At 35.8% G+C, this 868418-nt stretch overlaps 21 protein-coding genes, 3 long non-coding RNA genes, 1 other non-coding gene and 1 pseudogene across 49 annotated transcripts; 10 read left to right on the top strand and 16 right to left on the bottom strand.

Annotated features, from left to right (window-relative positions):
* Window positions 1-3667: 3667 nt before the first annotated feature.
* Window positions 3668-6762, top strand: LOC110372653 (tubulin alpha chain). The gene is made up of 3 exons (XM_021329536.3): window positions 3668-3829; window positions 5225-5447; window positions 5559-6762. The coding sequence occupies exons 1-3, from the start codon at window positions 3827-3829 to the stop codon at window positions 6683-6685; spliced, it is 1353 nt and encodes a 450-aa protein (XP_021185211.1). The 5' UTR covers window positions 3668-3826; the 3' UTR covers window positions 6686-6762.
* Window positions 6763-9913: 3151 nt separating this feature from the next.
* On the bottom strand, window positions 9914-49226 carry LOC110372631 (protein MON2 homolog). Its single transcript, XM_064041807.1, has 40 exons — window positions 48981-49226; window positions 47884-48015; window positions 47334-47516; window positions 45640-45769; window positions 45188-45288; window positions 44808-44933; window positions 44425-44504; window positions 43769-43916; window positions 42882-42996; window positions 42340-42471; window positions 38878-38974; window positions 38468-38596; window positions 38138-38217; window positions 37785-37915; window positions 37218-37337; window positions 36695-36899; window positions 36050-36183; window positions 35542-35653; window positions 34498-34539; window positions 31996-32123; window positions 31547-31648; window positions 31156-31266; window positions 30516-30691; window positions 29783-29945; window positions 29345-29489; window positions 28860-29002; window positions 28125-28232; window positions 27691-27825; window positions 27153-27303; window positions 25525-25627; window positions 24412-24562; window positions 23359-23529; window positions 21654-21752; window positions 19194-19297; window positions 18639-18790; window positions 17349-17456; window positions 16785-16884; window positions 16095-16207; window positions 15498-15652; window positions 9914-14608 (listed from the first exon to the last, which is right to left on the bottom strand). The coding sequence occupies exons 1-39, from the start codon at window positions 49098-49100 to the stop codon at window positions 15528-15530; spliced, it is 4905 nt and encodes a 1634-aa protein (XP_063897877.1). The 5' UTR covers window positions 49101-49226; the 3' UTR covers window positions 9914-14608; window positions 15498-15527.
* LOC135118839 (uncharacterized) lies at window positions 39910-41881 on the top strand. Its single transcript, XM_064041876.1, has 3 exons — window positions 39910-40041; window positions 40442-40728; window positions 41646-41881. The coding sequence occupies exons 1-3, from the start codon at window positions 39917-39919 to the stop codon at window positions 41879-41881; spliced, it is 648 nt and encodes a 215-aa protein (XP_063897946.1). The 5' UTR covers window positions 39910-39916.
* On the bottom strand, window positions 43457-43575 carry LOC135118848 (5S ribosomal RNA; annotated as a pseudogene).
* Window positions 49227-49680: 454 nt separating the features above from the next.
* On the top strand, window positions 49681-118101 carry LOC110372636 (uncharacterized). 5 transcript variants are annotated; one of them, XM_064041836.1, is made up of 37 exons: window positions 49685-50124; window positions 53565-54271; window positions 69849-69971; window positions 70900-71031; window positions 73668-73823; window positions 74149-74239; window positions 74473-74581; window positions 74947-75049; window positions 75506-75678; window positions 76071-76181; window positions 76611-76720; window positions 77296-77453; window positions 77846-77934; window positions 79108-79251; window positions 79736-79900; window positions 80354-80440; window positions 88180-88273; window positions 97593-97690; window positions 99069-99264; window positions 99508-101512; window positions 101807-102021; window positions 102453-102599; window positions 103040-103274; window positions 103560-104325; window positions 104649-104758; window positions 105964-106044; window positions 107196-107417; window positions 107747-107938; window positions 108487-108602; window positions 108984-109067; window positions 109437-109568; window positions 111017-111098; window positions 113386-113487; window positions 114422-114630; window positions 115981-116157; window positions 117000-117132; window positions 117955-118101. In XM_064041836.1, the coding sequence occupies exons 2-37, from the start codon at window positions 53972-53974 to the stop codon at window positions 118002-118004; spliced, it is 7497 nt and encodes a 2498-aa protein (XP_063897906.1). In that variant the 5' UTR covers window positions 49685-50124; window positions 53565-53971; the 3' UTR covers window positions 118005-118101. The 5 variants fall into 5 exon arrangements, with proteins under 5 accessions (XP_063897903.1, XP_063897906.1, XP_063897904.1 ...); XM_064041834.1 differs by having other exon boundaries at window positions 113383-113487; XM_064041835.1 differs by having other exon boundaries at window positions 49686-50124; window positions 113383-113487; window positions 115984-116157.
* Window positions 88781-91503, top strand: LOC126053685 (uncharacterized). The gene is made up of 3 exons (XM_049836374.2): window positions 88781-89947; window positions 90031-90210; window positions 90297-91503. The coding sequence occupies exons 1-3, from the start codon at window positions 89335-89337 to the stop codon at window positions 90863-90865; spliced, it is 1362 nt and encodes a 453-aa protein (XP_049692331.2). The 5' UTR covers window positions 88781-89334; the 3' UTR covers window positions 90866-91503.
* LOC135118843 (uncharacterized) lies at window positions 92776-94839 on the bottom strand. The gene is made up of 3 exons (XR_010277821.1): window positions 94693-94839; window positions 93598-93657; window positions 92776-93390 (listed from the first exon to the last, which is right to left on the bottom strand). It is a non-coding gene; the product is annotated as an uncharacterized LOC135118843 (long non-coding RNA).
* On the bottom strand, window positions 94879-97285 carry LOC135118832 (uncharacterized). The gene is made up of 3 exons (XR_010277815.1): window positions 96066-97285; window positions 95261-95364; window positions 94879-95050 (listed from the first exon to the last, which is right to left on the bottom strand). It is a non-coding gene; the product is annotated as an uncharacterized LOC135118832 (long non-coding RNA).
* A 2630-nt stretch (window positions 118102-120731) lies between the features above and the next one.
* LOC110372637 (trypsin CFT-1) lies at window positions 120732-126907 on the bottom strand. Of its 2 annotated transcripts, none has more exons than XM_049849523.2 (8): window positions 126757-126907; window positions 125944-126053; window positions 125252-125337; window positions 124566-124630; window positions 124104-124303; window positions 123523-123682; window positions 122508-122659; window positions 120732-121668 (listed from the first exon to the last, which is right to left on the bottom strand). In XM_049849523.2, the coding sequence occupies exons 1-8, from the start codon at window positions 126854-126856 to the stop codon at window positions 121561-121563; spliced, it is 981 nt and encodes a 326-aa protein (XP_049705480.2). In that variant the 5' UTR covers window positions 126857-126907; the 3' UTR covers window positions 120732-121560. The 2 variants fall into 2 exon arrangements, with proteins under 2 accessions (XP_049705480.2, XP_021185174.3); XM_021329499.3 differs by having other exon boundaries at window positions 120732-121647; window positions 126757-126906.
* Window positions 126908-133815: 6908 nt separating this feature from the next.
* Window positions 133816-184524, bottom strand: LOC110372638 (endothelin-converting enzyme homolog). 3 transcript variants are annotated; one of them, XM_049849514.2, is made up of 15 exons: window positions 184322-184524; window positions 169642-169752; window positions 143058-143223; window positions 141872-142081; window positions 139466-139676; window positions 139280-139352; window positions 138759-139079; window positions 138469-138566; window positions 138059-138222; window positions 137407-137589; window positions 136913-137074; window positions 136253-136442; window positions 135764-135894; window positions 135093-135232; window positions 133817-134918 (listed from the first exon to the last, which is right to left on the bottom strand). In XM_049849514.2, exons 1-15 carry the CDS (start codon window positions 184352-184354, stop codon window positions 134742-134744), a joined length of 2370 nt encoding a protein of 789 aa, XP_049705471.1. In that variant the 5' UTR covers window positions 184355-184524; the 3' UTR covers window positions 133817-134741. The 3 variants fall into 3 exon arrangements, with proteins under 3 accessions (XP_049705470.2, XP_049705471.1, XP_049705472.1); XM_049849513.2 differs by lacking the exons at window positions 169642-169752; window positions 184322-184524 and adding an exon at window positions 158404-159047 and having other exon boundaries at window positions 133816-134918; XM_049849515.2 differs by lacking the exons at window positions 169642-169752; window positions 184322-184524 and adding an exon at window positions 149437-149588.
* A 290-nt stretch (window positions 184525-184814) lies between these two features.
* Window positions 184815-237274, top strand: LOC110372642 (dihydropyrimidinase). Of its 3 annotated transcripts, none has more exons than XM_049849517.2 (17): window positions 184815-185056; window positions 208916-209010; window positions 225620-225804; window positions 226239-226315; window positions 226677-226877; window positions 228323-228469; window positions 228877-229003; window positions 229424-229532; window positions 230052-230200; window positions 230569-230756; window positions 231130-231214; window positions 231521-231658; window positions 232843-232899; window positions 233378-233500; window positions 234032-234107; window positions 235318-235388; window positions 235798-237274. In XM_049849517.2, the coding sequence occupies exons 1-17, from the start codon at window positions 185015-185017 to the stop codon at window positions 235875-235877; spliced, it is 1950 nt and encodes a 649-aa protein (XP_049705474.2). In that variant the 5' UTR covers window positions 184815-185014; the 3' UTR covers window positions 235878-237274. The 3 variants fall into 3 exon arrangements, with proteins under 3 accessions (XP_049705474.2, XP_049705473.2, XP_049705475.2); XM_049849516.2 differs by lacking the exon at window positions 184815-185056 and adding an exon at window positions 207808-207979; XM_049849518.2 differs by lacking the exons at window positions 184815-185056; window positions 232843-232899 and adding an exon at window positions 207808-207979.
* A 139-nt stretch (window positions 237275-237413) lies between these two features.
* On the bottom strand, window positions 237414-357926 carry Pan (pangolin). Of its 9 annotated transcripts, none has more exons than XM_021329476.3 (14): window positions 357524-357921; window positions 340157-340639; window positions 307776-307839; window positions 296875-296975; window positions 263218-263256; window positions 252597-252720; window positions 252063-252159; window positions 251504-251614; window positions 250965-251084; window positions 245909-246116; window positions 244728-244893; window positions 242724-242793; window positions 241715-241865; window positions 240964-241104 (listed from the first exon to the last, which is right to left on the bottom strand). In XM_021329476.3, exons 2-13 carry the CDS (start codon window positions 340322-340324, stop codon window positions 241745-241747), a joined length of 1389 nt encoding a protein of 462 aa, XP_021185151.1. In that variant the 5' UTR covers window positions 340325-340639; window positions 357524-357921; the 3' UTR covers window positions 240964-241104; window positions 241715-241744. The 9 variants fall into 9 exon arrangements, with proteins under 9 accessions (XP_021185145.1, XP_021185146.1, XP_021185144.1 ...); XM_021329477.3 differs by lacking the exon at window positions 244728-244893 and adding an exon at window positions 244024-244177; XM_021329470.3 differs by lacking the exon at window positions 241715-241865 and having other exon boundaries at window positions 237414-241104; window positions 307776-307836; window positions 357524-357926.
* Window positions 357927-367654: 9728 nt separating this feature from the next.
* Window positions 367655-464074, top strand: LOC110372666 (uncharacterized). Its single transcript, XM_064041884.1, has 21 exons — window positions 367655-367954; window positions 439915-439980; window positions 440547-447645; window positions 448228-448283; window positions 449278-449459; window positions 450251-456995; window positions 457071-457205; window positions 457322-457584; window positions 457853-457982; window positions 458831-458977; window positions 459350-459472; window positions 459816-459964; window positions 460401-460511; window positions 460639-460757; window positions 461091-461187; window positions 461424-461487; window positions 461669-461819; window positions 462022-462072; window positions 462295-462379; window positions 462728-462802; window positions 463148-464074. Exons 1-21 carry the CDS (start codon window positions 367852-367854, stop codon window positions 463178-463180), a joined length of 15984 nt encoding a protein of 5327 aa, XP_063897954.1. The 5' UTR covers window positions 367655-367851; the 3' UTR covers window positions 463181-464074.
* LOC110372667 (UDP-3-O-(3-hydroxymyristoyl)glucosamine N-acyltransferase) lies at window positions 371576-374314 on the top strand. Its single transcript, XM_021329560.3, has 2 exons — window positions 371576-371794; window positions 372856-374314. The coding sequence occupies exons 1-2, from the start codon at window positions 371728-371730 to the stop codon at window positions 373863-373865; spliced, it is 1077 nt and encodes a 358-aa protein (XP_021185235.3). The 5' UTR covers window positions 371576-371727; the 3' UTR covers window positions 373866-374314.
* A 142-nt stretch (window positions 464075-464216) lies between the features above and the next one.
* Window positions 464217-525249, bottom strand: LOC110372625 (ankyrin-2). The gene is made up of 53 exons (XM_064041786.1): window positions 524711-525249; window positions 508550-508651; window positions 504514-504693; window positions 502624-502740; window positions 502122-502277; window positions 501626-501791; window positions 501324-501484; window positions 500769-500938; window positions 500369-500475; window positions 499967-500127; window positions 499373-499576; window positions 498930-499028; window positions 498481-498618; window positions 497976-498122; window positions 497044-497187; window positions 496634-496755; window positions 496297-496390; window positions 495761-495932; window positions 495300-495452; window positions 494859-494979; window positions 494266-494286; window positions 493793-493912; window positions 493398-493502; window positions 492895-493055; window positions 492455-492580; window positions 492047-492135; window positions 489053-489260; window positions 487986-488012; window positions 486358-486517; window positions 485929-486094; window positions 485372-485584; window positions 485057-485178; window positions 484606-484775; window positions 484163-484303; window positions 483886-484062; window positions 483621-483784; window positions 482211-483362; window positions 481893-482105; window positions 481376-481651; window positions 480488-481292; window positions 480186-480413; window positions 479975-480098; window positions 478452-479893; window positions 478236-478372; window positions 476901-478143; window positions 476641-476757; window positions 476118-476213; window positions 469535-475154; window positions 469108-469232; window positions 468257-468414; window positions 467658-467814; window positions 467282-467387; window positions 464217-466439 (listed from the first exon to the last, which is right to left on the bottom strand). Exons 1-53 carry the CDS (start codon window positions 524738-524740, stop codon window positions 466382-466384), a joined length of 16971 nt encoding a protein of 5656 aa, XP_063897856.1. The 5' UTR covers window positions 524741-525249; the 3' UTR covers window positions 464217-466381.
* A 5212-nt stretch (window positions 525250-530461) lies between these two features.
* LOC110372647 (uncharacterized) lies at window positions 530462-586542 on the top strand. 5 transcript variants are annotated; one of them, XM_064041785.1, is made up of 9 exons: window positions 530462-531103; window positions 544505-544593; window positions 573677-573780; window positions 574210-574356; window positions 575209-575297; window positions 575706-575836; window positions 578338-578451; window positions 584215-585399; window positions 585764-586542. In XM_064041785.1, exons 3-9 carry the CDS (start codon window positions 573710-573712, stop codon window positions 585923-585925), a joined length of 1899 nt encoding a protein of 632 aa, XP_063897855.1. In that variant the 5' UTR covers window positions 530462-531103; window positions 544505-544593; window positions 573677-573709; the 3' UTR covers window positions 585926-586542. The 5 variants fall into 5 exon arrangements, with proteins under 5 accessions (XP_063897855.1, XP_021185200.3, XP_021185203.3 ...); XM_021329525.3 differs by lacking the exon at window positions 574210-574356 and having other exon boundaries at window positions 530463-531103; XM_049849519.2 differs by lacking the exons at window positions 530462-531103; window positions 544505-544593 and adding an exon at window positions 571593-571720.
* On the bottom strand, window positions 558934-562847 carry LOC110372650 (uncharacterized). The gene is made up of 3 exons (XM_021329530.3): window positions 562539-562847; window positions 561580-561972; window positions 558934-561102 (listed from the first exon to the last, which is right to left on the bottom strand). Exons 1-3 carry the CDS (start codon window positions 562699-562701, stop codon window positions 560636-560638), a joined length of 1023 nt encoding a protein of 340 aa, XP_021185205.1. The 5' UTR covers window positions 562702-562847; the 3' UTR covers window positions 558934-560635.
* Window positions 568257-570567, bottom strand: LOC110372651 (uncharacterized). Its single transcript, XM_064041832.1, has 2 exons — window positions 570248-570567; window positions 568257-568832 (listed from the first exon to the last, which is right to left on the bottom strand). The coding sequence occupies exons 1-2, from the start codon at window positions 570420-570422 to the stop codon at window positions 568270-568272; spliced, it is 738 nt and encodes a 245-aa protein (XP_063897902.1). The 5' UTR covers window positions 570423-570567; the 3' UTR covers window positions 568257-568269.
* On the bottom strand, window positions 576126-577976 carry LOC110372648 (uncharacterized). Its single transcript, XM_021329529.3, has one exon. It carries the CDS (start codon window positions 577894-577896, stop codon window positions 576190-576192), a length of 1707 nt encoding a protein of 568 aa, XP_021185204.2. The 5' UTR covers window positions 577897-577976; the 3' UTR covers window positions 576126-576189.
* A 2748-nt stretch (window positions 586543-589290) lies between the features above and the next one.
* On the bottom strand, window positions 589291-623829 carry LOC110375039 (rho GTPase-activating protein 190). Its single transcript, XM_064041696.1, has 40 exons — window positions 623682-623829; window positions 623035-623235; window positions 618512-618624; window positions 616950-617094; window positions 616274-616476; window positions 615642-615884; window positions 615419-615519; window positions 614480-614567; window positions 614064-614191; window positions 613595-613757; window positions 613218-613327; window positions 612726-612912; window positions 612394-612509; window positions 611892-612041; window positions 611380-611482; window positions 610776-610935; window positions 610491-610597; window positions 610030-610124; window positions 609482-609637; window positions 608837-608981; window positions 608108-608214; window positions 607429-607613; window positions 606383-606536; window positions 605757-605875; window positions 605299-605376; window positions 604806-604850; window positions 603135-603244; window positions 602643-602741; window positions 602160-602264; window positions 601765-601855; window positions 601429-601552; window positions 600986-601098; window positions 600498-600589; window positions 600086-600193; window positions 599712-599792; window positions 598659-598794; window positions 595975-596106; window positions 595383-595521; window positions 594044-594251; window positions 589291-593629 (listed from the first exon to the last, which is right to left on the bottom strand). The coding sequence occupies exons 2-39, from the start codon at window positions 623096-623098 to the stop codon at window positions 594053-594055; spliced, it is 4794 nt and encodes a 1597-aa protein (XP_063897766.1). The 5' UTR covers window positions 623099-623235; window positions 623682-623829; the 3' UTR covers window positions 589291-593629; window positions 594044-594052.
* A 3151-nt stretch (window positions 623830-626980) lies between these two features.
* LOC110375055 (uncharacterized) lies at window positions 626981-661751 on the top strand. Of its 4 annotated transcripts, none has more exons than XM_049849734.2 (17): window positions 626981-627130; window positions 632417-632581; window positions 632831-633071; window positions 633367-633561; window positions 633780-633925; window positions 635311-635436; window positions 636484-636669; window positions 637372-637470; window positions 637818-637997; window positions 638749-638999; window positions 639682-639845; window positions 640069-656456; window positions 656583-656750; window positions 657586-657699; window positions 658197-658335; window positions 658622-658869; window positions 658941-661751. In XM_049849734.2, the coding sequence occupies exons 1-17, from the start codon at window positions 627044-627046 to the stop codon at window positions 659889-659891; spliced, it is 19848 nt and encodes a 6615-aa protein (XP_049705691.2). In that variant the 5' UTR covers window positions 626981-627043; the 3' UTR covers window positions 659892-661751. The 4 variants fall into 4 exon arrangements, with proteins under 4 accessions (XP_049705691.2, XP_049705690.2, XP_049705693.2 ...); XM_049849733.2 differs by having other exon boundaries at window positions 658182-658335; XM_049849736.2 differs by lacking the exon at window positions 656583-656750.
* Window positions 661752-661771: 20 nt separating this feature from the next.
* LOC110375044 (uncharacterized) lies at window positions 661772-664660 on the bottom strand. The gene is made up of 2 exons (XM_021333006.3): window positions 664367-664660; window positions 661772-662639 (listed from the first exon to the last, which is right to left on the bottom strand). The coding sequence occupies exons 1-2, from the start codon at window positions 664548-664550 to the stop codon at window positions 661996-661998; spliced, it is 828 nt and encodes a 275-aa protein (XP_021188681.3). The 5' UTR covers window positions 664551-664660; the 3' UTR covers window positions 661772-661995.
* Window positions 664661-665688: 1028 nt separating this feature from the next.
* Window positions 665689-672006, top strand: LOC110375062 (protein THEM6). Its single transcript, XM_021333036.3, has 5 exons — window positions 665689-665933; window positions 668710-668882; window positions 669147-669361; window positions 669962-670150; window positions 670926-672006. The coding sequence occupies exons 2-5, from the start codon at window positions 668717-668719 to the stop codon at window positions 671052-671054; spliced, it is 699 nt and encodes a 232-aa protein (XP_021188711.1). The 5' UTR covers window positions 665689-665933; window positions 668710-668716; the 3' UTR covers window positions 671055-672006.
* A 5930-nt stretch (window positions 672007-677936) lies between these two features.
* Window positions 677937-688238, bottom strand: LOC110375037 (WASH complex subunit 3). Its single transcript, XM_021332998.3, has 2 exons — window positions 687925-688238; window positions 677937-680299 (listed from the first exon to the last, which is right to left on the bottom strand). Exon 2 carries the CDS (start codon window positions 680252-680254, stop codon window positions 679151-679153), a length of 1104 nt encoding a protein of 367 aa, XP_021188673.1. The 5' UTR covers window positions 680255-680299; window positions 687925-688238; the 3' UTR covers window positions 677937-679150.
* Window positions 688239-705009: 16771 nt separating this feature from the next.
* Window positions 705010-707585, bottom strand: LOC135118847 (uncharacterized). Its single transcript, XR_010277822.1, has 3 exons — window positions 706822-707585; window positions 706102-706244; window positions 705010-705338 (listed from the first exon to the last, which is right to left on the bottom strand). It is a non-coding gene; the product is annotated as an uncharacterized LOC135118847 (long non-coding RNA).
* A 26897-nt stretch (window positions 707586-734482) lies between these two features.
* Window positions 734483-734555, bottom strand: Trnar-ucu (transfer RNA arginine (anticodon UCU)). The gene has a single exon. It is a non-coding gene; the product is annotated as a tRNA-Arg (tRNA).
* Between the last annotated feature and the right edge of the window lie 133863 nt (window positions 734556-868418).

Here is an 868418-nt window from a genome sequence, read left to right as displayed (position 1 = left end):
AATTGCAAAAAAAAGCTTACGCAAATATCTTATTTTATCAACAACAATGATTTTCCATTGGAAGTCTTACCTAAGCAGAGCAGAATAACTACCTACCTAACAAAAAATGCATGTCTAACTTTATAGGCACCTAGTTACTAAAAACAGATGCAACATGGGTAGATAACCGTAAAAAGTCAAAGTTATCTACTCTGCTTATTTCTATGGCTTAACTTTTAGCCGATTTTTCAAAAGGTACCTCCGGGTAAGTATTGCGAAGGTGGCATTATACGTAGCTAAGCGTAGCTATTGTAATTTCCAAGAGAGGAAAGTAAGAAAATAAATGGAATTCCAATTATAATAATTAAGTCATAAACATAAAAATAGGTTGTCAACGTCACAATAACAAATTCTTCATAACTGGATTCATTGTTTACTTCGCAATGTCCTTGTTTAAAGCAGCTGTATTTTGTTTAATTATCTCACACCTATTATTAAACTTATAGATAAATAGAAAGAAATAAGTACAATATCTGCGCTGAAATGAGTCAGTATTTCTATACCTTCTTTTTACACGCTTTTTATTAGCTTCACCTGTATGTTTGTATGTTTGTAGGTTTGTATGTTTGTATGTTTGTTTGTAACCGACTTCTTTGGGCGCGATTTTGACCCACTTTAAACAGCCAGATTTCGTTCAAACTTTGTAGATTTATTGAGGACCGATGACAATACACTAATTTGATAAAATTATTCCATTTTAACCGACTTCCCAAAAAGGAGGAGGTTACACATACACATCGATTACTCCGAGGTTTATAGACCGATTTACGTGATTCTTTTTTTGTTCGACTTGGAATAGCTGCCAGTTGGTCCCATATTCATCAGGTCAGGATCTGATGATGGAAACCCTGAGAAATCGAGGGCAACCTTCAAAACTTGTAGGCATACATAGGGTAAAAACTTGACACTTAGGTGTACGCCTAAAAGCACTATTTAACTGTGAAGATTTGGAGCTGACCTGATGATGGAGACCAGAGAGGGTCGAGGGAACTCGACAACTGAATATGTAAACTACCTCGTGTTTGGGCTTAAATTATTTGTATTGACAAGACCTTTGCAACAGTGAAGGTTTGGAGCTGACCTGATGATGGAAACCAGAGAAAATGGAGGGAACTCGACAACTGAATATGTAAACTACCTCGTGTTTGGGCTTAAATTATTCGTATTGACAAGACCTATGCAACAGTGAAGGTTTGGAGCTGACCTGATGATGGAGACCAGAGAAAGTCAAGGGAACTCGACAACTGAATATGTTCTTTGTATTGATGAGAACTTCCCACTTGTATGGATAGTGACAACTATTCGTATCACTGAAAAGCTTTAAATAAATAACCTTTTTACAAAAAAATTAAACCGAGTTCCCAAAACACTAAAAAGCAAAAAAAAACTAATTTTAGGTGCATCGGCCTAGAAGTCGGTGGCAAAATTAACTTAGTAACATCCATTAGACACCGACTTCTAGGCTTTTCAATTTGCAAAATATGATCTTTGTTAATTTATATAATTTTCATCTGTAGTCGATAAGGTAAGAAAATTAATTAAAATTTTCTAGAATTTTTCTCTACAGTCGATAAGGCAGGACTCGATGTTAATTTTTATTTCCAATAATTATCTTTAGCCGTTTTCTCTAATACCTATTAACAAATTTTTGTATACTAAAGAGAATTTTAATTCTACAAAACAAATAATAGTTTGAAAACAAACTAAAAAGTAGAAAATAAATAATAGTTTAAAAAAACTAAAAAACACGCTTTTTATAGAAAAACGAACTAAAAAATAGGAAATAAATTTTAATGAATTTAAATTAAGAAAACGGTGTTAAAAATTTCAATGAATATAAATTAATAATAGTGTGAATACAAAAAAATATATTTAAAAAAAGCGTGGGGTGCTTTTTAAGATATTATCGAAATGAAAATCACTGTACTCATATCTGTCAATAAAATATTTATAACTATTGACACCATGCACCCCACGCTTTTTTTAAATATATTTTTTTGTATTCACACTATTATTAATTTATATTCATTGAAATTTTTAACACCGTTTTCTTAATTTAAATTCATTAAAATTTATTTCCTATTTTTTAGTTCGTTTTTCTATAAAAAGCGTGTTTTTTAGTTTTTTTAAACTATTATTTATTCAACCTAAAAATCCAGCCAAGTCTGGAGGCAGAATGTATTGATTGTCGCAGCTTTGCGTGCCGGTAAAAAAAATAACCGTCGGCGTCGCCATGCGATCGTCCCGACTATCGTATATGGATATGAAGAGAACCTATGCATGTGTGCGTAGAAAATCCTTCCGATCAAATCGTGCTGTATTAACGAATTATATAAGAGTTTGTTAAGTACGGGTGTAAGAAATTTCAGTAGCTTGACAAAATAATAGCATAGGTTAAAAAACTTTTGCCTTGATTTCATCAATTCTTGATAAAAAACGTTCCAGACTGTAGTGCACACAAAAACAGTATTCTGTTATAGTGTGCGTGTCGCCGGGTGAACACATCTGCGACGTGAAAATAAAGATTATTTTAGTGATGTAGCTTGATTTCCGCATATATCGATATTTTTTGTTATTAATATAACGGGCTTTTAAACATAGATTGTATTTATCTTGTATTTTTCCTTTATTATATATTGTTTGTTTAGGAAACAGGATAAGTCAGAGGCATTTTATTGTATTATCCCAAATAAATATCTTAAATCATCTACCTATATTAAATTTTAACTGACAAACGTGCCATTTTTACAGCCATTTTGAGCAATTATTTATTTATTTATCATATTACAAAGTATCTTGCCCTTACAGATAACTTAATCTATACATACATACTACTTATAAATAGATCCTTAACTATGTTTCGTTACAAACTACACAGTAAGTGGCCTTTGTGAATTCGCTCAGTGTACAGTTAAATATGTCGATGTCATCGGCCACCGTGTTGAGAGTGCGCAGTGCGCGAGTGAGCGGCACCAGCAGCCGCGGCCTGCGCCGCCACCCCACATACTCGTCCGGTACACAAAAACCGATCTCTGAGAGTAGACCCGAATTTTGGATGACACCTCTCAGCACTTTCAAAAGATAATTGGCCAGTTCCACTTCACGCCTAACTTCCAATTTATAGTACCCCACCAAACCGAGGCAGAATAAGGTGGGGGTAATGGGTATCCCGGATATATGCCATAAATTTTCAGATACATAACTCGAATATATTTATTTTGTATCCGCTCGAGCATAGTTTTGTATTTAATTTCGCTCGGACTCCAGATGGCCGCATTGTATTCCAGATGACTCTTCATTGTAAAAGCTGTTTAATTATTAAATAAACGCTAAGAAGATTTTCCTGACCGTTTCGCTGTTTCGTACCTACCTACCTTTAATAATGTCACTATCGCGTAATTGTGCCGTAGAAATAAGTAATATTCAACGGAAAATCGAACTTTACGTAAATGCAAGTAATGTTCAAGTGTCGATATCGATAGTACTTAACGCACTTCACTAAATGGCGTTAAGTTGAATGATTCACCAACCCACATATTCCCGCAATGGTGATATAATGCAGCTTTGACCTTATTGGCTAGTCCGCCCATGCGGCAGTTGAATCGACCAATCATAGCGCAGCTAAGGAAGCGTCGGTCCCCCGCAAAGGGTACCCTATAAAAGCGGCTCAACGGAATTTTCGTCAATCACATTCGTTTGGCAAGCCTCTTAACCGGTCGCGCTGAACGACGACTGATATTTAAATTAATTTATATTCTACATTAAGTTCAACAAAACTCAATTCAAAATGGTGAGTACTGTTTATTATTGTTCTACTAATCTTAATTTCAGGGATTCAGAGTCCTTCAACCCTTATTTTCACGTGTTTCGAGACACAAAGTGCCGGGTGGACACGCCACCATTTTGTCGGCATGCTAACCGACCGAGTTGAATTTCCCATGATCGCTATTGAAAGTTCTAGTCGATTTGACTTTTCAAATTGTCATCATAATCAATTTGTAAATCGTGATCTTCACATTTTTCTGGATTTACTCCTATGTATTCGTAATTTACCTTCTAGATGTGATATTGTTTGACGTAAAGTTGAGACTTGAACGTTATTTTTCGTGACCGTATTCAAGGATGCCACGCCGGTTAGTAACGCCACGCCCAAGTCATTTTCTTTCAAACTACTTCTTTCCTAGTTAATTGAACTTGTAAAAAGCATTTATAGTATGATTTCAGTATAAAGTGATTCCTAGAATTTTCCTGTTTTTCATGCACTTGTGATTTTATCGATCTTCGATGACGTGTCGATGACCTCATTCTAGGTTACGGCTAGTCGCTAGCGGTACCTACCGTCACATGTTTTGAGAAGAAACATCTCATTTACCACGACCTTGCTATTGATATTAATGATTTTCGTTACATATTCAACCGATTTGTCACTTGTCCATACAAATTGAATATTCATCGGAGCTTTATCATTAGTAAAGATGATATCACCGATCGATTCGCGGAAGAACAAACAAGCCCGTTTCTTTATCCAAATCCTATATTTTTATCCTTTCAATACTTCTAGAAGGGTTCGATTCTATCCCTAGACATTGCAAAAGCACTATTATGGCCCTTGTTTACCTGTACAAACGATTCTCATGACCTTACCACGGGCGGGGAAGATGGCGTCCGGCCTCCCATCGATCGATAGTCCGTACCTGCCGGGGCTTTCACCCGTTCATTGCAAGTACATACCGGCTTTCACCTTTCTCTTCGTGATGTGCAGTTAGGTACAATGCCGAGAAAATTGCGGGACTTAATTGGGCTTGAACTTAATTGTTAGGTACTTGCATCTTGATCTTGGTTCTCTAAATATAGTGAATTGTGGACTTGATATAGATTTTAGTATGGTCCTTTTCTAGGAAAGACTGTTATTGTTTTTAGTTGAAGAGATTTCCTTTGAAAAGGATATTTCGGGTTTGATGATACATATTTATTTTGATGATTAACTCATAACGCAACCCTGTAAATAAACTTGATTACAATGATAACAGTAAACCACAATGAAACATACAAGCAGATGTAGGTTATTAGCCAGTTGTTGTTATAGTTCAAAGTTGTTATTTTCATCAGTCTTAGTTGAGGTTCGCTCGCTACAACTTTTAAGAATTTGATCATAAGACTAATAAATATATTTCTTTGTCAACAGCGTGAGTGCATCTCCGTACACGTTGGACAAGCCGGAGTCCAGATCGGTAACGCCTGCTGGGAATTATACTGCCTTGAGCATGGAATCCAGCCCGATGGCCAGATGCCCACAGACAAGACCGTGGGTGGTGGCGATGACTCCTTCAACACCTTCTTCAGCGAGACCGGTGCCGGCAAACACGTGCCCAGGGCTGTGTTTGTTGACTTGGAACCCACTGTAGTTGGTAAGTTCTCAATACTGATCAAAATGACTTTAAAAATATACATCTTTATACTTACTACACAAAATGTTTTATGGTTCCCTAACTAATGAAATATTCTTTCTTTGCCAACAGATGAGGTCCGCACTGGCACATACAGACAGTTGTTTCATCCAGAACAACTTATCACTGGTAAGGAAGATGCGGCCAACAACTACGCCCGTGGTCACTACACCATCGGCAAGGAGATCGTTGACCTAGTCCTCGACCGCATCCGCAAGTTGGCCGACCAGTGCACTGGCCTGCAGGGCTTCCTCATCTTCCACTCCTTCGGTGGAGGCACTGGATCCGGTTTCACCTCCCTCCTTATGGAGCGACTCTCCGTGGACTACGGCAAGAAGTCCAAGCTGGAGTTCGCCATCTACCCGGCGCCTCAGGTGTCCACCGCCGTCGTAGAGCCCTACAACTCCATCCTCACCACCCACACCACCCTGGAGCACTCCGACTGTGCCTTCATGGTTGACAACGAGGCCATCTATGACATCTGCCGCCGCAACCTCGACATCGAGCGTCCCACCTACACCAACCTGAACCGTCTCATCGGGCAGATCGTGTCCTCCATCACGGCCTCTCTGCGTTTCGACGGCGCCCTCAACGTCGATCTAACCGAGTTCCAGACCAACTTGGTGCCCTACCCGCGTATCCACTTCCCTCTGGTGACCTACGCGCCCGTCATCTCCGCCGAGAAGGCGTACCACGAGCAGCTGTCGGTGGCTGAGATCACCAACGCCTGCTTCGAGCCCGCCAACCAGATGGTCAAGTGCGACCCTCGCCACGGCAAATACATGGCCTGCTGCATGTTGTACCGTGGAGACGTCGTGCCCAAGGACGTGAACGCGGCCATCGCCACCATCAAGACCAAGCGCACCATCCAGTTCGTGGACTGGTGTCCTACCGGTTTCAAGGTGGGCATCAACTACCAGCCCCCCACCGTGGTGCCCGGCGGAGACTTGGCCAAGGTGCAGCGTGCCGTGTGCATGTTGTCCAACACCACCGCCATCGCCGAGGCCTGGGCCCGCCTGGACCACAAGTTCGACCTCATGTACGCCAAGCGTGCGTTCGTGCACTGGTACGTCGGTGAGGGTATGGAGGAGGGAGAGTTCTCCGAGGCGCGCGAGGACTTGGCCGCTCTCGAGAAGGACTACGAAGAGGTCGGCATGGACTCCGCCGAGGGCGAGGGTGAGGGAGCCGAGGAGTACTAAGCCGCTGAACTTGTTCGCGGAGCACTCGCACCGATACATTCCGGTGACATGAAATAAAACAAAACAATTATGTTGAACTCTGTCGTTTGATTTCCTATACACATTCCTAAAAACATCTGACACACACACAACATACAATAAGGGTCATGAGATACATAATACAATAAATAACATGACTACCTATTTACTTTATCAGATAATCCTTGCTCGTAATAATAAGATGCAGCAACAAAGTGCATCGCGAGCGTGGCTTATCGCTCACTGATAGCTTCTGAGGTCAACCATAGATAACTTAAAAATATTCATGACTCAATCAGTGACACTAATCAGTATGTATAGGTAAATTCTACGTAGGTATGCGTAATTATGTTATGAGGTCTGAGCTAAAGTCCATTATCTTTGGAAGGTCAGCTGAACCATAGGTAGGCAGGTACGATAGACAGGTAGGTATCACCTAGGTACGCTTCGGCCGTAAGGTGTAGTAGGTAATCTACCTGCAGTAGGTACCTACCTACCTACGTGGACTCAATATGAAATATCCTCAGCAGGCTTCGAGCAACACTGAGTGTGTTGCCTGTAGTAGGTAGTCACCTTTGTCGGCGTGGGTATGCCTATTGCCTAGGGTGGAGCTATAGGCATTACCTACTGAAGTTGAATAGTAGGTAGGTACATAGATAAAATAAATGGGACACGAATTCAGTTTTAGACCGTTCATGAAAGACCATTAAAATGAATAAACTACCTACGTAGATGCTTCGCGCTTTTAGTACCCTAGCGATGTTATTTTTCTTCAATAACTAGGTAGGTAGCTTTCAGCAATAACATAAAGTCTAGAATAGGGTTCGTAGTCTCTCTTCTGCTGGAAGCAGAACCGTAGGTATCCACTGTATCGCGGTTATTTTGGTTAGATCGTTAAGCTGTAAAAATATCTATCACAATACCGAACTAGGTACCAGTTAGTAACTCAACTTCACGCCCACAGCCTAACAACCTACACAGTTTTAAAAATTTTGATTGAAGGTCTGACGTAACCCACATAACGCGAACAAGATTGAAAGTAATGGGTCCAAGAACGTTAACTTGTTTGCATGTAGGAGCGGTGACATCACTGCATCGCCATAATAGGAGATGACAGCACACAGTTGTTTTTAAATTGTGGTCGCTGTTTACCGTATATGGTCCTTGCTCGGTTATTTCGCGGTATCGCGCGTTGAAAGCTAAATATTCTGGATGATGGAGTTTTATGTCATAAGTTTCTTAATTACAGCTGTTTTTGATTGCCTGCAATAGGTATTCATTGATAGTTGTGCAGTGTCTTCAAGGCTAAGCTTAGTTGGGTATTGTGTACGTAGTCGGAGGTTTGATTCCTATGGAATAATATTCCGAAGTTTGAGATAATTAAGTTAAGCAGGGTAAGCAGAGAATCATGTTGTTCTATAATGAAAATATAGACCGTTTATGATGGGATGTTAATCAAAACCACATAATAAAATTAAAAACGTAGTTAAGTAGGTTGCTTGTTTATAAATTAGGTCATGTTAACGAGCACATTTTCCTCAACAACAAGGATAAAATACATCAAAAATTCTTTACCTAAATAAGTTTGTTACCGACTCATATACTTTGATAGGTACAATGAAATAGTCGTCAACGTTCTAACAATGGAATTCTCTGAACCAAAAATGGGATTGTCAGCTCGCCTGCTCAGCTAAATGTGCATCATGCACTCAATAACGCTTCGGTCGGGTTTTTGTGGCACGTTCTGTGAAACTGTTGAATTTACCGTTTTCTGTTGTTAAGTTAGTGGTTAGGTGAATCTACGCTCAGAGTATTAGGTACCTGAATTTTGTATCTTTGCAAGTTACTATATTATACTTAAGTAGGTTTGGAAGGTATTTATATACCTATGTAGGAGTTTCTAGTCTATTTAATTTATATTTTCTAGATTCAGATAATATGAAATTAAGCTCATAAAATAATTTCAGTGACCCGTGTTTAATCATTAGCGAAATATAATTACACTGTATTCAAAGGGCGATGATAAATTAAGTAGGTACTTGCCATTGCACCGAGCTATTGCCGAGAATGATTTATTGGCTAAGTTATTGATCACCATAAATAAGTAGCTGGCCGGTCGCGGGAGATCAAATGTTCTAAAATCTGAATATTCTCTCCGATCTCACAAGGAAGCTGCGTATCTATTTACGGATGAACGTAAGGTTAGGGTTCGATGAACCAAACAGTTTATTTTAACTCCGCGCTCGCGTCTGCATCGTTTACCTACTTGCTTTTATTAGTTCAATATTCCAGTATTGGAAGATATTGCAGTCAGTCTCCCGGGTTAAGAAAATGCTATTGACCTACCCACATCATATTTTTGGATAGGCTAGATGTGTCAACTCACAAAATTCGGATAAGTATAATTAATGCTGTACCTAGGTGTAAGCAACTAGATAGGTACCTGTCTCAGGGTTAAAGCTATGCTATTTATGCTACTGAAAATCTAGTTTTGTTATCTCAATTGGTGCAGCTGTTTCACAGCTTCATGGTTCATGTCATTCGCGTACAACTGTTGACGGAAGTTTTAAATTACTTCAGGTATTAGTACATATGTAGGTAACTAATACTTGCTTACGTAAGCAAGACCCTATCATGTTCCCTGTACCTTCTTAGTTAATAATAACAGTCTGATATGTATAGTGTTTCTTGTCCAGATATAAAATGTAATATTCCTCGTGGATAAAAAAGTCCAACTCCATATAAGTCTATGCAAAGGTGGCTTAGCCGTATTTGAATAAGTTATTGAGGTAAGTTTAATGACCCAGCCACATGATTAACGGCTAGCTAGCATTTCGCTAATAGTAGTGTAGTCAATAATGAAACAATACAGAATCCTCATAATGTGACTTCCACGTGTGCATCTTGGCAACTTTACAAGTTCGTATCGCAATCGCTGTTAGGAATTACCTTTCAAAAGAAAAGTGTTTTGCTATTATTCTACTTCTAGGTCTCATTAGGGCCCTTTTTGAGCGTTGCTCTGACTAAGGCAGTGTGACCAGCTCCACGGTTTTCAAAAGGGCGCCAGATTGGAATTTGGATTCGATGTAATTGGGGGTTGATGGGCTTTATTTACTATCTACCTAAAGACTCGCAATCTTCAACATAAAACATAACTATCTGTGAGAGGCCATAGGATAAGTCAAATTTTAGTAAGGTATAAAAACATAGTATGATACAATATTGTTTATTTCGTAATAATAACAACACAATGTAACGTCGCACTCGTGTTAGGCGGGCGTCGTCTAACGCCTTACATGTCGCTAACTGAGGCACGATACTTAAACTGACTCCTACGCATCACATACATACATATAGGTAGAAATAATTCATGTTGCTAAACTTTTGAGGCTCAAATTCACAATAAAACCTCAGTTTTTCTTAAAACAACTGTTTACTTTGAAATTTGTACGTAAAAATCTTAGAAAATAATTGTTTGAGAAAGCTGACGTTTATATTGTCGGTGAACTTGAACCTTAATAATTATAGCAATTTCAAATCGAAGATTTGATGGATAATTTTTAGCTTTTAACTAGAAATTATCAGGAGCTAACAGTCGTTACTGTATTGCAAATGAGATGTCAGTTCAAGTAAAGAGCCTCTATTACAAAAATACTGAACAATTTCACACACAAACATAATATACAAACAGATGTATTTACATTACATGTAACACATCGAGCTATAACTTATGTATCGTCATTGATAAGTAGGTTAAGAGAGATATCACATTTAAAAACCGTAGGTGCAATAAGACTTTACTATGGCTAAAAATAACGAAAGAGTAGCAAACATTCATATAAAATCTGTCATATAAAATAATATCTATTAATAAGACAGCATTGCCTTTTTAATGGGAAATCATCAAATGACCTCTCCCGCTGTGGGTGCAGCGTGAGTAGGGCTGCCATCCGTCCGGGTTTCCCCGGATTTGTCCTCGTTTGGAGGCCGTCCGGGGGCCGTCCGGGCGGGGTTTCAAGAAGTGTCCGGGGAAAACCCGGACATTTTTCATAGGGCCATCTTAACCTATGGTGCCTGGGTATGCGAATTACCCGGGCGCCTAATAATGCAGAAGTCGAAGTGTCCTAAAACTCCAAAATTTTCGCGCTCGCTTCGCTCGCGACTTCTTTTCTTAACACATTTTTTTTTTACGTTTAGCTACTTTAAAATCCCAATATTCAAAAAATTTTGCGCTCGCTTCGCTTGCGGCTTCTTCACTTTGCGGATTTTTTTATTATACAAGTTTAGGTGCTTTAGTGACCCAAAACTCAAAAATTTTCGGCGACTTCACTTTACAGTTGTTTGTATTTTTCAACATTTTTTTGTCTAACCTATCAAGAAGGTAACTCCTAGTTTCCATATGAGCTTTCTTAATTATGACCTTCGAAATACATTAAGTCACAATCTTTCAATACTAGGTACTACATGAGCTAGAGACGGCCCTGACTTTTAATGTAAGGAAGGACCTCATTGAATTTAAAAAAATTTACGATTTATGTAATTGGCTGTTAAAGCCGTGTAAGTCGAATAAATAAATTAAGTAATATGGTAATATTAAAAAAAAAATCGGACTCGTCCGGGGAAAAAATGCTATTTACGCCAAATGTCCGGGTTTTTTTAAATATTTGTCCGGGTTTGGCGAAATTCGAAATGGCAGCCCTAAGCGTGAGGGACTATCAGACTCTTACTGACTAAAGAACATCATGTTCCTTCTTAAGCCCTTTATGTACCAGGGCCGCGGTAACTCTTTCGAACAATCCCGCAGTACCCGGCAGGCTTTGGCCCTGGTTGGCCCCACTGCGGAAGACAGGATTGACTGCCTCGCTAGCTAGTGTGAAGCGCAAAAATATTTGAAACAATTGGGTTACAGGGTCAAAGGTATAGTAAGTTTTTTCTCTTACAAGCTTACAGTGGAAATACCGTGCTTTGGCACTAACGATTAAAAACGTTAAGAAGTCAGGTATTTACAAAAGTTGTGCCTTTAAATGAGTTAATTTATTGGCACTAGTTAGCTTCGATGTCTCTATTCTTAATAAAATATCTATCAATGACGACAAACAAACATTTAATTTTAAATAATATAATATATTCACACTTAATGTGGGTACATTATTGTATTGTGTACACAAAATTATCCTGAAAGTTGTATTTTCAAAATCAAGTTTCTAGCGGTTGCTTAACACTATTTCATTAATTATAAGCTTTTTTTTTTCAAAAGAATAGTTCATGTGGGCACAATAAGCATTTCATGTAAGTACCATTTATAAATATGTCTGTCCAATCTAAAATCTATTATAAATCTATGATAAAGGTAATAATGAGCTTGCATTAATTAATCAAAGGTGCAACTTATATCCTAAAAAGTAGGTGCCGAAAATATTCCTAGTCAACTATTGGTTAGTATCTATGGGAATTCTAGAATTATAAGAAGACATGTATTTAAGACTATCGTAGAGTAATTACTTGTAGCGTTATATATATTATAATATATAAAACTTTTATACATAATGTACACACAAAACATTTCAAACAGCAAAGTCTTCTAGCGCCACTGTAGAAAAAGGTTCTAACTACACACTTGTCTATGCTTTACTCTATGGTATAAAATATTAATTAATTAGCTCTAGAAATCAAAAAATCATTACCTTTCAGGATAATTCTGTGTGTTTATTGTTTTTATTATAAAGCTAAAAAATATGGCTATTAACGACCATTCTGTTGTGCACTAAACTAAACTTATGATGTATTTTAAAGAAAACAACAGAATAGCAGAAGCTTAAACATACATTTTATTTGAAAGTTCTATAAGGAAATTTTAATTAGCGACTTCTCTCTTTTATTTGGCTATAACATTTACAAAAATGACAAATGATAGGTGTATGTCACACAACCTTATTCTATTCTTAATATGAATTAGTCATCTGGGTTTAGAAGGATGCCAGGGCGTCAGGAAGACAGGCTCAATATAAAATGGGGCACTGCAAAATAACTATCTGAGGGCGCCAGAACGGGAAACTTAAACATTATTTAGTTATTTATTATAATTTTAATTGTTTAGTGCACAACAGAATCGCAGCAATCCGCTAACTTACTATTGACATTGCACGTTATGAAAAGGGTATATAATTGATGTGATTTCTTATATAAAGTTTGTCGGTAACAACGCACTGATTTGCTTGTCTACGAGGCTTAATATTTAGGCGTTTTGGTCAGCAGAATTTTAAGTACCTATCTAGTTATGTTACTCCAAAAATGTGTTATCTATGTTGATAAGCTGTATCCGTAGCCTCAAAAGCAGCCTTCTTTTAAGGTCGATTTTTCAATCAGTAATTAACTTCTATCTAATAAATATGGCGATTTAACATATTTTTCATATAAAAGTTATCGAAACGTCAACCATATTTTTTAACCGACTTCCTAAAAAGGAGGAGGTTCTCAATTTGTCGTTTTAAGTATAAGTTATTTGGTGATTGAAAAATTGGCCCTATCAATAATTGAAACAAGCAAATATTTAGTTGAAAATTTTTAGTTCTTATTTTTTATATAAAATCAAGCTTGAATCCTATCTATTTGAGCAAAGCTGTTTAGAACTATTTCTGCCATAATTTTAAGCCTCGCATAAACGTGTATTAATTACAAAAATCCGCTACATTCCTTATCTATGGCTTCACTCTTTTGTTTATAGCTAGCTTTATTTGTCAAAACCTTATTTAGATGCTTATTTTAAAAGCAGGTGCCTTTTTAGCTGCTTGAGAAGTATATTAGAATAAATAATAATGGTCTTACTACAAAAACTTAAACATGTTTCAAACACTTGTCTAAAAAAATGTGGCTGCAAAATGGACCTTATTTCAACATCAGAATCTGTCATTTTTTAGACAAGTGTTAAACTGACGTTTAAAAGTTTTTGTGGTACGACGGTAAGTATTTAAAGATGTCACTATCACTCCTTATTAGTTATTCTAAGATACTTATTTATAATGTTATAGAATAGCTGTTGCTTACTGTGCAAATATTGCTGTATTTCGAGTGATATTTTCGTTAATTGCCAACAATATATAGTAGAATATATACTTCAATATATACAAAATATAAAAACTTATATAAGTTAACCGATTGTAAATAGGAATGCTTTTGTGGTTCTTTACAAAATGGGGTATGTTGGTCTAAATATACAGACAAAATATATTGTTCTAGAATTGAATGACTTTATTTTGTAAAAAAAACATCTTTTATACACTTTAAAATAAGGTGTACTTTTTCGTACTTCTTCACGTATCGTTTTTCTTTGCTATAAACTTTCCATGGTTTGTCATTGTGATGTTAAAATTCAAGTCAAATATCTTTGATTCTCTGAGGTTAGCCATTTCAAGCCTTGTGCAAGCGCAGTAGAGTTTTGTTCACACATATTGACTATTATAAAGTCATTATTAGCCAACTTCAGACAAACGAAAGTATTATTTCATGTCTGTATACGTGAGAACAACATAGACCATTATGTACAATTACCAATAAGAAAATAAAACATTAAATTAATATGGTTGTCTCTTTATTAATAAAATTAATTCTTTTGAGCCTAGATGTTACACATTGCTAAGTTTTTAATTGTTTTAGATTATTTTTGGTAGTTTTGGAGATCTTTACCCAATGTATCTTTCTAACCAAGTTCTAAATTATTTTTAAACAATGTGTAAAATCCAGACTCAGTATATATTTCTATCTATAATATTTTACTCTAGCTAACAATAACTTAACAGACAGTTTTAGTACATTATATATTAATTCATGTTATATACCTAGTCATAATTATCGGTGCTGCGCCATCTGTGGCCGCGCCGCGGCAACTTCTATGAGTTTTGACGCCACCTACAAAGAAAATGGCTGATAAATTTATTGATTTTTTATTGATCCGTAGTCATTATTTAAATAAAAAGTTTTTTAAAGTGTACGTGGTTAATTTAAGAGGATTGTGTGTGATCTCTGCATATAGGGTCTGTAGCTGACTACGGCTTGCGTATCCCAGGGTTTTGAAGAGTATAAAAGGCGGAGAAATGTTGTGCATCCATCGAATTTTTTTGTTGAATGAGTAGATAATTTATTTTTATAAAGGGTTAAATACTTTTTGTCGTGTCGTTTTTGTGTCGTGGTGGCCTAGTGGGTAAAGGACCGACCTCAAGTATGAGGGCGCGGGTTCGATCCCAGGTCAGGCAAGTACCAATGCAACTTTTCTAAGTTTGTATGTACTTTCTAAGTATTTCTTAGACACTAATGACTGTGTTTCGGATGGCACGTCAAACTGTAGGTGCCGGCTGTCATTGAACATACTTGGCAGTCGGTAGTCAGAAGCCATTGAACATCCTTGGCAGTCGGTAGTCAGAAGCCAGTAAGTCTGACACCAGTCTAACCAAGGGGTATCGGGTTGCCCGGGTAACTGGGTTGAGGAGGTCAGATAGGCAGTCGCTTCTTGTAAAGCACTGGTACTCAGCTGAATCTGGTTAGACTGGAAGCCGACCCCAACATAGTTGGGAAAAAGGCTCGGAAGATGATGAGTAGATAACTTATTTTTATAAATGGTTTATTTGTTAAAGGGTTTATTTGGTAGGGGGATTTAACGCCTTAAGCGTTCTACCAGTTTACCTTTGGGTGGAGGAGAAGTAGCTGTGGTACGGCCGACCTATATGACGGCGCCTGACCTGCCTGATTTATGGCATCTCTGGTCGTTTTTCCTTCATCTGTGGGTATGTTGTATAGCTACCTATATGTGTATGGTGTATGTGAGGCGTCGCTATAGCGGCGCGGCGAGCAGCGCACCGAACTGCAGCAGCGCCTCGCGCAGCGCTGCGCCGGCGCCTGCGCCCGCACCGCTGGATAACGCGCTGCCCGCTAAGCGTACTAGGTACGGGTACAGTGCTAAAACAAGACATTAATGGTCTTACTACAAAAACATAAACATGTGTCAAACACTTGTCTTAAAAAATTGAGACAGTTTTTTAGACAAGTGTTAAACTGACGTTTAAAAGTTTTTGTGGTAAGACGGTAATACATAGTTACAAATAGGAGAAAAATCGGTTGGCAAACTAAGGAGATGACAGAACGCTCATAGCGAACAAAAATCGAAATTGACGGCCTCATTATTTTTGGGTCAGTCAGTAAAAAACTTAGTATAGTATAGTTTCCCGTTCCCGTCCCCTTAATAGGTATTGATACCAAACAATCTTGAAATATCCGCTTAAGTGCATTAATACCTAACATAGACAGTGAAAAAGTTATACTCCAGTTGAAATGGAAGCTGACCCCAACATATGTAGATAGGTAAAGGCTAAGCAGATAAATTTGAGAAAACTTTACTTACCTATAAGTTTCTGCCAGGCGGCGGCGTCGACTTTCCCGGGCGGCGCTTTGCGCATGCTCTCTGTGAGTGTGGCCACCGCCTTCAGCACGAAAGATATTTCCGAAACCTGTTGCCTGAAGATATAACAAACATACAAACATCGAATACCCAAAAAGGCTAAAAATATTATATAATGGAGTTTCTTGCGCGTTCTTCTCCTTAGGAAGCTACTTTTGGAATGGGCAACTAGAATCAAACCTATTTATATTTTTTGACGTTCATAAGTGCTTGTAAAGGCCTAAATAAAATAAATTATTTGACTTTAACTTTATTACATTACATCTCAAAAATTGGTCTCTTTAATTTAAAAGAAAATGAAACAAAAATATGGAATACATGTTGTGATTTATTTTTTCGAAAGAAAGGGAATTTGTTTTTTTTTTACGAGACCTTGAACTTTTCGATTCAATATTGCACGTTGCTTAAAATGCACAATATAAGTTAAGCATGAATATGTGTAACCTGAAAATGAACGAACTTCATAGACTTTTAATAATTTGTAATAAAGAAGATTCTCCCCTATATCCATCCCACTATTTTACTCTATAATTTTTAGAAGAAAGAAAAGAAAAAGTAAGAAAACCCAAGAATTTCGAGGACACGGAAACACGAAATACATATGTGTAGAAAGTTACTATTTTGCCAACTTACCTAGGCAGTGGTTCCGTATTATCTTCGTCCTGTGTATATTTGGAGATGACCTCCTGAAACCTGTCTAACAACGCGACTATCGCTAAGGGGTCTGTGTCATCTGAAAGAGGTAATATTCTTTGTGAATGTATACAAATATTATAAAGCTACAATCATTGTTACTCGTCTATACTAATATAGCTGAAGAGTTTGTTTGTTTGAACATGAAAATCGCAGACATTGTTGGTGCGTTTTGAGAAATTATTTCGGTGTTACAAAGCATATCGAGGAAGGCTATATAGGCCGCATTTTTATCCGGGTGTGCAAATTAGTTCCGATGGGAGGAGAGAAAAACCAGGAAATATTTGGTATACTTATAAATTCCAAGTTACTGGTTACTACAGTAATGTGACATGATGAAAATCTAATAACGCGGTGACATGTCACTTTGTTTCCAGAAATTATTTACACTTTTAGGGAACATAATATAACAGTCGATAATGTGTTGACAGAAGTCCAAATGATCTAAAACCGGGCGTTCAAACCTACAAACAAATTGTACATTATTCTGTAAGTATATCTTACTCTCAACGCCCGCGAAGGAGTCGATGTCCTCAAGCATGGAGTACTGCAGGAGGGTCTCGAAGCACGTGCGCGCGAACTCTTCTCTCTCCTTTAACTCTTGCTCATTTTCTGTGTAAAAAGAATTACGGTGCTTTCTATAACATATCTACAGGATGACTTGCGATTAGAGATTTAATTTTGACATTTGAGAGTGGGTAACATTCAAGCTATGTCTGCTCATCTCTTCTAAATGAATTGGAAGAAGAATATGTAATAAGATTGTACACAGAGGACAAAAGACACACGGGAAGATGGCATGTCGTCGGTTTTATGAGCGGCTATATCGTCACAGGATACAGGTACAAAATGTTTGCCTCGGCATACGGTACGGTGTATTCGTTGTCTGTCGCCAGAGCCTCGTCCATTGTTCAGGGCCATGGGCAGAACGATATGGTTTTGCTCCTAGGCCGTTTTTTTTTACTGACGTCAAAAATCACCAAATGACCCCTTCCGCTGTGGGTTAGCAGCGGTGAGGGAGTGTCAAACTCTTAATGACTGAAACCGTCGTGTTCCGTCGTAGGCCTTTTATGTACCAGGGCCGCGGTAACTCTTTCGAACAACCCCGCAGCCCCGGCAGTTGCTCCAAACCTTAATACTTGTACTACTCACGTATAGGAGTGGGCGGCTGCGTGTGCAAGGAGCCGGCGCGGACCAGCGCCAGCAGCGGCCGCAGCTGCGCCGCCGGCAGCCGCGGCCGCGCCCGCAGCGCCTGCGTCCGCACCGCCAGCACCAGCGCTGGGGCTGTGTCACACATGACACTAGTGTACTCACGTATAGGAGTGGGCGGCTGCGTGTGCAAGGAGCCGGCGCGGACCAGCGCCAGCAGCGGCCGCAGCTGCGCCGCCGGCAGCCGCGGCCGCGCCCGCAGCGCCTGCGTCCGCACCGCCAGCACCAGCGCTGGGGCTGTGTCACATGACACTAGTGTACTCACGTATAGGAGTGGGCGGCTGCGTGTGCAAGGAGCCGGCGCGGACCAGCGCCAGCAGCGGCCGCAGCTGCGCCGCCGGCAGCCGCGGCCGCGCCCGCAGCGCCTGCGTCCGCACCGCCAGCACCAGCGCTGGGGCTGTGTCACACATGACACTAGTGTACTCACGTATAGGAGGGCGGCTGCGTGCAAGGAGCCGGCGCGGACCAGCGCCAGCAGCGGCCGCAGCTGCGCCGCCGGCAGCCGCGGCCGCGCCCGCAGCGCCTGCGTCCGCACCGCCAGCACCAGCGCTGGGGCTGTGTCACACATGACACTAGTGTACTCACGTATAGGAGTGGGCGGCTGCGTGTGCAAGGAGCCGGCGCGGACCAGCGCCAGCAGCGGCCGCAGCTGCGCCGCCGGCAGCCGCGGCCGCGCCCGCAGCGCCTGCGTCCGCACCGCCAGCACCAGCGCCCGGGCTGCGCGACCGCCGCCCACGCTGTGTAATAAACAAAATGTTCAAGCAACAACAAATCATCAAAAGAGAGTCAATAGAATCAAAAGGATTCAGACCACCCACGACCGCGATAGGCAGAAGCATCAGGTAAAGAAAATGGTATCGTGTATTTGCGATTCTGAAGTCCCAATTTCGTATAAATAAATCTACGAAAATCGTCTTTTTTCTGTCACTGAGGTGAAACTTATAATTTTTTCTAGAATATTTGAAACAAAATATTGCTCTGACCCTTTTGAGATTTGGAGATTCAAACTTTAGTTTTTCTCATTATTTATGTAGGTGTGTAGTATTTAAAGAACATTTCTAATTAATGCATGATTGGTATGGTAAAACTCTTGCCAATATAAATCCTTTTTAAAACAAAAACAACTAAGACAAAACTTACGGTGGTTCAAACAGGAATGTTTCGAGTACTTTGGGTAGGGTCTCCCAAAATTCTTTGTATACCTCCGGCTCCTCTCTCGCTAGTGGAAGACCAGTCTCTAATACCTAAATAAACAAACATATTTTTATATTTGACCGAATCTCAGAAATCCAGGCTAAAAGTATGCCAAAGAAGCATGGAGCGTAGCCTGCTCAACATACGGCTTAGCGACCGGATACGCAACACCATTATCCGGTCCAAGACGGGCATACTCGATGTGGGCAATAAGTCTGCAAAGTTGAAGTGGGATTGGGCGGGTCACATCTGTCGAATGCACCCGAACAAGTGGGCCAATATAACCACAAAGTGGATCCCGGAGGATGGAAGGCGACCGAGAGGGAGACCAAGGAAACGCTGGAGGGAAGACTTGGACAGCTTCCTCTCGGACTGGCCTCAAGCAGCGATGGATAGAGAAAAGTGGAAGGCTTTGGGGGAGGCCTTTGCCCAGCAGTGGGACAGCATAGGCTAATAAAAAAATATATATATATACTAGAAAATGTATAAATGCAATCAATATTTAACAAAGTAAACACAAATAAACTCTTTTGCAAAAAAAACGGGCACCTATGCGAAATCTTAGTTTTATGGACTTTACGTGTATTTCAAAGGGTTTTAATGATTGTAGTTTGTTTCTAGCATCAAAAGGGTTAGCCGAGCATGCGTGAAAGTGTATTCTAAATTTGAATTTTGTACAATTGCTAAGAAATTGGTTAAACCTTGTTTTGGACTAATTGCTGGCAGAAAGTTCGTCGGTGTTTTGAAAAGTTTTTGAAATGATTTTCAAGAAAATGATAATGCAGTTTTAATTAATGATTAATGTACTTTTTTGTTAGATCAAAACATTTTTGAAAAACTATGCGTATTTGATAAAATTTTCACCTGCTCTAAATGGGCTATGCTGATGATTGATGATTGATGGCAATGTTAAGATTTTCGGTATTTTAGTGTAAAGCGTTCTATTGTTTAGGTATTGTACCCACGTGTTTTAAAATATCGCTTTTTCATAAATAAACACTATTTAGAGGAGTATCAGTACCTTGGGCTGCGACAAAACCAATTTAAAGTAAGCAGTGCCGATCACAACCCGTCTTCTATCAGACTTTGACATTTTTAAAAGACTTGAAATTCTACAAAATACAGAAAATTGCGCATAGACTGTGAGCGCGAGATCTTAAGGTCTCGTAATCACTGATTTTTACACAACCTCGTCTCTTGGGAAACTCCGTAGACCTCTGAAGATCTATGAGTCTGAGCGTTCAAATAGCGTGTTTTCATCCCACGGACATTTTATTAAATAAACTTCCATGCACCGAGATTTTCTGGCATCTACAGCGCTTTCCTGCTTAAATCATTACAATAATTGGCTATCTGCTCATTTCTTAAGAAACATACGTTTGGCCAATAATTTTGAATTCTTGACTCCCTTTCAGCTAAATCGTCGTTTAGTAACCCGATACCTATGGAGTTATCGAGAGCTTCAACGCGGCAATAATTTGACTTTTTAGATAGCTTCAACCCTCCTCATCATTTTTCATGTGGATAATTTTAACATTTATCACAAAATTTGGTATTTTTTAAATGTTAAAGTCCGATAGGAGACGAGTTGTGATCGGCACTGCTTACTTTAAATTGGTTTTGTCGCAGCCCAAGGTACTGATACTCCTCTAAATAGTGTTTATTTATGAAAAAGCGATATTTTAAAATACGTGGGTACAATATCTAAACAATAGAACGCTTTCCACTAAAATACCGAAACTCTTAACATTGCCATCAATCATCAGTATAGTCCATTTAGAGCAGGTGAAAATTTCATCAAATACGCATAGTTTTTCAAAAATGTTTTGATCTAACAGAAAGGTACATTAATCACGAATTAAAACTGCATTATCATTTTTCTGAAAATCACTCCAAAAACTCTTCAAAACACCGACGAACTTTCTGCCAGCAGCTAGTTCAAAACAAGGTTTAACCAATTTCTTAGCAATTGTTCAAAATTCAAATTTAGAATACACTCTCACGCATGCTTGGCTAACCCTATTGATGCTAGAAACATACTAGAATCATTAAAACCCTTTGAAATACACGTAAAGTCCTTAAAACTAAGATTTCGCATAGGTGCCCGTTTTTTTTGCAAAAGAGTGTATAATATGAAATACTATCGAAAATTGTTTGAGCAGAAGTTTTAATTTTGTGCGTTTTCGGAAAACCGGCTTGTGCCATTATTTAAATACATAATTTAGCATTAAGTATTTTTTTGTCATTGTCGGGTCGGATTACGAAACCGACCTAATTCTTATATGTATTAGTTTATGTTATGACAGTGCATTAAAGGCATTCAGCTCGTACTGACTTATATTATTGACAAGCACTCTCGAAGTCGAAAATCAATGGTAGACAAATAAATCTGTTAATTTTTCTTACTTGCAGTAATAACGATGAGATCTGTGCGGTTTCCTCCATTTGCTCAGCTGTCTTCCGTCGCTTGTCCTGACCATATTTCTGTACTGATGTATGTAACGCCTATAAATGAGAAAAATACTGATTTTCTCTCCGATCTGATACATTTATAAGTTACTAATTTGTGAAATAATAAACGAGTACATAAGGGTATAGTTCGGCCGTTCAGAGAATGCGTTCCTGACACATCTCGATTGAACTGACGACGTAACTTTGTAATGGCATTGCAGTTACGATCAAAATATTTTTGCTGGTTGTTTATCGTTTTAACAATTGATGAGCATTAAAACAACATCATTATATCAATAATCAATGAATGTTGTAATTTTGTGCCAAATTGAGTGTCAAATAACTTGGTAAACAATATTTTTCTAAATCTATACTGCGCTATTACAAGGTTATGTCAGCGCTTTATATTTGTAGTGCTGTGCTAAAAATAACAGGCAAGTAGCGTAATCTGTTCTTATAAGTCGATGGTTCTTATACAGTTATACTTATAATATAAAATAATACGTTTTGTTTTTCTTTTAAACAATTTGAAAATAATGGACTATAGGATAACTTTTATGAAATATAAAAATAAAACTATGACCAAACTGAACGCGCGAAAGAAAGTAGCATTTTTATATTTAGGTTGAAAATGGTAACCCCAAATGGCATTATTTATTTATTATGGGCCATCATTTTGTGACGCTAAATAGTCGTCTGTTGTCGTTTCGTGCGCAAAGACTAAAAACCTGATTTTGGAAGATTTTGACCGAGATATCAAGATTGATTCTGTTATTGATAATACCTAATATAATTATACATGTAGGCGAAGATGATAATGAAGACACCACCTCCTCAAGCGAATCGGAGTCTGATTAATATTCTGTACGCACATTCAATTCAATGTATTTACTTTATTGCATGGATACAGATTGTAACTTTGTAACAAAAAAATAAATAAAACAATTTTATTATATGAATATTACCTTTTTTTGGTTTCCACCTAAATAACTAAAATATAAATTTTAAATGATTCCGCCAATTTAAAACGGAAATAATCTTAAAATAATTCGGCGGTTCATTTTGGAGGAACGGTAACGAACTTAGTGTTATGTTGTGCCCATCACTAGTCGTGACTAACTGATAGGTGTCAGGAACGCATTCTCTGAACGGCCGAAGTATAGTATATGGAGGAAGTACATAACATAGTAAATGATGATTATGTTAATCCTATGCACTTACCTATATAAACTCCCTTTTGTAATTCCCATATATGCTCCCTGAAGTTTTTCCTCTATTTATACGTTATGTACTTCCTTACGTATACTCTCTTATGTATGTTTGAAGTAACGTAGCAGTAACTAGGAAATAATATTTATTTTGCAAATAGGTCGTAAACAACACTTTTGCACCTCACATTTAAAAGCGAGATGAAGTAAGTATTTCCTACCTGACTACCTTGACATGATTGAGAATTAACATCAAAAAAACTTAAAGTTCACATAGTCTCTTTTAGAGTCCAAATATACATGACTGCACCATGGATAAGCAATGTAAGACTGTGTATGAAATGACCTTTTTAAGAAAGTGTCATACTAGTTTAACTGGATCTGTCTAATCAAAATACATATGACATGATGATGATGATGATATCTAATCATACACCAGTAAATTCACTTACAACCAACAAATCAGGTAACACAAGCTTAGCAGCTTCAGGCGCGGCTCGGTACAGCGCGGTAGCCGCCGCTAGACAGCGCGGCGCGGCGCCCGCGCGGCTGCCGCAAGCCGACGCCAACGATGTCAGTGCTGAGAACAGAGCTGGTAACAGCTCGTGGCGTTGGAGGGCTTCCTGGGGTAGTAAAGTTATATATTAAGAATAGTGATGAAGTTGGCTAACTAATAGCTAAATTGAAGTCAGGATAGATGAAAAGATGAAATGATAGAAATAGCAAAACGTTTATTTGCCAAGAATGTAGGTACACAAATAAATAAAGAATCCTCATACATTCTGCCAGCAGGCGTGATGCGACGCGCATACGTAGGGTGACTGTCGCTTTCGGATTAAAAAGATTCTTCTAACCTACAGACAGACATGTCTTGCTGGGGAGTTTGTTGCGCCACTTCTTCTCAGCAAAAATACATAGGAAGTGGTGAAGGGTGGACGTTTTGGTGGCTGTCTTTTGTATATTTTAACGTTGAAAAAGTTTTGTTTAGTAGCCAAGTTTGAATAAATCATTTGAAGTTTGAATTTGAGCCTTGAGGTAAGATAAGACTCATCAACATGGTCTAAATTGTCGGATCTTCGTTTTTGATGTCAATTTCATTTCGTTTGTCCGACTTTGTAGTTGTTGGCCGACGGCTCCGTGCTGCACACGTGGGATAAGCACGAGCCAGCTGCGTCAGTCCCCCGGGGTGAACATTACCTTATGCACAATATCGAGGCAGTGCAGCGCATGCAGGCTGACGGGCGCGGCGGCCGCCAGCGAGTCCAGCGCCGTGGCCGCGGCCGACGGCTCCGTGCTGCACACGTGGGATAAGCACGAGCCTGCTGCGTCAGTCCCCCGGGGTGAACATTACCTTATGCACAATATCGAGGCAGTGCAGCGCATGCAGGCTGACGGGCGCGGCGGCCGCCAGCGAGTCCAGCGCCGTGGCCGCGGCCGACGGCTCCGTGCTGCACACGTGGGATAAGCACGAGCCTGCTGCGTCAGTCCCCCGGGGTGAACATTACCTTATGCACAATATCGAGGCAGTGCAGCGCATGCAGGCTGACGGGCGCGGCGGCCGCCAGCGAGTCCAGCGCCGTGGCCGCGGCCGACGGCTCCGTGCTGCACACGTGGGATAAGCACGAGCCTAGCTTTGTTACGTCCGCTGCTGTGAACCTGGAAGTTAAAGATAGCGAAATAAGCAAAAAAATTGATTGTTTGTAAAGTTGGTTCATGGACGGTAGTTTGACGTGACAACGTCAAACATGACAGTAGTATTTGAGCCGACCACCCGCGCCGATTATGCCTCTCTCGTCGACCTTGTTTCGTGCATGCAGCCCGTAATATCGAGTTATTAGACGTTGTTACGTTAAAATATTCCCACTTAAAAATAATGTAATAGCAAAAGGCGGATGTAGTAAAATAGATTTTCTGAAACCCGGAATTTGAGCTGCATTTTCTTTGAATAATTTCTTTAAAAATAAGGTGTAAAGCGCGCGGTAGAGGGTTACGAGTAAGCAACGTGCGCACTCGAGTCGAGCTGCGTGCGTTATGGGATAGAAGACACCGGCGGACGCCATGACAGTCGAATGTTCTAGAACGTTTGCCGCAGCTCTCGCTCGTCAATTATTTTCATGTGAATTACTAGCTAGCCTAACTGATGACCGAACTGATCGTTTCTTTGATTATTTTCCAAACTGTGTTTCAAGAGCACCATCAAAGGTCTATCATAATGAACGCATTTACAAATGCGTTTAAATTTTTAAATATGAAAAACACATAAGGGGAGTATTTAAGAGATTACATAAGGGGAGTATATAAGGGGAGTACATATGTAAGAGAGCACATAAGAGAGTACATAAGAGAGCACATAAGAGAGTACATACGAGATCACATTAGAGGGTATATAAGGGGAGTACATAAGAAGAGTCCATAAAAGAGTGAAATGAAATGAAATTTCATTTCATTCCATTTCTTCTTTCATTTCTTTTGAAATTCTTTCATTTCAAAAGAGTCCATAAGAGAGTTCATAATAGGATAACATTAGAGGAGTACGTTCAGAGAGTAGGTACGTTAGAGGAATACATATGAGAGTTTATATGAAAATTTAGCCATCTTCATTATTTCTAGGAACTTACGTGGGTCGTATATGTTGGAAGATGAGAGGGAAGATCTGTACAAGCGTGGTGAGGAAGTTCAGAGACGGCGCGTACACTTCCACCGGCTTGCCGTCTTCTGATGCTGCAAGGGAAATGATAGGTTACATATTTAATTCTTCTTAAATGCCTGGTTAAATAAAAGAATACGCAGAAAGTTTTGAAAATTGGTAAAATACCAATGGGACATTTTCTACTAACGGCTGTTCCCAATATTCTTTTGACATTAACTCAAACAACTAACGTAATATCTACAGTATTTATATTAAGCAAAGAATACCATCATTTGAAAAATTTGAAACTGTGGACATGTTGATTTAAGCTGACATTTTTTAGGCTTTTGCCTAGTAATTAATGATTTTGTCCCGGCCGGAAAACCAGCTTCGATCGGACTGTAAAAAAAAATAGAAACATCTAAATTGCAAACCACCTTCTTTTAGGGATGTCGTTAAAAATCTGTCTGCGTTTTTGCTGAAAAAAAAAAAACCTTACGAGGCCTCCACCTCGGTAGCCCGGCCTGCTGCTGACTCCTGGAGGATGACACTTACGAGGAGGGTCGGAAGGTGATGCAGAGGCTATATTAGTCCATGCTGCCCAGGCAGCCGCCCACACGCGCCTCTGTAGAGAGGCCTCCACCTCGGTAGCCCGGCCTGCTGCTGACTCCTGGAGGATGACACTTACGAGGAGGGTCGGAAGGTGATGCAGAGGCTATATTAGTCCATGCTGCCCAGGCAGCCGCCCACACGCGCCTCTGTAGAGGCCTCCACCTCGGTAGCCCGGCCTGCTGCTGACTCCTGGAGGATGACACTTACGAGGAGGGTCGGAAGGTGATGCAGAGGCTATATTAGTCCATGCTGCCCAGGCAGCCGCCCACACGCGCCTCTGTAGAGAGGCCTCCACCTCGGTAGCCCGGCCTGCTGCTGACTCCTGGAGGATGACACTTACGAGGAGGGTCGGAAGGTGATGCAGAGGCTATATTAGTCCATGCTGCCCAGGCAGCCGCCCACACGCGCCTCTGTAGAGAGGCCTCCACCTCGGTAGCCCGGCCTGCTGCTGACTCCTGGAGGATGACACTTACGAGGAGGGTCGGAAGGTGATGCAGAGGCTATATTAGTCCATGCTGCCCAGGCAGCCGCCCACACGCGCCTCTGTAGAGAGGCCTCCACCTCGGTAGCCCGGCCTGCTGCTGACTCCTGGAGGATGACACTTACGAGGAGGGTCGGAAGGTGATGCAGAGGCTATATTAGTCCATGCTGCCCAGGCAGCCGCCCACACGCGCCTCTGTAGAGAGGCCTCCACCTCGGTAGCCCGGCCTGCTGCTGACTCCTGGAGGATGACACTTACGAGGAGGGTCGGAAGGTGATGCAGAGGCTATATTAGTCCATGCTGCCCAGGCAGCCGCCCACACGCGCCTCTGTAGAGAGGCCTCCACCTCGGTAGCCCGGCCTGCTGCTGACTCCTGGAGGATGACACTTACGAGGAGGGTCGGAAGGTGATGCAGAGGCTATATTAGTCCATGCTGCCCAGGCAGCCGCCCACACGCGCCTCTGTAGAGAGGCCTCCACCTCGGTAGCCCGGCCTGCTGCTGACTCCTGGAGGATGACACTTACGAGGAGGGTCGGAAGGTGATGCAGAGGCTATATTAGTCCATGCTGCCCAGGCAGCCGCCCACACGCGCCTCTGTAGAGAGGCCTCCACCTCGGTAGCCCGGCCTGCTGCTGACACCACTTCTTGGAATGATTTTAGTGCTCCTACAGATACCTGGAAAATGAAGAAATAGTTTAAAGAGGTTTCTGAAACGAAGTTCTTATGTCATGATTGTCAGTGTACCTATTAAAATAATATAAGGGGGTACATAGGGGTAGTAAATAAAGGAATACATAGGGGGAGCGAATATAGGTAACAGGTACATAAAGGATAAGATAGGTGTAGCAAAGAACCATAGACCCGTAGAGTCCATAGGGTACTTAAGGTAGAACGTAGGAGTAAATAGGATTACATAGGGGTAGCAAATACTAAAATAATCTTAACTATTACTTAATCAATTGAATTATCATTTTCAACAGTTATTTAATTTCTTAATGTGTAATTGTGGCAAAAGGTAAATAGATACTCATATAAAAACTTTTGAATGCTATAGTGACTGACCTCATGACTCCTCCTTAAAGCGAAGTCAGTGATGTAGTCCAGCAGTGCTGTCCAGGATCGGTTGAAATCTCCCACCGTGGTCAGCAGTTGGAACCGCGAGTGGAACACGCGGGACACGCCTGATAGGGTTAACACCTGTGTGAAAATACAGTAATGGTTTAATTATCTGCCTAGCCTTTTCACTAACATGTTGAGGTCGGTTTCCTTCCTAACCGGTCTGTGTGCTACATGTAGCGACAAACTATAAAATATGAACTCAACACAGTTACTTAGCCAACCAGAAAATTTTTGGTAAGGCTTTCTGGCTTCTGACAAAAAGGTTCAAATGGCAGCCGGGATCCAACAATTTAATGTGCTTTTCAAAACTCTGAGCAATATGTCATAACAAGACCACACATATTATGTTAACATAGAAGACTAAATACATGACATACCTGTGTTTCCGCCCATTGCTTCTGCGCAGTATTTCTAGTGTGATGTATGAGGATATGTTCTCCCGTATCCACCTTCTCAGAACTCGCTATGTTCGATTGTTTTTGCACCTGTAAACAATTATTTAAGTTTCAATATATTTTTTTTACTTTAGATTTAATTTAATTTTATATGTTGTAGCGAGCTCAATACATAGGAACGCTAGGTTTCGAAGTAGTTTTTGGAACTAAAAAAAAATCGGTGTCTCTACAAGCAAGTCGTCGAAAGACGCAGCAAAATCTTGCCCGAACCGGTTGAAACCGGATTCGTGCGTCGTGCCCAGCTAGACCGCGATCCGCTCTCTCCATATACAACAAATGCGCTACGACCAGAGTCTTCGTCGTGAGTCGATATAAAGAATCTCTTTACTTGACTGCCAAGTAGGGTGGTGGTTTTCACTTAGTTGTAGTGTATCGGTTATAATTTTATTTCGTTTAACATTTTCTCCGTCTAAAGTGGCATCATGTTTCTAACATAGAGGTCTTACTGCCCTTTTACACGGCAGTCCAGTTTTGCGGGACCGGCATTTTACTGTATCCTGCAAAACTGAAGTACGTGTGAACACAGCGTCCGTATTTGTAGGATACAGTAAAATGCCGGTCCCGCAAAACTGGACTGCCGTGTGAAAGGGCTGTAACAGTGCTTTGGTTTTTTTTTTTCATTTCCATGGTGCTGCACGCTGTAATGCTGATGTATACCTGTTCCAACATAGGGAAGAGCACAGCCAGCAGTGCTCGCCAGGCGGGCTTGCTGAGCAGGGTGCCGTGGGCGCCGATGCAGCTGAACAACGTCTGGCTGGCGGCGCGACGGACTGGAGCACGGGGCTCCGTGCATAGTTCGCCTGGGGGAAGTTATTTGTGCAATAAGAAGACAGTCATTCTTAATAACATAGATGGATGTACTCTTTAATATCTACACCAATTAAAATACAATAAAACTAAATATTTTAAAGTCGGTGACACAATGGGCGGTCTAATCGCCAAAAGCGATCTTAACAAGAAGAACATCATAATGACATGAATGACAGCGGATTCCGGAAAGTCTATTAAAATACATACACTGCACCAATTTTAACGTCCGGCGCGCAAAACACGCGCAGGAACCGGTTTAAACCGGCGCGTACCAAATAGTTTACTTATTCATCTGCTTAAATCCTACAGTTAATGAAGCTGAAATGACTTACTAAGTCTAATATATAGACACATCCACAGCTTGTCCAGCGGCGGCAGTTCAGCGTGGTTGGGCACCTCGGGACATACGGCTGTATCATTAGCTAACGCTGCTACTAATTTGTCCCGGTTGTGGTACAAGTAATCCGATATGTTCCACTGCAAAAAGAGTACATGGCTAAATATGTGGTGTAAGTTGCATCGAAATATAAAAATTCTTGTCAAAAATCCAGAAAGTCAGATAATTTTCCTAGCTCGGTTGGAGGATCCTCGCGATGGTGATACTTTTTAAGACTCCAATGGACAGACAAGGCCAAATCTCAATACGCCCTCAGAATCACAACCCTTATTTATACAGTAAGATAGATAAGTGCACTATGTTTTGCCGTGAAGGTGTACAATAGACCAGCAGGTCGCCCTTACAGTGACATTAGACAGGGTACTGCACTCACCATGAGCCCCACAGCAGTGAGACTGATGTTGAGCTCCTTGGTCTGCGTGGCGAAGGCGGCGGCGGCGGCCAGCACCTGGCGCAGGCAGCGCGGGCCGGCGCAGCCCAGCAGGTCGCCGGCCACCACCTGAGCGCACTGGAACGCTGAGCGGATCAGCTGCTCGCTGAAAAACAAGGGTTTATTTATGTACTTAAGGACAAAAAACAACAATCCAAAACATGAGCTCAACCCAGAGTATATATGTCTTTCCAAGGATCTAAGCTACCTCCTCACCATTTTTCAGCAAATAATCTCGATCATGAGCGGCCAGGCAGCGCAGAGCTGGTCTTCCCTGGAGTGCAGCAACCTGACTTCTGTCTTACTGCACACAGTTCTGATATTGTCTCCAAGAGACATTCACGAGCCTCCATCACAAACTTACCTATGATGCGAGGATATAGCAGAGATGATCTCCATCATGAGCGGCCAGGCGGCGCCGAGCTGGTCTCCCCTGGAGTGCAGCAGCCTGGCTGCACACTCCAGCTGCCGAGCTCTGACGTCACACTGCCGCACTGCACACAGCTCATCACAAACTTACCTATGATGCGAGGATATAGCAGAGATGATCTCCATCATGAGCGGCCAGGCGGCGCCGAGCTGGTCTCCCCTGGAGTGCAGCAGCCTGGCTGCACACTCCAGCTGCCGAGCTCTGACGTCACACTGCCGCACTGCACACAGCTCATCACAAACTTACCTATGATGCGAGGATATAGCAGAGATGATCTCCATCATGAGCGGCCAGGCGGCGCCGAGCTGGTCTCCCCTGGAGTGCAGCAGCCTGGCTGCACACTCCAGCTGCCGAGCTCTGACGTCACACTGCCGCACTGCACACAGCTCTGAAAGTGGCTCCAAGAGGAGGCGTTCACGAGCCTGTAAGTAGAACAGGTTTTGGGTCTTGAAGAAAACTTTTTTAAGGAAATTTGATAAAAGAAAGTTGTGATATTTGAAAACCCGACGAAAACAAGGTGTTTTTTGAGTTTAACATGTCCCGTGTCTGTCTATCTATCTGGATCATCATGGATATCATCATCCTCTGAGCCTTTTTCCCAGCCATCTTGGGGTCGGCTTCCAATCTAACTGGATTCAGCTGAGTACAAGTGCTTTACAAGAAACGACTGCCTATCTGACCTCCTCAACCCATCATAGATATAGCGATTTAAAACATCTTTGTTGTTTCCACGGTGATAAAAAATAGCATGGCTTACGTAGATAATAAAATTGCAACTTCTGTGCAAACTAGAAGATGGATAAAATTCAGTTATTCATTTAATAAAAAGTACATATAAACATATAGAGTTACAACTCGTTTATCATGAACTAGCTACATGACTTACCTCGGTAACTAACACAGGATTAACATGATGGTACTGGAAGGCGGCTTGCACTAGATACGTAATGGCTTCCACTCCCCACTCGCGCATGCGTATGTGTGGGTGTTGGCAAACCTGTGAAAACAATACATTAATTTATGGTATTAGGAATTAAAAGGGAAAAATTCCTTTAAAGTATCAAATTGTCACGTTGTTGAAGAAAATAAATTCTAAATCTTATTGCTTAGATATTAAAAGTAGTATTTTTTAGGTATGAAATGTTGATCTTAGAACTGAGTATGTTCTTAGAACTTAGTTGCCTCTTAAAGCATTGCAATATATTGTATTGTATTGAGCACATCGTTGTTAGCTGAGGTTTTTCTGCAAGGAGTAATTAGTGTAAGGAATTAATTACCTCGAGTAGATGGTTAGTAATAGGTCTCCACATGACCTCTATCCTGTGCATATTTGCTAATCCAGTTTCAAGTAACTTCGCCACTGCGAATAGTGATGGTTCCTGGAAAAAATAATTCAATCAAAAAATTGCTATAATTCCTTATCGAACTAACAAAAAAGTTTTGTAATATTCCAGCCGGGAAGCTATCAAATCTTATAATTGTAATCTACTGGCTCTGCCCGCGGTTTCACGGTAGTTGAAATAGGACACATGAACATAGGATTGGGATTTTATCCACATAGGATTGGAAATTCCGGATGGGGATAAAAATAACCTTGTCCGGGTTCTAAGCTACCTGCTCACCAACTTTCTTCTCATCAAAGGAATTCTCTTAAATATCACAACAATCAAATTCCACCTAGAAGTCTTAAAGAAACTCTATAAATCTAACTAACAAAATAACTTACCCTATTAGAATAAGCGAGTTCCATAGCCTCGTTGGAAAGCTTGCACAGCGCATCAATCAGATGATGTAATGCTACATCATCCAAATTCTTCGAAGACTCGAACACTCGTGATAACATCGCTGAAAGCGCTGTAATGTACAAGGAATTACATATAAAATATAATAACTGAAGAAAGAAGTAACGTTGATGGTACATATATGGTTTGGATTTAAAAAGCGATTTTTGTACATTGTAGTATTACAGTAGCTCTCGTCTGAGTTGACACGATGCGCCCAAATACAGCATTTACATACACAAAAGCTTTACATTATTAACACAAAACTCATATAAATGGCCTTGTTATTGGTCATTCAGATACTTTCTAATTTTCTGCTGCTACAACGTTTTTGGGGCAGTCTGTTGTAAATTTGACCTTCAAAAAGTGTTGATTTTCAGCCTATTTTGAATAAATGACTATATATACTACTTAAATAAAGGCGACGATGATGATAAATAAAAATTGGTCTTTCAGTTGTTTACTGCTGAATTACCAATAATGTCATTTTTATGTGTATTGGATTCACATTATATTGTAAAGCTTGTATGCCTAAATGAGGTAGTGTCTCGCGTCGTTTCATCTTAGACGAGCTCTAATAATTTGTATAAAAAAATAAATTTCGGAAAATCGTAACGAAGCATTTAACAGTGCATAGCAAGTGTGTATACTGTATAAGTTTTTTTGTTTGTTTAGGTAAAAATAAACGATAAAATAAAACTCACACAAGACTTCACATTTAGCTTTGTTACTATTATTAGTATTTATATTCTAAATTGTATTCAAATCAACTTGTACATAATTTTCTTTTATATAGTTTACATAAAGGGGAAATCGGTAGTAGAACATCGATTTTCCTCCCATAGGAAAAAAACATTGCTTTAATTCGATATTAAAGTTTCTAGTAGGTACCTACTTTTTTAAAATCAAGTTGATTTGATCACAATGTTTCGGAGATGTGCGACAAACATAAAGACACACAACGGCCAGCAAGCTCCATCCCAGTGCTCCTGTGTATAAGCTTTCAAAACCCCTAAATATGTATACATTTGGAACTACACATTATAAGGATTATACAATTTAATGATAAATCGCTCAAGTTGTTTGTATAAAATAAATTTTGTATAAACTCAAATCCAATATTCTAAAATTATATATTTACTTTTATAATTACTTGCGACTACTTATTTGTGAAGTCGTTTGGTTTCGACTTGTCAAGAAGAAGATCTATGTATTTATTGACCTTTACACAGATTCCCAAAAGACGTGTTGCTTAACCAAATAAAAAGCAATATGTAAACAAAAAAGTTATTGAAGGTACGACATAATTAACGTTTTTTAAATATATCAATTGAATAATAACAATATAGTCTGAAACATAGTTTATTGTATTCTGTGTTTTTTTTGGCTTATGTTTAACTGATCACCAGAAATAGTAACAAATAGCAGACAAAAATAGTAAATGATCACCAAAATGAAACTCGCATTTTAATGTAAAATGCTAACAAAAGTTTTAACACTTTGCTTTCCCATTTAAGTGAAATTACTCCAAAATAAATCATGCGCAAGCCAAAAATAGTAAATGATCACCAAAATTAAACCACCATTTTAAAGTAAAATGATAACCAAAGTTTTTACATTCTTCTATCCTATTTAAGCAAAATGAGTCCAAATAAATCATTGTTATCCCAAAAGTAGTAAATGATCACCAAAAGTAGTGAATGATCATCAAAATTATACCAGCGTTTTAATATAAAATGATAATCAAAGTTTTTACATCTTGCTATCCTGCTTAAGTAAACTGACTCCAAAAAAATAAGTTCGGCCTGATACAATAAATGTAATAACATTATGGGGACCCTTTTCCTGCACTAGGGTGGAAAATTGTCTATTGCATGCCTCTAAACAGTGCGATAAGAGTGTGTTTTCGAGGGAGTGTATTGAGAAACACATTCTTCTTCTTCTTTCTCCTGCCCTGTTCCCAATTTTACTTGGGGTCGGCGCAATATGTCATTTTCTTCCATTTTCCCCTGTCACTCGTCATACTGACACTCACGCATGCATTGCAAGCCGGACACATAACTTAATATGGCATCATAATACTTTATTTGATAATAAGCCTACATTTTATGGCAATCAGTGACTTATTTAGGCAAAAATAATACATTAATTTGGTCGTCAAGAGTTGGTGATCATTTACTAAATTTGGTGGTCGAATACAATTTAAAGTGAAGTCGTGACTAAAATAGCTGGTACTATTACATTTTTAGACTTTATTTTTCTGGTGTTCAGTAGATTTTTCTGGTTGCAAAACTAAGGGTATCAAAGCATTTTATGGTGGTCATTATATTTGTTCCCGTTTTTTTTTCTTTGCCCTGATTCTGCTATTTCATTAATATCAATAAATAGACAATTTATGTTCTTCTCGTTCCAAATGTACACAACAATAATACAATAACATTATATACCACTCATAACTCCGAGAGACTCGGCCACGGGAACTTGCTGCCCTGCAAACATCGTCCATATACAAACTTAATGCGCCTGCGCAGCTTGAGATCAGCGGCCATCTTGTTATGTTAGTTACTAAAGCGTTACGTATGACACATTGTCGGTGAAAAATAATAAGTAATTTTATAGGTTACCGACAAAAGTATATAACGCTTTTTAAAGACCTACTTAGAAATAGTAAACACAGTAATACAACAACCATGTTCTTGAAGGTGCTATTTGTATATATATGCTATAACTAAAGTATCCATAATAGAAATGTGTAATCATCAATAAGACATGCCTAAGATATCTTCCGAGAACTTTTTAACCATAAATTCTCGGCATATAAACTTTTTCTTTATACATTATTAATTATATTCTCATTTCAAATGTATATAACAATGATATACCACGGGAACTTGCTGCCCTGCAAACATCGTCCATATACAAACTTAATGCGACTGCGCAGCTTGAGGGCAGCGGCCATCTTTGTTATACTTGCTATGTTAGTTTTTGGTGTTAGTTACTAAAGCGTTACTTTTAGCGTTTTGTTGATGAAATATATTAAGTATTTTTATAGGTTTAGGCTTTTTAGAACAAAAAGATGGGCTGTAGTGTCTTTTTGATGATAAGATCAATATGGCTATTTGTCGTTTTCATTAAATTCTATTAAAAGAGTAGGTGTGCTTAGATATGTATTATGGAAGTTAATAGTATAAAGATGTAACAGTATTGTGCAAAGGAAACATGTTTACACAGCTGCACACCAATATATCGATAAACACATTTATTTATTCTTTACCTGAAGCGAAACAGCCACATGTGCAATGACATCGCGTATGTATAGAACAAAAATCATATTTTTTTCTTAATCGTTATTCTGTTTACAAAACCTAATTCATCTTTCACGATTCCACGAGAATTCAATAAAGTCTTGTGTTGAATATTTCGTCAATCCGGCCTCTATGTGGTTGTTTATCGATACCTAACTTCAAATGAATCGATATGTCACTACTAACCTGGTAGATCGGCCATGACAGCGGAAGTGCTCATGACGGCGTTGGCATCTGCGCTTGCGCGGCTCGCCTTCATACTGCCGCCGGTTGAAGGTTTGAGGCCCAGAATCCAGACCTAAATGTTGAGCTGACTTTAGTTAATTTAGAAATAAATAATTTAGAAATGTTGATGTGGATGAGAAAAGACTTATAATTTTGTATTTTCATGTTGAGGTACAAAAGATACAGAAACAAGTCTAGAATCTTCTAGAACTTTCTCGAAGACACTGGAATTTGGTATCATATTTTTGTAATAATAAGATTACATTTTAAACCATTTCGAGAATATCCAAAAACCATACAGGCAGAAGCATATACAGTTTTCAATATTGCGCTAGCAGGGGCTAAGAAACCATTTTTAGGCGTCGCGATATTAATCGATCAGCGGATGGCGATGTTGTGGGAATTTAGTTGTGGATCATTATCGAGTTTTGCGACAACTATATCAAAGAAATAAAATCCGCACACTAACCAGATGCTGCAGCGTAGTAAGCACGGGCAGCCACGCCTGCTGTATGGTGTCGCCGTCGCGCTGTGCCGCGCACAGCAGCGCCTTCATCGCCGTCACGTGACGGGACGTCACCATCACGAACGATTGTTGTTGGCCTGGGAAAATAAATATGAAGTAATGTATAGTTGTTTAAATCGTGGAAAATGTAAACTAAAGCGGTTGTAGCGCTTTATTGGATAGGATCTTATCTAATGCATACCCGCATGAAAGGTTTTGTATACACTTTGTGTAGATCGCGTAAAATGTAAACTAAAATAGACGTAAAACTATTTCGCTATAACTAAATCTAATTTTCATAATGTAAAAACCTTATAGGTTTTCATAATAAATGGAAAACTTCCAGCATAATAAAAATTACGAAGAATAATCATATGAAATTCTTGTAAGTTAAAAGCGTTCCTTTAATTACGGTCCCGGTATTTAAGCATTAATGTCTAGGCCCACATCATTATCTTTGTCTTCATTTAGTGAACCTTCTAGGACCTCAAATGTAGGTAGTGAAGGTGACTGTGGTCAGGATCGAGCCGGGGCATATACTCCTGTCTTCATTGCCCAAGATAAAGAAAACGCCCTTTCCCAATATTTCAGAATCTCTTAGATCCTCACCTGTAGGCAATGACGCGGATGGCAGCGGAGTCCCAACCCACACAACTTGATGCCTATAGTCCGGGTCGGGCGGGGGCGGCGGCTCGCGGCGCCAGGGGCAGGGCAGAGCGCCTAGGGCTCCGAGGGCTGGCACTACGTACTGCGCGGGGAGGGCGCAGCGGCATAATGCGCTAACGCACGCGTCGCGACCGACTGAGTGTCCTACCTGGGGGTTAAAACATACAATGAATTTTACTGTATCAAAATAAGTGTAGGCAAGATAATTAAATAAATGTTTAAAACATAGCAAGCTATAGCATATAACATTTACGTGCCCATAAAGTGTCACTTTTACATAGCACCATGAAAATTTAGTTTTCTTGACATAAACATTTAAATAAAAAATTATCCCGCTTTTATATAATAGAATATTATTTTTCTGCATATAAAAAAAAAAACTACATTTATTACCGAGTTAGGAGATCAATAAATTACCTTGGCAGTTTTAATTTCTCTAGTGTTCTATAATTAATTTAAAACTCACCTTCCCGCTGACTCTGGCCAAGGTTTGTATGGCACGTAGTATATTCTCTAATTCACCTATACTGGCTTCAGCTAGTACTGATAAACCCCATACTAGACCACACCATGACGATTTCAGCAACTGTAACAGAAGAATTTTTTATATCCTCAAGAAATGGTTAAACAGGAGAGAAGAAACAAACATACAAAACCCGCACATATGTTACTAATATTATAAATAGGAAAGTTTTTATGTACGGAATTTTGACCTGTTTCACGTAAAAACTACCGAATGGATTTTGTTGAAACTTGGTAATAGATTAGAATGGCTTTTTTACCCGGGTGCGGTAAGTAGCTCCCTCAGGGCGCATTAGAACTCACAAGCCGAAGATAGTATCCTAATATTTTAAACTTGAAGCCTCTTAGAAGCTTACGTATTACTTGACGAAAACACTAAAAGGGACAAAAAATTTTTGAAGAATAAATCTGACTGTGTTTATATTGCCACGTTTTTTTGTCACTTCCAGTGCTTTGTTAAGTCGCTTTTTTGGGAAATTGGGTATATGTACTTGAGTATATAGGTACTTGCCTGTAATCTAAGCTGTAATTCCTTATCCTCGACTTCATCTTCAATCTTCTTGACCACGTTGGAGTTCTGATCCGCCTCGCCGTTGTGAGAGTTGTTCGTTATTATCTTGTCCGTCTTGTTGTCCACATCTACTAATTAAGAAATAGCATATTATTGCACCATTACATAAAGCGTTTTTTTTGAGACGATAACTATCAAGTGGCTATAGTGGAAGGGTAATTTACACTTTCATCAATAATGTAAGGAACATTATAGGTAAAAGTGTGAAACACTAACCCTAACTTAAAGCCCTTTTTTGTTATAAAGCAACAAAATAAAATATAACATTTTCCATAACCAACCATTTACCCTACCTTTGTTATTTCCATTCTTATTGGAGTTGATTTCTCTTTCTTCTGTATCGTTCTGTATGTCTTCATACATTTCTTGTAGCCTGAAAATTAATCAAATAACATTATTATCCATACAAGTAAATAATATTTTAAAATTAAATATATGACTTTTCGATAAGGCCATTTTAATATTGTAATGCTGAAAACTTTGTTTGAAAGCGCAAATCACAAGAACTAATTGTCCGACTAGAAACTCTTATCTACACCATTTATCGAAGAAGGCTTCTACTTGTTATCCTTGTTAGAAATATTTCACATGGAACGGAAGATAGTTTAGTAGTATATTATTACCTGAAATATTCGCTTCCCTCGACACTGATGGCTATTGACCGTATTATCTCCATGAGACAAGCGTAGGCGACTGATATGCCGTACCCATCCTGTATGGTCGGCGCTTCTGATCGGTCTAGCATCTCTATACTGAAAGAACAAGAAAACATATAAATGATAGAGCTATATAAGGCAGGCTTACATAAATAAATAATTCAGGCACAGTTGAGGAGAGTGCTTAGTCTATAGTAATTGTAATTATTGATTATATATGACGATCACACTGTCTAACGGTCTTGAAACTACTGGATCGATTTGAAAAAAATATTTCACTGTTGAGAACCTACACTACCCTCGAGTAACATAGGTTATATTTTATCCGGGAAGTCACTTCTAAGGTAAGCCAGTGGTAAAGTTGACATAATACTTACTACACAGATTTAGCAGTGCCAGGGTCGAAGGTAACACAAAGTGGTAGCCATACTCCTTTCCAGTAGAATCCTGACTGCTGCGGTATACCTGATGAGCCTAGAAGCAAATAACATTGGAGTCAGAACTTATTTTACTAAAACAATATGTTTTCACGTCAAAGTTTAACCGACTGCGGTGAATTGTTACATATATAAGGGGTTTTCAAGTACATATGGTACTTTTCATCCGACTGATGGGAGTCGTCGAATGGGAACGTGTTTCTTCCGTTTTCTTTATTTGCCTTTTAGCCTTATTGCATGTCACGTTTATTATGTACATATATATAACTGTGCAAAAGCTACCATACTATTTTAATTATTTTTCTAAGGGCCTATGCATACCACGTTATTCAAACGCGTTTTTATCCTGCAGAGCAGTCCTGACTTGCGTGCGTATCGCGCCTGTATCGCTACAAACGCGCGTCGACTGCGCGTTTAAAAAACGTGGTGCGCATAGGCCCTAACCATCTAAAATTGATGGTTAGAAAAACAAATAAAATCTAGGAAGCTGTGCTTTTCGTCAACAGTCACTTAGTATTGAAGAAAGTAATTAAAAAACTCGTCGAAAATGTTCGCAAAAATCTTGTGCGTAATAATACTGACAGAGTTAAGTTTTATCAATTGTAGCATAGAAGAAGATAGGCATGATAGACACTGTAAGTTTTTACAATATTTTCTTACTAAATAGTAGTCCGTCCACCAATTTTATTACAAAAAATGTGATAAATGACTAACCACTCGACCAATTTTGTATAAACTTCCCATAAATTATCTACTAAGTAGCCCGAACAAAGCCTAAACATTTGGTTTGGATAGGTGAGAACGTCCTCGGTTATAAAATTACAACGAAAAGTGTCATTCATTTTTATAGAGTCGGATGAGGCAAAAGCATACACTAACTGAGCCTATCATGACCTGTCAAAAATTTAATATTTTTCCCCATAAAAAGAGCTGCTAAAGTAGTTTTAATTTCAAAAACAATGTTTCAGTCATAGAGGATATGGAGCATAACAAAGTATTAGCCAAGCTGGTGAGGATGCGGTGTACGAGGCGGTTCTCGCCAGGAGTTTGTGTCAACGAGGTGGCTCCGGTGTGGACCTTCGATTTCTTGGCGCAGAACTGCACGTAAGATTTCCGATATTTCAGTCTTGACAGGTACGGACATAGGTAACGAGGAGACAAACATAGAAAGAGATTGACAGGGAGCTATCCGGATGATGGAAGTGGTTGCCTCAGGATAGGGAACCACGAACCTCCTGGCAGTAGCTAATGTAATAGGATTTTTTTCCCATCAAATTAAAAAAAGAAACATGGTCTAGGTTAATTGAGGTTCATAGACCATCAGTTCAGTCAAACCGGAGGCAGCTGAGAACCAGTGTTTATGTCATGAAGCGACTGCCTATATGACCTCCTCACTACAGTGATCCAGGCATACCAATACCCTCGACTAGCCTGGACGTCAAACTTTCAGGCTTCTCACTACCAATTTTAAAAATTTTATCTAGCTCATTTTTCAAAATTCCAGAGAAAGACTAGGCTGCGCAAACAACTATCGCTCCAACCGATTCCGAAGCTACCGTACATGCATGCGACGCTGCCGCCCCCTCTTGGACATCTACTTGAAGATGGTGGAGTACCAGGAGAGGAACTCCTCAGCTAATGGCAGCGACAGCGACGATAGCAGCGATGAGGAGAAGTATTATGATGAATGGGAGGCAAATGTGACGGAACACCATGCTAGTTATACGGAGAACAGATATTTGGATTCGGGGAATTTGACTGATGATTTAATTTTGAGGGCAAAGTCTACAAGTAAATATATTTATCTTAAAATTCAGTAGTGTTGTTAAATATGTGCATGTGGATGACAGTGTCTTCGAACTGTCAGTACTAAAACTATAAAGGCTGTTGTTTTGATTTTTTGCACGCTCTTATCTCGAACAATACTTGCTGTCTTTTTTACTTTTTCTCCAAGTCTAGTCTGGTTTCTAAAATATAAACAACTTTTCCGAAACATTGCCAGAATCGAATTAAATTTGAATTAATTACATGGTTGTTCAATGTTCGGGAATATTTAACAATGGCGTAATAAAAACAGCTAAAACAAAAACCGGCCAAGTGCGAGTCGGACTCGTGCACGAAGGGTTCCGTAAATTACAGTTAAATCAACCTATCTCAAAAACTATAAGAGATACTTTGATCAAACCAAAAATCGTTGAAAGAGTTAATTAGCATGCATCACCTCTATTTTTTTTAGAATTTTATACCCCGTAGTTATAAAAATAGAGGGGGGGGGACATACTTTTTACGACTTTGAGAGCTGATATCTCAAAAACCGTTCACTTTAAGAAAAATGTTTTTTAGAAAACTTTATATCATTTTAAAAGACCTTTCCATTGATACCCCACACGGGTATGTACATCGAAAAAAAAAATTTCATCCCTCAGTTACATGTATGGGGGGCCCCACCCCCAATTCTTTTTTTTACTATTTAGTGTCATATTTTTGTAGCGGTTCATACAACACATATTCCCATCAAATTTCATCACTGTAGTACTTATAGTTTCCGAGTAAATCGGCTGTGACAGACGGACAGACGGACAGACGGACATGACGAAACTATAAGGGTTCCGTTTTTGCCATTTTGGCTACGGAACCCTAAAAAGCTACATTTTCACCTCACCACCTGCCATGGTAAATTCTCACAAAATCCAAACCCCTTGTTCTAGAACACCAAGGTTCACCGACATCAAGGTCACGGTCACCTTCAAGGTCAAGGTCACCAACAACCGTGACCCCAGCTGACCTGACCGAGGATTTTGAAGAGGAGGAATATGACGAGGAAGACCAGCGGGCCACTTTTGTAGTGTACAAGGAAACGGATATTGACGAAGCTATAATGTTGCCAGATGTGGATTATGTACCTGGGGTTATTAGCTCGGAGGTTGATAAGTTGTATGGGTAATTTTTGGTGTTACTATGTGAAAAAATGGTAGATTTTTTTGTGTTGGGAGTGTAGAGTAGTTTGTTAAATAGTCTTGTATTGTTTAGTACATGATTTTTTATGTTCGTATAAACATAAATAGAATGGCATATTTTGTTAATTCTACCCTCCACTTAGGATACATTTTTCAAAAGAATTAAGTCCACCTCTTTGTAAATAAAGTTTAGTTACAGTTTATCAATTTCAAGCACAGTCGTGGCCCTAAATGATTTGCCAAAAACACATCGATACAAACGAGTTTCTTATATCTTATCGCCTGAAACACCGGACTACCTAGTTCAGGCAATTTACCACGACTAAGATTTATGTGCATTTATTTTGAGTAAGATGCAATATTTAGGTACATTTTGTGATTATATTTTTTGGAAATAAGTTTCCCTTTTTTTATTATATCATTAAAATTAATAAGTTAAACTCACCAGCAGCAGTATTAACATTAGAAGCGACGAACAGACTCTGCACGTAGGCGCCGAGAGCGTTCACAATGTCTTGGAATATGTTCGTCGCGTGCGGCTTCATGTCGTAGCATTCGCAGAACGCTTTTAGTAAATCTGTGGAGAAAAGTTTGGTTTTAGAAGATGATTTTTTGACGGTAAAAACAATTAGGAAATATTTTAATCGAAAGTAACTTTCGTTTTAATTAGACCCACCTTTTCAAGTCAAAAAAATTTATGAATGATCCATTCTACGAGGGACACCCTATCTATACTATCGACCAATGACTTGTACGACCCTTTTAGTCGAAAAAAATATTTTGAAGCTGCCGAAACAATGTAGACTTTTAATGTGCAATGCAAGCTGAATTTCGACCTTATTGTATTTGATTGTTTCTACGAAAACTTTCTTGCTCAAGGTGGCCCATTAATGTTATTGGTTAATAGAGCATTTTTAGTGCTTTGTGGAAATAAATGTGTACCGTTGAATAAATTATTGTTCTTCTATATAAAAACGGTAAACTTACTAGGTTGTATAGTCATTTTGTGTAGTACTTCTAAAGCTAACGCTCGTTGCCACATCGGTTTGTCGGGGTCCAGGAATTTTATTGTGAGAGATAGGAAGATTTCGCATTCTGTCACCTGAAACAAAGAAAGCATTTTTATAGCTATGTTATGGTTATCAGGTGTTCTTTTATCGTACAGGGTTCTCAGAAAGATGTTCAAGATTAATGTATATTTTTTGTCGTCAAAAACTGTATAGATTTGGCAAAAAAATTGTTTGTGACAAGTCAATTTGGGTGTTGTCAGCGCCTTAAAGTACTCGCCAAAATTCTTGTCGTCAAGGGACATCGCGGCGCAGAAACCATTAAGGTTAACAATTTAGTCGAGGGCCGCCATTAAATTTGGGCGAAAATGATGGAAAAAATCATCAAATGATCCCGCTGTGGGTTAGCAACAGTGGGGGAGTGTCAGACTTTTACTGACCAAAAATCCATCGTGGGTATCATAGGCCTTTTATGTACCAGGGCCGCGGTGACTCTTTCGAACAATCACGTAGCCCCGGCGGGCCTTGGCCCTGATGGTCCCCGATGGGGGAAAAAGTCAACGTCACGCGGTGTTCCCAGGCGGTCACCCACCCAAGTACCGACCGCGCCCGATGTTGCTTAACTTCGGCGATCGGAACAGAACCGGTGTTTTCAACGTAATATGGACATTGACACATTTCACCTAAAACCGTCGTGTTCCGTCGAAGGCCTTTTATGTTCCAGGGCCGTGGTAACTCTTTCGAACAATCTCACAGCCCCGGCAGGTCTTGGCCCTGCTGGGGGAAGACACATTTCACCTTACGTAGAGATAAGGTGAGTCTACGTGCACAGTGCTGCCCTGGTGGACACACACACAATACACATACCAGCACAGCATGATACTTGTGCACTATGACGGACACGAGCCGCAGCAGGCGCATGGTGACGGGGAAGTGTGGCCGCTCGGCGGCGGCGCCTGCACCAGCGCCCGCGGTACTGCCAGCACCCGGGATGTGCACTCCGGTGAACGCTGCCCTGGGGGAGAAAACATAGAAAATCAAAAACAATTATATGAGAAAAGGCCCCCCGCGCTCTAGGCAGCCAGGCTACAGCAACCAGCACAACGTATGACGTCGTATCCTCGCCCGCGCACTAGCTGCGGCAGCTAATACAACGCGCCTAATTGCACGGCAGCTAGAGCGGCTTTAGGCGAATGTATGTGGCTGGCGTCAGTGTCCGCGCACTTGTTGTAGCAACCAGACGTATTTGCGGGGTTCCAAACATTAATAAGATGACTTTCGATCTAGACTGACCGTTGATTGGCTGCTATAGGTAACTGGCTGCGGAAATACTTTGGCTGTCGCAGCCTGACTGCATATTACGCGGGGGGCTTAAAGAGCCGACTCAAAAACGTTTATTCAAAAAGAAAAGAACGCCCAACAAACTGCCCAGCAACACAAGTCTGTCTTTAGGTTTGATTGAAAAACCGGGCGTATTTTCTACCGACGTAAAAACCGCTGTAACTGTTGATCGTTAAGCTTACCTATACTTGACGTTTGGTGAAAACAGCCTGATGATGAGAGCACACACGTGTTCCTTCAATAGGAATCTGAATTCCGCTATCTGTAAACAAAATATATTCAAATTATTTGTTGAAATATAAACTTTATTTATATGTAGTAACAGTATATAATGCGATACATAAGGCTCGGTTACACTTGTTACATTGGTTACTGATAAAGTGTTAGTTAGTTATCCTTTAAATTAGTGCTATCTGCCAGATAGCCTTAACTTATAATTTCTACCAGATATTGCTGTCTGAGACAGCAATATCTGGTATGATGATAAACCAAGATGAGAAACCAAAACTTATAGTTTATCTGACAGTAATTTATGAAAACTGGACGTAAAAATAACAATGCTTACTTTAAAGAATATAGGTGAGAAATCCGTGAGCACGGTATCCAGTAACTCCAAGCCGAATGTCTTCGGCACGTCAGATATACCGACCAGCCAATGTGCTGCGTCGCCGTTTATTAACTGGATTATATCCTGAAAAATAATTATTTTTTTATAGTAGTGGTATACTGGGATAATGGTTAGGAAGAATTTTAATTGCGAGATGATAGATAGAAGATACCCTCTATTCCTTTGCTCTTATACTTGTAGATAGAAAATGGTTTTTACCAGACTGCGCCGCGCCACAAAAGGGGGGTATATTGTGTTCTAAATTCTCATTAAAGCAAAATGCAGGAAGAACTTATACAGGTATATATGTGTATATATGAATACATAATTAGTGTTACCTGTAATATAAGATATGCATCGACGGCGCATGGTTTTAGATCCTTAGGTGCCTTATTGTTAGTCTGTGGTCTAACATCGGCGGGGTTCACTTTAAGAGCACCTGAAAGCATAAAACACATACCTTAATGTTTAGGTATACGTGACACAAATATGGTCGCTTTTAGTTCCAAAATGTGTCAATGATTTTGACCTTCAATCCTTGCACTTAGATAACTTACATGCATGCTGCATGCACCTTCATAGTCAGCTTAGAAAAATGTATTCTGAACATTTTTGAACGGGAACTCCGATAAAGATTTATCTACCAGTTGCATAACTCTGGCTGAGTACATATTAGTGTCATTTACAAATACAACAATTTTACATCCAGTAATTTTCACACACATACGAAGATCGCACCATTGACCCCCTTAACCAGTTCACCATTTTATCTGAAAACCACAATTCTCACCCTCAGCCTCAGCCAATGCCCTCTCGAACACCAACGCCACTAGCTGCCTGACCGTAGCTGCCGCCGCATGACTGGTGCTGACGTCACGGCTCTCCGACGGCGATACCATGCGCATACACATCACCATGGTCTGAGGAAGAGGAAGGGGGTTATTTTTAGTACTAGCTTCCGCCCGCGTCCAGTGATAACTGCTCCCCGATGCCGGATGGTGACAGAAATCTAACATTATGTCCTTTATCTGGGTCTAAGCTTTTCAGCTTAAATGGTTTAGCCATTCTTGAGTTATAAGAAGTGTAACTAGCATTAGCTTCTTCTATATACAATAAATATTGACTGTCCATGTTTAGACACAGATCAACCTACTAGAATAATACATTTTCTTTAATAGATTTTCAACTTTATCTCCATAGGGGAAGGTTAATGTTCGATTGGTAAAATTTGAAGGATTCTGGTATGTTGATCTGTTGCCGACTGTGCTTTAATAATCTGTTCTGGCAAATAAAGAACTTCAAAAATGTTTACTGAAAATACTGTGTGAGTGTCCAATCACTGTTGTTTTTTTATAACATCTGTGATTTCTAGTTACGAGGAAAAAAGTATACACAATTTATCTTCCTATGATATATTATTTAAAACGACAGCTATTGTTATATTAAAAAGCGATTGAATTTACCCCAAGAAGGCGATCCCTTTCATGCTTATAAAACTTCACAGAGTGCCGTCCGTGCGTGCCAACTGGAATTGTCATATTTTACTAATATTCACTACACTATACCACAAATAAAAACGAAATTATTCCAGGACTTTGGAAACAAATTAAATTGAGCTACGCAAGCCTTAACCCGTTGTATGTCGGAGCGCAGATTTAGTTCTTAAGTTTACTCTGTATTTTCCTAATAAATAAATAATAATTTAAAATATATATATATATACACGAGACACAATTGACTTTCTATCGTATTGTAAATAAAGACATACAAGCAGTTAAAACTCAGAAAGTCTTAAATATACTAAACATAATGTAGTGAACTTTGTCCGAAAGCACTTTAAAGTGTGTTGTTATTGAAATCTGAAATATGATCTTAGATAAATGATTGCCTTAACTTAATATTGCTTTTTAAATTGTTATTGATTTGGCAGATAAGATAGTTATCTGATTTGCTATTCTTCCGGTTGTTTTGTATCATGTCAATTTTATCATGTTTTGAGGAAACAGAAAAATAAACTTTTCGTAATAAGAAATTGGCGATGATTGACCTATGTAGGTACCTACATATAATTATGATGAGGTACTGAAAAACTCTCCAACTTCTTTAAGCTGGGCCCTATAGGTATATTGTTTGTAAACCATAAATAAAATGTACCACCTCTATAACATAGCAAATTCGAATAAAGAATTGCGTATATTATTTTCATATGTAGATAGCTAAGCTTCGAGCGAAGACAGACAACTTCTCATTAGATATTCGATACGTAACACGTGCGCGCGAATATCATGAGTCTTGTTGTTCTACGTTATGCGTCGCCTTCGAGTCATATCGCTAGGTATACCATTACTATAGAATTGAACTCATCCTGGTCAACAAGCCCACATACAGGAGTAACTTTATCTCTTGCCTATCCCATTTTTTAGGTAAAAGCAGTCCACAAAAAACGAAACTCTTTACATCAGTACAACTACATATCTAACTCACCCTAGCCAGGGTGTCTCCATGCACCAGATCCGACGTGGTCATCAGCAAGGCAGCAGTCTGCAGTAGTTTGAGCTCCAGCACTCCTGCTTGCCCCAGGTTGTAGAGGCAGTCTACCACATGCCTTGCACCCTTGGCATCTATGCCTTGCTGGGCTATTAGACGCTGGATGGTGCCGAGACAGAACTGGAAAAGAAGAACATGCTTAATTAAAGAAGATGACAGTCAATTAACATTAATCATTTATAATCCCTGGGCAAAAATAGGTTTGTAATATCTGTTTTGGAAGGCCAAAATTTGAAGAAAACTGGGGTTTGAGAAAATTAAATTAAATTAAAAAATGTTTTTATTCAGACAAAGTCCAATCGCTCTACCTAAATGTGGTTTTAGCTAAATACATTGGGTGTTTATTAATTTTACTACTGTTCCCTGTCCAAATACCATGGGTACTATTTCCAATGCCCAGATAAAAAGCTATTTATTTAGCAATGTCTTTTTTCAGCATCTAGATTAATATCACCTATATAGTATTAGTAAGGAAGTCACTTCTTACCTTGATGATCTTCAGATCCTTAGACTCACATCCTTGGACAAGAGGGTACAATATCTGGTTAACCACTCCATACAAAGAGGCTTGAGGGTTGTTGGAGGCCAGGGATAGCTTCTCAATGGCTTCATCACATGCCTGAAAATATTCAAAATTACAGTTACTTTGTTCAAAAACTGCTACAGCTGATAGATAAATGACAGCTGCAGTAAATATATTTCTATATTTAAAAGCAATTTAATATTGGTCTAGTAAATTGAAAAACATGTTCCTCCAATTATCACTCTTACATCAATAATTATGTTTAGTTGCTATTTATTTTGTATGATTCCTTGACCTTTAAGAATAATGTCAATCTTGCAATCCGTTAAATAATTGAACAGCAAGTTTTTTTTCCTTTTAGACACAGCATTTTAATAATTCTTTACCTATTGTAATTACAGTACCCAAATGAAAACAATGGTCTTGTGTTTCTAAAATGAATTACAAAGAGTTAAATAGTGTATGTATATAGTCTATCAGGTAATCCCTGGAACTTGAATTTTAGTATGATGTTTTTGTACTCAGAAAAACAGTTGAGAAAGAGTCTAAATCAGTTGGTTAGTATGCATATGTGGAATAGTATTAATAATAATGGTTAATATGTATTGAGATAAACTTTTTGATATTAAAGCAGTCCAAGTACAGAATATCTCTTTTTAACTGACCATTCAGGATAGAATGAGGTGCATAAAATCACAAACAGTAGCTTTTTAATATCTGTTTAAACTATGATTTATGAGATATAACTCCACCCATAAAAATACAATCATAAAATGTTTTACAGTAGATTGGAATTATATCTTCAAAGCAATTATCAGTGTTAGCAGAGAAACTGTAGATAATGAGTGGAAGTACCGGGCTTAGAAACACCAGCGTCATTAAAAAAAGGATTTGTGAGTAATTACAAAAAAATAGGTACAATATGAGGAAGACATTGAATTTTTTTCAATATTGTTTTCTTCAGTTTTTTAACCTTGTATTGATTGAAACATTAGCTATAAGTGTGTTGTTGGTTCAGATTTATGTTTTGCAACGATAAATAACATATAAATATTAAAAACCTCTCTTATCTGAGGATATTTCTTCTTGGTCTCCAAACTCAATGTCTTGAAATCGTTTTGAAGGACGTCCATGAATTTCTTCGTGGAGTCATCGCCGGTCACAGCGCTTACGAACGCCATTATTCAATTTATTCGTGCTAATTCACTTATTCACATCATATTTTACGTAAAAAATTAAAGAAATTGAATTTATGCCATGTACACAATCGACATCACTATTTTCGGTTCAGAAACTGAAAAGTTACATTTGATTGTTGGTTCTAGACAATATCTCCAAAAAAATATGTGTTTGTTACGATAAATATTTTTTAATTAATTTTAAGTCCATATTTTGATTCCATTCCTTTAAATGCTTTAACGAATTTAAGTTATCCTAACATTTTCCAAAGAATAACAGCTAGCTCCTGAGTGTAATTTCAGAACGAAAACTGTGTTACGGTCCTATTCAAGCAATTTTTTTTTAACATAAGTATGTAAAAAATATAAAATACTGTAAATTTGAAAAAAGTATTAGGTAAACTTTATCAGTAATCGATTTCAAATATGTAGCTTGAAACTTGCATAATTTAAATCACAGTTAATTGAAGATTTTGTTATGTTGGAAAGTTATAAAATGCAATAAAATTTTGCTTGTAATGGAACTTCTACATTCATCTGTGTGACCAGAAATAATAATAAGCTCCACATTCAGTAATTTCCCCGATATTCCCCACTGTGAATAACTGCACTTGAAGATAATTAAATTACGTTAGAACTAGTGATTTTATGTAATAAAACAAAGCTTTAATTAGATTTAACAGACTTGATAACTTCTTTTATTGAATATACGGGTGATTTGATTGAAGTAACTTGGCTCTTGCTATTTATTTCATGTTTTTTTTTGCATTTATTAAATCATACAGAGCGTGCTAAAATTTCCATACATCCGGGATACTAACATGTTTAAGGGATAATAGTTGCGTCTCGTAAGCGACAGTAGTAACTTGCAGTAACCCAGACCAGCTTCTTGAAGTGAAAGTGAAAGAAGAAATGCAAGTGATCGATGATGACCCACTTTTCACGGTAACATTTTTTTCTAGTATAGCAACATCGATTACTGATTGTGCAGAAGAAAAAACAATGGTGTGATTCCAGATTTTTATTTGTAAGTATTTATAGAATCCAATATCAATTTAGCTAAAGTAACGTTTCAGTGTCGTTAAAAACGTCCACCCGTCCGAAGATGCCGATACCGAGGTATAAAACGCATATTATCGACTAGAAATTGGTTTTGTGAGCTTGACGTGCTGTCATTTCAGTTTTTTATTCTATTTATTCAGCTTGATTCAACTATGCGCCATTTACTGCATTAGAACGGCCGCTGTCTGCGGATTTTAGTACTACTGGTAATAAAACTCGTCGCGACACAGGTGTGGAATGTACGTACAACAGTGTGTGGTATGTCGACTCGCCGAGTGTCGTATTCGTGTTAAATAGTGTGTATTATTTCATGCCGGCACCTAGTTTTCGTTATTCCAGTGTCGTTTGCATAGTTTTTTTGTGGTTCACTTCGTCTTGAAGTCGGATCGGCTTATACCCGCCGGAGTGTGCACCTAGAGCCGGCGGTTCGTGTCTCAGCACCTTCATATAGATCATTTGGTCATGCAATTGCTTTCTGTAAACAATGCAGCATGTTCGTGCCTCGTTTTGTAAATAACATAATCAGATTTGCCTGTCATCTTTGCACGCTAATTTTGTCTCTAAGTGAAAGTCTTGATAGTTAAATTGTGGATTGAATCAAGTAAGAAATCATTGGATTATGTACTACGTAGATGATGTAGTGCGATAGTGATATGATTGACATTGAAACTATCGAATGTTTGTGGCTTCCTTATAGAATGTCTGGTCATCTAATCATTGTTATAGATCATACCATTCCCTATTTATTGGTATGACCTGTTAATCTAAGACTTGTTAGTTCTTTGATAACGAGATTACAAATCATTGTTGGATTGTTATGATTCAAAGTCAAAGTTCGCTATGGGTTAATTGAAGAGATAAAGCCAATTTTTTTATTCTCTGTCAATGAATTGGTTTGATAAGGAGACGGTTGGATAAATTGTGAATGGAATTCTATAAGCCTCTTGTAAGGGGGTTTTCGATGATTCACTTTTGTTTCATAACATACTAAGTGTGATTTTGTGATTACAAGTCACAGAGATTCTTATATATCTGTATACGTTTTATCTTTAATCTTAAAAAATATGATCACGTCTCTAGCTTTCGCAGCACTCTCAAGTGGCTCCCAATTCGACTTCGCCGGAACACTCGCATTTTGTGTTTATTATTCAACATCCTCTATAACCCTAAATTTCCTTCGTACCTTCGAGAGCGGTTTTCCTTCATCCGTCCTAATGATGCGCCTTGCAGGTCACATCTTAGAACAATTCTAAAATTTCCTTCCCATTCCACCGACTTCTATTCCTATTCCTTTACCGTTCACGCTGTTCGGTTATGGAATTCCCTTCCCCATGAGATTAGAGATTGCCAAACTGTTGGACTTTTTAAGAGAAAAGTTAAAGAACATTATCTGTCCATTGCATCATAGTTATTTTATTTATTTATATATATATCTAGGTATATATTATTTTATTTTTGGGTATATATTATTTAGTAGGTATATATTCATTATTTACGTATTGTTTATGTAGGTATTATACAATATACAGTTGTTTTCTTCCATTTTAATTTCTGTTTCCTTTGCTTTTTTTACACACTGTCTACATCTCTTTTATTCTCTTTTTCCTTTCGCAGGTATGCTGGAAGAGATTTCTTAAGAAATAAGCATTACCTTTGTAAATTCTTTCTTTCCTGTAATCTTTCTCTATTATGTGTGTGTACAAAAAAAATTTGTAAATAAATAAAAAGATCTTATAGAGACAGTCATGGAGTCTACTTGTGGGTAAATTACTGTTAGAGGTAGAACATTTTTGATTATATTGGTTTGACCTCTTTTGCTCCATATAGGCGAACTTAACATTTCATACTTGCATAATATGTATATGCATGATTAGTTAGTGTTAGAATGAGGTTTTAGCACTATTATAGGGACATTCAGTATAGTTTTCATAGATACTTTCAAGTAGATTTGAGTTGTTTTCCAAGACAAGTTTTAGAATAAGTTCGGAGTATCTGGTGGTTGATATCATTCTTGCTTGATCTTTGTATTTTGATTGGAGTTTTGAAATTGAAAATGTAATTACCCCATTCTATATTGTATTTGTATTGCTGCATTTTTTTTTTAAATATATTTTTTTAACTTGTTGTCACCGCTCAGGACACAATGGGTTAATTTAATGTCATTGTCTTTCTGCAATTTTTTCTCATATAATTATGATTAAAGTTATTTCACAAGTTTGTGTAACACTACATCATTTGAATATTTAGATGTTTTCTATCTAGTTCTCCTATGTAATAATAGATGGCGCTAGTGTGTGTTATCAGTATATTAATAGCCTGCAATATATAATATGTGCTAGATCATCTTACAAGAAACTGGACCGCTAGTTCAATCACAGTATATAAATTTATTTATAGCATAGTCTTTGTATACAGAGTTTTTGGGTTATATTTATTATTAAAAAAAAAACTTTTTTTTTTCCTAATGTAAACGGCACCTAAGCACAACTATTATAACTTAAAACTTTATACTACTTACATAAGGTTTTAAAGGCTTTTAACCAAATTATAAGTAGCTTATACATACCCACATAGCTCAACTGTCTTATCCTTTGATTTAACAGAGATGGCAGACAATGATAACATAATTTAATCAATCAATTGCTTATTTATTTATAATACTGTTCTAATTATCCATCCAGGGTTCACATTTGGCCCTAGCAGTGAGGCCAACTGCCGATCCACATCTTTCCCCGAAATACTCCTCCCTTTCCACATCAATTTTCGCATCTTCGTCGACCGCTGACACCTGATTAAGGTTTTCGCGGAACCTCGTAATCTTCCGAACCGCCATAAACTTTGGTTCGATATACGAGTACCTCTTTATAATATAAACTACACACGTTTAATCAAGCAATAAACTAGTAAACAAACAATAGCCATTCAGTATTACGTTGATTATTATGTACCTATGTACGACACAGATTTTCTGATATCACGCTTGGAGTGTTGATAATGTGTACGACGTCACCAATTTGTATGAACGTGTGAGAAAGTGGTGGAATTGTTTTAAATGTCGTAGTTTTTGTTGTTGATTGTACGTATTGGAGTTTTATATGTCATCATCTGCCTAGCTTTTTCCTATGTCTAGTCGGCTTTTACTCTAACCGGATGCAGCTGAGTGCCAGTGTTTTACATGAACTGTATCATCATCATCAATTGTTTCTCTTAATTTGTGCTGTGCTTTGTTGGATAGAGTTACGCATTTTGTTGGCTACTAGATTTTGTAACTGTTTATTTACTTCCGTCGTCAAAGAATCCTGTTTTACGCCCATAGATTATATAAATTAATTACTTTATCGAAATTACGCAGATTTTTTATTTAATAATTTAGGTTCTTTTCTAATTTCCTATTTTTTGTTTCAGATAACATCTAAAAAAATCCTGCAAGAAACTTTCCAAAATCTTCCTGAAGACTGTTAATTTTTTATTAGATATATAATTATTTTTCACTTAGTAATAAAGACAGTTCGGAGCGGTAACAGTGGAAGATGCGAACCAAGCGAGAGAGAAACAAAAGACGGAATTAGCTATTTATTTATATTAATTAATTAGTGTAATCCATTGTAACTGTTATTATTTCAAGTTATCACTATATACTCTCATAAACGCAAATAACGATATGAATTTTATGTTAAACGCTATATCCGATGCTTAAATCACTATTTATTCAATTTATTTAATCGATACATTATTTAATTAATCACAAGAATATGATAACTATAATAAGAAAATAAGGGTGTGATATAGTCGGTTGAAGCATTTGACGGACCATGGACAATATGGCGTCGAATGTGACCTTGAGAAGCAATAAACAGAGGAAAGATAACCTGATCACGAGGAAGCAGGATAAGTCCCCCGAGAAGACGATCAGGGGGACGAGAGGGGCGTACAGGGGGATTCCGTCTACTTCGAAAAGAACCGAAGATGAGAACGAGACGGGCTCTACGGAAAGACTGGATAGACCAAAGAAATTCATATCACAGAACAAAAGCAACTATGGGTTAGGCAAGAGGCCCGACTTCTCTCTCAAGAACAGGAACGTGCATTTAGCTTCGTCTCGGTATGGACAGGTGAGTTTATATCTGCTTTTTATTTACTTACTACTAAAGTTTTCTTAACCCCCGACAAGCAACTAATCATTCAGCTACTACAGTAATATTTTGTACTTATTCGTCAAAATAATCCACGGTCCCGTCTAGTGAAAAGCTGGTTAAAAATGCAATTTGCTTATCCCTATTGAGATCTTACCCAAAAACAAAGACCCAGACAGACCTGTTAACATAGCAACTGTTGTACTATTGAAAAAAATCTCTTAAATCATTTCAGAGTAAAAAAAAACTCTATAATAAGTCAATTGCCATAATCGCAATCTCAGAATAAGACGCGCCAATCCTACCCACTTTATGAGCTCAATTGAAATGAAATCCATTCTATTCATAGGCTAACAACCTATCCTTGCACTACAATTTGTGGACTAGATTTATTTTATCACCTATCATGAATTTTGTAGAAGTTTCAAATCTTAAATATATAAATGACAAGTTGGGATAATATTTGGATAAGGGTATTGGAGAAAGTTGTAGTTTTGAAAAATTGCTGCTGAAAACTCAAATTCAATACCAAACACAAGTACTAAGAGTACTTGAGTTTCTTTTCATTGCAGTTCCTCAGTCCAAAACGAGGAAGTTTTTCTTTATAATTATATCGCATACAGGTATCCGGGATGTTTCTTACGGCAATCTTCTTAGCCAGAAGTCTGGCCTTAAAAAGTATTACGTTTGCTGTGAGCTAAGACTTTCATGACACAAGTCAATGCTCACATAAGCTCAGTAAAATGTGAATGAGTGCTAAAACGCCTAGGTACTATAAAAAGTTATGAAAGAAATTGTAGGTATTTATAAAATTACGACTCTTTAGTGCATCGACCGGTCACTGACCTCTTGCATGTCAACCTATTGCAATAACTTCATACTTCTTTTCTAATAAAAACTTTTTAACGAAATATTTTTGAGGTGGTTTAGTGCATTTTTTTGCATAACTGGGAAATATAGCTTATGGTTATAGTGCGGAAATAAATCGTTACCTGCAGTCTTTACGAGAGCTTGAACGAGCAACAAGCACGTCTCCAAATCATCATATCGTCTGTAGTCAAGAAAATAATCCATATTTGAAGATTCTTGCGAAGTACACCACCTGTGATCACCCTTGATAAGGTCACTCGAAAATTTGTTCCTCTTAAATCCTTCCAATTTTTCGAAAACTTGCCATTTAGGTCCAATAAATGATAGTTTATAGTTTCTGAAACACCTAAAACCGCAAAACTAAAACACGTAGCAAAATCGAAATCGTAGCTCCTAAAACAATGCAATTCTAATTAAGCGTTAACAAAAGAGCGTAGGAGGTCCTCCGCTGGGTCAATTGAGTGCCACAGGGTCGCGCGCTTACCAACACGTTGATCAGTTGAGATTTGTCAGTCAAGGATCAAACGCGAAGAAAGAAAGAAAGAAAAAAACTTCGCAAAATATCATGGTGCCTCAAAAAAGAGTTACTGTAGTGTCTGTGATGTTTCGAAAAGTGATTGAAGTGTGATATGGGGAAAGCATTGACAACCCTATGTGATTTCTGCCGGGTATGACATACTCCTTGTTTTAGACAATACGATATCTTTTCATGAGATCACCAGGTATTATTAGGTTTTGTAGGGAAGAGTCGGCTCTAAGCATGAAGTCATGTATTAATTTGGATCACCTACTGGCTTTCTAAGATCTGTTCTTGCAGGAAACTGGTAGTAATTTAAAGGCAAACAGACAAGTGTAGCATTGTCAGTGGTTTAGTCAGCTTCAAGATTAGCTACTGCCACAAATATATCTGAATAGCCTAACCAGTATTGTCCTCAATCATGCGATCAGTTAGTAAAAAATCGATTCTAAAATTGCAAGCAAACATCCTATAGATGTAATAAATCATCGTTTGTCGTAACAATGTTCGCGCCAAACAGAATCGTGTTAATAGTCAATAGATTTAAGACATCTCAAATTAATAGGACAATAACAGACTATTTTTTGTCAGCCTGTGTCTGCGTTAGAATGATCTCAGAACTAGTTTTCGGAAATATTTTGTTTGGATAGTAATTAGTTGGATTCCGGATACTGAGAGGCCTCATCAAAAATTGATATCTTGCAGATTTTTTTGTTAAGTCTTAATACTTTCTTTTCTTTAGGAAATAACTTCAAAATATGAGGGTTTAGTTGTCTTTACTAATGATGCGACTGTGTGAAATATTCTGTAGTATTCTTCAGTCGCTACATCCGAACATAAGAAGACCAATATATTCTCCCTTCATTCGGCCTCTATTCGGCCGAATTCCTCACCATTCTTCTGCACACACGATCCTGTCTACACGACCTAGTACAAATTTATATACGATTGAGTAAATATTAGGCAAGTCTCGTATATTGCGTATTCTTTCCTATTTACTTAAATATATATGTACTAGCTTTTTTCCTGCGGTATCACCCGCTTCCCGGATAAACTTCTTCCCGAACCGGGATAAAGTATAGCCTACAAGAGGTTTTCCTGCGGTTTCACCCGCTTCCGGGGAACTTATTCCCTTACCGGTATAAAATACATGCTATTCAGCTCGGGGATAGTGTAGCTGTCCAAGACTGAAAGACTTACAAATCGGTTCAGTAGTTTCGGAGTCTTTACAAACAAAGAAATGTTTCCTCGATTCCTCTTTATTATATTAGTATAGATTGAGTAAACATTGGTTTGTTCCCACTAGTTCTACTGCTTAGTTCTACCGTAGAACTAATGGGAACTTTTTTTCCCACTAGTTCTACTATATGAGATGTAACAAAATAGTAGAACTAGTGGGAATTATGGTTTTTATTGGTATTCCCACTAGTTCCACTGAACATTGACAGTAGAACTAATGGGACATAATTTTGTTCTACTACACAGAAGAAGTACAGTCGACGGCCGATAGTTGTGATTTTTTTCAGAGCTCAATATCGATAGCAGTCAGAATAACTTAGATTTTTTTCATGAATTTCAACAAAAATCAAATGTTTTTCTTTAGAAAAGTACTAGGACAGCAGAAATGAAGAGGAGCTAGTAAATCTTTTTTGTTCATCTAATTTTATAACACCTCTGTGGTGGTGTTTAAAAATCAGACATTGATAAAAAAACACGCTTTAAAAATTTAGTTTAATGTGAGTGTTGTGTTGGAAACTAACAGTCTTTTACAAAAAGTTAAACATCTGTTGAACACTTGTCTAAGTAAAGTGTGGCTACAAAAGGGACTTTAGTTCAACGTCATAATTTGTAAAAAAAATTGACAAGTGTTCAACAGATGTTTTATTTTTTTTTGTAATTTTTTAAAGCGTGTTTTTAAACTATTATTTTTATTTGTTTTTTTTTTTGTCTTAATCATAGGGCTGCAATTCAAACAGTCAATCAGCAAGTATTTTTAAATAATTTCAATACTACATTAATTTTGTATAATTTAATGTAGTATTGAAAATGAATATTTTTAAACAATACCACAGAGGTGTTATACAATTAGATGAACAAAAGGATTAACTAGCTCCTCTTTATTTCTGCTGCCCTAGTACTTTTATGAAGAAAAACATTTGATTTTTGCTGCAAGTTATGAAAAAAAACTAAGTTTTTCTGACTGCTATCGATTTTGAGCTCTGAAAAAAATCACAACTACAGATTACCGGACACGGCGAGATGTCACCCAGGCCGTCGACTGTACTTCTTCTGTCTAGTAGAACAAAATGTCCCATTAGTTCTACTGCCAATGTTCAGTGGAACTAGTGGGAATACCAATAAAAACCATAATTCCCACTAGTTCTACTATTTTGTTACATCTCATATAGTAGAACTAGTGGGAAAAAAAGTTCCCATTAGTTCTACGGTAGAACTAAGCAGTAGAACTAGTGGGAACAAACCTAAACATTGGCCGAGTCTAGCAATATTGCATATTCTTTCCTATTTACATAGATATATTTGATATTAAGTTTGTATTAGACGGTCGATTACTTTACAAGTGCTTCTAAAATGTTATTAGAGCACTTGTGTTAAGTCAATATTTTTACCTATTTTAGTATGCAATTTGTTTTTCTATGTTTGTATTGCGATGCAGATAAATAATGTAATAGTAAACTTACTATTTCTTGTGCATGTTATTTGACTGCTTTTGTATTATTTTTGGTTTTGTAATATATCCTGTTTTGAGATACACTGACAAGACATTGGGCTAGTATTGATTGATAGCGATTTTTACCCACGACGGAACGGAGCAGGTATATGCGTTTAGGGTGAGAGATGTGCGTTTGTAGGTTTGTGTGTGCGTTTGGGCAAAGTAATGTTCCCACCTATCTTCTAAACTAATGATCTGATTTTGATGCGGTTTTGAGTAATATTCCTGATTTTATAACCGATTGCGCCAGAAGTAGGATTATGTTTTTTGCCTATCCGATAGATGAAATTTTTGGTGTAATTGCAGTTTTTTTCATAGATTGCTGGTTATGTATCATTTCCGCTTTAACGACTTGAAACTGCCAGCTTAATACTAGGATATAAAATGGAGTTTTCATGTGAACTTTTGGAATTAGGTCATTGGGTCGGGCGGGGTTTTAGCTCACAACCTTTGCCTGCGCCTAGGTTACAGCCGTTTTGCGGATATGAAATAAATCCTCCTAAATCTGAAAATCTAGTTTCAGCCCTCAGTTTTTTTATTTTATTTTCATTAAAAATGTAGAGTTAGATTGCTATTAAAAATAACATTTATGTAAAGCAGTTTTGGAGATAATGCCCCATCGTGACAAATATAAGTTTCCAAAATATGAATCTCTTTATAACATTAGATTGGATATTTTAAAATGAATATTCAATGAGTTCAAGTATTAAAGTGAATGGTAAATAATTCAATTATAATGTAGAAACATTGTTATGATTATTACTTGTCATTTAAATTACATTAAATAATGTTCGATTACTTACTCTATTTCTTCTTATTAGTATAATTTTTGCCATAATCGTTTCTATAGAAATCAAAAATGATTATTTAATTTTTAATACTTGATTGTCTTAATTTTAACTTCTATTATATGTAATGACTTTATTATGAGTTCCTGACTCAATATTTGGTTAATGCATTTCGTAGAAAAGGCGTCTTGTCTATAATTATTGTAGACAAAATATCGTTTATTAATACTTAATGATGATAAACAAATAATGTTGAAAAATATTGTGAATATGAACTTCACTAATTAATGAGAATGTATGAAACCGTTTTGGGTCAATTAAGTAAGTAATTGAATCTGTATTATTGTTTTCCATTAAGAATTTAATTGTACTGAGAAGTATAGAAGCAAAATACCTTGGAGTCTTGTATTAGTTTGTTTGTATTTCGAGTTTTATTAGAGACTAACCGTTTTCCTATGGTTTCACCCTCCTCCCGTTGGAACTACTGCCCGTACCGGGGCAAAATATGTATAGCCTATGTTACTCGGGAACAGTAGTTTTGGATCCTTTAGGGTACACAAAAAAAACGTTTCCTCAAAATTATTAAATATTCTTATTTTATTACACTGAATAGATTATAACGTAAGTTCTAGCAATTTAATAATCAGGCCTATAAATTCAACCCTTGCAAGTACTACGCCATTAATTTGAATTTCAAGCACTACCTAGTTAGGTACACCAGTTCGGCCTAATAGTTCAGGGTCTAGCATAGGTCAACAGCCACCCTATCGCGCCCCAGGGGGTAGAACGACCTAGGTAATAGATAGGTAGGCGATGACGTCACTATGTACTGGCCTGCGGTCAATGGACTGGTTTACTTCTGGGAAATATGTAGTATTAGTTGCTAACTCTTTTCAACTATATCCTATTACCGTACTATTATTGTAAATGCGAAAAGTTTTGTACGTACAGATGGATTTTTGTCCCATGAATGTTACGCCAAAACTTTGAATAGGTTTTGATGAAACTTGGTAGTAATAAAGCATACATGTATGTCATAATAACATATGCCCAGGAAGTGGGTGATACCGCTGGTGGAAGCTAGCACTATATTCGTTTGTAGATTAGGGGTAATCTCCGGAATTTGGACGAATTCCAAAAATGCTTCCACACCTTAGCGCTAGGCTATGTTTTCTTTGTACTACATTACTTAGGCAGAAGCTTGTAGTTAGGATAAAGGTAACTTAGGTCTCCTACCTTGACATTAAATTCTGCCTCAGGAGGCGTTTGTGTTCTATTCAAATTGGACATGGCTAATAGAAGCTTCAATTACTGACCGATAGTTTTCTAAAGAGGATTTTTTGTGTTAGTTTCTGTGTACCCTTTGTAAAGGCTTTGAAACTGAATCGAATTATTTCACTGGTTGAAAGCTACACTCTTCCCGAGTAAAATGGCTATACTTATTTCTTTCCGATGCGGGTCCCACAGGACATGGGTGAATCCGCGGGAAAAGGGCTAGTCGTACATACTCGCAAACAAATAGGTACATACTCAAATTGTCGTGCAATTACATAATTTTAAGACTGTCAATGTGGCAATGCTTCCAGTTTTTGGTACTTATCCTGAAGTACACTCGAGCAAAAGTGTGCAGCTAACAACTTTACAAATTGTCATTGATATTGTGTACATTCGTACATTCGTGTACAATACAGGACATGCTCAGTCAACCGTTGACAATAACAACTTTAATATTTATTCGGTTAGGAAATTAAATTGGCAATGACATTTTTATTATTTTCCCGTGTATTATTCATATTTTTTATTCGCATTCTACAATGTATTCTAGTGTTTCAACATAGCTTAGAGCTTAGACAATCGTAGACTCTGGGGCACGGCTAATTTACTATTTCTCTTAACTAATCAAATACAGATGACTAATTAACTAATTAGGTAACTTTACATCACATTCAAAATATTGATATTATGACACATGTTTTAATTAGTGTAATTAATAGTAATTAGGTATAAAAAACCATAAAACCATAGCGGCCGATTTATCGTCTTCGATATTTAGGCATCTCGTGAGGAGACTTATACCCTAATACCTACCTACTTCATTGTTTATAGGTTTATGGGTGATGGGTGGGCCTCTTTAATTAAGTTAATTTATAAATTCATCTTTAGTTAAGTTACTAACAATAGTGTTTAAGTGAAAACTTGTTTTACTAACAATTTATGGATCTTTTAGTTGTCCGAAATAAATGATTATTATTATTATTATCTTGTATGTCTCTACCAGACCTCGGGACTATAGAGTCCCGGATTTTTGGGAGGCGAACGTGGGGCCGAAGCCAACACGCTGAAGCCCTTTTGAGACAACTTTAATGAAATGGTGACACAAAACCGACGATTATCCCTGTATACACTATAGAAATGTACCTAATTTTAAGGGGTGGTGTTGTCCGCCTCGCATTGTAAAAACTTTCGGACCAATCTGCAGGTATTTAATATGACCGCTTTTTGTAGTAAGTGGTAGGTATTTGGGGACAGTTTTAGGGAATTGAGAGATTGATGTAGTTGTGTAGGTATTACGCCTGTTGTAGATAGTATCCCACCCAAAACAATAATGTGAAAGACTGCCAAGTTCGATAATATGGGAATGCTTCGCCTATAAAAGAAGTGAGATCTGAATAAGTACCAAGTTCCATAGTTACATATACCTCAGTTCAAAATAGTTACTTTTTAATGATGGTACTTGGCAAGTTTTCACACACCTTGTTATAAACCTACTAAACGCAATGAATCAAGTATTTAATTTTCTATTAAAACTTGCCAAGTAACATCATTAAAAAGTAACTATTTTGAACTGAGGTATATGTAACTATGGAACTTGGTACTTATTCAGATCTCACTTCTTTTATAGGCGAAGCATTCCCATATTATCGAACTTGGCAGTCTTTCACATTATTGTTTTGGGTGGGATTTCATTTATTTTTGTAAGGTTGATTATTTTATTTTTTTCTTATGATTAAGTTAGTTAAGGAAATGTCTCATTTATACTATCTTTCAGATTTATGCTTCTTACAAAGAAATGAACTAGATTAACTAAATGGACAAGATTTACCAACTGACTGACATGACATGTTATCATATATTATGTTCGTGGATCAAAGTTACACATTCGTTATTTTCGAAACTGACGCACATTTGGTCGTTTTCAGATCAGATTTTTACTTTACTTTGACTTAATACAAACCTTTGTAACGAATTTCAGATCGGTACGACCATTCGAAGACATATTATATAAATATAGATAAATTTATTTCGTTTTAGTTCCTTAGGGGTATAAATTTACACCGGGTATAAAACACCTTCATTTTTTTGAAACCGACTCACACTTGGCCATTTTCAGATTTTTCCCTTTACCTTGACATAAAGACCTACCTCCATGCCAAATTTCAAGTCAATACGACCATTGGAAGTGGTCTAGGTTTTTGATGAGTGAGTCAGTCAGTCAGTCAGTCAGTCAGTGAGTGTATAGTAAAAATAGCGATTTTCTGACGTCAATATCTCAAGACCTAAAATAGGTATATTAATGAAATTTTGTATTTTAGATAAGTGAGGGGGTCTCAACAGATACTAGAAATTTGGTATGCGTAAATAAAATAGATTTTGAGTTATAGGGGGGTCGAATTCGGCCCGAAATGGTTCGTGTAATATAACCCACGGCCGGTGTGTCGCTTTTTTTGCTCGAACTTGGCGGACACACTGCCGTGTGTCTAGACTATGGGGACTATGATTACCTTTTGCAAATGCCAGAGGCGAGCTATTTCTTCTTTAAGTTCGGTGTATTTCGATATTTTTTCCGCTATTGTACTCTGTAAGTTATGTGTATTTGGCACAGCGATGTCAATTAAATATCCGATCTTGTTAGTTTTGTCTATGAGTGTTACATCTGGTCTATTGAAGTGGATTGTGCGGTCGGTGAGAATGGCGCGGTCGAAGTATAATTTGGTGAAGGAGTTCTCTAAGACTGTTTCAGGGTTGTATTTGTAATAGGGTACTATGGAATCGATAAGTTTGTACTGGTGAGCTAATTTCTGATGTATTACATTGGCAACTTGGTCGTGTCTATGCTTGTAATCGGTTTATTATTATTATTATTATAAGTACTTCATTAGGATTGCCATCGACACCCAATTTATTAGGATGTGTGCAGCTCAAATTCAAAAACACATTAATCTTTCAACTTATTTTACCAATTATACTTTAAAAACAACCAAAATTCACAATTATATTAATCACTTCCTCACCTTTCATTACTAATTTCACCCTAATTAATTTCCTGGAACAACAAAGAAAAAAATGCCAAAACAAAACATTCATCGTTCTTTCCAAGTCGGCTAAGGATAGTGACGATTCCCCACGTCATAAGATGACTCATCTTAGTATTTACGATTGGTACCTGCAACTGCAGATTGAGTTAATACATTGCAATAACTAATAAATGCGCAGTAGGTAAAGGTACTATGCGTATTGGGTTTCTTAGAATATGCGTCAGATTGTGTATGAAAGTATTGTTATAATGCCTTTCTTTGGTATACGTGGTTTTGGTCAGTTGCATCCTTACCGCCGTTATTAATATGCGTTATTTTGACTACTATTATAGATAGGGATTTGAAATGACTTTTATGGGGCAAATGTAAGTATAATATATCTCTCGTAAGCGAAACACCAACCCGCATTGAGCAAGCATGGGATCAATGCTCAATCCTTCTCCGTGTGAGAGGAGGCCTGTGCCCAGCAGTGGGACGATAAAAAGGCTGTAACTGTAACTAACTAACTGTAAGCGAAACAACAGATATGCTGAGCTGACTTCTCTATATGCTGAGCTGACCACGCAATGATAAGAATGATATTAAGTATGGATGGTACAGAAATGAGCTTCAATCGCAAAGGGTTATTACATATAGATAACAGATCTGGGCTTGACAAAAAACTTATCACAACACAATTGAGCCTTTTATACTAATACCTCCTTTTTATGTCGATGAAAAATGTGAACTTTCGTGCCCTTTTGAGGAAATTAGGCGTACTGATTTTAGCCACGTAAACTTCTAAAATTCACCGGGTAAATGTTAAGTCTAGTGCGTAAAAGGTGATTTTACGGTACTTAGTGAATACAGGTGATACATAAAAAAATATTCACTTATGGTTCATTGGAGTTTCCCATGATACTTCTTCCTGAGACATGACTTAGGGAAATAAATAGTTTGACACCAAAAAAAAAATAAGGCTTTAAAATCCATATGATAAACACATTAGATAATTTTACTGCTAGATTTTTTTTTGTTTAGACACCAAATAATAGAAACGATTAGATAAAATATGAAAAAAAAAAACGATAACAGTCTGCAGATTTGGAGATAAAATTATTGTTTATTCTTCTGCTTTTTGTTTTAGATATATTACACGCTTTCTGTTTTAGTACTTAGTTGGTAAAAACAAAGTTGTGAGACCCACTCAATGGACAAGTGTAATAGTCAACTTTAATCTTAACCCTCAATAAATTGACGTAACAAACTTGAAAGATATCACTTACCATAACATGTAAACAGCTGAAGAGTTTGTTTGTTTAGTTAGGCATGCTAGAACAGGAACTGCTACTGGATAGATTCATTAAAGCAGACAATTTTTTATCCCGTTGTACGAGGTAGTTCAGTTAATTATGACATATGAAACCGCGGGAAAGCAGATAGTCATGTTATATAACATTTTGTAATCGATAAAATAAAACATAAAATCAATTGATTGCAATAAATGTATTAGGTCGTGGGGAGGACACTTGTTATCTGATTAAGATAATCTAATGATCTTATATGATGTCTTGTTTGTTAGATACAAGCTTCTAGAATTCTAGATTTTTTGGTGGTTTAAAAATATTGATAAGTAGACTTGTTTTTGTTCTTTGAACATGACCGTGCCATTTATTTTTAGAAGAATCATTTTGGTCAGTAAAAATATTTTCTAAAAAAGTTTGTATATTTGTATATTAATGTTGAAATTGAACAATTTAGTGCCTTAAGACTACACCTCTGAGGTTTCCAATTGTATTTAAGGTAACCTAAGGTAATTTAGAGATAAACAATAGTTTCTGTTTTTTCAAATAAGCTAAATATAATTACTTTTTCACATAGGTACAGCAAAATCGATAGCCCATTAAAAACTTGTCTCATAGCCAATACATATTTGCATAGGAACTTTAAAAAATCCATATAAGATGGTATCAATTTTTATCAAAGCTTAGAAATCATTTGTCCGTCGTAAATGTCGGTTGCATTAGACACTAAAGATATCTCGAAAGCAGTAAAACGTTAATTATCAGTGTCTAATTAGTGTAAACATTATTAAGCCGTAACAACGACCTTTGCTGTCAGTTTTGTTATAATAGATAGGAGTTTTAAGTGATTGTTTTCCTGGATACTTTCGGTGCAAGTGACATAAAACTTTTAGGTAAAATAAATATTTCTTTTTATATCATTTTTACAGCAGGCAAGAAGGTGGAGTGCACTCTTCTTGCAAAGTCATGTAAAATATTCTCATTATTTCTGGGATTTTATTATTAAGACTTATTCTTGTTCAATATATAGCTTTATATCCTAACATCAGCTCACAAAATTGTGTACCCCCTAGTCTGCTGATAAATCAGATCTGGATACGTACCAAACACAAACGTCAAAGATTTATTAAAAATCTGGATTTACTACCAAACATAATTAACTAAGACATTAGGTTAGACAGCTATTTACCGTGTAGGTGCGCGTACGCACGTTTGCGCGGACGCAATGCGCATGCGTGAGGACTCACACGAGTCTGTGTGTGGTCTGCAGCTAGGATGGTGTAATTTAGTAATATTTCGACATATAAAGGAATGTTTTAGATGCGTTTGTTTAGCTATTACTAAACAAAATACTATCAGATTTCTCCATATAATTTGTCATTGGTTAATGGTTAGGGGATTACCCGATTCTGCCGATTTCTTTGTAATCTTGTTTTCTCTTATCTTCCTCGCTCGTTTTTTGTCTTTGTCTGTTGAATTAAAGTCACTCTTCCATTATGGCCTTTTGTGTCCCATCTCCCACCCTCCCTCATTCTGTTCCATTCTAGTCCTCCCCCTCTACTTTGTTTTTGTCTCATTTCTTTACCACTCTCGCCGTTTTTAGGGTTCCGTAGCCAAAATGGCAAAAACGGAACCCTTATAGTTTCGTCATGTCCGTCTGTCCGTCTGTCCGTCTGTCCGTCTGTCCGTCTGTCACAGCCGATTTACTCGGAAACTATAAGTACTACAGTGATGAAATTTGATGGGAATATGTGTTGTATGAACCGCTACAAAAATATGACACTAAATAGTAAAAAAAAGAATTGGGGGTGGGGCCCCCCATACATGTAACTGAGGGATGAAATTTTTTTTTTCGATGTACATACCCGTGTGGGGTATCAATGGAAAGGTCTTTTAAAATGATATAAAGTTTTCTAAAAAACATTTTTCTTAAAGTGAACGGTTTTTGAGATATCAGCTCTCAAAGTCGTAAAAAGTATGTCCCCCCCCCTCTATTTTTATAACTACGGGGTATAAAATTCTAAAAAAAATAGAGGTGATGCATGCTAATTAACTCTTTCAACGATTTTTGGTTTGATCAAAGTATCTCTTATAGTTTTTGAGATAGGTTGATTTAACTGTAATTTACGGAACCCTTCGTGCACGAGTCCGACTCGCACTTGGCCGGTTTTTACTCATATGATATAATATATTTTATTATGAACACGTTCCCCTACCAAACCCAACTTTATTACTTTATATAACATTCTTCCAACAACGCATTTACCTCCATTGTTTATACTGAAACATGTAATGAGACATTTTACACAGTTCAGGAATGTCGTTACATCATAGCGCGATAAGTGATCGATGACGCTTATCAGTAGTAGAGATTACAGCCGTCATAGTTTAAAGGTGGAAACATACTTATGTGTCGTGGCGTGGCGTGACGCCCCAGAAGCGAAGTTTCATACAATTAATATGGTTAGAGACACGGAGGAAGGAAAAATGGCGGTGCTGCCATAAGGAAGGTACGTCAAGAGCCTCCTGGTAGGTCAAAGCAACGTATAGAAACCATGATCCGTTAATTAATGAGGCGTGAGGGTTCCTTGTCAAAACCAATCTGAAAAATATGTTTTGATTGATTTTATTTTGAAATTAAAGGTCGGGTTCCATAGAAAGCGTGTAAGGGCAGGGTTAGTAACGTACCTCGCCCCGAACACCCCCGCATTCTGGCGCTCTACTATCTTAAGAGATTTTGCGTAATGACATCTCCGCTAGTCATTTTATTCTCCATAATTAGAGACATATCTGGCTCGTCACGACATGCGACGAGACATAAGTATGTTTCCACCTTTATCCTCGGTCCCGCCAGACCAGCGTATAAGCGGTGAATGATATGATTATTACTCATTCATTCACAACTGTTTGTTTTGTTCAGTACAGTTGCGCGCTTTTGATAATTTTTGTGTCTTGTAGACAGAAGTGATGCGTGGACAAATGTTATTAGAAAGCAATAAAAGTGATTTTGAAGTGAAAGTGAAAATTTTTAGTGTTTGGTAGCGTTTGGTTGGTTCGTATTTTTTTTTTGTATTTTTTTTTTATTTTTGTGGTCGTTGGTATTTGTTTATTTACTTTTGTAAGAGAATGGTTATTAGGTAAAAATATTTGAATTAAGATGTAATCTTTCTCAATTTTAGATAACCTTTTTAGGGTTCCGTAGCCAAAATGGCAAAAACGGAACCCTTATAGTTTCGTCATGTCCGTCTGTCCGTCTGTCCGTCTGTCCGTCTGTCACAGCCGATTTACTCGGAAACTATAAGTACTACAGTGATGAAATTTGATGGGAATATGTGTTGTATGAACCGCTACAAAAATATGACACTAAATAGTAAAAAAAAGAATTGGGGGTGGGGCCCCCCATACATGTAACTGAGGGATGAAATTTTTTTTTTTCGATGTACATACCCGTGTGGGGTATCAATGGAAAGGTCTTTTAAAATGATATAAAGTTTTCTAAAAAACATTTTTCTTAAAGTGAACGGTTTTTGAGATATCAGCTCTCAAAGTCGTAAAAAGTATGTCCCCCCCCCCTCTATTTTTATAACTACGGGGTATAAAATTCTAAAAAAAATAGAGGTGATGCATGCTAATTAACTCTTTCAACGATTTTTGGTTTGATCAAAGTATCTCTTATAGTTTTTGAGATAGGTTGATTTAACTGTAATTTACGGAACCCTTCGTGCACGAGTCCGACTCGCACTTGGCCGGTTTTTAAATTTAAATTAGAATGTTATTGTATTTTGTTTTCTGTCATCTTTAAATAAGATTAACTAAAGTAAACTTAAACTAAATATAATCTTCAAGCTAATTATTAGAATACTTTGAACTTATATCTTGGTAACTATTAACTTTGTATCTGACAGCAAATTACATTAAAAGGACAATAACTCGATAGCTTCTGAGAATCTATTTTAGTACATTGTATCTTATCGTAGAGATAATTTATTTTAGTTTTGCTTCTATTTATAAACTCACGTGTATGTCTGGAGATAGAGGCTTTAGGAAAATGATCCAAAATTATAATCTAATCTTGAAACTTTGTCTAGTAAAAACATTTTTTTTTGTCACTTACATCAGGGTTGCGAGAGTTTAAGCTAGGTAGGTTTATGTTTCTAAACTATAAAAATCTGGTATTTAATATTAAAATATTTTACTTCCCCCTTTGCCAAAGATACTCCTACCAATGCAATAATATAACGCACATTATTTATATTAGAATATACATCTTAGTTTGGTTCCCTAACTGAGATTTCAACAACGGATGTATCTGTAGTTCTTTTATATAAATTAGCTTCATGTAAGTTATGTCAGATTTCAATCTCTTATCAAAAGAAGGATGGATCGGTTATCGAAATCCACCGTAAAACAATTTATAGACAACTTATTCTGGACCTGTACTGGTAGCAAATTAAACATCAATATTCATCAACATGAGCGGAATAGTTTTATGATAATGAGACAGTTTTTGGTAAAGATTATTACTCTTGACTGATTTGTAAGATCGCGTCAGACCATTAAACGTCTGATAGACAGGAAACTATACCACATATTTTCCTAGCATTAAATTACTATTAGTACAGTTACTTTAGATTTATTCTCATACTTATCATAATATTATCATCAGTTTTTTCTCAGTAATTTGACGTCCTATAAATTCATAGCTTTGAATTTACTATATTTGTATAAAAACATGAATTATGGGTTTCATAAAATACTATGCGCATACGCAGTAGTGGCTTGTTCATAAATATTGACTACAGTAAAGACTACTATAATAGCCAACTTCGGACAAGCAAACCTACTTCGACGAGAACTGGAGAATTTTCGATGGAGTTTCTTGCCAGTTCTTCTCCATAAAACCCAGTCTTTGGAACTGCGCAACCTTGACGTTTCTCAAGCACCTGTAATAGGTCTATACGAAACAAAAGCCTTTGAATTTCCTCCATGTATTTTGTAAAACATCCCCTGTGTGTCCATTATTTAACAAGTACTTTAACCTACGTTTACAGATGACATCAGGGCTGCACAGCCACGGACATCAGATCTCCCAGCCGCCAGGACATCATCTGGAGTCAGCCACCGTCCTCCCTGCTAAGGAGAAGACCGTGCACGGGAAAGAGAAGACCTTCAAGGTATACCATCAGATCAGCTCTATGTTCATATGATATTGGTAGCTTTGCAGTGAGTATGGGAAAAATTAGAAACATAAACACTATGGATGAAAAATAATAAAAAAAACATACACTGAAAAAAGAATATGAATTTAGGTAGATAATACATTGGTTGAGGAGGTCAGATAGACAGTCACTCACAATTAATGACAAGTTTTATAACTTTTCCTCTTCTAATAGTAGGTTGTGGTAATTTACGGAAAAGGATGTGAAAAGCTAAACCATAATCATTGGGTTATATCCTGCTTTGATGGGACATTATGGAATATAAATAATGCAGTAGTAATTGGTTCGTTTGGGCACAGTTAACAGTTTTTCCCGGTGTTAAAATCATCATAGTGTGAGTTTCAAAGTACTCAGCAGTTTTTGTGTCAATGTGGTACCTCTGCTTAAAATGATGCAGATATAACATGGCTAGGCAAATAAGCAGTAGACTAGACGTTGCGAAAGGGGCGAGTAAGCAGGATCGCATTTGGCGTTCTGTATTGAATATACCATGGGATAAAGTTGTGAGTATTCTTATAAAGATTGAGATCTCTATTTCAATATTATCTTGAAAGATTTGTTATATATGGATGTTTGTTACTCTTTCACGTAAAAACCACTGCAAGGATTTTGATGAATCAGTAATTTAGTCTATACAGCAAATTAACATGTAAGCTGTCTTTTTTAAATAAATATTTTTATCGGGTATTTAAAAGAAGTATTTCTATCGGGAGGCTGGCATACCGCGGTCATTAACCAGTAGTAAATAGGACATATTTCTAAAAGACATTTCGTCAAAATTGAAAAAATAAAAAGGTTTATTTTTGTGACGAAAGGTGAACATTTAAGAAGTAACGCAAAAGTGTAGAAAAAGCTGTACTGATCATGATAATCTTTTTCCCAGGTGGTGGTCGGCAGTGAGGTGGGCGTGATGAAGGCACCTCTAGTTGGCCCTCGGCCGTACAACGCGCTCGCCATCATACATACGCAGCAGAGTAACACCTTTGATATGCTGAATTCGCTCACCACTAGTGTTGTAAGTACCATATCACTACATATTGTATACACACTTGCCCGTGGTGAACCCCGCTGAATAACGGGCGAAACTCTGGTGATCAGTTGTGTGCGGTATAACTACCACATAGCACCAAGTGGGATATTAAATGCTAGGAGATGGGCAGCAGCATCTCCGAAACTAAAACTATCCCACACTGCGCTTATATACATGCATGACCAGTGCGGTTGACTAACTAGCTTGGAGGCTGGAGGCATCAGTCCAACAGCGGACGATGATTTGTGTCAGTTTGTCTGTATGTCACTAAAATCTATGTATAAACTTTCATGCAGTATTAAGCCGTGGTAGAAATTAGATGGAATTTTCGCGTATTCCGGCTACATATATTTTTGGCTTCTCTAGCTTGTATGTAATACAATTGACATAAGGTTCATTATGCTACGTTATCAAAGTAGTTTCCATACCATTCCTTGGCGGTGTAAATTGAGCCTTAGTATATTAGGAATCTCACTCTTCCGAGAATGAAAAATAAAATGACCATGAATATGTTATCTTAATGATGTGATAGTAGCCAGTAAGGTGAGGTAAATGGCTTGCTTTATGATTTAACTGTCCAGTTAACTTTGTTGTAATCTGTAACTATTACGTTAGGAATACACGTGTCTACAAATAGTACAATTTTTATATAGTAAATAGTGCATAACACGATTTCCGAGCTACGTATATGTATGAGGATGTTTTGGTTCCAAAAGACTTGATAAATCTATTGTTATCATTAATTGATGTGTTTCTATGATCAGCATTTATTTATATATGTTATTGTCGTGACTAGCAACATGTGCGTCTTGCGATTAGTGGATTATGCAGATTACAATCCCCGTTACGACAATGATTATACCGAATCATAAGAATCAATGAACGAGTACCAAAAAACTGTTATCGACAAACAATGACACGCCCATTTTTAGAAGTAAATATGACTTCATCACTTTAATCCAATATTACCGAGTAACTGCAAATCATTTCTTTGAAATTGGCGATGTTTCGAAAGAAAGTTTCAAAACACTCGTCATTTTGTTGTTGATAAGAGATATCTAAATGCTATCGATAGTCATCTTCATGTATTTTTCCAAATACATGTATTTTTTGTTCAAGTGTTTTTTTGAGAGGATTGGCTTTGAATGATATTGTTGTTTTGAGTTTTGCCACCATGTCCTCTTACGATTTAGATAAATAGGCTCATAGTAGCTTATTTATGCCAGCTAGCATGCAAGTACCTGTAGGTATAGTCTCTTCACCGTAGTGAGAAATCTATCATCATTTCTTTCTAATATTTAGGCATTGAATTTTCTTTTACCGATATTGTAAGAAAGGAAAGAGGGGTGTCATGTGTTATCTTGATGCCCGTAAACCCTTTTCTAGATACTTGTCTTTGAGAGCGGACAAATATTTGCTTGACGTCCTTTAGACTGCTCTAATTTATTAAAGGACACTAAGCTAACGTATGCTGCTACTTTCTATACAAATTAGTAACCCAAGTCAAAACAAAACCTTTAAACAAGATTTTGATGACTATTACATACTACTGATATCATTCGTCACCATTCTATGTAATCTAAACTGCAATATACCTACATTTGACGCACCTGTCATCAGATATCTTGTATCTATGCATTTCTAAGACAAACAGTATTGATAAATGACGCACTATTAGTCATTTAAATTATCGATAAGGGGGACAAAAGATTTAGTGCACGTAGTGGATGTATAAGTACTTTGATCTTTACCAAAAGATTTATCAGTCACTTAATTAGCTTAGATTGTAAATTAATATCTTAGTTTATTAGTTAGGTACATAATACATAAAACCTCTTTTTTTCCGGGAAATATAATTCCAGCCTTTTCGAATCTCTCTATTGCTTTAAGGTTGGCTGTAAGAGAACCCAATTATGGGTAAAGCTCGTCGTTTTACATAAACCTTATGTATTGTTTGTGCTTTTCACATATTAAATGTGCAGTAAAGAATAATAATAACATTTTTGGTCATACTTGGTCTGTATGTTTGTTTAGGATAAAATACTGTCCGAATACTCTAATATAATACTCGATGTAAAGTAGGCCGTTTTATCTAATGCTATCTCATTCACTTCAACGGATATCGTGACGACAGAAAGTCTAAACGTCAATGTTCTAGAATGATAGTCTAGTTTGTTGATAGATGTTGTCATGAGCCTATTGAGATTTTAATCAATGAAATTATCAAGTAGTAACACGGTTTATAAGTATTTTCCCTACTTGTAAAGCGAAACGTCATTAATGTTCAGGGTACTATAACTTTTCAGATATCGACTTTTGGCTAGTTACGTCATAATTTTTAAACGTTATTTAATTTGTTCCTCTACAGTCGCTCAGCATGAAATACCCCTACCTATGGATGTCGCTGACAATGAATGCCATATTTTAATATTAACCTGTACACAGTTTTCGACTATAACTTTGCCACTGTGAAGTTGGCTACTAATGACTTAATGCTAGTCAAAGTCTGCAAACAAAACGCCATTATACATGAGCGATATCTTTACCGAGAACTAATTTCAGTATTATTTACTTTTCTTTCTTCTATAATATGAATTAACAACTTTTCCTACATTTTCCAGGCTAGTCAACCAGTAGTAGGAGTGGGAGTTGGCGTAGGCGGTTTCCATCGGCGCAGTTCCGGCCAGGGTGCTCTCTGCGACCCGGAGCTGGATGACAGCGGCAACAAGCTGGTGGCCAGGCTCGAAGACGACGCCTTTATCTCCGAACAGGATCTGGTAAGGACTTTGGTTTATTAGAAGGAAGGGGGAGGAGATAGGTGGTATAGGTGTGGGAAGTTAGCAGGATTTGGTATAGAGCAATGAGAAGTTTTAGATGGGATAAGAGAATTCAAGGTTAATCTGTTAGTGGTATGTAGTTCAAGGGATGCTCTGAGATCTTGGAAGATAAAACGCTTGGAAGTAATTTCTACCAAATGGCAGTGACCCCAAATTTTTAGGAACACAAGGGGAGAAATTGTCGGGGTGCTATTTTAGTAATAAATATGCAGTTTGTCTTGAATAAAGAAAATGATTGATTGAATTATCATATTATGACTTTCAGGAAGAAAACATCGAAATAGCAACAGCGACGGAGAAGCGAATATCAAAGACTGATGCGTCCGGAGAAGATCAGCCGCAGGAACCACAGAATGGTAACAGAAGTTTAAAATTTCTTTGAAAAGGGCCTTTATCAACTAAGTGTTGGAATATCGGCTATTGCATGCCATTTGTCAGTCAATTGATTGGCCACTGCATCTCTAAGTGGTTGTAGTTAAAATCTATGAACGGATAGCTGATGAAAGTCATAGTTTCCTACGTAATTTCTATGTGTTATAGTTCTAGAGCCATAAATAAATAAATAAATACATATTCTTTTGGTTTCCAGGCTTGGTGTACGGTCCTATCTATGAGCTGGAGAAGTTGGAACAGAAGGACAAGCAGAAGGAGGATAAGGAGGACGAGGAGGAACCCATCGGAGTCTCGCCTTGTGGCAGGTATGACCAGACGATTACGTATTATTTTCCAACAAAACTCAAAAACCTCCCCAGTGACAATCATACTCACACACATGAAGGATTCCATACAAACAAAAACGTTTTATGTGTAGTATAGTAGTAGTGTAGTTTTCAGTATTTGTTGTTAAAGCAGCAACACCTGTGCATTTCAACATTCTAGCTATCAGGGATCTTTAGATGTAGTCTGGTGACAGACGGACAAGGAAATCTTAGTAATGAAGTCCCTAAAAAGGTGGAACTCTTTCTGCATAAACCTATGTTTATATCTAGTATTCAAAAACTTTAGGCTTGGCAATGACGCGTCAAATAAGTTTTTGTTCAACCGCTTATTGTAATTTTTTCAGGTTCTTCAAGTACGACAAGGAGGTGGGTCGGGGCTCGTTCAAGACTGTGTACCACGGGCTCGACACACAAACCGGTGTTGCTGTCGCTTGGTGTGAACTGTTGGTGGGTATACTTATGTCAACTCAAAATATTTGCATGACTAAATTGTAAGTCTAATATAGTGTGACCATATTTTTTTTATTGTGTCGACCATATCATAATCTAACTATATTCTGGCAAATAAATAGATTTCATTACGTTTCAATATATAGTTAGACAAGTCTAAGGTTTTAGATAAATTATAATATAAACCCGGATAACAAATGTCCATAAGCAAATTTCAATAATAGCCTTAATATTTCTTACAAATGTATTTATACTGCTTCCCATGCCTTAGATTTTATCATGAAAATTTATAGGTGATCAAAATGTGTCTGTAAATAATTAACAATGTCATAGACCACTAACCTAAGGCCGAAAAGAAGCGCTGGTAGATATGGAACCAGCTACCAGCTTTCTTTCTGATATGCTGCCTATGAGTTTCAAGAATGAGGTAAATAATTTGTTTGTTGTTTACAGGAGAAAAAGCTAAACAAAACGGAGCGTCTCCGGTTTCGAGAAGAAGCTGACATGCTGAAGAAGTTACAGCATCCCAACATCGTGAGGTTCTACAACTACTGGGAGGGCACGGTCGCTAAGAAGAAGAATATCGTGCTTATTACTGAGCTTATGCTTAGTGGAACACTCAAAGCGTAAGTATGAAGCCCAGTTTCACTGGTTACCGACAGTGTTATTTAGTTATCTGCCACTTCTGCCAGATATGGGTGGCTTATAACTTCTCCCAAATATTGCTATCCGAGACGGGTATAGTTAGCTAATTGCAGAATACAAGATGTTAAAAAGTCTAGATATGATTTCGTTTGTTATTCCTTTTTTCTATCTTGTCTCTTCGTTTTCTCCTTCCACATTCTTGAACCAGACCAAAGAGAAATTAAAAGGATTACGACATCTAATAATCCTTATATTTCCTTATATCCATTTATTTATATGTTTTATTTATTTCAAGTAAAATAAATATGAAATATATAATAATATTTGTTTTTAATTCACAAAATCTCTGAACGTTGTTTTTTGTGGTTTCCAGTTATCTCCGAAGGTTCAAGCGCATCAACCCGAAAGTGCTGAAGTCGTGGTGTCGACAGATATTGAAGGGGTTGAATTTTCTTCACTCGAGAACTCCGCCTATTATACACAGGTATACTATCTATTGTCATGCTTTCAACAATTTGTTTTGATAATAATGATCGTGCCTACAGAATAGAGAACTACTACTACTACTAAAAATTATATTCTAGATTTAAAAACACAGAAAATAAATATCACTGGCTGTACGTTTAAATTCATTTAAGCGTAAATGTTTACTTAATGTTTATCAAAATAAGTTCTACGCTATTTGGATAAGGTTGTCTTTCCACTGAGCTGCGGCTGCGTGAGTGTTGCGATTTAGCTCAGAAAGCAACGTCGATGAGTGCGCGAATGTGGCCGTGGTACAGTATTTTTTCGCCTGTTTCCCTTTTTCAGGTTTACTTTTCAGTCCCCAAAATTCTTCAAAAATTCTCACCTTCCATTTCACTCGAACATTATTTTCGTAACTAATATTATTATACTTTCGTGTAATCCTCAGAGATCTGAAGTGCGACAACATCTTCATCACGGGCACGACGGGCAGCGTCAAGATCGGAGACCTCGGCCTCGCCACGCTCAAGAACAGGAGCTTCGCCAAGTCTGTCATAGGTAACTCCTTATATATTACCCACTAACATCCGACAGGTTTCACCGGTGTTCTTTGCGGTTAGGTTAGATAACTTTTACTGACTGTGGGAACGAAACGTATATCATTATGTACAAGGCATTCGTTAATTTTTTCAATTGCTTAAAATTATAATTCCGGATACGAACACAGACTCGAAGTGAAAATGTTGTCAAAAATATTTTGTAAAATGTGAAACATTGGTGTCTACCAATGTTTCACGTTTTACAACTGTTAAGTAGATCAATAAAACTTTAATTACAAAACTATACTAAAAAAAGAGACGGCACAGTGTATAATAATAATGGCGCTAGTATCGCGCTGTGGTTGCTTGCTGTCGCCGCATGGCCGTCATGCCAACGCGAGCCTCATGTCTGCGCAGGCCTTTGCTGTGGACGCGGTCACGATAAGCGCATTCGAATGTGACAGTTACAGTGTTACAGTCTTGCATACGGTTGCATGCTGCCCTACACAAGCACAGAGGACGCCTATATTCAACTGTGGACGGCTATGATGATATCATGTATCTATCTTCCAATAAATGATTGTTATACATCAGGCACCCCGGAGTTCATGGCGCCGGAGATGTACGAGGAGCACTACGACGAGTCGGTGGACGTGTACGCGTTCGGCATGTGCATGCTGGAGATGGCCACCGGCGAGTACCCCTACAGCGAGTGCTCCGGGCCCGCGCAGATATACAAGAAGGTCGTCTCGGTTAGTGTACATATTAATTATGGAATCAGATGTTACTTTGCGGAAATCCATGACGTTAAATGTTATTGTATTGTTTAGTATTGAATCCGCGAGACAATAAATCCAGGCTTTAGATTCAGGATGTAGTCCTACTCTCATGTATATACACAAAAAGCAAAGATCCGTCCCGCCTTCAACAACATGTAAAAATCGCGCTGAGTAGTGAGTTAAACCGAGTTCATCCTCAAACTGCCCAGCTAGCCAGTAAATTATACTGGACCAAAATTATACCAGAATATACCTAAGAATGTCTCTAGACAGGGTTGAATCGTTCTAAGAAGTTAATTTCAAGTTCCTCTTCTAGCTTGATGTGTATTTGATATTTCTAATGGATATATTTATTGTTTCCATAGGGTGTAAAACCGCAGAGTTTGGAGAAGGTCACCATCCCAGAGGTGCGAGATATTATCGAGTCTTGTATCAAGCCTAATAAAACAGACAGGTAAACATAGTTCTGTATAAATAGTTCATTATTTCAAACATACTAAAAAGTTACATATTTCTATACAAATGTATAAATAGTTCATGCTTTCAAAAAACAAAAACTTTTCATAACAATATTTCCCAAAAAAAGTATAAAAGTCGAACAAGAAATAAGTCGTTATTGCATTTCTTAACATATTTCAATTGTAAATAAAATTGAAAAACTATCTTTGTTAATTTATATACTTGCTACGAAAATGTACGAAAATTTTAAACTTAAACTACTAGAAATAAAGCCCAAATTTCTATACTTATAATCTCCCCTATAGTGCCACATGGGCTAGGCTGAGGTAATTCTATTTAATTCAGTGTTTATACTAATTGCTTTACATATTCATAAAAAATGGCTAAATTGCGCCAAAAATCCTTTTATCCATATTATCTTAGACCAAGCTTAGCTTATAAATATAATAAACGTAATATTAATTTACATATATTTGTGTAGAAAATTATAGATATTTCAATATATACCTAAATGTTTTTCTTGTTCACAAAACTGTTTAATCTCGTATGCTTTTGTGATTACTGTTGTATTTTGTGTAGGTTCCTTATAATCGTTAGTAGCTTTATATGTAAAATTCTTGTTTCTATGTGTGTGTTAACTATTGTAACTTAGATTTAACAAAACCAAAAATTACCAATTTTCATACAAACCTTCCGATTTTCTACGTAGTATTTTGTTCGTAAAGTTTACTCTAATGTGTCTTTCAATTATGTTGAATAACTGTTTCTTCATATTTATAGACTTGACCCACCATAGGTAAACTATAGAATCCATTCATTTATCCATCCAATCAATGTTTAGTGTGTTGATAGACAAATTATTAAATCGAAAAATAGGCACAGTTATTCCTTCTCTATATCCCAGATGAGTAGGCATTTAGCTAAAGATGCCAATCTTGATATGGCTTTCTTCTTAAAAAATCAGTTTAAATATTAAACTCAGCTAAAAATCTATGTAAGTACAAAAATAACAATTGCTTAATCATACCGTTATTGTAAGCAGTAGTTTATTTGTGTGAAAAGTCCTATCAAGTTATTTTTACCTTCAGTTAAATGCCAATTCAAATGGAGTCTAGGTTATGATGACAGAAAGAACATTAAAAACATAACACTTTCTTCCCAACATCAGGCCGAAAGTGAAAGACCTGCTAAACCACGAGTTCTTCGGCGAGGACATCGGGCTCCGGCTGGAGATTGTGGGCCGAGACCTCGTCACCTCCTCCGACATCACCAAGATACAGTTCCGGCTGAAGATCATCGATCCTAAGAAACGGTCAGTGTCTTATTGTACTTATTGGGCGGTATAAGTTAAATTCCTCGTCAAATGTGTGATTAGTGTGTTGAAAGGTCAACATAATGATATTATATGGGATATTAAATGGCACGGTAGTAACATATGCCAAATAATATTTTGCTTTTTGAGTTACTTCTGACGGTTTAAACAAAGTTACTGACATGTTTGAAAACATTCATTGTTGGTATGTGATATTAATTTTTGAGAGTAATATTAAGATATCTCCATGAACTTTAAAATTATTCCATTCGAAAGGCACTCGGGTAATAATGTGGTCGACCATTTTTGTCAGTTTCTGTGTGAACTAATGTTAGTAAGGTTTACTTTTATATTGAAGCGTAAAGAAAAATCAACCTTATTTTTTCATGATGTTCATTTGAATCACGTGTTAGGTAGGCTTCAAGTCTTGGGCCGATTTTAACAATACTTTATTTATACTTTAACCAAGTAACTTTTCCACCAGGTCCTACACCCACAAAGAGAACGAAGCGATCCAATTCGAGTACGACATGGAGAACGATGACTGCGAGGAGGTCGCCAACGACATGGCCAAGGTCGGCCTCATCATGGAGGAGGACGCCAGGATCGTCACCAAGCTGCTCAAGTCACAGCTCATCAGTCTTAACAGGTCAGTTCATTTATAGAAATAATTAAAGAGGCTCAGAAGCCCAATATGATTGATTATACTGCCCGCCCGCCCACGTCCGATAATTGGTAACCAACTTTTTTGTCAGAAAAATAGGATCTTGATAGCAACGCAACGCACACATGATACAAAAAGTCGGTCATAAAATCCTAGTCAGACAGACCTACAAAAAGTCTGACGTGTGCTGGCAGCCTTATGCGTGTAACAGAGACAGACGTTTTTTCGTGATTCGCGCGTATTGTAGAATCACAGAAGACGAGCAAAAAGAAAAAAAACCTGTACAGAAGAAAAAAATCAGAAGCGTTCCCATAGGGAGTAATAAAAGTTTATCGTATATGCCAAAAAATAAGCTTTTTTATCTTGGAGCGTAGATAAACCCTGGGAGCGGTAAATCGACATTAAAAAAATATTTTTTATTATCTTATTATTCCGCAGTCAAGACTTGTATGCGCCGGCGCTGAAAAGCAGCGAGATAAATGTTGTCAAAGATACTATGGAACAAACTTGTGGATTGCACTATGGGCTAGTTTTAACACTTTTTACTTCTAAACTATTATTTATTTAGAAGTATCATACTTAACCTTATTTTGATCGTATTTAGTTAAGTTTTGAAAGTATTTGTAGTAGATACGTATCGATATAAAGTGGATTTCGCTGACACTGTATTAAATTAGCGCATTGAAATACGTAGGTAGATCAAAGTAAAATTTATAAAACATTCGAAACAACTTGTACTCATAGCCGTTAGAACTGCCGTCAACACTCTTTCAATCGCCTTAAAGGTCTCTGCACGGCGCGGGCGCGGCGCGGCGGGACGGGACGGCGACGCGACACTGAGCAGTTGTAATGTACTAGATATTACGGAGGCCGCCACACAGAGCCGTCCCGCTCGACGCGACGGGACGCGACGATCTAGTACATTGTGTCGCGTCGCCGTCCCGTCCCGCCGCGCCGCGCCCGCTGTGAGCAGAGACCATTACAAATAATCCTTTTTGTCACATTACTTATTTTAGGGAAAGAAATTACTTTCAGACCCAATATAGCGCTGCGGAAACGTATCCCAAAAATCGAATCAATTGTAACCAGGTCACCTACATGTCGTAGGTGCTTTTCAACTAACTCACGTGTGAAATACATTGCGACTCAATGCACACAGACAATGGGCATTTATAACTGCCCTATTGTTGTTATAATGCGCCTCTTAGATCCTAGACGTGATAATTATGATGATCCAGATAGATGTCTAAGCTTTTTGACCTTTATTAAACGCTAGACTACAAAGCAAGTATGAAATCATGCAGATCGCTACCGATATTTTGATCCGCTTACGCAAAAAGAGGTTCAAGTTTTGTCTCCTCGATGTGTCTGTATATGGCACCGCAGCTCTTAAACTCTTTATTTTTCTCTTTTTCTTTGCAAACGGTGAGTTTTATATGAATTAAAATTGGCACAAAATTACATTTATGCTGCCTGTCGAACTTACCGCTGCTATACTGACTTTGGTGATTTAATCTTGACTCAAATTAAATCAGTTTATGGTTCATTAGTTCATTTGAATCTGAAAAGTAAAAAAGAATGATAAGACAAAATTGACAAAACAATAATGATATTTATTAGTCTCTAGGCTGAAAAACTGATGAACCGATTAAATCGATAAAAAAGGATGTACGCACGATATGTAAATACTGGGTGCCCTACATTCTTCGCGCGTAGAAATCACGCTAAGGACGTACGCGGTGCATGCGGTTGCAAGCACGCAATGTTTAGATTCCATCACGCTTTTAAACATCTTGTCGTTACTTTTGTTTGTTTGTGGGAAAGTGTAAGAATGAAGTAATTTTTATTCCATGCAATCAAAACTTAGTCATTTATAAAATGCATAAATTTAAAATCATTAAAAACATATAAGTGCTGTTTTACACTATATAGCGTTTACATAGTACAAAAAAATGTACTGTATAAAAAAATGAAAATGGCTGCCCCCTCAAAATGCCCACCCTTCACTACCTATCCAGAATAAATATAGTGATTTCTGGGTCATTACTTATTGAAACACAGTTTCTTTGCCATCCGCACGTCATTGATATGATTATCATTTGATTCCGTTTGACTTTATTTGCGTGTTTCTTCCACCAAAGTTAATAACTCATTTAAGTTCAACCTATTTAGTAATTATAAAACAAGTAGTTAATTTAATAATTGATAGCAATCAAAACGATCACGCTTTAGCCTGAAATTAGCCCAAAGGGAAATAAAAAATGATGAACCAATTATTCAAAATTTTAAGACGTGTTAATAAAATTATTGAAAATAGGTTTTATGTAAATTTTGTAGTATCGAACATAGAAAGATTTTATATTCACTACTCTTCATTTGATTGAACACACAAAGTTAAAAAAAAGAAATTACACTTCTTACCAAAATTAACGACCCACCCAAAAAATACTGCCAACAAATCTCATACATAGCAATAAAAATCTATAGCAAAAAAAAAAACAAAACTATTCACAAATACGACTATCAGTATAATTCTTGCTAAGCGAATAAACGTGAAATGGCATTGAAAGCGACCGATTATTCGGAGACATCGGCTCTGAGACGAACGAACGCTCGTCACGCGATACTGAGGAATCCAGCTGACAGTTTTTACCATTTATTTTGTAGACATTTACATAAAAAAATAGGAAAAGTGAGAACTTTTTTGTTTTACCAGACTTTGCTATCGATAAATGTATAAATAATGGTTCTATTTTCCGTGTATCGAACTTTACACTGTCTGGTACCAAATCCCTAAATGTGATCATCCTTCTTTGCGGTTTTGACTTCTACGCCAATGCAATTATTGGGTCAGTTTTGGTAGTAATTGAAAAATAACTGTTTAATTTACTTTAGTTGAGCAAAGAGCTAAAGTGTTAACAGCTACCAGAAGATTCATAATGTTCATTTGCATAATAACATCGAAAAAAAAAAAAATATTTTGGGCGCGCCCAATTTTTTTGCTCTCATTTGTAACAAATGACAAATCTCATATGAAATCATTCGTGTTGTCATTTCTTAATATGGCTGTTTGATCAGCGGTCATTGGCTGGCCCAAATCCAGTAATAGGCGGTCTTTTGATTCGATATAATGACGTCATTGCATATTTTCTTTATTTATCGATATACTAACTACACCCATATCTACGTCAATGAATAATTCGTAATCTGCTGGAAGACACGTAAAAAGGGTAATGAAATAATTATTGTCTCAAAAGCGCAATAATTTGTACTGATAAATGTTATCAAATACTTTCTTTGTAATGCCCAAATTCAATCCTACACAAGGAAAACCACAATTACCTATATCATTGCAAGTTTCCGCATTTAGTGTTTTCCCCGAATATATTTTTAGTGCTTGACGAGTCAAAGTCAACTCACATTATCCATTGTTTTTAATTCTCATTCGAGCTCAAACTAATTTATTCAAACTTTGATATCAAACAGCATTTTTGAACATCATTTACAGAAGACAGCCCCGAGAAATCCTACCCTTCACGTCACGTCATTTCGTAACTGACCCATTTTCATTGCTTCCGAGTGTACTATCTAATACTATTTTAGAATTCAATCGTCAAGTATGTATGATTGGCTCTCTCTGAACAAACGCACGCACCATTGCGTCTTGTAATTACTATGACGCAATTATGTACTACATACTTCTAAATATATGTACTTGGATTGTTTGTCTGAGCTAATATTAAAGACATTGTTGACTGTCTGTCTGTCTGTTGTACTGCATTCAATATGTATGGTGGCATTGATAATACAGTTACTGAAATGCAGCTGTTATAATAAATGCTGAATGCACTCCATCATTTATACTTGTTATTTTTTTCACACCATCATCATCGACCTTTTTATCGTCCCACTGCTGGGCTGCGGTCTCCTCTCACACGGAGAAGGATTGAGCGTTAATCACCACGCTTGCTCAATGCGGGTTGGTGGTTTCAGACTTTATAGTCCAGATTTTTCTCGAGATGACTTCGCGGCAAGATTGCCGATTTCTTTTCAATTATTTCGAAATAAACAACGACTAAAACAATACCTACTGATATTAAAATATCTACATACATTATACTATAATCAAAGGGGAGTGGTTATTGACTCTTGGCACCACAAACACACCAAATTCCTCCGCCCGGCCTTCTGATATGCGTCTGACATTACAACGTGACCAATCTACATCATACTTATCAAATTAATATGCGATTACATACAAAGATAATCGATAGATTTATTTCAGTAATATATACTATTAAAATCGTGCTTGTATGTTTCACCTTCACGGTCAATCGTCTTAACCTATTTAGTTTTTTAATACGTGCATAGTTTTCATTTCATTATCATTATCAGCCCTTTTATCGTCCCACTGCTGGGCATAACTATAAGCCTCCTCTCACACAGAGAAGGTTTGAGCGCAGTTTAGAAGTTAGATAGTTAATTTATGCTTATTTTCTTTATTCCTTTATTTCGGGAAACTTAGGTCATTAAAGTTACAATGTTATTAGTTAAAAGTTAAGCTAATATAAGCGTGTTAAAAATACTTATAGACACAGGTATATAAGATTGTCACAATTGGTACTATAAATACATAGAAAATAACAAACTAAAACTACTGCACACGCATCGTCGGCGTCGTGTTTCGCTGACTGGTGTCACGTAGACGGCCATGAAACTGGCGGAATGTGCAATAATAGAGTATTACTCAAATGTCAAGATCAGGGACGCCGGAAGAGTATACAATAGTTTTCAAATGGGTAATAATAATAAGCTAATAAGCATAAGCTGCTCTATATTTATAACTTCCCAACTTTAAGCTGTGCCCTACCGGATCCATATTGTTTCTCTCTCGTACATGTAATATACTGGCTGTTTTCCCGCAGTTTCACCCACGTTCCATGGAAACATCTGTCCAGGCTAAGACAGGCAGAACATAGGCTATATTTTATACCGGTACTATAAAATATTATAGAAGTAGAAGATGGAATGTTTATAAAGAATTAAATATTGTGGCTTTATCAAGATGAGAGTGCCTTCGGACTGCCGTTCAGCACTATCTTTAGTCTAAATATTTTGCAAAGGTATTTGCAACTCAGATAACTGTAACCCAATATTTTTCAGCATATTCAAACAAACACGGCCGTTAAATTAAAACAGAAAAGGTCCACAGTTGAAAGATAAGCATTTCATTCAAGGCTGAGATTATTTATCAGTAGTATATATGCAAACTATTGTGGGAATATCATTATTTATTCCAAGAATAGATACGATGTAAGATAATTTCTATTACGAGTTAGGTTCGAGTAAAATAAGTATAGCAATTTAGGACCAAAGTCAGAAAGACCTTTGTCTTATGTACCTACATTCTCTGCAAATTAAGGTTTTCTATTTATATTACGTCTAGGTATTGGCCATGAAAATTAATTTTCTTTTTTGGAAATCCTCAAATAATTCCTCTAAAAAGTGCGTACCAATAAAGGAAAAATGAATGTTTACTGCTACCTTTACCTACATAACGGAAAGTCTAGACATGTAAAACGCCTAACATTATTACCTGAGACTCAGTACTCAAGGTCCCACAGTGATTGACTGGCATTTCATTAAGGGTACACTCGATGTCAACGCCACCACGCGAAAGAAAGCCAATGCACTGCGAAACCGGTCTTACCACTCGTAAAACGCAGTTTTATAATTTTTTTACGATTCAAATACAGTTGTTAGCCTGTATTTTACCTTTTCAAGTTTATCAAATCAAAAAAATATATGTAGTTGATTTTTTTTGTCGTATCCGGATGTGTGTCATAGGCCATCCCACGCTTATCTCTCAGTGAACGGATAATGACACTTATGAACTTAATATTTGTTTATACCAATTTCGTTATTTGTGTGGCAGACGCCGGCGCGCGTCACAATGCTTGCACGTTTCGTTTGCACATCGCATTATCATTGTTTTGCGAACACTATCAGTGATTAGTTCGCGTTTTTAACTGCATTTTTATTAATTAATTGTAGTCTTTTCGTGATAATATTATAATACCGGTGTTTGTGCATTTTTTATTTTATTTAAAAGTTTAGTGAAAGTGGTTTTTTGTGCTTATTGTGAAAGTGATTGGAATGATGGATTAAAGTGAGTTTGCATTTTAATTTTTAGGTCCGTTATTTATCGAATGGTCGAGAATTATTTGGAGATAAATCTGATAGTATTTTAGTGAAATATGTTCTTGAGATAATTAAACTTAATCATTCTTTGTTGTCGGTCGGTTCATTGATCTCGAAAGTAAATAAGAATGCGTATGAGAGATTCACACTCGCTCATAATCTCATGAATTGTGATACAATATGCTCAAGTATTACCTCAAAGAGCAAGTGAAATTTTTAAATAGTGATATTGACATAAAAGTTACATAGCAGTAAGTCACCGAATCTCTGGAAAACAACTCTTGTAAATAGATGTTACTTTAGTGTGGAAATCACATCGCAAAAAAACTCATTCGGGGTTTTTCCAATGCAAAATAAAGTAGGATTATGTGAGGACCTAATATTCTATCGTCTTAAAACTTTGTTATTCCCGTAACCATGGCAACGGTATCCAAGTAAGTACGGAGTGACCTCGCGTGCGACTATTTCAGTTTTCAGTACTAATACGGCTCGGTTCAGCTTAATTGGGCCGGTTTCCTTTTATAAAGGTTATTTATTGCTAATTATATGCTGTTTATGTACTGTTTATAATTTTGTGATCGGATTTTTGGTACTTAAGTGTTTTGTTTTTCTTATATTGTGGCTGTGATGGTTGATTTTTGATATTTTAAGTTTAATTTTGAAGAGTAAAGTTTAAAATTTTTTGAAATGAATAACTAAATGAATAAATTAATTTATGCTATGGTGGTAAAAGTTCTGTTTTTGAGTAAAAGTATCGTGATTTCGTCTTGAAGTAATTAAGTGAAGTGATTGCAATTAATAATGTGCTAAGTGTAAATGAATTGTGATCAGCTGTTTTTCTCGATAGCGATATCTCGGTAATGTTTCTCGGAATTATATCGAATATAACATGAATGGTAACTTTATTTTCTTGTGTAACAACCTGCATAACTATATGTACACCCATGTTTTTACAAATAAAGTATCTTGTATCTTGTATCTTGTATCTTGAGGATGGAATAAACTTTATTTCATTGCAAACTTTTCCTTCCCGTTTTAAAGTCGTTTTTATATGTTTTGCCAGTCTCACATTTGATAATGTCTTGTGATTTTTAACATAAGATTTACGCTTTTAATTTGATGTACTTTCTCTCGTACAATATCTACTCATGATTAAGTTACTTCTCAGCGAAATATAACAACCTATTGTTTTTTTTTCATATACACCAAAATCTGCAAACTATAACTGTATCCAAAAATGTTATGCGATAATGTTTTAAATTCGTGGACTACGTAAATTTTAATTGACTAATGATTCTTGACGATTTAAACACTTGTATCAACATTCTTCATCATTCAAGAACTAGGTATTGATCGGCTATCGTGTACTATGAAATATCAAAACTGTCGATAAACGCAACATGTAAATTTTTACGATTTCCGCAACCCTTAAATGTTAAGTTTGCACGCTCATAGCGTAAACATCTATACTATACCACAACTATATTGCGTACTAGCGTCTCCCTGCGGCTTCGCTCGTATTTACCCGTTAGCTATCTACGATATGCCAGTGAAAGTCCCATCAAAATAGATAGATAGATATACTCTTTATTATGTACACCAATTCAAAGACAACAACAAAAAATAACCTAAAGATTTTAAAGGGATAAGAAAAGAAAATTGGTATATGTATCATGTTGTTTTGGTATACATACCAGTTGGAAGTACAGTCCAGTTTTATTTATTTACGTGTATACACAGTACTTTATTATTATTACTTATTATATTAAAAAATGCTCGAACTATTAATAATAGATCATTTAAAAAGTCATCAAACTATTGCACCAAAAAGTTTTTAACGGTAAATTTATCAGACGTAGAGTCGGGACATATTTGAATTTTCACACACTTGATGTATATACTTATTTGTAATATTGTAATGTATAATAATTTTACTGTAGACGATATTACAATAGTTACTTCAGTATCCTAGTATACTTGAAAGTTAAAGAAGTTTTATTTATTTAGTTTAGTATACTACTATACTTGAAATATTTTACTTATCCATTTCATCTTGTCCTCAGAGAGCGCAGCGAGAAGAAAGCGCAGATGCTGTTCAACCAAGAAGTGATCATCGAACAGAACAGGCAGCAGCTTTACGAGCAGCAGTTAAGGCAGGTCAGTTACACATGTTAGGGCAGGTTAGGGATACACTTCAGTTAACCAGTGTTAACAGTGTATGTAAAGCAATGCGGCTAAATATGCACTACCTGGTCAAATATCTAAAGTGGTTTTGTGGGAAAATGTTCAACACCTGTACACTTCTCTAATAATAAATAAAAATAACGGTTTAGGGCAGGTAAGGGTTAAAAGTCAGTTGACTTAGAGCTATGTAGTACGTTATGTGAAACTAGCATGTTAAGTCGTATCTCTTTAAAAGAAGTAAAATAAAGAATTACAACTATACGTATCTTCAATTCTTTCGATTTGTAATGATATCCGAGTTTAAAATTATATGTTAATAACACGGCTACTTTAAATAAATTAGCATTAGTAAGCTGTGTATGCGTGGCGTGGAAAAATGAGAACTGTCAGGGATATCATATAACAGCGATAGAAGAGTATTAATATTTCAAATAATAATGTTCATAGCTATAAGTCATTCATTACACGATCTTAGCCCAACAAGCAAAGTAATCCTATAAGAAAAATTATAAGTCTATTACTACTTATAACGTTCTTGTTATGGTATTGCGGTAGACTCTATGACTTATAACAGCATTTGCCAAGCCTAAACATACTCAAGCGCATTAGATTTTATATCTCGGTCTTATAGTCCGCTACAAGACTGACCTCTAAAACATTTATAAGACACTTTTACTAGTAGCAGCATTTCACAAGCATAGATATGCTCAAGAGTAATTGTTTTTATATATCAGTCTTATAGTTAACTACAAGATTATCTTTTAGGACACTTATAGGACTAAACAATCCTGAATAATATTTTGATCCTATACTAGCATTTTGTGAGAGAAAACGATATTATAACATCCTTAGCTGAGACCACTACAAGTTTGTGCCGTCATAGTCTTGCTCAAGACTTTTATTAGCCTTAGAACTTAATAAGAGCGCTATAAGTTAAAAAACTTATAAACTTGTAGATCAAACACTTTATTAGTAAACGTCAGCCATTTTGTAACATTCAGTTGTACCCGTCCATTGTGAGAATTCAGTTTAATATGAACTTAAATGATTGGAAACGATTGAAAAGAAGTGGTGGTTACAGGAGAAAGGTAAAAAATAGGTATAAAGAATTAATTATGTCAGGGTCTTCAGAAATAAAATCAAGTGCGTTAGGCGGAATAATTGAGGGTTCCGTGAGCAGAAATATTTTTCCACGTCTTCCCCACGACTCAGAAAGTGAAGAAGTTCAGAACAGCGAAGAAGAATATATCGAAGAGACCACTGACTATGACAATAATCATGAATTTCTGAAAGACATGCAAAGCTGGGCTATAAAATTTAATATACCTCACCTGGCCCTAAACGAACTCTTTACTTTTTTGAACAAAAGATTAGGTAATGTTTTACCCAAAGATGCTCGTACTTTACTTCATACAAACAAAGAAACGGTGCATATTACAACCTCAGATCCAGGACAGTATTGGCATAACGGATTGATTAAATGCCTAAAAAATACACTGCAGGGGCTGGATTTGAATACTTTACGAAATACGATTTCGTTAAATGTAAACATAGATGGGTTGCCTGTATACAAAAGTTCAAGACATCAACTCTGGCCTATTTTGTGTAACATCTTTGAAATTCCCCACATACCTCCCTTTGTGATTGGTAAGATAACACTATTTCAATATCGTAGAAACTTTAACTACCTACTTTATTAAATTATTTATATAGATATATTATTTTTCAAGGAATTTATGCGGGTGAAGGAAAACCATCTGATCTAAATGCTTATTTAGAGTCTTTTGTGAAAGAAATGAACGAACTTGAAGAATATGGATTAGATACATCGTTGGCGCCAAATGAATCTAAAATCAAAGTCAAATTAAGAGCCTTCATTTGTGATTCACCAGCAAGAGCCTTGATTAAAGGCAAGTTTAGTATTGATATTATTTGAATTATCTGATATCTGATATTTTAATATGAATGAAAAATATGGATGTTTAATTTCTTACAGGTGTCACAAATTTTAATGGAAAGCATGGCTGTCTGAAATGTACGGTGATTGGCGAATACTCACATAAATCAAATACTGTAACATTTCCTAAGTCCAATTGTCCTAAAAGAAACGATAAAGATTTTCGTGCTAAAAAATATGAAGAACACCATAAGCATGATTCTCCGTTATTGAAACTAAACATAGATATGATAGAGGATTTTCCTGTGGCAGACTCATTACACCTAATAGACCTTGGCTTGATGAAGCGGTTGTTGATTGGATGGCGTGACGGAAAGTTGGGAAAATACCTAACCAAATGGAGTGCTCGTGAAATTGATATTGTCAATAGCTTTTTACTGAATTGTCAAATGCCCAAAGAAATTCACAGATCAATGAGATCTGTAGATGTTTTGGCCCATTGGAAAGGTTCCGAATACCGCTCTTTTTTTTATTATCTAAGCGTTATAATTTTAAATCACGTGCTCAAACCAGAACCATTTTATCATTTTTTAAACTTGTTTTGCGCCATAACGATTTGCTCAAATGAAAAGCATTTGCCACTCTTGCCAATTGCTGAAAAATGTTAGAAGATTTTACAGAAAGTTTTAAGGCCTTCTACGGGCGAGACTACATTACTAGTAACATACATAATTTAACACATATAGTTGACGAAGTAAGAAAATTTGGTATTCTGCAAACTTTTAATGCATATCCTTTTGAAAATAAATTATACGCTATTAAACAAACTATCAGACATGGAAAACAACCATTACAGCAAGTTGCAAGAAGAATAATTGAAAGGCAGTTAATCGAAACGGAGCATCTTAGCGAAGAAATTGTACACTATCCATATATTAAAAAAAACCAGCGAAACGGTTTATTAGTTTTACACCTAGAAACATATATTTTATCATCGAAAGATGAAGACAAGTGGTTTCTTACTGACAAAAATCATGTAATAGAATTAAAATCCATCAGCTTAAAAGACAACACTAAGCTTGAAATAGAAATCACGGGATATCGCATTGTTAATATCCTCGACGCTTTTGAAAACCACTAAAATCTTCTTTTTTGAATATTTATAAATGCGATTGTGCTCCTATTGAAAAATCGGAGGTATTATGCAAAGTTCAAAATATAAAATGTAAACTAGTTAGTATTACTTACAATTCAGAGATATTTTTCTTACCATTGTTACATACCCTGTAAATTTCAAGTTTAAAGAGCAAAAATAAAACGATACTTTATAACAATTATGTTTTATTCAAAATTAAACATTAGTCTTACAATCTTTATAATCAGTCTTATAATCTTTATAATCAGTTTCATAATCAGTCTTATAATCGTTATAATCAGTCTTATAATCTTTGTCATCTTCATAATCAGTCATATAATAATCTATTGTAGTCTTCATAATCAGTTTGACTAATAAAATAATCACTCATCATCATCGTCATTTTAGCCTGACATTACCTATGTCTGGGTATGGGCCTCTTCTTTTTTCTTTTTAATCAATCTTATAATCATCTATTGTAGTCCTTATAACTAGTCTCAACAAACTTAATTTTTAAGCTTCTTTGTACGGCGGCCAGCACATCAACCTATCTCAAAAATCTGACAAATTTTCAAAATTGAACGTAATCCATAACATATAAGCACCTTATTATATTATGAATGTTTTATGTGTAATAAAGTTGAAAGTCATTTAAAGAAATTTGTCAGATTTTTTGGGGTTGCTTAATGTGCTGGCAACAATTTTAAATTTATCTTAGCTTCCTTGTACTAATAAATCTTATAACTAATAAAACTTTACGAGTTAAACAAAATATATCAATTTAACTTCGCCATTAAGATCATGTAATCATCTTTATGGCAAATTTAAATTGAAATATTTTTTATAATATAATATAAGATTATATTCTTTAATTCAGGTCAAATATATAACCCTAATTTTGAGCATCGTCGCAGTCTGGTAAAATTTACTAAAACTACACAACTTAGAAGATAATTTCAGCAAATCAGATCAGACTAAATTTTTGTCTGAAATGATTTGATTTAGTTACTAGGATATTGATCTATTTGTATTTGAGTGACGACAGCACGTCAGACTATCCCAAACTGTCAAAGACAGATTGGGGTAGTCTAATGTCTCTCGTGTTATAATTAATATTGATGCAAAAGTCACTTAGTCAAATAAAAATTAGATCAAATAGTTTCAGACAAAAATTTCCTCTGTAACATCTTCAACTTCTAATTGGTTACCAGTGGTTTGTGGTGTAGATGTAGGATTTTCAGAAGAAGTCCTTTTGGCGCTATTTTTCCTCTGCATTTACTTGCGGAAGTTCGTAATTGCTTCGATTTGGCCCGCTGATCGGCATTTCGCAAAATTGTTTTAAAAATTATGACAGTCAGTTAAATGGAACGACGAGTCTTGTTTATAAATAACTTCAAAAAGAAACCAATCATCTTAGAGAAACCTTTTAAGCAGATTTTTCTGTTGTTTCATTTTGGGAACGTGAAGCTCCAGTCCACGAACACGATTTGAAAAACTTTCTTTCAAACAAAATATCAATAATTGTATATGCTCTTGTGATTCCCTTCCTGTCCCTTTAGTGCCAAACACACTAAACTTTCTTAGTAAATCTTCTCTATAATCAGAATCCATCAATTTATTTTCAAACTCTTCTAAATCTTTTAAATCTTGTATTGGTTTTAACATCAACGAATGGTTTTGTTTTTCTGTAATAGATTTTTTAATGAATTCTTCGTTCGTAACTTGTATTTCAGTCACTTGTAATAAAATCGATTTCAGTGTTTCGTGTAATACGGCTTGATTATTTAGTGTTGTGTTCAGGGTCCCCATTATAGTCTTCATATCGTCATTTATGGATTTTAGGTCACTTTTAATAGTGGTGATATCTATTTTCATGGATTTTAATTCGCATTGTTCTTCTGATAAACTTGTTTCTTTATTAATGTACGAGTATATTATAGGTGTGTCCGACTGATTACTTTCAGGAATAACAATGTATTTTTCAATATTTTCTTGCGGCGCGCTCAACGGTGTTTCAGATGGAGTTGACTCTTTCGGTGTCGTGATTTCGTAATTAGTCTAAACAATAACAATCATGAGTTAGCTAAATATGACGGCAATACTATTTTTTATGTAAGTAAATATTAAGTTAGTACAATACAGTGAGCTTATATGTTTGGAACGGTGATATACTTATAGTAACGGCACATTTTACTATGTTGCTGTCTAATATTCTCTGCGTAATATAACATCAATATATTTGTATGTTACGTATTTATAACTTACCACCATTATTTGTTCTCCATCTTCAGGTATTATTGCTGAAGAAGCATTATGCTCATTATTCTGAAAATATAATTTATTGAAATCATTTAAAAATAACGGACAACAATTTTGAAAGCAACGGTTTCGTTCGTGTGGTACAGACGGCGCGGCGAGCGTCACGATAATGCTAGCCCTTTCCACATAGTGACGCTAATACACGAGAGACTAGCACAGCGTGACGCTGTTTGTACCAGTCTAAGTTCATATAATCTCTCAGACAAAAGGAAATACCTACTTAATGTAAAATCGATCCACGATCTGTGAAAATATCACGTCAGCTACATGCACTATAAACAGGTATTTCAGAAGCGACTTTGAAATCAATTAACTTTAATTCAAAAGCACATAAGTATACTTAAATTCATCTTGGCGCGCGGCTCTAGAGTGCGTGTGCACATATATATAAATATGCAGCTTTGATTTGTGTGACAGTGAAGCGGGTGACGCTCAGTCGTCGTCCGAGCAACACGTGCAGGTTCAGTAATTGAAAATACCTATAATGTCACATACAGTTGTTAAATATATCATAATAAATATATATATACCTTACTAACAAAAATATTTACATAGTGTATACATACGCTACACAGTGTTTTGTCTTTTTCGCTCTTTTTCCAAAATAAGAGAGTTCGTGACAAAACACTGTATAGATTAAACACTGTAAATATATTTATCTATACTAATATTATAAAGAGGAAAACTTTGTTAAAAAACTACTGGACCGATTTTAAAATTCTTTCACCATTCGAAAGCTACATTATCCACGAGTGACATAGGCTATATTTTATCCGGGTACGGGCAGTAATACCCACGGGATGCGAGTGAAACCGCGGGAAAACGGCTAGTTAGTAATAAGGATAATGTTAACGTCACGTAAATCTTTATTGTTACATTTCTATATATTTAATCAGTTTAATAGTCTGATCAACAATCAAATCACAATCAGCCGCCCGCGGTTGTTAGTAGTTAGTCACCCGCAGTCATGGTATCTATGCCTACAAGCTTTACGCACACATAGAGCCGCGCGCCAAGATGAGTTGAAGTTTCTGTACAAACCTTTAAAATTTCTTCTGCCATATTATCATATGACAGCTGTGGAAGATCAGAGCAATTGCGCTGTTTTTTTGATGAGACGTATTCTATGTCAGGTTCTGTGTCTGAATTATTGCTCATTATATCAATTTCATGTATTGCATTTTGATACGTTTTATGCTCCGCCTTTTACCGCACAGTTTATTTTTCCCAAGATTCATCGGGCCAACTACCTTCATCCTTTTGTAACTTACTCGTCTGTGACTGGGTTTGTTTTCTGGGCCAATACAAAACTCCATCGCTCTCCCATTGATGTGGTACACATGTCAATACAATGTTACCCTTTTCAATGGTCTGAACAATTTTAAATGGCATTTTGAACCTGTAAACAAAATAATGTTTGACTAGAAAAAAAAGAATAATATAATCACCCACAAGTTTGTGGAAACACGTTGACCTTGCCTCGTAGAGAGTTTCAACACAACGCGTGATCAGGTCCGTCTCTAGGAAATACTAGTAGCTACTATACTCTAGGAAAGTTACTTCAAATATAGTAAAAATACGTAAATCTCTGGCGATACACCTTACTCACATTAAGCACACGCGCTCTTCCTGACAACTCAGGTGCTACTACTGCTAGACAGCTACTGGTTCGACATGCAACCGCCCCCCGCACCTCTGGCGCCCGTACTGCAGCTGTGTAGGTACTACCGCTATAATACGGCCGCTGAGTTATTACTGATTTGACAGATTCTTAATATTTATTATTCCCTTTATTCAATTAATTAAATTAAAGCAAATGAAGTGACTCCAAAAGTAGCAAATTGTATTTAATAAACAAAACTGCGCAGCTTTATCTCTGTCTCCAATTTATTTCTCAACGGATCATAGATTAGACCAGAACCACTAAAAAGTTGCTCGCTTGCTACTGAGCCTGCTGGACGCGATAAATATTCAATCACGAAACAAATGACACGATCTCATTACATGCAAAACAAGAAGTGATAGAGTAATCGACAGAAAGCACGCGGAGAGGGGATTCCCGTGCGGCAAGTTTAATTTCGTTCGTACATGCTTAGGTACTGCTGTTCCTGTGGCGCTGCCTCCGATCGACTTCCGATTTAATAGTGTCGAAGCCGAAACCAGAGTCGGAGGTGTATCAATCGGAACTTCCGACTTTTCGGAATCGGAAAAACTTCGTAACATCCTTATACTGTAGATACATTACATATTTTTACATATAAGTGTATACTCGATGTAAATAAAGTAATTAAATTAATCCTTACTTCACTAAAATTGACAATTCGTCATGTGTCAAATCGGTTATAACTCCGCGGCCGTACTATAAACCACTGATACAGATAGTAATTCGATAGATAGCAGTTGTATAATCGTACCTTCAAAATATTTGTCAAACAGGGTGGCGCGGGAAGGAATTTCTTGTTATTTCGGTTGCCCAGCCGTATAATGTTTTTTTTATTATTATTTTATTGGATAGCACTATTCTAAAATTAGTTAAGTACTTTTGCGTGTGTAAAAAGTTATGTGGATACAAAATCAGTAGCAATTTGTGCATTCATCTTCTATGTAATGGTCATATATGCTGTACTGGGAGCAATTCGGGCACCAAAAAAAGCTTTGATGCATGAAAAGTTTTAGATTTTCTTGATTAGAAATGAAGTGAGTAGGTCTATCCATATTGTTTAAATAAACTGGAAATCCACACCCATTGCAGCTTTCGGATAACACAAAATGTGTGTTTGTCCAAGGCCATCTCACATGATTTAGTAAAATCAATGACGATTTGGTCAAAAAACAGTCAACATCAAAAATGACCACCATCTTGTTGATTAAATCCTAAAAAGGAAAATCAATCATTAGCTAGCTGACTTTAATTTACTTCAAGGGAACCCTAATTTGTTTTAAAATGGAGGCGAGTAGTCTGGACAGAAACTGCTACAAGTACTAGTTTACCTATAATGGTTCCATAAAGGACTTAATCAAGAGCAATTTTAAAACATGGCCGATATGCATAAGAATTTATGAAATAATTTATTCGCAACATTATACTAATGTGGAATTTTCGAAGGGCCCCGTGAAATTAACTAAATTTCGATACATATTTACAGTAAATATTACTTCCCCACGAGTTCACACACTATATTTACAATATATTACCGATGTTTTAAAGTACTACAAGTAATAATAGTAATAGTAAGTTTACTTACGTTTTTACGTGCGTGGTAACACAAAAAATCCGGCACGACCAGTCAAAGCAACAACGAAAATAACTTGTATTAAAATATACTTAAAACTATTTTCTAAGACCATTACAAGTGCTTTATAAACAAGATTGCTCTAATAAAATACTTACGTCAGATACTAACAAGAGTGTTTGCACTTGTAATTGTTTAGTCTCATATCATTAAAGGCGCTATTGAGCTTCGTCAAGTATATTATAAGGCTTAATAACATTGTATAAGATGATTATAAGATAGTTATAGAACTAAATGCTCGTATAACTGCGCCCAAATTCAACTTTGTAGCATGCTACAAGATTCTTATAAGTGAAAATAAAATGCTCTTAAAGAACGTTTAAAGTACTGATTTTGCTTGTTGGGAGCCTAATCCTGTTATTGACTATCATAAAATGACGTGTTTGTAAAATCTATATAGTAAAAATGTACAACTACTTTGCGTAACTGAGGTTTACATTCATAAGGAAAAATTCTTAAAGGTTCAAACAAGTGTTGCTGGGGAGTTTGTTGCACCACTTCTTCCCAGCAAAAACACATAGGAAGTGGTGAAGGGCGGGCGTTTTGGGGGCTATCTTTTGTTTTTGACGTTCGGAAAGTGCTGTTTTATCAGCCTAATTTGAATAAACGTTTTTGAGTTTGAGTTTTATTTCTTGTTTGTCTGGACAGATGAAGATGATACAGAACCAGCAGCAAGCGGGCCCCGTGGACCAGGTGAAGGCCGGACTCCTCAACGGAGTCGGACCCCAGCCCCTGGCAGGCGTACAGTGAGTTTACATCTTTAAAAAACCTGGTGTAATAATTGTGAAAGTAACTTAAATATATCTTCTTTGTATTGGTTGATGATTGAGTTAGAGCTTCAAAAGAAGTGACAAAAATTATTGTTTTAAAATGTATTTGGAGGTGTTTGTCTTTTCTTTTTATGTAAATTCTAAGCCTTACATTATGTACTCGGCGATTTTATGGTGTCCATTAACACTATTGCCCGACGAAGCCATGCCCAAATTCAAATTCAAATTCAAATTCAAATCTTTATTTGCATTCCATATGTAATACAGGTGGTATTTTTATAAAGTTTAAACAATATATTTGAAACAATATGGACCCGGTAGGGCACAGCATAAAGAGGTAGGAGAGGTTTGCAGTACTTATAATTATTACCTAGTTTAGTTTTATTAAATCTATACTTATTACTAAATAAAAATAAAACTGAAATATATTTACATGTTATATTCTTATCTTGTGTGTGTGTGTGTGTGTGTTTGTTGTGTATGTGTGTGTGCGTGAGAGTCTGTATGTACTTACTTATTATTTTTTTATTGACTTATCGTCCATGTACTCTTTTATTGTATAGTAGCATTTAGAGTGTAAAAATTTCTTTAATTTACTTATAAACATAGTCGTTTTCGTTTCATCTTTGATCGTTTTAGGTAAGTTGTTATATATTTTTATTGACATTATTAGCGGACCGGAAGAATGTATTTTAAGGTGGGATGTAGGTAGGTTTAATCTATTCTTGTGTCGTAGGCTATATTTACTTTGAATATCTTGTCGGGTAGTATAGAATTCAGGGTGATGACGGACGAATTTGCATACTTCTAAGATGTATAAACAGGTAAGTGTGAGAATTTTATGCTTTTGGAAATGTGGTTTGCAGCTGTCTGTTTGTTCAATATTGGTTATTATCCGGATGAGTTTCTTTTGCAAGGTAAAAATGGTGTGCGAATCTGTACTATTACCCCATAATATGATGCCATAACTAAGCCACGCTTGGGCGTAGGCATAGTATGTGGCAAGTGTTGTTTGTAGGTTGGTAGTTTTTTTAATTTCGCGTAAGGCGTATAAGAATTTTGATAGTTTTGCTCGAATTTTTTGTATGTGTGCTTTCCAATTTACATGTGTATCTATTACTAAACCAAGGAGTGTGAATTCATTGACTTGTTCTAGTTTTGTGTTATTATAGGAGTAGTTTAGCCAAAGGCCCAGCCAAAGGCTTGCAACATCCAATAGAATTTCGTTATTCCAACATCATTCTGAACGATTTTTTCAAGAATTTTACCGCTCCAATGTGCTTTGGTGAAGTCTGATCCATATAAGATTAATATCTCCAGGTATTTCACGTAAATCTTATAACTTTTCTTACAGACTAGACCCGCAATCCCAGCTCCTGCAATGCCAGCAGCAACTGCTGCACCAGCAGTTCCAACAGCTGAACAACGAGGATGCAGCCATGAAGCTGCTGCAGCAGAACTTCATGCAGGCCAGGATCTCCCCCTCCATGGCCACCGACCAGCAGATCTTGCAGAATAAGGTGTTTCTCGAACAGAATTTGAAGCAACAGGTATATTTAATTTTGTCAATCTAGCGCAGGTGTTGGAACTAAATAAAAGACACCAATTTTTTCTGGGTATCCAAAATTTCAGTGTATTAAATTAAATAACTCGAGAAACCTTACCAATTTGGGAAGAGAGGCTAAGAGCAAGTTTTTGGCGGAAGAACATAAATAGCAATAAATAAACCTACGAGGCTCTTCGAGTCACAAAAAAGTTATAATCATCATCCTCATGTTTTCTGTCTATTCCAGGTAATGATGGAGCAGAATCTCATCAACCAGCAAATGCTGGAACAGTCAGTCCAAGGCCAGGTCCTCATGGAGCAGCAGGTACAACAGAATCTTCTAGAACAAACCCCCTCACAGGCGCAGCTGCAGCCGAACTTACTCAACCAGCAGTTAACCGCAGAAATTAACAACCAGAACCAAGTCTTACAGCAACAGATAATTCAGCAACAACAGACTATTATAGCCCAACAAGCAGCCGCCATACAGCAGAAACAGTTCGAAGAACAGCTCACAGCTCAGGACAACATGATGTCCGTCCCGCAGAATCTCGTCACCGGCCAAATGCTCGACCCCTCGCTACAGAACCTACAAAACATACTCGCTCAGATCATACAGAGGCCGGACACGCTACAGTCTAGGAAGGAGTCAGAATCTGAAACGCAATCCCAACAACCACAGCAACAGCAGCAGCAACAAATGACACAGCAACCAAACGAGAACCTCGAAATGCAACAGAACCAAGAGCAAGAAGCGTTGCAGCAACAAATGCAGAATCTAATAGGCTCGCAGCGGCAGCAACAGAACGTAAACTTCCATCAAAGTCAACAGTTTGCCCAGCCCACGTTACAACAACTGGCTGTTGATCCAACATTCCTCGCGCAACAGCAACAAGTGGCGCAGGCCCAACAACAGGTCGCTCAAGCGCAACAACAGCTCGACATGCAGAAACAAGTGTTGACCCAACAACAGCTGGTATTACAACAACAGATAATAGGCCAGCAACAGCTCCAAATGCCTGGACAGACTCTCTCTCCGCAACACTTCAGGCATTTCCAACAACAACAACAATATCTAGCTCAGCAGGAACTACAACTACAAACCCAACAGAATATAATCACACAGAACTGGGCGATGCTGCTGCAAAAACAGCAATTAATGGATCAGCAACAGCAGAAGGTGGAGGAAATCCTTCGGTCTCAACGGCCGATGTACCAGCGGCAGGGGTCAGAACAGAGCCAGATCAGTTCGGCAGACGTACACGATCAGCAACAAGTAATGATGCCGGACCAGTACGGACAGAAACCTCAGCTGCAGCAGCAGATGTCGGTCGACCAGATGCATTACAACAAACAGAGGTCTGATGACCACTACCACCAGCTTACCACAATGCAGGGCCAGTCACTCCCGCATAACATGCAGATGCAGCAAAACTTCAGCGTGGTGCAACAAAACGAGAGGCAGATATCTAGTCATGAAGGCACTCCCGTGCAGAATTATACTGCCAATCCGTTGCAAATGTACCAGCAAGCGCAGAGCCAGCCTGTGCAAATGATGCCTAATGTGTATCAATCCAATCAGATGGAGTCTTCCATACCGTCGTCTGTCGCTGCTTCCATGCCTCAACAGATGCCGCAACCTGTCCAAGATCCGATGCCGCAGATGTCAGTTCCACAGTCAATACCGCAGTCGATGCCTCAATCGATGCCCCAGTCAGTACCACAAGCAGTGCATGCTGTGCCTCAGCCGGTGCATTCGGTGCCGCAGCCGATGCACTCGGTGCCACAAACGGTGCAGTCGATACCGCAGCCTGTACAATCAGTCCCTCAGCCGTCAACGCTGTCGCATACAATACAACAACAGCCGCAACCGGTGCAATCTATCCCACAACCGGTTTCCAATCAGGTGCAACAGCAAATACAGCCGATGCAACAACAGATGCAAACTTTACCTTCGCAAGTTCAGCAGATGCCGCAGCCGGTGCAATCGCTGCCCCAGTCGTTACCCCCTCAACCTATGCAGCAACTTCCTCAAACGCAACAGATGCAGATGCAACAAGACTTGGTGCAACAGCCGCAGCAGCTGAACTTGCCTTCGGAGCAGGTGGAGAATGGGTACCAGAGCAATGGGGGACAGAAGGAGCAGTTCCACACGCCGCTGACGGAGTTCCCCAATAACCATGCTGAGGCTATCCGCCAGCCTGAACTTAGCTCCGTTGAGGAGAAGCAGGGAGAGACCCAGCAACAAGAAGGTCAGTTACCATCTAGCATTATTTCAAAATTAAATTATTTTGTATATTGTTGTGAGTCTTCCGTGAATTGATATAGGTTGTGAACTGTCCTCCCACATAATTGAGAAATAAAATTCATTTTCCGATTTGAGCTATATATTTGAAAAATAATATAATGAAGAAAGTTAACCCAAGTATTATATAGCCTTATATATTTAGAAAACCTAAAAATGATTCGTCGTTTTAAACAATTCCCCTGTTACATCTTTTTAATCATTCCATAAAATATTTCAATCCCAAATACTCTATTTTCAGCGGGTACAGCAATATCTTCTCCGATAACGGGCGAGAAAAAGTCCCGGGGTTCGAAGAAACGTTCCCGGGAGAAGGACAAGCTGCCCAAACTGACTGTCCTGGAGGTCAATGAGGCAGCCACCATGGTGGAGTGTCAGCTGGAGTCCAAGTCCAAGACTGTCACCTTCAAGTTCGATGTCACTGATGTTAATCCTGAGGAGATCGCTAGTAATCTGGTAAGGTTTACTCTAAATCATGGTATATAAGTAGGTGGTGATGGGGAAAGGTCTGTCAAGAAAATATATAAAAATATACTTTGTATATAACATATATGTTAGTTTTTAAGGTATTTACCAATGGGCCATTGATGAGAGAAAATAAAGTTTTGAATTGAATAGAAAAATATACTGAAAGTACACTTGCAGTTATCGGCAAACTTTGTCGTTTCGAAATATTAGGTGAATTGTTGCGCAGAAACCAACCAAACGGTGAAGCGTCAACAGTCATAGCAGTAAAAAAATAAGTGATTTTCGCTTGGATTCTAGTTTTTCCTCCATTATATTTTTAGTGTTATGCCTTCTTGGTATTAAATTATGTTACCCACTTATCATGCATCTACCCTTTAATAACTTCCTAAACTGAAAAAACTTCTGTATTACTTCCCCAGGTATCAAATAACCTACTACCGGAATGGCAGAGCGCGACGTTCATGGAGCTGATCAAGGACATCGTGAGTCAGCTGCTCAGCAACCCCGGCGTCACCCCAGTGCTCAACCCTGCACACCACTCCGCGCTCAGGCTCAATATCGATAAGGTAACACAATTTAGTAATACGGCTGCAACCAGTTAGACTGAAAGCCGATCCCAATGTAGTTGGGAAAAAGGCTCGGAGGATAATAACCCAGTTAATTAGTAAAATATTTAATAAGACATCTGTACCAATATTATAAAGCTGATGAGTTTGGACAAGCTAAACTCAGGAACCACTGGACCGATTTCAAAAGTTCTTTCAGTGTTATATAGCCCATTTATCGAGCAAGGCCATAAGCTAATTATGATCAATGTGCGTCAAGTAGTTCCCACGGGAAGCGAGTGAAACTCTTGACCGAAGCTGAAATGACGCACCCCGTTACCGCATTTACTCACACAAGCTTTACAATATGAACTCAAAATGTTGTAGTTCATTTGTACTATTAGAAGGAACTTGTCATTTCAACATAGACAATCTCTATAACCTACATACTATTATTCCAGACTGACTACGACTCAGAAACAACAGAACGTGAGGAAAACCTAACAGACTCGAACCAGGACAACTCCGAGTGCACCACCCCCACCGCCAGCCACGACAATATTGCCGCCGAGCTGGCGTACGACTCCGCCGAGCCCGAGCCGGCCCCAGCCCCGGCTCCAGCCCCAGCGCCGGCCCCGGCTATACCGGCGCATGTTGACACTGTGGCTAGGAAGATTAGCACTGCTTCTTCTATAGGTATGTGAGAAAACTGAAGATTTAATTATATGCTATGTTATGCTTCGTAAAAAACTTTTGCTATCATACGTTTACCGTCTAAAATCTATCATTTCATACCATCATTGTACTTTGATCAGTTTATTGAGTGTCTCGCGCTATATACGACCGAGGTTATTGTTTCCATTCATTTATTTGTGCCTCTTGTACATTGCAAATTATTGTCTTATCACGCAAATTAATTTAATACAACTTGTTGAACATTCTATTCTTAGTATTTAATAACATTACTATTTATACAACCAGGTTCCAATCAATCGGACGGCGGATCAATGGCGCCGGAACGCTCCGGCAGCACAGAATCACAGAACGGCGAGAAGAAACAATCCAAACCCACTCGCAAGATATCCCGATTTCTAGTCAGTCCCGTCGTCGACCGCGGGGAAAACGTTCCCGAGGACAAACCTGCTCCCGAGCCTAGCGAACCGAAGGAACCGCCCAAGGAACCGCCTAAAGAACCAGCTAAAGAACCGCCCCGGGAACCACAAGTCAACGGCCTCCCGGAAAAGGAAGCTCCCCCCACTCTACCCCCACAAGAATATGTTCCTACTCACCAGTATTCCGTACCAGCACAGATACAGCCACCCGTAGACTTAAGACCTGAGATCCAACCTGTCGAGCGACCTGTCGAAAGACCTGTAGAACGACCTATTGAAGTCCCTCAAGAAGTACCCGTAACCGTCACCATGGTACCTGCTCCTATAGTTTCCAACATCCAGAGTATACCACAAGTACCTGTGCAGAATATCATCAATCCTATGCTAGCCGCTTCGAACCTGCAACCGAACTTAACAACTCCTTTACAAATTGCGACTGATACGCCGTTATTGGGGCTGAGTCAAGTGGGGACGCCAATGGGGGTGGGTGGGGATCTGGGGCTGAATATGGGGCTGGGGCAGGTGGGGCTGGGCATGTCGACGCAGCAGACCTTGACTCCAACGCCGGGGGTGACCGATGCTATGCCGAACGCTGAAAATATACAGAGGATGCTGTTGAAACAGAATATTATGAAGTGAGTATAAATTAGAATAATGTTATTTTCGCCGGGATAAATATATAAACAATTACAGATTTTCAAAATAACTTTAAAGCGATAATTGAGGTTTTCAGCTCTGGTTACATAACGCTCAACTTGATGATTTAGCGAGTTGATTATTCTTTTTTATCTACTGTAATTGAAAACATTCTTAGATATTATTTTATTCATCAAAGAAATGGGAAATATATTTAAATGTAACATATTGTGAATGTAAGCAATGACGTAAAAGTCGACTGTTGTTTATTTCCTTATTTCATAAAACCTAAAATATATTTTTTATTATTTTCTCGGTACAGCCAGCAACAAAACCTATCGGGGCCCAACCTATTGGGTTTACTGAACCAGCAACCCTACCCACAACCAGACCTCGGCCTACACAACACCATACTCAATAATGCTCAACCAGGTATGTCTATATAATATAAACTATTTGTTTGTCTGTTCAAACTGTTTTCTTTTCAATTAGAACGTTTTTGATGTTCATTAATATGTGTTACACTTTTCTGTTTGATTTCTTAATTACTTTCTTTTGAATGGCTGCATCAAAAGTTATGTATCCGTAATACTTCAAGAATTGTGATTAATTGAATTAGGAATTCCATATCAATTTAAATGAATTTATGAAAGTTACCAATTGAATGAATTATAAGGTCAGTTGAACAAGAATAACTAGAATGGGAATATCTTAAAAATTGGGAAAAAATAATAAAAAATAAAATAATAAAATAAGTTTGATGCAGCTTAATCGTTTGTGTTTAATTTAGATTCATTTCAATTAGCTGTAACACCACTTACTCTGTGTTCCCTTGAATGATTTGTTTTTAAATAATGTCTCACTCACTCAAAAATGTTCTCACGTAAAAAGATCGAATTATTTCACTGAAATCGATTATAGTAATCGATATTTCGAATCGTTTTACGTAAACATCAAACCAGAAATAGAGACCACATTAATGTTTTTCTATTTTTCTCTTTTGTTCTTTTCTACAAAATATTCCGTTCATGCACGATCTATTTCTACATACACAGTCGGCCGTAGTTTTCAAAGTTCTTCTAACTTGACCGAATTTATAGAACTTCTAAATTACAGTGTACAATTTATTATGATCATGAATTTATAGACTGTAAAACTAAAGTTCTGTTGAAAGTAGCTAAATATCTAGTGGACGACTGTGTAGCGTAGTGTCAGTGTGTGTTTATCCGTAATTTTTGGGTACGTAAATCGCTCAATTTTCTTTTATGTATAATTTTGAATATATAACAAAATATTAATTTACTTTCTTTAATCAAGTTTCCGTAGACAATAAAAAACAATAAGTTCGAAATTCGCAATGCTCTGTAACCACCGACATGTATGATCCACTTTGTAGAAAAACCGTTTGAAAATGTCGAAACGATAGTTTACTTAGTTTACTTGTTTTGACATTTTCAAACGATTTTTCAACTATGTTGGGGCATATGTCTTTGGTTGACGGTGTATGTACACTTGTAGTTCAATTTCAAACAAATATATACCTTTTCCTGGTAAAGTACATAACATTTTCATTGATAAATGAGCGATTTACTCACCCCCACCCTGCACCGGTGTGACTAACCGTGTCGTGACGTCAGCGCCGATGATGGCCGCCCGGCTGCCGCCGCAGTATCCGCAGCAGAAGTACTACCAGCCGATGCTCGCCAACGATTTCATTGGTAACTTATATGCTGCTTACTTTTCTCTTTAGTTTTCTTAAGTTGGTTTTTGTGGATATCTCCTGAAAAATCTAGCCTTTGGAGGAGAAAAGAGTTTTTGAAAATAATGTCTATGGAGATTCTTGCCGGTTCTTCTCCATGAGACTCCTTGGAAACGTGCAACTAACTTGATGTTTCGAAAGAAATAATTGAAACATGAGTTGGAGTTCAGATGTCCCGTTTGCGAAAATTCTCCACTCGCATTTAAAATAAAACGCTGTGAAAATAAAACAGGACATAATTTTTGTCGATTTGAAGAAAAATTATCTACTTAAAAACCGTTTTATTTATGTAATTTTGAAATATTCGTTTCGTAACTAATACTATATGACTATCCCACATAAGGCTAGCTGCGTGACTTCTAGGGAATGTACACAAAAACGGACATTAGTCTTTTTCTTTCTATGTGAAACATCTAATAGCACTCCCATGGAGTTTGATATATTTTTATGACGTCTGAATATGACCCTTATTTGTAGTTGTTGATCTTACTTTAGATCTATGATGGTTATTTTTTTTTTACTTTCTAATCTCTCCCTGTGCTACTAGATGTTTTACAAGCCAAGCTTATTGTGAATGTGTTGTGTGTTTTGAGAGTGGAATTGATAACCTTACGTTGAAGAAGTGGAGTTATTCAAGCGACTATGCGACTGTCGAGATTTATTTTAGTTACTGTATGTTTATTTTGTTGTTAAATATCGTTGCACCTTTTTATATGTTGGCTTTTTATGTTATCTGTTTCACCGCACACATTCTAGATTATTTAAGAGCTTCCAAATAAATGTTTTGCAAGATTATATTTATGTTTAGTGGTTCAAGTGAAATCGATATTTATTATTTTGCTTTTGATGTCCCCTTTTTTGTTGCCATTACAAATTAATCAGTCTTAATTTCAGACAAAAGTTCGTGCCCGTTCAGTTGCAATATTCTTTGCAGAACCAAAATTATGGCTTTCATAGGCGGTTTAGAAATGTCATTCAGAGAAAAGTGAAACAGGGATTTTTCTGACAACTAAATAGACGGCAAAAAATGGCGGATTTTAAAGTGAAACAGAAACAAAAGGGCCAACACCGCCAAAACCACGATAATAACACTGTTTTCTCACAACACAGGACTCAATCCAATCTTTCCATCATCAGCTCAGCAGCAGGCCCTGCAGTCTTCGGTGAACCAGCTGGCTTCGCAGCAGATGAGCCAGCTCAACATGATGGGCCTAGGCCCGCCGCTGCCGCCCCAGGCCTTGGCCTTCCAGCATCAGAACATAGCCCAGAATTTAGCGCTCAACCAGAATCTGATGGGACAGAATCTGGGTCAGAACTTGGGTAATTATACAGGTATTTGTGATGCACTTTTTTTTTGGTTTGGTTTTGTGATTTGGGGAGTTGGGTTTTGGTGATTATTAAAATCAATTTCAAAAAAGTGCACTCTTTGTTTAATAACGACTGTGGCAGAGAAATCGATGGTAAATTGATAAGAGGTCAAATAAATTTTAGCTTATATGCTTTATATATAGTTCACATCTAGCTATAAACACGCAAATAAGATAATGTAACCAAATCATCAATTAATTGGGTTATCATCTTTGCTTGCGTCCTCAAGTTTGGATCCATTTTGCAATTTCAAATTCTCACGATTTCTCATAAATAATTTCCTCTAATTCCAGGTCTAGCAAGTCAAAACTTAGGATTAGGCGGTCAGAATCTCATAGGGGGTCAGAACTTGGCGCTAGGCGGTCAGAACCTGGCACTAGGCGGTCAGAACTTGGGTCTGATCAATCAGAACTTGGGTCAGTTGGTGGCACATAGGGCGGTGCATCATGCGTTGGCGAGGAGGGCTGTTGACATGGATATGGCAGGTAAATCATTTTAAATCCTATTTTTAAAACATTAATAAAAAATCTGTTCAGTCATGCTTTAGTATCACTACAAAATAATGTAAAAAAGTATAACTTTTAAAAGTGTTCTACATTTTAATGTCTAAACTACTGGAAAAAGTTTTCATGGCTGAAAAGTAGGCATCTGAAGGAAATCATCCAATAATTATTCTTTATGGGAGAAATAAAAGAGAGTTTTTTGATGAAAATTCTTGCCCCTTTTAATGTATACCTAATGGTATTTGTGATGTAGTCCCTTCTTAACTTCTACATTAGGTGTGACTGACTTGGCTTGACGGGGGTTGCACGCGCGGCGGCTACATTTGACGTGCAGTGCGCTCAGTTCGCGTACGCGGCCCGAGCGTTCCTCCTCACCTTACCTAACGCGCGAGAACACACGTGTCTCATGTTGGGAACACACAGCACTCACACACACAGCAGAGCACAGGATACGAGCAAAGTTTTGCGTCATTTTTCGAGACGTCAGTAGCACACATTATTCTACAAATAACTTCTTGTATTATTTACAGGCATGACGAACGTGAATTCAACCGGCTCGTCGCAGCCGTCGACGCCTAACAAGCCGCACTCGTACAACGAGTACATGCTCAATCTGCAGCACAAGCTTGCCTCCATATCTAATAGCGTATGTATCAGAATATATTGGCACACAATGTATAGATATTGCTATTCATGAGGGCCAATTGGGTATCAAAATTATCGTAAGGAATTTTGACTAAACAGCATAAAAACAAACAATCCTTCCAGCTACTAAACATTCCTGATAATAAGACTTTTGGGTTTGACTTTGCAAATATGTTGGGTCGACTTTCAATCTAATCGGATGCAGCTGAGAATCAGTGATTTACATCTGATCTCATCAACCCAGTCACCTGGGCAACTCAATGATTACTCGTAAAAACTGTCAAAGAAGTTTAAATTTTAGCCAAAACCATCCATAAATTTTACTCTTAAATATTAGGTATGTACGTAATATCTGTGCTATAAAAAATATATTCTTCTTCAGGGTCCCGTATCGCCGCAGTCTCCCCTAGAATACAGCCCCGCGCTGTCACCAACACACCGACCGCCTCTCCACAACATGCCTAAGGTGAGTTACCTATAGTATATGTGTTATCTTTTGAAATAATAACTTTGTATCATAATGTATTTTAAAACACATCCAGATTGTTCGTTTATTTAGTTTCGAACTAACTTTTCACCGCGTCTCGAGTTCCTTTTGCTTTCCATTAGTTGCACCCGGATAAAAGTATCGTACGTCTCAGGCTCTCGAATATCTTACACATGCAGTCTAAAGCCAAAATACAAATTTCATTTAAATCGTTTTAGTATTCTTGGCGTGATAGCCACTTTTAATATTTGTAATGATTCATGCACTGTACGGTCACAGTTTCATGTCCATTTTTACATATTTTTACCTAGTTCCATTTATCTACAAGTACGTTATTATCTACACCAGGTGTTGTCAGCGGAGGCCGGCGGTGCCGCGGAGACGGCGCCGGCACACAAGAGCCGGCACGCGGCGCAGCTCGCCGAGCTCGACCACGAGCTGTCCAAGATCAGCCTGCACTACAAGCATGCGCCGCCCAAGGTATGTACTGTATACTGCAGGTGTAGTCAGCCGAGCTCGACCACGAGCTGTCCAAGATCAGCCTGCACTACAAGCATGCGCCGCCCAAGGTATGTACTGTATACTGCAGGTGTAGTCAGCCGAGCTCGACCACGAGCTGTCCAAGATCAGCCTGCACTACAAGCATGCGCCGCCCAAGGTATGTACTGTATACTGCAGGTGTAGTCAGCCGAGCTCGACCACGAGCTGTCCAAGATCAGCCTGCACTACAAGCATGCGCCGCCCAAGGTATGTACTGTATACTGCAGGTGTAGTCAGCCGAGCTCGACCACGAGCTGTCCAAGATCAGCCTGCACTACAAGCATGCGCCGCCCAAGGTATGTACTGTATACTGCAGGTGTAGTCAGCCGAGCTCGACCACGAGCTGTCCAAGATCAGCCTGCACTACAAGCATGCGCCGCCCAAGGTATGTACTGTATACTGCAGGTGTAGTCAGCCGAGCTCGACCACGAGCTGTCCAAGATCAGCCTGCACTACAAGCATGCGCCGCCCAAGGTATGTACTGTATACTGCAGGTGTAGTCAGCCGAGCTCGACCACGAGCTGTCCAAGATCAGCCTGCACTACAAGCATGCGCCGCCCAAGGTATGTACTGTATACTGCAGGTGTAGTCAGCCGAGCTCGACCACGAGCTGTCCAAGATCAGCCTGCACTACAAGCATGCGCCGCCCAAGGTATGTACTGTATACTGCAGGTGTAGTCAGCCGAGCTCGACCACGAGCTGTCCAAGATCAGCCTGCACTACAAGCATGCGCCGCCAAAGGTAATGTATTATATTGAAGGCTTTAGGTCTCGGCGACCTCTCGCGTCCGGCCCTGGTTCAGGCCATGGTCCGGGGCGAGAGGGAATGGGATGCCGTCACCTCCTTCGGCGAAGCGAAGCGATCATGCTCGAGAAGGAGGAGGCGGAATGACAGAGAGTTCGCACCTCTCATCCCGGCCGCCGCGCTGGACCAGGTAGACATCACGGGCTTGGGGTGTCGCGAGATGACTCCCGGCCACCGTAGGCGTGGGTCTGTGAGCGGTGAGTTCGGGTGGCTCATCGTCCCTCTGTCTGCTTAGACGACAGACCCGTGTCGACGGCGCGCGTTGTTCCACGCGTGAGTCAAGGAGATGTCAGCAACCCCAGCGGGGCCAACCAGGGCCAAGGTCTGCCAGGGCTGCGGGATAGTTCAAAAGAACTGCCTGGGCCCTGGTACATAAAAGGCCTACGAAGGAACTCGTTACATTTTTAGTCAGTAAAAGTCTGACACTCACGCTGCTAACCCACAGCGGGGTCATTTAATAATTTTTCACAATTTTTTTTCAGCAATGTATTCCAAATATTCCAAAGGTATCTAACAGGCTTTTTGGTTTCTTCATAGTAAAATACAGCATAGACAATAGGGTAACCTTTTTTTTTTGTTGACAGGATGTGTTCATAGAGCACAACGCGGAAGAGCATGAAATGCTCGCGGCGACCATCAACGATAGTGCAGTCAACACTTATGAAGGTATTTATTATGTACTAACATTTATAATTATTATATACTAGATTTTCTCCCCGCGATTTGTACATAACTAACTTTTGTCTCTCGTTCTTCATTCATTCATTCTCTATTCATATTGTCTGGTTAAAAAATCGGTTGTTGCCGTTTTCGGCATAAGTGGAATGAAAAGGAAAAGGACAAGAAATTCATTTATATAGCAACTAAGATTAAGTAAGGGTGGGATGCATCATTTAACTATAATGATAACCAAACAGTCGTAAAATTGCTGCAACTGATTCTTTAATGCTGCAATGGACCCTAAGATTTTGTATCAAGGATATTGTGAAATTTTCAATCCGTACGAAATTCTGTCTTAGAATCATACCAGAATGTACTTGATCTATCTTAACATGAACGTACAAAATCCTTAACTTTTATTGAAAAAGAAAGTCATTACCAAATTACAGATAATAAACCTCATATTACTCCGACGAACTGTGAACATTGCCATTCCGCTATTCTACACGAAATCATCGCGTTTCTACAAAATAAGTTAAACTTATTACACGACGCTTCTTCAACAAATACCTGCAAGTGTGACAAGAAGAAAGGGGTACATGAAGATATGAATATTTCTACCGACACTGAAACTACGGAAAATATAGAAGAGCTGAGCAATAATAAGGTACAAGTTATTGAGCAATTACCAAAAGAAACTAAGGGATTTAAAGAACATAATGACAATAAAATAACATTACTTCAAGAAAATGTTACAAAACTCCTAAATAATATATCAGATCTCAAAACAGAAGTTCTACTGATTAGCAAAAAACTAGAAAAATCTGAAATACAGAATATGGAATTAAAGAAAGAGGTTGCATTACTTAGAAATAGCGTCAATACTTATATTCGACCATATAGAAATTTTGATGAAAAATCTTATGTTGAAAGAACAATAAATCATAAATATCCTCAAGCTAACTATTGTGATGAAAAACCTCTTATGTCGTTGCTATCGAATATTATAGAAGGCAAGAACAACTCCCTTGGTAAAGAAACTCAAACACATAGCAATAGAAATGCACCACATTTTGAAAAAGATCCTCAGATATCACGACATTCATGTAAGAAGAAATCTCGACACCGCAGAATTTTAAAACAACAAATTTTTACACCTCAAACCAATGGTATTGATAAAAACATCCTAAATAAAGAGAAAGAAACAAATAAAACTTCGTTTGTAAAACAAAATGAATGTTTTCCAAATAATATCCTGGAAATGAAACTCATTATACTTCTATATATCACTTATTTAGATCTCTTCGGTGTAAGATGACGATGTCCTCCTAGCCGATTATCGACCACGGTGGCTGTTCTCATATAAAGAGATTAGCCAACTGCGCAGGACATATTATAGAAGAATGGTTGGTGTAAGAAAGAAAGTGAAAGACTGGTACTCAGCAGCAGCCGGTTAGACTGGAAGCCGACCCCAACATAGTTAGGAAAAGGCTCGGGAGATGATTATGGTGTAAGATAAAAAGCCTGTATGGTGTTTGTTAATATTGCAAATTTTTGATAGAGATATACTACTGGTTTACAGAAGTGACCAGAAGATTATTAATTTTATGTGTATAGTATGCAAGATTCTGATTAGTACTTAATGTTTGATCCCTATTTATAAGTTTAATTTAATGTAAATAACAAATAATTTGTATTAATTTTATTGTATAAGATCATGTTACCTGAAATAAAGAGAAATAATAAATACATTGTTTGTTTTACTGATATGTTGTTGATTAAATTTTGAAATTGAATGTGTTTTATTCTACCCGAAATAAATATAAAAGTAGCCTTATTTGTGTGTTAAGCTTTGATATAATAAACAAAAACGAGGGGTCTCTTGGGATACCCCTCGTTTACTTATAAAGTACTTATAAGTTGGTACTTATAAAGTAAATATAACTTCCACCAAGGAAAGTTGAGAGCATCTTCCTGTTAGTCGCATATTCATGTCCTTGGGAACACTACTATCCCAATACATATCTGAAAGAAAGAAAATACCTTTATTTGGCACAAAAATAAGACAAAAATTTAAAATACACACAGAGAGAGCAAAAGACTTTTTGCTTTTGACATGAATACACTCCAAAACTACTGAACCAAATAAAAAAAATCTCACTGTTGGGAAACTACACTATCCCTGGTGAACATAGTTTTTTTCTGTTTTATCTGAGTACGGTCAGTAGTTCCCCTGTGACGCGGGTGACAGTTAGTTCATAATATACTGAAGTGTACTGTACATTGTTAGCAGAGCTGGGCCCGGAGTGGGAGTCGCGGTCGACGCGGTTCCGCGTGTCCCGTGCTGCGCCCTGTCGCGGCTACGAGCTGTGCAGGCTGCTGCCTGGCGACCACGGTGAGAATATAGGCTGGATATTATTATACAATGTGTCCCGGGGATAAGTGACCGCCCGAAATTTTTTGAATATTTGTACAAAATTAAGGATAATTTCTTAGATATTTTTGAAAAAAAACATAAAAAAATTTTTATTGTCAGGCCTGTTAATAACAGGCTTTGCTCTTTTTTTGCAAATTTCAACTGACTGTATTTTTGCATATGTTTGAAATAGCAGCAAACATTGTTCTGAGCTATTGTAGGAAATATCATGTAGTTTATTAATAAATTAAAAGAAAGTGATATTAAGGGGGCATTTATTGGACTTATTTTGAAAAAACTGAAAAAAAAGGCGTTATTTTCTTTGAATTTTTATTTTCTTTTTTTCTAATAAATGTTGTATTACATTTTTGTTATGTTTGATAATTTTAATTGATAAACTATGATGTCGGCTAGTCAATAAAGAAAAAGAATTTAAAAAGATGTAAAAACTTAGGAAATATCTTAAAAAAACTGCAGCACGTCACAGTATTTACTAAAAAATTTAAAAAATCATTAAAAAAAAAACAAGGGCGGTAAGTCCCAAATATAAAGGAAATTATCCTTAATTTTGTACAAATATTCAAAAAATTTCGGGCGGTCACTTATCCCCGGGACACATTGTATAAGAGGATAAGCTTGAGGGAAATTATGTAAAAAGACATTTGAAATACTATCCCGAGAGTTGGAGATCTCATACAGAAAATGTTATGAAATTTTTGAGGTCATAATGATGTAACAACAAACCTTATCACTTACAAGTTCACTGTGAAAGTGGTGTCGATGGCATAAGAATAGGTTTTAATAGGTCAATGTTCTAAATGGTTTGAGCACCTACTAAGGCTTTCAAACAGAGAGTAGTTTCAGAAACCGATTCAGAAGTTTGCGTATTGAATGTTGACATAACATTTTTCAGAAAAAGAGAAGCTGGATCTTCTTCAAAGCGGGTCGTACGGGTCAGGAGCACTGGACTCGGTCTCCTGCGCCGACAACAACTCCGTGTGCTCAGAGGCGGGCGGCGACACATACGTCATCACCGACACCCGCGCCCACGCGTACCTCGTGCACGACGCCCTCGCCGGCACCACCACCACCATCATACACCCGGGACGAGCTCAGCACGAGGTCAGTAGTACCAGAAGGCTTTACACACCATGTTTCACTCAAAGAACAGCTGCTGCTTGCTGGCCGGCCTCAGCCGCAGCGGCAGGCCTTCAAACCATCTCATTATCCACATATTCCTCAGCTTGTGGGCCAACCCATGCCTCAATGTGACGGCAGTGCCTGATGCAGAAGATAAAAAATTTGGGCCAAAACAACACTATCGAATAATACTTGTTATGGCTGAATGCATATTAATTATGTGTAGGCGTTCCGAAATATCATTGAATTTTTTTTCCTAAATAAATTTTAAAAAAGTTTGGTATAGTGTGGGAACTCCAAGGAGGCGGCTAGACTGTTGTGTCTATTTACTTAATCTGTGGCGCTATTGATTTTTAAGTTGTCATTTAAGAAATTGACAGTTGTCTGTCAGTCCTGTCGGAAGTAAATAATTCGCTTTTGGTAAAATTTTGTTTTCGAATGATTGGATGAATGGCGTGGCTGAAAATTACTGATCCGAGGGGATCACCTTGCTGGCAGCTAACTGCAGATTCCAATAGATCGTCTTAATATTGTGGGGTCTGTCTAAACACTTATGAATAATGTCTGTTATGTAGTTCCCTGTGTATCAGTCGGCAATAAATATGTATAATATTACGTATCGTCCGTGATTTCGTTTACTAGCCTATAGACTGCGTAAAGTGTTAACCAGTCGGACTATAAGGAACCGTGCAAAAATACAGTGTTAGATAGATACAAAAATATAGTTTTATTACTTCTCGGCAAAGTGTTAAATAACTTTGAAGTTGAAGCACAGAAACGAAACAGTAGATTTTGGGTACTTCTTTTTCTGCTTCAGCCAGCAGTGTGTCCCGGTTTACAAATTATAACAATAATGTCGGAAATCGATAAAATGTGTATGGCAGCCGGAAAACGACGGAAAAATATGTACATGCAAAAAGTTACAAGCTAAATGCATAACTAAATTATAGGCAAACACCTTATGTTCTTAGAAGTACTTACATATATCTAAATTCAATTACAAATAACATGCACACAATGCGACGATACAGAAAAACAATGATAAAAAGTGTTTATTTGTCGAAAAGTTCTTGTTAAGAACTTCGCTTTTGCGTAAGAGAATTTTTAGAAGATAAATTATACAATTAGAATTATACAATTTGCCTTTTTTCTGTTTTTTGCATCTAACAGTTTAATTTTGCAAGCCTTAGGATATTGGTAGGATATGGTCAACGCTCCTTTTGTAAAATAAAATAAGATCTACATGTATGTACCCATATTCGCAAAAATAAATACATTTGAATTCGTTGTTTTTTACGAATTTTTTTAATGGAGATATTGTGTACGTTTTAGCAGGCATCTCCCCCATCCCCGCCGGAGTCTGAGGAGGATGTGTGCGGGGCGGCGCTGGTGGTGGAGACGGCGCGGGCGCTCACGTGCGCCGTCCTCGACCGCGCGCTGCGCCTGTCCCCGGCCGACGGCTTCCTGCCCTTCCGGGACGACAAGTATGCCGCCCATGTGCACAACGAGGTAAGCAATTCTTCTATAACTAACCAGCCTTACCGTCAGTTGTAGAAAGATCCATTTAAGTTAAAGCTTTTATAAAATCTATTGCTGATTCTCTGTCAACAAGATAAAATAATATGTCCTTTCTCAGGCTATACACTATCTTTACTCCATTTGAAAGAGCATAACTAAATATGACTTGATATGACTTTTATATCACGCAAATAAACTACTGCTTTAAATAATTGAGCACGTAAATATCGGTCCTGCTTGTGATCTCTCTCCGGTGGTGTCGGCTTGCCGTCCCATCGCGCCATGAGAGTGAAGGAGTAGTGAGTGCACCTGTGTCCAAGCAAATGCTTGTGCACTATAGTATTATATCCGGCAATCTTATATGAGAATAGCTACCGTAGCCGGTAATTGGCTAGGAAGACATAATTTTATTAAATATTATTTTAAATTATTCATATTAAAAAAAAAACTATTTCATCATCATCATCCTCCGAGCCTTTTTCCCAATCATGTTGGGGTCGGCTTCCAGTCTAACCGGATTCAGCTGAGTACCAGTGCTTTACAAGAAGCGACTGCCTATCTGACCTCCTCAACCCAGTTACCCGGGCAACCCGATACCCCTTGGTTAGACTGGTGTCAGACTTACTGGCTTCTGACTACCCGTAACGACTGCCAAGGATGTTCAATGACAGCCGGGACCTACAGTTTAACGTGCCATCCGAAACACAGTCAATGGTGTCTAAGATATACTTAGAAAGTACATACAAACTTAGAAAAGTTGCATTGGTACTTGCCTGAACTATTTATTAGATTAGATATTAAAGATAGATTATCATCATTATTTGTGTGCACAGGCGGGCAGCGTGTCGGCCGTGGAGGAGCTGTCCCGGTGGCAGGGCGTGGCGGTGGCGGGCGACGCCGTGCTGTGCCCCGCGCGGCCGCAGCACGCCGCCAGCCTCGTCACCTACGAGACCATCACCGACAGGGGTAACGCAACATACCTTACCTAACTAACCACCAGGATTCCTCTGTTACCTTGGAAATATATTCTAACAGTCTAGATATTTTCACCCCAGCTTGAAAGCGTCGTGATCACTACTTTACAGATGATGCAAAATAATTAGTATTAGGCTTACCGGCCACGACTGATAATCGGTAACCAAGTTTTGTAGGAGAAATACAGAACACACTGATAGCAATAATGCAACGAACACATCCTACCTGAAGATGTCCTACTTGGTGGGCAGTCTACCAGTGTTCCATCAATCTTCATGAAAAATTTCGTCCAAATCTGTTCAACTATTTTAGCTCCGCAGTATAACAAACAAAATATGTCAGAGATAGGATGTTCTTTGAGCAGTCCTTAAAATTAGAGTTATAATAAAATTTATCTTATAATAGTGTAAAACCTTTTTCATTCATATCATCATCCTCCGAGCCTTTTTTCCAACTATGTTGGAGTCGGCTTCCAGTCTAACCGGATGTAGCTGAGTACCAGTGCTTTACAAGGAGCGACTGCCTATCTGACCTCCTCAACCCAGTTACCCAGACAACCCAATACCCCTTGATTAGACTGGTGTCAGACTTACTTTCTTCTGACTACCCGTAACGACTGCCAAGGATGGTCAATGACAGCCGGGACCTACAGTTTAACATGCCATCCGAAACACAGTCAATGGTGTCTAAGATATACTTAGAAAGTATAAACAAACTTAGAAAAGTTGCATTGGTACTTTTGCCTGACCTGGCTAGCTAGTCACCATAGTATATTTATCGATAAATACTAATATGGTGTGTTTGTTGTTCCAGCGGTGTGTCGGCAGGTGGTGTTGATGTCAGTGCAGCCCGCCATCTTATGACGAGTGTAGCGGATCACCTTGTACCTTATATTTATTGTAACCTGTAATATATCTATATCACTACTCGTAAATAAAATATTCATATGTGATATCTAAATATTGTGCTTTTATTTGACACTTATCCTGCTCCAAAATTTATGGACCAAAAACGCAGAGTCGATTAGAATAATGTACCAATCCAATCCATATATGTCTAATATGTAGTATATGTCACAAATATGCTACTTTTGTAATGAGGGTTTTCTAAAATGGCGTCCACGAGGTGGCAGCACCGAGTCGTCAGGTCCAGGTAACTGTCAAAGTGCTTATCTTTACTATGAATAGTGAACGATTTTAGTGTTTTTTTTATTTTATAATTAAAGCACTGCATTATTGTTTTACTATTGCGGTTGAGTAAATAAAAAAAACTAAATCATATTGTGTTAACAAATTTTTCAACAAGCTTTTCCTTAGTACCAGTGACTTTTGCACCCTCTCTCTTAGCTCAATTTTTAGTTCGGAAACCTTATTCTGACCGTAGTCCATAATAAAATCAATAACACTTCCAATATAACAGAATTTCAATAAACAATAAGTTCGGCACCTACAATTCCATACTATTTGACAGCTGTTTGGACCTGACGCTTATGAAGCGCCGCCTGGCGGCAGAAAAAGTATCGAAAACCCTCATTTTTTGTAGGTAGATAGATAGATAAAACATTTATTCAGACAAACAAAAAGACACCACAAAGATACACAATAAGAAAAATAAAACAAAACAAGAAGTGGGTAGAAAGAGAAACATAAAATATGAAATACAATCAGAGATTAACGGCGCGCTGCAGTGTCTTACGTTTGCACCGAATGGGAGTCCAACTCAGCATGTGTCAGGTAGAATTCCTGACGCTGGTATTCTGCTGGATCCCTAAAAAATGACGCACGGACGTCGAGTAGACTATTGGTGTGTGTGCTGTGTATATTCAAATACTTGAAGTAAGTGTTTTATGTTCTGTGTGTGTGTTGTGCTTGAATGTGAACTATGATTAATATTGAAGTGTAGAAATGTGTTACTAGGTAAACTACTAGTATTAGTTCTCTCAGACTACGAGTGAACCGGAATACGGCGACGAAACACCATCACGGCAGGTAAGTACCTGCTATCGCTATATTATGGACGTGTTTGAGATCGTCATACCAAGTTCTTTTTGTGAGTTAATGAGGAACTTTCGAAGGTGTATTCTAAAAGTACCAAGAGTTTTGGCATTTCTTATTGGCGGAGGAATATTGTTCCAGCATTTAGTAGCAGCGTACCTAAAACTGCCTCTGAAGGCCGCAGTGCTGTGCGGTTCCGTGGAGAGTTGCTGTGAGCATTGCCTTACCGGGCGTTCTCTCTTACTAGCAATGAAGCTAAGTTTGCTATACAAATAGGACGGTTCTTTGTACTTTATAACCCCAAAGAGTAGGCAAGCCAGGTGTAACTTGCGGCGTGAATTCATCTTAAGGATGGAGTGTTCATTAATAAATGGAGTGACGTGAGTTCTTGGCGGTATTTTAAAGCAGAATCTGGCGCAGGCGTTTTGCGCTCTCTGGATCAGGTGTTTCGTTCGTGCCAGCAATCGAGGACCGTAAACTGTGTCTGCATAGTTAAGGTTAGAAAGCACAAGTGACTCAACCAGCTGCACACGCAATTCCTCCGACAAATAAGGCCTTATTTTATACAGGATTTTAAGCCGGTAGAAACATGCGCGCACTGACTTTGCCACGTGTGCCTCATACCTCAACTCCGCATCCATGGTCAGACCCAGATTACGCGCTTCATTAACTCGGTCAACCGACTCACCCATGAGGACAACGTGCATTGTAGACGGTAGGACACTAATTTGAAACTTTGTTCCAAATATCATATATTTAGTCTTAGTGGGATTAAGTACCAAGCCGTTGACCTCTGCCCAACTCGCTATCCTGTTAAGATCTTCGTTCAGATCTCCCAGAGCTTTTAAATATTCACTATACTCTATCCACGGAAGCAAGAGCTAAAAGGTAAACAAAGAATGACAGTTTTTCAAGATGGCGGTATAAACCGACCGATGACAAAATCACAGATACTGCGAACATTTTACACAAAAATGTGACGTTCTGTCATCGGTCGGGTTATACCGCCATCTTGAAAAACTGTCATTCTTTGTTTACCTTTTAGCTCTTGCTTTCGTGGATAGGGTATAGGAACAAACGAGACGTACACTTGCACATCATCTGCGTAAATGTGATACCTACGCCGCTTTAGCGAGTTCACGATGCCAGCACAGTATAAAATGAAGATCAGGGGGCCCAGTATTGAGCCCTGCGGAACTCCTCTATTGACGGGAGTAAGTGACGAGGTCAGGGTTGACCCATTGCTCAGTCGTACTTCAACACGCGGCTGCCGATTGCTTCGATAGCTCCTAAACCATTTTATAGCATTATCATCAAATCGTAATACTTGAGCTTGCAGAGAAGCAACTCAATATTGATGCAGTCAAAGGCACGTGAAAAATCTAGCAAAACCAGAATTGTGCACATGCCCTTGTCCTGTGCAGATAGGATGTTATCCGTCACATCCAGCAGAGCGGTCGAAGTACCACGTTGCTTACGAAAGCCTGACTGTAACTCCGGAAGTATACTGTTTTCCTCCAAATACTGCGACAACTGCTGACAGATTGCTTTTTCAGCAATTTTGGATAACAGGTAGTTCAGCAGTATAACAAAACATTTAACCAAATCATTTTTAATTCAATATTTACAATTTTATTTATTAGTCAACTAGTTTCAATACAAAAGGTCACTGGATACTACATTAATCTTATATATAAAAAAAAAAAACAGCCCAGTCAAAATAACTATAACCATAGCGGTGAAGCGTCAATAAGGCATTTAGTTTCAAGGCAGATATTCTAAAATAATAAATAAGTTAGTTTTCCCGCATTTTGAACCATTATTTTGCTATTTTTCATAAAAGAGTAACACAATTGAGTGTCTTGATGATTCCGCACGCCCAAAGATTGCTCGCAAGTGACCAATAGATGGCATCTGACCACCGACAAGGACTGACATAATGGTCTTCCCGCCGCCATTCGCATTATATCGAATATAACACCGTGTCCCGTAGGCTATTCACACGCCTCTCACTCACCACATAAAAAACTGAAAAGCGTCGCGTATCTAATATTCGTAATAATATTATATGGGATTTTATTGTTATTTTGACTGGTCTATTCAATCACATATTATCATAACCCGAATGACGATGGCAGTTATTCTAATTTGTACGTATTTTTTTCAATATTATCTAGAGACAAGAAAGTTTCACACCGATGTAATATCTTGGCGACCCTGAAGTTAGCTAATCAAGCTTTGGGCTAAGCGTCAGCTACGCTAACTTCAGTCTAAAAAGTCAGAATAGTTATGAGTAGTAAACTATAGGAAGCTAATTTCAGTTTCGCCAAGATTCGGCATCCATGCTTTACATAAATCACATTTTTTTTGGCTTGAAACTTCAAGCATTCTAGAAGCTTCCCTCACTTGTCTCGCTAGTAATATCTTATAAGTTGAGTATCAGGAACAATATAGGCGTGAGTAGAGTAACGGCCCCGACTCTGCTGATGCCAGCCGAGTTGTATTGCTGTATCTGTAACGAAGATAAAGAAATCTGAGAAGACCCTAATTGTACGGGTCATTGTTGATTTTATTGATATTTTAACTTATATCGATAACAGGCTTTCGCCTGCGGCTCCATCCCCGTCCCGAAAAATCGAATTCCCGTAGAAAATACGTCTGATATAGCCACATTACTGGCAAATTTCATGAACATCCAACGAGTGGTCTTTGCTTGAAAAAACTCAAATATATCTATAAAAATTTCGCTTTTATTATTTTGTAATAATTAGTTACCTCACTAGCTGTGTCACAAACGTTACTGTTAAAACCTAAGCCAAATAAGCTAGACCAACCTGAATTATTTTAAACCAAACAAGTTTGAAATCTATAATTTACGTACACATGTTTCCTTTTACAATCAATCGATATTATTTAACAACATAGATAACAGAGAATCAATAAAATAACTGTTTATCTTACTTTTTATACATCAATGGCTGTACCTACGCTGTTTGATAAATGCTTTTAGCGGTATCTACAGATAACTAATTGTGTGCCAACTACTGCCTTCCCTCACCCTTCTTCGAAACAATTTGAAAAATTGTTCGCGCGAGTTACCGCGGCCCTGCAATACGAGGGGTTCCAGAAAGAAGCACACTACTCACACTGCACTTTCCACTCTACTATAGCCAGCCAAATCATTTTCTGATCTCCTACCTTGTGAAAAAGGTCTCATTTATTAACATAAGCGTCAGTTTTCTGTTTGTTATGAATTATCACGTTAAACTTTCTAAGTAACCACACAATTTTAAGAAAAACTGTCGAAATGGTGTCAACGGCTCGTTTTGAACTCGCGGTGTGTATGCGTAGGCCGTTAATGTCGGTGGTTACCTTAGCTTCGATCCAGTCGGTGTAATTCGCGACCCTGGCGTACACGCCGGGCCAGATCGGCTCGGCGCAGCTCCAGCCCCACGAGGTGACTCCCACCTGCACGTTGCCGTAGAGTAGCGGCCCGCCCGAGTCGCCACCGCATGCGTCCTTGCCTGAAACGGAGTTAACTTACTTTAAGTTTGGATTTGGAAGTTTACATGCCAAACTATATTTTAGACCTTTTCTAGTGTCGAAGCAGTAGTACATGGCCTTATAGGGAGTGTAGGAGGAACTAAATTAGGTACCTACCCCAATGTATTATTAGTTAGTTCCCAAATCAAATAATCAAGCCTTATTTATTGCTGTCCAGTATGGGCAAATGTAAAAGGTTAGATTAATTGTTGGGTGTTTGTACCTGAGTCTATTATTAAGTAATCTGTGCTTCTGCACACGTGTAGAAAAGAACAAGTGTGATAGTTAAAAGCCCTAAGATAAGTGCGGGTACACAAATACGATTGGGAAAACCTACTAAAAAGACGGAATACAAAGAAACTTATTATCTTGAGTTTTAATTGGAACCAATTAGGTACTTACTAACCTAGTGAAGGGTAGGTATAATTTGTTGTTGTTATAGATAAAGATGATTTTAATTATCAATTAGATAAGATTTGCGATTGGTCGTCGGACCGAGCACTCGACGTACCTATATTGTCGCTAACTTAGGCAAAGGTCTGTACTACGTCATCTCCCGAGCCTTTTCCCAACTGTGTTCGGCTTTCAGTCTAACCGGATGCAGCTGTACCTAATCAGCTGCTATAGGTCTGCACTACGTATTGATAAGTAATTATTTTAATATCCAAATAATGAATATTATGTTATGTTTACTACGCTGCCCAGTATTGTACAAAAATGTCCATGTCCTCCGGGAATAGTCGTTGTGTCAGCTGAAAGATGTCTACTGCTGGACAAAGGCCTCTCCAAGTTTCGCCACTTACGCCCGAGGATAGACTTCCCAATTATATTATTATTAGCTTACCTCCAACATCGAGTATTCCTGCGCAAATCATGGTATTGGTGACCGGGAATGGGACGGAGTGTATCTCCTCCAGGAGACGGTATCGATCCTCGCAGACAGACCGGTTGACTTTCATTACCGTCACCTCATTCAGCACTGTCGACGGCATTGTGTTGTTCACCTGTTCAACAAAGAGTTTTTGCAATCTAGCGTAATGCCCTTTTTTGCAAAAAGTTAATTACAATCCTCATTGGTTTGTCAGAAACATTTACTTTCAATTTGTATGAAAACGCCAGCTATGACGTGAAAGATTTTCAAAATCAAACCGAGTGCTTATTCTGCTTGTAGATGTGTTTTGGAAGCGAACTGCGTGTAACCATGAAACCGTTTTAGAACAACAGCACGTGCAGGTACCTACTCTCAGATAACGACCGCTTTCATGCAGTCGGCAGCTCGCTTCCAAAATGTACCTTAGACAGCGATATTTGCGTCTTGGATTGGACGTTTAGGTACCTGTGCACTTTCGTCCGTTTATATTCAAGAGCTGTCAATGGCCGATCAGGTATATTTTTGAACATAATTGCTGATATTCTCGTACTTACATGTGTGAGTCCCCACCCGACAGCAGTGACGGTGGTGTTGTCAGGTAGCTCCTGTCCCCGGGCCCCGAGGACCGCTAACTGCACGCTGGAGCTGAGGGTAGCTGCTGTACTCAACACCACCACGGCCACGTCGTTATCCCGGGACGGGTTGTTGTACGATTCGTGGACTATCACTTGCGATACTTGGTGCAGGGATCCACCTGTTTATATCATGCAGAATTAAGACCTATTTTAACTTTCAGCTGGAACAAGATATTAATGCCCGTTTTCACCAACAATCTCTTAATCTAAGTGCCACTTAGAATAAGGGCTCTGCCAATTTTGACATAAATAACTATGGATAAGGGATACCTAAACTTTGGTGAAAACGAAACTCTTATTAAGTGTTCCGTAAATGCTCTTAGGGGATTCCTAAATTTAGGTATTTGTTGGTGAAAATGGGCATAAGTTATCCAAACTTACCAGTGTTCAGGAATGTTGTGCCCATCCTGATGGCGAAGCGATTCGCGGGTAGGACATAGCCGAAACTGCAAACAAATCGGATCTTTATTCATTTTAGAAACTAGAGGAAGTTTGTTTGGGTCAAAAGAACCGGGCTTGATTATGTTTACAATCAGTAGATAGTTTGTCCTGTTGATAAGAAATCTATAATAATACTTAGGTAGGGCTCTAAAAAGATAAATTAATAAACACGCGTAACGTACAATTCACATTTTTGTTGTTCGGCGCGATAAGAACGGGGAAGTCCTTGCTAATAAATGTAGCGCTTGAATCGATGGTGCTTAATTTTATATTTATCTAATGATATCATGTTATTTAACGTCGTTTTCTTTATTACATTCTTTATAAAACAAATATAAGTTGATTTACTGGCTTTATCGTAACAAATAGCTATTATAGCGTTGCTTGCATTTAGTCCATAGATTTGACAGGAGCAGAGCGAAAGGTTTTGTTAGTAATATTTTTGTTTCTAAACATTTTACAAAAATACTTTTAAATATCATTAGCAAAACTTAAGATCGGAAGTGACATGCGCTCTAACAGTTCACGGGTAAAAAAAAAGTAAGGCTTAGGTCTCGTGGCCAGCTCGGACTTAAGCCAAAAGTACATAGGTGGGTAGGGACAACTAGTGACACTATTGTACTCACTCATTGACGAAGCAGTGAGCCGCAGAGAGCACATGGCGTGACGTCAGCAGGGACCCTCCGCAATAGAACTGTGCATTGTATAATACCTGCAACACATCAATAAACCAGATATATCATTAAGTAGTAATATAAGCCAGTAAGCCTGACACCAGTCTTACTAAGGGGTATTTAATTGGGTTGCCTGGGTTGAGGAGGTCAGATAGGCAGTCGCTCCTTGTGAAACACTGGTACTCAGCTGTATCCAGTTAGACTGGAAGCCGACTTTAATATAGTTGGGAAAAGGCTCGGGAGATGATGATTCAATATCACAAATACATAAAATTCGTGATATATCACCGGTGGATTAGGGAAATGAGTATCTATATGTAGGTCAAAAGTTCCGTCAGAATCCGACAAATGACAACAATGAGTATCAGGTCGCTCGGAGACTGGGTTGAGGAAGTCAGTTAGGCAGTCGCTCCATGTAACTGGCACTCAGTTTCATCAGCATATTCTGTAGCATGACATTTAGAGCCAAGTTTTAAACTGAAGTTGAAGTGAAGGTAAACTGAGAACATGAACGTCCGTTTTTTCTTAAACAACTGTTTTAAATTTAAAATGGACGTGAAAATTCATAGTAAACACTTGTTTTTAAAACTGACGTTTATACTGCCGGTGAATTAGCGTTTTAGTTGCGGCATGCAGGACCTTACCTGAACGATAAACGGGTACCTTTCCACGGTGGTCTCCACGCCGCCTACAATTCGACTGACAGTCTGAGGAGGCAGCTCAGCCGTCTTTAATTCAAATGATTCTGCATTACCTGACAACAGAAGTTTACGTAGTTTCAACAAAATAAGAAGCGAAACAAAATATAATAATAGGCAATCGCATTTTTAAGTTGCACCATTTAGCTATAACGATAACCGAACCATTTTCAGTTGTCAAATCGCCGATTTGAACAATTGATGGCAATTCCACGGCTGGTTATGGTTTGGTTACAGTAAAATGGTGCAAGCACCCTGATTCGTTGATTGATGTTTTGCATAATGACGTTGATGCGCTTGGATACCTAAATATATTTTTCCATCAGTTTTTTTGACTAAAAGGAAAATAAAATTATCGTAACAGACATAATTAGGTATGGGTTTTACTAATAGTAAGGGAAGTGCACTTTTATCTTAAAACTGATAATTAATTGATAGGTATTAACAACGCTACGTATTTTCCACTAGCGGATAAAGATTACATACATGTAGGTAAAATAATTTCAATTATTCTTTGATCCGAAAATCTTAACAATGAAATAAAAAAATTAACATAAAATTTTATTCTACCAAATATTTAATCACTTTTAGGTCATGTTTCGAAATATTTTCTTTTATAAATCACATAAGAAACATTCACTTAGAATACCCAAATAACAATTCTAAGTTATTTAATGACACTAACACAACACTTTACATAAGTTACAAAAAAATAACTAAAAACCGGTAAGAAAAAAAAAGAAAAAAAATATCACTCACAGCTTGCAACTGCAATTAATAATAGAGTAACACACCACATATTTGTTCGTTTGTCCCACATCGTTTGATTTGCCCTACATGCCGATACAGGCCTTATCATATTGATAAATTATTTTATCGAAAGCAATCTTGTGTGAAATCTTACGAGGCTTACAGATATGCGATTATAATTATTGTTGTCGCTGCGATCAACAATTTTACCACTTGCAGTCTCGTGCCGTGATTAAGCAAAAGTAGTTACAAAAATCTCCTTAAAAGCAATTATGAAAAAAAGCATGTTCTCTTATGCTGAAGGAGTTAGGCATAAGACCTGTCTACAAGTTCCAACCTACTAGGTTTACTCTATAAGTGATATATAATATATATTTCCATATATATAACATATTGTAATGTACTTAACACTGTAATTGAAGAGAAAATAAAGATTTTTATTTATTATTATTTATTTATATTTCGAGCGTCAGCAGTCGCGCGTCTGTAAACAGCTTTATATCATACACTTCCCGATGATTTCTCGTAAGGGCCACGCCATCTCTACGTTATCTGCAAGCAAAGCAGTCATTACTCATTTATTTAATTATATTATCAACATTAAACGCATTGAAAGCAATCGTTCATGCTTACATGGAGTTTTCCCTCCAACATATTTATTATGTAAGTTGCCCCTGGAGGGCTGTCCCATCAAATTAACTCGTTGAGATTCCTAAACTTGTAATTTTTTTTTCTAATTTTGAAAAACGATTGCATGGTACTAATTTCCATTCAGATTACTTATCAACTTTGTAGGTATGAAGACATAAAAAACATATAATTTTCCTTGTAGACCAAATAATTTTAGTGTTTATTAAGTTCGCCTGAACTACGTAGGTAATCTCGAAGTTTAAAATGCCGATGTGCTGTATCTATAAAGAACACACGTTTGATATACATGACTTAGAATGTACGCTATAACACGTTTATAATTACTCGTGTGAAGTGTTAATGACGATTTTATGATGTACTTAGTTATCTCCTTATACTTTACCGAACTTCAAGCGTATGACGATAGATTTATACTTAGACTTTCGCCTGCTGCCGCTGGGTCATGGACGGGCGTGCTTATTGTAAAAAATATTTTCAAAAGGGAACAAATATAATGACCACCATAAAATGCTTTGATACCCTAAGTTTTGCAACCAGAAATATCTACTGAACACCAGAAAAATAAAGTCTAAAAATGTAATAGTAGCAGCTATTTTAGTCACGACTTCACTTTAAATTGTATTCGACCACCAAATTTAGTAAATGATCACCAACTCTTGACGACCAAATTAATGTATTATTTTTGCCTAAATAAGTCACTGTGATTGCCATAAAATGTAGGCTTATTACCAAATAAAGTATTATGATGCCATATTAAGTTATGTGTCCAGCTTGCAATGCATGCGTGAGTGTCAGTATGACGAGTGACAGGGGAAAATGGAAGAAAATGACATATTGCGCCGACGCCAAGTAAAATTGGGAACAGGGCAGGAGAAAGAAGAAGAAGAATGTGTTTCTCAATACACTCTTATCGCACTGTTTAGAGGCATGCAATAGACAATTTTCCACGCTAGTGCAGGAAAAGGGTCCCCATAATGTTATTACATTTATTTTATCAGGCCGAACTTATTTTTTTGGAGTCAGTTTACTTAAACAGGATAGCAAGATGTAAAAACTTTTTTGATGATCATTTACTACTTTTGGTGATCATTTACTACTTTTGGGATAACAATGATTTTTTTGGACTCATTTTGCTTAAATAGGATAGCAGAATTTAAAAACTTTGGTTATAATCTTACTTTAAAATGGTGGTTTAATTTTGGTGATCATTTACTATTTTTGGCTTACGCATGATTTATTTTGGAGTAATTTCACTTAAATAGGATAGCAAAGTGTTAAAACTTTGGTGATAGTTTTACATTAAAATGCGAGTTTCATTTTGGTGATCATTTACTATTTTTGTCTGCTGTTTGTTACTATATCTGGTGATCAGTTAAACATAAGCCTTTTCAAAATTCCACAGACCCAGGAATAACATAGGGTGTTAACTTTACCTCTTTATAATTATTTTATTTTTAATTATCTCCACCAGACCACGAAACTTTAAAGTCCTGTATACTCTCCCTGGAGCACTCGGCATAATTGCAGGGTCGCTACTCCCCGTCATCCGCCTCATATCCGCCCTGTCAGTCCTTTTTATAATATTATGGATTTACGAAACAATTATTTATCTCTAAATTCACATTAGGAAAGATAAAAAAAACCCAGGATTGTCATTTATGCTCCAATAATGCGTAGATTACAGTACAGATAGCATTGACTCATAAGGTAAATAGATTATCATAATAATATGACAAAGATAAAGCTCGTTCTTATATGAAACTTTACAGGAAATTATAATTGGGAATTTCCATGTGAAGATTCTCAGTATTCTGAATCAGGAATTGTCTAACTTTCCTAAAGCCACTTTCTTTTTGAAAATGCTTCTTTATTAAGTTGGGGGACATGTAGATTGCGCCAAAAATATAAAAAAGTTAATTTAATTGCTTTCGTGGAATTTACCATTAATCTTTTTACAATATTAAGTAGGCTGGTAATTAATAGTAAATGAAACACCAAAATAACTTTGTGCCGTAACTTTATTTTTCATAAAAACAAAATAAACACGTTATTGCAGGCATCACAACGAATCGAGTCGATCGCAAATCTTACATTATCCTACGTTAGTAGTAGTAGACCTCTAGAAGAAAGTATCACAGCAATAGTTAGGTAATGGGCTCCACGTTTTTATTTTAGTCTAATATGACCGGGACTACCTACGTAGGTTTATAGGTAAGTAACTGTTTTATTTTTATTTTTTAGTTTTCAGTGCACCTAAGATAAAACCGTTTAACTTAAAAGTTTTTTTACCGACTTTTTATTTTCTAGTTTTTAGTATTTAATGAAAATGCCTAGCGAATATTCTTCATTCAATATATGGGTCAGCAGCGGTGAGGGAGTTCCAGACTCCTACTGAATAAAAACCTTTGTGTTTCGTCGTAGCCTTGTGGCCTTGGCCCTGTTGGGCCCCGCTGGGGTTGCTGACATTATTCTACCTGAGTAGCCCTTTCATTTGATACCCATATTGAAGGGGTTGTGGAAAAATATGTAATCCGCCATTTTGTACGCGGCCATCTTGGATTTTCAAGTGTTATTGATATCACTATATTGTATTATCATCGGAATTAAAGGTGTGTACCAAATTTCAGATCAATCTGACAACTAGAAGGTACTTAAATTTGAATTACTAAATTTGACCCAAGAATAAAAAATAAAACAAACGGGGTGAGCTAAATAAAACCGTTTAATAATAAAAAAGGCATTGACACTTCACCACTCTCCTTCTGGGGCAGTCGGGTACAAATAAAATACATCACTCAAAAGTTTGAAAACACAACTTTATTTTCAAGAACATTCGACAAATAAACTAAATCAGTCATTAACACAAAATAATTTTTGTTCGTTTAAATGTAGGCGTTTTGCGACCATTTATTAAAGAAACTAAAACTGACAATATTTTATATAAACATACTTTGGCAATCTTACTATAATATTGTAGCTGCAAAAATGTTGCCTGCTTATAATACTGCTAAAATTGAGGCTGTTGCACACATTGGCCTACCTAATATGCATTATCACATTATATAAATGTATTATTTTGACAGGTAAGTACTATATAACTTCGATTTACACAACTAATCTGTGTGAACAGGTGAATCTTGTACCGTCGAAATGACAAAAGCTGTCTTGTAAGAACATCGATGTTTGAAAAGTAGAAAAGGACATTATGTGCAACAGAAGGTATGAAAACCTATGCTTTGTAATACTGTGTAATATATTTAGTTGCTTAAATGTTTCAGGTAATATTTTTAATTCTAAACGAAACTAATTTATTTCAGGTATGGGCGTGGATATTATAAATATGTAGCTAAAACTATTTTGGTCTCAATCTAAGAAAATCTAATGATATGGATTTTAATATGGTGCTAATGGATGATACGAGATGTATACATAGACGATTGGTTTTTAATATTAGGCCAACAGACTGTTTTAAGTTCTATTAAAAATGGCACGGCCACAGAATTTAGGCTGTTACGTTTCTTGTAGAATCATCAAAAGAACCTTCGCTAAACCATTTCGTATCATCCATTAGAACCTCTATGGAAGATTTAAATATTTGTGATCGATTTTATAGCTAAAATAATGTATTTTTCTTACAGACATAATTTTACTTACACAAAATGGGTTACAAACGTTTTTATTTTTCATGTTGCTTAACTTGATCTTGCATTAAAAATCTGACTTTAATTTGACTATAATGTTAATGATGCAGATTTTATATTCCTAAACATAATGTGTACACATATAAACGGCAATAATATGGGATTATGCATGATCTTTTTTACAAAAGTTATTTATTTTACCGTTACTTATATAAAGGAGACATCGAGAGACAAGAAGTTTATTGTCATCTTTTAAGTTAGCTATTAAAAGTTTTACACTGTTTTCAATATCATCCTTTTCCAACAGTTGGTTATGCTTCTACATTACTCGATTATAATATATTTACCCATTATGCATTTATAAAGTACAACGACAAGCCGTTTTAATATGTATGTAGTTTAAATTGGCTGCATTATATAAAAAATAAAAAGTAAGTAATCTAAATGTAGTAAAATTTTGCTCATATAGTCCACATTTCTAAACTGTAGATAATTCATTTAGCTAAGCAAAGAGCTCTCTCCGGATAACTTCAGATATCTCACACTTTATTTGTACTCCCGCTCTTAAAATACACACACATAGCTATCTACTGGTTAACATACATTTTAAAGCAAAACATCGATAAAATAAAATTCGATTATGTAAAATATACAAAAATATGTATTTCGTACAATCGGCCTCAAAGTATGTGTACTAACGAGTGCAATTTTCAAATTGAAAGAATATTTTTGAATAAATGCACTGTAGCGTAGGTACACAATTTTTTGACACCGACTGTACCTTAGAAAACACTGACACGCACGATTATCTTAATATTAAATCACACAAATACACCTAACAGAGATACTTAAAACTAAAGCATGAATTATTCATAAACATCATAAAATGACCAGCATTTTTAATAGAACTGTCTACAAAATTAATATGCATCTCATATCTTTGGGCGCGTGTAGTTCCAATACGAGAATGGCCCATTTAATCACGCGTGCAGTCGTATTTATTTAACCAAATTGAGGTCATTATTTTGTCGCCAAACGAGACTTCAATTCTCATTATATGAAGATGGCACTATTAAAATTACACTCCGTTTTACTTAATAAGTACATTAACGTCTACACATTGCGCGTATCAACAAATTTTAACTTAAAATTAAACAATGTATGTACAGGATAAAACAACATTAGAAATTAAAATGTATTCTTAAAAATTAAAAATGTATAATGCCACTTGATTTAATGCCGAATTTTTGGAATAATATAACAACAGAAACAATAATAAAAAAAGAATGGATTACCCAATAACAAAAGCGAAATTTATTTATTTCTAGATTTAATTTTATATTTAATTAACTAGGTTATCAAGGAAGCATTCTTGAGATAATAGAGAATACAATGCGAGATTTGATTAGATCCAAATATTTTTATGACAGAAAGTTATTTAGTGTGTATGTCGCAGGGATATGATAAAAACGGGGATTTGATCAATTCCCTAAGGGATTTGATCAAATCACGGAGGATGTTAAAATAACAACACGATTTTATCTTTTCCCTAAACAAATCTAGTGAATTGAACAAATCCCTAAACTGGTTCAGTGAAATGACAAAAATAATTTTGTTTTGATATTTTAAAGGTTTATTGGGTAAGATATACCTAGATAATCAGGTGTGTGCAACACAAGGAAATATTGATATAAAAAATCACCATTACTCAAAACATTTTTTTTTTTTTTGAAAAAGTGAACAAATTTTCTTTAAAAAATATTTTAGTTGCGTATGATGTGCCTATTTGTAATAATCACTTATTAAAACATGTAGCTGATTTGTGGCATCGTGAATTACATAAAACATTATTTTTCTTACAGGCACGTCTATTCGTTTTGCATCGTGCGTGACAGACACCTACGGCTTGCCTAGTGTTTGCAAGCGCGACACAAATAAGAACTGACATGTTTTTTGTCATTTCACTGAACCAGTTTAGTGAAAATTCCAAAACAAATCTAGTGAAGATTTGTTTAGGGAAAAGATAAAATCGTGTTTTTATTTTAACATCCTCCGTGATTTGATCAAATCCCTTAGGGAATGATTAAATCCCCGTTTTTATCATATCCCTGCGACATGTATATGCCCTAATTATAAAAAGTTGGAAGAGAGAAGACCATGAAACTTATTCAATAGTTTACTAGCTTTATTTGCCTATAGCTGTTTATAAAATATAGTCATTGTACTCCATAATTATGTTGCTTTTTAATGAAAAATTCGGTTCCGTAGTTTCAGAGACTACACGCTACAAACAGGGTCATAATATTTGCGTCTACCTGGTACTGAACTGTAATATTCCTCTCTAATTTCTATACTGTATTCATAGATTTACTCAAGTAAATTCTATCAATCTTTTTAAATATTTCTTTAGCGTTGCATTCAGTTTTTAATACGTCATTCGATCTAACAATGTCAAATCAAAGCATTCAGGCACCTACAGCTATCTCCATACTAAATCCTTGTGGTAGCAGAATATTACAATTTATTAAAATGTTGCAGTCATCAAATTATTAAAGGTACATTGACAAGATTTTATGTTGACATCGTTGGCTTTTATCCGCGTCATCCAAAAACTGAAATACGAATCGAATAAAAAAAGGAAAAAAAAACTTTTGAAAACATACTTTTTAGTTGCTGACTGTACTTTTCGAGGCAATATTTTAAAACAGGACAGTTAGGTACCAATATTTTAGTTAGTTTTTATTCCATTATAACTGCAACATTTGTAATATCTGTATGCATTCCAAGCAGAAACTAGTGTTTTTTTAATGTGAATGTTTGGCACAAATTAACACCTGGTATCTGTCGCTTTTCAACTTAAACTATTACATTTAACAAACTATTATGTTCTATTGTACTATGTATTTGTTAAGCTTTGTCCGTCGGTTTTGTATACAAGAATATATCTTTAAATCGGTTATATTTTTTATTAAAAATTTAGATATACGTTAACTACATAATATATTATGTACTTGTGTTTATTTTTAACATCAATTAAGTAGTATAATAACACACAAGCGAATAAAATATTTTTTGTATACAAAAGCCGATAAGGACAAGGATTGTACCATGTTTTAATTCTAACCCCCGCATTGTTAAATACTATTTACAAAATCATTTAGTTCTATATAAACTTGTTAGGTACTATTAAATCATATACCCGTGTTACAACAGCTAAGCTCATATATACATACTGTATAAATATCTAAATTTTTGGATGTTGCAACTTCAAATAATACGGAGTTGTAAGAATACAGCCAATTAGCGATTACCTTTATCACGTGATGTTCGAGTTCGACCAATGGGGACCCTTCATTTTCAGTACGATTGTTCAAATGTTTTTCACTCCATTTTTTACAACTCCGTGCTAAATTAGACTAGTTTGGTAAATGAATCAGACAAACCTAAATGTACGAGTATTAGAAACCTGGTTACTGCGGTTTTAAATTGAGGCCCGAATTATGCTCAAAACAGGTTTCATATTAAAGAAAAATTTTCATGTTGGAGTTATGGCTTCCAACAGCACTTTCCTGAATACGGTTATGTATTTCAAAACCCGAGTACATCATTAGGTTTCTGACCATAAATATTTGACATCAAATTAATGATTTATCTGTCCCATTTACCTGACAAAAGCTATGCTCCTACCAAAGCCTGTAGACCTTACCAGACCTCACATTTGTCCCTAGGGTTCATTTTAGACCCTATAGGGCAGTGGAACTGCTCGGAAAACTCCCTCAGATTGGCAATGGGCCCGATAACGCGGTACTTAGCGATAGTATGGTCATCTTTCTCTATCTGCATCTTCGTAGATTCCTTGGTCATTGCGGAACACCATACCTGGAATTTGGGAAATTTTGGTCACAAAGCTCAAAATCGAATGTTGTTTGTTATTCATGAGTTGTGTAATTGCTGTGTTTGTGTTTTTTACAAGCTATCCAAGGTGGAAAATGTTGACCGACTGTTAGGTCTAAAAGTCGTTCTATAATTTCGATACAATAAGTATTTTCAAACCTGTGCGAATGAAATGAAGAACAGCTGTCGATCATTGTACTTGAGTCCCGGGAGAGTGAGGTTTACTTTGGCAGTTCTGGCGTAGTCTAAATAAGCGTGGAATGAGGCTTTCAGGCCGCCGTTGTCCGCGATGTTTTCACCTGTAAAATGAGCACAATTTTGAATCAACTAGTAAGAAATGATGACGACGACTAGTGAGAAATGAATTTTATACAGTAGGTACTTATTTTATTATTACCTATTTTTTGTAAATTTTGATTCACTCTGCTTTTAGTCAGCAGACACGGTAACTACAACTAAACGTAGTGCATGTTACGTAGTGCTCAGTAAATAAATTATTTTCCCATGTCAAAATAAAAGAAGAATACAGTAGAAGTAATTTTATCCTTCTACATAAGATTCGAAATATAAATTATAATTTTAAGAAGGCTGACTCTCTTCCACAATTAATTATCCTATACCTAAAATCAATATTAGCAATGACCACGATGTAATGGCGAACAATATTACTATTAGGTACTTTTGATAAATAGTTTTTATTTTGCCTTTTGTTAATATGTAAATTTTTTTTTTTTATATAAGTACATGTATTTTTGTTTATAGGAGTTTGTATAGATCTATAATGTTAATTTTATTTATTTACTAGTACTTATGACTACTTATATTCTTACCCAGCGTCTGCTTCCCGTTAAGCCGCTGTCCTTCCACAGAGTAGTTGGAGTACTGGTTCTGAATACACCTGGCTCGCTGCTTGAATCTGGCGATAGTCGCGTTGTTCCACCACTGGTTTAAGTTACCAAATCTGTGGGAGAATTAAAATAAGTGGCGTTGCAAAAGTTGAGTGGATATTCCCAAAGCCACTAACTAATATCTTAGCTTAGCACTATCAAGACCAATAAGGCTCTATAGCTTTCATGAAACTACATTTCCAATCAATTTAGTTATAATTCACAAAGGCTAGGTTGAAGTTCGGAAGAATTACGATCATTCGTTGAAGATCTCCAATTTTGAAATGAAAACAACATCAGAAATGAGTAAGAATTATTACAAGTTGCTAGGTTTTGACAGTGAAGAGTAGCATTAAAAGATAAAATGAAGAAGTAAACGCACAACCATATCCTTATTATCCACGGCAATGTATCATCGGCATCTATGCGTACCTGTCATACTCCCTCCCCTGATCATCAAACGCATGAGTAAGCTCATGTCCCATCACCACTCCCATGGCACCATAGTTCACGCCCTTGGGATTATCACCATCGTAGAACGGTAGCTGCAGTATACCGGCAGGGAAGACTATCTGGTTCTTAGTGGGGGTGTAGTACGCGTTTACCGTTGATGGGGTCATTCCTGGAAAAAAAAGAGGCAAAAATATTATCGTCAGTATTTTAATAAACCTCCGTAGGGAACTTTCCTCTTCTCATGCACAGAAGGAAAGAGTGTTAATATACTCTTGCCTCACTACGTTTGTTAATGGTGGAATAGCAATTACAGACTTTAAAGTTCAGGATATCAAAACTAGGTAGATCTTTTAATTAGTAGCTATTTCTGATCGACTCTTTGGATCCTGCATTGCCAGAGACTTCTTGATCTTTTTCCTATGGACAGATGCCAAAATGGTAGTGATAAGACCACCTCTATAATATAATATTGGCTTTTATCAAGTGGCGGAAAAGAACACCCCTTATTCTTTTTATCTAGTGAGCTGTCAGAGTTTTCTTAAATCCACCTGGAATTGTAATAACGACTGCTGCTGTAGTATTCGTGGATGCTGGCTTTAGGTGCCAAATTATGTTACATATCTTCAACTATGTCCTTACCCCATTTAGTCTTGTTGACAGGTTTATCGAGCTTATTGAGGTCATTCTTCAAACTAAACACGTTGAAAGCGATGTTGTTCTCAAAGTATTCATTAGGCTTCACTTCTAGCTCTTCATACTGTTTGTCTAGTTCATCTTTATGGAGAATGTAGTCTGGGAAACCTGGAATATAAAATACAATATGCATGAGAAGTGTCGAGTATTCAAACTTTTAATTGTACTGTGTGTAGTAGTATCACTTGCATACATTTTATTCTTGAAGCTATTTATGACTACGATCTATGTAGATTTCAGGATATAAAAAGAAAGGAAATAAAAAAGTAAAAGTAATTTTCGTACGAGTAGTATCTATATATCCACCAAGTGCTAACACAAACACAAATCATGAAAATACTGAATTGTCGGCTAGGTATATCTTTTTCCGTGACCCAAATGGCGTACTTAAAAATAGCCCTTTAAACATAAGTCCTCGATATTATAAGGTTCCTAATTACCAATCATATCAGTAATAGCATCAGCCTTTATTTCAGCTGCCTTCCTAGTCTCCGCGTCCATCCAATCCAAGTTCTTCAGGTTTCTCTTAAAAGCGTTTCTGATGTTGTTGATCATAATCTCGCCTTGTGTCTTTGCTTCCCCGTGAAATACTTCCCGGACAAACATGGCTCCTACTGCAAAACCTGATGATAGGAGATTGATGTTTAGTAAATGAAGTACATATCTCCAATTGTCTTTTTGGGGATCTTTGGGGGAACAACATGCAGTACATAAAGATATGCTCCTGACTGGCGGAGTTATATCCACTATTTGATTTCCGAAGACTGATATATCTTGCAGGAAACACCCCCCATCTTTCACTTCTTGTATTACATGATCAACCTTATTTAACTTACTTCCAATTAACCTTCTGACAATTTGTATTTGATCTGCAACTGTGCCTGATCTGTGCCTGGGGTCTATTCTCCTATCCTGCCTCTCTAAAGAAATCTTAGCCGAGTTTATTTTCAACTGACTTACCAACAACATTTTATGTTAGTAAGTTCCTTGAAGAGACCGGAACAGTTACTTCTTTTAGGACTTGATTTCATTACGGCTCGATTACAAGTTACCTCATCAATTAGCTATAAACAATTCTGTTCTGTGACTTACCAACAGCATTATTAGTATCCGTAACACAGTATCTCCAAGATTCTTCCGTACCCTCAGAGCCGAACAGTGCCTTTCTCAGGATCTTGGTCGCATCACGGAAGGATTTCGAAAGGTATGTGGATAACGAGCGGGATACTTGCCACATCATGTAGCTTGTTAGAGTTCTGCAAAGCCAAAGAATATTATGTTAAGGTAAAGAGTATTTTCATTGGGAATCGTCAAAGAGAAAGGCAGTTGTTGCTAGCACCATGTCTCACCACTGTGTGTCACAATATTTTGCACGGTGTCTCTCGAATCAAATCATTCCAAACTTTTGATCCAAAAAGCGTAGGTGTTTACAGGTATAAATACTGACCTAATTTTAATTACTATGAAATTCTTTGCAACTACATAATGCATAGGTTTCCTACCTTTGGTCTTCTTCAGTCCTGCTATATTTCTTTATGACTTTGGTAAGGTTTTTGAAGTACTCCGGAGCATATACCACTATTCGTTCCGTATCCGGTATCTGGAAGCCATCAGAGTGATTTTTAAAACTCAAATTAGAAATGGTATATAAATACATGTATATATTGATGAATAATGTCCTGCCTTAAGTACTCGCAATTATGGCTAATTCCTCATACAAAAAACCCATTTTGACTAAGCGAAATATTACTGCAAATGCTTTTAGGGAAGAAAAGAAACACTTAATACTTACAGTCCTATTAACAAGTTTAAACGCATCATTGAAGAACATAGTCCAGTTCACAAACGGTACTTCTTTCTGCCACTGTCTTATTGTATAAGGGTTATACAACCCCTCTTCATCTCGTCTGTCTTCCGAAGGGGTTGTTATATTCGCCAGTTCCGTTTCAAACAGAATGACTTTATTCATTTGGGCTCTAGCTTCGGTTTTGTTAGCTCCGAGAAGAACGCATATTCGGGTCATGTAGTCTAAGTATGCGTCTAAGACCTTTTTGTGGGCAGTTCTGTTAAGATAGTTGTCTCGAGTCGGGAGGTTTAAGCCTCCTTGGTCCAACTGGAAAAGAATGGTGGAGTGTAATTTTTTTGAAAAGCTGAATGTTCAAAAAATATGATGCGACATCCATATCGTTCTTTTCACCATACTACGCTACGAGACAACCAGTAAAAATAAAATTTTGCAAAATCAAAAGGGGGGGGGGTTCTACCTAGGGTTCTAATTCAATTGACACTGCTAAATATGGGGATAATACTCACCACAATTACGTGTTTGGAAGAGTTGCGGTCGTCTTCAGTTACTGCCCAATTGAATAAGCCACCCAGATTGAAACTGGAATTGAAAATTAAAGAAATGATTACTAAGACAGGAAACTTGTAGTCTCGCCGCATATTTTTTGGGGAAAAAAACAATCTATGTATAACTCAAATACAAAACCCACTCACGTGTTCTGAACATCCTGAATCAACTTCTGCAGGTCCCATCTCTGTTTGGTCATGGTGCTGGGCAGAATATGCCAGCCACCCAACTGCTTGATGACAGCCACCAGGGGCTTTTCTCCCAACTTCTCAATGGTCTCATTGGTGTCTATGCACGCGTCATAGTAAATACGAGCCTTGGCTTCCGCGTCCGCTGGGTTCGAGATGTTCACTTTTTCTGGAAATAAGAGTCGGTTTTATATATAAGACGAGTAAAAAAATTGGATCTGCCTCTCCAGTTCAGTAAGATAGATATAAAAATGTTACACCAGATCAGCCGAAAGGGTAAGTACCTCAGCCCAGCAGGTTTTTAAGGGAATAAAAAAAGATTTTTCTGGTTTGGACATGAAAAAAATTGAATTCTGATGTCCATTTCAAGAGCTGTAAAACCTTGATTTTTTCTGAGATCAAAAAGTTATGGCTTCCGTTTTGAGGTCCTTAACCCTAAAACATATCAGTTGACTAGATAAAGCCTCACTAAAGATATTTTGAATACAGTAAAGTACACGTAAAGTACCCGCAAAACCATATTTGTTCAAGAGAACAATGACACAGTGTTACTTCTATAGGAACTAACGTAAACAAACAATATTATTTTGCGTATGAAAAGACGTCAAAATCCCATGAACGCACATAATAACAATATAACGAACTATACAAATATTCACACATACATTTTGTGAATATCGTTTTTGGTGTAGTTTGCTTTGGTAATGTACAAGTTATTAGAAGTTATCTAGGTAGGTACTTATGATCAAAATACAATATATACAGAAGTTTAACATAGTAGAGGGTTCACGGGAATAGTGTAATGGGGGTGTAATCCATGTCCCGGATACTATTTCCTGCACCCGGATAAAATAAGCCTACTTTCTTTCTCAGACACCAGGGACTATTGTGTATTTTTCATTGAATCAAAAATGAGTTCAGTAGCTTTGGCTTTTGGCAGCAGGTGAAGCGTGAGACATAAACAGATCTACTTTCGCATTAACTACATAAAGATTATACTTCTGCCATTATTTTCTCGTAGTAGATATTACGAATAATACTAAATAGACAAATTGCTTGTATGTACATATGTAGAGCGATAAACGATGAAACTCGATTATAATTTACAATAGTTTACTAATATTTTGTGTCTATACATGGAACAAAGTGCCGAAAGTTAGGTACAGTCGAGTAGTAAAGTGGATTGTTTACATACAGTGATTAGCATAAAAATATTGGAATATTGACTAGCGTCTTCACGCGGCGTCGCCTGCGTCTTGTTCATGAGACGTAGCGTCATCGATAATCCTACTAATTAATATTGTTTTTGTTAAAGCATATGTATTTTGAAACGATGCAATACTTTCGTAGATATTTTATTTTCAATAAATATATAGGTGTATCATTAGCACTTCCGGGATGATTGGCTAAAATATATGTTGATGTACATGGACAAAAATTGTTGGAACTCTTGTTATATTATTTTTTCGCGACTGTACTAACACTCCAAATCTATCCATTTAACACCAAAGACTTTTTAAAATAATAAACAAATACAATTACTTAAAGCTAAGTACACACATCCATATAAGGTTCTATACATAAGAAGCATAGTTATTTTCCTGCATTTGTCCTATGACGTCACACCGTTTATTTATATACCTATTGTTCGACGACAATGAGAATTATCTTGATGTCGTAACCCCATCACAGTTTGTAGACAACGTCGTATATTCAGTACATTGTGTAACCACGCAAGAAATTATAATTAAGTAAGTATGTCTTGCTAAGTATGCTCTTACTTTTGCAAGGATTTAAAAACCCATTTTGGGAATGAACCTGAATGGATATGGCTAAGTAAAGCCTCGCGGATAGGGGCCCAGCAAGGCCAAGGCCTGCCGGGGCTGCGGGTTGTTCGAAAGAGATACCGCAGCCCTGGTACATAAAAGGCCTATGACGGAACACGACGGTTTTTAGTCAGTAAGAGTCTGACACACCCTCACCGCTGCTAACCCACAGCGGGAGGGGTCATTTGATGATTTTTGACGTCGTTAAAAAAAAAAGCCTCGCGGATTGATCGATCATAAGGTTAAGCAACACCTGGCGCGGTCGGTTCGTGGATGGATGATCATCTTATAACGTGTACTTCCGTGTTTCGGAAAGCACGATAAACTATAGGTCCCTGCTGTCATTTGAACACCTTTGGCAGTCTGACCTAACAGAGGGGTATTCGGTTGCCCAAGTACCTGGATTGAGGAGGTCAGATAAGCAGTCGCTGGTACTCAGTTAGATGATCTCAATCTAAGTTCTAACAGAATTGGGAAAAGGCTAGGCAGATAACGATGACTTAAAAGATAAGCAATCAATTACAATATTATAACTTACCAAGAGCATATCTGATGATCAACTGGTTCTGCAGCTCAATCTTACTGAAGATGCCCCAACTGGATTTGCCTTCAGGAATAGGGTTGTTCTTTATCCAGCCACCGCAGGCGAACTCGTAGAAATCTTCGCAAGGATCCTGGGTCTCATCTAGGGCTCTTATAACTTCACTTGCCGTGTATATGCAGGACCCTTTGAGACATACCGCTTGATCTGAAATGGATTATGTACTAAGTTAATGGTTGAGATAAAGAAAATTTGACATATTCAGTAATAGGTTTAAAGCAACAGCCTAGTGGAAGATCATTCACCATTAGAGATGTTGGGTGATTATGTATGTTATAGACCTTGCAATATTAGAACTCACTAAAAACATAAAGAGAATGGAGTATTCTATCAGTACGTTGTTTGGAAAATTAAATTAAAAATGAATGTAGAATTTTACATCACACTTTTTGGTACCAATTTCTTGGTTTATTCTAAGTGCGAATTCATTATCTTGTGTACTAAGATCTCTCCAGAAAATAATTAAACTGAAATACAATTTTACGATCATAATAGTGACATGAGAGTACATGAACAAAGGAGTGTCTAGTCTAATGAATTGTCATTTAATGTCCGGACTACAACATAGTTCTTATTTATTAGTCATAAAATTTATTATCTCGCTGTTATGATACTATGTTATCCGCAATAAAATTACACGCGCCAATAATGTTTATGAGTTTCCAAAGTATCTATTTACTTATTTATAGGATAACAGAATTCTGGTGAAGCTTAATTTCTGATGCCAAAGAAATTGCAATGTTAGATACTTAGAAATAAAATAAAGATGAGAGAAGAGAATAAAGATCTTCTAAACCAACATCTTCTTAAAATGTCCTGAAAATGTCTTCTTAACTTGTTGTGTGTATAACGACCTTTCCCAATTTTTTATTTTTAGCGGATTCAGAGAAGTTTAAATCACATTATCGTCCTTTCAAGAAATACAATAGTTGGCAATATGATAGCGGGCTTATCCCAAAACCAGTGAAGATATACAGAAGATTTTTATTTTTATACACTTCATTAAGCCCTTTCACATTAATTTACTACGTTTTAAAGCACCAGTTTCCAAACTATATGATACATATTCTTACATTACTTAATGGTTATTCGTGGAGGACCAAAACGTAACACCCAATATTACCTTTGCTCTCTGGTTGGTAGCAAGGTGGGACTGGCAGATAAGTAGGTCCCCGCATGGTCAGCAGCACGGTGGTGGTCAGGAGAACTGCTATGAAGAGTACAGCAGTTGCTATCATGAGCACCCGCTCCAGCCGGGTCCTCTGATGCCAGCCGATGAAGGATACACCCTGGAAAAGACATTGGTCTTTTTAGAAGGATTTTTATTTATGCAGTATGGTGTGAATACCATTTAATCATTTGCTTTTCCCAACTATATTGAGGTATAGTTATCGAACCGGATAATAAGCTCTCGACGGAAGAGTGGGGATCGCTTTGCGCACTGTACACTTATGGCAATAAACCAATAAATCACTTCTGCGCAGGTGAAGGTCAGGGCTCAATATCCTTGCCGATGATTATAATGGGGTTGACTATCCAGTCTATGCGGTTGCAGCTCAGTACTAGTGTTTCTTTATAAAGCAGCTTATCGATAAATTACATGTATTGATTTTGAAAAGTTATCAAATAACACTTTCGTGCGTCATTATTGTTTTTAAAAACGAATTAACAAAAAATACCGACAACTCATGAAAAAAAATCTAAAGACCAACTGTTTCATAGAAGTCCAACGTGTTTGAAATTATATATTACAGTAAGAGCTTTATAGATTACAGTGGACCTGAACAGAAAATACTACATAATTACCTTTGGTTTCACAAAAAGTGGGTAATAGCTTTTTAAATTATATCATAGTAGATTCAAGAGCTGGGGATAGCTCAAGTAATCTGCATTTAAATGACAATTTTATAAAAATGTTAAGACCTTGTTATCAAGTAAACGCGTTTGACGTCATCGCGGATTTTGTTAGAGGCCTTTCCAAATGAGTAACGTCATTTTGTTTTTACATAAACAACATTCTTTAATTTATAACAAAAAAGGTTATCGGCGGTTATAGTTTTAGGCCTAAGCATGTTTTGTTTTGGCGAAAAGAATAATTTAAATATGTGTTTTATAATAACAATATTTAGTAAATGGTTTGGTTCTTCCATACGGATTGATGCACCCTAGGAATTATTTTTTATTTATTCGCCAGCGTCTAGCCCACGGGAATTACTTCGCGTACCCGGTTAAGAGTAGATATCCTATAGCCTTTTTCGATAGGTAAATAAGCTTTTTCAAATCTGATCAGCACATCCTCAGATTATTTAGTAAACAAACTTTCAGCTTAGTATTATTTATTACATGATGTTTTAGATATATACGTATCCGTAAAAATGTTTATTAATTTAATTTAGTCATTTTATTGATTACATAAATTGAGTTCTTTGTTCAATAAATATATTAAAGGAAAATAAATAAAGAAATGTGAGAAAGGGAACAGTTGATGTGTTACTAATCAGATCCGCACCAGAACTTGGTTACGTCAGCTAACCCGATGGTACGTGACCGAAAATAATTTGGTTATCGATACATATGAACTTTGCTATTTCCGCCTATAATACTGTTTTTCTAAGAATTAAGAATGCAAGAGATTTTTGTGTGCAGAAACAAGGAAAGAAGAGTTTTTCTGTTTGGACGCGTCAATTTCAGAAACCCTGTGACCGATTTGGAAAAGTCTTTCAGTGTTAGCCTGTTTATTCGGATGCGCGGAGTAGATCTTACAAAACAGGGGTAAATACGCTAGAGCAAGTGAATCTCTAAATATTTCTAAATTTTTTTAGCAAAAATAACGTACATATATGCAAACATTTTGCATATATTACAATTACATAAATCTAATATGTTTTGCTTTCCGATAAACTAAGCGTGCATATCACGTTACTATTATTATCTCTAATCTCGTGTAAACCTGACCTACTAATTAGAGGTAGAGCCATATTAGTAATTAGCAATTAACGACATTAGCATGTTAACATGAAAGTTATTACGCTAAGTGATATCCATTTTTACTAGACGGTAGGCGTTTTGAGGAATCAGTTGAGCTTTGCTAGGTCGATAAATAGTTCGCTATCCCTCAGAGCCCTTGCTTTCATGGGTCTGACCTACCCAACCTAGTTACCTGAACAACCCAATACCCCTTTTGTAAGACGGGTTGTCAGTATCGACAGCCACATTAAAATGAAATCTACAAAAAGTGGGCACTCATCGAGAGATTTCATCCTTACTTCTTACTTTCAAAAGCGAGATTAATTGTGTCTATATAATAAATCTCATACCCCCGCACTCAGAGACATTTAATGAATACTTAAGTCACTCATCAGTGACAGAATCTCATAGAAATTCTGCACTAAGGAACGGCTTAAGTAACAATTAAATGGTTCTGAGTGTGTCCATTAATCTTTATCTTTGACCTCCTGTGTCTGTGGCAGGCTTTCACACCAAAATCTAGACTAGCTTCTCCCAGGACGTCGTCGCGTGGATCAGCTAGTTTCATAATAAACACGCGAAACGATTAAGTATCTGCCATTGCCAATTCTAAACTAATTTAAATAGATCAATCAAAACACAAAAAAAAGCTCCAGATGTAAGTCTTCACAATTTTTCAGGCAATTTTCTCAGAAACAGCTCGTATTTACGTAAACATAATCAATCTTGTTTTGTAAACAAATTACACTATCCTATTCGAGTTTATAGGAAAATCCTCACTTGTTACATACAAGCGAAAGTTTACTTTATGTCTCCTAAAATTAAGTCTGAATTAGCGTACTTTTTAATGCGTGTCATAATTTTAAAGTACATAATAGTTTAATGTTTGAATAATTTATGTCTGTTACCTTAACGTAATGTTTCTAAATAACGTCAAAGTGACTAATGTTTACCACGTGTTAACAAATACAAATTACAAAAATTAATGACTTTCATGGAATTTTTAACTATTTTAACAACTGGCAAACTAATTTTCCTCATGTGGCCAATTTATGTATGTTAATTAATTTCATTCAACATACACATATGACTTAAAAACCGCACGCCTACTTTTCAATACTTACGCTCTACAACACTCATTAGAAAAATAACCATTATATTTTTTATGCCGTATTAAATCCAGTTTTATCCCCATACTTATTTGTCAACTAATTTTATATAGATGACAGTTCAAGTGGTGACTTCATCATCAGCCTATCGCAGTCCACTGCTGGACCTAGGCCTCTCCAAGTGCACGCCACTGAGATCGATTTTCGGCTTCTCGCATCCAGCTCCTGCCAGCCGTCTTGCGCAAGTCATCACTCCACCGTGCCTGAGGACGTCCTACACTACGTTTGCCGAGGCGTGGTCTCCACTCTAGAACGCGTTTACCCCAACGGTTATCGGTTCTTCGGCTAATATGGCCAGCCCACTGCCACTTCAGCTTGCTGATTCGGTGTGAGTGGTGACTTTACTTTTACTTTGTTACTTAAAGCTGGATGGATTTTGATGACTCTTAGCAATTATTAAAGCTCATATTTAGGCTTATCAGACAACCTCTTTATCTGGTTTCAGGATATAGTTGCCTCAGGAAGTGGGTGAAACCGCGGGCGCGAGTTAGTTTACCATAAAATGTTTCGCTCTCGCCATCATTAAGGTATAATCGCATTTGCCACGCTTAGGCAGGCAGCCTCCCTACCGTATGACGCTAACGCGATTACTATAATACCCTCACAAGACAGCGATGCGTTTCATCTGATTATCCTAGTAGAAGCGGTAAATATTTATCAGGAAGACTTTAAAAATATGTTGTATGTAGATGCTTTTTTCCTCGAAAGCGGGTGAGCTATCCTTGTGTGTCTGAAGTGTACAAACATATTGTCTTTGATTTTTCGCTGCGATTCGGCCACTACTGAACGCTCCCGAGCTTACATTTAGGTACACTTACACACTGAAGTATGGATCACCTGCGAAATAAAAGAACTTTATTCAGCGACAGAGGGGTGCCCTACTAACTAACTGAACGAGACTTTACGTTACAACAAAAAATAAATAAATTATAAAAAATGCAACAGCTCAATCAACGGCCTTTTCGTCTATTGCATATGTGGTTTTGTCTGTGATACAACGCCTGTCGTGACTGAACAGACCGATAGGAGAGCGACATCTCTTACCACAGGCTTGACAAGAGAAGTAACTGGACATTAGTGTCGAACCATGTTCATGTCTTTTCTGTCTCTTGTCAGCAAGCACTCCGAACCAGGCTTCATCTGCGACACGTTTGCGCCATTCTGGACGTTTTTCCGCGAGCTTCTCCCAGTCACGGTGGTCGATTTTAAATGCTGCCATGTCTCGCAACAGCTACTTATGCAACAAATATGTGCGTAAATCGACGTATATCCTGAGAGGATATTGGGAAATTGGCGGCCGAGTGACGAAAAGACAAGCTTATAGTGACGTGTGGTCAAAAACTTACATAACTATGCTTGTGGTTTATTAATCGAAGAATCAAGGTCACGTAAGTCCATGACTTTGTAAAGGAAGGCCAACTGCGGTATTGTTCGAAAGAGTAACGCGGCCCTGGTACACAAAGGGCTAAAGAAGGAACATGGTAGGTTTTAGGCAGTCACTACAACACACCCACAGCGGGAGGCGTCCCACCAAAAAGAAAGGCAAACATACACTAAAATGTTGGTGCTGACAGTCGATTGAGACCCGGGTAGTGAATAGGGAAGTCGGTTAACAATAGATTTTGTCGTCAACGGTAACGAATAAAACCAAGGACAGTAATTATAGCAGTATCAAAACAAATCGAGCAAAAAGCTTATTAACCTTTGCTCGTTTTTTTTGTTTGTTCTTTTTCTTACACATATGACCCTGATCATTATATCACTACCAGTAGTAATCTATTAGTTAAAATTGCTTTGTTCTGTTGAAGAATACACCTGCATAATAAGAAGAATTTTCGGGACATGAAACTTTTATGGATTTTGGTGGAGGAAAATAATCCTTTATTTACCATAAAGGATTATTTTTGTAATTCAAATGTACGCACGGCATTGAAACCTTGATGGTGATAGCATGCGTAAAAAAATAATTCAATTTATATTGTATACCAAAGCATGTTGACTAGTATTTTATCAAAACGAAGTACAAAGTCTATTGTCGTCACTTTGGCAAAGTATAAGGACCAAAATCGTAACCTTTGACCCTAATGCGAGGAATGACCGGCGGGCCAATGGCAGGGACCCTCTCAGAATAGCCGATTATTTCGTTAACGTACCTACAGTTTATAGTTTACGAGCTGAGTTACTAGAGAGCTTGTGAGGCATTTTATATGGCTGCATTAAATTCTAAAGCATCATGTTCTAATGAAAAATATAACAGAGAAGAAAGCATCGTCATTGCTAGTTTAAAGTTTTGAACAGTCTTCTGTGTTTAATGCTAGTGTGGTAATGGGTTCAGGGCTTCATTCATTTTTGTAAAAAACTATTGAGACAATAAATTATTTTCATTTTTTTTCTGGTTTTAAAAGAGACAAGTAAGATTAACTCATATTTTACACCAAGCATCCGGCAAATAACTTTCTTAGAAAAACTGTGTGTTAATATCGTATCCTTCAAGCACACCTAACGAAAAGACTGATCTTATGTTTTAACAAAAACCCATCCCAATAATCCAGACACCAAATCTTTTCGTTCAGAATCAAGCGCAGCACAAACAGGACAAAATAATACAGCTACTTTTCCCAAAATACTAAGGTATTTGGAGGTTAGCAATGCAGCAAGTATTCAAAACAGCTTTTTCGCAAGGACCGAATCCCTCTGGTCTCGAAATAGCAATTCCTTGCAATACGGAACGAGGATTGCGATTCGTCAGTCGTTCTACATGTGGGTTATTCCATATCGAATCGGATACAGATGAACGCATACCCACGTCCGGAACACGTCGTGAGAAATGCAATAAAGAATGAAGTAGATTCGATAAGGGTGAAACGTGGATATCGGTTACTTATATGTGTTTATGGTTTGTTATGTTGAATCTAGACTCTGATTACGCGAATAGACTGATATTTTTGTTTGTGATGAAGTTAGTAACAAGACAATTATTAGATAGCCACCTCGAAAGCAATATCTCATCTCCATAGTTATAATGAAAATCCAACAAATTCTGAATCATTTTTCTTCATCCAAGCATTTCAATCTAATTTCAGTACGCGTAGTTAATAAATGAGGAATTTAAACAGCATTGAGAAAATTCGAATAAAATTCTGATTCCTCGAGGAATCAGCAAAAAGCATGGGATTGTCAAACGTATCGAAGTAAAAGGACTACGGTGGTTTCATCAGACCAAAGATGTTTAAGTATTTCAATATTTTTCAAAAGGTAGACCCTAAGGGAAGCAGAGGAGATGATCACAAAAGATTATGGATTCAATTCAGTCAGGGAAATGTTACATTAGATGGTAAAGTAAGAAAAATAAACTTAGAAACTCACATGTTTAGCCATCGTCCTGTTCACGCTCCTGCCACTAACAAACTAATACTGGGTCCTCATCAAATGGACAATGACTAGTGCATTGTACCACAATAGTACCTAGTACCACTTATGTCCGTAAATCAATTGAGAATCAAATACGGGCTTAACGTTGAGTACCCAGTCAATGTGGTGGTGACCAGTTTCTAGGGTCAGTTTAGGGAACCTCTGATTTTTTTGAAGAAATAAAGAACGGATCCTTCAGCAGTTTATGTCTGCACAGCAAGCGCAGATAACACAAGTAAACTAAGTTTAAGACTCGTTCTTTTGATTGTCCTAAGGACCAATTTGGATTCTTTATAGCTACTTGTCTCTATATATGGGAGTCTTAGATCTTTCTGACGTTTGTAAACGCGCATATAGAAAACACGTGTACCGTTAACTAACAAATTGATGATTGTCAATGTCTGATATCGATAATGTTAGTTTGATTGTTTCGTACATAGTTAATACTTTTATAAAACTATTTACTCTTTCCAATGCAAGCGATATATGTAGCTTCTGTCTCTAAATTACTAAGCAGTTATGTATTTTTAAATCTTTGTACAAAACACAGCCAAGTCAAAAGTGAAAGGATTCCTGAATTCTTAAAATAACATAAATCCAAAACCAACAGAAGCTGTAGCAATATAATTTGAAAGAAATTGTGATATAATTTCACGCATTATGCTCACAGTACAGAAGAAAGGGTAAAAATAATTTCGGAATCCCAAATCAGTGACTTTTCCGATCCAATTTGTTCGTATTTATTTGATCCCTCAACAAAAAAATCTAGCCTTGTTTTTTTCTCAGACTCATAGCCAAACTCATTGGCTACCTGTAACTAAATTCCGGGTGTAACTACATGCGTGTGGACTATGTCTTGAAATTATCCCTAATCGGTGTCCCGTAAGGAAAAAAAGATTGGCGGAAACTATACAAACAATTCCACAGAAATCATTGAGGAAGCTCATGCTACAGATTCTAATCTAAATAAGATAATAGAAGTACTAATGGCTGTATTTACAGTTAATATCGCTCTACTAACCATAGACAATGACCTTGCTAAGGTTGCATTATGTTGACAGATGAATGGACTGCGTTACAATAATTTCTAATGACTGCATAATTATTAACACACGTGAGGACATGTTATACAAAAAGATCATTATCAATATGTGGAGAATAAATTGACTTGACAATTTGTCTCTAAAAACTGACGGGTTCACAAATTATGTCTTGTCCGCAGTCATGTAGGAGTTAGTGGGTAAACACACAGCAGACTTGTATTACATTGTTCAGTTTGAGAGAGGAATTGAAGCGGAAAACAGTGCGCCCGCGCCGGCATAAAATAACTTGGGAACAAGGCGGGAAGAAGAAGATTACGAAAATGTAATTAAACAAACTGGAATTGAAAAAGCCTTTTCATAATTATAAAGAAAGAAAAAAATATATATACACAATATAAAGAGGAGAAAATAGTTCATAAAAAGAGAAATGTGTGTGCCAAAAAACGCGGGTTTTCAACTGAACTTAAAGCTGAAAGCAGTTACCTATTTAAAATTTTAGAAATAACCCAAGACGCCCAGAATTTGTACGTATATCTGTGAGTACATTTTCATTCATAACAAAATAACGAGTAGCCAGTTGATACATGAATCGCGTCTCAGTCACATACAAGTACTTGGACATATTGAATCCATCTGGTGCACAGATAAAATGTACCTACTTCTGAACGAGTGTTTTATTACTCTTTATCTGTTCGCTTTTATGTCACTGGACATATGTGAGCTAGAAACCGTTGGACTATTTGAGAGTATCCACCATTGGGGTAAGGTAGTGTAGATTTGATCTCTATACTCAATTTGAGTAAGAACTTAACTAAAGATAGTTCCCTTTTTTGAAGAGAAAGAAAATAAGATCTTTAGTTTTTCCTTAATTTTCAATTCATTATTTTTACTTGTAAACGGATGCGACGGCAAGAAATTCAGTGCTTTGTGTGCTTATGAGTGAAATGATTAATGGGTATTTATATTCTCATCCTTGAATACCAAATGTTTGTTAAGTTGCTGAACTATCTAAAATTTTCAGACATAATAAATGTATTAAAAAATAACCAGCCTTTATAAATAACCACATTTTGTCACATATGTAGGTATGTAAAAAAAATACTTTGAATTTAATATACATACAATATGGGAACAGTTAAATCTTTGCATGTGATAAAATTATTCTGACTCGCAAATACCGCAGCCTTGTTTTTTACCATACTCGGATTTCCCCTACATCATTAATCTCATTGTTTTTAGATATCATTCGCAATTCAAACTAAGTAAGATTTTTCCACCCGAATTATTTTCGCGCTTGTCAATACCACACGACATAATACGAACGGAAAAATCTATCGCGCAGTTTCAAACAGCATCTTTTGTATTGGTAGTTGTCAATTGTTTGTAGTCGCTCATAGCGTTGTCGCACTAAAAATCCGCTGGTGTGAAAGCTCTGTAACGCAACTTCTATGACGCAAATCTGTAATATTCCTATTGGTATCTCTATCCTTAGCTTCCAAGGCCGGTCTGTCAATCCCATGGACTAAGCCCATGTCTAAAATAAACATAGGTACATGTATGTATGTTTGTATGTGAGAGATAGTAATCCAACCATGGAGAAAAAAGTACTAGCGGAGGTGCCATAACGAAAAATCTCCAAAGTAGCGCGCCAAAATGTAGGTGAGCGAGCTTCTTTGGACCCGACCATTTTTTGTAACACCATAAATCGTTGACAGTAGTCTCAAAGAACCCGAACGCCTGGCTAGTTCACTCGTAACTGATCGATTTGATGTAGAAGAAGTCACCTGACCTACACTGCATTATGGCATCTCCGGTCATATTTCCTTGCTCCGTGAATCAGACACACTCGGTGCGGACAAACACGTGAGATATAACGAGTGTCACGGGATTGACCAACACGTTATCTGTTCTGTGGCTGTGATATTAATGCATTCATTGTTTACTATTTACATTTCGAATTGGAGGGAACTGAAAGATTTTAATGGCATGAAATAAATAATACCGTTTTCTGCCTAGCCTTTTCCCAACTATCTTAGGGTCGGCACCTGGTCTAACCAGATGCCAGATGCATCTTACCGTCCAAAACACGGTAAATGTTGAATACCGATCCATACTAAAATATGGAAAGCCGAAGAGTTCTTGGTTCACTTCAGAAAAGCTATTCTCAGAATCAGAAATCGAGCAGATTTTGATACAAGATTCCAAAAAATCAAAATGCTTGTAAAGACAACATAAAGAAAAATTATAATAGTCACAACACCGTCTAACATTTTGTAAGACTATGTATAAATAAGCACTTTTACTCAGTTTACGTCAACACTATAAACGAGGACTAGAAAGTACATTAACGATTAAAACTGTCCAGTTTACGTCAAATAGCTTCCTGCAGTGACGAAAAGGAATATCAATTAAGAAATCTGCATGTCTCGTCATTTACATTCACATTTGCATGTCATTTCTATGCAATTCTTGGCTTTCTGAGATTTAAAGATAGCAGATAGGCTCATAATATAATATGCAAGTGCTCTTACTGTCTAAAACGTGAAAACCTCCTTTGTCGTTTGTCTTAACTTTAATTACCTTGTGGATTTCATTCCAACCCTGTTTTTATCAAAATGATAACCAAAGCACTATTGGGAAAATCCTATAAAATACCGTGACTTAACTCCATTCGAAAATACTGAAACGATTTTGATGATATCTGGCAGTTATACATATGGTTTGTATATCAGAATACATATAGGCTATATTTTGTGAGGGAGATAGTTTCCATAAGACGCGGATGATATAACCAGAATAACGGAAAACGCAGTGTTCAAAATAGAGAAGAGATCAATGAATGCAAATCGCGTCAATACGCTCAAAACTTTATATTCTACATATTCAGCAGATATAGGAACTATTAACGTAGATCGATATACGATTGTCAGTCTGTCCATTGTTCCTGTCCGGTCGTGTGTAGCATAATGACGATGGATGGACGGTTTATTTACATATTGTACATAATTATATAGTGTAGTTATAAGCTTAATATTAGTATAGACGTGGAGAACGGGCTTAAGGTAGGTTTAAATTTAACGATATCAGTATGACTTTTAAACCTAGTTTTAAAAAGTATCACTGATCATGTCTTTTCTGTACCAACGTGCCTACCTACACCTATACCAAAAGACGATACTTAAATCAATCGAAAAGTGCAATCTTATGGCAACTACTTTAGTTATTCTAGTCCGCATTACCGAATAAAAAGCATAAGAACCAGTAAACATACATAGGTAGTTTTACTAGCGCATAAATGGGAAATTCCTGCAAAAATGGAAATTATGGAGGTTTCAGGGACCAATTCATGAATTCCATATTGCAATCTAAAAAACATTTAATTCATCCGTGAATGTGCAATATTTAATCATTCACTCATTATTATAATTACGACTAACATATATCTTGTATACTTAGCATCCTCCCATTATAATCCATTAGTAGTTCTTTAGTTACAAGAGATGCATTTCAATAAAAGCGGAAAGGGATATCAGGCGCTTAATGTACCGATGTGAACTGCATATGCATCATGAATGCCACTGCAATATATTATTCATTACTTAGAAGCAAATCAAAGGTTATTGGCCTTGTTAATAAGACCCACCCAAAACAATAATGTGAAAGACTGCCAAGTTCGATAATATGGGAATGCTTCGCCTATAAAAGAAGTGAGATCTGAATAAGTACCAAGTTCCATAGTTACATATACCTCAGTTCAAAATAGTTACTTTTTAATGATGCTACTTGGCAAGTTTTCACACACCTTGTTATAAACCTACTAAACGCAATGAATCAAGTATTTAATTTTCTATTAAAACTTGCCAAGTAACATCATTAAAAAGTAACTATTTTGAACTGAGGTATATGTAACTATGGAACTTGGTACTTATTCAGATCTCACTTCTTTTATAGGCGAAGCATTCCCATATTATCGAACTTGGCAGTCTTTCACATTATTGTTTTGGGTGGGATTTCATTTATTTTTGTAAGGTTGATTATTTTTTTTTTTTCTTATGATTAAGTTAGTTAAGGAAATGTCTCATTTATACTATCTTTTAGATTTATGCTTCTTATAAAGAAATGAACTAGATTAACTAAATGGACTAGATTTACCAACTGACTGACATGACATGTTATTATATATTATGTTCGTGGATCAAAGTTACACATTCGTTATTTTCGAAACTGACGCACACTTGGTCGTTTTCAGATCAGATTTTTACTTTGACTTAATACAAACCTTTGTAACGAATTTCAGATCGGTACGACCATTCGAAGATATATTATATAAATATAGATAAATTTATTTCGTTTTAGTTCCTTAGGGGTATAAATTTACACCGGGTATAAAACACCTTCATTATTTTGAAACCGACTCACACTTGGCCATTTTCAGATTTTTCCCTTTACCTTGACATAAAGACCTACCTCCATGCCAAATTTCAAGTCAATACGACCATTGGAAGTGGTCTAGGTTTTTGATGAGTGAGTCAGTCAGTCAGTCAGTCAGTGAGTGTATAGTAAAAATAGCGATTTTCTGACGTCAATATCTCAAGACTTACAATAGGTATATTAATGAAATTTTGTATTTTAGATAAGTGAGGGGGTCTCAACAGATACTAGAAATTTGGTATGCGTAAATAAAATAGATTTTGAGTTATAGGGGGGTCGAATTTGGCCCGAAATGGTTCGTGTAATATAACCCACGGCCGGTGTGTCGCTTTTTTTGCTCGAACTTGGCGGACACACTGCCGTGTGTCTAGATTCACTGCTAAAATCTTACTTACTAAAAACGGAGAGAAAAAAATACAAACATCAACATAATTATTAATAACACATTTCTTCGTAATAATTAAAACGTCTAGCTGTAAAACAGATAATCTCACAAACATTAATTAAAAATGTCAGTTGATCATGTTCCAAGAACTCATTATATTCCAAAAATGTTTAAACGGTCACATTTTCTAACTAATAGGCGTTGCGTAGTTACTCTAATTAAAACTAGACCACGTGCGTAAGTCTGGTCTAAATATAGTCCTTTTGAGAACCACTAACAAAGCATTGTATTGTTTATTCAGTTCAGTTGTACATTTATTTCGCTCTATATTGAGCTATGTGACAGAAATGGATGAAGGCAGGTCCAAAATTGAAGAGAAATATGATGATTTAAGACTATATGGTGATAGTCACATTGAAGAAGTTTTCACTATCCTTCTTTATAAGACCCCTTGGGACAATATAAATTCCATCCTCATCCTCCGAGCCTTTTTCTAAATATGTTGGGGTCAGCTTCCAGTCTAACCGGATGTAGCTGAGTACCAGTGCTTTACAAGAAGCGACTGCTCTATCTGACCCCCACAACCCAGTTGCCCGGGCAAACCAATACCCCTCGGTTAGACTGGTGTCTGACTACCCGTTACGACTGCCAAGGATGTTTAATGACAGCCGGGACCTACAGTTTAACGTGCCATCCGAAACACAGTCAATGGTGTCTAAGTATTGGTGGGACAATATAACTTGATATAACAACATTTTAAATTAAGTACATACCACCCTGTTTGAAAAATATTTGTGTGAGTTTATACGGAAAACGGAAGGTGATAAACTAACGGAGGTTATCAAAGAAAGTCTGCAAGACCGAGACTTGTTCAGACCTTGTTCTGCATATGACCCGGATAATATGCTATCAGTATACAAATAGCGTAGATAATTAATATTAACAAAACAATAGAATAGCAAACTTAAGAGAAATATTAACGTAGGTGCATATAATTAGTCATCAGCTGAATCCGGTTAGACTGGAAGCCGACCCCAACGTGATTGGGAAAAGGCTCGGAGGATGATGATATAATTAGTCATCTAGATTTTATCCGATCAGCCTTTTTGTCTCACTTTATTGGTAAGGCGGCTGATTTCTTGAATTCCCGCCGAATTATAAGATCCACTTGATAAATAAAATTATAATTATTAGATATTAAAATTATGAAGCAAGCTTATATAGCTGCGATAAGATGAAAACATATTTTCTACAGCAATGGTTCTATACCTTTTAACTGAGATTGAGATCGATTTAAATCTCTGTTTGGCACTAAGCAAACAGATAAGAACTAAGTCGCAATATTTGGACACTAGTAGTTATGTATAGCAAATCTAATTAAGGCTAGATGCAGATAACAGACTTACCAGCTAAGATGATAAGAGGATTTTGTCAATGTTATATAACAGAGATAAAGCTGGATAAAACATAGTAAACAATCCAAAAATTCCAACGATATTTTCGCATTAAAATATTTCTCAAATTCATATCTTACCACAAAACAATTTTTATATGACCTCAAACTAAATACAAGAATCTAGAACTGTATTATCACATTGTTTTAAAACCATTTTTTGTCTTAATCCCTGCGTAACAGGTCCAAAAGGGGTCAAGTTCAACTCGACTATAACAGCTATCACTGTAGGATTGTCGGCCAATTCAAGACTATTCAAATCAACCAATTAAACTAAATCGTCCTGTCTACAACACTACTAGCATGTGTGATCCTAATCGTTTTAAGATTATGGAAATTGCTCCCGAGAGGCGCTTTAAAGCGTTGCTACGGTTGTTAGAATCTAATTCCTATGCGAGACTAACAAAATTTTCCGCTGATAACAAATGGGTTTAAACTTGGCTGATATAATGTTCCTGTCGCTAAGGATTAAGTAATGAGAAGTGTCATTAACACACGTACTTTTGTATAGCACCAAACATTGCTTGGATTTCTTCCTGCCCTGTTCAGAATTTTATTTCGGGTTAGCGCAATACGTTTGTCTCTTCGATTCCTAATTGTCGCTCGTAATACTAAAATTCACTCCTTTCTTATTCATGTCATCTCTCAAAAAACCCATTCGTGTTTTCTTCTGTATTCCATGGTCTTCCTCTCTTTCTTCATCCATCCTTATATTGCTTGGACTTATTAAGGATAAAGTTTTAAGAAGACAGCAAAATATTTGGATCCCTTGGCTGTGTAGAGGCTACAAATATAGCCTCTACACAGTTACTTATGTTCTTTAGAGAATCATCTGTCAAAGGAAAAGGACCAATTTGAATGCTTTGTCCCTACATTACAATTCATTGAATTGGAAGTACAGAGGTTTCTTTAATGTATAAATAAAATCTGTTCCGGACTACTCAAGTTTGAGACCGCCATTTGAGATATTTATAAATGTTTTATCTCAAAAAGCGGGTGAACCACACTTGTGTGTGTAAACGATCATGCATATCGTCTTTATAAGTGTAAGCTCAGGAGCGGTCAGTATTGGTCATTGAAATTGAAATTGAAATTTTTTTTGAAATGAAATTGAAATTGAAATTTTTTTTTTCAATATCATTGTTACCGTCCAATTTGGATCGATATTCAACACAGTGGTGATAATTGGTTAAAAACTTATATGTTCACATCTAAGTGGCCCAAAAATTGGCTACTAACGTTATAGAAACTTTAATATTTATTTATTACATTTACTGATGCGAGACTAATCATTTCGTCAAACATTTTTGTGATTTAATTTTCCAGCGTGAAACTGATATGCACGTATTATTTTTCTCGTTAAAAACACAATCCTGAATATTATATAGCGTTTTATATATAGAGCTTGTTTACTATGTGATTAAGAAATGCTTTTACTTTATCAGTTTAACCCACTGGTTTTACATTTAATTATAATGTTATTCTTTCACGCTAAAACCACTGAATGGATTTTGATGAAACAACAACATACGATTACTATTTATCCGGGCCCTAGAAGTTCACCTAGGATGCGGGTGAAATCGTGGGTGGAAAAGTACAACAATAATTACCTTTTTAAATCCATTAGAAGTAACTTCAGGTTTTGGTGCAGTATCAAAGAGATTCAGCCTAGAACTTTGGAATAGGTCTGGACTTGAATTTTCTTGAGAAAATAGCTCAGCTGATGAACTTTCTCGTGTCAAGGAGGGTCTTGCTTTCACGAATGGATTATTCCTGGCTGCCTGAGCTCGCTTTAGCCAGTTGAACTTGTTAATTTCTTGAGGACCTGGTGATGGTGTGGGGGTATCCTCAGGAGTGTCAGTAGGAGTTGGTGATTCTGGTGTGGAAGCCATTCTTCAACTGTTTTTCAACCAAGTAAATATTCAAACAAGTTTCGTCCAATCCCGAAGATGTTTTGATTAGGATACTCTAGTTGTTTGGACAAAATTTTGACCGAACTTGATATTTTATTTATCACTATACAAACAAATTTTCTTCCACATAACAACACTTCACAAGGCTATTTGCCAGACATTTTCGCGCGAATATTTTTACCGAACATTATTGATAGCGATTTCGTCTACATATAACATGAGATAAATTTAGAATTTAGTGAGTATATATCAATAGGCACGTCTATGATCGTTAGGTCACGGCGCACGACTGTTATAGAAACGTATTTTGATCGACTCGCGCGCACCTAACCGCGTATTTGTTATATACCATTTGATTTCAAATATTATCTGTTTAGTTTACAATCCATCTACATAATGTATTAGATATATCATTGAACTTGAAACAGCTTTGATGTTGTTTTCAAGGAGATTCACTTCAACTGTTTATTTTCCTACGTCAGCGATGAAATGGCGAGGAAAGCGCAGAATGGCCGGAGGAAATTAATCGCTTTAGTTTCGAAGTTGACTAAAAACACAGAAAAAATGACTATTACTTTTAAAAATTTATATTTAAAGCATTAGATACCTTAGGTCAACGTCCAACAATTGGTTTGCTTGGTAACCGAACTAATAACTTGCTTTTTTTTCTTTTTAAGAATTTAACTAACTTCTTTTGAACAAGTTCCTATACAAGTTATTTGGTCTCATCGAATCCGAATCTCTATAAACCAATCGTCTTGTTTCAGCGCCCTTGAGTAAAATTATCGCCAAGACAACAGCTTTAGATACAAAAGTTAATTAATTTTCTATAAAACTTTTGTCTGTCTTTTATCTCTATTAGGTATGTCTTTATACTAAGAAATTCAGAAAGCCGCCTGTAGCCTGGACGATTTTCATAGTACCTACTAATAAAGTGACTTGTTAATTACCTATTTATAGACAATCCAGAGAGCAATTCGTCAGTTTTCCTGAAATAATAGGTGACTATGAATTAAAGTAAACAAGTTTTAAAGTTAACAGTTGTTCTAAGAAAACTTTCACAAAAACCTATAACAGACTACAGTAAAACTTTCTCCTACTTCTGAAAAATAGTATGCTGAAAACGCATCAAATCGGTTCAGCCAAACGGTAAATAATTGCGCACAAACATACACACATACATGGCAAACTGAGAATCTCTTTTGTTTTAGGTCGGTTAAAAACTTAGGCTTTTGAAGTTTATATAGCTAAGTTTATAGAGCATCAGCGTCTCAATGGCGGCGTTAACGATTAGAGGATTACATCATTTTACTGTAAATTGAAGTTTCATTGCTGTTGTTTCAGTTCATTCTGATCCGTGTTAATGGCCACAGATGTTTGTACTTACAGGAAAATGACTGGCAGGATTTTCTATCGTGTGTTTAGAATGATCATTTCAATTTGTAGTATCGGAGCTTTTTACAAATAAGTGCATACACATTTTTAATGTATTTTTACGCCCTTTTTATGACAGTTTTCCTAATTTGAAAATATATAAAATTACTGGGAATTGCCACAATATTGAAGCTTTTCCTTAACTAATATTCTGCTATATTTTGCTACGACAACAAATATATTTTCCTACAAAACATGTAAGTACTCCAAGGGTTGGACTTATCAACGGATTATCCGATTTATCAAAAACCGATGTCAGAAAAGGCTTCGTATGAATCGAATAAGCTTATTATAACATTTTATGAGCTATTCAGTGGCAGGGCTTACAAAGAACGCTTGGTATAAAAGGGCACTCTTATTAATTTATTTTCCGATACATATTGGAAGAGTTGCTTGTAAAAGAAGGTTCTGGTGAATTTGTCGCAGTGTCCATATAAACTTTAAATTATAAAGTTGAAGAGTTTTTTGCTTGGTCTTTTGCTTCTTACGCACGACTGGACCAATTATTATTCCAGTGTTACATAGTCAATGGAATCACGGAAAGCTTAATTATCATCCGAGTGCGCGAAACCTGGAAAATGGGAATGGGAATGAAGATGGTAATGATTCCAAATTACTGATCGAGACTTTTATACTGCAAGATAACCTAATTGATAGATAGCAGATAGACCCGGGTTTCGCGAATAGAAGAACAGAAAGGAGATCTGTAGACACTGTTTAATGAGAATATAAATTGAAGACGTAATTAAGGAAGAAATCTAAAAGTACAAACAAAAACTCTTTACCACAATTCCAAGTAGTAAGTGAGAAGATTAAATACTAACTAACTTTTGTACCCATCTAAGAGCTGTCTGGTAGATAAAGCTTTAGCGATAAGATTGTCGCTGAAGTTTCCAGATACTCAAGATCAGTTTTTAGACTTTAACTTCCCCTTCTATAAACTGGATTTTAATTTATTTGTCTTTCCTGTACATCATCACTATTCTCTTTTTTATGGCATCAATACGAATTGCCGTAAAATGTTCGCTATGACTCGTATATACGGACATGTATTTCTCGGAAGTTTGTTGTGCCTCATCTCTAAAACACATAGGAACCGGTGAAAAGTCGGCGTTTTGGAGGCTTTCTTTTGCTATAGCAAAATGCGCGTAATTGTACTTTAATATTATACTTCCAAATCCACCGTTATCCGCCGTCTGAAAATGCATTTTTTTACATATAATATTTTTACTGAAAATATCTATACTTTTCCTTTCTTGTGCTACAACAGTTTTAATTTTTTATGATTGCAAGAATTTGCATTGCAAGTCTTCTCATGGGATCGATTTTTACAACCAAAAACTGATCTGAACTTCGCTAACTCTAGTCCTAATTACAGTACAAATAATCTGACGGTCACTTCAGTGTACCGGAAAATTCATACAGCAAACGGAAGTATTTTTGTATTCCTTTATTTGGTTCTGATATTAATTTCAACGCAATATTGATAAGACTGACGAAGCGTTTACGTAATTCCGTGTTTCAGGTGATTTTTAAAATTTTAAGAGAGATATCTGGTTAAGGGAAAAATCATCATCATCACCAGCCTCTCTTTAGTCCCACTGCTAGACACAGGGCTCTTCTTACACAGAAAGGGGTGAAGAAAAACTGTCGAAGGTCAATTCTTAGTTTAGATCCTATCTTTATGTTCCTCTCATCTAATACATTAGCTTCAGGAGCTCGTACTCCAAAACTGTGCTTATTTAAGTTTTCTTAATAATCATTCTGACACACAGACGCACTAGTTATAGAATATAATAGTGAAATATTCCTTTCCTTTCAAAAGCCTTCCCAATAAAACTTTCCACAAACAGGATTTAAAAATATTTCGTAACAGCCTTCTGAAAACTGTAGCTATTTTTATGAAGGCCCACTAATTGCTTCACAGAAAACCGTTCATTCTCAAGTTTTATGTTTCCTAATCCTGCTACACAAATATCTACGAAAACAAAAGAAAGTAGCAGCTGTGGAAAACGTTAAACTTTATTGTTGAGAACTGAGCCTACGAACTAATCAGCTTATACAAGTTCGTAGTTTATGTAGCAGTTTTATTTATGACAAACAGGCTGAAAACGGATTATCGTTGTATAATAGAGAAGAGTATCGGATAACTTTCATTAATACCTAAGTAGGTAACTTAAAAAAACTGGTACTCAGCTGCATCCTTTTAGATTGGAAGCCGATCCCACCATAGTTGGAAAAAGGCTGGGAAGAAGATGTAACTCTTTTTTTCATGAAAGTGTATAAGGAAGCTATTTTTAATGGAACCTAAATATTGTAATGCTTACATATTCAAACTCTCCCAAAAGAAAAAGAAGAGGTTTTCTGTCTATGGAAACAGGAAAACCCAAAACACCAAAAACTGTATAGCAAATACAATGATTGTTTTGTTTATTATGATGTACCTATAACATTACCAAGTAATACAATTAGCATCAATATTCGATGGTACTCACGATTTTAGAAGTTCACTTGAATCAATATCTACTAACGCCTTATATTATCATTATTTTCAGTATAACACTTAGGTGCTTCACACGTCAGTTTTTTATCCTTGTGAGTGCAATATAATTTAACAATGAAGCATTTTCTATAGGTAGCTTGAATGAGTAAGCATTTTCGCGAAAAAGAACGTAAGAATTTAACTGTATATAGATGAACTTTTACACATACGGAATCCACCTGAGTCTACCAAAGTTTTACATGAAGCGACTGTCTGTCTGATTTTCTTAATCCAGTTACCCGGGCAACCTGATACTTCTTGGTAAGATTTTGAAATGTCCCAAAAAACCAGACTTATTGTCGTTTTTCATTTGGTGAGGATTTTTTACCAACATCGTCATTCTCCTGTATTTATTCCAATTTTTATGGGGTCGGCGCGGCATGTTTTTTCCTTCCTCGCAAGTGACGTTCTTTCTAGCTCTACTACCAGCTGTATTTCAAAATATACAAACAGACAAAACCTCATTTCATATACATTCTTGTAGGTAGCACTACATCTAACCTAAGCCATCTAATTAAGGCGAATGGAAATTTACCACAGAAACAATAGGCACCTCACTAACACTAAAATGTAAAATAAACATGCAGCGCTAATAGGACAGTTGCGAATCCGTCTGTCTGTCTAAACATTTACATTTGAATTTGTTATTTTGTATGTAAATAGTGTTGTTATATGTTATATAGGTGGTGATGAAATAGAGTTGGATGTGAAGCAGGAAATTGAAGTTGCAGAAGGGAGTATTGATGAGCATAGTAACGCTGGATATTATCATGAAAAGTTGCCCATCTCGATCGAATTATGTAAATCTTCAATTTTTATCCATTATAATATTTGTGTTAGGTACTGTTTAATTTCTACAGGAAAAATAGGAAAAAGATAATAATAAATTCAACCTGACCAAAGCTTTAGCGGAACAATATTTTTAATCATCTACAATTCTATTTCTTAAAGTTGTCCTTCTCATATCTCTACAACAGATCTTACGATGGTTTTGTTAACAGAAAACCAGGCAACCTTTACTTCCTCAATAAAAGAAACTAAAATAAAACTCAATAAAGGAAAGGTTAAACGATTTTCAGTAGACAATAGCCCGTTTCAGTCGAAGGGAGATCAATTATTGCTGCGAGCTGCAGATTGCGTTCTGATTCTGAAGAGGTATAAGGTACAATGAACAATTACGTCTAGATACTAGGTTTTATAGAAGCTTGGTTTGTGATTTTTTTTATGGCTAAAACATTACTGTATATACTACTTAATATTATATAAAAGTTGAACAGACTTTAATCCCATGTTTAAGGAAAATTCTCTATTAACTTTCTGTCTATTTAACTTTTTGTAGTAAGACCATAAGAGTTTGTTGGCTTGAATGCCCTAATCTCTTGAATTGCTGGACCGCTTTGAAAATATCGTTCAGTGTCGGATAACCAATAATAGCTATAGGCAACTTTTTATCCGGGTATCAAAGAATATAAGATCAAACAGGATTCAATAAGGCAGTCTCTTAAAGCTGAAAGTATCCAAAAGAACTCTTAATATAATTTTCCCAGGCGCCATATTCAAAGATCACGAAATAGATCCAATTATTATTATTGTATGAAGTTAGATCTACTTAGCACTAATGTCATAATTAACATTGTTACTCATTCAATCCTGGTTTGACGTGGCGTCTGTAAATATTAGTACCCCCATAGACTGCAGACCAAACTGTTGACCAACTATCGCCCGATAGTTAAGTTTGGTAATCTCGTCAAACGTTTTAGCCGGTCGATACCCCATCTTGCTAATATTCGCACTATTTTGAGCGCAGTCGTCGGCCGACTAAAAGCTGGCAGTCTGTCGAGGATCAAAGTCGCTATCGTAGTCATTAGTAAGTATTTTCTAGTAGGTTTGTTTATATGTATATGAAGAGGATAATCTACTGGAGTAGTAAGCCCGGTTTTTGACAACATGTTAGAATGAAAACTTCACAATATTTAGAAAAATTCCATATTCCGATGAGGACACTTTCCAAACTTAAACAATTAGGAAGTCTCTGGCCAATAACTTTTCTACTTTATAAGGATTCCTTGCAAAGTACCCCTTCTTACGTAAGTCAGTCCGCGTCGTCAAGCCCTCTTATTAAATAGAATTTCTTAAGGTAGAAACTTGTTATGAAACGGCTGAACTTTCAAGATACTGGCATAAATTATTGGGAAATGAGTTAGTAGAGTTCTGAGACGACAAATTTCTGGACTTCGGCTGTAAGTTGCGTTTTTAATGAGTATACCTACATAGCTTAGAGTTTACATAAGCAAATTAGAGTATAGTGAAGGAGTGATTATAATGTACAATTGTACATTCTACTGTACGTTCTATCTTACGACAGTTAGTGAGGTATATTTTTTTGTGTAAATACACATCCATATTATCTTTACCCTACTGACGTGTGTGACTGTGTCAGACATTTTGTCCGTTTATATTTGCTAAATACTTAACTTTGAAGGTATTTACCTAATAAACAGCTAACGAGCTACCATAGCTTATCTTTACATTATTTCAACACCTTCTGCTGAAAATAAAACCGTTTCTACAACTACCCACTATTTACACACCAAATATACCTCAACAATAAAACTCTCACAAACGCCTGAAATAAATATAAAACGGGTAAACACGCTCGCGACATATTGCCTATCATCGACGGCCAGGCGCTTGCATTGTTTCTATTTAACTGGTTATGGGGCTGTCGCGAATATGTCTTTTTTTTAAATAAGGGTTTATAGGTGTAATGATAATAACATTACTTATAAGATTCTCTTGATTACAAGTTACCACCACAGGCTCTGGGTAGGTAATTCCACTCGTTCGTTATACGCAAAATTAATGTGTTTTACCATAATGTTTTTATTTTTAATTTATTACGTTCCTGTTTCAGCCGCATCCCGTGAGAACTTCTTCGATTTTGGAAATATCCGTCTGCGTCATTTCAGCTGAAATAAGTCCACTGCTAGATAAAGACCTCGCAAAAGGTTCGACACCATTTCAAACCCAATGAATTGGGTGTCCCACCCTACAGTACTGCAGTATAGCTACAGTAGCCAAGAGGCAGCCATGACCCCAAGTCATGGTTTATAAATGGGTTACCTAACATTGAAATAAATTTTCATATCGAACCGAGTTCCCGAGATTAGCGCGTCCAAGCAAAAAACTCTTCAACGATGTAGGTAGGTACTAAAGTATTGATATAAATCATCAAATAAAAGACGGTTTACACCATCTCCCGACATATTGCCTATCATGGAAGTCCAGGCGCTTATTGTATCCATGTTACATGTAATAGGGTTGTCGCTAGCAAATTGGAACTCGGCCCAATTTCCGATATATTCCGATATGTCAGTATATCAGAGGGAATTCAATGGGTTGTATGTATGTAACGTCTGATAATGCGGATTGGTTTTGGCCGAAATTGAATATGATTTTCGGAAATGCGTGTATTTTGAAATATCACATCAAGTAGTCAATATGTTGATGAAAAATGGAGAGTAGACTTTCTTCTTAGTTTTCTACACCGGTTGCATTGCTTTCGCGTCTTTAAAGATTTCCGAATCAGCCATTCAGAGAAAATCATAAAAGTTTAATATTACCAAAAATATGTTTCCCAGGTCTGTATGGACCATAAATCCAGTGGTTCAATGTTCGCGAAAGATAAAACGTGAACTTACTGAAGGCATAACTTGAGTTTTATTACCTGCAGATTTTAAATCGACGGTAGTCCCAGTCGGGCTTTGTGAGGTAGGTTCGCAGACACGCAAAGAAAGTTCCGATAATATATTGATCCAAATAATTGAACAGGTTTTAGCATCATGAAAGATCAAGCGTCAGAGTTTTCAACTGGGCCATTTATTTAGAAGATTATTTATTCAATTCACGTAGGTAAACTCTTCAGAATCATTCTCACCTTTAGTTTATAATATTGTTTGGTCTATTTATTTCTGACAACCCTGATCGTTATATAATCGGTTTTACAAATGGCTTTATTTGTACTCCAATGCTATTGTATATTAAAATAACAGCGCAATTATTGTGAAATGTAAGTAGCTTGGAATTGTCACTAAATGGAAATAGATTTTGTTGTTTTCTGTTCGTTTACGTATAACTGCAATGATAATGATTAACTACTAAAGAAAATTGGGACTTATTCCTGCCTATCTCTTCGGAGAAACTATAATATTTTTACTACATAATTACTTATCTATACAGACTATATGTAGTAAAGATTAGGTATATATAAGGAAAACAAGTAATTAGTTTCTGTTGGCCATTAGCCGTTGATTATGAAACATTGGACTTGGAAAAACTGTTTCATTTATTTGCTTAGAATTAAATAAAATGATTGATTTAACCGAAACTGAAATTGTATACTTACTGCCCAAACTTTAAACACTCCTAAATTAAATTCTTTTACTCAAACTACAAGAATGCTCCAGCCATTTTCAGAAGTCCACTATGCCTATTTAAACTTACTGGAGCAATATTTCAGTGAATATAAATTACAGTTACTTTTAAAACAATTGTTTTACTTGACAGACCACACTTTGTACCTTGTCAGACGAAACGTGAAAGACTGTTGAATGCATTATGCAAATTAAACTTTCTGTTTTCCTACTTAACAGGCAGAAAATAATCGTTAGTTGTGTACTGGCATTTCTTGCGGTTTTACCCGCATCCTTGGAAAACTACTTTACGCAACTAGATAGGAAAATACTATGTAATATCTGTCCTCAAACATGATCTTTATTGCCACATTGGTGTAGTAGTCGCAAGTACCTGATTTAATTCCCAAGTCGAGTCGAAATTGCTTTATAGGTTTTCAGAAACATTCAGCAAATAGTCTGGAAGTCTGATGATAGCTACCCAGCATCAGTGGTTAATTGGTAATTGGTAAATTCCAATTAAGAAGCCGCCAGGATTTGGAAAAACTCAAACACTAAGGCTTGTTAGGTGATTGGAACCTGGCAGCTCACTCTAAAAGAAGTCGTTCCTTAGGCTTTTATAAACTGTAACAGTGTGTAACTAACTATATAACAGGCTGTGTAACGATACCTAGGAGGAGGGAATCTCATTTTTCTGTTTTACTGTAGCAAAGTCCCCAGCCATTTGATTCCAACGGCAAAGGTGATCTGCATTAAAAATCGTTTCAGTGTCCGTACCTACCGTGACGCAAACCTCATTATTGTAACAGCAGGACATATGTATGTATGTATTTGTATTAGCATTATTGTTCTCTGCTACTAAATCATTATAAAGGTCCCATTCGTTCATATGAAGGTTATGGATTGTCCGACTTCATTTGCCTATAACAGAACCTCGGTTAGTCATGACTCATGACCCTATATCGAGGTACAGATCTATGTTAGCAGCTAATATGAACATACAGAGTTATAGTTGTAGCTAATCGACATACTTTATGAGTTCAGCTCTGCCATAACTAGGTCATCTTTGCACTTAGGCAAAGGGCGAATGGTTATTTACCAATTTAAGTTGTTACAAAAAGGAAAATCAGGGTAAGAAAGGTCCAAAGATGACCAAAGAACGTTAGACAGATTTTGTGAAAGACGACATTGGAAAGGATGTCACTTGTGAGATAACGTCAAGCAGAGAAACAAACTACAGTACAGTATGTAAGTACAGTAGCCTGAAAAAGTTACATTGGCTCTTGCATAACCTGGATCCGACCACGACCACGACTTTTTAGTCTAAAAAAATCAAACCAACTTATTAATTAGGTGGTCTTATGCAAGCAAATAAAAGCGTGATAAATGTAGATTACTTATAGATAAAACGAGGGTCAACCATGCACTCATAGCAAATGATATAAAGCTTTCAGCGTCATGGCCCCTCGATGGCTTTTAGCGTCGCAATATCAATCGAGACCACTTGAATCTCTGCCCAGAACCAATTAAGTTAATTAATAGCTATACATATGTATGTGTGTGTGCTTGTTTTGCAAACACGCACGGTAGAGGTTCCTATATTAATATGGAAATTCCATATAAATAAAAAAAAATTAAAGTGGTAGCTGGCAAAATAATAGACAGATCGGGGTTTGATTCGTCATCTGCGACACCAGAAGGGATGCAAGTGCGTTGCTAGACTTTTTTAAAAGGGGTACGCCCTTTCCTGGATGTTTTAAAGTCTCTATTTGTTTGGAAATACAGTAGCTACTGTATTTCGGTAATTCAATTCGTTTAAATGCACTCCTTCACGCTTTGGATAAAACCTCTCCTTTGTCCTCCATTAAATAAGGAGCCTCAATAGGACTTTCTATAAACAGTCGTGTCTCTGAAAGATTTACAAAGAAACAGACAGACAGGGTGATAAACATCTTATTTTTAGCCAGGCATTTAGGATGTCTGTACCTTAAATCCGAATAAATCTGTAAAACGTGTGGGCAGGCCTATAAATATTTCTACGTTAGCCTGGCACTTGACAATTATAACCACGATTCAATAACTTTGACGTCGCTTACGTACTTACCCTTTGTGTTATCTGATAAAGGGTAGAATTTATAACTCACTCGTGCGACTGGACAAAACATACTAAAATAGGCACAACAAGTGATTGAAGGAGAAATCGCAATTAATAGTTTAGTAGAAATTGTAATGTCATCATGACCTGCCTTTTTATTCTCCTACTGTTGGGTACAGGAATCCTCTCATACAAAGTAGGATATATACTATTGATTTTATATCAGTCGTCAGTCATTATGGGTAAGTACCTACTTTGTAGCCCTAAAGTCTCACAGCCAGTCATACCAAAGGGTATTACGTTGCAAATGTAACTGGGTTAAGAAGTACAGATGGACAGTGACTCCATGTAAAACACACTACTCAGCTGCATCTGGTTGGACTGGAAGTCAACCCAAACATGGTTGGGTCAAAGACACTCAGAACATTGTTTAGCAATATAAGATTACTTACCATATGATACCGTATGTGAGTACCACCGGACCTGACTCCCTCATTCAGTTGTATGGAACTCACGCTGCCAGCATCATCATCCATGAAACCCGTCTTCTTATAACGTGCCATCTGTAAGAAAAAATAAATAAATATGAATTATTTTCCAAAAAATGAAAGAAAATCTGCCCATTTCGAACGTCTAAAATTATGTAAAGCAACCTCTAAAACGTTCGCTCATTAGTAGGTACTTCCTAAGTATTGTTGTTGGAAAAAACCAGGGGCGAACGCCCCCATAAAAAGCTGGATATGGAATCATTAAAAACAATCGATCGCCGAGTTGAAAAATTTAAGTAGTAGTAGAAGTATAACTAATACATCTTTCAACATAAACTATTATTGCGCGCAGTAGGTTCGGAATGATCCACGCGAAGTCACAAATCATTTTCCGTATCTAAATAACCATTATTTACCTAAGACAAATGTGCTTAAAAGTTTCAACGATATCCTTATTTTTTATGTCTCTCAGCAATTCTGAATACATATTTTATGGCTAAACTTTAAGCGAAACACATAAATTATGAAAGTCTTACACAACTCCACTCAAGCTAAAATGTTGTTTTCATATTCGATTTCGAAACATTTTAAGAGGCAAAACAAGTTGTGGGAAAGAAATCGGGACTCGCCTAGACTTGCCAGATGCTACAAACACATTTTAAAGATGAAAACAGCCTACAGGTTTCTTCAATCGATGGGCTAACACTGAAATAATATTTCAAATCAGACCTGGAAATCGATCCTGAGAATAAGGAAACGGAGATTTACCTAGATATAGCTATAGCTTACACAAGTTCTTCACAATAAGAAGGGCCTTATGAAATAAATCTAGCAAATACATCCCCCATAACTATTTCTTTATCATAGCAGAGATAAATTCCAATTTGGAGAACGTTGGCGCTCTTGTAATTACAAGTTTTATCACGTAGGACACTTCATCTTCATTGCTAATGTTCAAGAGGCGACCAAGATATATTTACCAGGGGAAGAACTGTTAGCTATCTTGCTATTATTATTAATTAAATCCCACAAAGTGATTTCTCGGTGTCTTGCATCACAATGTGGGAGAGATTGCTTATCCTGAGACATTCCATTAACCAAACGTTGGGAACCCTTGGAGGCTGGTACAACAGCGTTTTCATACCAGCGGATTTTTTCATGCGTAACACATTCCGCGACAAAAAAGAACAAAATGTGCTAGTTGTCAATTGTTTTTTGTTACTTGAATACACGCGACAGCACCCGTATGCGACGAGTGTTGCTGTGCAGAAAGATCGAGCGGAAAATCCGCTAGTGTAAGCGGTCTCAGATAAGAAAATTCTACACCAAACTTTCCATATATCGACACAAAAAACTGTCTAGACAGAATGGAAACTTGAAAATTGGCGAGAGTACCCTGACCTATGGTGCTTATTTTTCAAGTGGCAGAAGCTTAATTAGGAACAAAAACAATGGTATGATAATGTTTATTATTAGGCGCAACGGATGAGCTTGTTTACACGAGTTTTTAACGGAAATTCTCAATTACCTATTAATGATGTGATAACCTATAAAGGGCTATAAAAATGTGGAAGATATTTACGTTGAAATAGCGACATAAAATACTGACTCGATTTCAGTATAGCTAGCTGTTCATTTCAACTACGTCCCGAGGGAAATAGATTTAACATTAGGATAAAAAGTAGCCTATCTATGTCTTTTTTCGGGTCCTAAATTATCTGTGTATTAAATACCATTTAGATCATTCTGAATTCGGTATAGTTTGATAAGAAAGCCGAATAGACTGACAGAGTTACTTTTGCATTTAAAATATCATTAAGGAATCCTTGAATGTGTCAAACATCGATAAAGGTAAAAGTTTATATGACTTAGTTGTTTTAAAAATGCAATGGATGGCGTCATTTGGGTTACCCATTTGTTACCTTCATGATTTTAAAATGATTCTGGAGCGTTCAGAATCTTCTACGCAGTATTTTACTGACCTATTTCCAAGGGATGGCTTTGTATAAGATATTGCCGTGTAGCCATTAGTATTCTGAACAGCTACAGTTAATGTTTTATGTAAAAGGTAGTTTCTATACTTTTTTGCCTTTGAAATATCCCTTTCAGTAAGCCTATACTGATGGGTTGGCATGGCTGACATAACTTTTTAAGTGGATTTAAATACTTTAGAGCTCTAGATTAATAGGAATCAATTAAAAGTTCAGTTAAAATAAAATGAAACAGCAGAATAATTAATTTAATTGCTATTCAACGTTAGATTACAGTAGTCCTTTGAGCATTATAGGACAATAGTAGCGTAGATATACGAAACAAGAAAGATAATAGAAATAACTTTTTAGATTTCTATTCACTGTGGGATATGGGAAGTATTCTGCGCGCCTGGACTAAACCTCCCTCGATAAATGAGTTCAAATCGGCCCAGTAGTTCCTGAAATCAGCGCGTTGAAGCAAACACACTCTTCAACTTTATCATATGTATTAGGTACCAAGTATTAGTTATTTATTTCACTGATCGATTCAGTATTCCCAATCCATCTGTTTAGCACGTGGGAAAACCCTCGGGATGTTAACCTAAAAAAAAAACCATAATGTTCTCATTTTAACGGAAATCTCATTCACGATTGATTCGATGAAAGGCCCAGTTTAAACGTAACGTAAACATATGCGTGAGATCTGGAAACTAGAACGGTGTATAGTAAACAAGTTATGGTATGAATTGATTCGTTGTTTATGGTTATATTAGCAGTGGCACGCGGTTCCACCCGCGCTTTGTGGGATTTACTTCATCTATATTATGCTGTCCTGGTACATGGTCAGAAATAGTGTCGACACTTGAGGATTGGTATGCTCATGTAAGGATTGGGTGCAACTTCCTGCATTCGGATGAAAAGAGCACAAGAATAGCATATATTTTTTCCTAGGCCATGATTGGCAGTGTCGCGTGTATGAAAACGTGGTCAATTCCCAAAGCATATCGCATTATGTTTTTGATGCCTCAAACAACAATGTATGAAGATGATACCAGACTTACAATTTATTATCATCATGCGCACAGCAGTAATAAAACGAACCTAAATATAACTTTAATCGCCTGTTCGCCAAAAAGCTATCTTATTACAAAGTTGCGAAAACAAAATAACTTCTAAGAATACATTGATGGGTAAATGGGTTCACTACGAATATTCTATGAGTTTAAATGCCTTCTTTTCTTTAAACTTTAGGTAATTAAATCTAAATTGTCACACTCGTGCACACATTTATGACTAGCTATTTTACCACGGTTTCATCCACGTCCTGGGGTGAATTCTGCCCTGGGAATAGAGAATTTTTCAAATCGGTTCAATAGTTAGGGTACAAACAAAAAACCCTCTTTAATGATCGACTGCAAAATAAGAAGAATGCGTATATATTTATATTACAGAAGCTGGTAACGTATGAGAAAGCTTAGGAATTGGCACTCGATAGGCGTAAATGAAAAGAGCTGCACCGACAAGAGCTAGGCTCTTAAATTAATGAAGAAGACAAGTATAGATGAGAGATCTAGTAAAACCGCACAGAATAGCTAGTTTTCAGCACAACTAGAGTAAAACACATAACCTACATTTTAAGATGACCTTGTTTGACTATTTGAGCTTTTATATGGCTTTTTATTGTTTTAGTTTGAAGTGCCATTGTTCTGAACTGGAGCTTGAAACTGGACCTACCTACAAGAGGAATGAGTCAGACGTAGGTAGTTATGGTCTTTTATGAAAACCACTTTGCTACGTATTTGGTGTTTAACAATTGAACAGTGTGTTTTTATTGATAAAGCAGGACTGTTGCTGCAGGACAAGATAGCTCCAAATTTTAATATAGCTAAGCATTGCTCCGGGTACCAAGCAGTGGAATTGTTTAATAGGCTACCAACTAATCTCAAACTATTAATTTATAGCCCTAATTCATTTAAGAAGGAATTAAAGGCATTTTTGTTAGAAAAATGTTTGTACTCTGTGTCAGATTTCTTACAATTATAACTGTGTCAGGGAATTAAATTGTAACATCATTTTAACTATTAGTTGTAAGTTGTATGTTCTACACAATGTAAATGTTGTTCTGAATAAATAAATGAATGAAAAATGCAGTCGCTCTATTTGTCTGTCTGTAGTGCTTTCACACCAAAACCACTGAACCGATTTACTTAAATGAAATTTGGTCACAGATTATTCTAGTGCCTAAGTAAGGACTATTTTTTTCCGGGTGTGGGAAGTAAAGTATCCTAAGAGAATACTTAGTCCCAAATAATATTATATTAATAATTTTAGTATTGTAACTGCATATAATCTTAACCCATTCGCGAACAAATAGCATTCTGAAGAATTTTGAAGTTACGTAGGGAAAACTAAATCGAATAATTTTTTTATGAATAGGTTTATATTATCTCGTAGAGATTCACTCAACAGTTTTATTTACCGTAACTTTCAGAGCTGTCAACGATTTAATCATGGTAAGTAAATGTTTGAACAGTTCAGAGATAACCAAACATTAATTCGGATGTCCACATTCTGTTTTATCAGCGGAATAATATTTTATTATTATGTCATTTCAGTAAGGCGCATTTTCGACGTTTGTTTGCTGAAAATTCTATAAAAGAGTCTGCACTTCACTTACCTGTCTACATCACATACTTATCTTTTTATTTACAGTTTAGTATTTTATTTGATCAAGATGATCATCGTTATCTTCCTGCCCTTACCGCATTTTTTTATTTGGGTTATGCGTATAGTTATCGGCACGGATATTGAGCCCTGACCTTCACCTGCGGAGAAGCGATTTATTGGTTTATTGCCTTATGTGTACAGTGCGCAAAGCGATCCCCACTCTTCCGCCGAGAGCTCAATATCCGTGCCGGTAACTATAGAATGTTATCTTCTTCCATTATTACTTACCTAGCTAACTAAACAAACTACAAAGACTAGTTGATCAAGCAGTAGACTTTTCTGGAGTTCCTAATAGATTAGTACAATAGCTGATAAAAAATAAAGTTCAATCCATTTAACTTTTATCCGTTTCCTGTCTAATATCCGTCAGATAACAATGCCTCGATAGAATCAGTTTCCTCAGAAAAACGGATATTGGAGTCGACCTACTTCTAGTGCATTTTTCTGCAGCGAAATTCTATCTGAAGAGTTTCTAAGATTGCAATTCTTTCCTTGGGCACGTTTCCTTATGCTGAGAGATAAATCGTGAAAGGATGCATCGGCTACAAACTTGTAAATGTGGATATTTGCATTTTAAATTCCAATTGTTTCAAAGATGTATGTCTGTGTTACATATACTTACCGTGTTATTAGAAAGATATGCCTTGTCGATTCATCGAACTGACCAAATGAAAAAGACAAAACAATTGAAAGGCGCAAATATTTCTATATACAGGTATTCTATAATTTTTTTTTTCAAACGCCCAGATAAATCCATTTTTTTTAATTCCAGACAATGGAGTTATTAAACCATAACAGTAGCGGCCGACCTTCAGGGCGCGGGTAGACAATAAAATTATACAAAACACTGGATACAAGTACAAGACCCGGCTGACCTTGACCTTGAGATAAAGTCTGGGTTAAGGAGATTACGGGAACAAAACGGGGACTACTTGAAAATATTATAGGAGCTGAAGCAAATATTTGTGAGGGTATTGATTTAGTTTGTGATATTGCTAGTGATTTTTTGTGTGATAAGTTTATCATACTGAAAAAAGAAATAGGTGATATTAACACCAAGGGTTGTATTTAACATAGTTCTAATCGGAGTCGCCAAGAACATATGATGGGCGAAGTAATCCACCAGGAGAAAGAGAGGTGATCAATGCTGATGTCCGCTTTCTCTGTGAGAAATAGCCTCTGCTATAGGGAATTGAACATGTTTTAAAACTAAGTATCTGTTAAATAATTTTTAAAAAATGTTTATGAAAAAAAAAACTGAAAGAATTTCACAAACATGTCTCGTCTCAGGACAAGGTTACCAATTTTTCATTGCTTCACAATTCTTCTATCAGCGCTTTATAACTTTTGGCAAAACCGTGTGACTTTCGCGATAGGATTTTTTTTTTGGCTTAAGTAAAGCAATTACCTACGTGCCTAATTATTAAATTGGAAATCATAATGACATTACAATTTTGTATTCCCAAAAATGAAGGCAAGGCTACAGTCAGAAGCAATTTTCGCGAAACTACAGAATGGATATATATGACATTGGACAACGAACAAGACTCTAGGGATTGCCTTATTGGTAACAGCCGAAAAAGGGTCGGTAATACAATACTTCGGATCCTTATGTTATTATAGGAACGCACAATAGAAAAGGGTGCTGTCTTTTAGACGTAAAAGATTTTCCGCGAAACTTTTCCGAAAAGGGATAGGCAGATATGTAGGTAGGTACGGCAGAATTGTTAAGAATTTTAGACACGATTAAGAAAGAAATCAAACTTAATCGGACTAAGTGAGAATAATAATATCTATACTGAAATCGCAGGACTAATTATAAAGATTAATTCTGACTTTACATTACCGAAAATACCGAATGCGATATTTTGTAGTCAAGTTACTATGTAATTTGGTTCCTATTATTCATGTGAAGTTTCAAGTTAAATGAATATATTCGAAGCCAATTATGGGCTCATTAATGAGCTGACATTACAACTATGATTTACGATTATAGCATTAATTAAAACGCATCTAGCACATGGGCAGTGTATGAACGCTTGGTATTTTTATTTATTTCATGTGTATAGGTATGATAGTAAATTATTGTGTACTGTAATGATAATATTCAGTGCAAATCGATGTTTGATCACGAGAGCTTAGTCAGATGCTTATCGGACCATTAGATAACAGCTACATAATATAAGTTTTGTAGTTAGCAGAAGTAAGTTACATTGAGATATTTTAGTTGAGACCTCGATGGAAAGACTGGCAATAATCTAGGCATTATTGCGGAGATAAAGAAAGTTCCGGTTAGCAGTAGTAAATAGGTTTAGGTTATCAAGATGTAAGGGTAACAGAATTGGTGACATCAACCGTTCAACCAAATATGACAATAATTTAGCCCAAGAAACAGTATAAAAATAGCAAAAATATAACACATGTTTGCGTGTACATTTGTAAATAGGTTTATCATGTTCATAATGAACCATACAAAACCTTGAATTAAGAAACGAGCATAGCCATACAGCGATAAAACCGATGTGATAGAAACAAGTACCTACCTAGATAACTCCTAGGCGACTACTCGTATCATGATGGTAAATAACTATGCTTATACGGGTCCTAAAGAAATGCTATAACATCAGTAGGGTAATACAGATGGCAATAATAATCACAGATAAGTAGTATATAAGTAATAGAACTCCAGATTCTCCCAGTCACTTTATGACCCATGCTGCCTGCATAAATGTTATGGGAAATAAGTAATGTCTAGGATTTGTATACTTAAAACGTGTAAAAACTGCTGGATAAAGCTTCATTTACCCACACTCATAGCGCTGGGCAAGCTTGTTCATGTTTAATTTGTGGGATATTTTTTAGTTTCAAATATACTGCCATACCAGTGTCAATTATAAAAGTCAATGTACCCATAATTTTGACAATAGCGTCCGTCAGCAATGTACCTAATTCTTTCATTAGTTTCCATTCCAAAACGATGATTTTGCTCAACACAATCTGAAACCCATAAAGTGTCGACCTCGAACTTGGCAAGAGAACGATCCCATAAATGATCAGTAATTGAAGTGGTGACAACATAGTTCACAGAACATAAGATTCAATTATCTGATACGCTGGAACTATGGCTGCCAGCTGTGGAGAATTTGTAATGGCGCGGAAAAATAACCGTTTGTCTAATCTTGAACGTTTTCCTAATATTGGTATTTTTGGTATCTAATAGTTTTTGTTTTGTCCGTGTCTCAAAATGAATAAAATATATTTTTGAGTCTCCTTACGAAGGGAATTTCGAATGTTTGATATAGGAAGTCGTTTCACGTAAAATAAAGGTATTTCATACAGGTTTTAGCTGCCGCCATCGGGATTACTCCAGTATTGTAAAAAACATGGGTCATTTTAGATTCAAATCCAGTTTCAAATACTTTTTCAGCGAACTACAATAAACCCTGCCAGCTGAATATAAATCAATATTAACCGTAGCAATATATGTACATTATTTCCATTGGATTTTTTCTTTGTCAGGAATTCAAGCTGAGATAAGAGAATCGAGTAACTTTGAGAAAAAAGGCTTTCTCGAAAATTATGCTTCTAATAATTTACTTGGTAAACTCGAAGAATTTAATTTCCTTTGGGATCGTACAAAAAGAAAATCTAAAAATCAATCTTTAAGTTAGGTAAAAGAATGCAAATTGCAGACATTGAATTTCTAAGCTATCGATTCTTGGTTATGGGCGTAGGAAAACCGATAGCTGAGGGTCCTTTTAAACTTAAGCGTCTATTAAGATCCACTTACAGATTTTGCAAGATCAAAATCTGACTTGGGCATTTTAGATGAGCATTTGAGATTATACGCTCTAGCGCTTTCAGGTTTTCTATATCCCCTTTTGAGTTTTCAGGTCCTGATTTTAAGAAAATGGGCAATACAATTTTTGAGGAGTTTTGTTGTAGGAGAGTGTTTGATTGGTTAGAAGTCTAAACTGAGTATCAGTATTTTGACATGACTGCCCGTCTGACCTATAACAACTGTCAGTATATATGTCAAACTTTCTAGAATAACGACCGTAGTAAGATACGGATTACTTCTGCAATGCGGTTTTGAACCACAAATCCAAAATTGAAGTTTCCGTGCCTCCGGACTATAAGTAAGTTTCAGAAAATTGTGCCGTTTACAAAACTGATAGTTTTATTGTGTTTTATTTACTGAGTAAGTTAGAAACAACTTTAAACAGTCCATTACCACGAGGGACTGAATATCTACAGATATATTAGTATGTAATATTATCGCATAGTTAGGGTTGTGGAGATATTTTTTATCTTATAACTAGCACCCTATGAACAGTCAGATGGCCAAGTCTCCGTACTTATCAAGCGTCTGGTCATACTATAAGGAGACTTAAAACTTAATTTATTCTCTTAACTAATAACTCATAACTAAAGCCAATCTAATTTTAGCGGCTAAAATTCCAGAATTCTACGAAGAATATTATTTTTTTAATGTCCGTAATATCAAATTTAATGAAGCTTTTCATTAACCTCAATAATCTGAAGTTAAAAGCCTTGTTATCAAAATAGGAAATTCTACATTTTGTTTACAAAAATCTCTATAATTAGGTATGTAGAATATCGTCTGGAAGTTTATTAATAGCCATGGATATATCGATTCCCCTTGACTTTCAGCCATACTGACGATCAATGGCGTACCTTGAAATTATGTTATTACGTTCACCATAGAACATTCTCCATACCACAGACAGAAATACATAATCTATACTAATATACCTATTTAAGTTTAAATAAAACTACTTTTACGGATTTTATCGCGGCTACATTAATATTATTTAAGTTTGTTTTGTTTGTTTGGTACCGAAACTAATGAATAGATTTGAAAAATTCTTTCACTGTAGGAAAGCTACACTCTTCCCGAGTAATATTGTTTTTTTTGTCTCGTACGAGCAGTAGTTCTCAGGGGACGCGGGTGAAAACGAGGGAAAACGGGTAGTACATAATAAATATCTACATATAGAACTCACTGGTTATTATGTCTCTATAACTAGCTAGAGTCCTAATACATATTATGACTGAGATTTTGTTATGAGAAAATGGTCACCCATCTACAGACCGACCGCGTCTAGCTTTGTTTATGATAGATCGAATCGTGCAGAAGTTACTTTAGCTTCGAGCTGCAGAGATGGGAAGGGCCATGATTCAGAATATTCTTGGAAAATATTGTGAAATTTTCAGAGCATTAAGACAAAATCCAGTAGTGACACTAATGTCCTCGTCCTGAGTTTGACTTCCAGATGACTGAAAAATATTTTTTATTTCAGGAATTCCAAGAAAGTTGAGTAAAGTGTATTTTGGATACATCTGAGTAACGGTTAATCCTGAATAATTAAAATTCTGAAATCACAAATACGAAAAAATAACTCTGTTTGTTTTAGTGAAGGTAGCTTCTGGTTTGGTTTTACCTACTCTTTAATGTCCGTAATGTTTCAAAAGTAACACGTTGCTGAGTATTAAGTATTTTTTAAACTATTACTATAGAACATAAATTACTCATTCTTCCGTTTTTCAGTCATTCTTTTGTTCTTCCTATATCTTTCCATATGACTTTTATTTTACCAAATATACCCGCGTGTAAATAAACATAGGAAACGTGAAACCAATTGACATTGAAAGCTTTTTCTGATAAAGATTAGGGTATGATAACATTGATCGATACCGGACCGACAGACGATAAACTAAATCAGGTTTTGCTCCCCTGATTTTTACGCAATTTCAATAATATTATTAGCGGAACAGATAATAAGTTGCAGTCTTAGTATTTTAATTGGCATTTGTAAAAAAGCAGTAGTGAAACATAGTTAATCCCGATTTTAATTTTCGTTATCGTTACTTCTATACTAATCTATACTAATATTATAAAGAGGAAAACTTTGTTTGTTTGTTTGGTTGTTATGGATAAACTCAAAAACTACTGGATCGATTTTAAATATTCTTTCACCATTAGAATCTGCGAGTAACATAGACTGCATTTTATTCCGGTGCGGGCAGTAGCTCCCACGGGACGCGGGTGAAACCGGCTAGTTATTAATATTGTGCACGTGTTTCAGAACTCACGATTAATTGTTGGGTTGCGGTTCGCGGTATTGCGGCTGCTGAGCATCTTTGGTAGTCATTCTTAGCTAGGGGTATCGGGCAACTGGATTGAGGAGGCCAGACAGGCAGTAATTCCATATAAGACACTGGTACTCAGCTGCTTCCTATTCGACTGGAAGCTGACAACAAAGCAGATATTAGGAAAATACTGGGCCAATGATCAGTATTGTGCACTTATTATCATTGTAAATCTATCCAAACTGTAAACTTTATACAAATAAATTATTATGTCTACTATAGCTATTAGATATGTAAATTCAATAACCTACTAATTGTATTACGTACTTGGATTCCGTAGAATTCACGGTGAACGAACTAACAAATATAAACAATGACTTTAATTAATTAGGCAAGCATTGTACACCGGCTGAATGTAAATTGGTAACACTTGTAATTATTAATTAAATCGTTGACGCACATACGAAAATCAGCTGCATAATTTCACATTGTTCGAAAATTGCTCCCATTATAGTAATTGATTTGCAATTTGTGCTACGTGCACATTTAAGTGGTGTAATTAGTGTTTTTTCTCTTTCAAACTGAATAAAATTCAACCTTCTTTATTACTGGACTAGCTTCTACCAAAGGTTTTACCTGCGTCCCGTGGGAACTACTCGTAGCACCCGGATACAGAGAGCCTTAGTTTCATTTATTTTCTCCCACATCTAATTGTAAAAATATCGAAGACATTCGCTAGCAAATCAGATTAAAAACTGCATCCATGTTCACCCGTTTTAGAACTACAGACACCTCTTTTTCTTCCTTCAGAGTTTAAATATAAAAACTATCGTTATTCTATTCATAGTCAGTTCCCTCTTTACCATGACTATCTACATCATTATACGAAGCGTTTGTTTTATCGATTCCCTTTGAATTACATTCAAGGTGAGGGTCAATGGCGTATGGTTTGCGTTCAATATGTTTATCGCGAGAATGAAGGTAAACAAACCCACCCTTGTTTTTAGAAATGCGTGCACATTTTGGATTTTTGTTATAATTAGATTGGAGTATAAATAAAATGCGTTATTTAGATATGTGGCCTAGTGGGTGAACCAACCTCTGAGTGTGTAATACAACTATTCTAAGTTTATGTACTTTCTAAGTATATCTTGGATAGTAATAACTGATTAAAGGTAAAGGAAAACCTGGACTATAACGCTTAATTCTTCTCCATGTGAGCCTTTTTATTGTCCTACTCAGCAGTGGGATAATAAAAAGGCTCCTGTCAAGGTTCAGATATGTTGCTTTTAATTTTTTTTCTGGTAGTAAATTAAGAAATGAACCCTTGTTTGTGCAGCGTGAGGAAGTGTCAGACTCTTACTCACCATGTTCCTTCTGCAGCCCTTTGTGTACCAGGGCCGCGGTAACTCTTTGGAACAATCCCGCAGCCCATATTTGTACGAGCTTGGATTTACTCTGTGACTAAACATGGTTACTCACGGTGTCTTTCGTCTTGTTTTCTTTAAAGGAACGTTGTTCTGCTTTTATCGTAAAGAGTAATGGGTTGGAAACTTAACGAATACTAGTTGTTTTCTGCGATTTCACTCGCGTCACGTGAAAGCTACTTATTGCACGGGGTAGAGTAGCTCCTCAACAACGTAAAAGTTTTTAAAATCGGTCCAGTTTTTTCGGAGCCTTTAGGGCGCACGCATTTTAAAGAATAATAAGAAAAATTATAAGAAAACTCGAGAAAACAAAAAAAAAAAATTAGGTACAATAAATGTTTGGCAATGACCCTCAGCTACTTATAATAGAAGCATAGATTATTATTTCTGCTTGCTATCATCTTGACGTATCAAAATCTTGCATGAAATGAAAATCTCGAGGATTTTCAATTTACTTAGGTTGTTCCATTAAATGTGATTACCTACCTATCTATTTACACCAAAAAAGGAGGGCAATATTAACCGTTAACTTTTCTAAATAAACACCCCGGGTTACTGGGTTGAGGAGGTCAGATAGGCAGTCGCTTCTTGTAAAGCACTGGTACTCAGCTGAATCCGGTTAGACTGGAAGCCGACCCCAACATGTTTGGGTAAAGGCTCGGAGGATGATATTTTCTAAATAAACAAAATTTCTAACAATAACTGTAGCGCCTGTATCTTCGGCCAAGATAAGGGAGTTAGATAAAATTAGAAGCTGCGCATCAAAATGGAATGTAAATGTAAATGCAAATAATAGATAACTTTATCAGCAAGGTTCAAGATTCTTAAAACAACCAAGGTTGTTGACTCTGTAGTCGCCATATTTGTTTAAATCCAACATGGCTTAGAATGGCCGCCTGTTTCTAAGGCCCCATAATCTAAGGGTTGACCTTAACGGGATCGAGTAAACAAATCGACGCGACGATAAATCGAATTGCGATTAATCGAGATAAACGATCGGATGGATCTACGAAGGTTTTCTTATTGAATCAGATAAGGTAAGTTAGGGTTGAGAACTATGTTAAAAGTATGTAGCGTAAGTTCTTTTGATTAAGCTCAGCTGAAATATTTTTTCAAATCGGCCCAGTGGTTTCTGTGATGAGCACGTTCGAGCAAACAATCTCTTTAGCTTTATAATACCTTTTTATTTTCTTTCTTTTCCTAAAACAAGTCATCTTATTTATAAATACCTACATTTTAGCTTGTAGCTATGTGTTGGTACAATATGTCTATCAACTATATCAAAAGATACATAGTTTCTGCCCATCTTTGCTATATTTAGATCACCCAGATCTGTGCATCTTTATAATAAGATTGAATTTAATAAATAATGTCAATGAAATTCTGAGCCAACAGACTGTTCTATTTACCTAGCCAGGGTTTAGAATTTTAGGAACGTCACAAAGTCTAAAAGCGTTGGCTTGGCTTATAGTTTTCAATAAACATTAAATTTTATGGTGGCAGGTATGAAACTTCTATGGATGTTTCCTCTTTTCGTGATACAGATACATACCTAAGTAATTCTAATTAGGTATTTTGAAATCATCAAATCTGTTATTATTTTATCATTTACTTACCTGAATTTGGAGCAATAAAAAGTACCTATGTTTTTCTTTCATTTCTAGAACCGTTGCTTTTTTAAAGGTGCGTAAATTGCCGTCTGTTGCTATGGGAAAACATAGGCGTGTAGATATAAATATGATGGCAACAAGTCCATAAGGCTACGCAGGTATGTTGGTAGGTCCTTACTCTATTTACCAACCGACTTAAAAATATTCCCAGCAAAAATGTTCTAAGCTGAGTCAAATAGGGAGCTACGTATCTATAATCCGTATTTTACCAGGGTTTTCAAACACCATAATTTCCACGTAAATTATAGGCAACAAAAGATTTTTCCCACTCCACAATCTCAAGAACGATGGCCGAGTCCTTCAAGATTTTACAAGCAAGATTCAATGAGGGATTATTTTATTTTGCCGCACCTGCGGTTTCGCTCGGGGATACGGACTAGCTCGGGGACGAACCAACAAAATTTTGCAAACCTACAAAAATATTTGTATAGGTATCTACAGCTTGTAGAAAACATTAAATAAAGTTATCATTATATGTATATTTCAAGGCACAAGAAGGTAGGTATAGTATCATACCGTCCGTAAAAAATATCGCCTTGATTTGTAACGAAAAATGTTCAAACAAAGATCGGTTTTAAAAAGATTTATGGTGTCTTGTTGAAATCTATGGCATGGCAATGAATAACAACATCGTACGCAGTATATTTTTAACTAAACTCCAATTCATGGCTATTTATACGGCAAAGCTTTGAAATATATCGTAATTTTCTGTAACATATTGAAAAATATTTACCGTGATTCCAGGCTTCAGGTGTAGTGAGGGCATGGGTCCAAATAATTCCACTTACAAAATCACTTCACTCCACATTTAGTGTTTATAATATTATTTGTTTTCTAACCGCGAATTCTTCGGGCGCGAAATATTACTGGCACCCGACTCCTCATGTTCGATTGAATGTTTTGGTAGAGCGCCGTAGCGGGTTCACTTCGATGTAATGATCGGGTTACGCATTTTGATTACAGCGCCATCTACTGGAAGCTTTACGAATAATCTGATGTTCCTTTTAATATACGTTTCCGGGATATATTTGCTTTTTATTGAAAAATCATAGTTAATAAAAAAGAAAGGTAATAAAAGTTCAAAAGTATTATTTTAGATGACGAGTAAATAGGAAAACCTAAATCAAACTAGAGTTAACGCCATCTTTGATTTTGGTGGTAAACTACAACGACGCTTAGTGAATGGCTTCACTAATTTTGTACCAGCCAACCAAAACGAAGGGCGAATTTTACGCGTGCGCAATGGAGGGGAGCATAGTAAACTCACTCAATGAAAGAAAATAATCAGTAGGCATTTTGTCGATAGTGTATATTCGTTGCAGCGGGTCGTACGTAAAGATTTGCGAAAATTCATAATCGCGGAACCGCCTACGCCCGGTTTAAAAATACGTTTTGTGTTAGTGCATAGTGACTGGATTTTGTGAAAATGTCCAACGCACCAGTGAAAAAAGTCCCCATACACTTACAGGTAAGAATTTTTCGCTAAGCACCTGTTGTTTTCGGTTAATATTCGCGACAAAATTAAATTTAAACGGTTTTGTGACAAGAAGCCGTCATTTTATGGATTTTGGATGCTTTGGAAACATTACAAGATTACTAGAACGGCATATTCCCTGCCAAAATGTATGCTTGAGAATAGTCTGACCTAATTCTCATTTGAATTTAGGTTGCCGGCGTTTATTGCGAAAACGTTGTCCATTATAAAATGTTAATTTACTGATTAGTATTTATATTTCCATCCAAAGATTGTGTATATTTTGTATATTGATTGAAATATAATGAGGTACCTTAACATTCAAGTTAAATAACTAAAAATTAACGAAATAGTCGGTACAAGTAAAATCTTTTGACATTCCGGTTTATTATTCGTAGGTATAAACGCGATAACACTATCGAAAGTTATACAATTTTTATCGTTCTCTGTTGTTTTATAGGTTTACATACCTACCTACTCTTGAATTAACTAGGTAGGTACCTATTTAAATCTTGTAAAGATTTAGCTACTGTGATTTGGGCCCCGAAATTCATTTATGTTGCCACCCTGCCTCATAAGTATAAACGTAATCAAAAATTACGACTTTAATCGAAGTATGTAGGAACCTACATAGATACCTATTATTCTTTTGTTTATTTTTAAACCTACCCATTTTCGAAATACGCGTCTGTAATATAACATCAGGAGAAAATAAATAACAGCTTTCACCCCGCAATTTAAAAATGGCAATAAATTCGTAAGGTTGTAGCCTTGGTCCCGGTGAATGACCCCATTATACCCATCGGGCTTCGAGTTTCTAGGGACCTTGCTGTTCGGTTGGCAGGACCTACGTGACATGCGCAGTGGCTACGAGATTTTGTAACCCACCCAAAACAAAAATGTGAAAGACTGCCAAGTTCGATAATATGGGAATGCTTCGCCTATAAAAGAAGTGAGATCTGAATAAGTACCAAGTTCCATACACATACCTCAGTTAAAAATAATTACTTTTTAATGATGTTACTTGGCAAGTTTTCATACACCTTGTTATAAACCTACTAAACGCAATGAATCAAGTATTTAATTTTCTATTAAAACTTGCCAAGTAATCATCATTAAAAAGTAACTATTTTTAACTGAGGTATGTGTATGGAACTTGGTACTTATTCAGATCTCACTTCTTTTATAGGCGAAGCATTCCCATATTATCGAACTTGGCAGTCTTTCACATTTTGTTTTGGGTGGGATTTCATTTATTTTTGTAAGGTTGTTTATTTTATTTTTTCTTATGATGAAGTTAGTTAAAGAAATGTCTCATTTACACTATTTTTAGATTTTTAATATGCACTATGTTTCTTACAAAGAAATGAACTAGATTAACTAAATGGACTAGATTTACCAACTGACTGACATGACATGTTATCATATATTATGTTCGTGGATCAAAGTTACACATTCGTTATTTTCGAAAGTGATTCACACTTGGCCGTTTTCAGATTTTTACTTTACTTTGACTAAATACAAACCTTTGTACCATTCGAAGATATATTATATAAATATAGATAAATTTAGTTCGTTTTAGTTCCTTAGGGGTATAAATTTACACCGGGTATAAAACACCTTCATTATTTTGAAACCGACTCACACTTGGCCATTTTCAGATTTTTCCCTTTACCTTGACATAAAGACCTACCTCCATGCCAAATTTCAAGTCAATACGACCATTGGAAGTGGTCTAGGTTTTTGATGAGTGAGTCAGTCAGTCAGTCAGTCAGTGAGTGTATAGTAAAAATAGCGATTTTCTGACGTCAATATCTCAAGACCTACAATAGGTATATTAATGAAATTTTGTATTTTAGATAAGTGAGGGGGTCTCAACAGATACTAGAAATTTGATATACGTAAATAAAATAGATTTTGAGTTACAGGGGGGTCGAATTTGGCCCGAAATGGTTCGTGTAATATAACCCACGGCCGGTGTGTCGCTTTTTTTGCTCGAACTTGGCGGACACACTGCCGTGTGTCTAGATAAAGGGATGGCCGATGGCGAATCTCGAATTCTATGCTACGCCCAGGCTACATATTTTTTTCTTTATTATACCTATGTACCTATGTAGTTAAATCAAAATAAATAGGCATTGTTGTTCTTGCTTGTTGTGACGAACCTTGAAGTCATTTGGTATGACATTTAAGAGGAAATCGAGATGTCTTTGTCCGCCACAGCGGGGCATCACGGATTTAAGAATCTTGACATGTCAATCTATTGTGTTATGATACACATTTTACCTCAATAAAGCAACAAAGTAAGTAAGGGACCTGCCTGCTCCAAAACCATACCTACTGTTGCTATGTTTTGTTATACCTAATATACTTAATGGATTGGTGTAACCACTGACCAGTAATTAATTAGGTATTAACCAATGCTGTAACTTCTGTTAAGTAAGGAAGATATGGAAAAACAACCGTTTCACACACAATCTATTTACACGCACTTTACGCAGCCTAAACAAAACAAAAAAACACTCATGCTAACATTCGCCCTTGTGACTGCTGGTTTAAGACGTGACAATTTATAAGTAATTGGCAGGTAAAAAATGAGAAACCAGCATATGCCATGGTATGAGCATGAAACCCATACCATTCCTTTCCTCTCTGTCACTCGTCATACTGACACTCACTCCCTTCTAATTTATGCCATCTTTTATTAGGTCTTCCTCTCCCTCTCCATCCATCTACATTAGTAGTACGGCTTATGCAGAAGAATGGAAGCAGGAAACATAATATGTGCGAAACCCAAAGAAGTTAGGAACAGGGTAGCAAGAAGAAGACGAGGTTCATAAGCATATTATGTACTTTCTTGGTGGTAGATATGTACCTACTTGTGTTCTGAAATCATTTCACAGATGATAAAAGACAACGAAATAAGCGGATGGCATTTGTTTCTGCCATTAACGGATACTGGCAATCGGGTAAATCTTCAAAGGAAAAAGGAGTTTATCAATGACAGCCACAGATTAACGAAATTGGCGAACCGATGCAATTTATAATTGGAACTTCATCCCGAATCTGTCTATTCTGTATGTATTCTGGTACTCGTATTTTGGGTCGAGATGAGAAATTGTAACTCATATTTGACTATGTAAAACTGTTCAAAAGCCGTAAAAATTAAAATATCCGTAATATAACAATGAAAAACAAGAAAATTATCTGTAGTTATTTATTGTTAGGCGATTTAAGTAATATTATTACTACATATTATTTTATAAAATTTTGCAGTTACATAATTCAGATGATTCATACTCGTCTAATTCAAGAAACACACAAAAATCCTAATAGCGTAACATTGTTACTATTTTAATTCAAGGTTAATTTCGTTAGTCTTTGACTCAAGCACCTCATTTCAAGTGGCCACAGTATAAAAACAAAACAGTATGTAAAGGTTGGTAATAAATTTATTCAAGCTTTTGAATATTTCCACGCATTACGAGACGTCATTTGGTAAACTATAATTATGGCCGTTTCTTTTATTGGAGATAATTATGATAGTGGTCACAAATTGTTGTCGGTGTTAATCTAATTAAAATGCATGTTCTCCCTGCTCCTGTCTCCTTTAAATTAATCCTTCAATTGTTTTTTTTTTAATAATTTAAGTAAAAATTAGGATGCAGTTCCTATGCTGCTCCATAATCACAAACCATGGTAGATTAATGAGAGAAATCTACCTACATTATAACATTATATGCCATGGGAATTAACAGACCGTCATATAGAAGTAATACATTTGATAGATGTGTCTTCGGCAGACTGTGACTTAATGTAAGTAATAGGTTTACTTGCGTCTCATTTCCGACTACTTACCATTAAATATACCGTAGTTTCTTATGAGGAAGGTGTTGAGATAGAAGTGGATAGATATAGAGGAAGAGAACATCCAAAGAAACGAAGGATGGATTGATGACGATATGGCTGCAAAGTGAGATGACGATGACAGAAAGGTATGGAAGAAGAATATATGCTGCGCCGATTTAATAACGCCCGAAATAATAACTTTTGAACTAATTACTTAGTAGGTTTATGAGCCCTCTAAACCGTATGTGAAATCCTTGAAACAAAAAATAAACCATCTGTAAAATTCTTGAAATATTGTGTCCTTTTAATATCCGAATGGTCTTCCCACGTTACACAAATCATTGAAAGAAAACATTTGAATGAAGTCAGAATCGTGAATAATTGAACAAACATGGCAATCAACATAATTATTATGATTCTGCATAGTTTATGAAACAACCATTAGAATTACGTCCTACTTTTTGCGAATATTCAATTTCAAAGCTATAATAAACTGACCATGTTCACAAGTTTATTTATTTAATTAAGTTCTGTAAAGATGACTTAATAGTGCCGAGTAGCGGCGTGACTCATCTAATCTAATATCTAACACATCTGTTAAGTTTATAAATCCGTTAGCGTATGTCTCGGTACTATAGTAAGCCTGTTATTATCTGCACCATTTGGAATTATATAAGAACACATAGCTATTATCGGAGTTTTGGCTGGTGTTATAGTTATATGCTAGTAGTTATATTTATTACAAACAATCTGGACAGCCAGAACCAAAAGCCTTACATATACAAATATTTTAGAATTTAATAAAAATACAAACATATGTATTGAGAAACTATGGGAACCCTACCTTTGGGAAGTCGGTAAAAAAATATCGAGTTTTTGCTTTATTTGAAACCCTGAACACAATTAATCCTCAGACTCCTAATGGGTTGCCAGTTCCACAAATTCCTCGAGTTCCAATGTTTAGACAGGTCAATATCTGGAACAAAACACAGCTGTCCTGTTACTCATCTAATAGCATCCTTTTGAACCTCACGACAGACTGACAGGCTCCAAAAGTGATGTACTGGTCTATTCTTAGAACACGGAGTTAAGTGATGTGAAAAATAAAGATTCCTTCAAGACCGTCCTTACTAATCAGTCGTATTATTTTCAATACTATTCTTTCATTAATTCCTTTTTTATTTATGTCATTTTACACAGTAAATTCAATGCATATTACCAATGAAATTTCTCTATTTACTTTCATACTTTGCAAATGATATTTATGATAGAAGGTTTTTTGGGACATAGGTATATCTTTCAACATTTCGCTTCACTAAGTAGACATGTAGTATGTTGGCCCTTTGATTTACAATATTGGTGAATCTTTTAGTCGCAAAAAATATTTTCGCAATCCTTAATATTAACCCTGTGCGGTCAATTCGCAGTTTGATTGATAGTCTAGACAACGTTTAAGAGATACTGAAATGAAATGAAATGAAATGAAATCGTTTATTTTGCAAGTTGGACATTACATCACTTTTACACGTCATTTTAAGAATGCTGAGGTCGGCATTTCCTAACTGACTGATCCCTGAGAAGAAATGCCGAAACAAACTCAAGGGTCATAGTCTCTTTTAAAGTCCAAACATGTTATAAATCAAGTAATATCATGTGTGAGTGTCACCATGTACGCGGTCTGGAATGGCCTTTTGAGGAAAGAGCCACATCAGGCTGGAGCTGACCAGTCCCAACAGACGGCACGCATGCATCAGTCGTCGTGTAGCTCAAATACTGTTGTATCACATTCGATTTGTACTACAAATTGAGTATACAATCAATAGCTACAATTAATATCGGCGTCTCACGATATTCTCCATCTTTGTTATGATTCAAGTGCTGATATACGTTAATCAAAGCATAAATATTATTATTTGCGCATTCTGTTCTTGAACAATAGTATGAATCGCCAATCGCCATACCGAGTAGTGGTTATCATAAATCATAATGGCACTTTGTTAGAGAAATCTTAAATTTTGCGATTAAACCTTGAGTCACTTTGTTAGTCAGAAATTGGCGAATTTTAAATTCTGCGTAATTTTTCCTAGACGCAAAAATCACTCATAACAGACCAATTTAGTGCATGTTTGTGCAAAGGCTTCAAAAAGAATAGTCTTTTATGGAGTTTTAGAAAAATGAATTAAAAAAATCTCGTCCAAACTTTAAATTATTGAGGGGCTTTCAATTTTCAGCGTATCCACGCTTGTGTATGGGCTTTGATTACTTTTTGAGCACACTTCGATCAAAATCGAAAGTAGGGTTACTGCTTTGTTAACACTGTGGTTAAAAATTATTAGCAGTTTATATTAAACCTTCTTACATACAGACTAATATTTCCCGGAGTTAGATTCAGTATGTTGCTGTTATGGTTGTAAATATAAATAAACAAACTTAACATTTAAACCGTTGCACTTAACAGTAAAACTGCATTTTACCTTTTAACCAAGACGGTATCGTAATATCGTTACATTTCCGACAAGTACCGGGCTTATTCCCGTTTAAATACCCAGACTTACCTAATTAACATGTAAATATTCAAACCGAAACCCGGCAAGTACAGTTAGCAAAATTAATGGCGTCAACGTCCGGTAAACTCAGTTTCCGATACCATTAACTGTACAATAATCCACCTTATTTAAATAAAAATAGAGTTTATAATCCGTTTGCTGCGTTGTATAGTTCTTTCGGACAAGTAAAAGCTATTCTTGCAGCTATAGGGGATCTTCCCCTCTTCCCATACAAAGGGCCGTAAACTATGATTTATGCATGCGTTGAATAGTTAAAAGTTACTGCGTTTAGTAAAACGTGTGGTTAAAGTATGGAAGGCGTAAAATCTTACGAAGAACACCAATAATTCGATTCGCCGAAATTGTAAAGCTCATATCGTATGGAAATTATAACTCGGCTAAATCGCAGAAATTCCAAGTATTGTTATGTAAACTTTAAGAATGTGAAGAATTTTCGTTCGTGCTTAGTTTTTGTAGTGTTTATGTAAGTGACCTTGCCCTTGGAGTGATTATGTAAATAAATAAACTATATTGACTAGCATTTCATTATGCTACAAATCATGTCACGACGGAATATTAGGGTAAAATCTATCATTATTCTTACCGCGCAGTTTCTTCAATCCATTGCTTAGTACTTAAGGAATCCATTACTTAACGAATTTCTCAGGATTAATTAGAATTATAGCCAACTTACAAAAATCTAAGTTATTCGGGAGATTCTGCTGCCTTTCGCAAATCGTTTATTCAATTTTCATGCGATTATACATATATAGGGATATCAAAATTCTACCTTTGTACAATAATAAAAACTCCAGTATATATTGTAAGGTAGTATCACTTTCAACGATTCCGTTACGCTCAACTTTAAATAACGGTCTCCTAAATGATGCAAAATAATTGCGTAATAAAAGCGAACAGTAATAAGGCCTATAAGGTCATCAGTACCCCAATAAATGACTCTCAAACATGCAAAGTAAGCAAAATGATACAATCTCTGTTCGTTAGACCATTTGATTCGATTTGTTTCATTGGGCCTAGATTGGTACCGCAATTACAAGCCAATGGTCAAGGATTTTTGCATCAAAATCATAACCTGCTAACTTGTGCTAAATTGTCATTAAACTGCCTTTTGTTTTTATTGTAATTTATTAATGACATCATTGTGTTTTGTTTTATAAATTACCATTTCAATTGAGAGGTACAACAGTACGTTGTGTGTGGTGTATATTTTATGGTCGGGGCTTAATTATAATTATAAATCTGTTAGCTGTAAGTACTTTGTATGTCAACTAATAAAACTTCTTTTTCAATATTTGTTCGCATCCCAGTTCCCAGGGCAACGAGAATTGAAGTTTCTCAAATCATTCAAAATATAACCACCTGCAAAAAGAAATTGTCAGTTCTAAACCCAAGACAATATAATAATGTATTTTGAATGCCATATGGTTATGGCTATTTGGATTTTATTGCTTTCCCGTTTCCTGCTTTCATCCTACTGAAAGGCATCAGCTCCCAGTACAAACAAAGTTTATATTTTCTCATGAAGTAAAATTTCAAACTGTCGAACAGTTTTCTAGCTAAAACTACAAAGTCTAGCAGCATGCGTGTGCATTGTTCATTAGTTTTACTTGTCGAACGGTCGTTTTCACTTTAACTTAAACATCAGGAAATGTATGGAAAGCAGTAATGTCAACTGTTTTATGAGGGGCCTAATGAGCTTAGTGCCGTGAAATGCGTGGATATTTTTGCAAGTTGTGGCAGTCAGCCGTAGTTAACTACATGCTTAGGGAACAGGCGGATGTTCTTAGGAATTAACAAGGAATGAGCATTATTATTTTGTGATTTACTAGACCTCGTTTTGGTAAATTTGGTGCCGTTGTTGGGTAAAGGAAAATAATTTCATCCTGTAAAACGATACCGTTTTTTCTCGCGAAGGTCTTCAGAAACGGAGAATAATGCGCTTCTATTAAGAAACGATTTAATACCACAACTATTTACACTGTTATTTACTCTTTTTGTTTACTACAACACTGAATTAGAAACATTACCACATTCAAATACCCTCAGTTCTTGTTTGTTTTAGAGTTTACTGACTCCATTTCCTGAGGACCAAAATAACCAATGTCAAGTTCGGATTATATTCTGATAATGTATGGCCCTGGAGGAGGGATTTCCGATGTGAAACCACACCACAGGAATAGTTTATGTTGCGTTTGTTTTATGTGGTTACAATATTTATAGTAGTAGGTAATTTTATGTTACGACGTAGGTATGTGAGGAGATTTACTAGAGGAATGCTATATAGACAATTCTGGTGCTATTATTAGAGTATGGGCCTATAGATTGTTTGAAAGGGGTTCTAGAAAATAAAGGGCAAAGGTAAAAACCGGGGTTTTAGGCAGAAAAATCCTGATGCTCATTCTCAGTTTACCCTTTGTGAATAGCGAGAATTTCAAGACCTGAAATGAAAAACCTGGGCTTGGTGCTGAAAAAGAAGAGAGAATTAGAGAATGTGTTCTAGCAAAGGCAAGAAATTTAAAATATTGTATTGCCTCATAACGTTTCTATTTACGCTGTATTCGTTTGAATGACGCCACAATGTCTGATGCATGCGTGCATTATTAAAGTGTGAGCGTTCGAAACTTTTTACTTATTCACACTATTGGTTTTTTCTGCCTGTTAATGATTTCTATTTATGTATAGAGAACTTCGTTGTATGCTGTTCGATGTGTCTTTGTTTTCTTTTTAATGATTGTTACTCTGAAGATAATAACATTGTTATCTTTATTGTTTAGTATTTAACTAGATATGTTTCTATTTTATTCTTGACTAGATTTCACCCGTGATTTATCCGCGTCCCGAAGATACTGCGTCCCTTAATAAAATATCAAATATCTCAATTGGTTTAGCCAGCTTAGATCGAATGTGAACCAACTGACTCTCGCTTTTAGAGGGATAAAGGCTGCTCCTTAAATAAATTTGACATCTAATTCAAGCAATGGAAGCTCTAGTATCGTCCACATACATTGTACACATGTGTATAACATCGGACCTATAATCAACCTACATCCAGAATTACCTTTGTACTTGAAACTGACAATCCACTTTTACAACACACTCGGGAAATTACGGTACAGTATATTTTACCTCACGGAATATCCCACTACATACAGACATACAGTTATGTACTTACTACATACATTTTACAAAGTACAGATATTCACCCAAGCGCATCATGAAGCCCATAGATCGTTCTTCTTTTGTTTTAATTCGATCAAATTCATATCCTCTTGTCAAGTCATCTTCTTAGCAAGTCGATTTCGATGTCGCTTAAAATTTTGGATGCCCGGTTATTCTTTGCGTACATTGTCAGAGATTATTCATATATTATCTGTACCGGAGTTGGGACACATTGGGCAGCACAGGAGAGGCAGCATTGTCTGTAGAACTGTACAGAAATAAGATTAAAGCAGTAAAAATCAGTTCTATGAACCATGAATATTTCCCTCATGCACAGGAGACAAAAATTAAAACCCATTCAGTCACTACTATTTCTAAAGCTGTTTCACAAAGGCTTAGTAAGTTAGTAAACAAACAACATGATTTAAAACTTTATCTAGTTCACAGCCTACTTCTCTGCTGCATGAGCTAAAATCAATACATCAACGGATGCGAGTATATCTGCGTCATACGCGAGTGAAGTGGGGTGTTATTACGAAGCGTGCTGACATGAACCCATCACAGCTGTCAGCGTGACTTGATAAACGCTGAGTGCTTTGTGCCGGACCTGATTAGGCTTTATCGGCTATCTATTGACGGATCATCGCTGGTCAAGTATTAGGGAAATTAGTTTGTAAATGGAAGTGTCTAAATTGTTGTGAAATTTAAGGATCTGTCTATATGAAGCATTTCGTTGCATTTAATCTTTCATCACCACTGAAAACGTGATTTACCATGAATTCATTTTAATTCTGTAATTGAAACTTGGAGCAGAATTAAATGCAATTTTTAACAAGCATCTTTTGTAATAATGCAGAAAAAGAAGATAAGCCAACGTTTGAAAGTCCAGATAGAAAATCTAGAGCACGATTCAAAAAGCACTCGAGGTGTATTCAAATAAACTTTCTGCGATTTAAGCTTGAATGGAGAATAAAATGAAAAAAGCGTTCAAAATGAAACACCGATTTGCAGATGCATGTAACAATGCTAATTATTTGTGCAAATGCGACGTTCATTAGATCACTTAATACAAGCCAGGTTATTGACATTAGAACGATCTGAACCAATAATATTGTTTGCGATACAATTTGCTGAATACCAATTCTGGTATAATGACCTGAGTTTCCAGATTACTTTGTTAGCGAAATTTTCGCCTACGTTTTTGTTTCGACGCACAAAATTAAATATTACCAAAACACCACAGGGTTTCCAAAACATGCAAATTGTATAAGTAATTAGAGGCCCCCAAAACTCACCCTTTATTACTCGTAAACACGCATGAAATCAGGAAAAACCCTCAAAATTGCGGAAAAGACAGAAAGCATAACAAGTTCATTTGGTTTGGATTACGTTGTGACTCTGTAGATTTAATTTCGTTATATGGGTATAAAAGAAACAGTATACTGTAGAAGATCTCTCAAGATGATTTCAGTGTTGTAAAGGCTGGGTTGAGTAGTCCATAACTTTTGCAGTACCAACGAAACCAACAAAATGTTGCAAAAATCCTATAAACCACTTTATCAAGCTTCAAACCTACAGCCAGACATGAAATCTCGTCTGAAAATGCCAGACAGAATTTTAAAGCCATGGCATAGCTGTAATATAAAATGGTTTGCGTGTCCCCCTTCTAATACTATTGGGGCTAGACAGCTCGTTATGACTCAGGAAAGAGGGGATCGAACATGGTTTGCTGAAGTTCAGGGACGTATATGAAGGATTTCAAAATTGAATGTAAAGGAATTTGAAGACTGAAGCCTACTTATGTGTTCATGGAATAACAACGTTAGTACATACAGCATCATTAAGATATGGGTTTAGTTAGAGAAGCTGTAAACATTTCTTTAAAAGGTCAGAGATGTTTTTCCGTCTTTGAATTCAGGGGTGTCTTAGAATGATTCAGTTACTCCACATGTCGTTTAATTGTTATTGCTAATGCCTAGTGTACCAGCCTTAATGTTCCATTAACATCGATACAAAACTTTTCTCTTAGTTTCTACTGCTTTTTATTGTGTAACTTAAACAAAAAGAAACTGTATCATATCGCAACTATGAGGACAGACAAGTTAAGAGAGATCTAATAGAAACTTGGTCTACTCTAGACTTCCCAGATACCATCAATATCTCTACGACAATAATGTTTTAGCAAAACGTTTTAACTGTCTGTCTGAGAATTTCCAATACTTGAGCACTTCTGGAGAGTGGAATTTATTGACCGCGTCTGCATTTTTATTGTGACGTTTGTAGGAATCATTTGGAATCTGGACCACTCTGGAACTAGGCTCAATCAATCTAGGCTTTCATAATCCGTTGATGATTTATTCTGTTGTTATTTAATAAATATATACTAAATCCATTAAATGTGGTAAAGTTATACATATTTATCATGAATATCTGTTTAAATGTAAGTATATGAACGACATCAGAAAAGTATATTTTGCTAAGCCATAGCGGGATAAAATAAAGCCTATATTCCATCCAACAGTAAAAAATATTTTTTCAAATCGGTTTAGAGCCTTTAGGTTACAAATAAACAAAAAATTCCTCTTTATTATATTAGTATAGATTAGAAAAAGAGTTACCTACTCCTGCCTGTCCACTTCATGCAGCAGAAACTAACACCCGATTCTCAAACGATTATATTATCTGCACAAAATCTAAAATCTTATCTAAAACCAACGTTAGATAAATCTGAATGCGTTGAGAAATGGGTCACTCGGTTAGATGACACAATGTGTGTATCTTTAGAGCTGTCGTTAAGCCGGTTATGCAACGGCTTCGTAACTGCTGTTTACATTGGGCCATGCTAATTGGTCCCACTGTTCGGGATTTGGTGGTTCAATGGAGAAATTACATCATTATTTGACTTGTACCTGTGTTTCGTGATTGGAGTTGAAGATGCGATAATGATTATGTATTTGTTGACAGTTATTTAGTTTTTATATTGATGATTTGTTAACTGAGGTCATGGTGTCATAGTTATATTATCCGACCAGTAATACTAAGATAACTGTATGCAAAAGTGTCTGAAAGTAAAGTACGTGACCTAGTTGCTAATAGCAATGACTATGGACTTGTGACACATAGGTCATGGTTTTGAACCAACGCATACTGGTAATTCACGCTGTTACATCATACCCTGCGAAAATACTGGGGAGACACAAGATTATTATTTAGGCATCTAGTGACCATGACAATTACTCTGTCCTTATCCTAATTTTGATAAAGATGTCTGCAAGATGTATTCTTCTTCCATACCTCCTATCTAACGTCATCTCACAAATCGTCATCGGCTTCTCCAGAACTCCAGATGTCTAACAACTACAAGTAGAAAAAATAAAGCTTTTAATTTGACTCTTAATTAGAGTCTTCTAAAGGGTCCTGCTCATAATTATCTACAGTGAGGTGTTTGATTGGGGACAAACAATCCATTCACAATGAACGACAATTTAATTATAAGCATTGTTAAAAATATAAAACTGAATATAGCACTAATAGTGTTTATTTCTCCAAGTAACTTGTTCAAAACAGCTGTTTCAGTTGCATCAACGTTACAATACGTTGTATCATCATTTACCACAAAATGTCGTTAAAGTTCTGTTTCGTCATAAAGGTGGTCATGGTCATTCTTGATTGTTTTGCTTTTACAAACAAAACAATACCTCATCGTTACTTCTAGTTATACACGTAAGAAAATTGTATTTTTATCGTTAAAACTACTTCAGGTGTTGTAGCACTTATATGGATACTTATCTCTTCTGTGTTTTCTGTCGTACTGTGTTTTCTTCTATGATGATTTCATACAACATCGGATATATTAAAAATATTGTGTTTATGCTGTACCGTTTCTATTTTAGATATTTCACTTTTGTTATCGTTGCTGTTGAACATTGAATTTATGTCTTTCTTCTTTTTACGATCTTCATATTGGATTTAGATCTTTTGTTAGCAGACTTATGTGTCCTCTAATAATAAGTATTCTTCATAAGCTATCTGATTCTTGTAAATTTTAATTACCTTCTTTTTGTTTTACCGTTAACCTGGCTCATTGCCAGCATCAGCACTAATTAAAATTATAATTAGCCCTTATTATCAAGTGAACCAGTCTCTTCGTTAAAGATGTGGCAAGTTTTTAGCCCGCCTAAGGGAATCGCGAGAAAAAACATTTGCGTTTGTGCTTATAAATTTCTTTTATCTTTTTATTTAACTTATAAATTAATTATCTCATTAGATATCACTACATAGTATAAAACAAAGTCGCTTCTTGTGACCCTATGTCCTTTTGTGCGCTTAAATCTTCAAAACTACGCAACCAATTTTCATGCAGTTTTTTATCAGATAGAGTGTCTCAAGAGAAAGGTTTATTTATATATGTATAGAAATACATGCCTAATATACTAGAGTGTTTCTCACAAACAATTTTAGATTTTAGGTTACCGAAGCGAGCCGAGGGCGGGCCACTAGTAGTTTAATAAATCGTATTGTGATGAAGTATATGTACCGTAGTATCGAATTATATTTTTAATAAGTATTTTGAAACTATAGGCAACACTTACAATGTCACCTTCCACAAGTAGGAACCCTACAGTAATCCTAACTACGCAACAAACATTTTAATCACATAAAAGCCGTATAACCTATCCTATTGTACCTGTCGGCTTTAGTCCAGCATAATACAACCGACCTGCATTGTACCAACGACCTTCATTCACCACTATTCTGCATAGCATATGTTGAATTCACTATTATGCCAAGTGTACTCATTTCCTTTTCAGACCTTTAAACTTGTATGTTTCAGCTGAATCACGGTCTTTTGCCTGTCGGCCATTTGCATTTTGAAATCATTTTTGCGATGACCTGTTAGTTTATTTATTTGGTTTTTTTTTTATGTTTGAGGCGGCGGAGTTTCCGTTGGACTAATAAATAGATGAATTAAAGAAATTGTGTTTATGTAGGTCGGTCATGTTTGAATGTTTGGACAACGACTTGAAAATTGTGATAGTTTGAGAATGTGAATGTGTGAATAGAAAAATATATCTAAATATAATCTTTCTTTATAAGACTCCGTACTGTATCTTATTTACTACTTTATCATAGTGAACTGATTATAAGTTTTATTGCAACACCAAATGCAATCAACGTTTCCCTACTTTCATAAGCACCTCAAGTTGGAATACTTTCCATCCACTCCTACAAAATGATGAATAGATCTCGAATGTTTTATTGATTCTTAATTGGATCGATTATCATAATACTGGACACTGAGAAGCGATATCGAGTTTTATAGTCGATTAACTCGTTTAGTGAATATATTTGCTTGGACTTATCTTGAATCTGATGCCTTTTAAGTTAAAAGAACTTAAGTATAGTACTTTTAATCGTTATTTATTTTTAGTTTCTGATTAATTCATCATCATCAGCCTATCGCAGTCCACTGCTGGACATAGGCCTCTCCAAGTGCACGCCACTGAGATCTATTTTCGGCTGCTCGCATCCAGCTTCTGCCAGCCGTCTTGCGCAAGTCATCACTCCACCGTGCCTGAGGACGTCCTACACTACGTTTGCCGAGGCGCGGTCTCCACTCTAGAACTCGTTTACCCCAACGGTTATCGGTTCTTCGGCTAATATGGCCAGCCCACTGCCACTTCAGCTTGCTGATTCGGTAGGCTATGTCGATGACCTTGGTTCTCTGACGGATTACCTCATTCCTGATGCGATCCCTCAGAGAAACGCCGAGCATAGCTCTTTCCATAGCCCGCTGAGCGACTTTAAACTTGTGGACCAGCCGTACCTTCAGTGTCCACGTTTCGGCTCCGTAAGTCATGACAGGTAGGACGCACTGATTGAAGACTTTTGTCTTTAGGCACTGTGGGATCGACGATGTTAGGACTCGACGTAGCTTCCCAAATGCAGCCCAACCCAACTGAATTCTCCTATTCACCTCGTCCTCAAAGTTGTTTCTACCTAACTGCAATGTCTGCCCGAGGTATACATATTTCTGAACAACTTCGAGAACGGCGCCGTGTATCGCAATCGGTTCCGGTAGAACATGTTCATTGAACATGACCTTGGTTTTGTCCAAGTTCATCCGTAGGCCGATGCGTAGAGAAGATTCAGCCAGGTCGTTCAACATCTGTTGTAGGTCCTGCAGCGTTTCCGCCATGATGACGATATCGTCAGCAAATCTCAAGTGAGAGATGTGTTCGCCATTGATGTTGATGCCGCGTCCTTTCCAGTTCAGCGTCTTGAACATATCCTCCATTGCATTAGTGAACAGTTTCGGGAAATAACATCCCCTTGTCTCACTCCTCGATGCAACGGTATGGGCCTTGTTTGCTGATTCTGTACTTGGACGGACATTGTAGCGGCTTCGTATAGACATCTCATCACTTGGATGTATCGCCAATCTACTTGACAACGCTGCAGGGACTCCAGAACAGACCAGATTTCAACCGAGTCAAAGGCCTTCTCATAGTCCACAAATGCTAGACACAGGGGCTGATTATACTCTTCGGTCTTCTGTATAATCTGCCGCACCGTGTGGATGTGGTCTATGGTGCCGTATCCGCTCCGAAACCCAGCCTGCTCCGGTGGTTGGAATTCGTCGAGTCTTCGCGCAAGTCGGTTCGTGATCACTCTTGAGAACAGCTTATATACGTGGCTTAGGAGGAAAATGGGTCGATAGTTCTTCAACTGGGTTTTGTCTCCCTTTTGAAGAACAGGACGACAACACTCCTACCCACGCCTCTGGAGTTCTCCTTCAAACAGGACAGCATTAAAAGCTTCTGGAGCTCCCCAGTACGGGCTTACCTCCTGCTTTTAAAAGCTCTGTTGTAATGCCATCCTCGCCAGGGCTTTTCCATTTTGAGCTGTCTCAGAGCGATCTCGATTTCGCCACTGCTGACTTCTGGCAGGTCTTCGGTGAAATGGCGTGTTAATGTGGCTCTAGAATCCTCATTTCCGGGATCAGGTCGAGATGCATGCGATGCGTATAACCGGCCATAGAAATTTTCCACTTCCGAAAGGACTGCCGGCACCGAAGAAACGACTTCTCCACTTGTTGTGGTCAGCTTCGTCAGGTGGCTTCTTCCAAGAGATTGTACGAACACCTTTGACCCCCGATTCAGCTCAATTGCTCTTTCAATAGCAAGAGTATTGGAGCACCGGAGGTCACGTCGTACGTGCTTGTTGATCTCTTGGTTTAGAGCCCGCTTAGCTGACGAAGTGACAGGCGGGTTTTCACGTCGTTTCTTCATAAGCCCTAATGTCTCTTCCGAAAGCTTTGATTTCTTGCCCTTACGCTGCATGTTACACAATCTCGAACCTTCCTCCCTGAGGATCCGAACCACATATTCGTGGTTCTGGTTAACGTCTGTTGTGGTTTCCACGGCGGCAAATCGGTTCTCCAAATTTGTCTGGAACGTTTCAGATCCTGTCATGGTTTGGAGCAGTGTTGGTCGGAGCCTGGCCTTCATCAGACGGAAACGTTCGGCCTTGAAGTTGATATTCAGAGAGCCTCGGACAAGTCGGTGATCGCTCCCGGTATTAAACCTATTGATCACGGAGACGTCTCTGAATATATGCTTCTTGTTCGTCATGATGAAGTCAATCTCATTTTTAGTCATAGTGTCGGGGCTTTGCCACGTCCACTTCCTTTGGGGCTGCTTTTTGAAAAAGGAGTTCATCAAAAAGAGCCCCTCGCGCTCGAGGAAGTTGACGAGCATTTGCCCCCTATGATTCCTGCTTCCAAATCCATGGGACCCTACTGCCGATTCGCCGCAAATCTGTACTCCCACTTTAGCGTTAAAGTCCCCCATGACAACGGTGTAACGGGTCTTTGTAGTGAAGTGGAGGGCCCTTGATATATCATCAAACATATCCTCCACTTCATCGTCTGAATGTGTCGAGGTCGGTGCGTACACTTGCACTACCTTGAGGCTATACCTGTCGGTGAGCTTTATGATAAGGTACGCTACCCTGTTCGACACACTAGACACCTCCACAACGTTATCAGCTAGGGACTTATTTACCAGAAACCCAACGCCACCTTGGGATTGTTGGTCTCCCTCTCGGAAGTACATTAGGTGACCTGATTCGAGGGTTATGGTGTCCTCCCCCTCTCTTCGAACTTCACATAACCCTAATATGTGCCACCTAATCTTCCCAAGTTCCACCTCGAGTTGCGCCAGATGCGAGTCAAGCCGTAGCGTGCGGCCGTTGTACGTCGCAAGAGTCAGTTTAGTTTGGTGGCCTCCCGTAACCCGGAGATTCTTCGCACCCCCTGCCCCGCCGTAACCACGGTCGCCACCGTGACCGGGAATAGCGGGACTGCCGGGAACTAGGGGCCGTGGCTTTTTTGTGCTGCTCATGGAGGTATTTAGCCTACTGCTATCACGCTGGCCAGACGGGTTGATAGAGGGTTTTTTTTCGAGTTTTCCTTCTCTCGCACTGGTGTTCGGTGCATTTTTAACTCCATTAGTCGACTTCTACGACACCCACTGGAAGAAGGGGGTAGCGACACATGTATTCTTAAGCCGTCGCTACACGGCTGATTAATTACTTGAACCAAACTAAATTATGTTAAAATTACTTTTATTTGGTAGTTACGGTTATATTGATAGATTTACTTTTTCTTCTACAGACAACAACCCTGGGTATTTAAAAACAAAATACGGGAAAGGATTCAAACTGTAAACTATATATAGTTGAGGGAAAAGATTGAAAGTAAATCCAGTTAGTCACTGTCATTTTTTTTTATTACCATGCTATTAACTACAGTAAAAGTCGATCCACACTTACATAGTAAAACAGCTTGCAGACATACAATCTACATTTTCCAGTCCAAACAGAAGACAGTATAAATCGTATTCCTGAATTCCACCACTTTTTGCTTCCATCCTTACATGGCCGGCATTACAAACTACATATTTTAACATAACCTTATATAAATATATGTAGACGTTGCGGTGAAAGCGATCAATAAACTCGAGTAACACGATATGTGCCGGGTTTTCCTTTTAGTTAAGTAAATGTTATGTTGTTGGATATATCTTTGTAGACATAATTAGTCCCCCATTTCAAGTCAGGACATCTGCAAATTTGATTTAATCTTAGAGTATCACGCTGGTTTTTCAAGAAGTTTGTATTGTTTGGTTGTTTTGTATTTTCAAATTTCGCCGATGAAAGGTGTATCTGTATGTGAACCTATTTAATTTCTGTGGAGTTGGAGATACAAAGTTCTTTTTGTTAAAACTAAGACTACCAGCACACTGCTAACTTTTATACGTTTGTAGAGATTCGTGTTTGTTTGGGCAAATAAATCAGTACGCAGATGTTTGTTAGTGCGCACATAACATAGATCAGATATTTAGCTGGTATCAACTTTTTTGTAAACCATCAGATCAGCTGTTGGCTGACTGTTTACTGCAGTGTGCGGAAGTGCTAAGGGAGATAAGTATAGTTTCCGATTGTCACATATTCGGGAAAAGACTAAGCGGATGCAATGCAGACTAGATATCAATTATTATGATTTAAGTGTAATTTATACAGAAGCACAATAATCCCTAATAGTTTTTAATTGCTAACATTAAACTATCGATGTAATAATTGTGACTACTTACGACTTACGTCTTTTTATCGATATTTGTACGTTCTCCTGTCTTTGCAATCTTATTTAAACAAACAATTGAAAGAAAATGTTTATTCTTCTGAAGCAATTTCTTTAATCGATTGTTTTTATTAGATATCTTTGTGTACAAAGATCTGTTGACACAATGGATAGAGAGAACAAATATGTAGCTGCAACTATGATATCTATATTAATATAATAAAGAGGAATCGATATTTGTTTTTTTTTTTGTATCCCGAAGGCTCCGAAACTACTGCTGAATCGACCTGATTTTTTTTTTCAGTGATGGAAAGCTACACTCTTCCTGAGTAACATAGGCTATATTTTATTCCGGTACGGGAAGAAGTTCCCACGTGGGAAACGGTGGGAAAACAGCTAGTTGGTGATAAAATTATATTGCAATACTTGTTTCAATAAATAAGTAAATTCACTGGCATAAAAGTATTTTTTTTAATCAAACTACTTACCTACATGTAAACTGAGCATTGGTTAATTAAAATCTACCCATGTATGTACGTTGTTAAAATCGAATGTTATCTCAATTCAATTTAACCAATTTCCCTTTATAACGGATATCATTAGTACCCAGTTTTAAATGTTACGCAAGTTTGTTACTACAAGAATATGAAAACTTAAAAAAAATGTTTTGTAACGATTCTTGTTTACATATCAAAAATGTCGGTAACAATATTTCTCAACTGCTAACCATATGTTATTTTGCTATCTGAACTAATATAATAACGAGGAATATTTTTTTGTTCGTTTGTGTGCACTAAAGATCCGAAACAATGAAACCGAAAAAAATATTTCCCTGCTGGAAAAATACTCTCTTCCCGAGCAACACATATTTTACCGGCAGTAGTGCTCACGGGATGCGGATGAAACCACGGGAAATCAGCTAGTTTGTAGTATGGAAGAATATAGTAGGATTGTACGATTTAAATTGTAATTAATAGAACGATTGTCACATCTAAGTATATCGCTTCTATTATTACTTACCACTAAAGTGTAACTACTATTAAAGTTTTTATATGATCTCACGAGTCTGAGATCACAATCTGACCAAAAGTATATAAAATATCACGTAGTACTCCATTAGTACTTAAATGACCTTGATATTGTTATTAATAGTTGTTTGAACCCTTCTAATGTTATAAACTCGAACTTCTTTCATGTATTTACTGTGTACATAAATGGTTAGATAAATAAGTAAATAATATAGCTTTGTATTTCAGAATAACATACAGGCTACTTTTTATCTGGATGTTAGAAGTAGTTCCGTACAGAAACGGGCAAAACCGCTAGCAAAAGCCAGTTATAGGAACAATATTATGTTTAACTATATACTGAAGTATATAAACTTTTGTATCATTCTCGATAAAGATATGGCTAAGTTTATTTACGTTATGTTTCACGGAATGATAACCTTTATCTAGCGGTCGGATATGTTTGAATTGCCAATAAAACTGACTAATGGCCTAGATATAGTTTATTGCATTTTTTAATTGATATAATTGCTCTATTATCTGTACTTGCGTTAAATGCTAGGAGGAATTTCACGTGTAGACTTCAGTTTTGCAGGACATTCTAGGGAATACTCTCATGGGTAAAGTCTTGAATTTGGTGCTGACTACATTCTTGAGCACTGACAATGAGCTACATAATATATCTACTATATGGCGTTGTTTGCAAATCAAACATTTTAAATCCATTCAGAAGTTTTATCATGGAGAGAGAGCCATAGAAAAAACTTTCGTGTTAATAATAAGTATAGAAGAATAAACAAGAGGTAAATAAATTGTAATTGTTATCGGCCCATTAATCAAAGACATCACTCCATTAAATACAAACTTGCAAATATTGACTCTTTGTCGGCAATAGCATAGATTATAAAAAGCAGTTTATTACTAGACATATTTTCTAAAGTACCTTGCAAAGTTTATACGAACATTGACCACCCCTACTTCCCCTATAATTGATTATATATTGCTTACGTCATTTCGGTACGTCACGCACGCCATATTTTTACTTTGATAAAAACGCTTTTTAAGTTAAAGTAATAACATAGTAAGTAACTATTTGCAATGTAAGTTTGTGAAAGAAAAGTAAATTAAATGGATGAACGTTTTATTCCTATTTGTAGTTAGTTATACAGACTTTATTGAACGATGCGGGTTTGGCTTAACAAAGCTACTTAAAGTTTGTGTTTTAAACGACCTTTTTGTTTTAAAACTACCCACATGAGATGGCCAGATAAAAGCTTGTGTAAAAATATAAATTAGGGTCCAATTGAATAATTAATCAATTGCACATTAAAATGAAGCACAATTGTTAACCAACCCTAGAAATCATTGTAAGTGGCTGTAATTATATTACACCATACAAATTAATGTCATGAAAAACATCATAAGAAATATTTCATCGTGGCATGAAATTAACCTAGGTAACACTCAACTATTTCAGAAAAATATTGATATACCGGACTGTCAATTTTCCATTCTTCATTAAAGTAAATAATAATTTTGGTTTTACATGACCATGAAACTCAATCATTCAGATATGTACCAAGACTTTATGAGTACACTCATCGCGTATCGCATGTCATTAGAAACGGCAATAAAAACCCATTATCATGTGAATTCTTATATACCGTGACAAACCTAACAAATCCATTATGATCACAAAACAATTATGTAATTACTAATTAGCAATTATAATGCTCATTGTAATATAACAGTTCAATGTCACTCAACAGAAAGAAACCGTTTTATTGACGTGGAAAGTCGATCCAAGATGGCCGTCTCAGTTTCGCGCGCTTTTCTCGTAACCTGGTTTTTCTGGCTCTTAAGCTGTTAAAGTGATGGGAAAAGTTTTATACTCGTATTGTTTTTAAATCGATAATGGAGCAATTTAATTGTCAATTCTGTCGTATAACTTGATAAATTGCTGAGATTTTGCTCTTTCTTTTAGTAGCACTTAATTTTCTAAACTATCGTTTGATCCAATTGAAATAACCACTTTAGTTAAGTTTTATGTCGGACTTCAAAGAACTCTTCAGTTTATTGTTCACCATATAATACATTTCTTGGAAATGTTTTCATTAGAACCACATTCTCATGACTTAGGGCTTCAATCAGCCTAATCATTATTCTGTCCTTAATTACTATAAAGAACTCAATTTATAAATAGTTCCCTTCGTGAAACGTATTATCCTAATCTCCATCTGTTTTGACTACAAACGAAGTCATAAATTCTCTCAACCCACAATGTTTTGGAAACGCTTGAAAATTAGCTCGTATAATTTCAAATAATCGACGAACTGAATAGAAAATTAAAAAAGCTTGGAGAATAGTTTTTGTTTATTATACTTTAACTCGATCAGTATTGCCTGCGAAATAATCTGCAGATCTTTTATCACTTTCTACTTGATGTAAATATATAGTTGCAGGTATATACACAGCGTTTAAAGCGAGGGGACGGCTACCTTCTATTTTCGGTATCACATTTTCAGTTTCAGTCGGTCTCGCGTACGGCGCGCCGGTCGCCATTCTCGGCGTAACATAACATAAAACGCGAATAATCACCGTTTAAACTTGCTCATTGGTCAGTTTTACGATCAAAATTTGAAAAATGACTGTTGATTCCACCCCGACTTCGGTTTCTGGTATCAATATAAAAGTAAGTCCATTTTTAACTCGATTTAGGAATTCGCGCACATCCTTATTCGGATTATATTTAAGTACTGGAACTTGACTGTCTCAGTGTGATATTCATAGGACGTTAAGTTGAGTCTGACTAGAATTCGCAATGAAGTTCCTTTTGTATGAGGTGCATAATGTTCCGTTATTCCTCTATTCATAAACGGGTTCTCATTCTTGGTGTTTTCATTTCTAATTCCTTTGTTTACTGGAATGCAGCTAAGAATATTTAGGTTCTTTTTTTTAGATTTATCTCTCTGTCTGAACTTTAATACAAAACAGTCCTTACTTCTTGCTTTAGGAACAACAACCTTCAGTAAATACTGTGATGAGACATGGCACACGCCTTGTCAGAAACTAAACACGGATTACTTTTATTTGTTAAAGATAACACTAGTTGGTAAAATAGTGGATACCTAGCTACAATTAAATGATGAAGTATTTTTTTCGTTGCCTAGTTTTGAATAGGTAGGTAGCAATCTAAGTGTATCTCAAGGACATGTAGATGATGAAAAGGGTGTCAACAATAAAAGGGCTCACTCTCCTAAACTCTAATCAGAAACTATTGTACATCATACCCCTGTGTAATACGACCATGATTAAGGGGGAAGGGGGAAAGGGGATGAACCATCAACTTGTCACTCACCCTTTCATGTTACAAGATATATGATGGGCCATAGATAGTAATGAATACATGTGTAAGAAAATATTGAAGATGATTTATAATCGGACAAGTTTATGAAGTAAAACAAGCGGAATTATAGCTCTAAGCCACAGATATTTCATAATCAAAGTGTTCAATATCCAATATCCAATTATTGTTACGATTCGATTCATCGCTATTTATCAAAACTCTATTTACACTTTTGTCTTCTTTTTGGTCTTGTGTTAATGTGTTTTATATCTATCTTTCCAGAGCTCCCAAAATCGTCTGCTCATCAAAAATGGGAGGGTTGTCAACGATGATGGAATGGAAGATCTGGACGTCTATATTGAAGATGGCGTCATCAAGTAAGTACTTGATACATTTAATTTTAAAGACGAAGAATATAATTTTAAATACCTTTATAGTCAACAAGCACAAGGTAAGGTATACATTTGTTTGCCAAAAATACCCGTCAGTCGATGCACGTTGATAAATGTCTGCACTAAATCTTATCCCTGTAATGGATGCAACTAGGGTAGTTTCCTGTCTAGCCATCCCGTCGCCTTGAAGCTGGATTTCAATATTACGTTTTTCTTTTTCTTCCTGTCCAAGTCTTGAAGCTTGACTTAGTAAGAGAAATGAGCAGTATCTGCAGTATGTACTGCAATATGTAATCGATGCAACTAAGTGTTACTTGGCAACATAATTAAATTATATGTACCAGGTACTCGTTTATGTTCGTGTTTTCTAAATTACTCTTTTTGCGAAAAAGTGCTCTGTACTTTTACAATCTCATAGTTCGAGTTCTTGAATGATAGAAAATAGCATCTTGTTGTCTAAACAAATCAGACATAATCTTAATACATTATGAGCTTAAACATGTTAAATGTGATAGGATGCAGGCCTAGCTCAAGCATTCATGATTGGTTAACCTATTTTCTCGATTTAACTCTCATCTATCGGAAGTTTCTTGAGAAATCTCGAATTCTCTATTTAACTGCCAACTGGTGATTAGACAGGCTTAGTTAAATCCCATTATTGCAGAGTATTAGTCAAAACAAATCATATGTACGATTCTTCCATCTCATTTCAACGATATTGTCAAAAAAGTTTACATTAGTAAGAGTACTAAATCTAAACATTGTTTGACTAATCCTCCTGAACTAAAAACTTCGTCTATTTCAACGAAATCTACATCAATAAGATTTATATTGCTCTTCTCAAATCTCAATATCTCCTAAATTGAATCCAAGTGCGAAACGGGATTGCTCGATTGCCGCACTCCCCAAGACGGTCCGTGCGGTTTATTGATCTAGCGGGAGTCCTATCTTGGCAGACGGCTACGGATGTATACACATGTATAGCGTCTATACCGGATGGAAACGCTAAGTGTCAACAGGCGGTTTCTTTGTCAATATTAAATGGCTTTGGGAACTTCTTACTGTGTCTTCAGTTCACTATGATTACAAATAATATTGAATCGAAATTGGTTGAGGTTTAATTACACAAGCAATAGAGAATAGGATCTTCGAATCTCAAAATATATGACCTACAAGGTAACCTAACCTGCAATGGATGATATACATGACCCTACTACGTATTCTATGACACATTGCCATTACGGATAAAGTCAATCCCATTTGGGAGTGTCGCTGCCAATAGCCCATTTTTTGCTTCGCCGAACAATATTGAATTAGTTGATTTAGTTATAGCAAAATGGTTTCCGACAAATTGGACATGTGGCGATTACAGTTTATTTTTTAGACGTACAAGTTTAAGTATTTTCGGGCATCATTTAAACCATCATTTCAAAAATGCATAGATTTGATTGGCTGATTCTGATGTGTGACATTTGCTAAAAACCTCACATCACATCAAGAACCAAGCCATGTCAAAGAACGATCAATATTACACCATAAAACCTAACAGCAATTACTCATGCAAATGTAGGAAACGACGTCTTGCATGAAGTAAAAGTGTACGTAATAGCGATCAGATAATTTTTCACTTTCCTCGGTATAACATCGACAGCCGCCTTGTTTACTACGCACGCGAGCGTTGTTCAGAGTCGATCAAAATAAAATGGGTTTATGGATTAACGAAATACTGTTCGTACCGTTTCACTTGGTTGGGTAATTTGGAGATTCTAAAAACAGATTGTATAGAATTTGTTATTTCGCAAGATTTCTTTTACTAAGCTTTGGGATTCTTAACTGTAGTAAAATCGTAATTACTTGTTTTTGGCTTTTGTGTTTGGGCAATTTCTATTTTGTTCTTCTGAATTCCTCGAACCATATTATGTAACATATCCTCCGATTCATCTATGATATGAGAGTAATCACTAAGCACTATTAGAAAGATTCTGAAAATATTGAAGTTTATAAATGAATCAGGAAATTCGTTTATTGAGTCATAATGTTGTCGTTCATCATCTATAATTACAAAGCGTGGGTGATGCGCACTCGCTTATATTTTCCCGAGCATTCACCGTTGCTTTCTTTTCGATAAAATTAGGAATTTGTATCAAATGTTTTTACTAATTTTAATTGTTACTCTAGCTTCTTGCTTACACAATCATTAGCCCCTGTAAGATACTTTAGTACATACTTATGTGTTTTTCAATCTTACATAGATCACAGAGTTCTAATATTGTTCTTTAATTTCCTTGGTCTTTTACTTTAGCTTAATCTCGTTTATCTTGAATAATCATTTTAACAACGACACTATAGATACTAAAAATACTCAGATCATTAACACAATTCTACAAAGCCTTGAAAGTTGAATGACAATTCGATTCACGGTCAAGGCCGTTCAACTGTTCGATAATAGCATCCTTAATGACGATAACCTCGTTTCATATCGTTTAGCCACAAAATACATAGGTACAGAAGTCAATCTCATGTATGTACTTCACTTTTCATGCCTAAACTCGGCGGTCGCGCTAGGGTCGTCAACTTTTTATGCGCATAAAACTAACGTGGTAGTGGTACTCGTATCTAATATTTGATTTATTGTTGAGAATAAAACAGGAAAAATGAAATATAAACCAATAATAATAAAATATTTAATGTGGCATACATGAGGTTAATAAACACTTTCAACGGAAATTCGTTTGAACGAGATACCGAACTTTTTCAGAAACCGCAATTTATAATTTTGTTATTCATACATATACTTATAGGTACTTACTTATTACTCTTTACTTGCGAAAAAAATATTTTTGTATGTAATGGGTTGGTACAGTCCCTGATCTAAGCTTGCTTCTACCTACAGAAACCTTGATTTGCGAGTTTTATTTCGTCTACCTTACAACATACTCTCGCCATGAATTATCAACTCCTACTACTTAGTAATAATCTTTGAGGGTAGGTTGGGCGGTTCGCCTGGGCCGACACTAGCAAAACTTATTACGGCATTGGGCCAGAGGCCGCTAGGGCGCTTACCTACCCACCTAACTGTACCTACCTACTGCGTTTATTAAAAGAACCATCGAAATATGAGAAAATAAGTAGGTCCATACTATAGGTAATACGGCAGGCTAAAAAACGACAGTTCACTGTTTATTGTTGTATTAAAACAACCGTCCACTGAACAATTACATATAATACGACTTTTTTTGTTACTCCATTATTACTTTTTCTTTTGTTATTAAAATTAAAAATATTACAGTCAAATTACAGTTAGGTAGGTATCAAAACGCGTGCACATTTATCTACCTTGTGTGTGACGCGCGTATCTCAAGAAAACGGCAGCCCCGCTCGCACTGTTTTGAGTTGTTTTGAGACAGCGCGTCTGTGAACACGCACACAGAGACACCTATGTCTGCGTGACTCGAACGCGCTTTATATGTAGATTGACTTCTGTACCTATGTATTTTGTGGTTTAGCTTTATAAATAGTATTTGTTAACTTTCGAGATTCTTGTTTGTTATCGTTTGAAGCTTATCGTTATCAACTTCAATGCGGTCTATTTTGATTTGAATTTCTTGCATCTGCGTCTATACCATATTTATTTTGCTTACAGTCAGCTCCATCTTGTCATCTCCAAAACATTACTTGTTTAAGGAATCCATCAAAATCAAATACAATTATTCAGTATAACTAACCTATCGTAAAGGAAAATATTTACAGTCAAACTGTTTAAAGGAAAACCCATTTTCCACCCACTTGAAAGATATACTTATCAAGCACACACTTGAATACTCTCACGATAGCTCGTACGTGCATCACGTTACGGTTGTTCTGCGCGGGCGCCGCCTAAGCGACTGGATGATAACCTGTCATTACGCCAATGTTTTTATCTTGTATTGGTTGTTTATTTATGCATTGTGATTACACGCACCGAGGTTGCTTGCACGCAGCTCAAAGGAGACCGCTTTGAGAATCGCTGTTCTTTAGTTTTCTCAGCATGTGTTAGGTCTTAGTTTAGCTAGACTACCACAGTATGTTCCTGAGTTATTGCCTTTGCCTGTCTTTTACCATGATCTGTATGAATATCATTTATCACACAAGTAAAAATATCAGATAATGAAGAAATGATTCACATATTAACTGACACATCCTCCGAGCCTTTTCCCAACTATCTTGGGGTCGTCTTCCAGAACACGTTTTGTTTTATCGGTAATGGAAATGAAGAAAATGCTAGCCCTTTCTTCACTTTTTATCCCGGTACGGGAAGTAGTTCCCACGGGATGCGGGTGAAACCGCTGGCAGAAGCTAGTGTAGTATAAAAATCTGAGATACATATCACATAAAACCCCAAATCATAATTGGGAATCGCAATAAAACTGCGATACACAAAACGAAGTACATGATATCGACTTTTCGCAATAAAAAGTCACGGTAACCATACGTGGGTAGACACAAGTTTACACATCGCATGTGTAGCCACTAGCCACCCACATCATAAAATATAGCCGTCGGACAAACCGGGTCACCGACAGTTATCCAACTTGCCACTTAGACATTAGTTATGGTTAAACAATGCATTTCCACGTTACCAATGGCGGGAAATAAACCACTTATGTGTACAACTTTGATTCTTAGTTCGATAAAAAGGTGCACAAGAACATAATTTCTTTTGCGGTTCCATTACTGTTGATGTTGCTGTGGAATGGTCTCTAAAGGAAAGAAATAGTGAAGAAAGTAAATGTCTTTCCCATGGCAGCCAGGATAGTTTCCCATAGTCCTCGACGTAAATGTCCCTCATGGGTGTTCGTTGTCATCCGTGGATGTAGGTAGATGGTTGCTTTGCTTTGTCTTACTTTAAAGATTTGACTCCGCTGGTCTGTTCTTCGTCTCTAAAGATCGATCTTGGTTTATATTGTGTGTGTTCTTGTTCAACTAAGAATAGTTTTTAATCAATCACGAGAGACGCTGGATGCAGCCGATGCAGGTCGCCTCCAACAGTTATCTGTGGAGATCTAAGGGGGAGGCCTATGTTCAGCAGTGGAGCCTGAGATGATGATGATGATGATGATGAATCACGGGAGACAAGACACGAGCTTAATGTGTCGGCGTTAGTGTTCATTCTGGATTTGTCCCATTTTTCATCACAGATTTGCAGAAATAAAAAAAAAAACTGCATAGTCTTGTTTCTTCCCAGTCGTCGAGACATGTCCTATATTTATGAAGTTGTAGGAGACCTAGTTTTTAAATTAAACTAGTTCGTAGTTCTTATACACTTGGGCACGGTTGTTAGTGGGTTAAGTGGAATTAACTCACGTCCCATCGAAGCTGAGATCATCTACATAGCAGATGAATATTTTGACGAATTTTAGCAAAAATAATCTGTAGGATTACTGGCAAATTGCGGTCCTTAAACTGGTTAATAAGGAGAGCGTTGAAATCAATGGGTGGTCACAAGGGTCTGACTTCAGAATTTCACTAGACTGCTCGGAACATCCTTCTAAAAATGTAATTTCTTCGATTTCTGACTAAACCTACAACTTATTTTTATTTTTATGGACTTGTCAGAAGCGAGCTGTTTCCACTTCGCGTGTCATCCCGTACCGTTGCCACGTTGTAGCATCTACTTTGCATAAAACTTACACATGACGAAAAAAAACAATAATGAGAAACGATACCTATCAATACAACACAAAAACAACAATCTCACTCAACAAACGCAAACAGTTAACAAAACAGTAATTGCTAATTACATAATCGGTCGCGTGATGTCTTTTGTGCGTTAGAAAATGCACTGACTGCCAGTATTCTCACTGACGTCGGATTGCATACAATAGCTGTGGGTCAAACACCTGAACGCTCTAATTAGTGGTCTTCGTGCCAACGCGGACCTATTGAAAGCGAGTTTTGATGCGCCGTTATTTTTCATTGTTCTCTTTTCAAATTTGAATTTTTGCGTTCTTATTTGTAATTGGTGATGGAATTTTGTTTATGTTGGTATGTGGCTGGCTGGAATTTTGTTTTTGAACTGTGGAATTCTATTTTTTTAATTTGATTTGGTGTTAGATAAAAAATTATTTGGATGGTTGATGGAATCAGTTTTATAGCACGAAATATTTTTAAAGTCAACATTATACCTATTCACAATAGGGCAACAACATTATATAAATAATCAGCCCCGTAAATACAAAACAGATATAGCTACCAGATGTAAATAAACATTACATAATAAACAGTTCATTATGGCTACTCAAGCGTTAAATTGAGCTAATTCTATCTGTCAGCCACGCATAAACGAACAATACTCTTTCTTATACCATAATCTTACATACATATACTTATATCTACCGACTATACACCGACCTACAAACATAAAACTGGCCTATAAAATTTATAAATATCGGTTTTTCCGCAATCTTATAATGCTTTGATCGGTTTTCGGAGCATATCGAAGTTACTCGCCGTATCGTGACCAAACCTAGCGTGACATTTGAAGTTTATTATAAGGCACGTCAATTTCGAGAAAATACGCACGCACTTTAGTGATGGGCACGCTCGACTTCGTTATCGATATCGACTTTTATAGTATGTATGGGTAAACTTGAAGGCCTTTGAAAGTCCGATAAGATTGAGTTGAATGCAATGTGGGTTTGAGTGACATGGCATTTTGATTAATTATTTTTGTTTGATTTATTACGTTTTGTTTATTTTAATTCAGTGAATTTGTTGGGTGCTGTAGTAATTCTTACACGAAATTCACGAAGTTATTTTCCATCATATTTACATGAATCATTTAAATATTGAATAAACAGTAAAATACTACATTGTCTTATAAAATGTTGCCGGCATTATTCCATCCTTATTCGATACTAAATAATTTTTTGTCAAGCACACGAACGTAATTCGCATCAATTCATGTCACGATTCTTATTTATTTTTGTCAAATAGGATTACAGAGCGAAATCAAATGAAAATTATGTCCCTTCTTGCAATAACATTGGACACATTACCTGAGCGCTGTAGCTACTATATCTAGCCCCGTTGAAATATAATAATGAAAGCTCTTTATTAACTTAATCAAAGGCTACCTTCGGGTCTACGTTGATTAACTTTTTTAGGTTTTCATCAAACTTATGGATAGAAGCTAGATTGCCATCCCCCTTAACCCTTAAATAAAGGCCATTTGTAATCGGAGACATGTAGGTAATACTTACCTAGGCATTTATGCAAAACATTATTTTATCGGAAAATAATCTGCATATGTCTATCGAAGTGAATTACGAAAAGAAAGGCATGGTAGGTGCTCATTGCAGGACCCCAAAGAAAGCAAGAGACGGAAAACGGTATATCGAGATATGATGACGAACAAGAACATTAATCAATTTCCTAACTCACAAACAGCTAAACCATGCTTTTAAGGAACTATTATTATCCATTCAAACTTTATGATACGTTTCACATAAAATTTCCGTTAAAACAGGATACATGGCTTCAAATAAAGTTGTAAGAAACCGCGTAGGCGAACTGGTAGTAAAGCCATTAAAAATCAAAGACATTCTGTATGCAGTCATAGTGCAGTCATGCATATTTATAGTTTGTTTACACTGCATTTGCGTTTGTTTGTTTTGTAATGGTTATGATTGAGCCCGATTGCACGCTATCTGGAGTAATCTGCATTATTTTCTTAATTGGCACTGTAGTTTTTGTAATTGATCTGTATTTATTGCTTTTGAGTGAAAATGTGTACGTTAAACGACGATAAATTTGTGCACACGGTATGATCTTCTTAACTAATATTCCTTTTGTAATAACGAAACTAATGGATATATCTCATTTTAGGCTACTTATAAGTAGACTAGTCGCAAAGTTTACTGAAGGAGAATACAGAGTTTAGAGAGGCTTTTCGTTTGCCTTCGTCCAAATTCCTCATGTTCTTCGTCAAGAAACTTCGCGAGTAGTGTAGCGCCAGTATTACAAGCAGTTGAAGACTTGTTTTGATTACTATCGCCCTTAAGAACATGTTAAATGCACAAGGAATCATAAAATAAAGACAAATTATTGAATTTTCAAATTATTCCCAAAATCACAAAAATACCGCGATACTCAAAGCTATTCCGTTACAGAAACGTTCTGACATCTATTTTTCGTTCGTACTCTAATTAAAAGTACACACATCACTACACTACATGTTTAGCAAGAAACTTTCAATTCCCGGAAAAAAGTGAAGATAAAAATACGCAGCGTATTTTTAGCTTTTAAGGTCATTGTACTGCAAAACGTGAGTTTAAAATGCTGGGCAGTTGTGATAAAAATTTGGCAGAGGTTTAGCTGCATTAGCTAGCGATACCTACATCTCCGTTCTGCTGCCAAATCTAGTGATTCATAGCTCTGTAGACTACAATTTTTACCTGCATATGTAGTTACTGAAAAATCTTATGTTTGAATGCGGTATTTTCAGTAACACGTACATAGACTCATAAAAATACTTTTGTAAAGTATGTAGGTATGTATACTGCAGTATAATTTTATTATCCTAAACTCAAACTGCAGTTTTATACTTGAAATATTTGTCTGCGGATAAAATAAAAAGTGTACATGAATCTTTAGTTGTATACTTGACTGTCTAAAAAGGCTGAACTTGGTAACAAATGTGTAAACTTTCATGAAATAGCTGCTGTATCTGCCAAAAAACTTTTCCTAAAAATATCTCAAATTGAGTAGATACCGATAAAGTTTTGTAGAATCCCGAACTCATAAATCAAAAGCGTAATCTACTATATACAGTCTTTCATGATATTACTCACAGGAATACTTCACAACATCAATATTTATCCCATTGGAATTTAAGTTTCCCTTTGATTCTCAAATAGTCTGCTGTCCAATATAACTATGTATGTTTATGTACTCGTTTACAGCGCTTTCACGCTAAAACGACTTAACCGATTTCATGTATGTATATAAGTAAGTGGTATACCCAAGAAGGAGATACATATGTACTTTTTACTTAGGTGCTGGTTGTAGTTCCCTCATAACATGGATTGAAATCTAGTATAAGCAAAGACTATAAAAATACGAGTAGAAGCTACATAGTTCCAAATCATCGGCTAAAGCGCTGGGTGGCAAATTGGCAATCAAGCGCTGTAATTGTTTGTTGTTTATATGCGGCTAATCCTTGGAAATGAACTTTAACCTTCACCTAGTTTGTACTGAGGTTAATAGGAAGATTAGAAACTCAGCTGTGCAGTATTACTTCCTTGGTCTGGTAGTAAGTAACATTGCGCGAAAGCTGTACACGTTGTTCCGTATTGAAATCCTTGAGTCGGGCCTAAAATCGCTTTGGGATTTATAAGAAACATTCACATAGCAGCCCGGAGGTTGGAAGTTGGTGACAGATTTACCAGCACCTCGAAGACCACGTAAATGTCGAACCAGCGCCAAATCTCTTTATTGTTGGATCATCGTCCCATCGGACTATATGAGTGATAAAGTGCAGCTAGGGCTGCTCAAACGCTCTTCTTACTAGGTAATATTTTCTGGCAGAAAATTAATAGGTACTTGATGCCTATAAAAATCGTAATTTATAATAACAAACACTTTTTATTACCACTCCCTTTAACATCCAAACTCATCATTGTGAACCATATTCGTCTGACTAAGACGAACGTGTTCGATGAATGAACGCCATCGCTTCGCCATGATGGATCGACAGGACAGCTGCGCGCCCGCATACAAACATCCAACGAAAATATTATGATGACGTCATTTATCTACGACAGTTTGTTTGTGATGTGTCATTTGTCAGCGAAATTGGTAATGACAGCTTGTGGTAACGAGTACCAATATTATAGTGACCTATATGTACGAGTATGTGTATCTTTCAGTTCTCACTGTATGCATGTGTATCTACTACATACCACATATGACTATTACCACATATGATAACAAATGACTATTTTCGGTTGTCTAGATTTCGGGACGCATTTGGTATTGTCGGATAAAGTTTGCCAAAGAACGGTGGTACAAGGTATCACAAAAACGAGGTGTATTTGAAAATGCATCGATACTATACGCTTCCATTTAATGCTGAATCAAACTTTATGTTACTTTCTTCACCGGTAGCCAAATACCGGAGACTACTATGATCTCGGATCTAACTTGCCCTGGATACTAGACTATCATACAGAGTATGCCATAATTGAATTAAAACTATTGATTTCCCAAAAAATACTAATCCTAAAAATACGTATGACTAATACTGGGGTGAATAAAATTTCACCAGTCTGTTGTGACGTCATCTCAAACCCCATGGCGACGGCTCAATGGCTTCACATTTATCATGAGGTATTTCAGTGTCTGGCCAATGCACTGAATTTCGTGTTATGGCTGCAAACTCCATGGGTAAAGTACAATAACCTTTTATAAGATGGAGACGATATTCTTGGTTTATTTTTTGATGGTTCATGATTAGGTTTGACCTGTGTTTTTGACGAATTCAGATAAGGATTTTTTAAATAATATATAGCAGTAAAAATAACATATTTTAGTACAGTAAATATTTACCAAAACAAAAATGTGAAAGACTGCCAAGTTCGATAATATGGGAATGCTTCGCCTATAAAAGAAGTGAGATCTGAATAAGTACCAAGTTCCATACACATACCTCAGTTAAAAATAGTTACTTTTTAATGATGTTACTTGGCAAGTTTTCATACACCTTGTTAGAAACCTACTAAACGCAATGAATCAAGTATTTAATTTTCTATTAAAACTTGCCAAGTAATCATCATTAAAAAGTAACTATTTTTAACTGAGGTATGTGTATGGAACTTGGTACTTATTCAGATCTCACTTCTTTATAGGCGAAGCATTCCCATATTATCGAACTTGGCAGTCTTTCACATTTTGTTTTGGGTGGGATTTCATTTATTTTTGTAAGGCTGTTTATTTTATTTTTTCTTATGATTAAGTTAGTTAAGTAAATGTCTCATTTATACTATCTTTCAGATTTTAAATATGCACTATGCTTCTTACAAAGAAATGAACTAGATTAACTAAATGGACTAGATTTACCAACTGACTGACATGACATGTTATCATATATTATGTTCGTGGATCAAAGTTACACATTCGTTATTTTCGAAAGTGACTCACACTTGGCCGTTTTCAGATTTTTACTTTGACTAAATACAAACCTTTGTAACGAATTTCAGATCGGTACGACCATTCGAAGATATATTATATAAATATAGATAAATTTAGTTCGTTTTAGTTCCTTAGGGGTATAAATTTACACTGGGTATTTTACACCTTCATTATTTTGAAACCGACTCACACTTGGCCATTTTCAGATTTTTTCCTTTACCTTGACATAAAGACCTACCTCCATGCCAAATTTCAAGTCAATACGACCATTGGAAGTGGTCTAGGTTTTTGATGAGTGAGTCAGTGAATCAGTGAATCAGTGAATCAGTCAGTGAGTGTATAGTAAAAATAGCGATTTTCTGACGTCAATATCTCAAGACCTACAATAGGTATATTAATGAAATTTTGTATTTTAGATAAGTGAGGGGGTCTCAACAGATACTAGAAATTTGATATGCGTAAATAAAATAGATTTTGAGTTACAGGGGGGTCGAATTTGGCCCGAAATGGTTCGTGTAATATAACCCACGGCCGGTGTGTCGCTTTTTTTGCTCGAACTTGGCGGACACACTGCCGTGTGTCTAGATTAAAGGTTACCAACTGACTATGCAAATCAGACCATTCAAACCGTGATATTGAGCAAGCACTCCTTGGCTGTTCATCCAACGTGGATATTATTTAGTTCCGACCTACTCCTAATAGGCATTCATAATTTTTAGCCTAAAACCTACCCTAAAAACCTTCACACTTTACATTATACAGGTGACAAGTTGTCACATTAGCCACACCTAACACGTTCTACTTGATCACACTAATTACTTTACTTTTAATTAGGTCACAGACGGGTTTGTCTGTTCTGTCACTATTTCCGAATGGGAGCGGTATCAATGTCAGCTAATTGATTGAATATAGCTGTACCTATAATTTTTCTAATTAACCGTTAACGTATAATTTTTATCATCTACGGATGCTTTTACTTAATTAGGTAATACGTTTGTATTGCACCTTTTCAATTTTACTTTCATATTTCACCTATGACTAAGAGCACCTATCTTGCTTGCATATAAATAATTTAATAAAGTAACCTATGCAGCCCAAGCACGAAACTGCAGTAGGGTAGGTTCGAAGCCCTGATAAACATCAACAACCATCGAAAACATGATTTGAAAGTCATAAGTATTATGCTAAAGGAGACAAGCCGAGACAGTCCCGATTGGATTTTAAATAAAGGAGTCGGGAATCACCGCTTTGAGCAAGCATTCCCTATCTAAAATTCATGCGCAGAATCAGTACATGTGTTTCAATATTTATGTGTAACCACGGCCTATATAATCTAATTTCAGTAAAATATCGCCTGTTTTTCCTTCTGTCGAAAATCTAATATGTTTACTTGAAGTACCTTTGTCTTCAAGCATTTAGCAATGTCATTTCAGTTGTTAGCACCGTGTAACTTTTTTCTTAGCCTCGTCCTGTACGAATATTTCTTTTCTCATACTAAGATGATGAATTTTAGTAACAATCATAATCTATTATGATTAATTAAACACCACAACTGACATTAGAAGATGTACGGCATACTAATAAAAAGACCCTGACATTATCATACTTGGCAATCCTTGATCTATACCTTCAACTTGGCAAAGAAATAACTAGATTCAGCTTTGAAGACATAATATAATACTAATAATTGCCAAGTCATAGAACCAATAGTGTTTTGATTAATGATCGCATACTATTTAACTTCACGGTCGTTTGTTTGATGAGTATTAATACTACGAGTTTTTGCAATTCTGTGGCATAAAGAAAGCTTCGTTTTGTGAATTAAATTACATATTATTTATTTTTTTCTTACGAGTAACCCATAATCGAACCTTATTTTAGAATACTGTATTAAAAACCCATTCAAGAAAACCTAATTAGCTGTGTGATCAATCCCTCAGAGACAGCGAGCCTCCATCAATTCGCTGACCGTATTTGTTCGGTAAAATTGAATCTTCTGCAACTTTGATTTTCACGCAGATACTTACTAAAAGTGGTTCATTTATTGATCTTTTTCATAAACCAATAATGTATGCGTATTCATACCCTAGTACATTAACTTCAGAGTTGCATATTCCCAGTTTCCGACAGGATAGCCACTGGACATCCACATCCCGTCATAGTTACTAATACAGTAGTAGGGTGTTGAACGTAGTAGTTATAAAACAAATAACCCAACAGTTTGAATATAATTCATTGGTAGAATTGCTCTTATCCGGCGCACTATATCAACGGACTGTGCAGCCGAAGATATACATAGTTAGATAAAAAGGAAATGCACACACAATGTCACTCTGTATGCGAAGTATGAATTTTCATCCCGTCATTATTCAAAAATAAGAGTGCCCGATGCTTGTGAATAAGCAGACGATCCTCGAGTTTTCTCACAGACATACCCTTTTAGTTTTTTTTTTTTTTTGCAAGTAGTCTGTATATTTTGTTGCTCAATTGCTGATCGCACCGGGAATCAAACGGCATGGTGACAACTTATGCCAACTTTGTCAGCTTTAGCAAGCCCAGTGTTCTCTACTCTAGCGTTCTTTAATGTCAGTGGGACATAGATTGCCTGACAATAAGAAAATAATATTTAACGATCCGGTAGCATAACATCAGAAAGTTTAAAAACCACTATTTGTTTAGCACAAACACAGCCTGCAGACATAAGGAAGCATATTTCCGCAACATCAATACCATGTTTACTCCCAATTTCTCCGTCTACCGATGACGCATCGTCTTCAAAGATCTCAAAGCGACAGTAACCACAAATTACGTCATAGTATGCAATGTTTGTAAATATGAAACCGTGCCAACAGTTACGATAACTCAAACAAATGCCTTCCAGCTATTTCATCTTAGCGATTGTATCTGCATTTTCAGGCCATTATTTTTTACATACAATATTTGTATTCCATACAATTTAACACCTTATAGCTTGTATCATAAAGTTGCTATTCCAGCGTCACTGCGTTCTACTATTACGTGTCTTCATAACAATAGGAATGAAAGTGTTTTAATTGCATTGAAAAATAATTGAAGCAACATTCCCGTGTGAAGTATAACTTTTTATTTCGACAACAAACAAAACAGTGTATTTAATTTGGACCATAAAACATTTTTCTTTTTAACACTGCAAAATGATGGCGCCAGTGACCCCTTTGGGTGCAGAAAATATACTTGCTGGATCCCATCGATTTTGGAATTATTTACTCCCATCATTAAAATAGAACTGATAAACCGGTTCTGTTGCATGGTGTTAATTAATCCCCAGAGGTTTCAGAAACCGTTTAAGTGTAGGTACAATTTGAGCCCATTTACGAGGTCACTTCACAGGATCCTTGTTCAATGGGCAGAAAACGGTTACCTAGTTCATTCATGCGATATCCATCGAACAAGGACATCCTGAGTGTACTAAAATAGAAAACTATTTTCTGAAGGCATTTGGAAATTAATTGTTACATTTGTACATATTTCTAGAGGTTTTAGTTCTATGAGTTATTCTATTTTTCTTCATAATATTTCCTTCATGGCACTGATGTCATCGACGTCTTCGAAGGTACCTATTTCAAGATACCAAAAAGGCTCAAATTCTTAAAGTCATCGAACTGTTTTCCTTTCTAGAATCGGATGAAAACTCAAAGCAGTAGATAAATCAAACATTTTTTCTGCCCAAATAAGATCGAATTTAATGATCCGTAAAATTGAATTTCGTTTGGTTACAACGAGCGACCACCAAGCAACAGCTTTTCATCCTTGGTCCATTAGAATAGCTTTTAATAGAAAAGGGCGTTCTCTAATCCTGGAGCTTTAAACTTCAGAAAAATATCAATTAATTATAAGGAATAAGTTCTTCTAAACTCAATATAGAAAGAAATCCCATCAATCAAACAAGAAACGACTACCGCCATTACAAAAACTGTTGGAAGCCGTTAGGGAAGTGTCAAATTCGAACGTTTGAATTGCGAACGCAGACGCGTTCCGTTGGCTACATTCGAATGCGTGTGCGCACTCAGGAAGTTACTAATGCGGTAACGAGGCGACATCCGCGACACCGCCATATTGGGTGGCCAGTGCTATCTTAATTTGTTACATAACAAACTATATTTACATACATGAATGATTTATTTACTTAGTTGATAATGTCGACGTTTCGCCGGCTGAAGACGCGTGCGGAATTTTAAATGTTTTTTTTTTGAGTGCATGATATATTAGTGGCATATTGCAAGGTCGCCAGTAAATCTACGCCTTCATCTAATAAAATATTTCTTGTTAAGATTAATTTGGTATTTCAATCGTGTCTTCTGCTGTTCCTAAAAATAACCTGAAATATTTTGAGTAACATATTTGTAGTCAAAGGTACATACTAGGAGCTTTTACAGAAATAATGCAAGATTTTCTTAAGATCCCTAAATGAAGTTATAGAATTTGTAGAGGTATAGTCGTGGATCGTGAGAAAATAAAAGACAGTAGGTATTCATTTCAAAGTATTTCTGGATGCTCAGCTTTTGTTTTATGCAAATGTAATTCGGTCCGTTGGACCAGTTTCGTATTTATAAATAGTAAATGCTAATAAATTTATAGGTCACCAATATATGGAAATTAATTAGATAATAAATTAATTATAGTAGCTTAATATAAAGTACTTATACTAAAATAATGATAAATGCGAAATTACACATGGAGATAGAAAATTATAAAAAAAGCAATGCACCAACAAATATTTAATTACCAGAAATAGTTAAGTAAATAATAATACAAAAGTGCATTGAGTAATAAAATATTTCACATCATAAATCAAATGGTCCATTAACGTTAAATCAGAATCAATAAACGATATACTTAACTAAATGGTTCCCGCATCAATTGAAAAACACCGGGTCAATAGATTCTTAACCTTATTAAACGCAATATAGTTAACTGCCTAAATAAGATTGCTTTGTATTATTTAATGTGGGTCTTAAATAGATAAATCGTGTCTGGTGTGAATGAGTCAGCAGTTATTTTTTTACAAATATTTGGCAAAACATGGTTATTTGTTACCTGAGATCCATAGATCTATCCTATTCAGTTTATTCGAGTTTATTCGTCGTCTGCCCGAGACTTAAAAATGAAGTAACCTGTTTGATATGAGAGAGATATTTATCAAACTATTAGCTTTTTGCATATTATTGTAAATTAAGATGATGCTATCTTCGATATATTCTCGTAGCCACAAATATAGTTCATGATAAGGAGAGCTATGTATTAATCTTAATTGCCTTAAAATATAGCATACGTAAAAAAAAACTGCTGTGAAAGTCACAATATTGACCATGAACCTAGCATATACCAAAAGTTCTTCTATCAAAGAAATCATCAAAAAACTTATCACCATCACTTCTCTCTCCAGACAAATCGGCCGCAACCTCATCATCCCTGGAGGTACCAGGACCATCGATGCTACCGGCAAGCTGGTGATGCCAGGAGGTATCGACCCTCACACGCACTTCGAACTCGAGATGATGGGCGCCAAGTCTGCTGATGACTTCTACAAGGGGACTAGGGCGGCGATCGCTGGTGGAACAACGTGTGTCAGTGAGTATTATGTCAAGACTTCAGTTTACTTCAAAATCTTAGATGAACATGGGCTATCTTGATGCCAGGAGGCATTGACTCTTACACATACTTGGAGATGATGGGCGCCTTTTGGGTACTAGAGTTGCGATAATGAGAATTGTGGCTATACTAAAATCTACTAAAGTTACACCTAAGGAATGAAGATGTTATCGATGCCATCCAGAAAAATGCGTCAGTGAGGTAGGTCTGCTAATATCACAGCAGCCTTTTTATTGATTGTCCCACTTCCAGATCTCATCTCATACGAAAATATGAGCGTTAGTCATAGTCTCACAGAGCATTGAGCAATTTCAGACTTAAAAGTCCAGCTTTCCTCAAGACGTTTCCACGAAAATCGCAGAAGTGAATATTATTCTCTCCCATATTAACATGTTTTTTTCTCTACTTTCTAGTTGACTTTGTGCTGCCCCAGAAGGGCCAGTCTTTGCTGGAGGCGTACAATAACTGGAGGGAGAAAGCTGACAATAAGGTATGTGTCCATCTTATTCTTGTAAAATAAACATAGTTAAACTGCACTTATCAAAGTTGTTGACAAACGAAGCGATGATTACTGCGTGCCAAAAAGAGTACCTATGTATATCTGTTATTGCGATAATGCTCTTTGGAGAAGTCGAATTGCTGTCTTATCTGAATACGAGCTTTCTCCACCGTTTTCACTCATGTCCCGTGGAATGATTCTTGAGATTAGCGCGCCCATGGGAATATACAAACAAACTCTTCATCTTTATAAATTAGAATAGATGTGACTGAAGAAATACTCTACAAATATCAGCAGTAAGAAAATACTTAGCTCAAAAATACTAAACATATTCTCTCCCTCTTTTTCCAAGGTATGCTGTGACTACGCTCTCCACGTAGGAGTGACCTGGTGGTCTCCCGCCGTCAAGAAGGAGATGCAGCAGTTGACTTCAGAGCAGTACGGAGTCAACTCCTTCAAGATGTTCATGGCATATAAGGACGCGTGGATGCTGGATGACTATGACCTGTATTGTGCTATGGAAGCCTGTGCTGAACTTAGGGCTTTGCCCCAGGTAAGATTCCAACTACATAATAAAAAAATTATAACATATGCAAACTGCTAAAATGTATGTGCCACAAAACCTGCAAATTTAAATAATTTCTCAATTCAATTTACCCATCAAATAATAAATTAATTTGGAAGATAATTTGGATATAATAGGTTTCAGTTCATTTATCAGGTTCTTTGGATTTAAATCGTCTTAATATAGAATCCATTTCCTGCTTCTTTATCTTTATCAAATAAAGTTTTCAATATGCCCTTAGCACTAACATCCTTCTAAGATAATGTCTTCCCATCCTTCTGTTAAGAATAAGGGTGCTTACATAAAGAAACAGGTTGCCGGTACAGACAAACCTGTACGGGTAGGTACCGATCAGTGCAGGTAAAATATTTCAATACAATCCTATTGACTCACTTATAAAGAAACAGGTTACCTGTTTACCTGTTTCTTTAGAATATTTTACCTGCACTGATCGGTACCTACCCGTACAGGTTTGTCTGTACCGGCAACCTGTTTCTTTATGTAAGCACCCTAACAACCTAGTACAATGATATCACAGGTGTTTGAACTCTAGAGCATCATTGCCATCTGCTGTAGATCAAAACGTACTAATATGAATCATAGCTTAACTCCTTGCGTCCTATGTGAGCACAAAGCGACGCGAAAACAACAAACAGTCGATTTTCTTTGAAGGCCAAAAGGCCGTTCCACATTAGCTACATACAAGTACCGTCAAATTCCTATCTCTGGTAACCAAAACAGGCGATAGATATAATATAGGAAACGACCGTAAGTGACGTTACGTCTGCGTATAATTCGCTTCGGATCGCATTGGCGTTGCTTGTCCCCAGCAGGACGCACGGTTCAATTACTTCTGTAGTTATAGCATTCTATAAAGAAATACAATGGGTAGGTAGGAAATTATTATGGTCTAACACTTGTCTGGTTAGGAAGATGACTTATTGTATGTCTTTATAAAGATGTTGTGACGGTGTTCAATGAATGGGCTTAGATATGAATTGATTTATTGTTTGTTATTGAATTGTCGAGTTTAGTTTAAACGAGAATAGCTTAGACTCAATTCAAGCTGTTAGACTCAATATGTAATGTAATCTTCATATATAATGTATGAAGATGTTATATTTTCATCGAGTGAATATACTTAAGTATTTTTAGATATAATTAGGTTATTTAAGTGTGCAAATCGTCTAACCTAGGCTGCACTTATTCTGTATAACTTTATTTCCTCTTTATATTTTCCAAGTCCAAGCATTCTTTATAAGTTAGATTTAACGTCCTCTACCTTAAAATCTAGTAAGAACTTATATGTATACTGTATTATCTAAAATTCTTGCGACAAATCCTAACATTCGCCCTAACATATGGTTTAATTGGTAAAATACTAATATAATAAATGCTTACCCAATATAATTTAAAAAAAAACTTTCTTTCAGGTCCATGCGGAAAACGGTCACATAATCGCCCGTAACACTGAGAAGTTACTTGCCAAGGGTCTGACGGGTCCCGAGGGTCACCAGCTGTCGCGAGATGAGGAGGTGGAAGGGGAGGCTGTCAACAGGGCCTGTGTTATCGCTAACCAGGTTAGATTGTTATTTTAGTGATAGGGAACTTAAATACTGTCCAAATGCAAGTTGGACTAGCGCACGAAGAGTTCCAGTTTTCAATATCTTTGTTGATACACGGCAAAAAAATACACCATCTGTGAATTTCAACTGTCTGACTATTGAGCACCATGGGTGCTTTTCACTCCTTGAGTACGGAACCCTAAAAATTTTCGTTTATGTGCTCATCGGCCCAAGGTTATTAATTTATTAATCCTTAAACTTTTTTAATCAACTTACCTACTTTTTTTTTTCAACGTGCCGTAGTTCAATACATATATGGAGTTTCGCGGTTTTTGATAATTTCCTCTTCTTAGGTCTTACTTTTAGCACTGACTATCATACGTTTACAATTATGTATTAAATATCCTTGTCTAATTTTCCAGGCGAACTGTCCTCTATACATCGTTCACATGATGTCGAAGAGCGCAGTCCGCTACCTGCAGCTGGCGCGCGGGAAGCAACGACAAGCACTCTTCGGAGAAACCCTCGCTGCTACCGTCGGGACTGATGGTTAGTACCACATACCATCATATGGGCTTTATTTGGAGTGGGTACATAGAGGAATATGAAAATATTGGGAGTTCCTACATAAGAGGACCATACCTACATAGAGGGAGTATATTCAGATGTACATAAGGGAGTTGGTATCCTTTATAGGTACATAGGTGGAGTACATAAGAGTTTAATTGCATAATCCGTTTGTGTATTTTCTTATGTAGTGCAACTAATTACTCCCGTATGTAGGTAAGGTACTTCCTTGTACTCCTTTAAGTACCTGAATTTAATAAACGTAAATGATGTGAATTTCCAGCCACGATGTGTCCACAACCTCTTTAAGGGTTAAATGTGCCCCTGGTGATAATGTAGTGTCAATACCAATATCTCCAGAAATATTTTCCGTTATTTACCACCTTGTCTGTCTGTATGCAGGCAGCCACTACCGCAACGCATGCTTCCGTCACGCGGCGGCGCACGTGCTGTCGCCGCCGCTGCGCCCCGACCCCGACACACCCAGGGCTATGTGCGAGGCGCTTGCTGAGTAAGTATTATTTCTAGCTTTTGTATTTACCTATAAAAAGCCCCCAAATAACTTTGCAAGGGAAGAAAAAATCTAGATTCCGTCAGTAATTCCACCCGCGTTCCAAAGAATCTCTTTATCCGGATACAAAGTCACCTATAAAAGTCGTGGTAGCCTAGCAACCTTTCAATATTAGATGGGTTCGGTTCCAGATCAAGCAAGCGCTAATGCAACTCTTCTAAATTTGAATGTTCTTTTAGATATGCTGATAAACAATGAAGGAAAACCTCTGGAGGAAACCTTGGTTATAAAAGTCTAAAATCACGAACCCGCATTGAGCAAGCGTGGGATTAACGCTCAATCCAAAAGGACACGGAAAACCGTGTGAGAGAATCCTATGTCCAGCAGTAAGGTTAAGACTATATAGAGGCTGATGATAATCATCCTGGGGTAATTCTTTCAGAAAGCGGGTGAAACCACTGGCACAAACTAGTATATAATTAAACACTTACATAACGTTCTCGTCACCGTTAATTTCAGCGACCACCTGCAGCTGATAGGCAGCGACAACTGCACCTTCCATGAGAAAGACAAGGAGCTTGGCAAGGATAACTTTGCTAAAATCCCCAACGGAGTCAACGGCGTGGAGGACCGCATGGCTGTCTTGTGGCAGAATGCTGTTAACACTGGTGATTATTACTTTTTTTAACATTTAATATAAGGGTCAACAGTAGTCACAAAATCAGCGCTTTCACACGTACCTACCGTACGAATAAAGCGCTGACGCTGAAAAAACAAGCGGATAATTAGAATGTACAATAGTTATTACAGTCAAGCGAAACTATTTAACAACTGCTGAGCGTTAGTCAATAGATGACGCTGTTTTATTAATTCAATTTTAAGTTGTTAAAACCAGTGACGTAAATAATTTGAAATAGGACAATCTGAAACTAATGAGCGAAACTAAATAAGTTTGAGGGGATAGTTTTTAAATTTTTCAAATGCTAGGTAATCCCCAAAAAGATATGTACATTTTAATGTAATTCCCCAATTATAGGTATTATGGACCCATGCCGCTTCGTAGCGGTAACCAGCTCCAATGCTGCCAAGATCTTCAACATCTGGCCACAAAAGGGACGCGTGGCACTCAACAGTGATGCTGACATCGTCATCTGGGACCCCAAGCTTGAGAGAACCATCTCTGCTGCTACACATAAGCAGGCTGTTAACTTTAATATTTTTGAGGTAAGAAATAATATTTGTTACTAGTTATTTCCCTCTGTTTTAGTCCTTTGAAGGAAATACATCGTCATCTGAGACCCCAAGCTTGACAGTCTTGTTCCCGAACTTAATCCTTTAGCCACACTTTCTTCTGCTACAAAAATGTATGGTACATTCACTGTATGTAGCACGGCGGTCAGTTTAAAATCGTGCCGTGGTCAAAAGCTCTTAGTTTCTTCTTAATCGGTGTAGCCGTAACAGATACTTTATCATTTTCGGATTTTGATGGTCAGAGTTATCGGTGTAGATGTTGGCAAAATCATAAGGGATTGTAATAAAATCATAAATTAATGTAATGTTTACCATCATCTAACTAAAGCTTTTCCTACAATTCCAGGGCCAACACGTTGTGGGCAGCCCTCAGTATGTGATCGTGAATGGTCGCGTGTGTCTCGACGACGGAGAACTTAGAGTTGTTGAAGGTAAAGCTATTTTAAAATATTTAATTTGTTACATACTGATGGCATAGAAAAGCATGTACTATTGTGTTACCATTTATGAATCAAAGCGGGTTTATATAATGTTTTTGATTAGCCCAAGAACACTGATATTTATGTTGACATCAGTGACTGTGAATTTTCGCTACTATTTAAAATAAACAGCTAAACGGACATTTACATTGCCGGTGGACTTAGACCTTAGTATTTTTTATTAGCTTTTGCGTATAGAAGAAGATACTTCTACATTATATACTATTTTTCATAACCTAATATTTTGTATTCTAACAGGTTTCGGCAAATTCCTGAAGACTCCGGTAGACGCTCCCATCGTGTACGGCGAGATGAACAACCACCACGAGGAAGTGCAGCACAGACCTGAATACCTGGACACACCCACTCGAGTCACTAACGGCACTCCTTCCCCGGGTATGTGAAACCCATAACAGTAGATGACATATTAGATGCATAGTCTTGCATGAGTCTTTACGTTATTGTCAATTACTATAAGAATATAATTAAAAGATAATAGAAAAGGTGTTATATAATAATGGTCGTATGTTTTCTCGATCACTATTTTATGAACCTCGTTTTAAGAACCATGACTATGATAAATAAAAACTATTCGGATAATCTACAAGTTTAAAAAGTCTACTTTAATATAATCAAAACAGTATTACAACGATGCAGTTATGTTTGTTTTATGAAATAATGCAAAGCAATAGTAAATTGACGATACCGTATGACATACAGTATAATGGGCCTTTAGTTATAAGTACATAGTTGTTTAGTTCTAGGTGTTAATAAAATACATTCACAGATGACGCCTTGTGGGTGTAACACGCTTGCAAACGCATGCTTTCACGTGCTTTAGAAAACGCTTCATGAGTCAAAAGTGTTGAACTTGTGTTTCGACTGGTAGAGAAAAATTCAAATGTATATCATGGTTTATTGATATTTTACCTGAGGTAATCATATGTTTCAACCTTTCACTGGATTGCCATTCCACCAGACTACGAGAAACGACTGGAAATTGATCTATGATTTTTCTGACTACATAAATACATAATAAATACTTTTGACGCTAACTTATACATCTGCTAGCAACCACGTAAGCGTGCTTTAATTTAGATACACTGTCTTAGCTAAGCTAGGCTAAACTGTATACCACTTGTCGTAGGTCTAATGAAAGGCGGGCAGCAAAACGATTATTGTAAATACCTTACAACATTATTTTTGTTTATTTAATTTAGACATTTTTCCTGCAGACACTGAATTAATTTTATACATGGGTATTTCACTGAATAATCACAAACATACTCCTTTATTACTTAGATAAAAAGTCGGACAGCGAAGTCTTATAATGAGGTCCCGATTTTCCCTTTGTATACGGGACCCTAAAAAAATAATTTAATAAATATGAGGGAAGCTATAACTTCAATTCTGTGAAATACCCCTACTATTAAGAAAAAAATAAAACATTCCTACATTATAGTTTTATCAGTACATATGAAAAGCTAGCTTATCGCTGTCCTAAGTATTGGAATCCGTGCTAAAAGCTTGAAAATGCTTCAGCCGGCAGATTCCGATCTAACTTAACATTTCTCTTGCAGACCTTAAGATCATGTCGTATAGTTGCTGCCCGACCTGGAATACTGCAAGGCCACAAGGTCTGATTATTATAAGGTGTTCTAATTTTATTTAGGTTTACCTATAGTCGTTGGCTGGGTAAGACCTAAGTTGGCAAGAATATTTTTTTTGCCGAATTTACGAAGGCCTAAAGTTATCGGGTATATTTTTGAATCTTGATTGTTTTGTTTACTGAGTATTTATTTGAATTTTGCTGTCACGGTTTTTCGTTCGGTAGGTTTGAATTTGTATTTTTTTTCTATTATTTTTTTGTTTTGTTGCAACAAGGTGATTTTGTGATGCTGTTTTTGGTACTTAAAATATGCCTCTGTCATCTCAGGCACACTAATATCATTGTATCTCACTCTTGAATATTGAATAATGTTTTTTTCCTTCTCTAGTTAGATGACGTTTCGGGACAAAACAATTCATCGTGCATAAATTAAATAGTTATATATATAAATTTTCCAAAGTTATCTATTCCACTCTACCAAGACTAACAGTTGTATTCTCGTGCAGACCTAGGGCAGCTGACGAAGAGCGTAGAGAGCGTGTCGGTGTCGGGCTGCAGCACCCCCACGGGCCGCAAGATGCGCGAGCCGGGACAGAGGAACCTGCAGACATCCACCTTCTCCATCAGCAGTGAGTTTTCCACCTCATTCATTTATTTTGCCTGCTAAATACCACTTTTTGAACGGCAACATTTACAAAAGACAGCTCCCAAAACGCCCACCCTTGACCTTCCTGTGTTTCTGCTGGAAACAAGAAGTAGTGGAACCAACTCAGCAGCAACAAAGTCGCAAAGTGCTAAACTCTACCCTAAGTAGTTAACTAATTAACTAAGGATTTTGGGTTGCCCGAGTCAGATTCAATTTGAGGAGGATTGAGGTCAGATAGGCAGTTATTTCATGTAAAAGTTAAATGTAGCTGGGAAAATGATAGGCTGTTGATGAGGGTTGTTAACTGGTTAAAAATAAATAATAGAGCGTTCAGTTTAAATAATTCATTTTTTTTAACTAAAATATGATGCATTCTTACATGTCATAAAACCCCAATTGTCTTTTGATTATGATATTTGTAACAACAAATAACCATGTATTAATGCTTACAACTGGTTTAAATGGCCATTCAACCACTCGTAAAGTAAACTCTTATAATTTTCTAACTTTTCAGAAGAGACAGAGGGTCTGGACACGAAGACGTCAGTTCGCGTGCGGAACCCCCCCGGCGGCAAGTCCTCCGGCCTCTGGTAGACGAGCCTCCACAATACTCCACATGCACCGCTGCTTGTGAACATATATACATATAACAACATTATTTATTTCATTTTATATGTCGTCAGCAGAGGTCTGATATCACCACTTTTATGAAGAAGAAAGAAATCATTCAAGGCACAAGTACACAGACAGAATAAACGGCAGTTTTAATAATCCAACTGTTTAGGAATTTTCACGTTCAATTAATGGGCAAATAGGTATAAAAGCTGTAGAATATACCTGCCTACAGAATAATTATTGTTATTATAGAATAACAAAACAATGACTGAAGTGGAGACCTCTGGTGATGACTTTTAATAGCCTTTTTGGTTATAAAATATCATGATCCAATATGGCGGATGTACTTTTAAGTATCCCACAGTCTTTTTTGATTTGATAAAGTTTATTTTTTATCAAAAAATCCTGTTTGTTCACAAGTAAGTTTGAAAGGCTTGGAGCAGCTAAGAACCAATGTGTAGCTACTCAATATTGAGCCAAAGCTTAAGCATTAGCATAGACTGTTAATTAGGCACGACATAATAACAATATTCATTGAATTACGTTATTTATTTCAGTTAAGTAGACTGACGAAGCGTATCATTCGGGCCCAAGTTCACCAATAATATAAACGGCCGTTTATCTTAAAACAACTGTTTACTTTAAAACTATATGTTCTAAGAAAAACGGTCGTTTAAATTGTCGGTGAATTTGGACCTTAGTTAAAAACTTAACTTTTGTTAAGTACGCTTTAAACCTGTTGATTATGCTTGTGAAAAGAAAATTAAATGTTTAACCTGAATATTTTAGATATTATGGTATGGCGTCTTAAATTCATAGCGGTTTTATGTCGTGAGGCATTGAGACAATTCTTTTTGGAAACGTATAGAAGCTTGACAAATCGTAGTGAAATTTTTGACGTGTTTTTCACATTTCGTCTGTGAAAGTAATAATTATTAAAACCGCTATATTACTTTAGTTAAGACGAACCCGCTAGGAAAATTTATGAAAGTTTGGAAAATAAAGTGAATTGTGTAAATATTTCAATTTGATATTCCTTATTTATACAATTCATTTTTACATATTATGTCGTACAGCACTATTCGCTTATAAAATGGGAAGGATAAAAGCATCAGAATTAGTACTTCATCCTTTTTGGGAAGTTAAAATCATAACCTCTCTAAAACTAACGGTATCGGGTAACAGCTCGCCTACGGGACTCAAGCAGCGCGATCCGGGGCAGAGAAACATGCACACTTCTACTTTCTCTATTAGCAGTAAGTACTTTTATATCACAACTAGCTTCCGCCAGTGGCTTCACCCATTTCCCGCACACGGGTAAAAGTAGTTCTTATAGACTACTTTTCATTCATTTTGATATAGAAGCTATTTCACTGCCAATTTTCAAGAAAGTCTAGTTTTGAGTGAAGGGCATTTTTATGGCTGTGTTAAAAAATTAATTCAAGCATACTGGCCAGTGCTCGCGAATCGAGCGTTGATCAAAGAACTTGCTAATTAGGGTTGATGATTTCAGACTTTATAGTCCTTCACCTTTAATCATTCTTCGGTGTGCACCTAGTTTGCAGACACACATCATTGAGATTAATTTGGAAACACAGTTAAATTGCTTAATAGCGGTGGTAGTGGGGCGTGTCATCTTAGCTTAGACGAGCTCTTTGTTCGCAGAAGAGACGGAGGGTCGGGACACGAGGACATTAGTACACTTGAAGTACCCTCCCGGAGGAAAGTGCTCTGAATTCTGGTAGACAGACCATCTTTTCACGTTATTTTGTCAGTGAAAAGTGGTACATACTATACCTACTGCTAAATTAGTTAGGGGAACCCGTTAGGCAAATGCTTGAACGTTAGGAAAAGATAGTGAATTGTGTAAATAAATTAATTTGATCTTTGCTTATGTTTATACAATTCAATTTTTTGGCACAAAGCACGGCACGCTAATAAAGTTGAAAGGATAAAGCATTACTTTTTTGTAACTCAAATATTTAAAATAATGTAGCAATTGGCTAAAATTGTAGGTGCGTACCTATAATCTTGTTTATTCAGGTTAATAATTATTAAATTACGTGTATAACTGATTATTTGTTTAAATTTTCAATGTTAACTGGTTATAATTATATTATTATAAGTTTTTATATTAATGTTTTAGAAACTATAATCATTTACAATAGTTAGTTTTAGTAACCCCAAATGAATAGACTTCCAAATCTCCTATTGCTAAAATGGGCCAAAAATGTTCGTTTTTTAACAAAGTGCATTTATAAATAATCTGTTAATTCATTTGCATTCGAATTATTTGTCAATTTCTTAATCTTAGATTGTATTGAGATGTCAATGCATATGTTAAGATTTTATGTTTTCTTAAATATAACTTTAAGTTATTAACTGATTTAATTTTGTAAGGTAAATCAAAATATACTAGTAAGCCTCAGTTAGATTTTTAATACGGTTCATTACAGCATTTAACTCAAACTTTTAAAAAGTTAAACTAATGCTTACATTTCAAATACTTATCAACCACCTTCACTTTATACATTGAAACTAATTATTTAAATTTTAAGACCTTTTTAAACCTTAAAATTGCTGTCATTAGTCATAATTAAAATAACAATCATTTAAGTAAGTCAAAAGCGAATGTTTACTGTACTTCGTGTTGTCTATGTGGAACATAAATATAAAATAATACATAAACTAGATATAGGACAAAATGTTTTGTAAACCACTGTTTTGTAACTCACCTATGTACTGGCTGTTTTATTTAGTATTGAAGTCGAAAATGTTAAAATATATCACTTTAGCTATGATCATACAATTATGATTCGAAATTAAAGTGAATCCATTTCAACTAATTATAATATCTTCGCAAACATAGAGTTGTGGGTTTGATTCTCAAATGAAGTAGGTACCTACGATTGTAAAAGTGTATTTTCGTCTTCAGTATTTCAATCTACATAAATAAAACTGGGATGTAATTGGTCAGTATAGGGGCCAAATATCGTAAGATCAGTACAAAACCTTTTAATTCTTTTATCTCTCCGTATAGAACTAGTCTTTGCAACGGCGTCACAATTTTTATAGCATTTTACATTATTTCTAAATGTATATTCTCTATTATGCATTGTCACGAATAAACAATGTAATCTCATGTGGTTTTTCATTTACTTTTTCGTTAATTAAACAATTAATGTATGTCGCGCTGTGCGACCACTAGATAAATCATTTTATAACACAATTGTAAATAAAGTGACTACAACAAGGATGTGGGCAAATAAAACATCACAAAATACAATTTTTAAGTTGTTTATTAAAATAATATTCGTTCAACTGAACACAAGACATGGGACCAGACCTAATAATTGAGTTTACTAATTTGTCAATTTTTCTCTACAAAAAATAACTGGCCCAACATAAGAGCCATCTGTCATTACCCTCTTAACAATAAAAAACAACCTATAAAATCTATCAACATAAAGACAAGTTAGGTATGTTCTATACCTGCGGGTTTCGTACATAAATTTGGCACAGACATTATATCGTCATAACTGGTCTTATTCCCTGGCAATCTGTAGTTCTAGATGGTTTTGGCACGGGATAAAAATCATTATTAAAAATAAAAACTTCCTTTTCGATAAGTATAAAAAATCAAATCCATCATTCTCTATAAAACTCAAAAATAGACCTTATTAATTAATTTTAAGAAAATCTAATTTAATATTTAGAAAACTATACAGTACCCATTTATTTAGTATTGCACAAATTCGGATTTCATGCAAAATCGTACGAATAATCAATATATGATAATGTTCATAATAATTCTGTCATATTGTAAACATGCTGATATTACATCGTCAGTTAATATAAGTTGCATTTCCTTGGTCAAGTATAATATCCGATTAAAATTTAATTTTCAATCACCGAGAGCAGAATTTATAAATCAATCAATGTAGGGTTGGCATTTCAAGTAACAACGTTAAAATTCTTAATAATAACAATAAAAAGTAATTAACAAAAATCATTTGTTGGACAAAACAAACCATCCGAGAACATTCCGAGGGCACTAATCGCTTTTAATAATAATATAAATGCAATATTTTTATACCAAAATGTCCTATATACTCGTGAATTACAAATTTATTTACAAATTTGACTCCTATCGGGGGTTGCCAATTATAAAATATCTTGTGTCTTCGTATGTACCAAACATTTCAGTTTCGAGTCAGTATTTAACTAATATTTTTTCTTTTAAACTTCTTTCTTTATATAATAATAATGTATACATATGTAAGTAGCATAGTACACTTATATACTAATATGACACAGTTAGATTATAGCTATATTTTTACATCATGTATGTACTTACACATATACAGAGTGGTGTTGTCCCGAAGTGCCACGTTAGGCTGCCATCTTGCGGTAATTACTTGAACTATTGAGTTGCATATAACCCAAAGGTAGATGGCGCTGTTTTAAAATTGTACTAGAACACGTACGTGCACAAAAAGTGGATAAAAAAATCATTAACGTTCAAAAAAAATATTGATACATTCAACATGCAATCTTTACTATTGTAAAGATTCATTATTCAACAATACTATAAATACAAATTTCACTAACAAGACAGGCTTGCTTTACATCATTAAATCATAACAAGTCACATTTCAATAAAAAGAAACCACTTTGTGCTATAGATAAAATAGTAATATTGTACAAAGCACATTCGGCACAACACCTTATGATATACTTCACTCATACAACGTGCCTAGTCTAATCTACGACAGTCTAACAAGTTCCGTACAACGGAAAAACATTTTTCCCTCCGCTCGCCTTAACAATAACTTTATACACAAGCATATGCGAAGGGAAAACATTTTAATAACTAAATTGAAACTCTATATCGCTATGGAACCTTTATCTGGTGCAGGCCGTACTTAGGAAAGTTAAGAACCAGGCCTTCCTCTCTAAAGACGAGAATGCATTTTATGAACTTATTACAAAATAAAGCTTATCTTTGAATCCAATGGGCAGATAAGTATGTTTTATTTTGGACATTATTGCCACCAAGTTAAAGTTCTTAATCCAATGAAATACGTACAATTAAGAACTTTACCAAAGTCACAATAAAGATAAGTGAAGTATTAAAATTGCAATAAGGAAATAAAATAAACTTAATAATGTAATAAGTTTGACAGAGTCTTTAGTAGTAAAAACACACCCTTTAGAATCCAGAAGAAACTTTATACCTATTGATAGACACTGTCTAAAAGTGTTTTAACAGAGTGTAGATTTTAGTCAGTGTCCTTCAATTTAAAGTAAATTCTATAATTGGGCAGTAAGGTATGTTTTTGTATAACATGCAATTAAAATTGAAGTCCGATTGATAAAACCAATATTTTCGTCAATTTGTAAGAATGCATTTTCGCCAAGTCAGGCCTGTATTAAAATGTCCATATCAAGAGAGCAAGAAAGAATTGTTCGTCACAATATTTAAAAATCAAAAACGGTTGAAATCATACATGGTTTTCTTTCGATGTTATTACATTAGGTACTTTCAAACAACAGCGATTTTGAAAAGATGCATTAGTTAATTTAATTGATTGAAATCAGTGGTATATTATGGCTAAAATATTGTTGACTACTCAAGGTACAGGTGGTAAAAAAACCCACACTTTTATTTAACCAAATTATTTTGAAACATGTAAGAAAAAATATTTAAAACCCTTTTATTTCGTTGGTGAGAATGGAAATGTTGTATAGTAAAATAGAAAATTACTTGCAAATCAAACAATAAATAATTAATGACTGAATATGTTTTGACTGATGATGTGATTTGACTTACATTTAATTTAGTATTTTCAGTTTTATTTGGGCTATAGAAATATTTTAAGAAGGATCAAAATTAGAAAGACTCTTGAACTACATAATTGTGTGAAAGGTTGTCTAAAAATAGAAAATGATGAAACATGGCACATTAATATGTGACTAGTATTACAGAAAGTTGTTCACATTCGGTTACTAAAAGCGTGGGTCTGATAAAAATGCACTATAAATGACTCGATTCGGGCTCACAATTTTGAGATCACTTCGACTGAAGAATGGACTACTTAAAGTATCGTTACTGTAGAATTAGGCTGAAGTGCTGTAGCCACTCTCAAGTTGAACGACTTGACTTCAGGGAATACCCAGCACTTGGTGCGGTTTCATTACATTAGTTAAACATTAGGCCCTTTTACTTTATTACATGAAAAAACGGTATCTTTTATGTTTATGAATATAATCTTAATTCGCTATACAATTAGCGAAATTAAAAAGTTCACAAAAGTGCTGGTATTCCTAAAATTCAATACTCGTCAAAAAGCCGAACAGAGGTAGGTTAGTCACTACGGATTCCTCCAAACGAGTTGAGAACTGCAGCAACATCGGTACTATAACGTCTTATCACAACCGTCACTCGTTCTCGCCGCGGCCGCCAGGTGGCGGTGGCGTCACTCTCACTGTCCGACAGGTGGCGCCACCCGTCCGAGTCAACCACTCGCGCTGCGCTCCGCCGGGTGAGGTCCGTGAGCCGCGGGCGGAGGCGGCGCGAGTGGTCCGCACTGCACTGCGAGGTCCGCGCGGCACTAGGAGACCGAGATGACCTCGTGTCCGGGGCGCGGCGCGGCGCGCGGCCACGTCTGCGAGGTGAGCTGCCCCACGGACAGCGGGTTGTTGGCGTCGCGCGGGTTGGTGCCCACGGGGTGGCGCGGCGGGGCCGCCGGCTCGCTGGCGGGCGAGGCCAGCGACGACAGCGCGCTCAGCCCGCCCGGGCTGGACGCCGACAGCGGCGTGTCGGCGTCGCCCGAGCTGGACGCGTCCGACATCTCCTCCAGCTTAACGTCTTCTTCAGAGCAGGGCGACTGCGGCGTCGCCATCGGCATCGCCACGGTCCCCGACGCCGCCGCCAACGCTTCCATGTAGCGAACGCACTTCTTCTTCCGCCTAGAAACAGTTCATTCTTAGTCAATATTCAGGTCACATACTTGGCTGTTTGAGAACCGTTTCGCAATCGCTGTTTGCCAAATGTAACAAAGTCTTTAATGCTGGTAATTTAATACTGAATGGTAATGAGATCGGCATACTCACATTACGAAACGGTCCTATCACACGATAAAAGCTAATCTATCCTACATGACACGTAACACAAATCATAATGTTAAACAGTAACATGCTAAAACTTGTTAAAAAAACTGAAAAAAAAAACACGAAGAACAACGAACACTCATGCTGAAAAAATATTTGTTAAATAATTGATTATCGTATCGAACTTAATTAAGCAAACGTCTACCTACGACAACATATAACGCCATTCCTTTTGAAAACATTCAGGCTTCATCTTTGAAATTAAATAAATTCTGTATTATGCAATCTATCTATTACAACGTAAAATTAAATTGTACTTTGTAATTTATGCAATTTGAATTAATAAATAGAGAGGCGAAATAAGTAATTTCTTTAAGTTTCTGAGCCAATAAACACGCTTATCGAAATCAAAAGTTCAAACAGTCTAGTTGTCTACTACAACACACATTCGCGTCCGTGATTCACCAACCGTTGCGTGGCCGTCGGCGGGGCGCCGGCACTAGAGGTTAACGTAGGTGGGCTCCTGCGGGCTGACGAGGCTGGAGGCCGGGAGGGACGTCGTCGGCTCCGGCCGCAGGAGGCCCAGCCCTCCCGATACCATCACGCTACTTGACTCGGGGCTGCGCCCGCAATGACAGGGAGTGGACATGGGATGATACGGCGATGGTTCACAAAATATTGTATGTTTATGTTATACAAAACAAATATTTTATAGCAATTACCAGATATACAAAAATATAATAAATAAATGAAAAAATATACAGGGGGAATAATATTAAAGGGATAAAAATAGCAGTCAAGTAAATGAATAAGCAAAAATAAATAATTATAAAACAAAATATGAAACACGAGTCAAGTGGCGTGAGGTGAAAAAAATCAAAATGATCAAAAAAATAATGAAAAATAATGTAAAAACGTTGGGTAATGAGTCACCAATAGTGCCAGCCGATCCAGGGTCCATGAGAAGCGGCAATCATGAGTGGAAAAAACATTTGTATAAGTAAACATGTACCTTTACATCCAACAATAACAACCAAGCCAGCCAATTCAGAAAATGTGTCCAGATTTTTTTGAAAGCTTTCGACAAATGATTGCCCTTCCTCAGTACGCCATTAAACCCCTGTGCCTCTACAAACTTCGGCTACTTTCAAAAAAATCTATTCGTTGTCATCTAAACAATTGATTTCTTTGTGAAAAGACACATTTTCTGAATTAGCTGCTTCGCCGTAATATAGTCCTTAATTTAACCATATAAAACATAAAATAAACAACAACTACATAGAATTTTTGTAAGTATAGATCTTTCTTAAATGATAAAATGCCAAAGTAAATGACCGGGCTTGGTGTCAGATAAGACAGCCGAGTCTTTCCACATAGAAACAATGTATTAACTGACGGTTAACTATAACCCGTCGGCTAATCAAGACTCAATTTTGCACAAGCGAAAAGAAATATAAAAGAATAAAATGTATGTTTACCTGCAAGGCTTGCACCATTGGTTCTGTTGGTCGAGACCGTATCTCGCTCGACATTTCTTCAAATTATTTCCTGAAAGTTTTACATAAATTGTTTTAGTACCGGAACTTTAAAACCACAGAAAAATCACTGACTATAAACAAATCCAAAATGTATGCAAAAATCATTTTAAATTGCAAAATATTCTCAAAAAAATATGATGTCGAGTAAATTGTTTTGCTGTTAAAATGAAAAGAAATGCAGCGTATTACGTGATGCGTAAAATATAGATAATTTACCGGAAATCATATTTGAAGCGCATCAAAACAATCAGCTAACTACTGTCAGGTACTACGGCAGGCAAAGCATGCAACCCTTACTGTTAGTTCATGCAGGGCGGGATGGGACAAATGAACGGGAACAACGGAAAAAACATTGGTTTTAAAAAATAACATACTACACGCATAAACTTTGAACAAAATAAATGCTAAAACTACGCTATTGTCGGAAAAAATAACAAATAAACATGACGACTATAAGCAAATTGAAGCAGAATAGGTTCTCCGGAATCAAAAATAAATATTTGTGACTTTATTTGGCCAGTATCATTGCACCGCAGACACAAAAGCATCAGCAGCTGTGTACAGTCTAGTCGCCGGCGGCCTCGCTGCCCTGGTGTTCTACTCCAATATGTACCGAGAGAAGGCTGTCCCAGCCTTTTCCGACATCAAACTACACTCCCTGCAAAGCAATTACTCAAGTATTCAAATATTGACTTGCTTTAACATGCACGCTCCCTGTCGCACGCAGGAGCAAAACGGAAAGCATAAAACCGGGACAACCTTCGAAGGACTTGCGTGGGTCTCTCTCATAATATAGCGTTTAAATCAAATAAATAAATGCGATAAATATTAAATAAACAAAAATACTTGTATATATGTATGTCTACAACCTCGTACCCCTTCAACCAAGACAATATTACTATGTCGCTCGGTCCGATCGGAGCGGAGTTCAAAGCAATTGAACTCTCGCGGGAGAGGATTGGGGCCTGGGGGGCGGGGGGAAGGAGGAGGGGGGAGGGGAAGGAGCTACCAACGTCTCCGGGCTTAATCCTTCGTTAATTGACCTCATTTTTTTAATGAGCCGATGCGAGTATCGCATTGAATGGCCGGGACGTCGGCCGCTCCGGTACATGTGTTCGCTGCGTGGCCGACTGACGACACAGCGCCGCAGCCGAGCCTGCTCAGCCGATATCGCGACGGACAGGACGGGTCGGGCGGGGAGGAGGGGCGGGGGCGCTCGTCGACGGAGTAAAGGCAGTACCTCCATCGGTTGTCTCCTGTTTTCGTTTCCTCTTCTTGCCCCTTTGCGTATTAGCCCTAGACGACCAATCGGGATAGAGTTGCATGTGCAGCTGCCGCTCTCGGCGCGCCAGCTCGTAATACTTGGCTTGCTCCTCGCGCCCGAGCGCATGCCACTGTATCGTGAACGCGCCCAATATGGAAACAAAACAGAGAAATGCACTTGGACGGTGGACTCGACCGTGTCTCCGCGACCTAACCACGTGCTAGAAAAACAGCCGCAGCGAGCGGCGGAGCTAAACAGAATTTTGTCCCCTACAGAATGAGAATGGCCAATTGTGATGTTCCTCCCAGAACCTATTCTGCGGTCGGTTCACGCGTCTCGACTAGACATATAACAAACCAATATAGTTTCCGGTCGGGGTGGGTGTACGGTAACGCTCACTGGACGACTACAGTACACTGAACACTCAACACGTAAGGCGCCGACGACGGCCAGCCGCTTTTCTAGCACAGCACGGCGCCGCGCTCTACCGCTCACATACAGACACGCACACACACACACGGGACGGGGCGGGTTACGGATGCTGACGTTAGTGTTAACACGAGGCACCGGACAACAAGCAAGTCTCCTGTGTTAGTGGGGTGCGGGACACGTCAGGGAGGGTAAGCAGTGTTCAAGCGTCCATGTGCCCGAGCCCGTGACGTCGCTGCTAGCTCCAGTACCTCCCAGCTCTGCGGGACTGCGGTCCTTTTTCCGCTTTTTCTTTTTGGAGCCGTAACCGTAGTTGTCCCTGGCGCTCCACCCGGGGTACAGCTGCATATGGAGCTGTCTCTCTTGTCTCGCTTTCTCATAGTACTTTGCTTGTTCCTCGCGGCTCAACGAATGCCACTGCGTATTATGATACCAGGATATTGGGTTACCAGTCGCCGACATGTGCCTCGACTCATTTTTTGTTTAAGACATTGTTACTCTTGTTAGGAATGAGATCGCGTTCCGGGAACTACAGTGAACGGTCCGGTTTCTCGGTAGCGTTACGGTCAGCTATTTATTATTCAATACATCTATTAGATGGCAGATAGGGCGGCATTGTCTTGTATAATGCAAGCTAAGCTGGACGTGCCTGACCAATCGTATTCCTAACAAGATTAACAAAGGCTCAATCCAATATGTTCAGACAAATATTCATATTAAGTTCGGATACAATCGAACTGCTTACATCACGCCTCTACTTGTTCTGCTAAAATAAGGTTGTTGACATCCATTTAACCTCTGATTAGTTAAACCTTGGTCAATTGCGATTAGATGACGTCATGTAAGCAGTCTTATACAATCCCGATGTATTCTACTGTTGAATAGACGTCGGTTATAAGTGCCGGTTAATTACATAATTAATTGATTAATTAACGACTTAAGGCCGGGTTGATTGACAGTCAATACGATGCAAGACGCTTAGCGCTGTTGAATAAATCTTTATGCATTGACTTTAGTATTTATGTCCCTGTGATTGATTCTGAAAGGACTGACTCTGATTTTGTCCTGATAAGTGTATGCTGGACTCAAAGGCTGTTTATTTGTCAAACATAAACTTAAAACAGTGGACATAACTTTCGATAGTCTGGTAATAAAATGTGGCACAGTAAATTCCGCAAAACGGATATTAAGCCTCATTCAACAGAATACTACAACGGGATTGATGTAGCGTCAACAACAACCTGTCTCACACAATAAAAAATAATAAGAGAAAAAAAAAACAAATTCAATTTTCGCATTTCAAATTTTGGCAGTTGATATTTGAATTTCGAATAAGATGTGTAATTTTGAATTTGGAATGTTAAAATAACGAATTTATTCAAATAGTTCTGTGTGAAGAGTTTTTAGTGTTTATTTGGAAATGGTTACTCACCCGTCGGCCTAGTATTTGATTGATGGCTGCTGACTCCTTGAGGGTACATTCGGCGACTACCTTCGCCCTCATCTCCTTCATATAGAGCATGAAGGCGTTGAGAGGTTTCTTTATATGAGGTTTCTTGTTTTGTTCCTTATTGTTCGAATTCGCTGAACTGTCTGAAGGCTTGTCGCTTGATGAACTGCTGCTGCCTTTCTCTAGTGACCTGGAAGGTACAGCAAGATATGTCAGAGAAAGTATACTTTTTGAAATATTTGTTAGCTTTAAAAAAAACATGTAATATCTAGCTTAACATAAAAAAACAGCGTGTCAAATTCGATAAATTGAGAAAACTCTGACACATTACTTTGCTTTCTAAGTTACAAAAACTGCTGTTTTCCTAAATAATAAAAAATGGCACGATATGATGATCCTAAATGACATTTAACAGAGTTCAAAATACATAGAAATAGTAGATCGGTATCACTATATCATCCGTTTTGATAAGTTTCTGTTTAGTCAGTCATTGACGGAATGTTACTGTTCATATCTTTTATGTAATTCTTTGAGATTATGTCACTCTGTAGTTTTATCTTAAGCTAGTTTATTTATATATCAAATTTTATGTAATATATCTACAAATGTTTTAGATAAGAACATTCTTTTGAGCAGTATTTATGCTGAATATGGCTTATTTTTGCTAGTAAATTCTATGGTCCGAATATAGCTTGCATTTACATTATATTTCTATGTGTCTTAATTTCATTATTGACGGATTCAGATTATGATGCTTAGATCGAATTAAAAAATCACAACAAAATTGAATTATGTCTTTCTTATGACGAATATACTTTATTACAGGTAAATATTTTATAAGTTATAACCATCTTCAAAAAACCAACTCACAAAACAAATCACACCCAAAAGAAATAAAAATAAGTATCATCATTAAAATTAATTCCCCAACCATACTTCACCGAAAGCCATACATTGACCAACAGCACAGTGGGATCAATATGTTAATAACTAGTTTAGGTGTTAACGACACATACAGACAGACGACAATAAACAGCGTGCGTCCGGTTGGAAATAGACGCTTCGTTTCCGGCGCGCGCGCAGCCGAGCGCCCGACGGGGCCCGGCTCGTGAATGGAGGAAGCATACTGATTTTTTTTTAATGTTTGCTCAGACTAGCTGGCTAGTTGAACTGTCTTTGGTGCATCAACGTTGTAAGTAGGTTGTAAATAGACAAAAGTGATGGAGATAAGAGCAGGCGGATTTTAATCTAAAATTAAAAAATGACAATAATTATGGTTTCTTCTTGAAAATGATTAAATCATCTTTAATACTTCTTTTTCCATATCAGCATGAAATATAAAGCTACATAGAACTAGAAGTACCAACTTACCTTAATTCTTTAAAATAATATAAACAAAAATAACAAGAAAGATAACCTTAATCGTGAATTTCCAAAAATAGCAACAATTTAAGAGATAGAGATGAGTCCACTGATATGAAAAATAACTGTTTAGTCACAAAACGACTGTATTTAAATATTAAAGTTTTTACTGCAGACCATACATATAGATTGAAGAGATAGTTCACAATTTTAGCTTTTTAAGGAAATATTTTGCCTAATTAATTGCCAATTAAAGCGTTGCTGAGAAAAATTCTGTTTATTTATTTGCCAAACAAATAATTAATTTTGATGTCTAGTTATAATATGCCAAAATATACTATAGTGGTAAAATAATAATGGTCCATTAATCTCAACAATTATTTCACCATCAAATCAAATGTCTACAAAATAAATATTCACTATACCAACTCCCGACTATATTCAAACAAAAAAAGAAAAGCCAAACGGTTAAAAAACGACTTCCTGACTTCACCATTCCAAAATGATATAAATAGAGTTAATAAAATACATTGTCAGTGACATATAACTGTTGGTTTGTATGTCCAATATAAAAGTTTTATTCACCAAATTAGTTCTGAATATAGCCAGTTTAGTTGAAAATATACGACTTCCTATGGGCGGTGTAAAATGGGAAAAGATATAAAAAGATAAAGAAAAGTCTGGTACAATGCGTGTGCGCACCCAAACGAGGTATTCGGCGCTCAGTAATTATGTGTTACGTACTGGTGGCACAACAAGTTTTGTTGTGTCAATATTTGTATTTGTAAATATGAGTTTTAGTATTGCTTTTTGTTGAGCTTTTTTTTCTAGTATTTGACAAATAATAATTATTTTGTTGAAACTTTTAAACATAAGTTTAGATAATGTGTTTATGTGTTAATTTTTCAACTATGTTTTAAATAAACAGAGAATTCGTATAATTTTTACACTCTGTCTTGTATTGCTATTAACATATTTCAAAATAATTATTGGTATTGATCAAACCCATAGATAAAACCATTTATAATAAAAATACGTTCATTACATAAAAGCAGTCATTAGATGACAAACGGAAATACATAAAAATGTGATAATTAAAAAGATTGTGTTTCAAAACGAATACCAAGTATTTAACGAATGCGACGCAGTAATAAAATAACTATTAACTGCTTAAAACCACGTGTTAATTACTTAAAGAATTATACATACGATAAAAATGTAGATTAAGAACTTAACGAATCTATATATTTTTTTATGAATTCGTAATTAAATGCCAATGCATGTTTATTTTAAATGGTTATTAATATGCATGTTAATAGTTTATATGTATAGAAAATAGTGTTCGCTTTTTCACAGCTGTCGTAGATCAGTTAGCTTAAGTAATAAACGACTATAAAATTTATATTTTCAAGTACTAACTAGGACCATAAATTTGACCATAGTAAAAATGTATAAAAATAAAATGCATCTTAGTAATATATGTAGTTTTAAGTGAATACAAGGAGCAATTTTTATGACTTATTGAGTACATAAAGTATATCTTTTACAAATATCTGGAATCATTTGTTTGGGCGACTGTACCGGGTGACGCGACCCGTTACCCGGGCTGCTCGTATATCATCTTAATTAAATTTCTCCGCCAGCGACTTATTTACATGATTGTACCTGGACCTTTTATGTGAGTTGTTGTGAGGTGCTAGTAGGAGCGATAAGCGATTTTAAACGCAGGATATTAAAGTTAATTGTTTGGGTGGAAAAATTATAGCAAATAGTCTTTTAATTACTTAAGTAATTATAATATTTTTTACGATGTCGTGTCAATAAAAAAAGTTATTACTAGACGTTCACGCCTTAAAATATACATATTTTTTGTGAAATATTTTTTTGGTAATGGTTCAGTGGTCAGCATAGCCCATAGCGTACAATCTTATAATCCCTAGGTCTACGCTATAATTAATATAAAAATAAAGATTAGAATAGTTTTAATTCCTTAACGTTAGCAACCAAAGTTATTTTTATTTTTTAGTAAAAAGCAGAGTACTAAGTACAGTTCATCGCTTACAGTGGGACCTCGCTTATTTGATCATACATTTTGACTGATGTAAACTTTACATTGAAGTAGTGACTTGTCGCCAAGCATCAGCTTTCTTGTTACCTGATCAGTCAATACTGTTGACAGTTTATTTAAAACTCGCATTTTTTACGGTAGCATAATTAATTACCAAGCTGTTTTGGTTACTGTACAGAAGGACCAGAAAAAGTGGGTAACCCAAAATGTTATATTGCAAGTGTAATTTGTAATAAATAAGTAACTTTTCAGAAAACATTATTCATATAGGGAAGGACTTTTAAAAGAGATAAAGATTAACTGGTCGTCTAAAGTTAGTTGTCCCAGATCTTTTCAAACGTATATATTTGATATACCTCAAACGTTACTGAACTTTAAGTTCTTCTTTAAAGTATATCTGTCTTTGCTGAAATTATTTTGTTTATTTTTTAAACTGTCCTTAAAATTGAGTGGCTTTTCAGTATTCTGCCCTTAGATATCCATTGTAAACAACACTAAACCATTCAATCTCTGAATCTAAGCTCCCATTTACATACCCTATCATTACCCAAAAACACTGATATTAACATTTTTCAAACACAATATACATGGACATGTGTTAGCTACCCCTACGCGTACTATCTTCAATCTTTCGAACAAGGGGGTGGGCAGTTTAGCCGTATAATAGCAGCCCCGATACCATCAAGCTATGATACAAATCGTAGATTAGCAGAAAGGGTGTGATTTGACAAAAGCTTTGCATGTATGAAACGTTTTGTTAGACTGTTATTATTAATTGTTTTAAATTCATTGTGTAACGAATAAATTGTTACGCGTGCTAGTGAAATTGTTTATTTAGTTTTGGAAATGTAACTAATTAAATTTCGGTTTTGTTGTTTTTATAATTACCAATTAATTAGTGATTGGAATAGCCTCGATTACTATGTATTTGGTTATTTCTACGCCATAAAATAATAAAGAATGCCATACACATTGTTTACAAAACATTTCAAGTATTTATTCTCCGATATAAAGTCCGAATTTTAAGGTCTAATCACCTAATATGTATGCGGTACCACAGGTCATAAACTATAAGACAAATCGGTGAGAAATTGTATAAAGCATTTTGTAAGATGCGCCATGAAACATACATGACTTTTGTGACTACAACACTGTTGTTGAACAAACGACATAAATATTAACTTGAATACGACGATAACTTGAGGGTTTTCACACGGATTATTTGGTCTTTTGGTACAATTTTATAAATTAATCTTTTACGGTTCGATTTTTTTCTTCTTAATTTATTTCTAGTAGGTAAACAATTTGAACTTTTTCCAATTCTATGCAAATCATAAACAAGTTGCCGCTATGATTGTATGTCTGTGTGTCTCGTTGTAGCTCTTAAATGGATGAAACGATTTGGATGTGTTAAGATCAAACCAAGTGTTCCAGCAGTTCTTAGATTTATTCCATCTCTCGCTATTGGCTATTAGCCGTCCTCTTATTATTTAGAACTACATTTCTTTGTTAATCAAAACTGCCAAAGACACAACAGAAGGTCTAAGTACTAAAACAAAGCTGACACAGGGACCAATACTTAGAAACAGTCAGAATATTAGTTCTTACCTTGCATATCTTGAATGGTGTGAGTCGAGGTCTGACTTAGAGGGAGGAGGAGGCACGAGCGCAGGCCCTAAGCCCAGCCCTAGGCCTCCGCCCAGTGTTGGAGAAAACCGGTACAATTCACTGGAGAAGAATGAATATGTGAGGAAGATGACTCTTTGGAGAAGATTAGTTACTACTTCTTTGATATTTACTCATTTAAGGTTATTATTTTCACACTGTTTTGAGAGTATCGTCATGTTATTAAAGCTCTTTGGGCTGAGACTAATTAAAGATTATCAACAGTAGCTAGATTAAATAGTTGACTGATTAATAAGAGACTAAATAATGATTTTGAGAAGTAGTAACTATTGCAATTATATAAAAATACAGGCAGACTATTTAGCATCAACCAACATTATTTTTCATTACTATGAGTTTCATCAAACCGCCAGATCTCGTTTCAAAATTACAAATCGAGAAAAATAGATGTCGCAAGTGCTATGAGCAGTGTTGCCATTGCTAAATAATCAGCCTGAGTGATATAATAAGTATGTATGTACCTAGGGATACCATACCTCGATAGACTAGAACTAGAAATAGGCAACGACGTGGGGTAAGGACTCCTGAAGCCACTCGCCGCTGAAGATATTGGGTACATGCTTGGAGTATGCCTGAAAATATAACGGTTTTATTAAATGGAAGACAATTAATAATGAATTAAATAATCAAAGAAGTCTTAGTTAAGTTTTTCTGTCACCGTAATTTATTTAACTATTAGCCATCAACTATTTGAATAATTCCTGATTAAGTGTTATAATTCAGTTACATTTTATAAAACAAAACTACAGCTTTATTTGCATCATTCTTTGTATTGTGAAAAATTAGACGGATTTTGTGACTGACGAATTTAGCGAAGTTGCAAAAATTACACGCCGTTTTGAAGTGATTTTAATCCACATTACTAGGTATCTATCAATCCTCTTTTGTAGATAACTAAGATAAACCATAATGTTACAAACGAACAAAACGCATTCAAAAAAACAACCAGCCAATTCGCGATTCAAAAACCGAACTACAAACATAGAATAAACGAAAGCATAGAGAGAGCAACAAACTTACCATGACGCTGCAACTTGTGACATTTCTGGACTGAGCATGGGGTAGGGGTATGTACCCCCTGGGAAGGGGTACATGGGCGTCCGCGCCAGGCCGGCCGCTGAAACATGCAGCTAGTTAATGACGCGTCTAGACGTTATGCGCTCTGTGGTCTGTTGCAGATATTTTGTTGTGTGCTTTGAGTAGAATATGATTAATTTTAAAGATGAAATAGATATCGGATATCGTAAGTATCTGATAAGGTTTTCAATTATGCTTTTACGGTCATCATATCTCATTTTGTTTAATTGTCAATCTATTAGTATAAAGCTAGGGGTTTCATTCGCATTCTGGTGGAACTTCTTTCCGTTCGGGGGCAAAATATAGTCTTTTTACTCGGCGGTAGTCAAGTCTAGCTATCCAATAGTGAAATTATTTTTCAAATCGGTTCAGTAGTTTCCAGATTTAGGGTACTCACAAACAAACAAAACGTGTTAATCTTCATTCTATCTACGATTTTATTTTGACAGGTGACAATCAATTTTGAACTTTACTCACCTAACTTAGAGTCGAGCTGGTAAGGCGGGGGTATGCCCATATGGGCTGGTGGTGGCTGTCCCAGTTCTCCGCCAGGACAGAAGAGGGAGAGGCTCCCTCCCGCAGGCAGGCCCATCTTACCCGTCTGCAAGAAAAGCACAATTGTCATAGTAACAACATCTTAGGACATAGATTTGGGACTCTTACAACAGCACAAAGGTCGAAAAAATTATATTAAGACAGGAAAACTTAATTCTAAAATAGTGTGACCACAGGCTGCGTTTCAGTATGATATGTTTCTTACATAAGTTGTTCTGCGAAAACAAATCACTCCTATAAATTCATGAAAAAGTAGCTCCAGACACAAAAAAATCATATCATTATAACTTCACTGTCAAGACCGGTAGATACAAAAACGAACGGTACCGGCGTCATGTCCACAGAAACCGAAAATTCCAGTTACTTTTTTAACAAAAAAAAGAGGCACAAATAAACAAACAACCTTCCACACAACCCTAAAAAAACAGAGTTCCAAGGCAACAAAAACCCGACAACTACTCTATGGGAAGACGACGCGTCATTAGCAAGTAAATTGGCGCCTGGAACGTATAAATTTCGTTCTACCCTCGCCGTCGCCCAATTATGCAAAATGGCGCCCAACGAGGGCCATTGAGGCGCGTCGCACTTCCGACCCAGAGTATCTCACCTCTAATTAAACTGGGAATTCTTTTCACCACTTTATTATACGATATAAACGACAGTACACGTTCGCGTTATTTAATATTGTAGGTATTGTTGTCTGTACAAGTATTTGTAAGACGTTCTGTTATGGGAGATCATAATAATGAGCTTGAAGATTTCTTCATATTTTAAGACGATGCTAGCGATGAATTTAATAAATATTTTTCCTCTATGCTACAACTATATGTATAAACGTTCTTAATAACCATTGGCAACATGGACTTTTAAAGAAGAAAAAAGACCTCTGCCTCATTAAAACAGTTTTGACAAAAGCTGGTGAAGTAGCTCTGACCAAAAACGTGCTCTAAACTCATAATTCGAAGCAATTTAAAAGTAAAAGGGCTGACAATCCCTCCGCCCGTCTATAGTCGAAGAGCAGGAACTGCTTATTAAGACAATAATTACCACGAACAAAGAAGCCCCACTAATTAATAATAAAACACGAACAAACAAAGACCTCCATTCACGCTCGGGACAGTTTAAAAAGGAAAAAATAACCGAAACGGTGGTCGAAAAACCTCGACATGCGAGCAACGAACAAAAAGAAGCCATAGACAATGATGACAGTCGAGACGCATAATGCGGGAGCAGCGCGTTCTTAATTTGAAAATATTTCCATAATAAGATTTGTCTATGGCGCGACTGGTAGAAACAAAAGAGTTGAGCGCGCTTTGTTCCGCTGACAGACGGTAATAATTCAAAATTATATCACGCAATTAGATAGCGCTATTAAATACTTAGCGCGAGGCGTAAGGCAAGCTGCTTTATTAGCTAAACAACTTTTCTCGTTAAAACTTGCATTTTTAAATTAGTAGGCATCTTTTCAGGTTTGCGTGTACATTGAGAAGGTCCCTAATGAAGGCCAGGTGGAGTGGCCGGCTATTGAAGAAATCGCTGAGTGGGTAGTTATTGAAGCCGCATGAAAGCTCGGCGTGACGTCACCGCCACTTGAGCGACAAGCCGCAGTCGCTAATTGGAACTCGTGGCGATAGGACGCGAGAAATGTTGCCTCAATCGACTAATACTTCAAATTTGAATAGGTTTGTTAACGAGCGGACGGTGAATGTTGCGAATAAAGTTGAGTGCTCGGTTTTGCATTCAGTAACCGAGTTGTATACACGCGATTTTTGCTAGTTAACTTTTAATTCGGTACTTCTATCGAAAAGCTGTTCGCAAGAAGTAGATGTCACCGGGTTTAAAATGGAATTGGCGAATTCCGTCAGGTCAGAGCGGTAACCTAACTGGCGCACACAGACGCAGTGTTCCTACACCCCTTTAGTTCACCAATGCGAACGAAGTAGGGCGTAATATCTTGAGAGTTCGCCCCCGGGGTAGTGGGCGTGGAAGTAGGATGCTGTGTTGCTATGGCAACCATGTGTAGGGGTGATCGTACACGTGTCCTGCGCCTGTGTGTGTGAGGGGAGGCACTGCGGCTGTGTGCGTGCCACCGACCACCGACCTTGGAAGTTTTGGTCTAGTTTTAGATCTCAGCTATTTAACTTTTTTCAAATAACTTTTTTGTTACACTAAAGAATGTTTTTATTTGAAACAAGTTAGTTAGTTAGTTACAGCCTTTTTATCGTCCCACTGCTGGGCACAGGCCTCCTCTCACACGGAGAAGGATTGAGCATTAATCACCACGCTTGCTCAATGCGGGTTGGTGATTTCAGACTTTATAGTCCAGGTTTCCTCAAGATGTTTTCCTTCACCTTTATATCAGCCATTGGTGTCTAAGATATACTTAGAAACAAAAGCAGCAGGTTTATTGTTTAGCTCCATGGAGATTAAAATGAGAACAAAGGCGAGTGTTCAGTAAAAATAGAACATAGAACTACCCACTTTTTAAAACTGTAAGGTAGATAATGCAGTTCAGCAAATATTTAGCGAGCTGCTACCTTTACGGATTTGACGTCATTCCTTATCCATTTCCGGCATTGGTCCTTCGAGCCGGATGCGATCCCGGCGGATCCATATAACGAGGGAGGCTGCGCTACACACACACACATACATATTTAAATACCTATCTACTTTTCCATACAATTTCATTCGAAGAGATTATCTATAGGAAATAGGGTTATAATAGCATTGTGTGATGGAAATATTTATATATGGCATTTTTATTTCTAAGAATAGATTAGGGATGTTTAGAGAAAAATATAAGGATTTCAAGTAGTTAAAAATAGTTTGAGATTCAGGTCAAATAGCCGCATACTGGTTTTTTAAATATCGATTTTCCCACGGTCGTGAAATTCGTATTAATGTCTAAACATAATTAATTGTTTGTCTTTATAAAGTTCTTGAGAATATCGTCAACCTTAAAAACTAAAAAAAAATATATTGAAACAATTTAAAAAAAATTACAAGTAGAAAAGAAAACAAATGATTAAAGTATAATACAAGAAAGCTCCTTACAAAATTGGAACAATTCTTTCAGAATATAATCGGTGAAACTTTTTCTATAGGTACCTACATTTCTTTTGGAGGGAGTTTCAAGAAAATCTAATGGTAAAATTTTGGAGGGTGGCACAATATTCAAATCTGAATATCGGAGGGTAGAGCGGGAGGCTGGGGGTTATTGACCTTTTCCGTCAGACTCTACTTACCTATATATAGAAAGATATAAATATTGGTACTGGATGTGGCATGAAAAATGCACAGTATTTTTTTATAGTGTTGTTGTATTTTTAATGTATAACAAAGCATTTCCTTCTAAGACTGTAAAAAAATAATTCTATTAAACTTCTAATTTGAATATGGATGAAGGCTAGCCGTGCATCACACATGCAAATTCAAGCCGATAACCTTTATATTTAAATGACTTTTTCTATTATAAAAGTAAGGTGTGTATTAAAAAGATAGGCACATATAAAATACGGTGCAATTTGTCGAGCTATATATAGAGCTAACTGATAGGAACATTAATTTTATAACTTGCTAAACACACGATGTTAATTAACTTGCTTTCGAAGTATAGAAATAATAAATGGCATCGTTTTATAGGCAGTTTGTTAGATTATTTCAGGTATAACCATCGGGTATTAATCTTCTCGTTTAATGGGGAGGTGTTATTACCGGTATTACGTCGTATAAACTGTTAATCATTGCTACTAAACAAATGTACCTACGTTTGATTTGCTTATAAATCTTGGAGGAGACTGCAAATCAATAATTACAATCAACATAGGTACCTAATGCATGTGCACTATACTCATAAAAATAAAACCGTTTAAAAAACTCCAATACTTTTAAGGCAAATAAAAAAAATATCCACAAATACACTTCGTCCCCCCAACTACGCTCACATGACCCCAATGCCACATCCAGTGCTCTTAGCTCAATGCTCATCGGCAGTGAAGGGCACGCCAATTATGTTTTTGACGTAGGAAGCAGGCTTTCAGTAGGAAATTGAAATAGCCGCTGTTTTCCCAGGGAATATTTACAAGGGGTAGCTAAGGGTATGTATTGGCGTGCTATGGGGAGCTACTGTTTTGTTTTAAGGCTGAATATGTACTGAAGATAGTTATTTATATTGGCTATACTCAGATAAAGAAAGAAAATATGAGGGAGTACATATGTATAGACATCCCACAAGGGCTGAAACCTACATATTAAATCATGTTAAAAAAAACTACACAGTACGTTTATGTATAAAAATTGTGTAAACAAAATTTTCTTCACAATGACGAATATTCCAGTTTGAAAGGTTTTCACATAATGTTTGCGTCATATGTTATTTTAAGTACAATAGAAGCCTGTATTTATACATATCAATCCGATTTTCACCTAATTATTTGGTAAAAATGCCTGCTAACCTTCCTACATATTTCTTTTGTAATCTAAATTTAAAAATACTGAAAGCAAAGCAAATCCTGTGTGGGTTTTCAGGACACAATCCCTGCCTTCACAATACTGAATTAGATACCTAATAATAGTCCTTTACAAATAACTGAGCTCAAGAGATATTCAAAATCAAAAATTACAACGGCTTAGACAAATACTAAGTGGGCATTTTGTCACCGATTCTGCGAATAATTTAATTTAGAGCAAAAAGCTTGCGCTTGCGCATCCATCTCAATCTGCTAGCGGACACTTAACTACTGAGTCACTGAATGTGTACTGAGTCATATTGGTTTTAATATAACTGCGAGGGAAACTATGGAATTGCCAATACATACTTAATTTATTGAGGAAAACTTAGAAAAAAAAATTTGCATTACTTAAAGTAAGTTTTAATGAGGACTAGAGAGAAGCACTTGAACTCTTAAAAAGTTAAAAATCCTACTAAAACAGAGTCTAACCGTAGGTATACAAATAAGACTTCTATTCATATTTTAGCAACTTTCTAAACCACGACTTCAAGTATTATCTACTCTAAGATATCCCAGAATCCCAAAGACGTCTAATTCTCGAATCTTTGCAAAACAACATATACGGCACGGCACGATCCGGCACGTTTCGGAACGGCAATAATGCCGTTGACGGGTCACAGTACCACCGGATTTTGTTTATCTCTCCTTGCAAGCTTTCACTATGTAAAGCATTTTGATGTGCGTGCACCACAAGCCAGAAATAACAGGCATTTTCCAAACAAATATGCACTTTATATTGTAGGTGATAAAGTTCAAAATTAAAGAAGGTTAGGGATTTAAAATTAAATCGGCTTCAATGATCGTCTCCTTTGCTAATCGTACTTTTTGTTAGTCCCGTTGAGGTTGTCTTATTGGGTGCTGGAGCTGAATTGAAACTAAATTGATGGATAAAAATAAACCCCGTTGGCTTTTTAGGAGAACTATCACAGCTGTATCACATTTCTAAATTAAATATGTATATAGAATGTAAGCCAATATTCGCGGAACAAATTTTTTTAAAGATTTTCCTCAATAATTAACCAGCCTTGTTTGTTTGAAACAATTTCACAAGGTATCGAATCTCGTGACCATATCGAAAGTGACCAAACTGGAACGATTCAAAAATTTAAAGGAAGAATTCATTATGTCTCTGTCACACTTTTATAAATTCGTGTATGTTTTGTCTTTGTCTAAATGACGAAATATGCCGAGTATTTCCGTTGTGGGCGCGAATTTCGGGCGAGTGTTGAAAACCTTGTTTGAGATGGTGTGAATGTAAGATAATGGTTTATTCGCGTTGACGAGGTGATGATGGATATTTGAATGATTTGGGTTAGCGAGTGCATTTGTTAATGTGTTTATGACTCAAAAAGAAAAAGAAACATTATATATTATTTTAGGATGAAAATTACATTCATTGTCATTTTCAGGATAGTTTTTTAAAACCTACGTTTAAGCTTGGTTAAGTATGACTGCACTTATAATACAATATTAATAATTAAATATCAAAACACATAGGGCCTTACTACAAAAACTTTAAACCCTGTTTTACACTTGTCTAATAAAATTTTGGCTGCAAAATGAACCATATGTCAACGTCATAATTTGTCATTTTTTTAGACAAGGCATAAACTGACGTTTAAAAGTTTTTGTGGTAAGACGGATAGGGACCAGTCAGAAAAATTTTCAAACACACGAAAAGCTAAAAATATATTTCTAAAAGCTCTTTTCAGGGAGCAATTGTCGTACAATACAGTTGGCTTGAAGCGGCTATTAGATATAATGATGGCGTTGTCAGTACTTAGGGGGTTAACCGCTTTAATCGGGAACATCTATGATTATGAAAAGTGTCGTCAAATTACTGGACAGTATCAGGAATTACTGGGTAATTAGTGCCCCGGGCATGGGTTAGGAATTAGATTGTTATAGATTATTAAGTGGGCAGTTAAGGGTTAATTGTAGACTGTAAGTTCTTTTATTAGGTCGCACGGTGGTTTATTTTATTTTTATTTTAATTGATAGAACGTTAAATCCTGTCTTTGGTACTTAATATTATATTTTTCTATTTTAGTTGGTACACTGAAAAATAAACAATTGCTATTTTTTTATTTAATTTATTCTGCATAACTCATGTATTCGATGAAATGATAATTAACCTACACAACTGAACTTCAAAGATAAAAAACCGAAAATATTTTTCCTTTTAATTTTTTTTTTTCATGTCCGGAATAAGGCCATGGGAACAGCCTAACATGACAAATAGTGTTGTCCGAGACGCCGTTTAATAAACACGGCGAAGGGGGCAATTAAACCACACGACACGTCAAAGGGTTAATACGGGGTTGTCGGCTCAATTCTCAATTCTCAATTCTCAATTCTTTATTGCATACCATAATGTATTACAGGTTGTTGGTAGGTTATAGATATTAGTCACAATTATGGACCCTGTCGGGCACAGCAAACAATAGTAGGAGAGAGGAGGAAGAGCACTGTGTGTTTATATTCTATGTATTATCATTATTAGTTAAGTAGTTAGTAGTTTTAAGTTGTTTTTTTTTTTTTTATATTTATATATACATAAATATAATTATTATTTTGTTTATTTCGTAATTTTCTTTATTATATATTAGGTTTTCTAATGGGACGGTTTGTATTTTTTTTTTTAAATTTGTTTATATAAGTATGTATGTAGATGTGTAATAGTGTATAGCTTTTATTTCTCATTTAGATATTCGTTTATACTATAGTAGCATTTGCGTATAAGGAAATCTTTTAGTTTATTGGTAAAAATGGTATTTTTATTTAAATTTCTTATTTTTTCCGGTAGTTTATTATATATTTTAATGGACATGACAAAAGTACTATCAGAGTGCATTTTTAGACGCGACGTTGGTAAATTTAGCCTATTTTTATGCCTTAAAGAAATTTTTGTTTGTATGTCCTCTCTTTTTGTGAAGAATTCCGGGTGCATACGCACGAACTTACAAATTTCAAATATATAGAGGCAGGGTAGGGATAAGATTTTGAGTTCCTGAAAGTGAGGTTTGCAACTGTCGGTGTCTTCAATATTTACTAATATTCTAATTAGTTTGTACGGGGCCGATTGGACCGCGCCACTGGGGAGGGTTGAATTTTTAAGTGTTGCTTTTATAGATTTTATGATATAGTAATTTGTTTGATTATTTTAGAGGCCCATCTGTGATGGGTTTCAAAAAATTGGCTGTGATTTGAGCGCAGAACTAATACCTTTCAAAAGGTTGTTATATGATTAAAAAGTCGCGAAACTGTTCTCATTGGAGTTCACAAACATTGCTCCTGAACTCGTTAGAGACAGTAATTATTTTTCTTTTTCCTTCATCACCATCAATCAGCCTTTTTAGGGTCCTACTGCTGGGCACGCCTGTACCCTCTTATACTGAGAAGAATTGAGCGTTAACCACCTCGCTATATTTTCCTAACACTGTCTTAAATTCTGAAAAATCCAGGGCCCGTGGCCAACGTCAGATATCCATGAGATTATTTGGGTCCATAACGTCACGTACTTATGTTTTAAGGTCAAAGATCATGACGGCACACAACAAGACAGGTTGGCCGCTTATCATGAGATGAGCACTATATGACCTTAACGACCTTGGCCTTAGTTTGAAAACTTAAGGAACTTCAAGTTACTTCGTACTATATATGTGAAGTTAGTTTCGGCACCCGTGTTCCGTAGAAACTACTTCGCTCGCCTGGATAAAGAGTAGCCCATGGCTTCATCGATAAATGGTCTATCTGGCATTGAAATATTTTTTCAGTTTGGACGATCAGTAGTTCGAGAGAATACTGTAGTAGAATAAATAAAAGAAAAAAAAGTTTAACAAGACTTTTTCTTGGTAAATATATCTATCAGGTGGCATTAAATTACGAAGAAAGCTCAAATATTTAACTAACAGTTTTCTGTACTACTGTTTCATTAAGTTGGTTTACCACAATATAGACTTTTCCACTAACTAGGAAATTAATTATGTCCATAAAACCGACTAGAAAATTGTAAAAACGTCATGGCAGCGCAGATTCAATTTTCCACGTGTAATAAACAGGTTGGGTTAACCCTGCAGATGACGCGGGCCCCGCGGCGCCACTTCAAAGGAAATATAAATGTATGCATTGTTTAGCGAAAATTCACCCGCGGGGTCTTTCAGACCTTACACCGGTATCGTGAGGGTTGAAAGTGTATTTAATGTATTTTTACCTGAGTGTAAGTCCCAATGCTTTTAAGTATTAAGTATGTTGCAGAAAATTCGTAGCGGTATTGGCTTGGAATAGCAATAAAATATTTTATGCAATTTCGTTGGAAAAGCGTTTGCTGTAAGTACTAACAATGATATTGTATTGGTTGGTGTTTACATAATTTTATGTAGCGTGAAAGTTTACATAATGGAGTCGAATCTAAGATCTCCTAAAGATATCTGTAGCTTCCCTTTCTCAAAGGAAAAAACGGGACCCTATAACTATTTCTTTAAATTAATGTTTTCATATATAAAAAAAAAACATCATCCTCCGAACCTTTTCCCAATCATGTTGGGGTCGGCTTCCAGTCTAACCGGATACATATATAAAAAAAAAACATCGACAAAATTAAAAAAAATTACATCAAAAGTCCAACTACATAATAGTACCACCGTCAAACTGACGTGATCGCTTCATAATTCTTAATGCATAAACTGAAGGTTGTCAGTAATGAGTGGGGCATCGTATCATTACGCTAAGCACGCTCGTCACCGACAGACCGATAAGCAGGTCTGATCAGACCGATCAGAATTGACAGGTGAACTGTGCAATTTGAATATCAGCGATTTTATTGTTGCAATTTTATATGTCAGTGCTGGTTTTCAAGTGATTAGTAACTTAAGTGTAGCTTGTAGTGAATATGGAATTATTTAATTGATTGAATAAGCGTATTGATATTTTATTTATTTTTTCAAGATTTTTTTTTATATATATACAAATATATCACACGGCAGGGTCTGAATAAAAAAAATGGTATTAGGTTAAAAAAAATGAGTTTCGTAATCCAAAAAACACACCTAATTCGAAAAAAAAACCCTGTGAACAAAAAAAAATACAAGCGTAACGTCAAATCGAACCAAAACCGCCCAGTTTAAATGGAAATAAACAAAATTATATTGCCTTCAGACATGAGCGAACATCAAAAGGAAAAAGTAATGCGCAGAGCCGTCGGTTGACGTCGTCATTTCCCTGTAAAATATTAACGTGGGGTCGCCGGGACCGCGCCCTGTCATTTCAGGGTTAATACTGGTTAATACCGGTATTCTCTTTATACTATACGATTGTATGAAATTATCCGTCTTAACGAGTCCGTTTTCTTTCCGATTCGCGGGTATTTTTATAATATTCTTTTTCCTATTCATTTTGTAGTAAATTGCCGAGTTGGTTCTAGTTGTTTGAAGACAATATGTTTTCTTGTTATTGTAGTTTTATGATTACAAGGCTCCTTTAAAACACATAATTATTTTTATGTGTATTTATGCTTCTACGAGCTACGGCTACGAACTCCAAGAATTTGGTTTAGTATTCAAGAGTTACAAATCACAAGTCTATTAAAATATTTTTCATGAGACTGCACAATAAATATTGCAGAAATTATCATGGTGTATCAAGATAGCTAGTTGATGAATTTAAGCTAAGAGACGCCATTCGAACCTACTTTACTCGGTTAATACCATACTACTATACACCCTTTATTTTCTACTATACTCGTGTCACTCAGTCTTAAACAGGCATTAACACAAAATTCAAATTTCCCTGACATAATTCTAACAGCTAAACACTTAGCTTCATCATCACCCATTTATCTAACTACCTTCCCATAAACCACCATAGCTTCTCAGTATGAATCACGAGTTTCCCACGTCAGTTTCACCATAAACGATCTCCCATACACCATAGTATGGCGTAGCATACATAACTGAGACGCAGTAAGTCTATTTTAATTACAAGCATCGATATCGGCAGATCCCCGTCTTGCCTACTCGGGAGCTGGGCTGTACCTGTAGTGATGGGACACGGTCGATGCCGCTGTCGATAAACTGTTGAATAAAGAAAAGGACGTGTTATTTAGGTCGCCTTTGGAACGTACTACGTAACTACAAATTACAGACATTTATTGGTAGCGAGCTATGTAATAAAAATTGAGACGGTTTATAGGATAGAATACGAATATGGAAATTCATTTACATATTCACATAATAAGTATAAACCTTGTCAAACAGTCAAGGTGAAACAAAAGTTATCTCTTAAAACTCAAGTCCATCTATGAATTCCGATCAATAGAGCTTATTATAAAGCCATATAAGTAAACATTATTATAATATCGATATTATTATAATTTATGTGAGAACATTCAAAACTGTGATTCACAACGTAAAAATAAAATATTAAAATCGTAATCTTAAAACACAAATTCTAAAATCTCATAATAGCCGCATTAGTCATTCATTACTAAGTCAATCAATCAGTACATCGGAACATCGATAAGTAGCGTCCCATCACTACTTCTAACACAAACAAGACTGGATAACGAGGTGAAATATTCACGTAGTAAGCGTTGTAATCAGCTGACGGCTGTCTCGCTCGCACCCGTGCACCCTAACGCCACCTACCGGCCCCGGGAAAAAGACAGCACGCGACCGCGGCACCTACAAAGGGGTCGCGTTCTCTTTGATCTTGCCGACGCGCGTGCGTACGACGTTACGTATGTGTGTGTGTATGCAGATGAGGACGGCACCGAGAATTTGATAATTGCAAAGATTTATGTTGTTTCCTCAATATGACGTTTTGCGCATTAGTTAATTAATTTGATTTCTATTTTTGGTGGTTTTCTTACGAGATGTTTCTTATTGGAGATTGAGTATTGATTTTAATATTAGACTGATGATAATTTTGGACATCCAAAAGTGAAGGTTAATTTTTGATTTTAAGGCAAATTCTACTTGAATAGATAACTAAAGAAATGAGATGTTGATATATTATGAAGGAAGTAAACACAGATGACCTCTGATATACTTATGGAACAAAATGACGTAATTTGTTACAATCATTGTATTAAGTCAGCACGGTACTTAGGTTTGCTTTACTCAGAAATGCCTATATATGTACAGTTATCTAGTTTAAAGAGATAGTGTAGTTAGTACTTGCAATAAACTAGGATACTAATACCATATGGCTATCTAAATTAGTTTATTTTACTTTGTAGGTGTTCCCTTAGATTTCAATACTTAAGAGGCTTAATATTTTCAGGGTAAAAAGTTCACTCAGGTGTTATCCTATTTTTTAAGTGTTTATGTTTGTACATTTTTTAAGGAGCTGATTCTCATGTACTCATCTATCATTATACTTCATGATATATGATTTAAACTTTCCAACCACGCAAGATTAAGTACATACATGTAATGTACAGACAACTTTACAAATTGGAACACTGAACACAGCAAAAAGGTATAACAATAAATAATGATTTAACAAGTATAATAATTAGCATAGTGCCACAATAAAACGTATGGCCGTTTGATGAATAGATAATATTAGTAGATAACATATACTTGAACCAGTGAACAGGGTTAATTTATTGGTTGTTTATGAATAGAATTCTATATGGAATATGCATGGATACCAAGTGGGAGGTAGTTTTACATTTGTGATTAAATGTGCGTATACTTATCTTTAACTGATTTTATAAATTACTAGCCGTTTTCCCGCGGTTTCACCCGCGTCCCGTTGTAATTACTGCCCGTACCGGGATAAAATATAGCCTATGTTACTCGCAGATAATATAGCTTTCTAATGGTGAAAGAATATTTAAAATCGGTCCAGTAGTTTTTGAGTTTATCCATTACAACCAAACAAACAAACAAACAAAGTTTTCCTCTTTATAATATTAGTATAGACAAATTGAATTTACTTGCTTGCGGTTTCATGTCAAAATCGCTGGACCGTTTTACATGCAATTTGGGTTTAGTAACATTCTTACCACTCTGGACATGGTAAAAGAGGCTTCTCTCAGTAGTGTTGATAATTTTATTCTGAAAATTCGGTACAGTATTGTCAACGTAACTGTGTAGTGGAGGTCAGATAGGCAGTCGCTCTTTGTAAATACTGGCATTCAGCTGCATTCGGTTACACCGAAAACCAACCCCCAAATAGTTGAGAAAAACTAGGCTTGGAAACTCACAGTACAGTTTAGATATAACACAAGTGAATAATGATATTGCAAGCCGAAAATCCCTTTATATTTCTTAATTATAATCTACTCAGAACCTCATTAAAACCTCGTTTATTTACTCGACAAATAACAAGATGTCAGATTCAAAAGGTGTAATATTACACCACATTGCCACAGGTGTAATGAGTGTCGGTACGATGGATTAACTGATAACGAGCGATAACGGATGATAACCGGTGATAACGGGTAATCCGTTAGGAGTTGGAGTGCCACTCTTGCGCATATCGATGTTATTAAATACGTGTGGGTCACTATAATTGTGCTGTCATGATGATTATCGTGTTCTAGAGTAATAAGTGGCAAGAATTTTAAAGAAAATGTGAAGCTACCTTCTGTATTACAGAGATCCAGAAACTATTTACATATATAGATTCTTGTGAGGATCTAATGAAAAATTTTGCGAAAAAATTTGCAATAACTGTATCCCGGAATTTTATAAGTAACAAGAGCTAGCCCATATAGACATCAGAAAGGCAAAACAATATACACTACAAGGCTAGAAACCTTTGACATGCCTCCTCAATCAAAAAGCTCTGTTCTCCAATTTAATTAAAACCGTTCGATGACACGACATTCCGTTACGCGGAACGTAAAAGCATATCTTTCGAACAAACCCTTTCATAACTCCGTACTCCGTATATCTACCAATACTGGAAGCTCGATAACAAAGCTCAGATTTTCGCCGAAACGTGTCAAAATCAACGGTAAAAGAATCGCAGGCGCTGCACCAACGCAATTTCGTCCGAAAACTAAAAGAAAAACGCGAAAAATTCCTAAAGGCCCCGATTTCCCTGTCCATTGTCGTTTCTATGTATATAGATTTTTTTTTTCATCTTATTTAACGCTTTGTCGGCGGGCCCTTTGAAGTCTCCCCCCTCTACAGGGTGTTACAAATTGCGTCACGTTCGCATTGTATAAAGTAAACACGATTCGCTTACTAGTGTTACTCGTTAGTTAAATAAATAAGTTATTTTGAGTTGAACGTCATTTTCAGCTGAAAGTTCAAACGTTTAGTCTTGCTGTGAATAAGTTATTCTCTTACTTGACTTCCAATTTTCGTATATAAAGGTGTCTAAAAAGAATGCCAAGTGACAACGTATTGTATGTAACTTAAACATCTTACCTAAATAAAACACCATCTACTACGCTACATACATAAACCTGAAGGAATAATTGATTGTTTACATTATACGAACTACGAGTGTAAAGAACAATACAGCTTCTATTCTAGAAAACTTCAATAAGCATCCGACATGTGACAGAACTCGGTAAATATACTAATTTGTTGGATGACTGACTCAAAATAACGACGGGATTTTTCCTTTGTACAAGCATTGAAGCAAAAGAAAAATAATAAGATAGTTATATGTAAGACTTTGAAATCATTTATAATATAGTAATTGCATACGATAGATTCTTTACTAATGTTATTAACGCGAAAGCAACTTCTCTATCTGTCCGGCTTCCATGAAAAATCATCTCAACTGATTCAAATATTTGGTGCATACGAGTAGGTAATCTAGGCCCGCGCCCTGATAGAAACAGCTTGATAGAGATAGATGAACTACTATACTACCAAATTCATAAATTCTAATGACTAACAGCCCAGTTACAGCAATTGTTTTCACCGACACAAAATTCTTCATGTCCTATTGTTCCTATACCGTTTACTACTGTTAACTTTATGGTAAATACGTCACCTAACTTGAGTGTATCACTTAAATCTATCATGATTAAGTTAAACATGGTTTTGAGAAGGTTTGTAACAAGACCCTGCACCATATAAGGGACAAAGGGTCAGGTGAGCGGTGTGACTCAGATATCAGAAGCGAATATGGTAGTCATATCAGGATATTATTCTGCTTGCTGTCTAAATTGGCATAGGATTGACTTGAATTGTATAATATCATTTTTCCTAAGACACTGCATATTGAATCGTACGCTAGCTTTAGTGTTAAGGTTGCCACCAGATCAAATTATGTATATGCAAAATCAGTTTCGTATATTCTTGAAACTAGAGAAAGACATGGTTGTGTGTGTTAACAGAACTAATGAAAAAGCTTTGTCACCATAGATCAAAATGCAAATGAAGATTGCATTTTAATCTTAACGAGTTGAAGCTCTGTCTAAACCTTTTGATAACCCTAATGAATTATATTTTGGGTTCCAAAACCAATAAATTGTATTGAAAGAGATAAGTCACCATAGAGGCGACACTGACTTAATAGTTGTTTAGTTAATCTATTTAATTTATAAACTGTGGAAGGTAGATTTGACAAACCAAAACAAAATGCTCAAAAAACCTACAAAACAGTACTCGATATTAGATAAGATGGTGCAAGATAATAAATAATAAGATAAAGAACAAAGTATATTAAAGTTATTATAGATCAAGGCGGAGTAATTCTCGTCCATTCGATCGTTGCTAATGTATCAAATTTAATGGCGGCTACAGAAGAAGTCACAAGGATAATATATGCAAATAAATCAACATTTCCCCCGCGACGCCCACAATAAGTTTCAAATAAATGCGATTATTAGTGAGTTTAAAAATAAGCAATTCATAAACCATTAGCGATTGAGTAGTTCTTTTGAATAATACCATCTTTTTCTCTAACTAAATAAATAATTTGCTGAGTAAATAAATATGGGTTAATAGCTCTGTATGGCGAATGTATTCAACGTTATCTTGATAAAATCGACTTACCCATTTTCATGAAAGTCACATACACTATATTCTTAAGGATATAAGAAAAAAAACATTCATTTATATGCGCTCAATATCTATTTTGTATCTTCAAAAAACTATAAGGGTCTAAGAAATAGTCATCCATATCAAAATTGATGAATTAAACCTAAATGCACTCTGTCTAGCTTAAGATTGCCACCCAAGTTCTCAGTAGTGAATCAAAGACGTGCTTGTTGTCATTAGGCCAGTGAGACAAGAGACGACCCAAACTTAGCCCTGCTTAAAATGCAACATACATCACAATATAATAAAACTGAAGTGCCTATTGTATGTAGTTTAATATTTAAATATAATTCATGGTCGTGGTCGTGGAAATAAATTAAAAAAGAGCTGGTTTCCGTCGAAACCGAGTGAATTATTACTCCTCTTATAATGAACTTAAGCTTTTACGATTCCCTGTTTTAAATTAAAAATCGTATTATCGGTCAAAAGAGGTTGACATCCAACTTTGTCTTTTTCTTTCAAGTGAGTTTTATTGTAAACTAAAATTATTTATGAACTGAATGGTGGAATTGTATTAATTGGATGGACGTTGTGTCTCTTTGTCACATATCTAACATAAATCTAGAGCGTCGGTCTTCAAAGCAAATTTTTAAATATGCATAAAAATGTCAAACTATGTAATTGATGAGGCACTGCTACGCAGCATGGAATGTGTTTCAACGAATGATAAACGCACAAATGATGCTGAAACCATTTGTAAAAATAAAATGTGAAGACAGAACCCATCGGTATTAGTTTTGATCAATTTCTCTAGACTACTAAGAAATGAGAAGAATATTAAACAGTTTTATGGCGTAGACAGACACTTTGTTGAAGATTGTAATAAAGTTATAGAAGATCAAAGTTTTCCTAATTATAATAAGGATAAAATCAGCCACGATATAGACAACGAAACCAAAATAGAAGTACACTTATTTAATGATCATTTGTTTGCTAAAGAGAATCGATTTATGTGTATTAAATAACGAAAATTGAGCAATATGTCCCAGTTAGTAAAAGTTGAAAGTTAAAATGGTTCTGGAGAACAAAGTCTCGTTTGAGACGAGAAGACGAGACGAGATAACGACCTCTCGGTTTTATAGGCGCATCATAAAAACAGAAATCCAGCCGTTTCTTTTAGTAACTGCTGAAGATTAATTTTATAGATGATGGAGGCCACAGTAAAGAAATTCAAGTGTTTTTTTATTACGGATCAGTTTTTAATAGTTCTTCAAATAAGAGATGTGTGATTGCAGAAAGATTCATCAAACGCTATTGACAGTGTTGATATTGTCTTTAGTAACAACAGATTGTAACTGACTGTGATTTTAACTGTTCAAATTCTTTTAATGCTTTTCCAGTAATCGTCATTCACAACTTCATTATCAATAAATGTATACTAACATAAAGCTGTACTTCCATAGTAATATAAAGTACGGGATCCCACAAGGAGCAAAACTCGGGCCACTTGCATTCTAATTCTAAAAAGTCTCCCGAATAAATTAAAATCGTTGTAACCTTGTTGTTTCGACCTCAACCGCCCGCTTAATTTACTAATTGGTCATTATTCTTCAACGTAACGACCCAATTAGGTCCAATCAATCCCTGATATAGCATTAACATTGTCGGTGTATAATATATTAAACTATATGACAGTACTACGGTATTTATGATTGTACAAGTTAATGGAACTACGAAGGCCATAAAGTGGTCGAATGGGAAATGATTTTATTGCATCGATAAGAGAAATTAATAATATTAAAGTCTGTTAGTAGATATGAGAAAATGGACGATGATATTGTAATTGTTTCTTCTTAAGATATTAACAGATCGTTAAATGATATTGATTACATAATGAATTGCGGAATACCAAATTCATTGTATCCAGTCTCTTAGTTAAAATTATCAACATAACTATACATATATCTACCTACTTCTCTTTATTCTAACTCTCCTACTACGGGTCTGCTGGAAGAGATTTCGATTTAGAAATAAGCAGTACCTTTGTACTATTTCTATACTATGTCTATTTCTTTTTTATATGTTCACTGTGTACATAAATTGTTAAATAAATAAATAAATATATCCAACTTTTAACATGATACCGTTAAACTTTGCACAAACAATTGACGAACTATCAATCTTTGCCTATACCCTTTTGCATTAGAAATGGAAATCCCATCGATACATAGAATTCTGAGCACACTGCTCACTGCCCACCCCGAAATGGCGATATGATAATAAAACGCGGGCTGCGCGCGCGTCAACACCGGTATAAATCTCTTCTTTCACGACCATACTGTTTTCTGGCGGTTTTGACTTAATCATCTCATAGACAGGGAACGTGTTAGAAATTATGAATTAATATCTGTATTTTTTTGGGTTTTTTCACGATATTATTTTTGAATATAAAAAAGAACAGAAATATACAGGCGTAAATAAATAATTTTATTTTAATATTTTAGTACAACAACATGCAATTCTAAGCGATAAATTTTAAAACTAACACAAAGTTCGGAATATAAATCGTCAAAATGAATATGCGAGAACATTTTTTCAGTGTAAAAAGTGATGGACTATATCATTCGTATTTTCTATTCCGATACGCAGTGTTAGCATGGAAATTGAGAATTTTAGATAACATTGTTTTTTGTACTGGACAATTTCATTTTTGTGTCATACCGATAGCTTGTTGACGTAACACCAAAATATTCAAAATGTTACACATTTCAGTTTCAATTTAAAAAAAGCTTTTTCTCTCTATCCATTAGTTAAAACTGTGTGAATAAAAACGTTTGTATAATAGGAATTATTTTATTTGTTCAAATATTTTCTTGTGTTACTTTAAATTTGTGTAATTTAAAGTTATGCTCACACTTACAAATTACAAAGATAATGTATTTAGACATAACCTTATGTCTCATTTGAGCGAACACATCCAATTTTCATCAAATTATTTCTTTCACCGCACAATATCTGTCATCAAAGAAAACGTATGAAAAATTCCAATTCTACGAGACGCGTAAGTCTATGGTGCGCGTATTTCGGACTACTTTGATCTCGCCGCCGGCTTTAATGAGGCGGGGCATATAAACGGTAACTAGTTAGAATTGTTCCTAGCCCAGTGTCCAACGCTAGTGGAATAACGATTTGTTAACTTTTCACATAGTGCTGTTTTAAATTTTCTCACTAAATTGTTTACGGGACGGTAATGGGTAGCCGCGAAACTCTTTGTTTATTATGCGTTCTGTATTGCTGTTTAAAAGGCTGCCTCGTTTTTACGTTAGTTTTGGGAATTTGGATCGTGGTATTGCTCTGTTCTACAGAATATTTAATATGATTGATAAGTCGTCTTACATTATGTTTAGTTTAAACGAGAAAATCAAGTCTAAAGGGTTGACCCTATGCAATATCGACGGCAGTGACAAAAATATACAGTTCTAAATCACAACCGCAAAACCTTTCCACTTGTAATTCAGGCCAACCCAATTCAGGTACGCACTATCAAAATTCAAATAAAAGTCGAGAAACGAACACCCGCAGAAATACAAAAATAAACCGCACTACATCGCTGGACCGTTGCATTTTTCGAAAAAAAAAATAGAAATGGAACGCGACTTTTCATTTTGTTGCGCGGTAAAAAGCGAACAATAGGCGGGAAAATTGCGCGTCACTCTGGCGTTCCAATTTGTCAAACGGGTGCCGCAAGATGGCGGCAGCGGATGCGCGGAAACATGGCGGCATCCGGCGGCGTTTAATTAAAAATGCGTCTCACTTGAAGCTTGCGATACGCCCGGGGAGGACGTGTGCTCTGCAGTTTTTTATTTCGCAATAATTAGGTCAAACACAACAGAACAATAGGAGAAAATCTAAATTACTCTTCTCTAACAATCATTTTCCTAAATAGTATCTGTAGCCAGAAATATCCAAAGTAACCCAGAAAAGTCGAATCAAATCCGTTCTATTGTTTAAGGAAACAATAACGCTGTTCTCCCAGAAAGCCTAATGGGCCAAAAATTCCGGATTTGAAACGGAAATGAGGGTAAAGTAATGGCGACATTGACGGAAGTCGACCAGGGGTCAGATCTCCTTGGAACACGGCAAATAAAGTAAGGAAGCTGAGGGAAAACTGGGAAAAGCTGAAATGAACCTAATACTGCAAGGTTTTAAGGTCTCATTTTGTTTGTAGCACAATTGTTTATATAAAACATAGGTGTTGAAGCGAGATATTGGTTCTTTAGATAGCCAAGGGTCAAGACGTCGGTGTCTTATTAGATTTTATGAGAAAGCATGTATCAGTTTGATAGATTATTATTTACAGTTCCAAGTAATTATTGCCGTTTGACTCGTGTATCTATTTCTCGCTGATACCAGAGAGATAACGTTGCATTGATGAACTTTAACGTATAATTGAAGCAACAAAACTAACTTAAAGTAGGCAAATAAAAAAAAGACCATTACATCAACAACAAATCCGCATATCGTAATCACTTGACCCCAAAAATGGCGAATTAATAAACCAAAATGTCCCATGGTACATCCCGTTCCCGAGTCACCGATCCCCATGAAATCTCACAATAGCCAAGTGGATGTCATGGAACGACAACACCAAGTGGGCACAATAGGGAATAATAGAAACTACCCCCGTATTAAAAAACAAGTGGAGAATCACACAATGGGGATCGAACCTGGGCCCTCCACTCGACAGGGCTGTTCGTGACCAGAATTTGGAATTTTTATTTATTTGTTCGCCTGTTGACTTGGTGTTTTTTGTTTTCGAATGGAATTTTAATTTGATATTTGTTTTATGGAGACATTTATGGGACTATGCATTTGATGGGTAAATTAAAACAAACTGGTTTGTTTTTTCCCAGAACTCAGGACTACATTTAAGTTGAAGGATTTTGAAGAAATCAACTAAGCCGCCATGTTTGAGAAAATAGTAAAACACAGTGAAACCGTTTTATAGGACCATTTACTATGACTTCAATTATAACTACAAATAATCAAAATCCAGTTGTAGGCAAAGAGTATACTTATTATTACTTATATCTCTCTATAACACAACCACAAAATAATGTAGTTAAACAAAACTAAGCAAATATAATCACAGATTAGCAACAGTGGCAGCCCTACCACAAAACCGCGTCCCTAAGCATTGAGTGTAGTGTATCAATAATACTTGCGATTTGTTTGAATTTGGTCTTATTAATTAACTACATAAAGTACGAGTGTTGCACTACAGCTACCCTCATTTTGATTTACAAATAGATTTTTTGCTTTGCGCCCTAGCTTTCAGCAATAGGGTAGGTTCAATCAGGTAAGCATCAAGAGTATTTGAAAGGTAATCATGTATTTTTTTGCTCTTTCACGCTAAAGCTACAAATGAAACTATAAGAAATGTAGCAGATGCGTACATCAGTATATCATAGATTCTACTTTTTATCCATGTATGTGTAGATAGTAATTCAGTTGGGACGCGGGTGGAAAATACAGGTCGAAGCTAATGTTCAAATATATGTAGGTTTTTTTTTAATATCTGAAGATTAGTTTAAACCCTGTATTATTCTAACGAAGAGCTATATTTTATTAAGGAAATACTAGCCGTCTAAACCAAAATCAATGGCTAAATATAAGCTTTTGTTCTTCATGAATGGGGTTCTAGTTTGAGCCTCCAATCCCATGCAATGTTCGATCTACGTCGTACTAAGCAATATGTAGGTAAGCGTCTGTTCGCATTTCTGTCTACCCTCCGTTTGGGCTTTGTAAGAGAATTCTGGTATATTCCTGTGCTGATCAAAATGGTTTCAATCTATGCCCTCTTTACCAGGTATCTGCAGTTCCCCCTATTACTGTGTTAGTTATGATTTTTATTTATCTATTGGTTTTAAAATGAAGGTTAGAAACAATTATACGATTTAATATTTTATTCAGATGTAACAGAATCGCAGAAGCAAAGTGACATGATTAAAATAATCCCCAGACACATCAACCACAAAAAAAACTGAAAATACCCCCAAACCCTAAAAAAAAAACATTATTGGCCTTACTACAAAAACTTTAACCCCTGTTTTACACTTGTCTTATAAAAGGACAATGGGCGATTCCGGTCCAAATGTCCACCACGAACGAGACCTATATGGCTAGATAGCCCGTTAAATATAGAACATTTTTTGTTATGAAAGTAAAAAAAAATATAATGCCAGAAAAAAGTTATAGCAAAATCAAATAAAACATTTTATAGATTTAATCAATTTCATTTTTTCAATTACTTTTCGTGATGTTCGATTTTCGTACTTTCTGTGACTTCTGACAAAATAGAATGGTTCATATTAGAGAGAAGACACTACCAGTTACATCGAACTTTCTTTCTTAGATCCAGGCACCGCTGAGTATATTCAAGTACTTCTGGCGCCTCAATTGGTTAGTGATTCGTACATCCATCGGGCAAAAACTGGGTTGTTTATATGCAAATGTGTCTTACTCATCTTAGTTTTAGATAAAGTTCGGAAATGGAAGTGGAATAAAATAAAAAATAATAATGATAACATACAAAAAGTACCGAAAATTAAGAATACATTTTTGGCTATAACTTTTTTTTGGCATTGTTTTTTTTTTTACTTTCTTAGTAAAAGTTACTCTAAATTAAGTGGACTATTTAATTATATAGGTCTCGTTCGTGGTGGACATTTGGACCAAACTTCATACATTCTTGCCCAATCTCCTTTGGCTGCAAAATGAACCATATGTCAACGTCATAATTTGACATTTTTTTAGACAAGGCATAAACTGACGTTTAAAAGTTTTTGTGGTAAGACGGTATTACTTTATAATAAAGCTGCAGTTCACCTCATTAACCATAAGGACTGCACGCTACGATTACAATAATTCTTCTAACCGGCTCGTCCAATTACGATATAACCACCAATTAGAGACGTGTTGGCGCCCAACGTGGGGCCGCGCGTGATATTGAATATGTCGCCCTAATTATCGTAGATTGAGGCTAAATTGAGACGCGTTAAGACATTATGCTAATTGGTGTATTATGTAACTAGATATAAAAAGATTGAGGTACTTTTTCTTACTTAGGTATCATCCTCAGAGCCTTTTTCCCAACTATGCTGTGATCAGCTTCCAGTCTAACAGGATGTAGCGATGTGAGTACCAGAGCCTTACACTTTTTACGTTTTCTTACTTAGGTATTTCGAAGTAAACTGTCCTAAAATGACACAGGTCGCAAAAGTAGCCGATAGTTTTTCGTATCTACCATTTCCAAGTTAAAATACTGAAAAAACACTTTAAAGGAAATTGCTTTTAAATATTAGAGCGTCCTCATTGAATGCAAACTTAGTACAAATGAGACATATCAATATTCATAGCTGTGATGGACACGTGCCGAAAGGGAGGGTAGTTCAATGTCTCTCTTAGTCCCGTACTTTTTAATTTAGAAATAGGAAGTCTCGTTGTGGTTGAGACTTTTTCATGTTCTTATAGGAGGGAAGAAATATGTGGAGTAGAATTCTGTGATATTATAAAAATATGATATTGCGATATACTATAGGTACTTCCTAACAGGTAAAAAAAAACATGAATCGCTACACCCCATGCCAAAAAAAAGGCCTGTCAAAATTGTGATTACGCAAATTGTCACAAGCAGCGCGCGGGTTTAAGGTTAACACACACTGATCCGTTTCCCAAATACATAGTGCCACCGCAATGAACAAACGCGGTCGTCAACAGCGCGCCTGAGGCCAGGGGGGAGGGGGGCGAGCGACAGGGGAGGGGGTGCGGTCGGGATCCCTTTGAAGTTGCCGCCGCCGGCGTCTGTAAGCGAAAGCTGGGTAACCGACGCTTAGCTTTGTTTTCTAGTTAAATGATAGACGTTTAGAAATTACTACTGTTCGAGACATCTTAATTTGCCAGCCCTGATCTGAAATTTTTGCAAACTAAATTAGTTTTTAACTTAATTTTCGAAAAAGCAATTTAGTCGACAAAAGTGTTCCGCTAGGGTGTCCAGGTGAGCGAGGGATTTGGGACGGTCCGGCCAATCGCGCCCTTTGACATGCTAATGCACACCTAATATTTTGAATGTTTTTCTACTAAACACTGTTGACACAGTTGTGCACGGAGTTTGTTGGAGCTTGGAATTAAAAAATACTTTCAAAAATGTTTTCTATATTCTCGACGTAGCACATTTGTGTACTTGCTTGTTTAAATACTTAACAGGGACATGCTGTTACATAATTTATGAATCTGAGTAAATTTTGTCTTAAAATCCTTACTTGCATTTATAAGATTTAGATACCTTTATAAACTACAGATTTATTTAGGTGTAAAGGTTAAAAAAACTTGTATGTACGACCCTAAACCAATTAGAAAAAATATTTTTCGAAAAAAACTTTTCCAAAACTCGTTCCCAGTTCCGCAACCCAATAAATTCGTCCCAACACGGTGTGTTATTGGAAAACGTCCTTCCATTCCTGAGGGTCACGTTATAATTCGCCCGTTTCCCCTCGCAGTATAAATAAAACATCGAGGCGACCGCGTCATGTGAAACGACGTATTGCGACTTACGACATTATGACATTATCTGCCAATTTGCATTTCACTAATCTATTCAAAGCAACGTTTTTCTTTGATGTCTTACTCCATTCTGACGGTTAACCTTTGACCCGTTTGATATTTTTATTACAAACGGTATATGAAACTATCTTGATAAGATATTTCTGTACAAATTTTAATAAAAGATACAACACAAAAATGATATTAAACGCTGGAAATGTTTCCAACGGTTTTCGCTATTCAATAACGGAACCTAACACATTAACACTTGTTTTATTGCAATTACGTTATAAAACGAGACGTAACAAGAAAATTGCGATGTAAAACAAGCCTAGTAAACGTGGGCGGTGTAAAAATGCCAAGAAACACAAAACACTCAGATTTTAACGAGTATCTGGATAGCTAGAAGTTGTCATATCCTGTAGAACGAGATATAAGAGTCTCCGCCTACAAAAACTGCGCCCAGCATTAGCAATTTGATTACATGGCCGAGATTGCACAGACTCGGCCGCTGTGGGCGAGAGACCGTCACGTGTGGTGGACGCGAGAAGCATCGCAATGCGGACACATTATCCGCTACATGTCTCTTTATAGCCGGACTTGTGGTCACTCTACTCACAATTACGTTGCATGTTTCTAAGTCGATACGTACCTGTAACAAACAAATAAACAACTCGTCAGTTATAGTAACTCGTCAATTGAAAATTATTTTGTTTTCCTTATACGATTTTTTAAACAACAAAAAATGCTTTTTTTTAATCAGACATCTGCAAGGCACATAACAATCGATGTCATGCTTACCAAAATCAGTATCATAATCGTGAATATGCATTGAAAGGAAAATATTTACAACCAAAAGTATAATCGATACAAAAAATGTTCCGATTACTGTCACAATTTTACAAAAAATTCTGTCACAATATATTTTTTTTTTCTGTCCAGCTATTTTGGAATAATCTGTGTTTATTGAAATAAGATATTAAAGTTACTGCTTGAACAGTTATCCAACAGAGTACTAAAAAGGATTTAATGTATTTAATTCAATAAAATAGATTGCAACCGAGTGCTTTCACTTTTATAGTATTACGAAGCTGTTGTAAATATTTTTCATAAATACAGATTTAAGCAAAAATATTTACAGTATTTTAATGCCAATTATTTTGGTCACACCGCTGCACTGTGTCTCGAGTGACATGGTCCGCCCAACCGCGCGGTCGTGCGTTGTTCGTGTAGAAGGTTTGAGCTGGTTTCATAGAATCTATTATATGAGCCCCGGTTCACGAAGCGCTAAGATTTACTCATTAATTTTCTCATTTTTTTTTCTACTCAACTTCAATAAAAAATCCAGTCAGAAGACGTTTAAGTACGGCAGCCCCGGATCTAGGGGGGGGCAAGCCGGGGCCCATGCCCCGGGCGGCAAATTCAGGGGGCGGCAAAATCAAGCGGCTGCCAAATTCACACTTCACAGACCAATGGACTACTCATCATTTATTTAACTTTGACCACGGAATAAATAATAGAACAAGTACAGCAATTTCATGGCCATATCAACTTGACCGATACCCTGAGCGCAGAGTGAGACATGCTGCATGACTGCAAAATTTATTATTCACGAGGCGAAGTTTAATCAAACTAAAACTGATTATTATTTGCGATCATCTAGGAGCCAGAAACGCTTACCTATCGCATATTTATTTTTATTTTAAATCCTACGTCACAGATTTCTATAATAGTTACCTACAGGGCTGTCTTAACCTATAGTGCAGCGTGTGCGAAAAACCCGGGCGCCTCGGTCTCCGGGGCGCCGCGGGACGCCCCACCACCAGGAAATTTCGATGAAATTACACCCTTTTGATAAGGAAGTTTCACATTGTATCATGATACTGACAAGCAAAGTTTCTAAAAAAGTCGCCTTCGCTTTGTTTGATTGATCTTTTTGATTATTTTTCACTTTTAACATCCACCAACTATGCAAGTGAAAAAATTCTCGCTCGCTACGCTCGCGGCTAAGTGACAATGTATGCCGATTTTTCTGACTGTTTATTACTTTTATTGACGCACCGAATCAACGAACACAAACGGCACTCGCTCTAATCACGGTTTCTTTTTATTTGTACTTACATAATTCCCAGTTTAATTTGTGAGTCATCAAACAAATAATTTAAAAAAGTTCGCGCTCGCTATGCTCGCGGCTACTTGTTGCTTTACAATGTAGGTACTTAATCATCAGGTACTTTTTGTAGTAGGCTCAAAAAATTTCGCGCTCGCTTCGCTCGCGCTATATTATATATCGGTTGCCTTCGTAACTACATTCATAAGTCGAATGTAGCAAAAAAAAATTTTTACGGAGTAATCAAAAACAAAAAAGTTTGCGCTTCCGACTGCTTGTTACTTTACAGCGCTTTTTAAAACTTATTAACTTCTTGTGTCTCAAAATTGAAAAATTTTGGCCGCTCGCTTCGCTCGCGCTAATTTTTACAATTGCATCGATCTGTCTCGACTTTCATAACGTAAACCTGCCCAACAGTTTGACAATGATTTGGACACCTTTTTTAAGTCCTTTACCTACCAAAAAAGTGACTTTCGTTCGAACGTTCTTATTTATATTCCTTGTAACTACTCTAAGTACTTCGGTCAATATGTACTACTCAAAATCTTTCAATACATAGGTGGCGCTTGGGTGATGATTGCACCCAGGCGCTTCATGAGCTAGAGACGGCCCTGGCTGCCTACATAGTGATAGCTGAAATTAAATGGACGATAAAGGTGAATAAACATAAGTAGGTAGGCAGGGCGGCATTTTTCAGTTTTTGCCCCGCCTAAAAAAAATTGAAGATCCGGGGCTGAAGTACGGAAAATTAGCGTTTAGATAACATTAGCGATAAGCAAACAGCTTCCAACTAATTGTCTACTACTGGTCTCTCTAATTCTATAACATTATATCTATGCGTAGCTTCAGCGACTGGGTTCAACAAGTTACCTCTTATTACAAACCATTACTTTCCTGACAGGAAACGTTAATGTGTAAATGTACATAGAGCAGATTAATTTCAAGCTATAATAAAACTCTTATCAATTGTGAGAAAATTGCACTGATAAAAAGTTTTATGGTAAGATGTGAGCAGCTCAAAATAAAATAGCAGATTAAAATATATCCTAAAGTTTGTACATACTATGAATTGTTTTATAATGCAGAACCAATCGCTCAGTCACGGAAACGATAAGATACGATATACTTAAATAAAGTGATATATTAGCTTTTCTCGTGAATCTCCCAAATCTGAAGGGGCAATGTAAAAATGAAAGAAATAAATCGTTCAGAAATATCAAAAATATATTTAGAACAAAAACACTACCAAGCAGAAAGCTAACGCACGATAAAACAGCTAGGCTAATATAAAAAAGACACATTCAAAACTGGAACCCACTAGACTATCTTAAAACAAAGATTGTTTATCTCCCTTACTCAAGAGTTACATAAATGGCGTTTGTTTTTCAACAATGACTTTAAATATCTATGCTTTTATCTCGGATTTAATCTCGGTTTTTTCTCGTGTCTCTAAGCTTAGCCTCAAAGCTGACTCGGCGTGTGATAAGAAGCTCATCGGGATTTTTTGCTATCGCTCTTTAAATATATTTAGATAAAAAAATCCAGTTTCATATCCCGAAAGATATAAAATTATGAATTATGCATCAGATTGGCGCTGAGATTTTTTAAATTAGATTTATTTAAGTCGTTATACGTTTTTAATATTATGTTTTTATTGTGCACATACAATATCCTGTGATTTATACTAAGATTAAAATGCGTAATTAATGCAAAATTACTTCTGTATCCATTATTTTTTCTTTTAAATGCGTTATTAGTAGACTTTTGACGGACCAGCTAAGAAAAATGGGTGATAAATATTTTTTAATGTTGTTTGAGCTCAAACATTTACATAATAATTACATACATAATATTTTATTATATAGTTGAGCGTTATAAGCAGGCAGATACCACGCTCGTGAAAGATCCTATCAAACTTGGGTGCAATAACTTTTAAAGCGTTCGCTTGAAACCACTCTTTTATTTATAATAATCTAGCTTTTTAAAAGCGGTCTGATTTTGTACCACGATTTTGAGGCCACCCTACTTTAAACGGACCAAATGTCAATAATAAAATTGTTTTAAACACAAATAAAATGATACTTGACATTACTGATTTTCGATTAGAATGATTTTATTGTCCATTTAAATTTTACGATTATGACATTTACGATCAAAACACAACTAAAGTGGTCCGATAAACCTATAAATATAATTAATGATAATCACTTTTCGATTCGAGTGTATTTTTTGCGACTGAAATGTCAGTTCGTCAACAGTTGCACACTTTTATGGCATCGACGGGGGCGGGCAAGTGCAATTTATAAGTAGAACTTTTGTAAAAACTACCAATTATTAATTTCTATTTACTCGTTTAAAAAGGCGATGATCGGTCGTATATGCAATTACCGTACAATGCGACCATTTTATGTTGATACTTTAGTTAAGTTTTGTGTCTCTCGAAATAAAGGTTATAATGGATTGGCGCGATGCTCTGAGTGTGTTGTTCGTGGCGTAAGTCCGTTAAGGCGTCGTTTCTTGCGAATTAAATTAATTCTAATATCAAAAGAAGGCGGGGCGATGCTACCGCGATACGCAATATGGCTGCCGCCAGTGAATATTAATCGTGATTATTTATCGTATAATGAGCCGTTATAACAGTCCTAGTGTGGCTACGTGTACAAAGATATCGATAATCGAGGTTTTTAATACGCACGAGTAACTTGCAATCCCGAGTTCGGTATAAGGGTGGGTGCACAACGGAAAGATAAGGCCGTCTAATCGAGCGTTAAACTTTTTGTAATTAAATATAAATTTCTATTGTAATTTCAGATGAATATTTATTTACACATGCACCAGTGGGTGGTTCTAAGTTTTTGCACGGAACACACGCACGAACAATTAACCACGCATCGGTTAAACTCCAATTATAAGTTAACAAAACTTTTTAGCCGTTGAACCATTCTGGGATGTTTGAAACTAGGGAAGTATTATAAGTATCGTTCACAACTTGATGTAGTAAATTTATAGCAGTCGTAACAGACAAAATAACCACTTAATCTTTCAAAACATTATTATGTACTTGATAGACACTGCTAAAAAATCTTAAAACATTCTCAAATACAAACTCTACAAAAGAAACTACATTTTCAAAGTCAACACCACTTTATCGAGCCCTCTAAAAAATTCCCAATACAGTGCGCCCCGATTCACGATTTAGGTGTCGCCATATTGCTAGATCCCAAAGCCGTTGACGTTAAAAGCCGTCGACGGCGCAAGCATCAAACATTCAGTGTTCAGTCTAGACTGAGAGTTCTTAAGTCTAGATGTAGGTAATAAGGCGCAAGGTAAAAAGAACTGGGTGACTCTTTGACGCGAATCTAGGTAACTTGTGCGAGGTTTTGTTTCTACTTTTTTTTAGGTTTAGGGGTGCCCTTAGCACTGTGGTTTTATGTCGTTTCAACAATTTTTTTTATACAGCTATACGATATTTTATTAAAATGTAAATTGACTACAAGAAGGGTACAAATTATGTTTGTACTGTGTACGTTTAAAATGTGTATATTAGAAAAAAAATGCTGCCTAAAATTAGTGGTATAAAACGTACATTGTTGGTAGTTAGCTCATTTTGTGACATTAATAAAATAGTTGTGAATCTTCGTAAGATAACTTTGACAACCCTATTTCTGAGAGACGACAAGGTTGAAGCTTTTGACAAAATGAGCATATTGTTCGTGATTAGCTATTCAAAATTATTTTCTTACAAAGTAATTAGCATGATACTTTTCTCACCGCAAGGCATATCAAATACAGTTTTAGATTATTTCCACAATAAATACCTTTTAGACCATAGCGAAAATTCAGCCGTTGAAAAACTGGCTTTATCCGAGTAATTGGTATGCATAAAAAAGTGGCAATTTACAAATATTCGTGTACAAAAGTTGCAAAACACGATTTGCTTGTGATTTTTATATTCATGGCATATATAAAACGTGTAAGAGAAACAATTTTAATATTATATTTACTTTGTTTTGGCGACTATGCGTCTGACGTACAAAGATATTAATCTTACGTGATAACTGTAATAGATATATCAGGAGATAAATTAATTAAACACGATAATACTTTTAATTGATATGATCTGAACACGTTATTATCGTCGGTAGCTATTCATTTGCGAACTTATTTTTGATAAATAAACGCTATGCGTATTTATGTTTAGCTGTGTGCAATGCATTTTTTTCACCTGCTTTCGATTTTTTATAGATATTAGTATAGGTAGCTGTTGCCCTGTTTTATTTTGCGAAAACTTCTTTACGGAAACGTTACAAGTCTTTTCTGTAGTCCGACAAAATATCTTTCGAATGTAAGGGGCAAAATCTCCATGGCTTTTGAATTTAGAATTGGTAAGGATGGGAGCGGAAGAGAGAATCAAGAGGGAATCTTATCGGATCAATCAGGTGTCGTTCGTAAGTAAAGCACAAACCCATGACTATAGGATTAAACAAAAGAGTTACCCGGCCCTTACACAAATGGCACCAGAAGGAACATAGTGGGTTTAGTCAGTAAGAATCTGACACTCGATCACGCTGCACCAACCAGCGGTAAAGGTCTTTCGGTACTCTTCTTTACGGAAGATAAACGCTCAATTCTTCTCTGTTTGAGAGGAGGCCTGTGCCCAGCAAACAAAAAATAAAAACGCTGAAGAGAATTAAATAAAACATCTTTTCTATATGATCTACGTCAGTTTAGGCCACACAAATACTAACTATTAATAGCTCAAAAAATGTAATAATAAGCGCCGAACTATGAGACGGAAGTAATCGTTATTCTATCAACGGGAGTCTAGTTTTGGCCGGGCGGACGCAGCCGTATGTATGTATGTATAGTTTGTCTGTCTGTCGGTTTATCCTACCTGTGTGAACTTCCTTTGAAGCTAGGCTAACTGTAAGATTCGACTGCATAGGTATATTGTATTTTTTTAATCAACAGTGTTTTTAATTTTGACTTCAACGAAGTAAGTTGCGTAGGGATGGAGCTTTTAGGGTATTGCTGAATCAATTCTGATTTACAAGTAGTAAATTGTTATCGAAAATACCTAGACTATTGAACCGGAAGAGGTGGCAAAAGCTTGTGAGAAGTAAAGTAGCAGGTACTTTCTTTTGTAATAATTATTTCCCAAATATGTAATGTAACTATCAAAAATAATCTTCGAATATAAATAGTCTACCAGTGCAATTTATTATCACAAGGCTACGCCTATTTTCGCATAATCGATTATCTTCTTCACACTATCTGAACGATTGATTGATTCGATTTGATGTTTAAGTTCTTTATTTTTAATTGCGGTTTGAATACGATATAATGCTATTTCCAAAAGAATGATTCAATAGCCTTGTTCTAATGTTAATGAACTTTAGAATAGGGTAAAATATACCATTTGAAAATCTTCAAAAACAACAAGAATCGTGAAAAACAACAGTGTCAATTTTCTAGCAAACTAGGTAGAGTTTGCTAGAAAACCAAAAGACACATTTTTCATTATATTACTCAAAAAATAAGTTTAACACATATAAATTAATAAACCTCCATTAAAAATTAATCCCAACACTTGCCGTGTAAAACATACGAGAGCCGACAAATGCGTTGTAGCGCGCATCATGCGTTCACAAGCGATGCGCACACGCTGTTCGCGCCTGTCTGCCGCACGCGACTCCCCAACATGGCGCGCAGTCAATACAGGTTGACATGGCTTTAATATAAGTAATGTGTTTGATTTTATTGGGAAGACGGATGTTAATAATAATTATTAAAAAAGAAAAAAAATGTAAAAAAAAAGTATTTTAATCATACTTTTAGTAGTTTAGTAAGCCTTCTAAGTTTTTTAGTACAGCATAAGAGCCATCTATATATATTTAAATAAATATTTATTGAGTCCATCATTAAGATTCTATCTCAGTTTCCTACATTGTGTCATCTCTCCATTTCTTAATACAAGGCGCCTTTACTCTATTTTCTACAGTCTATTGTAAACTAGTCTTGATAATTTTATTTTTATATGGTAGAAAACTTTTCAAAACACTACTTACCGAGCTTATTAGTTTCAATGTGCTCACGGCGATCAGATCTGTCGACGGCACGCGTCTGCGAGCGACGGTGTGCAAACGGCTTTATTTTTTATCGCTGGTATTATTATTTATTATGTAGTCGTAAATCTATTGGTAATTAACCGTGTATGACGGGCTTAATAATGTTTAGAACATTGGATTGGATAATACTGGTTAATCGGTTTTGATTAAGACATCCACTTTGGCAACGTTTAATTCGGAAATAGTGTCGTAAAGTTTCGGAAATGCTAAACAACAGGCAATACTTACGGATATGGTTTTTTTTACCATTGGCAATGATTTTCATCAGTCTAAATTCACAATAAGATTCACGATTACCTTCAAACTAAATTCGAGTGTAAAGCGGCAAAAACCGAAGTGACTAATTTTCATGTCAAACTAAATTATTCAGTAAGACGTAACAACATAATAATGTAACAAAATACCGGACGTCCCTAAAATTAGGGTGCAAGACCCAGTTGATGTCACCTGAAGACGTTGTGCGCGTGGCGCTATTGACTATTCGATATATCCGAATACATTTTTCATTATCCGCGCTACCCCCTATCTGACACTGACACATGAATCGCTGAGTTTTCTGAATAAGACGTCAAAAAGGGCAATTTATTACCGCTTCAACGAAATGGTATATGCGGATTTTATTAAGCGTTTCATATTTAGGGTGTTATTATTGACTTGATATGGGGTAGCTTTATGAATATGAGTCCTTTGAATATCAACTTATACGAAAGGATTATTAAGATGGTACCACTTTATTAAATCAGAACATGTCAAGTCGTACACTATCTTAAAATTACTTAATCTATCACCAGGCTTTTTAAAATCAAAATTCGGCTCAAACTAACAGGTGGACGATATTTCAAGCGGGATATTGTCTTTATTCATCCAATCAAGTGGCGCAATACACTGCTCTCCCGTCTCTAATAGCTGCAAATCGAATTGCGTATTGACTGACAGATGGGCCAGCCCGGCCCGACGAACCGATGACAAATTTGCGATATTACATGCGGATTATTGTCCATGCACCATTTTTTAGGGTTAAATTGTCTTTTCGGGATCACCCTAGTGGATTTTAAGTGGTTGCCGTACATTAATTTCAACTCTGTCGTGTCTAATTAGAGTTGATTTTCGCTTGGTCGAGTAATACGAATGTAATGCGGAGATCGCAAAGGGCGATTCCCCATGCTAGATGGCATCCGTACGATGGTTATCATAATCCCTGCATTGACATGATGTGATGACACATGTCGTGGCGTCGTGTTCTAAAATGTCGTTTTAAAAATCCGTCTAGTGCACGACGTAGATGACAACAGTTGATCTCACCCTAATATTGTAGTGTTTAGAGTCTATTTTTGGTTAATCTAGGTGAATTAATGATTTTGTTAGGCCTGGGAAGGAACAGTATGGACAGTTCACAATGTAGATTTTGTTTGTATATGAAGATCAGTATTTGTATTTTGTATGTCTGTCTGTGTTTGCTCATCTCGTGTCAAGAGCGAAATTTGTTTGCTCTGTAATCAATAGTATTTTTACTGTTTGTATTTGCAACAATTTGTTATACACATGCTGTTTTATAAACTAAAATAAATAGAAATATGAATCGTTAAAACTAGTGTAAATAATAAAAACGTTTTAGACGATTCATTGGCGTATGATTTGATTAGTAAAAATAAAATATGAATCGTTGAACGTTTCAGCAATATTTAAATCTATCAAGTGCTTTATTTGTACGTTTCAACAAACGCGGACATCAAAGCGGTAACAGTATTATAAAAAGTTTTAATTTTTCAATAAAATATTTTTCATTGCAAAATGTAAACACGATTGATGTTTAGAGAGTGATCGCCAATTAATTTAGCTTTAAATCATTAATTGCAAATCAAATGTCAGATTTATCGAATAAGAATACCGCAATATATGCTTCTAGGTTTTATTTTCCAAAACTACTCTTTTGCACAGTGGTCAATAACAATCAGCTATCCAGAAAAAAACGGGCCTCAATTTCCAATGAAAGCAAAGTCAATACACGGTGATCCATCGGTAATCATTTGTACAATCAACGACTATATTAGCAAAGATTAAAAAATGCTCACAAAGGGCTGCAAAGGGAGTAATTCGGAATTAATATCGGTCCCCATACAATTACTGCAAACTGGGGCAAACTGCAGAATCATAGAAAATTACAGGATTCCAAACATGCTTCACAAAAGCTACCCCTCGTAAGTTTTCTATGGAAATAGTAATGGGGACAAATTTTTAATATGGGGAGTGAATTTTAAACAATTAGAGCGAAAAAGTTGTCAATTCTTGGATGAATGGATGGAGATTTTATCGTGATTTTATAGAAATAATATAATATAGAGATCATGAAAATGTATTTTGTTATGTATATCTGACACTCATAACTTTGAACGATACCATTTTCCATTCCAGTATGAAATATTTTTTGGCAATATTATTTTCTGGTAACATTAGACGACAAATTGAAGCGAAATATATTATAATATTTCTAAGGTCTCAAGTGCGTTCCACCACGGTGCTTCACTCTCCAATCGTTACGGGGCAAAAAAGAAAAAGTGAAATAATCGTACGCAAAAACCCTCGCGACAAATGAACATCGGGAACTCGAGAGGTCATTAAAACGAGGCTCGATCTAAAAATGAGAGGGGGAGGGTAAGAGGGGGGACTTTTGAGAACTCTGTAATTGGACCAGGGAGGGTCTTAAATCGTATTCGAACCAGCAGAAGCGGAAAGACGGCTCAACCGACTATAATTAACAACAAATATGGGTGAATCGATTTTTTTTCACTGCGCCCAAAGTACGCCCATTAGGTTATTTCGCGGGGCGAGCAATTACTCAAACAATACACTTGAAATATTAACGCTAAACCCACGTTTTGTGGGAAAACTTGGCTTGTTTAGCAACTGCGACCGATGTAATGGTGTGTTGTGTTTTCTTTCACTTTTACGGTATTGCCGGCACACGGTAGTATTTTCTTACTTGTATTTTTCTTTGCCTTGTTTACGTAATTGAGTATTTTGTGGGCAAACGAAGGGAGTCAGTAATCGGTTTAATAATTTCGCTTTAAGTGGAAAATTATGTTTGTATCGTTTAGTCAGGCTTTGTGTGTGTTCATAGAAACAATAAGCATTCAACGCTTTTATGCTAGGGACGATTCAATAATTTTGTATAAAAAGGCTTCATATTTATCTTGCATGACGTAAAATAATCCGACAGCACGCTAACGAAGCAAGTCACGCCTTCTCAGAAACTTGAAAGACCGTACGTCACAACATAATAATACCTAAAAGACCACACAGCGTGACAAGCGAGAAAAAAATAGACAAAAAACCTAAACAAGGGAATCACGTCACCACATTATGTTAATAGGTTTGAGATATGACAACATCGAAAATAATCCGCTTTGTCCAGAGAATGGGCACATTAGACCAGTGGGCTGTCCTCTGGGACGTGAGCGCCTTTGATTTCGGATTCGATGGAAATTAATATACGTCGCGTATACGGGGTACATATTTAATGTACATAGAATATCATCGACATAGGGCCGTTAGCTGCAGTCGAGGACTCCATAAATATTCATGTGAAAAAATGACATTAAAAACGATGTTAAAAAATAATGTCACAGTGTGTATGTGTAAACATGATTTAAATAAAACCGATCCGATCGGTTAGAGGACTACGTAAAGCGATTCCGTGAAACCATTAAATTAAAACTAGCATTAAATAAAACTGGAATCAAAAGCCGCATCAAACAGCGTGCGATCATTTAATCATCGCGCCGATGATTATAATTCACCTGTCATGAAAACAAACATTTATAAAACCGCTATAGTGGTAAAATGGATCATAATTATGGGTTATCTCGCGTTGAATGGCGCCCCGCGAACCGCACGCGATGCCAAAAGGCGTCAAATAGCTCGTTAAATGCCCCTTACAAATAGAAATATTACTCATAACTTAATCCCCCTTAAATAGATTTAACCTGCCATAAAATCATATTCACATTTTTTTTGTTCGCGCAAATAGGCGGGGTGGCTCACTGTGCTTATTTATAACGAATTGGCGATTAATACCGCACAATGGTTTTGGAGAGGTTATAATAGTCATAATTCATGTTTTTTTTGTGTGTATAATCGAGGGGGTTAGGTGAAGGGTAAGTTTGTAAATTGGATTTAATATTTACATCTTTAGTAACAGTCGGTGTGAAATTGGACGCTCGCTTAAGAGTTATTATGGGGTGGTATAGGGTTAATCCGACATGAGTGGTTATTGATAATGGGGATAAGTTTTATTGCGTTTTGCAAATAAATTGGCCCATGGAAATTACAACAACTAAAACGAAATTACAAGAAAGGTAAGGGTTAGGAAATTTCAACAACAGACGATGTTTAAAAGCCAAACTCAAAATACAGTACCCACCCAACAAAAGTATATTACCTATGCTAATGTTTATTACTAATGAAAGTTTATGGCACGTGGGCTGAACACAAAGGCAAGGCAAATGTGTAGACATGACTTTGAAAACCCCGATATGCCATGAAACTGTTGTGTTAAAAAGTCATTTGTCTTATTTTATGGCAAACGGTACTGAAAACTAAAGGTGTACTGAATAGCCGATACCAACGGTTTGATGGACTCACAGACGTTTACTTCCTTGTTAAAGCTCTGAGTTACCCTGGCAATTCATAAAGATGAATTAGCTTTTAAAGATTTTTAACAAAAACTTGTACGCCAATGTGTCATCTTTGAATTATCACGAACTTAAACAAATATGGCGTGTCGAAGCTAACAACGCGGAAAAAAACAAATTAAAGATTACTACAAAATAAAAAAAAGTCAAATCCAAAAATCTTTTAAACTCTCAAGTTCTCAGAAACATAACAAAGTAAAATACACACTAGCAAGTAATAATGAAAACGTACACATTCTCTTGCAATTCCATTGGAAACGAGATTAGGTCTCGAATCTAAAATCTAGACCAGACTGGGAGCTAGGGGGTGGTGGAGGAGAACCGAACAGGTGGAGGCAAGGGGGATGGAAATAGGACTTTCTAGGCAATTACCATCCGCTGGGACTCGCATAGCTGGAATCTAGATCTTATTGAAAATATATTATATGCAACTCCTTTATACCAGCTCTGTGTAAAGGAGCGGATAATTGTTACGTTTCTCCGTTGTGTTTGCTTATCCATACATGTCTCAATATGAGCTATTTTAGTATGTGAATGTAGTTATCGGTGTACAGGAATGACCAAAAAGCACTCGCTTGGAATACAATATTCAAATCAAAACATTGCACATTTCACGTTTCATTAAACGATCGAAATTATAGATAGATAGATAGATAGATAGATAGAATATTCTTTATTGTACACTAATAACAAACAAACAGAAGGACATAACAAACAAGTAGTAAACGAGTACAATAGGCGGTCTTATCACTAAATGTGATCTCTTCCAGACAACCTTTGGATGGAGTCGATCTGTAAAGAAATACATTACGGGTAGTATACTTACTTAGTTATAATGGCTTTCACCGTAATTGTTTAACGAAATATCTACATAATAGTAACAGCATTCCATAAAAACAGAGAGCGAAATGAACAGTTGTTTATTTAAAAAAAGCATCGGATAGTTGACTTTAGCGAATCAAAAAAATTCAATTCGCGAGGCAAAAATTTTGCACCATTTTTTTTCCACGAAAAAAGGCATCCGGAGCGCTGTGTTGTTACGAAACGACTTCTCTGTGCGAGTGTACGCACAATGAGATATCCGACAAAGCTCTCAGAGAGGGTGCCGACGGGATGACGCTTTTAAAAGTATTACTGTCCACCCCCCCGGTGGCTCGACTGGCGTGATGACACCCCAACCCTTGTAGTGTTTGATTATTTTATAGTGGGTAGTTGAATATTGAACTACGGGGGAGGATTCACAATGAGAAACTGTTTGTGTGAGTTCTAATACTGATCCCATGGGTGGTACGATGGAACATACACCTAAATACTTGCCTCCTCACTCGACAATTTTGTTGTGGTTTTAAAAGGATTTCCAAGTACCGAGATGGTTAACTTAAAGCTGTGTACGCCGCTTAAGCATTTTCTATGAGAGCGTTAAGTTAAATTAGTGCGTTAGTTAGGAACGAATATGTATGCCTATGGTGAGGTGTTGCCATAACATTAGGTTAAGGTGCATGGCCGCATAGGTATTTCTTGGAGAACAAGTTTTAAGCTGACAATGATACTTAGAGCAGAATTGGGATTTATGGTCCATTGGTAAGTCAGCTTACCCTTCAGGCATGGGACTGGTAGATAAATTAGTAAGGAAACTCAAACATGTATGTAGATAGTTTTCTATCTGCTAGATTTAATTTTGAGCTTCAATGAGAAATAGTTTTTATTCTATATCAATATAATGTATGAATGAACTATTGAATGCTAAGCTACTAATGAACCAATCAGAAATATTTTTTTACTAGTTGGGAAGCTAGTTTATCCCGAATTTTATCCGGGAACGGGAAGCAGTTACCATGAGATGCAGATGAAACCGCAACAGATAAGTAGTTCCTCAATAAAATACCAATAAATACTTCAAATATTTAGATTATCTAAACACAGTAAGTACCCTTAACCTTCAAAAACATAATTTCAATGAAACATCCTTATCAAGGTATCGCCTTATGAAGAAACAATAAACATTGAATTGATAACGTCGGCGGCAACATCAAAGGGAACATACGTCATTGTACTAACTATGATTGTAATCACAGCTGGTATTTTTGATTTAACACTTGTTTGAAAGAAAGAAGGAAATGTAGAAAGGAAGTTTGTTTTTTGAGAACTGTTTTTGATTTGCGAGGGAATGGGGAACTTTAAATTTGCAGTAGAAAGTAAGCTTTGAAAGTACTATAGGATTCTTTTATTTTAAGTTTGTGCTGAAAATAAAAATCTAATTTTGGTTTTTGACATATATTATATCCGGACGACGAAGTTTTTAAGGCACTGTATGCTGCTATGTAATTTTTACACCGATAAGTAGGCACGCGATTTTTTTACGTACAGATACTGGCATCTTTGGCTCAACTTAACAACTACATCATCCTAACATGTTTAGTTAAGCTGCATAAACTTACTTACATAACTAAAGTTAGGCTGTCGAATATGAAGGCAGGTTCAAGGGCAAGCGGCGCCGCGTGCTCTTCCTAGCTTCCGGCAGTTCTTAGTGGGCGGAATACTTATTAGACATTTGACAGCTTGATAGTCATGATGCTATAGGTAATGGTAGGTGAAAAAGATATAAGATATTATGAGAAAAGAAAGAAAAGTGAAAAGTCTTGATAGTTTAGTAAGTAACTACATATTCAGTTATAAGTTTATTGCTACCCAACTCCCTCTCCAGGGAGGTCTTTCATGGCTTGATCATGTGACCTAAATGTATAACAGTGTCTAACGCTGTAGGAAAACCAATAAAATATACGATTGTTTAGAAAGCAAAGCTTCTTATATTACAGAAAAGGCAATACAATGAGCACAATAGATAACCGCGGATAAAAAACTGCTAGAGTACGTCAAGTGAAACGTCATTAAAGACATAACTCCGTCCTCGGGCCTCATACAAAATACTTTAAGCGGAAACCTCATACGCATCAAGACTCACAACAATAGGACGTATCTCACAATCGCAAGTAATAAAAGCGGAGCGCCCACATTAAAATCTTATCCCTTTCTTAAATAAAAAATTCACGAAAAAATAAGAGGAAATCTCCCCTCTATTATTCAGTGGAAAACGTTCCCCATACCACAAGGCGAACTGAGTCGAAATCCGTACGCGGCCGCCGAAGAAAACACAAAGAAATTCTAACTCTAGCGTCCAGTCAACAAAGTTACAATTGGCGTGACTACTTTGTGTTGTTAACTAAGCAAAATGCACTTTGGATATAAGATATAGAGTTTATATTCGTTCGGCTTGCAGTTGATCGGGTGTACAGCGATCGCGCCTTAGTACGGTATTTGAAAATGAGATGCAGCGTGGGTGGGGAGTCTCCCTACCCCCTGGTCTCTCGAAACCCGAATTAGCGGGGCGTGTGTAATGATTTTCCCGGGCGGAATTATGGAAGGTATCGACGGATTGGGGACCGACAGGGATGTTCTTTTTAATGGTCTTATGGCTACGTAGATGAGGGATATCCGAGGGAAACACGCGGTTGTGGGTACAGAATATTAGTTCAAAATTACTTCCTTAACTGTGAATTTGACAAGCTTTTCTTTTCGCTGATTTTATGTTCACGTCTTGTCGAAGAAGACAAGGTAACTTTCATAAGTTACGCACAAAAAAATCTCCATATTAGAGTAGCAATATCACGATAACCTTCCCTTGAAAAAATTGATCCAAAACTTACAAAATACCTTTAACAAAATTAAATGATACACTCATTTTGATGTCGAATAATTTATTAATAACCAATATGAATCGCATTGGTCGCGATGCCATCACATTATGTTCTGATTGATTGATTGATGCCATTTAACCCTGAACCAAGTGGCTGTACCCTTTTGTATGGGTCGACATTCATACAATTGCATAAATCGATAAAGGGCTTTACTGCTGAATTGATAAAGTTAAATATGACCTGTGTTCGTCAAAGAAGGTAGTTCAGATTAAGGATTTTGTAACACTCATGATAGTGGATATAATTTAAATAATATTAAATTCAAGTTACCCAGTAACAAATTTTTCTAGACAAGCTTTTAGAACGGGCACAAAAATCTGCATATCTTTCCAAAAAAGCCCTATACAGCAATTTAGGAGCTTAAATCCCGTTACAAGCAAACATTACTGCTTAATCCTGATCTGGCTTAGGTGGCTGTCTGCTCACGCCGCGTCTACGTGTCCGAGATACGTCGTGAAGATACAGTCAAGAGTATATTGTACTGATAACGTATAGTATAACTATGTTTAGTGGTTTAAACTGGTAGGCTAGGCTTTTAATATTAATTTTGAAAAATCCACCCTGCAAAGCTTTCCAATAAATAGATTTTCTTTAATATTTTGAAAGCTTTCTATGCGATTAGGTACTTTACAAGTGTCATTATCGCAATATTATTAACCCGAAACTATGTTTGCTAAATCGGCTGAACCGATTGAGACCAAAGTACGGAGACTAAACCTTTTCTACAGTAGGATTAAGTACTGAAAAAGTGTCATCCATACCGACATATGAATAGAGTAATCATGAAAGTAAGAGCTAAAACGGCTGACCCAATTGAGATGAAATTTTTCATAGAGATCGTTTGTAACAGGACAAAGTAACATGCGGAACTAGCTCTATATTTATTTCAGTTTATAAAATAAATATAATTTTAAAACATAAGGGTAGTTTACGATAAGGCAGAGTGCAGACCGACGCAAATAATTACAACGGCAATTAATTAACCTTATCACTTGACAATTGAATCGCCACGGAAAATTACCGTATTAATTGCAATACCGCAGATTGTACGCTTGTATTAATAAATTGCCTGTTATTGTATTAATTTTGATGTATTGCAGATTTAAGGAATGGATGTTGAAAATATTTTTTTGGTTGTATTGAAGAGTGAGTTAGTTTTATGCTTGACATTGTTCTTAGGAAAAAAAGAACTACGAATATGTATCCAAAATAATAATTCCAAAATAACTAATTCTTATAAGGTAAAATTTTCAAACATCTGTCAGTTTAACTGCGATCTCCATCAAGTTGACAAAAAGGGTGATTATAGCACTCAACCATTACATGTCCCATGGCTATAACTTGATAAGATGATCACAACGTTCGTGGTTAAAAACGTGACAGTAATACTAAGTTAAGCGCATCTCTGTTATCTTAATAGCAGGACGGAAGACGGACGCAATTTCAAAAATAACTTTATTTAATTCCAGCCGAGTTCCGTTTGAAACAACTTTGAGGAAAAACGTTTAATATTCCTATTCATTCATTATTTTATTCTACTTTATATGCCTCAAACACTACCAATTGTGAAACGCTTAAATTCAATTTAAAAAAATAAAATATTCGATTTTCAAATCCCAAAACGGAACGAACGCAAGCGACCCCGAAATTGCCGGCCGCATTCACCCAGACAAAAGCCCTAAAATACACCCCGCGAGCAAAAAGAAAAGCATTTCCATCCCTACCCCTCCTTCATTTAAATTTCCCGCCCCAGAGCGGGGGCGGCGACTGTAGGGGCGGCTTCCGTACAAAAGAGACGAAACTTAAAATCTCATAGAAAAGAATGAGACGGTTGTATGTCCACCTGTTGCGTTTCGAGTTTCATATTTTCGCGGCGGATTCTTTTTTCGTTTCTTACCGCGTTCCAAAGGATTTGAATGGCGCACCCGTGCATGCGTACTAGCCTTAGCTATTGAACGATATTGACGTACGACGCTCGACGTTCTACGTACGATTTTTAAAGCTTTTCATTCGGTCATTTTAGATTTGAATAAATTCTTCGCTGAAGGATTACTTGTATGCTTTTTTTAGATTCTCTCGTTGCGATTTACGCTTGGCTGGGGTTTAGATATTTTGCAATAGATCTTTAGAAGCTTCAAATAAAACTACAGCGACAAAGCTAACGTATGTTTGTGTAGTAGTATGTACGAGTAAGATACACCAATAAAAATCAGAAACAAAATAAAAAAAGCCCAAACAAAGGAAGCTCAATAAAATATGAATGTGTAATTTAGTTATTTCCCCGATTGTACACATCGAAGCAGGATGGAGTCAGAAATAAAAACTGTTTGTGTTAACGTTTCCGGCGCGTCCCGGGTTCGAATCCCGGCTGAACACGTGGTGTGGTTATTACGAGGAAATAATCCAATAAAAATAGTATCACGGACGATTATATTACGATGTGGAAGACCATTTTGATGTTTGTTATTTGAAGATAGTGTAAATATACGGAGTTTATCTCTGGCTGGTCCAAGCGAGATGGAATTAAAGTATATTATTACGATTTCAGGTTACTAATTTATACTTTTGTTTATATTTTTTAATGACACGTCGACGGTTTTATATTTGAACATCATTAACTTTTGATAGGGTAAATCATTATTTAAATTAAATTTTCGAATTGTTTTGAAATCTCAGAGCTTTTCAAAAGATAGTTTAAACAGACCTTAAAAATTACCCTGGGTTGACATATGAGTAATATTTTTCATGATTGACACAAAGCACAGTTAAGCAATGTCAATTTGACCTGATTTCAAATAAAATTTTTCGCGAAAATTTGCTCTATTTCAAGATAGTATATGTTACAAGTAAAATTATAGGACGATCACAAGAGTTGACAAGTGATAATGGAAGTGATAAGAGCATGTGATAGGAATCTGTAGGTAGACGCTTTCAAACTGTGTCTTACAATCTGTTGATAGTAACTATCACTATGATAAGTTATAGATATTATTGTTTTGGTCGTATACTGAAATTTTAGTTAATTTTGAATCTAAGTTAACAGTCTATCTGTTGCAGCAAATTAAGTAAGTTTGACAGTGATAAAATCAAGTAAATGTTCCTACATTCTGAAGGATTTTTCGACGTTGATTTTTTTTCATCAGTTTCAAATAGGTTGTTCTCAAACGTCAACTAAGTTATATTAAAATCTTCTAGTTATGGAAATGTGAATTCGATAATATTTTACTAGGACAGTTTTAATATGTAGGTACTGTTAATATCTATTAGATGTAAATATCGTATGAATATTTTATCAACACATTTTGTCAAAAATATAGAACATTATAGTTTACAAAATAATAAAATCTCTAAATCAATGTAAAAAAAACATACACCAAGTCAAGGGGTGAGTGCACCAGTTGTCATCACTTCTCTAAAACGATTTAGTTAATGCAAAATCGCAAACTCACCATTGAGACGGGCAGGGGATGCGCCCCACCGTTGGGGTAGGGGTACGGCGCCATGAGGTAACCCATGTTGAAACTGGCAGCAGGATGCGGCTCGAATTTACCTGGAAATATTTAAAATTATTTTAGTGACATTATCTATGGAATTTCTTACTAATATTGGGAGTAAAGAAGTTTGTTCATATCATCATCTGTCTAGCCTTTTCGAAACTGCCTATCTGACCTCTGTAACCCAGTTCCCTGGGAACCTGATGCTTCTTGGTAAAATGTTCTAAACTGATCAAATGTTGTATTCCATTGTTTCAGTGATATGAACAAGTCCAATTGAGAGAACTCACGGGAAAGAACATTTTCACTAAAAATATATTCCTTATCTTTCATTAAAAAGCCATACGATTTCTTTTCATTTGTTCTCAGTTCCAGTAACCCCATAAACGGTCTAGTGGTTTCACAAAACGATTGTTAAGCATGGCGGCGGCCGTTTAATTAATACAATACATAATAACAGATAACCTTTTATTATAACACGCACAAATTAAAATGTTTTGTGTTATGCAAAGTGCTGCGCGATTCATTTAATTAAATTCCGTTTGTTGGTTTTTAAGAATGTTTTGATTTTTATTGTTTTTTTTCTTCATGGACAGGTTATGGTGATATAACCCTACGGTGTTTCTTTCGACCTTGGAGAATTCGATTTCAATTTGGATTTTTATAAACCGACTTTCTTCCTAGATTTTTTTTATTACGTTTAGAATCACCAAGTAGTTATTTACCGTATCTTGAAGGAAAATTAGCCACTTCGTGCGCACGCGTTTAAACAGTCCAACGTACTTCTCTAGTTTTCATTTTTACTCCCAAAATTCACTATAAGATCTTAGTTAAGTTGTATAATTTCAAAAGAATACTCTTCCTAAAGTACAGTCAGATGGAAAAACATAACGCTAGACGGTCCGGGGCGTGGCAGACGAACAAATTACACCGCGACGAGAAGTAATTTACTAACGTAATTGCGCGCGCAGACTAGTGACGTACCCACACTCGATAGGGACTTGATTTGGCAACAACCTGCCTTTTTGTTCGAAGAAATTGTAGCTATAGTAGAAGCAGAAAGTTAGAAACTTGCAAGGAAAGAAGGAAAAGAGAAAAAAAATATTCATATGAAACCAATGCAGTATCAAACTCATCATCTGCCGAGCCGATTCCCAACCATGTTGGGGTCGGCTGCCAGCCTAAGGAAATGCTGCTGAATGCAATTGTTTTACATGGAGTGGCTGCCTCTCGTAACGACTAAAAAATTTGATTAAATGACAGCCCATGATCAAAGGATAGAGGAACTCATCACTACATAGATGACACCCATCTATGGACTGATCGCACCAAGCGATGCTTTATCGAGGCTTATGATCAATCAACCAGTATTGTTACTTAGCTACAAGAAACTCTAGCGGTATTGAACTGTGGCTTGAAATCAAGAATTTGACGTTAACAAAATAAAATTCAGAGAATCCCATAAAGGTTGTCGAGCATGATTCTAACACCATATTGTTTACAATCCACTATAGTAAAACAATTATGTGAGCAATCAAAATTTTATGAGTTTTATTGTGCCCATAATATTCTACTGACTGTACTTTATTGTTCGCGCCGAGATGTCCGTATTCGGATGATTTTCGGTATATAACTTGACAAATTAGGTGTGAAAGATTTAGACATTTACTGTGTTCGATTATTACTTGATAGATTTTCGAATTAGAAAATCACGAAATATAAGCTTATATATTTTTATGACACTAGTTACAATTTTTCTGACATTAAAAAAAATACTGTGATAGACCCTGATAAAAAACATTCTTTATATAATATCTGTGTGACATTCAAATATTCAAGTTCATCAAACCCGAACTATACCTTAATATGTCATCCATCTAAACAGATCAAAACAATCTCTAACCTATAAAAAAAACATAAAATTCTCCCCAATTCCGTTTAAAGCAGTCTATCATTAAAACGACCACATCCCGTTCACTAGTGTAAGCGCAACCTATTTAAGATTAGTTACACTTTACAAGCATATCATACAATACATATATTATACACTAGTGATGATATAGTGTTAATAACTGCGCTAAACATCATCTTAAAATGCACAGCTTATAGGCCGATGTGTTTTAATGTTATCGTATATAAACGTTGAGATATGTAACACGAATAAAGTTATTAAAGTCATATGTTTCAGAATATTTGTATGGTATGTTTCGGTGTATATTATAGTGTCGTTATTTGGCATAATTAATTTGTTGTATTCGTTTTATTATATGTATTAGTATTTATTATGTACTGTTTCGTTTTCGATGAGTAAATAATCTTCATATGTAGAATAGTAGAATATATGTATGTAGAATGATTTCTATCTTGCGAACTAGATGCATTTATTTGGTTTCATAACTTACAAAAATGTTTATTTTTCTGTATAATAAATGACATATTTTTAATCTAGGTCGATTATATTTACATATATGTATACAACTTTTCCTTCTGTTAATACGCTTCTTAAAAAAAATACAAAAATAAATCCATTACAATAGAGTTATATTTCCAGAATAAGGGCGTCCCACGCCTTTTCAATTTGTAGGCAATTTAGTTAGTGCGAGAGAATTATTCTGATGAGTACCGTACTGGCGAGCTGGCACTGGCATGCCAGTTACTAGCGCCAGTAATAGTTTACACTTTGGTTTTATACTGATTATTACACGTATATGTCTTGAGGAAGGTTGGAGAAAGTGATTTCTAGTGATAATTTGAGGAACGTAAATTATCAATATTTTTCTTAACCTGTGCAGGCCTATACTTATTTAAAAAGTAGGTATAGTTTTGTGAAAGTGCCTAAATGGTAATGCCATAAAGGTTTTTTCCAATTCCAAATCAGCTTGATATTTTTGTAATTATTTTTTTATAAATTTTATAATAGAAAAGAAGAGCAATTTAACGACGTCATATTAAGCGAAGTCTAAGTTTTAAAATTAACTAAAGCATAGTTTTCCTTAACCACTTAAAACTTGACCGTTACTAAGAACCAAGACATTACTCATAAACTAATTTATAACGCAGCATTATCTTTTTTTGTGCAACCGTTTTAAAACCAATATGGTTCTCCAATTAAACAAATGTCAATCAAGGTGTTAAATTGGGTTTTTTATTTATTTAACTCAAGTGTTATCTTGCAGATCATATCGCTTTTTATTGCATTCCGATACGATTATAATTAATCATTTTGAATATTTGATAATAATCGTTAAATTAAGTGTTCAATAAAGTATTTATAGGTTCTTGAGAATTTGGTTATAAAAAGATTATCTTATATTATAATTATCTTTGCGAAATTTTAAATGCATTTTAATCAATTCACTTGCAATCGAGATAGCCAATACCGATCAAATAGCTATTGACGATGTCACAATATTTCTGATCGTAACGACACCAATACAAATAAAATCACAGAAACAAAAAACACGAAGCAATAAAATACACCTCAATTAGTCAAGCTTATAAAAAAGATCGATTCAAAGGATAGAATATCGGAACTCAAAAAAATATCTTCTATAACATGATCCTTATTTCATAAAGTGTGTGAGCACGTTTCTAAGAACTCATCGTCCCGCGGTAGGTCTCAGACCCTACACAAATATTGACTCTAGCTGCATGCTTCGTGTAATGTGTAGTAACTACAACTACACACATGTTTTTTTAGGTGTTAGTATTAGTATTGGATATGAGAGCTACTAGTTTTCAAAAAATCGGTTTAAAATTCCAGTTTCAGTAATATGACTTAGAGCGTTTTCACATTAGCGGATTTCATCGCGCGGTGTCAGGGGTTTCAACCGATAGTTGTCAATTGTTTTTAGTCTGTACGCGCTTCAGTGCTATGCAAAATAATACATCGAACAAAAACTTCTCTAGTATTAATTCAACCTTAGTATTCATATCATAGTTTTAGCTCATTCCAAATATTATAATGATGAGCAAATTAGGAGTCTGTATCCAGGAGTGGAAGGCGATAGGCAGACTTGATTGATCGATACTGATTCGCTAAGAAAGCTCCACTTCTCAGAAAAAGTAAGTGGACTTATGGACTTCGATTCTTAGAACACAAATTTTAATCATGTTAATTTTGGGAGTGGAAGTAGTAAATATATTTTTATAGATATCGACGGTGCTGATAAAATAGACTGTAACAATTGACAAGAATTAGTCAAAAAGTCAATAATATCTATTTATTAAGTAAATGTTAATTTATCTCTACAAATGCAAGCAGATATGAAAAAAAACAGCAAAAATGCCACTTAAGGAGTCGATTAGTCTGGGTTTATTCCACACATAGATGGCAATGATACTGATAGGAACCATGTATATGCAAATGGCATCGATAATATCCAGAACAAACAATCGATTTCTGAAAACATCGATAACAATCATTCGTATCCATTCATAATAATCGATGGAATCTTATCAGGTGTTATAATTTTATTCACTGATATCGCGAATGACAATGTTTTTGTTATATTACTTTAGCGTTTAAAGACTATGAAATGTGTTGATGCTGATGCAATTGATGATAACAAAACTGTTTTGAGTGAAGACAATTAACATAATGCCAAAACTCTTCATTACATCAACATTGAAAATTACACAGCTTTAAACAGAAAACCTAAAGCATGTTCTAAGTCGTACCCTAAAGGTCCATTCATTCATCACACTGGACCAATGATTCACAGCCTTAGACAAGTGGTCACAAAAACTTCTACCTGCTCATAAGAGGGTCTGCGGTCAGAAATTATAAGGTGCTGTATTTATTTTACCTCCAACACACGGTATTATAAACTTGCATAACTAGGGGCCTGTAATTGTGGTCGGTTGTAACATGGGCTATATGAATCACGTGGTTCAAAGATGTGTGTGCAAATGATTGAAGCTTTTTTTATACTCGTTTTGCTTTGGATTTAATTATGGCAAACATGGGTTGGTAGTCATACTAATATTACAATATTATGAAGCTGTTACAAAAGCGAGTTTTGTCGTAGCTTTTCCATCTTATGACGATATTTGTTCTTTACTCAGCCTTCATTTTGCAGTTGCATCAGGATATGCATATTTATCGCTTATCTGATATCGGCTATCGGAATTAAAGACTAAAGTTGCATAATATTTAGTTTGCAATACATTAATTGATATTATGATCAAAAAATAATTTAATACATACCACTAATTCTCAGTTCAGCTGGCAGCAAAAGAGATTAATACAAACATTACTTTTTTGATCACAAACTGTTTTATCATAATTAAAATATATTTCAATAGAGCTTAAGTGATTATGATTATTGACTGCTATAAATATCTTGTTTATTGAAACGGTTTTTTAATGTAAACGGTTCGATGACACTTTTTGCAGCTTAACCAAACTCGTTAGGGATCATAGCTATTTATACACACTGTACAGGTTCTTTATCGAGATCAATTCCATATTTATACAAAAATGTAGAGCAGCTCACTCCAGCTATGTGATAATTGGTTACATATTAAGTTGTGAGTCTCACAGACCCATATCAACAACGTGACAAAAAACCAAATTTAATTTCTCACTTTTTAATTCATAATTCAAAACAAAAGCGAAGTTTTTCCCCGAGTGATTGATGACATCTGGGGCTTACCTACTAACCAATTATCGGATTGGACGGACAAAAACGGGTGGAGAAAGAAACGTGTTTTACTTTTAATTTACGTAGGTGTTAATGTGCCCTGGGTTCAGTATAAATATGGTAAGATATTAAGTAACGATGCAAATATGGCCTGGTTGTCTTTTGTTGATAATTTTGAGCGAGACATATTGGACTGATAAAGGTAAGTGAGGTCACTGGATGTAAGTAAATCACGGGTAAAATACATTACGATTGTAAATGGAAGACATTTTGACGTATCATTTATTGGTGTTAACGTAATATCAATGATTAAGCGAAGGCTGGAAGTATGAGTCGTTAATAGAGTCAACATTTTGAAGTATTTTGTGTCATGCTGATATCAATAAAAATAACTTTGTTTCCCATTTTTTCGCGCTACTACGAGATATCAAAACTGGGGTACTTAAATCTGACATTTACACAAAGCATTATACTTCTTACAGATGTAGTTACAAATAGACTGGAATTGTGAATATTTGTGCAAACAATAAAAAGTCCGTAGTAATGTGACACAAAATAAAAAAGCTGAACATCGAAGCACAAACACGATCATAATATGTATGAAGTGTCAGCGAAACAAATTATAATTTTGTAGCGCTGCTAAGGAACTCTAAATGTGTTTTAATATCATCAACACAAGAGCGTAAGCTATAGGAGATAGCGAGTAAGGTTTCAACCAAATATCTCTTAAAGATAAATGCACCAATTTATTGTACATCTGCAGAAAACAATACTAGTTTAATTTATATAGGCTTTAAGAGGCTTACGAATAGCTTACGAATAGTTAAACTTGATGGCAGCGCGAAAGGCAATGAAAATGCATCAATTTTAAAAGGAAAAGATTTTGTTATATCTAGACGACTTTATTTTCCATCCTTGCACGTGCATTTTCTGCCCATCTAACGGCCCTTTCACACGGCAGTCCAGTTTTTTGCAGGATACCGTTTTTTGCAGGATCCCGTTTGATCGCAAAAGATATTATATGCTAGTGTTCACACGAGCAAACCGCATGCAGGATCCTGCAAAATGCTGTTCCCGTCGATTTGTGCGATTCGGTTTTGTCACTTGATACTGGATCGTTCGTCCAGTAAAAAGCAGGAATCCTGCAAAAACGGACGCTGTGTTCACACGTAGTTCAGTTTTGCAGGATACAGTAAAATGCCGGTCCCGCAAAACTGGACTGCCGTGTGAAAGGGCTGTAAATATCACGACAGACAAAAAATCTGGATTTATTGTTTTATCTAAACAGATAGAATTCGATCGATCGGCCATCAATGTTAGCAAACTAAATCCCTAACCGACGCATTTTATTGATGATATTTTTATATCAGATAACTTGACTGATAATATCGCTTTGATTAAGCAGTTTCCTTCTTAATTTAATATATCCCTTCCTTTATATATATCCTCAGTCGCGTAAGTTTATTACCTATACCAGAGGCAGATGCAAGTGTAAAAAGCTCGTTAATCCAAAACGACGAGACTCTAATTGTGTACGCATATCAAGTTCCAATTAGAACTTGGATATAATGACACAAAATACAGGTACTAACGTGGGGACTCCTGGTACTCCCGGGGTACTCGCAAATTGACTGTGCGAGGAAGACAAAGCGAGGAAAATAGGGGGAAGAGAAAAGGATGCGAGAATAGCTGAAGTATAAAGGTAGATTAGTTGTAGGAAAGCTGGATATACTACTGTTCAGTTTTGAGTATTTCTTCTGAAACGCCTTCTGTTTTTAGTAAAGTATGTAAGTAGGGAGCTGAAGAAGAAATATGACACATTAAATTCCCCGGATTTTTATAGAGTAAGTGGACAAAACTTGTGTAACTATTGAAGAAGATACAATAAATATATGTGTAGATTCAATTATAGCTACAAATGCCATAAGCTACGCCCAGAAGTTGGTAAGTGCCAAGTATGCCACGGTTGGACCATAAAAAGCGTAACATAATACAAACTCAGGATCCTCTATTTTACTAGGCATTAAAGTAGTTCTCACAATTTGCTTACATGAAACTGTTTGGAGAACACTTTAAACCGGCCAGTTTATGAGAGACCAGGCGACAGACTGACAAACAAGACTACATGGTTGTTTCCACCTGTTTTGAATATGGAACACGAGTTTATTGGAGCGGATGTGACGTATTTACCGACAAGTTAAACCTCTGTGGTTTAGTGTTGCTATTTCATTGAATAATCTAGCGTAGTCTTTGTGTAATTTATGATCTGAATTAGAGCTGTAAATTAGATTTGAATGGAAATTATAAGATGATGATGCTGTTTTATTGAATCATGGATTCCGTAGGATTTTTGTTGATACGAAATAAGCAATGTTTCAATTTGATTTGGTCTTTCTAAATATGCCACAATAGTAAATATAAACAAAAGAACAGGACTAGTACCATCTGCAATTTCATCGCCGACTAAAAAAACTTCAGCCATACCTCAGTCAATAAGACGATAATTCTTTTCAGCGATTCAGCCTGGCATTCAGCCTAGGCTGGAGATGATTTAATCGGCGCCAGAGTTCGTAGCACGCCAAATATCTAAGGTATCGATGTCGGGTATGCCGTTCATTCTTCGCGTAATAGTTGGCTAGTCGCTACCAACTGCTATTCTCAACTTTGACATTTCAAGCTAGTAAATCCTGAGGAGATGGCTGAAGAACGATCGTTGACACTTAGTTACTATTTCACCTGCTTCCAGAGGAAACCTCTGCACGAACGCTGATAAAAAGTACCCTATAACCTTCTTCAATAAATGAGCTATCTAACACTGAAATAATTTTTCAAATCAGACGAGTAATTCGTAAGATTAGCGCATTAGCAAACAAACAAGCTCTTCAGCTTTATTATATTATATACCTACCTAAATTTCACCAACTACGGAGGAAAGGGTCTTTCTTCCAAGAGTCGAAGCATAATCATTCAAATTGAAAATTCGGTTCAAGAATAACGATTTTTCAAATTACATTGACTAGCTATTAATTTTTTAAGATATTCAGCAGCGATTTGTTAACGTGTTTACGGAACTTCAAAATGGTCTGTCATCTTTTAGTTCAAAACCTAATTTATTGGTACATTAAGTCGATTATTAAATGCAGAATTATCATAATAAAATGGTGTTAGAATAATATGCATAAACCCGATAACATCATGTTTGATACCGTTATGCTCAATTAATTTGATTTAATTTTGATTGTTAATTGGGATTTGGTTATTTATTAGTATTTTATAAGGCGGTTATTTTATTAGCAGATTTGTTGGATTAGCTGAGAATTATAATTAAGTTGCATTTATCTTTTATATTATAAAAACATACATATTTATACCCAGCTTTAGATAATTTACTTTCAAATATGAAAATCAAAGGGAAAAAACGTAACTATAATTCCTAAAATAACGACATCTCCGAAATCGTATAAACCTCATTTCATTCAAATCCCAACACTAAACTTAAAACCTAAGCCACGAAATAGGCAGTAAACTCCAAAGCACTATAACAATTCAACATTTTTTATTGTGAGTCATTTCATTATGCTCTTTTTACTGGTCTCGAAGGCAGGGTCGTGGCGAGCTGATCAGATTAGGACCTGTAACCGGTTTCTCGAAAACATCCCGAAGAAAAAATAACGAAAAAAACAACACTAATAACAACAAATAACGAGGTAAGGCTAGTGATGGACGGGTGTCGATATTCACGTGAGAAAAGTTATCGATAAAACTTAGCTTGTGACGTCAGGTGAGATTACGTTAGCATGATTGATGGTAATGTGCCGTTATCGTTCGCGATGAGAGACAAGATATAGTACGTGAAGTAGTAAAGACATCTTTATGTTTGTATGTTACAATGGTCGTTAACAAGTTTCAAATTGAAGTGTGGTCGTCACTGTTGCGTATTAATCTTTGTAGGCAGGTTGAAAGACGTATATCGACGCTGTCATTACATTGTTAGTTGAACCGTTATGGTATTACCTAGATACAAATCGTATACTTTGCTAATTACGTTACTGAACGTAAGTACAGTAATGAGATCTAACTTTGCGGACGATTATCGAATACAATTTACGTCACAATGTACGATAGGGTGTAACAGTTTCAATCGATTAACAACCGATTATCGACAAACCACATCCCTAAAGAGGTGGAGCAAGATGAAATTATACGAAAATATTGTAACGATAGTGACAGATGATTATAAGCTGGCGATAAAACATACATAATTCCCAGTTAATGGCCGCGGGCGCGGTACAGCATTAACTCTACGTAATACTCGGCTTAAAAGTTGGTCGAAATCAATTTCACATCACTAGACCCAACGATTTATGGATAAGATCGATTATCTTGTACATGCTAAGGTTTTGGGTGTAATATGGGTTTATTTATGGAGTATGATGGTGGTGGAGTTGAAGGAACTGTTTTAAGAAGATAATGGCCGGATAATTTTAGTGAAAGTATTAAAAAGGCCTTTGTTAGTGCAACGTTTTGTGTTCATGGTTTTTAGATCATAGAATTTCTATCAGTAGATAATGAGGTTTGAAATTATGAAGGACAGATGGACTGACTTACTATAGAAGAAGAAATACTGCGTAAGCCAAGGAGAAAACTTAAGCATTAAATAGCAAGACAGACAGTTCTCCGGCAGTTTTATTGTAACTCCCGTTAAACAATCATAGTTACCTGACATTATGGTAATGAAGCCATATACTCTTGTAACTAAACACACATAAACATTTGAAATTACCCGTTTTACAGTAAAATTTAGCTAAACTTAGAAGCAAGGATTAGAGTTTCGCTCAACTCGATTCGGAATATATCGATAAAAAATCTCGAGTTTTGACCAGTTCTCATCGTAAATCATGATCGAATATTTAATAATAGTTAATGATATTCTGATTTATTGAGTTAAACGGTGATAAAAGTTATAGTTTATAATTAAATTTGTAACAGTTCCAACGGGTTGTGCTGTACTGGAATATTTAAGATGCGTGAATGATCGATCTATATGATTATTGGGTTAGGCAGTTATTAACGTATACTGTGAATGGTAGTGACTTTTTATTTAAAAAATAGACTATTATCCAGTTTATGCTCGTTTGAGAGATTTATTTATGTATCAATCCTTTATTAAATACAAAAGGTTATTTTTTAGTAAAAATAATGTAAACTCACCAAACACAGGGCTTAGGTCCGACTTTACCGATAGTTTACCGGGGTAAGGCTCGCCGGATTTCTCCTGAAACAAATACAAAAACACTGTTAAACTCCATTTAGATAAAACTATAATTAAAACACTAGAATTAAACATCTTTGCAATGTCGATACTTCTATTAGATTAGCCAATTAATATTGAAATAAGATAATTAAATTAATCACATGCATTAACAGCAGAACGACGTCTTACTCAATTAATTCCTAATTACTTTTGTGGAAACACTTTATAATTTAAACACTATAGTGGTACACACATTCTACACAAATGCTAAGATTAGTCGGCAATAAAAATACAATCACAAAAAAAAGTAATAAAAAAATATTCCCAAGATAATCGAAATATCTAAAAAGATCCAATCAAGTGATCTAATCGCACGTTTTCCCCATAAAACAGAAGGTATTTCCGCTTTTATTAGTTGGAATGCCATGGTATCCTCTGTTTGGAAACCAGTAGACCGATGAAATCACTACACCTTGGGTTATTGGTGCCTTATTGTGGTGGTATGCGATATTGACGAATATCGAGTGGTAGATACATGGCAGCGAGAAACTACATAATATATTTCGTACAAAAAAGTTGTGTGCTTACAGCAATAATTCGTTATTTTTTAAATTGTCTATTTTTACAATAACATAGACTAAAAGAAATTATACAAACAAAAACTACTGCTTTTTCACGTGTATTGATAAGCTGGCAAGAAAACGGAGAAACCAAACGTGTCTTCTTCACTTTGAGTATTACTAAGTATCATGCAGAAAAAAAAGATTTCTCATCTAAAATAGCTATCACTACATTTTTGCCTTAACTCTGTATCACTCGACTCCAAAACTATCGAGTGATCACAGAATAGGGTCCTAACCAATAAGTCCGTCTGTTAACGTGGGGTCGTAATTGGATAAGTCGGAATCAGTTTACCCCACTCATACGTGTTTACCCCAAATCAAGGGTAATAGATTTCCCCAATTCCCCGGTAATTTTTACGTGAGATTACCCATGTTTGTGTTGAACTATTTGTCCGTTTGTTTGTTGTGAGAGAATGAGTGTTTAATGTTAGAGGGCTTGAGGGTATTCATTTCATTATTTTTTGTTTATTTTTTAGTTTAAGGGAAGTATGAATATACCTATAAAGACTTAACGAGTGCAAGCGCCGGGGAGGCTGGTGAGTCGCTTTTGAAGGAGCTGACAGCTCTTATAAATTTAATGCTCGCCGGCAATGTGCACGATGCCGTCATCGATGTCTTGTATGGGGCTAACTTATGCGCCCTACGCAAGAAGGATGGCGGCATTCGTCCCATTGCCGTAGGTAGCACCTACCGACGTATCGTAGCCAAAATAAGCTGTGCCTATTACAGCGAATCTTTGGCCAGCAAGTTCCAGCCCCTACAGTTAGGTTTCGGTTCTAAAGGGGGCTGTGAGGCTGCGGTACATGCATTAACGACTTTCCTCCATAGTAATGAAGGGGAGGTCATTTTAAAGGTTGACGTCATTCAACTCCGTAAACAGGGACATTCTGTTGACAGAAGCAAAAAAAGAAATTCCTAAAGTTTTTAAATTCCTTTGGCAATGTTATAGATACCCTTCCAAATTATTATATAAAGACCATCTTCTCGAATCTGCTGCTGGATGTCAACAGGGTGACCCTCTTGGGCCAGTCATTTTTAGTTTAGCTATAAATCCAATTATTCGTCAGCTAAATTCAAAATTTAACGTCTGGTATTTAGATGATGGCACCCTAGGAGGCGATGTAGAGACTGTTCTCAATGATCTTACACTATTAAAAGAAAAATTCAAATCAATCGGTCTCACACTCAACTTTTCGAAATGCGAAATTTTCATTCCTGACACCAACATTCATAGGCAAACGATTATTTCAAAATTTCATACCATAGCTCCGCAACTAAAAATCATTGAGAAAGCCTCTCTTCGCCTACTAGGGTCTCCGATCTATGACGACTCTTTTCCTCTTTTATAGAGGAAAAAATTCAAAACTTCAATGACATTTCGGACAGGTTACTTAAAATTAATGTACATTCGGCATATACCCTTATTCGATATTGTTGTTTCGGACCAAAATTTACTTATATTCTTCGCTCTTCTCATTTGTGGAAACATCCGATCCTATTAGATAAAGTTGACAAAATTATCAGGAACACCCTTTCTCTAATATTAAATGTGGCCCTGGACGACCGAGCCTGGCAACAGGCCTCACTGCCTATTCGCTTGGGAGGCCTCGGCGTCCGCAAAATTTCCAGTCTTAGTTTACCGGCATTCCTCTCCTCGGTCCACAGCACCGCAAGTCTCACTAGGAAAATTCTATCTTCCTCACTGGTGGACTTTGGGGTGCCGTGTTTGGCCGATGCGTTGAATACTTGGAAAATGACTTGCCCAAATACGGTTATGCCCAGTGACCCTCCTCTCAGAGACAGTGGGATGGGCCGCTCTGCAGCATCACACGGAATGATCTTCTTAATACGTGTAATGGTGCTGCCGAGCGTGCTCGCCTGCTGGCTGTGGGAGTATGGGAATCTGGACTATGGTTGCAGGTTATTCCGTCAACCAGCATAGGCACTATGCTGGATGACAACACCTTCCGGATAGCTACATGCCTTCGATTAGGCGCTCCTGTGTTGCTCCGCATCGCTGCCATTGCGGTGAAGCTGTCGACAGCCTCGGGCACCATGGTCTGTCGTGCTGCAGAAGTGCTGGTCGTATTGCACGGCATGCCAGCATTAACGACATTATCCGTCGTGCTCTTTCCACCGCCGGCGTACCAGCTGTTTTAGAGCCTAATGGACTGGTACGTGACGATGGAAAGAGGCCAGATGGTATGACGTTGTTGCCATGGAAGATGGGTAGGCCCTTGGTGTGGGACGCAACATGCGTCGACACCCTGGCGCCATCACATCTTCCTAGCACGGCAGTCTGTGCTGGGGCGGCTGCAGCTTCTGCAGAGACCACCAAGCGGCGCAAATATAATAACCTTATTGGAAATTATAGTTTTGAGCCGTTTGGGGTCGAAACGCTCGGACCGTGGGGCCCGAGTTCGCGGTTACTTTACAAGGACATCGCGAAAAGGCTTGTCGACGCTTCGCGTGACCAGAGGGCTGGCTTATTCTTTGGACAAAGAATTAGCATTGCCATTCAACGTGGCAATGCAGCCAGTCTTCTGGGCACGTTTCCGGAGGACAGTGATGCGGAGGAATACTTCGACGCCTGATCGATGCTCTTTTATATTATGTTTTATGTTTATATACATTTTGTATATAGTATTTTATTTTTAGTTTTGTATAAAGATAATTAGCTTAAGTTTGTATATATGTATAGTGTGTACATTAATAATTCAATAAAATTTTACCTATAGAGGTACTTATAGATAGGTTTCTTTTCGATATGTTCTAATGGTTCCTTATTTCAATTTAATAGTAGTAGTTTCGTTAGATCAGTGTTAGCTACTGAAACAATCATCATCATCATATCAGCCATTCCTAAAGGTCTTCCATTGCTAAAGCTCCCCATGGGCAAATATGCATGAATAGGAGTAATACCTGATGAAAATTTACCTCGTCCCACAGAATCAACAACCACACAAAAACCGACATCAAAAAGATAATGAAAATAAATTAAACAATACCGAATTAAATGTCCAATATAATTTTCCAGGAAAACGCTAAAATATATAGAAATTTAATAACCATTCACCATTATTGCTATTAACAAAAATATGCGCCAGTTAAAATATTTACATCGAGTATTTTACGCGAAACCTTTGTTCAGGCATTTTGTGATAACTATTTCATATTTTTCATATCGTTTATTGAAGCCTTATTTAGTTATAATAATCGGGAAAATGTAAAAGGCATGTTAACGAAATAAATCGATGGGTGATAATGTCACTTTTAGTAGATTATTTACATAGATGCTTTTTTGGTGTCTGCATAACTTACTGGGAAATAAGCTATTATGATTGTATAATAAACCCAATTTCAGTTTAATTATGTATAGGCTATACATAAGTTGTATATACACAGTATCACCAGCTTAAATAGTTTTCTGTATTAAAAAGAAAATTAACCTTTTATCACAGTGACACTAGTATTCTCATTATTAAGCCAAAATGAATCACAACTTGCATAAACAAGTTACAACAGTATTTAAAACATTTCACAATAAAAATAATATTTATTTCCGAACCTTAAGTACTTCATAAGCAACAAATTAATATATGACGAATATATATTAAAGTGCTAAAGAAACGGAGGTCAGAAAGTGTGAAGATAAGTCTGACACCCGATGAATCTTAACATTACTGTAATGGACGGATACCGGACTTAACCGGACGTGTACCGTGCAGTTATGGTTGTCAAGGCAAATAAAATAACCAAAGAAAACTTGCTGAAACAATAATTGTACTTATTATTGGTTTATTATTAAGTAAATTGTAATAGGGTTGAACGTAATTTTGAATGGCTATTTTTTTGTTGTATTAAAGTTTTTTTAAGAATATATTATAAAGTTTAAGTGGTATTAATGTGAGTTAATTGAGTTAAAGTACAATGTAATGCCAATTATCTTATTACAAAATAATAAATTTCCACTAATCACCCTGTTATGTCAAATAACTCGCAAGACTGTACGTGTAAGACAGGTAAGTAATGACTAATTAGCAAACATTGAAGATAAAAAATTCTAGTAGCAAACAAATTACTTTAAATTTCAACTACCAAACAAAAACACCTGACTCACCTAATACCCCAATTACATCTTGTAAATTATAACAAGATAACTCCAAACTCGTGTTTGACAACCCTACACTTAAACGGCCAATGGGCTGTCTTGCCTGAGGCCACCAATTACAGCTGACCCTACAAAGAATTTCCCTCATATCAATTACTTATACGTGCCAACCCTGACTTTACTCCGGACTTTTTGTAAGTCCCACAGTGTTGATTAAATTCTTGTTAAGAACCTGTTTTTGGGACATGTCAAATAAGTGTCAAAACAAGTTTAATTATTGATATACAAGAACTTGTGTGGCTTGGTTAGGCTTATTCACACGTTGTTTAGTGTTTAGTAGATAACGATTACTGATAATAATTATGGCTACTTAGAGGAATTTCTTATACAAAACTCGTATCGAAGTCCGATTAACGGTTATTGGTATCGATAAAGATACGCCTCTACTTAACTCTGTATAATTTTAAGAAAAAGGCATAGTTTTTTAAAAAGAAAATATTAACTTCTTGTGTTGTGTCGCTGAGATGTCAATGAATAAACATGATACAAAGTGCTTGTAAACAAGCGACATGACATGAGAAAATAGCTAGTGATACATAAAAACTTTTTGATGGCCATATCGCAGCAACATCAGTGAACTTGACCGTTTCGAAACTTCAAGGCCAATCTCCAAGAAACATCGTTTAACAAAAACAATTGGCGTTATTATTAAATAAAATTGTAATTGAATACTAAACTCGTTTCCAATAGAACTCTTTGGAACCTGTTTATAGTTCTGCTCACGCGCAAGAAAAACCCATCAAAAGGGACGTTACAGACGATATTTTACGGCGCTTAATTCTGCCATAAAACGTGTATCACAAATTTCGAGCGTCGCCATTTAAAAACAAAGGAATTAAAAAACTACTCCATTGAAACAATTTCATGATATCAATAAATAGAAATACAATTATTTTGTAGAAAGATAAAAAAAGGCGAAACGATTCTGGTTCGTTTGACATTCGTCTTGCCAGCGACATCTAGATGCTATGATAAAAGCAATTAAGCCCCTTTAAGGTAAGTAATTGATGGTCACCGTATAGCTAGACCGTAAAGGGGAGGTTCGATGACTCGAAAAAAAAAAACTTCAATACATACTACCCTTTATTAATTACATTTGACATACAACTGATACGTTTTATGTATTTATTTTTAATGCTGTTGATTAATTAATAAGGTACCAGAATTAATTTTCACGTATATGTCAACGTCAAATCGGTTTTGGGAATGTTGTAGTTTACCGTGGATAGATGGTTCGCAAAAACGCGCCTGCGCACTCGTGGCTTGTTAACATCATTTTCGGTGTTCAACATCTAAAAAAAACTTGTCGCTACATACCTCAAAATTGTAATGAGTTTAATAATGCTAATGAAAACGCCTGATAACTTTAAAAAAGTTTAACAAGTAAAAAGTTTACATGGAACGGGCCCTAACTGTCGTCATGTCTCCTTATTTTGCTTTTTTAGACACATGTCGTGTCTGTAAGTTAGATAATATGCAATTAAGGGCTTTTAAGAGTCACTTTTAATTACAACTATCAAATGACATTTGTGTAAATAGCAAAAAATAAGCACCTTTTGAACACATGTAGCTTGGACATTGAATGAGGGTATCTTCTCAATATTGTCGTCAATTAATAAAAGGTATTTAATATTCTATGGGGGTTTGTATTCTATGTTTTATGGGGAAACCTTTACGACTAGTTTTTGTAATTGGCAGAGCTGAAAACGGTTATAAGATATCAGGAATTAGAGAAATACTCGTGTGGTCATCATCACATTATATCCTTCCTTTTATGAAATATTATATTACTTGAGCTATCAATATACTTTGACACATACAAAGAATATTAGAAACTGTAAAACCTACACCAATGTGCAAGTTTTAATAAAATTGACGTTTATGTTGTCGATGAACTTGGGCCTAATTCGTACTTCTGTTCGTTAATCAGGTTATTGACCTCGCATATCGAGAGGTAGCATCTAAGCAGTTAATTGGCCAATTAGTTCAACGACACATCTAATATATTACAGAGCTATATAGGCAATAAGAAAATCAACCATTAACAAAATACAAAAGAATCCTCATTATTTTGAAATAACGCATAATAAACAAGTAGTTAAAACAAAAACCTTATCAATCATTCAAGATCGAAAATCATCAACTTATTGTCAACTTCACTTAATTTAAATCTCCATCATCGACATGTTTTTGTCATTAGCGAAATAGTGATTCACACACTACACCAACTTGGCTACCGTTAGTGAGGGACAACCACGATAAAAATACGGATTTTCACATGAATTTCATATCGATAAAAATCTCGAGATCACAATCGAATATGTAATACTGTTTATCAGATCGAACATAAAATCGTTTGCTTGTAATTCATTTTTAATCTTACCTTCAGTATCGCTACTAGGTGCAAGGTATATTTTTAATATTTTTCTTGAGTTCATATTGTTGGACTAATCTTTAAATCTCGATATCTTAATCCTTGGACGGCAGTGATCGATGTTTTAACAAATATGAAGTTATCTGGTTTTTATACCTCAACACAAATCCATGAGCACTGATAACTTAGATAACTTAGCTTATCATAGTGTGTAGGCGTCATAATCTAGTGCATCGTGGAAACTCAATACCGGTTACATAAGGATATAGAAAAAATACGAATATCAAAATACCAAAGCAAAGACTAAAATTTAGTGCATATAAAATACAATTCCAATTAATAATATACAAAGATACGCCAAATAGCTTCATGTCACAATAGTCGATTAAATCTAAAATATTTGACGTAATTCAAATTAGAAGATAAAAAAGACAGTCGTATCATAAAATCTGAAATGTATCCGATCACGAAATCGATTTTATTAATCTCAAATCGTGTAAGTATTTAAAAATAAAACGACACGTAAATAAATCGAGCTATTTCTCGTTATGAAATTAAAATGCTTCGAACAAGTGGTGTTTATCTCTTATGTTAATTGGGTACCGAAATGTGGTATCGGTAAATTCTCGGTACCTAATTAAATGTACGAATGGAGACCACGATAATCACTGTCAGTGATACGATACCGAAAATACGTGTGTTTCTCACTCGAGAACACCTGTCAACCTGTCATCACTGGCCTGTAGTTGAACGCTATAATTATTTAAGAAACTTGTCACAATAACATGTGCCATTGAAATGCAAATTCATTGACCAATGACGATGACCGATCGCACTAATTCGGTATTTCCTTTACCAAATATTATATTTTTAGTATCTCGTGCCGGATGCGAGGATTCATTCTGACTTAATTTTACTATATCACTTTGTTACGCCATAACAATAATATTTTATGAGTGATAAATATAAATTGGCGACACCAGAAGGACATTATTTACATCGCGCGGATGAACATCCAATTCAGACCAACGGTTGTTTTATGGCCTTATAATAATTAATATTCTTATTACATATTCAGATACCTTTTATAATGAAAACCAAATAATTGACTTTTCAATTTCGTACCATATAATATCGTTGCATTGGTACCCGTGGTGTAATAAATGGTGGTACTAACAAGTCCACTTCTTGGAACTGAGGGGCCTTTACCTTTTATTTTTTTTCGATCGCATCCTCCGTTTTCGGTCACGAATATCTGTTCGAAAGATAAATAGTGGAAGTAAGATGGTGACGTCACTTCTATTTCGATAGCAGATTTGTCGATTACGAGTCGCATCACTATTTAATGAGTGTGCGCATTATTGAAAGAGTGTCACTAAATGAGTTTAAAGCAGCTTTAAAACGTAATACAAAGTAGGTATTATCACATCGTTTGTTTGTTCACACGCAATTAGAACCCCTCCCGTATCATTAGCACCGGCGTTCGAGGCCGGGCTGAGTAAACGGTGTTTGTCTCGCTCACTCGTACGGAATTAGCAGCTTGGTCTCGCTCGAGCCGTTTGATTGAGGATCTCGATTGTCTAGCTGCCGTTTGATTCCGGATTTCTATCAAACGATTGGTGTTGAAAGTTTACTCTGTCTGTTTGTCCATTGGGGCTTGCTACCAATATATCGTTTAGCTATAGACGAGTATCTAATAAAGGTTTCTGTTGTTAGTATTGGATTTTCTGAGAATTCTCAGTGATATTTGATGGTACGTAGAAATACAGCCAATTTTACTGTTGTGGATATAAGTCAGGTAGAACTCAGAGGGTCATTTTTTGAGTATGTTTTTGTCAATTCTTGTCATAATTTGGCACGCATGTCCAGACAGATAATATCGAGACAAACCGTGTAACTGCCAGTTACTTATGTCTGGACATTTCAAAAGTGATATGGATAGATAAGATTTTAAGTCAACGTTTTTGGCAATGATATCTTCAAACTTTAGGAGACGTAAAAATGGAAGACATTTGAAAGGGTATAGATTTTTTTTCGTATTATTTGGAAGTTATTCATTGATGGACATTATGAAAAGCGTTTCTGTTTTGATATTAAAAAAGGTTGCAAAAAGGAGATCTTCTAGACTAACAGGATACATTAAACAGCCTACATTAATTTTGACAGACATCATAGACACTGCTTATCACCTCTGATCCTGGCTACACACTCAAGAAGCTTAACCACTAATCACGAAATGCACCACAAACCAAGATTATACCACGTTCACACTTACCCAAGCCTTACCCTCTAAGATCTGTTTGTCTGTTTATAGCAGGATCACCATTTCATTACTTAGAACCAGATATCCAGTTCTGTTTGACTGTGTAATCCTAATGACTGCAATTTGAGGAGTTAGGCCGTGACGTCACGTGTCGACGTGTCATGTGTCTGTGGCGCCCTCTGGTTTTAGAGGTGCTGGTTAGTTAATGTTCATGGTTTGTGTGAAGGTGTTTATGGTATGCCTAATAGTATACTAAAATATACCTCTAAATATCTAAAATGATAATCGAAATATGAATGATCTTGCGATTTATGCAAGACGTTGTTGTCAATCTTTCATTCTCAGAAAAAAAATATACATTTTGAGAGCAATATTTTATATTATTATCCTTATGTTTTCTTGAATCTTTACAAATAACGTCTCAAAAATCATAGACGACTAAAGAATTTCAATTCCTGAGAATAAACCTGACTTTCCAATTAAGCTAAGAATACAACTAAACTTTTTTCCCCATTAGAAGACGCCCGGACGATTTTCAATAAAGCAAAATACGATAATTTACAGTTATTATCCTCGGTGACCCCGCAAAACACCCACCGTAGCGCGCCCGTTCCTCTTACGCTGTCACAAAAAACAACTAAAACAACCAAAATCTTGTATGGCGAGAAAAAACCTTCCTCAAACCTCCGACGAAAAAACGACCTTAAGCTCTCAAAAGTAGAACACACAATACAACGGCGAATATCGAAATAGTTTCCAACGCACACTCCCGAAAAGGAGCTTTATTTCAGAAGCGAGAAAGCCCAAAGTGAATTATGAAAATGACTTTAGACTCCTCTCACACAAGAAGCGACGCTAAAGCGTTGATAATTTGGTTGAAAGTACAATGGAGGTGGTGGTGTTTTTTTAAAAAAGGAACGATCTCGTTTGGCGGGCGTACCTGCGTCTGCGCAGACGAGGCCTGTATTTATGGCGCCTGGCTCGTGCACCGTTCGGGGTTCGATACCACGTGGTACATGGTTTCGATATTAAAAAGCTTGTTAGGATAACTGTTAGTTTCCCCTCATTATAGCTCGTTGAATTTCCCTTGGTCAAAAAGCCTTAAAACAGGAAAGTATGTAATACTTTGTGGTTTTACACCATTACATCTTTTGGTCAAGCCAAGGAACTTTTTGTGGCGTTTCAAGTAACAATGTTAAACCGCATAAGAGTGGAAACTGGTTTTGAGTCATGCTTTGATACGGTCCAAAGTTTTATACTTGAAAAAATCTTAGGTTAAGTCACTTTAGGAACACCTTCAGATCTACATATAGACCACCACCTGAAAGCAAACATTGATTAGTTAATATATTGGTTTGATCCTTCGCCTCATTATTTGCCCTTTCATCTCATCAACGACATTCCACATTCTTGCTTATAATTTCCAAGTCATCATCCATTAACTATCGGAATCTGAACCCAAAACCACACTATATAATCCACTTCTGCCTACTTTAAATATTCTCAGCAGACACGCAAATAAAACCAACATGGTTGGAAACAAAAGCAAAAAGCCCACAGACAAAGCCATTCGTAGCAAAAAACAGAAGGACAGGAAACTCGGTCAATTTGTAAATGATTTATTGACTGAACCGACCACGCGGTTCTAAGTAAATTATGTTGCTAATTGACTGTTAATATTTCTTTAATGAATGAGGCCTTGGACTTTTTAATTGCTAGTATCATTGAACTTGAAATTTGTTCTCATGATAAGATTTATTTTCATCGTAGAGGAGATTTTGGTGTTAATCTGGCGAAAGAAATAGATCATGATTCAAAAAATACCTATAAAGGTGAGAATGACAAAGATAATGATTTAGTTGTTTGAGTAAATACTTCTATTGTTAAATATAAAGCAACGCCATATTATAGCAATGACAACAACAGTTTCAAAGCAAAAAGACATCACTTGAAAGTTCTATTTCAACAAAGATGCCTCAAGAATAAATTAAAGCAACAAATCTAACCAAAATAAAGACATACCTGTTGCGAACAAAACTAATGACCTCCACTTGTCTTTACCAACAATAGAATCAAAATCAATGCTGGAATCTCAACAGGAGATTTCCCGTGATTTACCCACAATTCACCACAAAGACACCGGATGGGCACACTTCGTTTTGTTTACCTTTATTTGTCACAAAAAAAGATGAGCAGAGATAAGAAGCGTAAAATTTGGAGGAGATTTAGATCTGGTTATCTAACAGTTTTATCTAAGGTGTGTGTGAATTTAGGTAAGGTTGTTGATCGATTTGGATTGTTGCGGAATTTCTATCCCGGTGCTATCAGATTTTATGACATAATATTAGTGCTATACAGTTAAATGTGCGATTGCACATGAAGAGTTTCTATGAGTGAGGCACTGAATAGGAGACCATTAAAAACTAAGGACAATAACATTAATGATAAAGAAATCTACAGAAGACTCGCATGAGTCAGCTCTGTATTCACTGCTAGACTGTCGCCGATGACTCAGCCACATCTATTCAAGTCAAAACAACAACAAAAACTACAAACAAACAAGTCTATACCATTAAGTTTAGCAAAATTTTCAACAAACCCAAAAGCAAACTCAGGTAAATAAATCAAAACAATATTCATAAGCATTTGACAAAACCCTCTATCAATATCTGCCGCTGAGAAATCCCAAGTGCCCAAATATTATGCTTTTGAAAAGATACGGGATGGCCAGACGGGGAGATAAGGCTTATTGCACACAGATTGTCGCCGCTACACACTGACGCTATCTTAATCCTGACTTAAGACTTGGGAACCATCAGATATGCTCACAAAAACTTCTTGGGAAACAGGAATTATGATAAAATTATTACAACTTAAATATTTTCTTGAAATTTTAGATTTTGTGGATCTTTTGAAATACGAGACGGAGAGAACGACGATGAAAGCAATTTTAATAAAATATAGCAAAGAATAAAATATTGTAAGAAATACCACAAAATGGCTATGAGTGAAGTTACTTCAGTATTAAATAAGACTGTTTCGAACTGCAAAACATTCGCAGTCCTCATAAACAAAATATCTCAGAACATAAATCCAGTCGCGACTCATAAAAAACAATGTTCAAGTATTGAACCAGCCCTCAGTCAAAGTGCTTCAAGTGGCGGTTTCAGTAATTTCACTAACAGCACACTCCAACCACTTGAGGTTTTAGCTCAGCGTCGAGAACAAAAAAAACTAACCCTTAAAGACGTGGAAATTAATCTTAAAAACCTTAAGAAATAAAGAGTTGCGTTACAAACTGGGTATAAGAGACCTCGGCTTTTCATGACGCATTGCAGTGGTTTCTTGGTAGAAGGGTATTTCATTAGAGGACAGATAGCAGAATAAGGAGGTGAGGTTTCTATTCAGTAGGAGACCACACTACCCTTATACATTATGGCTATTGAAAAAGTGAAAGACATTATGAAGAAGAAGCAGTGATGAACAGACCAACACGGCACTGTGTTAGAGAGAGTAGGGACCGAGAATAGGGACTTATTCAAAAGACATAGGTAGTGTGTAGAATTGGGTCCTAATTACAAGCAACAATGTGCAAATATTTTTAGAGAAGCTTATGTATTTATTGATCCTGATATCCGCCTTCGAACAGACTACCAAACAAGTTTAATCAACCATTATCCTTTCGGTTTTCGTCTTCACCATCCATAACTCGATTATTCTTGTAACCTGATAGACTATCAATCATCAGGGATCGTGTGGAGCATTCCTGGTGCACGTTGCATCGAAATTGCATCGGCCACCGCCGAGGTGGCGCCACAAACACCTTAAAAGCATTTATTATACATGTTCAGAATTTATTACGATATTATGTAAGTACTAAATATGTGGGATGCATATCATTTACGATTTTGGTACATACTTATACGGATTTAAATGCAGTTTAAGCCGTGTATGGTGGTTGTAAATGTTAACAACGAAATTAATTATGGGAGATATGACTTCGAAGTGTCAGTGATTGTTTAAATTGTTATCAGGAGTAATCGATGGTCTTTTCGGAATAACTAATGTGTCACTTCAATGTTAATGTTTGACTTTCACAGAATGTTTAATCAGTTTGATCATGATATCAAGCTCAGTGCAAGTTTCTATCATTGATAGCTGTAAACACAACAATTATTTTTTATAATTCACTTTTAGACAGTTATTTATCTAATAATAAGAACCAAAGCTTTAATCAGGTGAAAGGAATAAGGAAAAAGGCTTATGAAAATACTTGAGTTACAATTATAAAAACAATGGTACATGCACACAATGCTTTTGAATGCAAACATTAATAAATGAACAAAGCCACACAAATACAAAAATATAGTAAAAAAAAAACAAATTCCACATTTCCACCTCCACGACTTTTGTTCTTCCGAACAAAAAAAAAGTTGGCACAATACAATTCGCGCCGAAACAATTAAAAGGAAAAACCATAGAAGCGCTCTGGTCCAATTAATGTAAAGAAAAGTTTGTCAATAAGAGGGAAACCTATGAATTCGTATGGAAACAGTGTTGCCAGTGAATAAAACAAACAGAATAAATGTTTGTAGGTACGTATGTGTGTATAAAAAGAGGGACTGTTGTCCGTTCGTTAGGGTGCATGACTTGAGCGGATAGCATCGGATCCGATGTAAGATGGCTTGGATGCGGCACTTGATGTCACAGGATAAGTGCTCTTGTGGAAGCCTTCAATTAAAATTTTTGAGACGTTGCAATAAAATTTTAGTGAAAGTATGTCTTCGATTTTGTATTCGGGAGAAGCCCAGGCTGAGAATATCACGCGATAAAACTGATTTAGCAAAAAAGTGAAGTCAATAAGCATATTGCAAGATTTTTATTTTTGTTTTTCTATTATGTTATTTATAATAAAAGGAAGGAATCAGTAACTGAAGGGGATAGACTGTCTTTCTTGACCCATAAGATACTAAAACATTCTTATTGTCAATCAAAGCCATCGATATTGAAATCCTACTTAATAAATCATTATCAAATACCACCTCCAACAATTTTCGGTTCCCACATCACACTTAATGGAATGACTGACTGTTATTACATAAGCAAATGCATATATAAGTAGTGCAAGTCACTGGCAACCTGCATCTTGAATGTGTCAGGAATTTGGTGCATCTCGGTGCAACCTGGTGCATCGGTGCATAGGTATACGTGAATTAGGACTGTATGCTGTTTGATTTGGTATAATGACATCATTATGCAGCTGTGTTTTGCTATTATGAATTAATTTAAAACAATCTTTGTCTGTGTATCGGTGTTCGAATTTGGTACTTATTTGTGTGTGTGTGTGTGTGTGTTTTTTTCTAGAAGGCAGCCATCTTTGTATCTTCAAAGTTAAGAGTTGTATAGGAGAATATTTAGAAGCCGTTTATTTTCTATGAAACAGTCTAAAAACATGAATTGACCACATAAACTTGGAAAAAAAATAAGCTCAGAACAAACCAATACCTAGCTTATAAAACCTACAATAACGATGACTATTATTTTTATTTCTTCACTCATTACTACCCATTCAATCGCCCTCTCCTACCGGAAATATCCATACACAAAAATAGTCCCCATGTCACGAAATCTATTACAGGTAGCTTAACAGGTCAAACAGTGGAAATTCCTCTACAATGTTCAGTCAACAGCGTTGTTTGCTGAAGCTACCGGTGTTGCCACACGCATGTTTGTCGGTAGAGCAAATATTCTTTTCTCTGGATTTTTGGGGTAGGGTCAGTAGAGTAAAATATATGTGACGTGTTATTTGAGCGATGAGCACCAATTTTTTTTTTATTTAGGTCTTGTATTTTTATGTAATATTAAGATAGATTTATAGAGATTTCGTTGTAATAATCTGTTATTGTTGGTGTGATAATATTTTCTTTGAATTTCTTTGGTCGTGAAATATAGGTCTAGATGTGATTGTTTGGTTTACTTGACTTATACCAAACAATCACATCTAGACCTATATTTACGTACGAATAAGTAATTTGATTCTGGGGATTCAGTTGTTCGCTTTTTCAAGGCCGATGATGTACAATTGGAACAATGTAATTATTTCATGGTACTAGCCGATACGATTTAAAATTCTTATTGTCTTTCGATTCTATTTTCTTAATAGAATAGAATAATAGTTTATTTGCAACGGAATGTAGGTACAATATAAATACAGATGTTACAAAAATGCAATCGGCGATCATTGTACATTCTACCTTAATATAAGAGACGATAGCCATATACCACTGTAATTTAGTATGATGAATAATAACCTTTTTTTTCCTCTTCCTAAGCTTGTGTTGCTAACGCTACATGCGCGTGCGCCGGCAGTGTGTGCATCACGCATAGCTTTTATTTTCTCAGTTAGTCGACTTATTAGTCTATCTGTCTACAGCATATTTGTTATTAGGTAGGACCTCCTCTTAGAATATTAATCATTTCACAGGACTTCATATAAAATATTTTAATTAGAAACACCAAAATTATTGCTTGCAGATCTTTTTTCTTCATTATGCGGAAAACTTCAATTGATAACATTTTACCCGTTTTTTTAAACTAAAAGCTAGATCGTCTATTATTGTCACAGAATTCATTTTTTACAGCTCTCGTAGTTCCATAATGTATTACTAAAACAAGCAAACACTAGCCCATGAATGGCAAACCAAGCATTTAGAAATTAAATTAAAATTTTTCAGGCAATTATTCAATAGACAAAAAAAAACAGCTTGAACCCTGGTCAAAGATAGGCTTCTATTTACCTTCATACATGAAAGGCTTGGACCTAGTACCCACCATATTAAGTAGCATTTCTCTCATCCGGTTTGAAGGGTATTGATATAATTACAGGCTCTTGAGACATTTTAACTTTGTCTCAAGAAATACACCTGCCAGCCTCTGGTATTGCCTGCCCATAGTTAGTACTGGTATTCAATACTTGCCATGCGATAAATTGTTCACTTGGTTTTCACTCATCTGGACTGGAGTGATAAATTACTACATGTATCTTTCTCATTTGTGTACACCAAGTTGTGAATGGCTGATTCATTAAGCTTGAACTATATCTTGTCAATTAAAACAAAAACTTGCAATTTTGGACCTTTTAATGTTAAAAAGGACAGCTCTGACAGGATTTTTTAATCAGAATGTTTGGTAGAACTACGGTAAACATGGACACATAAGATAAAGTTAAGGAGAGGCACACAAAGTTAATATTACTTAGTATAAAAATATTGACTGTATTTTTTTACATGATATCTATTATTTTGTATCAATCAGTGAGACTTAACAGTCAAGATATAATATCGAGTTAGAATCGAGTTCCGATGGTAACCCTGATCGTGGGTGGTCTTTTTCACAACAAATCCACTATATGGGAGCGATAACTAACCACGGGAATCCTTCATACAATAGGGGAAGCCAACACCATGAAAAAAACACCTTCAAATTGGACGTAAAATATTATAGGACACTGCCAGTTGTAAATTATTTATTTATTAGGTTTTTTTGTGAAATTCCTGCAAAATAAAATTTTAAGTTTATTTCATATTTTGTATGATTTCAATGACAAAAAAAATATATTTTTCTTTTTCATATTTTAATTTAGATTTGTCACGTACGAACCACTAATAAGGCCATCAGCACGCGTCTAACCCCAAAAAATATCAATATACAAATCATCCCTAATATTTTTAACCCTCAAATGCACGCCCCAGCTATTAGTGCGGTATTATCCGCAACTGGCAGTACTAATCGCTCATTAACAGGTTCCGGCCACGCTCCGAATGGGGTCCACTTATACCCCATGTCAGAATTTTTCCCATCGGTTGGTTGCGGGTTAAGGACTCTACTGTTCTCATTTTGTACTATGGGGAATGACGGATGGCAGTAGTTTTAAAGTTAGTTGACTAGTAAAAAGAAATAAATAGCTTTGAACTGATGACTTTTTCAAAATTATAGTTAAAATGAGGACTAAAAATTGTTTTTGTATTATAAATGGAGTCTATTTTAATTGTATGGCTTGGATTATAATGACAATAAAAAGGATTCTTTATTCAAATTGGAACAATAAAATCCGCTTAATTCGTTACAAAACACTGCCCGCAATGGTATAAAATTCATCCGAAACAATTAAAAATCGAACTTGCGTTCCATTTTCGAATTCCTCACGACGATTGGCCGAACAGTGATTCTCGGGGTTGTAATGGGTTATATTATATGGAACGAGCTTTTTTACAACTAAACCGATGGTACGCCAGAACTGGTTTCGATTCCTTTTACGTCCGTTTCATTTTTATTGTGCTTAGTTCGGGTTTTATTTCATATTACTTATTATATTACGACACGTTTTTTTTTCGATCCTTTTTTTATTTGTAAAGTATTTCTTAAGTTTTTTATTACGAACCCAACGAAAAAGAAGAGTGTTTAAGTACTGACTGTGGTAACGACTGAACTTTACACAGCCGAGGGAACAAAACTAAGGTTACAGGTTTTTAAATTACTTACACGTATGTAGTTCGTTCCCGAGCAAGGCTATAGAAACAATAAGTCATAAAAGAATTTCCACAGCGAAAGAGTCGTAATGAGTTCCCCAATACGCAGCCTCCCGACCTAATGGAGCTGACCGAGGTCGTGTAGAAACAAAAAAAAATATATATTTAAAAGCTATGGCAGTCCGCCGTAAAATTAAAAAGACAAATTATTGGACGTCTTCGTGGAAGCCAGCCTTTGTTATCTCACAAGTGTTTTTCAAGAGTTCTGTTTATCTTCCACCCTACTCGCTCTCACAAAAACCACATCGATTCATCTCTGTCCGTCTTGTTAGTGCGAAGGGCGTTTTAACAGGGCGTAACAGACGCTTCCACCGTTACGTAATTCTGACACTTTCAGCTTTCATAACAAGGTCCTTTATTGTATAAATACAATTCGGTGTACAGTTTATCGAGACGAATCCTTTAAGGGCGTAACTGTTACTCCGAGTATAGCGTGATATCGATTTATGGTGCACGGAATAAGCGCTCATTTGGCATAATTGGCGCCTGTTTGATACCTTGTTCGTTTCGACACGGTTAATTTTTTCTGTGGCCTGACTGCGCATCGTCTAAACGAGTATGGATCAAATTGCGTTACGGTTAAGGTTCCTTTTGAGTTGATAACTTGAATTTGAATTTTAGGAGCATTAACATAATGATCATCGTTCGTGTTTGATGGAGCAGGTGTTGTGTATATCGGTTTATTCTCAGTTTTTATTATAAAAATCTCGTTTATATTATAAAAACCAATCGTATCTCGTATGTTTATGAGACGACGTTCGTTTTCGGATAAAGTTTGTTAATTAATACCGAATGCTGAGTTAAAGGTTTTCGATACGTTTGCATTTTATTTTAACGATTCATAGTGGATTTGCTACACTGCTTAATGTTATTTTTTAGTGTAATAGATATTTTTGTACGAATATTGGTTATGTTACTGACTGTGGAACAGTGATGGTGGATAAAAGACCTTCGAATTGGATAATAATATATTTTTAAACTAGCATTAGTCAATCAATGATCCCGAATCGACACGTACAAGTTGTGTGTATGTGCGTACATCTCACAGACAGGGATTAATCGGTCAAATCAATCTTCGTTGTCGAAACTTTACTCCTATAAAGTATGCTAAGATACAAACGATCATTTGAACCATTCACTACACATTGGATAAATAAAAATCACATTTGTTACTCATTGGGAATGTGAGTTCACGAGATGACATTTTAAATGGTTCTCAAATTATAGTGTTTAATACTATAACTTAGAAAGTTGGTATCACGCTGAGAATTTTGATAAAGCGGATTTGAGATTCCACTTATTTTTGAATAAGAAAATCTATACTCCGAAAAAAAAAAACGAAAAAGTTTCACAGTAAAATAAAGTGCAAAAATGCCCTCTGCTATGTATTTACATAGTAAATTAATTCTTTTCAATTTATGCACAACAGAACGGCCAGCTGGTAATGGCGTGTGATTGTCATTGGCTATTTAATGCTAAGTGCGTCAGACAGCCAGTGCGTCAGACTCAATGTTGAAAAAATTAATTTGATAACAGTGGCTGATTTTATTTTACGAGTTTTTTTTTACAGCACTGTATAGATTCAAAAAAATCGGAATGTGATTAAATGACGGGCATATTAAGTAAACTTTCAAATTCTGACTTCTAAGGAGGTGGTTCTCAATTCGTATTTTTTTGTTTATTGTTTTAGGTGGCCATTGTCCGGTACATAAAAAATGTGTGAAAAGTAGCGAGTCCTTAAAAATAACTGTTTTAATATATTTTTTATCTACGACTTATCTTACTATTATGTAAAAATTACTATGAATGAGCTGTTTGTATCCTATCTCTCTCACATAAAAATAAGTAAAATTAACGATAATACCAAATGGGTTCATGGGTGACATTTTTAAAGAGCCCTTGTATGGCATAATGAATCTTTTGATATTACCGAACGCTCTCTCCATACTTTGTTATCTATAAGTAATAAAATTATAATTGCATTTTTTATAGATGTTTTTTTGAATCACTCATTAATTTAAAATAGCTCTTTAATGCTTTAAATATAGAACATATGAGTCTCGTAGGAACGAAACACTCCTTATTCTATAGGTCCGCTTAAAAGATACTATAGATTTTTTATTAATTGACAAAAGCAGTAAGCAGTTTGTCTAATTAGATTAGACGTAATTGCCTTTACAAAATATCCAAATAATATCACAAGTCCCTCAATACTATAAGAAGATTAAAATAACTTACTGAAACGATGCAAATTGCTCTCACACCTGTAATTAGGTACACACATCTTCTAATGTTACACAAGTAATTACCTACTTATATCAAGATTTATAGCCTAGAAGACTAGTGTTATCGCAAATGAACACCCATCCAATTATTAGATAAACGCTTCACCTGCGATTAGACTCAGAATTTACGCGATCCCATTAAACTACGCCGTCTAGATAAGTTAGTCTAGAATAAAAATAGTATCTAAGTACTCGGCACTAGTAGAAAAAAACTTTAATACCGGTCGCTATGAAATAAATGCTCTTGTAACTATTAGGACGAGATATACTTAACAGTAAATGGTGGTTTTAAAATCCTAGTAAGTACGAACCCTAAGTAAAAAGTTCAAAAACGTCTACAAGCTATAAAAACACGACGAAAAGAATCATTCCATTTCTAAACCGAGAGACGTAATACTAATAACAACAGAAATAAATGATCCACCTTATCCTGAGCCTTGTTAAGTTAAAGAGACACCCCTATTATGGTACTATTCTATAGGGGCACGGGGAGAGCGGGAGGTCAAACTATCTGGCCGTAGCTGTATGATATTCGAGAAACAAACAAAAGAAGACAGATAACATTTGTTCGAGACCATGAGTCAACGGGTCGGGTCGACTGTTTACACGGCGGGAAATTCATGTTCGAAATTTGAAATTGTTTCGAACAAATGGCCAGTGATTCCAGCGAACGGGATTCGGTCACAGTCGCGTTCCATTGCAAACATCACTAAAAATGCAAAAAAAAACGCGAGTCCGAAACGAAACGTGTTTTTTATTGACTACAATTTTCTTGACACTTTTTCGACCGCGAATTTTTAATACGCGTGGAATGTGAATGCGTCAAGTTAATTTAGCAATTTGTGTTATCGCTACCACACTAACTTCCAGCCCCTTGTTTCGGTGCAACGGCACTAAAAAGCTTAAAAGGGTCTTTTGAATAACACCTAAATTTAAACCGCGAATAAAACGCGACAATTTATGAAGTGCTACGTAAAAGTAGACAATGGTCTTCGATATTTTTAAAGTCGACATTCAGTTTTAATTAAAGAAAGATTTCGTAACTTTCAGGCATCTCAGGACGCCATTTTAAACTGACAAAAGTATGATAACGTCGGCATTTGGACGTAAAAATGCTCCGACACCCTAAATGTGTAAGCTTGAAGATTACTCACAGAAGCTAATATTTGTGGAATTCAACTTGGCCCGCTAAGCCGACTGCTCGTAAACGTATTTAGATAAAACCTTTGTTTTGTCACGTTAAACGAGCTTTATATTCTGTGGCAACCTTAAAAAAAAAAACAAAACCATTTGTCTTATTTAAAGAATTCAATTCTCAGTATTCGAAAATCGAACACAGTGTGGGGATAATTTAATTAAATCGACATTCTGTTATCGATTCGGAACGTTATCGATAATGGATTGAATCAAACGAGATGTAATGATGTAGCAGTTCTAGATCCTTGAATTTTTAAATAGAGAAAGCTGACTAGCCAAGTTCCTTCCGTCGCTCAGGCATAGCTCAGATTGATGTATGCATCGTTTTAGATACGAGTGATGATTCGAGACGTAAACAGTTGTATTTCCGCTAGCATCGATATCGCTCGAGGAATTTCGACTACGAAATCTTTTTACATAAAGGTAGTACCTATTACTTCTGTAAATTTTATTTATAACAATACTGAAAAGACCTGAAAGATAAAAGAAGACGCTTCGTTACATAACAAGCAAGACACTAAAGATCATCTTAAATTACCAACAAAAAAACTTATGTCCATTTAAAACATTCATGAATAAACATAACCCAATCCATTGTTCCCATGAATATTCAGCCATCTTTAATTTGCTGTCAAATAAATTTGAAAATAGAAAACGTCGTAATTAAACGGATTTAGTTTTCATTGTAAAATAAACAGTAATTGGTGTGGGTATTTAAAAATCCCTACGGCGTCTGTAAAGCTATGTGAAGCGACGACTGCGCATGGGCACGGTAATTAAACATCCCGAAATAACTATAGTACGCATAATTGACTAGCCCCGGCGATTTATGTGAGCGTAAAGTAACACCGACTAATGCTCCTGCGCATACGAAGATAAGGGACTCGACCACATATTACGGGCGAGACGTTACAATTTCGTGGAATGATGAATTGAAATTGCTGAGATGGATTATGGTGATAGTTTTAACGGGATTCAGTTCGCTGAATGATGTCTCTAAGTTTGATGTTACTAAGTAGTCTTTCCAGGATATATCTTCAGGAATATTATATCAATAGAAACATAACTACATCTAAACTTAAAACCACGTCATTAGCTATTGAAGCTTAAGATTAAGTCCCAAAACCCCTAAAACTTTAGTAGAGTAGTCACTGGTAGTCACGTAAATGTGTACAAGAATTGCATCAGCTCTATACTTTTTTCTTAGTTTTTAACACCGCTGTTTATATAAGAACTTCGGCACTTACCCTTAAAATTCCATCTCAAATCATCCATATGTACACACATGGTATAATTTTATGGTGCTACATGTTTTATGTCTATTTTTCAAAGCGGGGGGCGCGATTGCGTATCCAAATATGGGTAACTTAACTTCCTTTTATGACTTTCCAGATTTATTGGTTCATTTAGACTTTATCTTAGTCTAGATCTCGTATTTGGAACTAGTAAGAAGTTCTAGGAACTGTTTATGATATAAGTACAGTTATGTTATCATGAAATCTATGGAAGAATAGTGTGAATCTGAGTAACCACAGAAAGAACGAGAATAGAAAAAAAACTCTAAATCACAATAAATACGTTCACAAAACAGTATCGTATCGTTAAACTTTTATATCGATTGTAAAACTAGATTAACTATTAGTTTATTTAGATTAATCGGATGTTTTTCGGAACTAATCGAGGACTTGATTATCTATATAACAAATCGATTTTACGTCTTAATCGAGATGGGGAAATTTGTTGTTTTTCGCGTTTTTATTGTTCGTTAATGTTCGTCGTGGAAAATGTTTAATTACGATGTTTTCCTCTCGTTTTGTAGCTTTTAATTTACAGTTTCTCTCGTGTGTCTTTTATAAGTTTGAATCGCTAACGCAGTGACTGTCTGAACATGGTGACATGCAATTGACGGACATTTTATAGCTTCCTACTTGTACATTTCCTGCGCAGACGTACACGTTTCAAATGAAAATGTGAAGGATTTGAACATTGTTTTCAACTACATCTTTATTCATCACAAGATAAAAATAGCCGTAGAATCTTTCAGGATTATCTTGATCCGTCAATAAAAGCTTTTTACATAGAACGTTAACTATTTTTAAAGAACAATGGCCGACCAGCTTCATTAGACAATATAAACCAACTTTTACGAAACAATAAAAGTGTTTTTACGCGTTACTAAAACAATGTACCGAATTTTATGACTACCGTCGAACAAAGAATGGTTTAAAAATAACTTAAATAATGATTATGGACAACAGTTAACTGTGGAACACTATTGGGCTAGGAAAAATGTTTAATCGTTATTATTTTTGGTGAGTAGGATCAAAGGAGTATTTTGTTAGAACTCTTAAGGTAAGGAAAAGGGGAGGCGTCAGGCCTACGCCACCTTTATTTACCCACGACCTCATTTCTAGAAGCTTCGATGCCTACGTAAGCCTACGTTAGGTACAAAACAAGCCTGCTAATCTTCACATACCTATTCATAAATAATGAACACAATTTTAGGCAAGACTTTCTAACTTCACCACAGATTTTAAGCTCTCGAATATTCTTTAGACACTAAAAGTGTGAGTACATTACTAGTTTAATGCAGTATTAAGCGGTAGGTGTCGTGAGAAGTGAACACGTGATTGATAATATCAGGAACTAGATCTGATCCGATCAAATGTGCGCCGATGCGGTTAGTAAGCGAAGCTAATGCATTTACGAGCTAACACACTGTCTTGTATGAAGTTCTAAATCATGAAGGAATATTCGATTTTGGCAAAATATAGCTGGTCAAATATATCGCCAGGAAACACAACTGAAAACCGTTACCAAACACCACGCATAATACAAATAATGCAGCATGCAGTTTTGCTGAATACACGGTACAAACACAGCGACAAAGGCGTTCTCAAAACTCCTGAATTACAGTTCTAAGTCCTATAATATTACTGCAGGAGATTGATACTGACGTGCCTGCCTTAGTATTTGTAGTATCTACTATCAATATTATTAACATCGAAGCCATTATCCCCAATAATCCGAGCAAGGCTGACAACCCGTGTTCCGATAACGTGACAGCCCAAACATTTGTGGACGCCACAGATAAGGGCATGTCCACACGACGCGAAGCCTCAACGCGCAGCACGCACAATCAAAGCTACTGTAACATTTTATTCTGTGGTCTTTGTTCAGGATTGTACAAGCGCAGCTGATACCTTATCACGGATATTGGGCAGTACATTATTGATTCGTTGATAACGACGGTTACTTTCTAGGCGCAGATTTTTATATGAATGGTCTTTTTTCTGTTTTATTGGATCTTATTGGTGTAATAAATAATAATCTAATCGAATCTTGTAAAAGAGTAAGTTAACCAAATATAAGTAAACTGTAGATGTACGTGTGTATGTCTGTGGACCTCACAGAGGCGTCATTACCATATTGAATGTTAGGAGCAGGCGGAAACACGGCGCGCTCGTAAATAGCAACAAATGGTTGAACACAAATGCACAAAACCCGCTTAACTAATGCATTCGCGAAGGTGCTGAACCGACGTGCGACTAGATGTGTCTTGAGAATTTTGTCGTTTGTTGACCTTTCTACACTTTATAACTCTTTGTTACTTGAGACAGGGAATCTGACAGTCTGCTTTAACTGACTGGAAGTTATCATGGGTGTTCATTATGAATGTATCATCACAGCCAATCGTGGTCATTATTGCGTCCTTAATTGGGTGTGGAAACATATATCAGAGATCAGATGCCTTTTCATATACAATTGGAAGTGGCTTCTTCTTTGTAAATTGAAATTATCCATTAATATTAGGGGTTAAAGTATGAAATTGCCGTTTTATTCTAGTAGGTTTTTGAATTGCCATAGAGTCTTCATGGTTTGAGGTTTTCGAATGGAACTTTTTTCACGTGGTTTCTGTGATGTTTTTCTTTTAAAAAATGTGAAACATTTGATTATCGATGTTCAATTGTTTTTGTTATTCAACTTAAACAAGAAAGATGGATACTGCGAAAATTTGAGTAATTTTTGAATATGAGTTCCGACGCGGGATTGAACGGCAGAAACAGCCCGCAATATCAATGCTGCATTTGAAGAGGTGTCTGCTAAAGAACGCGCCGTGCGATTTTGGATTAAACGCTTTCGTGGTGGAAACTTCGACTTGAAGAACGAGCCATGAGAAAGACCGCCTGACAGGTGATTAACGAGAAATTAAGAGAGACGGTGAACGCCGATCCTAGTCAAACTACCCAGATACCCAGCCGAACACCGAATAATGTGGAAAAAATTAGCAGTAAAACAGCCACGACTCATGAATCGACCTTCACCGCTATTGCTCCATGACAACGCGAGGCCTCACACAGCAAAATAAACCGTTTTAACTCTTCAGGAACTGCAGTTGGAAACTATTCGTCTTCCTCCATATTCGCCAGACCTTGCTCTAACGGACGACCATTTTTTTTTGTGATTTGGACAATTATCTACGTCACAAGAAGTTTCTTCCCAGGAGGCAGAACAAAATTCTTTCACACTGTTTGTGCAGTCTAGATCCTCAGAGTTCTATCGTAAAGGCATAAATGACCTTCTTATTAGATGACCGCAATGTATAGATAATAATGGCAACTATTTTGATTAAATAAGTTTGTTAAAAATTTAAAAAAAAATACAATTTAGGTTTTCAGTACAAATCGGCAATTTCATACTTTAACCCCTATTATCTAACGATAAGGTTAGAGAGGTCTAATAGAAAGAGTGAAAACCACAAGAAGGGGTAACAAATCCTTGGCAAAAACATGACAAATCAAATCCAAGAACACTAGAAAATCCATGAACGTAAACAGTAAAAGCTTTCCCTATTACTTATGAATCAAGGCAGCATACCTTCACGGCTGCAGCAGCTATGCAGGCCAATGCAACAGCCCACGTGCGAGACACCTATCATCATATCGTAATTAGGAAGTAGGCAAGTTTAAACCCACGCGATGCAGCAAATATGGATGTAGAAATTAATAATTCGTAAAGCCTCGTTTATGGTGTTGGGTTTGATGGGGAACATGGTATTGATGAAGTTGATCTGATGATAGAAGTAAGAGAACAGATCAGTCTTAGTGATATGGAAAACAAGACTAGATGCGATACTGCCCAGACTCAGGACAGGTAATGATACAATTTAAATGTATTTAAGTTCGCTACTATTTCATGTATAAACGGTTTGATGGATTTTGATGAAATTCGACAGTAAAATTGCTTATTGTACAACAAGAACAAAATAACATAACTGCGTTTTGTCTAGGTAAAACTTATTAAATGATTTAAGAAGACCATACATACAACCTATCACGGAACGATTATTTCAAGATATCAGTACATTCAGATGTAATCATTATAGTTTGAAGAATATTATATTCGTTTCAATAGCTTTTGGCACTCGCTGACCCAATGTAATCAAATACTTTCCTAATTCATATTGGTTTTCGCATATAATTGGTGATACATGTAAACTGAGCTACACATTTCGTGGTTGACCGATGTAAATTAATACAACATTCACGCATCTGTTTATTTTGTTGAAATTGACACAATAATCATTAGAAAAGATAGCTTGGTTAATTATATTATAGTAGACCTTATTGTCATTAAACTTTTTCAAAATATTTTGGACAGAAAAAAGAAAAGGAAAAGAAGGAAGAAGGCTCGAAAGTTGATTATAAGCTATAGGATGCCAAAGATGGTTTAGGCGAAGACGTTACAAATGAAACGAACTCTAAAATAGATAGTAAAATATTGATAGTTTCTTATGAAGAGACCCTAAGACTAAAGATAGATTGTCATTGAATTGTAGATGAGTTCAATCATAATACTGTGACCGTATCCATCATAAACGTTTTATTTGTCTTATCTCCCGTCTATTACTGCCAGGTGACCGCATACTGAATCGTTAATTTAATAAACTTGCTCCCTGAGGCTTTGTTAGTAACGAAGATTATTCATTTATGCTGACGTATAGGATTTACGGTTTAAAGATCAAGTGTTTATGAAGACCTGTGTCATGTGGTCAAGTCTTTGCAGACATACTGACAAAGACGATTGCAAAGTTAAGATTCTTCATTTAGTAAGTTTGAGAAAACATCCGATCTATTGACGAGTTTAGAAAAAATCTTTTGAATTGAGAACTTTTAAGGGTCTTGAAGTCTATGTTTGTTTTCGTTGATATATTTGTGCGATTCATTCAAACTTACTCCAAAACTTTCAAACAAGAGTCTATTCACCACGTGATTCTATTCTAATAAGATATAGAAGCGATGTTACGGTAATTTAGTATACTGAAGCTTGGAAACAATCTCTAAATAATCTAAGTTCTAGATCGAAATTTAAATGACCACTCCGTACGCATTAATGAACACTAATCATCTAAATATACCAACAAGGCCGAATTAATATAAGGATTTGTTGAGTTAAGGAGCCATTAAAACTGTAGAGTGGTTTATAGTGTTATAAATTTTAATTTGCCAGCACATGTGGTATATGGCATCGGCAATACGTTGATTAAATTATTTATAATGGACTCGTTATTAAAACTGGGACTGGACGCAGTTTTGCGAAACGAAAATTCAGTTTTATCGACGCGTTTAAAGTTATACTTTAGTTGAAAAGCACGAATATCGGTTACAATGTGGATTATGTTTAATTAATTTCGTTAATTATTTTGGTGGCGATCGTGTCACTCTTTAATTTTAAAACTGACTTTTTCCTCTTTTATGAATTCAGAGGCTTTATCCATACCATCAAAAATATTAGCATCATCTTCAACTTTGTGATGTCCCCTTTCTAAATATAGCGTTTAATTTGCCGTATTTCGATCCTAACCTCACACCTCGGCCATCAACTTGGATCGTTGCACCTATTTGCAGCAGCGAAACAGTGTTTGGCGACAAGTGTGGCCATAAAATGTGCGATATTTACAGGAACACTCTCTGGTTAAGAGTAAGGGAATGGCCGGAAGCGGACCAGCGAGACAAGAACGCGTTGTTGGCTAAATATAGACCCAACCAGACTATGTAGCGAATGTGGGTAGCTTATCTTATTTTGAGGGTAGCTTGGGCGAGCGTTGATGTATCTCTTTTATGATATTAATGCTTCTAATTTTATGTATGGTTCGTGTGAATCATTGTTGTATTTCTGAAGAGTTTGTTTCTTATTAGAATCACCAACTTCAAAGCTTCCAAGTCTTTCAATGATTTTGGATAGATAGGATTACATTCCAAATCAATATATATTTTTTTCACAGTTACTTCATGCTTCATACAATCATACTTTCATGTCGCATCGATATCTCAAATTCTAAAATCTCCAACCAGAACTTAAATCTTGAAACCCAAGAAATCTAGACACACTTGTAAGAACGGAAGCCTAACATCTCTAGATGGTCAACTATGTTGGCCAGACCATTTGATACGTGCGCAGACCACAACGGAAATCGCTAAGCCATTGACTTTTTCTGCAGCCTAGTGAAAGGCATCTCAATGTCCAGCCTCATCAACTAACATACACTTTAAAAGGGCTAAAAAGTGGTTAAATGGTCAATTTAAGATATTGGATGTCGTTAAAAGGCAGCAATTTTCTAGAATGGATTAGCCTGCCTCTTATAGGTAAATATCTGAGAACTTTAACATGTGTAAGCGTATGTTCAAGCTCGTTTTATGTGTAGCAATGTTATGATAAAGCTTATAATATAAAGAGCTTCAATTCAATAGCAAACATAAATGAAAATATTTGACCAACAATCGAAAAAGTAATAAACAACAAATAAACAGAACAACAAAATCATTAAAAGAAACATATCGAAAAGGCAAGCAGGCGTAAAAAATCTCGCATCAAATCCAATTCACGAACACAGACACTGTAATCTAAAAGAAATCGAAACGTCGAACGAAAATTGAACGTACAATGTGTATTGTAATGGCATCACGTACAATAATCGATGCTATTATGACATACACGAGAATTGCACCTAAGTATAATCCAATATTTATACCCAGCGTGATTGTAAGGCGTTGGGAATCCTCTACAAATCATTGCTGCATCTCTCTTCCGCAATTTGAAGAGCATATGACAAAGAAAAGGACGCTGCATCTTGTATTTTGGTCTGTTCGTAGGTGTTCGGTGATGTTTGCACACCCTCGCCTCACCGGCCGACAGGTAAATTCGACAAAAGCAGTGGGAGTTTGTGTTTATTATAAGAAATACCTGAACGCAGGTAGAAGTCATTGTACGGGACCCCTCTAGCGAATAATAGAGTTTTCGGAAATAATACAATGAATAAAGTAATTTATGTCGGCTCGGAATACAATATTTTATGATTTTCGGAAACGTTCGGTACCTGTATGGGTTTTTGAGGGCGCCTCAACAATTGGTGTTTTGGATGGTGTTTCGTCTCGGTTCTCCACCTTGTTTTTGTTTGTTTTACGGGCAATTTGCGATTATAAAGACATGTCTATCTGTACATCTCGACATCTCATGTTCGTGGTAGCGGCACAGATAATTGAGTGGTTGACTTATTACGGCCTGCGATGTTAATCTACCCATCGAATTGTACAATAATGAGTTCATTTACCGCGCGTCAACTTATGAATATTTAAGAATTTTCGAAGGTGTAAAAAGTCGTGCTTTACGAGCCCATTTAATAGCGTGAAGCGGACCTTATCGTGTATTATGAAAAGGAGAAGCGACACTAGCGCTTAAATATTTAATCGTTCCATTAAAACATTAACAAATGGGAAGTTAACGTTGCACAATAACTGAGATCAATGTATCAATAAAATGGGAATATTGGGAGGTGTGAAATCCAGTAAGAGCACAAATAGTAAAATGTATGGTTACAATCGAACATAACTTTAGAGGTTTCATTGAGCCATTGTACACTTTGATGCGCACATAATAAGTTCGATATTTCATTGTAAGTTGATATTGGTACCGGTGGCAATGTTTGCGTGAATAGAATTCAGTGCAGTTGAATATATTGTGATGGTATTTGAATGCATTGTAGTACTAATACGAGGAATATGTTGAATACACATCTACCTGAGTTTGACACCTGCTGTTAACTTGTAGGACACTGTTTTTGGGCCAGTATGTGGGACAAATGGAGCCAAATTGTAGCGCCGCATGAAGTCGCCGCCGACCAAACTTTTAATTCAAGACGACAGGGTTTTTAGGCAATAATTATGTTGGCGAGACCACCTTAAAGACACCATTCACACGAACAATGTCTAAATAGAAGTCGTGTTCCGCATATTTTAATTTTAAATTTGTTTTCATTAAACTAAACTCTGTATGTAGATAATGGGTCATATAAAACATGTACTCGGCTATGTACCTACTATGTAAATAAGTGACCATTTGAAATAATAATGTCGGAAGTTATAGTAGTTAAACTGCGGTTAACCAACGATTAATACGGGACTTGATTTAATTAGATGTCTTTGGATTTAAGCTACTAGTTAATTTGATTTTCTGAAAAACAGAACAATTAGTATAAAATACGAGAAAATGAGATATTTTAGAGCTGAGAAAAGATGGTTGAATTCCATGAAAGGCGCTGTAACTGAGAAATAAATAAACACTGCAGAGATAATGAGAGCTATCTGATAGACCAGTATGGAATGGAATGCACATTTATACTAAAAACTGAAGAACAACGACGAAGAAGAAATTAAACACATAAATTAAGGAGTCAGACTTCCACACACTCAACCCCTTTCAATCAAATTTACACCCTATTTCTAACGCAAGAAGGTTACATTTCTCTAAGCACTTATTCCAAAATGTAAATAGCATACATAAATGAATAAACAATGATAAAATAACAACAAAATAGTAACACAATAAGCTTATCTTGATCACTATCGTTATGTCAAGTAATACGAATGAGATTTGATTACATTAACTAATTCTCAGTATTTGCTGACGTAATGACGAATACCAGTTTTTTTATCAAGCAGTTAAAGTTATATTTGGATAGTATTACACTATTATTTTTTCAGCTTATAGTGCAGAGATATGGCCTAAAACCTCAGAAATCTACTAGCAACCGTCTTGTTAACCGTACTAATATTATGGAGGACAAGGTCGCGCTTTTACGCCAAAAATACTGAACCGATTTTAATGATAGATATGTGGTGATAAGAATGAAGAAGTATACAGTATATTATGGTGTCAAAAGGATGAAAAGTGTCATGCAAAGTCGCATCTGGAGAGATACACAACACACATCACATTAAACATAAGGGTGAAATCTAACAAATCAGAAGTGCAGACAATATTGGAGGGCCCATGCATGCAAACCAGAAAATGAAATACAACCACACAAAAAAACAAACCGATTTTCCTCGCATAAAGTGTATGAAGTAATATAAAATTGAATCCGTTTCATAAAATATGGTAAAGCAAAATATTTCAGCGATGTCAGCAAACGTGTCTGTTAACAATGTATTGAAATACAATTCCTGTAATTTGTACTGCGGTATGACGGTTACTACGGCTTGCCAATAGCGATATCCGCAGAATAAATGCCTCATGTGCATCCGTAATGAAGTGCTAGAACCAAATAACGTCTACCGCGTATGTCCCAATACCTAGGCTTATGACGTGATCCACATTTGACGGTACTCGCCAATCGTTTGCGCTCCAAATACAAATCAGAAGTCCAAATTCAAATGTGCATATTTTTGGATGACGTTGCGATTCAAAATTCGAATTGGAGCACGAATTTGTAATTAGAAACTATTGATAATGTAAACAATGACCTAACACCTAAAGAATAAAGTTGAAAGTCACTCACCTCACTTTCCGTCCAATCGATTAGACTGGACTTCTCTTCAAGTAAATTCTCGGAGCTCCGCTTCTCGTCTTCTCCGTCGCCTTCGTCTTTGAAGACCTTGACCTCATCAGTGGAGCCCAGGTCGTCGCCGCCCGAGCTCGCCGCCGAACTCGAATGAGCATGCGGCATTTTCACGAACCCAACGCCCCAACTTCCATTATCCCATCCACTAACACCACAACCTATCCACTATCTGTCATCCATGACCACTCACTGAACCGCCATTTTGTCTGTTTCCAAATTCAAACTTCACGGTCCTTCGCGCCGGATTGACATTTGTTTGTTCAGTCTAATGTTTTTTTTTTTTCACTTATGTACTCGTAACTAATTTAGGCGATTGTTTTTTTTTACTAAACTAAAATGAGATCACAGATAACTTTTGTCAGGTTAAACTTAAAATGCCTAAGGTTGAGGTGTTCCGTTATATTTTGCGTTGGATTGCATCTGTAAAGAAGAAAAGGGTTCATTAGTGTCATTTGAATAGTCGGTTCGTGGTCTTGGGTTCGTAATCAAGGTCTAGGTTGAATTATGATGCCATACAATTTAGAAACAGTAAGCCACTAATTAGGAGAGGATCTAAATATAATACAAGAGTGTATATTACTGTTGGAGCTTCCTTATTTCTTGATCATTAAGGTTGATATTGGAGACTTGAGAATATGCGATAGGTTGGCAAGAATTGTGGCTGTATCGCCGTGTGACACATCTTTTAGGTCAAGCTCCTTGTCAAGTGGACGTCAACAAGCCCTCTTGGCTGCGAGCCAAGTGACGCTAAGAAAACTCTTCGGAAAATATTGAATAAGGAACAATTCAAGTAAATGTATTGTATATTACGTGTATTTTACTATTTCTTGGTAACCATAAATCTATGTTGACGACTTACTGATCGTTTGACTGTAGCAAATTAATATTGCCTTGCGTTATAAATATCTTCAAAAATAATTTCATTACATAATTTTATAATCGTCATAGTGCTTGATATCGATGTATAATTTATGAGAGCAACATAAATTACAGTGTTGTATGGAATGGCGTATGTCCATCATCGTTTGACGTCTTTCAGCACTTTATGATGACGATGATAATGATCTACATAGCATACTATATTAATACATTATTAAGATGTAAAGTTTGTAATTTTGTGACGTTGCCGTTGTAGGGGCTAATCTCAATTGTCTAAAATCTGAATTGTCGTATCGTAACATTCTTGTATCAGAAGAAAGCTGGGTAGCCTTTTTAGCTTTACTGGGCAATGTGATAGGCTACATTAATTCCCTCGGGACGTCGATGAAACCGCGGGAAATAGCTGGTTTTTTACATAGAAATATAACAATGTCATAAGATTATAAAAATCTACTTATCAGTTCTGTATCTAATGATATAAAGTAACATAATATTTACAGCACTATAAAGTGTATTAGGTATATGTAACGACCTCGGAAGTATACGCGATAATATTATAAAGTATCAATCTATGGGGTTCATATAAAACACCTTCGTATAATGATTAAAATATGTATTAATCATACGTGATTATCATAGTTGATATCCGGCAGTTTATGTAGATCATCAAACTCTGTTAGGAAGATCGACAGCTGCCGTAGGTGGTCTGGGTAGAATATTTTTTGCACGATTGTAATTGCAATAAAAATAAATATTATTAGTTTTAAGTATTGGTGTTTGCTAGATCTTTTATCAACGCAGATCCTAAATCGCTTACAGGTCATCTTTTGGCAATCAATCCATATTTTCCCTGGTCCACCCCTACCTCTCCATCAACATATAATACATACTACAATAACATCATTGCCCTGATCCAAATTTAATTTTCATCCCTAATTATTAGGAGTTTTATCCTCCCAGCCTCACCACCAACCTGGTACATGAAGGGACTTCAATCAAAAAGCAACATTGCTGGGCTTTAGTCAGTAAGCGAGATTCCGTCTTGAAAAAAAGTCTTTTGTGAGTAAAATATTATTCAGCCAGATAATTGAGTCAGATCAAATGATTGCCCATTATAATAGTGACGTAGACGTTCATAGTTATTTACACAATCTCTTGACCTCATGGGTTATCTCTAACGTGACTCAAACGTGAGTGAGACTGATATAAAAATGGCGGGCATTGTTTAGAAGCAACTTACTGTATTTAATGCATGTAAGATCTTTCATATAGGAAATCGTTTCGGGAAGGAGATGTGTCTGTCCAATTTACAATACTAATCTGAGAGGAGTTAATTTATATTATAGCGTTGAAGATTTTTTGCTGGAATGTACAGTGTAATGTTATGTGCAAAGTGCTATTTGAAACTTTATTTCAGTGTTAGATAGCCCATTTATGGCTAGAGGCTACTTTTATCCGGGTGCGTGAGGTAGTCCCCACGGAAACAAGGTGATACCGTTGGCATAATCTTGTTAGTGTCATTTTTTTGTTGACCAACTTATTCCGCAAAAAATACACAAATTAAAACTAAAATCTCTATCACCACGATGCATAACGCGAATGCGCGTGCGTTCCTATGCGGTCGCATTTGTCAGGTATGTAAGGTGTGAGGCGATATGAATAATGGCGGCGGACACGCCCGGCCTGAGCTATGCATGACAATACGGATAGGGTTACAAACCAAATAGAAAGAATATACTGTATTATATGACACGTAAGAATACGGTGACAACTACTTATATGTCTAGTTTTTTTTTCTTTATGGTAGAAATTGGAGGGCTTGTGTTCTTTTTCGAATTTTTGAGGTTTGAAACGAATTTTGTTTTAGAGAAGCTTCGAAAAGTTCTAGCCAGGTTTCAGAGGACCTTGGTCTTTTTATTTATTAGTCGGATACGTAAAGACAAAAAGTATTCGTCAAAAATTAGCTACAAGGTGACTTAGAGACAAAATGTACGAACGAAACTCTCCTGTTTAGGCCAGACAACAAATGACTGAATTTTGAGGAGCATACTTATTTGACAAGCACTATAAATTACACAGTACTTAAGACATACGCATAATTAAGCCTAAGAATTAAAATCTCACAAAGCAAAGCGATGATAAGATTATTTTTATTGTTTTCAGGGTAACGACCTCAAAGTTACGTATTTATTGTTAATCTGTCTCTTCCATTCTTAGTAGAGGAAACACTGATTTGTTTGTTTGTACCCTAAAAACTCTGAAACTACTGAACCGATTTGAAAAACACTGCTGGGAAGCTAGAATATCTCCGAGTAACAAAGGCTTATATTTTGTCCGGGTACAGGAAGACCGGACGGGATGAAACTGTGGGAATTGCTAGAGTTTTCGAATTGTACTTGTATTTACACTTATTCTAAAATTCCTTTGAACCCTACCGTGTGTAACATTGACCTGGTCGTATCATACAAACTTTTAAAATACATAAATAATCTTTTACAATAAATATATGTAATACTTAATAATGTTATTGTGATCACATTTATAATATTGCATCAGTACTGAATTTACAAAAATATAATATATTTTATTGTTTATTATGTTTTATCTGTGAAATACCTGAACTCGTTTTTTATCGGTTCTCATGTGTGACATTTGCCAAGATATGACAGATTTTATATCTAAATGTTCTTCTTACATATTTGGAGTTTCTTAGTATTCAGTTGCGAATATTTGGAACCATGGAATTATTTCTGTATATAAATAGGTCTGTAACTAGATTTAAATTTTGAAGTACGTAGACTGACAGGTTTTTTATTATGCTGTCACAACAAACCATAACTATAGTCTGCTTAACTTTGTATCAATAGATGACGATAATAGGTAAAGGTGAAATTACACATTATCGAAAATTCTGGGAACAAAACTAGAGATTTAAATATCGTTGCTTTAAAATCCCACAATTAGTTTCAGATGTTGAAAGATAAAAATAGTCAAAAAAATATGAGCGATGACTAAGATGAATTGCGATATAAAAATAGGTCAATTCAGAAATAATTTCTGTCTGAGGATTACACATCACAGCTTTTTATTAACCGACTTCAAAAACAGGAGGAGTTTCTCAGTATTTTATTTTATATATTAGTTATATCATATATATTTTGCAGTGTCTAGTTTCCCTGACAAGCAAGTTCTACCGTAGAAAGTTTAGCCAAATCTATGCAGTTCATCTCGGAATTCTAGATCAAATACGCAAATGCGAGTTATCATTGAATTCAATTCAAATAAGCTGTATTTTATCTGTGATTTAAACGCTGTATATTCTTGAGTTAAACTGTTGTCTTTCATCTTTAAATTTTAATTGTTTCTACATAATTATTGTCTAAAGAAACTTGTCTTGTAAGAACAAATTCTTTGGAACGACTTCAAAGATTTTTTTTTCATATATTCAGATGTTTTCAAAACTAATTATGATAACTTATCTACAACTCTTGGCAACCGGATTAATTAATTAGTCCCCTGATAAGTAAATAAACGATATTTTTGTTTTTGATAAATTGTGAGTTTATCTTTAGTACGGAGTTTCTTAACTAATGTTTTTGTTATTGACATTTTTAACTCCTGAACTATTGGAAGATCAATTTTGTTTCAGTATTTTCCTGTTAGGTATCAATCGAAATTGTAATAATCAATTATTTAATTTTGTCTTCCTCTCCGATGAACAGAGAGTATTAAAAAAAAGTGTTTCCAAAATTAGTTCTTAGATTTTTATGCTTATTAATTTTTCTTTAGAGATAACACTCACTTATCAATTTCAATTAACCGAGATTACACTTCTAAAAATAAATTCAGTCTGACAAAAAAGTAGATGGATCATAGACAAATAAAAAGATGACTACACTAATCTATGGTACTACTTCATGCTAGTGATATGGGACAAAAAGTTAACAATGTATAACAACATAAAATATGACCACACGATGAATTACTTAACGCTGTTTTTTTTGAAGACCTCCACTTTTAAGAAATGTCTATAAGTAAGACCATTTATCGTTCAAAGTACGAACACCGATCAGACAAAACCCCCTTTTTTATTTGCTCTATGCTTAAGAACGCGAAAGTTCCCTCTGCCATATAAAAATGGCTGACTCGCCTTCTAACTTCATATTTCTCAAGTCCGTGTGGCAATCGGATATATTATTGATTTATTCCACTCAGGAACTAAACACAAACAAGTTAAATCCCCTCAACATATTTTTTGCTAACAAATCAATCTACCGTGCCTAATACATTACACAAACATGTTTTAACCAATTACTCGATACTTTATGAAAAATTCATATATTCCGTAGCGATTCTAATCGATTCTCGGGTCGATATCGCGCGGTACGATAATCGACATCGGACTCGCATTCATTAGTGGCGGCGGTACACAATGCAAACATTATGGCTTATGTAGATGTGGACTGATTGTTGACAATCTTTTATGTGTGTGTTTAACAATGTGGCTGTACGTACAAGGAAATATTTAATACTTTCTTAGCTATACAAATTCATTCTGCATACAGAGAAGAAATTGTTAAGGCTTCCATTTATAAAAGTTGTCGGGTGACGTCATCAACTGAAACAGACGCGAATTGTTCCGATTTCAAAAAGTTTAATCTTTGCAGCCAGCTGTTCTTTTCAAGTTGTTTTGAATTTTGAAATTATTTTTTGTTTTTACTTGATTATTGGCCACAAAGCAGGTTCATAGCTGTTTTTTACAAATGCTTTCTATTAAATACAACATGAAGGAAGACCTATCAATTTCATTCAATCCAAAACACTAAGAATTACGCTGTGTGGAATATTAAGAATAATATAAATTGTGTGACCATAAAACGGCAACAAAATGTAATTTCAACAAAACTCTGTCAGTAAATAGGATATAACCGGAGTAGTAAACTGACGGGTAACAGTTAAACTGAGAATGGCAACTCGGCTCTTGTAATGGGATCCTGTTTAGGTATCGTTTTTATGACGTATTTTACGATTTTGCTATGTGAGTCCCATCTCGTTGTTGAGGTGCGGCTGAAATTTCTGTTAGTATATTTGAAAGCTTACAGTATTTGGTATGACATTGTTATTTAAAGGATTTACTGTGGATTTCCATAAACGATCTATCCGATGGTTAACGATTAAAGATTGGACATAATTTATACGAAGCTTCTGTCAAAATTCGTTTGGCAGTCTTTCTCTCAAGAAGCCAGAAAGTCTGTCAATCGGTCTCACCAAAACGGTCAGAGTCAGTCATAAAACACTGGTTCTCAGCTGCATCCAGTTAGACTGGAAGCCGACCCCAATATAGTCGAGAAAAGGCTAGGCAGATGATGACACGAAAAGTTGGTTCTAAGTAAATTTCCACAAGACGGTATTATGTATGATGTTACATAGGTTTCTTGACTCACTGTTCTGCTCGCTCATTTGCTCTTAGGCCATAAAAATCTCCTAATGGCGGACGTCAAAGAAAACTGGTTTCGTTACAATTGGGTAGTTTTAGAACCACTTCTGTATTATGTATTTCTTTCGAGAATATACATGAGCTTTAGAATCCTTATTAATTGCTACAGTTTTATGAAGATGATTTTTTACCGATTTTAGAGAAGAGGTGATCAATTTGATTCTGTTTTTGTTCTACATGGTGACGGATTTATTGATGATAATCGTCTAGCCTGTATGTATACGTCATTTCATCATTCTCTTAGGTTCTTGGCTATCTTGTACAGAAATTTTAATCGGTTCAGTAGCTTTAGCGTGAAAGCGAGACAGATAGACAATTCTACTTAAGCATTTATGATTAATAGGATAATAAGTGTAGGTACACAAAATACCAATATTACTTATTGATATGCTATTAACTGAAAACTTCGATTAAGTTTACTGTAGACCTATTACATGTGTTGTTTATTGCATATAAGAAATTAACTTGCCAAAGAGTTTATCTAGCAATAAAACCTTTTATGATGTAAGTTTTAAGCACTAATTAAAGCCATACAATGGATATTGAATATTGTACAGACAAATGCAATAAATTTTTAATATTGTACTAAAGACTCATACTTATTTGGTACTGTTTATTTACATATTCCTAGGTATTTTGAAGTTATTTAACATATTTCCTTAAGCAAGATAGGTTATTCGCTATAGGTAGGTTCGCTTCATAAATTAATTTCTAAAATAACTTTGAAGTGTAACTTCAGTCGTCTAATATTAGCAAAAAGTCAATAAACAAATATTTGTGTAGAGTATTAAAAGCTGAGAAAACACACAGGTTATTATTAGTGTGTTTGTCACCAGTACGTCGGACAACAGATTAATGAGTGTCCAAGTGACGGCCAGCCCCAACAGATGCGATCTTGCGATTTGTTGAGTAATTGTAAGACTAATCGCATTCATATGTCTTTCATACATTCAATTAGTGGTACCCACTTTATGCAGATGACCAGTATTTTTCAAATAATATAGCTTAACGCCCACAATGTTGCATAAAATAAACGTTACTTTTAATCATTTACACATTCATAGGTTTAAATTCAAATCTCACACGGTTTTAATACGTTATTTAATATTTCTATTGCGTAAACGGTGTTCAAATTCAACTTATAATACGTAAAACACAAATAATATCAAGATAACATCTTACCTAATGCTAATCAACATTCCATATTTGAAATTTTAAATAAAGCCCGCGGACCGAGAACATGTGTTTTTTTTTAAGAAAGCATTGACACAGGCATGCGTTTAGTATCGCGTTACAAATTCGTCACATTCTTTTGCTCCTTGTCTCTGACACAAACCCATTTTATTTTGACCTCTATTCTTCAAGCATTTTGTTGGAAGTCACGGGTCATTTAAGAATTGTTATATGCAGCCCTAATTTCGTATGAATACAGTAGCATGTGGCAGTGTCGGGTTACAAGTTTACAACGATGGGTCACGTACAAACGATTATTAAAAAATAGTGGGCAGTGAATAGATGGGTTGACATGAAGGATCATCGGTGGACACTGGGAGAATTCTCCATGCGAGCGGCCATGTTGCGACTACAAACGAACATATTATTACGTAAGAAGCAGTGGGAATGGGAACAGAAATAATATTCCTTTGAACATTTATTTAATAACATCATCATAAAATGAAGGGAAGGTTATCTTTGGATCTGTCAGTACATTATAAAAAATGATATTTGATATACGTTTGCTGGTTGTAAAACTGTGTAACTAACTGGTATAGGCTGAATAATAACTAGGTATGGCGCTAGTAAAAAATAATTAACGCCGGATTATACAATGGAGGTTTTATTGTTGTACGGAATTAGCTGTTAAGTGCAGGAAGAGGTTTAGAGCCCTTTAGACTTAGTTATAAGCTAATCATTTCCCATTTCTATGCTGTTACTCAGAACTGGAGACTTAATTAAATGCTAGAATTCTGCGAAGACATTTAATCAATAAATTGAAAAGTTTGCTGAATTGGCCTGCATCGTAGTGTTTCAAAGTGCTTTGATGTTGAAAAATGTTTGGTTTAGAGTTGAGTTTTCGTCCTTATTGCATAATTATATTATGCATTTACTTTAACAATTTTACTTATATTCTCGGGTTCAGAAGTGGACATCAAAGTAATGCATTCACTTACATAAAACTTTTCAAAAATCAATAATGCATTTTTTTACACATTTCCTTTCCTCATCAAAAACCTCAAAAGTGATGCCTGCCTATTATAAATAATAGCATAGTGCGAAGTCAAACCGGTCGCGAACATTTTTATTTACATAGCTAAGTGTGGGTTTACAATAGCGATTATTTAATTAGGCATACACGCTGCGGTCGTCACGGCACGCCACACACCTCCATTCTGTGCTTTAATGGTTTACTTGTATGAGAAACTGTGTTAATTTAAATGTTGCCTACAGAACTATTTTACTTATTCTTGTTATCTAAATATTGTGCCATTAAAAATAACGAGATTATGTAACGCACTTTATTTAAGTGGGCTGTGGATAATTTGAAAAAAGAACACGATTAGAAAAGTTTTTAATTTAAATCCTGCTGTCATTTCAATGAATATCCTTAGATGTTCGATTTTTGAAATCATTCATCTATTGTGGCCATCCATATTGGGCATTTCCAATTAGTTTCTTAAATAACACTTTTTTTGATGAACCGAGCCCAGATACATGGTATTTCGAATAAACTAAACACACCGCAACCATCACATCAACATCATATACCTACAAATACAAGTTTTCCGTACAAAATACCTACAGTTTTCCATTACCTACCTACAGTTAAGCTACCGCCTACTTCACCCGCCCCTGACCATTGGTGGTCTGACCGACCGAACTAACTACATTTGCTCAGCCATTTTTTTTCCTCTGCTAATCAGATGTGTTTAATGGCCATTAACGGAGGATTTATGTCTAGAAAAAATGCTAAACCTTCTTTCTGAGAATTTCATATTTTAATTATTATTTAGACCAAAAAGTTTTACTGCTAATTCTTTTTTTAAGTTTATACCTACCATAAATATATTAAAGTTTAAAATTCGCATGGTTTTGAGTGTTGTCATAAAAGTAATGTTCCTAGAATTTATAACGGATTATTCAGTTCTTACATTATTGAAATAAAATGGTAACAAAACCCAAAAAAGTCATTAAACGCATGTTATATTTTATAAAATGTGCAACATCAAGATCATAGTAATAATCATTAAATAAAAAGTGAAATTATTCCAGTAAACATTTAATATGCGTAATTTTCATTATTAATGAAAACCATTAAAACCTTAATTGGAATAATGTGATATAACATTTATATCTCATTAATATTGTAATGCATTAATTAATGCAAATTGAACAAAATTGTCTAACAAACTTACTTCTCTATTAAGATTACTTAGTTTGAAATAATATTAATATTAGTTCACAGTACCCTTTTTGTTTGTTAAGTGAAATACGTAAAAACGGCTGATCCAATTAATTGGAAACTTTCAGTGTCAAATAGCCTAGATTACTGTGAATATTGTAACAAGGAATAAAATTTCAACACACTCATCAAACTGTTAGTAATACAAATAAAAGTTCTAACCTTACAACTGTAGTATGTACTTATTATACAAAAAGAGGAAAGATTTCATGTTTGTATGTAATGGCTCCGAAACTACTGCATTGATTTGAAAAAATCATTTCACTGTCAAAAAGCTACACTATGCCTGAGTAACATAAAATATATTTTATCTCAATACGAGAAGAAGTTCTACCGGGGCACGGGTAAAACCGTAGATACAGCTAGTCAGAAAAAAATGTAAATATAAAATATCAGTTTATTTTTAAACTGATTCATAGTCAAAAATATTTTTTCTATAAACAAAACCAAACATTAGAACAAAGGGTAATAAATAATAACACATAAAATTTAATGGTGTCCCAAGAAACAATGGCTGCCATTTTCACTTTTTTTGTTTCTTGGTCCGTTAAGTCATAGGCAGGTAGAGTTGCCTTGAATGAAACCTTGTTTGGACTCTTTAGTGCCCTCACTACATAAATGTACAGTAGAATTATCATTTTATACATTGCAACACTTAATGACGGTCGTGTGGACCAATTTTTGTGCAAGAACTCGTAATAATTGCATCGTGTTCGACGGGTTGATGTTTTGCAAAAAATCTTCAATTCTTTTCTTTCGTTCTACAGATTAATGACCACAAGTTCAGAAACCAAATTCATCAGAGAAACTAATCACAAAATCCTAAATCGGACCAAAATTCGCGTGCCCGCCAATTCGCACCACATTTGTTAGCGTCCTATTAAACCCAGTAGCAGACCAATTACTGATCTCCTCCGACCCAGTCCGTCAGACACCAGGGTAACCCGACCGAATGTAAAACACTTTTATTATACCCTTCTCGGACGAAAGAACACGGCTCTCAAAATTGGCCGTCGTAAAAACGCTAAACAGCGTTTCCCCCGCGGCTACGTTCAGGATTTTGTTTTTATTTTGATGAATCATTTCGTAATTAAATAATTTATCTCGAGTATTGTTATTTTGAGTATGTGATTAGGTTATTTGCTTTACTTAAGTGACTGTTAAATGTGTTATTTCTTTACTATTTAGCTTTGTTCAGGAAATAAGTTTTTTTGATTCATTTTGAAAGGTTTGGATTCTAGAAAAGAATGGTAGATGTCCGTCCTTAGGCCACGTACTGTTACGATAATTAATCCTATTTCAGTTTCACAACGTTTATATGTAATTACAATCCATGATAATATGACCTTATCTAAAACGGCACGCTCCTTGAATTTTGACAGATACATTAATACAGTAAGAGATAACTCGAAATAACCCAAAAAAGTCAATGAACATGCGGTCCAAACAGTATTTTTTGAAGATAACTTTTGTAGGAAAGTTTCTGGATCTCCGACCTTTTAGTAATAGATTTAAGGTTTATATTTAAATGGTGGTTTTGTTCGTTCCAGAACCGGTTACAAAGGAGATGTGCGTGAGCTTGTTGGGAAAAACGATTATTATTGTACTTATACGTGAATATAATGCGTTGGAATTCGGAGGGTTGACTGCGCCTAAGTAATTGGTAAGTCAAAAGGAACTTTTTTCATTGGCAGGTCAACTCCGCCAGTGCATATTGAAAGCTTGTGAAAATATTATTTTTATGCAATAGATAGGTGTAGCAAATGAATTTACAAAAATCAACATGACCGGCCATTTTAAATGCCGCGGGTTTGTTACACTCGACAAACCTGTAGTATTTTTTTTCAATTTATTCGGTACGTTGTTAAATAAATAAAAATACCACGTCTATTTTAAAAATGACAATTAAGTCAAGTGTGCATTCTTTGTTTGCATTCATATGAAAAATGTTATGTGACCGGATTGGACTCGCATTCATCCGTTCTTGAGTTAGCATATGACAATGTCATCATACACCCATCTTACACTCATACGAGTAATATTTCTCTATATTATTAAGTGAATACACCCTCCACAGAAAAGAAATCAAAATAATCTGATCACGAATAAGGAGATTTACAGTGAGGAGGGAAAATTAAAATTGTTTTTTTCCTTATTTTGTTAATTCCTTAAATGTGTTATTGGAGTGTTTACTATATTTTTAGCCTTATTAAGTTTCAATAGTCGCAAAATTAAGACTGTTACTAATTAAAAATGAATGACAGCCGACGGATTCCCTTTTGTTTCGATATGATTTTCGACGCGAACTTCTTATCAATGAAATCTTGACTTCTTTTGTTTATTAAGTGCTAGAAAAATCTCCAGTTAGACTACTAATCTGTTCAGTTATCTAGATGATAGAACATTGCCACGTTATAATACTATCTAATGCTGTAAGCGCGGGATTTCCCCGCTAATATCTGTCAGCTAGTGTGTTTCAGCTTATCTTGGAATCTATTAATTTAATCAGGTATTATACTGTTGCACCTTAAATAATCGTTTTTTATTTAAAAATAAATAATAATTTCATTCCTGTTTTCAGCATTTCCACGAGAACTAAACAACTGACAAATTTGTAGCTTTTAACGCACTAGTCTCAGGATCAACTGGACCGATTTGAAAAATCTTTCATTGTTAGTTGCTTTATCCAGGAAGTTATAGACAATTTTGTTTCAAAAAATTCCACTGAGCTTGTAAAGAGACTCGCCAACCTATTTCAGGCACACGATCGGCTGAAAGTTTTGTGACATCAATATCCGTAATAGGATAATTCGTTTTATCGGATTATACATTGATTAACGATTTTGGGTTTACTATGATTAGTCGAAATCTTTTTTAAGTCAATAAAATGATTTGCAATTCTCTTAGTCCCTGTTTTTAGACAAAAGTCCATGACGCATAAAAAAAAATTGAAGAAGTTTGAAAGAACTATAGGATACATTTTATATTGAAAGATGGATCCAACAACGTCGAAATAGAAGTTTCTGTGGTAATTTTTGACCTAACGAAACAATTTGTACCTATGTCGGGATTGAGAATATAACTCATCGGATTACAAGAATTGTACCCCTGATGTTTATTGCTTAACCAGTTTTTGCATTATTTTTTTAATTCAACACTATTTGAATTAACTACATTGTTGCAAGCTCATTCAATTTCCATACTTACAAACCGTCCGCGTGAACTGGGTAAACTGGGTTGTGTTGCGAAAAAAAAACCAAATCACTATTTGAAGATTACGCGCGGAATTATTTTTTTTAATCCAAGATTTGTAACGGATATGCAGTTTATCCACTAAAACCTTGCTAATTAAGATAAGATTAATAATATTTTTGCGTTTAAAATTGGATTGTACTCCACATAGTCACGTGTTGACCAGGCAAAAAAAAAGAGAGGACAGTTGAAATCTGGAAAAAAATATTGGCGTTGTCTTCCATTGCAATTTTATTAAATTAGTCACCAAAACTTATTTCAACCGAATTTGAACTTTAAAGGCTCGAGCAGACCGGATGCGTATGCGTAACCACGCGCGTAGTCACGCGCGTAGTTACGGCGTAACCATGAGTTGTAATGTATGGAAATGTATGAGACAGGCCACACCGCTTGCGTAACGTAGACACGCGCGTCGTTACGCAAGCGGTGTGGCCTTCCATACATTACAACTCATGGTTACGCCGTAACTACGCGCGTGACTACGCGCGTGGTTACGCATACGCATCCGGTCTGCTCGAGCCTTAAACCGTTACAATAAGATCGAGTGGTCAATTTTATAAATGCATTTCTCTTATTTTTTTGCCGCGCTTTTTTGGACGAACGGTAGAATCTGTGTCGCTTCTAGGAAATGCTCATTACGGCGTCGGGAGACAAAATTTATATCGTCACGGTTTGTATGTATCTCGTGTATGCTTTATTTTAATGGGCTTTTTTCCTTAATTGTAGTCATTACCAGCATATTATAAGGTTTTTGTAAAATACATTATGATAAAATACATTTTATGTCAATAAGCCGTTCTGAGAGTAGCCAGTTTCAACTCTCAGTCGAATAAGTGATATGCAGACTACTTATTAAAGTTTTCACTACAAATAACGACTACAATCAGCCTAAGACTTCCACGATATACTTACACAGGCATTACATGCCATAACCTACGGGCAAAGTGACAAAGAACGAATACGTGGCCCGTATGTTAATCATAAACTGAGATTAACAGCCTACCATGAAATCTCACTCGATGACATATCGAAATCAATTTGAATTCCAATGACAAACTATCCGAACGCAACGATTTAAATTCCGAAGGATGGAAATGTAGACCCGCCATAGGTCGTAAATGTTTTGAACTAAGTCCGTGCGGTTGGTACAATTGTGAGCTTGGCGGTTTTTAGGGTAAAGTTGAAAGTTGCTCGCTACTCGAAAAGTCAAAACAAAAAGATTTTTTAAATAATAATTAAAATTCTACCACTTATAATCAAAAGCCAATTCAGTTGTGATTGTGATCAATTACTCTTTAAAGTAATTTTATATTCCTGATGATTGGTTTATTAATTTATTTCTCTAATATTAAAGTGGCAGTAGAAATTATATAAAAAAAATTGATACTTTTTTGAGATAGCCATGATTTCTAAGTAGAATAGTTAATTTAGAATCTCATCTCATGGCATTGAGTTATTTCGTCAAATTCTGGCAACTTCGGAACCCACCGGCTTTATCACATACGGATCGACCAATTAAAAACCTGAACACGTTTAGACAATGATTATTGGAACTGCCGCGTCATTGAAAATCTTATTTTATGAAGGGTTATACTAGTTGCACAGTATATTTGTAAACGCATTCAGTATTCCGCGTGTGCCCAACGAACAACACGAGCGCATTAACATTCTCAACTCTCGCGCAGGTTCTCATAGCAAGCCGCACGCGTTTAATAGCTGTCTCTGTAAATGCGACTGGCTTTTGTTGTTAAAATATAAACTTTATATTTTTAATTCCATTGAGGAAAATCTCAGTTGTAAACTTTTAACTTGTCACATGTAAACAAGATTCATTGTAGCGAATAAACGTGACGTTAATATTTAAAAGTTCTAGCTCTGTTTATTAAGTTAGATTTAGAATATTATTAATTATGATATGAGCATGATCCCACGACCTTAATTAAATAGTTAATCATCGCATAATTAGTAACGAATAGGTATTGCGATAACATCATTGTTTATCAGTAGGTAGTTAAAATTACTATTTGCTACTCAATCAAAGATTTTATAACGACAAAATGTAGATATTTTACAAATAAAAATAATTAGATCCTATAATACCGTGGAGCGTAGGAAATGCGATTATATAAATAATTCATTGGAGATAACGACCAAAATAAGACGATTGTTCGCTTCTGAGAATAAGTGTTTAGATCTCTTTCCCGCGCAGAGCATTGAGTATACCGCAACAGTCTGCGTCAAGGTCTTAATTTTACTAACAGAGTGAGTAATTATAAGAAAAAAAATTGCCCACAATCTATACCAAAAAGGACCTATTTCTACAATAGCTTTTAAAGTTTTCTCGCAAAACAACCACAATGAAAATGTATAAAAAGCCTTTGAAATGTGGAAAAAAGAATCAAAATTCGGTTTTCGAACTGGCCGCTCGTAACCCAGACTTGTCGCATTTAACTGCGCACCATAAAAGAGAAAAAATACGTATACATATTTATTTTTATTTAAAAAGGGGTTATAAATAATATTCTTTTTTGCTCTCAAACTTTGAAAAATGGTCGAACCACAGATTTCGTTTGTGTGAGACAACAATTTCGTATAGAATAACTTTGGACACTCCATAACCTGTTTTTCTGTATACTTAATCCTCCGCATTAAACAATGGTATTTTGTGCGTAATTCCAAGGAAGTAGGTGCAGTAAATGTAATAAATTATGTTGATGAAGGCACCAGCCAACTAAGCCGATCAAGCCCTTCTTAATTCGAAAAACTTTAATAACGTCGTAATGCATATAATTTCGTTACAATAAACTATATTTTTATTAAGGACATCCCAAGTTTTTCATTAAGCAGGTGCGTTTGCACACATTTGTAGGGCTATTTCGTTATTTATTGGGGTCCAGTGGATCATAAAAAATAAATGGCATTACAATTATCAACTTTGTTCCTCATGAGTTGTCATTTTAGTACTGCAATGAACATTTCAATGATTCCGCTGGACATAGTATAATTAATTAATAGTTTCTGTAGAAGCAAGTTTATCCACGATAGGGACCTATATCATGCCCTTTACAAAGGGTGAAATGTATTGGAATTAACAAGCATTTACTAACATGTCGCTAACTACTTTTTGCATCGACATAAAATATAAGCTTTTTACAGCTTTTGTTACCTATTCACTTAATTCAAATGATTCTTGTTTAACGATATCAATGAAATAAAAACGCTATTTACAATAAACCGATGTTTTGTAGTAAAAAATTGACTTGCAAAATGTTGGGTAATTGGGATTAAAACTTCATTGATTAAAGCGATTAATTTAAGATTAGGGCTTTGTTTATCGTTTTGTAAATGCGGATAGCCAAACGACCCACTAGAATAGGACTACCTTCTCGCTCAGATAATTACCTACCTACTTAATTAATGAGAAAAGCATCTCTAACTTAGATTTAAACTTTGAGCTGTAAATTAAGCTCACTTCAAGACTAAAAGAAGGACGATAATTGTTACGTTTACCCTATCATAAGTTTCGTTAGGTTGGTATCTTCTGATTACCGTCTTAAATCAACTCTACACTTATTATTTGTTTTACGTGTGAATTAAAGCTGATGAAAGCAATCAGGATCAAACCAGATATGTACTTAGGTTTATTTGTGTAGCGTTTATCTGTCTTTTACAACTGGAGGTGATTAGATGCACACCGGACTTTATCAGGCATGTTTTTATTACTTTTTTTATGACACGGGCATTTGCATCTCCAAGCAACGGCTGGCGCGGGCAGTAAGTTACGTTTACGAGCGTCTAAGTGAGAATTGAAAGCGTATGAGCAGCATGGCATGTGTCCAGTGCTGGCGGTCACAAATGGATGCAAAGTTCACATTTCACGCGGCTACATCGGTTCACCGTCACCGATAACGTATTAATTACGTTATAAATTACTCGACACACTTCCCGGCTACTGATAACACACCGACGGCGCCAAATGCACATAAAACACCACAAGAAACGACGGATGTGACTAGAAAACGTTGACGCCAGCCAGTTCTGTATATGTAAACGAAAACAGAGACGTGTAAATAGCACGCTCGCCACACGCCGTGGCCGCACCGTACCGTCGCGAAATCTGTCACCGATTATAAAAATACACTAAACGATCTCAGTGGCGAAATTGCAGGCCAGCGACCCCTTACTGATGGGCCATAATTAATCGGTCGGCACATACCTAAACACGACGTGCATTGCGCTGTCCACGCGCCTTCAAACTCCAAAACACGTTGAAAAACGCACACCGTTTGACACAACACGCACGTTACATACTCGTTATCACACACTGTTGTCGCTTGTTGCACTCGCGATGCACGTAATGTGGTACACTGGTCATTATTTTGTTTATCGCCGGCAGTTTTAGTCGTTGTTGGCGAGCGCGTGAAACGGGCCGCGGCGGGCCGAGAGTCGCGAGTCTACTGCACACAACAATGGGAGCGCGGCGCGCGCGAGAACGAGCCGCACGCACACTGGCGCAGTTCTCACTCACACAGACGTAGCGCCGCGTGCACCGACGCGCGCTTATAAAAAACCAACGATCGGTATGCAGACGTTCGGTTTGAGCAGGTCCTCGGCTTGACGCTGTTTTCGTCTGCGGCCCAGGGTTCCCGAAATACTTACAAAACTCTCCACATATTTTATATTATACCTACGCACAACTTTTTTGGAAACTTATTGAAATAAGTTTTTGGGTGTAAATTATGTTTGATTTTAGTTTAATCAGACTTTTCTTGTCAAATTATTTAAAATAAATGAATTAAGGTTTTTTATTTTGGCTTTCATTTTATGAAACTATTTTTTTGCCATGATATTTTTTTCCCAAAAATGATTTATTGATATTGACTAGACGCTATTTTTTCATAATAAGTACCTGTTTGAAATTGTTTTATCAAAAGCAAGAATGTTTAACAACAAGACATTTTCATGGATATATATTATTTGAATTTTATATGAAAAAAAGTACAAAACAAATTTTTGGCATTACGCACATAGGTATAATATTGTATCTAAGTTTATTATCACAAACTTGATAACTGTGTTTCCAACATAACAGTTAACATACTTACTCACATAAATTGTACACTTAAAAAACAAAACAAACACCCATTCAACACGACTCAAGATAATTTTCTTAAAAAATAATAATTACAAAACTGCACTAGTCTGGGGAGAAATTCCCACATGGCAACATTAAAAACAAAAGAACGGCAGTCAGCGAACCTTGAGTGGGCAGGCGATACGATTCGAGCCTGCGCCCGAGTCAGCGCGCCATGTTGCCGGAGGGGCGAGCGGGACGGCGCGCTACAGCGGTGCTGGCGTCTCGCTCGCACGCTTGTTAGCGTTATTGCGTGCCGTAACTATACTCGTCAGCGACTGTACCACACACCCACACGTACGCATTGTTATCTTACACAAAATTTATAACGAGCAAGTCGTATTCGTCCCGGTTGCGGGCACTCCTAAATTCTTTGCGGAAGGGGTTCATTTTTTTCTCATCTCGAATCCTTACGCCTCAGTTTCGCCAGAGGCTACATAAAATTATAATGATCGCTAATGTTGATAGTTTGTTTTGTGTTCGGCTTGTTATTTTGGCAACACTGATAGTTTTGGCGGGTTCCGTTGTGAATGGTACTATGAATGGAGTGCGTTTAGTTTTAACACATTGTTTTAGTAGAATTTAGTGTGTGTTGAGAAGTTGTATGTTGGTGTGGGTATCTACAGATATTGGTTTGCGTGGGCTGAGAGATGCCTACTGTTTCGATACCTACATTATCCTTGCGTGTAGGTAGGTTGGAGAAATTGTAGACAGGTAGGTAGGTATTGTTGTTTATTTAAGGATCCTTTTGGGAAAGGAACTGCCTACAAGTTGTATTGAATTGTAGAAGATTATTCTTATAAGATTGAAATGTTGGTATTATGTAGGTGTACCTTCTTTATAATGTTGTGATAATAAGTAGGTAATAAAGTTTAGGTAGACACTTAATAAATAATCCTTGTTTATGTGAAGGAACTTATACTTAAGATAAATCAGAAGATGACTCCTCAAATCCTCGACGGTCCCTTTCAATGTTTGACCGGGGAATCGAACGAAGTTCACGCTGCACTCTGTAGGTATACAAACCGGCAAACATATACCTATGTAGATGTACTTACATAAGTCTTTTAGCTACTTACCTAACTACCTACGTAAGTACACTATTAGAGTGCTTATGTATCTACTTAGAATAAAATGTGCTGGTGAAATTCTAATTAGACTAATTAATTAGTTTTAATAGGAAGGTAGGTAGGTATGTGCAGCAGAATTCGAATTTGGAATTAGTAGTTTCTAGACTTGTTGAATAAGTTGGTTCGTTCCCTTAGGTTTTACATGTTCATATGTTTTTACTTTAGGTAGGTAGGCACCTACATATTTTGTTCTAAGTTATGGTTAAGTAATATTTTTTTAAGCAGGTGCCTACCTATTTCTAGAATTATATACTTTGACGTAAGTATATAATTGAAATTTAAAATAAAATAAAATTCTTCCCAAAAGCAACAAGACTTCTCACTGCATTTTACGATATTCCAAAATGAAAAGACAGTGTCCCACAGCGCTGTCACGGGCGAGCTATAAATCGCATCCACTGGTAATGTCAAATGTCATAACTCCCAAACACGTAGGTGTCACAATAAGTCCCTTTTAGGCTCGCTACACACGGGGACACTGAACTGTTGGCCAATTGCATTTTAGGCTCGATTAGTCTTTCTTTTGTTAAGTGGACTTACTTATTCTTATAAACAATGCGAATTGATTAAAAATTAATTCAATTGAATAGGTGATATACCTAATAGCCGGTATAACGAACGACTAAGACTAAGAGCAATCTCTTCCAGATGACCTTTAGGTAATTGGATCTTTTTAAATCTTATTTGGGCCCCAACTCTTTAATGCTTACTTTAAAAAACAATCTAAAGAATTAAAAACTGATTAAAAAGCTAAAAATCAGTAGTTTAATCTCCTCATTTCTGTTTTAGTCTGGCTAAGTTTTGCCTCACCCAAGTAATCCTTGATATATCTAGATAAAAACGATCACAAAAAACGTTGATAGATTGACAGGCATCATTATAAGGCCTGGCTTAGCACCTCGCTTGTTGTAACCCATTCATTATATTTCCAATATCTTGTCATGTTAAGATTTTTACAAAATGGCTACCATGTTTTAGCATAAAGGTTTTTTTGGATGTCGCTACCAAAATAAATATTAGCAAGAACAAGGACTGCTACTATTTTTTAGATGTCCATGGATCTAGTCAAGCGTATAATTAGGTAATAGAATTCACAAAATGTCTATGATAAGAGAAATTGTGTAAAATTTTTGAGATCAATCTAATTCACAGCTACACATTTGTTTGGCCCACAAGCCATTAAACATTTTTCCATACATATATAACACATAAAAATACAGATTGTAAAGTCTATTCTTTATTTAAAGGAAAATAAAAACCATTCACAAATACCACAAAAAATAAATAAAAACATCTTGCAAGTCGCGCAGTGTGCAGAAAGCCTACGGCGGTAACTCGACAATGATTTCATTAGACCGTCGGCGGGTCGCATTACGGCCGATTATGATCTGTCGCAAGTCGCAGCGACCACGTGACTCTAACTTATTAACTGCCAACAATAGTATTAACAGAATGCCTAGTGTAAACTTTCTCGATGCGTAAATTAACATACAACTTAATGACGTAGCATTAATTTTAGAACTGTTTATTTAATGAAAGCTGTCATCGATACTTGGTTGTATTATAAACGCGCTCACTTGTCATTATCCGGAAAAATGAATGAACGTGCTATATTCTTATCATGTCATGTAGCATACGACTCTTTACTTCAGCCAAGTTATAATTACGTATCGAGCGCGTAAACTTACAAAACTCAGAATCAGCACTGATGCTCAAGAATTTGTTCACAATTTATAGTGATTAACTCTGCTTTTCAGTAGTTTTAAAGCAAGTAAGGGGAAGGAAAAGTCACCTTTATAATAGTTTAGCTTCCTGCTTAGTAAGCTTAGCGAGAGCTTTCTCCGTAACTATTGAGTTCTGTTAATTAATTAATATTTCCATTATGTGAGGAAAAGTTCATTGAGTTTCAGTCAAAAGTTCTTTCAGCATTATTTTATGGAGCTCGACTCTACATCTCTACTTTAACTTAGATGCTAGTAAATATAGTAATGTAACTTGTTTTGGTAGTGTTAAGGATTACTTAACTCGATATTATATCTATAATATAAAAATAAATCGCAAAATGTGTTGGTAAGCGCATAACTCAACAACGCCTGGACCAATTTGGCTAATTCTTTTTTTGTTGTGTTTGTTATTGTCAGGAGAAGGTTCTTATAAAAAAAAATGGGGTAAAGTAGAGAAGTCAGTTGACGGGAGCGAAGCCGCGGGCAAAAGCTAGTTTAAGATAAATTTAATTTTAGGGCCATGATGCGAGACCCAGGTAGTGAGACCTGACTAATACGTAATCTGGCCTACGCTAAAATAAAAATATCAAACATGGTATGGTATTTTATCGTAACTAATTGTATAAAGTTTAGTTGGATGTCATCGTTTATTCAGATAAAACTGTGTATTCAGCATCAGAGAGGCAGACACTAATAGTTACTTTCTGACACAAACACTATTATTTTAGTATTTATACCTAGTTTTATCTTACAAAAAAGTAGGCTGTTTGAAGCATCTGCCTGTGCTTCAAACAAGGGTAATAAAGTTGCCAAGTGAAAATGTTTTAGATAGTGCTGACATGCCTGACAGCCCTATTACCTCATTTAGCAAAGAGCATTTTTATCAACATAACAATTTCACAAGTCCACACAGGTGTTTATTTTACGACATCTCGACAACGCATATTTATTGCATTATTTTAATATTTAAAAACCAATCGCTTAAATTAACTATCAGACAAACGTTACAGCACAATATTTAATTTAAAATGCACATGCATATTTAATTAGTGTGCTTAAAAAATAACGTCTTTGACAGCTCCATAACTTTTAGCGCTCTCGATTCGCGCGAAATCGTCAGCGTTCATATTTATGGTAAGATATTCGTGAGGCAACGACACGCAACCATTCTGCCACCGTCCCACCGATCAATGAGTGAATTTTGACTGAATAATTGCTCGCCACGCAAAACCAGTCTTGGCCCATCATTCGTTATTTAAAATGGCCATTATTCAATGGCGCACGTGAATTTCTTTCGTTTTATGGTTTATATATTGCCAGTTTTGTTTTATTTAATGATTTTTTGATTAGTTCAATGGCGTGTGTTGTGTGAAAAGAATAATTGATCGATCATTAATTGTTTGATACTGCGTTTGTTAGTTTGAGTTAAATCCACATACCTTTTTGTGGCTTTGCTCGAGGGAGTTTGTCGTAGCCATATCGTAGATATGCTCACCTGCTCTGCCCATGAAATGGTTCAATTTCATGACACCTCGAATTGATAATTTCGTGAATATATTGAGCATTTTGTGAAGTTAGCAAATCTATGATATGATGACATATGCAATAGAATACTTGTTGCAGAAGGTAGAGTGTAGCACACTGCACTTTTCTGCATCTAAACAAATAGCTATTAAGTCAGATTTCATGAAAGTTCATCATTATAAGAACTTTAGGATGTTCTAAACAAATCAAAGTAAATAAACAATACGCTGTTCGCTATCGAGTATATTTTTTAGATTATTCCGCTGATCAGTTTGCCCATTACTTACCGAAAAATAATCATAAAAGTATATATTACGTCATTATCTGAACACCGTGTGAACGAATCAGCAGTGCAGCTCAATAATTCCAACCGATTACCGTGATTGGTAGTCAAGATCAGAACGAGTTGCACCAATTGCCATGACTGATCTGATTTCATGCTCCGAAGGCTGACGCTACGCTTGTTTGGTGACAAATAACTACATTATTATCTACAGAAGAAACATAACAAATCCAAAAAAAATATGTAACAATGCATGTCCTGTATTTTCTCAATCTTTTCAGCAAAGTAACTTCAGGGTTGATTAGATATGGTAGCGTGTAGCGCCATCTAGTTTTAGTTTTCGAAACTAAATTTCAAGAAGCAGCGCCATCTATCCACTTAACTTTAGCTTACAAGTTAACAATTATGGTCACTAGATGGCGGTGTACAAAAAGTAAGGTTGTGTATAGTAGCGCCATCTAGTCTTTAGTTGTGGTACCAATGAGAGCGAAGCCAGTCACAGCGGCATGTTTTCATAATTTAGCTAAGCTTGTACACTAGATGTCACTATAATCCAAAAATTGAATATTCGTGACCGCGCTCATTAAGGTGATCTTCACACTGCCCCGCATCACGCTGCATCTTGCGTGTCGACGCACCTACGCGCGTTCCTGCGGGAGTGCAGATCTGCATCATCGTGCGGGTTTTTCACGCACTCACGCGCGTAGGTGCGTTTTGTAAATTCACGCACGGCGGCTTCCATTTTCAAATATACACGTCATGCCCATTCAAAATCACGCGCGGCACTGCGGGATTCAGTGTGCCATACCTTGCATCTCGCCCCGCACCTACGCGCGGGGGTGCGTGTTTCTCCGCATGTATGTGCGTGATCCGCATGAACGCGCGTGGATGCATTTTCAGTGTGTTGGACTATGCGTGTTTTCCATACAAACGGAGATATTTCCATACAACGGAAAAAAACGCATCCACGCACCACGCTGCATCATGCGGGGCAGTGTGATAATCGCCATAACTAGATCATATCGTGTTAAAATGATGTCCCGATAAGTTCGTGACTGGTCTTCTTAGATTACGCAAATGTCTGTCAGTGCAGAGCATTCATGAGATTCATCATAATTCGTAAACTTTGATCACTGATGTAATTATAGTCACAAAAGTTGAAAAGGCATTTTGTTTCTTAGATTTCGTTTTAATATTTTATTCATTTACAGCTTTTTAGGGTTCCGTAGCCAAAATGGCAAAAACGGAACCCTTATAGTTTCGTCATGTCCGTCTGTCCGTCTGTCCGTCTGTCCGTCTGTCACAGCCGATTTACTCGGAAACTATAAGTACTACAGTGATGAAATTTGATGGGAATATGTGTTGTATGAACCGCTACAAAAATATGACACTAAATAGTAAAAAAAAGAATTGGGGGTGGGGCCCCCCATACATGTAACTGAGGGATGAAATTTTTTTTTTCGATGTACATACCCGTGTGGGGTATCAATGGAAAGGTCTTTTAAAATGATATAAAGTTTTCTAAAAAACATTTTTCTTAAAGTGAACGGTTTTTGAGATATCAGCTCTCAAAGTCGTAAAAAGTATGTCCCCCCCCCTCTATTTTTATAACTACGGGGTATAAAATTCTAAAAAAAATAGAGGTGATGCATGCTAATTAACTCTTTCAACGATTTTTGGTTTGATCAAAGTATCTCTTATAGTTTTTGAGATAGGTTGATTTAACTGTAATTTACGGAACCCTTCGTGCACGAGTCCGACTCGCACTTGGCCGGTTTTTTATTTACCGTATACTGGATAGTAAAATTGTTTGTGTTTACAATGTCCTTACATGAATTTATTTATGTTGATAATACATACTTGTTTCCGTGTTTCTTTGAGTCCAAGTGAAACTTTTAAGTTCTACAACTTGCTCAGTTATCATTTAATGGGGCTTTGGGCTTATTAATTCAGCAAAACAAGATATATTCAGGTAATCGAGATATCGATCAAATTATATCCTAGAGATAATATCTTCCAACTGCGTCATCAATCTTATAGATATTTCCGTCCACTTACCGTCGCCGGCGCAGTTACATCTAAAACGGACGGGAACTGAACCCGGAAATTTATGGCCGGACGGAAAATTGTGAACATGTTTTCTGATCGAGATTTCTGTGTAGGTATGGCAGTAGCATAATATTTTTAAACATATATATGTACCTACATTGCAAATTAAATAAGAGATTCTAAAATATTTGTGTTACTTTGGTTGATTTTGCGATTATTTTTGACAGAAATTCTTAAGTAGTACCTATAATGGTTTCTGGCTTTCCACGCGGTTTAATCCGCGTACTCCTGTACATATACTCCCTTATGTACTTACCATATGTACTTCCTATACTTACTACCCTTATTTACTCTGGCTAAAGATAGAAAATCAAGATAAGGATCTCAAAACCTAGATAGTTCTAGCCGCTGTGATGAAGACTACACCTAGTTCTAACCGAAGATAAAAGGATACGATTTGGTGCAGCCACACTTGGCCGGTTACAAAATCAAATCAAAAGTCATTTATTCAAAGTAGGCTGAAAATCAGCACTTTTCGAACGTCAAAACAAAAGACTGCCCCTAAAACGCCCGCCCTTCACCACTTCCTATGTGTTTTTGCTGGGAAGAAGATGTGGTGGAACAAACTCCCCAGCAACACGTACACGTAGCTTTAGTCGGCTAGAACTACCTATGCGTAGTGTAGTCGCACTTCAGGCTTTAACAATAACAGATATAATATGTTGTATCTTATATATCGTCGCCTTCACTAAAGTACCTTGTAAAGTTCGTTAGCTCAAACTTTTTGCTTATTTATAAATATTATACGTCTCTAGGTAAACTACTTCGAACTGGGAAATATTAAGTCACACTTCCATCATTTAATTCTAACTATAATCAAAGCAAAACCATTCCTATACTTGCCACCTATTGCACAATCTAAACAGGGTGATTTGACAACTGTAAATGGTTCGGTTATGGACTTATCATTTGTTCAGCGTCAGCTTGTTGAACACGGGAGGTCCCTTATGAGAAAGGAATTTTGGTGACAACTTTACTTTATTCTGGTAACAACCAAAAAACACAATTCGACCATCCTTCTCCTCCGACTGCCTCCGAGCCTTTTTCCCAATCATGTTGGGGTCGGCTTCCAGTTTAACCGGATTCAGCTGAGTACCAGTGCTTTACAAGTAGCGACTGCCTATCTGACCTCCTCAACCCAGTTACCAGGGCAACCCGATAGCCCTTGGTTAGACTGGTGTCAGACTTACTGGCTTCGGCAACACAATTGGACCAAAGGGGTCCCGGTAACTGGATTGAAGAGCATTGCTCCATCTAAGACTCTGCTGCAAGTGGTTTGATTCGATTGACGCTGACTTCAACCTAGTTGGGAAAAGGCTAATTGATGAGAGGACCTATTTGGCACACATATATTTATTTAACAGTTTAGGTACACACACAGAATACAGAGAAGAAGAAAAATAGAACAGATAGTACAAAAGCACAGCTTTTATTTTTATACCTCTTTCTTTCTTTTCATGATATACATAGGCGTCGTCCTAATTGGGAGCGATCGTACGATGGCGCAATGCGTTTTTCATCTCACGATCTCACTTGCGAGGTTCAAATAGGACACTCTGATGAAATCTGTATGTTTGAACTCATCGCACGACGAGAACGCATCGCGCCATCGTACGATCGCTCCCAATTAGGACGACGCCTTACACTCCTAGCCCTTAGTCACCATCATACATACATCACGTTTGTTCAGCGTCAGCAGGGAGTAGAACCCGGAACCTATGGTGCGGAAAGCTGGCACTGTGTCCATTTGGGTGCTGCGAGCGCCACGTCCGCGAAGCACGACCGCGTTTGAAAGTGAAGTGGGTTCGGCCCCAGGGGTGCACAATATTTGGTGTGCATTTGTAGATATTTTATTATTAAAAAAAACTTTTGAATGAAATAATGTAGTGTGCAACAGTTGGTATGTTCCAATAATATAGATACAATTATGGATGCAGTCGGCCAAAGGAAAAGTCCACTGTACTTTTTTCATTTTCTTTTCGGTTTTTTATTACATGGTTATAGGTTTTTTCTGTCTTTAGCAAAGAACTTACTCTGGGTATCTTAACGTTGATTTAAATCGGAACAAGTTTGTGTCTGAAAATTCATTCGAAAGAAGCCTGAAAGTAAAAAGTTTATTAGATGGTGATTGAAGATACATTGTATCGTACCAAGGGGTATCGGGTTGCCTGGGTAACTGGGTCGAGGAGGACAGATAGGCAGTCGCTTCTTGTAAAGCACTGGTACTCTGAATCCGGTTAGACTGGAAGCCGACTTCAACATAGTTGGGAAAAATGCTCAGAGGATGATTGTAGATACATTATCTAATGGCTATGTTTTCATTTATCTAAGAAGTTTCAGCTTACAATTCCAAATAATCTCCACAACTACGAAAGCTCCTCAAAATGTTGTCCACCACTGGCCACCTCAAAGCAGCAACTTTAACACAGAAGAGACCGTCGGTAGCGGTGCGTGTGCGCAGCGTCGTCAGTCTAGCGCCGCCAGCGCCCCACAGCGGACCTCTCATAAACTGCACTTTCACAACGGTACAACCGCCAATGAAATGGCGTTCTAAATACGAAATAGTGCCAAAAATAGTGAAGTGATTTTTTTTCGAACAACATTTTTTTTTAATACACATGAATTTATAGTGCTGTGAATATGCTGCAGCCCAGGTTATATTGTGAAAGCTTCAGGATGCCTTTCAGGAGTTCGATCTTGTTCGTCGCGTTATTGTTAAGCTCCACTCTAGTAACATGTCAAGGTAAGCTTTTTTTTTACTATGCACGATAATGTCAAAGCGAATCGGTCACGATTTCGTGTTTTTGTGATACTCTCATGTAATTGAATGTTGCGTAAAATTGAATATAAAGCCTTTCCTTCACAGTTCTTATGAAAGAAATCGTAATCAGTGTGCTGATATTAAAACATTTTTTTTGGGACAAAAAAGTGATTGTACTCAATTTTATTTTTAAGAAAGTTATTAATAAATCTAACAGCTACTTTTGAAGCTTTTATAAGCGTACAGATATAGCTGTATTCGTAAAATATACGCGTCAAATCGTATTCATGCGCTGACATACAAAAGACATAAACGCGTCCGAGACATCAAAAGCTACTTTTTAAATTGACCTTATGGCAGATTTCCTCTCATTTCAACCAGTTTTAAAACACGTATTATATTTAATATAAGCTCTATCGATTAAAGGTCAGTATTTTTACCTATTGTATTTGATTATATAAAGCTACGTCCGTGAATGACTATCACATTGAGAGACAATGTGGTCGTAGGTTTTTTTGGCAAGCAATAATTTTGTATCTGGCTAGGGTAATAAAAAATATATCCTGATTTACTGGGCTTAATTTGAACTATGCCACAGGATTTCTTTGTAACATAAGGGCAATTACTTCTTTCTATTTCCTTTGAAAATGGTTGAGAGTTAATATTTGCACGCACAATGGAGTTTTAAGCATTGCATTTAAGCTTTAAGATAAACGATCTCTGAGACCTAAGTTATGAGGCATCAGAAATTCCTTTCCAATGACAGCATTCTCATACTTAACTTAAAGATCTTGAATATAACTTGAGCTTACTTACCAAGTAACTTAAACACATTAAAACTATGTTAATTCAATACACTTAACGAACAAACGAAACCATGTCAAGATGATTGCCCAAAGATACCTTAAGTTGAAATTAAGTTATTAACTAACTTGAACTTACATAAGTATTACGGATAAGTTTGGTAATAGAGTCCTATTAATGCCAAGGTTTTGGCTTTGAGGTATTAATATGCAATTTGCAATGTGAAGGGGGTTTTTAAATGTAACATTTGCATTTGGCATTTAAAGTTTTTCTATCGTATTTGGCAGATCATGAATTTTAGCACGATATAAACATAGTAATGTGTTAGCTATTTTTTAAAAGGTTTTTCGCTTTACTCTAACCTTTTATTAAGGAAACTATAGAGGTAGATTAAGAAGATGTTATAAATTGACAGCCAATAAAGCAAAATGGAAGTTGGAAATCAAACAAGAAAACCATGAGAGAGAAAGTTTTTCAAAGTTAAAGAGCAAACGTAATTACTTACAAATCAATAAAAAAGAAAAAACATACAATTAATAATTAGCAACAGTACCAAAATAAATTGCGCAATTAAGCTTATACCGTAGCTAAGTTTAGATGTTTACTTAAATGACAGGATAATAGCACCTTGTCATTATTATTTCTTTATAATAATTGTCGCTATTTGAATTGTTCTTATATAACAGAAACTTTGCAAGTGTATTTAAATGATGTAACTTACAGGCAGATGGTAATAGCTGGGTTATGTGCCTACATAACATGGTATATAATATTCTACTACTTTCTATATATTTCTAAAGTGTTAATAAGTCATAAGATGTGCCTGACCAAAACGACAAAAAAACATTTACAGGCAAATACACATATCGAGCAGTTAACTATTAAAATTGGCCAACATTTTTTGAGAAATATGTGATCGAACTCAAAAATAATTATGATAAAATTCTTCAGTTTTATTGTAAGTATTCTGCCTTTCGACATCTCTCGAGAAATTTACCTAAAAGTGATATTCTGTATCAAAATACCTCATCAGCAAAGTTTAAGAGTGGTGATCAATACCTTATCTGCAGAAGATGAAGAAATTAGGGCAGCATTAGCATAAAAGCCTGTAAGGATAAAGTAAACATTAAAACCAACATTTACGAACGCAATACATAATATAATATATAAGTTTATACAATAAATCAATCGTGTAGAAACGTCTTGCATAATGCGGTAGGTGAATGGTCAGGTATATAAATGTCATAGGGGACTAAAGCTGCCATTTTTATAACCTAACATAGTTAGGTAATATTTTTAAATGGTTGAGAATTGTATCGCGGACAATTAGATTGTTAATTCGATTCCCTATAACTGAATAGATTTTTTTAAAGTTATAAAAAAAAAATAAGTACTGTGTTATTTAATAAATATGGTGTTTTGTTATGTCTAGGTAAAGCTCGAATTTTTATTGATGGTAAAAGATTTTCTTTCTATATTAATGATTAGCAGCTTCTTGTTGTGACCCGCGTCCTATGCAAACTACTTACCGTGCTCGGATAAAATATAACCTAAATTGCAAGGATTACTTCAGTTGTCGCAAGTACATGTTTATTATACTGTCAAAACTTGTGTTCTATAAGTATGTTCTAAAAAAATTAATTGATAAGTTATAAAAAAATAAAAATGTTTTTTCACAAATCCATAATTGAACTTTAACTTAAATTAAACTTCCATATTGAGAAAGAATAAGAATCTTTATTTGCAGAGACACGGTATTAGGTACAGGTGTTTTGGTAAAGTTACATAAAGTACATGCATATCTCACCGTTCAATCGGTATGCAAATTTTGAGTAGACACTGGTACATACTAATTTGACATATACATCAAAAATAAATACTAGTAAAAGTGTTATTTAAAACAATTCAATAAAATAACCAACAATCGAGAGAATACAATTACTTATTAGAACAAATCTAAACGACGTTGCAGACGCAACTATTTCAATATAGTTCAAACGACCGCCGCCTGACCTTCTTTATTGAGAAACACCGGTTCTGAGAGATATACGACTCATTTGTACATACCGCATCTTATAGAAACATATCATCTTTAAGCACATGTCTACAATCATTTTTAACCGACTTTGAAAAAGGAGATTCTCAGTTTTTAAGCGAAATTATTAACTTCTATATTTGTAATAATCATTTTTTAGTTTGGAGTTGATTAACTAAAAGAGAAATTAAAAGTGCTTTTGATTGATGCTTTTGAAAAGTGATAAAAAGTCAAATGTTTTTGAAAAGTGGTAGCAGTTTTTTTGTATGTTTATTTCACCAACTGTCTTCAGAGGGCATTGTAATAAAAAATTTGCACTGTGCGCACATTTGCTCGTTATTGCAATTAAAAAACGTTAGTATTTACTTTTGAATTGGAATGTAATCGAAAGAACTAATGAATTGAAAGAACGGAGTTAAACAAGACATAAAAAAATTGCTTTGAGATTTATTGTTACCGCGCATAATAAGAACACACCATGAATCTGAATCTCAATTAATAACATATTAAAACACATTTCATATTTGAATTTCCCGCTAAAAGTCGAAGCATTTACCGTATACTGGTAGCTGACGTCATGAATACGACGCAAGATCCAGATGACCATAAGTTCCGTCAAGTTGGTAGCACGATACGTTTTAACTCTGAAGTTCGTTTTTATCTTTAAAAAGTATGACCAGTTGTTTCACATGTTTATTTTTGCTGGGACAACATTAAAACGAACACATGCAAACATTATGCATGTGTGCACCTGACATTTTGTTGTAAACGATAAAAACCTGTATACATATAGGTGCATTTTCAGAACAATACTTATTCTCGTCAAGGCAACTGCGTTGTAAATAAGAAAGAGTGTTAAAATACCGGTGTTTTCTTCGAAAAATATTGTTTTATATAGCACCTGTGAGATTCCAGGATGTCTTTCAAGAGTTTGATTTTGTTCTTCGCGTTATTTCTAAGCTACAGTCTAGTAACTAGTCAAGGTAAGTGTTTTGTTTTTACATTATACGATAATATAAAAGTGATTCGGTTACGAATTCGTGTATTTGTGATATTTTCCCCTCTTATCGAATGATTGCTAGCTTTGCTTATAACGTTTACATATATGTGAGTTTATCAATAGTGTTAGCACCCATAACACAAGCAATAGCTAAACACGGGGCTAATCGACCGTGGATGAAAGGTATCCCGATTTTATATTCCCGGCTGTCAGTAGTCAGAAGCTAGTGAGTCTGACAACCAGTCTTACCTGGGGGTATTGGGTTGTCCGGATAACTAAGTTCAGAAGGTCAGGGCTGGTCGGAGGGCAGTCGCTTCTTGTAAAACACTGGTACTCAGCTGCATCCAGTTAAACTGGAAGCCGACCCCAACATACCTAATTGGGAAAAGTTGATGAAGATGTGGTTTTAGTAGTCTAAAAGCTGTTTTTCCCTTCTTAAAAATGACGTCGTTAATCCAAAATTCTTAGAATTTAAATCTTTTAAATGAGGAAAGTCCGCAAGAAATCGTATTATTGTTCCAACGATGGCCATTTGACCTTTATATTGGGAATTACCAGTCCAAAGAGATAAAAGAGTTATTTACATACACTGTTCATTTAGTATAATAATTTAACTACATGTTTTTGCACTGCCATTTCTGATCGGTAGACATTCTTTAAGGAACATTACCACAAAATACCTATAGGTACTTTACTATAGGGACTCGTCTGCTTAGCCTTGGGGTCGGCTTCCAGTCTAACTGGATGCAGCTGCGTACCAGTCCTTTACCAGAAGCGACTGCTTTATCTGACCCCCTCAACCTAGTTACCCAGGCAACCCAATACCCCTTGGCGAGACTAGTTGTTCGATTTTATATACCTACATTACATAGACATAGGGACTACTATGCCAAAATTTCAAAATTTATTAAGACCATACAAAGGAAACTTGAAACTTTAAATTAGTTAGTTTTTACAATACAACATACACCAATTACGTTTTAAATTCTTATTATAATAGAAATAATGCCTACTTTTATAACAATATAATCTTCTTTGGTGCAGTTTTTGACGTCGATGTAGTCATCGACCCTGGAGCAACCATCAAGTCTGGTGCAGTCATCGGCTCTCACACACTCATCAACTCTGGTGCAGTTGTTAACGCTGCGGTCATAGACTCTAATGTACTCATCGGTTCTGACGCAGTCATCGGCAGTGGTGCGGTCATCGGCCCTCGCGTATTCATCAACTCTACTGCAGTTATCAACAAAGGCGCAATCATTAACTCTAATGTATTCATAGGTTCTGGTGCAGTCATCGGCTCCGGTGTAGTTATAGACTCTGATGTATTCATTAACTCTAGTGCAGTTATCAACAAAGGGACAGTCATCGCTCCTAATGCAATCATTGACACAGGTGCAATCATTGGCATTGGTGCAATAATCGGCTCTCGTTCAGTTATCCACTCTACTGCAGTCATCAACAGAGGTGCAGTCATTGACTCTGATGTAATCATTGAATCAGGTGCATTCATCGGCTCTTATGCAATTATCGGCTCTGGTGTAATCGTTAATTCTAATGCAGTCATCAATTCTAACGCAGTCATCAGTTCTAATGTACTAATCTCTACTGGTGCAGTTATTGACTCTAGGGCAATCATAGACTCTAATACAAACATTGGCCCCGATGCATATATCGGCTCTGGTGCAGTTGTAAACGCCAGTGTAATCATCGGTTCTGATGCATTCATCGGTTCTGGTGCTCGCATCAATACTTCAGCATTGATCGGTCCTGGTGCAGTCATTGGCTCTGATGCAGTCATCGGCCCCAGGGCAAAAATCGGCTTTAATGTAACTATCTCTCATGGCGCAGTCATCGGCCCCAGGGCAAGAATCGGCTCTGATGTAACCATCTCTCATAACGCAGTCATCCCTGCTGAGGCATCCATCTTACCTGGTGCAGTTATTTCTCCTATTACAATAATTCCCTCGAACGCTGTGAACTCCACCGAACCAGTGACCTTCCTTGGTGCAGCTGGTAATGACACCAGTAGCTCCATCGTCTTCCGTCCATGACTCCATGGTCTTCATTTACTTGTCATACTCGTATATTATTTAATAACATGAAGCTGAAGAGTTGGTCTGCATGCGCTTATCTTAGGAGGCTTGGTTTGAAAAATAAATTCTAGGCAAGTTTTAGGGTACTTTTTGTATGAATATAATACCTGCACCACGCTTTTGGTCGTGAGCAAAACCGCCATTTATTATTTTTTTGCACGCTTTCAGACGAAATTTGCACTAAATTGATTAGTTAGGTACGTTTCTTTAGGTACGCTTCTATAGCTTGTAACTATTAGGACATGTTTTTGTAACAGAAAATGTATTGATAAGTTGTAAACATATCTTATTTACTTAAAAACCGCGATCTAGCTTTAGATGTAAGCAACATTGTACTACTTGATGTTATTATTTCTACTTTTATATTCACTGTATTTGTACAACAATAATTAAACATATCATTAAAGGTAGTGTCTTTTATTTTGTGTTTTTCCTTAACATTATACATTCAAGATCTAAATGCTATATCAAGACTAATATAGATGATACTAAACTGATTTGAAAAAAATATTTCAATACTCTGAAAGAGCTTATATTTTATACGGGTAAGAGAAGTAGTTTCCTCAGAACGCGGGTGAAACCACGGGTGGAAGCTTATTAGGTAAGATTCATAGGGTTTTTGTCACCATGACAAAATAACGATGAATAATTTGATTCAATTTTTAATTCGTTTCCTTCCTATACTTATTAAGCTACCAAGTTCAATTTTCGATGTAATGATTTTCAATTCGCTTCGCACTAACTAAGACAAGTTATTTAACTTTACTTAGGCCTAAGTTACAAACATAACAAGTAACTTGAAAGGTTAAATCAGCTGTTAATCCATGTTAGGGTTAATTGAGGTCAAATAGAAACTGGTCAAAGTTCTAACAACTGGTTACTGTTGAAATCTGTAGTTACGACTAGAAATTAGTGGTTAAATATAGTCGTTATATTGTGTTAATAGTTATTTGTAAGCTAATTAGACTTTCTTAAAGTAATTAAATTGCAGTGTTAGTTGAGAAATAATATGCAATAGTCTATGTGTAAGTTTCAATATTCCAAGAGCCACGAAATAAGTAGTTTTACTGATTAAAATAGGAACTACGGAATTACAGCTATTCAGGTCAGCACTAGTAGATATGGGACATTCAATCACCTGCAATTTAAAACTTTTTCACACTCAAATATAATAACAGATATAATGTGCCAAAGTTTAAGTTTTGAAAACTCATCGAAAGATAGTACTCTTTTTTTTCTTAATGAATGCCTGAAAACGGCAACGCCATATCAAAAAATCGTATACTCGCTGCCAAAAAATCCTGTCTGATTTAACTTGACTATAGAAAGTATATTTTACATCATTACTTCCATTAAAGTTGTATACGTCAATCTTTTCCTTTTATCTTTCCTAACAAAAGATATCAATATCATAAGATAGCGGTACCTTTCTTTTGTCATACATACGTGCTGGGTGCTATGTGCTACTTTTGTCAATAGTAAATAATTATTATAATATACGGTCACGTCAAATTATTTGAAATCATTATTAACAGTTGGTTTAATAGTCATTTAGTAAGCTGTTAAAATTTAATGTACTTACCTATTCACAATATACGAACGTACGGAGTTTGCAATATTTATCAAACTAAACTTAGCAGTTTCTACCATCAATCCTATTTCTTCACTCACGTGTAATTTTATTGATATTTTTATCTATAATCAAATAATAAATTGTGAAACCTACTAACTCTTTGACAACGGAGGTAAACATATGTTTTCTTTCATTAGCTCTTTTACCGACGATATCAAGCTCAATACGATATGGTACCTTACGGTTACCCATCCATTTTTAAACCGCAGAAAGCAGCCTAACTCAACAGATACATCTATTACTCATAAGAATACGAACAGTTTAACAGAGTTAAACGTTAAGTTAAACGCCTAAGATTACATACCACGGTTCGTTGACTACTTAGTAATACCAATTGCTACACATTAAACAGTTAAGTAAGACTTAAGTATATTTAAACTACATTTTAATTGATTGATGGACAACCAGATCGATCGTGGACGTTTTACAATAGGCAGAATAGTCGTGTACCTTAGTCACGATAAATTTTTAAAAAGTGAAATTTCTGTTGCGTCATTAATTTTGTTTTGTAACTGATAATTATTTAACTGCGAAAATAAAACCATTATAAATGCAAAAGTACTTGTCTATGTCCGGCTTTCACGCCAAAACTACTGTGTCGGTTTAAATGAAATTCGGTATACAGATAGTTTATAGCTTGAGTAAGGACATAGGCTACATTTAAAACTGTTAGAATCTCTACAAAATGAACAACTGTTCCTACTTTGATAGTTTATAGACTCAAGTTGTATCTTACATACAAAACATATTATTTTTGAAACACACTGTTATATAACATTATTTAAATTACGGAAGTAACCAATTGTTTTGGAAAGTGCGTGATGCCTTTCAAATGTTGTCTTCAATTGTCATGATATTGCTCAGTAGAGAAAAAAACTTATATTCAAAAAAATATAAGAGAAGAGTTGATTTAGTTTAGAAAAGTTGAATTGGCACTTGTCTAACCAAGAATCAGTCTCGCATACTCATACTTTAAAGGCAGGTTTTAACCAACTAAATATCAATAAATACATAGTAATTAATAAAAATAAAGCTAACTGTGTTTATGTCCCTCGAAACTAAAATAACCGAAAAATTCACCGGAAATCGATTCTGCGTGTTTTTCGTGTTTCGTGCTAAAAACACGGAAATATATGGAAAGACACGAAAACCATTTATGGGCAATAATGGCAAACCTACTGATTGTTATTTCCGATCGTTATCGGTCAATTAAGGTTATTTATTAATAGGCAATATTGCCTAAATGTTATTATTGTGCAAGGTATGGAAACGAAAATAAAATATCGTAAGTTACATTGTATATGTTTGTACTTTATTCTTTCACGCAAAAACTGCCGAGTGGATTTCGATGTACCATAGTAGTAATATAGGCCATATATCAGCATGACATATGGGCTACTTTTTATCTATTCGTGGAAAACAGTTTTCCTGAGATAAGGGTGAAACCGCGGGAGGAAGATAGCTTCCTTGCAATTAATCGGGTAAAGCTTTAAAGATTTAGGTACATACATAATTATGTGTCCAGTACCTATTTGCTGACCCTTAAATAGAATCTAATCAGCCTCTGAAGGTTCCTGGTACCAAAATTGATAGACAAGATGATTAAATTTATCACGAGCAAAAACCAAAATTTTCATAATTAAAACATTCCAAACGTTACCCAAAATTACAGTGGTTATGTTAACCAAACCTAATCAAATCTCCAATGGCATTTTAACTACAGTTAATCACTACATAATAATAATTATTCGCATAACTTCAGTATAATGTTTTGTATTGCCCAACCGATGACCAACCCGTCACATTTCGTCATACAAAATATGTAGTTTCGCACCGCTTTACCGAAAGGCTAAAGGTTCTATAATATCAAGTTTTTGCCTGGCTTAAATCCTATGTTAATCTGCAGCTCATCTCAGGTATTTAGGTAATCTAAAGATAGTTTAGACTGCAGTATGTCTGTTTATGACCGCAAGTAATATGTTTAAATGTGGGACGACTTAGATATTTGTTACTTTGTGTGTGGTCTTAGAGGCAGCGGGGATTTCGTCATCCGACATTTTAAGGACTATTATATGCTACTCAAGCAGTGTATAAGTAACTATCTATTCTACTTTTGAATAAAAAGATGCTATTTTTTATCAATAATGACAATGAAGAAATTGGGCAAGGGTACTTTAGTAAACGGTTTTGAAAACAAATAGTTTCAAAGATATAGATTACAAGCTCTATTAAAATGAAATCCAAGCATATATCTTTATCGTAAATCAGTTTAGCAATACGATATTTTTTCGCTGACGCCGTTGCCCCACCTTATGCTATCGAAACCTGTCCCTCACTAGGTCACCGGACTGGGCGAGGTGTAGTGATGCGCGGATGTCGATATATCGATAAATGGACATGTTGTAGTATGTGAGAGTTTTTTATCGAACCTGTTTCAAGCCCTTGATTTCTCTAGTATATGGGATGTGTTTTGACCTGAAATTGTTTTCTAACTTATTTATCATGCCCATATAATAAATCGTTTAGCAATTTTCGTTTTATTGTGTTATTGTAAAAAAATATTAAAAATGGCATTGCTATCAACTTAAATGTCTATTACGCATCAAGTTATATTAACACAATATTAAAACACGTAATGCAATGCAACCTAAAAGCTGTTACAAAACTGCATTCACTTTCAATATTTACGAAAAATATCAAAAATAATCGTGTTATACGGTTTAATACCCCATGTTATTATTTCATCAGTATTTCCTTATTATTATTTTGTTTAATTTAATCCTTTTCTGGGTCGAGATAATTTTCAATTGGATTCATAAAGAGAGTTGTTTGTTTTTTTGAGATTATGGATTGCTTCAATAACAGATGATCAAATTATGGCCATTTTTTCTCCATCAATAGTTAAGTAGTTCTTAAAATAATAATCCACCGGGGACTACTCCCCCACACATGGATAAAAATTAGCCAATATCTTATTCTGTAGTAGCTTAATTGCTGCCAAGTCTCATCAAAATTCATCAACATACATAGATCCTTAAAAACTTTCAAATTAACAGGATTCAGGTATATGTAGGTCAACCAGAAATTACTTAGGAAGGTTTATAAAATTACTTGCTTACGTGTACGTACGTATAAAAAACTATGAGTACTAAATATAAATTGTAATAGCAGTAGCTTAACAAGTATTTGAGTAGCGTGCACTCTCGTTCGCGAGGTCGCGGGTTCAAATCCAATTCCATACAACTCAGAACTTTCATGTTGAAATTTAATAGAAAATAACAAACGGTTGTGAGAAACTTGTTACCTATAGTAATGTGTATTGACTGTACTTTTGTTATTGAAAAGGTTTATTTAGGTACTAAAAGTGTACATGCAGGTACATTTATATAAATGTTACATTTTTGATATCAACCATTTTACATTACAAAAGTTTTTCTTGTAACTTGTTACTTTACGATTGCCATTTATACTTTTAATAGTTTGTTTGAACGCGCTAATCTCAAGACCTACTGGATAGATTTGTAAAATTATTTCAGTGTTAGATACCTAGCCCATTTTTTGAGAAAGGCGATATGGAGTAAGTAGTTCCAATGGGACGTGCGTGAAATCACTGGCGGAAGGTAGTTAAGAAATAAGCTCGAACACATAACCCTATCTTGTCAGTCGAGTAAAAGACAACGGAAGCGGAAATAAATTCTAATATCCATTGATAACAGACCTTCTAAATATATTGACAGGGTTTCTATGGCGTTACAAGGTTGTAATTTGGTGATATTGAATTCCAATAAGATTACCAGTACAACCAATATGAAATGTGTTAAAGTCTAGTCTCTCTTTCACGGTGAAACTACTGAACCGATGTGAATGAAAATCCCACCAAAAACATTAAATGTAAAAAAAAGCCACCGTAAAAAGTTTTGAGATCGCATAGAAGAAAAGTCCTGTTCAACTTTATTTGTAATAATAAATCAATTGATATTTTGTGACTATATCAATAGTTTTGTTCACATTACAATAATATTGACTTGGTCGCCTCGAGTCTTGGCTGTAGCACTCCCGTCCCCCGTCCCCCTCAGGCTGCAGGTGGACCCGCGGGAAAACAGTTAAAGCTCACATAATTGGTTTCACATATCCAATCGCTAAATTATTCATAGCTATCCAAGGCTAAAGTTATAAATAAAATGCATAGATGCAACAAATGTTGTGTCAAATCATTTGCCCTTTATGCTTGCAATCTTTCGTAGATTACGCATTTGATACTTGCTAGATTTTAGTAATAAATCTTACTTAATTCTTGTGGTTATAGGGATAAGTAGGCCTATGTTTTTCAACAAGTCTGTCTTTGACAGTGATAGAGTTAATTGCTTGAAAATTACTAAATAATATTTCCTACACACAAAAATAATACGACCAACCAAAATTATCCCAATCAAGATAGATGCTTGACAATAGTTCTTATGAATTACTGAAAATAATTCTAAATATTTCGCAAATGGAACACAGCCACTGAAAATGTATCTTGAATACTCGTAGTTGTACAACTAGTAATAAATAACATTGTATAAGGAAAGACTTACTACCTAATACTTAAAGTTATTCAATACCCAACGGCCAGGCTCCCAACTTATGCTTTCACAATCTCCGATGAAAGGTCATCTGCGTCTGTGTGTGTGAGAACTTGGTCAATGTGTGCGTGGATGCGTACGCGCAGCTAATAAACCAATGTTATCGACTTTCTAATTTTTTTTGGTCATGTTTAGGCGTCTTATTTAAATATTTCTTGACACACCTGTAGATTTGCTATGACAAGTGAATTAATTATATTATTTTTGGGTTTTGAAGCTTTTATATGCGTAGGAGTCGATTTTCAATTTTGATTGTTTTCTCGAGGAATCTTTTCAAAGGAGTAGTGCAAATATTTGTAAATTAACTTGAATATTCTTAGTTAGAAATTTGTGAAAGTTAGAATGTGGTATTGGTTTTAGTTTTCGAGATATAAATGGTAAAAGAGTTCAAGGGTATTGACCGTCTCGTTCAATTCACCGAACTTATTTAAATTAGTTTGCTGTGTTAAATGGTTATAGATGATTAATACTAGCTAATGCCAGCGGTTTTTACTAGCATACCGTGGGAAGTACTTCACGCACTTGCAAAAAATAGCCTGTATGCTAGTCTGATTTAAGGAAATTTGGTAAAAAAGCAACTTATCACTCCTTTTTTTGCCAAATTTCCTCAAATTCCGTTCAGCCGTTTGCGCGGCAAAAAGTAACCAATACACACACACTAAAGATCGCTTTTAGATGAAGGCTTTAATGGCAGCTAACAGTCTCGACAAGTAATTAACAATCTAGTTAATAAGAACCAATCAAATCACTACTACCTGTAGTAATAAAGTCTTTAGTGCCTCGTTTTAAATGAAGAAAGTTTATAAGCAAACACGACTAAAAGAGGTCAAACACACAGTGCGGATGAAGTCATACATACATTCATTATATACGTATTTGACTGACATCATTTGGAAGACGAAAAGTCAATATTTTTGAGGACTAGTGTTAGCTTAAGACTTTCCTTGTTTTAATGATAAATTTCGTTAAAAACTGCGTGTTGCTCTGAATTTGGCCTGATTTATATTAATCCTAACATTAATTGCATTTACAAGGATAATGTAATGTTCAATTAATTAAATAATGTACCAATCAATGTTTTAGTACGACATTTCATGCGTATTTTATGAGTATTTAACATTTTAGAATGTAAACATAAAACTTGCAATAAGTGAGTGGCGCAATAAATTCCTTCTATAAAAAAATAAAATACACATTTAAATGGTTCCTTATTCATCTAAATTCAGTTTAATACATATCCCAAAAAAGTGCTTTGTAAACTGCAATTTACAAGTAAAATTAGAAACAAAATTTCAAAAAACAATGTAACTTATTAAATTTAACCAAAATTCATAACATCGTAATATTTTTATGCAACTTCAATTTTCTATTACAATTCACGACTCAGTGTTAATGTTCCAATCACGTTGTATCTTCAATCTGAGTACAAAAGGGTGTCAATTAATGCGTTGCTATTGGCTGTACCACTAAAGTGAAAGTTGTATTTGTTCTGGTCAGACTAGTGAGAGTTTCTTGTTGATGTGAGAAAAAATACAGCTGTTGTTAGAACTTGTTCAAATTATGGGTATAGGATTTTTAATAAAACGGGCTGTGATTAGAGTACGTATTTGTATCTACACCTTCTTCATGAATCGCTGTATTTATTTTACAGTTTTTGTATACATAAAAAACAATAAACAAGAATAAATAATAGAAAAAATTGTAATAAATAATAATTTAATTTATCGAAAAAAAAAAATACGATGTAAGCATCAAACCTTTGACCATTTGCTTTTATAATGCTTGTGGTAACAATAGCCAATAAACTTCTTTTTATACAGTTATGAAGTTAAACCACGTAAGCTACCAATGACACATACATAGTTATTGATCAAAATACCATGACATTCTCATGCACTGTTATGTAAGTAGATACACAGGTAAACTAGACCAGCAATTTAGATATAATCACGCCGTAATTTTGTCCTCAAATATGTCTGAATACATCTCAAATTATTTTGTATATAAGATTTATGATATAAGAAATAATAGCTAATAGTAATTTCCCGCGGTTTCACCCGTACCATAAGGGAACTTCATACTCATTCATTCATGCAAATAGGGTAGTGTCCAGGGTCGAAATAATGAAATAATATTTAGTCCGCTTTTTAGATAATCAAAAAATATTGGATACGTATTTTTTCTTTTTTTAATTAAACATAAAATGACAAAGATAATACACTTCAAAAATTAGGAGTTGGGGCCTTTTACGTCACAGTGTCCTGAAAATTGTAGCAACTTGTGACGTCACACTCAACTTTAACACGCTATATCTTAACAAGTTCTGATCCAATTTAAAAAAGAAAAAATACGTATCGCTTAATTTTGGACAATCTACAAGACGGACTAATTATTATTTTTTAGGAAACTACCCTATTCCGTGTAAGCAGGTCTAATTTGTAAAGTGAAAAAAACGTGTATGTGTATTTTTCACGGTAATGTAATCTAGCTAGTATACTCTATTGTATATTTGCCACCAGTATTATTTGACTATTGCCGGGTTGCCCGGGTAACTGGGTTGAGGAGGTTAGATAGGCAGTCGCTTCTTGTAAAGCACTGGTACTCAGCTGAATCCGGTTAGACTGGAAGCCGATCCCAACATAGTTGGGAAAAGGCTCGGAGGAGGATGATGATGATTATTTGACTATTAAGAAGAAAATGCAAATAAATAACCACAGCTGTATAAAGATTTAAATTACTAGATGTTCTAAGAGCAGTGACATCACAATAGAAATAAAATTGTAACGTATGCCTATTATGGATGACAATGTGATTCTCAAATAAATGTGGGCTGTCCGAGCTTTTGTAATCGAATTAGTGTCACTTGCTAGTTTGCTTTTGTACAAGTTTTATGTCACTGAAACGTATTTTACAAGTGTTTTCTACATTTAGTACAGTTTTGATACTTTTCAATAAATTATTATTATCGTTTTGAAAATGAACATTGGTACTTCTTGGTCAGTGTCGTGTCACTTTATTTAAAAAAAAAAACTTTTGTAAACCTACCTGTATCTGTATGATCACAAAATAATAGTTCTTAGAATTAAGTATCTGCAATTTTAAATGAATACATATGCAAAAACCGATAACACTTTTTGTACAATCAAATTAATATAAGCGACAGCATACAGTAACATTTCATTTAAAAAACTTTATAAAGGACATCAAAGTGACACGTCTCACAATTGCACATATCAAAGTATTGCATGACGCAAAGTCTAGATTTTTTCCCAGACTTAGCCAATTAACACACAGCATTTAATTGCGAAGGTTGTAAAAGGATAGTCCGATCCCCTTCACGCGTGAGATTTTTTACCACATCTTAAAAATAAAGATTTGCGTCCATCATATCTTGGACTGCGACAAAGGTAGGAACCAAAAAAATGCGTCCAATTTTTGACGACATCTCAGCAAGTGGCGCCGATATAAGTGTCAAGATTATTTGGTCGTCATATTTTGGTGAGATATATTGACAAGGCGACCGGGAAGTGCATTCCTTGAAAAAACTCATTTTGACTGAACGGTTTTTAATCGATATGTACAATTTCGTAATTCAAGGTCGTATTAAGGTTGTTACACATAGTTCAATAGCCAGGAAGTTATTTTGTCACGGAAAGGTATTCGAGTGATCGAGTTATTTTAATTCGATTATTTATGTGTGCAAGGTTTGTCAAATTGGTTGTCGTTGCGTTTGAAAAATTAATTGTGTAATGTAAATTACTCCATTTGACATTTACGTTGTTTTTGTAACAGTTAAGATAATTTTATTGCTGTATTTTATATTGACAATGAAAAGTATGATTTAACTATGACAGTTAGTGTTTACATGAATTAATTTTTCCTCTTACATAGAGGTACAATCTTTTGTGACGTCTTTATTGTGATTTAAAATGAATGACGTCATGTAAAATACGTATAAAGTTAAGAATAATTCTTACCAATTATAAAGGCGAGAGTTACATTGTGTTTGTCTGTCACGTTTTTATGCTACAACAAATTATTGAATCGATTTTATTGATATTTGGCACACAAGTAGTCTAGAGCCTGATATAGAACAAAGGCTACGTTTCACCCGGATGCTTGAAATGATTCACCAGGGATATGGGTGGATCCTCGAAACCTCTTGGTGCAAGATTAGCCTAAAACGTACTTGGTTTGAAAGCTCACCCGCTCTCGAGAAAATGCTAGGAAATTACTTTGCTTATAATATTTCTACTCCGTTCGCCACTGACGTAATATTTTGATAGCTTACCAAGTTACCATAAGCTGTTTATAGAAAGCAACAGCACAGACAAACAGGTAGTCATTTCCTTATGTCTCCAGCCTTGAGACAGCTAGGAAATATTTTCTCGTTTTGGACATAAAAATCACGCATATTTAATGAAAATCCGCCCAAACTTTCGGTTTTGGTTGATACTTAATTATTGATTTTCAAGGAGAAGTGAAGAAGTGTGTTATATTATTGGATAATATAACTACGCTATTGCATTGGGTGGCACCTGTAAAAATAGTGTATGTTTGGTGGAAATAAATAAATAAATAAATAAAAATAAATAAATAATTTTATTTTAAAAATATTGGTATACTTTTGATATTATATTTTCATGACATAAGTCTTTCTTTAAATAATATATTTAGATCTTTACAAAAAATGCTACTTGTGAGATATTGTAGATCGATAGAAACGTATGGAAGAAGAATCCATGTTGCTCTAACCACAAATAAAATTAATATAATAAGGGCAGAAGCCGAAAATCGATCTCAGTGGCGTAAACTTGGAGAGGCCTATGTCCAGCAGTGGACTGATGTGGCTCTTTCCTCAAAAGGCCATTCCAGACCGCGTACATAGTGACACTCACACATAATTATTTCATTTATAACATGTTTGGACTTTAAAGGAGACTATGACACTTGAGTTTGTTTCGGCGTTTCTTCTCAGGGATCAGTCAGTTAGGAAATGCCGGCCTCAGCGTTCTTAAAATGACGTGTAAAAGTGATGTAATGTCCAACTTGCAAAATAAACAATTTCATTTCATTTCATTTCACTGCGATAGGCTGATGATGATGATGATGATGAAGGGCAGAATGATGTTATAAGTAGTTATTATCTTAATAACGAATGAATATCTCGCGAATATTTCTAAGAGTTAATAATTATAAATTACGTCATCTTCAAGATAAATTAATTATTGTAAATAAAAAGAAAAAGCGTGACTAACAATTTAATGAAGTTACCTAACATTGTAATTGTGTATTGTTTAAAAGGTAATATTTAATTGTTGTTTATTAACTTTTACCTTTAACATTATTGCTATGTTTGCATTTCACATTGCATACTTTAGTAAATATCGTTTCAAAAATGTTAGAGAGAAATTACAAAACTTTAAATCAATCGTACTTCTTATTAATATTATAATTGTGATTATGTATGTATGGACATTTGTTCTTCTTTCACGCAAAAACGATCAGATGAATATTAATAAAACTTGGCAGTAATATAGCTATCAGAATAACGTACAGGCTACTTTTATCCATGTGTTTGAAGTACTTTCTGGACGCGGGTGAAACCGCGGGTAGAAGCTAGTAGCTAGTGTAGAGTAATACCTAATTGTTATATAGTATAAGCAAAAATCCAGCTTTTATACTAACATGACATTTAAAAGCCACCTTCTAGAACAAATTCAGTATTAATTTTATTTATCAAAGCTACTTTAATTATCAGTGACCTTGCTCGCAATAATTTTAGTTTTCAATTACCTATAACTAGCCGTAGCCATAACTAGTCGTTTGACTGTTGACATACATAATACAAGTATTGATTTAGTACCGGTTTTGTTTTATAACTTAATTGTTTAAGGCGGTAACTGTCTGGACTTTGAAAAGTTTTCTTCCGTTGTTTGTTTTTTTTATTCTATTCCTATGCTATGCTATTTATAACTCGTTGGCATCCGTTGGGGTAGGCTTTTATTCGGCAGTAGACGGAAATTGGCTGACACGATGATGTTGATGACATTGCCAAGAGCTTCATCTCTTTTTACGACTGTCGTTTATAATTTTCATGTTCTTATTCGATAAGCCCAATCATCCCATTTACTGTTGTGTATGTGTACTTACTTATATTATTTTCTTATTCATGTCAAAGTCAATTAGTTTCCATACTAAGTATAACACTTCACGTGTATCAAAGTACCTATGTGTGTACTAATTAATCAATCAAACTTATCATTTAATGCAGCAAGCTACCAACCAAGTTTACTGTCCAAGTTTAACCTTGTAGACATATAACCATTTTTTTCAGCGACTATATAATTATGTTGCCAATTTACTGACTTAACTGTTACCTAGTTGTACAATACTCTTTAATTTATGGCTTACTGTATTTGTAGTTTTTAATTGAATTTAATTTGTGTGAATTATGCGATTTTTAAGAGGGCTTTTTTTCAAGGTCAACTTTGATTATTTTGATCGGTCTCATAAATGAGTATAGAGAAGAATAATAGTATGCACATTACAATGATCAGGAATTTAAAAAGTTTGATTGGATTCACGATTACCTTCAAAATAAACTTTCAGCCAACCATCGGGCAAGCTACTTATCAGCCACAGTTTAGTTACAATGTACAGGTGTTACGTACGTAGGAGGTAAAAAATACCAAATCGTAATTCATTGATTACATTACTCAAACCAATTCAGAAAATTTTTTCCTTATCAAAATCGGATCATTCAATACCATAACAAAATCGATTACACTCCATTGATCACTACCAAAATCAAATTTTCCGTCGAGTAACCATCATTAAAATCTAATAATAATTTGTCTGTCAGTCCAAATCGTGTCGATACGGTCTCTAGTTTGATTCCCACAGCTTTTTTTTTTATTGGACATCATCAAATGACTCCTTCCGCTGTGGGTTAGCAGCGTGAGGGAGTGTCAGACTCTTACTGACTAAACCCACCACGTTCCTTCTGAAGCCTTTTATGTACCAGGGTCGCGGTAACTCTTTCGAACAATCCCGCAGCCCCGGTCGATTCTCACGACTTAGACTAGTGTATTCGCGTGGCTGCGCTCAACTTAGCGAATGGTATGCTATCGTGCAAGATGGGATTTAGTTACATATCGTATTGCTTGTTTGACAGCTGTTATAATTTTAATGTAACTTAATATACGTCATTTGAGTCTAGATCGCGTCTAGATTTAGTTTTAGAGCTGTTTATGTAGTCGTATTTTAGACTTTATTTTAGGATGGTATGTATTGAATTGACCGCTGTCATTTGAACCAGTGTTATTTAGCTGCATCCAGATAGACTGGAAGCTGCCCCATCATAATTGGGAAAAGGCTAGGCAGATGATTCAAATTAGTGTTAGTTACATCGGTTCCATGTCTGTTTGCCTAACTCTTTTAAGGGCTTTTGAAACCTCTTGTTATTTTCAATTTATTTGAAATGATCCATGGATGTAGGTACAATTTTTATCTAGTATGTAAAATTTGTGGATCTACGTATTTCTGACTCCAATTTCCTTTACGAAAAATACCAAATAATCCAGAAGTTTTGTAAAACGAGAATACCTACCTACATATAATCCATTGAAGCCAGGGCTTGCTGCTTGGGCAAGCGTGACTCGACAAATTGCTCAATTGTTTTATTCGGATTAGACTGAACTAGATTCAGTAACATTATATTCTTGGTTTCCATTCACCTTTATTCTTATAACAATTTAGATTTCCGTAATAGATAATTAGGGGCTGGATCGGATGTATGTTATCATTCAATTATATCAGTGTTATGTACATGATAAGCACATGTTATTTTTAGCATTGCATCTTTAATTTTTATTATTATATGTAAGTAGTTTGAGTTCTTTTTTTTTATAATAGGTACGCTTATATGTTTTAGGTCAATTTGAAGTTTTCAAAAATAAGTTCATTACATTATTGCAATTTTCACAGTCTTGGAATTTTTGAAACTTTTTTTTGATACAAATAACTTATAGAATCAACATCAAAATCTGAATGAAAAAACTACCAATTTGGAAAGACAAGCAACGTTTAACCAATTCAAAAATTTGTTAACACAGCAAAAAATTATGTGAGAATCAAAATTTGATTTGGAAGTTATTCATCCAATACCCATAAACAAACATAACCATAAACATTAAAATCTAGTGAGATACGTGCGAATAAGGAACTCTGTATTGAGAACACCAGTGAAAGTGAATTCCACTGAGCTGGAGAAACGGCCCTACGCGAATATCTTCTATATTAACTTGTAGTATTGATAATAATAATTGTTCTTAACTTTTATTTGATGCTATATCACCGTTATTTTAACTGTTTCTGCTTTATTGAAAATAGTTGGTAGTATTTTTTCAGTATCTTCAGTTTGGTCTTTAAACCCAGGGATTGGAATAAACGTTTTATTTAGGTTTATGTTTTATGAGATACAGTAATGGACCATCGTTCGTCATCATTATATACTTTCGCGTTTTTATTTCGTAGTAGATTTGCAGAAAATTTCTTTCACCTTTCTTGTTATCATTCTTTTGTGCAATGTCACTCAAGTTATTATCATTTTAAGTTACTTTACAGTTTTTGCTGTTTTCTTTTGTACGTACTTAACATTGTTATATTTCTCCAAAGTCATTCCATCATTCACTTTTATATTTCTCTCTTGTCAATGTCATCTTGACTTACCGTGTCATTTTATTTTAGTACATAATCTTATTGTTCACTGTTATCTCCTAAATATTATTTCTTTTCTTTTGTACGGTTATTAAATTTAACACTGACATTAACAGTTTTGTTAATTGATTTTTGTTATGTACCGCTCTGCTGCGTTCTTTAATTTGCATTTGTTTGCGGATAAGAGTAGCGTAACCAATGGTTTCTATAATTAATTCTAATTTATTCTTCCTGATCTTGAATTTGATAATTCAATACCAATTATGATAGTTTTTCCTGTTTGTCTCCTTTTTCATATATCTTTGGAGATATAAGAACTATCCTTTTTGATGACCCAAATTCGGTGACTTTAGGCAAAGATTTCTTAATATGAGTTTCTATCAAAAAATCGATTGCAAGATCTATCGCAACTTCAATTAAAAAGATATGATCCATTACAATATTATCTATGGATACGCAATTATCATTATGTAATGAAGAGATTAATTCATAACTCGTAATGGGTGAAAGTCCGTCTATTTGTGCATCGTATATCTATATAGTATATTCAATTTGCTTTGTGTGTGTTCATGTAGGTACTGTATTAATGTATGTGTTTGGGTAATGTGGGTTGGAAGTAACCGTAGAATTTATAAATATTTGGTTATGTATTGGCTAATTTCTTTACTCTCTCTTTCACTTTGGTTCATTTAGAAAGAATTTGTGAATTGAATAGCTGATACTGAGCTCTCTGCTTAGGGAACTTCTTCGTGTATATAAAATGATATTCATCTTTTTGTTTCAAATAATCTTCATTCTGCAGGCCAGGATTTATCAGAATCAGGTTAGGTGTTCAGGCTTGAAAGCCAAACAAACACACGTTTTTAAGGAATTCAAATCTTACCCAAGTTTTTTCGAAATTTCAACTATCTTGCAATAACAATGAGTAGGTAACTTACCAAAGGAGAACTTAGATTTTCACTAACTAACCATGATTTGATAAATATATTAACTGTTAAGATAGAATTTAGTACATTAAAAACTTAACAAGCTAGCCATCAACATCCACTTAAGACTTGTAACTTTTGCAAAACTGCAACTTTGCATAGTTATTATTAGAAGTTGGTATGCAACATTGTGCAAGTAATATTTTGTCAGTAATGGTGAAACTTACAAAGAAACTGTTAACACCATAAACTTTTATGTTTAATGCTTCTACAACTATGTTTTACTGTTTAACTCGCATCCTGTCATTTCTTGCTTATAGTAAGTAACTGTTTGGGTACAGTTAATTTTGTCTCCGTTAAATTGTCTGTTTTGTAATGTTTATTTTGTTATAGACTAAATTAATGAAATCTAGAAAGTATTAAGATTGTTGTTAACAATTTGTTGACATGGTCAGGGATTGATAGAATCAATAAATCTATAAACACATTTAAAATAAGTTTATCTTCATCTTGTCTTAACTTTGAAGTGGGCATAATTTTATTTTGTTTCTGTGTTAATTTTGTTTCTGTGTTAATGTTTATTTTCTTTCTTGCAGGTAAGCATCTGTGACTTTTGGATATTTACTACGGAAGCAAAAGAGGTAAAAGTTAGTACATCATTTTGTATTATGAGAATCCTCAAGGACTGATCGTAGTTTTAAATGCTGGCTATCGTTGTTGATTAATGCTACAGACCTCATGTTTTAGTTATCCTAACTTTTGAATAGTAAAAGTTTGTAATATACAGAGTTGGTTGGTTGCACCATATAATTATAATGATAAACCATAACCAGGTGTCAAATTGTTACCAACCTAGTATGTCGCTTGCCAAAAATACAGATAGGGATGTCAACTTAGACTTACATACCCACTTAGACAGGTCACTCATATAGACACTCATTACTTCAATGTTACAAAACCTTATCATCATTTTACAATAACGAGACGTATTACATTGCCGCATTCTTTCACAAGATGGTCTCTAAGCGAGGCATCCGTTGTCATCGCGCAATGGACCTTGAGGTTTGACCGGCTTGCATTGTGTTAAATTGTGTGTTTTTACGTACATAATTTATGTTTTTTTGTGGCATTATTTTTGGTAATGTCTTGTGTGGTATTTGGCAATGTATTCAAGTCTAAATATTGATTAATTGTAATTTGTGTATGTTTCTGTCATCGTACGCGCTAATCTCAGGAATTACTGGACCGGTTTGTTTAATTCTTTCAGTGTTAATTAGCCTTCAAAGAGGATGGTTATTTGCTATTTTTTTTTATCTGGGTGCTCGGAGTAGTTCCCTATGCTTGCACTTGAAACTGCTGACATAGGCATTTAATTACGTAATATGCAGTTTGCATTACAGTTATTTTACAATTTAAAGCTTTTCAATTAACTTATTTAATTGACAATACAAGGTAGGTAGGTAATGCTGTGCTTTATAGAACATTTACGTCTTAAATGCATTTTGACTGTAGTTATTAACAACTTATCTGACAGTTAGCGCAGGTGGTTGCACAATATTTGCATCTGCTCCGAATTGCAGATTGCATTCCAGCCAACCGATATTTGTCCTGGACTCATATTTATAAATAAATAGCACCCACGATTAAGTTATATTACACTTTAAATACATACGTTTTGGAGTTACATGTTTACGTAGTCATACGTAGGTAAAAAGCTTCTTTTATTTAAAATGCTTGACATTCTCACAGTTTTTTGTTTAACATAATTTTCTGTAAGCTTATATTTAACTTTTTTTTTGTATCAGTTTTTCATTAAAAATTATAACAGCTTAGTTTCTCCTCACTAATTTTATAAAAATGCAAAAATAACTCTGTGTTGTGAGTCAGTCACTTATTCAGATAGTCTAGAATGTGGGAAAGGACATACGCTACTTTTTAGCCGGTTGCAGGAAATTTTTCTCCCAGGACGTGGGTAAAAAGAAAAGTATGAAATTTCAGCTAACTACCAACCGCATCAACCTTGAACAATTGACGTGTTACTTACTCAAACCTGAATTACAGAAATACAGTAATTGAATATTATAGTGAGGCAACGTGTTGCGCGCAGTGAAAGGTTATTAAGCTATTAATGTGCCAGTAATATGATTTGTTTTGATACTAATTAGTTCACACCTACATATCAGCAATTTGCGTAAAACTGAGAAATTATTTGGTTTCGTGAGTTTTTAGGTCGAACTGAAAATGCTTGGAAATGATGATATTGCGATTTGTAAACACTGTTAGGTTTACTTGTGACTTTACCTGTGACTTTGCCTGTATAAATTAACATCCTTGTAAAAAAAATCTTGTGTAATATTTTCCTTTATTTTCACACTCGCTGTTTCTCACGGCTAGACAAGTGTCCCGTGGAAACTTCTTTCCGTGTCCGGATAAAATATAGCCTATGTCATTCGGGTATAGTGTGGTGTCACAACAGCTGAAGTTTTTTTCTTCACATTAGTAGGTAGGTACTTATATAAGTAACTAGCCGTTTTCCCGCGGTTTCACCCGCGTCCCATGGTAACTACTGCCCGTACCGGGATAAAATATAGCCTATGTTACTCGTGGATAATGTAGCTTTCGAATGGTGAAAGAATTTTTAAAAACTGTGCAGTAGTTTTTGAGCCTATTCATTACAACCAAACAAACCAAGTTTTCCTCTTTATAATATTAGTATAGAAGATTATAGATATTAGATATCCATGAAAAATTTTGAAAGGTTATTTTACTCACCTCTAAAGCCCGTTATAGCATATATTGCAGACTAAACTATCGTTAAGTATACAATTCTTTGAAAATATAATACTCGAAGATAAATCTAAATAATAATTTAGTTACCAAAAGGACTTCAAAGTATCTAGGTTAATAAAATGTCAATCTTGCAAACATAGCAGAAAATATATTCTAGAATTTTATTAGCATACCTGTTAGCTGTTGTTGTCGACTTGTTTTTTGTTTAAAACCTATGTTTTTGCCTGGAATTTGTAGGCTAAAGATTTAAGTAAGTTGTATTTTAATAGTTTGTGCGAACAATTTGCATTAAAATTACTTTAGATGTAATTTATAGGGCTGTGTTTAGATTTCTTAGTATTCAATGACTTTATATTTATTGTGTTTATGGCTACTTGAGGAATCACATTAAGTACCTAATACAAGAGTTTATGGAATTATCTGATTGGTGCAGTAAAGTCAAGGTCCTTTTCAGCCTATTTATTTTCTCACTGCAAGGGTTAGGCGTCTTCTCAAGCAGAGAAGGAATGAGCGTTTACCACGCTTGCTCGCGACTTCAGACGGTACCGTCCAGGTTTCCTCAAGATGTTTTCTTTCATCTTTACTCAGTCATTGGTATCCAAGATATACGTATTTAGAAAAGATACATAAGTACTTGTCTAGATCGAAGTTATCGAACTTGACTTAAACCACTAGACCTCACGAGTAAATATTATTATAATTTAGTAATAGGCTACTGATAAGCCCTCCAAGTTCTTAAGCTGTGCCCTGCTAATAAAGAAATGAGTTAGGTGATTTCAAAATCTCAGTGTAAAAAATTGAAGCTCCATACTTCATTTAGCAGTAAACTAAGTTACCTTTGCCTGGTATTTAAACGTTAGAATCACGTTAAGTATTACTTAAGTTAGGTGAGCAATGATTTAGCAACAGTGAAAGGTCTTAGCTTGTCACTTAGGGACTATTAGCTTATTTCCGTCGATCGATTAGAGATCGCGGTTTGCAGAGTTGAAAGGAATGCGATATTTCTTGTTATAGTAATGTAATATTCCAATGGGTAATGTTTATTTTGAAATATGGCAGATACATATGTATATTTTGATACGGTGATGAAAACCGCGATTTACTTAAGATGAAAACGCTTGTGTTCTTTTATATCGCGTTGCCAAGAGAATTCTTCAAAAGTCCGGGATAAAAACTATCCTATGGTCTTTCTCAAGGTCAACTCTATCTCTGTACCAAATTTTATTAAAATCAGTTCAGTGGTTTACACGTGAAAGCGTAACAGACAGACAGAGTTACATTTATAATATTAGTAGGGATGGCGGTAGAAATGACTTAAAAATGGATTTAATGACATTAAATCAGTGCAAATTGTCTCACAAATAACACTACAAGATGACAATTACTTCGCTAATCACAAAAAACAACCATAACAAGTTTCGGTAATACATGCGGTTTCGTCATCACAATGCCTCGGTAATACCGACCATCGATCTATAGTCATTTGACACATGACATTATTCCTCTTCGTCACACAATGGTCACAAAACAAGTGAATGACCTTAGCAAGTGATGCTGATCCGTCAGTGACGAAATGGCACTTTCTCCGGAGAAAGTTATCAGTGTCTTTTATCTTTTATCTTAGCCGTTTTTTAAGGTTTGGTCTCGCTGCGTGTTTTTGTTTAGTGTTTTTTTCCTAAAGGTATGGTTTGTTGTGATGGGTTTTCGGTTTCTGTGTTTTTTGTAGGTTGATTAGGAAATTGGTTTTGGTTGTTGATAGACAAATGAGCTTTAGGTTGAAATAGGTATATATTTTCTTGACTGATTCTCGTGTTAATTTATATTAATAGAATAGAATATTCTTTTCATATCCTTTTTGAAAAAAAAGGCAAGGGGGATTTTTCGAATAATATAATTTTCAAGTATGTCTTAGAGGGAGAGAGACATTAACAATAATTGTAAAAAAAATCATCCAAGTTATTAAATTATCTTGTAATTTTTTGTCTTGAGCTCACTTTCATTTAAAACCACATTATGTACTTACAAAATAAAGGGCTTATTTAACGACCATGGGATATCAAGACGTGGTGTTATTAAAACCCATTAAATAGTGAAAGCTTTGCTAACATTAAACATGTGAATACCATGGTTAATTAACAACAATATATAATAAAAACTAATGTACTGTGTACTACCATAGTTTTGGTAAAAGCGTAGCTTGTGTGAATAATCTGAACTAGTCTTTTGTATTTTTTGTTAATAATGAAGATATATTAACGAGAAAAGACTGCCGTATGTTTAAAGACTTACCGGCGAATGGCTTTACTTCCCGCACATGGATAAAAATTAGCCTATATATGATTTTGATATACAAACAATATTACAGTCAACTTTCGTGGAAAATCATCCATTAGTTTTAGCAGCGTGAAAAAATAATAAACATACATAGGCACATACATACATTTTTACAAACTTTCGCATTACATATTTATCTAAAAAAAATAGTTTATGGGAACATTTATTAATAACAAAGATTACGATTATCCACAACACAAACACAAATCGAGAACCATTAAACAAATCTGTTCTTAATCGATTCGATTCTATGAAATCATCATTTCTCACTCCACTTCGATGACTCGATTCTTAATCGATTACAATATGCTTTTACTTCAACCTGCTTACTTACTTTTCTGATTATGTTGACCTTATAGAAGATATTGCTATAGATTTCATATTATTAACTAGTTGTTTGCCGCGGTTTCACCTGTGTCTTGAGAGAATTACTTTTGCAGTGGGTAAAAAGTTGACTTAGGAGGCTTTAAATTCTTACCTGTCATACAGAACTTTATATCAAACAAATCTCTATACTAAATTGTTTTATCGCTAAGTTTAATTTTTTTTACCGTATTGAACAAACGACTTTTCAACCTGGCCAGATTAAAAGCATATACTAAAGTATCTCATGCTCTTATAACGGAGATCATGTACGCTGATGATCTGTGTTTTGTTACCAACTCTGCACAAGAGCTCCAGAACCTGATGACTAACCTTCAGGAAGTCTGTTGTCGTTTCGGTCTAAAAATCAGTGTTAAGAAAACTGAGGTAATGGCAATCGACTCTCAAGGAGCTACAGAACCTATCAAGGTAAACATTGGCGATACTGAGCTGAAGCAAGTGAATACCTTCAAATATCTGGGCAGCACAATTACATCCAAGTGTGACCTTGATACCGAAATAAACCATCGCATTGGCGCTGCATCAGCTGCTTTCGGTAAATTACGAGCCAAGGTCTTACACACACATGATTTGAAGCTTTCGACAAAAATCTCCGTTTACAAGGCCATAGTCCTCCCAAATCTTTTATACTCGGCTGAAACATGGGTCCTCTATCGGAAACATATACGGGCGCTGGACCGATTTCATCTGAAGTGCATAAGAGACATTCTGAAAATCAAATGGTCGGATCGGATTAGAAATACCGAAGTGCTACGACGCGCGAATGTCTGCGGCATAGAAGCGTACCTGATGCGGCGACAGCTCAGGTGGTGCGGTCATGTTTTACGCATGGATGATGATAGGGTGGCCAAACGCATCTTCTTTTCTGAACTCCAGAACGGCAGACGGAAACAAGGTGGCCAGTTCTTACGCTTCAAGGATGTTCAGAAAAGACACATGAAAAGGTGCAACATTGATCCTCAGAACTGGGAGACGAAAGCCATTTGCCGCCCTGAATGGAGAGGCCTACTTAAAAATGCGATCAAAGATTTCGAAGAGCAAAGGAAATCCGCACTGGATGCGAAGCGTGATGCTCTTAAGGCTAAAACACCAGTAGCCATTCATTATAACTACGTGGACGGTATCCTAACGTGCAGCCAATGCTCGCGCACGTTTACACATAAAATAGGGTACTGCAGCCATCAAAGGGCGCATAGAAGAGCTGATCATCCTAGTTCTTCTCTCAATGATAACTGAAAGCAGTCACCATAGCCGAAATCGGCAGGGAAGTATATAAATTCACATATTTAGAACTAGCTTCCGCCCGTGGCTTCGCCCGCGTAGACTTCGGTTATATCGCGTTTCCAAGAGAATTCTTCAAAAGTCCGGGATAAAAACTATCCTATGTTCTTTCTCAAGGTCAACTCTATCTCTTTACCAAATTTTATTAAAATCAGTTCAGTGGTTTAGACGTGAAAGCGTAACAGACAGACTTGCTTTCGCATTTATAATATTAGTAGGGATTTTGACGGAAATAACTTGTGTGGTCGCCAAATAGTTATTCGGCGTTGCGGTTAGAACAAATATTTGAGTGGCCTAGAGAATTATGATCCGGGTGTCATGTTATTGCTAGTTAGAATAAAGTTTTTCCCATCTGAGTCACAAAAATATTCAGAAGTCTTAGGCCACAACTTAATATGGAGAATATTGTATTAATTATGTAGCAATATATTACTAACATAGGAAAACATTTTTTTGTTTGTATCATGAAGGCTCCGAAACTATTTCACATAGGCTTATACTTTTTCCCGGCCCGGGAAGTAGTTCAGACAGAATGTGGGTGAAACCGAGGGAAAACGGCTAATATTTAATAAATCAGCGAATAAGTAATTAATTATTATTTTAGATTTTTAACTTTCAGTTTCAAGAATAATTTTAAAAGACAAACAAACATTTATGAAGCTATATTTTCATTCGGTCATAAAAAACCGGATTTCACATAACTTACACCATAAAACAACGTGTTTATAGTAGATAATCTAATCGGCAAGCTTTTGCCATGATTCAGAGTAGGTAGGTACTAATGGGGTCACTTTCTACTTGTTAGGTTTCTTACCCTCTACGAAGAGGATACTTGGATATACTTACTTGTTAAGATTATATAAAATATACTATGTCAATATAAATATGATATAGACGTCTAGTTAAAAATATTTTAGTGTTAGAACCTGCGGGGGTTCTAACACTGTTGCAATTTTTTTGTCGGCTAATAGTTTGATCGGGCTTATTAAGCAGTATGGAGATGAATAGTAGTACGCACCTTACATTGATCAGGTATCTGGCCGGTATCAGACCGACTAAAAATATTGATTAGAATTAAAATTAACTGTCAGTCATTTAACGTCTTTGCAGGGGCTCTTAGATAACACATTTATCAGTGCAGGTATTATGCTACATATCATCATACTATAATCATCCAATAGGAAAATTATTGTTTTTGCATACACGGTATATTATGTTGGTATTTGGTTGCATCAAATTCTTATTTAAAAAAGACGAAGTCGCGGGTAAAAGCTAGTCTATGTATAAAATACAATAATGTCTATGCAACAAATATGTGAGAGGGTGCAGGAAATGGGTAGAAATCGTAAGCCGGTGATGGTCTGCGCTTGCGCACCTTATACGGAGTTTAATGTGCAAGTGCATAATTATGTACTGCGCTATGTAAGTATATGTAATGTTAATATATGAAGGTTTCCCTTACGTGGGTAGGTAGATAATTAAATGGTTGAGTTCGATAATGTCATGTTTTAATTAATTGTTTTATCGTAAAGAACGTGTGGAAAGGTTTTATAGCGGAAACTTGAAAATGAGTGTTGGGTGATACAAATTAGACTTTGATTAGATTACTCTACTTATCTATATTCTTAGTTTTATAACCGCCAACCGTCTATAAAGTTTGATTTGATACTTAATGAATAAAATGTCTATCAACAATTGGGACAACTATCAGTCGACACTTTAGTCTGCAGTTCTTATCGTTCTTTTACAAAAAATCTTGCACTTGGGGAAATCTACGTACACATAGGTACATTTGTTTAATGTCATACCTATAATTTTTCGTTACGACATACGACACCGTGTTTTGTTTTCTTTTTATCATAATTTGCAAATCAAATTCCTATTCACGTCTAGACGACAAATAAAATAGAATCTAAAAATACCTAAACGTACACTATAGTAAAAGCGAATTCTCAGATTCCTATAACTTCACTCTCACTTGACCGGAAGAATATTTATGCAAAGAATTTTCTTTCCAATACTAGTTTTGCCTTCCTGATCCACTGCTTATCTTCCTGTATTACGAGACACTCAATTACGGAGAAAATCTCTGAACCCAAGTTAATGGATAGTTAATGTAGCAGTTAAGATAGGTAACTATGTGTAGTTACTGTTATTTTAACCCAGTTTTTGCTGCGAATTTGTGTGCTAAACGTGGTTTTGTGTTACGACCTGGATTGTGTCTTGTTTTTATTTATAATGTTGTTTGTATGTTAAGTAATTTTTCAGCTGTTTAGTAGGTTACTATTGGCCGATTCATATCACCTATCTATCCGTGGTTTGCTGATTCGAGATAGAAATTTGTCATTCTAAGATTATATATTCATTCACTCTTTAATCGCGAAAATAACGGATATGGTCGGTTATGTTATCCAGCTTGTGAACATACAAGTTAACTAAGAAAATCTACGTTTTTTTCACGGGTTGTCTGCCAAATATTTTTTTATTAAAGTACAATGTAGCTTCGTAACCAAGACCAACCAACCGAAACACAGAGGAAGTCTTCATAACAAAATGGTCAGCTCTCAACAGACAAACCATACTAAGCGTTGCTTTAACTTACGATCGATCAACCCGTGCAGCTATTACTTAATAAATAAATCCGTTAATACAAACAAAATACATAATTGTATCTAGATCCTTTTAAGGCCATCGAGTCTAATTGTTCAGTAATGGGGTAACTAGTTACAAATTGACACACAGCGAAGGCCGAAATTAAGCTTCAAAGTACTTTCAAGGTAACTCTAAGCGACAACTTGATTATTTATTTATATAAAGTAATAAAGCATACAAATTCAATTGACTGTGATAAAGCTAGATTGTGGTTTAGGTACTCTACTTATTGTAGTAGGTAAGCTATGTAGATCCTGGATTTTGAATTGTTAATATTGAGTTTACTTACGGAAAATTAAACAGTATTGAGGTTCTGTAAGGTTATAAGCCGCCCACATATACGCACATATGTGCATAAAATATACAAACAACCTAAAACATTAAAAGCTGACCTCAACATATTTAGTCAAATGCTAAAGATGACGAGTATTGACACTGTTTTATCCATTCATATTGCAGTTTTAATAGCATACTCCATTGCATAATAATCCTCATGATTTGAAAATGCATCTTTTTGTAAACACGATTTAGCATGCTAGCTTCCACCAGCGGTTTTAGCTGCGTCCTGCAAGAACTACTAAGCGAACTCGGATAAAAAGTAACTTATAATTTTCCTCAATAAATGGTCTATTTAACACTGAAATATCTTTTCCAATCGGACAAGTATTTCCTAAGAAAAGCGCGTTCAAGTAAACAAATTGTGACGTCGGTGTAGGTAGCTATATGACTTAGGTTTGTTAATCCGCTAAGTAAATGCTATTACTTTATCATTTTACGCGATTACCTAAACAAATTAAAAGTAACATTAAAAACAGTAACAGAGCTATGGTTCAGTGGTTAACAGTGGTTAATGAAGTTAGTACAACGGGGTCAGTGAGCTGCTTTCTATCGAGTGCGTGTTTAGTTCCGTTTGGCAACCGATCAGACTGTCATGTGCTTCATACCTTGTGTGTTTGTTTGTTTGTCACTTTGTTTGTTAAGTGGCTAGGCACTAGGCAGTTAGGTGTACCTATTAGAGTGCCTAGGTTGAGCTGTAGAAGCCGAAGTGAAAATGACTGTGGATGAATTTTTACATGGCATATGGAGATCTTAGGGGGAGGCCTATGTTCAGCAGTGGACGTCCTATGGCTGAGATGATGATGATGATGATGAAGGCCGAAGACTGAAACGCAACTTAGTTAGACACTAACATCATTATATTTCTGAAATGTTTACAAAAAAAGCTGCAACAGAAATACTTTTAGTTAGACTTAAAGTTGAGTAACTTAAAATTGTTGTTGTCAATTGTTTTGAGAAAACGAACTTTTATTTTACCATTGAACTTGAGCCTAATAACGATAAAATGTGACGCTTACAAATTATATGTAGTTCACAGTTTAGTAGTTTCCGAGATTAACTCTTACATAAAAACAAATATGTTTTTACCATGATTACGAGAATTCATGGCTGAACTGTATCAAGAAGAAACTGAACATCTTAGAACATGCAACGTCACGCCTTTTAGTCTCAAGATGCAATCTTAATAGAATGCAATTGATTCTGAAATGAAAAGTGCAACGAACAAATGAGTTCGTGAAATAATTACGTGTTGTAGGTATTTAGTAACGCTTTGTAAATAAAGGAAATAATGTAATGTAAGCTGTAATGTTTTAATGCGTTGTTTGTATTTTTTTTGTTATGTTCGCGTTTGTGTTGTTATATTTTGGTGAAAAGTTTAAGTAAGTATCGCGTTGAATTTAGTATATTTAAATATTTTTAAATCCGTGCAATTTAAAATATAGGTAACTTATTTACACGTTTATACCACGTATTACTCAAGATAGGCTTTCGCTTGAGTAATTTTTGTTTCATTGCATTTTCTGTGCATGGACAACAGAGCAACAGTCTTCTCAGCTTTTTTTCTCGATTATGCTATGTGCAACAAAAATCTGCTAGTGTGTGCAGATAGAATAGTTACTCATGTTTAATTCTAAGACCTTTCTGTATACTTATGCTCACAAATAAATACATTGAATTGAATTGAAATTGAAGAATGATAGGTAGTATAAATAGTTATAGTCCTCAGTTTATGACATTCGTTTTCTACCACAGACTTCATATAACAAAGCTGTTTACAAGTTATATTTACAACAGCTTTGACATATAAATTCCTACAGTAAATATCATTAAAATTGATTACAAAGATCCATGAATAAGCGTAGACGTACACTGGCGTCCGTTAGTGGCTCCGTTAGATAACGCTAGAATATCGGAGACTTGTAGTTAAACTTGAGTGATTGATAACACCGCTAGGGGGCGGTATGTTGGTTACTGATAATGAGAAACTAATATTAAATTGAATTTAGTATCCATCACCATCACCCGAGCCTTTTTCTCGACTGATGTTGGGGTCGCCTTTCAGTCTAACTGGATGCAGCTGAGTACCAGTGTTTTACTGATAATGATAAAAAACTAATATTAAATTGAATTTAGTTGGCTTGTATTAGTTGTACAGAAAAGTTGTTACAATAAAGTACTGATATCGTTTCTCACATTTTATATATCTACGATTATTTCTTATACCTATCGCTGCTCAATTCTTTAATGACTGTCTGTTTAAAATATTACCGGTAAAGTATGTTAAATAACCTGAGGAAACCCCTTTTTTTTTGCACCCAAGTGTAACTAAACCAGATTTAAATAGCATATTTTTACGTCGATGGTGATGCGACTATCAAACTTCTATCTTTCGTTAAACAAACAGAGATAGATACGTTATTGAAATCCTCACAAAATGTAAAGCTTTTGAAGTATCAGGTAATACTACTATTTAAATTAACGTACATACATGCAATTCATGTAAACAAAGGCTAGAATCAGTGTCAATGAGACGGTAAAGCTCACGATTGTGCATAACTTGCTTAGTTTACTGTTGACACGCTAACCTAATTACTTCTTTGACACTTCAATAGACGTAAAGTTTTATGGAGGGATTGTTTTCAAATAATACTATACTGCAAAAAAACATACTATAACTTTAGAGCTAAAATTGGGTTCCGCACCTTTTTGTAAGGCGGTAATCTCAACTCAACTTCTTATCATCATCATCTGCGTAGTCTTTTCCCAACTAGATTGGATGCAGCTTCCAGTCTAACGGGATGTTACTAAGTAATACTGTTTAACCCCTCAATCCAGTTATCCAGGCAACCTGATGATCCACGGTAAGACTGGATCTCAAGCCTTCTGGATTCCGACCACCCATATTCACAAGGACTGCCGAAGAAATTGAATTGAGAACCACCAATTTAACGCGCCTTTGAAAATACTGAAGAACTGGACATCACAAGATGGTCACCCATCCACTTGCCGATTATTGGCTATTACTTACGTAGGCACAAGTCCCTCAAACAAAAGACCAGCTTTTAAGAAAATTCTAGAACAATTTCCTGATAACAAAACTTACATATACTATATGTTTATACGCACAGAATGTAAATTTCTACCCCGCGGCCTTGATTCACGAATCGAAAGTAGTCACAACCGGACGCTGACCACGTGCCCTAACATAACATGGCATAATCCACCATATGCCTCTGACATAAGGTTGAAAATCCCTCAGCAGTAACACAGTGACACTTTACTATGGTTCATGGGTATCGTCAATGGGTTAGAAACGCCTGACTTACTTTTTTATGTCATTTGTCGATGATGTGAGACGATTAACGCCTTTTCTTCTAAGCGGTTTTTGTATAAGAAACTTTTTTATGATAAAACTTTTTCTTGTTAACTGCGGTTTGGGAAGAAAAGTCTTTCTTTCTCAGTTTTCTATAACGAAAAATGAAAATAATGATCAAACAGCCACCATAAACATATGAGAAAACTTATACTTCCAAGTCTGAAATCGCCAATCCGTCTTGAGCAAACGCGGTGATTAACGCTTAATCCTTCTCTGTATGAGAAGAGGCCTGTGCCCAGCTGTGGGACTATAAAAAGGCTCATGATGATGATACTTCTTACTATATTGTAATTTCGGTGACTAAGTTACTGAACCGCGCATGACATGGAAAAAGGTGAATGTAGCGTGACAAACACATATAAGTTATTATTTACTATTTGTTAACAAAATATGCAATACAATTGTTTCAGACAAATATTTAAATCAGTAAAACTAATTACCGTGGTAATCCTAATTATACAGTATCCCCCCAAATAATTACTAAAGCGAATATTTATTACAGTTTTAGTAATTAATTCGATTCATTTAGTTTAAGCGTTAATAATAATGTAATTTGTAATGTATAAGCAATTTAACTGTTAAATGTTATTGAATTTAAACTAACATTTTAGTACTAAACTGCTCGTTTGTGGTATTTTAATTTGAATGTAATTAATCTGATTTTGATCTCGTTTTAATGTTAACTAAACTCTTGAAGAATAAATATAAATTTATGGTTTCTATGCCTACTTTGTTACCATTTATAAAAAAAAATTAATAATATATCAATTTGTTTGCTATTATTGTGTCTATAGTAAAATCCATTCAAGGTTTACATTCACGGATATAGATAGAAATGTGTAAGAGTTATACTACTTTTATGGAGTAAATTATTACCCTAAGGACATGAGTGAAACCGTGGGATATAACTACCTTAAATATATTGTCCACATCTCACAATATATTCAAGTGAAATGTTCCCTTAACGAGTTGTACTTGACCAATTTTTTTGCTCGCAATCGCTTTCTCAGACTAGGGGGCAGTGACCTCATGCGGAACTCCAGTCAAGTGACTGATTTCAACGATACTGAGTCTTAGGTACCCTAAGTGATTTAGGACTATATTATTAACTAGGTTATGTAAAAATTGAATTTATTTTTGTGTGGAAAAAGGACTTCAAAAGCTCTTTTTTTAAGCTTTTGTTTAACTTAAATGATGAATGGCAACTGAATTTAATACAAAATTGAAACTAGAAACATTTTTCTGAAATATTAATCGGTTTCTATGCCAAAGACGAAACGTTTTCATTAAGCAACTTATTTTGAAAAATAATCATTAAAAACTGGTTTAAATTACACTAAATGGTACTCTTCCCCCATGTATTATAAAACTGAATAAAAATAAAATAAAAGAAGCAAATATAAAGCCAATAATGTAAAACAATTCAAAGACCTTTAGAACACACTAAAATGGCATCCGTCGCGACAAACGATATCACACATCTAGCTTTCAGATCTCAAAGGTCACTCATTAACATAAGCATTCAAGATTCACTCGTCTGAAGGTCACAAATTTCACTATTGACCTTGAGATTTTTTCTTAATTTGTTATGCTAAGCTTGACTCGAGATGTGATATTTTATATAAAAGACCGGAATTTCTACTTGCTATTTTTATATAAGAGAAGAATTTGGATCTAATTAATATCTCTATGGAATAGGTGGGAAAAAAGTCTACAGCTTTTTTTTTGGTCTGCGAAAGGTCATTTAAATAGTGCGTAGAAAAACTTGCTTAACGATTTTTTTAGTAATAAAAAAAACTGGTATAGTTCAGCCTTAAAAATATAAAAATATGCCATTAAAATTAATCGGTATGTTTTTCGAGAAATCTTATTTTTAGGCAGCATGTTTTTGGTTTCAAAAACTGCTAAAAAGTTTATTCAATTAGTTGATTAATAACACAAATAAACTCACAAGAAACGTCTAGAATATGAAACGGACATTCCGTACATTGCCACCCATCTTCTACCCAAATCCATTTTTATGAACCACGGTCCTTGAATACTGATTCGGACCGGCTTATCAAAATTGGTCGCAAGAATGGAGTCCACGACCATTTTCGACCATAAATCGGACCTAATAAACAATAGAAAGTCGGAGTATCTATTAACATTAGTAATGTGTGTCCGTCTTCGCCTCGCCGTCTCGGAAACAAGTTTTGCAACTCACTAAAAAGGATTTAGAAAGTCCCATCAGTACATATCCGTTTCCTATAGTTTTCTACTGAATGTTTTTAAATAAGTTTAGATGTTTTTCTGGTTTTATATGATTTGATGAAATGTTTTATGTCCGTTGTTGACATGTTTTTCGTATAACTTACACTTTCGAAGGTCAAGGTTATATTTTTCTAGTTTAACATTTTTATGCTACCTATCGTTTTTTTGTCTATATTTTTCTTTGAAAAGTTAATTACACTGAATCAATCGATATTGCACTTTAAACTTGCGTGCAAAATCTTTGCCATATTTTTTATTTGACAAAAGTCTTTTTTTTCCAAAGTAATTCTTCCAGGTGCAAACTTGATTCAAGTACCTCCATTGATACACTTTCTACTGTTAGTCTGCCGGACACAACAGTACCTAGGTATCCTAGATCTAGGCTCATCTAGTGCTTTATAAGGCTAGGTTCCAACCTATACGGGGAGTGGACGTCCCACTAATTACAATTCCTAGGCCGTTCCGAATATCTAGGTTTCTAGGCTGGATGAGTTTTTCTGTTTAATATATTATTTATTTATTTAATGTTTGTGGTACCTCAATTGAAAGTTTTTTTTTTAAGAAAATATATAAAATTATGTATGTCTGTATGTTTGCCACATTTTTGAAATTGTGTATATAAAACATAGTCCAAAGGTAATAAAAAAAACATCGGCCATAGGTACTTGCGTCTTCCAAAATTGGATTTATACGGGCAGGAAAAATATATATAAAGAGAAGTCTTGTTCTAGTTACAATTTCATTCACTACAATTTTTACGTAAAAGAAAAGGTCATATGAATAATATTATATCATATACTTCTAGTTCATTTTGCAATGCCAAACCACAAATTGTATATTTTAAAAGGTGACGCGAGTAGGTACATGTTACGTGGATTCAATTTGGTTACCAGAAACCAACTCTCTAACAATTTTTGTTTTGTTTTGTCTTAATTTTAATTGAAAAACAATATTCTAGGGAACTTTAACTATGCCATCAGAAATATTACAGAAAAAATCATGAGACACATCCTGGTGACAGATAGACGGACCTCGAAGTCTCAGTTATAGAGTCCCATTTTACCCTTTAGGTACGGAACCCTAAAACCGGCTAAAGAGCTAACGTATAGATCTGCCAAAATGATAGTGTAAAAATACTAATAGATTTCTATTTATTACTTCCATATCACTATGAATAATTTCCTAACTCAGTAGTCCATTCAACTTAAGCTTTTGTAGCTCATAAAACAAAAGACTACACCAACATTGGCTTAAACATTGGTTCAGACAACCAATACGAAATGTAGGCCAAATGTCAAGATACACAATGATTGTCGTATTATTTGCACAGTCATTGGAAACTCAACCTTTTCAGAAGTCAGAACTCTTCAGAAATGTGGTCAGACAGATAATGATCTTATTTCTTTAATCATCCAGTTATTGTGTAGGATTTGAAATTATATATCTTTGAATTGTTTCATAATGATTGGAGTTTGTAATCTTTATAATATGTATAAGTCTTATATGAATGCCATATGCAATTTGTTTTAAAGGTTGAAAGTCATAATGATGATATGTTAGATAATATTTGTAATGTTAACAGCTATTGAACTGTAAGTGTGTCTTTGTATACTTTGACAGATAAAATTCTGTAGTTATTGACTTTATGAACTTCTAAGATTATAGAGGTTAATTAATTTCAGGTCAGCAGATCATCGTCTTATATAAGTGAAAAATAGTGAAAATACATACATATAATAAACGATTGACTAAAATTATCTTTTAAAGAAAAACGTGCTACTATTTATAATATGTGTACTAACAAAACAATTATTTTTGTTACAGGTAAATAAAAACAAATCATTAAAAAAACGGCTAAGCATTTTCCAAACGACAGCTTCTGTACGGTCGCGACAAAAGGTAAGCACCATAATTGTTTCGTGTTTAATTTGCATAACCGATTAACTTGTGCGGTGTGTCCGTTTCGTACAGACGTAACGGTGGAACACTTTTGAACACCATAAAGTTCTTTCCTATTAGGGATGGGACCGTTGCTGTCGATAGATTTATCGATAAATTCAATTTTGTATGAAATTAAGTTTGTATGTAATTTATATTTAACTATGTAAAAAAAATGTAATAATGTGAAAACTGAGTTTCGAAGTTTTTATTGCATGTTAGGAATATCATTAAAAGTTAATAGGATAATCTTAAATTATCATTTTGGAAGTAATAATGTAGGTATTCATTAATAATTTTGCCACGTGGTTACGACAAAACCTCGAGAAACAAGTTCAATTCACTTCTGTTAACTAAGTTAACCAGCAAAAAACTTTAGCATTGTTAAGCTTATCAGATTACGTTTAGTTTTTCACGAACTTATTTTCTAACATAACAAAGACCAAAAGGTAAGATCAATGTCAATTTTAGCGGTCCTTGTAACATTTCTTGACAATACACACTTTCGATTATATTTTTTGTCCCCTCCCTAACAATATAAGATTTGCAATACGTATTTTTAGCCGCAGAAAAAATATATTTTATTTTTGATCATTTGATATTTTTCATTTTTTACACGAAGATGTGTATTTCAATGAGGGTTTTCTAAAATGGCAATCCACGAGGTGGCAGCACCGAGTCGTCAGGTCCAATAACTGTCAAAGTGCTTATCTTTACTATGAATAGTGAACGATTTTAGTGTTTTTTTTATTTTATAATTAAAGCACTGCATTATTGTTTTACTATTGCGGTTGAGTAAATAAAAAAAACTAAATCATATTGTGTTAACAAATTTTTCAACATGCTTTTCCTTAGTACCAGTGACTTTTGCACCTTCTCTCTTAGCTCAATTTTTAGTTCGGAAACCTTATTCTGACCGTAGTCCATAATAAAATCAATAACACTTCCAATATAACAGAATTTCAATAAACAATAAGTTCGGCACCTACAATTCCATACTATTTGACAGCTGTTTGGACCAGACGCATACGTGGCGCCACCCGGTGGCAGAAAAAAATTCAAAAACCCTCATTACCATTTATTTTTAAATATAATGCTTAGTAGTAAATCTTTTTAACTACTATATTCGTCTCTAAAATGAATGAATTTCCAACATATTTCATATCAACTACATGTTAAATTATTTAAATAATTTCTGTGTGTGCAACGGTGCATCTTAATTACCTGATTTAAAATTTAAATTACCGTATTGAACTTTAACCCAGAGTCTTGATGCACTTTAAAGTTTATTTTAACATTTAATTTGTGCCAAGGCAGATCACTGTTTTAATACATACATTAAAAACGGTACAACAGAATGAAGTCATAAAAATTATCGATAGTAACAAAGAAAGTTGAAGCACATCACTACTGTATAGAACAATAGACGATCGTAGACGCCGTAAACTGCGCTTGCGCATCCAAACTTGACACACGATAACGACCACAATTAAGTATTTTTATGGACATTCCTGATGAAAAAAACCTTGATATTTAGAATGAATTAATAAATGTATTGTTACATCAACTTTTGTTTCGTATGCGAATCAAGTAAGCCTGTTTTGTCGTAATGCTTAATTTGCAATTTTGGTCTCCAAAATTGATGTCACATATGCAAAAATAATATATTTACGACATTTTACATTTTAATGTAGCGGGCATAAGTATATTAAAAAAAAATAAGTTTATTTATTTATGTATAATGCATCTTTGGAACAAGTTATTTTTAAAGTTGTTCGTTTTTAAAAATCAACTTTACTATAATAGCCTTAAAAATAATCTTAGAACGTATATTTTTGCTTAAATTCACAAGAAAATATTCCTACTTTTACATATAAGACTATCCCACATTCTCCGTGCACATAGTCACCCTACACGTAGATTGTGTCACGCGGTCGCTCCCATGACCCAATGCGGTGTCCACAAAAAAGGTTATACGTTGTATATTCATCTGGTTAAGCATGGTAGAGTACGGTTAACGTAGTAAAGATATTCTTATTAATACGGATGTTTTGGATGGTTTAAAATTAAGGATTTGTAGTAAGAAATGTGTTTTTTTGTATTCTATATTTTAATTTTAAACTGTTTTTTAAACGGTATTTTAAACTTGAAGAATTTGTTTGTATGTTTGACGGCGGTTATCTCAGAAACTACAGATCCGATTTGAAAAAATATTCCCGTGTTAGATAGCCCATTTTTTGGGGAAGGCTGCAAGATAGTTTTGATCCGGGTGCGTGAAGTAGTTCGAACGGGATGTGGGTGCAACCGATGGCAGAAACTACTAATGTAATATTTGAACCAAAAATATTTTTTATACCGCAACATAGGCCATCAACATTGTATAAATGTGCAAAATATTCAAATTTATCAATCGCCAACCAATAAATTAATGAAACCCTACAATTTATACGAAAAATTTGCATTAAAATGAGGCCTGCACTACTTATTTCTTGTATTACGGTGATCTGTCACCGGATTACGCAACTACACCCAGTTGCAAATAGTGTTATGCAAGAAACTGCAATGTTTTACACCTATAGTAAGCTTCGAGAACCTATCAGGTATTTTGTAATGTTTTTAAGTAAAAGCTCAATTATTTTGATCAATTTGGAGTACGTTGCGTACGTCACGTGCGTGTTATATGAAATATTATTGCTGCGAATCGAGAAATGAATTCATTGTCCTTACAAGTATCTATATAAAACTATCCTATATTAGCTTCTGCCTCCGGTTTCAACCATATCCTATGGGAACCAGTTCGTTTACCTTTATATAAGGTAGCCTATAGCCCTCGTCAATAAATGAGCTATCTAACACTGAAAGATTTTTCAAATCAGACCTGCAGTTGCTGAGATTAGCGCATTTAAGCAAAAAAATAAAGACTTCAGCTGTATAAAATAAGTATAGATCATCATAACCTTAATATACGTTTTAGAATATGGTCCTTCGATCCCAAAAAGGAAAAGCAAACATTAAAACAAAAGTACAGTTAGATATAAAACGTCTTTGGAATTATTGTAGGTGGTGAAGGACGAACCAACCCACAGCAAACTGTTAGTCGCTCTACATAACTATATTGTGTTTCTGGATTTTATTACGGAAACTCGTTTCGACATTTGTGTTAATCCTATGACTAAGAAAAACGTTCATTTGTTAGTTTGTTAGGTAGGCCAAAACAATAAAATTACTTCTTCATTTTGTTTCTAAAATAAGTTTATTTTTGGTACTGGGATTTAAAAGGTAATAGGTAAGTAGTGGGTTTTAATAACAATTATAATTTCAGAACTTATAAGCTATCTTGTATGTTTCTACATAGTTAGCAAGATACATATGTACAAGACAGCTATATTTATTATGATGAGTTTTGTTATTTTTTGCCATGCAATAACATTGCTTATTTTCTTTCTGTTAAACTATCACTAGCAACCCCTATACTCGACTATGTTGGGGTCGGCTTCCAGGCTCACTGGATGCAGCTGAGTACCAGTGTTTTACAAGGAGCGACTGCCTATCTGACCTCCTCAACTCAGTTACCCGGGCGACCCTATAACCCTTGGTTGGACTGGTTGTCCGATGGTTTATTTTGAATAATAATTGACAGTTAATTACTGATATTTCTGAGAGGTATTCTCAAGAAAAGATCTTGACCTTTCTTAGTACTTAAGAATGTCACTACCTACAAATATCAAGTTATGTATGTATTTATACAACGAGTAGGCAGACTGACCATGTATTGACATTTTAAAGGTTAAAAAGATCCTTAATTATCTGTGTCTCACTTAATCAAAGCTGTATTTCGAAGACTAAACTAAAAAAATAGATGACGTCTGACAGAGAAGAATGGAAGATAAAGACATGTTAAAACGAAATAAAGCTAAACGATGTATTAATAAATTGAACGTAGATTTATAATACAATTAAATTAAGTGTCTGCTACTGTCTAATGTATCACAAGAAGACTGGTTTTTAAGCAACATTTATTATGTAACTGCAAAATTAAATCGTGCAAGTTCAAAAGTTGTGTTGCAAAACTTTATGCAAAATAATTGTGCAAAAATATTCCATGTGTTAATGACTATGATCTATTTACATTGACAGCCAGATAGTAGGTAGGCAGACAAATAATAATAAATCTACTAGCAAATAAAAAAAATATGATGATCGTTTGTTTTTTTTGAGTGCCACCTCAAAACTGCTGATCCGATTTGAAAAGCAACTAAGGGGTATCGGGTTGCCCGGGTAACTGGGTTGAGGAGGTAAGATAGGCAGTCGCTTCTTGTAAAGCACTGGTACTCAGCTGCATCCGGTTAGGCTGGAAGCCAACCCCAACATAGTTGGAAAAAAAAGGCTCGGGAGATGATGAGATTTGAGAAGCACTGTTTACATTAAAAAGTTTAGTCCTCCATGAAGGTTCGACCATGAAGATTTGACTCTAAGGACCGACCAGAGCAGTAAAAAAATATTTACTTAGTTGGTCTAAAGCGGGTGAAACCGTGGGTCATAACTAGTCATTATTAAAATAAATATAACAAGTCCAATCAACTATTACTTGGCCATGAACCTGTTTTAAATCGTTCTTAGTATTATAATAATGGTACATTATTAATTTCTTTCAGTTCATAATGACAGACTGATTGTTGAATGCAGTGTATTTTGAAGCAGGTCGTAATGCATTCCTATTCATTTGCAATCCTCGATATACAGGTCTTACGTTTTAACTATTAATTATTGTGAAAATTATTTATAACAAATAACATAAATTAGTATAGTTATCGGCACGAATCTTGAGCTCTGACCTTCACCTGCGCAGAAGTAATTTATTGGGTCCCTTTTGTGGTATGAAGTGAGGCGCGGGGGCGGGCTAAAGCGGTGATTGGCCCGCAGCGCATCGCGTCATAGCCGTCACTCGGGATTGGTTCTTTGCTAATAAATCACTTCTGCGCAGATGTAGGTCAGAGCTCAAGATTCGTGCGGATAACTATAGGTATTTAATTAACTTTTTAATAAGTATAGTTTGGAAGAAATAGTTTTCCAAGGGGTAATAGGTTGACCGGGTAACTGGATTGAGGAGGTCAGTCGCTCCTTGTAGCACCATTGTTACCTACTCAGTTGCATCCGGTGAGACTGGAAGCCGACCACAACGTTGTTGTCAAAATGCTGGGCAAATGATGATAATGATGATGAAGATATATTTTGTGTGTGTCTGTAACGTTATTGTTTTTTTATTTTACGATAACATATTACGTTATTTTTCATAGTTAATTTAATTGGCTTCTCAATTATTCAATGCCACTTCCAGCTGTCGACTTCTGTTTTTGGTTCTAAAACTATTTATCAAAAGTTAACTATCAACTGGCCTTACCATTTCAATATCAATAAGTTTTACTAAATGATCATGAATTTAATTTCATGCACTGTTACTTTCTTAAAGTTAATAAATATTATATCTATTGGCTTTTGCTCGTGGGTTTGCCCGCTATAACATGTAGCTTATAATTCTCTCAACTTAATTCTGTGCCTTAGACATTGAGCATTGCTATTCCAAAAAAAACTTTTAAGTCAAACGGTTTTATCTTATGTGCACTGAAAACTAGAAAATAAAAAAATAGTTACTTACCTGCCAACCTACGTAGGTGGTCCCGGTCATATTAACCTAAAATAAAAACGTGGGGCCCATTAACTGTTGCTGTAGTACTTTCTTCTAGAGGTAGGTATAATAGGTGTGGATTGCATCGACTTACTATAATCGTAACTGGAGATTTTGACAATCAATAATCAGCCGTAGCGGCTTCACCAGCGAACGCCGAGCTCATGATCTACCAAAGTATAAAGATATGCTTTGCCATAGGTAGGATTTCAGAGGGGCCCCACGTTTTTATTTTAGGTTAATATGACCGGGACCACCTACGTAGGTTGGCAGGTAAGTAACTATTTTTTTATTTTCTAGTTTTCAGTGCACATAAGATAAAACCGTTTGACTTAAAAGTTTTTTTACCGATTTTTTATTTTCTAGTTTTTAGTATTTAATGAAAATGCCTACCGAATATTCCTCATTCTATCTAATTCATTTAGTGCATCATTATTACACGGTCTCTTACCTGATAATTTATTACAATCTAATTTTATAAAAAGTCAATTTTTTTAACGACACCAAAAATCATCAAGTGACCCCTCCCTGGGTCAGCAGCGGTAAGGGAGTGCCAGACTCTTACTGGCTAAAAATAGTTATGTTTCGTCGTAGGCCTTTTATGTACCAGGGCCACGGTAACTCTTTCGAACAATCCCGCAGCCCAGGCAGGCCTTGGCCCTGTTGGGCCCTGCTGGGGTTGCTGACAGTATTCTACTTGTGTAGCCCTTTCATTTGATACCCATATTAAGGGGGTTGTGGAAAAATATGTAATCCGCCATTTTGTGCCGGCGGCCATATTAGATTTACAATGTTATTGATATTACTATATTGTATTGTCATCGGAATTAAAGGTGTATACAAAATTTCAGATTAATCGGTTGACAGGAAGAGGGTGTTTGAATTACTAAATTGGACCCAAGAATAAAACAAACGGGATGAGCTAAATAAAACCGTTTAAAAATTGTTCTCAGCCATTTGGTAGCGGCGGCCATCTTAGATTTCAATTTTGCATAGTAAATTGTATTCTACTTGTTGAGACCTTTCATTTGATACCCATGTTGATGGGATTGATAAAACCTAAGTTATCCGCCATTTTGTAGAGGCCGCCATCTTGGATTTGAATTTTATATAGTACATTGTATTCTACTGGTTAAGCACTTTCATTTGATACCCACATTGACGGGATTGATAAAACCTACGTTATCCGCCATTTTGTACCGGCGGCCATCTTGGATTTGCAATGTTATTGATATTACTATATTGTATTGTCATCGGAAATAACAGTGTGTACCAAATTTCAGATCAATCTGACTACAGGAAGGCACTGAAATTTCAATTTCTAAATTTGACCCAAGAATAAATAAAACAAACGGGGTGAGCTAAATAAAACCGTTTAATAATAATAAAAATACTTTCCGACTGTCATAATTGCCTACAAGAGACTGCCTCCAAAAACGCCCGCCCTTCACTACTGCCTATGTATTTTTGCTGGGAAAAAAAAGTGGCGCAACAAACTCCCCAGCAACACATGTCTGACTGTTATATTTGAAAAATATTAATACAACATTATATAACAATGCAGGTCGCCTCCAACAGGTATCTGTGGAGATCTAAGGGGGAGGCCTATGTTCAGTAGTGGACGTCCTATGGCTGAGATGATGATGATATAACAATACTACTATTCAATATACATTTAGTATGTATTTATATTAATGTACAAATGTATTAATATATGTAAGTCAAAGTTGAGGTCACAACAGTAAATGAATGTAGTATTGATGATATAAACTATGCGAACAATTTATTCATGATCTCGAGCAAGTCTGGGTCAAGTCATAGTATATTATTGTTGTCTATGTCTAGTAGTCGCATTCTTAGTTGTCATTGATGATATTTATCTATAGTTATATTATAGACGAGAGTATCAAAAATGGGATAGAAATGGGCCCTGTTGGTTATCCTCTCACACGCTGGCTATTTATTTTTTTCAAAATATTTTCATTATATAAACATGATTTCTGTACAGATTTATTACCTCTATATGTATAGATCTGAAGAGTTGGTTTGTTTCTTTGTCTGAATCAGTCTGAGGAACTACTAGAACAATTTGGAAAAGTCTTTCAGCGTCATATGTTTAGCTCATTTATCAAGAAGAAGAAGGCTGCAAACTACTTTTACTGACCTCTCACTTACTTTAAACTGGAAAGAAACATGAGGACCGTTTTTAACGTAACTTTAAAATAAATATTTTTACAAACGCGGTTAAATGTTGTACAAACATTTGAAACAGTTAAATAATAATACCGTTCCAGTAATTTAATTAACCGTGTAGACATTAACGGGTGAGTATGTAAGTTTAAATTAACCGCGGTCACACTGTGAGCGGGTAACTGAAATATATTTTACATTATGTCAATATCTCCTAATTTACTGACCCACTGCTGGGCAAAAAACACGATTTTCTTTAACCTTATTATCTACCTACTTATAAGTATAAAGATGATTTAAAAACAATATTTGTTTGTTTGTTAAAAGTTCCGAGACTTCTTAACTGTTTTGAAAAGTTTTTTCACTGTTAGCTGCAGAACTATCTCCTATATTTTATTTAATCCTACTGCGAGCAGTTTTCCACGGGACGTGAAGCCACGGGACATACATGTCACACTACAAAAGCAATAATTTATTTTTGTAGCTGCTTTCGTCATGACAATTCTACGATTCGTTCGTAATAAAAAAATAGCCAATACAAAATCCTAATTGAGAAAATTAATCCTTTTTGGGAAGTCGGTTAAAAAGAGATCGTTGCGCGTAAATATACAGGTGCCTTCACCACTCTCTTACCTATATCTTGATTGGCGGTTCAACTATAGGTCAATGCACTCTTGACCACATACACTCGATAGATTCATTGCAAAATTGTGTTTATAATACATCCAAAGGTTAACATTACATCTTGCAATAGTTTTGTATCGCGTTATGTAAGCGGAAGATGAATCAACGTTTTATGAAAATACGCAATAATTGAAGATAGGGAAATATCTGACATTTAGGCTTTTATATTTTAAAATCTAGAGATTATATGACTATTTTATACTGTTGAAATGTTATTAATAAGAAAAGGCATTGTCGAGTAGATAAGTAGAACTTAAAGTTATAACGTTCGTGTATTCCATTATAAGTTTTACCCTGATCCACCCCAATCAATTGAGCGTTTGAGAACATATAATGAAATATTACAAATATGAAGTCGATAAAATAGGAACTATTACATATTTGCCTATCTTAAATAGAATGTTCCCATATTGGAACGATTGCAAAAAGGATTGTATAATTTTGTAACGTCACCTTTTTAGAACCAATAATATTGTTTAAACACACTTAAAGCATTTCCCAAGACCACTCAGAAATGCTACTTTGTACATATTGGTGTTTTAGCTGAAGTTATTGCTAAACGAGTCTAAAAGGTATACTAAAGTTATGTTTTATTACTTAAAATGTCATTGGTGAGATAGATACTATTACTTAAAATGTCATTGGCGAAATAAATACTAAGATTTGTAAAGTTGCTTGTGGTAATAGCTGATCTAAAAGATCTTTTTTGCAAAACTCTCTTTTGTTTTTATTGTACGCGAAACATGTTTAATTTAATTACTTAATTTAATTCAAGACTTTGAAGGTCTTATCAAACAGTAATATGACGAGAAGAATATTTAAAAAGAACCTTCAATGCTAAGAAAACCCTCTGTAATGTGATTCAAAACGAAAGTATATAATTATCATTAGCGAACGTGATTAAAAACATACAAACTCCCAAAAAAAAAACAAGTTTTAAAATAATCAATATGCTTTACTTGCGAAAACACATCAATTTTCAAAAGTTTTACATTTTTATATGGGTTCAAAAATCGCTCCGCTTGCAATACCACCACACCCTTTTCGAAAAATCTTCGTTGTTTTTATGTAAGAGTGTTAATGTAATATGAATGTCGCAAATGTGTGGGTTATCAGGTCACAGTTAGATCACTGTACGCATTATCTACTCTGATTGTTTTAGAGTATAATTATATTGCGTATTATTATATATTTTTTTCTGTATAATATTGTACGCACTTCTGTTTTAATTAAATGTGATAGGCGGAAGACTTCCATTTGTATTACTTAACTGTAGTGATCTTTAAAATAAGGTGTAATTTTTATAATAACGAGCTAAAGGCCACCTACATTTGCGGGTGTTCGGTTGAAGGGGAACGTTACAAGCTCGGCCCTTACACGCCCATTATTTTCAGAATAAAATCACCAATCTTAGACAGATCTGGCAGATTGGTTTTGATTTGACAAGGAACCTGAACGCCTCGTTTGTTCTAGTAACTGATCATGCCTACCGTACGTTACTTTGACTTACAAGATGGTGCCTGACCTTCTTTATGGCATCTCCGTTATCTTTCCTTCCTTCTTTGTCGTAACAGTCAAAGAAACAAAAATTGTGCCTATTGAAGTTGGGTGGTTGTTAGGATTTGTACAATTTCACACACACGCCATAAGCATAATGTAAGTAGTATCATACGTATTCTCCAAAAAAATAACGTTCTACAATATTTCCACCAAAACAACTATCCGTTACAAATAAAAGTGAATTTAAGACCGTATTTCGTAGTTAAACTGTTACTTAAGTTCCGAGAGGGCAATGACCTGGTAGTTTTACAATACCACTAAATATGGTAACAAGTAGTATTGCCTTAAATAGCGAGCCTTTCTTAAGTATTTAAGGTTATCGAGTTTACAGAAATTACAAAGTTTTTTCTCCGTTTTTTACATGCATCCAAAGGCGACACTCATATGAATGCGAAACTAATCAATCTATTAACCTTTCACGCTAAAACTACTGAACCAATTTTCTTGAAATTTTGCTGATAGATCATCTAAAACCTGAAAAAAAAAACATAGGTTTCTTTCTACCCGGTTGCGAGAATAGTACTCCCAGAAATCTGCGAATGTTGATCAAAAACACGTACGGTCTTACTTAAAAACGTGAATTAAATAATAAGTTATACTTAAGGGGTGTTTAAGAAAAAATCTTACGTATAAACGTGGCTTAACTAAATTATTTTCTTATCAATGTCTTAAATGAGTTGTCAAATTAAGTAGCCTCACACCCTTGTTTAACCCGCTAATTAGCAAAATGGCTGGATTCTTACCAGCTGATTTTTCATTTCCGGTTTATTGACAGCTCAACTTTTTAATTTTATATTTTACGGATGCCATTGTTGCTATTACACAACGTTTTGATGACAAATATTTTTTTAAGCTACCAACATTCAGGTAGTGTTGAGAAATTAGTATGTTTTTATGTCATTATCTGTTCATTACTTAAGTCATGATTAAGCAACGTTTATAGGTCAAAATAATTTAATCGCTACTTAAGGCTTTAAGTAGTAATTAGTTAAAACAATACTTAGACGATGATTAGTTGATTTTTATCAGTAAGGCTGAAAATCGTTTACTCTAAATAGTTGTCATTTTCAAAATGGCTTCCGTGAAACGTCCAAAAGACATGTAAGCACGCACGCATGCATATCCATGCCCGATGCGCGCACGCATGCAAATAGCATGTTTTTAACCTTGAAACAGATCACAAAAGTAATTTGTGTAATAGTTAATCCTCTTTGTTACGGGCAGTTAGACTTTAACTGTGTTATTTAATTGTTATGTAAATTAACTGGAGTTTTCTTTGTCGGTGTAAGTGTGTTGATTTTTGTTTGTATTCATTGTTTCTTGGCCACTGTGGTGATTTGACCGACTTTGATGAGGAAAATTAGGTGTATGATTTTCTTTTATGTTTACTTTCATGAAATATTTTTTAGCCAATTTTCTTATAGTTATGTATGGTGATCTGTTTCGAAGAAACATAATAAGCTCCACAAATCTTTTGAAATCTTTGTTAATTGATATAACAAACCAATTTTATTATAGGTAACTAAACTTGTAATGCGACAAAAAGATGCCTATTGCAGCTGTTAATTTAAAGTTTTTCTTTTATAGTTACAGGACTATTAAAACAACATGAAATGAGTCAAATAAAACGCATTGGACTTATATCTTAGCATTATTCAAGACGTGATTTGTTTAAAAAACTTAAATGCGAAGAAGACCCAACCTTAAGTTTATTTTTAAGAATGATGCCATAAGGTGGATCTTTTGTGTGATTAAGCTAGTTTTTTGGCATGGGTCTGTCTGGTATTTGGGACAAAAAATCTGTTTTTAAACCCTCATAGTTTGTCCATTAGATGTTATACAAATTTTTAGTCGTATCTTGATTTACTTTATTCATGCTTATATGCAATACTTCGAGTATGTAAGTTTCCTATTTCACGGAACGCATAAAATATCAATAAATATTCCTGGTTCTTGGAACTAATCAATTAGTTAGTCAAACTAATATATTAGTTGGTCAAACTAATTGATTAGTCTGGTCACTGGCCACAAATCTTGTCCAGACTAAAACCAATACGTTCAGAGAATCATCATAATCATCTCCCGAGCCTTCTCCCAACTAATGTTGGGGTCGGCTTCCAGTATGTCCAATATGTTCATAGAATATAGAAGGAAAATAATACTTTTAAAATATACCAGTGACAAAAAGTCTTATAAAATTATAGATACATAGTAGAGGTTCAAAGTCAATATTTTTTCTTATAGCACCCATGTTTTATGGATTCGTAGAAACGTTACTATTTTAGTCGTTTTTGGTCACGATTAGTTTTTGGTAATTATAATATAAGAAGAAGCGGTGTATATGAAGATATGATCGATATACGAGGATATTATTTATTATATTTATCTGCGGTAGATCTCAAAATTTTCCACCTTTTATTAACATAAGGATGAGCTTTATTTTTAATGTTGTTTAGCTGTTAATAAACTAATCGACTTTTTTTATTAATACATTATATTATAAATGGTTAGTTTTAGTAGAAATACAGAGCTTTTCTATAGAGGTTAATTTTTTTCTATATATTTTGAGTTTCCTTGTTTTAAATAAAAAGTTACATGATCTAATCAGTCGTTACTTTTCAACCGTGTCAACTTTTTTTTTGAAAAGTATGTAGCATTGATTCCGTGAGAGATTTATAAATAAAATTCAGTACGCATCAAAATTTCATTTGAAGGCATACTCATTATTTCGATAATAACATTGCTCTTCTCAATTGTTAGGTGCTAAAGGAATGTTATCAAAGTATCGGAAATCCATCATTCTATAAGTTTTTACGTAAAACGTAGCTCGTGACCGCTCCCAATAGTTTTTGTTTCCGTTCATTGAGCAACATATTTATATCGGACTTCTTACTTTTTACTGCAGTTTCAAAATCTTTCGCTTCCTTTGTGCAGTCTTGCGACAGAGAGTCAACCAACTCTGTGATGGTTGTAAATTTTTGATAATTTTATTTTTGTTGAATCTGTTGATTAACTCGTCAGTTAGATTTGCCTTGTTAATTTACTTTTAGTAAAACAGTTGGTATTTAGTTTTTTGTCAACAGAAATAAGTCTTTTGTAATCAACCTTCTCACAAAGTATTTACTTCATGAGACAACTAAAGCCTCGTAAAGAAACAGACAGACGGACAGCGTATTAATAGGATCCCATTTGACAATTTCAGTAGTAAACCCTTAAAAATACATATATTTTATTCATTCTTTGTAGAGCTCGTACATTGAACTCGAAAGTCTTATCTCAAAATGACTATTACGGCCTTTCCCAATATCTCATTTATCTGTAGTTGTCCCTATAAGGATAGGATACAATTTAACGTAACTTGTATGGGGCTAATATCAAAATTCTATCTTTAATAAACAAATCAACAGATAGAATATCGAAAATGGCCATTAGTAAACAACTATAGAAACCAAATACACTAATACATAAGTTATGTTAGTTTTCCATACAAACATTTCTATAGTAAGTAAAGTGAAAGTCCTAACCCTACAGGTTTAGATGAAAGTACTAGTGATTCACTGTTGACCGAGTCTGTTTGTTATTTAGATATTATGTTTGTAAAGTAGAAATTTTAGAGGTTTTGTATGAATGAGATTTCATTTTGTGGCTTAGTAGTAACTGTACGGGACGATAAATTATACGGTTAAGCAACGCTTGGTGCGGTTGATCCGTATATGGATGACCGTTTTGTCATGATAATTTCTCCGTGTTTCGGTAAGCACGTTAAATTGGTGAGTCCTGGCAGTCTTTTAAACATCTTTGGCAGTATTTATCCCTTTACTTAAATAAAGAATTCAGTTCGCGGCTTTCGCAGTAGATACGGCAAGTCAGAAGCCAGAAAGTATGACGATAGTACTTACCAAGTAAATAAAATTTCAGATCCCAACGAACTGAAAACCCCCTAATTTTTTTTGAGGTCGGTTAAAAAAATGCGAATTTTCTTTCAACTTTTTGCACCTTGTTTTCTACATTTTATGAATCTAATGTATTTTAACCAATAGTAAAAAATATGATTAGCGCCATTTTCATGGTCGGCGATGCGCGAGAGTGATGCCAATGGACTATCTTGCGCATGCGTCGTTGATACAACTAGTGATTAGTGTTGTTTATGGTATAAAATAAGAAAGATTGTGTTTTGAACTATTATCTTAGTACATACCTATGTCATTTCAACCAGTACCATTAAAAACCTGAGGAATCAATATTCATTTATGGCGGTTAGTCGTCTTTTACCATAAAAATATTATACATAAGATTGATATATGGTCAGGTATCTCTGTCTGTCTGTATGCCTGTCTGTAAGCCTGAGAACGGACAAGGGCTACTTTTATCCGTGTGCGGGAAGAAGTTCCCATCGGCACGCGCGTGTAACAGCTATGTAGCTTTTAAGAAAGTAGTTAATTTAACTATTAAAGTACGGTCGTTTATTCAGAATAAGGGTGAGACCGGGAACTGCTAGTTCTTAGCATGGCCTACATCGTATACTTTGCTCCACACAACCATGCAGATAGATGCGCACGCGATTATGTGAAATACTGTGCGAACAAATAACATGTGAGGCAATGTCTCGCATGAACTCATTCGTGAGCTTTTATATATGTTACTTGTGTATCCATGGTGTCACCCATGATTTAAGAGTAACCGATTGAAAATTTTGTGCACAGATAGTATAGAGCCTAGGAAATAACACCAAAACCTGTAAAACCGTGGGGAACTGCTAGTGATCTATGTTATTATGATAATGCATACTGTAATATGTATGCTTAATCGATATTAGTCCTTTTCTTGGCTTTTATAGTTTTCACCCGTTCCGTCGCCACTATTGCGAAAGAAAACAGTAACATATAAATGCCTTTCTCGATAAATGGGCTATCTAACATTCAACTTAACAAACAAATAAACTCAGATTGACTAGATGACAACATATCAACATTCAGTAATAGTAGTAAAGCAAATTAAAACGTAAAACTCTCAACAATGATCACATGACTCATAGGTCAAAAACTTCGCCACATTCCTTCAGATCAACAAACTTTACTAAAACTTTCTATTGTGCCAACAAGGATTCATTTGTTATTCTAAAACCATTTGACATTGAGGTTATCGCCTTTTGAACACTCTCTGAATATATTTGTCTACTTTTACTATCAATGCTAAAGACTGCTTCGACTTTAAATTGTCCGGTCTGTCATTTGAATATCATTGGCTGTCGTTACGGGTAGTCAGAAGTCAGCAGGTCTGACAACCAGTCTTACCAAAGGGTAGGTATTTGGTTACCAGGGTAACTGGGTTGAGAAGTTACCTTCTATACAGCTGAGTAGCACTATTCCGACTATCGTAAGATAGTCGGAATAGTGCTACTCAGCTGTATCTTTAGCCTAGCCTTTAGGTTAGCCTGGAAGCCGATCACAACACATTTGGGGAAAAAGCTCGGGAGATGATTTATTTATTCAGGCTTACCAACTAAGATATAACATAAGAAAATGATGACTTTTGAAACTTTATATTCCCATACTTATGATATAATTTATTTGTTTCAGGTAATAAACTCGAGATGAAGAGACGCTACAATCATTACTTATGGTGTCGTAAGTTTATTCAACGATAAAGTGATTTCCTCTTGTATAAGTAATAATTGATTGAGAATATTAATACTAGTTTGAGGCTAGTTCTATGAAACACACATTTCTAAAAAGCATTTTATAAAAGTAGTGCTTCTATTCAAAGATAGGCACAATAAAATCAGACTTTTAAAATAACAAGATACTGAAGTCTACTGTTACTTATTGATATGCTAACATTAAAACATTATACCTTTCATATTATCTTAAGCACATATAAGTTAAACTGCATTGTTATCTACTCAGAGCCTTGCACTGAGGTCGCTCAGCCTTGGTATTTGAGGCGCCTCGAACATTCGATACGAAGGATTACGCGGGGAAAGGCACATTGTTGTGTCATGATCATTATGTTGTATTATCATAGGTTTTTCCCAAGGGTCGGGTAGGATGAATAAGTCTGTGGAAAGCATTTGGTCAATTATTAGTTCCGGTGGTATATAATTTTTGATGACATGAAAAAAATGTACTTTGTTGCTATAGCTATAATAAAACCTACTTTACTAATATAAATTTTAAAACTACTGCTCATCATCATCATCGTCTGAGCCTTTTTCCAAACTATGTTGGGGTCGTCTTCCAGTCTGACCGTATTCAGCCGAGTACCAGTGCTATAAAACTCCTGCTATAAGGAGAAAATGTTCCATACAATATTCTAAGACAATCGAAACTAGGATTTTCCGCCGTAGTTTAAGATAAATCAAATCAAATTATTAATCAAATAAATCACTACAAGCAATCAGAAACAATGAAGCTTAAATTCTTATTAAAGAAACTTCCACAAGGAACTAAACATATTTTCCTGTAAAGTTTTTTAAAAATGCTATCAAAAGGCCTATAAATATCAAAATATCTGTATCAAACTGTCATTCTATCATTAAGTTTATCTGCATAGTCCACATACCAATGTGCGTGGCTATAGGAAATGCTTGAGCAAAATGTTCCACATATCTGTGGTATTGGATACATTACTGTCGCATTTCCTCCTGTCACACCGTTATGTAGCGTTCATGCTTGAGTTTGTAATGGTATGAAAGATTGCGATCAGTTGTGAAGCGGTTGTACGAATAAAAGAGACACTAAGTTTGTTTGTGAAAAGCAATCTTTTGAATATTCTAGAAAGTTAAACTGTCTCTAACTGCCTTAAGTTATAACACATATATTTACGAAACCACAAGGCGAAACTCTCGGCAGAAGCTGCCAATAAAAATATATGTATTTGTGAAATCTAACAATAAACATTTCGATTAAAATAACCCATCATTGGTGAAAGTTATAAGACGTCCACAAGACATAAATAAAAATTAGAAAACACAATAAAAGATTGTCCGTATAATTCTGTGTTCACAACTATATTGTTCGCTGAATCGATTCCCTACGCATTTGTTACGGTGCGGTGTGACAGGCGGCCACTAATGGCTGCGTTGGGCAGGTGCGCACGCGCCGATCAACGGGACAATTGGCGATCATCATTACTGTTAGACGAAGCTTAGGTGATGTTGTGGAAAGTCGCAAGAAAATTGAAATGTCAGAGGAAATGAGGGAAACTTGAGAAGAAAAGCTGGCGTTGATTAAAGTGGGTCACATATAAGCGGGTCAAAGAAATGTTATTATTGCAAGCTTCTAGGATTGAGTAATCTACACCTAATGATCATAACTGTTGGGTATTATTAAGTTGAATAGTTTTTTTGTTTGGTTTGGAGCTATTCTCATGAACTACTGGTACTATTTCAAATAATTCTTTCAGTGTTATCCATTTATCAAGGAAGGCTACTTTTTATCCGGATGCGCAGAGTAGTTAACACAGGACAAGGAAGAAACCAATGGCGGAAACCAGTATATGCTATAGAAATTACCCCATCGAAACTGCAGGAAACTCTACGCCATTCACGAGCAAAACTGTGTACCTACTATTAGAGAAATATCTTCCACTGGACTAGGTATTTCGCGTGAAATCGCCAACATTATTACCTACTACATACACCATAGAATGTGTCAATCGCCCATGGCATTCATCCGTGATCCGATAGATTGTTTTAGAAAACCTCTAATGGTATTTTAATGGTTTTGGAGAGAGTAGACGGCGTGTGGAATGTATAGACTTCGAGAATAATGATTGGTGACTGGTTTGTAGTGAGGAGATATGCTAGGGGATTTAATTTTCTGGGTGGTGTAATATATTTTTTGGAAAATATTATTTAGGATTTTAGAGCGGTTAGTGTTTGTTTAGTGCCTACATACATATATTATATTTTTGAGTTTTCTCTGAAAGATGAGTTGGAGGTTGTCTGCTTGATACTTTGGGAACAATGTATCGTGTTCAGAATGATGAATGTAAATGCATTTTGGTCAAAGCTTGTATTGTGATTGTTTCTGGTACTAGATAAATAGGACATAAGGTACAAGAGCACCACTTTGTATGGGTACAAGCTGGCAACATTGTCATAAAAGCTCTTTTACGAGATTTAAAAAAAAATAAGTTCTGATTCTAAAAGCACAAGCATAAGCCTCTAAAAGACAAAAGGTAGTATATACTCTATTATATAGCCTTAACTTAAAAGGGCTGACTACAAGCCCTACTTCACTACACACAACACAAATAAGATCAGTCTGTGTGACCTCGAGTCGGCCTTACTTTCATTCCTATCAACTGGGTTTCCTGTATAACTGCTCTGTATTCACCTACGTATTGTACTTGTTAGGTATACTGTAGTTCTAAACTTGTTTCGAAGCTTTGTTATAGTAATCAGTTGAAGTTATGTGTAAATAAGATAAGGCCTATTTTAGCACGAAATTGGACTGGAACAAATGGAATGATAAGGCCTACCTCTACTTAAAACTGTTGATGTTGAAGTTATATTTATTAAAATAGTGTTAAAAAAGTTTACATAATTATTTGACGTTATATCTATAAAATCTCTAGAAAATGTTCGCGGAGATGTTTTGAAGTTTCCGTCTTTTAGTTGGTAACTTATAGTAAATGAGTCTGCTAGACAGTTATAATTTAGTTATAGTTAAATGCCTATGTTTCTTAAGAGGTGAAACTTTTAGACAATAAAAAGAAACAAAAGCTCCTACTTGCAATTTAACAAGGATGTAGACTTTGAAGTCAAGGAAAAAGTAAATAAAAAGGCTTACAAAAGATAAGATTTTAAATCCGTTAAGTCAGGTGCCGCAATAAAATGAATACGTAATTGCTAGGATTAAAATATTGCGTTGCAACTGCAAGTCTGTATAATGTACCTTGACTTTTCAAAAATATTTGCATTTCATTTTCTTAGGATCCCGTAGGCAGAAGTAAAAACAATAAAGCTTCCTCATATTAAAGACAGTATTTTTAGCCTGTTCCGTGGGAACTACTTCGCCCACCCGGATAAAAAGATTTCCCATCCGTTAAAAAGATTTGACTAACGTAACTTTAAAAGCAGTCAAAGGCAATAATAAACTACTGTCTTCAGTAGAAAATCTTAAACAAATAAAGTGTTCGTGTTTGCCAAACTCGTGCTTGGCATTTCGATCTCACAGCTGCGCGCGCGCCTCCTCAGGGCAAGAGAAAACAACCTGTCACAAACCCAAATTTGAATCAGAACCTGTTTCGCGCTTTTCGCTTTTACTATGACCCCGATCGTACAGGGTTGCCAGGTTATGAATCTTTATTACCCCGGTTTTTGGGAGATTTAAATTTATGTTAGGTATCATAATAGTTAAAATCATTTTGTATTAAACTGTTTTCAAAACAAGCTAGTATCTTTTGCACTGTGTTTAATTTTGTAGAAAAAAATATACACGATAAACATATTAAGACATAATTTACGCAAGCAAAAAATCAAGAAACATAGAGCTCACAATTATATTTTTATCTCGTGAGTAAATTGACCGATATTTCGAGACTAATCTATGTATTAAATCAATATTGGTATTCATAATTCGGTACAGTTACATCAGATTATATCGTTAGTATGTTTATTAAGCAATTTACAATGGATAATAGTCTTGTGGGCGTTTGCATTATTATGCTAAATATGGTGCTATTATTCTCAAGGTTATTGATAATGAGAGTGCTTGAAAAAATATCGTACGTTATCAATAATAGTTTAATTACTATGTTTTTGTAGGTTAATAGATTGAGCCTAAGTTTAAGAAAAATATACAAAAGATAAGCGTACTCCCCAATTTTCTGGGTAATTGTTAGTGAAGAATCTGGCAACCCTATCCATAGGTCGACAATTGGCATCGCAAGCGCAAGTTTTTTTCCCAATTCACACTTTTCAAACACTTTCGATTTTGTTGAGTTGTGAAAGAATGTTTGCTGTATTATTCTTTTTTACAAACGAAAGGCATTATAGATGAATACGTCACTATTCAGAGGTTTTATTCAGTTAACTGTTAGTGTTACACCACTTCATAGTTTACCGTAGGAAAATAATGGAGGAAAGTAAATTTTGGTGCGAGATTCGTCATCTCATTCAAGTTTTTTCAACCGGTTTTTCTTTTAATGTTGTTTATACAGTTAGCACATTATGACCATGTATTCATGACGATGAAGAATGACGCTTTCTTTTTTTATATCATACGATGAAGAAAAAAAATTGTATAGGTATGTACATACTGTAGGTATATGCAGCTAGTCCTTGTTATTTACCCACGTTAATAACTCGACGACTTTCATTCACTAATATTCAAACTGTGTCGTTCAATAATTAAATATTTTATGTTTCTAATAAATATTACACTACTTAAATCTCAAACCAACGCATAAAAACACAAATCTTATTCCATTTTGATTTCATAAGCCCTTACCATTACCAACTGTTGTCTAGTTATCTGAACAGTGAACAAATATAATCAAGTAGTAGCATAAATTTTCAATCAAGATCAAGGCTTACAAAATACGAAGTAAAGCCAGCAATCAGGCATAGTCAATGGCCAGTTCAAAATGACCACGTTCGTTCATCGACTGATCAGCCGCATTGACCCAGAATGCTCAAACCAACTATAATCTTATGGTTAGTACGCTGTAATTAACTAGACTACGTAACTGGTAATGCACTGTGGTTATAAGTGTGTTTTTATGGACAAAATAACTATTGAATGAATGTGATTTTTAAGAGCAAAGTTTGCTGTCAAGGTATTTTTTTAAGGTTGAGTAATCGAAATTGCATGTTGCTGTGTTTTTTATTTATAAATAATGTCAGTTGTAAGTATTGTGTTTGGACTTTAAGTCAATAAACCCCAATAAATTGTTGATCAATGTGCATTTTGTAAGAAAAGAAAAAAACTCAATTGTTAAAATAAACTTGAAAATAACGGCACGATTTCACAGTTAAACAGATCCAAGGTTAAGTTTAAGTATCATAAAGGCGAAAAAAACAGTACATATGTACGAAAATTCGCAATAACACACGAGAAAGTCATAAAAAAGTGTGTTACAAAAACAAAAGCTCATTGCAAAAGTATTTTTGTCCACATAAGTGTAGAGTTTGAAGCACTGTGCGTCAGACGCCCGGCATCTGTGGGCGGGTACTGGGTACATCAAAAATGCAGTTTCACTCTCAACTCGGTAATATGACCCGAATATAATGAACGATTACTTTTTGTGAGTGATGAACAAACATAATTTTAGATGCATTTTTTCAAATAGGTTCCTTTTTTGTGTCAAAATATGTTGACATATTGTATGTAGACTAGTTTATGACATGTTAATAGTCTTTCACCAATGCCATTGGCCTCGAAAGTGACCGAAAATTAGCGAACCACTATAAACGATTTCATGTACTTGACATTCACGTCGCCTTCAATAAGTAGAAGGTAAAAAACAAGCGAAATTGCCCCTTAAATGTACACAGATATAGTTCAAAATAACAATAAAAATACAAAGTTATGTGAATTTGCTATGCGACACCGATCGCAGGCGCATGGGTTAAGTTCGATCACTTTTTACCTCATTTTGAATTTCGAAGGCGTGGTAAGAATGTGATTCGATTTATAAAATTTAACGAACTTTCTTCTTTCTCTGACGGACTTTCCATCAAAGGTATTAATCATTCCTAAAAGGTACGTGATTATAAATTATACGTGATTCATGATTCTTGGCCCCTTTTTACTTCAAAACCGTAAAAACTATGACTAGCGTAACGCACTTCTCATAACAGTATGATGGTTATAAAATCAGTTATGACTTCGATCCATACATTAAGAGGTAAATGACCTTTATAAGCTAAACCTCAGCATTACACAATAAAATTTGATTGCTGCCCATCTTGAAATGATTTCCAGACAAACTAACAAAAAAAACCATCGTAATTGAGCAAGGAAACATGTGCAATATTTTTTAGTTTTTTAGTGGTAACACCGTTACCTCTTTACGATAAAGTTCAAAATGGCGTCGAGAAGCGCGCCAAATTGACGTTGTCTATTTCAATTTACTATGACAACATGTTTAGTAACCAAATTTCGCGGTAGTCAGACCATGAACGCAAGATTATCACATTAGGCGTGTGAACGAAATTATTCGGAATGTGAAATTTAAAATAAAATAGTTTTTTGTCTACTTTCACTTGGATGTCGCTTTCTGGCCAGTGTGCAGTCTGTGACGCGAATAGAATAAATAGATTTAAATGTGGAATGTCAGTTCCTTTTATTGAATTTGGGGTAATCGCTTTTTTAGGATTGGCAATACTCAATGTTTTCTTTAATGCAATTCAACTTTAAATTGCACCAATTTTAATTGAGTGAATAAATAAAATGGTAATGAATAGCGGAATGATAAATATGTTATTTAATCTCGATTTGAATTACAGGTAGATAAAACTTAAGTGAATTGTCACTCAACGAAATTGGTAAAAAAAAACCAAAATGCAAAATGCCCCCTCGGGAAACGAATGAAACCATGTGAAACATATAGTGCAGCACCCAGGAACTGTTTCACCTGACTGACTATTTTCAAGTGTTGTACCGCAGAAGGTCAGTCAGTCACTCACTATGGTTTCTGGGTCACATTGGAACAATGGCGGTGTATGGGAAGCGCTCTGTACTATTAGCATATAATGCTATTGATTATTTAATAGGGATCATTATTTTATCTCTGGTAAGTATCTTGGTTGGGGTTCCTTGTGTTTCATTATGGTGTAGGTTATTCTTTGGTATGAATTGTATTTAGATTTTCACTGTATGTACTTGATAAGGTTGATTCAAAGCCTTGTTCATTGGTGAAGTAAAGTTCGGTAGTTTGTTTTCTGTAAAATTACATTACTTAAGAGAATGTTATCGTAAATTGCCTGTAATAGGTAATTTTGCGTAAATTTTAGGAAAGTTTATATTATTTCGCAATAAGTTAATAAGTCTATATAACTTATAGCAAAGCTCTTTAACCTATGGACAGTGTATTATGACCTGCAATTGCCCACACAGCCCTTTACTAACTTGTTTATCTTGTAGATATCGGATATCATGCAGTTAGCATTTACAACACAATAAGATAACCTGTGGATAGGCTTGAAGTTACTGTAAATATTGATACACTCTATTTGAAATCACACATAGTGGTTTTTCATCTGTGAACGGTTGAGATGGGCGCCTATTTTTTGGGAAGATTTGGCCACCAGCATAATTAAAGTTAACTAAAGAAGATGCGCTGACAATATCTGATAAGTCAAAATACGTGGCTTAAGTCTATGTATTTTTGTCATTACATAAACAGAAAATCAATCATTTGTTTGTCGTAAATCAGACCTAAGTGAGTGAATACAACTTATGAAATACCACACTATCCAAACACTTGAGTCATAGAGACATATCAAAGCGCTCATTTTAATAACTATTTCGAAAATCCCCAAACAATGGCTAGATCTCATGGCTCCCAACGCAAGACCTTATATCACACCGTTGCGTAACTCGTAACATTTACCAAGAGATTCGCGAGTGTAGGAAGCGTTTACTTCCGAGCATTCAATGGAGCCTATCGGCGTTGCTCGCAATTTTGTAACAGCACGCGTGAATGGACGGGGCGCTCCGGTGTGAGTGAAGTCATTGGTAAAACAGACTGAACTATTAGATAGATAGACTGACAGCTATGTAGATAGATACTAGTTGGCTGACAGTTTATTTTGAAGGTAATCGTGAATCCAATACCGTCTAGCTAGTAGGATGGCTGCAGGATTGTTCGAAAGAGGTACCGCGGCCCTGGTACACAAAGGGGCTCCAGAAGGAACATGGTGGGTTTTAATCAGTAAGAGTCCGACATTTCATCGGGCTGCACCCAAAGCAGGAGGGGTCATTTGATGATTTTCCACTAAACCATTATAATACTTACCAACCGGATATGTGTGTACCATTCATCTCTATACTGATGTAGGTAGGTATGAGCCTGATAACGATTAAACTATAGGCCGACTAAAAGTTTGTAGTTTGCTAGGGCCCTTGGAGTGTAATGTTAGTTATGTGATCTTTAAAATATCGTTAAACATCATAACCTAAAACCATCGCAAAACACACCCGGAACTTAACCTTTTTTCTCAAAAGACAAACCAATTCAAAACTCGATTTTGTCCTTGACTGTATTTGGTTAAGATGACTAATTGTGAGGTCACATGGGGTGTCGACATCCAACCTAAGAGTGCACGCACAAATGTCGTTAAGGGTTTAGTAATGCTAATCAGTGTTGCAATGGAACTGGGAATTTTAATGCCTTATTATGTGTAAAGCTAATCTGTTCTAGTGGGTCGTTTAGTGGTTGATGATGATAACTCTTATAATTGTGACTAATTTTTAGCGCAGGATTTTAAGTTCAATTCTCGGTTTAGAAAAGTGTTATGGTTACTTTTTTACGTAAATTATGTTAGCTTAGAACAGCTATGAAAATAAGTTTTCATTAGGTGGTCTCTATAACATGAGATTTTAACAAAACTGTTGATATTCAGGTATAGACAGATATTTCTATTATTTTCATCAATGGAAACGTTATTTATGTGGTCTACAACGAGAAACAATCGTGATGATTTTATAAATTATGCCAAAAAGTGCTTTGATCTTGAATTAATCAACTCGCTCAAGTTATTTTTGAATTCTATTTAACTATAGAAGAAACATAATATATAAAAAAGGTCAGCTATTGTAAAAAGTTCAACTGGTTTGTTCTTCCGCATTAGGTCAGCCGTCTTTTTTTATTTATAACAAATGACGAATAGTTTAATTTGTTGTTTAAAGGTGCGGTAAACTAAACACATATTCTACGAAAATAATTATTCAAGACTCCATTGATCTTTTGATTAAGCCAAAACTAGTTTTTGTGGCAAAAATCGTGGTTGTTAACTCTTTAAAAAGTATAACTTTGAATTCTTTAATTATTATGTAGAAATAACAGCTCGATTAGTTCCGTTTTGAAACAGAATGGTATTTAAAAATGTGTTTTTATGTACCAAGGAGTACAGGCGATATTAATTACCTAAAGGTTGTATTTACGTCAGGCACCAGATCACGATAAACTTATAAATTAATAGATTACATCCAATACTTAAACCATGTATCCAGTATTTTAAATCCATAAGCAATGACAAATGATAAAAACACACAATTTTTATAAGACACCAAATTCTGACAAAAATATATCAGAATAATATCATTAGCGTCAACTTACGGCTCTTGACTACCTCCCAAAAGAGGAAAGCGTGACATTATAATAACCAATTTTATTTTATTTATTTTTCTATAACTAGCACCTATTGGACGTTATAATCAAGTTAAAAATCAAAAGCATTGTCTTACATCAATTAATTCTGGAACACTGATTACAAATACATATGTATTCGTTTTTGCACTTTGAACTTTCATAAACATGTTCTTACTTAATTTTGAAGAAATAAAATCATTAGGCTTTTTTGAAGGACTTCTATGTTGTTAACCTTTTGTATCAAAAGTAGAAACTAGATTTTCTACACCCTAATTATGTTAGTATTTCAATAATTTGCATACATTATAAGATGTTCTGCTATTGACCTTTTAATAATTAAGTATGTGGTTAATTATGTAAGAGATTCACTGATATTCTAATTAAGTAGAAGACACATAGTCTTAGTTGTTTCGCAAGGCACGTTAAATTGCTGTTTCCCAGCTGTCCTTTGAACATCCTTGGCAGCCGTTACGGGTAGTCAGAAGTCAGAAAGACCTACAACTATTCTTACCAAGGGGTATCGGGATGCCCTGGTTACTGGGCTGAGGAGGTCAGTTTGGCAATCGCTCCATGTAAAATGCTGGTAGCTGTATCCAAGTAGACTGGAAGCTGACCCCAAAATAGTTAGGAAAAGGCTAGGCAGATGATAAATTAAGTGCCGTAAATGAACGTCTATTCTTTTAAACCTGTATGTGTGATACCTAATTACAAGTCAATCAAGATATTAATCATATGACAAGACAAATATATGAACAAGGTCATTTCTCAATACTTAGTGAATTATTACAGAATAGTGACGTGAAATGAAAGCCTATCTATCGAAAACCGGTATAAATACCGGTTATTTCAACTATCTAGTACCGATTTTGCAACTGAAGTCTAGTTAAATTAGGTCGTAATATTATTTAGTTATTATTATTTTGTTGTGTAGATAACAATGTTAGTTTTAATTGATTTTGAAAGTTTGTGTTAACAAAAGTCGTGGATATTGTGAAGCAAGTTTTGAACTGAAATGGCTGTCGATTTCTTAATGGTTTCAGTTTTAAAAATCGTAAAAACATTGTGTGTTATGATTTGGAAATAAACAGATATAAATCCAAAAAAATAGTTTTTTTAACTATTTGAATTAATTTCAAAAATACGTCCATCATCTTTACATTAAGTATTATCTCTCAATCCTTACTGAATTCTAAACTTCAATGATACTTAAAAAACTAAGCTAAACTTACAAAATATCACCAATTAAAATACCAACAGTTTACAAATGTACAACAAAAGTCGGCTAAAACAATCAACATTTTCGTGAATAACATGTGAACGGGTCAGGGTGTCGCAACTAGTATATCAACGGACGATGAGTTGTGCAAAATACTTTGTATATAAATATGGAACGTTAAAATTTGGCTAAACGTGAGAAAACATTGAGAAACTTTAGAAGCTAATATGGCTGTGATGATTATGCTTTTTGGAAGATTTTTAAGTAACATTTAACTGGAGTGGGCTTAAGAAACTGTTCATCTTGCTAGTTTTTCGGTTTAGTATAGCGAAAGGTTGCAAATTAATACACAAGGATAAATGACGGACCTTATCTATAAAATTTTGTATGTAAGAATTTAGTGTTAACCTGTATTTATAAAGCATCGGGACTTACAAGAAATGTGTAAAAATAAAAACATTATTTGTGTTAACCTGCGATTGGTAATATCGGTATCTACATAATATAGATATCATGAATTAGGTGTACAATCGTTATCCAAAGATTAAAATAACAAATTTTCGTCGTAATTCAAAACGGGTCTATACAAAATTGACCGATTCGTGACTAGATCCTTATATTCTTCACAGATTTACTCTGTTTTCAAGCCCCGTATCGCTTGCAAACTTGTAAGCTGATCTATAGGTACTCTGCTAAGCTAAGGAATTCAGGCTAATTGCCATTGAGACGGGCACCCATTACTTAAATGGTAGGAAACCATAAAAGCTAACCAGTCTGTCTATTTTTTAAGCTACGTTTCTGAGGCCGACAAATTGCTTAACAAAAAACTAAGTTTTTTGTTTCGTTATATCCTCTTAAAATAAAGATTATTGACTGGGATTTTTTAAGTTTTGTCTAAATGTTTTTCCAATTACTTTGGATTTCATCAAAATCATTTAATAAAATCAGGGTGAAAACCAGCACAGCAAAATTAGCAAAATCAGCATTTTGAAAATCTCAATACGCCCACCCCTTACCACTTCCTATGTGTTATTGCTGGGAAGAAGTTTCGCAACAAACTCCCCAGCAACACATGTTTGGTTTGAACGACCATTTTCAAAGCTGTCGGATTATAAATCGAAATATTTGTGAAAATTTCAATCACAATAAACACATTTTGACCTCGCTCAATTATTTATGAAAGCTTCAAGAAAATAATTAAAAAACGCATATACCACTTGTTTTTGCACCACAGCGGTGCAACTGCAAGTGCGTTGACTCGAGCCCTCCTCACCCACTGACACACATTCTCTCTCTCTCACACTCACATAAAACGCCATTGTCATCTCGCTCCCTCGGGCAAGTTTTTACTCGACACTTTTCCCGCCATTAGCCATAAAGTTGAGGACTCATTTCGAAGCGCTAAGCTACTTAGGAAGCGGTAGTGTAGTATAAAATGGTGGAGTTATCATATCTATGAGTATTTTCCCTTAAATAACTATTGTTTTTAATGTATTTAGTCCGATAATCCTTTATCTATACCTATATTACATAGATATAAAAAGAAAGTTGCAATGGCGGAGTTGCCATATTTTCCAGTAAATATGTATTAAATTTATAGTATTTAGTACGATAATCTATATTTCTATATACAAAATAAAGTCGTGTTAGTTACTCTACATAATAATATAACTCAAGAATGGGTGAATCGTTTTAGCAGAAAGTTACAGCAAAGGTTGCTTAGACCCGAGAGAAGGACATACGATATTTTTTGTCAGCAGGCTACTGGAAGCAGTTATCTCGGGACGTGGGTGAAACAGCGGGCGTTAGCTAGTTTTCAATGAAAAGCTTTTACTCAACCGTTAAAAAACTGTTTTCGACGCAATTTTTTTTTTCAGACATTCGAATTTCAAAACTCCGATCTGTCGTAATACAAATTCAAACTTTGACAGTTCTATATTAGAAAAAATAAAGATGGTGGATTTAAGTTGCATTGAAATACATATTTTTAAGTAACCAAAACATAAAGTTACATTATTTCATATAATTTTAAGTAAGTAATAAGCTAGTAACTGGCATTTCGAAAGCAGATAAAAACAAGAAACATCGTACTTTCTTTTGGGCAAGTAAAAGTGAAATGTACTGAAATAAGAAAATTACGACCAAAGAGATGAACTGTTTTATCGATAACATCAGTGACGTAAACTTTTGTCGACTCGTTTGTATAACAACATTTAAAAAACTAATATTTCATGCAGTTTTGCATACTTTCGCTTATTTTCAGGTAAAATATATGTAACTACAAAAAATAATTGCGCAAAAAGTTTGTATGCCTCACGCAGATGAATGAAAGAACGAGTGAAACATTACATTCCCAAGTTTACAAAATTCCCATCACTACGTATTTCGAATTAAGAACTTCATGTACAATTTTCAAATCATCAGCTGTTCAAGTTTAAACTTTATTACCTTGAAATAAGGTCCTCTGATACACATTAGGTATGTGCCAATCAACTTTTTAGAAAGGAGAGCGTGCGAAATAATTAATGTTTTGACAGTTCTATGCGTAATTAGTTCTTTTGTAGAGTACACCTGTTCTCACAAGTTTACACTACTACGTGATGTTTGTGATAGGAATTTAGCCCCTATTTTGAGAGCAGTAAGTGTTAAATTGGCTTGTGCTTTTTGGTAATTGGTGTATTGTCAAAAAATGATTGCCGAGAGCAAATTGAAGTGCGGAAGTATGTTGAAATGGGGAAATGGCATTTTGTTTGAGTTAGAAGATTTTTGCTTGTTCTTATTTTTACTGTAAAGTTATGTAAGTGACTAATGAAGCCTGGGTATAGGTTTTAGTCAATTTGTCGGCTATTAAGTTGTTATGTAAAATTTTGGGGAAATTCCGATGAATATTTTTGGTTTACTAGAAGCAAAGTAGACGTGCCTTTAGAAACACGGAGGAACTCGTTATGACTTGAAAGGTCACCAATCCACAGACCGACCGCGTTAAACAGCTTAACCTTATGATCGATCGTCAGAAGATCCATCGTAACACTTAATCTCGACTTCCTCAATTTTTACTTGCATCCATCTTGCATCATAAGAATTCAATCAATTTTTTACCAACCCATTTCTATATATTTTTTTGCCTTGCAACACTTGTGGAGAGTGACCTCTTTAACCAAAGACTATTGTCTATAGTCAAGAGATAACCTCCCGATATTGTTAATAGTGTTGTTTTTCTTCAATATCCGATCACCGTGGTAACCGATCAACAATCGATGAACTTGGGAACGACAATACATATGTTATGTAGAAAGTATAACTGTTGATAGTTTTCACACTTAACTGTTCAATATTACAATTAAGTGTTTTCATCAACCTATTTACCCGGGCAACCCAATGCCTCTAAGTAAGACTGGTTGTTAGACGTTCTGCCTTCTGACTGCCGGTAACGACTGCCAATAATACATAACTAACAATAAAAATAAATAACAAACAAAAAAACACTACCAAGTTCCCATTACATCTTATTACCGTAACATGTCCCCATTCAAAATGACCCATATCACCAAGCTGACCAGCCATTCCCCCACTCAATACCCCACGTACTGGGTCATTCCTCCACTGACCCGCATTCCCCCAGTGACCTGCAAATAGTCCTGCTTTATATTCACGAGGCGTACTTCCTGACATCCTGATAGACTGTGTCAGTGAAAACGTGTGCAATAGGAATGTGCGTAAGGTTCTTTCTAACATCTACATTAGTACAATGACATTTTTTTTGTGTTTGTTTGTGCATTAGAGCTTCGAAATTGCTGAACTGATGTGACAAATTCTTTCACTACTACACCCTTCCCGAGAAACATAGGCTATATAATATTATCCCGGTACGGGTAGTAGTTCTCACGGGGCGAGAAAGAAATCTAAACTCGAACTCAAAAAATACATATTTCTAACTCGTCTTCAGTTAACAGACCTCGGTTACACACATTTAAGTAATACAAAACCATGTTCAAAACTATATCATCATCAGATAAATTTAAAAGCTCATCACCCATCTCAAATCATCTCGGAAAATCTTACCTCTAAGGAATTGGTTAAAACTATCCATGTCTAATCTACAAGACATACCATAGACAACATAACATCTGAACGCATCTACTAATTGTGAGAAAAACAGCGCGTAACAGTTCTTTTTAGAGTTCCGTATACAAAAGGTAAAATGGGACCCTATTACTATGGTTTTTCTGTACGTCTATGCATCTAACTGTCACTAGGCTGTATCTAATCGTTTTAGTTAGACAGTTGACATTTTTACAGATGGGTCATGTATTTTTATTGCCGCTATAACAACAAGTACTGAAAACTAGAATTAAATAAGTACTTTAGGGGAATCCCATACACAAAACTTGTCTCTTTTTATAGAAAATGGTACGGAACCTTTCGTGTGCGAGTTCGAGTCACTCTTTGGTGGTTTTTTTTTGTTAAATTGCGAAGAGTTGGGTTACCCGCAGGCTTTGTCAGTGGTTTTGTGCAATGTTGATGTTTTTTCCCAAAGGGCGGTTGCGATGTGCACTTTCGTAAGTGAAATTCTTATGCAAAATACTTAGTCATAGTATTTGATAATAAAATATTTTTTGCTGAAGATAAGCCTGCATCAATGAGCGCAGTAGTTGGCAATTGTCTGATATAATGATATTTATTGCTATATGAGAGTTAAGGAATAGTGAGTGCACCTGTGTCTGCGCAAATAAATGCTTGTGCACTATAATATGTCCTGAGTAGTTGACTGATCTCCTTGCATGAGAACAACCGCCGTAGCCGATAATCGGCTAGGAGGACATCATTTATTGCTACATTGACGAAACATTGTTTTTTGTATTAGCATGCCCATGTTTTCAGTTTTCTTAATGTTTTTTGAGAGATTAACTAGTATCTCCCTTATTAATCAAGATAACCTGTAAATAGCAAAAAAGTATTTTAAAGATACAGATGAAGATATTATAACGTTATGTGTACCTATATTATTTTAAAATGCTTCTTGGTCGATAAAAATTGCTTTAGTGCATTTGATTACGTTGTTTACATGAAGATATATAATAAATTCAATTTTCTACGTTAATTGACTTCATAATTTACTCATTTTGAAATAAAAACTCGTCGTAATGATGATTTATAACCTGTCGGATGTCAACACATTTACACTCGACGAATTAATAACGTTATTCTGAGTGGTTATTAAAATTATAGCTACACTTTCTTCAAGAAGTTTTTTAGCTTTTCATCATATTTCTTTATTTTAATTTCCTAAAATTGATTTATGTGCAGAGTGTTTCTTGACGACAAAAAGTTTGGTAACAACTTAGTTTATGTGTAATAGAATATAATTGCTGAAATATAAGTGGAAAGCCATCTGAAACGATACATGTATAACTACTCTTCAAAGTGTAGGCAAATGGTTTCATATCCATGATATTATTATGTCTTTCACCAACTTCCCAAAAAGAGGAGATTCTTTTTCTCCCAAATCACTACTACAAAATACCGTATTAAAACACACTTGCAATACACATTTTTTTACGTTCAAACAATTCACGAGTTCGGCCTTGCTATACTTAGTCACTTTCTACAATACATCTAGGTTATCGTAACAAATCGTTATGAAACCGAGCCAAGCCGGATTATGGAACTAGTGCATTTTGTGCTTATTATCTGCTGTTGCTTAAGCGACAATAGCGATCATTTTGTTTTGGGAATCTTTGGTGGTTAAAAGAAAATTGTGGAGAGTATTGGTGGTCAATTTTTATTTTATATTTACGTCACAATTTATTCAATTTAAACTTTCAGTTATTTTTATGTATTCTGAACTAGGTCTAGAAAGATGGTAGTAAATTGACCTGTAGCTACTTAAGTTTGTTGGTTTTAATACCTACGCTAATCTCAGGAATTAATGGTCGGACTTGCAAAAATATTTCTTTGTTAAATACCCCATTTATTTGAGCGCGTGAAGTGTTTAATTCTACATATATTTATTGCTTCTCGGACGTCTCAATTACTATTTTGTGTAATTATTGTATAGTATGTAATTCTAATGATAACATTTTTTTTTGTTACAGAAATAAATCAAGATGAACAAATAGAATCTTCCAGAATAAAACGAGAAGGCGTCCCCGAAAACCGGGGTGAGTTTTCGTCCTTAATTTATACAACATTTCTGTAAAAATAACTGTGCTTGAATGATTTCTTTGAATGCTAAGTAAATAAAATCTCTTAAAGTATTGAAATTACAACTATAATATTGCAATTCTATTTTCTATTTTATATTTTCTTCTCTTAACCTTTTTCAACTATTTTAACCTTAAATATGTTGTGTACATTTTGTTGAGGTTTATGATGTTATTTTTTTTCTACATTATTATTTATATTGAGTATAATTTTATTATTTAAATATGTATGAAGAAAATAGCTGTTTCATGTCATTTGATAATATACATATACAAAAAAATTGAAACATCATAAGCCTCAATCTAAAAAACAGCTGTACAAAATTAGTGCTAACTGTATGCAAATTGTTTTCTATTAGCATCTTTATTTCTATTCTATTTAAATTGCATTATTAATTGTATGTTTTTTCTTTCTCTTTCAAATCTAATCCTGTGGGTCGTGGATCAACTCAAACGGACTTTGTAAAATAAACCGCACCTCCGACACTATCCCACATGACGCTGACTATGACTCTTGACCGCAGACTTAACCGTCCTCCTCGTTAACCAGAAGAGGAACGACTATAACACGAAGGTCGGGAGGTACCACAGTGTCAAACCACTCATCGGCTTACTGACATCGACAGCGAGGACGTTCATCCAAGATGGTGTCACCACGGAGTACGCCACCCAGATCCTGGGCACCACCTTAGATAACGGCCGCATATACGCACAGCTACTGACGAAGTCTTCACTCGTACTTTATAATAAGCCAACCAATGTAGAAGACCCGGTTATTGTTAAACCGACTCGGGCTCATTCCGCTTTCGATGGCGAGTGGAACGTCAAGCAAGATTTAGGCTTCATTGACCCTGAGAAGTTTGTACTCAAAAACACTGACTATCTAGCACCTAGCAGTAAAATGGAAATAGTATATGCTAGCAAACCAGCACAAGAAAGTTTTAAATTCTGGAATCCCACTGCTCCTGAAAGTCAGGCTGATAATCAAATATATGAAGAGCCTGTAGGACGCAGAGTGCAACCTGTAAAAGAAATACCGCGTTACGTTCAAAATGAAGTCCTAAATTACCTTGACGGTCCAACCATTGAGAACGATAAAAAGTTTGAATTTGTAGTAGAGCCATCCGTTGTTGAAAATGTAAATACATTCAGACAAAGTAAGGCATACGAACCGATCCCAGAACCAATTAAAGAAGAACCGCGTCCAAAACCGGACGTTTTAGACGAAGCAAACGTAGTTAAGGTTAAACCAAATTACGATTTACCGACGTTCACGATTAAGAACGAATTCTCGCCGATATTTTATTATATAGATAATGTCGAGTCTCGTCGTCCTCAGCAGCAGGCGGCGCAGCAAACGAAATTACCTAAAAAGTTGTTTGGGCAAAAAAGTGAACCCAGACCTAAGAAAACATTCACTTACGCTGGCTTCGCTGATTTCACGACTGTCGTAGGTGACACCGTCATTATATTTAGTCCTAACACCGAAACAAGTCGACCCCAAAATCCTGACGAAGTTAATGTTTTCCCATCCGCTAACCGAATTGACAAACTCTCTACCAAAATCACTTTCCTTGCCGCTGACATTCCCGTAGCTTCATCTACTTTCAAGGCTCATGAGGCACCAGCTACAACTAGAATTACTGGCCCAGCTGTTGTTGATGAGAACAGGTCCGAGAAGGCTCTCTTTAATGACGAGGAAAGTCTTAAAAAGGTTCTGTATGAAGTTGATGATAAGGTACCAGACTCTATAAGCGTTCAATATAACAATGGCTTTGATTTGAATGTGGATGTCATTCAACCATCTGAACCGCCTGTAACTACAACAGAAAGTACTCGTGTTACAGAAGATTTAGGCGTCATACCTATCAACGATTACAATTCACAAGCTACTGAACCACTAGTAACATTGTCCCCATCCTCAACTATACTTGAAGCGCCCACAGAGTCGCCAGTTACTGAAAGCGATATGACTGAATTGTTCACGAATTCAGAGGAAGAATCTGAAAACACAGCTGCTGAAGTGACTGAAAAACCAGAAGAAGAAGAGGAGGAAGAAGAAGAAGTGACCACTGAAATGCCGCAAGAATTTATGACTACCACAGAAAGTGGACACAGTGAAGAATCCTCTGAGGAATTTGAAACGACGACTGAGTCCAAATTTACAGTACCTGACATGGATGAATTCACGCAAGAAGATTCTCACGAGGACACAAACGAAGACACTCAAGAAGTAGTTTGTACTGAAGGCCTGGAAACACAGTCAACCATGACTACAGCTTACAAAACGTTGACATATCTGACAACTTATTTCATCCCACTAGAAAGTACTGAAACAACTACGTCTATCAAATCAGACGTTGTTGTTGAAAGTAACATTGGCTATCTAACAAATGTTGTATGTAGAACCAACCTTAACATTGAACCTACTGCCGTAGTAAATGTTGAAGTTAATTACTCCTCTGAGACTAAACTAAAGGTTCCAGAACCAATACCTGAAGAACCTGATAGGCCACCCGTGGAACCAGAAATTATAACTGAAGCTCCTAAAACTACACCGCAACAACAAGAAGAAGTACAGACTACATTGACCACTGTTCACGAAGAACACAGTACAACTGTTGAGGAAAATCAACAAGTAGAAACTGAGGAGACTGTTGAAGAGAAAGAACCAACAACCACAACTACCACTACTACCACTGAAAGAACGACAACAACTCAAGGTCACGTAGAAGTATCAGTTAGCACTGAACAAACAACTACTACTACAGAAAAAGCAACTACCCAACAACAAGAAGAAGATATTGAAAATGAAATTGATGTAATTTACAAGACACTTTACACAACATACACATACTTTACTACATTCTTTGGTGACCAAACTTCAAGTGTTGCTAGTCATAAATCAGTTGTTACAAACATTATTACATCGACAATCGATCTTTCTAAAATGGATCCATCACTATTAGGAGCGTTCAATGAAGATGAGATTGCACCAACCAGTGTGGGTATTGGCAGACCGACAGAAACATTTGCGATAAACAGTATCATCGATCTTGTTAAGAATAAAGATGTCATCGAGTCAGTCGAAGTAGATGATATTTATAGTTCTCAAACACCCACACCGTCATTAGGCGACGATGTTGTTGCAAGCATTAAGCCCGATGCAGTAAAGACTTATTACACAACTTATACATTCTTTACAACGATTTATGTTGGCACTGACGCTAATGTATGCAGCCGAAATGAAGTTTATACAAATTACGTTGGACCTGATGAATTGATTCCCACCAAAGCTAATCCATTAAACATGGAGAATACTAGAGCTCAATTTGACTTCAGAAACTGCAAACAAGTTAAAATGGCGAGGCCACCTACAGAGGAAGAAACCTCGTCTATGGAAACCAGTGTTAGTATGGAGGAAGATAAGAACCAATCTTCTGGAGAAACCAAATCCGAAGCTACGCCAGATCCAAGTCCAATCGAAGTTGATATGTTGTTCAGTGTAGAATCAAATCCTTTAGAATCCGAAAATTCTTTCGTGACTGATGTGAAATCATCGTCATCAAAAGGAGAAAGGAAGTTCCTTGATAGTAACAACATAATATTGGATGATCAGATCAGCTCGGAAAGTAACATAGAGGAAATTTTGCCTTCACCCACACTACTATTGCAAACAAGTTACACTACCTTTACATATTTCACTACAATGTATATTGGAAAAGACTCCAGCAAAGTAAAGAGTCGCCTAGAGACTATAACAAATGTTGTTACTGAAACAATAATGCCTAACAAGGAACCTGAAGAAGAAAGTAATCTACCAATCACATATTACACAACATTTACTTATTGGACAACTCTCTACAAAGATAAGTCTACAACGATCACAAGTCGAGAGGAAATAGTTTCTAATGTTATTACGCCTGTTGCTCAATCCGTGGCTACTATAAGCCCTATTGACACAACACCCATTGATGTCGAGCCCGTACTGCCTCCTAAAGAACTAGAAGTAGAATTAAAACCTTCTGCAGTATCAGATAATCTTGAACCAGATGATGGCAAAGCTACTTTCTACACAACATACACATATTTCACTACTTTCTATGCAGGCAACACATCTCAAATCAGAAGTAGTCTGGAAACTGTAACAAATATTATTGACAACACCAAGCTAGTTGAAGACAATCAGTTAGGCAGAAAAGTACCTGTAGGTGCTGCTGACCAAAACTTAATACAAGATAATGGTGAGAAGCCACACATAGCTCCGACTTTAGTTAAAGAAGAAATAATACCTACAAAACTTCCTGATGCTTCTTCAGCGCCACCAACAGTACTTCTAGGCACTTATATTGATAACTTGTTTGCTGAAGTTAAACCTGAAGACAAACCATCTACCGCAGCTCCTGAAGGAGAGAAAAAGATACTGTTCTCTCAAGTGGCTGTTATATCTGGGGACTCCACTGTTGTAACAAGTGATAACAAATCATTAAACGTTGAAACGACTACAGCTGGAAATGTATCTTCCACTACAGAAAGTAACATAATCAGTCCTACTCCTGAAGTAATCGAGAGCTCAGTCGCGGAACCCGACCCTACTACTGAATCCACAAATGAATCGGAAGAAGAAGAAGAAGATGATAGTACAAATACGAGGAAAAAATCACGTCTTACATTCACTCCGAAAAAACCATCAACTACACCTGTAATTATACCATTTGCTTCACGTAATCGACCGACATTTATTCCAAAACGTGTGCCATTGTCTAGTGGAGCTACAACCATAACTCGTGCAGACTTTACCCCACCTGTTATAACTGCTACTCCAAGTTTGAAATCTGTGAAAACGTCAGGATATAGTGGAGGTAGAAAACAGTCCGCTTACCCTGGCTCTGCAAACGCTGGAAAGAGATTCCCGGGACGTAGTAGTGCCAATAACCCATCAGCTAATGTACCATCAGCATCAAGATCAGGAGGATTTGGAGGAAGGGGAAGCATTCAACCTACTTCAAGAAGAACTGGTTTCAGATCAAGTTCAGCCAGATCGAACAGCTTAGATTATATAAGCAGATCAGCTGTGCCAAGAATCAGACCAACTGCTTCTTCAAGGCTTCCACCTGGCAGAAGCATAAGACCAACTGCATCAATAACATTCCCTCCTGACCAAAACGATGAAACCTTTGCGACACAACAAGAAGAAAATGCAACAGAAGCTTTAGAAGAGATTACTGAATCACCAGTAAGAACTACAAACAACCCTCTTCTAAGGTTTAGAAGACCACCCGTACCTAGACAACCTGGTACTGCTATTACTCCAAGGTCAACTACAGCGTCTTCAAGACGAGCTGTTACCCCTCGCGGTAGACTAACCACAACAACAAGGAGAACCACAACCAGAACTACCGCCAGTCCTTTATTATCGTTACGTAGACAGAGACCAAACGCATTATTCCCGAGAAGGAATTTGTTCAGACAACCCGAACCTGAACCTGAAGAAGAAATCAAGGAAGACGAACAGAAGGTAGAAGACAGCGAAGAATTATTAGAAGAAGAAGAATTTGAGGAAGATAATGATTATGACTCATCAGACAGAAAGGAACGTCAAGTGGCACAACCACCGTCCACTGCTGCTCCTAAGAGAAACATAGTACAAATACGGCCATTTGCTTTCAGAAGACGTACAAAACGTCAAGTTGATTACGGCAGTAGAAAGTATAACAACTTCCGAAGACCAGGCACTGCTAAGACTACAACTACTCGACGCCCTGAACCTGAAACCGAGGAACCAACTACTCAAAAAGTAAGGCCCGGTAACAGGTATAGCGGGCGCACATCTAGCACTAGAACTACTACTGCTGCAGCTCCTAAATCTGGTGCACGACAACCATTCATTATCCGCGGAGAAACCAGAACTACTACGACGGCAGCAACACCAGCATATAGAAGAGGAAAGTCGTCATCGCGACCCTCGTCAAGGACAACGACATCATCTTCAAGGCCAAAACCACCGAAACCTCCGAAGGCTCCCAGACTGACGAAGCCCTCATCAGGGTCTAGAACTAGTACCTCTCGTAGCTCTGGAAGTTCAAGATCGCGAACACGTACTACCACTAGCAGAGCTTCAAGCAGGCAAAGGAGTTCTTTCGAAAACATCAGCGGCGAACGCTTCAACGCTAAAAATATTCTAAACGATGGAAAGATCACCATTACTCATCAAATACCTACTGAAGTGACAGTGCCTATTGTGAACGGAAAAATTACTGAGTACAAAAACTTGCTATCAGCAACACCTAGTCTAGAAACATTACTACTAAACCAAGTATCTACTTCAGTCGGACCTTTGGGTAATCAACAGCTTGTCCTTGCTGCAGAGTCTACCGAGCTGGCTGATAATGGAGCCACTAAAATAATAAGATATGTTCTACACGAAACTCCTACAACAACCGTTATCTTTACTCCTACAACCATTCGGGGTCGCAAAACTTCATTCTCACATATTCTTCCTAGCACGGTTTATAACGTAGAACCTGTTACACAGACTATTGCACCAGAGATAAATTCCAATGTTCCTTTAGCTAATCTACTGCTCTCACAACTGTTGTTAGGCAACCAGCAACAAGCGATCAACCCATTCCTTGCTCTGCAAGGTCAGGGCTTGTTACCGCAGCAGCCCCAAACTCCAGTTACTGAATACAAAACACGTACAACAACCTATGTGACAACTGTAACTGATGCTAGGGAAACCGTATTGCCTATTACGTTTAGAGGTCAAGCTATATTAACAACCATAGTCGACCCCACAACTAACGTTATTACTGCCACTGAATTCGTTACTGATACAGTAGTCACTACTCCCACCGCACTAGCTCAGGCTCCACAGTTAAATTCTCTATTACTGCCACTTCTTCTTCAGCAACAACAACAGCAGCAACCGTCTCTTAACCTCCAAACAGCCAATCCCTTACTAGGTTTAGGTCAAGGTGATCTTTCTGCTTTAGGTGGTTTAAACAATTTCAACAATCTTAATTTGTCACCAAATCTGAACCAACAAAACAATTTGAATAACGACATCTTCAGTAATAGTCCCAAACCGAATATTCTCTCTGATCTTAATAGCAACGAGGACTTTTCTGAAGATGCAGAAGATAACGAGGAAGACCTTCCACCGCCACCACCAGCATCTCCTTCTCGTAGGAGATCTCGCCCTAAGCCTGCCCCGGCCGCTATTCCTAGCCCCCCAAAACATACCAGTGTAGTGACTTTATACGTGTCAGGTAGACATCCTGGTGAATTCAGCACAGTCCTGTCAACAGTTGTGTCAGATGACACACAGACAGTCAGGAAACGTGAAGCCATATATTACGATAACGTCCAAGTACTGCCATCTTTACTGCCAACGATTAGTGAACTTACCGGCTCTTATTCAGATAGTGGTATAGTTTCTGATACAGATAAATACTTTAACAATGTTTCTGTGGAGAATCAGGTTGAAACGCAAAGTCTTGAGAGTATAGTAGGAGAAGTAAGCAAGCACATAAGGTATGACGCGTCACCAACGTATGTCGTGACATTAGCAAGCCCATCTGCCACTAGAGACCTAAGGCAAAGTTCAATTGATGACGTCTCGTGAAAGATACAAACGGTTAGGTGTATAGTAATGGTTTAGTTATTTATTTCGATTGTATCATAGTAAGTTAACTATGGAATAGTGCCTTATAGATTTAGTTTAGTTTTAAGGACGAAATACTCTTTTGTACTTGACTAGATATTAACATGTTATTCTAAGTTCACCAAAAATGTTATTTCCTATGTTACCATAATCGATGTGTTGGGGAAAAATTGTTGGGTAACGATTACTCACTGCCTAAGAATAAGCCTAGATTATGACTATCATAATTATCTTTTAATACTCGTTCTTCCTTCGCTTACGACTGTACATTGCAAATACGACTTAAAATTAAAACAATAAATATTTTGAAAATTTAATTGGTTTTCTATTCAATAAATCCTTACTCAAGCTACAATTGTAAAACAAAATTTTAAGAAGAATTAGAAAACATGAAATGCCACATATTTAACACATATGACAAGTACCATACAATAAACCAACATACATACAAAGAAACCTCTACACCACACTTCCATTCCTCTTATACCTCACTGGACCTCCAACTCCAAACCAGAATCTCTGACAAGGACTTGACAAAGACGTGATGACGTCATGACCACGACTGGACTGCACCAGAAACTAGAAGATCCCGAAGGTTCCCAATGACGGATGGTTCCATACCCACATCCTGCGACTTCCAATTTGGAGGTGAGTGTAATTAGTGTTTCATTAATTAAAAATAACAACATAGATGTTCTTGAATAAAACTCACAAATACGCAAGAAACTGTATTTGGAAGAAAAAAAGCAAAATCTAGCAGTTTTAAAAACAAACATTATTCAAGAAGATCTAACAATGAAACTAACAAATTAGATGTAAATACAATTAAAATTAACACTACAGTAATAATTAACACAAAAGCAGTGCTAGACGTAGTAAGTAGTAATGAAGACGTTGCAAAATTAACTGTAGATATAGACATATACAAAATTGATCCATTGTAGAAATTACATAAGATATTACAGTAAAAAGTATAAACACTTCTGTTTGAAACGACACCGGTGCACGCATGCGTCACGCGATTCCGCATAATTGCAATAGTAGCATGCTAACAAATGAAATAGAGCTGTGACGGTTTTGCAAATCTATTGGCCACATGGATTGCCAAAATAAAAGAATTATACGCCTTTAAGCCTACATATTTACATCATTTTGATATTTAAATAAAAAAAATTGGATTAGAAAATTTTGTATTGGTCCAATTTTTTTTAAGTTTAATCCTTTTTGACTATATTACATTTTATGTAATTTCTGTACTGACTTTGTGGACATGGTTGGATTTTAGATTTATGATTACTAACCGCTTTGCACAAATGTTGTTTGTTTTTCAGATATTGAGTGCTGTAGAAAAGGCTTTGTTGTGTCCCACCTGATTGTACAGTCATGATGTCAGAATTATTTTTTTATTAATAATCAAAACATCTAATTTATAAGCTCATTGTTTCACAACTCTGCTTTAAATATACTTTTGCTGCCTTCCATAATTTGTCATCCAAAAAGATAGAATCCATTGTAATTTTTTTCTTACTATAATATCGAAACTACTTTCAACATTTCCTTTATTTTAATTATCATTATTAATATTTCAGCTTTCAATGCAAATGGTATAGTATATGACAATACACCATGGAGACCAGGAAGAGAGATGGAATTACCTGAAAAAGAGGCAGAAGAAGATGAAAGGCGACTAAAGAATCTAGCCACAAGGATCATGTCCAATGGTGTGGAAGTGTTGGTGAAAGACAAAAATGCTGATGGAAAACCAGACCAGGTAACCTAACATGTATTTCTTCTTTGATTTACTTCATAAATCTCGGCTACTTATGAGTCTCTGGTAAATAATCAGTACTTATTAAAATCTTGCACAATAATTAGTAATTCAGACTTTGATACATCTAAAGTCTATTGATATCTTATTGCAATTCATTTCATCTTCATCTACGCTTTTTTCTCAGCGCAAATTTAAGCTCATACACGCAACTACGTTACAACCGCATCACAGTACATCTTCAGCATCCAAACAATTGCTATCATCTGCCGTCGCCACTGTCGTCAGCCGTCAGCAAATCAGTGCACTCTTCCCTTTACACCAACTCATGCAACATAACTATATCATCAAGACATGTATGACCACATACACATACTTAACCACAGTGGTTCAAAATAAAAGAAGTGCCATCTCCACATTTGAAACTATTGTTTCAGTTGTCACAACTGAATCTTTAACCAATCTTTACGATTCTGACGTTATACCAGACTTAAAGCCAACAAAAGTAAGAATTGGGACCCTGGTTGGACAGTTCCTGAAATTCCAAGCCATTGGATCCTATGCTGATAGATCTTTTACTTTCGTAGTTAGCACTTTACTTAACTTTTCTTCTCCTTTAATCTTACCTGCAACGTAGTTAGTGCCCTGTGCTGTACATATAACAGAAGACCACACGTAACTTCCCACGGTTTAAACCCTAAGGGCCCGAATAAAAATGTTCCTAAAATAGTAACCATATCTGATGATTTTGATTCAAAAAGCTTGATAGTAATGAGAATTTTAATATTTTTCAGACCAAATATATGGAAGTGAAGACAATCCAACCTTCAGCTGTCACCAACATGTTTATGAGCAGTTATCCAAAGATCGACAAACGTATCGATAGCGAAGAAGATGAAAGCAACAGTTTTGATGTCATTCAACCTTCTGAAGTTAGTAACCCTCCTTGCACAAGTTCCTGCTCATGTAGCAACACGAAAACGGAAGGTTTGCAGACAAAGTACAGCAACATAGACTACTCTGCAACATCAAGCCGATATGGAATGAAAACCACTAATTACGGTGCCACAAAATTAGATTTAAGACCAACGAACAAAGAAGCTATGGATAAAAAAACCCAGTATGGACCTTACGAATACGAAAGTAACTCACACTTAGCTCCTACTGATAAAGTTGTCGAAAAATATACCGAAGTAATTAACGACTATTCCGATGAAAAAGACTCAAATTCGGTTGAAGAAAGTGAGTTGCTAACTAACGAACAAGCTCCCACCCCACCAAAAACGAACAAAGTAAGCACTAAAGTTCCCGAAAAGAATAAACCAGACAAAACGCAGAAACCGAATAAAAATAAGTTTGTTGTTGCCGATCTATTAAAACTAGGAACCCTAGGAATAAAAGGTCTGACACAGTTAGCTCCTGTGATTGAAAAGATGACGGGAGGTTTTATAAAACGACAAGATACAGTCAATAAAACTACTACTACAACTATCAAGCCTGCTGTCAAATTAACGGCATACAATGCAAATAAAAGAGTAGACAGTGAATTAGAAGCTAAACAAAGTAACTTTCCTATTTACATTCCAGTAGATGAACTTGAAACTTCTGAATCTCAACTGGTTTTCACTAATGCTACATTACATCAGAATTTGGCGTGGGCAGCGGAACACAAGCAACCTAAAGCTCATATCGTCCCACCTAAAATAGTTCACGAAAGTCCACTTGTCAATGGCGGAATACCCATTAGTCCTGGTGAAATAATAACGGCCAATTCAGATGTCATTGTTGGAAAGCCAGCCGTGGGTGGACCTTTAACCTTGGCTGCAAGTGGAATAAAATTACAAAACTCGGTCAACCCGCCTCCTATTGACAGCTTTATAGCAGCTAATGAGCAATACTTTGTTAATGAAAAGCCCCTTGGTGATCAACCTCAGAGTGATGATTCTTATGATCTTAGGCCACCAGAACCACCAAAGCAGAAACCTAAGCCAAACAGACCTATGCCAAGACCAATACAATCGTTTAATGTTCAAAACAACGCTCCTAATGACCAGTACCCGTATCGCATGCCTGCGAGCATACATGACCATTTAATGAAAACTGAGCAAATTAAAAACACTGGAACTGTATTGGGAAATCATGGCAGACCAGCATTCTTAGATTACATTCCTTCATTAGGTAAACCAACAAATGCTCCAAAACATCAACATAATAATGACTATAAGCCTGTTAATGAGGCCAACTCAGATAACGTACCTGATAATAGTCCCAGTTCGTCTGAAGTTGTGAACACACAAATAAGAACTGAAGACGGTTATATGGTTTCAGGTAACACTGAATCAAATAAGCCCTTCTTAGTTGACATTCAACCTTCAAGGGTTGCTAATGTGTTGATTCCACATGGTAGTTCCACCGCTCTGGTATTCGCTGGATCTTCGGAACCTCATAAAACTGGAGATTACATCGATGATCCGCTACCATATCCTGAACCAGGTTACTTCGGCAGCTTTAGCATCGATGCGCCTCAGATGACTAACGTACATAATGTTGCACCTAATAGTAATAAACAATATGCTGGAAAACCTAACATTCATCCTCCTCCAGAAAACTACAAACCGAATCTGCCTCCTTATAAGGATCAATCACATAGGAATGACCTTAAAATAAAATGGAAAGATAACAAGCGTCCAATTGATTTCAACAAACTTCCACCCCCCACAAGTAATCAAGAAACTCATGTCCAAGTTGGTCCTCAGATAACAGTTTATGACCCGAATGTATATAACCCTTCGAATGGTGACTTTGATAAATATAACCAAGTCAAAAATAAAGAAAAACAGAAAGATGGAAAAGATGTAATCGACAAAGAGTACGAGAATTTCTTGGCTGTACCTCCACCACCACCACAAAAGACACCGCAAAAGCAATTTTACGGTCAAGACATCTATGATAAGAGTAAGCCGTACAGTCAAAGACCTATTGTTCATACCAAACCAGTGCAAGATATGAAAGTGTTTCTGAATATCCAGCACCCCGTGCCTGAGCAGTTGCCGCCTAAAGTGACATCTGAAATATATTTCGCAGCCCAGATGCCAAACAGCAAGCCTACTCCTACTTACACAATTCGGATTCCACCAGCATCACCTGCTTATAATAACTTTGTTTCTTCTACGAACAACATGCAGCCTCCTAAAGTAAATAATGTTGGTCCAACACATAATTCTTTCTCCGTCGTTACTTCTCCGAATATGGCCAATAATTCTTTCACACAACAAGTAAATGAAAATAAAGATAATACTTATACAGTAACTTTGAATACAGCTACTAACGTGGCTAGTAACAATGAAGCCGGACAAGTAATTGGATCCAGTGTTGCCGTGCCAATTGGAACGTCTACACATGTAAACCAACTCAATACAGATATACCTATTGGTACAAACTTTGCTATCCGAGTTGAGGATAATTCTACTCCCTTAGAAACATATAATTTACAAGGAAATAGTCAATCTCCTGTATTTAGTGATAATGGTCGTGTACCACAAGTTTCTGTTGGAGATAATAGATGGAATAAGAGTTCAACGGACATAGCGGGATCTACAATAGTTGGTAACAACTATTACAGTCATAACTATGGTGACAAAACACAGAAAACACAAAACTCCCATAAAACTCAGAATTATGATAGTCAAGGTGACACCACTGAAAACCAAAATCAACACGTACATAGTGATTTCAAACCCAATTATAACAATAAACAGATATATGATAACAACAAGAATAATTATGCACAATCGAACCAAAATTATGCCAACTTTAATCCTGGTCAAGGAACATTAAATCAGAGCTATGAAAATAAAAATCCTAACTTTGCAATTGAACAGCAAAATAACAAACAACAGAACTATAACAATGAAGAAAAGAATAAACAAGACCTCGATCAAAACTTTAATCAAAATAAACCACAGAAGTTTGAAAACCAACATCAGAATTATGACAATAAGCAGCATACTATAAGTTATGAGAACAAAAATCAGAACTATGGTATCTCAAATCAGAATCAACAAAAAGCAAATAAGAATTATCAGAATCCCCAACAGAACTATGGAAATAATAATGAGAAGTACGCAAACAAAAATCAAAATCAAGAAACTGTAAACCAAAACTTCCAAAATAATCAACCAAAATATGAAAACAAGAACCAGTATAATGAAAATATAAATCAAAATTACGCAAACAGAAATAAAGACAACATCAACCAGAATCATCAAAACAAACAACAAAACTATGGTGACAAAGTCTCACGAAACCCTATAAATCCATCGATACCACCTTCTCTGAACAGTCATGCCAATTTTCCCATGATGAATGACTACTCAACACCGTCAACTGAAACTGACAATGTGAAACCAGTGACTGAATACCCAGACAACAACAAATCTGGAGACCTTAAGAGACCAGCAAAATTGATACCAAATATCCCCACTAACTCTCATGGATGGTATTCTAGTGTTTTACAAGAAAACAACATAAATAATATCAAAGTAGAAGTCACTACCCGCAAGATCATACCATTGATTCATGATTATAACGACAAAAATAATGCGCCTGATTTTGGACAGAAAATAACTAGTGTTGGAAAACCACCCACCGAGTTCTGGACACAGAATGCACGTCCAGGTTCAGGATTTAATATTGGGAAACCATTCACAAAACCTCAATCAACAGAAAAACCATTCTCTACTAACCCACCGTTTACTACTAAGCCTTTTAATATTAACTTCATTCCTTCCAATTTCGGAGGTATGGGACAACCAGCTTATGATATTCCAATTCGTGATAATAGCGATGAAACTACCACGTCTAAACCTAAATTAACAACGGAAAAAGCTAAACCAGTGTATGAGAATTCTGAAGAAATATACGACGGTGAAGAAGAACCAGAAAACCCTGGTGAAATGGATGGAGAAGTCAGTTCAGAATCCATGAAAATTCCTGTAGTCAGTTCTTCGAGTGAAGTTGATAGTAATTCGAAAACATCAACAGAATTGACTCTTCTACAAGATGAAGTATTTGAACCTCCAAAGAACGTCCAGAAAGAGGAAAGCAATAAAGTCTTAGTAAACTTTAATCCTGGTACACAAACGGAGAAGCCATTTAGTTCTTATAACCAAACTAGCTTCCAATCAAACACCATCAAACCAATTTATGAGCAGAATTCATACAATAAACCAAGACCGTTTACCATTAACACTGCTGTTCTTGATCATCAATTACAGCAACCGCACTGGCAAATCAATCATATGATGGAAAATGCCACTAACGTTTCATATGAAGATAATTTAGATTTAAATATGGGAGAAGAAATGAGTAAACCAGCTACTTTCAAACCTACTCCATTTTCAAAGCCTGCGTATGTGACAGTACCAGATGTTAATTATAAAAGGCCACCGAGACCAGTATTTGCTAACAGATTCAATAACACACATGTGCATAACGAATCAATAATAACGTCAACTGTTCATATTCAAGACAAAAAACCCTTGATTGTTGAAAAAGCGACAGAGAAAACCACTCTGCCAACGTTTACTTTATCGAACTTAGAGCTGAATCGTTCTTCAAGCGAGATCATTGACTTATCTCCACCACCACCAACTATGGATTATAACTTCAAGCCTTCCACAAATGATGAGATGATAATGGGAATGAGTCCTCCTCCGCCAAGAACTCCTCCCGGTATCAGATTACCAACGAGAGTACCTTTAACGCCTCGTCCCATTCCGATTAGAACCCCGCCACCATACAGGACGAAACCACCAAGGCCTATGCCACCAAGAGTAACTACTCAAAGACCTGTCAGAAAACCAGTAAATAGAGATGAAGTGTCCACTTATAGACCCGCTTACGATATCTTGAATAATATAAGACGACCTACTTACAACCGTGATCAACCTTCATCGCAGTTGCTTCCACCTCCAAGAGATATTCCATCAAGAGTCGTCACTCCTATTGAATCGCCACAACCTACTGTCAATATTCCAGAAGTACCTAATGTAGTCTTCCCAACACCAATATCTTCAGGCTGGTTGACATCATCCGGAATTGATTTCTCATCGAGCTTTAATTTCAATCCTACATCAATACAATTCCCGGAAACACCAGAACCGTCAAGAGCACCTGATTCCTCGGAAATATCTTCTTCAGAAAATTCGTACTCTTACGAAACTGAAACTTCATCGGAACGTCAAGATGAAACTAGCTATGAGAAACCAGTTACTGAAGATGAAGTGGTTTCATTTAAAGAATCTAGCACAGAATCAACTTCAACTACAACCACTACTACTAAAGTAACACCGGTAACTGAAAACAATGATTCCTCGCCTGAAACAAGCCAAGAAGAAGTAACTACAGACAAAATGAAAGTCATTCCTCTTGGCAACAAGAATAGAACTCGTAAACCATACCCAGTAAGAATTGACGAAAAGAAAACTACTACTAACAAATACAAGTTGCCTCCAAAGCCTACACCGATTATCATAAAACCAACTAGAACGTTAACTCGCCCTGAAATATTGTACCCCACAAGACATACCTCGATAAGAAAGATAGTACGACCTATTACGCGAATTCCTCCAATTATTCCGTCAAGTATAATTGAAAGTTCTGAATCATCAATAGATGAAGATATCATTAGACCGACAGAAGTGATGAAAGAAAGTACTCATATCGTACCTACGATATCAGAATTAGAAGTCACAAGCTTGGTGCAACAAGAATCATCCAGCATTCCAGTTAGTATCCCATCTAGTATACCAACTCCGAGCATAGATGAGGTAATAACTATCAAACCTACTCACCATGCTGGCAATGAAGTTAAAATATCAGACGAAGTTATACCAACTAAGACTGAGTTCAGAACCACTGTAGTAACTCTTACTAAGACATTGTCAGAACCGCCTCGAACAGTATCAAGTATTGGTTACGTGAACTTAACTCATACATTGACAGTCACACATACTAAGACTAGCTTAGTCAGCCAATCAGAGGGAGCTGTGACACAGACATTGATATTAACAAATACACAAACATCTACGGTTGTGGATGTGGTGACAGAAGTACATACACAAGTACAGCCAACGACAATAATAGAGACTGTCACTAAACACATACCAATACCACAAGTACAGCCAACACCAGTTCAAGAAATTATATCAAAGACCAAAGTATCTCTTGACGATATAACTATGTCATCTGAAGAAAACGACAATCTCATCATAAGAGATACTGATACAACTGACAATATCATTCAGAAGATTGAAAATGAGAATGAACCTGAGAATGACAATGATACTTTCTTCGTGGTGATGAATAAATCTCAGAACGGTGGACAAGCTCCGCCTGTTAATACTGATATAGAAACTGGCGACTATGATGTTACGAGAAATGAACAAGTGAATAACAATGGAGTTTCGCAAGTTCTGTTTGGAGAGATATTGTTAGCAGGCACTCCGTATTTGGAGACCACGAATGTTAATCCAAATGGTAAGAAAAGAGAAAATTATACTCTGTAACTTGTTGTTATCAAAGGTGCTGATTCTCTTGTTGTATAATTTATAGGTGTAGCATACGGAAAGGAATGCCAGCCAGATTGCAAAGCTTCCAGAAACGAGCGTTGCCAGAGGATAGATGGAATCATGAAATGTGTTTGCAGACCTGGCTTTGCTCGCATGTTCCCTGACAGACCTTGTAAACGTAAGTTTTAAGACTAGATTTTGGTTTTTCAGCTTTCACTTTACGTTTATGAAGGTTAACTTTGTCAATCGAAAACCAAGACAAATTATTTTCATTTAATTTTTTTTCATTTACAGCAACCTACACTTACTCAGTTAAGCTAGCTCTGGGCTCTAAAGGCAACGAGCGTCTGGAATTCCACCAGAATCTATCAGATAACGCTACGAAGGAGTACCAGGAGTTAGCGGTGGCTACCCATGAGGGTATCAACAGGATGATCATGCAGTCAGACCTGAGGGATGTGTACCATGGAGTACATATCACTGGTTTCCATCCAGTGGAACTGAAGAGTACTGGAGGAGATTTGTATCAGGGTGTCATGAATGATTTCTATGTGCAGGTAATGGTATCGAGTGTTGAAAATGCATGGTTTTCTATTTTTAAACGTAAAATACATAGTATCCCTTGTGTACTCCTCCTTTGTACTCCCATGTGTCGTCCTCCTATGCTCTCCCTTATTGTACTCTTTTATATGTATACACTCCTATGTACTCTCCAATTTACACCCCTATGTACTCCAATCGGATTAATGAACGATAAGAAATGACCCTGAACAAGTAAGTTTCAGTCCAAAAACATCATTGCTCTCAAAACCTCCTACATTTCAGCTCTCAGACAATGCTCACGAGAGCCGGCTCAAGGAAGTCATTGAGAAGTACCTGAGGAACAACAACTACAGCCTGGGAGGAACGGAGGTGCACGCAGCCAGTGAGCTCATGGATAGGTTGGATGTCAGCGGTAAGACCATCATGATTTATCAGTATCTAGTTATTCATGATCATCATACCAGATACAATTGATGTTCTGTCTTTGATCAGTTCTTCACTTGGAAAATAGGAACTGAAAATCGGCATTCAAAAAAATGGACAAGTCTTGTAATTAAAAATACATAAGGGTTGGGAATTCATCGATTGATCGATCGCGTTTCTAAAAATAAATAAAAAAAACCGGCCAAGTGCGAGTCGGACTCGTGCACGAAGGGTTCCGTAAATTACAGTTAAATCAACCTATCTCAAAAACTATAAGAGATACTTTGATCAAACCAAAAATCGTTGAAAGAGTTAATTAGCATGCATCACCTCTATTTTTTTTAGAATTTTATACCCCGTAGTTATAAAAATAGAGGGGGGGGGACATACTTTTTACGACTTTGAGAGCTGATATCTCAAAAACCGTTCACTTTAAGAAAAATGTTTTTTAGAAAACTTTATATCATTTTAAAAGACCTTTCCATTGATACCCCACACGGGTATGTACATCGAAAAAAAAAAATTTCATCCCTCAGTTACATGTATGGGGGGCCCCACCCCCAATTCTTTTTTTTACTATTTAGTGTCATATTTTTGTAGCGGTTCATACAACACATATTCCCATCAAATTTCATCACTGTAGTACTTATAGTTTCCGAGTAAATCGGCTGTGACAGACGGACAGACGGACAGACGGACATGACGAAACTATAAGGGTTCCGTTTTTGCCATTTTGGCTACGGAACCCTAATAGATGATCAGAACTTGGTTACTTTCAATTAGAGGCCTTATTTTGGCAATTTTTAACTACCTTCAACAATATTCAATATTTTTCAGATTTCGACGAGTGCGTGAGCGGTCAGTTCCACGATTGTTCCGAGCATGCGCAGTGCTTCAATCTCCGCGGCACCTATACTTGCAGCTGTCTCGAAGGCTTCGCTGACCTCAGTGTCAACGCTTTGTATCCTGGCAGGATTTGTTCTGGTGAGTAGCTGAGGGATTTTTGAAAATACATACAAGGCAAGAAGCCTTTTGGCCAATTCTATATAATGACTTTCAAGTGTTATTTATCCAAAAAACACCATCCTATACATATGTCTGAGGTCCTTCTGGTTTGTTAGATAAGTTACAATAATTGATCGAGCTTGGTCATTCTGAAAGGCTTGCAAAGAATTTGGAGAGATCTTCTAAGCTGAAATGACAAGTCCCATTATCTCATTCTGCATCCATATTATAAAGCTTGAATGCATAAATGCAGTAGTGAGTTGTTCTTTTCTGTATAGAAGAACTATAATACATATCTTTATTAAAACCATCAGGATTATTCTTAAAGTCTTCTTTTCTATCACATTACAGCTGAACCTGTTGGTTGTGAGAGATGCAACTACCACGGCGCGTGTTACTCGCGAGACGACAGGCGAGTGTTATGTGAATGCTTCCAATGGTATGCCGGCAGCTCCTGCCAGATCAATCTCAAAGGTAAGTTTAGTATCCCCATCATAATTTGATGTTGTTTTGTTTTTTGAAGTCGCTCTGATTGCGAATTTAAGATTAGTACAAAATAAACTCGTTTTTTCGCAATCATTTACACCTATTTAGCGGAATCGTAGTTAATAAAAAATACATACACTTGTGCGCCAAAAATTGCAATGTGCTCCTCCAAAAATTCTAGGAATACAATCAATAGGTATGCTATTGCTTATCACAGATGGCAATTGACAGAAGATATTCTTGATCTACTGCTTACTACCTCATACTCAACTTGTACCATCTACATAAGCATGATTACCATATTCCTCAACTTTCTCACATTACCTTCCAGTGGTGCTAATATCGCTGGTGGTATGCGGCGCGCTGCTGACAGTCGTGCTGGCAGTATGCGCCGTGCTGGCGTGCTCGCGGCGCGCGCGCCGGGAGCGCCCGCAGCACTCCATCGTCGCCTGCATACAGAGCATGCCTAGCTTGCACCAGGTATGCACCAAGATTTTTTTGTTTCGAACTGTTTGATGTTAAGAACTTCTTCAAGAATAATTTAGTTCTATCAACTTTTAGTTGAGCAATATATTCCAACGATGAGATATATGGCATTTTTTGAATAATAATTATTTGTACACCAATTTCTTTGGTAGAACTCAGAGCTCGACTATATGTATTTTTTATATAAGACCTATTTGTACCTGTGTTCACAAATAAAGATTGATTGATTGATTGATTGATAATACGAAAAATTCCTTTGCCATTCCCAAAGAACTGACAGCGTTCTGATAATCTTTCAGAATCATGTATTTTTCTAATATAATATCTAGTTGTAGACCTGCTCCTTGCAAAAAGGCTAAGGTTTGACTCTAAGCTAACTACAATATATTTAACCCATAGAGAAATATCATGGTCATTTGTTTATTTTCAGGGTGCTATGCCAAAACAGAGAGCTGACAGGAGAGCACTGATCAGCGAACGAGGGGAGTCGGGTGACAACAGTAGTATACAGAATGCGTCGCTGCCTTATATACCTGCTAAGGTAAGACTCTATGTTCTTTTAATAATGGTGAATTTAATGACGATGGATGATTAAGAAGTATTTTGAAACATTGAGAGAATAATTTACTTTTTTTCAAAGCTCTTATTATTTTTCAACCACATTCCAGAGGCCATCAACAAGCAAGAAGAACGTGATGTCAGACCCCCCCGCGCATGACCCTCCCCCGCCCCCCGCGCCTGCCGTCATGATACCCAGGGCGAGGCTGCATCCGCATCATGGAGACAGGTATGTTTCAAATTAAATAATACTGGTAAGATCTCAAGAGAAATAATATTATTATATAATTATATGATATGTCGGGACTCATAGAGTAGCATCAGCTGAGGGAAGGCTTTTGCGCGGAAGTAGGACACTACGAGCTATAAAAAATACATTGATATTGAGAATCCTAGGTGACTTGGAAATCAGAATTTCTATAACAGCATCGTCTTTCTCAAATATCTATCTATTTCTTACAAGAGCAACTAAATACCGACATCGAGTTTCTGTACTAATTTAAATGTATAAAATCTTGTAAAAAAACTAGAGATTTTTTAACTTTTTACTCTCTTCTTCCAGTCGTGAAAACATTGCCCGGAAGAGAAGTTTGGAATTGAGTAATGAAGCTAAACTCATCAGCTACCTGGAATCTGGAGCAACAAACACCAATGATGAGGTAAGGAAATTCATACATCTTCATCTGCCTAGTCTTTTCCGAAACATGTTGGGATAGGCTTCTAGTCTGAATACAGCTGAGTATCAGTATTTTATGGAGTGACTACCCGTTACTAGCTGTTCCCGAGGCAACACGATACCTCTTGGTGAGATTGGTAAATGGACTTTCTGACTTCTGACTACCCCTAAAGACTGCTAAAGATGTTATGATATTCTGATTATTAAAAACTGTTTCAGATGAGGAGGAACCATAGTTTGGAATCTTCGTACAGCGCTAATAAAGATAGACATAACAAACAAGGTAAATATTGTTTTTTATCAATAACATAATACATGGTCATGGCAGTTGAATACATCTGCGATCATAAATATAAGTTTTCAAAATTCTATAAATGAGACTTGAATAATGGCATACGAAAACCTATGTTTTAGAGAAGGTAAGTAGTTAATAATAGTAAAATATTAAATTGTTTGTATTACAGGAGCGCTAGTATCAGCGGGTTTCAAGGTATCGACTACTATCAGGCCTGATGAGGCTGCCATGAAAGAAGACAGGGACGACATGTCCTCAGTCACTAAGGGAGATCTGGAGGCAGAACTAGCGAGATTCGATACGCTTAGGAAGTCTTACAGGTAAAAATTACTTAAAAGGTTGGTTAAAATTATTCGCTATTTACCGCAGTTTTGTCTTCATCAGTAACAATATTATAGCATCTCATACGACAAAGAAATGTATTTTATTATTTTGTACTAGCTTGGAGCTTCTGCTAAATGTTCTGATAGATGTATTTTTAGGAAGAAAGCTTGATACTAAAAGAAACGTTTGATTTTTCAGCCAAGAAGAGTTATCAGAATGGACTGATGCTGAAAGAAGACTGGGTGAATTGTAAGTTGCCAGCCTCTTTACCCTACTGCACAGAAGAGTTATCATTTAACGATTCAGCGACACCTATCTCGTAACGCGTTAACCAATACAGCTTCGATATTCACAATGTAGATGGCACCACTTTGCCCCATAAAACTCAGGATGAATGCTCTCAAGATTATTATTGAAAAGATTTGGTTCACCTTTATGTTGTTTTGATTTACTATTGTTATTTTCTTTCAGGACTTTATCAGAGGCTAGATCAGTAGGTGGAACTTTACCAGCTAGCACGGGTAGGGCGGCTTCTTCCACGCGTCTTACACATCAGGTACGATCATTTTGAATGAAGTAATAAATTTATAGTTAAGAACACTTTTATTTTGAAGTTGGTTATTTACTCCTGTTTTGCAATGACACGAACAGCATCCTCACTTTGTCCTTTATGGTTTTTTGTTTATACCTACGCCATATGTAGATTGATTTGTACAAATTAAATTACTTGCAATGTGCATGTGAATACAGAGCAATATAAAATATTTTTCGACTTGTGCCAACTTTAGTATTCCCCTACTAGATTTTAAAGGCTAACTTTTGACTCTTTAAGTTTCTTATGGTAGTTCCTATATACATATACCTATAAATACACAACTGAAGCACGTTTCCTCTGCACTGACAGGAGCACACGATGGCTGAGCGCGACCTGGGCTCCACGTTCCTGCTGCCGCACGTGCACCTGTACAAACCTGACCTAGTGGGTATCCTGCACTGTTCTTGTCATTCTAATTCACTTATTTTGTAGTTTTTTGTTTCCTCATGGACTATGGTACTTATCACCTAGGAGTTCCCCTTGCACCCAAGCTTTATTTCTCTAATGTTTTGACCTACACTCTTTCCAGCCTTTTTCTCGTCAAAAGCGTTTAGGTATTTATATTTTAAAAAAGTTCGCCGACAACACAAACATAAGTTTTCTTAAAACGTTTTATAAAATTGAGTAAACAGTTGTTTTAAGAAAAGGGCCGTTTATGTTGAAGGTAAAAATGAACCTCTGTCTAGCTAGCATTTTTTACGAAATGATGTTTTTCTGTTTTCCTTTCAGACTAGTGACGTGTCAGAATTCGACTCCCTGTGAACATCTGGATCCAGTCATATTATTTAAACGAGAATTACTTTCTGCTAATCGCATTAAATAGTCTACCTGCTGTTACTAAGTACACCCTTTTCATGAGCAACGATTTTCGACCATAATACTATTAAAAATAATGCTCATTTTTGTTGATCGAAGATTTAGTATACTTTTCGTATTATTTTTTCAATTGATGAAATAAAAGAATTTGCTAAATAGATCGTTATAAGGAGGGCGAATATCCATGAGGCATATATTTTTTACCACCAAAGTAAAGACTTATCTAATTTATTTTAACTTATTTATTCTATTTAAATAATTGTTGAATTGCTTATATTTCAATTTCTAGAATTGTTATTTCACCTGTATCCAACGAAACTAAATGAAATTATTTAAAAAATGCCATAGTAAATATAAGCATTTTTAGTTTGTAAGGAGTGAAAATAATTTGAATGAGAAATCAAGAAATCAAGTAATAATCGTAGAGTTAAATATGTAGGAAAAACCGATTTCTTATTTGAAGAATTTTCACTTGTTGGAACAAAATTGTGCAACTGAAAGTGCCAATTTGTCATTTTGTCTTTGTAGAAAATAACGCCATGCTTTTTTAACAGATTTTATCAATGGTAGGTAGTTTGTGCATCATTAAACCACGATGTTACATTGAAAAAGAGTAGCCTGATATTCTGATACGCGTGTAAGATGCATTACTACCAAGTTTCATCAAAATCTAACAGCTAACTAAGCGTAAAAGCGCATAGTTAACTAAGCGTAAAAGAGGAACAAACATCCATATATCCAAACTTTCGTGTGTGAGCAAAGAAAGCATGGCAATTATTAAAAAAAGATTATTTGTATAAACTAATGTGGATACTCATATCACACTGTAGTTAATGGTTTGTATCTTTTTGTTTAGGTTTTTATATTTTTGTTAATAAACTTTAGTTATAAAAAGATGGTGTTTCATTGCTTAAACTGTTGCAGTCACTGGTTTATAGGTAAGGAAAAGTTGATTAAATATATATAAATAAAACTAAGCATATAAATATGAGACATAGCGTTTTTATTTAATATTCAATAATTATTTAATCGATAGAATATTCAGCAATATTACAAATACAACGTGAAACAATTGAACATTGCAACTTAATTCTTTTTTTTTAAACTTAATATATGTAGCATAGCAACTGTAGACTAGCTTAAAATTCTTAATATCGACATCTTAAGCACACAGACTTTAAAAAAAATTAACTATTTTTTTTATAAATAGTTACATTAAGCGAACCCTTACGACTAATCATAAAAGGGACCTTCAGAGCTGATATGAAAATCAATTGCTTTGAATCAGCTTCGCAGTGTATTTAGCTAAGCACGTCGGTTCTAACTTTTTCTTCTCAGTCTCATCCCATAACATGTCTATCGACGATAGTTCTAGATTAAATACTCTATCAATTAAGACTTTTAACCTTCAAACGCCATACGACAATCGGTTAGCATTACGACAACTGATTACACGACAGCATTTATCTAATGTAGTATTCAATATTACAGTGTCGTATTGTCGATGAAAAACGCTATCCTGACGCTAAACTTCATACAAAACATGTTAATTTAGGTCCAAAACCTAACATTACCATCACAATAATAAATCATAGTTCTTACGTAATCCATAATAATAAAATTTTGGAAATGAGCAAGCCCCGTTAAATTTCTCTAACTTTGAAGTAATTTTATCTACGACCAACTGAAATGTATAAACGCTTAATTAATATAAAAACACACGTGATAATTACGACCGTCTTTATACATTTACGACAAATGATTACGACTCTCTATACTACATTTGATTACCAATATGTTTTCATATTAATCGATTTACAAATCTTAATTACATACAATACAAATCTTAGTCTAATAAATTATATGGAAATAACAATAACAACAAACTCAAGATATTCCTAAAATAACTATCTATGAATAAATAAAAGATCAAACAATTTAATGAAATGACTAGATTTAAATAAGAATATTAAGATTTGGAACCATAAAATCATAGTTTAAAACTATAATGTGACTAGAAAATTAAGAGATCATTATTAATTTATAATAGGTTCTTCTACGAGGTAAATATGAAAATACAAAATCGACAAAACTTTTCTCATTCTGGTTGCTTCCCATTGCATTTCAGCCGCTTTAGCTAAATAAATTCAGTTGGCCGCAGAGTCAGCAATCTTAGCCTATATTGTATCTCTATCTATCTACTTACGTAAGAAATTGTGCAAGAATCGAATATGTAGATCCTATAGTTTGCCTATTTTCACGTGAACGGAATTCCCAATCAATGCGTTATCAAAATCCTTCCTCAGATACCTACTTAGTTTACTTATAAAATATGTAATACTTCTACATTAAACATCATGAGTAAGCATATTGATGTCTAAGGCTAAGCTATTGGTTTATAGGTCAAATAAGATGGACCGTGTCGTCGCCGACGCATTAGTACAAAAGTTGAGTACCAAAATAGTATCCAAAATGTTCGGTAAATATGGCCAATGCTTGGTCAAATATTTGCCATATGTACCGATGTTGTTTTGTTAGAAGTCAACTACTCAGACGGGACTTATTGCGAGTGCTACAAGTCAGTTTAGTTAGGAGATATCACATCAGACGCTTTGTACAGAGTCAAATATTTGTCTACGTTGAAAAGTTTGAGTATAATAAGTTTGTAATTAAAATACGTCAAAACTTTTTTAAGCTTCCGAGTATAATCAATATAGGGATTCGTCAATTCATGGTTTTCGTCATTTTTCTTATTTATGGGGTCATCTGAGCTTAGAGCTCATAAGTCCTAAATAATGATTTATCAATATATTTAGTTTCAAGTCTCAGTCGGTGATATTTGTCACATTTAATGAATAGGAATCAAAGTCTATCAGACTTTTTAATTGTTGGGTCCTTGTTATCATTGATATAGGTTTCATTATAGATAGGTAATTTAAAACAAGTAAAGTTTCAAAAGAAACTGGACATCGAAAAACTAATAAAAGGAGTCTAAATTCTGTTAATAAAATTCTGAGCGATTAGTGCATCGTTGCCTAAGCAGGAGTTAGTAAGAGCTTACAAAATGCTAGGAACTTTAAATAAAATGAAAGTGTTACGCGTGAACATCTAGACACATTACAGTGTCATCCTAATCAAGGTTAACGTTTATTTCTTAGTGTCTTCAAGGCTGGATGGAGGAGATTTCGCGAGCATGGACAATGATCTGAAATTAAAGAGTTAGTTTAATATTTTTTGGTAGAATATGGGATAGACGATGAAATGAAGAAGATACTAGTAGACATTGAGTTTTCTACATCCAATCTACATTTGTATTTTTATTAATTTAAATTCAGTGCACGATTATGTATGTATCTAGTTTATTAGAACAGAGTTAAATGGTGATGATTCTATTAAAGACAACTAAACCTAGCATCTACAAAACGTTTTGAGGTTATTGAAACTAACTTAAATTATATATTATTTTATAATCTGCTACTATCTTCAACATTTCAGAATCAATAATACACCCTTCACTACATGCCACACATGTACCTAATAATACAGCAATGGCACACTGAAAAATCATATCAAATGAATTGTAGAATGAAGCAAAACAAACCATAACACTATTGTCATAAAGGTGATGTTTAACTGTGAAAAAGCAAATGAAAATAAGAAGCAATACAATAGGAAAATAGTGTACCTATTTCTTTCTTTCGAGACTATCTTGAGAGTGACTTAAACAATAGCAGCTGCAATGACAATATTTTTACATTAAGTAGGTACATTTATGTTTAATTTAATAATAAAGTTATAAGCAAAAACGGTATAGATTGTGAAAAAGTAAAAGAAGAAGCATTTAATAATAAAGAATGAAATAACAATGAAGAATAATTCTGCGCAAATGATGATAAGTAAAGGCTTGATTTAGAAATTAAATATGGCAGAAGTTAGAAAGAAAATAAATTAAAATATGAAAGCAATAAATGCTTTGATCTAGGCAGAAGAAGTAATTTAAGATTTTGTTGAAGTAACTCACTCTGTTATAGACTAAGATAATATTACCTTCTTTGAGCAGGAATGGGCGGTGATGGTTGTGTAGCAGTTGGTAATGATGCTGGAGCACTTCCAGAAAGGGCTGGTTGACCGTCTTCATCTTCTCTTCGTTCTCCTAGAAAGAATAAGAAGACCTCAAATGGCAGTGCTAATTTGGCATGCGTAAGTAGGGCGTGATTATAAAGTGTCACTTTGTTGTTTTTCTTTATTATGGGCTTTTCGCCTAGCTATCTTAAGTTGTCGTAAATAAGCTATATATTTGTTGCTTGCTACGTAAATATCGAGAACTGGTGTAAACCAAATCACGGTACATCTTGATGAATACTGTGCTATACCCATATTTGCAAATATCTTTATCTATCTTTATCTTTAAAGAAAGTCATACCTCTCATAATAGGAGTGTCTCCAATATAGAAAGTAGGTGCTGGTGTTTCCACAGCGGCTTCCTTGACAGAACCATCACCACTGACAGCACTGAGCGTGTCAGTACTGTCAAACATGATCGTACGTTCCTTAGCCCTAGGAGTTCGGCTGTCTAACTCCTGGAAATTAATGGAGGCCTATAATTAGTTGATGAAGTTCTGAAAGGTGATTGAGATGAAGTCATAAGTGAACGTGAACATGAAAACGGTATTTAAGATTGAGTGGAATATGCAATGAGTGAGACATAATTTTCAGTTTTAAGACAGGTGTTTTAAACCCCTTAATATTTTTTGACAAATTCAGAACAAATGAGCGTTTAAAAAAGTAAGGGTTTCGGTTCTAGTAATGTTTAAAGCATGCATCAGAGAAATGTGGGTAGAAAAGTTAAATATTGTAACATTTTACACAATGAATATTTCTTTGCTTTTACAGTTCTAAGTGGCGGTTTGGCAATAAATCTGAAAAAAGGAACCATAATACCTACATAAAATTTTACATCAAAACAAAAAAACAGCCAATTCTTCGGTCCTCTCGTAAAAATTAATTGATGTTTTAACTTACCAATCTCTCAGTGTCAGAGTCTGGCTCCTGTACTTCATAATCATGAGAATAATGTTCACTAGTGGATTGGTGTTCTAGGCTCTCCATCTGGACAGCCGTGATGGGATCCAACGTGTCCAGGGATGATACCATGGTATTTGACCCTGGAGGGGGCACCGCTGTTATCTTTCTGATTAGTATCAAGCTTGGCGGGGTAGCAACATGTACAAATAAAAATAATTCCAAAAAACTTAAGTGTCTCAAAAATGTTTACACAAAACTTTTTAGGGGGGGGGGGATAATTGCCAAATTTTCGAATTTTAGCTTTGTTTATGGAAAGTTTGGCATTCTAATTTTGACAATGTCGAGATTTCTTGAAACATTTTTGAGATAGTTAATTTAATTTTGATAAGATTTAAAGATAAAAGCGGGGATGAGGGGAAAGCTTTTCTGTAAAATACAAAGAGATGATTATAGAATATGGTAGCTCATGCTGTTAGTAAAATAAAGGCAAGATAAAATACAGAAATATAAAAATAACCTAGATTTATGTAAGCTTTATGATAATAATTTCTTGGGATAAATAAATATTTTGGCACTTATTGGTAAGAAATAAGTTGGAAGCCAATGGAAAAGCCACGCATATGATAAGAAGGTAGGTCAAGTCAAAGTAATAAATATTGTTTATAGAATTGTCCGAGATTCAACAATTAAAACTATCAGAGTTTTCATATTATGTAGAAATGTGCCTGATTTAAACAGTGCACATAAGCAAAAAAACGAACTTCATTTCTTTTACTCACATTCCAAAAATTTCTTTACCGAATCTCGGACGAGATCAAAATGACTAAAATTCAAATTGTCAGACTCACCTCCAGACGTGAGGCTACCAGTCATTGGCGTGTCAACTTCATAGTTGTAGGTGGCGCGCGTGGCGTTGGAACTGGTTGCCTCAAGGCTGTCTGTACTGCCTAGCATCAGGTCTGCGCGAGCGCCCCTGATAGAAACAGTCATAGAATGTAGATCTGATAGTGCTATTTAAGAATATATTTAGAAAAGTGTGATATATACGTAAATTAAGCGACATGATGATGATCTAAACATTGAAAGAAAATAAGAGAAGCAAACGAATCTTTATTTTTCCGTTCATAAAAGATTTCGGTAGCCTATTCTTCATCATAATGTAAATAACTCTCACGGTTTTTGAGAAAGAACCCTTATTTTTACCCTACTGTACCCGAAGAAGGTTATGTTTTATAGTAATCTATTTTAATATTCAAATTAAACAAACAGACGAACCTGCTGAAACTGCCAGAAGAGCTCAACTCTTCATCTTGGCCGCTCCACGAGCCACTAGCAGGATCTGTAAATTGTTTACCGGAGAACGAGATTACGCTGTGAGCCACCGATCTCCCAGAGGAGGGCGACAGCTCACGCACTAGACTCCCCTCCCTCGAGAACTCAAGATCCTCAGGCTTTTCCAACGTTATCGTTTGACGAGTTACAGTCACCACTTCTCCATCTGTATGCCTTTCTAGCACGGTCATTAAACTATCCATCTCAGAAGGCTGAGATGTTATAGATGAGGACATCTCCGATCCATAGGACATAGCACTTTCTTCTAGAGCTCTTTGTCTGGCGGGTATGTCAACAGCACCTTCACCGTCAGTGCTAGACACAGTTTCAGATACTTTCTTTCCATCTACAAATCGCTGCTGGATAACTGTTGTTGTTCTAACAACTTCTATAACACCACCATCTGTGAATGTTCTAGTGACCGCCTGACTTTCTTTTGTTTTCTCTTCTTGATCTAATAATTTCATCATTTCTTCACAATCTCCTGGTATTGATTCAGCAGAACCGTCACTTGGCGCTGCGGCACATACAAAAGATGAAGACTTCTTGCATTCTTCTGTAACTTCTCCTGATGTTTCACCTTCTTGTTCTGATGTGCCCGGTTCGGGTTCAGGGACAAAGAATGCTCCTCTATCATCGAATTTCTTTACGGTAATTACTTTTGGTGTAATTTGTTGCTGTAATTTTTGTTCGATAGCCATTTGTTGATCAATCAGTTTCCTTATACTAGCAGATTCGGTTAGGATCTTTTGTGTAGGACTGCCATAACTACCTATCTTTTGCGAAGGACTGCCACCTTTTTGAGAAGGACTACCACTCTTTTGGCTAGGACTACCACCTTTCTGGGGTGGACTGCTTTCCGAACTACCACTATACGATCGCTTCTCTCGTTCCAAGAAACTACCACTTACTTCTTTAGGGTCAGCCATAAGGAGTGCTTCTTTTTGTTTTGCAAGTATCTCAGCCCTCAATGCTTCTAAACAAGCAGATTCAAGGCCTTCGAATTCTTTCAAGCTCGATACTGAAATATCATCACCTTGACTCCTACTAAGAATGTAGCGTCTTGGCAAAGAACCATTGAGAGATTCTTGTGAAGATGAAGAATGTTGCTGGTATTGCTCCATTAACGCCCTCTCAAGATTTTCAAACTCTTGCAATGAACTGATAGAAATGTCATCATTGTCGCCTCTCACCCTAAACCTTATTCGAGATGCCATCTCAGATTCAGATAGGCTTCCATATGAATTTCTAAAACTACCATAGCTACCTATTGATTCTTTTTGAGAAGTCAAACTACCAATCCTGCTGGCATCAAAATCAGTCATTTCCTCTTCCTTGATATCTTCTAAAGGTACTCTTTCGTAGTCATATCGGGGATCACCTTCAAATTGCATTTGTATCCATCGTCTTCCAGCCTCTATTTCTGCTAATTCTTGGGCCTGAAGTTTCTTTTGTTCTAACTCATATTGTAACAGTTCTTCGTCAGATAATGAGCCAGATGCGCTGCTGGTGCTATCTTGTTTTTTGGAAGTTTTAGATAAGTATTCTTCAATCTCAGTATCGTGTCGTTTTTCGAACTTCTGCATTTTTATTTGCACACTTTTCCCTTCAGTGTCGGTTTCCTGAGCTTCTTTAGCAACTTCTTCAATCACTACAAAGTCATCCATTTCACTAGGTTTATCGACCATTTCGAATTCGTCACTAGTGGGAGACTCCTGTTCTTTTTCGTAAGTTTGTAGAGTTTTTTCTTCAGTCGTTATAACTAATTCTGATTTACTAGTGTCAGCTAAATCTGATCTTAGTTCAGGGGTTTCTGATATATCATACATGTCATCTAGGACATATTCTCGGCCGTTATCTGTAGACAGGGAACTTTGACTTGGAGCAGATAATGGAGTTTGTGGTGTAGACTGAAGGGATTGATGGTCATGAGTCTGTAAACTGGACGTTGAAGTTTGTTTGCTGTCCAGCTGAGAATCAGGTGTTTTAGCAACAGACTTTTCAACTTTGGTTTTAGGGACAGATGAATCACTCTTCGATTTCAGAATTTCTTCATATTGTTTGGATCCAACTGGTATGATATCATCTTCGATATCTACAAATTCCCTTTGACTAGGTGGTATTTCTGTTTTCGGGAAAGGAATAACGCTTACTTCTTTTACAATTTTCTTTTGACATTCCTCAACTACTTCATGTACTTCTTCTCCAGGTGCACTTTCAGCGTCGTGAATAGTTTTTTTTGTTATAGTAACGTCTTCTTTCGAAACTTTTTTAGGTTCTGGTGTAATGCTTCCGTGCCTCACGATATCCTCGTACTCGGAAGATCCAACGGGAATAATTTCACTCTCCACATCAACAAATTCTCTCTGGGGTTTTTCTATTTTAGTAACAGAGAATGGTATAGCTTCCTGTGAATGCGTTGTTACTTTTGTAACTACTTCTTTACTTTCAATAAGGTCTAAATCTGATTGAGATGATGGCATATCTAACTTTGATATGGATGATGATAAAATCTCATCTGTTTTCAATTGACTTGAAATGGTGGTGTCAGAGCCATCTTTGTCTTTCATAGAATCTTCATCAATGTCTACACTCTCTGAAGCGCTTTCAGTTGGAAAATGTTCTGGGATTAAATCTTTAGGTTGGAATCTCATTTCGTGTGATCTTTTCATCTTACCGACAGGTTCAATTACATCAACTTTACCGTCTTCCTCATCGGCAGACCCTTCCTCTTCACTTACATCCTTAATCTTTTCCGGGTCTTTTTCTGCTTCATGTAAAAATTGTTCAACATACGTACTACTTTCCATCAGTTCTTCTTTCAACTCATTAGCAGAAGGTACGAGGGTTTCTGAAGCATCAGAAATATCAATACTGGCTACGTGGCTAGATCCATCAGAATCTAAGCTCTTCATACTATCTCGAGAAGCAAGCGAACTACCTGCTGTGAAGTAATCCTTAGATGTCCTCAAGGATTGCGATGAAACATCGTGACTTGTCATGGCAGTTTCGAATTCTGTACCGCTTTGAGCGGTCATCATGACTTCAATATCGGAGGATAATGGCCTGCTCTCGGAATGTTCAAAGCTATGGTAGTGGCTTTCTCCTGAACTAGACCACCCTTCTACTTCAGATGCTGAGCGCCGATCTCCTACGCCCAATTTAGATTTTATATGTTTCTGTTCCCTTAGTTTAACTTCGAGACTGCTGATTGACTTATCTCTGTCGTAAAGAATAATTTCACTATCAGTCTCAATAATAGAGTGAGGACCACTGTCTGATCTGATTGAAATATCAGCACTGTCTAATGGTGGACTCGATTCTTTGATGTGAACTGTGTCTTTTTCTTCATCAGACGTCGTGGTATCATCCTGCGAGCTTACTTTTGGTGACGAGCTGTCAACTTTATCTAGTACCTTATGTTCCTTTTCAGCAGAAACTATTGTTTTATCATGATCGTCATGCTGTTCTTCAGTTATTACTTCAGGTCTATCGGGACTTATCAAGAGTTTAAACTGGAATTCCGAGGGTGACTGCTTGTATTTGCTACTTCCATCACTTTTCTCACTAATAATTTCGCCTTGCGCTGCTTCTAGAGACTGCTTGACTTCATCTATAGTTTTTTCCAAAACTGACAAGTCGGTAAGTGGTTGAGCAGACATCAGTGAATCGTAATCCACCCTTTCTGACTCGAGTTTCGTCGCATGAAACTCGGCAGAGGAGAGATCAGTATCGTATCCACTACTGCAAATGTCTTCTAGGCTTTTTTCTTTTACTAGTTTGATTTCTTCTCTTTTATGATCAGTTCCTGTTAAATAAGCCGAATCAGCTTCGGTGGAAAATTCAGACGCATGGAGGGTTTCAGCACTTACAGTAGAATCCATAGATTTCTGTAAAACTTCACCTTCATGTGACTCCAAGGATTTAATCATACATTCCGTATCAACGCTTTCACCAGATTTTATCATAATGTCTTTAGATGTCGTACTTATCTCATCAGATAGCTCAAATGTTATCGGGGACATGTCAGTTTTGGACGTTTTGGTAACTTCAGTTCTTGTTTCAACAACCGTTCGAATCTCTAAAATAGTGTCACTGTCTGAACTCTTTGTGGTGGTACTTGATGTTTCCACACTTGTAGTTATTTTAGGTTTTGGTATCTCATCAGCTACCTCAAATGAATCAGCTTTTTGTAAAGAAACTTCCCAAACTTGATCTTGAATTTGTTGTTGCGGTAACTTTATGGGAGACTTAGAAGGTTTCTCTTTTTTCGGCGTATCTCCAGTTCTATCATCATGAGGTAATTCAGGTGCAGCTTCTGATTCAGAATGCGTGTCTTGACTTCCAGTCCGGCTAAATGTGCTCTTTACTGGGGATGTCGTTACTTTGATTTCCTTTATAAAGTTCACTTCGTATGTCTCATCGTCTTTCTTAAATGACTTCGATTTACTCTTGGGGCTTCCCTCCGAAGAATCTCGTTTGCCAGTTGGTTCACTCTTAAAACTCGGTGCATGAGAAGCATCAGAGCTAAGATCATCATGCTCTTTGCTTTCTATTACAGATTCTTCTTTATGGTGTTCTATTGTTGAACTTACCACTTTACCCTTTTCAGAGAGTTCTACACTAGATACTACTTCATCCTTTTCAACGATCTTTAGTGTAGAATCAACAAATGCCACTCTGGACTTATCATCGTCTTCAACGATGTTTTCTAATTCACCTGGTTCCGTAAAATATTCTTTACCCCATTGTTCATGATACAAATCACGTTCGGATATTTTTACATCATGCTTTTTCTTGATTGTTTCATCTTTGATAGCAGTCATCTTTTCTTCGGATTTTGTTTGTCGGCCGGTGTAAAGTCCCTGTTCTGAAAACTCTCTTTCGACTTTTATTATATCTGTGTCATCTGTACTTCGAACAGTTTTCGTTTCAGTATCAGATCTTTTCGCTGTAGCTTCATGAGCTTTCTCTAATTTCTTTTGTGATGTTTCTGTTTGGTCTCCTTCCTTCCGAACAACTGTCTTCTCTTTCATTTCATGTTCTTGTCCTCTTAGTTCATGTTTTGTTTCAGTTTTAATAACTAACGAGTCATCATCTGAAGATGAGACTTGCTTCGTTTCAGAAAAGAATTCTTGGCCAGAAATCTTTCGTGTTTCAGTTTCCTTGTGCGTTAGTATTGTGCTGTACTCATCTTTAGTGCCAAACTTGGCAACCATGTCAGACATAACAGCTTCGGGATCAATGGATTGGAACTTCAATTCGCCACCTTCAAATGATTTATGTACTGACGAAGATGAAGTTTCAACTCTAGATTCGCTATAGAACGTGTCACTTGAAGTGGACTTCTGCATTTCTTCCATTTGAACGGCAAGTTGCTCTTTTTTTATTTGATCTATGACATCTATGCTTTTCTCAATTGTTCGATCAACAAGTTCTATAGCGCCACTAGTGATGGTCGGTTGATCGACATTAACAAAAGTCATATTATCAGCTACATGTTTAGTTGGAGACTTGGGCCTGGCGGCGGCAGTGAGTGCCTTAGACGCTTCCATCAGTACCTCTGCAAAAAAATACAAGATATGTTAGCAATCATTTATTTTTTGGCTTAAACAGAAAATCTTCGGTGCTAAACATTAAAAAGGTGGTGGATATTTAGTTGAATTTAATCCAATTATTAATTCGCGTACATTCTGAAATTAGTGTGCATTTGCTCAAAATTTTGAAAACAGTGACATTTTATTATGCTTTAGAAGCACCAAAAGCGTGTTTATGTTGCAGATTATGTCGATGTGATGAGAATATTTAGAAAATAGCGATGGAAGCTCAAGATGATAAAATGGTAAAATAAATAAATAAAGATTTAGATTCAAAGCGAAACGTTACTCAAATGTGAATGATAAATAGATGAAAAATTGCGAATCAAACGAGAAATTAAGTTATTCTTCGGGTAAAGAAGCAATGATAAAACAAAGTGATGTTTCGGTTGCTTGTGGGTCCACTTACCTATAGCAACGTAAGGGCTCCGCAAGAAAGAAAGTAAAATTTACTGTGCTGACGAATATTTGCATACATTTAAGTGACTTTTGCAACTGAACTAATTCATTTCTTTTATCTTTTATTTTCGATGGGGTCGCATTTACATAAATCTATGTATTTTATGTTGCTCAGCCTCAGTGCATTCTATTATTACTTTAGTGCTGCCCGTTCACTGGCTTCGTTCTTAAGTCTTTAGAAACAAAGTCAAGTTCTTAGTGTACAAAATTAACCACGACACATGCGATAATTGGCGTACAAATAAAGAGTGTGGCAAATAAGGCAGTCTATAATGGTTGTTACTACATACATAAATTAAGAGTAAAGTTTCGCTATGACTCTACTTTGCCACTACATTACTGCAATAAGCTTGCAATAATTTACTCGTAATCCATTTTAAGGGACTTTATAATAAGGATTGTTGAAAAATCTCAAAATTTCAAAGTTACAGTTAATTTTTGATTAAATGTTCCAAATACAAGTTACTGACCACTCTGGTGAGCTTCTGTTTCGCTGATGACACTGTCTCCGGCTGAAGAAGCTCTTGGTGACTGACGGCTAGCGTCCAGGAACGACGAATCGGAGCCTAAATTCAAGGGTCGTGTTAGCACCTACTTCTAGCACAATTTCTAGCTAAATCTTCACTAATGTTTGTAGTAGTGACAAAGTCTTCTTGTGTTGATGATTTTATGTCATGAAGTGTAATTAGCATTCTATTGTTCTCTTTTGTTGATCGTGATTTAGTGATTGCTGTGGTCTCTAGTGTTTTCGTAGCAAATACTAACTACGACGCCACTCCTATTGGAAACTTGTCAGAAATCATCATTTTATAAAAACCTATATTTAAGAGTATTTAATGCAATACTCTTCTTTATCAAAGTGTCTCCATGGAAAATTATCTGACGCCAAGATGTTCTTTTACTTAGGGGTAGAAATATTGACATATATGATTTTTGACAAGTTTTAATCCACTTTGCATGTTTTTCTATTCAGTTACTTTGAGAATTTCTTACCTTTAGGTTGTAGCCCGGCAGGCTTTTCGCCAGAACCATCATCGGTTTTGGATTTTTCTTTGAGGGTCAGGTCAACTGGGGACGGTGGTGGAGTTTTGGAGAATTTCGAAACAAGATCTATAAAAGTCAAGGGTAATTAGGATTATTATCAAAAGTGATATGCAAAAGTCAGTAAGCGAAAAAAAATATAAAAAAGCGATGATGAACATGATAGTATTACAATGGAAAATTGACAAATATAAGTCAAACAAAACACTCACCGTGAGTGACATGAGACGAGTCGATCCTAATAAGTGCTCCTTGTGAAATGTCTTCGAGAAGATTAGAACACCTTCTATTTAACTCCTTCATGTCAGGCACTTCGTCTTCCGCTTCTTTCAGGATATCAGCATCTTCAACCTGATCATCTAAAGGTTCTTTTTTAATTTTGTCTCCGTCAAACTCTTTCATATCTTTGACTACATGTTCAACTGTTTCTGTTGTCACATGTGTCTCCTGAATTATTCGCTTTACTCCATCTTCACCAATTATTTCCTTGGTAACAACATGTTTCTCAACTTTGACTTCAGGTTCTGAATCAGCCATATCCTTGATACTTTCTTCTTCTTTTCTGAATTCTGACTGCAGTTGCGCAATCTTCTCTTCCATTTCACCAATAAAATCTTGTTCAGTTCTATCGGAAGGTTTTGCCCTTTCATATGATTTTTCATCTTGTTCGCTGAATAATTTGCTTTCCGTTAAAATGGATGTTTCCTGGGACGAGCTAGTAGAAACCCTTACAACTCTTGAAACTGATCTCTCCTCTTCAATAAATTCTTTGCTTATTGTGATACCTTCCGAGGCATCAGAAGCTAGAGTTTTGGACACGTCTAAAGAAGAATGGTCTTCAGAGAATGTTTTCTCATCAATGGACCTTGAAGTTTCTTTAACACTCTCTACGGAAGCTTTTGAAAAATCTTTAGTTAAATCTACAGTAGAGTCTTTAGATAACTCATTCGTAGCAAAATCTCTAGAAGTATCTTTGCTATCAATTGAAGATTTTGAATAATCTTTCGTTAAGTCTATAGACTTCTTGGACAAGTCAGGTGTACCACGGTCTTCGATTTGTTCCTCGAACTTAGAATCATCCTTGGCTTCCATTGAAGTTTTGGAAGGGTCTTTCACCAAGTCTGCTCCGCTGATTTTAGAAAAATCGGCAGACGTTCCATCTTCAAGAACAGACTTCTGATCTTCATCTGAAGACTTTGTTAAAGTCGATATAACTGTAGTAACCGATGACTCCGTAGTAGACTTTGATACTAAATCTGAGCGCATTAGACTATCCACAAAATGAGTTTTCTTGACGAATTTTTCGGTAAACTTGTCGTCCTCGTCTAATCCACGAATAGAACTAGTGCTGGGACCAGCCATATCGCTATGAACAGCTGTGTCATCAAATTTCACTGCCTGGAATGATTCAGGTGCATCTTCCATATATTTTTCATCATCGCCGAAGAATTCAGCCTGAAACACGGACCATTAAAAGTGATTTTTTATTTGTTCATAGTACCAATTATAATCATCAGCTTAATTTACATAATAGGCTTATTGCTTACCTCCTTCTCAGGGAAATCGTCGGCGTCATCTAGGGAGTCAGTACGAATTTTCCTAGTATCGAAGCTAGACGCAGGAGTTTTTCCATCAATATCTGAACTCGGTTCTATAATTTCTAGAACTTTGGCTTTGTCCATATCTGAAAATATTTCAAGATCATAAATTATATGAGTTTGACCTAAACAATATCTTCTCATCTTGAATTTTATTTTACTCACCAGATTCAGAATCAGTGTAGATTTGTTCTTCAACTTCTTCAGGAGAACTTTGAACAGAGAATGTTCTGGGGTGTTTCTTCTTTGGCATGATTACAATTTCTCCACTATCTCTTGATAGTGATTTGATTAAGCCGGGTCTTTCCTTAGCGAATTTCTTCGTTTCTTCATATATAATTTCTTTCTTAGCTTCAATCTCTTGTTCTTTTGCATCTTTTTCATCTAAATATCCTTCAACAGTCGTCACAGCTTCTTCGATTATAGAATCAACAGATACTCGGCCTGCGATATCTTGAGTTTCGTCATCAGCTGCATGCTCTTCGGAAGAAAGATCAATATCTTCAGAGGCCTGTTTTATAATTATTTCTATATTATCAGCCATTTGTTTCATAGCTGAGTCTGACTTTTTCAATTCAGTCTTTATTTCCGTTACTTTTTGTGTCTCTGCTACAAGGCTGACTGGTTTTGGAGGTTCTTCCTCAGTTTCAACTTCAGATTCAGCAATCCTTTCAAGGGATATAGCTGGGCTAATACACGAATGTCTTCGTTCCTCTTTGTGAGGAACTTTAGCATCGTAGGAACGTTTCTCAGTTTCTACTATTTCTTTAGTAATTGTCTTAATATCTTTATCTAGCACAGGGCTCCTAGCCGCAGCAGCAATAGTGCCTTTATGTAGAATATCATCAATCACGGGTTTTACATGTTCTTTTGTAATTTCGGTAGTTTCTTCTAGATCTAAGTCTTTGGGCACAAATTTCTTGGCCTGATCTATTTCTCCGACATCAAAGTGACCAAGTGTATCAGTTCTAATTTTAGAAACATCAAACTTACTACTACCTTCTCTTACTATCACTTGTTGTTTTGTTTCGATGATTTCCTCAACCGTTGTGGTAGCACCATCTTTGATAAAAGTCTTGACTTCTGATATAACAGTTGGTTCGTCTTTAGAAGATATGGTGTAGCTAGTCTCAGTTTGTCTTGTTGTAAAAACAATTTCTCTAGGATGTTGATCGTGTTCTGATTGAACTGTTTCAACTATTCTTACTTCTTTCACCGGTTGCACAGTTTCTGTCACAACGGTAGTTACAACCTTTTCAGGCTGCACAGATTCTGTTACGACGGTTGTTACAGATTTTGTTGGTTGCGCTATTTCTGTTACAACACTAGTGATAACTTTTTCAGGCTGTGTAGGTTCGGGTACAACACTTGTCAGTACTTTTTCTGCTACAGCACCAGTAACTTTTTCGGGTAAAACAGATTCTATATCAGTGGTAGTTTCCACTTTGTCTAGCGGTGCAGGTATGGTCACATCACTCGTGATTTGTGTTAATTGTTGTACAAATTCAGTAACAGCAGTTGCTACTACTTTAACAGTTTCACGTTTCAATTGCGCCTCTCTTTCTTTACGCAAGAAATCGCTTGTTAGGTCTTTATCTTGGATGGAACTGCAATAGAATACATACAAATTGTATACAACGCAACTCTAAGAAAAAATATTGATTTAATAACAACAGACATATACATACCCCATTTCAGCAATATGTGGCAGTTTATGAACATAATCAGTTACATGATCTTCTGGGAAACCTTCGACGTCGTCTAATGAATCTCCATGAGTCAGTTTAGCTAGTTTCAATTGTTCCGCTTTACCTAAAACAATAAGTTTGTATTATTATCTGCGACACAAGAACTACGTCTGTCTATCAAAATAGTAGTTATGTAATAACTGATACACACTTGGTACAGCCTTAGGCTTAGTGTCACTCTCAGGTTTAATCTCAACCTTTTCTTTGGACATGTCTACGTGAGTTCCTTGTGTTCCAATGTCATCCTCTGACTCTTCAAAGGTATAGTCCCTAGACTCAGTCAGACTGTGAGCGTCTGATAAACGTTTTTCTTCTAAACGTAGCTCACCGACTGATCCGGAACCAGCAGATGTGACTGATTGGCGCTTCACTGCGTCAACTGAAATAAGACATTGATTAAATCTAATCATTATAAAATTGCATTTTGTTACTTTAGTACAGTATGCTATTTACCTTTATCTGCTACATCATTTTTCACAACTTGAGTTCTCATTTCAACAGTTTCAGGTTCTCTTACTGTCTCAATTATAGCTGTCACTACTTCTTTTCCATGTTCAAATACAGGCTCTCGTTCTCTTGTAGCATCCTCTTCAGAAGAAGTCTTCTTTTCTGTAACAGCATCTTCTGAGCTTATCCTATCTGAAATACCCTCAGAAGATTTTCTATCAGAGATTTCTACCTCCCTGCTACTTTCAGAAGAGATTTTGTCAGACAATTCATCTTTGTCTGATCGATCAACTTCTTCAGCTTCGGTCACGATCATTTGGAATTCATGTTTTGTTTTAGGTTCCAAGTCAAGTTGTAAATCGCTCAATTTTGTTATTGAAATCGATTCTGATCTGGAATGTGATCGTTTTGGTGTCATTTTCTTGAAGACGGGTTCTGATTCATCGGCCTTATCAGACCCAGAGTCTTGTTTTTCAAGATCCACAACTTTGGGATCAATTCTCATCGAAGTGAAGCCGACGCTTTCTTCGAATTTCTCATCTCCAAACCCACTTCCAGAGTCAATAGTTTCCTCATATTCTGCTCGTTCATCGAAATCAGATGATGATACTTTAGCTTTCACATCAGACTGGTCTGATTTAAGTGACTCGGCTTCTGAGTGTCTCCTTGAGTCGGTATGTTCAGAGTCTTCTAAGGAGTCCGAATAGATGCGCTTCGAAAAGAAACATTCTTGTACAGAATCGTCTTCTGGAACTGTCTCAATAAATTGTCGCGCTTTTGCGCTTATGACTGGTGATTCCTTTGGAGATATCTAAAAATAAACGAAATGTTTACAGATGCAACAATTTAAAAAAAAGCGAGAATCTTATTAAAAATAGCGTTCTACCAAATTACCTTTTCTGCTTCCTTTGGTGCTAAAGCAGATTCAAGAACTTGGGAACTGTGTTCACTTTCATACTTCAAAAATTCTAAAGTTTGATCTCTAGTATCTTTTCTATCTGTTAGACTAGTCGAAACAGTAATAGTTTCAGTTTTAGTTATAGTTTGTTCTATATCTTTGTCAATGTGAGGCCTGTGAGCTGGACTTGTACCAATCTGGTCATCCAGGTCTGAGAATTGTGACGCCTCGTCTAATGAGTCACTGCGGTGTTTGGAATCCTTTGAATACACCTGGTGACAATAGATTATTATTTTAAAAGCTTACTGTTTTGTTGATTTATCTTGGCCTTATCAAGCAAGAAGTGAATCAATTTATTCCCTATACTCAATTTATTTACATAGTCAACTAAGTATCATACTAAATCATTCAACTTAATCCTGTTGCATAGCGTCCAACACAATTTCTTTGTAGATTTAAGTATTTGTAAGTCCCAAACATAAAAAAAAAACTTTTTGAAAAATTCTTACATACCTTAGATTCAGTTTGCGAAACAAAGCTGAAATCTTTCTCAGTGCTCTGTTGTATATCAGCTAATGAATCAGCCTTATCAATGGCTGACTGTGCTGGAGACTCCTGGGATGTCAGTTTACTAATCATGTCAGTAGCTTCAGAACCCATGGAATCGGTCTTAGTGTGCCTACTTAGGTCTGATTTTATACTCGTCACTGATATTTGTTGTTCGACCTGTAAGAGATCAATACAAAAAGTTATAATTTATTTATCTCAAAAATAACTGTTACATCTGTAAAGTTGATCAAAATTGATGTGCAAAGATTTCTATTTTTTTACCTTATCTCTAGAAAATGTTTCACTTACGGAAACGTCTTTTTCTTCCAAAGTTTCTGTGATTTCCTCTTCACTAACTTTGGCGCGTAATTCCTGAGTAAGTTGCTTTTCTAACTTCTGTTCTCTCATGATTGCAGGTTGATCATCTTTCGCATCGTCATCTCCTGATTTTTTTTCGTCATCATCTTTTTTATCTTTGGCGTCTTTAGGCACACCCGTGTCATCAGGCTTCTTATCAAAAACATCTCTATCAATTTTAAATTTACTTTTTTGTTCTAGTTTGTCTACCTTAACGGTAGTTTGAGATTCAGTTTCTGTTTCCGAGTCAGTAGATTTCTTCAAAAATTCGCTGTCTTCCTCTGAAGATACTTGTACTAAAGTAGAGTCGGTCCTCATAGTTTTATGATATGGTTTAGATTTTTCTTCTAATTTTATCTTAGAATCGAAATGTTGTATAGTTTCTTTTACAGATTTTACCGTCTCAACCTGTTTCTCAGTCTCGACGGATACTTTGTGAGTTACATGAGTTTCCATACTAGATATTTGTTTGGACTGTTCCCTTACAAATTCTTGAGTGTACTCAATTCCTTGATCTTGTTCTAGCGTATGTTTCTTTAACGCCTCTTTTGTTAATTTTACAGTAGTCTTGGGTAATTCAATTGAGGATTCTTTTGACATTTTTGATTCGAAAGAGCTGATTTTAGCTTTTAATGGAGCTTCGGCTATGTCTTTTTCTTCTTCTACAACTAAATCAGGAGACTTATCACCATCATCTAATTTCTCTTCAACTCTAGACGTGACGATCTCTTTTTGGGAAATCGCTTCTTTCGTAAAAGTATCTTTGGTTTCGGTTACCTTCACTTCAGTAGTTTCAGCAGTCACTGATTTTCTTGGAGTGATGGTAACGTTGGAGAAATCTCCTGATGGGAATCTCATTGACTCGTTTCTCATATGTCTTTGTAGATGTTTGGGAGTTGGCTTAGCTGGTGATGACGGATCGAACTTTCTGAACTGTTCGACTGGTCGTTCTACTGGCTTAGGCTCTTCCTTCTTTACTTCAATAACTTCTTGGACGTCAACGTCTTTTTCTTCTTCAACCGTGTCAGGAGAAGTTTTTGATCGTGTTCTTTCTAATTTTGGTTCTTTTTCCATTACCTATAAAATAAATAGTAACACTGAAGTATAGTTGGTAATAAATAATACTACTTCTTTAATGTAAATATTGGAGTAGCGTTTTTTTATTTATTTGCTTCATTTATTTATTCCTTTTTTCAGGCAACTAATGCTCATAAAAAATATAACGCAAATAATACTTATAAACGAATACATAAGATTATTACAATACTACAATATTTAACTTAAGTTACTATAAAAACAAAGCATGTTTCATTCTACAAAGCAAGCGAACCGTACCTGTTGTTCAATATCCTGGAACTTCTTAATATCTGGTTTTATTTGGGTCTTAATTTCAATAATTTCTTCTCTAATCTCTTTCTTCTGTTTTGAGGCAGGTATTTTGCTAGAACTCAACTTTCTCGTTATTTGTTCTTTTCTTTCCGCTACACTGCGCTTCACGTCTGCGAAAAAACCGAGTTAATTAATATCTTTCGTGGATAGTTTCCATGGTGATAATTTAAATTAACAATTGTGCTTAATATGTCAAGGAAATAAAATATACCTTCATCTTCTTCACTATCTTCGCTTGGTGTAGGAGTTCTCTCAACTTCACTCTTTTCAACTATGGACTTCTCTTCAGGTGAATACTTGGCTTCGTCCTGATCATGCTCAGACTCTCTATGTTCAGCTATTTGATCTTCATCGTATATCCTATCCTTGAGCTTATTGTCTTCTTCTGCTGTATAAAATAAATTAGCATTAAAATTGAACTTAAAGTCTAAGGATTTAAAATCATATTATTTTAACTAATTGAGTGAATCGTAGTCACTAACTGATACCTTTGTAAGCTTCAATTTCTTCAGAAGCTTGTCTTTCCTGGTATATATTTCGTTGAATTCGTCGTTCATTTGTTAAATCTGATTGCGGAGCAATGATGTCATCTCTGCCAATACGACATAACGCCAGCTCCAGTGCATTGTCTGTCAAAGGTAATTTTACCAATAAGTAAATACAATAGGTAAAATCACGACAAAATCACATGGCGTGATTATGAACAAAAAGATGATTGTTATTATGGTCTTTATAGTGGACACAACATTAATTATCATATAAAGTTCTTTCGTACTAATTCCTCGAGCCTTTTTTAACCAGCTAAAAATAGAATGTATTCAATCCGACAGTTTTTGTAACTCACTTCCTCGGACACACCGAGACGGGTTTGTGAATTTCTTTCTTCACATTTACGAGTATACTACCTATTTTAAAATATTTTATCTCTTACCTAAGGCCTTAGTTCCCGACTGCGTCTTCCACAGCTTCAGCATGAGCTGTGCCTGCTCAGCCGCCGTGATCCTCTTGGCTTGGATCTGGTTGACAGTGGCCACGCTGACTCCAAGCTCGTAGGCTAACGCTACCCAGTCTTTGCCGAGGAGGTTGCAAATGTCTTCCAGTCTGTGGAAATTGGGAATTTATGACATTTTTGTTTATTCAGGTTCTGTTAAATCTTCTAGATGTAAAATTTGAGTTCAGTATCAATGTAGTTTTCATGACTAGCATAACATTAACAAATAACAATTTTAATAGATCGCATATATATCAAACCCTCATTAGAATGAGAATCCGACACTTAGCTCTGCTCCTACGCAACAACATTTCTGCATTTGATGGTAATTGCAGATCTTCAAGTACAAATGACGAATTACATAGTAATGATACTTTAACTATTAACGAACCTTGGATCACTAAGTCTCTGTCTCCAAATGAGTTCCTGTTCCTCCGTGCGCATGGGCACAGTTTCTGTCGGAATAGGAGACGTTCTCTCCTCATCTGGCACCATAATGTTAAGCACAGCAATCTGGGTAATAAAACACAATTATAGTTATTTAAAGAACACTCAATATACATAAACAGCTGCGGCATATTATGTACTTTCAAATAAAACTAAAAGTTAAGTAACATTTGAGTATTTAGGGGGTAGCCTGGTAATACCCGCAAAAATAGTTTCCTTAACAGCTCTTCAAAATAAACAATACTATGCAAGAACTTACAGGAGCTGGTGAAGGTTCACCCTTCGGCACCTTCGGGTCCCTCATGAACTGGCACCTGCAGATAGGCTCCAGGTCTTGCGTCTTGATCATGACGGGGAATGCCACTCGGTTCTCCCGGAATGCACGGAATGGTATCGACAGCTGTTCGCCAGATTTCGCTACAGGTACCAAGTTGCCTCCGAATTCGAGGTATACTGGTTTACCTTCGTGGACCTGTGAAATGGTATTAGTGAAAGAATTAAGTATAATGTTTAACTCGCTAACCAATGTAATATTATTTACCTTGAAAAAACCAAGGCTCTGGGATGAAAGTAAACTACATTATCCTAAATCAGTAACAAAATATTATCACACGACGTTGACAAAGATTAACGAACTGGTAGGAATTATATGACTTTCTTTAAGATTATACACAAACTGGAAATGTTCGTAACTATAGGTTTCACACATTCCCCATATCTTGTTAAGAAGTAGCTTATAATATATGTTTTTCAATAAATAGCTCAGCTCAGCTTCAGTAGCTCCTGTGTGATAATAAGCATCTTAATGTCTCTCACCTCAACATCCCTGCTCTTAGCCACCTGTATGAACCGCTCAATGCGCTCCAAAGTCTTGTCCTCCTTATCATCAGTGACACAGAACATGCGGAGCTGCGCCTGACACTCATCAGTGCGCTTGGCATACACCACGAAACGGGCCATGAATGGCACGTGGATTGCTTCCCTGAAATTATTCCGCATTTGAGTAATTTGAAAGCTGTATGGTGTATGTTGTATATTAATGTATGGGTCTTAAGCTTGTGCTCCTTTGATTCGTAATAAAATAAGCAGCAGAGGTATTGTAGAAGTAAACGAAGCAATTATTTAATTTGCACTTCTGTAAGCTGTTTTAACATGTGATTCATCGAGCTCGAGAACTTAAAACTGGATTAGCAAATATATTTTTAGAAACGTATGATTAGGATTATCAGTAAGTATGAGATTTACCTGTATAGCTCTGTCGCCATTTTGGTAGCATCCTCAACGTGTCGGCAATCAATCAGCCAGTATCTAGCCGACACAGTAGTCGTGAACGAAACACAGTCGTTCACAAACGTTAGAGGAGTATTCTCAGTAACATCTTCCCAGTGCGCACGATTCGTTCCACCTGCCATTGTAAAATCTTCATTTTATCCCCCATAAGCTTTAATACAACTAAATACATGCTCTGCAATTATATACTTTATACTGCTACGATTATAATGCTTTTTTCTTTGTCTGTTCAGATGAAAGCTATGAGGCAGTAATTTGCGGCTAATACGCTATTTTCCAACTGCCATGATGATGGGTCTACCTTATTATGCATGCCAAAGCAGGCTTGTAATTATTTATCTACACAGTACATGTTTTGTCATAGATATTATACAGTCTATTAATTTTTCTACAAAGTCGACTAGATTTACTTGTATAAAAATATTCAATTGTAGTAATAAATACATATTTCACATTGCTCAAGTCAAGATAATTTTGTATTTTAAACCTAAACATAAGAACACAGAAGTTTTATAAGTAATGTAAATAACCGATGTAGAAGATAGATCAGAAATAAGAAAGACAGGTCAATAACAAATCAATAAAGAAAAACTAAACATAAAATGTTTCCAAAACGGCCTATAGCAAACACACAACAAGCAAAGACAACACATCACACAAATAAATAATAAAATAACGTACCATTTTATTAGTTTATAAAATGAAAAAGTGACTAATGTGGCACACTGTGAACTGTCACCTGTTTCTTATAAATAGTGCTGTTGTCTCACAAAATGAAAATGAAATCTACTTTACTTTATAAAAACGAATCATCAAAATTGCTGTTCAGGTTTTTCGGAAAACAGATCTCTCGAAGGACATTCACTGAAATAAAATCCAAAAATCCAACCGAACTTAACGAAAACATGGAAATAAAAACGTGTCCAGTGAAACAATGACAAGAAATAGGAACGAGACAAAATAAGAGAAGATGATGTGAACAAAACTGATAGGCCGTTTTGGAAATAAATCTTTGATTCTTACAAGCAAAGTAACGAAAAAGGGAACATTGACGTCGAATGATCATGAGGATGAAGATGGCACCGGATCGAAATATTTTATCTTTACGCTTATACTAAAAACAGGTATTTATCGTGTCTCAACCATATACAATGTGCCAATACAGTTGCAGTTCCTGGAGTTCTAGTTGTCTTAGTACAGTTCGTTCTAAACCGACATGTTTCTGTGATCGTATTGCTGTGCAAACTCTTGACGTCCCAAGATTCATTTTATGGTTATGATACAGAGTGAACGTGACTTAACAAAGCGTAAAAATTTCAGCCCGTGCATAGAGGAAGAATGTATGAGAAGCAAGATATGGAAAAGCATTCAAAAAGTGATAGAGGGAAAAAAACAATGTATCTGATAATTATACTCGAACAGACGACACTGCCGAGTATAAGTATCGTAAAACAATGATTTTATGAGAAATAAAAACACGATAAGTTCAAGAGTTTCAGACAAATTAACGGTTCAAATAAAACAAACGAAACTTAAACCGACATTTTGATTTTGTTTTTGTATAATATTTCTAATGTTTTTACCTTCGAGAGATCTTTTGCGAAATACCCCTGTTGAAGCGCGCCGATAGGTGGCAGCACATTATTTAGCGCCACACACGGTGAGCGTGCAACACACACAAACACACGAGAACAAAGACAATGTAGACACGCACATTACGAACACAGGGACGTGGCCCCAACAGCTGCTTGTGTATTTGCTATAAGCGTTTGCTTTCTTGCACTGTCTTAAATAATTTCTTTTCCCTTCCACTATCATGTATGTTTCGAATGAAATGATTTCAAACTACGCTATTTCTCGTTAACATGCTCATCCTGATTTCTATAAAATGGGGAGTCAGACTAAACCCTTAATTCTTTGTTCTACACTAACCAATATGATTTAAGATAAAAAGACTATAAAATTCCGATTAACTATCAATACTCTAGTTAAAAATTTAAAATTTCAAAATCTATAGTCTACCGATCTCATGTAGAACTATATTCGTTACCTACAAATCGATTTGTAATGATTTCTGTTTGTCTATCCTACATTACCAATGTGTTGTAATGGAATATTGGTATTAGAATTATATTTCCTTTTTGTTTTAATATCAAGCGAACTTAAAAGCAAAGTCCACAATTCCCTTTGCAAAACCGTAATTTGTGATTGATATTTGTTGCTACAATTTATAGTATTTATTTTCCAATAACATATAAATATTTTTTTATAATTTTAAAGTTGCATTAATATTCAAACACAAATTAAAGCTCAATTGGGTATTGTTTGTAAGCTGTATACCTAACTGTAGGCACACTTACCTTCCTTGGCAAAGCATGTCGTCGATATAGCCAACATAAGCCATACTCCATTGCAACACATTTGCATTAATCTATTTATTACTGAAACACTTTATATGATTGATTGTATTTTTCAAACTAATCCATACATATTTTAAACCATTTTCATGGATTAAAAGTACTTGGTTGTTATTTTAACAGAAATTCAATGTCGAAGGGTATTTGATGAAAACCTTGCGTCAAGTCTAGAAGTGTTTCAGTAACAAATCAGATTGGCCTTTTTAAATACAAGCGAACTATTTTAATTGTACCTGATATGGAACAGAGTAGCCTTAACGTCGGAGCTGAAGATGTGCTGTACTGGTTCGTCATACCCTGGGTATGAGGGCGAGGAGCTGGCATACTCAAGGTGATGGCTTTGTGGAATTTCCTTCGTCTCGGTTCTACAGTAACTACTGGCGATACCGCTACTCCGCGACCGAGTAGCTTTGCAGTAAGTTCTGAATCGATTATTTGTGCCTGTAAAGTTGATAGTTTGACCATTTTTAGTACATGGTGATCTCCAGGAAGGCTTTAATTGACTTGCACATCTATAAAAGTATGTTACTGTTATAGATGTGCAGGTTATCCTAGTTTTTTTAATTACATTCCAAAGACCAAACGTTATCGTCGCCAAAGCATCATGCTGGTGTAGTTTTAAATTAAAAGGCGGTGTCGGAAAATAATACATTGAATCAATACTTACCACTTTACAGGATAATTCAAGCAGAAAAATCTCGCATACGTAATTATTTTCGTACGGAATTTTTGTGGTAATATTTCATTTTCTACAGTATTTAAAAAACCAGCTAAAGTCTTATAAACGAAATGGTTGGAGGGTGGTGAAGAGCGGTCGGTGCAAAATTAAGCAAATATGAACATTATGAAATCACAGGAAAAGCATAAAATTAAATTATACACATTTATATAATTTCAACTCAGACTTTCATCTATTTCTCACACATGCGCATTAAATCAAGATGCAACACACTCTGATAATAAACAAGCTCAAAATAATATAGCAACACAAAATATATGTACATCATGCAAGTCTCACGTTTGGTCTTTAGTAGTACAACTTCGCATAACAATCCAAGTAACAATTCAATATAAAGCATAGAAAGACATTACCCAATAAATTTAGCAATCCTTAAGATACTACTTAACTAATTAAATTACGTCACTCCAATTTTATTTAAATACATAATAATATCTTATAACACACACATAGGTATTAACTAAATAATTATATATCACATAGTCATTCATAATATTTCTTTAATAATTATTTCAATCATGCTTAAAATGTCACCTAAAGACCAACTAGAGAAAATCCAATACATTCGCAGTGTGAGAAAGACCTACGATTTTCGACTCTCTTGTGATTTCATAGAATTCAATTTTGCTTAAATTGAAAACAAAATTAATTGTCAATGGTTTATTGAAACTCCCTTCTACAATAAATAGTTCAAGTGAATTTCTAAATTTATTGGGTATGACATATCCCTATAGGAGTAACGTAGAAACTTATATTAATGGCAAAATACCTGTCTCATCAAATCTATGATTTTCTCGAAATTTCAAATCAGCTATAACTTCTAAAAAGACACTAACATCTTCACAAAATTCTCTAGATTCAGAATTCGATGAAACAGGTCACAGCTAATTATTGTTTATAATCACGTATATAATTATTAAAATATAAATGAGCTGTATGTATGGCTACGATATGTGATGATACATCATAATAATATAAATCGCTAAATAAAGATACTTTACCAATAAACGGATACAAAATAATGTTAGTAAAAAAATTTGGCATTCATATTTGTACTTTTGTTTTAATATGGCAATGACTAGACTGTGTTTGGCAAAATATAATCTGATTCTTGAAGGGTCTCCTCTCTAGCCTCTTTGAAAGAAATAATTACTATAAGGACAATGCCGGATTTTGTATGGACCCTGTCCCCACCCACCAACAGACTTGAAACTAGTGTCATCGGAAGCGCATCCTTCGATAGATCATGATTATCAAAACGATTTACTGCAAATGTATGGGGTTTTAGAAATACACGACATTTTAGTATCCGTAATAATCAATTAACTTCAAGTTTGTTAACCAATTACTCGGAGTTGCGTCGACCGATTTTGATTATTTTTGTTTTAATGCAAAGAACGTGTCTCAACATTAGTCCGATATAATTTGCATCGGGATCTTTTTGGCGGATGAGGCGCATCCAATGACACTTAGTTGAACTCTGTAGGAGGTGGTTAAGGTGTCCTTACGCAGAACTACACTGTCTCTCCAAACCGATTATTTTAACCGATGATAACTAAAAAACTGCTCAAAAGATCTTGATGAAAATTAAATTAGACTAACTTTGAGATAGATTCTTTAAAATAAAAATAAAAACATCAAAATCGGTCCACCCAACTCTGAGTAATTGGTTAACAAACTTGAAGTTAATTGATTATTAAGGATACTAAATTGTCTTATAGTTCCTAAACCCCATACTTTTGGAATATGTCTCCATAATAAGAAATGATCTATTAAATGAGGCGCATCCAATGACACTACTTTCAAGTCTGTTGGTGGGTGGGGACGTTTTTAGGCATTGTCCTTTATAATTTAATTATCAGAACCTGACCCTGAACGTAATCAAAATGCACGCCAAGAGTACCATCCGCATGAGCAGAAATATAATGCTCGATAGATAAAAAATCAATTTCAATCTTTTTCTCATACAAGTACTATGATTCATTACTATTGGTGACCTAGTAGTAGTTAAATCATCTCAAACTCCCTAGTTGGAACGAAGCCACTAATTCGACTGTTAAATCTGTAGCTAACTACACATAGTAATCTGTGCATTATAAAGGCTGATGATGATTAAAATTACTTGATTGAAGATACCGATGTTACCATCACCATATTGCAAGTATCAGAAATATTTTGCCGAACCTATAACTAATGTCTAACTTACAATGAGAACACAAATAAGTCTTACAAATAATAATACATTAATGAACACAGTGTCTAAAGCTAACACTGAATTAAGTGAAACTGTATCCTTATCTAAAGTATTCGTTACATTTCATAAGCTTGTCTGACTATGTCAGCTTAAAAGATTAAATTCATTTGAGTATACATTAAGGTTATAATACTACCAAATTAGAGAGAATCGTTTCTTCTTAGAAACGTTATTGACAGTGATCTTTTTGAGATTTTTGTCCTTAACACCTGTTCGTGGTTTGAATAGGTTTACCTGTAGGCCGACTTTGATTTTCTTGGTGAGGGCGCCTTGTGGGAATACGGCTTGTACTTGTGGGACCACTGAGCTGGATACCATGCCACCTATAGATAAGGAAATTGATTTCATTTATTAGGTATATTTTTTGGCTGCAATGGAAGATAAGGTCTTCGATGCGGCTAGCAATTTGTGTATGTATCATTTCAAAGTTAGAATAGATTGGCTGTAATCGGTTAACAGTAAAGAAATAAGGCTTTGGAAAAACAGAGCTAATCGTATAAGTGTACCAAACACTAACGAACGCCGACGTATATTTTATGTTCATCAAGGAGTTTTCTATTCAAAGACAAGATTTATATTTTTGTCTTAGATTTACATTATGACTGTTTTCAAGCATTCTGTTTGATAGTTTGTTATACTGACCTTCAGGTCCAATAGCGTGGACCTCTTGTCTTATACGCGATATGACAGCAAAGTACTGCGGGAAGTCATGTGTTAGGATCCTGGTGACTCGAGGGGCGTCCCAACCTTTCTCGTCCTCATTCGTATCTGTAAAAATATAAAAGGATTTTTCATATTTAGGTACACTACTTCCAATTATTTTGTTATTGAGTCTTTGTCAATTTTTAGAATCAATTCAATCATTAGGCATTGTTAAACTGAAATCAATATCAACGTCATTTTTAGTCTATTAGGTATTTGCCTTAAAAAATACTAATTCTCCTTCATTTACTTTAATGCTGCCTAGCATCAACAGGTTTCTACAAGCGTAATGGTCATCACAAACGTTACTTGCTTGCTTGTTGCTTTATAACTTCTGTATTACTGAGAGGAAGCTTCTAGAATATTCTACTAAAACTTACCTTCGATCTCAAGAGTCTCATGCAGGATGTCCTGCACTACATCGTCGGTAGCATCAGCATTATGTTCTCTCCAACTGGTACCGTTGTCTGAGCGCAGTATTACGATCTCACGCTCTTTGCCGCGAAGGGAGGCGTAGTGTGGCACTTCTAGGATCACTGGTCTGTGTAGAAAAATTGTGATCAGATTAGGAAGTTCCTTCAAGGTTGTATGTATATAGAATTTTGTGGATTTGCTAACGAACTTGACTTTGACTTTGGGCTGCTCATAAAACTAAATAAAATAATTATTGGCATAGGCACATGGCAAACATAGTTCAGGTGGTCGGACATGAAAAATAAGATTGTGTAGTTTCAAAATGTAGCCACTGATATTTGTACATTAAACAAGTTTTGGGAATGCCATTGCCAATCAGCTTAAAATGTGTAAGTTTTTGCTTGAAGTCTTGTTATATTGAGGAATTTTTTGGTGTCTTTAAATATATACTGTCGAGGTTGTAACATACCCTAAGAACTTAGCAGCGACAGGTCCCATCTCTAAAACCCTGGCTGCGAGCGCCTCTCCCTCCATCAGAGGTGGCATGTGGTTGATACGGGATGGCTTCAGGTATCTGGAAGGATTGCAGCATAATTATGTATTAGAGTTTATATACAGTTTTATTTTTCTTATTTTATTTCTATCCATTCATCTATTTCTTTGTTTTCTGCTTTTCAAATTCTGTTTATGTCACTCTCTGCCTCTTAAAAAAAACACTTATTTGAGTTTTTTTTTTTTATCAGCTTTAACTGCCACTTTAACTTCTATCAAGCTATTTTCTTTTTGAAATGTTTTTTTTTTGGATAGTGGATCTCATACTTAAATATTCTTACCTTATTATTACTAGCTACCAATGCAACATACCTGCAAGTAATCCTAGTAGGCTGCTGAGCGGAGAGAGGTGGCACAATGACGCGCACCCCTCCCCCGCGGCAACCACGTAAAGCACCCCCCCTCGCGTCCACTAGGAACGATACTAAGAAGCTGGAATGGATAAAGAAAAATGTTTATACGTGTGGTGAGGAAATTCAGAACCAAAGTAAATTATAAGTCGAAATCAAAAAGCACTCTAGATTAATGTATTGTTTTTGGTACCTAGTCACCAAAATATATTTTTTTATTTGTTTATGGAAAAGGATCTAGCCGTACTAGATAATAATTATTTCTCTTGGATATTAAAATCCATTTTAGTTCTAAGGGACAAATTTTCAAAAAATGAGTCATGATATAACAATGATGGAAAATATCGCATCATATTTTATTAACATTTCAAAATATTTATTATGTAGTTTACATAAAGTAAAGTAAGAAAAAAATTAAAGAAAACGTTTACTCACTTCTTCCACTGCAGTTTTTTCCTGTAGATCCGAGAGAGCATGCGCAGAGAGCGAATTTTGTTATAAATGTTTACATTCTGAAATAGTAATGTTACCATCGTAAAACGTTTCATTGAAATCTAAAAGCGTTATTACTTTACTATTGTTATTTCGGATTTGTATACGTTTGAGCTTCCGCGTTGCGGAACGATATTAAATTCTGAATCAGTTATAAGAATATCTGCTTAGAATATAAAATGTTGTTAAAAAACTGTTAGTAATACATCGACTGTAAGGTTAAGCTCGGCCGATCCTTAGATGGATGACCATCTTGAGTTCCTCCGTACTTCGAAAGGCTCGTTAAATAAATATGTGAGTGCCAGCTGCCATTTGTACAATTCTTGGCAGTTGTTACGAGCAATCGGATAGAATACCAAAAGTCTGAACACTCTCTCCGGGTTTTCCGGAAAACTGGATTGAGGTAAACAGATAGGCAGTCGCTCCATGTAAATTACTGATATTCAGCTGCATCCGGTTAAACATTAATTTCTATTCCAGCTTAGTTGGAAATAGGCAAGGCAGATAATGATTAGTGTGTGTAACACAGTACTGACTTGGGTTGCGTAGGATCGACGTTGTAGCAGTACCCTTCAGGCGCCTGCGCAGTGCTGTAGCGGCTGATGCTCTTCACCACCACCTCTTGTTGAGGCTGGTATGGCATACCATTCACTGAGCCTGAGAGGAAAGGAAGGTTTTAAAATTAAGTAACTAAATCAATGAGAGGCCATTGGAATTTAACATTTAACTCTGAGTATCACATTTGTTTTCAGGCATGCATTTATAGAAATGGTGCCAGTAGACAAACACTTGATGGAAAATTACTTCTTGTTGGATCACCCTTTGAGTGCTGTTTTGAGTAGCTATTTAATCAAATGACTACGGCAACTTTAATTTTAGTGCAATACTCGCAGAAAAAGTTTTAGGACACTGGTAGAATTAATTGAAATCTGAAAAGCATTTCTGTTGGGTCTCAGCTCTATGTAACCATATCTTACCTTGAGACAGTTCCATGATATTCTTATGACTCATAGCAGACTCAGTCCTTTCATCCTTAGTAACGTCTATAGGCAGTGAGTCGTCTCCTAAGGACTTCATGTCATCTGCTGTCAGGTAGCGGTAAGGCTGGTCGTTGAGGATTGTGTCCTCACCTGGATTAGAATAGGAAATAGATGGTTAGATTTCTTTGTTTGTAATTGCTGAGATAACATACACGTTTGCTGGATTTTGAGGCATCGGTGGTTTATTTGTCGATTTGGAATTGAATGACAGTTTCAGTTGCAATGTCAAGATTGGTAAATAAACAGTCGTATTGAAACAATATGGACAAGAAACCATTAATATCATCACAGTAATTTTTATTCGTGATTCCCGTTCTGGTATCCTCATGGTAAGGAGTTTCAGTGATGAATAAAATGATGATAAACGCCAATGTAATTAAAGAAAATCTTGTACTAACCTCCTTCTTCTTCAGAATCCGACATGAACGTCTCCAGCATGGTTTCCGGAGCCACCACCTTGTACTTCTCCTGAGAGACAGGTGCTATGGATGGTTCTGACACCTCCTTGAGTGTCTCCATGACAGTCACGTAACCCAGCTTTGAGGCTATGTCCAAGGGCGTTTGGCCATTCTGTTGGGAAGTGGAAAATGTGGTGAAACTTACAAAGGTAAGTTTATAAAAGCATTAATCACTTAGCAAGATTATGTGTATGTTGTCATAAACCGCTTTGGTGGTATGCTGATCACGACATGAATAGTTTGGGGTTTCAGGCATGATAGATGTTATTTCACAAAATCAGTTTATGTGGTTCTTAGTTGATTGATCCAGACCGACATAGTTTTATCATATGTTTTACCAAGCTCATTCTTAAGAAGACTTCTAGGTGAAGAATGATTTCTTTCAAAACTCAATATTTTTGTTCCAAAACTGATTATGTATTTTTAGTTTTGCAAAGTTTTTAGTTGATAAGACATTAATAATCATAGTATATTACCGTGGTAGTGGCGTTGGCATCGGACTTGTGTTCTAACAAAATGTTGACGATGTTGATGTGGCCCTGCTGAGCGGCGTGGTGAAGCGCTGTGTATCTGTAAGCATTATTATTATATTACTATTTGCTCTTGACTAAGGACTTGGAAATTCGACAGTTTGAAGGTTAAAAAGGCTTATAGACTACTTTTCCCGGAACCCTTGGTACCCCTTGGAACTAAGGGAAACAGCACGTTTGAAAATATTTGGACATTTTCCCGTACCGGTACCTGACTCCGCTTCAGTGGATGGCCAGCAGCCTTGGGGCAGTGGAAACTTTAAAATAAGATTCAAAATCTTACCCATGTGTAGTCTGAGCTTTAACAGACGCGCCGTTCTCAAGCAGGAACCGCACCATGTTCGCCTGGCCGTAGTGACTGGCGATGTGCAGCGGTGTGTACCCGCCTTTAGTGCAGATATCCACCTGATGATGAGAAGATTTGTTATGAAATTATTGTAGCATATCATATAGATCTTCTGTACTTGAATTATGTAGATCAGTCACCTGTAGAAAGGTATGCATATTTGTAACTTTTTTTTAATTATACGTTACATAAAGGTTTTTTTTTATCCAGACTCGGTAAGGAATTTCCTCAGGCCGCAAGTAAATTCTCGGACAGCAGCTAGTGAACTCACAAGCATGATAGTCGTGCAAAAGCACGAAGAAAACAAAGCGTATAAATATATTATGAGCTAAAAATACTTATAATACCTCTGCTCCATTCTTGACAAGAAGTTGAGCGACAGGCACCCGATCCTCCTGAGCTGCCAGGTGTAAAGCTGCCAAACCATTCTTCGCCTGCTGGTCTACTTCAGCACCGTGCTCTTGGAGTAGAGAGCACATCTCTGTGTGACCCTAGGAACAGTAGGTAGAATTAGTGAATAGGTTAAGGCTAAAGGTGTCCAAGTTCATATTGATAGATAAAATTGTTGATTGATCAATGAAGATAGTTTTATTTGAAAGACTTGTAAATTCATTGAATTTCCATCCTTTTCTGATGATATGCTATGTGATCTTCTGTCCTATGTAGTAAATATTTTTTACCTGCATACTTCACAAGCTTGAGTAAGTGATCCCGTATAGATCAAACTTACCTAATAGGGTAGTTTCCAGGGTCGAAATAATGAAATAATATTTAGTCCGCTTTTTAGATAATCAAAAAATACTGGATACGTATTTTTTCTTTTTTTAATTAAACTTAAAATGACAAAGATAATACACTTCAAAAATTAGGAGTGGGGGCCTTTTACGTCACAGTGTCCTGAAAATTGTAGCAACTTGTGACGTCACACTCAACTTTAACACGCTATATCTTAACAAGTTCTGATCCAATTTAAAAAAGAAAAAATACGTATCGCTTAATTTTGGACAATCTACAAGACGGACTAATTATTATTTTTTAGGAAACTAGCCTATTCTTATGGGCATGTAGGAAGGTTGCTAATCAAAGAACATCATGTGCAACAGTTTTCTCAAACCTGAATGATTGACCACATAAATATTTCCTATTATATACTATGTAACTAATCATATGACGGCAGATAAAATATAAACATGTCGTATGAAAGATAGAAACATGTTGACCCCAAATTAAATTAGGATGAAGGCAGAAATATGATGACCTATATACACTGATCTCTTACCTGCTGAGCAGCAAGATGCAGAGGCGTGAACCCAGCCTTGGACTCAGCGTTGGTCAGGGCTCCGTACTCCAGCAAGGTGGCTGCTGTCTCCATCTGATTCTTCCGAGCCGCTATGTGGAGAGGAGTGTGGCCGTTCTTGGCTACAGCCTGCATTTGGGATTATGGAATTATTATTTTGTGTGTTGTAGTATTGTAAAGTTGGTAATAAAAGGTAATGGACTAGTTTCCACAACTTTGCTGAGGTGTGATGATAATTATAATTTATGTAATCAAACTCGTCCATAAAATTGATCGTAGCAGAGCGCAGGATTTATATTATTATCCAGTTTGCAGAGAATAGTCGAGTTCCAAATCTGGATCAATAAATAAAGTAAAGAAAAAAAGACTATTTCTTATTTCTTCTTGCTTACACGACATGTGACATAGCACATGACATGTGACAACCAAACCTGTACAAATGAGACTTAAATAAATGCTTGAGGGAGGAGCAATGATCGCGACTGACCTTAGCATCAGCCCCTTTCTCCATGAGCGTGGTGGCGACAGCCTGCTGGTCGTACTGCGCTGCGATGTGGAGTGGAGTCATGCCGTTCTTGCCCGCTTGGTCCGGAGATGCCCCATGGGCTAGGAGAAGGTTTGCCACCTAGGAGAAAAGAGTATTACATTGTTTTTGGACATTGTAGTTTACAAAAATAAATTGACAAGTGAAAGAAAATTCTCAAGAGCTCAGAATGTTTCAGTAACTGTAAGGTGAGAGGGTTGTGATGAAAATTATTTAAGTGTACGTTCTCAAACTACTAATCAGACTGTGAAGAAGGTTGATAAGACGTATCAGCTAGCTCCCTCGTAAATCCCGACCAAGAATTATGCAATTGAAATGAAATGCCGATGAAAGAATACATGGGTCCAAAAGTAACAAGGGAGTTCTGTTAGTTTGTTATAAAAGACACCTACCTTCAAGTTTCCATATTTGGCAGCCAGATGAAGTGCCGTGAAACCTTTCTTCGTTGTAGCCGTGAGTGGAGCGTTGTGCTCAATTAACGCCGCTGCAACCTGTCAGTCAATTAGAAAATAACTATACAGAGACTGAACTGCTAGATTAACCGAGCCAAGAAAACTGCTCTGTAGGTTTTTCTTAAATCTGTAGGTACTGTATTTACTAGTCTAAAAATATGAAAGAAGATTTTATACCCAATTTTGAGATGTCAGAGGCTTAAAGCTTGGTAACAGTCTACCAGTCTAACTGAGAAGTAACGTGTTATGTGGTCACTATATGCTATGCACTATACTACATGGTTCCATGTAAAACAGGAATCAAAATACTACACCGGAAACTCATTAAAATTTAGTCACAAGCAAACTGCTTGGGCATCCTTAATTTGTAATTCTTTACTTACATCATGATTATGCTGTTTAGCAGCAATATGCAGCGGGTTATAATGATCGGCAGTCATAGCTCTGACGTCAGCGCCGTGCTGCAGCAGCAAGACTGCGATGTCGACGTTGCCGAGGCGAGAGGCGATGTGTAGGGGCGTCTGTCTCTCTCTAGCTTTGGCCTCTACTGCCGCGCCGTTGCGGAGGAGAATGCGGATTATGTCCGTCTGTGGAAGAAGAGAAGGGTTCATGGTATGGAAGGTATATCTTCTATATTGAAAATAACATATTTCACTTTCATAAAAAACCTACGAATATGAAAGGAATGGATCCTGTAAAGTCGTTTTTTTTTTCAAATCAATCAAATCAAAGACAAGAGAAGACTTTTATAACAGCAACAATTAACTTTTATTGGGAGCAGACTATACCCACCAATAGGTAGTAGAAGTTAGAAACCTTGTGAAAGTCATTGCTTTGATTGATTTTAGACGCTACGCAGTTGCTTTAGAAACCAATTCATGTTTCACATAGTACACGTCCAGTAAATAAGCCACAAATAAGACACCCACTGTAATCAAAGTCAATTTCTGACATAATCTAATTTAAGAAAACTATACCTGATTAGCCCTCGCCGCCAAATGCAGAGGAGTCTCTCCCCTAACAGTAGGCACGTCAGGGTTGGCCTCATGCTGCAGCAGGTAGATAACGATGTTCATGCAGCCCATGAACGCTGCCACGTGGAGTGGAGTCAGCCCTGATTCTGTTGTGGCTTGTATACCTGGTGGATTGAAGAGTTTTAGAGTACGAAGGTCGTAGATTGTCAATCAATTGTCAATTTGAGGCAACGATAAAACGAACTGAATAAAAAGTGTAAAATATTAAGGAGAGAGAAGGTTAACGGTGTAGGATGAGCCAATTTAGATGGTCAAAAATTAAGGTCACAAATAGAAGGGATATCAAACAAAGATGAAGTTCCTACTTTTCCCCTTCTGTTAGAAAAAAAATGCTAGTATACTTACTTGCGCCATACTTGAGAAGCAGTTCCACCACCTTGATCCTATTCTTTTTGCAGGCAATGTGCAGTGGTGTGAAACCGTTCAGAGCGCGCGCATTTGCATCTGCGTTCCTGTCATACAATAATGTCATGTAATATAAAAGATGAAACATTTTGATCATATAAAAGTTTTTAGATGTTTTTTTTTTTCAAGAAGGATTTAAAATCAAACACATACTTGTTTACTAATTACTATATTTATATTTGAAGCTCCTTCAAAATGTGATATTTAATTTAAAAAACTTGACCTTTATAAATCGTAATTATGTGAAAAATAATATGTCCCAAGTTGAAAGGGCTTGAAAAGGTATGGAATCACTTCTAGGTATTCTTTATTTTCGGTTCCTGTTTTTACAAGTTCTTACCTGTCCAACAACAATTTAGCGACTTTAGCATGTCCACAATGGGCAGCCACATGCAGAGCTGTCAGATAGTCAACTGTGACGTCATCGACGGGCGCGCGGCGCGAGAGCAGCACGCGCGCGGCTTCCGCGTGGTCGCCTTGTGCCGCCATGTGGAGGGGGGCGAGGCCGTTCTGGTGGGGGGAAAGTGAGTTTGATTATGTAGGAGATTTTAGCTCCATTCGAAATTGTTGAAAAATGACCCTTCAGAAGTCAATCTTATGTAGCAAAATATGCTGATTTCCATTGAAATTTAAAAGCTTTAATTAAGGTACGCGTCCAGCCAAACCACGAGATGTTAAAATTTCTTTCCTGGAGAAATCTGTGTTCTTCGAAAAGAAGGATTTCAGGACTTCAGTGTTCAAAAACGTAATGTAAAAAATTAATAGCAATAACAGTGACTGAAGAATATGTGACAAAATCACATACTTTGCATAATCCAGAAATTAAAAATAAATACTTCAATTCAGTTTCACCTTTCCTTAAGCAAAATAGTTCTTCAATTTGCCACCCCCTTACCTTACTCTTACTGGTGATAGGAGCGCCCCTATCCAGCAGTGCCTCCACGACCCTCTCATGTCCAGACCTGGCGGCACAGTGGAGGGGCGTCAGCCCGTCTCTAGTGCGAGCCTCTACGTTAGCCCCGTTGTCGCATAGTAGGGATACCATGTTCTCTTTGCCTGGTGGTGAAAAAAGGGGGCTTAGAATGGTGGTTGAATGACTTGGTCTGAGAGAAAAATTGTTGACCCAGATTGATGCAACTGCCTAAATTACAATGAGAGTATAATTTGATTTTCAAGAAATATCTTCAGAAGTCTTACCCCACTTAGCAGCAACATGCAGCGGGCAGATATTGTGCTTAGCAGCACAGTTGACATCAGCTCCTTTAGCCAGCAGCAGCCTGGCGACTGCCTCGTTGCCGTAGTGAGCAGCAATGTGCAGCGGAGTGAAGCCTGACTTCGAAGTCACGTCGGGGTTGTGTTCATTCTGGTTGAAAAAAGGTAGAGAGTTTCTGATTACAAGCCTTTGGAAAACTAAATATGATTGAAGATTCTTGATCTAAAGATTGCAGATGTTTATTGAAAGATGAATATGAAAAAATCTACATTACAGACAAACAGCTACTAATTCATTAAGCTAATGTCTTTATTCTTCAACACACAGCAGAGGAATGTACTGAAGGCAGAAGAAATTGCTTTATGTAAAGTTACCACATTAACAATACCTACATGAAAACCTTAGATCATGTAGAAGGATACTGTTCGAATCTACAAATAACTAGAATATATTATATAAAAGAATTTAAACTTCTCTTACCTCAAGTAATAAATTAGCAGCTTTAACATCGTCCTTCTTGGCAGCGATGTGGAGCGCTGGCAGGCGCACCCTGCCGCGGGTGTCAGCTTCTAGCAGGACTGCTACCACCTTCTCATGGCCTTGCTGCATGGCCACGGCTAGGGGGGTAAAGCCATCCTGCAAGGAAAGGGAGTTTTTAGTGCTGACAAGAAATTACTTCCTAAAACTTTAGTGACAAAAGTAATTAGAAATCTAAGCAAATATCCGTTGCTGATGAATCAGTTTCAAATATCATTTCATTTGTAAGTCTTCTTCCGTCACCTATACAAACATAACGTGGTCGATCTTCATCATCAAACGCATATTTTAAATGAAAATGTTTGAGTAGATAATAAATAACTGAAAATTTCACCCTCACCACATAGATCTTGATAATTGTCATGATCCAAAACCAACCTTAATACGAGCAACATTAAATTCAAACCTAAACAAAACGTCATACTATTTAAAATTTAATTCTTACCTCAGTAGCAAGGCTCTGATTAGCTCCATTAGCAAGCAGGAACTTCACGACACCATCGTGATTCTCCTGTGCAGCCATATATAACGGTGTGAAGCCATTCTGGGATTGGATGTTGACCTGACAAAGAAAAGACAATAATTAGATTACTTACTGCAAACAAAATAAAATTATATTGGCGCAGAGGAAAATACGAAATGCTTAGACCACGCAGACTCAGTGCATGTAAATTCCGAACTACTTATATCATGTCTATGGATTGACACATTTCAAGAAAAATAGTGATACATTATGTACCATGTTCCATCAATAAACGACCTGTCAAAACCCTGTCGAAATGCATGGAAATAACCAAAGCATCCAAATCACAACGAATGAATAACGTACAAAATTAAAATGTTGCACTTAACCCAACAGATTTATATTCCCCAATACATCAAAATATTTTTAAAACCGTCGATTGGCGAAGTGTTTCATACGTATTTGTTATTGTACCTGTCAGTCAATCCTTTTAAGATATCATACAGGCAGACAATGCATTACAGTGATCAATTTGCTTTATTTTAAGCAGAAATATTAATGATTGGACTCAATTTGAGTTATTTTTGCTGATATAAGAAAGACAGGCGGCCTAATTTATTTGCGAGATCTTAACTCGAACTCGACTGCGAAGTAAAAATAAGAAAGTGAGCGGTTAGATAAATATAATAGGCCACATTAAAAAAATGTGTTATGCAGTCGAATTTTACAAAAACAGAAAAAAGAACTAGGTAGTTTCGTACGATCAGTTTTCAAATCAATCTCAATAACAATATATCGAAAGGCCCATAAAGGACCATAATTTACTGGAAGCATTGCAAAGGAAGGGGAGGCCACTCACCCTTCAAGTAACAAATGTATCTAATCACCCTCAATAAGCATAAATCTTTGGAAATGCGTAACATGTATTTCACATTCACCCTGATGAAAGTCCCTTTGAGTTCATGAATGGTAATATACTCACTGGACCGTCTAAGTCTGAATAGTAAAAACGAAAATCATTTACGTAACTGCTTCTTTAAACCTATTCCTACCTAGTGAATAGTTTGAAAGGCATAGTGTTACAAAAGTTCTCAAAGACTGGGGTGCGACAGCTTATTACAGAAGAGCCAAGAAATATTGATTACTTTCCACCAACTGAAATAGTTGGTATAACATTGCCAGGCTTATAACATACAAGAAGATTAATTACAATATCATAACTTCTGTTGCTACCAAAAGTAATTTATTCTTCTGAACTCGATAATCATGACTGATCACATTTTTCCAAGTTCGTGTCTTATACAGCTGTCCACACGTTACATAAATATCAATATTTTCTTTTTCTTTGATAAATTCCTTTTAGCAATGTTTGAACTGCTCGTTAAAGTTTCTTTAATGGCATGTTTATTTATCTTTTCCTTTTGTGTTTACCCTTGAACTTTTACTTTGGCTTCGTGTTTTTGGCAATGTTCGTATTCTTGTTTATCATTATTGAGTTTTTTGAGGTCGTTTCGGTGTAATAAAAGTCTTTCATCTTTGGTTTCTGCTGCAATTTCTGTTTTATGTGTTTTGGTAAGATGTTTTGGAGAAGTTTTCAATGCGAGTTTGAGACCTTGGGTAGATAGCTTAAAATAAGTACTAAATTATCCAGAATGTTGTTATTATGGTTATGTATCTTTATTTATTGTATGTTGCTCCATCTCGATATGTCTTTCACAGTCTCATTCCCCTTATTTTTCTACCACACCTTAATGGTCAACCTACATGATAGTCTGTTCTACAATTCATATTTGGGGCTTCATAAATACCAAATCTATCTCCCAAGAACATGCTTCTCGTGAGAAATAGATTAACAGACGCATCAATTCTTACCTGTGCCTGAGACTGCACCAGCAACTTGACAACTGCCTCTTGCCCCGCAAGCGAAGCGATGTGCAGCGCTGTATTGCCCTTCTTGGTGGCCGCGTCGATTGCTGCACCGCGCTGCAGCAGCTCTCGGACCACCTCCACGTGCCCATCCTTGGAAGCTAGGTGTATGGCGTTTAGACCGTTCTGGGGACAAACGAGTTAAATATTGTAGACATCATCTGTATAGGGATATAGATATAATTTTATGATCGGTTTCCAGTCTAAGGTGTTTAAAATGGAGCAATTACTTTTCGGTATGGGTGGACGAATACGGGCCGCCCAAGACAGGATTGGTTGGTATTTATTGAGGAAGGCCTACGTTCAGCAGAAGATGGCAACAGGCTGAGACATTGTTATAATTGCCTATCTGACTCCCTTAACCCAGTCACCTTGGTAACAAGATAACTTTTGGTACCTATAACTGGTTTCCAAGAATTATGGCTTCTGATTGCAGATACAGACTGACAAAGATGAAAGCACAAATAACAGACGAGTCAACATGTATTTTCCGAAACTGTGAGGTACTTCCTGGTCTACATGGTGACTCATCCATAGAACGACCACCATAAGTTAAGGTTCTTTTTAGCCTAGTAACAAAGGAAAAATCTTATATTTATTTGATATAGGACCTACTTTGAGAGCGTGTCAATAGCGTAGGACAAAACCATTAGTTTATTATTACCATATTCTGAATACATTTTCTGTGTGTCTGGTTTATTATTCGGGTCACGAATCCAATAGGATTATGTATAAAGGCGAAAATATATTAATGGAGCTTGTTGCTGAGGCGAGTTCTGTATAAAATTGTGTTACATATGATTTTTTTCCGCTAAGATACCTAAGTATGTTTGGAAAGATTTGGAGGCCTACGTCCGCAGTCGAGCAACCCAAAAAGCCGTGATGAATGGTAAAGATACAGGTGTTATGTGTCATCTTTAGTCATGTAATCATGTTATGAATAGTACATTAGATCACAGTACTATTCAATACACCATTTTGCTTCTAGTCCAATCGCATTCGTCTGAATATCAGTGTTGCACATGGAGCGACTGCCTATCGGACTCCTCAACTAAGCTCTCCGGGCAACTCGGTACCCCGTGGTAACACTGGTTGTCACATAATGACTACTCGTAACGACGGAGAAACATGTTGAAATAATAACCAGGGCCTAGAAAAAATATAGGTGACTTATGTACTTCATCATCATCATCATATCATCTCAGCCATAGGACGTCCACTGCTGAACATAGGCCTCCCCCTGTATTTAGTAGTCATAAATGCCTGAAGAATTGCACCTAAATCCTTTCAGAAACAAACATTAACTATCCCCGGGTCTCAATCATTTTCCCATTTCAAATAAATTCAAGGACAGGTTACGGGAGCCTTGGAGCCTAGCAGTACGCCAACAGGAAAATAGGCCACCAGGTCACTTTGTACTGTAAATAGGTCAAGGATTGGAAACTGGTTCAAGATCCTTCAAACACAGGTTTCAGGATATTGTCCCCGGAATTTTGTTTGAGGACAGATTATTAAGAAGGTGAAGTAGCGTTAGATGTTTTGTTTGAGATAAGAGAGCTAAGTACTATGCTCCCAAGGGTGACGGATTATCTTTTAAAGTCTCTTCATGGATTTTCTTTTATAGTCCAATTGATCAGCTGGTATTTTAGTTTTTCCTTTTTGAGAAAATAATTTTCATAGTGCTTAATACTTTTACTGCTTACCTGAAGAACGAGTGATATTGAACTTTTCAGGTATATTTTCCCATAAGAAGAATTTAGATTTACGGGTAGTCAGAAGCCAGAAAGTCTGACACCAGTCTAACCAAGGGGTATCGGGTTGCCCGGGTTACTGGGTTGAGGAGGTCAGATAGGCAGTCGCTTCTTGTAAAGCACTGGTACTCAGCTGAATCCGGTTAGACTGGAAGCCGACCCCAACGTGATTGGGAAAAGGCTCGGAGGATGATGATGAAGAAGAATTTAGATTTTGAAACGCTCATAAATCAGTTTTAAAACACCCTAATCTGAACCCTATATTTCTGAAAACCTCTCACAGCACACATACCTAAGGCCACCATTTAAAATCCAGTCAGAAAATTAACAACGAAGCAAGAATTTAATTACAGCATAGCCTAATCACACTTATATAATGAAAAAATATAGTTGGTCTGTCGCGTATAAAATGTCACGCAATTCAATCCGTGTTGGCACGCCACTGAGAATTGTCACGCTAACTTAGGTTTAAGCTGTTATAACTCTAGTGAGAGAACTTTTCAGCATGTGTTCTAACAGGATTTTAGAAAATTTTGGAAAATAGTAGTAGGTAATTGTGGCTATATCACGTGGCTTATAAAACGAAATCCTCGTGACTGCCATTAAACTCATAATCCGAATATAAGAACCAATTTTAATGAAAGGTTCCATCTAACCCTATTGCCTGAAAAAGGGCCCAGGTTACTTTTAGCCGGCTGCGGGGGGTAGTTCCCTTCCCTTCCAGAGGAGGAACCGCCATGAAATGCTAGTTCATCATAATGACTACTACCATCATAGGTATCTACTGATCCAGGGACGTAATCGTCCTTTTGATAATAAGAAAATCTTGTGACTGACCAGATGGTATTTCTCAAAACTATACCAAATTGCAGAATTTGGCACAAAATAGTAAGTTTCGTTCATTTAAACCGTATGATATCTCCATTCGTGACAGCTTTGCGTGCGTACCTCAAATATACGGAAAATAGCCTAGTAATTTACATGTAGAACTAAGTTTGTTCAAAACTCAACCATATTTCAAGAGCCTTAGAGTTTTCTTTCTTTTAACGGTTTTGGATTGTAAACTTGCGGGCTTATTTTCGCAAATTATTACGCCTGATTACGATTTTTAGTTATGTCTTTATTGCCGTTCATATAAGCCAAAAATATTTTTGTTGGATTTATCACAAACGAAATTACATAGAAGCATAGAAGAATAGAAATTGCTCCCTTTTGATTTCATGGTAGCGATGAGACGTGGTAAAACCACGTCTACCCTTGGGCCTATCATTCTTATGATTTTTCACGTCCATGTTAGATTAAATCCCGGACTTTTTTCGGGATCATCAATTTCATAGACATCAAAATCACCCTGTTTTTATCCTAATTTTTTATTGTGGCCGACGCAGCATGTAAAATCATTGTACCTTTTTGCGAAAAAAATAAGCAGCCTCAATTCAAAAAAACCACTCAAAACAGATCCTATTATAACATTATAAACGCGAAAGTTTGTATGTATGGATGTATGGATGTTTGTTACTCTTTCACGCAAAATCTACTGAATGGATTTTAATGAAACTTTACAATAATATAGCTTATACATCAGAATAACACATAGGCTACAATTTGTAAACATATTGTTCGAAATACTAAACCTGCGCAGACGAAGTCGCGGGCACCAGCTAGTACTTTCATAAAAAAACCTCGCAAAAAAATACATGAAACTTTCAGAATTACATATACTAGAAAGTATGTTTATGTATGTGTACAAAGTTATGTAAATACAGTCTGCGTATAATGACGTCGCCACCCACGTCTCGAGTGATGCTCATGGCAAATGACGTCATAGAGTGTTGCCATACCACTGTCTGAATATACATAGAACTATGTAGATTTTTTTTAAGGTTGATATTACCGTCTGTATATGTCGGAAATCTGGATACAATTTTACAGTTTAGCTTTTAAAATTTTAGGGATAGAGAATTTTTTATTTAAATATCATCATTGATATTGCATTAAATCTCAGTCGATCTTAAAGTAATTATAAGAAGCTTTTGCCAAACAATTTTGCCTCTGTATTTTGCTGTCTTGAAAATATCAAAGTTATAGGTCGTTTAAGCTGAAATGAGGTGTCCCTCACTACATACATATATGCACATCAGTAATGACGAGCTCTTTCTCGTTATTATTAAATCCGCTATATTAATGCCACCATAATATAATGTGAAATGACACCATAAAAAGATACTTACAGCATTGCTAACGTTGATATCAACGCCCTGTTCTAGGAGACTTATGATCTTTTCGATTTGGCCGGCGCGCGCAGCCCGCAGGAACGCGGTGCTCGCGTCCGCCTGTGAACAAGCAAATAATAACTTTAAATACATGACGCAAAGGTTTAATTCAGCTTGCAGTTTTGTTGGTGGATACGCTGGGACGCCATTGAAGTGATTTTTGAATAAAGGAATTACAGCTTTAAATATAGGTTGCAAAGGTTTAATTCAGCTTGCAGATTTGCTGGGAGTTATGACGGAAAGTTGAAAAGGAGAAACAATCGTATTGCGGCTTTGTCTTTCTACTGATCAGAAGAAACAGCACCAGCTTTTCTAAAGGCACAATGATACATAGTAAAGAAGAGATACTTAATGGGAGGTAGAAAAGAAAAAAACATATAGAGACATTTATTGTAATGAGTGAAAGTTCAAAATTGAAAATACTTAAGCATGTTATTACACCGATTTCAGTTCCATTGGAATAGTAACCCTTTCAACGTATCGAAGTTAACAAAACTTCACACATAAGTAACAAACTTTGCATATTGCTAAATCCGCCTTGATTGCTTTTCGATCTATTCAACACACATGGATAAAATTACTCACAAACTTAAATTCGAAACTCGATCTAACTTTCAAAGTCCTAAAAATACAAACGAAGTCTAAAATCGATACTTCCCATCCAATTTATTTTGTAGAGAATACATAAAAAGTCTATACTTTGAGAGATAGAACCTTCGTGGACAAAAAAGGTGTCCCTTGAGATCTTATGTTTATAGCTAGGGCTGATGTGGATGCTTCTAGTAACTGCGAAATAGGGATCGGAGATAATGGATTTGAAGTTGGGAAGACTTAATAATTATGATAGAAATAGTGCTGAAGTATGTTCGTGTAAGAAAAGTAAGCTACAATAAAATTGATCATTTAGCTGGTATTTCTAGCATTAGATTAATATCTGAGACACGAGATCATATCAATCTAGACACGTACTTAGTTGAGAAATGATAAAGGGTATTTAATTACAATTAAACAAATTATGAATGTGCTTAAATGTATAAAAAAGAGATAGAGTAAGATATTATGGTCCTTGAAATTTCATAAGTCGGAAACCAATCCGTAGGTACTTCTAAAATTGCCACTATATGCTGATAATCTAATATTAAAAGACGTGAACGGAGAATATATAGTGATAAAATGTGGGCTCTCGATAATAAGAAACATAGATGGTCAAGAAAGGCTTTAAAGTTTTTCGCCAGAAAAAAGCTAATACATAGGTACCTTGGTTTTCTTTTCTTAAATCTCTTATAGCTAGAGACCCACAGAAAAGTTTTCCAATAAATCCTTTCCCTAGACTCTATCTAGATAAATGTGATAAGCTAAAACGAAGGAAAGTTTGTATAAGACAAAAATACTGAAATAAACCTACGTTTCTTATTAGGGACTGTCACGAAATACGTCACAGGGGATTTAGAAATACGTCGTAGTTAGTTCTCTCTCGAATATACACGTGATACCTACTTAATATATTTTCACTTATGTATCAAAATATTCGTTTTCGGTCGTATTTTCAGCCCCTGATATAAATGATAGTGCTCTGGTTCCGAAACTTGAAATAAAGTCAAGGCGGAGTATTATCTTATTCTTTTTAAGTTTTATCAATCACAATTAGTTTTCTCAAAATGATAATTAACTTTTGAAAATGGTTTTTGGAAGCAATACTTTTGCTCACTTCTGAAATTTAAAGATCAAGTGACTCCTCGAAATTAGTGTTTAGAATTAAGTACCTAATATAGCAATTACTGGCTAGACTAAAAATATCATAATTTTAGCTTTCCGTTTATACTTCTAGTCAAAGACTTCTTAGCATACAGCAATAGCCTCAGGTCAGATACCAAGAAACAACAAAATAAGTTTAATAAACAGCGCTTTATTGCTTCTCGTATCTTCTAAGTAGGTACTTAAACTTAACCTGAAGAAGCTATACCAGATTTTAACTGCGGTCATAAAGTACAGCAAAGGTCAGCCTGTAAAGCGGCCTTGTCTAAAAACGTCTGAAGCCTGGATCGATCCGGGCCTGGAGGTCAAAAGCGTTGGAGTACGAAATTGTACCTAGTCTAGTATGAAAATTTTCAATCAGGCAGTTCAGTTTATAGTTGTAGAATATTTGATGGCAGCTTCTTCGTGAATATTTATGCTTTACTACCTGTACTATCCGTTTTGACGCACGTCTCAAGGAAACGAAATAAAGTGAAAGGAATTACTTAATCGACTAGTTTTTTCCCACTTTAGAAGTATACTGAAATGAAGACTAATGTTCTTCGAAAAATATTTGCAAGTCAACAAATAAGGAACAGTAAGTAAGGCTGACCCTCATCATAGCTGTCAGGAGGTAGCTGTTATTAAAACAACGCATTTTTTTTACCTAGCTGCAAAGAATATTCTTAGCTTTTGCTAAATTTCATATAAACAATAGTAAGAATAGCGATAATGATACAGAGAATCGTATTACAAAGAACCATAGGTTTTTTGCAGTGTTACAAATAACTACAAACACAAGATACCCTTTGGAAACTAAAGCTGAACTGAGCATCAAAACAAACGTATCGGATTAAAAACAAATCCTGTGTACAAAGACTACAAATTGACGATGTTACGTATTTTAGCGTGAATTCGCTGAAAACGGCTGTGTCTAAATCCAGGTGATATAAATCTAGCCCCGTATCGATCTTGGCATAAACTGTTAGAGTGAGAAAGGACTATATATTCAGATGGCATGTTAAACTGTAGGTCCCGGCTGTCATTGAACATCGGTGGCAGTCGTTACGGGTAGTCAGAAAACCAGTAAGTCTGACGCCAGTCTAACCAAGGGGTATCGGGTTGTCCGGGGAACTGGGTTGAGGAGGTCAGATAGGCAGTCGCTTCTTGTAAAACACTGGTACTCAGCTGAATCCGGTTAGACTGGAAGCCGACCCCAACATGGTTGGGAAAAAGGTTCGGAGGAAGAAGTGAGAAAGGACTATACAGGGTTATTGGTAAATCACTAACAACCTTGCAGGACTGTATTACTAAAGTCATAAACTACAACTTTTGTTCTATGACTTTTAATAATTCTCAGATTTTAGGTCATCAAAATTTTCACACAAAAATTAAAATATTTCAAGTGTACGCTCTAAAAGTTACGAAGTCTATGCGAAGCACAGTAAACACTAGTACAAAAGACAGCGGAGGGGAGCAGGGAGCGGGGCTCGGGAGGGGAGCGTTTACGAGCGGCCGTCAGTCGTTTTTATGCGCCCGCGTCGCATCATACGTGTCCTTGTAGGGAAATTCGGTGGTGCGAACGTAATTATCTTTACAGTATGGCGTATCGATATTCAAATGTCGAGTACACGGAAATGGTGCGAACGCTGGCTAGGTGTGATGACAATGTTTCGGAAGCCTGTCGCCAATACGCCATACGATTCCCAAACATCCCTACACCTAGCTGAGTAACAATGCTAGCCGCCACACAGCGGTTACGAGATTACGGGCAATTCCGGCATGCCATCAGGGATAGTGATCGTCCACCGAGGCACACAGTACGTGAAGAAGACGATATTTTGTTTTTTTATTTGACCTTTTCGTAAAAAGGCGGGAAATCGTAGCGTAGCGAGTTACCAATTCAAAAGTATGACTAGGTACAAGAAAAGTGTGCGGGAGGCGTAGGGTAGACAAAGATCTTGCATTCATTCTAAAAATTCAAACCTTTCACCGAACGAATTTATTGTAATGTGTGATAATCTCGACTCGTCCGCACACTCTAAGGTCGACTAATCGCTCGACTGGTCTCGATCGGGCCTTTTGTTGGTGAAGAAATGGTAGGGGCGTGCTTGCGGCGTGCGAGTTGAAATGTGTTAGATAGACCAATGAAATCTTGTAGGTTTGTTTTTGGCAAATGTATTATGTTTTATAAAAAGTCATAGAACAAAAGTTGTAGTTTATGACTTTAGTAATACAGTCCTGCAAGGTTGTTAGTGATTTACCAATAACCCTGTATATGTAGATAAGTAAAATTTTTCTTCATATGGAAGAAGAAAAAATAGATGGATGGATTGAAGGTGGCAGTATATGTTAATATGATGGTTGTCGGAGTGTAATGGAAGAAAAGATATAACGTTGAACTGAAATAAATAAAGAACAACGCAGAACGTAGAAGAAGACTTTTTGCGGAATGTAATGACTGTTTACAGATCTGGCAAAATTGGTGTTTCTCTAACATAATCTACCTTTTTGAAAAAATAGGCCAGGTATCACGTAAAACTCTGTGTATAAATTAAACACTTATTTATATTCACTTTTGTACAAGTCAAAATTTTGCAGTAACAAATTATGCTATTCCAGAAATTGTACCTTTTATAACTAACGCCATTTTCTATTCAAAGGGATTCCCCGAAGCGAGGGACATTATAAAACGTTTAGCTTTTCCAAGAAACATTGGTTTGACTGGAATATTACATAGGCCTATTTATGAAATAATATCTTGAGGCTAAATAAAATACAAATCTAGCTAGTTCTTTTAAGACACCCAAATAAACTGAAAAGATTTTAAATCGCCCTCATTTTGTGTTTTAAATTAAGATTCATTTGATTGTACCATTTTTGTGCTACCTTCAAAACTTAATTTGTGTCTGCTAAAATTACATTTGGCGCCCAACGTGGGATACTTAAACACAAGAAATTAGATGAAAGCTTTTAATGTAGCTACATGAACACGTAGACATCTAAATATTTATATGCCATAAACTTGTGCCTATATTCACAAGACTAGGGCGTGTAAATATAAGATTCTACCCCACGGGGTTTTGACGTCATCTACGCTCGGCAACTGTTTTATTATGATTATCACTCCTTTCAATGGCTCCTTTATTATTTCTATTTGGGTAGAACGTGGAAATTAGAGAGGCATTTTACTTGGCATAGGTAGTTTCGGTAAAATCTAATTCAATCCTGCTCTCATTTCATCAGGTAAGTATTTAGACTCCTATTACCATCACACTTTTATTTCTCTCATCCTCTTTCTTATATTTTTCTAAATTTCTTATTCATGGTGATAAAAAGAAAAGTATCTATAGATCTAGACTTTTTCGGTAGATATAGGTGGTAATACAAAAACTGAAAAATACAAAACTTATTTTTGTTGATTGAACAGTATAAAAATATTTATTTAATTCTAGTTTTCAGTATTTGTTGTTATAGTGACAACAAAAATACATCTTCTGTAAAAATTTCAGCTCTCTAACTATCACGGTTCATGAGATACAGCCTGGTGACAGACGGACGGACGGACAGATAGACAGAGAGGAGCGAACACAATAGGGTCCCGTTTTACGCTTTGGGTACGGAACCCTAATAATGCATCTTATATTTCTTTGTGTTTCTCTAACGCAACATAGGTGTAAATTCTTAATACATTTACACCGTCCGAATTTGGAAGCCTATGCTACCACCTGATTTTCGTGAAAGCTAGACAGATTGTTCTCATGAGAAATCCATTTGATTTTGCTTTCATTTATACGCCACATTGATTCAGGTGGGAAAACCAATCTTTGAAACGATCAATCTAGCTTTCCTTTACTTTGAAATAAGGAGGGAAAATGGGGAATAAGCCTTTCCATTTCTATAATGTACATACTAGCTTTCAACAGCGCTGTTTCGCGCGTGGCCTGCGGGAACTATACTTGATTAGAGCATTCATGCAAACGATTTGTTTAGCCTAAGTATAAGTATAGATACAGACGATACAGGACATTTCTTAACCATTATGCAATTTTTTTGTTATATAATATTTTAATTCTGTGTATTTTCATACATTCAAAGTTAAATAAACATGAAAAACTACCTAACATAGCAATCATTTTCACCACTAAGCGAAGAAAATATTCTCTTCACAGCACACTTTCCAACCGAATTAACAACCATTAAAACGACCCCTAAAATCTTTACCACAGTAATTACAGCCCTCTCAATAGGCTTCAAACCACTGCATTTTCTATATTTTGAGCCCCACTTCAAATGCTGCCTACCCCTAACAGTTATACGCGAGTGGTTTCTCTGATGAATCTCAACGAGCCGTAAAAAAGAGACGAATACTATTTGTGGGTTCACCACCGAAATGCATACCGTGAAGGTTTTAATTTATATGTAAAATACGAGTACCTATACATAATATAGGATGTACTTAAAATACTAGGGGTAAACCCTTTGCAACTCATTAAGAAATGAACCCATATTTAAGTAAATGCATATATATCCATTGCTGCAAAAATAACATGTGTTTTATCCTACTTATATTATAAATGTGATAGTTTGTGAGAATGTATGGATGTATGTTTGTTATTCAATCACGCAAAAACAGCTAGACCGATTTGATTGAAATTTGGTATGTAGATAGGTGATACCCTGGATTACACATAGGCTACTTTTTATCAAGACACTAAGCTAGTAATTCATAATTTTGAAATCGTTTTTTGTCAGCTGGACAATTACAGTTTTTTGGTTGCTAATGGCTCCGAAACTCAGAAGCAATTAAAAAAAATATTTATTTATCGAGGAAGGTTATGTGCTACTTTGTATCTGGCTGCCAAAGGACACAGGAGACACGGGAAAAACCCGCCGGTATGAACTAGTTTACAAATACACCCTCCACACAACAAGAATTATTATTGTTTTTTATTACACGTATCCACCCATTTTAATAATCACGATATTATCGCAATATCCAGTTATGTGTGCATGACTTACGCCAATTATGCCGTGAATTCTATATCAATTTTGTCACAAATGTCATGAAGTACAGTATAAAAGCTAATAAATTATAATAACAGAATTGTTTATTTTTATTTTAATACAACAGCTGAGAAAAGACAGTAAAGCCCATTTGATAAAGACATGTCATTCGATGCGATTGTAATTTTTTTTGTTGACAAACATGCATGCGAAAACGTACCAGTGTTGAAATAGCGAGAAAAAAGCCTAATAATCCTTTTGTTCTGTTATCTTCCCATAAAAGGTAAACGCGATTGTTATATTCCACTGTAAGAAACCATTATTTTCTTTAAAAAAGTCATTAAACTTTACCCTTCAAAAACTATCGCCATCAATCTTCAAAACATTTGTCATCGATTTTTCACCAACTAAAAGTTCACCACTATTTGAGGGGTGAAATTGACAAAAGAAGTACAGCATATTAATATCCATTTTATTATCGTTCCGGGCATTAAAGTTAGTTTTTTTTTTAATTTATGAAATATTCGTTTAGGTACATTTTAATAAGTAAACATGGCTAAACTAATATAATTAAAATATTAACTCTATGACTAATTAAAATTACAAAAAATTGAACTCAAGTACGATTAAAAAAGCATTTGGTAACTACTACAAAATTCATATTACTATAACTATATGAAAAGAGTACCGATCAAAGTTACCCAGTTAAAAGTTTGGAAACCAACATGAAAAAATACGGAAAAAGCTGGTTTCTGTTGTTGAATGTTTTTCTCATAAAAAATACATGCTTTTGTTAAATAAATAACGATCCGCTTTATTATAAAAACAATAGAAATTCAAGTACCACCTACAAAAGTCACGTGTCATATTTTTTTCAAAAAAATGTCTCTAATGAATTCAAAGAACAAAAAGTCAGCAACCCTATTTTTCTTACTGAGCATAGAATGCACGCGAGCAATTATATCACACCCCTGAACTGGGGTTGCACCCCAATGCACGGGGGTGCAAGGAGTTCCATGGTGATTTGTGAATCAATAGATATGTTTGCTTAGATTACGTTCGTTTTGGAAATGTCGATATTTCGAAACATGTGGGTGAAGTTGTACCTATTAATTTTTTGGGATTTTTTGGAAGTATGTGAATGAGGATTATTATATAGTTTTAGGTCTTCATATTAATTTTGTAAACAAATTCTCTACTTGACGATTCATTTTATTATCGTAAAAGTATTTTTCATTCTATCTAAATCTAGGTTGAATTCACAAATTTATAGATACCATGAAGGCTCCGAAACTATTGAACCGATTAGAAAAGTTCTTCTACTATAGGGAAGCTACACTATTTTCGTCTCACTAAAGCTATAATTTATTCACGTACTGGAGCAAGTTTCGCTAGAATGCAGATAAAACTGCTAATTCTACCAAATCAATCAATAAATTTTGAATAAACAAATACAATATCTATCTTCAATATTTGCAATAAATACAATAGCCCCTCACAAATAGCCATTAGGACAAAAGCCGTTTTAGCCAATATTCATTGCAAGAATAGCAGAAATCGGTAATGTCAGCGGGGGTCACAGAATGTCACTTATCCTTCCATGCTGGGTAGCTAAAATGTCGATCAATTTCGCGTTCAAAGAAAAATACTGCGTAAATAGGTGATATTATTATATGTACCTAGTACTTCAACGTAGACTCAATTGATTTCCCCCCGAAAGTGGGTGTATCATACTTGTGTGTCAAAGTACATACACCATGTCTTTGTATCAATAGCCAACTCGACCACTACTGAGCGCTCTCAAGCTCACACATACAAAGATATTCTGACTGTAATTTACACATACAAGTATCGCTCACCCGCTTTCGTAAAGACCTCAAATGAGTCCAAATTTAGCTACTTCTAAAAACACCCCAATTTCAACAACCCTTAAGAACCATTGAAATCAATATCCTCCAAGGGTTTATAAATGTCACTGTGAGTGCCCTCTGTGCTGCTGACGTCATTTGTGACGTCACAAGGGGAGTGATGGATGGTCAAGTCTTGACGTGTATTTAAAACTTGGCTGTGTAGTGTATGCGAAGTCACTGGATGACTATCGATCAAATTCATATGGGTTACTTACATGGGTACTTACATAATACTCCTTTTTACCTCAAAATATGTAAGGAGTATTATGTTTTTGTTTGTATACGTCTGAGGGTGTTGATTCATTCCATAGAACTTTGAATGATTGGCTATATTGAGATTTATGTTTCGTTGGAATAATTTCATCTGTCTGCTGATATTGAGAGGTCTACATTTGGGTCAATTTTTGGGGATCATTTCGGAGTTTGCAAATGGGGGTCAATTCATTAAATAAAACTAATTTTTCTAAAGTTCCTTCAGTAATAACTATTTAATAAACAATGGCACAGGATTATGTGTATTTCGTGATAATGTTGGAAGCCGGTTCAAATATTGATTTATAAAACCCCTAATTCGGTCAAAAATCTTGCATAATTAAACACGCCGTGCAAGCAAATAAACTTTCAGTTCATTGAACTACCCCTCGAATTTCGAGTTCTATCAAAAAGGGGAAATCTGACTGTCTGTATTTTGTCAAGGGTTCCCAGTTCAATTTCCTGTAATAGGGAGAAATCCGGGGTCCTGGCATCCTACGGTCACACTACTTCGGGACAAAGTAATCAACTTGTAGTACCGAGAACTTAGATAAGATTAATAAAATAAATTCTTTCTATGGCACAATATTGAGATTGGATCGTGATTAAAAAAGTTTTGTTCATAGGTAACTCGTGATCTGTCTAGCCTTTCTCCAAACTATGTTTGTCAGCTTCCAGTGTTAACCGGGTCCAGCCGAGTACCAGTGTTTTACATGGATCATATGAAGCCGATGGAAAATCTAGTAGTTAATAGGCATGTACTTATACATAAATATCGTGACTGGCATGAAAACCCTCTGCACAATAATGCTTCAATATCAAAGATAAACATAAAGAAAGAGGGTCTGTCCGATCAATCAAAGTAGACGTCTTGTATAATGCTGCTTTTTCAAACAAGTTTGATATTAAAAGTAAACAAAAATAATTATTATTCATATAGAAAAAAAAACAAACTTAGAGGCAAGCAATTATTATATTACAATTTACGCAGACACAAGACTGGACTAATCTTTTAAGCGAAATATCTTACACCATTAACCATTTTTTTATTAAGAAAATTCTCATTAAGACCGCCATTAATATTCATAACTTAAAAAACAAAGTATGAACCGACAGCAAGACAAATGGGCCGTAGACAAACAAAACTCCCCCTTCTACCCAGAGACTACAAACAGTTGACGCTTGACAAATAGCATACTTGTCTATGGTACAGTAATGGCGGCGGCGGTTTTGTGAGAGATTCCTTTTTTAAATGTTTTCTTTTTAACGGCGAAGTATTGTGCGGTTTTGGGTTATGTTCTGTAGCTTGTTTTTCTTTTTCAAGAAAACTTGGACTGTTATTTTGCGCTATCTGTCTATATTAGTTTCAAACAGAAGTACAAAACCTACCAATATTAGTAGAAACCAAACCGAGCCTCAGTAAACCTACATTTCAAGTGAAGTGTTTTTGTAAAATGCTACCTTGCGGGGCATCATTTTTCTTTCACCTTCACTTTGTCATTGGTATCCAAGACATAATTAAAAAGTAGGGAAATATTATAACTTACAAAGTTACATTGGTACTCGCCTGAGCTGAAATCGAACCCGTAGTACTTTTAACCACTATGCCACCTCAAGCAGGTCGTTGGCACATAATGAAAGCTAACTAGGCAGACAAATCTATAACGAACTGGGTCACATCTTGCTGACGTGTTCCTCTCCGGATGCTCTCAGGATATCGATCTTCAGCTCACAGCCTCAAGGCTTCCTCTATTGAGAACTGATAGGTTTTGTTTGCGGAATAGTCACGAAGTTTTTTGTGAATCATTAGAAGTAAAAGATGGAATATGATGTTTTTTGTCATCGTAAAGTCATCTAAGCATATACACTTCTACGTTAATATAATAAAGAGGCAACAGTCTTTTTCTCCCATACAACAAACGTGATTTTTTTGCTCATTTTCTAAATAATGGTACGGAACCCTTCTTGCACGATTCCGACTCGCACTTGGCCGGTTTTTTTATGGACTCTAAAGGCTCTGGAACAAGGTGCGCCTTGAAAAAAATATCCACTGTTGGCTACACTATACCCTTGTGACATAGACTATATATATTTTATCCAGGAACGGGATGCAGTTTACACAGAACAGGGTTGAAACCGCGAGAAACAGCTAGTAGTGATCATAAAAATCAATGACCGTAACAAACTACTATCACGATATTTTATCTACTGTAAAAAAATAATGTTAAAAACATATGAATTTACATACATATCTGGAAAGTTGTAATAAATGCATAGTGCATGTTATGGTAGCACGATTATTATGCACCCCTTAGGATGAGGGATGCCACAGAATTTTAATAGAGGGTGGTAGTTTTTTAAAACCATGAGAAAATGTTTATTTATAGTGAGTTTCTGAATTAGGTTCTTACAAAAGCCTTCGATGGCCGAAAATTTTCTTAAACGTCAAATTGCGAACTTCAGTTTGCAAATTCTAACGGAAATGTTTGGTATAATTTTCTCGTAATGAAATAAACTGGAGGTTTAGAAATATCTATTTTACAATTTCAATCTCTCTTCAATAGAAATGCTATTATTTAGAAAGGTAATGTTTCTAAATGGTTCTGAAGTAAATAACATCAACATAAACACAATTTTCAATAGAAATTAATTAACAAGCCCATTTGAATGCCTATTGCTACACCGCATTGTGGTCAAGCAAACGCGACGACGAGCAGCCATTTTGTGGTTAGGCATCCAATCAGATGGTTGATGGCATCCGTCCAGTGCTATAGAAGAGAAAATATTTAGGACTAGCCACGTCCGGGGGGATCTATGTCCCGTACCTGGTTAAAAAGGTATTAATGAGAAAGTAATTTTGTCTGTCGAGCTTCACGCCAAAACTACTGAATATTAACATATAAATTTTGACAAATTTTAATTTCTAATCGAAAAACGATGGATGAGTCGGTTATCGCAATCCGTAGAAAAGTTCAGATATGTAGTCACAGATACTCTAGAGCCTGAAAAAGAACTTAGACTACTATTTACCAGGTTACCATTCTAGGCCAAGTACAGTAGTTCCACTGGGACGTGGGTGTAAGCGGATAACTGCTCTTTGACAATTCCATCTATCCCAGAAAAGTTTTCTAATAAATGACGACAGTATCCCTCTCACAACAATAACAATATCATAACAATATCTGACACACAACGGGACAAAGGGACTATTTCTATTGTATATAGTGATCGAGGACAATGCGAAACATATCACCCCCTGATGACGTCACAGGGAGGCAGCGATCTAAAAGTAGAGCAAGCGACATTATTACACGTAAGCGAGCTAAATAGGATTTAACGTTATTTCTTTTATTTAGTACATTCTTTTGCATAAACAGGCACCTATGAGAATCTTGGTTTTAGGAACTTTATATGAGTTTGATAAGAGTTTATTATAAAGAATAAGAATAAGAATATAAAGCCTTAAAATATTCGTTTGAACGTGCTAATCTCAAGAATACTGGACAGGTTTTTTGAATTCCGTACTAGCGGTTTCACCCGCACTTGAATAATAAATACCTTACAGTATCTACAGCCTGCCTCAAAAAATGAGCTAAGTATCTAACGCCGAAAGAATCAATTAACAAAATTAAGTTTTGAGATGAGACATACAAGCTGTTCAGCTTTATAATCCCTACTAATATTATAAATGCGAAACTAACTCTGTCTGTCTGTCTGTCTGTCTGTTACGCTTTCATGTCTAAACCATTGAACTGATTAAAAAGAATGGTATAGAGATAGAGTTGACCTTGAGAAAGCACATAGGATAGTTTTTATCCCGGACTTTTGAAGAGTTTTCTTAGAAACGCGATATAACCGAATTTGACGCGGGCGGAGCCGCGGAAGCTAGCATTAGTATATTTATAGTATTTTATTTTTAGTAAAGTAGTTTAAGTTTGTGAATGTAAAATGTATGTGTAAATACATATTAGTATATATACTTGCCCAGTACGGGAATCAGATTCCCGGAACACGGGGGACACCAAACGAAATAGCTACTTGTAAATAAATACAGTAAAAAAGTTCTGCCAAGTGAACTCCCGTTAGATGTAAAACCCGATAACTTTAAACCCTCCGTTATTAGATAGATTATACCCCTAACCAACAGTTACGAACCTCAGTTAAAGGGAAACGACATGGTTAATGCATGAGTTACGCGGTTTTTTGAGAAAATTCATGCTTTTAAATTGACTTTTATTATAATGTTTCTTTTTTAATATTAAGATTTGCAAGTCAAGCTGGGGCTGTAAAAGTTGCAGAGTGTTTTACAAATTACTTATGATTTGAAGTAGTACTTTTTAAAGAAAACTTTTAGAGTGCTACAGAGCACACTGCTAACTAAACAGTCAGCCTACAGTTGATCCGATGGATGGCATTTTTTGTAAGAAAATCTTGATTCCAATCAAAGTTTTCAGTCGGTCTGATACCAACTAAATACAGTAGAAATGTATGTACATTGTAATGTGTGTACTACCATCCATCTTCACACTGATTTATGAGCCCAAACATACTATCGGCAGCATTCAAGTTTGCAGTATGTGGATAGTCTTAGATTCCAAGCAAGACTATTTACTATTTTACCTATTTGTCACTTCATGGTTTAGATGGTAAAGAGAGATATGTATAGATACTTAAAATTAAAACCGTATTGCAAAAAAAAACTAGACCAATTTCAAACAGCCTGTTATTGAGCTAATAACCAAACTAATTAGTATCGTGTCTCCCGATGATTAACCCTAAAAGCCTTGACAACACCCCGATGTCGCCAGTTATGACTTCATATTAGCATTAATTGAATTAAAACGGGTCGTTAGCAGTCTACTTAACTTACAGTGGCGCGGTTAATAAGGGCTTGGTGAACCCATTTTGTATTTTGGTTTGGCTAAAAAGGTTTTATTTTTCAAGGTTGTGTTTATAGAGAGGTTCGAATTTCGTATCAATTTTGGTATGTGTTTACTTATTTTACTACACAGCTAATAAATAATAAGTAATTTTTATATTATTTTCTATGTAGGTACTCAAAAGGAAGGGTTTGTCATTTGAATCTCCGAAATCATCATCTGTCTTGCCCTAAAGTTTATTAAGTGCCAAAAGTTTATTAAGTGTCAGCATTTCAACTTTATAATAGGAAAGATGTTTAAATTAATGCCCTGGTCGACACAAGACCCTTAATTTTGGCATCTAGCTAATAGAGGTAAATTCTACTTGGTAGACAGTTTCAGTATGAAAAATGTTAAGACATGGCAACCCTCTGAAAAAATGGCCACCACAGGTGCAAAATAAACTACATACAAAAACATAATTGAACCCCAGTTCAAACCTTACAGTTTCTCATTATTCAAATACCTGTGCCGTGCACTTTTATATCCAATCAAATCCAGTCCCGTAAGAACATAAGTATGTGCCATGAAGCCATAGTTTATAAGCTACAAAAGAGTCAAGGCCGGATTTAATAGCCTGACAAATTGTATGAGCGCACACCCAGTGCCCTTACGCTCTCATCAGGTTACAAAACCTTTAGATTTATTAAAGGTTATTAATAGGTTTGATTATATTGTAATTAAATTTATTTTCGGATAAAATCGGGCTAAATGACAGCAAGGGTCGATCAACCATAGGGTTATTCGATGGCTGAACATCTTAGCATGACGAGTTTGGATCTTTTCATACGGTCAAGGCACGGCTGCCGTGGTAATGTAGGTATATGAAAGTCATCGGCATGCTATGTGAAAATGTCTATGTAGCTTATACATTACTACTTTGCAAGACAAGGCACCCAAGCTGTGACTGTGTGAAAAGAACTTGCCTCTCTGTTTATGAAGGTACCTTAAATTGGTGGATACCGGCTGTCTTTTGACCGTCTTTGTCCGTTAAGGGTAGTCAGAAGCCAAAAACGTTGTTAACTTTCTTCAAGAGGATGGTTTAACCAAAGCCGGTGCTTTGAGAAACAAACTTTTTATAATAAGGTGGAAAGTCTGAAAGTCTTTACCCTTTCTAAGCTTTCTTTAGATTCTCATTTCATGCTTCGTAGCAATACAAACCGCAGTCAAATAAAGTACTGAAGAGTTAAGCTGAACCCGTAAAAGGTCATCCGTTGAACTGTCGTCGTGACCAACTGACTGTACAAACTGAGTTGTCAACTTAAATCCATACTTTTTTATACTTCTGTTTTAAATAAAATTCTATCGTGGAACCAACTAAGTATTTTTTGACATGATAAAACAAGGAGAATTACTTATACATATATACATAGATTTTTTCAAAAACATCGTGGAAGGTCGAAGGAAAGAGACGATGGGTTCGTCCAAGATATAGCTACATCAAGCAAGGTGAATGTTGTGACGTATAAGGAAGTTCAGGAGTTGGCGCTAGATAGGCGTAAATGGAAGGAGCTGCACCGACAAGAGCTGGGCTCTTAAATTAATGATGATGATATACATAGAAAATGTCACGCCTGTTTATGCCACTATTTTACGAAAAAGGCAAAAAAAATAGGATTTATAATACGCTGCGCGTGCGTCTATGAGCACCCGGATAACTTGCATATTGATTGAAGTGAATTTTTAAAGCGTTTATTTTCTCCATATTATCTGCATAGATGGAGAAAATAAACGCTTTAATAATATAGGTAATATTGATAGTGTTTTTTTGTGCATTTCAACTTTTTGAGTACCTACTATCTATACCGATTTTTCCGATCCGATTCGATATGTAGCTACTCGGATTAAAAATATACATTTTAATATTATATCTTTGGTGTATACTTTTTACATGCATGAAACAAAAACAGTATGATAACGCGCTACGAGTAGAATCTTCCAAGGAAACTGAACAATGGTTTACATTCAAACATATAATGATAAAGGCTTATGTTAATTTCTTTGTCCATCAAGGTAGAAAGTCAAATTGAGAACTGGCATTTAAAAATACAATGAACACAGAGTATCTGTAAAATATGAAAGTGTAAAATTAAAAAGAGAAGACAGTCCAAAAATAGAAAAAAAATAGTATGTATAATTTAGATATTTACCTACTTAGAATTTTTAAATAACTTTACTAAAAATATTTATAGTGAACTATTACATAACTCCCAGGTGGGCAATTCTGGAGGCCAATGTCCTTGACACGAGCTAGCAAAGCCAGCGCCGCGACGTTGCGGCAAAATCCCACCACTCACCTGATTCGGCGTCGCAGTTTCCGTCGTCATGTCGACCTCCACCGACGCCAGTCTACTCCTCTTCTTTCTTTTGTGACATGTACAACAGTCTACGAACGAGGACAGCGTAAAACTACCCTTGAATCAAACCGACATCGCCGAAATATCGATTTTGAACGTCCCACCACTCGCGTACAAAATAGCTCAATTCAAAGTCCTCACTAGCATTCTCGATCCGAAAACAGATTTGAATAAAGAACTAAAACTAAGATATCGATTAGGTTCTATATTCGAAATGAAACGCGCGGCTCGCGCTCCGCCATTTTCCTTCCGTATTCGAATTCCGTGATTGGACGTATCACAATAAGAGTTTTCTTTTGGAAAATGACAGCTAAAACTACGAAACACTAAGCAACAATTAAAGCTGAAATTATACACTGCTTTATAAATATCAATAGATACGTTTTAAACTGTTTAAATAATTGTTTTTCGTACAAGTTGTTGCGTTTGGTTGTTCACCACGGGGGTGTAGAAGAATTTTGCCGGCTCGGACAAGTGCGCTGGGTGGGGTGGCGCGCCGCTTCTGCGGCTGCGCGGGGGTGTGTCCATGTGTGCGTGATTTGCGTGTACCATTACCAGGTTGTGCTGACCCTCGCGTCCCTCTCTGTTCTAGTACTTCGACAGTACAATCAGTGGTGTCGATTCTCGGTAGTAGGGTTCAACATAGAGTGGTACAGTTGCATGTATTAATACAATCGATAATGTAGACTCAGATGGTAGGAAATATCAGACAGAGAGGGGCCTACGAAGCTTGGTACAGAATCGCACAGCAGACAATGCTGTTTATAGGCAAAAAGGCTATGCTAAAAAGTTAGGTGCGAAATAAGCCTGGCTTTTAAAATAGCCGACGAGGCCTTAGCTAGGGCTTATCATATCTTTATGGGTTAGATATGAGCGAACTATGTTGTATTTGAAATGCTATTACGTCGTGTCTCGCCGTCTCGTCGCAGATAAATACATGATCCCCCGGGGAGGACGAGGCGTTTGCCCTGTTATAATGATTTCAGGGAAATGGGAGTGTGCAGGATGAATCATTTTAGCTGGTCACTTGTCTTTGATAGTTTTATTTTAACCTCTCGATGGTTTAGGTCGTATGGTTTGTATTTGTAGTGCAATGAATACTACTTCATATTATAAAGCTGAAGTTTGTTTGTTTAATTGAATCCGCTAATGTCAGGCAGGAACTGACACTCGGATTTTTAAGGCCAGTAGGCTTCCTTCTATTCAGATGCACAAGGCAATTTCTGAGGGATGAAGGCTAAACAGGATGGAAGGATTGTGTGAAAGACGATATGGTTGCAAATAATGTTACTTTGAAATAACGTAAGATAGAAAGGTTTGGAAAAAAAAAGAGCACCGAGACAAGCAAGCGTGGTGATTAATGCTCAATCCTTCTCTGTGTGAGAGGAGGCCTGTGCCCAGCAGTGGGACGATAAATAGGCTGTAACTAACTAACTAACTAACCGAGACCCCAAAAAAGAATTGAGATTAAGACAGGCAAATGACGATTGTTAGTTATACTGTGAAAATACATACTATGTAAGTATACCTAGTTAGAGTTTAAGATTCATAGATTAAGGGAAGATATTTACAGTAGCTTTTTAGTGTACTTATCGCAAACAGACAAACCGATGCATGAAGAACTACGTTTCACAAAATCCAGTTATTATTTTGTGAACTCACATGATAGGTTGTCTAGACATAACTAAGTACCATATTGCTCTATAATTTAAAAGAACGAAGGAAAACAACACCGCATATAAAGTAAAACGACTTGGTATAGTCGGGACCATGGATTAGGTGATCACAGGATAAGAAACTTAAAGGATTCGCGGCTCTGTTATGCAGCGTCTTACCAAACGAGCGAATGCTTATTCTATCAATACCGATTAATTTTGCAAGTGCGACGGTACTTTAGGTTTGTCTTAATTAAAATAATTTGATATGGAAATGATGGAAAAACGCTGCTTATTTTGGGTGTTGTGCAAAATAAGTTTTATAACTATGCATTTTCTATTAAAAATGATACGACATGCTTCAAGTAAATGATTTCTGCTCATGTATTTTCCTCTTATTGCAAATCTGACTGAAAATACGATTGTATTATAACTGACAATAGTATAGGTAAGTCTGGAGAATTCTTGTATTACCTACATACATATAACTGAACGTCTCAGGAAATCTAGCAGGTTTCCGCTTCCAGTGCGTTTAATATTCCAAGGTGGAAGTTATGACTGTCCTCGGGATTTCCTTGCTGAATATTCAGAGGCACGTTGTCTACAAACCGTAGATACTACTCGCTTGAAATTCTACTGAAATTGTTCCTACCGTGCAACGATATTCCTAGACACGCGTGTTACTTACGTAGTTTTTTTCTAACCTCAAATTAAAAAAGTGGGCATACGAACTTAGTTTCTGCAACAATATTGTGTTAACAGTCAAAATATAAAATTTATGCTTTTTTTTTTTAAGAAAAAGGAAACAATAAGACAGTGCCTCACTTATCAAGTTTTGGTTTCCAATCAAATCTGTAGAAAAATAAAAATAAATTTGGTTTTCTCAATCCGTTTCTTTGTTTTAAAAAAATATAAAATAAAATAGGTTTTTACATGACCGCCAAGGTGGGTTGCGATTTTCATTAAATTGCCTAGCCTTTGTCAAAGCCCTAGGCACTCAAAAGTTAAAGGGTTAAAGTGGGAACTGAAGGACCCTTCAATAACCCCATTGACAATATCCATAGACTACAAACATGCATTGTTACGCTTTATAACACCCTCTTTATATTTTCAAGTGTATAGAAAAATTCTATACTTTCATTTTCATGTAAATCTAATAGTTTGTCAGGAAAAACTTACCTGTATTTCCAAAAGAAAGGGAAGTTCCCAAAATATTTGGGGGGGAAAAGGGGCGTTCCTACATAGTAATACTATTTTTTAATAAAAACAAAATTAAAGTGTACATACCTCCTACTGGCAGGCAAACAGAGTCTTGTTCTTATTTTGAAAACCCAACAGCAAAAAAGCCCTGGCCGTAATCCGGTAAACGTTTGAATAAAGAAAAAGAAATCACATTTATGTATTCTGGCAATATTCCATAATCACGAAGCTTACTTATTTTTATGAATGAAACAAAAATAGACTGTAATCATACATATAAGACGTGGTTATTATTACTCAGAATACAATTATGAGATTCGGAAAATTATATCCAAACAATTTATTTGTGGAACGTATTCTTTGAATTAAGAACAGTGAAGCGTAACAGCTGACTGTTTTCCCACGTAAGGGCGGCCACACACAGCCGGAATGTCTTCCTCAATTCAATTTCGTTATTAAAGAACCTGAACTCTGGTCTGGAGAACCCAGAATAATCATAAATCAGTTCGCTTCCTCTTCTTTCCTCTTAATACAGCTGAACTTAACATAAAGAATCTTATTCCAATTTTATGCGTTGACATAATTGAGAACTGTCCGAATTAGGGAATGTAAAGCTATAATATGTAGAAACATAGCTCTCTATTTTTTTGGGATTTTGAATACAAAACACACCTAATTAAAGAGCAATCTGAAAATGTTACATTCTGGAAAAATGCACGTGTTAGGTGAATTGATTTGTAGATGAAATCGTGCTTTCTTATTCTATCTCATAACCTGAATTCAGAAATTCATTCGGGGTGTATGATTCCGCCCTAAATAAGCGTCAAATAAGGGCGTTGTGCGACATTTTGGTATGGTTTGCTGCGAAGGGTATTGGTACCGAAATACGATATTCTATTGAAAGCAGTAGGGATTTGACCTTTATTTGTTCTTAGGGGAATCATTCGTAATTAGCTAGATATATTGGAGTTGATCGACCATAGCGAGCTTTGGGAACGTCAAAGTCAAAAAGTCTTTATTTTTCGGAGACCAAACTCCTTAATTACTAGTTCCTTAGTAGGGCTTAAGGAGAAGAACTGGTAACAATCTCCAACACTCTTTTTACCTATATAAATTTTAGGTTAGGTTGTGTAGCTCTAAAGAGGTTGAAAATGGAATCAACAACACAAAAATCCTGACTTGATCGTAATACCCTTCATGATTTCAATATTTTTGGGACTATATAAGACTAGTATGCTTTGTCTATTTGAAAGCTATCTCCATTATACCTATAAAATAAAGTCGGTGACCGCAAACTTATTACCTAGCGAGCACGACAAAACTTCACAAGACAAATGACAGACTGTCATGGCGTCTGACGCCGTGCGAACTTTATTTATATCATTTACATATAAATTCAGCTGTATCCCGACAACGTTGGGTTTTGATGTAAATAATAATTAGGTATTTCTTTTTGGATCGTATCCGTCTTACCACAAAAACTTTTAACGTCAGTTTAAGACTTGTCTAAAAAAATGTCAAATTATGACGTTGACATATGGTTCATTTTGCAGCCAAAAATTTTTTAGAAAAATGTAAAACAGGTGTTAAAGTTTTTGTAGTAAGGCCATATTAGTTTACAGGTCTTAATGAGTTTGGTCTTTTTAATTAGAGAGGGTGAAAATTTCATGAATTTGTTAAAACAACAGTAAGCCTACAATAATAACACCAAGATCGATTTATCGGCCAGGGGAGCTTTCCACTCTAAGGAGATCAACCAGCTTCGCAGGACATATTTTTAGCAATCCGACACGACTGGAGAGAGATCAGGCCCAGGACCGACATTTACGTGCTATCCGATGCACGGGTGTATCAATCACTCCAATCAATCAGCTTTCGGAATCCGGGCTGCTTCATTCAACATTATCTGAGACCATATTACCAACAACAGCGAGAACACAAATAAAATGAATCATAACACCCACAGCAAAATAGCAAAGCAAACAAATCAAATTGCGATACAATTACGAACAATTACCCATTAAAATGCCATAACAGTGATCTTCTATCCATCCATCATGGCTAATTCGTCATTCCCATAGAGAAATGGTGCAATCATGGGTTCTCATTCATGTTGTGAATAGAGTTCCGCATACCGGAGATGTAATTAAAAACCCTTTAAGTCTGTATTTAGATGCGGAATTTGTAGCTACTGAAATAGAATTTGTCTAGACATCGTATGAAGTAAGAGTTTGTTTGTTTGTATGTATGTAAAGAAAACTTGGGTAAATAATTAAAACTAATTAACTTTAGGACATATAGAATTTATTTAAAACGAAAAACAAATTGTTAGCAATATGTCATAGTTATGTCCAAATAGCATGATCATTTGCTTGTGTGAACTAGAAACATTTGTCATTCTCCGTGACCACTGCGGTCATCAATAATACTGACAGCTCTCGAAGCCGTCATTTGTCTTTATTTGTATGCAAAACTATCTATTGCTACTCTCATAAATTACTATGAAAACTCACAGAAAAATCGCAAAATATTTGGCACAACATTTTTGTGTAGCAGTTAGTATACAGCCATTAAAAAATGCTTAGCTAAAAATATTTACACCCATTACTCTCTTACAATTCAGAAACACATATTGATCGACAGCTAACATCCCAAAATCCGCACCTACGCGAAATAATGCTAAAATACACACAATAAACGTCACCAAAACTTATCGTATACGGAACCCAAAGAAAACATCTGCACAATATCGATCTTTCGATACATCGATCGATCGAGGCGCATCGCCGACCGATGCCGGCTACGGCCGAACGCGATGCACTAACACGCGTTAATTTTAGCCAGTCTTACACGCGATGTCAAAGATATCGTACGATTATCGCGTACAAAGTTTTTAACTAGGCTGAATAAAAAAAATACTTTGACGAAAACAAGTGACAGTGATTAGCGCGCGCATTTTTCATGTCTCGATGACAGTTGTAAAATTTAAAATAATCGCGCGTTCTAGAACACTTATTTAATCTGTGCTCAGTGATAAATATTGCTCCCAATTTACGGATTTAAATAGCTTTAATAAGAACATTGGAACGAAAAAAAAATGGCGCGTAAATGAAGAATGAACGGAAAGTGACGAGTGATCGTTCTTAAAACACGTTGATTAGCTTTACACGGAAAAGCGATGTTTTTCATCAACGTTTAGGTACTCGGAGTTATTTTTATGAGTGAAAATCCAACGTATTCTGTGTTTCGCGTACCAACAGAGTTGGTTCAGTAACGTTGTGGTCGCGGTTTCGAAAGTTTATTCCTATCGGTTACTCGGTCTTTAAAAACGATGTCTCGAAGTTCCATTCTTCTTTTTATATCGTCGTCTGTTTAGTGGTTGTGTGGTGAATTTTTATTGTTGTTTTAAAAAGTGCTTTTTCTATGTTTTATTTGGATTTTGCTCCGACTGTTCTTCGCGGAGTTTCTTCAATATCAGGTACGGATAATTTTGTTCTTGGGCCAGCTGTTTTAGTTACGCTTTTATGATTGTTTACATACGATTTGATGTGGAAGGTGAAGTTATGATATTATAAACTGCAGATGTAACTCGTTTTATCAACACTTTCCTTTGATTTGGTTTCAAAACGACAGCAGAGCTTTGTTAAGAAAACATACATTTTCACAAAATAAGTTTCAAATTAGCGCATTATTATATTTAGTTATTTTTGTCATAATTCAAAAATTAGAAAGCTTTTATAGTATTTTAATTTATTTAATATTAAATTTCGAATTCCATAACAAAAGAAAATGGAACGGAAAATGAAAATTGTACATAGCAAAGAAAAATAAAACACTCGCTTTCTCGCTTTTTGAAAATTCGCTCCAGATTTTTACGCTTTACTTCATGGGTTCATAAAGTATCAATATCATGCGAAATATCTTAGTAAATGGCTATGGAACGAGACAGGGCAATTAAACGCAATGTTAGTAGCACTTAGAATTTTAGTTACAGCATAAACTTAACGATCCCTACTTCCATTAATTAATTTTCATCTGTAACTACCTAAAGCTTTATAGGTTCGGTAATATTGGTTTACAAACCCACTTCTCACAGTGTATCTATATAATCTAGTAACATATTACTCGGAGATAGTCTAGCTTCCCAATAATAAACGAATTTTTCAAATCAATCCAGTAGGCGCGGGTCCGAAGGCTTTGGGGCACAAATGAACAAAAACAATGTTTGTCTTAACTAAATTAGTATAGATTACAGACTTTTTCAGTAGATCAGTAGTACCTCACACTTAAAATGTTTATAAGATTAAGTTTTACTCTTGTTTAGGTAATGAAGACAAAGCTCATCTATACTAATATTATAAAGAGGAAAACTTTGTTTGTTGGTTGTAATGGATAAACTCAAAAACTACTGGACCGATTTTAAATATTCTTTCACCATTAGAAAGCTATATTATCTGCGGTGCGGGCAATAGCTCCCACGGGACGCGAGTGAAGCAGCGGGAAAACGGCCAGTTTGTTTATAAAGAAGTAGGTAACCTCCTTGACACCTCATGGTAAACTCTGTAACATTATTTTCACACTCTCACTCTAGAACACTTTATTCTCACAGTTAATTTACTCCAAAAAACGTTATTCTTTTTCACTGTATATATATACGTAGAAGCATGTATACGATAAAGTATGCGAAACCAAATAGTTCGAGGCGTTAGAATTACATTTGTAAACATACGGTAACGTAGTCGGCCGAATGGCTGCGCGTGCGTCACTCACGATTTTTATCATTACTATCTTCCTGTTTAGTTTACGGTTTTGGTACACTTTACATAAGCAGGGCTAAGGGATCTGGTGTAATAAAGCTGTTATCGTATTTGACCTATTTATTGTGTAAAAGGTGCTCAAATTCATCATTGGTGATAGAAAGAATACAGCCAGTGTTATCACTATCACATTAACCTCATACAAATAATGTCAAATTCTTATCGTTAGTAAGTAAATCCACAGATACATAGAATAATATTAAGAACGGCCGATAGAGCACGTTCACACTAGAGAATTTTCCGCTCGAAATGTAGCAAAAAACGTACACGGGCTACAAAATCTGCAAATGTGAAAGTGCTGTTATCCTTTAACTTTTACATATCTGTAAAAGTGAATTACTTTTGCGTTTAATAAATAAAATTGTAGAAAGGAATTCCAAAAACTCTGTCTCCAAAATATCTAACATTATAATAATTACATAGGTTCTTAATTACTAGAAATAATGATAAATGAAGGCTCATTTAATAACTAGGTTTATTAAGTTCACAGACACCATGAACCTACACCAAAACCTAGATTATTAGCCATAAACCTCTATGGGGTTGCTAACCTTATGAAACAGTTTTATAGCCATGAACGTTACCTTTTATAACTAGAAATGGTTTAGAGCTACCTATTCTATTGTTTAATGAGTGTACTTTAAATAGTGGAAGAAATATGACGTAATTTTCTACGGCTTTTAAATACCACAGTTAACGTATAAAATCAAATCCTTATTCTATGTATGTTTGCCTGTTACTCTTTCACACAAAACTATTGAATAAGCAATAAGATATAGCTTTGCATCGGAAAAAAGGCTAGTTTTTATCCAAGTGCGAGAAATAGATCTCTCGGGATACAAGTGAAACTGCTAGTATTGGCTTCGAGAGAAACAGAGACGCTTAAAGCTATACGCTTTTATCTGGAAGATGAAAGTACATCGTTTTCGTGGGTTTAGTAAATTAATACTTCAATTTTCACGTTAATTAATATTTATGAAGAGTATGTAAAACAACCCTTTAAACTACTAAGTAAGACACCAAATTACATTTGTAACTCAAATTGTTTTAGCCCTTACACGAAGTTCAGTAATTTCTAAAATCAACCCACCGAAATTCTTACGTAGGTAATCATAAAATTAGACCATTGCATAATCAGAGGAATAAGGTCAGAACTGTTTTCACTTTTAAGTTCGTACGTTGCATTGTCAGTGTTAATTGGTCTGACACGGTCAGAATTGTAATGAGTCTGTCGGTACGTAAATCAATGTTTCTACATGTCTGCCTTAATTGATATAGGTTATGTATTTCGAATTCTTAAACATGTTAGTAGGTGAATAATGCACTAAATATGCATTTAAATATTGTACTAAAACAATTTTGAAACTTCAAAGTCCAATCCTACTGGTCTGATTTAAAAATTATTTCAGGCTAAGATAGCTCATTTATCAAGGAAGGCTATAACGCTTGCTTGAAGTAATTCCCTATGTGAAACCGCGGGCAGTAGCTAGTTCAAATTAAAATCTCTTTAAATGAATATGTATCTTTGAATTTTCCATAAACTACCTATTTGTAAAATTCTAAAATAACCGTAGGAACAGAGTAGCCAAATAAAGTAAACAAAATATCCCATATAGGTCACTCAGGTGAACAAACTCAATGCTACAGATGACCGGGGTCATTGAACTCCCAATCATCTTAAAATAAAGATACTTTTAGCTTCTCTTATAGTCTTAAAAATAAACAATATCACGCTTTTATTTTGAAGATGTTGGCAAGGTGAATTATGTACCTGTATTTTACCCAACTGTACCAAGATCACGACATTCCAAAATATCGTATCGCAAAAATATCGTATGAAAAGTCAAAATATGAAAATTGTACTGTTTTTCTCGAAAATATTTCGCCGTCATAACTTTCAGCAGCCAGACAAAACGATCTGAAAATCTTTGTGTAAAATTAAAAATACTGAAACGTTTCATTAACAAAGTTGTATGTTTATCTTTGTGAATATTTGTTTGTCCGTATTTCTGGATCATTTGGATGAGTCAATTTTGTTTACTAACGTTTTCTCACTTTTTCATTGTTATATGATTTTTACCTCTTCTATTCGGTTGACGTAATTTTGAACAAGTAAATTCAGCTGTTTTTCGTTACAAGTAAAAGAAAATTGTACTGTAATTGTATAACTGCAAAATTATATTAAATTCCCACATCATTTTTTGCGTGATAGAATAGATAATAACTAACTTCTACACAGACACACATCCAATATTCCTCGTTCGTAATATTAATGTAATGTAATTTAAGTATTAAAATACTCCTAGATTTTCTACCCAAAATACAGTAGCCTTAGCCTATAGGAGTAACAGTATCAATATGGATGGCCAATAAAACGAAACGCGTTTAGTTTCGTGTCGCAAGCGGTGTCAAGGTTGAGACACAAATAGCGTTTAGTGTCAGCCCTAGACAACAGGCGTATGGAGAATTCAAATACAGAAGGGAAAGAATGAATAACTTTGCTGCGGAGTTTATTTCACTATTTACTTTTTCTCGGCAAAAATATATAGGAACTGGTAAACTGCAACGCAATTTTACGTGCGGTCTTTTGTAAAATTGACTTTCAAAAAGCGCCCTAATTTGACTAAATTACTTTTTTTTCATCTTTTATGCTTGTCAGGATTTATGAATATAGGATAGACCCAAAAGATCTACCTCTATATAAAGGGGCACCTAGAGGATTAATTTCAGCCATAATTTAGAGACATTAACAGATTTTTTTTCTAAAACCTATTAACCTATTATTTTATACTTACTTCTAGTTCTTGAGATTAGTGCAAACAAACAAACCCTTCGGCTTTAAAATGATATAGATTTTTGTATAGACTAGTGTATTTTTGTATGTAGTGTTTTGTATAGAGTTTACATTCTGCAAACATTGCTTACATATGCCTAGTTCTCACCTGTTATATCGATATATGTTTCAGTCTATCTGTATTGATCTAGTTATGTAAGCTAGATTAATATTAAAGTTTCAATCCTAGTGCGTAAAGGCGTTGACATGTAGGTACATTGACATTTAAAAAAATCTTTCAGTGTTGGGATGCTACAGTATCTTCAAGAGAGCGGCTATATTTTAATAAAACTGCTAATCAATTACTTATTACTATAAAAAATATATTTTATTGCATTCCATATTGTAGTGTACCTACAACAGTTGTATATGTTATTTACGCGATATTTTATCCGGACACGGACAATAGTTCCCAGAGTCCAGGTGAAACCGCGGGAAACAACTAGTATAATATACAGTTGCAAGGTACTCTGTCATATAAAACAGTTAAGTATCGTTCTAAATTCCAATGCAGCCTATATTTATTATAACCGAATGACACAATATTCTGGCAGGCAGCCGCAAAACATATCTAACTGTTGGAACTATTAGATCGCTTCAGTATTTATTGGTATATTGTTTAGATATTATTACGATGAATTGCTCTGCCAATTTCATTATGAATCATCGGGAAATAACATCCGCCTAGCGTTTTCCTAACAACATTCAGGTTATCGGGTCAGTACAGCTAAAACTTCATATTATTTCATTCAAGATCTCTTCTATTTTAAGATTAGTTTAAATGACAACAGTAAATTCGATAAATATTATCATCTGCCTACCATAAACTGGGGTCGGTTTCCAGTTTAACTGAATACAACCGAATACAATATACTATGTAGTTACCAGTGTTGTAAAAAGTACTACTGTCTTCGTACCACCACAACACCACTGCTTAGAGACCAGTAGGTAACCGTATCCCTTCGTAATTACTTGTCAGACTTTTTGTCAAAGAAGCACAAAATTATAGCCGGGACACACGGCTTTCTTGGCTACATAGAAGGTCACCCATCCATAGGCCGACTGAGCAAAGCGCCACTTAACTTTCATTAGCCAAGCGGTACGGCTGTTAGTTACACCAGTCGAGTCATTTGTCTGTTAACCACGAATTCCTCTGTAATGATAAAACAAATGTCAGACATTAATATCTTGATTATGTTCACACCTCATCTGAATTTCAAGCGATGATATGACAATTGTTATCGTGTCACAATTAATTTTAATAAAATAAGGCTGTGTGTAAACTAAACTAACAAAGAATGAGAACTAGAACAAAATTATTATTTCGCAACATTGCTTCTCAGTAACCGTGAATCTTCTTTAGGTGGGTCGCCAAGCCCCTATTCATTTCTGGAAAAACAACATCATCCAAAAATTTGTTTACAATGAAAAAGTCCCTTTAGTTTAGATCATCATCCAAGATTTTTTTACATCATATGCAAAAGAACATGAATTAAAATAAAACAACCATAAAAAAGGTTTAGAAAAAAAAGTTGAAAGTGTTTTTTAACCTTTTTAATTACTCCTCGACCCTTTAATGTAAATAGCATTAAAACGTTCTATTGTCTTTCTTTCTAAAATAATTTAATTGATAGTGTTTAAATGAGCATGCACTGGTTTACACTCACCCTTAGAGCCACTTCTGGCACGTACACACTCGGTATCTACATCTAGGTGTCGAAGTCTAATCTTAGCTTCTCAGTTAGATCATCTATTCATCCAGGCAATTGACTTCAGCTCAACTCAAGTGTCACGGTCCAATTATCGTGCGGATCGCTGCTTAGCTAAAATAATAAAGATCAGATACTGATTTAGTATTAGTTGAAGGGTTTTCAAAATCTTCATTTTATTGATTGTCGTCATATTCACGTATGAAAGTCTAAATAAAACTACCTCATGCATCAAAATTCTGAAACATTCACCATCATACCACAAAAACTTTTAAACGTCTGTTAAAGACTTGTCTAAAAAAATTACAGATTATGACGTTGAAATAAGGTCCGTTTTGTAGCCACACTTTTTTTAGACAAGTGTTCATCAGATGTTTAAGTTTTTGTAATAAGGCTGTCACTGTATAAATTGGTTAAAAGCTGTTCAAATCCAAAGCAATTTTTATGTAGTTTAAAACAATAAAATTATTTGACAACCTACTCTTCCTCGATATTGGATATGGACTATCTAACATTGACATAATTTTTCAAATCGGTCCAGTTGTTTGGGGACTAGCACACTTTATTATACGGACAAATTCTTCTGCTTAATTAGTAGGCATAGATTTGTGAAAAAAGGCAACTTAGGAACATGTTTATGGCCTAAAAAGCTTTTCAATTAAGCGCACCGATAAATTGCAATTAAACGCTCTAAGTTATTTCGGTGCACCAAATCAAAATTAAGTAGGTAGTTACTCAAGTACACAAAACTCGTTATGAAAAGCAAACATCCTGTACAAATCGGTACAGAAAACGTTATGCTCGTATTAAGATTATACGAGTTTCTTCCTGTACTAAATGAGAACTTTATAGTGTACTTACTGAGAAATAATATGCTTGTAATGAGTATCATTTTATTTAGTGAAGTATAGTACCACATGATGACATGGTGGAATATTTTGAAACGTAACTACACTCATGCAAGCACAAAATTACTTCAATTTCTTACTAATGCGAAACTTATAAATGCGAAAGTAATGCTATATCGCGCTTTTACTGGCAAACTGCTGAACTGATGTAACAAATGAAAGGTATACAGATAGTCTAGGGCCTGAAAAATGACACATGTTGTCACTATGTGTTGTGTGGAAATAATTTCCATTGGAACAGATAATGCCTGATATTTCTACATTTTATTATTTTTAAATCGTGTTAGGTGATTGATACGTACATATTGTAGTTACTTGATAAATAAATACTGAATAGTCGGGCAAACAATATCTAATACCAATGAACTCAAAACATTTTTGCCTCATTGCCAGTCGTAAAATTTTCAAATCCAAAAACAATATAATAAGATGACGTCAAATATAATCATTGAATATATGTAATTGAACGTCTAAACATGATTTTATAGTCTTTTCATTGCACATACGTTTAATCTTAGTCATTCTACGTTTGGCCTGTTTGTGAATGAGGTTCATTGATACTGTGTATTTAAAATCGAATTAGAATAGAATATAATCAATTTTGTCTAGGTTGTAGAATAAGTTTTAGGTACATAGCTAGGTATGTATAGCTTCTCATCGATGTCAACTTTTGATACGAAAGTCACTCTGTCTGCCTATCTATTCGCCAAAATTGCTAAACCGATTTAACCACTTCACTGTCCACGATGTAGACACAATAGTTAAACAATCGGTGTATATCACATAATATGACTCATGGGACAGGGAAGTTATTTGAGTCCTAGCTGGTAAAAAGTTAGGTAATCTTAGAGCCGGGTAAAGGACAAAGACTAGTTTTTATCTGAGTGCGGAATGTGAAAATGGGTGGAAAAGAGAGGAACACCTAGTAACTTTAAAAACCGTAAATACATATAATAAAATATCTATTTAAAATGCCCACTTAGATTTAACTTAGGTAACAGATATCTCTAATTACCAAAGACAAATATTACAAACAAAAGGTGCAGTTAAACCTATAACAAGCTTAACCCAAGCAGTAACAATTAAACTAACCTTAACTGGCCCTTTGTTACGGTTATTACTATTACTTGCCGTATTTCTGTTTAATGCCGCCTATAGACTTGTATTTATGAGAAAATAGAGAGTAACTTTAGAAGTACTGAAGGTTGAAGGAGTTAAGTTACCCGGTTAATGGTTCAAAATCTTTATATGATGAATACAAATAATTTTTTTTGGGAAAAGATTGGTCACACATATAAATCATTTTTTTCTGGTATATTTTATACGAGCTCGAGGAACGCTTCGAGGCTACAAGGAAACAACTTCCCGCAGCTAAGTAAAAAGTAGCCTATGACCTCTCTTACTATGTCAAATACTTAATTATTACCATATGACTGTGCGAATTATTAAGTAGCTCCAATCCTTATTCTGACATGAAATTGACCTAAATATAGGAAGGCTAAATGTTTTATAGTTGATACAACACAGTGATCCTACCTTCTCTGATAAAATCATTCATCACTTTTAACAAGATAAAGTGGCCAATCCATCTACTGGGCATTGATGTTATTTTTACACCACAAATACCAACATACCTTGTTATAAATAAATAATTTATTTTGCATCGAACTCTTTACGCAACATACTCTTTTTATTCTCATTCAACTGAAGGTTATTCCCGTGCTACTGTTAATAAGAACTTGACCTGGTTACAAGGATGGCACTATGCATGAATACCTACATATAACAAGAATAAACTTGTGTTCATTTGAATCGTTGGGGAATGATGCCATTCCTATTGCCTTTAATTGCCTTTAGATCTTAACTCTAACTGCCTCGTTGGTCTAGTAGTCTCATAGCGCGACAACTGTGCTCGAGGTCTCGGGTTTTGTGGGTTATAGAAATTTACTCAAAGCGGCCCATAGTCGAGCAGTTGGTGATTGATTTACCCGTGTATCGGAGAATACGTAGATGTCGGTCCAGCGTGGTCGGTCGATCAGTTTTTTTAATGTATAAAAAGTTAGCTGTATTTAATTACGATGATATCGGGTGGCACCAAAACAGCATAGGTATAAGACTTTCTACTAAAAAAGAAGATTTCATCCAACGCACGCATAATTGTATCCAATTGTAACATAAACAGACCAATAATTTATTAGTCCATAAAGCCGTGATGAAATCAGCTAGGTGCCAAAACTGCTATGCAGATATTTATATTACAAAAATGTTTATTTGATTTTTCATACATTTCCTGTACAACACATAAATGGGAGATTTAACCTTTATAATGTACAGATGAGGTTAGTAGAGTAAAAATGACTAGCTACTTTTCATGGTTTCACCTGCAACCCGGAAAACTTCTTGCCCTACCCGGACAAAATATAGTCTCTGTCGACAAGGGATAGTGTAGCCTCTCAACAGAATTTTTTTTTGATCTGTACAATGATTTCGAGGCTTTTTGGAGACAAACAAACAAATTCTTGTTTTTATATTAGTGTTAGTTTAGATATAGTAGTCAGCGAAGGTCTCCTAAATTTGTTTACGATCATGTATTGATAGGAATAATAGTTTCAAGATTGAAGTTATATTTACGGGAATATCTTAAAAGCTGTTAGGTTAGTTTAGATAAATTGGCAGAGTTATAATATTTAGGCTTTGGTGATTCGTTCAAATAATTTGTGATCCATATTCATTTGAGCAAAAGCCTGCCTCTTTACAAACAAGCGTGACAAATAAAATAAAAAAAAGCTCATTATCTCTAAGTACTAACACTATGAGCCATTTAAGATAACATAGCTAAAGTAAAAAGCTCAGCTTTGTTTCAACCGAGTTCAATGACCTGTCACGATGGTGAGCACGCAATGGAATTTTCCATTACGCATCCAGGCTTTTTATACGAGCACCACTTTATGCTTAAAGTAGGTACAGTACTCTAGATGAAATAGAGATTAAAAATAATTGAGTAGGTACTTTAAAGCTTTCCATGTTGCTTATATGTAGAAGATAGAAAAAAAATATTACATATTCACAATTTTCTTTTATTCAAGGATTATCTTTGGTCAATTCTCTTTTGCTAATTGCTTGTTATTCTTTTTGTTAGTTATAGTTTTTTTTGGGTTGTAAGTGTTATTATCTCGCAAATATTCACTCTTTTCCTTCTTTCATTTTCATAATATAGGTTTATTTTTTGGTTGAAGTAAAGTTAACGGATAATACTTAATAAGGGTCCAATCGTACTCAATATAATTTCTAATTACATATCGCTAATACAAGGATCGCAAAATATGTATATGCAATCAAAGAACCAGATATATATGTTACCGGCCGAACCCGATTTTAGGACAAACCAGTTTTGCCTAGGCTCAACTAGTTCTTCCTATACGCGTTAGGATTAACTAGTATAGCCTAGTCCAAACTAATTTGTCCTAAGCCCGATAGGACGGACCAGTTTAGGCTAGGCAAAACTAGTTGATCCTAATATCAATACGCACAGTCTAGGATAAACTGGTATGGCCTATGCAACAAGAACTGTTCCACAAACAGATGCCAGTGCAAAAAGGCAATGATACTCTGCAATTCTAAGTGCCACCAAAGCAAACCGTGTAAAAATAAATAACAATTTTAATAAGTAACATAATACTCGTATGATTATTGCTTCTTAAAAAAAAAACAGTATTATTTGTTATAGTGTGATTGTTTGTATTACCAATTATTATCCATAACTTTTAACGACAACAATTTTAATTTGAGATTTGATTATTGCTTCTATTTAAAAAAAACACTTACCTATTATTTGTTAGTTTGCTACATATATGTAGTATGATTGTTCGTATTATCAATTTATCCATAACGACGAATAATTATAGTTTAATAAAGATGATTATTTTTCTAAACACGGAGTAGTTCATTTAGTTCATCTATTTATTTAGACTTTTAAATATGTATATGTTTTGACTAGGCTATACCAGTTTATCCTAGAGTGTGCGTACTTATATCAGGATCGACTAGTTTTGCCTAGCCTAAACTGGTCCGTCCTATCGGGCTTAGGACAAATTAGTTTGGACTAGGCTATACTAGTTAATCCTAACGCGTATAGGAAGAACTAGTTGCGCCTAGGCAAAACTGGTTTGTCCTAAAATCGGGTTCGGCCGGTAACATATACATATAATTAGGTAAGTATAAGACACAGTCACTGTGTCCCAAATAATTTTACACCAGATCAACATAAAAATGCATTTAAAAATAAATTTTAATGACGTTTAAGCGCATGCTTTACAATGCTCGTTAAAAATTATTGCTCGACCACCGCTTTCAACCAATTTTACTGTTCAATAAAACAATGCTATTGCTTTTGATGATACAATGTTACTTTTAAATGTTTTAGAATATTTAGATCAGTAGTTTTTAATTAATTTTCAGTAAAATATGGGCGTGCATAGGTAATTAATATACTCGAACTCTTATGTTATTTAATTCCTGAAATTTTTGTTCCTGTTCATCTTACAAATAGACGACTATCGCAGTTGATATAAACAAAATTATATAGTTTCCTGACGTGTGACGAAAATTATACACTTCTGATTATTTGATACTCAAACAACTAAAAATTAGATCGCGATTTTCAGGCCCAAGTTCATCAACAGCATAAACGACTGTTTTTCTTTAACCTACTGTTTACTTTGAAAATTAAAACGTGAAAATTCATAATCACCAGTTATTTTAAGCAAAAAATATTTTTTATACTATAGGTACTATCGGTGAACTTGGGCTTTAATACATTCCATATAAATAACACCAATAAAAACATTATTTTATTTATCTCTTATTTACGACGAAATTGAATGTTGTTGAAACAAATATATGTGCCAGTATTTTTTATAAATGGCCATTATCACTATTAGATTTTTCCTTGATTTTGTGCCAGATCGGAGCGGATTTAGAATATTTATCATCTATACATAAATCCCATCATTTATCGTAACGGAAAATATAAATTCCAGATCTAAAGGCCATGGAAAATTCTATAAATGTGCCTGCGGGTGCTAATCATTGTTATTTTTAGATTGCGAGACATTTTGATGAGTTTTGTAGCCTTTAAAATATAACTGGGATCGATTTAATTAAGAAATTAGGATGGGCATTATCAGTGTAATATTTCCATTTATTTTCTGCCGTCTCAACGCTTCTATTTTGGAGCTCAATTTTTTTATAATTTTGGTTTTATGTTTTTTGTTTAATATAACAAAACAACAATACTTCAAATATCTCTATCGCTTTAAGGTTGGCTGTAAGAGAACCCAATTCGGGGTTAAGCTCGCCGTTGTACATAACTGTCTGTATCCCGTATGTATATACTGTTTAGTGTGCAATAAAGAATAAGAATACTTACTACAACTCAAAACAACACTCTCAGCGTTTTCTGACCAGCGGATTTTCCGTTCAGTTTTTCCGAGCGGATCGTACGGGTGGGAAAGCAAACAATTTACAACCAACGCAACGATTTTCAATCAATGACACGTGAAATCGCGCGCAGGTTTTTTGGCGCTAGGAATGTGTCGCGCGATAAAATACCGTGCGTAAAAGAAACGTAAATGTGTAAGCGCTGTTAAAACGTAAAATAGCAACATTCGTCTTTTAATAAGAAGTAATAGAACTAACTGTTGATCCATAAACCCACATCAGTATAACGTATCAGTCATAAAATAGATATCATATAATCCACGCGAAAGGGATTTGAACCAATTTCCAAATTGTTTATTACAAATAAACCTACTAAAAGCACCATTCCAAAGAAAATCTTCAACATATACCTAACTCGTAAAATATATTGACCTAAATATCTTGACGATTCTATAAAATAAACATTGAATGTTATTTACACTAATTTCAAACTCAATTAAAAAACTGTAAATGTAAATAACTTTTGCTTTTAGACTTCCAAATTGTGGTACAAAAATGTAAACAAATTCTGTTATAAGAGAACGATGTTTTTTGCTGAATATAAACTCAAGGGACATTCCGCACTGGGTATTCTTTCTGCCCTTGTGATGTCCTTCTGATGTCACCTAACTTACCTGTCCTATACGTACAAATATTATAAAGCTGAAGAGATTTTTTGTTTGTACGCGATATTCTCAACAACTCATGGGCCGATTTGGAAAATTATTTCTGTCTTAGATAGCCTATATACGTATCTTTATTAGAAATTAAATCGAACATACAAATCCAGACTAAATAGCGTTAACTGGAAATATATTATTAGTAGGAAAACTAACGTAGGCGCCAACGCGAACGTTTCACCAGACAGAATATTAGGAACTCATTTAACGCTCGTAGACTTTTGGTAAATAGAGCAGAAAATTAATTTCTGACTGTACATTATCACTCGATAACCCGATTGGATGTTAGAGATTATTTTTGGAGATACTTTCATAATTAATCTATATTTAGTAATAATGTGGATCGACCGCGGCTTCGCAAGGCTCTATAAGACTCGTATATATTGTTTTTTTACCTGGATCTTTTTTGATTAAATGACTGGTCCTATGATAATTTTTATTTATCTCTTTCCAGGAATTAACGTTTGCGCCTTGGAGAACTGCCTTATACTACACAAACTGCGTGACAGTTAAATACCTGTCAAGCAATCAGAAAACATTCACGTGAGTAAATGGAAAAAATAATACAAATTAATATGCCTCATAATATTAGAAGCTGATCAGATTGTTTTTTTGGACTTTTTAATCTCCGGAATTAAGTATCTTTCAGTGGTAGATGACCTATTATCGGAGAAGGCTACAGGATACTTTTTAAAAGTAAGTAGTTCTCTCAGAACGAGGTCGAAACCGCGGGAATTGAGTAACATAAATAATTATTTACATATTGCCAAAAGCTCATATACCCTTTGTTCCGAGTTTATTCCATGTTCACAGTTTTTCCGCGCATTAAAATAATTTCAGTGTCCATAAATCTTCAGAGATAATTACTTTATCCGACTTTTACGAGCGAGTGTAAATGCTACCTGTGTTTTCGTATGAAGGTCGGGTTTGATGTTGTTTTTTTTATACCTGAAAGTTGTATTTTTTGGCAATGCAAAGTTTTTAATGAGTCTTTTGGAGAAGCTTAGTTTTGATGAGGTTTTTAGTAGATTGTTTGATTATATACGAATATGGAACTTCCATGCATATAATCTGCATGTTAAAGATATAGGACCCTGGTGTTAACAAGTCTTAAATCGCCAATCCGCCTTGAGCGCGCGTGGTGATTAACGCTAAATTCCTTCTCTGTATGAAAAGAGTCCTGTGCTCTGCAAAGGGGTTAAGGGAAAAATTTATTAATAGAAAAACAAGTACACATATTTTTGTGCGTACGATGATTTAATAAACTAAATATTATGATAATAATCAGAAGTTGCAACTAAATTCGTCTCGTTGGCACATATGTGAATGATATCAGCTGCCGTTGACGTTAATAGCCATAGTAACCCATATACTTGCGTCAATGACCCAATATTGAGAGAATATTATGTACAAGTGACATTTTCATGTTTAACAGTATCGTAAACTATTATTAACTAGGATATCTACAAAGTTAATATGAATGAATTAAACCACAAATACCGCAGTTGACAAAATTGAAGTTTGCTGAAAAATAACTAGTGCGCATGCGCAAAGCTGAGCTGAATTCAGAACAGCAAAGTTATTTGAAAAGAATATGTTTAAAACGCCCTATAATGTTTTGTTCGTCTACATCATCATGCTCCTGCCCTTATCACAATTTTATTAGGGGTCGGCTCAGCATGTTCTCTCTACATGATATTGACTTATCGTTAAGCCTTTCGTTGTCGTATCAAATGGTACTCCTTAAAAATTTTGCCATCACAGAAAATTGCGCTTGTCGCTACTCGAAAACCATAATATTATTTAAATACCAGATTAAAAAAATCGAACACAGACTTAAAACTATTTAAACTAAAATTTTCAGCATTACTAGACCACTTCACTAGAATAGAATGCACGCCAATGACCCCACAGGCGCATTGCTGGCTATATTTACATTTAGTCCAGTGCACTTTATAGTAGTTCTGTAGTTATATTTATACGTAGTCTGCTGCATTTTATGGCATCGTCACCATCTGTGCCGTTTCACGCCTTGAAGTTCTTTAACGTGCCCTAAAAACTTGGTTAACCTTCGTAATGTAAATAGGTTTAATCATGGGTATGATGAATGATGAATGGGTTTAATGTCTCGTTGGTGTAGTGGTTGCAAAGTATATACGATGAGCTCATGCTCATCGACTTCATAGTCCAAGGTTTGATCCCTGGAATTCTATGGCTAGGAATGGATAAAGTTTATTTTTGTAATTCTACTTAATGTTACACATCAGTGTCACTTTTATATCGAATCATTCAAATATGGACAAATCGATATGCCCAATTATAAGTGTCCACTTATTTTTGTCTAATATTAACAGTCGAGTGATAAATAAAAGATTTAGATCTTTATCTAGAATGCTATTAATAAAAATTCTATCAATATCTAAGCCTGTATTCCTGAGTCGATAGATAATTAACTATTCAGTCTGCAACCGAGGGGATTAATTAAACTAGCACTATTAGCTAGCTAATCATATAAATATTGTAGACCATTTTCTTTCGAAAACTAATTGTCAATTTTGGTCAGAGGTCAAATTGTGTCAAAAGTAATAATGTATATTACAAATATTTAAGATCTGGTTTTGATTTAATAATTTTGAATTTCGATTATGACATGATATTTACTTGGCAAGGATCTTATAAAAAGCGCCTTTTCCTGTTCACGAACCTATTTTGTCTTTACAAATGTGTATTTTCCTTTATTATTGTATACCTATATCAATCTTATCACATAATACTTATAATCCCATTGGCCTACTTACTACGCTTACTTTGCATATTTCACAATATAGGTAGGTACTTGAGAAGATCGCTCAGTACAAAGCCCCACTTTATCTCACACACATGGAATCTCAATTATCTAAAGTACACACATTTCATACCATGTGGCTGTACTAAGTATAATAAGACCATTCGATTTCTATGAGCAAAACTGCGATATAGGTACTAGCTTACAAACCCGGATTTGCATGGGTATAAGTTAGATATATGCCAATGGGTCTGTCTATCTATTGGTGAAACTCGCATAAAAATGTATTCGGCAGTTTCTGAGATTTTTCCTAAAACATTGACATGTTAAGATTATTTTACATGTAGAGAATACGAAGCATGTGTCTTTGAAAAAATATATACGTGTTTAAATAAATTACAGAAAGATATGCCATGAAAAACTATTCTCAGCATATTAACAAGTACACTGAAATAAAAAAACAGCGTTCCAAAAACATGATACATATTTTAGTCAATTTAAAAGTCTTGTTCAATTAAAATACAGATATTACATAATTATTCTAAAAATATGATTTAAAGCAATTATCTTGGCATTTGTCACTGCTACAAGTTTTCGATTAAAAATACCGACGGGGCCTTATTCTGGAGATTTTCAATTTTTTATTTACTCACGCGAGGTTCTTTTTTTTCTTTAATTATATTTCTACTTATTCTGTATTTGTATAGCGTAGTGTAAATTAATTTATTTTCTTCCTTTCTTCCTATCAGTTACATAATTTTGTAACGTTTCAATAATAGGGCTTCTAGAAACTTGTACACGGCACCTATTTTAAGAGTTAGTTAGTACAATATTATTACATAACAAAATTCGCTTTTCATAAACTAAACTGGCTTACATAATCTCCATTAGCCCATTACGTAAGTTTTCAATCATTTCAAATAAACAATTTTGAAACCTAAACATAGTTGAAATGGCATTACATTTAAACAATAACCGTTTTCACAATACTTTGAGTGTGTTTCACATTATTCTGGATATTGTTTGTGTAATAAATCAATACTCATACGTATGGTATTTATAATATCTATCATCTTAGTTGAAAACGTGTTTCATTTTTAAACGTCCCGTATTGAACGTTACTATATTATAAATTGCGACAACAACTATATCTGTTCGTTGCACTTTCAATTAGAACACTATAGATATACCACAAAAACAAATAACAGTACTGAAGCAATTTAAATAAGGAACAGACAACAGCACATCAACCTACTTAAATCTGTCCAATTTCTTCCAAAGATTTCCAACCTTACCACAATATTGGAATATTAATATTCGATTGGTAAAATTTGGCAGTTTCGAGTAGGTTGACCTGCTAGCGCCTGTATACAGATACTTTTTAGATTAATGTTCTTCGTCGATCAATGGTCACTGCTCATCTGATATAGAAGTACCCACGACGTCTACTGTCTTCTGTCGACCTCTTATATATTGATGCCTTCTCGATAGTAAACGATCACTATCGAAAAGAATCGTTTACTATCGAGTTGGCATCGAGTAAAAATCCAGAATACTCCCTCTACTATGACTAATATTCGTTCTACAAAAATAGCACACCGCTTTAATTTTAAATCCCGTTGACAACGTACGTTAAAGTACCACTTTTTTATTATTTGTTTTTGTGGTAATTTTATTTCAGAAGACACAACTGGCCCGAGTTGAATAAACATATTTTTTCACTAGACATTTTACGTCGCTCATAATTTTTTTACAGTGGAATTGCTCCCGACTTTGACCGCATAAATTTTCCACAAGCTGCTCGTCCTCGCTTCGAAAATTATGTAATTAAATAAACTCGGTTTAATATGTTATTATCACCATAAATCTTTAAAAGAATCTCGATGAAGTTCCAGCCGTTTTCGAGATTAGACAGGGCAAACAAACATTCTAAAAGCGTCTTGTTCAAGAATTTTTCAGAACGTAAACAAGCATATAATTCGTAAGGTCACATAAAGAAACTGGAATTCGATAGGGTTTAATATACATTCCGGAAGAACGGTTCTGTTTTTTGTTGGGCGCCACTTACGAAATAACATTTGTGAATAACATAAATCGTTTTTCGCTTTGCGTAAACACCTTTGATAGCCTTTTAAAGTACTATAGTACCTACTTCAATGAAGGCATGTTTTAAAATCTTTGCTAGAAAACCTACCCTAATTATTATGAAGCTGAAGAGTTTGTTTATTTGTAAGCACCTTTATGGAAGTTTGCATAAGTGAATGTGGAATTTATAGCCTCAATCTTTCTTAGAAATTGGAAATTGTATGTTATATATGTTCTGGGAGATGTGACCTCATATCTGGCAAAATAATCCTTTTGGTCCTTAACAAATTACTCATAGTATACAAAAGTGAACAAACAAAAACAAACCCCACTAATTACAATTCAAATAAACAGCCAACAAATTAGTGACAAATTACCTTACGTACAACAAAAAACTTGGCATTAATCATCAAGAATATTCATCACCATTTAAAAACTATATTCATCACCTATCAGGAATCGTAGTTTGTTGAAAACGATCGCGATAACTCATCGACAGTTGAATACGAGCCAAGAAGTAATGATCTGGCTCTATGGCTAGTCTCGATAATATGCGTTTGCGCATCGGGTTCCGTAATCGATATTTTACAGTAGTCGTCTCTCTACTATATCTATCTGTCTGTCTGTTGTCTCTTCACGCCAAAACTACTGAACCGAGTTCAATGAATGATACACAGATGGGCTAGTAGATACCGGAGGGAAGGACATAGGATATTTTTTCGACGTGGTTGAAACAGTTCTTGTGGAAGATAGTCTATACTAATACCTATAAAAAAGATTTTTTTTTGTTTGTTTGTTTGTACCATGGAGGCTCCGAAACGACTGAATTGAATTGAAAAATTCTTTCACTGTTGGAAAACTACACTCTACTCTTCCATGTACTGTTTATTAAAAAAATTATACATTTCTCATGAGTTAGTATGACATCACGGAATAATTTTAAACTCCACAGCTTCAAAGTTGGCTCTGTAAAACCTAATCGGTGAAACACATTAAAAAGATTAACGCGTTTAAACATAATCGCATTAATTTTGAGATGAAAGAACTTGGAATAGGTCATTAAAGATCACCGCATCCGTATTGGCAATGTGTAAGTACATTATTTTACATCTCAATTTAAGATTATAGTAACTGTGCAGCAAATTAAAAAAGAAGAAAACTAAAGAAGCTGTTCCTCGCAGTTTCAGCCAGGTCCTGGGAAAATGATTTCCTGCAGATTGATGATGTAACCACGTAAAAAGTAGCCTATCCCCAAACTATGCTTTTTATATCAATCTTTTTAGCGTGAAAAAGTAAAAATATGCAAACATCCGAATTGATTGTGATCTTACTCTTTTTTAGGAAATCGGTTAAAGATGACTCAGTTTTGCATATAATATTTCTTCTTTAAAACTGACTTCAAGTAACGGCGAAATCTTTTGAAATGGTTCTAAAAGTCGATGGCAAAATAAATACAGTCAAATAACCTGTAGAGTGCAGACACCGACTACTAGAGCGATATCAAAAGTTTTATTTACTTAATCCCTTTCAGAGTTAAACCTCGTAATGTATTGAAAAACTAAGTACTACTATTAGTCGTATAAACCTCTTTATATTACAACTGTCTGCCACCCAGAAACATAATCCATTACTAAGAGCCCACTATAATTGTTTGATGTGGCAGCCGCGGGTTGGGCTCCTGCCAAACGGGTTCCGTACGTAAATCGTAATAATATCTCCAATAACAGGCGTCTGTCATACGTCATGGGTCGGTAAATGATTGGAATTGCTCGTAAACCTAATTGGTCTTTGTTGGTTTTAGATGCCTGTTTAGGTAATCCTGAATTACTAGCTTTTGTATGATGTAGATTCTTTTTGTATGATACATTTGAATAAAATCATTCTAAGTACCCGTTTTAGGGTTCCGTATGCTAAGATCCTTCCAAATTTTGATTTGTTTGCTCTTTCTGTTCGACATCGTGTGTGGTACGGAACTCGCCATGAGCGGGTCCAACCCGCACTTACTCGATTTTAATTTTGCAAAGCAATTTAATAACCATAATTTAGTATTTTCTATAAATTATAAACTTATAGAAAATACTTATAGACTGAAGAAAATGAAGAAAAAACTACTTTTATGTAAGTAGGTAAGTTTCTTAACAAAGAAGCACATAATTTTTCTTGCAGGAAGTTTTTAATAAACGAGCCGTGACTGGCTAATAAAGCTTGAAAATAGGTCAAAGATTTTTATTGTGTAAAGTTTTGCAAACAAAAATGAAATTTATTTCAAGTCCCATAAGGTTACACTTAGCAAAGTTCTAAGAAAGGTTTATTGATATACAAGGTTGCATGTTTTTTTTTTTCTTTTCGATTTATTTGTAAGCGGAACCCTAAACCAAAAAATTAATAAGATATCTTAGTGAGCTACTCCTAAAATCAGCAGTCTACTAAGAGACAAAACACATCCTCTACAAATCAGCCATTCTGGAGGTTAGCTATACTCCATTCAAAATAACATTAGACATTTAAGTAAACCTTTTTTACTGTTTGTTCAACCGATTTTGACTTCTATTCCGTAGACAAAAGAACGGAATTGAAAGCAAAATAGTGGTTACAATACCAAGTATTTACTGCAGCCGCCATTAATCATACTACTAACGCAATAGAAGTCAAAATCGGTTGAACAAACAGTAAAAAAGGTTTACTTAAATTTCTAATGTTATTTTGAATGGAGTATAGAGCAGATAGATGTAATAATTAGAAACCTTTTACGTGACGTACCTAAGTGTGTATAATAAACATTTGTAATTTTGATATTACAAACAAACTTACCAATTTATTGTCATCTTGCAATTTTTGTATCGTGAAGGCATAATCTCCAATGACCTAGTTACTAGATTCTAGTATATTGAATTGAAACTTCAGCTTATTTGTGCTTATTGCAATTTCTTGACAATATAAAATTCTTGAAGACTCATATTTTCCAATAATCCGTTGTCACGGATACTTTAAGTTTTAAGAGCAAAAGGCAAAAAGCTTTACAGTATAATGCCGAATGTTTTATGACTTCTTACAATCAGAGTTCATGACTTCTTACAATGACAGTCAATCGTATATGAAATACAATACTTTAGACCAAAGAAATCGCATTTTTTGTCACAAATATCGTCGACTTTGGACAGAGAATCAGGTTTTAGTACACCACTTTTGAAAAGGAGTTTTTGGATACTCTATATGTTACTTACTTAACTACATACACCGAGAAATAATGCATTTAATATCAACAATAAATTATCTGAGCGCAATTGCAATCCAGACTTTACTGCACGACCTAAAACCCATAACACAATAACAATTTCCATAAATCCATCCTTTTATATGCATTTCCATCAACATGGCAACTAAAAGCCTTTAATATTTCAGTGCAGAAACACACAGACTCAAGGTGAATGACCTGAGTGCAGGATAATGCAGTTCACTGATCGACTGATGGATGCGATTGCGAATTCGGATCGCGATTGATCGATACCTAAGTTTTATTTAGCAATATACTATAAGAGGATTCTTTTTAGTTGTAGTAGATTATTATGATACTTTTGATAGTTCTATTTCATGCAATGAACTTGTAAATAACGGGTTTTATTTTTTACTTTAGATACACGATGTCAGGTTTGGCAGTCTTAACTTACATAGGTAGGGTAGCCTACATTAATGTATAATAAGCAACTCCTTCGAGGGAACTGCTTCCCGCACGCGGATAAAAAGATTTGGCGTGAAAGCCAGAAGCCAGACAGATGTATTTATAATATTAGTAATGATTAGTGCATGATTATTTTTCATGAGATATGTTACGTTGAACAAGCCAGTTCAGGTTTAATCAATCTGAAAAGTTTCGCTTCGTAAAATATCAAAGAGTTGCTGTAGCTGTATTTTGCGTAGTTTTAATTCAAAATTACTAATTAACTTATTATTGTGTCGATACTCTTGCGCCATCACACCTTCCAAGTTCTGCGTGCTGTGCTGCTGCTGCCGCTGCGGCTGCGGAGAACCTCAAGCGGCGGAAATATAGTGGCCTTGTCGGAAACTATATTTTCGAACCGTTTGGGGTTGAAACCCTCGGGTCGTGGGGTCCGAATGCCCACATTCTATTTAAAGATCTCTCAAGGCGGCTGGTTGACGCTTCTCGTGACCAGAAGGCTGGCTATTACCTCGGACAAAGAATCAGCATGGCGATCCAACGAGGTAATGCTGCCAGCCTCTTGGGCACGCTCCCAGTTGACAGCGATGGGGACGAATTTTTTGACGCTTTTTAGTTGTTTGTTTTACTAGGATAGTTTTTGATTTTTATTGTAAATATGTATTGTAAATATCTGTGTAAATAAATATAGTATTATATCACTTATTATTTTTATAAAATTAAATATTAATGCCCTGCTTAGAAGAAACCTCCCATTCAATATTGTTTTCCCGAAGCGAGCTGTTGACGGTTTTATCGGGTCGTTCCGTTTCAATTAACGGCTGCCAACAATGAAAGCTTTTCAATTATTATTTATTGAAAATGTTTTAGGTATTTTTAAGGGAAATGTTTATTCCATTATTAAATATTAGGTTTATTAGGTTATCTGTTGTTTATAAAATACAAGTTAGTAAGGTTGATTGGAGTTCCTTTTTCCTTGTTGTCCCTTTCCTTTTACGTTCAGCAGTGGACGGTAATAGGTTGAAGTGATGATTATTCAGTTTACGCACCTGTGGCAAGAGTACCTACGGGTAGGTATTATGCATTTAAACCTTATGTACCTATTCATGACAACGATGTTTCATATTACCTTACGTTGCTTGGAAAGGCTTTTCAGCTCAGTCATTCTTTACTCCTCCTCAAAGACCAGTATGATGCCGTCATACAAAATATAACACGTCATAAAATCTAGACGCTCACGTAAGTATTTCAACCTGTAAACCAGTCACTATTTACAAATGTTTACATACATTTAACCCCCTAATGATAGATGCGCGTAAACCAACAACAATTTATTTTCTTAACAAGTGTAATGTTCGCACTACCCACAACTGCGAGGTGTTATTTAAATATTGTTGAGGAATAAATTTACTAGATTATTTCCTCTAAATTGTGGATTTCTTTCAGCAGGTTCAAACAAACCGTGTTATTTGAGATCGAGTCTTTCAAATAACACATCGGAACTCAGTCATTTCTTTCTTCAGGAAAGTATTGATAAGATCTTTACTTTCTTCAGTAGATAAACAAATAAAAGCTGACTGGATTAAGAGTTTTCCTGTGACGTGAAAGGAACCGAAGCTACTCGAAAGAAATCTCAGTTCTATTTGTTTGATGTGCACACAGACGGGAAGGAATAAGAAAACGTGTAGGTAAAGACGATACACTCGGTGCACCTACTAACGACCAAACTTTATACTATTCGTTCCATAAAAAAATAAGATTTAATCACTTGGTTACAATGAGACTTCTTCGGAAATCATGGAAATATGCACTTGTAATTTCAACCTATTGGAAAATTCAGAGAAATCTTTGTACAAACGAATATGCCAGTCGAACATTGAACCTCCATTATTGAAAGTCGTTTAAATACCTACCAATCAAAGTAGGTACATAACCCAGCCTCCTGGTAATCGGTACAAATCGACCCAATTTGACTTCCGATCTACCCGATTGAGTAGCATCCGACTCAATACGGATGTATCAAGCCAACGTTTACAAATTGTAAACATCCCGATTTGGAAGCAATTCGTTCAATCTAGGAAATTAATCAAAATCAAATTGTTTTTATTTCAAATAGGCCTTTGCAGGCTCCTATGAAACGTCAAATTAATTAATAGCTCTTTTTAGTTGTGGTATTCAAAGGAGTTTTTCATGATTTTTTCAGAGCTTTTTATCTTACAGAGCAGCATGTCGATTCTATAAAATATCACAACTCACTTCGACATCACTCTCACTTCGACTTCGATCTAAAGGTAGAATTCCGTGGACGCGACAATAGTCAACCTATGAAAATGTATGGCACCGTTGCCGAGGCCCGTGACAGTCGCGCGCGGCCGACGAATTTCGTAAGCTGCTCGCGGCATTGTCAACAATTTAATTCTGGTTTTACTAAAATTCTATAGATGTTATTAAGCGCTAGACCATGTTGAGAAGCGTACGGCCGCCAGCGGCTCACGAAATTCGTCGTCCGCGCGCGACTGTCGCGGCCCTCGGCAGCGGTGCCATACATTTTCATAGGTTGACTTTTGTCGCGCGCGGCTGCGACAATCGCGACCCACGGAATTCTACCTTAAAGTTTCGTGATTGACATTGTCAAACTACACTAGCGCTACACTATCGAGCGTGTTGACAAGTTGAACTAAATTAAAGTCGAGATTTTGACAGATCTGCCAAAATCTGTCTATCTATAGGGGAGGTAGGGGAGAGATGGGCAGTTGGGAGACATGATCAAATCAGATTAAAAGGGGGGGGGTCCTTTTATTCTGATTTGATCATAGTTTTTATTGGGTAGTTTACGTTACCGACTGGTAACGGTGTTCATCCATAGACTATCTGTCATTTCTGTGAGTTGTCAAGAACAAACACTCGTAAAAGTACTTAAATATTTTGTTGCGGTTTCGGATCGTTATAAAGAGAAAACTAATGAAAGGTATGTGTATTTTCTATTATTAATGATTGATTGTCAAAATCTCCAGTTACGATTATAGTAAGTCGATGCAATCCACACCTATTATACCTCTAGAAGAGGTACTACAGCAATAGTTTATGGGCCCCACGTTTTTATTTTAGTCTAATATGACCGGGACCACCTACGTAGGTTGACAGGTAAGTAACTATTTTTTATTTTCTAGTTTTCAGTGCACATAAGATAAAACCGTTTTACTTAAGTTTTTTTACCGATTTTTTTTTTATAAACTAAGTCAAAAGTGTCCAATGCTCCCTATGGTGGGGAGGCTTGGACATACCATGTAATGTATAATTTGTAAATTTTGTTCTTCTTCTTCAGTGAAAATTTGTGAGGTTATAAATCTGCGCTAAAATCCTTTATAGAATCTTGTTTCAGGTACCGTTGCCAACTTGATCTAGGGACTCCATATTTATCAGCTGTTAATTTTATTTTTAACCTTTTGATACCTCTTGTATTGCTCGTTATATTAAATCTTTAGGAATTTCCCGTCGCAAACCATTCTTTTTAACCCCCGACGCAAAAACGACGGGGTGTTATAAGTTTGACGTGTCTGTGTGTGTGTATGTGGCATCGTAGCTCCCAAACGGATGATCCGATTGTAATGCGGTTTTTTTTGTTTAAAAGGAATGTCATTCGGGAGTGTTCTTAGCTATGTTTGGTGGAAATCGGTTCAGGTCTTCAAGGTCATCAGCTCGTTTGTTAGGTGTGATAGGAATGTTACACGCTCAGTTTACTTGCAAGCATATGTGGGATCTAAAATTTGAAATACTAATGTCTTCTGGAACCACTGAGCTGGTCTGCTGTTAGGACACGAAGATAGGAGACGTAACCCTGAACTGCCTTTTAGTAAACCCACCGAGTTTGGGCTCGTTTAATTTGTCTTGACTAGTTTTCTTCATGTTTCTAATTGACGAGAACCTAATTCTGGAAATGGGATGTGGCGGATGAAACCCTAGAATGATATATAACCCTGGATCAACAAAGGTCCATCTTTATTGTTTCTCAATCTGTGCAATTCTCCCAGAGCCAGTTTGTCATGAGGATTGTTAAACAGCTTCCTTTGGCTGAGATCGCATTAGCGAACCCATCATAAAAAGAAGGAAACATTAAGGAGCTCCTTTAAAAAACCATGAAATAAAATAAAATTATAAATTAAAAAAAACCCCCGACCCAAAAAAGTACGCAATTATTATGACAAAATGTTATAAACGATAAACCCTATAAAAAGCAAAAAGTAACTTTAAACACTACGTAAGTACCAACTAAAGCATGTCAGACTAAACAAAATTTTGACGTGTCGACGGTTTTATTTAAACCGTTTAAATATCTCGTAATGTTGAAACTGATTGTAATTTTTAGGATAGCTCTTTGATTTTATAAGAAATGGCAATAAAAGTTGATTATCTGTAAAATCTGATTTTTTATGCAATAAATGTGAAAAAGTGCCCATCCCTCCCCTACCTCCCCTAAAGTATGAAATGACATTACGAATCGAAGTGAAATGCGAGTTGTTGATCGAGTTTTATAGAATCCCAATACAGTCCTTATTGTCTTATAAGTCGTATCTTATTAAGTTCAATTCAGATACAATCTGGTTATGGAAATGTTTATTTATATTGTAGGAGCCTGCTTTATTTTTTTAAATATTTTTATGCAAACTCAATACAATTTGATGTGCATTCGTATTTATAATAGCAGCAGATAAAGAATAAAATCAATTCATAATATCACAGCTCAATCACACAATATACTTGACAATTCTGCGTGCATATCATCGTTTCCCGGACGGACCGCGCCGTCTGCGCACGTTTTCCCACGGATCATGAATGATTTAAACGTTTCCATTAACCGATGTGCTATAACCAACAAAATACAAGAATTTAAAGAATATTAATATGTACTTCTGTGACAAAAATACAATAGACGATTAGTTGTACCTAATTAATACTCATAAATCGATCAACGATCTTTGCGCCAAATCTCTCTCCTGTCAGTCGGATTGCTGCGGGATTGTTCGTAAGAGTTACCGCGGCCCTGGTACATTAAGGGCTTAAGAAGGAACATGGTGGGTTTTAGTCAGTAAGGGTATGACATAGCCTCACGCTGCTTTTCCATAAAACAGTCATGTCGGATTTATAAACGTCCCCCATCAGGCTAGGAGCGTGAGCAGATATTGTCAATGTTTTAAAACTCTGCCTTTTTTGAGAAACGAATAGAAGCGAAAGAAGTCTAAAATAGATACTTTTCTCACTACAGACGGCAGGTCAATTACGCACAAATTAATTTGTTTACGTTCCAAATCCGTTTGTTTACACGCTCCAAAAATGAGTTTTTCAAAATTGTATGTATCTCTTCCAGATTTCTTTTAGACTCGTGACGTAATCCAATAGTATACTTAGTTAGGTATTGTAACTAAACAGTTTTATTTTCGATTGAATAAAAAAAATGGTAGGATGTTCTTTACTGTTAAACCAAATTATTTGCAAAAATCCAGGCTTTGGAATTGTCCCATCTATCATTTCAACATTTTTGGCAGTCGTATTAGAATTGGTATTTAGAAGTTAGAAAGTATGACAAGACAACCAGTCTTAACAAAGGGTATCAGTTGCCCGTACAACCGGGTTGAAGAGGTAAGATAGGCAGACGCTCTATGTAAAAAACTGTTACTTAGCTGCATCAAGTTATAACAGAAGTCTATCCCAATAAAGTTGGCGTATATCGCCATTTACACCTTACCAAAATCCCTAATGTTTAAACAATCCTTCTCCCAAAATATCCGAAACAAGAACACCCACGGGTCTTAATATGTCTAGTGACGTCACAGTCCAGGTCGTTACGTAATAATCCGTATATTATGTCATGGCAACACATAACAGTGCAAATGGAATCAAATAGTACGAAGGTTTTAATTGTGTTTAGAGTTTGAGCGGATGTTCTTGGGCGGTGCAGGTTGAATCACGTCATGTTGTGACGTGTTGTATGCACTGAAGTGTAATTGCTGTGATTGAGTGGTGTTGTTTTAAAAACAATGTGGCAATATGTTAATTTTGCCACCGACTTCTGCAAGAATTTTAAAATGCTGTGAATGAATTTTCTGGCTCCGGAACCTTGTTCGATTGGTCTACTAAACTCTAAACACACCCTGGCGTAGTCAAAAGGTTATCCGACTTTCAAAGAAAAAAACGTATCCAACGTGGCAATGACAGCGATGAGTTTTTCGACGCCGTCTTTTTATAATTATTTTTATTTAATTTTAGATAGCAAAACAATTCAAAGAAATTAGTTAGGTTTTACAAATTAATAACATCTCTAATGAAAAAAGACAGTACCTTCTTTTGTCTTGTTTATTTATTTTTCTTTCTTCTATTTTTAGATTACAATATTGTAAAGCTTGTTTTATAAATATCTTATCTTTTATACAAAAGAGTCTTACCTAGCGATCATTACACAGATATATTGAATAAATATTCTTTAAGCTGTGAATATATCTTTCCTATTAGTTGAAAAACTATCATATTATCACTATTTAATATTAGAACATGACCGTTCCAAATGGTCTAATTTCAATAAAATTATAATGTGATGTGTTTGTTACTAAAATCAACAATATGTTTATACAACGTGTTACAAAAGTATTCAAAAAAATATAATAAATTAACACAGCCACTAACTAACTCACTAACATCACCAATCCTTGCGAAATGTCATATCATTTCGTGTAAATGTAGATAAGATACATTGTAACATAGCTTACAAAACTAAATGCTTTTTTAATTTGTTATTTTGCGGTAATTTAAAAATTGATACAACGATTAAAAAACATGATTAGTTGACTCTTTATAACGGGCCTCTTTACTTTGAGCTTTATGAATACTTTTGTAACAATCTGTATGTTTTGTGATGTGTTGCAAATAAAGAATAGTAAATAAATCTCCCAGATATGATATTTTTATTTATTTCTTAACACTGAACGTTGTTTTTTTCCTTTGTTTGTCTGTGACTTTTCATCATCTTCTTTTTACATATCTTTCGTCAACTTGAACTTTATAGTAATTTTCCTGGATAGTCGCATGTATGATCAAATTTTTTTACAATACCCGTTTAAGAAAAATGCGAATGAAGAGAATAACCTTTAATAAGTTAAAGGTTATTCTCTTCATTCGCAGCCGTTCCCAAAATTCAATGTATCTGTTGTTTTTCTTACAAGTGTAGGATTTTGAACCCAAGCCCCAGAAGCCCCATACAAGCAATGACAAAATACTATGCCTAGTAAGAAACCAACAGAAAGATTTAAAATTGGTAATAGCCGTTTATCATCACTAACATTCTCCTGGATAGTCACAAAGTATCCTCTTATACTAATAAATAGCATTTACTCTAAATAAAATAAAAATGAAATGTACAACATATAAAAACCTAAAAGCTTCTTATTTTTCCAACTTATAAGTATTTATTTTAGATATTAAACTTACTCAGAAAAATAAAAAATCAGTCTTAAAACGTTTTTGATTATGCTTTTGTTAAATTGCAATTATAAAAAACTAGTCGTTATCCATATTTATAAACCTTGAATCATATTTTCGGCCACATTCAGCAATGGCAGTTTGGATAAATAACTAATGAATAGATAGTTAACTCAAGTAGTAAAATGTAATGACTCAATCTTGAGCCAAAACAAATGAAGATACTTCTACAAAATAATGATGTCTTGTTATTCCAACTTTCATTCCAAACTATATAAAAATACTACTAAACTTCGAATGTTGACTTCAACGCCATCTATCGGGAAATGGCCACAATCACAACGTCTTACACATTAAATATTTTTGAGATTACAATATGTTTTGTACATTCTCTGTCAAAAACGACTCTATTGCTTCTGCGGTATAAACAATAATGTCTATGCAAAATTGCACTTCTTCAAAAGTACCAAAATTAACACAATAACATTATACAGGCTAACCATATGTTGGCACCTATTATATTCTTATTTTTCTGAATAAGCGTTTATGTATTAGTATTATATTAAAAACTAAGTTTCGTTATAAACTGTGTTATAAACTAGCTCCTGAATTTTCATTCTCAGCATCAGCTTTTTGGCTGGTAATAATTTCTTCACATGAGGAAGAAGGCTATTAAAGAAACCTATATCTTCATCCTTTGTTGGCTCATTAGATTCAGTAATAGCACTTTTTTGAGCGTCATCATCATCATCATAGAAATCTGTCTCCATGATGACAGGTTTTGTGTCAAATTCGTCAAACTCATCTTCTTTGACATTTACTTCTGCTGGTTGTTCTAAGAAGAAACTACCGCTTTGGTCAGCGTCATAGTCCTGTGTGTATGAGTCTTCAGGAATTTCTGTACCTTCGTAATCATTGAACTGGTTGGTGAGGAATTGTAGCTTGGGTAGATACTCCCAGTCTGATCCCATTGGTTTCCTTACTTCTTTCCTTGCTTGGTCTCTCAGGTATTTCCACTTTAATCTCGCTTCGTCACCTGGAAATTAATACACATATCGTAAGTTAAATGGCGAACAGTACCAATTATTACGAGAATGATCCAATGGACAAAAAATACGGTAATGCATAATTAACATGCATGATTAACATAAAAACAAACCGATTTAAGTATAATGTTGTTTGTTTATTTATACTTTTAGGTAAGTTGACGCTAACTCTATATTTGTATTATTATCTTTATCTTTTGTGAAATATTGTACTACACACCTACTAATCTAATCCCACGTTACCACTGAAACTTTTGAAGAACACGTGGTAGATGTTTTTTTTAGGCAAATATCTCGGAAACTAATGAACTTTTCTCATACATAAGGGTGGCTCAATTTGTTGCTATTAGGCCCTTACGAATACATGTCGAATTACAAGTAAATACCTATGTACCTGTAAAGGTATGACATAAAGATAAGTCTAACTAAACAACAATTTGAAATATTATTAGCTCCAAAATACTTACGAGTACAATCCAATTCCTGAGCAATCTCTTTCCAACTCTCATCAAGTTTGTACCAATTATGATGTCCTTTCAATGACCTGTTCCAAATAATATCCCTAGCTCTCACTAGTTCTATCAGCTTATTCATATCCACGTCAATAGTTCTTCTCTTATTCATTAATAGCTTCTTTCTCATCGTGTACCCTAGTTTAGGTCTTTTGATAGATTCATCAAGGGAATTAAATACTTCGTCAGCTGTCGTTTCTCCATCACCTTCCTCATCCTCAGTCATGAATTGGTGATGAATGAACTTCAACTTCTGGAAGTGTGGCCATTCGGATTCTGCTGGTAGTTTCTTCATCTCCTTCCTGCATTGGTCTTTGAGATTCTTCCATTTTTTGCGGCAGTTGAGACCTGGAATGTTTGGGATATTTTTTTTAGATTTGGAACGAATGTTTATGAATTACCTATAAGTAATAATTTGTGTAAGTTTCTAAATTAATGGAATGGTCCCTATATTTTCCTGTATTAATTATGTAATGTGTAATGTAGGTACCTACTTAAACGAAAAGGGGCTTGGAATGTACCGTAGTTAGCAATACAACGCTTAACACATTAACCTTGATCTTGAAAGCAGTATCTATTTAGGTCAAGGTCGGATCCTATATGAAGTTCCTATTATGTAGGTATGTATCCATTCCAAAATACTGCCAACAGCACTTGCGAAGTTTCCAACATTATTTCTTATCCAAACTACCTGTTCTAAATAAATCACAAAGCAATACTAAACTAAATAACATTATTCGAAGATTAATGGCCGTCGCATCAAATGTAATTCCGCCATAACCATGTATCGCGCACATCTGCTATCAATGTGACGCGAAACCACAACAAACGGAATATTATCAACAGCGGGCTGCAGCGAGCCCGCTCACCGGCCATTAACCTTCAGCGAGTGAAACGCAAAACGCTGTACTCACTCGTCGTCCCAACCTCCGCGGCCACCTCGTTCCAATACCGCTCCAACTTAAACCGATTCCTGTGGCCTCTGTAGCTTTTGTCCCACAAACATTCCCTTGCCTGGACAGCCGCTATCAGCTTGTCCATATTTTTGGTTCGAGCACCTTTAGCTTTAGCCTTCATTGTGGAGCGGGCGCGCAGGCGGTAGCGGCAGCGAGGACGGGCGCTGCGAGCGAGGCGCGGCGCGGAACTGACGGCAGCCGCCCGCGCCCTTCCCGTGCACCGGTGACAGTCCGCTTCGCTCCGTCGCCCGCTCCGAGATATCGCTGTCCTATTCGCTCGCCGCGTCGCTCCCCTCTCTATGCGACACGCCTTGACGACTCCGATCCACTACTACACTACCACACTTCCCAAACGCTCGAGACTTCACCATCCATTGCGTTTTATTCTCCCACTTTAAACACGCACTCGCGAAGTTTCACGGCTATGTATATGGTATTTTTGAATTCGGTCGTGTTATGTAAGGGTGTGGTGATATCGTGGTCGTTACCGGTTAGTAACAATGGTCGCAGTTGAAGCGATCTGCGCGTTGGATTATTCGTTCAATAATACGTCGTAGTGTGGACTAAAAGCGTATACAAATCGCTTATTATCGAACCAAGCGTGTGACACCTATATTTGGCGATTTTTGACACAGATCTTGTTTGAGCGTTTAATTTGTTTGGTGAATTTTGTTTTATATGCGTAGATGATTTAGTTTAAGGTTGTTTCCTTGATTTTATTCAAGAAATATGTAAGGTACTTTTGCAATAATTTTATACGGTTGAGATAAGTTTTATGTACGACATAAAATGACTTGCAGCGTTTTACGTCAACCGGAGGGTGTTTTTGAAGAATCTTAATTCCGGACTAAGAATTTATTTAATCAGTGCTGAAAAGAAATCAAAATATTGACCAAACATGACGCAATTTCCCTTCCTTCTATAACCTGTGTCATATAATCTAGCAGTTTCTACGAAAATACAGCAAAACTCACCCTGCGCTTGAAACTGTATCGAGTGATGAGCAGCGATGCACCGATGATACTAAAGTCCAGCATCATTATGTCACTCACTTTTCACCTTCGTCACTTTTAAAAAGGACATTATATTTCCTTCTGTTCGAATAGTGTGTATATTTTATTCAGAGAACAGTATCATAACCTTAGAAACTTAGATCCCTCTAATGTTTTTGAGATGAACAGTCTGTTTAAAATTCCTGAACTACCTATTTTTCTATAAATCGGATGTTTAAAAAATTCTTAGGTACATGATATAGGTACATTCAACATACCTATATGTATATATTTGGGGCCAGAAGCTTAAGCCCCCATTTCGTTCAATTTAATTAAAAGCAATTTTCAGGGGTATCGGCCACAGGTGCTTCGACCACTGGGAGTCAAAGCCACTGACCCTATATTTGCCCCCCTACAAATGGCTACATTGAAATAGATAAATTCGCCTAAACCGGTAACCTTTTGGATTTATTTACCACTTATGTACCACTTTTTATAAACTATAATAAAACAATATTGATAGATCTTTTATGGCCTATCCAGCCTTCTCAAGCAGACTGCAATATCATATCATAAAACCACTAACTCTTATATTTAACGAGCAGTTTATGTCTAGACAACCCTGTTTATCTGCGTTTGGATCATAAAATTTTACTTTTCATTTTTTTATTGACTGTTTTTGTAGTACCTACTCGAAAGTATTTCTCCTATGCTTTTTTCGCGTTTTCCGAACAATTTGCACACAAGTAATCTAGACCCTGAGTAGGTATGTACTTGTACATAGGCTACTTTTTATCATGTTTTGGGAAGTTATCCCAGGGCAAGGTTAACGTGAAAAATACCCCTAGGAAAAATTCGCCCAAGAAATAGGCAATTTTAGGTCTTAGCTAATTTAAAATTTAATTATAACTCTTTTAAACTTTGTAGCCACGTTAAATTTTTAAAACGTCTGGCCCGATGAGACAAACTTTGAGCGAAGTTTGAAAATAATTAATCGAGCTAGAATATTTTAAGTTTAGAACTAAGCTGAGTACCTAGGTAGTATGAAATATTTTTTCCTTATTTCTTTCAAAATATTAAACACTAGCTATTCCCTTTACGCATCCAGATAAAAAGAAGTCTATCTCCTCGCCCTAGATTGCCTTATCTTTCTACAAAATCTTATTTAAAACCGTTCAGTAATTTTAGTGTAAACAGACTGACAGTTACTTTCGCAATTTCCAATATTAGCAAATGATTTTTTGTAACACACTCTTTCTAAGAATATAAATCTATATCTGTATTCATCTATGTATATCATCATATGTATATTCGTGTAGGTATGTAAGTATATCATTTATCTATCTGAATTTTTACCACCTTTTAAACTCCTACAATACCGATTACATACACGGACGAAACCGCGGTACTCTCTAACACTTTACATAGTACAATGACGTCACAACACTAAGATAGCACTTTGTTAGTGACAGACCGACACACAATGGCATTCATTCGTTACTGACACTTAAACAGTATACTGAAAGCCTAGCTAGGGTAACTAGGAAGTCTAGAAATAATCTTAGGAAAAAATCTGAGAAGGATTCCTGCAGATTTACTTCTGTGCATAAGTAATGTATACAGTAAAAAATAAAATATCCCGACGAATTGAGAACATCCTCCATTTTGGGATGTCGGTTAAAAAGGAAAGGAAGTGGATGAAATGCATTTCGCACTTTCAACTTTTTGAGCGAATAGTGCCTTCTCTTCTCCTTACCTTTGCTTCAATTTTTTTTCTTAGCCTTTGCTGTCCCACTGCTGGGCAAAGGCCTCCCCATTTTGCCTCCACACCTCTCGATCTTTTGAGTCCTCCCACCAATCAGGGTTGTATATGGCTCCTCCACCACCTTCAAATTAATTAACGTAAAAAAACCCATAGAAAAATTGAACTCTCTTTGCACAGGGAATGAAAACGCTGACCTTATTCTGAGCGGCAACTGCGACAAGACCTATAGTGCAATTTTAAATATAAACCCATTTTCTTTATGCTTGTTTTACCCCATTTTCCGAGAAGGTTCGATCTACAAGCCTGTTGATTTTCATTTACTGTTTTTGTTATTTGTTTTATTAACATAGATACTCAGGAAATGTCCTGAATAAATCATGAACCATGGAAACCCGGTTCACCCTTTATTGCATTATAGGACTAGCTTGTCTTTCCCGGTTTCTTGCGTAACTAATAATGTACTAGAACTTGTTCTACTAATACACTACAACAACGTGCTTTGCTAATTATATAGATTTATATTATGCCTAAGGACGATATAAAACTATGTCATTAAATAATAAGTTTTATTAAAAAACGCGTCTAAACAAACAGGCTGCATTTTTGGGCAATTTGTGACTGCAATGTAAATGCAATCTAAAAATTGAGCTACTTAAAAACTGTTTATTAGAAAAATGTATAGGAGCTCAAAAAGTCTTTAGGTACTCAAACCACTACTAAATCCATTCACTCCTTACAAAGCTTCTGTCTTAGCTCTTCTTACTAAAATTATTTAAAAAGTTAAGTACGTAGGTAAATGAAATTAGGACCCATTTTCTTTAAAATAATGGTGCAAAATATATCTTAATCCTCGGAAATGACTTAGCAAACCGTTTTTGACGTAATTGTTATCATTAACTAATAATGTGGTCTTCCCTAATTACGTTTAAAAGCTGACTTATGATGACCGTTGTCTTGAACCACTCACCCTTACTGAAATGTAAATAAAACGCATTTTGTATAAATATACCTACTATAATCATTTTAAGCAATGTAGATAAAAATACCCAATTCATCGTGGATTGATAAATCAAGTTTGTTTGAAACCACGGAGAACAAAATGACTAGCGGAGGTGCCATTACGGAAAATCGCCTGAGAAAGTAGCGTGCCAAATGCAGGTGTGCAGGGGACGACGAACGTTGCTATTTTCGCCCGTCTACTCCTTCTTTGGACCCGGATGTTTTTTGTAATACAGAAAATCGTTGGCAGATGTCTCAAAGAACCCGAATGCCTAATTAGTTCACTCGTATCTGATAGTTTTGGTCATGCCCACCGTAGGACTTTGACCTAGAAGAAGACGCCTGACCTACCTGAATTATGGCATCTTCGCTCATCTTTTCTCACTCCGTGGTTTGGAACGCTTTCATAGCAGTAATGGCTAAATGGTTAAGGGTTACGGATGACAATAATTGAGCAATATTACCAACGTATGGTGTTTATGTATATTGAAGACTAGCGGGTTTCCCGCGGATTTACCCGTGTCCCAGGAAAACTCCTGGTACTGCCGGGGTAAAATACAGCCAAAATGAAATGAAAGATTTTTTCAATCAGTTCAGTAGTTTCGAAGCCTTTAGGTAATCGAAACTAATAGTATTCTATTGATTTAACGATTTTATTTGTTTAATGATTGAACGCAAGTGACGCGTCATCTAAGCAATCAATGAGGTTGCAAATGACAATAAATATATTATGCAATGACTAAAAGTCTGTACTATACACGGTCAATAAAGCACAATTTATATTGCGCAATTTAATTGGTTTTCTATAGGTTGCCCCCTTTTTGCACCATTCAATAAACAAATATATTATAATTAATATTTTTTATTATACAGTGATCATACCGCTTAATAATTCTGTTGCTTTTGTCAATGTCAGTTGATCGAAACTAAAATTCATTTCTATGAAACGAATCAAGTTTTCTAAAAATACTGCGTCTCCTCTTGCAGAATTTATGTATATCTATTAATGTAATGTAGGTAGTGACTATTTATAAATAACTTATACCTAACAGCAATAATAATGATAGTCTGTCGAAATATATCAATTTACCTACTGATAAGGATCAATTTGAGTTGAATCCTCTGGCGTAAAACATATAGCTAGGTACTATTTTTGTCAGATAACAGACTTCTTTTGATTCAGACAGATTTTGAAATTACGCTAACGTGAATCTTAAAGCTTTAAATGAAAACTTACCTTTTTTCCGTCTGACGAACTGACTGGACTGTAGAAAGGTTAAAAATGAAACCATTCGGTTTTCAGTTTATACATATTTTTAATTTTATAATAACTAAATACAAACAAATAATAAATACTTAAAAAGGACAGAGTACTGCTATAATTATTTTGTCCGTCTCACATTTCGGAAGGCATTGTAATGAAAGGATTGAAGAAAATGAGTTATGTAATTTATATCTCATCCCGATATACCTACCTATTTGTACAAGACACTTCAATAATGAGGTTACCTTGTCGAGAAAAAGTGTTGCTCTCCTGTAATCTTTGGTTTTGTCACCTACGTGAACAGAAATTACGGTCTATGAAACAGGTACCCCTTAACCGGTTTTGATGACAAGTATTCAATACATACCTACCTTCAACTGTAATGATTAATATTTCTTGTGCAAGAATTTCGACAATCAGTGGACGATAAAAACAAAAGACAGTTATTTTTAGTTTACCTAAGATTTTGAGAAATGAGGTCCAATTTGTAATTGCAATCTTAATCACATTGTAACGGTTGACATAACTTGTTTAATCCCTCGATACAATGAACTAGAAGACTAATAACATGTTCCCAGAGGTACTTTGATTTTTCCTGAATTACATGTTCCACTGTCTTCCACCGTCAATTATTCCAAAAAATAAAACTCAAAATTATATCGTAATAATTTAATATCGCTGACTTATTATTTTATCAACTATTGATATCACCTCCCGTCTGAAAACCCTCATTTCTGGCTCCGAAAAAGATTCTATGTCAGGTAACATAGACAATAGGAACATCTTCCTTGGGGAACACTCTGTGTTGTTATCATCACTGTAACTATTCCTACCACCGCCATTTTGATTTACACGACTATTTTCTATCCTACCATTCATAATATTTGGTATCGTATTATCGTTAATTGTGACTCTGGTTATTTCCCTAACCTTATGTTCTTCTATTTCTGGGTCGGAGCATACTGAACTGTTGGTATCTGATAACTCTTGCTTTTCAATTGTATTTATTTCTAACTCCATCATGTCTTCTTTGGGGTCTATTTCCTTGGCTTCGAAAGAGTCTGTTCCCTTGGTTTCGTTCTGTTTGGGTCGTACACTGAGGAAAGGCGTGAGGAAGTGTAAGACTTCAGTAAGGTAGTACGGCCTCATTGGTGGCTTATCGCTAACTTGCTGCTTGAGAGACCTCATGTAAGATATTCGTATTTTGCGCCATTTGTCTCGACAATCCGGTACTGTAAGAAAAAGAAATATAAATTAAAATATTTGTTTATACACTAATGAAATGATTGTTAAATAACTTGCACGGTTATTCTATTATTTCTTTCGAGTTCTTTATTGTCATATTGTTGCGGGAAGTTATAGGCAACCCTTTCTAATTAATTATTAATAAATGGAGTTAAGCTCATAAAGATTGCAGAAATATATGGTACAACCCTGCCTAATCCTTCCTGAGAAAGAAAACAAGCGTGACGAGCAATTTTTCGTGTCGCTACGTCGAATGACGATGAATTGTAATATTTTTGCACAGGTATTCTGTGTCCTTCCTGGCTCTAGACTGTCTGGTACCAAATTTCATTTGAATCGGTTCAGTAGTTTTGAGTAAAAGCACGACAGATTGAGTTATTTTTGCCTTAATCTTTATATCTTTATTCAATTTACCAACAAAACACAAAAACTGAGTGTTAGATAAACTTCAGTGCTTCCTAACTATTTCATAACATTTCGTGACTATGGTGAATGATTTTATCTTGAAAACAACATGACGTCATTAATTGCAACATTAACTGATATTTTGGACAAGTGAAGACTTGTCTTTTAATCTCAAAAACTAGGTATATCAAACATGATGGGATTAATTTGTTGTTAAGCTAGATAAAAAAAATGTTGTTAAAAGTTGGTAAACATGGGTTTTTCATCATCATCATCACCCTATCACCCACCCACCACCTACTGCCGTTATCCCCAGGGACTCATTTAAATATTATTATTGAAAAATATTTATAATTTTTTTTCAAAGGCAAACAAATATTACAGGCGAGAATTAGGTAATTAACTTTGTAATTTATTTCCTGTATTCTATTAAACTCTTATTGATAAGCGTTTTTTCCTTCCTTTTTATTAACATATAAACCGCAACACATTTCAATAAATAATGCAGGTCACTATTTCTAGTGAGTATCTAGGACAAATACCTACCTAATTATTTACATTCAATAAGAGGCATTCATCAGCATTCTTAAAACTGATATTTTTTAACGTAAATAACCATTGTTGAAATCTAAATATCTGTGACACAAACCAATGCTTATGCAATATTTACATAAAATATCAAAAATGCTGACCGTACAATAATGTTTTTCCCCAGTAAATATTTTATTTCTCTAATCAAGTTAGGAAAAAATAGCACTAAATTATATCTAACACAATTTATTTTGAACACGATTGAACTCTATGGAATTCTCTACAGGTTAAAATTTTACCTGAAGGGCAACCACCTAACCCGAGGGGATGTTTAAGAAATGGTTTTAATTATGGCGCGAAAATAATACAAACAACACATGGCCAAATGACCTAGTTAACACTTGCAACTTGCGCAGTCAGATCAATACAAAACTGATGAGAAATAAACAAACAAAAAAATGCTTACTTGATGTGTTCGAACGCTTAGCTATCGCTGACCAGGCTCTCCTGTTGTGCACCTTATTTGCATATTCCGGCAATGTCTTGTCGTACAAACAAGGATACTTTTCCACTTCCTTCACAAAATCCACTATGTCCCTCCTATCCGTCACTTTGGGAAACACGTCGTATTTCGCGTCCATTATCACAACGTTATAAGACAGATATAAAATTACAAATCATACACCCGTTCGTCACGGAGCGTAGTGCGCAACTGCGTCGCAACATTGATGTGAAACATAAAATGGTGGCAATATTGCGAGGTTCACTTTCTGCGAGGCGCTCAGCCAATCAGAAGCGAGTATTCTGACGCACACAGACACAGAGTTCGGTCGATGACATCAATGTTACGCAGTCCGAGCTCCATATTGCGCCAACTTTATTTGCATTGCGTAATGTTTTTAGGCAGGGAAACAGTGATTGAGGAAAATATAAGTATTTTTGTATAGGTATTATAGTAATTGCTGTGTAGTGTGTAGCTTTTTAGTTTATATATAACTTTTGTACATTGCATAACTGATAAGAATTTTGTGTCGCGAGAATCTGATGCAACTTGAATACATTATTAGTATTGTTGTTGTTTATGTAAAATCCCATTCACGCCGAGTACTTTTAGCGTACTCATTCTTAGTAGTTTGTATTAGTCACGTATGCAAAAAGCTTCAGGCCCTGTTTCGTCATTTTTGGAAATTATTCGTTGAGGAACCTTAAGCATTCTGTTTATTAATTATACGTTGATATACCTACCATTTTAATATATGTAGTATTTAGTATATTAAAAGAGGTTTTTTGACACATGTTTTATTACCTTTGTCCGCACAAACATAACCGTTGTGAACTGGGTTCGATTCCCGGGAAGAAACAATTTCTCTTTGTGGCTATTTTTCTAAATTTCGAGGAATCCTGCAGTTAGAGCATGCTGAAATGTTTTCTAATTACCTACATGTACCTATTAAGGATTTATAACAATTGGGATAAGGGGAATACTATAGTGCTTGCTAGTGCTAGGTTTAAACCACCATCGAAAGACAATATCACTAAAGCTAGTAGCTAGCTTTTTGAAGACCACGTTTTATAATAAGATGGTATAGGTTCCACTTTTACCAAGGACCAGGTAAAAACCTGTAAATTTTAAAGTGTCTCAAAACCCAGACAGGGGCGTCCAAGATGATCTGTATCTTGAACTTAGCACCTACTTATCTTCTGTCTGTCAGCAGTTTCCACTGCGCATGACCCAAGCGGAGTGGCTCTTACAAGTTGGGTTCAGTATACCGGCTGGAGTCAGCATATCAGTTAATCGCATTACCGAATGAGGTAAGGCGATTTACCGCTTATTCCAAGTCGGATTAGCTGGTAGGCCGGTGTTCTATTGACTGTTAAGTTTCTTAGTTTAGTTTAGTGGTAGTTGTGTTCGTGTTAATGTGTTGTCTCGGAATTTATAGTAAGTTGTAGCCTGAATTGTATATTGTTGGATTTGTCGATATGTCGGTTGTAGAAGAAACTTAAGTAACTGTAGCGACAGTTATTAAAGCATTTTGAAGTTAAGCAACTAAGTTGTTGCGTAAGTTTCGAAGCTTCGGTCAAATAAAAGTATACTTAAATATTACATTATATTTAAACTTTCATATTATTAAGAGGTAAAGTTAATTAATTGTTAGTTTGTGACGTTGTAAGGGGTAATCTCTGAATCTGCTGAACAGGTTTTAAAAAATCTTTTACCAACAGAAAACTGTCTTTTTAGTGTTATGTATCAGAATACGGGAAGTAGTTACCTCGAGACGCAGATGGAACCGCGGGAAACAGTGTATTATAAATAGTAAATACCAAGATAGAATATATAATTAGCTGGTCCTTAACACATTTGATTCTTGTTGTCGATTGTTAATTCTTAGCGCCTAACCAGATACTTATAGCTAACGCACGCACAAACAAACTTTGATATGATATTAATATAAGTCTGATGATAACTGATATACCTACCCAAAAATAGTCTGCGATAAATAGATAGTGCATCGAATATCTATCAGATAATTGGTTCATTAAAGCCTTTCCCAACATTACATCTATCATTTTTGCTTAGTAGGTAAAGATAGGAATTTTGTATATTGGGGTTAATGTCCAAATTCTAACTTTAGTTATCAAATCAACAACGGATAGGTAGATAGTTAGAGAATCACTCGTAATTCGAGACTTAATTCTGGACAGTCACTTCCAGACAGATAACTTAGGTACTTATCTAATCTTTTCATGAAAAAAATATTACATAAATACTGCGCAACAATTGAAATCATCGTGCAAGAGGTTTGTTTACATCGTAGGAAGCCACATACAGGTTTCAGGAAGCCATGCGATGCGACCTTGAGCCGTGATAACTCTTTGCTATGTTATGCTAGTAATTTTACGTCACGGAAACGTGTCGGGAACGTGTCATTACCTATAGAAAAAAATGTTTTATAATCCCACGGTGCAAAAGGAGGTTTTTTTAAATACCACCTTTTCCTGTATCTTGGAGTATTTAAATCGAAAAATCTATTTTACGTGGATTTTCGAGATTAGCACAGTCAAACAAACCATAAAAAACTAGCATTACACAGCACATTAATATATGTAGATAAGACATAATAAACACATACCTACACCAATAAATAGAAAAAAAAACAATGGTTTTAACATTAAAAAGAAACTGTCTGCATGTGAAAAATAATAGATCGAGAGCCAGCGAGATGCACACACAAAGTTTCAGCCTTTATAAAATAACGAAGGTCTGGCAGTCACTGGCTCTTGGGCTATAAGGCTCAAATTCACCCAGAGCAAAAACGCTCGGTTTGTTAAAACGACTGTTAACTTTGAAAATTGAACATGAAATTCATAGTAAACCATCGATTGTACCATAACCAGTTGTTTTAAGAAAAAAGCGAAAAAAAACTTATTTTAGGTGCATCGGCCTTTTATTATACGAATAATGTAAGCCCAAACACGAGGAGGCTTACATATTCAGTTATCGAGTTCCCTCGACCTTCTCTGGTCTCCATCATCAGGTCAGCTCAAAACCTTCACTGTTGAATAGTGCTATCAGGCAAACACCTGAGTGTCAAGTTTTTGCCTTATGTATTCCTACAACTTTCGAAAGTTGCCCTCGATTGCTCAGGGTTTCCATCATCAGATCCTGACTTGATGACAATGGGACCACCTCGGAAGTATACGCTATCAACCAAAAAAAGAATCATCAAAATCGATTATCGCGTAACAAACATACAAAAAAAACGGTCGAATTGAGAACCTCCGCTTTTTGGGAAGTCGGTTAAAAAGTAATATTCATGTACCTAGTCAATGAACCTTAGCCTGATTATGTCAACAGACTTCTTTCAGTCTTTAAAAAATGTTTTCTTTGTTACAGGTGTTAAACATCGCATGGCTATCAAGCGGCAAGATGTCGGGCATGACAGGAGCGAGCATGTTGCGTACGCGCAGAAAAGATGTCAACGTCAAACCCAACCGAAAGTGAGTGCTAGCTACACATATACGTCATATCGACACTTACGGTGCGTCCTATGTGAGCGATTTGGATGCGAACAGATAATGTGGCTTACGTAACGGTGGTATATTTGAATTCTCTTCGTATTGCTTTGCGTCGCGATCGCGTTGATTCGCCCATGTAGGACGCACACTTAGGACCTCCGGAAAAACGAAAAATATGTATCCCTATACCTACCTATATTTTTAAGTTTTTTTTCTAGCGTGGAATTATCGCAAATTCTCAACCAATGACTTCCTAAATACAAATACAAAAACCACACCCTCATCATCATTGACTCCACGCATGATCACAGTAGTAGCTTCTAACTTTCCACCATCACATCACCCGTTTATAGTGCACATTGGGAAGACCAAGGATATATTCCAGTGCCTAACTTTCATAAACTTAGACAGACAAAAGGTGTATGGGGCGTATCCAGGGCAGTTGGAACTCAGAAGGGTCGGTGGGACCTTTTGGCTTCGATTGGCGGAAGACCGCGTGTTGTGGCGAATCAAGAGGTCCATGGCCAGGACTAAAGAGTTACAGGATGAGGACGATAGGTAATCGTGTCCGTTTTATGTGCACTGTAAATGGCGTAAAGAAGAATGACTCTGTAAGCACCCTTGAGGCTGGAGCGCACTCCGTTTTGTATATTTTTCTTCTGAATATCTCCTACTGGATATGGCTCCTGGGCTACCAACCCAAGTCGCAAATCTGAGGGTTTTGAGCGCAGAAACAAACACCCTTATATTTGTGAAGAACCATATCCAGCAGAAGCTGTCGAGTAGACCTCAAAATTGTAAAAATCACTTCATGCATTGTCATCTTGAGCATCACACCTTTCTTACTCGCTTTCGCATCATCAAGCTTTTATTATATTCTTCTTCTTTTGTATGGGGTGTATCCGTAGAAAGGCAGCAATAGAGCACAAACAGATACTGACACATTAAGGCTTTTCGTCTGCTTTCTATAAATACGGATTCACAAATCGGATCCCCAAATCTGTGTAATTTATAGTTTCTATCTTCTTGCTTCTCGTAAAGCATGAGCCATTATTTAAGATCATCTTATAATATGTACCCCATATTATATACCTAATAATATTGTTCCTACAATAAAATAGATAAATAATTTACAGGAGATCATCTCATTTCATATGTCATTTCTATACAGACATTCAGTCATGACCACACATTCACTTCAAACTTCTACACACGCGACATGGTACCAAGTGTTACTTCAATAGCTACTCTTTTTTGAGGGAACACCTTTGTCCGTTCTTGAGGAACCCGAGATCTTTCTATTACCCTCTTCTTGATCTGATCTCCTAAAACATGGTCAAACATCTTTTAGCGAAAATTGGTGACCAAAAACCACCAATTCTTGGAGATACAATAACAATTTGCCGGCAGGTTGGATCGAAAGTCTTCGCGGGGCATGCTCTACGAGAACGAGGAGCTGCGTCTGCGCACTATCAATATCAATGCCGAAGTTGAAAGAGGTAATTTTACAAAGATTCTTTTCATTGGAAACAAAGTTCTTGGCTAAGCTTCTGTTGTAGAACCAAAAGTAATGCCCGAATTCCGGGTTTAGCTTATCTAATCAATCAGTAAGAACAATAAAAAAGAAAAAAAGTAATTTAAAAGCTCCATTGTCGGCCGAACATCTGACTAAACAGTACTTTGCAATTCACCATCAGATAAATGGTAGACATTGACTATGCTGTACGAAAGTCAATATAATAACTGCAGTTAATTGCGGCAGATTGCCATAAAAAAATTCTGTGTGAATATTCTTCGATGAAGGATTCCCTGAGCACAGCTTCCCGCAGTTTATGCCTTATTTTCAAAGTTATAGTAAAGTATAGTTATAATAAAGTTCACAATTGTATGCCCATTTCACTCCACAGGTCAATCAGACATAAAAAAACTGAAGCGTGAAAACGAGCAGCTGAAGCGTGAGATCTCAGCACTTCGCTACGAGTATGATCGGCTGGACAGCATGCTGAGAGACCGACGGTCTTCGCCTGAACACTCGGACGTACGTTCAGTTTATATTTATTATAGAAACCTGCTTGGCTTGCCACAAGGGAAGCGTAAACCTTTCTAATGGTGTCTGTCTATTGGAGAAAACATTGCATACAAATTCTGTGTACAGGTTTTAAGTTCATCACAGACAGACGAACAGTCGCGGCGAAGGCCATTATTTTATCATATGTAATGCTTTTACTTACAGTTTTTCATCCGTGCTTAGAAAGAACTTTCTCATGCAACTTTGTGTTAACAGTCTTCTTTATCTACGAAAACAAAACGATCATAAAACATGATAAAGGTATATTTATATTCATTAACAATTATTATTGATCAAAGTTTAACAGTATATAAAACAAAATATCAATTAAGAATATGTAAAGGACTTGGATTAAAAACATCTACAAATGGATTCCAACCACAATAAGATTCACACACTTCGATACAGAGATGGTTTCTTTCTAAAGTCTGCGCTGTTACTCTCAAAGGAGCCATCAGCATCGTTAGACCCTCGCCAGACATGTCAGCTTCAATGAACAAACTGTACAAATTCACACATTGCTCTATAAACTTAACTATGTTTGCGGTAACAACCTCATCATCATTAGCAGCTCTCTCATATTCACAAATGTGCACGTTCTCCAAACTGATGCAGTGACTCAAAATCTCAAAGATAATCTCGTATTCAACATCTTCCGAAGTCAACATGAAATTCTTTAGCTTTGCTAAATGAATCGCCTTCGATAGAGACTGTGTGTAGCCGCGGATCATGCCATGTTTTTCAACGTAAATATCTAAAGTGACTAATTTAGGGCAAGCAGTAAATAGGTGGGTAAAAAAATCCTTCCTAAGTGGTATGTTGTTTATCCTCAAAAATGTTAAGTGCCGTATCGTTTTAGATTCCTTACATAAGCTAATTGGTCGTCGACATCTCATTACCACGCCGTCTCGACGACAAAAGTCTGTTAGAGTAACCATTTCTGGAACGTAATCCAACTTTTTTTCGAAATTCTCGCAGCTGTCGATACAATACCAATTGCTTGGGCCTTTGACAATCTGCATTTTTGTTTGATTGTGCATACAAATGTAAGTTGGGAAGTAATCTTTTAACTCCAACATTAGCTTTTTGAAGAATACATCATCAAAAGTCGTAGTGGCTTTGTTCCACGCTTTAAAAATAATATTACCATCTAACATAAAGTTTTGCGGTAGGTAAGAGCTGATTTCAAGTTTGAAATCGTTGCAATGGTTCATGTAATTCTGTATTGGAAATATGCTGGAAAATATCGGCGACACATAAATTGCGATTTTCTCCAAATACATTACAAAAATGTACTCCAGTTGGTTGAAGTTTAATCTCGATATTCCGTCCAATTGCGCGGACATCTTATGAGTTACTGCACAGTCCCGGAATAAGTAAGTCAGCTTGGAGAAATTTGTTTCAATTTCATATGGATTGCTGTAACTGGTTTCATGATGACTTAAATCGAAGAAGTCTTTGTAATTATCAGACACTGTTAATTTCAAGTCTTGTACCAGAGGAACGCCATTTAAGAACTTCAATGGAGACGCTGACACAATAAACTCGAAGATGACGAAGTGAATGGCTTTGAACTGTCTTTCTTTGAATATTTCTCTGCATTTTTCGTTTATACGTTCATTTTTGTAACTGCTGGGACATTTGAAGAAGTTAATGCCGATGTTTCTGACAGTTTTTGGACACACTTCGCCTATGTCTGATAGGTAGATGTTTGTGAAAGTTAAGTCTAAGGATTTCAGGTTCACAAATCTGCTTATATGTGGTTTGAGGTTCTGCACGGTCAGATCTTGTACTCCACTCAAGTTTAAACAGCTGATGTGTTCTGCGAGATTTACGAATAACTTGTCATTTAAGGTCTTTACAGTCGCTAGGGTGCTTCTGGATAAAATAACATTCTTTAAATGACACCAGCCCGATGCAAAATACTCTCTGATGTGAACAGAACTATTGTAAACATCGATTTTTGTCTTAGTATCTAAATAATTAAATATTATCACCCCTACTTCAACTGGTAGATCTAAAAAATTCATTAGGTTGGTGTGTTTTGAAGAGTGGTTTCTAAAAATTTGTATAAAAAATACTTTGCCGAAAAATTGATTTTGACATTGACGGTTTGTTTTCTTTCGAATCTTGATGATTTCTACTTTATGAATACCAAATAGTTTTTTAAGAAAGAGTATGTAAGCATTCGTAATTAGTCTTCTTCAAAATATACCCTACTATGCTGAAAACACTACCAGCTAACTGATCACGAATAGGAATTATTTCAATATCCCAGAAAATAAGCTTATTTCATTCTCTTGGTTCTTGGCTTTACACAAAAGTGAGTTTTAAATCATCATCTTCCGAGCCTTTTCGCAACTATGTTGGGGTTGGTTTCCAGTCTAACCGGACGCGGCTGAGTAGGTACCAGTGTTTTTTGAAAATGAGTTTTAAATGTTGAGTAAATAAAGCACATTATCGGTTGGCAGGACAGCGTGTCGGTATGCAGCGTCTGCCCCGACTGCGTCAGCGTGGATGGGTCAGCTCGAGCCGTCGCCTTCCATGACCTGAGCGTCGTGCCCGAGGAGGGAGAACAGGATAAGGTATGTAGACCATGATAATATTGTCAAATACTTATAGCCCACCTCTCACCCTCTCCCGAGCCTATCCTTCCAGTCTAACCGGATACGGCTGAGTAGGTACCTGTGTTTTACAAGGGGCGACAGTCTATCTGACCTCCTCAACCCAGTTACCCGAGCAACCCAATACCAGAATATGTTGAGAACTTCTGTCCATTTTCAGCAGCTACAGTCACCGAAGTGAATAGGACAAAGACATCGAGAAACCACTTCTTTGTCCAAAACACATTATGATAAATAATCATAATTATTTTGGTGATAGAACTTTAAAGAAGCGTGTACCATATGTGCTCAACAGTTTACCGGCAGACATCAGACAAGAAAATAATAGAAAACTCTTTAAAGTTAAGTTAAAAAAGTACTTTCATAAAATAATTGAGTAGCTTAATACCATTATATATTCCAGTAGTTTAAAAAATTATAAATGTTTATATATATAAGTTTATGTAAGGCAATGCGGCTCATCACCCACAGTCAAACCGCTAAACCGGTTTTGTGGGAAAATGTTTATTTTAATATTGTACATTTTTGAAATAATAAATAAATAATAGTTATGATGAACCAACGGACAGTGAATATTATCGAGCATTTCATGAATTGAGCAAAATTATATCGTTGCGACATACATAATGACCTACTTAGTTCTATTGTTTAACTAGCACGGAAAACTGTCATTGTTGGCGATTAATTGTTTACTAATCTAAAGGAATTGAGGTTGATTACACTAAGTATAAAAGTATAATACTCTTGACAAGACAATAAATGGGTAGATGTTTGTAAATAACTCAACTCATTTTTACTTAAGTTTTCAAGTCACATTCTGGATAACTTACACCAATAATAGGAAGGTTTGTTAGTCTGTAGTCTTTTCCTAACCAGTCCAAATTATTCATTTCTATCTACTTACTAATTCTTATTTTTTGGGGATCTTTCCAAAATGAAAATATCTGACAATAAAAATGCCAGATGCATCAATACTTTAGTTCCGTTGAAGCATCGGTTTAAACATTTGTATAATTGTTTAAACAGTTGATCAACATTGTTGATGAATCCAACATTGTTGCGTAGGGTGAGAACTTTTCAACTTTCATTGTCAGCTCTGGAACACGCAGTTGATGCAACTTTGTTTATAAACAGAAGTTTACCATGAATACGGTGTTTTAGTCTGAAGTCGTCAAACGCAGATCAGCCTATACACAAAATAAATAAACAATTTGTCTGAATTGCTTTTAGAGCTCATCAAAGTGCCCTAACATTGCTTATTTATTGATCTCAGTTAGGAACCTATGAGTTAACTAAAATAAATAGTTCGAACGTTCATAATGGATTTCAAAATTATGTGACGTCAGGCAGAGAAGTATGGGAAAATAAGGCATGCTGGGTCGACACCAAATAAAATAGGGAATTATAATTACCATGATAATGAAAAATATTAACTCGAGAGCCAGGATATTTCATTCTCTGAGGGCCCTAATAGAATTAATTAGCCCTAATAGAGTTTCATTTAACTCATATTCTACTAACAATACTGAATCTATTGTCATATTCCTGCCAAAAATAATCAGCACTAAACTCCATAATTAGCTTCAGGTCAGGCAGGGCAGTCGCTTCTTGTAAAGCACTGGTACTCAGCTACGTCCGGTTAGACTGGAAGCCGACCCCAACATAGTTGGGAAAAAAGGCTCGGAAGATGATGATGAAACTCCATAATTAGCTTACTTACGTCAGAAGCTTCAAAAATTCGTCAAAATGTTTGACGTATCAATCAGTTTCCGCGAGCCATAACGGTTCGTCAAGAATAGCCGTCGCGACCAAAATAAACGTCTGACAAACAGTGCTGGTTCTTCAAGTATGCTGGACGGCTGGACGCTTATAACAATAATTAGTCATGGTTTTGGAAAACGTATTTTGGAAGAATGTTGAATATTATAAGAGTTGGAAGCCATTTCTTCCCTTACTGATCATAAGAAGACCATTTGCAAAAAATAGTGTAGCGTTTCTTAACTCGTCATGTATTGTTCTGTACATAAGTACTTTGTAGTATATAATCCTATAACCACACCATATACTTAACTGAAGAAGTACCTAACTATATGATAAGTTAGTGTAAGTATATAAGATTAAGACGGATTAGGAAAGAAACACTAACGAGACTGAAATAAGAGAGAAAAGTAAACGATTATTTTAAGTAATCCTTAAAGAGGATTATTATAATTGATACGATCTAAACTATCATTACTTTTCTCTTTTACTTGCCACTATTATTCTTCTTGATCTTTATCCACATGGTATTTTATTAGTCATTGAAATATCAGCCAGGATGACTGCTTTCAACCGTCCCAATCATAATCCAATCTTCTATCTGTTGATTTACTTATTAGGATCTTTTTTGACCTACATAATAGTCTTTGCCTACATAAGACAGGAGTTCGACCTGCATGTATTTGTACATCTCGTTTGGCTGAAGCGATTGTGACGCGGTTTTCATCATAGTATTTTTCACACTTAGGAGGAGTTTGAGGTTACTTACTAGGATAGAATTTTGTTATTAGCCCCATTCAAGTATGTAATGTCAAATTCCCATTTCCAGTTAGTAAAACCACACATAGCATGGGAAAGACAATTTAAGTATCGACGCTGTTACCTATAGTCTATTTTAATTCAACCTAACAATTAAGGAAGCCATGCTGTGGTTTTCGAAAAAATATTTAAGCTTTATAGATAGGAAATGAGTCAAGGCCGGCCAAAAAATTCATGTGTAAGAAAATATTGTACAAACGTAATGTTGTTTTATAAATAAACGCAGTAGCGTTTTGGCCGGCGCGTGCGACGCTGGGCGTCCCGTGATTTTTCGAGTGACAGTTTGTGATGAAGGTACACCTTGATTTTTGACTACGTTTTTTTAGAAATTAACATCCATATTTTGAAGGGATTTTCATGGCTTAAAGGTGTTTTTATTCTTCGGTTTGTAAAGTGTGCTGTGGTCATAAGATTCGTGTTTATTTTTAATACCTGTGCGTTCAAACTTCAAACGTTCTTTTGTTTTTAGGTCTAATTATGACGTTTTTAAATCTTGTGTTTTTACAACGTCCTAGATCTTTTTACATGCGTATTTGGAGTCTCCTTATTATTAATTTTCTTTACCATCACTTTAGTTATTGTCTTTGTATGTAATGTGAACAATTAAGATTTTTTATTTTTCATAATTTCTTCACATCAGATTTCATTCATCAGATTAAAAACCACTTGATTGAGTTCGTGTTTATAATAGACCAATGAATCATTATGTACTTTCGCTTTCATGAATTGAATAGTTTCCAATTGTAACACTTCAGTGCTGAGAGTAAAGTCTAGGTTTACGACTGAATCAACTAGATTTTCTAATTCTGGCTTCTAATGTAGCCATTGATTTCTTTACCTTAATGTCTGTTTTAAGTATAAGTTAGGTAAATGTACTAACAGAATGAGTACTAGGTTTTGATTTCGTTCCAATTAATGCAGTTACTTGGTAATTCTTTATTTTTTTGACACTGCAGCAAAATAAACGAAACGTAAGATACTTACTTAGTCGTATTTATTCGTATCGCTAATAACGAAACTGATATTATAATCGAGCTGAAGAGTTTATTTGTTTGTTCCTTTTATCTCAGGAAATACTGGTCCGATTTGAAAAATTAGGTCAGTGTTAGATAGATCAAGGGAAACTGGGCTTTTAATCTGGATAGATGAAGTAGTTCCCCCGAGATGTGGCTGAAGCCACTGTTAGAAGCTAATGCAAAATATTTTCTTTACATGTTGCTTCCGAATGTTTACTCTCACGAAACTTTTGTATGTCCTGACTCATAGTTTATAAGTTTACCATCTTTTGATGCACAGATGCAGCTGTTTTCATACAAACTATATTTTGCTTGGCCTTGTTTTATTCAATAACAATTTTGAATAGGTCACAGCTGCAAATCAGTGGCTAAGTTCCTCCTAAATTATTCTGTGCTGACCCAGAATTTATGTTTTCTTTAGCATTTGCTGCTATTGATACCTACATTCGGATCTGAAACAGCGAACCACCATCTTTTAACAAATGTCCAATCTTCACAAGTTTATGTAAAGAGACTTCAGAAAACATAAGTAGGTATAAATTAGACCTTAGTATTGCTGACCAAAATAAACTTACATTTCTAGAAGACAGTCTAAAAAATCTAAAAGATTTTCAGCAAAAAAGTCTATTAATATTAGAAATTGGACTGCAATTTCTTAACGATGCGACATCGCAAGTTTTATGTGCTTTACGGTAATTAACAAGACCCCTTATTAACATGATTGATTGGTCACACATCCACAGACTAATAAAAACAAGAATGGAACTGTCCTACTGTTAATTTTAGGATGCAAAATCCATACACATAATTATTGATTCACTTCTATCTATGTACCCATTGAAAAGTCAATACGCACTACTATTTGAAACTTCCTCATTAATATTATGTACTGCTTTACTACCAGAATAGCCTCCTTGAACTGACCATACGTCTGCGGTAGCAACTCCAGACAATCGGTTTATAGATTCATATCGTTCAAATAACGTTCGGTTGAATGATAACTTGTGTATTCATGAGCTGTACTAAATATTGATAGTCTTTTATGCGTAACGATTTATTTTATTATAAAGCTGTGTGTTCATGGTAAACTCTTTTTTATAGAAAAACATTGTATGTCAACACATTCTTGCTGCTCAACAATGTTGATCAACTGTTGCTAAACAAAAGTTTAACGTGAACGGTGCTTAAGTTTATAGAACACGTGCCTGTGTTTTCTTAATAACACTACATTCATTGTAGGTATCATCCATTTTCAAGGCTTAAACACGACTAATATCAGTCGTTCCCGGAGCGTTACCGACGCTACAGCAAACCAGTGACTTTAAACGTAACAGCTGGAACCGCACGACAGGTTTTATGTCGCGCAAAAATCAGACATATACTCGTAATAAAATTACGAATGTGAAAGCGCTTTTAATACAGACTGTCAATTAAGGTAATTTAAAACGTTAATAAATAAACACGAGACATTTTACGAGAGCGACGCAGTTTGGGATTATGACGTGAATCGGGTCATGACTAAATATTCCTTGACGACAGATGTTCCACGGACCTTGATGACCAACCTCAGGGCTGTTTTATAAATATCTTAGTAGATAGTTAATTTTAACTAAAATATGTACTGGTCAGGTAAGAATAGATGTCACTGTCCTATAGTGGGCGGTGAATGTTTTCTTTAAGTGACAATGGAAACTGATAAGATTTTTAACCTGAACTTAACTATGCTCTCCTATGTAGTCAGTAATTATTTAAGTAGGTACAAGTAGAGAAATTCTTTAATATAAGGGACGGGACTTTTCATTAAATAAAACATTAGTATACCTATTAAAAAAACCAAAACTTAGCCTTGCACTATCAGCTTTGAAGATAACGTCAAAGAAATGTATTTTTATAACCTGACAAGACGGCCATAAAATAAAACATTGAAAGAAACGTCTGTAGTTCCGAGTGTTATCGAGATTAGTCTCGTCTGCTACGTAGCTGTGTTTATTTTGGCCAAGTCTGCAGCAGCATTTGAACTGTGTTTTTATAAACATAGAGTTTATTTAACCCTGTGATTGAAAGTTTTTTGTGCCAAAGAAACAATTTACTCCTGTGAAAAATAATTGACAAAGAAAATGTTGTTTTCCAGAGCGGCGCGGAGTCACCATGCACATGCGATGAATGTCAACAGGAGGCTCCGAGGAAGCTTCCAAACGTAGTGAAATCTGCACAAACGACGCAAAGCGCGAACACAATGCAGCCAAATATAGCGGACAGTGGACACGAGCGAGTGGTGGACGTGCTGGTTCACGACGCACCACCCGAGGTACCCAGGTTCTTCCAATCCGTTACCTCTCCCCCCTACCACGTCGCAGGCCCCCCTCCACCAGGTTTCGTCGTTGCCCCTTACCAACCTCCCCGATTCCACACCGGAGGGAACGTCGAAGACCTACTAGGAGAAGTCCAGGGCTGCCCGACTATACAGACCACGTATATACAACAGAACTCTGTATTCATGTGCAATACGAGGCGGATCACACAGAAATGCTGCTGTCAGAGAAAGGAACCTGTGCCTGCGTTAGCAGTTACAGGGGTACAAATGTCAGGAGTACCGACTGTTGAAGAACAAGAGCCTCCGAAAAAGTATGTCACTGAGAAAAATATTGAACTTACCTACGACTATCCTAGAGCAACACCCATTCCCAGCAGCCCCAGTCCGAAGTCTGGTGATGACGTACAAACTACCACCACTGAAGTTGCTAGTACGGTAGTCTTCGTTGAAAGAAGAATACCAGTTAAGCCAAAGAAATTCGACTTTTTCTCTCGATCGCGATCAGCGCCTGTCGGAGAAAACGAAGAGCCGATATACGCTACAGTAAACAAACTACCAAAGAGATTAAGAAGGATGGAGCTAGCAAACTTAGAAAAAGAAGTAGCGTATAAGTCTGGTGAGCCTGATTCTTCCACTCGAACGGAGTTAACATTAAAGACTGACTCCGAGTCTCAAGCGCCGCCGCCTGACGACGACACGAGTCGATCAGACAGAGAGAAATCGACAGCCCCTCAAAGACCTGACTCGCCAAAAATGAAGAAGCGTAAACGCTTCTCTCTGACGTTCAAAAAGAGGGAGAGAAAAAGAAGGGATAAGAAGAAGGAGATGAAGAATGGAGCGACAAAGAATGGCGGGACAGTTCACGTGGAGAGTGATAACGAGAGACTTATTGAGGGCGAGGTTCAGGAGCCGGGCAAGCACAAGCACTGCACCCGACACAGGCCGAGGAACACACTGTCGTCATCCAGTTCAGGTCCGCGGTACAAGCGGGATAGTTATCAGGTAAAATTAAGAACGAGTATTTTTACTTAGACCATTGTCAAACACTTCATCTATATCTTATCCTTTTAAAAATGTAAATGGACAAACCTGGTGGACTGGTTGACTCTTGATCTGGATACTTCAAAATCCACAAACTTTTCTCTCAACAAGTCTATTTCTACATAATGTTTTAACTGTTTGTCACGGCTAACATAATTGTGTTAATGTCTTTATATCTACTCATTAGAACACAAGAGATTTTTAGTTTCATTTCTTATATTCAAAAACTTTATAATTCCAATCGATAATCAGCACGTGACAAACAGACCTTTCCATCACGCATCCCTGAATATTTTCCATTATTAAATATAATGTTCTTCTCCAGGAGATGACAACTTCGCACTCCGAACACGAGAGGACCAACAGTATGTGTTCGTCGGTCAACTCCCTGGGGTCTGCGTGCACCAACAAGTCCAGGAAGCTATCAGCTCCCATCAATGATGGCTCCATACCCTGGTGCGGCTGCTGGGGGGCTGGATGTGTGTGAAGGAACTCTTGAGTGACAAGAAGTCTCTCATAAATGGACCCCTTATATCTGCATAATGAACTTAGTGTCAGTACCAGACTTTCTTTGAAAGTGGTTGTACTCCGTTGATGTGAATTTTTTCAAGGCAAAAATATTTTATTAACACTTTATCATTGCATGTATTTTTTGATAATTCCTAGAAATCCATAAAGCAGATAATGTTATTTTCTACACAATATAAGTGGTCCCAAAATACAGCCACCCTGGGTTGTCGTAAAATCAAGTAGGTATTATCAGTAAGAAATGAGTACGTGTGGCTGCAGAGGTGGCTAGTGACCCATTTGGTTCGAGCGCTACTGTTCCAAAAAATATTGTAATAATCCGTCTATACTTTAACTAAACCATGATTGAGTAATGCATGTACCTACCAAAGATGAGCTTGAGGTTCAAAATCAAACAAAAAATTGTGTTGCTGATGTATCAATGATATTATAGTTTAATTAATATAAAAATACAAATTATCGATAGCATAAGTTGTCACGTATATGTACATAAAGTCTAACTGTGATGCAATAACTGTTGTATGACGTAAGAGCATGCCTGTTGAATGATAATAATAAACTTTTGCACAAAACATACTCTATGGTTTTATTGTTCCGCAAGGAAGCGTCACTTCCGACCGAACATCCTCTGTACCTTGGGTGGTCGAATTATTATGGATGTTAAATTCAACGTGTAAACTCAAACTCAAAATCATGTATTTAAAATTCACAAAAATAAAATAATCATATTTTCAATCAAAGTAAATAGAATAAAAATGTGCGAAAATTAGAACACCATATACCTAAGAGTCGGTCATAAAAAACAACTGAAATTCTCCCAGAAGATAAAGGATTACAATATAGGTGGTAGCGCCATCTATATTTTATCTCACGGACTACGTTCACGCATCCAAATAATGTAATAGTACTGCGTTTGACTAAATTCAAACGAGCGATGCTACCCCCTCCCCTGCTTCCCGCTCTTGTTCTGTTCCGCACGCCTGGCGAGTGAGAGTGACACGCGCTCGCGCTCCGTGGCTCCATTGCTGTAACCGCCTGGAAGTAAACGCATCGCCGAGAGGAAGTACTCTTGCTTCTCCCGTGTCGCATGTCCTACTGTAGGATAGCGAACTATTGTGATAATCCGCCCGCGGGTGTGACCGTGACTATTGTGTTGTGTGATCGGGAAGACCGCCGCCTGCCGCCATCTTGTGAAGCCCAACGTTGGAGAGCCAGGTACGCGTGCATATCCTTGATTGCCTACACATCGCTCGTTCTCTTCTTGGCGATAACCAGCCATCCTCCAACCAAATACAGTCCACTTAAAACTTTTACTATTTTGCGTTTATTTCCAAACTAATAGGAGTACATAAGGGGAGCACATAAGAAAGCACAAAAGGAAGTATATGAGGGGAGTACATAATAAAGTAAATAAGGAAATAAATATAACTAATTACTAGAGAAATGAATTTTGATTTAGAAGGGATTCACTAAGTAACTTAAAAACTATTGATAGTTTAATTTTAAATAAGCTCTCGTTTCTAAAGTACTGACAATTCGTCAGAGGTACGTTAATACGAAATGTTGCGCTTAAAAAGACCTTTCAAATGATATACGACTCTAATGGAGGAAAAGTAGACCAACATCGCAAGAATTTCGCCCATTCTCCTTTGAATTCTAGTTATTGGACTGAGATGGTGAAAATTAATTCCCTTCGGATATCATTAGGGCGTAGTCATAGACCCTTTCGTGTGTGTACGTATATTAATTTGGAGGGGACTGAAAGCCCCTTTAAGCAACTTTCCTTTTACCATTGAGCGCTAAAATGTTCATCCTAAGTCTGCTGGAGGGTTCTGCTTGCTGCGCTGAATAATAATTTGTTAGCGAAACGAGTTGCCTCAGCAAAACTGATTATTGTTTACTAGAATCTAGGTATGTCACTCATAAATGGTCACTATAATAGATTCTTACCCATTTGATATGTTTGATGTTTTCTTTTTTTTTTTTGTGTATTGTCACCGTTTAGTCGGTAGTGACGATAGTGACATAGAAAAATTAAGCAAAATTAAAAATTTTGAAAAAACAGCCGACGGTTAAAATCTTATTGAAAAATAATAAAATAACTCAAAACCCCCGACTTAACCCAATTATATAGGAATATCCGTCGGGGGCTGCCATTAACCCAGCTAAAGGATTTCTAGTGTCGTGAATACCTACAATTATTAAAGAATTGTAGATGTTTAACGATGACATAAAATACACTCAATTAATTGTTGAAATTTCATTTCCGACGGTTATTCCTATATAATTGGGTTAAGTCGGGGTTTTGAGTTATTTTATTATTTTTCAATGAGATTTTTACCGTCGGGGGTTTTTTCAAAATTTTTAATTTTGCTTAATTTTATTTCAGACTTTTTAGAGAGCATATACGAATTATAGTCTATATAATAACGTTATTGCAATATTATTTTGCACCGATATTGTAGCGCCCTCTAGTGAGTTACAGGCGTAATTTTTATTATTTGGGAACATGCATTAAGCACGTACACATTGCTGATGAAAACAGAATTGTAATCGGACGTTCTGATTATATTGCAACATTGTTTGGCACTAATATTGTGGCGCCCCCTAGTGAGTAATAGCCATGACACCTATCTAAGAACATGAACTCATCGAACACAAAACTGTTATTGAAAACCGCATCAAAATCGGATCATTAGTTTAGAAGGTACGTGGGAACATTACTTTGCTGTTTGGACTAATATTGTGGCGCCCCCTAGTGAGTTACAGCCATGACACCTATCTAAGAACATGAACTCATTGAACACAAAAACGTTATTAAAAACCGCATCAAAATCGGATCATTAGTTTAGAAGGTACGTGGGAACATTACTTTGCTGTTTGGACTAATATTGTGGCGCCCCCTAGTGAGTTACAGCCATGACATCTGTCTAAGAACATGAACTGATCAAACACAAACCCTTTATTGAAAACCGCATCAAAATCAGATCATTAGTTTAGAAGATATGTGGGAACATTACTTTGCACAAACGCACACACAAACACACAAACGCACATCTCTCACCCTAAACGCATATACCTGCTCCGTTCAGTCGTGGGTAAAAAGTAAAAATTGCCTTGCATATGTTACCGGTGATTTGTATAATCCGGTATATGTAAGACTACATCCATGTGCAATTTGTATGTGTATTTGTAGGTAAGCGATTCAAAATGACAATTAAGTAATTAGCAAGCTCATTTATTACTTTCTTAAAGATATTTACTTAAGATATTAGTTTAGATATAACTCTGAAGGAACAGGGTAAAATAAATAAAAATACCAAATCATTACATAGATGATTATTTATTATAAAATATGACACATTCCTTTTGAGTCGTGTTTCTCAGTAATTGAGACGCATAGCATATGACACGCTGCGTGGCCCGGCGCCCCCTACACTTCAACCATAATATCACAACATTGATCACACTACATTATAATAATATTCCGTGACTGCCTCTGGCAAGCGGGGATAAATGCTGGTATCATGTAAAACCACTACCAAATAAATGATGGATTTTTTAAAGAATAATCCTGGATAATCTTTCGAATAAAACATAACTTTAGATTTTATTTAATTACCTTACTGTTACTAATTATACCGACAGTTAACCATTTAGTTAGAAGGCCCGGAATTTACCCAAGCGGAGACGAGCAGAGCTGAGCAGCGTTTTTGAAGAACCAATAGAATTTCGCTACATATCCAAACATCGTGTTTCCATTGGTTGTTAAAAGAGTACTCCGCTTCGCTGCTCGTTTCCACTTTGGTAGAGTCTGGGCATATAACTTTAGGTTAATACATACTTCAATTAATACTGTTATATGATTTCAGTCAGCCGATTAAATGCATAATAATACTGTTTAAAAACCCCGCTCCCAAGCGCAGTTCACGTTTAATTAGAATCCCCACTCTAACCTTACACTTGCGAGAGCTACCTCGCTCGTCACAATCTCATTATCTCACTCCTTAGATGATAACTTACACAAGCACCCCCACTACTTCAATACCTAGCCACAACGAGCACACGGGCGGCGCCAGGCCACAGAGCTAAGCGTACATTGATTTCTACTGTAGAACATTCGAGAAACCTACAGGAAAGAATTTCGAACGTAAAAGCGTTTACTACCAAAAATGACAATTACAAAAAGTTTTAGGAATCTCCGAAATCACCGCACGTTTAAAATAAAATGGCACGTTCACGAAATCCATTAGAAAAACATGTGCTCAAAAATAAAATTAAACAAATTCAAAGTTACAACTTAAAAAAAACACTCATAATATTGCATGGAGTAACAAATATATGGCTTTAAAACTCTTTGATAAAACAATATCTCAATAAATAAATTAAGCAAAATAATAAAAATGAATGAATGTACAATATTTACATCGAATATTTATATAGAAATTGCATTTTCAAAAAAACATTAGGGGAAATTTTACGATAAAAAAATAATAATTTAAAATTAAAGGGTGTATCACCGCAAGTGAGATCTATAAGAAAGGTGAAAAATTCTAGAAAAATAATATTCAAACACAGGTAGGCTCTATGTCTTTTTCGATTCATAGTAAAATATAAAAAATTCCCTCACATCATTCCCCTAATGGACATGACTGTTGTCTCGCTCGCACGCGCTCGGGCTTACGGAACTCGCGCGAGTGCGAGCGAGACAATCATATAATGACATTATATCGTTAAAAACTTACGTACATTCTTAACTATGCTTATTGAAGACACCTAATATATTAAATATACTTATTAAATAGTTACATATACTTTACTCGCGATGCTTAGTACAAATCCGAAATTGCTTTTGCAAATCAACGTAATGGAATTGAGTAAAATCTACGATAAGAGTTCGTTATAGTCGAAGACATTGTAATACCAAACATTTAAAGACGTAAATCAAGGTAGAATACTTCACATTTCATTGGCATTTAAATATTTCAGAATTTTTACAATCATGTAATATCAAACTGTTATGTATGTATGTATCTCTAAAATAAATATTGAAAAGTTACAAGTAACTTTGTATATTTCTGAACGCACCTAAATGCCAATAAAATGGATATAGACACAAAATATTACATTCATCCTATTTATTACAAAAAATACATTGACAATACAACAAAGTACTTTTAAACACTGAAAAAATATCCAAGCAATCCACGTTACAATATCTAATATCATGAAATACAATTTTTAAATTAAGTTTTTTTAAGAAGAATATTTTTAGAAATATAGTTTTGGAAATGAATAAAGTACAATTGAACAAAGGTGCACGTACATTCTTAATGTCTAATGGCATAAGAACTTTGCAACAAGTAATACTCATATTTAGAGTTATGAAAAAAATATGTTTTTACATTAGAAATGGACGAGTTATACTCGTGGGGTTCCGCATCATTTTATGTTCGTTGGTAAGAAATAATATAGCAGACCTTTTACTAAATACATCAAGTTTTATTAGCAGAAAAAGTACTGTATCTCTGAGTAATTCATTATGTATGCAAAGATCATTATTAGCGGACATCGGGTCGATGTTTTTCAAACTCGTTTTATCGATACGGAACCCGGAATCGTGTCAATTTATCGACTACAAATTCATCCGTCTCCACGCATCCCTTACAAACGAACGGTTATTTACTTCATAAGATTAGTATGGAAATATGGAAGATATAAAGAAAGTGTACATACATAGGTGTTAAATAATAGTGAGATACACATATACTACGTCAGTCTATCTAACACTTAATATACAAAATAGGCCATCCGCTATACATTGGTTTGTTATTTTATTTTTAAACACCAATTTTTAAATAACCTTCCTACACGTAAAACAATTAACTATGTATATTCTCCACAGTTGATTTTGATAGGTAATTTAAAGGCTTATACTTAAGATCGATTAAAACGTCAAAAATATACGCATATTGGATCAGGTAGAAACATGATAAATAAAAGGACCGGTTTCATTTATGGGTACGAATAATATGAATTTTATATAGAGGAATAGATAAAATATACGTCTAGTACAGTCCTTATTACAATCGAGTTAAGGAGTTAAGGTACATAACAGTTACCTCTGATGTGCGGTCTACCGTACCATACCTAAATTATACACGTAGGTAGTATTTAAAAATATTGGTGTTTAAAAATAAACAACGCACCACCCGCTAATCAAAGTTAATTTTAAGTAATATTCTTTTAAAATTAAGTGCTCAATTTGGATTCAGTGTCAAAGGAACTAGCTGATATTCAGTCTCTAAAATAAAAAAAAGAAGCTGCCTTTTGTATTGAAAATTATTTTTATAGTTGATGTATTTTTTGCATTTTCATTTTTTTTTTACAGATCAGCAATCCCATTTAGGTCTAAAATATTTATCAATATGTCTATCTCCCTTATTTTGTTAGTATTCTGTTATTTAAATCGGGACTACATTAGATGTCTTTTGGAGTTCATTCGTTTTAATATAGACCTTATTACGTTATGATAAAAGTGAGTTGGAACATCGCCATAAAATTCACCAACTATAATCGTTCTCTTGTGATTACTTTGATGCTTATTACTTTTTAAATTGATTAATACGTTTTATAATAATGGCAAGATTTTGTAAATGGTCTTAGTAAAAATTAAATCAGTAAGCGTTATTCAATTTCAAATATTAAAAATAATTTTGGTTAGATTTATTAAAACTTAAAATAATGTGTCCCCTGGATTTAGATAAGTAGATCCAATTTCTTAAATTAAATTTTAATTTCATTAAAATATTCTAACACTGGGATAGATTTTGGTTTACCTTAAAAAAATAAAACTGGACTTGATAGCCAATAGATCAAGAGACACATGACGTCACGAAAAAAGTTGCCATATAAAAAATATTTAAAAAACAAGCGCCCTTAAGCATTTCTCTATACCAATCCTTACTGTCGACCGATTAAACCCATGGTTATGTAATCACTATCATTAATCATATTATCCATTAATTATTTAACACTTAATATTTCTGAACGGAATGTGCTCATTACATGGTGTTGCCATTAATTGATTACAAATATAAACGTTTAAATATCATACCAGTTACTTAAGTTTAGAAAACACTTTGTTTAAATACTTTTGTGCATTTCCACTTAAAACTATTACAAATGCGGTACAATTTTGATAAACATCTATTTAAAATACTGATTCACTAGTCCATCGTATTAAAAATTAATATCGATACAAATCAAATGTCCACAAAATGCAAGCAATGACGATTACGCAATCTCTAAGCTTTATTGATATGAAAAACCGCATGGAAAAATAAGGTTATTGTTCTAACGTATGGAATACCGATCAACAGACATTTTTATATAGTAAAAACCTACTTTAGAACAACAATAGCTTGCCAATAAATGTGAGACTTTACTGCGAGTGTATTAGGGTTATTAATACCTCGCAGTAGGGTCTGTCCGTCGTGACGTCACCGTCGCCGTCGGGGCGGGTGACGTCACGCGCGGGTGTAGGCGAACTTACGCGCTAAGTATCGTATGGTAAGCGAGCCGCACAAATGCCGCTGCCGTCGGCCAAACGCGGCTGACGTTACACGTCGTCCATCACGAATGCAACCTGCATTGTGGGTTCCTGAAAATGTTTCATATATGATCATGGGCTTTTCTTTACTATCAGAAAACAGCTCAGCAGTAGCTGAGTACCAGTGTTTTACATGGAACGTCTGTCCATCTATTTATTCTCACCCGAGCATCTAGTTACATGTATTCAACCCAGATATCTGCGCAACTCGATAACCCTTTGGTACAACTAGGTTTCAGATGATGACGATGAATTTCTTCTTCTTACTTGGCTTCCAGTCTTACCGGATGCACCTGAGTATTACAAGGAGCGACTGCCTATCTGACCTCCTCAACCCACTACCCGAGCAATCCAAAACAATAACCCCTGGTAAGACTTGGTATGATGATGACGCTAAATTATATTATTTTATTTTTCACCCATAAGTACTCAATTTCCAAGGTATATAGAACCAAAGCTACTTACACACTGTCCTCACACCATGACGAAGGCTTCCTGCCCTCGGAACAGGAAGGGGTGCTGGTCGATCATGGTCTGCACGATGTCCTCGAGGTAGGGCCGCGTCATCTCGAAGCGGCCCATGTCCGAGAACTGCACCGGCAGCAGGGTCGGCCACCAGCAGATCGCGAGGTTCTTACTATCCATCGAGTTCAGTTTTGAGTTGTCCGCCACCCTAGGGAATTTAGACGCTGTTAAATACATTATCTTTGGAGCCTTTTCGGTCTGGTCAGCTTCTAGTCTAACCAGATGCAGCTGAGTTTTACCAGTGTTTTATAATACTCCTTGGTAAGACTGGTTGTCAGACTTACTGGCTTTTGACTACCTGGAACGACTGCCGAAGATGTTCACTGACAGCCGGGACCTATAGTTTAGCGTGCTGTTAAATAGGTGGTATGAATGAGTTTTTCCAACACATTTCTCTCTGGTCGAGTCAGCCTTGTCATTATACGGAGTAGGAGAGTGAGAAAGCAGAAAGTGAACTAAGAGTATCATCTGCTTAGCGAGCTGATTTGATCTGGGCGTCCGGTGAATCACGACATCCTGACTGGTTTTCGCCCTTTCAATTATGCTGGAATAGTTTTGATGTGGACTGTTTGTACGCCTGCAGTGTCCGGGGATGGTCTCAGGACAGTACCCACCTGGCGAAGTGATGCAGCAGGTAGTCGAGCGTGGCCCGCGCTAGAGGCGTGAGCGCCGAGTGCAGCAGCGAGCGCAGCGCCAGCAGCCGCCAGCTGCGGTCCTGCAGCTACACCTGCATGGCACAGTACCCACCTGGCGAAGTGATGCAGCAGGTAGTCGAGCGTGGCCCGCGCTAGAGGCGTGAGCGCCGAGTGCAGCAGCGAGCGCAGCGCCAGCAGCCGCCAGCTGCGGTCCTGCAGCTACACCTGCATGGCACAGTACCCACCTGGCGAAGTGATGCAGCAGGTAGTCGAGCGTGGCCCGCGCTAGAGGCGTCAGCGCCGAGTGCAGCAGCGAGCGCAGCGCCAGCAGCCGCCAGCTGCGGTCCTGCAGCTACACCTGCATGGCACAGTACCCACCTGGCGAAGTGATGCAGCAGGTAGTCGAGCGTGGCCCGCGCTAGAGGCGTGAGCGCCGAGTGCAGCAGCGAGCGCAGCGCCAGCAGCCGCCAGCTGCGGTCCTGCAGCTACACCTGCATGGCACAGTACCCACCTGGCGAAGTGATGCAGCAGGTAGTCGAGCGTGGCCCGCGCTAGAGGCGTCAGCGCCGAGTGCAGCAGCGAGCGCAGCGCCAGCAGCCGCCAGCTGCGGTCCTGCAGCTACACCTGCATGGCACAGTACCCACCTGGCGAAGTGATGCAGCAGGTAGTCGAGCGTGGCCCGCGCTAGAGGCGTCAGCGCCGAGTGCAGCAGCGAGCGCAGCGCCAGCAGCCGCCAGCTGCGGTCCTTCAGCTCCACGCCGCCGGCGATGCAGCCTCGCATCGCTACGACAATAATAAATAATGTTAGGGAAAAAGCTAGGCAAATGATGACATAATAGACCCAGCGCCCACCGCTGGAAAAGCAGCGAAAGCGCGGTACTCGAGACTGCGGTTCCGAGTGCCGCGCGGCAGGGTAACGAGTGCCGCCAACAGCCCCCGAGCGCTGGGATAGCACCTGCTCCGAGCGCCGCCAACGATCGGTCGCTTCTTTGTACCAACAACTCACTGTGCAACAATGAAACCTGACCAGCAAGACGGACCCGTAAGCAGTAGCTTAAGGGCACTTCCTACAGTATCCGAATTTATTCTTATATTAACAGTATGTCGCAGTTTGTGTTAAATGTTGTCTTTAAATGTGATCCGTTGCACTCCCGTTTAGTATATTTTTTTTATTTTACAAATCATTGTTAATTTAAAAAGTGTATTGTTATAATCTAAAAGCTGTATACTACTAACTGGCAATATCTTCAAGCTGTGCCATGCTGGCCTCGTCGAGTAGCGGCGGCAGACGCTTCGAGAAGAAGTCTTTCAGCGCAGTCGCTACTGCGTTCACCGGGATGTCCAGCGAGTCCAGGTCTACCTTTGGATCTGAAAGTTTTTATGAATCTATAAGAGGCCGTTCGCACGGGAGTAAATAAAAAAACGCTCAAATATTTCTATATGACAGTTCATAAGAAAGCTTTTATTTCTCACATACGGCCACCATACGGCAGGCTCGTTTTGTTTTAGTTTTAATTAATGACGGGCGTCCAAAGACGCACATGTTTTTAGTTTCTTGTGCCAAAATTACGTTTCAAAAGAGTCACTGCAGTATTTGGGATTAAATTGGGAAAGAAGACCACAATATCTGTCACTCTCCCACAAGGGGCCTGCTGGAAGAGATTTCATATGAAATAAGCTGTCTTTGTACTATTCGTTATATTTTTCTTCTGGTCTCTGTTGTATTAAATATATGACGGCGCCACCGTCGATGTGTCAACCGTCGATCTGTCAACGGTGGACCTTATACAAGCTGTTGATTTGCATCCGTGCCATAGTCAAGGACGTAAATATGCTAATGATTCTCGACCCAAATCAACGAAAAAATGGGTAGGTAATTTTTTCATGTTTTTTTCTTATTTACGTATATCCATCAGTTACACTGATGGACTTTAATTCGGCGCGTGTGTTACTAGCCTTACTACCGCGCTGCGCACTCACACAAACGCAAACGATACATGCACAAAGCATACGCAACGATCGTTCAATAAAAATCGTAGATCATCCAGCCTACCCAAATTCACCCAATCACAGTGCGAGTACTCCCACACACTCGCCTCGCCGCTCCCCGCGTGCCCTTGAAGCCGGAACAAACAAGCGCCGACGGCAAGCAGTGTGTTTGATGTCGCCGCCGCTGCTGCGTACGTGCGCTTTGAATTCCGCGACGTGTAGGTACAAAGTGCGAGATGACGGAAAACTACACGAACACGAGTTGGTGGCGATGGTCCGCCTGTATGCCATCAGTGACAACAGTGTACTAACAGCCATCCATCCTCCGAGCCTTTTCCCAATCATGCTGGGGTCGGCTTCCAGTCTAACCGGATTCAGCTGAGTACCAGTGCTTTACAAGAAGCGACTGCCTATCTGACCTCCTCAACCCAGTTACCCGGGCAACCCGATACCCCTTGGTTAGACTGGTGTCAGACTTACTGGCTTCTGACTACCCGTTACGACTGCCAAGGATGTGCAATGACAGCCGTACATACCTATGTTCCGGGAAATGTTTACCGACCGGGAACGCTCGAGGGTCATGCTGGTCATGTGACAGACTTATGTGCTAGGACCGTTAACTTAGTGCTTTCGACACATTAAAAACGAATGTGATAGTGTTATGTTAGCTGAAGGACAACCAGCTACTTCGTCGTGCTCGATTGTGCCAAGAGTGTGAAGGTGACAGCTTTGAACAGTACCTCCGGGTAACTAAACTAGGTAATTTATTTATTTGTACATTTTGTAAATACGTAGTCAGCTTAATCAATTTTATTAGTGTAAATAAGTTGATTTCTTAACCACGCCAATAATACCTACGAGCCGAAAGAATCACCTCGTGCCTACACTTAACTAACACATCTTTCACCAATTTAATCGAAAAGTAAAAACAAAATTACTACGAAATCTTTACGCTGAATGTTAAAGCAAACCGAAAATGTTATCAATCAGCTGATAACAGGTCAGTGAACTTTCCTTTAGCGCACTAGTATTACGTCATTAATAAGATTTCCGTGTTCCAAGGTCCTAAGACCGTTAAGAAGGAAGCAAAATTTCTAATTATTAACCAATTTAATTCAAAAATAAAAACTAAATCACTGCGAAAACTTTATGCTGAAAGATAAAGCAAAACGAACATTTTATCAATCAGCTGTTAACATGTTAGTGAACTTTCTTTCGCGCACTAGTATTGCTTATTACTGTAGTTAATAAGATATCTGTGTTAAATTTATGCTCAAAAATTAGTACCTAAGTAAAGTAAAACGAAGTTAATGACAATAATGAAGGTTATTTTCGAAACTTTAGGTAAAATGATTGCTATCGCGTATCACTCGGTCTCGCTCGCTCGCGCGCTCGCGCTGTCATGTCGTAGATAAGACACTCACACATCGACACTCACGCACACACGTAGACATTAGTTTTCTCTGTCTACGCACACATAGCTGCCATCACGCACACACTGTGGCCGCGGGGGAATTCTGTTATGATTTGTGTTTAACCGTGGGCTAAATTCTGAAATACCATGAAATTACAACATCAAAAAAAACAGCGCATATTAGCTTTTTCCCACCTACCGTAATTCAAATCGATTATTTACGTATTTAATTTTAACCTCCTTGACTATGGCACGGATGCAAATCAACAGCTTGTATAAAGCGGCGCGCGCGCACGACTCGGGTCATTCGTTCGCCGACCGTTGCCGAGTGCACACCTCACACAAATTCGTGATAAATAATTGTAGTGACTAATACTGTGTTAATTGGAATAAACCATGTGATTGTGTGGGGTTCTCTTTGTTTTATTTAACGATGTCGGATCCTGACGCCGACATATATATATATATTTTGGGAGAACAGACCTGTTAATTTTCTAACTAAATAATATAGCATTACCTTCATAGAACTTGTTGAAGAGCATGTCGACATGGGCCCGGTTGCCGGGCACGCGGTACAGCCCCTCGGACGCCAGCCCCTCGCGCTCGATGAACTCCACGCACTTCTCCACGAACAGAGGGATGCCGTGACCGCCCTAGGGGAATTTGAAGAAGAACATTATAGTGAGAAAGAAACTGTCATATGGTATGAAATTAACATAATAAAACCTGGCGCCAAATATTTTCTGAACTAGTTGGATTTAATTTCAATTTATTTCAATATTCAACACAGTGTTCTCGTCATACTAAATGGCGGCTGTGCATCTAAACTCAAGCTCAAAAAGTTTTTCTTTAATTGGGTTAATACATCAGAACTTTTCGATCTTCAAGACATAAGACGGACCTTAAAACTAATAATAATGGCGTCCACGGCCGATTTCGACCACGGCGGCTGTTCTCATGTAATGAGATCAGCCAGCTGCGCAGGACATATTATAGTGCACGAGCATTTGCGAAACAGGTGCACTCCCTATTCATAACCCGATGGGACGGCAATCCGACACGACCGGAAAGAGATCACAAGCAGGACCGACATTTACGTGCTCTCCGATGCACGGGTGAGTCAATCACCAACTTCCAGACTACGGGCTCCTCTGTCTACTAAGACGACAGCCCCGTGTCGGCGGCGCGCGTTGTTCCACGCGCTCCTCAAAGAGATGTCAGCAACCCCAGCGGGGCCCAGCAGGGCCAAGGCCTGCCGGGGCTGCGGGTTGTTCGAAAGAGTTACCGCGGCCTTGGTACATAAAAGGCCTATGATGGAACACGACGGTTTTTAGTCAGTAAGAGTCTGACACTCCCTCACCGCTGCTAACCCACAGCGGGAGGGGTCATTTGATGATTTAGACATCGGAAAAAAAAGACCTCGAACACAGCAGCCGCGCTTGCGACCACTAGACCAACGAGGCAGTCACCTCCGACAACACAAAGAGACCTTAAAACTATTTTAGTAACAACAAATAAATAGATTTTAGCGACACTAATGTCCATTTGAAGTAAGAAAAGTGTTGCTTACCTGTGGACCCCAGTTTTGTACTGACTGCGTGTTGTTAATTTGTGCTGCATTCTTCTTTGAATCTTTGCTCTTTGAGAACTCCTGAAATAAGATAGGTATAAATAGTTTCTTCACTTTTTATTTTCAGTATTTGTCGTAGCGACAACCAAAATAATATAATCATCTTTGAAGAAAAGCATCTAAAGTACAGTTCGTCAGATACAGTCTAGAGTCAGACTAGCAGACGAAGAGCAATAGTAAATAGGATCCAGGTTTTCCTTTCGGTGTGGAACCATAAAAGTTAATTTAAATCAGTCGCTTTTCTATTATCTTTCGCAGACATTTTATGCAACATATTTTTCAGGCAATGGTAACAAATCAGTTAATAGTACTACCTTATGCCTGCGGTCGTGCTTGCTAAAGGGATGATGACGGCGCCGCGTGTCCGCCGTGCTCGATGACGAGTTGTCTTGCGCTGACGATGGGTACTCGCCTGATAGCATCTGAGAGAGAAAGTACATCTCATTTGAAGAGTCTGGTTACTACTATCCTGTGGTTATTGAATACAAAAGGGCTGCCTTGAATTTGAACGTGAAAATTACCTTTAAAATATTATGACATATCTAAAAATCTTGAATCAAGATTGTTTGCCTATCTGATGTGTATGCGCGTCCGCAGTGCAATATTGTTAAATGTTGTGTTCTTGTCAGAGATAAACGAACGGAAGTTATATCCGATAGCTGAATGATCACAATTACATGCTTAATTATATGTAGTTAATTATTTACATGCTTATGTTCCACAGACCTTATGTGTAGGTTCGTGATGCGGCGGCGGGGGCAGAGGCCTGGGCCTCCGGGTCTCGCCATCCGAACTGCCTTCGCTTGACTCACTTGCAGCTAAGTATAAAGAAATTAGCTTTAAATACGGTATGCTACTTATTGTTATTGTTTACTTACACAAATTGTGTGTTTCGAAATACATATAACTCTGTTTAATAAATAGCCAATGCTCATAATGACGTCATAATCCGATGCGTTATTGTGCTGGTGAGACAAGAGTGACTAACTTAATGTGACGTAGGTGTATACCTACGAGCACAAACTCTATTCTCAATTTGACGTTAAGAGCACTCGTTATTATGCTATAGCTATTGTATTAAAACACACAAATAGTGAAATCGCAGTCGCATTTTATATCATCAAAGTCAATCTCAACCATCGTTTTAACATCTCAAAATTATTGTTAATTGCAGCAATTAGTCGTTATTATAGCATTAAAAAAAAAACTCGTACCTTTGTCCTCCTGTGTCCTGGCTCTGTAGCCGGTGGGTAACTCGGGTGGTCCCACGAACATGCCCAACTTGGGCACGCGCGGGCTTTGGACGGCTACCAGGTTGCCCAATGATCTGTTGACATAAGGGTTCATTAACAGAGGAAGTAAGAAAGTAAGAAAATAATGATAGCCAAATGTGCTGTTAGCTAAAATAGATCCAATTTAATTATATAGAATTTTGATTGCCCTTTGTTTACCAATATTGAAAAATCTATTCACCATATAATTTTATAATCAATTTGCCATAGTACCTAATGTAGATCAGAAGTAGTAGTGTATCAGTGGAAGACACAATTTGAGGAGTATTGAAGACTTTTTTCAGGACACCTGAACTTTAAATGTCAATATGTCTAGATGGTGTTTGATGGCCATGTAAGGTCCACATGAGTGTAATATAACATACCGTTTCTTATAGTGCCTGGGCGCGTGGTGCGCGTTGTGGCGACGCCGCACGTGCGGCCGCGCCGCGCCCGCGCTCCCTGCGCCAGAGCCCGAGCTCGAGCCCGAGCTGTCCGTCTCCGAGAACGCTGCGATAATGGAAGAAAGACATAAGATGATGTAAGTTAATGTACACACGTAACTGAAAAATATAACAACCGTCTAATAAAACGTCTTATGACTGATGGACGAAATAAAAATAAATAAAGAACCAGTTGCTCTGCTGCATGATTGCAGGTAACGGTGTTCCTAGATGAGATATTTGTGAAGAAGCATGTTTTAATGAACAAAAGATCCTTACAAGGCTGATGTAGCGGCGCCTTCTCGTGCCGTCGATGCCTTCTTAATCTCATCATAGATGGCGCTTCCATATATTCGTTGGTCTCTTTGATCTGCAACAATGACAATAATTAATTTAATTGAACAACTGCACATAGCCTCTCCACCGTCCCACTGCAGAAAGTCCTCTTCTCATACAAAGAAGAAGTCAGCGTTAATCACCACGCTTGGTCAATACGGCGATATCACATTTTAAAATCCGTTTTTTAGGAAGATTTTTCTCTCCTTTACTCAGTCATTGGTAGATAATTCATGTAACTACTTCAGACGAAAAAAAGGTTTTACAAAACCACCACGACTATGCTTGGAATGGGTGTAAAAATACATTTATAACAATTAGTTTTTTGTTATGTTTACCTGTGCATACTGCGCATCTAGTTCAGTTTCAGAGCTGACTCCGGAAGGATGGTGGTGATGACCGCCTTGCTGCCCGCTCGAGTGCGTCCAACCCGTACGTTGGGTCTATGATAACAAAATAAAAATTATATTGAAAACTGAAACACTAAAGTAAACTTAAAATATTTTACTGAATGTAGGCTATTCCTTTACTGAAAGAGGGCTAATTATTAACACTTTTTCACATCAAAAACTACAAGTCAGTTGCGTCCGATTAGGCTGGAAAGCGATTTTTGTATAGTTTAAAAAAAACGTTTGCGCTTACGCGCTTAAAATGCGCTTAAAAATTAAACGAGGTATTATTTATCATAATCGATAGATCTAATACACGGCACGGTACAATCCACATACACGGCCCGATAAACACATTCATCTTTTTCATGATGCAGTCGGTTAAAAGCCGTTGCCTACGTGATAATGCAAATATAAGTAGAAATATCTCACCTTTCTATCAGACCTGGAGTGTGCAGGAGGACCAATAGTGATGTGCTGTAGCGCGTCGCTAACCATCGTGTAGTTATTCATGTCCAGCTTGCCTGGTTGCTGTACACAAATTATTATAAAAGTCATTAGAGTTGAGATAAAAATAAGTGAGCAGAAACTTATATTTGGTTTGGAACGCTTTTAGAATATTTAGTCACAACATGTGCTATATTTTCACTAATGAAGAACGACAAGAATATTAATTGTTTGAATCATAATCATAGTAATTTCTTTCGCGTGCTCAGATGACGAGAAGACTCCCTAGAATTCGATTCTTTCGCCGCAATCAATTCTGACTGGTATGCATTCACCATAAGAAGATTTAATCAAATTATATAATTCTTTAGGTAGAAAGTAGTAGTATTGTAAATAAGGTGTTACAGCAGCAGAACTTTAGGATTTTTTAAACGGTACAACAGGTTATCTTTTATTATATTTTCTACTAGATTTTACCTTCAAAGTCTGCGAGTGCCTGACGCGCGGCGGCGGCTGGTGCGGCCGCGTGCGCCCCGTCGTGAACGCGCGGTGCCCGTAGCTGGCCGGCTGCCACAGCCCGCCGCCATCTGAGTGTTAAACAATAATATTTATACGTATTCTAGGTAATAATTGTCATATTATATGGACCAAAGATTAGTTTACATCCTCACCCAAGAGTAGTAAAAAAACGACTGTATAAAACTACATTTCTAAAGGAAAACGGACGACACAAAAACATTACTGTGTTTAAATTATTCGACAAAGTATCTTGAAGCTAGAAAAAAAGATTGAAATCTAACTTCTTATTTAGGATACTTTGTAGGTGTTAAATCTTCAAGTTACTTCTGTGTCGGATAAAGAGGTGTGATACAATAAGAATGAATTTAAAAGTAATAATAAATTGATCCAACATGCACATATAATTTATGTTCTTTAGAAATTATTTTAATAATAAAATCTATTTACAAACAGAAAACTTCACAATAATCAGTACAAACTACTATCTTAAATTAAACAAAAATGTGTGTTACAAAAAATATAATATAAATCATGCAAAATAAATGATACATTCCTTATATATAAAAATTCTAAATTAAACATTAGTGGTTGATTTCAATTACACTAATTTAGGGCCGATTTTTCAATCATCAGTTAACTTCTATCTGAGGTATAAATATGGCGGGTTGACAGATGACATATTTTCTATACAATAGCTATGCAATAGGGTAGTGTCCAGGGTCGAAATAATGAAATAATATTTAGTCCGCTTTTTAGATCATCATCTTCCGAGCCTTTTTTCCCAACTATGTTGGGGTCGGCTTCCAGTCTAACCGGACGTAGCTGAGTACCAGTGCTTTACAAGAAGCGACTGCCCTGCCTGACCTCCTCAACCCAGTTACCCGGGCAACCCAATACCCCTTGGTTAGACTGGTGTCAGACTTACTGGCTTCTGACTACCCGTAACGACTGCCAAGGATGTTCAATGACAGCCGGGACCTACAGTTTAACGTGCCATCCGAAACACAGTCATTGGTGTCTAAGATATACTTAGAAAGTACATACAAACTTAGAAAAGTTGCATTGGTACTTGCCTGACCTGGAATCGAACCCGCGCCCTCATACTTGAGAGGTTGGTTCTTTGCCCTCTAGGCCACCACGACTTTCGTCCGCTTTTTAGATAATCAAAAAATATTGGATACGTATTTTTTCTTTTTTTAATTAAACATAAAATGACAAAGATAATACACTTCAAAAATTAGGAGTGGGGGCCTTTTACGTCACAGTGTCCTGAAAATTGTAGCAACTTGTGACGTCACACTCAACTTTAACACGCTATATCTTAACAAGTTCTGATCCAATTTAAAAAAGAAAAAATACGTATCGCTTAATTTTGGACAATCTACAAGACGGACTAATTATTATTTTTTAGGAAACTAGCCTATTGTCATATTCTACAAATACAAATTACCTCTAGGGATTGAAAAATCGGCCCTTACATTAATTACTTTTCACACCCCTCATAAATCTTTAAATTAAAATCAACCACTCAACTGATCTAAAATAAAAACCCTAAAATCTACAGCTACACACAAAAATAAACCGTTTTGCATTAACAATAAGGTCGACTATTGTCCGTCATGCAATCACCTGACTCGTGGGTGCTGAGCGAATCCTCCGAACAGTTGAGATCCGCTGCGTTATAACAGTATTGCTTATTTATTTTATATTCAGTACATTTAGGTAAATAAGTTTTATGTTACTGGTGATGCAACAGCAATATTCAAATTCAACAAGACTTTGTTTTTGTTAGTTAGTGACTTAGTTTTCAACTTATTTTTTTAATATAGTCTGCTTTCCATCAGCTGATACTAAAGTAAAGTAAAAGGTGGTCGTCTAGTCTAAGATCTAATAAAAAAAGTATAGTACAAATGGAATATGTTACGTATGCTGCGGAAGTAAGAGCGTTAACTGTATGAAGTCCACCAAAGCGGTTTTTAAGCAACCAGTAGAATTTCTCGGCTCAGGGATACTACTAGTTTGCATGACGAAATTTTACTATCAGTATTGCTGTCACCTAACCAATAACCGATAGTTTATTAACCACAACAAAAATATACAAATAAGCATAAGTATAACTTACGTGATAGATCTGCATGCATCCTGTGGTCTGGAGGTGCGGGCTCCGGTGGCGTACTAGGCGGAGGATATACGCTGAAACCTACGAAAAATAAACGCTTTACTTTTCAGTATTTACCGTTAACTTGGCCCCACGGAATAACTAAGATGAGTGGAGATGCCGTATGGCAGGTAAGCCCCTTATAGGTTTCACAAAAATGGGCGGGTTCCAAAGAAGGCGTTCCTCGTTCCCTGAACACCCGTATTTTAGCGACGCTAATTTCTTCGAAGATATTCCGTTATGACATCTCCGCTCGACGTTTTGTTTTCCATGGCTGGCACACACACGCATCGCAAATAAACACCACACAAAAATTGTATGTTTTGCATTTGCTTTTATAAAACAACCATTCAAATTCACACGTTGAAATCCAAACACACAAAACACAAGTCTTTTGAATAGTCGGTAGAAAGATACTGTACCTTTCAGAAATCCTCTATTCTTAGAATTGTTGAGTGTATCGCTGTATTCAGAATCGATGTCTGCACGTGAGTCGGGACCGATCAGTAAGTCCAGTGAATTCGTCAGCTTATGTTCTCTCCTGGAAGAAAATATATATGATCAGGCACGACGAATAATGTCTTCGATTGACTCTCGTCTATATTTGTGATTATGTAATTATGCCATCGCAATCACCGAAGCAGACTTTCCTATGTGACAGTTCTGTAGATGTAGAACCTGTTTCTGCATTAACATAGTTTATTTATAGTTATACAATACTGGATAAGCCACAAAGCAAGAGTAGCAACTGCTAGGGGCTCCTTGAGAAGCTCTGCACAAGTGAACTGACATTTTTTGATCTTTTGCTGTCAATGACGTTAGAATTGTGTACTACTTTGTAAGGTCTTATCCTTGCTTCGGATCCCGCGCTATTCTCGCTGCGGGTCCCGTTCTTTTCTTGCTACAGGTCGGAGCTTGGTTGATACTGTATGTATCGATATATACGCACATATGGTTGAGATGGTAGGAGTGGTTCCTGGGCGGCGGCGCGGGGCGGGCGGCGGCCACGTCGGGCAGGTTGTGCGGCTGCTGCATGCTCAGTACTCACATATGGTTGAGATGGTAGGAGTGGTTCCTGGGCGGCGGCGCGGGGCGGGCGGCGGCCACGTCGGGCAGGTTGTGCGGCTGCTCCATGCGGAAGGCTCGCTCGATCTCGCCCTTACGCTCCCACACCTCCTTGAAGAACGGCGTGTAGAACGCAGCTGCAGAAAAAAAAAATTAATACAGTAGTTCACAACAAGACATAAGAATTGCAAAGCTAAAGTGGCAATGCGAAAAAGCCGGGTCCAGTCATGTATCATTTGGGCGATGCGATCACCGTCTGGATCCAGCCAAATGCGTCCAGTAGCCACCACCAGGGAATGGTTGCGGGTTGCTAAAGATCGAGTAAAATGGCAAGTATATAGAATGTCCGAATATAGACTGGTAGCCAACGTCAGCTAAGAAGTCAAGGTCCCTAATTCCCTGTACTGGAAATACAAATATGAACATTGCAAATCAGTTGCTCGAACGAAATAAAACATGTACATATTTCTAAGAAGTATGTACATGTACGACCTCCTCAACCAAGGTACCCGGGCAACCCGATACTCCTTGCGAAGAACCCTAAATAAAATTGGGATAATATAAATGAAGATGATGTTGACAACTTACACTTATTCTCAGCACTAGACGTATAAGTAGTGAAGTGTGCACACAGGCGGTCTGCCGTCGCGTTGCCTTCCGTGATGAGCGCGTGACCGAGGTCTGTACCGAAGAACGTGCTGGCTGCAGAACCACCACCGTCGGTGACCGCTACCATTTGTATTGGCAGGTTCGAGATGTCCATCATCATCTCGCAAGCCATTTTCCCAACATGTTGGGGTCGGGTTCCAGTCTCACCGGATGCAGCTGAGTACCAGTGTTTTACAAGGAGCGACTGCCTATCTGACCTCCTTAACCCAGTTACCCGGACAACCCGATACTCTTTGGCTGGACTGGCGTCCGACTTCATCATTCAGAGGTTGGGATGTTCATCATTTGACATTGACATGCTGCGAAGAACCCCAAATAAAATGGGATAAGGGTAAGAGGATGATGATAATGATAACTTACACTTATTCTCAGCACTAGACGTGTAAGTAGTGAAGTGTGCACACAGCCGGTCTGCCGTCGCGTTGCCTTCCGTGATGAGCGCGTGACCGAGGTCTGTGCCGAAGAACGTGCTGGCTGCAGAACCTCCACCATCGGTGACCGCTACCATTTGTATTGGTAGGTTCGGGATGTTCATTGAGAAGGCGCTGGGAAGGATGAAAAAGGTTATTGATTATGATCAAAGAAAGAAAGAAAATACACTTATTCACGACGGTATGACATATAGACAAAATGAAAATAATAACAAGAACAACAAAACAAAAAACGAGTAGAAAGAGCACATAAAGGGAAATATGCGTCACACCCACGTGAAACGGCCCTCGCTTAGCAAAATGCTGAGACCCTATGCACGGGACAAAGCCTCAGCGCTGATTTTCAGCGAAAGCCGAATAAGTAAAGCAAATTAAGGTAACGAGAGTCATATAAACTTATTAAAATAAAAAAAAAACTAAACAAGAAAACGTTGTTTAAATCTGAGTAATGTATCTAACTTATTGTTTTTGCCAATTAAGGTATTTTTCCGATTGATTAATTTAGTGGTTTAAGCTATAGGCATTCGGAATAAGTTCTTCCATGAAGACGTTCAAAGCCGTTACCATTGACAATAAGTATAATAATGTTATGACCAAAACAAACTTACTTCAAAGTAGCCAAGCTAGCCTTCCTCTTGGCGGAGTATATGAGTATGAAGCCGTGGATCAGCTCCTCTCGGAACTGACTCGCACCGTGGAAGCTTGAGATTATCACCTGCGAAACATCATGTTTTGTAATAAAAAAAATTGCTTTAGAAAATTTGCAATCGAACACGCCTTATTTAAAGTTGAGAATCTCAGTCACCCGATTGTCAGATGACCCTAGAAGCTTCTAAAAGGGCTGACTAGTTCATTTGTGAATTAAGGGGAGTCTTAATTTCTTCGCCTTGAAATATCCTAAAGGTTGGGTATGATATATCTATATTCAGTGTTACCCCATCAACAAAACAATGTGTTTTTGACTTTCACGCTTGGGAGGTAACGCCTCGTGGCAAAAAATGTGCTTCTGTATTCTTCATATCGAGTGAGCTGCGGGTTTAATTACCTATCAAGCCCTATTGAATTCTCAAATCCTGGCGGGTTTTGATGTATTTGTATCGGTATTGGGTTGCCTGGGTAACTGGGTTGAGGAGGTCATATAGGCAGTCGCTCCTTGTAAAGCACTGCTACTCAGCTGCACCCGGTTAGATTGGAAGCCGACCCCTATATAGTTGGGAAAAGGCTCGGGAGATGATCATCATCTTTTGATGTGTTCTGAAGTCCTGATGACTTTTGATGTGTTCTGCAGTCTTTATGACTTTTGATGTGTTCTGACGTCTTTTGCAGGAAATACATACCTCGACTTTCCTCTTGGAGTCGCCGAGGAAGGTCTCGATGACGATGGAGCGGTCGCCGGTGAGGAAGCAGGCGCGGTGCAGCAGCAGCGGGCTCAGCACCCGCTCGGGGGAGTACGGGTCGTCGCAGAACATGCACACCATTATCCTGGGGACAAGTGCTAGTTGGTAAATAGTGTAAAAAAATATGTTTGTGGAGTATTTGCAACGTTAGTCATTTAAAGTGCAAATATCTCTGTGTATTCCTCTCCATTCCACTATCTCTATAAAGCACACATTCCGCGGTGTATGTAGTGGCGTTGCGGTAACAATGGTGCTGCGAGCCGCGCGAGTTTACGAGGCTTGTGACGCCTGTGACGCAAAGGCTCCTAATGGCTCACTCCGTCCGTAAGATTCACACTGATATGGAATCTATTAGCTATTCTCGCTCTTATTTACTATCTCCTTCATTCATTCTCTCTTTCTCTCTCTCTCTCGCCCACTAATGTCTCTCTAACATGCTCTCTGTAAATCTAACTCACTCACTCAGTGTCTCTCTAATTCACTCAGTCTCATTCACTCAGTCTCCCTCACTCACTGCCTCTCTAACTCACTCTCTGTCTCTCACACTTAATCACTGACTCTTTAACTCCACTACTACACAGTTACCTGATATCGGAATCGAAGCAGACAATAACGTCTCTGTAGAGATGCGCGTAGCTCGCCTTCTCCCTGTTGGCCCGGACCAGCTCCTGCACCGCGTCCGACGTCAGACCCTCCGTGCCCAGCTCGTTCACTGTCGCCTCCATGTACGAACAGTGTAGGCTAAAATTAAAAAAAATATAATATTTAAGTTCGTCTTGCCTAGTGAGCTGTAGGTTTAATCACCTAATAAGAGCAGTTTTTTTATGGGACATCATCAAGTGACTCCTCCTGCTGTGTCAGACTTAAAACCCACCATGTTCCTTGTAGAGCCCTTTATGTACCAGGGCCGCGGTAACTCGCGAGAACAATCCCACAGCTATCTATTAAGTCCTAGTGTCAGCTTTACGACCACTGACGTGAAATTGTAACAACCATTGTTGCTGTAGCACTCAAGGATGTCAGGTTTAAGTGTCCTCTCAGGCAAACAATATTTAGAATACTAACTGTGTGACATAAAAAAGTATTTCATACAAAAGTATATTATTAAATTAGATTATACAAGAAATACTAACTTGTCAGCCAGATTCTGTCCCTCTTCCTGCAATCTCGTGAGTTCTTTCTTGTCCATGCCCTCATCTTGCACAAACATCACTACTAATGGTAGGCCCTAGAACAAAGATACATACATCATGATCTATCTGTTTTATATAAATCTCTAATCGCAAACCAAAGGATGGATAGATTATGGAAACCCGCAATCAACAATGTGTGCAGATGATTTATCTATATATATAAAAATGAAACCCGGTTTCCGTTGTCACGACATAACATGAAAACAAAAAAGTAACTTAGACCCGGGAGAAGGTAGTTTTTGTCACCATCCGGCTACGGGACGCGGGTGAAACCGCGGGCGAAAGCTAGTTGTTTATGAATTAGATTGACAACGAGGAATGTGTTGATCGATTTTAGGATAACTATTAAATACATAGATCTGTTTATGAAGTGTATATAAATAAAATACGTCATATTTTACCTGGAAAGGCAGTTTATCTTCTTGTTCTAAGCTAGAAAGCAGCGTCTTTTCAGCACAACCCCTGATGTATTCGAAGGACTCTTGATCTTGATAAACACAGAAGTATCCTAGAAAAAAAAGATACATCAATAGAAGATCTAACCAATTCACTTATGAGATTACTTGGTACGCGTAAAACTGCTGGAGATAGAGTTAAAACACCACGAATCTGTTTTTTTTCCATAAACTTACTATTTTGTGAGTGTCGAGTGTTTAAGCAAGTTACGCTATCGTCACGAGACATACCATTAGGGGCAAAATCATCAATGCAGGTAGTTTCAGCGCTGAAGTCGTCAGTGCGCAGCCTCTGCTCGACGCGCCAGCTGTGCCCGGCCACATTGACGCGACGCTCCGAGTCGCAGCCCGCTAGCAGGCGCTTGCCGAACTCGCCCGCTATGCCTTCCACCTGAGGGGAAAAATGTTTTAAGAAAACCGAAGTTTATGTAATAATAATGTTTGTAAAGCAATATTAGTGGTTTGAAATGTAAAGGGGCGAGGATTTATTTGTGTGCTGTGACGGTTTATGACATGATATCTGCTTATACCGTCATATCGCAGTTACAACTCTAAAATATAGTATTGTATAGGTACCATATTATATACAAGTGTACTATGTATGTAGTACCTCAGTGTAAATTACTTCTTATGTATTTTGAAAGATTACATAGATTGTTTGATAAAAAATAGCTCATTTGCAATATTTATTTTATATTTTTGTGATAGTTTAGCTCATTTGTTTCATTTAATTCTATAGAAAATAAGTAGGTATATATTTTACGAAATTAAAAACACTTCTAGATGTGTTTTTCACTATCACTACGAAGCACTTTTAAACCATTGAAATACTTACGCCCAATATAATGACGTTGATCTGGTTGGAGTCCGTAGTAAGAGCCCATGGAGCCGCCGGAGGTCCCGCGTGACACTGAGACTCTCCCGTTGATGTCAAAGATCTGTCAAATGAGAGAAGTTTATACTTGTTGCCTTTTTTATATTACACAACAAGTATCAAAATCTGGAGCACATGGCCAGACGCACGAGGCGATCTATCATAAGGCTAGGCAACACTTGGAGTGATCTGTAAGTGGATGGGTAACCGTCTTGTTATGACGAGTTTCAGCGTCTTTCGGAAGTCACATAAATTGGTGGATCCCGGCTGTCATCAATCGGAAACTCAGAAAGTCTGACAACGAGTCATACTAAAGGATATCGGGTTGTCGGACTAAATGGGTTGAGAAGGTCAGATAGGCAGTTGCTCCATTTAAAACACTGGCACTCAGCTGCATCCAGTAAGGCTGGAAGTCAACATGGGTAAAGGCTAAACAGATGACGATTATAGTGTAAATAAATTCCTCGACTCACCCGACTCTAGTATTGAGTATAACAGGCAGGGTGGCGTCTAAGCAGTTGGCGCCGGCTGGACAGTGCTCGCGCATCGGACAGTGCACAAACCCTAGATGTTGGAACAGCATCAGCTTTCGATCTTGCTCCATGCGGTCTAGCATCTTGTATCTGGGGAAAATAGAAGGTTTTTGTAATGAGATTTTAGGGACAAAACTATCTTCAAAATCAAAGTGATGATGATACGAAGTGAGAGTTAAATTCTAGTTAGAAGGTACTCCAAATAAGACATAATTTTCAACTTTATTTCTAAAGTATAAGGTTCAATGTAGAAAAAATAAATTAGAGTAGCTTGAAGTGCTGGTATCTGTCCATTCAGATTTATATAACAAACCGTAGACAAAAAACAATAAGCTAGGGTTTGTTATATTTTAAAAATTGGCTGTCGTGGACGCCACAGAAGTCTTAATAATGGTTCTCTTAGTGAACCACAAAACTACTGAAACAATAAATAAAAACTTACCTAAAGTCATCTTGAAGTACATCAGTGATCTCTTTGATGTCCTCCTGAGTGATGGTACCGGTCGGCGATATGCTTTTGAAGTGGTAGAACAGATCAGCATGTTCCAGCAGTAACTCCTGCAAATAAAATTCATACTTAGTTTCAAGTAGAAGAAACATCAGGAAAATCACTGTTATGAACGTAAAATACTGTGTATATAAAAATGATTGTCTATATCCCTTGGTCACGCGTAAACTGGCTGGATCGATTAAGCTGACGATATTTTTTTTTTGCGAAGAGCAGCTAGTATACAACGTTTATCTTCTGGTTCCAGGTAATTCCTGTAGCCTCACCTGGAAGTTGTCCTTAGCGCGTCTCTGTATCTGCCGCTGGTGCTGGTCGTACACGCGCTGCTGCCGCTCCTCCGACAGCGCCTCGTAGCACTCGCGCCCCATCAGCAGCACCCGCACTTCCGACAGCTGCTTGCCGGGGGTCACGTACCCGGTCTCCTCGAGGAGACGCTTGAATTGTTGGCACCATCTGTGTAGGGAGAAATGAGATATATATGTAGTAAAAAAAACTGGTTTTGTGACTAAAATAAAGATTATTATGTGCGATAATCTGCTAAGAAATTCAACAAGAAATTGAAGTCAAATCATGAGCTCACAATCTATGATAAGAGTAATTTACATATATCACACAAAACACTTAGAAGCTGAAAGAATATTGGCATACAAAAGTATCCAAGAAAACTCCCAATAAATTATGTAAATTAAAAATGAAAACTCCTGAAAGAATATTGGCACACTAAAATCTCCAAGTAAAAAGCTATTCAATGAACTTACTCGTAATTCCTATGCTCCTCCTGAGCCTCGTGTAAGTAGGTCTTGAAGACGGCAGCTGCTTCGTTAGACTCCAGTATTTCGTACGGTATCTTCTGCGATTGACCCAATGTCTATGAAGAAAAATACATAAAATTAACTCTTTTTAATTTTTGTACCTAGATATTCCTTTTTTATAGGTTTTTTTCTTGTTGGATCCCATTGAATCGCCATTTATGACGTCATTTTTACTAATCTTGTTATTTTTTAATAATAATTATGACATTCTTGCAACTCATTTATGGAATAAAATAAATAACAGCTGTGTCTTGTCAATATTTTGTTTTTGTAATTTTATTTACCAAAAATATTTTAGCAAAGAAACGTGTATGTATACATACCTGATATCTAGCCCTCTCCCCGACTCTGAGCGTGGTGTCGATAGCGAGGGGGCTGTCCAGCTCCGACCCTGACTCAGAGCCCGAGTCCTGGTGCCGACCCTCGCTGAAGTACACCGAGAAGTCGCGGTGAGAACGTAGCTGACGTACTACCATTGGCCAGTCACTGAAAGAGGAAAAAAGGTTAAGCAATCAATCATTGCAAGGCACGGGCTCTATTACATACAAGGAGTAAGTGTATCATCATGCCTGCTCTACATTGGAACACAAATTAAACATGCATATTTAGAACAAAGGCATTTCTTGATATTTATTAAAACCGAAGAGTTTGTTTTTGGAAGCGCAAATTTCAGATCAAGAACTTTAACTACTGGATATAAGTTTGATCTATGAAGAAGAAGCTCTATTCAATCAGTCAATTTATCTTTATCGGACTTCTATTAATGTTAGTTCAGCTTTTATAACAACTTACTTCTCTTGCAAGTCTTCAGTGGGTAGCTGCATTCTAGACAGCACTTGTGGCAACTTAGCCAACTGCTTGCGAAGCTTCTTAGCTGCTCTTTCTTCTTTCAGTCTCCGTATGTGACGACGGTACACCACCTACACAAACATCATTATATTATAGGAATATTTTGACAGCAATGGTTGAAGAGACCTTTCAAAAACCGTTAGTGGTAATGACATATTGCGCCGACCCCAATTGAAATTGGGAACAGGGCAGGAGAAAGAAGAAGTAGGTACTATACAGACATGATAGTAACAATCTTTTGCTATCAGTCCCGATACATTTTGTCAGACGACATGCAAAATTATTTCGTTCGTGTATATGAGTTCGTGGTCAGTCGATTGTGAGATATATTCCTGGAGAGACAAATAGTTGTTACTTACTTGAGTCCCGTCGTTTCCAAACTGCTGCACAAACTTGATCCATTCCGGGTAATGACACAATCTCTTGCTAGCTGCCGACCACATCTCCCTGCAAAGTTACAAGAAGTTTAGCCAATGGTAACAAATTCAGGATAGTTTTTTGTTACTTGCTGATTTATTTTAGGATTGTTATTAATACAGCAGTAAATAGTTTACTGTCCTAAATATTTATGCTGATTAATGTACTTCTTACTATAATGATGATGATGATGTCCTCCTAGCCGATTATCGGCTACGGCGGCTGTTCTCATGTAAGGAGATTAGCCAACTACGCAGGACATATTATAGTGCACAAGCATTTGCGCAGACACAGGTGCACTCACTATTCCTTAGCTCTCATAGCCCGATGGGACGGTAATCCGACACGACCGGAGAGAGATCAGGCGCAGGACCGACATTTACGTGCTCTCCGATGCACGGGTGTATCAATCACCAGCTTCCAGGCTCCGGGCTGCTCCGTGAAAGTCTTCTAAAACCCACAAAGCGATTTCAGCCCGACTCGGGAATCGAACCCGAGACCTCGAGCTCAGCAGCCGCGCTTGCGACCACTAGACCAACGAGGCAGTTATAATATTATAAATACAGAGGCTTACTATAATATTATAAATGCGAAAGTAACTCTGTCTGTATGTAGCGTGTCAATGCGAAAACCACTGAACCGATTTAAATGTTATACTCTAGCTAGAGCCTAATACAGGCAGCAGGGTACTATTTATTTATATCTGGATACAACCATGAAATAAAATGTGCCTTTGTACTACTTGTTCAATTTTTCTTCTTGTCTGTGTTGTGTGTAACTGTGTACATACTACATGTGTATTATGTACTGTGTATTATATAAGCCCGTCGGGACGAAAGAAAAACCGCGTCGAATAGCCAGTATTGAATATTACGACTTACTTGTGATCCTGCACATGCATCCTGATGAGCTGGGTGAAGGCCTCAGTCACGAAGTCAAGCGTCTCTCGTCTTATCCGCAACGCCTCTGCATAGTTAGCCACCTATTTAAATATAAAAAAACATTACAATACACAATAATAATAAAACATTTAACATTTGTTCCACTAACTCGAATTAAAGGATAAAGCAAGGGCTCATCAAAAACGTTGCCAAATAAACTCACCTTAATCCTAGCCTTAGACTTGTCGACCATCTGAGCCAACAAGAAGAAGGCGTGGTCTACATTCACATTATCATGACTGGAAGTCTCCACTATAGGAATGCTGCCTTTGAACTCCTTGCGTTGCACCAGTCTCTCGGCTTCGCGAACGCCTTGCTCACAAGCCTCGTCGTTCTTCGAAGTCACTAAGACCACTGGTTTCTTTAGCTTCAGAATGTTTTGAAGGATTGCTGCTAATACTTCGTTCTGAGAAAGAAAACTTCTGGTTATTTATATCTGTGATAAAAAATGTTGTGGTTTTGCGTGCAGAGTTGCTACGTGATTTTGATATTATATTCTACATTCAATCATTTACAGGTCATCGTTTGAAGTGCTCAATCAAAAGATTGGCAGCATTATTAAATTAAATATTTATAGAAACGCATGTGAAACAAACAAATTAACATTAAAGTACATATTTTGTCTTTATAAATCAACAATTTCACTATTATCAGAGTAATCAGTAAAGTTTACTCTATGTACTGTAACAATCACCCCAAAAATTACAAGTCTATCTATCCTCTAAGACAAGTTTATCTATCTACCCCCCTATTAGAAACTCATAACTACATGACATCCCCAATCTTGACACCCACCTGCTTCTCCCAAGTCCGTCCCGGCACGAGACTGACATCATAGACACACAGGAAGCCGTCCACAGACAACTTGCCATCCGGCATCAGCCGCTGATCATACTCCTTCTCTATGCCCAGCTGATTCTTGCACACGTACATCAGCTTCTCAGCCGACTGGAGCTTGGTGGCCACACATCTTTTTACGTAAGCTTCGGTTTTACCCACTGGAAGGAAGAGGAGTAATGGTTTGAGTATTTGGAATGTCTTCACTAACTTAGCGATCGATGCTTATATTAAAAAGCTGAAGAGTTTGGTTTGTTTGAACACCATCATTTTTAGAAGTATTGAACCGATTTGACGAAATGTTTTAGTGTTAGATAGCCCATTTATAGAATGAAGACTAAAAGACAACTTTTTATATGAACGCGCAGAATAGGCCGCATAAAACTCATAGCCACCCCAAGATCATAGCTTGGCTGGGTTACAGTTTATTTATTAAATAACCATTCCAATTAAACAATAAAAAAAATGAAGCAACAGCGCACATAAAATGTGTAGCTATTTTAATTGAGGATTTAAATTCATTATTTTGTCTATCCTTAGGCATTATTTTCATATTGAGACAATTAATGGGCAATATCTATTTTGCGTACCCGAAACATATGTGTTGAGGTAAAGACCTGATAATAATACAAACCTTTAAACGGCTGGAAGCAGGCATCGTCCACGAACTCCGTCTGCTCGACAATCTCGAACCTGTACTCCTGTTCGTCATTCTCCTTCTGTACGCTGCCCCAGTACAGGAAGTGGTCGTTGTTCACCACGCGCCCGCTGAAGTCAGACTGAGGACAAAATAATTGTGATGAGTATTGTAAGGAACTTCATCATCATATCACTGCTGAATGTAGTCCCATCCGAACATATGTATCATACATCATCATCAACATATGAACACATCATATGATGTGAACATATGCAAAATACATAAATATGCACTATAAATAGCAAAATATGCGTTACCAAAATACCACTTATTGATATACTAGTCACTGCTTGTGTGTGTTTGTATGCATGTTTTTGGAAAATAAATTATTCTATTCTATTATATGCCTGGCTGCGTAATCGCTTAAAATCATATGAGTAAACGTTCTACGCCTAAACAGTCAATACACTATTCAATTAGGTCTTTAATGAATACTGTATTGACAATATTCAATCAGGTTTTTGGCTAATAATATTAAGCTGTAGAACGTTGACATTTAAAAGGGTTATTTGGTGGCATTGGCCAGCCTTATACCCTCTGTTGTCATCAGCGCGTAGGTTGCAAGTCTAATAATTATGCTCACCCCGAAATGTAAAGTTTTAAACATACATCTTTTGTCAAATCAGGTTTGACATGTTTTCAGCACAGCATGTTTTCAGACGATTGCTGACACTTTTTATGTAGTTAACAAAGAATCAGCAATAGATCTAAAGAAGCTTTATGTTTAATGGAGCTTTGAGCAACTGACGAGTTAATTTAACAAATTCCCAACCAATTGTAAATAACCCTATAAAACTTATTGGTAGTGTAACCTTTACACTGTAATATGTACTCCGTCGTGGTCTAATGCACCCCCAGCCTAACAAAGTTAAGGTTGAGAACGCCAGCGTTTAAAACGTTTATGGTACAAAGGCGCGACGCTACGTTTTACTTTTTTATACAAAGTTCTATTTTTAATCTACCTTTTTTTTAATTTTCCATGCGACCGAGTACGTGCATCGAAGTGTCCAGTTTCTACTCGGGGTCGAAGTAACCCCAAGTAGGTGTCCGACAAAATATTTTAAAAGGGCAATGATATTTGTTTAGATACCTTGTGCACATAGATTTGTTGGATATAGGACCACGTTTTAACCGACTAAAAAAGGAGGTTATAAGTTTCACCGGTACGTATGAGTGTGTTGCGAGATTATCTCACGTTCGGCAGAAGCGATTATGATGCGATTTACAGCATAGTTTTTGGATCAACCTTTTAAATTGCATGCATTTCATTTTAAACGTAACTATGCGTGTATGCTTGACTGATTCCAATAACAGTCAAGTTTTTATTCAGTAATTCTTTCAGGAACATTAACTTTTTCAATTACTCATTTAAACTGATTCGATTTTCATAACATGCACACATATTATGAGTACCACTGGAAACTGTTATTTACCTGTAAATAATAATTGCATTTCTAACTAAGCATTGGTAGTGTAGTTATTAGTGATATATTTACCTGGCTCAGTACACAGATGTGATCGACATTATAATCATCGGCGTGTGTGCGTACAAATCTGTTACATAAACAGGACTTGCCGACGCCAAGCTGCCCTTTCTCCTTCTCGGTACCTGGGGAAGAATGGAGAACCATTAATTTTGAATATCAACCACTCACTTCATCAGTATTATTAAACTAGCTTCCGATGATATAATGCTATATATTACTGGCAAGTTTCATCAAATTCTAACCAGAAGTTTTAGCAACATAACGTAATAACATTCAGGCATAACCCACCTACTGCTTAAATACGTCCCTTACAAACTTGCACATTTATGATAGGAGTTAGATCGATTCAAGGGTTACGGATCATTAACCACCGAATGTGTTTTAAGAAAGTTTTAAAACATTTTATACCAAAGACATCGCTTGCACCTTTGAAAGCGAAAGTGCAAGATTTTTAATGTAATTATTATACTGACCCCATTTAATGTCAGTTATTTCGCAAGCTGTGACATTTAGCGTATTTTACCACGGATATTAATGCTAATAAATTATTGTCGTGAGTCAATTAACCTACAAAAACATGATCGTCACCCGGTGACCTTATTTTACGTGTTTCTTGAGACAGTGATAAAAACAAAGGCATGGCGAATACCAGGGCATTCGTCTCATCAAGGAAACTGCTGGTGCTATTCTAATATCTTTCATCAGAAGCTAGTGTTAGTAATATCGAAGGCAATAGAGTTAATTTATAGTCTCACTAGATGTTATCAACGGTCCCAGGAGAAAATCTTCCCGTCCCGCAGCTGGATAAAAAGTAGCTTCACTCAACTTTTCGACTACATGTGTGACCAATTTCCAGTTCTTTTAGCATCAAAGCCAGACATACTTACGCGTTTATGATATTAGTAAGGAATTATGAGCAAAACCTCTTCTCACGCAAAGAAGCTATAAGCATTACCACGCATGCTCAAGACAGATTGCGGAGTTCGCGGTTCATTTGTTTACAATTCCAGGTTTCTCGTACTGTTTTCGCATGTAGTTTGCTAGTCAATTGCCAAATACATAATCGTAAATAGTGAACCCCATGGAATACAAGTTTTTGAGCAACAAGCGCGTTCGAATTACCTAAGTATACTTATGTTTGGCGACCAAATTATTGAGATGTGCTTTAAGGGTTTCAAATAGACTACATAATTGAAACCGCTTATTTTCTCAGATAGGACAAGTTTAATAAGTTAAAGCTATTTAAAACCTATCTGCTCTTCAGCTTAATTTAAACTTTTTGTATCGTATCAACTTGTCTAAAAGCGAACCCAGTGGAGATGATAGTGACAAGTGATCATAATCATCATCAATGAAGGAGAGAAGTCGCGTCGCCGTCGTATAAACATGGATAACAATAACTAAGTCATTGCAGATGTTTTATGCTGCTCGCTACTCCGTGTTCCATATGGCTACTATTATTGTACCAACTGTCTCGTTGATCAATTGGTCACAAGCGCGACTGCTGTGGGAGAGGTCTAAGGTTTGATTTTTAGAACCTATCCACTTCGCTCTATCTACGACATCGTTCTCAGACACCTGGCACTCCTTCATGTCTTTCAACACCACGTCCCACCATCTAGTCTTGGGGCGGCCTCGTGATCTTCGACCGGCTACCTTTTAGCTATTTACTTATATTATGTACTAGCTTTTGCCCGAGACTTCGTTCGCGTGGAATAGTGACTTCCGGCAGATTTTTTGTTTGACCAATAAATGGCGGTATATTTGTAATAGGGTAGGGTAGGGCAGGTTTTATTCGGGTACAAGAAATAGTTCTCCGGACAGCGAGTGAAGCCGCTGGCGCAAGCTAGTCGAGACATAAACACATTGAATGAATGAATGAAACTTATACTTCGACTGTCCACATGACAAAAATTTTATCAACTTTCTCCCAACAAAACAAACGATGTACTTGACACCTACGCTAGATAACAGGAAGCTGGGTAGATAACAATGCAACAATAGACAAACTATTGACAATCACTTGCTCTAATACTCTGAATAGAGTTTTATTCAATCAGAATTGCCATTGGTTTCTAGGCCGTAAACTTGGGAACGCTCAGTGTTTCGTTGGAATGGTCTTTATTTGTTTTTTGGGAAAGTTCTTCTGCGTGTAAGTATTTTTAAGCCGGGTTCGTTTATTTACAAGAGACAGAAGGAATGAGGAAATGAGGCCGAGAGAGCTCTCCTTTTTCAGATTTATTACGATTTTTATAGTTATCGGCACGAATCTTGAGCTCTGACCTACATCTGCGCAGAAGTGATTGAATCCCGGACTTTTGAAGGGTTCTCTTGGAAACGCGATACAACCGTACGCGACGCGGGCGAAGCCGCGGGCGGAAACTAGTTACTTATAAGGCTTTGACTTTAGTGCTATTGAAACCAATTGAAATGCCAATTGAAATGAAAAATTGAAACCAAGCCCAAATATATGCTTGCAAACAAAGCTGACAAAAAGAACTTATCAAACCTCATTCTTAAACCATAAACAAACAAAAACATCTTACCATAGCCAAAAAAAACAAACCTTCATATTTCTTTTCTCAGTACGAAAACCTAGGATGAGTGCACTTAGCAAAACAAAAAGAGATAAGATACGGCAAGTATGCCATAATACCAGCTGATGTCATGGAGTATGTAATTAAGCATGTTAATCATCGGGCTATTACACATAGTGTGATGGAGTTGATGAGAACATAAACATTGCTGAATGATACATCTCGTTATTTCTTGTTAAAAAATAAGTCTCTATTTTGAACATTTTCAGTAATAATTTGTATATGTTACCCCAAAAACATACAAAGAAGGTGAAAGAAAATTTGATAAATATTAGTACAATCCAACATGACTTTTGCTGCTTACCAACAGGCATACCCAGTGCGGTAAGTGTGGGAAAATCTCCGCAGCTTGGGGAAGGCCTATAGTAGTTTTTTTTGCCCTGACAATGATTTTATGTCAATAAGACACGTTTCTTGTATTTGAACTAAACTCAAAATATTTATTCGCTTGTTAAGGTTTATTATGAATAGATTCATGATGTAGTTAGGTGAAGAAAAACAATATCATGTGAAAGCAGATCACACAGGAAATAACAATTCAGAGCATAATTACAATTCATATAAAAGATAAGATAAAATTATTTCCCATCAAGGTTTCTTCTTACTTTTTGTTTATGACACACATGGTAGTGTAAAATGCTGTATATGTCACTCAAATTAGCTATTTATAACTTTATCTACATTTAAATAGGAATTTAGAAAGATTTAGAATAGAAGCAATTACCAATAATCAACACTGTATGTTAAACGTAATTCTGTGTCTTTCATATTCTTTTTTAATCCTTATATTCATCAAAGATATTGATCAAAACTTATTTAGCTTACCACAAAATAGGAATAAATTCTATGAGCTGATGGCTAACTTGCCATATTGGAGTGGAGAAGAGGAAGAAGAACTGCAAATTATTCTGTTGGTGTATTAACTATATACTAATACTAGCAGTTTTACCGTGGTTTTACCCACGCCCCATGGTAACTACTGCCCGTATTGGGATAAAATATAGCCTATGTTGCTCGTGGATAATGTAGCTTTCTAATGGTGAAAGAATATTTAAAATCGGCCCAGTCGTTTTTGAGTTTATCCATTACATCCAAACAAACAAAGTTTTCCTCTTTATAATATTAGTATAGATTATAAAGCTGAATAGTTTGCTTGCTCTTATCTTAGATTCCCCATTTTTTGAAGAACGCTTCAGGCTTTTTATCAGGGTTCATGCAGAAATTCCCACTGTATGCAATTGGAACTACTGGCAGGATCTAGTATCCTTATAATCTCTTACCAAACCAAACACAATGGATTTGCATATTTCTTGTTTAGATCTATGCAAAGCCATTGTATGCAATAGTTTTCAGAAGAAAACAGCGCTTGAATTAACATAGGTTTCCAAAACCATATTCCTATTTGAATACCATTAAGTATGCATATCAACATGGTGTAAAGTCTGGTAGAGAATGAATTTCTATGTTATTGTACTTAGTAGATATAGACAAAATGAACATTTGAAGGTGTTCTTCAGACAAAGCTTATTTATAAAATACAACTAAGTAAGACAATAGGTATAATCATCAATTTCCAATAGTTACTTACAATCATTCTTTTAACATACAAAACAAAAGGTTTAATTTACATGATTGACACATCCTTACAAGTATCGGTTTTACAGCCCATTACAATAGACTTATAGAAGATTACACATTGAACATAATAAGGTTCTAATAGGAGGAACAATTGACTATGAAGGCACATTATATGTAGCTTGTAAGGGACATAAGCTACCCTTTAAGGTCACTGTTACACAAGTTTAAAATATTCTGAGTTCAATTAGAAATAACTCTGAATGATAAGGAGTAGTGTCTGATCATCAAAGGTTTTAAGGAGTTAAGAAGGAATAGTGAACAAAAATAATAAAGAATGTATAGGAATCTTCTTCTTACCAGAAAGTCCAACGACAGAAACGGTGACCAACTTTCCGCCGGTATTATCCGATTTCTTAGCCATTTTACTAGTTTATCACTCAATTGGTTCACAATATGATATTAAATTATAATTACTTGATACACACATCACAACACTAAGCAGACTGTTCGCTTATCAACACCAAACTAATTAATATGTACATCTAATGTTTTAATTCACTGAAATTAGAAATTTAATCTATCTCGTTAAATTATCGAGATAAAGCACAATATATTTTACGACCGATGAAAGATAATCTCAATATATATAGGATTTTGAGTGAAAATATAGGTAATGTGTGGGTTAAGAAGTTCGGACAACAGTAAATAGTCTACCAATTAGTGAGAAAGGAAGGGAAATGATCCAGAGGGCTCGCCAGATGTGCCAAGTCGGATCACACGCCCTATTCCACCCTTGTCTCCAAAACCCACCGATTACACTTCATTATACATTTTGAACGCAAAATAATGCTTAAACAATAAAGTATACTGTCCAATTAAGCCTAAAAAGTGATAATTTATCGTCCCTTCTATTCCCGTGCACTTTGACACATCAATTTTTATTAGCGAGCATATCGGCTGTATGAACGATAACTTATGAAATATTGTAAAATATAATTGCATACTCAGTTTACTTCACATGAACAATGAATTCTCCATTTTACAACTATATTTTGAGATTATTTTTCGTAAAAAACGCAGTAATTCTTGACACAACTCGCTTTGCTTTGTACTACAGTACTGCCAACGTAAAAAAATATTTTATCACCATAGAATATAGATTAGCCTTGAAATTGTTTTTTTTTTCTTAGCTCCTCTATTCCTCTCCTTAGCACAACACTACCAAAACCCTATCCTATTCCAGAGAACCTTATCAAGTTACCCATTCAGAGAGATTCAGCCAAGTGCAAGTCGGATTCGCGCACGAAGGGTTCCGTACTATTATTTATAAAACGGACAAAAAAATCACGTTTATTTAATTCTAGTTTGTAGTATTTGTTATTGTACCGGCAATAGAAATACATCATCTGTGAAAATTTCAGCTCTCTTTCTATCACGATTCCTGAGATACAGCCTGGTGACAGACGGACGGACGGACAGAGAAGCGAAAACAATAGGGTCCCGTTTTACCCTTTGGCTACGGAACCCTCAAACATCATAGGTTTTTGAAGAATATATAAGCACGTCTTTTTGTTATGGTTTGCATGCCGTTCCTCTTAAGGTCCGTTCACACAGACCGGAATCGGCTCCGATCGGCTGCGTGAGATGCAATCGGAGCCAAAAGTCTGTAAGACCGAGAAAATGTACGCGATCGGAGCCGGTCCGCTCCTCTTATTATTTCACACCAAGCGCCTTCGAACATTCTTAATGACAAGGTAACGGTGACAAGGCAGTCCACAAGGTAAAAAACAGAACGCCCAAACTGTAACTATGTATAGTTAAGTAACTGTATGCGTGAGCCTTTCTTTAGTAAGTAAGCAAATCAAAGACGGAAGAATGCACCTACAGTTTATAAATGCGCGAGCGAAGCGAACGTGATTTTTTTTGGTATTTTTTGGGAACTCGAAACAAAAATTACGTAAAATGTAGGTTAAACATAAGTACTTAAATAACTTTTTGATGGTCGGCAAATAGAACATATTTAGAGAGCACATAAGAGGAGTATATAAGAGAGTACATGAGAGAGTACATACGAGAGTACATACGAGAGTACATAAGAGAGTACATAAGAGAGTACATAAGAGTGTACATAAGAGAGTACATAAATAAATAAATAGATGAATATGAATGGAGGGGCGGGGGGGGTCCGAACCCCCTGACACTCACACCCCTTATATGTATACGTTCATGGAGAGTGGACTGAAATCAAAACATGGTGACTTTGACACAAGACAAAAAGGATTATTTTTCAGATTTCCCAAGAATTTTGGAATGAAGCTGGTTCGGCCAGTGGCGGCGTAGCGTCGGGTGGCACCCGGGGCGGACTACCAATTGAGCACGCCCGAAAAAAAAACGACAAAAAATCTCGGAGTCCGATTTTAGTCCGTGACACGAACTAAAATTGAAAATTAAAGTACTTAAAAATCGTGTAGAAATCATTAAATGGTGCTTTTAGCTAGGTTTAACATAAAGAAACTGGAGACAGATCACTGCACAGTTATAAAGCGCTAGCGAAGCGATCCCGTAATTTTTGAGTTTTGGGACATAAAAAAAAACAGTGTCATGTGAAATAGCCGCGAGCGCAATTTTTTTTAGTTTTGAAACAGTGAAGTACCAAAACGAGTAAAAAAAAATACTCAATGAAGTGAAAAAGTCGCGAGCGTAGCGAGCGCGAAATTTTTAAGTTTTTTGACACAAAAGTGTCCAAAAACGCGCGCGAAAGGAGATTGGGCAAGAATGTATGAAGTTTGGTCCAAATGTCCACCACGAACGAGACCTACATAATTAAATAGTCCACTTAATTTAGAGTAACTTTTACTAAAAAAGTAAAAAAAAAACAATGCCAAAAAAAAGTTATAGCCAAATATGTATTCTTAATTTTCGGTAGTTTTTGTATGTTGTAACTATTATTTTTATTTTATTCCACTTCCATTTCCGCACTTTATCTAAAACTAAGATGAGTAAGACACATTATGATGAGACAAAAAAATATATATGCCATAAACAGCCCATATTTTTTGCCCGATGGATGTACGAATCACTAACCAATTGAGACGTCAGAAGTGCTTGAATATACTCAGCGGTGCCTGAATCTAACATAGTTCGATGTAACTGGTGGTGTCTTCTCTCTAATAATGAACAATTCTATTTTGTCAGAAGTTACAGAAAGAACGAAAATCGAACATCACGAAAAGTAATTGAAAAAATGAAATTGAAAAAATCTATAAAATGTTTTATTTGATTTTGCTATAACTTTTTTCTGGCATTATATTTTTTTTTACTTCCATAACAAAAAATGTTCTATATTTAACGGGCTATCTAGCCATATAGGTCTCGTTCGTGGTGGACATTTGGACCGGAATCGCCCATTGTCCTTTTTGAGTCTTGGAACACAAAAATACTCAAACAAGTTTGAAAAAAACCAGTGGAAAGTCAAAAAGCTGCGAGCGCAGCAAGAGCGAATTTTTTTGAGTTTTGGTACACAAAAGTCCTCCACCTCCTAAATAGCTTAGAAATCGTTAGTTGGTTTTGCTTTACTTCTGTGCTTTAAGTTTTTGTTAGATTGAGGACACAAAGAGCGCAGATTAAATTGGAAATGATGAAAAAACTTTTGATTTTTTTTATAACTTTGAGGAATTCATTAAAGTAATCAGGTAAAAACAAAAATAAACAAGAAAGAGAGGGGTGACAGCCGGACTGGCACCCTCTCAGTGTCGCCTCGACGTCTTGCGCATACACTATTGTAGTTTTGTTTAAAATTTTAATAGCGTGCAGTGACTGGTAGTGAACCAAGGCTCTGCAGATTAGAATGGCACCCTCAGTGACTTGTCCCTTCTGCCAGTGCCATCCTGGTCGTGCAGATACCTATTTGCCGACCGAGATGGCACCCCCCAGACCTGGCACCCGGGGCGGACCGCCCCCTCCGCCCCCCCCTTACGCCGCTACTGGGTTCGGCTTTCCATTTAGCATTTGTTTTTTGAAGCCCCTTGCAATCGGGCGTCCAAAACAATCACTACCTACTTCCTTTATAGGTTTGATCAATGGAACATACTCAAATTTTAAGATAATGGATAATTTCTTAAATGTATCAAATGCAAATCGCAAATCATTATAAAAATATTCCTCAAATGTCTAAGTCGAGTGCAGTGCCGTCACGAAGTAAGAACGAATGGCTAAACGCACGTGGTTACTCCTTGAAATTTGCATTTGGGGTTGCTATAAACAAAAGACAAGTTGTGGCATATTTTCGTGTTGTAATACTGACTTTGACAGTACAATTACGAAAACACAAGCGCATAAATGTCTCCCCGCGATATTTTCGTAAGAAATGACTTCTACAAATGATGGAAAAGACGTGAAAAGTAATCAAACAAGTGGCCCAAAAGGCAAAACATATTACATTGAACTTTACAAGGTAAGTTTTATTCTTATATTCATCAAGATTAGCGTATATAATGCGACGCCGTTGTGCTGGTAGAGTTCACTGTGGCCGCCATATTTGTCTTCTATAAACTCTTGTTTTCTATATTTCGGTGATTTATTCGTTATTTCTCTCAAAAAGCTTCATTTATGTAAAGCATAATATATTAGAAACGATAAATACGCCGTAACAAGTTATTGAAATGATAAACTTCCAAAGATGCTGCAAGTGTATGCACAGTGAAAAATCATGGTAGATGAGTTCTTTTCCTTCAATAATATTGTATATTTACGTCTATTTATGTTTAAAAATATCACATTCAGCATGTAAGAATATCGTAGCCGCTTTATTTGATGTGATAGTGCTAATTGTTGTAAATGATGTAAATACATTGTGATCATCAGTAGTTAAATGATGACAGACAGCCATATCATAATATCGGAGAGTCACGTAGCTCCTGAATGTTTATTTTAGTAAAAAATATGACGATTCCATTTTCGCGTTGATTTTAATGAACGTGTGAAGTTATGCTCATCAGCTGTTTGCTTATACTAGCCGTGTACTTTGTCCATAGTCTAGGTTTAAGAATCAAAAATATTGCAACAGTGTAGAGTCGCAAAAATTGATCTTGATTATACAGTTGATTCAAGTTATATTCCAAGTATTAATATGCATGGTCATCGGTTAACATATAATAATGAGAATGTGTTTACGTACCAACACATTCAAGTCCATTGCCATAGTGTGAGTAACCTTTAAGTATAGTGCTATCCATTGTAAAGCTAATTAAGCTTGGACTTACTCTTGGGTGAAGCGAACCTTTCGGTTTCTCGGAATAAGTATAATTCTTATTCCAATTAGATTATCTGGCAATGCTCAATCCATTGCATTTCTGAAGTCAAAATCACATTACTGAAATATAGGTAGATTGTGGCACTGATTAATATTATTGTCATTCCACTAAACAAATAAACATTAATTAAAATTTAAGTTTATGGTGTTACAAGAAAAACTGTCATAACATCAACAAGATAGAATATACAGTTGTATGTTTATATAAATTGGCAAAACAAATGGTTGGTCTGAGTGCCAAATTCTTTATCACCTGTGTGATAACATTTTACTTAATGTTATTAGACTTGATAACTATGTGACTATGGTGATTCATAGTTTCAAGTTAAATAACAATGTTATGGTATTTTTATGGATGTAGGTATGGGAGGTATCTATATAAGATTTAGAAACACTACTGAATGAATTCGAATTCGAATGAATTGAATGAATTCGGAAAATTGACTGTTGAGTAGCTACATAATCCCAGAGTAACATAGGCCATTTTATCCGGTGCAGGCAGTATGTCCTACAGAACGCGGGTGAAACTGTGGGAGTACAAATAGTATGTAAATAAATAAATAATAATATATCACAAATAATGACTTATTTACTTAACTATTTATGTACAAAGTAAACACATGAAAGAAGGAGTTACTGCTTACTTCTAATTAAATCTCTTCCAGCAGACCCGCATTAGGAGAATACATAGATGTAGAGTCTCGTAGATGTAGAGTCTACACAGATGTGGAGTAGCATTCTACATCAAAGTACTACAGTAAAGTCTGTCTGCAATGTAGAATTAGAAGACTCTACATCTATGTACCTGTTGTATGTATTGTAGAATACATAGATGTAGAATCTTCTAATTCTACATTGTAGACAGACTTACGTTTGCATGTTTAGTTAGTAATGCTAATTCTAAATAATGTTCTGCACAGGTGTTACCTCCTGATTCACCAGATTTTATCTTGCTACTATTAAGTTATTCCAACATTGCCAAATGGGCCATTTATTATTTACAGCAAAGAAGTGATTGGCCAATAACAGTTGTAATAAATAAATAAATGAAAATATCTCAACTTTTTCTATAGGTACTACCAATTCACAATCTTCAATCATAGGTTTATAAATCAAATTATAATATTAGTAGGATAAATACTCTTTATTTAGGCTTATGTATTTTTTCTATGTACCTACAACATTATAATGAAATATATTTACGTTCTGCTGTCTCAGTTGGCTGCCCCTTTTCAAAACCTTACTCAAGGGAAAGGTAGGGTCAGTGACCTTAAGTTGAACTTCTTTAACTTTGTAGCTTCTGTGGACATACTTGATAGATACCCTCTGTTGTTTAAGTAATTTTACACAGTCAGAAATTTGTTATTTATGTAATTAGTGTTTAGTGTGATGAATAAATGAAATATGTGAATGAATTTCATAGTCACCAATGAAAGGGTATGCTAAAATTATACAGGATGCAAGATAAGAAAAATGAACACTTCAAATTAATTACTGAAAAGTGATACTATTGCATATTTAGTTAGTAGATACAGTGCTAATCAGAACGAAATAATAGATGCTCTGTAATCTGATATGTTAGCATAAAAAGTCTTTACTGAGAAACAGCTAATATGAAGGAATTAAGTTTAGTTAAGCAAAGACTCAATTAATTACAATCTGCTTCTATATAGTAATATTAACTTATTTATTCTAAATATAAGTTAACTGTTACTAATTAGTTTATGATAATATAAGAGATAAAGACAACATGAAAAATGACCTTGACTTGTTTTAGGTTAGAATAACAATGTGTGATTGTCTAATTTGGGGTTTAACTTGAATTATCCTTACACAAAAGTATGTATTTTGTATATTCATGTGATTCGTGGAATTAGGTATATTGTCTCTTTTAATTGGTAAATTCAGTTGTTACTGTTCCCCAATTTAGTTGAAGTCATCCATACATGATTTTTAGTCATGTTTTATGTTAACAATATAATTTATTTGGTTATCATACATGGTTGCTTTTAAAAGTATTTTACCATTGAACTTGTTGAAACATTACAGTAGTTGAGAAGCCATACATACTTGTTTTTTTTTTGTCAACTCACCAAAATTAGTCATGGTTTATTTTTATCCTGTTTGACTTCTTATGAGGGCAACCATACTGCATATTTTTTATTTGGATGCTAAACAAATGTTTGTATGATTTGTGTTAGCAAGAGAATGTTTTAGCATTAATCACTATGTATTTATTTCAAGTAAGTATTGATTTATGTACAGTCATTTAAGATTATTACTTAAACCTGAAAAATCGGAATCAGATTAGTTATTCTGGAGATGTAATCAAACTTAAATTGAGGTTCTGTACCTCTCTCTTTGGGCTCTTAGTAAAGATGTAATATTTCACTTTTAATAGTAGAAAAATATTATCTTACATGTGAGTATTTATGGCAGAATCAACTGTGTAAACAACAACTTGAATGGAATGATTGCTTGAGAGTAATCAAAACAAATAATCTATCACTTCAACAATTGATAAAACCACTCATATTGATCACTAATCAGTGATTATTTTCTATTGTTTCTGTTTTCTTATTTATGTACAAAATTGATATGTTTTTGTAAAAGTAATGAATGGTTTATTTAGATGTCTCTGAAAGTGTTGATTAGGTAGTATGGAAGTGACGGTAATTAGTCTGAAATTAGATATTGTATTATGCAATCAATACATATATTACCTACTAATATAGTAAAGCTGTTTGTGACATGCTCTTCTCAGGAACTGCTAGTCTGATTTGAAAAAAACTTTGAATTTTAGATTTTCGTTTCATAGCCTTTCGAAGCTATTCCTAAGCGTACTAATAACAAAGTTATATCTATATTCAATAGACAATTGTAAAGTAATCTATGACTTATGGTTACTTGGTATTTTGCAACATAGTTGCAGTACAGCAGGGAAGGTTTTGATTTGTATGAAAACTTGTAGACATTGCATGTCAAACAAAAGTTATTTGATGACAGATGTTTTTGGTTAACCAACATGTTATCTTTTTTCTAAGAACTTAATGTATTGAACACATACTTGGGTGATTTATTTACCCTTAGGAAGCATCATTGTTTTTATAGAGGTAAAATGAAGAAATCTAGCTAAACAAAACACTATCCTTATAGCCCAAATAATTAAACATAACTTTTATAAGTCTTACGGCCAGTTTCTTCATCAAAAGTAAAAGTTAAAGTATTCTATTCTATTTTTCTTTATGGCAAATTGTCGATGCCTATGTCGACGATTTGTCTAAAGTTAAAGTAACGGTCAAATTCGTTTTTTCAAGGCTAAAGTGACAGCAAAACGAATAGAAAAATTGAATTTGACAGTTACTTTTACTTTAGACATTACTTTGACTTTTACTTTGGCTTTAACTTTTGATGAAGAAACTGGCTGTTAGTTAAAGTATTTCTATCACAGCAATTTGTGACAGTCAGAGATGGTTGAGCTGCCTCTAAAATTAAATAGCTTTTCAGTATTTGACCATGAGGTTTTCAAGATTATGAATATTTCTACCTACTGTTACTAAGTAAATAACATTCAGTCAGTAACTTGAACCCAAGTTACCTGCAGTTTTCATTCTAATTGCTGTCTTATTGTATGTCTATTCAGAGTTTCTTGTTATGTATTACAGTGTGAATGACATTTTGTTTTATAAACTTGTTGGCGCATATTTGAGCAATAGGAATGTTTGTATTTCCTTAGTATTCTTTTGGGAACAGTGAACTTAAGTATTTGTGCCAGAGTAACTTTGATATGATGGTTTTTTATTTTACATAGATGCAGGTCAGTTCATTAGTCATATCAGTAGTTTAAGAAATCCCGTCTAGTTTATGGGATTTAGTATTTGAAACTAAATATTTTGTAATAAGTTACACACAAAATGATATTCAATGGAATTCCAATAAGTTTTTGTGGATGTTATGTATGACTGAACAGTAGTGTCTATTCTACTTAATGTTATCATTTGAAGCTTCCTGTCTATTAATGTATTGTTATCTTAAGAAATTTAATAATAGATGAACTTAATAGTTTAAGTACTTTGTTCATGTATTTATAAGTAGGTTTCATAAAATAAAAACTGGACTAATTCACAACTTTTTAGGTTAAGTAATTCTTGTGAGATCAATATCAAATATTGACTGTCATAATAATATTGACTCTATTTAACTGTGACAAGTTTTCCATATTAGATTACTCATACAGTAATCTACAAGTTATGATAGGCCATGTTTTACAATATTCTCATGTTTTATAAGAATATTAACTCTCCCATAGCAGAGATTTCTTAATAAATAAGTACCTTTATATCTGGTGCTTGATTCCATAATTTATATATTTTTTCTCTATTTTCCTTTTTGTATAAACTGCTAAATAAATAAATATTTTGTCTTCAGTCGCTCGAGGCGGGGCTGAGCGGCGACTGTGAGTTCCGCGAGCGCACACAACACCTGTGCGAGGCGTGGCGACGCATTCACAGTCTCTGCCAGCACTCGGCGCCCTCGACGCACCCGCATCTGCTGAGCTGGCTGCAGAGGCACACTGCTAGGCTCGTGCTGCAGGTGAGAGCTTTATTGCTAATATTTCATCACAAACAAGACCGTGTTATCAGTGGTCAGTAGCACAACTTATATAAGGTGAATACTAAAAGTGCATCCGTGTCTATATTTAACCGGCTGTTTTCTGAACTTTCAGCAGGGTTCAAAGTGGAAAGCTCCTCCTTAGCATCCTAAAGAACTATTTTCGCACACTATCTTGTATACCCCTGATAATCTTAATGAAACACATCTAACTATAATTTCTTCCAACAGACGGAATGGCAGTCCCCAAAAAGTAAAGAAGAACACAGTAGCCTTGAGGAAGCTATCAATGCCTTCATCAAGGAGTGCTCGGAGCACCCTGGCGGCAGCAGGGATGCGGGCCCGCCGCCCTGGGAGGTGCAGCTTGTGGCGCGGGGGGAATGGTTCAAGAAGATCTTGGAGAACCCCTGGGGACATCCAGTGCTTAGGGCACTGTTGGACCCCAGGGGGGAACCGCCTTCCGATCAGGAAGGTGAGCGAGCATGAATTAATCTTCTTATGTTGTACATTGATTGAATACACATCATCATCTACTTTTTCCCAACTATGTACTTGTCAACTTGCAGTCTAACCTGTAACAGTTGAGTACCAGTGTTTTTTAAAACAAATGCCTGTCTGACCGGGGCCTTTTTTATTACTAAAGATGTTGATGTTCTGCAATTGGGACCCACAATATTTACATCCCTTCCGAAACACTGTGGAACTTGTTTTTTAAGACTGTTTAGTTTAAAATTCTTCAGCTTCTCATGCATATATTCTTTCTGCAGTACTAGAATGGCTGAAGGAGGAGCGCGGCGTGATGTTCGTGACGCGGCTGCGGCAGCTGGCGGCCTCCAAGTGCGACGACCTGGCGCTGGCGCTGTCCTCCGCCGTCATGCAGCGCGTGCGCAGCGACCGCCCGCCCGCTGATGCTGACGGTACAGACCAGCCGCCCAGCCAGCAACCACCTGCTGATGTCACAGGTACACTGAGTAAAATTAATAGCTTCGAAGAGGCAAAATTATTTGACGGCTTTCGCTCTGCCTAGATACTGAACTACCAAAAAGTGCTGTAGTAGACTACAGACATATACCGTTGAGAGCGAGTGCACTTTCGATTACATTCGAAATGAACTCTCATTTGATGTGATGTCTACAAAATACAATTTCTTGAATTATTCTCTATGTTAATTTTCTTACAGATAAACCGAAGGCGGATAACAAGCCGTCTTTCGAAGACATCCTGAAGTCAGAGGCGGGGTTCACAGTGGACGTGTGGGAGTTACTCACGGACATAGAGTTTGTGTTGCTACATAAACGTGACAAACGCGCGCGCTGTATCGAACTGGTGAGTAAAGTTACTCAAATAATAATAAATAATACATATTTCAAAAGTGCAAAATACATAGACGTGAGAAAACATATTTATTTCTATCAAGTTTCTTTTTGACGAAGGTAAGTGCTTGTAAGCTCAAAAAATGCGCAACTAATTTTGTTACTTTACTGCCGAAGAATGAAGTCAAGAATAAATCTTCTAGCTTTTTCTGCTTTTAACCACCTTCAAAATACAGTGTAAACTCCATGTACAGTTACCGGCACGGATGTCGAGCCCTGATCTTCACCTGCGCACAAGCGATTTACTGCCTTATTGCCTTATGCGTACGGGTGCGCAAAGCGATCCCCACTCTTCCGCCGAGAGCCCGACATCCGTGCCGGTAACTGTAACGTCCCTCGATTTAACGACCAAATCTCTAAAGCGTCGAAATCAATTGGTTTTAGTTGGTTTAGCTTGTTTTCAATTCAGATTTTTCTTCTGTCCATTTAACGTCAACTCTTTATAATGCTATAATATGCACAGTCCCTTCTCTTGTCGTTATGTAGAGTTTACATTGTACATAAATTTCACTTATCTGAGTGCTTCAAGTAAGATTTGAAGGTAGACTGAAATTACTTAATTTGTTACGCTGCCAAACTCCATATCATCTTCCCGTGGGAAGTAGAAAAATTCAGCAATAATGTTCATACATACAGCATGTTTCGTGGGTCCTTAATTGTGCCTATGGGTTAGCCTGTGAGTGTACGCACTCATAAAATCATTTCTATACAATGCTGATTTCGTGTGTACAGATAAAACTTGCGTGCAAAAGACACATAAAACACGGTAGCCTCCATAAAATGAGTAAAAAACCGCAATTGATAAAGTAATACACATAGAAAATGATCAAGCGTTGTTTACAAATGACGTTTATTTCGGGTTTCCCCAATTAGCTTTGAACTTGAACGGAACTAACCTCATCACACGACAAGGTCACAAGCTGATAAATAAACGACTTTAGAATATAAACTAGATAAAGCTAGGTATATTATTATGTAGTTTTTTAACGATTCTATTCTATGTAATGAATTAGTTAGGATGCAACAGACTACGTATTGAAAAGAAGTTAAGAAAAATGGCACGATTGAAGCATGCGTCTATTCTTAGCCAGAAGCTGTTGGATATCGTTATGTGACAGACATTTACTGAAGCTGGATTTTAAGTTACAAGTGCCAAATAAAATAAAATTATTTTATGTTCTGATTTATGATTTTGTTATACATATTACAGTAGTAGATACATTTGTGACCAAACCATTAGCTTTAAGCCTCTTCAACATTTACTGTAACATTATATAAATAAATAAATAACTAATTAAATTATGGAATGCAAATAATTATATGAATATGTGTTCACAGGCTAAACAAACTCCTCTCCGCAACGGCTACCAGCTGGTGGAGAGGTTACAAAGCCGGCTCGATACTTCGCCCCGCGAGAAGAAACTATGGAAGAACGCCAAAGAAGTCGCTACGCTTATTGCACAGGTATGTAATTTTTCACGGATAATGAGCTATAAATAATATGCAGAAGAATAATAATGAAATACAGAAACAGTTTTCAGATTATTGTGATGTTTGAAAGTTGGGAGTGTGACCTTATAAATAAAATTTTAGGAGCTGGTCTTGTACTGTATTTTACTGAAAAATATTTTTTTGCCCATTTAAACAAATGACATGAAAAGTTACGTCTAAGTTCTGAGTAAAAATATAAGCTTCTTTATCCGAGTGCGGAAGTACTACCTTCTGGATGCGAATGGAAACACGGGGAACAGCTAGTATCGGACGTAATCTGTTTGTTTTGACAAACATTACGCTTAAGAAAAAAACCTTAGTAAAACATTAAAAGACTACCCAATAAATATCCTAATCAATAGTTTTCAAGGTACCATTTGCCTTCCAATGCAGTCACACATTCACTCTTCGACATCCACAGTGCTATTTCAGTACTAAAGCTCTGGGAATTTGTTAATATTTCATTAGATTTAACTCCATTGGGCTGGTCGATACGTCTGTGTCTTGTTGCATGCACGATCAACAGTTTAATTTGGAATGAATTCTTTGGGGTAATCGGTGATATGTTTATTGCAGAGTTCTGGTTTGTGCTTATGGTGTATACAATGAAGATTTGTCGGAAATTAGCTTATTGTTTTTAAATATTCAATAAACGGTACTTGCAATGACAGCGCGTACATTTGAGCGCTGCGTTCATCTCTCATCTTTCTTTGGTCGGATTGCCGTTTCATCGGACTATGAGAGTGAAGGAATGGGAACTGTCACTGACAGTCGCTATATCTGACTGAGATCTTCAGAAATTTTCTAAGCATCACCTCATTACTCACTATTGCACATTGTTGAAAGGTTCTTTTAACCTATAGACAGACATGTGTTGCTGGTTTGCTGCGCCACTTCTTCCCAACAAAAACACATATGAAGTGGTGAAGGGTGGGAGTTTTGGGGGCTATCTTTTGTATTTTTTTTATGTTCGAAAAGTGTTGTTTTGTAGCCAAGTTTAAATAAATGAATTGTCCTCAGGTGATAATAACCCGATGCATGGTGGTGCCGACATGCGTGGGCGCGGCTCGTACAGCATTGTACTGTTGTGCCCGGTCGCTGGTGCGGGCGCTGGGCAGCAACCTGCCGTGTGCTGCGCGAGCCCTTGCCGCGCCCGCCTCCACCGCCCGCCATCTGCACACCCTCGCCGCTGCTGTCGATGCACATGTGAGTAACATAACCATTTGACCGCCAACACACGGACTGCTTGAAGCAGTCAGGGGCGACAGCGTCAAGCTGTCGACTACACGGTGAAATACACGAACCGCTCGAGCAGTTGCAATTGATTCGGACGGTCGAAAGCTTAAAGCTGTCGACTCTAACTGCTTCAAGCGGCCCGTGTATTGCCAGCCTTAGCATGGTGGTACCGGCGTGAGAGCACGTTGGCAAGCAACACTAGCAGCAAGTGCTAATTTTGTATTTGCCTTTTTGCTAGGTGGAAAATCATGAAATGAGCCCATTTTCTGTGAGTGCAGCGAAGTCTGACACTCCGTCAGACTCTTTACGTAAGTCGTAACTTACCACTGCATAGCCCGCTGTTTCGAATTTGCTGCCTTTCTGACTAAGACCCACCGTGTTCTTTTTTGGAGCCCTTTACGTACTAGGACCTTAACGACGTCAAAAATCATCAAATGATCCTTCCCGCTGTGGGTTAGCAGCGGTGAGGGAGTGTCAGACTCTTACTGACTAAAATCCGTCGTGTTCCGTCGTAGGCCTTTTATGTACCAGGGCCGCGGTAACTCTTTCGAACAACCCACAGTCCCGACGTACTAGGACCTCAGTAACTCTTTCGAACAATCCCTTAGCCACGGGATTATATTTTTTTCTCGTTTCAATGAAATAATTAACTTAGACAAAATGTTGTTACAGAGCACGGCGGACATGAAGCCGTTTGTATGCGAGCTTTACGTTCGAGCCATCACCGCCGGTATGAACGAGCTAGAAAGGCTCAAACTTAAGACTGAAAAGGTATAGTGCTGCTCAAAGGTGAAATAAAGTAGCTTTATTCTTGGTAAAGTCATTTTCAAAATATATTCAGTGGATTCAGAGACTACCTCTATAACGTCATAAACCCATAAACTTTATTATAACGTATAAAATATAAATAAATCCTGCGAAATTCCTATACTCGTTTAAATAATAGTCTCACACGTATTTTATCGCGTTTATAATAATATTATTTAATTCCAACGTTTCGGATCTTTTACAGCATCCATACTTTTACGTTAAAAGCAGTTTTGTTTAAATGTCTAATGTTCCTATGCTCGTCCAAAATTACTTATATGTGACTCAATTTTTAAATGCTATGTTTACAGGAAGAGGAGACTCGTTCAGCGGAACAGACGTTAGCGTCATGGTTCAGCCAGCTGGGCGCGTTGCTCTCAGCATCAGAGCGGCTCCGCTGCGAGTGCCTGCTGACGGCCTTCTCCGTGCACCCCACGCCCGCCAGCTATGAGCGTATCAAGGCCGCGCCGCCGCTCGCATCGAGGACACTGGTAACTTGCGCCCGCTCCCATTATTGTATCTATCGATGGTGTTACTTAATAGAGATAGGAATTCGACATTGGCAAATACAAAGACCTCGATGACGCAATGGTCACCATATCGAAATATCAAATCTGAGGTCCCGGGTCCGATTCCCGGTTCGGTCGACATTTCTGTGATGAGCATGCTTGTTGGCCGTGGTCTGGTGTTATAATATGTATTTATAAATATGTATATAGCTATATGTAATGTATCAGTTGTGTTAACACCCATACACAAGTTAATAGCTTGGGGCTAATCGATCGTGTGTGATAAGGTGTCCCGACATTAAATTATAATTTGCTAATGTCAAAATTCTATCTCTATTAAACAAATCAACAGATAGATAGAATATTGGGAACTGCTGTCAATAAATAGAAGCCCTTTCTGGTAACCTTACCCTAACTATGTACTGCCACACGAGGTAGGTACGCGAGTGAAGCTCTGGTTGTCCACTGATACTTTAACATGGTTTCCAACCAGAGTCTCATAAGATATACCGAGCTGTCATAAAATTTGGAGAGTACCATTGCTGACCGGCTAGATTGAGACAAGACTATTATTACTAATGACTTACTAATTCTTAAAATCCTTCATAGTATGTAAATTCCACATCCCTAGCCATAAACTTCATGCCTGAAAAGTACCTTTTATTTGAATTAAACAAATAATTCCCTGTTAATTCCTAACCACAATACACACGAAACTTGATTTCTTTTCCAGGACGTTCATGAAACAAAAGAGGCACCGAATCCAGAATTCGGAAGCTGGGCGAGCGACTCCCGCTCGCAGACCAACTTCGTCAAGACTTCGGAGACCCTCAACCTCAAACACACGCAGAACCGAGCAAATGTGCTGTCCACGGCTATATTCAGCGAGGGCGAAGCCCTAGGCATCAGCCCTGAACTTTGTACGGATATCGCCGTGCTGCTGTCCGGACCTAGATTGAAGACTCTTTCTTGGGATACTGACAGGTTTGTTCCTCTATTTTCTGTTTACGATAGTTTCAGTAATCAAATCAACAGATTGATTGAATATTGGGAAAGGTCGATGCCAATTAAAAGGTTGATTTATGGTGTTCACACTTCATAAATGGTCATCTTTTGCGTTAACCGGTGCATATATTCAACCTAGTTCAGACGATTATAATGTTAGTACACATGTTTAGATCTTAAGAAATAATGTATTTTAAGGTGCACTTTGATAAATGAACAAATGATTATATTATATTTTTCTTCGTTACCTAAAGGTGAGTGTAGACTACAACATTTTCTGGAGCATTTCTGTGGCATGTAACGTTCTTGCGAATGCTCGGTGTTATGTTACGTTACGGGTTAATGCTCACAGCGAGTGTGCCTTGTACCAACATATCGTTGTACCTTGCGTTCATTCTTTTTTGAAATGTTGGACCTACAGGTTGCGTGTGCTGCGTTTAGTTCGTGGCTCGACGAAATGTTACACCAACACTCACGACGAAATGTAATACCAATATACTCGTTGGTTTGTAACAAAGAGGCGAGCATGCTCGACGTTTAGTTCGTAGAAGGATGATACAGATGAACAACGAGCCGCTCCATGATATGTTCTATATCGTTGTTCTGATACAAATAAACATTGTTGTCTATACTCACCTTAACAAGAACATATAAATTCCAGAGAGGTGCTGCTATCGAACTGCCGCACATACATGGAGCGTACGAACAACGGCACCCGCGCCCTCACCACCGAGCTCAAGTACCTCAACCTGGACCCCAGCCAGTTCCAGCACCTGCCCGAGGAGGACGATGATGATGGAGACATGTACTACGGCATTGAGAAAGGTGAACATAGTCTTCAGTACATAGTATAAATCAAAGACGTCTTTTCTGTCCCTATGTACGTTAAGTAGTGGGTGATAACTGTTATCCCGTGCAGAGCCGGATGAAGGAACAACTGTCCGTACCGGGATAAAATATAGCCTATGTTTTTCACATTTTTTAAACTGGTCCAGTGTGTGTTTTTTTTCTAACAATTCTTTATTATGTGTTTTTTTTTTGTCAACAGGCTATGAACATTTAGTGGAATACCAAGAGCCTGAGGAAATTTGGCAAGACGCAGACGACCCCGAACGAACAGAAAGCGCCAAATCAGAAGACGACACTGAATTCCCTATCAAAATTAAGAAATTAAATAGAAAGACCAGGAAGGCACTATCTTCAGAAGACGACTCTGACCCCCTCAGCCTCGTGGCAGAAGCCAAGAGGGAAGAAAAGAAAAAGAAAGAACGTCCACACAGCAAAGAAAGAAGTAAAGAGCGTAAAAGATCAAAATCAAAACCGAAGCCCAAAGATCCTCTCGATGTGGGAGAACAAAGCACAGAGAAGAAGAAAGAAAAAGAACCCAAAAAGAGAGAGAAGCGAAGCAGGAAGAAGAAGGAGAAAGAGCCACAGAGTGTGGCTCAGACTTCTTCTCTGTCCAGTCTTATTGGTATGAAGATTACTAAGCACGCAGTCGGGGGAACTGACAGTACCAACACTGTTGCTAACACCCCTTCCGTCAGTGATAGTGATTATGACAGTCAAGGCAAGTGCTCCGTCATTTCGGAAAACAACGAGACTGATGTCCTATTCGATGGCCTATTTTCTATGGATGAACTAAAGTCTCCAGAAAAGAGTCCAGGTAAAAATCCCCTTGCGAAAAATTTGGAAAATTATAACGCTAACGGCAAAATCGCTGTTAGCACGTCGACTCAACCGCCTTCTTATGACAACAGAATGGATATTACAAAACCTGCTGTGGCAAGCAGAACGAAATCGAGAGATAGTTCCCCAAGCAACCCAACTTCCAGTTTGAGTCCAGCTAGTCAATCAGTTAAAGAGAGCCTAACGAAATTACTACACTACAGGCGACAGAAGACCCTTTTAGAGAATGAAAAACGACTAAATTTGCAGCCGAATGTCGTACATTCATACAGTTATGCACAGGGACAAGAGAATCCTATTATAACGCCTCAAGTACCAAGTCCACAGCCACCTTCGGCCAGCCCAGTTAATGTTCCAGAGAAACCTAAAGTCTATATGAACCAAACACAGTCTGAACAGCTCGCAGAACTGAGAAACGAAGTGAATAGCTTGTTAAGTGCGAAAACTTTTGGTATCGCCAGACCAGTTATACAGTATAGTCCTAAGAGCAACAACAGTTTGATGAACAATGCCCAGACAAGTGGGGTTAGATTACCGAACCCTGGAGTCTCGCAGAAACCGCCGACTTATAAAATTCCTCAAGGTCCCGTCAGGTCTGCTACAAGTGCTGAGGCGAAGACCACTCCGTCACGCTCTCATGTTGCTCAAACCAGTAATAGACCGAAATCTGTTGACTCGCCAAGTCAGCAGAAGTTTCATATATTCCTTAAAGAGCTGCAAGAGTCTATCAACGCAGGGGCTGATGTAGACACCACTCGGAATGTTCCAGTCAGGAAAGAAGTGAAACCTATGAACAGGGTCACCCCTGTAACTCCGGCTAAACCTCAACCCAAGACATCTCCACAATGTGCCAAAACCCAAAAGAAGTCAGATAACTTTTTAAACACATTCTCGCGCCTCAGTTATTTACATAAAAATAAAATGGACACGAAAGCAAATGGAAAGAACGTTGTTGAAGCCCTAATAGAATATCAGAGCAAAACGCTGCAACACCCTCCTGACGAAGAAGAGATTAATCGTATTATAAATGAACAAAAAGCTGCAAAAGCGAAATACCTGAGTTTAAAAAGCGATCCAGTACCGTCTACAGTAGAGCGATCGCCATGTCCCACTCCAAGAACCAAGCAAAGTTTACCGAAAAATCAAGAGAAATCAAAGCCTGGCAATGCTGCAAAGCAGAATCCAATAATCGCCAACATACTGCAGTCGAACCCTAAACTTACAATTAAACCGGAACCAGTAACCAGAACTATGACAGTAGAACGACCGCGGGATCCTCCGACACCTACAAGATGTTCGTCACTTACCGAGAGAGATCAACAGGACTTGCTACTCCTTTTACGACAGCAGACTAAACTAAATAATCGTCCTGCGAAGGTCGAAAATGTTAAAGTTGAAAATATAAAGGAGAGGGTACAACCCCCGCAAACGATTACCAATCACATACCTCCATTGAACTATTCTCTTCCTAGCACTATTCAGTCGTCAAACAAAATCAACATGTTAGACGCTCCTAGCATTTCTTACACTAACATCAAACAAGTAACAAAACATAGTCCAAGTGTGAAACCATCCAATGCAAATAATATCGATTTGCGAATACCGCATACAAAACCTTTGAACATGGTCAAGACTGAACTTAATTGTACTAAGACCGTTGATCAGAAACCTCACAGTAACAGTGAAACTAAGACGACAAAGAACAAAACTGCTGTCAAATCTGGCGTGGATAAGCAGGGAACTGATTGGGAGAAAGTAATGGACGCCATTTTGTCACATAAAACTCCAAGCAGAGGACCGAATGCCCTCGATATGGCTTTGAACAAAGACGCCTATGACAAATCGCTATCAGACAGTTTACGGAAGCAGAGGATAGTAAAGGTGAATCCCTCTGGTGATGGACGAGCTCTTACAGAAGTGATATCAAGAGGCTCGTCAGATCCGGCATTGAATTTGGATCACCCGCAGCGGACCCATACACCCATCATTCTGAGCCGCTCTAACACAGAAAGTGTTATAAAGACCAATAAGAATAAAACATATACGAAATCGTCACAAAAGGTTGTTCAGAAAAGTCTTACGAACAATAGTGTTCTTCATGCCAATCCAAACTTAACCAGACCGATTCAAACGGAAACATCAAAACGACATATTCAGACTGAGAAAAGACCAAGCCACTCAAAAGACCAAATTGACGTACTTAAGAAAATACCTAACAAACATCATGAGAAACAGTTTACTGCTTCATATTATAAAGAAGAGGACCCGTTTATTTCTGGTATTCCTAACTCTGATTATGATCTCCTTGAAGAATTAATGGATGATGATTTGCGACAAGAAATCGGGGAACTGTCATCTGACGAAGATAGTTACAGAACACCAATGCAAGGACTGAAAGATAAAGCTTTCCCTATTAATAAGCATAACATAACTCCTGCGATGTTAGAGGAAAAGCTCATAAATCCGTCAGTAATTAACTCAACACCGGTTCATAAGAAACCTGCGCCGAAAGCACGATGTGATATTCCTAAGACTGCTTTTCATACAAAACTTCAACAACCGGAATCGGCCAATGTGAAGTCAGTTATAAAGAATCCTACAAATCTGAAATTAAGTGAAATCCTACACCAACAGCCTAAAACAGTTACGATACCGAAAACGAACGAACAAATTTTGAACATAAATCCAAATCAAATGTGTAATGTCGATCAGGCGAATACATATGTGGCTGCTGTGCCGCAACAACCTGCGGCAAAGAACGTGGTAATTGGAGTCATTGGATCAGACCTCGTGTACCAGCACTGCACGGTTAAGAACCCGCCTCGTCAAGCTAGTGCACCGCAGAATTCGTATGTGGCGTACAACAAGCAACCAAACGTGGCTGTATATCAGACCACGCAGTTCGCTGCACCGGTTGTAAAGCCACTGATCATAGGAAATGCTGTCACGGTGCCTGCACCTAATGCACAAGTGAAGGCATCACCTTTGGTTACGCTCTCTAATAAACCTGAAATTACTGTCCAGACAGTGACTAAACACAGAGTCGATAGTAACAGAACAAATAAAGAAGAAATTAGAAAAGAATTTCAACATAAAACAACACAAAATGCCTCCAAGGATGCTAAACCTGAGCCAAAGACTAATACAGTCGAGACTATAACCAGTGATACTCAGAAGGTGGAAAAGGAAAAAGTGGATATTAATTCTAATAAGAATGTTTGTGAAAGAAAGGTATTGTCTGAAGTACAAGAAAAACAAAAGTTAGCTTCAGCTGAGAAAACCGAGCCGAAAATAACTAGAAGCCAATCAAGAATGTCTTTCGAACGAGATATGGTCAATGAAGTGTTAAAAGATCAAGAACGACTGCAAAAGAAACGATTGTCTATCATTAATCGAAATATCTGTCATCGAATCGATAAAACAGTCATACCGTTAACGTATGCTCCGCTAATCATTAAACCCATTGTATGTAAAACCCAAGAGAAACGACCGAAAATTAAAATTACTTCAGATGTCATTGTCAATAAAATTCCAAGCGTAAAATTGGAGTCTGTGAACATCAAAGTTAGGAATGGAGAATCATTGGAAACTAACACAGCAGAAAAACCAGATAAAACTGTCAACGGCGAAAATTTCAAGGAGAATAAGGATAAAATTCCAGTTCGACGTATTCTATTACGATCATCGAATAAAGACCTTAATTTAAACACGGCAGTTGCTGAGAAAGCCAAGTCACTTCAGGTTCCAGTCAAGAAATTACGAGTGAGACTAAAACCCACACCTAGAATAGTCTCAAGTACAACTACAGCAACTGTGAACAACACCGTCAGCTGCACCGGAGCGAATTTAAACAAAATAATCATAGTTAAAAAGCGGTCACCAAAGAAGATAGTGAACAAAACTATAAAGAAAACTGAGATCAAGAAGAAACCTATTAAAATTCAGCCTAAGAGAAATGCTAAAGTGACATCAAGTGAGCTTAAAACTCAAGCAAAGTCTGAAGCGCTTGATCTGCCAAGTGATATACCAGATCTAACAGATCTTGAGGAAGAAATATTAACTTGCAAAATTCCCAAGTCTCTGAGCGGGCCTGTGCCGCCTTTAGAGGAAATTCCGAACGTTGAAGAAATTCTAGGAAACATTGATAATGATATCACGGATGATGCTAAAAGTGACTACTGTTCCAGTCCAAGCATTTTAGAAAAAGAGGATTCATTTAACCCGTTATTATGTAATGAGGTTATAGATACTCCTGACAATGACGTGCCTCCTATTCCTCAAGAATACGGTAGTGAGAATAATGTCAGTAATGGTTTAGTACTGAAAGCAAAGGAAGATGAGGTTCCTACAATAATTGAAACTGTAAAGAAACCTTCCACTAGGAGTGAAGCTCTCAAATCCTCTGATTTAGCTTCCAAGACGGTGAAATCTACGTCAAATAACGAAATAATGAATGAAATTGAGAGTTATATTAAGAAATTAGAAGACAGAATAAAGGACACTGCTGAAACCCAGCGTTTAGATTTAGAGTGCAAAGAAATAATGTTTAGCACCGATGCCAGTCCGGTGATGCAATCTGAAAGATCCGCGTCACAGACACCTGAAATACCCGCGTCGCGATCGCCTGAAGTCAACGCGAACCAGCTTGAAAGATCAGAGCCTCATGCTGGAAGCTTCACGTCGCAGCCTGTAATTAAGACTCCTGAAACGGCACAAGCTGCAGCAGCAAAGACAACTGAAACTAATGTAAGCCAAAAAAATACTAAAAGTTCCAAAGAACCCGAGAACGATGACATTATATGCCTCGATGAAGATGATGATGATACTAAAGGCACTAAAAATACAGACAACCCCAATCAGAGGCAGAACAGAAGTTATAATACCAGTCAGGATACGATCAAAAATAGCAGCATAAATACTGACCTGCCCAAAGCTTACATGGATTCCATACAAATTGAAGACTTACCACATTTAAATAAGGGGGATCCCACGAAGAAGTGCGTCCGTATTAAACTACCATGCGGAAAAGTGTTCAAGGCTACTGTTCATGGGCAAATACATGTAGACACTAACACATTGTTCAAGGACCCAGCATTACGTGCAGTTTTATTAAGCAATATCTCTAACAAAAAACGATACACTCTAAACGTCAAACAAATGTCGACATCCAATAAGTCGAATCCAGATAAAATAGTAGAGTCTCGTATACAAGAAATAAGATTGGCGGCGCCTAAACCAAAACTAGATAACGTCGTTGAAACTATCGATTTACTCAGCGATTCAGATGAAGATAGTCCAAAGGAGAAAATGAACATAGCACAACATTTAAACACTGAATTTGGTAAATATAAAGTGAAAAATATGGAAAAGCAGTTTCTAGAAAATCATCAGAAGATACTCGACAAAAAGTGTGTCGTGAAATTAAAAAGAGAGAATTTAAACGCATCATATAATGAACAACAAGTTAAATTGGATCAAAATAAAGAATTAACGCCTGACCATTTAAAATCAAGTAAAACGACAGTAAATGTAAAGGAATGTGGTTTGGTAAATTCGCTTCCACCTGTCTCTAACATACCTGCTGATGTTGAACAGAATGAGCCTGCTGCTCAGACCAGTCAAGACCCGGTTGAGCCTGTTACTACACCAAGCCAACCAGTAATTCAGACTAATATTGAACCTGTCGGCCCATCTGATAATTCCATCCAGACTTGTGATGCACCCATGACCCAGACTGGTGATAAACCTGTGATGCAATCAGTGATCCAGCCTGTCATTCAATCAGAGATTCGACCTATAATACAGTCTGTTATTCAACCTGTTAAACAGTCTGTGATTCAGTCTGTTGTCCAGACTGAAATTGAACCTGTGAAACTGTCCGTTATTCAACCTGCTAAGCGTGCTCACATTGAACCTGTCGCACAGACTGTGATTCAACCAGTCATGCCACCTGTTGATGATTCTGATATTCTACCTGTTAGTGAGACTGTTAAGCCTGTGATTCAACCAATTCAACCTGAAATGGAGGTATTGGTACCGCCTGTTCCATTAAACACATTGCCTGCTATTCAATCTGAGCGTCAACCTAATCTTCAGTTTAATGTAGAAGAAGCAATTCTTCCGGATATACAATCTATTCCTCAGACAGTAATTCTGAAAACTACTCAATCAGATGTGAAACAAATAATTCAATCAATAACCGAAGTACCAGCTATTAAACCAATTTTACAACCTACAACATCACCACCTGAAGAAGTCATTGAAATTGATGATTCATCCAATGACGAAGATATGATCGTTCCAGATCTTACTAACAGAGATGAAAATGCCATAGTTGGACTGATGCTTGCGCAATCCATCGCTGAACCGTTGACAGTCACACACAGAATTACTGCACCTGAAACGCTGGTTGATTCGAACAAGCCAGTCGAAGAAAAGATTATGGAATTCAAGAATCTGCTTTTCAAAGATCTTGGTATTGCAGATCTTGCTGATAATTCATCACAGTCTGGAGACACGATACTTTCATTCACAGGCGCTCCTCTAGCCACGGAAAGCGATAATTCTGTTAGTAACGAATCTATGACACCCCCTATATTACCAGAATGTTTCGTGAAGTTGACTAAGTGTGACGAACTAGTAAGGAAATACGAAAATCTGAAAATGCTGAAGAAATGCTTTATTAAATTAGTCAGGTGCGATGACTTAGTTAAGAGCTTTACTGAACGGCCCATTGATGTTACTGATGAACTTTCTGATGACATTATAGATATGGAAGATCATGTTCTTGAAGATGCCGCAAGAAATGTGGTGCCGTTGTCGCGTTGCGGATCATTCTCAATTCTTGCCGATTACGAAGTGCTTGATGCGCTACAAGAAAGTGAAAAATTGAGTTTCAATGACAGAAGTAGTTCCCCCGTAATGGCAGCATACGAGACTATTGCCTCATTGTGCAGTCAACCTGAAATGTCTAAACAAAACGAACAAATAACGATGGACAAATTGACATGTCATAGTGAATGGTTATTGACTAAACCTAATACCCATTTACAATATAAAAACAATCTTATCAAAGATATCGAGAGATGTGCATCACATACAAATTCTCACGAATCTTCAAGTGAAACAAATCAACGTAAAGTAATGCCTTTAACGGCTTTAGTATTGAAGCTCTTCGAGGATCAATCAGTTCTAGATAAAATTACACCAACTAGATTGACTAAAACTAAAACCAACAATACAAAATCTTATAGGAGAAGGACTCTACTAAATCTGAAAAGAAAGAGTCTTGATCCTATTGAAACAGAATGCAAAATTTCTAAAACAACTCGTGACATACGCCAGGAACAGAGTGAAAATGAATTGACAAGTAAACCAGAAGAAGCTGTAGTGAATTATCATCCAAACACCGATGAAGTTGAGGTAATGCAAAAGGAATGTGATTATAGTAATGTTGAAATAAATATGCAGGTGCAGGATAAGGATATTGTAGAAGTTACAAATTCTCAGGACAATTCATCACTATTCTGTAGATCCATCGAGGATGTACAGAATAATGCTGATGAAAATCATGATCAATCCGATACAGATATAAGAATACTTAACGCAGCACTCGAAGACAGTATAATTGAAGTGGATTCCACGTTATCCTGTGTAGAAGACAAGACAGAGTCTCTCAGTTCTTCCATATTACAAGAAGCAGATTCAACGCAAACTGAATTTTACATAGAAAATGATAAAACACAATTTGAAATTGATGCTGGCGTACTACCAGAAGTGACCGGAATCGTCGCGGAAACCATCAGTGGCGGTGACAACATAATATCTGAAGTAGAAGTATCCGAAAGTATAGCTGAAAATTGTATGGAAGATCCTGAAGATATTCGTCAAGATAACGACACAATTACACTGACAGAACAAAGTACGTACAACACTTATGACGACACAAATACAACAAAAGATTCAGATGCTAGTGAGGAAATTCTAGTAACAACTGTAGTCACTGAATTAGATACAAGCCATCTCATAAGAATATGCAAAGACAACAAGGATATAAACAATGAAGCCATGCCGGACGATGAGGGTAAGCCAGAACAAAATACTTGTCTAGATATTGACATGAAATCGCAAGTGGCAGACAACTCGATACTTGGTAATGATGATTATTTAGACAAAGAAGCTACCGTAGAAAATATTTCTGGAGATGTCGATACAAGTAATGAAGAGCCAGAATTGATAATAGAAATTACGTGTAATAATATAGAAACATTGCTGAAAGAAACGAGCAGCATTATTGATAATAATTGTATGAACACTGATAATGAGCTGCAAGAGTCTGAAGTGACAACTGAAAATATCATCAAAGACGCTGGCACAGAATTGGAAATTTCAGAAGCAATAGAAACTGCAGATGAAACAAATATAAAATTGAAAGAATTTGAACAAGATTACGAAACTACTACAGCTCCTTCAAAAGAGCCAGAATTGCCAGTTGCACATATTCGTGATGATGCTGATATACAAATGGTAGTTGAAGAACATGAAATTGCTCCTGAAAATACAGATATAACTCCAGAAGTTGGCACCGATGCTAATACAGAATCTGATAACGCCATAATTCTCTTAGAGAATAACAGTGCAAACATCAATACACAATCCAAACAGACCGAACTTACCTACCATAAAGTTTGCTATGAAGATAACACCACTCGAGAAGAAACGACGGAAGCTGTTCAAGACATTATATCTGAACCTGCGACTGAGATAAACGAGGATATGATTTGCGAAGACGTTAGTAGGACTACGCGACTACTAGAACATACGCCCTTGGCCATGGATTTCGTGTCTGTAGAAGACGATACAACCATCACAGCGATAAATACGACGCAGGAAAATATATGCGAGGAACTTAATAAACAACCAGAAGAAGTAGAAACAACAATGCACAACCTTTGTGAAGATGACATGATAATATCAGAGCAAATAGACATTACTGCGAAGAATATGTCTGATGATTGCGAAAAAATCGTTACAGTTGTAGAAATAAGCCAGGATAGTAGTCTTGATGTAGAACTAAAGTCTGTTGAAACAGGAAGAGAACATAACGAAGAAGCTGCTAATATGCTAGAGCAGATTGACACAACTCAAGACAATTTAGGCGAGGAAGCTGTAAGCATTGACAACGACATAGAAACGGAAAACAACCATACAACGCAGGAAAATGTATCCAAAAATATTTGCGAAGATGACACTGAACTGCAATCTGCAGTATCTGAAATGGGAGACCCTATTGCAGAGTCTGTTAGTTTAGAAGAAAATACTGTCATTCAACAAACCGTCTATAATGAAGACAATACCTGCGAACAAGCTAATGCCAAGCCCGTTGAAACAGGGGTGACGGACATAAACAAAGATATAGAACAGGAAAAACCAGAACTGAGTAATGAGAATATGTCCGATGGTCGTATAATTGAAGAACAAATTAAAGATATTTCTGTAAAACTTAAAACACCTGAAATTACCAAAACAAATCAAGAAAACACTAACGCAAATGAGGTGAGTAAACTGTCAGAATTTAGTATGGAAAACACAGATGTAGAAAACAGTGAATATGTTGGTGAAGTAATCAGTACCAAAGTTAACGATTTTGATGTAGAAATAATTTGTGAAGAACTCACGGATGAAATTATTAAAAATGCTACGAATAAACTTCCATCGGATAGCAGTTGTGAAGTTCAAAATGCCGAAAGCAACAAAGATTCTGAAGAAATGGGCAATGTGTCTGGTTTTGATGTAGAAGTAATTTGTGAAGAAGTCAATGAAATTGTTAGCAACACCGATTTGAAACCTGATGACAGCAATTCAGCAGAGGAGAATGTCTTAGAATCAGAAGAGGTAGTTACAGTACTTAAAGTGTTAGATAATGATACTATTGATCAAGTAAATCAAGCGGAATTCTGCGCAGAGAGGGCAAATAAGACTGATGACAATGATATCATAACAAAAAGAAAAGAAAGTGAGATTGTACTTAACAAAAATATAGAAACATCAAATAGTAATTCTGCGGAAATAGAGGAGGTGAAAATTTTCGTAGGAAAGTCAATTGATGATCTTGTTATGATTAACGAAAAACAATACATTGTAAAAGGCATTATTGACATTGGTGATGACAAGGACCTCGCTGAATCAGTTCTTGCCGGTACCTCAAACGAAATAAATGAATCAGTGGTACAAAAACCAATTAAATATACAAACTTACAGATGCTCGAAAATAACAGCCTTTATGATAATTCCAGCTCGGTACTAAGAGTTATCGAGTACGAAGATGAGAAGATGGAAAAATGCTATCTGTTTCCTGTTAATTCTGTTTTATGTGACAGCGAATATGAAGAACCCTTGTCACCTGAAGAAAATATAATAGTTACACAACAACTACATGAAGATGTTCAAATAGAAGAAATAGACATTAAACTTAATATGCCAAAGATAACATATTCACGAAGATATATAAGTGACAAGAAAAACAGAAAGAACTTGAAACGTAAGGTTGACATGACGGACGTAAAGGTCTACGAGAAGAAGTATAGAAAAGGCAAAAATATTGATTATCCTAAAATAACAATCGCTACAATGGGAGACTCGGCGTACAGCAAAGAATTTAAGCGGTTGCTTGATTACTGTAGTTCTGTAACATTTTCATATTCGCGGCCATTCCATAAAGAATACATAGACGTGCATCACATATTAAAATCTTGGCCAATACAAGGCATATGTAATGTTCCACAGATGACAACTGAAAACGATAATATGATATTCAGAGACACAGAAACTGTAGTTAGTATTTATGATCCAAGTAAGCAAACATTGGCTGATGAAATTAACACCGCGAATAGCGAAGAATCGGACTATGTATCTTACGACATAAATGAAACCAATTTCAATATGGGTTTTGGTGAGGGGTCCGGCAGAGTCATACAAAATTTGGAGGACGGATGTGGTACAAAATTTTCGGCTGCGACTCTGTCGGACGTAAAACAAACTCAGCCGCTTTTACTGTCCAACAATTATGGTAACTGTGTGCATAATCGAATTAATTCAACATATAAACATGAAATTGATTTCATTCAACGCAATATAAGATGCATTCAAATGAGAGAGAAAGTAAGATCATTTTTTAAGAAGACAATGACTGAATTAACTTATGATTGGATGAAAGAGCAAGAAAAAGGTGATTATTCTGATGGTTTGTTTGATTCAGAGTTTCCCTATGGACTTACTGATCCGGACTTTATGCAGCCAGCGCCATTTTATGCCACTGTCCAGATTGTGCAAGTCGGTCAATTGCCAGTGAGTGCGGCGGCACAGAACCCAGTGACATGTGATCCGAGAGTAACACAAGTTTCTAATGTAAGTCCATCCCAATGTTCGGCTGAAAATAGCCCTAGCGACGATCCGCAGTCGGTAATAAAAACTGAATATACGGAACTAACAACTGCTGATTTAAGTATGCCTTTAGCTCAAGAGTACGTGCAGCACATACAGTCCATGCCAGTACCGACTCATGAAGCCATGAATTATCCCATGGGCAGTAATTACACTGTCGATGTGGATATAAAACCAGAAATCAAAATAGAAATGGAAGAAGCGCCTGAAATCAAAGAGGAGGTTAATGACAATTATGAAAATAGTGACTATCCACCACTGTTTGAAAAGAATATGATGAACAATGTTGATTATTCTTACGAGAGTAACCATTCTCATATAACACCACTAGAACCGAATCCTAATACGACATTGCTCTATAATTACATGGACAAGCAACCTGAGTCATATCCACACTTAAAACACCAGCAACAACAGGATGAACATTTGCAAATGCAGCAACAGTTGCAACAACAACAACAGGAACAATATCAGCAACAACAAAAAATATTACAACAACAACTTGAACAAGAGCAACAGTTGCAGCAGCAGCAGCAGGAATATCAACAGCAGCAAATAGAAATGCAGCAAATGCAAATGGAACAAGAGCAACTTAAATTGCAGCAGATGCAACAGCAACAGCTGAAGCAGCAGCAAGAAGAGGAGCTGAAACATCAACAACACCTGCAAGAGCTGAAGCAACAACAACAGCAACAAGAAGAACTAAAACATCAGCAGCATCTATTGGAGCTCAAACAACAACAGGAACTTAAGCAACAGCAACAGCAGCAGCAACTCCAAGAGCTAAAACAACAACAGCAGCAACAAAAACAACAGGAGTTGAAACAGCAACAACAAAAGCAGAAAGAACTGAAGCAGCAGAAACAAGAATTAAAACAACAGCAGCAGCAACAAAAACAAGAGCTCAAACAGCAACAGCAACAAAAGCAACAGGAGTTGAAACAACAGCAGCTGGCGCAACAACAGAAACTTAAGTTACAGAAACAACAACAACAAGAACTGAAACAGCAACAACTAAAACATCAGAAACAGCAGCAACAGGAGTTACAGCAGAAACAAATGCAACAACAACAACAGGAATTGCAACAAAAACAGCAGATGCAACAGCAACAAGAATTACAGCAAAAACAACAAATGCAACAACAGCAGCAGCAACAAGAACAGCATCTGCAGCAACAACAGCAACAGAATGGTTCGCAAGATAAGACAGATCAAATAGCCCACGCAATGAATGCGGCTGGGATCTCCTCAGGCACAGATACCATATCAGGTAACAGAGCTCAAGCTCTAGTAAATATGCTATCTCAAAAACTCAGACAAGGTACCGTTACTACTGGCCAGGCATCTACAAACAATTTTCAAAAGACAACATCCATTAATGCTATGGCATTACAGCAGGCCCTAGCGCAAATACTACCACCACCTCTGAATCAAACCAATGGATCAGAAAACAATCAACAAACGACCAACACGCAAGTAACGCCACAGGTTTTACATATAGTACAGGGAAAAAGCGCTTCAGGCAACCATCAACAAATTACTTTAGTCGATAATACTCAACAATCCGTTATAAATGCACCAAATGCAACTCCGGTGTTGCATATTGTGCAGAATAAAACTGTACCTCCTGGACCTACTTCAAATGGGACGCCGGCTTCCCAAACCAACTCCTTCAGCGGACTATCCCTAGTAGATGGAATACAACAAGGAAATCAACTCCTGCACATAGTAAATGCCGGGAATCAGAAAAATGCAAATACAGGACAGCTTCTGAAAAGAGTTAATCTTTTGACGAACCTAACAAATGTACAGGGAGGGAATGAGCAAAAAATGGTGCAGTTTGTCTGCAAATCAGCTGATGGAAAACCTATACAGTTGAATGGACCACATCAACGTAGCATGGTGCTAAGACTGCAGCCTGTTGAGACCCCTAACCTTCAACCCACTCAGCAAAAACAGATGGAGTCACAAGAAATGAGCCCAACACATAACGCGAACAGTAAAGATTCTGAAATTAAATCGCGGTCAGTGTACGAAGAAAATTACGCGAAATTCATACAAAGCTCTTCACCTAAAACAAATGTGCCTGAAAAAGGCACTAGCTTGCCAAAGTTTAACCAAGCTTTTGGCAAACAAGTCTATCAAGATGGCGGACAGAAGAGTGAAATCAGCAATGGTAACGCTATGTCTCCTGGTAGTGAAAACCCAGAATGTCAGGCTAATGATAACGCCATGAACTTAGATCATATAACACAGATTGGAAGTCCACCACTACTATTGAGAAAAACATCAACTTCACAAGCACAGCCGAACTTAGTACAGCAAATAAAGCAGACAATATCCCCTATGAATATTCATGGTGGGGTCATATACACTCGTCAAATACCTGTAAACCTTCCTAGTGGACAGACCATCAACTTGATCACTGTTCCAAGTTCGGACCTTATTGATGAATCAAATAACAAGCAACAAGGAGAAATGGGAGAGCCGTCAATAATAAAGATTGTGCCTCAAACTCAAGCTAACTCTAACTCTGAACCCTCTGAAGAAAATAATTCACATATGCCAGCAAATGATAACGCTCATACTCCACAGCCGCAACCACAACCAGTTTTAACGCAAATGAGGATTAAATTGCCCATGTTAAGTAAAGCTCCACAAATGGTGTCCGGAGGAAGACTTGTAAGGCCATCATTCTTCCAAATACAACGGAATGTCATCTCTGGTACAAATCAACCTGTGTACCAGCAGTTGGTGCTAACAGCAGCTCCTCAGGCTGGACAGCAGACTATCAGGCTACCTGCTCAAGCTCAAACAACCAGCAGACCGGTGAAAGCCACTCCTAGTGAAAGTCAGTCCTCAACTGAATCTATGAGTTCTTCAACATTGGAACAACTGAGAGAGTTCGATTTAGTATTGGAGCAAGTTAAGGAGAGAAGCACGGTACAACCGACTACTAAGTCGAAGAGTAAAAAAGCTTCGAAAGCTTCTACGGAGACGGCGTCGACCAGTTCAGCTGGTGCGGAGTCGTCACGTTCGCAACCAGCTCCACACAAACAACATCAAGTATTGTACTCTATCGGTAACACACAACCTTTAAACGTTGCTTATGTTAACAGAAAAGCTTCGGGATCAACGTCCACTCCCACCACCTTCGTACGATCTCCAGACTCTTCAGGCATTGCTGACTCGTCACCTTCGTCATCATCTCATAGTCAAATCCCACACACTGTCACCAGCGAACCGTCAACATCTGATGCGCCAGCTACATCCAAGTCCAAATCTGGCTCAAAGTCCAAATCTAGACCAAAAGCTTCGTCGAATCCTCCCAACACATTAAAACTAAATACAACACCTCCGAAGCCATCTACTCAGAAACCAGCAGAGGATGAACAGACAACTCAACGGATTCTATACATCTTAGCTGAATATAAAGAGCAAGTTGAAAATTCTCCGGACAAGGACAAACCAGCACCGCGTCGTAGAACTAACCCGCCTTCGAATCCCGGGTCTTCGAAACGCAAGAAGAGTTCCAGCTACCGTCGAGGTCGTGATATGAGTCCTATAGACGACTCATGTAGAACGATGGGTTCTGAAGACAGCAGTTGTGGCACTTCACAGGGCGACTGCAACGATAGCTGTGTTGACAGTCATTCACCACAAGATAGCCCTCGTAAAGTAGTCCGCAAGCTTACCTTCGAACAGGAAGCCCCGCCCACACCGCAACCAAGACCGCAGCCGCAACGAAACGTCATCGTGGCTGACGGTCAAACCATCACTGTGGCTAGAGGTACGGCTGGCAAACCGTCCACTGCTGTCCTGATGCCTGCTAACTACATATTGCCAGTATCCATGATAAAAGGAGGCCAGCAAATTGCTATTGTGACAAACAGAGGCCCCAAGCTGTTGACAGTCGGCGGTGGCGAGGGCGGAGCTACCAACGCTTTATTGTTGCAACGACTAATAGGCCCAGCTGGATTAAAACCAGTGCTGACCCGGCCAGGGGTTCGGCATGTCCGCTTGCCAACTGCGGCGCTGCATAATCTTCAAGCGTTTAACCTGGCGACTGCAACAACAGTGCAACCACCAGACAGTACTGCTTCGCCGGCCCCCGCTCCCACGCCTCCCGAGCTAGTGGAGACTAGAGCCAACAGTTCACCTTGGAGGGACCGCGAAGCGCAGGAAGTGAAGCCTGAGCGAGGATCCAGCCCCGAGGGGGAGCCCTGGCATCTTCCAGCGACAGCAGATCCGCATGACTACAGCTACGAGGAGGTCGTCCGCACCGACAACATGGACCGAACCGTACTTGTAAGTATACCCTCTTTACTTATATTGGAACTATTATCTCTTAATATATGTATAATATCCGTTGATAGTTCCAAATTGTATTAAAAATCGTCCACATCGTGTATGACACACATTTTGCCACTTCAGGACCCGATCCCAGATAGATACAGTCCCGATATGGAAGCCCAAAGGATATTTGATAAGATGTTCGACGTCGATTCGAAAAAGTCTTACATGGTCGATTCGCACGACGATTCGCCGCGATGCGGCTACGATATTGACGCGTCAGATTGCGACGATAAGGCCTACCATCAGGTACACCGTATCGTAGAACCGACGCTGATACCGATTAGTCGCCTCTTTAGTAGAATGCACGCATCGATTTATTTTTGTCAGCTGTTCTTCGTTCGTTGGTGTGCCGTTTCGATTATGCCTCATGTAGATGTGACATTTCTCAAAATTATTACAAACAGTCAAATATTAATGAATGGCCTGTTGTATTGGCTCTAAAGCAAATGTCATATCTGAATGATGCACCCGGCGCCGCCGCTACTCGAACACGGAGAAAACATTAATAGGTGTTTATAACTTGCCTCCCCTCTTCATTAAATAGTCTTTGTCTTTTATTTTGTCATAACTCCTGACCTCGGAGTAAGCTTCATTTCAACAACACTCTCTAGCGTCTAGTTTATAATTTTTGCATGATGAGAAACGTCTATCCAACTATGTTATACATTGTCAAGTCTATTCCCCGCATTACGCATGTCCCCTTCATTCGGTTCATTACTGTTATTGGAAATGTTCCTTCATCGTTATTAGTTGTTGTGAAGTTTAAATCTTAATGTGATAGTATTAAGGTATATTATTGTTCTAATACGAAGTGTTTAAAATGGAAAGCTTTGCTTTGCCGTCATCGGAACCATTAATTATGTTGGGCAGGTATCATTTATGTAGGCTTTGGAATCCAATCATCACTGTAGCTTCATGCTTAAAATTAATAACTGTTATAAAAAACAATTGATGCTAAAAAAAAAAACAATAAAATTACCCTGACTAAATAAAAAAAAACCTAAACTAAAACACTTACATTTTGGCAATTACATACTTAAAGATGATAAATACTAAACTAATGCACATTGTTCTGATGTAGGTTGTGCAGAAGAAGTCTGACGGCTCGCACCACAGACAGCATCGATTGACTCACGTGTCTGCAGCCGCCTTGAGGCATAAGTATGCCATACTGGAACATGAGCTGCGATTACAGGTATATTATCATATTTTTCCATATTTACTGGTGTGTTAAAGGACCATATTTTGGGAAAGATATATGAAGATTCCACCAAAGTCTCACACTTGCATCTGATCTATTGTTTTAAATGTATTTAATAAACAAAAAACTAGGATAGTTTTAACATCGTGCGATTCTTGTGTGTGTATATTTGGGTTTGGAAGATGTTCCATATTAATAACCACCAAAGATGCTGAATGATATGTCATTAATTTTCGTTTGAATAAAGTGAGACACACACACACACCACATTTAATATAGACTGCTGTGTACATTCAATTGATGCATCTTGAAGACAAGATGTGAGATAGAAAAATCTATCACCTTAGTACATAGTTTATACATACTTACGTTCTTATTTTTCTTTCATTCTCATTTCACTTTTCTTCCCCACTTTCTTTTTATTCTTTCTCGTTTATTTCATTCTTTTATTAACCCAATACGCATGTATGGACTAGGAGTATCTTTCTCAGAAATCCCTGTCGGAGGAGTGTGAGGACTTGGGAGTGGATTCGCCTTCAGCCTCGGAACTGTTCCCGGAGGCTGAGCTGCTGTTTGCAGCGTCGCCGGCGCATGACCACACGCAGGACCATCCACATCATTCACATACGCGTAAGTCGAGCAGTTGACGTGGAGGAAAGATTACTGTAAATTATTTGTTCATGCAAATGGACTTTAAAAGGAATATTTATTGCAATTCAGGGTAAATTAAAAGGTTTTCCGTACGCTTTTCAGTGTTTGTGCCAACTGCTACTTTAACTATTTGTTTGTGTTAATCTACATGTACATATGCCTATTGGTGTACGAGAAATAATATTCTACTTTAATAATTCTTCACAATGAAAAAAAAAAAACAATATAAAACTGAAATTTCTAAACAATTCAAATTATGTTCCAGCACAACCACTCCTCCACCACAGCAGCATCCCCCAGCCGGACATGGATGATCAGATAGCCACCGACCAGCTGCTCCCGCGCGGAGACCTGCACGACGAGCGACAAGACCTGGCCATGGGGCTCGACGACGTCGGCATCGTCACCGTCAGCGAGGACGGCATGCAGGCCACCATAGCGCTCGACCAAGAGGAGTTCGCCCGGTCTCATCCTAACACCACCTTCCATAGTGAGCCCACTGATGATGGAGTGGTGAGTATGCATTTTATTTTTGTTTATCTGGTTGGTTGAAATTGTGTACTTAACACATTTGTGAACTACAGGTGCAACCATTCACGATAAGCGGGCTCAAAGGTCGACACATAACATCGACAATATTCCACGCGAACCGCGCGCCCGGCACCGTACTGATGACGGCGCCGCAGACCACCGTCATCTCGCAGGCGACGGCCGAGACCAGCGGCGCGCACAACGTCAAGTATGCAGACATCGACAACATGATCAACTCCATGCCTCACTCACACGGCAACAACATCAACTTGTCCTCAGTACTCGTCAAAGACGACGGCTTAACTAGATTTGACAATATCCTAAACGATAACAGAGAACTTCACCTCTCTAACACAGCATCCGCCATCGTCCACGCGACGGGCAACAACACCACACAAGTCATCCGACGAGTGTGCTACGGAAATAAACGAGAACAAACCTCAAGGTTCCTAATGGACGACGGCCTCATGGCCAGTGAGGACGCCAAAATGATGGCCGACGATTCCAGAGACTTCGGCGACGTCGAAGACGAGGGATCCTCCCCCGAACGGACCGAACTCTTCTGGGAGTCAAACTCCGCATCAGAACGAGAGACTCGACGGCCGCTCGACTTCAGCAGCGACAGTGATAAATGCTGCAAGAGTCCGTCGTACGAGGAGAATAATTCAACCGATTCGAGCGGGATAGGCGCTCACATGAGACTGGACTCGGTGATCAAGGAGGCGCGGGGGCTGGAGCGGCGCGGCAGCGGCGACGGCTCGTCGGCGGACGAGCTGCCGGCGCCCGCGCTGCGCACCTACCCCGCGGCGCGCGCCTGCGTGGCCGGCAAGACGCGCGCCGGCGCCGAGCCCGCGCGGCCCGCCTGCGCCTCGCCCGGCCGCCGCGCGTCCGCCCGCGGCGTGGTGAAGCGCGGCTGCCACTGCTGCTCCGCCGAGCCCGCGCCGCCGCGCCCCAAGAAGCCGCGCCACCGCCGCCCCAACCTCGACTTCACGCCCGCCAACTGAACGCGGCGAGAGGCGTTACCTACTACTTACGGCTGTGGCACTCTACTCCGTCTGCCCCGCCAGACTGAAAAGCGATCTCTTCACTGACGAGGTTTCACTTCTTAGGTGTATTATAAAAAAAAAACGTTGTTGACATTGTTTTGTATATAATTTTATAAGTAAAATAAAACCGGTAGCTAAGTTCACAGCGCATTCGATACGCCATTTTAATTATTTTTGTTAAAGTTGATCGATTGATTCTTCGTGAGTTCCTTTACGTGTTATTATTTTCTAAGTTATGTCACCGATAAGTTCAAATTCGTTTTTATCTCTATAGCGAATGACGATTTCTTTTGTATTGTTAATTTTTTTCTTGTAATATATCCATATACATAATATTTTGTATCGATATGTAATTGTATAATATTGTATTTCTATAGGTTACCTCTAATAGACGTAAGTGTTTCCGTTAGTGATTACAGGCCATATTCAAATATGAATTTAATCGTCTTTTAGCGGTGTAGATGTATTAATTAATTGATAACATAGCCCTTCATAACGATGCTAGACTGATGTTGACGAACGATTTGTTTCATTAGCGCGTTGTCATTTTGATTCGAGCCAATATATATTTTTGATTTTAAATATTGTAGTATATGCGCATAGTTTTAGTTGTAAGCGACTTCCATGTGACACAGCACAAAGTGAACTATTCATAAAGTAAAAGACGATGGGAGCTTTAACTTCAGGTGATTTGAATTATTTTTGAGATTTCGTTTATCTAAATACTTGGGTGCCAATAGTTTACTTGGCGTCTATACTCACCTGTGCTTTTACGTTACGTTTCCAAAGGGCGTTATTATCGCTGTATTTAATAATATATAAACATTTAATAGTAGCAATGTGTTAAGCTAGTGTGAATTTGATATCCATAGTGTAAAACATGTAAATAAACTTTTGATCCCCAATTTTTGTTTAGGGGACCGTCTAGTCACTATAGTACCGATATGATATAGCGTTATACGTGTTACGCAGGCCGGCCGCTCGCTGGTCACCGGACCGGCTCAAAGCCGAAACATTCTTTTTCCTTGCAGTATTCTACCGCTTGTGTATATAAAAAGCCATAATAGATAATGATGACGAATAATGTTTTTTGTCTCTATTACTACAGAATAAAATGTGAATAATTTTCAAAAAAAAAAAAACTAAATTCTTGACGTTTAGAAGCAAGATTCATTCCGAATTTGTAAATAGTGGAATGGGGGTGTTTAAATTTTAGTGAATTTAGTGAGTTTCGACCTGTTTTGGGTCGTATAGTGAAAATTGTAATGGGTAATTATGTGCACTCGATGGGTGGTAAAACCCAAAGTAAAACTTAATTTAGTCGTAAGTGGTATTAGCGTGCGACGGCCGGGACGACTCGCGTCCGATGCGTCGCGAGGTTGCTTCACGAATGCCTCCGCTAAAGACACTAAAATTAACAGATCCAATAATACGACTCAATTATATTATCCGAGTTTTTGAAACATATGTATTATTTCGTTTTGGAAGAAAAAAAATCTGCCATTTCTAAAAAGTAAGGTTCGAATTTTTTATATATTCCAACATGTTGTTAATTGTTCATATAATATTGTAGGCAGCGTCGTACCTTCGATATTATTGTCCGAACGGAATTAAATACAGTATTGCAGATGCGTTTTTGTTATATTTTTCACTTAGAATTTTAAATTTATTAGCTGTAAAGGGAAACTAATAATTAACGTTTAGGAGTTTCATCATTATTTTTTAATTGAATTGATTGCGTTTTGTGATTACATATTGTAAACATTATTTTTAAAAGTGCTACAGAAGAAATGATCATTAAAACTTATCTATTAAACATTTTTGTGATTTTATTCCATTTACCCTAGATTCCCAGACTATTAAACTTACAAATATAACTTTCTCCAAGTTTATTTACAAAGGGGTTAAGTAAGCGAACTAGATAATTGTTGTTTTATATTTATTCAGTCTTTTTGTTCAAGAAATCAACATAATCTACGAGGCTTATTCAGAATTTCCTGATTCTTAAATAATTATTGATTATCTATAATTGATTGATAATATAGAAAGTTAACTAAGACTTCTATTCAGTCGTCCAATTTCTCTTTTCTTTCAACTTTTTCATAACACCAAGAACTTCTATTCTAAACTCCAGCCTTTCATCTTCATTATACTTTACAACTGTAGGCAACAATGATGCGAAGAAGGCTTCATCCTCATTCATAATCCTCGGATCATTATTATCGACTTCCACAAAATCTATGTCTGTAAAACTATCATTAACCGAAACATCTTCATTAATATCTTTCACACTACTTTTTCTGAGCTTCTTTTTACTATATTCGCCATCTTTTTCTTTCACGCCGTCAACAAAGACGAATCTGTTTGCCTTTCTTTTAACACGATTGCTTTTACGACTGTAATCAGGCTCATTCGAGTCGTATTCAGAATCTTTCACGCCCTTTTCTCTATAACTTGTCACGTTGGATATTGTAAAAGCAGTGGAAGTTTCTGGCTGCAGGTCAGCGCTAGCACTAAAAGACTCTGGTTCTTGCTTCATAAAAGGTTCAGAATTGATTTGGCTCTGACGTTCTTCTGGTAGTAATGTGATCAGAAATTCTAAATGGTCGTGAAGGAGATACTTCTTTTTGGGCTTGCCCAATTTCGTTTTCAGACTCTTCAAGAACGTGTCTCGAATGTTTGTCCATTTAGCTAGAACTAGTTCTCCTGAAACAACAATAAATATGATTTATTTGAGTATCCCAATCACACTAGCATAATTTTATAAATTCAAGTAAATAAATTCGACTAATCATCGTAATTCGCACCTACAAATATTTAAATAATACTTGATTTAAGTATTTGTATTTGTAGGTGCAATTTTTTTTTTATGAGGCTTAGGTACCTTGAGGTGTACCTGCAGGGGTTCATAGGAGCAAGGTTCAACTGGAACTTGATAAAATAACTGAGAGATTACACTAACCTACTTCTATTGAATAAGGATTTATACGACATTTTGGTCAATTTTCACAAAACAGTGGTCACATATAAATATTACTATTAGGTAAGTACCATGGGCGTAGCCAGCTTTGGGCTCAGGGTGGGGCAGCAGTCAACCTATTCCCCGGAGGAAAGCGGGGGCCCTCTGATTTTTTGTATCTTGAGCCGTTAATCTCAAACTTGTTAATCTCTTAATTTGAGAGGTTTATATTTTCAGGTACAGAAAGTAAACAATCACACACAGGACAAAATTAAGGGTACATAGTTTCTGAATGCGCGAGCGAAGCGAGCTCGAATTTTTATCGGACTTAAATCAAACATTACGTAAAATTTAGCCCAAACGTACTTAACTTTTTGTTTGTTGACAAATGCAAAAGTAAGGACATATACATAGTTTCTGAATACGCGAGCGAAGCGAGCGCGAAATTTTTATTGGACTTAAACCAAATATTACGTAAAATTTATCCCAAACGCTTGTTGACAAATGCAAAAATAAGGGCATATAGTTTCTGAATACGCGAGCGAAGCGAGCGTAAAATTTTTATCGGACTTAAATCAAATATTACGTAAAATTTAGCCCAAACGTACTTAACTTTTTGTTTTTTGACAAATACAAAAATAATATAGTTTCTCAATACGCGAGCAAAGCGAGCGCGAAATTTTAATTATTTTGTAAGACTCAAAACTACGTAAAATGTGGCCTAAATATACATTTTCATGAATGGGGGGACTAGGTACCTACGACACACCCGATTTGCGTCCATACGAAAATCCCCTCGCTCGCATAGATAAGTCGATAAAAATAAAGTTAAATAACGTATAGCAACGTCGCGCAGCTAAGCTTCGCGGACCACTTGGAATGCCTCCAGGGACCACCAGTGGTCCGCGGACCACCGGTTAAGAACCACTGTGCTAAACGATCGTTCTATTGTACAGGTCGTACATGGCTCGGCAAGCAAAATAGCGAGCGCGGTTTTTACACTAGGATAAAAGCAGTTCCGAAATTTTGATCACATCTACCAGTTCCATCTCCTTCAATGCATTATTTTTTGGATTAGATGGACGGCTCGGCTCGCTACGCCACATAGCACCTATTCTTTTAGGGAATACGGCTCGCTTTGAAATGACGCGCGCACCGCGCACGTTCGGGAACTCGAGCGTGCATTTTGTTTTGATCGCGCTCTTTTCAAAGTCGACAATTTTTTTGTGCAATAACATACGGATAGTACATATGATTGTTGATGTTGTTAGTTAGAGTTAGTAAAAAAACATTGTTTAATCAGACACCTTATAGGTTAGAGCCAGGGCCCAGGGTGGGGCAAGTGCCCCAGCTTGCCCCAGTGTGGCTACGCCCATGGTAAGTACCATTAATTAAATTCACAAATCAACTAAACAGATAATAAAATCCTAACGCATAAGTAAACAATGCAAAACACAATGTTTGTTTCCATTACCAGTGATGCGTTTCTCTTCTGGCGTCATTTCCTCGTAAGTGTCATCCAAAATGTTGAAAATCTCTTCCCAAGCGTTCCTCCGTTCCAAACGGTCTTTGTAATTCTCTAGGTTTTTGTTCCATAAGCACGGCCGATCTCTCACACATTGTAATAAAAGTATCACATCGTATTTAAAGTCCCTCATTTTGTAACTATTTTAAACAAAGACTAACTTCAACATAAAATAATTCCGAGCTGTTTACACTCCCTCGTCTGACACGTCACTACAGTTATCCATTTCTCGGATCGGATTGTGTAGCGCTGTCGCACTCATTTGTAGTAAGAGTGAAAGAGCAAAAGCAGTGAGTCGAGGTCACCGACATGGCGTGTCGTCTCGTATGCTAGCACCCGGCACGTACCGGACTACCACTTATGTTGAACTTTCCTTTCGTTTGAAATGGTGTACTACAGAGGTCAAGTAATTTTGGTTGACGTAGTCGTGTTCATTGTTCGGCACGAAATTGTGACGAAATGTCGAATCGTAGGTGGGGTTGTATACTTTTTATTTTATAATACTTATTTAGCTTCATCTGTAGGTACTTATATAATGTTTAAATTAAAGAAAGTAATATACATAATACCTAAGTATAAGTAAAATTTTAATTACTAAAACTCTAACACTAAAATTTTAGTTTGCAAATTGCACTTGACTGTTTTGAACTTCAAAACTGTTTTGTTTCACTTATAAGTAATTCTCATGAAAATCAGTAGGCGCTATATATCTATTTTCAGTGACAGTTACAAAAAAAATGTAAACAGATCGAAATTAGGTACAAGTAGTCATGTTTGTACTCAAACGAATCAACAATGCGCTGACTTAAGTAGGTAAGCAAGTTTGGAACTTATGTAGGGATTAACATTAGGTACTAGACAGGATTACTTACTCTGAAATAGTTAAAAAGCAACTTCAAACACAAAATCTGAGGCTGCTAAAATGCAAATAGGTAACTAGCAAACCAGAAAGTTAAGTTTGTAACAAATATCATCTCGTCTTAGTAAGTTTCAAAAGGCTTAAACGAATAGGTACCCGAGTAGATATATCTGCTGATAATACGTTGGTAAATCTGGATAGGTTGCTCAGAGGTACTAGGTATTATCTTACATTCACGAAACGTTACATGTCAACGATCAGTAGGTAAGGTCCTTTCAAAAATAAAGCGGATCACCTTCCAAACTTTTTAAAACACGGACTTTGTACGAATACAAAGTTCAATTCCTCGGCCTACCAGATAAAAAAAAATATTGTCAAAATTCGCGGCAACTTCAGTTTCTCAATGTATCGATCGGTCTGCGCGCGCATGGAAAACTGTCATAAATTTTTCTACTCCTTGGTGAAAAAATTCTTACTGACATCGCGGCCGAGGTTATTTTATCAACTTAAATGATAATAAATGGTATTTAATTGATAAATAGTCATTTCAATACCTTGTTCTTGAAGTAATTGCGTGATTTGTGATGAATTTACAATAGTTTTTACGGATATGGTGTTTTAATTTTGTACGTGAAGTTTGCCGGCTCGAGGCTCAAGGTATGTTGAATATTTGTTTAATTATTTAGCGTATTTAGCAAATGCATTACAATGCTGGGTTTAGAGATAAATCCTGCGTAATATTTATAGTTTGTGCTAGGAAATAAAGGATACGTCATAGTCAGGTATAGAATCAGCTGATCGATAAAGCGAGTTTCTTCCCATAGAGGTAATACGTACCCACCTCCTTATCCGTAGTCTAGGTTTATTACGCATGTCACATATAAAAATACTATTGAAATATATTCCTTATAAATGTACCTACTAAATAATACAAAAATTAATTGACTAAGCGTTCCTTTAATAGCACTAAAAAGTACCTGCTCATAAGGTCATATCCAAAAATAAAAGAGCTTGCACGTCTTACAAGGCCTTAACTTACCAAATGAATAAAAAAACCCTTAAGTGGAGTTGAAACTACTTAAGTATTTAAAGTTATCCTTTCTACAAATTATACTTTAAGTGTTGTGTATTAGCTACAAGTTAAATTACGCACAAATAATAACAAATGATCCAATTATAAAATCTTAACGGCTCTGTTTATAATATTTATACAGATATTTCCGTCTTGAAAATTGCCGTATCAAGATATCCAAGCAAAATCTTATCAAAATTCACCTTGCTACACGTTTTCCGTCAGGCGTTTACAAACTGCTAATAAAGATGCAGTTTTTCGATGATTCATAAAATTTTAATACATTAGCATTCAAGTATGTGTATCTACGTGATTGAATAATACCATGAAGGTCACGACTAAACTAGCTAATCAATTACAATGTAGGCTACTAAACCAGGTCATAGCATAGATCTTAATTTGGCATAATGTAGATACTACAATGTTACACCCTACCTATCACAAAAAAAACTGTCGGGATTTCACCGGTTTAAGCTAGACGAGTCCGCTTCTAACTGGTCCTTTTGGAAATCGATGGTGGAATCCCGTGTAGGTCCCAAGCAGTAGACCTGGACATCCTACGGATGAGATGATGTATATTTTAATATTAAGTAGGTATGCCTTTTTATTCTGACTGTTGATGGCCCCATAACATAATCAAATGCGATCAAGGATCTGGATGGCTTATAATATCTGTACCACGCAACAGTGGCGGCCCTAGGGGTGTGCGAACTGTGCCGTCGCACAGGGCCTCGCGCTTGGGGGGGCCTCGCGCTACAACCCACAACTGGCTCTCGATCCAGTCACGGTTTTTTTTTTATTTTTGCTTAATTTGAGAGTTCTTAAACAAACAATTTAAAAAAAATCGCGCTCGCTACGCTCGCGGCTGTTCACTTGGCAGTACCTTTCCTTCTAAATTGATTAGAGTACTTTTATGTCTCAAAACTCAAAAATTTTCGCGCTCGCTACGCTCGCGACTTCCCCTTGCACTGTTGTTTATTGTACAAGTATAGGTGCTTTGGTGACCCAAACCTCAAAAATTTTTGCGCTCGCAACGCTCGCGGGTGCTTTACTTTCCAGTTGTTTTAATTTTTTCATCCTTTTTTAGCCGAACCCAGAAGGTAGCGCCGCTTTAAGTCCTTTTATTTACAAGAAAATAACTCATAGTTTCCGTATGAATGTGATTGCACGGTCATGATTGCACCCGGGCGCTACATGAGCCAGAGACGGCCCTGAATCAGTTATACGAAGAGCTGAATATTATCTCGGTGCTGAAATATATATTAGAAAATAATTTAACTGTTTATGTTTAAGGAATTCGATGACACAAGATCGACTTTCAGCCCTTGCTATTTTTTCGATCGAAAATGACGTTGCTCATTCATTCGATTATTCTGCTTTAATCATCAACGTAGTAAAAATACAATTTTATTAATTTGTTTAACTTGAGCATTTCTCCTCAAACATGACGTTTAGCTAAATCAAAACGCCAGCTTACTCTCGCAACACATACTTTTCACTTTGGACAAAGGGCCTCGCATAGACCTGCCGCACGTAGCCTCGCAATGGCTAGGGCCGCCGCTGCCACGCAATTTTGAATGCAAATAATAAAACTTAATCTAGCCAACAAGTAGGCATGCTACTTAATTACAAAGCCCTAACAATGATCGTAATATGTAACAGAATACGCAATGCGTAGATAAGAAAGTTATTAATAATCACCAACACCTACAAGCTTATTTACATCGTTATATACATTGGGATCGTACAGTTCATTAGTAATTTACGCTCCACTCAATATCGATCGGTTTTACCCTTGACAATATTGCTGTTTATTTATAGAGTAACTCATTTCCATTTGTTATATCGAATTGCTTTTATTATTAAGTGGAAATGGCTTCTTTACATGACGCGCCGTGGTGGACGTTCACGCGGCAATTTCTATGTTACGAGTATGTACTTATGGGGAACATTATGACACCTCCTAGACTCGAACTATAAAAATATGAATTAAAAACAGATTCATCATAACCGACTTCCAAAAAGAAAATTGTTCTCAATTCGTATGCTCCAATTCCAACGACACTCATGGTTCCGAATACACTTTTTTACTGGCCCGGACTCTCTCACTGCTGGGCAAAGGCCTCCTCATCTCGTCTCCATGCCTCTCGATCTTTCTAGGGTTCCTGGTCGCAAGCCGACGAGACATTGAAACAACGTACTCTCTTTCCTGCTATGTATCTCACATGGTGGTTGGGTTATTATTTTTTCTTCTCCATTTCGCTTCATCTATGAACAACAAAATTTAAATGAAATATCTACGAAAAACCATTCATAGAAACAACTTGCAGTTTTTACTTATCTCCAAAACCACTGTTCCAGAGTAACAATGTGGACAGTATGCGTGCCAGGCTGGGCTGCAGCAGTGGTGGCCGGAGCCTTGCTGCTGTACGGCAGCATAGACGTGGCCTACTTCGCGAGGATGATGTACACCGTGGCTAAGGCTAGATACTTCAAGAAGAAGGTCTGCATCATGGATACTACGGAGGTTGAAGGTAAGCTATCTAGCTTACTTTCCAGCATCTGCTGGAGAAATAAATGTCGACTAGTAAAGCCGTGCCTTTGTAGGAGAAGAATAGGTTTCAATCGACTAAAACGGTGCAAATCAGTAGACATGCCTTAGCAACTATGAACATTTTTTCGCAACATTACTTACTTTTTTAGATTTCCAACACCGCTAAGGTTGTTCAACTATAACTCCAGATTTTTTCTCAAAGGCCTAGAACTGCGTGTACAGCATACTCATACTTATATTCCAGCTTGGTGCCTCGTAAATGACATCGACACGCTTCTCTACCACATGAACAATGCTCGATACCTTCGAGAACTGGACTTCGCGAGGGCAGATTTCTATGAGCGAACCGGTTTGTACGCGAACATCAAAGCGGCGGGCGGCGCCGTGGTCCAAGCCGCTGCCACCATCAGATACAGGCGGTTCCTGAAGCCGTTCACTAAATTCACTATCACTTCTAAGGTAAGACTGGCAGAAAGAACAGGAGTGAGTCGTTATTGTTATTATTCTTTATTGCACACTTTATATACGAAATACATAAAAGATACGGAAAGGAGGTTATGTACGCGAGCTTAACAAACAATTGGGCTCCCTTACAGCCAACCTTAAAGCCCTTAAAGAGGCTTGTTTTATCTGGACTTGAATTCTTGCTGATTACTTAGCAAATGATGATGCAATGTTTAAAAGGGTTTGCACAACTTTTTCAATCTGAAAAACAGGTAATTATGTATTGCAACAGATGCTAATCGTCGATAGACTAATGATGAAGGTTAGCTGCTTTGCAAATTTTCCCAGACCCAAGATAATTTGTGTTAGAACACTACCGTCTAAAAAACCGTAATTTGGGTTGCCCGCGTAACTGGGTTGAGGAGGTCACATAGGCAGTAAGTAGCTCCTTGTAAAACAGTGGTACTCAGCCGTATCCGGCCGGTTAGACTCTAGCCGACTCTAACATAGTTGGGAATAGGCTCGGGAGATGATGACTACCGTCTAAAACACCGTAATTTTATTCATAATACTAGAATTATACTTAAAACTTTTTCCCTAACTTACACCTTCCAGGCAATATTCTGGGACGACAAAACAGTGTTTATGGAGCACGAGTTCGTCGGTCCTGGTGGTTTCGTTCACGCGGTGGCTGTCTGCCGACAACGTGTCATCGACACCTCGGCTGCCGCTATAGCAGAACTGCTTCTGCAGCTGCATTGTGGCGGCACTTGTCGGCATCCTCCGGAGAAGATGCCTCCTGAGGTACGTGGAAGGTGCACTGGTTAGGACTGGGTAGAAGTTAGAATAGGGACTGGTCTTTTAAGGTCTTTTGAAGAAGTTTACGGTAGAAGAATGTTCTGGAAACTGGTTGAAAAGTGAGGGGTTGACTTCAGCTTTTCATATTATTGAGTAAGTAATCCGCTAACGTTTAAGCGGAGGTATGGACACTGGACAGAGGTGAAAATTCCAACAGATATGGCTGAAAATTATGGGTATTACATAAGGAAGTACCTAAAAAGGAGTAGTACATAAGGAGAGAACATTAGGGATATTACTTCAGTAAGTACATAAAGAATTCTTTCAGTATGCCACCACCATAATTTCGCAGATAACTTTCTATATGTATATTCGTGTAATATTTATGAGGTTAGCCCTATATCATCAGTCACCAGAAAAAGATAGTATTTACCTTATACAGCTTAAATGTGAAATAGAATTAATTTGGCTGTAGCTAGAGTTATCATAGTGAGAAGGTGCCCAAACATAATTGCGAAGAAAACCTACCTGAGGAAATTATTGATTCTAGATGGGAATATAGTAATTTAGGACTAGGTGCTGTAATAAAAAGTAGGTAAATAATTAGTTGTAGAGTACATTTTAATTTCTAGTTAGAACAGGAAAATGATTACCATTGCTCAAAACTGAGACAAGTAAGTCTATATTGATGAACTTCCCGATATGACAACACACCAGTACATAATACCTAAAAATACGTTCTATTCTTACTGAAATAGGTATTTTTTGTTTGAAATTCCAGTTGGAGCTGTGGGTACAGTGCAACGAGCTGAGTTCAGCTCGTCTTCGAGCACCAACAGCACCATTACCAGTCCTGGATGCTACCCACAACCTTGGCTGCGGGGAGATGATGCCGACAGCGGCTGAGTGAAGCTATGCCTTTCACTGCCCCAGCGAGCAACCCCATTCACTTAAGAAGTGTGAATGAGACAGCACTAGGGTATGCTCGCTCGACAGTGAAATTTTCCTCAGTCGACGCGCGAACGTCGCGCGCTACGGACGTGTGTTGTTACAAATTTAACGCTCATAGCTCAGCTATTTGCGTTAAGTTTTATAACAGGTGTCGTTTCTGATGGACGGATGATTATTACAAGCTGAATCCGCGGGGATAAGCAGAGGTGCTTCTGTATTAACATTAAATGTATCTCTATATTTATAAGAGTTTAAATAATATAACATTTAAACAGAAGCTTTTATCGTTTATTTAATGTTTAGATATTATTTAATCTGTTGCAGATTGATGTTGTTTTTGTATATTAGTCGTGTGTTTGTTTTTAATGTTCCATCATGTGTATTTTCTTGTATTACGTAATATACTCTTTTATCAGAACATGTGTTAGTGGAAGAAATTACTTGATAACTACCATCAATGTATATTTATAAAAAATATCGTTAAACTATGTGATCTTCTAGCTAAGCTAGGTTAAACAGATATGTATTAATAATAGATAGGCTTGGTACACATTGACTCAAATATTATCTAGAACTCACATAATGATGATGTATCACATGATGTATGTAAATTATTCATTAAAAATTTAGGCCTTACGTCATTCCTACCTAATATAGGGCAAACATGACAGGCTTATCGAAATATTTGTGTAAGAAGCTCTTCTTGGTATTTCTTACTAAAATAGATATTAAACTATCACTTATATAATAATAAACTTAAATGTTAATTTTAGCTGATAAAGTAAACTGTTTGCACAAGTCATTCAATGTGTAGTAAGCCTAAAATAAAATAAAATCTTCATATTAATGTAAATGTATATAATTTACTGTCATTATCTGATTATGTAGTAGAATAAAGTTTAAATGAGTTACGGTGCCTTTTAATTTAGACCTATTGATGAGAATTTTTTTCTCTTATAAAGAACATATATGGAAGATAGAAAAATGACCTACAACCTTGCATTATAATTTTAAGAGTCTTCTTCTAAATTAATGAAATACTGACTGAAAAATATTAATAAAAAAGTGTCGATAAAAACTCCTGTAAGTAATACGAACGGAAACAATATGAACTTATTAATGTTACGTTTGTTTATACGTATTTAGTTTCTTAATACAATGACATGACAGAATTTTCCTAAAACCATAAAATTACCTAAGTATTATATAAAAGTTCTGAATAAAGTGAAAAAATTAAACGTAAAAGTAAAAAGACGATTTTTTCACGCATTCGCATTTCTAACATAAATGTATGGAACTGAGTTTTCCCTGAGGATAATCGTATTCCCCTTACTTTAAAAACACTATATACCTATTTATATGATTTACAAAAAAACATTGTGCAACATATAGACGTACTGATACTAGATAATATTTGTTTACAACTGACGTTATGCATGTTATGTATCAGCTTTATGTACTTAACACTATAGTAATTGCACTGCATACAGATTATGACGCAGCTTAAATCAATTTATACGTTTGTAAGAACACGCTAATCTCCAGAATTAATGGACCAATTTAAAAACAGTCTTCAATAGCCCTTCTCGAAGAAGGCTACAGGGCTCCCTTTTTATCCTGGTGCGCAGAGCAGGTCCTACGGGACGCGGATACGCGGGTTCAGCAGGGAGTACGGGAAATATTCTAGTTGCATTAAACGTTATGGTTTTTAACTAGCTAGTAGCTATTTATGGTATCTAGAGATATTTTGAAGTCTCCTAGGTATAATCTAGATAGATGATAATTATAATTACGGATTATTGTCATTTCATTTACCTATTCGTTGTAATCAGTAAACAATTGGTCTAAAGGAATTCTGGGTCATCTATTTTAAGACGCAAATCGTAGAGTGTTTAATATAGACGCTATTTGAATATTTAACATTATAAAACAGTATTTTAGAAGCCTATAAATAATTATTTTCACTACTGTCAGTTATGTTAAAGTGCATCAACATATCACCATTCATCATTTTTATGATCCATTTAATAAATCGAAAAAATAAGAGAAAATTCAAGACCTGGAGAAAAGTTTTCTGCAGCTTTAAAAAAAACATGCAATCCTCATTGTGTCTTTTAAAGATTTTGTTGACAAGTCGTAATTCGAAATTAAATGCAGGAACAAAGGCGTAGTGGTTATTTCTGTGTAACCGGGTTACTTGTTACGTGGCACAGGTATTCGCGAACAGGAATGTGATGTCAACTAATATTAGATTAGTGACTAACTGTTATCTCAGAGAAGAGTTTAGTTACGCGTTCTTTGATGCTGATAAGTTTAGTCTTCGTGGGTTATCTTTTGGGATAGGAAAAATTTTGTTGGTGTCAAGTCTTCATGGGTACGAATATTGCTAAGTTACGCCAAATTTTGCCAAAAAATAATTATTGCCTAAGTGCCTATAAGTTGACATTGATAATCACAAAGAAGAATGGAAGCGGTAAACAAATTGCATCGACCACAAATAACTTGAGAATCCAGCAGAAAGATGGAAGAAGAAAGTTACGAATAACGCGGTAACCCTTGATAGGATTGATGAGAAACTAAACTCTTACTAAAGATTTTTTTTCTTAGCCTTTATTGTCCCACTGCTGGGCAAAGGCCTCCCTATCTCGTCTCCACACCTCTCGATCCTTAGAGAGCTCCCACCAATCAGGGTTGTAGGCGTCCAGATCGTCACGCCACCTCTTCCGGGGCCTACCCCTAATAAAGAATATTATCCTTTATTCTACTTGGTAATTTCCGACAAGGAAATACTCCTGTACTATTTACCTTCGAAAAGTATAATGTAAATAAAGTCACCTGATGTTTAACGTCAAATGAGGTATCGTTTGGGGTAGAAACCCAGGTGCTATGAATCAGGAGATATTACTCAATAGAAAGGGGACAGGATAAGTTGCATGACTTATGATGCAATTTATATATTGCAATTATAAGGAGAAATGTGAAATGTCAGAAAGTGGGGAAAATACGCAGGACAAAGCCGGAAAAAATATCCCTGATATGTATTTGTTGTACCTTAATTAAACCACAAATTAACCAATATATTTACCAGAGGGAGAGTCAAAGTTTTTGAGTTAACTTAGCCTAATTTAACTTTTAACGTAGTTTTTAAGTAAAACGTTATGGTGTAAGGATATCAAGAAAAGTACAAATCTTTTCCTTTTACCCTACTGAAATCAAAGAGCAATCCTCAAAGCGATGGCTTATTCCATTTTAACTCAGAATGTCTTACTATGGTGTGTTAGTAAACCTACTTTTATAACAGCCAATCAATCTTTGAAAGTCCACAGATAAAATCCATCTACCTGCCACACAATAACCCTATTATTTATTCAGACTTAGACTAGATTATCCTAATTCAGATTCAAAAATGCTAGACCCAATAAAACGAACAACCATAGATAATTACAAACCGTCTGACCTCAATGGTTTTGGCGATCAGATAATATAATGCAAAGAAAGTGGCTCAGGCCTTGACCGATATCTTTTTCAAAACATTTTACGATATGTTCTGAAATACTTTTCGTGATAAAAATAGTTCAATTACGAATAAGTGTGTCTAGTCTATTGAAGTTGTTTTGTTAAATAGATTTAAATCCATAGGTACTAATATTTTTTGTGTTAAATTAGCTCTGTCTGTATTTTGAGCTTTCACGCTTAAACGGCTGCACCGATTGAGGTGAACTTCGGCACAGGGATAGGCGGTACGCTTGAACTAGGTGTTTTTTTTCGGGAATGCTAAATCTGCAGTCGGAAGCTAGCTGAAAATAATTGAGACATTTTTCGGGGACAGTATATTGTATTCTTGCGTTTACGAGTATAATTCTAGTTTCTAGACACGGGTGACATATTTAGGATGTTCGAAAGTAGTGTTTACAGTCTGTTTCAATAATTAGAATGAATGTTTTATTGAAATTTTTGCGGTGGCTCATCCAGAACTCTTCTTAGTGTCTTGCTAAAATGGCGATGTTTTATAAAAATGTGAGTCTTTTTCCGAGAAGTTACATCATAATCTCCCGAGCCTTTTTTCCAACTATATTGGGCTCGGCTTTCGAATAAGTTACACACTTCAGTTTAGTTTGGGAGAAAAAAATCTCCCCCTAGTTTTCCTGACAACACCTTATGGTGTTGACAAACTAAGATTTAACCAGAAAAACATAAGACGAGTTAAGAAAAAAATACCTAAGGATTCTTAATTTCAGTGTATTTAAATATTTCCATGTGAATAAACGAGCAATTTTTGAGTAATCGCAACAAATATAAAATTGTTCTCGTTATAACATTTGCTCACACAAACGCGATGATTACACATCTTAGGCCTTGTGTTCAATCTGAAGTAGGCAATCATTTGTGAAGAAATGTAGACAAAACAAACTTACATCACTGAGCTAATGTTTTATTATTATTACATATATTTTACCTAGTGTGAGAACAATCTAGCATAATAATCTTGAGGTAATCGTTTAAGATTGGATCTATTTATTATATTTTTTTTACTAGCGTCTAGTACCTAGTGGCATCACCCGCGTCCCTTTATCATTAAGTATAACTTTTTGAATTGGTATTTAATATCTCGTATAATTAATAAAATCTGCATCCGAATATAACATTTTAACTATTCATATTACTTAATGTAAGGTGGAAAATATAAAATGGTTGTCATAATTATGGACGCTGAAGTAACATTCTTTTGTAGCTTACTTCGGACAAGCAAATCCTGTATTCGCAAGGCACGGATTACCAAAGCGATTTGCAAATGTTTTTTATTCAAACTAGCTTCCGCTCGCGGCTTCGATCGCGTAGAGTTCGGTTATATTGCGTTTCCAAGAGAAGGCTTCAAAGTTCCGGCATAAAAACTATCCTATGTTCTTTCTCAAGGTCAACTCTATCTCTGTACCAAATTTTATTAAAATCAGTTCAGTGGTTTAGACGTGAAAGCGTAACAGACAGACTGACAGACAGACAGACAGACAGTTACTTTCGCATTTATAATATTAATAGAGATAGGGATAGGCCTTTGCAGGCTCCTATGAAACGTCACACTAGTTGCACGGTTCCAAAGAGTTGGTCTCATGGAGGAGAGCCGGCAAGAAACTCCATATTGTGTTCATGCTCCTATTGATGGCATCAGGCTACCTTCACGCGCTGGTTGCAAAGAGGCAAGCAGGTTACTGTGGTGTTCTCACAGATAACATCCACTAATTGTTGGTAATTAACACGTGGAAGTAGATGAAGGTTTGTGTCACAGCACTTGTTAGTAAGTAATTTTCATTTTTATTACATACGGAGTTAGTGTTTTTTTGATTTTTTAACGCCATTTGCATTAGAAACGCCGAAAACTTATTGTACTTTTAATATAGGTACCTAATATAATAGCAGATTACAATTTAATCTAGGTTAGCCGTATTTTCCTGCCTACATTATCAAGACCATAATGACAAGAATTTTGCTATATGTCATCAAAATTGGGACAGTTACGCTATAGCTTACGAGAGATAAACACACACAGACTTAAATTCATTACCCTTTATTCTACCCCTACTCAGATAATTTAGGTCTCAGTAAGATGCACCAAAAAACTTGGGTGCAAGTTGCACCATATAACCTATTGTAGGTACTATTAAATAAATACCTGTGTTCATAAAAACCGCATCGCTCTAGTTATTTTTATCTTTACTAAGAAAATTCAATTATAAACTGACGTCATATGATGACGAATACATCGATCCTTTGTTATTAGTTATGTTACAAGGTTCAGATAATAACTGTAATGGTTGTTTCCGGTAACTGTTATGGTTGATTTGAACCGATTTTGTAGTTCTTGGTTTTCCGGGATTATTGAGTATTGCGGTCTTTTTGGGCGTATTAAAAGAGGGAGCTATTTAAGCCATAAAGAACCTGATATTGGTTAGTTCCTGCTTATTAATTTTATTATTATATATGTATACTTAACAGGAGTACGGGATGGCTACTAGAAGTGATAAAAAAAAGAAAAAAAGTATGTTATTGCGTCAGACAGGAAGGCTTCTTTTTGAAGACATTCTGCGCCGACACCAAATAGCCAATTATATGCAGGTAAAACTACGGGAAGTGTCTAGTATCAAATAGTTTCTATGCAGTCTGTATTCAAGTCTAGACTATGCATTTTTTATAATTACACGAGTATTGAACAAACGTGCAAATTGCACAATTTAATACAAAATGCAATTCAGTCTTAATCAGCGATCTCTTATAGACGAGATCAATTTTACTGACTTATTGTTTTTTCGAAAGTAGGTTAACTAAACAGGTGGATTTTATTCGATTATAATGACATTTTAAAATATCGTTTAGTTGTGCATTTATTTCCTCTTATGTAAAGAAACGGTTTTTCTATTTTGTGCCTATATGTGGCACAGTAGTTCTTAAAGGGGATGAACCGATTTGGAAGAGATTTTTTAGCTGAAATCTGTTTTCATGTGACGCCTTATTCATCTAATTCATGGCACCTTCTCTTCTCTAAGATTCATGCGTTAAATAAGCTTTCCTTATTTTTTATTAAAACAGACACATTTCTATCGGATACTTACTTTTTCCATATCTTATGCTTACGTAGGTTTTAATACTTAGCCATTTGTAGTTCCGGAGTTTGAACGTAGTAGTCAGGCCAGCAGTTAAGGGTGTGTTTGCAATATTTGGAGTATTTATGTGTTGAAAATATTTATAAAATTTCTGTCTGTGTGTTTGTGTATTTACTTACAAGCATTTTGCTCGTTTAGAAGGAAGGAATAAGGGTTAGGTAAATTATGAAATAAAATTCATTAAGTTAATTGTAATGTACACAATTTATTTATATCGTATAGAGTTTCTTATACAAAGATAATAAATTGTAAAATCCTCTTTCTCGGTCCGAATAATAAATAAATACTTAGTATACCTCCTCTCAGTCCTATCACATGCCCTTTAGAGCAATACTAGGAGTTAAACTTACAATATTACTGAATACTTGCCAACTAGCTTTCTTAGGATTCGATACATTTTCAAAATTTATTCTTGCGTCCTACCACGGGCTTGCTACTCACAACAACTCAGTCTTTTCTCGAACAAATACGTCAAATGCTACGCACTCTATTCAGTTGTCGATAGGAAACAATTGCCTGTCGAGTTGTTGTGACTACCGCACCCGTAGTAGCGACCATTGGTTGCCGAAACATGAAATCGCCATTTTCTTTTTTTAGTTAAAAGTGTACAAAAATATTCCTTTAGGTAGTTAGCTATTTATAAATGTAGGTATGATTGTCAAAGGCACTGGTATTCTTAATTTTGATTTTAATCAATTACATCTGTTATTATAGACTTTAATGTAGAATCTATTTCTTACAAATTATTTGCGATTTCTCATCAGTTAACCAGAGGACCTATCATCTTTTTGGTTCAAAACTTAACGGGGCAATCCGAAATGAGAAATATACATTAATTTTTATAAATAACCATCTAAGTTGGATTTAAATTTACTTAGATCAAAACTTACGAACTACTTATAAGAACATAGTCTTTAGCCATCGATTTTTCACTATCGAGTCTTCGAAAAGATGAAACAGATCTACTTCTTTAACTTAATTACATATACATACATAGCTCATCACTAAAAATGCATTTTTTATATCCTATCACTGAGTAGACACGTTTTATCTGTTCGAAAAGTCTGTAAACCGAACATAATTAGTCTCATTTTCATATGAAAGGGTCCAGGAGGCGCGTCTACGACGACCTGCCACTACTTCTGCCTACCCTACACGAGTACAGACTACACACCGACCACGACATACAACTACTAGGAAGGATTACAAATAGGCGTCGCGGCTTAGCCGCTTACAGCTGCACATATCATACAAATATAATATTCATCTCTTTACAACGTGGTAACTCTTCTACTGGGGAGGGGAGACAGTTTGTACGAGCGAGTGGGAGGCGGGGCGCGGCGCGGCGCGGCGCGGCGGGAGGGGGCGGCTGCGCTGTCCAGGCGCAGGCGGCGGCAGCTCAGTGCTCGTGCGCGCGTGCCTTGTTCTGGTGCATCATGTTCTTGAGCGTGGCCACCTCCGTGGCCAGCCGCGCCAGCTCCGCCTTCAGGTGCGCGTCCTCCTCCTCGGCGGCCAGCCGGTCCTCGGGCCGCTGCGGCCTGAACTCCGCGCCGATCGAGATCCCGGAGTCCCGCTCGTCACTGGAGCCTTCCCCGTCCCACGAGGGCGACGAGCGGGGGCCGGGCTCCTGCTTTATGTGCTGGAGGGAGAGCAGGGCGCTGGCGACGTCCTTGTCGCCGAGATGGGATTTATGGCGAAGTTTGAGCGGCAGCCCGTTGTTTTCGGGCGCGTACTGTTCGGCGGTCTCGTCCCCTGAGCCTGAGAGGGAGGACAGCTCGTAGGGGGAGGGCACGCGGCGAGATCTGGACAGGTTGAGCACGGAGCCGGGGGGCTCGTAGTGTGCGGGGTGCGGGTAGTACGCCTCGGGGGCCGGTAGCCTCTCCTGGTAGGGCTCGGGCTGGCGCTGAGGCGGCGGCGACGGCGGCGACGCGGGCGGCGCGGGGGGTGGCGGCGGCGGCGCGGGGAACAGGGTGTTGGTGGTCAGCTTACTCCTCTTTGTGACGCAGAGGACCTGGTCGCAAGTGGGGAGAGTTGCCAACACCTGGTCTATGCTTATCAGAGTTTCGCCACATATTCCGTATTTCTCTTTTATCGCATCGAGCTGTGCTTTGAGTACGTGGTTTTCCTTGGAGAGCTCAACGACGCGTTGTTCAAGTACCATGTCATTGAAGCGCCTCTTTTCGCGAGAGCGCTTGGCGGCTTCGTTGTTTCTCCTGCGACGGTCCCAGTAACCATCGTCTTTCTTGCTGTCGGGGATGAACTCCCTTTGTTTGCGCTGACCGAAGAACTCTTTGCGCTTGTTGAACTCGAAGGGAGAGTAGTCATTTGGGTCGCCAGGACTACCCACGGGGCCTTGGCTCTGGTCCATTGGGAAGTGCGGGGACACAGAGTGGCGGCCGCGGGGAGGCGGCGGGGCGCGGGAGGGCGGCGGCACGGGGCCTAGGGCTCCGCCCCCCGCTCCACTCAGCAGCTGCTGCTGACTCAGGATGAACTCGGCAACCATGTTTCGGCGGACGTCGATGGGTCCGCACGAATTATCACTGTGGTTCTGAAACAAGCAAAAGGTTACGTTAGTTACAGTTTGTAAAAAATTCGCTAACCGTTGCAGTTGTCTAAATAATGTAGCTGTTACAAAATCGGTTGGTTGCAAAAACTGAATGTCGCAAGATCCCGCCGCTGCGCTGTTGTTGCACGTGGATCACCTTTGTGAAATAATGTTGCCACATTCAACGCTTTTTACTCCCTTCATGTTAGCCAAACTCATTAATAAGTCGTGTTTCTTAATTTTAGCGTGTTACAATGTTACAAATCCAATTTTAAGGTTACACCGGATTTCTTCCGTTACAAAACTCACTTCCTATTGCCAAACGTTCAGTTTGCTGTAACTTAGTAACGTTTCAACGAATATTTAAAAATAGAATGATTTCAGAACACTTTTCAAAGTTGAAGACGGTTGATTACACGAGTAAATTGCGAGAATATAAAATGTCAAGAGTGATTATTCAACCCTTTTTACGAAGACGAATTTAGATCAAGCTAGTATTTCGAAATAAGCTTACCATGCTTAAAACACGTGACGGAGTTAATAAATTTCATTGACTAGGGTTAAGTGAACAATAATATTTAGATTTCGTAAGAATCACGTTGATTCTAACGTGGTTTATATTTAGCACAATTAGTGAGCGCGTGATGTGCCCGGACCATCGCTCGGTACAATGTCGTTCACCTTTATGTAACGCCCGACTATTCTCGACAGGACAATCGATTTACATAAATCGCTGACATTATTCGATTTTATCGATCAATTATGTGCGAATAACACAGGAAGTGTAAAAAAATGTACCAGTACACATTGTTATCACGTTTATTATCCGAAACTAACAATGGTAAGGATCATTTGTAAGTGCCTATTGTGGCAACTTAGTTTGATTGTTTTTTGAAATGATTTTAAAACAATGAGAGTTGCATTGGGTTGTGCATGGAAAAAAATGTCGATCACGTTTGATAACACGCGGTTAGAACTCAAGAAATGTGCGAGACGTTTTCTAAAGCGTCTATTTGACCTGTTAAATAAAATATGTCAAAACACGTGGTTTCGTTATATGGGACAAAAATCCAGAATTTGAATTTCGAATGCTGACCGATTTACTCCTACAGAAATTCAAATTTCGAACTGTCATCCGGCTGCTCGGTGACTTATTTTTTTATACGACAGCGTTGGCGCATTCGTTATGAGTATCAAATCGTCAAATTATATTAACAATTTAAGCGAGATGACTTGTTTCATCAACCATGGTTGCTAAAAAGTCTGATTGTGTTATTGATACGTTCCGTTTCACGACACGTCAAGATCGGTGTCAGTAGGTCGGCCCAGATGCGCCAGCGCTCCGTTATTCCGTCTAACTGTTCAAATAATCACGCCAACTTTAATTGATATACATTGTTATTGAAAAATGACAGTGGGATCTTTGTTGAGCTTTATTAAACTGGATTAAGGTCATTCTGAAAACTAGACTTTATTTCAAACAAATATGTAATCGGTGCGGTATGTGTTACACAGTCGTATGAATAAAAGATGTATGTATGTTCCGTTACTTCAATATTACTATATTGTACAGTTACATATAACTATTCAAATATTTTTTGTCGGCTGGCCCGTTTGGAACGCCCACTTTTTATTAGGTGTTAATTTAAAACAGTATTCGTGATCGTAACACATGGAAATGTTTCGTCATAACTATATTACGGTACTTTATTGGTAATGTGGTCGTTAAAACAAATACACCTAGTTGTAATCTGTGGTCGGAACACGGTTGACCTTTTAAAAATTCGAATTGGGAATTTATGTTTCTTGTTTTGTTGCCAATTGCTATCAATTTGGTGGGTAATATGGAGGTATATTATTATACAGTAAATTATAATGTTTTTGCTCCATTTACAAAGAGATTAACAGAAAAATGTTGCCGTCCGTTATATCGTTGACGCTTGGCGGAGCACAGACAGTTAAACACCGTTTCCAAACGAACTGTTACTATTTAGCATTGGATATAAAAATATATGCATTGTTAACTTTTTGTCGTTACTTTTTAATGAGGAAATTTGTTTATATCACGTTCTTTCTAGCCTGTGTTGGCGTGGCCATTTAATTATGAATTTTACGACCTACACTTTGACTAAGCAGCAAAGATAATATCAAACTAAAATTAACATTCTTGACAAGCCAATTACCACTTCAACTGCAAACAACTCATCAGATTACCAAAACCGTCGAACTAAAAAAACCGCTAAAATGATGACGACACACTAATAGTAGTTTCATAACAGTATTACGGGTTTTAGACAGCGGTGATGAGCATAAAAACCGTTTTTGGTAGTACCGTACGGTCCCAGTTTTCGGATAGCGGTAACCGCGAGAAAGTACTTGATTAGCGATAACTGTCGATTGTCAAAACCCGCTTTGATAGTTGTAAACTTATTGTGTAACGGTTATCAAATGTAGCTCTAGTCATGGGAAATATTCGGCATCGAAGTATGTTTGGTTACTTATGCCGTAACGGGAATCGGAATGCTGATTATGTTCGTAAAACGAGTTGGTATAATTTAGTAATAGTTTCGTTAATTGCAACCGTCATTTGTTATCTACGCCTTCATTCGATTTGTGTTAAAGTTTTTTCTATCTAGGGCTGGACCTACGCAATATAGCACGTGTTGTAGGTCGAGGGAGCCGATCGCACTCACACGTGTAAATACTCCATTTATAAAATAAAAATAGCTTTTATGTTGTTCTAAAAGCGTCAGTTTGTCCGTCACGTGTGCACTGTATAGTTTAGTTTATATTGTTTTTTGATCAGCTACTTTACATAGTGTTATATGGTTGGCGCGTCTGGCATTGAAAAGGTTACGGCTGTTTAAGATACCAATATTTGGACACGTTTTCCTGAACTCGTGTTTTAATTAATATTACAAAAAGACGCAATTTCGTTCGCTCAAGTGTTCGCATAAATTATAATAAATATTCAATTTGTTCACGTGTTTGCAATAAAACGTCTAAAACGTTTCCTATAACTAGTTATCAGTTGCGTTTCGTAATGAGATGAGGTGTCGCACTGACTCATTGTACAAAGTTCTATTGCACAAACACTGATACTGATTTATTTACAATGTCCATATTTAAAGTATTACACAATACTAATAAATATAATTATAAAATACATAATGTAGCATTTTATTCCTGTTAAATTCTGCGAATAATTGCATAATGATGCAAATGGCTGCACACACTAACGTTAACGTCATAGACTAGACTAGACACGTGCCAGGACACGAGGTTGTCTATGATTATGTCATTAGAACGGCCATATGAATTAGAAATAGACGCGTCTCGTGCTGTTAATGGAAATGTCTGTTGTTATTTTCTATTAATTGAATCTAATTAATGTTAATGTCCGTCTTTGTTGCGTAACGAATGACTTAAATGAATTTCCGATTTTGTTACCGGAATTTTAACTTGAAATATAAAACTGAATCTAAATAAATCTAGCTAATCATCTAACATAACCCGGTATTTGTAGTTCAAATGACCCTAACAGTTATCTTGACTTATCGGCCTCCTAATATTTCAGTTCACCGAATTCCGATAGCAGGTTTTTATCAGTGATTTGGAGTTCCATGTCAAAGTTCAGGCAGCCCTGTGCTGGTGACCTTACGACGTGATTGTCCTACCTGAGTCACACGTGCCAAAGCGCGTTAGGTCACGCGGCCGTGAGCACGTGTGGCGACTGTACTTGAACCTCACGTTGTGTTGCGCAACGAACCGACCCAAGCACGTTTGCTCCTCTCTACATAGTTATATAAACTGCAACGTGATCGAAGAACGTGAAATTTAATTATTAATTGCCTTTAATGGTGGTGCCCTTGGCTTTGACAGTGGGGCTATTGTTTTGATGAATAACGCGGTTATTTGTCATTTTTTCGTTCGTTAAATCGTATGATTTGGCTCGGAAAATCCCTGCTGCCTGCAGAGGAACTGAATATTTTAGTCAGACGACAAGCAAAGTCAATGTCAACTTTACTAAGAACTTTGAACCGCTGCCATTATAATAAAATCATGCGAAAAACTCGCAATAAATCGTTGCAATGTCAAGTTTAATTTGTTGTAGCATTCGTGACGGGTTGCAAATAAATAACTGTGCTCTTGACCTTACTTTAAATAATATGTATAATCGCCGCCATCTTGGAAAAAGTAGAGAAAGTAGTACAGCGGTAACTTTCCACGCGCTTGCCGTTTATTGCGCGGGAAAAGTGGGACGGCGGCCATGTTTGATTTGACGGTTACCGCCAACTATTAAATAGAAATATTTTTAACATAATTATTGCTGTGCAATTGCACAATTAAGATTATTACCGTGACTACGATGACATATTTTTATTAGATAAATGAATCGTTGGCCATCAAATAAGGTTAATAATACTGTTATGATTTCCCGGAGCAAGTGTTAGTGAAAAACTAACAAGAAATAGAAAACTGTTGCATAATGTGCATGACGTTCCCGTTGGCGCCAATGGCTCATTGTCTGTGGTTATGAATTATGTCAAGATGTGAATGTTTTGAAAACTTGGTACTCGCCGAGTCATTTGTTATGTCTTAGAAGCAGTCTACTGGCGGATCCTTTAAATTATTTTGACTTACAGGCGAGGTCGCGTCTTCTGGATACAATTCAAACATTTTACAAAAAAAATTATGTCTACTTGACCGATTTTTCGCGCGTAAGACCTAATTAAAGGCGGGAGTGCTATTTCGGCACATGCGGCCTCTATCGGTCGACTCACGATAATGGTTTGGTGTCAAGGTTGCATTTCGTAACTCCGATTTATAAACGTGCCAAGGCCTTTCCGCTTTTCCGGTAGAAATTGTCTTTTTAAATAAAAGATAAGAATTGATAACAATTGTTTGAAGTGAATCAGTTTTTATAACAAAGAGACCTAGTTATTTGTCCTTGCTCCATACCTGCTAATTGCTAGATTATTAAGAAACACTTAACCTATTTCCTTGTGCTAGATTCGTCGAACATAGCGGCTGGCGTTACATAACAAACCTTCGCGGAAGTATTGTTTAAGGAGCCATGTTGTGCTCCGAGCGGTAAGGTCAGGCGACGAATGATAATGTTCGGGTGTATTATCGGCATTCGGCCGTAATATCGACAGTAATTATCATACATGACTCATAGGGAATACCCGGTAAAACAACAACAAAAAATATTACACATGCATTGGGAATTCGGAGGGTTTGATCCAGTTTCCGGCGTGTGTCGCGTCGCGTTAGTATCAGCGTTGGAGTCATCAATCACTCATATTTGGGAGCGAGTGTCCACGCTGCACGGCACTGGTCCACTTCATCGCAATTGGTCGTACACACTCACGTGTCCATCACTAAGTAGGTTACAGTTACGCAGTGTACGAGATAAAAAAAATAGGTCAAGTTATCTTTGCCTGTCCTCGCGCCGATGAAATTATCGTTCTTGTTATTGCGCGTGAAAAAAACGCACTTACGTAACCCGTGCGTTGTGTAAAAAGCATAATCCAGGCAAACATGTCGAGGGTTATGTCCCAATGTCGTACATTTATAAGTTTTGTAACCCTGGCTGGAGTTTTCTTTATCTTATTCCAATATTTACAAAGCATTTCGGCTAATTAGGTGACGGTCTTCAGTAATGTCGGAATGTGTACTTATCTTTTATACGCAATTTCGAATGACTCAATTGTTTTCGGATATAGATAATTTCATGCCGATATGTGATTAAATAAACGCTGTGGCCTTTTATATTGCTTTCCGTACAACCTTGCAGCGAGTTCCGTATTACATCATATGCCTTTAATGCATTTCGTGATAAATCTATTTGCCTGTTAGTTACGCCTTTGTGTTCAATAAGTTACAGCTTTATACGTTTCAGTAACATTCTACGGAAGTTTTGTTAACTGTAGACAAAGCTAAAGCAAAAACATATTCAACCTTCGATAGCTGTCATGTAAAAGAAAAATACAGAATTTTGTGTTTGACATCTGTCAGTGGGTTCGTTGAACTCGCGGGTTTTTGGTGGGCTCGTTCGTTTTATGGTCGTGAATGTTAATACGCGTTGTGTGGCACGTTTTGTTGCGGATTATTGCGCAATAGACAGCCTGTTACGTCACGTTTGGCGACCTTTACTGGCGATCGATTGGTGCACTAGTACTGCATGTCTAGTGAACAGGTGGCAGGGAAATGTGTTTGTGAGGGTGGGAATAGCTACATGTGTAGTTTATGGTACGAGTTCACTTGGTGTGTTGGTGGTCGTGTTTTGATATTAAAAATGTAAAGGTTTGATGTAAACGGTATACCTACTATGGTTGTTTGCAAGTCTGGTTTTTAACGTGAAAGAAATTATTTTATGAACTGTTGTTAAAGATTTTGCTGCATTTTATTTCTTATTGGATTTAGATTTTTTATATTTTGTATTTTTCGGAGAGTTAGAATTAATTTAGTAATTTACTACATTGAAAAACATTTTTATCTTTCTCATAATTTTATAAGCATTTCACGAAATATTTATTCATCTTAACTAAATCACATATGTATTAATTTGATAAAAACAAACATTACAAAAAAAACTAGTTTCCGCACATCCGCGGCGAGTGCACACCGGATTGGAACCTTGAACCACTTGTGTAAGCGCCACACAATAGCTTACGACAGAACCGTGCCAGCCGTAGCTTACAACACAACCAACGCAATACCGCAATTAAAAACATGCATTAATACGTACTTATAAATTTTGTAAACACTTACGAAATTTCCAGAAAAAAGGCAAAAAAAATAAACAAAAAAAATATTTCTCTAATGACGCAGCAATATAATGCATTTATCAGATAAATAATTTCTAGATTACAAGCCCACAGGATAGGGCACGTAAACAATCGTTAAAAACAATGTATACGTAGATTAAGACGAAAACATTACCGAGGAAGCACAAACGCAAACAAAAGAATGAAAACAAGGTGAAACGTTTGGCCCGTCATTGAGAATCTTCAAGAACGTAAGTATTGAACAAATAAAATGATTAACACAACCGTTTTGGCACGAATCTTAGCAGATGAGTAAACAGATTTGAACACAAGTCAATGACTCCAAGAGGAAAGAGGAAAAAATCCTAACTGCCAGATTTGAATTCTATGTGCCAACTTTGAATTCTATTAAATTCCGCGTTCGAATTTTAACTCACTTCGAATTTCAAATTTCAGCTAACATTTTCTCGAATTTGTTCTAATTTTCAAAAAAGGAACGATTTTGATTCGTATTCCAAATGGCTGTTTGAAATGCGCATTTGATGAAAACTTTCTTTTTCAGGCCGGAAAATGTTGTTTGTTTTCATTTACATATTTATTTTGTTTGTTTCTTCGATAACGATTTAGTGTATTATTTTTTGAAAATTTGTATTTGAAAATTATTTTCGCGCTATTTTAATTTGTGATGTGTTTGGGATTCTAAAATTGTGGGTAGTTGGAAAACGAAATAGGAAATGGAAAATTGGAACCTAACAGGAGTTGTATTTTTTTTCGAAAAGTTCAAAATATTATCCGACATTCAGTTTTTGCTGAAACCTGCTAAACACAATATCAAAAAACAATAGAGATACTTACAAAAATATTTGCGGTGTTTTTGCACTCCTTATCCGGAATTATCCAAATTGTGGGTACGATGTATCATAATCCACAAAACAGTAAATTCACAACGTTCTTTCCGTTCACAGTTAGTTTTCAAAACAGTAAATAATATTCAATATTAGGAAAATGTTTCACTCCCACTTTTCACGTCCTGAATGATTTTTCACTATCACAAATGTTGTTATGACGAAATATCCACTGCGTATGGCGCTATGTAACTCCTCGCTTGGGCAGGTCTGTACTGAGCGAAGTCTACAGTGCGACTAAATTTTGTAGTGGGGTCGCGCGACTCCCAGCCTGCAGCACGCACACACTGACAAGTGCGCGAGTGTGAGTCAGCGCGCGCCTGTGTGCGTGCTTCGCGCTAGTGTTCGTTTATTTACGTAACCTGACTGTGTCCGTGTAATAACTTTAGTCGGTATTGAGTCAATGTGTCCGATTTTTTAGCTAATTCGCTCATTGAGTCATGTGTTTGTCGCGTTTTGAGTTTTCCATGAAATTATTTGATTGATTCGATAAGTCGCTCGGTCCGCTTTTGGGCAATGACGTGTCGTAATTTAGAGTAATAGACAAGATTTTGAACGTTTTTCTATTACATTGTAGTTGGGTAAATGTGAATTTGTTAATTGCTTCGATTATTTTGACGGTTGTTGTAATAAAGTTTTGTGTTGTATCGTCAGCATGAGTTAATGTTTTTGTTCTATTTTGACGATTATCTTTAATCTTTCTTTGTTACCTTTGTTTTTGTTACATTTATTTTTAGTTCGCAATACGTAAACAAGATAATATGGCATTTTATCGTCATGATGCGTAGTTGTCTGTTTTGTCCTTTTTGGGGCTACGCGCTACGAACTTGCTACGCCGTAGACATAATTAACCAAATTATTTTTTATCTTTAGAGTTGAACCCTCAGATGGGGTAAGCAGAATTCTAGGTACAAGTTTGGACTTTATCCAATTTTAATGATTGTGTAAACAATACTAGATTGTTCCCTATTACTCACAATTATTACGTCGAATAAGGAACTATTGCGAAACAGTCAAGCGTGAGTCGTGACACGTCATACATTTACAATCGGTCAAAGAGGTTGTGTTGTAGACTAAGGCTATTTATATTTTGTGTTATTGAATTTTCAATTATTTTCGTCAGTATGAGTAATCGAAAACATAGGTACGTTTGTTTATCTTTTTGTGATTAATAATTAATTGAAATGTTATCAATGCAAAAACATAACGTAATATGCAAACATATTTGTATGGTTTTTCCTGACAAACTCGTAGTGTAGCAAGAAATATTATCATGGACAAAGTTAATTTTCGGGTTTCTAGTAAAATCGGGGAACTTTGTAATTTTGAAGAGATTTGATGACTCACTATCGAACTATCTAATAAAGGTCAATGAACTTTGACTTCCACATATCCAATGTATTTTATGGCTATTTATTGTCCGGTCTGACTAAACGGCTGAACTGATTTCGATGACTATCATAAAGCAGCTCCAAGAACTATTTGGGGTAGGTCCCAGTTTAAGGAAGTGGGTAAAACCGAGGAAAACCGCTGGTTATATAATAAATAATGTTTTAAACATACATACAAACAAATAGATTATTTAGCCTTGACATTGTATGTTTTTAACGTGAGTTAGTTGAGTATTCAATACAACACAAGATTCCTAGAAACGTTTCATAACATTCAGAGTTTTTCTGTTATTTATCCAGACTTTGTTATTGAAAAACTAGTTTTTTCATTTTCCTGGTTCCGATAATGTATTTTTTTCAGTATCTAACTTCATTCAATATAGACTCACCTATTGTTTTTTTTTGCAATTTCTATAAAAAAAAATATGGATTACCTATGTTTTTCAAAGAAGTGCCTCTTTGTCACCCATCCATGGACCGACCGCGCCTATTGTTGCGTAACCTTTGGCCTAATGACTCGTGCGCCTGTTACTAAGTCATTATTTTAAGATACTGGCCTATAGTAATATTATCATTTTGTTAAGATAATGAGTTTAATTAACTATGTTGATTATATTATTATAATTGTCATGGAGACAATGATTAAATAAATAGGTTAATTATATAAGTACCTAAATATATTTGAGTTAAGATAACCGTAATTATCAGGTATAATAATTAAAATATAAACAATTTCGGGAATTACTGCCGGTTGGCAAAGAAATTAGTTATCTACCGTGTGAACTGCAGATAATCCTTTTTTTCTATAAATGCTTGAAGAGATATATTTTTACACATGAGAGGACATTCTAAATTTAATTTTAGTAATTTCTAGAAAAAAAAAAACAAAATAAGATATTTTTATAACGGAAAAGGAATCAATGCTCCTAACATTGTGATTGATAAAAACAAACTTTAATAAACAATTAATTTTCAAAATATGTCAATAATATCAAAAATAACTATTCGTCTCTATAAAAACGTGATTATTTCATCACCTTTCTCGATAATGTAGGAATTTTCACGGAAGCTTGAAGTTCATTTTAGTTTACACTTTTATATCAATAGATGGCGTTGGCGGTGAACAGATGTAGTGTTTGCGAACAAAATATGCACTTTTGTTGTTTGTTTGTATTGAAAGCTATGTAAAATGACGTTATTTTGATATAATAAATGTGTTATAAGTTATTTAAATGTTTTTTTATTACTTTGGTATTAAATATGATCAAAAACATAATCCTCCTTCTAGTCCAATGAAATAATTTTGTTGTTTTGATCGAAGGAGTAAATATTATTGAAAAATACGGCATTTAAATTGGATTTAACTTCTAATAATCAGTTTGTGTGACCGTAGTTTAGTCTCGAACCCAGGTAAAAAGTAGTTTCGGTGAAAAAACATTGTTCAGCAGTTTTTCTGTGAAATAGTAACAAACTTCCCCATAACCAAACATGAAGGTTTTTAATATTAAAAGTGTGACCAGCTTGATATTTATGCGTTGTTGTGATGACAATTCAAATATTCTACGAAAAATAATAGTAATACAATGTCATAGTAAATTTTGTTTCAAGTTGAAAGTTACTCAACATTTTACCTTATACATTTGCTCAGGAAAAATTTCATTCATAATATTACTATAGTTATATTTCATAGTATTTTGTAGTATTTGCGGTTACAGTAAGTTTGTGTTCAAGTTTTTTACAAACAAACAATGTCTTAGTCATAAGGTCGAGGAAATTTAGTGACATTTCCAAGTTCTTTCTGTTTAGGCATTTATTTTTGAAGAGGAAAATATTGGCCCGATTGGCAAAATTCTTTCTATGTTCCATGACCCATACTTATCGAAATAGAGTATAGTTATAATTATGATATTTATTATTAATTGTTATAGTTATAGTTATTGTCCGGGTGCCTAGTTGCCTCAGGATGCGATTGGGACCCAGTATTTCTTTAAAGTTCCCTAACTTATTGCTTACGTTTTAATTTGCATCAAGAAGTCTAGTCTATGACCACTGACGTCATTAACCGCAAGAAAACACCTACTATAACCTTTAGACGACCGCCAAAAAACCTAAGTCGATGACCACAGACAAAAAAAACAAGAAATCAACAAAACACGTGAGAACATTTTTTTATTAATAAGGTAATAATAGTAAAACCTATTAAATACACGTGAATGACTGTAAATTGATTTAGTTATATAATAATGTTAAATAATACTGGTTTTCTTGTTATGTCATTAGGCGCCATGTTGGAAAAATTACGTCACTATGGTTCTCGTATGTTTTATTCTGTGTAATTGGTCTATGATGGGGATTTTTTTAATTGTTCATGAGTCATTTATAGTGGGTTATTTAATCAGATTTCCATGGAAAGTGGAAATATTTTGGAATGTCTGGAAACTACTGTAAATTATGATTCCATTCACTATAAACTGAAATGAAATTTCGACAATAACTGCTACTAAAATGGGAATGCTTAGTATCCCAAAATATTTTTTACCATAGATTCTGTCTCAAACAGTTTTTTATTCAACATTCACACAGTGCAAAAGTACATCACCGATTAATGACTTCATTTTCCGATAAAAATATTCTTTAATTTAGATATATTGTTAACCATTTAGTCTTCTTTCAACAAAAACACCAAATAATTAATGTCAGCGTGTTCGATAATTTATTGGACTTAATTAAAATATACCCGAATTAAGTAAAAACAGTCTTAAAAATATGTTAATTTAACGTTAATGATTTGGCATGTTTCAAACAGAAAAAAAAAACTATAAGTTTTCGGTACCTATACCTGTTTGGAGAATTAGCAAAGTATGTTTAAACTTCAGATAAATAAGTCTTTCGATCACAGGACACAAGCACAAAAAAATCTAAATCACAGTACTCGATAATAAAACATACAAACAAACTCCACATCTTTGCACATTCGCAATAGCGTAGTTCTATTGTACGAAATGAATAAAACGCTCCAACCATTGTCAAAGTAAGCGTCCTTACTCGACATTGTCCTTACCAAGTCATCGTTACTACAACATAGTAACGCAATGTAAGGCATGTAACAGGACTTGAATAAGACCCTACTAGGGCTTATACAATAGGGCTAGCCGTTTTGTCAACAACAAACAACACTGTTGACCGGTCACTCAATAGACAATAGCATCAGTTTACTAAATAACAAATTGTCTTCAGATGCCACAGCGATTGTCTATTTTGTTTCATTTGAACATTATGTTAGGTGATTGGAATGCTCATTAGATATTATAAAACAATACAGCAAAAATATGTGTTGTTCAAAATTAATAATGTTTTCATGCTTTCATACAATCGTTCTAGAAAGTGATGGAGTATTCAATTGTAGAATTGAATTAGTCTCTGTGGCCTTCGTTACGGGTTGTCCGAAACTGGGGTTATAGGTTTTACCAAAACGAGTCATTATTGGGACTGTTATTGTTGATAAGGTTTTCAAATTAGTTCGCTAGGCGTAATTATTTTAGGAAGTCGATGATAATGTGTCGACACTTACATCTTATGCTACAACGCCTACAACATTATCATCCTTATTCCTATTTTTGAATCAAAGGTCATAAGTGCGAATCCAAGGTCTGTGATATAAGACCTTGTTTCGTAAAGCTAAGGTTTATAATATTTTAATTGCTAAGTCGTTGAAGGATGTGACATAAATAGATAAAGCGACATTGAGGTAATTTTATGCAATGAAGATCCAGTTTATTTCAGTTGTATGCAATTTATACAGTAATTTTCAAGACTAAATTATAAAGACAAAGGAAACGGGCTATCTAATACTGTTTTTTTTTTTAAATCGGATCAGTAGTTTCTCAGATAAGTAGGTTTAAGGAAACAATTAAACTTTTCAGCTTTATTATAAATAATTATTTAAACAGGTCACAGCCTTAGAGGAAAGTTAACAAGGCAAATATTTGTAAGTATATAAAAAATAAAATACAATCATACACCTTACAATTATACATAGGTATGTATATTCATAAAAAGAACGATAACTTTTCAGCTTAACTGAATGTAGGGCATTCGTAATCACAGATTTTGCCTTGAAAACGATAAGAATACAGGCCGATAAGAAGAAATAACTTTAATGGATTTTTTCTGTTCCTAAAACTTCCTAAGACATCTTTAGAAAGATAAGATTTAATGTAGTTCAATGATGTTGAGGATTCAACGGGACTGCTATCTTGAGCTCTAAAAAGAGAGGCCAAGATATATTTCTGGAATGTAATGAACTGAAAAAAGCTAAATGAAAGAATAATATATCTGATACTTATATTTATTCGTAAACCGAGAAAGTGTTACCGTCGATTGCTATTTATATTCACCGGGATTTGGATAGGCAATGTTTAGGTTTCATCAAAATATATTTCTTCCCATTTGCATTTTGAAAACCTACTCTCGTTTTTGTATAGAGTTGAGAAAGTACATAGTTTGACAGATATCTAGTCATCTTCACAAACTAAGAAGGTAACAAAATATTTTTTAAATTACTAATACCTATCTTATCACCGCAAGTAATTACGATGAATATATTTTTAGCATAATTATGTCATGTTTACGTTTCGTTCGCTTTAGTGATAAAATAACCGTTTTTTTTCTGTATGCGCAGACGCATTCGAATCGTTGGTAGTGATTCGATAAAGGACTCTGATTGGTTGATTTGGTCGTGACCCAAATATATATCGGAACGGCCGATAGTGTAAAAATAGAGTGTTTTCGGATAGTGACATATTTATCTTATTAATATGTGATACGTTTGTATATTACATAAGGATTGTGTTGGCATGACAATATTGTATGCTAGCTATATTATCATATCGGCATGTGTTGATATATACCTAAATCTGATTTTTATAGTAATTCTTAGAAATATTACAAATGGGAATATAGCTTTGTTTGTCTGTCCAGCTTTCACGCCAAAATTGCTACAAGATTAAAAATAAAATTTGGTACTCAGATGTCATACCTATTCGGGACGCTGATGGGACTACGGAAATCTGTAATGTAGGTACTTACTTTAAAAAAAACGATTATCACTAAACGTAAATTCCCAACCAAATACAAAATATGTTTTTAACATTTTATTCATAAAAAAAATATTTACCGGAAACCCAGGCCAATGGCATGAAGATAATTTAGTTTGGCGAAAATATAAATATAGTACGTTACGTCATCATCAAGTCGTCTTCTTACATTTTATAAGTCTAGTTTATCCTACTAATCTTAAAAATACTAATTGCGGTATTATTCAATGCAATTTTCAGTAACAAATAGAGTTTTTTTACAAGGTTTTCATGTTCTATATAGTAAGTAGAGTTAATCATTTCTCTCAAGCATTTCTTGTTTGTTTGTTGTACCCTAAAGGCTCTAAAGTTAATGAACAGATTTAAAAAATACTTCCACTATTGGGAAGTTGACTATATAGTAATATAAGCGCATACAGAAAGAAATTATCCCGGGACGCTTGTGAAATCGCGGGAAAACAGCTAATACAAAATAGAAATACAATTAATTTAGTATTCATTGAAAAAAAAAATATTTTATATTTATTAAAGATTATTTTTAACAGGAAATATATGAACATAGTGTAAAAATATAACCTACGTAGAATGCATTAGGTAAAATGAATAAAGTTTAGATTAAATATCCATTCAGGTATTGAGGAAAAACATAAAAATACTTAATATATTACACCAATGTTAGTTCCTGTTTCATGCTTTAACTACGAAATGGATTGTCATGAAACTTTGCAGTAACATAACTTATATATCAGAATAAAATATACGCAGCTTTTTGTCTCTGTGCGGAAAGTAGTTAGTGCACTACAAACCTATAATAGGCAGATTTATTTTTTTAAACTATCCAGTGACAGATTTTCTACATATCGTTACTACGTTATACTATCGGTCTAAAATCTCCAACGAAATAGATATTATCAATTAACATTATCATCTTTTATTAACATGTAAATATGTTCATAACGCAAAAGCACGCTTTCTAGGTTATTATGACATTGAACGGTTTATCAGCCGGGTATCAGCCAGGTTGTGAGATAATCTGAACAAAGGAATGTACAGACAGACGTGTTTGTTCACGCTTATCAGTTAGTATCTACATTCTAGATTAATCTGGAGGATAAAAAAGGTATTCCCCCTACAGTTTTGTGCCATTGAACTACAAATAGTTTTAAATAATATTCTGTAGACGATAGCATATTTATTATAAAAGGTATCTTTTTTAGGGAAGTTTACATAAAGGTTCAATACTTAGGTACTTAATACTTCTAGTAAATGCAAAAAATATTATATCTGTCTGTCTTGCCTTCACGCTAAACTACAGAACCGATTTGAATAAAATTTTGTAAAAAGATCTTGAAGCATTTAAATTATCCTTGATTATTTAAAAAGTGTTACTAAAAATAATATTTAACATAATTTTCACGCAAATAGAGCAGTTAATAAAACAGGAAAATAAATAATATTAGTTTCATTGCTACTTGAAAGCGGTATAAAATTACAAATTGCATAATTACATGCATATATTAATGGATTTATTATTAATTGTTATGCAATAGCTAATAATACCAACTTTGTGTTATGGGGAAGTCCTAAACGCAAGCTGTGAAATGTGTGATTGGAGAACAAAACGACGATCGGAAAAGTCATTAAAATAAAATCTTCTAAGAAAATAACATCGGCAAAATGCGGGTATTTGGAGGACGAGGAACCAATCTTTTTTTTAAGAAGTTATGGTTTAAATAATCAACTTTTTTTCTCTTTCACGGCACAACTACTGAACATTTAATAATTACATTTTCATTAAACACTATTCTAACAAAACCCGAAAACTAAAAAGCATAAAAAATTCGTCCCTATCGCTGTTGACTGGAAGCATGCCCAAGAGGCTGGCATCGTAACCAATCTTTGACATATCACTCAAGGAACCTGAACGCCTCGTTAGTTTTCTGATAACTGATCGTTTTGGTCGTATTTTTAAAATAAATAGGTAGGTACAGATAAAGGTATCTAACGATAAATGTTATTTTGTACGTAGTGACATAGCTATTAAAACCGCTAGGCATTTCCGTTATTACATCACCCTGTATTCGGCTATTGTGTGGCTAAAAATACATAGTATGTTGGTTCTTACAACAATATTTGTTTACTCGTATACTACTTATTGTTTTTATTATGTGGCTTTCCTTGTTTTTATTTTCTATATAGATTTATACACGACCTATTTTATATATTTTACCTAAATTTTGGTGGTAACAGAGCTACATCATAAATATGATATTATATAACCCGTTGAAAGAAAAGTTCTAAATTATCTACAAATTCAAGTACCAATTTGCCAAAACCCTTAATTTTACAATCATATTAAATAATATAGATGACCATTACATATTTAAAATTCCTCCTTTTTAGGGTTGTAAAGTAGTAAAAATTGTGTAACGCTTAATCCACCTTCATCCTTTTCTTTATAAACGTCGGCTTCTAGCTTAAGAAAACACAAAATTTAACTTTTCATAACAACGAACAGGAGAAGTATTTGACGGTCAAATCTGCCTAGCAATATATGCTATGACGAGATGGAGATCAGGATTCACCCACTTTACTTAATTGCGCAATAAAATATATCTGCGCAATAAAAACATAATAATATCATGACACATCTATTGTTTTGTATGACTTTGTCGGTCAGTTTGTGTCCAATCATAACTATGTTTCATACAGGTAGGTCATATTATGTACATGTACACTGTAAGGTGCCCATCGCGCTATGAGAGTGAAGGAATAGGGAGTGCACCTGTGTCTGCGCAAATGCTTGTGTACTATAATATGTCTTGCGCAGTTGGCTGATCTCCTTATGGGGGTCAGTCGCTGTGGCTGGTAACTGGCTAAGATGCCATCATCATCACCACCATCACATGTACACTATGTACAGTAATGTACTTGTACGGGTTTACCTATATAAAGGTCGTCTCCAAATGTTACGTGCTAGGAAACATGTTTATAAACTACGCAGTTCTATACTTCAGTAAATTATAGTTTTCTGAGGAAAATAAGGTCATAGCGATTACGGGAAATGGATTCAGAATTAAATATAGAACGTCAGAAAGCTAGGAAGAGTCAAAATGTACAATGTGTGCGCAAGCGCACGTGTGCTGTGTTTCCGTCACTTTTATTTTATTATCCAATGTTCGGGAATTTCACGCTGTCTGACCTATAAAGTCTGACGACTTTATGTGGTATGTGGTCATTGACGTTTAGGAAAATGATCTATCCCGATGAGACGAAAATCCGACACGAGCGGAGAGAGATCAGGCGCAAGACCGACATTTAGGTACTTAAGTGCTTTTGTGATTTCGGCTATTCTAAACTTCTTTACCAAAGAGGTAAAGTCTGTTGGTACTACAAGAGGTATAGCCGGAGCTTGAATTTTATTCTGATACGGGAAGTAGTTTACAAAAACAAGACGCAAATGAATTTGAAATATTTCGAAGTCCTCGGCTTGCCCCAGACCAGATAAAAATGATGAAATATCTGCAGTAAACAAAACAAAATATATTATTGTAGACTACAATGAAAATACCGTCTCGTTTGTTATCAGACATTATGTAAAACAAAACTATGTACCTATTTATTGTTTACGAGAACTTATCAATGAATTGTTTTGATGTTTTAAATAATATGTGTTTTTCCTCGAAATCGTGCTTCATGTCACGCGTGTTTTTTGTGGAGGGAAAATTTTATTAGGGATTTATTGTTGCCAGCGGTTTCACCCACGTTCCGGGAGAAAGACTTTCCGCAACAGGGCAAAATATTCTGTCATCCTTTAACAGTCAAACAGATAGAGCTACTTTCGCATTTATAATATTACTAAAGTTTGTACAGAAAGTGAAAAAGTAATTCTAGAAGTTGACTTTGAACTTTGTCAAAAGTGATTCATGGGCATAAACGAGGAAATTTTGAAAGTCTCTTCTGCATGATCGGATAATGAATAATCCAGTAAATTGTGTCCATTACAATACTTTATAGTTTTTACGCGGCACTTGTCAAATTTCTTTTTCAATCTAAAGTTGTTTAATGGCATTTATTATTGTTTATTATTGACGAGAGCTTTACCTAAGTCCTTTAAAAGTTTTTTGGACTTTGAGAATCACTGTTTAATCTTCTCCATATAGCGTGTTCATTGATATCAGTATATTTACGTATATTACATAATTATGATATTAACATTTAGTTAAACAATGTGCTGGGATTCGTTATCTGTAGGCGTGATAGCGTGATAGCACCATGTATGATGTATTGAGAATGCATGATTTTACGTCATATTGTTATGTACTCGTAATGAGCATGTGAAGACAGGTTGATACAAGTCTATATACCTAATAGCTAGGTACTGTAGAGTAGTTAGAAACTTCATAGTCGATAGGTTTTAGTTATTATATTTTATACCAGGCTATACAGCTATGTAAATATATTATTTGAAAAATAATAGAATAGGTTTTTTATATTGAAGTTGTCTATTCTTTGCCATCAGACAAAATAAATCGAAGTTAAACTTCTATTAAGTAATTTTTTTAGTTATAAAAGATCCCGTACATCCCGATACCGAGCGCGCTACGCGCTACAGTACCTACATCTTTCATCTTTTTGATCCTCCTAAAAAAAATGATGATTTTGATAACTATTATGATAATGATAATTATTTCAATAGAAATAAATATAATAACACTTCCTACTTAGTTTTGTATGGTAATTCTGTAGAAGTAGTTAGGATTTAAAAGAATTTGAGATAGTCGCAATGTCCCGAGGTGATAAAGATTGGATTAATTACCCAGGGGGGCGTGTAGGAAATGACATAAAAATGCCATTCTAAATAGGTATCGATGATATAATAAATACTCAATTATATCTAAATACATATCGAACGATAAACTACCAAGAAAGGGTTTCGTAATAAGCCAAAATAAAGCATTTAAATAATAATTGTTAGATAACAGTTAATCGGTTAATTACCGAAAACCCTCCTTTGTTTTATCTTTTTCCTTTACCTTTAATAAGGAAATTGATAGTCGATATTCGATGAGGAAAATCCTTTTTTCTTTTATCTACATTAGACATACATATATTCGCTTTTGGATCTAAATAAAGCAACAGCCGTCATTTCGAAAGTATTTGCTTATCAGCATGTTGAGGTACTTGCTATAGATATAACTTTACATATACATATGTCATGCAAGAAGGTAATGCCTATGAGGTATCTCAAACTTAGTCATCAAACAATCATCATCATTCCTGGCTATTTCACTGATGTTGGGGTCGGCTTCCAGTGTACCTAACCGGACTCGCCTTAGTACCAATGATAAATGAGATGAAGAATAAAATTTTTCATGAATTCTGTCGAAGATCTGTGAGTCTATGACGACGGCAGATGTCTTTTCCGTGGGACGATAACAGAAATGTCATGTCATCCATCTACGGAAAATAGCGGCAAGCACGGCTCAGCCTTGACCGATCGCAGTCTAAAGTTATACCCAGTATTATGTAAAAATGAAATAATAAACAACATTAAGAAGGTAAAGGTTTAATTAAATATAGATTATGAATCAAATGGCGTGTCCATTGACGTCACAAGTGCTACAAGAAATTATTTATGAGAATTACTACTTAAGTGTATGACGTATCTGTTAACATAATCATGCTACAATCTACTATCAAGAAGAACTAATATTACGTCAGCGTTATGTAAGAAACTAAACGTATTATCTAATACTAACCGCGCCAGTGACATTCGTAAAAAAAGATGGCGGGTCAGATTTGGCGCCAAATGAGTCACCATTCCGATGAATCGAATAGAATATTCATATGTAAACAGTTTCTCTGTAGTTATCGTTTATTTTTCTAGTGTTTTTGGGTGAGTCATAGGTGTTAGACTTTCGCGAACTTGAAATTATTGATGAGTCAGACACTTTCTTCGGAGTCGGAGCCATTTTGTTTTCTGTTTGTATAAATAAACATGATTAATTAGTCGGTCAATGGTGAAAAGTCTGACGTTTGCATGGTCTTGGATGCAAAGAAAATAGCGGTTCACGTTAAAAAGTTTACGCACATATTCTTTAATGTTTCAAACTATGACGATAAGCGTTGTTATAGTACCAACCCACTGTAACCTATCCTAACACAAGTACATACTATATTCTTAATTTAAAGGTAATTGGTTTCAGACATAAAGTAAATAACCACTAGAGAGCGCACTCGCCAATTTCTTCTAAGAACACGACTCACCACTGCGGGCGGGGGGACGCGGCATAATCCGCGGCTACTATTGGTCAGTTCACGGTCGCTACTAAAGGATCGTACTGATCGTAGCCTTATAGTACGCGCAAAATCACTAACTTTTGGCGAGCGTCGGGGCACTGTATGCGCAGTCAAGTGGTTTTATAGTCTTTGGTTTCAGACAACAAAAAAACCTGTTTTTACGGATAAAATACATGTAGGTAAGTATGTTTGTCATTATGTAGAGCGTTGCTAAGGAACGTGGTTCCATGAGGAAGGATAGACAGTTGGATATTTTTACATTGTAAGTTCTCAAACAATCGCACACTACCAGAATAAAACTTCAATAAATCTATTAAGAATTTTATTTTTTCATAAAAAATTAACCTTTGCTCCTTCATTAACTAAAGCAAATAAAGTACTTAGGCAGCTATCTTATCCAGATCTAATAAACATCATAATCTAAATTGAAATTCTTTCCAAGTAACAAAGTCCGAACATCAATTTGTTGATTATTTTTATTATAAAATACTTAATGCGTTGACGTAACTGGTTTCTCACGAAAAAGGAACAGGTATTACTCATTTATTGCATATACTACAATATCTAAGAAAAATGGTCATGATTCGAAGAAAAATAATCTTTAAAATTAAGATTAGGGGGTCTTATAATACCTATGAGTCACGGTCGACCTCTGCGTCACTGCGCAAGCGCACGACGCAGTCATTTGAACTGTGACGTCACAATTTTTCGGTCATCAATGCAATCGTAATTTTAGTCATCTTTTGGTAAATGGAATGTGGTGATGCGCAATTTCTTTAGTTAGGAAATTCTCTTTTAATAGAACGTTGAAATTTTATTATTTAAATGAGTAAGTTGCAGTAAACAGGTGATGTGCACGTAAATAATTAATATACCTACAGGTAACATCCCATAAATTTCCCCTGGTGAGATTGGCGTCGGAAATTGGAATACACGGTAAAATATGTTTGAATGTTTACAGTGGGGTCATATTCAAAAAAATTGTATATTAAAACGTCCAACAGAGTTATTCTTTTTTAAAGAATAGCTACTAGCTAATTACTCTTAAAACAGAATAAACATTTATTTCAGCATTATGAAAAACAAAAATAACGCCCCATAATCCTCAATGAATGATTAATTTTAAAAGAAAACTACAACGTAGAACATTTGTTTTCATATAAGCAATGCGTGTCCACATTCTTGGCGCGACATTTAGAAAACATTTTATTATTCAATATTAGTATTTTAACTGACAAATAATTGATTTCTTAGCAGAGCATTGTGGAACCTGAAGGAATTTGCTAAAATTATCATGAAATATAGCACGCAGAATTCAGGAATAATTAATTAAAGCAAGTCTTGATTTCACTTCATTTCTGTTATTCGTGTCTGTTACATTAGTAATTTTAATATTTTTGTAGTAGTTATCAAAATTATTTTACCTAAAACATTAGCAACTGAACTGTCAAAAGAATCGACGAATCAAAAATGTGCGGTAATTTTGTTAAGCGCAACAAGCACGAAATATTGTGGTGCAGTGATTATTCGACAATTAAAAGTTACTTATTACTGTGAGACTTTTAAAGTATCGGTAAGTACTTTTACTGTTTTATAACTCGGCTTAGAATAAATGTATATTGACACTATCACTGTACTATACAAGTTTCGTATAAAGTAAGAATTAGCATTGAAAAAGAGATTTTTTTAGATTAGACACAAGCAATTTATTCATATCGGTTATCATATCGATTACTTTTTTCTGTGACGTAACAGATATGAACGGTTAAGGTTTGTTCACAGTGTACGTACCGAGATAAAAACGTATTTAATCAAACCTACCACTTTTCTTTTTATTTTATAATTTTATAAAGGTATCTTTACGAAAAGTCGACATGAACAGAGTAAATAAAAATCAATCCACTAATAAAATATAAAACTCGAAAATGTTTTCTATCGATATACATTTTTACAATCGATATTTGCAGGTAACATCATGTATTATAATGGGATAAGTTTGGGATAGTTACCTACCTACGAATGGCTTTAGTTCGGGTATAAGAATTGCTGTGGGGTTTGTTTTAGAATATTTAATATTTATGTATTAAGGTTTTCTTTTCTTCACAGGCAATATGCCACTAACACCAGGTGGACGACAGCGAAATTATAGAGAACAATTCGAATACTACTATCTACTTATTTTCTTTTAAAAGTGCGTCGTTATATACTGACCCTAATAATTCGTCTCTGTTACTTTTCCGTTATAACAATATAGCTTTCCTATCTGTTTCATATCTGTTTTTTACAATTTTTTTGAAAACGACCCAGTGACACTCGTCGGCCATTTGGCTCGAATAGGGCATAATTGGAATCTTTGATCAGGTTAAAAAAACTGCCGTGAAGGTCAAAACATTTCCCATGGGTCTCGAAAACGAAATGCTACAAAAGCTATTTAATCAGCAAGCTCCACCGACAGCAGAAGAGGGTATACTGTGTTTGATAATTTTCCACCTCCCAAAAAATACAAAAAATTACATTCTGAAAACCCAATCATGTATGGTCACTACAGATCTGTATTTGGCGGATCCAACTCGCGATTTCAAACATCATATTCAAAAGCACATATACGTTAGATGATGATTAGTCAAAGAATAAAGGTAAACCAAAAAAAAAATACAGTGCATATCTTACGGCAGATCGAAGAATCGGTTAAAGTTCAACCTTACGTTACCTTAGATTCTATAACATAGTTAGACATACCGATCGATCTAATAAAACAAATTAATATAGGGTCACTGGTAAGAAACAACTTTCCCAATGAAACTTTTTTTATATTCATTAGTTTAATCTACCAGCGAAACAGTTGTGTGAAAATTCGAGCAAAGTTCAAAGTCTGAAACTACTGTTATTATGATGAAACTAATGTACCTACATAAAAAAGTTTCTTTTTCTTCAATAATTACCAGTCATCCTACATATTCCGTTTCCTCCAATGGACCACTTTACCTTATCAATCGGATGACTTATACCAATTATTTCACTCGCTACCTCAACATGATGACAAATAGCCGATATCGATAACGTTATCGACTCGATAAAACAATAATAATGTATTTCGTAATAAGTTTGCGACATTCTTTTATTCATAACAGGATGTTGGCGAATCATGTGGTTTACGTAGTTTCAGTAACGGTAAATTTTCTTGTGCATAACGGTGCATATAGAAAATTAATATTTTATGTTACGTTATGCTTTAACTTGAAGACTTTAAGGATGGATTAGATTTTTCTTTTCATTTTGTAAAAGGCAGCTGAAATTACAAGGATAAGGTTTGCGATGGAGCCACTCATCATCCTCCGAGCCTTTTCCCAATCATGTTGGGGTCGGCTTCCAGTCTAACCGGATTCAGCTGAGTACCAGTGCTTTACAAGGAGCGACTGCCTATCTGACCTCCTCAACCCAGTAACCCGGGCAACCCGATACACTGAAAAAAGTTTTGAGTAACAAATAACAAACAATTGAGTAACCTGTTACATAAAAATAGTGACTACATAACTATAGTTCTTATTAGACAAATTCAGTTTTGTTATTTGAGATCTGTTATTAGTAGCTTGACAAAAATGATAACTTCTTAACAAATTTATTATTCACGTTGTACCAAAGTGTTCTAGAATAAATAACTTAATATGTGTATTATAAAACAAAAGTGTTATGTAAAAATAGCCACGTTTTATTGTTAGCGCGTACAAATCCGTTTGGTTAAAACTTGGTCATGGGTTTGGTATAGTTCAGTTATTAGTAACATCACTATAATATTATTGTAACCAAACTATTTTGTTATTTGTAACTGAACTTTTCGGTTAAAAGTAACATAACTTTTTAGTTAGAGTGACTGCTCGATCAGTTTTTGCAATTTGCAGGCCAGTTCGATTGTAAGACGTATGTAGTTACAGAACTAATAATCATCAAAAGCATGAGTACAATCCTCCAAGTTCTAAAAGGTCTAGCAATGACTTTGACCTTGAAAAAATCTTTTTTGTTAGACCTTTTAGAACTTGGAGGATTGTACTCATGCTTTTGATGATTATTAGTTCTGTAACTACATACGTCTTACAATCGCGAACAATATTTTAATCAACATACAACCTAGCACTGGCCTGCAAATTGCAAAAAAACGTAAGAAAATTTGAATTTCGCGGGCTACCCTGTAGCATCAGCCTGAAGTGTTTTTTTTTTCTTGTAGATTTTCATTTACCTACCTATAAGAAGTTTTAGCAAGATATATCCTTCCCCAAATCTTACCTACTATGGTATTCATTTCGGTTACAAACTTGAGATAGAATAAGAAAAACAACTTTGTTTTTTACATTATATTTATTTATTAAGTATCAAATCAATTAATTTTAGTAGGAACTTATAATTAATTCAGACAAAGAGCTAGCACACTATACTAGCCAAACCTAGCTACATACACTAAAATAGTATTTAAAATTCGATCATTTCCATTTTTCATCAGGTAATGTCTGTACAACTGGCAAATCTTCCACTGTATACAGCATTATTTGGTTGTTTGAGTCCGGAGTAGTATTAGTACACTGAAATATAAAATAATAACCTGATCAAACTCTAACATGGTTTTATATGACGACCACTGTCCGAGACAGTGACAGGGACTGATGGCTGAACATGCCTTCCAAAGCACAGGATAACCTACTGGACAGACAACAACCCTGGATTTGGTTCGGCCTGCATTATCCTAATCAAACTGGGAACAACTTCACAAAATGACTTTCATGCTCTAAGTATTTTCCATGGGATTCAATTCCACAACCTCTGGATCAGGTGCCAAAGCCCCAAACCACTAGACCACAGAGACAGTAATGAAATTAAAAAGTAATCATTACTAACATACATACATGAATTATAACATATATACATGTTTTTATTAAATATTTTAATGTTAACTAGCAAATGTCACGCGATTTCACCCGTGTAGTTCCCGTTCCCGTACTATGGAGATAAACTATAGCCTATGTTACTCAGGGCTGATTTTTCAATCGCCAGATAACTTTTATCTGAGGAATATGTTTGACGTTTTGACAGGTTTTGTATGGAAAATATGTCAAACCGCCATATTTATTCCTCAGATAGAAGTTAACTGATGATTGAAAAATCAGCCCTCAGTGTAAATGTAGCTTTCTAATTATAAAAGGATTTTTGAAATTGGTGCAGTAGTTTTTGAGTTTATTCATTACAAACATACACACACACACACAGAAATACAAATCTTTTCGCTTTATAATATTAGTGTAGATTTAAATGACTAATTAAGTATTAATTATTGTTATTATTACTTACAGTGTTCTCAAAAGCATTTGACATTATATTGGTCAAAAGTTTGATTTGTGTCGTCAGCTTAGCTCGGTGTCCAATAGTTGGCACTAAGTCTTTCAGGTCAGCCTCTGACAACATTTGAAGAGTCTCCACATCAATGGATTCTTCTGAAATAATATGGATAAGTTTAGTCTTTTTATCTCCGCACTAAGTCAGTTAGTCAGCTTGTTTACTATTACCACGGGACTTTTCTTAATTAAAATAAGAGTTGGTTGGGAGAGGACAGGCCCTAGGTTGTGTAGGTGCGGGGGTCAGTGGTTCATCTTTGGGTGTGGTAGGTATGCAATTAATAATATCATACACTAGGAAAGCAAAAGAACTGCATAAATAGTCAAACAATAGCTCATAACAGTCCATTGCTGAACATATATGCGTTCTCCAATACTGCAGAGTACTGTCATAATCTCCATGTTTGGAAGAAAACGCTGCTACCCGTTTCCTGGCCTACGAAGGTACCTATTAGGCGGTAAACCTTGACATCAGTCGCCTTGTGTGTAGTACAAAACCCTGATGTGTAGTAGTATGGTGCTTGCTTTTCTACTTTTCGGCAAAGTAGCACTCCGCATCTAAGAATAATGCAAAAGTGCATCTAACGGGAAATGCCCTGTTTAAAATAGTGATTTAACGAATGAAACACTACCTATTGTCCTAATTATGTAAGAAATAGAAGTGAAAAACACTCACCCTAAAATGTTGGAATGTAAGCTTCCAATCCCCAAGATCGCAGATAGTCCGAGATCGTTTTCTCTGCCGCCTCGTCTACCGGCGGCGGCTCAATTCTTGAAATCTTCTTGACGTTGCTTGATGATATTTGATTCATGCATAAAATCGAAAACGCCGGCTTTTCCGCTCGCCATAGACGATGCACATTGCTCAACAGACACACATCCACTACCTAACCTACACTCGCCACGCAAGTACCTACTCGCAACGCAACACGAGAAGAACAGGTTTCTACATGTAACCAAAACGTTTTGTTATGCGCAGCATAACTTTATTCACCACCTATTATATTGCTGTATTATTGATAACCAAAAATATTCTAAAACCAACATAATCAATATTAGTTGATCTCAGCCAAATTTTTTGTTTATTTTTAGTAACTTTGCAAAACAAATCTCAACAATACTATTTAGCTGGTAACAGACTAATATAGCAGACTTGAAAAACAGCAACTATTCGTTAAAAAAATAGTTTTAGTTGGGTTAACTGTAAAGTCACAAGTGTGTAGAGTATAGCAAAACATATCATGTTGCAAAGTGCCGAAACCGAATTTTGTATTGGATAACATAAAATTTTGTAGCTTATAACCAACTCAAATAACAAAAATATTTTTGTAAAATGCAACAGAAGCAGTTGATCAATACGTAAATGAAATTCGTTTGTCTTTTATCAAAGTTTGATTATTTGTGAATTAACTCAACTAGTTTTGTAAAATACTTTTTTCAGTGTACCCCTTGGTTAGACTGGTGTCAGACTTACTGGCTTCTGACTACCCGTAACGACTGCCAAGGATGTTCAATGACAGCCGGGACCTACAGTTTAACGTGCCATCCGAAACACAGCCAATGGTGTCTAAGATATACTAAGATATATAAGATATACTTAGATATACTTAGACCAATGGTGTCTAAGATAGACTTGCGATGGAGCCACTAATCTAAAAAAAAGAAACTGAAATATATATACTTTAGTACTATAGGTGAAAAGTTTGTTTGCACTGAATGTAGGTCAAATAAAATAGTCCATTTATCAAGGAGGCTTACTGTTTAATTGAGTGCGCGGAGTAATTACCATGGGACGCGGGTAAAACTGCTAGTGGAAGCTAGAGTTTTTAAACAATTATACTTTACCTAAGCTAATCTTGTATTTTATTTTTAAACACTTATTCTTACCTAAGCTTATCTTAAATGATTGGGATTCCCCAAGTAATCAGACTGCTAATTACACGAACATGTGTTTTGTAGAAGATAAAGTGCTTATGTGAGTGGTATTTCATGTATTTACAAATATTATACAATGTATACTGAATTATAGATTATAAAATCGAACGAGCAACTTCCTGTAGCTGCGCCTGTGCTGTACCTATATTTTGTTTTATTGTTTATTTAATATTTAGGTAAGCCCTTAATCATACCGTCATGCCTTTAGTTCGCTCTCTCATATGAATTAAAATACCTACAAAATATTTATTCTGCTATTTAACTTACCTATAGTCAAAATTACTAAGACTTGATAAACCTATTTTTGAAGTCCCACTAAAATCAAGTAGTTAAACCATCATTACAGAACATACACAAACGGACAAAAGCCATAAGGTAGGTATTGAAAAATCCTTATACTGTGTACGTACATTACGTATACAAATTTTGTATGAAAGGTTAACCCATATAATATTTGTATGCACAAAATTTCCCGTAGGCAAATTCTATTGCGTAGCTGCATTTGACGTATTTATTGAAAACGCCTTCATATACGTGACAATCGACACACCTCATATGAAATTATTTCAGGTAAAACAAGGAAAAAGTACCTACACCCCTATTATTTTGAACTAGCTGATTTCTTGGAACTATTGGCCTTACTGGGATAAAATAAAGCCTACGTTACGCAAGAAGAGTGTAGCTTCCAAATGATGAAAGAATTTTTCAAATCGGTTTAGCAGTTTCGGAGCAAAAAAACTACCAAATAAATGTTTCCTCTACATCATTAATTAATTTTGCCATGCCTACTAAGGTAAAAACACAAATCTACTACAGGATAAAATCGATTGACATTGATCGTCTGAATATCCCATTACAAGGTCGTAACGGTTGTAACGTCATTAATGGGGCGTGGGGATGGGTTAATGCCTAAGTGGTGAAACCCATTTCCTTTTACGGTTCTTAGTGGGATACGTTACAGTGGTATGTGGTATTTTGCACGTCACATTTTTAGAAAACAATTAATTTCGTTCGGGGATTTCTGCAATATTTTTTTTGTATATTTTGGATAATAATTGAAGTAGGTAATTTATTTTGAGGTAATTGCGTATTAACTAAATTACTGTGTATTTTCGTGATGTATATTTTCCTTTAAAATTGAGGACAAGTGTACGATTTTGGCGCACTTACGCCATCATTTGGTTAATTACGTCTCATTTAATACGTGTTTGTAGGAATTTTAGGTGCCTATATTTTGCTGTCCTTTGGGTTTTTTTAGAGTGCAACAGACAGACAGGCGACGATGAGCAAGCGCGGATCCAGCCCTCAAAAAAGGTTGTGGTCACAGCTACTAGAAAATCGGAACTAGAAACGGCTACTAGAAAAGTACAAGACATGAAGACATGGAGCATGAACATGCTCATTAAAAATTATGCAAATCGTTTATGAACTTTTGAATTAAATTATTTCCTTTTTTCTGAGCATCAGGACTTTGGCATTAGGAATGAAAATAAACTTAGGAGGAAGTCGGACCCGATAAAAAAAATACGTCCGTTTCGATCCAAACCTATTTCAATCAATAACTTCAAGTAGTCAGTAAGCCAATATAGGGAGGGTTTAACGCATTTGGTGCACTTCTCAATTATTACCAGTGGCGGCATAGCATCGGGTGGCACCCGGGGCTGCTACCTATTGAGCACCCCAAAAAAAAAACGACAAAATAAAATTACGAACCAATGTAATAATGCTAAAAACGCGAGTAACGATATTTGACGTTTTTTTTTTAATAGGTATATCTAAACGTATATTATGTATGCTCGCTATCAGTTCCATCTCTAGCTTATGTATCGGGTGCAATCATTACTAAAGCACCCCTATGTATGGAAAGATTGTGAGTAGCTTTGTTTTTTGCGAGCGTAGCAAGCCAGAACATTTTTAGATTTCGTCGTAGTTACCAAGTTATAAAACCAAAAGCGAAGACGTGGCATAAAACCGTATAAAGTTACGCGAGCGGAGCGAGCGCGAAATTTTTGAGTTCTGTGCCACAAATATACCTATAGAAATTATAGAGGTAGAAAAAGTACTGTGAAATTAAGAAGGTGTGAGCGTAGCGATCGCAAAATTTTGGAGTCTTGGGACACGAAATCACCCAAACAAGTAAGAAAGTTTTTTGAGTTTTGGAACAAAACAGTACCAAAACAACTAAAAAATGTCAAATAGTGACTATTGTAAATAATAATAATTTTATTGTAATAGACAGCTACGTTGCTGGGAAGTTTGTTTTGTTCTTCACCGCTTCTTCTTAACCAGAAAGTGCTGAAAGAGGGCGTCATGGGGGTGCTATCCTTTTCTACTTTCAATTTTAACTTAAATTACTAATCTAACGTTTTCGACATTGGACTTAAACCACCGCAAAGTGAAGAAGCCGCGAACGTAGCGAGCGCGAATTTTTTTGAGTTTTGGGAAAGCTGTTAGAAAAAAATATGGTGACCTCGAATTTATTAGTAAACAGCAGTCATAAAATTAAATGCAATAAAAAAAGTATTATTTTGTTCCCTAGTGTTATCATCAGCCTATCGATTTCAAAAAACCGTAAAAGTGTGACGTCACAAGTCTAATAAGGTTGTGGGCATGCCCATCGTGCCCACAACGGTGGATCCGCCCTTGACGATGAGTGTAGAGACATTTTTCAGACTAATTTAGATAGACGGAGTTACTAAGGATGATGATGAAGATTTTATGGAATTGGTGCAAGTAGTTTCAGAGATTTGTTTGCTGCACCTAGTCATAAAAACAGAATTTATTTAGAGGTATGATGATACACATAGGTATGAAGTTAAATGTTGCGTGTTCTACAATTCAGAACAAAATCGCAGCAGAATTTTCCTAGTTACAGTTTCAAGGCAATTATTATCAACACATTAGGTAATATAAACTAATTAGTTACAACTTAATTACATAATACAAATAACATTGTTGTAACAATATTATGCAATCAAAACAAGTTAATAATAGGTCACAGTGATATGTTACATTCTAGATACCTAAATAGTTCAATCCAAATAGAATATATGCCATTGCAGTTCGAAGATCATAGCTGGTTGTTTACCTAGCCATTTTGTTGGAGTCGGCTTCCAGTCTATTCAGATGCAGCTGAGTATCAGTGTTAACGTGGAGCGACTGCCTATCTGACCTTCTCAACCCAGTTACCCGAGCAACCTGATGATACCCCTTAGGAACGACTGTCAAAGATGTTTAAATGATAGACGGGGCTCACCAATACATCGTGCCTTCCGAAACGCGGAAGAATTCTTCCATGTTTCGTCATGACGAGATAGTCACCCATCCAAGGACCGACCGGAATAGGCGCTGCTTAACCTTATGACCCATCGATCCACTCGGCTTTGACTTAGCCACTTTGCTTTTCGGACGATGTACCTAGTGTTTACTAGATTTATAGTATGGGATTATAGACTTTACTGTTTAAAAAATAAGGGTGTTTTAATAAGGGCTGGAGCAGAACTGCGCAATTGATTTACCTATTGCGACATTGGAGTGGCCTTATTTACTTATCAGATAGGTATGTGCGAAAAATTTGTGTTCAAACCGTATGATGTTGTTTTGACGGACGAAATGTATTAGTCATCAATTTCCGTTCCGACGTGTTTCCTAGAATTTTCTGGGATTTTGTAGATGGAATGTTTGAGTACTATTTTTTTTTATCGAGTTGTTTTCAATGGTATACGTATGCATTTTTGTTAGTGAGAGTAAAAGCTCTTATAATTAATTTATAGTATTTTATAAGAAAGGTTTAATTGTTTGTAAGTTTGTTTGATTTTCGATTCCATCGATTTCTTTACAAAAAAATTCTCGAAGCTTGACAAAAAGAACGAAGTACGCTTTCTATAAACACACATTTTTTTCCGAAAATAATTGTAGGTGTTAAATTAATCTACCAGTCCGGTGAAGATACTTTTAAGTAGCTTCGTGGGGGCCTGGCCGTATTGATAAAACAATAATAATGCCAATCAATGTTTTTACGTACATAATATAATTATATCGTCCCAGCGACCTTCAGGTACCTATTCAAAACAATATTATTTATTATGAATTACCTAATTATTCTTATCATATCCAGTGATATGACTTGATAGCCTTGGTGGTGAAAAGCAATTGTAAATATTAATTAATCTAGGATTTTTAGGTCACCGGTTTAGTCCCGAATTTTTCAAAATTTGCATTTTAATCTGATGGCCTAGGCTTTAATTGCGGTTGTAAATTTAATTGACTTTCGTGGTCATACTGGCAAGTTAATTCTGCTGTAATTTTTTAGGAGGGAAATTATCAAAGAACACATCTCGCTGTTGGTGCAGTGGGACGGAGTGGCAGACTATAACTTACCTGCTTCTGGAGCCCTTTCTGTACCAGGGCTGCGGTAACTCCTTCGAACAAACCAGCAGCCTTAACTCTGTTGCCTGACTGAATAGAAACAGTAGAAAATTACATCATGTACCTATCTTCGGGCGACCCTGTGAAGCTATATTAATTGTAAAATATGTACATATGTGACTGCAGTGGTTTTATTATTAACATATTGACATTGACATTGTGAACTTTTCTTATTCTATTGTTTTCCCTACAATTAATGCGAGTGCTTTTCCATAATGTCCTAGCTTAACCTAAATCCCATACATTGGTTAAGGATGTAATTTTCGTCGAAATAATAGGTGAGTCAGTGTAAAAGTAAGGCGTAGTAAGTTTTACGCGTCACACCACATTTTCAGTACTTACCTGTGGAAAGCTTTTGCGTCTTACTTATTGCGCAATTGATTGTAAAAATTATTTGCGTTTGTTACTTTTTAACCGACTTCCCAAAAAAGAGGTTCTCGATTCGGATGTTTTAAAGATTTCAATTGGTTTCAAGTTACCTTTTCTAATACATACATATGTATGTAAATGCAAAATTAACTCTCTTTATCTGTCGTGCTTTCACGTGAAAACTTTTGCATTGATTTAAAAGTGGTACAAAAATAATCCAGAACCTGAGAAAGGACACGGGCTACTTTTTAACCGGGAGTAGGAATTAGTGGTAGCTGGTATTCGTACCTACTACAACTCTTTTTTTAAAACATTTTAAGATTGGTCATTCTTCCGGAAAACTCTTTTGACTCATACTAAAAACATGTCGGAACTTGTACCAAAATAAATGATAGAAGGACACGTCCTTGTAATAATAATTGTGCAATAGACTACGTCATAATCTACTCGTATAACGCCATTTTGTTATCTTTTGTTTTTAAAGTTAATTCCGTATTACGTTATGTTATATCAGAATGCAGATTGGAAAAGGAAAAATACTTATACTGGGTTTGACTAACTTTTGTGTAATTATTCAACCAATTTCAACGCAATTTGGTACATACATATATAGTCTAGATAGAGCCTGAGAAATTATATAGGATTGATGATAAATTATATCCTTTTTAATAATAAATCTTATACCTATATTCAAGTATTTTTTGAGGAAATGTGAAAGGATCAATTTATATCATAAATTACTGTTTCACCTGGTCAAAGATAGACGTCATAAGTATCCTCTATGACCTTTGTACATGACGTTAAATCATTAGTGAATATATTTGTACCTATTTTCACGTGAGCTTAACGTTAGAATCTCGTGATTAAACTAAAATGGAATCGTATAATTAAAGGTATTAATTAAGTGACCGGCTCACTAATTTTAAAGTGGGCGGTAGTCAAACGGCTGGACCTATTTTGATTTAATTTGGTATACTGATAGAATATAAAATAATACCTATCTGTATCTTCATCATCAGCCTATCGCAGTCCACTGCTGGACATAGGCCTCTCCAAGTGCACGCCACTGAGATCGATTTTCGGCTACTCGCATCCAGCTCCTGCCAGCCGTCTTGCGCAAGTCATCACTCCACCGTGCCTGAGGACGTCCTACACTACGCTTGCCGAGGCGTGGTCTCCACTCTAGAACTCGTTTACCCCAACGGTTATCGGTTCTTCGGCTAATATGGCCAGCCCACTGCCACTTCAGCTTGCTGATTCGGTGGGCTATGTCGATGACCTTGGTTCTCTGACGGATTACCTCATTTCTGATGCGATCCCTCAGAGAAATGCCAAGCATAGCCCTTTCCATAGCCCGCTGAGCGACTTTAAACTTGTGGACCAGCCGTACCGTCAGTGTCCACGTTTCGGCTCCGTAAGTCAAGACCCTATCTGTATCTATAAAAGTGATTTTCTGACATGAATTGTGATATATTTTTTCCCACGAATTAAGAACAAAATGGTCATTATTAAAATATTTTACTAATGACACTTTCAAGATCATTAAAGCTTCGCAAAATAAAAAGAAAAACATCAGTAACAGTTTTCTCAAAATTGCGAATCACTGTAAAAATATTTAGGTGAATAGTTTTTTTCGCATATTACTCAACGGGTTCGCTCTTGGCACACTTTTGCGGCATTCCCAGTAATTTCACGGTACTTTGGGAAATTCTAGTTTTTATGTTTGTCATATCTTGCTTTTTTACAGATCAAGCAAATTTCGATGATGCAAAAAGTACTTATAGGGTACGGATCGAGATTTAGAAGAACTGCACTTTAGAACCATTATAAAAACAGATTCCATAGTTCATATTATAATGTGTTTATACTAATTCTTATACGGCTCAAAGTCCAGTCAAATGACCTATGCCTCGCTAGTGATTTTGGGAGTCATTTTATCGATAAAAACTGCTTATATTATTTAAAATAAAACTAGCTTGCAGTATGACGTAGTTCAAAGCTTTGTTATCGGTGTGCATAAAACCGGAAAAAATTGGGCCCTGATTATTTTTTTGATTTTTAAAATGGTTATTATTTAAGTGTTATGAAGGGTAGATCAGAACGTTAACTGCAGATGGGTTACCTCGACTCTGGTATACAAAGGGCTCCAGAAGGAACAAAGGCGGGTAAAAGTCTGAACTCACGTTGCACCCACAGAAGGAGTTGCTATTTTAAGATTTCCTTGGATGGTGACGTCATTTCTGATAAACAAAATCTGTTAACTCAGTTAGCTGACTTTTTTATGTACCTACGCTGATTGCGTTCTTGTTACGTACCAGTGAACTTCCATAATTAATTTATCGTACAATTTCATCTATACATGTTACAAGAGTATACCAAATAAATAATTTGGCAAGACCACAGCATTTACATAAATAACAAGATAACATTGTAATGCATCAACACGATATCGAACTTTGGACCTTCTTAGAATTGTACTTTGACCGACTCGTCACAACTAATGGGTATTGCATAATATTTCGATGATATTACGTATCATGCTTACTTAGCGATTTATATTGATTATATTGATAAGGGTTTTGTGATTCATAAGTATTGTTTGTTTATCCGGTTTACTATTTACTAATAATACATAAACCTGTGATTCGTGTCTTCTTGGGAATTCTTCTTCCTCTTATCGTGTGACCAGTCCTAGTAAGGGACTGCGAGTTACCGCGGCCCTGGTACACAAAGGGCTTAAGGAACATGATAGGTTTTAGTTAGTAAACGATGACACTCCCTCACGCTGCTAACCCATAGCGGGAAGGCTTTCTTTTTTAATGACCTCAAAAATCATCAAATGACCCCTTCCGCTGTGGGTTAGAAGCGGTGAGGGAGTGTCAGACTCTTACTGACTAAAAACCGTCGTGTTCCGTCGTAGGCTTTTTATGTACCAGGGCCGCGGTAACACTTTTGAAAAATCCCGCAGCCCCGGCAGACCTTGGCCCTGCTGGGCCCCCCTCTAGCGGGAGGGGTCATTTGATGATTTCCTCCTTTATCCGTAGCGGATAAACGGCAAAAACCGTTCTAAACACAAATTAATTAATCATTTCGGTTTATTACATACTCACAATTGTTATCAACTACCGCAATTGTCCGGTAAATCCAAAATACCTATAAGGCGTCATTGCTTACGTCATTAAACTAGTTCTATTTAACTATGATAAAGGCAGGATATTTTATTCGTAGGATGAAGGTTAATTAATTCCAGTGAAAATGAGTCAGGTTTTTACTCCCGAGCTTTATCGGAAAAATATTTTTTCAATGTGATGCTGACTTTATCATGATTTTTTACTGTCTCACCTTGGATTTTCTCTCTCTTACTTACATAAGTACTCGCCTATCTGACGTAATCTTACAAGTTACATTCTTACAGCATTATATGAACAAAATTAAAGACTTATTTAAATTGATTAAAATTAACGGAAGTCTAAATTAATCTACATATATAAACATAATAAGGAGGTAGAGTTTGCGAATTACTTATGAGTTTGTAACCAACCTGTGATGTAGGGCCAACCTGTGGATTTTGAACTTTATACTCTACTAATATCATATAGAGGAAATATTTTTTGTTTGTTACCCTAAAGGCTCCGAAACTACTGAATCCATTTGAAACATTCTTTCACTGTTGGAAAGTTATACTCTTCCCAAGTAACATTTTTATCCCGGTACGGACAGTAGTTCTCACCGGGGTCTCTCAAATAGACAAAAAAACTCACACTTATAACAATTGTATGTAAGTACATATATAATAATTATATACTTGCATATTTTACTATTAAAATCCGTCTAAAATATATCTAATAGAAAAAATATAATCGTATTAGTAAGTTCATGACGCTCAATTGGTCATGACTGACCGTTTGTCATTGAGTCGGCACGCCAGCCTGGTTTTTTGCCTGACATTAATATACCTAGTTTTTTGCCTAGGAGCCAAGCGCCAGATTAAAGTGGGTGGTTCCGGGTTCGATTATACGTCAGAGCATGGGAAAAATGTTGATTTAACTTGTATGGTTCGTGGGTAGCAGTAACGAGTTTTGAATGAGGTATCCCGAGTTCGGTGTTTTTTTTTGGAAATATTTTTTTTCCTACAAAAGTAATCAACCCTATCTATTACAACTAGTGTGATAATTCTAGTATGGGAAATAAATGAGAGTAAAGTGTATCGTTGATATGTTCTGAGGATGAAGTAAGAAAGTTCCTGGGACACGATAGGAAATTTGGAACTGTGCATAAAGCGGTTCAATCATCAAAACTGACAACTAATGGTGCCTTTATTTATTTATTTCCTAAAACAACGTGACCCAGAAATTCCATCTTATAAGTTACAAGAAGTTACCACAATCACGTCATGACGTGGACCTTACATTTTCATAGCGAATGATTTCAGCAATTGCCCAATAATTACCAGTAGGATTACCAGTAGAATTACGTGGAAATATATGAGCAATACATTACAGACAATCTTGATACTTTGCCAACTGCGAACTCTGATTCCACTGGTCGGAGAAATGGCTCATTTATGAAAATGGTACATGTTTTACCAATATTTCTGTGAAGTAAGTCCTAATTAGTAGTATAAACTAACTGTGTCACGTTACTTTGCCTGCATATTTAAGCTTCATGTGATTAATAATTTATTAAAAAAGGTAATAATTGTCTCCAGCATCATTATTTATTACAATTACTTATACAATATTCATCTAATTTGTTCAGAGGTTTGCATTGTGAAAGTGTTAAAAATAATCACTAGTATTTTTTCCTGCATCTCACAACATTCAGACTCGGAACAATTTTAGTTTTCTTGTACGGAATTCGAACCCGCAAACTAACGATATGACCAACCACCACGTCAATTTTGTTTTTTTTTTTCTATTCTTTTGCATGAATACCTAATAATAAATAAATAAAATAAAATAAAAATCTTTTTTATTCAGACGCCAAGGCCCATAATAAATACATAATTAATTTACGGTTATTTTGAATTTTTAATTGGTATTTATTGTATTTATTAATATTTTTTTTTCATTCTGTTACCTATTAATTATACGCCTGTTATTCATAAATTGGCATTGCTTTGTCAATATTTGGCACTTGGTTCTATTTTTCAGGGAAAATAGGGCTGCGTAATGCAATGTGCGTATGTTATTTGTTACCTCTTGCATTCGGGGTTCTCCAAATACTAATAGGTCAGTCTTACTGTCTGTCTAATTCCAATGTTAGGAAGGAAGAAGTTCACAATTCATCAGAATCTTCATGTTAAAAAATAACATGTTCTTGTTTAATAGGGTACACTTCTAAGTTTTGGTTAAATAATTATCAAATCGAGGGCAACTTTCGACAGTTGTAGGCAAAAAGGGTAAAAACGTAATAAAACACTGACGTTAATTTTGGAAAACGAAGGTAAAGTTACATAATGCATTTTTACTTGAACGAGTTGTCTTTTGCTTTTTTTTATTATTACCAACATTTTTGTTACTCTAGGCAGATTAAAAACCGGTGTTACTATGGTAACGTACAGCCTGAACTACAGATTGTTTATGAGAATTCCCAAGTGGGAAATCCCTATGACAATTATTAAGGCTCGAGCAGACCGGATGCGTATGCGTAACCATCCGGTCTGCTCGAGCCTTTATTCGTCTGCCCCGAATATCAAATAGTAGGTACGTAAGCACTTCCCTAGCGGAAACAATGATATAACCGACATCCGTAAAAAAATATTTCATAAAAAAAATGCCTACAATTTTTCAGTGATGGGAAATCACTAAATGATGACTCGACTTTATATTCGGATCTTGAGTGTAAGAGTTATCGACCAATACCTACTTATCTGCATTCCTTCAAAAGGCATAGTGACAAAAATTATAGACTTTTAAATTAGCAAACATTGTTTCACCTAACAGTACCTATCTAAATTTCTATAATTTTGTCCAACTATACTCCCGAACTTTGGTACTTTCCCTGGTTTGGTCGCACAACAAAAATACATTATCCATTTTTTTTCGGCTAAACAAAATAACTTGAGATGGACTTATTAGAATCACTCATTTTTATCTATATCATCATGACTATAACTTTTCCCATTCCATTCCTTTCAAACCATCTCGTAGCCACATGAGATTATTTCCGGCCCAAATAACGAGTCATAAAGTATTAGCATTTTGATAATAATGTTTGGGTAAACCCCGTGTTATGGGAGCGAGTGCCAATGACAATATCATCAGATATTTCCTAGGATCGCTAATCATTTCCTGAATGAGATGAGATAATTTTCTAAATATAGTTACGTATTACATACGTTTCAATATCAATGTTGAGTGAACGCCAGATACTCGTAGTTTATATTTCTATCTATACTAATATTATAAAGCTAAACATTTTGTTTGTTTGCTTGATCATTTTTTTAACAACAGGGGGCTATATTTTTTCGGCTAGAGTAAGTAAGGTATTTCAGAAAAATTCTTTCACTGTTGGGAAGCTAAATTATTCCCAGTGAATATAGAAAATATTTTATCCGTGTAACCGCGCAAAAACGGCGAGTTATGAAATAAAGAACGAATTAAATCGTAAAAACTTGCATATTAAAGTCGGTTCATAATCTCACGTGGTACACAACACGTGAAATTGTATGCACATGGAAATGCAAGAATGATAAACAAAACTATGTTGTTGCTGATGTAATAGATATAATTTATTATTTAATGCATAAGTATGTAAATTGAGATTTTATTGCTGCTATACAAATAAATGTAATATTTACATTACATATACAAGATAATTACCTTCATAGGTCAATAAAAAAGGGAAACTAAAAGTATGTATAAAAAAACTCGGGAATAATGTTCAAAAGGCTGGGCGCATGCAGATTCTTTGTCTAAAGAATAGGCGAGCCCTTTGGTTATGTAGAGACTCCACTAAAGGGTTGCCAATATCACAAAAGAGATTTTGGGGACCTGGACCCTATGGTCCTAATGTTTTTAATATTGACATTAATTGTAGTAATAAGTTGATAATAATTTCTTGTTTAAGTAATGCTTTCAGATTGAAGGAGGCCTTTGTCCAGCAGACGCTTTTGGGCTGTGAACATATCATTTGCCAAGCTTACCCAATCAACCAAAAAAAATTAAAAATCTGATATAATTAATTATTCTCGCATTGGTGAAAGGAACTAAGGATAAAGATAAAGTAATAGTTTGTAGAACTGTTTTTCCTCAATCATATCAGAAAGATAAGGGCTGTTTACATCGTGCATTTTATAAGTTTTCTAAACAGGGAAAGTACAATTTTATTTAGGTACATATTTCATTGTAATCGTAAGTAGTGGAATTATATCAGTTTGTAATCTAAAAACATCCTGTTGTTTATGTTAAATAAGTTTTATTTGGTTCGTAATTTTTCAATTAAAGTTTTTGTAAACATTTTTTTTTAGTTAGAAACAGAATATCGGTAAATAACAGAATATATGTATTTTTAATTCTTCTCTTCTAAGATAGAAGCAATTTCAAGCTTGTTTTGACAATATTTTTTTAATAGGCTCACTAATGAGATGTTTTTATTATTATTTTTAGACGAGTTTTTTTTATTGTTAATTTACCAATGACTGAGTGGTTGAAAATAGTTTTATAACTTAAATTAGTGGATCATAAAAAACAAGAGGTTTTTATTGGTCAGATTTTAATTTCTACCAATTTTGCAAACTTATCACGTTATTAGAACAATAAAAAAAATCACACACCCCCTCATTCTAATCACCGCTAGTAAACCGTCGCGTGCGCCGGCCACGTGCGCAGGCGCAGCACGTGACCGTTACGCAACGGACAAGGTCGCGTTACGTAATAAGTCTATGGACTAGACTATTATCTAGCTATCTAGGTATAACCAGTGAATAGACTGGAGTATCACGTTTTGTTATTTAAATTGTCAAGTGCTATTTTGTGCATAGCAAAAATACCAAATTGATGGAAGTTTTTAACCGATTTTGAAAAAAAGAGGTTCTCTGTTTAATCTATAACTCTACTATAGTACATTTTTGGGTATTGGGCACCCTCAAAAGGTTCATAAATGGCTTGCCATGGACACTGGGTTAGGGAGGTCAGATAGTGCAGTCGCTACATGTAAAGAAATCGAACTTACCTGCATTCACTTAGACTGGAAGCCGACCCCGACGTAGCTGGGATAATGCTAGACAAATGATGAGGCTATTGCTAGTCCAGTTATTTTGATCGGTCAAGTCATACATATCTTGTTGTCTCACAAGCTCCTATGTATCTCTTTCTCTCTCCCATAAAATATGTCATACTTTTTGCTGGGTATTACCTACCTACCTAAAAAATATGTCACTGTATATGTACATTATGTACCCATGATAGTCGTCACGTATACATGCCCACAAAGTTGATAGGGATAGGAAATATTTGCCAAATTGCAGCATCATTAATTGTACCTATGTGTTTTATCATAATACATTATACTATTTCCTCTTTCCATTGTTTTACTTATATGGTTATGTTTTAATTTAATTTATAACTAGTTGCCTGTTACTGTTAGGTTTGAAATTTTAACAAGTGCCGCACAAAAGATGCTTCATCTATTAGAAAGAATTTAATGACGTTTGGTTACTCAATGATGACTGCAGTTAGAAGAGTATGGAAGGAGAAAACACGCTGCGCCTATCCCAAAAACGAAATAATCAACTATATTTTAATCTATCATGAAATACATTCAAAATATGTACATGATTTAATTTAAAAATTTACTCGAGACAGAATAATGACTCCGGGTGAGATAGCTAGTAGTGAAAAATTATACATATTTGTATAGATATATCTAGGATTTTCTATATACCTATGAGTATGGAAAACCATATCAGTTTCTCAATAGGAACTACGTCAGAAGTAATTTGAACTAAGGATCACTCGGCCATTGCGCAACAATATGCTAATTGTTAATTATATCGTCGCAAGTAATTTGCTAGTTCTTATAAATTCTATGATTTAATCGTATAATTTATATATCTTGGCGTTGCGGTTTATATCCTGAATGGAATTCTACTGATAGGATCATATCTAATACATATAATAATAAGCTAGAAGTCGGCTAGTGCATTTTTAGAAATGACTTGATTTGGTTAATTTATTTGAGTTTTAGAAATCAAAAAACAGCATTTTTTGAGCTATAGACCTACATGGACCAGTATGGTGTTTTTTCTGCAGTGTCTCTCTTTGATCAAAGAAAAGAGTGTGTGAATGTACAGGAATATAATAAATACAGTCAATCAATATGATAAGTAAGTATATTTTCAAAGGAAGACCCAAAACTACATAGAATCATAAATACCGCACCCCCTTTTACGACTAAATCTAAATTAAGTACAAGCGAACATGGAAAAAAAAAATCTTACAAGTACACGTTATATAAAATAAAATGCCCCACGTAACTAGTTAGGTCAGAATGCCACATTAAATCAGAATTCAGAAGGCTCAGTTCTGGCGGTATAAAGACATAACAAATATTATTACTTCATATTTTTATACGTAATCTTATGCACCGATTTTTGACAATGACGTAGGTTCAATTACTATGTAATATAGGCAAGCCCTTTAAGATATTTCGGTGTTTTAATGTAAGGGTTGCATGATACATTTTGTTTGAAAAGGGGTGGGTTAAACTTCGGGATGTTATCTTTTAGTGAATTTTTGTGGATTTGTTATGTGGTGGACGGGAAACGAAGGTTTTATTAGGTAAGTGTTTCTGTTGGTATGTGAATTTTATTCTTGACTTTCGTTTATTATATTCAGAATGGAATGACTTGAGCTAGAAGTTGTAGATATGTTTTAGATTTGGGGTAAACTATTCAATGGGATTGCATTGTATCAAGTCAGAATTTTGTAAGTAATTTTATTTAACAGGGTGGCTTCTTTCAAAAAGGATACGTTAGGATATTGTTTTGTAAAGTTAAAGAAGACACTAGATATAATTGGTTTCAAATTGTTTGAAGTTAAAATTAACAGAGATTATTAATTACACAGTTAAACTAAAGATACGATCGTGAGAATGTAGTCACGTTGTTGTAACATTTGTAGTTAAAGTTGAACATTAACTTTTTTACTTTTGAAAATTGCATTTTTGAAGACGATATTATCAACTAACATTTGATGTTTCAGCTTTCAAGTTCCAAATTTGATGAACCTCACAGGACGATCGGAAAGACTTCAGTCACAAAATATGAATAAGTAATATCGTGTATTCTTTCCTGAAACTCATATTAGACACCCACAAGGGTCCAAAACAGCAATAAAATCCTAGAAACAAAGAGTAAAACTAATCTATTTGCATACTTTATACCAACTAACTCTCTTTCACTTCTACTGTTCACGAGATTCTACAAAGTTAAAGGGAAAATTTTGAAGAACCGAACACAAGGACCAAACTTGGCTTCCCGTCTTTTCATGGCTCATTATTTTTACATGGAAAATTTCCTAACTTTTGTCCCATAGGCCATACAACCAACGTTTATGTAAGTATTCACGGATTTTTTAATTCCACGTGACGTCAAGTCACATGCCCATAAAGTTTTGGAGAGAAACCCCAAAGTTTCTTGTAGAACAAAAAATTCAAATAGAATTGTCGTGAAGAAGTTTCAATAGCTTTACGTGGGTTCCTTTAGCGAAAATGCTAATTTGGTCTTTTTGATTGAAATTTGTTTGTTTTACAGTTTCTTATATAAGGGGGGAGCGAATGGGTTTCTTTTAAGGAAAGTCGCTTTTATCAATAACCGTTTGCCAATGGAATTTTTATGTTTTTGGCTGCAGTATATTCTTATGATCAAATCGTAAAGTCAAGAAATATAAAGTAATTTATTCAAAGTTTTCTGAAAATCAGCCCTTTTTGAAGATTTTACTAAACCAACCTCCAAAAATGTGTTTTTGCTGTGAACAAGAAATGGTGGAACTCCCAAGCAACATAATTCTGTCTGTTAAGTTGCGGTGGACATTCTTTCAGCTCCATATACTATCTCACTAACAGAAGACCAAAATTTTCCATAAATATTCAAAATTCTCCCACACTATTAAGAACAGCAAACACATCGTGACTTTTAAAACCGTTGATAACATAAGTAGGTGAGATATCTATAACATTATCTATTAGATTAACCTAGAATTAGGTACATCATTCTAGATAAATCCAGTTCTAGATACGGCTGTATGGCATCCGTTACAACATTTCCAGTAACTTTAGGTTTGTGTAACACTTTATCTTTTGGACACATCTTTTGTGTGACAATTACGTTTTAAATTTTGATTATGTAGAGACTGTTATGTGTTAATTAGCTTGTAGATTTGTGCGTATAATAATTAAAATAAATATTTAATTTAATCACCTTAAGTTTGCAGAAATATATCTACTTATTGTTTAGTCTTTCGCGGTACTTTGCTCTACTAAGAGCTTTTGAAAGTCGAAAGACCAGCAAAAATACGATCGATTAATAAAAGGACTAGTTTTTTTCAACTGAATGAAATAATCATATTACATAATATTTTCACAGATTTACTAAGCCGTGTACTACTACAGGTACTTCAATAACTTAACTTAATACGATAACATTATTCTATTATATTTGCGATTTCCACTATACAGGGGACTCCCAGGTTATGAATGAAGGTAAAATATTCCCAACATGATAAAGAATTTGAATGACCTACTTGATACTTGATACGCACTTAGATATGCAAACAGATAACTGGATAGTAAGATTAGAAAAGCTTATCTATTTACGTGCCTATCATAAAAAAGGTAGAATTACGTCAACGTCATGTCTAAAATTAGCGTAGACTAGTTTATGTGGTTTGGCTAGTGTTAAATGTTCTTATACTCTAGAGGTACCTCATCATCATACTACCTCCATTATCCCATTATTTTTTCCGGTGCCTTCTTTCATGCTGCTCTATCTGAAGTCATCAATAGCCTCGTTGGTCTGGTGTTCGGTTCCCGAGTTGGGTAAATTCGCTTTGAAGATTTTCTGTAACTTCTCTAACTCCGTGTAACATAACAACATGCTTTCCTGTCGTATGATCTTTAACATAGTCTGGGTGGAATACCTAAGTAATTCTTTAGCAACTGCAAGTACCTAACATAAATTGACAAGAATAAGTGGAGTGTTTAAATTTAAACTACTACTACATACCTATCTTGAATATAGGTCATCACAACCTTTAGGTAACTTTAAACCTTCTGGAAAACCCAAGTTATAAATACAATAAGAGAACAATTAAAACCGCAAACATTTGGAAAAACTAATGAGAATTGTAAATGAGTAAGTTTATTATGACGTTCATGTACCTCTACCACCCCATATTTAGTAATATAGATCTTAAAACGTACCGTAATACATAAAAGCGTCATTAGGTACTATTTTACACAATTTATTGAAATTGTTTAGTTATTTATAGAGTTATAGATGTAATGTATCGTACAATTCTTGTGGTTTTTCGACGAAACGTCATGATTTTGTTGTGATCGTATGACATTGGCGTCATTACTTGAACAAGAGTTATTTTTAAACTTTGAACATCTTTTTTTAAGTTTGATGATAATGATGAGCACTTCTGGTATGTTCTTTGGCGTAAAAAAGGACCAAAGTCTTAATGTTACGTATAACAACTGGCAGTACAAGTAGTTATATAGTTGTTTAAAATTTTTGTCCTCATACATAATATAAAGGTGATTGATATAATTGTGCATTGGAGAGCACGTAAATAAAGCACGGTGGTGATCTTCGGTGGTGTCGTACCTATTGCCGTCCCATCATGTTATGAGAGTGAGGGAATAGTGAGTGCACCTGTGTCTCCGCAAATGCTCGTGCATTGTTACCTATATGTTATGGGCAGTTGGCTGATCTCCTTATATGAGAACAGCCGTGGCCGATTATCGGCTAAGAGAATATGGTCATCATTATTAGTCTGAAGAAAAAATTCAGTCGTCCCTAAGTTACGCGCCAACGAAGTTATGTACATTGCAAATGTGTGGTTCCCGGCGAAATAAAACACCTTACGAAATATTTATTATATAGCGCACCGTTTTCCTATTTCATAACAGCGACTTAGTTACATAACAAACAAAATCCAACTACCAGAAATAATAAAAATTCCCCATATTTTACCTTAAACAAATTCAAGTATACATTGCGTTGTTTCAACTGCCATTTGTAACAGTTCACGGTAAAAACCGTCAATGTATACTAAAAAAGTGCTTTTGTTTAAAATGTACGGAAAACTAAAACGTGTAAGTAATATTTTAAATTACATAATATAATACTGAATAGGTTTTCTATCACGTGTTAGGTAGGCCACGTGATGAAAATCACGTTGTACTGATCATATTGTTGTGTTTGTCACAATGTACACAATTGAGCCCATTTAGTTGTTTTAACATTGTTTTGTATAGAAAAGTCTTGTTCTCTCGTGTTTGGTAATAATGGAGGTATTAATTAAGTTTTCGAGCACGTGAGTGTGAAGTTAAGGCACGCGTTATTCGTATATATCTGGCTAAAACGTGTTCCTTAATGGACTTAAGCGTGTGAATGTAGAAAAATAACAAAGAATTTTGAAAACTATTTTTTTGTTCTAGCATTAAAATATTAAAAAAAAGTTTTCGTTGGGTGTAAAAATATTTCATCATTTCTTTTATTACTTTATTAAACAAGATTTAAGCTATCTAATATTAAAGAAAATGTATTTTTTTAAGTTCTTTTTATCAATCCCTATCCAACAACATTGGCTCATTGTAATTATGTTTAATAATGTTAACCCACGAAAACAATATTTGACTATGTAAATACATAAGCTACTTAGCATATATAATAATTCTAAATACATAAGTGAAAACGTTTTAATCATCAAGTTGTCCAAATATACCGTTGAGTTAAATAAGTCCTATTTATAAGTTAAATGTCAAACGGATAAGAGTTTATATTTAGTTCTACTTATGTAACGAAGTACTCATCTTGTAGTTAATGTGGAAGGTTAAAAGGGCCTTTATATAAGAACGAATGATTATATAGTGCTTCGGAGTGAAGGACCAAAATTATCGCTTTCAAAACATCAAAACCAGGTTTTTTAGTACTGATAAAAGGATAACTTTGGAAAACTATGCTCACAGAATAAAGACATTTTAGATAACTGATGAAAATATTTAGAGGAAAAAACCTATTGCGCAGACTTGATCTATAAATTCAGTTTCGTATATCAACAGAATCACCATATTTTGGCAAAAACCTGTTCCAAAATATGTACCTATTATATAAGCGAAACCGAATAATAATATGAGTACAAGGTTATGTTTTTATGTTATAAATTATGTATTCATGCAAGTCACGTTTTCACGGTTTCATGAGACTTGTAAACAATCGTTGCAATGTATAAAAAAGTTGTAAAAAAAGTATGTTTTGACACGTGAACGGATTAGATGTGAGACAATGTTTTATAACCTTACTCTACGACATTTTATAAGAGCGTGGAAGTTATAAAAGTACATAACAAAAAACTAGAAAAAAGCAGGAACATATGTAGGTACCTAATATAGTTACTTGTTGAGTGAAAATATATTAGCCCCGGTCGCGGCTTGAGCTAGGAACTTTGCGTACATTTTTATTTCTTCCTTTCTATGTTTCACACTTAAACTCAGATGTTTAGCATAATTTCATACCATGAAAAGCAGTCTTCTAAACATAAACAGCCTTACTTATAAAAATCAACAAATCATCTTCTAAGCATTGTTTTAACTAATTACTACTTAAAGCCTTAAGTAGTGATTAAATTATTTTGACCTATAAACGTTGCTTAAGCATGTCTTAATTAATGAACAGATAATGACATGAAAACATACTAATTTCTCAACACTACCGGAATGTTGGTAGCTTAAAAAAATATTTGTCATCAAAACGTTGTGTAATGGCAACAATGGCATCCGTAAAATATAAAATTAAAAAGTTGAGCTGTCAATAAACCGGAAATGAAAAATCAGCTGGTAAGAATCCAGCCATTTTGCTAATTAGCGGGTTAAACAAGGGTGTGAGGCTACTTAATTTGACAGCTCATTTAAGACATTGCTAAGAAAATGATTTAGGTAAGCCACGTTTATAAGAAAGATTTTTTCTTAAACACCCCTTAAGTATAACTTATTATTTAATTAACGTTTATAAGTAAGACTGAAAAAGAATATCTATGTTTAGGTAATATTTATGCTTGACCTCTTACTGATCGTATTGGATTCTCGTATTTTTAACCGACTTGCATCAATACAAATAAGTACTACATGAAAAAAAAATTGCTTTATCTGTATGCTTCATCATTAATATTTAATTAAAAAAAAACATAAATAAGTTAATAACGAATATTAATAATTAATGTTTGAATATTTCTACACATTTACAGGTAGAGAATTACCACAAAATAACTTGTTTACCAACCCCAAAACACGTGAACATCTTACGTAACCAACAAAACGGCTTACACTGCACTGCAATAAAATCGGGCCCTCAAAATATTACAAAACTATCAAATGTCCAATCATATTAAACCTAAGTATAACGTAATAAGTAGTTAACAAATTACATGTAAGTGGATTACTGGTCACGTGAAGTAGTGTGACCTTGGCCGTCAGAGTATCACGTTTGTATACCGTCCTGCAACTATGTTTCGCTAGCGTGCATCGGAACGGCACGTTTTTGTTTGAAATTGGAATTATTGATAACGGTGCTATGTGCCGGAGTTGTTTTTATTGAAGTTTTTTTTGTTATGTTGGTTAAATTTAGTACCGTCGACGTTTTTGTTGGTGTTTTCAAAGGGTAAACTATTGAGGATGAAGACTTTGGAAGTGGGTGGCAAATTAAACATAGCAGAGACCTCGATTTATTTTTTCGCTTTTCGTTTTTGGAAGTCAGTTATATTTTTCAAAAAAGTTTTTTTATTTCTTTCTTTATATTCTCTAGAAATTGTCTCCGTTGAATTCCGTATGGAAATCAAACCGACGGTAGTTACATTGAATACTTACATGTTACATACCAAGATCTAATATTACTTACTTTGTATGTATTTAGAAATTGACTGACGCTTCTTAGAAAATAACTAGATAAAGCATGTAGGTACAAACACACGTTTTTAAATACCAAAGGCAATTCCATGTTAGAACTTAAAAACAACATCATATGACAATAGTTTTTAGTCCATTGTATCCTAATGGAGAATTTCCATAACCTATCTGTTGATTTGTTAGCCATAGTTTATAGTAATATTACTTTACTAGCATGGGGTTTATTCTATTACTATATACATAAGCTATTGAAAAGATCAGTAAAAAGTGAATCAAATTAATATAGTAGGAACGCCCTTGTTGTTCAGAGTACAGGGGACTGTATATTTCCATTAAGATTTTTATTTATTACATTTAATTTATTGTATTAGTGTCGTTCTCTTTAATCTTTTTCTATTATGGGTTTCATACCTGAAATACTTAAATGAATTTTATTTTATTTTTTTATTTTTTATTATTCGGGCACAGAAAATCTACATGACAAATGCCAGTATATTATATTTTTAACTGACCTAGGAATAAAACTTGAGACCTCAAAAGGTCACTAGACCAATGCTAGTGTTGGTTACGTAAATATTGAGTGGGTACAGTTGCAGACATTATTGGTTGACACAATTGTATATTTTCTCAGTTTTTTTTTTGTATTTTTTTTAATTTAGGTACCGTAAAAGACGATACCGAAGATTCATCGGATGTTCGTAATACACACAAGGTTAGTCCTAATAAGTTGTTATAAATATACATCTACAAATATACATACCTATACAATATCTTTGTTCAATGTTTCAATTCTGAACTTTTTTTTCTTTATATTTTTTCAATTGATAAAATTCAAATACTGTAGCAAGAGGGTCAATATTTTACGTCCGCGACTGTACACAACGTCTACTGGCGTGCACAATAACATTAACATTCCAATTACTTCACAATTTTATTGTAATTAATCTAGATTACCTATAGATTTCCGGGTCATATTCCTTGTCTATATTTAAATGAGTTAATAGTATAAGCTGGAATACACGATAAATATTTACATGTAGGAAACTAATTTACAATACATGAAGAAAGTTAAGTCTGTCAATTAATCATTATGTAACGACAATAACAAATAGATTATGCAGTGACTAATATAATTAAAATGTTTGTTTGTTTATCATGTTAGTCACGTTTTGTAGTAATTACACTAATAAGCTAGGTCGATTTTCACGTGGTCCAATCAACTTGTGTTTATGTTAAATTAATTAGGTGTTAGCTCATTAGGATTATGTGTATGTTATAATACTTGTGTTCTAAGGTTTTAGAAGCATTTTTAGCCGACATCGAAAAAGGAGGTCCTCTCTTTAACCCATATCTATGAATGTGTGCAGGCAGGTATTCTTTGCCAACGAATAGTGCACGTTTGGCTATGCCCATTTTAAACCAAGATGATGAAGAAAAAGCAATGAAATAAACTTTTTACAAATAAAAAATTAGGAACCGACTTCCAAAAAAAGGCCTTAAGCCGTTTCAGAAGATCCGTGTGGTAAAATTAAACACTTCTGGAGATATTGAAATAATTTATGTTTAATTATTTTGAGATGTTTTTTTAAGCAAAATTGATATAATGTAGGTACCTATGTTTGGTTTTTACTTGTTTCCACAATACGCGAAATAAACCTAGCGCGGCTGATTACTCGATTTGAAACCTAAAATTTAGCAATACCGGATTTTACAAAAAATGCTATATCATTGTTATTTAAATCTTAATTACTTTTTTGATAAAATTTTATCTACATCTTAAATAAGTACAGGCAGAAAATGCCGTTTTTCTTTCGGAATCGATCAATAGTTGTAATTCTTGATATTCGAATAATTTAATCGATTATTACGTAACTGATATAGTATTAATCGCGATAAAAGTAATAATCGATTGGTGTTTGAGGTAGATTAGGGTTAAGAACGGTCAGAGATAAAATTCTGTTGCATCAGCAAAAAAATCATGAATGAATTTGAAGTTTCAAGTAGTCAACAGATATAAGAAAATATTAGAAATATAAAAAAATAAATACTGTAACAGTCAGAACGATTACATATCAGACCTTTTTCAAAAAATATTACTTACATATTATTTACAATTATAATCAACTCAAAATAAGTTAATTTAACTTCGATTAAATTTCTATAATATTCCTCCATTAACATGTTCAACGTACATATCATAAAAAAACCAGCCTACATAAACAACAAATTATCAGTTCCGAGAAAATTATCTATATCAGTTAAATAATTGAGATAAAACCTTATCTAAATCGTGACATAATTCGTTTAACTTGTCGGTAATATATCACGTCTTATATAACTGGAATGCGCAGACGCAGCTATGGTAGGAATTGTTCGAACGTGGATGAATGTTATTGTTGTGAATGAGACTTGATGACCTAGTGGTTAGAGTACGATAAAGAGTATGCGTGTTTGATTTCAGGTTACTGTACTGTAACAGCCTTTTTATCGTCCCACTAGTGGGGACAGAGTGCATAGTGCGAGTTAAAGCATATACTTATCATAGAATTGTTTATTTAACACATTATTTAACACATAAATTCTGTCATCGGTACTTGGTCGTATAACACTCCAGCTCACTTTTGTGAGTGTAAGCATTATTAATCGGCAAAATGAATGAACATGTAATATCTAAATCATGTGATGTAGCATACCACTCTTTATTTCTAAAGACTTATAATTACGTATCGAGTTGTGAACGCTCACAAAACTCGGAATCAGCACTCAGGCCTCCTCTCACACGGAGAAGGATTGAGCGTTTATCACGAAGGGTTGGTTCGAAGGGTTGGTGATTTCAGACTAGTATGTAGTCCAGGTTTCCTCAAGATGTTTTCCTTCACCTCTTTATCACCCATTGGTGTCCAAGATATATTTAGAAAGTACCTACATACAAACTTAGAAAAGGTTAGGCAAGAACAAATACGATTTTTCTAAGTTATATGGCATTTTAGGTATATTTTGGATACCATTGATTGAGTTAAGGTAAAGTCTGAAAATCACCAAACCGCTTTCTCTGTGAAAATGAGAAGATAGCCAATCACGGAGACAAGAAAATACGAATTCACTGAAGTATATTTTATACCTTATGCCTTAGCAAAATATATATTTTTTTAACAGAATCTTCAAAGAATACCTACGTAATAAGTATAAGAACATGTAACTACTACAACCTTAGGTAAAAGAGAGTTATTAAATTACATCATAAACACAGTTACTACCCACAATTACATAACAATAAAATCTAAAACTACGACCTTGTCCCTCCACCGAACAAATACATACAAAATCCTATTATTGTTTGTTTGTCAAAGGCGTTTCCTCTCCCAAAACAGTAAACAAAACATACCTATTAACGTTAATTAATGTTAATAAACAATATGTTATAACAATAGTGTTATGGTAGAAATACAATGGTAATATAAGTTTGGTGGTAAAGAAATTGTAAGGTTTCTACTAAACTCGTGATTTCTTTGTTCTAGGCGTTAATTATTGTTTCGGTATTATGTTATTTACTACATACTTAGGTATGCTGGTTGTTGCTACGAAGTAAATGGGATGAAAAAGATGAATTATAAACAAAATTTTTACTTGTTACAAAGATTATGCATGCATTACCATACATAGTCTATGTGCTATGATTTTGGTCCAAATAACCCCTGAATGTCGGTAACTTAAAAACACGAATTGGTTTAAGTCAGTTATTTATCATAATTTGATCAAGAAATATCATTTTTGAAAATAATAAAAGGGAAACATTATTCTTTCACAACATTTAAAAAAATATCTTTAGCTACTTACTCAACACTGAAATGCGTTCATGGTTAGGTGACCATTTCCAGACAGTTATTTTTACACGCTTTTTATTACACGCTTTTTATTAGCTTCACCTGTATGTTTGTATGTTTGTAGGTTTGTATGTTTGTATGTTTGTTTGTAACCGACTTCTTTGGGCGCGATTTAGACCCACTTTAAACGGCCAGATTTCGTTCAAACTTTGTAGATTTATTGAGGACCGATGACAATACACTAATTTGATAAAATTATTTCATTTTAACCGACTTCCCAAAAAGGAGGAGGTTACACATACACATCGATTACTCCGAGGTTTATAGACCGATTTACGTGATTCTTTTTTGTTCGACTTGGAATAGCTGCCAGTTGGTCCCATATTCATCAGGTCAGGATCTGATGATGGAAACCCTGAGAAATCGAGGGCAACCTTCAAAACTTGTAGGCATACATAGGGTAAAAACTTGACACTTAGGTGTACGCCTAAAAGCACTATTCAATTGTGAAGATTTGGAGCTGACCTGATGATGGAGACCAGAGAGGGTCGAGGGAACTCGACAACTGAATATGTAAACTACCTCGTGTTTGGGCTTAAATTATTTGTATTGACAAGACCTTTGCAACAGTGAAGGTTTGGAGCTGACCTGATGATGGAGACCAGAGAAAATGGAGGGAACTCGACAACTGAATATGTAAAATACCTCGTTTGGACTTATATTCTTTGTATTGATGAGAACTTCCCACTTGTATGGATAGTGACAACTATTCGTATCACTGAAAAGCTTTAAATAAATAACCTTTTTACAAAAAAATTAAACCGAGTTCCCAAAACACTAAAAAGCAAAAAAAAAACTAATTTTAGTTGCATCGGCCTAGAAGTCGGTGGCAAAATTAACTTAGTAACATCCATTAGACACCGACTTCTAGGCTTTTCAATTTGCAAAATATGATCTTTGTTAATTTATATAATTTTCATCTATAGTCGATAAGGTAAGAAAATTAATTAAAATTTTCTAGAATTTTTCTCTACAGTCGATGTTAATTTTTATTTCCAATAATTATCTTTAGCCGTTTTCTCTAATATTGACAATTTTTTGTATACTAAAGAGAATTTTAATTCTACAAAACAAATAATAGTTTGAAAACAAACTAAAAAGTAGAAAATAAATAATAGTTTAAAAACTAAAAACACGCTTTTTATAGAAAAACGAACTAAAAAATAGGAAATAAATTTTAATGAATTTAAATTAAGAAAACAGTGTTAAAATTTCAATGAATATAAATTAATAATAGTGTGAATACAAAAAATATTTAAAAAAAGCGTGGGGTGCTTTTTAAGATATTATCGAAATGAAAATCACTGTACTCATATCTGTCAATAAAATATTTATAACTATTGACACCATGCACCCCACGCTTTTTTTTAAATATTTTTTTCACACTATTATTAATTTATATTCATTGAAATTTTTAACACTGTTTTCTTAATTTAAATTCATTAAAATTTATTTCCTATTTTTTAGTTCGTTTTTCTATAAAAAGCGTGTTTTTTAGTTTTTTTAATTAATATTCTTATCGATCAAAAACCCATAACAGTGCAGAATACAGTTTTTCGAAATACCCGAACCTAACTAAAAATTGTGTGTCATCCCTGGTGGGGATCGAACCCACGACCTTTGGATTAGAAGTCCAACGCGCTATCCTCTGCGCCACAGGGACAGATGATTCATCCCACTATTCTTAACTTTGCTAGTGTAGAAAGAGTACAGTTTTTTTCTTATTATTATTTGTATACTATGGAATACTATTAAACCGGGTTTTATGACTTAGCTTATGCTTATATCTAAGTATAAAGCCTCAATGAAGTAAACATTCAACTGAAAAAGTATAGCTATAAATACAGCTTAAAGACATAAATAGCCACGTGCACAAAGAACTACGTCACATACCACATAACCAGAATAAGTAGATACCTAATCTCTTTCTCTAGGATCATCTATCTCCATGCAGAGTTTTATCTCAATTCGGTTAAGATGTTTTGGCGTTAAACCTTAAGAAACAAACAAATGCACTTTCGCATTTATAATAGGTACTTGTAAGTATAATCAGATTATTTTGTTTTATTGTTTACCTTGAAATGTATCTATGTATGTATGACTGAGGATCTAACACCAGTATACTCGTAATATCAAGTCTACCTGAAGACTGGTCTCCAAAAACCCAACACAATGAAAAGCCTAGACAGATGCTACAGTTACACAACTCATCCTGAAACGCCATTGGCTAATCGGATTGTCAAGTAACGTGAACTGTCTAGTATAAAATTATGAGCACGCGACTAACTCACGTTTCTAACGTCACGTGCACACAAACATACATACAATGTTTGTTCGGTAATAAAACAGGGTGTCTACTAATGATTGGGTAACTGTTGTTTGTAGTAATTGTACCTATGTATTGAATTGAGAACTAGTTTATATAATTGGGAGCGAAGGGTTTTGGATTTGATTCCTTGATCGCAATAAATAAAATAAAAAATGAAAGTAAAATAAGGGACTTTTGGTATGGTCACAGATAGGCCATAAATCATTTTTTCTGGTACAAATTCTAATACATTTGCAGGTATATTACAGCATGCAGGCAAAACTAGCTTTATTACTTGTGATATGTGTATAGTTAGGTCTTTTCCACGGTTTCACCCAAGTCCGAAGGGAACTACTTGCTGTACCCGAATAAAAAGTAGTGTTATCCTTTTTCAGGCTCCAGACTATCTGTGTATCAGATTTAATTTTAACCTCTTCAGTAGTTTTGAGTGAAAGCGAGACAGTCATGAGCTGAGTTTCTTTGGATTTATAATATCAGTAAGGATAGAGAGTTACATAGGGTACAATATAAAATGTTTTGCGTAACAAACACTCACGTTTCAGGCGTCGAATGTATTATCACATGTTTCGTAAAGAAGCTTGTATACTTGCAACATCCTTTGGGTTCACACAATTTGAATTGTTTAATAAAAGTTTCTTATGCCTAGTATAATATCGTAGTAGGTTTCGCTAGGAAACTATGTACTACATCCGAATAAAAAAGCCTATCTCCCGTCTCTCGAGTACCATCTGTTTCAGTTACATGAAAAAATATAACCAAGAAGAAACCATTTGATGTTTGTTCGTACCGAACTAAAGCTCCGAAACTACTGAACCAATTTGAAAAGTTCTTTCACTGTTGGGAAGCTAGACTATTCTCGAGTATTTTACCCGGGTATGGGAAGAAGTTCCGGGACGCGAGTGAAACCGTGGGACACAGATAGTTTTCCATATAGATATACTTTGTCAATGTGTATATTCATTGTGAAACCTATCTTATATTGCGAATTGTAAATATATGATTGCACGTGACCTTACTTGGAACACTCGCTGTTATTATTTTGTCAATAAAAGCCGGAAATACAATCATGTATTGACGTAATTGCAATCAATGTTACGTAACTATTATAGATATGATAGTTAATTATATATACTGGGTGAAAAAACAAGAGATTATGAAGGCTGATATTTTAGTTGGTTTAGAGGTTAAAACCTGCGTGTTAGAAATGTGAAGGTTCGAAACCTAGCAAGTACCAATGTGACATTTTTAAAGACATTTATTTATTTACTTAATGGCTAGGCCCAAATAAACTATCTGTATAAACGTCAGTTTTCTTAAAACAACTGCTAATTAAGAACTTTCACCGTAAAATTTCAAAGAAAACAGTTGTTTTAACAAAACGGACGGTAATGTTTTGGTGAACTTTTGGGCTACTAGAATATAAAAACAAAAGAAAACTGCACTCAAACTTATTATTAAGAGGAACCAGTGCATATGTATGTTTGTTACACGTTAACGCGCAAGCAGTGAAATACATATTTCATACATAAGAAATTACCAATAAGTTGCTACATATTGATTTATTTTTTCAGAATGATTGCGTTAATTTGTTACTGAAATTCAGATTAATACCACTGTAACATAGAAACTTTAGCCAATTCAATATTTGTAATTATTTAACGTACATATATTTTGTTGGATTAATTTCTTAATATTTTTTGGATAACAATTTAAGCAAATAATCCCTTTGTTTGCTTTTATTCTGTGAAACCGAATTAATTATAGCCTATGTTACTCGGGAATACTGTAGCTTTCTAACAGTGAAAGACTTTTTCAAATACTTTCTATAAACAGGTTTACACTAAGTGTTTATGCAAGTACTTACCTACATTAAATCAAACACAAGTTTTTCAATAAAACTTTCAAGGAAATATTCCAAAGTACTTGAAACTAACCCAACTTCAAAGTAGGTGAAACCCAAACAAGACATAACACGTGAAAACCACAATATAAGTTGTTTAGTACGCTGCGTACTCTGAGCATAATACGCCGCGTATTTACTACGAACTTTCGAGAAACCGTATATTTAGGTGACGTATTTGTAATCACGTGAGAAATAATCTAGATTAATTTATTGTTCTAATAGTTCTATAAATAGTAGGTTTGTTTGTTGGTAAAGCTGGACAGGTTGTGGTAAAATTTTGGGTAAATAAAAGAGGGTCCTTAGATGCTTTTTATGTGTCTGTCATGTGTAGATTAAACCTATTATTGCAGCTTATGTAAAATTGTAAGCGATATATTATCTTTCAGATTTAAAAAAAGTTATATAAATAATTATTTTGTTTGTATACTTATGTATTATTTCACACTAAAATATATTTGAATATACTTTTATAAACCAACTAGTTCACAAGTACAGTCGCGGTATAAAGTTAGTAACAGACCCAAGGATTTCCTTGAAACTTGCAGAACTATCGGTAACTATGCCGCCGGTGTATTTCAATAGTACGTAAACTATTGGTATAATGGCTGGAAACTAAAATATTTTCTTTGACTTCCAAAGGAAAATATCCAACTATTATTCTGAATTGAATTTTCTGGAGTACAGTCATAGACAGAATGGCTATGCTTACTTAGAGGTAGGTATATTACGAAGTGTCACGAAAGTCGTCTTCGGTCCTCATGGCCTCCCTCTAAAAGGCAGAAGTGGGCACAAAAGCTGAGGTTTTTAGTGGGTGCAAGCCCCACATAACCTCACCGTCTCCCCTCGGCGGCGTGTGTATGCATCAGGCATTTTCCTCAGCTGAAACAAAAAAAAAAAGGTATATTACGAAGTGGTAAGTATTAAGTTGTTGTTTGAGGGAATTAAGTTCTGTTCCTAATAGAAAGCCAAAAAATATTTGTGTGTATCTTGGATTACTTTTTGTGTTAGCACTGGAATGCATGTTAGTGTGAGCAATCTGCGTGAAATAAAGTAAATAGACTGCTCAGTACCTACTTAAAATTTATTTTTCCCAATTTATAGTAGGATAATGAAATTAACTTTGAACAACTTTGCCAGCGATTGTACAATAATTTTTGAAGGTCGTTAGAGTGTTAAATTCAAAGGATTTAACCATTCCTGTTGTTATGTATAATGTAATTATTACAAGAAAACTTAAAAGTGTGTTATGGCAGAATTTCCTTATTTTCGAGGTCAAATATTAACAACTTACCTATATGATTGTGTACCTGGGCCACTCTTACTAACCCTTATTAACTCTTTCGAACCATTCCGACCAACCGTAGCTCAGACATACCTGGGAAAGTGAAAAAGGCCATTGATGATGAATAAGGACCTACTACTATTTAACCAGTCATGGTAGTGTGTGAAAGTTTTGTATATAGAACAAGACCATCCTTCTTGGTTACTTACAGTTTATGTTTGTCTATGCTTGACGTTCCGTCTGTGTGACAGCTGTCAGTTGTAATGCTAATCCCGCGTTTTTGTAACACCAATGATTTTTTTTAATAAATTACTTTTCAACTGCCCTAGCTCCGTATTTTATTTCCATTAAAAGGGGACAAGCTTAGTTTTAGTACTGTATAACCTTAGTATAAATGACGCAAGTACTAATTCAATTATCACTAAGATTATTAAATAACAAAACGTGACTGTATCACGTTTCCACTTTTTCTCATGTTTTTGCTATAGGTCGTAAAAAATATTAATTTTGCTTATTTTTTTACATACATTGTATTATTGTTGGGAAAATGCCAAGATTACTATATATTAAATATAATAATTAACATAACGAGATGGTTTTAATTATAACGGTAGTTTTATTTTTCAGGCTTTTTACACTAGTAAAGAGCCGATTGTACGAAGTTATAGATTGTATTATATAATTCTCAGCACGTATAAAAAAAAGAAACTTTAGCTTTTTTTTTTAGTAGCTATAATATAAGTACTGTTGCTTTAAATAAACCATACGAAAGTACTCCTTTGCATCGTTATACATACATATGTTATCGAAGTCCTTTACTATTTTTATTCAATGACGTTAATACTGCGTTAACTAGTTCAAGATACAGATCTTGTAATTTCCACAGCAGAGATTACAATGAGTGCGTGACGTCATTACATAGTCATGTGCTTTGCATTAATATCGATATAAATTAGTTACTCGAGATACAATTGGTTTTCTTGTAAGTGTTCATTAAAGACCAAAAACGTCGACAGGACAGAGTGCAGTCTGGGGGAGGTTATTTTAGCTATTATTTTTAACGACGTCAAAAATCATCAAATGACCCCTCTCGCTGTGCGTTAGCAGCGGTGAGGGAGTGTCAGACTCTTACTAAAAGCCGTCGTGTTCCGTCATAGGCCTTTTATGAACCAGGGCCGCGGTAACTCTTTCGAACAATCCCGCAGCCCCGGCAGGCCTTGGCCCTGTTGGGCCCCGCTGGGGTTGCTGACATCTCTTTGAGGAGCGCGTGGAACAACGCGCGTCGCCGTCACAGGTTCGTTGTCTATTAACTAGACACGAGCGATGAGCCACCCGAATCATCGCTGTCTAAACAAAATACAAATATGTGACATTATTATTCAATTGTATTTAGACAAAGGTGTGATACCAGCTAATAAAACATTACATTATAGTAAAACAAAATAACAAATTACAATACACATAACATACTACACAATAAATAATTATAAGCATTCAATAAACTTGTTATAAGTTGCGCAACAAATATAACTTGCCATTTAGATGCACATGCACTTGCATCGTCAACGTCACGTGTATACAGCGCAATTTACTTTACAAGACGATTGATCAATCGGTGAACACACGTTGAGATATTGATTGAGATGGTAACACGGGGTCAATTCTTGTAATTGCAAAAAAAAAACTCATCTAGGTATCTATATATATAAAAATAAAACCCGCTTTCCGTTGTCACGACATAACATGAAAACGGCTTGACCGATTTGGCTGAAAATTAGAGGGGAGGTAACTTAGAACCGGGAAAGGTTTTAGGATTATAGTTTTTGTCACCATCCGGCTACGGGATGCGGGTGAAACCGCAGGCAAAAGCTAGTAGTATTATAAATGAAATATAATAAAATCGTATACAAAGACTAACTCTTGTTCGTGGTTTCGATCGCGTTCCTTGTAACGTCACTCATCCGGATAAAAGACAACCAGTTGCTTTCTTCATTAAATAGCGAACTTATGTTAAACTGATTGCTTTTTTAATCAGGCCATTAGTTTCTGAGTCTAGTCGTAGTTAACTAAATAAAAAACTTTCAGCTTAATAACATGAGTAAAGATAGATTGCTACTCCATTACCCAGGTTTACACCTAAAGAAAAAAATAATTTTACATCTATCTTGAGCTAGTACATTCTATATAAGAGAAGAGGCCTTTGCCAACGGTAGGGCTATAAAATAGGCTTTATCCACTGCTATTGTCCATTCCAATACACCAAAACGTTAATCCCACCATAAAATCCTCATTCAAAGTTTAAGGTTATCCAACTAAACCATTACATAAGCTATAAAACGTGAACCAATCGTTAGGTCGGCAGCAATCACGTGGACTTGGATTCACAAGCCATGCGTGATTACTCCATGTGTTTCGACGCATTGTCACGAGTTTCTAAGACTGGGAACAAAATGGCGGTATTACACAGTGTTACACTATAGAAATGAAATATGGGTTAGGCTCAAAGGCACCCTCGAACTGGGTATAGGTTGTCTGTATGTCATGAGTTATATTTTGATAGGTAGCGTTATGGCTAGGCTTTTTTTTGACACCTAATACGAAGATACAATAGACAGATACGTGTCGCTCGCTGGGGACTTTGTTAGGCCACGTCTTCTTCTCATCAAAATCACATATACAACTTAGGATGTCCTTTGTTTTGACGTTCGGAAAGTGCTGATTTATGTATCTGCCTTATTTGATTGAAGGGGTACGAGTGCTCTAATCTATTAGAGATGCGAAAATTAACTCTATATGTTAGTTTACTTTAGCGCCAAAACTACTAAACTATAAGGTAAAATTCAAATGCAAAATCAGAATTTTACTTTCAACTATCATGGTGGAACCCTTTCCGTTTTTATTAAATGAAATGAAATCGGTATTTTTCTTTAATTCAAATAACACAGCTCCATAGAAACTAACAAAATAAATGACATATTACATCCTGTGACTCGTAAAGATATTTAAAACAAATTCATTTAAACAAATCAAATTCAAAAAATTTGATTTACAAAACCAGCGAAAACTGTCAATTTCCATAACGTATACCTAAAGAAAAACAGATTTTTCTTAGAAATGTTGTTTTTTTCGGATAGAAATTTTGTCTGTTTAGTGTTTTCGTTTACTTACACCATGTATAATCGATGAGAGAGCGCATGCGCGTGCACGAGGGCCGCGCACGTTGCTACTCACGTGTGTAGTCGTGCGCCCGCGCTTGTGCGATAATATAGGGCTGCTGCCCTATTACGCAGGGAGTTTAATTGATTTATGAGCTTATATTTCAATTGCAGTATTTATTTTCTTGTGGAAATCAATTTTATAGCGGTTGTTTTGGCCTTTCTTTACCTTTAAAAAGACGCTTTTCTTCTTAAGGTGATCTTTCTTCTGAGGTATTTGGTGTTCACACTATTATTACATTCAATTCCCTTTTTCTTGTAATGAAATATTACGCTATAGAAATTTGACTGTATATATTTTTATACATATTGTCAATATATGGCACATATTTAAAATTATCTAATTAGGTTTTGTATTCAGGGATGCTACATAAACGTCTTAATAGTCGGAACAATAATGGTTTGGTTGACGAAGTTTTGTAAATGTGTGTGTTCGTACATGAATGAGATTGTATTGTAACGATTTATACTTCATTTTGTATGTAGTGAAATAGGGTTGTCACTCACAAAAGTGTAATTAACGCATTAATTAAATTAAGTAATGTCTGACTCATTATTTATAGATTAAAGTTCAACTTCCGTTTTTGACACAGATTTTGAGTTTTCTTTAAAATGCATTTTTTGTCGTGCATATTTGCACAATTTATTATATTATTGATTAGTTATAGTATTAATCGATCATTTAACATTGCAATAAAATGAGTGTTATACAATCATCTTAATAGGTTACACGTGGATAGAAATATAATGATATTGAGAAAGGGAAAACTAGTTTCTTTTATTCATGAAGAAATTGATATTCTGAAATCCATGAAATTTACACTATTTGACTTTCACATTTAGAGTAGGATAATTTAAATTGAACGACAGGTGTTTTAATCAATTTGGAAAGCATCTAGCAAATTCTTTTGGAAAACTGGCTCTACTTCTAACCACAACTACATTGAAGTAAAGTTAGTTTTTAAATTAATTGAGGATACATTTAAGAACGTTATTAAACATCCTTGGCAGTCGTTACGGGTAGTCAGAAGCCAGTAAGTCTGACAACAGGTCGTACCAAGGGGTATTGGGTGGCCTGGGTAACTGGGTTGAGGAGGTCAGATAGGGCAGTCGCTCCTTGTAAAGCACTGGTACTCAGCTGAATCCGGTTAGACTGGAAGCCGACCCCAACATACATAGTTGGGAAAAGGCTCGGGATGATGATGACATTTAAGAACGTATTTTTATTGTGACTTCAAATAAATGTACTGCAACAGAAAAACGTCAAATACTAAGGTGTGGGATAAACAAAAGTCTCTAATATGTTTGGTCTGATCACTCTTCCGCCATTGAGCAGGTCCACGTGAGTGAATTCCTTAGTTAATGAGTCAGATATAGGTTGGCGCCATGCAGTGTAATGTAATCTGTACTAATATAATAAAGCTAACAGTTTGTTTTTTTGTTTGTTTGCCCAAATCTCAGGAAATAATTATCCATTTTTTTTAAATTGGTCATAAGTTATCGTTACCCCCTCCTGTTGCCCTTATCCCAATTTTATTTCTTTCATACTCTTCTTTCTATATTTTATCTGCAGTCATCTCACAAGTGACATTCCTTCCTACCATATCGACTTTCATACAATCCATCTATGGTTATCTATGGTTTGGTCGACCCCTTCGACCATATCCATAGCCACATCCAGTTATCGGGGAAGGTAACTTTTTAAAAGAAAAGTCAGAAATGCCACTGAAAATGAAAAATAAACACTGGCTAGTAATACGTAGAAAATCAGGGTAAAACCGTGGGACAAAGCTACTATCTTATATAACTATGTAGATACATATTGACCTATATATACACACGAGAGTCGATCAGTGATTGGTGCCAACAGTTTGTTTACATCTACATATAGGTACACACACATTTATGCAAGCGTGCAAGATGGCACGTGGTTAAGCAGCAATTGTCGGTTGGTCAATAGATGGGTGATCATAGATTTTGTATGGGTCGGTGAGCCTGTTGCAGAATTGCTTTCAGTTGTACAGTTTTTGTAAAATAACTTTGTTGGTTGCAAAGCTGCTAATCACACAAAAATGAACCTATTTTAGGGTTCTGTACCTACCCAAAGATAAAATGGGACCCTATTACTTATATGGATTTTTTTGTCCATTTATCCTTCTGTCACCAGGTTGTGTCTCATAAGCCGTGACAGTTAGACAATTCCTTGAATATATTACAATTTGTGGTCACCAAAAATGTCCCAATTATTCACAGACCAAGAATTCTGGCTACACTTACACGTGTTGTCATAATGATACATAAAACGTGACTGCAGTGAGCGCATGCAGCTTGCATTACGCAATGCAATACTGATAATTTTATCAAGTTCTTCTACGTAATATGCACTTCCTATTATTTGTTGTGTATCACTAGTCTAATGCTCGACTTTGTTTGTACCTTTGTACTGCGATAAAAAATAACTTAAGCATGTCTACGATAAAATACAGATTAGCTTCCTTCTAGCTGTTCCTCGTAGTTCCACCAGCGTCTCATGGGAACTACTTCCCGCATCCAACGGAGGCTATTTGTTTACCTAATTTCATTTTAAAAATTAAGTAGTTTTACAAGTAGTTAGTTAGTATTAAGTAGTTTAAAACGTTATACAGACCTTTTTCCGCATTATGTTATATGCATGTAAGTACATTGCGTTTGTGCCAATCATAACCAAAATTATTTAGCATTTTTACCTACCTACTGATTACTTTTCTTCTTTTTAATTTATACTGCACACACGATCTATTATCTCCATGGTGGTTTTCTGTAGGATTTAATAGTGTTACAGACAAACTCACACTTACATTCGAATATTAGTTAGGAAGTATGTTATTCTAATCATTACGTAGATCTATTTGTGTACTAGTATTGTTATCAAGTTGAACTGTATTTGTTTTGTGCGCGTGAGTAACGGCACGGAGGATATTCGATAGAGGACGTAAGATGGTCCTCTTACGTAAGTGTATACTTAGCATGTAGTGTTAACTTAAGTGATTTAAAAATGCTTGCTAATTGTGTCTGAAATAACTTTTGTCAATTGTTTTAATGGACTATATTGTAGCAAAGAAAAATAAAACTCTTTCTAAAACTCTTGTAGCCTTAAAATTAAAAGGCTTTGCTATGTGTTAAAGTGCCCCTTTTAATTATGGTCAAACCTCTTTGAGTCCCTTTTCTTTTAATCCCGACGTAAACTTTTGGACTTCCCCAGCAAACCTGACATATGAAATCCTGATTATACTTTACATATATGTCAACACAATATGCTTATACTATCCCATAATCTGGCTTCCCCTATTGTTCCTCTTTCCAACTATGAACTGATACTGACAGCCAGTGTTTTACAAGGAGCGACTGCCTATCTGACCCCCTTAACCCAGTTACCCAATACTTTCAAAACAAACTTGACATATAATATGCAACCCTAATCATACATTACATAGTCAACACAATATGATTGCACTAGCTATCTGCAATCTGCATTAATTCCTATTGCGCCCACGCTAGAGTGCATCTATTCTTAGCGGACAAATAACAACGTTGCATAATATAATGATTGGCTGATGTATGGCTCACGTTTTGTGTACTATCCACCACGTGTGGGATAGACAGAGTTCTTAGTTAGTTAGTTACAGCCTATTTATCGTCCCACTGCTGGGCACAGGCCTCCTCTCACACGGAGAAGGATTGAGCATTAATCACCACGCTTGCTCAATGCGGGTTGGTGATTTCAGACTATATAGTCCAGTAAAAGTCGTGGTGGCCTAGTGGGCAAAGAACCAACCTCTCGAGTATGAGGGCGCGGGTTCGAATCCAGGTCAGGCAAGTACCAATGCAACTTTTCTAAGTTTGTATGTACTTTCTAAGTATATCTTAGACACCAATGGCTGATAAAAAGGTGAAGGAAAACATCTTGAGGAGTTCTTAGTAGTATTGTGGATATTTCCGCTTGACCACTCGAAGATCTGTGGTAAAAGAAAACCCTTTAGAGATTGTAGCTTCCTTTAGGAGAGTGCAAATTCATCAGTCGAGCTCAATAAGGAAAGCCTAGAGAGTGCTCTGAATGATAATATTCCACAAAAAATATTCACGCATTGAATTTAGTTCATGATCAAATTTTTTTAAGTCCGGTGCTAGCATGGTGTTCGAGCACAAAGATTGAAATTTTATTTGCTAGTGTGAGTAAAACTTCCGGAAGACGCTGGATGCAGGTCGCTTCCAACAGGTATCTGTGGAGATCTAAGGGGGTGGCCTATGTTCAGCAGTGGACGTCCTATGGCAGAGATGATGATGATGATGAGTAAAACTTCTATTGAACTTATGTCAACATAACTAAGGGTTGCATGAGTTGCATCATCATTGGTCCACGTCAGTATTTATTAATCAAATTGCCCGCTGATAGGACAGTTTCATAATGATTCAATGAAAATGATAATTTTGAATTTCATAACAATTATATTTTTTGTCTGGATCGGATACCTTTACTAACTTACGAATAACTTTTTCCTTTAAGGAGGATACCAAGTGCTCAAGTCCTACCTATCCCACAATGACAATATCTATTTTTAGCCCGAAGAAAACAAAAGCATTGTGTAACACAGGTACATAGTTGGCTGAAACTGAAGTCACGTTTCATGTACTTACAATGATCACCACGTGTGCTCATATAAACTGCACGTGGATTTGTTATTAGTAATGAACAACTGCGCAGGGGCATTTTTGATGGTATTGAGTGCAAAGGGGGCGTGGTGGTGACTGGTCTTCTTTTATTACCAGCGGTTTCAGGAAATAGCCTTTGTCCATTCTCAGGCTCTAGACTCTTGTGGTATTAATTTTATTTTCAATACTTACCAGTGTTTTAAGTGTTTTGGGGGCGTAAGGAGACAAACCAACATTGCTCTGTCCTAATTGCCAACCTCACCTGCCCATGGTGCAACCAACCAAAAAAAACGGACTCTGGTGGCCAACTGGTGGCACGCACCACACAGCACCAAGGAGGATATTAATTGCTTTACTTTTATTAATTGCTTAAGATAGACAGCAGCATCCTAATTATCCCACATTGGGCTCACCATTACGCATATTCAGCGTGGTGAGTTTTGGCAAGTTATTTGTCCATCAGTGGACGTGTTTAGGCTGTGACGAGTGCACGAGGTAAACCAGTCAGCACCCATTTGGTGTAATATTTCTTGAACCACCACATTTTGTTGCCCAGATAGTCTTTTCAATCAATTTGGCACACAGCTGGCCCAATTCTGATAATCCTCTTACGGCGCACCACCCACGGAAAGAGAGTGCGCTATTCATAGTCCAAGACAATCGTTGTGTAATCTTGGCATGACTATAGTCACGTTTCTCGAATCATCATGACTCTTCAATAGCCAGGGTCTTTCAGGGGGTGAGGAAAAGTGGGAAGGGGGTGTTTTCACTAGCTACGTACCTATACGTATAAATTAGGTATTTCATTAAAGGGTACGTAGGTATATGTTTGATTTTGTTTTGGGTTTCAGTGCCAAGATGCAGACTTTGTATTGGGGTATGTCGTAATAGTGCTCGTGTATCCCCGAAGGGAGATATGACTTAAAGGTACTTATAGGTTTTTCGTAAAAGCCGGACAGAAAGACAGATTTAGTAGGATTACGACGTTAATTTCGTAAGGTTTAAATCTATGTAATCCAGTGAGGAAATCGTACCTTGAAACAAGCAATCGCATACAAGTATTACCATCAAAATACCGCTGCAATCAATTAGATTAGAGTTCGACCTTAACCTTGTATGCAAAAAGGTCAAATAAACGAAATATTGACTTCACAACTATCCATATATGTACTTCCCTAAATATACTTAAGTTTACAAAAGTATACAAACGAACGTAAAAAATAACTGACCCATCCAAACCCCGACCGTGACATAAGCCGCTTAACCTGTCACTCAATAAACAAGCACTGACCCCGCTCAGCAAAACACAATAATTAAATCGTCTAATAGGAAAACATGTCATAGTTATCTAAAGTATTCAAAAGGCCTTACCACTGACCTCTATGAAGGTCAATCGCGCGAACTTGTTGCTTGCATAATAATATGCAACTATACTTCCTCCGTCGTCATTATATCGGAAGACATTGATCTTTTTAACATATTATCACGACTTTTTATTGAGAGACTAGGCAGAGTTAATTGGGTATTACATCTTTAGAAAGTAAGTCTAGTGAAATATCAGGCAGGTAGAGACTTAATCCAGAGAAAAACCTTGCTCGATATAAGAACCTCAATGCCAGAAAAATATCTTGTAATCAGCAATCAACAATGTACCACAAAATACAAAATTACATAGGAGCAATAACCTTGCCTTCAACTCATCATCATCATCTGAGCCTTTTCCAAACTATGTTAGGGTCGGCTTCCAGTCTAACTGGATGCAGCTGAATACCAGTGTTTCAAAAAAGGAGCGACTGCTTTATCTGACATGCTCAACTCAGTTACCTGGGCAACCCACTACCCCTTGGTAAGACTATCCTTGCCTTCAACTATCTACTCAGAAATGTCTACCAGCTCTTTGGCTACAAATTAGCAGACACTTTTGCAAACAAAACAAAAACTCAGGCTTAATAATTGATAATAAAATTAACATAGATTATAAAATACATAACCTTTATCCAAATGAATAACCAAGTCATTGTCACTCAAACACTTACATAATCATCATTAGTCATTCACGATGAGTATTTCACGACCCCTCACAGGGTCAACTTGAGCGGTTTGAGGTCCTATACCCGCATGCAGCTCGCGTCATCAGGAAGTTGAATGAATGTCAGCAGCGATGATATCTATATAGCCTTCGTTTTGACATTGGTTCCGATATCCTAAATTGTATTTTTTTTAGAGAAAAGCTTATATAGTTATTGTTTTTGTCGCAATTTGGAACATTATTATGAAATACTTATTTTCGAACAGTAAATATTATGCAATAGAAAAAAGTCGTGGTGGCCTAGTGGGTAAAGAACCAACCTCTCGAGTATGAGGGCGCGGGTTCGATTCCAGGTCAGGCTAGTACCAATGCAACTTTTCTAAGTTTGTATGTACTTTCTAAGTATATCTTAGACACCAATGACTGTGTTTCGGATGGCACGTTAAACTGTAGGTCCCGGCTGTCATTGAACATCCTTGGCAGTCGTTACGGGTAGTCAGAAGCCAGTAAGTCTGACACCAGTCTAACCAAGGGGTATCGGGTTGCCCGGGTAACTGGGTTGAGGAGGTCAGATAGGCAGTCGCTTCTTGTAAAGCACTGGTACTCAGCTGAATCCGGTTAGACTGGAAGCCGACCCCAACATAGTTTGGGAAAAAGGCTCGGAGGATGATGAAATATTATGCAATAGATAGGTATAGAAACGTGTTGTTTTGTTTTCGCGATAAAATTTGGTGGGATTGACCGCGAAGTTATTGCTTTCTTATTAGTAATTTGGTTGGTTTTAGGAGTCCGTATAAAAGAAATTAGTAAAAAAAACTTATATTTAGAAGAATTTAAGTTTTCCTTTTTGTTTGTTTTTGTTTTAACCGCTCATGATAATTTCATATATTTGGCTCTATTTACCACCGTAATAATCTAACACCATAATTAGTTATTCCTCATTATTTATTTTATTTCTATCAGACAATACATACATATTTACTCAATAAATATAACAATTTGGTCGATAACTCGAAAGCGTAGACAACTAAGTAATACCTCTACCTATTCCGTCAGAAAATAAGGCGATGTGACAAGGAGTCCACATACATTTGATGGCCACCTTATACTTATGTATACACACTTAAGTCTGTCATTACCTCAGTCTATAAATAGAATACACTTTTCCTCTGCCACAAGGATCTATTAAGGTAACTGTGTTATGTATAGTCATTAACTAGTGCTTCCGTAATATTGACTAGAATATATAACAGTAGGAACCTTGGATTGATAGGTTTAGCCTAGAAATTATCGGAAAATAACTAGGATTTACACAATTTGTTGGCTCACTTCATGATCGTGTAATCGTGTATGCTAGATAGGTTTCAGCTATGATAATGTTAAAGGATAAGTTAAGCTGCTTTAGCTGGATCAGTGGATGAGTGATCTTAGAAGTTAAAGTACAGTATTCCAGAGTTATTACTGAAAAACCAAAAAATAATATTATATCGGAAAAGGAAGTTAAGCATAACATTCCACGGTCATCCCAGAGATAGGTGACTAATATGTGAAATAAAGTAAAGTAAAGTAATCTTTATTGTATTGATTGTATTGGTTACAGGAAATAAAATGAATGAATGAGAATAAAAGATCATACTATCGTCACTTCTAATTGTTATAAGAAAACATGCGTAATCTAATATTAATTTCAATAAAATGAGCAGAGGGCATAGCCAATACCTCTACAATAAGATAATAGCTACAACATAATCAACTAATTTATTCATTGTTAAAATTATTCCTAACGGACTCCACAACATCTTAACTCGACCACTCCTCACACAAAATCCGACTCTAAGAACTGTAAGTGAAAGTTGAAATTTGAACCGCATCCCTATCGATATACGGCGTTTTAATAGTAAAGTTAGTGTCGGTAATATTTTCAATAACATTAGTAGGTATCGTCACGTGAGTCGTACATTTGTATGTGCGCACGTGCGAGCGGTTTGCGACTCGCTCGCGTAATGGTCACGTTTACACAGACGTAATAAGGGATGGTTTAGTGTTCTGCGATTGATTTATATGTATACAAAAATAATACTGGAATCCTCTTTGGTAATGCTGGGTAAAAAAAAGTTTTATATCATGCGGATGTTTTTTTTTCGACTGATAAAAAAAGTATAATAAATAATTTTATTGATTTTCTACGGCTAGTTCACCGATTATGTATAAACGTTAGAATCGTTAAAACGACCTGTTTCCTATGAATTTTCATGATCAATTTTCAAAGTGAATATGTAGCTGTTTTAAGAAAGACGGAAGTTTATGTTGTCGGTGTAAATGGGTCTTATAAAGTAGCAAGTATATTAAAGCTAAAGTTTCTTTATTTCCTTGAATATTCTAATCTCAAGAAAAATATGTCATATAAATGCGCCAGATATATCCACGGGGAAACTGGCTGAAGCTTGTTAGTGATTAGGTATACATTGCAGGTAGATACTTTAGTTATAATATCAATTTATGACTATTTCTTGATTACGAGAAAGTCTTTTACCGTTTCATATAAAACATCTCATAACTTGTGAAACGCTTAACGAAGTACCTATGTAGTTACTTAGGTTCATTTAGTTTGCTTTTCAATCTAGGGAAAGCTTTTACTATCTTGTTAACTTTAGTTTATAGATTTTTGTTTAGTTTAATTATAATTATAAGAATGTTGGTCCTTATGTCGCTACATAAATGCACCTTTTAAGATGTTACCTATATTTACCCCAGTGGGGCCCAGTTTGGCCAAGGCCTGCCGGGGCTGCGGGTTGTTCGAAAAAGATACCGCGGCCCTGGTACATAATATTCCTACGACGGAACACGACGGTTTTTAGTCAGTAAGAGTCTGACACTCCCTCACCGCTGCTAACCCACAGCGGGTGTCATTTGTCGATTTTTGACGTCGTTAAAAAAAAAGATGTACCTATATTTGTAACTATAACTGTATTTCAAAGTTAAATAGCGTTTTACATAAAAAAGTCATAAACAACCAAACATCCAAATATAGACAAATTGGTGTGATAATGGTTTTTCGATCGATACAAAGACAATAAAATATGCTTAAAATATATTCATATTTATGTTAACAACTATTTAATAATGACATTGTTACAAAATATCATTTAAAAGTCAAAGTGACACTAAATCATCTGTAATAATATACTTAATGCCTTAATTTTGATCGAAAACAATGTTTGCAAGTATGTTCCGAAAACATTATTTAGTCAGTTGTTCAAAATGTTTTAAATATTTACTTAGTTAAAGGTAATTTTACATGTACAGCATTTTCAATTTTATTGTCATATCATTCTTACTTGATATCATAAATGGGAAAGTAATTATATCTGTCTGTCGCTCTTTCACGCCAGAACTGCTGAACTTATGTAAATAAAATTTGGCTCAGAGGTACTCTAGGAGCTAAGAAAATACACAGTAATTCACCTGGTTGTACGAAGTGGTGATTGAAATCACGGGAATAGCTAATTTGCAGTATTATGGCTACTTTTCACTTGATGGCTATTATAGAATAAAAGTCAAAAGCCCACGACTTTTAAAAAGTTAAATGCCAATACTATGAGAGATTACAAACAGATAAAATAATTATGAGGAAAAAACAAGGCAATAATTTAAAACTAAATACTGTTTGGACTAACATGCGTAATACGTGGATAATTATTTAGGCTCCTTCCTATAAATTATTAATTTACCTATACGTAAATTAAGCTCATATTACTTAGAACCTAATGTACGTACTGGTAATTAAATAATATCAGTTAATTTAGGTCAATGGAAACTTAGAATACCCATTTACCTCATAGGATTCTGTAATTCTGTCAAAAAATACATTCCAACATAATATTTGTGACGAATTCTCATGACAAATGTTCTTTAGTGACGTATGGATCAGATATTGACGGATGGATTGCCTGAAAGATGACATGAATAGGAAGGGGGTGAGTGTCAGTATGACGAGTGACAGGGGAAAATGGAAGAGGACGATATATTGCGCTGTCCACAAATAAAATTGGCAACAGGGCAGGAGGAAGAAGATGATCAGATTATTGACAATGAAATTAACAGTTTGAAAACCCTTTTTGAATAAATTATTTACCCAATACTATTTTTTGTCATTTCAGTATCCAACGAGATGTTTATTTAGTTAGTAAGCACCGTCTTATGTAATATTTTCAATCTACCGATAGTTTAGATAAATCTATAATTTCTTCATTAATCTAAATATTTTTCTTTTTGAAATACTTACTTTATTTTATTATAAAAGACTTTTCAACACTTCTAAAATCAAATTGAGTCATCAATTAGGTTAACCCTCTACCCGCTGACGTGACAGAAAGTGTGTGTGCAACTCACTCACTCACTGCAAGACATGTGTCAACTCACACACATGCTCACCCACGTGACCAGTATTAAGCCACAATCAACAATTATATTGCAACACGTAATAATTACTAGCACCATTGAGTTGCAATTAATTAACTATAGATATTTGTATTTCCCTGTTTACATTCTGATATGTTGATGAATCATTTGAGTGAAGAATGCGGGAATGAAAGATGATATCTAGTGTAGTGCGTTATGGTGTATAGGGCTAGTATTCATGATTATATAAAAGAAAAATAATAATGGGTTAACTGAAAAATACATTTTGAAATAGCTACATATTTTTCAGTTTTTTATACATTCTCATGCGAAATGTTTTTGCACAAACAATGCAAAAACATGAAATTTTAAACACGTATATCATACAATAAAAAGCATTTCAACTATTGCGTTATATAAATTGATTTGCAAAGTCAAATAAATAGCTATTGTAAAAATACGCATACATAAACAAAAACTGTATTAATAGTAACAAAACTACATAGCAACCAAATATTGAGGTCAATCAAAAATAATATAATTTATTGTTGGGAAAAACAGAGGAACAAATTCCAATTTTTATTTAGAACAAAAGGTTTTCCTGTGAAAATTCCAATACAATACTATTTATATCCAATACTAGTTGCCACCCGCGGCTATATCATCGTCCAGAGAGAACTACTTCCTTAAAAAAAAATCTCGCTTTGGAAGTAGTAGCTTTTGACCGGCGAATAAAAATCAGTAAAATATGATCAGTGGTTCCAGATAAAGATCTACGCAATAAAAAGTATATATTTAAGTTTATATGTGCTGATTTGTGATGTATGTGTTTTGTATGTGTTTTTAGTTTAGTCTAGAATAAATTAAAAAGAACCCATCTGCCGCATTAGGCAAGTCCTGTAAGGGTAGATGTAAGGTTGTGTATAAATAAATAAATAAATAAATATTTATATCGAGCACGTAAATGTCGGTCCTGCGCCTGATCTCTCTCCGGTCGTGTCGGATTGCCGTCCCATCGGGTTATGAGAGTGAAGGAATAGTGAGTGCACCTGTGTCTGCGTAAATGCTTGTGCACTATAATATGTCCTGCGCAATTGGCTGATCTCCTTAAATGAGAACAGCCGCCGTAGCCGATAATCGGCTAGGAGGACATCATCATCATCATTTTTAAATTAAATAAGATAAAAATAGCCTGTTTTTACTACATAAATAATAATACATAATTATTACAGTTTACAGAGATTACCAATAAAGTTGGGAAGGGGCTGGTCAGATGATGATATACCTAATTATATAAAAAAAAGAAATTAGCAGAAATTCCCACAGTGTACACCCCGGCTTATTACGTTATGTAACTCACGTTGTATTCGAACTCACGTGTGTCTGTTCACGTCAGCGTTGGGGGTTGAACCGTCAAGGTCAATTCATATTGTACACAATAATTTGTTTTTTATTTAATTAGAGTCATTTACACGTGTTTTTTACGAAAATTCTGAGGCCATTTTTGATGAAGAATCTATTAGTTTTTAACCGACTTCAAAAGAAGGAGAAAGTTCTGGTTTCATCGTTTTTTTTTGATAGGATTAAGATCGTTTAAAAATCAGCAGATACTTCATACATTTACAGGCTTGTTGTGTAACTCACGTTGTATCTGAACTCACGTGTGTCTGTTTACGTCAGCGTTAGGGGGTTGAACCGTCAAGGTCGGGTTCATATTGTACAGAGTTATTTGTTTTTAATTAATTTTCTGTTTTTTTATTAATTTAATTTACACGTGTTTGTGTATAAATATGGTAGTTTGAAGAATTGAATGGTTTCATGTCTTTTTTTTTGTAATGTTAATTGCTTTTGTTGCAGAGGTTTTGCAAAAAAGTTAGTTCAATTCCTCTGAAAATAGATGCATCACTAGTGATTTTGACAAGATTTTTACCCCCAGATCTTTGTATCTTGCACAGAAGGTAAGGTCCAATAAGATAATGACAATGGCTCTAAAATGAATGACCTCGACGGTTTTTCGAATGGCTTCTCTTGCCTATTTGTTCTTCCCAAGTTTATTTCCGTTCTTACTCCATCTTGTTTTTGAACTTAGCACAAGCAAGCCTGATCTTACCGTTTATCTAACAAAACAATTCCTCACTGGCCTTTATCACGTCCCACGCAATCAAAGGTCGGGGGAATTCTATATTTAAACCTCAAACTATATACTACCTACCTTCCTCAAACGTAACGATTCAAATTTAGAATGAGACCAGAAAAAGACCAGACTTTTCACACGAACAAACTTTTTGTTTAAAAAAAGAAGGGTACTAGTGATACTGGTTATTTTTGAAATTGGAACGTTGCGTAAGGAGGACGCGTGATTGGTTGGATCACGTGCAGCGAGCCTCCTGTTAGGTAAAGTCTACATTATGTGGGTACATGAATGATTAAAATTTGTTGGGTAGTTTTGTGTCATTGTACTGACAATATGATTGTTTCAGATTTTACGTAAGTTGCTTATTGAAATCTTGAGAATTTAAGATATATTTAGACGTACACATCAATGGGTATTTGATTGAATTAATTTGAACTGTTATGTAGTCACTTATTGATAACATACACAAAGGGCATGCTGTATATATTCTAACTGTCACGTTTATTACAATAGGTTATGAGTTATGTAATATTCTATATCCTTAAAACGGCAAAATCCTCCGAAATATTTATAGACTTTCTCAAAGTACCAACATATTAGTTGTCCCCTTGAAGTTGATATATTTTTTAACCTTGTGGTACCTATCGAAACAAAACACCCAAGAGACCTCTGATTTCACCGACTTCCAAAGAAGAGGATATACTACGTTTCACTGTATCTACATGTTTTTTTTTCAAAAACCATTTGGTTATCAATAGGTAACGATTAATACTATTCTCTTACAACCATTACCAAACATTATTTCAAAGATATCAATATTTTTCAAGCTGCCTCCAATTAATTGTTCTACGGTGTAATCAAAGGTCCATATTGCGTAATTAATCAACTCTAATTGGTTGAATAACAAAGTGGGTGTGGCTAGTTGTGACGTAGGTACTATTGACGTCATTATATTCGGTTACATTGCTTTGTTCTTTTTAATGTTATGAAATCATTTATCATCATCTGCCTAGCCTTTTCCTTAGTTGGGGTCGGCTTTCACTCTAACCAGATGCAACTGAGTACCAATGTTTTACAAGGAGCGACTGTCTATCTGACATCCTCAACCCAGTTCCATTCATCATAATCATCATCATCTCAGCCATAGGACGTCCACTGCTGAACATAGGCCTCCCCCTTAGATCTCCACAGGTACCTGTTGAAGGCGACCCGCATCCAGCTTCTTCCGGCGACCTTTATAAGGTCCAGTTCCATTGTTAGGTCCATGTCAATAATGGGGTATATTTTTTTAAAGGCTGTTATTAATAGTTCATATTCGCAGTCTAATGGTTTTTTTTATTTAGTTTTTATAGTTACACGTATTCATAAACAGACCGATTCATATTTTTTTGCGTTGTACGTTTCTACCAGAAGGATACCCGTATATAAAATTGTTATGCAATAAGGAAATAACAATGTTTGAATGTATTTATGAGAATCTAGGATGTTTATGTAGTTAGAGTGTAGAAATACTTAGGACATGATAGAAATAAGTTTACGTAAACAACAGTATATTTGCAACTTAATTTAATAACCTCAACGCAAAAGGGGAGTTAGGAGAAAGGGACGTTACAAGCTTAACCGGATGCTCTTGAACGGATGAACCAAATTGGATGAGGTTTATTTTTAAATGATAGTTGTTACTTTTTTAATACTTTTGCTTAGTTAACAGTAATAAATACAATACTATGTCATATGCAATTACGTGGATTAAAAAACGGAATTTTTGATAAGTAGTAGCGAAAAATATAGTTTAGAAGTAATGAAGAGAAAAATACATATTATTAATACAGATATATTAATTAATACAAATTAATTTGCAACGCAAAATATTTCAATTATGTAACATCTATTTATAAAGTGTTATTACATACATATATTTCCTTCTACGAACGTCCTAAGTATATGGTACGATATGACATCACGGACCACACTCATTTATGATGTCATAATTATTAGAAAATAACCAATAGGTCATTAAATGACTACCTCATCATTATAGTGACTTCATTAATATTACGTTAGTTTATTCCTGAAATGGGTAGACTTTCTGGGCCGCGGGATTTACTTGTAACGTGTAAAATTTGATATTAAGTTATTGGAAGGAAAACAACATGGCCCAACCATGTTATTTTCCTTAAAATTGTAGGAAGTAAGAGTATGATAAACCCTCTTGCTTACGTAATACTGGGTGTGATACTGTGTGTGATAAGAAAAAGAGTAAGTGGAGTTATAATTAATGTTAGACTTAGTTTGATTATAATTAAAAATTGAGTTAGGTCTAGCTGTTGCTCGCAGTTCCAACAGCTACTGTCTTTTTTAGCGTTCCGTACCCAAAGGGTAAAAAGGGACCCTATTGTTTTCGCTCCTCTGTCCGTCCGTCTGTCACTAGGCTGTATCTCATGAACCGTGATAGTTAGAGAGCTGAAACTTTCACGGATGATGTATTGTTGTTGCCGTAAACGTATTTGAGTTTTGGACACTAGGCCTTAGGTGATTTAAAATGCAGCTCAGTCGATACGAATAAGTACCTTTAGGTAAGTAAAATGCCAATAAAACGCCAGTCATCATGAATTCCACAACTATATTATTTTCCCTGGTCCAGTGAATTACCTATTTCCTTTTACACCTTATGGACTTAATTGGTTTTTATAAAGAATTGTGAGCAAATTTATACCTGTCTGACGTCAGTGCTACTCTTGAAGAGGAATGAATATCATTATCATTGCATCATTGAGGATGTCACGTCACCATGATGAGCACACCTGAAGGTCTAATGTATTTCTTGGAAGAATTTTATAGTCAAGTTTTTTGGAATGCACTTTGAGGTAATTTTGGTGCAAGTTAAGGAAAAGTATATGTTTATCACGTAATTACAATATGAATGTATTCATACTTAGTTAGATGTTGTTGTTGGTTTTGAGGAAATTACTTAATCTGCCAGGATATATTTTCATTTTTTGTAAGACCCTTGGAAAAAAGTTACTCGATAGCTTTTGCAGTAAGTACCTATTATAAGCTGAGCCTTTGTACATTTTTCACTATTTTTCTTCTTGTCTGTGTTCTTTGTGTAACTGTGTAAATAAACCATTAAATAAATAAAGAAAATGTTAAAAAATATATGAAATACAAAATATTATATTAAAAATGCAACAACTTTAATTATTAAGTTTTTCTTTATCTATAAATATTAGCATAAAAAGTTCTTACCTTACTTATGTACTCCACTTTAACCTGAGATTGCGTTCAACTACAAGCAGTTAACTGCTATCGGGGTTAAATCGACCGGAGTATAGCCAGTAACAAACCCGGTCAGCTGACGGTTAAATACTTAAATACCGTTTACTTTAAACGGGTTAGTTAAATTCTTAGGAAACGGACTTGCTATAGGTAAGCTTTAATTATGTGTGAACAAATGCGATACGAGGCAAATTGTTAACTTCAGAATTGGAAACACTGAAGACGTGAATTACTTGAAAAAGTGATATTAAAATGGGATATAAATGGTAATTTTAACAGTAAATTTTTTTCATCATCATCATCGTCCCACTGCTGGGCACAGACCACCTCTCACACACAGAGAAGGATTGAGCGTTAATCTCTACGCTTGCTCAATGCGGGTCAAAGTTAAAAAGGTAACCAATTAAAAGATAAATTTGTAGTCAGCATTATTATAAAACTTAAACAATTCAGTCTTATTAGCATTTCTTGCTAAACAATTAAAACCGTGTCAATAAACAAAAAGTACGCACGTGTCTTCAGCATAATTACTAGACGTACTTGAAAATGCTTAAACAGGTGTTAACTTAATATACAAAAATGTCGACGATATTACAAAATTGTATGTGACTAATTGAGATAATAAGTCGGTCTATAAAGAATGAAACGCAGACAAAGAAAAATAGACTTAGTTCTCCGGGATTTTAAGTTTATTTTCGTCTGTAATTTGACCTGCATCCCGTGGAAACTACTTCGTGAACTAATAAAATTTAGCCTTATACCTACTTTTCCTCGATAAATGAACTGTAGCACTGAAATATTTTTTCAAATCAGAGCAGTACTTTCTGAGATTAGCACATTGAAAGAAACAAACAAAGCCTTATAATACACTTTTGTAAGAAAATATCCTTTTCATCCCACCATCTCGGAAAGAGTAGTTTTACCCTTCGATATCTGAGCGCAAAAACTGTTTTTATCCTCTAGAGCGGCAAAGTGATTTGAATTTAGAACATCGTGTGCAATACTCCATTTGTGACAATCTTGATAAGACTTTCCAAACAAATATATATTAAACAAATAAATTACTGCTTAACATAATTATTCAATTAATTAAGTAATTTTTTTATTGTTTTTACATCGATTTTTAAACTCGTTTCATTTTTAGTTTTCAAATAAATGATCTTTAATAGGTACTTCTTTTTAATTTCATACTCATATGTGCGCGCCATTTTGTTTTTTTGCATTTAGTAATTTCCTCGATGAGGTGGGATGAAAAGTTACGTGTTGCACTCGAGTGCAAAGATTTTTCACCTTGTGCTCTTTTGATTCCCTCGCTATCGCTCATCATCATCATCATCATCATCAGCCTATCGCAGTCCACTGCTGGACATAGGCCTCTCCAAGTGCACGCCACTGAGATCGATTTTCGGCTTCTCGCATCCAGCTCCTGCCAGCCGTCTTGCGCAAGTCATCACTCCACTCGCTATCGCTCAGGATTCTAATTATTGAAACACTCGCTACGCTCGTGTTTCAATTTTAGAATCCTTCGCTTGCTCGGTCATCAAAATTGAGCACGCGGTTAAAAAGCAACTTTGCACTCTTGTATAACAAATAACTATTCTAACTGAAAAACGTCTTTACCAATTAGATCTGTGGAATATATTTCTTAGTAAACAAAGAAATAAACCTAAAGCTTTTAAATAATAACATTAGTAGAGATAACTTGTCGATAAGTAGATGTTTTTTTTTTATAGTAAGTTGAAAACATTTTATATGTCGCATGAATAAAATAAAATCCAAACCGTCTACTACTAAACATTCGCCCATTTTCAACCTCACTTACCCGATTGACTCCAAAATCCTTTACAAAACTACACAAACAAAGTTTTTCCGTTGCAGTACATAAGCTCCACTTCGTGTAATGAACGCAGCGGTAACGCAACGTCTGTCGCAACCACGCAAGGTTGTTCCCTTGCGACATCTCTCGTGAATGCATCGTGAGGACCTTGCACATGCGGTGGGAAGTCGCTGCGGTTTATTTTGGTAGTTTTTAAAAGGCAAATTGAAGTTATATTTCGTTTGGGTCATCGATCGTCGTTATTTCTCCTGAAGACTTTAAGCCTGTGTTCAATATTATTCCAGAAGTCAGAAAAAGTCATTGGGGCTCCTTAGTTCTGAAGCCTGCCTGGACTGCAGAGTAGTTCGAAAGAGTTAGCCCTGGTACATAAAAGGCTCCAGAAGGAACATGGTGTAAGAGATTGAAACTCCCTTCCGTTGCATCCAAAGTAGGAGGAGCCATTTGATTCTTTCCCACCAAAGAAAGTATTTTGTGTAGGTACTTTGATTAACGCTTGTGTCTGCCTAGCCTTTTATTTCTTTTCGGTTTTGAGAGCATGGAATAGCTTTGGATGTGTGATTTAGTTCTCTCTTGACATAAAAGAGTACCTAAACAAAGATGCTCTATCTGAGACCACAATATCATCACGTTTTATCTGGTGTCACACGTACCAGCCAAAAATTAAAAAATGTAGTCCACATAAATAGGAAGTTGTTTTGCGTATAAAACAACTATAGTCAAAAGTTTCTGACATAGTTGGCCCAATATGGTTTACAGCATTAACAAGGGATTGGCAATCGACCGAAGTTTGGGATCCCTTTCTTATCATGCTGACTATAAAATATCAAGAATAGCGACCCTACTAGTAAACTTTACACAAGTGTGTGTGCTCCTTTATATCGCCACAAACTTATGCTTGCATTTACAAAATTTTAGAACAACTTTTAGTGACCACAAAATAGGTTCCAAAATTGCTTGAATTTGACATTTTCAGGTGAATTTAAATAAATGTTTAGTTTTAGTTAGCAATGTTAATAACTGGCCCGTTTGATTACAGAGATAGATTGCAGAAAATATATATTTATGTCCAATTTAATAGTATTACTAAAATCTAACCAGTTTCTTAGGATATCGAAAGTTCGGTCTTAATCTAGATTTTGGTTCAATGTTTTAACAGGTGTACCGACAGTACCAATGATATAATATTTACTTTAATATACATACATACATATGTATACCTATGTCTGTTTATCAGAAACTTACTTGGTGATAAATGCTCCCATGTTTTAGCATTAATATCCCAAAATTGCGAAAGTATTCTTTGGCTGGAGTCTCTTAGTCTTGTATCTAATAAAAGACACAGGTAATTTTTTTTCCGGTAGCGGGAAGTATTTTTCTTGGGTGGAACACAGCATACATAAACATACATATGTTCGCAAATCAGTCCAATTGAACGGTCAACTCTTTAGCTTTACAATATTAAGTAAAGATAATAAGCTATTTCATCAGATATTTTATTTACTATCTATTTAAATATTCTAATAGAAATCGTATTTCTACACAAAAATCTATAGCCCTTTTAACTATGAACCGACAAGTATTGCACAAAGTATTCAACCAAAACTGACATTATTTGTCCTTGAATATACTTTCCGGTGACTTATTGACGAAATCGGTAACGTAATCGATACGAAATATCGATTCAATCGTCTCGAAAATTGACAATCGATTTTGTAACGTTCAGGGATTAGCGTGTTAAAGGTTGAGTCATTTTAACTATTGTTGGTTTTGATGTTCATTTGTTTTGTAATTGGAAATAACATTACAATTCAAAAGTTTTAACATATTTTATGTGCTAGAACAAAGAGCCTAGAAAATTCAGCACGGATTAGTCACAATAAAAAAATGCACATTTTCTGAAACAGAATTTTATAATAATCCACCTATTGTTCATTATGGTGGACATCACCTTTTACGAAAGTTTTGATTCAAGGTCTAACCCATTCTAACTTAACCTTTACACAACAAGAATGAACCAAAATAATTAACATCACCATTATCTAATAAATAATTTCCTAAATTATAATTACAAAAACACCATTCTGTTACAATATAGACACTGTAATATTCCAACACATTGCAACACTGAATTGATGTAATTGCCAAGTGTAAAATTAGCGAAATATTTCGCTAATAGCAACACTGTCGTAACCATAGTTCCGTAGATATGTCAACACGAACATACATACATATACTATTACTTAATGTTAGCTAAATATACATATAAGTGGTATGTTTCGCACGACGAATGAATGTGCAATTTTTGATAAGATTTTTATTCTTGCGAGTTCCTAACTTAGTCGCTACGGGTAGTCAGGAGTCAGTAAGTCTGACACCAGTCTACCCAAGGGGTATCGGGTTGCCCGGCTAACTGGGTTGAAGAGGTCAGATAGGCAGTCGCTCCTTGTAAAACACTGGTACTCAGTTGCATTCGGTTAGACTGGAAAAGACTGGGTAGATGGATGAGTGTATACTTAGATAAAATATTTGTAATATACTGCTCTTTTAGATTATTTTTATGATAATGGCTGATGCAATAGACAACAGTTTTGGTATAGTTTGGTAGGTATATGTTCTCACTGTATGAATAATAGCGAAAATATTCTAGAAATTGCTGGCGTTCAAAGTATCAAACTGATAAAGGCGTAAGTTGAATTTTAGATCCGTGTTTTGTAATTATTATCTATCTACAAATTTTGAGTGAAGTTAAAAAATACATTTGAAGCCTGGTAAATAATGTGGTTCGAGCTATATGTATATCAGCATATCTATGAATAAGCAAAGTTTTGTGTTCGGTTCCCTTCAATGTATAGCGAGTTCCGTATCCAAAAGGTAAAACGAGACCCTATTATATTACTACTACTTCCCTGTTCTTCTGTCACCAGGGTATATCACACAGTGTGTTAGTCAGACAGTTGATTTTTTAGGGTTCCGTATCCAAAGGGTAAAACGGACCCTATTGTTTTTGCTCCTCTGTCCGTCCGTCTGTCACCAGACTGTATCTCATGAACCGTGATAGTTATAGAGTTGAAATTTCCACAGATGATGTATTTCTGTTGCTGCTATAACAACAAATACTGAAAACTAGAATACAATAAATATTTTGCGGGACTCCCAAGTAATAGTACGGAACCCTTCGCACTTGGTCTGTTTTTTACAGATAGTGTATCTATAATAAATTTATTATTTCATGGGATTTGTGTTGCTCAATTTATAACCCTTTGTACAACTCACACCTGACCGTTTTCCTAGTTCAAAGCTTGCACTGTTCACGATCGTATGGCCTGCAGACCTTCCGGCGATATTTCATCACAGAGTTAGTTGACCTGTTGCATTTCCACAACGTGCAAGAAATGGCTGCCGGTTGAAGTTTCGACATGTACTATAATCTAATAATGTTTTGTTCATATTTCGTATTAATTACCTTCGTTTGGTAATATGTTTTTTTTTTTGGTGGTAAGAGATTTATGAAGATATTTTTTAAAGTAAGTTTTTGTGTAAAGTTTTCGTTTGCTTTATAAAATTTTTCGCTTTCGTACTATAATATAAGTAATGAATATTATGATACTTATAACTATTTTACACATTTAAGTACTAGGTATGCTTATTTACTCCTCTAAATGTACCTTCACACTTGTATGAATGAAATTAATCTAAAGAAATTGAATAAACGTAAGTACGTGTGAATTTTCACCCAAATCAAAAGAATGAGATCATTTTTTTGACTGTAGATCTGCTCCAGAAAGATAAATAAAAAATTCTCTCTGTTTAAGAACATCCTAGTTGTTTCTTGCTTATCGCGGAAACATCTTTCCGTACCGAGATAAAATATACACCTATGTCACCTGAATATAGTTCGTTTTCTAACAGCCAACGATTTTTTTTTAAAGTTTCAGTTCCTTTCGGAAACAAACACACAAAACCCTTTTCCCTCTTTATATCATTACTTATATAGACCATCCATAAGTCAATTTCCCTTCGAAACAAACTTATAAACTACAGTCCACGGCCACAAGCGTTAGATATTGCGCGACTGAACAGGTTTCTTGGCTCACTAACCTATATTAGAAGCCGGTTCTTAGCTACGGGAATAGATAGTCTGTTAGAGCCTTCATAACTTGTGTAGTGGGGTTAGTCCTGCAATACATACTTAGTTGTTTTACTATGTCTTTAAGGAAATGAGTAGTCTATACAAATGTACAAACTTCAATGTTTAACGTATGATGATAAAAATCCTGTTTGTTTTTCATTACATTTTGCAGATACTGCAGGCTTTTAGATTTTATATCATTTTATTTCTATGCTCACTAGCAGTTTTTCCGCAGCTTCGACCACGTCCCGTGGAAACTTCTGCTCGTACCGGGCTAAAATATAGCCCATGTACAGAGTTTCGGAACCTTAAGGCCAAAAAAATCCTCTTTATTGTATTAGTATAGATAAATAAACAAACACATTTTTTGTACTCTTTGTAATAATACATTGGCTCAGTAATCTATATTAGAAGCCGGTTCTTAGCTACGGGAATAGATAGTCTGTTAGAGCCTTCATAACTTGTGTGGCCTGGTCCTGCAATACTTTGTACCTACTACGCTTAGTTGTCGTATTATGTCCTATGAAGGGAATGAATAGACTATACTCATCTCTACTTTTATCATAAAGAGCTTAAAAAATCCTGCTTGTTTCCTTGGTACATTTTGCAGATACTGCGGACATTTTGTCATTACTATCGATCAAATCTCATTGTTTTTTACCCAAGGTTCAGATCTTTGAGGCTTTTTCCGGGCACGTAAAAGGCTCAAGAAGGAACATGGTGGCCTTTAGTCAGTAAGAGTTTGACACTCCCTCACGCTGCACCCACAGCCTAAGGGGTCATATTTTGACGATTTCCAATAAAAAAAGATAATATCGTATTTTTCAAGGCATGATTTCCTCAGGACATTTAAGTGACTCCCATGTAAATAGCTAATATTAAATTGTTTTAGTAGACACAATCACGATGTCTTCAGTAAGTACCTTCCACCATCCTCATTAGCTGATGTGGACATCTTATTGACCTCAGCCAAAATGCTAAGGACTACGTTTAATCAATGGCATGCAATTGCATTAGGCTAAACCTTAGGACACACAATTTCTGAAAATGATTAACTAATAACCATGTTTTCATAATTTTATTTTCAGAATTCGTTGTTTTGCTTGACACCGCTAATCTCATCCGATTCCGATCCGACCCAATATGAATAAAAAAGCAGTTTGAGCGAGCTATTGCGAGCACCCGGATAAAATTCAGCCTTCCTCGATAAATATAATATTTTATCCTGAAAGAATTTTTCAAATCGGTCAAATAGTTCCTAACATTCAAGCCATCAAACTCTTCAGATTTATAATATAAGTATAGATATCTTGATTACTGGTGCTACATCCCCTAAATTTTTCAGGTTGTAATACTTAAAACAGTTCCAGTTCACTGTTTCAAATGTTAAAACAAAATAATGTTGCTTCACTTCTCTGCCCTTGGCCCATTCTAATTCATTTTCACTCTACAAAGTGATAGTGAGTGATATCTTCAGAAAAGTGATAATTTCGTGACATTGACGACTACTCACTTTTGTGATAAATCAATAGGATCCGTTGTTGCGGAATTTTTAGGGTTCCGTAGCCAAAATGGCAAAAACGGAACCCTTATAGTTTCGTCATGTCCGTCTGTCCGTCTGTCCGTCTGTCCGTCTGTCACAGCCGATTTACTCGGAAACTATAAGTACTACAGTGATGAAATTTGATGGGAATATGTGTTGTATGAACCGCTACAAAAATATGACACTAAATAGTAAAAAAAAGAATTGGGGGTGGGGCCCCCCATACATGTAACTGAGGGATGAAATTTTTTTTTTCGATGTACATACCCGTGTGGGGTATCAATGGAAAGGTCTTTTAAAATGATATAAAGTTTTCTAAAAAACATTTTTCTTAAAGTGAACGGTTTTTGAGATATCAGCTCTCAAAGTCGTAAAAAGTATGTCCCCCCCCTCTATTTTTATAACTACGGGGTATAAAATTCTAAAAAAAATAGAGGTGATGCATGCTAATTAACTCTTTCAACGATTTTTGGTTTGATCAAAGTATCTCTTATAGTTTTTGAGATAGGTTGATTTAACTGTAATTTACGGAACCCTTCGTGCACGAGTCCGACTCGCACTTGGCCGGTTTTTATTGATGTTTACAGGCTGTATTTTTTGTAACGAATATAATGGACATACTTATGTATATCTAAGTATTATTTATTTGATTGCGAAAGTATTTTATCTATGTTTAACTTTTCTTTTGTATAGCCCCCAGTGTGTGTGTGTGTGTGTTTTGTGTAGTTCTGAATTTGGATTATATATTGGGCTTTTATTTTTGATATCAAAAGTCATGAAAATAATACAAGACCTTTTGACTTTCTTTTTTTAGAAAAAAAGAACACTTTTAAAATAAAATATGTAGTGAAATAGACCACCCTGTGTATTAAAAAATCTCTGTAGTACACTTTGACATTCTCCTATACATTACCGGTCGTATTTGATCAGTCGATGTGGTCAGGGCCTAGCTCCGATGTCGCAAGCTATCCCGGGTGACAAGTTGCCTCATATTGCATACAGCTTCTTATATCGTATTTAGCTTTGTGAATGTAATTTACGTAAATATATGTTCTTGATCACCGTATTGCAGTCTGTTGAGTTATTCTGCGAGTTAAAGTTAACTTTGGTAAGTTTAAAGGTAGAATAATTGTTGTTGTCTAATTAATTTTAAACGTACAACATAATTTTATCTTTCTTTCACCTTACCACACAGACAAATATAATCTCAGGGCATTTTTTTGTCATAATCACAATTTTTTTATCATAGAGATCTCAATTAAAATTAAATACCTACGGTTAAATACGACAAGAGCAGTATTTTTACATTATAAGACTATGTAAGTGTTCTTTAACAAAAAATACGTAAAAAAAGCTACAAGCAACATTGACCATGCAAAAACGCGACAAGACCGCGCTCATAACCTAGTCTTTCACAACGTTACAATTAACCCCACAACAAAAGACGAACCAAAAATAACCCTCCAATGAAGCGATGTTGTAACTATTGATCAGAGAACGGTTACACAATCGTTATGTAACGTTAATAACGTTATATTTAACGTTACAGATAATCTTCACCTTGATGATGTAACGTGTCAAGGTCTGCTGTGTAGAAATGGTTGCAATTCGCGTGTGATAACGTTTTGTAATGCTGTATGGGAACTGGTTTTTTTTGAGCCGTTTGTGGTTTTGTGAGCAGTTTTAATGTGACAGTTTGATAATCATTACCTTGGTAAAGTAGAAATAAAGTTAGCAAGTAACATAAAGTCGAAATAGAAAAGAATGCAACCTAAAAAAAAAATAAGTAATTTTATTTAAAGACAAAAGACGGAAATATACCTCTGCCTGGGTGCCTGTTATCAGATCCTGGGTTAGCAAAGGGACCATCTCGCAATACCTCGTTTTACATACAAATAATACGGTTGATTACTGATTTACTGAAATTATCGGTTTAAGAACTCAAAAAACAACATGGGTGTCCAACATTATTTCCCCTTTTTTTGGAATTAGCTGTAACTCATGTTCAAGATTTATTTTCAAATAGTTTTGTTAATTTAAAAATCCTTTACGTTTTATTTTGTAGTTACTAACCAACATAGTGTTTGAAGTGTTAAACATACATACCTACATATAAATAGGTTTAGTAATAGTTGTCATTAGCAGTTTAAGCTTACGTAACTCAAGTTAGTGACTTCATTGTTAAGTTGTTAGTTTACTATTGTTACGGATCTAGTTTAGTTTGCATACTATGAGTAATACTAAAAGTACATACAGAGGTTATTTTTCAAACGTCTTATTGATAATTCTGATATCAGTGTTTAGCGTTTATGCCACGTTAAATAAATAGAGGTATTCAAGATAAATTGTATTGATCATATTGACGTAGGTACTCTAGATTGTAAACTAAAGTATGGTTTAGCTTAAGACATACATAGATGAACAACGAAAAAGTAATTAAACTTTTAAAAAGATTGAAGGATAGTAAAGACCCAAGGCAGTTTTCCAGAATTTAGACTCTGGAATTCCTTAGAGAACGGGGAACTTATTTGGCCATTACTAAGGGTGTCTTTTTAGAAAAAATATACAAAGAACTATAGCAAGAAAATGTAGAAAACGAGCACTTTTTCCCATTTTCCTACCAAAAGCATTATTTTTTTGTCCTCTCTAAAATGTGATTTGATAGGTCATAACAACATGGACATTATATTATTTTGGTTTAAGCATATCCTTACAAAAAAAAAATAGATAACAAATCTATTAACCAACATTAACCTTTCAAAAATCAATCATTAAGACCTTTGTTCGTAATATCACATTATCCAATGAACATGCAACGAGCTTGCATCATAACCTTATCTAACCAGAACAGTTGATGTAACGGCCATATGGAGACCAAGGTCAGACGGTTCGAAGGGTGTCTGACCAATGTGGTAAGCAACTGGTTCCTTCAATATTCATATGGTAATGGAGAAATGTGTTGAGACCTTTTTATGTCTTTTTTTGGTTTTTGTGAATGAAAGTGTTGCTATGGTGTTAGGGTTTTTATTTATGTTGAATGTCATAGGAGCTCGTGGTTATGTGACAGCCGTGGGTCAATCAATCATAAGGTTAAGCAATGCTTGATGCGCTTGGTGATAATTTATGTCATAGCTAGTTCCCGGGGTTTTCGGAAGACACGTTAAATTGGTGTGTCAGCTTTTATTTTTAAATGTCTTTTGCAGTTCTTAGGTAAGGGGAAATCAGGAGCCAGACAGCTAGTAGGAGACCTTTCAAATATCGAGTTTTTTTAATCGATTACCGGCTGAGAAAGGAAATAGGCTACTTGTTACCCAGTTGCGGGTAGTAGTTTTCCTGGGACGTAGTGGAAAACTCCAAAAAAGTCGTGGTGGCCTAGTGGGTAAAGGACCAACCTCAAGTACGAGGGCGCGGGTTCGATCCCAGGTCAGGCAAGTACCAATGCAACTTTTCTAAGATTGTATGTACTTTCTAAGTATATCTTAGACACCATTGGCTGTGTTTCGGATGGCACGTTAAACTGTAGGTCCCGGCTGTCATTGAACATCCTTGGCAGTCGTTACGGGTAGTCAGAAGCCAGTAAGTCTGAAACCAGTCTAACCAAGGGGTATCGGGTTGCCCGGGTTACTGGGTTGAGGAGGTCAGATAGGCAGTCGCTTCTTGTAAAGCACTGGTACTCAGCTGAATCCGGTTAGACTGGAAGCCGACCCCAACATGATTGGGAAAAGGCTCGGAGGATGGTAGTGGAAAACTCCTAGTATATTACAAAGGGGTAAAGTGAATATTTAATGGGTATCTCTGAAATATAAATCAATTTCAGATTATTTTCATATCACTTGTAGTATTTCACAAATTCCACGATCTGCCACAAGTGCGTTTCACGATAAACTACAAAGCTTATCAACTGACAACTGACCTACATAACTATTATGTAATGCAATCGATGTACCAGTAACCCACTTTAATGTTTTGGAATAATTGATATCTGTATAAAGGCTAGATTCCACTTTTCTGTATCACTGTGACGCGCACAGATGTTTTTTTCTGCTCTATCTAAAACGATGCAAAATTGTGGGCGAACATTACTAAAATGTCCGAAAAAATTATCGTTGGATTCGTGGATTTGTAGCATACACATATTTTTTGTTCGCGATCAAATGTGCCCGAACATATCGGTAAAATCTTGCAATAACGATTACAAAATGTATCGTTGCAATGCGTGTATTTAAAATATACGTTGAGAATCTCATGGCTAAGTAAGCACGACTCTGTTAACCGAAGTTTAAGCTACTCTTGACGGGATCGTCTTTTGGGCAACCAAAGTGACCATTATGGCGCTAGCTGTCAAATTGTTCATCTATGACAGACTATCAGAAGGTTGTCATAACCTATTGAGATGAAGGTACAGAGATAGACTGAAACCTAGAAAATAATATAGCATAGTTTTTATTATCCTCCTACGCTAAGTGCTTTATAAGCATAAGCCACATCGACTTAATACAAAACTGCTCATGTTACAATCATGTCTCAATACTACCAAATTGCAGTGTTACATCAGTATAATCGCTTTTATCTACCAGATAGTAACTACATGATGTAACGGTGTTGCCAACAGTTAATTATGTGTCAAGGTTAAATCATTGTTTGGTTTAGTTAGGAAACTTGAGATAAGATGATGCTTTTGGACTGTGGTAATTATTTTTTGATGGCTCAATAAAAATGTTTTTTTTTTTAAGATTGGTTTGTTGAATGGTGGATTATGGTAGTTTTCTTAGTTGTGTTATTTATATTTTTAGTACATACTCCGGTTTTTTAAATCAAGATTATAAAAAGGGTTTTTGGAAGATATTTATAATGAACCATAAAGGTTACGTAATATTACAATTATTGTAATGTTTTCGTCTAAGATTTTAGTAATAAACTGAGTCCAATAAAAAAATGAAGCAATAATTACAAAAACCATAGTGTACAAATATATGTACACACAAATCGCTTACAATACATGTAATTATTTAGTTATGACCTAATCTTAAAACCTTGGGCTCGTGCATAAAAACTGGGCCATTTGTGATGCAAGTTGTTGCATCACTTCTTGTGGATCGATCGGAAGATTGACCCACATTTTCTGTATGTAAGTGTATGAATCATTGCTGTGCTTGTAATATTCATGATTAGGAAGGAAATTTAAATTATCTTAGTACTTTTTTCTTGTTGTGAGGTTAAGCAAGGCAGTTGAGGTGTTGAGGTATGAAAAATGATGGGTGACCGTCATTTTCGTTTTTTTTTCTTGTTTTGTAATTTGTAAGTTATGTCGTCTAAATAAACGGTTTTTTATTACAAAATTGTCAACTTAGATACGGTTCTAAATAGTTTTTGTGTAACTCAAAATTTACCGTGTTGGAACGAAGTTGAAGAGGAAGAACTGTTTCATATTCTTTAAGAGATTTTCGGCTTGAAAGCAATAACCATTTATTTAAGTAAGGGACAAAGTTTTTGTAACAACCCCTGGAAGTAGTTACTTCCCTAATTGTTTTTAAGTAAATAGATATGTCAAGGAGTACCTACTTATCGTGTACCTTAACAAAAGGTTGCATGTAATATTTGTAATACATTATTTATTATCAGGATGTTATTTAAAATTCTCTGAAAAAACTATAAAGAGATGACTAGTACGATTTTATATCTGACAGAGTTAAACCATAGAGTCCATCTGGAAAAACTCCATTGATGTCTGACATACTACACGTAATATTCTTTAATTGCACATAATATGAACGTTACAATATATTCAACATAACAAAGACTTACACAAAGACAATAGATAATGGACCAGAAAGCCTAAACTGTTCAAAAAACTACTTTACATTAAAATAGGTATTTGTCACGCTCACCGCTTCCCGTTCTCTTTATCAAACAAAAAACAACCTCGAAACTATCGTCATAGTGTCTTTATTTATAAAAAAAGGTATGTAGTAATATCTTCTATGTATTTGTAATCTACATACATAACTTTGTTATACTCTACCGTTGCAAATGGCACATTTGAGTAACCCAATTCATTGTAACTGGCGGTTTTTGTACTCGAAAACCAACCATATCATATTAGCTACAGGGTTGATTTTCAGTTGGAGATTAACCAAGTTTTGGTTTAACGTTACGTAAGATTTTAAGGTCATAGTCGTTGCATAACTCTTCACGGAGTTTAACCAGTATAAGTAGACCCCTCGCGATTTGTACTGGGACCAAAGTTTGTTCCGTATTTCAAAGAATGGAAGGGGGAGTGGTAGATCAAGTTAGCTGGTTAGATACATGATTTGTGTTAGCTAATTTTAGAATGCTGGTTTTGAAATGGTAATGTTAGGATATTGGGTCTAGTTCTCATGTTAATCGACAATTGTTAGTGTTCGGATTATGGTGTAACAAGAAAGAATTTAGGGTGTGGAAAACTGTTTTTATCTTTTACAAATGACAAGGTTTTTAAATAGCTAAATGTTGTTGTTTTTAACTTTAAAGCACCTAACAACTTTTGACTACTTTTATGACTGCTTATAGTTCCCATGTGGTAGTTATCACGAAGGTACAATATAATGAAAAGCTGATTCATTTTACAACTTCCAAAATAAACGAGGTTCTTAATTTGGAACCAACATTTTTAGTACTTTTGTCAAGCTTGAGTTATCAGTCACAATAATAGTCTGTGCGACTTCATTGATAGAGCTTTTTATTCAGAAAAATCTGGCTTGAGCATTATTAGGCAAGCCAACGGTATTTCGCACACGATACATCCAAACGTTTTGCCAATAAATGTCAGTTATGTCGTTGATTGATCGTCTGTAAAGGCCCTAAGAGTCAATTGAGGGTAATTTGTTATTACGGGTTTTGTGTTCGCGGGTTAACTTTAACGACTAGTTATGCATATGATCTTTAACCTTAATAAATATTGCAACAGGTGTTTTTGATATTTAGATGAGCTTTTCTTAATAGAAATCTGTAAATATACCTAATGATGGTTCAGGGTTTAAAAGGTGGCGAAAATTAAAGGAAAATTAAACTACTTTTAACTTGTAACTGTAGTAGGAAATTCAGTAGATATATCCCTGTATCTGGTAAAGCAAGAGTTAAGTGAGTTATTCGAAGTTCTAAATGAACTTAAGATTCGAACTTAACCGCTGCCACCAGCCATTCCTTTTAGCCACAAGTTTTACTCACCGCAAATTGAGTAACGCCTTTTTTCAGTGAATAATAACGATCTATCAATTCTTCCCCGGAAACGATTACATCTATCATATATATATATTGTTTTTTATTAAATCTATCATATTCGGTTGCAAGTATATGTTTTTGGCAAATATTAACATGAAATGTTGTTCAAAAGCGTTATCTCAATATTTAAGTCTTTTTTAGGTGTTTACTGACTTAAACATTTCAATATTCCTTCTGGAGCCCTTTGAGTACCAGGGCCACTGTAACTCTTACGAACAATCCCGCAGACCCGCCAAGCGTAGCTTACTATTAAAACAAAAGCACTGTCCACGCAATAAAGTGATTAGTTCCCACAATTTCTCGCCTTAGGACACCCCCATTATGACCCCTTATCAGCTGGTTATCTTGACTAGTTCAAGCCACTAGATCTGTCCATACAATCCGGCGCCATACTCCACTGAACCGATTCACAGTGTCATCCGTGTCGAAGCCATGTATCTGTAGGGTGACCAGGAGTTTTATGGTATTTATTTTAGAGAAACAATTTTACAATATATAAGAAAGTTAGGGTAAGTAAAATCAGTATCATCATCAGCCTCTTATTGTTCTCCTACAGGGTCGAAGTCTCTTCTTATACAGAAAATAAATTAACTAATTTGGCTAATCTGCATGCTCTGAAGATTTCATTATTTAAAGTTAAATTGTTTTACTTTAACTTTGGGAAGGTGCCTATTTGCCTATATGTGAATAGAGAAAAACACAATGGTTAAATATTTTATGGCAATTTACATACTGATCAGTGTTTATAATACTTAGAATCAGACTACCCAAAAATAAGTTCACCTACAAAAACCACCCCTCACCTGCCTCCGAAACCATGGTCGCCCTACACACATGCACACATGCGCCCGCGCAGTTCCCATAGTTAGCCGCTTGTTACGAACGTTACCCGCACTCGCGGCGTGACATAATCCGCTTACCCACTAACTGCCGGATGCTGGGTAGGGTTGCCTCTTAGCGTAGTGAGATGGGGTGAGAACTTGGGCTTATAGTTTAATGTAGTTTAGTGAAAATGCAGGTGACTGTGACAGTTTTGTTTTTTAATTTTATTTCTGTTTAAATGCTCAATAAAGTAGGATTGGTTGAAAATTCTTTTATTTTGGTTATGCTCCTCACAACGCAATTATTCAATATATTTTTTATTTAATTAAATAAACGCATTGTGTCAATTTTTATTTGAAAATGTGATGTTTGAGTTCAAAATTGTCTGTTTATAAATAAATTCAAAACCATAGAATTTTCTAATATTATTGTGGCACGGCATTTTCGTACCTATACCTATAAAAGTAATTCAATGCATCATTCTTAATTTTACATAATATTTTACTACGTACTAAAAACATATTTACCTAGTAAATATATTCATACATTATACATTAAAACACATTCCATATTATTTTCAATAATAATTAATAATTTTCCGCCGCGACAGCCCTAGCACACAGCATCACAGGGATGTGCTCGGCGGATGCTAACCTACTGCCACGTAACGGGACAGCCACGCGAGATTACTGTGGACATGCCCGATAACACCGGGTTATTTCGTAACCGGATCTCAGATTAATATGCAGAAAAAATGGTAGTTTGGACATTGGTTTTTGGTGTAAAAAGCTTAAAAATAATAATGGTTAAATGGTTTTCGAAATGTGTGGATTTATTGTGAAGTTATTGTTGGCATTGTAGCAACATGTGAGATATAAAAGCTATGTGTATTTTGTATCATTTAAAAATTATAACAACTTTTTAATCTTTTACAACGCAATTTTACATTGTTTGGGTCAAGGATGATAAAAAAATACCATATTATATGGTTTTTTTTTATCGACGTTGAATTATTGCTTAATTTGGTAGTCTGAATTACTACTGCCGGTCAACCCGTGAATGACTGCGAATGATATGGCCAAAAATGTTGTAGCTTTTGGTCTGACAAAATCATTTAGCAAAAATGTTGTGAGACCAATTAATCAAGATGATATTACACGGATAAAATATTATAGACGAAGCTATCATATAGATTTATATATTAATATTTCTTTCTTAAACACACATGTAAGTCTTATCCACACCAATCGAGCACGGCTAAGCATACTGTGTCGCGTGCTGGCACACTGCTCCACATGCACCTATTGATAAACTCGAGATAACAGCTTTTTATGCGATCGACTTTACTTAAGCGTATGTTGATTCTTTACAATGTTAGCAAATAATGTGTTTTGGATGTGTTATTTGAACTGTGTTTGATTATAGGAGATTTAGCATCACTGGTTAATTATGTACCTAATCATTTTATTTCTGTAGAATTTATTGCTTCTCAAGTCGAATTATGTATTTAAGTAGTTTATGTTAGTGATTATATATTGGTTATATCTTCTTTCTTTTTACACTGTCTATCTGTACCTATCTCTTCTATCCTAACTCTCCCATAACGGGCCTGCTGGAAGAAATTTCATTAGATATAAGCTGTGCCCTTGTACAATTTTTCCTATTATTTATTGTTGTTTGTGTTTTATGTGTACAAAAATGTTAAATAAATAAATGAATTTATTTTGCCATTCAATGAGGCCAGCCAGCCTCTTCTTCTGGGCACGCTCTCAGTCAAAGGCTGTCCTGAGGGGCTGCGGGATTGTTCGTAAAGAGTTACCGCAGCCCTGGTACGTTAAGGGCTTAATGAACACGATGGGTTTTAGTCAGTATGTCTGACACTCTCTCACGTTGCATCCACAATAGGAGAGGTCATGTGATGATTTCCCTTTAAAGTTTTTTTATGTAAATCCTTGCTTTTACATTATGGTGGTGATGAGGTGATTAAATTAAAAAAAAAAAAAAACAAAAAGAATAACTTAAATTACATTATGATTGCGTCTACCTAATTCCAACGTAGGTAATTAAACCCTGGAGATGTACTCGTATTTATTTATTTAAATACATCCACATTACTATGAATTCACACAACTCCAAAATGTAAAGGAATTTCTTAATTACTGTTTTTGCATACCTATGCATCTACCTGAAAATGTATGCGTTTATGCTTTAACCAAATTCATGAATGTTGTTACAACATTTTAATTAAAAACACACAAGCAAATACTTATTCTTAATTATTTATTATGCTATCAAAATTCGTACTAAATTCCGTACGTGGTTTTATGTTGTAAATATTTTTTGGTATAACATTAGCAATTTTCTCAAAACTGATTATTTTTTAGTATAAAATAAGGAATTGGGTTTTTAATAAACCATTCTTTTGTGGAGCCTTAAAGTTCTAAGCAAGATGGTGTGCCTTTTTGTGACTCTACTTTTCATTTGTGTAAGTTTTTAATAATATAGTTCTATACTCCGGATAAATAAGTAGCCTAAAGTTATTTTTAACCGACTTCCCAAAAGGGTCCTCAATTCATTGGGATTTCGTTTTCTCTTTATGTATTTCCTTTAGACAGAGTTAATTTCGCATTTATAATATCAGTAAGGATAAAACACTGTTTAAGAAAAAATATTTTTTCAGGTGACATCTCTACAGGCTTGTCCCGACCCTGTAAACATGTTCATCCAAAACTACGAAGGTCCAGTCATCTTGCATACCTCAAGCTGCGACAACCAACAACCTCGTTACCATGGCAACCAATACAAACAATATGGCTGCGACACCGAATGCGCCTGCGTTTCTAAGTGTACTTACCAACCTCCATGTGTGTATAGTTCTGTTCCAGCTAATGTGGTTTCTGGTTGCTGTCAACCAGTTGAACAGCAACCTGTGGTTTATTATGTTTCTACTGGTTGTCCTAATACTGGTAATTGTAACAGCAAGTGTGGTAAGGATTGTAGTGGCTATGATTATTATCAGAGTAATTATGGCCGGTGCTATTAATTTTGCAGATGGCCTTTGGAATTTTTGTATACCTACTCACGAAGTTTTGGTTTATTTTCAATTGTATTTGTATTTTGTACTAAAGCTTAAAATTCAATATATTTTAGAATTTCATCTAATTGTTGGTTTATTTTTCTAAATAAAATATACTAAAAGTGTGACAGTTGAAATGGTTACACAACTTGAATAAAAGTTTGTCTGTAAATCTGAGTCCTACTTTTTTTAGTAAATTAAGTTACTTTTTTATCCCAGACAACCAAAGTTCATATTTTATCAAAATTGACACGTGTTAAGTTATTACATATAGGTGTTATTTGAAAAATAAGTTTGTTACGGTCAATAACTATGGCCATTTCTATCATCACATTTACAAAGTCGTAAATGTTTTATCGAAATATATTTCAAGTGTTTGCCCTACATTTTCGTTACGTTTGGCTGAAATATATTCATAGTTAATAATTTATTATCGTGCAATACAAAATGCATACATTTCGCAACATGTATAAATTGCCATGGCTGTGCCTGACTCGCTCGGCGAAATCATTTGCAAAACCTTACTGTTTGCGCCATGATACCAAAGAATAAGAAAATAACTCAGAATATCAACTCCATGCAAAACACCACTCCTAAAAAATGTATGTAAAATATATTAAGCTCCAATAATCCTACTTACGTCGTCGATTATGCATAAAAGTGAACCTTCTGTGATTATTCTTACTCTATGTCCTTATGCCATATTGACGCCATAATTGTATGATCAATATGGCAATGTTTTTGTTTCTAATTATTATTTAATAATGTAGAGGTAGTTCTTACAGTATTTTTATTAGTAACTAACTTGCTTTGATTGAAAATTAAAAAGGATATTTAGCTTAAAAAATTCAGAAACTCTGCTTGACTTTTTTACTTCTTGCGTTCTAATTTTCATAAACACGACATTTCTGGTTATTGCGTTTTTAGTTTATGATTGATTTATTTTATTGACTTTTATGCTGTAGATTAATCTGAATAAGTTTGTTTCTTAATATTGAACTATTGATCCATACTTACTTGAACAGAAGTGGTAAAAAATACTATCATTGGCGCACCTGTTTTCCTCTCCTGTTTTCATATCGCATTCAGTCCTAACTAATATTTTAAATACGAAAGAAACTCAGACAGATTTTTTGTCTCTCTCTAAATAAAATTAGGTACACATATACCCATTAGAATGTAGGAAAAAGGACGAAGGCTACTTTTTAACCATGTACAGTAAGTAGTTCCCTCGGGATGCGGGTGAAACTGCGGGTGGAAGCTAGTATGTTGTAATGTTAAATAACATGCGGTAACTCTTACGCAACATACACAAGGGCAGGACAGCTAATAATAGTATACTTATCTTCTGTAATAGACATAATACGATTACTAAACAGATAGACAGTTACAAGATTATAAACATACATAGGTATGTTTGGTTTATATAAGAGAATCTTGTATATTTCAGGGGATATGCAAGCTCTTGTCCAATTTCCAAATTATCAATCGTCATTTAAATTGTAAAATCCCCCAATTTACCTTCAAGGAATTTCAAAATATCCCGTCAAAGGCTAATTTATCTCGTGTTTGCTTTTTGTATATGTGCTGTGCCGATACAGCTGCTGCAGCCGAGGAAAACTTCAAACGGCGCAAGCATATAAAACCAATTATTTTAACACTGCAAGTAGGTCAATAACCTTTACAATTAATATTTAATTTCATCAGCACTTACCAATTAAACTAAAAACTCATCCCCAAAATAACAATTTTCATTCTTATGCCATTTTCTTTTTCGTGTCACAATGAAAACTCCTCGCAGTCACTCCCAAGAAGCCTGTAACTCTAATTGGAGATCAGAAAAAATGTGGTAAGCATAAACCCAGTAAGTATTTGAAAATTTTGAAACCTCTTAATATAACTTTTTCATTCTAGTTTTTTAGTATTTTTACTCAAATCTTATGGTACTTTATTCTCCAGTCATACCCAACCAACTTCATACACACTCCCGCACACTAACGCCATCTAGTATGAAACGAGTATAACTAGAGTCCATGAGGTAACTCTTACGCAAGATATTCAAGGATAGCGCAGGCAAGCGTGGCGTGCGTTGCGCAAATCAAATGTCGACTTAGGAAAGGAGTGGCGTGTCAAGGCGGCTGGATACAGACCGCCTTTCCATTTGTTGGGTAATGGGATCTAACCTAAATGCCAGGGGATATTTTTTGGTAGATTTTTTACTGAAGGGATAGTAGGAAAGACAGGCGAAGTCATGGTAGATAGGTGTAGTGGAGGATTGTTTTATGAGAACGAATTTTCGTCACCAATATTACACTTGTGACGAAAATTCGTTCTCTATAATTTGGAGATATTTTTCAGTAACTGCGAAAATGGCTGAATTGGTCTCAATAAAACTTTTTGGTGGGAAAAAATATGCTTAGCAGCTTAAAATATGCAGTGCATGTAGAATATCTAACCTACCCCAAAGTTAATTTGCATAAAAATATATACAAGCTAGTGCTCTAATTTGAATATAATTATAATAAAAAGATTTCATAATTATTATATTATGTAATTATTGAATAGCTTGCATCATTCAAATTATTAAACAATATTCATATCATTAAAATATAACATATTTATATCGCAAACTGACATTGATTGTAACGCTGTTTTTATTATTAGAAATGTAAATAACAAACTTACGTAGTTTCTTTCAATGATTTTCCAAGAATTTTACTGTATCCTTCCTCTGAGTAAAAGTCTGAATATTTTTATGGTTCATTACCATTTGAATAAAATTATATTTATACTATATAAATAAAAACAAAACTATGTAGATACAGTTCACGTCAAATAACGTTACCTCTCTTCAACCATTTGAAGAATGCACATTGCACAATATGCAGAATTTTTCGTATATTTCGACTATTATGAAGTCACTAGCTAACTTCGGAGTTGCAGACTTATTTGAAAAGAACTCATATTGTGTTTTTATTTACCCTATCAAGATATCCAACCTTTAAAGGTAAAGTTGACGTCACTATACGAGGCAAGATTTCTCATCTCTAGGAAGTAAATTTCTACCTTGAGTGGTCGTCCTTACATCCTTTGTCGATGTAACAATCGTGCAACTATTTTTAAACCATTACTCAGTTGTTGTTAAAGAAAATATTTTCTACATGTTGTGAGGTAAAACGTACGCAAAAATGAGGTAGGTAAAACGCAGACAATAAATTTTACTTAATAATTTAGCGTCTCTGAAATGAGCCCTTTAGCTGAAATGGCTCCTTATGCATTTGTTCATATAGATCTTGTTACTCAGCCGAAGTTGGTTTACTTTACGATAAACAAAAAATATGAACAAAGTACTAGGTAGGTACTGCTAAAGTGCGGGGCATCAAATTTTCTTGCAAGCAAATAGCTTCAAAGAGGCACACAAAGTTATGCATTTAGTGTAAACTATACCTACCCTATTTTGTCGACAGGACATGAAGTAATGAAGTTCCCTTACTACCTAGTTAAGGGAGAAGATAATCGTAGTCCCTTCTATCTACATAATGTACTATTTCTAATAAATAGATATAAACAAGGCACGATATCATAATTTATATTAATCCTCAGCTAAATAAGGACTTTGTCACTACTTCCTTATAGATAAATTGAATAATGTTATCGTGTGATATTGCGTAACTGTCTTTGTTGATACAGATTGTAGTATTTGTCTGTTTATGTGTGTTTTATTGGATATGGAAAGGTGCAAACTCGAAGAAGAAGTCCAGGACAGAGAAATATGGAAGAAGAGGATGCGGAAGGTGAACCACGTCATCAGGCCGGAGTTTATACGGAAGGGACAAAAGAACATTAGAAAGAGAGAAAGAAAAAACATTTCAGTTACATATTACGTTATTAGATACGTGATTTTTGACTGCCTTTTATTTTTGAGTTTAGGCACGAGATGCAATATTTTGACGGGTCCAACCTTGTACGATGCCCATAAAAAACATTCCGCATTATGCGCACGACATTCACGCATTACCAATATTTGACTTACGCGGTACTCAAACTTGCGATCTTTAGGTGGCAGGCAGATTTACTAACAACTAAACCATCTAGTCTTCAAATAAACGATTAACCTATTCATCCAAACAGACAGCCATAAAAGCCTCTCAGTTAAATGACACCAGTTAACGGTTAAAGGACATAAATATAGTACAATTGAGCTTGGACACCAGAGCGGTTAGTGATGTAAGATCAGAGATCGATAAATCATAGTTGAGAGGCCGGCGCATGCGTGCTGCAGCGTCCTTGGTGCAATGCGCTGATTTTGAGGATCGAGAATGAGAGGCAATATTCTGAAAAGGAAGAGGTGATTCCTTTATTTATTTATTTTATTTGACAGTTAATGAAACAAGAAGAACAAAGGCACAGCTTGTTTGTTAAAAAATCTGTTACAGCATTTATTTTTAAGCTCCGAAAAAAGGGGTGTTATACCTCTAAGTTTGACGTGTCTGTCTATCTGCCTATGAACTGAGGAAGAGATTTAAAAAAATTGTATTGAATGAGACTTATGTGCGAACGTTCTTTAGACATGAAAATCTATCAAACCATTTAAAAGTTGTTGTTTAAAGTTGGGAAGAAGTTTTTCTTTTTAAAGGAGATTGTGTCGGGGATTTTGTATGTAGGTACCTATTGTCGTTCGATTATTGTCTATTTGTATTGTCGTCTGATTGTTAAATGGTTGTACCTAGTTATCTGTGTCGTCACATTTATTTATTTAAGTGCATACTCTTTACATGTTTAAATATTTTTATAAGAAATCTAATCATAATCTTTGTTATTTATTACGAAGAGTACTGATACTGTTAATTTGTATTTTTTTGTCCAGTCATAGTAAAAGTGATGTCATGTGGTGTCATGTGACACAATATTATTTACATGGTTTTAATTACTAGCTAACATAATTTCATGTCGACTTTTACTTTAGAAACAACCGAATTCTGTAATATTAGAATGAAGTTTGAAGTTAAAACAAAAAATGTGTACATAATTTGAAACATTGAGCAAATAAAAAAATCTTCTCTTTAATAACTATTTAAATTACTTTTTTGAAAAGTACTACAGAGGGATTGTAGTAATGTTTTAAAAAACAGATGTACACAAGGCAAACAACGAATAAAAGAATTGCATCACTCTAATCCAGAGACATGAAAGCTTTTGAAAATCTACACATGACGCAATATCTCGTTATAATATCGTCCCTCAGCATTAGAACCGGGACATCCTATGTTACACAACACTGTTCACTTGTTGCATGATAGGGGACTGTGAAACAAATAGGTGTTGGGACACTGACAGGAATGACATTGAAGTTTTTTATTTCCTATTAAAATTGTAAGCTGTGTAAAGACGAGATTCCGTTGATTATGCACACAAATGCTTTTCTCGTCTATTCGAGAAAAATTCTAAAATGTCCGCGAACACATGCTGGCTGTGGATTCCCGTATATAATTTTGGCTCGCGAACATTATAATTGGGCAAATAATTTTGATGGAATAATGCCATAATGCTATGTTTATTTGTTTTTGAAAGTAGAAAACAATGAAACTTATGAAAAAGTTTGTTATATACAGACCGAGCGAGTTTCAGAGTGTATAAAATAAATAAAACATTTAATTTCAATGATTCAAAAAACCTAAACCCTATTCATTAATTAGCTTAGTCTGTAGTGTAATCACAATGATACTTTTAAATAGTAGATAAATTAATTCCTCAATTTTGAGACGTCATCATGATTTTTATTGATAAAATAAGTCCTTGGAAACCAATCATCTTATGTTATTACCTGTGCTATATTTGTTTATCTTATCCATAATTTCACAAACTGCCTACTCTTAATTCATCAATCAAGAAAATTTAAAATGGCCTTGATAGAATAAAAATAAATATTTCGTAATAACAAAGATATTTGATTGAAGTTTGCTTCAAAAACTAATTTTTGTTTAAAATATTTTATCGCGGATTTTGTGCTTCTTATAAGTAAACTACAAATAGTTATTATTATAATTCCTTATGATCTATTCTCAAATACTAAAAAAGTCCGACACGGATTGAATGCCACCCTCTGCATTACAGATCTTTTGTCGACAGATTTTTGACTGGAAACTAGTGTGAGAAAACACTGTAAAAGTACATATCCGTAGGTACGTTTCAGACTCAACAGTCGGCCGACAGTTGACCCGATCGTTGGTTTTTTTTTCAAGGTTCAATCTTGTTTCCAATAACAGTTTTCAGTCGGTCAGATGCCGGCGAAATACCTCATCTTTGTAATCTGCATACTGCCATTCATCTTCATACCGATTTATTAACCGAAACAAACTATCGGCTGACTGAAAATTGGACGTAGTTATGCAGAAACGTTCCAACCCACAAGTCACCCGAAATCGAGTTATTGTGATTGAACAGCCTAAAATTTAGCATAGGTTATCTAAATTCAATATAATTCAACAATAAAACCTCTAGTATATACCTTTACTAGTTAGTATAAAAAAGAATACAACTGAAACGCGTAAATGCTTATATCTCAAATTCAACTTACAGTGGGTTGGAACGTTTCTGCATAACTACGTCCAATTTGCTGTATACATTTATTTGTGTAAATGAAATTTTTTGACCAAGTCTCATACGATACAAGCCTAATCTATCATTAGAGAAAAACGTTTTTTAAATTTGTTTACAGGAACCGGGCAAAGTAATAAATATGCCCGATTCGGACTTTGATATGACACCTAAGCCGATGACGATGATGACGATTTATCTATATTCTTTATCGATAAACAGACAGATGTAAGTTAGTAATTAAATGATTCACGTCCTTGTAATTAATCAGGTCATGATTAGTCATCGTTACTATTATTTTTGCATGTATTATGATCACATTATACAGGGCCTTACTACAAAAACTTTAAACCCTGTTTTACACTTGTCTAATAAAATTTTGGCTGTAAAATGAACCATATGTCAACGTCATAATTTGACATTTTTTTAGACAAGGCATAAACTGACGTTTAAAAGTTTTTGTGGTAACAGTCGGACTTCAATTTAAATATTCGTAAAAGTAATTCTTTAAGTACGATATACATAGACGAAATAATTAATATTTCGAACACCATTGACAGCATAAACAAGTTAAACAGTTGTTAGAAGAAAAACGGACGCGTAAGTTATCGATGAACTTGGGCCTTGAAGAATTAGGATAGAAATAATCCTGGAAACATTTTCAGGTTTTATGAATATCCTACATTATTTGCTAAAATTACAAATGAGAAAGTAACTTTGCCTCGTTAAAATAACTGAATAGATTCAAATGTTTCTTTCACATAACTGACCGTTAAATCCTTTCCCACGCAAACCTCAGCCCAAACAATAAACGCATCAGTTAAACAATATTAACTAATAAAGCTTTACACTTATAACCTTGTTATAAATAAGTCTATCACAGTTACATCACAGGTTACGCAATGTCACTATCAAAATCAATGCGTGCATGTGTGCGTGAGGTGCGCGTACGCAGATACAAGTGGTCTATCTGTTTAGCGGTTTGTGTTATAATGTTGGTAATGTGTCTATTGATTAAGTGGTTCTGTATGTTTGTATGTGTATTTATGGTGATGGAATGCTAGTATATTAGAGATGAAATATAGTTCCATGTGTCGATCTTGTTTTATTCTATGTTAATCAATTGTAATTGAATAGGAGATGTAATAGTATTTAACATTCCTTTATCCAGTTATTTAATGCCTATTTTTATTTACTAGTTAAAATTTTGCTATGGATATAAAATTAGATTTAAGTTTTTTGTCAACGTTAAAGCTCTACCAACTTCTGACAGGATCAGAAAATACTTATGTGTCTTTGAATTTAAACATTTACGTTTACTTTTGTATAAGATAATAAATAAATAATTTAGAGCATGTAGTGATATTTATTTTTCTAATATTTTCCTCATTAAGTCACTGTTATAGTATTATTCGTTTAAAACTCAAGCTCTTATAAATTGACTAGACGATATTGGCTTACCTCTACTTAAGTACTTCTAAGAAGATATAAACTGGTGTCATTGATTACGCCTTTTTAAGAATTTCCTCATAGTGTGAATGTTATTTATATAATTATCTGACTGATATCTAACTGATTCATTTATTAAACGTGTGTAATTGTACGTAAATAGATGCATTTGGTCTTAAGTAATATACACTTGAGTTCAAGTTTCTTGAGGGTGTTAATTTTAATAGCGATAATTTTCTATTGATGACACATATTTCATTGTCATCTTAGTCAACTTTTGCGATTTCCTAGTACATTTTTTTCCCGATGGATAAGAAAGTAAAGCCGCTAAAAAATATTAATACAGTTACAGTTTTTTTGGACGTATAGGTACTTTAGTAAGCCCGTAAATAATGAAATACGATGTAAGCTAGATTATGAAGAATCAACACTATTTTTTTTTTTCATTTCTTTTTAATATACTGAACTTCGCGAATTATCTCATTCGTCAACTAGAAAAAAATGCATTATGCTTCCTTCCTTCCTATATGTATTAGGAAATGTTAATTAACTCTTATCCTTAGGTAGATACTACCTCTATATAAGACCCGTCACGCTGTTTTCCTTAAACGAGCTAGTTAGAATGCCAAGTCAAACACGAAGTATTGTAAGTACAAAATAATATCAATAGATCGATTTATCATATCATACTTCCGGAAGGAAGATAGGCTGATGTTTGGAAGAACATCCAATACATTCGTGTTTAGCTTAAGAAAATCAAAGGCATGATAGTTATTTAATGAGCTACTAATTGCTACTATTAGGAATGTAAAAAATACTTTGTTGCACCGTTTATATTTTAGAGATTTGACTGCTATAACGACTGAAACAGTTTGGAAAAAAAAAACAAGAAATACACTTAATAACTTCTAAACTGCCAAATAAGTCATATGTGTCTACATCGTGGACAGTGAAGTGGTTAAAATCCATAAGAAGACCTAGAGAAGTTACGTACTTATAATTTCTTTCTGTTAAGATAAATTAGTGGCCTCTGGGAGACGCGATCACGCATCCTACTTATCTCATAAGTCACAAAATAAGTACAATTTTTAACCCCACGGCCGCTCTTTTACATAACCTTATAAGCCCGTGACTAAGAGTTAATTCTTTGTTTACAATTACATCACTATACAAGGGTACAACGTGTTTCTACTTCCGATTAGCTCACGGCACTTCCGGCTAACCTTACGGCGGTCATGCGTCTGTGTGGTTAGAATACATTGCTTAGATACTTATTGTGTTTGTTTTTTCAGTAATCTATATCTATTCTATAGTAACATTACAAAGAGGAAAAAAAATTGTCTATGTTTCGGCGGCTAATAATAATAAACTGTGCTAGCTCCGAATGGCATATTTTATCTTTTAGTTGCATATCGAATAGCGTAAGTGTATCTTAACTTACTACGTTTATAACGTAGGTATGTTTATAAATATATTCATTTACAAATGATGCTTTTCATTCTACTTTATTACACATTTCATCAGCCAATTGCTGATTAATCTCAATGCTATTCTTCTTATGCTAAACTGATAGAAATCGTTGAATGCCATCGAATCTTCGTGATGCTCAACATGAGTCAATGTCTGACAATTTCTGTTGACTGTCAAATTAAAGCTAAGTTCATGACACATCAGCAAAAAAAATTGTAATAAGATCAGCAAAAATATGATGAGTTCAACAATATAATTAACCATTTGATAATACCTTAAAAATGATTATTCAAATAACTGACTGCATTTATCATAATAAACAGCTAAATCATGATCATCTACCGATCTTATTATGATGTACTCTTGGAAAACTGCAGGACTTTTTCTGACAATTCAGAAATCTTTTTCATACAGGTGACGAAAGAGTTCCCTCATGACGCAGGTGGATTCGTGGGGAAACCCAAAATTTTTTTATAAAAATAATTAAAACAAGAACTCTTATGTGATGAAATTCCCAAAAACATCCAGCCTGATCCACTTACAAAATACAAGATCTATTAGTGCTAGAATCTCTGTAAAACCTATTTACTCAAAACAGTTCAACCATCAAAGTACGTAAAACATGATTCACAATGAACTCACTTGCACTACAATGGGGTACGCATAGTTCACAATTGCCCAAACGCCGACAATACTATCGAAATAGTTCACGCTGTTATGCAACCGACTATTGGTTGCCGCAACGACTTAGATCTACAAGTGGGCCACGTGCCGACTGTGTATGACGAATTTCAGAATAATGTTTGATGTTAACGTACTTTTTTTGTAAAATAAATTAAAAAAAATAAAACAAAAAAGAAATACTTGTCAGATGACCTTAATAATTCGAAGTAGAAAAATATTTTTAATTACATTATATTATCAATTTACGTTGTAGTGTTTAATTAAGTAAAACTACTGTTGTGGCTATTATCAATCAAAAAGGACTATCAAAATTGAATATTTTCTTATTCAAATTTAAAGCTTGATAAAAAATCATGAAATCGTTGGTTAATTTGTCTTAGAAATACTTAAGCAAAGTTGAATCAGCCGTAATACCTGTTCATAATAACTAGATATTTACAGTGTATCTATTGCTTAACAATTTCACGCGATATTTCTGATTTATGCAACAATTTTGTGTCTAATGAATATATCAGTCAAATAATTCATGTTAATTCCTGTCGCATGCAAATTCTGAATTGTTTGAAACTAATAAATAATTTATAACAAAACAAACACCAAATCGATTCAATAGCCATATTCCAGATATAATATTTTTATGAATTTGTAAATACAGGACTTAAAATTTTGGGAATCGATTTTTAAAAACGTTTTTTCGTTACCATTTTGTTTTGTAGTCTGCAAAGAACATTAATTGTAATACGGCGAAATACACATAAATAAGACGAAAAACGTGATTTAATTTACTCAATATCCAAACAACTTAAAAATATACATGTTTACAAAACCTTACGAACTCCAACGCGTGCTGTTTATAACCGACGAATCTGAAAAACAAAAATAAGGAATATTTACATAAAATTCTGTTACTGATATCAGATATTATGACACGAAAAATAATATTAAGCATACAGGAGTGTAAACAAAAGATAAAAAAGTATATACTGATTGCCAGATACTGAAATTGGGACAGAGTAGAGATAATTTCAAAAACACGGTCATATGAGTTAAAAATTGTAATATTGATATTATGGACTGTGATGTAATTAAAACTGCGTTTGATAAACAATTATGTTTGAGTAACAAATGGTTTGTTAAGAAAAACTGTTTTTTATGCTGTATTTAAAAAAAATCCAGATCGTGGCCATTAATTTGTGTCCATGTAATGTGTTTTTATTTACGAACACCAAAAGGACAGAAATTATAGACATAAGCAACTATTTTCTAAATCCCTTTAAACAACATTAAAATTAATAACCTTCTCATATTTTCATTTATCACTGTCAACGGATTGTGATGTTAATAAATTATTATTTTAAGTAATAAATGTAGTATGTGTCAAAATTTAATGATAGGTTCAACAATGTGTCTTGCACAAATTGAAATTGGAAACTTTATATAAGTAAACTGATTTTATCTACTTTAAAAATAAAATGTATTATTTATGTAAGCATGGCGATCCAACGAGGTAATGCTGCCAGCCTCTTGGGCACGCTCCCAGTTGACAGCGATGGGGACGAATTTTTTGAAGCTTTTTAGTTGTTTGTTTTACTAGGATAGTTTTTGATTTTTATTGTAAATATGTATTGTAAATATCTATGTAAATAAAACTCGTATTCTAGTCAAAAAACAGAAACAAATATTTATTTCGAAGTTACTGAAGTTCGTTGTGCAAAATGTTTTTTTTTTTTATGTAAGTAAAGAACTAGTATTTTACAATTATATTTACATTTACATATTTACAAAAATAAAAAAGGGGAAAAATAAAATAAAGTAAGTAAATGGTTAATAAGTACCTTCATTCTTTTTTTATATACCTACCTAAAGAGTCTATGGACAAGGCATAGCATATACGAATGTACTTAGTTACATTCCTTTTTTACGATTACATCCTTTTTACAGCACATGGTCAAAGGATGTTGTTCAAGAACGCAATATCAACTGAAAAAAAAAACGTTTTTTTATCAACATCAATTCGATAACCTATAAATATAAATTCAATTACGATATATTCAGCATTTCTTTATCAATTTGGGTCACGGAGCATGTAATTGTTTGCAAATACTATTAATATATTACGCAATATTATAAACGTATGTATATTTTATTCATTTTACTGCGTTTAACCTATTTTTAGTGTTGTGAAGTTTCCAGACTTTTTATCAATGCAAGGACGCTTGTAATGTTATGTATTTAGCTTGGTATTCATTATTGGATTAAGGTAATTAAATGTGAATTTTAATTGTACGAAAATAACTTTTCATAGTTACATAAAAATATAATTTATTTATGTACATATACAGATGTATACGTACCTACACAAGGAATGGTGTTTTTGTACATTTATATCATAATATGGAGAGTTATCATTAATATTATAAATATTCATTTTATAATAAAACCTATGACACATTTTTCATGACTTATCAAAAACTACGGTGCGGTCTCACCACGTCGAATTGGTAATCTCATGTAAATAGGTTACAGTGTCGTGCATTATCAGTAATACAATGCATTACGAAATGTAGAATTAGGTGTAACAAACCAATAAAATTGTACTTCTTTCAATAGTTGCTTGTTATTTCATTGTTTTGTAATAAAGGCTAATTAATATTCAACGTTGCAGGATCTATGATGAAATATCTTCGTGTTAATTGTTTCATTAGTTATTTTAGAAAATGTATTTTTATTGGTAAGTAACGTAATTATTACTTACACTTAATTTAATGAGTAACAACTTTAGTAAGCCCTTTTGTAACACAAAACACATTAATTAAAAATCCAGTTTCATTACAATGTCTGCTCAATAGGCCATGAAATAGTCCAAATTGTTTGTAATTTAGCAAAGCTATAGCGAGCAAAAAAAGGCTATTACGCTAAATTACAAAACAGATGGGCATGGCAACAAGTTACGTGTTCGCAAAAACGTTACACATGCGCGTAAGTGTGTCGTTACGAACATGATGTAATGTTGTTACGCTGTAATGTGGGCCGACCTTTATTCGGATGAATGGTGACCGCGGTCAGTTTTTCGTTTTTTTAAGTAGTTTTTTTTTTTGATAATTTGCCAATTCGCTGTTTAGTAAATTATTTAATATATATGTTCAGCTAAAATTGTAAAAAAATGATCGACTCTTGACATCATGATTTTTTACTTTAAATAATACTTAATAAAATAATTACAAATGTAGTAGTTACAAATATTTAGTGCATAATTTGTATTTTTGCTTTATTTTTTTATATAGGTATTGAAAAATGTATTCAACCTTAGTCATCACATGATTTTTGAAGTATGACTACAATAAAGCTAATAATTACCAAGCCAACATAACATACTTTTTAAATTAGGTAAATAAATTAATAAATTCCAATTAATTTTTAATACCTGACTCAGTAAGTATGACTAATTCACGACAATAGTGAAAAAAAGATAAAAATACCACAAAATTCATAGTGTTGCCATTATTTACACGTTATGTATGTTTACGAGTATTTGATAAAACTTTACTGAGTCAGCATTGATTCATTGTGTAGTGTCTCCTGGTATGATTCACTTTATATATCGATTTACTAGACTTCCTTCGGGTTTGCGGTACCCGAGGTCACATTTTTTAAATGCAAATATAGACAAATCTTAATGAGACTAACAGATTGTCCGTAAATTCCCAGCTTCATATAGCTCAAGGTTACGGACGGTCAGTTATCTGTACCTTCATTAATATAATTGTAGTTTTGTCATTATATTTCTCTTTTAATATAACTTTATTTTGCTAGGTGGAGGGATTGCCGAAATAAGTGGCTTGTCTCCAATCCAGGACAATTGAATATAAAGGAAATCTTTTATTGTACCCTATAGGCTCCGAAGCTTTTGAACCGATATAAAAAAATATTTCACTGTTGGAAAGCACAAAATAAGCCAATGATACTATCCCCGAGTATCATTGGCTTATTTTGTCCAGATGTGAAAAGAAGTAAGGACGCAGATCCCGAGGGAACCTCAAATTGGAATAAGTAAAGATGTATCTCGTCATCTGCCTAGCCTTTTCCCAACTATGTTGGGGCGGTTACCAGTCTAACCAGATGCAGATGAGTACCAGTGTTTTACATGGAGCAATCTGACGTCCTTAACCCAAATCTTTATTATGGTAAAATTGTGAATTTGACAAAACCGGGAACTTGACCATATAAAAAAATGCCCGCCCTAATAATGACTGTACAGTTATGACACATTATGAATAAGGTCACTATTGTTTTTCTTGCTATCAAAGTTTTAAAAGTAAAGAGGTTATTGGAATTATTGGAAAAGCTTACGATTTATGTATGAGCTTCAAGTCTGCGGTGTGAATGACCTGGTTAGTAATGATGACTCGTACAAATGTGTTGGTCGGATTATGATTATGATGGTAGCTAGCTGTTTCCCCCGGTTTTGTTCCCGTCAAATGGAAACTACTTCACGTACCTACTGGGAAATAATGTAGCCTATGTCGCCAAGGGATAGTATAGCTTTCCAACAGTGAGAGAATTTTTCAAATTCATTGATAAACTTTTCGTGGAAATTGGTTCTTAAATATGTCTGAAATAACTTACTTTGTTTGCAGGTCTCAACCTGAAAGAATTATTCGTTAGAAAACATCGAGACATTGCTAGAAACATTTTACGAGTGAAAATATAATATGTGTTTCCAAAAATTGAAGACAAAGAAGTATGTGGGCAGAGCAGAAAATATGCTATAATTTAGCATGAAATCATGCACAAACATCATGAAAGCACTTTAAAAGGTATGTTGCATTATTTCTGGAATTTCCAGAACTGTCCAGCTGTCAGTCACGAAAATTCATTTGTCTGTGCGAATGAGAAAAAAGCAAAAAGTGGGCGTGTCGCAAAAAGCTGCGCCGGCTCAACGCCAAGTAAAGGGAGACTCAAGGGCGGTGGGTTCAATGCTCAGACGTGTCAAAGGTAACACAGAAGGTCCAATATGTATGAAGTACCTACCTGATTATACAAAGGGTTAAAAAAACTTTGGAACTGACATTTATTTTGGGGAAATAGTGATAAGCTGCGCTTGCCGTTGTCATAGCAACTATGTATAAAGGTAGTTTTCTGGTCATAACCTTTTTGATCTTCTACTTACATAGGTACTTATGATAAACGTAAAAGTAACTTTAACTCCAGGTTTGAGGTATGATCGGATATTAATGCGGATGCTCTTCTGTTTATAGAATGTTGTTCCACTTGGACCTTCTGTATGTCCTTGTACAGTTCAGCAGTGGTGTAGGTATTTCTAAAAATATATGGGAACATCAGAACTGGTGGAGATCATTCAACGGCGATGCAATAAAAGCAATGTGGTGTTTGTTTAACTGGTTCATTGAACAACGAACGAAATCCTTCTAGAATGGTGTAGAAGCTTCTAGGAGATCAAGTGCCGTACCTAAAAGTCGGTCATAAGTATGGAAACTTATTTTTCTTTGATTATGTATGTTGATGCTTTAGTAAATAAACAAGTGATATTTATAGTCCATGTAGTGCTAAATTATTTATTTTTTGATCAACAATATTGGGTATCTCCCATAATATGGAACTGGTTCTTGAATGTCTAATTTTATCAGCAAGAAAACATCAAAATTTTGCACACAATGAAAATTGTAAGCACGTTCTGTATGTATGTTTAAATAGCCAAACCCAGAAATTTCGAGCATTTTTTTGCAGTGAGCAAATCTACTATATTGCTACGGCATAAAATGTAGTGAATTATTTCATAAGAGCTGGTAGACATTAATAAGTAGTAATATAAACTTCGAAAAAAAATATCAACATACCTATAGATAGGTATTTCTACTTAAGCTATTTATTTTTTCAAACCTGTAAACAGGTCAAACAGTCTCCCTTCTCTAGGAACACTGAAATATTACAAGTAAAAAAAAGAAAATAAAAGTCTTTTATTTCTCGCATAAATAGAAATTAGTTACCTACCTACTTTTTACGTTTAATTATAAGTTGATGATTTTTAATTGATTAGTAAATTATAAATATAACAGAAATTGAACAAAATATTACAAGTTCAAGGACATAAATAAATAAACCAATGCAGCCATAGATACAAACCAATCACATACCCAGACATATGTAACTCAGAAAGCATACAGAAGTCTAAGTTTGTGACTCAGCCACATCAATGTCAAGGTTCCAAGTGTATAAAGCTAGGAGTTTATGTAATCGGTGTTATGTCCACCGGTGGGATTCCTTGTGAGTCACTATTGTATGCTAGTAAGAGGTTATTAAGTTTGTAAGTTAAATGTAGATTGGAAATAATTGAAATGTGGAACTGCATGATTTGCAAATTGTCAGCATATAAAGATAAAATCAAATCATGTACAGAATTGTAGTTGTAGTTTTACAGAAATGTAATTTATGTGCTATCTTTTATCATGTAAGTTTTGTGAACAGTTTAAGATAATTTTAGTCTCATTATTTGATAAAGACTGAAATATGGAAAAAGCAAAAGGATAAACTATGGAGTGTTTTCACTAAAAGCTAAAAAGTTTTGCTACAAAAACAACTCTGAAATTATATGAAACTCTTCTTCATAACTGCAATAAAAAAATAAAAATAAAAAATAAAATAACTTTATTGATACATAAAAACCTTTCTTACATTTTATCTTGTTGCCATATTATAAAAATCTTAACTATACGAGGATTTGAAATAGGTATACAAGGAAATACAATACAGTTGTTTAAAGGTAACATAATTATAGTGAAAAGCCCTGCCTCCCAAACTAGGGAAACCCTGTGACCTAGGAGACAGTGTTCTGCTTATTACTAGTGCACAATCATAAATTAGTGTGGTTTTAGCAGTTACCTATTTCATTTGTTTGTGGATGTGTGTGTGTTTGTATGGATGTGGCTGTGCGTGTGTGTGTGTGTGTGTGTGTGTGTGTGTGTGTGTGTGTGTGTGTGTGTGTGTGGGTGTGTGTGTGTGTTAGAGCTCTTGTTTTGTAGGTTTAACATTGGTAGATCAATAGATTTTCTAAAATCCTAAAATCCTTTCGTCAAAAATTCATTATTCAAGCAGAAATGCACCAAACTCCTTTATCCCTTAGCCCTTCATGCATGTGCATTGCATAAGCAGTGACTCAGTGTCATTGTCAGGGGGGGCGCCAGACGTCGGCGGGGAGGAGGGAGGGGCAGTCAACTGAGTCAGCCTTCTAAGAACGTAAATGTTTGACTTGCTAATCTTGTGTAGGGAGCATTCTTTTTAATTAGGTTTTTTATGTTGTTACGATTGTAAATTTAATTAAAAATTATTGAGAAAAAGTAAGTGGAGTAACAAGCAAATTACTTATTGCTGTTTTTCGCGAATTCAACCGCGATCAGGACCAACTTTTTCTCGTTCTCGGATGAAAATACAGCCTATGTGACCCGGGATAGAATTTTTAAAAACGCTTTTGTAGTTTCGGAGTGTCTAGGCAACACGGAAACAAAAAGTTCTCCATAACTGTATTAGTTAACATAGGTAAAAAAATATGCTGCCATTAGTCAAAATCAAAACTGCAGAATCAAAGCCACAGGCTGAAGCTAGCTATCGGTACAACACAGTCAATAAAACAAAAGTACACGTTTATAATGAGATTACTAAGACACTGCCAGCCTTTAACACCAGAAATTATTATGCGCAACGAGTGACATTTTAATAAATAAAAAACTTAACTCCCAGCTGCTCGGTAAATATATTTAATGATACCTTTTTAGCACAGACAGACAGACAGACAAATAAACCAAGTTTACAATGCGTCATGTTGAATCACTTTCTGAAGTGCATACCTATTGTCTTTGGTACATCAGTTCATGGGTCATTAGACAGTCATTAGGGAAATTATAGCTGTGTGACTGTTTCACTGACTCCTTTTGGGTGCGTGTTTTATGATATTGTATTGCGAATGATTCGCTCTGGTTTTGTATGTGGAATAAAAGTATTTCCCTCTGAATTACCTTCTAAGAGAAGAGCTTGTAACTAAGTCAAAGCTGCGTGGATCGATCGATCAAAGCATTGATTGGAGTGCAGTAGTTACATTTATTCAGAAATCCAATCAGTTTTAGCAAGGGTTATCGGGTACCCAGCTAATAGGGTTGATGACGTCAGATAGGCAGTCTCTCCTTGTACTCAGTCACTCAGTTAAAACACTGATACTCAGTTGGATCCAGTTAGACTGGAAGCCAAACCAAACATAGTTGGGAAAAGCATGGGCAGATGATGAACTCCCAATATCATTTCCGTATAAATCATGCTTGCTACGTCGTCGGAACTTCAAGGGAATTTTCTTCCAAAGTTACTCTGCTAAGATCATTTGGAATACCCAATTTTAAATGAACCAACAATTTTGCATCGAAATTTTGCAAAAACATGCAGTTATAATTATTATGAGGAAATTCAAATCAGCCATTTCAAAGAATCCGGTTCAAAGATTGTGGAAGTGCGTCAATTGTTTAAATTAATATTTATTTACCCGCTAATCCTGGTAGCAACAGGCAGACATGTGGTTTAATTTTGCCCTACATTTATTACAATATAATACCTACTGGCACAAGTGGGAAAGATTTAATTATATTCTCGAGAAAATGTAACGAGGAAAATAGAAAAAGACCCGTTTGAGATATTCATTTGCAATTTCACCCGCATCCCTTTGGAACTATCACGCGGATTCTGATAAAAAGTAAATCTTGTCAAATCGGTCGAAAATTGCTATCGAAATGTGTCAAAATTAAGAGTGAAAACGTTGTCTTTACTTAAGTTGAAACATTGAAAGGGGAAGACACCAGTCAAAAATACAATATTTAAGAAAAAAATTCTTCCACTCCTATAATTGTAACATCCACTGTATATATTTATTTTTAGGTTCTAGTTAAGGACTTCTGTTCATCGAAAATTCTGTTCCCCGCAGTTCACCCGCATTTTGCCCGAGGGAACGACTTGCCTCAGCTGGTTAAAAAGTAGCTCACATCCATTATTTTGCGGAAAATAAGGCAGAAAGACGCACAAACCAACTTTTAGATATACTTAGTTTTAGGTAAGGATGTATTTCTTTTTTCATTAAATCAAAACAAATTAATTAAACCTAATATTTTAATTACGTGACTCACAAAGCAATAGGAACTAAATATTTTGACTAATATTTCGGCGGATATTTTGTGTAGTTATTGTGGTTTCAACAAATAAATAATTAACAAATTCTGTGTAAATGATTATCATAATCCGTGTTGTTTCCTTACTTTTGGGAGTGGGACTTTTTGGGTCAAATGTTAATTCGACTTGCAAATTATTAATTACAATTTGTACTTAATTTAAATAAAATATTTATTATGTCTTGAGAATAAATAGGTACAATGGTCTTTTGCTTCTCCGTGTGAGAAGAAGCCTGTGCCCAGCAGTGGGACCATAAAAAGGCTGATGATGATAATGTAATTTATCGTTTAACTAGTGTAAATACGAACCATATTTGAAGTGTAACCAAGTAATGATTATAATCTATTCATAATTATTCGATGACGATATAATTTTCTACATAAATTGATGACGTAGATTAATGTAAAACGGTACGGAATTCCCGTACAACCTCATTCAAGGTTGAGTATTATGACTCATACATCCCTTAATTTTTATACCCTCTTGTATGAGTCACTGTCGTTTTCCCGCGAATTTCCAGGAAAAGCTTGTTATTTTGGCGAGATTTCAAACGGTTGTTTTGGATATAAGTCTACAAAACAAGATGTTTTCGATATCAAAAAAATTATGATTATGGATTATGGATTTCATCTTAAGGTTTTGATAATATTTTTTATTTACTAAGTACTTTTTTTTGAGTTGTTAAATCATCAGATGGGCTCAGCCCTCTGTGGGTGCAACGGATGGGAATATCAGACTCTTACTGACTAAAACCCATCATTTTCCTTCTGGCCTTTGTGTTCTAGAGCCGCGGTTACTCTTTCAAAAACCAACCTATACCGAGGTTCGTGGATATCCCAGAGCTATAGATTTCCAAACATTGTGAAATTCAATTCATGTTCGCCTTTTCAAGGTCCCGTCGCCCTTTGAGACCCCAAGTTATAATTATATCTGATATTACACAAATTACATATGTAGGTATATAATAAACATGTTGTTACTTAAGTAAACAATAAGGAAGTTGCGTAATTGTCTGAAGCTATATATTTACTTATGCAGTGGATGCAAGTGACCTTAAACTGCAGTAAGGGTGAGGACACAAACTCCATGTACTGAAGCGAATTGTATATGAGCTATTTTTATTGCATTAAGCAAGCGTGGTGATTAACTCTGTTATCTTCAATTTATGAGAAGCCCCGTGCTGAACATTAAAACAATTGATAAGCTAATGATGACTACCCATGTTTTTGTGGGAAATAAAATAAATTTTAATACGGGATTAAAAGTATTTCAGAACTAGGTATATTAACTGAAAAATATATTTTGGCTTACTCATATAATTTATACATTACATACTTTCGTATGTTACAGTAATATGTTTTACATTTCCATTACCAACTAGCAATTCCCCGCGGTTTCACTCACGTCTTTGGAAAACCATTTTTTGCAACCATACAAAGTGTAGGCCATTTCTTATGTTCTAGCTAGATTATCTATGTGTCGAATTTCATTTTAATCGAGTAATTAACATAATATTAGGGAAGATTCGCTTTTATACTACCTACCGGATTAATAATCCGCTCCGCTCATGCTGTGACCTAGGTCTCTAGTAGTCTAGACTGAATTCCAGGAACAACACAGCAAAGTCTAGCTGACTCCAACTTGTTATGATTCAGAATGGACACCCATTGAGTCAGTTTATTATATTGTTCAGCTTATATATATTTATGTATGTAGGTTATGTGTTTCAGTTGTAAGTTGTATGTGTCAAGTAAGTATGGTTTTATGTAAGTAAGAAAAAAATCTCCCGAATACGAATTCTTATAATTCTAAGGAAATTATTTATCATGGGGTGTTGATTCGTAGATAGGTAGCTAATGTATGTGGAATTGGAAGCATTTTTTTTATTTTATGTCGAATGGCTCTGGCATTGAGTTGTTGGATGCGCAATATTTTGACGGGATGTATTTTGAAGTTGTTGTTTTTAACGACAAGTAAATATGTACTGTATATTTTTAATTATTTTTTCAAACCTTACGAGGTTGACGTAGCGCAGGAAAATAAAAAGAAACACGATTTTTTAAAATTTATTTTTCAAACTTTTTGCATTAACTTGGTTTATTACAAAGCAATGGTACATACTATGTATCTATCTGGGTATACATTGAACTCGAGTCGTGGCGTGAACTCTACATTTTATTTCTATTTTTATAAAATTATAATTGTCGAAGTAGCATAAAATAATTTAATTAAAATGTAGGTAAATTCCCCATTTTCGGGATAAACCAGAAAAGCTAATTACGCCCAGCACAGTATAAACAGACGAACAATTCTATGAAATTGTTATCAATGAACTTTGAGCTATCAACATATTTAAACAGGACATTATGTACGTCATAATATTAATTATTTATATCAATTCCGTGTAAACGGTATTTTGTATTTACCTTTATAATATAATTAAATATCCTTATTTATGTTAAATTCGTGGGAACCTGCGCACGCGTCGGTTCATTTATCAGCTATGTTGTTAAGTAGAAATTAGATTATTTTGTTTTAAACACGTCATTGTTATAACGTAGTCGACTTTATAACAATAGTAGAAAATGTAGTTTTATATTTTTTGTTCTTTCGATAGTTAACACTCGACCTAGTAAAAATGCAAACTGTTGCAGTTTATTTTTAATTTGCAGGATTAAGATAAACTATTTATTTTAGCTCAGACATATATAAATGATGACAAAAAAGTAAACTTAAGTAAAAAAAAAAGATTTGGGTTCAGTTATTTTCGCACGGTGCCGCGGTGCCGGGGGGAATATCGGAGCGTCAAATCGACTAGTGTGAAAGGCTCGGCTCGTTAACCTAAACGCAAGTCATTAATGAATAAGTTCGGTTGCCGAAAACTGCATGAAAGAGCATTTTTGAGTTGCTGTTATTATAGATAGTAGGTACCTATACAGATTGAAGACCAGCTTTGTTTTGTAAAATGACTAATCAAGTCAGAGGTCAAAATAATACCATTCTTTACGAACTTTAGAGAATACCATTTTCCTGGCACATGAGTGGTTTTCGTGGTACTACCACAAACCCACACCTGATGTGGTGGTTGTGACGTCACAGCTGATCTAGAAAACTTGCTCACTCATGCATGGCCTGTTTTTTGAGATAAACTGGGTTTTCTGGTGAATCATAATAAGTAGCTACAGGATAGTAGAAACTAGTGTCTTGTGACGTAGGTACATAGGGTTTATTAAACCTTAAGATGTTTTTTTTTAGAGATCCAGATTTCTAGACGCAGCTCGGAATCCTTATAGTCAGTTTACTTTCTGTCTTGTAATAAGGCAGTAGTTTTCGGCGAGTGAAGAGTAAACACTAATTAAGAATTAATTTCAAATGAAGTGTGGTATTTTTTTACAGTACTTCCTTGCTGTTAATAACATTTAGAAGTCCTAAGATTTTGAAGCAAAGGAGATTGGGCAAGAATGTATGAAGTTTGGTCCAAATGTCCACCACGAACGAGACCTATATAATTAAATAGTCCACTTAATTTAGAGTAACTTTTACTAAGAAAGTAAAAAAAAAACAATGCCAAAAAAAAGTTATAGCCAAAAATGTATTCTTAATTTTCGGTAGTTTTTGTATGTTATCGTTATTATTTTTTTATTTTATTCCACTTCCATTTCCTAATTTTATCTAAAACTAAGATGAGTAAGACACATTTGCATATAAACAGCCCATATTTTTTTGCCCGATAGATGTACATACGAATCACTAAACAATTGAGGCGCCAGGAGTGCTTGAATACACTCAGCGGTTCCTGAATCTAAGAAAGTTCGATGTAACTGGTGGTGTCTTCTCTCTAATAATGAACAATTCTATTTTGTCAGAAGTTACAGAAAGTACGAAAATCGAACATCACGAAAAGTAATTGAAAAAATCTATAAAATGTTTTATTTGATTTTGCTATAACTTTTTTCTGGCATTATATTTTTTTTTACTTTCATAACAAAAAATGTTTTATATTTAACGGGCTATCTAGCCATATAGGTCTCGTTCGTGGTGGACATTTGGACCGGAATCGCCCATTGTCCTTTAAAAGTAATAAAGTACTTTTACAATTACAATTTTGACAAAACAAACTGAAATCCTTAGTGAAAATATATTTTAAGAAACTTGTAGTATATATTCTTATTTAAATAAATAAATTACATAAACTAAAAAAAAAGTTTGGTAACTAAACTCTTTTAAGAAACCTGCCAGACGATTATTATACAACTTCATTTTGATTTACTTTAAAATGTCTAAGAGGTCTGTTCCCATGCCGCTTTATTCTTCAAAAAGGACCTTGGACCACAAAGGGGCTCACTATAATAAAAACTGGTCTTAATGCCAATACTATTATTTTTGTGTAAATGGTTCAGTATATTTGCAAGCTAGTACCAATGCAACTTTTCTAAGTTCGTATGTACTTTTTTTTTAAGAATATCTTGGACACCTATGACCGTGATTCGGAGGGCTAACGTGCCCTCCGAATCACTGTAGATTTCGGCCGTCATTGAACATCTTCGGCAGTCGTCAGAAGCCAGTAAGTGTGACAACCAGTCTTTCCAAAGGGTATTGGGTTCTACGGGTAATTGGGTAGAGGAGGTCATATAGGCAGTCGCTCCTTCTAAAACACGGATACTCAGCTGTATCCGGCAAAGCAGACCCCAACATGGTTGGGAAAAAGGCTCGGAGGAAGCGGTTCAGTATATTTGCCAGTAAGTCTGACAACCGCAGTCTTACCTAGGTCGTATTGGGTTGCCCGGGTTTCTAGGTTGACTAGGTCATAGGCAGTCTCTTGTATTACACAGGTAATCCGAACATAGTTGGGAAAAGTGTACGCAGATGATGAATTATTTCATTGTTTGTAAGTCAGTATATTTGCAAGCTAGTGTAATATAACGTAAGTGGCAGATGACATGCAGAAATGCATATTGTAATTAGTAATACCATTAGTGTCGGCTTCTTGCCAGAAAGTGTACGTATTTTGTTTCTTTGTAAACATAACATTACTCTTGTTTACTCAGAAGCAGTAACATGAAGATAGAGATGTTCCTATTTACAGTGGGGTTCGTATTTTAAAATGTTTGCTAAGTACATAGAAAAAGTGTTTTTGATTCATATTCGATGTACGAAACAAATCTGGCAAAAAAATAATGTTGAACCTTATTTACTTTGATGTCACTAAAAAGTTTTCACTATCCTTTAGGTATACGTAGGTAATTAATTCTTGCACTTATTCGAATAGTCATACATTAAATAAAAAAACAGACATATTTTAAAATACAATAGTGTGACGCAAATCTCTTAGACGCGTGCTAAGCAACACGTTTTCTATAAAGGATAATGATATAACTTGGGTTTTACTATTTTTATGTTCAAAGTTTAAAAGGTAAATAAGAAACCTAATAGTTGAGTAATAAGTTGACTAACCTATTATTTAGTTGGTAACCTATTATACCATTGCAACCATTTGTTACCACAAACGAATTTTCCTTGACATAGCGACCTGGAAAAAATATGGAAAGTAAATGTCCACAAAATCATTGAAAGAAACGAAACATTTTGAAAAGATAGAAATGATTAATATATGTACGAATGATTATCAAATTACCAACAAATCTCAACCAGAAAAAAACACTAATTTCACCAAAAAAAATATCCCCTTCTTCAATTGGAGCAAAAAGCACAGCGTTTTCAATCAACTCCTGCGCAACCCAAAAATCACAGACACAGTTATACTATACAGAGCAAGCTTACGTAACCGTGCACCTTTTGAAAGTTTTTTACAAAAGAAACCGGATGGTTCCAGACTATTATAGATTCTAGGAACATGCCAGACATTGGGGTAGGTCATAGGGACTTACGAGTCACCTTCCGGCCATTGAACCGTGACCTTGGGTGAGCGATGCAATAGGAAAGAAAGACCGTTTTTGTCTGGATGATTTTGTCTGGATGAATAGGGATTTTTGGTTTTAATGTTTTGGATAGGTTTTTGTTTTTAGTTGAAAAAAAAAACTTATTTATTTTTTCGACATAATGTATTTTATGGTAAGAATTATCTACTTGATCACTTTATAACTGTAACGTGATTTGTATAAAATTATATTTACCTGGAATTCAAGTTTTAATCGATACAAACGTGCGGGTGGTGAAACTGGCAATAAATAAAGATACCTACAGTAAAATATCTAGGTACGACAACTTACAAAGACGATTTAATTAAGTATTTTTTTAAGCAGTTACCACTACATCGGAAAATACTAAAATGTTTTATTCGCCTTCGGTAAAACAAACCATAATATCGAGGATATAACAAAATGACTACTAGCTTCGTACTAATTTTGAGTAATAACTCCGCAACGGCTTATTCAATAGCGATGAGCCTTACATCATAATATTGTTCACGATGATGATAGTTACACTAATGGGTAGGTATATTACCAAGAATACCAGTGAGTAATTCAAAGACTTAAGGCTGCCACTTGGTGGGCAGTTTTGAGACTTAAATATTTTAAATGGTACAATAGCGTAACAAAAAAAAAATAACCATAGTAACCGATTGATATGTAGAAGGACAGAATAGTCTTAATAAGAAAGTTATAGAGTTTTGTTTTGGTTTTATTTTATTTTTGGGTGCATAACCCTAAAATACAAGTTTGCAATATCTTGTGGATCAATGATTTTCATTTATTCTACTCGTAAAATGTCTCGAGCTGTTTAGCACCGTTCAGCACTTTTTGACTGTAACTGACAATAACTAATTTACTGCTGAAATTAATTATTGTCAGTTACAGTCAAAAAGTCTAATAGAAAATATTTGTAAATACCTACTTAAAAAAAAGACATTAAATATGATAACACTTACAATATAAAAATGAAGAATTTGTACCACCAATAAAATAATTGGCGCTCAAAAAAACCGCCAAGTCCAAACACCGCCTAAAGTTCATAACTAAAAAGACCTATTATTTATTTTCCATTATTAGGTTGAACCTACAGCTCACTCACACTCAGGTTTAGGGGCTGTGCCACCGGTCACGTACTTCTTAAAGTAGGTACGATGACTCGGCGGATGTTTTTTTGTAAATAATGTTTTTGTCTGAAATTATTAGTTGAGTCATTACCAAGTTTAAAGGTCTAGATGTTCATGAATGAATGAATTGGAATGGAATAATTAATTGGGTAGGTTTTAGTATGGTGGTATATGTAGGTATAGGTTTTTTGGATTATGGTTACGTTAGAATAACGTTTGTAAAATGTAGTTCCCATTTCTTAATGTTGTGATTAATCTAGTTTCATGCACAGTTATACAGGAAGACAAGGCTTGCAAAAAATTCAGTAGTTATCCTAAATACTGGGATTTATACAACTTCGCAAAATCAGAAATTCGGAAACGGGCACAATATTTTTTTTCTGATGATCATTCTTGTCACAGAGTTATAACGTTAATCTAAACTTACATAAAATATCAGTGCTTACACCTCAGTTTAACCTGTTTAACCCTTCTACAAAAACATGATATTATTTATGTTCTAATCAACATCACAAAGCTTTGTATGTCACAGATAATATCAGGACAAAGACCTTATGTACGATATTGTTATGAGCTTATGAAGTCACAAACAATATATGATGCGATCCTCGTATCTTAATAAAAGTGAGATCGGCTGTGTGATAAGCCTGCAAATAAGCATGTTTTGGTTAATTTTTGACGTTTATTTTGAGTGCTTCTGTAATCAATACTTATTAAATAAATATATAGCTACTTTTTATATAAGCCTAATTTATTTTTGTCACTATTAACTATATTTTGTAGTTTTTCCGACGGTGAGTTGTAAATATTTTTTTCAAAAATTGTCCCCTGACTCTTAAAGTGTGTATTTTTTATGAAAAACTAAATCTTTACTGTCTGTAATCTTAACTCTCCCATGCCAAAACATATGATAGCCCAAATGACTAAACCAAACATAAAAAAATCAAAATAATCAGAATTCTGTCATAATATCAAAAAGGTCTTCAAAGCAGGTACGATACCGTTTTCCAATAAACTTTATAGTTATTATAATGTGCAACAGGTTTATAGCTATAATTTATAGCTTATATTAGCGTCGCATAGCTTTTAATTCGAGGGTGAATAGTTTACGTATATGGTTTGCGAGGAGGCTCTGACAGACGACTGGTAACATACAAGTGTTTGCCAGAAGGCCAAGTTTGTAAATCTTTGAAATAATGATCGTTATTTAAAGATACTCATAATGGTTTTGAATAGACTGAGAAAAGGTAGGTACAGATGGGCAAAGAAACCACTTTAAACTCTAAAATAAAATTATAGGGAAAAAATATTTGGAAAAAGTAGTACGCATTAATTAAATACCAGACTCTATGAAACGTCAGTGTGTGTTCTCGTAACAGATTATCAAGGCACACAAAAACCTGGAATGGATTGTTAATATACTGCATCTTGTATTGTCCACGAAAATATTGAAGCGGAAAAATAGATTGCCAGCCAAAATAATTTCACTTTATTTCTTTTTTAACTAATATAATCAAGTTATATAAATAAATAAAACAGTAGCAACAAACCATGAGACTTCTGTGACGCGTGTACACTGCAGTGCAGGCACAAAGGGCCAGACAATGGCGGGTCACCTTGTCGGTCGTTGCACGCTTGCATAATGTTTTTTTGTCCGTTTTTCGACCCAATCTCGGGAACTGCGTCGCTTTATTGAATCATCTTGTGAGTTTTCAAGGATGTTTTTGTTCGTAATTTTTTCGCTCGTAAAGTATTTATGTGTTAAATGGAGCGGTTTTTATATTTATATGTCTAGACGCTGAGGTAACTAACAAAGGGTGTTTCGGTAGTTTTATATAAGGTAGTATGGAAGAATATCATACTTTTGTGTCTGTTCTTTTGTTCCTATCAGAGTGTACCGTTTTATCTATTTAGTTTGTCTTAAAGTTTGAATAGTTTAAAAGCGACAAAGCTAACTTGTTCAAGGGATCCAACACCAAAAGGGAAATGAAAAGCACATAGGTGCCTACTTAGCGACATTGGTAAACTAATGGTGGAAAATATACAATTAATAAAAATCTCCAAGAAACTTATACTTATAACAAGTTTGAATGATCAAAACATCGCTGTAAAAATTGCTTAAAACATTTTGTATTTTTTAAAATTGCATTTTTTCAACAAAATAATATTGACCTTTTTATTGTCTTTGTATGCAAACATTGACTGCTTCAAGGACTGTCAATTGTATTTTTTATTTAAGTAAGGAAAATATAATTAAAAAAAAACATATTACTCAAACATTCTTCACTAGAATTAATATAAGTAATTGCACCGAATGAACTAAAATTACTAAAGCAATTAATTATTTATTAATTGGAAGACAAGTGCAATCGTACTGAGCGGTGTTTACCATATTTTGTGGTTTTAACAGGAAACTATAGGAGTATTTAATTAATGTCATAATTAATTCATGGCGCCGTTGACAGATTATTTCAAATTATATACTTTATTTTCAAACTATCAAGTGTCCTCTTGGTGCCTAAAATGAACCACGGTAAAGACAAAGCTATAATATAGAGTTCTCAAAGAAACACTATGTCTAAAAATCAGTACCTATATTATTTTTATAAGAAGGTGAAATATATAATTCTTGTAGAATTGATTAATAGGTAGTCGAAGTTCAGAACATAAAGTTACACTAGCACGTTGTGGGAAGTAGTTCTATCGGGACCGCTGGAGAAAGCTGGTATCTTATAAGCAACAAGGACAAAGGTTCTCTTGATCCTTCAAGTGTACAAGGAACTACAATAAGAGTAGTTTTGAAAACACAACTTTCTAAGGATTTTTCTTCTAACACACCAATCCATTGTCACATACAAATAAAACATGCAATAACATGAAAAGCAGACGATTACTCGTATTGATATAAACAAGTATTTATGTTAACAAGGCTGCTGGATATCTGATGACCTTCATAGGGTCCGTAGGGTCACCTTCAGGGGAATGACCGCTTGTGTAAGCTATTGCATCACTGCGCAGAAATGCACGCTGTGATTCAAATGTTAGGGCTGGTAGGTATAGTTTGTTTTATTAGAAGTTTTAACTGTTAGAATTTTCACCTGATAGGTAAAGTTGTTGTGAATGAAAAGTGGCCATACATTGTTTTAATGGTCCTCACAAGTTCTGTGCATCAACAAGATTGCAATATTTAAAGTAACTCTGTCTATCATTTTATATGTATGGGTTTCACGTTAAAACTGCTAAACCGATTTAAAAGAAAGGACATACTGTATTCTAGAGTTTGAAAAAGGACATAGGCTACTATCTATCCAGGTGCAGGTAGTAGTTGATTCTTGACACAGGTGAGCAGCTAATATTACCATAAAGTACTTCAATAAATTATTGTGCTTTTAAATATTTGACATTCATAATTTCCCGAGCCTTTTCCCAACAACATATGTTGGGGTCGGCTTTTAAATATTTGACACGCAATATAAATTAATTTTGAATAATTAAATTGAAAAGTTTGACGAATACCCAAATCAGAAGTAGTGCCAACCTTAGCCACTACATATAAAAAAATTGGACCAATCACAGCAGCGCACGAAATTACGCATGGTATTTGTCTGATACAATGTTTTACGTCTTAGCGATGTGCAATATGTAAGCATAAAATACATCTAATTCTTTTGAAATCACTCATTCGAAAGTAACGAAGGTTAAACAAAATATATTTTCAAAATAAAGAATCCTGGGTTGCATCTTTGAGTAAAATGGTATTGGGTTTTTCCATTGGGATTCCACGGTAGCATACTGAATTCTGGGTTATCGACCCATGGTACTATGGTATAATTAATTTGTCCAGGTAATGGACTTCAGGACGTCAGATAGGCAGTCGCTCCATGTAAAACGCTGGTACTCAACAGCATCTGCGGTAGATCGGAAGCCTACCCCAACATAGTTGAAAGGCTAGGCATGCCGATGATATGCTATGGATTCAGTGAAATAAATAGCATCGCCAATCCACTTTAAACAATCGTTATGATTAACGCTCATTACTTTCCTGTGTAAGAAGAGGCCTGTGCCCTGCAAGTGGGACAGTAAAAAGGCTAACATGTTATCATTAGCTGACATTTAGTACTCTGTATACAAACTTATTTACTGAAGGAAAGTCACCTAATATTCAGACTTTAGCCGCCTTCTCAGCTAATTGAACATGAAAATTACTCGTAATCCTTAAAATGTGCTTCCTGTAAGTGACTTTGTAAACACTTTAATTCCCTCTCAATGCTAAGATGGCATCACCGCCCACCATTACTCACGATTCAAAATTTATTACCTTTCATATTTCGCTGGATACCTAGATCATTAAACCAACTGGAAACCTCACTTCCGTGCCCTTTTCATTGCCAAAAGGACGGAACTATTGAACTGCTCCTTATTGCTGCACGTATAAGTATGTGTCAGTCAAGTTTATGCTTGTATTTGATTGGTCGTGTTTTTGGTCCCGGGTGTCATTTGAATCTCTTCAGCAGTCGTTACGAGTAAGCCAGAAAGTCTAACAATTATTAGTCTTACCAAAAGATGTAGGTTGCCAAGGTTTTCGCTCTGGTACTTATCTGAATCAACTGAGACTGGAATCCGAATCCAACATAGTTGGTAATAAGCTAGACAGGACATGTAGGTATGTGATCAAAAATACATGAGTGAGCTATTACCATTTGTTTAGTCGCCCCGACCCCGGAGCCTAAATTGACAGATTTTTTACTCATGGCGCATCCTCTTAGTGAAATAATCTAAGACTGGATGACGCGACGAGTTAATTCTGCATTGAACCGGGGTTGAACCCACAACCTTGCTTGTACAATGATCCTTGTTACTCAGAACACATTGTTGTATGATTATGTCGGTGTAATGTACTTTATTCTTAAAGTTTCGACTTCCTTTTAGAAGATTCCCGAGATGCAATCTCAAATTGGTGATTCAAAAATCTATCATTACTGACTTACTTGCTTACTAAAAATATAATTTGGACATGAGCAATCTCACCGAAAATATGTAACTTTGGTTATCACGTTTAAGATAAAATAAAATAAAAATAAAGAATGTAAAGGATGGAAGGAAAGGAGGAAGAAAAAAGAGACAACAGGAAACGGAAAAACTTGTAAATAAAACCATTTCAAATTCTCTTACCTATCACACAAAATAGTAGTACCTAAGTATTCAAAGCAACATGCAAACTAAACATCCGTTTACTCTTGTAATATTATGCTTAACATTGGATAAAAGGATAAAAGGCTATAAAACATTACAGTCGTAAACTTGATAATCAGTGTTTTCCTTTGTTACAGGGAAATTTCTTTATTTTTCAATACAAAATTGCTGAAAAACGCACGGTAGGAAACGTGCTTGATTCTTATCGTTCGACCGACAAAATTTTTGCATTATTTTTTGAGTAGAACAACCAGATTAGAGAGACCTTTACGTTGAAGTATCAAAATTCGACCTTTTGCTTAGAATACTAGCATTTCCTGATGTTTCGATCATATATTTTAATAAGTAATAGTTAGGTATGCCCTTTTTGTTTTTTCTTGTATCAATTTTAATGTAGGTTCAATTTGGCAACGAATGCTACAGATTATCAGATGGAGACTTACTCCAACTGTTACTTAAACGTTTAATAAGTTACTTAAACTTTAGTTATAATATATGATAGTAAATAATGACATGGCTGGAAATAACTTTTAAGAACCAACAACCTTAAAAATCGAATGATTGATCTCTTTTTAGTTATGGCATACCAACAAGAGATCAAGCATTCGATTAAAAAAAAATACTCAACGATTTTCGCCGGCCATTTTACACTGGTTGTTTATACTTCAACAAACCTAGGTTAAGAACTTTTTGGTACAGTAAGTTATCATGTTTACCTACTACAGTTTCGAGTACATAAGTCATAAGGCCTACAACGTGCGTTCATGCTCTTGCGCATACACGGTGTTATTGGAAAATAACGTGTTGTAAACGTGCAGTTTCCTGCTTTGAATTGACCAACGTTGTTTTACACGTGGTTTCGATATGTTTGATGTAAAAAAAGAATAGAGATATTTGTAGTTTTCGTTTGAATCTTTTTAAAATGTCATAAACTAATAAATACCTTATGTCATCAATTCCTTTGATTAAGCATAGTAATGCACCATGCTGTGTATCTAACCATTATTAAAATCAGTGTGTTCTAGTTGCAATTTTTTCAGACATCATATTTTGGTATTCACCGTAAAATAGATTTTACTGTAGGTAAGCGACTTGTTATCATGTTCAAAATAAGTTTATTTCAATTTGTTATTACAACGAAACTTTCGGTTGTACATAGGTACATATAAAACATAAAAATAAGAATACTTTCTTAGCTCCTATGTATTGAAAACTTGAAAATAGTATTGCATAATAAATAAGTCAATTGCGTAAGTTTGATAAACATTTTTTTTCACTTAATACCCTTGCACTTTATGCAACCGGTCATAAGTATTTCCTCAGTAAGTCCTTTGTTAACAAACTGATGATTAACATCTGAGTACATAACAAAAATAGTCTTAAAATTTTCCTCTTCACACATTTGCAGATCAAATTTATGCACTTTGTGTATGTGTGAGTGTGTCGACCAGTTTGTCTTGACACCCCCTACCTCTTGTGTGGTACAGTTCTGAAGGGATGATACGAATTCAATGGCAGTGCAGGGGTCTTGTTAAATTGGTTGACCGTTTAGGTTGCACTATTCGATGTATAGGGTGTAAAGGGTGCGGTTCATTTACGCTTGGTTTTCGTAGGTAAGATTAGTTTAGTTTGCACTTTTGTATTTTTTTATTCATTTTTTTGGTTTAAATTAATTTAATAAGATGTATCTATCCGCCAATATAATGTTATAATAATTAGATTCTTATTTCTTTATTTAATTTATCGTGTAGGTTTCGAGTTCTTTTTTAAAATTTTCCTTTATTCTCATTAGGTAGTTGCGATCGATAGGTAGAATTATCTGAATAAATAATATTTATTTATAATAATTAATAATGAAACGCGCAATTAGCCCATGGAGAGGAACCATCAGTAAATAAATGAACAAAATTTTAAAATAACTAGCTATATGGACAAGTGAGCAGATACGAAGAACAATGGCGAATTGAATCATACTTAGATAGTATTGTTTGGAACTAAATACAACTACAATAATAATTATGTAATTCCGATTTTATTTTCTAACTCATTAGAACAAAACCTACAAAATTAAGCATTATTCGATCACTTATTTATTTATCTTACCTATTAGGTTAAGGATTACAAAATTGTATTTTTAGTCAAAGCAAATAAATATTGGCAAGCCAATTTAAATCAGAAACAATAAATAATTTTATTTTTTTCCCCGTCATTAGTTTAATGAAGCACATAATTTATTATGTGCAGTTACATCATACATATTAGGTAAATGCTATATGTGAATGGTGTTATTGTTGATTAGTATTTGTGCCATATGCTTTAAGAATGTTTTGTATTATTGTCACTGAAATGACGGCAAAACTGATGAACTGATTAATAAATTAAAAATTATTTCATTGTTGAAAATTTATCCCGGTTCAGTAAGTAGTTTCCACAGGATGCGAGTGAAACTGTGATAAATCGGATAGTAGTTTCACATTTTATCGACTTCACACTGGATTATCACATGACAATGGAAATCTTTTTTTTAATTTATCCTCCAAGTAAGTCTATAAGTTTCTTTTATTCTCCTGTATATAAAAAAAAATCTTTTGTAAAACCCACATCACAAAAAATATTCTGCCTACCAAAAAGTGCATTCTCCCCGCCGCATAAAACAATCGCGACCCTTAGTGGCGCGCTCGTGCGAGTGTGCGGCCGACCTTGAGCCGGCGGGGTCAACGCCCCCCCGCCAAGGGCGACACTACAAGTTTATGTAACGTACTGCACACCGTTAGGTGGCGTAAGTGAATATGCGTCTTTATTGCAAATTGGGCATTTTAATGCAGTGTAGAATTATGGATGTGAAAAGTAATCTGTACTTAACAGCATAAAGTGGAAAAATGTTCTTGTTTTCAAAGGCTCCGAGACTAATGAAGTGATTTGAAAAAATATTTCACTGTTTGAAGGCTACAGTCTTTCTTAGTATCATAGGCTATATTTTATCTCGTTACGGACTATAGTTCCCGCAGGACGCGGGTGAAACTACGGGGAAAGGGCTAGTATTTTCTTAAAGAAATTGCACAATGTAATGTGAAGCGTATGGTCTAAATTATGATTGTAGCACTTAAGTACAATTTGACAAATCAAAGTTTTTTTTTTTTGTATAAACATGGATTAAACAAATATTTTAGGTAATAACTAGATTATTTTCTCTTTTATACTTCCTTTTGTCACTTTCTTAGTCATCAGTCATTTACTTAGGTCCATTTTCACCAACCACACAAATATCAGTTTTTTATACTGTTTAGTAAAAAAATAAGCGTGAAAATTCATAGTGAGCATTTTTCTTATAATTTGTGTATAATTTAAGTTGCGCGTTTTTGGCTTTAGTCTATGCTATAATGGAATGAGTATTGAGTATACTTAGGTATTTTAATTCAATAACAAAATATTATGATTACGTAATTATTACGTATTATTTGCACAGCTGTTGATAGTAATTTTATTATTGTCCATATTTATTTTTAGAATATTATGTAACGTTTGGTTTAAGGATAAATTAATGATATTTCATTGCCAAATAAAGTTACTCATTACATCATTTCTATTTCTATTTATTCACCCAATTTACCTACTATATAAAAATAAATGAAAACGTTGGTACATTTCCAATGGTTGGTATCATTTACAATGAACCACTCTTAATAGACATAATCTAGTTTATTTATGTGGCAAAGAATGAAATAAACCAGATTTTTTATAAACACAAAAATCAATAAAGTTGCCTTTAAGTCCAGCTGTGGGTAGGTATAACATAGTTCAGTAGTTCTCATCTTGTCTCACACATATTGCTCGAAGTTCTCTATTTTTAATTACGTATAGCACCTGGCATCTGTTCCAGTACCGTTATTCTGTATAATCTGTGGTAAAAGCCTTTTAGATCATACGATTGTTTTTACTTGAGGCAAGAAAATATATTTGTAAAACTGGAGCTAGAATTAAAGGAGCAATTTGAAGGATTCCTTAAGCAAAGTATCAGCCGGTAGTAGAACGACAACTTACAATAATAACTTGACAGTTTTTAAACAAACAGACGATCTAAACATATACCTATGTTTATATCCAAAGGAAACCACGGAGATCTTTATAAGTCCTGGCGGTAAAATACATTTACATAAAATATTTTATTTACCAAAACTTACCAAATACACATATCTACCATTACATAAGAATTAATTTACTGAGAAAAAATCACAAGTCATCATAACCTTGGCATGCTGACATCAATTAATTGTTATGAAATAACTGACAGCTGTCAATTATTGTATTATCTGCCAATCATTCGATATGTCGTTATGACGACACTTACAATCATGAATTGGACACGCCAATCATTGGTCTATCGAAGCAAAACTTCTGTTACAAAATTTTTATTTGGTAAGTTAGTTGGTTATTCTATTAAAATATTATTTAGTAATTGCTGTATTAATATAGATAGGTTCAGTGGCAGTTGCAAAATCTGACAATTTATTTTTCACTTTGGTTAAACAATAAAGATAGCAAAAGCTATCTATAAAATCTATCTATAAAGCTAAAAATAGTTATAACCAGGTACTTTCAGAACGATTATTTAATAATAAACCATTGCCAAAGTTTCCTTTAAGCATAACTTAAGGATAGAGTGAAACTACCCTGTTGCACACATCGTATCGTCCCCGTCCCGTAACCCTTAAACACTCGATTGGTTTAGCAATGCGTCCACCTGCTGTATTGTGCTAGTACAGACCACTTTTTGTGGCCCTCGTTAAATAGTCGGCAATTACCCAGTCTAGTACTCAAGATCTTATAGGCCCTACCGACCCACAATCGGCAGGAGAGGGTTGAATTCTCAGTACTATGTTGGCACGAATATTTTTAAGCTTGAAGGTTTTTTAGCGTTTGAGTTTCTAGTTGTTGAAGCTGTTTATTAAATTATTGTGTGCATTTATTTATTTGTGTGTGGTTATATTTATCGGATTGATAACTAATCTGCTCAAACCTTTAATAATGCTACGGATTTCGTGGAATTAAGCGAAATCAGTGCACAATGTCGTCTAAGTATTAATTATCTATCGTATATTCTTTTTAAGTTTATATCATGCTCAGATTAAATACAGCAAGCTTGCTACCAACTATCATAAAAATTAAAACATATAGCTGTCAATATGTACCAGATAATAATCTTATACTATCTTATATCGGCAAAACAGGTGATATCTAGTTTAGCATAAAATAACAGCACAGACGCAATTAGAAGCCTTATTTATGACTAAAAAAACATAAAAAAATAATCTCTTATAATAGTTCTTATGTACCATTACGAAACGCCAGGTGGAAATATTTTTATGTCACTAGGATTACAGGTTAACTGTAATAGTCCAGGTGGCCATATTGGATCGTGCGTTTGCGCATCGAGCTGGACCTAAACTAGTTTAGCGGGAATAGAATATGTTGGCGTTTTTGTTTTGTTTTTGAAATTGATTGGTGTAGTTTGCTTTTTATTTATTTACTTAGGTATCCTTTATAATATTACTCTGGAATACATTTTTAAAACATATGTACATAGGCGAGCTTAACCCAGAGTCGAATTCTCTAAAAGCAAACTTTAGAGTGATAGATTCGTGTAAGAAGTATTTATTTATTGTTTACGGAAGAAAAAAAAAAGAATCCTTTGTTTTTTTCTATATTATACTCTAGCGTTAGTCAATATATGTAATTGCTTAGACAGTAATGAAACGTCTAGTCTTGCCTCTGCCTAATATTTTTTTTTTATTTTGGGAAAAACAAAATGTCCCAGACTGATATTCCGAAATTATTCAATACCATTTCTATTTTAAAACTATTCCTTATCTCCCCCAAGCTTACGAAATTGATGTAAATTTTATTTAAATATCAAGAATACTTGAACATGTATGTAAATGAAATGGTCTCACATTTACTCACATAATTGGACACCATACACCATAGCACGTGCTTTCGATCCCCCGTGAATTTATTCCATATGAATAGTTTTTACATTATATTTGAATGTTTATGACGTCTGAATCGATATTTTTCATTTTCGATTAAGTTTTTATTTTGAAATTTTACTTAAATGTAAAGAGGTCATGTTTGTAATTTTGATGTGTTTCTGGAAAGCCTTACTAATGAATACTGTCTAAAAATGCTAATTTCACGCCAAAACAACAACTAAACCGATTTAACTGAGATTTCTATGTCTAGAGCCTTTAATAGAACATAATACTACTTTTTACTCAGTTGCGGAAAGAAGTTCTCCCAATTTTTATAAACATTTCTACTGAAGGAAACCTAGCCCTTACCTACTTCTTTCGAAGTTACTTTTCTTCTAAACAAGATTTATGATTTTAACTTATAGAAAGACAAGATTTATTGAGTGCAAAAAAAATATTTGTATCCTCAATTTCATGACTTAAAAAGTTCCTTACCCTTAAAACCTCAAACGCCTTTTACGTAAACTACTAAGTCCCCCATAATTGCGTAGAATAAACGTTACAACCACGTGTGCGAGCACGTGAACAAACAGACAAAATAAGCTCGTTATCCGACACATGACTCGATGAATTCACAATGCTAGCCCGACCGGGCATTTCGTACAATTACCCCTTTCCATGAATACTGGATTATAATGTGAGATTATTGTGTGAAATACAGAGTAAGCGAACAGAAAATATTTAAACTTGAGGCGGTAATGTGTTTTAGATAAACATTGGGCATATTTTTTTAAATAACGTATCGTTTATTCGGGTTCTTTATATAACTTCCAGAAAAAAATCTATAAGTTATAAGAAGTGGTTTTAAGCGTAAGTATGTAATTGCGTGAAAAAAAAACGACATTCATTTATGTAGTTTATTAAAAGTGTTACTTACAAAAGTGTTCCTTTTTTTTTCAAATAAAGAGATCCGAGATCTATATAGAAGTTAAACCATGATAATAGCCAAAACCGTAGTCATGTAAAAGCTATCTATCCGAACGGTTTGTGTGTCCCCATCTTACATAGTAAAGACAAATCTTACCGACATAATCTCACGTTTTTCAACACGCGTCACACACTTTGAAAAACTTTGAAAACCTTACGCAAGAAACGTTACCTATCTAAAACTTTTCAAAATTAAATAATTTTTGTAACATTGACGTCAGAAAAAACTTTTTGGTCGTTTTTTTGACGTAATTTGTTTCCATAATTTTCCACGTTCATGCGTATTTGAGGGTTGGTTACGTCATTCGTCGAAGTAAAGTTGTCATACGCACGTGAAGTGTTACAGGCTTTTCAAAAGCTGTTGTAAGTTTTTTACTGTAATGAAAAAAGTTATGTGAAACTTGAAAAACGTTTCGTTATGAGTCAAAATCTCGTTTCTGTGTATTTTGAAAGATGCCGTAATGTTATATTTAGGTGATTATGTGATTGAATCGCTTCTGTGCGTGGGCAGTTTCGCTGTTAAGTTTTAATTATGATCAGCAGTCTATAATTCCTGTACTAAATTTCTTGTTTAGCCATTAACTACCAAACTCCGAAAGGAAACTTAAACTTAACAGCTTAACTTAATCTAATGTCAGAAACTACTTAATCGATTTGAAAAATCCTTTCATTGTTCGATAGCTCATTTATCAAGCAACGCTTTAGCTAAGCTACTGCTACCTAGGTATGCAGAATGTAATTCCCATTAGACATAGTTAAAACTGCTGGATGCTCAATATGTTACTGTCTATAACATTATGTAAGTATAACATTTTCAGAATTCATAGGTCAACAAATATTAGCCCACACACGGTGTCACAACAGTCGTCACCAACCGATCATATCTCAACTGATTACTTGTTGCGTAGGCGCACTGCACGTGTTGAATTTAGGCTAGACAACGTTGTTGTAGTTCGTATTAGTGTATACGCTGACGGTTCAACAGTTAGAATGTTGTGAATTGAATGGTGGATAAGTTATACTGAAGTTTGATGTGGTGTAACGCTGCAACGCCAAAGTCAAAATACATACTTATAGTAGGTTTCCCCAAATTGCGTGCCCTTCATATACCTTTTTTGAGGTGTCGAATAATCCCGTAGCAACGGCAGGACTCTCTATATACATAGCCAAGTTAAACCAAAAACATAACATTGAATGGGGTGTTTGTATCTTATTTACATAAGGTAACTTTGTTCGAACTATTTTTCACAACACACTACGTATTTTTTTACCTAAATATAGTGATTAACATCAATTATTCCGTTGAAAAAATATGGTAGTTAGCAATTAACAAAAAAATGTATACACTAATAAATATGTAAATGTTGGACCGTGTATCGAGGTCATAACATAACGGTTTCAGTTACGGTTGCTTATCTAACTTAATGAATAAGTGTATGATAAGTAGGCACAGTTTGCTTAACATAGTGTTAAATACATAAACATCTATATGCTTTAGTATACATAATTTATTTCAATCTATCTATAATCAGCCTATGCTTTGTAGTCTCACGGATGAGATGAATTTTAAAATTAACTCTTAAAAAAGGTATCGATTTTTATGCTTTTGTTAAGCCTAGTTAGCATTGTGATGTATAGAAAAACTAATAGATATTTCTGTAGTATACCACTAGGTATACAGGGTTACTGGTAAGTAGACCGCATCCTTTCAGGAGGTGATAGTATAGGTCAATACGGACCAATTTGACCCTGGGATACACTGGGCAAAAGTTAACCCGTTTCAAGATAATTAGTATCTTCAGTAATTATATAATAAATCGATTAAAAAGAAAACCATTCCTTCAGAAAAAAATAGCGGGTTAGGAACCCAAAAAAATATCTATTTGACATAGCTTTTAGATTTTTTGCATTCGGTAAATAAATTAATTCATAATCCTAAGAAATGTTAATAAAATAAACTATCATAATTTCATAGTTAATTCTGAACTCTAATTTACTTCACCAGAATTACAAGCAAACCCAGGCAAAGCAGCTAGTACACAATATTACCCAATACAACATAATAAGGTCAGTGACGTTACGCAAACGTCCTGTATCTGGACTATCGCGGGGTCAACGAACGATAACAAGGATACAATTTACACACATTTTTTAACTGCTATTTGTAAACTGATAACATTCGAGTATGATGTCATATTGTATTGGGGTAAGCGTGAATGTTTGTGAAATAACCTGTACTAATATTATAAAAGCGTTAAGTCTGTTTGTTTGTCGCGCTTTCATGCGAAAACTACTGGATCGATTTAAATGAAATTTGGTACACAGATAGTCTATAGAAAGACTAAGGATATGGGCTATTTTATCTATGTGCAGGAAGTAGTTCCTTGGGTCACGGTTGGTCAAGCTACGAGTTTATGGTAAATAAAACGGTTTAAAAATATGTCGTATATAAACATTCTCTTAAATTTTCCTTTCACTCCTCATAATTGGACATGAAGTTCAACCTAAAAATAAACAACTATATTCAACAAAGTTACAATTTCATGAAAAGCATGAAATAATTGAATGAATTCAAAGCGCAGACAACAAAGACTAGTAAATCACTCGCCAGACGGCGGGTTATCACCAAATTTTAACTACGTCACGTTATATATGTCTAATGGACTTGGATATTGCATTAGATATTAAATGGAAAAAGAAAACCTAGAGCTCAAGCACGCTTAAAACTTATGGTCGGCTGATAGTTTGATCGAACTCATGAGTCAGTGTGGAGATGAATGGTAGTGCACATTACAATGAACAGGTATCGGGCCGGTATAAGACCGACTAAAAGTCGGTTCAAAATAAACTTTTAATCAACCATCGATTAGCCACAGTCGGTCAACAGTTTAATATTTAATCTGCAGTGTCTCTTAGTTAAATTTTTATAAGTCGCTATGATTTTCATCAAAATTTTATGAGAAGAATCTAACCGCTGGAAGGACAAAATTTATCGTATTGAGTCGTGGTTCTGCTTTACACAAAGTCTCGATGTAGAAGAAGGAATTAAGGATAATCAAAATTGGTATGAAAGTTACATTACGTAAAGTTAAGCTTTGTTTAACGACACTGCGAAAATGATCTGAAATCGTTTATTTATCTTTTGTATTATTTATTTCTACCCTATACAAAGCCGAACCCATTATAACAGACACTTCATATAAAGAAAACCACAATAGGAAGACATTTAGAATAAAAGGCAAAATTATATGAGGTTGTCGACCCTTATCGCCAAGGGAGTGTTATCAGGCTACGCCGCTACGATTCGGGGGTCAACGGCCGCGTAGGCGTGCTACGAATATTTATTTTATATAATCGTAGTACTAAGTTTATTGTTCTGGTATTTGGTGTAATAATAGATATGAGTTGTTTGTATGTATGTATGTATATGAGTATGTAATTGCGATATACTTTCCCAAAGTTTTAAAAGATTTCCCTGCGGTGCTGTCATGTTTCATGTTATAAGTATTTTTGTAAATGCAATGACTTTACCACAACTTTGATGGAAAGCATTGTAGCGGTCAAGCAGACGTTTAAAACTTTCTACACTAAGAAAACATGTAATCAACTCAAAAATGGAGCCTTTTTCAAGCTTTTGCTTGCAAAAAGCTTATTAGATAAAATATTTAAAATTTTAATGTGCTATTTTACCTCATGGATAAGCTTATAACCTACTTTGTATACACATTACCAAACAAACAAACAGACAAAACTATTAATTTACATATTTTTTTATATGTAAATGATATAAGATCGATAAATAAAAGTTCACACACCGTAGGGGCAATAAAACCTTTTTAGTTGCGTCGCGACGGGTCAATGACCTCCACTGAAAGCTGAATTTTATTTCAGACAGGCTTCTGAAGTAAATGAACTTTCCCTTTCTATGTACAGGGATGGACTGAGGGTAGGAAATAAGGGTTGAATTTTGATGTAGTGTCTACAAGGTCTATCTACCCAGAACTTTGTGTCTGCAATACGTATAACATGTCTTCATGAAAAGTATATTTAAATCGGTTCTGGTTTTACCTGATAGTAAGAAACCGTACTATCATCGGTCCTCTGTGTATTTTGCCTCGGGTACGATTCCCGGGTAGAGCCGAAATTAGTCAGTTTTAAGAAACTTTTTCAAAGCAGCCCAGAGTCTGGAAGTTGGTAACATACATGCATATAAGGTCCTGCGCCTAATCAATCTTAGGTCGTATTGTTTTGCCGTCCCATCGGACTATAAGAGTAAGGGAATGCACTTGTGTCTGCGCAAAAGTTTGTGCACTAATATATGTCCTGCGCAGCTGGCTGATTTCTTTATCTAGTTCACTGTTCACTGTTCTAGAACAGTGACCGTGGCTTAGAAATAACATCACTCTTGACCCAAAAAAAATAAAAATAAATATTAAAAACTTACAATAACAATTCGGTTTCTTGTCTTACAGCATCCCAAATCCGTCCCCCACCCAAGGCCCAAACAGCATCCTAATCGATCGGGCATCGAACCCTAAACCGTCTGTCCTAAGCAATACTATACTATACTATATATCTTATATATCGTTTGTATGTTTGTGTGTAAGGTGCTTGAACTTAGGCGTTGCACTTTATTGTTTTGACCGCGAAAATACAGAAATTATTGCGTTTTATATTCAAGGTGATTTCAATAATCGGTTTTGGTTTAATAATGTAATTGACGACAAGCTCTTGAAAAAGTTTAAATGAAATTATTATTTTGGGTTTTGCATCGAAAATGTATCACTATTACAAATACCTTATGGATGTATTTTTTTTACATATGTAAAAGTCTTAAGATACGTGACGTTTGGATAAAAACCCTGTCTGAGTAACTGTTCCCAATGGATTTACCCTCGTCTTTCTTTTAAAACCACTAAGTACGCACACCGGGTTTACCGGGTAAAAAGTAACCTATATCTTTTCTCAGGCTCCAGACTAAATGTCTATATACCAAACATTTTACTTTCGCCATGAAAGCCCGACAGATATCTTTTTAATGGATTTACTAGAAATCTGCACTCCATGGTGTCATACAACAATCAAATCAGATAATAGAATAGCATAGCATAAAAATTGCGTGTCCAAGAAAATTATGGTTTACAGTCAAGTTATGGTCGCACCATATTCGAAACTTCAAGACCTTGAGAGTTCTTTCACTCAACATAAGCTATAATCATTCCTAAAAATAAATAGTTGTCTAATACCATTTATTATGGCATATATTATTAATAAATGGTGGTTAGTTTTACAGCTAAACAAAGAAATCAGCATGATTGTCGCCTCCCGGTCGCATGAAACCAAATCATTTTGTTTTTATAGCCGAAGCGATGCAAATATAACGCATGTAGATCTACAAAGTGTTAGAGATGACAAGTCAGTTTCATGGTCAAGTATTAGAAAGTAAATAAATTGCAAAGTATATCTATGAGGATGAGAGAAAAAGCTCCTCGTGGATTCACTGGTGTATCCCGTGGATTTACAGAATGTTACTTCTGACCCTCAAATCAGAAATAGTTGCAGTGGTGTGGTGGTAGTTAATACTGTTCATATCAATACAAATTAATTAGTGAATATGACTCATGTTAAGTCACCATTAAACAATTTTCTCTTAGTACCAAACAACATCTATAACTAAACCATATAAAAATCACAGAACTTTTCAACTGCAAAATTTTCATACACAATCAAAAATATAGCTTTTATTTCGTTGCTCAATCACACACAAGCCATGCCAATTCTATCACATCACTGCGTCTATGCAAGCGGTTAGATCAACGGCCGCGCGCCCTTGCCCCCACCGACTCTTATGTAAAGGCGATGCACGGGGTTTGTTCACACTACTCGCAACCAAGCCGAAATAATACTAATTGTAACGATCAATGGTAGGAAAACCCGGCTTTTTTATCATTGAGTAATGATTATGGGTGATTAGGATATTTTTAGCTCATCACACTATGGGTAAATGACTTGTAGAATTTGTGGTATCACGAAGGTTTGTTGCTATTTCTACACTATTCGATTCTTCACTATAACAATGGTTTTTAGTAGCTACTAAATAATTTATATGAAGTCCCGTTTTCAAAAAGAATTATTTATTTTTGAGTACCTACATCAAATCTTTATGTCAGAATTCGTCTTTATGGTGATTTGAAAAATTCTTTCTCTTTAAGGAAGCTACACTATTCCCGGGTGATAGGCTATATTTTACGCGGGTATGGGTCGTGAATGATTAATAATGGTAGAACTGGAAATGTATAAAATGTAAAGTTATTTATACGTGATTGAACAATGGGAACTGTCACTAATGTAGCTTTATCTGCACATGTCAGATTACTGATTTTTATCTCTTTACTGATGCAAGACGTGTCATTTTTTGAATGTTATGGATACGTTTTGCGAGGTAATATGGTGATATTTTTTAAGGTTATATGTCTCAATATAAAAAAAAAACACTTGGTATATTCAACATCATGTAAAGAAACCCTCAGAATATTGTCTAAATATTTTTAAAGTCACCCCTTATAGTCAGTAAGCTTGTAGTCTCAAAAGTTGTGAAATAAATAAAATAAAGGGCATTTAAGAAATCTTCGAAATCCTAAGTTAAACCTAAAAATAACTTCTTAAAAAATATCAACCGACTATGTGTCTCAAAGAAGCTTACTCTTTTACACAGACAAACTTTGCAAAGGTCACTGAACTTAAAACTTAAACGTTACTATATTAAAAAGTTGCAAGCTTAAAAAACAATTAAATTAAAATGATAACTATCACAGCCTAGCCAATGTTCTTTTGTTTTATTATTGTTTATTTACGTTGTTTATAAAGCAATTTGTTTTTGTTTTTCAGAAAGATAAAATTAGTGGGCGTTGCCTGAAGGTCTAGAAGTTTATGCTTTCAATCAACTTTATGAAATTGTTGTTTTGTGTTTTTTTATGATTTATTTGTTTTTTACCTTAATTGATAGGAGATGACGTCAGATAGATAAGTATGGAAGAACAAGCACCTATTGCACTGACCACCCACAGTATTGAGAATAATTGAGAAGGACAGGTGTATGTTTATGATCTTAGTAACATATAGTCATCGTTTTAGAGTTAAAAAGATATAAAAAGTAAATAAAACAGTACTTTTCAAAGATCATCATTATCACTTTTCAAACATAATAACGTGAATACAGCTCCAAAGAACGCCCGCCCTTCATTACTTCCTCAGTGTTTTTGCTGAGAAGAAGCAGTAGCGCAACAAACTTCTTAGCTTCTTCTAGAAGGTATTCAACGCTTTAAAGAGGGAACTTTTTAGGGAAGTAAGGGCAATAATAGCCCTGCTTGCTTATGATAAGTTGTACTTAAGTAGATACAATATAAGTTCCTGTAGCTGATACGCAAATTTTCACCCTGCTTCCAAAGCATCTATTTCCTGAACCTGGATACAAAGTAGCCTATAAATACTTTCATAAAAATCCGTTCAGTATTGTTTGTCTGAAACAGACATACAAACTTTTACATTTATAAATTAGTGTGATGTTACGATAAGGACCCTACGTATTCACCGGTCGGCGTGGATTGTTGCAATAAAGTAATCCGTGGTCATCCATCCATGAAATGACCGTATCATGAGCGGCTTGACCTTCAACACATTGGCAAGACGCCCCTCGGTTGTGATAAGTGCTTACTAAGAATTGCATGTTTGTCGACATATGATGATATTTGTAGTGTTAACAATTTCAGAATGTTTTTTGTTTATGACATTTTGTAAAGTTGAAAGACGCTCTTTTTTATTGTCCGGATTTCACGCTGAAACTACTGAACCCGATGACAGACAGGCTGTTTTTCAACCCATTATATTTTTTAACATTTTATTGTATGAAGCTTGAGCGCTGTTGTACTAAGTTATTCTCGTAAGGTTTCACAAAACTTAGAAGAAGTTTGTTTGAGATGCAGGAAACAGCTGCTAGTCTGTTTATGTAATATCAAAAACCTATCGATACAAAACTACATCAGATACCTATGACATAAAATAAATATTAGCGTCATCCATTTTTCTAAATTTTCGCGAAGCCACTGACTTATTGCGACGCAGTTTAGGGTAAGTTTATTGACCTTAGGGCAAAGCCCTATGAACTTACGAGGCGTCGTTTATCAAGCCAATATTTTGGAGAAAATCTGGTATTTTTTCTCTTAAAAGTATCTGTTATTGTATAAGATACAATACTTTTTAGTGTTTTTGTGACATTGTGACTTTTTTAAGTCACAATGTTTTAAATATTACTCAGGTATAAGTTTGTTGTTTAGTTTTAGGTATACCTTTGTATTCCTAGCTTCTGAAATCAGCGTCAACTATATACATAGGTAGGCAACATTTTTAATATACTTATTGAAAAACAAATATGTTATATAGGGATATATTTTATTGTATTTCAATTGCAATATTTCACGAAGTTCAATGACAATTTTGCCACATAAAAATATTGTATTGTTTTAACCATTTACGTATATGGTTTGGTAACCAAACGACTAGGTTATTGACTGTAAGGTCACAGGTTCAAATCGTGTGACAACCAATTGCATGAGTTCATTGGTGCATGACTTATATTGAATAAGAATGATGAATTCATAAAAAGGCTATTGCCAAAATATTTTGTCACACATAACATTGCGACAATTTATTTGATAATTTCGATACAAAATATTGAGTTATTTAATAATACACAAAAGTTCTGGATTGGACTTGAATTTACATATATCAAGATTACGCAAATCGAGGACCTAAGAGTTACTGACAAACTCATAGGAAATTGAAATAAAAGAATAGCTACAAACTGACTATAATATTAACAGAAATACTAATAATACTTTGTTTGCCTTAACTGGCTACTCTTAAGAACTGTTGGATTTTGAAAAATTATTTTAACCTTTTTATTCGGTTGCGCTACGTAACAAGTTAACCTGTAAAAATCTACATGCATGCTTTGGCTTTAGTATTTTACTTTTGTTTCTTCTCTCTCCCTTTCCCCTATTTTCTTCTCTCTGTATCTATATCTGATTGTTTTCATTCCATAAATAAAATTCACAGAATTGATATCATTTGCAAAACGTCATTCATGACGAAAAAGGTATTTAATTAAAATCATTTAATAATCCTTCCTCATACCGCTTACAATAATAACGTATTTACGAAGGATTTCTCTGGAATTCGATAGCCATTTATTATAATTAGGTATGTTTATTTCCCAAAGCAGATAATATTATCACAAAGTTCACAGGACGAATATCCTTCAAAATTATATGGTTAAACAATATGTCTTCGTAAACAAACCCATATTTATTTACCTTCATAAAATCATATTGACATAACCAATTGCATATGCAAATATCGAAAAAATCAATAAGGTCCCAACAAAAAAATGCATGTTCTTTGTATTATTAATAAACACAAAGTATTTAATAATATTCAATCCACAGTTACAAAACGCATTTCATATACGCACACACATACACAACTAATACGGTTTACATGGCACAGGATATAACTATCAATGTGTGCGCATGATTAACATAGATCACTGTACATTTTTCCCTGAAATCCTTCCATGTGTGAGTGCGCCTTATGCGTCTACACTGTAAATGTGTAAAACGGTCTGTGTAAAGTTTGTTTACAACAAGATTAAAGTATAGATAGAAATATGCCAACAATTTTAAAAGCTTTTAATACTGTAATGAAAGTAGAAAATCTATACAAAGATTTGTGTGTGTGAGTGCAGACTGCAGTTGAACGCACTGGGCGTCTTTGTACATGTGTGGGTGCACCCTTCTCGTCTCGCCATATTTGAATTTGCGTTCCATAAATTCGTCGCTCCATCTTCTCTAGTCAGCTTTAAGGTTTAAAATTCTGTGGCTGGGGGTTTGCTAACTGTTGGTGTGGCTTGGTGAATTTATTTTGAATCACATAGTGGTTATGCAGTGTATGCACGTCGGTGTGTGTATGTGTGCGTTCACCTTGAAAAGCGCCAGTTCTTTGTGCAATGGGTTATTCGGTTAATGGCACCAAGAAAGTCAATGGCGCGGATGCTTTGTATGTACCGTCAGCAGATATGCTACCGACATAATAAACATGATTATTATTGGTATGACACCATCCTACTAATATTATCAGCGTGAAGCTTGGTGTAAGGTTGATGTTTTGATCTCTATTGCGCTTTTACGCAAAAACTACTGAACGGATTTCAGCGAAATTTTGTGTACTGATAATTTATAACTTTAATGACTGCATAAAATTGATTTATAAAATGTACATTTCTAGTTATTTCACATCGGCTAAACAATCTTCACCTACACAAATTGTTTCTATAGTTGATGTTTAGACAAATATACTTACCTACTCGGAAAAATCAACTTTGCAAATTGTTTTTTGCTAACTAATATGGTACTCAAATACAGTATTTTAACCATAGTTCCAAGTTTCTTTATGATAATTCCCTCAACCGTAGTACTAATGGTGTCCAAAATCTTGTCATACTACATACGAATATAATTATATGATATATGTTTACCTTTTTTTTAACACATTTGGCAGTCGTTACGGGTAGTCAGAAGCCTGTAAGTTGGACAACCAAGTTGGAGAGACTCCAAGGGGTATTGGGTTGCCCGGGGAACACGCTTGCATCCGGTTAGATTGAAAGCCGATCCCAACATAGTTGGGAAAAGGCTAGTCAGATGATGATTAATTTATCTGCTTTTCAAACTTATTAACACCTCAATCGTTAAAAAACTGCCAAATGAGTGCAGGTGTAATAAATAAGCAGTAGAATGAATTGAGTAAATCTATATAAGTTTAAGTATTAAAATACTTATCACATGTTTAGAAAAATAAATACTTGTGCTACAATATTTAGGTTTATAATTTGTGTCAATTTAAATATATTTGCGGTTTCCGAACAATGCGAAACCAAACCTAACTAGTGTAATAAAAGATATGGACATATTTTATTTGGAATTTATTGATTGGGAAAACCCAAGTACAGTTTTCCATTTTTGGAGACAGGAAATGTATAAAAACAAAGTTAAATGACCTTAATAAAAATATATAATTCGTTAGATATTTGTTTTAAAATTCTTACAGATCTTATTCTTAAATGTAAAATTGTTACAGAAGCATACAAATGGAGGCAGCAGAAGTAATTGTACAATTAAATACTTGGGCTGCCCAGTATCTTCCCTTATATAAAAATAAATATGTTAAGACAATAAGATAATTATTAGAATTAAAAAATATACCATTTACTGTTTTATTTTATGTTATAAAATTTATGTATAGTATTTTCTACGGGCCTTAGATGCCTTATTTAAATAATTAAAAAAAAAACAACTTATTTAATGTATGTAAACTTTTTTTTTAAGTTAAAATTTCATTTATTTACAAATAACTTTTTACAATAACTTAATAATAAATATATATACAACATATAACTAACTTATTACCTAATGTATACACTTACTATAAATAAAAATAAAAATATTTAAAAAATTGCATCAAAAAACTCCTCATCGCTGCCCACCGGGAGTGTACCCAAGAGGCTGGCAGCATTGCCACGTTGGATGGCAATGCTTACTTTTTGGCCAAAATAAAAACCAGCCCTTGGGTCACCTGAAGTGTCAGCAAGTCGCTTAGCGATATCCTTATATAGGAGATGAGCACTTGGACCCCACGGCCCGAGGGTTTCAACCCCAAACGGCTCAAAGGTATAGTTACCCACCAGGGTACTATATTTGCGCCGTTTGAGGTCCTCTGCAGCCGCAGCAGCGGAACCAGCACATCGCGCCGAGCTAGGAAGGTGAGATGGTGCAAGAGTATCGACGCAGGTTGCGTCCCATACTAAAGACCTACCCATCTTCCACGGGAACAACGACATACCGTCTGGTCTCTTGCCATCGTCGCGTGCCAGACCATTGGGTTCTAATATGGCTGGAACGCCGACGGCAACAAGAGCGCGACGGATTATGTCATTGATATTCGCATGCCGTGCAAAACGGCCGGCGCTGCGGCTACATGACAAGCCGTGGTGTCCAAGGCTGCTGACAGCTTCACCACATGGGCAGCGGTGAGGAGAGCAGCACGGAGCACCCAAACGCAAGCAAACAGCAAGCCGGAAAGTGGTGTCGTCAAACAAGGTGCCTATGTTTGACGACGGAAGTGCCAGAATGTAAACAAGGTGTAAATAAATCAGCTTAAAATAATATGAAAAATCTATTCAATACAAGCAAAAAAATACACCAACCGTATAATTTCTTTGCGCGCAGTACTTATGTCTCAAAATACCGTGCGCACACTAGTGCGCCGGCGCATGTTGAGGTAGGACCGCGTTACGACTCATAAGGTGTTAGTATAACGCACCCAGATTACAATATTATGGACTTTAAGAAGACAATTTACGCTTATTCAGTGAAAATTAGACATAACATATAATCATTTTGAACTGAAATCGTTGAATGGTATTTTAATTTCGGAAAATAATTGTTTGTATATTGAAATTGATATTAAATATTTAAAATAATTATTATTCTGTATACCTACCTTTAACACCCAGTAATTTCTAATAAATAGCTGGACCATGGCTGCACGAATTTGGTTGATGCAATAGCATTTTTATGTAACAAAATATGACATTTATTAGTTGGTCCTACAAACTTTGATTCAAAGACTGTTCTTAATTAAAGTATTAATTACTAAAACCACATTTAGCCACCCTGATAAAACTAAAAATAGTACCTACACCAGCCACAAAACAACCATATAAGGTAATTGAAGAAATACTTAATAAGTAATTAACATGTTTGCATCAGAAAATGACCTAATTATACCTCTACCATTTTAGTGCAATGGAGCTAATGCATATTTCCACGAAATTTAATTGTTTCTCAGGGTCATCAATAGTCCATTTTATTTCAAGCCATGGCTTTGCAATTATATACTAAATCATTTATTATAAATACCCTAACTACAGGTGAAAAGTGCAAGAAAATCTATACAGTAGTTTTTGAGCTTATCGCAAAGAGACAGACATACGCTGAGCACGTTTGTTGTTTTGTTTTCAATATATAGATAGTGATCTTGTACCACTTATCGACTCAGAAATCTTCTCATACAAAGAAGAGTTAATATTACTATATCTGTACCTTATTAACAGAGTTTTCGAATTGGAAATTAGAATGTACCTCTATATATTTTTGAAGCTGTAAAATGCATCTAAGTTAATACCATTTGGACACAGGTACCTAAATAAAAATAAAACCAAACTAGGCTATAACTTTATCTAGAATATAAATATGATTAACTTTACCATCTTTGCAGACAACCCTAAGTAATCAGGTTTTACCCATTAAATAATGTAGCAGGATATAACGTTTGCTTCCATGAAATTATAACCACTGGAATGTGATAAAATATTTATAGGTAGTCAATTCATTATATACCTATTTAAAAGTATTACATGTATGATATTTTTCCTTCTCATTGATAACTACCGGTTTCATATATATTTTGCTCTTTAAATTATCCGGATGTAATGATAAATAGGTTCTAAGTTTATCCAGCATTCAAAATCTTTTTACTTGAACTTGTAATAAAACTCTTTGGTTCCGTTTTGACTCTTGCTGGGACTGTGGGATTTCTCGTAAAGGTTACTGCGATCCTGGTTGGGTTTCAAAGGTTGCTGCATCAATAGCGAGGATCAGCACAGGATTTGACCCGATGATTGATGATTCCCACTTCAAAAATGCTATCCTTTCAGCTATATTGTTGGTATACTTTACTTTATAAGACTCAAAAACAACATCCGTTACTTTATGAAGAAAAGAGTTTCTCACCGGAGCTTTTTTTCGCAAATATTACAGACACACTATTTCCTTAACAATTAATTTCACCTTCTTACTTAATTTTTTGAAAAGAAAGTGCAACGTCATTTTGCTTCATACAAAACTGCTTTTAACCTCTATTTCACTGTGTTGAAAAGTTTATGTACAATTTCTCTGAAAGTCGGAAATGTTTTGATTGGGCAAAATATAAGTTCACGGTCCATTTGACGGCTGCGTAAGCGCATGACTCGTTGCGAAAATTTGACACGTGCCAATTAATACACGACGCTACCTTGCAAGGGCGTATGTATACGCAGTAATTATTTTGGACATATTAGTGTGAAAGATTTATTATTTTTACCTAACTCTTCCTGAAGCAGAGATATGCTTTTTGTATACTGTTTGCTGATTTCCAAGACATACCTACGTGTAGAAGAAGCCTCGCTTCCTACCAAGTAATATTTTAGTAGTATATAAGTATTTCCTAGTAATCTGAGTGTGCTTAACATTGAAAGGAATATTGATTAAAAAACAGTCTATTGGAAAAAAACAACTGTGTTTATTTATATCCAGCTTGTATCTTAGTAAACTGAAAAATAAACACTATCCTTACTTTACCTACTAAACTAAATCCCTAATAAATTATGCACATATTTTTCAAGACAGAACAAATATTTGTGTTTGTTATCATGAGTGCACTTCGCAGTTCTAAAGCTAACAGACTCATTAACAGGATGAAAATAACTTAAAAGAGCAAAATAAAATAATACACAAAGTTACCCACACATAATACCCACGTACGTAGATTTTACGAACAATTTTGTCACCCACTTTGACTATCCGAATATCATGAGGTCCTGTGCCTAGTGTTCTGGGTTCGATTGATATGAAAACCAACTATATATTTTTTCCCCAATAAAAATATATAGTTGGTTTTCATATATCATTAAGCAGTCTGAAGTCTGGAAGTTGATGGTGTTACATGCTTAGGGGGGCCTGTAAAGCCGGTATCCTAGACAGTTCTGTTATCCTGCAGCAGTCGGTATTACATAGTCTGAAAAAAGGGACTGTTAGGTGACTAAACCTGCAGCTTACTCTAGAAGAAGAAGAAGAAGGCTTTTTGAAACATTTTCGAGATTTAAGATACCTCATATAATTTATCGGAGATGATCATTGATCCATAGACAGTCTCTTGTGAAGTTTTTCTATTCCGCTAGCCATTTAATACCAAGTACCCATTCTTTTATAAACACATTATGTGTTTGTATAAAAAGAGCAAATAAAGATAATATGATGTTTGCAAGACCATCTGCCTACAATCCTTGTAATCTTTTGTTACGAAAGAAAAACTGGAGCAAGGAGACAAAACGTTGCAGTAATATTGTCATTGTTGTCATTTGCGAAAACGTCTGGCTTGTTGCTGTAATATAATTAATTGTGATGTTCATGATTTTGTAAGATGATACTTATCTGGATGAATTTGTTTAGATTTTAATGTTAAGTTGCGTTTGAATATTTAATATGTAAATAATTTGGAGATTAAACTATTATCAAATTGTTTACTTTTTCACATATAATAAGTACATTTTTTTACCTAATAAAATAAATCCAAACTTCCAAAAAGAAGTAAAAAAAAAACCGACATAATAAACGGGAGATGTCTATTTATTTTCTTTTTGATAATACTCTACCTAACGTATGTTAACTACAAGTAAGAGACACTGCATTCTAAAGTCACACACGAGTGAACGTACTATCAACAACAATACTATAATAAAGAACAAAATGATTTACGACTGTCCGATATAAGGCATAGTACACACTGACCTTGCTCAACCAGCCCTGTCCATCCAATAACAGCCATTATTAATAATTATTATTATTGAACATAATCGACAATGATGCAACCCGCCACTGATAATAATAAAATTTATTGTTATAGTTCTATTTATTTATAATTAAACAGTTGAGGGACGTTATTTATTACTTCTGTAATTTCCGTTTTGATAAGGTCTTTCATTTTTGTTGTTGTAAGATAAATTGTGGAGGACCTCAATATCAGCAAAATTTCCATCATCCTGTCCTGAGTACAGCGGTAACAAGTTTCAGACTGACTAAAACCCTGTCATTTTCTTTTAATAAAGAGTGCCTATAATCCACATGTTTGTAGTCCGAAGTTATTACTTCTAAATAGTTATGGTGGTCAGAATCTTGAAAATCTGATACTTGAAAAGAGAAGAGAGTATTACAAGTTACTTAGCTACTGAAAATAGTCGTCTGTGTTGTATATTTTTCAGCTGTGACCCGATTTTTTCCTAGTTAGGAAAAGGCTACCTTTGCAAATAAAAAAATATTAATTTACATTTCAGATTTCAGATTTCAAATTGCGTCATAACCTACTAAAAAGTGTTTGACCTAATAACTTTATCATATATTTTAAGACCTATTTAAGGTGATAAAAATAAAGGTACTATCGTTTGTATTAGGTTATTGTCCAATATATTAATAGATAAACGTTCAGGTGGAAAGACCTATTGTCTCAAGTTTATTCACTTCTAACCAGACATATTACAAACAAAAGTTATGTTTTATTTTCATTTTCAGTAAGGTTAGACTACAATAATAAATCTTTATTAATAATATAAAGCGAAGAGTTTGTTTGTTTGTTTGAGCTTTAGCTGATCTCAGGAACCACTGGTCTGGTTTGAAAAATCCTCTTAATGTTAGATAGCCTATCTCTAGTTGCTAAAGCCTATTTATTTTCCGGTGCACGGGGCGTTCCGTCAGGCCACTCTTAGCTGCATTGAAACATAAACATGTCTTTTAAAATCTGTCTAAAGTTAAATGGACATTACCGAAATTTTCACCATACTACTACGTTCCTCTTTACTTAAACGCATGACACAAAGAAACTATAAATATCTCTTGTGCGACTTAACTTGGTCCTTGAATAATCATTCCTTACTTCCACATAAATAATCCTTATCATATGACACATATTTACGAAGAAAATAATGTAAAAAGAACAGGTATTTTTTTTAACTTACAACATTTGTTGCTAGCTGTTTTCTCGTGGTTTCTCCTGAATTAATAATTAGAGATAAAAAATTACACTATACTTCATCAAGCTAATTTAAAATAGGAAACAAGTAAACTAGGGTACAGTGAGAGCTGGTTTCAGACTCTTACCTCCCCACTCAGAGACATTTAATGGTTACTTAAGCCATTCCTTAGTGAAGGATTTGTATGACATTTCGTTACTAAGAAGTGACTTAAGTAATCATTCAATGTCTCTGAGTGGGGAGGTTACTGACTAAACCAAGGTATATGTACCAAGGTACATGATAACTCTTTCGAATAATCCAAATATTACCATTTTCTTAAAAGTGGGAAATCATCAGATAACCCTTGGCGCTGTGAATGCAGAAAGAAGGAGTGTGAACTTATAATAACACTTTGTGTACCAAGGGCCCGATAACTTTTTAACGAGGACAATCGGACTTTTCTCAGGACACCATAACATACTCACAGACTTACACATTTATAACATTAATAATCATGTTTGCTAAACACAAATAACTGACCTAAGACTATTTTTTTCTCAAGATTATCAGACAAAGGAATATTTATGCAAAACAACGAGGTGTTTGACATAATATCTATGTGCAATGTCTGTAGTCTGGTAGGTAATAATATACAGACATGTATGTATGTATGTCTGTCTGGTTGTCTGGTTATGTTACCGTCAACGGCCTGATGCCGTCATCGTTTGTTTGTTTGAAAAATACTGCGCTTGAGCAAGAAATTGCGTGTTTTATTAGATATTATTGTTGTTAGATATAGATTAGATATAAAAGTCTAGATAAAGGGTATCTTGATTTCCTTATAATTCACTAAATATTAGATTAGGAATACTATCGTCCCATACGTAAAGGGAAAATCGGGACCCTATTACTAAGACTTCGCTGTTCGTCTGTCCGTCTGTCAACAGGCTTTATATCATGAACCATGATATTTAAACAGTTGTTCAAATACAATGTATTTACTAATATGGAAATAATATTTTGGGAGGCTTCCATACAACAAACGTGATTTTAGGCAGTTTTACAGATATGCTATGCTTTGGAACCCTTTGTGTAAAAATCCGACTCGCACTTGGCCAGTTTATTTACCCTTAGTATATTCTAAGAGTACTGAATTAAAACACTCTTTGTTCTACTCTCAAATATACCCAAAACTATTGTGTCATAGTGGTTCGGTAACTGCTCTTATCATCGCCCTCACCGCTGTTATCTCAAATGTGGGTAACTGTGTTAAGGATGCGCCGAAATATAACAAACATTGTCTGACCGACTTCTTAGTTTATTGTTTTTTTTTGTATGTAATTGTTTAGTTAATTTAATGACTAGCTGTTGCCCGCGTAAAAAGGTAAACACTCCCCGCACTCATAAAAAGCTTAGCTTAGCTTTTAGTATTCTGTTGTATAGGCTATGTTACTGCCAAGTTTACTCAGTAGGTTTTTCCGTAAAGAAGTTGGTAGAGGGTTACAAATACTTTAGTCTCTAGTATATTAGGGATGAAACTTAATTTTATTATTAATACACCTTAATATTTACTCATATGGTAACCCATATTGTGCAATCATATGACGTTATTTATTCATGTGATATTATTAGTTGCCTACCATTAAACAATTGTCAACGTGGAGGGCACGATTTTCCCATCAATTTAGGTACTTTACTCTTTGGCTACTACACTGTCGGGCACGTGATGTAGTTTCCTCAGGAAGTGGGTGAAACCGCGGGAAAAGGTTCAAATAATATAAAATTAATATTTTATCCTTTATGCGGTCATAATTCATAACGTCACTATTTATGTTTATTTTTTATGGATAGTCTTACCAAGGGCATCGGGTTGCTGAGGTTGAGGAGGTCAGATAGGCAGTCGCTCCACACACTTATACTCAGCTTCATCTGGGTATACTGGAAGCCGACCCCAACATAGTACTCAGGGAAAAGGCTAGACAGATGATGACACATTAAAAGTACTTTAGCGTATTTTACAAAAAAAAAAAAACGTGGTGTAAGATAGCATGTCTTTTTCAGACGACCTTCACCTAAAAAAACTGTGATAATATCTACAAAATTCTTTATCTATTAAAAAATCAACAAATAAACAAAACATATTTATTAGTGGAACAGACAGACAACTTTATTAACCTGTCTAGACTAACTCTTCGAACAATACTGATATAACATGAAGGGCATTACAATAACATTGAAATAACAAATAAATAACTTTACGGAAGTATTTTGCAAAAATATTATGTTTTTATACTTATCGTTTGTTTGTTTTAAGATATCATAAGACTAGCACAGGCCCGTGGCATTGTTGAAACTTTCATGAAAGAACGAACAGAGAAAATACTAACATTTGTTTTTGAGAAAATGAAATATTTTAAGGTTTTTAAGACAAGTGATTGGATTACTTTCGTTATGTACCTGCTTCTTATCTTATTACTTTTTATCGTGTGGAATAACGAATAAATTGCTGACCAAACTTTAGCATCAAACTGACGACGTAAGAATCCCAGATTGTAAATCTATATTAATACTTATAACAAAGAAAAAACGTTTGTTTGTTTGTACCCTAAAGGGTCCGAAACTAATGAACCGATTTGAAAAATTCTTCACTGTTGGAAAACTACACTTTTTGAGTACATATTTATCCAGGGGTGTGCAATACTTCCCACGGGACGCGGATGAACCTGCGGGAAAACAGGTAGTATTTAATAAAAATATTAACATGTTTACAACCCTAAAAGTTTTCCTCTAGGTACTTGTCATCAAACTCGAAACCTAGTTTGCACTAGTGGCTTTTGCGAAACGATGCAGTTATGTTTTTTTCAAGTTAATATGTATCTTATTATAATATTGCATTTCTAATATAGTCGATGATGAGACAATCGATTAAATAATAATAATAACTGTGTTTGTAAGACTACAGATAGTAGGTTATTGTTATTGCAATAAATCAACAATTAATGGTTATATTTGATAATGTTTAATAATTGTTTAACGTGAGAAATATTGGATGTACACTTTATGTCACTCACTATACTTTTTACGCGGAGTCCTCCTGTAAAATTACTTTGTATGAATAAGATTATGAGAAAGAAAAATATAATAACAAGCTATCTGTTTTAATTATAATATATTTTGAATGTTATTCGGAACCACTAACCATGGTCAGTAAAATCAGTACGCACGGTTACAAAAAAGTCGCAAATAAAATAATTAAATTATGTCCAATTAAACGCATGAAGACGCTTTGATATAAACACATTAAAATTCTCATTCTCAAAAACAAATGGCTCCAATAATTCAAAATTAAAATTCCACTCAAAATTCAAATTGGGGGGTAACGAGAAAAAATCTTTGTAATAATCAACTGAGAATAACTATAAAGCTGTCGTATTATTTGAAGATAAAATTTATGAGTGCAAAGATCCTATGCAGTGCGCAATATACAAGGTCAATGTACAAATGTCATTTTCAAGGATAATACAGGGCTCACGCACACATTCACAGTCTGTGTGTTATGACACCGCGTGTGTAGGTGTCGTATTGGTGCGATAGAAGTACGTGTTAGAAATTGTGTTTATGTAATTTAAATAGAGATGGAAAGGTCGAAGGAAAATATGTTTTATTTTTAATCACATGGTGAACATTTCTGTATAGAATATGTATTTAGTAATTACCTACGTATTTTATTCACCCTTTCTTTTCTCAACTAACTTAATTTTAGTAGTCCCACACTACAGGAGAATAATTCATGCACCCAAGTAAATAGTAGCCTATGTCTTTTCTCAGACTCTAAACTATCCGTGTTCCGAATTTCCCTTAAATTAGTTCAATAGTTTTGGCGTGACAACATCATAACAGACAAACAGACACTTTTGCATCCATAATACTTAATGTAAAGTAAACATGTAGTAGAACATTATATAAATTAAATAATCACACTAGTCAAAATCAAAACCTACTTCTTGTGCCGCAATCGGGTGAAAAACAAGCCATAAAAGCATCGGCCCTCATGGAATTTCCGGGCGCTTCTCATAAACCTGAAAGCAGATCGTTGGTATACAGGTTCAAGGTAGCTTAAACATTAAAGTACCGAGTTTTCCTTAAAGATACCGCGATACAATAATGTAATCATCTAAAGATATGATGAATGAAAGATTTTCAAATAGTGCAAAAGAGTAAAAAACAGTCTATTTAATTTTTAACAAAATTGGTAGGTCATGTTATCTATCTAATCGCCCGACTGCGTCAAAAGGACGGTTATGATTTTCAAAGTGTTTCTTTTCGTTACCTATACCTACTTACATAAAATCCTCTATAATTAAAAAATACGCTAAGTGCGGCTTGCGAAGTGTTCTGTATCTTTTATACATACGAACCCTAGAAAATATTTATAATATACTAGCGTGCAAAAATCCAGCAACACGATACAGAGTAAATGTGAAGAACCTAAGAACAATGACCTCATTTCGATCCAAATCTAGGGACAGACGTAAACAAACTGTATTTATGTACTTTTAGAACAAAGAAATTTTGCGAAATTACGCCGATCAATATTTAGATTGAAAATTTAGCTGTGCTTACCAAGGTCACATTTTGGATGGGTAGGATCTACGATGTCTTGGCGATTAGAACAGTTGCCAAGTGTCAAGTGTGAATTAGTAGTCGACATTACAATATTTTTTTAAACTTAGGTGTGACACATGTTGCTAATTAAATATACTACGTAACCATGGCAACCTTGCACGTTTCATAAAATCAAACAACAATTAATTGGGTTTTACAACCAAACACAGAAATAGATCTACCTACTTACATATACTAAATCCCTAACCACATTTCAAAAAACCCATTAGAACAATAGGTGCAGAATATTTTCAAAAAACCGTACACAAACATACATATATAAATTATTTATAATCCATAGCACGGCGAGAAACGAATGATTCATTCTCAAACGATTTCCGTTGCCGCCGTTCTAATTTTAAATACGAACCCCCTTTTCGAAAATGGTATAAAATTCGTCGGCGCATGCGCCGGTCCGTCGCATCCTTTTATTATTTTAGAACATCCGACTGGCTGGGATTGATATTGTCTTAAATTAACGTTTAAAAGGGAGACGGGAGGAAGCTGTTATCTATTGCGTAGTATTTTTAAAAGTGTTTGATGTACATGACATATTTTTCTAAATATAAGGATATTCCTTTTCTGATAATTTTATTATCAGAAAAGGAATATCTTACCAAACAGTGATTTTTAGAAAGGGGTAAACTAATGATCGCCATTACTTTTTGAGCGGATCGCCAAGATTGGCGTTTTATTAGACGATGCGTACTGATATTTACTAAGAACTGAAACTTTTAACCAACTAAAACTTATGTGGACCCAAATTGCAACCTCACAGTTATACCCAATAACCGAATGGCCAATTTTTGGGCCTTTTTGGATCTTATCATAGGTACTAAGAATGTGCTTGGTAACACGTAGGTAAACTATTCGTTTAAATAGCTTATAAAAATCATGTCTCTGAGTTAGTTGATGAAGTACCCTTATTGCAAATCGAAAAAGTTAAAGTAAATAAATAATCTTAAAAAAGCTGAAAACTACATAAAACAAATTATATAGACGAAAAATAACGTTATGTAAATTGGATGATAAACTTTGACCTTTATTGCAATAGAATAGAATAATAATAATTCTTGTTTGCAATCCAATTAAGTTAAACATTTCGTATGCATTGCGAGATTAAGGGTCGAAGTTCGGATTTTCATCAAAACGATATAATAGAAAATGAATTTCATCTTAAACAAGTAAATTCTCCTGACTTTGGAGGGTATAATCAAGATTACAAAAGCATCACGAATTTTCATTTCACTATTAGGTACGAATGCAGATCTGGTATATGCTTTGATTGCATGCAGCTATCTAGGTATTACAAAAGTACACGTAAAATCAAAATCAAATCAAATCATCTTTAGTTTCAGGCATCAATGGCCCATAGATAAATAACCTTACAACCTTAAAACTAGCATACATATGTTATACAAAATTGTTAGTAAATAAAAACTTAAAACTATGTTAGTAGCACTTCACTATGCACTATGTCACTGTGCGGTCCTGACAAAAGGGGTGTGTATTAAAATACCCGTGAAGCCGAAAGGGGGCTAAATGGCTGCTTATAAAGAGTCAATTCATTATATTTTAAAATAATAATATCACTGTAAGACTTGCCTTAAATAAAAAACTCGGGAAATAGACCGCACAAAATCACGCAACATAAACAGACATAACAAAAAACAAATAAGAAATAAAACTGAACTATCGATGACCGGATATATAGAGTTACATCCTTTACCAATATCCGGCTGCCAATTAATAATCGCGTGTTTGTAATATTCTCAATATTACCTACGACTCACGCAACGATTTGTATAATTTTGTAATCTGTAGCATTTTGCCACTCGAAGGAGGTTTTGATGAAAAAAGTGAATAAATGCATGATATTAGAGAAGGTTCGATGACTTGGCGCTACTTTATTTTCAATAAGGTAGATAGATGGAAGAAACAAGATGTTTTCTTTTCGAATAAGATGTTAGGAGTATTGGAGTATAAGTGGCTTACACAGTACAGAAGTTGTTAAATCCTTTACTATAAATACTAGTACTACTTATCTATTACTTTTAAAGCATACTTACTAATGTATTACTTCTAATGTATTACTTATTAATAGTAGGCTTAGAAGTATTTATGTAACTAAGAGAGGTCTATGTCAAACAGTGGATTGATATGAACTGCAAAATCTGAGAATGACTGATGAGGTTGTGTTCCTTAAGCATGGCATAGCACACCCTGAAGAACCGACTAAAATGAGAGTTCCCAGATAATGGTTATTATTCACAACTTTATGTTACTCCCATTTTAGTATTTTAACATTATAAGGGAATGCTGGTACTATAAACTAACGTCAGATCGTAATAAAAGATTTCCGCAGCAAGCTTTACAAGGCAGTAACAATGGAAATGCTGTAAAACTCAACCTTGAAAATGTACTTATAACGTCTTCCTTCCCCGTAACGAATATAATACGTGCACACACAATATGTTTATGTTAATGCAGGACTGTGACCTTCAGTTACATCTTTCACTCGCAGATATGACACTTCTTTGTACAAGACAGAAATGGCCTAACTCTTCGTTGGAACCAATTTGATCATCATCGGCCTCTTTATCGTCCCACAACTGGGCATCGACCTCTTCTTAGACAGAAAAGGATTGAGCGTTAATCATCACGGCTCAAGTTATTTTTCTTCGCCACCATCGCTACATAAGAGCTTGAAAACTTCTCAGCACTTGTAAGATATGGAGGGATAATTTATTTGTCGTTACTTTTACTATTCATTAGGTACATATTTAAAAGTAACATTATGCTTATGCGAGCAATCTTGACAATAATATCATCACTCACCCAAATTGCATAAACAATCCACATCTACGTCCCAACTATAATTTTATCTTTCCAAAAGAATGGCCGACAAAAGCTCCCAACCCTGCCCTATCTGAACGTACATAATCTCCGACCACCGGATGACGCGTCGCGTGTAAATTTAGCGGCGCGCGCAGGTTCACGGGCATGCGCGAGCGCAGACCTACGCCATCTTGTTTTTGTTGCAGCAGATTCGATGCGCCGTCACTAAATGTCACTTGTCCTGATTATTGTAGGGTTAAATGCAGGTATTGTGAGAAATTATATGGAAATAAGAGTACCTGGTTAATATACGAACATTTTTATGCAAATTATCGTTTTTAAATGTCAATAAAACTGTAATTGGATCGTTATACAAGTTGAGTTGTTGACGGTCAATGGAGTATGGATAAGTCGTGCGTAATATGTGATTCATTCGAATATTTTGTGGTCCAAGAAGAAGTCTTGGTAGTTATGAGACAAAATTCTTGGTAATTACCTACATCAGGTTGTGACGCTATCCTTAGCGTATAATTTAATCGTGAAGAATATTGCCCATCTAAAAGGTTCGAAAATTAAAACATGCGGAAATTATAATATTCAACGCGAAAGTTTATTTCTAAACAACACAGAATCGCTGGCACACACAAAACAATAAAATTACTAGGTCAAACTAGACACAAAATGTGCATCTTAACCTCTAGACATATTTCCGCATGACCATTTAATTCAAGATCATCAGCATCCGAAACGCAAAATATCTCTGGTTTTAATAGACAAGATAAACTAAAGCTCTTACGTCACTTCCTCACAATGGCGGCCGTGGCCTCTGCGGACTTCCTTTCGTGTAAGAATGATATGCACATGCACAAATGCATAAGAAACGGATGTTGAGAAATACTTCTTCATAAATCTGATGTAAAATTGCTTTCAAGTGATTTAAGTTTGAGGTTATGTTGAGTCAAGTTCAAGTTTGTTTAGTAAGGAATGTCGGTAAGATTTAATAAAAAAGGTTGAATTAATATAAGTTTTCATTCAGACATCGAATAATATGAAAATTGGTGTGTTTAATGTGAATGGAAACGATAGCAATTTTTTTAATTTTCTCTTGCTTACAAGTATTATAAAATGCGCAATAAGTTTAAGTAGGTACCCACTGATTAAATCACACAGTTGTGTAAATATTACATACATAAAAAAATATTTTCCTTATAAATAAACATAAGTGCGCTAACAACAAAATACCTACATAACTTTATTAATATTCCAAGACCAAGGTTGGGCCGACATTCAAAATGGCTGCCGCAAATTGGAATTACAACGCTCTTGTTTAACGAAGATCTCGCTTTAAAAGGCCAGTAATTACGCACATGTATACAATAAAACGAGAATATTTTACACAACCAGGATCCACGACAGAAAACTGGGTAACATTGAAAAGTTCATTGGTATTAAAATGCACTTCCTCGTTGTCCGAGGTCGAAGTCAGCCGGCCATCTTGAATTTTTTGACGTTTATTTTTGGCGGGCTATTGTGGCGTCCAGAAATGGTAAGGACATATTTAATGTCAGAAAAGATTGTTTATTACTCTTTGGTATTAAATCTTAATTTATTTCGTGGGGGTCTTTTGTTACATAATTTTTGTCGTTTATTTTGTGATGAAATATGTTGTCTGGTCGTACATTTTTTTCTATAGCTTATTAGTAACAATGGAAATCCTGAGTAATAATCTCCTGGTCGTTGAAAGCAAATTGTAAAAAGTTCGAGTTATGGTAAATAAAACCTGTATCAATTTGGAACGTAGTGGTTTTCTGAAAGGGGTTATCCAACTTTACCAGTATTGACTTTGATAATATTGAATAGTTAAATAAACTGAAATAATTATTGATAGGTGTAGTTGAACTAGGGTAATTGCTAAGTTGTTAATTACATAGATACAGTTCCCAGTCCACTTATGAACTTGGACAAAAACATAGAGTATGTTTTTAGCAGACCCAAATTCAGAACAAAAAGGGAATAAATCTATTTTAAACTTTATATTCAGATGCTTATTATACATATTTATCACTCTCCTAAAGTAATCGAACTGGGTTTATACTCTATTCCCAGAGTTTATGATACGATAAATTCGTTCTAAAATAAACAGGGCGGATTCGGGGTCTTTACTCGAATAAAGGTGTTTTTCTTGAAATTGGGACATTGGTTTTAAACGAATGCAAATAAAGTGGTTTCTTGTTGTCAATTCCTGGGAAAAGCGGTTTTGAGATTATAGATTTTAGATTACACGACAATGTCTTTAGTGTTTTAAAAACTGAAAAACTCAAAAGTGGAAAGAAAAGAGGTAAATATTTATTTTGAGACCCGAAACTCAAAATATTCTTTGAGATTTTATACTTACACAATACCTAAGTATACAAATAAACTTAAAGATTAATAAAGAGTATTGGATACCTAGGTTACTGAACTCCCATCAATGTTACTTTGCCTAGTCAGCTATTATGCCGCATTACGTTAAATTATTCATGTTAATAAGCAAACCTATAAACTACAATTACTAATAAATATACCGACTCCTCTTTGTCTGGTAAATTACCTATTTTCAAGGTATTTCTATTACACATCGCTTGAACAATTACTCAATATATTATTTACTTAATATTAACAAAGAAATAGGTGGAATAATATTGCATAACTACTTCTGTTCGTTATATGAGTAATGTTCAAAGTTTCAAAGAAACTCATCGTTAGAATTAATGTAATTTCCTCCTTGTTCTATTAAAACAAAAAACAATCTTAGGTTTTGTGTTCCAATTGTGACACATTTCTGTGGAATATGAATCTTATTCATTTTTCTTTTGTTTTTAAATTGTTTTAAATGAGGAAGAAGTTGGTGGCTTACGCATGTAATATTCCCAGTATATTTCACAATTATATTAAGTTTTATACAAACGAATTTGGTTTTTTTTTTTCAAAGAATTACGTCTTCATATATACAATATTTTTTCCGCAGTTTAACCAGCGTGCAACTAGCCTGATTTTTTGACTAAAGCCAGACAGACACACGGAGTAACTTTCGCTTTTACAGTATTACCTAAGCAATCACGGTTGGACAATATTTTCATAGGTAATTATGTTGATAACGTTTAACTATGACTAATAAGACATTAATAAGACTCCATATTGACAAACCAACTAATAATTTTATATCATCAAAAATTCTCTTCACTTTTACCGAGCAAAGAGAACAGTTAAACAAAGACGCCATACTGATATTAACGTCCCCTATTATGTCAGCCGTTCCGAATTTAAAATTCGGCACGTTCGAATTTCAAATATTCAAAATTGATGCGCATGCGTACAAGATTGTCTATAACTGTACACGCAGACGCGACCTGCCGCAATGCGCTCGCTCAAGGGCAAGACTAAATGTGGCGTGGAGTCGACTTAGTTGTGATTTTTTTGGGATTGGTGTTTTTCTTTGTTCTCGGTTTTGGAAAGTATGGGATTTTTGAATGACGAATTTGAGGATTGCGTTTTTAGACATTTCAAGATTATTATCAGGTCTGCATGGAAAAAGTTATCAGTTTAAGAGTCATCTGCCAGTTTTTAAAGTGATTTGTTTTTAGCAGTCTTTAACTCAGAAGCCAAAAAGTATAACAACCAGTCTTAAGAAGTAAGAGAGGCAGTTGCTCCATGTAAAAAACTGGTGCATCCAGAATCCAGACTGCAAGTCGCTTCGAACATAGTTGGGAAAACGCTAGGTAAATGTTGATATCTATGGTATAACGTCTTAAAGGTATTAATTAAGTATATAAATATAACTACTCTATTTTTTTACTCTATTTTTTTTTTGCTCCCAAAAAATAAATCCAGTATATAAAACCCAGTCCTCTCCATTCCTCCCGCTATGCCATACCAAGAAGTGAATAGCAATCGGCGACTCAGCTCACGATTGGGGCGTCAAGGCCGGACGTCGCCGTCCGTCTGCACCGCGTTGCACCCGTGTTGCAACTGCATTTATTAAAATGTACAATCTTTTGTGTTTTTGTTACAGCGTTTTTTGTGTTTTTGTATGAGTGTTGTTATGAGAGTATAATCGACACACTGTTATTAGGTATTACGTACTTAAAAGTATGAATGGAATTGTGGATGCTTGTGTGAATCTTAGTGGCCTAAAATACATTTATTTTCAGGCTACATTAGCCCTTGGATATTACAGACCTTAAATAATATAGAATATCTAAAGAATAGAATATAGTAATAAGTATATTACAGGCTCTCAAACTTGCGACGCCTGAAAAAGGCCGTAAAGCTGTCAGAACCTATAAATAAATATTCAACGAGCAAATAAATATTTTGATTTTTGAGACTAACATAAATCACTTACCTCTCAAATATGAGAGTACGTGTTCAATTCTAGGACTTGAATACCAATGTAATATCTAGGTGTATCTTAGCCACCAATAAATGAGTAAATGTGAAGGAAAATATCTTGAGGAAACCTGGACTTCAAAGCTCGAAAGCGCCTATCTACCTTTAACAAGCAAGGTATTTTCTTCTCGGAACTGCATATTAAGATGTGTGAAGATATAACATTATTTATTTTAACTTTAAGTTACACATACTTAGCTTAAGTCTAGCTGATAAGTGATAACGTTATAACAACAAGCTTATGATAAGAAAGTCCTGTACAAACAAATTCTCAGACAGTTTTATTATATTGTAAGGATGAAAGTAAAGATAACAATCCTAAGACGAAGAAGGAAATTATACTTAGAATTACTATTTGTTTCCTTTACTTTTCCAGCCGTATCTTGAAGGAACTACTTTCTGGGCCCAGACAAAAATAATGTTATTTTCTTCATCAGATTCTAGACTATGTAATAAAGCAGTAACATCTTTGCAGTACTTTTGGCGTGAAATCAAGACAGATAGACTTATATTCGCACTAGCTGTTGCCCGCGACTTCGTACGCGGATCCTGTCCCTTATGCCAGCGACTACGGGGTCAGCAAAATCAAAGATCTAAATAGTCTGATATTGAATTTTAAGGGACCGAAGAGAAACGTTCTATATACTTAATTTTTGTACTTTAACAGCAAAAGCACAGCAGACTAAACAAAACGCTGAGAACTGAACCGCAATAGACGTGACCATAGGGATAAAAGTAGTGATTCTAATTAGTCCGCATTTGTGTGTGGCAAAAATATTACACAAGTATTATTACGTAAAAAAACATTAAATAGATGACAAAGTCGTGGTGACTTAGTGGAAGTCGTGGTGGTTTAGTGGGTAGAGAACCAATCTCTCAAGTATGAGCGTGCGTCTTTGATTCCAGGTCTGGCAAGTGCCTGCCAATGCAACTTTTCTAAGTTCATATGTACTTTCTACGTATATTTTGGATACCAATGACCGTCATTTGGAGGGGATGTTAAACTGTAGGTTCCGGCTGTCATTGAACATTCTTGGCATTCTATAGTCCCGAGGTCTGGAAGAGACATACAATATAATAATGAGATATAACGCAACAAAGTCGGAGAGTGGGGCTCGTGACGCCACGTCTAGGTATGTAAAATTTGTACTAAGCAGTGAATTCAAGCGTTGTTGTATCTTTGTTATTATTTGTTTGTGAGAGAGAAAAGAAAATACGTGTCTAAAAGACGGACTAATTACTTTTTTGATTCACCATACCTATTTCATAACATTCATTTCTATACATTTCAAGTGTAGTATTGCTCCTGAAGTTCCACATCAGGTGTTCCAGATTTTCGATGTTTATACGTCAATAGAGAGTGCATCAGATTGAACCACTTTTGCTAAAACGTCATATCTTCATATGCTATAGTCTAGCTGGGCTCCTGGAGTTCCACATCAGGTGTAGGTGTGGTTCAATTTTTATAAGTCAACAGAGAGTGCTTATCAGATTGAACAACTTTTGCTAAAACGTCATACCTCTTTAAGCTATAGTCTAGCTGGGCCCCTGGAGTTCCACATCGGGTGTTTTAGATCTTCAATTTGTGTAAGTCAATAGAAAGTGCTTATCAAATTGAACAACTTTTGCTAAAATGAAAGCTGGGCTCTTGGGGTTCCACATCAGGTGTTCCAGATCTTAAAATTTATTATCTCAGCTGAAAATGCTCATCACATGAAACAATTTTTGCCATGGCACCATTTTTGTATCTCTAATAGTTTTGTTGGTCTGTAGGAGTTCTGCATCAGGTCTTCAAGTTTCGAAGATAAATTATAGCCTATATGTTGACCAGGCTTAATACTGATACAACAAAGAAAAAATCATTGAAATCCGTTCAGTAGTTCGGAAGATTAGCGTGTACAAATCTAAGAAGATGTATACAAACTTTCATCCCCTATTTTATCCCCTTAGGGATGGAATTTATCAAAATCCTTTCTTGAGGGTTGCCTACGCCATAGTAGCTTTATGCATGCAAAGTCTCAGTCCGATCGGTTTAAAATTGACAAAGTTTCATACAAACTTTCATCCCCTATTTTATCCCCTTGGGGGTAGAATTGATCAAAATCCTTTCTTAGCGGATGCCTACGTCATAACATCTACCTCCATGCCAAATTTCAGCCCGATCCGTCCAGTGGTTTCAGCTGTGCGTTGATAGATCACTATGTCAGTCAGTCACCTTTGAGTTTTATATATTTAGATTTATAACATTACTAAGGATAAATAGTATATACCTAAATCTCGAATGAAGTGTTTCTTTTTTGAAGTCGGCTAAGTTTGTCACACAACAAAGAGCCGAATCCAACAAAATTGTCAGACGTTAAACAGGTAATGGCGCCAATCCTATTCGTTCAAGGAAAATAATTCCAAAACCTATTTTTTTTCTTGGTTTACAGTCTGAGTCGTGACTAACAAACTGTAGCAAATAGTCATACAGTTATATTGCTAAGCTTTTTTGTTCATTTACTAATCGTAACACTGTTAAATCATCTATTTCTTGTAATTTATAAGGTCTTACAAAATACAGTTGATTTAAGAAATTGTACCTTTGTACCAAGATAAAATGTCAATTAGTGTTCATTTGTAATTTTTTCTGAGAATTATATATTTTAATTCACGTCTTCATTTTTGCTAATCACCAACAAAGAGAGCAGACTTGAGATGACATAGAAGGGTTGAAACAAAAAAATACGTGACTCCTATTAAACTTATCCAAAACTCCTAAAACATGACCGAAAAGTATATTTTTTAAAACCTTCTAAGTACGAAAGTCACGTTAATATCAAAAACGAGAGGCCCAACTTTCAATTCACGAGCTTTCAGACCTTACTTTTGTACACACCCTTTATTATGTAAAATAAGGCGTGTTCAAAAAGTTACGAGAATAAAACCTTATTGTATAACTTTTCTTTTTTAAGGGTTGTTTCGAATCGGCCACGTGACGAATGCGGTATTACTGTAATATGAAAAGGGTTGGTCTAAACGTTGTTTTCCATTCTTATATAAGGTTTCTTACACTAATTTGAGCCAGTTTATTTGTCACGTGTATTTTATGACGTCTTTTTCAAATTATTATGAAGCAAAAAATGGTTGTATAATTTTGTTTTTTGAACTTATATGTTTTGGCACGTCATTGGAAACTGATTGTTAGGTCATTTTTATGTGGTAATAGAATTAGATTCGTCATTTATAATTCGCATAAGTTTATAGGGTGCTATTTGGATGTTACTCAATGTCTAAATATGTAAGGATTTTATGACTTAAGTTTGAGAAATTATTGCGGGGAAAAGCCTTAAAAATGTAGAATACTTGTAAAAGGTTGTTAATAGATTTTTCCTCGTCCTATTTTTTTATAGTTTTTAATTTATTCCCGCTTAGTTACACAAAGTTGGTAGATATTATCGCCGCTGCAACCGATTTCAGATGAATATCAATAATTGCATGTCATAGTCTTTCTTCCAATCAATGCCTAGTATCAGAATTTTCTAATTTTTCCTTGGACTCTAGTATGAACATGCCTATTCATTCTATTAGAGATAAGCAAAATCCTATCAACTTATCTACCTATTGGCCATTAAATAATTATGTATCAGACTGAAAGTAACTTCAAATTCACACCAAAAAATCACAACATTTTCAAGTCACTCCAATTAGTCTGAATCCAGTCAGCTTCCAAAAAAACAGAGTTAACCCTTAGACAAGTTGCCATGGTAACCGGTAATGATAACGCCCGGGTGTGTAACCCCGCGGCCCGGTTATACGCAAAGAGTTCAATGACACTATTTAGCACAGTTTTCTAATGTTTCAGCATGAGGTTATTGAACTTTCATATTTACCGTCCGTATAGTTATAACTAGATATTTTTAATTGTAATTGCGTTTATTTTTACATATGTATTTACATGTGTGTATACACATTTTTTTCCAGTCTTACCTAGGGGTGTTGGGTTGCCCATGTAACTGGGTTGAGGAAGTCAGATAGGGCAGTTGTTAAACACTGGTACTCAGCTGCATCCGGTTAGTCTGGAAGCCGACCCCAATATGGTTGAGAAAAGGTTAGGTAGGTGATGATTATATTGGATGATTAATAATTCAAAAGTAAATAACTACAATTTTTGACCCATATTTCGCGGATTTTCCAGTTTAAGATCGGTATTTATTACTCACAAAAGAATATTACAAAATAATTACGAAACAATGGCAATTGATATAAAATTATGCGCAATATATAACATAGGTCAAGCTATTGTATAGAAAATCACGTGTTGCGGTATAAATCACTATTTACAATAGAATTGGGGATGTCCACGATTCGGAAAGAACAAGGAAATACGGAATTAAATAATATAATACCTAAGCAATAAAACATTTGGAAACAAAACCTAATATCACGCTTTTTTCCCGAAGGAATCAGGAGAAATACGGCGTGTACTTATATTTTGCCAAAATAAATTAAATGGAAAAGTATACATATTCATGTCATGAACAAAATTGTATATTATAGTCATTTTATATAATTATAAGGTTTTAAGTAGTCAATTTCATGTCTTGTTTAAGTGAACATATTTTTTTTTTTCATTTTTCTTCATGAAAGACTCACTTGGAAGTATATTTAAGATAGCCCTATACTTTGAAGATTAACCAAACCCTTGCCATTCCCGCAAACATATAAAAATAGCCAGTATAAAATAAGAATCAATAAAACCAATAATAATTTCTAATATTAATAATTTTACGACCAATAAAAATTCACCTCGAAACAGGCAACAATAATAACAACAAATTAATTAACTTCCACTGTCGGGTAGTTATCTAACTGTGACGTCATCAGTTCCGTGCTTTCCACATGTTTCCGGCCGCTTTCCCGGGGCCGGTGACCGCGACACCACGCGAATGTGATGCGCGCTCAATATCGCGAATGTGTTGGTTGTAGACTGATGATTGATTCAATGAAGGTTGTTGTAATTGAAATAATCTAGATAGGTGAGTAAGGTTAAAATAAAGGTATGTATAGATTCAGTGCACTGGTGAATTGAAAAGAAATGGATAGTAAAGGCGGAAAGTCACGCTAAGATAAAAATTTTGGAACTGTAAATCCTTGTAAGCTTCATCCTAAATTCCAATTTTATTCGGGGTCGGCGCAACATGTTTTCTTCTACCATAATCTGCTGTCATCTCACAAGTAACATCCTTTTTAGCAATATCTACTTACAGTCAATCAATCCATCGTTTCTTTGAACATCTATATTTCCTCTATATCAATCAAGATTTTAATTCATTCCAAGCCTTCAGATTCAAAAATTATCCTGAAAATATGCATAAAAATACCTAATAAACCACTCAAATTTCAAACTACGTGTCATAGTAAAAACCATAGAAAAAAATCGGAAAACTAGGTCAAAACCGTCGCGGATCAAGAACCAAATAAAACTCAGATCAATTAAGTATGTAGATTGATCATGGAATAGTTTAATGTGTGCTGGATTGGGTAGGGGTCAATGGCACCTATCTGGGTAGGTTAGCCACCTAGTGATGTCATATACCAATATGTTAGTGACGAGAGAAAGCTTTGGGTAGGTATGGTAAAAACTTCGTGTATGCCATGTGTTGTATATAAATTGCTAATATACCTACTATTCTCTCTAAATAGCCTTGCCACCCCGAAGGTGGTCTCAAATGACTTATAATCTCTTAGTAATAACCTCTAGTTGAATAACTTTGCCGGTCTCAAATCAGCCATTTGATCACAAAAGTTATTGAAATTATTCTAGGTAAATATCAATGTGGTCTTGTCTATAAGTACTTTTTATGAATTACCTCAGTGGTAAGAAATGTGTACAGTAAAGAGTTAAATATTAACTCAAAATTTTTGATCGATATTATATTTATCGTTATCCCTATTCAAAAACAAATACCACAAAAAAATACCGCAAATTACTTCTAAAAACCTCATGTTAAACATGAAAGTGTTATTTTACTGGTAACATTTTCACAAAAACATTGATTAAACACATCATAGACTAAATTGGGCTCAGGTCGTTGTAACCGAATTGGGTAGGTTACCCACCTATGGTTGATGTAATAACCATACGTCAATTACCTCGAGTATATTTCGGTTATTTTTAGGCGATGTTATTTCAGTTTGGTTGCTAACGAACTCATTTGTACTTACCTAGATATATCTTTGGCAATCGTTATGGGTTTTCAGGAGCCAGATTCAACCGTTACGGGTTAAATGGGCAGTAGTTCTATGTAAAACACTGGTACTACGCATCAGGTGAGACTGGAAGCCGATTCTGCCATAATAGGTAATAGGATAGGCAGACGATGATGGTCGCAAATAGACAAAATATGTTGGGGTTATTGTCAAATTTCTTTTTAATTACTTATAATTGTGTCATACATTGATTTTATTTATCACAAACAGCAATTAGCATAATATCTGAATAATGTAATTTCAATTTCAGGCAGAACATGTAAGCGATATACATTTTCAGCAATATTACACAGACCAACCCGCGGTTAAAACTAGTCAGAATAAAGCTTTAAATCAACTCATCAACTTCCTGTAGTTTTGACCTGAATTCTCCCAGGCAACGTTTTTTATGGCTTGTCTAAAAATCTAGGACGAAAACCTAAGGTTAGGCATGAATCATATATCATTTATCTTCGCTATAATACGTTAACACCTTATCTTTAGTCTTAGATTCATGTGTAGAATGTTCTTTCTTGACGTTGGATAGGTATTAATTTCATCTAGGATTATTAATTATTTTGGGCAGTATTTAAAATGGAAAGTTGTAAATGTTATGTTAATGTTATGATGAAAATATTCATCAATAAAAACTTTTAAGTATATTACGTATAGATATAATTCACAATTAAATAATTGTTATTAAAAAAATACATTTTGAACTAGCAATAAAAAACTTTTTTACAAAAAAATTTAACCGACTTCCCAAAACACTAAAAAGCAAAAAAAAAACTATTTTTAGGTGCATCGGCCTAGAAGTCGGTGTCTAATGGATGTTACTAAATTAATTTTGCCACCGACTTCTAGGCCGATGCACCTAAAAATAGTTTTTTTTTGCTTTTTAGTGTTTTGGGAAGTCGGTTTAATTTTTTTGTAAAAAAGTTTTTTTATTTAAAGCTTTTCAGTGATACGTATAGTTGTCACTATCCATACAAGAGGGAAGTTCTCATCAATACAAAGAATATAAGTCCAAATACGAGGTATTTTACATATTCAGTTGTCGAGTTCCCTCGACTTTCTCTGGTCTCCATCATCAGGTCAGCTCCAAACCTTCACTGTTGCAAAGGTCTTGTCAATACAAATAATTTAAGCCCAAACACGAGGTAGTTTACATATTCAATTGTTGAGTTCCCTCGACCCTCTCTGGTTTCCATCATCAGATCAGCTCCAAATCTTCACTGTTGAATAGTGCTTTTAGGCGTACACCTGAGTATTAAGCTTTTACCCTATGTATGCCTACAACTTTCGAAGGTTGCCCTCGATTTCTCAGGGTTTCCATCATCAGATTCGACCTGATGACTATGGGACCAACTGGCAGCTATTCCGAGTCGAACAAAAAAAGAATCACGTAAATCAGTCCATAAACCTCGGAGTAATCGATGTACATAGAAAAAAAAAAAAAACATACCGGCCGAATTGATAACCTCCTCCTTTTTGGGAAGTCGGTTAAAAAGTTATTTTCATGAATATACAATTTAACAAAATGCAATCTTAAAACATAGTATCAAACTGTTGGCCATTATTTAATCATATTTATTCTATTTAAACAACCATTACCGAAAACCACACAAACGCATAATTTACACATAGGTAAGAATACACATAACTGTATGTACAAACACATGTAATATCTAGAACACGGAGTATTTAGCGTTCGGAGTAATAACATAATTATGTATTTTGCCCACTTTCTGTAAAAGGTGGACAGCCACAATAAACTTAAAAATCACACAATAATACGAATTGAAATCTTCGTTCTGTTTAGTATATAAATTAAAAAGATATAGTGTTATTTTTTAATATTTGCTAGTTATTCTTACCATTTACACCTAATGAAACACTACCTGTAGATAAAAAGTTACTTTGCCTTGTCATTTTACGAAGATCGGAAAAAAAATCTCAAAAATAATACATGTAGGTAATAATGCAAGCCATGTTAATATAACTGACCCCATGAGAAGTATAATTACGTACTGAAAAAATAAAAGTTTTAAAAGTTTAATGGTGATATGAAACCTCCACGTTCTCTATACTCTATGACTAGCCGCTAAGTGGGTCTGTATTGTGGTAGCACGCAAACGAAATTAGGCATTTAACCTCTGTCGTCATGTATAATCTATATTGTCCAGAGATACTAGTGCTTTGACGTGGCGTTGTCTGAATTTTGTTATCTTTGAAGGCAAAAAATACAATCTTACTAAGAATATGCAAAAAAGAATACAAAAAGGTGAAAAAAGATATAATATGAGTCATCTTTACTGTACAATGAAAAATTGAGAAAATGATTTTCTTTTGATACATTGATGCATAAATTATAAAGAAAAATCCGCATAGCAACAAAATATGCAAGTCCAACAATCTTATTACTCTTAAAATAAACAGACATACATTGACATCTTAACATAAAAAAATACCTTTAGAAATAAGTAAAACAAATTGCGTACGTCATTCGAAAAGACAAAAGCAAATAGTTATTAATTCACATCAGGCAGTTTATAAACATACAGACCTACATACAAGTTTGTGTAAACACAGGCTTATTAAAGTGTTAATAGGCCCAGTTACAAACGTTCCGGGTTCAAATCCCGCTCGTAACACAATTTTTTGGAGGTCAATGTTCGACTGAAAATCGCGTAAGGCGCGCTCTTCAGTTTATTACAAAACTTCGGGGTAATGACCTCGGGAATTGTGTGAAATTATTAATTACCTAGTAATTTTTGGTATCATGTTTGACATACTTTGTGAATTGTTACCTACCTAAAGATATTTTTGCTTTATTATAATGTATACATATGTATATTATTGGCGATTTTATTTTTCCGAGGGAGGCACTAAGAACTTTACCATTGATAGATTTTAAAAAAAAATCGATTTAGTGAACAATGTTCCTTATCGTAGTGTATGGTAGGGGTTGATTAGTCAAAACGAGGAAAAGAGGAAAAATCCGTGTGCCTTTTTCCTTCTACACCTCTTCCTTACCTTCTACTTAAACTACCCTATAAGCAAGTATGTAGTTTGAGTATGAACTTTGATCCTTCTGCGATCATATCACGCACATTTAGTTTTTTGCAAAATTATCGCAATTCTATACATTTACTAACCTATTTCCATAGCTCAGTAATAGAGTCTTAAAAATAGACCATTTCCCATATTTTTAATGCCCCATTACTCTCCATAAAGGTTACATTACAGAGTAGATATTTCCACCGATCGTTGCCCGTTCGATTCCCGATTTAGACATGACGTTCTCTACTCGATATTTTATTGAATGATAGCAATCGATTTAGATTGTTTGCGTTGGTTTAGCGAGAACTAAACTATGGAATTTAGCTTATGGATTTATTCTTGGAAAAGTTGTATAGAGTTTTTGGAAATTTCGTTTTTGTAAGTAGGTTTGATTAAACTCCACTACTACATAGTCAGATCTGTAGTTTTGTTTAGGGAGTAAGTATGTAATAACTGCAATGGATAGTTTATTTATCAAAGAGAGCTTTAGGCTACTTTTAACCTAACCTGACACTAAAATATTTTTTCAGATCGGACCTCACTTAGGTCATTAGCGTGTTCAGGTAAATAAATTCCCCAATCTCTAACATTATAATATTAGTACAGATGCTTATTATAAATAGGAAAACGGACCTTTCACCCTGTCTTTCAAAAACTAACCAGCCAAAAAAAAATACGACTAACATTTTCACGTTTTACCCAGTAATATAAACCCAACACACCCTCCGCGGGTCATTTACCCCTGCGGTCTGTGTACCCGGAACGAAGACCTCAATTTTTGACGAGTTCAATGACCGCCACTAGAAAAGCGTAGGAAAACTGCTATGAAAATACATTCGGAAATCGCTATGGAAATAACTTGATTTGATGGTTATTTTTAAACCTATGGGTTCCATTGAGTTCATGTGCGCAGAATAACATGTGTGTGCAGAGTTGTTAGCATGAGGTCCTAAATTCGAATATCGGGGAAATAGGTTTTGCATGCGAATAACGGAATTTAGAAATAGTCATAGTTGATAACACCCGATTGATTATTACAAGCTTTCTCTGTTTAACTCTTTTACCAGGTTGCACCTGCGTCCTAGGGGAGATAGTCCACGGTTCTGCAATTTAAGAACTTTTAACTTTATACCAGCTGTTTCACCCATGCCTTTCTCATGTTTTCCCAGGATCTAGAATACCTTCATGACAAATTTCAACTAAAATGACTGCGGCAGACTTTTATTATTTGTAAGGATTTGATTGTACTTGTATAACGGATTTATTATAAAGGGTTGGTCTGTCTGAAGTGCAAAAACAAATTACTTCATTTTCAAAACAAAATGGAACTTCATATCAAATATAAACAAAGTAAAGAACGCTAATTGTATTATTTCAGTAAATTAGACTAGTTTGTTACACAGCTTCTGAAATAAAACAAGACACTTGGCAGACTTTCAGAAACTTTCAAAAATTTTATTTCTAAAAATATCTTTCAAAACAAACCATTTTTAAAACAGACGTGCAACAAATTATCAAACTTGTATTATTTTCGAAACTATTTTTATCTTCTAATTGGACACTCGAGTGCAAAAATAATTCTTATTACGTGAATTATGACAAAAGTCATCCAAATTTTGAGGATAGAACGTGTAGCTATGTGACTAGCATCCGCCCCAGGTCTCGCCTGCGTTTTGAACTAACTTAAGTACATTACGCGCCTAAATGAAAATTAGCTTAGGTATGTGTTCTGATGCTGTATTACTGTATTTTTTAATAAAATGAATAAATTCAGAAACATTTTTTCTTTTGCGTTTAAATATTAGTGTGATTATATTAACTGTTCTCGTGGTTTCATGTAACTTTTCAATCACACCCCAAATACTTAGGTACCTCAATTTGGTTTTATAAGTACGTAGGTACTTAGTTAAGGCTCTATAACGTTATAACTCTATCTAAATAGCATAATTAACAAACTATCTCAAATTATAATCAATAGGCACATCGAATTTTTTATAGGCAAATAAATTTATAGAATACAACCAAAACTGCTGGTCATTCTATAAAGGGCATAAATAGGACGACTAGAAAATATACTAGACTTAAAAACAATAGCAAGACAATGACTTTACCAATACTGATTCTATCTTACAATAATAATAGTTAACTAATGTCTAACCTGTCACCACACGAGCCAACAAAAACAAATAATAAAACTATGACGTCATCGCTGTCCGGTCACTGACCCCTATTCTAGTTCACCAACCGACTCTTCATCAGGTCAAAGCCATGTGGTATCCGAGCAAAAAGTCTTAAGTGATCATCAATCGGCTCTTTTGTTAGTACAATACCGATTTGCACTTACGACGTTTTGCATGGCATGGCATTTTGTGCATGACCTTCAGTTTGTTGACAGTGATTACGCTCATAGTTTTTTGACATTGTTTCAAATAAAAATGTAACCATATTTTACATTGTAATCTCTTGAAAATCGTTTATCTAACGTTTTACAACATAAATTCTAATCATACCCAATTACAATGTCACCAATTAATTACACCGTATGACATAAAACAGTCAGCTATAATATTAATATGAATGACGAAAGCGCTAATAGAATTCGGCCATGTTTTTTCACTGATGCGATCGTTTAATGTTTTGGCCGCTCGGGGCAACGGCCGAGGCTAGGCCGCCGACCTTGCGGATCGACCTTCACAATAGTTCAACGGCTGAATATATTTTCGGGCGTTTTTCTTTAAGGAAAATTTATCAACCAGTTACCTAGACCCCCCAACTCTCCCTATAACCCCCTGTTTGTAAGCAAAGCAGGGTTTTTTGAACCGAATCGAACGGTCAAAGTATCTGGTCATTAGAGGGCAATGATTTTTGCGCGGTACAACGCCCACTTATTTAGAATCGTAGAAAATTCTGGAAAAACGTTTTGCGTTTCTGTTTTGTGGGTTATGATTGTAGTTAAGTAAATTATGATAGTTTATGGTCAAGTTTATACTTAGAATTAAACGATAAGTTAGTTTTTATAATTCGATTATTAAAACCATTTATTTTATAACAAACTTCATGTCAATGAACCGCAGAGCTCTTCAGACCCCTGCTTACCTATCAAGGTCACACAATCGATATAACGATGGATTTAGACTAAAAATAATCTTCCAAAGAAGTTATAAGTACTGATCTTCACTCCTACTCATGTTTAAAGGTTATTTAAAGAATTCCTCTTGATTTGTGGTATTTTCGCTAGGACATTTTGATACAGGTTCAATTTAGGAATTAAATAAAGATAGGTAGGTAATCCTATCCGCTTGTCGAAAGTAATTTCATATGCTTAGCTGAAATGTGTATGAACTGACAAATTTTGTTAGAGGCTGATTAGATGCCCTGCAGTGGGACATTTAATTGAATATAATTTGAGGTGTGCAGATAAATCAATATTGTTATTTTAATCACCCAAAGATCTCACCCGATCCTTTTAAGTGCATAATCGTGCTCACTGTCAAAACATAAATTAAAGACACAGATTGTAATTTATTAACAGTTTTTTTTTGTGTAATACGTAAATTCAGTGGTTAATATAATGTAAAGTTGAAACTATTGTTTTATTACATCATTTAAAGTCCTTTATTTGAAAGGAATGTATCAGAAAGGTTGTTTGTATGAACGTTCGGCGAATGTTCAACATTTTCAGTATTCTGATGGTGCTGGTGAAGTATTTGTTAAACCTGGGATTGTTGGTCCTTTTCCTAAGTTAAGCAATGAAATATTTCTTCAGAAACAGAAAGGTTATTTTCGCGGGGCTTACAATAAGCTTCCTATACAAGGGAATAAAATAATGATCAGTGCTGGTTACACAAAAACTTTGGTAAGTAACAGATTTCAAAAAACCAAAACCGTATCAATTACCAAATCAATTGCTACACATCTTCAATCTATCATTTGCATTAAGATTTCCAATTCTCAAATCTAGCGTAAAATCAAAATCAAGATGGATTCACGTCGATTACAATTTTTTGTCACCCCTAGCGTTACTACACAACTTTACCTAACAACTGCAATCGTCTTTAATTGTTTTCGTCATAGCTACATCTATCTTGTAACTAGTAGCGTATCGCAAGCCGTTGCAGTACTTTGCGAAACAGTCGCAGTTGCTAAATAAGGCCTTGATTCAGCTTTGGCAACTGGTTGTTAACGTTTGACAGCGTTATGAAATATGATACTTTTGATAGTTATTGGGTGGTGTTTATTTGTAAGAAAATGTGTGTGAGAAAATTTAGGATAGTTGTAAAATGTGACGGGTGTGGGATATAAGTTATGGGAAAATTGCTGCTTTAAGACATTATTGGTATGCGAAAAAGAAAGAATGATAATATGAGTATGGCCAATGAAGCCATGAATATATCATAAGGAAGTAGAAATTACTAGAAAATAGTATCATCGTCCCAGAACTCACGATGATAATAAGTCATAGGGTTTTACGATCAAAACAAATGGCCTATGTCAACTATAGTCTTATAGTGAGAAAGGTGTTTTATCAAGCCAAGAATTTAACTAGTTTACTGCCTTATTTTAGCTGACTGACTCAACCAATCTATCCTCATTAAAAGCCTAAAGAAACAACCTAGCACTAGCAAATATTTATCACTACCACGTAACAAAATTTCTCAAATATCTTTATCAAGAGCATGAAATTAGCACGAACCAAAATGTCTGGGGCATTATCATGTGAAATTGATAAGCAGTAGGTATGTACCTACTTTTCTTTTATCACACTCGCAAAAATGTTAATGAACCTAAGATTACATCAACTTTCTTGGATTTATTACATTGTTATCAAGTTATTTTAATAATACTGTTATTACATTATTACATGTTGTACAAAAATGGCCTAAATTATTATCAAACAAAAGACGTTCATTTAAAATTTAATGTCCATAACCATATTTATTTCTAGAAGACATAGCAGTCGTTAAGGCTCTTGCCTTCCACTAGTGTGCAGGACTGTCCTATACTGGGACGCACACAAAAGTTTCTTGTGGTCAAGTCGCTCTAGCAAACAGTAACAAATTGCGCGCGAATATTTCTAGAACACGTGCTGACTGTGGACTCGTGCCGATGAGTACAAAATGTGCGAAATGTGAACAATTTGGCTGGTATCAAGGCATAAGAGCTGCTCCTAACAACGTATTCAGTCTTAGTTGGGCCTGAAATCATGGAACTTTGAATTCACACTCCTGCTTTGATAGCAGTCGAAATTATTCTATGTCCGAAGCTTTAAAGATTGCATAGGTAACAAGATCAAAATTGAATCTTCGAAAATTGAGTTTTAGCTCTTTTGCTCAGAACCGTAAGAGCTGAAGTCGCGAGTATCAAAGTCGAGTAGTTTTCACAAAAGTTGCTGTCTTGACGAGGGATGCTCGAGTTGATTGTACAAAAACTACTAAGACTTGGTATATTCCTTATTTTTTATGCCTAAAGAAAGCGATCATAATGCCAATGACCTCTTTCTTTACCGATAGTACATTGACAAAAAGAAATATAATCTTCCCTTTGTTCTTTTTTCTTATCTTTTCTGCAATATTACGCAAACGTCTCGATAATATAGAACGGATATAGTCGAGACATGATAAAAACGATATTGATAGACTGCATGTAAGTATTAAAAACATTATTGAATGAAAAAGGATATAATAAATTCCATTCAAGGTCATTTGAGGTCGTCAAAACCCTCGTACTCTATGCAAACGTCACCTAACGCTAATATAGAAGAATGTCGATTCTTATTTTACATATTTAACATTCATAAACAAATACTTTTTCCAGCTTAAGCTGGTCCCTAATCACTTTATCAGTCTATGAAGGCAGGGCCCAACTTATGTTGGTAATTTACATTCATAAACAAATATATAGTCCACGTTAACATGGTCCCTAATCACTTTATCAGTCTATGAAGGCAGGGCTCAACTTATGTTGGTAATTTCCACACCACGCGTAGAATTGTGCAATATAGTGTACCGCCGAAAATTCGCAGTTCGATGACCTGAAATACTCACGCACACAGACAAAGACGTCGCGGCGTCACGTACACCTCTAGTCTGTATACACACACGCACTCACACAAGCAAGTGCGTATCTGTACGCTGAAAATAGCTGTGGATGTGTGGGTGCTGTACTTCTAATGAGGACAAATAGGATGGCTGAAACTTTTTAATTCACAGATAATAAAATTTGTTTTAGATGGTTTGGTTATGGTGATTTTTTATGTGTTTGACTTGTAATAGCTGATTGTTATGTAGAATTTATTTTGATTTTGAGTTCATGTTTATTTTTGTTGTTGTAGCTGTACCTTCGAGAATTTTCAACACGAACTTTATTGTTTCAGGTACAACTTTGCATAGAGACGTCCAGAACTGGCTGATGGTTATCTACTCTTTCTTAGCTTATAGGTAATTTATAAAGAGGAAATTCTGTTTTTGATTTTATAAGCTGATATAAAACATAAACTTAGAGATACTTAAATAGACATATCTAATGTTTTTTTTACCTATTCCAATGGATATTTTTAAGTCAAATCCAAGTCCAAAGATTACCTATACTTATGACTATGTGTGTAAAAAATTATGTCACCCATTTATCACATACCTACTGACTATACTGTCTATCAGTCACGTGCTATGATAAGATTTGACGATGACGTTGCTTGATCATCATGACCCAGCCGGATTAACATACAAGCAAGTATCATAGGTTATTATTATTACCTGGACTATCCAGGAATATTAAATGAGGGTGTAATAGACTATTTTCTTTTGATTTTGGGTCGAAAATTCAATAATGTCTAAGCAAGGAATAGGTATCGGGTTATGCGGGTTACTGAGTCGAGGAGGTCAGATATGCAGTCGCTCCGTGAAAATACTGATAACCAGCTGTATCTGGATAGATTACAAGAAGATTCCAGTATATAGGGAAAAGGCTAGAAAAATGATGGAGCTTTTCAGCGGAATAATAAAATTACTGTTTGATAAAGATGGTCAATCATTCAGTAAACTTCAAGTAGTTTAACCTTGAAAACTAATCTCAATCAGAGACTAGACAGAATAAAACGAGATTTTACAAGCCAAGATAATATTCAAGTGTCATAAAAAGACATGAAAACTTATTGTTTTCTTTGTAATTCTACTTTGTAATAATGACGACAGTTTCATGTCTGAAATAAATTAGTTTGTGTCATAAGGCTGGCTTGATAGACCTTGGGCTGTTGGTTGAAGGTCGGTCAGAGTATTTTCGAAAGGTTTATTAAACCTTGAAAAAGAAGAGGTATACTTTTCAAGGTATTGTTCTTTGTAAGCTAAGCGATCATCATTTAATCCCTCTCGATGTTAATGAAGGAGAATCAGAGTAGCATCAGGGTTTTACTTTTGAAGCTTTTTGTGTACCAGGGCCGTACTAACTCTTTCAAACGATGTACCAGCTCAGCTTAGCTCTGACCCTTAATGTTTGCTGTCTACTTTTTGATTATAATATAGCGGCCTGTCGTCATTAGGCGGATAGATGGCAGCCACTTATAGATAGACTTGCGAAGAAGAGACACCAGTAAGGTACTATGTAGGCTGACAATGAACTCGTAGATAGCCTAGTTTGTCTATTGACTGAAATTAAGATTATTTTTGGAGGGTTCATCCAATGTTCATAAAGCAGTTCAGGGTCTTGTAGATAATTAATTCCTGGTTGGATACTGAGCCATTCGTTTGTGTGTTATTTAATGGTAACTGTTTTCCCGCGGGTTTTCTTTATTATATTAGAATAGATGACATCAATTATATTGTTCTGCAAGGAACTAAAAGAATATTTAATACCAATAGATGTATGAACATTTAATTAATATAAACATATTTTTTTCATGGTAGATAATCGCTATTAGATACAAAGTTGCACGTATAGATAATGGAAAGATAGTAAACGGATACTTCGTATCTATAATATTATACAAGACAACCATGCATGAAGGGGCACTACGGTTTTGCCGAATAAAAATATAAATCGAACAGAAAACTATTTCATAATATAAAATAACCCGTGAGAAAAATCAGCATACCTACCTAACCTATCAAAAAGATAACAAATGTCTATAAGGAAAAACTATCATGTCCCGTCAGTAACAGCGCACACATACATACAAACAAACCCATTCTATACGTATGAAACACTTATTTTTATCATCTTACCTATTACGTGGATAGCAATAAGATATCGGACGCTCACATCCGTTCTTAAAATATATTATTCAGTCATCACTTTATCGGGATAAAATATAAGAGTATATTCTTTATGATGATATGTATCGTTAAAACGTCATTTATCATTCATCGGATTACGTCATTTGCTTGGCTTATTATCTTTGTATGTCTATACCAGACCACGGAACTATACTCCCGAATTGATGGAAGCCGAACTCCGAACGACTCTCTGAGACAACTCTTTTGAGACAACTTTGATGAAATTACATATAACCGAATTTTATCCCTTTGTACACTGTAGAAATGTACCCAAGTATACCTAGTCTTAATACTATTAGGATATTCTGTCATCCTCTTTATCACGATTCCTTATTTTTGGATAAAACAACATCAGTAGTTTATGTTAGTGATTATATATTGGTTATATCTTCTTTCTTTTTACACTGTCTATCTGTACCTATCTCTTCTATTCTAACTCTCCCATAACGGGCCTGCTGGAAGAAATTTCATTAGAGATAAGCTGTGCCCTTGTACAATTTTTCCTATTATTTATTATTGTTTGTATTTTATGTGTACAAAGTGTTAAATAACATTATCTTCTTCTTTCATACTTCTCTGTTTGACGTCATTCTCCTAGTGAGTTCTTATAGTATTTCACACAATTCATTCTTCTTTTCTTTGGTCGTCCTCTTCCTCTATATCCATCCTCCTCTAGTGCAGCAGCAAGAAACCATATTACGAGTAATCTTAGATTTGATATCATTGTTCCATTTTTTGAGAGTCATCGTTTTGATGTAACTTATTACAATAAGTTATGTAGTTAGTCATGTGGATAGTTTAATACCACGACAAACAGAAAAGTAACCGTTACATATTATGACTTCAAACTCAGACGATTATTCTTATCTGGTTACTTAACATTAATATCAGCCAAAAAAACATTTTTGTCATAATGCTATCTCTGTTAACCAAATAAAAATACTTATGCAATACGTAAGAGATAGGTATTACTAACTTATTTTTTATATCAATGTCGTTACGTCAGAAAATACGTTGGTTTACACAATTTAACTGGGATGCCAGTAACCTATCCTTTTGTTAACTTGTTGATAATTTGGTTAGCAACTCAGCTGACTAATTTTATCTGAAAGTACAACATGAGTTCATGAAGTGATCAATTCGTGTTTTGATTTGGACTTTCAAATTGGTTTATCGTGAAAAGTAAACTGACATGACGGTTCGTTTAATTTAGAAAGGTTGGCTGAAACCCGTGACTTCAACTGAGTTGATCTCAATTTTTCAGCAGCATATTATCATAGTTTGACATTTACGCTCGTGGTCGCCATATTTAGCACATTCGCCATTTTACAAATCGCTGAACACTTTTTGATGTCTATAAAAGCAAGAAATGGCTGTTATTAGACACTCAAACCTTTTTTTGCAAAACATATGCTATCATCCCTTAGAAAACTGACTGCTATCAACTGCACATAACACGCGGTGACACTATGTACATTGTATTAAACCACCAAACAAACTATACCAACAAAAATTCGCAGTACAATCCATCTCTAATATTACGTCATGTAAAGTCACGAGCACAACGTTCGTATATACCTACCTACTTGTACATATATGTGTCATGTGGTCATTGACCCCTGCCTAACTCATCTCCGTCTATTGAACTCGGATTTGCTTCTATCTGTACCATTGTGTTTGTATTGAGACTTATTGTATTACAATCGATGGTTTTTCTATGGATTGTATTTGTATTTGTGGTCTCTGGAGTTCAGGGGTCGTTGAGTTAGGGTTAGGTGTGGGGTTTTCCCATCAGGGATTTTTAGAGGGAGACAGGTGGTTAAAATTGTGGTTAGTTTTGCAAAGGTAAAGGAAGGACTGACTTACTGTTTCCTATTAACCATAATATTTTCCATTATAAAAAAGGATAAGTGTTTGTTTTGTTTATGGAAATAAGTTTCAAGTATTTCTCGTAGGTATGTTTAAGTAAAAAGAGGAATAGTAGAGTATAATTAAATTGATAAATTGAAATCTTATGGAAAGCTACACTATTCTTCACTGTAGTATTTCTTAGTGTTCAAGATTTTGCATTATTTTTAAATCTCAAAATTCAGCTGCATCTAATCTACGTAAAAGAAAAATCCCTTTTTCGCCTCTGAACGCCCACATGACTAGATAACGAGCAAAGTTTAGCGGACGATAGGGCAATCACCTTCAAACCATAATCTTCAAGATGTTAGAACATCATTGACTGACTGACCATCAATGTCAGACTTTGTATGACATCGGCCAATTACTGATCATGTGCCCATGTCATAGCAATGTCAATTACATTTGATTTGCAAAGTATTTCAAGTAATAATTCTTGGAATATTTTTGAGGCTATCTAAGGACATTGGCTTACGTATATAATGTATTGGAAAGGCTTCTAACAAAGGGCTATGACAAAACATTGCATGAAGAGCATTCATCCTATCCTTGTCCTTGCCCCTTAATCTATTCAAGTATAACTAAAACTTTTTTTTACTGAGATTAGCGCGTATAATAACTGTATAATATTAGTAAAGATTAAGAAATTCAAATTACGCTTAATGTCATACCCTATGTAATCAAAAAAAATCTTTGAAACTGTTATAATATTTCACGAACCACGATTTATAATACACAATCAATAGTTTGTTGACGTCACAATAGGTTTGGCTTCTAATAGAAACTGCTTTCACTCCAAACCCTAGTGCCTTCTATAATTTTGGTCACCCATCCAAATATTGATTGGACAGGAAACCTTAACCTTTAAAACAAATAGTTTATGATTGGTATGAGGTATTTGTATACACTTATATTTTTTTTTCTTCACGAATACAGTGTTACAGCATTGTTAAAATTTTTTAACAAATTATTTATTGTATTCATTTCATTGTCCCTAAATCCTATTGCATAATTTACCCAAGTAGTTTACGAAAAGTATGTATTTTTGTTATTCTTTCTTTCGCTCTTTTAAAAAACTATTAGATGTAGTTCGGGGGCATGATTTTCCTGTCTACACCTGAGTCTATGAGTATTTTCCTTATATTTTTGCATTTACAGGTAATATAGGATCATTGTAACTTATTACGAAATAAACGGTTAACCGCAGACGTTAATTACAAAGGTTTTTTGTTATTATTCTGTCACCTTTAGCAGCTAGGTTATGATTGAGGAAAAAATGAATAAATTGTCTGTCTGTCTGTAAAAAACTTACATGTAATAAACTGTGGAGTTACAACTAAGTATTTGTAAGCATGTTGCAGTTCTATGACATTGTATTACTGTACTCATTTAATATTATATGCCTGAGACCTGAATACAGAACAAAAAACGCTTCCTAAATAACAGTTTAATTTTTGAAATCCGATCTAGGCTAACTCATCATCATAGGCCTTTTTATAATTAGGAAAATTGTTTCGACATTTACTCTAATCGGCTACAGTGAAGGTGAAGTACTAATAGTTTACATAGACCTAGTGCCTATTTCACTTTCACAACCCCTTAACTGGATAATACTATGTCCCTTGGTACATGTTCAAACTTTTTGGCTTTTGCTGACTAAGAACCAACCACAGAAATTGCAGTTGGAACCAAAATATCAAATTTAGGCACGCGGAAATCTCTGTAAGTATATGTACCTACGTCATTTGGTCCACCCATCTAAAGCCGGACCATGGCAAGGACAGCTTAACCTTAATGCAGCATTACCGAGTCACGAGCTACTAAGAAGTCCCTACCTCTATTTAACCGATTGTGTAAAAACGCGTGATGTTTTAATATAATTATGTAGGTACATCACAGAAACTAGGGTGAATGAACACACGTGTTTTATTTTAGGCGTTTGACTCCGTAGGTCGTGTACCCTCTTTTTGTACTAGTCATAGTTATGTAAATTGATAATTGACGTAAGATAGTGTTTTTGTAAGTTGTGGAAAATTGGCAATGAAAGAAGTTAGATGAACCATCAATGAACTGACCATCATAGGTTACCCAACTTTATGTCTACGCTGGCTGTTTTCCCGCGGTTTTTCCCGAGTCCCGTGAGAACTTCACGCGTAAAAAGCCCACAGCCTCCTTTGATAAATGGGCTAACTAACACTGAAAGATTTTTCCAATTGGACCAGTAGTTCCTGAGATTGTGAAGCTTGCTGCCACCCTTGATACGACGACCAAGACCTCTGCCAGGAGTGCGAAGACAAAGAAGAAGAAGATATCCTGAGATTATCGCGAAAACAAAGCTTTCAGACTTATATTCGTATAGATTTTTTAAACATTTACATCAATGAATGATATTAAAATTTAATATGCATTCTTGAAAATCCAACTAACTTAGCCTTCAGTAATTCAATGAAGCTTCAGAATTTTCATTTCTCACCAAACATCTCAACTTAGAATTACATTTATTTTATGTATTTGACTAATCTTGAGTTCATTACATCCCAGACTTCCGCACTACGTACTTAACCCTTAAAAGGCTACGCTGACTAACAAGCACAGGTACGTTGATCCATTAAAAAACGCCCATCACAATAGTTCATTAGACCCTAAAAATCTTCCGTACCCAGTACTTTAACCCTAAAATGGCGTACCGTTTATTAAGCACTCACTAGACGTATAACTATTATCGCTACGTCACTGCGGCTCCGAATCGCCGAGTTCGTTTGAAGGTCGTCCGGCCTTTGACTTGTTGCGTAATGTCGTGAGTCAGCCAGTTAGCATGCAACGGGTTAATGTACGCCATCATTGCAATTTTCTATTGGCCTGGTGACGTCATCGGTTTGTGGGTGGGGCTTAGAAATGTGTTCCGGTTTTGGGTAAAGACGAGGTTGTTACGTAAGGTTTATTTTTGTGGGAAATTTGCAATAAACGTCACTCCTGTAATAGCATTCCCCGTTGTGTTATTGGGATTTTGGAATACTGTTAATATTAAACGCTGAGGAAATTCCTAGCTCTTTAATTAATAGTTTTATTTTGCTAGTTCTTTACGGTAGATTCATCATCCTCCGAGCCTTTTTCCCAATCACGTTGGGGTCGGCTTCCAGTCTAACCGGATTCAGCTGAGTACCAGTGCTTTACAAGAAGCGACTGCCTATCTGACCTCCTCAACCCAGTAACCCGGGCAACCCGATACCCCTTGGTTAGACTGGTGTCAGACTTTCTGGCTTCTGACTACCCGTAACGACTGCCAAGGATGTTCACTGACAGCCGGGACCTACAGTTTAACGTGCCATCCGAAACACAGTCAATGGTGTCTAAGATATACTTAGAAAGTACATACAAACTTAGAAAAGTTGCATTGGTACTTGCCTGACCTGGGATCGACCCCGCGCCCTCATACTTGAGGTTGGTCCTTTACCCACTAGGCCACCACGACTTAATTCTTCACGGTAGATTAATCCTACTAAAATTATAAACGCGAAAGTTTGTATGTATGGATGTCTGGATGTATGGATGTATGGATGTATGGATGTATGGATGTTTGTTACTCTTTCACGCAAAAACTACTGAATGGATTTTAATGAAACTTTACAATAATATAGCTTATACATCAGAATAACACATAGGCTACAATTTGTAAACATATTGTTCGAAATACTAAACCTGCGCAGACGAAGTCGCGGGCACCAGCTAGTTACCACATACTTCACCAAATATATATAATGGTTTTTAATGAATTATATGATCCATGACTTGATATTAGGATAAGAGAAATTATTTTTAACACATTTGTAGATTCACGCCCACTTTGTTTTTCTCTAGTTATTTAAAACAATAATGACTCAAGAAGATGCAATACTAAAGGTTAATAATCTATTAATCATTAGAATTGAATAATACAAACCAATTCGTCATCCAGCTGTGAGTCAAAAACATTGGCCTAAGGTACATGACCCTAAAGTGTACCTTCCTTAGCTAAAATAGAAAGTTTTCTACAAGTAAAAGAAAGTATTGAGAACAAGAATTTCTGTTTTACCTAGAAATATTGTATCTGACTCATGGGGAATATTTTTCGCAAAACATGAGTGTGATTTTTGGAGAAATGGCTGCTAATTATAATTTCCTTTTCATCAAAGTTCATGTAAGAGTATTCTTAATGAGTCAGCTACAAAAATGTTATAAAAGACCTGAATTAATCTATACTAATATTATACGGTGAGAGGTGAATGTTATGACGTATAAGGAAGTTCAGGATTTGGCGCTAGATAGGCGTAAATGGAAGGAGCTAGAACAAAACTTGGAGCTCATTCTATAAGAAGTTCACGTAGGACAAGGTTTTCAACCCAAAACAACATTTATTCAAGTACAGCATTATATAATGAATTTGCCACTATTCTATAAACTAAAATATTCCAATTAAGGAAATTTTATTGCGGTACATTTCCTATATTAATTAACAACGGAACTTTTGACGTTTTAACTTAATTGTAAAATTCCTGATGACTTGTTTTATTATGACAAACTTCGTCTGACATGTCAATGCATTCATAATAAACATTAAGAATTGACTTCAGAATTTTCCGTAATAACTGCGGAAT

The sequence above is a fragment of the Helicoverpa armigera genome, chromosome 26, assembly GCF_030705265.1.
Source record: "Helicoverpa armigera isolate CAAS_96S chromosome 26, ASM3070526v1, whole genome shotgun sequence".
NCBI classification, from domain to species: domain Eukaryota; kingdom Metazoa; phylum Arthropoda; class Insecta; order Lepidoptera; family Noctuidae; genus Helicoverpa; species Helicoverpa armigera.
This window is presented reverse-complemented; position numbering and strand designations above follow the sequence as displayed.

Bases quoted from the DNA above. Each gene is read 5' to 3' on its own strand.
- LOC110372653 (XM_021329536.3), top strand. The intron at 5,448-5,558 runs GTAAGTTCTCAA...CTTTGCCAACAG, and splicing joins CTTGGAACCCACTGTAGTTG to ATGAGGTCCGCACTGGCACA.
- LOC135118839 (XM_064041876.1), top strand. From the start codon at position 39,917: ATGGAGCATAACAAAGTATTAGCCAAGCTGGTGAGGATGCGGTGTACG. The intron at 40,042-40,441 runs GTAAGATTTCCG...TCAAAATTCCAG, and splicing joins TTCTTGGCGCAGAACTGCAC to AGAAAGACTAGGCTGCGCAA. The intron at 40,729-41,645 runs GTAAATATATTT...CCCTTGTTCTAG, and splicing joins TTTGAGGGCAAAGTCTACAA to AACACCAAGGTTCACCGACA.
- LOC110372631 (XM_064041807.1), bottom strand. From the start codon at position 49,100: ATGGCGTTCGTAAGCGCTGTGACCGGCGATGACTCCACGAAGAAATTC. The intron at 44,505-44,807 runs GTAAGCATTGTT...TTTTGTTTACAG, and splicing joins TCTCACCTATATTCTTTAAA to ATAGCGGAATTCAGATTCCT. The intron at 31,649-31,995 runs GTAAGTTATTTT...TATTTTTTCCAG, and splicing joins AACTCGCTTATTCTAATAGG to GAACCATCACTATTCGCAGT.
- LOC110372636 (XM_064041833.1), top strand. From the start codon at position 53,972: ATGGACAATATGGCGTCGAATGTGACCTTGAGAAGCAATAAACAGAGG. The intron at 71,032-73,667 runs GTAAGTACCATA...TACATTTTCCAG, and splicing joins ATTCGCTCACCACTAGTGTT to GCTAGTCAACCAGTAGTAGG. The intron at 102,600-103,039 runs GTAACACAATTT...CTATTATTCCAG, and splicing joins TCAGGCTCAATATCGATAAG to ACTGACTACGACTCAGAAAC.
- LOC126053685 (XM_049836374.2), top strand. From the start codon at position 89,335: ATGAACTTAAATGATTGGAAACGATTGAAAAGAAGTGGTGGTTACAGG. The intron at 89,948-90,030 runs GTAAGATAACAC...TTATTTTTCAAG, and splicing joins CATACCTCCCTTTGTGATTG to GAATTTATGCGGGTGAAGGA. The intron at 90,211-90,296 runs GCAAGTTTAGTA...AATTTCTTACAG, and splicing joins AGCAAGAGCCTTGATTAAAG to GTGTCACAAATTTTAATGGA.
- LOC110372637 (XM_049849523.2), bottom strand. From the start codon at position 126,856: ATGATAAGGCCTGTATCGGCATGTAGGGCAAATCAAACGATGTGGGAC. The intron at 125,338-125,943 runs GTAAGGTCCTGC...GATGTGTTGCAG, and splicing joins GGTACCCGTTTATCGTTCAG to GTATTATACAATGCACAGTT. The intron at 124,631-125,251 runs GTGAGTACAATA...ATTTGTTTGCAG, and splicing joins GCTCACTGCTTCGTCAATGA to TTTCGGCTATGTCCTACCCG.
- LOC110372638 (XM_049849513.2), bottom strand. From the start codon at position 158,685: ATGGCTTCCACACCAGAATCACCAACTCCTACTGACACTCCTGAGGAT. The intron at 139,677-141,871 runs GTAAGTTATAAT...TCTTATTTCCAG, and splicing joins GATCATCAGATATGCTCTTG to AAAAAGTGAACATCTCGAAC. The intron at 139,080-139,279 runs GTGAGTATTATC...ATTCTTTTCCAG, and splicing joins CTTCCAAACACGTAATTGTG to TTGGACCAAGGAGGCTTAAA.
- LOC110372642 (XM_049849516.2), top strand. From the start codon at position 207,932: ATGACTGTTGATTCCACCCCGACTTCGGTTTCTGGTATCAATATAAAA. The intron at 225,805-226,238 runs GTGAGTATTATG...TCTACTTTCTAG, and splicing joins TGGTGGAACAACGTGTGTCA to TTGACTTTGTGCTGCCCCAG. The intron at 231,659-232,842 runs GTATGTGAAACC...TTTCTCTTGCAG, and splicing joins TAACGGCACTCCTTCCCCGG to ACCTTAAGATCATGTCGTAT.
- Pan (XM_021329469.3), bottom strand. From the start codon at position 340,324: ATGCCGCATGCTCATTCGAGTTCGGCGGCGAGCTCGGGCGGCGACGAC. The intron at 307,840-340,156 runs GTGAGTGACTTT...TATTTGTTTCAG, and splicing joins TCGATTGGACGGAAAGTGAG to GAGAAATCCGGCGAGCCTTA. The intron at 241,105-242,723 runs GTAAACATACAT...AACTGTTTCTAG, and splicing joins CAATGGTGCAAGCCTTGCAG to GCGGAAGAAGAAGTGCGTTC.
- LOC110372666 (XM_064041884.1), top strand. From the start codon at position 367,852: ATGCTGCAGCCCAGGTTATATTGTGAAAGCTTCAGGATGCCTTTCAGG. The intron at 367,955-439,914 runs GTAAGCTTTTTT...TTTTTGTTACAG, and splicing joins CACTCTAGTAACATGTCAAG to AAATAAATCAAGATGAACAA. The intron at 457,206-457,321 runs GTAAGTTTTAAG...TTTCATTTACAG, and splicing joins CCCTGACAGACCTTGTAAAC to CAACCTACACTTACTCAGTT.
- LOC110372667 (XM_021329560.3), top strand. From the start codon at position 371,728: ATGTCTTTCAAGAGTTTGATTTTGTTCTTCGCGTTATTTCTAAGCTAC. The intron at 371,795-372,855 runs GTAAGTGTTTTG...TCTTTGGTGCAG, and splicing joins CAGTCTAGTAACTAGTCAAG to TTTTTGACGTCGATGTAGTC.
- LOC110372625 (XM_064041786.1), bottom strand. From the start codon at position 524,740: ATGACGACGGAAACTGCGACGCCGAATCAG. The intron at 481,293-481,375 runs GTAATTTGGTAG...GTTTATTTTTAG, and splicing joins CACCAAAGGAAGCAGAAAAG to ATATCTCCAAAGGAATCACC. The intron at 476,214-476,640 runs GTAAGAAATTCT...CCTTGAATTTAG, and splicing joins TGCCGGGCTACAACCTAAAG to GCTCCGATTCGTCGTTCCTG.
- LOC110372650 (XM_021329530.3), bottom strand. From the start codon at position 562,701: ATGAAGGCTAAAGCTAAAGGTGCTCGAACCAAAAATATGGACAAGCTG. The intron at 561,973-562,538 runs GTGAGTACAGCG...CAAACATTCCAG, and splicing joins CGCGGAGGTTGGGACGACGA to GTCTCAACTGCCGCAAAAAA. The intron at 561,103-561,579 runs GTAAGTATTTTG...ATTAATTTCCAG, and splicing joins TCAGGAATTGGATTGTACTC to GTGACGAAGCGAGATTAAAG.
- LOC110372651 (XM_064041832.1), bottom strand. From the start codon at position 570,422: ATGGACGCGAAATACGACGTGTTTCCCAAAGTGACGGATAGGAGGGAC. The intron at 568,833-570,247 runs GTAAGCATTTTT...TTTTTCTTACAG, and splicing joins TAAGCGTTCGAACACATCAA to TACCGGATTGTCGAGACAAA.
- LOC110372647 (XM_064041785.1), top strand. From the start codon at position 573,710: ATGTCGGGCATGACAGGAGCGAGCATGTTGCGTACGCGCAGAAAAGAT. The intron at 574,357-575,208 runs GTAATCGTGTCC...ATTTGCCGGCAG, and splicing joins TTACAGGATGAGGACGATAG to GTTGGATCGAAAGTCTTCGC. The intron at 575,837-578,337 runs GTACGTTCAGTT...ATCGGTTGGCAG, and splicing joins CTTCGCCTGAACACTCGGAC to GACAGCGTGTCGGTATGCAG.
- LOC110372648 (XM_021329529.3), bottom strand. From the start codon at position 577,896: ATGAATTTTTTAGATCTACCAGTTGAAGTAGGGGTGATAATATTTAAT.
- LOC110375039 (XM_064041696.1), bottom strand. From the start codon at position 623,098: ATGGCTAAGAAATCGGATAATACCGGCGGAAAGTTGGTCACCGTTTCT. The intron at 603,245-604,805 runs GTGATTGCATGA...TTTAACACTCAG, and splicing joins GCTCAGCACCCACGAGTCAG to ATGGCGGCGGGCTGTGGCAG. The intron at 601,099-601,428 runs GTATGTTATATT...TTATGTCAACAG, and splicing joins CCCAGGCACTATAAGAAACG to ATCATTGGGCAACCTGGTAG.
- LOC110375055 (XM_049849733.2), top strand. From the start codon at position 627,044: ATGACTTCTACAAATGATGGAAAAGACGTGAAAAGTAATCAAACAAGT. The intron at 637,471-637,817 runs GTATAGTGCTGC...CTATGTTTACAG, and splicing joins TCAAACTTAAGACTGAAAAG to GAAGAGGAGACTCGTTCAGC. The intron at 657,700-658,181 runs GTATATTATCAT...TGTATGGACTAG, and splicing joins AACATGAGCTGCGATTACAG to GAGTATCTTTCTCAGAAATC.
- LOC110375044 (XM_021333006.3), bottom strand. From the start codon at position 664,550: ATGAGGGACTTTAAATACGATGTGATACTTTTATTACAATGTGTGAGA. The intron at 662,640-664,366 runs GTAATGGAAACA...TTGTTGTTTCAG, and splicing joins AGAAGAGAAACGCATCACTG to GAGAACTAGTTCTAGCTAAA.
- LOC110375062 (XM_021333036.3), top strand. From the start codon at position 668,717: ATGTGGACAGTATGCGTGCCAGGCTGGGCTGCAGCAGTGGTGGCCGGA. The intron at 668,883-669,146 runs GTAAGCTATCTA...CTTATATTCCAG, and splicing joins GGATACTACGGAGGTTGAAG to CTTGGTGCCTCGTAAATGAC. The intron at 670,151-670,925 runs GTACGTGGAAGG...TTGAAATTCCAG, and splicing joins CGGAGAAGATGCCTCCTGAG to TTGGAGCTGTGGGTACAGTG.
- LOC110375037 (XM_021332998.3), bottom strand. From the start codon at position 680,254: ATGGTTGCCGAGTTCATCCTGAGTCAGCAGCAGCTGCTGAGTGGAGCG.